At 40.2% G+C, this 847,984-nt stretch overlaps 1 protein-coding gene, 1 long non-coding RNA gene and 1 pseudogene across 28 annotated transcripts; 2 read left to right on the top strand and 1 right to left on the bottom strand.

Annotated features, from left to right (window-relative positions):
• The first annotated feature begins 291,337 nt into the window (after positions 1-291,337).
• EYA1 (EYA transcriptional coactivator and phosphatase 1) lies at positions 291,338-664,017 on the top strand. Of its 25 annotated transcripts, none has more exons than XM_017341392.3 (19): positions 291,338-291,758; positions 306,308-306,412; positions 504,102-504,151; positions 505,710-505,828; positions 527,753-527,830; positions 540,279-540,348; positions 540,667-540,812; positions 544,449-544,586; positions 560,940-561,022; positions 561,448-561,634; positions 588,864-589,003; positions 590,685-590,768; positions 614,641-614,730; positions 644,402-644,460; positions 644,576-644,736; positions 645,720-645,834; positions 645,948-646,069; positions 650,651-650,751; positions 662,003-664,017. In XM_017341392.3, the coding sequence occupies exons 2-19, from the start codon at positions 306,380-306,382 to the stop codon at positions 662,081-662,083; spliced, it is 1,857 nt and encodes a 618-aa protein (XP_017196881.1). In that variant the 5' UTR covers positions 291,338-291,758; positions 306,308-306,379; the 3' UTR covers positions 662,084-664,017. The 25 variants fall into 25 exon arrangements, with proteins under 25 accessions (XP_017196881.1, XP_008253871.1, XP_008253870.1 ...); XM_008255649.4 differs by lacking the exon at positions 291,338-291,758 and adding an exon at positions 291,960-292,091 and having other exon boundaries at positions 540,670-540,812; positions 544,464-544,586; XM_008255648.4 differs by lacking the exon at positions 291,338-291,758 and adding an exon at positions 291,960-292,091 and having other exon boundaries at positions 540,670-540,812.
• Positions 646,646-758,861, bottom strand: LOC138849921 (uncharacterized). Of its 3 annotated transcripts, none has more exons than XR_011389132.1 (5): positions 758,445-758,861; positions 758,185-758,309; positions 681,633-681,796; positions 660,442-660,517; positions 646,646-656,183 (listed from the first exon to the last, which is right to left on the bottom strand). It is a non-coding gene; the product is annotated as an uncharacterized lncRNA (long non-coding RNA). The 3 variants fall into 3 exon arrangements; XR_011389133.1 differs by having other exon boundaries at positions 681,633-681,737; XR_011389131.1 differs by lacking the exon at positions 681,633-681,796 and having other exon boundaries at positions 655,255-656,183.
• A 16,076-nt stretch (positions 758,862-774,937) lies between these two features.
• On the top strand, positions 774,938-801,841 carry LOC138850094 (tigger transposable element-derived protein 1-like; annotated as a pseudogene).
• Positions 801,842-847,984: the final 46,143 nt, after the last annotated feature.

Here is an 847,984-nt window from a genome sequence, read left to right as displayed (position 1 = left end):
ACTGTTCACTCTGTTTAAAAAAAAAAAAAAAGAAAGAAAGAAAGAAAAGAAAAAAAAAAAGAACCACTGTCCTAGATAATTCCTAAGACTGTTCATTGATTGGAGTTCTTTTTTTTTTTTTTCTTGACTATGTGGCAATCTCAGTAGGGCAAGAGCATGTAGATGTCTTGGTTGAATGCAACAGCAGGCATTTGATCAGAAAGGTTCACGAAAGGGGTTAGGAAAATGATGAGAAAGGCTTGTTCCATGGGCCATCTGTTGTCAGGCCATTCTAATCAGCAGGGCCAGTGCTTCCCACAGTGTCCACAGTCAGAAGTGTGTTTGTATCACACCCTGCTCTTTCTGCCCTGATCCCATCTCCCCCATCTCCTTTTTAGGCCCTTGAATTTTACCTGATGTTAGCCTCAGGACTGGATCTTTCAGGTAGGGAAAGTAGTACCCAAACTCGGGCTGTAAAATCCCTTTTCTTTTGCCATATATTAATATTCTCCAAGACCTATGTCAGAGTCATAGCATTCTATTGTCCTAATAAATCAATTTATTTAAGAAAATGTAGAAATCACCTCCACTCATCCTCAGTAGAGAGGTTTATATCAAATTTTTGCAAGTGGATGATGAACTTATTTACTCATGATGAGTAATTTACTTACAGTGGGATTTTTATGAAGATTAAATGCAATAGTGAATGTGAAATGCTTAACATGGTGCCAGGCACAGAGTAGGTGCTCAGGAAATGTTGTTCTATTGACATCACCACCATCACATGGGGATGACCTGCATGTCCTCTTGGCATGAGCAAAAGCTTATCATGTCTCCACCCATTCTGCCCTTCTATTTTCCTTAAATCTGCAAAACCTAAACCTTTAAACTGGGGTTCTATTTCAGCTCTCTTCTGAAGAGGTTGTTGTTTTTCAGAATTCTCAAAAATCTCAAGATACTGATTTGCATAACAAGCAGCGCATCTCCCTGGTGCTGGGGTTATAACAACAAATAAAATATGTGTTCACAGAAGAGTTGAATGGGAAAAAATGTGTGCATATAAATTATATGGGCACCAGAACATACCAGGGTTCAAAAAACCACCTATAATAGGCACCAAATCCGGTGCACCTGCATGATGCTCTGCTGCTTTCCAGCTTCCCTGGGCTGTGCCCTGGAACATCTGTCTGCTTGTCACTTGGGGCAATTATCCTTTGGTGGTTAGACTAAGAGCCTGTGACAAAGGGAGGGAAATTTAAGACCCTACAACCAGAACTGTTTACTAGTGGGTCAGGATTAGAATTCACAGACTCTGAGTTTCCCCTTGGCATTTAGCCCACCCAATCTGAAGGACACCAGCAGATAAGAATTTGGCACCTCCACAGCCTTTTTCTGCAGCTGTTTTCCATGTGCACAAGCCAAGCACCCCAAGCATGCCTGGGGTGGTGAGTGGAGCCTTCTGAGAAACCTGACTTGTTGGGTGGCCTTATTTTCTCACCTAAAACCAAGGGTCTCTGTGAGATGAAGCCTTAACCCTTTTCATTTCAAAAATGAATGCTCTGTTTCTTGTAGGTCTTCTTGCAGTTTTTCTGGATATTACACTATAAGAGGACTGAAAGCTTTGAGAAACATGACTGTTCCATTATATCTGAGACTGAGGAGTTTACGAAGAACAGAGATTTGTTTCTTACAGTGCCAGAGGTCAGTGGCCTGCGTGTAATGAAGACTTTCTTGATGTGTCACCCTATGGTGAAAGGCATCTTGTGTTGAGAGTACGCATGAGAGACTACTGCACCTTCAGCCTCAGACTATTTTATAATTGGGATTAATCTATTCAAGACAGTAGAGACCTCATGACATAAACAAACACCTCCCATTGGACCGCACTTCCCAACAGTGTGGCATTGTGGATTAAGGCTCCAACACTTTTCTTTGGGTGGACACATGCAAACCAAAACCAAAATCAACCTACACGTTCATGTTTAGGTGGGACTCTAACCTTTCAGCTGTCCTCTGACTTGTTTTGTGAAAGATGTGATAGTTCTATGTGATTTTTATTGCTCGTTATATAGTTTGCCCCAGACTGTTCTAAGTATGAAATATATGAGTTAAAAGCAAAAGCTCCTTCAGTATAACACAGGAATTAAATAAGCACAGCAATTATGGTATTCAAAGTTATTTCATTCTAAAGATTCTACACAGTATTTTCATCAGTATTAAAATACATTATACAAGAATTATTTTTCAGACTTGAACAAGATTCTATCATTGTGTCTGATTTACTCCAGGGTAAGATTATTGTGGGAAAACCCCAGATACAAATGAAAGAAACCCCTGGAAAAAATATGATGTATAAACAACTACTGATTTTCTTCAAACTTGTGGAACCCTGCGAAATGCGATGTCATCTATTGATTCAAAAATCTAGTGAGTTTTCCCCCTTGAGGTAGGACATTTGCAATGCCTTCCTGTGGTACTTTGCACCCTTTCTCCATGATTTCTCAAAATGTATTGGCGATGCTTCTAGAATCACCCCTGTAGATGTTTTCCCTGCAGATGTAATTCAGATGTAATTCACTTGAACGTGAACTCCAAATCTCACCTTGGCTTGCAATGTGCAGAACAGACTGAAGAGGGCATTAACCAGACAGACCAGACAAGCGAGGGAACATGGCAATGGGATTACAACAGAAGCAAGCAAGAAGCAGTGAACTGCTACAGACAAAAGGACCAAGCTGTAGACTGGTTGTGGGTGATGAAAGACAGGAATGAAGCAGTGATGACTACAATGTTTCTAATTTGGGCCAAAGAGCAGAGAAGTCATCATGAATCATCATTTATCATTGAAGTTTAAAAGGTTAAGTTTGAAGCAGTACAGGATTTAGAAACTATATCATTCATTTGGGAACTCTACTGTCCACTGACCTAAAAAGGTTCTTATCCAATTTGGTCTTGTTCTGTGGGTTTAGTTCATTTGAAGAGGGATATACTAACAACTAAACACTTGAAGAGACAGATAGGGCCACTGAACTCAGTGATACAAAGGCTGGACACAAAGTCCTGCCCCAACTGTACATCAACATGAAAGTGTAACCATCTTCATAGCAGGGATCATAGTTTTTCATTTTGTAGCTTCTGAAATTACAACCTCCGTCTGTCTGATAGAAAGCAAATGATCAATGTGTATTTGAAAATTACTCTTTATAGACAAGAATCATTCTATTATTTGGTTTAAGTTCTTTCTCTCTTGTAAAATTATGGTGATTTAATTTGGGAAAATCCATACCCCAGAGCCACTTGTGATGCATGGTCATCACAGACCCCCCCAGGAAAGTGTGTTTAGCCAGTCATCACTGCTTGACACTAGCATTCATCCTGCACCTGGGCACATCAGCTCTGCCCATCACCTCAAGAGTCTAGGGATCCTTCAGGACAAAAGAAAGCTCACTGACTAAGTTAAAAAGAGGACAGAAGCTTTTAACATAGGAAGAAGGTAAATGAAGACTGAAAATGTGCTGAACCTAACACAATCAACACACTTTACAGATAGCCCTTTTAAACCTCTCATTGGCCCCTTAGTAGGTCTAGGATTATCTTAATTTATTACAGATAGAAAAACCAGGGCTCCCAATGCTTCAATAACTTGCCAAAGGCCACTCGGGGTAACTGAGAAAGTTAGAGTTGAAACTTGATTCCTTCTGATTCAGAATCAGACTCCCGAACCCCCACCCAGCTCCTCCCTATTGCTCTTCCCCAAGAGATGTGTGCCAGGAGTGAAAGGCACTACTGAGAAAACAGTGCTCACCACCACGGAGACCAACTTAGTCTTAGGCATTGACTTGGAACAATGGGTGAGGCTGAGAGGTAGACAGGCTCTGAGATCATAGAGTACAATGGAGGTGAAAAAAGGAGCCTGGATATCTTGGCTTAGTCAGTGATGCCAGACAAAGCCAGCCAGGGAAAAGTGCTTGTCTACATACACATCCTTTTGTTTCTAGTTTCCTCTCTCCCTCCTCATGAGGATCATTTGTAAAACACATTGTAAAACACATTTGTAAAACACATTGTAAAACACCCAACTTATATGTGCTGAGATAAGTGGAAAACTGACCTACCCTTATTCAATGAGGACTTTTGGGCCTCAGAATTACATGCTCCTGGGCAACCTGGGAGAGGAAGCAGGAAATAGTCAGTCTGAAGATCAGAGAAGAACTGCTGGAAGGGAAACTGAGATAGAAGGAGCCAGGAAAAGTCATGACTGCGTTCATGACTAAGTGCCCACCTTGTCTCATCTCTCCACTGTGTCTAGGACAGCTGCCATTTCAATATGTTCTTTTTAAAAAAAAAATAGATTTATTTATTTATTTGAAAGTCAGAGTTCAGAGAAGCAGAGGGAGAGAGAGAGAGAAACAGAGAGAGAGACAGAGAGAGACAGAGAGAGAGTCAGAGACAGAGAGAGAGTCGGAGTCTTTCAACCACTGGTTCACTCCAGTGGCCGCAGCTGTGTAGATCCGAAGCCAGGAGCCAGGAGCTTCTTCCAGGTCTCCCACATGGTTGCGGGGGTCCAAGCACTTGGGCCATCTTCTACTGCTTTCCCAGGCCATATAAGAGAGCTGGATTGGAAATGGAGCAGCCAAGACTCAAACCAGTGCCCATATAAGATTCTGGCACTGCAGGTGGCAACTTTACCCACTACACCACAGTGCTGGCCCCTCAATATGTTCTTAGACATTTATCTACATGAGTTGCAGGAATAGATGATCTTTCCTAGCTACAGATTATCAACATTTCACCATCTTTGCTAAAGACAGGAAAATAAAAAATATCTCAACTGAAACATGTAAGAATTACCAGAATCTTACTGAATTTGCATGAGAGAGAGCTTTTCTAATCAGTAGGGACTGGAATTTGGCATTTGTAGAATTATGGAGAAGCCTGTGGAATGGATTTCACAGAATCATAAAGCCATAAAACGTTAGAGCTAAACTCCATGTTTATCATGGCATGTTATCAAAAAACAATGAAAACTTAAGTCTAGGTGGTAGCTGCAATTACCTAACCATAGCTATTACGCAACCATTGACAACTATGACCCTCCAACCCCATGACTATGTAACTATTTCAGAAAGTTTGGTGATAGGAACAGGATAAGATGCTAATCAAAACCAGAATAATCTAATAATTTTAGAGATAAAGAAAGTGAATCAGGATATTTGGAAATCAGATATGACATGTCATCCATCTTGGATTGGAGCAAGATCCTAATTGAAAGTTTGTGTTTATCACTTTGTCATTCAAGGTCATTTCTTTTCTCTTACTGGCTGGCTACTCTTCCTTCCCTTCACCTCTCCCAACTCCGTTTTCTCCAAACTGCACAATTAATACTACCTCCTCTACATTCCTGAAACAGTTACTATACGTCTTCATTTTAAAAAGGTTTTTAAAAAGTAATACATGCAGGAACACAAGCATAGTTTTGGCATAAGAAAATCAACATAATACACAATATTGTAAAATGAAGACCCCACATAATCATCTCAAATGACAGAAAAAGCACTTGACAAAATCCATTACCCTTTCATGAAAAAAAAAATGAGAAAACTGGGAGAAGAAATGAGTATTCTCAATACCATGCAGGGAGTTTCTGAAGAATTCGCAGTTAACATTGAACTTCTGAAATCTTTCTCCATGAGATCAGGAACCAGAGGATAAAAACGGGTGAGGTATTGATACATGCTACACCATGGGTGAACTTTGAAAATACAAGGTTAAGTGCTAAAAACCAGACACAAAACTCGCCTAGTTTGTGATGCCATTCAAACGAAAAGCCAGAATAGACAAACCAATCCATATTTTGTCCCAGTGGAGGGGGTAGAGGGGGGACAACCCGTAATGGGTAAGGGGCTTCAGAGTGGAAAGTTGAAAACGGTTCGCAAATAGATAGAGCCAAGGGTTTCAAAGCATTGTGAATGGGCCAGACACCACTAAATTGTCCACTTTAAATTGGTTAACTTTATGTTATGTAAATTTCACCTCAGCAGTATATATTACCAAGTTCAAGAAAGTGCTGCCCAACGTGAAGGGCATCAGTGCAGGGCCTCGCGAAGTACCCATCAGTGGAGACTGCCACACTGTGTGGACTGCTTCCCTGCCCAGTGTTTCTGCTCTTTGGGAACTCCGCCCACCTCCAGCACTCACTCAGGCTTGACAAGCTTGCGGCTGGCTGCCCGCAGCCTGCTCGGTCAGTACAGGACGTCACTAGCGCGCCATCTAGTGGTCAGTGTATTCACTGCACTAAACCTTCCCGCCACGCTGCAGAAGCACAGGCTACTTTCCAGCCTTTTCTTCAAATTCAAGCGGTTTTAGGTCGCTGGTCATAAGCACAAGGCTCGGTTTGCACACCTTCTGGAAGAGCTCGACTTCTTCATTGTTTACTAAGCAAACACTCCCTTTTCTCCTGGATGTGCTAAGAATCGGAGCCTGATGCCAAGGCGTGTGTGTATCGCTTGCCTGGGAACGGCCGCCCTGCAGGCCAGGGAATGGGAAAGCGGAGCGCGGCCGCAGGGAGGCAGCGCTTACGCCAGGGGGCGCCAGCGGGCCTCAGCCGCCATCAGCCAAGCCGGCTCTCCGCAGTCGCCGCCATCTACCCGCCCGCGCGGTGGGCGGCGGGCGGGCTCCTGCGGGGTACCAGGGCCTCTCTGACCAGCTCGGCCTCCTGTCCCCCGCTGGGCGGCCTCTTGGGCAGTCGCCTCCTGGGCTGGAGGAAGGAGTCTTCCGGGCGCACGGACGCTGCAAGGAGGCGCTCTCTCGGGACTTCTCGGGTCCTCGAGGGGCTCTGTAGCACCTGTCGCCCTCCCGGGCGCTTGGAGAGACGTGCTCACGGAAATCCACTACAAGGACTGTAGATCTCACGGAGACCCCATTGGGGCCAGCCCATTGGTCGCTGGGCAAGGGAGGGGTGCATGAGTTCCAGGAAGGGTCAGAGATGATTGTCACAAGAGAGTGACAGGCAGACATCTCCCATGTGCTGATTCACTCCCCACATGGCCTCAGGGGTCGGGCCAGGCTGAAGCCTGGAGTCCAGAACTCAGTCCAGGTCTCCCACGTGAGTGACAGGAGCCCCATCACAGGAGCCATCTCCTGCTCCCTCCCGGGGTGTGCATTGGTGGGAAAGTGGAGTGAGGAGCAGGGGCATGGAACAGAACCCAGGCGCTCGGATATGGGATATGGGAGTCTTAACTCCAGCCTAACACTGTCCCACAAATAGAGATAAATGGAGATGATGATAATTATCTCTGTTTTACACAAACGTTAAACCCACACCTTGTTTTTGTGTCAGAGTGAATATAGACAGATCTGTTCACTTGCTGATGGATCATCCCTTTAAAAAAAGATTTATTTATTTGTTTGAAATGTAGAGAGACAGAGAGAAAGTTCTATCTGCTGGTTCGGTCCCCAGATAGCTACAATGGTAGGATCTGGGCCAATCGGAACCCAGGAGCCAGGAGCTTCTTCCAGATCTCCCATGTTCTTGCAGGGGCCCAAGCACTTGATCCATCCTCCACTGCTGTTCTAGGCACATTAGCAAGGAGCTGGATCAGAAGTGGAGCAGCCAGGACTCAAACCAGTGCCCGTAGGGAATGCCAGCTATGCCACAGCACCAGCCCCACCGATGGATCATTGTAGTCCTTGAGATGGAAAGCTTGGATTTCACAGGTGTAATTACTCCATCTGCATTTTAAAATGGGAACACACACACACCAACCCCAGGTCTCTTCATCTTTTCGTCTCTGATGAAGTCATGTGTTATGAGGAAGACAGAAGCATGGGCAGTATTGCCAACATGCATTCTTGCATTCTGAACAAATAGCAGCCAAGACTGCTCTGCTTTACCTACCAGAGCTAACAGGTTGTGGCAGTTACAATCAGCACGCTTTAACAATCTGAATGTATACTGCTCTCTTGTGGTCAACTGTGTCATTACCAGAATGCTGGTGTGTCAGAAATACAGGCAGTTTGGTGGGAAACTGCTTGTGCTATGGTTTTTATTGCTGTGGGACAGAATTTCATTCTTTCATTGTCTGACCATCAACTACACGTGCACATATATAGGTGTACACTCAAAAAATTCTTATCCTATGTGAACAAAAATGCACACATGAATTTTAAAAAGTTTCCAAACTGCAAGTACTATCTAAACAGATCAGACATTATCTTTCTTCCTTACTAATTTCTTAAGAAAAGAGCTCTTTAATACTAATTTTGAGATTACTGTCTTTGAATAAAAAGTTTCATTTTTTCTCCTATACATGGGAGCCATGCTTTCCAGATTTTTGGAAAAAAAAATACTGGCAAAAATACAAATGGGATTGTCAATTATCTTTGCCTTGTCAAATCACATACTAAAAAAATTAGTTTCCAACTGCTATCATAATTTCAAAGAGCATTTTAACTATCAAGAAAATATATAAGAAAGATGTTATTTTCAAAATGAAAGACACTCCCCATAGGCAAAACATTTACTATCATTGTTTTTCTCTCTCTCTCTCTAACCCCACCTTTCAAATAAATGAATACATCTTTGAAGGAAAAAAAAAGCAACTGAGTGAAGGCAGAAGCCAGGTGAATACGGTTATTTTCCAGATTAGCCAATACGAAGGTTCTGGGCACACATGATAGACACAAATGTAAGGATGGGTGAATCCAATGATTACTCCTTTGATAGAAATTCCCTATCTCTCCCTCCTTGTGTCTCAGTTTGCACTGCAATGGTGACTGCCAGGTCACATGGTATTATGGGTCTTTCTATGCTGCTACCACCAGGCTGGCAACTACCCCCTGGCTCTCAGGACAACACACTCCTGCTGTTTCTCTTCCCTCCCTGACCACTGCTCGTTCATCTCTTCTGCAGGATCCCCACTCCCTGTTCCATCCCACTGGTCCCCAAAGACAGCGTCATCCATGTCACAGTCCTCTAGGGCATAGAAACATCACCACATTCGGTCTGAAGATTTTGCCCAAGCTGAGGAACACTCAGGCTTTCCATTTCCTCTTCATTTGAGGTTATAGCCTGGGGTCCTGGATATCTTCTCTGGCATGGATTCAGGTTCCCAGAGGCCCATGGCCAGAGGTGCCAGGAACACATCAGGGAGGGTAGCCCCCACCCATAACCTCCTTTGCTGTGTTCATGATATTTTTAATAATTCAGCCCAGGATTGTGTGAGTTGACAATCACATCACTTTCAGTTCTCACTGATTTAACTTCAATGCTCTTTTCACAATCCTCCACTAATACATGTAATGTCTACTTGTATAGTTGTTTCTTCTGATGTCAAATTCACAACTTTGCATATGTGTCCATTTAACATTAAATTAGAAGCAGTAAAATTAGCCTGTAACTTTTTTTTGTTATGGTCTCAATTAAGTTAATGTTGGAAGGTCAAGCCATTGACTGTGAAGTTTTATTATGGCTCAACTTTGTTTCCCTGTTTAGGAGACTGAAAGAAAATGTGCCCCTTAGAAGACTCAGATGGTTCAGCAGATTGGGAAGTTGGCAGAGAGTAGAGATAGTGAACTCTTTTTTTTAAAGCATTTATTTATTTTATTTTAAAGGTAGAGTTATAGGGAGAGAGAGACAGAGAGAGAGAGAGAGAGAGACAGAGAGAGATCTTCCATGCACTGGCTCATTGAAATTGTGGGAAGAGCTATTAATATATATATATATATATATAATTTATCAATAAAACATTTTTGTTTTTTGATAAGATTTATTTTATTTATTTGGAAGGCAGAGTTAAAGAGAGAGGGGAGAGAGAGAGAGAGAGAGAGAGAGAGAGAGAGAGAGGTCTCCCAAATAGCTGCAATAGTCAGGGCTGGGCTAGGCCAAAGCCAGGAGCCAGGAGCTTCACCCAGGTCTCCCATGTGGGTGCAGGGGCCCTAAGCACTTGGGCCATCTTCCACTGCTTTCCCAAGCACATCAGCAGGAAACTGGATCAGAAGTGGAGCAGCCAGGACACAAACTGGTGCTGTTATGGGATGCTGGTGTTGCAGGTGGCGGCTTAACCCACTGCACCACAAGGCTGACCCCATCAACTTTCTTTCAGCACTGGAAATGGTGTAATCAAAAGAAATCCTTGACCATGAGACCAGAGTTGGCTTTTTTTTTTTTCAGAATATAGTTGTTATTAGTTTCATAGGAGCCTTACAAATCATCACAAACTTGATGGTTTAATGAAACAGAGATTTGTTGATCTCTCATGGTTCCAGAGGCAATAATCTGAAACCCAAGTAGCAGGGGCATGCTTCCTACCAGGGCTCTAGGAGAGAACACTTCTGGGTCTACTCCAGCTTCTTATACCTTCAGATTCCCTCCCCTCCCCTCCCCTCCCCTCCCCTCCCCTCTCCTCTCTTCCCTTCCCTCCCCTTCCCTTCCCTTCCCTCCCTTCCCTTCCCTTCCCCTCCCCTCCCCTCCCCTCTCCTCTCTTCCCTTCCCTCCCCTTCCCTTCCCTCCCTTCCCTTCCCTTCCCTTCCCTTCCCCTCCCCTCCCCTCCCCTCCCCTCCCCTCTCCTCTCTTCCCTTCCCTCCCCTTCCCTTCCCTCCCTTTCCTTCCCTCCCCTCCCCTCCCCTCCCCTCCCTTCCCTTCCCTCCCCTCCCCTTCCCTTCCCTTCCCTTCCCTCCCCTCCCCTCCCCTCCCCTTCCCTCCCTTCCCTTCCCTCCCCTCCCCTCCCCTCCCTTCCCTTCCCTCCTGTCCCCTCCCCTCCCATCCCCTCCCTTCCCTTCCTTCCCTTCCCCTCCCCTCCCCTCCCTTCCCTTCCCTTCCCTTTTCTCCCCTCCCCTCCCCTCCCCTCCCTTCCCTTCCTTTCCGTTCCCTTCCCTTCCTTTCCCCTCCCCTACCCTCCCTTCCCCTCCCCTCCCCTCCCCTCCCCTCCCCCTTCCATACCTTCTCCTCCCCTCCCTTTCCCTCCCCCCTCCCTCCACCTCCCCTCCCCTCCCCTTCCATCCCCTCCCCTTTGCCTCCCCTCCCCTTCCCTTTGCATCCTCTGCTTTCCTGTTTTTAAGATTTCTTTCATTCTTTGAAAAGGACAGTGACAAAGAAAGAGGGAGAGAGAGTGGGAGAAACATAGACACACTGACACACACACACATATACACACGCTGGGGGGTAGGAAAGAGAGAGAGAAGGAGAGGGAGAGGGAGAGGGAGAGGGAGAGGGAGAGGGAGAAGAAGAGGGAGAGGGAGAGAAAGAGAATCTTCCTCTTCCATATACTGCGTCATTCACTAAATGGCTCCTACAGCCAGGGCTAAAGCCGGGCACCATAAACTCTATCCCAGTGTCATACTTGGGTGGCAGGAGCCCAGATACTTAGGCCATCATGTGCTGTCTTACAAGGAACATTAGCAGAGATCTGGATTGGAAGTGGAACAGCCAGGAGTTGAACCTCCACCATGGTTGTGCCACAATGCTAGCTCCCCTTGTTCATTTCTGTATCTTCTCTTCTGTTTATGGGAAGACACTTGTCATTGAATTTAGGATCCACTTGCATAATCTTTGATGATCTTAAGATACTTAGTTAGATCTGCAAAGGCATTTTTTCAAAATTAGGCCACATTCACAGGTAACAGGAGGTAGGTTGTAGACATATCTTTTATTGGACTGCCTTCAGCCTTTCACAGTAGGCCACCCCATGTCCTGGGGTCATAGGATCGATAAGGGCTCTGGCTGACCCTTCCATTGGCTACTTAGCTTTGCTTTCTAAGTCTGTCAGTCACCTCAAATTATTCATCCTGTTCCAGCTTTTTGTTCCTTTTCTTTTTTGTGTGTGTCATGTAGCTTATTGAATCTAGCTGGAAGCTGATGAAATTGGATTTCTTGGTATAGACAATACATTCTCTGGGCTAGCATATTATCCAAACTCAGTCTTTTTTCAACTTTTATTTAATAAATATAAATTTCCAAAGTACAGCTTTTGAATTATAGCTGCTTTTCCCCCATAACCTCCCTCCCACCCACAACCATCTCATCTCCCACTCCTGCTCCCATCCCATTCTTCATCACGATTCATTTTCAATTATCTTTATATACAGAAGATCAACTTAGTATATGTAAGTAAAGATTTTAACAGACTGCACCCACACAGACACACCAAGTATAGAGTACTGTTTGGGTAGTAGTTTTAATATTAATTCGCATAGTACATCACGTTAAGGACAGAGGTCCTACATAGGAAGCAGGTGCACAGCGACTCCCGTTGTTGATTTAACAATTGACACTCTTATTTATGACGTCAGTAATCACTCAAGGCTCTTGTCTTGAGCTGCCAAGGCTATGGAAGCCTCTTGAGTTCACCAACTCTGATCTTATTTAGAAAAGGCCACAGTCAAAGTGGAGATTCTCTCCTCCCTTCAGAGAAAGGTGGGCCTTGATGGGATCTCACTCACAGAGATCTTTCATTTAGGTCAATTTTTTTTTTTTTTACCACAGTGTCTTGGCTTTCCATGCCTGTGAAGCTCTCATTGGCTTTTTAGCCAGATCTGAATGCCTTAAGGACTGATTCTGAGGCCAGAGTGCTGTTTAGGGCATTTGCCATTCTATGAGTCTGCTGTATATCCTGCTTGCCATTCTCTCCTTTCTAATTCTATCAATTATTATTTGCAGACACTGGTCTTATTTATGTAATCCTTTTGACACTTAATCATATCTTTTTTTTATCAATTATGAACTGAAACTGATCACTTTAACAAGTGAGATGGCATTGGTACATGCCACCTTGATGGAATTGAATTGTAATCCCCTGGCACGGTAAGTCCAAGTGAGAATGTGCCGAACTGTACATCTCCTCCCTCTCTTATTTCCACTCTTATATTTAACAGAGATCATTTTTCAGTTAAATTTAAACTACTAAGAATAATTGTGTGTTAATTAGAGAGTTCAACCAATGGTATTAAGTAGAACAAAAAATAGTAAAAGGAATAAAATAGTAAGTTGTTCCTCGACAGTGAGGTCAAGGGCTGATCAAGACATTGTTTTTCATAGTGTCCATTTCACTTCAATAGGTTTCCTTTTAGGTGCTCAGTTAGTTGTCACCGATCAGGGAGAACATATGGTATTTGTTCCTTTGGAACTGGCTTATTTCACTCAGCATGAGGTTTTCCAGATTCCTCCATTTTGTTGCAAATGACCGGATTTCATTTTTTTTAACTGCTGTATAGTGTTCTATAGAGTACATACCCCATAATTTCTTTATCCAGTCTTCTGTTGATGGGTGTTTAGGTTGATTCCATGTCTTAGCTATTGTGAATCAAGCTGCAATAAACATTGAGGTGCAGACATCTCTTTTATTTGCCAATTTAATTTCCTTTTGGGTATATTCCAAGGAGTGGGATGGCTGGGTTGTATGGTAGGGGTATATTCAGGTTTCCAAACTCAGTCTTAATTTCTTATTCTCCCCCAGCACTCAGCAGCTAGGATAAAAAAAATAATAGTAAAGGTGTTGGAAGGTACAGAGCTAACAACATGATCTTTATGAATATTTTGCACACACCTGAAAAGTGAATGCATTAGATTCAAATTCCAACCTGGTATAAATTGTGAATTTCATTTCTGAATGATGAGCCTCTATTAGTTGTGAGTTTTACTACTACAATATTCTCCCATCTGGTGTTTGATCAGTTCCCCCCTTCTACTTCCTCCCTTCTGAGTGGTATCTTTTGATGAATAGAAGTTTTTAATTTTAATGTGGGTAAATTTTTATTTTTATTGATATGATTCAGAGAATAAGCTGCAGAAGTATACAGGATGATACTGCTATAGAATTTAAAGACAAGACAAAGGAATGCTATGTCACATTGAGATACATATGTAGTAAAAGTACTAAAAATGCATAGGAATAATAAGCACCAAAATCAGGTCGGTGGTTATATCTTGGGATGAAGAAGTAGAAGAGACTTACAGGAAAAATACAAAGGGCTACTTTATCAGGGATATTTTTCTTAGTTTTTAGACAGCTTTATGGTGCAGTGGGTTGAACCATTATCTGCAATGCTAGCATCCTATAGGGTCACTGGTTTGGGCTGCTCCCCTTCTAATCTAGCTCTCTATTATGGCCTGAGAGAGCAGTAGAAGATGGCCCAAGTGCCTGGACCCCTGCACCTATGTGGGAGACCCTGATGTAGCTCCTGGTTCCTGGGTTCTACCTGGCCCAGCTCTGGCTATTGTGGCCATTTGGGGAGTGAACTAGCACATGGAAGATCTCTCTCTCTCTCTCTCTCTCTCTCTCTCTCTCCCTCTTCCTCTCCCTCTCCCTCTCCCTCTCATGCTCTGTAACTCTGCCTTTCAAATAAATAAAATGACTCTAAAGAGCCCCAAGTTGTTAAAAAGAAAGTCTGGATCTCCTCCTTCTGCTGGACATTTTCTACTTGGGCAGAATGACTGTGCTACAGATTATTAATCTACTTTCAGGCTTAACTTCAATTTTACCATAAATATTTACCATCTATAAATTCTGACTGTGCGTAAGAACTGCACTAACTCCATCATAGTTTGCCTCCTCCATGTTACTAGAGGAAATGCTGAGGCATATAGGAAAATGAAGTAAACATCAATTTATTGGTATACAATGTGCAGGAATTTTACATTTACAGAAATCCTGTACTGTACTTCTACAACACAAGTTAAAGTGTTTAGTTGCTAATAAATTTTATGGAAATCTGCCAGTAATTTATCTTTCCTTCCCTTGTTTTCATTCATTCCTAGTAAACACTGTTTATGGTGGAAATATGCTTCCTGGGCTGGTTCTTATGTTATAGAATGCTTACTTATCTTTTTCCTGAATTTAGTGAGGGGAATCAGAGCTTGACAACTCTGCAGACTGAGAAGGAACAGGCACCTCTGTGCTCTTTCAGAATTGTATTTTGGTGTCATAGTAAATTCAACTCAAGAATTATATAGAAATTTAGTGAGTGCATGGAGTGTTTAGTTCAAGGACCTGCTGGCTGTCCTTCAAAGCATTCACTCTGGTTGGGGAAAGGTGAGGAGAGAAGGGCAATATTGCTATAAACTAGATGTTTTCATTCTCCACCACCAGTCTATCTGTTGAAACACTCACTAATTCCCAACGTGTTGATATTTGGAGATGGCAGTTTTGGGAGCTAATTTGGACATGAAGGTAGAGCCCTCATAATGAAATTTGAGCCCTTATAGAAAAGATGTGAGGGAGCAGCATCATGGCATAGCAGGATAAGCTGCCACCTGTGACACTGGTATCCCACATGGGTGGTGATTTGAGTCCTGGCTGCTCCACTTCCAATCTAGCTGTCTGCTAATGGCCTGAGAAAGCAGCAGCAGATGGTCCAAGTGCATGGGTCCCTGTCACTGACGTAGGAGACCCAGATGAAGCTCCCGGTTCCTAGCTTCAGCCTGGCTCAACCCTGGCTATTGAAGCCATCTGAGGAGTGAACCAGTGGATGGAAGATCTATCTCTTTCCCCCTCCCATAACTCTACCTTTCAAATAAATAAATAAATAAATATTTATCAATGTCTAAATCTAAATCTGAATCAATATCACCAATCTCTTTCTATCTCTCTCTCTGTCCCTCCCCTCCCTCATGCAGAAATCAAGAAGGCCCACACCAGAATACAACCACGCTGACCTTAATTCCCATACTCAAAAATTGTGAGAAATAAATGTCTGTTGTTTAAACCACTCAGTCTCTGGTAGTTTTTTGTAGCTGCCTGAAACATGACAAATATATGGACCAATTCCTACAAAGCAGATGCACTAAACTCATGCTTACTGAATTTTATTCTTATTTTTTCAGGGCCTTTCCTCTTTACCTAAGATTATTACTCAGAAGCCAATTCAGCTCTTCTAGTCAGCAAGGACTGTTGGAAAAGAAGAATTAATACTAGGCACCAGTGTTATGGCATAGTAGGTTAAGCTGCTTCTTGGAATGCTCAGCATCCCATACTTGAGTGCCAGTTTGAGTTCCAGTTGCTCCACTCCCAATCCACCTCTCTGCTAATGTGCCTGGGAAAGCAGTAGAAGATGGCTCAAGTACTTGGGTCCCTTACTCCCAGATAGGAGACCTGGATGGAGTTCCAGGCTCCTGGCTTCTGACTGGTCCAGCCCCAGCTATTGTGGCCATTTGGGGAGTGAATCAGTGAATGGAAGATTCTCTCTCTCTCTCTCTCTCTAAAATGAATTTAAAAAGTAAGTTAAAAAAGAAGAATTAACACAAGTAAAGCCATTATCTCCATGATTATCTGTCCCATCATCACTGGCTCGCTGGAGCCTCCACTTCTCTCCCTATGCTCCTTTGCTCCCTCTTTGGACTTCTGAAGACATCACCACGAGTGTTCTGTGAGATTCAATATATATTATGTGCCTCTGCCTCACCATTGATAATTTCCATGAACATTAATCAACAGAGGGCTGACCTGCTTCAGTTCAAAGACTACAGCCCAGATGCTTACCAGCCACTTCAAGGGAACAGGACATGGCTGGGTTTTCCTAAACAGTTGACCTTGAATTTCCTTGCCAAGAATCTCATGGTTGTGACCGTTACCTGTTTTAACAGATGGAGGGCTACAGCTTTTCTTCCTGATCCCAAATTTCAATGTACTTTCAAAGAAACACTCACGGTGGTGTCATCCTTGGTTTACTCTTTGTCTGATTAGCTTTGCTATGTCGAAGGACAGGGCAGAGGTGAATGCAGGAATATAAGTGGGAAGTGAGGATGTGGGTCCAAACCTAGAACACGTGATTCCTCACGAAGATCTCTTGTCTTAGTCTCTCAAAGTGAGGACCTTACCATGTGACACTTGCTTCAGAAAGATTTCACAATGGTCCCTAAATGTAACTTATTCATTCAGCATGTGTCTTGACACTGCAAGCAGATATGAAGTACTACGCTTCTAGTGAGGAATACCAACAGGGATCCAATGCATGTTTGACATAAAGCAGCTCATGTTCCAGAGAGGATGGTGCATGGAGTGATAAGGTGAAGAGGAGATGCACAGCACAGCTTATTGACTGAAAGCTCCTGGGCCTCCATCCACACTCCACACACAGGCTCTGTAATCATAAGGAAACCACTTAGCGCCCTTAATCCCAGGCTTCCCAATCTATGGAATTCCATGTTTATTGAGAAATGTAGAAATAATGCTCTTAAAATATGCCAGAATTCCTACCATGTTACATGAACTTAATACATGCCAGCGATTGTGATTATTCTGTAAAGAAAGCATTGTCTTTCATGATAAGAAATGCTATTATAGAAGTATATTTTATAAAAATGAATTTTGTGGTGATCAGGAAGATGTTCCAAAGTTTCAAAATATTTTATCTGAAATGTAAATGAACAAGTTTGACAAGCCTAGAACCCACAGGGCTCAAAGCTATGAGATGAAATCACTACAGAATTTAAAAGTGAAAGTTCAGTTTGTCAAAAGTCTATGAGAATTGAGTTTTTTTTTTTTTTTACAGTTTTGACTTACATTAGGGGTTATCCAATACCATGGATTAAAAAAAATTATACTTTTTTGGTTAAAGTATAATTTGCTTTATCCCTCACTGAAAATCTTTCTGAAAAGGCCAGCCTTATGAGTCCTATGCCAGAGACACTAGTGAATTACACCCTGCATAAGGTGTATGTATCTTATTCCACCTAAATTCTCATTTTCCTCAGCCGCAGACCTACATGGTGAAAGCACAGGCAGCCCGGCTATCTGTGCATTGCAGGATGTGCTCAGAAGATGTTTTCATCATTCTCCTGTCGTCATGATCACCATGAAGATGAGAACTCTGTTTGCTGTGTAACTTCTATGTCCTGGCTTCGCGCATGGCGGCTTTAACATACCGTTTAATCCAGAACCCAGTCCTGTGATGGGAACTTGTCTCCAGTTGACTCTGTTTTGAGAAGGGAGTACAACAAGGGCTCTGGCTAGAGGCTCTAACCTCTCACTAAGTGAGATTTGGTTAATCAAGGAGTCATTACGAAGTAAAAAGTGTTATTTATATTATAAGACACACCTGAAAATCATCTCGTTACTTTAACTCATCAGTATCACTCTCCAGTTTCTGCCTTGGATCCAAGGCAATAATATTAGCACCTAATTAGCAAACGTTGCACTTATTACCTTACAATCTTATTTTATGTTATACACCTGAAACAAAGGTCCCTGAAGACAAAAGGCTGTAAACGCCTATTTTGAACAGCAGGGGGCAGCCTGAGCCTGTGAAAGGAGTAAGATTGCCATGCATTTCCCTCCACCCCCACTCCCAGCGCGCTCAGGAAAAAGCTGATCTCAGGCCCCTTCTTTCTGATGCATCGTCCAGAAAACTGATTACCTAAATTCAGACTTGTGTTGTTAGACAAATCAGCAGAAAATCATCTTGCAAAAGATTGTTTTTGAATAAAATAAAGCCTGCCTAGGAGTTTTCGACACTGTCTTTCCCCCTGTAGAATGATTCTAAAGTGTTGGAGGACGATAAATCCAATATTATTTTATTTTTTGTCATAGACACTTTTTTTTTTTTTTTTTTGACAGGCAGAGTGGACAGTGAGAGAGAGAGACAGAGAGAAAGGTCTTCCTTTGCCGTTGGTTCACCCTCCAATGGCCGCCGCGGCTGGCGCGCTGCGGCCGGCGCACCGCGCTGATCCGATGGCAGGAGCCAGGAGCCAGGTGCTTTTCCTGTTCTCCCATGGGGTGCAGGGCCCAAGCACCTGGGCCATCCTCCACTGCACTCCCTGGCCACAGCAGAGGGCTGGCCTGGAAGAGGGGCAACCGGGACAGAATCCGGCGCCCCGACCGGGACTAGAACCCGGTGTGCCGGCGCCGCTAGGCGGAGGATTAGCCTAGTGAGCCGCGGCGCCGGCCTGTCATAGACACTTTTAAGTAACAGAAAACTTCAAACATGAAAGAGCAGACGACATTAGAACAGATAAAGAAGAGTATTCACCACTCAGAGAGGTGAAAGCAAATTGTATCGATTTTATGTTGCATTTTCTAAGCCCTGGGAAAGTGGTCCCAGCAGAATCTGACTACAAGTGATGAAAGGAGACTGGAGCAGATGTCAGGGGGTTGGAGTTGTTGTCTAGTACTTACTCCCAACTCAGTGAGAGATCCTGGAAATATTGTTTTGACCACATACTAAACAACGCTGCTGGGTCCTATAATATCAGCTTCCAACCTTGATTCTGCCTGCCTCTTGCTTTATGTATCTTGGACAAGTCGTTCAAATTTTCCAAGCCTCATATTTCTCTCCTAAGAAATGTAGATTAATAGCGGTGTCTGCTTCCTAGGGAGATAAGGATTCAAGGTGAATCTCATTTAAAACACTTAGCACAGCAACTGGCACGTGACAAACGTGTAAGGACATCACTAACTACCCTGGGCTTTGTTCAGCTTGTGTTTGAAATGAAGGCCTTGGATGAGGTCTCTGAGTTCACTGTCAATTGCAAACTCTGTGTGTGTGTATGTGTGTGTGTGTGTGTGTGTGTGCCAAGTCCCAGATTGGGCTGGGGTTCCTGGGTTTCCTCAGAGAATCCTCTGCTCTCCATGTCTGACATGGGAATAAAGACCAACGACAGCTGGTAGAAACCTTCATTTCAGGCTTGTAGTAAAATATCTCTAGGCCCATAAACGGACAGCTCTCCTGGTATCACATTTTTTTATGTATTTTTCTTTTCTTTAATTCCTCTGTGAGTCAGGACTATATTGTGATTCTGTCTTCAGCTCCATTCAATTAGAATCATTTAATTGGTGCCTAAAATATATAAGGTCCTTGCTAGCCGCTGAGGGGAAGCTTGGATGGGACCTTAATTGCCCTGTGTGAGACTATCACCTAGTAAAGGAAGACATTAAAGGGCTTCAACATATTTGTGGGAAAATGGATTTAAATGTAAGTTTATTTTAGTGCAAAAGATTTTTTAAAAAGATTTATTTATTTATTTCAAAGGAAGAGTTACAGAGACAGAGTGAGGTCAGTCTTCCATCTGCTGGTTCCCTCCCCAAATGGCCACAAAGGCCAGAACTGAGCCTATCCAAAGCCAGGAGCCAGGAGCCACCTCTGGGTCTCCCACATGGGTACAGGGGCCCAAGCACTTGGGCCATCTTCCACTGCTTTCCCAGGCCATAAGCAGGGAACTGGATCGGAAGAGGAATAGTTGGGACATGAATTGACATAATATGGGATGCTGGCTCCACAGGCAGAGGCTTAACCTACTATGCCACAGCTACAGCCCCTAGTGCAAAAATGTTTAAATCTGTTCATATAAGGGGTTTTCAAAAAGTTCTTGGGAGTGGGCATTTACCATAGCACTTAAGATACTCATGTCCTACATTGGAGTACTTGGGTTCCATTCCCTTATTTGGCTCCTGATTCCAGCTTCCTGATAAGGAAGACCCTGGGAAGCAGTACAGATGGTTCAGTTAGTTGAGTTCCTGTCACTCATGTGGGGGCCAGGATAGTGTTCCTTGCTTCTGGCTTTAGCCCCGGCCAAGCTCCAGCTGCTGTGGGCATATGGGGAGTGACTGTGTGTGTTTGTGTGTGTGTGTGTCAGTGTCTCACTGCCTCTCAAATAAATAAATCAAAAACTGTTTTTAACTCATGGAACATACATATTTTGGGAAAACTACGCCTGGTCTTCAAAACCGTTTACAACAAAGCAAGCTTATTTTTCAATGCCATTTTTCCATGAACTTTTTAACGTTTCCTCATAAGATGTGGTAGAAAATAGAAATATGTGACAATGAGTGGTGGAAGTATAATTTACCTTGAGAGGACAGAAGAGAATACTCATTAAGATTCTGTACAAGGAGTTTTCTTTTTCTTTTCTTTTTCTTCTTTCTTTCTTTCTTTCTTTCTTTCTTTCTTTCTTTCTTTCTTTCTTTCTTTCTTTCTTTCTTTCTTTTGGACAGGCAGAGTGGACAGTGAGAGAGGGAGACAGGGAGAAAGGTCTTCCTTTCGCCATTGGTTCACCCTCCAATGGCCACCGCAGCCGGCGCGCTGCAGCCGGCGCACCGCGCCTATCCGAAGGCAGGAGCCAGGTGCTTCTCCTGGTCTCCCATGCGGGTGCAGGGCCCAAGCACTTGGGCCATCCTCCACTGCACTCCCTGGCCACAGCAGAGAGCTGGCCTGGAAGAGGGGCAACTGGGACAGAATCCGGTGCCCCGACCGGGACTAGAACCCGGTGTGCTGGTGCCGCAAGGCAGAGGATTAGCCTATTGAGCCGCGGTGCCAGCCACAAGGAGTTTTCTAAGGTGGGTGCAATTTGGACAGGCCGAGATGGAGTGAGCATGGGGGTGTGGGTGAAGCGTTCTGGACAGAGAAGGGTTCAGAAGCCAGCAAGGCCATGTTCATGCCTGGACTAATTATGCAGGGGGTGTAGAGTGGAATGCAGCAGGAGGCAGGACTGAAGAGGGCTGAGTCATGGAGGGATTGACTGTCAAGTTGAGGGCTTTGAGCTTCAGGAGGAGTGAAGAGATGAGGGCAGTGCTTTAGAGGACAGTGTGGGGCACAGCCTGGAGTGGGAGACCCTGTCAGCAATGTAACACTTGGCTGTGACAGACCTGAGTCACTGTGGGGGTAGAAGGAGGATGTGGATATGTGAGAAGTTAGATGATGAGTCCCTCACTCATTCCATGTTTATTTGACACTTCCTTTGACTCGGCGTCAGCCTCAAAAGGACAATTCAGAGAAATCAGTGGATCCCTGCTCACAGTGGAGTGGGGTGGTAACTTAGTCCCTACATAGATTTTGGAGGATGTATACTGCGGTGGGGCGGGGGGAACCAGTGACCAGTGAGGCAAAAGCAGAGCTGGAAAAGCAGAGGACAATAATGCACTTCACAGAGACTGCCAACGTTGGAAAAGAAGGCAAGGGAAGGGAAGATGAGGTCGCTTAGGAATGGAATTCTGCACTTAAACCTCTGTTGCAGGTCAATGAATAAGAGAACCACTAAGGCATGAATGAATGGAAGGAAGGAGAGGAATTCTGCCAGTGTCCATGAATTGGGCATCTAAATTGTCTGTCATCAATCTTACCTTGTAATTAAATCTCTCTGAGCACATCAATCTCTCAACATTGTAAAACATTTCTATAATGAAGAGCAAAGAAATGCATGCATATGTCTTAGTTTTTAATTCTATTGACCTGTATGACAAAGTTCATATCAATAGGATTGGCAGCCAAAATATAAAAATTTGTGAACAGAAGACTTCATTTTGTTTTTATAACATCTTATAATAGTCTATTATTTCAACTTTCTTCTTTAAGATGTATTTTATTCATTTGAAAGGCAGAGTTACAGAATGAGAGGTAGAGAGAGAGAAGCAGAGATCTTCCATCTCCTAGTTCACTCTGCAAATGGCCACAATGGACAGGTCTGGGTCAAGCCAAAGCCAGGAGCCAGGAATTCAGTCTAGGTTTCCCACATGAGTGCAGGGCTCCAAGCACACAATCCGTCTTCTGCTGCCTTCCCAGGCACATTAGCAGGGAGCTAGATGGAAAGTGGAGCAGCCGGGGCTTTAACCGGTGCTCAAATGAGATACCAGTGTCATAGGTTGTGCTCCAATCTGCTACACGACAATGCCAGCTCCTAGAATTTCAACTTTCAAATTAAAATTCAGTCACTCTGGATGAACTTGTTCTATTTTCAGTGTTTTGCTTGTTTTTTCTTCTGATGTTATGCCAGTTTTTTGAACATTGTGTGTGTGTGTGTGTGTGTGTGTGTGTCAGAGAGAGAGAGAGAGAGAGAGAGAGAGAGCATTCAGATTAGGCTATTTAACTTACATTCTTTAACATAGTATTTATTTATTTGAAAGTCAGAGTTACACAGAGAGAGAAGGAGAGGAAGAGAGAGAGAGGTCTTCCATCCGCTGGTTCACTCTATAGTTGGCCGCAACGGCTGGAGTTGTACCCATCTGAAGGCAGGAGCTGGGAGCTTCTTGTGGATCTCCCACATAAGTGCAGGGGCCCAAGGACTCAGGCCATCTTATACTGCTTTCTCAGGCCATAGCAGAGAGCTGGATTGGAAGTGGAGCAACTGGGACTTGAACCAGTGCCTATATGGGATGTCGGCACTGCAGGCGGTGGCTTTACCTGCTATGCCACAGCATGGGCTCCAAGGAGAGAGAGAGATTTTACACTTACCAGTTTACTCCTCAAATGGCCACAATGGCCTGGGCTGGACCAGGAACTCCCTCCAGTTCTCCCACATGGGTGGTAGAAACACACGTACTTGGGCCATCTTCTGTGGCTTTCCCGGGCACATTAGTGGCAAGCTGGATTAGAAGCAGAGTAGCTGGGACTCGAACCTGTGCTCCCTTAGGAGATGCCTTTGTTACAGGCATCAACACAGGCTCAACCTACTGTGTCACAACAACCGGCCCTCATGTGATTTCTTGCTTTGCTATTAGAGAAAGCCTCTCTCTGCAAACTACTTTTAAGATAACATTTGGCCGGTGCCGCAGCTCAATAGGCTAATCCTCCTCCTGCGGCACCGGCACCCCGGGTTCTAGTCCTGTTTGGGGCGCCAGATTCTGTCCCGGTAGCCCCTCTTCCAGGCCAGCTCTCTGCTGTGGCCAGGGAGTGCAGTGGAGGATGGCACCCACATGGGAGACCAGGAGAAGACTGCATGGGAGACCACGGCAGCCATTGGAGGGTGAACCAACGGCAAAGGAAGACCTTTCTCTCTGTCTCTCTCGCTCTCTCTCTCACTGTCCACTCTGCCTATCAAAAAAAAAATCTCATTTGTTTTATTATGCCACTTGCTAAGTTTTATACTCGTCAATGTGAAGTTTTCCTCAAGAGAGGCCTGAAGATGGACAGTGAAACTTCCAATCACGCCTCAGCTGAGTAAGTCCTTGGAGGTTAAGAGCACTGGGGCTGCATGGTGATCATAGGCACAGGATATTGTTCACTTGCAGGAATTCAATGTCAAAGGACCCCCACAGACTGCCCACTATCCCTCAGAAGGCCTCCCAGCCAAAGAGCAAGACTCACGCTTCCACCATGGGTCTTTGAGCAACACCATGGATCTCGAGGTCATTTCCCTTGGAGTCTTTCAAGCTGTGATGTCTCCATGGGGATTTGGTGGAGCTCAAGTCAATGTACTGAGCAGCCTGGAGGGAAGCCACTCCTGCTCGGGAAATGTCAGAAAGTGGCAAAATATTTTGGATCATCTAAATCATGTCCTGATATGGTATTTCTCACCATAATCTTGTTTAAAACAGAAAACATGTAGAATTGCCTCATACAAACATTTAACCCAGAAGCTGAAGATGAGGTTGCTGTACCAGATGATGGCAGAATCTAAGGAGTGATTCTGTCAAGACGTGTTCCACTGCTAACAGAAGTCTCTGGTCACCTTCCCAGTAGCAGTGTTTGTGCCAGGAGAAAAGGACATGGGCAAAAGTTCTCAATGGGCCTGCTGTGGTTTGTCCCCCAAATATCCATGCTTGGTCACTAAAGTTCTTACCTTAATGACACTAAGAGCATGGGAGCTTAATCAAATTATGGTGTTTGGAGATGCATTTGGAAGCGATTAAATGAGTTTAGGTTGTTAGGGAGTAGAGTCCAGTGATTTAATTATGGCGGCTTTTTAATAGAGACATAGGCAGACATGTATGCACTCCTCTTGCCATGCAATACTCCATGCCTCCTCATGACTCTGTCAACCAGATCACAGCTACTATTGCTGAAACAATGGAGTCTGCCCCATCTTAGATGGCACATTTCCAAAACAGTGAGCCAAAATAAACCTGTATCCTTCATCAGTAGACTGTATCAGGTATTTCCTTATAGTGACAAAACACTGACTGACACATGCTTTCATGGTCATGCAGCTAGAGACTTACTACTCTGCTCTTACCTGCTTCTTGAGTGGATCTGTGAGGCAGAGTCCAGGATTTGGGGCTGGGTCCTCTGTTTATGTAGCACTGACTGTGCTGAATTGAAACTGGGGGATCTCTGGAGTTGCATTACCAATCAAGGCCCTGTGAATCACAGTCACAAGATTTCTGTGTATTTTGCTGGGCACAGATTTCTGACCTGTCATTAAACATACAAGTGCATTAGCAGAGAGCTGGAGGGATGCATAACAGCTGGGATATGAACCAGCACTGCAGTGTAGGACACTGGCATCCCAAGTGGCTGCTTAACATGCTGTCTCACAACATCTAAACTTATCTTTTAACTGCATTTTCTATGAACTTTGGAAAATACCATGCAGAGAATAGATTTGACATGAGGCAAAAACAAGAAAATTATCTTAGACAGTCTTTGCTTCTCATTCCCCATGGAGCTCCCCCTCCATAGTGATTCCTGGCTTTCTTTTCCATCCACCTCACATACTTGCCCACCTCCTAACATCATACTCCCTGTCTAAGGCTCAGACTCTTGGAATCAATTCTCCTTTCCTCCCCTCACCAGACCTAATCAACCCTGGCTGTGATTACTTCTTCACAATCTCTATATCTGCCAAATAGGGTCAACTTGTTGAAAGAGTTTTGGAAACCACAAAATGCTGTATAGATAGGAGAGGTTCATCTGGTAAACACTCATGCCAAGATGCAGGGGAAAGGGGCCTCCTAAAGCTAAACTCTTAACTGTTCTCATTAAAATGACAGTTTTCAAGAGACAATGGCTAGTCCAGGAAAAATATTCCTCTGGAGAACATTCCAGATCCAGCTGGAGAGAGGGGCACTTGGAAGACTTGACTTGAGGTTTTTGGAATTTTATCATAGATTGATGTTCCTATATAAGGTCAGTTCTTTTTACAGAAATATGCTCTGTCTATGTGGTTTCCATAGAGAGGAGAGTCTGGTTAAATAGCCCAAGCCTTGCATAGAAACTCAAAATACCTACAGGCTAATCCAAATTTTGAACAACTTTTCTTGAACATCTTGGCTTTTGAGGCTTATGAAAATGCTGGAATTTCCAGCATTGCAACTACAACTATATTCCCACTGTGTAATTCTTACCTGCTGTCCAAGCATTTTCAGTCTTTCAGACTGCAAGAATAGTGTACCAGGGGCTATTCCTTTTCTCTCATGAAAATGAGGGGCTTGATTAATTGCAACAGTGAGATGTTCACTCTGGAATTATCTCCCTAGACTCTGTTGCCTGTAGCATTCTGTATAACCCAAGGGGTTTAAGAGAACTCAAAAGATCCTGGTGAGTATCCTGGTTATAGGTTCTTTAAGCTTATATTCTTTTTACAAGAGGTGAAAACAGGAAGATATGGTTTTCTTAGATAAAGCATGGGTCATGCCTGTTTGGTGAGTGGTGTGGGTAATGTTGAGAAGAACTGAATCTACCCTTTTGGGAAAAGTGGAACAACAATGGTTCATATGGTGTATGAGTGACACACACAAGAGCAGGTGATATCAGGACTGAGGAAATGCCTCTACTAGTTTCACCCAGCAAATATTCCATCAATGACAACAATAACTGCAACATTAAGAATACTTATGAGCAATAACTAACAACGATCGAGTATACTGTGAAACAGGACCTGAACAAACTTTTTATGTGTATATCTTCATCTAACTTCATTTAAACTGGATACTTACTATGTACAGTTTTACAAGGGGAAAAAGCTAAAATTTGGAGATTTTAACATCTCCAATCTAAATCTAAATCTAAAATCACCCAGGAATTTATTAGGTGGTAGAGGCAGAACTCAAAACTTGCGTCTGCTCTCTTCCAATAGTAGAAAGCACAGTTAAAGGACACATGAAACACTCTCGCAAATCCCAGCACTCAGAAATAAGTACTTTGAACATTGCTGCTATATAGATTTCCAGGTTTTCCCCTATGAATTTTAAATAATACATTTATTTTTTATACAGATAAATTTATATCCATCTTTTGTAGCCTGCTTTATTTTTTCATTTAGCAAGACAGCCTAGAAATATTTCTATGAAAGCAGAGTTTTCAGGAGAGGCAATGTAATAATCTGGTCACTCTGAGTCCACCCAAGTTTTGGCAGCAGCAAAATATTTATCCCTCATGACAGCCACACAACAAGCAGGGGGATGGTTTTATAAGACAAAGCTGGGCACCCAAGTAGATATCAAGACCACGGAGTCTGCTGGCTTTGAAATTTACTCCAGCACATTCTCACATTCCTGTATTTTACAGACAAGGGTAATGAGCCCAAGAATTACCGCCCTGCATCTTCAGGGGAGTGAAAAATGAAGGTCGTTTTCTAAGTAATGCGACGCCAGACAGCTGGCTCAACAGTCAGCAGTGCCAGCCAGTGTGGCCCCACCTCCTTCTGGCCACTGAATGTCACGGTGTGCCCCAAGCCAGGGAACGCTGTTCTTCGATAGGCTGTATAACTGCAAGAGGAAAGGAGGTTTTACGGGCTTGTGGTTTCCGCGGCTCTCAGAATGCAGCCTGTGCGTTGGCAGCTGAAGAAACCGCGGAGGTTGGAATTGATTAGTTCCTGTTGGTCCCCCTCTTCCGCCAATGTCAGTACCTGTCTCCTGATAAATATACGCATGAGCACACTCCAAACACGATGTCCTCAACAGCAAGCAATAAAAATTTGCCTTGACCCCCTGAAATAAATTGCACCGAATGGAGTTATTGTTTCCATTTATTATTTATTAGTCATGTCCCATGGAGTGGTTAGTGGAATAAATATGTTTTTCCAGTGGAAAATGAATGTCTGACCTGTGAAGAGTAACTCCACAATCTGATGTAATAACAACCACAGAAAAACTGTTCTCCCCAGCTTGGGCCAAATTTAATTCTCCCCACCCTGAGCAAAATTCCCTTTCTAGATTAACATATCTCCTTTGCTGTTTGATCTTTTCTCAGTTCATACCTCAAGTTGTTTCTCCTATCCCTTCCCTTCATGGCTGCCTCAAGGTTTTCCAATGGTCCCTGCCAGATGCCACAGTTAAAGAACCTAGTAAGGCCAGATAGGTTTTAAAGATGCTGAGTGGTCCAGGGATTGTGTGTTTTGAAAAGATTTTTAAAAGAATGCTCAGTTCAGTATTTTATGTGAATTGGAGAAAATGTGTGACTTAGTGGCCACGGCATTTTATTCAGAATCACTGTCACATTTGGATGTCTGAAAAATGAGTTGAGAATTTGAGTAGCTTGTCTCACCTTTAAAAGTGATCTGAAAGAAGATAGAATCATTTATATTTATTAATCACCTGGTGTATGATAGATAATTTAGTAGATACGAATAGTGCTGCAAAGAGAAATCAAGTGTCCCCAACTTTATAAGATTAATATTGTAGACATAGAAGGTAGTACATTGGAGGTGCACCCATTAGTTTTCCAAAACGTTTTGCCTCTTAAACTATTGGCAATGCTATTAGCATAGCCCTATTTTATTTTATCATGCTAAGAATCAGGAGAACCTGCAAATGTAGGTATTCAGTAAGCGGTGACCTCCCCTCAGTCCCAGTAGAACACCATGTTGCTTGCTCATGTCCACAGATTTTCCATCAACCTCAAACCCAAAAACTGTGTCACCAGAGTAAAATTTCCAGTCCCCGGCTTAAATGCGTCAATGTCTGGCTATGAAGATGGACAAACTTAAGAGCATGGTTGAAAGACTCCATCTCAATCCAGCCCCAAGTCATCTCGCCCGCTTCCCCCTTTCATTCTCTACCCTCCAACCATTCCATGAACTGCCTCACATTCACACTCCCTTATTGCTATGTTTGCAATCACTCCTGAGCCTGAGGATGTGGTGGCCCTTCCACCTTGACCGCACATTTTCAAAGCCATGCCCCCAGCCTCCCTATTCTCAGCTCTTCACTAAAAAATCACCTCTCAGCCATGGCCTTTCCCCATGGCTATAGGGTACACCCACATTATACTTCCCACCTTGACACTGCCAGTTGTAATTGTTGTAGTAGGTGTAGAGGCCACCTCCTCTCTTCCTCTGGTCTCCTCCCTCTACAGCTCTGACATGGGACCCTCTGTCCCACTCTGAGCACCACTGCTGGTCATCTCTGGCCAGTTTGAGTACTCTTCCTACCACAGAATGCCATTCCTTTGTACAGTCACTGGGGAGGTGGGACTATAGGGCACCCATTAAGCTACCATATAAAGCTAGAAGAAGGCCTCTGAATCCAATGAGGGCCTGGAGAAGAGTTAGTTAAAAATTACATCTCAGCGACCTGTAGAAGCAAGAAGTAAAATATTTATAGACTAAAAGCCTTTTGTTATCTCTTTCCCATCAATGGGAAAGTCTCAGTTTCCTCTATAATTTCAGCCTCCTTCTACAGGGCCTGCCTGCTATCTCCCTTTCTACACTCTCCTCATTGTCCTTCTTTCCCCTTTTAAAAGCACAATTTGCTCCTTTCTTTTATTTTAAAAGGACAACTAGCTGGTTCACTCCCCAGGTAGCCACAACGGTCTGAGCGGAGCCGATCTGGAGCCAGGAGCCAGGAGTCAGGAGCTTCTTCCAGGTCTCCCATGCGGGTGCAGGGGCCCAAGGACTTGGGCCATCTTCTACTGCTTTCCCAGGCCATAGTAGAGAGCTGGATTGGAAGTGTAGCCAGGACTTGAACTGGTGCCCATATGGGATGTCAGCACCGCAGGTGGTGGCCTTACCTGCTATACCACAGAGCTAGCCCCCCAACAATTGACAACTGGATGGTATCTTATTAAAATACAGAGGATTTTAACTCGTCTACAGGGCAAAAGAAATCATTCACATTTTAAAACTAAGGAAGCTGTAGTTCAGTGCATAGCAATAACAACTTCAAGATAATGCAGTAGGGAGTAACCTTGAAATTTTCATTATCAAAATCCCATTTTCCCCACTATCTTGCATGTGCTTGGATCCATGATGTTTTCAGGGTTGTAACCTATTTGCTGTTATATTTCACTGATTCCAGGAGTAGGGAAATTTATTAGATTCAACATCAGAAACTTTTGGCAGAAGTAACAGACAAATCATGTAACCATGGGTCTGTGGGCAAGTGTGCATGAAGCAGTTGCTGCTTAGGGTGATGTAAGTTATTTTAGAGCATCTACCTTGCATTGGGCCAGTGTGATCCCATTTAATAACTTTTGCCTTTTGGTCAGTCAACAACAATTCTTCCTCAAAATTTAAAATGGGAGAGATGTACATCAGTAGGCATTTTAACATTAGCAAAAAAGTAGCTGGCTTATTCATTTTTTGAGGGGATTTGGTGTCATATTTGTGACTTTTCCAACTTTTAAACAATATTGTCTAATACTGCAAATACCTCTTTCTGTAAATGTATCTATTTTATTTAGCATTCTTTTTTTAAAAGATTTAATTATTTTGAAAATAGAGGCACAGAAAGAATGAGCGAGGGAGCAAGGGAGAGAGAGGGTGGGAGAGGGAAGGATAGGGAGATGAGGGATAGAGAGAGAGAGAGAGAGAGAGAGATACAGAGAGAGAGAGAGATGTTTCCTCTTTCAGCTCACTCTCTAGATGGCTGCAACAGTTAGCACTGGGACTGGCCGAAGCCAGGAGCTTCATCCTGGTCTCCCAAGTAGATGGCAGGGCCCCAGACGCTTGGGCCATCTTCTGCTGCTTTTCTCAGTCCATTAGCAGGGAGTTGGATTGGAAGTGGAGCAGCTGGGACATGAACTGGTACCCACATGAGATTCCAGCATCACAGGTGGGAACTTCACCTGCTATGCCAAAACGACAGCCCCCTTAGCATTCTTTTTCTTTCTATTTTTCTTCAAATATGTATTAAAGGAAATTGCATTCAGATTTTCTTATTTACTTACACTGTGCGGATCAACATGTTACTTTTTCCTGATGCTTTGGCATCCAAATGCTTGTCTGAGACTCTCTACCAAGCCAATGGCAGTGTCAGGTTCCAGAACATAAACCCTTGAACATTTGACCATGGGTCCTTAAAGAACAACCCCTCAGAATGTCAGCTTTAATGGGCTTCTTGGCTTCTGCTTGGTGACTTCCTCTGCTCTGCCCAGTATTGCCAAAATATGTGTTTTGTTTCCCCAGCTTTAAGTAGGAATCAAAGCAGTAATTCATTTCTATAACAGCAGGGGTCTAAGACACAGATTTAATTATAGAATTGACAATTGTGGGTACTGCTAATTTTAGTGTTTCTTTGCCATGCCACTCTCATTTCAACATAGGGCAATTTCTAAGGACAGATAAAACACCCGACCCATTGTGGGGAACTATACAATTGCAGTTAGCACTGAGGTGTTGGATCTCCAAAGCATACTTAGGTATGTGAAATATTATGATAGTAGGATTTTATTGGCCATTAAACATTTCCTATGTTCCTTACTTTGTATCATTCATGAAAAATGATAGAATATTCCTCCTCTATTGCTGGGAGTGCTTTTAAAATATTGGCATACTTTCTTCTGTATAAGTGCACAGATACACCACAAACCAATGTCTCTGTGTAAGGGAGCTATGAAAGGGAATAAGATATCTCAATTGCAATGGAGATAGTAAGAAATGATTCTAGAACAAGTTCAAGGAAGCAGAAGAGGCAGAATCCAACAGGAGAAGAAAGGAATGTGCTGATATGCTGTCAGTCAAGTGCATGGGTTGATGAAATGTCTTCTAAGATGAGACCAACAAATCATTTGGCTTCAAATAAGGCCACCTCCATCCTGAATTTCTTTGATCATGTCATTTATTTTGTCTTCCACAAATTACTATAGATTCACACATTATAAAACTATAATGAGTCTATTATGTAGACATTGTTTTAGCTATTTTATTTACGCTTTAATAACTTTTGATATATCTTAATCAAAATAAATTCTTGTAGATATATGAATACTTATAGGCTCATTTTTGTTGAAAAAAAGAGTTTGAAGATAACAGGTTCAATAGCTTAACAGTGCTTGGATATTCTTTCCACATGTTAATTATACCCCACACTAAATATACATTGGAAGATAGCTTTCGGGATAATATACAGATGCATGAAGTGTCTCATGGGGCCAAGAATAATTATTCTTCTGAAGATTCCTGGGCTGCATTTTATTTCTTGTGATAGATCTATAAATCTGACAGCAATTGCACTACCTCCAGTGTATGAAGCGGTTAAATCAATATGAGGAAAAGATAGGCTACTTAAACTGTCATGTCAAAGTAAATAACTGGGTGCTTCACAGCAAAGGCAACTTTACATCAGCCCAGATGCCAACACATGGAAGCAATTAATAGAAATATTTTCAGCGAGAAATAGAAGCATATCTCTGGCCATTGCTGCAATGAATTCACCAAGATGAACTTTTCGGAGAAAGAGAAAAAATAATATTTGCTAAAAAAATAAAGGCTTTTGGCTATTGTACAACTGTGTTTCAGAGGTTCCAGTCTTTCAATCCTCTTTATACATGAGTACACTGGAAACAGTGGATTCCTATTTAAAGCACCTTTTAATTCAAGGACTACATTAATGTTTATTGGCTTCCTTGAAGGATTTTCCTAGAATGATTGCGCTGTCTGGAACTTTATTTACTTGTTTTCAAAATGAAGAAAAAGAATTCATAGTTGGATATGGATCACACAATGTATATGCCTTTGTAAGATATTGCTTGCTGAAAAATTATTCACATTCCCCAAACAAGCAAATTGCTCCCCCTCCCCATTTCTTTTATTCCTTAAGCCCCAAATGACCTAAGCTTAAAGATACTTGAAATATAAAAGTCTCCAGAGGATAGTCAACGTGTGGAATGAGCTAACAGGAACCACAATGGTACTGAAGTTAATAATTATATGGTAAAAGAATGAGAAGCTGGCATGCTTCTGAAGTTAACATAACAAATAGTGAACATGTAAGGAACGCACTGTGCCAGAATTTGGATGAGCTCAAAAGCAGAAACTTTGAATTAGAATTGTACCTATTTTATATGTTAGCTCATTTCAGGTTGATTTTATGTCTTTAAGGTGGGAAGGTATAGATATACATATATATATATATATATACATACATATATATATATATAGCAACAAAAAAGCTGTTGGACATTAAATGGCCCTTAGAAAAGAATAAATTTATGATTCAAATGTAAATGAGTCAGAAACATATGGATTAGATTTCCCTTAAATATGTTCAAATATTATGTGGGAGGAAGGCACTTGGCAAATATGTTGGATGTTTTTCAAAACTACGGTGTCTAAGTGTAGACTTCAAAACTGCTAGGATGCCTGATTCTCCTAAATACTAAAGGAACATACAACTCAGTGATTGGCTTAAGCTGGTAGATCCTAGTCATGAAAGATTTATTTGAATCATTTCTTTGACAACAGAATCTTATGCCTTTACATAGGAGTCATTGACTAACACTTATGTGGAAGCTTTAGAGATTTGTCTGTAAAGGAAAAATTAAAACTTATGTAAATGAACCAAAAAAGGGCAAATGTAAATATTAAATCCTGAATTTCTGGTTATGCATTGACCTTTTAAAAATATAACCTATGTTAGGACTTTTGATTCGTATGTTAGTTTATCAGATGGCTTCGTACTATGCAATCCCTTAGGATAAGACTAAAAGAACTTAATAACCTGTAATACACAGACATTGTATTCAGAAGAAATGTAGACATCTCTGGGCACACCTGCTGAGTGTCAGCCCTAACAAAGAGCCATCTTTCCAGAAAGTCTAGAAATAAAGTTGTGTGGAAGCTGTCAGTTTCCCTTGGTCATTCTTTTTGTTACAGATACGTATCAGTATGGCAGGGATGCAATTTGGATCAGCAAAGAAGTCAAGCCCTGGATTCATGTTCTGTATTCATTCAAGCCCCATCCATTGTCCATAAATTCCTGACCTTCATCTCCAAGTGGTCCAAGCAAGATCACGAGAAGGCTCAGTGCACATTTGTCCCTGTGGCCAGAAAAATGAGTCAATCTTCATGGATCACAACCACAGATATGAAGGGCAGATCATTATTTATGTAGTAAGTTTGTGATTATCTACTTTGGCCCTCATTTCAGCAGAAGATATTTTAACCTATTGCTTGATGATGCTGCTGTTTTTAGGAATTCTTTTGCAATCAGCTCACTTCTATTTTATCTCACTGGCAACAATAAGGTTTATGAGAATTTTCACAATATCATGGATCTATATGCATTCATTTTTGTCCTTATTACTGCAGAAACTGTCAGCATTGAGGCTCTCATCCAACCTTTGAGAACATATGTTTGCAGGCATATTAAATATGAAGATCCCGATATTTTCTTTTAAAGCAGTCATAGATGTTTGGATTGCTCAGATTTAATTGTAAGCTTTTCTTTTCACAAGAAATTCTCATTAAAGAAATTTTGTTCTATACTTTCCCCATGACAGAGGAGAAAACAAATCATTATAAACCCAGGATGAAATGCCCTCCCAAAAACATAGAAAAAAAGTACAAAAATCCTGGAAATAAGACAATTTTTAGGGTAGTATAAAAACAACTTTTTTTAAAGATTTTATTTATTTATTTGAGAGGTAGAGTTACAGACAGTGAGAGGGAGAGACAGAGAGAGAGGTCTTCCGTCCATTGGTTCACTCCCCAAACGGCTGCAACGGCTGGAGCTGTGCTCATCTGAAGCCAGAAGCCAGGCATTTCTTCCCGGTCTCCCATGTGGGTGTAGGGGCCCAAGGACTTGGGCCATCCTCTACTGCTTTCCCAGGCCACAGCAGAGAGCTGGATTGGAAGAGGAGCTGCTGGGACTAGAACTGGTGCCCATATGGGATGCCGGCGCAGCAGGCAGAGGATTAACCTACTGCGCTATGGTACCAGCCCCAAAAACAACTTTTTAAAAATGAAACTGCCCCAGGGCTGGTTTTGTGGTACAGTAGGTTAAACTGTTCCTTGTGATGCTGACCTCCCATATCAGAACACTGGTTCAAGAGCTGATCTTCCAATCACGCTCCATACTAGTGCACCTGGGAAGGCAGAAGTTAATGGCCTTGGGCCCTGCCACCCATATGGGAGATCCAGTTGGAGTTCTAGGTTCCTGGCTTCATTGCAGCCATTAGGGGAGTGAACCAGCAGATGGAAGATCCACCTCTCTCTCTCTCTCTCTCTCTCTCCCTCTCTGTGTTTCTTCCTGTCTCTGTTACTCTGTCTCTTAAATAAATAAATCTTTTTTAAAAATAAAATTGTTCCTTGACAATTATGGTAACTCTAGCTAAAGGAAAAATTAGCATACAAAATTTTTCTTTTGAGGACCTATTTATTGTCTTGTATGGTTGGAAAGATAAATTTTAGAGACCTACAACATTTGAGTTTGAAATAAGAAAAATCCATCTTAAAGTAAGAAGTTTAAATGCTATCATTATACAAAATATCGAATCCTACTGTAGATAGTATTTATTGTTAATATATATCAGACACCGTAGTAGCTGCTTAATTCACAGGTCAATCCTTTGTGATACTTGGGCAACTTAATTAAACTATCTCACTAAAGTGCCCTAAATTTTAATCAGACAATAGTATTGCATTCCTCACAAAGTAGGACTAAATCAGATAATGAACGACAATCACCAGACATTGTGCCCATCACTGTAATGTTCCTCCTAAAGGAAGTCAAGAAAACGTTGGAGATGTTCAAGTCTCAAACCTGTTAAAGTGGCGGCTCACACAGATTAGGATCTGCCTGACTCTGGAGTAAGTGCTTGCTATATTGAACACGATTTGTCTCCAACAAATTCACATTAGGGCTCAGGACCCAATATAACAGTGTTGAGGTTTAGGGCCTTTAGAGGGATAACATTTTCCTCTCTGGAGTGAGTGCTGATTCTCCAGGGACTGGGCTAGTGAGAATAGGGTGTTACAAAGCTACTCCAGCGTCTCCTCTGAACCCCTCTTTCACATATGCAGCTTGCTACCCTATGGCTCCTCCATCAGAACATTGTCCACCATGGTAGGATGCAGCATGAGGTCCATTCCAGACAGGACTTTTCATTCCAATCTCCAAAACTGTGAGCCAGCTACACCTTTTCTTTATATATTACCTACTCAATAATTTTATTACAGCAACACCAAATGGACTACAACAGTGCACTGAATCTCTAAGCTGTACTATCTCCTATTGTGCATATATCAGTTCAGAAACTTCCCTTTTTATATTTTAGTGTGTTGTTATTGTCTCCCACTTCTTACATAGAATTAAGAAAATAATTTTGATTGTATTCCTAAGGACAAGTGTTTCTTCTGTCTCCTTGCTCAAAATGTAAATATTCTAAAACTAGTGGCTCCATTTAATGACTTTACCCAAGTATGATTCTATGTAAGTTAAACATATTTCCAGGTAAATTTTCTGCTTAACATTTTAAGTTTGTCCCATGGAGATCATGTTTTGCACGAGTGCAGATTTCAATGAAATGGACCATGCAATTTATAATCACGCGTATATCTGATCTACCTGAAACCTCATTTAGTCTCCATGGAAGCAGCAGCTAACATCTGGATTTACTTTGAAAGTCCACAAAAGGGTCTTGTATGGAAGTCCACCATATAACCTCCCCCTAGCCATAACTGCATACAAGAGGAAACTCAAGAGAGTCTTTTCATGCAATGTTTGAGCAGTTCTAATATTCACTTTGTGAAGATGCCTTCAGAGAAGTAGGGACCATTCTTTCAATTTGGAAAAGGAATGTCAACTTCAGAAAGGCACAGCAGTTTTGAATATACCCTTGACTCACTCTAGTGACCATAGTTCTCCACTGGGTTTGAGAGCAGGCTTGGTATTTTATTGTTTGCTTCCATGTGGTTCTGGCTGCCATGGGAACCACCACTTTGGTATTCTAATGGTCAGCACATCTGACTCACTTTGGGAAAAGGTACAGTAACACTATGGCACGCATTCAGGAAAAAGCATGGAAAGCTAAACAGAATCTTTGACCCCCTTAAAATAAAAGGAGACTGTCTGACATCCACATGAGGACCTGGCTTGGCAGCGTGTGAAAGGAGCTCAAAGATGGTGTGTCTGGGCATTAGTGTTCTCTTGTGATTGGTAGTTTCTCTGTTCACACCACTAGCCTCTTAACTATATATTCAAACACATAATGACACAGGACATGATCCTAGACTGGAGTTCTCAATCAACAACACTTCACTAATGTCATCTAGCACTGCATCTTGAAAAGAGCTGAGAAGAATTTGGATTATTTTGTAATTGAGTGAACTAAATTCCTTCCAAGGAGCTCAGCAGCAAATGTTGTGTCTGGGTATCCCAGCCCAGGTTTGTCTTCATTCTCGGTTCTTGCGTTAGCTCAAACTGGTATTTCTCTGGGAACAGCACACAAGCCATTCCACTCATTTTTCTAGAAGACCTATGAGCAGATTTGTCTGATTTCAGTCCCCTTGGAAACGCAGTTTTTAAATATACATGATCCTTTTTTTCAGATGATAGGGGAAAGAAGTGACACCTGAAATTGCTGGTCTCATTTGTAATGTTATTTGGAATTGTAAAGGCAAGATTTTCAAAGACTTTATTATTGAGGTGTAAAATAGAAACATACACAGCTTGGAATATATCAGTACAATCAAACTTGATCTGTTAAGGAATGAAAAAAGGAAATGACTCAAATACGTTGGTCATGACATCGAACTCTTGAGTTTCAACCTAGCCTGGGATCATAAATTAACACCTGAGAGTATCAACTAAGGTATCTTTAGCCACCAGAAACTGGAAGGTAGCAAGCCAAGCCTTTTTGGAAGCTATCAACCATCACCTAAACATCTAACACCCTGATTCCTTGAGACTCAAGAACGTGATTGAAGAGAAGTTTTCTCCATGATAAATGAGCAGAGATAGAGAAGTCATTTTGACTTGAAGTCAGAGAGGCTGAAAACTTTCTTAAATCCATGTTTACTATGAAACTCCAGCTTATTTGAGCACTCAAAGAATTAGAGAATATTTATGCCAACAGCCATCTGCAAAGTAAACAGATGCTTGAAAGACTAAAGGTTGGAGACAACATAAGCTTCTCACAGACACGGTGGAGTGCATATCTTTATTTGTTAGTTTTGGGGAACTCAGAAACCTCTTTGAAACACTGAAGAAAAACAAATGTGGCATTAAAATTTAAACAATGGTTTGGATGACTTTTCAAAATATCAAAATCTCATACGTCTATGTATCCATGTAGGAATTCAGAAATATCTATTGGGTTTTTGAGTAGAAGAGCTTTCTGGCTTTGGATGAAAAAAAAATTGAAAAGTAAAACTGATAGAAGCCACCTCTGTCTTATGTAGGATTCCAAGGGACTCCTTACTGCCTCTCAATAGTACTTGAGCTGCCTGTTCCACTGGCTACATTTTCTGTCTCCCTTCCAGGCTTCTTTCCAGAGCCTTCCCTTCTCCCCCCTTTGATGATGATGTCTGTGCTATTCCTCAACAATTTGCTCTGCCTGGAGTTCTGTTCCCCTGAAGCCCACTCGGCAAGAATCACCCCATTTGCTGAGACTCAGGGAACCAGTGCCTGGACGAGTGAAGGAGCAGAGCAGGAAGATGGGTACAGGTGACTTAGGAGACGTCCTCAGAACACAAAGATTTCAGGGACTTCAATGGCCTCAGGAGTTTTGTGCTTTTGATTTACAAGTCTCCCTGTTGCTTATACAAGTTAGAAAGAAGAGGGAGGCTTTCCATCCTTAGATCCGGGGCTTCCAAGACCATGTTGTGGTAACTTTTCATTGATTTTAGCAGTTTCCAAATGTGGCAGTTTTACTCTTGTGTGGTGACAGACTTGGAGTTTGGGTTGGTTTACAAAACAGACTACACAAACTCCCATATTCTCAGTGCCCCAGAAAGGTTTTCCAAATGGAACAGATGACTGCTGCTGCTTCTATATCACTCTGAAAAGATTCAAGAAGATAGGTCACTTGAAGATTTATCTAGAGTAGCCCTTTTGCTTCAGTCTCATTTAAAAAAAAACATATTGGAAGAGATGGATGACACCCACATAAGTAAATGAGCATATGATGTGGAAAACAGTTTAGTGGCCTCTCAGAAAGTTAAACATAGAATTACCATATGACTAACACTTTCACTCTTAGAAATACAGGAATGTAAGTTTCAATTTGGACATGTATGATCTCCAGATAGTTACACACAAGAGTTCACAGATGTACTGTTCACCATAGCTCGACAACCCATATGTACAACAGTGGATGAATAGGTCAGCAAAATGTGGAATATCCATGCCATAGAACATTACTCTGTGGGGAGCAACCCGGACTAGACTAAGTTACTGGAATTAAGACTTATTCTATGCATCTGCTCTCCCACAATATGGCGCTGAGAAGGGAGAAACAGCTTCTACACAGCTGCCTCCAGTTCAACCAATAAACTGTAGGACCTGCTCCTGATTGGAGGAGAGCAGCGTACTCGGCGTGTGGGTAGCAGAGTTGGGATTGGTGGAAGAGGACTATAAAGGAGGAGAGAGACAACATGAACCAGGAACATCTAAAGGGAACATCTATCTGAAGGAACACCTGTGCAGCCCCCGAGAGAGACGGCCGGCGGTGTGCCGCTCCCCCGCGGAAGTGGGGAAAGTGGCCAGGGGGAACCGCCTTTCCACGGAGGTGGAAGGGACGGTAGCCAACCCGGGAAGAACCAGCAGCAAACCCGGGGAGGGCCGAGCAGACGAAAGAACAGCGCAGGGTCCTGTGTCGTTCCTCCACGAAGAGGGGGAGCGACATTACTCAGCCTTCAAAATGTAGTAACGTACTGATATATCCTTTAGCAGTAGATGGGCTTTGACAGTGTTATGCTAGGTAAAAGAAACACACACAAGTTAGCATGTTGCATGATACCATATGAAATATCCACAATAGGCAAATCTATAGAGACAAAAAGCAGAAAAGTTGTTGCTCAGGAATAGCAAAAGTGGATAATGAGAAATGATGGTTACTGGCCATGGGTTTAATTTGGAGCTGATGTTGCTTCAGAACTAAATAAAGGTTCTGATTTTACACATTGTGAATATATTTTTAAAAATTCTGAGTTGTTTGCTTTAAAATGGTTAGTTGCATGTTATGTAAATTTCATCTTGACTGAAACACACACACACACACACACACCCCTAAATAACTAATGGCCACAGAGGCCCTAAAACATAGAGGACAAGCACATATTCGTGGTGCTACAGAAATTCCCACAGGCAATGTTCTGTTTCAATTCAATAGTAAGATACAGAATTGTAAAAGCCAACTACAAATTCATCTCCCAGAAACTCAGTTCTTGAATGATATCTTTGATTGGTCTCTGGGTTTTTTCTTTTGTTGCTGAGAAGGAAAATGTCTAGGCGGTCTATATAACAACTTTTTTCAATACTCTGGACAATTTCTCACACAGCCAAAGTGAGAAAGAGGATTTTTAAAATGGAAAACAAGGTAAGGAAAAGTACTCTCTAGCAGAGCTCCAACAACCTTATTTAAATCGAAGTTGGTTCTCATTGCATTTGGATTGTTTCTCTCATCCCAATTTTCATTACAGGAAACTATTTGAGGCCAATCCTCAAATCCAGTCTTTGGCTCTGGTTCTCTTGGTTTAGTTAACAAAACAGAACAGAACAGTTTAACCTCTATTTTTTCTTTTAACAATTTTTCAGTCATTACATAGAGACACATATATTCATCTCTACTGATAAGTTTTACATGGTTTTTCTAATTGAGTTTTAAATTGACTTGCATGCTGCGTAATTCCATCAACATATCATGCACAAATTAGTCTGCAAATAAATTTAGAGTGATTTAGCCCATTGAGGAAGCTTGCATGAATCCATAGTTCTTTGTCAGTTTCTCTGGGTAAACAATAAAAATTAATCTGTAGTTGGTAAGTAGGAAGGGCTGATCAGTCCCTCAAGGTCACTGTGAAGAACTTTGGAGGCCTTCAGTTTCAAAAAATTAAAAAGGCTTCCTTCCTGACGAGACTGGGTGGGGTGCGGTGCAGGTGTCATTCAGAAGTATGTTGCAGGTACCTGCCTGGAGGTGAAATAGTCATTTGGAGCACAGTGTCTTTTGTGTGTGAGCTGATGTTTGGGGAAGGTCAGGTTAAGGGCAACAGAATGACATGCTAACTTCCAGCCCACAGGGCTTCCTCTCATGCCATTTGAAATCCAACAACTTGTAAACTTGCAAGTACTGAGTTTCTTTGCTGTCCAGTTTCTCATCATGTTAGCTTTTCTGTCCTATCAGACTGATGTAACTGTCACACACAGATAAAAACAAGGGCTTTTCATTGTACCCAAACACACCGACATGACAGTGATTAAGCCTTTGCTCTTGACAGAACTATGGTCTGTGAAAGAAAAAAAAAATCAAACCAGTTAGGCTCAAAAGTCACTTTAAGAAGTCAAATTTCAGTGCAGTACAAGCCAAACACCAATGTATTACCACTCTGATTTAGTGTGTAAAGAGGTTTAGTAGCATTTAAGAAGAAGCATTAGTTCAATTATATAGCGAGTCATCTGTATAATTTCTAACACTAAATACACAATCACTTTGTGTATTATGTGTGCTGAAGTTTCCATAATGCCCAGTTCTCCATTGAAGCTGGCTGGACTTCCAGAATGCGACACTGTTTATCATGCAGAAAACCACAGCAAAGTGTTTCCTTCTAGAACAACCATCCTGATGGTGCAGTAGCTGGAAAGCTGTGAAAGTAAGCATTTCTCATTGTGATGAAATGCAGGACTTCACACACAACTTCAAGCCTGGGGCCACCATAAATTCAGCGATTGTAACATGTTTTCTCTACCCGCATTAAAATATGTTATGGAGGCAAATTTGCCTTGTCAATTTAATTTTAATGTTAAGACATGCCAAATATAACATCCACTAGGGAAGACAAAGTCTTTGAGTGGCTTGACAAGAAAAAATCACATGTATTTCATATTTTGTGAGATGTTGTCATTTATCTCACCTGGGCTCCTACGACAGCCCTGTAGGGTGGGTCTGACATGTGTTTCTTGTCCCTATCTCATGGGAAAAGAACTAAAAATGCAATGAGGGACCTCCCAGAAAGCACAGCACACCAAGGCCAGCATCCTTTTCCCTTCACCATAGCAGATCTAAACTGAAAGTCAGCTCCTGAAAAGGGTGATGAATATGGACCAGGGTACAATAGGAGGAAACTGCTTCCCAATATGGCCTGTTGAGAATCTTTTCAAACAGATGTCTTTTTCCCCAGAAAGAAAAGGGTGTTTTACTCCCTTACCTTTTCACAGTAAGTGTTTTGCCTTTTGCTCCTATGTTGATAAATGATACCTGGAAATGTTTTGAAGTTCTTTGACAATGTAGTTACCCTTTGCAAAAGGTTATTTCAGTCAAAGATGGACTGCATACACTACATTGGTCCCCTAAGATTCTATTGCTTAGTGATGTTGCAACTTTCTTACTTTGTGGCAGCACAGTGATGAAATAACCTACTGAGGCATTTCTCAGCAGACTGCTGTTGTTCAGTGATGCACGATGGTAATGGGCATGTTTTCAAAATGATCAGTGTGGTTTCCACTACAGTAATGAGAATACGTATCCCTGGGAGTCTTCTCAGTTTGCTTTGCTTGTTAATTTCAAAGAGAAAAAAATAAAGACTAGTGGACTGCCCTAGCTAGAGGCAGGAGGTCAAGCACCTGTCCCAGAACTAAGGCTACCCAGATGTTCTGGAGCAACTGAGCCAGGAAGGTGAAGTATTTCAGATCATTAAGTTCCAGACCTGTCAACTCCAAGGTGATGGTGTGACCACAGCAGCTGGCTGAGTGAGGAAGTAGAAATAAGAAGACTCCAAAAAACGAGAATTGAGACAGAAAAGACACTAGACTGGGAATTGGCTATACCTGCAGAGCTACTGGCTATTCATTGCCTGATGATGCAATTCAAGTCTATCCTTTCCCAAGCCCTAGGTGTCCCAGTTTTAATACAAAAACGTTTGTGAAAACATCAGATTTCCTCAACTTCAGTCATTCACAAATCATATTTGTAATTTTCTACTTTGAGATAGCACCTGCAAAATTATTTATTTAATATTAATATTTTTCTTTTCATCTACTTACCTTGTTGATTTTGAAATGGAATTGCCATATAACATCTATAGAAAGGTGTACAAATCATGACTACATGTGAGATAAACCTTTATGAACTTAATACCTCTATGCCACCAAATCAAGACACAGAGCCTTATCAGCACCCCAGAAAATTCCTCTGCCCCTTGCAGTCGTTATTACAGAAGGGTAACTACTGGCCTGACTTCTAACAGAATACACTGATTTTTGCCTGTTTTTGACCTTAATATGCATGGAATCACACAGTACATGCTTTTTCTGATCTTGTTTCTTTTACTCAATATGTTTTTTGTGAGAATTACACTGTTGCAGTCTTCACTTATTCTTTTGTTGTATAAATTCCACTGTGAGATTATACATAGTGTAGTCATTAATGGATATTTGAATAATACCCAACTTGAGACTATTACATGTGTCTTTTGCTGATTGTAATTACATTTTCCCATTCAGTAAATACCTAGCAGTGGATTTGAGGAGTCATAGGTAAATATTTTCCAATGTGATTGCCAAATACATTAATTTTAAAACACACCTTTCTATCAATAGGGCAAATAGAGAACTAGTACTCTTTATCATAAAAACAAAACAATGTTGTTCAGTAATAGCAGGATAATGTTAGTTACTGAAGGCTCTTCTCCTGAGGCTTCACTTCTTTGGGTCTCTATCATACGTCACTATCAGAAGGTGTCAAAGATGCTCTAGGTACCAAATGGAGATTCTCCTTGATTGAAGAGAAAACCTAAAAATCCATTGAGGAGATAATTAGGTTTTAGTATATAATTCAATACATCATCTAATGCTGCCTTCTATCTAAAGTCCTCAAGTATACCATGAGTGGTCAACAAGCTACAATTTAGAATAAACATGATATAAATGGCTTCTTCTAATGTCAACATTTATGGCTCTGTAGACTAGTGGTTCTTTTGCCTTTCAAGGAATAGTTGGCCATATGTGGAGACACTTCTTGTTGTCACCACTGTATATAGGAAATGCTGCTGGTATCTAATGTGTAGAGGCCAAGGTTTCTATTAAACATCCTGCAATGTACAGGACACTCTCCTACCCCCAAACAAGGAAATATCCAGCCTCCAATGTTCTGAATGCTGAGGTTGAGAAGCCCTTCTGTAGACTGAGATGTCACCATTGTGAAGATTCTTCCGTGGGAGCATAATAGGACTGTGCAGTGATCAAAGGAATTCAGCACTGAAAACCATTGATGAGTACTTTCCCAGAGCTGGCTGGTGTAACAGAGCAGTGTGAGTATTCAGACCTAGACCTGCTCCCTGCTGCTCTCACCTACCTTTGAAACCAATACCAGAATGAAGTCAATTTCACAGCTCGAAGAAGAACAGGTTCCACTTCCCAGGCTTTCCATAGGTCTCCCAGACTCCCTTCAAAAGAAATTAGAATAATTACAACTTCCTACAAGTAAAAAAAGGCATACCCCTAACCACCTTGTTTCTAAAGCTATGGGCTTGATTGGCATTTGGGGAGAGAATTGCTTTCCAGATCTTCCGTCCTCATTCAAGTGGAATGCATTTGGAAAAGTATTTATCTCCGCGTAGTCCTTTAGATTACTATGCCAAAAGAAACATTACTCAGTAATCTTTACAACATCTCCATGAAATATTATAACAATATACATTGTCTCGATTATGAAACTCTAAGGCTTGATAATGAAGGGGAGATGGTGCCAGAGTTTGAATTCAGATTTTCCTGTGGTTAGTTCACTAGGTCCAATTACATCTTCTTTCATCATGAATTCAAGGCCCCTTGTCACTCAGTCCAACAAGGAGGAAACAGATGAGGTAATGGGGAGGAATAAAAAGAAATACTTTTAAAACTCAGGAGAAGAGGGCTACATATTGGGAATCCAATTAAACGGGGAGTCTGAGAGTTAAAAAAAAAGTAAAAAAAAAAAAAGCATTTTTTAGCACCACCAAAGTGCTTGGAAGCAATTAATTAGCTGATCTAGCATTTAATGCTATGGACTTTGTATAGATTAAATAAACATGATAATCCTACTTTACCATGTAATGCTTTAGTAAACAAAATATTAATTGATAACATTTTGAGTTATAGTATTTTAAATTAAGTATACAAATTTCCCTTCAAAATTGAAAACTGACCTTTAATTTTAGCACCTCATTCAGAAGTAATCAGGCAAAGACATACAGTTTCAAAAAAGAAAAAAAAAAAACACAACGGATGGAATTAGGAATGTCTCCCTCATTTTGAAAGCAGCAATTTTTTGCGCACTACTAGAAAACTTTGTGTTGATCAATTTTTCTTTCTGATATTTTTTTTTAAACTTTTATTTAATGAATATAAATTTCCAAAGTACAGCTTATGGATTACAGTGGCTCCCCCCCTATAACTTCCCTCCCACCCACAACCCTCCCCTCTCCCACTCCCTCTCCCCTTCCATTCACATCAAGATTCATTTTCAATTCTCTTTATATACTGCAGATCAGTTTAGTATATATTAAGTAAATGTTTCAACAGTTTGCACCCACATAGAAACACAAAGTGAACAATACTGTTTGAGTACTAGTTATAGCATTAAATCACAATGTACAGCACATTAAGGACAGAGATCCTACATGAGAAGTAAGTGCACAGTGACTCCTGTTGTTGACTTAACAAATTGACACTCTTGTTGATGGCATCAGTAATCTCCCGAGGCTCTTGTCATGAGCTGCCAAGGCTATGGAAGCCCCCTGAGTTCACTGACTCTGATCATATTTAGACAAGGTCATAGTCAAAGTGGAAGTTCTCTCCTCCCTTCAGAGAAAGGTACCTCCTTCTTTGATGACTTGTTCTTTCCACTGGGATCTCACTCGTGGAGATCTTTCATTTAGGTGTTGTTGTTGTTGTTGTTGTTGTTGTTGTTTTTGCCAGAGTGTCTTGGCTTTCCATGCCTGAAATACTCTCATGGGCTTTTCAGCCAGATCGGAATGCCTTTAGGGCTGATTCTGAGGCCAGAGTGCTGTTTAGGACATCCACCATTCTATGAGTCTGCTGTGTATCCCGCTTCCCATGTTGGATTGTTCTCTGCCCTTTTTATTCTATCGGTTAGTATTTTCAGAAACTGGTCTTGTTTATGTGATCCCTTTGACTCTTATTCCTATCATTATGATCAATTGTGAACTGAAATTGATCACTTGGACTAGTGAGATGGCATTGGTACATGCCACCTTGATGGATTGATATCTTAAAATCGACTTTGATGGGATTGATATCTTAAAATGATATCTGAGGAATGAATCTTTGGCTCAAGTCTCAGGGTCTGACTTGAAATCAATTATGAGAAACTTAGGGAAACCCAGGGAAAGACAAACTTAGGTAGAGCTTGACATTAGGATATTGTTAAAGTATATTCCCATCAACTGGGTTTTCAACAAAGTGTAGACTCTAGGCACTCTAGTTCCAAAGGCCAGAAGAGAGAGATCAATGGAACATCATCTATAATCTACATAGACACCAATTCTTTTCTCTGTCTGAATATCAGGAGGTTACAAGAAGCCTTCCTGGGACTGCCTATGTATAAACCAATAGTATAATTGCTTTGTAATGGAAGGACTGATAAAGGATCACAAATTTTTATCTTGTCAAGTTCTTTGTTATAAAGAATTTTAAGTATTTGAATGTCTAATATTTACTATCATCATTTTTTTTAAATGCACATTGTACATTTAACTACAGTACCAGTAGTTAGAAACCACTGAGGCAGAGGCAATCTAGACCAGTAGTTCTCAATCTGTTTGATATCAGGATCTGCTTTCCTATTGAGAACCCCATTATATTTTACATAAACTATATCTATTAATATTAATAGTACTAGATGTTAAAACTAAGCATACACTCAAAGTCACGGAATCAACAGAAGTCAAGCAGACTCTCAAAAACTTCACTGTACATAGGTAGAGACATGAGAGTGAAAAGCTTAAGTGGTACAGTGCATTTAGCACCATCATAAAAAGAATTCTGACCTCACAGATCATGTGAGAGTGCTTTCAAACCCTGGATGTTCTCATACTGTTCTTTGAGAGCCACTGATCTGGTCCAGGGCCTTCATGTTATTGCTGAGAAGAATGGGATCTCAAAAGGCAAGGGGCTTTTTCCAAGGTAGCTTGTAGAAAAATGTGAGAACACACCAGCATACATACATGTACATGTATAAATATTTAGTCCCATGGAGCCTGGGAGAATGTGCCCTGGAACTTACTGCCAAAGGCAGCACACCTAGTTCCACTGTACCATCCAGAGTCTTTCTATGGTAGTGACAGAGTGGATAGTGAAATGGACAACATGACACATGTACTACAGATGACCCTGGGTAACTGTGGGTTTCACAGCTATGGCTACAACCAACTGAAAATTCAAAATACTTAGAAAAATAAAATTGTGTCTGTTCTGAACATGTGTGCACATTTCTTTTTCTTTTCTAAACCATATGGTGTAAGGACTGCTTACATAGCATTTACGCTGTTTTAGGTATTACAAGCAATCTAGAGGAGATTTACAGTATGCAAGAGGGTCTGCATAGGTCATATGCAAATACTATGTCATTTGATAGGGACTAGAGACTTGAGCATCCTTGGATGTTTGTATCTCCGGGGGATCATGGGTACCCCCATGGAGACAGAAGGATAACCTCGCTTTCATGACCTCACTGCGAAAAAGATATTTCGTGGTAGTGGGTTATAATGAAAAAGTTGTGAGGAGTGCAATTGCAAACATCTAGCAAACTTCAGGAGAATTTTCCCATATTAAAGGATACTACTGCTTTCGTCTGGAATTACCGAGTGTCTGAGTTGGAGAGCTAGCCCTAGCACTGCAGAAGGTTGAACTTAAACCTAGGCTTTCCATTTATCAGCTATGAGAGTTTATCAAGTAACCAGTCATAATTTCCCCACATACAGAATGAGAACACTGTTTCCTGCCTCACAAAGTTCTGATACTAAGGGGTGCAGCCTACGGCTTATGAGCCCCAGCAGCATCTAGAATGATCTGTGTCTTTGTGCTGGCTCTTCTATTATAGCGACTTGGGGACAAATATCCACTTATCACTCTGGACTGACAAAATGCTCATTAATGAAATGGTCATAGAGTTGTCGAACATAAAAGGGAAACACTTGGTAAAGTTTTAGCTCCTGACACAATAGCTCAGCAAGTATTAGTTGTTCTTAGGTTTGTTTTAAAATAATATTATTTCCAGTACAGAACAATTCACTGAGGCAGTCTGAAATCGATATTCAACCAAATCAACACTACTTATGCAGTAGAAATTTCTTAACTCCATTGAAGTCCAGCAATTAGGAAAAGACTTGGCTCTGTTCTGTTAGGTTCAATCTTCAAGTCTTTCTTTCTACTATACTAATTAAGAAATCATTTATATGACACATATTTGTGCAATTGGAAAACAACACTTTGAGAGGTTCTGCCTTCTGAAAGATATACCAGCTGAAAGCTAAGGAACTAAGAATGGTACCAGGTGACAATCTCAATTCGATTGCCACTTTGGCATTGATTAGGTCACAAGACAGTATTGAGCTGTCATGTCTGATCACTGAAACACATCTACATTATTTTCAAGTATTTCAATATGCAATAGTAAAAATGGATGGTAACATAAAAACTTATTTCTGAGCAATTGCACTGTTTGGATACTTTCAGTGTTTAGGCTCCTAGATCAAATATGTATTTTATGAATAATTATAGTTCATGTAGGTAAGAATATGTATCCTAGTCTAGTATGATAGACACAAAGATACTCAAAATATGTTTACTGAATAAGGAGGAAAATTCCCTTCCACGTGCCTTTATTTTCATATGATTATAAGGATACTACACAAACTTTTACAGGATAAATAGTAAGTTGGGAAACAGATGAGTACAACTGCATTCTGTTTGCCACATTACAGATTTATAGAATCACAAAAACAGAAGCAGTGGCTAAATTTGAAAACAAAACAAAAACATGATCTCCCCTCCTCCATCTCTTTGCTGATATTTCAGTATAATTATACAACTTCCCCAGGAAGACCCTGAAGACAAAATTGAAGCTCAACTAAGATTGGGATTTTATGCTTCATGAGCCCAATATGTTTTCTTTATTATTTACATCTGTCTGAGTTTTTCTATTGCTTGAAACAGAGGCATTTGAAATGACAGAAGGACACATGTTCTACATGTTTACTCTTCCATGTTTACTGTTGAGTGGATTCTGGCATTTCCCCTTGATATATAAATTATTCTGTCTTCTGTCCTTGAGAAAAGATGAAAAGGTCTTGTTCAGGTGTCCAGCTCTTCTCCAAACAGCTATGTGCCTCAAAGGAAACTGATCATACTGTTAGCTCCAGGAATGGGTTCTTCCATAGCTATAATCTTGGCTTTGTATCGTCAATTAGTCCTTTTCCATCTAGGTCTCCCATATGGGTGACAGGAGCCCAATTATTTGAGCCACTAGTACTGACTCCTAGGGTCTCAATTGGTGGGAAGCCAGAATTGGGAACCAGAGCCAGGAATCAAACCCAGGCATTCATATATGGGACCTAGGCATCTTAACTTGTACCTTAGCTGTCAAACCAAATGTCCACCCCTCTGAGAACTTTTTAGAACTCTCATTATTTCTATATTGCATGTGAGAAAAACTTGAGGCTCAGAAAGAGCTTAGTTAACTCACTAATTTGGAGTTCAAATTAATGTTTACTTGACTCCAAAGCTCCCATGCCTTTCTTTCTAGAGTGGGTTAGTGTGAACAGACATAATCCTGTCTTTACCCATCTTCAGACTCCTTTTCCTTTACTCTATAAATTGCCTTCACCTTTAAGTATGTCTCTTAAATATGGCTCCAGAACTCAAGAGGGAAATCTGGAGGATGGAGAAAATAAGACAAGATTCAAGACCAGCTAGGTAGAATGCCCTGGCTACTTTAATTTTCCTTGAAGATTACTTACCCAACTAGATACACACATGCTGAACCAAGAACTCCCTGTTGGACATTTCAAAATTCCGACACTTCGGCATACATTTTGTGCCATCAGATTAAAACATTCCAAAATACTCTGTGCCTTCTTTGAAAATTTTATAGCAATGTTCATTGTCCCAGTAAGTGGTTCATTTTGGAAGGTCTCATGAACTGAACCAAATCCATCATGCTGCAGAGTGAAGCTTCTGAAACATTCTCAAGTACATGTAAAACAGCAGCTAATCATCCCAAACACAGACTCCTTACTCAAGTCCCCAGACAGGATTCCCTTCTGTTCATTCAACACATACAGTTCATTTTTCTTTTCCTCTCTAGATCAGATTCCCAAACCCATAATCACACCATTAAAAACAAGAACACTGGTTTTGAGTACTTTCCAAGTTTGTCCACCATCACACATTGAAATTGCAGTCAGGACTCCAATGACCTGCATGTGTGTCCCCAACACCTGTGTCCAGCTCCTTCCTCACATGCCCACTGAGCTCCATCTCTTACAAGTGCTGACAGGCGGGAGGCCACAGGAACGAGGTGTGGGTTGTTGGACATATTGTTGGAGTGCAGATATGGTTAAGCAGGCTTTGGCAAGTAGCAGAGGAATTGTTTCAGCGGCAGATGTGGCCATTAATTTCAGGTGTTGTTAGCAAAGCAACTGGACCGGAGAGTTAGTTCCCAGATGGTTAAGGGCTGCTTTCTCCTTGTGGAGCAGCTCCTTCTCACTGTGTTTTTACTCTCACATAATTCTGAGGTTGGGTGTTAGGAGACAATTCTCAATTCCAGTGGCCACCATTGCCTGAGGGAAGCAGGAATTACAGGAAAAATCTATCTGTGAAAAGATGACTTCACCCCAGAAGTTTTCAGTAGCCTAAAGTGGTGGGCCTGAGTGGCAAAGGTAATTTTTAATGGCTGATTGACTTCAGTTTTAGAAAGTATGAAGGTTTTTTTCCCTTAATTTTATTTAAGGTAAACAAATTTCATGTATTTCATATATACAGATTTGGGAACATAGTGATACTTCCCATCCTGTTCTCCCTCCTACCCATAATCCTACCCTTCCTCCTCCTTCTTCTCTTATTCCCTCTCTTAATTTTTACAATGATCTACTTTCAACTTACTTAATACTTATAAGATTAACCCTACACTAAATAAAGAGTTCAACAAATAGTAAGAAGAAAAGATAGTTTAACAAACCAAGAAAACAACTCACACAGACAGGCACCCATATTCCTATTCCTTTGTTAATGCTAACAATCCTTTTTGCAAAAGTGTAGGACTCCACACGAAACACTGTTAAGCATTCATATACATCAGCTATTTTTAAAATAATATTGAATAGCATTCATTTTGCAGATCAATGTGACCCTCACATCACTTTTTACCCAGTTTGCACTGAAAGAACACTTTCCTATCACCTCTCCAACCCCTCTTTCATTACTCTCTATTGTTTCAATTTTTGACAAACTGTGCTTTAACTTTTTTTCTTTCTTTCAGGTAATATAATGAAGTTTTATTCTTATTTTTACATTTATTTTTAACTGACAAGCAAATATTGAATGTGTTTATCAGTTACATGTTGTTTTGAAATGCATGAACATTATAGAACGACCAATATGACTTAACTGTCAATCCTGTCCACTCCATTTTGTTCACATATGCCCTCATTTCCTATTTGACAATTTAACAAGGTTGCTTTTCTATTTTTAATCTGGCTTTCTCTAGCACCATGGGACCTAATTTGGGTCAAATATGTATCTAATGACAATATTTTCTATTCGATTTTATGAGTTGTTGATTAAGAAGTTAAATCGTCCCAAGCCCAAGTAGGATTCCCATAGAGTTCTCATGCATGCATTTCCTCTGCCTGACTAATAATTATAATAGAGAAATATTAGGTGGCAGGTTGTATGTAAAGTACCCAGGGCACATTTATATCTCAGGTTGATTTCCGTATACCATATTAAGCCCTGGGGTCAATTTTTGTGCCCTCAATGGGAATATTCACAAATGACAAAGCTATCCTAATGCTAACCTGACCAGAACAGGAATGTCAATATGATATAAAAAAATGTATTACATTGCATTCTGTAAATACACCTGGATCCTGATCTCTATATCAATCTAAAGTTCATCAACTTTCCTAAATAATTGGTAAGACATTGTCATGTGTTATATTACACATTTATGTTCCTATTTTCAAAAACACAGAGAAAAGATGACAATCTGAGAAACAAATTTGTTGGTGGTTTCTAATATTGTGTGATGCATCCTGCTTTGCAAATTGCAACTTAATAAATGCTTTTCCATCAAGCAAAGGAGACTCGTGGGTGCTATGGATGATCATTAAGAAGGACAATTTTAGCAGGGCATTTGCTCTATTACTTGTGATTTGGCCAATCTACCTACTGACTCCATTAACTCTGTCTCCAAAGCATTGTTCTAATATAGTCCCTTTCTAGATTACTTGCTTCTGTACCTTTCAGCCTCACCCATCACCACTGAGCCACCTATTTCTTGTGATTCTTCATACAATTTTGCTTCTTGTTCTTCTTTTCTTGTGTTTCTTCTGTCTCATTCATTAGCTATAAGTTTTCCTTGGAGCATCTATAGCATTGCAAGCAGTGGTCTAGCATTGCGACTTCAACAAGACCAACACAAAACACCAGCTCTTATAGAGTTAACTTGTAGGGGTGGGTGGGGAGGACAGACACTAGATGTGTGATATGTCAGAAGTGATCAGAGGGCCGGCGCCATAGCCCACTAGGCTAATCATCCGCCTGTGGCACCGGCACCCCTGGTTCTAGTCCCAGTTGGGGTGCCGGATTCTGTCCTGGTTGCTCCTCTTCCAGTCCAGCTCTCTGCTGTGGCCCGGGAGTGCAGTGGAGGATGGCCCAAGTGCTTGGGCCCTGCACCCATATGGGAGACCAGGAGAAGCACCTGGCTCCTGGCTTCTGATCAGTGCAGCGCGCCGGCCATAGTGGCCATTTGGGGGGTGAACCAACAGAAGGAAGACCTTTCTCTCTGTCTCTCTCTCTCTCACTAACTCTGCCTGTCAAAAAAAAAAAAGTGATCAGTGAATAATGGTCTATATGTAAGGGTGTGGTGCTATTTGTCATCAACACCTACCAGTGATCTAGCCTTGACCTTCTGTTAGTTCTCCCTGCTCCAAAACTAAGGAAATTCATTTGTTTACATGGTTCCTCCCAAAGGACATTTTCTAAGTTTAAGTCTATACCTATTCCTTGGTATTTCCAATTTTACTACTGCTCTCAGGGATAACTTCATCTGTCCAGTTGCTTTATCTGAAATGAGACTTATTATATAGTTTTCCCATAGGGTTTTCCAATGGATTCAAATAATAATATTACAAGGAAATTATTGTGTCAATAATCTTGTGTAATTTATATGTTTGGATAGGCCAAATATCTAGGGTAATTTATTGCATTTTGCAGTTTCCATTGAAGTGTTTGCCATTGTAGACTCAGGGAAGTCACCAAGTAACATGCAACCAACAACTCTGTTACTTTAATTCTTCATCAAAATTCAAATAGCCAGGTAAGGAATGCCCATCACACTACCTCTCAATAGATTTATTAATCCCAAACCAGATGAATTCAATATAAATGCTGTGATAGCTTTGAAACTGTTGTAAATTTCAGTGTGTGGGTTATCAGCCTTTATAGTCAACTTGAGTATAGACATTTAGGCACATGCTGCTGCTCACTTTTGCTGTGTTGAATCATTTCCAGATCTGGAAGTGCTCAGCTGCTGGGAACGACTCTGATGGAATGGACAAAATCACTTGTGTCAAAGGTGAAGCCCTTTTGTTCCCATGTAAGGATGGAAACCATAAAGTAATTTATTTCCTTATTTACTGCCCATGAGTGTGGAAGTTTACACTTTTCTTTGCCATAGCATTTTCCCACTCACAGGATGACTTAGAAGGAAAAGCTACATTTACTTGATGATATTTTGCCATATGTTCCAAAGGAGCGTGGAGAAAGGGCTTACCTTGGCCTCAGAATGTAGTCTTACACATCAAGGCTAGAACATTGAAATGAACTGAACCCTAAAACATTTTTCTTCCTATGTGATAATTTTAAAATATCAATCGAGGAAAAACAAATGTCAGCTGTGAAATGAATACCCAATCTGGAGGCCAGGGATTTTGCTGTTTGATTCCAATTAGTGGTAATGGGAATCAGGAGGATTCTTGCTTGAGTTCTCCTTGGGGCAGGTGTTATTTTTGCAATTAAAGCACTATGTGTGTCTCTGTAGGGTTTTGATTTAATTGGCAAACATTGTGTGACATATGTCAAATTTCATCAATTTTTAGGCCTTTTCATGAAGAATTGCCTTGAATTTGCTGATGTTTAACATCCACATCTCATGCCTCCTAGTCCAAACACCATTGCAAATTGTTTTCTATGGCTTTACTGTCAGTGGTCAATAGCCTTACAAATGGGTTTATGAATGACACTCATTAAGTAACAGCTTGGAATAGTCGGGATAATCTCGGAACATTTTTCCTTTCCTTTTCCCCCCTTCAACGCCAAAAGTTATATATGCAAAGTCTTCTCTGAATGAAAACTACAAATGTACTTGAACACATCTGGAAGTAAAATTCTCTCAAATATTATTTTTATTCATTATTAACATTTCTGCTTTCACATTATCCATGAATATTTATTCAAGGTGACATTTGACTAAACCTTGGTTACCTTGGGGAGAAGTGAAGTTCAGCAGATACGAAACAATCTCGACTGGTTGCTGGAGAGCATCCTGTCTTTACCAAACTTACAAAGCCCCACTCTTCCCTGATTCCACAAGGGGGCGCTAGTTCAACACCTTCTTGGATACACCCCAGCCTCAAGGCAAGATTGTATAGCAGAGTTCTCCCACCAGCCATTTTGAAATTACCACAGAAAGGAAGGTATATGAAAATCTTTACAACATGGAAATATGTATCACCACCAAAGAGAAGAAGGAATAGATTTTACAGGCTATATTGGGGTAATCGCAGCCTTTTTCAGTCCTTTGTCCCTCACTATTTCTGGGTCATTCTCTTATCATTACCATTTCTTCCAACTCAAGGAAAAGAGACATTTCCTTTTATTTAAAGGTTTCTCTCTCCATTGTCAAAGGGTCCATGTTCTCAGTGCCATCTCTTCCTCTTTAAGCATCTTCAATTTCTTTTTCTCTATTAATCTCTTGTTCCTAATATTCTGACATCTGTCCCCATCTGGAAAAAGTCATGTAACTGACCATAGTCTTGTCTTATTATCAGATTTCTTAAAGAGTGGTTAGTTACCTTTCAAGTTAATGAATTGTTTATGTAAAAAAAAGTAAAGTAGTGTTAATATAGATAAACTGTTTTATTCAAAAAGCTCTTGCAAAAGTCAATAGTAACTTTCTTTGACAGGCAGATGTGTTTGTAATCATCTAGTTCTTGGAAGTCTTTCCCTATCATTCCATGACTTCATGTACTTTTGGTTTTCTTTCTACATCTCTGAGATCTTCCATAGTTTTTTTTGTTTTTTTTTTTGTCTTTTGGCCACACACATTAAAAAATTCTTCATTCTGTTTTTACTGTTTTATTCTACTCACTTTTAAAAAATGTACATGCAGGAGTTTAATTCTTTTTGGCACAAAGTTTAGACATACAATTTGCCATACAGCTGTGTCAACCACCAAAATCAAGATACAGAAATGTATTATAATCTCACCAAATTTCCACATTGCTGCTTTTTGTAATTAACTCCTTCTCCCACCACAATCCACTAATCAATTTACTCTTCCTATATTTTTCCTTCTGCAGTATTTCATATAGAGTTGTATACTGTTTGCCTTGGCTTTGATTTATTTCACTTTGCATACTATGTTCATGTCATCCACTTTGATTCATTTATCAATTTTTTTTTTTTGCTGTATAGCATTCCACAGTATGGATGTTCTACAGTTTATTCACCAGTTGAAGGTCCTTTGGTGTCTTTCAATTTTCTGTGATTATGAAGACATTGTAAGTATTCAAATGTAATTTTTTGTATAAAACTAAGTTCTTATTTCTCTTGTGTATGGAATTGGATGATGTGGTAAGTATTTGGTTACCTTTATATGAAACTACAAACTATTTTCCAAAATGGCTGTGCAGCTTTTCACTCACACAATAGTATGAGAGTTCCAGTTGTTCCACATCTTCTTCAGCACTAGGTTTTGCCAATAGTTTTAATTTTAGTCATTCTAATAAGTTCATAATGATATTCCATGGAGGTTTAAATCTGCATTTCTCTAACTATATTGACAACTTTTCACGTGTGTACAAGACAACTTTTTATCTTTTGTGAAATGTTAGTTCAAATCTTTAGCTCATTAAAAAAATCTATTTGTTTTCTTATTGTTGAGTTTTCAGAGTTCTTTATAAGTATTATGTAAAATCCTTTTTTGTATATATGATTCGTAAATATTTTCCCCAACTCTACAACTTTTTAAAAATGCTATTAAAGGTATCATTTCCTGAAGCTTTAAATTTTGATGAAGTCTTTGACTATTTTTTAAAATATTTATTTATTGTTGTTTATTTGAGAGACACAGCTACAGAGAGAGAGAGAGAGAGATCTTCCATCTGCTCGTTTGCTCCCCAAATGCCCACAACAACCAGCATTAAGCCAGGCTGAAGCTAGAAGCCTGGAACTCCATTTGGATCTCCCATATGAGTGGTACAGGTCCAAGTACTTGAATCATCTGCTGCCTCCCAGTATGCATTGTGAGAAAGCAAGATCAGAAGCACAGCAACTGAGACTTGAACTTGCACTCCAATTTGAGATGTGGGCCTCCCAAGCTGTGCCTTTACCATCTGTGCCACAACACCAGTTCCTGTTTTATCATTTTTTCCCCTTGGATGAATTATGTTTTGGGTGTGATTTGTAAGAAATATTTGCCTAACCAAGGTCACATTTTCTCTTATGTTTTATCTAAAAGTTTTGAGGTTTAGGACTTTTTTTTTTTGACAGGCAGAGTGGACAGTGAGAAAGGTCTTCCCTTGCCGTTGGTTCACCCTCCAATGGCCGGCGCGGCCAGCGCACTGCGGCCGGCGCACCACGCTGGTCCAATGGCAGGAGCCAGGTACTTATCCTGGTCTCTCATGGGGTGCAGGGCCCAAGCACTTGGGCCATCCTCCACTGCATCCTCCACTGCACTCCCTGGCCACAGCAGAGAGCTGGCCTGGAAGAGGGGCAACCGGGACAGAATCCGGCGCCCCGACCGGGACTAGAACCTGGTGTGCCAGCGCCGCAAAAGGAGGATTAGCCTAGTGAGCTGTGGTGCCGGCCGAGGTTTAGGACTTCATAATTTAGTCTTTCATCTATTTGAATTAAGTTTTCTGTATGTACAAGGTATGGGTTGAGGCTAATGTTTTTTACCTATGAAGATCCAGTTGTCCTGGTACCATTTGTGGAAAACACTATTTCTCTCCATCTCCCCCCCACACCCAATTAAATTGCCTTTCTACTTTTGGGAAAAACCTTTTGACAAAGTGACTGTCCTATGGCATTGATCTGTGTGTTTATCCTATCTTGATTACAGCAGTTTTATGCATAGTTCTTGGAAATCAGGTCGTCCTCTCACTTTCTCTTTGTCAAGTTTGTTCTAGTTTTTGTTTGAGATTTGTTCCTTTCCAGAAGAGGCTTTTGAAAAGCTTTGCTGATACTTGAAAACAAACAAACAAACAAACAAACAAAAACTCTGGCTGGGATATTGGCTGGGAAATCTATAGATCAATTTAGTGGTTATAGATATCTTTTTTTTTTTTTTTTTTTTTTTTTTTACAGGCAGTGTTAGACAGTGAGAGAGAGAGACAGAGAGAAAGGTCTTCCTTCTGTTGGTTTACCCCCCAAATGGCTGCCACGGCTGGCGTGCTGCGCTGATCCGAAGCCAGGAGCCAGGTGCTTCCTCCTGGTCTCCCATGTGGGTGCAGGGCCCAAGCACTTGGGCCATACTCCACTGCCTTCCTGGGTCACAGCAGGGAGCTGGAATGGAAGAGGTGCAACCGGAACAGAATCTGGCACCCCAACCGGGACTAGAACCCCGGGTGCCGGCACCACAGGCAGACGATTAGTCAAGTGAGCCACAATGCTAGCTGGTATAGATATCTTAATACTGAACCTTCCAATACATGAACATAATATATCTCTCAGTTCAATTTATTTTTGTTTGATTTGTGTACTCAGTATTTTGAAGTTTTCAATATTCAGATCCTGTACATATTTTGCTAGACTTTTTCACCCTTAAGTATCTCCTGGTTTGTGGTGGTGTTGTAAATGGTACAATTTTCTGGGTCCATTTTTATTAAGCCATACTCATATATCCAGTTTCACCACACTTTCCCTTCAGTTAACACCTGGATTATTTTAAGAGCCGCTGTCATTGGCTTCTGTGTCTCCAGTCAATGTATTTAGCATGTTATGCTCAGGTAACATTGCCAACTAGACCTCTTATCCTATTACTCAGATTAAAAATCTTTGTATATAACCTCTGCATTCTAGTACTCAAGGCAGCCTTTGCAAATATTTTATCCTATTCCCTGACAGGAAATTCTGATTGACCTGGATTCAGCTATTCATTAACTATTTTTCTTAAGTTCCAGAAGTTAGGGACATAATGGGAGGAATCAACTGAGTAATAGTCACCTAATAGTTAGAGAGTAAGATTAGATCATGGCCTTGAAAAACACTACATGAGAGTACTTCAACAAGTTTGTGGGGAAGTAGAATTAAGAAATATGTTAATTTTGGTATAACATGTTTTTGAAATCCATGCATAATTTTTTCAGTTATTTCCATGAACGTTTTAAAGTCCCCTCCTTCACATGCTTTGCCAAGTAACCGTGTGGAAGACTTGAGCAAACATTTCCAGATAAAACTAGAAGCTATGAGATACTGAACACTGTTTCTTTATCCAGCTGTGTGCATAGCACTTTACATGCATCATCTCATTTGTCTCCACAATAGCCTCTGAGAATGTGGTCGCTGTATTGTTAGCCACATTTAACTCATGAGGAAATGGAAATATAGAAAATTTAAGTAACTAGTGAGTAAACGTGAACTAGAACTACAATCATGACCTAACTTGAGAGTTTGTGTTTAACTCTGCCACAGAGCTATCCAACAACCATCAGAAGGCAAGCGTTCACCAATGAGTGATAAGGCAGAGGATCAGCAAATCCAGTCATCATAAAGGGGAGAGTCTTCAGCTCTTCTGGAAAATTCTCAGTACTAATGATTCATATTCAGAGAATTCTTTGTACTCTACTTTTTAATTTCATCATACATTTGAGCTTATCAAAAGGTTGGAAGGTTATGGTAGGTAAAGGATAGGTAACAGCAGCATTTTTTCCCAAGCTTTCCTTGCTAATGGGAACCTGTTTCATACCCTAGAAAGTTGGAATTCCTGCACAGTAGGAAATAGTAGTTTTCTGGAACCTATGACCATTGAAAAGTATCAGATCATCACATGGGGAGACATGGCCATCATATTTGTAAACTGAGAAAGACGTTGCAACCCAGGGAGTTCCATTCATGACACTTGCTCCAGTGTGTGAAACACAGGTTCTTAGATACTTTTGTATTCAGTTGAGTTGATGGGAACATTAACAGAAGGAAGATTACAGATATACATGTAAATGGTGATAAAGCCTTTCCTTGGAATACAGTATAGCCATAGATTACTCCTAGGTTGAACAGGACAGGTTGGATACACAAAACAAAGCAACTATTTGTTCTGCTTACCTGAAGACAGAACCCAACTAAGAATTCAGTAAGTGCCACTGCATTCACGTTTGGTAAATAGAAGCCTAACAGCCATTTTCAGAGAAAAGATAACATTTAATGCCCTGAAAATTTAATTTTATTCGGATTGAAGAACATTAATTCTTCCCTAAAATGGAAATTATTTTCTCCATTGTATTCACACATCTGAAGAAAAAAAATACTTAAATGTTTTTTTTTTACATTATACATCACTTGAGATGGCCTCTTAATCAAAACGTTAAACAATTTACCACTTACCAAAAAGCCAGGAGGGATTATCTGCCTATAGAATACTAAAGCAATTTTCTTCCTTTTATTTTTAGTAAAGGATCTTTTGTTTGGGAGAAATTTATCTGCTGTCAAAATAAAATATATTAACATTTTTATAGGAAGGAAGAGCACTGAAAATCAGTTTGTAATGCACATTTCTCTCCACTTTAGAGTTCCATTAAAGTCTATGAATTTGCTCAGCAAACTGTATCGAGTTTTCCCTACATGATAGACAATCAGTCTACCTGAGAGATGGCCTTGTCTGTGGGGCCATTCCGTCTGACCGGATATCAAATGACTTGTTGATTATTCAGACTTCAAAGGCTACTGAGACCTTCGAGGTGGTCTGTAATGCCCTGAGTGTTGAGGCCACCTGTCAATGTTACTTCCAAATTAAAGAGAATCTGCTGGGAAATGAGGGGTAAACTTCCTCTCCTTCAGATTAGGCTGATTAACCTTGAGCAATTTTACTTTTTCAATGCCAGTTCGTATGGGAAAAATACCATCAAAAAAATTCCACTTCCTTTTATTGTTGGGATAGATGCACTTGCTTGTCAAAGAAATGTCAAAATTGTAGCCATTTGCAAGCTTGCAGGATTTTAGGAAACTATAGAGTAAAGCACTATGATCTTGTCTTTTAACTAGGTTCTGGAAATATTTTGGTACTATATTTACACTAATGGAAAGCAATTGTTTGAATACCAGAGATTTATTTTGGAGAGAATAAAAGGCAAATACTTGTCAGCCACAGCCACACTCTTTTTTTTTAAATTTTTACTCATATTTCTCAGCTAATACTGCTTTCCTAATATAAAATGTGGGTCTCTGTGTCAATTGGGTATTGTTTATAAGACTTGTAGCCTAGGATAATTTAGGTTATAAAGTATTAAACTTAGGTAAATAATTAGATTGCACGTTTAAACATTTTAATAAAATAAACAACCTAAATATAACTATTTATTTGCATGTTTCATCAAACTTTCATATGCATTCATGTGTGGAAACTATTTTATTAAGTATATGTGGCTACCTGGTAACACCAGTGAGGAACTTCACTAAGGTTTGTGCATTTTATTTTCAAGCATTTGAAGAAAACAAGCCTATTTATTGGGCTCTCTGATACTAATGAGTCACAATAGGAGAATTTCTCTGAAACAGAGATAAACACAAGGATGATAAAGCAATTCTTCACTACTCATTTTTATTTACAGCCTCAGTGGTACAGAATTAATTTAGTATTTTTTAAAGTTGTAGCATCAACCTGCTTCTGAAAGGAAATGTGCCTTTCTGAAGGTCTGATGCTGATTTTCATCACTAATTTGCTGTTTCAATCCTTACATCCCTCTTCTCTTTTAATCTGCTTCAGAATAAATAATTATGAAATAGTCCCTGAATCTTTTAACATTTTAGGAGACTGAAACAGCAATGGCTGTTGTGTTTTAACTATATGTTTGCCATGAGATTTTCAAAAACTTTTTATTTAAAATAATTTTAGACAAAGTTGCATAACTAACACCTTGTATAACCATGGAACAGCATCAGAAGGAAGGAAATACTTTGATAATAGAACTATTAACTACTCTTCAGACTTTATTTCACAAGTTTTTACAATAATGTGTTTTTTTCTCTTCCAAAGACCAGTTGAAAATCCTACATTGCATTTAGTTATGAAGCTTTTGTAGTTTCTTTTAGACAACTTTGAAAATAAAACCTGAAATACTTTTCCACAGTGAAGTTCTTTTCTCTCATTTTTGTGTTTGACTTTTTTTCTTTAACATAATCATCACTTAGAGGATTTTTCTCAAAACATCTGAAATGATTTTCTTTGTATTGTATCCACAATGGTCATCGTTATTTTGAAGAAAGTAAAGAGCCCAAAGATTTGCAGCCATATAAATTAATACATATGTTTTGGTGCTACTATAACCAAACACCAAAGAATTGGTAAATCATAAATAAAGGAAATTTATTTTTTATAGCTCTGGAGGCTAGAAATCCAAGCAAGGTGCCAGCAGTTTCTGTGTCTAATGAGAGCCTGGCCTTTTGCTTCCAAGATGGCATTTCATTGCTGTGTCTTCATACGGCAGAAGGCAGAAGGTGAAAGACAAGAGGCCCTAAGCTAATTGAATCCTTTTAAAAGGCAGTAACACATTCAAAGGAACTTAATCCTTTCCCATTGGGCAATACATCTGAGTACCAACACGACAGGGATTGTGCTTCAACATGAATTTTGGAAGAGACACATCAAGCCATAGCAATGTAACTGAGTATTACCTGGTTCTCATGAAGATAGTCCTGGGTCCAGTGCTGTGGCGTAGAGGGTAAGGCCACCTCTTGCCACACGGCGCCAGTTCATGTCCTGGCTGCTCCACTTCTGATCCAGCTCCCTCTTAATGGCCTGGGAAAGGTGTCAGAAGATAGCCCAAGTGCTTAGGTCACTGCACCCATATTGGAGACCCAGATGAAGGTCCTGGCTCCTGCCTTTAGCCTGACCCAGAGCTGGCCGTTGTGTCCATCTGGGGAGTGAACCAGTGGATGGAACATATGCCCCTCTATCTCTCCCTCTTCTCTCTGGAACTATAACTTTCAAATGAATAAACCTTTAAGAAAGATAGTCCTTGTACCTGCGCTAGGGCAGTGCCACAGAGAATATGCAGCTGATCTCTGGAGACTGAAGTTTCTAGTCAAGAAATAAAGTTAAGACACATCCAGAAGCAACTTTTTGTAGAGAACTGAATCAGAAGCAAAGACAGGGCTCAAAGCATCTCAACTCCAGTTCAGCACAAAACATAAAAGGAGCTCATTTTTTAAAAAAATATTTTTTAAGGATTTCTTTTTTTTTAAACTTTTATTTAATGAATATAAATTTCCAAAGTACAGCTTATGGATTACAATGACTTCCCCCCCATAATGTCCCTCCCACCCGCAACCCTCCCCTTTCCCACTCCCTCTCCCCTTCCATTCACATCAAGATTCATTTTCGATTCTCTTTATATACAGAAGATCAGTTTAGCATACATTAAGTAAAGATTTCAACAGTTTGCTCCCACACAGAAACATAAAGTGAAAAATACTGTTTGAGTACTAGTGATAGCATTAAATCTCAATGTACAGCACACTAAGGACAGAGATCCTACATGAGGAGTAAGGATTTCAAAGGGACATTGTAAGTATATTTCATTGTTTAAGACATTGCAATTATAAATTCATTGATACTTGTACTATCTTTATAGTTGTTAAATTCTACTACTATAATGTCAATTTTGTTAATCAAAATATTTTATTTTGAATAAAAATAAGAAGAAATTATTATCCTTCAAATGTTATTAAACATTACTGCTTCATTTATAAGGTCATAATTTAGGTAAAACTAAGATGTTTAGTAAGATGTGGTTCATTACATATATTGTGATACACACTTATAAATATACACTAATGACATTGGAGAAGGATGTCTAATGACTTGAGAGAGATTAATTGTGCACTGTCAGGAGAAAATAGTTCCCCACACGATGTGGGTAATTTGATTCTGGATTTTTGAGAAAAACTTGTGAAACATGTGTGTGAAAAAATTGAAGAAAATACATCCAGCAAAATGTTCAGCTCTGGAAGGAGATATGTGCTAGTGCTTGTTTTCCTTTTTTGGGTTTGCCATATTAAAACTGTTGCAGTAATCATCTTATATTTCTTTTAGTTTGAGAAAATGTAACCTAAAAATATAAACTAAGAATATTTGTTTCTCTCAGTATGTTTGCCTCTAACATGACTTTATAAAAAAAGGCAACCCCCTCCCCAATTTTTTTTGGCTGCATGAATTTAATGGAATGATAGATACTACCTTTAGGGATTTTTTTTTTTAAGATTTATTTTATTTATTTGAAAGGCAGAGTTACAGAAAGAGAGGAAGGAGAGAGAGAGAGAGAGAGAGAGAGAGAGTGAGTGAATCTTTCATCTGCTAGTTAACTCTCCAAATGACCACAACAGCCAGGACTGGGTCAGGCTGAGGGCAAGAGCCAGAAGCTTCATCCGGGTCTCCCACATGGATGCAGGGGCCCAGGCACTTGAGCCATCCTCTGCTGCTTTCCCAGGCATACTATCAGGGAGCTGGATCAAAAGTGGAGCAGCTGGGACTAAAACTGGAACCCAAATGAGATGTTGGTGTTGCAGGCAGCAGCTCATTCTGAAACACCACAATGCCAGCTGCCTTTAGGTTTTGAAATATTGAATTAATGTATATTAAAAGGAAGAGGTGGAGCTAGTGTTGTGGCATAGCTTGTTAAGCCACCACATCCTAAATGGGCTTATATCCATTTGGGGAGTGAACCAGCTGATGGGAGTTCTGTCTCTCCTTTTCTCTGTAACTCTATCTTTCAAATAAATAAATAAAAATTTTTTAAAGGGAAGAGGCAATAACATTTTAATGTGCAATTTTTTGTCTGTGACATCAATTAAAATATTTCTAATTATTTTTTCTAGCTTTTTTCTTTCTTTTAAATGTAAACTCTAGGAAAATCTGTTATTCAATGTGGAATCAGTATTGTTAGAAAGCCAGGGCTGTGTAAATACACCATGAGCAGCCATTATCAACAGGATAGTTATGGTACCCTTGTTGGTTCCCACTGCGTGCGAAATACTACATGCAGAATCCCAGTTCGTATTCCCGCATCCCCTTATTTGTTTTTTTAATTTTGATTTTAAAATATTCCAGATGATACAGAAAAGTAAAAATAAGAGGTCAATAAGCACACATAGATTTAACAAATTTTAACATTTTGCTACATTATATTATATACTATGTGCCATATTATATACACACATACATACTGTTTATTAATATCACATAACATGAAGTTTATGTCAAGGATCATAAATTAAGAAAAAAGGATATATTATTAGGTAAGGGGTATCATTCAGTGATGATAATATTTATAAGTATTTACATACCAAATAATATGGCATACACACACATATTTCCAAGTAGGAGAGAAAATGTGGAATTTGTCTTTTTGTGTATGCCTCATTTCACTTAGCATAATGATTTCCAGTTCCATCTATGATGTTGAGAATATCAGGATTTCATTCTTTTTTATGGTTGAGTAGTATTCCACCACATATATACCACACCTTGTTTATCCTGTCATCAGTTGATGGACATACAGGTTTATTCCTGTCTTTTCTATTGTGAATTGTGCTGCAGTAAGACTGGGAGTGCAGGTAGCTCTTCCATGTGTTGACTTCATTTCCTTTATATATATTTGCATCTCTAGCATTTATTATTTTTTGACTTTTTGATAATAGCCATTTTAATTGGAGTAAGATGATACCTTATAGTGGTTTTTATTTGCATTTCCCTGATGATTAATGATACATTTGTATTTCTTCTTTTGAAAAATATCTATTCAGATTATTTGCCATTTCTTAACTGGGATGTTTGTTTTGTTGTTGAATTTGTGGAATGTCTTGCATATTCCAGATATTAATTCTTCATCAGATGCATAGTTTGCAAATATTTCCTCTTATTTTATTGGTTGTCTTTCACTCTGTTAATCATTGTACAGAAGCTTCTTAGTTTTATATAATCTTATTTGTCCATTTTTCTTTTATTCTCTGTCCTTTCTGGGTGTTATCCAAAAAAATCCTTGCCTATGCCAATGTCTTAGAGTGTTTCCCTTATGTTTTCCTTCAGGTTTTAAATTTAGATCCTTGATCTATTTTCAGTTGATTTTTGTATAGGATATAAGTTAGAGGCCTTGTTTCAAACTTCTGCATGTGGAAATCCAATTATCCCAACACTGTTTATTTAAGAGACTTTCCTTTTTCCAGGAAATATTTTTAGCACATTTGTCCATGATAAGTTGGTTTTAGACACATAGATTTATTTCTGGGGTTTCTATTCTGTTCCATTGGTCTAAAGCTCTCATATTTCCTTCATCACCACTCTCTCCTTCTCCATTGGATAATATCCTTCAATAAACAACAGTTCTCCAGTATCTCCTAACTTAAAAACCACAAACACAATACTTTTAATTTTCAGTCCTTTTTCAGCAATTATCCGATTACTCTGCTCCTCCCCAAAGCTAGCCATATTTTGAGGGGTCTTTCACATGCTGTGTGCACTTCCTCATCTTCTACTCATTCTTCAACTCCTGTCAGTTAGCTTCCACCCTATCAGCTGGTTGAAAGTGCTCTATTAATGCCACGAGAGACCTTCGTTTGCCAAATCCAACAGACACATCTTTGTTCTCAATTTTCTCAGCGTGTCTAAAGTTGTCTTTGAACCTTCCTGAAATATGCTCTGCTCTGGGCCGCTGAGATCCATAACCATGGTTTTCTGCCTAAATAACTGGGCTTTTCTCAGTGTCCTTTGCCATCTCCTTCTCATGTGCCTGACCCTTATTTATTGCTAGTTTTCAGGTCTGAATCCCAATTACTTTCTATTATTTCTATATACATTTTCCACAAGCAATCTCACTACACTAGAGCTTCAATTTTTATCTAGCTGGTCACTCCCAAATATATGTCCTCTTCCCATACAATTTCCCTGGATTCAATTTTTTCCATTCCAATATTTGCTTATCAATGCCATTTTGGCATCTCACAGTATTTTAAATTTCACATTTCTCAGGTAGACTTCTGATTCCTCAACTTGCTTTGCTATGGTCTCCTCCCCCACTATGATTCCTATTTTGTTTGCTCACATTCCCTCAATTCTCCATCCCATTTCCACAAAGTCTATAGATTCTACTTCCAAACATAGCTTAAACCCATCAATGCCCACCCAATCTAATTTTTTTTGTTCTTTCATGCAACTAAGTTCAGATTTGTGGGATGGCAATGTGCTCAGCTGAAAAGGTACATTTTATTTTACCTTGGATTAGGATAATAGAGTTCTGGAAAATAGAACACATGCAGAAGATCTGCATAGGGCCTCCAGTAAATGAGTAAGATCTCCAGGAAGAAATCTTTGGAAAAGGAGTAGACTCTGGGAAACTCTTTTACTCTGCCTCCTCCCTGCCTGCAGTGAAAGCACACTGACCATATGGCAATCTCTAGGGAAAGGAGAGGTGCCAGCAGAATGAGCTGTAAGTTCCAGTGCTGAACTGCTCACTATATAAGAGACAATTAAATCATTGTCTTAAGTAGCTATTCTTTGGGTTCTGAATATGCAATTACTAACCAGGAGGAGGCATCCTTCTACTTCTCCACCATACCACAATCATCAAAGCCTATCTTATCCCCACCTGATCTTTTCCAGACCCAAATGGAGGCATCTCACATATCTGCTTAGAAATTTTGGATAGTGTCTCATTAAGCATAAACAGAAACGTAAGTTCTTTCACATGAGCTATAAAATTTTGCAAGATGGGGTACTTGATTCTTTTAGATCATCTCATATTATTTGTCTATCTTTACTCCTCAGATATGTCTAGCCTTATCTTACCCCCAGAGTCTATGTGTGTGCTATGTGAATTACTTGGAAATAGCTACTTCCCATTCTACTTCCTCCTCACTTCTTTACCCCCATTCATCTTCTTTTAATTTCCAATTTAAATGTCCCCTCTCCAACCATTCTAAGTTTGTTTGTCACCTCCCACTCCACCATTATTTCCAATTAGTGCCAGCTTTTGGTTTTCATCACCGCACTTAATCATAATTTGGGTGTAGCCGTAACCTGTTCTTTTTCTTATTAAATGTTAAGTTTTGTGAGCACAGAGATTATGTGAGATTTGTTGAACACTATCTTCAAGTACCTGAAGAGAGTGCCTGGTACTATCCAGTGGTTCCCAGCCTCGGATGAACATTAAAACTAACTGAAGAGATTTTAAATACTGATGCCCAGGTCCTGCCCCAGTAGAATCAGATTTAAGTGGTCTATATTGGGACCCAAATAAGTGAGGTGTTAAAGGTCTCCAGGTGATTCTAAGTTCTAGCCAGGTTTAAGTTCTCTACTAAGACAAAGCTATGCACTGAGATCACCTGGGAGTTCTTAAAACAATATCCTGTGTAAAGTGTATATTCCCTGCCACCTAGATTCTTGTTTGTTTGGTCTGGAGAAGGGTCTGAATTTAAAACCTTCCCTAGTGGTTATAACGTTAAACAGTGGGGAAAGCTGTTTGTATTAGTGCCCAATAAATGTATATTCTGTGAATGAACATGGTTCACTATTCAATGGCAACTATATATGACAAAGTGTGATACAATGTTTGTATATTGATTCCTACTCATTCTCAACAGAAATTGGTTGACTCTGTTTGCTAGAAATTGTGACTTTTGTAGTTGGTACCATAGTTTTATAAATCCTTCCCACCTCATCCCTTTGTTCTCCTCTTTTTATGTTACTCTCTGTACTTGATCACTGCAGGACACATTGGGATTATTGCTTCCTTATATGAGAGATTTTGATTGTTGCACATTGATTCTCAATTTTGTCTCTGCTACTAACCCAAGTTCACACATTTTTAATGTTTTTAAAAATTTAATTATCATTTTATTTGAAAGGCAAGACACAGAGACAGATGGAGGGAGATCATCTGTCTCCAAGACCTCTCCTGAAATGCCCACAACAGCTGTGATTGGGCCAGCTGCAAACCAAGGGCCTAGAATTCAACCCAGGACTCCCACATGGGTAGCAGAGATCCAAGTACCTGAGCCATCATCTGCCGCCTCTCAGGGCAGCATTAACACTGGAATGGAGTGGGATGGGATGTGAACCATGCATTCTGATATGGGCTGAAAATGTCCCATGCAGTGCCCTAACTGCGGAGCTAGATGACCACCCCTGAAGTTCACACTTTGAATTCAAAGGTTACTAAACTCCACAGATGTTCAAGTCCCCTTTTTTAAATTTTTTTTTAATTAAAAAAAATTTTTTTTGACAGGCAGAGTGGACAGTGAGAGAGAGAGACAGAGAGAAAGGTCTTCCTTTGCCGCTGGTTCACCCCACAATGGCCGCCACGGCCAGCGTGTTGCGGCCGGTGCACCGCGCTGATCCGATGGCAGGAGCCAGGTACTTATCCTGGTTTCCCATGGGGTGCAGGGCCCAAGTACTTGTACCATCCTCCACTGCACTCCCGGGTCACAGCAGAGAGCTGGCCTGGAAGAGGGGTAACTGGGACAGAATCCGGCGCCCTGACCAGGACTAGAACCCGGTGTGCCAGCGCCGCAAGGCGGAGGATTAGCCTAGTGAGCCGCGGCGCCGGCCTCAAGTCCCTTTTATGAAATGGTGTAGTATTATGGAATCTGAGCATCCTCTTATATACTTAAAATCATTTCTTAACTATAATTCCTTGAGTATCTATAATATGTAATACAATAGAATGTAAATAGTTACACTCCCTTGTTAAGGGAATAGCAGCAAGAAAAAATGCATATCTCAGTATAGACATCATTTTTGAAAAATAAATATTTATTTATTAGTAAGTCTGAGAAAGAGAAAGAGTCCTCCTGTCCACTGGTTCACTCTTCAAATGTCTGCAATAGCTGTGCCTATATCAGGTCAAAGCTAGGGGTTGGGAACTCAATTTTGGTCTCCCAGTGGGTGGTAGGGACTCAACCACTCGAGCCATCCCAGGGTGTGTATTAGTAGGAATCTGGAGCTGAGACTCAAACCTAGACACTGTAATATGGGATACAGATATCCCAAGTGGCATCTTTGTCTCTATGCCAAAACCCCACTCCATTTTTTTTTATATTTTCCATTCATGTTTGGTTGCAGAAACCAAGGATACTGAACTGACAGAGGCAGACTGTAATTCATTTCCTGTGTGTCGAAAGGATTGCTATATCCCATGCTCCTCAAAATGCTGTGTGGTGCTGGTGCTCTCTTTACTTCGTGGGGCCAATAACATTGTCTTTGTGGAAGCCTCCATTCTGAACCATGGAGTCTGATTTGGGGGGAGGAGCTGCAATGAGCTCAACTTTCCTGTTGAAAGAAGACTGAACAGCCAGCTCACCATGCAGATGTCATGGAGACCACAAATGCTCCATACACAGGGGCTTAAGACTCCCTCTCCACTTGCCCAGCTGGAAAATTTCCGAGTTGACATTGCTGCTCTGATGTTTACATTGTAATGTTTTATTCTAGCCATAGTTTTATTATAGGAAATGCCTTCTTAAAAGATTTTTTTAAGGAACCACATTATCTGTAGTGCTATGGAAGGCTAGCCCCAGCAGTGCCAGTGCCTCCTACTTGGAGGAGGGGCAGGAAACAAAATCAAATGACAAGACCAGAGTGCTTTATAATTTGTGAAGGATGGCACAAATGAGAATTCATTTCATAATTCATACTATTACCAAAAAGAAGACTCAAAAGCATTACAATTATCCTTGTCACCTTTTCATGTAACACACAAAATACTGATGAAGCCAGGTAACACTGATATCAGCTCCAGGAGGGTGAGGGCTTTGTCTGCTTCCGGCTGCATCCCCAGTACCAACAAAGACAGGTGCTCAGTAAATAGAGGCTAAATAATGAACGAATAGACTGAAGTTTACACACAAGGGAGAAAAAACAAACAAGTGCAGACTTTTGGAGTAAATGACAATGTCATACACACTGAAGTAAGACTATTGTCAGGTGAGGGGTTATGAGAAGTAGGTGTCTAGACAGGAGAAGTGAAAAAGGATCCCACCCCCTTTCCCAGTCTTCTTATGTGTGTGCCATTGTTCCAGAGACAGAGCTCCTAAATAGAACAGGGACATAATTTATCCCCCTGCAAACGGGACCAGGATGTAATACGACCTGGGCACATTATTAATTGCTTTGTTTGTGGGCTCCTAACCATGTAATTGTGTTAACCACTAGCAGGTGGGTAAGAGTCCCAGGTTTGCAGGACCTCAAACTCTTACAAGTTGGGGTATTAGTGAGTGGGAGAATCAGGACAAGGTTCTGGGTATGACCACAAGACAGTCACTTTGAAAACAAATGAGAAAGATGGCTCACTGGTATGTGAAAAGTGAGGGAAGGCTGCATTGAGTTTAATTCCAGCAAGTCCAAAGGGAGAATTTTTTACTAGTGAAGCTTGTTTTGTGTTCCAAGGTCAGTGAGGGCTGAAGCTATCACAGGTGTTTGGGATCTAATTCCTTTTGCAACTGTGTTTGGGATCTAATTCCTTTTGCAACTGTGGAAAGCACACCTGAAAAACAGAACCCAGCTGGGACAACCAAGACTTGGAAAGAACACACACCCTGCTTTCCTGATTCTGATGAATAATGAAGTTCTTTTTCTAATGTATATGTCTCCACTACAGCTTCCCTTTCCCTCTAGATCTAGGAGCACCTGAGGCTGATTTTGGAATAGCCCACTCCTCTAAGGTGTCAACAAGTGAGTCATGGGAGTCACTCCTCTCAGGGTTAAAGGTTAACCTTCTAAAGTATATGCTCACAAATCTTTCCATTGAGCATTGATTCTGTGGGGGTGAATGTATAAAGACTTTACAGTGCTAACAAATGGTATCCTTCATTTCCCATGTTGGCATTGAAGCATTCACACATCTGCTCTCTTTATTTTAACTTTCAGTTATAAGTCTTCCTTCAATATCCTTCCAAATTTCACACCTTCATGGAACTATCCAATAACAATAGACGTTGACTTCCAGTGAGCTGTTGTTTTTTTTTTAAGAAACAGCTTTATTGAGATATAATCCATAAATTGTACAACTTAGCCATTTGAAGTATATGCTCCAATCATTTTTGCTATGTTCAGAGTTTAGTTGTAGAGTTTTACAACCATCACTACAATTGATTTTAGAATATTTTCATCACCAAAGAAAAGAAATTCCATAACCATTAGCAGTCATTCCCAACTTCAATGCCTGTTTCTTGAACATCTGTAATCTTGCTGCACATCTAGGCAGAGAGAATTCACTGAAGTCTTTTCTACTCATCAATTAGGCTATTTTTTGGGTAGAGATGTTTTACTTGGGACACTGTATTCTCAGCAGAGAAAGAAAAGGGGACCCTGGTTTGGTACAAGGAGATGTACTTCTCTTAAAACCCAACAATGAGTTGGAGACCTCTTCAAAATTCTGAATCTCTTCTTGTTAATCAGGTTTATGATAGATTCTCATAACCATGAGAGAAAGCTTTGAGGAATGTCCTAGGCAGTGTCTCCATGAGTGGGGAACGTCTGGCCCATGGGCTGTTTAAGGCCTGTGGAATCATTTGTTCTGGCCCTGCTGAGGCAACTGTAGGTGGAACTCAAAATTGAGTAGATGTATAGCATGCTTTTAATTTGTTAATTTTTATGGCCATGAATAAGGATATAAATATCCAAATGGCCCTTGGCAGAAGCAAGGTTCCCCACCCCTAATAGGCACTGAGATGTAGCTACTTGAAGAACCCAGCTTGTCCCTCTTCTTAAGAAAGTGAACATGCACTGAGCATTGACGACATATCAAGCAGTGCTGTAAGTGCTGCACACACGTGAACTCACTTTATCTTCATGCCAATAATCACTATGAATCAGCTGGGAAAATGCAGGTTAATTAAATTGCTCAAAATCCTACACTAAGTGACATAGTTTTTGGACCAAAGCTGCCTGGCTTTAAAGTCTAGGCTCTAAGTCTCCCTTTCCCTGTCTTTCTTTTTTGTTGACAGAACATGGAGCATCACTTTGTCCTCAGAAGTCTTCCTATATCCTGGTCAACACCCCTCAGGCAGATCTGTGCCCTCCTCCTGTGTACGTAAAACTTCGCTCAGGGCGCCTGTTGACTTCCATGGCTTTGTATTGGTTTTTCATAGATGAGCAGTACAATTTGCAGAGATGTTGTTTCCGTGTTCTCTCTCTCTCTCTCTTTTTTTTTTTTTTTTTTTTTTTGACAGGCAGAGCGGATAGTGAGAGAGAGAGACAGAGAGAAAGGTCTTCCTTTTGCCATTGGTTCACCTTCCAATGGCTGCCGCGGCCAGAGCGCTGCAGCCGGCACATGGCGCCGATCCAAAGCCAGGAGCCAGGTGCTTCTCCTGGTCTCCCATGTGGGTGCAGGGCCTAGGTACTTGGGCCATCCTCCACTGCACTCCCGGGCCACAGCAGAGAGCTGGCCAGGAAGAGGGGCAACCGGGACAGAATCCGGCGCCCCGACCGGGACTAGAACTCGGTGTGCCAGCGCCGCAAGGCAGAGGATTAGCCTAGTGAGCCACAGCGCCAGCTTCTGTGTTCTCTTTTTTTCTAAGTCCCTGTAAGGTAAGGTCACCAGTTTATAGTGCTCAATAATCTAGCCCTCCTCATAATTTTTGAGGTCCCTAAATCTTGGCTGCTGTCTCTGTGTGTGCCAGCCTGCATTCAACAGTGCTATCTACTGGAGTGACACCAGAATCATTCTCCAAGTTGCTCCACTTTTATGCACAGATACACAAATGTGCATGTGTGAGTATACATCAAAATGTTCATGTAAAAAAAAAATGGGGCAGGTGTTGTGGTGCAGTGGGCTAAGCAGCTGCTTGGCATGCCTGTATCCCATTTCAGAGTGTGGGTTACAGTCCTGGCTACTCCAATTCCAATCCAGCTTCCTAGTAAGATGTCCTTGGAGACAGAAAATGATGGCTTAAATGCTTGAGTCTCTGCTAACCAAGTGAGAAACCAGGATGGAATTCCAGCCTCCTGGCGTAGGCCTGGGCCAGCCTTGCTTATTAAGGAATCAACCAGAATGTAGAAGATCTCTCTCTTTCCTTCTCTTTCTCTCTCTCTCTCTCTCTCTTCATTGTTCTGCCCTTCAAGTTCATGAAAATAAATTAACATATTTCCAAAGTTCATGGAAAATAGAATTAAAATATGTTAATATTTGTACAAAATTTTGAAATCCATGCAGTTTTCTTTCATATATATTTCCATGAACTTTTGAAGAATATTTTGCATGGATTGAAAAATATTTTACACTAAAATAAACCTATCTTTTAATCTCATTTTCCATGAACTTTTTGAAGTACCCTCAAATATACAGTCACATTGCATGATGATATGGTTACATTCAGAGCAGTGCATTGTTAGACGACCTGGCAACTATGTGAACATCAGAGATGTCTAGCACCTCACCAGATATGTAATCTTACGGGGCTAGTGTCATATATCTGGTCTGTCATTGACTGATACATCATTCCACAGCATGAGACTGTATATGGAGATATGTGTAGATACAGATATGTGAGATATAGATGTTGGACTATAGATATATGAACACAGACATATGGGCATAAGGAAACACTAGACTAGAGATTTCTCACTGAATCCTCATGACAGACCTATGAGACAGGTACTCTCTATATAACCACATTTGTAGAGAAACTTCTATCCAGGGTTCTGTATCCTGCCGATAGCCTGTGACTAAGATCAGTGTTGGGATTCCACATCTCTCTGACTCCAAGACCCTTGGTGAGACTGCCGTCTTTATTAGCAGGGACAGCAGAGTTATCAAGACACAAGCATCCTATTATTGAGCTGAAGTGTCCAGCTTTGCCCTATTAAGAGCATAGTGCAGTATTTTCAATTCTTCTAGTTAAAAACTCATCCATTGTCGCCAATCTCACTGGGAGACTCATCAATTCATAGGAACCAATCCAGGTTTATATTTGTGTGTGTGTGTGTGTGTGTGTGTAGCTCACTTATCAACTGCTCCTCATTTTGTCTTTAAAGATTTATTTATTTATTTGGAAGGCAGAGTTACAGAGAGGCAGAGGCAGAGGCAAAGGCAGAGAGAGAGAGGTCTTCCATCCTCTGGTTCACTTCCCAAATGGCTGCAACTGCAGGAGCTGGGCTGATCCAAAGCCAGGAGCTATGAGCTTCCTCTGGGTCTCCCAAGTGGGTATATGGTCCTAAGGATTTGGGCCATCTTCCGCTGCTTTCCCAGGCAGGTTATCAGGGAGCTGCATTGGAAAAGGAGCAGCCGGGACTTGAACCTGTGCCCATATGGGATGCCGGCACTGCAGGAGGCAGCTTTACCCTCTACACCACAGAACTGGTCCCTGCGTTTCATTTTTATTTACTGCTTTCACAGGCCACAACAGAGTGCTGGATGGGAAGAGAAGCATCCAGGACTAGAACTGCTGCCCATATGGGATGCCGGCGCCGCAGGAGGAGAGCTAACCTACTGCGCCATGGTGTCAGCCCCCTGCTTTTCATTTTTTAAAAGAAAATGTGCCTTGCAGACTTATTGAAGGAAGGAATGAAGTAAACACAGACTAAGCACCTTCACCAGTGCCTGGTATCTGGATCACCCTCAAAAAGGGTGAACATTTCACATTATTATACAGCAAGGCACAATATTGTAAAATGATCATTAAAGACTTTGCAAAATAACTCACTATCTCTTATATGAAAATCCGTACTACTGAAATTTGCATCACCCTTTAGATTATAATTTTGTTAATTCACAAAAGAGAAAAATACTATATTTTCTCTAAATTCCACTTGAATTTGGGATCAGCTTGCTCCATCATCTGCCTCCTCTCCCCTTGTGTGCATAAATAGAACATTCCATCAAAAAGTCACGTGAATTTCAGAAAGCCATCTACATGCACAGGTTAAAGCATCCCACTCACCACAGCTGCCCACAAATCGGGCCTTCTGACTTATATGTAACTTCAGGGAGGGATAGTGAACTAAGACTCTGAAAGCCACCTTTTAGAAAGACAAAAGAGCACATGACAAGTCGCACAGCGGATCCCTCCGTGCCAATTTGTCTGAAGGCTGCAAAACAAACAAATGGTCGGGAAGAGGCCAGGGCAATGGTGAGGAATGGAGATTAGATGTGACCCAAAGAGAATAAAATCCAGCCTGAAATAGGCCAAACACATAAATTGCTATTAAATCATGGCTTTTATTTTTCCTGCCTTTACCCTTCTAACGTTTGGTTTCTCAGCAAATGAAAGGAATCATTTGAAGTAAGGGCCTGGAGAAGGCAGGCCTCTGACCTCTGGCTCGACCACAGAGATCAAAGGCAGGCCCCATATGTGTGAGATATTATCTTTTCCAGGCAAGTGGGCATGGTGTTTTGTGATGCAGTAGGGTGGAAACAGACAAATAGCCAGGTTAGTGACCGCTGAGAGGGGAATGATTGACGTGGGGGCTGAGCCCCAGGAGCAGGGAGAGGCAGCAGGCCCATGGCTCACCCTTCTGATGCGCTTTTGAGTCTCTTTTCATTCTCCAAGTCCTTTAGTGGTGTTTCCTCAGCGTGACTTTAGTCTAAACCACTTTCATGTTTGCGATGAACATAGCTCCCTACAAACATGTTCCTTTTGAATTCTTTTAACCTATCGTATATGTTTGGCTTATGCTTTATTTTACTTTTTAATAATTTTTGATTTGAAAAATTTTAGCAGACATAAAAATTGTACATATTTATGAGGTGCTATGTGATATTTCAGTGCATATATACATTGTGTGATGTCTAATAAGGAAAAATATATTTATCTTTTCAAACATTTATCATTTTTCTTTAGTGGAAACTTCTAAAATCATGTCTTATAAGTTCTTTTATAAAGAAATGTGTAGTACATAAACATTATCCATAGTCATCATACTTTGTAATAGAACACCAACTATTTAAATGTGATTAATAGTTTATTTCGTATTGCAAGCAGAGACTTTTAAAAATAGACTTTTTGTGTAAATCAATTACATAGCTAAAATCTTTACTGATATAATTACATCAAAATTCCCTTGGTTAAATCTCAGTATGAAAACAGCTAAGGACAATTCTACTTCTCTTTTTCTCTGTTGCTCCCACCCCCAAACAGAATTCATCCTGAGGTCAGCCATCCTGGTTCTTCCTGGGACCACTATAGCAATGACAGAAGGGCCCCGTCAACTCACAGGGGTCACTCACAGCTCAGAAGCTTTCAGGGGTCTTGGTCTACACATAGTCCGTCATCATGCTGATCATTAACGTTTCTCCACAAGGGAGTCAAGCAAAACCCAAGGAGATGGATTTCAGCCCGTGTGGTTGAACTTGACCTTTACATCATTTTTCTTCATGCACTCGAAGGTTATAGTTTCTGCGAGGAAGTCAAGACACCCATTGGCCCAGGTGATGTTCCCTTTTCATCCTCCTCTGGTTCCTTTCTTTGTTTCTCTTCCTTCCTATTTAGGTCTCTGTCTCTCTCTCTCTCTCTCTCTCTCTCATCACTATGGCTCCTATTCTTTCTCAACTTTTGTTTTCTCCCCAACTTCCTCTCTGTTCTGGTGCTTTATTGAATAGGACCAGTCAACATCTTCACAGGAGAAAAAACAAAGAAAACAGCCTTGGTTTGTTAATATGCTCCTGGATGTCCTGTCTCCTATTGTCAGTTTATCCTTGGCCTTGTTTTTGCACCACACCTACGCACCAACACATACCCTAATACACATACATGCCAAGACACACTGATGTTCATAAAGACACCAACAGACACACTAAAACTTACACCAACACATCCACCACGACACAGACACACAGAAAACAATCGCGGAGCTCTGGGACATGATTCTTGATTATCCAGCTGAGAACCCTGAAGGGTAGATTCAGATTGCCAGAAAGTTTAAGAAATCAGCTATCACAAGACTATCCACTGATAACTAGGCCTGGCAGAATTCTTGTTACTCTCTTTCTAAAACTACTTTTTAATTTTTGCCTGTTTCACATTTCTGCCAGAAGTGTGAGGACAGAGAGTATGTTTCAGGTAAAATCCAGGAATACAATAATGAGGATTCCTGCTTTGAAGTAAGCCTCCAGTAGCAAAAGTGTTCTCTGTACATTTAAGGGTATTTTTGTTTGTTTTTTTCAAAGGACAGATTTAAACAGCAAGGTATTTATCAGGAGATGAGTAGGACCCTAATTCTGATAATAAAATATTCATATTGTTCAAGCATCACTGGATAATGGACTTAGTTGTGCTACAGATTTACATTGGCAATTTTTTTAACTCTTTAGTAACAATTTGTATAAAGTAAATTAATACAGCCTCAATTATCTCTCTCTCTCTCTCTCTCTCTCTCTCACACACACACACACACACACACACAATCTGGAATTCTCCCTGCCTCTGTTATCTGTCTAGACAATTTTAGACGAAAGAAACTCATTTGCTCTGTGGTGTTGAATGAAAAGTCACTTGGGGTTGGCTGAAAGGCGGGAATGGAAGTCAGAGAACTTGAAGTAGAGATTTGTGCTTCCAGGAAGTAAAAATGAGAGGGGATGGGCTGCATATGGAAACCACCTTGGGGTTAATTAGGAGGTGGATCAAGAGCTAAAATCAAAGGAAGAATTTTTCTCCCAAGTTTTTCTTATCATCTGTTCCTTCAGTAACGTGTAAATTAAGCCTTATTATTTTAATACATTTATATTTGTGAAAACAGAAATTATGCAAATATACTTGCCACTTGAATAAAATATGATTTTTCTAAAGATTTATTTTTATTTATTTGAAAGACAGAGTTACAGAGAGAGGTTGAGCCAGAGAGAGAAAGAGGTCTTCCGTCTACTGGTTCACTCCCCAATTGAATACAACGGCAGGAGCTGTGCTGATCCGAAGCCAAGAGCCAGGAGCTTCTTTCAGGTCACCCACATGGTGCAGGGGCCCAAGGACTTGGGCCATCTTCTACTGCTTTCCCAGGCCATAGCAGAGAGCTGGATTGGAAGTGGAGCAGCTGGGACTTGAAACGGTGCCCACATGGGATGCCAGCGCTTTAGGCCAGGGTTTTAACCCGCTTTGCCACAGTGCCAGTCCCAAAATAAGATTTTTTTAAATGACTAGTACAGGATCTTACTTCAACAATGTCCTTGGGAACCATGATATGAGCTCTAGGGTGGATGTTTCTAAGACCTGTTATAATAAAGGTTATTTTTCTACTGCCAAAAAAATCCCCGTTATCTCTGTGATTGACCTGCTCTATACAAAGCACTGGCAAAAAAAAAAAAAAAAATCAGCTGTGTGTGTTTCTAAGACAATCTTTTAATGGTTAGGGCACAGATACTCTGTAAATTAAAAAAATTAATCATGTCAAAGGGCAATTTGAGAAGACATTACTAGTGAATAAAATAAATAGATGGGTATTTTACTTGCTAAGCACTAGTGAATAAATGCACAAATCCCATTTTAATGACTCACAGCGAGGCCAAGGCACTGCTGTTTATAAAGTTTTGCTGGAATCCCTTCTTCATGGCTAATTATTGGCACAGCCTCCTTTCATGGGAGCTGTGATGTCTTATTTATTCAGTGGCCATTTTTACCAATAAACAGTGAGTTCCTGAGGAATCTGGACAGTTGATCTTTACATCCCAGCACCTAAGTATAGTGTCTCAAGCACTGTAGAGTCTCAAAAATACTTGCACAACTACATTTCATTTTATTTTAGTGCAGATAGAGGCGAGATTAATTGATCGGATTCACAGTAATCCACTTGTCTGAGCCACTGTGCACAGACTAATATAGAAATTATAGAGGCTGGCGCCGCAGCTCAATAGGCTCCTCCACCTGTGATGCTGGCACCCGGGTTCTAGTCCCGGTCGGGGCACCGGATTCTATCCCGGGTTGCTCCTCTTCCAGGCCAGCTCTCTGCTGTGGCCAGGGAGTGCAGTGGAGGATGGCCCAAGTGCTTGGGCCCTGCACCCACATGGGAGACCAGGAGAGGTGCCTGGCTCCTGGCTTCGGATCAGCATGGTGTGCCAGCTGCAGCGGCCATTGGAGGGTGAACTAACGGTAAAGGAAGACCTTTCTCTCTGTCTCTCTCTCTCACTGTCCACTCTGCCTGTCAAAAAAATAAAAATTAAAAAAAAAGAAAAAGAAATTATAGAAATGTTACACAATGATTTGTGTCAACTTGAGATATTAATGTAATATATGATTCACCAATTGCCTCTTGGGCTTAAAATAATTCTGTGATACTCTAAATTGGAAAAGGGTTCCTCAAGTGGGGCTATGCAAAAGGCATAGCCCCAGATGGTATGCTAACTTTGATCCATTGAGGGGGTGTGTTTGTGTGGAGGAGGGAGCATGCCTATTATATTTTTATCATTCTTTTAACATCCTTTTTATATTTTGTGCTTTGAATATGTTAATATAATTATGTATACATAGTTATATACACACATACATAAACATGTTTGTGTTGTAATGGAGTTGTATGATCAAAAATTATGGTTATACTGATTTAAAGAATTGAACTAGAGGACACAATTTTTGATATTGTTGTTTAAGGTGAATGAAATAACATGAACATTCACTCACTTATTTAACAAACATTTGTGAGAACCTTCTATATTATGAACACTGTTCTAACTACTTGGCATAAGCATGTGAAGATAACCAAGACATATTTGCCTCTCCAAAAGAGCTTACAGCCTAACAGCACAAATGAGTTTTTAAGTTGCACAAAAAAAGTCACTTCCTGCATGCTGTAGTTTAAATGCTGTGTCCTCCCCCACCCCAAATTCACATATTGAAACTTAATCCCCAATATGACATTAGTAAGAGGTGCGGCCCCTGGAGGGTGAACAAGGAATGGGGCCTGGGCCATTGCAAAAGAAGCTTTGGAGAGCCGCCTCGCTTTCTCTCCTTCTCATTCTCTCTTGCCTTCCACCATGTGAAGACGAAGTTGAAGGCACCATCAGTGAGGAAAAGTGTCTCACCAGACACCGATCCTGCTGATATGTTAATCTTGGACTTCATTCCCCAGAACACTAAGCAGATAAATTTCTATCGTTTACAAATTGTCCAGTCTCCAGAATTCTGTTATAGCAGCACAAATAGATTAGAATACCCCTTGAAGGCTTTGTTGGTTATTCCTTTCTCTCCTTGGGTCACTCTAGTGCTTAACATCTCTTAGAGTAATTTAATACTCTGTCAGTTAGGAATGCATTTGGTTGCATTTAACAATGTTAGTGCAAGATGGCTGCTGCATCTGCAGGCATCATTTTTCACCAAAGACGGGAAGGTAAGAGATGCACAATGGAAGGTTATGCTTTGTGTCTATCTGGAAAGCAAAAGCTTTTACAGAATCTCCCTTATCAAACTTGGCTTGCACCTTACTGAAGAAGCTTATGGTCACCCATAACTACAAAGGAGGCTGCGTTTTCCTTTCTATTTTGTAAGACAGTTTAGGGAAACAAAGGAGAAGTGGGTTGGGGATGGGCATTGAAAAAGCTGATCTGTAGTACTTATCTGCTTCAGGCCTTGAAAATAGTTTGCTCAATATTTTAGATACTGGTGTGCATGATATTCTTTCTTACTAAACCAAAAGCTTTTTGAGATAAGAGACTGCATCACATTATCTGTTACCTATTTGTTGATTGAATGATTCAGTTAGTGAGTGACTTTAATTATATTAAGGGTAGAATAAATGTATATATTTTCTAGTGTGCTCTATCTAGTTTCTGAGAATCCACAAGGGAAAGTTTCCTGTTTGAATCTTTTTATGTTGCATAAAACCTAGCACATTGCACACACGATGATAGGTGCTTATTAAATGTTCAATTAACGTTGAAAAATTACTGACAATGTGAACAAGTTCATCATGCAGCAACTCTACCTTCCATCATTGATGAGGTCACTGATGGATAGCTTAAAAAATTCAGAACAAAAACCTGTAGCTTCTCCAATACTAATGCTTGATCCTATGTGGATTCCATCAATGAATACTGAACTTTTAAAATTTTCCTTTTCATAATCTTGGTACTAATTTGTTTGCTTCTGGCTCAACAGAATAAAATTTCTTCCAAACCTTCAATTTGTAATCCCCCATCTCAAGTTTTTTTTTTAAATCCCTTGGATGCTACATGAATAATCTTATATTATCACTCCTATCCTTGATAAATATGTTATGATTTCTCCTTTAGTGGTAAACTTCTGAAGCCATCTAACATAGGCAAGTCATGTGGGTGAGAACAGAGCAAATTTACAATGAAGGAAGAGAATATTTCCATTGAAAATTCTTTTATGACCTAACTCTCTCTTATTATGCAGTGAAGAGGCTGGGGCACAGGGGAGATAATGAAGACCTTATCCTGCCGTCATGACTTCCCATAAATGGTTTCATCCAAGTGAGAACAGATCCGCCCTTATGAGCTTTTCAGAAGGACACACACTAAGTTATCCTTAATAACTTAGTCCAAGTTTGGAAAGCTCAAACTCAAATGATTATCCTGACTCCTAACAGAAGTCCCACTTGCTGCCTTTTGTTCATGTTTTTGTTGCTTTGGAAAAAGGGAAGTTGGCAAGTAAGTCTCCCAAGTATCAGTGTGATGGATGCTGCTCCTGTTCTTCAAGTTCAATTTTATCAATCTATTTAATATTTTTAAGACTTAATTTTCAAGTCCTCGCTTATTGTTCTAATTGATAATCCCTCAAATTTGCATTAAGTTTTTTTTTTTTAACTATTTGCAGTTGCATAGCCAGATTTCTTCTCTCTGAGTGGCCATTTGACGCAGTGCTTGGGTTACTCTGCCAACAAAATTTTGGGACTCTCAGTATTGGGCTCTAAACTGTTATCAATTTTCTCAGCACTTTGACGTAACTTTGATCCAGTAAAATTGTATCTAAAATATGTTGTTTTCCTCACTGCATTGTGCATTTTATATTGGAACATTGTAACATCATTATAAACTTTGTTACTCTGTGCTTATTTTAAAAGTCACTTAAGATTTTTATTCTCAGAGCCAGCTTTGGGGAGTAGCAGGTAAAACATCTACCTGCAATGCTGGCATCCAGCATAGGTGCCAGTTTGTGTCCTGGCTACTCCACTTTTAATCCAGCTCCCTGCTAATTCACCTGGGAAGGCAGCAGAAGACTGCCCAAGCTTAGGCCTGGTTCATCCCTGTCCATTACAGACACTTGAGGAGTGAACCAATGGATGGAAGACCTCTCTCTTGCTCTCACTCTCACTCTCTTTCTGTAACTCTTTCAAATAAATAAATGAAATTTTTTTAAAAAAATAACTTTTCATAGATCAATGTCTCTCAAACTTTAAAAAATCTTTTTATTCTCCTTAACTATATGTATATAGGCTTTCACCAGAATCAGATATGTTTACTAGCAAATTTCATAAATATATTTCATGTACATTTATTCATAGATTCATTCACTTGCTTCCTCAGTCAACTATTTGACTGAATTATATGCTGATTTATTACATTAGTGAATGGCCAATTATATGCTAATCACACTGCCAGGCAATAGAAATAAAGTCTATTAGGCTACTGGGGGAAGAGACATTAATTAAATAATTTCATAAACAAATGTAAAACCGCATCTTTGATAAGAGCAGTGAAAGAGCACAAAGCTAAGGTGACATTGACAGGTGTTAATTGTCTGATGGAGCAAGAAGGGCTTCTTGGAGAAAGCCACTGGTAGATAAAGATCTCAGAAAAGAAGTGGTTCACTAAGTGAAGGGTGAGATTATGAATATCCATCCAGTTCTCAAAGCATTCATTCACTGAAGAGACACTTGGAATCTATTATATACCAAAGACTGTGTTTGATACTGGAAATACAGCAAAAAGCCAGAGGGAACCCTGCTTTCCCCAAGCTTTCAGTTTGGTGGGAACGTGTATGTTAAACTCAGCATCAACACATTTGACAGTGACTTGGAGTCGAGCCAAGATAAGGGCTATGAAGGGCCACGGTGAGATCAAGGAGACCAATAGCGTCCCTGGAATGGCAGTATGCAAGGTCCTTTGCAAATGGTATGAATGTGGCAGGATCAGTCTTCACCTGCTTACTCTTTCTGATGTTTCTGAGGTGAAGGCTGATTTGCTACCATCCATTTTCCCAGAAAGAAGTGCTTTACAGGTATGAGCGTACTTGAGTTAATTGGTCTCGGGTACTTTTCTGAGCTGACTAATGAACATGCTGAATAAAATGGCTGTGGAATCCTTCTTTTAACTCGGGGCTGGCTTTTATTTTTGCCGTAGAAAGATATTTACACAGCCTGACAATTAGCTCTCGGTTATTGCAGAGCCTTAATGTCGGTGAGTACAAACGGATTTTATTTTGATTCTCTTTCCTACTTAACTAGAAATGAGAGCTAAAGGTTTTTATTTTTCATCTAAACTATGCACAATGCTGGTTCTTGTTTTTAAACCATGGCCAATTATCTCTAACCTAGATCCTATCAAATGATTTCCTATGCAAACGGGTTTCCTTTTTTTTTTTTTTTTTTTTTTTTTTTTGACAGACAGAGTGGACAGTGAGAGAGAGACAGAGAGAAAGGTCTTCCTTTGCCATTGGTTCACCCTCCAATGGCTGCTGCGGCAGGCGCACCGCGCTGATCCGAAGCCAGGAGCCAGGTGCTTCTCCTGGTTTCCCATGGGGTGCAGGGCCCAAGCACTTGGGCCATCCTCCACTGCACTCCTGGGCCATATCAGAGAGCTGCCCTGGATGAGGGGCAACTGGGACAGAATCCGGTGCCCCGACCGGGACTAGAACCCCGTGTGCCAGTGCCGCAGGCAGAGGATTAGCCTAGTGAGCCGTGGCGCCGGCACTGGTTTCCTATTTTGAAAACTGTTGTCTGCTTTCAGTTCATATTTTTGAGGTAAATGTTTTAAGGTAATTATTTTATTTAAAAATTTCCCCCTTATTTGTATAAATAAGTAGAAATACTAGGGTTTTTTTTTCATATATTTGTCCCTCCATAAACATGGTTTTCCATCCCCCTTATCTTGGTTCTTATACATCTTAGCTCTCTTTAAAATTACTTAATTGGGGCCAGCATTGTGGCGTAATGGTTAAGCTGCTGCCTGCAATGCTAACATTCCATATGGGGGCCACCTTGGTTTCCAGCTCCTCCACTTCTGATCCAGCTCCCTGCTAATGCACCTTGGAAAGCAGAAGATGATCCAAGTGCTTAGACTCCTGCCACCATCATGGGGGATCCAGGTGAGGCTCCTAGATCCTGGTTTCAGTCTGGCCCAGCTCTCGCCATTGCAACCACTTGGAGAGTGAATCAGTGGATGGAAGATCTCTCTCTCTCTCTCTTTCTCTCTCTCTTTTTCTCTTGCCTTTCAAATAAATAAATTGAGTCTTCCTAAAGAATTCATTAGTTAATTTGAAAGGCAGAATGGTAGAGAGAGAGAAAGAGATCTCTTCCATGTGCTGGTTCACTCCCCAGCTGGCTGCAACAGCCAGGGCTGGTCCAGGCTGAAGCCAGGAGCCAGGAACTATATCTAGATCTCTCATATGGGTGACATTGATCCAAGTATCTGTGCCATATCTGATGCTTTTCTCAGATACATTAGCAGGGTGCTGGATCAGAAGTGTGAATTAACTAAGACTGGACCTCAGGTATGGGTACTGGTGTTGCAAGCACCAGCTTAACCCACTGTGCCGCCATACCAGCCCCTTAGCTATCCCTTTCGTTCCATCCTTGAGGAATCAGTGCCATTTTCTGCCTTTTTTGGCATACATATTTGCCTTTCAGTTTCTTAAATTATTTGCTTTTTCTGTTGTGGAAATAATGTTTTTAAATTTTTAATGTTTTTAGTATGTCCAAAGTGTGTGATTACTGCTCTTTTTAATTTTTGCTGCTAAAAAAAAAAGTCTTTGTAATATTTTTGCCAAAGATTGTTAAACTTGAAAACCAGTAAGATTAAAATGGATTGTCTGCTGGTTCGAGTCCTAGCTGCTCCACTTATGATTCATCTCCCTGTTAATGTGCTTGGGAAATCAGTGGAAGATGGCCCAAGTACTTGGGCCCCTGTACTCACATGGGAGACCTGGATGAAGCTCTTGGGTCTTGGCTTTGGATCAGCCCAGCTCTAGCCATTGCAGATATTTGGGAAATGAGCCAGGGAATGGAAGATCTCTCAATCTCTCCCTTTCTTTTTCTCTGTAACTCCTCCTTTCAAATAAATAACCTTTTAAAAATGGATTTTCGGCTGGCGCCGTGGCTCACTTGGCTAATCCTCCGTGTGCGGCACTGGCACCCCGGGTTCTAGTCCTGGTTGGGGTGCTGGATTCTGTCTCAGTTGCTTCTCTTCTAGTCCAGCTCTCTGCTGCCCAGGAAGGCAGTGGAGGATGGCCCAAGTGCTTGGGCCCTGCACTCGTATGAGAGACCAGGAGGAAGCACCTGGCTCCTGGCTTCGGATCTGCAGAGCGTGCCAGCGGTAATGGCCATTTGGGGGGGTGAACCAATGGAAGGAAGACCTTTCTCTCTGTCTCTCTCCTTCTCTCTCTCTCTCACTGTCTAACTTTGCCTGTCAAAATAAATAAATAAATAAATAAATAAATAAGGATTTTTGGGGCCGGAGCTTTGACATAGTGGGTAAAAGCTGCCACCTGTAGAGCTGGCATCCCATATGAGCGCCAGTTTGAGTCCCAGCAGCTCCACTTCCAATCCAGCTCTTTGTTATGGCCTGGGAATGCAGTAGAAGATGGCCCAAGTCTTTGGGTCCCTGCACTCATGCGGGAGACCCAGAAGAAGCTCCTGGCTCCTGGCTTCGGATTGGTGCAGCTCCGGCTGTTGTGGCCATCTGGGGAGTGAACCAGTGGATGGAAGATCTTTCTCTCTCTGCCTCTCCTTCTCTCTATGTATAGCTCTGACTTTCAAGTAAATAAATAAATCTTTTAAAACATGGATTTTCCTTATTCATTAAAATTTCTCTTTGTCCTTAGAAATTCCAGTTCTAGTATTGGTGTATGCTTTAAAGGTTAATTTTAAATTTCTATCTTTACATACTTACATCATTTGAAAAAATCAGAATAAGACATGTTTTCATTTATTTGCTTATGACCTATTTTTAAATAGTCCCCAGGAAGGAAACAAGGCTAAATATCTTTGTGCACTGACTCTCTCCTGGACTAACCCCCTCTGCCATACCAGCATATACACAAGCATTCCTTTTGAACACTAAGAAAAATGTTATGCCTAAACCATGAACTCCCAACCAGGTTGGTGAATAGGGATACTGCAGGGAGAAGGGAGGCAAGAATAAACATTTTCTTCAGACAAACTAATTTCAGTGCTTGAGACTTATGCCACTAACTAGGTGGCAACCTTAAAGGCAAAGCAGCCGAAGATATCTTGCTTGGAGAATTCCAGCAAGTTTCATATACAAAATGACTTTTCCTATTTGCTTTTTTTTTTTTTTTTTTTTTTTTTTGCTAAAAATTTTGCCCCACTTTGTAATGGCTAAAGTAAACAAGTGTCCAAAGAGGGCAAGAGAGCAAGAAACATATCTTTGGACTCTGGTGGAGATAATCTATTGAAATTTCCTGTTTCCCTTCATAGTATAGAGTTGCAGGAAGTGCTGTCCAAACAGGGATCACATTTCCCAGCATTCTTTGCATGTATATTGAGTTTTGACCAATGGCATATGGGTGAATGGGATGTGTCCAAAACCCCTTCCTTCCCTTCCTCCTCCTCCTTCTTCTTCTTCTTCTTCTTCTTCTTAAGATTTTATTTATTCCATAGGTAAAATTACATACAGAGAGAAAGAGAGAGACAGAGAAAGGTCTTCCATCCACTGGTTCACTCCCCAGGTGGCAGCAATGGATGGAACTGAGCTGATCCGAAGCCAGGAGCCAGGAGATTCTTCTGGATAGCCCACGTGGGTGCAGGCTCCCAAGCACTTGGCCTACCTTCTACTACTTTCTCAGGCCATCAGCAGAGAACCAGATCAGAAGTGGAGCAGCCGGAATGCAAACCAGCATTCACAGGGGATTCCAGCACCGTAGGCAGACACTCAGCCTACTACGCCCATCTTCCCTTTCTTCTTTAATGAATATCACCCTTAGGCTTATTTGGGGAGCCAAATGTAAATGGTGGAACCATGGGACTTACGAAGGCTAAGTCTCTGAATCATCAGTTGGGGTAGAACTGCCTGACCCAGAACACACACACCATGCTGTGGTATGAGAAAAAGCAAACTTCCATTTCAGTCATTGCAATATTAGGGTATATCCATTCAACAGTTAGTGTTACAAATACATGGCCATGATCACACAGTAGATAATGAAGCAACAAGAAGATGTATCATTTGACACCAGGGTGGACATGAACCATGTTAGCATTCTTGTAATGAATATATGAAATTTATAATCTTACCCTGGTGCCCTTAATTATTTGCATTGTGGGATAACATTCTTCCACATTTATACAGTTTAAAATTTTGTACGAAGTGTTAGTATAATATCATCTCCAATTTGAAGAGAGATTAAGCTTTTTGAAGTTCTGCAGTAGAAATTACGGCTCCATGGGATTTTTCTAGTATGTTAAGAATGCCTAGGTGTTCCTATGGGCAAAATGTCTAAACCTGTCTCTCTGATTAAAATTAGCAATAGCGGTCAGTGCTGTGGCATAGCAGGTAAATCCACCACCTGCTGTGCCAGCACTCCATATGGATGCCGGTTCGAGTCCTGGCTGCTTCTCTTCCAATCCAGCTCTCTGCTATAGCCTGTGAAAGCAGTAGAAGATGGCCCAAGTCGTTGGGTCCCTGCACCCACATGGGAGACCTGGAAGAAGATCCTGGCCCCTGGCTTCGGATTGGCAAAGCTCTGGCCATTGCAGTCACCTGGAGAGTGAACCAGCGGATGGAAGATCTCTCTCTCTGCCTCGGCCTCTGCATCTCTGTAACTCTGCCTTTCAGATAAATAAATAAATCTTTAAAATTAGCAATAAAGAGCTTTAAAGTAAAGCCACTTATCTTAGAATTTTTAAAGTGATAGATAGGGTTGCTTTACATAAATTTTTACATAAAATTTCTTTTCTGACTGGTGGGTGGATCTTTTTTTTTTTTTTTTTTGACCTGATATCAATCCATCTGCTTTACAATCACAAACTTCACACAGCATATTTTTATGGTACATTTCTCCCCAAATTTTATACGCTAGCAAAGAGGAACAATGTTTCCAGCGGCATCATAACTGGAACAAATACGGAAGGCCATTCTCCACCACCCACTCTGTGTATGGCTGGAAAAGTCATAAACAGTCCTTGGACACTGCAATGTGATCTTTCACTCTGCCATAGCTGACGACAATTTTCTGCCTGACTGGGAGCATAATGTCTTAAAGGAAATATCAGAGGCAGCCTTGGACAAACTCTGCTGATGGTGACATCTGCCTTATTACCAATAAAAGTGATGTATTGTGTAACAGTGGATTACTCAGCAAACAATTCCCTGAGATCACCTTTGCTACAGGGTGTGAAACAGAACTACTCCCTTTCCTGGATGTCAGGAGTTTTACAGAGGAGAACCGACCTACCAACAGTTACTCAATGAGAAATGTCCCTCTTCAAATAGATATATGATGTTTAACTTTACACACTTAGTGCCTGTGGCAAAAATAAAAGAAAGCCAACAGATCAGTTCTTGCAGAGCTTAGATGAATATATCTATATCAAGATAAAGATTTATACTCAGTGCAGAACATATTTTGGAGAAAATGTCACATGCAATGAGCTAGGACTGCTTCAAAAGAATGCTAATTCAGCAATTATGAGCATCAGAAAAACATTATGACTGCAAACAGGTTTGCAATATCCTAATGAAGATAAATTTAAGGTGAAGAAATCTCTATATTAACTGGGGTATTCCATTGTCCAAACACCTGTCAGAATAAAAACCAAGCAGGTATTTTTCAAAGTTTTTAAATCTCTGGTTTGTACTGAAACATCACGAAATAACTTAAACCTGGGAAATTTTATGGAGTGTAATTATGCCCACACTGAAGCAATTACAAGTCGCCAATTCAAGCCCCTGAAATGAAAGAATGCCACTAATCTCAGTTCCATCACTAAATATGAGTTTGAATGCCCTCTGTCTTTGAACACTCTTGTTTTAGATATATTTGTATGAACATATCTTTCTCTGGGTGCTTCAAAAAATTTATGAAGAAATGAAATTGGAGGTGGACATTTGATGCAGTGGTTAAGTTGTTGCTTGGGATGCCCACATCCCATTTCAGAGTCCCCAGGTTTTAGTCCTGGCTTTGTTTCTGAATTTTGCTTCTTGCTAATGTGCATCTTGAGAGGTAGCAGGTGATAGAGCAAATACTTGGACCCCTGTCACTCACAAAGGGGACCTGGATTGAGTTCCAGACTCATGGCTTCAGACTGGCCCAGCCCCTGGCTGTTGTAGTCAAATAGGGAGTACATTGGGGGAGTAAAAGAGCTCTCTGGCCTGTTTCTGTCTGCATTTCAAACTAATGAAAATAAATAAAACTTTTACAAATGAAATAAATTGATAATTTTGCTTTTGTGCAAGAAAATTTTGAAATCCATGCTTTTTTATATGATATGTTTTCAATGAAGTTTTAAAGACTCCTCTTATAGATGGATTTCCAAGTTATTTGTACCAAATCAAACATCTTTTTAAATTCAATTTTCCATAAACTTTTGAAGTACCCTCATGTTTTTCAGTCTCCCAGCTGAAGAAAATCTTTATATAACCTAAAAGGACACTGGCCCTTTAACTTTTAACACACTTCCCCAATTAAGCGTTTTAGGCTCCAGACTTTAACAGCTGTCTGCAGCTGTTGAAAAGTGATTTATCATTGTCAGAGTTCGTGACCAAAACATTAAAAGAATTTTTTCTTTATGTTGGGCAGGCAAACTTTCATCTATAGTTATTCATCTTCATTTTAATGCCTTTTTATTCATAGTAAAAATGAAAAATGAAAGAAAAATATTTTACTGAATAATTTTGACTTTTATTTTCCACACACAAAATGCTCTAATGATTTGTAAAAATAGTTTTGTTGAAGAGAATATTACTCTGGAAAATATTTGTTTTGTTTTATGGAGAAAAGTGTAGAGTTTAGCTCAAAAGCCTTTTGATGAAAATCTGATTTTATTCATGCTTGGGAATTCTTTTAAACTCCAAAATGCTCAAGGAAACCTAAAACCATTTCCCTGTTTTGAAAATAATGAAAGATTTTTTTTTTTTATTTTTTACTGATGTTAAAAAGGCTTCTACATCAAACAGGTAGTGTTTTCACAGTGTTATACTTTGTTTTTAAAGGAAGCTTTTCCGCCCAAAAATGTTTAAGTGGCAGGAACTTGGGAGGGTCTGTGACCTCAGGTTCATCTTCTACTTTGGATCCTTTGTGCACTCATCATGGAGAAATGCAGTTGAAAGGGTGGCTTTTTTCACTTCTTTCCTAATTCTCTTTCCTATAATCATTTGCCTAGACACATTTGGGGCCCAGTAGTTACTTAGTTTCCTATTCAACTATTTACTCAGAAAGCATTGCTTGAATGCCCACTAGTGTCATGTCTTATGGTGGCCCCAAAGCAAAAAATATAACTCAAGACCTGTTCTTGCCCTCTGAGAACTCACACCCCACAGAGCAGTCGTTACACAGGTCTTCTATACCCTAAGCAGACCACATAGCACACGTGCCTCCCATATCAGAAGGACATTTGTTATGAAGTCATTCTACTGTTGACTTTCTCAAGCCTCTGTGAAATAAAAGGCTTCAATTTTGCCCTAGAAACGATCCGCACACTCAGTCTGAAATCCATTTGCATCCTTCCCATTTTTAGTGCAGAGCCTTCTAACATTTCCTTCAATGCATCTCCTGCTACACCCTATTTCTGTCATGGGCTGCAGGAAATAAGAGTCAGGGACATTTAGCATCAAAGCTGTCCAAGGGTGGCAGAGGGCTTGGCTACATTTAATCAAATTGTTTTACCTCCTCACCTGGGCTCTCTGGAGGCTTTGCCCACACCCCCTAGGCTCAGGAGCCAGCTGCATGGGCACACATGGGTCGGAGCTCTCTGTGACCAATGAAGCATAAAAGGAGTACCAACTGAATGAAAAGCTTTGGTGAAGCTGGCCACTGAACCATGCGGTAACTGGGCATGTAAAAGGGAAACAGTGTGTTTGAAACAATTGCTTCCCTAGAAGAATATGAGCTAACTCAGTCGACTAGGTTAACTGTTTAATGACTTGCTTTAAGTGACTTGTTTTTAGTTCAGTCAGTAGCTTTTCTGAGGAGTAAGTGAGGTACAAACAGCAGCCTTGCAGGCTGAGTTCCTCTGCCCTTGACATGTGCCTCTGTCGGCTTGCCTTCCTGAATAATGGGCCGTTGGCCTTTGCAATGTGTTGGCCGTAGATCTGTCCTCCCAAAGATAATAATTTGCTTGAGCAACTTCCTGTGTTAAAGACACTCCCTGAGGCTTGAGTCCTCCTGAATTATTGAAGAGACAGAGTGCCCTCAGGATATTAAAGCTGCAGACCCTGTATTAACCAGGATCTCAAATCTCAGCAGCTAACAGAAGGCATACTAAAATAATCTGAAAGAAACTAATTTTAATTGCTATTTTTCCTTTTCCTATTTTCCAATTCAGAGTCTGTATCACAAGCATTGACTTTATGGCCATTGAGGACGGGAAGCCAAAGATCTGGGAGAAAAAAATAAAAAAATAAAGCAGCCAGAATGAGGACGCAAGATTAATAACAGCGTCACAATATATCCAATGACTTTATAGGCTACTGTGAAATTGCCTGGTCATTTCCTTTTCCTCATAGAGATCGGGATACCTAGGAGACCCCTTCCACTGTTTATGGCCATTGTCTTACGCACCAACGATGAACTATGAATTGATGTTGAGGATCAATGGCTTAGGCTGGGAGGAAAAGGAACCTTATCATAAATTTGTCTGGTGAGGTCTCATTATTTAAAAAAAAATCAGGAAGACTTAATTGAAGGGAAGACTCATCATGGTCAAAAGGTTTACAAGCTCGGCCTGAACACCTGGAGGAATGATGTCCAGCAGGAAAGACATTGGTATAGGAAACTTTACAAAGGTAAAAGAGATTTTTTTAAAGACATTTATAAAAGTAAGACAGGAAGTGTAGTAAATTTCATGTGTAGCTTTCTCTAAGGACCAACTGAAATGGGTCAAACTATTTCCCCTTTAAAAAAAAAAAAGGAAGGACTAGAACACTGAAATCCTGCACAAGAATACTTCTTAAGAAAATAGCATCTTAAAAGTGACGTATGTCTCTGAAATCATGAATAAATTGCTAGCAAATGGGCACGTGAACTTTGGCTAGTGTAACTTCAGTTGTTGAATATCATCTTAGAGGAAGAAAATGGTTTTAGTTCAATTCCTAAATCAGGGGTTTGTTTTACACATTTACTTTTCTAAAAGACTTACTTCCTTTGACCAAGTCTCTAAAGCCAAAATTACTGATGTAATTGAAGTAAAATATGTGAGGAAAAAAGAAAGATTGTGTGAGTAGGAAGATATTTTTAAGAGAAGGTGACTACAGCCCTTTGTAAGATAATGACTGAAGTCCAAGAAAAGACTCAGAAAACTCCAAATCTAAGATCTCTTTATTACATCACCAAAGATTGCATTTGATCAGAAAGAAGTGTGCACATCTACATGAGAATATTTTGTACATCATAAAACTTTCTGTCAATATGAGGCATTGCCAGTGCTATGGGTCCTGAGGCAGCAGCAGGTTCTAGGTGAGGATCCAAGCTCCCATCAGAGTCTGGTGGTCAAGTATAGACAGAGAGCAGGATGTGGTAAGCAAAGCACAAACTGCCGGCATACAGCTAGACAGGGGAACAGAAACACAGTCAAAGTGAAGTTGTGACACCTCATTACTGAGAAAATTCAAACAAAACTTCTAATGAATGACCATGCTGATGTTACTGTATATAGGAAAAACAAAAACAAACAATGAACAGTGGCTTTGCCACACATTTTCCATCGTAAATGGGAAGAGAGCTGTTAAACCTACAAACACTTAATTCACAGTAACTGTAGGGGCCAGCATTGTGGCACAGTGGGTTAAGTTGTCACTTGCGGTGCTGGCATTTCCCATCCAGCTTCCTGCTAATACACCTGGGAAAGCAACAGAAGATGGCCCATGTACTTGAGTACCTTTCCCATATGTGGAGATGCAGATGGCTCCTGGCTTCTGCTTGGTCTAGCACTGGCTGCTGTGGCCGTTTGCAGAGCGAACCAGCAGATGGAAGATCAGTCTCTCGATCTCTCTCTCATTCTCTCTCTCCCTGAAATAAATAAATAAATCTTTTAAAAAAGTAACCCACAGACCACAGATAAAATAAGGGGGTTTAATTTGAACACCAACTCTAACAGACGGATATGATTGCTAGAGCACTGGGTTCAGAAAGATCCTGAGGCTGCTTCTTGGCTTATCAGGAAGGAGAGTCAAGATCAATTAGTGATGCCTGCCTTGGGCAAAGAACGGGAAAATGGCACAGGTAGGGGTTCAGATTCAAATAAGCACAAATGTAACAAGAGTAAAATGAGAGCAAGACTGAGCCCAGTAAACCTCCTCTTCCTTCAGGATTTCACGGGACAGCAAAAGACATTTTCCAGGTGTTTCATTCTGCCTATTGGCTTCCACCTCTTATAAATATGGGTATGTCAAAAACTTGTGGAAAATGGAATGTAAAGTTAAGTCAATTTTGGTGCAAAATAATTTTGAAATCCATGCTTACTCATAGTTCCTTTATTGAAGTTTCCTTTTAAAAAGTCAATCTGGACCTAGCTAGCAATTAATAGAGCCTGGTGGAGGTGAACTAAAGACTGAAAGAGGTTGAATAACAGGTAGCAAAGCACGGTCAGTTAGAAGTACTAGGTTCTAGTGTTCCACAGCAAAGTGGAGGCGACTGTGTTTTATATCACTACCATGTTTGATATTTTGTATGTAGAACTGGAAGAGAGGAGCTGCTAGGCTCCAATCAACAAAGAAGCAGTCCAAAAATGGAAAGGCTAATTGCTGATTTGATCAGTTTACATTGTATAATAAGCTGAAATATTACATTGTGCCCCACAAATATACAAGTATCAGAGTTAACAAATTTTTATATTAAAATCATCTCTTTAATTATACTTGGAATATGACATCTTTTCCTTCCTGGGACTGAAACAGGGGCCCAGAGATACTTTTCACCCTTTGCCTAGGGCAACAGTAGCAACAAGAGCATTAGGGAGTCTTATGATCCATCCTCCGCCCCCATAACTTCCACATGGCCTCCCCTTCTTTGAAAGTTAATTTTAAGCAAGTTTAAAGAATTCAATAGGTGAAATTTCAATATCCTTGCCTTTTCAGCCACCTCCCTACCTTACTCGCCATATAAAGATCAACTCATATAACAATCTATATCTATATCTAGACTTTACAGGGTTAATATCTGCACACAGACAATTTTACCTGCTTTCCTTACCAATGTTAGTATACAGTAAAATCAGGTTAAAAGTTTCATGAAAAGCAATCTATTTTGCAAACCTTATGCATCCTTTTTTATTATTTTTAATTTTTTTTAATTTTTAGCTCCTACATATGGGAAAATATGTGGTATTTGTCTTTGTGTGTGTGACTTATTTCACTCAACATGATGACCTCCTGTTGCATCAATTTTGATGCAAATGGAAGAATTTCATTCTTTTTTAGAGCTAATAATATTCCATTTCACGTGTACATACCTATATGTGTATATCAATATCTATCTATCTATCTATCTATCTATCTATCTATCTATATGACATTTTCTTTATTCATTCAACTGATGGTGGACACCTTGACTGATTCCATATTTTGGCTATTGTGAACAGTGCTGTTATAAACATGGTGGTGCAAGTATCCCTCTCAGCGTATAAAAAAATCAACTCAAGATGTATCAAAGACCTAAATTTAAGACCTGAGACTATGAAGGTGCTGGAAGAAAATGTAATGGAAATACTCCAAGACATTGGTGTATCTATTGACTTCTTGAATAAGACCCCAATGCACAGAAAGCAAAAATAAACTAAAGGAAGATATCAAACTCAGAGGCTTCTGCACAGCAAAGGAAATGCCCAATAGCAGGAAAAGACATTCAATAGAATGGAGAAAAACACTTGTGAGCTACCTATCCAGAAAAAAAAAGTATTAATATCTAGACTATATCAGAATTCAAAAAAATCAACAACAAAAAGCAACCAATCCAATTAAAAAATGGGCAAAGGGCCTCATAATTTTCAAAAGAAGAACTATAAGTGGCCAACAAATATCTAAAAAAATGCTCAACATCAAAGGCAATCTTATTATTTACAGCTTAAAATAACTTAATAACACACCAATATATTGAGTAAAATGTTCCCAGTTGGCCCGTAATTGGCACCTAGGATTCAAATCTGAGACAAAAGAGGTGCCAAAGTACCCAGGTTGTATATGGAGACACAAGCAATGGCAACCCGAGACCCTTGCCAGGTGCACTGCATAGCAATCTTCTCATAACCACAGGCCCTGGAAATCTCAATCTGTCGAAGCAGGAGCCTACAAATTGATGAATGAGAAAGAAAAAATGAGAAAAACATTTATTTGAAAGGGGAATTCTGGCATATTCTCACCCATTCTGCAATAAAACAAGGAGTAGAGGAGGAGAAAGAAATTAAAGGTGACTTTAAGAGAAGATCATTATCACATTTACCAGTTTACATCACAATTCAAGGTTATTTTGATCAAGAAACTAGCTGATCTTCCCAGTTCAAAAGAGGAAAAGGGAAAACCAGAAAGTTAAAGGAAGTGTGGGATGAGTGGCATGAGTCATAGCCCCAGTGGAACTGTCTTACTGGAACTCCACCTTAAAAATATCAGCTACTTGAGACTAGCTCCAAAACCAAGGGACTGTGGGGCATGTCACTGGGGTCAAGAGCCAGAAGGGAGTTGACAAATAATATCAGACCTCCTAGATGGGCAACTGTAGTGAGAAACATCCACCCCCATCCCCAGTACCCAGAAGAGCTCATCTCTACATACAGTAGAGTCTACAGGTTAATGCCAGTCTCAGAGATGGATCAAGTTGTTATTAATATTATGCCAAGATTCAGCAACAATCAGCAAACAGAATATTCCCTTTATGGCCAGATAAGAATTAGAGATCAACACCCTGTCTTTATCCTCTACCTTATGGCCACAACAGCACCAGAAGAGGAAAGAAACAATGGCATAAAAAGGACAACACCACTGAACTTTGCACTGCTGGCCCTCTAGCCAGAGTAAGGAAGAAGGAAAAGAGACAAACATCAAGTAGGATCAGAGTTTGAAGTGTGAAATTGGAATGACCTGTACTTCACCAGACTTGAGGGTGACCACAGAGTGAGGAAATGCACCCAGGATGTCATGAGTGGACAAAGAAGAAAGATTTTACAGAGCATGCTTGAGGATGGTGGTTCAGGAAAAACAGAACTGAGTGGAGGCTAATCAAGTTTGTGAGCTCCTTGTGATAAGCAGAGGCTTCAGAGGTGTTCACAGAAAAGTCACATTATCTGTTTTTAAAGCATTTTATTTATTTTATTTGAGAGGTAGAGTTACAAGACACAGAGGGAGAGACAGTAAGAAAGGTCTTCCATCTGCTGGTTCACTCTTCAAATGGTTTCAAAGGGCAGGGCTGGGCCAGGGTAATGCCAGGAGCCAGGAACTTCCTCCAGGTCTCCCACTTGTGTGCAGGGGCCCAGGTACCTGAGCCATCTTCCATTGCTTTCCTAGGCACCTTAGCAAGGAGCTGGATCAGAAGTGGAGCAGCTGGGACAGGAACCGGCAGCCACATGGAATGCTGACGCTGCAGGCAAAGGCTTAAGCTTCTATATCACAGTGCCAGCCCTGCACTGTTAAATGTTGATGATTGCATCTTACAGTGCCATTTAATAAGTTCCTCTGTCCCCTGTCTAAAGGGAGTTAGACTTAAAGTTTGATAAATTGCATTGGGGGTGTGGATGGACAAGAATATTAGAAGTGATGTGGTGCACTCCAATCAGTAGGGACATAATTTTGAGTTGCCTTTTATTTTGTGATATTGAAGCCATTGTTGTTCAGTGCTAGATCCATTCATTAACAAGCATTTCAATAAGTGACAATATTCTATCATTCAATTTTCACTTATTCAGTGAAAAAATTCTATAAAAAGAAATACAGTAGTGTATAAAGTATAATTCATACAATAGCACATTAAATGTCTGTCTTTTTCTTTTATTTGTTAGCTTACAGAATAATAAGTTTGTTTCCTAGCATCCTGCAAAGATAACTAATGAAAATTTCCTCCTTTGGTATCATTGTGAACTTAGAGATATGGATATGTTTCCATCTGTTGAAGTTGTTATTATTAATATTCAAATTATCTCATTTTGGCCAGTAGCACCTTCTTCAAATCATCTTCTAAATCCTTTTGATATCAATGCAATCATCTCCATTATTTCTTTACTTTCTGGTTAAAAAAAATGGGCTGGGTGGGGGCTTGCAGGTTGACCTTACCATGCCACACCCCAGGTATTTTCTCTGTACATTTATTTGACCCTGGGTTCTTTTTGAGGTAGCATTTGAGAAACATTTATTGAAGACCTACGCATCTGGAAAAATACAACAGACACCAGGCCAGTTCCCTGCCACCAGGTAGCTTACCCTCAGACAAGACCCACTTCCACTTACAGAAAGAAAAAAGCAGGGCTCAGGGGCTGGCAGAGCGGGGATGCCTGCATCCCACAGCAAAGTTCTGGCTCTCAATTCGTTTCCTGCTAATGCAGACCCTGGGAGACAGCAGCGGTGGTTTAAGTGGTTGGGCCCCTGACACCTACATGGGAGACTCAATATTAAGTTCGATGCTCCTGGCTTGGGCCTGGGCCAGTCCTGGCTGTTGCAGGCAGGTAAGGAGTGAACCAGCAAGTGGGAGATTTCATTCTCTCTCTTTCTCTCTGTTTCTCTGCCTTTCAAATAAATAATTAAAAAAAAAAAAAGATCAAAAAAGGGGATGGAAATGAAGTGGTCGAACAGTATGAATGGGTCAATGGCAAATTCTCAGCAGTGTTTCATGTGTAGAAGGAGACGTTAGGATATGAGACAGGCAAGAGAGATTTATGAACACGTCTTTTTTCAAAGCTAATATTAGGTAAATATAACCTTTAATAAGGTATCAATATTATGCATTTTAAATATTTTATCTCCCCCTCTTTCATGAACAAAACGTGGATTATTCGTCTCCTCATCACCCTATGGCTTAAGCAAACATGAGTATGAAAACCCCAGTATAATAGGAAGCACCATTTAGTAACATACTCCTTTAGCATAATAACTCTTTTCCTCTGGGAACTGGTTTTGAAACTTACCCAAACTTACTCGGAGGAAACTCGTTTTGACTGTAATGGCTATATGTGTAATGAGATTAGGCTGACAGAACCACTCTTTTTTTTTTTTTTTTAACAGTCTGAAATATATCAGATTCAAATGTCTTTTCTTCAATCAGAGAGTAAAATAGGAATAACTTGTGAGCCAGTGGTGGTTTGCAAGTGTACTAAGTGTACTTGCAGTTTTATTTTCTCCATACAAAGACTGCTTTTATTATAAATAGTATGCTCTAACTTGGGAGTATCAATTCTAATATCTAGGTCTCCAGGTAGAGGCATTTCCTTGCCCAAGAGTCTAATAAACATGCCAGGAAACCACACAGAGCAGAATGCTATTGTGCCTCATGCTGACTGGGGCCCATCATCTTGTTAATTTCCTGGTGCTCATGTGTGTTTTGTTAACTCATCAATTCAGTGGTTTCTGTAGAGTGTAGGCTTTACCATGTATGCCTACATGGGTAGGCAGGAGGGGAGAGACTTGTCACAAACAAGTCCCTGGGTTTCTGAAAATGGGACCTAAAAGAATTCATCTTAAATAACAAACTCTGGTGGTACTCTATCATTCTGGTCTGAAATGTGGAAGTTTCTGCTTTGTTAAATTCCTACATCTTCCTGTTTCATGTGTGTTTAATACACGGGCACACACGTACACACACACATGCACACACACAGAGGTTTTTGAGCATATGGTTCTCCAAACTTCTAGGGAATGCATAGTCTACATAATTCATTTTCACCTGAGCCATATACTTTTTTGCATTGTTACTTAACAATTTAAAGTCTGTAAATTTTATCTATTGACCTGGATTAGAATACCTAGATCATGAAGGACTAAGATTAGGTCTTAAATATTGTTTGTTAATCACTGCCCTCTCTCCCCTCACTCCAGCTTCCAATGGATTCCTCTGCATATAACCATTGCTAAATAAATACAAGCATTGTCATTTGCAGCAGCATCATTATTGCCAATAATGGCAAATTATTAGATCTTGTGCTGAACTGTAGTATCCATTCATTATCTCTGTATATTTTTACAAACCTTGTGTGTATTTTACCTGCATATCAAATTTATAATGAAACACTTAGAACAGGAAATAAAATCCCAAGTGCCCACAGTCATCAATACAGCTGAAACTCCATCAAGCTTCCACATTTAATAAGGAGCCGTTTCCAAGAGAGGTCTGTGAGACTCCAGAATCAAACAGGGATTATATAGAAATGACCAAGTTTTACCATGTAAATCGTGGTATTGTGGTTCCTGAAAGGGTTAAAACGGTTTCTGAAATTGTCTGACCAGTGCCCAGAAAGTTTCTTTTGAGTTGTGAAAATCTGGCGCAAGGTTTAGAAGAACTTATTCCAAATCACCCCAGAGGGCCTCACTGATCACCCACTCCTTCCTCTTCCTTCTTATCTCACGGTTTGGTGATTTTTATAGCATGTTTTTCTTATTTTCCATGAAACATTTATGAGTTCCTGCCACTTTAAAATGTTGCCCTAATTCCAGAAGGCAAATGTAGGCTTGCTAGAAGTGAAATGCTAGTTTTATTTTACCAATACTTCAGATACATAAATGTCAAAAGAGTTGGAGTTCTTGCTTGGAAAAATGTTGGACGTTTGGGGAAAATTATCTGAAGAATTGCAATATCTCCAGGCTATAAAATTCAATTGGAAATCCTATGAAAAGGGTCTTTTTTGTAAGTGTTTTCAGAGCCTTGACTATGACTGGAAATACCACAGAATAATTAGAGTGAAAACCATTTCAATATTTGTGGACTTCACTGGAAAGCATGGTGCAAGAAAATTCATTCCTAAAAGTCAGGACCTCCTAAGCATTTTAGATAATCCTGAGGGAAATGTGTCTTTTATGAAAAAAAAAAAACTTTGCATTTTATGCTTTTAAAGCTGGGTCATTATTACTAAACACACAAGGCCAAGATACTAATTGCTATTGTTACAAACCTGTCTTTCTAAATCCACACCCAGACACTACTAATATTTTAATTAAGTAAAATTTTTCTTCATAATAGATTGTCAGTGTTCATAATAGACTCTGTTCTGTACTTAGCATATTCTGGATTTCTTTTTAACATATTCTTCAAGCATTCATTCATTATATTAATGTCTTTTTGAACTCATACTATGTGTTATGAACTGTACCAGAACTTAGTGGAACACAGAGAAGAATGAGTCTTGGTCCCCAAATTAAGAAAATTACTATAGGAGCCAACACTGTGGCGCAGTAGGTTAACCCTCCGCCTCTGGTGCTGGCATCCCACATGGGCGTCAGTTCTAGTCCCTGCTGCTTCTCTTCCAGTCCAGCTCTCTGCTGCGGCCTGGGAAAGCAATGGAAGATGGCCCAAGTGCTTGGGCCCCTGAACTGGCATGGGAGACCAGGAAGAAGTTCCTGGCTCCTGGCTTCAGATCAGCTTAGCTCCAGCTGTTGTGGCCATTTCAGGAGTGAACCAGTGGATGGAAGGCCTTTCTCTCTGTCTCACCCTCTCTCTGTCTGCAACTCTACCTCTCAAATAAATAAATCAAATCTTTTTTTGTTTTTTAAAAAAGAAGCTTACTATGGAAGGTCAAGCATGTTCCTTTATGCAATAACACAAGAAATAAAGAGTTAAATGCTACAGAAAAGATACAGATAATCTTTTTTACGAAGTAAAAAAGAGAAAGATAAATTTCACCTAAAAGAATATCACCACCACCACCACCCCCCAAAAAAAAACTTTTTGGAAAAGGTAAAACTTAAAATAGCCCTTGAGATATTGATAATATTTGGGTTTGCAGGACTAAAACGGCACTTCAGTCAAAAGGAAGGACATATGGATCATGTACCATGACTCAAGGTGGAAAACATCAGGGCTGGTGGTAGGGCATTGGATGAGGAAGACGGGTGCTGCCGATTCTAGCAAGCCTAGACAGTGACCAGAGCCTGTTTATAAACTTTGAGAAGTCCACACATTACTCCTTTATTCACGGTGCTGAAGATTTGTTTCAAAGATTGGCTGAGGGATGTGTGAAGAATAGAGCAAGACTACAGACAGGGAGGTCAGTTAGGAGGCATTTTCCACTTTTCAGATAAATGGTAATAAACACTAGCCCTGGAACAGTGTCTGGGGAAGTAGAATGGGATGTGGAGAAGCCAGAAATATTACATGAGAAGACTACATAATACTCTGAAAAATTATGATTGTTAGAGGGAATTAATTAGAAAAAATTGATTAAGCACTTAACATGTCTTGGGTTTTATAAAATACTGTGGCAAGAAGGATTATAGTGTCAGCCATAGATATATAAAATTCTGGGGGAAAAACAAAATTTAGAAGGAAATATGATGAGGATTATTGCAAACTCTGTTAATTTTAACAGTTGGCACGATGTCTGGCCCTGCAAGTGGTGACTGAACTGTAGCTGCTATCCAGAGTATGTTCTCTCCCTCTCGCACAGCGCTAGAAAGCGACAGGCCATTCGGCAAAAGATTCCACGCCTCAGCCTGCCTTACGAGTTAGGTGTGGCAGCATGATAACGCAGGGTGACCGCATGTGAGCTGGAGTGATGTAGACCACGTGGGGGTTTGGTCTTAAAGCCTTGAACAGGCACCTTTCCATTTCCTCTCTCCCTTTTTTTCACAAGCTGACAGGAAAATGCTTCAGCTCCGGCCATACAGTGTAAATACACTTTGAGTGGTCAGAGCCACAGTCAGAAGGACGCCTAGAATCTGAATGATTTTGTAGAGAATAGGCATTTGCCATCTTGTTAATTAAGGGAAAACAAACTTCTGGAATGGTTGTATGGTGCAGCAGTGAAGATGTACCTTGGGATATCCACTACCCATTTCGAAGTGCCTGCCTCACTTCTAAATTCTGCTTCTTGCTAATGTACACCCTAAGAGACAGCAGATGATAGGTCACGTACTTGGGTCTCTGCCACCACCCAGATGGAAGACACAGATTGCATTCCAAGCTCCTGACCCATATTGGGCTTTTGTGAGCATTTGGGTAGTGACCAGTGGATGTAAGAGCCCTCTCTTTGTCTCTCAAATAAAATGAAAATAAATCAATAAAAATTTAAAAAGTAACTTCTACTCTATTAAAGCAATTGCATTTGGATTATTAATAGAAACAACTTTCAACTTAGCTATCACAGAAGACATTTAATAACATATTTTGAATGAATGGCTGAATAAATAAATCAATAACTTGACACCAAGTTAGAAAATTAAAGATATCTAGGAACAGACAGAAATATATGTTCAGATCTAGAAAACATTTGAAGCTTAAGGAAAAGGTCAGATATATATGTGGGTGGATTAATAGTTCATACTAGAGAGATTACCAGAATGAGGAAGAGGAGAAAGAAAAGAAACGACCCCCAAGATTGAAGTGGAGAGGCTTGTGTGGATCACAGCAAGTGGAAGAGACAGGGAAGGCATAGTCACAGAACTAGGAGAGACAAATGAGAGCCAGGCAGCCAATGTGAATTTTGGAGAGAGAAGTTCCAGGAAATTGTGAGGCTCAATCCGTGGCCTGAGTGGGAGCTCAGCCACTGCGGTCAGTGAACATGGGCAATCATCTTTCCAGAAGTTTGGCAATGGCCTGAAGGAGAAACATTGGAAACACGGGGATGGCAGGATCAAGAGATGAAGGATGAGAAAACAATAGTATGTTGGCAGGCTGAATGGAAGGGACTTATGAAGAGAGGGAGATTAGCAAATGTTAGTGGCAGTGGGGTGGAAGCCAGTTAATTGATTCCACAGTAGTCCAGGATGGGAACAAAGGCTTAAGCAGAAGGATCAGAATGGACAAGCAGGAAAAAGTGGAAGTGGGGGAGAAGTTGGATGGAGATGCAGGGAAATTCTGAGTACAGGAAAGACAGGAAGTAAGGCGGGAAGCTCTGGGAGTCTGGTTGGTCTCTTATGCTTCTTTTTTCATCCACCCACAAGAACAAGGCTTGTGACAGGATTCCCTCCAGTGCTCTGTAGCCCTCTTGGCCAACTGATGTTAAATGTATGTCTACCAGCCTAAAGCACTTTGGTTATTGTTTCAAGGCAACAGAATAATTATGCTGATTTGTATGTGCTATACTGTATCAAAACAAAAATAAAATGAGTTTACCAAACCTGTGTCTTTTACCTTATTAGAACACCAAGTAAAGTGTTTACTTTTATATTTTTTTGTTGACTGTGTTTTCTCAGGATTAAGTAGCAATGAGAGGTAGGCCATTTTGGATTTATTTTGCTTCTATAATATGACTTAGTTTGTGATCCACTGCAGTTTTCATTTTAACTTGACAAGTTCCCAGACATTTATCTTTGCATCACCATCATCTTGTTCTTCAGACTAATTTTAGATTTCTAAGTGGCATTGCTGGTAGAGAGTATTAACCACCCTGAGAAAGATGTTTACAAATATTTTCACCTAAGAGACTGAATAATGTTAAATAAGAGAGCAATGCCAAACAGGTGCTACACTAAAAACTGAAAATGAAAGCATGCTTTTGTGTACCATATTTTTAAATTTGGAACAGCATGTAATCAAGACATGATGTTTATAGGAGTGTATGTTTAACATTTTATGAAAAATGGTTAGTTTATTTGAGTACAAAAACATTTTGAAATACTTGCATATTTTTTCATAACATGCATTTTCCAGGAACTTTTTGAAAACTCTTCATACATTGTAGAAGCCAGTTAGGGAGGTGTTCATTTAGCTGTTAACCATTTTACAATTAGAATGATAAAATAAACATATAAGATTGCTTTCAATGTATTTAGTACTAAAAGTGCAGAATGTGTCTTCTGTGCCCATGAACTCTTACTATGTTCACATCACACAAACTTACCTATTGGGTCAATGGCTTTTGGAACCATAATATTGACTACAGCAGAATGTTTCAGAACATTGACGTTACAAAGAGAGAGCATATGTGATATCCTTGTATGTAACAGAAATTGAAGTCAGAATATGGCTCATGTGTGTGACTTCTGCCCAGTTATTTGCTTTCTCTGTGCTTTATTTTTCTCATCTGTTTAAAGGGGACTTACTTTTTTGTGTTTTGAAATAAGCTATAACTTCTTTAGCTGCAGTTTCCTTAAATTATAGAAATTCCATTTACAGCTTCATTCCACAAATATTTTTTAAGAACTACAAAAGGCCAGGTCCTGGGCTGCACTCTGGGGTTCTACAGGTTGACTAGAGGAAGATGTGAAGAGCCTCATCCAGCAGACAGTGTGGAATAGGGGAGGTTTGCCGTTGAGGAGGGAGTTCTGGAATGAAGACAATGGCAGTCAGCAGGCCTCCTTCTCTTCCTTATGATAGCATCTGCTCATTGCAGGAAATTTAGAAAACACAGATTACAAAATTTTTCTTTTAAATATTTTTCATTTATTTTAAAGGCAGAGTTACAGAGGGGGAGAGAGAGAGAGAGAGAGAGAGAGAGAGATTTTCCATCTGCTGGTTCACTCCCCAAATGACTGGAACTGGGCCAGGCGGAAGCCAGGAGCCCAGAACTTCTTCTAGGTCTCCCATATGGGTAGAGGGACCCAAGTACTTGGGCCGTCTCTGTTGCTCTCCCAGACACATTAGCAGTGAACTGGATTCAAAGTGGAGCAGCCAGGTCTTGCACCAGTGCGCATATAGGATGCTGGTGTCACAGGTGGAGGCTTATCCTACTATACCACAATGCTGGCCCAGATTACAAAATTTAAGTATTCTGAAACATACCCTGGGACACTCGTGTTTCCTGGGTTTTCTGCTGTAGACCAGATTTCAAATACCTTTTCCTGTTCATCCTCAAAGTACACTTGTAACTGTCAGAATTGTCCATCTGCACCAATTGAACTAAAATCCTCAGCGATGAAGTGAGACCTTGGGCCAGCGCTGTGGCTCACTTGGTTAATCCTCTGCCTGCAGCACTGGCAACTCATATGGGCGCCGGGTTCTAGTCCCAGTTGCTCCTCTTCCAGTCCAGCTCTCTGCTGTGGCCCAGAAAGGCAGTGGAGGATGGCCCAAGTGCTTGGGCCCTGCACCCGCATGGGAGACCAGGAGAAGTACCTGGCTCCTGGCTTTGGGTCAGTGCAGCGCCGGCCATAGCAGCCATTTGGGGGGTGAACCAACGGAAGGAAGACCTTTCTCTCTGTCTCTCTCTCACTGTCCAACTCTACCTGTCAAATAAAAAAAAAAAAAAAGTGAGACCTTGTCTTTATTCAATCATTCATTCATTCATTTGAAAAGTAGAGATACAGAGGCACAAATAGACAGATAGCAAGCCTGTATCCACTGGTTCACTGCCCATATACTTGCCACAGCTGATATGGGAGCAGGCTGAAACCAAAAGCCAGAAACTGAATCCAGGTTTCCCGCATAGGTAGCAGGGACTCAATATCAGTAATCATTATCACTGCCTTTCAACATGTGCATCAGTAGAAAGCTGGAGCCAGGAACAAGTCGGCCATGGAACCCAGAGGCTCCAATACATATGGGACACAGGTGTCTTAACTGGAGACTTAACCACTGGGCCAAACACATGCTCCCAGTATTTGTCATCTTTAATTCTCTTGAAGGGAGGAGCCATGTCTTATTTCAAAAGGAAAATAAATAATTTTTATAAGCAAAACAATCATGAGGAGCAACACATTTAGTTGATTGGTTGTAAGACAGAGGGCAAAAGGAGGAGCTGGTAAGGTCATGTAACAGAGGAATTTGTATGCAGAATACTAATGATTTTAAGCTGTAAAGTTGAATAGCACTGTTTGGCATGATCAGTGGTAAGATGAAAGTAGTATGTCAACAGTAACAATGTAAATGACTTCCAACTTATATAAATTAATACAGATCCCAAATCAGGAACATGTTGAGAAGAGATACACAAAAATGTCAGACTTTATTTGAAATTTCATATTTTATCTTCAAAACAAATTTAAATTTGGGGTCCTCGTCTGTAATAATTTTTAAATATAAAACAACATTTCTCTGAAAACTAATGTACAGATTTCATATGTAAAACCTATAGCTAATTGTAGGTTCATTTTAGCATTACCAAGTAAAGGTAAGGGACCCAAGCACTAGTGGACTGAAGGTATGTTTTGCTACACAATGCTAGAAAAACGTATACTGCTGCATATTACTTATTATTCAAGAAAAATATTAGAGTAGAATCTCGGACCCAAACACAAGTGGATAAAATAATCTTTCTCACAATCAGAAACTTCTATGATTACTTCCAAAGACTGTTTTAGAATTCACACTGATCCAAAATTGCATTTAGACTATTTCAAACTTTATGCCATGGTTTTGACTAAGAACACAACTGCACAACCTAACCTAACTAACTATACAACTGAATCAATATGCCACTCAATATGCAAGACCACATTGTGCCATTATCATTGGGCATTTTAATATTAAAATAAACTATAGATGAAATACAAATATTCCACACGCACATGAAAAAATGCTTGGGGTCACTAGTCATCATGTAAATGTAAGCAAAAGCCATGGTGAGGTTTCACTGCACCCGGGTTAGAACGGCTCTTGTCAAAAAAATAAAAAATAACAAATGCTGGAAGTGGAGAGAAAGGTATCCTAGTACACTGTTAGTGGGAATGTAAACTAGTAGAACCATTAAGGAAGACAGTCTGAAAATGCCTCAGAAATCTAAAAATAGATCTACCATATGACCCAGCCATTCCACTCCTGGGAATTTACCCAAAGGAGATAAAATATGAAAGAATTTCCTCTACGCTCATCTCAAGTAATCTCAGAGCAATTCATAATAACTAAGATATGAAACCAATCAAGATGTTCATCAACTGATTATTGGATAAAGAAAATGTGATGTGTGTGTGTGTGTGTGTGTGTGTGTACACAATGGAATACTACTCAGCCATAAAAAAAGAATGAATCCTGTGTTTTTCAACAAAATGGATGCAACTGGAGACCATTATACATAATGAAATAATCCAGACCCAAAAAGACAAATATCAAATTTTTCTCTGATTTGTGGTAGCCAATATACTGAGTACTAAAATATTTTTTATATATGAGTAAAATTGACATCTCAGGACTTGATTATTATTTTTTCCTTTTTTTTTTTTTTTTTTTTTTTTTGACAGGCAGAGTGGACAGTGAGAGAGAGAGACAGAGAGAAAGGTCTTCCTTTGCCGTTGGTTCACCCTCCAATGGCCACCGGCCAGCGCGCTGCGGCCGGCTCACCACGCTGATTCGATGGCAGGAGCCAGGTGCTTCTCCTGGTCTCCCCTGGGGTGCAGGGCCCAAGCACTTGGGCCATCCTCCGCTGCACTCCCGGGCCACAGCAGAGAGCTGGCCTGGAAGAGGGGCAACCGGGACAGAATCCGGCACCCTGACCGGGACTAGAACCCAGTGTGCCGGCGCCGCAGGCAGAGGATTAGCCTAGTGAGCCGTGGCGCTGGCCAGGACTTAATTATTATTTATAACCCTTGCCTATATTCAAGGGCCTTTATTTTTTTATTTGTTGAATTCTTTATTTAGTAGTAGGGCTGTGATTATAAAGTACACAAAAATGTTATTGCACAAATTTAAAGAGAGGGGTCAGAACATGGAGGGGAAGGGGAGAAAGATCAAGGAAGCCTTCCGACATGATACTATCTGAGCAGGTGTGAGGAAGCTAAATATTTTCCCTCAAGATGCAAGTGGATGACCTTGGGCATAAAGTTGTAAGCTTTGGGGTTAGTAGTTGTTCATTCCGTTTATATTTTCTAGACATCACTGACTGCCTTGAAACCATCCATTTGGGTGCTTGAATCCAAAAGGATTCAATTCTTGGTCAGTGTTGAACCTCTTTTGAGAGTACAGATGAGCATGAAGGCACCACTCTTCTGGTGGATGCATTCAGTGGAGCTGTGGAATTTAGCGTCAACCCGGTACGTGTCATTTTCAGATGAGTTCCCACTGTGAGGCAACACAGAGAATTAGAACAGCAGCAGCAGTGTTTTGCCACAGTAGATTTTTATTTAAATGGTATCAAATAAACCTTTCTCTAGACTCTCCTTTGGAAGTTTATACAACAATCTCTCTCAACATTTTAGATGGACAGAAATCATACATTCATCTTGTTACAAGCAGGAAAATAACTCATCCCTAATACAATGATAATCAAATCTTCTGTCTCATTCCAGGAGATCCACCAGCAAATGGATATTTATATCAACTACTTTTAGGGACAATTAATAAAATAATTATGCTCTAATCAAACTGACTTTTGACCCCCAATAAGAAAATATAAAACGACTTCATTCAATATGTTATTTGTTATTTGAGGATGGATGAGGGGACCAGCAACTTTTACTGGATGTATCAAGATGAAGTTTGTATAAATAAAATGTTCACTGGATATCTCTTGGGAAAAGCAGAGATGTTTAATTCTTAGGCTACAAGTCTCTCTCTCTATGGTTGTTTCTTTCATACTTTAAAATGCAGAAAACTCAGGCTACAGGAAGTACTCACTTGAGCAGTGCATGAATCCAAAGCTTCTTTAAGGAAGGCTTTACTGCCAGCAGTTATGAGGTAAAAAGAATTAACTTTAAAGAATACTTAAATAAACAAACAGGGCTGGAGTGGAACTTAGAAATTACAGATTTAAAATATCAGATTTTGTGGTAAGTAGAACTTTTGGTAGATTTTCGCAGTACTTATAAAGAGTTAATACCCAATTTACAGGCTGGTTGTGTTTCTAAGTTGTGTTTGTAAGTTGATACAAAGTCAGAATGAATTTCTCAAATCAACAGTATCAAAAAGAATGGAAATTAGCTTGTTTTAATACTTAACTCATACTGAGACTAGGTTAGCTTGTTTAATCCATTCGAAAATGAAATCCTTTCTCTTTGAAAGTTTTTGAATGTTTGTAATATATGCTTTTTTGGATATTTTATCCAATGATGATGAGCTACTTAGAAGTTCTTGGGTCAAATTACCTGAGAATGAATCTGAGTTGCTAGTTACCACCAATATGGCCTTGGGCAATTCTTTATCTTCTTATGCCTCAGTTTATATAGTTTCAAAAAAGGAAGATAGGAATAATATATATTTAGAAATTATAAGTTTAAACGACAGAGGGCCAGTGCCTGGTATGTGTACATACAACTAATGACTAAAATTAACCAAAGCATTTACTTTTTCTCCTATTGGGACATCACTATGGGAAATCAGGATTGGGGGATCTTAGTAGTTCATTTGTGCACCAGGTTAATTAACAGCCTAAGCATCTCTTGGTTTGTTTGGGTCTGGCAAGACAGCCTCTTGTGAGAAAGGCACATGGAACTGAAAGGTTATGGGAACCTGATTCCCTTCTCTACCTACTGTCCCCCTGAAGATGCCATGAACTCCCCCTCACCCCAGAAAGACAGATGGGGCTTGGCAGTGGTGCAAAGAATAAACCAGCCCCTTTAAATTCCATTGGATTGAACAACAAACCACTCCAGGTCCCATAGGCTACACCTAAAGATTTATTCTGAAACAAGTTTCTTTGTGCCTGTCCCCAGTCCACCTAGTGCCTGAGGCTCACAGGTACCTTGGTGGTTCCTAGTTCCTGTGGGTAAGCTTGCTGTCACCACCTGCTTCAGGTCAACATCAAGAGTCAGTGTTAGCAGCCAGCACCCCTCACCAGAGCACCACCAATGGATTTGCTTTACTTAGCTGAGTTGTGTACACAGGGTAGACGACAGGACAAAGGAGTTAAGGGAGTAAGAGAGGGGCTCAAGAGGGAACGCTGATCAAGGTAGGTGATGGCACAGTTGTACACCTACCTGAGTGACTCATGCAGATATCTGTTTCTATTCCAAACTCTGCTTCCCCATCCTTCCCACCATCCATTCATAACCAAATTCTTAGAGCGAGTCATTCTTTTCTCCTTCCCAAACATCTGTCTTCTAGCCCTTCTTTCTTCAGACAACACTATCATAACTGCAGAGCAGGTTGAGAACACCATGGCTTGGGGATCCACCTCTCCATTCATATTTTTGTATAAGATTCATCCATGCCCCAAGTATGGCCTTAGCAGATCTCTGAAAAGTTAGCACATATTGCTTGGGATTCTTGTTTCCAATATCAGAGCGCCTGGTTCACCATTCTGGTTCTGCTTCTTACTCCAGCTTCCTTCCAGCTAATGCAAAACCTGGGAGACAACGTGTAATGTTTCAATTACCCACTTGAGGGACCTGGATTGAGCTGTTACCAACATTGGGAGAGTGAAACAGCAAATGAAAGATTTCTCTCTTTCTCCATCTCTCTTTCAAGTAAATAAAAAAAGTAAATAAATAAAACATTTGAGAAATAAGTTAGTGCAAAGGAGACCAGATAAATGATAACATAAGTAGATGCTGTTCATATTTTACATTCAGCCTTTCCTCTCTGTGAGTTCTGCATGCTCAGATTCAACCAACCAGATGGAGAATAACTAGAGAAAAATGCATCTTTACTGAACGTATACAGACTTTTCCTTGTCATTATTGCCTACATGATATGGTATAACAACTATTTCCACAGCACTTATTTTGCACTGGGTTGTATAAGTCATCTAGAGATAATTTAAAGTGTTTGGGAGGATATGTGTTGGTTACATGCAAATACTACATTTTATATAAGAATGAGCATCTTGGATTTTGGTATTCTGGGGGTTCTGGGAGTAATCCTTCCCAAACCCCAAATGCAAGGATGATTGTATATTCATTGTTTACAAACGTATTTTTCCAGAAGAAATAGAAAGTCAATGGAGTTTAGTATTTATTGTTGCACCTTTCTAAACTGGCACAAATCATTTTTTTTTTACTTAAAGCAGAGTGACAGAGAGAGAAAGAGATCTTCCACCTACTGATTCATTCCTCAAATGGCTGCAACTGTCAGGGCTGGATCAGGATGAAGCCAGGAACCTAGAGCCCTATCTGGGTCTCCCACCTGGGTGCAGAGGCCCAAGTACTTAAGCCATCATCTGCTGCCTTCCCAGGCACATTAGCAGCGAGATGGATCAGAGGCAGAGCAGCCAGGATTTGAAAGGGATGCTCTTATAGGGAATGCCAGTGTCACAAGCGACAGTTTAACTTACTTCCTGACACAAATCCTTGACAAAATGTTATCCATAGTGAGGGAGAAAGAGAGAACCTGGCTAATTAAAAAGCAACCAACAGTTGATGGCAGTTGATTTCTGTGGACTGAGAGACCAAGGGGTGTGTTCTCATACATACTCAGTGAAACACAGTTTCAAAACCAGTCTAGTAAGTTTGGCGGATGAAAATAGAAACCTATTTGAATCAGTCTCCTGCCTTTTAGGTAGTGAAGCAGTTTTTCAAGCTTTTGTCTTGGGTTTGGGGAAAGGGCCTGGACAGCATGGAACAGGAGCAGAGACGTGGGTTGGGAACTGGGCAGAGTGGGGTGGGAATGCTGAGCTGTTTGGGGACAGTCACCGTGTGGCTGTGTGTTAAAGGTCTGATTTTTCTAATCACAGCCAGGATCATCTGCAGTGCCTGGAAGCTTGCAAGGGTCACGTCGTCAATGGCCGGGGAAGTCTGGATGGGACAAGAGTCTCTAAGCAGAGATTTAAAAAATAAATTATTCTTAAATTTAGGACTGCAGCCTCTCACTACTCCTAATCCCCTTGTTGCCCCTCGCCTGTGACCAGTGGCTGGCTGCATTCCACAGAGCGCTCTGTGAACCTGTTGCTAAGCTAATCACTGGGTGGCACCCAAGAGCCAGAGAAAAGATGGATTGAACTGCAGACACTCTCTAATACACATATTTTAACAATTTCCTCCGTCCTCAGTGAAATTATGCTAATATTTTAGTTGAGTTTCCTCAAGTCTGGAACTCAAATTAAGTCTGTCTGTTTCATTTTTATGATAGTGCTTGAAATCACTTGCAGACAAGGGGTTGTTGGGCCACGAGATTTATAGTGGCAATGCCACAAAGGTCAAACACATCCTGAGGAAGAGGAAAGCAATCTGTAGAACCAGTGTTTTCACTGCAATAAAGTTTATAGCAGCATTAAGGGAGTAGTTACAAATCAGTCGGATGGTGTTGATTTCATTGAGAATAAGTATATTTACACTTGTAAGCTTTCTCTTAATAATATTCTGAATGTTTTACACAATGGGGTTAGTGAAGGTTGGATCTGGGCATATTTCATGAGTGACAAAATTTGTTTTTCTTTTTTCCACCCATCCTTCTACTTGTTACTTTCCCAAAATGGATTTATAATGGCTCTGTAGGGGCTGAGTAAAGGTTCAACAATTTTCTGACATTTCCAACAAGGTCAAAGATGCTGCAGAAACTAAAAGTAAAACGATTGTGTGTGTGTACATGTGTGATTAAAGATGAGGAAAATCTAAAGAAACAAAATGTCCCTAGTACTAAGAAGTAATACCCACTAACTAATTAGTGAGGAATTTCTTACTGCAGGTAACTTTGTATTACTAGAGTTCCTGACTAAATGTCTAATTTCCCATTTAAAGGGCAAAACACAGCAACCCAAACTATCATAAAACCAATCAATGAATGATGGTTATGCTTGACTCAATCCTTTTCATAGCACTAAACAGTTAATTTTGGAACTAATTATAAAATAATTCTATGATGATGCTATTTTTATGTTAATTGAGTATTATTTTACCTTATTTACTTTTTTATTTATTGTCTATTTCATTCACTGAATTGTAAGTCTTATAAGGGTAGAAACCTTCTCTTATTTCCCATCATATTCCCAGAAAACACAACTATGTCTGATACTCAATCCTCAAAAATATTTTATTGAATAAATTAATATTTTTAACATTCTCAGGATTCTTCAGTGAAAACACTTTCTCATTCTGTGTCAGGTCTACATAAAATATATGTTTTCTGACTCTATTTGTTTCTAGAACCTTCCATTTCTCTCATGTTTTCATTCTCTCATAACAGGCATGGCTTGAACAAATATGGAAGAAAAGGAAGAGGCAGATCTCATCCATGTCCTGTAAACGAGAAAACTGAGACTTTGTCCTATAAACCTGGTAAGTATAATGTGTTGGCAAGAAATCATAAAGCATGCCCTGAAACAATTCTCTTTGAACCAGAGCACTGTTGCCTTTGTGAAAACCCTGAAAATCTGTGGGGCTTTGTGGTGGATACATTTTCTTTTCCCAGGCTTGCCTCATGGATGTGTGTTCATGTTTAAATATCCTTCAATCTCTATCTCAATAGAATTTAACTCAACCATTTTAAGGTCATATAAAGTTTTGCCACTTTCAAAAACAAGTAGACCATAGAATAATATGCTAAACAGTTCATTTCATTTGGCCATTAAGAAGTTAGACTGACCATCTGTATATTTTTATTTTCTTTGAAAAACAAATTTTCCTCTTTTTTCTAATTGTGAAAGCAAGCCATTCTGATCTGTTGAAAAATGTAGAAAAACATAGAAGAGAAAACTAAAAGTGTCTAAATTTGTGCTAACTAATGTTAAGCACTCATAAAAACTTGGTGTGTTTCTGTCCTTTTTTCCATCAGGTATCTTACTTGAAGGAGACTATGCTATTTTCGCATGTATGTTAATGAGGAGATTACACCAATTCTTAATCAATAGTAACCAGTAACAGTGATGACTTGAGTCCTATGGGGATGAACTGTACCAAATCATTACAGAAAAGATAAGTGATCACACTAATCAAATTTTTTCTTTAAAAAGTAATGAGGATTTAACATTCTCATATATGGTTTTTGTTTAAGGGGGAAAGTCTAAATGTTTTGTTACATTTATTACATAATATTACAAATCTAATTAGTGAAGCATTTGAAGTTTTTGAAATCAAAAAGGAAACGTGCTTTAGATTATAACAGTACAATACTTTGATTGCTAGTAAATATTAATTATGTCATTTCATCAATGTAAATAAAAACAAACAACAATCAGTGAGAGACTCTGAGGAATAATACCATGTATTTCGAGTACTGCAACATTGCAATGGAAATAGGCAAGGTCTTAGTAAACTTTGGGTATATTCAAGGAAATTGACACAAGGGGAAGATTTTAAAGCAAAAATGATAAAGATTATGTCAGACATTTTGAAGCTATAAGCTTCTGTCAGAATTCCATTAATCTGAGATTGAACTGTTGCTGGGCATACATCCTTTTATAAGTACTTTTATAAGGTTGCAGTGACCTCTGTTTAATGCTGAGGTTCCAGCAGTCTTCTGTGATGGTTACTATCAGGCAGTCATATGTAGTTGTTCCTTGTAATTTTTGTTAGGGTTAACATGGGTGATCATGGGCTTTTCAGCCGGAGGTGATCCCCTTTTTACTCTACTTATTTTCACCTTCATTTTACAATTTTTTTAGATGATGACTTCGTAGAAATTTATAACAGCAACTTATTTTAGAAAGAGATACTTGCGACTGATCTCCTTAGAAGGATTATCCCATACAGCTTAAACTGGGTAGCTTCTAGAACACAGATGTCCACAGAGTCATATGAAAAAAAAAATTGTGGTAATGCAGACTTCAATTGTGAACTGATTAAATAGATTTTTTTCCCTAAAAACAAAGTATTTTAAGGAAGTTCCATGACATAAAAGAAGATAAAGTCATGTTCCATTGCCATGAGCTCTGTAAACCAGCCTCATGGAATGAATCCCATCAGATGTGGCTTGGAAGGAGTAGAATAGTTTTTCACGCACATGTGTATATGTGTGTGTGTGTGTGCATGCCTAAGGTTACAAAGATAAATAAAACATATCTTCTCACTCAGCAACCTAAATTTCTCATTACCCACTACATACATTAATATGACATGCAGTGAAACTGATGGGTAGATGGGAAGTGGACGAATTTTAGAATGGCCTTTTCATGTGCTATTGGTTGACTTATTATTACCCTGCCACCAAATTCATTTGTTGTAGTACTAACTCCCCTGGGCAGGCATTTGATTGAGTCACCACTTGGATTCCCATATCCCATTTCAGAGTGGCTGGGTTGGAATCCTGTCCCTGCTCTCCATTTTAGCTTTTTTGTTTGTTTGTTTCTATTTTTTTTTAACTTTTATTTAATGAATATAAATTTCGAAAGTATAGCTTATGGATTACAATGGCTTCCCCCCCATAACTTCCCTCCCACCCGCAACCCTGCCCTTTCCCACTCCCTCTCCCCTTCCATTCACATCAAGATTCATTTTCAATTCTCTTTATATACTGAGGATCAGTTTAGCATATATTAAGTAAAGATTTCAACAGTTTGCACCCCCATAGAAATACAAAGTGAAAAATAATGTTTGAGTACTAGTTATAGCATTAAATCACAATGTACAGCACATTAAGGACAGAGATCCTACATGAGGAGTAAGTGCACAGTGACTCCTGTTGTTGACTTTACAAATTGACACTCTTGTTTATGGCATCAGTAATCACCCTAGGCTCTTGTCATGAGTTGCCAAGGCTATGGAAGCCTTTTGAGTTCACCAACTCTGATCATATTTAGACAAGGTCATAGTCAAACTGGAAGTTCTCTCCTCCCTTCAGAGAAAGGTACCTCCTTCTTTGATGACCTGTTCTTTCCACTGGAATCTCACTCACGGAGATCTCTTATTTAGGTGTGTTTTTTTTTTTGTTTTTTTTTTTTTTTTTTTTTTTCCAGAGTGTCTTGGCTTTCCATGCCTGAAATACTCTCATGGACTTTTCAGCTGGATCCACGTGCCTTAAGGTCTGATTCTGAGGCCAGAGTGCTGTTTAGGACATCTGCCATTCTGTGGGTCTGCTGTGTATCTCGCTTCCCATGTTGGATGGTTCTCTCCCTTTTTTATTCTATCAGCTAGTATTTTCAGACACTAGTCTTGTTTATGTGTTCCATTTTAGCTTTTTAACATGTACCCAGGGATGCAGCAGGTGATAGCTCAAGTACTTGGGTTCTTTCAACCATGTGGGAGACCCAGATTGAGTTCTGGGCTCCTGTCTTCAGCCTGGCCCAGTCCTGGCTATTGCAGGCATTTGAGGGGTCAACCAACAGATGGACAGTATTTCTCTGTCTCTGCCTTGCAAATAAATAAATATTATTTTAGAAATAATATAGAAAGGACTATTTTTAGTAAAAGAAAGTAGCTGTGCAGGCACTAAATTGAAATAAAATGCTCTGGCCTAGCCCTGGAACATAAAACCCCAAGAGTAGACACACCTATGCACGCATGCTGCAGGGACTGCAGCAAACAGCTACTCTAGTTCTAAAGTATGATCTGAATATGCAAAATCCTGAAATCTGGACTTTTAGTTCTATAGCATCATGGACATTTTTTGGCTTTCTTACTGTGGTGTGGCTAGGAAATGATTACTGATATAGATGCAGGTAGGACAATTTTTGAGAACCCTATTCTGTTTCAGCAAGCACTGGCCATTCCTGATGCTGTTCACCACGTGAAGCACTGAGGATACACATAACAATGTGGCTTTCATACTAGAGGTGAGGCGGATGCGCCTCTTGCACCGTATGAGAAATGTTAAGTGAAGCACAAGAAAAGGAGATTTCTGCTGAGCTCCCGGATATTAGGTAGCCAAAGAGGCTGGGGAAGATCTGCTCATGATTGTCTATAAATCAGTGTTTGAGAATGGACAGGTTGGGTTTTGTCAAGTGGGTGGGTGGATAGGGCATTCAGTCAGAGAGAACAACTTGGGATGACAATGGGAGGTGTGACAAATGGCACTACAAGTGGTCAGGGTTGGAATTGCGGATTTGGAGAGCTCCTCCCTACCAGTCAATGAATGGGAAATGACTCATCAACACCACCTGCAGAGTGAATTAGAAAGCAGGACATTTAGAAATTAAATACCCACCTTTTTGTCTTTTCTTGAAGAAAATCTGTCAAGGGAGTCTGGCAAGACCAGACTCTCCCTCTGCAGGGCAACAACAAGTGGAGCTGAGCGGCAGCCGCCTCTCAGATCCATGTCCCTTCCCAGGCTTTTCTCAGCCATCACTGGAACAACGCTCATTTCCCAGGACCACCTTACCCACGTGTTACCTAACAAGCCCCCTAGTCTGTGCACTTGTTACTTACAGTGAGGGTAGACAGAGGAAAATGGGGCAGAAAATAATTTGGAAAGGAAAGTGAGAGCCAGATTTGAACTTTTTCCTGTAATCTGTTGTGGTCCCATCCAAACTCTCCAAGCATGAGAGTGACCTGAAAAAAAAAATCATTCCCCATAACTGAAAGGCAACCTCCTTTGATTAATTGGCCAAATGGATGTTTACTTCTTTAAGACTAAAGAAACACTTGTAGGACATACAGTATGTGTCAACAATATATTGGATGACACGTGTGCTTGTGGGTGGTGTTTGGAGTGTTTGTAGGAGTCACAGGCAGGAAGGTACTGCAAATGGGCAAAAATACTATCATTTTTTCAAGTCAGCCAATTCTTCCTATAACTGAAGTATTGTAACAAAAGTTTTATCCTGAAAAATACCTTTAAGGAAAACACATTCAATGTTTTCAAAAAATAAAATAAAACTTAAAATAATTAATGGAATGAATTTGAAATTTAATAGTGTGCCAATATTACTTTTTAAACTATGAAGAACAGAATAATTTATTTTGTCCTCAGAACATTACAGTTATTTTCTCAACTTACAGATCAACTTTTTTTTTTTTTTCCAGATTTGACCTCAAATACTCATGGGTCACCATGGTGATGTGCAGGGAAAAGCAAGGATAAAGACCACAAATAGAAAACGCACAAAAATCAGAATAGGAATCAAGAGGCCCGGCCAGCTTCATTGTTGCTAAATTCAGTACTTGTACAAGCAGTCTTCAAAAAGTTAATGAGAAGAATCTATGCATCAATTTAAAAAAATATGTATGCCAAAATAAAAAAAATATTTCAAATAGTTTGTGGAAAACTAAATTTAAAAGATAAGTTGATTTTGATCCAAAAATTATAACCCAGGAATTTTTTTTCATGAATTCATTTTTCATGAACATTTTGAACACTCCTTATATGAATGGATTTCAATTTTTTGGGACCAAAATTCAAAGTTACGTATCTTTTTAAAAAATATTTATTTATTTGAGAAGTAGGGTTAGAGAAAAGGAGAGATGGAGAGAAAGGTCTTTCAACTGCTGGTTTACTCCCTAATCCGAAGCCAGGAGCCAGGAGCTTCTTTCAGGTCCCCTACAGGAGTGCAAGGGCCCAAGCACTTAGGCCATCTTCTACCGCTCTCCCAGCCCTTAGCAGGGAGCTGGATCAGAAGAGGAGCAGCCAGCACTAAAACCAGTACCCATATGGGATATCTGTGTTGCAGGGGCTAGCTTTACCCGCTACACCATAGCACTGGCCCCCCAAATTAACTTATCTTTTAATTAAACTTTTCCATGAAATTTTTGGGTCCCTTCATATTTATAAATAATTTCTGAAGTCTTCCCATCTTTAGGAAATTCTCCTAGTATTGGCTTCTTCACCTTCAAAATAAAGAAATTTATTTTTTAAAAATCCCCAGCAGGGGAGGGGAGCACTTAGCCTAGGCATTAAGACAGTGGTAAAGACATCCATTCCACTTCCAATTCAGAGTACCTGGTTTCAGTTCTCAGTTCTGGTTCCTGATCCCAGTTTTCCATCAGTGCAGATCCTGGGAGATAGCAGTGATGGCTTCAGTAATTGGTTTCTCTCACTCAATGTGGGAGCAGTGGATTGAGTTCCTGACTTCCAGATTTGGCCTTCGCTCAATGTTGGTCCTTGTAGGCATTTGGGGAGTGGGCCAGTGAATGGGACCATACTCTCTTGTAGGCTCTGTCTGCCTCTCAAATAAGGTTAAAAAATAAAAATACAACTTGCAAATCTCTGCCTCAAGTTAAAGTTCTGACCTGGAACTCTCAGGACTGTTGAGTTGAAAGAACTCATAGGTATGTGGGTTTCAAAGAAGGGAAGAAAGGAAAACATAAGAAGATAAAACATATTAGGCCTGAACCAATACTGAGAGAAATGATTAGTTTTTCCCGGGGAACTTGTTTGACAGGAGAAAAATATAGGAAGGTTAATAGAAAAAAAAAAAAAAAGAAAATCAAAGAAATGGTGGGAAAACTGAAAACCAGAGCACGTGACTGTGCCATGGTCATTTGGCTAATGAAGATTTCCCCATTTGCACAGCGAACCTGTGTGCATGAGTCAGGTGTAACCATCAAGTACCCCTCCTCCTCCACACCACACAGGCGCAGGAAGTTTGAAAAGTAAGGCATTTAAGCAACTGTAGAATGTTATTTCCAAGCACATACCCTGTAAAGTAACTTCTTAGAGTTATTAAATGGCTAGACATCCCAATTAGAGATCCTAGTTCTCAAATACCTGAGTTTTTAAAAGTTGATGGAATTGGATAACACCAAGCAATTTTCAGAGAAGTCTCTGCTGCCTCTTATATGTTGACTTCTTAAAAAAAAGTGTAAGAAATATGGCTTCAGTTTTGTCCAAGAATGAAATACAGTGTGTTGAAAATTGCTTCAGCCAATTTCAAGAACTCCCATAAATTCTTCCATTGTGTCTTTCTTATTGGACTGTCAACAGTAATAACACTTCATTTTCAAGATATATTCCCCTCTTGTAGAATTTATCAATTTAGTTGTTTCCCTTTTCCAATTATAGATGAAGTGTGAATGAAATAAGGAAGGCAGTTTTCAGGAAAATCAATAAGAAAGACATATTCATTATTTTAGTAATGCTGCTTTGTGAATAGTAATGTGATTTTAAATCTATAAAAGAAAGCAAGAAGACACAGGCAACTTATATTTTGTAGGCAATATTTTCCTATCGCATAAGAGAGAAAGAAAGAAATTTTATCAGCAATGTCAAAACTTTTGCTAGAAACACAAATTATTTTTCAGATATAGGTATTTATTTAGGCTTATATTACCCAAATAAAAGCATTGATAGGCCAAAGACTATTCATCTCTTCATCATGCTGTTTTTCATGTACTTTATACTGATAGCTTTAGATAAATAGAAAAATTCCAAATGTAGGTCATTTTAACAATGGTTTTGTTGATTTTTCTAATAGAAATCATACCTTTGTATTTTGTTTTTATTTTAAAGTGTTAAAACAACATTGAAGCTTTTTTTTTCCTGGTTAGTCTCAATGAACTGTGCTTATACTCAAGACAACTGGAAAAAATATGCTTTATTGATCTAAGGTATAAAATACAAAGCCTTATGATCTGTGACTAGGGTATTAATTTCCTGGATGTCTAAGAGTGTCTTAAGAACTGAGTATTTTTTCTTTCAATTTGATCTCTCTCAAAATTCTATTCTTATCTTCGTCTCAAACAGTCTTAAAAATGAAATCAGCATATGCACCTCCATGTTTATTGCCCCTCAATTCACAATAGCTAAAATATGGAATCAACCCAGATACTCATACCCATTGACTGATGACTGGATAAAGAAAATTTAGTAAATATATGCTGTGAAATACTACTCAGCAGTAAAAAGGAATTGTATGCTGTCTTTTGCAACACAATGGATGCAACTGGAAACCATTTTGCTTTGTGAAACAAGCCAGTCTCAAAAAGACAAATATCATATGTTTTCCCTGATTAGTGGTCCTTACATAGAGTTCAAAAAACATCATATATATGAGTGATATTGACATTTTGAGATTTGATTATTGTTTACAGCCCTTGTCTATACTCTTGAGGAACAATGGTTTTTATACTTACTAACTTGCTGAATTTTTTATTTGGTGGAGGATTAAGATTGTGGTAATAAAATACACTGAAAGTATGTAATTGTAAAAATTAAAAGAAAAAATAAAAAAGGAAGCCTTGAGGAGGAAGGGTGGGAGTATGGGAAGTATCATTATTCACTTAAAACTGTATATGAAATACATGAAGTTTGTTCACTTTATGTAAATAAAAAATTTAAAATGAAACAAGACTCTTGATTTCTCATTGTACTTTCTGTGTATTTTGTTACTACAATTAACAATTCTTCCACTTGCATTTGCCCATTCTCTGCTTTTGTTACTATCACTGGGTCCCCCATCCCAGCACTAACAGCTGTCTCTTGCCAACATGGACGTGCTCTGTACAGAATGTTCTGTTCACCACAATGTCTTACTGTTGGGACTCCATTGTTGTTTCTACTATCGCTCATTTTGAGTTCATTCCAGCCCATTATTGTTTCTTTGGGCTTTGATTTTCCCCATAACCACTTCTTTATGGAGCCATCTGAAATGCCAAATCACTCATGTATCATTTCTTCAGTACATTTTTAAAATGTCAGCTATGTGAGTACTGCTATCTTGACAAATATTTCCAAAACTGAACTCAACATGATGTCATTTATTTTTCAGTTATTTATTTATACCTTATTCCTCCTAATCCCAAAAGATTTTAAGGTAATAGATATAAAAATGAGATACGAACAAAATATAAACAAGAAAATGGAGTTTATCCAGAAAATATATGTTGTAAGTCTCTACACATTTGGGAAGATTAGAGCACAGGCTGGATTCCAAGATTTTCCATATCTAAATAGAAAGGAAAAAAGAAAGATAAAGTTATTTACAGGATTTATAATATGTTTAAGATTAAACATGAACAATAACCAAAATCTGCTGCTCAGCAGAAGTACAATTATTCCCAGAGTGAGATCAGACTGGAATTCCTTCTGTAGGTCTTTATCAATAGAATACCTGCAGTGTAGTAAACAATGCCTCAACACATCCTTACAAAAATGGAACAATTGCTTTTACTGAGCTGTTTCCAGGAAAGTACTCCAGTGTTTGAGAATTACATAATACCAAATGGAGATTCAATAAAAGCACTTTTGAGAACACTGTTAATCATAGAAGTTTTCCAAACTTCTTTCATGTCCAGCTTAACAGGAACACCAATAGCAATCTCATTACAGCTGTTGGAGCATTTATTATGTACCAGGTGCAATGTGCATCACCTCTCGTATATTCAGTCTTTACAATGACCTCTTGAGATACACATAATCCCATTCTGCAAGTGAATTTTAAACTGTTGCAGCTCACCATCCATGAACACTTAGTAAGTATTGGCCAAGAAATCAAACCCTCTACCACTTTAGAACCCCCTTGTGCCTGATCAATCAGTCCTCTCTCCCTCAAAGTAACCACTTGCCTGACTTCTAGCATGATGGATTGCCTTGTCTATTTTAAATGCAATGTAAATGAAATCATAGGGAATGTATTATTTGATATCTAGTGTCTTTCACTCAATATTGTTTGTGAAGGTCCTTCACGTTGTGTATAGCTGTGATCTGTTCATATTCCAGGTTGTGTAGTTTTCCATTATTATCAAGATACTGCACTTATTTAACCACTTTATGATCCATATATATATATATATATATGCACATACATATTTGTTGCTTCTGGCTTTTAAAAATTATTTTGTGCATTGCTGCTATCAGTTGTCTCAGACCTCATTCTTACTTCATACATGTCCACTAATTGTGCGATATGTTCATATATACTGCTTCAGAGTAGAACTGCTGGATCATAGTAAAAGATTTCTTCAGATTTAATAGGTAAAGCTTTAATTTCTGTATGTGATTGTCTTCTGTTTCTAGGCAACATTTCATATTTCAGGGGCCAGCATTGTGGCACAGCAGTTAAATTGCTATTTGTGACAACAGCATCATATAACAGAGCAACCTCCAACCCAGCTCCCTGCTAATGTACCTAGGAAAGCAGTGGAAGATGGTCCAAGTAGTTGGGCCTCTGCACCCATGTGGGAGATCTGAATTGAGCTCCTGGTACCTGTCTTGGGTCATGCCCAGATCAGGCTGTTGTGGTCATTTAGGGAGTGAAATGGAGGATGGAAGCTCTCTCTCTCTCTCTCTCTCTCTCTCTCTCCCCTTCTACTTTCAAATAAGTAAATCTTTAAAAAATTCATATTTCATCTACATCAGAAAAATAATTCAAATCAAAGTCATTCCTAATGGAAAGTTCACAAAATAAATCTCACAAAAGTTCTTTATGTTTTAATAAATCTGCAGCAAATAATGACGACATTTTCTTTGAAAAATTTAGTACCAGAAGAATTATGAGTGAAGTTTTATTCTATTTTAATTATAGGATATGGTGAATGAGCTACTGCATGCCTGTTGCTGTAGGCAGGAAGCCCTTTCAAGGGCTCTCTGACACCACCCATCAGACCAAAGCACTAAAATGTCTTTGAACTTGAATTTTAAGTGCCTTGAAATACTGTAATCTTAATTACCTATGACACGTAAATTACTTCATTTTATACCCACAGCCATTAGCATTCAGAATGCCAAGTCAAAGTTTCTGAATTCTCAGATTAATGTGTGTGCCTTGAAGAGTCATTATTGCCCTGGGAAGGAAATATCTTTTGCCTTCAGGAAAAAAGTGTTGATTTCCACCTGGTAGACCTCATGGAATTTATCAGGAAAATTGCTTAACTTTTCTTCCACTCTAGCACTTGAAGAAATAACTCCAATTTTAACAAAGAAATATTAATTGAAAATTCCTCAACTGAAGTCCATGTAGCTCATTTGTAAGTTTTCCATGAAAATATTTTAATTCCGTGTTTTCATTTATTTATGTGATTATTCAAAAAATTAATGAAGCCCTCTCTGGCTTAAAGGAACACCTCATACTGAGCATTTATCAGCATTTGTACTACCCAGGTCCTGTTCTGGTGTTTGCCTTCGCTTGAACAAGAGCATGGGCACCTTTTGTATTAAAACTAAACTTCAGGCTAATGAGGAAAGAGGGAAACTTCCTATGTTAATGAGGAGATCAGACATGTGGTTTTAAGCTAATTCAATGGATATTAAATAATGAAAGTATTGAATTATCGCATAGCACACAGTAATTCAGGCATGCTGACTCAAAAGAAAGAGTTTGTGTTGCAGTACCAGTTCTATTTCCAACAAAACAACATTAAATTATCCATTTTAATTTTTATTGGTTTGGGGATTTGCATTTAATTTATGAGCACATTTGTGTTTTTACATGTGCAATAGCTATAGAAACACAGATTCTATCTACTTTTACTTCCTTTTTTTAAAAAAAAGATTTTTAATTTATTTTTATTTGAGAGGTAGAGTTACAGACAGTGAGAGGGAGAGACGGAGAAAAAGGTCTTCTGCCTGTTGGTTCACTCCCCAATGGCCGCAACGGCCGGAGCTGTGGCAATCCGAAAGCAGGACCCAGGAGCCTCCTCCAGGTCTTCCCATGCAGGTGCAGGGGCCTAAGGACTTGGCCCATCTTCTACTGCTTTCCTAGGCCACAGCAGAGAGCTAAATTGGAAAAGGAGCAGCTGGAACTAGAACTGGTGCCCATATGGGATGCCAGCACCGCAGGTGGAAGATTAACCTACTATACTGCGGTGCCGGCCCCTTACTTCCATTTTTTTTTTTTTTTAAGATTTATTTACTTGAAAGGTAGAATTACAGATAGAGAGAGAGAGAGAGAGAGAGAGAGAGATGGAGAGAAACATCTTTCATCCACTGGTTCACTCCCCAAATGGCCACAATTGCTGGGAATGGGCCAGGCTGAAGCCAGGAGCCAGGAGCTTCATCCTGGGTGGGTGCAGAGGCCATAGCACTTGGGCCATGCTCCGCTGCATTTGCAGGCACAATAGCAGGAAACTGGATTGGAGGTACAGCAGCCAAGTCTCAAACCAGCACCCATATGGGATGCTGGTGCTGCAGGCCGGGGCTTTAACCTGATGCGCCACACGGCAGCCCCTACTTTTACTTTTTAGAAACATAAAAACAATTTGAATTACAACTTGCAGTCTATTAGAATCGTCATTTAAGGTGTATCTTTATATAATTTTAAGTCTAAAAACACTGCCCTAACATGAGAGAAATGAGAATAGTTAATAGTCATTGAGAGTTCTACATGCTTCGCCTTGTGTGATCTTTACCAGCACCCTATGTAGTAAGTGCTGTCTCTGGCCCACCGTGCTGCTAGGGAACTGCATGTAGGCAGGTCAGACCACACTCAGAAGTGGCTGAGCTGAGCTTCACATTGTTAATTATCACATGGTGAGGAATAAGGCATTAGAATGCACCACACTGAAAAGCAAGTTTTTCTCAAAGTGTAGACAAAGGTATCTTTTGAGACTCTTTCAAAGTATTCATTGCCCTGACAGTGACATGAATCTCCCAAAGTCTCATATGATTTGAAGGGTAAGATTACAATGTTTGCAAGTCATTAGACTTGGCCTCATTCATTGGTATAATTTTAGTTTCCATTTTTGTAACCCACCATCTCCTGCTACCCTCCGTCCTCCCATATTAGAGAATTGTTCATTTCACTATCAAAATAAACTGCATTATGAACTACTTTTGATGAGTGGTATCATTGGTTCTTCACACACAAGGTCACTTAGTGACCGTAGGAGGTCAAACTGAGTTATGCCATCATGCTTCCCTGGAAATCCCAAACTACAGCAAGGATCTGGAATTGTGCTTGTCTTGGGGGAGTGTGACACCAAGGCAGGCACCAAATGGAGTGTAAAAAATAGACAAAACTGAAACAAGTTAAGGTGAGCATGAGGCATAGCTGCTAATACAATGCTTGACACACTGACCTCCCACACATGAATCCTAGCTCTGCTCCTGATTTCAGGTTCCTGATAATTCATATCCTGGGAGGTTGACAGCTGATGGCTCAAGAAGTCGGGTCCTGGACGCCCACGTGGGAGACAGATTGTGTTTCAGGCTCCTGGTTTCAGCCTGGCCCAGTTTCTTTCTTTCAGTCTCTGTCTCTCTCTCTCTCTCTCTCTCTCCCTCTCTCCCTCTCTCCCTCTCTCCCTCTCTCCCTCCCTCCCTTGTTCTCTCTGTCTCTCTGCCCTTCAAATAGAATAAAAATTAAAAAGTTTAAAACATCATTGAAAAACTACAGGCTGAAACATGCATACTGTCATACAGAAAACTGAAAAAATCTAAAAATCAGTCTATATTAAAGAAAATTTTCAAAATAAAAAATAGGATAAAAATGAAAGAAAGTAGAAACAAATCAAAATGTATTAGTAATCACAAGATAGTTCTTGAGATCTATACACATGTATAAAACCATGAAGAAAAGAAAAATAAAATTCCACAATAATGCTTCCTTAGGAATGCTGAGTTTTCTAAAACTGGCTGGTGGATATACATATATGAAGAGAGAGAGAGAGAGAGAGAGAGAGAGAGAGAGAGACCTGTCAGTCTGTCTCTTTCATTATTTACAAATACACATTGGATATATTTTCTTGTATTTTAAAATATTTCATAATAAACTTTACATGAGAAAAATAACCCTACAAATTGGATAAGACTCAGAGAACGATAATCAGGGGAGAATTATTAGAGCATGAAAATCTCATTTTATGAGTGTAGCATTCTGAATTGCAGTTTAAAAATGCCAGACCATTTTTAGCCCTAAATGAAGAATTATTAAACTTGACAAGTTCTATTTAGGGGGTTGCTGTTTTTAATCTATCTTAGCTTGCATTCCAGTGTTTATTTGGAGCTATTTTTGAGAACTTACTCTATAAGTCCAATTGGATCATCACCTTAAGCACCTCCTAACCTTTTATTCTTGGTAAGAAAACTGATTTAAATGTTATTCATTATGCTTTCAAATTAATTTAGTGGCATTTCTTCTGCTCACTGAGCTAGCACTCTCCTGGCCTCTGTTGCCTACTGAGGCTGCAGCCAGGTGGAATTGCGACCTCCCTGCACCACAGAACTCTTGCTTCTCTTTAAATGATGCCTCGTCCATGGAAAGCCAAGACACTCTGGCAAAAAAAAAAAAAAAAAAAAAAAAAAAAAAAAAAACTGAAATGAAAGATCCCTGCGAGTGAGATCCCAGTAGAAAGATAGAACGGGCCATCAAAGAAGGAGGTACCTTTCTCTGAAGGGAGGAGAGAACTTCCACTTTGACTATGACCTTGTCGAAATAAGATTGAAGTCAGCAAACTCAAAAGGCTTCCATAGCCTTGGCAACTCATGACTAGAGCCTAGGGAGATTATTGACACCATAAACAAGAGTGTCAAATTGTTAATTCAACAATAGGAGTCACTGTGTACTTACTTCTCATGTAGGATCTCTGTCCTTAATGTGTTGTTCAATGTGAATTAATGCTATAATTAGTACTGAAACAGTATTTTACACTTTACATTCTGTGTGGGTGCAAACTGTTGAAATCTTTACTTACTATATACTAAATCGATCTTCTGTATATAAACAGAATTGAAAATGAATCTTGATGTGAATGGAAGGGGGGAGGGAGAGGGAAATGGGAGGGGTGCGGGTGGGAGGGAAGTTATGGAAGGGAAAAGCCATTGTAATCCATAAACTGTACTTTGGAAATTTATATTTATTAAATAAAAGTTAAAAAAATAAATGATGCCTCTTCCTTTGAAGAGAGGCAGGAATGTTCACTGAAGTATAAGTTGTTCTGTGTTCGATTTGTCCTTATTTGACTTGAAAGGGAGAGAGAGAGACCAAAGACAGGAGCCCAGAAATGAATCTAAATACCCCACATGAGTCACAGTGTCCCAAGTACTTGAATCATCACTGCTTCCTCACAGGGTATGCATTGGCAGGAAGTTAAGTAGGAAGAGGAAGAGATGAGACTTGAACCATGCCCTCTGATATGGGATGTGTGCATCCCAAGTGGTGTCCTAACCAATGAATCAAACAACCATCCGATCCATGAAAATTTTCCTTTTTGGTGCTTGGTTAGTTGTCACTGATCAGGGAGAACATATGGTATTTGTCCCTTTGGAACTGGCTTAATTCACTCAGCATAATGTTTTCCAGATTTCTCCATTTTGTTGCAAATGACCGGATTTCATTGTTTTTGACTGCTGTATAGTATTCTATAGAGTACATGTCCCATAATTTCTTAATCCAGTCTACTGTTGATGGGAATTTGGGTTGGTTCCAGGTCTTAGCTATTGTGAATTGAGCTGCAATAAACAATAAGGTGCAGACAGCTTTTTGTTTGCCAATTTAATTTCCTTTGGGTAAATTCCAAGGAGTGGGATGGCTGGGTTGTATGGTAGAGTTATATTCAGGTTTCTGAGGAATCTCCAGACTGACTTCCACAGTGGCCTTACCAGTTTGCATTCCCACCAACAGTGGATTAGGGTCCCTTTTTCCCCACATCCTCGCCAGCATCTGATATTGGTAGACTTTTGTATGTGAGCCATTCTAACCCGGGTGAGGTGAAACCTCATTGTGGTTTTGATTTGCATTTCCCTGATGGCTAGTGATCCCGAACATTTTTTTGTGTGTCTGTTGGCCATTTGGATTTCCTCTTTTGAAAAATGTTTATTGAGGTCCTTGGCCCATCTCTTAAGTGGATTATTTGTTTTGTTGTGGTGGAGTTTCTTCATCTCTTTGTAGATTCTGGTTATTAACCCTTTATCTGTTGCATAGTTTGCAAATATTTTTTTCCCATTCTGTTGGTTGCCTCCTCACTTTCCTGACAGTTTCTTTTGCAGTACACAAACTTCTGAGTTTGATGCAATCCCAAATGTTAATTTTGGCTTTGACTGCCTGTGCTTCCGGGGTCTTTTCCAAGAAGTCTGCCGGTACCTATATCTTGCAGGGTTTTTCCAATGCTCTCTAATAATTTGATGGTGTTGGGCTGTAGATTTAAGTCTTTAATCCATGTTGAGTGCATTTTTGTGTAAGGTGAAAGGTAGGGGTCTTGCTTCATGATTCTGCATGTGGAAATCCAATTTTCCCAGCACCATTTATTGAATAGACTGTCCTTACTCCAGGGATTGGTTTTGGATCCTTGATCAAATATGAGTTGGCTGTAGTTGTTTGGATTGATTTCTGGTGTTTCAATTCTGTTCCATTGGTCTATCCGTCTGTTTCTGTACCAGTACCATGCTGTTTTGATAACAACTGCCCTGTAGTATATCCTGAAATCCGGTATTGTGATGCCTCCGGCTTTGCTTTTGTTGTACAAAATTGCTTTAGCTATTCGAGGTCTCCTGTGTCTCCATATGAATTTCAGCATGATTTTTTCCAGATCTGAGAAGAATGTCAGTCCACTTAATACATGCATAGTATATCAAGAAAAAAACACCACAGCAAGGAAAGAAGAATCCAAAGAATATCTCTACAATGCTAAGCAACAAACGCAGAAACTGAGGAAACAAGAACAAGGAAGACATTATGACACCCCGAAATGAACAAGACACCCCAAGCCAAGATTATGAAGTTGATGAGGTGGAAGAAATGCAAGATACAGATTTTTATGATAAGAACATTTTGAAGTTTTCAAAAAAAAGTGCTTGTGCTACGGAACTCCTTACTGGACAGGATAGAAAATCTCTCTCATGAAAATGAAATCTTAAGGAGGAATCAATGAAACACAGAAACTAGTAGAACAGGAAAGTGTGATAGTGAAGAGAAATCAAAATGAAATGAAGAACTCAGTAGATCAAATGACAAACACATTAAGAGAGCCTTACAAACAGAATGGGTGAAGCAGAAGAGAGAATATCGTACTTAGAAGACAGAGAAGAGGAAAGTATACAGTAAAACCAAAGAAAAGAAGAGGAAATTAGAAATCTAAAAAATATTGTTGGGAATCTACAGGATACTATTAAAAAACCCAACATTCGGGTTCTAGGAGTTCCTGAAGGCATGAAGAGAGAGAAAGGATTAGAAGGCCTATTTACTGAGATACTAGCAGAGAACTTCTCAGGTTTGGAGAAGGACGGAGACATCCTAGTACAGGAAGCTCATAGAACCCCCAATAAACATGACCAAAAGAGATCCTCACCACGACACGTTGTAATTAAACTTACCACAGTGAAACATAAAGAAAAGATCCTAAAATGTGCAAGAGAGAAACGTCAGATTACTCTCAGAGGATCTCCAATTAGACTCACAGCAGACTTCTCATCAGAAACCCTACAGGCTAGAAGGGAATGGCAAGACATAGCCTAGGTACTAAGAGAAAAAAACTGCCAGCCCAGAATATTATATCCTGCAAAGCTCTCATTTGTGAATTAAGGTGAAATAAAGACCTTTCAGGCCAGTGCCACGGCTCAACAGGCTAATCTTCCATCTAGTGGGGCCGGCACACTGGGTTCTAGTCCCGGTCGGGGCACTGGATTCTGTTCCGGTTGTTCCTCTTCCAGGCCAGCTCTCTGCTATGGCCTGGGAGTGCAGTGGAGGATGGCCCAAGTGCTTGGGTCCTGTACCCCATGGGAGACCAGGAGAAGCAGCTGGCTCTTGACTTCGAATCAGCGCAGTGTGCCAGCTACAGCCCGGCCTTTCATAGCAAACAGAACTTGAATTTGTTGCCACTTGTCCAGCCCTGCAAAAGATGCTTAAAGATGTGTTACACACAGAAACACAGTCATCAATATGAAAGAAGGTAAAGGAAGGAAACCTCACTGTAAAAGATTACAGGAAGTTCAAAGCATATATTAGAAAATATCTTTGGGAAAATGGCAGGGCAAAGTTACTACTTATCAATAGTCACATTGAACGTTAATGGCCTCAACTGTCCAGTTAAAAGACACAGATTGGCTGATTGACTTGAGGAACAAAACCCATCTATTTGTTGCTTACAAGAAACACATCTTTCCAACAAAGATGCATACAGATTGAAAGTGAAAGGCTGGAAAAAGATATACCATGTCAACAGAAATGAAAAAAGAGCAGGCGTGGCCACCTTAATATCAAACAAAATAAACGTTAACACAAAAACTGTTAAGAGAGACAAAGAGGGGCATTATATAATGATTAAGGGATCAATTCAACAGGAAGACATAATGATTATCAATGTATATGCACCTAATTACAGGGCACTAGTTTATTTAAAAGATTTGTTAAGGGATTTAAAGGGAGACTTAGACTCCAATACAATAGTACTGGGGGACTTCAATACTCCACTCTCAGAAATAGACAGATCAACAGGACAGAAGACCAACAAGGAGACAGTAGATTTAAATGACACTATAGCCCAAATGGATCTAACAGATATCTACAGAACTTTTCATCCTACACAGAAAGCATTTACATTCTTCTCAGCAGTACATGGAACCTTCTCTAGGATTGATCACATACTAGGCCATAAAGCAAGTCTCAGCAAATTCAAAAGAATTAGAATCATACCATGCAGATTCTCAGACCATAGGGGAATGAAGTTGGAAATTAGCAACTCAGGAATCCCTAGAGCATACGCAAACACATGGAGATTGAACAACATGCTCCTGAATGAAAAATGGGTCATAGAAGAAATTAAAAGAGAAATCAAAAACTTTCTGGAAGTAAATGAGGATAACAGCACAACATACCAAAACTTATGGGATGCAGCAAAAGCAGTGTTAAGAGGAAAGTTTATATCAATAGGTGCCTACATCAAGAAATTGGAAAGGCACCAAATAGATGAGCTTTCAATACACCTCAAGGATCTAGAAAACCTACAGTGAACCAGACCCAAATCTAGCAGGAGAAGAGAAATAATTAAAATCAGAGAAGAAATCAACAGGATTGAATCAAAAAAAATTACAAAAAATCAGCCAAACGAGGAGCTGGTTTTTTGAAAAAATAAACAAAATTGACACCCCATTGGCCCAACTAAGTAAAAAAAGAAAAGACCCAAATCAATAAAATCAGAGATGAAAAAGGAAACCTAACAACAGACACCACAGAAATAAAAAGAATCATCAGAAATTACTACAAGGACTTGTATGCCAGCAAACAGGGAAACCTATCAGAAATGGATAGATTCCTGGACACATACAATCTACCTAAATTGAACCAGGAAGACATAGAAAACCTAAACAGACCCATAACTGAGACAGAAATTGAAACAGTAATAAAGGCCTTCCCAACAAAGAAAAGCCCAGGACCAGATGGATTCACTGCTGAATTCTACCAGACATTTAAAGAACAACTAACTCCAATTCTTCTCAAACTATTCAGAACAATCGAAGAAGAGGGAATCCTCCCAAATTCTTTCTATGAAGCCAGCACTACCTTAATTCCTAAGCAGGAAAAAGATGCAGCATTGAAAGAAAATTACAGACCAATATCCTTGATGAACATAGATGCAAAAATCCTCAATAAAATTCTGGCGGCTGGTGCCATGGCTCAATAGGCTAATCTTCCACCTGCGTTGCGGGAAAACCGGGTTCTAGTTCCAGTCGGGGCACCGGATTCTGTTCCGGTTGCCCCTCTTCCAGGCCAGCTCTCTGCTGTGGCCAGGGAGTGCAGTGGAGGATGGCCCAAGTGCTTGGGCCCTGCACCCCAAGGGAGACCAGGAGAAGCACCTGGCTCCTCCCTTTGGATTGGCACGGTGCACGGCCACAGCACTCTGGCCGCGGCGGCCATTGGAGGATGAATCAATAACAAAGGAAGACCTTTCTCTCTGTCTCTCTCTCTCTCTCACTGTCCACTCTGCCTGTTAAAAAAAAAAATTCTGGCCAATAGAATGCAACAGCACATCAGAAAGATTATCCACCTAGACCAAGTGGGATTTATCCCTGGTATGCAGGGATGGTTCATTGTTCGCAAAACAATCAATGTGATACACCACATTAACAGACTGCAGAAGAACAACCATATGATTATATCTCAATAGATGCAGAGAAAGCATTTGATAAAATACAACACCCTTTCATGATGAAAACTCTAAGGAAACTGGGTATGGAAGGAACATTCCTCAATGCAATCAAAGCAATTTATGACAATTTTTTAAATTGTAACATGGATACTTAGTGAAGTATGAAACTAATTGAAACTTTTACCTTCCTATCAAATAATATAAGGATTTCAGCATGGACTAACTGACCACTCACATATAGCATACATGTTATTGTGTAAGTCTTTTGGTAGATGCTCATATTTTTTTTTTTTTTTTGACACGCAGAGTGGACAATGAGTGAGAGAGACAGAGAGAAAGGTCTTCCTTTGCCATTGGTTCACCCTCCAATGGCTGCTGCCACCAGCATGCTGCAGCCTGCGCACTGCGCTGATCCGAAGCCGGGAGCCAGGTGCTTATCCTGGTCTCCAATGTGGGTGCAGGGCCCAAGGACTTGGGCCATCCTCCACAGCACTCCTGGGCTACATCAGAGAGCTGGACTGGAAAAAGAGCAACTGGGACAGAATCCAGTGTCCCCACCGGGACTAGAACCCAGGGTGCCAGTGCCGCAGTCCGAGGATTAGCCTATTGAGCCGCGGCGCTGGCCTAGATGCTCATATTTTAACCCACATATTAAACAGTGTTCTTATTGTGTTATGTTATCAATGTTTGTTTAGATTTGCATAGTTTTGCCATTTTATTTGCCAAAGAAGAAAGTATTTGAAAAAGTTTCATGTAGCATCCTTTTTAAAAAATAATTGTTTATAAAAGGGAACTAAATACAGTATCCTTCCTTATGTCATTTTACAATTTTTGATTTGATGTGTGCATTATCTGATATCAGGGTAGTTATGCCTACTTGCTTTTGGTTTCCATTTACATTGTATATCTTTTTCCAATCCTTCACTTTCAGTTTGTGTGTGTCCTTTGTGAAATGAGTTTCTTGTAGGCAGCATATAGTGGGGCTGTGGATTTACATCCATTCAGTCAACCTAAGTCTTTTAGTTTGTGAATTTAATACATTTACTTTCTTTTTTTTATCTTTTATTTAATGAATATAAATTTCCAAAGTACGACTTATGGATTACAATGGCTTCCCCCCCATACTGTCCCTCCCACCCACAACCCTCCCCTTTCGCACTCCCTCTCCCCTTCCATTCACATCAAGATTCATTTTCGATTATCTTAATACACAGAAGATCAGCTTAGTATACATTAAGTAAGGATTTCAAAAGTTTGCTCCCACACAGAAACATAAACTGAAAAATAATAGATGATTTTTTTTAAATGATGATGAAATCAGATCAGACCTATTGTCATGTTTAATCCCAGTGAGAGTCAAGTTGGGAATTGATAATTTCTTTTTTTTTTTTTTTTTTACGGAAGATCAGTTTAGTATACATTAAGTAAAGATTTCAACCGTTTGCACCCCCATAGAAACACAAAGTGAAATATACTGTTTGAGTACTCATTATAGCATTAAGCCTCAATGCACAGCACATTAAGGACAGAGATCCTACATGAGGAGTAAGTGCACCGTGACTCCTGTTGTTGACTTTACAAATTGACACTCCTGTTTATGGCATCAGTAATCTCCCTATGCTCCAGTCATGAGTTTCCAAGGCTATGGAAGCCCCTTGAGTTCTCCGACTCTTATCTTGTTTAGACAAGGTCATAGTCAAAGTGGAGGTTCTCTCCTCCCTTCAGAGAAAGGTACCTCCTTCTTTGAAGACCTGTTCTTTCCACTGGGATCTCACTCACAGAGATCTTTTTGCCAGAGTGTCTTGGCTTTCCATGCCTGAAATACTCTCATGGGCTTTTCAGCCAGATCCGAGTGCCTTTAGGGCTGATTCTGAGGCCAGAGTGCTATTTAGGACATCCGCCATTCTGAGTCTGCTGAGTATCTCACTTCCCATGTTGGATCACTCTCCCCTTTATTTATTCTATTGGTTAGTGTTAGCAGGTACTAGACTTGTTTATGTGCTCCCTTTGACTCTTAGTCCTTTCATTATGATCAATTGTGAACTGAAATTGATCACTTGGAATAGTGAGATGGCATTGGTACATGCCAATACATTTACTTTCAAGGTTAGTATTGATAAGTAAGAACTAAGGTCCGTAATTTTGTTGATTGGACACTGAGTCTACCTGCTCTGCTAGTGAATTTGGTAGTGAAATATGATTTCATGTTTACTTCTTTTTTTAAGATTTATTTATTTATTTGAAAGGCAAAGTTACACGGAGAGAGAAGGGGAGGCAGAGAGAGAGAGAGAAGTCTTCCTTCCACTGGCTCACTCACCAATTGGCTGCAAAGGCTGGAGCTGCACCGATCCAAAGCCAGGAGCCAGGAGCCTCCTCCAGGTTTTCAAACATGGGTGCAGGGGCCCAAGGACTTGGGCCATCCTCTATTGTTTTCCCAGGCCATAGCAGAGAGCTGGATCAGAAGTAGAGCAGCAGGGACTCGAACCAGCACCCATATGGGATGCCAGTACTGTAGGCAGTTACCTGCTATGCCACAAAGCGGGCCCCTCATGTTTACTTCTAATGCAGGATGCCCTTCATAATTTCTTGTAAGGCTGGTCTGGTGGTGGTAAATTCTCTTAATTTTTGCTTATCTGGAAAATATATTTCCTTCACTGTTTAAATTTTTTAATGTGAACAAATTTCATGTATTTTATATATACAGATTTAGAAGCATAATAACTTTCCATCCTACCCTCTGTCCTGCCTATGCTCCCGCACTCCTTCCTCCTTCCTCTCCCATTCCTTCTTTTATTTTTTATAATGATTTACTCTTAGTCTGTTTATACTCATAAGATTAACCATACAGGAATTCAACAGATAGTAAGGAGAGAAAAACACTGTTCCTCAACAGTAGAAACAGGGCTGTAAACAATCATTGAATCTCAGAATGTCAATTTCACTCATACATAATTTTTTGATACTCTATTAGTTACTACAAGATGAGAAAAAATATATATTTGTCTTTTGGGGGCTGCCTTATTTCACTAAATATAATGGTTTCTATTTGCATATATTTTGTGCCAAAGATAGGATTTCCTAATTTTTTTAACTGCTGAGTAGTATTCCATGGTGTATATATACCATAATTTCTTTATCCAGTCATCAGTTGATGTGCATCCTAGTTGATTTCAAATCTTAGCTATTGTGAATTGAGCTGCAATAAGCATGGGGATACAGATCACTCTTTTATGTGCTAATTTCATTTTGCTTGGGTAAATTCCCAGAAGTGGGATTTCTGCGTCATATTATAGATCTATTTTCATATTCCTGAGGTATTTCCTTACTGTCTTCCACAGTGGCTGTAGTAGTTTATGTTCCCATCAATGGTGTATTATTGTTTTTTTTTTTTCATATTTCTGTGTTGTTATTTTAACTGGGGTGAGGTGAAGCCTCACGGTGGTTTTTATTTGCATTTCCCTGATGGCTAGTGATCCTGAGTGTTTTTTTCAATGTGTCTGCTAGCCATTTCAATTTCATCTTTTGAAAAATGCCTGCCTGGGGCCAGCACGTGGCATAGTAGGCTAAGCCTCTGCCTGAAGCACCAGCATCCCATATGGGCACCGTCTTTAATCTTGTCCACCCCTCTTTTGATCTAGCACTCTGCTATGTCCTGGGAAAGCAGTAGAAGATGGTCCAAGTGCTTGGCCCCTGAGCCCATGTAGGAGACCTGGAAGAAGCTCCTGCCTCCTGGCTTCAGATCTGCCCAGCTCTGGCTGTTGGTGCCATTTGGGGAATGAACCAGAGGATGAAAGACCTTTCTCTCTGTCTTCACTTCTCTCTGTCTGGAACTCCAATTTTCAAGTAAATGAAATAAGATATTTTAAAAAGAAAAATGCCTATTCAAGTTCTTTGCACATTTCTTAACTGGATTGTTTGTTTTGATGTTGTTGAGTTTCTTGAGCTCTTTATAGATTTCAGATATTAATCTTTTATCAGTTGCACAGTTTGCAAATATCTTCTCCCATTCTGCCAGTTGGCTCTTCACTGAGTGTTTCCTTTATAGTTCAGAAGCTTCTTAGTTTGATGTAATCCAATTAGTCTATTTTTGCTTTGATTGCCTGTGCACCTGGTGTTTTCCAAGAAGTATTTACCTATGTCAATGTCTTGCAGAATTTCCCCAATGTTCTCCTTTAGTATTTTTATTGAATCAGGTTATAGATTTAGATCCCTGATCCATTTTGAGTTGATTTTTTATAAGGTGTAAGGTAGGGGTCTTGTTTCATACTTTTTGCACATGAAGATCCTATTTTCCCAGAACCATTTGTTGAAGATATTGTCATTTCCCCAGGGATTTATTTTACCTCCTTTGGCAAAGATTAGTTATTTGCAGATCCGTAAGTTGATTTCTGAGGTTTCTATACTATTTTGTTGGTCTACTGTCTGTTTTTATGCCAGTACCAGGCTGTTTTGATTATAATTGCCTCATAGTATATCTTGAACTCTGGTATTGTGATGCCTCTGGCTTTGTTTTTGTTGTATAAGATTGCTTTAACTATTCAGGGCCTCTTCTGTTTCCATATGAATTTTATCATAGTTTTTTCTGGATCTGAGAGGAATGTCATTGGTATTTTGATTGGCATCGCATTGAATCTGTAAATTACTTTTGATAGTATGGACATTTTTATGATATTAATTCTTCCAATCCATGAACTTTTTTGTGTGTCTTCTTCTATTTCTTTCTTTAGTGTTTTATGATTATTTCACAGGGTAGCTGGCTGTGATTCATAAAGCTTAGATGGTTTGCATGAATCTAGTTAATAAAAGATGGAAAGAATAGAACAGCAATGGAACAGCTTTTTCCTGAGACCAGGGTTTTGCTGAAAAAGAAGCAAAGAAAGGCTCTGAAATTACTGTTCACTGGACTTTGGAATTTTGTTTGATTTTGGCCATGGAAAGAACCTCGTCTCTGAGTTCCTTGTCCCTTGTACACTCCTGATAATGTGCACACACTCCTTTGCTCATGGTTGCTCATTTTTGCAAACTTACTGGGCAAATTCAAATTCCAAGACAGATTAGAGCTAGCAAACCCAGAAGATGTTCACTTACATTGCAACTTTCCACAGAACAATGCCAAACCATTCCATTCTGAACAATACAACCTGGAGGAACTCACTACATTCATTGTTCAAAGCAATTGATTCACCCTTGAGAAAGCAGGCCTGCAGCCAAAGTTTATTTACACACAGTGACCCAGTCTTGGCATGGAATTAAATTACAGGTCTTTATTATCTTTACTTTTTTTTCTAAGAAAAAATTTGGTGATGTTCTAGCAGTAAAATGATTGCAGCATTTAAAGATCTGTGTAAAAATTTCAGATATTGTTACTCAGTACTTTTAAAGGGCCACCAAATGACTTGGTTCTCGTTCACTCCTTCATCACTAAAAGAAAAACCAGGCAGTTTTTATGACTTAAACCTACTATGTGGGTATTTCTCTGAGTGGTGTGAATGTGCATGTAAGTATGTGGTTCTATTAGTAAACATAAATGACAATAGACTTTTCAGAAGAATGTTATTCTGTTAGCCACATCTCTTTCAAATATTAACAAATGTTTATTCTACAATTTGAGGCTTTAGTTGAAATTGGGGTAGTAGAAGAGGCTAAAAAGTCTTTAAACAAAGAGATATTAACATATATAGACCATAGAATACTACTCAGCAGTAAAAAATACAAAGAAATCTGTCTTTTGCAAGAAAATGGATGCAACTGGAAGCCATTATACTTAGTGAAATATGACAGTCCCAAAAAGACAGGTACCATATGCTTTCCCTGATCTGTGGTAACTAATAGAGCAGCTAAAATGTAATGTATTGGAGTGAAATGGACATTTTGAGAGTAGATGATCATTTACAGCCCTGTCTCTATTGTTGAGGAGCAGTGTTTTTTTTTTTCTTCATTCTATTTGTTGAACTCTTTACTTAGTGTAGAATTATTCTTATGATTATAAAGTAAACTGAAAATAGATATTTGTAAAAATTAAGAGTGAGAATAAGATACAGAGGAAGAAGAAGGGTGGAAGTGTGGGTGGCAGGGAGGGTAGGATAGGAAGTATCACTATGTTCCTTAATCTGTATTTATGAAATACATAAAACTTTTGTACCTTAAATAAAATTTTAAAAAATCTACATCAAGAAAAGAAAATCTTTTACAATTAAAACTTATTTTTGTCCTAGGGATAAAATCACAATCAAAACACAAAATATCAAATTCTTAGGAATAAGTTTAACCAATGAAGTGAAATATTTCTACAATGAAAATTAGCAAACATTGATGAAAGAAATCAGCAAAGGCACAAAAAAATGAAAAGCTATTCCTTGCTCATGGATTGGAAGAATTAACATGATTAAAATGCTTCTTCCTACCTAAAACAATCTACAGATTCAATGCAATCCTTATCAAAATACCAATGGCATTCTTTATAGAAATAGAAAAAAATCCTAAAATTCATATGAAATTATAAAAGATCCTGAGTAACCAAAGTGATCAGGAACAAGAAAAACCAAGCTGGAGGCATTATAAAACCTGACTTCAAGGGCTGGCACTGTGGCTTAGCAAGTAAAGCCACCATCTGCAGCCCTGGCATCCCATATGGGCTCTGGTTCGAGTCCTGACTTCTCTACTTCTGATCCATGGCCTGGGAAAGCAGTGGAAGATGGCCATAGTTCTTGTGCCCCTACAACCTCATGGGATAACTGGAAGAAGCTTCTGGCTCCTGGCATAAGATTGGTGCAGCTTGGCCATTGTGGCCATCTGGGGGAGTGAAACAGCGGATGGAAGATCTCTCTCTCTCTCTCTCTCTCTCTCTCTGACTCTTCTTCTCTCTGTGTGTAACTCTTTCAAATGAATAAATAAATCTGTTAAAAAAAAAAAAACTGACTTCAAAGCACACTATGAAGCTATAATGATTAATACACCATGGTACCGGCATAAAAACCAATACATAAGTCAATGGAATAGAGTAAAGAGCCGAGAGATTAATCCATATACGTACAGCCAACTGATTTTTATAAAAATGCATAGACCATATAGTGTAGTAAGGAAAATCTTGTAAATAAATGGTGCTGGCATAACTGGAGATATAAAAATGTAGAAGAATGTAATTAGATCTACACCTCTCACCATATACAAAAGTCAACCCAAGATGGCTCAGAGACCTAAATTTACCACCAGAGACTATGAAGCTGTTGGAAGAAAACATAAGGGAAACACTCTAAGACATTGGCATAAGAGTGACTTCTTGGACAAGACCTCAAAGTACAGGCAATAAAAAAAAAAAAAAAACTAAACAATTGGAACTATATCAAACTCAAAAGCTTTTGCACAGCCAAGGAAATGATAAACAGAGTGAAGAGACACCCAACAGAATGGGAAAAAAATATATGCAAGCTGTGTATCCAACAAAGGATTAATGCCCTGAATATATTAGCAACTTAAAAAAAATCAACAGAAAAAAAAAACAAATCCAGTTAAGAAATGGGCAAAGAACCACAACAGTTTTTTTTTTTCAAGATTTATTTATTTATTTGAAAATCAGAGTTACAGAGAGGCAGAGAGAGAGAGAGAGAGAGAGAGAGAGAGAGAGAGGTCTTCTAATCACTGGTTCACTCCCCACATGGCTGCAATGGCCAGAGCTGAGCCAATCTGAAGCCAGTAGCCAGGACCTTCTTCCGGGTCTCCCATGCAGGTGCAGCGGCCCAAGGACTTGGGTCATCTTCTGCTTTCCCAGGCCATAGCAGGGAGCTGGATCGGAAGAAGAGCAGTCTGGACTCGAACAAGTCTTCATATGGGATGCCGGCACTGCAGTCAGCAGCTTTACCTGCTACACCACAGTGCCAGACATGACAGTTTTCAAAAGAAGAAATACAAATGACCAACAGATGTATTTTAAAAATGCTCTATATCATTAGCCATCAGGAAAATTCAAGTCAAAACCCCAACGAGATATCACCTCAACCTGTCAGAATGGCTTAAATCAAAAACAAGAGAGTATCAAATGCTGAGAAGATGTGGACCAAAGGGAACATTTAAACACTGTTGGTTGGAGTGTAAATTAGTGCAGCCACCATGGAAAATGCTGTGGAGATTTCTGACAAATCTAGAAACAGATTTGCCATCCCATCCAGTAATCTCTCTACTGGGTATACACCTGAAAGACATGAACACAATGCTTCAGAGATACCTGCACCACCAGTTCATAGCAGCACTGTCCACAGTAGCCAAAATTTGGAATCAACCTAGGTATCCATCATCAGATGGATGGAGAAAATGTAATAGATATACAGAATGCAGTACTATTCAGCTATTAAAAAAAAGAATGAAATTCTACCATTTGCAACAAAATGGACACAACTAGAGGACATTATTTGACTGAAATAAGCCAGGCACAGAAAGACAAATACAGCATATTCTCCTTATAGGTGGGAGATAATTTTTTTTTAAAAAATGAATGAATGAAAGGAAGAAAGAATGAAAGAAAGAAGGAAGAAAGAAATGCCCAGGTGTATCAGTATGGCCGCAGATATTGTTTTGTGAAACTGTTTTATACCTTGTTAAACCAATGATTAATGTTATACCACTATTGTTTTAATGAAATGTGATTACTTTAAAATTTACTGTATATGGGTGAAATGGTCATTTTTCCATTCAATTGTTGATTATAGCAGTTGTCTATATTTCCCACTATACTATTTTTGCTTTTTATTTGTTAAACTTATTTGGTGAAATGTTAAGACATTTTACTGGGGCTGGTGCTGTGCCATAGCAGCTAACGCCACTGCCTGTAGTGCCAGCATCTCATATGGGTACCAGTTTGAGTGCCAATTGCTCCACTTCCAATCCAGCTCTCTGCTATGGCCTGGAAAAGCAGTAGAAGATGGTCCAAGTCTTTGGGCCCCTGCACCCAAGTGGGAGACTGGAAGACGCTCTTGGGTACAGGCTTCAGATAGGTGCAGCTCTGGCCATTGTGGCCAATTGGGGAGTGAGCCAGTGGATGGAAGACTTCTCTCTCTCTCTCTCTGTCTCTCCTCTCTCTGTGTAATTCTGACTTTCAAATAAATAAATAAAGCCTTTTTTAAAAAAATAAATAATTAATTATTAATTATTAATTAAAGCCAAGACACTCTGGGGGGAAAAAAAAACCTAAATGAAAGATCTCTGCGAGTGAGATCCCAGTGGAAAGAATGGGTCATCAAAGAAGGAGGTACCTTTCTCTGAAGGGAGGAGAGAACTTCCAGTTTGACCATGGCCTTGTCTAAATATGATCAGAGTCAGTGAACTCAGGGGGCTTCCATAGCCTTGGCAGCTCATGACAAGAGCCTAGGGTGATTACTGAGGCCATAAACAAGAGTGTCAATTTGTTAAGTCAACAACAGGAGTCACTGTGCACTTACTCCTCATGTAGGATCTTTGTCCTTAGTGTGCTGTACATTGAGATTTAATGCTATAACTAGTACTCAAACAGTATTTTTCACTTTATGTTTCTGTGTGGGAGCAAACTGTTGAAATCTTTACTTAATGTATGCTAAACTGATCTTCTCTATATAAAGAGAATAGAAAATGAATCTTGATGTGAACGGAAGGGGAGAGGGAGTGGGAAAGGGGAGGGTTGCGGGTGGGAGGGACGTTATGAGGGGGAAGCCATTGTAATCCATAAGCTGTACTTTGGAATTTTATATTCATTAAATAAAAGTTTGAAAGCAAAAATATATATATATATATATATATAAATTTCAATGGCAAAATATACTGTAAGAAAAGTAAAAAGATAATATCAATAGTTGTAATTCATAACATAGAACAAGGGACATGCTATAAAATGCTTCCGAGAAGAAGAAAAAGAGAATGAATTATCTTACAGGAAAATAAGTTGAAAACACAACAGAACACACAGAAAATGAAATTCAAGTCTACCTCAGCCATATGGAAATAGGCACAACACACTTGAAAGATAAATGTAAATTAAAAGTACCTTGAGCCGGCGCCACGGCTCACTAGGCTAATCCTCCGCCTTGCGGTGCCAGCACACCGGGTTCTAGTCCCAGTCGGGGTGCCGGATTCTGTCCCGGTTGCCCCTCTTCCAGGCCAGCTCTCTGCTGTGGCCAGGGAGTGCAGTGGAGGATGGCCCAAATACTTGGGCCCTGCACCCCATGGGAGACCAGGAGAAGTACCTAGCTCCTGGCTTCAGATCAGCGTGGTGCGCCGGCCACGGCGGCCATTGGAGGGTGAACCAACGGCAAAGGAAGACCTTACTCTCTGTCTCTCTCTCTCACTGTCCACTCTGCCTGTTAAAAAAAAAAAAAAAAGTACCTTGAGATTGGCAAAAATTCAAAAGTTTCTCAATATCCCCCAGAGAACTCTCACAAATTCATGGTACGAATACAAAATGATAGTCGTTTAGAGGGAAAATTGTATGCTCAAGAAAAAGTACAGACTTATTTTACTTTTTGATACAGCAAACCAAGTTTTGTGGATCTACTCACAGACAATATTGGGAAAACACAAACAGAAAAATGCATATGGCTACTTAGTAGAGGATATGTGTAACAGTAATCAGTAGAAACAAACCCCAAGGTCCAATAATGAGGGCTGGTTGGATCCATGAAGATAGATCCTCACAGAATGCTACTACTGAGAAGTAAAGAGTGGAAAGTACAAAGAGCAAGGTGGAGAAAATATGTGTGTTATGTGCCAGTGGTGGCAGGCCAAATAGTGGTCCCCCCAGCTATGTCCTGATCTTAATCCCTGGAATCTGAATTACTTCACCTTCTGTGTAAAAGTGTCTTTCCATGGGTGATTAAATTAAGGACGCTGATTTGGGGGGAGAGGGCGGGGGCTGTCTTGGGATCCCGAGGGCCAACAGAAAGGCAGGAGAGGGGCAGTAGGAGAGGCATCTGCAGAAGTGGGGGGTCAGAGAAGAGGCAGAAGGGAGTCACTAGCCAACGAACGTGGGTGGCCCCTGAAAGCTACAGAAAGGCAATGGATTCCCCCGGAACTGGCACGTAGGCCCACAGCCCTGCCAGTGTCTTCATTTTAGTCCAGGGAGAGTTATGTCAGACTCCTAACCTACAGAACTGCAGGTATTAAATTTGTGCATTTTAAAGCTACTAAGGTTTTGGTACTTTTTTATGGCAGAAATAGGAAACCAATACAGGAAAGAAAACAAAATGGAAAGAGTGATTGTATATGGAGAAGGGAACAAACAGGGTAGGTGAGTCAGGAAGAGAAACTAGGTTTGTTGTGAAGATTTTACATGAACCATGAAGATATTTTATACAATCACAAAAAAATAGAATAAAATTAATCCCTAAAATATACAATGAAATTTAGCAAATGAGTTAGTAGTATAGTCACAGAGGCTCAAAGTGACTTCAACAAAAGCAATTTGGCTAAAATCTCTAACACAATATAGCCTAAGAATAAGAAACCATCTGTAAAAATAAAACCTTATGCTATTTTTGCTAATCATACAGTAGATGATAAATTTTTTATTATTTTTCTGAGAATATTTTAAGGATATTGTGAGATAAAGGTCATGAGAAATATTTGATTTCAACTTCAAGAACAAAGAAAAATGCTGTCATCTTCAACTTGAATAGGAAGTATCAATCTAAATTTCTGATGAATTCTGCAAAAAAGATTTTTTCCAGCTTTGTTTCCTGAAAAACATGTAGAAATAATGACCAGCCCCAGTAGCAGTGAGTAATCTAAGTGTCCACATTAAAACTTCCAGAAAAAAGAAAAAAACAGGAGGTCAGAAATGAAGTAGGTTTAGAGAGCCCTAAGAATGAAGCAGGTGCCGATTTTCACAGGAGAATGTCATATTTCATGGATGAATTTTCAGCAATGAAGTTTGCAGTGAATGGCCATGTATTTTATTTTTATTTATTTATTTATTTATTTTTTGACAGGCAGAGTGGACAGTGAGAGAGAGAGACAGAGAGAAAGGTCTTCCTTTGCCGTTGGTTCACCCTCCAATGGCCGCCGCGGCTGGCACGCTGCGGCCGGCGCACCGCGCTGATCCAATTATTTTTATTTTTAAATATTTATTTATTTGAAAGTCAAGAGTTACACAGAGAGAGGGAAATTCAGACAGAGAGACCTTCCGTCTGTTGGTTCACACCACAGATGGCTGCAATGGCCAGGGCTGGTCCAGGCAGAAGCCAAGAGCCAGAAGCTCTTTCTGGATCTCCCACATGGGTGGCAGGGGCCTGAACAATTGGGTCATCCCCCGCTGCTTTTCCCAGACCATTAGCAAGGAGCTGGATTGGAAGTGAAGCAGTCGGGACATGAACTGATGTCCAAATGGGATGCTGGCATCTCAGGTGACGACTTCACGCACTAAGCCACAATGCCAGCCTGGAACATATATCTTTTAAAGACTTATTTATTATTTACTTGAAACTCAGAGTTACACACAGACAGAAGGAGATAGAGAGATAGAGAGAGAGAGAGAGAGAGAGAGAGAGAGAGGTCTTCCATCCACTGGTTCACTTACTGCAACAGTTGGAGCTGCACCAATCTGAAGCCAGGAGCCAAGAGCTTCTTCCAGGTCTCCCACACGGTGCAAGGACCCAAGGACTTGGGCCATCTTCTACTGCTTTTCCATACCACAACAGAAAGCTGGATTGGAAGTGGAGTAGCTGGATTTCAAACCAGCGTCCTTATGGGATGCCGGCCCTGCAGGCGGCAGCTTTACCTGCTTTGCCACAGTGCCGGCCCCTCATGTATCTTTTAAAAGCAGCCTTATAGCAGTAATTGCATCCCTGCCCTCTGGGAGACCTGGATTGAGTTCCTGGCTCCTGGCTTCAGGCTCAAGGCTCAAGCCAGTCCCAGTCATTGCATATACTTGGAGAGTGAACCAGTGGATGGGAGTTTTGTTTATCTGTCTGTCTGTATGTATGTCTTTTTGCCTCTCAAATAAATAAATTGTCATACACAGGAGTAGAAACACCTTCAGTGGAGGCCAGCACTGTGGCATAGTGGGTAACGCTGCTGTCTGCAGAGCTGGCATCCCAGTGGGCATCAGTTCAAGTCCCTGATGCTCCACTTCCTATCCAGCTCCCTACTGATGTGTCTAGGAAAGCAATGGATGATGGCTCAAGTGTTTGGGCTCCTGGACCCATGTGGGAGATCCAGTTGAAGCTCCTGGCTCTTGGCCTCAGTCTGCCCCAGATCCCAGGTCATTTGGGGAGTGAACCAGTGGATGGTAGACTTCTCTCTCTTTCTCTGCCTCTTCCTCTCTGTATCTCTGTCTTTCAAATAAACAAACAATTAAAAAAAAACATCAGTGGCAATATGCTTGATGATGAACAAATACATTGTTCTTTGTTTATTGCAAATGAGAGGGGTGAGGGAGAGATTCATCATCACCGCTAAAGACTTTTCAGTGGGTTCAGACAGATTCAATCCAGTGACGGAGAGAAGGAAACCCAGCCACAGGAAGAACTGTCAGAAGTCTTTCTTCACTGATGACTCCAATATTAAAAGATTCTGCGCTCCACAGGAATATTTATCTGAGAGAAAAACAAAATTAACATTTTATGTTTCATCTGTTTTGACAAATACATAATTGCCCTTAGCCTGGCAAAGATTTTCTCTGTTGTCCCAAATGAAAACTGACTAAATGTGACATGAGTTTAGAATTAATCCCTACTGTAGCTGGGATTTGCTACAAAGCAGCTGTTTCTTATTCCTGTTTCTGGAGGATCATGTACTGATTATGACAGACTTATTAAATGTCTTCAGAAGGCTATCTGTGAAGCTGGTTTTGGCTGTTTGTGAATAGTTCCTGAGTTTATCGCAAAATTTCTGTTCGATTCTCTTGATCTCATGGTGGTTTGTATTAAATAACTGAGAGATAATAATCAGAAAGAATCGGCAAGCCTCAAAATCTGAAACAGGACAATTTTAATCGTCAGTGTATATCAATTTAAATTACTTTTAGCTTATTTCTCAAAGAGAGATTCCAGATTTCAAGCATTTGTAATTCTTTCCATTAAAAATATTACTTTGGAGTTTGCACAAAACAGACAGTGACTCCATCCACATGACACAGTCACAGGTTAGAAAAGAGGCCCTTCAGTCAAAGTGACTGTCTGCCATTGTCCGCAGCAGCTCCAAGCCTATGGCAGCTGTGTCCTCATTCACAGCTCACCTGCAGGGAGGCATTTTCAAATGCTCCTCCCCCGTGAGTATTTTCAAATACTCCTCCCCAATTTCCTCCTCTGAGAGCCAAACCTCTTATCTCCATTTTTTTTTCCAACTCCCTATTGCTATTCTCTCACTTTAAATTCTTTTGTGTTCGCTCCCCTCTACTGAGAACTTAATTCAGAAAGTCTATACTTTGTTCAGGATATGGACTTTAAGATTCCCTAAATTTCACCGATGTTTGTTTCTACGTTCCTCCCACTGTCGTCTGATAGCATTGCCTCTGAAAAGGGTGATGGAATCGGCTTGATTCCCGAAGACCACTACAGCATTCACGTAGCTTCATTTGGCTTAACACAACCCACTATGGCATATAGTTGAGACCTTCATCCCCAATACCATGCTTTGCACTAGGACACCTGCTTTTTCTGTTAGGGTGGTCCCAACAGAGGTCAAGTAGCCCAGTGGAAAGTGGGAATTATTTTCTATGAATAGTAGCGTATAGGTTTACCATAATTCAGAGGTAATAAAGCTCAACCAATGCAGTCTATTGAATGGCAATAAACCTAGAAAGTCAGCTGATCACAGGCAGGTTGTGGTTCTCTCTTATATCTTTGCAAATTATATTTTTAATTTTAATGAGGAATAGTGTGTATATAATAACACAGATCTTATATTTATATTCTTCTGGCTGTTGATAAATTATACATCCATGTAACCATCATTCAAATTAAGATAGAGAGCATTCCTATCACTCTATAGAGTTTTCTTGTGCCATTTTCCATCAATACATCTTGAGACAATCAATATGCCCATTTATATGTAAATGGAGTCACAAAGAAGGCATTATTTGTGGTTCTTTTCCTCAACATCATTTTTTTAAAAAACATTTATTTATTTATTTAAGAGGCAGAGTTATAGACAGAAAGAGGGAGAGAGAGACAGAGAAATCTTCCAATCACTGATTCACTCCCCAGATAGCTGCAATGGCCGGAGTTGGATTGATCTGAAGCCAAGAACTAGGAACTTCTTCCAGGTCTCCCACATGGGTGCAGGGGCCCAAGGACTTGGGCCATCTTCTACTGCTTTTGCAGGCCATGGCAGAGAGCCAGATTGGAAGTGGAGCAGCCAGGACTTGAACTGGTCCCCATATGGGATGCTGGTGCCACAAGTGAGCCTTAATCTATTACACCACAGCACCAGCCCCTCAACATTATGTTCCTGAGACTCATTCATATTTGTGGGTATTAATGATTTGTTCTTTTTAAAATTGCTGGTCCAAATTTCATTGTGTGAATGTGCCATGATTTGTTGATCCACCCCTGGGCTGTTTCCAACATTTTACTATTAAAATGAAGTTGCTGTGGATACTCACATATAAGCCTTTCTCTGGACATCCATTTTCATCTCTTTGGGTAAATGTCTATGAGCAGAATTGTTGAGTCATATAAAATATGTTATCTTTAGGGGCCGGTGCCATGGCTCACTTGGTTAATCCTCTGCCTGTGGTGCCAGCATCCCATATGGGCGCCGGGTTCTAGTCCTGGTTGCTCCTCTTCCAGTCCAGCTCTCTGCTGTGGCCCGGGAGTACAGTGGAGGATGGCCCAAGTACTTAGGCCCCTGCAACCGCATGGGAGACAGGAAGAAGCACCTGACTCCTGGCTTCGGATCAGCACAGCACCAGCCGAAGTGGCCATTTGGGGGGTGAACCAACGGAAGGAAGACCTTTCTCTCTCTCTCTCTCTCTCTCACTGTCTAACTCTATCTGTCAAATAAATAAAATAAATAAATTAAAATAAAATAAAATGGCTATATCATTAGCAGTTTCACCAACAGTTGCTACACACACACACACACACACACACACACAAAGTTATCTTTATTAAAAACTTCCAGCCTGATTTCTAAAGTTGTGTCATTATCTTACTGACACCAGCAAGGTTTGAGAGTTCTGATTGTTTCCTTGTTTTGCCAATGTGTGATACTGTCAGTCTTCTCAAAATTCCAGCCACTCTAAATGGACATTTCTTGTTGATTTTAGCTGAATAGTGATGCTGAACCTTGCTCATGTACCCATTGGCATCCATACCCTTATTTTGTGAAGTATCTGTTTAGGCCATTATTTTTAAAGTTCTTCAAGTTTGTCAACTCATATTACCAAACTGAAAGATAAACATTGCTTCCCAGAAGCCAGAAAACTTGAAGACAACATAGACTGCACTGAGATATCCTTTGTCTGAATACTACTCACTGAGGTACTTCTTTAAAGGCAACATTCCAAAATTTTTCAGTCTGAGGCATTTGCAGAATCTGTGCTATCAGATGAGATCGGGTGCATTCAGGGTAGTATGGCTGTAGGTAAAAGCTACATTATTGTGGTTATTTGTTCACTGAGTCCTTCAGTCCACTGTAGTCATGATTGTAAGCCTTGTTCTCAGGAGTAGGTAAGCATTGCCTTTGCCTCCCCGAACCCTACAGTCTAATAGAAAATCAGAAATTGAACAAATGATTACAAAAATAATAAGTGTCTCAGGGTCACCAGAGCAGAGAATACCAGAAGCCCACGCAGCAAGAGAGGCTCACATTCTGGGTTGGCATCGGGCAGGGAAGAAGGGCCTCAAGACTAGGTCTTTGAGAAGGTACATTTCAAATGGATCTGAAAGCATGGGTGGGACTCATCTCAAGAGATAGGGAAAGAACACGTGTTCACTCACATGGCTGAAAGGGTTGCTGGTGTACATTCCAGGTGAGATTAGCTGTGTCCACAATTTGTACTAGACAGTGGGAACACCTGAGCTTGCTGCTGTGGTCCATTTGAGAAACAGAGCTGGGGCTTCAGGGACCTATAGTGGTCCTGTACCCTGTACTGAGTCCCTGCACTTACAACCTATCTAGTAATATGATCATTGACATTCATTGAGTACTTAGCATTGAGTATCTTATCCAAGATACAGAATTCTCAATAGAAATCCTTTCAATTCTACATTCATCTATATAGCACCATCATCCACAGAATGTCAGACAGCATAGCAGGCTCTTCAATTACATTTACATTGCTAAACAATCTCCCAATAGCCAAGTAGTTCTAATGATAGACTTTTGGCATACTGACATGTTTCTTCCCCTCTCATGGAACACTATGCCATTGCCATCATTGTTTCCATTCCCACTACTTACTTGAGTCCTTTTGTAACACTGAAATTCTGGATACAAATCAGTCCAAGAAGAAGATAAAACTACAATCGGATTTCAGGAACATTGTCCAGGTATCAGAGACCAGAACAATGAGTAACTTGTAATGGAGGACAAATACTTGAATGTGAGATGCTGCAGGGCTCTTTTCATGGGACATATGACACAGTATCTGCTGGTACTAGAAGCTGAATGAGAAAACAGAGACTTTTCAGTGGAGAGAGGCAATCAAGTCGACAACGCCTCATCTATTTACTTTCTGTTCTTTTGCACCTGCTCTATTTGACTTGGAAACATGGAAACATTGCCTGCCTTTCTTACTAGACTACCTATTTCCTGCCTAGGGAATCCATCACTCAGAGCAGGAGTACACTGTATAGAAGATATTAGAGTCTTATCTCTAATCCATAGCAAAAGCCACTGCTCAAGGAGAAGTAATGGGAAAATGTGTCTCGTGTGAAACACTCATGAATAGATTAAAACTTTCTACCAGGAAAACGCAAGAAAGATCTCATGGAGACTTTAATTCCCTATCTTCTTGACAGCACTTGAGGACCAACTTCATCAGGTCCCCTGACCATCCAGATTCCCAGTCCAAACCTGTGTCAGTTGGCTCGACAAGGTTGGAGAGAAAATGTGTGAAGAGCCATGCAGAGATTAGATAAAACTAGACAATGTTGATATATAACAAGATAAATGGCTAAGAATTTTTCAGAATTTAAGGCATGCAGAAGCCTTTAGATTGAAAGAATACGATGATTGTAAAATAGAGTAAGAGTTGGGCCAGCGCTGTGGCTCCCTTGTTAATCCTCCGCCTGTGGTGCCGGCATCCGATATGGGCACTGGGTTCTAGTCCCGGTTGCTCCTCTTTCAGTCCAGCTCTCTACTGTGGCCCGGGAGGGCAGTGGAGGATGCCCCAAGTCCTTGAGCCCCTGCACCTGCATTGGAGACCAGGAGGAAGCACCTGGCTCCTGGCTTCGGATCGGCATATCACCAGCCATAGTGGCCATTTGGGGAGTAAACCAACAGAAGGAAGACCTTTCTTTCTGTCTCTCTCTCTCTCTCACTGTCTATAACTCCACCTGTCAAATAAAAAAAAGTAGAGTAAGAGTTGAAATTCACAAGTAGACACATTGTATTATTGAAAATGCAGAGTACTAGGGATAAGGAGAGAATCTTGAAGGCTGCTGGAGCAGAAAAGCAAGCAGAGGGCAAACACATAACACAGTCCACCTTCATGTCTGCCAGGCTCCACGCTACATAATAATGAAAAGCCTTGCCTCCAAATTCATAAAGCAGAACAAATGTTTCCTATGAAAAGTTGCCAAAGCACATTATAAAAAACAGCTCACCACGGAGGAAAACAGAAAGCCTACAAATACACAAAGATACTTAAAAAAAAACTTGTGGAAAAATGGAATTGAAAGTGTGAGTTTATTTTTATGCAAGAAAACATTGCACCATGTATTTTCCACACATTATGTCAGAAAAATTATACCAAAAATTTTGCAACAAATTCATACTTCTAATTCTATTTTTATACATCTTTCTGAAGTACCCTTGTTGTATTTGTATACACTCATGTTTGTTTTAATTTGTATTTTCTGATTACCAATGAAATTGAACAGTCATATATTGGGGCCACCGCTGTGGCACAATGGGTAAAGCCCCAGCCTGCAGTACCAGCATCCCATATGGGCGCTGGGTCGAGTCCCAGCTGCTCCTTTTCTGATCCAGCTCCCTGCTATGGCCTGGGAAAGCAGTAGAAGATGGCCCAACTCCTTGGGCTTCTGCACCCATGGGGGAGACCTGGAAGAAGCTCCTGGCTCCTGGCTTTGGATCAGCTCAGCTCTTGCTATTGCAGTCATTTGGGGAGTGAACCAGCAGAAAAGAAGACCTTTCTCTTTCTCTCTGGCTCTACCTCTCTCTGTCACTCTGCCTTTCAAGTAAATAAATCTTTTTTTAAAAAAAAAGTCATATATCATTGGTAACCAGGAAAATATAATTTAAAACAAAAAGAAATAAACTCATATAAAATTTTAGGTAGATAGTAGTACGTTTCATTAAGTGTAGTGTGAAATGCACTCTTTTGCATTGTTGGTCAGAATACAATAAAGCTAAGAATATAATAAAGCTGAGAATGTGCACATCCAGAGATGCATCTGGGGACAGAACCAGTGGATGGAAGACCTCTCTCTCACCTCTGCCTCTCTGTAACTCTGCTTTTCAAATAAATAAATGAATAACTTTTATTTAAAAAAAAAAGAGAGAAAGAAGATCTTGTCAACACCTAAGACAGGAACTACTATTTTATTCCATCGTGTCTAGTTCCTGGATAACCCTGCAATACTCAGACTACAAAGATGCCAGTGTTTGGGTGGAAAGGAAGGCTAATAGCATTTCCTCTCCAGTTTCCTTGCATCTCTCTACTTGCCTCATCTGTCTGGCAGACATAAATTCAAAGTAGGTACACTTGGTGCCCAGGAGCACACAGTGACAAATCCTAGACTTGCAGGTAAATGGAGCCAGTAAGGACACAGAAAGTCCACAAACACCCTTTCTCTGGAGGCAGTGGAGCACATGACTTTCAACACAACAGGGACTTCTGGGATGGCAGTTTTCTGCAGAGTCCTGAACAGGACAAATCAGCATGACACTGTCTTCTGTGCTAAGCAATGCAGGGCAGCAATGAATTGAATATTTGAAAATGTTTACTCTGAAGGAATGTGTCTGATCTTCCTGAGTTCCTCAGCTCAGGCCTCATGGTGCTCCTCTATCTAGAGATGAACCTCCAGCTTGCCAATCAAGCGTCTGCCTTCTTAATCTAAGTGCTTTTTAGGTCAAGAAGGTCAATTGCAGTACATGGGTAGAGAATGAATTCAACAAGAATCTACTGAGCATTTGTGTGCCTGACAGTCAATGAAATCCGGATACATGGTTTTACTCTTCCTATCCCCAATGAATCAGTTAAGAGGTTTAACTCCTTTTTCAATTTTTATTTAATTATTTATTTTGGAGGCAGAGAGACACAAACAGGGAGAAAGCTCCAGTCTGCTGGTTCACTTCCCAAATGCTGATGATAATGGCTCTATCCACCAGAGAAAGATGCAGCACTGAAAGAAAATTACAGACCAATATCCCTGATGAACATAGACGCAAAAATCCTCAATAAAATTCTGGCCAATAGAATACAACAACACATCAGGAAAATCATCCACCCAGACCAAGTGGGATTCATCCCTGGTATGCAGGGATGGTTCAACATTCGCAAATCAATCAATGTGATCCACCACATTAACAGACTGCAGAAGAAAAACCATATGATTATCTCAATTGATGCAGAGAAAGCATTTGATAAAATTCAACACCCTTTCATGATGAAAACTCTAAGCAAATTGGGTATAGAAGGAACATTCCTCAATATAATCAAAGCAATTTATAAAAAACCCACAGCCAGCATCCTATTGAATGGGGAAAAGTTGGAAGCATTTCCACTGAAATCTGGCACCAGGCAGGGATGCCCACTCTCACCACTGCTATTTAACATAGTTCTGGAAGTTTTAGCCAGAGCCATCAGACAAGAAAAAGAAATCAAAGGAATACAAATCAAGAAGGAAGAAGTCAAACTATCCCTCTTTGCAGATGATATGATTCTGTACTTAGAGGATCCAAAGAACTCTACTAAGAGACTATTGGAACTCATAGAGGAGTTTGGCAAAGTGGCAGGATATAAAATCAATGCACAAAAATCAACAGCCTTTGTATACACAAGCAATGCCATGACTGAGAAAGAGCTGCTAAGGTCAATCCCATTCACAATAGCTACAAAAACAATCAAATACCTTGGAATAAACTTAACCAAGGACGTTAAAGATCTCTACGATGAAAATTACAAAACCTTAAAGAAAGAAATAGAAGAGGATACCAAAAAATGGAAAAATCTTCCATGCTCATGGATTGGAAGAATCAACATCATCAAAATGTCCATTCTCCCAAAAGCAATTTATAGATTCAATGCAATCCCAATCAAGATACCAAAGACATTCTTCGCAGATCTAGAAAAAATGATGCTGAAATTCATATGGAGGCACAAGAGACCTCGAATAGCTAAAGCAATCTTGTACAACAAAAACAAAGCCGGAGGCATCACAATACCAGACTTCAGGACATACTACAGGGCAGTTGTAATCAAAACAGCATGGTACTGGTACAGAAACAGATGGATAGACCAATGGAACAGAATTGAAACACCAGAAATCAACCCAAACATCTACAGCCAACTTATATTTGATCAAGGATCTAAAACTAATTCCTGGAGCAAGGACAGTCTATTCAATAAATGGTGCTGGGAAAACTGGATTTCCACGTGCAGAATCATGAAGCAAGACCCCTACCTTACACCTTACACAAAAATCCACTCAACGTGGATTAAAGACCTAAATCTTCGTCCTGACACCATTAAGTTATTAGAGAACATTGGAGAAACCCTTCAAGATATTGGCACAGGCAAAGAATTTCTGGAAAAGACCCGGGAGGCACAGACAGTCAAAGCCAAAATCAACTATTGGGATTGCATCAAATTGAGAAGTTTCTGTACTGCAAAAGAAACAGTCAGGAGAGTGAAGAGACAACCGACAGAATGGGAAAAAATATTTGCAAACTATGCAACAGATAAAGGGTTAATAACCAGAATCTACAAAGAGATCAAGAAACTCCACAAAAACAAAACCAACAACCCACTTAAGAGATGGGCCAAGGACTTCAATAGACATTTTTCAAAAGAGGAAATCCAAATGGCCAACAGGCACATGAAAAAATGTTCAAGGTCACTAGCAATCAGGGAAATGCAAATCAAAACCACAATGAGGTTTCACCTCACCCCGGTTAGAATGGCTCACATACAGAAATCTACCAACAACAGATGCTGGCGAGGATGTGGGGAAAAAGGGACACTAACCCACTGTTGGTGGGAATGCAAACTGGTCAAGCCACTATGGAAATCAGTCTGGGGATTCCTCAGAAACCTGAATATAACCCTACCATTCGACCCAGCCATCCCACTCCTTGGAATTTACCCAAAGGAGTTTAAATTGATAAACAAAAAAGCGGTCTGCACCCTAATGTTTATTGCAGCACAATTCACAATAGCCAAGACCTGGAACCAACCTAAATGCCCATCAACGGTAGACTGGATAAAGAAATTATGGGATATGTATTCTTTAGAGTACTATACCGCAGTAAGAAACAACGAAATCCAGTCATTTGCAACAAAATGGAGGAATCTGGAACACATCATGCTGAGTGAAGTAAGCCAGTCCCAAAGGGACAAATACCATATGTTCTCCCTGATCGGTGACAACTGACTCAACACCAAAAAAGAAACCTCCTGAAGTGAAATGGACACTATGAGAAATGGTGACTTGATCAGCATAGCTCTGACTGCTAATGGACAACTTAATACATTATCCCTCATAGTATTTTTTTTTGTCTGTTCTACTTAATATGACTGGTTTAATTCTGTAATTATCACACAGTTATTCTTAAGTGTTGAAAATTAACCGAAATGTGATCCCTGTTAAACATAAGAGTGGGAATAAGAGAGGGAAGAGATGTATAATTTGGGACATGCTCGGGCTGACTTGCCCCAATTGGTAGAGTTGGAAACATACCAGGGGATTCCAATTCAATCCCATCAAGGTGGCATGTGCCAATGCCATCTCACTACTCCAAGTGATCAATTTCAGTTCACAATTGATCATAATGAAAGGACTAAGAGTCAAAGGGAGCACATAAACAAGTCTAGTATCTGCTAACACCAACCGATAGAATAAATAAAGGGGAGAGTGATCCAACATGGGAAGTGAGATACTCAGCAGACTCATAGAATGGCGGATGTCCTAAATAGCACTCTGGCCTCAGAATCAGCCCTAAAGGCACTCGGATCTGGCTGAAAAGCCCATGAGAGTATTTCAGGCATGGAAAGCCAAGACACTCTGGCAAAAAGATCTCTGTGAGTGAGATCCCAGTGGAAAGAACAGGTCTTCAAAGAGGGAGGTGCCTTTCTCTGAAGGGAGGAGAGAACCTCCACTTTGACTATGACCGTGTCTAAACAAGATAAGAGTCGGAGAACTCAAGGGGCTTCCATAGCCTTGGAAACTCATAACTAGTGCATAGGGAGATTACTGATGCCATAAACAGGAGTGTCAATTGGTAAAGTCAACAACAGGAGTCACTGTGCACTTACTCCTCATGTAGGATCTCAGTCCTTAACGTGCTGTACACTGAGGCTTAATGCTATAACGAGTACTCAAACAGTATATTTCACTTTGTGTTTCTATGGGGGTGCAAACGACTGAAATCTTTACTTAATGTACACTAAACTGATCTTCTGTAAAAAAAAAAAAAAAAAAAAAAAAAAAAAAAAAAAAAAGAAAGAAATTTTCAATTCCCAACTTGACTCTCACTGGGATTAAACATGACAATAGGTCTGATCTGATTTCATCATCATTTTAAAAAAATCATCTATTATTTTTCACTTTATGTTTCTGTGTGGGAGCAAACTGTTGAAATACTTACTTAAGGTATACTAAGCTGATCTTCTGTATATTAAGATAATCGAAAATGAATCTTGATGTGAATGGAAGGGGAGAGGGAGTGGGAAAGGGGAGGGTTGTTGGTGGGAGGGACGGTATGGGGGGGGAAGCCATTGTAACCCATGAGTCGTACTTTGGAAATTTATATTCATTAAATAAAAGATAAAAAAAAAAAAAAAAAAAAAAAAAAAAAAAAAAAAAGATAATGGCTCTATCCAGGCAGAAGTTGTCACCAGGAGCCAGGACTCAATCTAGCACTCCAGTGTGTGCTGCAATTCCCAAAATACTTGGGCCATCAACCCTGCCTCCCAGTGTCTGCATACACAGGAAGCTGGAGGCAACAGCCAGAGACAGATATTGAACCCAAGCAATCTAATACAGGATATGAATGTGTCTACCTGGTGTCTTCATCGCTAGGACAAACACCTGGCCCTGAGAATTTCAACTCTACACTTTAACAAAATGCTCTGATGTGCATATGTGTAGACAACTCTTCATGGTCATATGTTCTTATGTGTCAGAGGAGCACAGGCTTCCGGGGTCCAGCAGACTGACATCCCCCACCTATGCTAACACGTATCTGATTGACCTTGCAGTACTCACAAGTAGTTGCGCTGATCACAAGGGTAATGGATAGCCCTAGATGAGCACTCACAGTGCTCAACACATAGTAAATATACAATAGAGGGTAGTCTTTTTATTATTAAATGACAAACTACTTTTGATTATTTTTTCCAGAAATCTTTTATTTAAGGTATGCAAATTTCATGCATTTCATAAATATAACTTTAGGAACATAGTGATTCTTCCCACCACACCCACCCACACTTCCACCATTCTTCCTCCTCCCTCTCCTATTCCCATTCTCATTTTTCACTAAGACATATTTTCAATATACACATAAGATTAACTCTATACTAAGTAAAGAGTTCAAGAAATAGTATAAAAAAAAAAAACTGTTCCTCAACAGTTAGACAAGGGCAGTTCAAAGTCATCACATCTCCAAGTGTCAATTACACTTCTATAGATTACCTTTTAGGTGTTCTATTTGGTACCACAGATCAGGGAGAATATATGGTATTTGTCTTTTGGGGATTGGTTTATTTCACTAAGTTTCAAACCCTCCCCTCTAATAAAAAAAAAAAAGAGGTTTCCCATGCCCAAATTGGGTGTCACCTTGGACACTCCCTTCACACTGGAGCACTGAACAGAGCTCCCAGGCCACTCCTAGCACACACCTCTGGAAACTTTTGATTATTTTAATATGATAAAATTAACTAGTCACTGACTAAACAATCACTCCATTATGTTAAAAAGCAAAACAACAGAAGGGGCAGGCATTTATTCTAGCAGTTAAGATGTTCAAGTCCAGGGCCTGCATTGTGGTGCAGCAGGTTAGGCCACTGCCTGTGATGCCAGCATCCCACATGGGCACCAGTTCGAGTTCTGGCTACTCTGCTTCTGATCTAGCTCTCGGTTGAGCTCCCTGATGGTGTGCCTAGAAAAGCAGAGGTAATTGGTCCCTGGACCCACATAGGAGACGTGGATAAAGCTGCTATCTCCATAAATCTTTATAAACAAAACACACCTCATGTTCCATCCTGAAGTACCTGGGTTTGGTACCTGCCTCTGGCTCCTGACTCCAACTTCCTACTAATGTGGACCCTGAGATGCAGAGCAAAACCTCAGTGACTGGATTCCTGCCAGCCACTAGGGAGACCTGGCTTGAGTTCACAACTCGTGGCCAGCCCAGCCTTTCCTGTTGCAGTGGGCATTTGGGGAGTGAATCAACAGGTGAAAGTTTCTCTCCTTCCCTGTCAAATAAATATTTTAAAAATTAAACAACTGAGGCAGGCACCATGGTGTAACAGGTAAAGCTGCCACCTACAGCACCGGCATCCCATATGGATGCCGGTGCGAATCCATGCTGCTCCTCCTCCAATCCTACTCCCTGCCAATTGCCTGGAAAAAGATATGGAAGATGACCTAAATTCTTGGGCCCCTCAACCCATATGGGAGACTTGGAAGAAGCTCTTGGCTCCTGGCTTCAGAGGGGCCCAGCTCTGGCTGTTGCAGCCATTTGAGGAGTAAACCAGCAGATGAAAGATCTCTGTCTCTCCCTCTCTCTCTGTCACTCTGCCTTTCAATTAAAATGAATAAATCTTTTTAAAAAACAACTAAGTTGTCCAACCCATAAAATAATGATCCCAATAGTATAGACACCCCTTAATACGCTATCCCATCATAAGTCATCCACTAAGCAGAGTCACAGTACTGCTAGGCAGATATTCAGTATAATTAAAGTGGTTTTGCATTTATTTTCATACTTGAAAGCATAAATTACATCACTCATTCAATTTCTTCAAGTAGGCTATAAAGGTGGCTTGCCTTCTTCAGTATTAAATATGTTCTTCTTGATCCAGAAAACTAGATTTTATTTAGATCTTTATCAGTGACACTTCCGAAATTAATTTCTTCAGTTTTCCCGATGCCAGAGCAATGCAGAGGGATTAAGGCAGTATGTCATTATTTTGAATACACAATGAGAAAATTCTTTCATTACTTTATTATTGTTATTTAAATAAATATTTAAATATTTACTATGATTTACTATTTATTATACTTAACTGAATTTTTGGTTAAAGTTCTTATTAGTGAACTCATTAGTTATATAAATTTATTTAGTTAATTTAAATGAGTTCAGGTATTTAACTGAGTTTTGTTCAAGAATTTCATTTAGAAGAATTTTGGTATTTTCTTAGTGTAGAATCAAAGCACCTGGTTTTTTTTTTTAAAGATTTATTTTTATTTATTTGAAAGACAGTGTTACAGAGAGAGGTAGAGACAGAGAGGTCTTCACTCCCCAGATGGCTGCAACATCTGGAGCTGTGCTCATCCAAAGTCAGGAGCTTCTTCCAGGTCTCCCATGTGAGTGTAGGAGCCCAAGGACTAGGGCCATCTTCTACTGCTTTCCCAGGCTATTAGCAGAGAGGTGGATCAGAGGAGGAGCAGCAGGGACTAGAACCGGCTCCCATAAGGGATGCCAGCACTTCAGGCCAGGGCTTTAACAGCGTTGGCCCCAAAGTATCTGCTTTTTAAGACATTTTTAAATCTATCTGGTTGTAATCACTGATTAGCTTCCCCTCTCTTAGAGAAACTGGCAGAGGATAAGAATACATCATTATCATTTACTTTTTCTTTACAATTTCGTATGAAAGATTATGTCTGAGCATATTTATAGGCACAGGAAGCCAGAGGGAGGGGCAGAGTAAAAAATAAACAAAAATATCCAATAGTAGTTCTCAACAAAACCTTTAATTTTTTTAAAAAGATCTATTTATTTATTTGAAAGTCAGAGTTGCACAGAGAGAGGAGAAAGGTCTTCCATCGATGGCTCACTCCCCAGGTAGCCACAATGGCAAGAGCTGCACCAATTCGAAGCCAGGAGCCAGGAGCTTCTTCTGGGTCTCCCACCTGGGTGCAGGGGCCCAAGTACTTGGGCCATCTTCTACTGCTTTCCCAGGCCACAACAGAGAGCTGGATCAGAAGTGGAGCAGCCGGGACTAGAACTGGTGTCCATAGGGGATGCCGGTGCTTCAGGCCAGGGCGTTAACCCACTCCGCCACAGTGCTGGCCCCAAAACCTTTAATTTTTCAAAGGTTTATCTATTTATTTTAAAGGTAGCATTACAGAGAGAGAGGGAGAAAGAAAAAAAGAGAGAAAGATATCTTTCACCTGCTGATTCACTTCTCAATTGCCTGCAATGTCCAGGGCTTGGCCAGGCTGAAGCCAGGAACCCAGAACTTCATCTGGGTCTCCCACGTGGGTGGCAGGAACTCAAGCAATTGGGCCATTTTCCACTGCTTTCCCAGGCGCGTTGGCAGGGGGCTGGATCTAGAGTAGAGAAGCCAGGACTCCAACTGGGGTTCATATAGGATGCGGGCATCAGGAACATTGGCGTTGCAGGGACCCCTCACCAAGCTGACACTGGAAGCCAGAAACAGTCGGTAGAAAGTGGAGCTCTGGTTTTCAGTGGGGCATAAGGACACGTGGGACAGTAGCTTCATTCCTTTTTCTTTAAAACACAGTGCAGTTTTGTATTTATTTGAGACTCAGAGAAAGAGAAAGCTCCTGGGTACTGGGCCAGTCCCCAAAGGCCACAAGGGTTTGGCCCCAGCCAAAGCCAGGTGCTGGGCATTCAATCCACTCAACATGGGTGGGGAGGCTCAATTACTTGAGCCATCATTGCTGCCTCCCAGGGTCTGCATTAGTAGGAAATTAGAGTCAGAAGTAGAGACCATTGTCAAACCCAGATGTCTTTTTATTTATTTATGACAGGTGAGAGAGAGAGAGAGACAGAGAGAAAGGTCTTCCTTTTCCATTGGTTCACCCTCCAAAGGCCGCAGCTGCAGCCGGTGCATCGTGCTGATTCGAAGCCAGGAGCCAGGTGCTTCTCCTGGTCTCCCATGCGGGTGCAGGGCCCAGGGACCTGGGCCATCCTCCATTGCACTCCCAGGCCATAGCAGAGAGCTGGCCTGGAAGAGGAACAACCGGGACAGAATCCGGTGCCCCGACCGGGACTAGAACCTAGTGTGCCGGCGCTGCAGGCTGAGGATTAGCCTAGTGAGCTGCTGCGCCGGCTGGGACCCAGATGTCTTAACCAGAGTTTTAGCAGTTCAGCTAAACGTGTGCTCTGGGCCAATTTCTTTATTGCCCTAGTAAGAAAGAATATGGTAGAGCTGGAGGCAGTGACACCTGTGCCCATGGCACAGAGGAACAGTATGCAGTGTCATTGCAGTAAAGTCTTCAGAGAATCAAGGCTATAAAGTCCTAAAGCCCGAACTCAGCATGTGGCCTTTTGTGAAAATCAGGTCACTGCAGATACACTTAGTTAACTGGAGTGGGGTGGGCCCCTGAGCCTCTATGACTAATATCCTTATATAAAAAAAGGAGCTTTGGACAGATAGGTATGTGGGGAAAACAGCTGGTGAACCTGAGGGCAGATCGGGGAGGGGCTGTGCTTTTCTACAAGACAAGTGCCACCAAAGCAAACCACTGGAAACCAGGAGAGAGACCTGGAGCATTTGCCCTCACTGTCTCGGTAGGAGCCAGCCTTACAAACCCCTTGGTCTTGGACTTCTGCCCCCAGTCGAATCCACCCATGTGGTGGTGCTTTGTTAAGCGAGCGTGATGACCACTACCCCGCAGGAACTGGCCGAGGTACTTTGTAACTGCAGCTCTGGCATAGGGGTTTGTACGTTTCTGAGTCCTTGTCGCAGCAGGGCAGGGAGACCTCAGCCGTAGTGCCACAACATCAAACAGCCCTGCCCAAAGAACAGAGTAGAAGATTTATTCTAAGCTTGTTGCTACTAACACGGCAGTGCGTGATTTCAGGCGTAACTTCTCCCATGTGGCTCGCTGCTTTAATTGGCTGCTCTGTGTTGATACCTCCCCTCCAGCTCAGCGAGGATCTCCCCAGGATGGCTCCTCAGGCTGTTCCCCATGGAGGCAGGTGGGCCAGTCCTCACCTGCTGACACAGCCAGTCTCTGGCTGTGAACCACCAACTGGAAAAGTACACACCCTAGGTAGGCCAGTTCCCTGTGGTCAAGGCCAGTGCCTGGTGAGGGGCGCAGCTTGGGGGGCATCAGCAGCAAATATTCACAGCAGCTGGGATGGCGTGTTGGCCCTGAAAAGGGGTGTTTGCGGAGTGTCAGAGTTAAGAGCAAGGGACTGCCTCTAACACCGCTCGGATCTACTTTCTCCTTGCAGGAAGCGTATTCCACCTGTGCATGGTGTCGCCAGAATTACGGCTGGTCTTATTTCCGAAGAAACTGCCCTCCAAGGCTGAACTCCAGCCCTCTCCGAAACCGCTCATCCGAGCTGGAGCCGGTGCTCACTCACGGCTTCTCGCCCAGCGGCTGCTGTGGTGATCCCAACTCCCACTCCTGAGCAGTCTGATCCCTTGGCCCTCAAACACGTAATGGACCGCGGCCGCTGTGCTTTCCATCTGACAGTAAAATTAGGGACAAGGGTGCCAAGAGACACTCACGTTTTGCTGAGTGCTGAGCATCTCCTCTACTCCGCGTGTCTGAGGACAATTCTCGGTAAATAAGAGCCTGCAGGGAATCTTAAAATCACCAAATCTAAATTTTAAAGATGAGAACTATAATAGATGAGATGACAAATACGTTGATTGGGATTAAGGGAAGAGTGGTTTTTGCAGAAGAAAAATCAGCGAACTTAAATACATAGAGTAAAAACCATCCAGAATGAAATACAAAGAGGAGAAATGCATTTTTCACGTAAACAACGCACACTGAGCCAGGGGCAGCTTCGAGGAGCCATCGCTTCCGGATTCTCACCTGTGAAAAGTGGCCGGAAGCAGGATTGAGCAGAGGGAGGAGCCTAACAGCGGTGCAGACCTGACAAAGCCCCGCTAGCCTGGCAGGAACTGCTGTGCTCAATGGGACAGCGACCCTGATGTGGGTCAGGCTGTTGTGGCATTGGAATCTTGCACTGCTCAGTCATCAGATCCAGACTTCCTCAGAAAAGGCAGGACCCTGGCTCAGGGATCTCTCCTCAGCTGAGGGAGCTAGAGGGCCCCTCTCCTCATGCTCGCTCCAGCGACTCAGCATGACGTTCCTTGGAGAGTGATCTGGAGACCCATCTCCGTTTCTACCATAAGGAGCCTGAACTTCAGAGCCAGACTGCTTATGTTGAAGTCCTGACTGCCACTGTCATTAACTTTTCTGTGTTGTGGTTTCCCCAAATGTATGATTGTGTTGGTGACAATAGCACCTAACTCATGAGGCTATGTGAAAGTTAAGTGAGTTGATATACTCATGTAAAAATGCTTAAACATGGCTAGGCCCCGATAAGTGTTCTGCATATGTTTGCTTTTACTCTACTCATTTCATCTGATGTCCCCACTGACTCTACAATGTAGGTATTCTTGTCTCTGTTTTGCAAGAAATCTTAAACTTTCAAAGGTCAAACAATTTGCCTAAAATTATACCAACATAGGATGTAGCAGAATTGGAAAACCTGCGTTAATTTGTACCCATGTGAATGATTGAATGATTCAATAATTTTGTTGCCATTGTTATTGTTGCCCCATTAATTATCTATATAGTCTCTAAGTCCATTGACTTCTCTTTACCCCAAGACCCACTACAACTTCCAGCACAGGAGAGTAGATAAATGTTGACTGCAAGCATGAAGAGCTGTTTGGAGGGTAGAGAGCTGGTCAAATGCTCTGTTGCCTAATTGTTCTGTTCTCCATGTTTTCTTGTTTTTTCTTTGGTCCTAAATGGTTAGGAACTGAAATTTTACACTGATATCTTATTCCACCTGCTTCCACCGATAAAACTATCAATTCAAGTTAGATGAGACATAAGCATTTGTAGAACTTTCTCATCTCTGAAGAATTTTAAGCGCCTATAAGTAGTATAACTAAAATTATCTTTTTGTCATAAATCTGTCTCTATTTTTTTTATTTTAATTCAACAAATGACATTGGAAGGAGGCTTATTTATGAGTGAGGAATCAAATGAGTTCTGTCAGCTAGTTATTAATTCCTCATTGTAATCCCCAAACCACCATGGCTAGAAAGACTAGACAAAGGGGCGGAGCCAAGATGGTGGAATAGTGAGGGTGCGCAACGATAGTCCGGGAAAATTTAGTTTAATAAAAGCGGAGTTACGGTAGCCTCAGAAAAAGGATCAGGAAAAAATTGCAGAGGAAACTCTTCCGGAGCTATTCGCTGTGACTCAGAGGACCTACTGGGAGAGCAGGGTCGCCCACCGCGCGGAAGCCGAACCGCGGTAGCTACAGAGTCTGAGCGCCAGTGCGGGAAGGGGAGTCGATGTGACACAGACACCAGCGGGGAGAGGAGGGACGCCCAGGGCTCCGAGTCCACACATCGGCGCTGGAAGCGGAGGTGAGCTCAGTAACCGGAGACATTGGCGGGGAAACGGCGGACAGAATTTTAGAGGGAAGCGGGCTTTGAAGCAGGAAAGTTCAACAGACTGACTACAGGAGAGAAGGAAAAATAAATAAATAAATAAATAAAAAGGTGGGGGCGTACTGGTACAGACAAGTTCCACTCTCCACCTACCTTGCAAAGGCGAACAAGAGACAAAGAGCTGGGATATACATAATAAAAGGGGAGAGTTAAGGCTACAATTCAGTAGCCTAGGCAACCCAGTGGAGAAACCGAGCCTGCACAGACTCTTTGGGTAGAAGCCAGAGATCGGAAGCTAAATACCATCCATTCTGCTCAGCCTTGCAGTATTACTTACCTCCTGAATAAAAAATAAAATACAATAAAATAAATAAATGAATAAATAAATAAATAAAGAGAGATTTACCACGCATAACCTGAGGGTGTCACCTTTGCACACCTGTAACCCTGAAGAACCAAGCAGAGCTCTCAGGCCACACCCATCTCAAGCCTCCAAGGCTCCTCCAACAGCAGGCAGTCCACTTAACAAGGACATAGAAAAAAAAAAACTCACAGTGAGGGAAACAAAATTAACCATGCGAAGCAATAAACACAGAAATCGAGGGAACAAGATCAACGATGTCACTATGACACCTCCAAATAAACAAAACACCCCAAGCCAAGATTATGAAGATGATGAGATAGAAGAAATGCAAGATATGGATTTCAAAAAATTTATGATAAGAACATTTAGAAGTTTTCAAAAGCAAATCCTTGAACTACAGAAATCCTTATTGGACAGGATTGAAAATCTGTCTCGTGAAAATGAAATTTTAAGGAAGAATCAAAATGAAACACAGAAACTAGTAGAACAGGAAAGTGTGATAGTGAAGAGAAATCAAAATGAAATGAAGAGCTCAATAGATCAAATGACAAACACATTAGAGAGCCTTAAAAACAGAATGGGTGAAGCAGAAGAGAGAATATCGGACTTAGAAGACAGAGAACAGGAAAGGATACAGTCAAACCAAAGAAAAGAAGAGGAAATTAGAAATCTAAAAAATATTGTTGGGAATCTACAGGATACTATTAAAAAAAAACAACATTCGGGTTCTAGGAGTTCCTGAAGGCATGGAGAGAGAGAAAGGATTAGAAGGCCTTTTTAGTGAGATACTAGCAGAGAACTTTCCGGGTTTGGAGAAGGGCAGAGACATCCTAGTACAGGAAGCTCATAGAACCCCCAGTAAACATGACCAAAAGAGATCCTCACCACGACATGTGGTAATTAAACTTACCACAGTGAAACATAAAGAAAAGATCCTAAAATGTGCAAGAGAGAAACGTCAGATTACTCTCAAAGGATCTCCAATCAGACTCACAGCAGACTTCTCATCAGAAACACTACAGGCTAGGAGGGAATGGCGAGACATAGCACAGGTGCTAAGAGAGAAAAATTGCCAGCCCAGAATATTATATCCTGCTAAGCTCTCATTTGTGAATGAAGGTGAAATAAAGACTTTTCATAGCAAACAGAAATTGAAAGACTTTGTGGCCACTCGTCCGGCCCTGCAAAAGATACTTAAAGATGTGCTACACTCAGAAACACAGAAACACGGCCATCAATATGAAAGAAGGGAAAGGAAGAACACCTACCAGTAAAAGAGCATGGGAAGCTCAAAGCATATACTAGAAAATATCTCCGGCAAAATGGCAGGGCAAAGTCACTATGTATCAATAGTCACATTAAACGTTAGTGGCCTGAACTGTCCAGTTAAAAGACACAGACTGGCTGACTGGCTTAAGGAACAACCCCCAACTATTTGTTGCCTACAAGAAACACATCTCTCTAACAAAGAGGCATGCAGACTGAAAGTGAAAGGTTGGAAAAAGATATTCCATGCCAACAAAAACCAAAAAAAAGCAGGTGTAGCCATATTGATATCAGACAAAATAAACTTTAATACAAAAACTGTTAAGAGAGACAAAGAGGGACACTATATAATGATTAAGGGTTCAATTCAACAGGAAGATGTAACTATTATAAATGTATATGCACCTAATTACAGGGCACCGGTCTATTTAAAAGATATGTTAAGGGACTTAAAGGGAGATTTAGATTCCAATACAATAGTACTGGGGGACTTCAATACTCCACTCTCAGAAATAGATAGATCATCCAGACAGAAGATCAACAAGGAAACAGCAGATTTAATTGACACTATTGCCCAAATGGATCTAACAGATATCTACAGAACTTTCAATCCTACATCTAAAGACTTTACATTCTTCTCAGCAGTGCATGGAACCTTCTCTAGGATTGATCACATACTAGGTCATAAAGCAAGTCTCAGCAAATTTAAAAGAATTAGAATCATACCATGCAGCTTCTCAGACCACAGTGGAATGAAGCTGGAAATTAGCAACTCAGGAAACCCCAGAAAGTATGCAAACACATGGAGACTGAACAACATGCTCCTGAATGAATGCTGGGTCATTCAAGAAATCAAAAGAGAAATCAGAAACTTTCTGGAAGTAAATGAGGATAACAACACAACATATCAAAACTTATGGGATACGGCAATAGCAGTATTGAGAGGCAAGTTTATGGCAATAGGGGCCTATATCAAGAAATTGGAAAGGTACCAAATAAATGAGCTTTCAGCGCACCTCAAGGACCTAGAAAATTTGCAGCAAACCAGACCCAAATCTAGTAGGAGAAGAGAAATAATTAAAATCAGAGAAGAAATTAACAGGATTCAATCCAAAAAAACATTGCAAAAAATCAGCCAAGCGAAGAGCTGGTTTTTTGAAAAAATAAACAAAATTGACACCCCATTGGCCCAACTAACTAAAAAAAGAAGGGAAAACACCCAAATCAATAAAATCAGAGATGAAAAAGGAAACATAACAACAGACACCACAGAAATAAAAAGAATCATCAGAAATTACTACAAGGACTTGTATGCCAGCAAACAAGAAAATCTATCAGAAATGGATAGATTCCTGGACACATGCAATCTACCTAAATTGAACCATGAAGACATAGAACACCTAAATAGACCCATAACTGAAACAGAAATTGAAACAGTAATAAAGGCCCTCCCAACAAAGAAAAGCCCAGGACCAGATGGATTCACTGCTGAATTCTACCAGACATTTAAAGAAGAACTGATTCCATTTCTTCTCAAACTATTCAGAACAATAGAAAAAGAGGGAATCCTCCCAAATTCTTTCTATGAAGCCAGCATCACCTTAATCCCTAAGCCAGAGAAAGATGCAGCACTGAAAGAAAATTATAGACCAATATCCCTGATGTCCCCAAAGGGACAAATACCATATGTTCTCCCTGATTGGTGACAACTGACTGAACATCAAAAAGGAAACCTGTTGAAGTGAAATGAACACTATGAGAAACGGTGACTTGATCAGCATAGCCCTGACTGTTAATGAACAACTTAATACATTATCCCTCTTAGTAGTTTTTTCTGTCTGCTCTACTTAATATGACTGGTTTAATTCTGTAATTAATACACAGTTATTCTTAAGTGTTGAAATTTAACTGAAATGTGATCCCTGTTAAACATAAGATTGGGAATAAGAGAGGGAAGAGATGTATAATTTGGGACATGCTTAAGCTGACTTGCCCCAAATGGTAGAGTTAGAAACATACCAGGGGACTCCAATTCAATCCCATCAAGGTGGCATGTACCAATGCCATCTCACTAGTCCCAGTGATCAATTTCAGTTCACAATTGATCATAATGAAAGGACTAAGAGTCAAAGGGAGCACATAAACAAGTCTAGTACCTGCTAATACTAACCGATAGAATAAATAAAGGGGAGAGTGATCCAACATGGGAAGCGAGATACTCAGCAGACTCATAGAATGGTGGATGTCCTAAACAGCACTCTGGCCTCAGAATCAGCCCTTAAGGCATTCGGATCTGGCTATAAAGCCCATGAGAGTATTTCAGGCATGGAAAGCCAAGACACTCTGGCAAAAAGATCTCTGTGAGTGAGATCCCAGTGGAAAGAACAGGTCTTCAAAGAAGGAGGTACCTTTCTCTGAAGGGAGGAGAGAACCTCCACTTTGACTATGACCTTGTCTAAATATGATCAGAGTCAGTGAACTCAAAAGACTTCCATAACCTTGGAAACTCATGACTGGAGCATGGGGAGATTACTGAGGCCATAAATAAGAATGTCAATTTGTTAAGTCAACAACAGGAGTCACTGTGTACTTACTCCTCATGTAGGATCTCTGTCCTTAATGTGCTGTACATTGAGACTTACTGCTATAACGAGTACTCAAACAATATATTTCACTTTGTGTTTCTATGGGGGTGCAAACTGTTGAAAGCTTTACTTACTGTATACTAAACTGATCTTCTGTAAAAAAAAAAAGGAAGAAATTATCAATTCCCAACTTGACTCTCACTGGGGTTAAACATGACAATAGGTCTGATCTGATTTCATCATCATTGAAAAAATCATCTATTATTTTTCACTTTATGTTTCTGTGTGGGAGCAAACTGTTGAAATCTTTACTTAATGTATGCTAAACTGATCTTCTGTATATAAAGAGAATCGAAAATGAATCTTGATGTGAATAGAAGGGGAGAGGGAGTCGGAGAGGGGAGGGTTGTGGGTGGGAGGGACGTTATGGGGGGGAAAGCCATAGTAATCCATAAGCCATACTTTGGAAATTTATATTCATTAAATAAAAGTTAAAAAAAAAGAAAGACTAGACAAAAATGTTGGATGTTCTATATGTAACCTTGAAAGTCTATGAGCTATACATGAAATATGAAATATTTTAGCAAGGTTGTAGAATAACGTGCAGTGTTTGAATGAGGTAATATATTGGCACAAAAATTACAATAGAAAGCAAAATTTGGTCTACATCACTCATTAACATTACTGTATGCCTTCATTAATATATTTATCAGGGGTTCATGGGCATCTCATGTGAATAACAAAGACCAGGATTTCCTTTCCTAGCTGGTTCATTTGATCAATATTAACCTTTTTTTTTTTTTTTTTGGACAGGCAGAGTGGACAGTGAGAGAGAGAGAGAGACAGAGAGAAAGGTCTTCCTTTTGCCGTTGGTTCACCCTCTAATGGCCGCTGAGTCCGGCGCGCTGCGGCCGGCGCACAGTGCTGATCTGAAGCCAGGAGCCAGGTACTTATCCTGGTCTCCCATGGGGTGCAGGGCCCAAGCACTTGGGCCATCCTCCACTGCACTCCCTGGCCACAGCAGAGAGCTGGCCTGGAAGAGGGGCAACCGGGACAGAATCTGGCGCCCTGACCAGGACTAGAACTCTGTGTGCCGGCGCCGCAAGGCGGAGGATTAGCCTAGTGAGCCGCGGCGCCAGCTATATTAACCTTTAAGTTGCGGTTCAATTTCCTGCAAAAACAAGGTCAGAAAAATAAATTAGTCTGGTTGAGTGAAATATTGTAGTTGGTTTCTGTGATCTTTGTCTCCTTTTGGTAAAAGGTTAATTATTTACTCTTGAAAATACTCATCCCATTCTTGGTTTATGTGGTTCGCATGGAGCTGGGCCTGTGGGTGAGGATGTGACTTAAACAAGGTTCAGATAAAGCATAGTATATCTCTGGGTCCAGGAAGTGGTTTGGGGGTATACAGATGGACAAGTTGGAACCAAATGAACTCAGTGGGGCTTTGGTTGCTCCATTTAAAAATGAAGGATTCCCAGGCCAGCATCATGGCACAGCAGGTTAAGCTGCCTCCTATGATGCTGGCATCCCATGTTGGAGTACCAATTCAAGTCCTGGCTGTTCCACTTCTGATCCTGCTCATATGCCTGGGAAAGCAGTAGAAGTCCTTAGACCACTGCATCCATGTGGAAGACCCTAATGGAGTCCTGGGCTCCTGGTTTTCCCTTGGCCCAGCCCCTGCTAGTTGTGGACATTTTGGAAGTGAACCAGTAGATGTCTCTCCCTCTCTCTATCTGCCTTTCAAATAATCAAAAGTACTAGTTATAGCATTAAGTCTCAATGTACAGCACATTAAGGACAAAGATCCTACATGAGGAGTAAGTGCACAGTGACTCCTGTTGTTGACTTAACAAATTGACACTCTTGTTTATGGTGTCAGTAATCACCCTAGAATTGCCAAGGCTATGGAAGCCTTTTGAGTTTGCCGACTCTGATCATATTTAGACAAGGTCATAGTCAAAGTGGAAGTTCTCTCCTCCCTTCAGAGAAAGGTACCTCCTTCTTTGATGACCTGTTCTTTCCACTGGGATCTCACTCAAAGAGATCTTTCATTTAGGTGTTTTGTTTGTTTGTTTGTTTGTTTGTTTTTCGTTTTTTGTTTTTTGTTTTGCCAGAGTGTCTTGCCTTTCCATGCCTGAAATACTCTCATGGGCTTTTCAATCAGATCCGAATGCCTTAAGAGCTGGTTCTGAGGCCAGAGTGCTGTTAAGGACATCCACCATTCTATGAATCTGCTGTGTATCCGCTTCCCATGTTGGATCGTTCTCTCCCTTTTTTTTATTCTATCGGTGATTTAATGCTATAACTAGTACTCAAACAGTATTTTTCACTTTGTGTTTCTGTGTTGGTGCAAACTGTTGAAATCTTTACTTAATATATACTAAATCAATCTTCTGTATATAAAGAGAATTGAAAATGAATCTTGATGTGAATGGAAGGGGAGAGGGAGTGGGAGAGGAGAGGGTTGTGGGTGGGAGAGAAGTTATGGGTGGGGGGAAAGCCATTGTAATCCATAAGCTGTACTTTGGAAATTTATATTCATTAAATAAAAGTAAAAAAAAATCAAAAGTAAATCTTTGTGTTTTTTTTTTTAAGGATTCCCCTTATGCTGTGTTGATTGACTACTAGGTAACAGTTGCTGGCAGCCATCCAGTGTCATCAAAACATCAAAAAGGAGCTATCGCCAGAGAACTAGAGTCAGCATGTGAAAGAAATACGAAGAGTGACAAAGAGAAACCTGATGATATTGTTTAAACCTGAGATCCAGCTGTTCTTAAGTGCAGTGTAGTGTTCTTCAATGACGTGAGGCACTATATTTTCTTTTTACCATAAGCCAATTTGATTTGAAATTTCCATCACACACAATTGAAAGAGGTCTAATATAGTAGCTATCACTTTATACAAGCATCATTTTTCAATACATTCTTAAGCATTTGAGTCTTACATTTTCCCAGTACCAAAGTTCATTGTCTACCCAACTCCCCCAAAAATTTAAAAATATATTCAATTGTATACTAGGTTGATTTATATTTTAATGTCATTAACAAAATATTTAGTGTTTGGGTGTCACAGTCACAATTTATACTCATTTAATTGTTTTTGTTTAAGATACATCCAATTAGACAGATGAGAAATGCAATCATTAAATAAAATTGCATTAAATAATAGTCAACTCAAAATTTAGAAAATAGGAAATCATATGGAGAAGAGAAATCCATGTTTAGGAGATGGAGATAATGAGATTAGGGTGCAATCATTAAACAGTGAGTCTTTTGTATAAACTTTCTAGCAATCAAGATCCAAAAATTAGGAGGAATTTTACAATTTCTATTTTATGATGAAAGGAAGCTCATCTTTATTCAAAAGAGACAAGCTTCTTCTCAAATCTTTTCATTTTTTTAAGTTTCTTCAGAACTAAGCATCATGAGTTTCTGAATTTATTTAGGAATGGAGGCTTTTGTTAGAATAGTCTCAATTTGTTTGCTTTGTCTCCACTTTTTTCCATTCATCATGCAACATGGTAGCAACTTTAATAAAATGCTATGATAACATTCTCATGGCTTGCCTAATGATTAGAGAAGAGATAGAAACCAGCTGGTTTAACCTTTAGCCAAGCCAACACTGCAGCAATATCTTATCAGACAATTGAAAGCACTGATTCAGCTCTGACCTCTGCTTGCAAGGTCAAGGAGGTAATGTGCAAACTCGGGATGCTTCTGAGGGTCTTTAACAGTACTTCTGGGTGGTAACAGCTTGGCTGGAATGACTTCTTCATGTCCCCTGGAAACGCAAGCCCAATGTTGTTGTACAGAGTCTGGGCAAAAGTGGTTGACTTTGACCTTATTACTTCAAAGTTTCTATTGCACTCTTAAAGATAAAGGAAAACATCACTGCCTTGAATCAAATGGACTGCTGGCTCCAAGCAATCATTTGAGGGTACTTAAACAGTCAGAAGCCATTAATGTTATCGCAAAGTTGGATCCCTCTTCTTGGGAATCTTGGAGCTGCAATTCAGTTTCCTTTGTTAGCATCTACGCTTGTCTCCATTTCCTTTCCTTTCTTCAGTCACAAGTCTTCTTGTCTTTAAATTAAGTGCTTCATCAAATAGTTTATAGGACTCAATTAGTCCCTTTCTCATTCTTCTAGAAATCTGTATCCTCTGTGAAATCCCAACATAATCAGTTTTCCCATAAGCTTTTTAAGGCCTTGCCTATTTAATCCCTCATTGATAATTTATACATTTATATACTCTCAAGGCCAGAATCATTTGGGCTATTTATTAATTATTTTATCAAAAAAATCTCTTGGGATTAAGCATTTCCCTTTTGGTGTAGTCTTCCAAAGCAGTAATGCAAGAAGCAAAGGCAATGTAAAATAATTTCAGTGACACGCAATCAGATTTTCTCAAAGCAAATCTAAGAATTTGCTCAGAAATACTAGTTTTTTATGTTACTCTCCACAGTGTTCAACTCTAGCAGCAAATCTCAAACAAAGTATAATATTGCAATGGAAGCATCATCCTCCAAACCACATCATTTCAGTCATAAAATGGGTTTTATCACAGTGGCATCATATACTTTACTGTTTTTTAAAGATTTAATTTATTTATTTGAGAGGTAGAGTAATAGCCAGTGAGAGGGAGAGACAGAGAGAGAGGTCTTCCATCCTCTGGTTCACTCCCCAAATGGCCACAACGGCCAGAGCTGCACCAATCCAAAGCCAAGAGCCAGGAGTTTCTTCCAGGTCTCCCATGTGGGTGCAGGGGCCCAAGGACTTGGGCCATCCTCTACTGCTTTCACAGGCCATAGCAGAGAGCTGGAATTGAAGAGGAGCAGCCTGGACTCGTATCAGCGCCCATATGGGATGCTGGCACCATAGGTGGAGGATTGACCTACTGCGCCATAGTGCCAGCCCCTACTTTACTGTTTATAAATGATTTCTAGAAATAAAAATGGGAGAGTAATGAGATAAACTTCTTTAGGCAGCGAAAAGAGTCCCAAAGGAGTGTGAGTAATAGAAATTCTCTTTGTCTTGCTTTTTACTCTTAGATACATATTTGTTTATGAATAATTTGTTTTCTCTGTTGATAAATACTTGCCCTAAATTTTAGTATTTTACAGTACTGATAATTTTCTGTGCTTTTAAAGTTAATTGATATGCATCAATTATTATACATATTTTATATGCATTATAAGTAAAATTCTGATAACTTCATTACGTTAAATAGATTTGGTAAGTAGACTTTGTGAGAGACACAAGTTAACTAAGTGGAAGACACTTCAACATTTCTCTATATAATCAGTTTAGCAGCCAAAATTTTGGGTTGCAAAGGATGACTAAATAAATTGTCTAGGTAGTACATAGATTTTGCCTAAATTACATGTTTATTTGGTGTAGATGAAAATGAAAATGTGGTATAGATTAGAAATAGGATGGATGAAGCCCTCTGTTCCTGCCAAGCAATTCCTTGGTTTTGTGTCTGACTTAGGTGTAGATATAAGTATGCAAAAGGGACAAGCTCAGAAATATATACAGGAATAAATCTCACAATCACAGAGCTTTTAATTTTTGACTTTTTTCATGACAGCCCAAAATGCCATCTGAGTATGAGGAGAGAGAATTTTCCTCCCACTTGATGGAGCACACTTTGTCATTTCTTCCAGCTCTCAGAATAAGTTACATTCATGATAGAATTGAACAGTCATCATACGATGTCCCCAAAGCTCAACCCTTATTTATAAAGGAAGGTTCCATGCATCAGTGATGGCCCACAAGCGTGTTCATCATTTGTGTGCCATGAGAGTCTTCGTCAATTAAAGGAGAGGAACAAAAAAGCCACACAAGGCATTTTTTAAAATGCATAGTTGCATAGATGGTGTTTTTAACCCATGCTGCAGGAACAGGGCAACAAACTGAGTTATTTGGGTCCCCAAACTTTGATAGCCATGAACTAAAGCTGACACCTATCTTGGTTGAGTTACCACACACCTAACTACATTGCAAAGCAGCCATGGCCCATGGGCATCTATAGACCATTGGATTAATGAAGAGCCTCAGAGAGGATATTTGGCTGTAGGTACTCTTTGGACTTGAATATGCTTTCCATTGCTTCTATTCTTGTTTTTCAGTAAAATAGATCTTTTAATTTGGCATTGTTATCAATTTCATTTATAGGATAGTTATAGCATCAATACAGGGATAAATTGGCAGTACCTGAATAAAAGTGAGTGCTTTCAAACCTAGATGCTAGATACACAGAGAGGACTATGATAATTTAGGAGCTCACATCAGATTGGGGAGAAAACAAATAAGGAAATAATTACCACCAATAGAAATGTTCCCCAGCATTATGTAAAAGGTACAGTATACACCAAGAAGAGAGCACAGAGACATGTTCTATTTTCCCTACTAAATCTGGAAGCCTGTAACTATGTGTGACTTTTGTATTTTTTCTGAATATTAGTGGGAACTCCATAAACATTTGTTTAATAACAATTTCCTGCCCATCTTTTTACTAACACTAAATCTAGAGAGTATCTAGGGTGCTCTATTTTGACTATCACAAACCAGTTATACTTCTGGAATTTTAAAGATTCATAGAATTTGGAATGCGTTGATTTTTTTTCCTAGATAAAATCTCTTCAAAACATTCATGAAAATGTGTATTATAGAAAAACCATGCATTAACTTTTATAATTTTGGCACCAAAATAAATTTATCTTTTACTTTCATTTTTCCACAAATGTTTTGAAGTAGCCTTGTAGCTCTCTCTATGACAGCTGCGCAGCTGTCTTGCCTCTCAGACATCCTTCAAAGTCATTCAGTTTGAGACCTGAGTCTGTTCACACAGGACCTGCTGGCTTGGCTCGGAGCAGAGGGATGGCCACACTCTGCCATCTTCCTAGTCACATTCTCCTGCCCAGAGAATGTTACCAGCCCACATCAGGCTGCTACCTGTTCTTCTCTGTGGAAATCATCTAGTTGAAACATCCCAAACCCTAAAAAAAGATCAAGGTTAGCAAACTTGTGGTACAAGTGACACAAGCATAGTTCTAGAAATACTACATTGGATCTTTAATTATTTGATGGTAATTAAATAAGCATTTACATTCAGTATCTTTTGTTATCTAAAAATATCCCCAAGGGAAATAGATAGCACCATTCTAAAGTCTGCAGCTTATCCACACAACATTCATTGCCCAGTCATTCCTTCTTTTTTTTTAAAAAAATTAATATTTATTTATTTTATTTGAAAGACAGAGTTACAGAGAGGCAGAGGCAGAGACAGAGAGAGTTCTTCCATCAACTGGTTCATTCTGCAAATGGCCACAATGGCTGGAGCTGAGCCAGGAGCCAGGAGCTTCTTCCGGGTGCAGAGGCCCAAGGATTTGGGCCATCTTCCACTGCTTTCCTGGGCCATAGCAGAAAGCTGGATTGGAAATGGAGCAACTGAGACTTGAACCTATGGTCATATGGGATGCTGGCACTGCAGGTAGAGGCTTTACCCACTACGCCACAACGTCAGCCCCTGTCGTCCTTCTCAAAAGCTGGCTTTGGTTTGGGGGCCTTCTCCTTTCCCAGGCGGAACTGTTCCTCTTATGTGGCCTGGTGAGGCCAGGGGCGATTACATCCCCTGTGGCATGTGACATGTATATAAAGTCCTGTTGTGGTACGGTTTCTAGAGTTTCTACACTCAGAAGGCCACCAGCAGGGATGTTACCTTTTGGTGAATGTGACCCCTTAGATGCGACAGCAGCTCCTCTTCAGGCTGAGAAAAGCAGAACCTTGAGGGAGAGGGACATGTCCTTGTGACTGAGGCCTTCAGATCATTGAGCTTGGGATCCATTGTGGGACATAATTGTTTCCTTTGAGTTGAACTTCCAGGCTTTCTGTGCTGGAGTTTCTGCAACCTGCCACTGAAAGCATCTTTACAGAGCCCCTGAGTTTAAGCAGAACCTTCAGTCCCTGTTCTCAGGTTGTTTTAGCTCCCTGGTCCTAGATGTTAGGTTCATTCTTATTTCCTGGGTCCTTTTCAGAATTGTCCCTTCCTCATGCCATAGACTTTCATGCAGCACCTGCTGGGCGTTAAGTGCTATTGTGGGCAACGTGAGTGCCTAGAGGATTGTGACTGCTTGTGTGGGGGGCATAGGCCTGCCTGTCACCATTGTGAATGGCTCACATTGCATGCATTTGTGGTTCTGCAGTGCACATCCATTGCTGCTATTGTCAGGACTTTGCTCTTCTATTTTCTACTGCTCTGCTTTGCTCTCCCGTTCTGTTGCTGATGCTCCCCTCCGCCCATTCTTGGGCTCTCTTGTGTGTTACCTCGTCTCTGTCTTTTGCGCTAGCATTTGTGTTCTATTTTCTTGTGGCTGCCTCCTCTGAGCAGACTGGGAGTTATTTAATTATCTCCTCAGGCCACTATGCTTTTTGGGAGAAAAAAGATCGAAGACAAGACAATCCCTGAAATACCAGATGCACAGTTTATCAAGAAACCCACAGTGGGTCTGCATGGTGCTGCAATAGAGCCTTTGGAGAAAATGTGATGAGAAAATGGGGTGGGCATTTGGCCTAGGGGGTTAAGACACCTCTGCTCCTGACTGGCTTCCTGCTAATGCACATCCTGGGGAGCACCAGTGATGGCTCAAATCATCTGGTCCCTGCCACCCACATGGGAGACCTGGATTGTGTTCCTGGCTCCCAGCTTCACTTCAGGCACTGGGGAGTTGGATGAATGGACAAAGTTCTTTTCCCTTGGTTTCTTTCTCTCTCTCTGCCTCTCAAGTAATTAAATAATTTTTTACAAATGTCATGAGAGTACCTATGGGGATGAAGCACACAGACTCTGGATCCTGAAATGTTAGAATCAAATCCTTGCTCCACCCCTTACTACTATGTGATCTTGACCTTAACCACTTAGTGCCTCAGTTTTCCATAAACTGCAAATGACAATAATTAGTGCTACTCACAGGGAATTGGTGCAGGATGGTATGTTAACCTATAATAAATGCTTAGAACAGACCCTGGCCCATGTTAAGTGTTAATGCTTACAAGTCCCTTAACAAATCTTTTAAATAAACTGGTGCCCTGTAATTAGGTACATATACATTGATAATTGTTATATCTTCCTGTTGAATTGATCCCTTAATCATTATATAGTGCCCCTCTTTGTCTCTCTTAACAGTTTTTGTGTTGAAGTTTATGTTGTCCGATATTAAGATGGCTACGCCTGCTCTTTTTTCATTCCTGTTAGCATGGTATATTATATAGTTTGAGATCTGGGTAAAAGGGAGACTTCTCACTATCAGTCTCAATTAGTTCAAAGTAGGATTGGCTGCCTTTAGAAAAAAAAAAAAAAACAGAGGGAGGGAGGGAAAACATATACCATTGGTGTAGATCTTGTGATCTAGAAACCTGGGGAATCATGTTTGATTCCTCCCCTTTGCACCTTCCCACTATGCTCAACTAGAAGTAGGTTCTACCTGTTCTTCCAAAATGTACCCTTTTTAAAAAAATTAATTTTATTTACTTGAAAGGCAAAGTTACAGAGAGAGAGCAAGAAAGCTTCCATCCCCTGGTTCACCCTCCAGATGGCTGCAATGGCCAGGGCTGGGCCAGACAGAAACCTAGAGTCAGGAGCCTCTTGAAGGTATCCTATGCAGGTGCAGGGGTACAAGCACTTGGTCCATCTGCCACTGCTTTCCAAGGCACATTAGCAAAGAGCTTGATCAGAAGTAGAGTAGCCGGGGCTTGAGCAGGTGCTCATATGGAATGCCAACATCACAGGCAGCGGCTTTACCTGCTATACCACAATGCTAGCTCCCCAAAATGTATCTTAAATGAATACATGCCTCAAGCATCACTCACCAGACAACCTCAGCAGCCTCCAATGGCTAACTGCAGCTGGTGTGCCCCCTAAGCCCATCTTAGTGTAGCAGCCAGAGTATCACAAGGATCATGTTATTCTCTCCCAACAGATTCCTATTGAATGGAAGATAAAATGCATGATCTACAAGTGCCCAGCCTCTGGTCATTTCTAACTCATCTCAGCAGATTTTCCCCTTAATGAGCAAGTTCTAGTCCACCCTGTCCAGGACCACAGCATCCCCTCTTTCTCTTCTTTATAGGATTGGACACTTGAGCAAGCAGCTTCAATGTCACTTCCCCATGGAGGTCTTCTTGGACAACTTCTCATAACTTCCTCCAGTGGGTGACTCCCTTTGACTGTTATCCACAAACCCTGTTAATTTTCTTCCTAGTGTTATTAACAATCTACTATCATTATCTTATTGTCTGGGTCCAAAGCAAAGCAAATTTTTTTTCACCACATAGTATTTTTCCTGGCACACAGCAGAAGTCTGATAAACATTTGTCATTTGAGTAGCTAGCCACATGAGTCAGGCTGATGTTAATCTATCTTTGCAGTGGAGCATTGCGAGGTACTTGGTTGGAAAACATCCCCTTGGCAGCGTGGCTCAAACCTTTTATTTACCACTGAAGCATTTCACAAAACAGGGATGGCCCAAGGAAAACAGTAGCACAAGCCAGAATGCATGAAAGTCAGTGACAAGAATATAACCATCTCATGGAGAAATATTTTTACAACGAACTGGTCAGATACCTTTTGTCGTGATTATATAGTAAGGACCATCACATCACCAAGATGCTGCCAGGCTAGCCCCTGCCTTGGCCATGGCAGTTCTCCACTCTACCTGTAGTGCTCATCTTCCTGACACCCTGTCACCTCTTCCTTCTCCCTCTGAAAAGGCCCATGTGCTGCTATTTCAGTGAGGCCCACTCTGACCATCCCACTTAAATTGCAGCCCCTTGGCACCTACACAGTCCTGAGCATGCAGACCCACACAGGCACACAGACATTCTCCCCAGCCCTCTTCTGCACCTAATTTTTCCATGGCGCTTGTTACAACCTTTTTTTAAAAGAAAGATTTATTTTATTCACTTGAAAGAATTATGAGAGAGAGGGAGAGGTAAGAGCTTCCATTCGCTGGTTCACTCTGCAAATGGCCCCAATGGCCATAACTGGATCAGACCAAACCAAAAGCTAGAAGCTTCTTCTTGGTCTCCCATGTAGGTGCAGAGCCCCATCTGTTAAAATCTTATGTGCTGTAGTTTTTAAAAATATATTTGCTCATTCTCCATCATATCTCAGGAATTTTCGTTTTGTTTTCTATTGTATCCCAGCTCCTAAAATAATGGCTTGCAACCTTTAGGTATTCAATAAACATAGATAAATGAAGAGCAGCATATTGCAAGAATGAGGAATTTGTTCGTTTTCCTAAATGGTCCAGTTCTTCATATGTTTGTATGGTCTACTAGGTGTCTATGTAAAAAACATTGTATGCAGCCAAAGCTGTTTAAGTTATGATATCTCATATAAGGTTCTTCTGGTTGTGTACTGCTCAACCCCAGTGGATCACCTTCACTGATACTCACTTCCTGGGGCTGGGCAGTTGTACAACTTGCACAGCCACTAGCAGATGCCCTGGGTAGAGTGAGTTCGCATGGTTGATTGAGGGGAGGAAATTGAGAAAGACAAAAAGGGAAAAGGAATAAGGAAATGAATGGTAGAAGGAGAAACTGAAGAGGAGTGGAAAAAACAGGATGAATAGTTGGAGGAAGAAGAAAGGGAAAAGAGAGGTAGAAAGGCCATTGGAGGGGTGAGCATTTGGCCCAAGGGCCTCATCCCGCATTGCAGTGTCTGGGTTCGATTCCTAGCTCTGCCTCCCACCTCTAGCTTCCTGCTAGTGCAGACTCTGAAAGACAACAGGAAGGCTCAATTAGCTGAGTCCTGCCATCCATATGGGATGTCTGAACTGGCTTCTTGGCTCTAAGCTTTGGACCAGCTTGAGGTCATTGTTGACATTTGGGAAGTGAACCAGCAGAGGGGGAGTGCTTCTCTCTCTCTCCCTCTTTCTCTCTCTCACTGCCTCTCAAGCAGATTAAATTTTTCTTCAAAAAAGAGAAAGACATGGAGAGAGCAAACCTTTGCCCCACCTCCATTCCTCACCTGCTTTCCCTGCTTGTGTATCCATCCAAGACCTTTCTACCACTCTCCAGGGATTCTCCCACTGAGGTCTATGAAACTTAAACATTAGCCATGGCTTAACACACTCACAGTTCCAGGTATTTAATGTATAAATTTTATACCAGGTATAAATAATTTTATACTGGTTATAAATGATTTTATACTTGGTAAAAATAATAAATTTGGGTATTTAATATATTCGCATATACATAAACAGTACACTTCCCTCCCATAGCTGAATAATATTTGTGGGATGCCTACTTTTGATGTTTTAGGGTGACAAGGCCATAGCTATATGAACAATAAGTTGAGACAGAGAGAGAGAAAGTGCAAGTAAGCAGAAGCAAGGGTACTTGCTCAAAGATGGTTGGGGATGGGGGCAGTGATGCAGTGAGTGATTAAAGCCAGGGCTCTAATAACAGCCATGAAAATGGACATGAAATACAAAGCCAATAGATAAAAGTGAATAATGAATTGGTTAATTCTTGAATGTAGCAAAGAAAGGATAAACTAGAATCCCAAGTTTAGTGACCTAACAATGCTGACTCTATTGTTAGATAACGTACAATTGAGTAGGAGATTCTGTTTGGAAGAAATTGGGAAGAAGACGGAAAGTTATTTTTTAAATTTGCTTAGAGAATATTAATCCTTTGGTATTGGAAGCAAATCCTATTGAATTGAAAACTGTATTAATAAATAACATAAAGCCATCTGCACAATAAATTTATTTTCATTTTTATCCTTAATTATGTGACAATAACTCAACTATGTGACAAAAACTTTGATTTAGACTGTCAATTATTGATTCCCCTTTCCTAATGGGTTGTATAAGCAAAATACAAACATTTTAACATAGTTAGGAAAATTTTAAACTAAACATTAGTTTCCAGAGATATTTAAAGAAGGGATGAGAAGAAGTTTCACATATTTCTTTTGGCTCACAGCCCAGATAATTACACTTCAAGCTTCATATGAAATCAAAGTGGAAAAAAAGCTGGCAAACACAAAAATAAGACAGATACTGGGAAAATTTCAATAGAGATTTAGCTTGATTAGAAATAAAGAGCTAAGGGGAAAATAGCATTTTATAAAATCTGTAGTAGCAATGAAAATATTAACCTCATTTATATGAAACTGATGAAGAAATTTAAATATCTGCCCTTATCACTTTTGACTAATACATTTTAAACTAGCTTCTCCACTGGGCAGCTACCATTTTCAGTGTCATTTTGTCTGCTGCACGATGTCCTCACAAACACCAGTTCCATTCCCGATCCTACAATCCGGTTGCACAACAAGGGAATTACAGCCCCCAAGGCCAAGCCTTATATATAATCTCATATATAGTTGTACAGGTTGGATAGTCCATGACCCAAAAGGCAACATAAACATTGTTGACATCATAGTTATATATATTCATTACAGTTTTTTTTTTAGCAGATGACAGTGAAGTGTGTTTTTCTAACAAAATGTGTGCACCAATGCAATTTTCTGACAGTGGAGGTAGTGTCTTGAGGAAGAAGTGCTCCTTCTTCAGTTTTTTAAGAAGTTATATGCACTAATGATGGCCTTTGTTGAAGTCAGCAGTGCTCAGAGTTGCAGGCAGGCTTCCAGCTGCCTCCAAAATGCTCCATAGCTCTAATCCCTGTTTACCCACCCCATTAAGACTGCATGCACTAGTTCCCCCTCCAAACGGCAGACTAACCTAGTCCTTTAAAGGCAGTCTCTATTTCTTTCCATCCCTTTCTTTTTTTTTTTTTTTTTTTTTTTTTTTTGACAGGCAGAGTGGACAGTGAGAGAGAGACAGAGAGAAAGGTCTTCCTTTGCCGTTGGTTCACCCTCCAATGGCCGCCGCGGCCGGCGCGCTGCGGCCGGCGCACCGCGCTGATCCGATGGCAGGAGCCAGGAGCCAGGTGCTTTTCCTGGTCTCCCATGGGGTGCAGGGCCCAAGCACCTGGGCCATCCTCCACTGCACTCCCTGGCCACAGCAGAGGGCTGGCCTGGAAGAGGGGCAACCGGGACAGAATCCGGCGCCCCGACCGGGACTAGAACCCGGTGTGCCGGCGCCGCTAGGCGGAGGATTAGCCTAGTGAGCCGCGGCGCCGGCCTCTTTCCATCCCTTTCAAAAGACAATCTGGAAAGAGAAGAAGAGTAGGAGGAACTGGTGAAAGGAATGCAAAGAATAAGAAAAAAATTAAAGGACCCCAGGCCACCTCCCCTCTCCCGGGGAATTCTGTTAATGTTTCTGGCTTTCTTTTTCATGGTCTCTGAAAGAGAATGGGTCCCAAGTTTTCTTTTAATTGACTGCCAGGTGCAGTAGAGGTAGATGCAAACAAGGTAGATCACTGGTCAGTTCTCAAGATTTCAAATGCTAACAAGGGGAAAATATCTGGGAAGGATAATGAGGTTGTAGAACAAGGATAGAGTAGAGAGAGATTTGCATCATGAGGCGTAGAAATTTTGGAAAAGGAGAAATTGAAAATTGGATTTTTAGAAAGTTTTACTGAATGTGTTCTCCAACTCTCTTCTAAACTTCCTTAAAAGAGCTTCAGAAAAGACATACATTACTTTGAAAGGAGTTGAAGGGTCATAATTTTTTAAGATTATTTTTTAAAGATGTATTTATTTATTTGAAAGTCAGAGTTACACAGAAAGACAAGAGGCAGAGAGAGAGAGAGGGGTCTTCCATCCACTGTTTCACTCCCCAGTTGGCCGCCAGGGCCAGAGCTGTGCTGATCTGAAGCCAGGAGCCGGGAGCTTCTTCTGGGTCTCCCATGTGGGTGCAGGGGCCCAAGTACTTGGGCCATCATCTACAGTTTTCCCAGGCCACTGTAGAAAGCTGGATCAGAAGTAGAGCAGCCAGGTCTCGAACTGGTGCCCATATGGGATGCCGGCACTGCAGTCGGCAGCTTTACCCACTATGCCACAGTGCCCATCCCAAGATTACAACATTTTTCATCCATTTTCATTTTATTTGGAAGTACAGAGAGACAGAGACAGGTCTTCCATCTGCTGGTCCATTCCCCAATTGCCTGCAACACAGGGTTTGGACAGGCCAAAGCCTGGAGCCAATCTAATTCTTCCATAAAGGCATGACAAGAATGCAAATATTTAACCCATTGCCTGCTGCCTCCCTAGCTGTACATGAACAGGAAGTTAGAAGCAGGATTTGAATCAGGCACTTCAGGGATGTGGGTGTCCCAAGTTGCCAAATGACTGCCCCATGAATATGATGTTGTTAAATACTGTCACCCTGCAGTACAATAGGACACTGGAGCTTATTCCTCCCATAACATTGTGCCTCTGGACCAACCTCTTTGTATCCCTCCTCATTAAAATGGAAAAAAAGTAACATTGCTGAGACCTGCCTTAAGGGAGGAAAAAGAGCAAGACCCAGAAATATTTGTGCTATGTTAGTTTTGGGTGTTACATTAGTCTTTCCTGTATCTTTGTTGTTTAATCTTTCCTACGTGTTGTTACTTAAGACCCTGTATTTAGAGGCATTAATAGCTGACCGCAAAGAAAAGTCATGGTTAAACAAGGATAGGAAATCTTGCACTACAGCCTTGTTTTACAGACTCCTGTCCCTCTTAGTATATGAGAGGTGTTCAGGTGTTCTAGACAAAATTTTACAAAGTTTGTCACTGCTCTGCAGTGCTCCATGGGCTCCCAATTTGGGAAATATCATCGGTAATAGTAATGGAAATTAAAAATGACTACATCAGGAACTGCTATCCTGGAAGACACAATGTTTTAAAATCAAGGGTTAATGCACTTTTACAATTGCACGGCACAAGGACTGTTAACTCAAATTAAATGTGTCACAGCAAACCAAGCAAAAATTAGTTTGAGTAATTTTATATCTACTCTGTTGAAGGGTATTTTTGTAAATTAAGGCAAATTTGGTTTCAACTGAAATAAATTTATATTAAAGCATCTGTGATTCTCTTCAAGTAATCCTACATGCAATAATCAGGCTTATTTCAATTCATTTAGTAACAGTGCTTTCATAATGATGTTTTTAATGCTGTAACTAATACTAAAACAGTATTTTTCACTTTATGTTTCTCTGTGGGAGCAAACTGTTGAAATCTTTACTTAATGTATGCTAAACTGATCTTCTGTATATAAAGAGCATTGAAAATGAATCTTGATGTGAATCGAAGGGGAGAGGGAGTGGGAAAGGGGAGGGTTGCAGGTGGGAGGGACGTTATGGGAGGAAGCCATTGTAATCCATAAGCTGTACTTTGGAAATTTATATTCATTAAATAAAAGTTAAAAAAAATTAGTACTGATGCAAAGCAGATCCATGGATTAGCACTCCATCAAAGGTGGCAAATTTCAACATGTGTTGCTTATTGATATCATGTAATGAGATGTTACGATTGGCATTATTAATTTTGAATTTTGAGTGATTAGCAAGATCTATTGAATTTCTGAGGCATCACCCCCAATTCATCTTTAAGTCCAAATGTTTATATGTAACCTAAATGTGTATTCACTAAAGATAAAGGAAGGGGGAAAGGAAGGATAATGACCTTAGGGTTACAGACAACATTTAAGTTCATTTAAATCAATGGCTCCTGTTTATTTTCCTTTGGGACTGTGGGCTCTATCAGATCTCATCACCTCCACACCTGCATCTGCTCAGTTTGTTGACTTTCCACCCCATGACTGCATTCAATAAACAGTTCTCAAAGTGAATAACAACAGAGATGGTGTGGTGGAGAAAACCGGTAATAGGAAATCTAAACTTGATTCTTCAAAGTTAATTTGAGTAAATATAAAATGTCAGATCTTAAGGTGGGGTAGTTAGTTGAAACTTCATATAACTTTACAGTGGAAAATAAATGTATCAGAGAGGATGCTTCTGGAATTTTCTATTTTTTGCTTGTGATCAGTGTTGGATTAATTTTTAAAAAGAAGGCACCACCATGCTTTATTCCTCTCACCAGGAAGCTGAAATCTGTCACCAGGTCATTTCTCATCAATTTTTTTAAGATACCTTTTCATTTCTTCCTTGAGGTTTAGTTATTTTTTTAGGATGACTTTGCATAATTGTTTAGATTAATATAACAACTCTTCACTTCCATGTGTTCAGGCAGTTGGAAAGGGTTTTATACTGTTAAGTCTTTATTGTTTGAGAAACTTTCTTGAGAAGAAATGCATGCTGAGCCAGTGAGAAATTACTTGGTGATGTCGATCAGCACAAGCAGAATGTCTGAGCCTCTCAGTGTATAAATGGGGCATTTTGAAATTGTTGATTTCTGTTTTCTGTGGATAACTTAAAGCCATATTGAGAACAGCTCCCCATTAACCAGTTATGGGCTCCTAAAGACCGAGAGCAAAAGAGATTGAATGAAGACATAGCTCAGCACCTAGCACAGTGGATATTTGGTGAATTACATTGAATTGAAACTCAATGATATAAAATCATCATATACAAGAGAGGATAGCAACAGAAAAATCTTAGAATTGGAAAAGCAATAGTAATCAGCTTAATCAGCTTCATTTTATCAGTGGGATACTAAGACAGTGAGCAAGATCAAAGCTAAGTCAGCATTCAGAAGCCTTCAAATGCAAACAATCATGTTATTATGTTTATGGAACCCTGGGGTCTGAGTGGATGTCCTTAATAGGTACTTTTTATATATTTTTAATTTTATTTAAGGTATACAAGTTTCATGAATTTCTTATGTACAGACTTAGGAACATAGTGATACTTCCTACCCTACCCTCCCTCCTACCTATGCTCCAACCCTTCTTATTCTTCTTTCTCTTATTTCCACTCTTGATTTTTTAAAAGATCTATTTTCAGTTAATTTATAAAGTTAACCCTATGCTAAGTAAAGAGTTCAACAAATAGTATTTAAAAAAAAAACACTGTTCCTCAATACTCAAGAAAAGGGCTATAAGCAATCAACAAATCTCAAAATATGAACCTCACTCCAATGCATTACATTTAGGTACTCTATTCATTACCTCAGATCAAGGAAAACATATTATATCTGTCTTTTTGGGGCTGGCTTATTTCATTAAGTATAATGGTTTCCGATTATATCTATTTTGTTGCAAAAGACAGGATTTCATTTTTTTCAGCTGTATAGTACTCCGTAGGGTATATAGACCATAATTTCTTTATCCTTTCCCATTCTTATTTGTTACAGAAATCAATTTCTAGTTACTCATAAGATTAAGATAAGAGTTCACTGATTAGCATGAAGAAAAAAAGAAGTAAAGGACAAAAACGAACAAGAAGATCATTGTTCCCCAACAGTCAGAGCAAGGGCTGTTCAAAACCATCACCTCTCAAAGTGTCAGTTTTTCTCCTATAGATCACATTTGAAATACTCTTTTAGTTACCACAGATCAGAGATAGTATATGGTATTTCTCCTTTTTTGACTGGCTTATTTCACTAAGTATAATAGTTTCCACTTGCATCCATTTTGTTGCAAATGATAGGATTCCATTTTTTTTACTGCTGTGTAGTATTCCAGAGTGTGTATATAGCATAATTTCTTTATCCAGTCTTCAGTTGATGGACATTTGGGTTGATTCTTAGCTATTATAAATTGAGCTGAAATGAACATGGGCATACAGATAACTGTTTCATATGCTGGTTTCATTTCCTTTGGATAAACTCCCAGGAGTGGGATGGCTGGGTCACATAATAAGTCTATATTCTTCAGCTTTCTGAGATATCTTCATATTGTCGTTCACAGTGGCTGTACCAGATTACATTCCCTCCAACAGTGAATTAAAGTTCCCTTTTCCCCACATCCTCCCCAGCATTTGTTGTTTATTGATTTCTGTATGAGAGAAATTCTTACCAGGTTAAGGTGAAACCTCATTGTGGTTTTAATTTGCATTTCCCTCATGGCTCGTGATCCTGAGCATTTTTCATGTGTCTATTGGCCATTTGAATTTCCTCTATTGAAAAATGTCACCAGTGCTGCAGCTCACTAGGCTAATCCTCCGCCTTGCGGCGCCGGCACACTGGGTTCTAGTCCCGGTCGGGGCGCCGGATTCTGTCCCGGTTGCCCCTCTTCCAGGCCAGCTCTCTGCTGTGGCCAGGGAGTGCAGTGGAGGATGGCCCAAGTACTTGTGCCCTGCACCCCATGGGAGACCAGGATAAGTACCTGGCTCCTGCCATCGGATCAGCGCTGTGCGCCGGCCACAGCACGCCAGCCACGGTGGCCATTGGAGGGTGAACCAACGGCAAAGGAAGACCTTTCTCTCTGTCTCTCTCTCTCACTGTCCACTCTGCCTGTCAAAAAAAAAAAAAAAAAAAAAAAAAAAAAAAAAAAAAAAAAACAGAAGAAGAAGAAGAAAAGAAAAGAAAAATGTCTTTTCAGGTCCTTTGTCCATTTATAGTTGGATTGTTTGTTTTGTTGTTGTTGAATTTCTTGAGCTCTTCGTAGATTCTGGAAGTTAATTGTTTGTCAGTTGCATTGTTTAGAAATATTTTCTCCCATTTTGTCAGTTGCCTCTTCATTTTGCTGAGTGTTTCTTTTGCAATGCAAAAGCTTTTCAATTCAATTTGTCAGTTATGGCTTTGATTGCCTGTGCTTCTGGGGTCTTTTCCAAAAAGTCTTTCCCTGTGTCAATGTCCTGTAGGGTACCCTCAATGTTCTCTAGTAATTTGATGGTATCAGGTCATAGATTTAGGTCTATGATCCATTTTGAGTGGATTTTTGTGGAAGGTGTGAAGTAGGGGTCTTATTTCATATTTCTGCATGTGGAGATCCAGTTTTCCCATTTTTTTATAATTTATTTTATTTACTTGAGAGACAGTGTTACAGAGAGAGGTAGAGACAGAAAGAAAGGTCTTCCTTCTGCTGGTTCACTCCCCAGATGGCCAGCTGGAGCTGCGCTGATCCAAAACCAGGAGCCAAGAGCTTCTTCCAGGTCTCCCATGTGGGTGCAGGGGCCCAAGGACTTGGGCCATCTTTTACTGCTATCCCAGGCCATAGCAGAGAGCTGGATCAGAAGAGGAGCAGCCAGGACTAGAACCGGCGCCCATATGGGATGCCAGCACTTCAGGCCAGGGCATTAACCTGCTGTGCCCCAGCGCTGGCCGCATCCAGCACCATTTATTAAAGAGACTCTCTTGGTTCCAGCTGTTGATTTTTGTTCCTTTGTCAACGTTGGTTGTAGGTGTTTGTATGTATTTATGGAGTTTCTTTTCTACTCCATTGATCTATGCATCTGTTTTTTTTTTTTTTTTTTTTGCCATTACCAGGCTGTTTTGATTATAACTGTCCTGTAGTATATCTTGAGGTCTGGTATTGTGATACCTATAGCTTTGTTTTTGTTGTTTTAGATTGCTTTAGCTATTTGGGGGTTCTTGTTATTCCATATGAATTTTAGCATCACTTTTACTAGATGTAAAAAGAATGTTTTGGGTATTGTGATTGACATCACATTGAATCTATAAATAGCTTTTGGTAATATGGACAATTGAAGATGCTGATTCTTCCAATCCATGAAGATGTAAGACTTTCCCACTTTTTTATGTCTTCTTCTATTTCTTTCGTTAATGTTTTGTAATTTTCATTGTAGAGATCTTTGATGTCCTTGGTTAAATTTATTCCAAGTTATTTAAACTTTTATAGCTATTTTGATTGATTGACTTTAGAAGTCTTTATCAGCTATGGCATTGTCTGTGTATACAAAGACTATTGATTTTGGTGTGTGGATTTTATATCCTGCTACTTTACCAAACTCTTCGGAGTTCTAATAGTGTCTTTGTGGATCCTTTTGCATTCCATATATATAGAATCATGTCATCAGTAAATAGGGATACTTTGACTTCTTCCTTCCCTATTTTTATTCCTTTGACTTCTTTTTCTTGCCTGATGGCTCTGGCTAAATTTTCCAGGACTATATTGTATATTAATGCTGAGAGTGGGCATCCTTGTCTGGTTCAGATCGCAATGGGAATGCCTTTAATTTTTCCTCACTAGGTAGGATGCTGGCTGTGGGTTTAGTATAAATTGCTTTGATTATGTCAAGGCATGTTCCTTCTACACTCAATTTGCTTAAGGTTTTCATCATAAAAGGGTGTTGAATTTTGTCAAATGCTTTCTCTGCATCTATTGAGATAATTGCATGGTTTTTGGTCCTCAGCTTGGTAATGTGGTTAATCATGTTTATTTGTTTTCAGATGTTGAACCATCTCTGAATACCAGGAATAAATCTCACTTGGTCTGAGTGGACAATCTTTCTGATGTGTTGTTGGATTCTTTCAGCTAGTATTTTTATGAGGATTTTTGGGTCTATGTTCAACAGGGATAGTGGTGTATAGTTCTCTTTCTCTGTTGTATCTTTTTCTGACTTAGGAATTAAGGTGATACAAGCTTCATAGAGGGAGATCAGGAAAATTCCCTGCTTTTAAATTGTTTTGAATAGCTTGAGAAAAATTGGAATTAGTTCTTCTTTGAATATCTGGTAGAATATAGCAGTGAAGCTCTAGGGACCTGTGCTTTTCTTTGTTGGAAGGGTCTTTATTACTGATTCAATCTCCATCTTGGTTATTGGTCTGTTTAGGTTTTCTTTTCTTTTTTCTTTTTTTAATTATTTGACTTACTTATTTCAGAGGTAAGGTTACAGACAGTGAAAGGGAGAGACAGAGAAAAAGGTCTTCCTTCCACTGGTTCAGTCCCAAGATGACCACTATGGCCAGAGCTGCGCCAATCTGAAGTCAGGAGCCAGGAGCTTCTTCCAGGTCTCCCACATGGGTACACGGGCCTAAGCATTTGGGCCATCTTCTACTGCTTCCCCAGGCCATAGCATAGGGCTGGATTGGAAACAGAGCAGCCAGGACTAGAACTGGCGCCCATATGGGATGCCAGCACCACAGGCAGAGGATTAACCTACTGTGCCACAGAGCCAGCCCCTGTTTAGGTTTTCTATGGCTTCATGACTCAATTTAGGTAGATTATATGTTACCAGCAATTTATCCACTTCTACTAGGTTTCCCAATTTGTTGGCATACAGCTCTTTGTAGTAATTCCTGATAATCCTTTTTATGTCTCTGGTATCTGTTGTTGCATTTCCTTTTTCATCTCTGAATTTGACTTGGTTCTTCTCCCTCTTTTTTTGGTTACTTGAGCCAATGGTGTGTCAGTTTTGTTTATTTTTTTGAAAAACCAACTCTTCATTTAATCTTTTGTATTGCCTTTTAGTTTCAACTTTATTTCTTCCTTAATTTTAATTATTTCTTTCCTCCTACTAATTTGGGGTTTGTTTTGTTATTTTTTTTCTAGATCATTGAGATGCATTGACAGATCATTCATTTGGTTATTTTTTCAGTTTCTTGATGCAGGCATTGATTGCTATAAACTTCCCTCTTTACACTGCTTTTGCTGTACCCCATAAGTTTGGATATGAGGTATTGTCATCTTCATTCATTTCCAGAAATTTTTTAATTTCTTTTTTTTAACTTTTATTTAATGAATATAAATTTCCAAAGTACGACTTATGGATTACAATGGCTTCCCCCACATACCGTCCCTCCCACCCACAACCCTCCCCTTGCCCACTCCCTCTCCCCTTCCATTCACTTCAAGATTCATTTTCGATTATCTTAATATACAGAAGATCAGCTTAGTATACATTAAGTAAGGATTTCAACAGTTTGCTCCCACACAGAAACATAAAGTGAAAAATAATAGATGATTTTTTTAACGATGATGAAATCAGATCAGACCTATTGTCATGTTTAATCCCAGTGAGAGTCAAGTTGGGAATTGATAATTTCCTTTTTTTTTTTTACAGAAGATCAGTTTAGTATGCATTAAGTAAAGATTTCAACAGTTTGCACCCCCATAGAAACACAAAGTGAAATATATTGTTTGAGTACTCGTTATAGCATTAAATCTCAATGCACAGCACATTAAGGACAGAGATCCTACATGAGGAGTAAGTGCACAGTGACTCCTGTTGTTGACTTTACCAATTGACACTCCTGTCTATGGCATCAGTAATCTCCCTATGCTCCAGTCATGAGTTTCCAAGGCTATGGAAGCCCTCTGAGTTCTCCGACTCTTATCTTGTTTAGACAAGGTCATAGTCAAAGTGGAGGTTCTCTCCTCCCTTCAGAGAAAGGTACCTCCTTCTTTGAAGACCTGTTCTTTCCACTGGGATCTCACTCACAGAGATCTTTTGCCAGAGTGTCTTGGCTTTCCATGCCTGAAATACTCTCATGGGCTTTTCAGCCAGATCGGAATGCCTTAAGGGCTGATTCTGAGGCCAGAGTGCTATTTAGGACATCTGCCATTCTATGAGTCTGCTGAGTATCTCACTTCCCATGTTGGATCACTCTCCCCTTTATTTATTCTATCGGTTAGTGTTAGCAGGTACTAGACTTGTTTATGTGCTCCCTTTGACTCTTAGTCCTTTCATTATGATCAATTGTGAACTGAAATTGATCACTTGGACTAGTGAGATGGCATTGGTACATGCCACCTTGATGGGATTGAATTGGAATCCCCTGGTATGTTTCTAACTCTACCATTTGGGGCAAGTCAGCTTTTTGATTTATTTTATGACCCACTATTCATTTAAGAGCATGTTGTTTAGTCTCCATGTATTTGCATATGTTCTTAAATTTTTGAATTGTTGGTTTTCAGCTTCAATACATTGTGATCAGAACAGGTGCATGGTATGATTTACATTCTTTTGAATTTGCTGAGACTTGTTTTATGGCCTACTATATGGTCTATCATGGAGAAAGTTCTATGAACTGCTGAGAAGAATTTGTTTTCTGCTACTGTGGGGTGAAAAGTTCTGTGGCTATCAGTTAGGTCCATTTGGTCCATAGTGTCGAATAGCTCTGTTTCTTTGATTTTCTGTTTGGTTTATCTGTTCACTGATGTAAGTGGGGTGTTGAAGTCCCCTATTACTTTTGTATTGGAATCTATGTCTCCTGTCAGGTCCATTAACCTTTCTTTTAAACAGCCCAGTTGCCCTGTATTTGTCTACATATACATTTATTATAGTCACATCTTCCTGTTGAATTGATCCCTTCAACTTTACATAGTGCTTTTCTTTGTCTCTTTCAACAGTTTTTGTGTTACAGTCTATTTTGTCTGATATTAGGATGGCTACACCTGCCCTTTTTACTTTTAGTTAGCATGGAATATCTTTTTCCATCCTTTCACTTTCAAACTATGCATATCTTTGTTGGTGAGATGTGTTTCTTGTAGGCAGCAAATAGATGGGTCTTGTTTTTTTAATCCATTCAACCAGCCTGTCTCTTTTAACTGGATAGTTGAGGTCATTTACATTCAAAGTAATTATTGATAAATAACTACTTCGCCCTTCCTACCATTTACTTTGGATTTCTTTTGTACTTTTGCTGGGGAGTTTTCTGTCTTAAGATTCTTTCACCATGATGGTTTTCTTTCTGTGTTTTTGTGTGTGACATCCTTTAGCATCTTTTGTAAAGCTGGATGCCTGGTAACAAATTCTTTCAATTTCTGTTCATTATGGAAGGTCTTTATTTCATATTCCTTCATAAATGAGAGCTTTGCAGAGTACAGTATTCTGGGTTGACAATTTTTCTTTTAAGATTTGGACTATATCTTGCCATTGTCTTCCAGCCTGTAGAGTTTCTGATGAGAAGTCAGCTATGAATCTAATTGGACATCTTCTGAAGGTAATCTGGCATTTCTCTCATGCACATTTTAGAATCTTTTCTTTTTGCCTTACTGTGGAAAGTTTGACTACAATGTGTTGTGGTGAAGATCCTTTCTGTTCATCTCTGTTAGTTGTTTTATGTACTTCCTGTACTTGGACCTCCTTTTCTTTCTCCAAGTTAGGGATTTTTTCTGTAATTATTTCAGTAAGTAGACTTTCTATTCCCTTCTCTTTTTCCACTCATTCAGGCACTCCAAAGACCTGTATGTTTGTTCATTTGATAATATTCTATATATCTCCAACACTGTTTTGAAGTTTTCTAATTTCTTCTGGTCTGACTATAACATTTCCAGAGATTTGTCCTCTAGCTTGGATATTCTTTCTTCTGCCTACCAACTCTGTTGTTAAGGCTTTCCACTTTTCCACTGGTATTTCATTTTGACTTCCCTTTAAAATCTCAATTTCATGGGAAATTTTTTTTAGTCAGATCATATATGGTTTTATGTAGCTCACGGATTGCTTGTGATTACTTTTGAGAAATCCTATGATTAATTTCTAAAATTCCATTTCCAGCATTTCCTCAATCTCTTAATCTTCATATTGTAATATTGAAATATTGTTGTACTCCTTCCTGGTGGTCATAGTGTCTTCCTTATTCTTGTTTCTTAAATTTTTGCATTTATTTTTTGACATTTATAAAATTATTTTTCCTATAATGGCTTCTTATCTTTGAGCTATTCCTCTGTGGCTTAGTGGAAAGTCCACACTTTCAGTGAATACCAAGAGGTATGTGGAGGGTATGGCAAGGGAGTTCTATCAGTGCTCCAGAATGGTGCAAGTATCCAGGGTGACACCCAAGTTGGGCATGGTAGCTTTCCTCTGGTTAACTGAATGAAGCGGAATGGTCACCTTTGTTGGTACAATAACTCCTTCTCCTCCAAGCTGATTGCCAAGGTATTAGCCCCCAGTGTGTTCAACACTCATCCACACTGGTGTATGAACCACTAGTGTGATCTACACAGCCCATCCTGCAAGTACCGTTCCCTTTGCTATGAGCTGCTCTAGGTAATCAAGGATCTCTGAGACGGCTCCACAGCACTCTGTGATTACTCAGAACCCAGCTACACCCTGCGTCCTCTCACGCAATCACAGTGTTTTTCAGTCTCAGACCCAGGGATCTCAGGATCAAGAACTACATGTGGAACCACTCTGCCCTGCTAGCCTGTCCTGACCTCAGGGGGGCTGAGGCACTTCTAGGGTTACTGTGTGTGTTCCAGCCTAATGGATTAAGCCCAGTTCTTCCAACCAGATTCAATGTCAGTGGGGTATAGGGGGTTTTCTCTCTGGGAAGATTTCTGGATCACAGGTGTGCACAATATCCACCAGCCATAGCCCTACTCACTTCACTATTGTGCTGGGAGCATAGGAGTGTCCCATAGGCTGCACTTCTCTTCCATAGCGATGGCTCCCCTACCTCCCCTGACCCTGCCATTGCCACATTGCAAGTAGGTGCAGCTGGCACGGTAGAGACCATCCCCATCAGTTGCTCTTGTACTGCTGTGGGTGCCCCTGGCTGGGTAGAGGGCAACCCCAACAATTGCTAGGTGTGCAAACACAAGCTGGGGCAGCCACTGCATGCCAGCATCCAGAAATGGTGCCAGCCCTCCCACTGCTGGCTGCAGGTAACTGTAGTAGGATGGAGGAGGGGAGAGAGAGAGATGTATTGCTTTTTTTTTTCACCCCCTCCAGGTGAATAGTCATCCTGCCATCCTGAGGGCTCTTGGCCAGACTCAAAAAGGTGCAGTTCACTAAGCTGTCCCTCCTGCTGTAACAGTGACATGGGACATGGAGTCCGATCTCACCTGGTTTGCTAGGGTGGGCACCTTCTTTCCCAGATCCAAGCTGCTGGGTCTTCTGATGTCTTACTGTACCTTGCTGCATGTCTGCACCTTCCACACAGGTCCAAGCTGTTTCTATTGCTTCCGCAGGATTTCCTACTGCAGTTTCCCCTGTAGCTTTACCCTGAGAGTATACTTTCTACATTTCTTTAATATTAATTTCACCCTGCATAAATCAGACTGCCCTGTGGCTATTCTGCCATCTTGGAACCCCTCCTGATTCTCTTGAACATGTAGAACTGAAGACTGTTTCACCTCTGAGGCAGCCTATGTGATTTTGGAGTGGCTAAATATCTTCCTTATATTGAGTTAATTTGCCTTCCAACGTCTTCAACCTGTGGGCTCTGTACTGCTCTCTGATGTGAAACACAGAAGCAAAACCTCTCTTATATGTTAGTCTTTCAAGTAAATGAAAACCTTTGCTATTTCAGTTCAATGAAACAAGCACTAATGGCGTTCCTAATGTGGACTGGGCACTGGTAGGTGCTGCAATCTTACAAACAGAAGGCTAGGCATCCACAGTGTCTTCCAACATTCCTTCAAAAAGCCCTCATGAAAACCAGTCATGTCTGTTTTAAATGTCCACCACACTGCAGTAAAACCAACACTGATATTGAGGCCACCAAACAGGATTGTGTTTTGTGCTGTGTGCTCAGGTTGTTCACTATCAAACTCAACCAACCTTTGCTGCACAGAATTGATTCTCCCCAGAATGGAAATTAGGAAAATTTATTCATGAGACTTCATCCAACTCGCCTCCATCTGTCAAAATTCTCAAAGAGAGGACAGACATCATTTTGGGTAAAAAGTGTCTATGTCAATTACAGAAAATAATTCAAGCAATATAATTAAGACATCCAGAATTACATGGTCAGGGCTGCTGTTGAACCTAGTGATGAAGATGCTGGCTGAAAAAAGTGGACTCCTCATTGGAGTTGGGTCCCTGCCACACATGTGAAATGTGGATTTCATTCCTGGCTTAGGCAATTGGGGAATGTACAAGTGGATGGAAGCTTCTATCTCCCTCTCTATTCCTCTGTCTTCCTCCCTCTTTCCCTTCCTCTCTCCCTCCCTCCCTTTCTCAATATGCATCTAAAATGAATACTTTTTTAAAAATGACATGATCATAAATAACCATCTTTAATGTCAAGTTAGGAGAATTACAGATTTAGATTGTGAATGGGAATGAATTGATAAAAATAATCACATTAAATGAGATTATGCTTTATACAAGATTTTAGCAAGTTTTTATTTAGCAGAGGAAATAGAAATGAAATAAGCTTGAAAAATGTACTGATCTTAAACTGAATGTTCATTTACCACAAGACAGTCATAACATTCCTACAAAGGTTAAGAAGAAATATGGTAATACCCAAAGAAATTAGTTATGTGTATATTTTGATATAGATAGATAGATTATACTGACTGATTGCCTATAAAGCATGATACGACAAATTTTTATTTCTAACAGATTATCGTGCCCTTTTTCTTGTATTTCCCATTTTTGTTTGTGGTGATTTTTTCAAGCTAAAAAACTCAGATTCTGCAAAGAATAGTGATATTTGGGAATGACATTGCAGTGGGATTAAGTGTTCCATAGTAAATTATGTGTGTATTTAAAGAGGTTGAGGTAAGGGAAAGTTTTTAAAGAAAAAAAAATGAGGATTTCATAAGGTATTTCGAAACAATAATCCTTGGCCACAGTGATTAATAGCCAGGGTAAAGTCAGTCCAAGATTGAACAGACAGTTGCTGGGCAGATGTCCTTGTAGAAGTGCTTCTGTCTAACACTGTGGTGCTTTTGCATTATGTGGTTCTGGCAGTCTTTTATGATCATTACTATCAAATCTTCATATGTAAGAACCATCACTTCATAATCCCCCCAGTTTTATTTTTTATAAGGGTTGACACTAGCAACTCTATTTTAACTCTGAGTAAGATATATATTTATATTACATATAAATATATATTATATATTAAATATTATATATTTTATTCTGTAAGATATATAACATTTTCATTGTTTTATAAACATAATCCCAACTGTTACATTTCTTAATTTAAATGGATTCATTAATATCATAATAGCTGGCATAAATTAATGTCACCATGAGTAATTTATACCAGTTTCTCCATTCATGTGCTTGTTATTTTAATTTGCTTATTGATCTTTGATTAGTTGTACTTTACAGTCAAGTAGGTTTTCCAAGATTAGCACCTAGATGTCATGTTGTTGTTGTTGTTGTTGTTGTTTGCCAGGCAGAGTTAGACAGTGAGAGAGACAGAGAGAAAGGTCTTCCTTCCATTGGTTCACTCCCCTAATGCCCACTATGGCCGGGGGGCTGTGCCAATCCGAAGCCAGGAGCCAGGTGCTTCCTCCTGGTCTCCCATGCGGGTGCAGGGACCCAAGCACTTGGGCCATCCTCCACTGCCTTCCCGGGCCACAGTAGAGAGCTGGACTGGAAGAGGAGCAACCAGGACTAGTACCCGGTGCTCCAACCGGGACTAGAACCGGGGGTGCCAGCACCGCAGGCGGAGGATTAGCCTAGTGAGCCACAGCGCTGGCCAGATGTCATATTCTTAAAGTTCTTGCATACTTGAAAATGTCTTTTGTCTATTTGGATGACAACTTGCCTGAGGACAGATTCTGGAGGACACTAAAGACCTTGCAGGCCACTTCCCCTGGCATTTAAATACTGAGCATGATCCTTTGTCCTGACTTCTTGGTTCTTTACTGTGGTTGCTTTTGAAAATGATTTCCAAAGTTTCCTTATTTACCATTTAAACATATCAAGAATGTGCTGATAACATTTTGCATGTGAGAGATCTGTACTAGGTGGAAAGAAAAGAGGACAAGTTGAGCCTTTAGGCCTAAAACATTGTGGGAATAAGTAGGGAGACAGAGATCAAAGGAGTCCAGGGACCTCCAGTCTCTCTTTCACCACACTCCTTCTTTCATCAGACTTAAGGCAGGGGTCATAGTTTGGCCTTTAACAACATCTAGGTGAATATCTGGCCACCTGAGAAGATTAAGCCAGGTGACTTGTTTTTCTGAACATAACAAGAGTGGTTTCAGGTCCCTAGAGGATGTTCCATATAACCACTTCCAACTTGGCACTGGAGCCAAGGTGAGGAAGTATCAGAAGGCTGACAGGTAAAAAATAGGTGAACTTGAAGCATATTCATGCTCTAGAAAGGGTACAAGAGAGATATAGGATGAAGTAGGCAGGGTCTTTGACATCAGTGGGAAATGACTGGAATCCGAGATTCTAGGAGGTGAATGCAACATTGCCTACAATGGAAGCAATAGGAAACAGGTGCTCCTTCAAAGGACACTATCAGCCTATCTGTGGCCACCCCTAGGACCCAGGAGGGAAGGTGAGGACCCACCTACACCAATACACACCTCTCTCCAATCAGACTATCTTGTAAATCTGATCAAAGGAGATAGAAATGAAAAAAAAAATCCAAGATGCTGGGAATTTATGTAAAAAGGATGAGGCATTTCTCGGGCCAGCCAAGATGAATAAAATCACCACAGCATGTCTCTCATGTTGAGTTCAGCTAATAACTGCACAGAATATAAAGAAGCCATGTGTGACAGATAGGGAATAGAAACTAAAACTTGAAGAATGACCAGTGTGACAGTGGTTTTACTACACCTTTCTCCCCTCCATTGTCTTTTGACATTGACCTGGGGGAGCTGATGTCCTGGAACTGAGTGGCAGGTGTGGATGGATAACCTTCAAGAGAGAGTACCCCTACTCTTGAAAATTTCTCTTCCAATTTTCCTCAGACTGCTTGTTCGTGTTGGCTGCAACACAATATACACTTTTCTTCCACATCCTGAAAATTGTATGAAAAATAGCAGATGAATGGTAACAATAAAATTAGGAGTAGATTACTCAAATCCTATGACTTTCTTAAAAGTTTTTTTTTTATTTATTTGAAAAGGGGAGAGTAAAACAAAATAACAGTTTAGTTAAAATACTAGCACAGCTTAAAAGATATGTTGAATATATTTAGAATGGTGACTGTAACCTGATGAAAAGAGAGGTTGAGGTTATTGGATTATGGAATCTAGGACAAAATACCAATTTATAGAAAGGACATCACCACAAGTGCTTCTAAGACCAAGCATGTAGCCGAAACTGAGCTAACAGGATGGCTGTGGTGTTCGGGGGTACCCATGTGGTACTGAATTCCTCTGCTGCATTCAGCTGTGCTCATGTAGTTTATCTTTAGCTGCTGTTACTTGATGGTAAAACATTAGCCTGGTGGGAAATTTTTAAAATAAAAATTTCACATGAAAGTTCTCAGTGTCTCTCCATTATTTCCCCTATTTAGCAGTCGTATGAGTGAGCTTGAATTACTAAAAGATATATAACAGCAAAACAGACTGTATCAATACATGAATGATAATCCTAAGAGAATTATTTTGACAAAAATCTCTATCTGCTAACACAAAATGGCGGTATATGTCACATATTTTTTAATTATCAACTCGACATTTAAAAATACTAACATAATTAAGAACAGTTAAGAACAGAAAAAAGATGGAATATAGTAGTGAGGTATGCTTACATTATCATTAAATGTGCGATGATTAAAAATAATCTCTACATGCAATAGGAAATAATTTGATGAACTATAGTACAACAATTCATTGGAATATAACAGTCATTAATAAAGATTTAGAATTACATGTAGTATCATGAAAAGATGTTTAATATTATGTTAAACATAATATATATAACTGTATATACACCAAAATATAAGCTATAGTTATTTCATTGTGGTAGGATTCCAGTTAATTTCATTGTATTTTTCTGTATTTTCTTTTTTCCCCCTATAACGAGCTTCCATTACTATTCCTTTTTTTAAACTTTTATTTAGTAAATATAATTTCAAAAGTACAGTTTATGGATTACAATGGCTTTTCCTCCCCCATAACTTCCCTCCCACCTGCACCCCTCCCATCTCCCACTCCCTCTCCCATTCCATTCACATAGATTCATTTTCAATTCTCTTTATATACAGAAGATCGATTTAGTTTATATTAAGTAGGGATTTCATCAGTTTGCACCCACACAGAACATAAAGTGTAAAATACTGTTTCAGTACTAGTTATAGCATTAATTCACATTGGACAACACATTAAGGACAGAGATCCCACATGAGGAGTAAGTACACAATGACTCCTGTTGTTGACTTAACAATTTGACACTCTTGTTTATGGCATCAATAATCTCCCTAGGCTCTAGTCATGAGTTTCCAAGGCTGTGGAAGCCTCTTGAGTTCGCTGACTTCGATCTTATTTAGACAAGGTCATAGTATTATTCCAATAAGCTGAGGAGAAGTTAGTATGAGAATCACATCTAAAAATGTTTTAGTTTTCATAGTATTTTATAGCAGGGACCAGCAAGACCATATTTCAAGACCACAAGGAGCAAGTTTTAGGGTTTCTTCCTCTTTGACCTACTAGGCTGGTGGAGCTTGTGATGCGTGGATTTGACAAACATACTGGGGTCTGCAGAGGTTATACCAATACTCAAGGATCTGTTAGGCTTCATCTGTTATAGCATCCTGTGCTGATCCGCAAAGTGCATTTTCAGAGACCATCTATCTGTATGGGAACGTTATTTCCTTGGAGCCACATGTAGATGCACCACAATCTACAGCCTTTATTGGGGGAATGAAAAGGAGACACCAGCAACAGGAAAGCAGGTTAATACTACACCATGAATCAAGTGCTTTCTTGCCCTTGCCAATAGGGATACATTGTAGTACGGGCCATCAAGGGACAGGGAAAACTGTTGGTTCTCCCTTATTCCTAAGACCCATTATACAGGGTTGAATCTCACTGGCTATGACATAGTCATGGTTCTTTGCATCAGTAATGGTTATCTGTGTATCCATGAGCCAGTGTCTCACCTCACCTGGACCTCAGATATTCTAGTTGCAAAATGTTTGTGATGACCTCCAAGACTCCCTTCTGGCTCTGAAATCTCATGAGATTACAATTTAAGGGAACTCAACTAATGTTAATTGAACACCTGTGTGTAAGATATTATAGTAGGTGCTTCAGAAGGCACAAAGTTGAGTAATATGTAATCTCTTCTCACAAAACTTAAGTCTGATAGGAGATACAGATAATACATAGATAATTAGGGTAAACCGAAGGTGCCACTAGAGTGGAATATATCCACCCAAGAAATAGTGAGCATGGACCCCAGTATTCTCAAATGCTCTCAAACAATTTCAAATGTCTTCAAACAATTTCCCTTGTTTGGCCATCAAGATCTTTGAAATATGAATAGATCTCTTTCAAAAACCCCAAACCAATATGGAATCAAGCCAATGAAAACGTGGATCTGTGTTGCTTTGAATCATAACAGAAACTATTCCAGTAAAATATAATAAAGCTTTAACAATTCAGACTAAGGAAGTGAAGGATTCAGAATTAATGCAAAGTCATTTATAAGATATTGACATTATGTAATTTTAGTGAACTCTAGTTTTACTTTCAAGTGTTTATAGCATTGCCTAGAAATTGTTATAAAATATCTTTTATATAATATAAAATTTGAAGGACCTATATGTGTATATACACACACAAATACATATACATATACATATACATATACATATACATATACATATGTATGTATATAATCTGACCTTAGTATATAGATTGGAAAACTCATATGAACTCATTGTTTGAAGTCCCCAAAAGAGGAATCATTTTAAATCATACAGCAAATGTTTGCAAATGGGTTTTGATAACCTTGAAATTTATTCAGTGCCTTGTTCTCCAATTTTCTATTTCTTACAATTTTATCCTATTAATTTGAACTTCATGTGTATGAGAGAGGTTTGATTGCTAAAGTGAATGTGCTTTTGTGCATGGCTCATCTTGAATTCAACCAGCTGAATTCTATCCTGTTTTATTAATATGAAATGCATGTAAAAATAAGAAAATAAACTGATATTAATCATGCAGTATGTTTCCAGGACAGGGACCTGACCTTTGGCATTAGCAAATTATATAACTGTATGTCAGTTATTATTTGAAAAGCACTGCCAAGGCATCTTAATGCCCAAATTATCTCCCTGCTGAACTGCTAAGGGTAAATTACATTGTTATAAATTTATTCTTCTGGGGTGTAATTTTGTGTCACCAGATGTCATATGTTAGAGGCAATTCATTAAAACTATCTACTAAGTTAAGCCATGTGAAATTGCTGCTTTTGTTGCCACCAAAAACCTTGCAATTTCATGTGGTAGAACCTATGCTTGCCAGTTACTGGATATTAATCGTCATCTTAAAGAGAAAATTGGACTCTAAAGAAAAGGGACATAAATGTTACAGATTGACGTAGAAAGGAGTTAGAAATGAAGAACAACAGATTTTTTAGCAATGCAGATGTGGGTGCAACGTCAGCAAAGGAAAGGGGGTAAAGTGGTAGACAGTCTACTTTGCGATTTCCTCAATGCCAGAATTGTTCAGAGGTAAAAAAAGAAGAGGAATGATTCTTATACTTGAGTTAGCAATAAAAGGGCATACAAAACAGTCAGTAAGCCATTTCAGCCTATATAAAATCAACAGCTGGGTTTATTATAATTATAAAAAAGACCATTGTGGATGGTCAGGCAACAGTCTGGATATATGGTGTCTTCAACTGAGAGCTGAAATATTAAAATAAGGAGGAAGACGTGTATTTTTCTCAGGACAGATTTTACCCAAAAAGAAATTTAGAAGTTTCTAATATGTACACTAAAAGGAGCCCCAATCCTCAAATTAACTCTACACTCTTTGTCCCCCTTGCTTTATTTGGTGGACCCTAATATTTTACTACATGTGATAAAATGCTATGTGAATTCAGTGATGAAGTCTTTCCCATTAGAGCAGGGATACCAATCTCAAGGAGGGCTGGACAAAGAGAGGAAAACCTCTCCACAAAGTAATACTGTCCATGCCTCAAGCTCCTTATCATTGAGCAAGAAATCTATTGGGAACAAGAAGGTGACAGAAAGTCCCACCAGTTAGATTGTGAATTCAATTTCAGTTTGAACTGATTCTTAGAAAATAAATAGAATGTACGTGGCATTATGTCTTCAGAATATTGATTATAAATATACAGATGTTTCTAAGCATAAGCAGAAAGCACAAATAGCTCATTGAGGGAAGGAAATAAAGAGCAATGATTCATGATGCATTTGGCTTTGGTACATACTGTGTGATGATAGGGTATCCCAGGAAAAGGTGGAAATGTTCTGAGCACAGCTCACAGTTGCTTTCAGATAAAGACAACTCTACCAATATTCTGCCAATATATTAAATAACTGATTTAGATCAAGTATTTTTAAAGCTAATAGTCCTAGTTTGGAGCAGTTGAAATCTTTAGACTTGTTTGTTTTTTGTTTTGTTTTGTTGTTTAATTTATTGTATCTCATAAATACAGCATTAGGAACATAGTAATTCTTCCCACTACACCCATTCTCTCACTCACTCCTTCCCCACTTCCTCCTCCCTCTCCTGTTTGGTCCAAGAAAGAAAAAGAAACAGAAAGAAAGATAAAACAGAAAGTAATTAAAAAAAAACTAAGAGAACTGTTCCATAACAGTCTAAACAGGGGCTGTTCTTTGTTACTGCTTCTCAAAGGTGATTTCACTTTTTTTCTTCCCTTCTTTTCAATTCCTTCCTCCCCCTTCTTTACTTTTTAAACTTAATTATCTTTAAAGAAGAACCCAAGAATGATCCATCTTTTGTGAACTCTAAAACATAACTATAATTTATAATATATCATAGTATTCTCCATTTAATACACTAAAAGGAAGCGATTCTTGAAAACAAGTTTTACTATTAAGTTTCATGATGCAATTCTTTGTGGACAGAGGTCCTGCATGAGAAGTTAACGCACAGTGACTCTTGTTGTTTATTTAACAAATAACACTCTTACGTATGACATAAGTGATCACCCAAGGCTCTTGACATGAGCTGCCTAGGCTATAGAAATCTTTTGGATCTACTAGCATAAGCAAAGTGGAAGCTCTCTCCTCCCTTCAGAGAAAAGTATATCCTTCTTTGGTGGCCACTTCTTTCCACTGGGGTCTCACCCACAGGAGTCCTTTATTTAGGACATTTTTTTCCAGAGTGTCTTGGCTTTTCAAGACTGAAATGCTTCCCTTGGGCTATCCAGCCAGATTGGAATGCCTTAAGGGCTGATTCTGAGGTCAGAGTGCTACTTAAAGCAATTGTCATGCTATGAGTCTGCTGTATGGACTGCTTCCCATGTTGCGGCCTTCACTCCTTTTTAATTCTATTATTGTTTCCAAACATTTAGTCCTATTTGTATGATCACTTTAACTCTTATTATATCTATATGGTCACTTTACCCCTTATTCCTATCCATTTGATCTTTATAACACTTAAGCTCCTATCTTTATCAGCCAGCTTGAGGGATTTGGGGCTAGTTGTGAAGTTGTATTCTTAGAAATAATTAGTGCTGGGTAAATTCACCGTTTACAGTGCCAGCATCCCATGTGGGTGTTGGTTGGAGACCCAGATGCTCCACTTCTGATCCAGCTATATGCTATGTGCTGGGAAAGCAGAACATGGCCCAAGTCCTTGAGCCCCTACACCTGCGTGGGAGACCTAGAGGAGACCTGTGTGGGAGACCTGGCTCCTGGATGCATTGTAGCCATCTGGGGGAGTGAATCAGTGATGGCAGGCTTATATATCTCTCTTTCACTAGCTCTCTGCCTCTCTGTAACTGCACATCAAATAAGCAAATAAATCTTTAGAAAAGTAAGTCTGTGTGAATGTATGTAGGACAATACTGCTTTGTAGTTGTGAACTTCATATATTTCACAATTACAAATTTATGATCTTGGTGATCCTTCCCACTGTGCCCATCCTCCCATCCTCCCACCCCCACTCCCATTCCCCTTTCTCTTCCCTTTCTTATTCTCACTCTTATTCTTTAATAAGATCTATTTTCTTATTCGTATATACTTAACTCTGTTAAGTATAGTGTTCAGAGAGTGTATGAAAGAGAAAAAAGATTAAGAAAATATTATAAAGGAAAAGATAAAAATATAGAATAAGAAGCTGTTGCTCAACAATCAAGGGCTGTTCATAATCATTGCTTCTCAAAGTGTCAATTTCATGTGTACATGTTGTCTTGTAGGTGCTCTATTAGTTATCAGATGCCAGAGAGAACATACAGAATTTGTCTTTTGGGGACTGGCTTATTTCACTAAGTATGATGTTTTCCAGCTTCATCCGTTTTGTTGCAAATGACCAGACATTTTTTTTCCTGTGGTGTAGTAGTCCATGGTATACATATACCATAATTTCTTTATCCAGTCTTCAGTTGATAGATATTTGGGTTGATTCCATGTTTTTGCTGTTGGAATTGAGCTGAAATTAACATGGAGGAACAGATAGTTCTTTCATATGCTGACTTCATTTCCCTTGAGTAAATTCCCAGGAGTGGGATGGCAGGAGTCTATGTTAGGTCTATATTCAGGTTCCTGAGGTATCTCCATACTGTATTCTGCAGTGGCTTTATCAGTGTACATTCCCACCAAGAGTGGGTAAGGGTACCTTTTTCCCCACATCCTCTCCAGCATTTGTTGTTTGTTGATTTCTGTATGAAAGCCATTCTAATGGTGGTGAGGTAAAAGCTCATTTTTTTTTGATATGTATTTCTCTGACAACTAGTGATCCTGAGCATTTTTTCAAGTGTCTGTTGACCATTTGGATTTGCTCTCTGAAAATGTCTGCTTAAGTCCTTTGCCCATTTCTTAACTGCATTGTTTGTTTTGTTATTGTTGAATTTCTTGATCTCTTTATATATTCTGGTTATTAAACCTTTATCAGTTGTACAGTTTGCAAATATTTTCTCCCAGCCATGTTGGCTGTCTCTTCACTTTGCTGATTGTTCCTTTGCAGTGCACAAGCTTTTCAGTTAGATGTAATCCAATTTGTTGATTTTGGCCTGGATTGCCTGTTCCTTTGACATCCTTGGTTAAATTCATTCTAAGGCATTTGATTTTTTTTTGGTAGCTATTATGAATGGAATTGATCTTAGAAGCTCTTTCTAAGCTGTGGCATTGTCCGAATATACAAAAGCTGTTGATTTTATATCCTGCTACATTTTGAAACTCATCTATGGGTTCCAATAGTCTCTTAATGGAGTCTTTTGGATCACCTATCTATAGTCTGCAAATAAATATAGTTTGACTGCCTCCTTCACAATTTGTATCCATTTCATTTCTTTTTCTTGTTTAATGGCTCTGGTTAAACTTCCAGGACTATATTGAAAAGCAGTGGTAACAGTGGGCATCCTTGTCTGGTTCTGGATCTCAGTGGGATTTCTTCCAACTTTTCCCTGTTCAATAGGACACTGGTGGTGGGTTTATCAAAAATTGCCTTGATTGTGTTGAGAAATGTTCCTTCTATTCCCAATTTGCTTAAAGTTTTCATCATGAAAGAGTGTTGTGTTTTGTTAAATGCTTTCTCTGCATCTATTGAGATGATCATATGGTTTTTGCTCTTCGATTTGTTCATGTGATGTATCTCAATTTTGGTAGGTTGTATATGTCCAACCAAAACAAAGTATCATAGATGACATAGCTCAAACAACAGGGATTTATTTTCTCATAGTTCTGGAAGCTGGAAAGTTCAAGAGCAAAGTCAACAAGGGCTTGGCTTAAGGGAAGGGTTCTCTTCCTGGCTTGCAGAAAGCTTGGTTTCTATTGTGTTCTCACAAGGCAGAGTGAATGAGTGAGTTCTCTGGTGTGTCTTCTTATAAGGACACTAATCCCATCAAACAAGGCACCACTTTCAGGACCTCTTCTATTCCTGATCACCTCATAGCCCCTACCTCCAAATATCAACAAACTAGGGTTAAGGCTTCAACATATGAATGGGGGAGTGTTCACAAGCAGGTCATGAGAGGGAATAATTAAGTCTAGTATCTTTTTTTTCCTAGAATTTTCCACCAGTGTTTAGTATGTTTATCTTATCCACAATCAAATCGTTTTAAAATTTGGTTTCTACTTTGCAGGACAACTTTGCATATCCCACTCCATTTGCCTCTTGTCTAACTTTGAGAGTTTCCTCTTTAACACCACAGAGCCAGAATAACTTTATAAGTCTCCTGACAACTGTCAGTGTCACTGTGAATATGTAAAAATATAGGAGGCAGAGAAACTGAGGATCCACCAGAAGGGAGTTCCATCCACCTGGCTCTGGGTCGAGAGGGGAACAGGGCTTTCTAAGGACTGCTGTTATTTGTACCTTCTCCCTCCTGGTCCTAGGACTCTCATGCTGTCCTTCAGCTTTTGAAAACTTAGTATTACCAGCACAGCACTGACAGCTCCTGCCTTTGTGAGGGTGGGGATTCCCAATACAGAGTTCTTTGTCCATGCAGTATCACAAAGCTAAAAGCAAAACAGAAGCTGAGCATCAACAGCAAAAATTTATTCAGTAGTCAAATCTGCTTCTCAAACTTTTGAAATCTGAGGAGTCAGATTATTACCAAAAAAAATGAGGTGAGAGAGTATTCATGGATTTTCCTGCAATCAATACAGATTTATCAGAACTTTGGTGACACCACTTTTTGCTTCTTTTCTGGTCTGATATTTAGACCATAAATAGTTTCATGGTGGCTGGTAGGTGTGTGTCTTTTAGTTTGGAAATTAAGTTATAATGAAGTTGGAAGTCTTCTGGAAGTATCACTCAAGCAACCATATGGGGTCTAGCTGGTTTTGGTCAGTTAGCCTTGGGAGAAACTTCTGACCCAAATGCATCGCATCCTCAAAGAGATATAATCTTATTGTGAGACTAGAAAGTTAACTAGGTCAAGCCAGCATGACTCCAGCAACCTTAACACAACAAACAACAAATCACTCCATTTTTGCAACCATCTTTTTTTTTAAGATTTATTTATTTGAAATGGAGAGTTACAGAGAGGCAGAGGCAGAGAGACAGAGATCTTTCATCCACTGGTTCACACCCCAAATGGCCATAACAGCTAGAGCTGAGTAGATCCGAACTCAGGAGCCAGGAGCTTCTTCCGGGTCTGCCACGTGAATACAGGGGCCCAAGGGCCATCTTTTACTGCTTTCTCAGGCTATAGCTGAGAGCTGAATTAGAAGTGGAGTAGCCAGGTCTCAAACTGGAACCCATATGGGATGCTGGCATCACAGACAGCGATTTTACCTTCTATGCCACAGTTCAGGCCCTGCGACAGTCTTTTGATGTGCCAACTTGGTGAGGCTATAGTCCCCAGTAATTCAATCAAATACTAATCTAGGTATTGCTATGAAGGTATTTTGTGGATGTGAGTAGAGCCCTTATCCATTGGATCTAATTATCTAGGACATTCTCCTAGATATCGTAGGTGGATTTGATTTCCACAGCTGAAAGTTTTGAAGAGCAGAGTGAAAGAAATGGAAATTCCACTGTGAGTGACAGCATCAGCCTGGGAGAGTTCAGCCAGTCCTTGCTCTGTCTATCCTATTGATTTAGACTTACTGAGCCAGCTTCCACAGACACACCTCCTAAGGCAATTCCTTATGATCAATCTTCTAAAAATAATCTCTGACTGATTCTACTTCCCAAGTTTTTAAGGTCTATTCTCCTGTTTAATTATTTATTATTTTATTAATTATTGTATTCTTAAACAATGACTGAAAAAATGTTCCCAATTTCCCCCTAATTGTACTTACTCCTGGAGCAGTGGTAGATGGGACTTGTGGGTAAAAGTTACAGGGCAGGATCAGAATAAAGAAACAGAATGGCAATCTGCGAGGGAGCTTGTAGCAGAAAGTTCTCCTTCTCTAGGTAAGTGATCTTATAATGCTCTGATAGAGTCCTGAGGATTTATAGTGGAATTTTGGGATTGGTGATATACATTTTACTACCAACTACATAAGAAAAAGCAGAGGCAGAGGAGGGAAGACTGTCCACTCAAAGACCATGAGCTATAGAGAAGCATTTTTTCTGGCAGGGACAGCTGGAAGGGAGAGAAAATATAGGTCCCTTGAGCTATGCCCAGCCTGAAATCCCTTCTGCTAATGAAAACAGAATCAGAAGACCTCAATTCCCCTAGGAGCCCTTTCATATTAATTAGAATATCTGCTAATGCAGGCCATGTACACTGGAATCTCAAGGAATTCTGGGAACCCCTATATTTCCAAATATAACCCCAGAATTTAAGAATTTAAGAGATAAAGTAGAATTAGGGAGGGGAGAATAGGAAAGCAGTGTTAACTGGTTGGGATTAACGCTTGCCTGTGACAAATATTTTCAAGTCCATGAAGTAAAACATATTAAGCACAGACTTTGGAGCTACCAAGATCAGGAGTTTTAGCAACCTTTCTTTCTTTTTATTTTATTTATTTGCATGTGTCGCTCCCCGTTTTCGTGGAGGAGCGACACTGAACCCTGCCTAGGCTTCATATCTGAGTCACGGCACCATTATGTCGCTCCCCGTTTTCGTGGAGGAGCGACACTGAACCCTGCCTAGGCTTCATATCCGAGTCACGGCACCATTATGTCGCTCCCCGTCTTCGTGGAGGAACGACACAGGACCCTGCGCTGTTCTTTCATCTGCTCGGCCCTCCCCGGGTTTGCTGCTGGTTCTTCCCGGGTTGGCTACCGACCCTTCCACCTCCATGGAAGGGCGGTTCCCCCTGCCACATTCCCCACTTCCACGGGGGAGCGGCACACCGCCGGCCGGCTCTCTCGGGGGCTGCACAGGTGTTCCTTCAGATAGATGTTCCCCTTAGATGTTCCTGGTGCATGCCGTCTCTCTCCTCCTTTATAGTCCTCCTCTGCCAATCCCAACTCGGCTGCCCACATGCCGAGTACACTGCTCTCCTCCAATCAGGAGCAAGTCCTACAGTTTATTGGCTGAACTGGATGCAGCTGTGTAGAAGCTGTTTTCTTCTCTCCCAGCGCCATATTGTGGGAGAGCAGATGCATAGAATAAGTCTTAATTCCAGTAACTTAGTCTAGTCCGAGTTTCTCCCAGTTGCTCCCCACAGATCCCCCTTTCTTTTTATTTTTTGGCATTGATACGTGCCTGTCTTCGGTGTCCCGCAGCACACACTCTGCTCTGCTTGCTGGAGTTGCCCGCAGGTTCTTACAAGTCCTATCAATCAGGCAAACCGAATCCGGGTCCTCTCTTCGCCATGTTGTGAGGAGGTTTTTAGGCGCTGATGCGTGCCTGTGTTCGGTGCCCTGCAGCGCATGCTCTGCTCTGCCTGCAGGTGCTTACAAAACCTAGCAATCAGGCAAACCGAATCCAAGCCTTCTCAGCGCCATATTGTGGGGAGGCTTATTGGTGTTGATTCGTGCCTATCTTCGGTGACCTGCAGCTCATACTCTGGTCGAGCCGCCTGTTGGTGCTTACCGCCCTAATCAGGCAGACCGAATCCAAGCTCTCTCATTGCCATGTTGTGGGGTGACTTATTGGTGTTGACAACGTGCCTGTCTTCGGTGACCTGCGGCGCATAAGCTGCTAGTCGCCCGCAGGTGCTCATCGCCTCACTAATCAGGCAGACCGAATCCAAGCCTTCTCATTGCAGTATTGTGGGGAGGCCTTTCTATTTCTCTATTTCTCTATCTCCGGGCATTCCTATTTCTCCCATTTTACTTCTGTCTGCCAACATTCCTATTTCTCTCATTTTACTTCTAAATTTCTGTTTCTCTTATCCCCGCAGCTTCCCGGCACCCGCCCCGAGGCTACTTCTCGGCGGCTTCCCGGCTGAACCGCTTCAGCCCGCTTCTCTTATCTGCGCGGCTTCGCGGCTTCCCGGCTTCGCGCGCGCGCTCCGCGGTCTCCGCGCTAGCCCAGCGTTCCCTATCTACTTGTGCCCCGCACGCTCTCTCTGCGCGCGGCAGCCTCCGCGAGTCACACAGCATAGCTTACGTCTCCGCCACTAGCATTCAATCCAAGTTTCCCGGGCTAACCTGGCGAATTCAACCTAGCTCACGCGTCTGCGCCTTTCGGTCTGGCTTCCCATCCTTTGCTCCTCAGGCTAATCTGACGGATTCCAACCTAGCTCATATGTCTCCGCCTCTAGTTTTAGATTTTCGCCTTTTGCTCCCCGGGCTGACTTGACGAATCCCAAGCTGGCTTGCGTTTCCGCCTCGGCCTGCCACCGCGGCTACATCCTCCCTAACATATTTTTCTCTACCCGGTATGTTTCCCTAAGTTTTCTTCCAACAATATTCCTCCCTCATTTCTCCTGGCCTCTCCCCACAGTCCGTATCCGAGTCTGTTTGTTCTAGCTTTCACTTTCGCTTTCGACCTTAGAGATTTCTCCCAGCTTCCCCCCATAGTCCGTATCCGAGTCTATGCCTAGGCTTTCAATAGCTTCTTCCGGCACCTTTTTCGTCCGGCTTTTCCCTAGGCTGTTTGCTAGTCTCTCTCTCCGATATTTTCCCACTTCTTCCTGTTTCTTCCCTCCTAAGTTTCCTATCCGAGTCACGGCACCATTATTTCGCTCCCCGTCTTCGTGGGGGAACAACACTAAACCCTGCCTAGGCTTCATATCCGAGTCACGGCACCATTATGTCGCTCCCCGTCTTCATGGGGGAACAACACTAAACCCTGCCTAGGCTTCATATCCGAGTCACGGCACCATTATGTCGCTCCCCCTCTTCGTGGAGGAACGACACAGGACCCTGCGCTGTTCTTTCGTCTGCTCGGCCCTTCCCGGGTTTGCTGCTGGTTCTTCCCGGGTTGGCTGCTGTCCCTTCCACCTCCGTGGAAGGGCGGTTCCCCCTGCCACATTCCCCACTTCCGCGGGGGAGCGGCACACCGCCGGCCGGCTCTCTCAGGGGCTGCACAGGTGTTCCCCTTAGATGTTCCTCTTAGATGTTCCTGGTGCATGCCGTCTCTCTCCTCCTTTATAGTCCTCTTCCACCAATCCCAACTCTGCTACCCACATGCCGAGTACGCTGCTCTCCTCCAATCAGGAGCAAGTCCTACAGTTTATTGGCTGAACTGGAGGCAGCTGTGTAGAAGCTGTTTTCTTCTCTCCCAGCGCCATATTGTGGGAGAGCAGATGCATAGAATAAGTCTTAATTCCAGTAACTTAGTCTAGTCCGGGTTGCTCCCCACAGCATGCATTTCAAAAATACAACTTTAGGAACATAGTAATTCTTCCCACCGTACCAACCTTTCCACACACACACTCCTACCCCTCTGCCTCTTCCCTCTCCTGTTCCCAGTCTTGTTTTTTACTAACAGCTATTTTCATTTAACTTTATAAACAGAAGATTGGCTCTATTCTAGGTAAAGAGTTCAACACATTGTATGAGAAAGGAAAAAGAAAAAACTAAACTAAACTAAAAACAAAAAAAAATAAAAAAAAACAACAAAAACTGTTCTTCAACACTCCAAAGGCTGTTTAAAGTCTTATGCATTTAGAAGGTAATTTCACTTTTTTTTGAGAAACTTAATCATCTTTAAAGAAAAACCCAAGAATGTTCCATTTTTCATGGGCACTTGGACATAACTATAAGACATAAGAATAACTTTCACTCAATACACTAAGATGAAGTAATTCTTTGAGAACAAGTTTTACTATTAAGTCTCATGATACAACTCTTTGAGGACAGAGGTCCCATGTAGGAAGTTAGCGCACAGTGACTCCTGTTGTTTATTTAACAATTAACACTCTTATGTATGACATCATTGATCACCAGATGATCTTGACAAGAGCAGCCTAGGCTATGGAAGCCTTTCAGATCCACAAACTCCTTCCATATTTAGACAGTTCCATAGCAAAGTGGAAACTCTCTCCTCCATTCAGAGGAAAGTACATCCTACTTTGGTGGTCGCTTCTTTCCACTGGGGTCTCACCCACAGAGGTCCTTCATGTAGAACATTTTTTTGCCACAATGTCTTGGCTTTCCATGCCTGAAATGCTCTATTCAGCCAAACCAGAATGCCTTAAGGGTTGTTTGTAAGGCCAGAGTGCTACTTAAAGCAACTGTCATTTTATGAGTCTGCTGTATGGGCTGCTTCCCATGCTTCACTCCTTTTTAATTTTATCTATTATTATTACTAAACACTTAGTTCTATTTATATGATCACTTAAACATTTGATCCTATCTATATGATCACTTTAACACTTAATCCGATCCATAGGATCTCTATAATACTTAGAATGCTATTTTTACCACCTACCATGCATCCCATGGCAAGTTTTTAAGCTGTACTCTTAGAAATAATTCCATAGGAATGTATGTGGAACTATACTACTTTACAGTTAAAACTTCATACATTTCACAATTATGACTTTAGGGTCATGGTGATTCTTCTCTCTGTGCCTGCCCTCCCACCCACACTCCTGCCCTCCTTCCTTTTCCCTCACTTATTCTCACTCTTATTTTTAGCTAAGATCTCTTTTCAATTAACTTTATACACATATAGTTAACTCTGTGTTAAGTAAAGAGATCAATGATTAGTATGAAAGAAAAAAGATAAGTAAAATAAGATAAAAGAAAGGAAAAAATAAAAATAAAAATAAAAACACATCCTCAACTGTCAAGGCATGGGCTGTTCAATGTCATCGCTTCTCAAAGTGTCAATTTCAACTTTACAGGTTGCCTTTTAGGTGCTCTATTAGTTTTTACAGATCAGGGAGAACATATAGTATTTGTCCCTTTGGGACTGGCTTATTTCACTAAGTATGATATTTTCCAGCTTCTTCTTTATCCAGTCTTCAGTTGACAGGCATTTGTGTTGATTCCATGTCTCTGCTATTGTGAATTAAGCTGTGATAAACATGGATGTACAGATAGCTCTTTCATATGCTGATTTCATTTCCCTTGGGTAAATTCTGAGAAGTGAGATGGCTGGGTCATATGGAATGACTATACTCAGATTTCTGAGGTATTTCCATACTGTCTTCCACAGTGGTTGCACCAGTTTACATTCCCACTGAGAGTGGGTAAGAGTACCTTTTTCAACACATCCTCACCAACATTTATTGCTTGTTGATTTCTGTATGAAAGCCATTCTAATGGGGGGGGGGGATGATGTGCACGTCATTGTGGTTTTGATTTGCATTTCTCTGATGGCTAACAATCCCAAGCATTTTTTATATGTCTATTGGCTATTTGGATTTCCTCTTTTGAAAATATGTGTGTTTAAGTCTTTTGCTAATTTCTTAACTGGGTTGTTTGTTTTGTTGTTGAGTTTCTTGACATCTTTATATATTCTGGTTATTAATCATTTATCAGCTGTATAGTTTGCAAATACTTTCTCCCATTCTCTCAGTCTCCATTTCACTTTGCTAATTGTTTCTTTTTCAGTGCAGAAGCTTATCAGTTTGATGTAATCCCATTTGTCAATTTTGGCTTTGATTGCCTGTTCCTCTGATGTCTTTTCCAAGAACGCTTTGCCTGTGTCAATGTTTTGTGGGGTTTCCCCAATGTTCTCTAATAATTTGATGGTGTCAGGTCATATTTTTAGATCTGTAGCCCATTTTGAGTGAATTTTTGTGAAAGGTGTCAGGTAAAGGTCTTGCTTCATGCTTCTGCATGTGTTGATCCAGTTTTCGCAGCACCATTTGTTGAAGAGATGGCCGTGGCTCCAGGAGTTGACTTTTGCTCCTTTGTCAAAGATAATTTGGCTGTAGTTGTTTGGATTGATTTCTGGTGTTTCTATTCTCTTCCATTGGTCTATCCATCTGTTTTTTGTACCAGTATCAAGCTGTTTTGATTATAACTGCCCTATAGTATGTCTTGAAATCTGGTATTGTGATGCCTCTAGCTTTGTTTTTGTTACATATGATTGCTTTAGGTATTCAAGGTTTACTGTGTTTCCATATGAATTTAGCATCATTTTTTCTAGATCTGAGAAGAATGATGTAGCATTTTGATTGACATAGCATCTGCAAATTGCTTTAAGTAGTATGGATATGTTGATTATATCAACTCTTCCAATCTTGAACATAGAAGATTTTTCCATTTTATTGTATCTTCTATTTCTTTCTTTAATGTTTTGCAATTCACATTGTAGAGATCTTTGACATCCTTGGTTAAATTTATTCCAAGGCATTTGATTTTTTTGGTAGTTATTGTGAATGGAATTGATCTGAGAAACTCTTCCTTAGCCACAGTATTGTCTGTATATACAAAGGCTATTGATTTTTGAGTATTGGCTTCATACCCTGCTACTTTTTTTTTTGAGAGTATGGAGGTAATTCTTTTTATTTTTTTTAACTTTTATTTAATGAATATAGATTTCCAAAGTACAGCTTATGGACTACAATGGCTTCCCCCCAGCCATGACTTCCCTCCCACCCGCAACCCTCCCCTCTCCCAATCCCTCTCCCCTTCCATTCATATCAAGATTCATTTTCAATTTTCTATAAATACAGAAGATCAGTTTAGTATACATTAAGTAAAGATTTCAACAGTTTGCACCCACATAGAAACACAAAGTGAAAAATACTGTTTGAGTACTAGTTATAGCATTAAATCTCAATGTACAGCACATTAAGGACAGAGATCCTACATGAGGAGTAAGTGCACAGTGACTCCTGTTGTTGACTTTACAAATTGACACTCCTGTTTATGGCATCAGTAATCTCCCTATGCTCCAGTCATGAGTTTCCAAGGCTATGGAAGCCTTTTGAGTTCTCAGACTCTTATCTTATTTAGACAAGGTCATAGTGAAAGTGGAAGTTCTCTCCTCCCTTCAGAGAAAGGTACCTCCTTCTTTGAAGACCTGTTCTTTCCACTGGGATCTCACTCACAGAGATCTTTCATTTAGGTTTTTGTTTGTGTGTGTGTGTGTGTGTGTGTGTGTGTGTGTGTGTTTTGCCAGAGTGTCTTGGCTTTCCATGCCTGAAATACTCTCATGGGCTCTTCATCTGGATCCACATGCGTTAAGGGCTGATTCTGAGGCCAGAGTTCTGTTTAGGACATCTGCCATTCTATGAGTCTGCTGTGTATCTCGCTTTCCATGTTGGATCACTCTCCCCTTTATTTATTCTATCGGTTAGTATTAGCAAGCACTAGACTTGTTTATGTGATCCCTTTGACTCTTAGTCCTTTCATTATGATCAATTGTGAACTGAAATTGATCACTTGGAGTAGTGAGATGGCATTGGTACATGCCACCTTGATGGGATTGAATTGGAATCCCCTGGTATGTTTCTAACTCTACCATTTGGGGCAAGTCAGCTTGAGCATGTCCCAAATTGTACATCTCTTCCCTCTCTTATTCCCACTCTTATGTTTAACAGGGATCACATTTCAGTTAAATTTCAACACTTAAGAATAACTGTGTATTAATTACAGAATTAAACCAGTAGTATTAAGTAGAACAGACAAAAAAACTACTAAGAGGGATAATGTATTAAGTTGTTCATTAACAGTCAGGGCTATTCTGATCAAGTCACTGTTTCTCATGGTGTCCATTTCACTTCAACAGGTTTCCTTTTTGCATACCCTGCTACTTTAACAAACACTTCTATGAGTTCCAATAGTCTCTTAGTGGAGTCTTTTGGATCCTTTATATATAGTATCATGTAATATGCAAATAAGTATAGTTTGACTTCCTCCTTCCCAATTTGTATCCATTTCATTTCTTTTTCTTGCCTGATGGCTCTGAATCAACTTCCAGGACTATATTGAATAGCAATGATGAGAGTGGGCATCCTTGACTGGTCCCGGATCTCAGTGGGAATGTTTCCAAATTTTCCCCATTCAATAGGATGCTGGCCTTGGATTTGTCATAAATTGCCTTGATTGTGTTGAGAAATGTTCCTTCTATTCCCAATTTCCTTAGAGTTTTCATCATGGAAGGGTATTGTATTTTGTCAAATGACTTATTTGCATCTATTGAAATAATCATATGGTTTTTGTTCTTTAATTTGTTAAAGATGTATCACATTGATTGATTTGTGAATGTTGAACCATCTTTGCATACCAGGGATAAATCCCACTTCATCTAGGTGAATGATCTTTCTGTTTTATTGTTGGATTCAATTACCTATTATTTCATTGATTTTTTGTATTGCTTTATTGGTTTTGACTTTATTTCTTCTCTAATTTTAATTATTTCTTTTCTCCTATGAGTTTTGAGTTTGGTTTGCTGTTGTTTTTCTAGATCCTTGACATGCATTGATAGCTCATTCGGAGTTTTTCCAATCTCTTGGTATAAGCACTAATAGTCATAAACTTTCCTCTTGCAATGTTTTTGCTGTATCCCATAAATTTTGATATGTTGTATTGTCATCTAAATTTGTTTCCAGAAACTTTTTGCGTTCTCTTTTGATTTCTTCAATGACCCACTGTTTGTTCAGGAGCATGTTGTTCAGTCTGAATGTGTTTACATATGTTTTTAATTACCAACTTCATTCCATTGTGGTCTGAGATGATGCATGGTATGATTTTGATTTTTTTGAATTTCTGAGACTTGCTTTATGGCCTAGCATGTGAACAATCCTAAAGAAAGTTCCATGCACTGGTAAGAAGAATTTGTATTCTGCATCTGTAGGATGGAAAGCTCTATAGGTTTCTGTTAAATCCATTTGGTCTATATTGTCAATTAACTCTGTTGCTTCCTTCCTGATTTTCTGTCTGGTTGATTTGTCCATTGCTGAAAGTGGGGTATTGAAATCCCCCATTACTTTTGTATTTATGTCTATGTCTTCCTTTAGATCCATTAAACCATTAACATTTCTTTTAAATAGCCAGGTGTCCTATAATCAGGTGCATATATTTTTATAATAGTCACTTCCTCCTGTTGAATTGATGCATTGATAATTAGAGAGTACCATTATTTGTCTCTTTTAACAGTTTGTCTGATATTAGGATGGCTATACCAACTCTTTTTTTGGTTTCATTCTGCAGGTATCTTCTTAGTGAGATGTGTTTTGTGTAGGTAACAAACAGATAGATTTTATTTTTTAATTCATTCAGCCAGTTAGTGTCTTTCAAGTAGAACATTGAGGCCATTTACATTCAAGGTAGTCCCCTTGATAAGTAATGACTTTGCCCTACCATTTTTCCTTTAATATTCCTATTTTTGACTTTGGATTTCTTTTCACTTTTTTTTTTAACTGAGTGATTTTCTGTCTTCACCATCTTTCATAGTGATGACACTGTTTTTGTGTTTTGTGTGCAGTACATCCTTAAGTATCTTTGTAAGGCTGGGTTAGTGGTGACAAATTCTTTTAATTTCTCTTTCTTATGGAAGGGCATTATTTCACCTTCACTTATAAATGAGAGCTTTGCACGGTATAGTATTCTGGGTTGACATTTTTTTTTCTCTTAGTACTTGGAATATATTTGGCCATTCTCTTACTTTAGGGTTTCTAATGAGAAGTCCACTGTGAGTCTAATTGGAGTTCCTCTGAAAGCAATTTGGTATTTCTCTCATGCACATTTCAGAATCTTTTCTTTATGTTTTACTGTGGAAAGTTTTACTACAATGTGTCATGGTGAATATCTTTTCTGGTCATGTCTATTAGAAGTTTTATATGCTTCCTGTACTTGGATATACCTTTCTTTCTCCAAATTAGGGATGTTTTCTGTTATGATTTCACTAAAAAGGCCTTCTAATCTTTTCTCTCTTTCCATGCCTTCAGTGACTCCTAAGTACCTTATGTTGGGTTGCTCGATGGTATCTCGTAGATATCCAACAGTGTGTTTTAGTTTTCTAATTTCTTCTTCTTCTTTTTTTTTTCCAGAAATTTGATTTCTAGCTTGGATATTCTCTCTTCTGCCTTGCCAATTCTGTTATTAAGACCTTTCCACTGAATTTTTTTTTGATCTATTGAATTCTTCATTTCTAGTATTTCATTTTGTTTTCTCTTCAAGGTCTCAATTTCATGGGAAAAATTTTCAGTGATGTCACATATAGTTTTCTTTATTTTGTGAATTTGCTTCTGAGTAATCCAATAATTAGTTTTTTAAATTCCATTTCTGGTATTTCCTCAATCTCTTATCTTCATCTTCTAATATTGAAATGTTGTAGTCTCCCTTTGTGGGGGTATTCATAGTGACTTCTTTATTCTTATTTATTGAATATTTTTCTGTATTTTTTTGGCATTTTTAGATTTTTTTTTGTATGGTGGTTTTTGTCTTTTTTATTTTTTTTTGTAGGTGGCTTTATCCCAATGGCTTAGTAGAATGTCTACACTTTTAGTGAACACCAAGAAGTGTTTGCTATTTGTGGCCAGGGTGCTCTGTTCAGTATTCCAGGGTGGGGCAAGTACCCAGGGTATGACCCTATTGGGCATGGTAGCTCTCTTCTGAGCTGATGGATGCCCTGGTGTTAGTCCCCAGTGTGCTCAACACTCATCCACACTACTTAATGAACTGCACATTTGATCTGTGGAGTTTCCTATGAGCACGATTCCCTCTGTTATGAGCTGTTACAGTAACCGAAGAGCTCAGAGAGTGTGGAGAGACGCTCTGTGTTTGCCCAGGATCTAATCATACTCTGCCTCATCTTACGCAGTCACTGTCTTCTCAGATTCAACTCCCAGGACTCTCTGGGTCATGGATTGTGAGAGGGGCCATTCGGCCCACTAACCAGTCCTGTCTATAAGGAAACTCGGGTTTTCCTAGAGCTGCTGTCTGTGTGTGGTTCTCTCAACCAGCTTCAGTATCAGTGGGATGCAGGGGTTTCCTCCGGTTAGGTTAGTGGTTCACAGGAGTGTAAATTACCCACCCACTGGAGCCCTACTCACTTCTCAATGGTGCTGTGTGAGCAGGACAGTCCCTCAAGCCATGCTTCCCCTCTGTAGGGGTGGCTCCTCCCACCTCCCATTACCAGGCAATTGGTGCAGTGCAACTGGCACAGAGGGGGAAGGAATTCTGAATTTTTGTGGCCCTCATTGATTGGGTGGGGTGCAGCCCTGTCATTTATTGTTAAACACAGGCGCATTAGGTGGGGGCAGCTATCTACCTAGTTTGACAGGATAGGCATCTTCCTCCCCAGATCCAAGCTTCCATTGTTTTCTGTCATTTATTTGCTCCTTTGGCACAGGTATGGACCATTTCTATTGTTCGCACTGAGTCTCCTGTCGGGGTTCCCCCAGAGCTCTATTCTGCGAGAGTACCTCCCCTTCTTAATCATTAATTTTGCCCTGCGTAAGTCCAACCATTTTGTCACTATTCTGCCATCTTGGAACCCCCGCCCTCCAACGAGCTTTCTAAACTTTGCCATGATCAGCTTGTCCATTTGCAAGAAAGAGATACTTCTTACCTTAGGCTTTAAAGCAAACAGAGTTTGTTGTGTTAGTGGCACACAGAAATGGGGTTCCAAAAATTCACAGGGAAAACAAAACCCTTGTGAACGCCCTGACACAAATATTTCCAATATCATTCTCTACTTTTTTCACTCCTTTAAGTGTCTTTGCTGATATTTTTCTTGACCATTTGAATCCATATGATATTCTTGCCTTTTATTTGCAGATGAAAATCATTTTACTTTCTACTCTGGTAAAAGTTTCTGTATTCTGGATGCTCAGCAAGAATCATTTATATCAAATTAATGATGATTGCCTTGATGGTGCAATAAATTTTGGAAAAGCAGAAACACAGGACTCTCCCAATATCCTGAGTCAATGACAGAGTCAGAAATAGATTACAAAATTGCTGATCCATTGTCCTATGGTCTGCTAGCTCAAGGGATCTTTCTTTTAGTACATCCACATGTAATTAAGTGTTCAGTTCTTCAATCATGTATTTTCCCCCTGCTTTCAACTTTTTTTTTGCTGATGGCCAAGGGCATTAGTTTCTTCCTCTGTTAGCCAGTGGAGCCTTGGGAAAAAACTCAAGCAGAAGAAATTCTATAACCCTGAGAATATACCACAAAAATGCATCATAGGAGCCTTTTATTGGCTAATGATAGAAAGAGTTACCCAGCAGGTCTGAAACTGAAGATGAACCTCTAATCTCAGTGATACATCGAACACAAAAGTTATATTTCCAAATTCCTGGAAATATCACATTTCCTCCTGATCGTCTTCTATTTTCTTTTCTCTGGAGATTGTTTTTATCCATACCTTAAAATGAGTTTTCCTTTTTTCTGAGAACCTTCATCACATTATAATACTGTTTCACAATTGTAAAAACTTTCTCAGGACAGAGGGTGAGAAAAGCAGTCATCACATTCCTACTCGAGTCACATGGAATCCTAAGTGTGTGATACAAACTTCAAGAGATCCATGGATACAATAGATTCTTATTTTCTATACTCTCCTCCAGTGGAAAATGCCTTAATCTCTAACTCAAAGCACTTTCAAAAGTGCTTTTACCAGAGAGAAGCCTGCAAATACAGCTAAAGTGAGTTAATCCCCTGTTGACAGGTAGCTGAACCAGAGCATGAGTCAGCAAATGGACAGTTTGAGAAATTACATTGATTCTAGTGGTCTCAATGTTGGCTATTTTGTCTAACATGAAGAGAAAAATCCATGCAAAGAGGATTGCTTTAGGATCCTTTATTGTTGTTTCTGGCATTATAAATCCTTGCCTGTCTGTCAAGTATGTGACTTGTTGGAACTAGGAGCAGCACAAACCCCTCTTTCCACAGTGAAACAAAAATACTGGCATCAAAAAGATGTGGTCCAAGATGCCAAGACTTCCACTGACCAGCAAGGTAAGACTTACTCCTTGTAGGACCTCACAAACTTACTTTCCTTCTCTCTATTCTCTACCTAATCTACCTTCCTTGGAAAGAGGATCAGTGATTAAATCTTTTCAATTACCTGCTGCCACCCCAGCGCACACTGACCACATGAACAGAACAGATGGCACCAAACTGACTAAATTAGATTTCCTTCTTTCTGTTCTCTCCCTCTTGCTTTTGCCTGGAACTTTGAAAGAAGTAGCAGCTTAGAAATACAGTCATTTAACAAGACATCTGGACAGTATTGGTTAACTTAGCAAAGCCAACAGCACCAAATCATCTGCTCTTGGGCAGGAAAGGTAGGGCAAGTAAGTACGTAGTTAAATGCAATCCCAAAGACTCTCCCAGACCTGGCTGAACGTGAATGCCCTCATAGTTTCCCCCACTACCCAGGGTTTCCTATGAATGGGCTTCTTCCTGTGGATATGCAAACACTGTGTCTATAAATCCTTGTTAAATACTTTAGAATGTATACATACAATTGATAATTTGGGTTTTCATCATTGAGCCTTTCTGCATTGAAAGTATTTTCTATACTGCGTATTCCATTATAATCAGTGAAGAGAGATCCACAGTAAGTGCTGTTTTCATTTATTATTACAAAGTGCATTTGTACCTTAGCTTTAGCACTCAGGAACATACCTCATTCATTTGCTTATTGACTGCCTATTGTGTACTCCCTGCTACCCCATGTCACCCTAGAGGGTTGGCTGGCTTTGTTGATTTGGTTTGCTTTAAGAGATCAAGGCTTTAAATAAAAGAGACAATGTTTAAAAACATGTTAATCTTGAGAAGATAAACAAAAATATATCCAGAAATATCTTTAATGCCCTTAGGTTAAAAAATGTCCACAACTCACACCAATTTTCATTAACAGTCATGACTTTTACCTGGGGACTAAGAAAAGGGAAGTCCGCTTTCACTGAGATCTAAGAACTTTACTTCCTCCCTACATAAAATCTGAAGTTCTTGTGGCTGAAGAAGGATTGTAAGGTGGGCAAGGACCAATATCTGCTACAATACATTCTCTCGTTAGACTGAAAAGAGGGGACTAGTATGCAGCTAATACCTCTAAAGTCATTTAATCCAGATACCTAAGATCAAGAAGTACACTGGCCTTACTGCTTTTTAAAAAGAGCTTCTGAAACAAATTTAAATGTTTCTTTGAAGAATGCCCTACTGAGACTAGCTGATTTTATTTCTTGGGATAGTCATTTATTATCCCTTTGAATTTTCCAAAATTAATGAAAATAATGAAGTAATATGTGTGGTTGGGTTTGTATAACAAAGTTGAAAACTTTTTGAAACATTTAATTGTGATTTTTTGTAAGAAAAGGGGACCTATTTAAAACCTAGGCATGGAAAGCCAAGACACTGTGGGGAAAAAAAAAAAAAAACCTAAATGAAAGATCTCTGTGAGCGAGATCCCAGTGGAAAGAACGGGTCATCAAAGAAGGCGGTACCTTTCTCTGAAGGGAGGAGAGAACTTCCACTTTGACCATGGCCTTGTCTAAATATGATCAGAGTCAGTGAACTCAGGGGGCTTCCATAGCCTTGGCAACTCATGACAAGAGCCTAGGGTGATTACTGATGCCATAAACGAGAGTGTCAATTTGTTAAGTCAACAACAGGAGTCACTGTGCACTTACTCTTCATGTAGGATCTTTGTCCTTAGTGTGCTGTACATTGAGATTTAATGCTATAACTAGTATTCAAACAGTATTTTTCACTTTATGTTTCTGTGTGGGTGCAAACTATTGAAATCTTTACTTAATGTATGCTAAACTGATCTTCTGTATATAAAGAGAATAGAAAATGAATCTTGATATGAATGGAAGGGGAGAGGGAGTGGGAAAGGGGAGGGTTGCGGGTAGGAGGGACGTTATGGGGGGGAAGCCATTGTAATCCATAAGTTGTACTTTAGAAATTTATATTCATTAAATACAAGTTAAAAAAAAGAAAAAAAAGCTTTAAAAAACCTATTTAAAATAAATAAGACGTTTTTTGCACTGGAATGCAGGAACACCATAGTTGATACGTTGATGTTTTTCTTCAAGGAGTCTTTGCTCTGTGTCTGGAGATAGGTGTTGTTTTCATTTATTAGGAATCATCACACAAAACTAAAATTGAGATGGTACTTCTAATAAAACTCTCTTCAGAAACCCTTTTAAGTGACCCTAATAATTCTTACTCTTTTTAATGTCTCTCTTCTCCATATAAACTGTTTAGCTATGTGACACAGAGTTGGATATATTCTCCCTAGCTATGACTCATAATTTTTTCCATAAAGCATAGTATAAAAATATACTTTGAAAAATTGTCCTAGTAAATGTTCAGAAATGCCTAAGAACTGTTTTTTTTTTTTTTAAATCATTTAGCTTGTATAGAGGGGGGCTATTTATAAAATTACACATATGGCAATGAGTTCAACAGCCTTTTGCTTTAAAATCACAATGCAAAGGAAGTAAATTCTCTCTCAACAAAGGAACAAAACCAGGGTTGGCATTCATAGTAAAGAAAAAATTATGGGATAATTCTGGAATTTTTATTTTTAGAATACTTGTCTGTGGACTCTTAAAATCTTTGTTCATTTTTTTTTTTTTATGTTTTGATCATCAAGCAGTACAGAATTTAAGAGCTTGGATCTGCAGCCAAAACTGTAAGTTCAAACTTTGCTTATACCCATTTTTATGTTTCTAAACTTAGGATATTTGATAGATTTCTTTTTAACTTAATCTCCTCTTTATTTATATGGAGACAAAATTGTTAAAGAATGATTATTTTGAAAGGTAAAATCATGATTCTCACACAAATATAAAATGAATGCATGTTACTTAACTTGTTAATGAGGAAAACAGCTGTTATAGCTGCCAAAGGAAAACTGAAAACCACACACATATACAGTCATCTCTTCTGTCTGTGGGCTCTACATTCATAGATTCAGGCAACTATAGATATATATAAATATATATATTTATATATATATTTAAATATTGCTATATTTAAATATATAGCACATCTCTATTGAACATATGAAAACATTGTTTTCTTATTCCTATAGTATAACAACTATTTACGTACCATTCAGATTGTATTTGGCATATAAGTAGATGTTTATGCAGGAGGATGTGGACAGGTTATCTGTAAATATTGCATCATTTTAACTAAAGGACTTTGGTATCTAGAGTTTGGTATCCATGGGGGATCTTGGAACCAGTTCTCTGTGGATACTGAGGATGACTGTGTGAACCATTACAAATATTGATATGAATGTGCTAATGAACACACAACTGGTCAGTTAGCCATCCAACCAGAAAAAATTTATTTGCATTTTTATTCACAAGGTCCATTTACATTGCATAAGTTTTCTTTGCTTACAGAGTTGTAAAATAATTCAAACACTGAGAGACACAGATAACCCAGACAGTGTGCTGGACAGGATGTGACAAATTTTGCATGGCTCAATCTGTGGCATCCTAGCTTCAAAAAAGAAAAGATACAGTAAAAAATATAATGGTACATCAAGAAGTCTGTGGAAATAGAATTTGCAGGTTAGTTCACCTTGGAAATTTTTAAAATACACGTATAATTTTTTCATAATGTGCATTTTCCATGAACTTTTTGAAGATCTCTCTTATGAAGGCGATTGTAGAGAATAACCAAGCCTTTCATTCCAATGGCTTGGCTCTTGAAAGATTTTCCCTTGTATATCAAAAAACAGGAGTTAGTGTTGTGGTTCAGAGAGTTTAGCAGCCACCTGCAATGCTGGCATGCAATTTGAGCACCCGTTCACATCCCAGCTGCTCTACTTCTGACCCAGCTCCTTGCTAACGTGCAGGGAAAGCAGAAGTCGGCCCAAGTATCTGGGCCCTTACCAGACACTTCATCTGGAGGCAAGATGAAGCTCCTGGCTTTGACCTGGCCCAGTTTGGTCCAGTTGTGATCTTTTGGGAAGTGAACCAGTGGAAGGGAGACTTTCCCTCCCTCTCTCTCTCTCTCTCTCTCTCTCTCTGTGTAACTCTGCCTTTCAAATAAAATAAAATAAAATAAAATAAAATAAAATAAATAAATAAAATCTTTTTAATTAATTAATATCAAGAGTCTTTAGGGCCAGCACTGTGGCTTAGTAGGCTAAGCTTCCGTCTGTGGCACTGGCATCCCATATTGGTGCCAATTTCTGCACTGTCTGCTCCACTTCCAATCCAAATCCCTGCTATTGCCTGGGATAGCAGTAGAAGATGGCCCAAGTGCTTGGGCTTCTACACCCATGTGGGAGACCCTGAAGAAGCTCCTGGCTCCTAGCTTCAGGTTGGCTCAGCTCCAGCTGTTGAGGCCATTTGGGGAGTGAACCAGCAAATGGAAGACTTTTCTCTCTTTCTCTCCCTCTCTTTGTCTGTAGCTCTACCTCTCAAATAAATAAATTATAAAAAGAGTCTTTAAACCAAATGCAAAAGAAGAACACAGCTTTCTCATTCCTTCCATGTGTTACAAGAGGAAGCTGAACGGAAAGAGAAAGTAAGCCCAGATTGGGGCAGAGGGTGCTCCCTGGTGCTCACCTCCTGGTTTTTTACCTTAGGGAGGGTGAATGATGGCCCAAGATGATTTCCAGATCAAGACCACAAGAAGCAACAAAACTTGGGCCCTATTTCCCCTCTGGCATTCTGGGAAGGGGCAGCTTTACAGTGTTTCCTACTCCTGCATGGGGTGGTTATAATAAAGAAAATATGGTGGCATTGGATATGTAGGGTATGCTAAAGCCCAATATAACAGTTTCCATCTGCTAGCTCCAAGCATGGCCTGAAGAGATTCCATATATGTCCTCACACACAGTTGTCTGGTGCAGCCACACAAGGTGGGTGCAAGGTGCTTACACAGTGGATGTCTGCAGCAGGAGACACTGGCACTGCCCAGGAGCACACGAGGCCAAGGAAAGCAGCTGCAGATGCCACAGGACAGAGGCCAGCATGAAACAAGACAGCTCCACAGAGAGGGAGAGAGGTGGCACAGAAACTCCAGATATCCTGCCCTACACACAAGCGAGGAGCAAATCCATGAGAGAAGAGAAAGTTCAGTGTAAAACTTTACTTTTCCAACAACTGTATCTGAAATCTGAATCAGTATTTACCCTAAAGCATCTGTACTCCAGACCACCATGACAGAGTTGCTCTGAACAGGACAGCTTTAGCTGTTTTGACTGCAACTTTTGCATGAGACGCAACAGAGGTACATGTTTGTTGATGTTTTCCAAAAATACTCAGAATAATACTCAGAATAAACCCATCCCAACAACTCCTTGCTAGCTTCTTATAAGGGCCTGTACTTGAGAACGCACTCTTGCCTTCTTTCATGTAATGTAATTAGTTGTTTATTTAAGTATTTCTCCCTTACTAGTTTCTGGTGTAGCTCACAAGGACAAGACCTCCCTTTTATACATCTCTTTGTAGCACTTGCCCTTGTACTTGGTAGGTGTTCAAGGAATGCTTTTTGAAGTGTGTTGTTTCTTAAATTTATGGTATTTCTTTTTATTTTTAAATTTATATAAAGAGAACAAACTTCATGTATTTTTACATACAGTTTTAAGAGCATAATGATACTTCCCACCCTTACTCCCACCTCCCCTCCTCCTTCCTTTCTTATTTTTCTTTTAATTTTTACAATGATATACTTTGAGTTTGCTTTATAACCACAAGCTTAACCCTCCACTAAATAAAGAGTTCAACAAATAGGAAGCAGAAAAAACACTTTTCATTCCTTACCCTGTAACATTTCAAAACTAAAAGGGATTTCTAGATCTTTTATTTTCTTTCAATCATGCTTTCTCTTTTTAAAGTATTTATTTTATTTATTTGAGCAATAGTGAGCAGTAGAGATTGTGAGAGAATATTATGTCCCACCTGGTAGTCCACTCTCCAAATGTCTGCAACATCAAAGGCAGAGCCAGGCCAAAGCCAGGAGCCAGGAACTCACATAGGTCTCCTACAAAGTGGCAGGGCCCAAGTGCTTGAGCCATCACCTGCTGTCTCCCAAGGTATGCATCAGTAGGAAGCTGGAATCAGGAGCTGAGCTGAGACTCAAACCCAAGCACACTGATACAGGGTGTAGACATTCCATCCATCATCTTAATCATATCTCTGCCCAAAATTGTACTTTCTAATGAAAAAATCATTAGAGTTAAAATGTATTTATGGAAACATTCACCTATCTACTCTTTGGAATCACAATACGTCCTTGTAGACCTGGTTTGCCTTCACCCTATTTATATACTGTAGGCTATTTGGGCAGTCATGACCTATTGTTGGGGCATCAATAACCCTCCTGAAGTACACACATGCCTGAACCTCTTTCCATGCAGCTGACCATGTTAAGTTTGCTGCCAGCCATCACGTGCTAACCATCCATTGAGCTGTCAAAATGGTTTAATCATGCATAGCTAAATCGTTTTTTTCCCTGACATGTTAAAATTGACCCAGAACCCATCACTGCAGAAAGTCGCTGAATTGTTCTTTCTGATGGACATTGCCTTTTACTTAACAGTCTCATTTTTACCTGCCTGAAAGTTGCAGTGTCTGGCATATAGAGGTGCAAGCTGAATGATTTCAGGACTACGAGAGTGCACAAATCTCAGCATTGCCAAGTGGTAGCTTAGTCCATACTCCCCCTCACCCAAAGGATGAGCCTGTAAGTGCCTCCTAAGAAGAGGCCGTGTTAGCGGAACCCACTGAGGGGTTCGGGCTGGGGGTGGCACCTTGTTTCTGTGAGATGGTGGGGAGCGCGCAGAGTGCGCACTGCCCTCTTCCCTCTTATGTCTTCCCGCTCTTTGCGCCTTTTGCCTCACTCCTGCTTCTGCTCGCTGATTCAGCGCCCTTGGCTCCCTTTGCTGACACTGGTCATTCCTCTTTTAAACTCTTCTCCATGATCCTTGACTGCATCCCGAGAAACCTCATCCTGATCCCAGTGACGGCGGTCTCAGGCTGCAGAGGTAAGTACCTTCTGCCTTTCTCCCACTCCCTTCCTGGATATAAGGGAGAGTATAAGAAGGGCTAACTCTGTCATCTTAGCTTGCTGTTAATCCTCTTTAAACCACAAGCCAAGAGAAGATCTCATGAACCATAGTGTCAGCTTCTGCCATGTGATGCTATTCTAATACCGCCTTTAACCATGCTTTCAACAATGTGCCTCACCCTATAGCCTGCGATTGGCTGAGTTTTGGTGGACTGTTCTCCACACCTGTTCATGGTTTTATTGTAAACACTGGGTGGCTAAAGTAGGAAGTTTTTTGAGTACTGAGAAATTTTGAGACTGTGAGATCCAAAATTTTGAGTCTTCAGAAAAATCTTGACATTTAAACTGAATAACTTCAGGTTAAAATACACAATAAAGATAACATTTAAACATCACTGAAACCCCAGATAGAAAAGTTTTGGGTCACATTATACAACTCTGCACAGCATATTCTTATTTCATATTCTATTACAAAAGATGGCTACCATACACAGGGCACTCGGCTGGCCCCTTGGCTCACAGAATTTAAGTCCAGGCCAGCAGTGAGAAGAAAATTCACTGCTTACCACTAGGAAGATGCAGATGGTTTATATCATACCTATAATCTAAATTATTAAAGTTAAAATCCCTAAACCAGCACATGGACTTTATAAAGGCCCTGTGCTAGAGATGGATTCCAAATTGTTTAGCAATACAATCATAATGGCTTATGTCATTTTCTAAAAATTTTTCTTTTGAAATTAAATTACTGTTTGATGCTTCCCAAAGTTGATTTGTGGGTATGGGTCTAGTCTGAGAGAAATCTGCTTTTATTTTTGAATGATAGCAACTTGAAAGAAACATATTTTTACTTGTTTTGCCTTTTTTTCTTTCAAATTGCTCAAATACATCTAAACCTTAGAACGTCAGACAGTCCTTTAGGTAGAGCTCAATGAGAAAAGCAAATTGGAAAAATTTACCCTAAATTTAATGAAGTGGTTTGAAAATGCCAGACTACTTATATGAAATAGAAGATTGTACTGGCTAAAACAATAAAGATTCTTGGCCCAGATCATTACAGCAAATCAAAAAGTTTGCCAACGGTTACTCTCAAGATACAAATGCAAAAATAATCAGTCAATTCAGATAACTGATTAATTTAGACTTTGAAAAAATTAAATGGAACAGTTGATTGAAATCATTGTTAGACAGATTCTTTTCTATGTCTATGTCTATTTGGCTTTGTCTGTGTCCAATAGGGCAGGGATCTTGCATAGAGAAAAACTACAGGACAAGCAAGAACTTATCTGTGTAACAGGTGTTGTGCTGAACTCTAATTCTTTAGTTTGGTGAGAAAGCACTCAATAGAGATTCAGACTAAGAGAATGCAGAGAAATGTGCCATGAGTTAGTTATTTACTTTTTGCATAGGATATTCCTATTGTCAAATTCCTATAAAATAGACTCTCACATCAATAAAATGATAGGAAATAGGCTGGCCAATTACTTTCAAAGTTATTTTTGTTTGTTTCTACCATTACTTATTACAATAAAGTACAGTCTTCATTTTCTGTTTAGGATCATTCAAGTCTCATGGTCATAATTCTAAGCTTGAGCTCTCATTCAAAACATCATATTTTATGTTTTAAATGTAATTAACTGAGCTGAACTTGGACTATCCCTAAGTAGAAGGTGGGAGATCTTTTGGTTTGACTTTGTTTTTGCATATTTGATGTTCTAATATTGTTTTCTTTTTGTTGAAAGTGAATTATAATGATCAAGCAATTATAGCAGCTTTTTATAAAAAGGTGCCGTAATATCCTGGGCATCTCTTTCACATCGATATATAGTAGGTAATATAATCCATTTTACAGATGTTTTGTTTAACTTAACAAATCAGATTCAACCTCCTGAAATAGGCAATCAAGACTCGAAGGTACACAAAATCCAGGAAATATCTAAATTAGAATTTCTTTTACTAATGTCTGCAAGCTGAAGTAGGGACATGTAATGTGTTCTCATCACACAAAAAAATTTATTTCTTCCTAAAATATTGATTCTAAGAGTTCAGATCAAAGTGAGTAGCATGCTAATGATTAAGAATCTTCTGACTAGAGATTAAACTATAACTCCATTGTAAAACTACCCATAGGACAGAAGACAAGCAGCCTCTCAAATTAGCAGAAGGTGGCATACCTGAAGTTGGAATTTTCCTTTGTTCTTGGGCTCCTTTCAACAACATTCATTGTATGAACATTAACTGATAGTTTGCTGAATGCCAGACTGATGTTGGGTGCTAAGAATACAAGATTAAGAAGGATATCATCCTACTTCCAGACTGACTGCTCTGTAGGCAGGAAGGGCAAATAAGTGCAATTAAATGAGGAAATCACTACTGAGTATGACAATGTAGAGTTAGGGACATAGGTCTTGGTGAGCAATTCATATCATTGCCAATTTGTATCATTACACAACATGTGGTCTTTGGCAGCTGGTTTCTTTCACTGAGCATGATGTTTCTGTGTTGTAGCACATTTTCAGTTCTTCATTTATTTGTGTTATAGAATAGCATTCTGTCATTCAGATTTACCATATTTTGCTAATCTATTCATTGATGGATGTATATTTGCATTGTTTCAATTTCAGAAGTATTATAAGTAATACCACTATGAACATTCATATACAAGTCTTTATAGGCAGATAAATTTTTACTCCTCCTGGATCAATGCTTTCAAACAGAATTGCTGCATCCTATGATAAATTTATGTTTAACTTTTTCTGAAAAAGTTTTTCAGAGTAGCTTCACATTTTTTTACCCCCATCAGCAATGTGTAAATTCTAATTTGTCAATTTTTGTTATTGTCTACCTATTATAGCCATTCTAGTGGATATGAAGGGATATTTCACCATGATTTTCATTTGCATTTCTCTAATAATTAATGATATTTAACAATGTTCTATATGTTTATTGGACATTTGTATATTGGGGGGAAGTCTATACAAATATTGTGCCAAGTTTTAATTGGGTTATTTGTCTTTATTACTGATTTACAAGAGTTCTTTATGTATTCTAGCTACAAATAACTTGGAGGACATAAAAGTTTTCACTGTATCATTCTGATTACAAACTATAGGCTTACTCCCTAGACAGAAACAAGAATACTTGTGTTATTCTTGATTCATTGCTAATTCAGTATTCAATTCAGTCAGTGATACAGTTGATTTACAAATGGAAAACCCAGGTACATTTTAACATGGGAATAAGTTTCCTTCAGCCATCTAGTGAATACCAAGATAGTTGATATCTAAGAAGAACAGAACTCTGCACAAACTAAATTAATCTTCCAAAGGAAACTGACAAGTGGAAATCTGTAGAATAACTTTGGATAACACATATTCCCGTGCTCCATTTTTGTGATCTTGTTTTTAAAAAAGAAGAGAACCATTGTGCAGTTTATAGATGCTATAAGCAAAAATTGTGTCTACAAGATTTTTAACTCTTCTAGTTTATACTCTGGAAAAAGCCTTTATGCTTAGTTTCTTAAGTTGTATCTTTGGGGTTCATGCAATGATTCACATAAGTCTTGTTTTTATTGGCATTTTAAGGTGTTTCATATAAAACAAACTCACACACTGATAAGTTAGAAGCCTGGCAAAATTTTAAAACCACATGTTTATGATGAAACCAGGAGATCTTTGAAATTCCCAAATCCAAGCTCAGCTTAGGACAAAGCCAGAAATGTTGCAGAAACATCTCCATGGTCAACAGTGTGAGGCCATGTGCTTTTGTTTGCCTTCTTTCACTTACCTGATGAAAATCCCAAAAGTGACAAAATGGGATCACGTGGAGAAATGCATGCCTCCTGAAAGTCAAGATTCCCATCTAGCAGCCTTCTCACTTCTGTTATTTTCCTGTGGCCTTTCTTATTCCATTCTCTATGAAGATATGTCTTTCCCTAAAAATTAAAACCAAACCTACTCATCCTGAAATGCCACAGTTCATTTGGATGATGTGGAAAGGAGACTCTTTAATAATATCAATGTAGCAGACATTGCTTCTGTGCTTTCTCCCAATTTGTATTGATCTTGAATTTATTTGTTCCTGTTTTGTTGAAGATACATATTCCTGCAGATTTGTACAGGTTTGCATTTAAAAAAAAAATAGTGCTCTCCAGACACTTTTCCAGGCCTGATAGTTGATAAATTAAAGGCTAGCATTTTTTAGCCTTAATGTATAATAAAAAATAAGTCTATGTTGCTATCTTGGTTATGATTTAAAGTTAGTGTCTTTTATTTTTAACATTGTCGCAAAGTTATTCTCTTAATTTGCTGTCATTCCAGTTGATTTCATTTGCATGAAACTTCAAGGCAAGACATGCATTTTCCATTCTGGCCACTTGAGGGAATCAGACTTAAGAAATGGGAGATCATTCAGGTCTTGATTTCAAAAGACAGGAGAATAAATATTTATTTGTTGCCAAATGTTTCTCACTACACCTAGACATCCAGAAGATCACAGAGCCCAAGTTCTGAGATAAATTACTCTTTATATACTTTATATCCAGGTGGAAAAGAGGAATTGCTGATGAATGGGAGTCCTGGGAGGTACTAAGTGAGGTCCCCACATACAATTTATGATCGGCACTCTTGGACTTCAGAATGATTAATACCGTCAATTCTCGCTGGAATAAGAGCTGTTTTAGCCCAGGAGAGGACTGTATATTACTGTTTATAGAAGCAGATAACATCAAAGTAACCCACTGCTTGTGTTAAGCAAATACAAAATTCTGGGTCAGCGCAAATTAATCCTAAAGGAGTAACGGAACGTTCTAATGACTGTGAGATCTATACATTATCACTTTCATTCAAGTGGTGGAAAATGGTAGAACTATTAATGAGATTTGCAAATGGTCACCTTTACTGCATCGTTCTAACAGCTGCATAATAGCATATTCTCCAAAAAAGAGCCTTATTATCTATACATCTGTAGTTTGTTAATGAAGTGTAGAAGTCTATGGAATTTTAAAAATTACATTCGTGAGCATTTGAACCATTTTAATATTGAGTTTCACAACAAAAATGCAGCAAATCACATTAGACTTTATATATTCTTACACTTTAAGTGGCTGTGTGGATGGATGAATTAAAGACTGTTCTCTTATCTACATTATACAAAACAGATGTTATTTCAAGGGCATATCATCAAGAGATTTTTTTTCCCCTAAAAGATGTTTCTCAGTGAAAAATTATGTGTCCCTTTGTGTTTAAGAATATGGGAAATTTGTAAGCAATAGGAAAATAAATGCATTTATTTTATTTCAATATTTTATGTAAACATTAAAAAATCTTGTGAATTTTTTAGTACACTTGGGGAAAACTAATGATAAGTAAAGTTCCTCAACAAACCTGTTTATGTTTCTCTTTCTATTCAGTTTGTTTTTGCTTTTACACACTTTTACCCTAAATATTTATTATTTTATTGTCCATTTGGGTAATGTCATGTATCCCTTTTAATAGTTATTTCTAAAGCAGTTATGGAACACCAACTTTCTTCATACAAGAACCATAGTGAATTTAAATACGTTAAGAACATCACCACATTCTCTATTTGACATAAAATATGTAAAGAATCTTTTTTCCTATGATTTTAAATCTTTTGCCAACCTCAGAAGTGTATAAATCTAATTAATCTGAATATTCCATCCTTTTCCTTCTTGTACTGATTTTGCTAAGTGTTGACTTAGACAAGTGAAAACCTGAAGAACACCAATTGCTTAATCCAATCTCTAATAAATTAAGTTGATTTTCTTTTGGAAAGCACTCATAGGAAGAATAAATTACTCAATGAAATTACTCTGGAGAAAAAATGTTTAAAGATTATTTCATTTAGTTCAGTGGCTTGAACTCAGACTCCTATGATTAGTATTTGACCATAGGTTTTATTATACAATTTAGGGGAAAAAGATTCTCTTACTCTAAATGATACCAAAAGAAATTATATTATCCTGATGAAAGCTCCACATGACATTTTTATTATTCAATGTTTACTGATTTGTGTTTATTTCCGACAAGTCATGTAAAATTAGGACTCACTTTGTTCTGCCTACTCATGAAATAGTCCAGATTTAACCACCCCTAGTAGTCTCTAAACCATTGGCTGCTCACCCTTAGCACGGCTGTGTGCCTTTACAGAATCGTGAGTAGATGGCCTTTCCTATGTGACTCTCAGAGAAACTTGTTGTAATATGAACGATTTTATTTTGTTAAGTTGTTTTGCTTCCCTTCTCTTACACACCATCACTATCCACATTCTTGTAGATGTTGTTGCTGATTAGCAGACAACTAGTCAACCTAGTCCATCCAATAACCTCTTTTTCATAAAGTGTTACTGTTACATTAATATGTTTTTATGCTATTTTATATTTTTCAAAGCTATTTCTCATTTTGGAGGGATTCCCAAAATGGCATGAGCCAACTGGGGAAAAGTAGAACTTGATTTAAAAAAATGACAGAGTTGAGTCTTGGAGATTCAAAGACAAGCCTGAGTCCAGGGCCAATCATAGAGTTAGTGAGATTCAGGAATTATATGCAGGAATTATGAAACAAGGTCCAGAAATTTTTTATAAGCCAGTGCACCAAATCAATTGCACAGTTTTAGTGATACTCTTTTCAGAAGCTCCATTTGAGTAATGGATTATCTCAACATTTGTATCTATTAACATCATTCATGTTAGGTAAGTCACTCAACCACTGTGATTCTGATATATCTATGACCTGTGTCAATGAAACTCTTGGTGAAGATGCTGCCTCAGATTAGGAATTTTGTACTGAACCTCAACAATGATTTGTTCTGTTTTACTACTCCTTAATGTGCAGTGAAGAAAATAGGAAGTTCCTCTAATATCTATTTTTTTAAAAAGTACAATTTTATAAACACTCTATTTACATAGAGAGAGTTCTCCAAAAACATTTGTGAAAAACTAAAATTAAAAGTTAAATTTATTTTGATGCAAAAAAATTGAAATTCATGCATGTCTTTTTTTCAATACACATTTTACATGAACTTTTTGAAGTCCCCTCTAAGGTATGGATTCCTATTTTTTTTATTTAAATCACCTGATTTAATTCTGTTCTCCAGATAAATACTTTGGTATATATTTGCCCATTGTATGCATTTTTAAATCAGTATTTTTAAATAAGAACACTTTTACTTCCTATGGAGACATAGAAGACAATTATTTTAACTTTTCTCAAAAAATCCTTCCATTTTTCCCCCATGGAAAATGAATACCTTATATTTTTCTATCATTCATAAGGAGCAATAAAAATATTATTCCTAAAAAGAAAATAGTGTAGGATATCAGGATGCTGTTTATTCAAATACTGTTTATTCTGTCCCTGGTTAAAATGTGCAACTATCACTTTTCTTGGGTTCATACCAGTCATTTTAATATGTACTAGCCACTTGGGCTACCCTAACAGTTGTGAGTTTATAGCGACTGTAAATCTATTAAGCCACAATTTGCACATAATAAAATGAAACAGCAAGTAGTTAAATGAAAGGCTCAATTCTGGGCTGCCCAACATTTTCCAGGAATAGTCATTGCAACTGCTTCTGCTGCCTGCCTTTGAGAAATTCAATCACGCTGATTGAGGAAACCTGGAGAGAGTTGGCTGTTCCTTCCTCCAGTTCATAATTGCCCTGTACCCCATTTAATCATCTGTAGATGAAACAAAGCTGGTGCTGTAGAGGGCCGGAAGCAAAGGCATGCACTTATCAATTGCTTCCTACCCACCCTGCAGACCCAGCACCCATCCCTGAGCCATTAGGCAGCAAAGCTGCAGGCAGACTGGATCTTCCGGTTGTCAGTATGGTGGCCTTCCTGAATGCCTTTATTTTATTACAGTAAAGCACATACCAGCCAAGTTTTTAAGGGCTAAGTTAAGGGTAGAGAATGAAGTCTTTCTACTCACTGGAGAATGCAGATGAGCATAGATAAAGGCAAGTCAAGAGCTTACCAGGTACCAATTTGACAAGAAGAAATTAAAGAAATCTTGGCAAGGACTAAGGCCAGACAAAATGATTGTCTTCCTCTCAATGACTGCAAATAAATTTCAGTATGAGCATGACATGTGTCTAGTATCATCTGGAAAATGCACCAACATCCAGCTGTTTAAATGTGCATATTTTTGCACACTGCTGTTAAAGCTGAGATTTTTGTTACCATTTTCTGCTTCATGTTGGTAGATGACCCTGGCCTAGCACACAAAGAGCTGGTCAGAAACCCACATGGGCAGTTTTATTAAGTAGAAAAGAGAAAACAGCCTGGCAAATGGAGACACTGAGAACCAGAAAACCTGATACGTTGTGCTAATTGACTTGGAATATTAGCTCCTTGTAGAACCAAGAAATGCATTTCCTCCTAAAGGCAGACAATGTGCCCAAAGCTTAAGCTCTGTAGGTAACTGATTTGGTGAAGCTATCAGCCATGATACCTACCCAATTTTAAGAATGAACCTGAGTGACTATTAGGTTTACAAAGGAATTCTGTAAAGAATAGTTTGTTTAAAGCTATCCATCTGAAGATTATACAACCATCTTCTGTATTTTCCTTTTTAAAGTTTTTCTCATCAGTGGGGAATTTTTAAGGAATTTTAATTTGAAAAAAAAAAAAAAAAAACCACTCACTTCTAGCTAATGTGTGCCAATTAAGTTCTATTCATTGAATCAACAGTTTTCTGTTACCTGTTCCTTCAGGTAGAACAGAGTCTGATAGCCCTGCCCTTTCCCAGGCTTCTGTGCAGGGACCTTTGCTGCCTACAAACAGTAGGGACACCTGTTTTCTGAGCAGGGAAAGCCAGCATCTGAAATCTTAGGAATGGGGCTGCTATTGAAATAGGGGTGCTCGATAAGGCAGCCACTGTGATAGGCAGCGGAAATTTGATAATGAAAGGAGATGCCTAATAGATTAATCTGGTGCGATTTGCCAAAACACAGGGTTTTCTGGAAGATTATCCACACTCGCAATAGGAAGCTCTTTGTTTCTGTCAAAGTCCCCACTTATCATTGTATTCTTTATCTCAATAGGAAACATAATGGTTTACTTGTTTACATGCATGGTGGATATATTCAGAGCCCGGCTGTGGGGCTGTGAACTCCCTTTCACTTGAAATGTTTCCAGCATGCAGGTTATTAGCTAAGGGGGAACAAGCAGTTGGACACGTATAAAATTTAAATCTGCCTTGCTTAGATTGGCAGAAAGGACTGTTATTTCATCCACTGGGAAAAGGTTTTATTTCCTGCTTGAATACTTTAGGAGAAAAGTCGCAAGCTCATTTGTAGCCATCATAATGTATGTGTATATATATTTAGGGCTCAGTGGAATGTCTACAGGAATAGACTTGTTGCTTTCCACTGGTTCTTTTCCTCTGATTTAAATTATTTTATTTGCTTGTCATGCTCCTTCTATTTTGTGCAAGTTACCATCAAGTGGGACTTATGCCTTTACATGATTTACATTGACCATGCGTCTCCACTCTAGACCTCAATGCATCCTGAACAGAACTGCTTTGATTTCTGGAATCGATTTTTAAATAATTCACACATCCGGCAGGACAGAACTTTCACAGCACAGTCCTCCTAGTCTGAAAATAAACAAAAAACATCCCCGTGGTTGAACATGACTTGATTAAAGTGCTCGCTACTCTTTTTTTCCCCAAGTGATCCTCTCTATGGACAGAAATCTTTTTTGTTCTCATACAAATAATGGCTGTCAGATGAAATAAATAACTGTACAATGTAGTTATGGATGCAGAATTCTGTATGCCATGTTCCCAGCATCTCCCTGCTGAGGTTCAAATGATTGTGTCTTTGACCTTTCAGAAGAATAACATTTTAGATGGATTATAATGTGCTAAGCATTGTGTAGAGAACTTTGTAGGCCTTTTATTTGTATAATCCCCACAGCAATCCTATAACCTTACAACAATCCTCCTTACAGGTTGAGAAAATGAATATGAGATTTAGTAATTGTGCAAGGTTGCATGCCTGACAGTGACAAAATGAAGGCTCAGACTCAGCAGCCTGGACCTTCAAGGTGTGTCCCTCACTGGTCACTTTCACTGCTTCTTAGGTGACCTATGTTTCCTTGGTTTTCAGTATTTAGAGAAACAGAATGGGTTAGGAGTAGCTATTTTAATGGAACTAGTGAGGAAAGAATTATTTCCAACGGGAAATTTGGGGATGTGTGCAGAATACTCTGCTCTTCTCTTCTGTAGTTTTTGCTGCTGTTGAAGGCTTTGAGGCCACTGAATTACCTTTGCCAATGAGTGTCATTACATCACATGTGCAAATAGGAGCGATAGGAAGGCATAGAAAACTATACAGGAGGGGCTGGGGCTGTGGTGCAGCGGGTTAATGCCCTGGCCTGAAGTGCCGGCATTCCATATGGGCGCCAGTTCTCGTCCTGGCTCCTCCTCTTCTGATCCAGTTCTCTGCCATGGCCTGGGAAAGCAATAGAAGATGGCCCAAGTCCTTGGACCCCTGCACCCACGTGGGAGACCCAGAAGAAGCTCCTGGCTCCTGGCTTCAGATTGGCGCAGCTCCAGCTATTGTGGCTTTCTGGGGAGTGAACCAGCAGATGGAAGACCTCTCTCTCTCTCTCTCTCTCTCTCAGTCTCTACCTTTCTCTGTAACTCTGTCTTTCAAATAAATAAAAATAAATCTTTTTAATAAAAAAGAAAATTATACAGGAAAAAAAATGGTGTGGCAATTTTATAAATCTGTCAAAAGAGAATGGATCTCTAAGCAATTACCTGTCTAGACCCAGTGAGGGCTACGAACAAAATTTACTGATTTATAGAGCCAAAAATGGATACAGAACTGGGGAAAATACTTCAAGGTAAAGCATGGCACCATATGAAAATGGTATTGTGCCATCTTCAAACAGGTTTTAGAAGTTGAAAGCCCTGGAAATCTATTCTTTACATTTATAGTTTTTGTTTCATATTTTACAGTTGGTTGAGACACATATGGCTTTTCTTTCTTTTCCAGTCCTCTCTAGTTAATCCAAGTTGTGGCTTGTTTTTAGAAATAAAAGTAACTTTTCAATAGGGGGATGAATCTGTATTGCATAATTTGAAGTTACAATTAAGATGTCTAACTTGAGTTTGTAATTTCACATTTTAGACATGTTTTGTAAGATGTTTCTTGATTACAATATTTGTTTCAAGGTAATGTCATTAAATATTCTAACTTGTTCAGTATTTGTTTTCCATACACACACACACACACACACTCACTCACATACTTCAAAAAATTCATGGAAAAATAGCTAAAAGATAAATTTATTTTGGTACACATACAGAGAGAGAAAGAGAGAACAGAGAGAGAGAGAGAGAGAGAGAGACCTAATTTGAGTCATTTTGATCCATTTAGAAAACAGTAAGTGTCAGTCTTCCTGGTATCTCATCTACAGCAGCACATATTTTCAATCAGTTTGTTTATTTATTTAAGAAATACCCCTCCTCCAAGTTATGTTTCTCAATGGAAATGTATGGCTGCATGACCAGACCTAAAAACCATGGTATTTCCTTTTCTTGGATGTTAAAACACCATGAATAAGCAGGATTCCTCACCATCAAGCACCTTCATGGTTAATTAAATTTCTGCCCAGAGACACATAGAAGACCTTGTGTCTCTGTGGTACAGTAACGGAGTCCCAGGGATAAACACAGGAATAAAATTGCTTGTTGGGCTTGGAATGTTTTCACTAGAAACTGACTATTCCAAATAACTCAGTTTTCCTTGACTACAATTATTCACTTTGACTAGAATTATTTTATTTGGGGGCGTATAAATTCTGGGTCATTTACCCTCCAAAATATCTTAACAATGAGGAATCCCATATTGAAAAAATTAGCATGAACAGTCATATTAAATCTCTGCTACAGATTTATTGAAAGCTTTGAATCACATTAAAGTCTCTGGCATATAAACCTTTTCTTGCCCGTTTTAGTATTAAGCACAAGTCACACGAGTTAGGGCTGTTTTTGTACCTTGAAAGTTCAGATAATTTTGTATGTTGCAAGGCATATGAACACTAGAATAATTTTCCTTTGCTGGATTTTTTGCATGACTATATGCTTTTTCCCCCTTATTATTAGTATACTTTCAGATCCCTGACTCAAGGACCAGAAGATGATCCCACCACTCAGAAGTTCTGTACAGCTTGCCTAAGATGACGTTTATCTATGTACTAAATATTTCTTCAATCCATGCCCTTGCTTTTATCTCTTCTTCTATCATACTATACAACCCACCATCATTTTATACCAGAACCACCATGGAGCCCTACCTAATCTACTTAATCTGGCCTCCCCACTCCATTTTCCACCTGGCTGCAAGAAGAAGTAGTCTATGAATATGAATCTGACCATGTCATTTTACTTAAACTCTTGAAGGCTTACCATTGCTCTCAGTATCGGTTCAAACCCAGTCACATGGTAGGATCCCCTACTGGTCCTGTTCTGCTCCTTCTATGCACTCCAGGTACACCAGCCTTCAGTCAGCCTCTTGAGCACACCATGTGATGTGCTGCTTCACAGAAGTTGTGCAAGCTGTGCTATCGTTCTGGAATACTCTTGTCCCCTTCTTTCCACCTTCCTTGGAAAAGCTTCCTTTCACTTTCTGATGTGCTCAAATCTTCTTATGAGCTCTCATAATCCTCGCAATCTCTCTTCCTAGTACCTATGATAGCAACTTCCTATTAACTCAAATGCCTCCCTACCCTACTGAAGGTAGACTCTAAGAGACTGTAACAGGGACATTTCAGTTTTTGCTCCATGCTGTGTTTATTTACTGAGGACTCAATAAATATTTTTTAGTTAATGAATGAATTAAAAAGGAGGTGCATGATGTTGTTAATTTACCTGAAATAAATCCCAAGTGCACTAAGCAACCTAAACTGACAACTCTTTTAAGTACTAAGAGTAACAGATCAGGTCTCTTCTTGCAGCTAGTCCTTCTCACAAGAGGCATAGCCAGCAGATGGTGAGGCAAAATAAAGTAGAAACTCCCTCTTGATTGCTAGCCTAGAGTGTAGGATCCCCACAAGCACTCCTTGAGTCAGGCAATTCTCTCACCCCCGATCAAGATTGCATCACACCACCCTCCACTAGGTTATACACTATACTTTCCAGCTATGTGATTGAACATTTACTTGCATTGTATTCACAGGTGAGTGCATGTAGGATATTCTTGATGAAATCATGCTCTCCTATGTTCTGTTAATTCAACAAATAAGTTCTGTGCATATTGCATACCTTGAGATGAAAATGATGCCCAGAGTTTAGGAGCTTTTTCCTCCAAAAATATAATGGATCAATAGTTTCATTAACGGCTGAGGAATAATCCCTTGCTCCTGCAAATTCATCCAAGCTGTACTTGGATCCACTGGGAATGCTGTCAGCTGAGATAAGACCAGGATACCATCAGGCACTGTGAGCTTCTTCTAATACCACCAAGAGACATGATAAAGCAAAGTTCAGTTGGAAAATTTTTTTCTCTGTCATCCCAATGACCTGCTATTGTGACAATTTGTCAAGACTCAGAGCAGATTCTCAACAAAACCATGGGGTCTCAGGCCCTGCATTTGGGAGCCTTGAGAATTACCAAAAGGAATAAGGCTGTGGTTCCTGCCCTCCAGGTCCTTTCTATGGAGCACACAGAGATGAAAGGCATATATTGTACCAAAGCCTGGGAAACTGAAGAAATTCTTTGAGAAGAAATTATACCTGCGCCAAACCTGGAAGAAAATGCAGAGTTTGCCAATTTAAGGCAGGAATAAACAATCTCTTAGGCAGAGGAAAGAGCTTGACCCAGAGTATAAAAGTGTAAGGCTGCAAGGCAAATCCAGGGAGCTGCTCCCTGCACATTGACTTATTTTTTTTTCAATATACAACGTGGTCACCAATGGTTTCCCAGAATTGTGCCTTCCACACAGACTAGGGACCTTTCTGCATCTCTATCTCATGTTGAGTCAATCATCCTGGTGAACAGACTTGGATCTGGTGTCTTTTCTGTGGTCAATCAGTTGTGGCTAACAGGTAGGCTATCTCTTTGTGCCCTGTGTCTACCATCTCTGACCAGTAGTGTGGGGTCATATAAGGACATAGCATATCTTGTTGTGACCATATAAACCAAGGGGATGGGGAATGTGGGGTCATCAAGCACTCATTTTGAAGGGATGATGCTTAAAGGAAACTTATTTGAAGTTTTTCTCAAGTCTAAGCAGTTAATATCAGGTTCTTCTGCATTTCCAGTTTCTTCAAGGTTACTTTAGTGCAAGCTATTAGCAACTTGGATAGGGCATAATGACCCTAATAGGCACAATTCAGTGGAACAAAACTGAAAAAAATAATGGCTTCCTCGAGAACACAGAACAACCTCCTTAATGGTGGCCTTGCTAAGTAAAGCTTATAGATATAACTGATAGGACCCAGTCCAGAAGTTGAAAGTAGTATCTGTAGCAGGTCCAGGTATCAGAGCCTCCCAGTGTTTTGGACAGCTCCATTGTTTGTAGCTCTTTTGCTTATTCTGGGGGTTGGTGCACTGTTGACGCCAGAATCTGTCTACCAGGCTCCCAAAGGACTTGCTGGATTTCTGGATTCAGTACAAGTTCCCTGTGTGTTAGTGCACTTGAGAAACTTCTCCATGATTTTTTTGTAAGCCCTGTTATACAATGGCTAGATTGCTGGTGGAGAGAGGCAGAGGGGGCTGCTGGCCAAACAGAACTCTAGTTTTCCATGGAAAATAACAAATCATCCTGGTAAACCTACAAGCTGATTCACATCTTCTTGACCTAACAAAGATAACCAGAGGCAAGAATTTTATTTTGATCACTTCTGAGCCATGATCCTGAAAATTCATCAACTTGAAGAAAGGAAACAAAACAAACGAAAAAACGCTATTCCGCCCATTCTTACTGCATGGATGTCAGTCAACAAGAATGGTTAGAACACTTCTAAACTACGAAGCAGCAATTACTAAATATTTTTTCTTCCAGAACTACTGAGCTTGATGAGGATTCCAGCCTAAACCAGAACTAAAAGAAATTAAGCAAATCTAGGCCAAAACACAGAGCCCAAAGGAGAAAGCTATGTTGTTCTTCCCTGTCTACTTCTGGACAGACCCTCTCCCTGGTGATAAATGGTATGTAGATAACGGAAACATTCCATTTTTTTTCACCTCGGCTCTCTAGTCCACTTTTATTTTCCTGCAAAATATATCTAAGAGAAACTAAAGTTAAAGATACACATCTAATCTGCTAGCCTAATTTTTATAGACTTAGACTTATTTGTCTAAACAGTGCTTTCAACATTTTTTTCCATCAGCCCCACAGGTTACCTCACTTGGAAGCCCAAAATGTAAAATGAAAAATTATGGAGTTTCTCTGACTGAAATGGAGGCAAGAGGCCCAGAGTTCCCTGGACTTGGCTTCCCTCTGCCTCAGGATTCACAGAAAACCTTTTATAAACCACTGACCTAAATCACCCTTAACTTGAATATGTGGACAAAAGCCATACTACAGTCATGCCTGGACACTCGAAAGAAAGATCTGGGCACATTCACCATATAGTGTTGTAGGTCAAGGCTGCCCTGGTATCTTGGGTATCTGAATAGTCGTGGCACACTCGGGAAGATGGAACTCAAAGCTGAAGGCCACAAATGGGAAACTTGAAAACAAAATTGCACCACCTGCAAATGTAGGCTACCCAATTTCCCAAGTCATGAAATTAGGCAAAATTTGCAGGGCACTAATTGGCTGCCCATCCCATGTCCCTGCTCACCAGCCATTGAACACTCCCTGGGGAAATACATCCTTGTCCCAAAGAAAGAAAAGTAGAAGAACTGGGTGCCCCATTGTCATGGTGGCCTAGGCAGCTGAGTCCCAGATTACTCAGCTTTCAGGCTAGGCCTTCCCCTAGGTCCCAGTTGTCAATAGCAATAAAGTTAGACAGAGAGGGTAGGCCACACCAAATGGGATTTGTAGGATTTGTGGATCTGTCAGTTATCTGATGGCTTGTTACAAATAACCTTTAAGAACTTAAATCTGATCAATTAAAAAAGTCTTATGATTTCCTGCTTCTTCCAGAGTACAGCAATTCCACTAGGTAAAAAAAAAAAAAAAAAAAAGTACAAAATTTAAATCCCAGTCCAATTGCATTTTAAATTTAAATTAAACCCAAATCAGTATGTAAGTTAAAAACTACTTCCATTTCCCCTACAACATCTGTGAGAGTTAGACAGATGATAGCCGCTATGTCTTTGCTTAGGTATACAGTTAACATGACTAAGGTAAAATTGTTTGTTCTTCCACACAAATGCTTCTGCTCCCTTTCTCATCCTGTATACCCCCTTATGTAACTTATGCTGAATTTCGTGGTTCATTCTCAATTCGTCTTTTCTTTGTAGCCAATCAGAGGATGAGCAAATATTTCCAACACTACCTCCAAAATATATTCTTACTCTGACCATTTCTTGGCACCTCAAAACGTCTGAGCCATCATCATCTGTCACATCCTTCTATGGGGTTACTTGCTGCCTACTCTCCATTTTCCAAGTAGCAAATAGAATGATCTTCTTGAAGTCTAAATCGTATATCATTTCCCAGCATGTAACCCTAAAACAACCCATTATACTCTGAAAAACATTCCAAACTATTTGCAATTCCCTAAAGTTTCTAATCAGTTATCACTACAACTTTTTCATCCTCTACTCTTAAAGCCCACGTAACTCTAGCCAGACTCATCTCCTTTGAGTTCCTCACACCTACACTCATTCCAATTCCAGGACTTGGCAGTGCTATATCCTTTTCCTGAAAAATCCTTCCCTTGGCCTTGGGTCTTTGCATAGCTCTATCCCTCTCATCATTTACATCTCAGGTCAAATGTCATCTTGTCTGGTCCATTCTCAACAACATGGGCTCTATGTGCTTCCCACAACTCAGACATGCTCTGTATCACTGATCTATTTCAATTCCTTTATGATGATAATAACTACCTACAATTATGCTTATATTTTAACTATATACTTATGAAGCTTTTTCCCACACTAAAATGTAGAACTTTATGAAGGCTGCTGAGTTGAGGTTTTTTTTTTTTTTTAATGTGTGTGCGTCCTATTTCTTTACTTCCAGTACCTAGAACTGTTTCTACAACATAGTAGATGCTAAGTATTCTTCAAATGACCTAATGTGCTCCCTAATTGTGCTCCAGGTCCTGCAATCCCATTGCATAGATGATCGTAACACTGGTCAATAAGGGAGGCAGTATGGCCGGCGCCATGGCTCACTTGGCTAATCCTCCGCCTGTGGCACCAGCACCCTGGGTTCTAGTCCCGGTTGGGGCACCAGGTACTAGTCCTGGTTGATCCTCTTCCAGTCCAGCTCTCTTCTGTGGCCCAGGAGGGAGACCAGGAGGAAGCACCTGGCTCCTGGCTTTGGATCGGCACAGCACTGGCCATAGCGGCCATTTGGGGAGTGAACCAACGGAAGGAAGACCTTTCTCTCTGTCTCTCTCTCACTGTCTATAACTCTCTCTCTCTCTATCTCTCTCTCTCTCATTGTCTAACTCTGCCTGGCAAAAAAATTAAAAAATAAAAATAAAAAATAAGGGAAGGAGTAGATCATAGTAATTTAGGAAACAGGCTCTAGCATTAGACTTCTGGGGTCAAACTTCAACTTAGCCCTTTTTGGCTTCTACACTTGGAAAATTGGACCTCAATATCCTTTTCTGAAAAAGATAAAAATTATATCTATTATAGATAAATACAATGTATTAGATCAGTATCCAGTCCTTAATAAGCATGCAATCAAAACTATTATTATCATATTATCTCATTTTACCCTCACAGCAGACAGTAAATGTCTAAATATTATAATTGAGGAAAAACCCTATGTCAGGTAAAATAATTTCACCAAATCCACAGAGCCAGTAAGAGATACAACTGAAAATGAAATCTCTGGCAAGACCACACTTTGAATTCTCTGCCAGGCTGCTTCACACGGGAGGCTATTTCCAGGATTCTCAAGATTTCCAGGTCATCAGGCTTCTACTTTCAGTTCTCATCTTCTGTGACTTTTGATGGGTTTATACTCTTCTGTGGTAGACCACCCTTTCTGGCTGGAATATTCCCCTGTCTTCATGGTCTCAGCTACGGCAGACGTTTTGTGAAAGCTGACTTGACCCCCTTGACATAGTCAGTTGGTCCACAAATGGTCACGTGGTCTACTCTAGACCAATGTCTCTGTGTCTTTTAGGACTTCTAGACTTGTGCCTACTCAAAGTACCCAGTCGATTTCTATCCAATGGTTGAAGACATAAAATGAAAAAATGGGGAATGTTTGTAGTTATATTTCCCAGGATTTACAAAACCAAAGAAAAAGAAAACCAAAAAAATCATCTGAAAAGACAATGTGGCACAAAAATGCCAGACAAAAAGTTCTGAGGGCTTTCCAGTGTTGAATTCCTGTAGTTTCTGAAACCTAGGTCCTTTCCTATCCTTCATAGAGCTTCAATATTTAACTCTTCCTTAGATGCCATGAACCACTATCAAGTTCAAGATGTTCTTTTTGGCACTCGGATCTGGCTGAAAAGCCCATGAGAGTATTTCAGGCATGGAAAGCCAAGACACTCTGGCAAAAAGATCTCTGTGAGTGAGATCCCAGTGGAAAGAACAGGTCTTCAAAGAGGGAGGTGCCTTTCTCTGAAGGGAGGAGAGAACCTCCACTTTGACTATGACCTTGTCTAAACAAGATAAGAGTCGGAGAACTCAAGGGGCTTCCATAGCCTTGGAAACTCATGACTGGTGCATAGGGAGATTACTGATGCCATAAACAGGAGTGTCAATTTGTAAAGTCAACAACAGGAGTCACTGTGCACTTACTCCTCATGTAGGATCTCTGTCCTTAATGTGCTGTACACTGAGGCTTAATGCTATAACGAGTACTCAAACAGTATATTTCACTTTGTGTTTCTATGGGGGTGCAAACTGTTGAAATCTTTACTTAATGTACACTAAACTGATCTTCTGTTAAAAAAAAAAAAAAAAAAAAAAGAAAAGAAACTATCAATTCCCAACTTGACTCTCACTGGGATTAAACATGACAATAGGTCTGATCTGATTTCATCATCATTTAAAAAAAAATCATCTATTATTTTTCACTTTATGTTTCTGTGTGGGAACAAACTGTTGAAATCCTTACTTAAGGTATACTAAGCTGATCTTCTGTATACTAAGATAATCGAAAATGAATCTTGATGCGAATGGAAGGGGAGAGGGAGTGGGAAAGGGGAGGGTGGTGGGTGGGAGGGACGGTATCGGGGGGGAAAGCCATTGTAACCCATGAGACGTACTTTGGAAATTTATATTCATTAAATAAAAGATAAAAAAAAAAAAAAAAAAAAAAAGATGTTCTTTTTTAAAAAATTATTTATCTGAAATGCAGATTACAGAGAGAGAAGGAATGAGAGAGAGATCTACTTGCCAACTCACTCCTCAAATAACTGCAACAGCTGGAGCTGGGCCAGACCAAAGCCAGGAGTCAGGAGCTTCTTCGAATGAGTGAAGGGACCTAAGGACTTAGGCCATCTTCCGCTGCTTTCCCAGGTGCATTAGCAGAGAGCTGGATGAGAAGTGGAGCAGCCAGGACCCGAATCGGTGCCCAGATGGGATGCTAGCACTGCAGCTGAAGGCTTAGCCATCTATGCCACTGCTGGCCCCCAGGAGAAATTTCTGTAATTTATATCCCAAATAGTCTCACAAAAGAGCAGGGGATCATCATGTATATATGTGTATTGATCTGTATGCCCAACATTTTGAATGCTTACAATACATTCAGTTTGGGGCATAATGGTGATAAAGGCACAGTCCAAGTTGAGTAGTAGACTCCAGTCTGATGGTGACAGGCTCAAAAGATATATCAATAATGTTATAAGAAAGTTGTACTTATGATGTTACAGGAGCTCGAAGAGAAGCATGTGAAAGTTAAATGCCCTGCAGGTTTTCCTGCAGGGGAATGCATGATAATATTTATTGTATTTCTCAAACCATTCTTATTCTCCATGGTGAGCCTCATTTCCTTCTCTGTTCTACTAATAATATTCCTTCAAGTTCTACCATCCCTGTATTTCACATTCTACTCTCACCTTCAGTGACTACCTATATGAGGGAAATTTCTAGCTTTTTATCAACAAGAGATGCCTGCATAGCTCTCAATGATTATTTTTGTCTTAGTCTGTTACTACTGCTAAAACAAAATACCTTAGATTTGATAATTTGTAATTAATATAAGGTTGTTTCTCACAGTTTTGAAAGCAGAGAAGCCCAAGATAAAGACATCAGCAAATTTGATATCTGGTAAGGCAGCCCTTGCTTCCAAGATCTCCTACTTGCTGCATCTTCAAACAGCAGAACAGCAAAAAGGATTTGCTAGTTCCATTGAACACGTTCATAAAGGCATGGATTCTACTCATGGATTAAGTTTCAATATGAATTTTCGAATGGCACAAACATTCAAACCATGAGAAAATCACGCACAGCACTTCAATTTCTCTCCAGCCCCTCAAACTGAATACATTTGATGCTCCCTGTCTGTGTGTTGTGCATCCATGAATTCAACCAACAATAAATCAAAAATAATTGGAAATAACAGTTGTGTCTGTACTGAACTTGTACAAACTTTGCTTTCTTACCCATATTCTCTAAACAATACACAATAATACCAATTTACACAGTACTTACATTGTATTAGGCATCAGAAGGAGTCAAGAGATGATTTAAAGTATAATGAAGAATGTGTTTGGGTTATAGAAAAACACTGTACCATTTTATATAAGGGACATGAATATCCACAGGTTTTGGAATCTGTGGGGGCTCCTAGAACTAGTTTCCTGTGGATACCAAGGAATGACTCTGTACCCAAAACTAAGCTCATCATCTTCCCCCAGAACCTTTTCCTTCTAAGGCTCTCTTGCCCAGGTAGAAGCATGATCATCCACTCAGTCACTGAGGCCAGAAAGCTGAGACGTCTGTAAGTATACCAACTCCCTCAATTTGGTTGATATCTACTAGCACTGCCTAAGGCAAGCTTTTATCATCATTCTTGGGACTACTGTGAAGTCTCACTAACCATTTTCCACACTGTTCCTCAATGGAAATTCATTCCTGTCATGTTTCTTCAATCTTTCCATAGTTTTCCATTGTCCAAAACTTTAAATGCCGTGGCCGGCACACTGCGCTGATCTGAAGGCAGGAGCCAGGTGCTTCTCCTGGTCTCCCATGGGGTGCAGGGCCCAAGCACCTAGGCCATCCTCCACTGCACTCCCTGGCCACAGCAGAGGGCTGGCCTGGAAGAGGGGCAACCGGGACAGAATCCGGTGCCCCAACCGGGACTAGAACCCGGTGTGCCGGCGCCGCTAGGCAGAGGATTAGCCTAGTGAGCCGCGGCGCCAGCCACTCATTTGTTTTTAATCTTACTGATTATTTAGTTATATGACCTCTTCTTTCAGATATGTTTCAACACAATTTCAGAAACTTACTTATCAAAAGAGAAATGTGTTTATTTTGGTATAATAGGAAATCAACAGCATTTTTGAGCTTTCTTGCCAATTGTATGAGATGACCCAATGCTGAACATATGGTATAAGTTTATGGCCATTTATTTTATATTTTTAATTTATTTGTTATTTAAGGTATACAAATTTCTTGTATTTTCTATATACATATTCAGGAACATAGGGATACTTTCCACCCTACCCTCCCTCCCACCAACACTCCCACCCCTCTTCCTCCTCCCTCTCCTATTCCAGTTCTTATGTTTTACAAAGATCTATTTTCAGTTAACTTTATACTCATAAGGTTAACCTTACAGTAAATAAAGAGTTCAACAAATAGTATGAAGAAAAGTACACTGTTCCTCACCAGTTTATCCAAAGGCTGATAAAAATCACCAAATTTCAAACTGTCAATTTCATTCCTATAGATTACCTTTTAGGTACTTTATTAGTTACCACAGATCATAGAAAACATGTGGTATTTGTCTTTTTGGGACTGGCTTATTGCACTATGTATAATGGTTTCCAGTTTCATCCATTTTGTTGCAAACAACATGATTTCATTTTTTAACCTCTGTATAGTATTCCATGGTGTATATATACCATAATTTCTTTATCTAGTCATCAGTTGATGGACATCTGGATTAAGTCTACATCTTAGCTATTGTGCATTGAGCTGTGATAAACAAGGGAGTACAGATCTTTCATATGCTTATTTCTTTGCATTTGGGTAAATTCCCAGGAGTGAGATGGCTAGGTCATATGGTAAGTCTATATTGAGATTTCTGAGGTATCTCTCTACTGTATATCACAGTGGCTGCACCAGTTTACATTCCCACCACCAGTGCATTAGGGTACCTTTTTCCCTGCATCCTCCACAGCATTTGTTGTTTTTGGTTTTCTGTAGAGGAGATATTTCTAACTGGGGTGAGGTAAAACTTCAATGTGGTTTTGATTTGCATTTCCCTGATGCCTAGTGATCCTGAGCATTGTTTCAATTATCTGCTGGGCATTTGAATTTCTTCCCTTGAAAAAAGTCCTTGGCCCATTTCTTAACTGGATTATTTGGTTGGTTGTTGTTGAGTTTCTTGAGATCTTTATAGATTCTGGATATTAATCCTTTATCAGTTGGATAGTTTGCAATTATTTTCTCCCATTCTGTTGGTTGCCTCTTCACTTTGCTGAGTGTTTCTTTTGCAGTGAAGAAGCTTCTCAACTTGATGTAATAATTTTTGGCTTTGATTACCTGTGTTTCTGGGGTTTTCCCAAGAAGTCTTTGCCTATGCCAGTGTCTTGCAGTGTTTCTCCAATGTTCTCTAACAATTTGATGGTAATGGGTCATAGATTTAGGTCTTTGATCCATATTCAGTGGATTTTTGTATAGGGTGTAAGGTAGGGGTCTTTCTTCATACTTCTACACACAATCCTTTCAATCCTTTCAGACAATCAAGCTATTATTATTTGTGAGTATCAATGAGACTTAAATAGTAATAAATAGCTGAGTACAAAACTTCCTTGGACAAAAATCTCAGGATGATTTAAATATCTAGATGTATATATATATATATCTTCCCTTTGGTGGATTCTCTGGAGTTGGATTTTCTGAGAATCAAGTTATGGTTCTAGCATATCTTAATACAAGGCTTTGAATGAAGCCTTAATTTCTTTTTGGCTTGGTTTCTTCATGGACAAAATGGGGACAGTAAGAGAACTGTTAAATAAAGAAGATAATAATGCACTTAAGAGATTGGAGTAGTGTCTCAAGTATGTGCATTCTCTATGAACACATTGATATGATTTTCTTGGGCTAGAAGTTGAAGGAGTATTGACTTCTTCATCAAAAAGCACCTGGTATTTTGAAATGTACCAACCACAGCTCATAGATTGGCAACCACACATAGATACCACAGTAAGAGAAATAAGGCAGTGTTTTGAGCCTCATATGCTTCTTTTACAGACCTCAAGAGATTAGTTAACCTTTTTTCTCTAAAACCAGCAACTAGCATGTTAGGAGTATCTGAAATATGCCTTCACATCTGGAAGATGGCCTAATGTTGTAGAGTTGAATTTATCCAAACCATATTAATTAAAAATAATTTAGGATGGCCCAGAATATACAGTATAGAAATATTACTCAAACCTAGAAAGTAAGTTATGTGCTGAGTGAGAAAGAACTCAAGAGTCCAGATTTTTGAAATTACAAAGAGCTATTATCGGCTATTTGAGTAAAAGTAAGTAATGTAGACTGTAGTTAATCTGTTCTTAGAATAAGCAGGAAAATATAGTAGGTAAGATATGTTGTGGTAGCAATAAAGCAAAGAAAAGAAAGCATAAACATTAAAACGTAAGTAAAGAAAAGAAAATGTATTAGCACTTTTATGCTTTCCCACTTGCCACATACACATCTTGAGGTTTACATTTGCATTTCTAGTAAGAAGAAGACCTCATTGGTTTTCTAAACATGAAGATGCCATAGCCCAGGATGATGGCTGTTGAAGAAAGTAAAAGAGGCATTCTGTGTCCTCACTACCCTGTGGTTAGCATGTCCTATGGAGTAATTTCAGGCCAGGAGTCTGGTCTTTAGTTCACAGTTCGAGAGACATGGGGTATGCAACTCAGAGCTAATCTTCACAAAAGGTAAGTCAGAGAAGGAGCCATTTTATTTTTATTTGAATACATACTTTTCTATTTTAACAGATCTTAGTAGCGCAAGTAACATAAGAAGAAACTGGAAAGAAATGGTTAAAAATAGCACAGGGAAGGGAGAAAAAAAAGCAATCTTAGAAACAACAACAAAAGCCTCTTTTCTTTGGGCATTGTTACCTCAGATCCCCATTTCTGTGTATCTTAACGTTTCTTCTGTTTATCAGTTTCTATCTAAAAAATCATGTCTGAGCCAAATTTTCATCCTATGTAACTCTATGAGGATTCTCTTTGCTTTCTTGGAGTCTAACTCTCCCATGGTGTTTCATGAGATGTAAATCTGACCCCTCAGGGAATATTATTTCAGTGAGAGGAGAAACTGCCTTTTATGGTAGCATGGGGTCATTTAAGTGGTTTTTAAAAATGTAACCTTTAAGGGAGATATAAAATTTATAAGTGGTAATGATATCATTTTAATCATTTGAAGATATAGGCCAATACAAAATAAGGGTGTTTTCTCCTTAAGTGGACTTAATCAAATCAGAGTTTGAGAGTCTCCATTTAGAAACACTTTTTCAAATAAGCAGTTTTCCTGCTGAGTCACTGTGGTTTACATGGAATTGGTTTCTGAAGCTTGGAATCTACATGGTTTAGCATTTTTTTTTTTTCTGTTAGAAGGCACTATTCAACCTCTACTCTAACCAAAGTCCCCTGATTCACTTACTGTCATGAGTCACAGGCCTGAGGGTGCCCCCATACCAACAATCTGCAGGATTACCTGGTTCTATCTCTTCCTTGTTGGCTTTATAGAACTCTTCCAGAAGATAGCCATGAGCTACAAGGCAGTTCAGTCTACAGAGACACAAATCCTTTCTTAATCACCAAGCTACCCATCTCACTACTCAGGGCCATGATTTTCTATTAATGGTTTTTTTTTTTTTTTCCTTTACAGCACTATAAAGAGCAAGCATTAATCAGTTCTGGTACCCTCATACCTGTAGGCACTTTCGGTGGCCTGCCAACTAGTAAAGTTTTGATCTGCTCATTTTTTTTTAAGATTTATTTATTATTGTGAAGGCTAAGTTAGAGAAAGTAGAGAATATAGAGGTCTTCCATCTGCTGGTTTACTCCCTAAATGGCTGCATCAACCAGGGCAGGGCCAGGCAAAAGCCAGGAACTCCATCCCAGTCTCACATGTGGGTGGAAGGGGCCCATTTGCTTGGACCATCTTCTGCTTTCCCAGGTATTTTAGTAGGGAGCTACATGGGAAGTAGAACAGCCAGGATTTGAACCAGTTTCCATATGGAACGCTGGCATTGTAGGCAATTGCTTAACCCACTGTGCCACAACCCCAGGCCCTGTTCTTTTAGAGATGATCAATTTTTGCTTGCTTGCTTCTTGCTTGCAAGGCTTGATCTCAGAAATACACTATTTCTTCAAAACAAAAACAAAAAGGAGAGAATGACCTCTCATTATATATTGATTTTCTGGATAAATAAAACTTGTGACAGAAAATGGAAAAGAAAAGAAAGACTTACTGTGCATGCTATTAACCCTTATGATTTAGGCTATTTTCCCTTTAATATGCACATCCCTTTTGTATCTCATATTCCCAGTGGTGTCCAATATATCTTTCTGCAGTGATGACATGTTTTATGTCTGTATTATCCAATACATTAGCTGCTGGCCATATTTACCTATTGAGCACTGGAAATATGGCTAATGCAATTGAGGTCATGAGTTTTAGTGCTATGTGATGAATTTGAATTTAACGAGTTATACCTGCCTAGTGGCTACTCTATGGTATAGTACAGTTTTAGAGTCTTGAGTTTTATCATTTTGGGTCTATTTTTATTATATTAGAGTGATTAGATTCTTACATTTCCTTGTGTCATTTTCAAATTTTACTGCAAGAGCAAAAATAAATCTGAATTGTCTGCTTTTTACTTATCCCAGGAGAAATGGTCTTTACTGTCCACTCTAAAAACTTATCCTCTTGCTGAAAGCCATTCACTTTTTCTTTATTTGAGGAAACAAAATCTGTTAAATGAAGATAGGTAAAAGCCTAGCTTGATCTCTGCTCTAGAAAACCCATGGTTTTGATTTCCTTCACATAAAAGTACTACAAGGTCCACTTTGATTGGCATGGGCCTTCCAACCATTTCTTGATTTTTCATTATTCTTTTTTGCTCTCATTGTAGCCTCAGATGCATGCTGTAGGAACATTTCAGAAAAGATTCCTCGCAGCATTTTTAGTAACTAGCCTCTTAGGAAAGAATTCAAAACAAAAATCAATGTTATACCAAATTCTACACAATGTTGAGTTCCAAAAATAAATAAATAAACATGAATTTTGTCAGTTTTTTACATGCTTTCTGATTCATTGTATAGTCCAACTTTATTTAGTAAAATTAGTTACAGCTATAATAACCTAACTTGTGAATTTCTTAAAAAGATAAATTTGGAGATAATTAGGAATGTATATCACTAAAATGACTACTTTTAGTCATTCAAATATTTGTATTTGTGAGAACTTTGTAGTTACTGATAGAGCAAAAATTTACAATATGAGAATCTAAGGGTTAATGTTTTCCATGAATATCATTCAACAGGTTACTATATATGTGGCTTAAAATTCTGTGCAGCATATTAACAATTACATTAACCATTTAATAGCACATTTTCACATAATTAGCCTAAGTTTTTAAGTAAAATTAAAAATAGAAATGATTTCTTAAGTTCATATACATAATTATAATACTGGAATTTCTGGGTAGGTAAAAACAAAGAGTGATCTAAAAATAAATAATTCTCAATTGTACTGAAAGTCATATCAGTATTAACAATACAGAATTTATTCTAGCTCCATTAATTTGTCTGGTATAGTAATAAACACTATAGTGAATTAAATATTAATGAATTAATAGGCCCTATTTGCTTAAATAAAATTGTTCAAAAGAGGGAAAACAAAGATTTTCTTTAGTTTCATTATGCTATACTTGAAACAGGGAAATACAGATAATGTTAAACATGGCAATCTGAACAAGTCACAAATCATAAAAGATAGAGAAAATGATGGCCAATTGTATGAATGTGTTTGACACAGTACTAAGATTCAGGTGTAAGGATGTTAGCTTTGACATTAACCGCTGTTTCAATGATTAGTCGTTTCTGAAACAACAAAACATGAGGCCAGGGGTAGTGTTCAAACACTGGATACAGAGCCCCAGAGGTCTTGCAACTAGAGCTGCTGTTTGCAGAGTTTGATTTTGTGACTCTCTCTCACTAGTAAACAAAGCCTTTACTTGAAAAGAACCACTGAGGACATGGGGGAAAAAGATAGAGGAAGTCACAAATTCTCCATCAAGATGTTAGAACCACAGATATTTTTATGAAACTGCTCCATAAACCAATTTAATAGCAGTATGAAGTATTCATATACCCACAAACACCTTAGATTGGGATACAATTTTAAAAGACTACAGCTTAAATAAGAGAGAGTAAATATGTAGACAAGTAAGTTAGAAGTGTACGTCAACAAAGCAACAGTTCTCGAGAAATTTCGCTGGGAAATTTTATTGAAATGCTACATTTTCACTGTTATTTAATTTAAACTCTGTAAAATTGGGGGACTATGAAAGGCAGATTGGAAGTAAAACCAGTCTCAAGAGAAGAAACATGATATGTAAACTGAGAATAATGGATGAGAGGAGTTCAAGAAGTCATGAGCAAATTCGGGGATGTTGAGAAACCAGTTCAACTTCCTTGAGCTGTTCATTCAGTAAGTACCCTGGCTCCAGAAGTAGAAACTAAGTGATGGGCTTTTGAAGTTCCACATGCAGCATTATGGTGACGGACTTAGAGTCTTACTGAAATGACTTTAGGGTTTATTGATGACAAGATAAGCACAACACCCCTCTGGGTACTATGTTTTATCAATGACTTCTAACATTTAGAAGGGAGGCACATAGGCAATTAATGCTTAAAACTATTCTGTTAAGGCCATTACATTTGCTGCCACAAACATCAAGGTGTAAACTTACAATGGTTCTTTGTAAAAATCATTAACATTCTGATTTATGGTTATTGAATTATAGAATCTTAAGGTTGGAAGTCTTCTTAGCTGTTGCTAATTTACCCCAATCCTTTCTACCATATCCCTATTGAAGGCGTGGGCAGCTTTTTAATAAATAACTGTACCAGAGAACTTAGAAAGCAGATGGTTTTCATTGCCAGAGAGCTTTAATTGTTGAAAAGTTCTTCCTCGTGGACTTTTGCCTACCTAGTACTAGTTCTAGTTATACTTTCCCTAGACACTCAAACCAAATGTAGACCTTCCTTCCTAGGGAACATTGCCTACTTGTTAAGTCTTCTCTTCTCAGTTGTTTCATCTTTGCTTACTTATTTTGATTTGTGGTCTTGACCACCTTTTTTGGGTCTGTTCTGTTTGTTAATGTCCCTGTTAGAAGAGCCCCCCTCCCCCAAAAGAGCACACTATTCCAAATCAGTCCCAAGCTAAGCAGAGAAGAATAGCATTTTTCTTCTTTGAGCAGAGTCTTGTGCTTCCTTCTAAGTTTGGATCAAGTTCTTTGGCAACTACATCATACCACTAACTCATATTGATCATGTGATCCACAGTATGAAGTTAGCTGCCTGTGTTTTCTACATAAAGTGATTCACTTCTATTCCCAAATTACTAAAAACGTTTATTGTAATTTATGTGGATTTTATTAAATGCATTTTCTGCGTATACTGAAATAGTAATATAATTTTCCTTTATTCTATTATGGAGACAATGATACATTTTACAAATGTTAAACTAACATTAATTCCTGGAATTGATCCAATTGACTCATAATATATTGTCTAATTTATGTATTGCTGGATTCTTCTTGCACATAGTTTGTTTAGAAATTTTGTATCTACCCTCATGGGTAATATCAGCTTAAATGATTCCTTTCTTTAACATTTTTGCCAGCTTTAACATATTGTGTTTATACCAACCTCAGAAAAATGGCTTAGGAAGTATTCTTTCTTCTTCAGTTCTCTAGAACAAGGTGGCATATTAATTCTTCCTTATATGTTTATTGAAGTTTGCCAATAATCCATCTTGCCTCAGAGGGTTCTAGCAGAATTATTTTCAGCTATTCTTGAAGTTTCAAGATTACAGAATTAACTTTTTCAATAGCTTTGGGTCTTTGGTGATTTTTTTCATTATGACTGTTCCAGTAATGTCTGCTCTTCATTATTTCCTTCTGTTGGATTGAGATAGAGTTCATTTTCTACCTATCTAAAATAGTTTATTCATTTGTTTTCTTTTTCTTTTTCTTTTTTTTTTTTTTTTTTGACAGGCAGAGTTAGACAGTGAGAGAGAGAGAGACAGAAAGGTCTTCCTTCTGTTGGTTCACTCCCCAAATGGCTGCTACGGCACACTGCGCCGATCCAAAGCCAGGAACCAGGTGCTTCCTCCTGGTCTCCCATGTGGGTGCAGGGGCCCAAGCATTTGGGCCATCCTCCACTGCCTTCCTGGGCCACAGCAGAGAGCTGGACTGGAAGAGGAGCAACCTGGACAGAATCCAGCACCCCAACCGGGACTAGAACCCAGGGTGCCAGCACCGCAGGCAGAAGATTAGACAGGTGAGCCGAGGCGCTGGCCACTCATTTGTTTTCAATCTTTGTTCTTATATAAGTTTGTAAGACTATATATTTTCCCACCACAATGAATATTTTTTATATTTTTACTACCTCTATTCAAAATATTTTGTCATTGTCTGTGGTTTCTTTTTACACATAATTTTTTTAGTGATCTGCCTATTTTCAAGCATATGAAAATTTTCTACTAGCAATTATTTTATTGATAGTTTTTATTTTCATTAAATTGTGATCCTGGGATTATATATTTTCTATGAGCCAGTTGCTTCTTGGTTTAATCAATATTTGTAAGTATTTTGTATGTGCATGAAAGTAAAGTAGTTGTATACTAAGTGTGTCCATCAGATCATACCTATTGTTTTGTTCAGGTCTTACCTATCCTTATGGACTAAATATATGCTTTTTCCACTAACTACTGAGACAGATGTGTTCAAATACCCCATTCTAATTTGTTTACTTCTCCTTAGAGATGTTTCCATTTTTGCTGTGTTATTTGAAACAACTTTATAATACATGTATAAATTTAGTTGCTAGAGTCTGTACAGCAAGATAGTAGAAAGGAGAGAGCTACATGGAAGGAGGCTCTCTAGAGACCTGCAAAAGGTTTGCTTCAAGTATTTGGTCAAGGACAAACACATGCAAATGAAGAAACTATGGTAGGCCAGGGAAACAATCACCCAAATATTAGAAGGAAAGTGTCCCCAAATCACCAGTGACAAGAATAGTGCCTGCTGCCAATACCTGAAATGAAAGACCTAACAATTCATAAATTATTGATTAGACTAGTGAAAAGGAGTCCTATATTGGTAGACAGAAATATTGATTACAGGCTATATGCTGCTTTTGTCCCACGTTATAAAGGATAACAGAAGACATAAAATGATATGGCTGGTACCAAATAGTCTCTCTTTACCTAAGAGTAAAGGTCAAGAAAATATATAGGAATTCAATATTTCTAGTACCCAAAAAAGTAAAATGCTCAGTGATTGACATCTAGTAAGAAGTTGTCAGGCATGAAAAGACACAGGAAAATGCAATGCATAATGAGGGTAAAAGTCAACCTATTGAACCCAACTCTGATGTGACACAGATGTTCTAATTAATAGAGATGTATTTTGATGAAAGTATTGCATTAGGGGAAAGATTAGACTTGTTAAGACCAATCTACAACTGAGACAAATCAAATTCTAAAAATGAAAACCACAATGATTGAGATGAACAATACATTAGATCAGATTAATGGCAGAGTAGATATTACAGAAGAAAACATGAATAAACTTGAAGACACAGAAACTGTACCAACAGGCTGGCATTGCAGAGAGCAGGTAAAGCTGCCCCTGAGTTCAGAAGCCCGTATGGGTGCTGGTCCATGTTGTCGCTGCTCCACTACCAATCCAGCTCCCTGCTAATGGCCTGGGAAAAGCAGTGGATAATGGCCCAGGTGCTTGGGCCCCTGCCCCCCACATGGAAGACCCAGATGAAGTTCCTGGCACCTGGTTTCACCTTGGCCCAGTGCTGGCCCTTGTGGCCATCTGGGGAGTGAACCAGTGGATGGATGACCTCTCTCTCTCTCTCTCTCTCTATCTCTTTCAAACAGATAAATTAAAAAAAAAAAAAAAAACTGTTGCAAATGAGAAGTCTGTAGTCAGATCTGTATTCACCTGAAGAATGCAATCATAAAAAACCCTGCACTTGGAAGTGTCCTTTGTTTGGTAATGTTCTGCTGTTGGTAAAATTAGTAATTTATTAACAAGGCCCTTATATCTTCAAATTGCACTGGTCCCTAAAATTTATATAGTTAATTCTGAATAGTACAAACAGAAAACAAGTAACAAAATAGTAGAGTTAAACCAAACCAAATCAATAATCATATTTAAGGTAAGTTTAAATCAAATACTCCAATTAGGAGGGGCAGATTGTCAAATTGCATTAAAAAGCAAGACCTAACTATATACTTCCTAATATATACAAACTCTATTTGTAAAGACATACTTGGGTTACAACTAAAAGAATGTTAAAAGATAATCAAGTAATATGAATGAAAAGAATTCCAGATTGTTTATACTATTATCTGACAAACTAGATTTCAGAGAAAAATTTTTAACAGGATAAAAAAAATTATCTCATTATGATAAAGGGATCAACTTATCAAGGAGTATGACAAACCTAAATATTTATGTACCTAATAAGAGATCATAACAATACATGATTGAAAAACTGAAAGAAAAATATGAAATCATAGTTTTAGTCAGCAATTTCAGTCACAGATAATAGACAGAAATAGAATTATACAGAAAATCAGTTAGGAAATAGATGTCTTAAACAACACTATAAACCAACTTATCCTAATTTTCATTTATAGAACACTCTAACGTCAGGAAACATTCTTTTCAAGTACACACGGAACATTTTCTATGAGAAGGCAACTTCTAGGTTCTAAACAGTTCTCATTGAATTCTAGAATGTTTTCAGTTATATAATGTATATTATTTGACCATAGTGAAATTAAGTTCAAAAGAAATAACAAAAGATCTTCAAGGTTCTAACTATTTAGAACATAGCACATTTATAAATAACCTATAAAGAATAAATCAAAAGAAAAATTAGAAAGCTTTTAACAAAATAAAAATGAAAACACAGCATATCAAATGTGGGCGATAGTTAAAGCAGTATTTACAGGATGATTTAAAAAAGACCTAACGTCTTTTGAAATATCAAACCAATGATGATGTAAGAAACTAGAAAAAGAAAAATTAATTGTATAAAAAGTAAGAATAGAAGAAATAGTAAAGATAAGAGTGGAGTTCAGTTAAAGAAAACATAAAGCTGACAGAGAAAGTCATTGAAACCAAAAGTTAAGTCTTCAAAAAGACCAATAAAATTGATAAGCCTATTGGGCATACTGCTAAGGAATTAAAATATAGAGATATTAATGACTAATATTATGCATGAGAACAATGATATCACCACAGACTCTAAAAACGCTGAGAGGATAATAAGCTAATATTATGAATAATTTTATGCCAATATACTCAACAGCTTTGCTGAAGCAGACAAATTCCCTAGGAGACATAAACTTCCAAAGCTCACACAAGAAGAAATAACCTGAATAAACCTATATCCACTGAAGGAATCAACTTTAAAACCCTTTCAACAAAGAAAACTGCAGGCTCAGATGATTTCACTGGTGAATTCTGCCAAACACTGAAAAGAAGAAATAATACCAAGGCTACACATGTTCTAACTACAAAATTGAAGAAAAGAATTACTATTACACTGAAATCAAGCAAAGATATTACACACACACACACACAAAATAAAAAAAAAGAAAAAGAGGAAGGGCGGAAGGAGGAGGGGGAGGGGACCAGAGTTTTGAGGGACTTAGGACTGATCAAGGAAAAAAGATACGGAGGTGGGCATTTAGTGCACACTTAAGATGCCACTTGAGATGCCCACATGCCATATCAGAGTACCTGACTGGAGTCCTGATGCCATTTCCAATCCAGATTCCTCCCTGGGGAGGCAGCAGATGACATCTCAAGTACTTGGACTCTTGTTACCCACATTGGACATGGAGACTGAATTCTTGGCTCCTGCCTTTAGCCTGGCCCTGCTCCCTGACTCTTTCAGGCATTTGGGGAGTGAACCAATGGATAGAAAATCTCTCTCTCTCTCACCCCGGGTTCTAGTCCTGGTTGGGGTGCAGGTTCTGTTCTGGCTGCTCCTCTTCCAGTCCAGCTTTCTGCTGTGGCCCGGGAAGGCATGGAGGATGGCCCAAGTGCTTGGGCCTTGTACCTGCATGGGAGACCAGGGGGAGGCACCTGGCTCCTGGCTTTGGATCGGCGCAGTGCAACGGCAGTAGCCGCCATTTGGGGGGTGAACCAATGGAAGGAAGACCTTTCTCTCTGTCTCTCTCTCTCTCACTGTCTAACTCTGCCTGTCAATAAATAAATATCAGCCAATGTAATTAATTGATGATAATAATGGACTACAAAAGAGAAACCATATGATTATCTCAATAGACTCAGAAGAAAAATTAGATAAGCCCAATATCTATTTCTAAGAAATATTCTCAGAAAAACAGGAATAGAAGGGAACTTCTCCAACCTGATGAAGGGTTTTGCAAAGTCTCCAACTAAGTCATATTTAAAAGTGAAAGACTCATTTCCCTCTAAGGTCAAGAACAGAGCAAGAAAGTCCTCCATTACCAACAGTATTTGGCATTGTATGGGAGACATAGCCCGTGCAAAAACAAAAGGAAAAAAAAAATCCATACTGGAAAAAATTTTATTTACAACATGATCATAAGAATTATATAATAAAATCTATGAAAAAGCTAGTAAAACTAATACAAAGTTATTAGTTATATTGTAGGGTGCATGAAATAAATGAAAATCAACTATTCCTATTATAAAATGAATACAAAGAAATTAAGATGTAAAATATTTATGAAAGCATTAAAATATATAAAATCATGAGAGATAAATCTGACAAAAGATGTATAAAACCAATTCATGAAAAATTTGAGATTGCTGAGAGAAACTGAAGAAAACAAAAATAGGTATATTGAGTTCATAGATAAGAAAGCTGAATTTTTTTTGTTTGTTTGTTTGTTTGTTTGTTTGTTTTTGGCAGGCAGAGTGGACAGTGAGAGAGACAGAGAGAAAGGTCTTCCTTTTGCCATTGGTTCACCCTCCAATGGCCGCCGCGGCTGGCGCGCCACGTTGATCCGAAGCCTGGAGCCAGGTGCTTCTCCTGGTCTCCCATGCAGGTGCAGGGCCCAAGGACTTGGGCCATCCTCCACTGCCTTCCCGGGCCACAGCAGAGAGCTGGCCTGGAAGAGGGGCAATCGGGACAGAATCTGGCACCCCGACCGGGACTAGAACCCGGTGTGCTGGTGCCGCAAGGCGGAGGATTAGCCTAGTGAGCCGCGGCGCCGGCCTGAATTTTGTTAAGATGTCACTTCTGTCCTACATTGATCTATAGATTTGAGGGAATTGCAACCAAATTCTCAGAAGATTTTTTCCTAAGCTGACCCTAAAATCCATATGGAAATACAAGGGACCTTTGCCAAATGAACTTTGAAAAAGAACAGTTAAAATGCTTGTTTTATCCAACATGAATACTTAACATATTAACACAAAAACTAAGGCAGTGTGACAGTGGTGTAATGACAGAAAAACAGGATGAAAAGTTTAAAATTGAACTATCCTGCTATGGGTTGAACATAGTTTGGCTCCCTATCTCATGCTGGACTTTAAACACTAAGTTGTAAATTAATGATACTAAAAGGATGGAATCTCAATCCAATTATGGCATTCAGAAGGCGAGCCTAATGGGAGACACAGAGATCATTGGAGTGCACTCTCAGAAGATGGTTCTAACAAGAATTGGTCATAAAATCTGAGGTGGGTCCAGCCACTCTCTCTGCTTCCTGACTCATGTTGTGATCCTGCCTCTGTCCACACTCTACCATTTCCATCCACTGCTCTTGACAGTGAACACACCAACAGGGCCACCCAATCGTGTGTTTGAACCTCCAAAACTGTAAGCTAAATAAACCTCTTCACTTTATTTTCCTTGGATATTTTTGTTACAATAACAAAAAGCTGACTAATATACACATATATGGATTTTCAGCAACTATGAAAGGCAATTGTTGGAAGAAAACAATTAGCTTATTGATATGTTAAAAAATTATCTTTAATCTGTACCTCATACCATATACAAAAATTAACTCAAAATGGATCATAAATTTAAATGTAAAACATAAAGCCATAATACTATCTTAACAAAAGCATACAAATCTTCATGACCTTGGATTAGGCAAAGGTTTCTGATATATAATACCAAAAAGTATAAAAGAGCATATTGATATAAGCAGGCTTTGTAGTAAAATAGGTTAAGCCACCACTTGTGATGCACACATCCCATATAGGGGTGCCTGTTCAAGTCCCACTGCTCTGCTTCTGGTCCAGCCCCCAAGCCTGCCCTGCTGATGAGACTGGGAAGCAGCAGATGATGGCTCAAGTGCATGAGTTCCTGCCACACTTGAGAGATCTGGGCCCCTGCACATATGTGGGAGACCCGGAAGAAGCTCCTGACTCCTGGCTTTAGACTGAGTCAGCTCAGCCATTGGGGCCATCTGGGGAGTGAACCAGGGGATGGAAGCATACACTCTCTCTCTTTCAAATAAATAAATAAATCCTTAAAAAGAGAACATAGATTAGACTTCATCAAAATAAAAAGCTATGTTCTTTGAAAGACACTGTTGAGATATTGAGAAACCACAGAGTGGAAAAATTTACAAATCTTATTTTTGATGAAGACTTGTTTCTAGAAAATATAAGGAACTCTCAAAAATCTCAATAATAAGAAAATAAAGAAATTTTTATATGGACAAAAGAATGAACAAACATTTCACCAAAGAAAACATTTAGGTAAAAAACATAATAAAATATAGTCAACATACTTAGACATTAGGGAAATGTAAATCAAAAATCATAAGCTCTCACTACACCCCTATTAGAATGTCTAAAATTAAAGGCTGACCTTATCACATATCACTGAGTATGTAGAGCAACTGGAACTCTAAATTTACTGGTAGGAATAAAAAATGGTGGTTAGAAATTAGCTTGCCAGGCCAGCGCTGTGGCGCAGTGGGTTAAAGCCCTGGCCTCAAGCGCCAGCATCCCATATGGACTCCGGTTCTAGTCCCAGCTGTTCCTCTTCCAATTCAGCTCTCTGCTATGGCCTGAGAAAGCAATGGAGGATGGCCCAAGTCCTTGGACCCCTGCACCCACATAGGAGACGTGGAAGAAGCTCCTGGTTCCTGGCTTCTGATCTTCACAGCTCCAGCCGTTGGCCATCTGGGGAGTGAACCAGCAGATGGAAGACCTCTCTCTCTCTGTCTCTACCTCTCTCTGTAACTCTGTCTTTCAAATAAATAAAATAAATCTTAAAAAAAAAAGGAAATTAGCTTGGCAATTTTTTTTCATATGCAAAACATGCACCAACCATATGACCAACCACTCTACTCCTAGGTATTTACACAGGAGAAATGAAAGCATATTTCAATACTCATACTAGTACACAATCTACACAATAGCCCAAAACTAGATATCTGCCATATATCATCAACATATGAATGGATAAACAAATTTTAGTGTATCTGCAGTGGAATATGACTTATTAGTAAAAGGAACGAATTACTAATACATACAACAACACAGATGAATCTCAAAATAATAATGAATATGCGGTATTTGGTTTCACTTATATAAATGCCTAGAAAATGCAAACCAATCTGTAGTGAGAGAAAGCACATGAGTGGCTGCGTGGCTTATCAACAAGAGCAATTCATTACTCACAGTTATAGGAATTGAGGTCTGAGATCAGGATGTCAGCACCCTCAGGCTCTGGTGAGGACTGTCTTCTGTGATGCAGGTGGCTGACTTCTTGTCTTTGCAAATGGTAGAAAGGAGAGGGAGAGACAGTGTGAGAGAGAGAGAGCATGAAACCTCTCTGGTGTGTTTAGTGTCATTAATCCATTCATGAGGGTAGAGCCCTCATAACCTAATCACCTCCCAAAAGATATATCTCCTATTACCACCATCTAGGTTGTCAAGATTTCAGCATATGAACTGGGGGGTTGGGGCACAAACATTCAATCCATAGCACCTAGAAATGGTGGGAAGAAAACATTATTTGGAATATGGGATGATAAAACTTTTTCTCTGGAGACAACTTTTATCAATATTTTACTTCTAAAATGTTCTAAAGTACTGGAAATTTTAAATATTTGCAGTGAGGACATAGACTCTACCTTAATATTTTACTTTACTTTTAAACATCATATCTATTACCTATCTACCTGAGTTTTACTTTTTTGCTTATTTGTTCTTTGCTTCTACCAAACATACCAGGACAATAACAAATTATCAGAGTAATTTGAATCTAATTTCAGACTTCAAGGCATTTTGATTTATAAAGGTTGCAATCAGTGCAAAAACTACTTTCCTTCTGTTTCCTCTTCCCTTTTTAGTGTGCACAGCATCAGGACACTAACCTAAGGCACATGCTAGTCCACCAAGACTTACCCTTGGCAGACCCTGGACTCCATTCGCTGAGACACCTAACAGCACTGCTGATTTTGCTGGCCACACTTTCATGTCAACAAACACTCTCTGGGCAACAGCAGCCCCAGATTGCAGATTCCCTCTTCTGGATTTATGCCTTCTCCTGCATTGCACTCCTATAATTGCTCAATATTGTGCTACATTTTTATTGCTTTTATAAGTCTTTAAAAATATTTAATCCATATTTTTAAGCTGTCTAGGTAAAAATCCAAATGATCTATACTACCATTATGAGAGGCATAAATCTCCCCATTCTCATATAAAACCATTCAAATAACAATTTCATCCCTATCACTCCACTAACACAGCTCTCCTCAAGGTCACCAGCTCTCTCACATTGGCAATTCCAATGGCCAGTTTTCAGTTCTCATCCTGACCTTTCAGCAACATCTGGCATTAGTGGTTAAACCTTCCTTTATTCACTAGGTTCCTGAGACATGTTATTTTCTTGAATTTCCCTCCATCTCCACCAGTCTAACCTTCCCAAGCTTCTGCACTAGAATCCCTTCCTTGAACCAGGCCCTAAGTATTGGCATATCCAAGGCTAAATATTTGCAAAATTTCCTTTCTCTATGCCTACTTCCTATGTGATTTCATACAGATTTAAGTAACATATACACCAATCCTGACTGTCATATATTATGAATCAAATCTTAAATCTAAATATCCTAGAGACATTTACCTTTTCTTTAGTTCTCTAGCATTATATTTTGGTTGGTTTAATTTCAAATAGTATTATGTACACATTGAAAGTAACATTATGTACTCAAATGATCTTGTAGTTTAATGAGGCTTTTACTCCTAATAGAAAATGAGAAGTCATTCTTAGACAAGGTGATGGGCAGTATTTTTATCTACTATCCTGAATCAGCCTGATCTAGTCAGTAAAATTGAGATACAAAGTCATGAGTTCTACAATCTTGACCCATCTATTGTATGAAAATATGAATGCAACATTTTCCCTGAAGTATTTAATAGGCTTCTTGAAATTAACGGGTCCAACACTGAATTCTTGGTTCCTCCAATTCCATGCCTACCAGAGCCTATTCTCCTCAGTTTTACCTGTCTAACCAGTGATGTTATTATTCATCCAAATTTTTTTTGACAGGCAGAGTTAGAGAGAGAGAGGGACAGAGAGAGAGAGAGAGAGAGAGAGAGAGAGAGAGAGAAGGTCTTCCTTCCTGTTGGTTCACCCCTCAAATGGCCGCTACGCTGATCCGAAGCCAGGAGCCAGGTTCTTCTCCTGGTCTCCCATGTGGGTGCAGGGCCCAAGGACTTGGGCCATCCTCCACTGCACTCCCTGGTCACAGCAGAGAGCTGACCTGGAAGAGGGGCAACCGGGACAGAATCTGGCACCCCGACCGGGACTAGAACCCAGGGTGCTGGTGCCGTAGGCGGAGGATTAGCCTATTGAGCCATGGCGCCAGCTCCAAATAAATAAGTCTTAACAACAATACAAAGAACAACAGCAAGGGCAAGCATTGTGGTGCAACAAGTTAAACTTCCACTTGGGACTCCTGCATCCCATATCAGAATGCTTGGGTTCAAGTTCCAGCTGCTCTGCTTCCTATCTAGATTCCTGCTAATGGCTGGCGCCGCGGCTCACTAGGCTAATCCTCTGCCTTGCGGCGCCGGCACACCGGGTTCTAGTCCCGGTCGGGGCGCCGGATTCTGTCCCGGTTGCCCCTCTTCCAAGCCAGCCCTCTGCTGTGGCCAGGGAGTGCAGTGGAGGATGGCCCAAGTCCTTGGGCCCTGCACCCCATGGGAGACCAGGATAAGTACCTGGCTCCTGCCATCGGATCAGCGCAGTGCACTGGCCGCGGCGGCCATTGGAGGGTGAACCAACAGTGAAGGCAGACCTTTCTCTCTGTCTCTCTCTCTCACTGTCCACTCTGACTGTCAAAAAATAAATAAATAAATAAATAAATAAATAAATTCCTGCTAATGCATCTTGGGAGGCAGTAGAAGATGGCTCAACTGCTTGAGCCCCTGCCACAAATATGGCAAACCTGGTTAAAGTTCCAGGCTCCTGGCTTTGGCCTGGTTCAGCAATGACTGTTGTAGGCATTGGGGAGTGAACCAGAGGCTAGAAGGTCAATCTCTCTCTCTCTCTCTCTCTCTCTGTAACTCTACCTTTCAAATAAATAATTGAATCTTTTTAATAAAAAAAAAGACAAGCAGTGGAGGGATTTTAGGTTATTGGAAAGATTGTTAATGATCCCAAATCTCTAATTTGGATAGCAGTGAAATAAAGTAAAGGCGATGCATTTGTATAAACTGCAGTAGTCGGTTGTCTAGAGGCCAAGGTGAGGTGCAAGTGGATGTCTAACGGGGGGGCAGTTGAACAGACAAGCTGAAAACGTGAGGGCTGTGGTCAGAGGTGGGTTCAAAGATGAATGGTATTGGAGGTGAAGAAACTGCAGATGGTGACCATGTCTCAGGTGGCCATGGGGATGGCCTGCATGACTGAAATAGAGTTGAAAGTCAAGGGGAGGGAGGGGATGAGAGACCTTGTTGGTAGCAGGTGAACTTGGAACACTGAACTATGATGCTGGGGCTTGAGGTGAAGAAAAGGTTCATAAGCCAAAAGCCAGTGTCTTTCCCTGTGGGGGAGGTTAGAAGAATGGTCTGGCTGAACAGCATGGGCCTCACCCAGGAGATGACTAATAATCTTATAACACTAACAGGGAGAAAACCACTCCTAAGTGCAAAGCAATGTAGTATGTTAGGAGATACACAAGTACTACGTGCCAGGGCTTCATGAAAGTAGCTTCTTAGGTCAAATCTCAGCTGGGTCAAAGACAAGCAAATATGGCCAGCTCGGGAGGAACAGTGCTGTGTAAGTTGATGATGTGTTTGTGACATGTAACATTCAAAGTTCTGTCTGATCTTGAGACCCTAAGATGACAAGGACATCATGATGTTTTGTATTGCCTGGACTCGCTCATTCTTAAATAAGATACATTAGAATTTCTTATTTATTTCCTGGGTGATGAACCTGGTTTGTGGTATTAAATAATATCTTAAAAAGCTAGGCCGGCGCCACGGCTCACTAGGCTAATCCTCCGCCTAGCGGCGCCGGCACACCGGGTTCTAGTCCCGGTCGGGGCGCCGGATTCTGTCCCAGTTGCCCCTCTTCCAGGCCAGCTCTCTGCTGTGGCCCGGGAGTGCAGTGGAGGATGGCCCAAGTGCTTGGGCCCTGCACCCCATGGGAGACCAGGATAAGTACCTGGCTCCTGCCATCTGATCAGTGCGGTGCGCGGGCTGCAGCGTGCCGGCCTCGGCGGCCATTGGAGGGTGAACCAACGGCAAAGGAAGACCTTTCTCTCTGTCTCTCTCTCTCACTGTCCACTCTGCCTGTCAAAAAAAAAAAAAAAAAAAAAAAGCTACTGCCACATGACTACCTCCTTGAGCATTATTAGGTTATTTCCTATTTCTCAAGAATTTGAAGGTACATGAGGAACATGCTAGTCATAAAAATGGTTCTTTTAATTACAGTAGCCAAGCTGCCCATTTGGTTAAAAGAGATGGCATTTCTGTACCTTTGATGATGAATTCTATGATTTCTTGCAGTGATGTGTCAATAATGGCTTGCTTTTTAGTAAGTGATGCGGTGATACACATACACATATACACCCCTTCCAAAAATAGGTAGAATGTGGTCTTTTTTTTTACATAGAAATTTTGATTAAGGAAATAGCTTCACATACTGATGAGGTCTGAATTATCTAAAGAAGTCCAAATTAACCCGGAAATATCTTGGTTAACTTTTTTATATGAACAAAACGAAACAAGTATTTAATTCTTATGAAGCGCAACATAATGTTTTAAAGGCTAGAGAATAATAACGACACAATAATAATTGGAGTTTTCCATAGTGAGTTCTTTTTGACTGTGTGGGCCTACTGTTAAATCTAAGACCATTTAATAAAAAAAAAACAGAAATGATATGTAAACTGATGTGAAAAATAACAAATAGTCCAGAATAATATGCATTTCTGAAAACTCACTAGATAATTGGAAAATTTTTTAGGTTTAAAGTACTTTGCTTATTTGTTTCAAGTATGCTTGGGAATTAATACTAATATCAATTGATAAAATTGTGGATTTTTTTTCATAAGATCACCAAATTACTCTATAATATATAGACTTAAACCCTTAAGTTGAAATAGGAGTACTTTCCTTCCATCTCTTCCTAGGACAATCTCTATTGTTTTGGGCAACACTTTCAAAAGTATCTAGATTTGGAAAATAAAATATGTGGTCAAGTTATTTATAGATAAATGAGCTACAGAACAGAACACAGTGCTATATTTCAAAAGAAAATATGTAGAAGCCAAATATGAATTCAAAAAATGGCTTTATAATATGCAAGTCAAATTTTTCTACCCATAATTAACTGTGAACTCTCTGTAAGTTCTTCTTTTACCATTTTTAAAATTAATTATTTGAAAACAAAGACAGCATTGATTAATGGGAACTTGGGTTTTAGAACAGTTTTTTAATGGGTAGTGACATATGATATTTATCTGCAGAATCAGTAAAAGCTATTAGCTTTTGGTTCCACCACAGAAAGACAGCAGCACGTTATGCATGATATCCAGAAAAAACACTAAAATAGTTTAACGAGCAAATTTCATTGTACCCTCAGGGGTGATTTTTAGTGAAGATCACTCCAAGTCTGCTATAACAAAGGTCAGGATATAAAGAACACAGAGGGACTATCCAAAGTGCTTCAGTCTTTTCTTGGTGACTCACAGTATAACTGTCACCCATGACTTTCTCAGTTGACAGTCTTGGCTTTAAGTCTACAAATATTATTTTATATTTTCTGTCACTTGTTTTTCCCACTGGCATTTGTAATCTGTTCTATAATATATATATATATATATATATATATATATATATGCACAATTGGTTTTAAAAGAAAGACTTGACCTAAGATTACTTTTATAATTAAATCTATTTGAATAGATTATCATCCTATTCCAACCAATAAAGGAAAACTAGACCCTGAGTTTCTGGGGTCAAGAATTTGGCTTTACAAAATGATAGCTCATGAATCATTAACTGTCAGTTCATTAATAATTTTTATGTGCCATATCAGGGAGATGCTATTTTGAGAAATTTAATTCCATGTGAAGATGTCCTTATATCTTAAAAATTAACCAGTACAGAGTTAAGAGCAGAAATACATCCATTTTATAGATAAAGAAATTGAGACTCAAACATAAAATCACAAAATGGAAAACAAAGAGCCAAGGCTTCTGCTATCTGGAAAATAGAAATTTATTAATTAGCTCTTTTTAAGGGATTATAAAGAGTACAGGGTTCAAATCCTACTAACCTTGTTTTATTCTTGCTCAAATGTCTACATTTATATTAGTATTTATTCAGCACTTACTCTGCCAAGAATTCTATTAGGTGCTTAATCTACATTATCTAGGTTAATTCTCTTAATTCTCACAACAATGCCATAAAATAGCTTGCTTCACAACCACTCACAGGTGATGAAATGTAGGTTGATAGCTTTATTCTTTCTATGCCTCCAAGGAAGGAAGGAAGGAAGGAAGGAAGGAAGGAAGGAAGGAAGGGAGGGAGGGAGGGAGGAAGGAAGGAAGGGAGGGAGGGAGGAAGAAAGAAAACTAATGACATTTTACAGATGGGAAATGTGGGCTCTAGCCCTGTGCAAAATTATAGCTTTGTTTAATTTTCTATTTCAAAGTAAATCTCCCTCCTGTACCATACTGCTACCTTAATCCCATCCCCATTTAAAATTATTTTACTTTTGAAAAGCATAAATAATCAGTTTTCTTCAATTTTCCCATTGTATAGTCTAGTATTTTTTTCTCTGTTGAAGAAAAGTTTTTCATGCAGTTAAAAACAAAAATAATTTCAAGGTGCTTGTGCCCATACAGTTATAAATTAGCCTACTTTCCCCTGTCTCAATGAGATCATTTTATGGTTGCCAACTGGCACAACGTTTGTATGTGTATACCCATGATGTGTATTTACAAAAGACAATGTAATTGTAAGGTGAAATGGCACTTTTTTTTTTTTTCAACAGGCAGAGTGGATAGTGAGAGAGAGAGACAGAGAGAAAGGTCTCCCTTTTGCCGTTGGTTCACCCTCCAATGGCCGCCGTGGCCAGCGCGCTGCGGCCGGCACACTGCGCTGATCCGATGGCAGGAGCCAGGTACTTCTGGTCTCCCATGGGGTGCAGGGCCCAAGCACTTGGGCCAAGCTCCACTGCCTTCCCGGGCCACAGCAGAGAGCTGGCCTGGAAGAGGAGCAACCGGGAAAGATTCAGGCGCCCCGACCGGGACTAGAACCCGGTGTGTCGGCGCTACTAGGTGGAGGATTAGCCTATTGAGCCGCGGCGCTGGCCGTGACACTTTCTTAAACTGGTATATACATATATATCTGTTATATATATAAGGCTGCCACAAAACACACCAAACAGCGGAGTAAGGGAAAGAGTTTTTTCGGGGAAACCCGACAGACTGGAGGGAAGGGGTAAAGAAGGAAAAGAGGGAGAAGGAGAGCATGAGAGAAAGAGAGAGAGAGACAGACATGTCAGGAGACAGAGAAGAAGAGAGAGTGAGCCACATGTTCAGGAAAAGGTCCTTTTAAAATTCCTGGGGAGGGGGGTGGGCAGGGAAGTAGGAGCAGCAAATCCCGTTAGGATGGGTGTGGGGCTGACACTGGTGGTTGGGCCATGTGGCCACCTGGCTTCCAGAAATGGCGGTGGGGACTAGAGCCTAGGATGGTGTCAGGGTGTAGATTGCACCATAGATAAGACTGTGCCATTTTACTAACAATATATAACCCACACACACACACACATATATATACTTATAAATCCATAGCAACTAATTTTGATCTTTATTTACCCATTTCCCACTAGATATTTTCATACAATTTTTTTGGTTTACAAAAATTTTTTTGTTTACAAAGCTGAGAAACAAAAAATGAGGGTGAGGATTTTTACACATTTAAATCACCTTAATAGATCTTTTTTACTATATTCTATGCACTTTTTATATTAATATAGCAGCCCAATGGTCACAATGTTTTATCATTTACCAATAAAATACTTACACTATAATTTCTGTCTGTGTGATTCCAGATAAGTTACTTCTCTGTGATTCAATTTTCTTATAAAGGCACCTACTGCAGAGGGCCATTGTGAGGGTTAAATGAGCTAATTCATATGAAAATCTTAGCTCTCTAATTCATACGGAACAATCGGATAACAATTTTCATGATGCTAGGATTATGAAGATATTTAAGTATACACTACACGCATATAAAAATCAGAGCCTTCCAAAGATTTGTTGCCCATCCAGCATTCGCCTTTGGCAATATCTTCATGATAAATCTAAGTTTCATGAGCGCAAATTACATATCCTCTCTAGTTGCAATCATTTTGTTTTTGAAATTGGAGAAATGCTGAACTACACTAGAAGTGACCCCTGACAAAGAAGACATTTTGAAACTAACAAAGTAACAAAAGTTACTACTAATAAATGGCAGTAAACATTAGACTGAAAAATTTGGTGAGGATAATCCTATCCATATTTATCATCAATTATCTTCTAATATAGATTGTGGCTATGGTTACTGTCACTATTTGTAGGAAAAAAAATCTTAAGTCAAATGACAACAAAATATAATGCCTTCCAAAAATGTTAGGTAAATGGAATATAGCATGTTCCTCATAATAGTGGGAAATCATTTTTAGAAAAGCAAACCAAATACAGATTTTCGACCCGAGAATATTAGCAACAAGTTACCCTTATCTATAAAACAAATGTGATTGGCAACCATAACATTGAGATGGTTGTCAGAGCTAAGCCCATAGGACTCCAATGTCAGTCCTCAAAGTAATAATACATTGGCCTGTAGCAAGAACAAAGGGGGGCTGAGCTTCCAGTAGAGGCCACATTCAGGTAATTTTTATAGACATCCATAATGAAAATACTGAACTATACTCTTTCCCAAAGAATTTGTTGGCAAAGTTAGATTTGTATGTATGCATGAATACTTAGACTGTATGTGTTTTCATATAATACCATGAAAAAGTTCCTTGTAAGTTCCATTATTTCAAACTATGTTTTCTTTTCTCTAAACCTTGCTGTTATGGCAAGTACCATGAACTTTGTTGATTATCATTTTAAATTGGCAATGCTTAGATTTTCTCTGCCTATGAGGTGGTGCCAGATCATACTCAGTGAAATTTGCCCATTCTGGAAAGATTGTAGATTAAAAACAAACATAGAAAGTGAAGGAAGACAAACGTGCTCCTGAATGACAATTAAGACAGTACTTCAATAAATAAAGTACACAAAGCTTGCATGTCCACATGTGTATGATGCCTATATCTGTAGTCCTGAGTCAACAATGTGACTGTTATCTTTTTCAATGTACATTGCATGTTCTGATTTAAAATTTCAAAATGCTTTCCCATGTCAATGACAATCTTAATAGAGTCCAATTAGTTCCACAAGGCGCTTTCTGATGCACAAGCCTCTGGCTTGATTGCGGTGAATGGTGGGTATTTCCTGTGTTTAAGCCCACATATGGATTGAGTAAGGCAGTGGCAGAGGGACTACTGTTTTCCTTCACTACATCTTCATTTCTTTTTTCACAGGCTAAGCCTTTTTTGTTTTTCCTGGCTCTGTTGTCAAAATACTGACCAAAGTTTTGGCTCATGGCTTGGAACCCCAAGCCAAAACAATCCTCTGGAAACTAGTGTGGCAAAATGTATTTTAATCTATACATTCACCATTCAACCATGTGCATAACCACACCCATTGACCCACTCTGTGGTTTAAAAACAACATGAGTTTGCCCCCAGAACGGTTTGATTTATTTGACAAGTTTTTTCAAGCCTGCTCTATCAACATTAAAGAAATTTTCTGAGCTTCAGTTTCATCACATCTTTTATGGAAAAAAAAAAGTACTAACTACAGGAGGATTGTTTTTGTTTCTGTTAAAAAAAAAAAAAAAAAAAAAAAAAAAAAAAAAAAACAAGGAAAATTCCTCATCCAGAATCATCTGCAGAATCTCTTTAAAAATACATTCTAATAAAATGAGAAAGGAATTGATGTGATTATTATTTCTTAGCGAGTTACAAATTAAAAAATATATAGAACTTCCTTGGAGAAGTCATCATATCATCCTTTTATGCTAATTCAAAGTGATTAATTGCTTTTGGTGTCAGGATACACCTTTTTTTTTAAGAAAAACATCTTCAGAATTGCTGGATTAATTCTTCATTAACTACATTTTGCAATATAGTTGGTCTCTCAGCCAACTGTAAATATTAAATTTGAGAGAGAAGATTATCTGAAAGGTATCCTGAAGAAATTCACTACGTGTGAGTTCTGCTCTTCATTGTTCTCCATTTTATTTCTCCTCTGCATAGCCACTGAATCCAGTTGTTAAAGTTCTGAACTAATGAAGATTTGAATAAATGCCAGTAGCCTTTTATGTCAACAAAAACAGATTTCGATTTGCATCTAAAAGTACCTGTTCCAGTCAAGATGTTTGCCTTCAACAAGGCTATGCTGGAAAATTTTGCTGAATTACATTAAATTCGCCTCCTGGATTTTCTCCTAGATGAACAGCAAGAACTGAAATAGTCAAGAAAATGTCCTTTCACTTTAAAAATTAAAACTTTCAACAAAGCAAAACCTACAGCATGTGTTGCAGAGATTTTCAGGGGACCCCCTCTCCCTCCTCCTACTTAAAAATAAAGAAAGAGGAGGGACAAACTCCTTTCAAATATAAGCAATTCTCTCTCTCTCTCTCTCTCTCTCTCTCTCCCGCTCCTTCTCCCCCTCCCTCTCTCTTTCTCTCCCTCTCCCCCTCCTGCCAACCCTTTCTCCCTCCCCCCTCCCTCTCCCCCTCCCCCCAGTTCTTGCTGTCTAACTTTTGCTCTCTCTCTCCCTCTTCTTTCCTCCTCTGACTGACAGCTCCAAAAGGTCTGAAAGGACAAAGTTTTGAAAGTCCAGAATCTAGATCCTTCTTCTTGAAAGTTTAAAGGACAATGTTGATCCGGAAACACGGCAATAGCAACAGAAGAGGTGAGAAAATAATGGAGATGAAGGCATGACTAGGATTGCTGGTGACATACTTTGGGCTATCTGATCAGATAAAATAATAAAACGCTCACTTTAGATAGTTGATCTTCAGATTTACCTGTTCTGTATCCTATCCTCAACACAATTACTGTGTACCAAACTGTGAATCTCCCTAATTCAGAGACTTTGAGTTCGAAATATGTTGGTGCTTTTAGATTCCGGGACTACTGATATCAGCTAAAGGCTTCCACATGTGTTTAAGACAAGAGTATAAGATCTTGGATCAGGAACAGCTTTGAGCGTAGTCCCTGCCAGTGCCTGCATCCATTAATTTCACTGTACCGAGATCTCTGTGCACCTAAGCACCCCTGACTACAAGTTGTCTTCACCCAGGATCTGTACAGCCTGCACAACCCACAGTAAAAATGCCAGTGTGATCCTCCACCCAAACGCTTACCTAGGTGGAGCAGGGATGGTGAGGACAACACTTCCTCTCATCCCTCATTCTGAATTTAGAAAGAAGCAGAAGTGTATATTCAGACGTCAATGCCCATTCAGCCATCAGGAAAATTCAACAAACACCGTTAGAAGGCCAACAGTGTACCTAGGATTGCTTACATCTAAAGGAGCTATTTTCATAAGCTAATTTGGATCTTATAGTGCCCCTTAAAGACTTAAAACTGCTTAGCTATCTCGCAGGAAACAAAAGAGAAAAGCTGAAGAGACCTCCAGCAACCACTACTGTTATATGTGAACAAAGGGGCTCTGGTTTGAGATCTGTTATCTGTTTAAATATGGGTCCTAGACATATTGGATACTGAATTACCAAGAATTCTTATTAACAGTAAGCATCATAGAATAATCTTTGAATAGTTGAAAATTGAAAAATTATATTGCACTATTTTGCACTATTTTTATTAGAATTGCAGTTTATTGCCTATTAATACATCCCTACTCTATTATGCAATAGGAATACATCTGTTTTTGATATTTGCTGTATAGTTTCATTAGCTTACCAGTCTTTCTAATCTGTTTCTGCAGTGGCAGAATAAATATCATAATTAATGCTATTTTTATGTCTATACATGCCCCTTTTGTGCAAGATCAGAGATGTTATGATGATGCTAATGTGACCTTGTTTTTCTACTCAGGTGATTAGGGTGGGGAATTAAGTGTGTTCACTTATTATCCATTGGAAATTTCAAAGATACAGCAGACAATCAAAATCATAATTCCAAATGAAAAGAAAACCTGATTCTTTAAATGTGTATAGAGGGGTGCACAGCAGGGCATATTTTCTTTCTTACTGGCAAGAGTTTGTAACTGGATACGTTAACATTACTGAGAACATGAAAACATGAAACAAAAGTATTGATTCAAGACTTCACTGAAGAACAGAACCCAAGTACACACTGGCTGGTTTTAGATTAGTCTTTCAAAGGACGAGTTTCATTGGTTGCTTATGGTAGGCAGGTACAACTTAACCAGTCCTTCTCTTCATGCATTTAGCAAGAGATGGGAAAGAAAGTGTTATTTGTATTGTTAAATTTACATTATCTCCTTTTTAATCGCATCAGCTGCTAACTATATCTAGAAATAATGACATTTGAAGGGAAAGTGGCAACCATCTCCAGAAGACAGCACTATAATGGAAGAGCCTAATTAATTTAACCTCACAATCCTCCATAAAGGCTAAACTTTGTCATTCCGCAGATGGAGCTCAGAGAATTAACAGCGCTGTGCAGCTCCCACAGAATCCACAGATTGGCTGGCCACAGGGAGATTTTTCTTTATATTACTCTGATGCCTATATTGGTAATGTATGCTTGAAGTATACTACAAACAGAATGTGTGGCTTTAAAAGGTGCAAATGAAAACAAACAACAAGCAAAAACCCATGATTGTGAAGTCCTTTGGTTTTATATGATTGAGGCCAGGCAACAACCCTTTGTTGAGAGATGTAAGACCATGATTTCAATATCACCTATAAATATTATTTTAAGATGCAACAGCCAAGGAAAGCAAGGCTGACCCTCAGGAAAAGGAGAGATTTGCAAGTGTCTACATCTGTTCTTTGAAAATGCCCTTGTTCGTTTTCTTTCTTTTCTTCCCTGAATGATTTGTCATATTTCACAGAACCTTTGCTAATAAGATGATAAATGGTAGGTTTTCCATATCGGCACACAGGTACAACAATCGAATAGGAAATATTTGAAAAAGATTGTTCCAACACCAAAGTAATTTTGCTACTACGATGTATCTGCCACAGTGACTGTCCCCCTAGAAACTAGGTGCTGCCCAAATTCAGGATCAGTGAAAAAAATCTGGGGCATCTCTCCCATTTTTCTTCCCAAAACACCAATTTCTTCGCATTATTTTAAAAGCTGTATTTATGTTACTTTACCTTCCTTACTGGTGAATGTGAACACAAGTTCGTGTTTCTCTGATCATGAGGAAGAGTCCTAATTCTTAGACCCTTCTTGTTGCTAAGCTGTATTAGGTAAGAAAAGCTGTTTCTTCCACATGTATCCAGCTGACAGTCATGAAATCGAATTGATTTACTTGCATCACATGGCGATTATAGAAATAGGGACGATGGTAGCTGCTGAGAGAAAAAACTGGAACGGAACTGTCAAAATGGTGGCACATTCGTTCAGTGATCATTGCACTCCTGGATGCCACGATCTTGTAAAAAGGCGAGCATTGCCGAGTCGAGTTTTATAAATGTTCTCTGTCGAGAGTGCTGTTTAAGCTGCTGATCTAAATCTCCAAGATGCCCCTCCCCCCAAATCTCTCTCCCTCCACCTTCCGAAAAATGCCTACATCTGTCCTCCGCGGGAGGGTCTTCAGGTGGCACGTGGCTGATGATTCTTAAGTTCCCTAAACGCCTTAGCAAAGGGGTCTGCCCAGCCAACCGCAACAGGGCGTCGCTGGACTGCGTCCTGTTCAGTGGCCTCACTGCTTTGCGGAATGAACCCGAGACCTCCCGGCCCCGGGTGACCACTCAGAGGCAGTCCGCACCTCCCTGCGCCTGGCCTCCTTCCGTCTCTTCTCGGGACTGTGTAGCAAACGGCTTCCCCAGAGCAGTGGCGGCTCCAGAAATTCTAGGAAGCCTCGGCGAAGGGCAACTGTTGGCTTGGCGTCTGACTGGGGGCGGGAGGGGGGCCCTGGTCTAACAGCTGGGATGCGCCGCGCGCGCGCGTTTTCCCCACTTAGACTGGGGTTCACGGAGGCCGGCTGGAGAGGGACACTAAGCCTCTCCGAGCGAGCCTGAAAGGGCTCTACCCCGCCCTGAAACGGGCGGTTTGCGCTTGGCCGGGGTTAACGCAGCTTCCCCTCACACCCTGCAAAAGTCCGGGTGTCCATGAAAGGGGAGCGCGCAGCCCAGGTTTCACTCCCCGAAACGTGCTGCCCACCGCCGAGTTAGAGTGAGAATAGGGAAACGACGCTGCCCCCAAGACAGTTTCCAGAACTGCGGCGGCAAAACCGAGGTGGGGTGGGAGCTGGAGACTTCGGATTCTTAGCAATCAGAAAGGAGGGGGGAAGGGATCAAGGTTTGGTTTGCAGGCACTGGTGGGCTACGGGGCACCGGGTTCACGAGTGCTGCGCTGCGGCTAGAGAAGCGCCCCAGCCAGTGTTTGCGCTTGGGATTGTGTAAACCGGGGCGCGCCAGGACTCAGACCCGGGTTCCGATCCTGGGACACCGCCACCCGGCTGTGTGGTCACTCATGGGACGCCTATTTGCGGGTGGCTCGGCCGGAGCCCGGCATTCTTCTAAAGCTGGGCATGCACCGTTGTCCTCTTGGACAGGTCACTGGACGCTAGGAACGTCAGCGTCCTCACCCGCAGGACAACCACAGGGATGCTCTGTGGCCGGATAGCTGTCGAATAGGACTCAGGCGGTAATGGGTGTGCCCTCGGCTGGCGGAGGAGCCCCCTACTCTCGGCTGTGGGCGGGGAGAAAGACCCGATAGGCCATTGTGCTTGGGTCACTTCTGGGCCGGCACGATGCTACTGCTCCCTGAGCTAAGCCGACAGAACAAATCTGTATGAGATCCCGGGAATCCAACCCATCCGGGCCAGGAGGTGCTCAGTTGATGCTTCCAAAGCACGGCCGCAGACCAGGTGAAACGTCCCTCTGCAATTGTGGCCTGACCATCTGACCCTTCCTAGTGTCCCAGCAGGCCTCCCTGGCTAGCGGGCCGGCCATAGGCCATTTAAAGCGTAGCACCAGGGGCCCGTTCATCCTCAGCAGGCGATTCTCTCCCAGGCCCGGGGTCTCCATCTCGCGCGCTGGAAGCAAGGCCACCTTGGTAGCCTGGCGCCCAGCCTGCACCACCCAGCGCTCCAGAGTCCACTTCCCTGTCCCAGTTTGTATCGAAACTTTTGGGAGCTCCTGCTGTGACTCCCCTGGCACTTGCCTCTAGCAGAAGACTCAGATATGTCCCAGAGAGTAACCGTGCGCCCTCCCCCAGCGCCGCCGAGGGAAAAGAATTTCCCGAGCTCCCGGCGCCCTGCACTTTCTCCGTGGGTCCCGTCTCCCCGACGCCACAGGTGGCAGGCAGCGCGCTGGGGAACGCGGGGACGCCCCTCTCGCGCCGAGGCCTCGGGTGCTCCTTCTGGGCGCGCCCAGTTCCGTGTACAGGCAGCTAGCCCAGCCCGGAGCTCTTCCCGCCTGCGGCCTTCTAATCCCACCGCCCCTAAACCCTCCTCTACCCCCTCTTCAGTGGGTTTAAAGCCTCTGGATCCTTCAGGTTTATTTCTCCTGCTCCCTGCCCCTAACGCCCCCCATCCAGGCGGCTAAGGACCTGGGCCAGTGACTGCGCGACTGGAGCTGGCGGGGAGAGGCGGGGAAGGAAGGGAGGGGCGAGGAGCCCGAACCCTAGGAGAGGCCGTGGGCTGGGGCAAACCGCTCTCGCAGGGCTAAGCAGAAGCAGCTGCTGGTAATAGGCGCCCTTGGGAGGGAGCGGGTCTCCCAGCGCGGTAGTCGTGCGGCTGCTGTGGGCGCGCGGGTGGCAGCCCTGCCAGAGCCGCCACCCGCAAGAGCGACCCGCGGCGGAGGCGTCTGCCCGCCCGCGCTCCTCCAAGGCGGACCGGCCTGGGTCTTGCGTGAGACCCTACAGTCCCTACAGCGTGGCCTCTCCATTCCCTCCTCGCACCCAACAAAAGGTGCCAAGCGCGCGTTATTCGAAGCTTCTTAGGGCCGGGGGACGCTGGATGTCCTCTGAAGCCCGCTCAGTTCTCTCTTCGTCCCGCGTCCTCGCCCTCGTAGAGGTGCCCAAACGGGTCCCATTGTTCCCCGAGGCCGAGCAGAGGGGACGCGCTTCCCTTAGAAGGATCCCTGGTTATCTTTACCCACGGACTTCTGAGCAGCGAAGTTAAGAAGCGCCTGCTGACGATTCGGAGGCGCAAAGTTTAGACAAGGTTTGTAAACGAAAAATTTGGAGAGAGGAAAAACTTGTGCCGTAGGTAGAAAGCCACGACAGACACTAACAACTGGTTATGATATCGTTTTCTATCTCCTCGTCATCTTCCTAAATATAAAAGCCCCGTGATTTCGTGGAGTTCACATAAACCGCAGGCATTTGGCATTTGCTTTTGTGTTTTTTCCTCCCCATACATTCATGAATTGGCAATTGCCCTTCAAAACCTACTAAATAACACTTGCATCCCTGAAAAATAAACCTCGGCTTAACTTATTATATTTACATTTATGCAGTATTTTTTTTTTTATTGGGGGAGAGTTCTCTAAGGTTCTCCGTTGCCTCCCTCCTCCCCTGCCCCCAGTCCTACTGCTTCCTGGCCTCTGGTTCCCCTACCTCTGTGATATCTAGTCATAAAATCTTTGCGGCCCCAGAATATAATCAATCTAGGATTTCTTTCTTTGGATGTTTACATCATGCAGAGTTTTCGTTACAGTCTTGTTAACATGTTGTGTTTAATTCAAGACATGTTGGAAAAGAAAAATGAAACTCGAGGTACTTATGGGGAAATGATTTTTCTTAAATCTTGCCTTGATTGAGCTCTCGGCAGTAGCACTTTGATTTATCGTCTCCTTTCCAGTGAAATCTGTGTTCACTTTTACTTATCAAATAACGCATCTGTAACGACAGCGGTTTTTTGTCGTTTTAGGCACAATAGCATCTTCTTTGAGCAGAAAGAAGGAATATTCCGAAGCAAAACAGTTTCCAGAAGTGAGTCATTCTCCTTTAGCTATCTGCCTACCTGTTTAGCTAGCCAAAAGGTATCATAAAGGGACGGCTTTTCGTCTTCTCTAATTCTTGTGGGCTTGGGTCTCCTTTAAACGAATGAAATTCGAAGGTCGTGTTTGAGGGAGTTCACGCATTTCTGTATCTTGGGTCTGGACAAAGGCACTGTTCATCATCTTTGGGAAAATAATCTGCTACTACTAAGAAACACCCTCGGGAGCAGCATCTCTCTTTGAGATGTCGGTGCAAAAATCCCCACCGCGGAGCTCCTTGTAACTTAACGTCCGTAGACGTGCCTGTTGAGATCGGCGTCTGTCTGCCCCTTTTATTGGGTCCGTGCAGCTGTGCAGTACCAAAAACAAAAACAATATATAGGGAAAGAATAAGATTCTTGAATTCTCAAGCTGTGCCGTAATTTCTAGTTTCACTTCTCTCTTCCCCGCCTCCTTCACCCTCCTATCCAATTTGCAGGACCACGTGTGCGTTCTGCGTCCCACAGTCTCTTCTCGAGTTTCTTATACAGCACCCCCCCCACACACACACACACCCTCAAGTAGTCAGAAAAATAACGCGAGGTGGGGCGGCGGGGGGAGGGGGGCCTGAAATTGAATTGCAGAACCAGGAGGCAGAGCGACTGGACTCTCTGCACGTTGTACCGTCTCCTCTGAATCTCCTGGGACCCCGCACAAACTGCTTCAGAATGAACCAGTGTCCCAGGCTCCAGGAAAGAGCCTTGAGTAAGAAGCTAGATTTCCGTAGAGAAGGGGAAATCAACAGAAGAAAGCCCTCCTACCTGAGGTGAATTTTGCTTAGCTATCTGAACCGGGCTCAAGTCCTTTCCTGGTTTTTGACATAGGATTTCCCCTCTGACGCTACAGACTAGCTCCATACCCAGTCTCTCTCTCTCTCTCTCTCTCTCTCTCTCTCTCTCTCTCTCTCTCTCTCTCTCTCCAATCCAGTGAGTCACCCACTTTTGATCCTTGCAACCAAATTTGCAGTATTTCTTGAAGAATAAAGCACCTCTTTGTCATGACAAACATTTGTTTAGCATTTCTAGCTCACAAATGATTTTCAGCATTCATCCATATCCCCCTGTGCCTGTCTACACTGGAGATCCACTTCCACTAGCACAGGGTACAAGTTAGCACACAAGCATTGCCTTTTGCTTCCCTCAGTGCCCTCAATGTCATCGTGTCTGATTTCACTAAGAAATTCCCCGTTGCTGGAAAGCAACCCAGACCTATTCAATTAGTGACTTGAGATTGCAAAGAAATTATACATAACTTCAAAATTTAGAATTGCTATAAGCAATCACACTGCAGTGACCACAGAGATCATATGTTTCCTTGTGTGTACAAATCATTCATTTTTTACTCCAACAAACACTTTTCCTCGGCAGATCACCAATAGTTTCCCTAGCTGATTGTGAAACTATGTGTTTTCTATTTGCATAAATCAGTTTGATAATTCGAAGGCAAATATCTATGCCATGTTAGATGTAGGTAAATCATCGGATTAACCATATACTTCAGGATCTTCAGCACGTTAAAAAGTGAAATCCTGGGACAGATTTTCAGAATAAAATGCCCCTCAGTTGTCATCCCACTGTGCATTCTGGAAAATGAATAACAAAACACATCCATCCCTTGTGTTGACCTTCCTTTCAAACTCACCATACATATATAGACTCAGGTTATGATTCAGTTAACATATAGATTTAATATCATAAAACACTAGTTTAAGAGATGCTATAAAGCAATTTCCTGTTTCATTCATTAAAGGATGGTTTAAGAATAATACATTTCTGTGACACAGTAGAGTACCCTAGCAAAACAATACAAACAAAATATCTAGTGTAGGGAAAGAAACCACATGGAGGCAAAGTACAAAACAAAACAGAAAACAAATAAGTAAAAAAGGAGACAGACAACAAAAGACGTCAACCCTAATGAGCAAGTCAGCCTTCTGAGTATCTGACTAATACCCAAGGACTCAGTGGGTTTCCATTACCAAAAATAGCTCTTCAGTGTCTCTGTTACATGCTAAGAAATAAAGACAACTACAATACTGGAAACATCATTTTCCTCGCTCTGGATATTTTATGCTTATCAAACAAACAATGGATTGTTGGCTTTTTCTTTCCCACTACTCCTTTGGCACTAATTTTGGCAGTTTTGTGGTGCTTGGTTTGGCATACAAGGCAAGGAAGTTTGAAAATTATCTTTACTGCTACCTCTAGTACTATTCTTTAGGCTTATTGTTGGCCAGCAGAGAGCTACATGCTTTCTCCAAATGGGCCTCAGTCCACAATCTATGTTTTATAGAATAAACCCTTTATGCTACATCTTTTTAAAGAATCTAAACTTCCAGATCTCAATCTTTCTGACATAAAGGTATATCTGTTTAGTTTTATTTTTGCATGATGATGGGATTCAAAAAATTGGATCGATTTTTTTTTTTTAGGAAAGTTTAATAGCAATTTACAATTGTAAACTAAAGTCAACAACAGTACAATCAGCCATGCCAAAAGCAGAGTCAGGAAATCACAAATGAGATTTAACCTAGATAAGTGCAAGTAGTACGTCTGGGGAAATAAAATCTAAAAGTAATAAACTTGAGTTCCAACTCCAAACTACACAGAAATTCAACTTCTAAGTCTTTCTGTCCTGCTGGCCGTTTGTGTTTTCTTAGGGAGTGTACAGTTCTGTTCTAAAGCAAACTTGAAAAGCAAAATATTGTACAGTTTAAAAAATTTACCTGCAATTTTATTCTTGAAGGAAAAGTTACTATTTTTTGAATCTGCTGGTTGTGAGAAAGAATAGTGAACCTGGTGCTTGTTTGTCACGTGATGGAAAGCTAAAGGCACACTCAAATCATTGCCTTTGCCTTTTGAGGGGAAGAAGGACAATGTGTGACATCGCATTAAAGACTCCTATTTTCCCAAAGCACATATAGCTAGTTCACAAATGGATATATTAATAAGTAGAATGACCTAGATTGGAAGCTCAGGAAAGCTCCACCTATAACAGTAGTTGACAATGAAAAATAATATATACAAAGTTGTGTTTTATATATATATGTACACACGTATATATGGCAAGAGATAAAAATGATAAAAATAGGTAGTGCTTAATATGCAGAAGCATTGTATCTCAAAAGCTTTGGAAGATTTACCTAAAAGGGAAAGTACAATAGAACAGATTTTTTAAAAAATCAACCATACAATAAAGTTTACCATAGTAATTATTTATGATATACAAGCTATGGGTAAAGCCTCACTTAAAAATTAACCTTAAATCTTCCTTTTAGTAGTAATTTGGCCAAAAATCCTAGTATTGTGTCCCTTACTGGGTCTCCTAAGCTATAAAGATAAAAGTAAAATTCTCTTATCACCCAAACTTTTCATTGCATACCTCCAAAATCTCAAGTATTTTTAAGGAATATGATGATGATCTTATGTCTTGAAAGGAGAAATGTAATTCCTAACATAAATCAACAATAGCTAGTTTAGAAAACCACTCCTATTGGAATAATAAATTGAATATAAAAGTCAAAATGTATGGCTCCTGCAAGATGGTGACCAGTAAGTAAATTTCTTGGTTTATTTCATAGATTGCTTAGGGGATCAACAGGCACAGGAGTTAATTTTCAGATTACAGGATATTTCAGTAGATTAAGAGTACACTGACATATTTACAAAAGTCCTAGAGCTTAAAGATTGTCTTTAGTCTTGCACGTAATTTTTATTGATATTATTATTCCTGCATCTTCAACTAAGGCTCTGTACTGAAACACTCAAAGATTTAACTTGGTTCCTAACCTTATTCATTCCTTTAGTGAAAGGAAAGAGGAAATCCAAGTATGGGGGGGTGGCATGGTTGGTCCATTAAACTTTCACTACATTGTGCCTGTAAATAAGAGCATCCTGAACTTACACCTGTAGGGTGGACTTCACTGTTCCTATATGGTCCAGCTTCTGACTGACACTCAGGAGTAAATCCAGATCTACAGTAAGTGGGCTGGGCTTTCACCCTCTTTCTTAAGGAAAACTCCTCTTAGGTGTATTTGGCAAGTTTTGCTGCATGAAGTTACATTGTAACACTAAATAACAAAGGAATTTTAAATGTGTGTGTGTGTGTGTGTGTGTGTGTGTGTGAGAGAGAGAGAGAGAGAGAGAGAGAGAGAGGGAGAGAAGTTTCTTTTAAATTAGTATTGTTCACAGCATATGTAATTTGTCAATGTAAAATAAAAATGCTCAAAGAACTGCAAAACTCTTGTTGGTTTTTGCTCTTTGCCTTCTGTGGATCTGTATTTGAGAACTTGAATAGGACATGAGTTTAAACTCACATTTCCATCACATGTTCTGTGTTTATTCCACAAGCCAGAGTACAACTGTACACCTCAGCAATTTTTTTCGCCTTGTTGTGTGAAAAACTTAGTCATTACTTTATTGTATATACTGTAGGTTAGGATAGCAGTTGAGATTAGCATTTTAGGACATGTAAACAGCTGAATGTCCTAAATCCATCATAAACTAACAGATATATCATTGAGTCTTTATGGTATTTGCTAGTTACTCACGTGGAAATTCTACAGAGAAATTTAAGTGTATTTCAAAAAGTTTGTAAAAACATGGAATTAAGAAATAAGTTTATTTGGCTGCAAAAAAATTAGAAATTTATGCCTTTGAGAGTCTTCAAAAAATTCAAAAAATTCATGGAAAATATATATTATGAAAAAACTGTGCATGAATTTCAAAATATTTTTTGCACTCAAGTGAACTGAAATGGATTTCCCCACAAACTTTTTGAGATACACTTGCATGTCCGTATACACATCAATATGGTAATACATTCTCAAATGGATAATTGTGAAAATATATTCCATGGTGTTTTGTTCTATGTTTCAAAGATCATCTACAATTTTATTGAAATTTTTATTCATACTTACATTCATGTTAAACGAAAAAAAGTATTTTTATGTCAAAAATCAGCTTGTCTTGGGTGATATAACATATTTGCAGATTGCGACTTTATACTCATGCAGTGCTATAAAGCCATAGTGTGTGTCTGTGACTGATTTGGGATTTGGATTTCTGATTTGGCTGAGAGATGTGTAAAAACCTCAAGTAGTCAACAGCTCCCTATTGGCTGTGCATCTGAGGGGCTTGCAAGCATTGTTTATTCCAGCAAGTGTCTGGAATACATTATACTCGATAAATTGGCTCCTGCTACTCCTGTTTTGGAGAATATGAAGAATTTATAGACTGTGCTAAAATAAAGGTACCTTGCCCAAATAACTTTCATTAAGAGAAAATTCTGGATATGACTATCTTCAGTATTTTAAACACATGGCATTTCTGAAACAGCAATGATGAACTAATTCGCTACACCTTTAAATTCAGACCCGAGTTCAAAATTTAGGTCTATTTGTATCCAAAGGTCCTATGAAACTAGGTTTCTAGAATTAAAAATATAAAATGTAAGATATTTGGGTTGAGAGTTGTTTTCTTTATATACTTAGGAAGAACCAGGATCAAGGATCAAAAGAATTTTTGTATTAATACACAAAAAAGTTAGATTATATTACTTCTGTATTATAAAGACTGATTTTAAAGACATGATTGTCAAATACCATGCCAACAGTCTTTGAAAAGAGACAGTCTCGTTGCCTTCGATGAGTTCTTCACAGACACTTGTATTTGATATTTTTTGAGCTATCCCTGCATCCTCTTTAAATAAAACTTTTTATTCCCTGATCTTTAAGAGGCTCTCGATTTCCTTCTTTATCTTATGGAAACTCTTTCTGCTTATGAATGCGTAGAAAGGGTAAGCAGTGGGTCCCAGAAGGCAAAGCATTCTCATTCACCAACTAACTTGATTAATTACCTGTTGGGCGAGATATCAGGGTCTCATTGTGTTAACCGTCAGTGCACTGACTTCTATAAGTCATTTCCCAATAAACATGGTCTATTTTGGAAAGTCTCTGGGTCTGCATACATATAAACATCCAACAGTTTAGGATCAAAAATCAGCTTTTGTGTGGGTTCCTAATGATTTCCTGTGTGCTTGTCTTATCTCAGAATCTATAATCTTGGGTCTTTGAAAGTGAAGGATTAGGTCTCATTGTTCTAACTTCATGGTATCCAGCACAAGTCAACAGATACTCTGACTGATAAAAACAACAGTAATGCATGTGAATTCAGATTTTGAAAGAGTGTGTACAAGAATACCTGCATTCACGCCAAGCTTCACGCTTTCCAAGGCTCCTTTGCTTACATTATTTCATGTGACGTGAATAACCGAGAGGGGGTGGGGAAGGGATTTTATTGGAGGAAGAGAAGAGCCAATCTTTTGATGCACACTGAGAAAGAGTCCTTGTAAGAGCAAATCATCCCAGCATTTGCTTATTTTTCATGCCTGTGATTGGATTCCTTAATCAAGTAGGAGGCAGTTTCTGCAGACAACTGGGCCTGGCCTGAAGAAAGCTGATGCACTTTACAAACTCAATCAAGACTCTCTCATCCCCATTAAGTACAGATGCAGAGGACCTGTGTGGTTACAGAGACCCCAGGGGTCCCTGAAGCCAAGAGAGGCAAAAAGGTTAGCAGAAAAGATAAGGAGCTTGGAGTGCGAATTAAGTACAGGCATGACTTTGTGGTTCCACGTGCCATTTTTGCCTCAGTTTCCCTATTTGTAAGCAGCAGCTAAGGGCATGTGCCTTTAAGACTATTTCTAAAATTATTTAATAAATTTCAGGCCGACTGCAGAGCCTACTTCCTCCACCAAATCCCCATGTCATTCCCCCCCACCCTTTTCTTCTGGACCACCCCTTGAACACCTAGCACCCCCTAGGGAACAAAGAACCCCTCCCCGCCCCTCCCCCCCAATCCCCTCCTGGCTCTGAGGCCTCTCATTTAGAAAACGCTGCGGGGTTCTAGGCGTCCGAGACACCCTCACGGCGCGGGCAACAGGCCTGGGCTGGGGCCCCAGGCGCTTAAGGGAGTCGGGGCCCACAGTAGGGGCTGTGGTGGGGGCGGGTGCTGGGAAGATCGAGGGGTGCTGGGAAGAAAGCTCCCCGCGCCAGTGCCGGCCCTGGTGTAGCTGCGCACTCAGAGCCGCGGGAAGGGCGCTTATAGACCAGGAGGGAGGCACAGGCGCGATTCAAAAGGAAAGAAAGAAAAAAGCCACCAGTGGCTCGAATTTCTGGAAGCTGGAGCGGGGTTTTTGCCCTATCCACCGAGCCAGAGCCCCTCTTAGCGCTGCCCTGGCCTCTCCGTTACCATTTTCGGTTTGCTTTTGGAAGAACCGGTTCCTCAGCCCCGTGTCGCCGAAGTTGTGCCACGAGTAAGTCCAGCCGCCGGACCCCAGTCGCCGGCCACCCTCCCCTCGCGCCCTCTCTCCACCGTCGCACCGCGGCGGCCGCGCTCGCTCCCCTGCCCCGCCGCTCTGCGCGCTCGGCCTGCAGTTGGGTCACGGTGACCGGCAGATGTTGTGAAACACAATCGGACCCCGGGGCTCCGAGGCGGCGCCTGCCGCCCCACCCGGGGCGAGGAGCGTGGCGATCCGCGCCCGGGGAGCCGCAGACTGGGGCGCAGTCGCCGCGAGGCCGGACCCCAGAGCTAGAGCCGCCTGCGCCGCCTCGACGGGCGGCCTTGCCGGCCGACGCACCGCTGCCAGGTACGCGGAGACACCTGGAAGGGCGCGGTGGCGGCGCTGGGGGACGCACCTCGGGCCAGCGGTGGCCCCTTGCCTGGCCGTGCTAGGGCGCTGCAAAAGGAGCTACGTGTCTGGGCCGGTTTGTTTTCCTTCGGGGAGGTGGTGACTGATCGGGACGTCGGGGGACTGAGGGGAGGGGGTGTCGTCCTTGTTTGATGAGATTGCTATCTTGGACATGTGCTTGCTCTCGAAGCTCCAGTGATGACAAACAGTTGGGGGACAGTGGGGGCAAGCAGACTTTTATTTTTAGCGCTTTCTGGCCTTGAGTAGTAGTTCCTTGCTTTTGCCAAAAAGTGGGTTGATTGGTCCAAATCAAAGAGGCCGGTTAAATGAAGTGGCAGATACATCGGAAGGGGCAAATGGGGAGGAATGATTATTGCCATGAATAATTAGGAAGGCAAGGAAAATAAACAGGATTCTCTGCAATACGTTTCATGAGGTTTGGAGGTGAGTGAGAGGAAATAATAATTAATTAGCCATACGTTAATTAGGGCCCATCCCACATTTTTTGTTCTAGGAGCCAAACTGAATGATGCTGGCTAGGTAAATTGTCTCAAGGGAAATAATGCAGGAGGGAGAAGGACTTAAATCATCACCCGTCGTGGTGACACGTCCACGTCCGGAGGAATAAGCAGAAAGTGTCTGCTCAGCGCAGCAGATCCCAGCTGGGGTGATGGAGGAGCAGGATGTCCCTGTAGGCTGATGAAAGCGTTCTTTCATCCTGTTCCGACACCCAGGACTTGGTGTGTCCTGTGGCCCTGACTCTGGCTCACTCATTCAGGCTGTGGAGAATGTGCAGTGGACCAGGCTTCTTGTTACATGAAGCAGTCTAACAGACAACTGGGACCTGGTGTGAAAACCAGGCGTGCAAGGCTTCCTGGGGCAGAACCCTGGATGAATTTGGGAGGCTCTGTGGGAGTCTGAGTGGAAGAAGTAGCCACCAAGCAGAGAGCTGTTGTCACCAGGGGCATCTGGAATGTAGCTGCAGGGGGGCAGGAGAGGCAGAATACAGACTGATGTGCTGGGGTGGAAGCAAGCGCCAGATGAAAGGACTAGGAGGGTGCAGGTGCTTGGCCTGGTGGTTAAGACGCCGGTTGGGACACCTGGGTACAAGATCAGAGTGCCTGTGTTGGATTCCCATCTGCAGGTTCTGATTCCAGCTTCTCTATAATGTGGACCCTGGGAAGCCAGCAGTGATGGCTCAAGTAATTGGGTCCCTGCCAACCACATGGGAGACTTGAGTTCATGGCTCTTGGCTTGGGTCTGGCTGTTTCATGCATTTGAGGAGTGAACTGGTAGATGGATAGGATCTCTCTCTCTCTCTCCCTCTCCTCTCCCTCCCCCTCCCTCCCAAATAAGTAAGTAAATAAATAAAATCTTAAAAATGAAGACTTGGAGTTCAGACCAAATCAGACCATAATAGGCCCATTCTGTGCTTAGGAGAGAGCAGTCTGATCTGGTTCACCATTGGAACAGGCGAAGGCCCTGGAAAGTTCTATCTAGGTAGGTTACAAAAAAAAAAAAAAAAAAACCAACTATGAAACAAATCTAAAATAGTCAAGATGTTTACAAAAGGTAATTAAAGAGAGGAAGTGTTAACAATAACAATATTGCTTCACTAATTATTATCTTAGTAACCTGAGATGCAGATTCTAATAGTGCCTAATTGCCCATAAGTGATTGACTTACCTGATCTAGCTAATAATTGTTGTATGTGAAAATTAGAGACAATTCACTATGTTGCATGATAAGTTTAAGACTTTCCACCCTCAGTAATGTTTATCATCCATTGGCACACATTTTTGAGCAGGTACTACATGTAGAACACATTGCACATGTTCTGCATCCTATTAGATAGTGTTAATGCCATTGTACTGATGAAGAAAACAGGTGCGAGATGATAAATTTGTTCAAGATTGAGTTGCCAAATGCCAGAGTTACAGACTCAAATCCCTATCCTCTTAACTCAAACCCTCAGTAGTCTTTTTCTCTACCATTGGACTGACTCATCAGGACTGGCTCTGTTTTCAGCTCCTTCTCCTTCAAGATAATGTTAGTGACTTGAAAGAAGAAAGTTAAAGTAATGGTTTTTGGGCTGGCATATTATATAAAACAAATGGCTATTTCAGTCATTGCAGAATCATGACGAACTTGATAGGCAAGAAAAAAAAAAAACAAGGTGAGAATTTCAAAGGGTTGAATCAGTTCCTCAAACATACAAAAGAGAAATGATGACTTGAAAACAGGTCACTTACAAAAGAATTTAAGCATTTCCAAACTCAGTAAGCAAGAGTGATATTCAGAACCAGAGGCCCTTGACCACCAGCTATGTTCACTGTTGGATGATAAGAAAGTTAAGGGGGCAGACTTTCGGTCTAGCAATTAAGATACTCACATCCCATATTGTAGTGCCTGGGTTCAGCTCCAGTGGTTTCTGGTTCCAGCTTCCTACTAATACAGTCCCTGGGAGGCGGCAGTTAACTTAAGTGATTGGGTCCTTTCAATGCACATTGGAGACCTGGACAAAATTGTGTACTCTTCCTGCTTGGGCCCCAGGTAGAGCTGTTATGAGCATTTGAGGAGTGAGCCAGTGGATGGAAGTCTGTTTCTTTCCCTCTGCCTCTCAAATATATATATATATATATATTTTTTTTTTTTAAATGAAGTTAAGAAACTCACTGGAAAAAGATGTGAAATCAAGTGTGGCTTCTAGAGAGGAGAACCTTCAGGGGATAGCATTGTAATCTTCATATATTTCAAGAGCTATTTAGTATAAGATGATGTTGAAATGAGTTTCTGTTGATGCAGAAGAAAGATGGACACTGGAGAAGAGAGCTGGATGAGTCCACTTCAGTGCCGTATGAGCAAAAACATCCTAAAGAGTAAGCCTTCCATCTCTGACTCAGATAGGCTGACAAGCTGGTGAATTTCTGTCCCTAGAAGTGCTCACACAGAAGCAGCTTGGCTATTTGCCAAGGATGTTGCAGCGGCTCCCTGGCCTAGATGGAACCCTGGGTTCTGTGACTTGTGTTCTTGTGGCATCCCCACAGCATGGATATTTCCATCATGTTCCTTCTGCCTCCCACTGACTATTTTCTCATGGAATTGAGGGCAGACAGGTTTCTTAAGCCTTTCTAACTTTGCTCTGATGTAAGTTGTTCTTTGGTTTTAAGGAAAGAGTGAAATTCAAAGAAACCCTGAGTCAGTGCCTCTTTTCTGACAGCTTAATGCTTTCTCCATTAGTGTCTTTTTTATTTTTGGGTTTTTGGCCTCGGAGCCTGCAGTCCTGCAGTCTTATTCCATCAGGGAATCCTGACTCTGGTCAAAAAGCTACTAAAACTAAGAGTCAGCATCCAGGAAATGAGGAAATCGCCTTGCTAAACTTAAGTTGTGATTGTCAGTGGTATGGGGTGCGGTGTTGGAGCAGAACAGGGAGGCATTTATTCTCTTGTCCCTCCTGCACTGATACATGTAATGTACATTAATTTTAAGGTCTGATGCTGAACTTGTGTTCCCTGAACTCAATGCATTACCTAATGAGCCAGACATTGAAAGCTATGCCTGTATCCGTGGTTGGAATTGCTTTGAATTTTAGCAGTAAATGGTAAAGAAATGTTGTAAGAATCTGAGCAACAAATATGCTTTCATCTTATTTTTATTAATAAAACTGCATTTTGATTCTTGCCAGCTGAACTTACTGTGGGCCAAGCACAGACCAGGTGCTTTATGAATTCAACCCAGCATATTACTGAAAGCCAAAACACCATTCTGGTTTAAGTCATTTAAAAAAAAAAAAAAAGAAAGAAAGAAACCCATAAGATTGTGTCAATTATTGATACATCAGTTGAAATTTACTATTAAAAATATTTTTTTTCTTATCCTTACCTCTTTTATTTTATTTATTTATTTAATTTTTGACAGGCAGAGTGGACAGTGAGAGAGAGGGACAGAGAGAAAGGTCTTCCTTTGCTGTTGGTTCACCCTCCAATGGCCGCCGCGGCCGGCACACCGCGCTGATCCGATGGCAGGAGCCAGGTACTTATCCTGGTCTCCCATGGGGTGCAGGGCCCAAGTACTTGGGCCATCCTCCACTGCACTCCCTGGCCACAGCAGAGAGCTGGCCTGGAAGAGGGGCAACCGGGACAGAATCCGGTGCCCTGACGAGGACTAGAACCCAGTGTGCCGGCACTGCAAAGCAGAGGATGAGCGTAGTGAGCCACGGCGCCAGCTATCCTTACCTCTTAAATCAAGGGTATGATTTCCAGCCCCTTCTTCACTTCTACACCTAAACAAACATGGAAGTGGTTAAATCCATGTCATTTATGCATGCAGGGATAAATGCATTAGAGAGGGAGGAGTGCTGGTGAATGAAGATCTAAGCAAAGATTATCACTGAGGTCAAGATGGTTTGGCAGGGCCAGGATTAGTTTCTGTGCCCAATGAAGAAGGCAGTCATCACTAATACACTTTGTTATTTCCTCAACAGCAGTGGAAAAAAGGTCGAAGGTTGCTAATTTACAGGAAATGTAACTTGTGGCATATTCAGGTCTTTTTTAATTATTAATTTATTTATTTGAGAGAAAGGAAGGAAGAAAGAGAGAGAGAGAGAGAGAGAGAGATCTGCCACCTGCTGGTTCATGCTCACAGATGGTTGCAATAGGCAGGGCTCAGCCAGGCTGATGCAAGGATCCAAGAACTCCATCTATATCTCAAAGGTGGGTGGCAGATATTCAAGTACTCGAGCCATCATCTGCTGCTTCCCAGGCATATTAGCAGTAAAGTGAGCTGGATTGGAAGTGGAGCAATCAGAACTCCAACCAGCATTCCAATATGAGATGTGAGCATCCCAAGTGGCAGTTTGACCTGCTGTATCACAGTACCTTTCCCCAGCATATGTATTTTTATAGATCAGCTTTATTAACTATATAGCTCAATGACCTTTGACAATCATGAACACTGTGCAACCGCCACTCTTGAGGCATGGAACACTTTCCATATCCCCAGAACTTTCCTCGTGCCTCTCTGCAGTCAGTCCATCAACACCTTTCCCCAGCTCCAGGTGACACTGTTCTGCTTTGCATCATGGACGAGTTCTGCGGTATTCTCTCTCTCTCTCTCTCTCTCTCTCTCTTTCTCTCTCTCTCTCTCTGCTTTCTCACCTCACTCTCCCTTCCTCCCTTCCTTCCTGGCAGAAGGAAAGAGATAGAGAGGGCTCTCATCCACTGATTCTCTCCCTAAACGCTCAAGATAGCTGGGATTGGGCCCAGGGCTAAAGCTGGAAGCCAGTAACTCAATCCAGGTGATTGGCAGGAACCCAGTCATTTGAGCCATCTTTGCTGCCTCCCAGGGTCTGCGTTAACAAAAAGCTGGAGTCAGGAGTCAGACCAATGTATCAAACAGGAACTCCCATATGGGTCATGAATATTGTGTCCATTGGGCTAAATGGCCACCCCTGTAGTGTGGTGTACTTCTAATATCTTAAGGATTTTGTGATATATTTTTTATATTTTGAAGTGCTTTTGTTTGGTGATAGTTCTTTCTATACAAAAGAATAGATATTTCATGTTTTGTCATTTCCTTTTGATTAAATTAAGGCAATTCCTCATTTAGGTGCTGTTACTTGATTTGGGCAACAATGATGATAACCACTGAGTAGAGCCAGTTTTGTTTGCCACCTGTTGTTTTGGAGCATATTTTAAAACTAAAACTATAGTCTTCTTGGGTGATGAAAATATTTCTATGATATGTTGGATATAAACATCTTTGACGAGGACTAGCAATGCTGTAATTTCAGTAGGTGCTGCAGAGTGAGTATCCCAACCTAGTGGAACTTTGGAGGTTGATCATGTGTGATTTAGCTTTCTCATCACATAAACGATTTACAAGTCCCTCCTGCGTGTGCCGTCAATCACAGTCAGTCAGCATTTCAGAGTTTTCTTAATATCATTAAGAAATAAGTGCCTATTTAAGATAATTTCTAGGTCTAATGTTCTTTCTTGAACATGTAGTTTGAACTCAACTTTAGTTACCAAATAAACACAGCATCCTTTTCCTTGTGAATGTCAGCTCCTCTGAGTGTCTAGTTGCTTTCTGTTCTTCATTTCAAGTTAGAGGCAAGATGAAGATGGTGGAAGTAAAAATCTGGTCATATTTATTTAAAAGTTCCATAAAGAATAGTCAGACTTCACCCTAAGACCTTTAAACCAGTAGTTCCAGTAAATGAGTAGGAAATCTATGAAAAGAAAATTAGTGTAGACATTGATTTCCATAGAAACCACATCTACAGATGTAGAAGACTTTCACCAATGTAGAAATCAAGTTGGTTTTCATGAGAGGTTTCAGTGGTGAGGATGTGCTCCTCCCTGTGTGAGAGACCAGTGAGTGGTTTGTACGTCTGCCTCACTTGAGCACACTGAATCTCTGTTTCCCTTGATATGACCAGATTTCTTAGGAAGGAGAGGAAGGCAAAGATGAAGTGCCAGACACGGCACCTTGTGGCATCTGGAGCCACAGAATGGTGAGTTGAGTAGGCCTCTGGAGGTCTTTTATCCAGTGGTTCATTGCACAGCAGGCTTCTGTTGGTAAATTTTCTTAGAGGCCCCCTTGATTTGATACGTTTATTCAATCTTGGCTTATAGTCTTCTGGGGACCTATTTTAGAATAGCCCTTTTCTTCTCTATAAAGCCAGGTTCAATCTTTAGTTTCCTTCTGTTTCTGAGGAATGTTAGAAAATTCAACACTTGGGGAGAAGGAAAAGAGTAAAGAGATGGTGTGTTGTAATGAAAATATGCTTGCAGGCATCCAAGGAACCTCAAGTTGTGATCAGTGCCTGATGGGTATCTGGTTCATTAAAGATGATGAATGTGTCATCTAAAACATAACCTGCTTTTCAAAATCAGCGGGAAAAATAAAATACATATGATGTGTAAAATAAAACAAAATATTTTCTTCCCAATCATGTTACTGCTCTCCACCCTCCTACCCCACACACCCAGCTCCACCTATTTTTCCTCAATCTAGAAAGTCTGGCCCAGTGGCTTGGCTGATGATCCTTTCATGATCTGTTTCATGCCTTTGCAGTCTGCAGCCTCATTCCAACTTCTCAAATCTTTTGTTCTGAAGATAGCCAGGATATTTGTGATGTGCTGGAGCTGAAACAAAACAAAAATGATGTTTGCATGTAAGATCAGGTTGTGGTGTTTATTTTAGCAACTGCCTGGCTTTAGGTGGTGGTAGCAAAGGAATATTAAGTGAATGGTGGATATAAGTTTTACTGAAATTGGTAAAGTTTAAGTTCAACTCTTTTTTTTTTTTTTTTTTTGACAGGCAGAGTTAGAGAGAGAGAGAAAGGTCTTCTTTTTCCATTGGTTCACTCCCCAAATGGCCGCTGTGGCCGGCGTGCTGTGCTGACTGGAAGCCAGGTCTCCCATACGGGTGCAAGGCCTAAGCACTTGGGCTATCCTCCACTGCCTTCCCAGGCCACAGCAGAGAGCTGGAATGGAAGAGGGACAACAGGGACAGAATCTGGCACCCCAACCAGGACTAGAATCCGGGGTGCTGGCGCCGCAGGCGGAGAATTAGCCAAGTGAGCCACGGCGCTGGCAAGTTCAACTCTTAATATTAAGTAACAAAGACTGGAGAATTTGAGAGAAAGATTGGCAGCTCAGGAAGAGTTTAAATTATAGTGGGAACACACAGAATACATGTTTTGTCTCACATTCTTTAAAGTTTTGGTATTTAAAGCCATTCTGTATTGTGAAAATTAATGGGTGTATTGGTTGCAATGGAGCATAAACTTTCACTTCCAAGTATGCATCACTGAGCTCTCTCAGTATAATTATAATGTCATTACCAGGGGCCCAATTTCATAATGCCGCTGGGCCTTGGTGGGGGTGGTTTGCATGCTTACAAATTTTTGTCAGATTGTGGTCTCAGTTTGATATTTTTGGTGGACTCTGTTGTACTAGCACCTAAACCCAGCATTTATTTGCCAGTGTGTATTTGCCAGGTGTGTATCCTAATTTCTTTTTTTTTTTTTTTTAAACTTTTATTTAATGCATATAATTTTCCAAAGTACGACTTATGGATTACAATGGCTTCCCCCCCATACCGTCCCTCCCACCCACAACCCTCCCCTTTCCCACTCCCTCTCCCCTTCCATTCACATCAAGATTCATTTTCGATTATCTTAATATACAGAAGATCAGCTTAGTATACATTAAGTATGGATTTCAACAGTTTGCTCCCACACAGAAACATAAAGTGAAAAATAATAGATGATTTTTTTTAAATGATGATGAAATCAGAGCAGACCTATTGTCATGTTTAATCCCAGTGAGAGTCAAGTTGGGAATTGAAAATTTCTTTCTTTCTTTTTTTTTTTTTTTACAGAGGATCAGTTTAGTATGCATTAAGTAAGGATTTCAACAGTTTGCACCCCCATAGAAACACAAAGTGAAATATATTGTTTGAGTACTCGTTATAGCATTAAATCTCAATGTACAGCACATTAAGGATAGAGATCCTACATGAGGAGTAAGTGCACAGTGACTCCTGTTGTTGACTTTACCAATTGACACTCCTGTCTATGGCATCAGTAATCTCCCTATGCTCCAGTCATGAGTTTCCAAGGCTATGGAAGCCCTCTGAGTTCTCCGACTCTTATCTTGTTTAGACAAGGTCATAGTCAAAGTGGAGGTTCTCTCCTCCCTTCAGAGAAAGGTACCTCCTTCTTTGATGACCTGTTCTTTCCACTGGGATCTCACTCGCAGAGATCTTTTGCCAGAGTATCTTGGCTTTCCATGCCTGAAATACTCTCATGAGCTTTTCAGCCAGCTCCGAATGCTTTTAGGGCTGATTCTGAGGCCAGAGTGCTATTTAGGACATCTGCCATTCTATGAGTCTGCTGAGTATCTCACTTCCCATGTTGGATCACTCTCCCCTTTATTTACTCCATCAGTTAGCGTTAGCAGGTACTAGACTTGTCTATGTGCTCCCTTTGACTCCCAGTCCCTTCACCATGACCAACTGTGAACTGAAACTGATCACCTTGAACAGTGAGATGGCATTGGTACATGCCACCTCGATGGGATTGAATTGGAATCCCCTGGTATGCTTCCAACTCCACCACTTGGGGCAAGTCAGCCTGAGCATGTCCCAAATTATACATCTCTTCCCTCTCCCATTCCCACCACCATGTTCAACAGGGATCACATTTCAGTTAATTTTCAACACTTAAGAATAACTGTGCATCAATTACAGATCTAAACCAGTCATATTAAGTAGAACAGATAAAAAAACTACTAAGAGGGATAATGTATTAAGTTGTTCATTAACAGTCAGGGCTATGCTGATCAAGCCACCATTTCCCATAGTGTCCACCTCACTCCAACAGGTTTCCCTCTTGGTGTTCAGTCAGTCGTCACCGATCAGGGAGAACATATGGTATTTGTCCCTTTGGGACTGGCTTATTTCACTCAGCATGATGTGTTCCAGATTCCTCCATTTTGTTGCAAATGACTGGATTTCGTTGTTTCTTACTGCGGTATAGTATTCTAAAGAGTACATATCCCATAATTTCTTTATCCAGTCTATCGTTGATGGGCATTTAGGTTGGTTCCAGGTCTTAGCTATTGTGAATTGAGCTGCAATAAACATTAGGGTGCAGACCTCTTTTTTATTTGCCAATTTAAATTCCTTTGGGTAAATTCCAAGGAGTGGGATGGCTGGGTCGAATGGTAGGGTTATCTTCAGGTTTCTGAGGAATCTCCAGACTGACTTCCATAGTGGCTTGACCAGCTTGCATTCCCACCAACAGTGGGTTAGTGTCCCTTTTTCCCCACATCCTCGCCAGCATCTGTTGTTGGTAGATTTCTGCATGTGAGCCATTCTAACCGGGGTGAGGTGAAACCTCATTGTGGTTTTGATTTGCATTTCCCTGATTGCTAATGACCTTGAACATTTTTTCATGTGCCTGTTGGCCATTTGGATTTCCTCTTTTGAAAAATGTCTATTGAGGTCCTAATTTCTATTGAGTATCCTAATTTCAACTCCTTCCCACCCTACCCCCGACAAGTGGCAAATGTAAGAAAGGTCCTAAAGCTTCCATGCATCCTGTGTGAGGTTTTGCCCACCTAACAAAGTTTACTTCTCATCGACAGTACAGAACCTTGCTTCCTAAAGCACCTCCTTGGCCAGCAAAGACCATGAGTGAGGTCTCCTCTCCTATTTCCCTAGGTAGGTGACTTTAAGGATAAGGATTTAAGAAGGCATATTACCCCCAGGTTTGACAATATCATTTCAAAGGGTTCCCTTGCTCCTTACTTATTGCTTGTCTGGGAAGCCCCCTGATGTTCCTTTTGCCACTTGCCTGGTCCTGCGCAGCAGCAGGTGTGCAGGGTGGCAAATGACCTGGGACTATGGATGCAAATAAGGGGCTCCACCAACTGCCACTGGGGAGACCCTGTGTCTTGTGGGCTGTAGTGCCCTTGAAAGGGACTGCTTGCCACTGTCTGCTCTTGGGGGTATACTCTCAGGTGGCTGCAGGCATCTAAAAATTATGGAGTCTGGTTATATTTCAGCACAGTCTGCTGCTGTGTAGCTATTTCTTCACGTTTGTTCAGCTGCGGAGGTGATAAATACATTTGAGGAAAAGCTTCCAGACTTTTCCTCTATGCTCAGAGTAGCTAACTGACCCGCCATCTTGGATTTCACAGGCAGAACCTCAGTCCCTTGTCTCTTTCTAAAAGGACCTTCAGTGACCAGGAGAAGGGTGGGCTTCCATTGTGTACAACTCCAGGGGGCACCTTCTTCTTCCAGGTGCTGTCATTGTTGACTCGGGAGTGGGTAAAGGATTTTGCCATTTTAGATTAATGCACACATGGGTAATTATCTCAGTTCCTGCACTGGCAGAGTGCTTATTGGAGATGGCCTGGGAATGGGTAGCAGCCACTGGACATACAGCACTTCGATCTGTGGGGGCACCTGTGTCATCAGGTCTCTGCCTCTGGTACTCCAAAATAAACCTTATCCCATTGATCTTTCCAGTAGTGAGTACTGAGCCCTCCCCTGTTACCCTACCCATACCTCAAGTAGCCTCCTTGGACATTTTTCTATTCCTTTTCTAGAAACTGTCCCTGTGCTTAAACAATTATCTTAGCACTTTACCTCTAGCTATACTTCTAAACATGCTTGTATGTAGGCCTGTACAGTTTTATGAAGAGCTGTCCTCTATATATGTCAGCAGAGGTGGATAGATAGACAACAATCAAGTAACCTATTTTTACTTGAGCCTATTTCTTAGGTTACATGAAACTCACATCCAGGACCAGAAATCTGAAAAATGCTTTTGAATATCAGCAAGTTAAAGCCATGTGGGCACAGGTTCAAGTCCCGGCTGCTCCACTTCCAATCCAGCTTTATTGGAAAAGCAGCAGAGGATCGTCCAAGTGCTTGGACCCCTATAGCCATGCAGGAGACCCAGAAGAAGCTCTTGGCTTGTGGTTCAGTCCTGGCCCAGCCTTGGTTGGTGCAGCCATTTGGGGCATGAACCAGCAGATGGAAGATTGATCACTCCCTTTCTCTTCTTCTCTCTAACTCTGCCTTTCAAATAAATTAATAAATCTTAAAATTTTTTAATCTATTAACAATACCCATCCATTTGTTAATTCAATTATTTATTTAAAATATTTAATGAGGGCCATATGTGAGCAGACCAAAACAGCACTCATGAAGCTACAGAGTGGGTGAGAGAGGTAGAGAAGTAATTGCAGTCCCACTAGATAAGTGCTATAATGGAGGCAGGCTTATTTATAAACTATGAAAGATCAAGTCCTGCAAGGGAATTAAGGGTTTACCGGGGCCAGGCTTCTAAGTATCAGTAGACCCAGTCATGTCATATATTTCATGGTTTGGATTGACATGTAGAAATCTGGAAACAACTATGCTGATTTAGCAAGCAGTAGAGGATTTGTAAATAAAGTCCATGACTCTCTGTGAATTTTAGATTTTTGAGTGGTAGTCTTTTTTTACTGGAAATATCTACCTGAAGTAGATGAATACTGACTGCTTTGACTTCTCTATAATCTCAGTCCTTTCTTTCTCAGTCCAGGAAACAATAACAAACATGATATTTAGTGCAGAATGGTTTCATCTTCAGCAGAAATAAAATTACAAATGAAATACCTTTCATGCTCATGTAACTTGACCATTCTTAATACCTTAAACTGTTCAGTAAGTTCAGTATGGAAATATGGAAAAGAAACACATGGGAAATAATCCTGGAAGATCAAATATACAGATTTTGATTGAAACGTGTTCTCAGGACAGGTATGGAGAGGATGGGAGGTTATGAGAAGTCAGAGGGGGCTTTGTCTTAGGCCTGCTCCCCTCTGTGAGGTATGAGAGTGGACTTTGTCTTACCGTATACATGTGCACTGTGGGCAACTTCTGTCAACGCGTTTGGTAAACTGTGATGACTTTTACCAATGTAAGGCAGGATTATTACCATCATTTTAAAATCCCACGGAGTTCCTGGAGAAGTTAATGTTCCTCCTGAGATGAACTAAAGCAACAGAAAAAATGTATTTTATTCTATAATAGCTCTTCCCTAATTGTGCACGGAATCTTCTAAAAGCAATACTGGTGAATTTTAATATTCAGTTCTAAAATTTTGTACAATTCAGAATAGAACGCTATCATGTGTTTTCTTGGTTTAACAGACTGTAAATATACCCATACAATGCTTATTTATTCATAACTTGAAATTATGTAATTGCTTCTTCTTAACATTACAAAATGATATTTTAATAAAGATTCTCCAGATTTTAAGAATATTGTTACTTATGAGTCTTATATTGTCCAAGAAGCATCACATCTGTTTTGACAGTGGGTAAGGCCTATTTTCTGCAGCATTGATCATTGTGAGCAAAACAGAATTTTTTCCATATTTCAAAATTAGTTCTCAAAGGGACTATACTCAGACTATTTTATCTGAAAGTTATGTATATAAATGCATATGCACATTAAATTACATAATAAAAATATCTGTATAAAATAAAATGCAGTAAGATAGCACATAGCTGAAATATCCCATTTCACAGATGAAAAACCTGAGGTGCACAGTCTCCATTATTTTCCTGATATGATTCAGCTGTGTGGCAGCATTAGAACCTGAATTCAGGTCTCTTGATTTCTGCTACACTGGTTTTCCTATCATGTTGGCATGCAAACATTGAAGTACCTTAAAAAATGACTCTGAGGTTAAACTACTCAAGTTATCTGTTGCTTAATATTAGTAAAACTAAGCTCATGACTTTTTTTCTCTTTTTTTGTGTGTGTACATGAAACCTCTGCATTTGGGCTTATATAAGACATGTATGTAAAGTAATTTCTCAGTTGTGAAGCCCAAGTAGTGCCTTTGGCTTCTTCATTTGAGCATGAGTGTTAAAATTAATTCTGGAAGTTAGAAAATTCAGAAGGGCAGCTGGATGGCTATATTTTTTTTGAAGATGGTTACATGTAGAATACGTTTCAAGATATCATACTTATTTTTTATGTTTTGAAACATCCACCAAACCCCTTCTTCCTGAAGGTGTTGAGTCTGAAGATGCAGAATTGATCAACCGTGAAACTGTGACCTAATGCAGTCTTGCTAAGAAATAGTATAATAATATCCGTGCCCTGGGGGTGAAACACTCAACCTTAGCTTTTTCTCTTTCATCCTTGCCCAGACTACAATCATATTTCTTTGTTCGTGTTTCCTCTTTGCATTGTGGTACAATTGACATTGATAGATAGCATGGAAAACTAAATTCAAAAAGAAAAAGAAGAGTTATTTGGGGGGAAAAAGAGTTCGTGTACTGTTGGCTCAAAAGCAATGTGTGTAGAAAGGTCTTTAGAACCCCCCTCCCCGCCCCAATCCTTCTTCTTCGCCCCCCACCTTGGGCTGCAGCTGCTGACAGCAGGCACAACTGAGCTATAATTTGGCCACATTTGGCTCATGTAAATTGTGATAAACAGTGAGCCCATAATATTTATTTTAAAGATTCATTCACTGAAGGTAAGTGTTCTTGACTTGTGTATACATGCTAGTCAATGGCAAGCTGCAGATGTCAAGATCAGCTCCTAATTTCATGCTACGCAATTAATACGGCTGCTTGATGCGCTGTTCCTCACAGGTGCAGGGGTGTTGGGAGCCTTTGAAGAAGTGTGTAGCTAATAGCCCATCTATAATTCAGAAGAAGTCTTCAATGGAAGACCCCCGGGGGATAAATGGACAGTCTGTAAGTAAACAGAATGTCAGTCCTAAGGAAAGAGTTATTACTTTTAAAATTGTAATGACTATTTGTGTTGTAACCTGAGTGTCTGGAAATTTCTCAAAAGCTCTATACCGATTTTTAATGATTTTGAAAGTTATGAATTAAGTAGTTCACTATTTCATCAGCCTAACCTAATTTATATCTTTTTCTTAGAGGTATCAGTTATCAAGAGTAGAGTCAGACAGGAAAAAGCCAGCCTTTGGTATTAGGTAATTACACCAATATGCATAACATAATTTTAAGGCTTACATTTTACTTTGCCTCAGGGAAAACATATATTTGTCTCAAAAAGTTTGAAATTAATGTCTACACTTTGGATTGTTTTATGTGTGTTGGTTTTACAAAAATATATTTGTAGGTGCATGTGAATCTTGAAAATGTATGTTTGGTGTAGATGTTTCACAGCTTGATGAGCTCATGACTCCACTTTAAATCAAGAGAGCCTTTGGTTATATTTCAGTTATCTTGTGAGCAGAGAGAAAGGGTTCAGACATCTTCTTCAGGTTCATATTTGGAGGAAAGCAAACTTTGGCTCATACATGAATATTCTCAATTAGAGGTAATCTTACAAATAAACTTTGAGTCATTTAGAACTTGAATAATTCAATGAATTTTAATTTTCAGGACGCACATTAAGAAGCTAAAGTCATCTCCTGGGAAAACATCCGTAGCAATATTTGGGGAGGCATGTTGAGTTTGCCTTTTAAGTTCTCTGGTCAGACATGATGGTTCTAGAAGTGTGGTTTCAAAGCTCAACTCTGTTCACAATGGAATTATTGCAAACTTGAAGTGTGATCTTTAGTAATGCTGTTGTGGTCTCTGTGAGTGTGTTTTACAAGATCTGTTGGTGTTATGCAATAAGCAGCAACTGCTAATGGACGAGGATTTTAATAACAGATGGTCAAGTGCAATCAAGGTAGTTTTGCAGTCATCCTATATGGAATTACAGTGTATATTTGATGGATCTTCAAAGTCATCTTGCTAGGTAATTCACACAAAGCGTTTGTGTGGTGTAGCTTTTACCCTAAATAGGAAAATAGGAAATGCCTCCTTAACCCATTGAGTTTGTTAGTTTGTTTAAACTCCAGTTTTGAGTCTGTGGTATTTGATATTATCATGTTAAAATACATTTGTAGTGCATATAAAATCAATGAAAAATAAACACGAATAACTCACTACTTACAACCACCTTTTATATCACTTTGCTCCTTAGATGGAAGCAAGTTGACATGTTGGAGAGTCATCAATGAATTTAACAGTTTTCTGCAAAGAAGTGCTGCTGATACTATTTTGTTTGCTATTTCATGGTTTATGAATTCTAATTTGAAAGCAACTTTAAAAAATACATGAAAAACATACAGAGAGTAAGAGAATTTGAGCTATCCTGACAAAAAGATGTGTTCAGAGGGCAGTCTACTGTGTATTTTGTTGTTGTTCTTTTCTTTCGTGAGAATGAAGCAGTTTTGTTCTTAAAAGGTATTTGGCTATCTCAGATGGACAGACCAGGGAGGGATATTTCTCAAGGGCAAACTGCTGTGTGACACTGATTGGGGAAGCCGTTTCCTGGCAATTTGGCTCCTGCCTGCTCAACCACGAATGACAGGCGGGCTCTTAGAGGCCCAGTGTGGAGAGAGGCCTTGGGTGGGCTCCTGGGGCTGGCTTCCTGGGGCTCTCAAGTTTCCCCTTACTCTTGGAAAGATGGGAGGAGAGGCTCACGATAGGAAGAGGACCTGATTGAAAATGGGAAGCTTACTGAGGAAAAGAAAGGATTGAAAAAGGAAGTCCTGGACCAGTAGCTCCAGACATCCGTCTTTCAAAAGTGTCTCTTACTAAAGGTCTCGGATGTGTTCAGAGGAAACCTCAGAGTTATTGTACCCCCTGCACCCTTGTTTCTGCCTCACCACACTGTAAGATTGATTTTTGTTTTCAGTTTTTTGAGATAAAAGTTACTTGCATTGATATGCACAAATCTTACCAGTCCCGTTTTGGCAAATGAGTTAACCTGTGTAACCTATACCCTATCCCATGGAGGGATGGGAACCTTTCCATCTCCCCGCATAGTGTTCTTCTGTTCCTCCCTACTCACTGGCTCACAATGCCTTCCTCAGCCCTGTCGAAGGCCGCCGTTCCAGTTGCTTCTGCCTTTGATCACTTTGTTCCCAAAGATGATGTCCGTCGAATCCTCACACATTATGTTCTCTGTTGTGTCTGGCTTCTTTCATTTACATTATGTCTGGGAGGTTCATCAGAGCTTTTGTGTCTCTCTGTAGATTGCTCTTTTTAAATTGGGCAATAGTATGCACTGTATACATGTTTTAAAAAACATTAAATATATTATAATCACTTCTCCAGGAACCTGGATTTTTGCATTTGTAAAATCTGTATAACCTAATTAATGTCTTTTCCAGCATAATTTCCCATATTCTCATTTCCTCCCACCATTTAGCACTTTGCTCACGGTGTTACACCTACTATTGAGCATTCTAGATTGTGCCTCCTCTGGGAAGACTTTAATATTTTATTCCATAGCCATATTCCTGATAAGAATGGAACTTTTGGTTTTCTCATCAGAATGACTATCTATCTATATCTCTGTATCTCTATCTATCTATCTATCTATCTATAGCTATATATATCCATATTATATATGTGTATATATATGTATATATCTTTTTTTAAAGCTTTCTTAGAAGGTTTGGTGTATAGCACCAGGTTACAAAATACATTTGTAATGCTTGTGCAACTGTCACTACAATATTAGGACTGTCCTTTGCCTTCATAAACAATGCCCCTATCCCAAGTCTTGATAGTTCTGTCTCCATTCTGTACATAGAGATTAAAGAGAGCTGGGCAGGAGGCTAACAGGAGTGCTGCCAGGGGTCACTTCACCTCCTGACAGCTGGGGATTCCTGGGCGCTCTATCAGTGGGAGCAGCCAACAGCAGCTTCCCTGTCCTAGTGGACATGAGGATGGCAGTGTGGGGGTCCTTAGACAAGGGCTCATTCACGCTTGCTTTTGGTGCTCCTCTTGTACATTGAGAGACCTGGAGCTAACATTTTAGAATGGTTCCTAACAATTGAGGGAGGGGAAATGGCTAATGATGTTCACCTTAAAAAGTGTGGTATCCCTGTAAGATGGCTGAGTGTGTCTGCATGTGATGAGGGACCATGAGTTAGGTAAAGGATTTTCTTATTTTGTTTCTCTGTAGATGCAGCACTGAGTAAAAATGTTACATCGGAAAGTTTATGTCTCTTGTTCTACAGTGTTCAGCTATGTGACTCTTGCATCTAGAGAAAGGAAGTAACTCATGTGATTTTGTCTCTTCTATATACTTCTCTGTTTGCCTCTTGAAAATGTGATGGAGAGGAAGACGGCTGGGGACTCCGCATAATTTCTGTCCTAATTCTGGCCACTACTCTGCCCTCAAGGATTTCTGGTTCAAATGAGCACAGCCCCATCCTCTCTCAACAGCACCATAGAATCAGAACACAGGCACCGTGGGTGCTGTCCCCATCATGGGTAAATTCTTCTGAAACAGGAACATCAAAGAACTGAGTTCTGACTGCATCCTTGAGGATTTCTAGAGAGAAATTATGGAAATTATGGCAAAATAAAAAAAGCACCTACCAGCTCTTTGGAAAAACAAACAAATTAAAATAATAAATTATTACATCTTCCTGATGAAGCTGGGAGGCTTGCAGTTAAAAACCCACCATGCAGTAACCCAACCTCATGTCTGAATTAGGTAAGCAGCTTTGTATCTTAAAAACTACAGCATAGATTCGAAGTCTGAAGACCTGGTTTTACCCAGTACTGGCTGTTTGGCCTGAGGAGGATTTTTAAGCATCAGTCTCAGTCTATAAGATAGAGATGATAATGCTCGCTTTCTCTTGTTTGGAATCACAATTTTGTAGGTCAACTGGGATCATGTCATTAAAAGTTCTTCAAAATTGAAAAGTCCAATATAACTCTAATGTACTTTTTAAAACATTTGTATTTATTTAGTCTCATTTTACTTGACAGGCGGGGGGGGGGGGGAGGGAGAGAAAGAGAGGAAGGCAGGCAGGCAGGCAGGAAGGAAGATCTATCCACTGGTTTACTCCCCAGATGCTTGAAGAACCAGGAGTCGGCCAGGCCAAAGCCAGGATCCCCCGATCTCAGTCCAGGTCTCCTCTGTGGGTGGCAGGGACCCAAGTACTTGAGCCATGATCTGCTGCCCCCTCAGGGGACACATTAGCAGAAGCTGGAATCAGAAGTGGAACCAGAACTCAAACTCAGACACTCCATGCAGTGTCTCAACTCCTGTGCCAAACAGCTGTCCCCTGGTGCACTTTTTCTTGGAAACCTCTCTAGAAAAATGTGAGCATGGATAAAAACATTAACTGAGCACCTGCAAGTCTATAATAAAAATTTAAAAATGGAATCATCACACATGTGCCAGGTATTCTAGACAACAGCAATACACATGCTTAGTCATGATGTTGGCAGTCGCAGGGAGAGAGGACAGGAATTAGGCCTCACGGACTCTGACAGGCAACTTACTTAGATTTCAATTATTTCTGATAAGGGTATACTATGTCTTTTTAGAATAATTATACTGTAAGGCTCCATGTGTTCTCATAACTCTCCTTCTTGGATCTCTTTTAAATTATGGTAAATTGGAAATGCTAACAGCAGCTTTTGCTGAGATGTTGCATTTTGCAAGAAAACTCTTAAAATGTGTATGTGCTTTATGCCTATACTTGAAAATTCTGGAAATAAAGGTGCCTTTAATCCAAAATGGAAAAAATTAAATATCTATCTTGTTAGTAGGAGCACAGAAAATTAATAAAAGTAGTTACGCAAGTCCTAGGCACATGTGTTTCGGACTGAGGAATTATAAATTAAATCAGTTTTATGTATTCAACTTCCCCATGAATGAGATATTTTATATGTGAGATTTTTTGACAATTTATCTATCTAACTTTATTTGAAAGGAAGAAAGAGGGAGAGGGAGACAGAAAAAGAGAAGGGTCTTCATCCATTTCATCCATTTTTTAAGTCCCCAAGTTTCCAGGGATGGCAGGCTGAAGCCAGGAGTTGGGAACTCAGTCTGGGTCTCCCATATGGTCCAACTATTTGAGCCATCTCCTGCTGCCTCTCAGGTCTGCATTGGCAGTCAGGAGCAGGAGCCAGGAGTCAAACCCAGGTATTATGATCAGGGAAGTGGGATCTTAACCACTATGTTAAAAGCCTGTGCTGATGAATGAACCAGCAGATAGAAGAGCTCTTTCTCCCTCTGTTTCTCCCTCTCATTCTGCCGCTTTGCCTCTCAAGTAAATAAAATAAATCTTAACACACACATGCACACACACACACACACACACAAATGTATTCTTGTGGTTCTGGAAGCTGGTTAGTCCAAGACTGAGGTGTCAGTCCGGCCGTGCTGCCTCTGAATCTGGGAGTTGATCCTTCTGTGTCTCTTCCTATCTCTGGTGGATGCTGGCAACGCATGACTTTGCTTAGACTGAAGCTGCAGCACTTCCGTCTCGGCCTACATTGTCCCATGACACCCTGTATCCCCCTCTTAAGTCTGTGTCTCTCCTCTCTTCTTATAAGGACACTAGTCATGTTGGAGTAGGACCCATCCCAATGACCCCTTCTTAGTGGAAGATCTCTCTCTGCTTCTCTCTCTGTCTCTCTACCTTTCAAACAAAGAAAATGACACTTTGTAAGTTGCAAAGCAATATATACAGCCACCTGTACCAAGCCCTGGGGTTCATCTTTTTGGAAAGGGTGGAAGATTTTTTTTTTTTGACAGGCAGATTGGACAGTGAGAGAGAGAGAGAGAAAGAGAGAGAGAAAGGTCTTCCTTTGCCATTGGTTCACCCTCCAATGGCCGCCGCGGCTGGTGCGCTGCGGCTGGCACACCGCGCTGATCCGATGGCAGAAGCCAGGTGCTTATCCTGGTCTCCCATGGCGTGCAGAGCCCAAGGTCTTGGGCCATCCTCCACTGCACTCCCTGGCCACAGCAGAGAGCTGGCCTGGAAGATGGGCAACTGGGACAGAATCCGGCGCCCCGACCGGGACTAGAACCCGGTGTGCCGGCGCCACAACGCGGAGGATTAGCCTAGTGAGCCGCAGCGCCGGCCAGGGCAGAAGATTTTGAGTCAGACAGAGTTCAGTCTTTGCTCGATGCTCAGGGCAAACCTCTCTAAGTGTCAGCTCTTCCTCATTTATGAAGTAGGGACATTAGTACAATCCTTGCACAGTTGTGCTATTAGAAGCACCATGTGAAAGATACATAGTGAGTAAGAGCACACATTCTGGAGCCCAGTTCCTTGAGTTCCAATCTGCACTGCGATGTTCACTTGCTGTACCACACAGGGGAAATATGGGTGCCTGCCCTGGGCCATTTTCTTTGTAAACTGGGGATAATGATAACTTAATTCATGGGGTTGTTGTGAAGTCTGAAAGGGTTGTACATGTGAGAGTGCTTAGAATGTTGTCTGGCATACAGTGTGCTATTCCAGGCAAGCACATAGTCACTGCTTCACAATCACCAGCTACTGCTTAATTAAAACATACTTGCTTAGGTGCATGAGGTCCTAGCTCCCATTTAGATGGTAATGGACATCCCTTCAGAGGGTTAAGTTAAGGTTGTGGCTTTGGATGTTAGACCATGATGGAAGGAATTAGGCAAAATTTCTCATGTGAGCAGGCCAAGCTGTTAAAGAGCCCGGGGTTGGTAGGTGGACTGAGAGTTTGGAAGAGATGGATGGTCAAACATCAAACGGGACACCAGGTGGTATTAACCGTTGGGTATTTTTAGGTAAAAAATTAAACCTGGACAGGAAAATTACTCCAGAGCCAGGACAGTGACATGCTTGTATTTCTAGGGCCAAACACAATGTTAGGCCCTCTCCACGCATTCGGTAAGTGCTTGTTTATCTGAGCAGGCCAGCATCTTGTGTTGTGGTGTAGCTCACTGCGTCCATGTGCACAGCACAAATGGAGTGTGACAAAGATGAAAATCGCTTGAGACTGATGCTGGAAAGACAGGAAAGAGGGCTCTGACCATTCACTCATGGCCTGTTGCCTGTTTCTGATCTGGGACTCTTCGTGTGCAGGGTCTGAGAGCTCAGATAACTGTGAACCTGTGTAAATGAGTGGTTAGCACTGATCACCCATGGGTCTTTCTTTCTCAATAAAAGCTCACACTGGTTTGATTTTCAGCGGGCAGTGTAGTCGGGGGAGGAGGGCATTTAAATACCTGTGAGAGATGATGGTAATTATCACAAATGTATATATAATCAGAAAGCCACTGTTGGTGGGGGCCTGTTTGGCACAGCAGTTAAGGGTCCTCTTGGGGTACCTGTATTCCATATCAGAGTGCCTGCTTTGAGTTCAGGCCCTTTGTCTTCCAAGTCCATCTTCCTGCTAACATGCACCTTGGCAGGCAGCAGATGATGGCTCAAGAACCTGGGTCTCTGCCAAACATTTGGGAGAGCCAGATTAAGTTCCCAGCGGCTGGCTCTGACCTGGCCCAGCTCTGGCTGTTGTGGACATTCAAGGAATAAACCAGCAGATGGATGATCTCTGCTGCCTCAATGTAAAATATTAAAAAGACAAAAGAAGCCATTCTGAGGTAGCGGTAATACAATAAACCTTTTCCGTAGAGAAATAGATAGGAGCTGTGATAGACTTTGCAAGCCAGGAGGTTGCTATCACAGAGATGCAACTGTGCAGTTGTGGTGTGAAGGTTGCCATGGATACATAGAATAGAGTCCCAGGACATTGCTAATGCGAGCAGATAAAATGAGGATCCATGCCTTGTCTTGTTAGCTTGTGCAGGTAACGTGACCTACAATTGCGCTCTCCACCTGCCTTTGGGATTTTTAATTTTGTCCACATCAGGCCAGTCTTTTTATCTTGGATTTGACTTGTTTCCTTTCTCTGGCCCTCATTTTCTTCATTTATAAAATGTAGAATTTGGGAAAAGATATCTCCCGATTTTTTTTTCTTTTTTAAAGATTCCATTTATTTATTTGAGAGGTAGAGCTACAAACAGAGAAAAAGGTCTTCTGTCTGCTGGTTCACTCTCCAAATGGCCGCAATGGCCAGAGCTGGGCAAATCTGCAGCGAGGAGCCAGGAGCTTCTGCTGGGTCTCCAACGATGGTGGCAGGGGCCTAAGCATTTAGGCCATCTTCTACTGCTTTCCCAGGCCACTGGCAGAGATCTGGGTCAGAACAGGAGCAGCCGGGACACAAACTGGCACCCATATGTGATGCCAGCACTACAGACAGAGACCCAGCCTACTGTATCACCACACTAGTCCCAAACTCTTCCAAGTCTAACTCAGCCTGATTTTACTGATACTCATATTGAGTGAGTAATTGAAGTTAATAAAGTCTTTTTATGACAAAATGAATATGTGGTGACCACCAAGGGACAGGAAGGAGGACCAGCATCAGTATGAGTTCTAGCACTTGCTTTGATGATCCAATTTCACAGTTACAGGATGACATTTGGACCCCGTGTGATACAGGTCTACATTACTAAATCCTACTTGTCTTTTTTCTTGGAACTTTCTTCATCCTTAAGCCAATGAATATTATTTGTAGAGCTCATGGTCTATCTTTTAAAAATATTTATTTATTTTATTTGAAAGACAGAGAGACGTATATACAAAAAGCTAGGGCTGCCAAAGGACCAAATACAAGGGCCAGAAACAAAATACACATCTCCCATGTTGGTAACAGGGATCCAGTTACTTGAGCCATCACCTGCTGCCTCTAAGGTCTGTATTAGCAGGAAGCTGGAATTAGAATCTGAAGGCAAGAATCAAACCCAGGCCCTCAGATGTGGGATGCTGATGTGTTAACCACTGTGCTAAATGTCTGGTGTCATAGTATGTCTTTGCACTGGCATTAATGTAAGAAAGTCTTTGATGTCCACATTTCTATACCTCTAAAATTTTATTTATAAGTAATATAATGTACAATGTTCCTATGATTAACTTGAAAAGATGCCCAGAATATCAATAAGGAAGTATTTCCTCAGGTTGTACCCCACTTCCAGAATGTGTTTCTGAAAATGTGAAATATACATATTCACTGGTTCTTTGATGGCCCTCCCTTCAGGGACAGCCTCTGGTTGGAACCCCTAGAGATTACCCCTCCTCTTGAATGTGGTCTGGACTTCGTGACTCACTTCTGGCCTGCAGAAGTCCTGGCAGCAGCGACAGCGTGCTACTGTGGATATTAGGTCCTAGGAGCCACAGTAGCTTCCTCCTGACTGGCTGTTGGATCACTCACTGTGGGGGACGCCAGCTGCCTTGTTGTGGGGACAGTCAGGCAGCACTGTGGTGAGGCCCATGTGGCCAGGAACTGAAACCTTCTGCGACAACCACGTGAGTGAGCCATCCAGCCCCAGTCAAACTTTAAACAAACCAAAACCAAAACATGCATGGGAAATGCATGTTATGAAAGAACTATTGGATGTGTGTCAAGTTTTATTTGCACCAAAATAAATTTATCTTTTTAATTCTATCTTGCACAGATTTTTAGAAGTATGCTTGTATATGTTATATATAATATCATTAATTTATATACATATATGTGCTTATATAAGTATAATTAATAATATAATCAATAAAACTTTCTCCTATTATGGTTCATACAGAATCAGTAACCTTTTTTTTTAAATATTTATTTTATTTATTTGAAAAGCACAGTTACAAAGAGAGAAGGAGAGACAGAGAGCAAGAACAAGAGAGAGAGAGAGAAAAGAGAGAAGTCTTATATCCACTGGTTCACTCCCCAAATGGCTGCAACAGCTAGGGCTTGGCCAGGCTGAAGCCAGGAGCTTCTTCCGGGACTCCCAAGTGGATACAGGAGCCTAAGGACTTGGCCCTTCTACTGCTTCTTTCCAGGATGCATTAGCAAGGAACTGGTTTGGAAGTGCAACAGCCAGGACTTGAACCGGTGCCCATATGTGATGCCAGTGTTGTAGGCAGAGGCTTTACCCACTGTGCCTCAGTGTCAGCCCCAGAATCAGTAATCTTTTGGTAATCTGGTACAATCAGATCTTAATTTCTTTATCCTGCATGCCCCTCCCAAACAGGACCTTTTTTCACACATGACTGCTTTGAGTTGCTAATGAGCATATGATTTATTCCATCGTGTCTTGTCCACCCTGATTTAAAAGTCTGTTTCTTTTCTAGACTGTGCGTGGTTTGAAGGCAGAGAGCATGAGAGAGGAACATCTACCCTCCTTATGTCACTTAGGCCTCTCTATTTTGCACATTGTAGATGTGCAAAATGTTTTGGTTGAGTGAATGAGTAAGTACAATTGCCTGGAGTGCAGGTTTTGTAAACAGAGAGAAATCGTCACAAGTGCTCTTTGGCAGCTTTAGCCTCACATAGCTCCGGGGAACCAAGCAGCTTTGGAAACAGACCAGAATCAGGCTCAGAGCTTTTCTTGCTCTGTCAGGTTTTGCAAGGATAGAGCATGCTGAAGACACGGAACACGCCAATGAATTCTCAATTACTAGAACTCCATTCATTGAAAATTTCTGAGAATTTGAGCAGAGGATGAGGTTCACTTTGCATATTCTTTCATGGGAAAAAGGATTTTAAAAGAAATGAATAATATAGGTTAATTTAGCCCATGCACATGAGTTCATGAAAGTAGAGGGCAAAATATGTTAACAATCCCATAGCAAAAATTTCATGTGCTTTTTGCAAATAAATCATAGTCATTGAAGACATTTTCCCAAGGTGCTCTACTTGGCTAAACTAGATCAATGAATGTGTCTAGTTCAAAGGAATTCTTGAAATTTCTTTTAGAAGTCACCCACATTCAAATTTAACATAAATCACACTGACATTCTCTTATTTTTTAAAAAAATTGTTCATTCATACAGCTGGGAATGGGTCCTTCCAAATCATATTGGTGAAGCAATAACTAAGCTTTTGTTCTCATCAGTGTAAGTCAGTGGGTCCCAGTGACGGTAGATGTGGCAATGTAGGCCTAGCAGGCCACTGAGGGTTGGCATTGTTGTCTGACTCAGCAGCTGCCCTACTGTGTGCTAGTGTCTGCACCTCTAAGTCGGGGTAATATTCCAGTCCTGTGTGCCTCAGCATTTTTGTAAGAATCAAAAGGAAATCACGAGTGCCTTTGTTAAGCAATACACATCAGACTGCCCCGTATTTACCAAAAGCTTAACTTAAAAAATAACAAATGTATGTGTCTTTTTCCAGGTGATATTAAAAAAATCCAAACCAATATACTTCCGAGACCTCTTTAACATGTTTCCCTTCTTTGTGTAAGGGAAAAGAGAAAAGGAAAGTTTTTAAATTATTAGTTTTTTTTTTTTTTCATTTTGAAACATTGTGGTTGTGGTTGTAAGCGATGCCAAGAGTCAATTGCATTGGGCAATGCAGATATTGAAATGGATGAATGTTCGTTCACTTGTTCTTGTTACTTCTTAAATCAGGTATACTACCAGAATTTATGATGATTTATTTTGATATTCAGAAATTCTAAAATATTTACTGTATCAAAAATCACTTGAGAAGATAAATGGTGTGTGCTGGTTTCTTTCTTTAATGAGGCTGTTGTATTTCTTTCAGGGTTTAACCATTGCTGGGATGTTTTGCAAGAAAAAACTGTTTGCTTTGAGTATCCATATAGTGACCTTAACAGTCATATTTTATAAGGACTTTTTCAAAAGGCTGGTTCATGATCAGTTATTAAAAACAGCATTTCTAATTTCTGTTTATAAAAAGAAATAGATTTTCCTGGCAGAATGAAAATGACCAAATATACATTTTACTTTCTTCACTTTCAGGGCTCACATTAGTGATTTTGCGTGAACTGGCCATCTAAGTTTCTATGAAACATTTTAAAGACATATTTACCTCTCCTCCTCTGGTGAGTTGCAAAGGTTAACTGTGAAAATAGGCTCAAACATATTTAGGGTGCAAGTGTGTGAAACATGTTTGTAGTTGGATAGGTGAGGCTGCATTTAACCACTTGCATTTTCAAAATAGGAAACTTGATGGTGAGATGGAACTGGGACAGTTTACAAATAATTTCATCCATGAAGTTGACTTTTGTTAAAGCTCATTTGTCAAAGCATTCACAGGAGAGAGGCGGATGTTTGAGTGTCTGAGTCGGAGTCTGGGCTTTGCTCCTGATTCCGGCTTTCTGTTAATGCATGCCCTGAGAGACAGTTCAAGTACTTGAATCTCTGCCACCCATGTGGGTGACCTGAATTGAGTTCCAAGCTCCTGGCTTCTGCCTGCCTCAGCCCTGACTTTTGCAGGCATTTAAAGAATGAACAAGCAGATAGAATATATCTCCTTCTCTCTCTCTCTCTCACTACTTTCAGATAAGTAAAAACAAATACAATTTTTTTGAAAATGATAAACAATAGTAAACATTAAAGGCATTTGTGAAAGTAAAAAAAGTTTGTAATCCTAAATTTAATGAAAAATTTTAAAATGATAAATGCACTTTGCTAAATCATTGAACCATGTGTGTGTATATATATCTATATCATATTCTATTAGTTGTTTTCCATTACTGTAGCAAAACACCTGAGGCTGGGTAATTTAATAAAGAAAAGAGGTCTGCTTAGCTCATACTTCTGGAGGTCCAAGGACATGCCTCTGGCATCACCATGTCTCTGGTGAAGGTCTTATGACAGATAGAACCACAGTGACAGGAGGATATGTGGGAGCAAGAGAGCACATTGCCCAACTGATGCCAGACAGCAACTCAGAGGCCAGGCTTGCTCTTAGAATTTATAACTCGCTCTTGGGAAAACTAAGCAAGGGCCCTGTGATTGCTCCTAAATTCCCCCAGTCATCTAAGGATCTCCTTCTAGACTCTAGCTCTTAAAGGTGTCACCACCTCTCACCTTGGCACGCTGAGGACTGAGCTTGCAATACCTGAACTCACAAAGGACAAACCACATCCAAACTGTAGCACATCTTAACTGGATCGGGACGTTGTTCCTAGAGTCCTTTGAACTTGTCCAAAAACACAAAACTGTACCCGTAGCTAAATTCTTTATATACCATATGTGCGTGTGTGTGCGTGTGTGTGTGTGTTTATTTAAATTGTTAAACCTGCAACAGTCATTAAGTAATACAAGTTGAAGGGAAAAATGAAATGAGCTGATTTTCTTGGGAGGTGTTAAGTTTTATGTCCTTGGAGTTGTTCCATGCCCATTATAACAAAGAATAAACAACACGTATTGGGCTGTGTAGCAGAGGCTGATCTAAGCTCTTTATGTAGACAGCCTTAGCTCATTACTACTTGGTGATAATCCGTTGGTGACTCTAACCTGGAGAATAAGGTGGAACTGGATTTCCTCTAAAATCCCTTCCACTGCTAGGGTTTGGGAAAGCATGAGTTATGACCTAGTGCTTAATGAAAGAGAGGAAATAGAACCATGAGAATCAATTTTTTTTTTCATAGTTGAGGCAAAATGTATAGGGCTCTCTGCTGTTCCTTAGGGGTTAGCATATAATTTTAAAGAAAACTTGATATATTTTCCAGAAAAGTTCACATAAAACACATGCAGATATAACTGCTTCTGATATTTCTTGCTTTCAAGTCTATCAGGAACCCCCTAACATAGTCCTTTAAAATTTTCAATATCTAGAAAAATATTTATTGACCATGATTAAGCAATATAAACTTTATCTGATTGTTCACTCAGGATAAGAATTCAATTCCTTTTATCTACCGTTTCAACAGAAGTGCAAATGAATAGTTTTTTGGAGAAGTTGAGAGACAGAAAAAGAGACAGGGAGAGAAAGAACTCCCATCCACTGCCCTGTTGCCTACAACTGCTGGGCCAATGCTACAACTGAGAGCTGAGAACACAGTCCAGGTCTCCTACATGGGTGGCAGGAGCCCAGTTACTTGAGTCATCACCACTGCCTTGCAGGATCTGTATTGTTAGGAAGCTGGAGTCACCAGCCAACGGTGGGAATCAAAACCAGATACTCTGATATGGGACACAGGCATCCTAACTGCTGGGCTGAATGCCTGCTTTCACAAATCTGTTTTTGTTTTTATTTTTATTTTTGACAGGCAGAGTGGACAGTGAGAGAGAGGGACAGAGAGAAAGGTCTTCCTTTGCCGTTGGTTCACCCTCCAATGGCCGCCACGGCCTGCGCGCTGCAGCCAGCACAGCGCGCTGATCCAAAGGCAGGAGCCAGGAGCCAGGTACTTATCCTGGTCTCCCATGGGGTGCAGGGCCCATGCACTTGGGCCATCCTCCACTGCACTCCCTGGCCACAGCAGAGAGCTGGCCTGAAAGAGGGGCAACCGGGACAGAATCCGGTGCCCCGACTGGGACTAGAACCCGGTGTGCTGGTGCCGCAAGGCGGAGGATTAGCCTATTGAGCCGCGGCGCCGGCCAACAAATCTGTTTTTAAAATATGAAATATAAATCATTACGTGGTAGATAATATATTTTATTATTATATTTATTTATTATATTATTTATTATTATATTATTTATTATATTATTTATTTATTATTTTAATAAATAAATATTATTTATATTTAAATATAAATATATATTTAAATATATATTTATATTTAATAAATAAATATTATTTATTATATTATTTATTTATTATATTATTTATTATATTATTTATTATATTTATTATATAATAAATTTTTTTCCAAGTATGTGCAGTCTTGAGGGAGGAGTCTAACAGGGTCTTACCTATGAAAGGTTTGGGAACCACTGACCTATTGTTTATGTGGCAATTCACCTAACTATTTTGCATTCAAAGGGATAAAATATGCTTAAATTTTGATGGTTTTTAAAAATATGTACCGTCCATGTTTCCTCATTTAAACTTTTACAGGGGTAAGGGAATTCCACAATGATTTCTCCAGTTACCAGATGCCTGCTTTTCCATCTTAAGTGTTGAAATTTCTGTAGGGAATCTACAGATGAGTCTTCATTTTGCTTTGAGCAGTATTTAGTTTCTTTTATTTATTTACATAGGCATGAATCAATTCTCACATACAGTTTTAAATTTTCTTTAAAACAGTCTGGGCATTTTCAGTGAAATTAGAATAAAACAGTTGTGATAATCTTATTTGCTTTGATTCCTTGTCACTGAAATGCGATTGATACTGAGGACAAATTTGACTGAAAGCATTATATTTAGCCATTTTATAGTTTTTCTCATTTTTGGGCATTATTAAATGAACTATAAATGAGGACACTTAAAAAACTCACAGAAAATGGAATTAAAAGTTTATTTGGGTGCTAAAACTTTTTAAATCCATGCTTTGTTTTACCACAGTATGCGTTTTCCATGAGCATTTTGAAGACCCATTTCATGTTAGCTTTTATTATTCATTTCCATTATGGTAAATATGTTCTGTTTGATTCATCTATAAATAATGCGGGCTTTTTGAGTTAGATTTTTTTTTTTAAAGAAGGTATCCAAGTGTAGGATTAGAGGAATAGTTAAGCCACTATTCTGGTGTTGACTAAATTTTTAAAAACCTTTTCAGCTATAATTACAAATTGAGATTCATGGAAATTTGGGAACCAGAATATATTTGTAGCCACCCACAAAGATACTGTGATTGCAATTCCTTGTACAAGTTTTAGAATGACATGCGTAAGAAATTTTTTTTTTAAAATCTTGATCATATTCTTTTTTAGGCTGATTTCTTTTGCACGTGTATATTATGGAATCCAACCAAATACTCACAGCTTCAGTCTTTATTTCTGATCTTTACGGCCTCCCTTTGAGAGAATTAGCACAGGTTTACAAGGAGCTGGCTTCTGCACTGGGAGGCTGAACTCTGGCCTGGGGCCTTGGAGGTGGGGAGAGGAAGTGCTCTTCAACTCCTTTTTAGAGGTGTGGGTCTGTTTACTTTGGAAAGAAAAGATACAAATATCTCCTAAAGTGGATTAGACATGGCTAGACCAGATGATCCATTTGCACTCTAAACTCTCAAGCAGCTGTGAGAATGCAGGACGTGTGAAATTTCTTACCTTCTTAAAAATCTTGATAGAGTTGTAGCTAAGCTCTTAACAGTCGAAAACAAACTGCCAATGAAGTTTATTTTCTTTTTTGCTGAGTTTTCTGGACCATTGTTCCGCTTGAGGGGCCCTGTTTGTTAGTTTTGGCTGCAGGCTCCTCTTCCTTAAGGATCCGCACTCCTAAGGCACTTGTACAAGGCAGCTCTCGGGACTGCCTCACAGTTTATTCACAGCCCTGGCTAAAGCATCATTCAACTGCGTGACTTCCTGCCTCAGAGGAGGGGGCGGCCAATGAGGGGCTTTGTATCTGTAATGTAAATACATAGTTGATTTTGTGGAAAACTGGGACATTGTTGTTTGTTCTCATAGAAGGTTCCTGCTGGAGGTTTTATTTTGAAGTTGGCTTTTAGCCTTTTTTGCTGTGACTTGGACACTGATCTGATTTTCTGCTTTCATGCCCCCACCCCCTTTTAAAGTTAAAATATTTAATTCAACATTAGCTGTGCTTACAAGCTACACAGCAGAATAAAATCACATTACCAACATTGTAGTATTCGATTTTATCACCATTTATTTCTTCTAGCCTGCCCAGGGATTTCTTCATGTTCAGTAGAACTAATTTGCAGTCAGACACTGAGGGCTTCTAGAAGGCCAGCAGGCTCCAGAAATTAATTTATCCAAATAACCGATCCCTCCTAGGCCAACCATAGAGGGACACCAAAATGGCCTAAGAAGGCAGAGCCTCCTTTTGAAGTCTGGAATGTTTTGACTGACTTGAAACAGGCGGCTGGAATGAAAGGATAATTTTCAGTGACCCAAGGGATTTTTTTTTTTTTTGCCATTTTCAAATATTAGGTAAAACAAAGAGAAATTGCTTGCTCTAATTTAGAAAGACTTAGTAATCAGGAAGGCAACCAGACTGAGAATAAAGTTCTAAGGAATATACCAGAAGTTGATTTTCAACCTGAGTTGCTGGCAAAGTAAAAATTATTGCACCCTTAAAAAAAATCTCAGAGGGTATATGTTTTAGTCAACATATCTGCATTTTCATCACCTACACCTGAATTTATTTTCTTAGAATTTTAAAAAAAGTGAATGCTCCTTGTTTTGATTTACTGCCATCTAGAAACATTGCTGTATTTTAATCTGAATTCTATTAAATAGGTTATAATTTATAAAGCTTACTTTATTGAATTAGCTTACTGGAAATAGATATTCCAAAGTTTTCTAATTCAAATAAAATGAATAGATTTTAAGGCATTAAAACTTTAAAGCAAACTGTCATGTGAGCTGAAGCATAGGACTATCCAGGTGTGACAAATGTTTTTAGACAATTAACTCCGGAGAAGACATCAAAGTCATTTTGAAGATATTTCTTCCATATACCTTATATAAATATTCACTGTCAGAAGAAAAGGACACCCTTCCTGTTTAGCAAAGAAAATAAATTGAAAATAAGACTTGGTAACCAAACAACTATACAATAAGATTGAAATGGGGTATGCTTCTTTTTACACGGTACATGGCATGTCACCCATGATGTAAATATGCACTTGTAATTACGTGTAAAAAAAGATTAAATAATATTCGTAATTTAGGAATGCTGTGTATCAGTATATGGCAGCTGATTTTATGAACTTAGGCTTCCTGGTTTTTTTTCTTTTTCTTTTACAATTTTAGAAAATTATAAAGTAATTGACATACTCGTAAGGTCACATTGATTCTAATCTTGATGGTGCCAGTTATTTATTCATTTAAAATGGTGAAGTATGGACTGAATTAATTTGAATGAAAAGAAATTGTAATTTTCTTTATTTGGACTTCTTTTGAAATTTATTAGCTTTTGAACTGGACCCATTGGGCCCCTACATTCTCAGAACTAATGTCATCAAACCTTATTTCTCTCTTTCATGTTTCATTCTTAGGCCAGTTTTCCATTTGATTAGCTGCCCTTAACAAACCAAACTACTGAGTAGGCATAAGAAATGCCACTCAATATATAGAGTATTCTCGTGGGAGGTGACAAAAATGTTATTCCTGGGTATTACAGAGAGGAAGTAGCATTGTCTTGTCACTTTTACACACTCTAAGTTTTTCTTATAACTACTGCAATTCTGAGTAAAAAAGGTTAACTTTCAATAAGTTGTGACAAATAGTCTTTAGAAAAAAAGGACAGTGAGAGATTTAAGTAATTGTTGATTGAGATTGGCAATGTTGATAAATGTAGGAAGGAAAGGAATTTAAACTATCTTTGTGATGAGAGCTAAAACTAGCTAGGGACAGTCCCTTAGTCCCCATGGAGATTAATTCCAGGACCCCTCATGAATACCAAAACTCCATGGATACTCTAGTACCTTATACAAAATGGGATGGATTTGCACATAACTTGCACAGATCTTCTGTGTACTTTAAATCACCTCTAGATAATTTCCACTGCAATGCAATGCTGTGCAAATCATTGTTATACTCTATCACTGAGGGAATAATCACAAGACAAAAAGTCTGTGCATGTTCAGTGCACATGCATTCTTTATCTTCTGAATGTTCTCAGTTGGGGATAGGTTGAATCAAGTGAACATGGAACCCACGGTTGCAGAGGGCTGAACACATAGTAGAGATCTGAGAAATGTGTCCAGCTGAAAATACAGGAGGGCCAGTGGGAGACAGTGGTTTTGTAGCTGTGGGCTACAAAAAGAAAGTCATCCAGGATCTTACCATCCATTAAGCCTTTGGAAAAAATAGAATTTCTAATTTTTAATCTCATTCTTTTGTGTAGATTCTACATGACATGTACTATTTTAATAAAGAAAAACTGATATGTAATGTATCTAATACAATGTGCTCTCATTTTTTTTACTGATAAGGAATTTATGATTTAAAAAACTTGGCAAGTTTTTTCAAAGATTCATTTTATTTGTTTGAAAAGTAGGGTGATACAGAGAAGGAGAGACACAGGGGGATTTTCCATCTGCTGGTTTACTCCCCCAAATGGCCACAATGGCCAGGGCCTGGTCCAGGCTGATGCCAGGTGCCTGGACTTCTCTCCAGGCCTCCCACAATGAGTTACAGGGGCCCAAGTACTTGAGCCACCTTCAGCTGGTTTCCCAAGCACATTAGCAGGGAGCTGGATTATAAATAGAGCACGCTGGCTCACAAATCTATGGGATGCTGGCATCTTGCCAACCCCTGGAAATTAATGGTTTTGACAATAGCGGGGCCGGCGCCATGGCATACTAGGTTAATCCTCCACCTGTGGTGCTGGCATCCCATATGGGCGCTGGTTCTAGTCCCGGTTGCTCCTCTTCCAGTCCAGATCTCTGCTGTGGCCTGGGAAAGCAGTAGAAGATGGCCTGAGTGCTTGGGCCCCTGCACCCACGTGGGAGACCCGGAAAAAGCTCCTGGCTCCTGGCTTCAGATCAACAGAACTCTGGCCATTGCGACCATTTGAGAGTGAACCAACAGAAGAAAGACCTTTATCTCTGTCTCTCTCTCTCACTGTCTGTATCTCTACCTGTCAAATAAAAAAAATCTTAAATAGTTTTGACAATAGCTAACATTATATACTCATTCCTGCATAGTTTTATAACAGTTAGCATTATATGGTTTATTGTACATGTTTTCCATTAAGTTTCAACGACTGAATTTTAATCAGGAATCTGAGTAATTGAATTTTGAAATTCTAGACTCACAATTAACAAAGTCATATAGATATTTTTATTTTGGAAATACATATCTTGTACTTTTCTCTGTGTTCTGAATAACTGTCTTAATGAGACTTAACCATCCTTTTACCTTTAAAAAGTAATATTAATTCTTTTCTTAAAATCATTTTTATTTGAATCTGTGTCATTATGTAAATGTTCTCTTATGTTTACGTGTGATCATGAGGAACTCTGGGTAAAAGGCAGCTGAAATTTTGTTAATGAACTTTATGATAACAATTCTTTTTCTCAGTACTCTAGGGTTCATAATTTTTTAGAATTTGAAATTCCTGTAAATTTGACATCTGGATAAATCCACATACAGTTACTTGGTAATAGAAAGTTTAATGAGGACAGAAAGCTTTTTGCCAGGTAGTTAAAGATTTTTCATGTAGAGAAATTTGTCATAATGAAATTGGCTAGCCTTTTTAATGCTTTTTAATATTACTATTTTGAGAGTTTTTGCTGTTTATTCAGATAAGAATTCTGAATATCAGCTCAAATAAACCAGACAACACGGTAAGGTTTTAGCATTTATTCAGTGAAAGAAATACACAGGAGAGTGAGGACTTTATTTAAGGGAGAAAGAAGTCTGGACGCATAATCTGAGTCCATACCAGGCAGAGAGCAGACTGGGAGCCACATGGAGCAAAGCCTTAGGTAGTATAGGGATGGCAGGAATGCAGAGGCAAAGGCATGGGACAAGGAGAGGGGCCCACCATGCTCTAGGCCTTTAATTCATTTCCAAAGGGGAGTAGTTACGTAGTCTGATTGGCAGGTGGGCGTACACATGAGGTCAAGTAGGGGCATGAGATCACACAGGGAGCAGGGTGAAGGCCTGGTCGCCAGCTCACAAATCTAATCAATTTAATCCTCTCTGCCTACCTATATCATTAATATGGTTAACTGCAAAAGATCAGGAGTTCAGTTTTGGGCATTTTGGGTATGTTTTGAGGCTATCCAGGAGATTTCTGCAGACAGTTGAAAATTTGGATATCTGCTTCTTTCTAAAGTAGCCTGGCTTAAAAGTGTAGATTGGGGGGTAAGCAGCAAATGGACCATACTGAAACCAACAACTGAGGTGACTTGGAAAAGCATGTTGAGGGAGAAGAGGACAAAACCAAAGAAGCTGTAGGGAAGGTGATGAGGGGCTGACTAATAGGACTGAGGAGCAGTTGCAGAGGTGGATGAAGGAGTGATTATGAGACAGCTCCAGGAGGAAGAGTAAGTGTTGAGTTCCCTCAATGAGTCAAGTAGGATTCCTGATGAAATAATGCAGTTCTCTCCTGGGGTCAGGGGGGCATAGGTTCCAGGATGCCAAATCCATGGATGCTCAAGTCCCCTCTATAAAATGGCTTAGTCTTAGCATATAACTGTGTTAAATCATCTCTAGATTACTTAAACAATACCTAATACAATGCAAATGTTATTTAAATAGTTGTTACACTGTATTGTTTAGGGAATAATGATAAAAAAAAAAAAAGTCTGTTTGTTTCATGTCCAGAAACTCCATTTGGTGGCATTTGGAGTATTTCAGTGAACCATGGACCACGTTGCCTTGGAATCCCACACAAAACAGGCTTGGTCTGACCTGAGTCTCAGTACATACTTTATACACAGGGAGGAATGAGAGGGGAGTTCCCTAAAAGATGACATGGCGACTTATGAGGAAAAGAGCAAAGGCTAACGTGACAGAATCTGTCCGTGTCGTCTTCACACTTCCTGCCTCTTCTTTGGACCAAATCTTACCCACTTCAATTGTTTTCCTACGAATTGTAGTCATTTATAATAATTTCTCTACCCATTTGTTAAAAAAAAAAAAAACTGAGGTGACTTGGAAAAGCATGTTGAGGGAGAAGAGGTTTAGTATGGATACAATTTTACTTTTTAAATCTATTTGATATCTAGTGGCTGGTTGAATCCATAGATGGGGAACCTATGGATATGGAGGACTGACCCCTGTACAGTTGATGGAAGACCAGTGGTCCTGGCCACTTGAGTGGGATAAGGAAAGGGGAGATTCAGATTATTTGTGTTGACGAATAAATGGAAACTAAAGTATTAGAGACACAGGTGATATTTAACTCACCTTTCTTCCTTTTCTTTTCTTTTTCTTATTCTTTTTTTTTTTTTACTTTTACATAGCTTTATTTGTAATAGCCCCAAACTGGAAATAAGCCAAATGTTATCTTTTTTTTCCTTTCTTTAATTTATTTATTTGAAAGTCAGAGTTACAAAGAGGGGCAAGGTGGGGTGGGGGAGAGAGAAAGATATCTTTTTTCTCCCAAAGAAACCTTTTATTTAAGGAATACAAACTGCATGCATTGCAAAAATACAATTTTATGTATATAGTGATTCTTCTCACTATACCTGCCCTCCCACCCACACTATCATCCCTCTTCCTCCTCTCTCTCCTATTCAAATTCTTACTTTTTACTAAGATCTATTTCCAGTTAACTTTATACACATACAATTACCTCTATACTAATTAAAGAGTTAAATTGTATGAAAACTGTCTACAACAGTCAAGACAAGGGCTGTTCAAAATCAATGAATCTTGAAGTGTTAGTTTCACTTCTATATATTACATTTGAGGTGCTGTATTAGTTATCACAGATAAGGGAGAATGTACTGTATTTGTCCTTTTGGGATGGGCTTATTTCACTAAGTATGATGTTTTGCAGTTTCATTCGTTTCATTTTTTGCAAACGACAGGATTTCATTTTTTTCTTAGTAACGTATAGTATTCCAGGGTATACCTACCCCATAATTTCTTTTTCCAGTCTTCAGTTGATGAGCATTTGGGATGATTCCCTATCTTCATTATTTGAATTGAGCTGCAGTAAGCATGGCGGTACAGATAACACTTTCATATGCTGATTTCATTTCCCTTAGTTATACAGGAGTGGGATGGCTGGGTCATATGATATGTCTAAATTCAGATTTCTGTGGTATAACCGTACTGCTTTCCACAATGGCTGCACCAGTTTACATTCCCAGCAACAGTGGATAGGGTACCTTTTTCCCCACATCCTCACCAGCATTTGTTGTTTATTGATTTTTATAAGAAATGCATTCTGACTGGGGTAATGTGAAACCTCATTGTGGTTTTGATTTGTATTTCCCTGATGGCTAATGATCCTGAGTATTTTTTCAAGTGTTTGTTGGCCATTTGAATTTCCTCTTTTGCAAAATGCCTAAGTTATTTGCCCGTTTCTTAACTGGGTTGTTTACTCTGTTGTTGAGTTTCTTGATATCTTTGTATATTTATTAATCCTTTATCAGTTGCATCATTTGCAAATAATTTCTCTCTTTCTGTTGGTTGACTCTTTACTTTGCTGAGTGTTTCATTCGCAGTACAGAAGCTTTTCAATTTGATATAATCCCATTTGTCAATTTTGGCTTTGATTACCTGAGCCTCTGGGGTCTTTTCCAAGAACTCTTTGCCTATTTCCAATGTCTTGCATGGATTCCCCAGTGTTCTCTCACAATTTGATGGCAGTGGGTCATAGATTTAGGTCTTTAATCTATGTTGAGTGGATTTTAGTGTAAGGTGTGAAGTAGGGGTCTTGATACACACTTTTGCATGTTGAGATTCATTTTCCCAGCACCATTTGTTGAAGAGACTGTCCTTGCTCCAGGGATTGATTTTAGCTCCTTTGTCAAAGATAAGTTGTTTGTATATGCATAGGTTGACTTCTGGTGATTATAATCTGTTCTATTGGTTAATCCATTTTTTTTTTGTACCAGTACCAGCCTGTTTTTATTATAACTGCCTTGTAGTATGTTTTGAAATCTGGTATTGTGATGCCTCTAGCTTTATTTTTGTTATGTAAGATTGCTTTAGCTATTTGAGGTCTCCCGTGTTTCCTTATGAATTTCAGCATCATTTTTTCCCTATATTTGAGAAGAATGTCCTTGGTATTTTGATTGGTATCACATTGAATCTGTAATTGCTTTCAGTATTATGGACATGTTGATGATGTTGAGTTTTCTAATCCACTAACATGGAAGATTTCTCCACTTTTTGTGTCTTCTATTTCTTTCTTTAATGTTTTGTAGTTCTCATCATAGAAGCCTTTTACATGCTTGGTTAAATTTACTCCAAGGTATTGAATTTTTTTATAGTTATTATCAATGGGGTTGATCTTAGAAGTTCTTTCTCAGCTGTGGCATTATCTGAGTATACAAAGGCTATGTCGCTCCCCTCTTCGCGGAAGAACGACACAGGACCCTGCGCTGTTCTTTTGTCTGCTCGGCCCTTCCCGGGTTTGCTGCTGGTCCTTCCTGGGTTGGCTGCCGATCCTTCCACCTCCATGGAAGGGCGGCTCCCCCTGCCACTTTCCCCACTTCCACGGGGGAGCGGCACACCGCCGGCCAGCTCTCTCGGGGGCTGCTCAGGTGTTATCCGGATGTTCCTGTTGCATGTTGTCTCTCTCCTCCTTTATAGTCCTCTTCCACCAATCCCAACTCTGCTACCCACACGCCGAGTATGCTGCTCTCCTTCAATCAGGAGCAGGATCAGCTCCTGCAGGTTATTGGTCGAACTGGAGGCAGCTGTGTAGAAGTTGTTTACTCCTCTCCCAGCGCCATATTGTGGGAGAGCAGATGCATAGAATAAGTCTTAATTCGAGTAACTTAGTCTAGTCCGAGTTGCTCCCCACAGGCTTTTGATTTTTGTGTGTTGATTTTATATCCTGCCACTATCCCAAACTCTTCTGTGAGTTCCAATAGTCTCTTAGTGGAGTCTTTTGAATTCCCTATATATAGAATCTTAACATCTGCAAATAGGGATAGTTTGACTTCCTCCTTCCCAATTTGTACCACTTTTATTTCTTTTTCTTGCATAATGGCTTCCAGGACTATACTGAATAGCAGTGATGAGAGTGGACATTCAGATCTCAATGGGAATGCTTCCAACTTTTCCCCATTCAACAGGATGCTAGACATGCGTTTGTCGTAAATTGCCTCTATCATGTTGAGGAATGTTCCTTCTACACCCAATTTGCTTTAAGTTTTCATCATGAAAGAGTGTTGTATTTTATCAAATACTTTCTCTGCGTCTATTGAAATAATCATATGGTTTTTGTTCTTCAATTTGTTATTGTGATATATCATTGCAAATGTTGAACCATCCCTGCATACCAGAAATAAATCTCACTTGGACTGGGTTAATGATCTTTCTGATGTATTGTTGGATTTGATTGACTAGTATTTTGTTGAGGATTTTTACATCTATGTTCATAAAAAAAAAATTGGTTTGTAGTTCTCTTTCTCTTTTGTATCTTTTTCAAGTTTGGGAAATAAGGTGATTCTGGCTTCTTAAAAGGAGTTTGGGATGATTACCTCCCTTTCAATTGTTTTGAATAGATTGAGAAGAATTGAAGTTTGTTATTCTTTAAAGGTGTGGTAGAAATCAGCTGTGAAGCCATCTGGTCCAGGGTTTTTCTTTCCTGAGAGGTTCATCATTACTGCTTAAATTTTTGTCTTGGTTATTGGTCTGTTTAGGATTTTTGTGTTTTCATGGCTCAATTTAGGTAGGTTGTATGTGTCCAGAAATCCATCCATTCCTTCTGGGTTACCCGATTTGTTGGCATCCAGTTCTTTGTAATAATTTCTGATGATTCTTTGTATTTCTGTGGTTTCTGTTATTGCATTTCCTTTTGCATCTCTTATTTATTGATTTGGGTCTTCTCCCACTTCTTATTGGTTCACTGGGCCAATGGTCAGTCAATGTTGTTTATTTTTTCAAAAAAGCCAGCTTTTCATTTTGCTGATCTTTTGTATGTTTTTGTTTTTGTTTTTGGTTTTGGTTTCAGTTTTGTTTATTTCTTCTCTAATTTTAATTATTTCTTTACTCCTACTGGTTTTAGGTTTGGTTTGCTGTTGTTTTTCTGGGTCCTTGAGATGTATTGATAACTCATTTTTTGGTGCCTACCGATTTCTTGATGTAGGGGCCAATTGCTATAAACTTCCCTCTTAACTCTGCTTTTGTTGTATCCTGTGAATTTTGATATGTTATATTGTCTTCATTCATTTTCAGAAATTTTTTAAATTCTCTTTTGATATCTTCTATGACCCACTGTTCATTCAGGAGCATGTTGTTCAGTCTCCATGTGTTTCCATAAGTTTTAGAGATTCTTGAATTGTTGATTTCCAGCTTCATTCCATTGTGGTCTGAGAAGATGTATGGTATGATTTTGTTTTTTTTTGAGTTTGCTGAGACTTTCTTTATGGCCTAGCATGTGGTTAATCCTAGAGGAAGTTCCATGCACTGTTGACAAGAATATGTATTGTGCATCTTCATGTATAGGATGAAAAGTTCTGTAGATATCCGTTAGGTTCATTTGGTCTATAGTGTTGATTCATTCTGTTGTGTCCTTGCTGATTTTCTGTCTGGTTGATCTGTCCATTGCTGAAAGCAGAGTATTGAAGTCCCCCATAACTATTGTATTGAAGTCTATGTCTCCTTTAGATTAATCAACATTTCTTTTAAATAGCCAGGTGCCCTGTAATTAGATGTTTTTATATTACATTTTTTATTATTATTATATTTTTATATGTTTATAATATTATTATAATAGTATTATATGTTTATAATAGTCACATCTTCCTGTTGAATTGATCCCTTAATCATTACATTTTTTTTTTTTTTTGACAGGCAGAGTTAGACAGTGAGAGAGAGAGACAGAGAGAAAGGTCTTCCTTCCGTTGGTTCACCCCCCAAATGGCCACTATGGCCAGCGTGCTGAGCCGATCTGAAGCCAGGAACCAGGTGCTTCCTCTTGGTCTCCCATGTGGGTGCAGGGCCCCAGCACTTGGGCCATCCTCCACTGCCTTTCTGGGCCACAGCAGAGAGCGGGACTGGAAGAGGAGCAACCAAGACAGAATCCAGAACCCCAACTGGGACTAGAACCTGGGGTGCTGGCGCTGCAGGCGGAGGATTAGCCTAGTGAGCCTCGGTGCTGGCCCCCTTTTGCTTCTTGAATTGCTACATTTGTTATTAGGTATTTGTGGTGATACTTGTTATTCTCCCCACCCCCCACCCCATGGTGTCTTTTATTTTTGAAATATGCCTCTGTGGCTTAGCAGAGTGTCTGCTCTTTCAGTGAATACACAGAGACATATGCTGGGTGTGGTCAGGGAGCTCTGTTAAGTGCTCCAGGGCAAAGGCAGTGTCCAAGGTGACACCCTAGTTGAATTTGGTAAATCTCTCTCTCTCTTAATCAGAGTAGAGGTTTGTTCTCTGTGGGTGTGTTCTCATGCTTACCCTCTTTCCTCAAAGGAGACCAATGCCTGGACGCTAGCCCCAGTGGGTACAATTTTCATCCACACTGCCACAAGAACCATACAAAGGATCTGTGCGGTTCTTGTTGTGAGCATGGATCCTGCATCAATGACCCTCACCAGGAAACCTGGAAGCCCTGAGCATGCGGAGCTGCTCACAGTGACTGCCCAAAGACCCAGCCACACCCTTGCCCTCCCATGCAGCCAGTTTTTTCACAGTCCCAGCACACAAGACTCCCACTGTCACGAGCTCCCAGTACCCTGTCAATTCTCCCATCCAGACTCAAGCATTTCCTCTGGGCTGGTTTCTGGGCATGTAAACATGAGCTGACACAGCTGTTATGTATGCTCAGAATGGTGCCTGCCCTCTCTCAGCTAGTTCTCTCACTAGAATGCTAGTGCCAGGTGGTCAGGGAAAGAGAAACATGCCCCCGTTTTTTTCGCTCTAGGCTGGCAGGTACACTGTCCCCCACAGGGTTCCAAGGCAGACTCAAGCTGTGCTCTTCCCGTGGCTTTATTGCCAGTGGTTTGGGCTGCTGCAGTCTAGTCTCACCTAACTCTAAAGCTGGTGCTGAGGTTTTCAGCTCCTGGGGTTCTGAGCTATGCACGTCCACACCCTCCATGTAGGCCTACAGTGTCCCCCTAATTTTCATGGAGTTTCCTCTGCCATTTCCTCCCTAACTCTTCCCTAAGATGGCACTCTCCACTTTTTTTTAACTATCTCCCCTAGACAAGAGCAGTAAGCTCCATGCCTATTCTGTCATCTTCCCAAATGTTATTAACAGATGACTAGATGATACTAAACAAATATATCCATATAGTGGAATACTACTCAGCAATAAAGAGGAGTAATGCACTATATATGGGTTTCAAAATATTTATGCTGAAAGAAGCTAAAGAAAACACATTGTGATTCAATATTTATAAAATAGTAGAAGATGCAAGTCAATCTATAGTGACAGAAACCAATCTAAAGTGAAAATGGCTATAGAGAAAGTGGAATACTGAAAGACACAAGAAAGTTTTGGGAGAGGATAGACAAGCTCCATGTGCATGACCTTACTGGAGGCAGCCTGAGGTATGGTCCGAAGGACAGGGCCATCAACTCTGCCTAGGTTTGTCCAGGCTCATGCCTGCCATGACTGTGTCCTCATGTATGCAGCTGCAGAGTGGAACAGATTGGGCCACTTCGGAACCCTCTCCAAATCTCTTCAACTCCAAGGAGAGGTGGGATCTGAGAGGAGTGCCAGGTCTGAGCTGTTTCCTGGACCCATCAAGTCCAGGCCCACCTCTGCCCTCTGTCCAGGATCTTCTGCGTATTGGCTTTTGACAACCATTAGTTCTTTCTTTCCTAACAGGGTTGGTTGATTGAGAAGGGAAGGACTCGTGTGGCAGGGGGTTTAAGTACAGTGCCAGGAAGGAAATGCCAGCAGAAACCATTGCACAGCTCACAGCTCACAGCCCAGCCCTGTAACCTTAACAAATGCATTTTCCCTTCTCACATTTTGATTAACAAAAGCTAACTACTAGTCTTCTGAGTTAAGAATTTCAAGCCCTCAACTCTACTTTCTCCTTTACAAGCTGTACTGCTTTCCTGCAAATGGGGGAAGGGTATAACTGGGATGATGGAGTTCGCCTTCCTCCTGGTGGCTGTTCCACTAAACATCGCGTCTCCTCATCCCAGGCCTGATTTTCACACTCAGTGGCATCCTCACCCTCCTCTGTGAAGATAAAGAGGGAAAGGCAGGCCCTGGAATCACCCTAGAAGCTTCACCAGTTGTAGGTGACAATGTGGCAAACTTTGAGGGGCTCCAGGTGTGAATCAAGGTCATAGCTGGCAGGTCCTAGGCCATCAGTCCCTGCGGTCAGTACTGCAGCAACCCACAGAACCCAGTCAGCTACCCTTTCTCGAAGTTTTGGCTAAGTAGGAAGAGTCAGGGCCAGAGCTACAGGGAGATGAAGGACCGTTAGATGGTGTACGTGGAGAAGGAGTCCTTGGAAAGCACATCCTTCATCCTGATTCTAAACTCCCTCTGATGTTACTGTCTCTCATATATGCCCTCCTCCTCAAAGAACACAATGTTGTAGGTAATGGGAGAAGCACTAATAAGACTATATTTTTGGACTTTCTATGCATATTTGTATTTTCAAAGTAGCAAATAATCACTTTTGTGTTCTCGGCTGAAGATCAACTTGTGCTGCCATTTTGTATTTCCTCTGAAAGTCACACTTTCTTCTTTGGCTTCGGATACACTGTGGCCATTTCTCAACCTGGCAGGAATCTTTCCTCCCCCTCTTCTTTCTCCCACTCCTCCCATTTTGAATGCAAAGGCCAACACTATGTGACTTCAGCTGCCTCTCTTTCATCTGCTATCCTTTAAGAGTTCTACAGGAGTCCTTGAGTCAGTTGATTTAGGACTAGCTGTTCACACATCCCTTGTCTGGAAAACTATGAATCATAAGAGGAGACCCTGCTTTTTCTCTTATTACTAGCATATCACATTACCTGGTACTCAGTTGCTACTCAATATTGTTTGAATGAATTGATGAATGGATGAATGAATGAAGTACTTGGAAAAAGGCATTTGGTTAAGTATTGGGTACAGCACCAACATATCTATGACTACAGTTTATCCATACTCCTTACTGATCTATGTCCAAAGGCCAACTTGATCTATAAAGAGGGAAGTTAAAATTTAATTGATATTATTTTTATACATCTATTGAACCCTGTTTATTCAAAGTAGGGATGCATTTAGTTTATTATTTTCATCATTACTTTTTAAGTAAGAGAAAATACCTTAGAATTTCAACAGAAAGTTTGAAATGCAAATTGTCTCCTGGGGAGCATTCAGAGTATACAATCATAGTTCTAATAAAGGTTGTAATGTTCAGTGGACTACTGTTGAAAAGTTTTGTTTGTTTTTAATTCTTGTTTTCTTTACAATAGTTGCTCCCATTGCATAAAAATCTTCAAAGTAAATGGAATGCAAATTAGTATAAAAAACTTGCATTAAGAAATGTTTTACATAGTTTTCTATGTTTCCCATCATTTATTTCAATAATATGAAACTTCTCTCTTTTGTGTCATGGCAATGCCCTGATATGAACTGTGTCCAGAGTACACATGTGCTACTGCATAATTAATTAGCTTTTTCTTTTGATGTTGTTCAGATTCAACTTGATTTTGAGCTTGTGGTTAACTGCATACTTCTACACAGCAGCATTGGAGCACTGCTTATTATGAAAGGAAAAATGAGACTAATTTAGAATTGGTATAGAGAAATTGGGGGGCAGAGGATTGAAGAGGCCAATGCATGGCTTTGAGATCCCATGATCTGAATTCTCTCTTAGGTATCCCCACCAACCAGCTATCACCTACTTACCATGTTACTTATATGGCCTTCCTCATCTGAAAAATTAACTGATATCATGGAGTTGTAAGAATTACCTGCTTTGGTATTGACATATGGTAGCTACTCAACCAATACGGGCCTCTTTTTTTCCTAAGCTGATTCTATTTTATTTTCTTTTACTGTACATTAAAAAAGAAGATATGTAACTCACCGTCCCATCTTACTTACCTTGTCACCAGGAAGAAAGATCAGACACAAGTGTAATGCTAATTATTAGGAGTTGTCTCATTGCTGATCTTGGTATTGTCCTCTCTCAACTTCTTGTCTTCTTTGCTACTTTTTATGCCTTTTAAGTTTTCTTAAAATGTTATTGTGAAAATTAAAAGAAAATATAAAAAGAAGGAGGAAGGGTAGAAGAGAGGAGGGAGGGATGGTAGGGTGGAAGCATCATTAATGTTTAAAAAATTATATATATATATATTATACATGAAATCTGTTCCCTTTAATAAATGAAAAAGGTAATAAAAAGAAATCTTAAAAACAGCCTATAAAAACAGATTGTACATTTCTATAAAAATAGTACATTACTTCAACATATACAAATCAATAAATGTGACACATCAAATTAACAAAATGAAGAAGGAAAACCATATGATATGGAGCTGGCACTGTGGCAAAGCAGATAAAGCTACCACCTGCAGTACCAGCATCTCATATAGGGGCAGGTTTGAGTCCCAGCTGCTCCACTTCGGATCCAAGTCTCTGCTATGGCCTGGGGAAGCTGTATAAGATGGCCTAGCTCTTTGGGTCCCTGTCCCTGAGTGGGAGACCTGGAGGAAGCTCCTGGCTCCTGGCTTCGGATCAGCACAGCTCCAGCCTTTGCAGCCAATTGGGGAGTGAACCAGCAGATGGAAGTCCTATCTCTCTCTCCCTCTCTCTTCCTCTCCCTCTCTCTCTCCCTCTCCCTCTCCATCTCTCTCTGCCTTTCCTTCTCTCTCTATGTAACTCTGACTTTCAATTAAATAAATAAATCTTTAAAAAACCATATGATTACTTCAATAGATGCAGAGAGAGTACTTGATAAGATACAACATACTTTCAGGATAAAAACCTTAAGCAAATTGGGTATAGAAGAAACATTCATCAACAAAATCAGGGCTATATATGACAGATTCACAGCCAGCATCATACTGAATGAGGAAATGTTGGAAGCGTTTCAGCTAAGTTCTGGAACCAGACAAGGATGCCCATTTTTAGCCAGATCCATTAGGCAAGAAAAATAAATCAAAGGGATATAAGTTGGAAAGGAAGAAGTCGTATTATCCCTGTTTTCAGATGACATGGTTCTATATGTAGGGGAAACAAAACATTCCGCTAAGAGACAGTTAGAACTCCTAAAAGAGTTTGGTAAAGTTGCATGATATTAAATCAACACCAAAAAATCAATAGTCTTTGCATACACAATGCTATGGCAGAGAAAAAAAATTGTAAGATCAACCCCATTCACAATAGCTACAAAAAATAAATGCATTGGAATACATTTAACTAAGGAGATGAAAGATCTTTACAGTGAAATTGACAAGAGATTAAAGAAAAAATACAAGAAGGCACACAAAGAAATGGAAAAATATTCCATGTTTGTGGGTTGAAAGATTAATATCATCAAAATGTTCATACTACCTAAAGCAATTTACAGATTCAGTGCAATTCCAATGAAAATACCAAGAACAGTCTTCTCAGATCTAGAAAAAAATGATGGTATAATTCATGTGGACACATAAGAGACCTGAATAGCTAAAGAAATATAGAACAGAAACAAAGCCAGAGGCTTCACAATACCAGATTTCAATACGTACTACAGGGAAGTTGTAATCAAACAACCTGGTATTGGTAAAAAACAGACATGTGGACCAATGGAACAGGATGGAAATCCCAGAAATCAAGCCACACATCTACAACCAACTTACCCTTGACAAAGAAGCTAAAATCAATACCTGGAGAAAGGACAGTCTCTTCAACAAATGGTTTTTGGAAAATTGAATCTATGCATGGAGAAATATGAAACACGTTCACTACCTTACATTTTATACAAAAATAAACTCACAGTGGGCCAAGAGTCTAAATCTATGACCTGATATCATCACATTGCTAGAAGAGAACCTTGGCGAAACTCTGCAAGACATTGGCATAGGGAAAGACTTCTTGGAAAAGAGCCCAGAAGCACAGGAAATAAAAGCAAAAATAGACAAATGGGATTACATCAACCTAAGAATCATTTGCACTGCAAAGGAAAACACTCAAGAAAGTGAAGAGGCAACCAACAGAATGGGAGAAAATATTTGCAAGCTATGCAACTGATAAAGGATTACTATCCAAGATCTATAAAGAGCTCCAGAAACTCAACAACAAAACAAATGATCCAGTTAAGAAATGCACAGATAAAATTTAAACACCTAAGAATAATTGTGTGTTAATTACAGAGTTCAACCAATAGTACTAGAACAAAAGTGATCCCTGTTAAATATAAGAGTGGGAATAAGAGAGGGAGGAGATGTACAATTTGGAACATGCTCAATCAGACTTGCCCCAGATGGGGAGTTAGAAACGTGCCAGGGTATTCCAATACAATCCCATCAAGGTGGCATGTACCAATGCCATCTCACTAGTCCAAGTGATCAATTTCAGTTCACAATTGATCACTGATAGGTCTAAGAGTCAAAGGGATCACACAAACAAGACTAGTGTCTGCTAATACTAACTGATAGAATCAAAAAGGGAGAGAACGATCCAACATGGGAAGCGGGATACACAGCAGACTCATAGAATGTCAGATGTCCTAAACAGCACTCTGGCCTCAGAATCAGCCCTTAAGGCATTTGGATCTGACTGAAGAGCCCATAAGAGTATTTTAGGCATGGAAAGCCAAGAAAGTCTGGGAAGAAAAAAAAAAAAAAGAAGACCTAAATTAAAGATCTCTGCGAGTGAGATCCCAGTGGAAAGAATGGGGCCATCAAAGAAGGAGGTACCTTTCTCTGAAGGGAGGAGGGAACTTCCACTTTGATTAAGACCCTGTCTGAATAAGATCGAAGTCAGCGAACTCAAAAGGCTTCCATAGGCTTGACAACTCATGACTAGAGCCTAGGGAGATTATTGAAGCCATAAACAAGAGTGTCAAATTGTTAAGTCAACAACAGGAGTCACTGTGTACTTACTTCTCATGTGGGATCTGTCCTTAATGTGTTGTCCAATGTGAAGTAATGCTATAACTAGTACTGAAACAGTATTTTACACTTTGTGTTTCTGTGTGGGTGCAAACTGATGAAATCTTTATGTAATATATACTAAATCGATCTTCTGTATATAAAGATAATTGAAAATGAATCTTGATGTGAATGGAATGGGAGAGGGAGTGGGAGATGGGAGGGGTGCGAGTGGGAGGGAAGTTATGGGGGGGAAGCCATTGTAATCCATAAACTGTACTTTGGAAATTTATATTTACTAAATAAAAGTTTAAAAAAAGAAATGCACAGAAGGCTTACACAAGCATTTTTCATGAGAGAAAATTCAGATGGACAACAGACACATGAAAAAATACTTAAGATCACTAGACATTAGGGACGTACAAATCAAACCACAGTGAGATTTCACTTCAACCTGATTAGAATAATTGTCACAGAAATCAAAAAGCATCAATTGCTGATGAGGATGTAGGGGAAAAAGGTATCCTAATACACTTTTGGTGGGAATTTAAACTACAGCCATTGTGGAAGACAGTATGGAGATTGCTCAGAAATCTGAAAATAGACCTACCATATGACCCAGCAATCCCACTCCTGGTAATTTTTATCAAAGGAAATGAAATCAGCATATGAAAGAGTTATCTGTACCACCATGTTTATTGTAGCTCAATTCATAACAGCTAAAATAAGGAATCAACCCAGATGTTCATCAACTGATGACTGGGTAAAGAAAATATTATATATATATATATATGTGTGTGTGTGTGTGTGTGTGTGTGTGTGTTATGGAATACTATTCAGTCATAAAAAAGAAGGAAATCCTGTATTTTGCAACAAAATGGATGCAAATGGAAAGCATTATGCTTAGTGAAATATCAGTCCCAAAAAGGCAAATATCATGTTTTCCCCAATCTGTGGAATCTAATAAAGTGCAAAAAGATGATGTGGATATGAATAAAATTGACAATTGACATTGAGATTTGATTATTGTTAATAGCCTTTGTCTTTAGTGTTGAACAGTTTTTTTTTTCTCTTCTATTTGTTGAATTCTTTACTTAGTGAAGAGTTGAGCTTATGATTGTAAAATAAGCTGAAAGTATGCCATTGTAAAAATTAAAAGAAGGAATAAGAAAGGAATGAGGAGGGAAGGTTGGAGCATGGACAGGAAGGAGGGTAGAGTGGGAAGTATCACTAAGCTCCCAAATCTGTATATATAAAATAATTGTAATTTGTTCACCTTATATAAATAAAATATTTTTAAAAACCTCTCAGCTAGTCTTCCTCTGACTCCTAGATGATTTTGTGAAATAATATTCATTGATTTATAAAAGATAGTACATTAAAAATAGAACTTTCAGTGACATTAAAAAATAGACTGTCACCTCAACTCCTACTATCTGGAAATAACCATTGACAGTATTAGAGATATATAATTCCATATGTTTAATGATGAGTATGTATAGGTGAAGAATAATTTTATAAAAGTTGAATCATATCACAAATATTTTAATAAAAAGATTTTCCATTTGATTTTTAAAGAAAAAATCCAAAGTTACTAAAAGAATCGAACTTAAAAAGGACGTTATTTTTGTAAGTAATATCAATTTATAAAAGGCAATCTAAAGTTAAGTAGAGGGCCAGTGCTGTGGCATAGCTGGTAAAGCCGTCTCCCGTGGTGCCAGCATCCTATATGGGCGTCAGTTCTAGTCCCGGCTTCTCCACTTCCAGTGCAGCTCTATGCTATGGCCTGGGAAAGTAGTAAAAGATGGCCCAAATTCATGGGCACCTGCACCTGCTTGGGAGACCAAGAAGAAGCTCCTGGGTCCTGGCTTCAGATTGGTCCAGCTCCAGCCACTGCAGCCATTTAGAGAGTGAACCAGTGTATGGAAGACCTCTCTCTCTCTCTCTCTCTCTCTCTCTCTCTCTCTCTCTCTCTCTCCCTCTGCCTCTCTAACTCTGCCTTGCAAATAAATAAATAAATCTTAAAAAAAATAAAGTTAAGAAGAGGGGTGGGCATTTTGGCATAGTGTTTAAGAGATCTGCATTCCTAGGGCCGGCGCTGTGGCGCAGTAGGTTAATCCTCTGCCTGTGGCGCCGGTTCTAGTCCCGGCTGCTCCTTTCCCAATCCAGCTCTCTGCTGTGGCCTGGGAAAGCAGTAGAAGATGGTCCAAGTGCTTGGGTCCCTGCACCCACATGGGAGACCAGGAAGAAGCACCTGGCTTCTGGCTTCGGATCGGTGCAGCTCCAGCCATTGCGGCCATTTGGGTAGTGAACCAATGGAAACAAGACCTCTCTCTGTCTCTCCTCACTGTCTGAAACTCTACGTCTCAAATAAATAAATAAAATCTGAAAAAAAAAAAAAAGAGATATCTGCATTCCTATATCCCATAGAGGAGTTCCTGGGTTCAAGTCCCAATTCTAATTCCTATTCTACCTTTCTGATAATGTACACCCTGGGAGATAACAGGTGATGGCCTGGGTATTTGGCTCCCCGACATTCATGTGGGAGACCTAGATGGAGTTCTTGGGTCTTGGCTGTGGCCTAGCCTGGCCCAGCCCCAGCTATTGTGGGTATTTGAGGAGTGAACCAGTGGATAGAAGATTTTTTCTTTCTTTCTTTCTGTGTCTCAGCCTTTTAAATAAAGAAAATAAATAAAAGTTTGAAGCAGGGGAAAAGATTAATATGAAACTACCAGCAAAGAGTTTCTGTAGCAATATGCATCAATTAGACAGCTAATTGGCTTTGTAGTGTAAAGGCTGTGGCAAATAGGGGCCCCGGAGTTGTGCAGCAGGAAGAGCAACTTCCTACAACACTAGCATCCCTCATGGACTGTGGTTCTTGTCCTGGCTGCCCCACTTCTGATCCAGCTCCCTGCTAATGGCCTGGAAAAGCAGCAGAAGATGAACCAAGTGTTTGGGCTCCTGCCACTCATTTGGGAGACCCAGATGAAGTTCCTGGCTCCTGGTTAAAGGCTGGCCTGGCCCTGGCTGTTTCAGCCATCTGGAGAGTGAACAAGCAGGTGGAAAATCCATTCCCTTCCCCTCCTCTTCCTCCCCTCCCCTCCCCTCCCCTTCTCTTTCTCCCCTCCCCTTCATTCCCCTCCCCTCCCCTCCCCTTCCTTCCCCTCCCCTCCCTTCCCCTCTCTTCCCCTCCCCCTTCCCTCCCTCTCCTTCCCTTCTCTCCCCTCCCCTCCCCTTCTCTTCCTCCCCTCCCCTCCCCTTCCCTCCTCTCCCTCCCCCACCCCTCTCCTCTTCTCCTCTCCCTTCCCTTCCCCTTCTTTCTCTCCCCTCCCTTCTACTCTCCTTCCCCCTTCTCTTCCCTTCCCTTTCCTGGCTCCCCCTCTCCCTCTCCCTTCCTTTTTCCTTGTCTCTCTTTTTAAATCCTCTGAATTTCAAATAAATAGAAATCTTTTTTTTAAAAGTTGATGGAATTAGGCTACTTCTCATTGCCTTTTCCCCATATTACTGTTTGTTCATTCTGATCTTTTGACATTGTTAGCATTTATAAAATTCTGTTATGAAGATTCTAATAGTTGTTGGATCAAGTACTAAATAGACTACATTTTCAGGAATCCAGTGTCACCATTTTTGTTTATTTTGAAAATTTTAGTGGAGTAGTGTTTTCAGAAGGACAGTGTCTTCGGCTTTATGCAAATTGGAAAGTGTCTGGTTATTACCTTCATTTGAAAGGCAGCTTAGAAGCATGCAGGATCAGTGGTCTCACTCTTTTACCTCTTGCCTTTTTAGACCTCTCATGTTGTCTTCCGTTACTAAATGCCACTGTGGAGAATGATGATCTCCTCTTGATCTTTCTAGCTTATATGTGATTCGATTTTTTTCTCCTTGAATATTCCTATGAAATTTCTTTGTTCTTGAGGTTGAATAGCAACATAGGCTTCATTAGTCTGTATCACAACCTGTATTTTTAGTAGAACATGCTGTGTCTTTTAACAACATTTATTTACTAGAAAAGCTATATTAAAATTATATGAGGTGTGTGTGCCCTTTTGATTGAAAAGTTTAAGTATAAATGTCAAAAGAGCATTTGTTACATTGTGGTCTTGAATTTTGGCCTGTTTCACTTACTCAATTAAACCTTGAGGATATTCATGCATATATTAAATATTTTTATCTGTCCATATAGCTTTTATAAAATCAGTTTTTAATTTTTTCATTTTGTTTTGAATTATTTTCTTTAGCTTGTGTTTGTTTCCTTAACTGTTTAATTCATATTTATTCATTTGTTCACTCTTCTATTATAGCTTTTATTTTGTAACATTTCTAGTTTTCTGTTACTTTCTGGACCTTTGCCTACTTCTTTTTTGGTCACTCTTTGTTGCTGTATGTTGTCTTGTTAGAGCTTTATTTTTTTCTTCAAAAGATCTAGGGGTCTGTAATTTATTTAAAACTTCTTTTCATAAAATGAATCTTGATGTGAATGGAATGGGAGAGGGAGCGGGAGATGGGAGGGGTGTGAGTGGGAGGGAAATTATGGGGGGGAGCCATTGTAATCCATTAACTGTACTTTGGAAATTTTATATTTACTAAATAAAAAAATAAAAAAAAACTTCTTTTCATAAATTTTTCCCCATTTCCCTTGTGTAATGTTTCTTGTGACTTAGGCAATTAGGCTGAAATCCCACTTTGAACTACATAGAGCTTAGAAGATATTCATTTATGAAGCCACTCTAAAAGAGTAATAGGGAAACTAGTGATTTATTCTGATAAATTGGGACTGGCATTGTACAAAATGTGTAGTCTCTTACATTTAGTAGTAATGCATAGACTTTATGTGGCACTTTCTAAATCGGGAATTGTTTTCCTACATATAATTTGCTCATGATAGAAAAATGTCAATACCCAGGAAATATGATCTACTTTGTACTATTGAGAGGACTGGGTTTCAGAGAGAGAAAGAGAGAGTTGGGTTCATGATCCTCAGGCTAGTGAACCAGGTGTGGGGAAAGTAGAACCAGTATAGACATTCACTGCTTGTTTCTATTTAGCAGGTGATTTTCTTCTTTTGCTTTGTGTGGGGAGCAATCCGGACTAGACTAAGTTACTCGAATTAGGACTTATTCTATGCATCTGCTCTCCCACAATATGGCGCTGGGAGAGAAGTAAACAGCTTCCGCACAGCTGCCTCCAGTTCAACCAATTAACTGTAGGACTTGCTCCTGATTGGAGAGCAGCGTACTCAGCCGAGTTGGGATTGGCGGAGGAGGACTATAAAGGAGGAGAGAGACGGCATGCACCGGGAACATCTATGGGGAACATCTAAGGGAACCCGTGCAGCCCCCGAGAAGAGCCGGCCGGCGGTGTGCCGCTCCCCTGCGGAAGTGGGGAATGCGGCCAGGGGGAACTGCCCTTCCACGGAGGTGGAAGGGATAGTAGCCAACCCGGGAAGAACCAGCAGCAAACCCGGGGAGGGCCGAGCAGACGAAAGAACAGCGCAGGGTCCTGTGTTGCTCCTCCACGAAGACGGGGAGTGACACTTTGCTTCTTGTATTGGTGTGATGATCATACTCTAATATTATTATATTAAATGTACAGAGTCTCCCAACATTTTCTTCAATCTTGAGGTTTGATTTATTCAGTGGCAACAAAAACAGTGGTGACAGCATGTTCTAAGTGAAAGCGTAGGGTGCGGAGCTTACAGGTAATCTAATGGCTTCATGAAGATGCTACCCCTTCTTCTCCAGATGCAGCTTTGATTTCAGCCATGCACCTCTGTGCTAAGCCACCATCATTGTATTCACCTATGCTGTTTGCTTGGGCTAGAATGCCACACTAGTCCTACCAAACCCTTGTAGATAGTTTTCTGGCAGTTAATCTCTACTCATAAATGAAACAAAGCAGACATCTCAACTTGGGCATCATCATCTCTTTGGGGATGGTGTTTCATCCCATTCCCACAGCCTGCTGTCTCTCTGCACATTTGTGTTGTGGTCTTGTTTCATTTCCATGTCAACAGTTGTTTTAACTGTCAGCTCTTCTGTGAACTTTTTGGTTTCTCTGGATGAGGGATCATATCTGCCTTGGCTTTTCATTGTTTATATCTGGTAATAGTGCTGGAATGTAATAGATATTCAGAAGATATTTGCAGAAATGAAGGAATGGCTCCTCTATTTAGTCGGTTTGGTCTGAGGGTGTGTATTGAAGGTTTCTCAATGTGACTTTACATTATTAGTTTCTTTAGCACTGTTAATTTGACTTTCAGATATTGGGCAATTTAAAGTGATTAGGTGAGGAAGACTTCTTTGAAGACTCTTATGGTAGTGGATGCTATATAGAGAAAATTTGACTGAGGTCCAAGTAGTTAGAATAGAGAGAAAAGAATAGACACAGAAAATATTACACAGAAAAACTGACAGATCTCAGTGAGCTTCCCTCAGCTTGGGAAGCCCTTATTCTCCTTTTGACCTAGTTAAATTTTATCCATCCTTTATGTCCAACTTAAAACACCATCTTCAGTCAACTTTTGCCACAGCAATGCTGCAGAGCAAGTAAACTTAAAATCCCAGTGGCTTATAACAACATTTCCTGCTCAGGTGTCTATGAGCTGACTGGTTCAGCTGCCCAAGGCTGGGCTCAGCAGGGTTGCCCTGTGGTTAGCTTGGCTTGGAGCACAGTTTGTTGTCTTTCATGTTCTTTTCATCAGCCTGAGTTCAATGACTACCTGATAATGACACAAGTGTAAAAATGAGAAATGGTAAAGCTTCTGCTGATAACACTCCATTGGTCAAACGAAGTCATATGATCAAGCACAACCTCAATAAAATACCATATTTTATTATTAAGATAATTAATAATTCATGTGATGAGGGTATCAGTGTATTTTGACAGAACAATAAGTTAAAATATCATACCATCTTATCTATGATTCCCTTGGCTAGAAGCATTAACTTATGCCTTTAATTCCAATTACACTCATTTGCACATAGCATTTTCTACTGTGTGATATTTAAAGTTTGGCTCTTTTGGGCAGAGAATGATTCACTAGTTTTAAGAGGCAAGACAATATGTTCCCCAGTGAAGCAGATTTAAGTATAGTAAAAAATGCCATTCTTGAAACCTTCTCTAAGTGTATCCTTGAAATAAAAATCTTATTCTATGTACTTGCATACAGCTCTAATAAATTTGTTGACACATCCTTATTGAATCGGGTAAAGTTTTTTTTAATATTTTGTTGACCTACACTGGGTAAGAAATGGCTTTCAGTTTACATTTAAGGTATTGACAGTCAAAATGCACTGAAACTTGCTCAGAAAGAAGCAAATATAAGCTGGTGCCAAGAATAAAATTTCATTGTTTAGGAAATTCCAAAATTCCCTTCTAGACAGGTAATTAAGGTATTTTAGGGATCGTTTGCTTCCTACTTGAAGCATGTTTTCTGAAGTAGATTTATTAAGGAGCCAACTGTCTACTTATTTTTGTATGCAGCTAGTTTCTCAAATAAATAATTTGTTGCATGAATTATAAAGAGCTGACTTTATAGGAAAGAGTAATGGCATTGAAAAAGGTTTATTTTTTAAAAGAAAATACTTGTAAACTTGTGTAACTTAGGGTAATTCTAGAAAGATTATATATTTGTTTGCTTTTAAAGAAGTAGAACCAAATAAAGTTATGAAAAATATGGTATAGTAAGATATTTTGGCCATGTTGTTTAGCACAGTAGAATAAGGATAGCAAATCTATTTTTTCTGATGATCTTTATCTTGGAGAACTTGACCTGCTATAACAAAACACCAAAAATTGGGTGGATTATAACAATAGAAATTTACTTTTCATTGTTCTAGAAACTGGGAGGTTGAAGGTTAAGGTGCTGAAGAAGGCCTGCTTTCTGGTTCATAGATAGTAACTCTGAACTGTGTCATCTTTCCATGGTAGAACAGATGAATGAGCTCCCTTGGATCTGCTCTTTAATGGAACCAATTCCTCTCATGAGGGCTCTGCCCTTATGACCTAATCACCTTCCCATAGGCCCCTCTCCTAATATCAGCATATTGGTATGATTAGGTTTAAACATGAATTTTGGGGATACATAAAGATTTACACCATAGAAACCCTAAACAGTACCCTTTAAAAATCTATTCTGTTGGATTCTGGATTATTTAGGATATCATTGAAGAGCATAGACAGGAAGTATCTCTGAATAATGGAGAGAAACATGAATCCTAAGAAGAGAGATAGTGAAGAAGCAAAAGTACACAGTAGGTGGCAAGTAGGAAAACAGGTCCCCCAACTTACTGGGAAGTATAGAGTGTCCCATAAGCACAATGCACATTTCCTGGAGTATCACCTTGAAATCCCAGTAAGCCATCTTCAGATAAACTGAAAAGTTGGCTAAAGTGGAGACTAATAAGAAGATAATAATTAATTTGTATTTTATCATTTTGTTTTAACTTTAAAGGCATAGAGCACACTTATCAATGGTTTAATGTTAGGTCAAAGTCTTTCCTTTGAGGATGGAACTGGGTTTGGAATTAAAGAAAACGTGGTATGTATACATTATGGAATACTGTTCAGCCACAAAAAGATTGAAATCCTGTCTTTTGCAACAAAATGGATGTAACTAGAAACCATTATGCTTGGTAAAATAAGCCAGTCCCAAAAAGACAAATACCATATGTTTTCTCTGATACATAGTGGTTAATATAAAAGACAAAAAATGTATGGGGACGAAAGTGACATCTTGTGATTAGATTGTTGTTTTTTGCACTTGTTTATACTCCCATTGAACTGTGGTTTTGATACTTTTTACTTGTAAAATATTGTAGCTAGTGGTATATTAAGCCTGTGATTATACAGTAGACTGAAATTATGTTTTTGCAAAAATTAAAGAAGAGAAAGAAAGGAAGGAAGGAGGAAGATTGAGGGAGGGATGTTGGGAAGGAAGGCAGTATTTTTATCTTCTTAGAACGGTACCTATGAAATACCTGAAATCTGTTCTCTTTGTATTAATATAAAGAAAAGAAAACAGAATCCTCTTTTCTTATTCTTTGGACCATATGATGAATACATGTTCTTGTTCCTGTTCCCTATACAAAAGACAGCCCACTGTGCATTCTGGTATGCACTTTACCCTTTTCATTTGCCGTATCGTGGAGCTCATGGCTTGCTAGTAGCTAGAGGGCTGCTTTGTTCTTCGGTAGTTTTCTTCTATTCCATGGAAAGGCTGTGGCATCATGATGAGCATGTGGAGGTTTTCCAATCTTTTGCTATTACAAACAGTGCTGTGGAAACAATCACTTCAGAAACCTGTAATTTTGCATGTGGACAATTATATGTGTGGCATAAATTCCCAGGAGAAGGTGGCTGGATGGCTCCCAATAGATGTTGTAACTGTTTACATTGTACCAACAATGTCTCAGAGTGCTAGTGTGATCCAGTGCTTAGCAGAGAGTGCATTAGCAAATTTAACAATCCTTGTCAGTTTGAGAAATGAAATATATTTCAATGTGGTTTTCCCATTAGGAAGGGAACTATGCATACTGGCCAAGAACACAGAGTCTGGAACCCATAACTTGGGGTTAAGTTCAGGCTCCACCATTTATCAGTTCTGTGACCTTGGGCAAATTTCTACATTTTTGTGCTCTATTTCCTCAAAAATATATGGCAGTGAAAAATAACCACCACCTCACAGTTACTTTAAGAGTTGGATGTGTTGTATGCATTTTAAGAACTGGGCTGGTGCCTAACACATAGTACATTTAAGCTATTATTTGTGGAGTTATTATGGAGTTCATTTGTTAAAACCAGCTATCATTCCTGTGCCGTGAATTTCTCTTCCATTCCCATCCCTTTTCTTTTTGTTGGTTTTCTCTTGTATATTTTTATGGAGTTTTAATATGTTTAGGTTTGCATTCTGTATATAATGTGCTAATATTTCTGCACAGTTTATTGCTTGTCTTGTGTTTTTCCTACAGTGTTTCATGGTATGCTTGTTTTGACAATTTATGCAGTTGAATTTATTCATCTTATATAGTTTTGGGATTTTGATTCATAGAGAAGCACTTGAAAGTTATAAAAAATTATCCATAATATTTTTCTCTTGTACTTTCACAATTTTTTTTTACATTTGTATTCTTGATCAAGTTGGGATTTATGTTGGCATCTGGTCACAGAGACATTTTTCATTTGATTTTTTTTCAAAGAATTGATTTTCTGTTGGAAAATAACAATAATAACAACAATTTTTCATGCACTGACTGCCTCTTATTTAATATAAATAAGTTGCATAATCACAATAGCAAGAGTAATTGATGCCTTGCAGTTTGAGACTATCAATCCTATTGAAGTAATTATTAAGAATACCCATTGTATCTCACAGTGAGGAAAATACTTTATACTCTGAGATAAGTGGACAAAGGTTCACCTGTCTAGCTCAGTTCACAAATTAAACAGAGCTTTGAGCTGGTCCTTCTAAAGGCTGGCTTTCTTTGCAAATCTTTGCAAGTCAGCTTCTTTAATTTTCTGAATACTTTGGTCCTTTGGTCTCCCTTTGACAAGCCTAGTCATGACAGCAGCATGGTTTTTTCAATCTGCATGGAAGTCAGTGGAGGTTCTTCTACTTCATTTTCTAGATTTTGGTGCAAAATAATAGAAATGGGAGTGAGGAAGGAGTGTTAAAGCTGGCTGTGCACATGAATTCTGCTTTTCTGGTTTCTAAAGCATTTTTTTGGACAGGCAGAGCCAGACAGTGAGAGAGAGAGAGACAGAGAGAAAGGTCTTCCTTCCATTGGTTCACCCCTCAAATGGGTGCTACGGCCAGCGCGCTGTGCCAATCTGAAGCCAGGGGCCAGGTGTTTCCTCCTGGTCTGTCATGCGGGTGCAGGAGTCCAAACACTTGGGCCATCCTCCACTGCCCTCCCGGGCCACAGCAGAGAGCTGGACTGGAAGAGGAGCAATCAGGACAGAATCCAGCACCCTGACTGGGACTAGAACCCAGGGTGACGGCGCTGCAGGCGGAAGATTAGCCTAGTGAGCCACGGTGGCGGCCATCTAAAGCATTTTAAGGACTGGTATGTCAGGACAAGGCTGGATTCTAGAACACCTGTAAATAGCTGCTAGATCAAAACAGGAGAGAATGCAGAGAGTGGCAAACTCTGCAGCTGTAACAGCATTCCTCAATTTCAAACTTTTTGGATATTAGGAGGAGAGCATGGCTTCTCCTATGTGGGTGGTCACCCCAAGTCACCCCTTGCTGTCACAGATTGCTAAGAAGTGAAAGATGAAGAGACTTCATGAAAGTATTTTTGTTGATGTTGCTGCTTCTATATACAGGGTTTGCTTATTAATAACCATTCTACAAGCCATGTAGGAAATGTGTCACAGTATTCTCCAGTTGCTCTTCATATGAGAAAAATTCATGTAAAGTGCAGCTAAAATTGTTTATTGTGGTGCCAAAAATTATGCATACATGGGGGTGTTCAAAAAGTTCATGCAAAATGTGTATTATGAAATAACTCTGCTGAATTTCAAAGTTGGTTTGCAACAAAATCAGTTTATCTATTAATTCTGTTTTTCACAGACATTTTGAATTCATAGTTCTTGAGCTTGTGGTTCTCAAGCTTGACCATCAACCAGAACCACCTGGGGATGTTGGCCTAGCTCCAGACCTGGTGATTATGATGTGCTGCTGAGGCTGGGAACCACCACATTCATCTTCATTTTATTTTATTTTGTGGGAAATGCCCTGGGGAAGGACAGAAATCAGAGTTTCTTGAAATCTTTGGTTCATTTCGGACAGGATTACCTCTCCTGTGAAAATGGAGGCTCCAGGACCCTCCACAGATTTGTCAAAACAGAATTGCTGCAGATGCTATGTTAATCAGCATCCTGGGTGACTAGGGTACACTAGAGATTGAGAACTGATGTGAAAGTAGGTCCTAGAATAAGTAACAAAATGCAAGGAGTTGTGTCATATTTTGTAGCTCTTTTTCTAAGTTTATTTTTTAAATCTACTTTATTGAATATTTAAGATATATCTGAACTTGTGATTTTCCATAGTAAAAATATATGCTAATGAGAAAATAATAGATGACTGGTGGATTATAAAGAAATTTATAAATGAGACTTAAAAAATCTAAATGGTATATCTATATTATACAAATTTTAAAATTCACTTTATTACAAATTTAATTTGTTCTTAATGATTGAGTAAAACATATTTACATTTAAATGCAAGCATGAGACATGAAGAATCTTCCTTCAGTCAATAATTCAGTTAATAATTTTATTTCTATAGTCTTACGTTTTGAAGTTCTTTCTTTTTAATTAATACAAAGAGACTGAATTTCATGTATTTCATAGGTACAATTGTAAAAAGATAACCATAATGTCCTCCCTCCCTCTCTCCTTTCCTCAATCCTCCTCCTTCTTTCCTTTAATTTTGCAAATATGTAATTTCAGTCCACTGTGTAATCACAGGCTTAATGTACCACTAACCATAATATTCAACAAGTAAAAAGTATAAAGACCACAGTACCACAAGAGTATAAACAAGTAAAACAATAATCAAATCACAAGATGTCTGATTCATTCCTATACATTTTCTCTTCTATATTAACTATTACATACCAGAGAAAAATATATTTGTCTTTTTGGAACTGGTTTATTTTACTAAATGTAATGGCTTCCAGTTGTATCCATTTTGTTGTAAAAGAAAGGATTTCATTCTTTTTTATGGCTGAGTAGTATCCCATAGTGTATATATACCACATTTTCTTTATCCAGCCATCAGTTGATGGACATCTGGGTTGAGTCCATATCCTATCTATTGTGAATTGAGCTGCAATAAACATGAGAGAATAAATAACTCTTTCACATGCTGATTTCATTTCATTTTGGTAAATTTCCAGGATCTATTTAGATCTATTTTCAGATTTCTGAGGAGTCTCCATACTATCTTCCATAATGGGTATCCCAGTTTACATTCTCACCAACAGTGTATTAGTGTAACTTTCCCCCCACGTCCTCACCAGCATTTATTCTTTTTTGATTTTTATAAGATTTTATTTATTTATTTATTTGAGAGGTAGAGTTACAGACAGAGAAAGAGAGAGGCAGAGAGAGTTTTCCTTCCTCGGGTTCACTCCCCAAATGGCCACAATGACTGGAGCTAAGCTGATCTGAAGCCAGGAGCCAGGACTTTCGCCCACGTTGGTGCAGGGGCCCAAGGACTTCTGCTCTCCTAGGCCATAGAAGAGAGCTGGATTGGAAGAGGAGCAGCTGGGACTAGAATAGATGTCAGTGCTGCAGGTGGAGGCTTAACCTACTATGCCACAGTGCCAGCCCTATTTTTTGGTTTCTGACCACGGTGAAGCAAAACCTCATTGTGGTTTTCATTTTCATTCACCTGATGGCTAGCGATCCTGAGCATTTTCATGTGTCTGTTGGCTATTTGAATTTCATTCTTTGAAAAATGCCTGTTCATGTCCTTTACCCATTTCTTAACTGGATTGCTTGTTTTGTTGTTGGTGAGTTTCTTGAGCTCTTTATAGATCTTGGGTAGTAATCCTTTATCACTTGCACAGTTTGCAGATATTTTCTCCTGTTCTGTCAATTGCCTCTTCACTTTGTTGAGTGTTTCCTTTGCACTGCAGAATATTTTTAGCTTGATCTAATCCCATTTGTCTACTTCTGCTTTTGTTTCCTATGCTTCTGAAGTCTTTTCCAAGAAGTCTTTGCCTATGTTGATGTCTTGCAGAGTTCCTCTAATGTTTTCCTCTAGCAATGTGATAGTATCTGGTCATAGATTTAGACTTTAGATCCATTGTGAGTTGATTTTTGTATAAAATATAAGGTAGAGAACTTGTTTCCTACTTCAGAACACACAGATCCAATTTTCCAAACACCATTTGTTGAAGAAACTATCCTTTCTCCAGGGATTGGTTTTAGCTCGTTTGTCAAAGATTAATTGGTTTTAGCTCTGAGATTTCTGTTATGTTCCATTGTTCCACATGTCTGTTTTTGTGCCAGTACCAGGTTGTTTTGGTTATAACTTCCCTGTAGTATGTCTTTAAATCTGGTACTGCGAAGCTTCCAGCTTTGTTTTTGTTGTTGAAGATTGCTTTAGCTATTCAGGGTTGCTTGTGTTTCCATATGAACTTTAGTATTGTTTCCTCTAAATAGAAGAATGTCCTTGGTATTTTGTTTGGGATTGCACTGAATCTGTAATTTGCTTTCAGCAGTATGGACATTTCAATTCATGAACATGGAAGATTCTTAGTAGTTATAGTGAATGAAATCATTTGTGCCATTGTCTCTCAAACAGAAGGAGGTGAAGGAAGAATCAATGATATAAACACATTTATCACCTAAAAGATAATTTCACAGAAAAGTAACATCAATTTAAAATTTTATTTAAGCCAAGAAGTGTTCATGTTGCCTATGGAAATGACTGATATAATTTATGAGCCTCTCTATGTGGTAACTGATACTGGAACACTGATAAGGGTAGACACCACTGAGATGTGAAAGCTCCACTGTAATCTCCTTGCAGTAGTATTTAAGCACATGGGTTTATGATTGGAGATACCAGGGTTCAAGTTTAAGTTTTACCATAGTTTATAGGGATGCTGAGTTCATCAATCAAGTTGGTAAGCCACTGTTACCCCTTTATAAAGTTAGAATGTACAGTATAAGTTGATTATCATTTATACACCTGCTTAGAACCAGAATGTTTCTGATTTTGGAATATTTTCATATACAGAATATCTTGGGGATGGGACCCAAATCTGAATACTGAATTCATTTATGTTTCAAATATACCATATATACATACCAAAACGCAATTTGTATAATTTATAAAATCTTTTAATAATTTTTTTGCATGGAACAGTTTTCTGGTGTTGAATTTTCCACTGGTGGTCCCTTATTGGCACTTAAAATGTTGCAAATTTTGGAGCTGTGTTAGTCACCTTTTTCTCATTGCAATGGACTAGCAGGGGCAACTAACTTTATAAACAGAAAAGGTTTATTTTGTTCATAGTTTTGGAGATACAAGTTCAAGATCAGGCAGCCTCATTTGTTGGCATTTGGTGAGGGTGGCAGTTGGCAATGTTGGAGCCAACTGTGGAGGAAGGATTGCATGGCAAACCAGGAAGCACAGAGGAATGTTGGGCCTGATTAGGGCTTTCGGAACTGCCCTCTTCTGAGAACTATTTCCTAGGGGAATGCCAGCACTGACCTAAGGACCTCCCATCTCCTAAAGTTTCCATCATCATACAATAGAGCCGCCCTGGAAAACACACCTTTAACTCAGGGGCCTTTGGGAGACATTCAGATATCCAAATTAATATCCATACCATAGCAGGAACATTTGGCATTTTGGACTTTTGGATTAGGATTGCTCAACCTGTAATACCTCTGGTAATTAAATCAGATAATGAAGTGGTTATTCCTAGCATCAGATAAGAACCAAAGCAGATGTGTATGAATATTTTTAATTTTATAATAACATCAAGGATTATCATGTGTAACAGGATGATTTTATATTCCAAGTATATACATCTAAATAATGGATCTTTGCTTTGGACTTCCTGTCTTTATATTGGAAATATGGAAAACTGTCTCTCCTATTTTGAATTGTTTATGAGTCAAGATCACATACTAGTCACAGAATATAGAGATAAATATAATTCTGGACTTTCAGGAATGTATATTTGTATTTGAAACAAGTATATGTATAGAAGCAATTATAATTTAATATAAATTCTACTGGAAGGTAATATTTAACCGATTTCCAAATTTTTTGGTTTTTTTTTAAAGGCCTTCATATAATTAGATGTGTATGTTTATGGAGCAGAGGCAGAACTCACCATTCAGTTATAATGAAAATGTTCTGTACTTGTGGGAATTAGTAATGAGATATATCCTGTGAAACTAAGGCAAGTGGATATTTTGTACCATAAATGAAGCATACTGGTCTAGGAATTAAGAAAGTTGTATTGAGTCTGAAGATTTAGGGTATTAAAAGAGACAAGATGTTCTCTGTCTCTCTGCCTTTCAAAAAATGAAAATAAATAAAGATAAAATTAAATTAATAGGGTCAGGCATTTGACACAGCACTGAAGTCACTGCCTGGGATGCCCCATCCTGGATAGGAGTGCCTGGTTCAAACCTAGTTCTTCCACTTCTGATTCTAGCTTCCTACTAATGTGAATCCTGGAGGCACCAGATGATAGTTCAAGTACTTGGGTCCTTGCCACCCACGTGGGAGATCCTGATTGGATTCCAGGCTCCTGATTTCAGTGTGACCCAACCCTGGCTGTGGGCATTTGGAAAATGAAACTGAATGGATTATCTCTCTTTCTCTGCTTTTCAAATCAAATGAAAATAAATTTTAAAAATAAAAGAGACAAGATGCAGCAATTTCTTTGTGGTAGTTGCCTAAAATAAATCCACAGTTCACCATAATTTGAGCCTAAGAATTATGCAAACTGTTTCCTAGTGAAAATAGTTAAGTGTACCATATCTACCATTACCAGAAAACCTGACATCCAGCCTGGACTGTTAAAACCATGTGGAGCCCTGCAGTGCTCCGTCAGTCCGGTGTTAACCTTGCTTTCGTGACTGTAGCCAAGGCAGGATGGCTACTGGATTCCAGCGTCCATTTTCCCTGTGGAGCTGTTCTTTTCCACTACACCGTGCCAATGTTGTTTTAGCATCCAGCATGTGCGAACTAGGAGTTTTCTTGCTTTTCTTCTCAGAAGATGTAGTATAAAATATGGCCTGGTTTATGCTTTCAATCATCTAAATTTGCCCAGGCATGATAGAGGATGCCATACAATTTTCTTTTGGTAGTTAGAGCTTTACAGACATAATTGCAGCCCAATCACATTTCTAAGATAACTAGTACAATATGGACACATATAATTCAAAGTTTCCTGCAGGATTTCAGGCAAATAATGACCATGCTTTAAATCATCTCAAAAACAGAGACTCAGAAGTGAAAGCACTGTTTCATCATCTGAGCGAGGTTGCTCTAGGCAAATTTGTTTATTCCTTCTCTTGACATCCTCCCCCAACCCCGAGGGACCCCTGCTTCCCTTTTATCCCCGACCTTCCCTCAAATTCTGGATTTTTCTCTTCCTTCTATGCCACCAGCCAAGTTTCATATATCATACCGTTGTCTTAAATACATCTAAAGTGAGCTATAGGTTGACATGATAAATTTATCCTAGTATACTAATAAAATTTCATGATAAAATGAGTTATTTATCCAGATGATAAATTTACCTTTTAAGGGTGACCTATGGCTTGATAGCTTGAGACCAAGGTGGGGATGTCAGCGCAAGTTGGAAAGGGTAGAGTTGAGGAGGGTTTTTTCTTTCTTTTTTCCTCCGGACAGGATCCCTCAACTCTCACCAAATCACACCCTAAACATCTAGATATCTGACTTAAAAAGTACAGATTATAAAGGTTCAGCAGAGATGAGCAACCTATAATGTTTTTGATCTTTGTCTTTTTTAGTAGCGGAAATAAATTCTTGATGAAGCTGCCCACATGTATGTTATGTGAATAGAAATGCATATACTAAACGGAAGTGGTAACAAAATGCAGAATGCAGATCATTCCCTCTATCTGGATCACTGGCTTAATAGAAACTAACATAGAGAAATATCAAGATTGAAGATTGCTTCTCAGTCTTTTGGCTGAGATCACGTGAAGATTGAAGAGAATGAAAATACTCAGTGTGGGAGTAGTCACTTGACAGCTTATCCAAAGCACACACTGGTTCCTGGCAAGTGGCTTCCTGTTCTTTTTACTGTAGGTGTTCACCTGCCTCCTAGAGAATAGAGAATTCCAAAGAGAAATGCTGAAACACACCTGGAAAACTGGGAGTAGGAGAACAGATGTGTGCTTGAAGCTGAGTACAAAAGAGGAGAGCGCTTTGAAGGGACGATGAGAAGTCAAGAAGAATCGTTCTAGAAATTCCACAGGAAGTCATTTCCTAACTATTAGGAGTGGTAGCTTCTGATAACAGTAGAAGTTCTAAGACAAGTCTGGTTTCTATTTTCCTCATATTTGGAGGTCAGAGTTCCAAACTGGGTTTCCTTTTATTCCCCATAATTTGTTCCCTAAGAACATATCTGCTTTTTTTTTTTTAAAGACCATTACTATGGATTAGAACAAATTTATTCACCTCCTAAAATTCACAACACATTTATCTTCAATTCAGATCTCTCCCCTGAATGTCATTCCCATACATTCAGATGCTTTCTGGGTAACACTTGTCAAAGGACCAGAGGGCTCAATTTAGTGAGTCATTTCTTGTTGTCAACTTTGACCAGTCTTTGTCTTTAAATATAATCAATTAGATCAAGCTAAATTTAACTTTCAAAATCATTCTCAATGCTTGCTTTCGAATCCATCCTAATTTGTTCCTTAAAATTCCTTGACTGTGTTGTTTCAGTAGTTTAGACCATTATTTCAATTCTTGTCACTTTGAACTCTTGCTGGTGCATGCCGCTGAAATGATCTATCTCAAAGATAACTCTCCTAAAGCTACAGTATACACCCCAAGGCCCTTGACCTAGGGAGCTCTCCATGGCTTAGCCATCTCAACCTCTCCAGCAATCCTCAGGCCATTTGTTTCCCACACTTTATATTCCAGATTGAGTTAGATGTTCCCTTCATAAATTTGTTAATGTCACATCACACTCTGTTTAAATAATTAGTTGACCTTTTATTAGCCTTCCACTGACCCCCATTTCTGCAAACAAGCAGACAAATCAGTAAGCAGAGAAGTCTCTGGTCTTTTAATGAGCAGGTTCAAGAGCTTGCTCACTTTTATTTTCTCAGTATAACATAACACACTGAAGGCTCTGAGTAGCCCCTGGAGCCAGACTGCACTCAGTACTAGCTCTATCATTTGGGAAGGGAGCTTTCTCTAGGAAATCACTTATCATCTCTGTGTCTCAGTTTTTGTAGTTGTAAAATAGATATCATTAAAAAATGAAATAGAGAAAATAGTACCTACTTCACGGGCATAAGTGTCAGATGCTTAGGACAGTTGCTGGTATAGATTAAGCACCCTGCTGTTATATATTATTGCAGTGAATGTGCGCTTTATATTGCATAACTGAAGGTGCATAAAGAGAAACCATCACAGTGAAAGGAGCAGCTGGATTTGGGAGAGTCTGACTCTAGTGGTGAGAACTGACGTGAGTCCACTTTCATCTGAAAGCTGAGTTTGACCATATGTGCCTCCCTGTAGGTGTTATTTAGGGTGTGAGAGCATTCCCTAAGTAAAGGGTCCCCAGCCACACAGCCCACAACCACACCCTGTTGATTTAATGCCCCAGTGTCTTTGAGAGACGGCCCATGTTTGCTCCTCCTGCCAGGGTTGGCAGAGGATGTCTTGTCTTTGTCTAATTTAAACAGGCTGAGAAACCACCTGGTTCTTGTTTGGGAGGAGAATGGATGCTTTCATCAGGAGGGTGTTTATAGCTCAGTGCACAGGAGTGGCATGATGATGATGGACACTTGGAGTCCAATGAATGGTCCTTCTTTTTGACTCATTCTTCCAGTTCTCATAACCACAGTGTAGTCTTTGATAACCCACTCAGATAAACATCAGAGTGCTGGCACTACATTTTTACCATAAACAGATTCCCCAGACTTTAAAAGACTCAGAAATTAATTGCCCTACGGCAGAAGATGTCCTGCAGGTACTCCCTGGTTTCACCTACGGTCATGGGAGAAATCTTGAGATCATGAAGAGAGATCTTGAAAGCGCACTTGGATTGTGCCTGTCCAGCCATGTGGTAGGGTAGACAGAATATGACTGAGTAAGCAACACTCACGAACATTATGTCTACTGAATGATGTTCTTAGGATGGATGTAGTGGTGCTCTCTTCTTCCTCTTTACCTACCACTTCTCAGTTTATGTGAGGATATTAGCATTCAGAGAGTTTCTGAGATCAGGTAAATCAATGGGAAAAGAAAAAATCAGGAACTATTCTACTGTAAATGTAAGGATATTTTTATGCAAATATGCCGTGACTCTTTTGTGGCCAAGTGACTGTAATGTGATTAGATTTTGAAAATATTTGTTTAAATTGAAAGATAAAATTATTTGTATTTACCATATATAATGTTGTTTTATGGTACATATGCATTATGAAATGATTAACTCAACTCATGTGTTATGTCACATAGGTATCATTTTTATGGTGAGAACACTTTACATTCACTCTTAGCATTTTTCAAGCATGTAGCCTATTTTAACCATAGTCATCATGATCTAAAATAATAGATCCATTGAACTTACTCCTTTTATCTATTTGCAATTTTGTGCTATTTGACTGACATTTCCTCAGTCCCTACCCTTACCTCCAACCATCCCAGCTCCTGGTAATCTCCATTCTTCCATGAGATCAACTTTTTAGAGTCTAAATACGAGTGAGATAATGCACTGTTTCTCTTTCCATGGGTGGCTGATTGTACATAAATCTTCCAGGCTAATCATGTTGTTTAAAATGACAGGATTTCCTTTTTTTTTTTTTTGACTGAATAATATTCTATTATCTCCAACATATTTTCTTTATCCACTCACCCAGCTGTGGATGCTTAGGTGGATTCCATATCTTGGCTATCATGAATACTGCTGTGGTAACCATAGAGCTCCATATCTCTGACTTTCTGACTTCATTTATTTTTGGCATATGCCTAGTATTGGGAATGCTGGGTAATATGGTAGTTCTAATTTGTAATTTTTTGAAGAAAATCCGTATTGTTTTCCAGAACAGCTGTACTAAATTATACCTCCACCAACAGTATGCAAGTGTTTCCCTTTCTCCACATCCTCATCAACACTTGTTATCTTTTGTCTTTTTGGTAATAGCCATTATAGCATCTGTGAGATAATAGCTTATTATGATTTTAAGTTTTATTTTCCAAGGGTGAGCATTGTAGTGCAGTGAGTTAAGCTGCTCCTTGTAATGCCAACATCCCATATCAGAGCTTTGGTTCGAGGCAGGCTGCTCCGCTTCCAAACCAGCTCCTTGCTAATGTACTTGAAAAGCAACAGATGATGGATCAAATACTCACATCATCCCTTCTACCCAAGTGGGAGACCTGGGTGGAGTTTCTGACTCCTGGCTTCAGCCTAGTCCCATCTCAGCTGTAACAGTCATCTGGGGAAGGAGCCAGTGAATGAAAGATTCTCTCTGTCTCTCTCCTCCCTTTAATTTTTTTTTCATTTGTTTTGAAGGAAAAGTGATGTTGAGTATTTTTCACATGCCTATTGGTCATTTGTATGTCTTCTTTTGATGAATATCTATTTGGGACCTTTTTCCATTTTAAATTTGAATTTTTGGTTTCTGGCCATTTGAGTTCAGTTCCTTATATATTTTAGATTTTCACCATTTGTCAAATGCATAGTTTGCAAATAGTTTCTTCCATCCTGCAGGCTGTCTCTTCACTGTGTGGATTGTTTCCTTGGCTGTAAAGATTTTTTAATTCGATGTAATACCATTGATCTGCTTTCGCTTTTGTTGCTTGTGCTTTTGGGGTCATGTGCTTTCAGGTTAATTGGTGACTTTATTACATTTTGTATTTTTTCTTTCTTAGACAATTTACCAATTTGAAAAAGTGAGAAAGGTAGAAAACGTGGGATAGATACAGATTTTTTTTCTGGCTCCTGAGAGTTTAATCAACCAATAATAATTGGTGGTAATTGACTGATAAAATTGTTTTCCTTGTGGTTCCCTGAAAAGAGTATGTGGTAAAAAATTTAAAGACACAGGATAAAATTTGGACCATTTTGGAGTTGCTGCAACTCTTTTAGGCCACCAAGGTATCATTTAGGAAATTAGCATTTTGTTGATGAATTTTGTTTCCAGAAGTTAGCTCACTGAATAAGAGAAATTGGCTTAAATCATTAAAAACATGCTGATATATTCTCTCTGTGGGTAACTATAACTTGTAAATTGCAACAAGCTTAAGTATATTAAATTAGAAACAGAATAATCTGTTTTCTTATGAATATTTAACACAGAGCTATAATATTTCAGTTGGATATAAATAGAAATTACAGCTCATAGTTAATTAAACAATTCAGAGATCACTTTCCTGGTTTACAATCTGTTTTCAGTATCAGGGCATAATCTGAGTGAATTAAGTGCAAAGACCCATAATACAATGATTTGCATAAGGCTGCCAACAAAAATAAACGTGGCTGTGATTAAGGCTAGGACAATGGTGTTAGCTTAGCTAGAGAGGCTCATGGAAGCATGAGAAACAAGAGCAATTAGATTCACAAACTGATTTATTATGTTGGCTGCAGGTGTTGAGTTTAATAGGATCTGGGGATTATCAGGCTTGCTTCTACATATTTCAATTCAGTTATAAGGCCTCTTCTTAAAAATCATTCATTGTAACATTTTCAGAAAATTAGACATGGTGTTTTATTTAATGAGTGTCTCTTTTTTAAAGCTAATTTGACTTTAAAATGTAAAAATCTTGGTTTGAGGTCTAGCAGTGCAGAATATAGTCAGTGTTTAGAACTAATGGCTCACCTCCCACCTATTACAAAACTTTATTTTAGAATCTGCAGCCAAGTGAATGAAACGTCTGCACAGCTCACGAGGCCGTTGCTGGGAAGAACCTCCCTGAAAAGCATTCCCAGTCAGAGGGAAGATGTTGGGAAATGAAAGGCAGTTTCTCTTCACCTGGGGAGTCACATCCACCAGCTGTCCAGTCATGCACCTCTGTCTTATTCATCATGTACAGTTGTGTCCTATATAATGACGTCTCAATCAGCCACAGACCACATATATGGTCCCATAAGGTTATATGGTGGCCTGCTGAGTTCAAAACTGTCCTAGCTTGTGTGAGTACATGCTGATGTTCACATAATGTCAAGATGGCTTGGCAACTTCTATCTCAGACAGGATCCCTGATGATAGCGTTGCCTTCCTGTATATGGAGGTGGGGGTGGGGGTGAGAGGGAGTTTGTTCAAAAAGTTTGTGGTAAATGGAATTTAAAAGTATCATTTTATTTTGGTGCAAAAAATTTTTGAAAGCCAAACACTTTTTGAATAATGTGTATTTTTCATATATGCAGAAAAGTTTTGTGCACCAGAAAACTTTTTGCACTAAAATAAACTCATGCTTTTAATTCCATGTTTTGTGAACGTTTTGAAGTACTCTCATACATATACGACTTTATGCGTATTTATAGAGAAGGAGAGTGGGGAGGCAGACATATCGGACTTGTTAAGAGTTAATTATGTTGGTCAGGGAAAAAAACATAACCACCCTAAAATGTTGACTTAAAATTGAATATAATATGCTAGTCATTCCAATAGTTTCTAGAATTAAATTTTATTGAACTACTCTTAAAATAAATTTCACATCAAATCAGAGCTATTGCCACAGTTCATTTGCTGTTGTTGTGGCTTTCTTCTTTTACTGTGAAAAAAAATTGTCCCAGCCAAATTATGGGAGTAATTTTGAAGATTTCAAGCATTTTATTACAAGAAAGAATGATCTTTAACAGCAGCAAATTCTAAAGAACCACTAATGTTTACTTCTTTAATGTGTGGATTCTGCTTTTCACAATTTCCTTTTTGAAAAAAGCATAAATTTGCAAGGTCATTAGCCTCAAGTTGGTGGTTTGCCCAAGTATGTTCTGTATTGTGGTATCTTCTGGAGGTACAGAAAATATTCATAGACTCCCAAGAATCTGCTGTTGCTATGTTTGTAAATACATAAGGCTTCAGCTTTAAGAGATGGCGTGAACCTTATGTGTTTCCAAACTTAAGTTTCAATTTTTGTCTGTTAACTTGCTTAATGAATATTTTATTGAATTTGGCTTAAAAATACTCACATATGTGTTTCACATGCTTAATTCTGTTATTTACAGAGTGTTTTCCTTCTACATATTTTAGATTATAAATGCTTGACTTAAAGCAGCTGCGTTTTCACTTCTTTTCTAACCCTTGGCATGTAAGCCTTGCTCTAGGCCTTGTCTTCATTTACCTTTCACCAGATTTCAAACGTGCAGCATTTTTCTTGCACTTTTGAAATGAAGCAAATTATTCACAAATGTTATATGGTGACTACAACTATTGGTCTACTTTCCTAAAAATTCTTGTGCCCCTGTCTTTTACTTGAAAAGCACTGATTTTGGTTAGAGGATATATTGTGAAGGCCATAAGAGTAATTTGGATGCATAAGTAAAAAGAATTTATATTCACAGTCTTCAATAGATTATGTCAATATAAGCAATATAGCATTATTACTGCATTGTTGAATGCATTTGAATTGTTTGATAGTATGTTAAATGGAGAAAAAGTTGCCAAATCTAAAACAACAACTCTTGAGTAAACATTACATTGTAAAGTGTTTCTATTTCCAAGGAACAAACAGCTTTTATATCTAATTTTTCTCTTGAAATTTTGTTGCTTCTAGGATTTGTTTAGAATCTAGGAAACGAAGCACTGTCTATTTGCAGATCTACAAAACCAGATGGAATAATGTATAAAGCTATTGTGCTTCAATGTAGTGATTATAATTTATAATAAAGCTTAATCACTTAAAAACTGAATTTTATTTTGAAATTTTCTATAATTGATCTAATGCAATGCTTTGTAGAAAAAAAGTGCCTTTTGAAGTGATTCTGTGTTTCACTACACAAAATTTAACTTGGAAAAATATTTATATATAATATATAATGAAATTCACTATATTTAGATACTGTTTTGCCTGTGATGGAAATAAAATGATTTTTACAGGTAGTATTGGATATAAGAGCATTTCAGAAAGCTTACATGACAGTTTGCTATTGCTGAGTAGTTTGCCAGGGTCTTTTTACACAGTAAGGAAGGTGCTTCTTTAAGTCCTAGTTCCTTAAGGATAGTTTTACTGTTTGAAAACCAGTGTCTGTTATCCTACTATTTATAGATAAACCACACTGGCACAGGTCCAGGCACTGTAACTGTTAGGAGCAGCTGTGGAGGGAGGGTAATGAGGCTGGTGAGTGAAAGAAAGGACCAGGCAGGTTCTAGGGGCAGAGGTTCTTATTCCGAAAGGATGTGGGAGGATGAACTGGTTTATTGCTAAAACTATCATTCTGGGGATGGAAGGTGCCATCTGCCAATGACAGACAATTCTGTTTCCTCCTGCTGCTGTCTCCTGTACTTATCTTATTCCATTGAAAATATATGTTCACTGTTAGTATATAAGACACTTTTCAAAAGTGACATAAAAAAATGACCTTCATGTTTACTTTGGTGTTTATGTGTATTTAGCAAATTTGCATTTAGATGGTTTATTTCTTGAGGCAACTATACTACCATTACTCCTGTTCCTGGGGCAGACATCATGACCCAGTTTTATTGGACCAAGACTCCATGTTGGACTTTGGACTTAGGTTTTTATTATTATTTTTTTAGATTTTATTTATTTATTTGAGAGGTAGAGTTACAGACAATGAGAGAGAGGGAAAGACAGAGAAGTGTCTTCCGTCTGCTGGTTCACTCCCCAAATGGCCACAACGGCCAGAGCTGAGCAGATCCGAAGGCAGGAGCCAGGAACTTCTTCCGGGTCTCCCACGTGGGTGCAGCAGGGGCCCAAGGACTTGGGCCATCTTGTACTGCTTTCCCAGGCCATTGCAGAGACCTGGATTGAAGAGGAGCAGCCAGGACTTGAACTGCCGCCCATATAGGATGCCAGCACCACAGGTGGAGGAATAACCTACTGTGCCACAGTGCCGGCCTCTGGACTTAGTTTTGAACATGACATTCATTCAGCCACTTCCAGTGGACTGGAATTGGCACCTGAAACCCACTTTCCATCCAGCCTCAGGAATCCTAGTGCAGGGTGAGATTTGCCGTCCAGCTATTTAGGCCTAGTGGTTCCTCAGCCAAAGGATGTTGTTTCGTATTAACGAGTCACTGGGAACATTACGTCATCGTCACTTGTTCACAAAGCAAATATTAATTAAAATAACTCTAGGTTAGCTGACTGCATTCAAAAGCTAAGCACGGTTACAGTAAACAGCGCGTGTTTCACCATGCCTTCTTTCATCCTTAGTAACTGGCACATACCGAGTGGGGCAGTTCGGGTTTCGTTGTGATTCCCAAGAGCAGAAGATCTGATGTCAATGAAGCTCTTTGCTAAGGCTGCCTTAACAAAGTAGCACAGAGTGGGTGCCTTACACAGCACAAAGCTGTTTCTCCATACTCTGGGAGACGGCACCCTCCTGGTGTCTTACTTGCTCTTCCCCCGTTGCTGTCTGTGTACCAGTTTCCTCTTTTAATGCAATGGTATGGGACAAGGGCCCACCCATAGGTCCTCATTTAAGCTTAATTCCATCCATCTTTTTTTCCATCTTCAAGTACATCACATTCTGAGGTACTGGGGGCTAGATCTTCAACTTGTGAGTGGGGAGCAGACATAGTGCAGCCCCTAACAACCTGCGTTAGTCTCTGCTGAAAGACTCTTCTCTGTGAGCCTTATCCCCATGAGAAATTACTGTGTTCCTTTGATCTTGCAGACAACTGTGGAGGTCATTCCCCTTAAACAATGCTTCCTTTTTTTTAAAAAAAAAAAAAAACCTAGTGTTTTGTTTTAAAGAAGAAAACAGGGGTGGGGACAGGTGGGCATTTTGGCCCAATGGATTAAGCCACCACTTGTGATGCCAGCATCCAATATTGGAGTTCCAGCTCCTCCACTACTGATTCAGCTCCTTGCTAATGTGCCTGGGTAGCAATGGACAATGGCCCAAGTTCCTGGGTCCTTGCCACCCATGTGGGAGACGGGATGGAGTTTCTGGATCTTGAATTTGGCCCGGCCCAGCCCTGGCTGTCTTGGGCATTTGGGGAGTGGACCAGCAGATGGAAGATCTCAGTCCCCAGTAAGCAAATCTTAAGAGAGCCGAAATATTAAAAAAAAAAAAAAAAAAAAAAAAAAGTGAACAGCAGGAAGAAAGCAGTGAGTCAGGAAGCAGAAGTTCTAGCATCACCACAGCCATTAAGGGGCTGCCAATGCCAGTGACCACGTGTGTATTGCATTCCCTATAAAGCTAAAATTTCGAGAAACCACCTTTTGCTTTTTCATTTAATTGATAATCTGCTCATTCACCAATTATTTGAGCATCAGTTGTGTGGCTCAATTTGTATGACCTTCCTCCCAGGAGGAGACAGAGTTATCCACTTATTGTAGCCTGAGCTCCCTGCAGCTTTTAATCCATGCTGGCCACTGCTGCTTTTCAGCATTTGATTCACTTTCTCAGAAAAAAGAAAATGCTTTAAGGTGTTTTTGTTGTTGTTGTTGTTTGTTTGTTTGTTTTTGACAGGCAGAGTTAGACAGTGAGAGAGAGAGAGAGACAGAGAGAAAGGTCTTCCTTCTGTTGGTTTACCCCCGAAATGGCCGCCACGGCCGGCGTGCTGTGCCGATCCGAAGCCAGGAGGCAGGTGCTTCCTCCTGGTCTCCCATGCAGGTGCAGGGCCCAAGCACTTGGGCCATCCTCCACTGCCTTCCCGGGCCACAGCAGAGAGCTGGACTGGAAAAGGAGCAGCTGCAGGCAGAGGATTAGCCTAGTGAGCCGCAGCGCCGGCCATGCTTTAAGTTTTGACACATTCAAACCTCTTCTACGCATCAGATTTTCAAGTTGTAGGTTGTTTTCCACTTAGTGTTTGTTTTCAGAAACAACTCCCTAGGATGTTAAAGCTTTTCATTGAGACCTTTAAAGAAAGTTTTAAAAAATATGATTGCACAATTGTTTCTCAAAGTAAATCTATCTTATAAACTCTCTAGTCATTTTCTTTATATACACAGACACACACACACACACACACACATATATATATATACAGCTCCTCACATTTTTAAAAAAGATTGTATTTTATTTATTTGAAATGCAGAGTTGAAGACAAAAGAGAGACAGAGATAGAGAGAGAAAGCTCTTCCACCTGCTGGTTCACTCCCTGGCCGAAACTAGGAACCTGATCTCCCCTGGGGGTGGCAGGAGCTCAGCTTAGGCCATCTTCTGCTACCTTCCCAGGAGCCTTAGCAGAGAACTGGATCAGAAGTGGAGCAGCCATGATTTGAACTGGCACTTGTATGAGAAGCCAGCATCACCAGCTGTATAATGCCAATCCCTATCTTCAAAGCAGAAGTACTTCTGTCTTTTCTGTAGAAGCATCGGTATTGGTGTGTTCAATATTCCCAACATTTACAATGTGTTTTCAAAGTATTAGTTTAAAAAACAATAACCAATTTTCTCATTGTTTCATTCGCAGCATAACTTATAAAAGCCCTGTATTTCTGTTTACTGTGGAGAAAAACATTAACACAAAGAACCGGTAAGGTTTAATTCTGAAATAACTATTGCAGCATCAGCTACCCCATGGTTACTTCATTAAGCAAATCAAGGAATCTTGTCAGTCAGTTTTAATGGTGGAGGATCCTCTCCCTTCAGGAAGTCTTGTGGTCAGTGGGCAAAAATGGCAACCAGCTTCTCAAAGGTTGAAGGCATTATTATGTACTAAAGGTCACCCACAACTTTTATAATGGAGGACCAGCTGTGTAAACTGTAAGATGTTGTCAAAAGGAAGTGCCAAGCAAAACTTTGGTGCTGTTTGCTGACTATGCTGAAGGGCAGAGAAGTGAAATTCTTGCCAATCGTTTAGAAAATTGTAAGGAACAGCATAGCCTTTGGGAGGTGCCTTCTCCTGGGGCCTGGGAGCCAGTCCTAGAGATCACACTTGGCCCAGGACCTTGGTTTTCAAAATCTACCTAATGACAAGGCCCAGATCCTGTAGGGTTGGGCTCTGGCGGCAGCTGGGCAGGCTGCACTTCTAACCGGCTTCGCTAAGCTGCAAGTTCTTAAAAGCTGGAAGTAATTCTTGAGCTGGTTTGGAATCGGCATCAACTATGATGTGGTTGCAGCATTGTCAACTGAAGTTGATTAAAATACATGTTGTTCTCTGTGACATTATAATTAAAATAACCCAATTTCCAAATGGGGCACAAGTTTTTGCAGGCCTAGAGAAAGAGTTCTTTCATGATTTAAAAATGTGTTCATGTTTTGTGCTACAAGTTCTGAAACTATTGACATTAGCTTTAATTGGACAGAAGCAGTCAAATGGTGCTTGTTATAGCCCTGCCATCTACCTGAGACTATTCAGACTCACACATGGGCCAGGCCCAAGAAGCTTAGGGACTATTTAAACAATTGAAACAGGCTTAGGATTCAAGGTTAGTGAGCAGGAAAAGCTAATTGACCGTAATTGCCTCCTTTGTCTTTGTATGCAATGTGTGCATCTCTGTTTTTGTTTTGTTTGTTTTAAAATATTTGTAGTGGTTGTTCCATGGTGTAATAATAAGTGATACATTAATAAATAGCACAATGGGATGAAAGTAGTAAAAAATATAGAGAAAAGGATATAGAAGTAAAGCAAAGTTAGTGATAAAAGTAGTTAACAAAGGTGAATGAATGTTCTAAAAGATAGTGGCTTAAAGGGTAGGTGGGAAGTCACAAAAGAGTGAAAAGCCAATTAATGTGCGTTTTCTCTGTTTGCTCCCATCACCAGACAATTCAGTTACAGGAGAATGCATATCCATCAGAAATAAGCTAGCAGTTGCTCAAGAAAGACACCTTTCCTGAAATGAAAGGATTAATGAAAGAATTTTCCTCAGTGCGTCTCCATCAAGGGGATGGAGAAATGCTGTCTTCAAACAATATCCTTAGCAAATGTAGCATCAGATTTCATCCTGTTTCTTAGAAAGCCCTCGCCCTCAGATAGGAGATAGCTGTGGCCTAAAGCGTAGTTTGGGAAGTTTCTAAGTCGAGGCTGAAGGTGTGCAGTGTGATAGGGGAGTGTGCAGCTCTAGTTTTCACCCAAGAGTAAAATTTAGACTGATCTACAATATGGCTGAGTTGGATATTCATTAATTAATTTTCATGAATGTTGTTTTTTGAACTTGGATTTTTTTTATTATGTTGTTGTTTTCTAACTCAGGTATAATACACAGTGTACGGTTTGATGATTGCTAAGATCTACATGCCTTTGTTTAAAGCTCTCACTCAGCAACTCTCAGAAGTATCTAGCAGCCCAGAAGGTTCTCCATCCTCCTTTCCAGTCAGTACTTGTCACTGCTCTGACTTTGATCAATATTGATAGTTGTGCTTCTCAGTGAGCTTCAAATAAATCACTTTAATTTCACTGTCGTGTCTCTGAAATTCTTCCTAGGTCTGAATTTAGATGGTGTTTGTTCTGTTTCACTGCTAAGCAGTGCTCTATTGTAGGAATACAAGGTAGCATTTATCCTTCGTATCACGGATGTACATTTGAGTTGTCTTTCCTTTTTTGGCGATTATAAATGAAATTGTTATGAGAATTCTTGTGTGTGCCTTTTGCTGGACATATGCACACATTTCCAGGATTGGAATTAATAGTAATAGGGTGGATTCATGTTTACTGGTAGATTTAGATGATTCTTAACTGTACCCCAAAGTCAATAGACATTTCTACTTGCAATGTCTGAGCTCTCCAGTTGGTCCTCATCTTCACTTGTTCTTCATATTGTTCATCTTTTACACCTTTGGGCATTCTGGTGGTAATATAGTGCTATCTCATTGTGACTTTGTATTTCCTTGATGAGTTGAATACCTTTTCTTATTCCCACTGGTCATTTGATTAGCTTCTTTTGGAAGTACCTGTTTACCTCTTTTGCCCATTAAAAATTTTATTCTTTGTATTTTGTTTCTGTTGGTAGAAATCCTCCATAGGTTCTGAGTATGCATTGTATTACATACAAGTCTGTGGCTTGACTCTTGCTTAAGGATGTTTTCAGATGAACAAAGAGTTTTTGGTAAAAGTTAGGCAGCCAAAAGAATTGAAGATGATATTCTTTGGCAAGAACTTACATTACAACATCATATTATGGCAAAATGCTTAAATTATAGGTGCAGGTGGAAAATATGATGGTGGAAAATAGTCATTGTATGGTAGACAGTACAGGAAAAGTTTTAGATTTTGTGTAGAGTGGTTTGGGCTCAGATACGTAGCAAATCGTCAGGCTGGATGGCTTTTGGAGATCATCTGCTTCAAACCCACATTTTAGGAAAGAAAATGAAGCCTAAGCATGTTAAGTAACTCGCAGTGGTGTAATTAAACTTGTAGAAAGTGGGATTAGAGCGGCTTCTTAAATAATATGTGAACACAACTGGAATGACTTTCTGGCTTAGTTTCACTTCAAACAATTTGTCTCATTGTCCAAAAAACACACTTGAATTTCTAAGAATGTTTCCCGGTGTTCTATTTTTGAGGAGCAGGGAGGGAACTGGGAAGACTTGCTTGCCAGTGACAGCAACCTGCTGGTGAGGGGTGTGATCTCAACTAAGTCACCTAGGCTGATGAGACTGGAAGTCCAAGGGAGCGTAATGAGCGGCACTCCTTCCCTACTTGTGAATTTGGAACCAACTGGGCATTCTCATAGGTGTCACACATGAAGAGCTCAGAACAGCACCTTGCTCCAGATAAGGCTGAATTAGTGTAAAGCAGCCTGCCACAGCGGGGTTCATCTACTTTTTCCCTTCCTCCCACTGTGATCTCAGGACAACTCCCTAGAAGGGGAGTTTGGGGCTGCAGGGCTGACGTATTTTCTAGGAAACAAACCCTTGCATTCTTTGGAGACAGAAAGAGAAAGTGATTGGGTCTCCTTGTGGGCCTCTTAGAGTCTAGCCCAGGCCCCAGGTTCTGGGTCCTGCCCTGTTCCTTACATTGAAGAGGAGGACCTAGCAGGGCTCCTTTTGTCTGCATCCGGAAGATGCTGAGGGAGAAACCCCTTATGGTGGTACCACTGAGCAGCAGAGAAAGGCCCCAAGTGCTTTTTTGAAATGCTCCTCTTGGAGAGGGGCACAGAGGCTTCCCAAACTAAAGACTGCTGCTGTGGCAACATGAGAAAGAGAGAATGCTTCTTCCTAATGCTTCAGTTTCTTCCCTTTGTTTTTTTCTTTTTTCTCAACTTAATATTTTATTTATTATTATTTTTAGATAACTTATTTTTAATGGATGTTATAGTTGAAGGCTTAATGCTCCAGTAAACAAAGAGCTCAACAAATGGAAAGTAAAAAGACCACTGTTCAGCAGGAAAATAGGCAGGGGCTGTGAACAGTAATCACTGCAGGTTTGGTTTCTTCTCTTTCCAATGGAATTGATGATACTTTTTTTGAGTACCTTCCAGGATCCATGAGGTGATCCAGGAACCAGCCCAAGGGAAAACGCCTTGTAGTTAGGAAGTACTGCATGCCAAGGAGGAAAATGGCACGGTTTGCATAGAGCATCCCCCCTTTAGAATTCTGATGTTTGCCTCCACTCCTCTGATGGGAATTTCTCCCAGGGAGGCACCATGCTGCAGCACCAGGCTGGGAAGTGCTATGCCTGGTGCCAAGTCTACCACAGCAGGTGTTCAGTATTGGCTGTGATGCCCCTGTTCCACTCCTCCAACCATGCAACCTGACACTCACCACCAGCATTCCCCCAAAACTCTTTGAGCTAATTAAACTCCACATCTGAAATCCTAGTCTTTGAGGGAGGGCAGGGACTTCACAAGTCTCTAAATTGGGCAAAATGAAAAAGGCACACCAAAGAAAGAGTTTTCTGTATTGTTTCAGGAAGCTCATAAAAGCCTGAACCCTATCCACAGAACCTTTAGAATGATTTAGGCTTTAGTGAATGGATGCAAAATCTTTTGGAAACCTTTTGATACTAATCTTCTTTTTAATTCTGCAGTTAGTCATTTAAATTAGATTATGAGAATAACTGCAGGTTTTCATTTTAAGCCCAACGCATTTTAAAATACAAGATAAACAAAAACCTAATCCATGAATAAGAACTTTAGATAGCAGCTTCTGAAATGAGGTAAATTGTTTGATTTTTAATTGCCTTACTCTTCTGTTCACTTGTACTTTTATTCTTGTAAAATTGACTTTCTTTTTCACCAAAATGTTTTTCTTGTGTGATTTAGAGGAATGAGAAAACAGCAGTTATGAAATTAGAAATTCTTAATTTATGATTTTGTCCACTGAGAAGCTTTTTGTCAGCTTTATGTCACCTGTAAGTTTTAGAAGGAACACATTGCTGGGATTTATATAGGTTTGTTTTGCTAATCTGTAGGCAAAATATTTCAAACTATGAAAATAAAGTTTATTTTTAGTTGCATATATGAAGGGACTTCAAAAAGTTAATGGAAAATGAGTATTATAAAAAACTACATATGAATTTCAAACATATTTTGTACCAAAATAACCCTCTTTTTATTATATTTACATGAACTCTTTGAAGTTACTCATATATGAAAAACATCACAAGTGTTCTTCAATATGAAATATTTGATCATTTACAAAACTGTATGCGTCTTTGGTTAACATTTTATATAATATTTCTTAGTCTGAAGAGTGTTTTTCTAGTCTTATTTGCAATACTAATCATAAAATTTACTACCAGAAAGTAGTTTGAAATTCCAATGTATATCAGTCAGATCCTCTCAAAGTTTTCATCCTTGGGTTCCAGTCCCACTTGCAAATGGCCAAGAGGCAGTTTAGAGGAGTTGGCAAATATGATTGAAAACTGCTGGAAGGGGTACACAGCTTTTCATGTGGCTCACGTATGGCCTCTGAAAAATTCCACAGACATGGCTCTAACCTAGCAACTATTTCTGCTCCTCCAGCTCCCCTGGGCCAAACCTGTGCTGTCAGTTGCTGGGTGTAAGAAAGTGCTGGAAAGATGGTGTGGTTCTAGGTGGCAGGAGAGGAGCTGTGACAGAGCCTTAGATCTTTCCCAGGAGTCTGGGATAAAGTAGCAATAGAGATTTAGGATTTACTACTGGGCATCAAAGCATGTGGCTCTTGTATGGGTCTCTCTTATAGATGGGAAAACTAGATTGTTATGTAGTTATCTAGGAGATCTTGGGAGCATCTGAAGAGAAGTGCTTTGTCTCTGCCTGGCCTGGTAGCATTGCTTTTTTTGTTTTGTTTTGTTTTTTTAACTTTTATTTAATAAATATAAATTTCCAAAGTAGCTTTTAGATTACAGTGGCTTTCCACCCCCTCATAACTTCCCTCCCACCCGCAACCCTCCCATCTCCCGCTCCCTTTCCCATTCCATTAACATCAAGATTCATTTTCAATTATCTTTACATACAGAAGATCAATTTAGTATATATTAAGTAAAGATTTCTGTGGGGAGCAACTCGGACTAGACTGTTACTGGAATTAAGACTTATTCTATGCATCTGCTCTCCCACAATATGGTGCTGAGAAGGGAGTAGCAACTTCTACGCAGCTGCCTCTCGCCAGCTTGAGTGATGACCTGCAGGAGCTGATCCTGCTCCTGATTGGAGGAGAGCAGCATACTCGGCGTGTGGGTAGCAGAGTTGGGATTGGTGGAAGAGGACTATAAAGGAGGAGAGAGACAACATGCACCAGGAACATCTGAGGAACATCTGAGCAGCCCCCGAGAGAGCCAGCCGGCGGTGTGCCGCTCCCCCGCGGAAGTGGGGAAAGTGGCAGGGGGAACCGCCCTTCCACGGAGGTGGAAGGGTCGGTAGCCAACCCGAGAAAAACCAGCAGCAAACCCGGGGAGGGCTGAGCAGATAAAAGAACAACGCAGGGTCCTGTGTTGTTCCTCCACGAAGACGGGGAGCGACATAATGGTGCCGTGACTCGGATATGAAGCCTAGGCAGGGTTTAGTGTCGTTCCTCCACGAAGAGGGGGAGCGACAATTTCAACAGTTTGCACCCACACAAAATTAAGAGTCAAAGGGTGCACTGCTTTCTGAATGGTATAGAATAACTGTATCCTGCAGGTGGCATGGCCTTGTGCCCGAATCCTAGAGATCCGTACTGCGATTTTCCTGCAGGAACTGGCCATATGCTCTACATAGCATCTTATCCCACCACACATAACCACCAGCACCATACACCTGCCAGGTCATACAGACCAGTTGGCAGGGCTGTGTGCGTCATGCTGTATTTATATAATACCCTGTTAGAGTTCCATGTCACCCAAGAAATCAATGAAAGGAGAAAATATTCGTGTAGACTATTTTACCTTTAGCTTTATGGTCATTGTCATGAATCCCACATTATGTGATATTAATATCCTGTTTTGAAGAAAAATAGTATATAAGTGTACATAGGAAGTGAATGTGGCAAAATGTTAAAAACTGTTAAATAATTTTTTTTTGACAGGCAGAGTGGACAGTGAGAGAGAGAGACAGAAAGAAAGGTCTTCCTTTTTGCCGTTGGTTCACCCTCCAATGGCCGCCGCAGTTGGTGCGCTGCGGCCGGCGCACCACGCTGATCCAATGGCAGGAGCCAGGTGCTTCTCCTGGTCTCCCATGGGGTGCAGGGCCCAAGCACTTGGGCCATCCTCCACTGCACTCCCTGGCCACAGCAGAGAGCTGGCCTGGAAGAGGGGCAACCGGGACAGAATCCGGCGCCCCGACCGGGACTAGAACCTGGTGTGCTGGTGCCGCAAGGCGGAGGATTAGCCTAGTGAGCCACGGCGCCGGCCAAAATTTTAAAAATGCTTCTAGGAGCACACACACACACACACACACAACCCCATGAATTCTATCAAGTGCTGTGTTTCCTTCTTTGTCATAGGAAGTGCAAGGCACAATCATTAATTCTTTCTTTTGGAAAAGATTTCCCAGCATGCCCATTATAAAGGGCCAGCTGCATACTTTGCAAGAGTCAATGCCAAATGAAAGAGTGGGACCTTGGCCAGGGGTAGGGAAGTCAGTGTAGCCTTGCCATGTGACACCACTCCAACCTGTAGCACATATGTGGATGGCCCTTAAGGGATTTCAATCTCCATGCCCAGACTGGGGAGTTGTGATGCACCTTTTGTTCTCCACACTGATCTAGTATCTCACCTTTGCTTAGCCAAACTCATTTCCTTAACCTGTTGTATTTGGGGGTCAGTGTAAGGAAGAAAGTAGGGAAAGCCCTTCTTAATTTTCCAGTTCGATCTATTTCTACACATTGCATCATTGCTTTCAATTCTTGCCTTCTATCCTGTGTATTTGCATGCCCAGGAACAAAAATACACACTATTGACACTATTGGGGGATTTCATCATATTCTTCCCACATACTACTGGTTTTCCCAGCTTCTCCAGAGGTCACATAAAAAGTCATTTTGTATATTGTAAACATTGGCTTAAGACTAACGGGGTTTGGTTGAATACTGTAATCAATACACAATTCTTCTTAAGTGCTGAAACTTAACTGAAAAGTGATCGCTGTTAAATATAAGAGGGGGAATAAGAGAGGGAAGAGATGTGCAATTCGGACATATTCAAGCTGACTTACCTCAAACGGTAGAGTTAGAAACATACCAGGGGATTCCAATTCAATCCCATCAAGGTGGCATGTACCAATGCCATCTCACTAGTCCCAGTGATCAATTTCTGTTCACAATTGATCATAATTATAGGAATAAGAGTCAAAGGGATCACATAAACAAGACAAGTGTCTGCAAATACTAGCTGATAGAATAAAAAAGGGAGAGAATGATCCAACATGGGAAGTGAGATACACAGCAGACCCATAGAATGGCAGATGTCCTAAACAGCACTCTGGCCTCAGAATCAGCCCGTAAGGCATGTCGATCCGGCTAAAAAGCCCATGAGAGTATTTCAGGCATGGAAAGCCAAGACACTCTGGGGAAAAAAAAAAAAAACTAAATGAAAGATCTCCGCGAGTGAGATCCCAGTGGAAAGAACGGGTCATCAAAGAAGGAGGTACCTTTCTCTGAAGGGAGTAGAGAACTTCCACTTTGACCATGGCCTTGTCTAAATATGATCAGAGTTGGTGAACTCAGGGGGCTTCCATAGCCTTGGCAGCTCATGACAAGATCCTAGGGTGATTACTGATGCCATAAACAAGAGTGTCAATTTGTTAAGTCAACAACAGGAATCACTGTGCACTTACTCCTCATGTAGGATCTTTGTCCTTAGTGTGCTGTACATTAAGATTTAATGCTATAACTAGTACTCAAACAGTATTTTTCACTTTATGTTTCTGTGTGGGAGCAAACTGTTGAAATCTTTACTTAATGTATGCTAAACTGATCTTCTGTATATAAAAAGAATCGAAAATGAATCTTGATGTGAATGGAAGGGGAGAGGGAGTGGGAAAGGGGAGGGTTGCAGATGGGAGGGACATTATGGGGGGGAAGCCATTGTAATCTATAAGCTGTACTTTGGAAATTTATATTCATTAAATAAAAGTTTAAAAAAAGGGAAAAAAAGACTAACAGGGAAGAATATGAATGAATTTCAGATATTAAAAAAATTCTAATGAGTATTTTTTGTTTCTTGATAATTTACAGAAGCTCAATTTTCTCTTTAATTTAATTTCTTCAGTGTGGTCAATGTGATTGCAATTAGTTCTCATTATGTACCCACCCACACACATAAACACACACACACACTACACACCTACGTGATCGCTTTGCAGTTTTAAACAGAATTAAGATCATGGTAGAGCTTGAATGAGAAGATGACATTCCCATCAAGTGTTATCAATGCCTTCTCCTAGTCTGTATCTTTGCTTTTCACTTTCTTCTTGTTTTTTTCAAACAGATATTCCAAATTTTAATAAAGACTAATTTATTTTATTTTATTATATTTTATTGATAACGCCCCTGTGCTCTGATAAAAAAAAATTATGGTCTTCTTTCTTCCTAAGCAGAAAAGTTTTAGAAATGAGAGCAACTTTGATTGTGTCAGCTTTAATATAGGCATCAGACTAAAGTGCTCACTAAAATACTTTTTCCCTCTTCTTATCCTTTTTGGTTTTTTCTCTTCTTGATCTACTTTTCTTTTTCTTTTTCTTGTTCATCAGAAGATATATTCCTACTGTGGTTGCTTTGGCTTGGTGTCCCAGGTATTGACTGTTGATTTGCAGGCCTATACAGCTGAACTGCAGGTAAAATGGGGCACAGATATAACAGAGAACTCCTATTGATCAATTTGCTTTATAGTAGTGTATTAAACTCAACTTATAAAGGAAATTGGCCCAGTTAAGTGTCGACATAAAAAAGCAGACTTTATCATTTTTATTCTATACCCATATCCAGCATCTTGCACAGTCCTGGAATATAGTGAGTAACCTGAAAATTTTTTAAAAGGATTAGGTAGATAGATTTTGAGAAAAAAATCAAGAAATATAAACTTACAGTCAATGTAACAGGTTAGAAGTTATCATTATTCCTGGTTCAATGTATGTGTTGGTCAAATTTTATCACCATAACTAACATACCTGAGAGGAGCTACTTAAGAAGGAAGGTTTAGGGGTTAGTACTGTGGTACAGGGGGTTAAATCTACTATCTGCAGTGCCGGCATCCCATGCAGGTGCCAGTTCAAGTCCCAGCTGCTCCACTTCTGATCCAGCTCTCTGCTAATGTGCCTGGGAAAGCAGTGGAGGAGGGCTCAAGTGCTTGGACCCCTACAGCCAGTTGGACTTGGATGAAATGTCTGGCTCTTGGCTTGGGCCTGGCCCAGCCCTGGTTGTTGCAGTTCTTTGGGAAATGAACCAGCAGATGGAAGACCTACCCCACTCTGTTTCCTCCCTCTGAAATTCTGACTTTCAAATAAATAAATAATAAATCTTTAAATTTTTTTTTAAAAGGAAGCTTGTTTCAGTATATGGTTTGGAAGGTTCACAGTGCAAGATTCAAGTGCAGTCTGATGAGGGCCATGGATTATGGAATGTGTTGAGTGAAGGTCATGTGCTAGGCAGCAGAGAAAGAGGGTACACTCAGCCTATGACTGTGGTCTGTCTTACAATGCCACTGTAACTCAATCACAGACTCTCCGCCCTAACAACCCAATCAATCTAATCTCTTTCTAAGGCTCCACCTTCAGACATCGTAATTGAATTAATTTCCATTCTTAATCCATTAATATAGGATTCTAGGTATCAAACTTCCAGCATGTGAGCCTTTAAGGGATAGCAAAGGCACAACAATGCAGGAAATAATGTAATACATTTTTTTACTGATAATTCAGTGACTTTCATGTTAAAGTTGATGACAGCCATTAGCAAACGCATACTTCCTGCTTTTAAAATAAAAGATGCTACTCATGCATATAGAATGAGCATTTTTGTTATAGATGCCACCTCATTTTCTTATATAGTTTTCAGTGTAAAAGCTTATAGTGTTTAACTTTATTTTCATTATATTGTTTATTTTTTTATTGCACTAAGTTACACTGTTTTTGGTTTTCTAAAGTAGTGATGTAAAATCCATGTGATAGTCTTTATTTGAATGTGCATAATTTCTTCTTAAAGTACTTTCAGCTAAAATACATGCTTGATAACCTGAAGAATTCTAATAGGTATACAACTTACTACCTCAAATGTATTTTGAATTAGTTTAAATAATAGAATTAGAACTTCTGAAATTCTCCTGAAACAAGTTTTGATATTTGATTTGAAAATTCATTCAACAGGAAAAAAATTCTAACAGTCTTGATCATTGAGAAAAGCCATTTTACCTCAAGAAATTTTATCAGAACTTTTAAGGTTAATGCACAATATACGTATTAGAAAAATCTTATACTTTCTAATGGGAAGATTTATTTTATTGTTTAAATTCACATTTTTGATGAATATTTTGATTAATATGTGATACTTGTACATTTTTATGGGGTACAATACATTAACAGGTAGATTTAAAGAACTGATGCTTTTTTTTAAATATTATAAATGAGTTTATATTTTCCTTAAATTTCTATTTAAAATTAAATCTCATTTGTCCATTCTACTCATTTTATGTGTGGACCAGTTATACTGTTTCAATGCCTTGGTGCGAAAACCATTCACATGAACTCCAGAGAACTTTGAAATTTTTGTTTTTGTTCTAGACTCCACAGTGCTGAGAAATTCAGGTTTGTAAACAAGAAAGGCATTCATGGGATTTCTACTGTTTTGCTGTTTTTTTTTTTTTTTTTCACTTTAGATGGTAAAGAAATTGTTCAGAGGCTAATCTTAATCTCTCAATTTTACAGACAAATCCATGGAATTTAGTTGAAATGGTTCAAGACAATGTGTGTGTACAAGTGACTTAACTGGTGACAAGAATGCAAAATAGCATCTGCCTTCAGCCAAGTTGCTGCTTTTGTGTTGCTGTACAAAGGCACACAAAGGTGCTTTGCTCAGCCTCATTTGTATCCTGATAATCTCATGTCATCTACAGATGATCCTCATTTACAATTTTTACACATTACTAAGTGAACATTTTAATCATAAAGTCTTTTCTGTTGATTAGAACTGTCATGATGAAATGGCCTTGAGTTTTCTTAGCCTGTGAATGTACATGATTAGGCAGGAATTACAAACAGAGATCAAGGAACCTTTAACAATACATTATGGATAAACTTTACTTAAGAGGAAAGCACCGGGGGTATTTTTTTCTTTTTCTCCTTTATTTTTCTTTGGCGGGTGGGGAGTGAAAGAAATTAGAACAAGATGAGGAAATGAAATATTTAAGTAAGTGCCTGTATCATTGGAAATACTGGGGATTATGAAGATCAGAGGAGACTTTAGAAATTAGAGTAAATCCGTTTCCCAGCTCATTGTTTCCGATCTCTTTCAGACATTTTGTGGAGAACGCAGACCATTGCATAATAAACATTCCACACAGAAGTAATTTTTGTCTACCCACATAGTGCTCTGACAGGTACTAACGGGAAGAGCAGAAGTGGGGAGCACAGTTGAGTGATATTCAGGTATGCTAAGAAATACTATTTGCTGTTGAGTGATCGGGTGTCCTGAGATTCACACCTTCACATCTCAGAGGCACAGTGTGGCTGCTAGTGCTATGGGCTTATAGCTGAGATTTCAGATTCTCTAAAATAATGTCCCCAGAGACCCAGTACAAAAGGATTTTCCTATAGAGAAAATGTTCTAAGGGTATCGGTATTATTTGTGTTCACTCAACATAAATTCATGGAGCATGTAGAGGCTAGAGAGACAGCAATGAACAGTGTAGACAAAATGGAAGGAACTCCATGGGTCTTAGAGACTGGGGACGGGCCAACGAGAAGTGTAATAAGTAATGAAATTCCATAGCATGTCAAAATGTAAAGAAAAAGAGAAGTACAGCAGGGTATGAGGAATAAGAAATGTTGGAAGCAAGTGGGTTGTGGTTTTAAATAAGATGGTTAGCAAGGGTCTCATCAAAAGAGTGTAATATTTTTTAGAATTATTTATTTATTTATCTATTTATTTAAAAGACAGAACATCAGAGAGAGAGAAATTCATCTGTTGGCTTACTCCCAAAATGCCTACAACAGCAGGTCAGGCCTGGGCCAGACTGAAGCCAGAAGCCCGAAACCCCAACCGGTCTCTCACAAGGGTGGCAGGGGTCCAGCACTTGGGCCATCTTGCTTTACCTTACCAGGCACATTAGCAGGAAGCTGGATTTGAAGTGGAGCAGCTGGGGACTTGTTCCCAATACGGGATGCCTGCGTCATAAGTGATGGCTTAACCCGCTGCACCTTAGCACCAGTCCTGAGAAAGTATAACTTGTGAAAAAAGTCTTGAGGGAAGCAGGGCAGATGAGTCATAGGAAAATTTTCAAGCTACATGAGCAACTGGTGCAAAGGTTGGAATGAGGAGCATGCTTGGTGCATTGGAGGAAGAGAAAAGGCCGTGAGTGCAGCAGACGGAGCAAGGATTAGAAAAGTTGAAGGTGATGTCACAGAGGCAAAAGGGTGTGACATAGGGTTGCAGATCCATATCACGTAGCACCTACGGACTTTGGTTTTGTTCTCAGGAAAACAGAATTGTAAGTTGAGGATCCTGTCTTTTTTGCATTCTTGCTCTTGTATTCCCACAGTACCGGGTAAATATTTATTGAATGGATGAGTGACAATTGTGACGTGCCATGTATGGGTTTTTGATTCATCTGATGATAAAGTGCCCTACTGTGGGACTGTCGTGCTTGTGTGTCCTCTGGGTAGGGCTGTGTGACTAGTGAAGTGGCAGGCTTTCTGTGGAGAGCCATGCACGTCTTCTGTTGCAGCATATTGAGAATACTGAACACTTGGCTGTTTCCTCCCTGTCCAGCTTGAGAACAATCTGTATATGCCTGATAGCCACAGCGTGCAGTCAGTGTATCTCTCGCTAGCACCATTTCTGGTTGAGTGGCTCTTCACAGGTAGAAGTCTCAGAAGAAGAAAAGCTTTCATCCTGCTGAAGCCCTTTGCATTTACTCCCTCGGTGATTTTCAGGGTAGCCATGGGGTCTCTAAGGAGAGCATTTCTCAAATAAGTATGCTGACCTTTATTTTCCTCGTGGTAGGTTTATTGATCTATAATTTACATGGAGTGAAATGCACAAATCTTTTTTTCAGTATTTAAACTTATGGCTTTTAGTATCCTCATAAAATGTTCAGCCATTACCGCTACCTAATATTAGAATATTACCATCATCCAAAGAATAAATTCTATTCCCATTAGTGGGAATGTTCAATTCTTTACTCCTTCTAGCTCCTGGCAACCATTAATCTACTTGTTGGGTCTTTGGCATTTCTGTCTAACCTATTTCATTTAGCATAACGTCTTCAAGGTTCATCTATGCCGAAACAACATATATAAGTACTACATATATAAGTGCCATGATCCCTTTTATAATTGAATAATATTCCACTGTATGGATGTACCATATTTTACCTATCAGCTCATTGACATTGGGTTGCTAATTTTGAGTATTATAATAATGCTGTGGTGAACATCCTTTTTCCAATTTTAAAAATAATTATATATTTTAATTTCACTTGGGTTTATACTGAGGAGTAGAAATACTGGGTCCTGGAGTACTTTATGTTTAACTTTTCAAGGATGACCAAAAGATTTACCACAGTGTTTGCAGAATTAATACATTCCCATCAGCAGTATATGAGAGTTTGTTTTTCCACATCTTTACCAATTCTTGTTCTTTTCCTTTCATTTAAAAAAAATTTAGCCATCCTCTACATGTGCAGTGGCATCTCATTATGGCTTTGATTTCAATTTCCCTAATGACTAATACTGTTGGGCTTCTTTTGATATGCTTATTGACCATTTGTATACTTTTTTTTTTTTTTTTTGGCAGGCAGAGTGGATAGTGAGAGAGAGAGAGAGAGAGAGAGAGACAGAGAGAAAGGTCTTCCTTTGCCATTGGTTCACCCTCCAATGGCCACCGCGGCCAGCGCGCTGCGGCTGGTGCACTGCGCTGATCCGATGGCAGGAGCCAGGTACTTCTCCTGGTCTCCCATGGGGTGCAGGGCCCAAGCACTTGGGCCATCCTCCACTGCACTCCCTGGCCACAGCAGAGAGCTGGCCTGGAAGAGGGGCAACCGGGACAGAATTCGGCGCCCAGACCGGGACTAGAACCCGGTGTGCCGGCGCCGCAAGGCGGAGGATTAGCCTAGTGAGCCACGGCGCCGGCCTGTATACTTTCTTAGAAGAAATGCAAACTTAAATCCTTTTTCCATGTTTAAACTGAATTATTTATCTTTTTATTTTTGAATTCTGAGAGTTTTTTTATATAGTCTATCTATAAATACTTACAAGAGAAATGACTGCAAAATTTTTCATCCATTCTGTGGTTAACTTTTGATTTTCACAATGGTATACTTAAGAATACAAATGTTGTTGATCTTGATGAGATCCATTTTTTCTTCCGTTATTTATTATACTTGTGGCTTTGTATCTAAGAAATTATTGGCAAACCTGAGGTCCTAAAAACATAATCATAGGTTGCTTTAAGGAATATTACCCAGTGAATACTAAACATGGTCAAGAATTTAAATTATTAACTTGGAATTTGTTTTAATTGTATCAACAACAAATGGATACTAATTTTTTAAGGATTTTTAAAATTTTTATTTGAAAGGCAGAGTTACAGAAAGGCAGAGAGAGAGAAAGAGAGAGAGAGAGAGAGAGAGGTCTTCCATTCACTTACTAAATGGTTGAAATGGCCAGAGCTGGGCCGATCTGAAGCTAGGAACCTGGAGCTTCTTCCAGGTCTCCCACGTGGGTGCAGGGACCCAAGGACCTGGACCATCTTCTACTGCTTTCCCAGGCCATAGCAAAGTGCTGGATTGGAAGTGGAGCAGCTAGAACTCAAACTGGCACCCATTTGGGATGCTAGCGCTGCAGGTAGTGGCTTTACCTTCTACACCGTAGTGCCAGTCCCAAATGGATAATAATTTGAGGTTCAATTTCAGGCTATACTGAGTGATAAAATAAACAACTAAGCATTATAGCCAGCAAGAATTTTTGTTTATAAAAATTTCCACCTCTAACCATTTGCCCAGTTGTACAAGCTGGTGAGGAAGAGTTTAAGGACCATGGGAAGAACTTGGAGAGAGAACCAAAGCATTTGTCTTTGCCTTTCATGTGTTCCAGTGATATGGTTGTGCCTATTCTGAGTCTTTAGAGATAGACTTTGGTATAGATGAACAGGAAATAATAATGTATAAAGGAATAATCATTGTCACTCCCTAAGTTATTTTTTTTAATTATTTATTTGAGGGGTAGAGTTACAGACAGAAAGAGGGAGAAACAGAGAGAAAGATCTTCCTTCCACTGGTTCACTCCCCAAATGGCCACAACAACCAGAGCTGGGCTGATCCAAAGCCAGGAGCCAGGAGCTTTTTACAGGTCTCCCACATGGTGGTACAGGGGCCCAAGTACTTGAGCCATCTTCCACTGCTTTCTCAGGCCATAGCAGAGAGCTGGGTCAGGAGAGGAGCCTCCGGGACATGAACTGGCACACATATGGGATGCCAATGCCACAAGTGGAGTCTTAGCTTACTATGCCAGAGCACCAGCCTCCTTATTTTTTTTAATCTCATTTTTTTAACCTCTCTATTTTCAGCAAATAGTTAAAAGCTAAAGCCCAGCATAGCTTGCCATTATTATGAAAAATCATGTGCATCTGGTTTTGAAGTACTCCAGGGGCAGGTGTTGTGGCACCCACGTCCTGTACCCAGAGTACCCGAGATTGAGTCCCACTTGGCTTCCTATCCAGATTTCTGCCAATGCATACCCTGGAGGCAGCAGGTGATGGCTCAAGTACTTGGGTTCCTGCCACCCATGGGGGAGACCTGGAGGCAATTCTGGGTTTCTGGCTGTGGGCTGGCTCAGTTCTGCTTGTTGAAGTCATTTGGGAAGTGAACAGGCATTTTTATATGGGATATAGTTGATGTCTTAACTGATAGACCAAACCCCTTCCCTGGAGCTGTGACCTTGATAGTATAGTTCTCTAGCTAGAAGCTTATTTTGTTGTATTACAGAATAGCGTGGTGTTGTGGAATAGCCATATGTCTATGTTACAGCTATTAAAACGTAGTTCTCTGCTGTTTCTCTTGGTTGTAGTTTCTATTCAACCCCTACCCTTAGAGTCCTTCAGGGAGGTGCAGTCATCTGGAAAGTGGTACCTTCTGCAGTGTACAGTATGTCACTAGGGAAGGTCTGTTGGAGTCGGAGCTCTTCTACTATCTTTTCCTTCCCCTCACTGAATGCATAGACCATAGGACCTTTTGTTCAGAACTGAATGTGATTATCTTGAGTATATTGTTCAAAAGGCCTAGTACAGAGCAAAGGAATTACAGAATAGGTTGTCAGCATGCTTCCAGATGGCACGTGCTCTCATGAGAAAGCACTGGCCCACTCCTATGGAAGGATTCCATTCTGTCAATGACCACACCTGTACCTCCATCCATAAAAAATAGATCTGTATCTATATCATTTCTATGTCTATCTTTACATCTCTTCATCTATCTAAGAGGCGGAGAGACAGAGTTCGCATCTGCTGTCTCACTCCCCAGTGGCAGGGCCTGGGCTGAGTCTCAAGCTGGGGTGGGGGTCGGGGCAGGGCACTTTATCCAGATCTCCCGTGTGGGTGGCAGGAGCTCAATAACTTGGGCCATCACTGCTGCCTTCCAGAGTGCACACTAGCAGGAATCTGCAGCCAGGAGCCAGGGCCAGGAATCACATCCAGGCACTTTGAAATGGGGCACAGGTATCCTAACTTCTAGACTAAATGCCCGCCCGGTGCTCCATTTCTGGCTCCTTAACTTTTCTCCTCCTCTCTGTCTGTCTAATGGATAACTTTCCTTTTAAAGTGGATGGGGTCCCATTGTCTCCATGATAATGCTCTCTCTTTCTGAGAGCCTTCATGCACTCTCTTGCTCTGAATTCTGGTGGATTCATTGTATCCACTAACAGTTCCCAACATGCATGTTGTGATAGGATCAGTTATAAGAGGTGCATGTGATCAGTTACCATTTCCTGTGACTCTCACTGATCTTTCCATGGATTAGAACTCCTGTCTGTCTCTCGCCTTATCTCATAATTCACTCTCCTCTACTCCAGCCCCTGTGTCCCACATAAGCTAAACCCCTTCCCAAGCACTTCTTTCCCTCTCATTCAGTTGGTGCCTTCCTACCACAGGGCCTTTGTATAGATTGTCCTCTCCGTCTGGACTCTTCTGTCTCCGTTTTTTCCTCCTCATCTTTCAGATCTGTACTCAAGTCCCTTCTTCAAGGGAAACTTTATTGACATCTTTGATAAATGTCCCTACTGTATGTACTCACTGGGACTCCTTTATAGAGCTGGCTTTGTCTGAAGCTTTATCTATGTATAGGTGAGATTATTTAATTAATGTCTGTCTCTTTGACTAGACTGGACACTCTTCAAAGTAAATCTCTGATTTACTTTTTCCTTTACTATTATTTCTCTTGGTTAGTAAATATTTGTTTGACAAATAAATGAGTGAATCAATCTACATTATCTTGTCAACATTTTGTACTTGCCATCTTTTCTGTTTTCCCAAGGGAAAATAAAGGACTAGATTTTAAAACATCGTATGCTGGAACATTACACTATTTGCATTCATTTTTATCTAAGAAATAGTGTGTCACTTGAGAGTTATATTTGGCACATCTGTCTTCCTGGAAAAATACTTGAAAACAACTACTTTTTACTATTAATTTGGTAATTATTTAGCTCTACTATTATACAGTGTTCTATCTTTCTGTCTAGATGATAATCTAACAGTATAAATACATATAAATATAAGAATATATATGCTTGTATACATGGATACACACACACATATATATGTATATATATATGCACATATCTATGTGTGTGATACTCGGGACATATTTGTGTTGTGTGCTGGTTAAGTATATGGCCTAGTAAGAGAACCTGAATTGTCTTTGACAATGATGCTGTTCAATGACTGGCACTGACCTTATGTAAGAATAAGAATTATATCTATGAAATACATGAAATCTGATCTGTTTATATTAATAAACAGTCTTTTAAAAATTTTAAAAAATACATAGTCTCTTAGATCTCCAATTTCCTCACTGTAAAGTAAAGATAATGGGATTACCACAAATGGATTATCATGAGGTTTAAATGAAAGTATACATTGTAAAGCACTCTGCCTGGCATGATAATAATGATATTTTCATATATTTAGTAACTCTTATTTGTGATAATAAATAAGTAATCACACCTTAGTTATTTTTTAACTCAAAATTATATATGGAGTGGTATCAGCAACCAAAATTATAGTTAATAAATCAGAAATTCTTGGGGGATCATTCAAGTAAATAATTTCCGGTGATTATATGAGCTATCACCATCATCTCAACAGAATTTCTCAGTGAGCTGATTTAAGTGAGCTTTTCAGTTTCTTTTTAAATGTGTTAGAAACATCGCATTTAGCCTGTGCTTTTCCTTTAACAAAAATGTTGCCAGAAAAGGACAATTGGCTAGAAGTAGACAGAGTTTAAAGCTGGCTGAATTTCTGTTTTAAAATGAAGACAGAAACTAAACTGTAAACACAGAGCTAGCACAGGCAGACAGACTGATTTCACAAAAGAGAGAAACACAGTAGCTAAGTAGAGTAAACGTTTTTATGTTGACTATAGAACGTATAGGAAGTTCCAGATGATCTTCTCTTCTGTTTGTTCTCCTGATTCTAGGGGATTCTTGGTTCCCAGGGAGTGGTGGTGGCTCCTTTATGCACAAGGGATGTGTATTTGAAGGAGACTTACAGGGCTTATAATAAGCACACAAAGAGTGATTTTGCATTTGCCAGTTTAAATGACTAGTTTACAATGGAGAAAGAGACAGGCCATAAAAAGGGGTTTGCATGATTTGAAATCAAAAGTCAAGTTTGGACATTTGATATCCACAAGTATGCCACAACTCTAGAAAGTTCATTTCCATGATATGGTAACATCCTTTTTCTCCATTCTACTCCAACATCCAACCAACCACTACATGGCAAAAAAAAAAAAAAAATAATAAAACAAAATAAAAAAAGGAAATCACTATTATACTTTGGGAAGCAAGAGGGCTCATGCTGTGGAGAATGTGTCCATAATAAAATAACTTGAATAATTTCAGAATGTATTAATATTTTACTTTGGAGAAGGAATATAGGTAGGAGAATCTGCACATGCATGTGTATACATGAACATAAGTGTTATACCTTAGATCTTTATTATACACATATACAATCCATATGTTAAAGTATCAGCCAGATTTTTATGTTGCAGTTTATAGAACTTAACGACAACACTCCATACTGTAATAAGGATCACATGCATCTGTCATTCCTGAAATTAATTTAAAAGTCCAATTGTGTAACAATTGTTTTCTATTTGTGTTCACATGATCTAAATGATCTGAAGTTTGACCCTTTCCCCAGAGTAAGAGGCAATTCAGATTCTCTGCTAATTGAGTCCTGTGAGTCTTATGAAATATCAGTTTATTATGGGGAATGCTGTTCTCTGGGGCTTGAACCAGGACCACCAAATATAAAATTTTGAACCACACATTGTTTGAGAACTACTAATATCCCACGATGAGTTAAGTAAGAGTAATAAACTTTTAAAAGATGTGGGAAAATAAACATCATGTCTGAACGGGGAAGGTTTTTCTCCCCTTTTCCCTCCTTTTTTTAAAAGCCCATTGGCACTGATATTTTCTATGTTACGACATTTGGAGCCACTGCCTTGACAGCTTCAGCCAGAAATTAAAGGTAAATCAAATATTTTTTCATCATACAGTATTAAGCAGATATGATGTTATTTGTTTAAGTGCTATATGTTTCATCCACGCAATATTAAGTCTGTATCATTGCAGAGGTATTTTTCCTCCTCAAATTTTGAATATTTAGGATATTTTGAAAAACAGAAAGTCTTTGTATTTTCTACATGATTCCTTTTTGAGATCATGTTAATACTTGTTTTCCCCACCTTCTGCTCAGTGTGACAGATTTAGTTAACATGTTAGTCACCGAAGGCCCTTTGGAGACTAGATGCTCTGTGTACCTCCTTTTCCAGAAACCCCACGTTCTTTAAGTCAGCTCAGAGCTGTTTTCTTTTTGCTTATTGAATTCATCCTGGGTTATGAGTTACCTTAGAGGGACATTGTTATTTCTATTGACCAACGGAGAAATGAAAGGACTCAACTGGCAAATACTGATTTAACCTAAGTCTCAAAGGTTAAAGTAAAAACCAGGGTAGAAAGAAAATTATCTGAAAGCAAATGCACAATTTTCCCTTCTCTCTTTAAACTGTTGTTGGAGTGTGATGGCAGAGATGCACAGACTAGGCCACCTTCAGGGAGATTTCTCCTAGGTTTCAGTGGAAAGAGAAACCATCTTAGCAGGTTTGCTAGAGAGCACCAGCAAAGGCAGAACACTTTCCCACAGAGAGTGAGGTTTTTCTCTGCTGCGAGTGAGTTCCTGACTGTGATTTATTGAAAGGATGCTGCACTAGCTCACAGAATCAAAGGGCTCCCTGAGTGACAGCCTCCAGAAGATTAGCAGCTGGGGCAATTCCAAGACCCTCATTCTCTCATTCTAGAATGTTGCCTTTAGGGAATCTCAAGTCCAGTGAGATTCATTTCTTTGTCTTCATTTTGGTTATTTAGTAATCAAGGAAAGGATCTGACCTAGCCTAGATCATGCATTGACCCTAACAGGCAGTCAGCTATGGCCAAGAGAAAGGTTAAAGGCACTGATATGATAGACACACGGGCCTATATGTGCATATCAGGTTATTTCCAGAGGAGGGGGAACCCTTGTGCATTGAGGATACAGCCAACTAGCATCTACCTAAGTCCAGATACATTAATAGATAACAAAAACAAAAGATTGGGTGATACATGCACATACACTCCTAATTCCAGATCTCAGAAGACAAAGTGTCATTGGAGTACAGTGTCATACTCTAAGGCAACAAAGCAGCTAATATTTATTGTGTATTTGCAATGTGCTAAGCAGAGTGCCACGCACAACACATGCATCATATCATTTGATCCTCATAATGGCAGTGATCTATAGGTACTATTTTTCATGCTTATTTTATAGAGAAGGAAGCTGAAGAGTTAGAAAGACTGTGTATCTCAAAAGGAGTGTTTATACATAGCTTTAACTCTGGAAACAGTTTTTCAAAAGTCGTTGACATTTCTTCAGCTGAACAAGGAAAGCATATCCACATTGAAATATATTTACAGATTTTCTCCCTCCTAAGATTTGGGCAACTTGAGGACTATTTATCATACTTATATCTATATTTAATTCCCACTAGGGTACCTGATGCATCCCAGGTGTTGTAATTAGTTTGAATTAATAAGAGATAAAGGAACGAACATTTGACCCAGTTAAGTCCAAGTTCCTAGCTGATAGTTCTCACAGTAGAATTAGCTAAACTTACTGCTAGATGACATGTCAACTTCAAGAAATATTTGTCTAGCTCTTGCTAACATTTGAACAGACAGTTTGACAGATAGTGTATGGATAGTCAAACCAACACTGTGTAAGACATATTGCCTCCTCTTACAAGGCTTGTAATTTATTCACAGTCCTAAAGATCATAAAACTAAATGTAAATATTCGATAAATATTGAATCTGGCTACTATTAAATGGAATAAATGTTGTAGGAGATTAAAGGATTATGTTGTCCCAAAGGCTGGGGAAGTGTCATGGTGGATGTAGAATTACTCAGCCATCACACATGTCGGACTTCAACAATTGGACGGATGACTGTAAGCAGGGAAAATAGCACTAACAACACATTGTTTAAAAAAATGTTTTATAGCACTAACATTTTTTAAAAGATTTCTTTATTTTACTTGAAAGCCAGAGTTATGCAGAGAGAGAGAAGGAGAGGCAGAGAGAGAGAGAGAGAGAGAGAGAGAGAGAGAGAGGTCATCCATCTGCTGGTTCACTCCTCAATTGGCTGCAGCGGCCAGAGCTGCGCCAATCTGAAGCCACGAGCCAGGAGCATCCTCTGCATCTCCCACGTGGGTGCAGGGGTCTAAGGACTCGGGTCATCTTCCACTGCTTTCCCAGAACCACTGCAGAGAGCTGGATAAGAGGCGGAGCAGCCGGGACTCAAACCGGTGCCCAAATGGATAACGGCATTGGAGGCGGCAGCTTTACCCGCTATGCCACAGTGCTGGCCCCTATAGTACTAACATTTTTAAAAGATTTATTTATTTGTTTGTTTATTTGAAAGACAAAGTCACTGAGAGAAAGGGAGAGACAGAGAAAGGGACCTTCATCAGCTGTTTCACGTCTCAGATGGCCACAGCAGGAGCAACAAGCCAGGAGCAGGAATTCCATATGGGTGGCAGGCACCCAAGTACTTGGGCCATCATCTGTTACTTTCCCAGGTTCATTATCAGGCAGCTCCATCAGAAGTAGAGCAACCAGGACTAGAACCAAACCAGTGCCCTTATAAGACGTGTGCTGACATGGTCAATGGCAATTTAACCTGCTGATCCAAAATGACAGCCCTTCATTTTTTTTTTATTGTGGCAAAATATACGTAATATTTCGCTTTTTTTTTTACAAAAAATAATTAACTTGAGAAGAGAGACAGAGACAGAGAACAAGTGCTCTCATACGCTGTTTCACTCCCCCAAAGCCCAAAATGGTCAAGCCTTTGCAGGGATTGAATCCAGGAACCAGGAACTCAATTAGGACTCATGAGAGTGGAAGAGAACCAAATATTGAGACGTCACCTCTGCCTCACAGTATCTTCATCAGCAGGAAACTGGAGTCAGAAGCCAGAGCCAGCTGTTGCATCCAGGTTACTCCAATGTGGAATGTAGGTATCTTATTCAACCTCGTGATCACTAGGCTAAACACTCTTTTATTTAAAAGTATACAGCTTGGTAGTACTATGTACATTCATGAGGCATGTATCTGACACTTTAGGAAAGCAGTGTCTAGACAGACAAGTTCTAACTAGTTAGCTGCTGGAAATTCTCTTTAGAATCATGTGTATTTTGGTAATGTTCCACCATTTTTTCCTGGACCCCCCACCCTCAGCTTATTTATGAAAAATTGCAACATGATCTCTACAGACATAAAATTGCAATACTACTGTGCCTAGAAACATCAGGTAGAAAAATACATGCTAAGCCATCCTAGTTGAGAGACAATAGTAGAAATCCTACTGAATGAGAAGACCACAGGACAGAGTTTTAACAAGTGCTCTGCTACTAATGGGTATATTCCATTCCCCACTGGGATGGACTTGAGCAAGTTGTATATATCTCTAAGCTCCCTTACCAATAGCAAATCTCATGAATCCAAATGTATTAAAATAGCTTTTGAGAGAATACCCTTTATTTCTCTGAAAATGAGATAGAACTTGGTCTTAACATTCGATGTGGAAATCCAAATGGTAGTCTAGGTCAGCCATGCACTGCCCTTGGATCAGTCATGTCACCCAGGCTTTGCCTTTCAACAGCTGGAACTTTGTTCCATTCAGAGCTGGAGACACCTTTCCTAATAATGTTCAGTTCAATATGGTGTCAGCCCAAAGTCAACGAATCACCTAACCAATGAAACAGAAGCTGGGTGTCATTTATTAATTGTGACAAATATACTAATCTGAAATGTTAATGGGGGAATGGGGTGAGAGGTATTTGGGAACTTATTGTAGTACTATCTCATAATTTTTATTTTGTAAATTTGAAATTAATAATAATTAAAAAAGAAAAATTCAGGTTGTTTAAGAGTTAACTGAATACAATAAGCCACCACAAAAATTTAAAGAAATTCATCCTATAGGTATTCTATTCTGTAAAAACCAATTCCTTTTATTAGACTATTATTATATCAGATAATTGTGCATGTATACTTAAGCATAAGATGTATCATTTCTGCCATATGCATACTAGTATCCATACTAACAAATGACCACTTTAGATGTGATATATATATATAAATTTATATATATATATATTTATAATGTTGGACTATGAAAAGCACATGTATTTAAGATTTATTTATTTATTTGAAAGGCAGAGTTACAGAGAGGCAGAGAGAGAGAGAGAGAGAAAGAGAGAGAGAGAGAGAGAGAGAGAGAGAGGTGTTTTCTATTTGCTGGTTCACTCCCCAAATGGTCACAATGGCTAGAGCTGAGCCAATCCAAAGCTAAGAGCCGGGAGCTTCTTCCTCCTCTCCCATGCAAGTACAGGGACCCAAGCACTTGGGCCATCTTCTGCTGCTTTCCCAGGCCATAGCAGAGAGCTGGATTGGAAGTGGAGCAGCTGAGACTTGAACCAGCACCTATATGGGATGCCGACGCTTCAGGAGGCAGCTTTATTTGCTATGCCACAGCGCTGGCCCCTGGGTGTGATTGTATTTTGATATGCTTTTATCTCTCATCAGTGACTCTAAGAGAAGAGGCCCTTAGGCACTTGACTCATTAAGAAACTCTCAAAATTAATTACAAAATTGTGAGTTTTAAATGGCACCCTAGAGAAATGAAAAAGCAGTTGTGATTCTAAAGGTGCCAAACTTGAAAGCAGAAAATAGCTTGTAACTTATCAAACATGTTAAACAAAATATACCATCACCACCACCACCAACAAAAATATATTCAATTCCCTTTTTCCTAGGTAATAGTAATTTTTGTTCCTTCTATAAAGAAATATGCCAAAACAGGATATTAGCTTGTAAGACATTCAATACACTGTAATAATACCCTGATTGACAGTTAAAAAGATTCTAATGCCTGATCCATTAGATTGTCTTACACACAGGGATATTTTATAATGTTGGACTATGGGATGCACATTAATTCTTCATATTCTGATGAATACATGCATACTTTACATTTATTTTTAGATCATATATATTTATTTAAATGCAGGTATTATTCTGCCTTCCACATTTAGCTATTACTTTTGAGAGAAGATTTTGGACCAAATATACAAGAATGAAATAAGTTTATGACTTCATTTTATGAACTTAAAAGGCCTAAAATGGCTTAGAATGTGGCTATGTTCCTATGTATTTCCAGATGGTATTTCATCTGTTATTGCAAATAGATATTGTTTTATATATATATACATATATATGTGTGTGTGTGTGTGTGTGTATATATATATATATATATATATGAATCCCTTTGCTAGTAAACGTTAAAGTTTAAACAAAAAGTCAGCTTTAAATCTGTGCTTCCGGATGGCTCTTACCCAAGCCCTAGTGGTAAAAGGAGTAGACTGAGGACTTCTGAGGACAAGCAGTGGGAGACTGCTTCCTTTGTCTGAACTTCCAAGAGTTCTCTTTTCCTCCTGAGACTCTACCTGTAAAGAAACATAAATAGCTTCTCCTTGCTCTATTCCTTTTATTCCCCTTTAAAGGGCAAGCAATAACATGTTTAATTCAGGAATCCACTTTTAAGGTGCTCCACTGGGAAACATTGTTGTCAAGAAATATAAATCTGTGTTCATAAATGTAGAGTGTGTGCGGCCATCCTGAATATTAAGGATGAGAGCTCTGCATCTGTTCACAAAAAAAACTGAGAGCATCCTGTTTCTGCTTTGTAGTCACTGCATGTTATTTCAGTATCATTCTCATTTTGAAGGCTATCGATTCAGATGTCATTGAGGCAAATCATACTATACATATGCACCATAGTGAATGTTCCGTCATTCTTGCAAAGTGTGAATTTTATGAAGTACTGTTCTCTTCTCCTAATGCCAATATTTTAACAGAATTCTACAAATCACGGCTTGTTGTATGTCTTGTGTTTGCTTGTGTATGCAAAAAATGTGATTCTTCCATGTGTACTCTGACATAATATGCATATGCTTCAAAAAAGTTAATGGAAACATGGACTTGAAAGATAGTTTATTTTGGTGTAGAACATTTTTGAGATCCATGCATAGTTTTTTCATAATGCATATTTCCATGAACTTTTTGAAGACCCATGTTGTTAGGAAATTGTTGCTTGAACATTTCTGTGGTTCTCGAAGCCATCAAAGCTGCTGTGAATGTTTTCATTATTTTAGAAATATTGCTAACTCTATTTTAAAATCTTAGCATTAGTTTTAAAATAAAGTAACATCTTCCACCCACTGGCTCACTCCCTAAATGCCTTCAACAAATGGGGCTGGGTCAGGCCAAAGCCAGGAGCCTGAAGCTCATTCCAGGCAGGGACCCAAGTCCTTGAGCCATTCCCTGCTACGTTCCAGGGTGTACGGTCAGAAGTGGTGTCAGGTCTGGAACCCAGGGATTCTGACATAGGATGTGGGCATCCCACAGAGCATCTTAACCACTGTGTCAAATGCCCATCCCATTTCCATAAAGATTTAGCAAGGTCGTTCCCCTATATTTTAAGAATCATTTCAGGGAAACTACATAAAAGACATAATAATCCATCAAGGTATTCTGAACAGAGCATAAAAGGTAGAAAGACTAATGAAAAGAGTAAAAATCAATTAAAATAGAAGCTGTCATAACTGACTTCCATTTATGTGACTCTCTAAACAAGCAAATGTGTTTTGCGCTTTCTGGGAAGCGAGCTGACATCTCCCTCTGTAGGATGTTCACGTGACACCTTTGCTTCTACTGATTGATGTCTTTGCTCACCAAGAGTCATTGCTCCCAAGTCTGTTGGCTGGAGTTACATTTGTCATTGTAGTTTAAATATTGTGCAAACCAATGCATCTATACAAAATAAATGAATTGCTTCTTGAATCAGGGTGAAATTCTTTAGAAAGATTAGCTGAAATCTTACTCTCTATTTAGGTATGGTCATAGCCACTGCAAATAAAAGGAAAACAAAATTATGAAATCTAGAAGGATACTGCATTAGATTGCTTCAATGCCACTGTAAGATGTCCAAGTCAGAATTCATAGATTATACATGGGATTTATATAAAAAGGAATTTTTTACATTAAAAAGGAACATCATTTTCATAGTCCATTTGTGCTGCTATAATAAAGTATCATGGGCTGGGTAATTTATATTCATATATCCAATGTAAACTTATTTCTTAAATATCTGGACACTGAAAGTCTAGGATCAAGGTCTGCCAAGGGTTTGTCCCATCAATTGTAGCTTCTCAAGGAGAGGGCATCACATGGCATTTGTGGTTGACAACATTAGACTATCACATACTATAGAATACAACTGACATATTCTAAATACCATTATATAGAGGGGACACAGAGTTTTAGTGGTAACATAATTTAACATTTGTCTTCAATCCTTTCTGAGCAAAGTGGACAGTAATAATCATTTAGCACAAAAATGACAACTTTAGGAGTGGATGTTTGGCCTACTGGTTAAGCTACCCCATAATGTAACACCACAGTTCAGTACCCAGCTCTGGCTCTTGATTCCAGTTTCCTTCAAATGCGGACCTGGGAGGCTGCAATGATGGCTCAAGAAACCATGGTTAAATTCCAGCTCCTGACTTCAACGCAGCCCCTGCTTCCAGGGCTGTTGCTGACATTTGGGGAGTGACCCAGTAGATGAGAGTACTTTTTCTTTCTTTCTGAAAATAGAAATGGTATTGTTCTACTTTATCATTCCAGGTTTCTTTAAAGCTACACATAGATCCTCTATATAAGCTATGCAAATAGAAATCTTAGAAAGTATTTTTAGGAACTAAGTAAGAAAGTATCCTTTGTTGAAGTAAGTTGCCATCTTGCTTTTGAAAATGGACAATGGAGTTCAGAGCGTGATAGGCAATGTCCTTCAAGATCACCAACAAGAAGCAAGTCTGAAAATAAATTGAATATAAGACTTGTAATTTAAGATAAACAGTACAAATCAAAATGCGTATGATATTGTTATTTAAAAGAATAATGGCTAAAAGTTATATTTATGTTGTCTTTTTACAAGAACTGAGTCAGCTGAGGGTTAGAAATTTCATAAGTTACTTTGCAACTAACCCTAGACAATTAAAGAATTGTTCATGTAATTATACCTACTGCCCAGGTACCATGATTATGTCACCATTGCAATCATATTTTAAATATTTCCTAACAATATTGGGGTGGGTCGCCTTGGTGCATTGCACTGTCTGTTGGGTTTGGCTTTGGAGTTCCATTGCCTGTGTAAGAAGCACAGACTGGGAAAAAGAGAAGCATTACTGATTCTCATGAAGAAGGCTTGCATAGCCTGTTGCAGCTCAGAAAGGTACTTCATGGCAGGGGTCCTATAAGAGGTGAAGCAGCTGTGAACTTTGGCATTTATGGCAAAGAAGAAACCAACATGGAAGAAAACACCAGAAATGGGCAGAAGTGGGTAAAAAGCCTGTTAAGTTTTTTGACATAGAAATGTTGGTATCAAATTTCCAACTATAGGAAAATGGCCATAGGAAAAGGGTCCACTTGAGAAGGAGAGAGAATAGAAAATGTGGGAAAACAGTATTGAGAGAGAGCAGTGCTTGGATGTAATGGAGGATCACCTAGAGAAAGATTTCTAGTTGTGGTAGATAAATAGTTACACATGAGTAAGTACCTAAATGGAATCTCTATGGTGGGTTATTTTCTTGTAATGTGAAGGAGGTGGCTTAAAACACATGTTTTAAAAAATTTATTTACTTATTTGAAAGTCAGAGTTATGCACAGAGAGAAGGAGAGGCAGAGAGAGAGAGAGAGAGAGAGAGAGAGAGAGGTCTTCCATCAGCTGGTTCACTCCAAATTTTCTGCGATGGCCGGAGCTGTGCTGATCTAAAGCCAGGAGCCAGGAGCTTCCTCCGAGTCTCCCAGATGGGTGCAGGAGCCCAAGGTCTTGGGCCGTCTTCTACTGCTTTCCCAGGCCATAGCAGAGAGCTGGATCGTTAGTGGAGCATCCAGGACTCAAATTGGTGCCCATATGGAATGCCGGCCCAGCAGTTGGTGGCTTTATCCGCTACGCCACAGTTCTGGCCCCTCGAAACACATTTTTGTGGGTACTCCATGTTAGTTTTAAATCTACAGAGAAATATTCTTTACAGTAGAGAAGATACAGAGGTAAGAAGGGAAATATATAGGCGTGATGACAACAAGTCAGAATTAAAGACTGTGTGTTCTTTGAGAATTTACCAATGTTCCGTAGCAATGTCAGACTCTGTTCTGATAGCTGTGCCAGACCAGTGAGAATGGGAGACCAGAGACTGTATTGTGGTTAGGTAAATGTCATTCATTCATATATATCTGTGAGTATATAAATATATGTGTGCTTATGACCTGCAGGTGTATGTAAGGGGAGGGGCAAGAGAGCACATATATGTATCAAGAATTAACTTACGCATATTTTGTACCAAAAATAGCATTCCAAATGTCAATATCAGGTACAGATCTGGTAATTAACCTTGGAGACCTTTTTTTTTAAACTTCTTGTATCATGATACATGAACTCTCTGTCAACACTTCACTGAGGGGGTTGTCTAGCCACTGTTTAAAGTTGTCTGGTGCGGGAGCCATGGATCAATAGGCTAATCTTCTGCCTGTGGCACTGGCACACCAGGTTCTAGTCCCAGTTGGGGTGCCAGATTCTGTCCCGGTTGCCCCTCTTCCAGGCCAGCTCTCTGCTGTGGCCTGGGAGTGCAGTGGAGGATGGCCCAAGTGCTTGGGCCCTGCACCCACATGGGAGACCAGGAGAAGCACCTGGCTCCTGCCTTCAGATCAGCGCGGTGCGCCGGCTGCAGCGCACTGGCCGCGGCGGCTATTGGAGGGTGAACCAATGGCAAAGGAAGACCTTTCTCTCTGTCTCTCTCTCTCACTGTCCACTCTGCCTGTCAAAAATAAAATAAAATAAAATAAAATAAAATAAAATAAAGTTGTCTGGTGAACATGACCTCTTTGGGTTTCCTCTTTGGGTTGTCTGTTGACAAGTGGTGATTCTGGAGGAAAGCCTACTTCTCTATCCTTGAGCGATACACCACCATGGCTCATCATTTTGGACTGCAATGCATTGTTCAGAAAACCATATGGCTTTTGTCTAGATCTATGCTACACAGGAGCTACTAGCAAGTGACATGTGGCTAACAAGGATTTGACATTTTGTAAGGCCCAAATTGAAATAGGGTATGCACACCGAATTTTGTGCAAACAAAAGAATGTAAAATATTGTTATTAATGTTGATATTGATTATATGTTTAAATGATAGTCTGTGAGGCTCCATAAAACATATTCCTAAGATTAACTTGATATGGATTTTACTGGTTAAATATACTTATTTATTTATTTAAAAGACAAAGAGACAGAGAGCTCTGATCTATTGATTCACTCCCCAAATGCCTTTAATGGCTTCTGCTGGATTAGGACCAGAGATGGGAGCCAGGGACTTAATCCTAGTCCCCCATATAGATGACAGGAACCTAACTACTTGAACCATCATGTACTGCCACCTGGAGTCTGCATTAGCAGGAAGCTGGAATCAGGAGCTGGGCTTTAAACACCGGCACTGTGATGTTGGATGTTGACATCCTAGCCAGCATGGCTTAACTACTAGGCCAAACGTTCACCTCCTTTTGAACTTTTTAAAATGTGGCTGGTAGAGAAATTTCAACTTATATGAAAACTCAAAATCACATGGTCACATTGCATTTCTGTTGGACCGTGCTGATGGAGATCATACTTTCAGCCAGGTCCTTCATTTGAAAGTCGTTTTTTCTTCCTGAGCTCCAGCTTTCATCAGAAGATGGGATTAACATAAAATCTAAATTCTCAAGTTCTTTAACTTCTAGCCAAAGCCTGGAATGGCTACTTTGCCATTCCCTAGAGACTCTATATTTAAGTTAGTGTTTCCCAAACTTGCAGAATTCCAGACCCGCCTGGGTGCTTGCTAGCGTCCTGCTCTAGCCTCCCCCAGGCCTCCTGCAACCACTTCTCCTGGGGCTGTCCTAAGGCAGGCTTTTTTGGGAAACCCTTCATTAGGGAAGAAGATTCCACAATGGTTTTGCATTTCTGGAGGACAAAATGTGAACTCTGTGAAACCCTTCACGTCTTGGTTAAGTCCTATCTTTGCTTTGTGGCCTCCTCCCTTCCACCTCGTTCCTACCATTTTCTAGTCATGCCAACCACTTGCTGGTTCTTTCTTGCCTTGGGTTTGACTTTGTTCTTCCACCTGCATAAAATCCATCCTCCCCAACCTTCCTTTGCCTTACGTTCTCTACTCTTCATTACTGGTCCCTCTATGAAGCTTCACTTCCTGTTTTCCCCAAGCCTGGCAAGGATAACTACTGTCTATTCTGTTTTTCTACTACAAGGGCGTGCAACTCTGGGTACACACTCAAATAACTTGGAAATTTTTGAAAACTACTGATGCTCAGGTCAAATACCTGAACTTTTGGCTTACTGGGTCTGTGATGAGCCAGGGAAAGTGATTTTTCTTTTAAAGGGTTTTTAAGGTTATTGGTATTGCTAATCATATGTGGTGGTTGGAGCACATTCTCAATATTGTAATTTTTTTTTTTATAGGCAGAGTGGATAGTGAGAGAGAGAGACAGAGAAAGGTCTTCCTTTTGCCGTTGGTTCACCCTCCAATGGCCGCCACGGCTGGCGCACTGCGGCCAGCGCACCGTGCTGATCCGAAGGCAGGAGCCAGGTGCTTCTCCTGGTCTCCCATGTGAGTGCAGGGCCCAAGCATTTGGGCCATCCTCCACTGCACTCCCTGGCCACAGCAGAGAGCTGGCCTGGAAGAGGGGCAACAGGGACAGAACCCGGCGCCCTGACCGGGACTAGAACCTGGTGTGCCGGCACTGCTAGGTGGAGGATTAGCCTAGTGAGCCGCGGCACCGGCCAGTTATTTGTTTACAATTGGCTCCTCAACCTACACTTTACACCTCGACAATATGAGATGCTGGCACTGGAGGTAGCAGCTTTACTTACTACACCACAGCACTTGCCCCCAAGTAGTTTTTTTAGTGGCATATTCAACAGTTATTGGTGGTTTATGGAATGTGGTTGATAACCATGAAAGCATATTCTAGTTATGGTAACTCATGGGCTCTAAGAAGTCCTTAGAACTACAGAAGTAAAAAGCTGAAAATTTAGTGAATTGTTATCCAAATAATAATTCATTAGAGTTTCTTAACACTGATATTCTAAACACTTGAAAGGAAAAATTCCAAAATCTATGGCTTACTTCAGACCAAATAAGTGAAAATGTTAGGGATTTGACCAGAAGATCATGGCTTCTTTAAAGTTTCCAAGTGATTTAAATTTGCAGCCATTGCTGTACATTAGTGATAAATAGTTTTATGGCTTTTAAATTTCTATTTTCTATGTTTAAAAGATCTTTTGTTTTCATTCTTCAGTCTTTCCTTTATTTGTTAAACTAAAATACCAATATATTCAACAGAAACAAGGCATTCACTCTGTCCTATGAAAATTACAACGTGTGCACATTTAGAGGTTCACATAAGGTTTAAAGGTTCCAAATAGGATGGAATTTAACAGAATAACAACCTGTAATTAAGAGTCAATGAGTCCATGACTTAGCTTGACAGACACTTGGTGCATACGTTAATGCTTGATGAAATGATTTCTAGAAAGTGTCAACTGGTTGATTGATTTGAAAGGCACAGTGACACTCAGGGTAGGGAGGGGATGAAAGAGAAAGATCTTCCATCTGCTGGTTCACTCCCCAGTTGGCTGGAACAGCCAGAACTGGGCGAGCAGAAGCCAGGAACCATCTTCCACTGCTTCCCAGGAGCATTAGCAGGAAGCTGGATCAGAAGCATCGTAGCCAGAACCGAAACCAGCACTCTGATATAGGCTGCCAGTATTGCAAACAGTGGCTTAACCTGTTATAATCTCTCTTTCTCTTTCTTTTTAAACATTTATTTATTTGAAAGTCAGCTTTACACAGAGAGAGAGATCTTCCCTTTGCTGGTTCACTCCCCAGTTGGCTGCAGTGGCCAGAGCTGTGCCAATCTGAAGCCAGGAGCCAGGAGCTTTTTCCAGGTCTCCCACGTGGGTGCAGGGGCTCAAGGACTTGGGCCATCTTCTACTGCTTTTCCAGGCCATAGCAGAGAGCTGGATCAGAAGAGGAGCAGCTGGGACTAGAACTGGCACCCATATGGGATGCTGGCACGGCAGGTGGCAGCTTTACCTGCTATGCCACAGTACCGGCCGCATGTTATAATCTCTTATAACTTGATAGTGATTGTCAAATTGGAAGACTAAAAACTTCATAAGTTAGAAAAGGTGATCAATAAAATTGGGTCACTCCAGTAAGTTGTAGTTTTCCAAATGAGGAGCCATGCGATTCCTATCTTCTCTGAGAAAAGGCACAAAGATATGTAAAAACAGTTTTAAAGAAGAACTCTGATGGAATAAGATGGAAATTTGGAGAAACAAAGAAAAAGTTTTCCTCATAAACTCATAACTAGGTTGATAATTCAAATATTTCTTTTGGCAAGTATATGTGTATGCATTTATAATGTATATATTTGTGTCATTGTGTATAGTTTTATATCTACTCTGATTCTTTTTTCAAGATTTATTTATTTGAAAGTCAGAGTTACAGAGAAGGAGAAAGAGAGTGAGTGAGAGAGAGAGAGAGAGAGAGAGAGAATCTTCCATCTGCTGGTTCACCCTTCAAATGGCTGCAATGACCAGGGCTAGACCAGACTGAAGCCAGGAGCTAGAAGTTCCATCCAGGTCTCCCACATGAGTGCAGGTGCCCAAGGACTGGGACCATTTTCCACTGTTTTCCCAGGCACATTAGCAGGGAGCTGGACTGGAGGTGGAGCAGCTGGGACTTGAACTGGCACTCATGTGGTGGGGGCTTTACCCACTACACTGCAGTGCTGGCCCCTATCTGCTCTGATTCTTGATATAACTGCATATTCCCCCATAATTACATGCTCTCAAAGATATAATTTTAAATGACAGTATAATATTTCATCCGTTCATAACCAACATTTCTCAGAATATTCTCCCATTTTTTGAATATTTTGGCTGTTTCATATTTGTGCTACTATAATTACTGCTATGATGGACATATGTACATTAGGAATGATTCCAGAAATGTAATTACTAAGTCCAAAACCATGCGCTTTTTGAAAGCCATTAATACATATTGCTGTTCCAGAACAATTTACCAATTTATATTCCCATCTGCTGCACAAAAATATCTATAATTTCACTGTACCCTGATTAACATTAGAAATATACTCTCTAATGTAATGGGTGATAATAGTATTAGAATGTGCATTTATCTTGTAATTAATGCAAATGGGCATTTTTCCTGTTTATTGGCTGTTTACATTCTTCTTCTGTGTATTTTTATTAGCTCATAATCTTTGCTTCCTTATGAAATCATTTAAAAAGTTAAAAGAATTATAGAAATGTAATTCCATTTTAATACATACATTTACTGCTATAATTTTAGAGTGAATCTAGGAGCCACATGTTGTAGTCTCAATTCCGATGAGGTTTGTATGGATATGGACCTCCTTCTAGTTCCTTTGCAGATATTGGCATTCCAAAGCAGTAATTTAGCATAAGTTCATAAGTTCACAATTAGAACTTTTCCTATAAATGTGAACTGCACAAAACAGATCAATCTGAAAATTCTAAAAATGCAGACACTTGGGATTATTGGGAGCAGATGCTATTCTGTTCTGAGATAATGTTGTTCATGAAGTAGATCTAGTGAAAGGAGTCTACACGGACAGGGCCTTGGAAGAAGTAATCCTGGCTGCAAACTTTGCAGTTGCCTATATTTCAGACTTTTAAAAAATATGACTTGGGGGAGGGGAGCTGGTGGCGCATTACCATAGGTTAAGCCTCCATTTGTGATGCTGGCATCCCCTGTTGATGCACCTGTTAGGGTCCCAGCTGCTCTACTTCTGATCCAGCTTCCCACTAAGTGGCTGGGAAGTCAGCAAAAGACACCCCAAATGCTATAGCCTCTGCCACCCATGTGGGAGACCCGGATAGAGTTCCTGGTTCCTGGCTTCAGCCTGGCCCAGTTCTGGTTGTTGCAGGTGTTTGGGGTAGCGTATCAGCAAATGGAAGATCTCTCTCTCTCCATCTCTATATCTCTCTTTTTCTCTTTCTCTGATGCTCTGCCTTTAAAATAACTAAATAAATCTTTTTTTAACTTTTATTTAATGAATATAAATTTCCAAAGTACAGCTTATGGATTACAATGGCTTCCCCCCCCATAACTTCCCTCCCACCTGCAACCCTCCCCTTTCCCACTCCCTCTCCCCTTCCATTCACATCAAGATTCATTTTCAATTCTCTTTATATACAGAAGATTGGTTTAGTATATATTAAATAAAGATTTCAACAGTTTGCACCCACATAGAAACACAAAGTGAAATATATTGTTTGAGTACTAGTTATAGCATTAAATCACAACGTACAGCACATTAAGGACAGAGATCCTACATGAGGAGTAAGTGCACAGTGACTCCTGTTGTTGACTTAACAAATTGACACTCTTGTTTATGGCATCAGTAATCACCCTAGGCTCTTGTCATGAGTTGCCAAGACTATGGAAGCCTTTTGAGTTCACCAACTCCGATCATATTTAGACAAGGTCATAGTCAAAGTGGAAGTTCTCTTCTCCCTTCAGAGAAAGGTACCTCCTTCTTTGATGACCTGTTCTTTCCACTGGGATCTCACTTGCGGAGATCTTTCATTTAGGTTTTGGTTTTGTTTTGTTTTGTTTTGTTTTGTTTTGGCAGAGTGTCTTGGCTTTCCATGCCTGAAATACTCTCATGGGCTTTTCAGCCAGATCCGAATGCCTTACGGGCTGATTCTGAGGCCAGAGTGCTATTTAGGACATCTGCCATTCTATGGGTCTGCTGTGTATCCCACTTCCCCTGTTGGATCGTTCTCTCCGTTTTTGATTCTATCGGTTAGTATTAGCAGACAGTAGTCTTGTTTATGTGATCCCTTTGACTCTTAGTCCTATCATTATGATCAATTGTGAACAGAAATTGATCACTGGGACTAGTGAGATGGCATTGGTACATGCCACCTTGATGGGATTGAATTGGAATCCCCTGGTATGTTTCTAACTCTACCGTTTGGGGCAAGTCAGCTTGAACATGTCCCAAATTGTACATCTCTTCCCTCTCTTATTCCCATTCTTATATTTAACAGGGATCATTTTTTCAGTTAAGTATCAACACTTAAGAATAACTGTGTATTAATTACAGAATTCAACCAATAGTATTAAGTAGAACAAACAAAAAGAATACTAGGAGGGATAAAGTCACCATTTCTCATAGTGCCCATTTCATTTCAGCAGGCAAACAAAAAAGCAGTCTGCACCTTAATGTTTATTGCAGCTCAATTCACAATAGCTAAGACCTGGAATCAACCTAAATGCCCATCAACAGAACACTAGATAAAGAAATTATGGGATATGTACTCTACAGAATACTATACAGCAGTAAAAAAAAAAAAAAAAAAAAAAACCACAATGAAATAGGTCATTTGCAACAAAATGGAGGAATCTGGTAAACATCATGCTGAGTGAAATAAGCCAGTCCCAAAGGGACAAATATCATATGTTCTCCCTGATTGGTGACAACTAAATAAATCTTTTAAAAAATTAACTGGGGGGGAGGGGGAGCGGAGCCAAGATGGCGGAATAGTGAGGGCGCACACCGATAGTCTGGGAAAATTTAGTTTAATAAAAGGGGAGTTACGGTAGCCGCAGAAAAAAGAACTAGGAAAATATTGCAGGGGAAACCCTTCTGGATGGAGTGGCCGTGAATCTGAAGACCTACTGGGAGAACAAGGTCACCCACCACGTGGAAGCCAAGTCATGGGACCGAGCCGCGGAAGCCCCAGGGTCTGCGTGCCAGTGCTCGAAGGGGAGTGCATGCCACACAGAAAACAGCGGGGAGACTTGGGACACTCAGGGCTCCGAGTCCACACATCGGCGCTGGAAGGGGAGGTGAGCTCAATAACCCGAGACATTGGTGGGGAAACGGGGGTCAGAATCTAGAGGGGGGCCGGAAAGTGCAGCAAACTCACTACCGGAAAGAAGGAAAAAAAAAAGCTTCGGGGTTTCTCTTCCCCCTAACCTTGCAAAGGTTACAAGGCTGCAAGGCTTGAAGAATTCCCAAGAGACAAAGAGCAGGCCTCCTCTCTGGATTTACCTATCAATGGGGGAGAGTTAAGGAACTGAGTCACTACAATTCAGTAGCCTAGGCAACCCAGTGGGAGTCCAGAGGAGCCAAAGACTGGAAGCAAAATACCATCAATTCTGCACAGCAGTGCCATGCGGTGTTACTTACCCCCTGAATAAATAAAATACATAAATAAATAAAAAGAGAGAGATTTACCACGCATAACCTGAGGGTGTCACCTTTGCACACCCTTAACCAGGAAGAACCAGGCAGAGCTCTCAGGCCACACCCATCTCAAGCCTCCAAGGCTCCTCCAACAGCAGGCAGTCCACTTAACACGGACACAGTATAAAAAAAAGAAAAAAAAAAACGCACAGTGACGCAAGAAGAATTAACTATGCTGAGTAACAAACACAAAAATAGAGGGAGCAAGATCAACGTTGACACTATCATGCCTCCAAATAAGCAAAACACCCCAAGCCAAGAATATGAAGATGATGAGATAGAAGAAATGCAAGATACGGATTTCAAAAAATTTATGATAAGAACATTTAGAAGTTTTCAAAAGCAAATCCTTGAACTACAGAAATCCTTAATGGACAAGATTGAAAATCTCTCTCGTGAAAATGAAATTTTAAGGAAGAGTCAAAATGAAACTCAGAAACTAGTAGAACAGGAAAGTATTATAGTGAAGAGAAATCAAAATGAAATGAAGAGCTCAATAGATCAAATGACAAACACATTAGAAAGCCTTAAAAACAGAATGGGTGAAGCAGAAGAGAGAATATCGGACTTAGAAGATAGAGCACAGGAAAACATACAGTCAAACCAAAGAAAAGAAGAGGAAATTAGAAATCTAAAAAATATTGTTGGGAATCTACAGGATACTATTAAAAAAACCAACATTCGAGTTCTAGGAGTTCCTGAAGGCATGGAGAGAGAGAAAGGATTGGAAGGCCTTTTTAGTGAGATACTAGCAGAGAACTTTCCAGGTTTGGAGAAGGACAGAGATATCCTAGTACAGGAAGCTCATAGAACCCCCAATAAACATGACCAAAAGAGATCCTCACCACGACACGTGGTAATTAAACTTACCACAGTGAAACATAAAGAAAAGATCCTAAAATGTGCAAGAGAGAAACGTCAGATTACTCTCAAAGGATCTCCAATCAGACTCACAGCAAACTTCTCATCAGAAACACTACAGGCTAGGAGGGAATGGCGAGACATAGCACAGGTGCTAAGAGAGAAAAATTGCCAGCCCAGAATATTATATCCTGCCAAGCTCTCATTTGTGAATGAAGGTGAAATAAAGACCTTTCATAGCAAACAGAAATTGAAAGACTTTGTGGCCACTCGTCCGGCCCTGCAAAAGATACTTAAAGATGTGCTACACTCAGAAACACAGAAACACGGCCATCAATATGAAAGAAGGGAAAGGAAGAACACCTACCAGTAAAAGAGCATGGGAAGCTCAAAGCATATACTAGAAAATATTTCCGGGAAAATGGCAGGGCAAAGTCACTACGTATCAATAGTCACATTGAACATTAATGGTCTGAATTCTTCAGTTAAAAGACACCGTTTGGCTGACTGGCTCACAGAACACAACCCAACTATTTGTTGCCTACAAGAAACACATCTCTCTAACAAAGAGGCATGCAGACTGAAAGTGAAAGGTTGGAAAAAGATATTCCATGCCAACAGAAACCAAAAAAAAGCAGGTGTAGCCATATTAATATCAGACAAAATAAACTTTAATACAAAAACTGTTAAGAGAGACAAAGAGGGACACTATATAATGATTAAGGGTTCAATTCAACAGGAAGATGTAACTATTATAAATGTATATGCACCTAATTACAGGGCACCGGTCTATTTAAAAGATATGTTAAGGGACTTAAAGGGAGATTTAGATTCCAATACAATAGTACTGGGGGACTTCAATACTCCACTCTCAGAAATAGACAGATCATCCGGACAGAAGATCAACAAGGAAACAGCAGATTTAATTGACACTATTGCCCAAATGGATCTAACAGATATCTACAGAACTTTCAACCCTACATCTACAGACTTCACATTCTTCTCAGAAGTACATGGAACCTTCTCTAGGATTGATCACATACTAGGCCATAAAGCAAGTCTCAGCAAATTTAAAAGAATTAGAATCATACCATGCAGCTTCTCAGACCACAGCGGAATGAAGCTGGAAATTAGCAACTCAGGAAACCCCAGAAAGTATGCAAACACATGGAGACTGAACAACATGCTCCTGAATGAACACTGGGTCATTCAAGAAATCAAAAGAGAAATCAAAAACTTTCTGGAAGTAAATGAAGACAACAACACAACATATCAAAACTTATGGGATACAGCAAAAGCAGTATTGAGAGGCAAATTTATAGCAATAGGTGCCTATATCAAGAAATTGGAAAGGTACCAAATAAATGAGCTTTCAGCGCACCTCAAGGACCTAGAAAAACTGCAGCAAACCAAACCCAAATCTAGTAGGAGAAGAGAAATAATTAAAACCAGAGAAGAAATTAACAGGATTGAATCCAAAAAAACATTACAAAAAATCAGCCAAGCGAGAAGCTGGTTTTTTGAAAAAATAAACAAAATTGACACCCCATTGGCCCAACTAACTAAAAAAAGAAGAGAAAAGACCCAAATCAATAAAATCAGAGATGAAAAAGGAAACGTAACAACAGACACCACAGAAATAAAAAGAATCATCAGAAATTACTACAAGGACCTGTATGCCAGCAAACAGGAAAACCTATCAGAAATGGATAGATTCCTGGACACATGCAATCTACCAAAATTGAACCATGAAGACATAGAAAACCTAAATAGACCCATAACTGAAACAGAAATTGAAACAGTAATAAAGGCCCTCCCAACAAAGAAAAGCCCAGGACCAGATGGATTCACTGCTGAATTCTACCAGACATTTAAAGAAGAACTAATCCCATTTCTTCTCAAACTATTCAGAACAATCGAAAAAGAGGGAATCCTCCCAAATTCTTTCTATGAAGCCAGCATCACCTTAATCCCTAAGCCAGAGAAAGATGCAGCACTGAAAGAAAATTACAGAACAATATCCCTGATGAACATAGACGCAAAAATCCTCAATAAAATTCTGGCCAATAGAATACAACAACACATCAGGAAAATCATCCACCCAGACCAAGTGGGATTCATCCCTGGTATGCAGGGATGGTTCAACATTCACAAATCAATCAATGTGATTCACCACATTAACAGACTGCAAAAGAAAAACCATATGATTATCTCAATTGATGCAGAGAAAGCATTTGATAAAATTCAACACCCTTTCATGATGAAAACTCTAAGCAAATTGGGTATAGAAGGAACATTCCTCAATATAATCAAAGCAATTTATAAAAAACCCACAGCCAGCATCCTATTTAATGGGGAAAAGTTGGAAGCATTTCCACTGAGATCTGGCACCAGACAGGGATGCCCACTCTCACCACTGCTATTTAACATAGTTCTGGAAGTTTTAGCCAGAGCCATCAGACAAGAAAAAGAAATCAAAGGAATACAAATCAAGAAGGAAGAAGTCAAACTATCCCTCTTTGCAGACGATATGATTCTGTACTTAGAGGATCCAAAGAACTCTACTAAGAGACTATTGGAACTCATAGAGGAGTTTGGCAAAGTGGCAGGATATAAAATCAATGCACAAAAATCAACAGCCTTTGTATACACAAGCAATGCCATGAGTGAGAAAGAACTGCTAAGATCAATCCCATTCACAATAGCTACAAAAACAATCAAATACCTTGGAATAAACTTAACCAAGGACGTTAAAGATCTCTACGATGAGAATTACAAAACCTTAAAGAAAGAAATAGAAGAGGATACCAAAAAATGGAAAAATCTTCCATGCTCATGGATTGGAAGAATCAACATCATCAGAATGTCCATTCTCCCAAAAGCAATTTATAGATTCAATGCAATACCAATCAAGATACCAAAGACATTCTTCGCAGATATTAGAAAAAATGATGCTGAAATTCATATGGAGGCACAAAAGACCTCTAATAGCTAAAGCAATCTTGTACAACAAAAATAAAGCCGGAGGCATCACAATACCAGATTTCAGGACATACTACAGGGCAGTTGTAATCAAAACAGCATGGTACTGGTACAGAAACAGATGGATAGATCAATGGAACAGAATTGAAACACCAGAAATCAATCCAAACATCTACAGCCAACTTATATTTGATCAAGAATCTAAAACTAATTCCTGGAGCAAGGACAGTCTATTCAATAAATGGTGCTGGGAAAACTGGATTTCCACGTGCAGAGGCATGAAGCAAGACCCCTACCTTACACCTTACACAAAAATCCACTCAACGTGGATTAAAGACCTAAATCTACGTCCTGACACCATTAAGTTATTAGAGAACATTGGAGAAACCCTTCAAGATATTGGCACAGGCAAAGAATTTCTGGAAAAGACCCGGGAGGCACAGGCAGTCAAAGCCAAAATCAACTATTGGGATTGCATCAAATTGAGAAGTTTCTGTACTGCAAAAGAAACAGTCAGGAGAGTGAAGAGACAACCGACAGAATGGGAAAAAATATTTGCAAACTATGCAACAGATAAAGGGTTAATAACCAGAATCTACAAAGAGATCAAGAAACTCCACAAAAACAAAACCAACAACCCACTTAAGAGATGGGCCAAGGACTTCAATAGACAGTTTTCAAAAGAGGAAATCCAAATGGCCAACAGGCACATGAAAAAATGTTCAAGGTCACTAGCAATCAGGGAAATGCAAATCAAAAGCACAATGAGGTTTCACCTCACCCCGGTTAGAATGGCTCACATACAGAAATCTACAAACAACAGATGCTGGCGAGGATGTGGGGAAAAAGGGACACTAACCCACTGTTGGTGGGAATGCAAGCTGGTCAAGCCACTATGGAAATCAGTCTGGAGATTCCTCAGAAACCTGAAGATAACCCTACCGTTCGACCCAGCCATCCCACTCCTTGGAATTTACCCAAAGGAGTTTAAATTGACAAACAAAAAAGCGGTCTGCACCCTAATGTTTATTGTAGCACAATTCACAATAGCCAAGACCTGGAACCAACCTAAATGCCCATCAACGGTAGACTGGATAAAGAAATTATGGGATATGTATTCTTTAGAATACTATACCGCAGTAAGAAACAATGAAATGCAGTCATTTGCAACAAAATGGAGGAATCTGGAACACATCATGCTGAGTGAAGTAAGCCAGTCCCAAAGGGACAAATACCATATGTTCTCCCTGATCGGTGACAACTGACTGAACACCAAAAAGGAAACCTCCTGAAGTGAAATGGACACTATGAGAAATGGTGACTTGATCAGCATAGCCCTGACTGTTAATGGACAACTTAATACATTATCCCTCTTAGTATTTTTTTTGTCTATTCTACTTAATATGACTGGTTTAATTCTGTAATTAATACACAGTTATTCTTAAGTGTTGAAAATTAACTGAAATGTGATCCCTGTTAAACATAAGAGTGGGAATAAGAGAGGGAAGAGATGTATAATTTGGGGCATGCTCGGGCTGACTTGCCCCAATTGGTAGAGTTGGAAACATACCAGGGGATTCCAGTTCAATCCCATCAAGGTGGCATGTGCCAATGCCATCTCACTATTCCAAGTGATCAATTTCAGTTCACAATTGATCATAATGAAAGGACTAAGTGTCGCTCCCCCTCTTCGTGGAGGAACGACACTAAACCCTGCCTAGGCTTCATATCTGAGTCACAGCACCATCATGTTGCTCCCCGTCTTCGTGGAGGAACGACACAGGACCCTGCGCTGTTCTTTCATCTGCTCGGCCCTTCCCGGGTTTGCAGCTGGTTCTTCCCGGGTTGGCTACTGTCCCTTCCACCTCCGTGGAAGGGCGGTTCCCCCTGGCCACTTTCCCCACTTCCGCAGGGGAGCAGCACACCGACGGCCGGCTCTCTCGGGGGCTGCACAGGTGTTCCTTCAGATGTTCCCCTTAGATGTTCCTCTTAGATGTTTCTGGTGCATGCCGTCTCTCTCCTCCTTTATAGTCCTCCTCTGCCAATCCTAACTCGGCTGCCCACACGCCGAGTACGCTGCTCTCCTCCAATCAGGAGCAGGTCCTACAGTTTATTGGTTGAACTGGAGGCAGCTGTGTAGAAGCTGTTTCCCTTCTCAGCGCCATATTGTGGGAGAGCAGATGCATAGAATAAGTCTTAATTCCAGTAACTTAGTCTAGTCCGAGTTGCTCCCAGTTGCTCCCCACGACTAAGAGTCAAAGGGAGCACATAAACAAGTCTAGTACCTGCTAACACTAACCGATAGAATAAATAAAGGGGAGAGTGATCCAACATGGGAAGTGAGATACTCAGCAGACTCATAGAATGGCGGATGTCCTAAATAGCACTCTGGCCTCAGAATCAGCCCTAAAGGCACTCGGATCTGGCTGAAAAGCCCATGAGAGTATTTCAGGCATGGAAAGCCAAGACACTCTGGCAAAAAGATCTCTGTGAGTGAGATCCCAGTGGAAAGAACAGGTCTTCAAAGAGGGAGGTGCCTTTCTCTGAAGGGAGGAGAGAACCTCCACTTTGACTATGACCTTGTCTAAACAAGATAAGAGTCGGAGAACTCAAGGGGCTTCCATAGCCTTGGAAACTCATGACTGGTGCATAGGGAGATTACTGATGCCATAAACAGGAGTGTCAATTGGTAAAGTCAACAACAGGAGTCACTGTGCACTTACTCCTCATGTAGGATCTCTGTCCTTAATGTGCTGTACATTGAGGCTTAATGCTATAACGAGTACTCAAACAGTATATTTCACTTTGTGTTTCTATGGGGGTGCAAACGATTGAAATCTTTACTTAATGTACACTAAACTGATCTTCTGTAAAAAAAAAAAAAGAAGAAATTATCAATTCCCAACTTGACTCTCACTGGGATTAAACATGACAATAGGTCTGATCTGATTTCATCATCATTTAAAAAAATCATCTATTATTTTTCACTTTATGTTTCTGTGTGGGAGCAAACTGTTGAGATCCTTACTTAAGGTATACTAAGCTGATCTTCTGTATATTAAGATAATCGAAAATGAATCTTGATGTGAATGGAAGGGGAGAGGGAGTGGGAAAGGGGAGGGTTGCAGGTGGGAGGGACGGTATGGGGGGGGGAGCCATTGTAACCCATGAGTCGTACTTTGGAAATTTATATTCATTAAATAAAAGATAAAAAAAAAAAGCTGATCTGAAGTAAAAAAAAAAAACTGGGGACAAAAACAGGCAATTAGTAATAGTGTAAGGGAAGAGAGCTTTTGTGATGAAGGAAGCACAAAATTCAGGTCCAACACTGAGGCTACTTTGCGTTGTATTCATAAAAAGACAGAATTATTATTAATGAGGTTTCATAGTGTGACAATTATAACAACTTCTGAGCAAGGTAGGAGCCACTTGGCATCCTTTGCTGGATAAATGAGGGCACTTCAAAATGTTTATGAAATATGAAATTAAAAGATATGTGTAGAGACGAGCATTTAGCTAAAGACTTGGATGCTGGTATCCTATATCAGAGTGCCTGAGCCTTGGCTCAGCCTTGGCCCAGCCTTGGCTCCTGACTCTAGGTTCCTCCTAATGCAGGTCCTGGGACATAATGGGCTCCTACAACCCATATGGAAGGCTGGATTGAATTCTTTGGTTGCTGGTATCATTTTCCACCCTCTAGTTGCTTCAGAAAGTTGAGGAATGAACCAGTAGAAGGAGCTCTGTTTCTCTCTCTCTTTCTCTTTGTTTCCAAAATAAATAATTTCTTTTTAAAAAGAAGATACACTTATTTTGGGGCAAAAATTTTTTGAAATCCATGTATATGAGAGCTATTCATGAAGTTCATAGAAAATGCATATTATGAAAAGCTATGCATAGATTTTTAAAAATTTGCACCAAAATAAACTTATATTTTAATTCCACTTTCCATGAGCTTTTTGAAGTACTCTAGTATAGTGAATGCTCAGTCAGGGCCTGCTAACTGAGAAGAGATTTCAGGAAAACTCAGCTGCTACCTTAACATAAGCCACAAGCAGTGTGCACTGGAACATTCTGTGCAGACCCCATGAAGTATAATGTGAAATATTTCAGTGTTGCATTCTACTTCTGGAAGTCTGAAGCAAATAGACATTCATAGCAAGATCAGTTAGAACTGCCAGTGTTCACTCTGAACACAGCATCAGACAGATCGAAGGTGCAGACATGCAGTCAGAAATAACCACCAGCCCTGAGAAGAGCAGCCATCGGCATAACTCAAAAGATGGATTTGAACATTTATGCTGAGTATGAAGAATTGATGGCCACCTGTCTTATTGACATTTTCTTTCTTTCTTTTTTATAGTACACATATATTTATTTTAATTTTGCTTCTTTGTGGTAACAGATACATTTCAGGGTAAAAGGGAAAAAGCATTAAAGGAAAAGTTTGCCATTGATTTTCTTAATAAGATTGTTTGCCTTGGGAGAGAGAAATGTCACTTGATCCTTTCCTAATTATTCATGTAAATTAAATTCCACAGGTGAAGAAAAATTCATAAAAATCATACTTACTCATCTGAGAGGGAGATACAGCATATGAATGGGGTCCATAACCTCAGAAGGGGAAATGTGGAAAATATCACAAGCAACTCCCACATGAAGTTAAGTGAACCAAAAAAGAGATTCCTGGTGTGAAGGAGACTTCAAGGACACTCTCCCTAATCACCTCTTAATAGCTTTAGATCTTACAGGAAGCAAATCAGGAATTTGAAGAACATGGAAGTATTAATCACTTATATTTGATACCAAATGTAAGCACTACTAGACACATTTTAAAATTTAAAAACCTTTTGCATATTATGTTCAAAAAGGCAGCAGGGCATGCAATCTAATTTTTAAGACATTGGTATGTTGCACATCTTAGAAAAAGACAACTGCACATTCTTTTGTATTTTCTGAAATCCACAATCAGGAGTATGTCCTAGTCTATTTCCCCTCAGGATGGAGTTAAAAACTGTGAAGGAAGAATATGCCAGAATTGGTGACTAGTTGAATGTCACCAGGATGAGATGAAAAAAAAAGATGATAAACCAAAACAAAGCAAGGGTAAAAACATACAGTGACAGGAATTGGAAAACAATGGTGAGATCAGGACAGCATTTTAAGCACCATGCATGTTGAGGTTGAAGCACAACCACATATCCAAAGACAGCTGTATTAGATTAGCTGGGGGTATCTGACCAGAACTTGAGAACTAGATGAGTTTATTTTGGTGCAAAATTAAAAAATTTTCCCCAGAAACCTTTCATTTAAGGTATACAAACTTCATGTGTTTCATAAATACAACTTTAGGAACATGTTGATAGTGATTCTTCCCACTGTGCCCACCCTCCCACTCTAACTCCTAGCCTTCTTCCTTTTCCCTCTCCTATTCTCATTCTTATTTTTTACTAAGACCTATTTTCAGTTAACGTTATATACAGAAGATTAACTCTATACTAAGTAGAGTTCAACAAATAGTATTTAAAAAACGTGTTCCTCATCCGTGTTTTTATTTCTCTTTTGATTTCTTCTTTGACCCATTGTTCATTTAGGAATGTGTTGTTCAGCCGCCATTTGTTTACATGAGATTCTTGAGTTGTTGATTTCCAGCTTCATTCCATTGTGGTCAGAGATGATGCATGGTATGATTTCAATTTTTTTGAATTTGCTGAGACTTGTTTTATGGCCTGGCCTGTGGTCTATCCTAGAGGAAGTTCCTTCCATGTACTGTAGGATGAAAAGTTCTGTAGATATCCGTTAGGTCCATTAGGTCTATAGTGTTGATTAACTCTTGTTTTTTTGCTGATTTTCTGTCTGGTTGATCTGTTTATTGCTGAAAGTGGGGTACTGAAGGCCCCCAGTACTGTTGTACTGGAGTCTATGTCCATTAACATTTCATTTAAATAGTCAGGCACCCTGTAGTTGGGTGCATATACATTTATAGTTACATCTTCCTGTTGAATTGATCTCTTAATCATTACAAGTGACCTTCTTCATCTCTTTTAACAGTTTTTATGTTTAAGTCTATTTTTTCTGATATTAGGATGGCAACCCCAGCTCTTTTTTGGTTTCTGCTAGCATGGAGTATCTTTTTCCATCCTTTCACTTTCAATCTGCATGTTGGTGAGATGTGTTTCTTGTAGGCAGCAAATAGATAGGTCTTTTTAAAAATCCATTTAGCCAGTCTGCATCTTTTAACTGGCGAGTTGAGGCCATTTGCATTCAAGGTGATTATTGATAAGTAACACCTTGGCCTTGCCATTTTTCCATAAATCTTCCTATTGTTTACTTTGGATTTCTTTTGTACTTCTGCTAGGGGATTTTCTGGCTTCTCATTTTTTCATAGTAATGGCTATTTTTCTGTATTTCTTTGTGTAGCATATCCTTAAGCATCTTTTGTAAGGCTAGATGAATGACAATAAATTCTTTCAATTTCTGTTTAAGGAAGATCTTTATTTCACCTTCATTCATAAATGAGAGCTTTGCAGGGTACAGTATTCTGGGTTGACAGTTTTGTTCTCTTAAGAATTAGAATTGTTCTTGCCATTCTCTCCTAGCCTGTAGCATTTCTTATGAGAAATCATCTGTGAGTCTCATCAGAGATCCTCTGAAAGTAGTCTGGTGTTTCTCTCATGCACCTTTTAGAATCTTTTCTTTATGTTTTACTGAGGAGAGTTTGACTACAATGTATCGTGGTGCAGATCTTTTCTGCTCATGTGTATTAGGAGTTCTATGTGCTTCCTATACAGGACATCACTTTCTCTCACAACATTAGGGAAGTTTTCAGTAATTATTTCACTAAAAAAACCTTCTAATACTTTTTCTCTTTCCACATCTTCAGGAGCTCCAAGACCCATATGTTGAGTCGCTTGATAGCATCACATAGATCTCCAACAGCGTTTTTTTACTTTTCTAATTTCTTCTCCTTCTTCATCTCCTCCTACTCCTCTTCCTCCTCCTTCTCTTACTCCTTTTCCTCCTCCTTCTCCTCCTCCTCCTCCTTCCTCTTCTTCTTCTTTTTTTTTTTTTTTTTTTTGGTCTGACTGTAAAATTTCCATCCATTTGTCTTCTAACTCAGATATCCTGTCTACCGCCTCACCAATTCTGTTGTTAAGGCTTTCCAAAGCATTTTATTCATTTTATTGAATTCTTAATTTCCAATATTTCATTCTGATTTCTCTTTAAAATCTCAATTTCATGAGAAAAATTTTCTTTCATGTCATGTATAGATTTCTTCAGTTCATGGATTTACTTCTGATTACCTCTAAGTAATAGCATAATGAATTTTTTGAATTCCATTTCTTTGTTTTCATATTCTAGTATTGAAGTGTTGTTGTGTTCCTTTGGGGGCATCTTGTTGTCTTTCTTTTTCTTGTTTCTTGAATTGCTGCATTTGTTTTTAGGGATTAGTGGAGGTACTTGTTGGTTTATTTTTTTTCCCCTGTGATGTCTTATCTTTGGACTCTGCTTCTGTGGATTAGTAGAGTGACCACTCTTTCAGTGAATACCCTGAAGCATGTGCTGGGTGTGCCAGGGAGCAGTGCTCCAGGGTGAGGGGAGTATCCAAGGTGACACCCAGGTTAGGTGTGGTAAACCTCCTTTTTTTAAAAAAAACGAGGGTAGGTTTATTTCTGCTCTGTTGGTATGTTCTCATGTTCACCTCCTCTCCTCAAAGGAGACCAATGCCGGATGCTAGCCCCCTTTTCTCCTCTATGTTGGCAGGTATAGGGCTCCAAGCTGGACACATGCCAGGCTTTTCCCATAGCTCTATTACCAGCAGCTTAGGCTGCTGTGGTCTGGTCTCACCTCACTCCAAAGCTAGTGCTGACGCTCTTGGCTGTTGGGGTCCTGAATTGTGCATGTCCACACTCTCCATTTAGGTCCACAGTGACCCTCTAATTTGCATAGCATTTCCTCTGCCATTTTCTCCCTAACTCATCCCTGAGATTGCACCCTCTCCACATTTTTTAAAACTATCTTCCCCTAGACTACAGCAGTAATCTCCCTCCCTATTCCTCCATGTTGGTGCCTCTCTGACATTTTCAATGTAATAGGAAAGACAGAGCAAGGTTTTATTATACATCTAAAAAGAGGATTTCTTGCGGCTGGCACTGTGGCGCAGCGGGTTAAAGCCCTGGCCTGAAGCGCCGGCCTCCCATATGGGTGCTGGTTCTAGTCCTGGCTACTCCTCTTCTAATCCAACTCTCTGCTATGGCCTGGGAAAGCAGTAGAAGATGGCCCAAGTCCTTGGGTTCCTGCGCCCACGTGGGAGACCCGGAGGAATCTCCTGGCTCCTGGCTTCGGATAGGCGCAGCTCCAGCCATTGCAGCCAATTGGGGAGTGAACCAGTGGATGGAAGACCTCTCTCTCTGTCTGTACTTCTCTCGATAACTCCATCTTTCAAATAAATTAAATAAATCTTTTAAAAAAAGGATTTCTTAAGATAGTAGACATTATGAAGTTTTAAACATTATATGAAGTAAAGGGCATGTGGATGTTTTAAAATGGTATTGCAAAATATTGATTCAAAGGTTTTAGACTTTTCCCTCTGTCTCTCTCTCTCACTGTCCACTCTGCCTGTCAAAAAAAAATAATCAAAGGTTTTATGTAATTCTGAAGGATTTCTGAAAATAAAGCCAAATGCCTAATGTGTGAAATGCGTGTAGTGCAGGCTTACCTGCTTCAGTCAGCTGCGTTCTCCTGCTCTCTGGTCCCAGCTAAGAAATAAGAGCAGAAGGAAAGTCACGATGCAAGATGAAAGCCTAAAACACTCAAACATTTGTTAACTTATCAAATATTTAGGAAGAGTTGTGAAGACATCAAAAGTTTTACTGGGAAATATAAAAAACTTACCTTAATATTAATGTCATTGCTTAAAAATCAGGTCACAATGTTTACATTCTTATGGTCATTAGGTGTTAAGGCAGACAAAATTATCAATTTGTTTGCAGCCTACACAAAGGGTAAGTCTAACTTTGCATTTAGTTTTTATTCAAAATAGTTTTGCTGGATGCTCAGTGTATCTGTTAACACAAATTCTACATTTCAGCTACCAATTTCAACTTGTATTACAACACCAGTGAAAGCAAAATCCAACCTCTTTGTGCAGCACAAATCATTCAGTGCAGTGATAGAAGTAAAAGATGTGATAAGGAATGGAAGTTTGAAACAGAGTAAGGAATCATGACGAAGGTAGATTTTCAGCTGTAAAACTTAACCAGACTCCAGAAGCAGATTCAGAATCCCTGAACTCACACATGTGCATGCATGCACACAGAGAAAAATAAAAATAAATCAAACAAGATAAAACAAAACAAGAGGTACTCTTCTGGTTTACAGTGTTAAAATATTGGGTTAATTACCTTGTGAAAACTCAGAGATTTTTTGATAGAGTCTGATTTGAGTTCTATTTCTCTCCAGTTTCACATATGGTTTGTATTATCGTCTCTAGCTCCTTGGGAAAAAATATTACATTTTAAAGTTGCACTTAGAACTACGTATTTTCCACAAGTAGGCTGGTAATGGCCATCTTGAGAAATATTGTTCTAAAGATAGTTTTAATATTGGTACCTCCCACAAAGTAAAATCTGGCTGATGGTGTAGACAGTTCAAATCTATGCAGTGCTTAAGGGTATAGTCCCTTTGTAAGGTTATAAATGTAATATAAAATACAATTCTGGCTTCTACATTTTCACCTCTCCATGTATGCTTAGTGCTGTGCTAGATACCGACTATAAGCAAGAAGTATATGAACATGTTCATTTGCTCAGTGCCAGGTTAGCTCTCCTCCTGCCATGGTACCAACTGGTTCCCATCTAATATTAGATGGCAGCAACTGCTTTTCTTACATCCTAATCTGAGTTACTTGAGTAAATCCTCAATAGTTCATGATATACAATTAGTACTAAAATCTATTCACATAAAACCTTTCTCGGTCATGCTCTCCTTTTTGATCTGTGGTTTTGTGTTCTGTTCTTGGTAAATGGCACTTAATTTCTATGGAGTTTCCTGTAAGCGCTTATTGTTGCTCTGTTTTCTGGGTCTGTCCTCACACATCTTTCCTTAGGGCACTGGACCACACTCAGGTTTAGATCCAAGCCTGACAATCTACCTTGATTCCTATTCTGACTTATCCATTCAAGAACCACTTTGACTTTGTTGGAAGAGAGTATTGAGCCTTGACTCAGATTTTGAAAAGAATTCATCTTGTGCCAGAATTGCATTTTATATCTAAACTTAAAACCGTATAAAGTATATAAGGTACCGTAGATTAATCTGATACAGGTCAACTGAGCATTCAGTAAGCAGATTAAACACCACTATTCTACACTCCTTGGAAACAAGTACATGCAGCAAACCAGGTGTCCATTCTGTCAGTAGTAACTTATGGATCACATAGTTCTGTCACGTGTGAGTCTGTTATAGAGACTTTTGGACTCAGATTATTGCATATCCCATATTCCAAAGTTATACAAATAAAGTTCATTAGTATTTTTGCTCTCTAAAACTTTAACTTTCCTAACATCTTCAAGTATCCTACTTTATATAGGGGAAAACTTAAATTACATGTGAAGATGTCTTTTACCGAAGGGTTCTCCCAGGACTTGGAGGGTTTGAGCATGTTAAACTAATATCATTCAGTGCATGAAAGGGCAAACCCTGAACATGTATAGCCAGTTTAGTTTGGAGGGTGAGCATGGGAGAAAAGTGTTCTTGGAAGTCAGAGTTGAATCATTGAATCAGTCCTGGTTAAGGTTGCAGATATTCATTATAGCACAGTACCCATGCAAATTACACATTAAACATAATAATTCTTTGATTTACTTCCAATTCCTGAGATCCTGATTGTCTCTGGCCATATATTTTTCCAGTGTGGAACTCATATTTTTAAGCATTTTAAATTTATTTGTATTTGTTTGAAAGGCAGAGAGCCAAAAACAGAGGAACAGAGAAATAGGCAGAGAAATCCCCCAATTGTTTGTACAGTCCCCAAATGGCCACAACCATCAGGGCTGATCCATTCTGAAGCCAGGAGCCTGAAACTCAGTCCAGGTCTCCCATGTTTACTGTATGGGTGGCAGTGACCCAATTACTTGAGCCATTTCCTGCTGCCTCCCAGGGTAGCATTAATAGGAAGCTGGAATCAGAAGAGTAGCCAGAACTTGAACCCAGGAGGCATTCTGAGAGGGGACACATGTGTCCCAAGCAGTGCCTTAACTGCTTTGACAAATGCCCCCCCCCCAACTTGTATTTTAACACCTAGAGTGATATTCTCTCTTCAGTTTATTTCTGGCTTATCTTAATTCAATTAGCCCATCTAGAATAGTCTTATGATAGCTTCTTGGTTGATAGTATTTGTTCTGTGTTATATTAATTCTCATTAGTTGAGACTATATAATGGAATACCTTATATTGTCTCTCATTTGGTTGTGAGTGGAAATTATGGAATGATAAACAGTATCACTATACTCCTAAATTTGTATATATGAAATACATGAAATTTGTTCACCTTATATAAATGATAAAAAAATTACTAAAATAAAAAACTAAAGCGATACAATAAAAAATAAACTGCAAATTGTAATTCACATAAATAAAAGTGTTATGACATCACCGTTGATAAAGTATTGGCCAGGACATGACTGATGGAGTATACCTGTCCCCAGTCTATGTATTGGTCCTATGATGTTTGTCAAGGATCTCAGTTTGCTTATTTGTAAAATCATGATAGTGTACCATCAACCACATAATGGTAATGTGAGATAAACAGTTAATACATATGAAAGCCGTCAGTTAACATATGATAAAGCACAAGTTGAAAATCTGCCAATTTAGAAGTTTTGATGAATGCCAGAAAAGGTTTGACTTTCATAATCAATACAACTGTCTGTAAAATAGCTCACATTGTTTTATAGTCATCCTGATGTCAAGAAACAGAAACAGAATTACCTTCAGTTTATAGATCTCTACAATTCAGGCTGAAATATAATAACATCTAGCTAAACTTGAGAGAAGGTCTCATGCCTATATGTTATGATAGCATATACCAACAGGAACGTAAGGTCCTATTATCTAGAAATCTTATTTTCTAGAAAGCAGTTCAGCTTCCCTGGGATTCAGATGTCTTTGAAAGAAAAGATCCATTTCCCGTGAGATCCACTGATTAACATAGGTCAGTCTATCCCCCCAGAGAGCTGCTGGAAGAATTAAAAGAAATATTATGTGTGAAGAATTTAGAACAATACATTACTTATTCTAAGAGCTAAGTAACTTAACTATTATAATTTATCTATGTTTATCCTCATTCACAACTTGTGAGTGGGCTAATAGCATGGTCTTCCAGGGCTGCTGTAACGAAATACCTTAGACTGAGTGACTTCAACAACAGAAATTGATTTCTCATGGTTCTGAAAGCTAGGAAGTCCAAGATCAAGGAGTGGGCATGTTTGATGAAGGTCCACTTCCTGTCTGGTAGATCTTTTCACTGTGTGCTCACACAGCGTTTCCTCCCTCTTTTTTGCGGCAGTCCTATCATGAAGACCCCACCTTCATGACCTGTGCTAGCCCTGACTTCCTCCCAAAGGCCCTGCCTTCAAATAACGTCACTGAGAATAAAGGTTTCAACATCTGACCTGGGGGGCAGGGAGAGAACATATCAACATTCAATTGATAGCAGCAATGTGCATATTATTGTAGTTATTTAAATACTAGAAAACTGAGACATGGGCAAAGTTATTAACCTGTACGTGGTCCCATAGTTAGCAACCTAGAAAAGTCAAATATATAAGCCAGTATTGTTTCTTATTTTATGAACATATACCATATGGTGTTGGTTGAAAGAATGCTGGAGTGCAGGTGATCCAATCACTAGATTACTCCCATTAGTGTCTCAGTGGTGCTGGGGAGGGGTTCAGATAGAAGTTAGCCTTCCAGTATGATTTGGGTGAGTTTAGAAATCTCTGTGTGAGTGACTCAAAACAGGTTATGTGCGCCTCCATCTTCATTGTTCCCTCCGTACACTTACAATATTCATTTCTTATCATACTTCTTGCTTGTGACTGCCATGTTACAGTTCCTCAAGTCATTCAGACCTGCATCTTGGAACATCTTTGTTTCCTTCCTCTACTTTGTGCATATATATTTGATCTGCTTTTGAACTTATCAGTGGTTTTGATTGATGTCACCTTGTATTTCAAATAAATGAATACATCTTTTTAAAAGCATCCACATGATTTTTCTATTATCACCATCAGAATGATGTTTCTGAAGTACTAAGTTGATCATGCCATACCCCATCACAGAATCTTCTGATGGCTTTCCATAGCTTCCATAGCTTTTGATATAAAACTCACACCTGCTAGCTTACCATACAGGGCCTTTTATGATTTGACAATCTTCTGATTCCATCCAGAAAGGATAGCCCTCATTGTGTTGCCTGACAGCTCCATCATTTTCACAGGATATTTTCATCTACCTGTAATGCCCTCATGTAGTTCTTCTTGGTAGAAAGTGCTTATTAGCACTTCAAAGCCCTACACAGTATCCCTGCCTCTAGAAGAGATCTTTGACATGGCTGACTCTAAAGTAGTGATCATAATAGCATGTTTAGTGGAGACTTACCTGTGGATCCTGTTCTAGGTGTTTTATGGCTATGAACACATTTATTGTCCATAAATGTGTATACATATACGGATGTATATATTCACAATTGGAGCTAAGTCACATATCCTATTTAGTAAAGGAGCTGGAAGTCTTCCTGTAAAGTACAAAACTACTTGGGGTGATTTCTTTAGTACCTGTTGGTACTTATTGAGTATTTATAGAATGAAAGAATGAATGAATATTCTTGCAACTGGCTTCACATCAATAAGGGAAATGTTGAGACAGCCCAGTAAGCTTTACAGTCTACTCCCGTGACACTCACAGAAGATTGAATGATAAGGAATTCCATGAATGATGGAAATTATGTAGAAGTCCAATATATGTTTACTGAATTAATGAATTGGAAAGGAGGAGTCGCTTGAAGTTCTGGTCCTATAATCCTGAGCAAATGGAAGGACATTCAGCAGCACTCACTCAAAGTGCTTCCTGGGACACTGAGTGACTGACCAGTCTGTGAAACCTTGGCTTACAGTGGTCTCTCCCATGATTCTTACATATGTGAACCTCCAATTTATAGTGACTGGGATAACTACCTTGTCACAATCCTTCCCATTCACTGGAAACCCAACAAGCTCAAGAAATCAAGCAGTGGTTAGCAGTAGAGCTGAGCATAGACAGGTGGTGTTGCATTAAAGCTATAAATAGGCAGTCAATCATTCTGGGCTCTAGTTCCGGCTTTGATGCTACCCCCTATTGTGAGCAAGGGAAAGATGTTAACCTTTCTGAGGCTGAGCTTACCAGAACCATGTAGGCCTCTCACTAAACTAAATGGTTCAGTGACTGAATTCGGTTCCTCTGTGTGTGTGTGTGTGTGTGTGTGTGTTTGTCTATAAACCTCTGGCTTCATCTTTGGGTCAGAAGATGACTCAAAAGGGTCTTGACCCAAAATAGGTCAAGAGAAGTCTGACTTGCTTCTTGAAACCTAACAGTAGCCTCACTATTCAAGTACCAGTGTTACCTGGCTGTTTGAATTTGACTCATTGCTTGCTCTGGCCAACCTCTTGCTCACAAGATTCCTTCTGGATACCAAGTCTATTTAACTGCTTCGATATGTCAGATCCATAAAGTTGTCCTTCAAACTCAACACGCAGATTTGATGCTTCTTAGTAAGTTTTACCATGTTGCTATACGGGCTGCTGCCAGAGATCTATCTCCTGATACTCTGTCTGCTGAGAGCCCACACTACAGCTGAGCCAATTTCACCCACACCCCTGCATTCATAGTGCTTTGTCCAGTTTCTCGTAAACCCTCCATTTGGATACCCACTTCTTTCTCCCTGCCTATGCGTACTCTCCACATTCTAGACATCAGTGTAAACCTCACATCCTTCATGAAATCATCAGCCATCATTCGCTCTGCATTTGTTAACCCTGACAGCATTTCCTGCCTATACCACTCATGTTAATCTTATTAAATATTTCAAGTGTCTGTAATACTTCCATGAGATCTGATGATCCTTAGGGACAAGAATTGTGACTGACATCACTGGTATTCTCCAGTGTATAGCACAATGCCTGATAAATGTAAGACAGTACATGTTTGAATTTACTTACCTTATTATTTATTTGGATTATTTATTATATTGAAATACATCATATCATTCATTAATTTAATTCCTTGAAGACTACTTGCTAGTGATCACTTTAGTTGGTTATGATTCTATGCTGCAGTATTTGTTTTATTTTCCCCTAAAGACTGCTCTTTAGCACACAAGAATAATTGCAAAATACCCTTGTTATTCTTGGGAAAGAAAATATAAATTGAAGACAATTTTGCTTCATTTTTGTTTGTTGTTCTTTGGTGAGAATTAACAACACAATAAGGAATTTGTCTAGGACTCCCAAGTCCATGGGAATTTGGAAGATTGCTTCTTGATTCTCTTGCAGTATCAGAAGCAAGTATCCAGAACTCTTCATAAATGACCCACTGCAACAGATTTCTGGTCAGATCCCTGATTTAAATATTTTATGAATTTTAAATATTCCAAATTAGTTATTCTTTAATATCTTGCTTCTTAAACTATTATACCCTTCTTACTTTTGTGATTATACAATGCTTGTCCCTTTCAGAATTGGTATGAAACACCTATGAATGCCATTTTCCTCACAATATATACCCTCTTCAGATCATCTAGTACTGTTAGTGAACAGTTATTTAATTTCACCTTCCTAACCCTCACTGCGAAGATACATATGTACCTTTCTATGTGGCAGTATATAATCTTACCTCAGTTTCCTCTAAATTATGCAAATAAAATTTCTGTATTTGGTAAAGTGGAATTGTTTAATTTACTTAAATCTTGTACATATATCCAGTATCTCCATTTTAAAGCATGACTTGTCTTAACATTAAATTTCTTTTGTATATATTTGAAAGACAAGAGACAGAGAGAAACAGATGGAAGTCTCCCATCCTCTGCTTCAGTTGGAGAAACTGAAATTTTGAGGATAATCCTCAGGTTCCAAATTTTAATACTGTTTCTTTATAAACTTGTTTCTGGTTTGAAAGCTGGCACCAGCTGGAATTTGAACTCTGCTCTTTCTAACCCCATACGTTGGAATTTTAGTAGAGGGGATAAATTACAGAATAATTTACTTGAACCACTGGCACTGAAATTTTTTAAAAAATTGTGCCAAGAATGAAACTATCTAAGAAATTCTGACTGAAGGAACAGTTTTGCCTCCAACTAGTGAATGGGGAAAAAACATGGAAAAGTTTGGTAGCTGAAAATATACACAAAGGATTCTCAAAAAGTTCATGGAAAAACTTTTTTTAAAAAATTTATTTGACAGGTAGAGTTATAGACAGTGAGAGAGAGAGAGACAGAGAAAGGTCCTCCTTTTTCTGTTGCTTCACCCCCCAAATGGCCGCCATGGCCAGCGTGCGGCATCAATCCCAAGCCAGGAGCCAGGTGCTTCCTCCCGGTCTCCCATGCAGGTGCAGGGCCCAAGCACTTGGGCCATCCTTCACTGCCTTCCCGGGCCACAGCAGAGAGCTGGACTGGAAGAGGAGCAACAGTGACTAGAACCTGGAGCCCATATGGGATGCCAGCACCGCAGGTGGAAGATTAACCAAGTGAGCCATAGTGCTGGCCCCTGGAAAAACTTTTATGTACCAAGATAAACTTATCTTTTAATTTTATTTTCCCATAAACTTTTTGAATTACTTATGTGATAGCTATATCCATAGTTATGTGGATGTGATTATATACATGTACTATATATAAAGAGTATACACACAAAATTAATACATACGTATGCAGACAGCTAGCACCAAGAATAATATAAATGTATACTCATCATAATTATAACTATAATACTATACTACCCAGGAACATGCAAAAGATAGAATATAAATGTCTCTACCATCATCATACCATTTATTGCAATAGTTTGCAGAGAGGAAACAGCGTGATTCATTTTAAAGTATCCCTAATGAGAGGTACTATATTTGAGGAAAGATGACCTTACTTGATTAGTGAGAATTTACCTTCCAGGCAAACATTTTTCAATCAACACTAATTTGCATATAATTTATCAAGAGAGAAGAAGCGCAAAATAATTTTGTTCAAAGATTTCCCTTTGTCTTAAGTGTCATTAGCAGTTCTGACTAATCCGATTTTTACAATCTCATCAGGCGCTTTTAGAAAATCTCCCTGAACTCATCTGGAGGCTGCATTTATTCCTAAGTGTCCTATATTGCATTACAGCACAGCGGAGAGGCACAGTCTGCTGCAGATGTTTATGTGAAATGCAGTTAACACTCTGCCAATTTAGTTTTTATAGGGACACAATCAATTTTTATTCATTTAAAAACCAGAATGCTTTCTTTTATTGTGTGCAGCCTCTCCTGATTAGATCGCTAAACAAATTATTTCTCTGTTTGTACTAAATGGTACTATTGGGGAAGGGCAAGGGCATGGGGTATGTGTGCCATATATACACCAGGCAAATAAAGAATGGCTCTCTGTTAGGGTACGTTCCTGGGAATGGGCTGTTTAAAATATTGTTTTTAAAGTTTTACTTACTGTAAATACACATAAATGAAATGTAAATCTTGCATTGGGTAGTCTGTGGGCTGTGTCATCTGATCTTGCATTTTAATAGTGTTTTAGTTTATAGGTTGCTTTCATGTACGTATGTCACATCATTTAAGATGCCTGGGTTCTGTTTGGAAGACTTTGGAATATTCAGGTGTTCCCACCGTTTTCCCAAAAGATTCCTGGAGCTCTACAGGTTTTTTTTTTTTTTTTTCCAATATGATTTTTAGAAAAATGTCCTTGGGTATCGATATTTTTGACAATATGTAGCAAAAGTTTTAAAGAACTGAAACGAAAATGAGCCTGATTATACTGGAGGAATACATTCGTGTATTTAGAGATTTAAAATCTATCATGTCTTAGTTGGGTAGAAATTCATAATAACAAAGTGGAGACACATTACACAAGCAGGCATCATAGCCCATTGTTTAATCAGCCTTTTGGGATACGTGAATATATGTATTTTTTTTTTTGACAGGCAGAGCCAGACAGTGAGAGAGAGAGAGAGAAAGGTCTTCCAATTTCCGTTGGTTCACCCCCCAAATGGTCGCTATGGCCAGCGCGCTGCACCGATCCAAAGCCAGGAGCCAGGTGCTTTTCCTGGTCTCCCATGCGGGTGCAGGGCCCAAGCACTTGGGCCATCCTCCACTGCCCTCCCGGGCCACAGCAGAGAGCTGGACTGGAAGAGGAGCAACTGGGACAGAAACCAGTGCCCCGACCGGGACTAGAACCCGGGGTGCCAGCACCGCAGGCGGAGGATTAGCCTAGTGAGCCGCGGTGTTGGCCCGAATATATGCAATTTTTTAAAAGATTTATTTTATGTATATGAAAAGCAGAGTTACAGAGATAAAGGGAGAGATAGAGACAGAGATCGAGAGACCAAGAGAGAGAGATATCTCCCTTCCGCTGAGTCACTCCCCAAATAGCCATAATGGCCAGGCCTATACCGGACTGAAGCAAGAGGCCTGGTCCTTCATCTGGGTTTCCCACTTGGATATAGGGGACCAAGTGCTTGGGCCATCTTCTGCTGCTTTCCCAGGAACACTAGCAGGGAACTGGATTGGAAGTAGAGCAGCTGGGACTTGAACTGGCGCCCATATGGGATGCTGGTGCTGTGGGCAATGTTTTAATCCATTGTACCTCAAGGCCAGCCTATAATCTGTACAACATTAAAGTGGTTTGCATATTTCTGAGAGAAGGCCCTGGATCAGGAGGTTTTCTTAGGAGTTGTTAGTAAAAGTAGTTACCAAGAGGTCCGCACTGTGGTGCAGTAGCTTAATCCTCCCCCTGCAGCATTGGCATCCCACATGGCCACTAGTTCTATTCCTGGCTGCTTCTCTTTTGATTCAGCTCTCTGCTACGGCCTGGGAAAGCAGTAGAAGGTGGTCCAGGTCCTCGCCATCCCTGTTCCTCTGTGGGAGACCAGGAAGAAGCTCCAGGATCCTGGCTTTGGATCAGCCCAGCTCCCTTGCTCGCTCAATCGCTCTCTGTCCCTTCCTCCCTCCCTCTCACTGTCTGTAACTCTACCTCTTAAATAAGCAACTAAAATAAAAAAGAGTAGCTACCAGAGAGTTTCTTCATAGAACGGTGTAGATTCTCTTTACAGGGTAACATTAAATTATTTTAAATTATGATTATGTAAAGTGATGTATGCTTGAAATTTAGCAGGGTGGGAAACACCATAAAGGAAGTTAAGACAAAGTAAAAAGAAGCATGTAAATAGTCTTGTGCTTTTCTTGCTAGCTTTCTCCCTACCCCCTCCTTTATTATTCTTAATTCAGTGGTTCGAGGTGTGGGCATGTGGTACAGTGATGCTTGGGATGCCTGCATTCCATATTAGAGTGCCTGTGTTCGAGCTCTGGCTCCACTCCTGATGCCAGCTTCACGTTAATGTACACATTGGAAAGCAGCAGTGGTGGCTCAAATATTTGGGTCCCTGCCATGTACTTAGGGAGACCTGGATTGAGTTCCCGGCTGCTGGCTTTGGCTCAGGCTTTTGCAGGCACTGGGGGAGTAAACCTGCATATAGGAGATCTCTATATATTGGTTTCTCTCTCTTTCTTTCTGCTTCTCCCTTTAAGATATATATATATATATATATATATATATAGAGAGAGAGAGAGAGAGAGAGAGAGAGAGAATGCACCAATGATTGGATCATTGCCATCTGCTATTTTAGCTCCAAACAAGCCTTTATTTTAGGGCTCGCTTTTGTTTAGTTTGTGTGTCAGTAGATAATTTTAATAGTCCAAAGGAAGAAAATGAATACATTTTACCAATCACAGGCGAATCTATTTTTATATGTAATAAACATCATGTTGTCCCTGTAGAACTACGTTTTTAGTTACTAAGGAAAAGGCCACAGGTACTTTGCCCTCAGGAAGCTCGCAATGCATTTTGGTAAAACAGGTTAAACACTAAAATGACAAGCATGGAAGGCAGAGAATGGCAACATAAAAATTTCCCAGGAGCAGTTATAATTATGGGTCATGCAAGTAGAATTTGTAGTAAATGGAGTTGGTTCAGAGAAGAGCCAGTGTGAGTCAGAGAAAACTAAGACAGTTTCCCCGAGTCTTGAATGATGGCAGGAATTGGGTGGCTACAAACCATAAATCTGGAAAACTTGACTTTGCTCACTTGAAGTATGAGTTTTCCACATTTTCAGGACTGTGAATTTTTTCACGAGTCTATAAATGGATCCTGCATGGCCATATGTAATATGAGGGTACCTCAAAAAGTTCTTGGAATAATGGAATTAAGAAAAGTGTGGTGCAGGTATTTGGCCTAGCTGTACAGCTGCAGCTTGGGCCATCCATATCCTGTATGAGTGCCTGTGTTCCAGTTCTGGCTCTGCTCCCAGTTCCAGCCTCCTGTTAAATGCACACCCTGGGAGGCAGCAGATGACTGTTCAACTCGCTGGGTTCTTGCCAACCACATGGGAGACCTGGATTGAATTCCCAGCTCCTGGCTTCAACTTACCAACCCCACTCCCCACCCCACCCCAACCCCCGCCCAGCAACATAGAACTTGCAGTTGTGGGCATCTGGAGAGTGAATTGGTGGATAGGAACATCTCTCTCTCTCTCTCTCTCTCTCTCTCCCTCCCCCTCTCTCTCTTCTCTCTGTTCTTTGATTCTAAAATAAATAAAAATAAATTTTAAAAATTAAAATTCATGGTTATTTTTGTGAAAAAAATCCATGTATAGTTTTTTCATATTTTCCATAATTTTTTGCAGTACATTGTATACATATGTGTATATGGACAATTTTTTATGTAAATCGCCTTGATTTTGTAAAATTACTTTAAGAAAACTTTGTATCCATAAGTATACTTAGGCCTTCAACTGCACATAGACTTTTTGTAATAATTACACACTTCCATATTTTCCAATTCAGATTTCGTATTAAACTTTTGAATACCCAGTTTTTCCCTCTGTCCTATAGTCATCAGTTAGTTTAGCCCTGAGCATTGTTAATATCACTTCACATCTACCTGCTAGAAGCTGAACAACTTTGTAGTTAAACCATGTAGCATTCATGGTATTTCAGCCATACTTTTGAAGGATCTTGTTTCCTGGGGATTGTTCTTATGCCTTCTATATAACTCCTAATTCTTCATTTTATAAGGAGACTGTTATTATTCCATTTGTCTTTCACCAAGAGAACCAATAGGAATAGCTTTTCTGAGTTGAATTAATATTTTATCTAATTGTAGAATGCTTTTTTTGTGTGTGTAGCAGTTTCTCTTATCATGGAGGCAACATGCAAAAATGTCCTTTGAGAGACAGGTTAACAGAAAACTGAGATACTTTATTCCATTGCTTATGCACAATTTGATTGTACTTATGAAGGAAATGGTGGAGTACCTGTATGTGTGAAACTGTGTGCTAGATGTTGAAGCACATCATTTTTCAAAGCTTCAATTTGTAGCTGAAATAATGTCTAAAAAGACAGTCTGATTGAAGGATGCCAACAATTGAGCCTGTAGCAATTTAATACACTAGTAACAAGTCCTTCCTTCAGATAGTTAGGCCAAAAAAAAAAAAAAAAGATGGTATTATGTTTTGATTCTGCTTTTCCTTTCACACTCAATATTCAATGCATTAGCAAAATCAGTTGGATCTACCTACAAACTATGTCAAGAATCGACCACTTCCTCAACTACCCCATTACTTCCACTCCTGTGCAAGCTACCATTCCCCCATTGGGTTATTGAGACAGCCTCTTGACTCCCTGCTTCATCTGCTTCAGTCTGTTTTCCAAAGCCTGAAGTGTCCCCACTCAAATGCAAGTCAAATCCTATCATTCCTCTATCCAGACCCTCCACGGCTTCTCACCTGGCTCAGGGTCACAGCCAGAGGCCTCTACTGCATGACGTGGTCTGGTCTCAGTGGCCTCCCCAAGCTCACTTTTTGCTCTTCTCTCATCACTTTGGCTTCAGAGGTTTAGACTCTCTTGTTCCTTATAACATCTATTACGCAACCTATTTGCTCTTCCTGTTGTTCTAGAATGTTCTATCTCCCAACATCCCCAGGGCATGTTCCTTGTCAGTTTCTGGCCTTTGCTAACCTCATACTTTCTTGGTGAGAATTTGTTTGCTTGCATCCCCATTGAAACTGCAGTTCTCTGAGCTCTTGTAGGAAATATTAGAGAATTATTAATTTTTTGACTGATTGCCAGTATGAATGTGCTAGATATTTCCGTTTCTTTTGTGCCTTTTTCCCTATTTGGATTTAAGAATGTTTTATCTGAAGTCATTCATGTGACTTTGGGAGAATATTCCCTTACTTTCTTAATTCCTAATATTGAAATATTCTAACAAATCTTAAGAGAAACTAAGAAGTCCTGAAATTTTCACATTCTTTCTCCCCTGTTCAAATCTTTCTTTCAATGTGTTCATGTGTCCAGCAGACTGATTTTCCAGATACCAACAATCTATGAAAATATTAAATTCCAAGGAAAATTTGCCAATTATGTATCTGTCATACTTCAAGAAGTGATAGTATGTGGAACTAAAGGAGAATTTCCTCTGCGTAGGGTTCCAGAGTGTAGGGTTGTTTCATGTGGGACCACGTGGTTAATGGGTCCTAGGTGTAGTAGCATGTATCTCTGTGAACTCTTGTCTCATGGGTTCTCTGAAATAGAAAAGGTAGTCAACTTTATTTTCAAAAAGCTGTATGACCATGTATCAGGAATTATTCTGGAGTAAAGAATAATGAAAAACTAAAACCATTAAAAGTAACTTATTTTTTTCTATAACTAACAATTTATTAGGAGCAAATAAAAACTCTTAAAATTACAATTTTCCAGGTGAATGGTATAGAAATACTAAGGAGTAGTAAATGTATTATGTTCTGTTGATTCCTTTGACACTCTTGCTATTTTTAAAAAAGTTTAATATAAACAAACTTCATAATACAGGTTCAGAAGCAGTGGTATGTCCCACTGTACCCTCCCTCCCACCCACAATCCCACCCTTTCTCCTCCTTCCTCTCTTATTCCCTCTCTTAATTTTTATAATGATCTACTTTCAGTTGACTTTATACTCATAAGAGTGAACCTATACTAAATAAAGAGTTCAACAAATAGTAAGAAGAAACAACCACTATTCCTCACCAGTAGAGGCAAGGACTGTAAACAATTATCAAATCTCAAACTGTCAGTTTCACTCCTATACATTACAATTTTGGTACTCTATTAGTTACCACAGATCAGGGAAAACATGGTATTTGTCTTTTTGGGATTGGCTTATTTTGCTAAGTTTAATGGTTTCCAATTATATCCATTTTGTGGCAAAAGACAGGGATTCATTCTTTTTTTATGGCTTAGTAATATTACGCACTATATACATATATATGTGTGTGTGTGTGTATATATATATATATATATATATATATATACCACAACTTATTTATCCAGTCATTGGTTGATGGACATCTGGGTTGATTCCATATCTTACAAAGCAAATTACAAATGAAAACTTGAAATAATACCATTGTAATTCTCACAATGTCTTGTTGTTTTATTTTAGTTTTTGTTCCATCTGTCTGTCTGGTTCATTCTATTCATTTGAATCAATTACTAAAAAACATCTCTTATAGGTTGAATTATGTCAGCCCAAAATACAAGAGTACTTCAAAAGTTAATGGAAAATGAAATTTAAAGATGTTTATTTTGGTGCAACAACTATTGATATACAAGTGTAGTTTTTTCTAATGTGCATTTTCTATGGACTTTTGAAGATCCTTTGCATGTTGAACATATGTTGATATCCTAACCCTCGGTACCTCAGTATGTGACTATATTTGAAGCTTAGCCCTAGAGAGAAACAATTAAGATTAAATGAGGTTGTATGAGTGGGCCCTGTCCAGTACAAATGGTGTCCTTACGGGAGGAGGAGGAAGAGATTAAGACACAAACATGCACAGGAAGAAGGAAGCCATCTGCAAGCCAAGGAAAGAGGCCTTGGAAACAACTGAAGATGCCTTGTTCTCGGACTGCTGCCTCAGGACTGGGAGAAAATGTACTTTGATTGCTTAAGCCGCCCAATCTCTAGAATTTTTTGCAGCAGCAGCTCTGGCAAACTGATACAGCCTTCCATTGGTAAAAGCCTCATGGGGATGTGTGGAAGCCACAAATCCTTTCCTTCTGCAAGGAGCCATTCTGAATCGCACCACATCCAGCCTCCTCATTAGGCAGTTGTCAGCAAATAAAGCTTCACTAGATACTAAATGTAACTGTTACTTTTATTATGTTCATTATCTTGTCCTTTTCTACTTCTCTATTTGTACAGAATTGTCCTAGGTCTTAGGAAAATTAAAAACAAAAGAAAACAAAAGCATGGCTGTTAATACGAGAGGGTTTTTATGTATACTGGAGAGTGAAATATGCATTGTCTGTAAAAATAAGTTTGGTAAAAGTTCAGAGAAGGGAGTATTTAAGAGGAATTCCAGTGATTCTTATGCAAAATCTTGAAAATTTTGTCAGCCTAAGTCTAGTGGAGTATTCAAAATTATATTCCTAAAAAATATGAACAGCAAATATGTGGAGACTGGAATAATGTGTGAGTAGATCAGACTAACTGAATAGAGAATTATATATTGACAAGTTGCCAAATCTGGACTTTATAAGTAGTTACAGGGGAGCCTTTGAAAGTTGTGATTAGGCGGATGATACATGAAAAATAATACTTTCAGGAAAACATTGTGGTAGAAATGTATGGAATGATTTGAGGTGGCAGAGAATTTATGGAGGGTACCTTTTAGAGTCTAATTCAGTTATGTAGACTAATACTTCCCAAAGTGGCATCCTCAATTTTCTGGAAAGACTTCCCTCAAGAAAAGAGACTCATGATTAAGTAAGATTGAAAATACCGATATGTAGTGTCTTTTAAAAATAATTTTAAAGATTTATTTTTATTATTTGAAAGGCAGAGTTACAGAGAGGACGAGGCAGACAGAGATCTTCCATCCTCTGGTTCACTCCCCAAATGTCTGCAACAGACAGAGCTGACCCAATCCGAAGTCAGGAGCCGGGAACTTCTTCCAGGTCTCCCACACAGGTGCAGGGGCTCAAGCACTCGGACCATCTTCTACTGCTTACCCAGGCCACAGCAGAGAGCTGGATCAGAAGCAGAGCAGCTGGTACTCAAACAGGCACCCATATGGGATGCCACTGTGCCACAGTGATGGCCCCTGTAATGTCTTTTGAGGGCAGCCCAAAGAAAATTAGCTTGTTTTAAAGACTACACAGTTCTTCATTAAAGACACTGATTTAATTATGTTTAACTCTGTCTTTCCTACACTTGTCTAAACCCCAAACCTTTTCTTTTTCTTTCGTATTTGGGTAGGCAGTTTAATGCCTCTACGCATCTCACAGAGTTAGTCATCCTCCGAACAGTGACATTAGGGATTGCTGGTATAGGCTTGTGTGCTCAGACCGGAGTGGAGGCAAAAGAAAGTATTGGATTCAAGACACATCCCAAAGGCAAGGTGAATTTACGTGATACATGCATGGGTTACGTGAGAGATGCTCACTGAATATAAATTTGGGGGTAGGGAGATGACAGATCATGTCCCATCCCACCCCCACTACTCCTGCTAACCTGAGTGCAAGCCTGGGAAATGAAGACTGTATCTTATTTCCTTTCTCTTTCTCGTTGCACTTAACAGAGGACTGAGAACATGATCTGTATCCAACAAATAGGTATTAATAGATTTCTTGTCTGGAATCTGAATTAATACTAGGGAAAGGACTATTTGAGGAAGTACATTGTAGGCTATCCATAACCATCAATGCTGGGTTAAGGATTTCCCTGATTTCCTGAAGGGTTTTTGGTAGTACCTTGATTCTACAAAGTTTTATCTCCATTTCTGGCCTTGTCAAGAACCTTTACAGCTCTGGTTCTGGCTGGCTCAAGCATAACAACCCCTTGGCCAGCATCCCACATTGGGCTGGCTCCAGTCTCCTGCATGGGAATCAATTCTTCTCCATGGGTTATTTCTAGATGTGACTCAATTGGATGCTTTTAGTCCAAATCAGGGCTGATGATGCAGTGCACTCTTCCAAAAAATATCGATTCGTAACTTCCATCTTATTCTTAGCTCTCCTCTTTTACAAGATTTTAATATTTATTTACCTAATTTACTGCACCATCCTACTGGACTCTTAGGATTATCTTTGTATTGGAATATGAATTAAGAGGCGGCAAATTCAGATTTCTAGCCCTGCCACTGTTTGACTTATGTGTGATTCTGGACAACATAATTAATCTCTCCAAGTATCTGTGTTTTGGTGCTGTAATAAACACTGGAACGAAAGTGAATAACTCTTTTGAATGGTATGAGAAAAGATCAAATGAGATAACACATGTAAAGTACTGAGCAAAAATGCTAGAGTGTAAGTCCTGAGTATCAGAGAAGATGAAAACTGTGACTTAAAGATTTTACTGTAGGACAAATAAATTTTAATTAAAAGTACTTTTTTCTTTCAAATGCATGCAGTGGCTTAGGCCATACCAACAAAGCATTACTTCATGAATAGTTGTGAATTATTTTTACTAGTATTAATTAGCTTGTGTTTTAAACGTGTGTGTGTATTACATTTATAGATGTGTATTTGCCTTTACAATAAATAGTGTATATGAGGATACTTCCAAATATGCAGGGATGCTATTTGGTATAATGCTTAAGATGCTGCTTGGAATGCCCACATTCCAAACTGGAGTGCCTGGGATCCAGTCCCAGCTCTGCTCCTGATGCCAGTTCCTGCTAATGTGCACTTTGGGTGGCAGCAGTGATGGCTCAAGCTATTGGGTCCCTGCCACCCATATGAGAGACCTAAATTGAGTTGTGGGCTCCTGGTTTCAACCTGTCACAGCCCTGGCTGTCATGGGCATTTGGAGAGTGAACCAGCAGGTGGTTTCTGATGCTCTGTCTTTCCCTCTGTCTCCCTTTTGTAAAATAAACAAATAAAAGTTTTTAAAAAGCAAAAACTTTAGAGTTTTTTAAAGAAATGGCATTTAAATATAAATTTATTTTGGTGCAAAAACTTTTTATTAAGGTTTATTTATTTGAAAGTCAGAGATACAGAGAGAGAGGGGGAGAGAGAGAGAGATCTTCCATCCACTGGTTCAGTCCTAAATGGCCTCAACAGCTGCAGCTAGGCCAATCTGAAGCCAGGAGCAAGGCGCTGCTTCTGGGCCTCTTACATGGCTGCAGGAGCCCAAGCACTTGGGCCATACTCCTCTGCTTTCCCAGGTGCATTAGCAGAGAGCAGGATCAGAAATGGAGCAGCCAGGACTTGAAGTGGTGCCCACATGCAATGCCGGCCCTACAGGTGGAGGCCTAGATGTCTACACCTCGTCACTGGCCCCTTTGTGCAAAACTTTTGAAATCTGGAGGGTCTCTGACAAGTTCATGGAAAATGTTTATTATGAAAAATGCTATGCATGGATTTCAAAATTTTGGGCAACAAAGTAAACTTATCTTTCAATTCTTTTTTTTTTTATAGATTTTTTGAAAGGTGTGTGCGTGTGACTTCTAAGGTCCACTTTCATACCTAATTTTCATAGAGCACTTATTTGTTTCAAGAATGCCAAAATTAAAAATCATGTGGCTTTTGCCCAAATGACCAAAAACCCCTTAATCTGGCAAATCTTTACAATTTTTGGAGTTAGAGTTCACCTTCTTATCAGCAGGAATAATGTTGCTGTAGGAACCCACAAATGAGAACCATCCTCTCTATGCAGAGTATCCCAGGAGGATAAACTGTGCAGGAAATCAGAAATGCTAATCACGCACAAAATGCTAATATGCGAATATGCGAGTCCCTTATTCATGAAATGGAATGATAGGTTCCTCCACCTCTCTACTCAATAAACATATCCTCATATGTGTTAACAGCCTGCTATGCATCAGGCTTTGTTTTTCATCTACAGCATTTGGAACATCTAATTCATCACATTAGATCAGTAATCTTTGACAAAGATTTATTTCGTACTGGGAGTGATGGCTTCTCTACTGGTTTTCCAGCCACAGACAGTTCTGCATTTCTCTTAACAGAAATGTGCCAATGTATTCTATTATTGTAAATTACCTAAAATACAAATTCTTTTTATTTTAGAGATGTATTTAGCAGCATTCTTTTAAAATACACTTTTTTCCCAAATCAATGTAACTGTATTCTTAAGAGATTAGACATTTTTAATTGTTTATTAAAATGAAAATATTCTTGATTCTATTTAGATGCAATTTATTGGTTAAAATCTGATAGATCTGCCCTGGAAGTCTATAAAATATTTTCTGTATCTTTAAGTAAGTAAGTATCCAAGTTCATTTGTTAGTTTTAATGAACTAATGCTTTCAAGCCAACAAAGGCAATGTTTGAAAAATGGTGACTTTGACGTTCAGCATAAATTATATGGATTAATGGATATGGCAAAATGAAGCAATCTAAGGCCTTGCATTTAAACTATGTTGAACTGATTTCTCCTCCCATAAAAGGTGACCAAATACTTCCATCAATGGGGTTAATACCAATAACTCATTTTCAAGCTCTGCCTTCCTGGGCCTCCCTGTAGACAGGAATGAAGGCCCCTGGGGTACTCAGGTTCAGTGAAGCCTAGTTGAATAATTGTAGAAAATAAACACCCCTAGGAAGTATGGAAAAGGTGAATGGTAATAAAATGTTATTAAACTTAGAGACTTCAGCTTTCCCCCTTGTTTCTCCTGGCCTTGTTCAAAGGAAATGCCACAATGGCTCTGAGGTTTCTTAAGTCACGTGCTGAACTTGCAACAGTATTAGAAGGAGAGCCATTGTGAAACAGAGAAAGAAAAGAGCAGTTAGGACACGTTAATGAACACTCAAATGTGCCTTAAATGAAAAACAGATGTTCTTTGTTAAGTTTAACAGCGTTTCTTATTCAGATTGAGGTAACTAGAAGAGCTAGCCTGGTAGAATTGGCTACAGCAGGATCTTATTCTAGGAAAGTGTGTGCATTTCATGTTCTGTACTTGGTATTTTCCCCAGTTTTTTTCTGCATTTAGATAAAAGGGAGACATTTAGAAGTTTATGCCTTGAAGAGCGATCCTACTCATGCATTTCCCATGATGAATTATTTGTATGCAATGGAAGTTGTGTACATCTCAAATTCATGAGATTGTTTTAGTTTTGCAACAGTTGCACAAATCTTTTCTGGCATTTCATTAGGTTTTTTAAAAAGGCATCATTGAGACATAGCAACATAGGTTAGGATTAATATTTTTAAAGTAGGAACTGATATTATGTTAAATCCATTTTGTTAATGCTCTCCTTCCTTGAAAAAAATGTTTTTCTGTGCTTTTTCCATGCCTTCTCCCCAAACTATAATAACAAGACTAAACAAGCCTCTTTCTGGGCAATCTGCTGCTGTCTGTCCATCAGGAGTGCTTTTTTTTTCTTCTGTGCACCAGCAATTGGCTTTCCATCTCAACGGATTCATTCATATGGTCACAGGCCAATGCAGACTCACTTCATGGGACTCTTTCCTGAAAGCACAAATTGTATGACTGCACTAGATCTAACAAGTCTGAGACACACTGACTTTCCCCATTTTGGCGGTTTGCAGCATATTTGTTGAATTGTGCTGGCATTCTGTGTATTAACATATTATTAGTTTTTAAACTAGTGTTGACACAAGGCATCCTGGGAGGTATTAAAGCAGACAGAATTTTAGTTCGTGATGAGATGAAAGAAATAAGTGGTTTATCAGCAGCTTTCAATGAGGCAATGATAGAAATACAGATAATCCAGACTATAATCAGTTGCTCGGGATGGATTTACCTTCTCAAGGAATCCATATCTCTTTATTTCTGTGTATATTTTGGTTTCATGCCAGGGAAATTTATTCTCTCTTGTTTTTCATCTTTTTTTTTTTAAGCATAAAACCAAACTACAACTAGATCATCAGGCAGCAGTGAATTTGATGTAAACTAATCAAAGTAGAGAGAAAGGGAAGGGCCCACAAGCTTTTGCACTGAAGCAGGGTTTGCCTCCTGTAAACTCCCATTGGAAGCAACATCAAGGCCAACTTCAATATCCAAAAAGAGATGGGGAAAAAAATTGCAATGTTTCAAGAGAACAAAAATCATAGCTCCAAAACCACTTCTAAGTTTAGATCAGTCACATTGAAGAAGGGAAAAGCCAGATAGCGCTTCAAAGCAGAACTGTATTCAAATCACCTGTGGTCATAGCTCTTAGTATAATCGTGATTTACATTGATGTACACTCCATCCCATGCAAATATGAGATTGGAACTTCAGATTTCTCATTATGAGTTGTCTTCTTTTATTCTTTTCCTCTTCAGAAAACTTCAAGGTTAACGCATAAATTCTGTGTTTTAAATAATACAAAATTATAAGTCATACATAAAAAACCATTTCCATAAAGCAACTATTTAAAAAGTAATAATTAAGAGTTCAACCACTGCAACATTAAAAGGGTTTGGATTTGGGAATTGATGTTTCTAGTTTGTAAGGCAAAATTGTACGTTACTGGTTTTTGGCATTGTAAAAGCTTTTGTTTGTTTTCGAGTAAAATGGATCTCTATGGTGTAAACCTGATGACTTAAGTATTAGGGAGCAGAGTCAAAAACAGACAAAGAGCCTAATCAAGACATCAGCTGCAAGCTCTCCAAGATCAAGGCAAAGGGCTAGTAGTCACCCAAGGAGAGTGATTGTCCTAGGCCTGTGATCAGCAAGGGGGCACACATGGCCACTCAGGGCCATGTGTGGCTGATGCCTGCACAATTCATCCTCCTTGGACCTCCCTGCCCCAAGTCTTCCTCTTTTCTAAACTCCAGTGATACTTCCTTGGCAATATTTCTTAGGCAAGTGTTAGGTCTTATACATCTAATATCCTGCCACCCAACCTAGTTACCTTCCTTTGTTTAGCTCTTTGAATTCAAAGATACTTCACGTATAAATAATACCTCCACTTTGCTTGGTAATGTCTCAAACTGAAAATGAACCCAGACTGCAATTAAAAGTTATCTGGGAAGTCATAAAAATGTGTGATTCAGAATCAGGTTTTGTATCCAACGGTTACATAAGGAAATTACCCACAATAATCACATCTGGATACTAAAGTATTTGGTTAACTTATAAATACATATCTTAGTATTCAACAGAACAAAATATCAGCCAGAATGGATGATACCATGTTGCTTCCTGGGTGTCAATCCCCTAACCCAAACATCCTAGCCAACTAAATGTGAAGTGTTGTAGGATATTCAGCCTTGCAAGGTCTGTATGGTTTTCATCCAGAGCTCTTCACCCTTTGTGCACTTCCAGACCTCTGATACCCAACCTGGGGCTGAGTTTGTCTCAGAATTTCCCTTTTGTATCCTTTCCCCATCATTGGCAGCACCCCCTCTCAGTGCTGGCCTGCCTGCCACCAGATTCCCAGGAATATTTTTGCCCATTTTCAAACTGTTCTAGTAAGTCTGCCTGGTTAGAGTTAGGATACCAAGAGATAAGTCCAGTGATAGCAGTGATACCAAAGCAAATAATTACATTCATCTGCACACATGTGTGAAGATAACACACACACACACATACACTGAAGATTTAATGGATTTGAGATTATCTAAATACGGAAAGGGGCAGGTGCTTATTGATAACTCCTCAGATGAGGGGAGTTTATCACTGGTTGACTAGGCACAGAAGATACTTCTACTATCAGGTAGGTGCGGTGGCTGGAGACGGGGCTGCTTATCACGTTTCAGAATGTGTAATGGTGAAAACGGATGTGAGAATTGTCTAGGCTTTCTACAAATGAATAGAACATTTTTTTTATATTTGTAAAAATAATTAGCCTAATATATCCCACAGGTTGTATTTTACTGTTTCAGGTTTCTTGTTTGATTTCTCAACCTCTCCCTCTTTAAGGAAATAATTCATTTTGTAAAAACTTACTCCAGGAGCAAGGATATAGAGACAAGTGGATGAGAGGTGCCTAGGGGGAGAGGGAGATTCCCATTCTCTTGTTTACTCGCCAGATGCCTGCAACAGCCTGGGCTTGGGAGACTAACGCTGGGAGCTGGGAACTCAGCCTGGGTCTTCCTTGTGGGCGGCAAGGGCTTGCGCCGTCACTTGCTGCCTCCCAGAGTCTGCATTGGCAGGAAGCTGTCACTGGAAGTGGAGCTGGGCATGGAACCCAGGAACTCTGATACATGAGGCAGGCATCCTAACTGGCACCTTAACTGTTAGGTCAAATGCCTGCCCCACCGGTTTTAAATGTGCGCATTTTCCCAGAACTGCGTAGAATATAGGAAGCTTTGTCTTCATTTCTGGAATTTCACCAGATTTTTTTGTTAAGATTTTGGTGGCTGTTCCTGCTGGAAGCCCAGTGTCACTGCTCCCAGTTGGCAGAGTAGGAAGGCACATGTGACCTGGCCAGCCTTGAGAAGCCATCCATCAGGCTAGGCTGAGGACAGACACCTGGAATGTGACGAAAGACTTCTCACCTTATCCAAATTAAAATGAAAAACCTTAACAGACAGGCATTTCAAGAGGAACTAGCATTGATTCGGCAGAGCAGAGAAAAGCTAGTGCACAGCCTTCGACCGTACTTCCCAACTGGTCAGCAAAGATGGCATTTCCCAATTCTGCTCTCTTACTGGAGCTAGCATTCCCCAGCAGCATGGTCTGTCTCCAATACGTTTTTATTTGAACAGGCTTCACATTTTATTAAGGTGAGTATTGTATTTGTGGGAACTTACATCTTTATAGGAATACACCATATCCAATGCAGAAGGGTAATTCAAAAAGTTTGGGAAAATGGAATTAAAAGATAAGTTTGTTTTAGTGCAAAATCTTTTTAAATCCATGTATAGATTTTTTTTTCATATTACACATTTTTCATGAAGTGGTGAAGGTCCTTTATGTGTTCTTGGCTGTAAAAATCCAGGATTCTTTTTAAGTAAATCATTTTAGGACATTTCAAGTTCAATGTTAGAATCTTAACTTTAGAACCAAAAGTCATGCCTGTTTTCTTATATATTTTATGAATCATTGAATTTGACTCATGAGGTCTTACATAGGTTGTAGGAGTGAATATATTAACTCGAGATGTGGATATGACTATCATGGTTTTAGCAAATCGGATGTCTCTACAAATGTATTTCCTTGACAACATTTCTATTCCTGAAAAATTCCTGAGTGTAGAAGAGGTGGTGTTATAGCTTAGGAAGCACCTGTAATAAATGATTGATGTCTTTCAGATTTGTTCATCAAGCTATGTGTTTTATATCTGAAAATAGCAGGAAGCTTGAGACTTCTATAAGAAGATTTTGCTGACATTTTTTTTTCTAGATAGTGAATTTATTGCTTAATAGGAACCTAAGGTTACAGAAGTAGAAGCATTAGCTAAAGAGAGGAAAGTAAAGTTAAAAGGATTCAGCTAACTAGAAAGTGATCCTAGCCTACTACCCAAGGCCATAAATACCCAGTTGTTTTCAGATCTTGCTTACACATTGTCTCGGAACACTTGCACACTATGGAGGTATTTGACAATGTATGGCTTCTGAAGCAAAAGTTTTCCGTAGTTTACTGTTAACTATTTGCTTTAGAAGCAATATGAGTACACAGGGAAAAGACTGTAATGATTTCATATGACACTCTCAAATAGTGGCATTGTATATTTGAAGCACATTCAATAAGATCACCAAAGAAACATTTGTTCCTCTCCTTATCCTTGTTTGTCATGGATCACTAATCTTGTGTACAAAGAAACAATCACAATGTGAAAGAAGTTGGGGGAGAAGGTGTCTCCAAATGAAAAGACAGTGAAATATTACACACTTAGTGAAAATTTTTACTATTATTTGGCTAACCTGAAGAAATAGAATCATTTAAACTATGGGTTTATCTTGCAAATTTGAAGAACAAAAGCAAATAATACTCCATTAGAATATGATGGGTCAGAAAATATAATTATGAAAGCTACAATGAAACAAGGGACATTAACATGAATATCAATTTATTTGCACTGTTGTTTGAGAGAAAAGTATTTCACTTGTTTTAAAGAGTTTTCTATTGTTATTTAAATTTAATCTTTTAGAATATTTTGTCAATCTAGTTGTGGTCTGTAAGAGATCTTCTCAAATTTCAGAACGATGGCAAAGACCTCCTCTACACCCAACTGCAACTGTATGAAGACATAATGCATTTCCAAATGTTAATACGTCAGAGCATCTTTTTTAAACTTTTATTTAATAAATATAAATTTCCAAAGTACAGCTTTTGGATTATAGCAGCTTTTTCCCCCCATAACCTCTCTCCCACCTGCAACCATCCCATCTCCCACTCCCTCTCCCATCCCATTCACATCAAGATTCATTTTCAATTATCTTTATATACAGAAGATCAATTTAGTATATACTAATAAAGATTTCAACAGTTTGCACCCATACAGAAACAGAAAGTATAGAGTAATGTTTGAGTACTAGTTATACTGTTAATTCACATTGTACAACACATTAAGGACAGAGATCCTGCATGGGGAGTAAGTGCACAATGACTCCTGTTGTTGATTTAACAATTAACACTCTTGTTTATGGTGTCAGTAATCACCCGAGGATCTTGTCATGAGCTGCCAAGGCTATGGAAGCCTCTTGAGTTTGCCAACTCTGATGTTATTTCGACAAGGTTATAGTCAAAGTGGAAGTCCTCCCTTCAGAGAAAGGTACCTCCTTCTTTGATGGCCTGTTCTTTCCGCTGGGATCTCACTCACAGAGATCTTTCATTTAGGTCATTTTTTTTTGCCCCAGTGTCTTGGCTTTCCATGCCTGAAATATTCTCATGGGCTTTTTAGCCAGATCCAAAAGCCTTAACGGCTGATACTGAGGCCAAAGTGCTGTTTAGGACATCTGCCATTCTCATAGCATCTTATACTAAAGAGAAAAAGCATATACTCTTTCAAAAAACAGACTTTGGATTCTAATTTTGAAAACTGACTAATTAATTTTAACATGTTGCCATATTCATTTCATGTGTAAATATTATATACATACATACATACACACATGTTCTTTTACTTGAAAACAAGGGTATTAATATCACATAATGTGGGATTCATGGCAATGATCCTTAAAGTGAGGAAATGGGGTATATTTTTATGTAAGGGGAATGACTCAGTAAAAATATATTTATAAATATATTATGATATCAACATATGTTAATACTATATTTATATGTATATATAAGTTTCTCACATATGAGATAAACCATGTAGAATTTGTCTTTCTCTGGCTTATTTCATTTAGCATAATGATCAGTTCTATCTATTTTGCTGCAAAAGTCATGATTTCATTCTTTTTTATAGCTGAGTAATATTTCACACCACATTTTCTTTATTAAGTTGTCAGTTGGTGGCTACATAGGTTGATTCCATGTCTTTGCTATTGTGAATAGTGCTACAATAACCATGAGTGTGCAGGTAGTTCTTTAATGTGCTGATTTAATTTCCTTTTGGATATTTTCCCAGATATGGGATAGCTGGGTCATAGGGTAAAATAATTTTTTGAGGAATCTCCATACTGTTTTCTATAATGGCTGTACTAATTTGCATTCCTATCAACAGTGTATGTGGTTCCCTTATTTCTACTTCATTTCTAGAATTTGCTATTTTTTGACTTCTGAATAGTAACCATTCCAACTGGAGTGAGATGATACCTCATTTTAGTTTGTATTTGCATTTCCCTCATGGTTAGTGATCCTGAGCATTTTTTCATGCATTTGTTGACCATTTATAGTTCTTTTGAAAAATGTCTTCAGATCTATTGCCCATTTCTTAACTGGGTTGTTTTATTGTTGAATTTCTTGAGTGCTTTATATATTCTGTATATTAATCCTTCATCAGATGCACAGTTTGCAAATATCTTCTCCCATTCTGTCGGTTGTCTATTCACTCTGCTCTTCCTTTTGCTATGCAGAAGTTTCTTATGTGTACAAAGAAACAATCACAACGTGAAAGAAGTTGGGGGAGAAGGTGTCTCCAGATGATATATAATTCAAATGATAATATAATTCCATTTGTTCATATTTACTTTTACTGACTGTGCTATTTTGTCTGCCTTGTATTTATTTATTTAATTGCCTATGTCAATATCTTGGAGTGTTTCTCCTATATTTTCCTCTGGTAGATTCATAGTTTCAAGTCTTACATTTAAATCCTCTGTCCACTTTCAGTTGATTTTTCTGTAGTGTATAAGGTAATGGTCTTGTTTCAAATTTCTGCATGTGGAGATCCAGTTTTTCCCAACACCATTTATTGAAGAAACTCATTTCACAGGGAGAATTTTTAGCATGGTAGACAAAGATAAATTGGTGCTAGATGTATGGATTTATTTTGGCAGTTCCTTTTTTGTTTTATTGGACTATGCGTGTCCTTTTATGCCAGAATAATACTGTTTTGGTTAGCCCTATAATATGTCTTGAAATATGGTATTGGGCTGCTTTCAGCTTTTATTGTTTAAGATTGCTTTGGCTATTTGGGATTTTTTTGTGTTTCCTTAATAATTTTAAGATAATGTTTTTGTAAGTTTATGAAGACTGTCACTGGTATTTTGATGGAGATTATATTGAATCTATAAATTGTTTGGGTAGTTGGGACATTTTAATACTAATTCTTTTAGTTCATGAATACCAGAGGATTCTTCCAGTGTGTGTTTGTGTGTGTGTGTGTGTTCTATTTCTTTCATTGGTGTTTTGTCATTTTGATTGTAGAGGTCTTTCACATCCTTAGAAAAGTTTATCCAAGGTATTCAATTTTTTGTAGCTGTTGTGAATGGGATTATCCTTTTAAGGTTTTTTTTTTTTTTCAATCAGACCATTGTTGGTCTAGAAGTGCTACTGATTTTTGTGTGTTGATTTTGCATCCTGCAGCTTCACTGAATTCTCTTATCAGTTCTGATAGTCCCTTGGGGGAGTCTTTCCTTTCCCCTATATGTAGAATCATGTCTTCTGCAAATAGGTATAGGTTTTATTTAATTCTTTCTTTCTTTTACCTAATGGCTCTGGCTAAAACTTCCAGAAATATATTGAATAAGAATGAAAAGAGTGGGCAAATTTGTCTGGTTTAAGACCCTCTTGGAAATGCTTTCAGCTTTTCCCCATAAGTTTCTGTAAGTGTAAAATTCTTCATGTGTAAAATGAGACTAATCATACTTGCCTGGTAGATTCTAATAAAGGTAGGTATCTGCTGATAAGTTTCTATCCCTAAAAATGCATAAGTAACCACAAAGACAGCACCCTAATGGTGAGACAGGTTATGAATGCATCTGCCCAAGGCGTTGCACTTTCTGTACCTGAGAAATGACCAAATAAACATTCTGTTACCTACATCCTTCCACTTCCATTCCCAGAGATAAGTAACTCAGATAATAATTCTTGGAGAGACAGCAGCCATAGAGAATAAAACCTTTATAGTGTCTCCAGAGGGAGAATAGATTAGAAAAGATTGTCCTACATATCATCCGCTTTTCTTCAGGAAAGCTTACCAGATTATTACTGAACTCTCTGTATGGCAGAAAAAGGCAAAACAAATCTGGAGGCTTCTCCTTCAAAGCGAAGTGTCCATTTTTTAGAGAAATCAGAGGAAAGCATGTTTATTGTATAAGAAATTTTCAGATAGATTTTTATGTTTACATTACATGAAACCAAACATTAAGATAAAAAGTAATTGAAAGGAAATGTTAGATGACTACAGAAAAATGCATCTTTCTAAATAATTAATATTTTAGGTAATAATTTGTCTGAATACCATACCCAACATACCTTGAATATTGATGTTGGCAGTTTTCAAATCTTGGGATTCCTTTTGCCCCGTGTCAGCCTGCCGCCCCTCCTTTGCACACATGTATACACATAGACAACACAACCCATTGTTCATCTCACAGGTGCAGTGGCAGCAGCTGTCGAGAGCACATTAGTGCAGTCTCGGGTACCTTTTTGACATCCCATATGTCTTAATTGAAGGGTAGAAAGAAGGGAGGAAGTTTAGAGGGGGCCAAGTGAAGAGCTGGACAAAGCCAGTTCACTATATTTGTGTAACCTGTGGTTGACCGCTGCCACCATCAAACAACTCTTCCAAGAGCTACATCATTTATTTCCACAACCTTCAGGACCCGCCTAGTCACAGATTGTCCCTCCCCCACACTTCCGCTGCACACAAGTTTATAGCATTAGTTATGAATTTTGAGATACACTGACTATGACATCAATATCCTTTGAAAATTCATTTTAACACCTTGGCATAGAAAGAAAAAACACCAGCCTGGGACTTAGAAACCCTGGTTTTCAGTTTGGTTCTGTCATTAAACCGGTGGATGGTCTTGAGTAAGTCACCTTTCTTGGCCTTTGGCTTCTTCACTGTAAAAGGAAGCAGTGGGACCAAGAGATGTGGAATGTTTCTGTATCTCTGCAGTTCAATATTCTGTGATAAATTCCTATCCAGGAGAAACAGTCATCAGAGTTTTCATGGGTTTCCTTGCAACAACACCAACGTGAAAGGGATTGATTGATCACTTCTGGGATTGAAGTCGTGCTGCACTGCTCATCCATCTCCTTATCCCTGGGGAAAACACGGAGTTTCTCTGTAAAAAAAGTGCCTCTTTTCCAAAGTTCAGGGAGCCCCATGACTCAGGTTTTGGGGGATGGACAATTTGCCCCAAATATAGACCTGGTACTTTGAGGCCAATGTGCGTATTCCATGCTGTTTTAAATGTGAGTTTGGATATGGTTACTGTATAAAAAGATATGTTTAACTTTGTTTTAAAAAATCCAGAATATTCTCGTCTTTACATTAGTATTTGCTATGTTATTGGTGTGTGTGTTGGGGGGAGGAAGGAGCTGTATGGACCACCTGGCTTGAATTTTGTGATGTTTGCACCTTTGCCTCTGACAAAATGATGCTTTTAAAAGTAACATCTGATGGGAAAATGATGCCTGTCACCATTCATATTAATTCATAACTGATCACCTGTAACTGAGATAACTACTTAGACTACAATTTGACTATTCTAGTCAGGCTAAGTGCTTCTGGAGACTTGAGGCACAAAACTCTGCTCACTCAAAAAGCTTGTTAATGGGTCCCTCATGACTCAGCTATCAATTTTTTAGTATCGGATATACATGCTGTATCCATTATTACTTTCACTTAGAGCCAGAGCTGACCTGACTCTGCAGTAGCTGAGCAGATTTTGCGAGTTTTATTTTAGTAGTAGATAAAAAGTAGAAATAGTGGTGCATAAAAAATGTGTAATTTCAATAAAAATTTCCATTGTAATAATATGGGAATAGCTCCTTTGTATTTTAAAAGAATTGTTATGAATTTTTGCCTGTTTTCTCCCTTTAACATATCCTCGGTTGGTTAAATGTGCTTTGTAAGCAATGATAAAATGACAAGTTATCATTGATCTGTCCTTTCTTCCATCTCAGAGGGTTTCATTAAATAATGCATGCACCCATGTGAATTCTTTTCTTCGCTATAGTATCCCCAGACCATTAGCCAAATATAGCAACATTAGCATCTTTCAACCCTTAGAAACCCTTTTGGCTTTCATTTAATTAAATTATCCCATTATGAAAACTCTTATAATGAGATTAAATTTAATTATTTATTAGACACTTATTTGCACCAGGGAACCTATCAATTATGCATGGTGGAGCTAAACATTTTTCAGCCCGTCACCTTTTCTATTCAAGGAAGGTGCAATTTATTAAGCACATTTGGGATACTAAATCATACAGGCCTCAATGGCAAGAAGTATTTAGTCCGTTTAAAAACTGCTATAGTAAGGATTACTACTATGTCTGAAAAAATAGACATAAGAATTGCTGTATGATATTCTGGTGCTCTAGAATTCTAATTTTTAAAACTATTCCTATTGTGGCTTGTAGTTGATCTTAGAGGATTTTGCTGCCATCATTCACTTATCACACATATATCTGATATACCTTAGATTTTAAACAGAACAATGATGGAACTAGCAAAATATGTATTTAAAATAATCCCATATTTAAATATTGATCTTAGTAATATTTTCAATTCTGGGGAGGAAAGAGTAAAAAAAAAAAACTAACTAAAACAAAGTTTTTAAACCTTTTATTTGAGAGGCAAAGAGTGGGTGGAGTGACAGACGAATACAGAAAGAGTCCTCATCCACTGGTTCATTCCCCAAATGCCCACAGCAGTCAGAGTTTTGGGCCAGGCCAAAGCTGGGAGCTCTTGGAACTGAATCCAGATATCGCACATGAGTGGCAGGACTCCAGCAACTTGCCCATCACTGCTGACTCCCAGGCTGCACGTTAGCAGGAAGCTGGAATCAGGAGCCAGAGCTGGGCATTGATCCCAGGCAATCCGATATGGGATACAGATATCTTCACTTGCATGTTAACTGCTAGGCCAAATGCCTTCTCCCTAAAAATTTTTTTGAAAAATTTCAAATAGGCAAAAAGATAAAGAACAGTATGATAAAAATCCTAAGAAACCATCTTCCAATTTCAACAGTTTTCAAATTGTAGCCAATCTGGTTTCAATTGTCACCTTCTATTATCCCTTCCCAAGTGAAACAAATCTGAGACATGATACCATTTTTATGATGTTTATCTGTTTTCATGCACCTCAAAGGCAGAATGATGGGGAAGAGAGGAGAGAGAGAGAGAGAGAAAATAACAGAGAGAAATCTTTTATCCTCTGGCCCACTACCCAAATGCCCATAATAGCCAAGGGTGGGCCAAAATCAGCCACCTGGGACTCTATTTAGGTCTCCCACTGGCCACAGGGACCCAAGCACTTGAACCATGATCTGCTGTCTCCAGGATGCATTAGCAGCAGGAAGCTGAACTGGAAGCAGAGCAGCTGGGACTTGAACTGGCACTATGACCTGGGATGCGGGCAGCCCAAGTAAAAGCTTAGCCTACTGCATCACAGAACCCACTTCATGCTATCATGTTTACAGTCATTATGAAAAGAAAACTGAGAATCTCACAGATAATTTTTTTACAGGGAAGTGAGTTTCAGTGAAGGCTTGATAATGTCAATTCATGCACAGACTGTCTTATCAAGTCTTATCAGTATATAATTATTTATGCTTATACTGTGATTTTTGCTTTTGCTAAGTCAAGATGGTCAGAAGCATATGGTTTGATAATTATTTTATACCTCTGCTATCACACTATCATGTAATAGTATGAGGACGTTGTAACCCCTAACAACTCTCATACTTCCTCTCTCTTTCGACTCTGAAGTTTGTCAACCACTATGACCTTTTTAAATGGAGTCAGCATGTCATGCCTCTGCTGAAACCATCTAATTTATTTTTGATTGACACATAACAATGTACATATTTATGAGGTACAATGTGATATTTTGATTCCTGTATTCATGTTTTTTATAGTGAGTACATTCAATATCTCTTCTAACCACTGTGAGGCATAGAGAAGGGTACTTCAAAAAATTCATGGAAACTGGAATTAGAACATAAGTTTATTTTGGCACACAAGCAGCTGAAATCCATGCACTCATATAGGGCGTTCTTGGTAACCACATTCATCCTGCTCGGTGGCAGAACACCACAACCTGTTCTTCTTACCCAAAGCTAACCTTGTACCTGGCAATGGGCCCCTCCCCTTCCCTTCTCCCTCAACTCTGGTAACCACTATTCTGCTCTCAGGTGTTGTGAGATCCACTTTTGTAGATTCGACCCCTGCGTGAGATCATGCAGTGTCTGTCTCTTTGTGCCTGACTTATTTCACTTGATATGATGTCCTCCAGGCCCATCCATGTTGTCACAGACACCTGCACTCTCGTGTTTAATGCAGCACGATTCACAGCAGTCAACTGCAGTGCCCATCAGGGGATGAATGGAAAAAGGAAATGTGCTGGACACAATGGGATACTGTCTAGCCACACACAAGTGTGAAAATCTCCAATAGTTCTTCCCATCACTTTGTGTAGTCTCCATCATGTCCTACCAGACCGTGCATAATCCAGTTCCCTAACCGATTCTTAGGCTTCCTTTGCGTCTTGCTGTTCTTTGCTTACTTTCCTCCAGCAACAGTCATCTCTTTGCAGGGTCCAGACACCCTGAGCGTCTTCTGACCTCACACCCTTTGCGGTAGGTGTCCTCATAGCCTGCTTTCTCACTTGGGATGGGTCTCTGGCTAAATGTCATCTTATCAGAGAAGCCACGCTCTGGAACACAGCAACTCCTGCGTTACCACCATGGCTCTTCATCGTTAGCCTTGCTTCATCCTTCATAGCACTCAGCCGCATCCAGCATAGACATTTGCTTATGACCATCCCTCCTACCAGAAGATGAACTGCATGAGAGGAGACACTTGGTCTTTACTGCTTTTCTTCCATAGTCTCTCTGCTACATGACCAATTTAATTGGAACTGGAATTTATTAACTGGACCGATTTTATGCCACAATGTCTGGCACATAGAAGAATGAATTGAAGCAATTGATTGTTCTGAGAAGTATATTTTTTGGATGATTATTGTGTGGGGAGGAGAGTGAAGAGGAAAAGTAAATGAAGACCAGTTTGTATCGTAAGCATTTTAAGTCAAATGTAAGGCTTTGAGGTGCTATTCTGTAAGGCAACAGTTCAGATCAGGAAGTGGGTATTTTGTCATGGTGATCAGACTGAAGAGCTCATGGTGCATCATCAGGGAGCAGAAGTGCTCATGTGTGCTCGAAGCCTACCATCTTCTGGTTTTTTTCAATTTGGAAAACTGGAACTTAATCATATCCGGAGGATGCCATGTTGCAACTTCTGTACCAGGTCTTGGGGGACCAGAATATGGTTTTAGGTGGAACGCGAGGGTATCACATTTTCCCTTGGGAAGATGACTCAAGGATCAGCAGAAGCAGTAAGCTTCCCCTGTGAGAACCAGGCAACAGATCATCTGCTGAGGGGCCACAGCAGTAGAGGAGGTGAGGATAAGGGGGTGAGGGGTCACTGCTGTCACCTGCTAGGAACCCGTGGTATTTCCCCAGTTCCCTTCAGGTCACCACGACTGAAGCAGAGGACAGTGCCAGAGCTCACGTGCCTCTAGAGTGCTCCTGTTATGTGCATCTTTGATGCCATCAAGGAATTCTGTGTTAGAAGTTTCTGATCATAGAAAGATATTAGTCTTCTACAAATAGAGGATCTGCAATGCTCTAGAACATGCCAGATTTTGTCATTTGGTGACGATCTCTCCAAGGAACCATCTTGATTCAAAGGTCTTGAACTCAGAGCCACAGGTTTCCATTTCCCTTTCTGGAGATTCAGTCTATAAGTGGAAAAATAATATAAGGATTTTTCTCTACGTCAGAGAGAAGTTCCCAGGTTTTCTAGAGATGGACGCTTTGAAGCACATAAATATCAAGTGGACATTTCACGTTTTCCAACTGCAAAGGAAAGCCACTCTCAGATAGAATTCCAATCCAACTTGGCTTACTCTGTGGAAAATTTGAAATTTATGTTTGAGGTAAATATTTTTACTCTCTTTGAAATTCTTTCAAAGCAGGCTGAAGTAACTCTCTTGGCACAGCCGCCTCTCCAGGAGGGGTTGCAGGTTGGTCCTAGGGTGAAGTTTTTGGTGTTGGGAAAATGTGTCTGTAGGCTGGAGACAAGAGTGATAAAGCTCTGTATTCAAAATTAGGAAGACAGAAGACTCTGCTGAAGACAACTATAACCTTGGGTCCATGCTAAACGATAAGAATTCAATTCAGAGAGTGTTAGAGAATTCTGGTATTTTTGGGTGGAAGCCTTCTGTGGTAGATACTGTTGTGTGTTACCCAGTTCTGCCACCAGCAATGAAGACCTCACTTCCCCAGCTCACTGGGGAGCTGCTGTGCGGGCGTCTGGAAGAGGCTCCAGTACTCAGCTCCCTTCAGCAGTTGCCTTGCCTGAAAAGCACAGCCTCACTCGGGGGCATACGCTGCCTGGGGAGCCTGCATCCAGTGCGTGATGGACATGGGAGCATGCTAGCCTGGCCTCTAGTCCCAACTCAGGAGAACCTGGAACTCCGAAGCGCCTTCCCTCTGGGGCAGCTGAAGCCTTCCTGGAAACTGCTTTGAGGTTAACCTCTTTCCCTGCTCACCTCACTTCTTCCCTGCCCACGCACACTGCGGAGTCCAGCAGCACATCCTAATAAACTTCCTGTGTACTCTGCATCTTAGATCCTTCTTTCTAGGAAAGCCTGCTGTATCCTTTTATCCTCATCTCACAGAAGGAACAAAGTAAAATAATGTATTTGTTGCATATTTTCAGTAGTCAGACTTTTAGCTCTAATTTTTTATTTTTGTTACCAGAAATGAAATTTCTTTTAAAATTTTTATTATTTTTTTAAAGGCAGAGAGAGAGGGACAAATAGACATGTAGAGCTCCCATAAGCTGGTGTACTCCCCAAATATGCACAACAGCTGGGACTGGGCCAGGTCAAAGCCAGGAGCCTAAAACTCAATCCACATCTCCCATATGGGTGACAGAGACTCAACTACCTCAGCCATCACCTGCTGTCTCCCAGGGTGTGCGTTAACAGGAAATTAGACTTGAGAGCAGAGCTAGGATTAGAACCCAGGCACTCTGAAATGGGATGTGGGCATTCCACATTCCAAACACTTTTTTTTTTTAATTTTTTGAAAGATTCTTTTTTTTTAAAGATTTATTTATTTATTTGAAAGGCAGAGTTACAGAGAGACATAGGGAGAGAGCGAGAGAGAGAAAAAAACGATCTTCCATCCACTGGTTCACTCCCCAATTGGCTGCAACAGCCAGAGCTGGGTCAATCCAAAACCAGGAGCCAGGAGCTTCTTCCAGGTCTCCAAACACGGGTGCAGGGGCCCAATCACTTGGGCCATCTTCCACTGCTTTCCCAGGCCATAGCAGAGATCTGGTTTGGAAGTGGAGCAGACGGGACTTGAACCTGTGCCCATATGGGATGCCGGCACTGCAGGCGGTGGCTTCACCCTCTATGCCACAGTTTTGGCCCCTAGGTTATTTATTTTATATATGCAACTTGCATTTTTCCTTTTTTTATAATCAAAAACTAACTACTTTTAATATGTGTCATGGAGAAGATGGCTTTAGAGTCTTTATATTTGAAATAAGTTCCTGATGCAATAAAATAAATGACATGACACATTCTGTGTGTAAGTTTTTATGGGTATTTTATCCTGGGGAAATGGTCCGTGCCTTTCATTGAATTCCCAGAAGGGTTTGTGACTCAAAAGAGGTTAAGAACAATTGCTATAAAGTAAAATGAGACGCAGAACTAGGATAATATACTGAGCATTTGGAAGGCACTCAAATACTCCCTGAATATCGAGGAATGACAGTAGCTGCTAATTCAGGACTGAACGTTCCTGTCTGGGAGGAACCTGGGGCCGTCATCACCACCACCATTCCAGCGTGGAGACACCTGAGATTGGATCTCGAGAATACATGTTTGGGAAATATTTGAAAGATGATCTCCTTGCTGTTTTGCTCATCTTTGAATCTATTCCACATCTGAATGTTCAGATTACTGCTTTTGCAGTGACATCTTTTCATCTTGGTCTTTTTTTTCCTCCTCCTGCAGAGTTAATCTGTGGTTCTTTCCCTATATCATTAAGTTTGGGACATGATTCTATTTTCTTAGCCTGATTCTGTTGCTTCTCACAAGTCCCTTTCACCCTCCTCTAATTTAATCTTAGACTGCTTTCTCCTAGCCCTGCTCGCCAATAGATATTCCCACCAGAGTTAGCGACTCTCGGAGGAGAGGGTTGGACTGACTGCAATGTCAAGATCCTAAATGGGTGCTAGTTCAAGTCTCAGCTGCTGAACTTCTGATCCAGATCCGTGCTAATGCATCTGGTAAAGCAGTGGAAGATGACTCAGGTGGCCCATGTGGGGGATCCAAATGAAGCTCCTGATTCCTGTCTTCAGCCTAGCCCAGCCCTGAGTGTTACAGCCATTTGGAGAGTGAACCAGTGGCTGGAAGATATATATATTTAAAATCTCCCCTGTCTTTGTAACTCTGCCTTTTAAATAATAAATAAACAAATCTTTTAGAAAAATAAAGAAGAGAGAGTACCTTGAACTAAAACATGACATTGTTGAGGCTGGCATTATGTCACAGCAGGCTAAGCCACCTGTTTGAGTCCCAACTAGTCTGCTCCCTGTGGAGCTCCCTACAAATGTGTCTGGGAGGTAGCAGATGATGGTGCAAGTACTTGGGTTCCTGCCACCCACTTGGTGAACCTGGATGGAGTTCTTCATTACTGGCCTTGGCTTGGCGCATTCCCAGTTTTTGTGGGCATTTGGGGAGTGAAGCAGTGAATGGACACTTCTCTCTCTCTCTCCTTCCCTCCCCTCCCGCTTTGCCTATCAAATAAATAAACAAATAACTTTAGAGAAATAACATAAAACTGTCAAGACCGGGGCTGGCGCTGTGGCTCACTCACTTGGGTAATCCTCCGCCTGCGGCGCTGGCATCCCATATGGGTGCCAGGATCTAGTCCCATTTGCTCCTCTTCCAGTCTAGTTCTTTGCTGTGGCCCTGGAGGGCAGTGGAGGATGGCCCGAATGGGAGATCAGGAAGAAGCACCTGGCTCCTGGTTTCGGATTGGCATAGCTCCAGCCATTTGGGGGTGAACCAACGGAAGGAAGACCTTTCTCTCTGTCTCTCTCTCTCACTGTCTAACTCCTCTATCTGTCAAATTTAAAAAATGATTTATTTAAAAAAAAAACTATTAAGACCTAAGAAACAGGTGGCAAGGATCATGATAATGAGATGAATAAATTTTCCCAGAGCAGTTTAGGTAGGAAGTTGGTGGTGGACTATCCTTTATAACATTTTGTCACAGAATATTTCAAATATGCTAAATATGCATGTGCCCATTACATGGATTTCACAATGTTCTTAATTCATAATCTTGTTTCATCTTTCTCCTCTGTTATCATCTGCCCTATATTTTTTAGATCAAATGTTAGATGTACTACTTCATCAGTAACTGTTTCATTATGTATCACTAAAAGATAAGGTCACTTTAACTACATATATATACATATATATATATATATATGAAATATTGCACCAAAGATGAAGGAAAAATTTCATCATCAAATATCCAATTGATACTAATTTCTGTAATAGACATTTTATACCATTTTGCATAAATATCATAAATTACTTTTTAAAAGTTTGAATAAAGAAGGCGATACATTGAGATCATTATCTTTTAACTCTATGGTTGTCTCCATCTTTCTCTTTGTAAATGTATTGCTACGTGGTTTTACAGCTTTATTGAAGTGTAATCAATATACAAAATCAACATGTATATAATGTTTACAATTTGAAGAGTTTACACATGTGCATTTGTTAGTTTTTTAAAAAGGTTGGATCGCTTGTTCAGTGAGGTATGTGTGTATTTTGTTGATGGTACCCTTATGCTGTATATTTCTCTGTCATCTATATTACCTGTAGATTGTACGAATCTGAAGGTTTGATGAAGGGAAGATGGATTTTAAGAGCTTAGGGATGAATGCAAGTTGAGAAAAAGCAGATAGCAAACCCTGACTCGTTTTCCAGAAAGTTTGGCAGGGATAAGAAGGAAGCAAATAGTTTAAAATTTTGAGTAAAGTTTTATTCCTTGTTTTCTTTTTGTAAAGGGTACGCAGAAAGTTTGTATATGTTTATCAGCTAATAAAGAGAACGATCCAGATGATAGACACTTAGATACCAGGAAGATGGACATTTATGAAGCAGAGTTTTTTTTTTTTTTCATTTATTCATCTGTTCCAATTATTTGCCTTCTATGTTGCACCAGACATCATGTTAGGTGCTGGGGGAATAAAGATAAATGAAAGCATCAACAAAAACATTTTTCCTACATTTGAGGGCTTTAAGTGCTAAAAGAAAGACAAGCATAGGAATCAGTAAGTGAATGAAATGCTAATAGTTTCACAGACCTGATAGAAACAGGTTCCTGTTGTAGTCATATTGTCTACCAGTCAGTCCTGGGCTGGCATTATAGTGTAGCAGGTTAAGCCACTGCCTGTGGCACTGGCATCCTGTATGGGCATCTGTTCGAGAACTGGTTGCTTCGCTTCTGACCCAGCTCCCTACTAATGGGCCTGGGAAAGCAGTGGAAAACGGCCCAAGTACTTGATCCCTTTTCATCCCTGTAGGAGCCTCAGATGAATCTCCTGGCTCCTGACTTTGTCCCAGCCCAGTCCTGGCTGTTGCAGCCATCTAGGGAGTGAACCAGAGGATAGAATATCTCTCTGTCTCTGTCTGTCTGTCTCTCTCTCCCTGTAATCTGCCTTTAAATGAATAAATCTTTTTAATAGAAGTTTCAGTTCCTCACTTTTAATTTCTTTAATGTTTTACAAAGTCCCACAGAACAAATATACACTTTAGCAAGCAACCCAATCTATAAAATGTGTAAAGAAAGAGTGAGTGACCTTCTCTTAACCTCTGTCTTCGCCCTCCTAGTGCAGTAACAAGTACCAACAGTCTGGGTGGATACTCTCATAGCTTTATTCACACTTTTCCAAACTTATTAATAATATTTTGTTTTTTTTTTTTTTAACAAGGAACTTGGTTTCTAGGCACAGACTATAGATGCAAACGCTAAAGTTTGTTTCAATAAATACTTTCAGTTTGCATTTCCAGCATGTTGTGTCATTTCTCACTCCCTCCAGCATCATATATGAATTTATAGTTCTTTTTTTTTTCTTTTAAAGATGTATTTATTTATTTGAAAGGCAGAGTTACAGAGAGGCAGAGGCAAAGAGAGAGAGAGAGAGAGAGAGAGAGAGAGAGAGAATGGTCTTCTATTGGTGGTTCACTCCCCAGATAGCCACATCGGCCGGAGCTGCACCAATCTGAAGCCAGGAGCCAGGAGCTTCTTCCAGGTCTCCCACACAGGTGCAGGGGCCCAAGGACTTGGGCCATCTTCTGCTGCTTTCCCAGGCCATAGCAGAGAGCTGGATCAGAGTGGGGAAGCCAGACTTGGACCATATGCCGGCACTGCAGGCAGCAGCTTTACCCACTACGCCAGAGCACTGGCCCACTATATTTCTTTTTTTTTTTTCTAAAGATTTATTTTATTTATTTTAAAGAATTACAGAGAAAGAGAGAAATCTTCCACCCACTGGTTCACTCCCCAAATGGCCGCCATGGCTGGAGCTGACCCAATTCGAAGCCAGGAGCCAGGAGTTTCTTCTGATTCTCCCATGTGGGTGCAGGGGCCCAAGAATTAGGCTTATGCTTCTCTGCTTCCTCAGGTGCATTAGCAGGGAGTTGGATTGGAAATGGAACAGTCTGGATTTGAACTAGTGCCCATATGGGATGCCTGGGCTGCATGCCTTGACTTTAACCCTCTACGCCACAGCACCAGCCCTGTGAGTTTCTGTTCTTCACAGTACTACCAGCGCTGCCTGCCTGTTACCACTAGAATATGTTTTTATCACCTTCATTGGTTTGCCAGAAATTATACATTTCTCTTCATGTGTGTGTTGACCATTGGGATTCCTTCTGTTGCCAATGGCCTGACTGAACAAGTTGACCAACTCCCTACAGCAGTGCTTGTCTTTTTCTAATCAGTGCATGGAGTTCTGCTTGTTTATGATTATTAACACAATGTCTGTCAAATATATTCCCAGTCCGTCACATTTGAGTTCAGTTCAGTTACACTGTCCTTTGTGAAACAACAGTACAAAACCCTTTATGTAGTAGATTATGTTTTCCTTGGTAGCTTTTGGGATTCTTAGTCTGCCTGGGAAAATCTCACTCATTCAAAGTTTGTACAAATGGTATCCTAGTTTTTTTTTCAATGCTTTTATCATTTATGCTTGAATTAGTAATCCATCTGGAATTAGTTTTTGTATAGAATGTGCAAACAAAATTTAACTTTATCTCTAGGCGATTACACTTACACTATTTATTAAATAAACTCCACTTTTCCAATGAGTTGAAATACCACTTTTGTCATAAATTAATATCCTTATACATTTGGATTTATTTTTAATCTTACTTTTTATATTTCACTAGGTTTTTTTTATTTCACTAGTTTATACATATATTCCTATGCCAAAAGCATACTGTTTTAATTAGAGTAATGTAACTTTTATTATCTGGAAAGTCATGTTGCTTTACTCTTCAGTTCAAAATTTGGGGAGATATTCTTAAACACATCTGATGTCACATTCAGATATGGCTTTCCCTAGCTTTCTCATCACTCTCCATTCAAGATACTTGGCTTTGAATTACATCATTGTATATGTTAAACTTTAATTTTAAGAATAACTTTAGAATTCTAAGCCCTCCTATCTTTGAATATTTTGTTCGTGTGTTTGGGACTATAATATGTAATAATAATTTATTGTTTTCTTTCTTAAGCCCCCTATATCTCCTGTTAGGTTTGCTCTGAGGAATCTTGTTGTTGTGTTGCCATTATGAATTAACTTGTCATTTTACCCAAGATTATTCTTATCCCCTATTTTCAACTTGTTGCTAGTAAGCCCTAGACTTCTTGATTTTGAGAGAAGGGTGAACACCAGTGGCAGAAGAAATTTTGCATGTGAGGTCTAGGGAAGTAGAACATGAATTTCTGATTTCTTGAGGAAACCAAATGGTGGAAACCTGCCCACTTCCCATGTTCTTCTCAGGTGACTCAGTCTTTCCAAGTCTGCAGACTTGGCTAGGACCTAAGCTGGGGGACAGAATAGCCGACAGTTCCAGAAGGTGGGAAAGTTCTTTACTTCTGTCAGGCAAACAGGGAGCACAGACTGTCTTCCAGTGCTTCCCGGGCAGTGACAGAACCATCTTCACAAACGGAAACAGCATTACCCCCCATCGACCACTCATTTGACTCCACCTGAGAGACCTTAACAGTCTAGCCTGCACAGATAATGAAGTAAAATAAGCGTTATAATGAGATAAAGAAAACCAGTATTCATCTTTTAAAAATATTTATTTATTTGAAAGGGGGAGAGAGAGAGTGTGTCCATACATTGGTTCACTCACCAAATGAGCGCAATGGCTGGGGCTGATCCAGGTCAAAGCCAAGAGCCCAAAGCTTCACCTGGATCTCCCATCTGGGTAGAAGGGGCCCAAGTATTTGTGTCAGCATCCCCTGCCTTCACAGGCACATTAGTGGGAGCTGGATCAGAAGCAGAGCAGTTGGGACTAGAACTAGTTATTGGATATGATACGCTTATTATGCCACACTAGCCTCCAAATCATAATTTATACAAATGAGGCTCAGTAAAAATCATGCAGAAAGTGCTAACAGTAGTTGTTATAATGATAAATATTCATTGAATGCTTGCTCAATGCTCAGCATGGCTTCTAATTCCTGTTATGAGATACTTAAAAATGAATCTTAATGAAGAATGGGATGGAAGAGGGAGGAGGAAGTGGGACAGTTTAGGAGTGGAAGGGCAGGTATGGGGGGGAAAGAAGTGCTATATTCCAAAAGCTGTACCTGTGAAATTTATATTTATTAAATAAAAGTTTTCTTAAAAATAATTCCTTTTATGTAGAGGATCAACTTTTAGAACAGTCTTAGGATGTACTATTATTATTCCCATTTGACAGATGAAGAAACTGAGGCATGGGAAGGTAAAGTAACCTGTCCAAAAGACTTCAAGAGAAGCCTTCAAGAGTTGTAATTCAAAGAATCTGTAGTCTTAACCATGCTGGAAGAACACTTTATAGCAATACCTGTGAAATACACTAGTATGTATGCACTAATATGTTTCAGAGGAAAATTTGTAGTATCTGAAAAGAGTGTGAAAATAAATTACTTAGTTATAGTTATGAGAAGCCAACAAAGAAAACAAGAGTTTGGGGTCATAGAAATTAATAAAGACTGAAGTTAAAAATGAAAGAATACAGGCTGGCGCCACAGCTCAATAAGCTAATCCTCCGCCTGCGGCGCCGGCACACCGGGTTCTAGTCCCGGTCGGGGCGCCAGATTCTGTCCCGGTTGCCCCTCTTCCAGGCCAGCTCTCTGCTGTGGCCCGGGAGTGCAGTGGAGGATGGCCCAAGTGCTTGGGCCCTGCACCCCATGGGAGACCAGGAGAAGCACCTGGCTCCTGGCTTTGGATCAGCACGGTGTGCTGGCCGCAGCAGCCATTGCGGGGTAAACCAACGGAAAAGGAAGACCCTTCTTTCTGTCTCTCTCTCACTGTCCACTCTGCCTGTAAAAAAAAAAAAGAATACAATTGAAATCTGTTTGAAAATGCTAATAAAATAGATAAATCTTTGCTCTCCTTGAAATTTCTGAAAAAGGATTGAACACAGATATGCTATATCAAAGATAATTGAAAATGATTCTTGAAGAATGGGATGGGAGAGGGAGTAAGAGATGGGATGGTTGCGGTGGGAGGGAGATTATTGGGGGGAAAGCCTCTATAATACAAAAGTTGTACTTTGGAAATTTATATTTATTAAATAAAAGTTTTTAAAATGATATAACCATATATATGAATAGATAGGTTTGAGAAAAATTCGTTTTGATAAATCTTTGGCAATACATTGGAAATTTAAACCGAGATAAATCATTTTCTAGTACATATGAACTAAAAAGACGGACTCAGGAAGAAACTAAAACCCTAAAACATGAATAACCACCCAGCAGGTATGAAAGGTCAATAAAGATTTATATATATATATATATTTTTTTTTTTTTTCTGAGAGAGAAAGAGAGAGCAAGCTCCCATTTACTGGTTCACTCCCCAAATTCTGGCAACAGCTGGAGCTGGACCAGAGGCAAAGTTAGGAGCCAATAACTCAATTCAAATCTTCATGCCAGTGGCAGCAACCCAACCCTGTTAGCCTTTCCTGCTGCCTCCCAAGATGTGCACTAACAAGAAGCTGGAGTCAGGAGCTGGAGCTGAGCATGGGACCGGCACTGTGATACAGGAAGCCAGTGTTGCTAAGATGCATCAAAGGTCTGTATTTCTCTGAAGGCAATGGAGAGGCACGATGGGTTAAGCCTCTGCTTGCAGTGCCCATATTTTGGAGTCCCAGTGGTTCCTCTGTTTCAGATCCAGCTCCCTGCTGATGTGCCTAGGAAGGCAAAAGAGGGTGGCTTGAATGCTGGGGCCCCCGGCACATAGGAGACTTTCATGCAGTTCCAGGTTCCTGGCTTCCGTCTGGACCAATTCCAGCCATGGAAGCCATCTGGGCAGTGAGCCAGAGGATGGAAGGTGTGTGTGTGTGTGTGTGTGTGTGTGTGTGTGTGTCTTTACCTTTCTCTCTGTCACCCAAATGACTTCCAAATGAGTAAATAAATCTTTAAGAAAATGGCTTTAGAACTTTAATAATGATGACCAAGATAGAGTAAGCCCCCTATTATCTGTCTCTCCCACTGATTATAACCAGAATCATTGGGCAGAATACAAAAAGCAGCCATTTAGAACTGTGAAAAATAAATAGAAAAAGAAAGATTAGTAAGCAAGCTCAAAAGACGAAGCGTAAGGGTTAGTCTCATTTTCGCCCTCTTTCCTCTCATGGCTCTCACTTGAAGATGGTTGGTTTCTAGCCAGGGTGCTGTAACTGCACAGGCCCAGGAGACAAGAATGGAGAAAGCCCTCATCTTTCTGAACATAAGACCATTAAAAGGGATTGATGTAAGCCAAAGAGTATGGAGACATTTTTGCTGTAAAGCAGGATTTAGCAATACCGGTTGAGTATCGCTTATCTGATATTCTTGGGACCAGAAGTGTTTTGGATGTCAGATATTTTCTGACTTTGGATTATTTCCATGTATACAATGGGAAATCCTTGGGATAGAACATGAAAAAAATATGTTTCATATACACCTTCCACATATAACCTGAAGGTAATTTTAAATTGTTTTAAAAACATTTTTTGCATGAAACAAAATTTCATGGTGTAGAATTTTCTCCACTGTAGCATCACATCAGTACTCAAAAAGTTTTGGATTTTGAAGAATTTGGATTTCAGATTTTTGGATTATGGAGTCCAACCTGTCAAATTAAATATCATATGCTGTATTTTAGATAGATAGATAGATAGATAGATAGATAGATAGATAGACAGATATCCAAATACTAGAGAAAGGGGGAGGGGAGAGGAAGGCAGGAAGACAGGAAGGAAAGAAGGGAGGGAGGCAGAAAGGGAGGGGAAAGAAGGAAGTAGAAACAAGTAAACATTAAATCTTTTTGGACTAAAAAAAAAAAAAGAACATGAGCTTTTCCTGCTAAAAATGTTTTTCCCATGATAAATTGTAAGGGAGCTGTTGAGGGAGATAGTCTCTCTCTCTCCCCCTCTCTCTCTCCCTCTCTCTCCCCCTCTCTCTCCCCCTCTCTCTCCCTCTCTCATTGTTGCTGATGATGAATTGTCTTGAGATGAAGCAGACTGGCAGGCATCCTGGCACGAAGGGGTAAGATGCCCAGAGGAAGAATGTTCTGGGTCTTTTAGCCTACAGAGGGGATTCTGTGTTGCATCTGGCAGGCTTCCCAAATCTCCTGAAACTATCTGGATGCTGTGAAGTTGCCAGCGTGCTATTTGATAACCAGGACCAGCCTGCATGGGACTTGGTTTATAATAATACAGTTCATTTCCAGCCTAACATTATCATGCTTATTAAAATATGCTTCCTTGATTGAGGCTGCTGGGCCAAGAAAGAGCTGTTCACTTCCTCTTGTGTCGCTCCCCCTCTTCACGGAGAAACGACACAGGACCCTGCACTGTTCTTTTGTCTGCTCGGCCCTCCCCGGGTTTGCTGCTGGTTCTTCCCGGGTTGGCTGCCATCCCTCCACCTCCGTGGAAGGGTGGTTCCCCCTGCCACTTTCCCCACTTCCGCGGGGGAACGGCACACCGCCGGCCGGCTCTCTCGGGGGCTGCTCAGATGTTATTCGGATGTTCCCCTTAGATGTTCCTTGTGCATGTTGTCTCTCTCCTCCCTTATAGTCCTCTTCCACCAATCCCAACTCTGCTACCCACACGCCGAGTACGCTGCTCTCCTCCAATCAGGAGCAGGATCAGCTCCTGCAGGTTACTGGTCGAACTGGAGGCAGCTGTGTAAAAGTTGTTTACTCCTCTCCTAGCGCCATATTGTGGGAGAGCAGATGCATAGAATAAGTCTTAATTCCAGTAACTTAGTCTAGTCCAAGTTGCTCCCCACACTCTTGTCTACCAGACTCTTGAGATAGAGCTTTGGTATCATGGTCTCGTAGACTTCCAAGTTTTTGTCCATTTAATGTGGCATTAATTAGAAGATAGCATAGTACTATCCCTTTTTAGTTTCTATTCCTCAATAGCTGAACTCAAAGCTCCCTGGAGATGAATAAAGTTCTGGATCTAGAAAGATTTTTAGACCATCTTTCTGTGTGTTCAACTATCCATTAGCCATCATAAGTGAGTGAGCACCTTGTAAAGTTTTTAACAGACAGTTGAATAATGGTACTCACACTCTCAGGATACCCTCTCAGGGGTGGGGAAACTTTGTTCTGCCAAGGGCCTTTTGGATAATTGTAACATCATCAATGGCCATACAAAATTATCACCTTAAAAGTTATTGATTCCCTGATGCCCCACTTCTGATCCAGCTCCCTGAAAATGTGCTTGGGAAGGCAGCAGAAGATGGCCCAAGGGCTTTGGCCCCTGGTACCCACATGGGAGACCCAGAAGAAGCTCCTGGCTCCTGGCTTCAGCCAGGCACACCCTGGCCATTGCTGCTATCTGGAGAGTGAACCAGTGGATGGAAGATCTCCCTCTCTCTGTCTCTGTCTCTCTCTGTGTCTCCCGCTGTCTCTGTAACCCTGACTTTCAAAACATAAAAGTTTAGAAAAATTAGTGTGCTATGGATTCATTGAATTTTGAGCTCTACCTGCAGTTACCTTGTAGAGCCAGACCAGATGATTCTGTGGGCTTGTGTGGCCTGCAGACCTGGGGGAAATTCCCCACTCCTGGAACCCACGGCCCCCTCAACTTTCATTTTTGCATTGTCACAGCCAAGCTTCTCTACAAAAACCGTGCACATTTGCTAAATCCATCCCCTGACTTGCAAGGCATTCCAGATTAATGTCGGGGTGATTACCCATGGCCTTCTTGTTGCAAGTCCCATGCACACGTTTTGATCATTAACTTGACTACTTTGCCAAATGACCTTGGGGATCACTAGCATCAGGATGGAGTGGAAATTGTTTAATATTGAAATGTGGCCGGACACTGGTTTGAATCCTAGGTGTCTTAATTCCTGAGTGGCTCTGAGCAAGGTAATTCCATCACTTGAAGTAGCTCAGATTTCTTGGCTGGAAGATAGGTACAACACTGTAATCACTAACTTCGGGGATTACAGACTGAGCATGCAAATTTAGCCCTGCTCCTGGCATGGGCTACCTTCTTCTCTTCTTGGAGCCTCATCACATACTCTATTCATTCTAACATTTTTCTGATGATTCTTAGTCTGGATTAAATTGCAGTGTTGCCCTGGGCTTCTGTGTTCAGTCCTGTGCTTCTCATTACACACTCAGCCTAAATGTTCTGTGTGCTTTACCCACCACCTGGTGTCTAAAACACCTCCACTCACATCTCATTCTCAGGAATCAGATAACTGAAAATCACCTAAATATCCCATGGGCACCTCAAACTTAGAGCATCTAAGAATCTATCATAAATTAATCTTATTTTTTATTCTTGGTCTCTTTGGACTCTGCCACAGTGTGCCCCAAACTTAGAAACTGGTAACTTTTTGGCATTGTTCTCCTTCAGTTCCCCATTATGTAAATCACTCCATTCCAACAACTGACTTGCCAAATATTTTGGGAGTTGTTGTTCAGATATCTCTTTTTCTCTCAATGGTTCCTTTGTCTTTTCTCTGGTCCAGGTCCTTATCTCTCACCTGGACCACTGCTTTAGTCTCTGATGTTTCTGTCTGTTCTTTGTCTCTCTTAAATCTGTGCTTTATACAGAGTGCTGGGATGCGCTGTCTAAACTAGAGGACAATGCCGTATGTGTGTCTGGATATGTGTGAAGATGGCAACATTGCTCCTTTTCTAAATGTTGTCAGTGACTCTCTGCTTATAATTGGTAAAGACCCCATGTTGTTTTCATCTTCTATCCTTTGCAAATGCTGTAGTATTTGTCCTTCCCAGTTTACCTGCATGATTTTCATTCATTCTTTAATATTCAGTTGCATCATTCCCCACATTAAGCTATCAATGATCATCACAACCTCCCTCCTCTATGGGTCCCAGATGTTTTCCTCCACTTCCTCTTAAAGAATGCTTGTTTTATTTATTTATTTAATTGCTTGGGAAGGAGAGTGTTTCCCCCATCCACTCATTCACTCTCCAAATACCCAGAACAGCAGGGGCAAGGCTGAAGCTGAAGCCAGGAGTCAGGAACACAACCCAGTCGCCTACTTGGGTGGCAGGCATCTAATTACTTGAGCCATCACCATAGCCCCCCAGGGGGTATATTGGCAGGAAGCTGGAGTCTAAAGTCAGAGCCAGGAATCAAACCTTGGCACTCCAATGTGGGACTGGGCATCTTAATCTCCAGGCTAAATAGTTGCTCTGGGGGCTGGCGCTGTGGTGCAGTGGGTTAACTCCCTGGCCTAAAGCGCCGGCATCCCATATGGGCACCAGTTCGAGACCTGGCTGCTCCACTTCTGATCCAGCTCTCTGCTATGGCCTGGGAAGGCAGTAGAGGATGTCCCAAGTCCTTGGAACCCTGCACCCATATGGGAAACCCAGAAGACGCTCCTGGCTCCTGGCTTCGGATCAGCGCAGCTCTGGCCATTGCGGCCATCTGGGGAGTGAACCATCCGATAGAAGATCTCTCTCTCTCTCTCTCTCTCTCTCTCTACCTGTCCTCTCTCTGTGTAACTCTGACTTTCAAATAAATAATTATTTTTAAAAAAAGATGCTCTGATTTTCCTCTACTTCTTTAGCAGCCTCAAAATAAGTCTATCACATCATATCTATCACTTCCTGTTAGGTCATAAGCTCTATGAGGATAGGGGAAATGTCTCATTGACCTATATTCTCAACAGGTGGCACAACTGAACCACATGAGGAACTAGAAATGTGTATTGATGTGAATTGAACTAATCCCGCATATCTACTCAATACATTTCACGTTAATGTTGGTAGGCATTTCATAAAACTATTAGTAAGATGATACTAAGTAGTTTCATTCAGAATGAAAATTTTGTTTCCAGTTATTGTTTGTACCCTTGTATGTAACTGTCATGAAATAGAAGAAAGTAACCTCTTTTTAAAATCCTTAACTTTGACTTCTCATCAGCAGCCACATAGGCTGGCATGAGCAAGCAGTTTCTTCCTCTGTATTCATTCTATAGTTCTCTACCATTCTAGTCATATTCTGTCATCTTGTTTTTCCCTAAATGTGTCCACAAATTGGACTGTAACCATTGAAGGAATACCAGTCCATGAAGTAATCTGAATTAATGATATGAAACTCACAACTTGGCATCAACAGTTCTATTACAGTAGGGAACTGGATCAGAGACTGTAAATGGCCCTCAGTTGCTATTTGTTTTATGATGTGTTGGTTCATTCCATGTTTTTTTGTTTGTTTGTTTGTTTTGTTTTTGACAGCCAGAGTGGACAGTGAGAGAGAGACAGAGAAAAAGGTCTTCCTTTGCCATTGGTTCACCCTCCAATGGCCGCCGCGGCTGGTGCACTGCGGCCGGCGCACCACGCTGATCTGATGGCAGGAGCCAAGTACTTATCCTGGTCTCCCATGGGGTGCAGGGCCCAAGCACTTGGGCCATCCTCCACTGCACTCCCTGGCCACAGCAGAGAGCTGGCCTGGAAGAGGGGCAACTGGGACAGAATCTGGCACCACGACAGGGACTAGAACCCGGTGTGCCGGCGCCGCAAGGCGGAGGATTAGCCTAGTGAGCCGCGGCTCTGGCCTGGTTCATTTTGTGTTTAAGAAATGATTTGTAATTCTGACATTTAAAGATTAAAACTTTCTTATAATAAATGTGGATCTCTGGCTTCTTTTGAAATCCCAGTAGACCTAGGGTGGGAAATATCACAATGTTCCTAAATCTGTATATATGAAATATGTGAAACTTGTATAACTTAAATAAACATTTTTTAAAAACTTAAATAAAATTTAAAATATTCTTTAAATTTTTTTAAAAATCCCAATAGACGAGGCAGCAGTGAATCCACAGCCCTGCATGACAACAACCAACTGGTTTTGAGCAGCATGTGACCCGCATATGAGTAGGAAAACTTGAGTGATCCACTCGTGAGTGCCTTGTGCTGCCTACCACTTGCACACCCAATCTTTCCCTCATATCCTGGCTCCTGAAGACTTAGCAATTTGCAACTGCATTGTAACTGTTGACCTTGTTCTTGGAGACAGTGCTGGTCTGAGATGCATGGAACCTGCTAGCAAGGATGGAAAACTTTTCTGCCAAGGGCCATTTAGATATTTGTAATGCCATTCACCGGCCGTATGAAATTATCAACTTAGCAATTAGCCTCTGTACATGTATCGAATTTTGAGTCCCACCTGCATTTGCCTTGGCGGGGCCAGACCAAATGATTTCAAGGGCCCATGGGCCAGACATTTTGATATTCAGAGATTCAGAGAGGACAAAATTAAAGGAATAAGAGAAGTATGACTGCATAATTTAACCTAATTGTGAGAACTGTTATTACTAAAAAAAAAAAACATTTTTTTACTACAAAATCAAAACAAACAGGAGTATACTTTACAGCTACTCAAATGATGCACAGTCAGGGATAGATTTCCAATGTATTAGATGGGAATTTGTCTGCCAGATCTCTATTAGTGTTAATAAGAATCACACTGCTCAGTGTTTTGAACATTCTTCCTAGGTGTTTCCCTATAAATATTTATGCAATCAGAAGTAAAATGTACAGCTGAGTATTAACCACTAGATATTGTTCAATTATAGCAGAGTTTCAAAATGTTCTAAATCCCAGTGCAGCTAGGTTGACTTGAAAACATTTTTTAAAGTGGTGAAAAATTAACCGAGTGCCAAATTCTGGAAAGAGGTTGAAATAAATGTTAAAAAGTTAAAAAGATACCGTATTTCTTTCCCTTAGTCTTTCTGAGCCCCAGTTTCTTCATCTGCAGAATGGGTATATTATCTACTCTCCCTAATTTTAGGGTCATTGCGAGCCTTCAATGAGATTACATGTGGGAAAGTGCTTTATAAATAAAACATTATATAGGTTCCAGGGTTGTTATTTAATACATAGAGGTAAAATGCACTAGGTCTTTTTCTACTTATTTTTTAACTCTTTTCTTTATTTGTCCCTATACTTCTCCTGATTCGTGTTTTCCATAATGACTATGCCAAGACTTATTTTCTTTCAGGGTCAGAGGGTACCCCGTCCTGCTGAGACCTGGGCTCATCCACTTCATCACTTACCCTCTGGCTGGCTGCTCCTGTATATTTTTCTAGTCACTCATTTTTTTTTTTTTTTTTGACAGGCAGAGTGGACAGTGAGAGAGAGAGACAGAAAGAAAGGTCTTCCTTTTGCCGTTGGTTCACCCTCCAATGGCCGCCGCGGCCAGCGTGCTGCGGCCAGCGCACCGCGCTGATCCGATGGCAGGAGCCAGGAGCCAGGTGCTTCTCCTGGTCTCCCATGGGGTGCAGGGCCCAAGCACTTGGGCCATCCTCCACTGCACTTCCCTGGCCACAGCAGAGAGCTGGCCTGGAAGAGGGGCAACCAGGACAGAATCCGGTGCCCTGACCAAGACTAGAACCCGTTGTGCCGGCGCCGCAAGGTGGAGGATTAGCCTAGTGAGCCGCGGCGCTGGCCTAGTCACTCATCTTATTTAATAGTTCATTTCCTTTCATTTTTTAGAAAGTAAGTGCCAGCATTATATTTAGAAATCCACTAACTTGAGTAACTTATAAAACTCTTTGGGAATATATTTTAATATCCGAGGGTCTACTTGTCATATTTGATATAATAGTATGCAGCACCTGTTTAAAAATTACTGCCTCCATGACCACCTCATTTCGATAACTATTAAGTGTCAGACACAGCACTGCCTTCTATAGCCTTTAATGCTCAGAACTTGGATTCAAGAGTAAATGTCGGCCGGCGCCGCGGCTCACTAGGCTAATCCTCCGCCTTGCGGCGCCGGCACACCGGGTTCTAGTCCCGGTCGGGGCGCCGGATTCTGTCCTGGTTGCCCCTCTTCCAGGCCAGCTCTCTGCTGTGGCCAGGGAGTGCAGTGGAGGATGGCCCAAGTGCTTGGGCCCTGCACCCCATGGGAGACCAGGAGAAGTACCTGGCTCCTGCCATCGGATTAACGCCGTGCACCGGCCGCAGCGCGCCAGCCGCGGCGGCCATTGGAGGGTGAACCAATGGCAAAGGAAGACCTTTCTCTCTGTCTCTCTCTCTCTCACTGTCCACTCTGCCTGTCAAAAATTTAAAAAAAAAAAAAAAAAGAGAGAGTAAATGTATTTCTCCCTCCTGGGAGCATGGGCATTTTCCTAAGCAAAAGACTTCTTGCTGACTTTCCCTTTCACCTTTCTGAATATTGTCTAAAGAGTAACATTAGTGAGAAAAGATTCGTGCTGGTGTTCTAAGGCTTCATTCATTTATTCATTGGATAAATAACTTATCAAGCAAATATTTCTGTTCTGACACCCTGAGAAGGTGAAGGCAGAACATAGTTGCTGCTTTCAGAAAGCTCATGGTGTAGCGGAGGAAATGGAAAATCCTCCAGAATAGCTCAGGCCACTGTGACAACAGAACCTGGGCCAGGCCCTCAGCCTGGTTGTGGTTGGTTAGAGAAAGCAACTGAAGGCAAGGATCCCCTGGGGTGGGATTTGCAGAATGAGAAGCCGCAGATGAGTGAACAGTGGAAACTGAGGAAAATCACTGTGGAGCTTGGAAAGCCTAGGAAAGAAGACACACACGAGGGGAGACCTGGCTGTTTAAGCCTTCCTAACAATGTTCCCATGGCAAACAGACTCCCCAGCTTAAAGTATACGAAGGCCTGATCATGGAAGCCACGTGAGAGCGAGCCATTCTCTTAGCAGATTTTATCATCAGAGGCCTAAACTTGTCTCTTAGTGAGGTTAGGAAATTGAATGCACCCTGAAAGCTCTAGAGATTATGAATATGGAAATTCACTTAAAATTGTAGCTGCTCTCTCTGATGTGTTGACTTTGTAAAAAGTAATATAATGATATTAATAAATGTTCCAGTAATACTTATTAGTGAGTCAGCTTATTCTTTAAAATTTGAAATAGTTTATGCAGCTAGAAAATTAGAAATAATAATTTAGTTAATGCTGTGTGCACCCACCTTGATTGTTGGCTGTGAAATGCAGCATTTTTTAAAAAGATTTATTTATTTATTTGAAAGTCAGAGATAGAGAGAGGAGGAGAGGCAGAGAGAGAGAGAGGTCTTCCATCCGCTGGTTCGCTCCTCAATTGGTCACAATGGCTGGAACTGTGCCAATTCAAAGCCAAGAGCCAGGAGCTTCCTCTGGGTCTCCCACATGGGTGCAGGGGCCCAAGGACTTGGGCCATCCTCCACTGCTTTCCCAGGCCATAGCAGAGTTGGACCAGAAGTAGAGCAGCTGGGACTCGAACTGGCACCTATATGGGATTCTGGCACTGCAGGTGGCGGCTTTACCTGCTACACCACATTACCTACCCCAAATGCAGAATTTTTGTATTGTTTTTTTTTTCCATTTTCCCTTCTGTTTGAAGAAATAAGACTGTACAGGAGCAATTGAACCCCATTGCTCCTCCTTTCCACCGCAGAGCTGACTGCCGGTGTGTATTTGGTATTCATCATTACTATTGATGTCTTTTTGCTTTCACTTCCAATGTGTCTCTTTAAGCAATGCATATCATTGGGTGTTTTAAAACTTAAGGAAAAGTGTCCTATTATTTGTGTCATCTTTGAACTTGCTTGCTTCCTTCCACTATCTATAGATATTCCTTCTATGATAAGGGGGTTACATTTCAGTAAACCCATCAGAAGTTGAAAGTCTCCTAAGCAGAAAATGCACTGAATACAGCTAACCTACTGAACAACAGAGCTTAGCAGCACATTACTGTTGAGGACTGGTGGTGTCCCGTCACGATCGTGGGGCTCCTTGGGAGCTGGACTCATTGCACTACCCAGCATCTGGAGAGAGGATTGAACACAGAGTGCGAGCCCAGGAAAAGGCCAACACTCAGAATTCAAAGTACAGTTTCTTTCATACCATCATCTAGCTGAAAAATCATTAAGTCAAACCATCCTGTCTGGGACTGTCTGTTTACATTTAGATCTACTCATGTATGTAATTGCCGTTCATTCGTTTTGCAGCCAAATGGCACATGCAACACAATTTTAAAATTGAATCTCCTGTAATGGAAATTTAAGTTGTCTCCTCTTTAAAAAAAAAAACTCTTCTAGGGACAAGTAAATGGTCCAGCAGTTCAGTCACCCCTTGGGATGCCAGCACCCCATTTAGAGTGCCTGCGTTGGAGTCCTGACTACTCCAATTCTGATCCAGCTTGCTGCGAGTGAGTACGCTGGGAACCAGCAGATGATGACTCAAGTACTTGGTTCCCTGCCACCTATGTGCAATACTCAGTTTGAGTTCTAGGCTTCTGACTTCAGCCTGGCCCAGCTATGGCTGCTCTGGGCATTTGAGGAGAGAACCAGCAGATGGAAAATCTCTCTCCACCTCTTTTTCTCTCCTCCCTCTGCTTTGCCTTTCAAATAAAATTTTAAAAAAATCAGTCCTTTTTAAAAAGATCTTTCATCTGCTTGTTCATTACCCAAATGGCTGCAACAAGCCAAGGTTGGACCAGGCTGAAGCAAGGAGTTTGGGACTCCATCCTGAGGTCCCCTGTGGGTGGCTGTGACCTCTTGGGCCATCACTGGCTGCTTTCCCAGGTTCATTAGCAGGGAGCTGGGTCTCCAACTGACATTCCAGGCATTGCAAGTGGCAATTTAAACCACTGTGGCTGGGCTGCATTGCGGCATAACAGGTTAAGCCGCTGCCTATGATGCCAGATCCAGCTCCCTGCTAATGTGCCTGGAAAAGCAGTGGATGATGGCCCAAGTGCACCCATATGGGAGACCTGGAAGAAACTCCTGGCTTTGTCCTAGTCCTGCCCCAGTGGTTGTAGCCATTTGGGGAGTAAACCAACAAATGGAAGATATCTCTCATCTTTGCCCCCCCACCCCCGCCTCTCTGTGGGGAGCAACTGGGAGCAACTCGGACTAGACTAAGTTACTGGAATTAAGACTTATTCTATGCATCTGCTCTCCCACAATATGGCGCTGAGAAGGGAGAAACAGCTTCTGCACAGCTGCCTCCAGTTCCACCAATAAACTGTAGGACCTGCTCCTGATTGGAGGAGAGCAGCGTACTTGGCGTGTGGGTAGCAGAGTTGGGATTGGCGGAAGAGGACTATAAAGGAGGAGAGAGACAACATGCACCAGGAACATCTAAGGGGAACATCTGAAGGAACACCTGTGCAGCCCCCGAGAGAGCCGGCCGGCGGTGTGCCGCTCTCCCGCGGAAGTGGGGAAAGTGGCCAGGGGGAACCGCCCTTCCACGGAGGTGGAAGGGACGGTAGCCAACCCGGGAAGAACCAGCAGCAAACCCGGGGAGGGCCGAGCAGACGAAAGAACAGCGCAGGGTCCTGTGTCGTTCCTCCACGAAGAGGGGGAGCGACACTCTCTCTCTCTCTCTCTCTAACTCTGCATTTCAAATAAACAAATCCTAAAAAAAATACACTGTGCCACAATGCCAGCCCCAATTTAAATTTTTTAAAACATGCTTTCCTGTTCATGTCTGTCTGACATGCACATCATTTAGTTATCTCATTCTTCCAAAATATGGACCAATGCCAATTTTGTATTATAATATTAAGAATCATAATCAGTCCTCTATTCATATTATAGAATCATCTTGAGCCCAAGATTGGCATGACTATGAGCTGTCCGTGTACTCTGTGCTATGGCTTCAACATGGAGACTGAAGCAGGGTTGGTTGGATTTAGAGAATGTCAACTGCCCACTCACAGACCCCTGCCACTGAGGTTACTCTAGAGATGCAATATCTGACTCTGCTGTATTTTGTGCAGTAATTTAAGGAATAAACGTATACATCTTTTACTGGTCAATGAGAAAATATTGTGCCCTTTAAAATGTAGCATCAGTTAACTGCTTCCTATTAATGCCACTGTATAAGGAGATAAATTGAGGCTTTAAGGAATTAAGAAGAAATCCTTATAGTATAAAAGGAATTCTGTGCTAAAATATACTGAAAGTGATTAGAAATGAATTTCAGTGTACTTACCATGTGGGTACTTTACCTCTGGCATATCTTTAGCTGGTAGAACAAAAATTGGCTTACCTGTGAAGGTAAGCGACCTTGACCTACAGTTTTTGAATTTTTATTTGTTTATTTCACACACACACACACACACAGAGAGAGAGACAGAGAGAGAGACAGAGAGACAGAGAGAGAGACAGAGAGAGAGAGAGGTCCCTCCATTGGTTTTACTTTTCAAATGCCCTCAATGGCTGGCCCTGACCTGGAGCTGAAGCCAGAACCAGGAACTCGTGTAGGTTTTCATATGGATGATAGAAATCCACTTACTTGAGCCATCACTGCTGCATCCCAGGATCTGCATTAGTAGGAAGCTGGAGGCAGTATCTGGAGCTGCGTATTGAATACAGGATGGCAGTATTTTAACCAGTACCTTAACTGCTAGGCCAAATGCCCACCCCATTGAGACATTTTTTATGTCACAAGCTGGTGAATATTTTAGCAACTTGTAATGGAAAATAATCCAATATTCTACATAATAATTTGTTATCACTCGATAATTACTACTAGAGTATAAAATAATTTTAATTATGAAAATGAAGCTTTTATCTACTTCCATCTGGTTTTGATTTCTTCATTTTTTATTATAAGATCCTCTTATGAATATTATGTAATTCATCTACTGTTCTACTAAAATGTCTAGTTTTACTCTAACAAATGGAAAATCAAATGGTAGCCTTAACATACGCATTCTGTTTCTTCTCATCTTGTATGTCATTAGTGAAAATAAGGATGGTTGTGATGTATAATGAAAATGCAGATTCATAATATGATTAGCTTGATGTAAAACAAATTTTAAAGTGCCCCAGGCTTCCAGAGGCACTCCCCTGGATCCTTGCCCATGTTGTGTATACAAAGTACTTTTTTGTATTTATAAGAGCCTAGAATCAACCTGTTAACTAAAATAGCAATAAATCCCCAAATGACACAGTGAAGGAGATAATTATAAATGGTCTCTGCACAGCAGAGCCTGTGTGATGGGGAACAGAGCATGTGTGTTTGAGTGGGGGCAGGGGAGAGCATTGTGAAAATTTTACATTCTTCTAAGAAAACTGGAAAGGGAAATTTTCAAAGCCACTTTAGACACGTGGCTTTTATATTTTTGTTCTTTTATTTGAGAGATGGAGAAATGGAGAGACAAGAGAGAGAGGATACTCCCATCTGCTGGTTTACTCCACAGATGTCAACAATGGCCTCTGCTGGGCCTGGCTGAAGCTGGGAGCTGGGAACTTAATCCAGGTCTCCTACATGGGTGACAGGAACCCGACTACCTTTTGCCTTTCAGAGTGTGCATTAGCAGGAAGCAGGGAGCAGGAACCAGAGACGAAAATCAAGCCTGGAAACTCCAGTCTGAATTGCTGGTGTCTTAACCACCATGCCCAGTGCCTACCTTAGACAGTTTTAGACACACTTCTATGTGTCTGTGTCAGTGGTACTCACAGGTGTAAAGCCTGCCTGTAGAGATAATTCTGTAAGGATAATTGATAAAAGACTTTTCCCTAGATCTGGTAAAAAATTAAATCTCATTTTGCTGTTTAAAAAAAATAATAAAACCCAAACCTTGCTGATCCAGTTGCTTGATTGTTTGTCTGTGCCTGTCCTGGGCCTCAACCTGGTTTTATTCTCTTCCTTCCTTTTTCTGCCACAGTTTCCCAATGTTCTCACATATCTTAATTTTAGACTCATGTAAAATAGCAAAAGTAATTGTGGAAAGTTTCTTCTTATATTGGTACAGTGAAGACCCGGAGGAGGGGAGGTTAATGCAAAGGCAGAGGAGGTCTCTTTTTTCTATTTGTTCTATTCAATGCATACCATGGCCCTAAATTGCTTTCTTTAGGTGGGTATCAAGTTGAAGGTTTCAAGGAAGTTTCAAGTGTCAGGAACAGCACCAAGTTGTCTTGAAAAGTCTTTGCAGCCATGTGAGCTCTAGGCTATGTAGGGTCACCACAAGCAGGTGACCCTGAGTGGAGACTGACAAGGTGGACAGGATCTAGTCTGTGGAGAACCTGGCAAGCTGTTTTATGCTTTCATATTTTAATCTTTGACGTTGAGGTGTTGTTGACTATAAAGGGATTTCAAGCCATGCAGTCAAATGATCAGACACAGTGTATGAAGTCTAAGCTGGCTGCAGCATGTGTGGACAATGCAAGAGGCAGTGCAGTCAGCTGGTAGGCACGTGAGATGGCAGTGAACTATGGCAAGACATGCAGAGACTGAGCACAGGAGAAATAGGGCTGGTAACAGCTGCACTTGACTTTGGATTTGAATGTGGAGAAGGAAGAGGCAAGGCAACCCAGCTCTGGTTACTTGTTATACCTCCAAGTGAAATAGAGAAATAAAGAAGCAGATTTAAGGCCAAGTGAGTTTACTTTGATAGAGATTACATGTGAAGGGTCTGAGACAGCTGGGTGATGGCACCTAGGAGGGCAAGAGAAGGAGATGACTAGAGCTATGCTGAGCTGAATGCTGAAAGACCATGGGTCCTGGATACTTCTGGGCACAGGGAAGGCACAAAGTCATAAGCTGTGGAACCACTAGCCCTACAGAAAGGTTGAGCATGGATATGCCCCAGGGGTGGTAATACGGGCTGGTGAGGGTGGTTCCTGCTGGATCAGCCAGGTCTACTCCACCAAAATGCAGCAAAGATCTTAAAGGGAAAGCCAAGATGAGATTGACATTTTATAAAGCAAGTCTGGCAGTGTAAGTACAGGGCTGTGGGTAGATTGGTTTGGGGGCTCAGAAGAAGCTGTGTCTCAAAGCATTGCCCTCACAGTTCATCTGCAACTCAGATATGAAATCAAAGCTCATTTTGTCATCCATAACCCTCCTGCTTCCAAGCATGCAACAGCAAAACAGAAACTAACAGCCACAGAAACCCTTTTAGCTGCCTGTTTTAAGGGACCCTAATCTCTTTGGGGACGTGGGTAATCCTTTCAGGACTTCAGTCTTCACTGTTCTGGACTCTGCAGCCCATCTTTGCTCATCCTTCTCCCTGGGCTGATCCACATCTTCAGAGGCTCATTCATGCAGTATTCGGGTTGTGGAGGAGGCACAGCTGTTGGGTCTCCAAGACCTGTGCAGTGCTGGTGTCCTGTTTGGCCCACATGAAGATACTCTCATTCTAGTTGAACACTGTGAATCCGGTAAGGGAGCAGGCACAAGTATGGCTGCTTCTCTGTTGTTCAGTCCAGCATCATGCTTGTCCCAACCTTTCAAGTCTTTGGTCCCTACTGTAGCCTCCAGGATCAAGTGATCCATTTATGTCCCCCTCATTCTCTTAGGAGACCTCCACTTACCTCATCAGGTTTTCCAGCACCTTCCTCTCCCACTGGGAACCCAGAAATTCTTGGCTGTGTTCTCTCTAGCATATGGGAATGAGTTCTTCATGCCTGTGGAAGATTTTTATGTATAGAAGGAAATTCCTGAATTCATTGGATTTTGATAGATAGTTGTTAATCCCAAAGCTTAAAAGTCAGTTACAGTACTTTTTTATGTATAATTGTTTACTTATTTAAGTAGTATAATTAACCCATAAATTTAACCAATCGAATGCTCTTTAAATGTTAATTCCACTTAAATGACCAAATTTACTTAGCTAGTTCAAATTATGATTATAAGGTTTCTCATTTCAGGATGCAATATGAAATATAATCCATATGTACTTCTTCATTTTTAAAAACTTATTTTTGCATAGTCTGCATCATCTTACTAGATCCCAAGAGAATACTACTTCATACTAGGCAAATTGTTGGTACTTGGTTACTTACTATTTGATTTTGGTTGGCACATGGGACCTGATTCCACTTTCTAAAAAGATTCAAACTTGAGCTCATGACTTAGGCATGAGCTCCCATCATATGGTCACCTCTTTGTAAGCCTGCCCAGTCTTAAGCATTTGTACAGATTTCAGTTTCCAGCAATTAGTGCCCAGAACAAGAGGGCTGTTCTCCTTTCCTTCTAGTCTTAAGTTGTTTCCCTTATATCATGCCTTTTGTCTTCTCTACCCTAGCCTCAAAACCTAATCTTAAGGGTATAACAGCTGTAATGGGAGGCTGGGAAGCCCATAGTTGCTGAGAAAGGAGAATACATCAGGGAGTATTTACAAATTAAAACAAAATTAGAAATTTATTTGAAAAGCAGCGAGACACAGAGACAAAGATAGACAGACAGAGATCTCCTGCCTGTCTCTTCAGGCCCCAGACACCTCTAGCAGCAAGGGCTGGGCCAGACTGAAGCTGAGAACCAGGAACTCAATTCAGGTCTCCCATGTGGGTGGCAGGGACCAGGCTACTTGAACTACTTCCCAGGGTCTGCATTAGCAGGAAGCTAGATTTGGAAGAGGAGCCAGGACTTGAACCCAGTCTCTCTGATATGGAATGTGGTCACCCCCCAGCAGCATCTTAGCTACTTTGCCAAATATCTGGCTCTAAATTTTTTTAAAAAATTAGCTCTGTTATGTTAGAGATGGTGCTTTGGTAATCAATTGTATATGTGAAGTTATTGAGGCTTATGTGCAAATGAAGCCACATTGGAGAAAATGCCTGTGAGAAGGTGTTATTTAAGTGGAAGTAGAGTCCCTAAAAAAAGGCTGAGATAGAAGAATCAGAAAAATGGGGCAAGAAGTACCTAAGGGAGATTTGTAATAAGGCCTCATGGGATAACATTTCTCGGAAAGAATGTACATAATTTCTGATGCTATAATTATGACACTAAAAGACAAATATTGTGATTCCACTTGTATGAGGTCTCTAAAAGAATCAAATTCACAGTGACAGTAGAATGGTGGTTGCCAGAGGTTAGGGGTAAGGGTGGAGGGTGGGGAAAAATGGGAAATTAGTGTTTGATGAATTCAGAGTTTCAGTTTGAGAAATGAAAAAGTTGTGGACGTGGATGGTAGTGATGGCTGCACAATATGAATGTACTTAATGCTATTGAATTGTAGACTTCACAATGGTTAATATAAAGTTTTATATTATATATATGTATATATATATATTTTTTTTTACCAGGGTCAGAAAATGCTACAAGTAAGACAGTTAAGATAAAGACTGAAAAATACCCATAGGTTTTGATCGTCGGCATGCAGTTGGTAACATTTGCAAGAGCGGCTTCCACGTAGAGTCCATACATATTTTCATTGTTTGCTGCTGAATTACAGACCACCTCACTGTTTTGTTTGCTCATCACTCTGTGGCTTGGCAGAGCTCAGATGAGTAGCCCTTCCACTAGTGCCACTTGGGGTCTCTCTTAATTTCTGGCCAATGGTGGCTGGGGCCGGAATGTCCAGACTTCATCCTCATGCTGGGGACCCTTGTGGGATGGCTGTTAGGCTGGGGCGTCTCTTCCAACACACAGCTTCAACTTCTTTCACAGTGGCTGGATCTGGAGGCAGCATTCACAGAGGATTAGCCCCAGTGTGCAACACTCAAGTCTCCTTGCATCATCCTTGTTAATATCTCACTTGCCAGGCTCAGAATTTGGGGTGGCATGGTTTTTTGGAGGCCACCAAAGTCACGGTCTGCCTTAATCAGACAGAGACCAGTGGTGGGTAAGATGCTGATTGAGTAGAATAGAGAGGAAAAGATATTTCTGTCAAGTTGGTAAGCATGGGGGAACATAAACAAACACATAGCAATAGGTGTGAGTGTGTGACAAGGAGGCTGGTGAGGACGCAGTGTGGTTGGTGGAGGGCTGAGTTGGATCTTCTGTGAAGAGAGTCAGAAAAGATTTTCAGTTCGCTTTCAATTATTGAGATGCTGATGGTTTGGGCTCTTTGTGTGTATGTCATGTTATTGTATGAGCAAGAAAGCAAAAAGAAGAAACGAGTGGAGATGCAAGTCAAATTAGTGGTGTTTATTGTTGATGTGAGAGGACTCGCAATGTCCTTAATTTCTGTGCTTCAAACCCACATCCAATCCAAATCTCCTGTTGGCCTTAATTCCATTCTGTAAGTCAACTCTGAACACATATAGCCAGTCCCTCAGATACACAAGTGGTCTAAGTCATTGCCACTTCTCACCTAGGCTATGCAGCCTGCTCCTGCTGGTCTTCCTGCCTCAAATCTTGCTCACACTGAGTCTGCTCTCCACACAGCAGCCACAGCGGCCTTTGTTACACATAAATCAGGGCATTTAAAATTTATTTACTTATTTATTTGAGAGGCAGAAACACACAGAAAGAGTGAGGAAGAGAATAAAAAGGATGGAGAGGGGGAGAGAGAAAGAGAGAGAGAGAGGGAGAGAGAGAGAGATCCCTTCCTCAAATGCTGGCAATGATCAGGGCTAGGCCAAGCCAAAGCCAGAAGCAATAAACTCAATCCGAGTCTTCCATGTGGGTGGCAGGAACTCAGTCACATGGACCATCACCTGCTGGCTCCCAGGGTGTGCATTAAAGGAAGCTAGAGAGTAGAGTATGTGGAGCTGGCCTATAACCCAGGCACTCTGGTACAGGATACTGCCATCTTCACTGCTAGGCCAAATGGTTTTGTCACTTTTCTTCTCAAAAGCAAAAGAAAAGCTAGCAAACAAGACTACCTCTAATAACATCCCATTCCTCCTAAAATAAAATCCCAGTCCTTTATGTGGTAATACAGTGCCCCACACACTACACCTAACTACGGCCCTGTTCTTTTCTGCTTAGTCACTGTCATCTGCATTGCTTGCTTTCTTCTCTCTGACTTGGCAAACTTGTTCCCTTTAAACTTGCTGTTCCTTTGTATAGGTCATCCCATCCCCCTTCCACCCCGACTTTTGAAATATATCAGCTTGTCATCATTTAGATCTCAACCCAAATGAAAACTCTTCAAAGAGGCCTTTCTTGACTGACTAAAATAGCTCCCACTACTTCCTCCATGCCACTGTCCAAATTTTTTTTCTAATTATTTGTCAGTAACCAATACATACACACATACACACACAGGAGCAGAAAAAAATATGTATTTTTCTAGTTTCATTTTAATCAAAATTGTATATATGTAAGTTAAAAGTCAAATAATCCTGTAGAATCGTCATGGGGAGGGGAGGCTGCTGTCTCTCATTCGTTTTCCTTTCCCTTGCCTAGAGAAAACCTTTTTTAATTTTTCAGTTCCTGGTGTTAATGCCTTGACTTGGCACTATGAAAGATGAAGGTGTGGCTGCCCTCATCTCCCCCCCACCTCAACTCAACATACACAAACATGGCCCTCCCTGCCTGCCTTCCCTTACAGATAACTTCTGGTTAGTTCAAGTTTTGACATTTGAATTACTCCATCTATATGTAAGCTCTTATTGCAGCATGCACTGTTCTGATTCTTAAAGATATACAACGTATTGGCTTGATATCTATCTATCTGTTCATCCATCCATCGGTCCATCCATCTGTCCACAATGAAATGATTACCATAGTGAAGCAAATTAACCTATCCATCACTCTTTTTTTTAATATTTACCCTTTTTTGTTTGTTTGTTTGTTTTTTATTGTAAGAGCAACTAAAATCTACTCCACTTGCAGATTTTCAGTGTAAAGTGCAATTTTATTAACTGTAATCCTTATGCTAAACATTAGATTTCTAGACACGTTCATCCTACACAATTGCAAGTCTGTACCCTTTGACCTACTTCTTTCTAATTCTTTCCTTTCTTCAACCCTGGTAACTACCCTTCAATGCTCTGTTTTCTATTTAGTCAACTCTTTTTTGTTTTATACTTCATGTATCAGTAAGAATAGGCATTCTTTTTCTGTGTTTATCTTATTTCACTTAGCCTAATTTTCTCTGGTTCATCCATGTTGTTGCAGAGGCAACATTTCTATACTATATGTAGATATGTCTATCAATTTCTATATACATTCATTGGTCAGTGGACACTTACATTGCTCACCTATCTTGGCTATGTGAATAATACTGTATGAACATTGGCATGCAGACATCTCAATATACCTAGTAGAAAAATTGCTGGGTCAAGTGGTAGTTTTTTTTTTAAGAACTTCCATACTGGGGCTGGCACTGTGGCATAACAGGTAAAGCTGCCTCCTGCAATGGTGATTCAAGTCCTGGCTGCTCCACTTCCGATCTAGCTCTCTGCTTATGGTCTGGGAAAGCAGTGGAAGATAGCCTAAGTGTTTGGGCCACTGAACCCGCATGAGAGACCCTGAAGGAGCTCCCAGCTCCTAGCTCCCAGCTTCAGATCAGCCCAGCTCCAGCTGTTGCAGCCATCCGGGGAGTGAACCAGCAGATGGAATCTCTCTCTCTCTCTCTCTCTCTCTCTCTCTCTCTGCCTCTGCCTCTCTGTAACTCTGCCTTTCAAATAATAAATCAATCAATCTTTAAAAAAAAAAGAACTTCCATACTATTTTTCATAATAACTGTTCCAACTTAACATTCTCACCAACAGTACACAAGGAAGAATTCCTTTTTTTCTCCTTTCACTCACCAACACATGTTATCTTTTGGCTTTTTAATAATATCTGCACCGAAGGGCATGAGGTGATATCTCATTGTGGCTTTGAAATCTGATGATTGGTAATGCTGAGCACCTCTTAATATACATGTTGCCCATTTTTATGTTTTATCCTTTGCCCATTTTAAAAATTGCATTATTTTATATTTTGCTATTGAGTAGTGAGTTCCTTATAAATTTTGAGTGTTAACCTTTTGTCATCTATATGATATGTGAACATTTTCCCCTAATCCATAGTCTGTCTTTTCACTTTGCTGATTGCTTCCTTTGCTATGCAGTGATTTTTACTTTAATAGTCACACTTCATTTTTGCTTTTGTTCTCTATGCACTTAGTATCCTATCCAAAAATTCATTGCTACAACCAATGTCAAGAGCTGTCTCCTATTTTTTTTTTTTTTGCTTGCAGTTTTTTGGTGTGAGGTTTTAGAATAAGGTCTTTAATCCATTTTCAGGTGATTCTTGTGTACGTTGTAAGATAAGGGTTCAGCTTCATTCTTTTGTATGTGGATATCAAGTTTTCTAAATAGCATTTATTGAAGAAACCATCCTTTCTCCAGTATAGCTTCTAGGTGGCCTTGTTGAGAATTAGCTAACCATATATGCTTGGATTTATGTCAGGACTCTCTATTCTAGTCCATTGGTCTGTGTGTCTACTTTAATGCTAGGCCATGCTGTTTCAACTATTTTTGCTTGTAATACAATTTGAAATCAGAAAGTATGATTTTTGTAATATAATTTGAAATCAGGAAGTGTGATTATTTTGTAATATAATTTGAAATCAGGAAGTCTGATTATTTTTCTTTCTTCCAATCATTTGGGCCATTCAGGTTCTTTTATGGTTCCATAAAAATTTTACAATTCATTTTTTTCTTTTTTTTAACTTTTATTTAGTAAATATAAATTTCCAAAGTACAGTTTATGGATTACAACGCCCCCCCCCATAACTTCCCTCCCACTTGTACACCTCCCATCTCCCACTCCCTCTCCCATTCCATTCACATCAATATTCATTTTCAATTCTCTTTATATATAGAAGATCGATTTAGTATATATTAAATAAAGATTTCAACAGTTTGCACCCACACAGAAACACAAAGTGTAAAATACTGTTTCAGTACTAGTTATAGCATTACTTCACATTGGACAGCACATTAAGGACAGAGATCCTACATGAGGAGTAAGTACACAGTGACTCCTGTTGTTGACTTAACAAGTTGACACTCTTGTTGATGGCGTCAGTAATCTCCCTAGGCTCTAGTCATGAGTTGCCAAGGCTATGGAAGCCTTTTGAGTTCACCGACTTTGATCTTATTCAGACAGGGTCATAGCCAAAGTGGAAGTTCTCTCCTCCCTTCAAAGAAAGGTACCTCCTTCTTTGATGGCCCCGTTCTTTCCACTGGGATCTCACTCGCAGAGATCTTTCATTTAAGTCTTCTCTTGTTTTTCCCCACAGTGTCTTGGCTTTCCATGCCTAAAATACTCTGATGGGCTCTTCAGCCGGATCCAAATGACTTAAGGGCTGATTCTGAGGCCAGAGTGCTGTTTAGGACATCTGACATTCTATGAGTCTGCTGTGTATCCTGCTTCCCATGTTGGATCATTCTCTCCCTTTTTGATTCTATCAGCTAGTATTTGCAGACACTTGTCTTGTTTATGTGATCCCTTTGACTCTTAGACCTATCAGTGATCAATTGTGAACTGAAATTGATCACTGGGACTAATGAGATGCCATTGGTACATGCCACCTTAATGGGATTGTATCGGAATCCCCTGGCACATTTCTAGCTCCACCATTTGGGGCAAGTCTGATTGAGCATGTCCCAAATTGTACATCTCCTCCCTCTCTTATTCCCACTCTTATATTTAACAGGGATCACTTGATCAACCCTTGTCCTGACTGTTGATGTACAATTTAATACTTTATCACTTTTAGTATTTTTTTTGTTCTAGTACTATTGGTGGAACTCTGTAATTAACACACAATTATTCTTAGGTGTTTAAATTTAACTGAAAAGAATGCACTTTTTCTGTGGAAAATGCCACTGAAATTTTGATAGGGGTCATATTGATTCTATAGATCATTTTGGGTAACAAGGACATTTTAATAATGCTGATTCTCCCAATCCATGAACATAGAATATCTTTCCATTTATTTGTGTCATTTTAAATTCCTTTCATCAGTGTTTTATAGTTTTCAGTGTACTGTTTTTTTCTTCCTTAGTTAATTTTTTTTCTAAGTGATTCATTCTTTTTGATATTATAAATGGGATTGTTTTCTGGATTTCTTTTTCAGGTAGATTATTGTAGATCTAAAGAAATCCAGCTAGGCCAGCGCCGCGGCTCACTAGGCTAATCCTCTGCCTTGCAGCACCAGCACACCAGGTTCTAGTCCCGGTCGGGGCGCCGGATTCTGTCCCAGTTGCCCCTCTTCCAGGCCAGCTCTCTGCTGTGGCCAGGGAGTGCAGTGGAGGATGGCCCAAGTGCTTGGGCCCTGCACCCCATGGGAAACCAGGAGAAGCACCTGGCTCCTGCCATCGGATCAGTGTGGTGCGCTGGTGCCGCGGCGGCCATTGGAGGGTGAACCAACGGCAAAGGAAGACCTTTCTCTCTGTCTCTCTCTCACTGTCCACTCTGCCTGTCAAAAAATCAAAAATAAAAAAAAGAAATCCAGCTAATTTTTGTATGTTGCTTTTTATATCTTGCTACTTTGTTGGATTTATTAATTAGTTCTAAAAGTTTTTGTGTGTGTGAGTCTTTAGGATTTCCTATAGGTAGGATCATTTCATTTGCTAGTAGGCATCCTTTTACCTCTTTCTTTCCAATTTAGATGCCTTTCATTCCTTTTTCTTGCCTGATTGCTCCTGCTAGTGCTAGGACCATGTTGAATAGAAGAGACAACCGTGGGCATCTGACAGTCTGCTAGCTCTTGGAGGAAAAACTTTCAGTTTCTCCCCGCTGAATCTGTTGTTAGCTGTGGTCTCCCATAAACGGACTTTTTGTTGAGAAAATATTCTTCTACACCTATTTTATTAAGAGTTCCCATCTTGAAAGAATGTTGAACTTTGTCAAATGCTCTTCCTGCATCTATTGAAATGATCATGTGGTTTTTATCTTTCATGCAGTAAATATGGCGAATCACATTGATTGACTTGGAATGTTAAACCAACCTTATATCCTAGCAATAAATTCCACTTGGTCATGGTATATAATATTTTTGGTGTGTTGTTGACTTTGGTTCCTGATTCCTTTTAATAATTCAATTTCATGCTCTCCCATATTTAGTGCTACTTTCCATATGTTAGATATATCAGTTATTCTGTTAATTCCTTCATCTTTGTGAAAATTTTCTAGGGTCTTTCTGACCTTTTCCAGTCTTAACTGTTATGCCTGGTGCGTAGCTGTCATCCTAGGATGCATTTCCCCTTGCCAGGGATTATAGTTATCTCTCTGCTATTTGAATTTTTTATTTCATAAAAGTTTTCACATGTTTTCCATTCACTTCCTGGAGAAGAATACTTAGGATATGAATTTTTTGATTGGAAAATGTCCTTAATTTAATTAGAACGTTTGATTTTTCCTGTGTATTATGAAGTTTGGTAAATGATAAAATTCTGGAATTATTTGTCCTTCGGAAGTTTGAGGCCATTGCTGTCTTACCTTCTAGACAAACGTGTTCCGGTTAAGAAGTCGGTCATGGCCAGCACCGCGGCTCACTAGGCTAATCCTCTGCCTTGCAGCACCAGCACACCAGGTTCTAGTCCCGGTCGGGGCGCCGGATTCTGTCCCAGTTGCCCCTCTTCCAGGCCAGCTCTCTGCTGTGGCCAGGGAAGTGCAGTGGAGGATGGCCCAAGTGCTTGGGCCCTGCACCCCATGGGAGACCAGGAGAAGCACCTGGCTCCTGCCATCCGATCAGCGCGGTGTGCCAGCCGCGGCGGTCATTGGAGGGTGAACCAATGGCAAAAGGAAGACCTTTCTCTCTGTCTCTCTCTCACTGTCCACTCTGCCTGTAAAAAAAAAAAAAAAAAAAAAAAAAAAAAAAAAAAATGTCAGTCACAAGCATGCTTTGTGAGTCATCTACTTTTCCTTGTTAAATACTTGCAGAAGCCACCCTTTTCCCCAGTGTTGTGAAATTTCTCAGCAATATTCATTAGTGTGGATCTGTTTTAGCTGTTTCGTTGGGCACTCACTGAGTTTTTTCCATCTGAAAACTCATGTCCTAGGAAATATTTTTGGTTTTTTTGTATTGTCCTTCTCTTTCTGAAGCTCCAGTTATTTGGATGTTGGTCCACCAGGACTACGGTTTCTCATTTTCTTACTTTTTCTGTATTTCCCTCCTAAATTCCATCTCTTCTTCCTCTCTTCTCAGGAAGACTTCCTCTACTTTATTTCCAAGTATTATTTAATTTCACAATTCTGTTATCTCATTTTTTATTCCAAGGGCTCTTTTTGGTTATTGGCTTTTTAAACATCATAACTCTTATTTCCCCACTTTGCTTTGTGGCTGTAGTATCTTCTCTTATTTCTTTAGGAATATTTCGGGAATTTAGTTTTTCTTGACATTTTCTTTTGCCTGAGCTCTGTTTCCTGACACTTTTAAAAAAAAGATTTATTTATTTATTTGAAAGAGTTACACAGAGAGAGAAGGAGAGATGGAGGGAGAGAGAGAGGTCTCCATCTACTGGTTCACTCCCCAACTGGCCCCAATGGCTGGAGCTGTGCAGATCCAAAGCCAGGAGCCAGAAGCTTCTTCCAGGTCTCCCACGTGGGTGCAGGGGCCCAAGGACTTGGGCTATCTTCCATTGCTTTCCCAGGCCATAGCAGAGAGCTGGATCAGAAGAGGAGCAGCCGGGACTCGAACCACTGCCCATATGGGATGCCCATGCCAAAGGTGGAGGACTAACCCACTTTGCCATAGCTGACACTTGTTTGTTATTTTCATTTGATTGCTATATTTCTTGGAACAGAGTCCCTTCAGACTCATAATAATCCTTACTTAAGAGTGAGATACTTTTTAATTGGTTGATGTATAAGGACCTGTAGACCAAAAATTTTACTTTGGGTTGATTAGGTTGAGTCCTTTTCTTGGGAGACTCTTAGGACTCTTAGGCATAAATATATTAGTTTTTTTTTTTTTTCTTGTAGACAGGTTGGAATTCTTAGTGAAGCAATTTTAGGTTCCTGCCTGGAAGATCCAGATCTTCTAGAAACATTGATGGGAGAAAGGTTATGGTGGAAGGGAGTAGGGTGGCTATCCTAGCATTGAGTGTGTGAATGTTTTTTTAATCTTCCTCTTTTCAGTATGGTGCCCCCTTCCTCGGGGCCTTCCAGAATTTCTCCTTCAGTTCCTGGTCTACTTGTTCTGTTGGCTATGTGGAGTGGGAAATGGTTCTAAAACTTCTCACACTGATGTACTCAGTCCTCCTTTCTTGAGACTTACCTTTACTTCCACTTCCAGAGTCGAATTGCTTTTGAGCTTTCCTTAAACTGTGAACTTGAGACTCCACTTTCTTAGATCTGCTCTGTCAGTTACTAATGGTCTACCTAGTTTTTCTGTTTTCACTCTTAAAATTTCTTAGAGTTCTCGTTGTCCTTGGAAATGTATGCTTAAAAACAATCCCTTTACCAGTGCTCTGGTGGGTTTTCTAGAGGAAGCAAAAAATAAATATACAAGTTCAAATGGCCATATTGTAATTTATTTACACTCTTCTATGCACATATGATAATATAACTTCCTTAATTGCAGAAATTCTGCCTGCCTTGTTTACTGCTTCATCCAGTGTCCACAGTACCTGGCACATACTAGATACATGGCAAATATTTACTGAGTGGCTGATTACTGACTGACAGACCAACTTGGTCAGATTTCTGCAAACTTTCAAAATGACAACATTGTGGACACATCTACAATGAAGTATTTTTGAAGGGAAGACGTTAGATTTCCTTAATGAAAATTTCATTCTATTGTGTATCTTTTTCAAATTTCAAATTATTCTTTCTGGATTTTTTGATTAGGAATCAAAAAGGGAAATATGAGATGGTGCTGAGATAACAATACTTAGGTAAGAATACCATGAATCTAGCTAAAATACAGTGTACAATGACTTTTTCTAATTGAACCTTAACTTTTTTTTCTGGTTTCCTATAACATTCAAATACATATATAATATGAATATGATGATTTCATGTCTGGTCTAGTTTTTAAAATTTTCTTGGAGCTTGGTTATTCCATTTTGGGGATGACAAATTCCTAGCAGCATTTCAGTAATTTGGTTTTGTTCCACAAATTATTTGAAGTGTGTTTTTGATGAGAATGAAATAAACTCTTCTATGTGATAATGCCACTGCCAGTCCACATTTAGCATTGCCAGTGAGTGAAAATAGAACCATGTATAAGAAAAATCAAGGTCTCTCTGTCTCCTCTCTCTCTCACTGTCCACTCTGCCTGTCAAAAATAAATACAAAAAATGTAAAAAAAAAAAAAAAAAAAAAAGAAAAGAAAAGAAAAAGAAAAATCAAGGAGGAAATAGAAGCAAAGGAAATTAAACTAAATCATTTTTCTGTCACAAACCAGGGCCTATCCCATCAATTAGCCCAGTGTACATATATTAATTAATTTAAATAACATTTATTAAGCACCTCCTATGTGTATCAAGATGTGCTAAACCCTGAGAACTCACCATGCCCACTCTGGGCACTCATTCTATTTATACTCATGCGATTAATTTGACTGGAAATTCCTTTTTCTGTTGTTATATTACTGTCCACCTGAACTTCCCCAGAGCAATGAACATCTTCATTCCCGTGCCATTTTGGTATGTATAACCTTGCATTCATTTTGTAATTAGCCAGTTTAAAGATCCTAAATTAGGAGAATTTCATGAGATAGCAAAGAACACAAAGAAAGCTCTTGCTAAAGTCAGAATACAACTCACCTGAATCTCTGATCTGTTTGTATTTGTCTCTTAAGTAGTACCCTTGGCTGTGGAAGCATTAAGAATGTTAAGAATTCTCCATTTAAGAAAAATAATAATATTTGAACCTAGAACAACGCCAGGCTTCAGTTCCAAGAATATAGAAATGTGAGGTAGAGATCAGAATTGTCATGTTATCCCAGAGAGATAGCAATGTGAAATATGCCATTTTGTTTTCCATTTTCAAGCAGAAGTCATTCAAAGGTTGGTAATAGGCATGATTTTGGGAAATTCTAATTAGAGAGCTTATAGATATGGTTCCTCCTCTTTAATGAATCATGTATGAATTTATTTGTGATGAGTTACCTCATCCATTTTGTTTTTACTTTTGCACACTAGAAACAGTATTGTAAATTTGAAATGTATAAGATATACATATCTAAAAACATCATTTTCCTTTTAGATTTCTAAATCAGAGGTACTCATTATTTTGGGGAAAAAATTTTAAAAGGCCCAGGGTCACTGAGGGGCTTCCTGATTCGTGTCTTCACCAGTTTCTTTCTTTTGCTACTTACTCTGTGTCCTGTGCCTCATGCTTCTCCTCCTCAGCCCTCTCTGGCTGGTGGAGAGGAAGAAATGTCCTCCCAGGCCAAGACAGGAAGGAAAGTGAACGGTGGTCCCAGGGGGCCAAAGCTAATGGGGGCGTGCGGGTCTTTCAGCAGGGGCTGTCAATGAGAATGGTGCAGTGGAGGGCTCCTCTCCTGGCACTCTGACCTCTCGGTAAACTATTTGTTTTTCCTTGTATTGATTCAGAAAAGAAGCCAACCTGTCAACCAGGGCATGTGTTTAAGAATCTCGCACATTTAAAGTATACGCAGTCAGAAAACTCCAGATCCTTAATTTCATTTTACTCTGCAATTCAGGTAAACCAGATCACTGATGAGGGTAAAAGCAGAATACCTGAAAGAAGCAGCAGTTTTCTTCCAGACTTAGAGTTTTTGAAAGATCATGAACCACCAGTTTAAAAAATTGGTATATCTCAAATATGAAACCATCCAAAACACACATTCTTCTTGATTTTGTATATCTAAAGACTAAAAAATGGCTTGATTTTATTTGCATGCTGGCCACGGAAAAGGCTCTCACTTTAAGTATTTGAACAAAGTGAAAATGTAGAGTCCATTTTTTTCCTCTTATGCCCCAGCATTCCAAAGTAAAACTCAAGGACCCCAGGCAACTTGATCGCCTCAAGTATGAATCTAGATAAACAGTAGACAGCAGAGAGAAACCTCCAGGTTGTATACCTATTGACATTGCTTAATAAAAACATCTAGAATAATGGAGCTTCTGGTTGTGTTTCCAATAGCAATGTGATTGCAGTGCACTGTGGATTAAGTTACGGAGCCTTTGAATTCTGACCTTCTGTCTAAAACAGCTTTAGAGGTTACTCTTTTTTTTTTTTCTTTTTTTTTTTTTTTTTCTGATTTGGGCGACTGGAGAGGGAAAATGTTAATGCTGCTTGAAGGAAGAAAAAATTCTATAGGTTATTGGGTTTGGATTTTCTCCCATTCCTGGCAATTCCTTCGTAACAATAATAAAGTTTCTTGATTCTGAATAGTTAAACAATCCTTCCAGATGCATCAGGAAACCTGGAGTGCATTTGGAATATAATTATTTCCTCAGTGAACAAATCAAGTATTTATGCTGTAATAGCAATTAAGATCAAAGTGTATCACACTGGATAACTGAAATTAAGAAAGGCAAAATGGAAGAAACTGATATAACTGCAAGTCAAGTTGTCCTTATAATTGCTTGCCATCAACTTAGACCTTACTTCTCTTCTTTAAGATGGAAGAAGGTGGTGAATTTTTATAACCTCTATTTTAGGATGATAATTCATTTTTTCTGATTAACAATTTAAAAAATTCTTATCTTCTGATTTGATGCTTTCTAGTTTAAGGATTCTTCCACATTTCCCCCCCTATTTACCACTTACGGTACTTTTATTTGAACTTGCAAAGTAACTTGTAACATAGATAATTCTAGTATGAATAATCAGATATTCTATAGTTATTATGTCTATTCCCTATTCAATATGTAATCTCAATACATATCACACAGTTTTCTAAATGTATTAATTTATTGGACATCATCTTGCTCCAAAATGATGATACAAGTAGGGACCGTTAATGTCCCAGTGCTCCATCTACCGTTTAAAGGTGAAGTTGGTGGTGCAAGAAAAATGAGGTGGATTCTGGAACAAATAGTTGGGGGGGGGGAGCCAGGATTTATACAAAACTACAGTGCCTAGCCCAGTGCCTGGTGCGCAGTGAGCACTTCCTAAGCACCAGTTCTCTTCCTTTCTCCCAGAGCTATTCATTGTTTCTGAAGAATTTCAAAACTGTGAGCTCAGCTGTCATGAAACCTGGAAAACACAAAGCAAATTTCCAGATCCTCTTACATGTTATGGGAGGTGCTGACAAGGTTGGTTTTACCCATGACTTAAAGGAAAAAAAAAAAAAAAAGAAAGAAAGAAAAGAAAAAGGTTCAAGAAGAACAACCTGGGTTTTCTAGGTTGCTTCATGTCAACAGAAATCCATTTTATATGTGAGAGGGCAAAATAGCTCAGTGCTGAGATTAAACATATGCTTCCAAGACCAATTATTTACACAATTTTAACAGAAGAAAGAAAAACTCACTCTGTTTGCCATTTTGGAAAACCAGTTGATTTTAATATAAAAAGCCTGTTGTGTCACATTTCTCTAAGGTATAATACCTGTGTCATCTCATTCCCTCTTCTTAAAAATCCACCTCTGACCTTGCTACATCATGAGTTTCTGTAGGTGTGCTCCAAGTTTCCATTAATAATAATAATTTTTTTTAAAAATTTCCTAAAGGCAGTCATTACTACATAGGATAACAAGTATTCACTCTACATAAATAAATGATTATGAATCATATGTAATAACCAATGTGCTTATTAGGAGGTCAGGAAATAGGTCATATTTTCATATTGTGTTGGTATAAAGACTGAAATATTTATTAAAATAATTTTCCATGGTGCAGTTAGTAGTAATTGCCTCCTTAAATGTACGGTTAAAAGCTATTCATGTTGGAGTTTGAATGGAAAACATTTAGCAGAATTCTGGTAGACATTCAATTTGCAAATTGAATATCATTCTTAAAATAAATAGAGGATGTTTTACTTGGTCGAGCTGCAGCAGGGGGCTCCTGGGAGCAGGACCCTCATGCAGTGCTTGTGCCAATGGGGACTAGCAGCTCGAGGGAGTGGCCACTCCCAGTGTCAGCCAGGATCTTACTGTCACTCATCCAGAGACACCATTCCCAAACATTCCATAAAGAAACCAGAACAGTAGTGCCATGGCATGGACCACAAGGGAAAGAAACGGGTCTGGGAGCAGGACTGAAAGTACAGTACTCTGGAATACTCTGCCTTTCTACTTCGAACAGTTTGATTGGCGAAGTATCGGATATTTCCAGATATTATTGATTTTAATAATGTAGAAAAAATGATGACTAGGATTTTGCTTTTGAAGAAAAAGCATTAGCGTTTACACGCTAAATGTGTTTTGCAACCTGCTATAACTTCATCCTTGAGAAACAATCATCTCCTAAGAATTGTAGACCCAGAGAGATGAGGAAAGCTCTGGACCAGGTACTGGCTAATGCATCCTTAATTCTAAAATGGTTCCAAGGTTCAACACAAATAGAAGACAGATACGTCTTTTACTGATACTTTCACAACTATGCCAAAAGTTCAATGTTTTTATTAGAACGCTAAGGGAAAGGGACACTTAGTGTGTTTTACCCTTTGTTTTCTCAATATTTGCTAGGTTTAATTTGACGAGTCCACTGTTCATTCTCACAGTTTTAGAAAACTGTTAAGTTACCTTTCACCTTATTCTTCTGCGTTCCCATACCTGCCCTTGTCTTTTTTAAAAAGTAAGGACACTTGTTTATGTTAGCGATCATGCTCTTATTTAAACATTGAATTGAAAAGCCCTGAGCATTTCCATCAGCTCGCAGACTTCTGTATGATCAGGCCTATCTCCAAGCAGCAGTGGCTGTGGCAGATGAAACCTGCTTGGAAATACATGGAAGACACTGTCTCTTTGTGGGTACTCAGACAGTTCATTACAGTGGAACATTTCAAGTGTCTTTCTTTTCCACATAAAAGTAGATGTATATTTTTGTTTTATCCGGGAAAACATATGTGGCAAAATTTTAAATTTTAATGTGTTGAGATTTCTGCTGCAGATATCAAGCAGGAATGCTGTCTACTTTTACCCGTCTCTGCTGTTAACAAATTTTCCTAAATCCTGCTGTAATGGACGCGACTGTGTTTAGGGAGCGCTTGGGTCCTTAGGAGTTTATGGTTAAATTATGTAATTACAGTTGGTGAAAATGTAAAACGGGAAGTCAATAGTACACTTGCTACAAACTGTATCTTGTAAGTCATATCTTTACATCTTAGTTATTTATAATAGGAAAACTTATTTTGGTTTAGGTTTTATGTGAGAGTAATTATTGCATATTTGATTTTCACAAGTAGTAACCAGACAACATTTTTGGGTAAACATATGATTTAAAAACAATCTGTCTTATTTCATTTTAAGAAAATGAAACTTATCTAAGGGTGGTACAAATGCCCACAGGTTTTACTCTGAGCAAGTGACTAAACTTTTCCTTGCATAAATATGAAGCATGAGCTATATCATATCAGTTAGCGGCCACACTACCTTCATCATGCTTTTCAGTTTTCACCATGCATCATTTATTTAATGATTTTTTGATTATATAAATAAAAATAATTGACTCAGTATAAAAACATACACTGTGATAAACCTGACGATAAGGTAGGCAGGTAATTTGTATAGAAAAGTGCCACACCGGGCCAGCGCCGCGGCTCACTAGGCTAATCCTCCGCCTTGCGGCACCAGCACACCGGGTTCTAGTCCCGGTCGGGGCGCCGGATTTCGTCCCGGTTGCCCCTCTTCCAGGCCAGCTCTCTGCTGTGGCCAGGGAGTGCAGTGGAGGATGGCCCAAGTGCTTGGGCCCTGCACCCCATGGGAGACCAGGAGAAGTACCTGGCTCCTGCCATCGGATCAGCGCAGTGCACTGGCCGCGGCGGCCATTGGAGGGTGAACCAATGGCAAAAGGAAAACCTTTCTCTCTGTCTCTCTCTCTCACTGTCCACTCTGCCTGTCAAATAATAATAATAATAAAAAAGTGCCATACCTTACGCGATATTCCTGCGATTTTGGCTTGGCTTTCATGTGGTTTGTGGTATTCAGGATTTGCCAAAATAATCTTTTACGAAACAGAAAAAATGTATTTTGCCCTTTTGCTTATAAAATAATTTTTAAGCTGCAGGGAGCATGTGTACAATGTGAATTTCAAGCAGGTTTTAATTCTGCAACCAACACCTCAGATTTTCTGTTTCATGGAACTTCAGAATAAATAGCACTGCAAAAGCAGTAACTGTCAGTGTTTGATAACAGAGTTTGAATAGATGTAACCTTACAGTTTACCTGACAACACGAACAGCTTCCACTAGAGATTTATTTTATTTTCTGCATTTATACTTTAGTATATTGCATAACTGATACTTCTGGTCTGAGAAAGTGCTGTAGATGGTACTGTAATTCTATTTCTGCTGCATATATGAGCCGATCCAATAGCAATCAACTGTTTATTGACCTGGCTTCCCAAATATGGTAGATGATAGCCCATAATTCCTTGCCTGTGCTATACAGGATGAAATCCTAGGTGAGTTTGCAGTTTGAGCTGTCTCTTAGGTCTATTCATTTCTGAGGAATTTAGATTGGCATCCTCGGGGGGAGGGTCTGTGTTGCACTTTGTTAAGAAGCATTTTGTCGTGTTTGCATCGGAAGGGTGCTGTCATTTATCAATTAGCAAAGTAAAGGTAAGACTGTGTGTATCTGTTTCATTAGTTGATGATCTAGAAATGTATTATAAAATCATTGAAGAACTTACCAAGGCAAGAGCCTCTAAGGGGGGGGGCACTTTGATTTTTAATAAAAAGACCAAATGGGTAGAATAGTATTATCCATAATGACCTGTTTTCAGGAAAATCCATAAAGATCTTATTTTAGAGTACAAGATTGGTGTGATGAGTGACTAGTATCAAAATAAACAATCGTATTTGAGCTATATTGTAGGGCTGGTAAATTAAATTATTAGTCACATAAACGATGCTTTCTTTAAAAATTTGAAATAAACATAATGGGGAGGTCATTGATCTTTGAAGTCACTGATCTGCATCCAGCATGACAACTGAAGCTTCGCTCTCCAGGGCAGTGTTACTGAATGATCATGGGTAGCGTCTGAGCTTAGAATCTTCTTAAAGAATAGGCTGTAGTGATCTAGATAAAATCAATCTTTTCTGGAAAAAAATCAATTTAAAATTCTTAACAATGAAACATTCTCTGGATCACATCCAGAGAATGGTTCATTGAAGACTAAAAATCATTGCAGTCACCATTCAAGCGTCCATTGTTAAACTGCTAATAGCCTACACGTTTGCTTGCTGTCTCTCTACTTCATGGGAATGGCTATTTCTGTTTCATTTTTTCCCCTAGACCTGTTAGTAGGTAGGTCCAGTAGAAAAAGAATGCTGAAAAGTATCGATTCCCTAAGTTTCAGCGCCTGAAAAAAGTTTCTGGAAAAGTGTAAAAGATAACGTGTAGCTAACTCCCCGAAGATCTTAATTGGTAGCTAGGGTAGAGAGAGGATGTGTGTGTCTGACAGTGTCTCAGAGAAGTTATTCGCACACAGCTGTTTATTCAGATAGCATGGGGCGTGTTCATTTACATAATAAATTTTTTTTTCAAAGCAGCTAGGTTGAGTCAGACCGAGCAGTGCTCCTTTCAATTGTTGCATTTAAACCAATAAGGTTAGGACAAGAGAATAGCTGTGGTTTGCGTTGCAAAAACAACCAAAAAAAAAAAAAAAAAAAAGCCCCGAGGCTCCATGGGCAGACCTACAAGGCTGCGCAAACAAACCGAGGGATGAGACTCTGCTGTTTCTTTGTCTAGGGCTCTCAGATGCTATCTGCGGCTGCCGTTCGGTGGGGAGAGAGCGCAGGGCGCAAAGCGGTTACAGCGCGGAGCGGTGGGAGCTGATGGCTCCGAGTTTGGGGCGAGGTAGAAACTCTCCAGTGCCACTTCCGACTCGCAGCCTTCCTGCGGCCGTCCGCCGTGGCGGTTTGCTTCCCGGGGAAAGCGTTCGCGCTCAGTCGCTGCGCAGCCCGCGCCGGCAGCAGCGCCCCGGCGCCTTCCCCGCGAGCCGGGCTCGCCCTGCACGCCCCGCACCGGCGCTCCGCTCCCCGCGGCGCAGCGGCTCCGCAGAGAGTGCCTAAGAGCCCGCCCGCGCGCGTCCCTGTCCAGGAGCAGACTATGTCAGGAATGGAGGTTTGCTAAACCAGAACATTCGAAGGAGCACATTAAACTGGTGGATGCAGCAGATGTAAGCCCTGTAAGTACAAGCTGACTGTTTGAAAAATTGTAGGGACTGACAACAGCTGTCGTGTGGCCAAAGCCCGAGATAACAGGGGCGCTTTTAGGATTGTTTGGATTTGTTTGCAAAGAAAAACAGGATGGCATGGGGGAAATTATGACACTTTGCACCGAGGACTTTATTAGCCACAGGACTGCATCATTAAAGTATGATTCTTAACCCCCAAATTATCCGAGTGATTAGCATCGTCAGGAGATAATTACAAATTAATTGTTAACAAGTACTTTTGTTAGGATCTGTATAAATAACTAATGCAGGGTCATATTCTTCTAGGGAGATTACTTCATGTCTCTTTTTTGGAATTGCAGAAATTCAAATATTTTATGATAGTGAATAAAGCAGTACGTTTATCTGCATCGATAACTTTTCCTGCACACTTTAGGTTGATATAAAAAAATGAGGAGGGGCTTAGTGTTTGAAAGGACGACAGATAGCAACAAGAAATTGATACTACTTTTTAAGGAAGGAAATCCTTTCACTTTAATAAACAAATCCCCCTCCCCAACGTTGTATTAAACAGGCTTATCTTTAAAGGGTGATATAATAAACATTTGCCCAATTAATACATTTTTTTTCACTTATTGGCATTTCCAATGGCTTGAATGGACCTAGAAAGTAAAAGCAAAATTCTTAAACCTTAGAATTATTCTTTAAAATACCTGCCATTCAAAAGCAGTATATGAATGGCTAATAATAATTCCTGGGCTTGTATTTCTTGCCAGGAGTTTTTGAACACATTGAAGCCTAGCATTTGCAAGATTTCAATAAATTTAGAGCTGTCATTGAATTTAGGCAAGTGTTTTTTTATGTTTCATTTCTTGAAACGGCCAGGGGTACAAAGAGGCAGTAGTTAAGCCCGGAGCACAGTTTTATAGGATTGGAATTGTTTTTGTAATGTGTCTTTAAGAGTAGGTTTTTATTTTATGCTTGCGGGAGTCTTACCCTGCACTGTTTGGGGTTTGTGGATACGCACCCATGAGCAGTTATGCTTTTACTTGATCAAATATTTGATATTTGACTTTCCTGATGCTTGAATTCTCCCAAGGCCCAGGGTGTTTGGTAAGAGAGCCATGGATTTGCAGTCTTTGAGAATTCTCTCCTCATTGAGCCACTGTCCAGTGCTAGAGAGCCACATGAAAGTCAACTGCTGCTGTGTGTACTTCACAGATGTGAGAAATGATTTTCTGCACAGCAGATTTCCAGCTGATTACAAGCATTTATTTTATAAGAATTTATTGGAAAGAAGAAGAACATCTGTAGCAAGAATAAAGTCAGACATTCTTTGGTATCATCAGATTAAAGAAGTATTTTATACAATATTTTAAATAGATGCTAATTTTGAAAACAATCCTTTGAAACTATAGGTAGAAGCAATGAGGTTTAAATATTTGTTTTTATTTTGCTGAGGACTCCATTTTTGTCATTTTCCTTAAACAAGAGGCACACAAGGTGGTGCATTGCGTTAGAATAATCAGCAGTAGTATTTAAGCTTTCATTTTATGGCATCTTTGCTAAAGAAGGAAATAGACAGTTACCATTTCTAACAGCATCTGCCACTCCCTAGAAATTCATTTCAACTTTAGGTTCAGGTTTTTATCTTAGACGTGTAAGCTATTTTTTGTTTTTGTTTCGTTTGTTTTTTACAACACTGACACCATGGTTGAAAATATTGATTGAGGAGAAATTTTAGCAAGAATGTATTCTGCTTAAAAAGCAGATTTATGGCCAAGGCACCTTGTTTTCTATAAAATGCATTCTGATTAGAAAATTGCCGTTGTCTTTGGAATTGGGGAGTGCTCAGGTTGATCTGTGGTTGGACAAAACCAGCTTGCCTGCCAGCTCTATTTATTTAGATAAGTTCAGTACTTTCACTTTGAAATTTCTTTTCAGTTTGAAAAGAAAAAAAAAGTTTTAAATTATAGTCATTTTATAAAAATTGCTTCTAGCAAGCAAAAAAAAGCCTATGGAAAACCCATAATTTAGACAAGTGCCTACATTTTATTTGCTCTGTGCTGCTGGGGCTTAGAATCCCTTTCCATTTACAGTTTACTTTTCACAGAACATTATTAACTTTTTGGCTTCATACATGATCTTCTGTCAGATGCTTTTGATTTGTAATTTAGCAAAGTATAATAAACAGTGCAAAAGTCATGAATTTTGCTCTGCATCCTGAGCTCTGTGGTAGGGAAAATGTGATAAAATGTGTACCTTAAGTCTTGTTTGATGATCTCTCAAAGCAAGTTTGCCTTCTGGAAATAATTTCTGGGGTTGAAGAGCATGGTATTAACAGATTTAATGTGGCTATTCAATGGATTGGCGAAGTACTATGTGAGGTTTAACAAAATGAGAGAGACAAATTGAACATCAGCAAAAGTTACATCTGTGAAGAATTAGAAATTTAATTAGAAAAAAGGCAAACTTGAAAGACCTCATTAACTAATCAGAAGGCAAAGTTACTTGTTGAGGATTCTTGAATTTAAATTCTAAGAAGTTCTGTTATCTGTTTTCTTTTTGTATTTGCAACTTTGGGTGTTCTATACGGAGTACTAAAAAGCATTAAAGTGAAATGACTTCATTGTAATATAAGAGGACTATTTATAGCATTATGGGAAATATTTTTGCACTCACAGAAGTATTTGAATTCAAACTACCAGGTTAGGAGAAGACAAGAAACATAGTGAGTTAATCAGAAAATATGCGTCTACCGAATATCTTACAGCACTTTTTCGGAAATCATGATATACTTGTTCCCTTTTTTTGAATGAGAATATCCCTGATTAATTATTTTTCAAGCACTTCTTGGTTTTAGTCTTTTAAAACACAGAAACTTCTAGAGATATTGTCAAATATGAGAGCAAATGAACACCAGGCAGAAGTAGGTGTTCTTTTTAGATAAGGGTTTGTGAGTGTGTTTCCTTACTGCACTGTAACCTTGTACTACACATAAAAAACTAAAAGCATGTGAAGTGTAGCATTTTGTAAACTGTAACTAATTTTGCCCACATCTGTGTCTAATTGTTGTCTGCATTCGCATTCTTGAGAGTAGATTTATTTTTCCTGGACCACGATGTGGATTCAGCTGACCAGCCTAAGTGAGGATTAGTTGTTTTAAAGTTATTTTGATTAAAGAGTCATTTTTAAATACAGTAACACACAACACATGGTTTAAATAATCCTTGAGACACAAAAGAATATATCTGAAGTATACTTAATGAAATGAAGATCATGGGTACGGACTTCCAAAAACTGTAGCGGATGAAAGTACAGTAGAGACCGCGTTAAGCCAGCATAAAAGAAATATGGTGTTGTGGGAATATGTATTTTAATGATAAAAAGTGTTAGAAAAATTAACAACAGTTTGACATTTAAATTTAAATACGATAGAGTTAAGCCTCAAATATGAAGATAACCAAACCTTCAAAGTATACAGTGAAACTAAAATTCCATTTCCAAGATTTTGCTTTCTAGCTAAGGTTAAAATGGAAATATATTTTACCATATCACAGAAAGTATGCTGTAAGTATTCTTTCACATAATTAAGCCAAGAAGTTCTTAAAACTAAGCTAGTTCTCACCTATAATTTATTCCAGGTGTATAAGGGGGGGGAGGAAAAATGAGAATTTATCCTTAAGGTATAGTGCTGAAGTTTTTAAAAGGAAACCAGTTAATGTTATGTGAGAACATTAATTTTACCAAAAACTGCAGAAACCTGTTCTCACAAAATGATATATCTGCATATATTAGCATGAATTTTCATTTAATACTCAGACACCTTTTAAAAAATCTTCGTCTTGCACGTACTATAGAAACGGATACTAGAAATTTCACATGACACTAGACTGACACAGTGAGACTTTGGTGACGCTTTCTTAATTTCAGAAATCATAATTAAAAAATAACAGGACTCAACAGAAAATGTTGGGTTGGATAACTTTAATGCTATTTGGGACGCTTCAATGCTCATCTTTGTTCTGCAGTCTTAATCGATGTCAGTTCAGGGTGGATGAAAATGCACATCAAACATTTGGATTTCTGGGCCATTTCGAACATCATGCAGAACACTCTTGCCTGCCTGCAAGGCGTTAGCCTGGGCTTGCAAGCCAGCCACTTAGCTCACCTGAGCCGATCACCTGCTGGCTCCTAGGTAGGCTGCCTCTGGAAGAAGGGCAGTGACTTAGCGAAGCCTGCAGGTTAGTTAGTGAAGTGGCTCAGTGGAGTCTCCAAATGCAGCCCCATTGAGAAAGGAGACTAAACTGCTGGCTAACCGGGACGTTGTACTGGTGATTCACTGATCCATTCTCTTTCCTCCTTTAAAACAATGAAAAATCTACAAACAAGCTAGCTCCGTTTCCTGTTCTACCGGGTAGAGCTCAATCAGCACTCGCGTTGGGTGAACGCGCACCTTGCCCAGTTGTGTGACTTTGGGTCTGAACACTTGGCGTTGCCGCGTGGCTTTCGTCTTGCTCTGCCTGAAAGTTGCCCAGAAGCTGTGTGAGTGAATGTTCAATGGCAAAGAGTAAATGTAGGAGAAAATCATCCCGATAAGGAGAAGAAACTGTCAGGAGTCAAAGGGGTGGGCGGGAACTAGGTTTCAGCTGGTGATAGCAGAGGATGAAAGATCTTCCCGAGGATGCTGGCGGATTATTGCTGGAAGCACCGCCGTTAAACACACTCATTTTGTTAATAGCTATTTTTTTTTTCCCAAGCACCTTTTCCAAGCTGCCCGGCAAGGCTGCTTTGCATGTTGGTTGGGGGAGGGGTAATCCCGTTTGCAGCTGTCATAGGCCAGTGATGAATCACTATCCCGTCATTTGGCTGCCTTCCCCCCCTCCCCAACAAGGGGAGGAGGAGGATAGACCTGCAGGAGGAAACAACAGTTGAGACCTCAACTTAAAGACAATATGCCTTTCACTGCTGCACTATCCTCCTTTTTCTCTTTTGGTTGAAAGAGAGCATTGTGGATCTCAGCCATGTGCTCTGTGTAATTAAGAGCTAACCCTGAAGCAGAGTTAACAACAGCTTCTAATTTTTTACCCCTGACCACAGGTGCAAACATCTCAAACCAGTTCCGATGTTGCTGTTTCCTCAAGTTGCAGGTAAGGATATTGTTGATATTTGACATTTTTGGAGATTACCTTTCTGTGACCCGGGTCTATTTTTGTCTAGTATTTCTTAATTATTTCTATTAATAGCAACAGCCTCCGTTGGAAATTACTTAACCATTTTTGTGTGTGTGCTTGTTAAAAAATGTTAAGTATGTAGGGAGTAGGAGCCTTGTTTGGAAATGGTTAAGGGTAGTAGTTTCTGATGTTGGGCAAACTGTGTGTAATGAGCATTAAGAGAGAAAAAGTGGATTTTAAACCATTTCTGGTTTGAATTTCTGATTTGTCTTGGGGAAGCAAAAAGTAACTTTAGAAATAAAGTGGCTCATGTTAACCTGTTTTAAAACTGATATCCAGTCCACTTAAGAGCAACCTCTACATTAAAATTACCATAGCTTTAAAATGACTATAGCTGTTATTGGTCAGGTTGAGGTGAGGAATAAATAGTATTAGCTTCATATATGTAACATTAACCCTCCCCTCCGCCACTTTTTTCTTCTTTTTCTTTTTCACCCTCCTTTTTTTTTTTTTTAAGAAAAACACATCAACTTGGCTGTCAGAACAGTATCTAGGTGTGTTTTCAATGACTTTAAATAAATCCTCTCCTCTCTTCATTAATAGCCTTAGATATAATATGAATAGTTCTGAAATTGTGAATGAGTCGTGGCTTTTGTGTTTTTTCCACAGAATAAGTAACTGATCAGTCCAAGACCTTTCAGGGGGAACTCCACTTTTGTTGTTTTGTTTTAATGTGGTAAAAATGTAGAATTGCAGCCTTGGAGCAGACTTGTTCTAGCTTCCCTAAGTGACAGCTGAGGTATTCCAACTGCTAATGGCCCTGGGACTCACTGTATGTCGGCCTTATCCCTTTTCAATTGGGCACGCTGTATGTAATCCACAAAGCAAACAAGTGAGCCGACATCATAATGTTTTAATGCTGCATTTGTTTCAAGGGGAACAGAGGAACAATTAAGTAGTTTGCCAGAGTAAACACATGCATCAGGACTGTCTCATTCCCTGTCACTAGACTGTAGGTTTCAAGTGCTTTATTTGGTTTGGAGACCCATTAAATTACAATTGGGTGGTAAATTATAAGGGAGTACCTAGTGCTAATTTATTAGATGAAACAGATTCTATAGACAAGTGATTTATTTCTATTATACCGATTTACATATTTTCTTTTAAAAAATAATGTCTTTGGGTTTTTTAATATTAAAAGAAAACCATAACTGCATTTCTTCCCTAAAAATTAAAATAAATGCCATCATCTCACATTAGACCTATGACTTGTAAGACAGCAAAAAGAGATTTTAAGAATTCCCTGTGAATGTTTGGCTGCATAGGTAGGGCAAGTGCCATCTTTTAATAGACCACATGTCATAAAGGAGGACTGCAGTCACAATGCAGGATGAGCTATTTTGAGTCTAAGAAAATAGATACAATGGGACTTTTGGGCGAATGTGTTTGGAAGAAGGTGTCAAGTCGTTAGCACATTAAATAGTGGTGTTATGAATTTGGTACATCTGTCAAACGGAAGGCTTCTTGTCTTTAGGTCTATGGAAATGCAGGATCTAACCAGCCCGCATAGCCGTCTGAGTGGTAGTAGTGAATCCCCCAAACTCGATAACTCTCATATAAATAGTAATTCCATGACTCCCAATGGCACCGAAGGTGAGTGTCTGCCTTCTCACTGTCTGCTGTGCACCTGTTTCTTCTTCATTATGTGCTTTGTTATTAGGTGGTTATGATTTCTCTTGTTACAGCCATTGAACTACTGTTCTTTTTCCCCTTTAGAAATTTTGACTGATGAATGAGTATTCGTTATTGGTTAGGAGCTACACGTCCCTAGGCTTTTGTAATATTGTGCAGACAGGTTTTATTTTACATATATATGTATGTGTATGTATATACATATGAATTACATTTTTAAACATTGGATGTATTTTATCTTTTTGTTGATCATATCTAAGGCACAATATCAATTTGCATGGTTTCACTGTATGAGCAATGAACACTCAGTCCATTTCCTTTATTTTACTTTCCTTTTTATTACTAAATATAATCAAATTTGTTTAAATTTAAACATTGGATTGGACTTTTTTATGTTAATAAAATAATTGGTGTGCCTAGTGTCTTGTTGCCTTGGGCATTAAAATATAAATAAGTAAAAAAATTGTACGAAATATGCAGCCTTATTTAGAGGACATACATGAAATTTATTTACTTTTTAAAAGATCAAATAGTGTGCTTTAAACAATACTGTCAGTTATTCTTTATAATTAATACATATGAATGCTTATGTAGATGTTACATAAATAAAAATGCCTACTTTAAAAATCCATGTATACCCAAGTCTAAAATACGAGATTATATGTATGTATTGCTACCTGTTATACATACTTAGATATTATGCATATTTGAAAAACTTGACTATAAGAGAGGTATTCTGCGTATTGCATAATGTTTATTTCTACTTTAGCCTATTGCAAATTTACTTTTTCACAGATGACATTTTTGCTTGTTTTTGCCTTACTAAGCCTCAGGCTGTTGAACTCTGAGCATAAGTCTCACTAGAAGTTCAATGAATTATCCATGTTAGAATTCCATCTGCAAACAAATGCTTGACCATCATTTCCCGCCCCACTCCCAGTAATCTTTTGTTACACAGATTTTAAAATAAAAGTAAATACTATAAAATTACTTTTTTCGGTGCAGTGTTCCAATATATATCAGGAAGACTTTTGAATCTTCTAATATTTTGAAATTTATTATAATAGGTAAAACATTAAATCATTTTTGATATGAGACATCTTAACTTTTATACCAACAATGATTGTTTTTACATGTACTTACTGTATATTTTTCTTTTAGAGTCAATACATTTCTGATGTTTATGGAAAATGGTCACTGTCAATAGTAGAGACTCTGCTTACCTAGCAAAAAAATCACTGAATAGGTGTCTGTTCATCTGAAACTTCTCCCCTTTTCAATAGGTACTCAAAGGCAAATATGAATTACTTATAGAAAGCCAATGCTAATATGTACGTAGATTTTATGGAGCAAAGAAAGTAAAAGCAAGCAGGCTCCTTTCTTTGCCTTTTGGTATCTGTCTTCAGGTGAAAGTGTGCCTGCTGCAGAGTGTAGTCGGGGTGCGGATAGTCACTCAGGCTCCTGCCAGCCCCTGCCCGTGGGCCCCATGGAAGTGCCAGCCTGCAGGGCAGCCACGCAGGGGCCATAGTTGCTCGCCATTAACAGTCATTTCCATCACTGTAAAGTCCAGATGAGACAACCATGGAAAACAAACATAGGAAGACTAAGTACCTGACATGGTTTTGCTTAATAGAATATACCAAGACATATTAAGAAAGTAGTTATGAACTACTGATAATTGTCTTTTAAAATAAGAAGTAACTGAATAGGGGTAAGAAGATTTTAACTTCTCAACATATCATTGTTAAGTTGTCTCCTATAAAACAAGAACGAGAGTTAAATCAGCATGTGTGTTTGGGGCCTGCTCCCTTGGATGGCCTTGTCTGAGCGATGTCTGACTTGTTTTATAAGTGTATGTGGAATGATAATATATTTCAGTGTATTTATATTTCATAGTTTGATAAGACACTTGTATTCAGAAATACTGCATTTTGTAAGATTTTTGCATAACTAAAATAGTTTGAAATAATAAAACCTAGATAATTGTGTATTCCTCTGAGCCATTCAGTATGGGAAAAAGCTAGACAATAGTCCTTTCCTAAGAAAACTTAATTCATGTCTTGGAAATACATTTCGGTCTGATTTCAGACAGGTCTGACCAGGTGACTTACTCATCTCTCTTCTCAGGCGTTTTTCTTGATGTACTTGGAGAGGGTGGCAGTAGTGAGTGAAGTCAGAAGCTAGCAGTATAAATGATCTGAAGAATAAAAGAAATTTTTGTCACTGTACTGGGTTATTCAATTTTATTTTGGTATACAGTTTGAAAATATGAACTCAAAACTTTCTTCATGATTCATATTACATGCCTACTTAGATCCAAACAATATCAGAATTCTAAGTTGTTATTAAGTTTGTGAATCAATTTATCATGCTCCTTACATACTCTATAGCCTACTTGTTTCATTCCTCTCGGTCCCCACTATAGGAGTTAAAGTTAATGAATTCATTTAATGTCCTGCAAACTTCCTTGGGATAGTATCATTATAGATTTGCCTATTTCTTCTTTGAAATCTTGTTTAGTTTGAAAACCAGTAGTGTTTAAAGGAATGAAAGACAAGAAAATTCATTGCATCCCAAGTCTTTAGAATGTCAATCACTTCCCCTAACACTACAACACATATTTCCAGCCATATAGGCTATGATTTGTCTAAGTTTATTTAAGTGGCTTTTCTGCTGCCCTATTGAAACTAGCTCCAGCCCAACTGAAATTAATTAAAAGTTTCCATTTAGTGCAGTCAGTTGTTGGCTTTGCCTGCATTTGTAGAGGTGCCTTCTCACTCAGAGCCATGTTTATTTCCTGCCACCACTTGTCCCTATAATGAAGCTATGAAAACAAGAAAATCTCCAGCATCAAAAGCTATAACTTCATCTGAAGAACAAACAAGAAGGGAATGGAATGGAGAGGCAGAGAATATTAAGTTTCTTCTTAACTCTGCTGCCAAATTATCATAAGACCCAGTGTTCGTAGACTGTATTCTCAGACTAGTGCCTGTTTTCATGGTTCATCTAAGGGATAAAGCCAGAAAGACACTGAGCTTCAGCTTCCAATACTGTACTTTTTATTTCCTACATAAAATGTCCTTCAGTTGTAATTGTTGCTTGAAAGTTTCATATTTCAAAATTTTCAACTGTTCGTATTTTTATAATCTATTCTAGCTGGTCTGTGCATCGTTATTGTTGTAGTTATTGGTGTAATTCAGTTTATGTCTTTGAAATATGAATGGACAAAAGCATAAAATGGCAGCATAAATGAATGTTTGACTTACGTGGAGAGACGCATTGTTAGAAGTGATAGATTTGAAAATGAATTAAGGAATACTTTAGTTACTATGGAACAATTAAAGCTTGAGCCAGAGAAGACTAATAGCTGGTTATGAAAACGACAATTGGGGTCTTTCTTTTAACTGCTTTCTCCAGTGATTTTTGACAATTAGTCTTCCAGGACAGGATGGAATAGAAATTTCTTTTCAGATATTTCTTAGATAACTTCTGTAACCCTTGAAGCATGATTCTTAGGAAATATTCTTTTCAGTAGCAATGCTTCTATTAAATGAATATTAAGGCATCAAACCAAGTGGGTTTCTCATGAAGGGCACATGTTCAGGCCTCTGTTATGCAAGCATTGTGTAGATGGTTGTGTTCAGTGTGAAAAGTCCTTAGGAAATGTTCTTTGGAAGGAGCCAGGGCTGTAGCAGTAAAAGGATTTTTATTTACATACCTAATTAAGGCCTTGTTTGCAAAGCAGGGATTCGTTCCATCTTTGTTTTCTCTGGTTGTCTTAAGTCCTTGGGAACCTAAGATTGGTCAGTTCATATATTGCTTGTTAGAATGTTTATTTTTGGTTGTCTCAGGGTAAAGAATGGGGAAGGGCAAAAAGAGAGGTGTGCATAAGCAAAACGGAGAGCTCTAGGTTTTCTTTATCGTAACTTTAGATTCAAATTCAAGAGTAAGTTTCACCTTGTCTTAAAACAGATAAATTTGCCTTTAAGTGGCATCAAATCAGATGCAGTTGGAATCTTCACTTCAAGTAAGGTTTCAGTAATTCTGATGGCAATTCAAATACTAATTTTGAATTGGCATATCGGATTTCCAAGAAGAAAACAGATAGGATCTTGAATTAGGTGGCTAAATTTTCTGCAGTTAAAATTTATTTAATTTTGTGTTGCATATTTTCAGATGATAGGTTAATTTAATTGTTCAAATTTATGTTATCAGAATGTATTTAAGCTGTCCTGTCATTTCTACAAAACTTAGAACACTAGCAAATTATCTGAATTTGTTTTTTCTCACTGTAATTTTAATTTAGTAAAATCGAGTTCTATCCAACTAGAGAATCTTTAAGAAATCTTATTTACAGAAAATATATAAACTGAAGTAAATGTATCTAAAATTATGGTTTGAGGCTGCATTTTACAGGCTATATTTATATATTTGTGGTCATGGTAATCTAATTTTATTATTGTTTACATTCTGCACATGATTTTGTTTCTGAAACGTTAAGGGACATTGTGAATAAAGAAGTTTCTAAATGCCAGTTTTAGAGTTTGTCCATAGCCACAGAATAGGCTTCTTATAAATTGTTCTCAAATAGAAGCCAGGAAAGAAAGGAACAAGATAATTTGTCAGGATTTAATATTTGTATATGTTGCGTGTTTGGGGATAATTTTCACATGCTGCTGCTGATAATAATAACAACAATGGCTGGTGTTTGTAAATAACTTATTGTTGGTCATCTTGCTCAACATTCTGTTTCCTTAATCTTCAGAAAATTCCTTGAGATGGCCAACATAATGACTAAGAAACTGGGTTTGAACCCCAGCTCCACTCTTCTTTAACTGTGAGCTCTGACAAGCGAGTTGCTGTGTGGTTCGATTTCCTCAGCTGTGAAATGGTGGTGATAGCAGGACTTAGAGCAGGCTTGCTGTGACAGTGTAAAGAAAAATCATTGCCTTCTGGGAACTGACAGAGTACTTGGTTGACCTCTATTCTCTTATGTCAATAATAGTCACTTCTCTCATTGAATTCATACTTTATGCACAACTCCTACCCCCAGGCCTTAGAAAGTTAAATGCCAAATTTAAAAGCACGTGGCTTGTGATTGGTACCACCGGTATCTGACCTGGTATTTGAGTAAAGCTAAATGCAAGTCTAGAGCTGGTATTTTTAAATCACTGTATTCTATGGAGAGAATATGGGATTATCACCAACTGCAAATGCTTTTTTGAATATCTTCACTTTAAACATTGGTACCTGCTCTGCCATATCGGTGCCTAGATAACTGGAGAATGCCATTCCTTAGCAAAGGGTGGATCTGTGCAAGAGCCAGTGGCAGAGGCTCTGAGGACAACTCCCTGCGGTAGTTCTCTGGTCGTCAAGTTCTTGTGAGAGTGTGTGAGATTTCTTCCTGTGCTATGCAGGCACAGCAGATTGCATCAAGAGGTTAACTTTAGGAGATTGCCTCTAACTAGTGTTCAACAATTTAGGCTTAATTATAATTCCATCAGCCGACTGCTTGTGTTAAGCCTCTGTGAGATCAAATGGAGATGGAAGTCATCTCTGCTTTTCATTATAATGGGCATTATTTTGTGCACATTTGGATTGGAGAAGTATTACTGTGAAATTCAAAAAGTAGTTACAATTTTGCTATTGCTCAGAGAGAATATTTTAAAGTAGCTGATAAGTCTGGTGGCATTTCTCTTGACTTTGAGAACTACATCCTATCAAGCAAGCAACACTGCTTTTGTTAACTGCTCAGTAGGAGCAGTAATTACCAAAGCCAAGAGTTGAGAACATACCTTGCATGTCCTAGAAACAGCAAGGAGCTCAGTTTGGCAGGAGAAGAGAAAGTGGCAGAGTATAAGGAAGTAGAATCGGGAATAAAAAGGTGGTGTGTGGAACCCTCGTGCAGCAGCAGATGCGCTCTGGCTTGTCATCTGTGGCTAACTGGATCTTTCTTAGAGAGAATAGGATTCCCAGTTCTCATTGCCTGCAGGAGGTTCAGGGTTTCTACAGAGGTGGGTTTCTGGATAAACTAGTAACTGCATGTAGACATCTTTCATCTACTTCCAGCTGCTGGCAGTTTAGGGAGTCACAGCTCCATGACATTTCTCCCCCAGCTGGGGCAAAACATTGGTATGAGCAGAAATGCATCTCTCCAGAATTTCCTGTCTTCTGGGAGAACCTTGTGTTCCCTCCAGGGAGACATGTGGACCTTTTGTGAGTGCTAGTACTTACGCTAATTCATATTGCCTTGGTTGTAGATTTCCTGCTATAATGAATTCCTGATTTCTTATGATGCTCATGGATGTCTTGGGGTGAGCAGTTGATAAAGTGAGGTGTGTGTGTGTGTGTGTGTGTGTGTGTGTTCTTTGCCTACTAGGAGTAAGGGCCAAAAGGAATTCAATGTCTTCTCTTTGGCTCCTAGCATATAACATAATGGAAAAATATGTATTCATATTAAAATGTTTTCCATTTTTACTTTGAATAAAGGAAGAAGTTATCTACCACATATCTGTGTTCTTTACTAAGAAAGTGAATACGTTTTGAAAAGCTTATCAGGATTTATGTTAAGTTTTAGGACCCAAAATTGTTTATAAGTGAAGACTTATTATAATTATATTCATAGAAATTTACTGGTTTTGCAAATTTTTCAGTTTACTTCATGCCTCTAGTATCTTATTTCATGAAAAAAAGGTAGATGAATGTGACCAAATACATTCCAAAGAGGTTTGTTTATGCACTCCTCATAATCCCAGTTGAAAACATTTTTTATTCTGTAAAATGAATCGAAATCTAAAATGACTAGTCTTTTTTTCATTACATCTATTACTAATAAGGGGAATTTGAGTAGAAGGAATATGTTTTAGCAAATAAAGACTATGAACTAAATTGACTATGTTCTTTCTATTTATTTAGCACATCAAGATGCCCTTGCAAACTTTGTTTTACCCTCAAAAGAATCTTTATGCTAACTTTTGTGCATCTTAGTTTAAAGAATTTGAGTGATGAGTTCATGCTTATGCAACATAGTAGCTGGGTTGCAGAAGAGTTTCAGAGGCATATCAGTCCAATTTCAAAGCTCACATTTTTTTAAGTTCCAAAACATGACTTCCCAGGTGGTAGTGCTGAAATTACTAGCCAAAAATCTTGGTTCCTGTGCTGAAATATTTTACCATCCTTAAGAATTTTATGGGATCTTTTCTAAGGTATGACCTTAATAAAAGCTACTCAATACTGTTTATACTCAAAGTGCCTTTAAGGTAGGACACACTTGATGACTATTACATCTTCAATGTCTAGCAGAAGGTTTGACGATAAAGTCATTAAGTATTCATTGAGTAGATGCCCTATATTAATTAGAAAATAAGAAAGTGAGTGATTATGAGCAAAAAATCCATTGATTTTATCTGTAATGCATTAGCAGATTAAATATTTAAAGCTCATTTTTCAGATTTTTGAAATTGATCTTTTCATAAATTTATTCATTTTGTAGCTATAGGCCATGTCTCTGGAGAACATCCAGTCAACATCTTTGTTGTATTTCAGTTTGTAACTGACTTGCATTCGACTGATATTACTTAACTGTTTCCTAAGTGGAATCAGTTACCTGTTGGATTTAGTATTTTAGCAGTGATGAAGCAATTTGCATATAGTCTAGGAAAGAACCAAATGATATAAAAAAAAGGCTGTAAGTATACTTAAGTTTACTATCTTGGCATGATGTTAAAGGACTGATAATTGGAAGTAATCATTTTATTTATTTATTTTTAAAGATTTATTTTTATTTGTTTGCAAGACAGAGTTACAGAGAGAGTAGAGACAGGGAGAAAGGTCTTCCATTCGCTGGTTCACTCCCCAGATGGCCGCAACAGCTGGAGCTGAGCCAATCTGAAGCCAGGAGCCAGAAGCTTCTTCCAGATCTCCCATGTGGGTGCAGCGGTCCAAAGACTTGGGCCATCTTCTATTGCTTTCCCAGGCCATAGCAGAGAGCTGGATTGGAAGTGGAGCAGCCGGAACTAGAATCGGCGCCCATATGGAATGCTGGCGCTTCAGGCCAGGGCTTTAACCTGCTGTGCCACAGCGCCGGCCCCGGAAGTAAACATTTTAAAGATGGATAAAAATTGAAGGAAGAAGAATACATATATAATTATAAAAAGAACATTTTAATAATTGTGTATCTATACTATATATCCACCATTATATTATTATTGCATTCATGGGATACTTAGTGTGTCTGGAAATTTATCAAGAAGCCAAAAAGTTCACAGTCTGTGATTTGCTGCCTCAGCATCAGGTGGCCACCATACTATATGATAAAGGCTACATTCTGCAGAGGATGAGGGACCCCTAAGCACAATCCAGGTGACTGGGCATGGTTAAATGAGTTTTGAAGGAAAGCTAGGAAAATACTAGGTGGTAGAGCCTGGCTTTTCCTTTTGTGGCAAAGACATTCCTAATCACAGGAATATGTCTGTGTACACATGCACACTCGTGTGTGTGTGTGTGTGTCTGTATGTAAGGTGAGGAGCCAGTACATTCAGGGAAAGCACATGATGAAGAGCCCTAGGTTTGGGATTTTGGAGTCACTTATGAGCAGCTGAGGGACCTGCAGGCATATAAACAGTGGAGTGATCCAGTGAGGTTTGTCTTTTAAGATACATAATCAAGCAGTATTTTGAAGTCATGTTCTAGGGGTTGTGGGCAACGAGGAAGGACTTCAAGTGAGAAATAGTGAGGATATGTACTTAATTTAAATGGTATTATTTATATCTTCAGCATAAATCAGATACTTGCCTTAAGGAGGGTTAAGTAGAAAATGAACACTGTTAAATAGATAGGAAAGCAGCATGGCATGATGATGAAGGCATGAATTTTGTAGTCAGGCTAACCTGGATAAAAACTCTCAAGCCATTTCTTTGCTCACCGTGTGACTAATGTGGGTTCTGAGAGGCTGTAGAACAGCGAGGGCTTGGGAAGGGCCCTGAAACTGGGCTGCCCCATTTGCAGGTTGGGTTTTGCCACTTACTGGTTATGAGGCTGAGTAATTATTTACCTGTTCTCTGCCTTTCTTCCTGGTCTGTAACCTGAGTAATGGTTCCTGCCTATACTGTTGCTAGGGCAGTTAAATATATTGATAAGGCACTTAACATAGCTTGACTCCCAGGAAGCCCTTAATATCCATTGATTGTTGCTATCTATTACTTTTGAGCCTTTGTATCCTTCATTGTGAAATGGGATTGGCCCTTTGTTAATGGTGTTATGACAATTAGTCTACCGAAAATACTAAGATAGTAACTGACTTATACTGCATGCTCAAAAAATAGTTACTATTTTTAAGTAATAATAAATGTTGTACTTTTAAGATAAAATCTATCCTTTGGAACCAGCTACTGCAGTGTTCCATGTGAGGAAAGGACATTTTCTCCGCCCTTGATATCCTTGGCATCAACAAACAGTCTTGCCAGGTACTCAGAGTGCTTGAGGTACTAAGTACTTGCTCAGTGAAGACTCTGTGAGTAGAGTTTATGTTGGAGTGCTCCTGTGAGTTGGTGAAGGGTGGGAAAATGGTACCCATCATTGGCTAGATAGATTACATTTTAGGCACTGAAACCTTTTTTCCGTATTGATATGATTGAGGGTCTGAGTCTAGGCCAGCTCATCTGCTTCCAATCTTCATATGCTAGCTTATTTTACCATCTGCTAATTTGCAACATACACTGATACACGTTTATTCAGTGCCTGGCATTCTCAGACTTTCCTATTGCTGTGCTGTTCACTGATTGTCCAGATCTGTATCAGAGGAATGATTAAGGATGATAGCCCTTATCAGAAAATGTTTGATATTTTTTAGCATCTTTATGAAAGATAGGGGAATTAAGGAAATTTGAACCTGGCTGAGTGACCATGGGCTGGTTCCTTAACATTTTCATGCTATAGTTTTCTCACCTTTGAAATGACACAATTATAATAAATATCATAAATTTGCCCTGAGGAGTAAATGAGTCATTGCTTTTGAGGGGCTTTGTGTCTGGCCTATAGTAAGTGCTCAGTAAGTATGAATTAATTTTCAAATTATTTTTGTCCATTCTAAGGGTATACTTAAATATTACTATGTCATAAATTACCTGAATTCTTAAAATCAGGGCAATATTTTCATACTTTTGTGCCATGCTTCTATATTTATAGTAAGCTAAAAATATTTTTCTTCTGCTTTGGTTTCTAAATGTATGTATGTTAAAAGCCATTGAAGGGCACACTTAAGATTCATTATGTATAAATTTTACTTAAGTAGAGCCAGAAACAAATACAGGTTGTATTTGTTTGTATTTGTCCAAATGCTCCAAACATAATGCCTTTTTTTTTTTTTATAATTTGGAGCATGTCATATTTTGAACATTCTGATTAGGGATGTTCAGCCAGTAAAGTTTGTATGTAAGATATACCAAAACTCAAAAACCCCCACAATTTTAAATACTTCTGTCTCTAAGTATTTCAGATAAGGTATAGTTAACCTGCATGAAATCTAGTTAATGAAATGAATGCTAATGTGTTTAGGGGCAATTATTATGTCTATAACTTATTTTGAAACACATGAAATTAAGATTTTTGTTGAGGGGTAAGTAGAAAAATGTCAATACACAAAATATTTATGGTAGAATTAAGTGGTAGGTTTATGTGTATTCCTTGTAGAATTCTTCTAACATTTGTGTATGAATGATAGTTGTATAATATAATTTTGCGGGGGAAGAGAAGGAAACAGACATTGTAGATTGTCCTGTGTACTAAGAGCTCTTCAGATCCTTGAAGAAATGTAAATAAGTGTGAAACACTATCCCTGCTTTCAGAAACTCATCATCTTTTTTTGAACATTTGGCAATGTAACTAAATGGTAATAACATGCCAAATAAATTATAAAGGATGGGATTTTCAGTGTGTGGCTTGAAGTTCTCCAGGACTTGGAGAGTGAGGACCAGAGATCAGCAGATTCTTTTGTGCAAAACAGCCACGTTTATAGCTAACTCCTTTTCATACATAGGCATTCTGATGCGTTTAGTCAAATACAGATTTTTTTTTTTTAATCTATATCTTCACAGTAGGTGTTTCGTGATGCACTTTTTCAATCAGATTAAAAATAGGCTATCTTTTGGGTTCCTACATACTTTGGTGTTAGAAAGAGGGCTTCATTCTCAAGAAGGTTGGAACTGACTGGTCCAAACAGAAGTGCTCTCAGAGTTCAGAAGAAAGAGCTCTTCAGCTTACTGAGGTCTGGCCAGGCTTCAAGGTGGAGGTGGAATCTGAGCTGTGTGTTGGGAAATGGGTAGAATTTGAATAGGGTGAGAAGAGATGGAATGCATTCTAAATGAGGGAAGGATATGAACAAAGGGAGAATAGTTTGGGAAACTCTGAAGAGACCAGTTTTGTCAAAGAAGGAATTGATAGTAGATAAAGTTGGAAGTATCAGCTGGAGCAAAAGGTAGAGGAGCTTGAATGCCAGGCTGCGGAATTTGGGCTCCATCCTGGAGCCTGTAGAGAGCCAGCAAATATTTTGAGCAAGGCACTGATAAGGTGAAAGGTATTAATCTGTCAGCGATTTCAAGGATGGATTGGATTGGAAGAGACATGAGCAACAGTATGGAAGCTCCTGTGATTTGCCCCACTAAGGAACCTGAGCTCCTAGGACAAGAACAAGAAGAAAAGGAAAATGGAGTTGCAAAAGGCATTTCAAAGGAGCAGTCACCATTTATCCTCTATTATTTCTATTAAAAAGTCTACTAGTCTCACCTCTGTGAGTCAAGGCACAGTGCTACTCTAATATGCTGGACTTCTGTGAATAACAGGCTTTGAAATTGACTACCATAGCTTATTGGTCATGTAAACCCTGAAATTCAAGTTTAGTCTATAGTGTTAATTTGGTTCTCATAATGTTGTACAAGGTGTGCTATTTTGAAGAGCTGATATTCTTTCTACTCCCTTGTAATATAAAGAAGATGAGTTTAATCTTTGGAAAGATAGTCCAATGGCAGAGCCAATATAAACAGAAAGGAACGCCTCATTTTCTAAGTGAGAATTAGCTAAAGAAAAAAATATGTAGTTCATAGATATACACTTTCAGGTGAAGAAGTGGTTAAATGGATGTTTAAAATAATGGATTCAGTCATATGTTTTTAAAGTATGATGCCATATAAAACATACATTGAGAAATACCGCTATTCTCAGGGCCAGTGCTGTTGCTTAGTAAGCTAAGCCTCCACTTACAGCACCGGCATCCCATTTGGTTGCTGGTTCATGTTCCAGCTCTTCTAATCCAGTTTTCTGTCCTTTGGGAAAGCAGTAGAAGATGGCCAAAGTACTTGGCCCCTGCACCTGTGTGGGAGATGCAGAGGAAGCTTCTGGCTCCTGGCTTCAGATCAGCTCAGATCCGGCCATTGCAGCCATTTGGGGAGTGAACTAGTGGATGGAAGACCTCTCTCTCTGTCTCTCAATCTCTCTCTCTCCCTCTCTCTGTAACTCAGCCTCTCAAATAAATAAATGTAATCTTAAAGAAAAAGAAATATCACTATTTTCTGCTTTTTACATGTTACATAATAATTTTATTCATTTTCTCCATATATGCCTCTGGTGTCCCTTGATACCACTTTTGGAATCATTTGACACAGTTTTTAAAAACATTTATTTCCACTTTGTGCTTTATGGTTCCAGAAAAAGACTTGGTAAATCTGTGAATGATGTTGTCATTGTATCAAAACCATACTGTAGCATTAAGTGGATTTTCTTTTGTGATCTCTACAGCATAATTATGTGAGGTGTTGCTTTACAAAGGGCTCTTTAAAGTTTATTTGTAGCAGTGTCCAGTATTTGCCTTTTAATGGTCATACCTGATGAATTGTTACTAAATCTATAGAATTTATAAGCTTTCTTTTACTTAGTAAGGTAGGGTTCTCTCTACACATACAAAAATTATAGTGATTCAAATTGTGTTCTGCTAATAATGAACCATCTCCAAATGGTACTTTGTTCAAAACAACATCATTGGCATGTATCCTAAAAGAGACACCTTGCAATAACTTACACACTAGTTGACTGAGTAGCAGTTTGAGAGTATTACAGCATCATATGTTTTTAATTGCATTGTGCAGTGTGGCATGAAGTCATTTTAGCTTTATCTGTTCCCTTAATAAGTACTGAGTTCCAAGTACAGGTCAAATATTGTACCAAGTTCTGTGGGAATATCATAATGTAAAAAGCATAGGTCCTACCAAGAAAATGAAATGTAAAAGGAGGTAGATTAGGATATATATTTTAAGGGAGACACAAATGCAGACTTAGAATTTGGGGGGGGGGGTAGTGGAAGGAATCACCCTTAGTTTGTATATTAGGGAAGACTTAGTGGAACAGTGGAGTTTTGCTTGAAAGTTGAAGGAAACATTGGATTTAGTTGTAATGGAGAATTTATAGAGTACTTAATGTTAGATGGAAAGGGACTAGCAAAACTAGATGTGAGGAAGCATTAAACATATTAGTAGACCTTTTTGGCTTAAATATTGTTTATTACTAGGATATGTGGTGTTTTGTAAAATGAGGATTATAGTATCACAAAGGGAAGATAGAAAAAATTAGAAGCAATAGTACATTTGGTAATATTCTTATAAATTATCAGTTTTATGAAAATATAAAATATGTATTGAAAACATGGGAAGTAAAGAAAAATATAAGTTTTATGTTTGGGGCCAACATTGTGGCATAGTGGGTTAAGCTGCCACCTCCAATGCCAGCATCCCATGTGGGAACAGGTTTGAGTTCTGATGGCTCTCCTTCCAATCCAGCTCCCTGCTAATGTGCCTGGGAAAGCTGTGGAAAATGGCCCAAGTGCTTGGATCTCCCACCCATGTAGGAGACTCTGATGAATCTCTTGGCTCCTGGCTTTCATGTGGCACAGCCTTGGCTCTTACAGCCATTTGAGGGAGTGAACCAGCAGATGCAATATCTCTCTGTCTGTATCTCCATTTGTCTCTCTCTAACTCTGCATTTCAGATAAAATAAATCTGAAAAATGAAGCCTTGTGTTAAGAGTGTAGAGGGCCTTCAGTACATGGTTAGAAATGGGAACTTAATTTAGGAGGTAATGGAGGACCTTCTGAAGACCTCAGTCAGGCAAGATTGGTGGAAACCTACGCTTTGAAAAGAAATATCTGCCTGCAGCAGGGAGAATGCAGACTGAAATGTTAACTTGCCAGCTTTCACAAGAGAAGAAGTGGAAGGTCATTAAGATAGTAGGCAGGCAATTAATAGGAAGGTGGTGAAAGAGTGGTGGAAGTTGCAGACTTGGCAGTACAGTGTCAGGAAGGAGGGGCTGGGAGAAATCAGGGAAAAGGAGACTCAGCATATGTGACTGATAGTGTTCATCAAAAGAGAGTGGTCCACTGTAAAGATGTTTCTATTTGTGCAGGTTGAGTTTGACCCATAACCAGGCAAGGCTGCACAATTGGTGTGTAAAGAATAGCCCCCATGACAAAGTTGTACATATGGATAGAGGTTTGGGAGTCATACATGGAGGAAATTTTTTTTATAATTGTGAGAGCATATCCAGACAGAAACAGGAAGGTAGAATTATAGACGCATAGAGTAGACAAAGGCCCATTCCACAGAAGAATGACAAATTGAGATTGAGAAAAGCTTGAACTGGGCAATTATAAAGATCCTTTTAGTAAAATAGTAGATGCAAAGGATTTGATGCAAAGGATTACAGACAATAGGGCAACATCCAAGGATCGTGGAAAATGCATATTATAAGAAAACTTTGCATAGTTGTAAATTTTTTTTTACACCAAAGTATTTGCAAACTTTTAATTCAATTTTGCATGAACATTTGGAAGAACTTTCTGTGGTTACATTACTTTGAAGGTGAAAGTTCAGGAAACTTGGTCATGAAAAAAAGGAGAGGGACAGCATCATTATGGAGAAAAGACCTCAAACAATTAGAGAACTGCTTGTTTCTGTGGGTAGAAGGAAAGGAGCTTCTTGAGATACAGTGTTTGAAGATGTTGAGAAACTAATAACCAAATAATGGATTTTTGTTGTGAAGGAGATGTGGAGCTGGCTCCCAGAAGAGTAGTGTAGCTTTGACCCTGCTAAAGGAAAGGGCATTTCCATTGAAATCAGTCAGTGGAAAACTGGGAAATATTGGAGTAGGATAAAAGATTATTGTGACTTCAACATTCTTTATAAAATATTTGATAAGCATATGAGAGAGAGAGAGGGAGGATGAGGAGTAGGATATGCTTCAGGGGTTTGAGAGAAATGGGGAAAAGTCGATGAAACGTGTTTCAGACAGGTAAGAGGTGGAAACAAGGGATTGTCAAATAACAGGATGACTCAGAAGAATAAGGAAAGAATAAATTTAAGTGGACTCAACATGCTAAATGTGACCTCTCTGTCGTGCTGTGTAGCGGCCGAAGGGTGAATAACAATGATCATCCATCCTGGGACTGGAGTTTGACAAAATAGATGTTTGGGCAAATGAGATGTCACCACATGGCACAGAGACAGCCAGACATGAGAGGTCTTGGGTTCTGGACTGGGCAAAGCAGGCTAGTGAAACTAGACCAGGAAGCATAGGTAGGGGTTTGGAAAGATGGGATGTCCTGATGAACACTAAGCCAGTCCAACAGAAGTAAGTGAATGTAGGAGGAGGGTGGTGCTATTTCTTGAGGTCATACAGTTTTAAGCCATGATGTAACTGAACCAGTGAATTACCAAGATTGAATGAAGGTGAGTCTCAGTGAGGCAGAAGAAGTGAAGGCCTCATGATGAGTAGCAGGGAGATGATGAACTGAGTTGCTGAAATTACAATAGGAAACAGAATTGAAACACTGAGCTGGTGCCAAGCACAGCCAAACTCTGCTGATTTTTAGAGTTTGATGAAAGTTCTGAGATGAATTTAAATACTGATGGGGGGTGGGGGTGAGGGAAGCGCTGCTCACTCAGGCCAATGCCTTCCCTGTACTTCCTGAGCAAATTCTTTATAACATAGAAGCTGGCTGCCATCCAGTAGGAAGCACTGTTCTTTGGGAGTGAACTTGCTTTAGCTGTCCTCTTAATGTGCACTGAGATTTATAACTAACCAAACGGGCTGAATGTTTGTCTTGTCTGATTGGCCTGTTGTCTTATTGAGATTTATTCCTATGACCTCAATATTCAACATGCATGGAATCATGGTATGATAAGGTTGATTGGAAGACCTTGATAGCTAATGTCACTGTATTAGTCTGGCCTTTGTTGCTTTAACTAAAACATACCCCAGGAGCTTCCTGGAGGGGGTGTGTGTGGAGGGAAAGGTTTATTTCAGCTTACCATTTGGAGGGTTTAGTTCGGGATTGGGAGACCCTATGGTTCAGTGTCTGATAGAGGCTGGTCATGGTTGCTGTGGAGGAATGATCACATGGTGAGTCAGGACACAGAGCCAGGCAGAGCGTGAACTCAGTCAACCCTCTTGCAAGAACCACCCTTTGAGGTCATACCCCAGTGAGGTGATGATCTCCCGCCAGACCCATCTCTCAGATGCTATAATTAGATCAAGTCTCTACCTTAAACCAATCCGCCTTTCACACTGAGAAATTGAAGTTTAAATGTCTACATGAGTTTGGGGGCAACTGATCCTACCCAGCCCATAACAATCACTAGCTCTAGTGATCTGATGGATGAGTCACTGCTTACATTTATGGTACAAGAAGTGGGGTTTCTTGTATTCATGAGCCAGCTTCCCCAAAAGGGTGCTAAGGAGAGATGGTCACAGTTTCTTCCAGAATTCTTGATTATAATTGCTGTGTATTGCCATTCTCCTGCCAGTCTTTTTTCAGAAAGAGCATACACTGATTGAAAATTCTGAGGTAGAAGTTTTCTTAACATAGTCGCTGCTTAGTTCCAGGTTAACTTGATTTTATTTTTGATATTCTGAGGCATGACCTCCTGGTTGGTCTTATGCAAGTCATTTCACTTTAGATTCTTTGAATTTTCTTACCAATGGGTAAGCTGAACTTCAATGTGAAGTTTAGAATAGATTTTGACTCAGTTATCTGTATCTTCGGAATGCTTTGAGGGGCCAGCGTTGTGGTATAGGGGGTTGAGCCACTGCTCCACTTCCGATCCAGCTCCCTGATAATGTGCCTGGGAAAGCAGTGGAGGATGGCCCAAGTCTGTCTGTCTCTCTCTCTCTTTTTCATTCTGACTGTCAAATAAATAAAAACAAATCTTATAAAGAATGCTTTCTCATCGTTGAAAACACACCATAAAGGTAGTTTATAACAAAAACACTGTAATAAAAGCATGAGCTCTGGACCCAGCACAATGCTAAGTGATTTATAACAATTTAGGTTTTTTGAGTGTTTACATGTAATCCCCACTACCAGTGAGGAAGCAAAGGCACACAAAGTAGAGTAACTTATTCTAGGTACACACTGTTAGTAGGAAAGCTAGATTGAAGTTGTTATCTTCAAGCTTGTACTTTTGCCTTTTTATCCAGTGTTGCTCCCTGATATTACTTCCCAAGAGAAAGGCATTTAGCCCAACCAAAAGAGAATATTGTTATAGCTACTATTAATAATGGTGATGAATATACTTTCAGTTCCCACTTTATACCATACGCTTTATATACATTATTGTGAATCAGTTGCATTTTGGTAATGTAAATATAATTTTTTAAAATTTTACATAGATAAGATAATTAAGGTCAGAGGTCAAATAAGACTTAGAAAGTATTATTGAAGGTAGTTAGACTCTCTAACTCCAAAATGAAAATTGGTCAAAAGCATCAAGGGATGAAAATTTGTGGCAAAACAGAAGAAAACAAGTTTCCCAGCATGGTTTGGACCTATAATGTGTGACCAAGTAAAGGGGTTACAGGGACCAATGAGAATAAAGGGACTGTGGGAGAATTTCTGAGGGTATTTTAGAGGATAAATGAGTCCCTGAGGATCAGGTGGAATTTTGAAGACTTGTGGTGGTAGGAAAAGAGATGTGCTTGAGTATGGGAAAAAACAAACAAAAATTGCTATTTTCTAATAGACTGAAGTCATGTAACAAAAGAGTATGATGGAGATGAAATAATCTTACAGTTCTTTAGAAGGGATCATTTATAATTTTTCTTTTTAGATAGGTGGCTTGGGTGAGAAAGCTGCTCTCACATGTGACAGTACCCTTTAAAACTTGAAACATTGGAGAGTGCTGTGTTGTATCATCTACAGCCTATCGTGGTAGTGAGGAGGGGTTGGCTAAAACTTTGATGGCAGAGATTCTTCTTGTCTTTTTAACTCTCTGGCGAGGGTATTCTTGGCAACAAAGCCAGAGTCTATGTTCATTTGACTTTCCTTCAGAAACTATTTTACATCACAATAAATCACCAGTCTTTTTATTATCAAGTTCTTGGTGATCTTAGTATTCGATTACATTACCTGATACAATCGTGAATATCCTGGTGGTAGTTTTATGTACATCTTCTTGTCCTCAACAAGGAGCTTTTCAAAAAAGTAGATTAACTGGGAAAAGTGAATCTTTAGCCCTTAGTGTATATAGATGGATATATTTGAACAATGACAAAAAGCAGTGCACTTGGGCATAAAAGAAAAGGTATCTTCTTCCTTTCCTTTCTATTCTTTTTGCCTCGTTTTAATGGATTCCAAGTATAATTGAATGGGCCTCCTGAGAGTGAAAGCTATAGTCAATTAAACTAATCATATGGGAAATAGCTGATGTACACTTTAGGAATAGTAGTGGTTTTGGTGATTATATAGTCCAGTTTACAGAATTTTAGACCTTAAAGTTGGCAGACTTAAAATTCATCTGGACTAAAATCCTAAGCAGTGGAAGGATTTCTTCTTTGCTGTCTTTTCCTGACTATGGGGCATGATGCTTCTACTTGAGTTCTTACAGCAAGTTCACTAGACTGAAGCTCTCAGACTCTAGGAGACCAAAAACTGTAGGAGCTTTGCTTTCCACCCTATCTATGTTGTGTGGCACTGTGCCCCAGCTGTCCTGCTATGTTGTAGTTTCTCTCTTTTTAAAGATGTATTTATTTATTTGAAAGATAGAGTGACAAAGAAGGTGAAGAAAGAGAGAGATCTTCCATCCACTGGTTCATTCCCCAAATGCACACAGTAGCTGGGACTGGACCAGGCTGTAGCCAGGAACTTCATCTTGGTTCTCCCATATGGGTGGCAGAGACCCAAGTACTTGGACCATCATCTGCTGCCTTCCAGACACATTAGCAGGAAGCTGGGTTGCTGAGCCAGGATTCAATCCCAGGCACTCCAATACGGCATCTCAAGCATGGCTTAAGCCACTGTACCACAAAATCTACACACTCTTTTTTACCATTTCTTCAAGCTTTTGTTAGGGGCATTAGAGCCAAAGACATTCAAAATGAAAGCCCATTTCTGCCACACCTCTGATTTCAGTTATTTGGATGTAAAACAAGAGGCCACAGTACTTGACTAGGGAGTTTATAAGTGCATTCTGAAACCTCCTTAGAGTTTAGAAAGATGAATTGCAATGACTATAGAGAATGTGACGTATGGTGGGCACATTACGCGACCTGTTTCCCTTGCACCTAACTCTAATCTTTGCTCAGCATGGAATTGATTCTGAGTTCAGAATCCCAGTGGTGATCTCTCCAGCAAAGAATGAAATGAAACTATTGCTTTGTATGTACAGGGTTTTATGTAAATTCTTTTTTTTTTTTTTTTTAACAGACAGAGTTAGACAGTGAGAGAGAGAGAGAGACAGAGAAAGGTCTTCCTTTTCTGTTGGTTCACTCCCCAAATGTTCTCTATGGCCGATGCGCTGCACCAATCCGAAGCCAGGAGCCAGGTGCTTCTTCCTGGTCTCCCAAGTGGGTGCAGGGCCCAAGTACTTGGGCCACCCTCCACTGCCTTCCTGGGCCACAGCAGAGAGCTGGACTGGAAAAGGAGCAACCAGGACAGAACCGGTGCCCCAACCGGGACTAGAACCCAGAGTGCTGGCGCCGCAGGCGGAGGATTAGCCTAGTGAGCCACGGCGCCGGCCTGTAAATTCTTTTTAAGGGACATATAAGGTATGATGTATACGGATGAGTAGGAAATTCAGAAACTCTGCACTAGCATAGAGTACTTGCCTTCCTAAAGCGATGCTGGTATAGTGTTATGAAGAGCAAGATTGTTATGTTGCCTGGCGGTGTGGGCAGAAAAGGGAAATACAGGCTTATGTCAGAATTTATTAGCATCAACTAAGACTTCTAACGCAAAACAACTGGCAGAAAAGTGAAAACTTCAGTTACAACCTCAGTTATACTGTTGTGTGGTCTGCATTAAAATCACCAGGCAGAGTGATTCACATTAGTCTCGCTGTTTCTGTTTTTCTCCCTACATACAGCCTTGTTTAAGAAACCATCTAAATAATTAGTGTTTTTGAAAGTGACTATCTGATACATCTATTTATAATGCTCATTCTAAAACTGCTCATTATGCACTGGTAAAATATTTGGAAGTCCAGTAGTTGTGCAAATTCGTCCTTTGCCTACTTTTTCTTAGAGACTGGCAACATTGAGAGGAGGAAGGAGCTGCATCTTCTCCATCGTCTTTTCCCACTGAGTTTACTTTGTGAGCAGAGCTTCCCTAAATAATTATCCTCATGTTGTGCCTTCATATTGAAAGCCATGTTACTGATTGGGGGTGGGGGTGAGCACCTTTAAATTTATTATTGCACTCTTTCAGAAAAGCTGTTAGTAGGGAGTGAGTAACTTTTACAAAGTAGGCCAGGCAGATTCTAATGATGGCATTCACCAGTACTTTCTAGGGAAAATATAATGCTATATCTTCATTTTAAGAATAAAATCTAAAGCTAGAGAGGGAATGGATTTCTGAGGTGGTCTGACTTGCCTGTTAGGGGTATTGTAATTCTGCCACTTTATCAGAGGAATGTTTTACTTTGGAAAATCTGTAACTTAAATCTAAGTTATTTCACAACCCAAAGAGACTTTACAAAGTCATATACATATTGAACAAACTTATCCTGTCTGTATATTTTGAAAGGGAAAACTTCATTTCTGCTACATTTAGACTGAATGTATTTTGGGTACAGAGTGTACATACAATGTTGATGAATTGTCTGTCCTCTATGGTTGGGTGGTAATAGCAATCCAGTAGATTGAGCATTCTGTTTTTGAGGCGTGCTGGGTAAGTGAGAAAGAATGTGTGTGTGTGTGTGTGTGTGTGTGGTGAGTGTGTGTGAGTGTATACGTGCGCCCCTGTTGGTGCACATGCCTGCGCGTGCCTGTCCTTGAACATCGTGACAACCTGCAGTGTTACACTTAGCCTCTGCTCACTTTTTCAGATTCTTTTCTTCTATCCTTTTGATCCTGTTTGACCAAGTCATGGAGATTTTTCTACTAATTCCAGGAAACAACTTCATATTGCATTATGTATATTTTGAGGATACATTATTTATGCATAAGCAATTTAGCTAATATGTGATGCCAGTGAATTTAATTAGTTTAGAGTACTTTTCAAGGATTTAAAAACTTGCACAGTAGATTGTTTCCTTTGGAAGAAAAAAATCAACCTATAAATGCTTTTTTTTAAATTTTTGATTGCTATATTACTACTTGTACATTTTTATGGGATACAGTGCAATATTTCAACATATGGACAGCATGAAACTGATCAGGAAATTAGTATATCCTTACCTATTTTCTTTATATAACTTTTTAAAGATTTATTTTAGGAATATTAATCTAATTCATGTTCAAATAGAAAAGATTTTTTAAAAAATTATCTGTCATATTTTGCATGTTATTTCCTCTCAGACTTTTACAAACTCCTATTAATTGGGTATCTGATCTGTGTTGTTTATTTTGTAGTTAAAACAGAGCCCATGAGCAGCAGTGAAATAGCTTCTACCGCAGCAGACGGGGCTTTAGACAGTTTCTCAGGGTCAGGTAAGGCATAAATGTTAGATTTTCACATTACTACTATGCATTATATTTCCAAGTTTATTTATATGTATGTGGAGATAAGTATGTGTGTGTTTATAGGTGTATGTGTCTGGGTGCATATATATATATATATATACCTATTGATGCATTCAAGGGGTCTTCAAAAAGTTCTGGAGACTATGTTGGGGAAAACTAGGCATCAAAATTAGCCTATCTTCAATTTCATTTTTCCATGAACTTTTTGGAGTACCCTTATCCATGTGTTCAGGCTTTTTATGCCTTTTTATACAAAGTACACCTTTTCTTAGAGTTACATGTTTGCAATTCTGGTGTTTTCATTCAGTGTAAAGAAGTATTTGCTAAAAATATTGGTATCTAATAAAGTAGATAAAGGGATTTTGTTTTATTCCCTTTGTTCTACTAAATTATTATGCTAATGATTCCTTCCCCTTTCTCTTTCATTTGCTCATTTTTCCAGTTCCTTCAGGCACAATTTGAATGCTTATACCCATTAAGGAAACTTAGCAAGCTATTCTCCTAGAGACAACCTTGTCAACCCTATATCTAAATTAAATACACTCTGTAAAGAAGCGCTAAATTCCTTAGTTATTAATTTCTTTCACATCAGTAAAATCTGCTTCTAATAAACAAAACATCCAAGCTTTGCATCTATCATGGTGAAATTACTGATAAGAAAGTTGCTGTGATAATAAAAGTAACAGTGAGAATCTCATTATAGAATTGCCAAGCTACCCAGACAGGAGTATTTCATGTAAAAACTATTTATACCAGAGGTAATTCCTGAAATTATTCATCCTTTTTAATATTAATTGTTATAGTTGTCAAACATTTTAATCAGACATGCACTACTTTCATAAATTTGTATTGGTTTAGTCTACTCACGGAATGATTTATTTAATACCACCACAACAAAAAGTAATTATATGTGAAGCAGATTTAAAATTAAATGCAAATATACAGCTTTGATACTAATGATACCAGATGGAAGTTCTGAGGGAATAACAAAAGGTATAATAGCCGCTTGTTCTTTCATAAGCCATTTACTAGTATTTGACTTTGGCCAGGCAGTGTGCTTGGGGCAATTATGAATTCATAGATGTGTGAAGTGGCCCTAGTGAGTAAATGACTAGACCATCACACTATCATGTGCTAATAGCCAAGGGGATTCCAGGGAGCCCCCAAGAACACCCAGGCAGGCACCAACAGACTGGGGTGGAGTGGGGCGGGCAGGAAGGTGCTTCCTCCTGGTCTCTCATGCGGGTGCAGGGCCCAAGCACTTGGGCCATCCTCCACTGCACTCCTGGGCCACAGCAGAGAGCTGGACTGGAAGAGGAGCAACCAGGACAGAATCCGGTGCCCCAACCGGGACTAGAACCTGGGGTGCCGGCACCGCAAGTGGAGGATTAGCCTAGTGAGCCACAGCACTGGCCTGTACTGGCTCTTAAAAGATGAATTGTAAAACCACACATGTAGGACTGGCGAGGGGGATTCTGGGCCAGATGGAGTGCTCTGGGGGTGGAGACTGTGGCACAGAGGGTGTGGAACTCTGAGCTTCTGTGAATAGGTCAGCATCCTGGTGTGTGCAGTGCTAGCCTCCAGTGCAGGCTGCAGGGGGAGACGGACCAGAGTCTGAACAAGTTTGAGTTACCTGCACAGAGTTTGCTTCACTCTAAGTGCAGTGGGAGTCATCGAAGTTTGCGTGGTCATATTCGTAGCACAGAATCATGACTGTAGGGGCAGGGTGGATGGAGTCAGATGAACTGAAGTAGAGAAACCAGTTAGAGATTTTTTTGGGGGGTGGTGGCTATGAATTTGAGTGAGAAACACTGAAGGCCTGAGATAATGCACTGACATTGTTTGTAGAAAAGCGGGTGTTAGATGTATTATGAAGTAGAACTTATAGTCATCAGTGACCTATGGCATGAGGGGTAAGTGAGACAGAGAAAGAAATTGAGCAGTAGGCAGTGTACAGGAGCATGACTGAGGCCATTGCTTGGTGCACTGGTTATGACACTGCTCTGAACACTTGCACCCCATTGGAGTGCCTGTGTTCGAGTCCCCAGCTCTGATTCCAAGACCCAGATTCCGTCCCCAGATCCTGGCTTTGGCCTGGCTCAGGGAACAAACCAGCAGGATGGAAGCTCTCTGTCTCTCTCGAATAAACTCTCTCTCTCTCTCTCCTCTCTCTTCTTTCTCTCTCTCCTCTTCAAATAAAATTAAAATAAAATCCATATTTGAAAAAAAAAGAGCATGTGGCCGACATCATGGCCTAGTGGGTAAAAGCTACCGCCTGCCATACCAGCATCCCCCTTGGGTGTCAGATTGAGTCCCAGCTGCTCCACTTTCAATCCAGGTCCCTGCTAATGGCCTGGGAAAAGCAGTGGAAGATGGAATTGCTTGGAAGTGGAAGTGGAGGTACTTGGGCACCTGCCACCAGTATGGGAGACCCAAATGCAGCACTTGGCTCCTGCCTTTGGCCTGCCTCAGCCCTAGTCATTGCAGCCACGTGGGGAGTGAACCAGCAGATGGAAGATCTGTGTCTGTCTTTGTTTCTTCCTCTCTATCTAACACTGACTTTCAGATAAATAATCTTTAAAAAATACAGCATATTTGACAAAGAATGATGGTGACCTCACTCTAGGTATTATTGAATGTGAGGTCACATCTACCTGAAGAGGGTCAAGCAGGGTTTGGAGTTCTGTAAAGATTTTCAATTGAGATTTTGAAAGTGTAGAGGAGGTTCAAGCTAGTGGGCTGCAACAGGGTTAAAGACAGAACTCAGGAAAATCCAGCACGTGTAAGGGATCCCAGAAGATGGGATGAAAGCAGGGATTATAAAGAGGGAAGAACGTTGGACTAGAAGTGAAGGCAGGAAAGAATTTCTACCAGTCCCAGATTCGTACACCAGACGTTAAACATTAAGAGAACCTTACTGACATGACAAAATGTCAGCTATCTTTTTTTAATTTAAGGTAAACAAATTTCAAGTAATCCATATATACAGATTTAGGAACCTAGTGATATTTCCCCTCTTACCCTCCCTCCTGCCCACACTCCCACATTTCCTCCTCATTCCTCTCTTATTCCATGTCTTAATTTTTAACAATGATCTACTTTCAGTTTACTTTATACTCATAAAATTAACCCTACATTAAATAAAGAGTCCAAAAATTGTACTCTCAGTCCCTTCCCATATGCCTGCTGGATGCCCTCACCACCTTCAAGTTTGTGCATGAATTGTGTTTTCTCTCTGTGGACTCCCCCGACCACCCTACTCAGTGTTGCACAACTTTCCTTACTGCTTCCAGTCTTTCTAATAGTCTGAATCTCCCTACCCTCACCCCATAACACTCAGAATCTTTTGCAAAGTCTATAATTTTCATCAGCAGTATGTTTATTGTTGGACTCTTCACCCCTATCAAAACACGTGAAGGCATGACTTTACCTTCTTTTGTTCGCCTCCGTATCTCTGACGTCAGAATAGTGCCTCGTTCATATTAGACACTCAGACATTGGCTGATGAATTAACAGATACAGGAGTGGATGAATCAGGGATGGCTTCTGTGTTCTCTTCTGAAGTGGTTCAAAAAGACAGTAGCAATAGGTCTGTGTGGTTGAAAAGTTGGAGGGTAATTGGAAATAGGTGCTCTGGTTGGTAGGGAAGCATGAGGCTGCTTAAAACCGCAGGACAGGGTTGACAGTAGAGCTGGGGGATCCCAGCAAGACTGGAGCTGATACATGTGGAGCCTTCATGCTGGAGCAGTTTTCCCCTACAAAGGCTTAGCAGCCCAGGGGAAAAACATACTTGGTTTGATCCAGGATTGGAGATTTTCCAAGTAGAAATATGAAGAGAGAGAAGTAAGAGAATCAGTAAAAGAACTGTGTGAAATAATTTTCCATGTATCCAGGATAGATAAAAAGAGAAAGTGGGGGCTAATAAATGGAGAGAAGATAAGGATGTCAGGGGTCTTGTATCTCTTAATGTCTTGATGAGGTTTTAGAACAGGTGGAAGGAGAATAAAGATATGAAAATTTTGGAAAAAGATAATGTACATTACTTAATCCCAAAACTCAACAAGGCTCCCACCATATGCTTCTACACTCGGTTCTCTGTATCCCTTCTTTGGGTTTTATCACTACTTTAAAAACTATTGTTCAGTGTCTATCTTTTTGGCAAATTATAGCCGTATAAGAACAGAACTTTTGTTCTTCTTGTCCATGCTCACAGTCCCAGTGGCTACCATGGTGTAGAGCACATGAGAGACGCCTAGCGAATCTTTGAGTAAATGAGTGAATTGGTCGCTGTGGCTGGGGCTGGAGACCATGGTATGAGGAACAAAGTTAGGTTGTGATGCTGAATTGGTGATCAAAGGTGGAAGCTAGAGTTGGGGACGAAGCAGATTGAGAAAAGTGTTGATGTGAACATTGACGCTTGTTGGGAGGTGTACAGCATGCTCAAGTTTTTAATGAATGCAAGGCCATGTCCAGGATATGGGTCATTCATGGAAGTGTTAAAGAGCTGTGATAGATCTCAGAGAAGCAAAGGTTTTATGGGAGAGCAGAAATCTGATAATTGGGAAGAAGCAACAATGAGATAATATATTCAGGTCTTTTTGGTGTCGGAAATCTGAGAGAATGAGCAGCCTGCACTTGGGAAAAGTATGCAGGAGAAGCAAGGGCCTTGGAGAGGAGCTTAGCTGAAGGCAGAGGGGTAATTAGGTGAAGAACTTGAAGCAATAAAGGGTCTTTGTTTTGATATATTGATTCTTTCTTTTGGATATAGAGGAAAGAATTGAGTGAAGTGAGAAGAGTAGAAGTACAGAGCACCATTGATGTGGGTTTTTTTTTTTTTTTAAAGAATGTATTTATTTATTTGAAAGGCAGAGTTACAGAGAGATCTTCCTCTCCTCAAGTGGCCACAATGGCCAGGACTGGACCAGGCCAAAACCAGGAGCCAGAAGCTTCATCCAGGTCTCCCAGGTGCCCAAGCACTTGGGTCATCTTCCGCTGCTTTCCCCGGGCCATCAAGAGGGAGCTGGATTAGAGGTAGAGCAGCTGGGACAGGAACTGACACCCATACAGAACCCCTGCATTGCCTGTGGTGGCTTTACTTGTTCCACCGCAACTCTGGTCTCTGGATATTCTTTTATTGTCTTATATTTTCTTCTCCTTTCCCTTTTCTCTCCCTCTCTTTTTCTTTGTTTTCTCTCCCCCTCCCCAACTCTTCCTCTTCTCCCTTCCCCCATCACTTTTTTTTTCTTTTTCTTTGAGTAAAGAATGAAACTTGTGGCATATTGAAATGGCTCTGAGCAGAACTTAGGATTTATAGGAGAAAGAAGTCTCCAAGCCTTTATCTCCAAACTGGAGTTGAACTGTGAGGTCACTGCTCCTACTGCATTCCCCATGACAGCTTAAAAATCCACATCTACTTAAAAAAATCTGTGTTGACTATTCTTGGTGTCTTTATAAAATTGGAAGGATAAAAAGGAAAAGGAGCCACTCTGCTATTGGTGACAGTTATCTCCCACTGTGTCTTTATTTTTCTTTTTTTTAAATTTATTTGCATACATTTCATAAATGTGATTCTTCCCACCCTACATGTCCTCCCACACACACTCCTACACCACTTCCTCTTCCCTCTCCTGTTCCCACTCTTGTTTTTTACTAAGATCTATTTTCATTTAAATTTATACAGAGAAGATCAACTCTATTCTAGGCAAAGAGTTCAACACTTTGTATGAGGGAGAAAAAGAGAGAGAAAGAAAAAAAAAACAGAATGAAAAAAAAAACATAAAAAAAAGAACAAAAGCTGTTCCTCAACAATCCAGACAAGCACAAGATGTCATTGCATCTTGATGGTAATTTCACTCTTTTTTTTTTTTTTTGAAATTTAATTATCTTTAAAGAAGAACCCAAGAATGATACATCTTTTGGGAACACTTAGACATAACTATAATTTCTGTTACATAGGAATATCCTCCACTTAATACACTAAAATGAAGTAATTCTTTGAGTACAAGTGTTACTATTAAGTATCATACAACTCTTTGAGGACAGAGGTCCTGCATGGGAAGTTAGTGCACAGTGACTCCTGTTGTTAATTTAACAATTAACACTCTTAGGTATGATGTCAATGACCGCCTGAAGCTCTTGACGTGAGCTGCCCTGGCTATGGAAGCCTTTTGAATCCACAAACTCCTTCAGTATTTAGATAAGGCTATAAGCAAAGTAGAAGTTCTCTCCTCACTTCAGAGGAAAGTACATCCTTCTTTGATGGCCACTTCTTTCCACCTGGATTTCACGCACAGAGGTCCTTCATGTAGAACATTTTTTTTTTTACCGTAGTGTCTAGGCTTTTCATGCCTGAAATGCTCCCCCTGGCTTTTCAGCCAAACCAGAATGCCTTAAGGATTGGTTGTTAGGTCAGAGTGCTACTTGAGGTGATTGTCATTCTAAGAGTCTGCTGTATGGACTGCTTCCCATGTTGGAGCACTCACTTTTTAATGCTATCTATTGTTATTACCAAGCACTTAATCCTATTTGTATGATCACTTTAACACTTGATCCTATCCATATGACCTCTGTAACTTGAAATACTATTTTTACCACCCAGCTTCAGGAGATTTGGGGTCCTATGGCAAGTTTTTAAGCTGTACCCTTAGAAGTAAATCCATAGAATGTATGCAGTACTATGTTGCTTTACAGTTTCAAGCTTTGTACACAATTCCAGCTGTGTCTTTTAAGGACCCCTTGCATCTGAAAGCATGATTGGGTAGTGAGGCTCACTCTACCCCAGGAATCACTCGGGTGTCCTGGTGTGGGGAGACTGCAGGAGGTGGGTTGGTTTTCCAAGGCACATGGCTGAATTGAAAATTGCCAAACTGTTTATCATATTTTTAAAATATGATGCTTTGCTCATTTACTCTTTATCAAAGGAAAGCAACATGTTAATAATTAAAATTTTAAGAACCATAGGGATTGAAAATTATATCTTTTCAATATCTTTGCTGCTCCTGCCATTTCCACAAAGCCTGATTCTTAAGTTATTAACGAAAATGTCAGTTGATGATGTTGACCATACAAAATTGATATCTGGTGGAATCAAAAATTTAAAATAGAAACAGGACTACTTCCAGAGGAATAAAAAATATTATGAATGACAAAAATGAGGGTTTTTTTTTTTTAATTGGCCCTAAAAAGACATAGCTTAGAAAGTTTCATTCACTCAGTGATACATACCTACCATACCATACCATACCATACCATACCTTACCTTACCTTACCTTACCCTACCCTAAGCCATGTTTAGGTAGGGGAATATAGCAGTGTAAACTTGGACAAGGTGCCTGCTCTTATGCAGTTCTCAGTCATCTGAGAGACACAGATATTTACTTGGATAAGTGTTAAGGGTTTGTGTCTGACAATAGGCAGAGAAAAGGAACATGATCCAGGAATACAGTGGAAGAGTGGCTGGGGTCTCTTCTAGAAAGGAAGCCTCTTAGGAGAGGCTGTCTGAGCAGGGATCTTGGCGATGTGATGGGAGTAAGTTTGGCTTAAACCAAATGTGACTGCAGGATAACCAAGGGCTTAGAGGTGAGGGCTAGGGGGCTGTGGCATGGTCTAATTTATCTTTTCATGAGATCCCTGTTGGTTGCATGGAAGATGCTATGTGGGAGGGAGAAGTGGAAAGGGGCTGTGGAGGAAGGAAGACCAGCATTTCCCTGGCTTAGAGGAAAGATGACTGTGTTAGCTGATATCTTCCTAGAAGAGCCACCAAGGCAGGATTAGGCCCGCCAGGATTTTGTTGGAGGAGGAAGGGAGGGAGGGAGAGAGGTTAAGTTAGGGAAAGTGTCCAAAGCTGCTTTGCAGTCAGAGGACATTTCAGCAAGGGCATCGTAGAGTCCCAGGTGTCGCGGGAAGAGGCCTGTCCTTGGCTGGGAGAAGTCCTTGAAACGCGGCCTCCCTGTATTTGCAGGGATGGATTTCAGAGCTCAGCAGTGGGGCCCTTGTTCTGCCACATCCCCTGCAGTGGGAAAGCTAACAGGTGCTTTTTCTGGTTCCCTAATGTCGGGAATTGGAACAGAGCACTAGAGGAGAGGAAGTGAGAAGCTGTCAGAGTTTGGATCTATTTTGAAGGGAGATCCAATGAGACTATGATGAAAATGTGTGTCCAAGTGAAGGAGAAGTGTCAAAAATGACTTCTGGCTTTTGACCTGATTGTCTGGATGGTGTTGACATTAATGATGTAGGAGCCCCAGAGGAGACTGAACTGAGCACATGCTAATGTTGAGATTTCTGTTCATCATCGCGAAGGATTCTCTAACTTGTGATTAATGCTCACTTTGGGTTTCCTTTCCCTTCCTACAACAAGACTTAGGGAACTTCTTTAAATTATGTCAGAAGCAGGGAAAGAAAAGAGTAATCAGCAACAAATATATTAAAACATATCAAGAGGATGCGGTTGTCTATATGTTCCAGTGCTCAGTGGCATGTGGAATTCAGTGTTTACCAATAGCAGGGGGACCAGTTTATTTACCTTGATTGATGATCTGGGTGGTATGCCCTTTGCTCTAAGTTTTTCCAATCCTATGAACTTAAAATTAATCCCAGTTCTTGAATTACTGTTTAAAGCTTTATGATGGTTTGGGGAAATGTAGAGGGAAAAGATGGTGCAGTTTGACTGTAGGCTGTGCAGGGATTATAAGGGTCTGGATTTAAGGAAAGCCCAGAAGGTTTGCTTACTATACAGTGGTCGAACTACGCAATGATTTTAGGTTCCTGTATTAGAGAATTACCAGCAGGACAACATCATGACTTCTTCACATTTACTTCACCTGGAATAATATTTATTTTATATTTCCAAGGAACTTGGGTTAATTATTTTTTTTTTAAATAATCGAGCCATTCTTCAAGTGATTGCGTTTTAAACACCAACTTGGCTTGTGAATTGAATCTCACATGCTTAACCCAACAAATATTGTTTATTGATTGCTTCCCACCTGCCAAGTCCCTTCAGGTGCTCAGGAAACTAGGGAGAGTGAGTCCCTGGCCCCAGAGGTTCACAGTTAGAGGAAAGTATCATTGACTCTGTTAAATACTCCAACCCCAATACAGTGTGGTGAAGGCTCTGGTGCCAGTGTTTGCAGGGTTCCAAGAAAATACAGAGGCAGAAGACATTATTCTGAAAGAAATAGGTGTTTGAGTCTGCACGGAGTTGGTGTTTGTGAGGCAGAGGAAATCGGAGCAGGGCAGAAGCATCTAGAATGAAAACCAGTCCAGGCAGATGGACAGACGCAGGGCATGTACAGGCAGCCCTGCTGTCCTGATGATTGGAGAGCACTCAGCCCAGGAGGGAGGTGAAGTTGGAATCATGTTGTATACTTTGTCAAGGAATTTGGGGTTTGTCCTGGGGATAATGGGAGCAGGTGAAAGATTGCAAGCTGAAAAAAGGCCATGAAAAGTTTCTGTTTCAGAAAGATCGCCATGGTAGCGATAGTGAGGATTGGGAGATAAGGGGTAGCCTGAGTGTAGAACACAGAGCCAGGATCATGACTGTTGGGATCACCCAGGTGACGTGCAAGAGCTGAGCCAGGACTGGAACCCTGAGAGCAGGGGTGAAGTCTGCAGGCACAGGATGGGTCAACAGGCAATTCCTGGAGTTGGGATTGGTGAATGAGTTCTGAGTCATACAACAGGGGACGAATAATGAGATAATTTTGAGGTTTCTAGTTTCCACTTAGGGGGACAGGCCCAAGTTCCTCCTATATAACAAGGAGACAAAGAGGCCTACCTTACACATTTTGCTGAACAGATGGTGATGCTGTTTAATAGAATTAAAACCATAGGAGAGGGCAGATGTTTGGCCTAGCAGTTAAGATGCCTGCATCCCATATCAGAGTGCCTGGTTTTGATTCCTGGCTCTGGCTCCCAATTCCGGCTCACCACCATTGCAGACTCCAGGAGGTGGTAGGTGATGGCCCAGATAGTTGGGTCACTGCCACCTGTGTGGCACCCATGTGGGAGACTTGGATCAAGTTTCCATGTCCTGGTTGTAACCCCAACCAGTCTGGTCCTGGCCATTGTGGGCATCAGGGGGAGTGAACCAGAGGATGGTGGCTCTGTTTCTGTTTCTCTGTCTCCTTGCCTCTCAAGTCAATAAATTAAAAATATTTTTAAAATACAGAATGGAAGGCAAGTTTGGGATCATAGACAGTGAGTCTCTGAGAAAGTAACATTTATTACACAAACATTGTGTGTTTTGCAGTGTATGCCAGTTTGTGTCCTTTAGAGTTTGCAACAGTCCTGTGAGGGAAAGCAGAACATACCAAGACTGAGAGGGGAAGCACTTGGCTAAGAGCACATAAAGGAGTTGGGATTTGAACCTGAGCTGAAGTGAAATTCTGATTCCAGACCCTGGGCCCAGTCAGCTGCTCAGCAGCCTCCCAGATCTCTCTCTCTGTTTATATACCCATGTGCTAGCATGCACTGAAAACCAAAGCTTCACAAAATGTGCTTTATGCTGTGTGATAACTCTGATTGCTCCTATTCTGTTTGTTGAAAAAAAGTTACTGAGTACAGCCTATTAAGCTGAGTATGTGAACGTCTCCTGGGTCATGACCCATGATTTGAGAAACATAGGCATAGAACTAGAACAATAGGAAAATAATTTCTGCAGCTTCCATCATTGGTGGCTCTGCATGGCTTTGCTGATGATTTCCAAAGGATTATTTTTAACTATGATTGTCCAGGAAAGATCCTGCCCCTCCAGCTCCTCTGCGGGTTAAAGCCACTTGACCCTTGGCCTCTTTTCAGGCTGAGGAAAGGGGAATGGAAGAGGTGGTTGTCACAGATGACCTGGGCAAGTGGTGTCCTTGCTAGTCCAAGTTCTTTCACTAATCCCCCCTTCTATAAATTGCAGTATGTAGCTAATCCTCCCATGGCTGTTTGTGGGTCAGCCTTCCCACATGGCCCGGACAGAACTTGTCTTTGCAAGTTTGCACCTGTAGCATCTAGCACAGCACCTGGAACCCAGTGGGGACTCAGTGTGTGCCGGGGGTAGCAGGAGTCACCCACTGGGTTGGCCTGCCATCTCTTCAGTGCGTCCTGTGTCTCTCCAAGCTGACAGCCAGATGGTCAGCATCTGGCAGCTTGCAAGGACAGGACTAACCGAGATCTGTTCTGTTGTTACTGGGCCTGTAGGTTTTACACGGAAAGGATTGTTCACAGAATTTGAGACTGCAGTCTAACTGTCCTGCTGTTCTAACTACAGGCTGGGACATTGAATATGAGAAATGTGCTGAAGGGACAACATGGAAACTATGTAAAATTTGAGGTGCATGGGACCTTGTGAAAGGGTTTCAATGTAGAATATGGTTAATAAATCCTAGTGCCTCTGAAGTTATTACTAGCAGAAGGAAAAAATATAGACTTTTAATACCTTATAATAATTGCTCCCAAAGTATATATCTCTTAGCCAGGAAAAGATTAAGGATTTGGGCAGAAAATACACACACACACATACACATACAGCGCACACATAAACATAAGTATGTATACCACATAGATGTAGATGTATTATCCTCACAAAGAAAAAAGCTGAGAACTATCATTTGTAAGACCTTTTGTTAATTAAAGTATTTTTTTTTTAAGTTCAGAATGAGGGTGAAAAAAATGTTTCATGGAGAAGTTGGGTGCATTTCTGAAACACAATGACTCAAGTAAATGTGATTAAAAGAATTTAAGTTCTGCTTCAATACTTGCATACTTCTCTTTTATTTAAAAGAAAAAAAAGTATTCTTACCTGAAGTTTGAAGGTAAGCACATATAACACCCAATGCAGCACAAGAAAAAACAAGTTTAGCTTGCAACTTGAGAAATTTAAGATAGTTATAGGAATGCATTTTTTGCTAAAACACATTGCAAAATCAACACAGGCAAATGAGAATCTTATTTCTATTCAGCTGAGAGAAGATTAGAACAGGTTCCTTGCTAATAGGGGCTGGGGGTTGTGGGTTCCTGCTGGGCACAGACAATAGGCCAGGTGACCTATCAGGCCCCTGCCCAACCCTAAAATCAGCTTCATACCTCCCCTTTCCCACAAGTCTTCCCAAATAGTAGCGGGGATTCCTGGGACAAGAAAGTTTCGCCACTGTAAGAACCATCAGCATGCTGACAGGTACTTAAGATGACTGCAACTGTGTTTTGTAAGAGTTCGTTTCAAGTGAGAGCCACTTCGTCAGTTCCCATTGGTTCCTTTTCATGGTTTCACTTTCTGTAAGGTGGACTCACACAAAATGACCATTTATGGGGTCACAAAGGTCAATTATCTGAAATTTCATATAAATGAACTGATAGATCAAAATATAACATAACTTCTTATGTGTTTTGCATTTTGCTTGGATTATTGTGTGTGTGTGTGTTTTTTTTCCAGCCATTGGGAGCAGCAGCTTCAGCCCAAGACCAACTCCCCAGTTCTCTCCACCACAGATCTATCCGTCCAAGTAAGATACGTTTTCTCTCGGTAAATAGCTTTCCTCAGTAGACTCACACCTTATATCAGGTCATGTCTGTGCCCACTTGCAACATCTTGATTTAAATGAAAGTGCATTGCATAGATTCGCATAGATTTACACAAATGTATTCTGAGCATCATCAAGTAGAAACCTTGAAGTAGTCCAGCGTTTTGTCTATTGTGTTTGGAAGTTTTACTTTAAGATACGATCTTTAACTGGAATTTGTGATGTGGTTGTTAATTGGTGACCTTGCATGTTTCCATCTAATGCATGGGCTTTCTATTTTCTGTCATTTCTGACAAATAGCAGACCATACCCACATATTCTCCCTACCCCTTCCTCACAAACTATGGCTGCATATGGGCAAACACAGTTTACCACAGGAATGCAACAAGCTACAGCCTACGCCACATACCCACAGCCAGGACAGCCGTACGGAATTTCCTCATATGGTGAGTCATCCCGTGTTGGAAGAGCGCTGTTATCTAGTGCGCATGCGTGTTTTTGAGTGGCGCTTGAAGACTGTCAACCTCGATGGGCCAGAGAAAGTGTCGTCACCTGTTGTGTCTGCTTCTAATGAGCATTGTGAGAATGGCGGCTCCTTGTGTTGGGGTGAGAGCCGTGTGAGCAGGTTGCGTGGTTTATGTGCCCTCTTGCTCTCAGTTTTCTCCATCCATATCTCAACTCTGAATTTGCCATTTGAGTGGTTGGCTCTGGAATTCAAAGCATTTCTGTGCTTATTTGTGATAAAACTTCTGCCATTGAAGTCTTTGGGGGTACAGATCCATTTCCTATTTATCAGATGCCCAGCTATGATTGGGGAAGTACAAGTGGAATTCAACAAACTTTTGCTCTAAACTTGAGGGTGGTAGTGTTATCGAATTTCACCATTATCAGCCATTAGGAAAAGTGATCTACATACCAGCGCCTGGCCTGGCTGCTCTGAAAAGGCCCAATCAGGAAACATTTAAGGCTCCTTTCACCATTTGTTTCTTCCCACCTGGAGATTATCTTTATCTTGGTGTCATTTAACTCACTCCTTTACAGGGTCAATACCTGTAAATTAAACAGAAAGCCAGCAAAATCCCCACGTTTAATCACAGAGGCCTTAGAATTTCCTAAGTTTTCATCAGTTGAATGGCAATTGCAGTTTTAAACAGATTGAACTAAAAGAAACACATGAATTATTGGCATTTATAAAGAACAAAATAAAACAAATGATCAGTAAACATTATGTGGACCTTTAGAAGGAAGGGACTGGTTGAGTGTGTAATTCTGTGTCTGTTGTACAGGATTAACTGTAATGAGTATTCTATTTCTGTTGGTATTGTTTTATACTACCCTTTCCTACCATAATAAATTCTGCAGAAAAAAATTAAGACCCATTAAGCATTTTGTTAACAATTAGAAGGCAAGTAATTTTATTCTTTTTAATTCTCTTTGACCCCCAAATAAAACTGATTATGTATAGACTTCTTATAAAATCAATAGAAATAAAAATCTAAATTATGTATAACTTCAGGTTTTCTGGTTTTATTCCAAAATTATCAGAACTGAAGATTACTTAGTTAGGTGTTCTCAAAGTAGACTTCAGAAACAGCCTCAAGATGGACTTCCTAAAATTACCTCTCATTTCTATCACTTTCATTCATAGTATCTATAATAGTATTATTTGCAAGTCACATTTATCTGTCATTTGCTTTTAAGCTATTCTTGGGATAAAAGAGGGAAAAGAATCTGTGATTGAATTGCACAACTTCCATCCTGTCAAGACAGTCCCCAGTTTACATTCTGAGTGTGTCTGTAAGGTGATTATTTGAAGTGTACAAGTCTTTCCCAGTACACACGGTCCCTAAGTACTGTCAGCCTATGGAAGCTGGCACGGGAGGGGCCACCCCTGTCAGTGCCTTGGCTGCCAGCCACACACCTCCTGTCTTCTGCTTGTTTTCGCTCCCCCTTTCAGCTGTGGTGGGGCCTGGGTTCCCTCCTTTGCCAATTTCTGAGCTGTGAAGTAGAGACTTCCTGATCCAAGCATTCATGAATGTTCTTGTTGTCTGAAATAGCTGTTCCAGGAGGATGGGATGAGTGGAGGGTCTGAGAATAGAATCAGACCTAACAGAGAGAGGATGGGGATTTTAATACGAGAGGTTGGGATTGGGAAGGTGGTGATGGTGAGGTCAGGGTAAGGGTGTGGGCTCCAGAGCTTTCCGTGCTAGTTAGTCTCCTGGGAATAACTCTCAGTCCTTAGCACTTTCCTGATGATTCGCTTTCTTCTTTTTCTGGGCTCTGAGTATAAGAGCCACACTCAGTGCTGTGGCTCACAAGCTTCATTTTTCTGGGGTCAGTGTATTGAACATGTGGCAGCCTTCTCTTCCTTTGCTTATTCATGAAGGGAGAGCAAGTAGTTTAACATGTTCACTCACTGCTGATAGTCCAGGCCCAGATTATTTTAGCAGATTTCCCCCAAGGAATTGTGCCCCAGACATTTTCCTTGGGCCCTGTAAAAAAAGGTAGGCATATCTTTTTATAGAGAAAATGACAAATCAGTCAGGAAGAACATTCATTCTATTCCTTGCTGGGTCTGCTTGGAGTCCATTCAGTGAAATGAGTTTGTCACCTGTGGGTAGAAGCCGTAGACACCAGTGTGGCTACGGGGGTTTTCTATCTCTTCCTACTTGGCTTTATGTGTTCTTATCACAAAGGTTCACTTTCTGAACCTCCAGGGTAAAAACAGATGGTACAGGGGAAAGCTGGGAGCAGATCAGTATAGCCTCAAGTGGAAAGAGAAGGGGGAAAATCCCCTGGGTGACAGCATGGAAAGAAAGGGAGTTTCTGGAGCCATCAAACCAGCTGTCTTGGGTAGATGTGTTCCTGGGGACAGTTTGTATGCATGGGTAACTCACTGGTTTGCAATTGCCTGTATAAGGAAAACCATATTTTTTTTTAAAAAAAAGGTTGTATTCAGACTTGAGTGTTAAGGTCATCATGAACTTGCTTAGAGATTCCCTAGCACTTAGAGTAGACTCTCTTAGCCAAGAGTCAGATTCTTCCTAACTTCATGCTAGTGATGAAGTTCCCCTAAAATGGAAATACAGAGTGAGCCTACTGTGTATTCAAGATCCTAACGATATCATTTATCTCAAGTGCAAAGCAAAATTATTAAAGTCTGACTTCCCTTGGCAGAAGTTTGCTCTCGGTCCTCTGTGGGAATTCAGGAGAGTTGTAAACTTTCATGACTGTCTTCAATTATGATCCAGAGTTGAGCCCTGGGCCCGGGTGCTGACAAATGCATGTCCTGAGCTCAGGAGGTCAGCCTGGTGCTTGGGGAGGCATTTGGGGGCCACAGGTCATTTTTTCTGTTACCATATGATAAGAACAAAGTGTGTGCTCTAGAGGACATTCTGAACAATTGCATGTGAGTATTTAAACTAAAAGGGATAAGAAGACCATTTACTTGTTTACAAGTCACTATGCTGGTTTACAGGATTCAGTTCTTCAGTTTCTGCTTACTTTCTGGTAGGATCTAGATATTCAGGAGGTTTCCTCGTTAGTTGCTTAGTTCCGGGCCCAGTATTGTTTACTCCGACTTCAAAATGCATTGTGTGTGCAAACCAGCTTTGTGGGAGAAAGAATAAGGGAGAAAGAGAAAGAATGCTATAAGCCTACAGGCTCTAATCAGTCTTTGGAAAAATATGATTTTGATTTTGACACTAGTCAGCACAGCAGCTTTGGAAGAGTTTAGCTAACATTTAATTATGGCCATGTCTTGGCTTCGAAGATCTTCAACTCTTGCAACAGAACAAAAGGAAATATAGAAATGCTGTATGCCAGTGGAGTTCTATTTTATAGAAAGTTAGATGCAGAAAATCAAGAGAAAAATGTGAACAGGCATTCAAATCTGTAATGATCTGGGTAGTTTTAAAAATTGAACTTGTACTTTATAATATTTCATTAAGCATATTAACCCGTTATTAGTGAGATGAGATTGGGAAGCATTTGTGATGAAACAGTTGTGAGAGCACATGTTTTTGTCTATTTACCAGCTTCTGGAAATGAACAGATAGATAAGCTGTCACTAACTGATTTAGGTGCATTGTGGGCAGGCATCAAGACTGAAGGTGGATTGTCCCAGTCTCAGTCGCCCGGACAGACGGGATTTCTCAGCTATGGCACGAGCTTCGGTACCCCTCAACCTGGACAGGCACCATACAGCTACCAGATGCAAGGTGTGTATACCTCCTGACATTGCTAGTTTCCTGCAGTCTATAGGCTGACAGTTAATTTTTAAAGTACATTCTGCTGTTCTGTGAGCTAGCGGATGATGAAGACTACTGATCTGGGCTTAGAGGCACCTGCCCCCTTCTCATTTGCTTTTCTCGTACCTACTCTGTGGCCTAAATGTTCATATTTATGGCATTAAAAGCTTAGACTTAAATGTCTGTGAGGTTGTTTTCAAAAAGGTCTACATTTTTTTTTTTGTGAAACTGAAGTTTTGTGTTTTTCATTAATAAAAAATGAAAAAGGCAACCCCAGAAAAGGTTCTGATGTGGCTGAACACTGAACACTGCTGCACGTGGCATTAACAAGCAATCTTCTAACAGGACTATAGTTTCTTCCTTTTTATTATGGGGTAGAGGTTGGAGCAGGGCAATCTAGAAATAGAGCATGTGATGCGTGTTGACTTCCTGCTCTACCAAATACTAGTAGATCAAATTCACAGCCACCCAGTGATCCTCAAGAAAATGCCTCCCAGATCCATTCCATTGTTTTTGAAGTTACAGACAAAACAGTATTAAGTGGAAGTCGAATGGAATGACAACTGAAAATTCACACTGTCAAAACTGTTTTCAAGAATACAGAGACATTACTTGTAATTAGCACGTTGTTGCCACGTGAATGTGTGTGTGGAGTGCTTGAGAATCATTCTCACATAATTTAAACACTCCTAATATCTTTTTTTTTAAACTACAAATCAGTGTAATGATTCTATTCAGCTTTTTAATAAAGTTATGTCATAATTTCATTAGAGCCCTGATTACCACTTTTTGATTAAAGGGGTTCCTTTTCTGTTTTTTATCTTCTCATTTCTTTCATCTTGTTTGTCATTTAATTAATACTGTATTCATTGCAGGTAAATTGGAGAATGTAGAGAAGTAAAACTAATTATGATCATATATCCTATACAAGTATTATCATCATTTTGACATATCATCTAGATGTACAGTTTGGGTTTGTACCATATGATATAGCAGTACCTGCAACTTTCAGTAACAAATATATTTGTAAACATCTTTTCACATCTTTATTTTTATAGCATCTTTTAATGGCTGCATGGTATATCTTATTTAAATAATTCCATATTACTGATATCTAGAGCAATGGTATGCATATCTTATCCACATCTTTGTTTTCTTTGGATGAGTTCAAGTGTGGAATTTCTAGGTAAACTATCTTTCATTAATTCAGAATTTCTCATATATCTACAGAAACAAAAGCTATATATTAGAGTATACACATTGGATAATATCTTAGTTGGAAAAAGTTGTCATTTGGGTACATTCAAGATTTTATTGTTGTTTTTATACACCTTTTTAAAACTAAGATGTTAAAGCATTTTCCTTTCATTTCTGTCATATTATTTCTTAAGCTTTAATACTATTTTACAAATATATTTCCAGTTTATCATTTTAAGGTTTTTTTTCTATACAACATACTAGAGATTCATAGTGAAAGGTCCATTAATATTTTCTTTTGTAAGAAAAACTATTCATTTTGTTTTTGTTTGAAAAGCAGACATGCACACACACACACACACACACACAGGGGAAGAGAAACAGATAGGCAGAGGCAGATCTCCCATCCACTGGCTTATTCCCCAAGTGCCAGGACTGGGCCAGGCCGAAGCCACAAACCTGGAACTCAGTCCATATTTCTGATGTATGTGGCAGGGACCCAACCACTTGAACTCTGCCTGCTGCCTTCCAGGATGCACATTGGCAAGAGTGTGTAATTGGGAGCAGAGCCAGGAACTTGAACCCAGGCTCTCTGACGTGGAATGCAGGGGTCCGAAGCGGTGTCTTAACTGTTAGGTCAAACATCCTCCCTTCCATTAATCTTTCCACATTTGGTTTTGCCTGGGGTATAAAAAGGCCTATGTAATAAAGTTTTTATATATTTGGTAGCTACAAAATAAAAACCATCTCCTAGCAGACAGCATTTCTTGTTAGAAGGATGTTGCTTATGTGCCGAATTCCAAAAACTTTTAAGCTGTCTTGGAAAAGAACTGTGTTTCTACACATGTTGAATATCAATTGAGTAAAGGGGTGAAAAGAGCAAGAAGTGAAGGAGAGACTACATTAATGAATTAAACAGTCCTTGGTTCTGGTAATGAAACGGGACATAAGGCAGACGAGGTCTGCTTGCTCATGGAATTTTCGTTCTTGTCGAGAGATAGAGAGTAAATTAGCGCACTTGCCGATTCCTTCAGGAGCTGAGGGAAATAGACAGAGTGCCACAGTGGGCTCTCTTGTCCCCTGGGCATCAGGTACCTTTGGAGAGAAGCAGGTGCTGAATGTGAGAAGGGGGCAGATGCAGGGCGCTAACGCGTGGTTGCCAGGCCTGCGTCCTGTTACAGTCTCTATGCACCAGTGCACCAGGAGCTAAGTACAGAAGTGGAGACTGAACATTTAGAAACTTTCAGTAGTAAATTTCATGTTTGTTAAATCAAGTGGTGCATTTTAAAAATGAGAGATCTGGGCTGGCACCATGGCTCATTAGGCTAATCCTCTACCTGCAGCACCGGTACCCCGGGTTCTAGTCCCGGTTGGGGCACTGGATTCTGTCCTGGTTGCCCCTCTTCCAGTCCAGCTCTCTGTTGTGGCCCTGGAGTGCAGTGGAGGATGGCCCAAGTGCTTGGGCCCTGCACCCGCATGGGAGACCAGGAGGAAGCGCCATTTTGAGGGTGAACCAATGGAAGGAAGATCTTTCTGTCTGTCTCTCTCACTAGCTCTGCCTGTCCAAAAAAAAAAAAAAAAGATCTATTCTCTACCTCTTGTCTTTTTCATTGTTTTGGTAATGGGGTGTTACTGTATTACTGTATATTGTTCAGTTGTCAGTCTGTGTCAGACTAGGGGTGGGCAGGTTGGTCCTGGACCTGATAGTTTGAGAAATGCTGCACATGAGAGTTAACTTTTTCTTTGGTCTTCTCCCTGATCTAAAGTGTATGCAGTAGTAGAAACAGTCTCTAAGAGTACTAACCAGCTAACTGAATGTGATACTGTCATAGCTTAGGGCAGAGCAGTAATGAAGGAAGACAAAAGGAAGTTAATTTGGAGGAGAATGGGTCTTTATTTTTGATAAGAAATAAGGACATGTGTAGCACCAGTTAAGGAGTCAGTTTTCTACCCCTATGTTTTATTGTGTCTGGCCTTACCAGGTTTGCACTGTACATGCTCGAATATGATGTAGAATTTATATGGCCACATTTGGGTATATACTTACATTTTGATTAATATGTATTTTTTAAAGATTAAATGCCATGTGAAAGGTTTTTTTTTTTTTTACCATTATTTAGTGGTTTTGTGTACTTAGCTGTGGAAGTTTGTTGATCTTTGAATGTATTTTTAATAGATGACCTTCTAATATTTCTAAAATATCAAATTATTTTTAAAATTAAAATTATAGTAATCCTCAGTGAATAACCATGATTTGTGCCTACATCCGTTTCATCCTGTAGCAACTGAAACTCTTTAGAATCCCGAATGAGGGTATAGGATAGTTACCTGAGGATATCTTCGCCCAACTTTTTCTCTAGGAAGATATTTTCAACCTTTAAAATATAAGGTGTGATGATTAGTTATTCACAGATGTAGCTGCTGCAATTTAATAATTTTAGGCTTTCATAGTGACAAAAGAAACAGTCTCATAGTCCAGCTGACTCAAAGAAATTTGAGTGAAATGTGTGTGCTTCCATTCAGTGTTAATCCATTTCGTTTAAAGGGAGTTTGTGGTGATCAGCCCTTTGGTTTGCTCAGACCCTGGGTCTGGACTAAAGGTGCTGTGAGATCTTAGAGTACGCACAAGAGTGCAGGGGCTATGAGCCGGCGCCGTGGCTCAATAGGCTAATCCTCCACCTTGCGGCGCCGGCACACCGGGTTCTAGTCCCGGTTGGGGCGCCGGATTCTGTCCCGGTTCCCCCTCTTCCAGGCCAGCTCTCTGCTATGGCCAGGGAGTGCAGTGGAGGATGGCCCAGGTGCTTGGGCCCTGCACCCCATGGGAGACCAGGAAAAGCACCTGGCTCCTGGCTCCTGCCAGGATCAGCGCGGTGCGCCGGCTGCAGCGGCGGCCATTGGAGGGTGAACCAACGGCAAAGGAAGACCTTTCTCTCTGTCTCTCTCTCTCACTGTCTACTCTGCCTGTCAAAAAAAAAAAAAAAAAAAAAAAAAAAGAGTGCAGGGGCTGGAATCAGACTCCTGTGCACGGTTCTGCCACTGATGTCTGTGGGCCTTCGGCAAGGGAGATGGTTTCCTCACCCCTCTTTCCCCTTCTCTTGAGTGTCTTGAGTGTGTGAGATATAGTGGAGAGTGTCTGTGTAAATCACTCTTAGCAACACATGGTACATCCTAAAAAGCACTCGATGGTTGTGTTCATTGTTGTTGTCCTCACTGTGGTGGTAATGTGGCTATTACTGTTTTAGTTATTATTATAATCCAGCTTTCTGGAGTAGCTCCAGATTAGGAAGTGTGACCTAAATGCTCCGTCCCTCCTATTTCCCCAGGAGCAGGGGTTCTTTATGTGTATGTGTGTATGCATATGTATATATGAAACAATTTAATAATTAAATGTGTATGACTAAATATATACATATATAGAAAAATTCTAACACATGTGAAATATTCTAAGAACGCAGTAATGAAATAATGAAATAAAAATAGCAAAAAAAAAAAATAGAGCCAGATCTAACTTAAGTGCTGGCATGGAAGGAAAATTACCATCAACAAAGCACAAGCTTTTTGTACACAACAAAGGAAAAGTACAAGTGATAAATGGAAGCAGGCAGGAGCTTGAAGAAAATATGAGGAGAGGGAAAGCCGTTGCTGGTGACAGAGGTGGCAGATAGTGGGAGTGGCAGCAAGCGCAGAAGAGATTCTAAGTAGGAAAAGCACTCGGCTCTCTGGGGAAGAATGAGGGGTCACCCACGTCCTCCTGCCTTGGTAACACCTGCAGTCACATCCCTACTTCAAGTGCAAGGAGTGGGTGGGAGGAGAGGAGATGACAGCCATTTGCATGCCGGATTCTTCAGCTCAGAGGGTTGGGTTGTGAGTATCCCTAGCGCCCATCCACCAAAGCAGAGTCACTGCAGACGCTCACTGGGTGTTTTTGGTGTGCCATGGGCTATTCTAATTGTGTCACATGTCATCTCATTCAGTCTTTTACAATCCAGGATGACCAAAGGATGAAAACCTGAAAGTCCTGAAGAAGTCATAAAATTGCCAATTTATTTAGTTTGTAGAATGTCAAGGATGACTCAAGGATGGCTGCTCAGAATTAAAGTGGAGAAAGTTGTGTGGCATTACACCCTAAGTCACAGCTCATGCAGGGGAACCTCCTGGAGAAAACTGCAGAAAATATATGTAGATGTATGCGTGCTTTTATTTCTCTGGAGTACGGGCTTATCTTTAAAACCAAGGCGAGCTATACGACTGTAACTAGTTAACAATATGACTAGTTAGCTATCTAACTAGTGTAACTAGTTAATACCAGCTTACGAAAGTCAAGACAAAAATTTTAGAGAACTTATCTCTGAGCCCTGTCTGTTTTCACACTCTTAAATAACAGATTTATTTGGCATTTCGTGGCCATTTTGCCACAGCCAAGCTTCATAAAGAGAGCCAGTTTTGTGCCCTAATCTGATTCAGGTAGTCTTTCTGACCCTTGTGGCCCCAGCATTCAATGCTCCTGTCACCACAGGTGAGTTTCTGAATCCAGCACGTGCATTTTAAGCCAAACAGGGATGAAGTTTTCATTTGCCCATGAATGAAATAAATCTAATTGCTTTCATCTTTGCTGAAGGATCCTTGGAAAATTCTCTTGGTGCACTAATTATTTGTTCATCTAGTGAAAGATTAGAAACTTATGTTCCACTGAGAAAGACAGAATGTTCTTGTTCGTAGACTACAGTAGAATTCGTTCACTCTGAGGCAGTGGAATCCTTGCCTGTTAGTTTTTGACGTCTTCCTATTCCCCCGGTGTTAGCCTCTGTGTTTCCGGAAGAAGGTTGGGGCTGGTCTGAGATTTTTCTTCACATAGCATTGACAGCCTGATGCAGAAGAGTTAGCTGAGTGGGTGGGTGTGGATGGACAGAGGATCCATGGGGACATGGAGTGTTTCCAGTGCTGCACGAAGCCAAAGGGCTCTAGCAGGTAGAGGGAAGCAGGCTGCTGTGTGTGAGTTTATGTGCACACATGTAAATAGGCACAAGTGTATGGAGGGTAAAAAAAAATGCTTAGGAAGGTTAAAAAAAAAAATAGTATCTGATATACTAACCAACTTCATAGATTACCTGCCTATTTGCCCATAAACAATTTTATTCCCTATTTTGTAAAATAAGCAATTAAATTGAAATTATTTATTTATTTATGTATTCATTTATTTTAAATTGGAGGTCTGGAGCTATTGCCTTCATCGCCATTCCTTTAATCTTTGAATACAGTGTAGACTGATAGTCCCATCTAACACAGAAAGCAATACGTTCTTTTCATTATGGAGCTGCCAGGTCATATGAAGATAAAGGAATTTTGTTTAGTGATCTGTTTGACATAAGGAAGTGTTTAGTTCACTTGCAACAGATTTTCAGACACGTACACAAACACAATAAATAATTAAAATTGCATTGTGTCACTTAGCCCAGGAAGTCTTGATTTTGAGCAGAACTCAGCTTTCTGAATATCTTCATTTTACTGATTCGAGACTGTTGAAGGTATTGGCCATCTTTATTCCTGGACAGTCTCTGGTGTCTAGAATTATCTAAAATACAGTGTTAGATGTGAAGCAGTCTATGCCATGATGAAAGGTAGAAATTAAGACTCATAAAGACTACTTTTCTTCATTTGGGGAAATGAATTTGCAATTTAGCAGTTAATTAAACTTTCAGTTAATAAATTATTATACTGTGCTTAAAGCATTCTTCTGCTTGTGTTCGTTTGGGTAGATGGAGCTGGTAGGAGGCATTGTGGAACCATCACCCATCAGGATGTTGGTTCAGAATGGTTTCTGAGTGCTTTATTGTCCCAGAATAGCGGTGATGGTAGGGGACATTCCAGTCATTCTACACCAGGGAAGGTGTCAGGGAGGGGCTTCACAGATGCGCATGTCCTAACCCTACAAGTTCCTGGAAACTACACTTTGTTTATTTTCCTTTAGGCTTTATTGCTCTCTGTTGGAGAAGAAAACAACACAAATTCTAACTCTCTCATTGTGGATCTTGTTGTTTTTCTGCTAAAGAGATTGGGCCTCAATCTAGTGAGGAGAGACAATAAATCAGGGCAGAGGTTTTATAAAGGATCCTTGGAAGGGTGCACAACCCCGTGTTGTCTGTGCCTCACAGATCCATGGCTCCTTATGAAGTTGGAATGGCCTGAGAACGCCACCTTTGTTCCCTTTGATCTGCCTGTCTGTAGCTTTTCTAAGCTATAGCTGAACAGATTCGGTTGACTGGTCATTTAGAACCTCAGCACTGCTCAACAATATGCACTGTTAGACTTTTAAAGTTTTTCATTATCTATGGAACTGGTATGTTTCTTAAAGGAATGACTCCAAAAGATCTGGCTTTAAGAAAAATGTAAAGCTTTTCTTATAATATGCTGTGATGATGCTAATAGAGTAAGAATTGGAGAATAGCTATTACAGCTTGAACTGGTGTTCACAATTTCCCCTTAATTGTTTTGCCAGTCTGCTCACACTTTTATTTTAGTTCTTGCCTTTTTTACATTCTAGAACTTTCTTTTGGCCTAGGTTTTTTTTTTTTTAAGTAAGATTCCATTTCAATTTTTTTAGCATCTTATATTATTTCAAGAGTTGAAAATGGTATGGCAATCTCTTGAAATCCAGGTATTGAATAGCAATAATTAGTGACCAATATTAATTGTATTGTCTGCATGAGTTGTTTTTAGTAAAAATATATAGAAATAGATCAAAATTTTCAGCCTTTGTTACCTACGTTAAGAATTCTTTTTGAAAATACAAACTATTGCTTGCATAATAAGGAAATCTTGGTTATTTAAAATCCATGTTTTACTCACGGGGAGAGAGTTCCTGGTTTTCAATAGTCCATCTGGCCCTCAGAGGCCTGTCCCCTGGGAACAGAGCTGACTTCTGCCACATAGATCGCACCGATGATGGACATAGCCCATGGCAAAGAGGCCAGGGAAGGAAAGCAAATGGACTTCTGTGAAAATACACGGGGGACAAACAGCATCCTGCCTGCCCAGTAAGTGCGAGAAAATGCTCCAATGCATGGGAAGTACAGACAGGCCCCAGCAGGTTCCAGCATTCTTATGTTGGCTGGGATTCTGGTTTTTAATGTGAGTCCTTGTTCTCTGTGAAGTAGACCTTTGACCTACATGTTACTCCTTTTTCTTGTTTCTTTTTTTTTAAGTTTTTTGAAGTTTAATCTGGGCAGTGTTCTCCAGGTTCTATCACACACAAAACTTTGGTTAATATTTTAATCCATGTTATAAATCTGCATAGGCTGCGTTCTTAACTATGAAAAAGGAATGGCTATGTATTAGTCAAAATTTTTTTTTCCTTGGGGGTGAGGATTTGTTTTTAAACTACAATTGCTTGGCACCTATGGAATGAGTGGCCCAAGATCTTTTACAAAGACTGTTTCTTGTTTGTTATGGTTGACAAGACTGCCACCCTGTCTCTGTAGGAACCCCAGACATTGACAAAGGAAAGCAGAATCATTGTGACAGACAATCAGTGGGTGACTGTATACAATGGTACTTCAAAAAGTATGTGGAAAATGGAATTTAGAAACAAATTTATTTTGGTGCAGAAAATTTTGAAATCGATGTATGGGTTTTTTTTCATAATATGCATTATCCATTAATGTTTTAAAGACTCCTCTCATAACTTACTTTAAAAACTTACGGACCTGGCCGGCGCCGCGGCTCACTAGGCTAATCCTCCGCCTAGCGGCGCTGGCACACCGGGTTCTAGTCCCGGTCGGGGCACCGGATTCTGTCCCAGTTGCCCCTGTTCCAGGCCAGCCCTCTGCTGTGGCCAGGGAGTGCAGTGGAGGATGGCCCAGGTGCTTGGGCCCTGCACCCCATGGGAGACCAGGAAAAGCACCTGGCTCCTGGCTCCTGCCATCGGATCAGCACGGTGCGCTGGCCGCAGCGCGCCGGCCGTGGCGGCCATTGGAGGGTGAACCAACGGCAAAGGAAGACCTTTCTCTCTCTCTCTCTCACTGTCTACTCTGCCTGTCAAAAAAAAAAAAAAAAAAAAAAAAAAAAAAAAAAACTTACGGACCTAAAAAAGAGCATTACAATGTAGTCTTTTAGAAATGAGATAGTTTGACTCCAGATTTGTTTAGTGAATTTCTTAAGTGTCATTACCTCTATGATTAATATGTCTATGATTTTTGTGCAACCAAAAGTTCACTGCTTGTGTAACCACTTCTTGTAGTATGTAATTTCAACTCAACATTACTGATTCAGAAGACCTAAAGGTAAATTTGGCATAGTAGATTAGTAAAAAGTTTCCTGGAAGTTGAGAAAATATTCACCCTCTAACAAGAATCCATATTCAAGGAAATCTTCATTCTCTGTGTTTCTTGGATGAAGATAAGGGTCCAGCTTCAGCTGCCTTACAGTGGTGATGTTGGCTCCAACCTTAGACAACACGTGTGGAACGAGCAAAAGGTGAACGTACTCTTAAAAGCAGAGGATACGAGCCAGTTTATTCTGAGCAAAAAGAGCAAAGCTGAGGGTGTCACACTACCTGACTTCAAAATATACTACTACAAACTTCTAGTAACTTTGCTATAACTTTTTTGGTATAAAAATGGATTCGTAGACCAATGGAACAGAATATAGAGCCCAGAAATAAATTCACACATCTTCAGCCAGATTATTGGTTTTTTAAAAGATTTGTTTGTTTGTTTATTGAAAGGCAGAGTTACAGAGAGACAGAGGCAGAAAGGGAGAGAAGGAGGTCTTCCATCCACTGGTTCACTCCCCAAATGGCTACAACAGCTGGAGCTGCACCTATCCAAAGCCAGGAGCCAAGAGCTTCTTCTGGGTTTCCCACAGGGGTGCAGGGGCCCAAGGACTTGGGCCATCCTCCACTGCTTACCCAGGCCACAGCAGAGAGCTGGATAGGAAGTGGAGCAGCCAGGACTTGAATCAGTGCCCATATGAGATGCTGGCACTGCAGGCAGTGGCTTCACCCACTATGTCACAGCCCCAGACCCCAGCCAAATTATTTTTAATAAAGGTGCCAAGAATGTACACTGGAGGATGAGACTAATATAAATAAATGGTGCTGCAAAAATTGGATATCCACACACACAGAAGAGTGAAACTAGACCACAGTCTCTCACAAAAATCTATTCAAAATGGATTAATATGTAGACAGCTGTTCCATTTTGAATTTGAAGTTCTACATGTATAAGCCGGACTGTTATTTTCATTAATAGGCCTGTGATACTCTACCAACATCTGAGCTAAGAGAATGAATAGGCTCTTGGGTGGCCTATATCTGTATCAGAGGTCAGTGTTCTGTTAGGATGCCCGCATGGCATGTGAACATGAAGTCCTTATACCATCTCTGAGATCCAGTGGTACTCAGAGCTAAACTCAGTGAGATTTTCCAAGATAGTCAAAATTTGTGACACTTAACCTTTTATTTGATTACTTAAAATGAACTTAGTTTTTTTCATTGAAAACTCTGCCAGACCCCCCTCCCCCTTTTTTTTTAAAATGGAGATTCAGAAGTGTTTCAACTCCTTCCAGAATGTTCTTATAGGTTTCTGAATTTGATTTCACCCATGTAATTTGAATCTAAAATTATGATTGCAAGCTGATTTGTAAGGTAACCCTTTGTATACCATCCAGTTTCAGTGTGAAAATTCAGAGATTTTTCTATTCTGAAGTCTTTGGTAGGACTTAAGTGATTCTTCAAATTACCCTTCAGCACCACTAATCCAAAAAGCAAACAACCTATGGAAAGGTCTCTTCCTGTTCCTTTATGATTCTTTATGACAGTCCTATCCTCACCGAACCCTCCGTCACTTACCTCACTGGACTCAAGTTCCTGAGTCATGGTTCTGTCTCCCACTTGAACCTACAGGGAGCCCTTCAAAAGTGTGAGTCATACACGGTTTTCCAAATCTGTGTGACACAGACAGGATAAATATGACCCATCCAACTTAAGGACCTTATGGTCGGGATTAAACCAAGACCAAGGCACATGTGTTTAGGACTGGTCTAAGGAAGAGGTAGACTGCATGGTATCGATGCCTAGTGAGCTGGACTTTCCAGAAGACAAAATCAATAAAAACAAGAACAATCAAGGGAGGTTTTTTGGAAAGAGAGGACTTGAATTAGAACTTGAAAATAGGAATACAAGGACTGATGGAAGGGAGCATTGGGTGAGAGGAGCAAGCTGGAGCTAGATGACTGTCCAGGACAACAGTTAAGACATCTCGAATCAACATAGTGGGCTATGCAAGGGAAGCCAGAGAAAAGAGCCTAATTAGCATATTCCCCTCCCCAGCCTCCCCATCCCTAGCTGTCGACTCCAAACTCCATCTCTCATTTCCAAGCTCAGATAAGTACAAGTCCTTGCACTTGTAATAGCTCCCTACTATCTCCCTCTCTCCTCCTACCCCTCATCCTTAGAAGGAGATTCACAATCAAGACTTTCCTGCGTCCCAGGAAAACCATTATTACTATGTGGAACATTTGGATTATGGGAGTATTTAGGTAATGTCTTTTCTTAAATGATCAAGAAACTTCCATTAGGACCCCACCACCACTCCCCCACTCTCTGATCTCCTTCAGATAGTTTATGCTTACCCCACGCAAGGAAGATGCTTCTCACCCTTTTCTACTGTTGCCGGCATTTGGAAAGGGAACCAATGGATGGAAGATCTCTGTCTTTCCACCTTTTTAAATATTTTTTTAAATTTATTTGACAGTTATAGGCAGAGAGAGAGACAGAGAGAAAGGTCTTCCTTCTGTTGGTTCACTCCCCAAATGCCCACTACAGCTGACACTGCGCCGATCCAAAGCCAGGGGCCAGTTGCTTCCTCCTGGTCTCCCATGCGGGTGCAGGGGCCCAAGGACTTGGGCCATCCTCCACTGCCTTCCTGGGCCACAGCAGAGAGCTGAACTGGAAGAGGGGCAACCGGGACTAGAACCTGGCGCCCATTGTCTTTCTACCTTTAAAATAAGTAATGTTGTGAAAGGAAAAATTATGTTGTCTGTTGGAGGTGTTCTGAAAGGAAAGGTTTTTCCTTTGTGTTCTATTCTGAAAATCAGTATCTCCCCTATCTAAGCATATATATAAGAATATTTCTAAAGTTCATGGAAATGGAATTATAAGGTTTGTTTCGATAAAAAAATTTTTAAATGCATGGATATGCAGGGTCTTTAAAAAGTTCATGGAAAATGTGTATTGTGACAAACTGTGCATAGATTTCAAATTTTATACCAAATAAGTATATTTTAATTCTGTTTTTCATGAATTTTTTGAATTTCCTTTTCTGAAAACCATGGGAATATTAACACTCCCTACAGCATTGAGTTGTGACAGAGGATAGATAGGGCACGTGGAAGATGAGCACTGTGCCTGAAACAGAATACTGAGAAATGGTTGCCACCTATTTGTGTTTTTACTATATTTTATACTCTGGTGATATTTGCATGAGTTGGCTGCAAAAAAAATCCAATTATTTTTATGAACATCAAATTTTTTCTTTGATATTCTGTTTTATAGGGGAAGGCTAATTTGTTTAAGTATAATTAGTACTGACTCGTCAACTAGTAGCAATTAGTTTAAAGTACTGATTAGTAAGTCATGAATGTGTATGTGTACGCATAGATATACACACACATACATCACACAAACAGATACATATGTATATGAGAAAGAGAGAGTGAGAGAGACACACCAGCACACCTATACTAGGCATAGGGGGAAAGGAGAGGGGATTTGAGGAAGCTTCTCTGAAGAAGGGAGTTTACAGTCCACGCTGAACCAGGAGGTGATAGGAGTGGCAGAAGTGCGTGTTGGTTTGCTAGTGTTAGACCTGAATATGTGCCTGGAGGGGCAGGGCTGGGGGCTGCAGGGAAATGACCAGACCCATCCTAAAGATAAACCTGGGGTAAACCAGGTAAGGCCTAGTGAAGAAGCTCTGGTTAGGAGTTTGGCTTTTATTCTGAGGGCCACAGGGACCCACGAAAGGTAACTTTTGAGGTAGGGGAATGACAAATTCAGTCATGCACATTAGAGAAAATTTCTTATACCTTTGCAGAGAATCAACTGGAGAGGCTGTAGGGTAGGTAGGAAATCAGGAGGCTGATCCAGAAATTCAGTGCTGGTGGCCTGGACTGAATTAGCAGCTCTGTTTGCCTAAGTCTCACATGAAGGCAGGTGGAGCAATCCAACAAACTTGATTCTGGTGGTGAAAAATTAATATTGCCTGAGCCTGATTCTCTAGTATGCACACCTCTCCCTGAAGCAAGTGAGATCTTTTTGGAAGTTGCATTAAGTCTCCAAGGCCACAAGGGTGCCGTTAAACTTCTGCTTCGGCATACTAAATGGAATGGAATCTCAGCCTGCAGTCAGCCAGTAAATGAGTATAACTTATGTTGAATTCCAGCTAATGTACAGACTTAGAAGTAGCATTAAGTCTGGAAAGTCACTTGGGTACCATTTGGAGTACTGAACTGTGATTTACTTGGTCATACCCTGGTGGCCTCTCTGTGCCAATATAGCTTCCATAGTCTTTTCTACTTTGTTCCAGGGAATAACTTATGGAAAGAAAACATCCATTTTAAAAATATATTTTCTATATCTTATTCATTTTCCTGGTGGACAGGGATTATTGAGGTCAGTATTTATTGCTCAAAAATGTGTCATTTAAGTGAAAGTAGCAACTCATTACCTAAAAGTGTATAGTTGAAATGAAAATAGCTGGTTGTAGCCCAAAGCAATTTTTCCTATCAAGTACAAATAGTAGCTAAAGTTTGAAAAGCATGGCTGTGTCCAGAAGGAATTTGAATTTTATTTTACAAGGAATTTTAAATACTCATAAGGGTGCTAGATATATAATGTCAAGATCAAAATTGTGCTCTGATCTGCAAATACATAATGGGTCATGTGCCCATAAGGTCCAGTGTTGAAAAAAAAAGAAAAACCACAAAATTGATATCAACCTGATAAGCCCCTTGAGGTCTGAGACTATGTCTTCATCAGTCTTTTATTCTCATGTAATTATCACCAGGGGCCTGGGCATTTAATTAACATGCAGCTGCCATATGCAAATGAGCATTAAAATGAGAAGTCTGTCTAGTGAGGGCTTGCTGTTCATCATGGTAGAGTGTGGGTAGCATGAGAGCACTTTGCTTCTCTAGGATGGGTGCTCTGGGAATTTTGCTCAGTTGATTTTTTTAAAAATGTGTACATGAGGAAGCTTCAAATATGAGTCTGTGTGATAGCTAAATTCGGAACTGTCTTAGGAAATATTTTCCCTTCTAATAAAAACCATCCTTGGATTGGGCTTTTAATGTTGATAGATGCTTGACAAGTAAATAGGAAATGAATTTTAGGCATGTGAAGCGATTAAGTCATTTTTATCTAATTTGGGGAAATAAAAAGAGGGGAAAGAGACATTCACACTGTGGCGTTCAGCAATGTTTCCTGGTGTAAACAACTCCTGGTGGATACAGCTGTGATGCTGTATCTCTGATGCTTTCCAAAGCATCTCCCCCATCTATCTATAGGATTTTGCAAACTAAGAAATTACACCCAAGAATGATTAGGTAAGTTGTTCAAAGTCCAAGCCATGTAAAGTAACGAGCCAAAAACTCTAGTCTATGTTGTCTTTTAAGTCAGTACTGAAATGTTCAGTAGCAAGTAAATAGGAGAGTACTTCAAAATGTTAATGGAACATGGAATTAAAAGAAAACTTTATTTGGGTTTAAAATTTTGAAATCCATGCTTAGTTTTCCATAATACCCATTTTTATGAACCTTTTAAAGACCCTTTGTATGCTTCTACCTATTCATTTGCTGTACAGTTTTAATTTTTAAAAAGCACCTTTTGTTTCTAATTACAAAGCAACACAACTCCTGAGTAGAAAATTTAAAAGTGTCCACTGGCTTAATGACTATTATGTGACCATATCTCAAATCCTTCAGAGATAACATTTGTGAGATTTTTGTGCTTTTTGCTTTAAAAATGTTTTTAAACAAGATCGTCTAAAGTATTCTCGGTTATTCGTAGCTTTTACTTCCATAAAATAATATGAAAATTTCCCATGTTTATAAACAATCTCAAAATGCCATTTTAACAGGTTCGCAGTATGCCATTTTCTGAGTAACACCTATTCGGGATTCAGGCTCATTTTTGTTTTGTGGTTAGAACCAATACTAAAAAACATCTTTGCTAATTATTTCTTTGTATAAATCCACAATTTTTTTTCTTAGAATAAATTCATGGCAGTAAAATTGTTAAACTAAAGGGTATACAAAATTTCCCAGGTACCTCCCAAATAACCCAATGGAAATGTTGTACCTATTAAAACCCCATTTTACAATGTTTAATAAGCATAGTTTTATATATTTTCATCAAAATTAGTGTATTTTTGTTTTTGTAGAGATTAATAATAAGGAGTAAATTTGAAGGAGGGGACTAAAATGTTCTTCTATTGTGTCCTGCTGTTTATAGTATGTGCCTCCTGTTGATTGTTCAACAGTGTGGACGTTCAGCAAATAGAATGTTACCTTGACAGCACATGTACTAAATAAAACACTGATCATGTTCCTCTTGATCTTCATGGTATCAAATTCTTCCAGTGATTCCATTCACTTTTCTGAGAAATGAAATCAGACAGTAGCTTTTCAATGGGCCACTGTTATGACCATATAAATAATGACCATCTGAAAGCATTTAGGGTTCTTGGAAGAAGCGTTGTAATTTGTGGAGCTGGCAGGAACTGTACAGACTACCTAATATAATCCTACTTTTTCGTACTATGCAGATTTTGTGTAAAGATATGAAAAATCTTGGTATGCTTTACAAATTGAAATAGAAAATTTAGTGTCTAATTCTGTCTGTAGTTTATGTGAGTTGCTTTTGTCCTCAGAAGTGTAACCTCTTTACTTTGTAATTCTTTGTAAAAATGAAAATAAAATCAACTATTTTAGGAAATTGAAATGTTATCCTTAATGATGAATTCTATAATTAAAGATAAACCAAACTCAAGTGTATCTTATGGAAATGAAATTTCTACTGTCATGTCATTATATATGGCTTAGTAAACTCTGTGTCTTTTCACTTTGTTTTAGGTAGTAGTTTTACAACATCATCAGGATTATATACAGGAAATAATTCGCTCACAAATTCCTCTGGATTTAACAGTTCACAGCAGGTAATTTGAAAAGCCCATTTAACCTCTGACATATTTCAAAATACGTGATTTTCTTATATAAAGAAAGATCGGTTTATATTACACTCTAAGTAAGTAAGACCTTTCCTCTGCCTTTTAATAGTTTTTTTTTTTCTTTTAAAGATTTTTTTTAGCACTCTTTTATAGTGAGTTTGCTTTTCAGATTGGTTTAATTTTGCCTACTTCTGCACCATAACATAGAAATATATGTGAAGGCTAAAGACTCTATCATCAAACCTAGAGTTTGTTGGCAAGTCTGAGCTCTTCAGTTAATGTGATTTGTAGGATGTCCTATGAGAATTCAGAAGAGACACAAAAACACAGACATATTTACAATTATACTTTGAAACATAAGGACTAAGCAGCAGTTTATTGACAGACTTTTCGCATGTGATTTGATTTGGTAGGACTATCCATCTTATCCCAGTTTTGGCCAGGGTCAGTACGCACAGTACTACAACAGCTCACCATACCCAGCACACTATATGACAAGCAGCAACACCAGCCCAACGACGCCGTCCACCAACGCCACGTACCAGCTTCAAGAACCACCATCTGGCATCACCAGCCAGGCAGTGACAGATCCCACGGCAGGTAATTATGTGAATTTTATTGGTCCTGCAGGCTGTATTTCTGGTGGCTTAAATGTGATATTCATGCAGTGGTTGCAGTTTTGGCAAGGGCTAAGCATAAGTATCATGATTAAGGCATTAATTTATTTTATATTTGAAAATGTTAGTATCAAGTATTTAAATTCAAAGGCACACGGAGATTTTTTTAATTTGTGAATATACTCTCAATTTTCAAGCTCTGTGTACTTTTTAGATATATAATAATAAATATTTAGCTAAAATTATTAACTGTAACAATATGACAGATCTTTTAAAAGTTCATGGAAATGGGCATTATGTGTGGGTGCAGTCTGTTGAAATCTTTACTTAGTGTATACCAAGTTGATCTTCTGTATATAAAGATAATTGAAAATCTTGATGAAGAATGGGATGGGAGAGGGAGTGGGAGATGGGATGGTTGCAGGTGGGAGGGAGGTTATGGGGGGAAAAGCCAGTATAATCCAAAAGTTGTACTTTTGAAATTTATATTTATTAAATAAAAGTTTAAAAAAAAGAGAAGTTGTACATGGATTTCAAATTGTTTTGCACCAAAACAAACTTAACTTTTAATTCCTTGTTTTCCATGAACTTTTCAAAGTTCCCCATATATAACTGTAAATGATTTGTTGATCCCACACATTGTCGATGAAAGTAAATTCAGATTGTCTGGAATTTAATGTTCATCATCATTACGTAGTTAGTGGGTTCCATCACAGTAATACACTGAGAGTTAGAACAATCAAGTAGCATCAAAGGGCTGATCATGCGAACATGGGTCGCTTGTTTGTCCTTTTCCCACTCATCCTTCCTGTGAATTCATTGCCATGTGTAGGAATGTGAGCAATTGAATCCTTCTGCACAACCCTTGGTGCACCTTTTGCAGGACAGCCCCTCTGTCTCTGGAAGTTTTCTGGCCTTCTATCTTTTATATTTCACCACTGTTGGGCCTTTCTTTCTGGAACTCTTGGTATTGTATGTATAATTTCCTACCTTGGTTTTTATCCACATTTCCTGTATTTTCTCTCATGCTTTTCACATTTTTGTTTTATCTTTGTAAAAGGGTACTTGCTCCTTTCATGGATTATGAGATGATCTAATATCCTCAAAGTCAGAATGTTCTTCCTCTTGCCTTTTTCCAGAGTTAAAGCCTACACTATTGCTACAAGTCATGTTAAAACAATCTATTAAAAGAGTTTCCTTTGTAATATTGTAATCATAGAATGTTAATTCTAGGGGTTACCCTAAACCACAAAAAAGTTTTATTATAACAGATGCTAATTTCAACATTTTTATCTTTGATCATTGTATTCCATTTATTTTTATTTACAAAAACTAATTTGATACTCTATTTTTCACCCAATTCTCATGGAATTGGGTGTATGTATCTCTTTTCTGTCTTTTAATTAGATTTCACATCTAGATAATCATACTGAAAGTAAAATTTAATATAGACTACATTGAACTTATTGTAGAGGTTTTTGTAAGATATTCCTCTTTACTTTCATAAACTTTACAAAAATAACATGAGGCAGGATTAGGAGGATCTTGTGTTTTCATGGGGGCCATTAAGTTACACAATTTCTTGGAACTAAATGGAATTTTTAATGAGGTCAGCTATGTGAGAAGTAGAAAACTTTTTTTGTCATCTATGGAATAACAGAGTGAAAATGGAATAGTTGAATTTAATTCTGTATATTTTGGTTATATACAGTATAAAGAAACTGATGAAGATTTTGTGATGCTTCTTAAATGAGGAAGATTAGAATTTGGCTGTTGGATCATATCATGAGAGTGTCTCTGAAAGATGACATTGTTCAAAGTAAATTTTGTCTATAAAAGAGCTGCCATGTGAAAGAGTCAGGATAAGTGGGCACAAATCCATGCCACTTGAGAAACCATATAAAATCAAAATTTTCAAAATGTTTATATGATTTTACTTTAAAAATGAGTGGTATATTTTAGCTTTTATTTGAAAAAGTGCTTTAGCATTTTAGGTGTTTAATTTCATTATTGCATGGTTACACAATACTTGTAGGAATGAATTGAACTGTAAAGAAAATATTTTTCAGACTTGTTATATTCACTGCTTCCCACTAAAATTAATGTGTCACATGGCTAGAAGTGAGTTCACTTGAGTTGAATGAGCTCCCACGTCGATAAGGAAATTAGTTACTTGAAAAATTTAAGGAAGATTTTCTTTTTTTCAACTTCTTAAAAAATGTATATAAAGGGAACAGATTTTATGTATTTAACATATACAGGTTTAAGAGAATAATGATGCTTCCCACCATTCCCTCCTCCTCCTTCTTTCCCTATTTTTCTTTTAATTTTTACAATGATATAATTTAGATTTTCTTTTTAATCACAAGTTTAACCCTCCTCTAAATAGAGAATTCAACAAATGGTAGGTAGAAAAACTACAATTCCTCAAGAGTATAGACAAGATCTATAAATAATAATAATCAAATCTGAAAATGTCAATTTTGGTCATATATATTACATTTTTTGTACTCTGTATGTTAGTTACCAAAAATCAGGGAAAGTATATGATATTTGTCTTTTGGAATGTGGCTAATTTCATTAGGCATAATGGTCTTCAATTGTATCCATTTTGTTGCAAAAGACAGGATTTCATTCTTTTTTATGCCAAAGTATTATTCCATTACATATGTATATTTACCACAGTTTTTATAGTAGTGATAATACTATTGATTCAGCTTCAATTTCTGGTATTCACTTGCCTTTCTTACTAGTCATAAGTATGCACTTGTTCTTTTTAAACAAAAAGTTTTGATGATAACGTACATATATTCATTAGCAAAAGAATTAAGTGAGATATATAAAAGATAAACAGTCTCTGTTGTGATAGAAATAAAAAAAGTTAAATATCTGTTGTTGAAATAATTTCAGATATTTTTTCTTTTAATTTTACTAGCCTATTGAGTATTATATCAATACTTTATAATAGTGGCAATTCAGACTTAGTCATTATCTGGTCCTATGTATAACCAGGCTACTGCCTTTCAATTTCATGACATCACATAGTACAGACACATCTGCAGACATATTGGTCCTCCACTCATCCTTTATGATATCTATTCTTGCAGTGTTCACAGAATTAACATAAAACATCACTGTAAGGTTTTTTGAGGGAAAACGTGTAAGGATCTACTTTTGTATTGTTCATTTTTAAAGTTATTTGAAGAACAGCTGTCGTTTAGGTTTATGACAGTCTGTAGTATTAACTTGAACACCTGTACTTTCCCATGAATCTTCAGTTGAAAAATTAATCTGTTTATAATTAAACATAGAAAGCAATATTCTCCTTGAATAAATGTTTTAGTACATTAAAAATTATATAACCTGATCATGAGTGTAAGCCCATATCTCTAGTTTGTTTCAAAAACTAAAAACAGTGCCTTTGCTTTCAGTTTTAAAAATGAGTTTGTTAGCTCATGCATGGATGATCATAATTGAACAAAATTCACAATGTCTGGGGATATGCTGAAACCTATCTGCCTTGAGAAACATAGAAACAAACTATCTGATCACCCAGCAGGATTTTGATTTATACATTGGATTCAAAAGATTCATCCCTACTGTTCAACTGTCAGTGTCAGTCTCCTTTCTCCTTTCATAAATTGAAGGACCTCTTGTTTGCTTCTGAGTTTTGGTGTATGGATAAAGTCGCTATAAACACTTGTGTGTAGACTTTTTGGCTGATGAGATTATTGGTTTGTATGCTCAGACTGTATTTAACTTTAGAAAAAACTGTGGAACTCGCTTTCAAAGTGACTATGCCATTTTGCATTCTCACCAGCAATAAATAGTGTTCTTGTTGCTCAACATCCTTTCCAGCATTTGATGTTGTCCATATTTTGGATTTTTGACATGCTAATGCATGTATGATGGTATCTTGATGTTTTAAATTACAGTTTCCTAGTGAAATATGGTGTGGGATACCTTTCATAGGCTAATTTGCCATCTACGTAACTTGTTGGTGAATTGGCTGATCAGATTTTTGCCTGCTTGTTATTTATTTATTTATTTATGTATTTTACCTAGAAACCATTTATTTAAGGTGTACAAACTTCATGCCTTTCATATATACAAATTTAGGAACATAATGGCTCTTCCGACCCTGCCCTCCTTCCTGCCTGTACTCCCACCCATCCTTCTCTTCCCTCTGCTAGCCCCATTCTTAATTTTTTACAAAGTTCTATTTTCAATCAACTTTGTACACATAAGATTAACCTTACACTAGGAAAAGAGTTCAACAAATAGTATGAGGAAAAAAAAAACACAAAAAATACAAAACTCTTCTTTAACAGTCAAGTCAAGGGCTGTTAAAAGTCATCACATCTCAAAGTGTCAATTTCACTCCTATAGATTACATTTTAGGTGCTCTGTTATTTACCACAGACCAGGGGAAAATATGGTATTTGTCTTTTGGGGACTTCAGTTGATGGACATCTGGGTTGATTCCATGTCTTAGCTATTGTGAATTGAGCTGCAATGAATAGGTTGGTTGTTTTCATATTTTTGGTTTTAGAATTCCTGATATATTTTGTATAGATGTCTTATATTAGATATGTGTTTTGCAGATACTTTCTCCCAGGCTGTAGCTTGTCTTTCTGTCTCTTAAAACTGATATTTTTTTGCATAGAAGTTTGAAATTCTAGTAAAGTCCAGATTATCAGTTTTCTTTCATGAGTCTGCCTTTGGTGTTGCATCTTAAAAAGCTGATTGCCAAACCCAAGGTCATCTAGATTTTCTCCCGTGTTATTGTCTAGAAGTTTCATAGTTTTGCATTTCCGTTTCGGTCTATGGTCTAAACTGAATGACAATTTTGTAAGTTGGAATGTCAAGGCCTTTATATATATGTTTGCATTTGGATGTCCAGATGTTCCAGTATCATTTGTAGAAAAACATATCTTTTCTTCATTATATTGCCTTTGTTTCTTGTCAAAAGTCAGTTGACTATTTTCATGTGGTTCTATTTCCAGGCTCTCTGTTCTCTTTCATTACTCTGTCTACTCGTTTGCCAATGCAACATTGTCTTGATTACTGTACCTTTATTGTAATTCTTAAAGTCAAATAATCTTCCAACATTGTTATTCTTCGCTATTGAATTGGCTCTTCTGGGTTTTTTGCCTCTCCACATGGACTTTAGAATGTGTTTATCCATATCCACAAGATAAATTTCTGAGATTTTTGACTTGAATTAAACTGAATTTACAAATTGAGTTGGAATGAATACACATCCTGGCAATGCTGAATTATCCTACCCTGAAGCTGGATTTTCTCTCCATTTATTTAGAGCTTCTTGATATCTTTCATCAGAGTGTTGCAGTTTTCCTCCTAGAGATATTGTACATTTTAGATTTACACCTAAGTGTTCTTTTCTCTCTTTCTGAGTGAAAATGCTAATGTAAATGGAGGTGTGCATATTTTTAATTTCCGATTCCCATTGCACATTGCTGGGATATAAGAAAGCAATTGAATTGTGTCTATTGTTTGGATCCTCAAAACTCAGTACAGTCACTTAAGAGTTTCAGAATTTTTACCAATTATTTGATTTTTTTTTACATAAAGAATCATGTTATCTCTGAACAAAAAGTTTAATTTCTTCTTTTCTAATATTTATACCTTTTATGTCCTTTTCTTGTCTTATTGCATTAACTAGGATTTCTATTGCAAGACTGAAGAGGAGTGGTAAAGGGGATATCCTTACTTTATTCCTTAGGGAATTTCTTAGGGAGAAAGCATCTAATTTTTCATTAGTTAGTAATATGTTAACTAATTTTTTTTTACAAATTCTTTATCAATTTGAGGAAATGCCCCCTCTATTCCTGGTTTGCTGAATTTTTGTGAATGGATGTTGAATTTTTTCAAATGCTTTGTATCTGTTGATATAATCATATGTTCTTTCTTCTGGAACTTTTTATGAAGTATTACACTAATTTTTTAATGTTGAATCAGCCTTACATACTTGGAATAAATCCTGGTTGGTCATGATATATAATTCTTTCATACATTGTTAGAATCAGTTTTCTAATATTTTGTTGAGGATCATTGCCATGATGTTCGTGAGGAATACTAATGTGTAGTTTTCATATCTTGTAATGTTTTTGTCTGCTTTTGGTATTAGAATAATGCTGACTTCACTGATTGAGATGAGAAACATTCTCTCTGTTTCCATTTTCTGTAACAGATTGCAGAGAATTGGAACCATTTATTATTTAAATGTTTGAAATACACAGAATTTACCAGTGAATTCTCCTGGGTCTAGTGCTTTCTACTTTGGAAGGATATTAATTATTAAGTTTCTCTGATAGATAATAGCCCTATTCAGATTATATCATATTTCTCCTTGTTTTGGTAATTGTGTCATTCAAGGAGTTGATCCATTTCATGTAGTATATCTAATTTGTGGGCTTAGAGTTATTTATAATATTCTTTTATTATCCTTTTAGTATCCATGAGATCACTAGTGATAACCCTCTTTCACTTATGATACCCATTGTTTATGTATCCTCTCTTGGTTAGGCGGGCTAGAGGTTTATGAGCTGCACTGAACTTTTCAAAAAGCCAGTTTCACTGATTTTTCTCTATTTTTCTATTTTTAATTGCCATTGACTTCTCTGATTCTCATTATTTCTTTTCTTTTGCTTACTTTTGATTTAATTCACTTTTATTTTCCTTGTTTGCTAAAACTGAAGATTAGGTTATTGATTTTTTTTTTATCTTTTTCTTCTTTACCACTATGTGCATTCAATGCTATAAATTTTCCTCTGAGTACTCTTTTTGTTGCATCCTACAAAATGTAATTTCATTTTCATTGATTTGAAAATATTTTTATTTCATTATCATTGGAAAATTTTCCTATATAAGTTGCATATTTATAAATATCTTGGAGGAAAAAAACTTACAAGTGTGATGGTGTGTAGTGCATATTGTTAGTTACAGTCAGCTAGTTATTCACCTTACTAATTATAAAGATTTTTCTGTTAACTGGAGAATGTGTTTAGTTTCTGAAAAAAGGGTATCCAATGGTAAAATCAAATTTCACTCTCTATTAAGAAAATCTTTGTCAGAGTCTACTCTTTGTCCTTATATTTTAATTGATGGATTTCACTATTTTAAAATTTATTTTTTTAAATATTTATTTGTTTGAAAGAGTTACAGAGAGAGAGAGACTGAGAGAGAGAGAGAAATATTCCATCTGGTGGTTCACTCCCCAAATAGCCACAATGGCTGGAGCTAGGCTGATCTGAAGCCTGGAGCCAGGAGCTTCTTCCAGGTGTCCACGTGGGTGCAGGGGCCCAAATCCTTGGGCCCTCTTCCACTGCTTTCCCCAGACCATCAGCAGCAACATGGATCAGAAGCGGAGCAGCCGGGACGCAAAAGAAACCCCTATGGAATGCCAGTGTCTCAGACAGCTGCCTTACCCTCTGGGTCACAACACCCAGCCCCTAAAATTTATTTTTAAAAGCAATTCTTTAGAAAGTAAATTATTTTGTTCTATGTTTAAAATATAGAGAAGTGAGGAAGAGATAAATTGTGGGGTGTTTGTCTTTTATACTAGTAACTTCTGTGCTAATGACTAAAGTCAGCCACTGAAGTGTGAGTGTGTTCTCTTGTACGGAATCCTTAAAGCTTAAGACATAGAACTGCCAACCAAACAGAATACATGTTTCCAAAAAAGTAATAAAAATTATTTCACCACTTGACTGTGTTTTCCTGGAGAAATTTTTTAATCGACTTTTTTCAAAATAGCACTTACTTCATTCTTTCAAAGACAATTTTTGTCATGACTCATATATGTATAATCAGAATATGAATGGTCATTTGTAATCTTACTGTGCCATATTTAAATAATTTGACTTGAAAACACTTTTTGTGTGCCTAAAACAGCCTAGAGTATCACATAATAATTGCAACACAGCTATCATAATAGCAGTACCTAGTAAAGATTAGGGCTTAGAGCTTTTCATTGATTGTTACCTACAGTCTCACAGCATACTCATGAGTTGGGTAATATTACAGATGAGCAAAATAAAGCACATAAGCTCTTTAATGCTGGTAACATTAGGTATTATTAAATTAATCAGGAGTTTTGATGTTTAATTCTTATTGGAGAACTATTCACCTATACCCTATTTTTGAAATAATACAAAGCAGTTAGAGGGGGAAGAACAGAGTGAATGAATGGTGGTTAAAAACATTTTAGGTTAAGGTGAAATAAAAGCAAATTGTTAGAAATTAATTTTAGAGTGCTCTTGGTCTCCAGATGGTACAAGTGTCATAGAAAAGTCAATTTTCTGAGAATTTGTTCTGTTGAATTTCTTACCAAAACTTAATGTTGAAATCTACCTTCACATGCCCTGAGTGCACCCAGACAATTTACTGGTTAAGGTGATGTACAGGAATCTTGCCAATATTGAATTTCAAGTGACAGAGGAAAAATCAGTATAAGAGGGAATTCAATATGCATGGGAAACCATTTGTTCGCTCTGCTTCTTTGATCCCTGCCAAGGCGCAAGAAAGCAAAGCAAAGCTCCTGAAAAGCAAGGGAATGTTCTTATACACAGTTGCAGAATGCTGAGGTCTCACAGGGGCTCAGAGTGAGGCTATGAAAAGCTAAATGGTGGGCCATCTTCCTGGAAAATGCAGGAAATTTGGGTCCCCTTATATGCTGTGTGACTCTGAGGTTTGCCTTAGCTTACATGTTGGTGCCTGCATTTTTGCTGAGTGAACAATTTGCAAAATCTGTAGGCCATACTTGCTCATTTTCACAGATGCATTGTGGACTCTGGAGAAATTTGCAATTTGTTCAGCTCAAAAATAAACTATTTCAGTGAAACAATTTTAACCAACTTTTTTGGAAACATTTGTCAGCAAAACAAATATTTGTATCTAAAATAGCCAGGCTATTAAGATGTGAGAAAACAAAACAGATGTTTGTTTTGGGTTGTTGGGTTTGTTTGTCTGTGTGGCATTTGTTTTCTTTTTCCCTTTTTCCACAGAGGATGTATAGTGTTAACCTTACAAAATTCCTGGAAATAAAATCCACTCTGTTTTATCTTGTAAGGAATGTAACAAAAGCGAGTTTCTTTACCTGTGAATTTTAGACTGTTTTTAACAATGAAAAATCAATCTTTCAGCATTTATCCATCGTTAATTTGCCTCAATTTTTGATTAGTTGGCCAGAACATTGGATTCTAATACAATCCTTTCTTACACATAACATATGGCATGACATATGATTTCTCTACAAATAATAAAAATAAGAAATCACATGTTATTGAACTACCTTATTTAGTTTACTAATCATCCAAATAATTATTTTGTCTTCTTTTGTAACAGTTCTTATTTGAAATGTTTTTTTAAATGTGTATTGATTTATATTTATTTGGAAGATACAGAGACAGAGAAACAGAAACTGCAAAGTGTTAAACATCCTATGAGACCAACAAAAATCAATGTGATAAATTCCCTGGTGAAGTTGGAAGGCACTGGCATTCATGGGTCCAACTGTTTTAATTAGGGATGGTTGGGAAGAGGGCATTTAAATTAATCTGTGTTTGCCATCTCTCCAGTTCATTGAATTGAGATTGCATGGATTAGTAAATGCGTTTTGGATTAGGTGTTATATAAAGGAAAGATGGATGAATAAATTGCTACAATTTTATTCCTAGCTTGATATAAAACATTTTTTAAATGTAATGAATGTTTTATAACTCACTGAGTGGTAATAATACATGAGCATAAGGCGAAATAAAAAGGCACAGAATAATCTAGAGAAAAGAGTAAAGCTCCCTTTGTGTGAAAGTTTCTTGGTTTCTTGGAGCAATTCCTGGATATCCTTCCAAGGATATACTTTGTTTATGTAAACATACTCAGAGCACCTAACTTGCCCCTGGCCACATTTTTTCTTTCTTTTCAGTTCAAATATGTGGACCTTCCTTTCTTTTCAGAAAACAGATACAATGCATGCTATTCTGCATCCTTTTTTTTTTTTTTTCACTGAAAAACATACAGAGAAAAAATGTCAGAGTATTTTTGTTATGGGTTAGATATGCGCATGTAATAGCAGCTCCTGTATTTTGAGCACTTGGTAGAACCAGGCATTGTTCTAAGCAATGTTCATGCACTTAACTTAGTTCCTTCCTTCCCTGAACCCTGAGATACACAGTGTTGTCATTATTCCCATTTTTGCGAACAGAAAAGCTAAGGAGAAGTCAGTGACAATATTTGGATTTAACTTCTGGAAGCTTGGCTTCAAACTTGAGTGCGGCATGCCACTTCCCCCAGTCTCTGTGTCTGAGGTTTCCCAGGAGCAGAAAAATGACAATGTGTGAGAAGAATCCCGAATGGTAGTAGCAATGTGGCGTTCGTTTTCTTTAGTCACTCGCAGCGCTCAGCGAAGGCGTGTGTGTGTAGTACGAGGTGTTCCCTTGGGTGAGTGTTATGGGTTTGCAGGAGCTCTATTTCCTGATGAAACAATGTGGGCCTGAAATTCTAGGGAAGAGGTACCTAGTTTATTTTAGGTTACCTGTAGTGTAAATGTTCCCTGGATGATAACATCATTCTGTAGAGAGCTGGGCTAATTCAATACCGATTGCACACTTTCTTCTACTTTCCTGAATCTCTTCTAGCCCTTTTCTTCATTCATCCTATTTAATAATCACCTCTCATGGGCCTGCCTGTGTCATTTCCCTCCCCACCCTGGTCCTCAGTCTCCATTGCTCTCCTTCCTTTTCCTTCTTCTGCAGTGTGATGCATGGTAGATGAGCCCTAAGTGTGGGGATAATGGTGTCCTTCCCTCCAGGAAAAGGGAAGCCATGTGCTTTTCAGTACAAGTGGGCACCTTAACCCAGTACAGTCAGTCACCCCATGCTTTTGGAAATATTTATTCATTTAATGTGCATTTAACTATTTAATATTTACTAATGTTCCTCTTCATAAAATTAAATTGCACTTCCTTTAGTACCATTACTTAAGATAAATTTTGCTGGTTTTCACTCTTGGGCCACTGCTGATATTTAAGAATATGATCTCCTACTATTTTACATGTCTGTGTGATGTTGTCTGTGTTACTGGGGAACTTGGTGATCATGGATTGATTTGGAAGTCAGGTTTGCCATTATTTCTGTGAGAAAAGAGCATCTAAGATTCAAACAATGGACTTAGAAATATTGAGAACATAGGCTGTTTTATAAATTGTAATTTTACCTTTACCGTGAACAACTCCCTTGCATCTATAAATCCACTTCAGTAGCTTCACCACGAAGCAGTTGGGTCATAGGAAAGCTATGTGACCTTGTAGTGACCTTGTAGTAACCTTGTAGTAGTGACCGTGTAGATTCTTTCCCCAAAGACCATCACTTTACTGAATATGACTAAAGAATCCTGAAAGATAAAATTTCCCAGAACAGTACAGCCCATCATTGTTGGCATCTCTTGATTGCACACTGCAGTGGCAGCCTTGGGAGACAGACACATGTGCTGGGACCTTGTCCACCCTTCCTTGGCAACACAACAGTCTCCGGAAGATGGAGAGACATTTTTGTCCCTTAATGTGTTCCACAGTAGACTCAGAACACAAGTTAGCATTGTTAAGTTATCAGAGTTTCTTCTCCTCATCTGAAATGTTAGGGACCAGAAATTCAGAGATATTTTTGGATTTTGGAGTATTGGCGTATATGTAATGAGATACCTTGGAACACCAGTACCTGTAGCCTGAGGCTAATTTTGTATATTTTTAGTGCATCTCTGTCTTGCCTTTGACCCATCAGGTGAGGTCAGGTGCAGAGTTTCACACATGTGGCTTCCTGCTTGCTCTCAGAAAGTTTTGGATTATGGAGCATTTTGGACTTCTGGATTAGAGATGCTCAACCTGTACTGTTCTGATATTTGGGATGACTGTGGCGATGAGATGATGTGAGTGGCCAGCAAAGTGACTGACATACAACAGGCCCTCAAATGTCCATTTCTGCCATTCAGGCATTCAGTAGATGTTTGTAAACGCTTGCTGCCTCCTAGGCACTGTGATCAGTGACAAGTCACCGCCCCTTGCCTCAGAGAGCTGATGAGTTCCTCCCTCTTGAAGTTCATGGCTGTTGTGCTACAGCGTGGCTCACTAGTTTCCTTCCCTAGGAGGACTTTGGAGGCTTTAACCAGGAGGGATGATAGAAATTTCTGTGAGGTTATCCACAGAGCACAGGCAAGCGGACAATGGCCGTTCTGCAGGGATGATGAAGTTCCCTTAATTTAGTTCCTAGAGCTTGGCTGAGGACTTAATTTACCCAGGGGACTTCAGTTAGTGATGGTGTGAAGGAGGTAAAGTGGTTTTAGAATCCAGATAAAGCCTTTTTCTAAATTAATTCTGTTAATGTTAATTGGTCTCAGACTGCTGGTTAACCCTATAAAGCTAGTTCACAAGTTCACCTTGCCTTTTTTTTTTTTTTTTTTTTTTTTGACAGGCAGAGTTAATGAGAGAGAGAGACAGAGAGAAAGGTCTTCCTTTTCCATTGGTTCACCCCCCAGATGGCCACTACGGCTGGCGTGCTGAGCCCATCCAAAGCCAGGAGCCAGGTGCTTCCTCCTGGTCTCCCATGCGGGTGCAGGGCCCAAGCACTTGGGCCATCCTCCACCGCCTTCCTGGGCCACAGCAGAGAGCTGGACTGGAAGAGGAGCAATTGGGACAGAACCGATGCCCCAACTGGGACTAGAACCCAGAGGGCCAGTGCTGTAGGCAGAGGATTAGCCTAGTGAGTCACGGCGCCGGCCAGCCTTTAGTTTTTGTTTGAAGGTCCTATGGCTGATAAGTTCAAGTTTTCGGGGTCCAACATCAGGAAGGTGTGGAAAAGTGGAACTAAAAGATATGTTTATTTTGGAGGAAAAAGAATCTAAAACATGCATTAAAAGGATCCTCAAAAAGTTCATGGAAAATGCATATTATGAAGTTACATGGGTTTTCAAATGTTTTACACCAAAATAAACATCTTTTAATTCCATTTTTGCATTAAATCTCATATCCACTGGGGTCTAAAATAATATAATGTGTATGTACAATATAGCATAATTCAAGGCCTTGCTGAAGTACTTTGTTTTGCCAGTATCTGATAAAATGGCTTTCCCACCATGAAAATATCACAGTTACACTGTCACGTGTGAATTTGAAGGTTTGATGGCCCATTACATGGTCGGTCTATGTGGACAACCATATGTGCAGCCAAACCTAATAATAATGAGATTGTTGAAATCCTGTGCTAAAAGGGGAAACACGGTGCCTGGGAACAGAGATTTATTATGCAAAATGTTTGGAGAAAAAAATAATGAAGGAGGTGATATTTACTTTCCCATTGAAAATATGAATGAGTAAGAGATAGAGAATGAGGAGAAGACATTAATTCAAGGTTGGAGAAATGGACCATTTTAAATGGGATCAGTGACAGGGTTCCAATTTCCTCAGGACACACTTAAATTATATTTAATTTGCATTAAAGGATAAAGGTACTTTTGAATTGGTAGGTCACTTTACAAATTAGTAGGTCATCTTTACAAATAATGTAGGTGACCCCAGAGAGGTGACTTTAAAAAATACACTTAACATGATAACACAAGCATGTTTGCACACCATGTTTTAAGATGCCTTATTTGATGTACTCCTCGCAATGGTGATGCCCCCATTTTACTGTTGAGGACACAGAGGACCAGATAATTGTGTAAGTTAGAAATTATCTAAGCCTGTTCTGGAATGTATGCAGACTCTGATGCCTTTGGTTTGTAGGTTATGCTGTCTACTAAGGTGAATTTTGAACTATTTTCTGTGTTTGTCCTGTGCATATTAGTGAGTATGTTCAGATGGACCAAAATTTGTAAGACCCACCCCTTCTGCTGGGGGATTGTTTCTCAAGCCATGAAAGGAAGGGAGCTCATGTTTGTAGAGGCAGAAAGTTCCCAATCCAAGCAACCCAGTGTTGGGCCTGGGCAGCCACTCTCCTTCTGCCCCAAATCTCCAGGAGAAGGTAGCAGTCGTTTGTCCCTGGGCACAGTACCCATCAGAGGCTGCACAACCCACCTCTGTCCTCATCATCCCCAAGCGAAGCTTCTGACTCAGAGAAGCAGTGCTGTCTCTGGAGCAAATCAAGTGTGGATGGTGAGTGAGACAGGTGGAAGCAGGCCTGGTTCAAGTCCTGGTTGTGGGCTGTGCATGCTTGCTGGGAGTCCTTAGTTTTATTGACTTCAGTCCTCCGTCTGTTAAAACTTGAACAGGAATACATCTCTGAACGGATCCAGGTTAAGGATGAACTCCAAGCCTAGAGTAATCCTTCATCTCTGTCTCTCAGCATTTCTCAGTGTGGGCGTACGTCTCACTTTTCTGTGAGTGTGAATGGGTAAGGTCTCTTTGTAGCTCTACACTGGCTGAATCAATTGAATCCAGAGGATGAAATACAAGCCAAGTGTGTCTGAATGTACTGTGATAAGTATTTCCATGCGATACACTGCTCAGAGTAGTTAGGTGGACCTCCCCATGGGGCATTAGTGATGGGCAGGTGCATTCTGCTATGTGAGCCAAGGGTGTTTCTCAAGCCAGGGTGTACAAATAACACATGTGTATTGAGTTTCTGATGTGTTCCAGGCATTTTCTGGGACAGGAAGGATTTGGCAGTGAACAAAATAAAATCTCTGCCCTCAAGGAACTTCCCTTCTACTGGAGGGCACAGGTGACAAGCAAATAGAAAGTTCCTACATGCACCTGATGTCGAAAGTGCCTGGGATCATTAAAATCCAGGTGAGGAGAGGAGAGTTTAGGTTGGTGACAGCTATTCCTGGGGAGCTATGTGGCAGGTGACACTTCAGCACACACTTGAAGTTGGAGAGGAGAGAGCCACCTTGTTATCTGGGAAAGAGCATCCTGGGCAAAGCAAAGAGTGATTCCCAGGGCCTGCCTGTGGCACTGTGTTGAGTGGATTCAGCAGGTGCCTAGAAAGCCAGTGTGTGGTTGGAACCAGTTGGGAGAGGAGAGCAGTAGGGGTGAGCTTAGGGATGCTTAGAGGCCTGGTTAATTTTAAAAGGGATTTGGATTCCATTTTGAGTGAGATGAGAAGTATTAAGCAGAAGAGTGGCATGGCTTCATTACACTTGCAAATAATCCCTCTGGTTGTAGCAGTTACTAGGAATAAGGCAAATAAGGGGAATAAGGAAGTCAGCTAAGAGATGACCCCAGTGCCCATGTGACAGATATGGTGACCTGGCATAGGTGGTGGAGGTGGAGGCAGTGGACGTTGTCTGATTTTGGAGTTATCAGGAAGGAGAACACCAGGGTTTGTCAACAGATTGAATGTGAGGGCAACGAGAGGAATCCCAGATGCCCCCAAGGTTTTTTGGCCAAACGCCTGGAAAAATGCATTTTCCATTTATTGAGTTTGGAGATACTGCAAGATTCGAAGGGATGAGGACACTTCTGTTTAACATATGTAAATTTTGAGATGCCTATTAGAAATGTAAGAGAACATAGAAAGTTGTTGGACAAGCCTGTTTTTAAGATAGTTCTGTGCCTAACTTTGTCAGTCATCAGCATCCAGATACCGTTTAAGGTCATGTGTATGGATGAGTTGACCAGGGGCATAGGTGTACATACAGAAGGGGAGATTAACAAGTGCTGAGCCCATGAAGGAGACCTGGTAGGTGGGATCAGTGGGTAGGAGGAGAACTTTGAATGGGCCTCAAAGAGGCCCTCAAAGAGGCTAAGGAGAGTGAGCACTGTCACTGTGTTCAAGTGACAGGAGGTATGTGGTACAGGCAGAAGGTTGAGGAAGATGGTGATTCAGACTTGGCTTTTGCAGGCAGCACCAATGGTCGTTTTGACAAAAGGGAGTTGGAGAAAATATATGGTATGTTCAAGAAAGAATTAGAGAAGAAATATAGATCACATGTAGGCACAATTCTTTCAATTAAAAAAATTAAATGTTTATTGATTTTCACCTGCCTGTAAGCAAAATGACAGAGAGATAGAGAGATGGAGATGGAGCTGGAGATAGATAGAGATCTTCCTTCCACTGGTTTGCTGCCCAAATGGCCACCAACAGCCGGGTCTGGGCCATGCCAAAACCAGGAGCCAGGAACTGCATCTAGGTCTTCCATATTAGCGGCAGGGTCTCAAGCCATTGGGCCATCATCTGCTGCTTCCTAAACACATTAGCAGGGAGCTAGATCAGAAGTAGAGCAGCTGGGATTCGAACCAGTACTCCAGTATGTGAAGCAGGCATCTTAAGAGGAGGCGTGACTCCTGCACCACAATGCCCTCTCTTCTTTCAGTGACTTTTGCTGCATATATAACAAAATAGTAGAGAAATGGAGAAGAACCCAGAGGAAGATGCAGGGGATATTTTTTAGGGAAGGAATGCTGACTGGAGTAGGTGAGAGGGAGCTGGGATCCCATGCCCAGAGGAAGGCCTTCAGAGCATAAAGCTTTCATCCATCCCAACAAGAGGGAAGGCTGACTGCATGTGAAAAGTACTGGTAGGTGGTTAATTCCATTTGCTTGGAGATTAAAAAGAAGCCAAGTTTCTTGTTTGTGGCTGTGAAGTATATTTGGCTACGAGAGAGTGACATACTGACTCGTGCTATTGTTTGTGAGATCCTGGTGTGTGATAAATGCTGGCAGCACTGAGATTCTATGAATGCAGGAGCTGTCATCTTGCTCAGGCAGATCCCCAGTGCTAAGTAAGTTGTCTGGCACACAGTGGGTGTTCTCTGTGTCCAAAGAAGCCAAGCTTAGTGCTTGCTTCCCTGGCTCAGGAATTTGATTGTGGGAACCACAGCCAGGACTGTCTACATAATTGGTGGGCTTCTTGTTCAAATATAAAGAGTTCCAAGACAACACAACACAGTAGTAAACTCAGTGCAGGTCCCCTCTGAACCCAGGGCCTTGTCCATCTGCATAGGCTGCACATCCATGAAGCTGGCCCTGGCTGCAGTTTCTGCTTAAATCTGATCAAACAAGTGGAGGCAAAGTCACAGTCAAATAGTCAGCATGCCAGGGGCAGTGGCCAGACATACAGCTCCCAGAGAAAGAAGCATTACATATTGACCTCTCTTTTAAGACATTTAAGAAAGATCGAGTCCAAACAGAAGTTGCCGTTTCCACAGATTAGTAGACACAGGCATAAGAATATTCTAAGAAAACAAGCAGGAAAATAGATCTGAGATGTGTAGAAATCTTTAAGACCAACAGGCCAACTAGTAGTGTCCCTTGAGTCAGAATGCCACAAATTCCAACTGCAGGAAGGGAAGGGTGGCCGACCGATGGACAGAAAGAACCTCGGTAGTGTCTATGATGGATGGAGTCCATGGCCTGTGAAGAGGTGGCACGGAGGACCATTAAAGAAAACAAAGACCTCTCCATTCCTTTCCCCAAACTGGAGTAGTGAAATCTAGATCGAGTGCAAAAAAAGAATGACCTATTTGTAGCTGCTTTAAATCGATTTGTTTTGAAGACTGTGTCAGCAAAATAATATTACATAAAGAGCTATTCAAGAAGCTTTCTCCCACTGGTCCCCCTTTATTGGGGAAAACAAAAGCAAGTTTGTTGACTTAACGTGTGCCTGTGCATGCCTTCTCTGTTGTGAGCATTCGGTTGCTATGCTCTTGTATTCTGTCACATGAGAAGTCAAGTGTGGAGTTTAGACCAGCACTGGAGTTTCAGTAGAATTTGGAGGATGATCGAAATTTCAGTTTTTGACCTGAGGAACTCTGACAATAGAGGTTGAATCAGACGCCCTCCCATCCCATCTGCTTAGCAACCATGAAGAATGGGCCTTACAAAATGTTGTCTAGAACACTAGAGGTGGACCTGGGTAGAAACACATGTCAGAATCACCTGCTTGGGGTCATTTTAAGTCAGGGAAAAATTGAAGTCTGAAAACCTACCTGCCCCTTTTGCATTTGACTTTCCACCTGCGTTTCCTGTGGAGGGAACAGCATGGTTTGACAGTGGCAGGGCCTTGGAATTTGTCTTTATTGAGAAACAGAGCCTCACTCAGCATCTGGTGTCCCTGCTGTGCTTGGCTGCTCATGTCATTTGTGCTTGTGTCCTCCAGACTCACTAAGCTAAAAAGTCTGGAAAACAAGTGTCCCAGAGGCTCCGGACCTGGGACAGTGCCCATGTTACATCAGTTGCGTTAGACTCGGTGCCGGCATCTGGCCGTTCTGTTAGAAATGAGAGCATCAACCCACACATCTTGTGTATGTCTGGTGCCTTCCCAAAGCCAAGTGGAATCTGTAATCCATCTTGTGTTTCTAGCTGCTGCTGAGACACCAGGACGGAGTAGCTGCATCAGAGAGCATGTGGCTCAGGAAGTCTGTGATATTGGATATCTGACTTTTTATAGGAAAAATTGGCTAACTTCTGCTTTTAGTTACATAGAAACCAAAACAATAAGAACAACAACAATGATAATGAGAGAATTTAAATTAAGTAATATGGACAACTTGGCTTCCATGTCCCACCTGTGGCCCAATACCCTGCCGGCCACCGGTTAGCTTCTCTGTCTTTGCCTGGCAGTGTGGCTGATTGAGACAAGTCCTAAGGAATTTTGTTGGTGTGTGATTACCACCTTGCCCATCCCTGAAGTAAGACACAGTCACAATTACTTATCTGAAAGTCATCAAGCTCAGCTTCGCAAAACATTTTTCCCTTATATGAAAACTAATTTTAAAAATTATAAAATGGGGCTAGTGTTTAGAATAGAGGCTAAGAGGCTCCTAGGACACCTAAATCCCATATTGGAGAGCCTGAGTTGGTGTCACAGCTGTGCTGCCAATGTCTAACTTCCATGTAATGTGCTCCGTAGGAGGCAGCAGGTGATAGCTCAAGTGGTTGAGTCCCTGCCAGTCATGTGGGAGTCCTGGATTGAGTTTCTGGCTTCCAGCTTTAGCCTGGTCTAGCACTGACCATTCAAGCATTTGGTGAGTGAATTGACTAGCAGATGGGAGATAAATCTCTCTTTCTGTCTTTTTCAAACAAATAAAATAAAAAAAATTTTAAGTATGAACAGAAATGTACTCATTGGACTCAGTCATTTTTATTCTTTTGCCCAGTAGCATCAAGCTTGATGCTTCTGCCTCTTTATGGGGAATATCCAGGGGGTTATGCTTTTCTTGTTGGATTAGGGAGCCCAACCTGACTGCCTTCTTTCTTTCAATCTCCCTGATTTTGGCATTGCATACCATCTGTGATGATGACTTTTTGCACATGTTTATGCTGGTTGTGAAAGTCTCAAAGTTCAGGAGTACCTCACTGTCAGTTGCCGTCTGGCATCTATTTCATGCTCATTTGTATAATTATCCTTTATGCTTTAATTCTTGAGTCTTGAACATGACCATGTCTGCACTTAGAGAAGTGATATATGCTCTGTGATTTTTATCTATGTTCCCTAGAGCCACTCATAGAATATAATTATTGATCACCAGTTTTATGTCACTACATTCAAGTGTTTTTCCTAAGGATTTTTTTTTAAAAAGAAACCTCTGCATATCATTTTGGAAGCAGTATTGTCTTAGCAGACAGACTCAAGGGCTAGCCAGAGACTGTGGCTCCTCTGGCTTCTATCCAATGTCACAGTACATGCGGTGAGAGCTTCCTCTCAGCCAGAGGATCAGTTACTTCATCCCATTTGGGGGGAGTAGTCTTTCACCTCTTGTAGACTTTGAAATGAGTAAGGAGAGTCTTCATCCTCCCAAACTACAGAGAAGGGAGCTGGCAGGAACCCTGTATTCTACTTCCTTTACAACTGCCACTGGCCTGTATAGTCCCAGGGGTGTAAATTTAGATCAGAAATCCCCTGCTACCCTGGGAGTAAATGTGAATGCTTATCCCTAAATCTTCAAGCAGTCAACTAGGCCTTCATGCCGTGCAGCAAGACTCCATAAAGATAAAAAGCTTCTTTGAAGGAAAGCATAATTTAAGGAAATATCAGGCTGGGAAATGTATCTGCAAATATGAAAACTAGGTTAAAATCATTTGTTATAAATCAAGAAAGGATTATAAAAAACTGGCCAAAGAGTTGGATAGTTCACAGAAGGAAATGTAATTTTGAAGCAAATGTATACAAACATCTCCAGTATATGCAAATGAAAATCATGTGTCCCTGTTCTCCATCTGAAAAATGGCAATGGCGTCTTTAAAATGACAACTAGTATACATAAGGTTATGGTAAAAGTGGCACAATTGAAATGAGTGTCATCTTTTCAAAGCTGTTTGGTGCTATGTATAGAAAACAGAGATGTGAGGGAGGCATGAAAAGTAAAACTGGGTATGGAGTTTAGATGTTGTAGGCAGTTAATTTGGATGGTTTGAGAACTGGAGTTGCCTTAGGGGTACTAAATGGATTAGTTCTGAAGGTGACTGATCTACTGAAGGGAGAAATCAAAAACTCTTAGGAAGATATGCTAAGTGTTGTACATCCAAGATGACAGAATAATAAAGCTGAATAATCCAGGCCGTGTCCTTCACTTGCTGAACAAGGAGACTGAGAAGTGAAAAGCTGGAAGCAGTTTCTGCCAGGCTCACTTAGGAGTTACTAGTTCAGAGGAACTAGAGGAACGAACAGGAAGTAGAGGGACTCTTTTGAGTATATTTCTTTATTTTTCTTTTTAATATTGAAGAATTTGTAGACATCTGAAGTATTTACAAATGTGGAGTATTAATGATCTTATTTGGTTTTAATATTGTAGGATTAAATGTGGAAATATTACTTTTATTTGAGCTTTTAAGATAATTACAGTTATTTCCCATTTGTAATATTTTAACTACCTAGTAGAAATAACTTAATAACCTTCACAAATTTAGTAATGTAAGAGTGGACTTGAGGAACTGTCATTCTTTCCATCACTGAGTTTTTCACGTCCACTTCGCCTACTTTACACTTAAGTGCTCTAGAAATAAGAAAATGAACACCATGAAATTCTGCTCCCCTAAACCAGGTTCACAGATCTTTGCTCCAAATAATTCTGCCAAATTGTTTGTTGTCCACAGCCAACATAAATATGACAAACATTGTATAACCACATAATAGAGATAAGAGTAATTACAAAGGCAGGGCCAAGATTTAGAGGGAGAATTAACAAAGAATATACTTGGTCTTGATCTTCAGAGGTTAATAGGAATTTCACAAACAGATTAGAGTAGAGGATAAGAGTTAAGAAAAGCATTGTAAGAAAAAGAAAGACCTTGTATAAAGTCGAAAAACAGCATGATGTTTTCAGAGAAGGGAGATAATTAACTTTGTCTATCTGAAGTCAGCTGTGAAGGGAGAGAGTAGTTAGTGATTAGGTCATTGAAGAGTGACTTTTTTTTTGTAAGAAAACTAACAACTTAGAGTGTATACATGCATAGGTTCATTGTCTCCCACTTATTCATGTTTTGCAGATGATGAAACTGATTCATGCAAGAATAAATAGCTAACAAGGTCATACTACTATGAAGTCAAGATTCAAAATGTGGCAGTTGAATCCATAGCTTAGTGTCCCCATGACTCGACCATTCTTCTTATTTTGTACTGAGCTGGGAGTATTAAGGGTAATAGTCATCATAAAATAGTTGAAAGGCTGAGAATGGCAATCCTGGAAATAGCCTATTGAAAGACCTAAGGCAAGAGGTGGTGACAGCCTGACCTTAAACCAAAAATATTTAGGTGTAAAAACTGCAGAACTTAGTCTTGATTTGATGGAGGCACTAAGAAGTTTCTGGATTGGAAAACTGGATAGAAAGTGGCCAAACTGCTAACAGAGAGGGAGGATTCATTTTGGGGCAAGCTTAATTGCATTAACAGGTAGTGAGGTCCATCCAACAGTGAGATACTCAGGTCAAGAGATGAACAGGTAAAGCTTTGGAATTGTGAGCATGCACATTACCATGAAAGCCCTCTTAGAAATACAAACAACTACTGAGACCCTTCAGTAATGCAAGATGACCATGGAGGAACCTCTACTGTACTGAACTCAAAATACGATCCACCAACTGGCTGCATGCCCACCAGTTATTAATTACCAGTGCAGAACAACAGAAGGGATTTGCTTCAGAGTAATCAACTATGTCACCAACTGCATTGTTTAATTTGGCTTTTTTCAATCTTAGAGGACTTTGATGAAGGAAGAATGGCTCTGATACAAGCTCCTTATCTTATGCTAGGTTAGTGTATTCTGAGTATCACAGATGTAGAAGACACTAACATTGAAGTTTTAGCTTTAATGACTGAGAAGGATTAGTAGGAAATGGAAGAAAGGGAAATCAAGATTTTCTGATGTGTTTAAAGGAGGAAATGTGGTCAGAATAGCCACAGAGAAGTCAAATGAGTTTGAGTACTAAAAGTAAGTACTGAAATTGGCTGTGATAGCGCCATCCGTAACATTTTTGGACTTTTATCCCTTCTTACTCTTCTCTCTTCTCAAATCTATGTTGTTGCTCTTCATATCAGGTATCTCTGTGATTTTAATTCTAGAATGCTCTTGGGTTCAGTCTTCATTTTAGTTCTGGCTTAGCTGGTCTGAAGTTAGTCATCACTCTCTCCTTCCTGACATACTCTTTCCTCTGCAATACACTGACTTTGGTTTTCCACCACACACCCCACCCATCTTTCACTGCCTGTCACTTCTATACACACTGCAATTTTTAACTACACTCATTTCTTTGCTTACATATGGGCATCCCTTTCCAATCCAGCCCATATTTCTTCTGTGAACTTCAGGGCAGTCTAGCAGTCTACTGTGCATCCTTACATGAATACCCACGAACTCTTCAAATTTAGTATGTCCAGAGCTGAACCTGAATTCTCACTTACGTTCTTTCCCATAATTCTTTCCTCTTCCTGAGTCCCATACCTACTATTATAATCCATGTCATTGCCAAACAACTGACGTGGGTGCCATCCTTGACTTCTTTCTTGCTTACCCAATTAGTTGTGATTTTATGACCCATGCTCGGGCCACCACCTGCATTCCTCACTGCATTTCCAGATTCCCCTCCTTGCTCATCACTTTTTTCTCCATTTTGATTTGTCTGCAGCCGACTGCCAGCCTGGAGCTAGTCATTACTCCCTGGTGGAATTTTTTCCCCCTCTGGCCTCATCTTGTATGTTCTTTTCTGTAGATTCAGGTCACATTGGATTTTTTTTTCTTTTTTTAAAGAGTGATTTTTAAAAAAGATTTATTTATTTACTTGAGAGGAATAGTTAAAGAGAGATGGAGAGACATAGAGAAAGGTCTTCCATCCGCTGGTTCACTCCTCAGCGGCCACAACGGCTGGAGCTGAGCCAATCCAAAGCCGGGATCCATGAGCTTCTTCTGAGTGTCCCACGTCGGTGCAGGGGCCTAAGCACATGGGCCATCTTCTGCTTTCCCAGGCCATCAGCAGGGGGCTGGATCAGAAGTGGAGCAACCGGGCACCTCTATGGAGTGCCAGCACTGCAGGTGCATACTTAACCTACTATGCCACAGCACCAGCCCCTATTTTTTTCTTAAACATGACATGTCTTTCTCTCTGTATACCTTCATACCTGCTTATGCCCCTGCCTGGAGCATTTCCATTTCCTCCTTAATATGAACTGGTCCTCCATCTTCAGAAATGAATCTGTTATGAGGACTTCCTCTGTGGCCTCCTAGCATTCTGCCTTTGCCATGTCATCACCATTTCCATATCATTTGATAATTTCTCATTTTTGCCCATTAGTCAGTGCCTCCCTCTGAATATTAAGCCCCAATAAGGCAGGAACTATGTATATTTCACACATTGTTATATTTTAAGCTTCTAGTACAGTGCTTAGAACAGTGTGAGGGTAATATCCAACCAGTGTCTGTTAAATGAACTGAATACTTTTTAAAGTATTTTCACATCCATTATCTCAGTGGGGGTAAGGTTGAACAATTTGGAGAGGGTTTTAGTGAAACATGAGCTATGGATGGATTAGAAGATTAATTTATCTGGGTTGTTTTGCACTGGTAAAAGGAAGGAGAAGTTAGAGTAAGGAAAGCTGGTTAGGAGAGTGAAAGCATTGAATTCCACCTCGTAGAACAAAAAGGAAGAGATTTTTTCAAACTAGCTTGCATTGTTTTTCATTTCATCTTCTTTCTAACAAGTGGAGGTCTGTAAGGTGTGATGTGGTTTTATTTCAGTATTTAAAGGTGTCAGATTATCCATCTTTTATGGTTTTTTCCCTCCACCTGGAAAAACTTTAGATATGATGATTTTAATATTTTTCTGTATATTTTGCTCAATGAATGTGTTTTCTTTTGGGAGACTCTTCCAGAAGTAAGTGATTCATTTAATTATAGCTTGTCTATTTCCAGAAAAAAAAATGAGATGGAATACATTTTAAAAGATTTAATTGGGTTTTTAAAGTGGGGACAAAAAAAAAAAAAAGAATAATCACTAGGAGGAAATTTAGGCTAAGAAACCTTATGTAAGATAAATTGCTTTAAAACCCTATGTAAGTCAAATTGCAGTAAGGAAAAATAATTGAACTGTCTGAATGCCAAAGCAAAAGGTACTATGTAGTAAGACATGTTACTTGATGTCTTTTAGCTTCTTCTCAAATATGAACTTCCAAAAGCTGAAGGCTCATAATTCAAGATAGATTTTGTACAAAATATTTGAAGTCTAGTTTTATTTAGAGGCCAGTTCTGCCATTTGCAAAATAAATGGTTTGCTTGACACTGTTAAACAGGCTGGCATGTTTTGTTTCAGATGGTAGCTGTCCAGGTTCTGCAGAGAAGTGTATAGTGAAGAAGATTTAAAAAACAAATAAAATACATTGCATTTATCTTTTTTATTTGAAAAGCAGAGGGAGACAGCATCTTCCATCTGCTGGTTCACTCCCCGTATTTTTGGCCCACAACAGCCAGAGATGGGTTAGGCCAATGACAGGAGCCTGGTACTCAATCTAGAGCTCCCTTGCAGGTACCCAAGTACTTGCGCTATTGTCTGTTGCCTCTCAGGGAATGCATTAGCAGGAAGCTGGACTAGGAAATGTAATAAGGACTCAAGCCCAGAAACTCCAATACAGGTTGTGAGTGTTCCAAGAGGTTATTTTAACTGCTGTGCTGAATACCCATACCTGCCCAAGTTTTTAAAATGGAAGAACAAGAAATAAAAAACAAACAAACAAAAAAACCAGGGGCCGGCGCTGTGACGTGTTGAGTAAAGCCGCCTCCTGCAGTGCCAGCATCCCACATGGGCGCTGATTTGAGTCCCAGCTGTTCCACTTCCGATCCAGCTCTCTGTTATGGCCTGGGAGAGCAGTAGAAGATGGCCCAAGTTCTTGGGCCCCTGCACCCATATGGGAGACCCAGAAGAAGCTCCTGGCTCCTGGCTTCGGATCAGCACAGCTCTGGCCATTGAGGCCAACTGGGGAGTGAACCAGCGGATGGAAGGCCTCTCCCTCTCTCTCTCTCTCTTTCTCTCTCTCTCTCTCTCTCTCTCTCTGCCTTTCCTTCTCTCTCTCTGTAACTCTGTCTTTCAAATAAGTAAATAAATCTTTAAACAAAAAACAGCTATGAATCCACTTAACCACTTAAAAATATATTCCTTTGGAGCTCCTAAGTCTCCATAAAGTATGGAAGAGAGATGCTTGGTTTGGAACATCTTAAGGAGAGATGGCTTAGTCATCTGCCACTGCAATAAAAGAATATTAGTTTAGATTTAGAGAATGATTAACTCTGACCAGCCAGCGTTATGTTCTCACAGCTTTGTGAAATGAGTTAGCTCAAAAGTGCATCTGCAGTAACTAAATAAGCTAACTCATTGAGTGAAGTTGTTTTGGATTTTCTGAGTGTGATTGATTAATAGAGATCATCATGGTCGTTTTTGGTTATGAGAATCACATGACCAGTTTACATGAAGAACTTTGACATCTCACTTGTTATGGAAGGAGGCACTCAAACGTGTGGTCTGCAGGTGATGGGATTCTATTCAGGCTTAAAACGGGAGATACAGGCTGTTTCTTTTGGTTTAGAATCAAAGTCTATTACAAAAATGTTTGCCTATCTATTCTGGCTCAAAAGGCTTTGGGAGATGCACATAAGCATGATGACAGTACCAAGGGCACATGGCTTAACACATGGATGGCTTTGCGGGTGGGGTTGAGGTTGAAAGAGCATTCGTAGAACTTGAGTTTTCCATAGTTTTCTGGTTGGTAATGTCAACAGCATCACAATTAAAATAATCATTCTTCATACACGGATTAGATTGAGAGATTCCAATCCATATCTAGTAGAGGACTGGCAAAGAGCTTGCTTTGTGGGGACAGCCAGCATACTTAACATCTGGAATTTGGGGAAGGTTGAGATTATCTGGTTTATGTACTAGAAAGACAGTGAAAACAGTACCTAAGACGTGAGAGTGTTTTTATGTTCATTCTGAACACAGGATAAAAATCTCCTAACCCCACAACCACTGCCCAGCTTTTACTTTGAGTCCTTTGGAACTAGTTCTTTATTTTGTGGTTTCAATGTAATTATTTCAGTGGTTTCTCTGAGTTACCCAGATGAGTAATTTTAATGTGCTGCCTTGTTTTGGAAGTTTGGTTCGAAGAGACTGATACACAGAAAGAGCCTTTGAGCGATATTGTGTGAAATGTGGGAATTGTCCATGTAAGTGTTCTCCCTAGCTGTTCTTAGGCAAAATGAGGGATAAAATAGGAATTAAGAATTTTTCAAAGAAAAGTCTTCCCTACAACTCAGTTTTACACCCACACTGGAGCTGGTTTTTTTTTTTCTCATCTCTTTGCATGAGTCAGAATCCTTGTCATAGGTAGCTGGAAGGGCTGCAATGGAAGCAAATGGGCAAACCCCTTATCATGGCCAGGTGCTATTTGTGGAGTATGAGAGAAGCTGTTGTGGCTATGGGGACAGAGAGCATTGCTAATGATCAAGAATGCCAAGCAAAATCTAGACAACTTACTACAACCTGTTGTCTTTCACCTCCGATTCCACTTTAATTGTTTCTGATCATCTTTTCTTTCAAATCACATCTTGGAATCAGAGCCCTCCTCAATGATTTCCCAATGCAGATATCAGATAGTGTAGGATTTAAACAGAATGAACTGTGCTTTACCCTTCTGACATCCCTCTGAGTTAAAACAAGACTAATCTTGGCACCATGGTGTTGGAACTAAAAGGTAAAATTCCTTCCTGTCTTCCTGCAGAGTACAGTACAATTCACAGCCCATCAACGCCCATTAAAGATTCAGATTCTGATCGATTGCGTCGAGGTTCAGATGGGAAATCACGTGGGCGGGGCCGAAGAAACAATAATCCTTCACCTCCACCGGATTCTGATCTAGAGGTAATGTCATTGCCCACACCCAAGTGAATAACAAGGTGCTGTAGTCACCAGCTGGTGACTCTGTAGACCTGCTATGGAAGGAGCAGTGAGCAGGGTATCCAAGTGCTTCTGTCAGTCCTTTCTTGTACGACAAGAAAAGCAATTTCTCTCTTCCATGTTGACTATATGTTAAGTGATTATTATTTTTGTCCTGTATTAACCATATGACAAAGCATATGTTTTACTCTAAAGAAACAGTAAATTATATAGTTCTGCTTGAACAAAATTCTGTTGTACTGCTCTGTGTCATTGCCATTTCAATTAAATAAACGCCATACTAAAAATGCTTAATGAAATCCACTTTGAAATTAAAGACACTCTTGTGTATATTGAGAAAAGGAAGCCTGGAATGTTCTAAATTGAAATGGTAATCACCTTATGAGACATGTTTTGGTGGAGTTCAAAAGCAGAAAGGATTAAGTAAGAACTCAAAGGGTGGTAGGTTTCATAGCCTTGAATCCACTGTAATTAAGTTTCTGCTTTTTGCCAAAGTGAAATCTGATGGTGGAAAACATGATTATTTTGGCTGAAAAGATGAAATTTTTCCAGCAGAATCTGGTCTGAATATTGACTGGTGTGAGTGGGATTGGAAAGGGGAAAGCTTGGGAGGCTTTCTGTGGTGTCTTGAAGACCTTTTCTGAAATGAATTCCTTTAACTCCAATCCTGACTATCCCAAGAGTGTGTCTAAGAACAAGAATTATGTGTCTGCTTAAGTCATTAAAAATCTATAACCTGAAGACTTAAAAAACCTAGCAGGAACAATGTACAGTCTTCCCTCAGTATCCATGGAAGACAGGTTTCTGGATTCCTCAACCCCAGCCGGGGCACCCACGTCCACAGATACTCAAGTCCCTTACAAACAATGTTGTAGGATTTACATATAATCTATGAACATCTTCTTCTACACTTTAAATCAGCTCTAGATTGCTTAAATACAATGTGGATGCTATATAAATAGTTGTGACAATGCATTGACTAGCAAATAATGACAAGAAAAAAGTCTAATCATGTTCAGTACAGATCTAACTTTTTTCAAATATTTTTGATCTATGATTGGTTGGATCCACAGATGTAAAACTCCTGGATACCGAGGGTCTACTAAATATCCCATTCCTTTGATAACTGCTTAATAGGTAGCATAAGGTAAATAGATTATGTAAAACTTTAGTTTTTGAGTATAATTTTTAGTAGTTGGCTTGATGAGGATCAAACACAATATTAGTTATTTTTTAACACTTCTTAATAAACAGATAACAGAAATCAAAATCCAAAGATGAATGATTTTTTTAATATGAATGATTTTTAATAATTGCCTTTCTGTACCTCAAAAGTTATAACTCATTTTTTATTTCTTCAAAACCAAGATTAAAATTCTACAGAATTAACGACGACACATATTATTAGCTCTTTTCTATATTTATATTGACATTGATGATAGAATTATCTTATTGTACCTCAGCTGGGGTAATATCTAGAAAAAAGCTGAGCAATGCTTTTTGGAGCGGTTGTGTTTTAAAATGTTGCACATTCAGATTTAGCATCGACTTCACATTTCAAGACTACTTTTTCATGGTGAAGTTAACTGAATAACAGTTTTCTCAGCCAAGGCAAAGACACATTGATTTGGTTCTTCCTTTATAGAGAGTGTTCATCTGGGACTTGGACGAGACAATCATTGTTTTCCATTCCTTGCTCACTGGGTCCTACGCCAACAGATACGGGAGGGTGAGTACCAAGAAGCATCAGTTTTTCACTTCTTTGGAGTAAATATACCTAAAATTTAGTTCTTGTCAAAAGAAATGGAATTTAATTTTAAGTACTAAACCTAAAATATATAAAGGAAAATGACTTTGTTGATACAGTCAAATACATATGTTAGGCAAAACTCATCAATGAATAGAAAAATGATTATTTTCAGGACTTCAAAACTAAGGGACTTTATGCAGTTAAATTCAAGCTTACTTTAGACCATAATAAATAAAAGTGATTGGACCCTATCCTATGAAATATTAAAATATATAGGTGATATAGAATGGTCTTTTATGTTGAATTTATTTTATTTTTAGAATTTTTAATTTTTAATTAGTTTTTAACAGATTCAATATAGTTTCTTCATAGATACAGTTCTAAGAATATAATGATATTCCCTTCCTCTCTCCTTCCATCTTTCTCTCTCCCTCTTTTCCTCCTTCCTTCCTTTTATGTTTTCTTGAATTTTTTATTTGACCTAACCTTTTACACCCAAAACCTTGTCTTCAGTGATGAGCAGTGTTTGGCATTTTATTTCCAAAGCACCTGCTATAAATGTCTTTATGTGTCCCTTTGTTATTGAGGCTGAATCTCTTTGAATGGTACTTAATATTGAACTCTTAATGGCAACAGGGCCATCATGTCCATGTTAGAGTTGTATTTATCTTGGTGTTACAGGTAAAGACTATTACAGGCCAGCTTCCATGAGTAGAACTTCAGTTTCAATGTTCTACATTTGAGTTTCTCAAAATGTTGGCAATTGTTTTTGATATACTCCTTGGTGGTTTCATAAGTCTTCCTGCATCAAAAAATCATGGTATTTCAAATGGTGATAAGTTATTTCTGAAACTGTCCTGTGAATATGATATTTCTCATTATTTTAGTCTTTAAAGAAATGTTAGTACAAATCTCAGATCCTTGAAACTATTGGTTTGAAGCCTTTTTTAAGTCTTGGTGATACAGAGATTTATGGCAATTAAATATGAAAATTTATGGTTATAAAATGTGCATGATTTCAGTAAAAATTTGATCAGATATATTCGTTCTTTCAATAAATGTTTATTTCAATATATACGCATTATGTGCCTACTATGCACATGTTGTCTAGAGGTAAAATGGAGGGAATTGCCGCTTTGGCTTCATAGACTGGCTTTCCTTCTCATGATCCTAAAGGTACACCAAAAAAAAAAAAAAGGAAAAAGTAGAAGAAGAAAAAGAAAAAGAAAAACAAGCAAAAGCTATAGGAAAAGAAACCACACATATATGAGAACAAGACCACCATTAGAATTTCTATTCAGAGTTATGATATCTATAAAATACAATGTATCCCATATTATTGTTAGACAAATTCTCTATAAGAAAGAGACAGTTGAACACAAAGGTTATTTTTTTACAAAGGGAGAGACCATTGAATCAATGAAATGAAGTTCCTACTGTGTGGCTAGCACTTAGTAAGGATTCAATAAAGTGTTGCTATTTCTTTGATATTATTTCTTCTATCTATCCTATTACTATGCCAATACTACCTTAAAATGAATTGATCTCTCAAATATCAATGTAATGAGTGGGCAGAACCATGAAGATCTTTTGAACTGAACCATTAGGATATCCCTGCAACTAACTACTAAGGAAGAAAGCTGATGCTGGAACCTCCACAAAAGTACAGAAGTACTTTTAAAACTAGCACTTTAAAAACTAGCATTTGAAAATCATCCAGAAAGTCTCAAGCCTCTAAAAGCTCTCACTAAAGGCCAGATTGATGTGAAGAGAGCTGTTGGGATCAAAGATGCTTTGTTAGCCATTGAAAAGGGCCAGTGCTGGGATAAAGAATAATATTGAGGACTTCTGTGAGTAAGGTGGGGAACATTTCATGACCACATTTCAATCTTTGGCTATAAATTGTTGCTTTACATATAGAACTCATATTTAACCTGTAAAGCCCTGGTTTCTTACAACTTTTCATAAAAATTCTTGATAATCTCTTTCCTACAAATACTGTGAGTTTTATTTTTCACAGTTTCAAACATTAGTATTTTGAGCCTTCATCACACAATATTTTATTTGTTTGCTCCCCCCACCCAGGTCATGTGTTAAAAGCTTAATCTCATCTGATTTTTCCTAAAATCAAACTTTTATATTCTTTGAAGTATGGATTATTCAAACCCTTTAAGTATAAGCTTGCCCTTCATAAGTTGATGGAGCTGAAGGAGAACTTCAGAAAGCCTGTTGTTTGAGGAACATCATCCTGAGCATGATGTTGGGCCTGAAGTCTGGATGATGGGAAGTGATAGTGTGATGATCAGGAGAGTGTTCTAAGCAGAGGAAACAGCAAGCTCAGGTGCCAGAAGGGGTTTGGTGTTTGAGGGGTGACGGAGCCCAGTGATGGAGATGGAGTGTCAGCAGAGGTTGATCAGGGATGAGGGCAGAAGACCTCTGAGCCATAGTCATGAAGATTAATGTTGCATGTGCCAGAGGAAGTCATTAGAGGGATTCAGGGAGGAAGTGGGAGGGTCTGCTTGACATCTTTAGATTACCTTAGCTGTGTGTGAAGAGTTGGTGGTAAGGAGGGACGGCGCTGTGATGTGGAAATTTAAGGCCCTGCCTGCGGTGCCAGCATCCCATATGGGCACCGGTTCAAATCCCGGCTATTCCACTTCTGATCCAGCTCCCTGCTAATGCAACTGGAAGAGTAGCTAGGGCCCCTGCACCTACATGGGAGACCCAGAAGAAGCTCTTGTCTCCTGGCTTTGGCCTGGCCCAATGACCATTTGGGGAATGAACCAGTGATGGAAGATAGATCTCTGTCACTCTCTTTATCTCTGTAATTCTGACTTTCAAATAAATTAATTAATTAAAAAAAGAATTAATGGTAAGGGAGGAGAACTGGGGTCCAGATAGAAGATATTAGCAGTGATCTGGTACATTGGAAGTAGAGATGGTGAGAACTTATTGGATTCTGGATTGTATTTGAAGTATAGGATAGGATTTAGATATGACTTGGATCAGGGTGGTAGGCAGTAGTAGGTAATAGGAAAGAAAGATGATTAGGTTTTTGTCCTGAGCACTGAGAGAAGAGACATGTATTTGTTGAGATGGGAAAGAACTAATTTGGAGAGAAAATGGAAAGTTTGGTGTTGGAGAAGTTTGAGATATCTATTAGACATCCACCTTGACCAGGCAAGCAGGTGGTTGGGAGGTGAGCCCAGTGCTCTTGGAGAACTGGGTAGGGCTGGTGTCAGATTGAGAGTTAGCAGTGCACAGTTTAGGGTCAGAAGCTCCTCAGATACCCTTAGGTTGATTTCTTCCCATTTATTAAGCTTCTTCCTTGTGCCAGATGCTGTGGTCAGCCTGTTACCTCATTGCCAGAAGGCATCCCTTCCTGGCAGGGTAACTTTTGAAGGTGCTTGGCTGAGGACATTGAGTCATCCAAATGTAAGAAAGCTTACTTAATGTTCTCGTCATTGGAGAACTTTAGAGATGAACGGAAGTGGCTCTCACATCTTGTCAGTCAGTGGCAAGTCTTCCTCTCTACAGCAGATTCTGTTGTGCTCCTGAGCCTTGTCAGGGGAGCATGTGGCTGGCCCTTACTCTGCATGCATATAAAGGAATGAATGCCTGACAATGTGATAGCTGTTCTGTCTCTATGGGAACCAGACACTTGAGAAGTAGCTTAGTCACAGTAGCTTAGGCAACTCAATGAGTAGGCTATTCAGTAAGGGGATACAGGATCTGGTTGATATAATGCAAAATTAGGGCATGTTACAGCAATAAGTACCCAAAAAAGTTTGAGAATATCCCACCTCTCATGTAATTCTAGCTGTGGGAAGAAGGCACGTTGGGTGTTATAAGGAAGTGTTGTTTTATAACAAAGGTATGAGAACAAAAAAAGAGTGCTGGTACAGTTCAGTCTTTGCTAGGAAACGGAAAAGAAACAGCACATTAGCAAGAAAATTAAGTCCATGGGTGTTACTGTAAATTAGGATGTTGTTAATAATATCTGGCCTGGGTGCTTTTGTTTAATGCTTTTTTTAAAAAAAATTCTTTCATCTCTTGTTAATATCAAAGTACCAAGACTTGTATTTCATCAAATAAATGTTGTGCTGATGACCAAACATGATTCCATTCTTGTGGGAGAACTCCTCAAGATAATCACACCCAATGGCTTGATTTTTCCCAACACTTTCCTTTTATTAACACCTGGCTTTCATAGGGGTTTGGGCAAGAATGGATCTTAAGAGTATTGGACCTCACTCTTCATTTTACATAAAAAAAAAGCATAAACACAAAAGATAAAGCATGTTTAATTGTAGACTCTATTAAGAATTTCCTACATACATAGCACTCAATTCAACATTAATGTTCTAAAAATGCCATTGCCAAGCGCATTTACACATGAGAAAATTGAAACTTTGGAGAGGTCAGAGACCAAATGTGGAAAATACTTATAATTATCCTGTTTGATATAAAATAGATATTCCATGAATACTGGTTATATTTTAATGTAATGTAGGTGAGAATTGACTATCCAAATAATACCTGAATCCTGCCATGGTGGTTAGTGAGTAATATGGTGGCAGTGTCTCCAGACTTATGAATTGTCAGTATGTGATACAGCTTGTGGTATGATAGAAAGAGCAGTAGATTTGAATTAAAGTAGATCTGGAGTCAAATCCAAACACAATGTTTTGGTCTTTGACCTTAGGCCAATTATTTCTTTTAACTGGACTTCAATTTTCACATCCATAAAACCAACTACTTGACTTGCAGAGTTGTTTTAAGAATTAAAATAGATCATGAATTTTAAAAGCCCTGGCTAGTATCTTATTAATGGCAACAATCAATAGTAAGAAAAAGCATGTCACCTGTTGAACTTGTAATGGTCTTTGGGCATTTGTTTTATATCAGGATTCTAAGAGTGTCAGTTGTCATAGTGAGTTTTGATTAATTTTTGTGTGGTGTGCTACTGGGATCATTCAGTACATTGAGGACAGAAAAGTGTGAAAGCAATTTATCTAGCATATTTCATCAGAACACTCCAGTTAGCCAGTAAACACAGGAAACACAGTGTTCCTACTGTGTGTTGGGGGATAATACTAAACTCAAGGACTTTTGAGGGATAACACTCTTCTATGGTGTTGGTGAAGGTTCTGAGATCTTAGTGTGGCACAGAGCAACAGGACACCCAGTGTTCTCATTGGATAATGGAGGAATGTTGATTTAAACCATATGATCTCTCTTTTGGCACCCAGTATCAGTGGTTGGAAGATTTTCTCTGTAAAAGGTCAGATATATAGTAAATATTTTAGGCATTGTGGACCATTTGCCGATCCTAACTACTCAGCTCCACCCTAATGGTGCTGAAGCAGCCATCGGCAGTACCTAAATGAATGAATGTGGCTGTGTTCCAATAATACTTGATATATAGTTCCCAAATTTGAATTGTGTATAATTTTCACGTCTTATGAAATATTATTATAGCCCAGAGATTGACAGACCATACCCTTTAGGCTAAATCTGGCTCATGGTCTGTTTTTGTAGGGCCTTTAAACTAAGAATACTGTTTAAAATTTTAAAAGGTTATTTAAAAAAAACACACACACACACACACAAAGAAGAATGTGTGTTGGAGACCATATGTGGCCTGCAAAACTTAAGTTATGTTTTATCTGTCCCTTTAGAGGGAAAGGTTGTCCCCTTCCCCCTATTCTGCATCCTGTCCTCAGTACCAGGACAATGAAATGACTGCAACACTGTAGCCACTATAGACTGTGAACTCAATAGGGCCTCCCATGTTTGCATCTGTGGCCCCAAGGAAGTGCAGGCCAGCTCATGAATTCATTCCCGTAAGAAAAATTTGTAACAAATAGACCCAAAATGCAATGGGGCAAACACAGTAAGAATAGATTATTATTTCTTATTTAATAGTCTAGAGTAGACATCTCAGGTTGCTTAGTTTGTGCAAAATTTGGCAATGCAGATAATGATTGTGCCATCTTTACCTTGTAGCTTTGGAAGCCTCTGAGCCATTGACATAAGCATTCTGGCTCCCAGGGAGAAAAAAACAGGGACAGCTTGAATGGGAAGTTTTGTGGACCAGGCTGAGAAGGGGCACACACTCCCACCCCAGGGCCATTGGCCTCACCCATGCAGCCCAGGGCCAAGGATACTGTGAAATGTGGTCCCACTGTGTGTACCCAGGAAGAAACAGAAAATGGATTTTAGTAAACAAGGAGTGGTTGCAGCCAATATCAACTGTTTGACCAATGAGTGAACCCCACAGCACACTTTCAAGCCCCCCTGGTAGCTCTGGCCATTCCAGCAGAGCAGTGTCCAAGGCCCATGGCTGGGGGCTACAGAGTGATGAGTGCCACTGTGACCCCAAGGGGTGGTGCCATGATTGCATTTTCTGCTTTGTGTATGAGTGGCAAATCAGATCGAAATGATGAAGTGGGATCTGCCTCCATATATTATCTCCTGGATACTGTGCAATGACATAGAATCTAAATTCTGAAAATCACATTTTTTTTTTTTTAACTCCAGAGAAATTTCCGGATGAACAAGACTTCTTCCATGTAGTTTTGCCCTTATCCTGATGGTGGTTCTTTTTCCCTTTTCCTGTCAGCCCCTTCCTTCCAACTGCTGGAAAAATGGAACTGAAATGTATGTTCTTGCTACTTTAATGAAGAAAGCCTATTTTTGTTACTCATGGATGTGAAGCGGGATGCAGTATGTGAACAGTAATCATCACTGCACTTGCCTGCTCTGGCTGGCTTCTGATCTCCCTTGCTCTGTGGCCTTTGTATTTCTGAGTCTCCCTTCTCCCATTTTTAACCTTTCCATGAATAATATGGAAGCAATCATAGGGCTTTTAGGAGAACAGTATTAAGCACATGGGAAGATCTCCATAAATAAAAGCTGTTATCGCTTACCTTGACGAGTTAGAGGAAGGAGTCAGCAACCATGCATATTTTGTTCCAGAGAGGAGAGAAGGAGATGGATAGAAAGCATTATAAGTGGCTGAAATGCTATACAGAGGGGGTAGATATCTATAAAGTACATTTAAGGGATCAGAATTGGAGATAATGAGTAGCAAAAAATGTGTTGATGCAGATAAAAGCATTGCATCTGTATTCACCTTTTATGCTTTATGCAACTATCTCATGTTTATTATCCAATTAGTTACTTCTTTTTGTTGAGGAGGAAACTAGGGTAGAAAAATCCAGTTGTTCACCCAAGGGAGCACATATATTAACTGGCAATACCTGGAAAATGATCTTGTCTTTGAATTGGCCAAGGAGGGTTGTAGAGAAGATTGAGGGCCAGGATTTTGTGTTGTGGGCATGGGGATGCGGTGAACAACATTAAAACAGTGTAATGACATGGTGGACGTGCACAGTGAGATTAATGTGATAGCAAAGAAAATTATTGTGCAGTTCTCCTGGTAGGGAATAATAAAGGCCCAAGAGTGGCTGTAACACTAGAAAGGAGAGAGAGATAGGAGAGTGGTTACAAATGAAATTTGGATAAGGCTTTTGATTGGATTCAGCTTTGAGTCTTTCACTTGGCACTGTAGGGGCCCTAGGTGTGGAGGCCAATTTGGCCAGGTCTACTCTGGCTTTATTCTTCTTTCTCTCTTTGTTCTATTACTTGGCAGTTGTCCCATGTTTTGGATTCATTGGGTTTCTCCACAATCAAAATTAATCTTTGCATTGGTGAACTTCTTTCTTTTATTCTCTACTTGGGTATTATTTTCATGATGTTGAAAGGGAGTCTCAAGTAAGTAGAAAATTAACGCATTCTAGTGTCAGATATCTAATCAGTTAAATGACCTGATTAACCTCACCACAGATTTGGATTTGTTTTTTGTTTTTTAAATCAAGCAGTAGTTCAACCATGATTTGTTTTTCATGTGCATATAATATCTCATGGTAACCCTGATTATTTCTTAATTGGCTTCAGAATTACACCCAACTCACAAAACTTGACATTTCACAACAGCTGTTAAGATATAGTTCTTAAAAACATGAAAAGGTTAATATTTCCATTGATACCAAGAGGAAAGAACAGTGGAGTCCTTGGGTCCCATAGGTAGTGTATATAGTTTAGTTAACATATTTAGTAATATTTTTAAGAGAAATAACATTTCAACACACACACACACACACACACACACACACATATATTTCTTCTTTCAGATAAGAGAGTTAATTTGAAAGCTTATCCTTAATCCTTCTTCCCCAGTGAACAGCCAGTATGGGGCCTTAAAAATAAACTGCTTCTGTATTCCAAGTGCCTGTTCCTGTTTTTCAGCTTCTTTTTCCCCAAAACAAAAGGTCCTGAATGGAGAGAATTTTTGAGTGACATCCAGGATCTGTCTGGGCCTGTCATATTAGCATTCTAAATAAGAAATTAAGAAGCCCCACAAAGCAGATAATTTTTTTCACTCATTTGATGGATACTGCATAAAGATTTGTGCTTCATTTGAGCAGACCCAGCAAGAGTCTTACATTGAGCAACAAGTCCTCATATTCCCGCATCACACCTCGCTGGCCAGTTAGGCTAAGCTGCCCAGGTAGGATGAGTACAAATAGAATTTAAGAACCTTATCTTTTATTCCACAGATTCAACATGTACATGCCATATCCTAAGAAGCTTACAATACTTTCTGAAATAGTTGAACTACCTTCTAGTAGCTCTTTCTAGCCTACAATTGATTATTTAAATAGAAATAATTTTTTTAAATGATGCATAAGGTTACTTTAAAAAGTTCGTAAAAGTGAAGTTTTATTTTGGTGCAGAAATTTTTAAAATCCATGCATGGAGGGGCTGGCTCTGTGGCGTAGTGGGCTAAGCCTCCTCCTGCAGGGCTGGCATCCCAGGGGGCGCCTGTTCACATTCCAGTTGCTCCATTTCTGACCCAGCTCTCTGCTATGGCCTGGAAAAAGCAGCAGACAGCCCAAGTGCTTAGACCCTTGCACTCACATGGGAGACCTGGAAGAACTTTGCAGCTTCTGACTTCAGATAGAACCAGTTCCAGCCATTTCAACCATTTGGGGAATGAGTGAACCAGTGGGTAGAAGATCTCTGTTTCTCTCTCTCTCTCTCTCCCTCCCTCCCTCCCTCCCTCCCTCCCTCCCTTTTTAACTCTGCCTTTCAAGTAAATAAATAAATCTTTTAAAAAAATCCATGCAAACATGGGTTTTTCAAAAAGTATATGAAAAACGTGTTTTTTAAAAAATATTTATTGATTTATTTGAAAGTCAGAAGTACAGAAAGAAGAGAAAGAGATCTTATTATCCATTGATTCACCCCTGAAATGGCCACAACAACCAGGGCTGCGCCAGGTCAGAGCCAGGAGCCTCATCCAGGTCTCCCCTGTGGAAGCAGGAGCCAAAGCACTTGGCCATCTTCTGCTGCTTTCCTGGGCACATCAGCAGGGATCTGGATTGGAAGTGGAGCAACCAGAACTTGAACCAATGTTCATATGGGATACCAGTGCTGCAGGTGGCAGCTTAACCTGTGTTGAGGTGGATTCGTTCTGAGAGGAGGAGCGTGGTGGGGGCAAGAAGCACAGAGTCACCACACAGACCCTGGGAGTCAGGTGAAAGCAGGCCAGAGGGAAGCAGCCCGCAGACTAATTTATTTTAGTTGGTACAGCAGCTTAAATAGCCAAGGCAGCCAATCTGGTCAAGGGGTAGTCTGTGCCCTAACCAATCACAGCCTGTTGCCAGGCAGTTTTTGTTGCCAGTGGCCATCTTGGCATGGCCTTCTCATTCTACCACAAACCTGTGCAACAGTGCCGGCCCCAAAATATGTGTTTTATTAAAAAAACTTATGCATGGATTTCAAAACTTTGATGCACAAAGATAAACTCATCCTTTAATTCCATTTTCCTCAAACTTTTTAAAGTTGCCCTTGTATTATTTCTTGAAATCCCAGATAGAAGAACACTTCCTAGGAGTTTGTGCAGATTTTGAGCTCGCAGATGTAAGGCGATACAGATACAAAAGACATTACATATCTCAAATATACTTATAGATTGAAAATATGAATAGGACAACAATTAAAAGGCAAAAATATATTTTTTCTGGATTTGTAATAACACCCTACATATTTTGTAGAGTCCAATTTCTAATTTAGAATGCTGTGATTTTGTAAAATTAGAACACAGACATAGGTTTCAAAGCAGTTCCTAAATGTCTGAATGTAAAGAATTTAGTCAGTGTATGTTGCCTTATGTGTTTGCCTGATTGTTAATTTTTTGATTATTAATTTAGAAAGATAAGTTGGGAGAAGAAAAGGAATAGCAGGGCAAAATTTGCAAAAGTGTGTTAATCAGAGCTCCAATAAAAATAGGAACACTTTGCTGTAGTGCTTCACTGGTCTATGTAAGCAATAAAGAGAAACTGCTTCCTCATTAATGTTTTATTTTTAGTCCTCATAAAACTGAAATGACTTAGTCTTTTTGGACTACACAAGATTAGTGCAATATTTGACACTGTAACACACTGTTAAATCAACACGAAAAAAATCTTGAAATACATCTTTTAAAACAATTATTAAAAAGGTGGGGATATTTTCATGGGTAGATAAATGGTTAGCTTTAAGGTTTCCAGAGAACAGAGAAAAGAAACCTCAGAAAAACATTATGGATCTCTTTCTAAACCCCTCCAAAAAGATAACCATGTTTTCCTTTAATTTTTCACCCGCCTTTGGAATCCCCAAGATCTTTGTGGATGCACTGAGTCAAAGGCAGAATTTTTGAAAAAGTCAATAAAAATCGGCAAAACAAATTATATCTGAGGCAGTTTCTGTTCTGTGGAGGGTTTGTGTTTGGCCCTAAAAATTTAGTAAGTAAGAAGTGTTAGGGGTTTTTCTCATGTCTTTGTGATTGTTTTGTTCAATGTACGACTCTGTCCCCAGCAGGCTGAACTGTGGGGACTTTAATGAGACTTGTGTGGTTGCTTTGGGCATTTTGCTGGAAGACTGTGTTCAATGATTCAGGGCAGATAAGGAGCGCCAGCAGTGGGAACTTGCAGAATGGACAAACGACAAGCTGGGAAAATGTGTCTGCAAGGGTCCGTCGCTGATACGTAGCACCTGTGTCATATGGCAATGCGAACTGTGGCGGGTCTGTGATAAGGCTCTGGCTCATTTGGCTGTAGGCAGAGCTCAGGGTCAAAAAAAGTGTTTTGTTGTCATGGGGGCAAAACTGCTGAATTTATAGGAAAAAATTTCATATGCTTATGCAACATGATCAGTAAAATAGTGTCTGGCTGTTTTATGTTTTCTTTAAAGAAGCTTTGAAAATTCTACATTCCAGTCCATTTTCCAAACTTTGCTCTGAGAAGATTCGTTAAGCAACTTTGTGACATGGTTTGCTTTGGCTGTCCACTCGGTGAAGTTAGATTCTACCTCTTCTCTCTCTTCCTGGTGGTGGACATGGCTACAATATAGAAATATACAGCTTCCTGATGAGGTCGAGAAAATTGGTGATGAGTACATACCTCCCTCAAAACCGTTTTCACAGTGCTTATTGATGAGATAAAGACCACAGTGTCATGTACAAGTACTAGCATTATTAACACAGATGTAATGGTCAAAGCTCTGAACTGAATGAGCAACAAAATAATCTCAGTAGTGTGAAATTCAATCTTGTCACTGAAATAAAGCAAATGACACATAAGAATGGACCCCTACTCGCTTCCCTGAGGACCCCAAAGTATTCACAGTGGTTTCCCTATTGCATATAGGTCCCCATGCTAATGCCATGTGGTCTTCATATTAGAACGACTCAAAATGTAAGACCGCATCACAAAATTTGTCAGAACAGAAGCAGTAGGCACTATTTAGTACCTTAATCTTCTAGCATAGAGCAGTGTAGTTGTGGGCAGTGATCTTGAAAAACATCCATGAAGTAATTCAGAAAATTGTGCCCCTTCTCTAGTTACTCACTAGGTACATGGGTCCTGGCACCCAGAGCACATGCACCTGACCACACCCTTCCCTCCTGCCTGAGTCACCATGTCCTTCGTGGCCTGATAATACAAGTTATTCATAAAGTCAATCTTGCATCATTTATAGAATGTACACACAGCACTGTGGGTGGTGTCTAAGCATAATGCTTGCCTTTAGGGAGCTTATAAAGGTGTAAAGCAGGCTGTCACTGGCAAATGACTGAATATTCAGCAATCTGTCATTGGAGTAATACTGCTCTAATGCCACCTAAGTCCACTAAAAGTTAACATACAAGAGTCTCACCATGTTAAAGAAACAACTCTTCCTGTACTTGGTATTCATGGCAGACATACCCTAGTGGCTACCGTCACTTACCTAGTAAGAAATAGCCTGTAATAGATGTCAAGTAAGAACATGTGCATGATGGATCAGGAAAGAGAAAATCAGAATCCATGGGAAGTGTACATCTAAAAAAAAAATGTCAGAAACCCTGAGTTAGTTGCTTTGAGGGCTTCTGCTGTTCTTAAATTACACTAGAATTTCTTTGTTCTAGCTGGTCGGTGTTGCAGAGTGACACAGCTGCTCAGAAATTGATGAGATGAAGATCCTATGGCTTCAGTTATCAGTGGTGGAGTTCCTCTGGGTTCCTAGAAGAGAGTATCCCCTATGATATAAAAAGAGTGGAGTTGTTGCAGGCAAAGCAGTCGTGTATATTCTGAGTCTCACTTAAGTCTAAGTATAGGTTACCCAACCAAGTCCTGGTACCTGCTCTCAATAAAAGAGTTTAAGCCAAGGCCAGCATTGTGACATAGCAAGTTAAGCCTCTGCCTGAGATGCCATCATCTCCCATGGGTGCCGGTTTGAGAAACGGCTGTTCCATTTCTGATCCAGCTCCCTGCTAAAGCAATGGAAGATGGCCCAAGTCCTTGGGCTCCTCTACCGATGTGGGAGACTGGAAAGAAGCTCCTGGCTCCTGGCTTCAGCCTGGCCCAGCCCTCACTATTGCAGCTGTTTGGAGAATAAGCCAGTGGACGGAAGATATTACCTCTCTCTCTCTCTCACTCCCCCCCCCCCCTGTTATTCTCTGTCTCTTTGTCTCTCTGTAACTCTTGCCTTTCAAATAAATGAAAAATAAATCTTTTTTAAAATTTCAAACATAAAAGGGATAGGCTGAGGAACTGCAAAGCTCTTGCAATTTTGCCTTTTAAATGTCTTGGGTGTTTTAAAAGTATTGTTTGGATGTACTTTTTTTTTAAAAATATTTATTTTATTTATTTGAAAGAGTTACAGAGCGAGGTAGAGTCAGAGAGAGAGAGAGAGGTCTTCCATTCACTGGTTCACTCCCCAGATGGCCGCAATGACTGGAGCTGTGCCAATCCGAAGCCATGAGCCAGGAGCTTCTTCTGGGTCTCCCACGCAGGTGCAGGGGCCCAAGGACTTCGGCCATCTTCCACTGCTTTCCCAGGCCACAGCAGAGAGCTGGATCGGAAGTTGAACAGCCGGACTCAAAGCGGCATCCATATGGGATGCTGGCCCAGTAGGCTGTGACTTTAATCCGCTGCACCACAGCGCCAGCCCCTGGATGTGCTTTCATTTTCAGAATAAATATTTTTAGTCTATAGTTTCATTACCAAGAGAAAGCTAATCTTGTCTTAGTGAATATATATATATATATATATATATATATACTTTTTTTACTTTTATTATGGAAACTTCCAGTCATATAAAAAGGCAGATGGAATAGTATAATAAAACCAATATAACCTCTCCAACTTTAATAAAAATGAAGTCCTAGTTAATTTTGTTTATGTGTATCCTCTCTACATCCCTGTGTTGTCCTTTCTGTCCAAGGGTGATTTTTCAAAGTAAATCCCAGCTACTATATATATGCTTTACATTTTTTTTTTTTTTTGGACAGGCAAAGTTAGAGAGAGAGAGAGAGACAGAGAGAAAGGTCTTCCTTCCACTGGTTCACCCCCCGAAATGGCCACTACGGCCAGTGCGCTGCGCTGATCCGAAGCCAGGAGCCAGGTGCTTCCTCCTGGTCTCCCATGCAGGTGCAGGGCCCAAGCACTTGGGCCATCCTCCACTGCCTTCCTGGGCCACTATGCTTTACATTTTAAGATCAGTATGCATTTAAGACTCCATTAGGGGGAGGGCACTTGGACAACCATTAAGATGCTGTTTGGGGTGCCCACACCCCATAACAGAGGGCCTAGGTTAGAGTTCCTGCTCCACTTCCAATTCCAGCTTCCTTACAGTGTGCACCCTACAAGGCTGCAGGTGATGGCACAAGTAGTTGGATCCCTTCCACCTACACAGGAGACCCAGACTGAGTTCCAGGCTATGGCTTCAGAATAGCCCAGCCCTGTCTATTGCAGACATTAAAGGAATTAACCAGAGGATGGAAGTTAGCTCGCTCTCTCTCTCTCTCTCTCTCTCTCCTTCCGTCTCTCTCTATTCTCTCTCCCTCTCTCCCTTTCAAGTAAATAAAAGCAAAATAAAATTTTTAAAAAAATTTAAAAGATTCCATTAAAGGAGTTTTTAGACTAGAAATAATAGATAGTACTCAGTACCTTAGCCATCTACCAAAATTAATAATTTTTAATATCATTAAATGTCTAATCAATAGTTATACTCTCCATTTTTAAATGTTCCTTTTTAGTTGTAAAATACACAAGCCATAAATGCTGTCTTCCTGACCATTTTTCAGTGCACTGTTCAGTCATGTTATGTAAATCCACAGTGCTGTGCAACCAACCCATCTTTAAAGCTGTTTTCAATTGAGACTGAACGTCTGTACCCACTCAAGAACTCCCCAGTCCTCCCTGCCTCTAGAGCCTAGCAACCTCAATTCTACCTGTGTCTCCATGAATTTCAGGTGCTTTTTATCAGTGAATTTATACAGTATTTATCTCCTGACTGGCTTAGTGTCACTTAGCACAATATACTCAGGGGACATCCATGTAGTAAAATGTGTCAGAATTTCCTTCCTTTTTAAGGTTAAATCATGTTCCACTGCATGTACATACTGCATTTTGTTTATCCATTCATCCATCAGTGGAACACTTGGGTTGCTCCTGCCTTTTGGTTTATTGCCTTTTGATTTATTGATTGCTATTTACTATTATTTGATTCATTCCTACATTCTGACAGATGTAGCAATTCTTTATGCCAGATATTAATCCTTAACCAAAGGAATGATTTGCAAACATTTGTTCCCATTCTGTAGGTTGCCTTTCCTTTCTGTTCACTGTACCCTTTGATGCACAGACATCTTAAATTTTGGTGTACTCAACTTTATCTTTTCTTTTGTTGCCTGTGCTTCTGGTGTCATATCTGAGAAGTCATTGCCGTATCCAGTGTTAGGAAGTTTTCCCCTAAGACTTTTATAATTTACTCTTATATTTAACTATTAGCTGTGTTCTGAATTAGTTTTTGTGTAAGGCATGAGGTGAGGATACAATTTATTTTTTGCATGTGGATATACAATTTATTCAGCATCATTTGTTGAAATTACTATCATTTCCCCCCTTGAATGGTCTTAGCACCCTTGTTGAAAATCATTCGACATGTATGCAGAGTTTACTTCTGGTCTTTCTGTTCATTTCCATCATCCCATATATCTGTATTTATTCCACAACCACATTGTTTTTATTACTGTAGCTTTGAAAGAAGTTTTGAAATTGAGAAGTGTGAGAACTCCAACTTTGTTCTATTTCAGTATTGTTTTGAACATTCAAGGTCCCTTGAAATTACATACAAGTTCTAAGAGGGATTTTTCTCTCAGCAAGAAAAATTCCCATTGGAGATTTGATCAGGATTGTATTAAATCTGTAAATTCCTTTGGATAGTAGATTTCTTAATCATAAATTTTATATCTATGAGCATGTGATGTCATCCATTTACTGTGTCTCTATCAATTTCTTTCAGCAATGCTTTGTAGTTTTCAGTGTTAAAGTCTTTTACCTCCTTGGTTAAGTTTATTACTAAATAACTGATTCTTTTTATTGCTGCTGTTATAAATGGAATTATATTAATTACCTTCCCAAATTAGTCATTGTTAGTGTCTAGAAACACAACTGATTTTTGTGTATTGATTTTGTATCCTGTACCTGTACTGAATCGTTCTAAGAGAAATTGTTTTGTTTGTGGAACCTAATTTAGGATACAGTTATGTCATTGCAAACAGATCATTTGACTTCTTCCTTTACAGTTCTGATGCCTCTTACTTGTTATGCTTGCTCAACTGCTCTGGCTATGACTCCTCCTACTCCGTTAAGTAGAAAGAGCAAAAGGGGGTCACTTTTTCTTGTTCCTTATATGAGAAGAAAAAAGCTGTCAGACATTCAACAATGAGTATATTAGCTGTGTAGGCTTTTCGTATATTACGTTATTATTTTGAGTTGGCTTCTTTCTATACCTAGTTGAGTATTTCCTCCCAGTGGTCTTATTTATTTATTTATTTACATTTTTATAGTTTTCTTATCTCTTAAGTGTTTTTTAATCTGCAGCTTCTTGCTCACTTTTTGCTTTCTTTAACTCCAGTGTTTTGAAGTAACCAGGTCATCTGTCCTGTAGAGTTCCAGAGAGTCTGAGTTTCCTTGACTGTGTCCCTCCTGTATAATTTTTTTTTTTTTTTGACAGGCAGAGTTAGATAGTGAGAGAGAGAGACAGAGAGAAAGGTCTTCCTTCTGTTGGTTCACCCCCCAAATGGCTGCTACGGCTGGCGCGCTGCGCTGATCCAAAGCCAGGAGCCAGGTGCTTCTTCCTGGTCTCCCATGTGGTGCAGGGCCCAAGGACTTGGGCCATCCTCTACTGCCTTCCCGGGCCAAAGCAGAGAGCTGGATTGGAAGAGGAGCAACCTGGACAGAATCTGCCACCCCAACCGGGACTAGAACCCGGGGTGCCGGCACCACAGGCGGAGGATTAGCCTAGTGAGCTGCGGCACCGGCCCCTCCTGTATAATTTGGCATGTTCCTTCATCTCCTCAGTATTTCCTACAAACCAGGAGCTAGATCCAGAAGCTTAATTAGATTTAGCTTTCTCTCTGTTCCTCTTTTTTTTTTTTTTGTTAAGATTTCATGGATGAGTTTTACTTTTCCAGTAAGAAATGTATGTTTGACTTCTGTTGTTGTTAAAGCTTCAACATTCTGTTAGTGTCCTTCAGCAAGCCATTGTAGGATGTCTTACGTTCTTTTTGGATCAAAGATAATTGATTAAGAAGGAAAAAATTCCATAAAGTCCTTAATTTAGCTGACTAAAGTAAATAGAGATGTACCAGCAGAAATAAAAGGACAAGTAGTTCTTTTGCAGTTAACTAGCCCAGTGTTAGTTTTGGAAAGGTAAAGTGTTGCTATGAGATTAAACTACTTTCTGAATTTTGATTATTTCTCAAATATCTCCTTTCTTTACATGGCTCTTATCTTTAACAGCCTGGCTTCACATGCGATTTCAATGCAAAATGTTGATGCATCTTTTGGTGGCCATGAAAATAGAGTCCCATGTCTAGATTGTGCTACAGCTCTTATTGTAACAGTAATGGATTAAAAAAAAAAAAAAAGCAGAAGTAGTAGCAGTAGCAGCTTACTGTTAGCCAGGTACTAGGTCCAGAAATTCAGATATAGTACCAAGCTTAATCTTGCAAAGAAACCTGTTTTATTCCCATGTTACTGATGAAGGTCCTGGGGACAAAGGTTAAAACATTTTCTTTTTTTTTAATAAGGAACTTATGAATACTTTAGATTCTCAGGATTACAGGAAATATACGATAATTACTACAATACTTACTAATTCTCATGTTAAACATTTCTATCAAATGAAGATTTTTTTTTAAGATTTATTTATTTATTTGAAACTCAGAGTTACATAGAAAAGAGGGAAAGACAGAAAGAGGTATCTTCTATTTGCTGGTTCACTCCCCAGTTGACTGCAATAGCCAGGGTTAGGCCAAGCCAAATCCAGGAGCTTCTTCCAGGTATCTCATGTGTGTGCAGGGGCCCAAGCTCATGGACCATTTTCTGCTGTTTTCCCAGGCTATTAGCAGGGAGCTGGATCAGAAGTGGAGCAGCCAGGACATGAACCGGTACATGTGGGGTGCCAGCTTCGCAGGCCACAGCTTTACCTACTATGCCACAACGCTGGCCCCCACACAAAGATCTTGTTCAGTAGCAGTAATCGGCTGAAAAAACAAAAACAAAAAAAACAGGAAACAGTTAAAAGAATATGATGGCCCCAGGGAATAATGCTGGTGATCTGGGATGACAGCAATTTTAGTCTCTTGTGTTCTAGAAACATGAGAAAAAGATCTTGAGGCAATGGGGCAGTTAAAGATTACCTGACAGAAGACAAGACAAAACACCTGTTTTAGGCCTGGGTCTACAGACATTCAGTAGAGTTCATCATTATTTAATTTTTTTTTACATATGTGACTTTCTGTTAAGTAGTCATAGTTTATCTTTGGTGTACTGAAAACAGTTGTGGGTAGCCTAGAAATATAACAAGTCCTTCACTTTCAATTAAGGATCAGATCCACATAATCTACAAGCAGGGTTCGATTTCATTTGTGCAAGGGGGTGTGGCTTAGATGCTATATATTATCTTGTCTTTCAGTAAAGAGCAGCTTCAGAAAGGGTCTCCACTAGAATTTCCTGGGCACAAGAGTGGTACTATGTTTAGTTTCCTCATACAACAAGAAAAAGGATAAAGCATTTTATTGAAGTTGCTCTGTGTGAGCTGCTTCGCTCTGTTTTTCCATTATTGCTAGGGAACTAGATTTCAGAGTGCGCCTTTTGTAAAATTATTGTGTGCCATTCCCGATGAGGAGCTTCAATATTTCCTGTAAAGGTCCCTTTACAAGATTACTTTTGAAAAAGGAATATGTTAAGACTCTGCTTTGTCATCTTTTAAAGAAAAGGTATCATAATTAAAAAAATAGTTTGCGGGCGCGTGTTTAGCCTAGCTGGAAGACACCTGTGACCCCCATTGGAGTACCTAGGTTCCATGCCTGGCTGCAGCTCCTGACTCCACCTGCTAGACCCTTCCTGTCCCGACCCTCAGCGGCCACAGGTGATAGCTGCTCAAGTAGCTGGGTTCCTGCAGCTCGTGTGGGAGACCTGGATTGAGTTCCCAGCTCCCAGGTGTGGCCTGGCCCGGCTCCAGATGTTGTGGGCATTTGGAAAGTGAACCAGCTGATGGGACTGTTCATGTGCTCTCACTCTCTCTCTATAATAAAAGACAAAGGAAATATGTGAACAGTTCATATGCTAGGGAGGTAAACAACAGTTACGAACAACATTCACAGGCCTCTCATACTGATTGGAGTATTTGGATGTTTCCTGAAAGAGAGGGAAAAATGGAACGGGAATAGGGAGAAGGGGATGCTTAGAGAAGGACTCATGGCCGGGGGGGAAGCAAAGAAACAAAGACCAGTAGTGAAGATGAAGATGTGAATTTCTGGTGCCAGTAGCAGGATGACAGGGTTGATACGATGTAAAACTGAGAGCAAGGAGAGGGTTTAGGAGAATACCAAGGTTTGGGGTTGGTAGGTTGTCATTCATCTAAAGAAGGAATACAGTTGACTTCCAGAGGGAAATAGGGTAAGTGCAACTTACCACACAATGTGTCAGGTGCTTGATGCTTGATGGACATGCAAGGAGAAATGACCAACAAGTCATTGATATATATGCCTATGGAGGCCTCAGATCTGATGGAGGGAGTGAGGTGGTGTGGTTTAAGTATTAAGTAATGGATAACCAGATTCTTGGAGGATACCCAGAAAAGATCGACAGCATTGTAGACAGCAGAAGAGGAGCAAGGTTAACAAGAGAGTAGACAGCATTGTTGAATGCCACAGAGCAGTCAAAGCCAGACAAGAATGGTGACGTTTGGCGATGAGATTTCTTTAAAATGAGATGTTGCTTTGAGATGGAGGCAAAGCTTTAACTAATTTTTCAAAAGTGATATAACAAAAAATGATATTTTGAAAGAAACCATTTTGTAACTGCTGCCCTGGAATTTGTTAGTTCAAGAAAATTACTTATTAGAGAAAAGTAATATTAAACCAAAGACATGGTGATTTTCATTTCTCAGTTTTGGTCTAAGAATGTGTTTTTCCCTCCTTCTAAATATGCCAAAATAAGCCATCATGGTACGACAAATTTATTAGCTATGCAGTATTAGCTTTTGTTGTATTTAACTTGTATCAGGCAAGTTTGAAAATTTTGAAGCTATTAAAATATTTTCTATTATAACAGGAAAATAAAATCAAACATGTTAGAAGTATTCCAGTTACTAGAATTGTGTAAGCAAATCTGTAAACACAGTTATCTGCCCTTCTGCTTGTCCCTGCATAAGTAAAACAGGGTGAAATGGTTTTGCACCCTGCCAACTCAGTTATCAAGCACAAATCACAGTACTGCTGGATCGCAGTGTTCATGTCTCAAATCAGAGTCCATGCCCTCTGGAGCTCTGTTTTCCAAACTGCAGATGGTGGCAGGGCTATGAAGTGCAAACACTCAGAGTACATGCAACACACTGATTGAAGTCTTATTTTGTGAAACTTATACTTCAACTGCGTGTACCTGCATGTTTACTCTGTGTGTGTGTGTGTGTGTGTGTGTGTGTGTTGTGAAAGACAGAGAGAGAGAGAGAGAATGAGAAATTACAAGATTGTGGTATAAAACTTAATTTCTTATGGTGGATTGTAGTAAAAAGATGTTTGAGAAACACTACTTTCAACTAGAGCCTATTCCTATTCTAAAATTATCTCCTTCCAGTTAACTGCCAAACCATTCTTTTGGTGTCATAAATGTTTCGTAACAATATCATAGAGTGGCAGGATAAAAACTGCTAAGGGATGACTGCTAATAACAAAAGCAAATAGCATTAGGAGGTAAATAAGTCCAACATCTGTGTTATATTTTACCACAGGATGGAACAAGCCTTTAAAATTTATTAGTATTCCAACTAGCAAGTCATTACTGTAATTTATGAAGAAAAGTTAAAGCGTGCTATATATTAACAAACAATAGAGTAATTCTTTTGATGGTCATATAAATAAGCAGCCATATTAAGGAGAAATAATACTTTTTCAAAAGCAACAATACTATGGCACATAAATTCCAGAATTGGCAATTAAATCAAGGTGGTGAGTCTCCACCCTTGCCACATAAAAAGATTCATTGACATGGTTATGAGACAAGTCATGTATTTTTATTGGCCTGAACTAGAGGGAGTAAACACCTTAGTCAGGTGTTCTGTTTCAGAAACAGCTGTTTGGACTTCCCCTATTGGTTAATTCTGTTCTGGGGACTACTTGAATATTTGACTTTAAAAAAATTTTTTCACCGCTCTCGCTGTTATTTATTATCCTTGGGAGTGAACAATTTCCTATGAAACCTAGAGTAGATGAGTTAGTTTTTCTTCACTTATTTGTAAACCGTGTTTATGCTTCTACAACGTACGACATTTCATAGATTGCAGGTAGTATTCAAAGGGAGCGTTTATGAATGTTAAGGGGTGTGAATCGTCCAACGGGAAATTTGAGGGAATTGTTTGCATTTGTGCCTCCCGGGCCAGCTTTTGGACACTGTTAGCCTCTGCGTCTGTATTTCCTCCCAGCCCTCTCGTAAACCATGGAGTGTTTGCTTTGTCCCTTGGCCAATCTACCCCTGACTTCTGGCAATCCCACGTCCTCCACCTCCTTCCATTGCCAGTCGGCTAGCAGAGGAGGGGCAGGCATCACAGACCTCTGCCCCTTCCCCTTCTAGCACTCCTGGAAGGTAGGAGGGTGCTTCTGTGGGTTGGGTGGCCTTAGAGAGGGGTATGGCAGTGCTAGAAGGCTGTGGGAGGTGCTGGTTCTGCCTCCCTGGCTAAACCTGATTGGCCCATACCAGGTGCCAAGCATGTCCACCCCATCACTCCATTCCAGGTCCCTGCACACTCCTAAGTATATAAACGTGTAATTGTGTCATATTGAGAAACACCTATTCTTTTCTTGTTTTATGTGAGGACACTGTGTTTGCCATCTAGCCTTCTATCACATCCACAAACGAGGCTCACTGCATACACAGAGCCTCAGAATGGGCAAGCAAACATAGGTCCTGGCTCCCCAGGCTAGGACTCTCCTATTGCAGGAGGAGGTGGGGCTCTTGGAAGTTACTCAAGGGGAGGGTAGATTTCAGTTACATGGAGAGCAGGGAGGAAGACACAGGCAAGTCCTGAGATTGAAAGTGTATCCAGAAGACAATGCAGAGATCGTGTGTAAGGTTTATGTGGGTCAGTATTGGGTAGTGAGAATCTTACTTTCTTTGAGTTTTATCTTCTTGACGCTTACATAACACTTGAAGACTGTGGTGATAGAGTACCCAGGCCAGATGGGCAGCCTTACCTGAAGGCATAATTCCTCTAATTAACACTTTCCCAGGGCAAGTAATTATACAGGTAGATTCTGTACTTATTCCCAAGGGTTGCTGTGACAATAAAATAGTATATCAGAAATTGTTGGCCAGTGTCGCGGCTCAATAGGCTGATCCTCCACCTGCAGCGCTGGCACACCGGGTTCTAGTCCCGGTCGGGGCTCCGGATTGTGTCCCGGTTGCTCCTCTTCCAGTCCAGCTCTCTGCTGTGGCCTGGGAAGGCAGTGGAGGATGGCCCAAGTGCTTGGGCCCTGCACCCCATGGGAGACCAGGAGAAGCACCTGGCTCCTGGCTTCAGATCAGCGCAATGCACCGGCCGCAGCGGCCATTTGGAGGGTGAACCAACGGCAAAAGGAAGACCTTTCTCTCTGTCTTTCTCTCTCACACTGTCCACTCTGCCTGTCAAAAAATTTTAAAAATAAATAAATAAATAAATAAGAAATTGTTGTTCTTTGGAAAAATCTTAAATACCATACATATAAAAGTAACTGTTATTAGTAGAATGCCAATAAAACCTTCAAAAACATATCCTTTATTAAGTTATAGAATCCTTTTATCTTTCCAGAAATTTTTCCTTCTTCACTAATTATGCTGGCTCTTCAGTCATGAACCATATTTCTTCCTGGATTTTATATATTACAAATAGGCAACACCATGAAGATTGTACCTATCTGCATATCAGCCAAGGGCATTTCAATGCCAGTAAATGACATCAGGATATAAGTTGCATAGACTTGACTACTCAACAGTATGGCCCAAAGCTAGGCTTCAGGGTGCTAGAACTCCTCTGTGTATATAATGCTGGCTATTTGATGCCCAGATAGTGTCATGTGAGTGTCCAGGTCAGCTCCCTGAGCTAAACATGGTCCTGGGTGATCAAAGTGACCATCAATTCCAACTTTGAATATACTTAAAATTGGCAAGCAGTCTGAATAAATACTCGTGGAGAGCTGTCATCTAGGGTAAAATTCTACTTAGCATCCTTCTGAAATTAATCTACAGTGTATTTATTTTCTGATATTTGTGGCAGGACATCTGGAACTCAAAGTGGATCATGGTATAATATAGATATGGCTTTTTTTTATTTATTTGACTGGTAGAGTTATAGACAGTGAGAGGATAATGGCATATTGATTGACTGACTGACTGCTGCTCCTGAAACAGACATATTGAGCTGAATGTCTCCCCTGTTTTATGTCTCAGTAACTGTAGATTTTATATTCTTATAATATTTAAGTGGCATATGATTTCTTCATCATGCAAAGTACCAACACCACGTAGGATAGTGTCAGTAAATAAAGCACTGAAGCCTCAACACAATAAGTTGTGCACACGAAAGGCAACCGGAGTCTCCGTTTCCCTGGGTGTCTCTTGCTTCTTGCCTTTGCTGGTGCTGGCTCCCACCTAATGTGACACTGTATTTATGTGACATCAAGCATACATGATGTTGACCTATGAAATTCTTCTTTTAGGATCCACCCACTTCAGTTTCCCTTGGACTGCGAATGGAAGAAATGATTTTCAACTTGGCAGATACACATCTATTTTTTAACGACTTAGAAGTAAGTCCTAATGGTTTTATACGTCATGTTGCATGTCTGAAAAGTGGAGACTGGTCTTAAATAGCAATGGGATATTATTTTTAAACATATAATTGGAACAATGAGATAAAGTAATTGATCGTCTGGCAGTATTCCACCTTCATGGTAGTTCTGCTTTGCCTTTCTTTGGCTGTTGTGTTTCCAACTTAGATCCCACGTCACTGTTGGTAGGGATTTGGATTTGGTAATGTGAATCTTAAGTGTTGAAGTCTGTGGATTAGCCGAAGCCGCCTGTTTCTCACATGATGCATAATCTCTGTGGAGATTTACCTTTACCTTTACAATGCAACAGAAGTAGTAATACTTACAAATGCTGTCTATGTCATACTCGTCCTGTGTTAGTGTGGACGCTTTTCTTTCTGGATGGTCCAATCGCTTGGAGGTCATTGTTGGAGGATATTGTAGTTGGGACTTGGTTGCTAGGGTTTCTTATGTCAAACTGCTGATGATTTTATTGGTCCATTGTGATTGGTTGGAAATTTTTGTGTGATGGCTAGCTAAATGTGTTAGCAGCATTGACAACATGATGAGCTTGGTTAGCAGCATTCTTAATAACGAATATTGTTTTTCAATCTCCATAATGAGAAAACATGATCATAGCTACCTGTCACCCATTTCTTAACAGAGACAGTTGTTTATTTAAATTCCACTGTTAAGAAAGCTGTGGTAGGGTTGCCAACAGGCATTAATCATCAAGTTGTTGTTTCATTCGATTTTATAAACGTATGTTATTTCAGACAGGAGGGGAATCTGAAAGATTCAAATAGAACTTTTACTGATCAAAGTTAATTGGCAGCAATTGGCCTTTAAATATTTCCTGATGTTTCCCTTTTCAAAGTCAAGCAAAATGCACCTTATTTAATAGATGAGCCAAAATCATTTGAAAAATGCCACGGTGTGACAGAACTTAAATGTGGTTTGTTCAACATCTGTCCTGTATTTTGATTTCTTTTCATCTGCAATGGAACTACTCACAGTCAAATTGGCAACTTCCAATGCAATAAAATTATTTAAATGTTCTTTTCCCCCCATTCCTTAGTGAAATATTTATTTTTATACTTAGGGGTAAAATACAAAATTCTTTTGCATTTTCAAGTGTTTGCTGTCCTTAAGGAAATTACATGTAAGTCATTACTGTTTTTTAAGATAGAAATATTGCAAGTGAGTGACAAGTTCAGAATTGCCTTTAGGAAAGCTTAGTAATCATACTTGCTTTCAAAAGCTGTTCCTGATTTATGGCTGTATTTCACTTCATGAGCAGCACGAAAAAATTCCATTTTTTACTAGTCTGTTAAAATTCCTATCCTGTTTCTTTTTGTTTCTGAAGATAGATACTAAGTTGATGTTTTGTCGTGGGTACAACCTGAGGTTAATAAGTGTTAATAGCACCCATCAAGAAGAAAATTAGCAGCAATTTGCTATTGTTTTTAAACTTTCTATTCTTTAAGATGTCAGAGATTGTCTATACAGTGCCAAAACTGTGTGGTGAAAAAGTGAGAAGTTAGGCAAAAAATAATTTGATATAATATAGACAAAAATACATTCAAACTTAGTTGTGATCTAATACAAACAGATGTTTTATTTGTTTACTGGACATAATTCACAACTGAAGGGTATATAGAGACTGAATTGGCGCTCAAACAAATAAATAAAATGTGTATATTAAATGATCTACTTTAAGAATATAGAAGATGTAGTTTTTCTGTAAATTCAGATTTCAAAAGAACGATGTCTGGTATAGTTGTTGAAATATCACACTAGTCTTGGTGTAAGGGCTATTTCTTATCAGAGGTAAAGTAGGAAAGAGAAGGAAGGTACAATTCAACCAAATATGTCAACAATAAAAATTTTAAGCTTGTAACGTTATAAAAGTTGATTATAAGTTATTTCACTTGAGGAGAATAAAGAGATAACAGAAGTATCAATAAAATATTTGTTTAGCCCCTGTCTTTGGAAATGGTTGAAGTGTATTAGATATGCTCAATACTTATAAAACAGATTGACTCTTATACTTATTTCAAGCTTTCATTTTATATTTTGCAATTTGACAAACCTGGGACTGGTGATTGCAGATATAAATTTCCTTCAGAATAAAAAGTAAACATTTCCTGGTGAAAATAAGAGTATTGGCAGAATGCTTTGAAGAAAACCAAAATTATCTCACCAGGCAGAAATGATGTGGTAATGCCTGATTTCACCCTCCAATTAGCAATGTGTGGTGGTCGGGGATGTGAATAGGGTAATATATTTAAATTACATGTTTTAGCTGTTTAAAGTCTAAGGTACAAGTAATTTCAAGAAGTTTAACCATCTCTGGGGTAGTTTCAAGTGTGGTTTCTGAATTCTGTTGTTTACTTTTGGCCTTATTTTCTTCTAAATCTTAACTTTTTCCCAGCCACCCTCTGTATACTTTGGTTAGTTCACTGTTTGGCTCAGTAAGACCTTCTGAATCTGTGAGGGGCTCTCAGTAACATTTGATATATTATCAAAGTATGTGCTTAAAGCAGTAATTAGAACATGACTTAGGAAATTTAGGGTGTAATTCTTAAAGTGAGTTAAGAATGTCTTACTTGAACTTTAAGGAATAAAAAAGTAAGTCTTTTTTTGGTTTTTAAAAATATTATTTGTCATGTGACTTAGAAAAATCACAATTGACAGGAACTTTGTTGCTATTCTAAGAAAAGAATAAACCAGAAATTTTGATTTTCTGTACCATTAAAAATCTTTGATACCTTAAGGAACATGAGTGACAGGAGACATCGGTATCACAGGATATAACATTTTCCTCCATCACAGAAGGCTTTTGACTTTAGTGCCATCATGCACTTCTGGGTTGCCTATTTCTAAGTCTGACAAATGTCCTGGGTATCATTTTATAAGAAAGGTGCAGCATGATGATGCCTATATGGAATTCATTTTTTTATGAGCAACGGTATGGAATTGGAGTTTATTTCTGCATCTTTAGTATAGTGTGGCTCTTTCTGACTGAGTGGAGAAAGAGTTCTTTCTGTTGGACTTTCACGGAAAGGCAGTCGGCAAACAGTGAGGACAGGCTGTTGGCACTGATCATGTTGCAGTTGAACCTGCTGCTGATTAGTTGGTACTCCTGCTGGGCTTTTCCACAGATAAAAGAAAGTGCTGTATAAAGATGGATGTAAGTCTAAATAAAAATCAGGCAGTACACTTCGGTTGAATTTTCTCTTTTGTCTCGTGGAAAGTAATATGATTTCACCTGTATTATGGTTGCCATCCTATCTGGTGGTGTAGATATGGTGGCCCTCAAGAGTGACAAGAGGCAGGTGTCTGGTCCCGTGTCACTTCTGCTGGGAATCAGGGTAGGGAAGTTGTGGAAAATGGTGAGACACAGGCACGTGAAGCTCTCACACACAGCTGACTCCCCCAGGTAAGAGTGTGGCTGCTTTGGATCTCCCCTCTTCCCTGTCCTAATTGCAACAAACCAAAGGATTCTTTGGTGTCAGGATTTACGGCGTCAATGGTTCCATACTTTCTGGGCCTTCCGTAATGCAGACTCCCATCTCAAGTCCAATTTTTAAGTTTTTTTTGTTTGTTTCTTAATTAGAGAGAGATGCAGACAGAACAATGGGCAAAGAGAGGGCCCATCAGTTGGGTCATTCCTCAAATGCCTACAACAGCCAGCAGTGGGCCTGGCTGAAGCCAGGAGCCAGGAACTCAGTTGAGGTCTCCTATGTGGGTGCTGAAACCCAATTACTCAGCCCTTACCACTGTCTCCCAGGTACGCAGTAGGAGGAAGCTGGAGCCCGCACCTTGAGGTGGGCATCCAACCCACCTGGCATGGGACATGGGCCTCTTCACTGCTGGGCTGAATGCCCACCCACCCCTCCAAATCTGATGTTTATATACCTGGGGCTATAGTCCCTTATTCTCACCTTTTCTATTAAAAAAATTGTGCTGGGACAAAAGCTTCTGCTCTCACTAGAGCATGGGTTTGATGAGTCAAGAGCCAAGGAAAGTAACTGGTGGACAGGCTCTTCAGTACAACACCGTAATATAAAGGGAGTAATCTACAGTGATTTTTTTCTTATAAATCAAATAAATTGGCTTGTTCTATGGTTTAATTGATTTCCTAAATTTGCAATAATATTTTATTACACTAAACCTTAGGTCATGATTAATTATTTTAATATTTGTTAGTAATACATTTATTTTTAGCTCGGAAAAAATGTCTGTCATCAACACACCAGGTATGCCAATGTTAAGCAACTTAGTTTCAAGTGAAGTGCTCTATGCTGACCTACACTTTGTGCTTTCAAGAGAATAAAATATTTTAAACTAATTCAGAATTAGTTGATTTTGCAAGTTGGAGAAATACCTGTCACCCAGAAAGTACTTGGTTTTCTATAAAAGAGGAAGGAACTATGATACCCGGCAGCCAGCGTTTGTCTGGATGCTGGAAGCCCTGGTTCTCTGCTGCAAGGGCAGGGCCTGGTGAGTGTTTGCAAGGAAGACACTGTGGGAGAAATCCAGGGTGATCTCTGCGTTAGTGCTCTTGGAGTAGCTCCTTGAAAGTGTGTGGGTATAGCAATGACGATATTCCACACTTGAATGTCCCTAGGTACATATACACATTCATCTGCATAAAGCTCACAGAAAAATATGCATTCTGAAAGTACTATCCATGGAATTCAGGGTCAAAGTACTATCCATGGAATTTCAGCAAAAACACAAATTTGTCTTTCAACTCCATTTTTCTTTTAGTTTTGTAGTTTACTTTTTGTATTTTACAAAGTATTTTCCTGTTTACCACTTGTTATTTTCAGTTCTATACTTAGGCTTGGCATACGTGTTTATTTTTCTCCTGATAGTCACAAAATAGAAATAAAACATTTTTTTACATCCTGGTAGCACCTTCACAACTCCATGATCATTGCCTTCTGTATGCTGACCTTTGAAATGACTACTTGTTGGATTGAATTTTTATGTACTTTCTTTTTTTCTTAAAAAAATCATTTATTTGAAAGGAAGAGTTACAGACAGAGGAAGGGACATTCCCCATATAGCCCCAATGGCCAGACCTGGGCTGATCTGAAGCCAGGAGCCAGGAGCTTTTTCTGAGTCTCCCATGTTGTGCCAGGGCCCAAGCACTTGGACCATCATCCACTGCTTTCCTAGGCACATTAGCAGAGAGCTCAATGGGAAGAGGAATAGCTGGGACACAAACCAGCACCCATATGTCATGTGGCACCGCAGGCAGAGGCTTAACATAATATGCCACAATGCTGGCCCTTCTTATGTATTTGCTTAGAAGACTAATTTCTGTTTCCTTCCTCATAGAAGACAGAATTGACTTTGCCTCCCTATGTTTTCATGTAGATTGCTAGACCTAGCCCATTTACTTAGTTAATAAGAGTAGCAGCAAAACCCTCCGGTAAGGCCGCATTGTGGCACAGCGGGTGAAGCCACTCTCTGCGAAGCTGACATCCCATATGAGCACCGGTTTGAGTGTTGGCTGCTCCACTTCCGATTCAGCTCCCTGCTAATGTACCTGGGAAAGTAGTGGAAGTTGGCCCAAGTGCTTGGGCCCCTGCACCCACGTGAGAGACCCCGAAGAAGCTCCTGGCTCTTGGCTTCGACCTGACCCAGCCCTGGCTGTTGAGGCCATTTGGGGGAGTGAACCAGCAGATGGAAAAACTTCTCTCTCTCTTTGTGTGTGTGTCTGTCTAACTCTGCTTTTCAAATAAATAAAATGAATCTTTTAAAAAAATTTAAAAACATAACCTTCCTATACCCGTACAAAATTTATATTATAATTTTAAACAGCAGCAATAACTACAACACAAAAACAAAAACTCAGAAAAGGAAAGATAAGGAATAATCTGTATAAGTATTTGTGACAAATATATGAATAAAACTATAGCATATTGCTGAGAGATTTGAAGGAATATTTAAAGAAATGGAATTTCTTTTCTTTTTTATAATATGACAATTGTTCTATTTTAAAGCGTAAATAGGATCAACTACTTAGCTATTTATTTTTGACTGAAATGTAGAGTTCTGGCTCAATGAAAAACTAGGGTGTTATAAATTTCTACAATACAAAATGCAGATTTGTGCTGGACTGACTGATATTGGACCAACTTTGGGGAGAAAAAAACAGAAACTCAGCTTTTAGAAAAATTTTCTATGTGTTAAAATAAAACTGAACAAATTCATAGAGAAGGAATGGATTTTTCCACTTACATGCTACAATAGGTAATTTTAAAAGGTAGATTAAGATACGAAGGTCTGAGCCTTAAGGAGAAAATGTAGATAAATCCAAAGTCATAAAGAAATTCTGTCTCTCTGTCTCTCTCTGTCTGTAACTCTTTCAAAATAGATAAATCTTTAAAAAAAAAAAAAACAAGCAGGAGGAGGGGGCAGCACTGTGGTATAGCGAGCAGTGCCACCACCTATGATGTCATCATTCCATATGGATACTGGCATACTGGTTTGTGTCCCAGCTGCCCCACTTCCAGTCCAGCTCCTTGCTAATGCACCTGGGAAAGCCTGGCAGATGACCCAAGTGCTTGTGCCCCTACATACACCTGGGAGTACCCGGATGAAGCTCCTGGCTCCTGGCTCTTGGCTCCTGGCTCCTGGCTCCTGGCTCCTGGCTCCTGGCTAGCCATTTTAGTCATCTGGAATGTGAACCAGTGTATGGACAATCTATCTCTGCCTCTCCCTCTCTGCAACTCTTTAAAAATAAACAAATCTTAAAAAAAATTGTGAATGACCATTTGTCAAGAAGCATTAAGAGGAGACTAAAAGTGGTTGATACCATTGGTACTAACAGTCCAGCTAGGAATTTTTAATAATGAGGCAAGCATTTTTAATTAGAAACATTTCTAAGGGTGAGCATTGTGGTATAGCAAGTTAAATGGTTGCTTGAGACCCCTGCATCCCATGTTAGAGTGCCTGAGTTCAAGTCCTACCTTCAAGTCCCACCTCCACTTTCTTTTTTAATTTTGATTAATATAGAGAGAACAAATTTCATGTAATTCATAGGTACAATTCTAAGGAGATAACTACACTTCCCTCCCTGCCTCTTTCCCTGCCTCAATCCTTCCTCTTTCCTTTCTTTATTTTTTCTTTAATTTTTACAAAAAAGGTAATTTCAGTATCCTCCGTAATTACCCACCTCCACTTTCAATCCAGCTTCCTGCTAATGTGCACCTTGGGAGGCAGCAGGTGGGAGACCCAGATGGAGTTCCTGACTTCAGCCTACCCCAGCCCTGACTGTAGAGCATTCGGAGGGAGTGAACCAGCAGATGGAAAATCTCAATCTCTCTCTCTCTTCCCCCCTCCCTCCTTTCTCAATCAGTTTGCCTTTTAAATAAATGAATTTTAAAGCATAGTTTTTTTAAAAAAGATTTTATTTATCTATTTGACAGGTAGAATTACAGACAATGACAGAGAGAAAGGTCTTCCTTCTGCTGGTTCACTCCCCAAATGGCCACCATGGCCAGCGCTGCACTGATCCAAAGCCAGGAGCCAGGAGCCTCCTCCTGATCTCCCATGCGAGTACAGGGGCCCAAGCACTTGGGTCATCCTCCACTGCTTTCCCAGGCCATAGCAGAGAGCTGGACTGGAAGAGAAGCAACCAGGACTAGAACTGTTGACCATATGGGATGCCAGTGGAGGATTAACCTAGTGCACCACTGCACCAGCCCCTAAAGCATAGTTTTTTAAAAGGAACGTTTCTAAATTGTGGAATTCTGATCATGTTTTATTTCTTGACCTGGGTGTTGATTGCACCAGTGTGTTCAATTTGAAAAATTCACAGAGCTATAATTTTTTCAATAAAAAGTTAATGTAAAAAGTATATTTTTAGGAATGCATACACACATATTGTTTATTCTCAGCTTTTTAAACTTCTATGTCCTATGTGCAATATATTCATTACTATTTCTCTAGCACAGGGCCTCACCTATAGAAAGCACCCAGTAAATGCATGTTCAATATCTATACATGATGACAACTATAACAACTATATGTAAAGATAAACTCTAGAACTTTAACATTGACTATGACAGAGATTTGGGGGGTTATTATTTTCTTATTCGTATTTTTCTGTTTATTCCATGTTCTCTATAACATATACTTATTTCCTCTGTAATCCAAAAACAAATACTCTTTTCAAAACTTTATTTATTTGAGTAGCAGAGAGTTGAGAGAGAGACAGAAAGAGAGAGAAAGAGCTTCCATCTGCTGGTTCACTTCCCAGAGGCCCACACCAGCCGGGGCCAGGCGAAAGTCAGGAGCCAGGAACCCAATTCAGTTTTCTCACAAGGGTGGCAGGAACCCAAATACTTGACCTATCACTGCTGCCTCACAGGGTTTACACTAGCAGGAAGCTGGAGTCAGGAGCTGGAGCCAGGATAGAACCAGGTATTCCGATGGAGCATGTGAGGATCTTGCCCACTTGGCTGAAGGCCTGCCCATCAGCAAATACTATTGTTAATGGCCACAGATCATATTATTGAAAGATAAAACTGAGCAAAATGTTTGTGACCAATGTAACAAAGAGCCAACAGCGTAACAATTCAAAGAAATGTAAAGATGTAAGTTGATAGAAGCTAGTAAGCAAAGTGTCTGAATAGACAGTTTACAAAAGAAAAGCATTTAAACTGTCATCATACTTAAGGATAGGAAGGATGTTGGATTTCACTTCTAGTGAATAGAAATGCCATCAAAGAGTTCAGCTACTTGCCATGAAACTGGTAAAGATTGCAAATAAATCTTATGGTCTGCAATGCAGTAAGATGAGTGCATGTCTGCCTTGCTCTTAAGACTCTAAATTGAAATGAGTTCTCAGAAAAGCAGTTTGGAGGCCGGCGCCGCGGCTCACTAGGCTAATCCTCTGCCTAGCGGCGCCGGCACCCCGGGTTCTAGTCCCGGTCGGGGTGCCGGATTCTGTCCCGGTTGCCCCTCTTCCAGGCCAGCCCTCTGCTGTGGCCAGGGAGTGCAGTGGAGGATGGCCCAGGTGCTTGGGCCCTGCACCCCATGGGAGACCAGGAAAAGCACCTGGCTCCTGGCTCCTGCCATCAGATCAGCGCGGTGCGCCGGCCGCAGCGCGCCGGCCGTGGCGGCCATTGGAGGGTGAACCAACGGCAAAAGGAAGACCTTTCTCTCTGTCTCTCTCTCTCACTGTCCACTCTGCCTGTCAAAAAAAAAAAAAAAAAAAAAAAAGAAAAGAAAAACAGTTTGGTAATGTTCTCACCCTGTAATCAGGAATTCCACTTTCAGCATTTATTCTAACAAAAAAAATAGTTACAGACTGATAAGTAAGATAGGCATTCATTGAGATAATTCATTTTCATAACAGTAATAAACATTCAGTGAACACTTCTATTTTACATACATTATTCCATTTAATATCCTGTGATCTCTATAATAATAGTATTATTATTGTCTTCACTTGAGAAGACAAGGGAAGCTTATGATGGTTAAGATAAAATTCATCTCAGGTTACACCACTACTGAACGGCAGGTTCCAGCTCAGGTCTAGCACTTCCCAGAAGTTCCCGCAACTCCACAGTCTGCTCCCTTACAGAAGATCAGGAAGAGACAAACCTGAGGAGGTGACACTTGCGAAGAAACTCGGAAGTGGGGAGGGAGGAAGTTGCAGTGATGTGGTAGGAAACCATTCTGGGAGAGGAATTGCAGATGCAAAGGTCCTGAGATAGGAAATATTTTTTCTCTAGAAACAAAGAAGATGACGAGTGTGACTGTCACAGAGTGTGAGGGGTAAGAGTGACAGGGTTCAGATCATGCAGGGCCATGTGGGCCAGGGTAAGCAATTTTTTTTTTTTCTCATTGCAGTGGAAAGCAACTGCAGACTAGCAGGCATGGGCATGCCAGAATACTATTTACACCTGGAAAAGGTCAGGCTGGTTATCAAGCGAGGACTGAAGTCAAGAGTGAAACGACTGTGACCAACTGGAGATTGTCACAGCCAGCAAAGGAGGACATTTGCTGGGAACTGAGGCTGGAGCTATTCCAGACAGTAAAAAGCTGCAGGGTTTATGGTGGATTCTGGTGGAGGCACTGGCAGGCTGCACTAATGGATCAGAAGTTGGAGGAAGGGAAAGCAGAATCAAAGAAGGCTGCTATGTCTTTACCTGAGCAACCGGACGGGTGGACATTTTTTGACTTGCAGATGCCTGGGTTTGGAGTTTGACAGGGAAGTTGGATTCAAGTATCCCTCACTGAGCATTTAAATTTGAAATATCTACTCACCATCCAGATCAAGAGCTGCCATAAAAGCGGGTAGACATACAGGTTTATATGTCTGGGGAGAGAGGCTGTTCTGAAAGTATAGTTTGGAGAGGGTAAAGCCATGAGAATAGATTGCACCAACCACATAGCGGAAAAGGGTGAACTAAGAATATGACCTAAGGCTGGACATTAGGCTCTCTAGGAATGATAAATAGGATCAAGAAAGAAGAGCATTCAGAAGAGACTTGTAAGAAACAGCCAGCGAGGTAGGAGGAAAAGTATGTGTTATCCCAGAAGCTTAGAGAGTGGTGTTTCAAGTCTGAGAGTGGCAGGCTACTGCCACAAATGTGGCCACAGTTGAGTAAGATGAGGACTAAATAGAAGTGGCTGTTGGATTTGGTGATGGTGTTGCTTGCTAATGACTCTGATACATGTTGTTTCAATGAAACAAGAAAACGTCAGCCACGTTGGAATGGGTCGAGGGGATGAGGGTTAACAAAGGGAAGACAAGGAGGATTGAGAGTTTCTACAGAGAAAGAAGGCACACAGAGATTGTAGTACATGGAACAGAGCAGGGCTTGTGTGTTTCAAATTCAAGAGACCTCGCAGTTTTGCATGTTGGCTGGAAAGGCTCAGTAGAAAGGAGAAGATACGTAATGTGACAAAGAGAGGGGCAACTCTAGGAGGCAGGAGTTGAGCGGCAAGAGAGGATGGGATCCAGAACACAGATGACAGAGCTGTGTTAGATGAGAAGGGATGTGAATCCAAGGGAACAGGTGCCAGCAGGTAGGTGAGAGCCAGCAGAGGTAAGAAGGGGGAGTCATGCTTTAAAAAACACTCAGTGTGCTATATTCTCCTCTTCTGTCTACCTCCGCCTCTCTCTGACCACCAATAGGAAATCTCTAGAGGTCAGGGACCACGACTGGTCCACCTGAATCCTCTGCTCCTAATGCAGGATTCGATACACAGAAATCTCTCATGTGTAACTTATTTTTCCCCAGCTTTTCTAATCTACACTGAGCACTGCTGTTTTTATAATTTGCAAAAGTTTATTTTTAGAAGTAAATGAAGAATCATCATGCTCTTAAAAAAAACCTGAAATTGTCCAACGTGTTAAATTTTGAGGTTATCATTTTTTGAAAGTCATATCTTCAAAACCCTTAGTGTAAAAACACAATTTATGTAGAAAAGGTGTCTGTCTGCCTCTCTTTCTGTCTCCCTCTGCCTTTTGATTAATTGTAATTGTTTAAAAATGCATAATTTCTACTATAAAAATCAATGTATCTCTTGATGGATAAGAGGTTGTTTTCTCTATATTTTTACTTTATATAGTTACGTTTGTTATGATTAGGCAAAGATTAGATGTAAGCATGAATGTACTATTGTAACTTGCCTCAAAGCCCTGTATGTATGTGGTTCTAGAGGAACCAGAGTTTAAACTCAGGAATTCATTCCTAAGGGCCCCCTCTGTACCTCAGTTTCCTGTCAGTACCATTGGATGATAATGTGCTTCATAGACAGGGGAGTCTAAGCCGCCATTATTGTTTGTTGAGTGTCGTCTTCATGAAGGACTCTGGGCCAGACAAGTGAGGGAGTGACCTAAGGAGGGGCTAGGAAACCAAGAATGTGAGACTGTAAGTGGTTTGCTGTCACAATGCCCAGATAGACTTCCAGCAGAAATCACACCAAAAACAATTGCTGGTGGTTGGTTTGAAAATATCACTGACTCTGGGCACGTCCTAGGGTACTTCTCTGGCTCTTGCCTCACTCACATCATGACTGGAGGTCTATTGCTGGTAACTGGATGGTGGCTGCTCCTGGCTTGCATCACCCTGAGCTGTCCTGTGTAGAACATGTGGGAGCAGGGTTCATGACAAAAAGACTTGCTTCTTTGGTTACGCTGCTAAGATTTGCTTTCCTTGCCATCCCATGCATTGAAGGGGCTGGTGGAACTTTCTAGTGGTGTGGAGCATGGAGCAGAGGCCTGGGTGTGTGCAGTCACTTCCTGGAGCAGAGGATCCCTGCCTCGGGTGCAGGCCTTAGGAAAGCTCTTCTCACATCCCTGTAAAGCTTTGACTTTAATCCTCCATCCATCAACACTGTGAATTCAGTCTTCTCTTTATCTCTGGCTTACACTTGTGAGAAATGGAAATGAAGTGGTTTTTGCTCAGAGGCATTGGTTAGGTAACGGTAGAGCTGAGGTTGCAACCAGGGGTTTCCTTTTGCAGATGTCATTGCGCGAAACCTTCCTAGCTGTGTCACAGAACTTGGCTACAAAGGAAGTGACTAGCACCTTGCTGCTATGACACGATGATGCAGTATCCCAGAAACCAGTTACCGGAAGGGGCCTTGTCTACTGAGTTCTTTGAGAGCTTTGTCTCTCACTACAGCTCAAAAACCTACATTGTGTAGTGGCTGAGGCAACCTAAAATATGTTTTGGAAAGATAAATAAATAGATAGATAAATAAATAGATAGATAAATAAATAGATAGATAAAACAGTAGGCCAGGCAGAAACCTGTGCTTGTGGATTCCTGTTGCAGAATAGGCAGAAACATCTAAGCAGCCCCTGCACTTCAGATAAAGTGAGCTACGTTACTATAAATGTATTGATGCTTGCTGCGTTCTGGACACCAGCTAAGCATTGAGGAGAAAGGGATAAATTCTGTGCCCTCAAGGAACACGGAGTGTAAGTGGAGACAGAAAAGTAAAGGAACAATGATATCACAGTGTCATGTCCACGGTGGTGGTGATACATCAGGAAATCAGTGCAGTCCAATGAAGACGTGGCTGATCCAGACTGAGACAGAGGAGGTGTGGCTGAGAGCCCTGGAAACGTGACTCACCTGAGGATAACACAGATCATAGAGAGCTGGGTGTCGGGAAAAGAGTTTGAGAAGGTACAAAGTTCAGAGCACACCTGGAACGTGTGTGAGGTAGCAGGATAGAACGGGAGACAGGAGTCAGGTCATGAAAGGTTTTATACTGTCCGCTGTGGAGGTTGGAGCTTGTGTTGAATGCCAGGATTTAGTCATGAGAGAATGCCTAGCATTGCTATGGATACAGATCGTATTGTAAAGTCAGGGGTGGCAGTGATGTAGCTGAGAAACCACCAGGGTTTTGTATAGACTGGAAGCTGTTGATAAAGGGCTGTGTTTGGCATAAGGAATCCTGGTTTCTGCCTTGAGCCATTGCAAAACCAGGAGACCGAATTGGCTTTGGAAGGAAGATCCTGAACTGAGCTTTGAGATGGTGAATTTGAAGTGCGTGTTAAGCACCCACAGGTGGAACTCAGCAAGCAGTTCCTGGCACAAGTCTTAGGCTCAGAGGAGAGAACAGAGCTAGAAGCCAGCACCCATGGAATCAGTGAAGATTTCCCCAGGGAGAAATGAATAAGAAAAGGCATCTGGGAGCAGGGCTTGTTTTCTGAAATCTTAAGATTGCAAACACAGAATCTAAATGCATCTACAAGAAATTTGATTCAGAACATCAGTGACATAAGGAAAAGAACAGTCATTGTTAGAAGCAATTATTTTACCAGACCATTGGGTGGCCTGTCTAAGACACTGTTCCTCATTTTGCTGTGGTCTCTATTCTGTTGGGAGAAGCAACTCAGAGGCTGTGTGGGCTGAAGGAAGAGTGAGTGATTTAGAGACAGAGACCAGGGGACTGCGGTTTGGTCTTTGCTTCCTTTGCACTGTCCCCCCAATAAGCCTCAGAGAGGGTGACAGGGATGTTATAAAGTTTGGAGACAACAGAATCTGGAGCCCCCGGCCCCAGTGCTTGCCATGAATGTGGCAGGACCTCAGGAAGTGGCGTGCCGTTTCCTGTGGAGTGGAACTGCCACTTCAGCTTCGACGCAGTGGGCTGCGCCGCTGTCAGTTTATTTTAAAATCCTGAGAAATTGACTGTCTGTGTCACCTGTCACAGCTTTGAGTTCGGACGTTTCATTTTGACAGGTGCTCCCTAATCTCGTCTGGGAGAGCCCTACTTTGGAAAGGCAGATCTGTCTCAGTCATTCTCTTAGGAAGTTTGCTCAGTAGGGAAAGGAATTCAAGGTGCCCTTCTTTTTCTTTCTTTCTTTCTTTCTTTTTTTTTTTTTTTTTTTTTTTTTTTTTTTTTTTTTCCTTTTAAGACTGAATAGTGCAAAGGAAGGCCTGAAACTGCAACTTCCCCCAAACGTGTTTAAGTTGCAGTCCCTGGAGGCCTCTCCCGTTTCAGTGCAGTTACAATGAGAGCCTGTCTGCAGACTCCGTTCAGTATTCTGACAGCATTTCTAAGGAAAGGCTTTCCAAACCCTGAATCCTTCTTGCTGCTAATTGTGTGCTACTCCTTTATAAGGCAGGTGGAGGCTTGGGGCGCAGGGGAGGATGTTGCTTTTGGTCAGTGTTATTTTGTGCAGGCATTTGCTTCGTCAGAAATAATTTACTGATTAACTTCTGGTATTGGCATTCTGTAGATTACAGAACTCTTCTAAGATATCATCCTTTGCAATTTGTGGGAATTGTTTGCTTTAAGTACACATTAATGCAACCCTTTGGACGTGGAGATAAGCTGTTTCTATCAAGCAAAAAATTATGTAACTTTTGGGGCCAGCATTGTAACGCAGCAGGTTAAACCACAGCCTGCTATGCCAGCATGCCATTTTGGAGCACCAGTTTGTGTCCCAGCTGCTCCACTCCTAATCCAGCTCCCTGCTAATGTGCCTAGGAAAGTAGCAGAAGATGACCCAAGGACTTGAGACCTGCCACCCACATCGGAGACCTGGATGCAGTTCCAGGCTCCTGGCTTTGGCCAGACCCAGTCCCAGTCATTGTGGCTGTTTGCTAAGTGATCTAGCAAATGGAAGCTATCTCTCTCTCTCTCTCTCTCTCTCTCTCTCTGTGTGTGTGTGTGTGTGTATGTATGTGTGTGTGTGTGATTCTGCCTTATAAATAAGTAAATTTTTAAAAATTTTTTTTGAAAAGTCACTTGTAAAATTAACAGTTGAAAAGCAAACTGTTTAGCATGAAGGTAATGAGAATGTGTTGAGGTTTGAAATATTTTCCTTTTTGATGTGATAACTAAAACATTTACTTCAAAATATAAGGAAAACAATTCAAATTTTAAATGGCAAAAAAAGGATGATGTATACTTATAATCCCAGACCTACTCAGATGGTCTTAAGCAGAAGTCAGCCTTATAGTTGGCCAGGACCCTATGTTTCCAGAAGGCTTTTCCATACTCCAGGGGAAAGTTTAAAATTTTATTCAAGTTGGGGTAAGAAACAAATGAATTCTGCAAAACTGTTTTTGGAGATAATAGTTAACAAGATAAAGAGATTCTTGTTCTCCAGGAACTTGCAATCTGGTGAGGCTGGGGATGGGGGGATGCAGATAAGTCAAGCAAAGTAAGTTCCAAAGGCTTTTTGGGAGCACCAAGAAAGTAAGAGTGACAATGAAATTGCCACCAAAGAACTCAGTAACTGCTGTACAGGGCAGATTTTTGAGATTTCAAAGTCAAAGGTATATAATGAAGAAGGCTGAGAGACCAAGTGATTGTACATATCAGTTAAGGAAAATACATGAAGCATAGCCTAAGGAGGTAAATGAATATTATCCATCTGTCCAAGAATACTGCTTACAATGATCATTCATTTAATAAGCATTTATAGAGCAACATCAAATACCAAACATTATTTTTGATGCTTAAAATAGAACTGTAAGAATTGACACTATTGCTTCCGTGCTAAAGTTAACAGTTCAGGGAAATATGGGAAACTATCCATTGGCTGGTGCTGGAATGAAAGAAGTATGAAATATGCACAAAATAGAAAACCGCATGGCAATTGTATGACACCCATTAATGCAGGTGATTAATTGCTACAAAGACGTCTTCATTCCATGCTGTTGAGTAGAAGGGAAAATAGCTCAAGACTCGGATCTGGTTCTATCTGCTTTTCTACCTGTGTCTCCTGGTAGAATGTGAGCACTATGAAGAACATGAAGAACTGGAATAACTGAGCAGGTGAGCAGGACTCCGGGAAGGACCCGAAAATGTTCCTAGTGGTTGCTTCTGAGGCATGGACTTGGAGCTGATTTCCTTCATGTTTTCCTATAGTGTGTGAATATTCTACATAGCATGTGTCATTTTATAATCAGAGAAAACAATAAATTTACCTCGATGAAACTACCAACTTTTTAACACTTCAATGACAAAATGCAGTAACATCAAGTAACTGCTGATGGGGACATCGGTTATTTTGTAACTGAATTCTGAAAATGAGAGAGCCCAGAAAGTTACGTGTGGCAACATCTGTGTGCTTAGTCTCTTGTTAGGAAATGGGGCAAGTGTTTGGCAGCCTCGCAGTTAAGAGTTTGATGGGGACACCTGCACTCCATTTTGAAGGGTCCACATTCCAGGCTCAGCTCTGCTTCCAGTTCCAGCTTCCTGCTGATATGCACCCTGGGAGGCACCAGAGGATAACTCAAGAACTTGAATCTCTGCCAACCCACAAGGGAGACTCAGATTGAGTTTGCAACTCCTGGCTTTTGCCTAGCCCAACCCTGGCTGTTGAAAGCAACTGGGGAACAGACCAGCAGATCCTCTCTCTCTCTCTGTCTGCTCGCTTTTTCTCTCTCTCTCTCTCTCTGTGTGTGTGTATGTGTGTTTCTGCCTTTCAAGTACAATAAAAAGTTTACAAATCAATGTTAGGACATAAGAGGGAGATAAAGATACCTAAAAAATAGTTTTTTTATTACCTGGTAGCATACCAAGAAGTTGTGTGTTTTACTGTACATGTGCTTAGCCAGCCAGTGTAGACTTTTACAGAGGCCTGGAGAGAACAAGTGCTGCTTGTGACAGTGATTGACACAGATAGCTTCTCAGTGATGGTCACTACTGTAACTCAGGCAGTGCTTGAGAGAGAGGGTACAGGCAGGGACGGAGAAAGGAGAGAAACCTGGACAGGCTTAGCTGAGGAGCTTTGCCTGAAAGGGAGAGGAAGAGAAAGAAAGGCATTCCTGCAAGCAGTAGACAAGGCTGCTGTCTGGAGAAGGGAGGAAGCAGAGGCCAGGCCGGGTGAGCAGAGCCTGGCAGGAGCAGAGGGTTCCTGGTGGGATGTGAGGAATGGCAGGCCTTGGAAAGATCTGGACTCGTAGACGTCCTGGCATGCTCAGTTGCAAAGAAATAAATTGTTTCCAACTTAATTTTTGTAATGCAGCTACCTAGAGAAATGGAAATGGAAGGGAAAGCTATTCCCTGCCCCTTCTCCCAGGATGCCTATGCTGCATATTGGAGGTTGCAGGGGGGCAAAGGGTAAGGAGGGCAGGGAGAGCAGTCATGGAATAATTCATGGAAAATGCCAATTATGAGCAAAAAAACCTGCATGGACTACTAGAATTTTTTGCACGAACACAAACTTATCTTTTACTTCCCTTTTCCTATGGACATTCTGAAGTGCTCTCATATTCCTGGGTAGAGCAGAGCTACTTTCAGAAAATCATTTTCAAAATGTGCTGCACAGGAAGGGTTGAAGGGAGAAGAGCTTCGCAAGAATTCTCAGATTTTCCCTGAGAGGCAAAGGTAGTAACGGACACCATGCCCTGTCTCTGCAGCCTCTCCCCAGGTTTGCAAAGCCTTCAAGGCACCTTGGGCTTCTCACTTATTTTTTGCATGCTCCGTGTTGGTATACAAATCAGTGTTCAGTTAGGTGCATGACAGATGAATGAATGGATACAGAACACATATCCTGTATATTTGCTAGTGATGTTACCAGTTGATACATAATGTAGATAATATCCATGCCATATGAGTCATATATAGTATATAGTCTCTTCCTGAGTAAGATGTAAATAACTAAGGCATAAATAACCTGAGCATGATTATTTGCGGCTCCAAATGTTTCATTCTTGAGAAGAGGAGTGGTGTTGTAGGCCCTGAGAACATTAGCATTTTTTTTTCCAATTTTGCTTTCAGCCAGCAGACCCTATGTGCCCCCATTAACACTCAATGATTTGCGGCACACCAGGGCTCCCCAGGCTGGGAGACCTTTATCTGACGGGACGGGTTTATTCCAAGCTAATGGAGCTTCAAGATTTTACCCTGGTCTGCAGTCTTTGTGTTATAAAAGGGATTCAGGAGAGATGGTGTTGGGTGGTAGAATTTCAGACTCACTGATCCTTGGAAGCCGAGAGAGAACTTTCTGAGTGAGGAAGTGCCCTTCAGAAGTCTCCTCCCTCCCTCTGAGGGGCTGACAGTGAGAGGAGGTGATGATAGAACCCTTCCTGCAGCTCACAGGGAACCTTTTTTTCTTTTTTTAAGTGCCTACGTCCGGTTCTGCATATTTTTCTTTCTTGAATCAGTAATGATCCCATGGCACAGAACATTGGCTCGGAACATTTTTACTAACTCACTGAGGACATTGTAAAGCCAAATTTATTCTCAGCTGCTCATGTTTTGGTACAAAATTGGGGATTGCTTCCAATTATAATATTATCTGGTTGTATCAGTTAGCTGAAGTTAAAATATTGGCCTCTTTTAAATTTTCAAACTTTCAACCTCACTCCCCCTGGTGGGGGGGCACTTATAAAGATCAAATACTTCTTTAAATATTGTATGGACATACAGTTTGCAGTTAAGATGAATCTACATTCATCAAATGATAAACTAGCACTTAGATTTTTTGCAAATGATTTGAAAAATTTCTCAAAAAGATCAGTTTAATATTGCATCTTATAGTTCATTTTTCTGTGTATGAGCAAAACAAGTATTTCTATGTGAAGTAAAGCTTGTCATCAAATGCTTTGTGTATGCCTTGGTATGTGGTTCATTTTCTTTAAGTGGCAATGAGGGTTAAAAGTGAGGGGTTACAGACAAGGATGAAAGGTCTCCTGCTCTGGATATTTTTCCACGCATCCGGCAGCAAGTTTGCAATAAAAAGAATGATTTTTATGAGAATGTGATTATTCACAGCAAGCCTAGAGTTGGTGTCACTATGAAAAATTCTTCTTTGGTCGATACTCTCAGCAGGACTAATAGATCTAAAAGAAAGGAAACAGGAGTTACAAAGAACACTGACTGTTGCCAGTGACAAATTGTGTTTGCAAAAATGATGAGCAAGCCCACTGAAAATTGAGAAATCAGTGCAGCAGTAAATCAAAGCCTTTTCTTACAAGTAGTTCTGAGTCCACATTCAAAAAAATGATCTTTATATAAGATGCAGGCCGAGTTTTCTTTTTCTTAAGGCTGTGAATATTAATTATGTTGCATATTAATTTGGTCATTTTCAAATGTTGTTACATTTTAAAATATGTAGTCTTTTAATGATACAACTATATACTGTTTGAGATATTATCAAACACCAATGCATTGCTATAAGTTGTAGATGAAGGTTTGCAGTAGTGTCACTGTCCTTACACAAAATTTGTAAAATGCCACATGCTACTTCCTCTTGCTTTAACTGAATCATAAATGAAGCTATCCATGGGTTGCAGCATATGCTTTGTGGACAGTATCAGTGATAGATGCATAGGATGCACTGAAATACCTTGTGCTTATCCAATAAAAGACAAATCTTATAGTCTATAATATTAAGTATTCATTGTATACTTACCCTTTTAAAAAGTAAATAAAGTGGCAAATATTGATATCATTAGGTCAAACACAGTAAGTGCCATAATTGCAATTAAATTCATCCATTCCCTTTAGAAGCAGTGTGAAACAATTTTAAATAAGCCCACTTTATTGTGAAGTGTTTACTTGCAGTTCTTTCTGGCTTTCATTAAGTGAGACTTTCCTCACCCTGAAGTTGAGAGTGTGAATAAAGACAAATATATTTAATATAACCATGTGGTAAAGAAAGTATTCATGGTAAGAAAGAAGGAACTCCAAGCAGAATGCAACTGGCACATAATATTTATTAACACTGTACTACCTAAGAAGGGACAATCCTCATGTGATTCCCTGGGGATTCACATGTCGGTGTAGGATTATAATGACATCGTATTTTTAATTAGCATATTTTAAAGGGTTAATAAACAAAATATTAAAATTTTGAAAGACATGTTTTCATCCTTTCTCTAGTTGTTGATAATTGATAATAAACACTTTCGTTCAATGATCTGAAATATGTACCATAATCTTATACATATACCAGCATATAACTTAAGAACCTCAGTTTGTCCTTTGCCTGCCATACTATCTGCAGGTACTTTTAGTAGACTTTCTTCTCTAGACACTTTGTGAATATTAGAATAAATAGCTAGTATCTTACCTTTGTTAAAACTGCTGTAATGCACGTCTTGGGTTTATAACAGAAGCACTTAGGTATCCTTGCTAATTCAAGCATAATTCCAGTAAAATGGCTCTGTTACTTAGGTAATCCCTAAAAGATATTGTAATATTAAACATATTAAAGTACTGCTTTTGTAAGCAAGAAGCAAGCATTAAAAGCAGTGTGTGTCACTATGGTTTGTGGTTGCATCTTACTATAGCTCGCAAAAATAGGTGTTGAAATGTCCCTTTTAAGTTTCTGAGATTGGTCATTCTGTATTCCCATTGCCTTGTACAGTGTGTCCTCCACTTTTCTATCAAAACAGACATAGGTATTTATATATGGACTTGAACTCTGTGTGGGTTCCAATGCTGTGCTGAGCAGTAGTATAGAGTGAACTTTTACGGATTGTGTTTGTCCAGGTATGTTTTTATTCCTTAATTGGCACTTCCCAAACAGTCAAAGAAAATGAGGAAAACTTCAAAGCTGCTTCTGTTCTTTACCTATGCCTTAGCCATGGGGAATTTGCACACTTTTTGCCAGAAGACATGGTAGAAAAGCAAGAGAGAGTGGGGCCGGCACCGCGGCTCACTAGGCTAATCCTCCGCCTGTGGCACCAGCACCCCGGGTTCTAGTCTGGGTTGGGGCACTGGTTCTGTCCCGATTGCTCCTCTTCCAGTCCAGCTCTCTGCTGTGGCCCGGGAAGGCAGTGGAGGATGGCCCAAGTGCTTGGGCCCTGCACCCGCATGGGAGACCAGGAGGAAGCACCTGGCTCCTGGCTTCGGATCAGTGCAGGGCGCCGGCCATAGTGGCCATTTTGGGGGTGAACCAACGGAAGGAAGACCTTTCTCTCTGTCTCTCTCTCTCTCACTGTCTAACTCTGCCCATCAACTGGCATATGCCCTGCCCACCTTCTCTCCTCAGAACCTCTGAGTCATGGAGAAGCCCGTGGCATGCCCTACTTTTCCTTGGTGTCCCAAAGAACTTATCAAAATATCTAGGGAGTCAAGAGTTATTTCCACTACGGAAGCTACTCCCTTAAAACTTCTGTCACTCAAACATTGCTCACCCCGAAAGACCACCTGCATGACTGTGGACTTCTATGAGGGAGAGGACCTCATGGAAAAGTCCACAAGGAAATGTGCTGCTCACTTGTAAATAAAGCCACAGTACAATTTGAGTGTGTGTCTCTGTAGTAGAGAAGCAGCCCTGCACTATGGATTAACATCTTCAAGTTTAGAAATGAGAATCATCCTTCTTTTGAGCAACTTGTAAATGTCAAAGTTTCCCAGCAAGTGTCTGTGTTGTTCAACAGGGAGGTCAAGGCCAGGGATATGATGATGACATGGGAGGGGGCAGAGAAACCAAATATCCTTTCCTGTGCCTTGGTCACGTCCAACTGGTCTCAGTAGGCACTCTGATATAAAGACATAGTGAACATAGCCAGTTCTCTAGTGACTTTCCCTTTCCACTCTTACTTTGTAAAGCAAGGTATTGAGACAATTAGTTGGCAGGGTGGTGTTGGTTTTCTCACGGTGAATTTGGAACATTCAACAGATACAGCCTCTGTCAGCGGAATTTGCAGTCTGTAACTGCCCTTCTCCAAAGACACATTTATAACTCTTTCATATTGTTTCCTCTCGTAACATGCAAGCGGCCTCAAAGTCGTCCTGGGGTCTCTGTTTATACAGAGGCTTTGGACTGACTCTGAGTTTGTGATTCTAGTTCAGGTTCATAGGTGGAGAGCATCATGTGCTGGCTGTGTCGTCATTCTACTTGGCTCAAAGAATAAGACCCGTTTGTGACTGTTATAATTCTTTTTATTAATTTTCCCCAACTAGCTTGAACTGTACGGTGTATTTTTACATAATTATGGTACAAGTGAAAGGCTTGGGGGAAAGTACAACCACTACAGTATCAAAGCAGAATAAATATTTGCAAGAAAATTCTGCCATCACTTAATATTTTGCATATGAGCCCCTGTACAAAATCTGAGTTATTCCTGGGGCTTGATCCAAAAGAACATGTCTGTGGCCCAGCCCTAGAAGGCCAGAGATGATGACTGATCAGAAGAAGGTCAGCTTGAGTTGTTGTGCCAAGAATAATGACAGAAGGGACCCAGAAAGGCAGCATAACAGAGTTCTAAAGCAAATGTGCCTTTGCCGCATATGCTGGCTGAGTGTACCCCATGTGGCTCTCCGCCCTGCCCCCTACCCCAGGATGAAGATTCAGCTGCTGCACGTGTTGGCAGGTTTCCCCGCCCCTCCATGCAAGCATTTTCAATGCCAGCCCCTGAGTGCTTCGATGTCTGTGAGCTGAGACTGCTAGTCACTGAAGCTTGCTCGTTTTCTTTCTTTCTCTGTGAAGTAGAGGCCCTGTCACCCAGAGGGAAACCAGGCAACTTGATTTGTGGTATTTATTTGAAAGATGGTTGCAGGAGCCTGGCATGCTAGGCCTGAGGTTTGCAGGCTGGTACCTGTAGGCTCAACACTGCAGATGGTTGCCATCTGCCCTCATTCGGCTCCTCCTGCTGTGATGGTGGCCTGGTCCATGTTCCTGGGCCTCAGTCTTTTTACTTAGGACTCGCTGTGTCAGTGTGACATGCTGAAGCCTAGGCTCTCGCAACCTAATATTGCACTAGGTATACACTCTGTACTTCTGGCAAAGATGCCATTACCACGATGGCTCTCTCTCTGGGATGATTTCCCTCTGAAGCGCCAATCATTTAAAGGCCTGATGATGGCAGGAAGGGTTGGGGCTTGCATTGAAGGATAGAGGACACACATTGAAGTGACAGGCTGGAAGAGGGGGGCCAGGGCTACTAACATTAGGCCAGGTATGAGGGACACAAAGGGGAGGATAGAGTTTGCATCCCCTGAGCTCAAAACAGCTCATAAGCAATGGAGGACCTGGGTCATGACCAGCATACAGAGTGGGCAGTTGGCTGAATTGTGTGATTTTGAAGGAGTTTGGGAAGAAAACGAGAGTTACTGGTTAAAAACAGTGTGTCTCAGCACTTAGATTTTCTTCCTTTTTCATATCTGTGAAGTGGATTATAAAATTAACTACAGCTTCTCATGCAAAACTCTGAGCATCAACATGAAACTCAAAAAGTTTCAGATTCCAGAGCAATTCTCATTTTCAGATTAAGGCTACTCAGCCGGTAAAGTCTATGCAAACATTCCAAAATCCGAAACACTCCCAACATGCAAAACCCTTCTGATCCCAAGCATTTTAGAAAAGGGATACTCAAATTGTCCTTACATTTTCAGCACAGACTCAGTAAGATACGGAAGTCTGGAGTCTGTGTGTGAATGAGCAAGAGAAACCTCGGGCGTGCTGTGCGGGAGCTCTAGAAGTACAGAGAATGTCTCTTCCTGCATCCCGTTGTTATTGCGTTCCAAGAAGGAAAGAGGTATATCCCCCCCCCCCCCCCGGGGCCCGCGCCCACCAGGAATTCAGTTGTGTCACTATTGGATGCTTTGGTAATCAGGTATAAGGACCCTGCATCCCTGGTGTCTTACCACTTGTGAAAAGGAAGAGCCTAACCTCAAGATGGGAATAGTGGGTCAGTGCTTCAGTAATACCTAAGTATGGAAGTTAACTGTAAACTTTCCCTAGTGAAGCATTATCACAGTTTTGCTTTGCACTTTTCTAGAATGTATCTGTGCTATGTAGATGGAGAGGCAAGAAATGAATAAATAAACATGCTAATTATGATGGTACATTCCTCTACTTTTGAATTGTTACTGAATTCTTATGCAAACGTGTTGCTGATTTTTATGCAAAAATGTTTTGATTGTGGTCCCTTAGGAAAGCCATTAACACAAAAATAGCTGTTGTGGCAAGCATTAGCCAGGTTAGGATGCTGGTTGAGACACCCGTGCCCCATGTTAGAGTACCTGGGCTCAGCACCTATCTTGGGCTCCCACCTCCAGCTTCCTACTGGTGCAGACCCTGGGAGGCAGCAGTGAGGGTCCATGTGGCTACATTCCTGCCACCCTTGTGGGAAAGCCTGGCCCCAGACCCAACGATGCAGGCATTTGGAGAGTGAACCAGCTGATGGGAGCTCTTTTCTCTCTTTCTGCCCCTCAAATAAATAAGCGATTTGTAGAAATAATTATTTTTCCCATGTCTAGATCCCCCTTCCTGCTCCCAAACTAATTCTCACGTCTGTGATTTGGGGATAAGAGACATGGCTGTCTTCAGGAGCCTCCCTAAGTGCACAAAGCCCCACTGCATCTGTAAACTGGGCTAGTTCCCAGAGACAATGAGAGCTTCCCCTATAAGTGTCTCTCTTCACTTACCCCCGCTTCCCTCCACAGCCACTTGAAGGTAGAGACATGGCGTGGACAAATCTGATTCCAGAAAACTGCTGCAAACCCTCCCGGGCAGACCTCTGCTCAGTTGTTCCTGCACCTGCTTCAAACAGGAAGGCACCCTGCTGCCTCGCCCCCTTATCTGTCAAAATACAATTTCAGTTCAGAACTCTGCAGCCTTCTTGGACTGAAGAGTTCAGCCATTCAGCAGCAGGTGCTCATCCCAGGGAGGGTTCCCGGAAGGTTCTGTAGCATTGACCATAATTATAATTAATCTGCTCCACGTGTAGTCAGTTAATTAACATCTCTCTTTTCTGCTAACCTGTAAGGACCTGAGGGCAGGAAAACTTGTCCACTGCTTCCCTGGCAAAGGCGCTGCTTGCTGCAACCTACAAGCCACTCTCCTCCTCGCTCATCCTTTATTTCACACCAGAGATATCCTGCCTCGGGGCCTTTGAAAATTCTCTTTCTCGTTCCTTCCCCAAGCACCAATTGGTATTGCATGGCCACCTCGCCTGCTGTGTTTTTTCCTCCTTACCACTTACCATGGTCGAACATACTGTACATTTTGTATTGTTAAACCTCCTGAGACCAAAGGATGTCCGAAATAAAAGGGTTCATGGAGCTGTTAGACATGGCAGTCAGAATAAAGACCAGGTCCTAGGCCAAGTTTCCAAAAACTACCAGGAGCAAGGTTGGATAGCAGTTGGGAAAATGTCCACCAGATATAGAGCTAAGAGGCTTTTATAAACCTTGGGGAAGAATGGCGTGGGTTGTTTGCAGTGACCCTACATTAGCTATAGCGGAGAGGAGGTAACTGGGGAAAGCTTTGGGATAGGAGATCCATTCATAAGGAGGCATGCTTGTTGCTTCTGGATTGTTGGGGCTAACAGGTCTGGAAGGTTTATGTATAAACAGGGTGTGTTGGCCCTAGGAGTTGGCTGTGATGGGATTTAAGGCAGGGTTTCAACAGTCTAATGTTGCTTTTGCCCTACAGCTGTTAACTGATTATCTTCCCTTTTCCTACCCATCCCCACCACTATCCTGTGAGCTTTGTCCTTAATCTTCCAGGCAATCAGCATGATTTCTTATTGGTGGCTCCCCCATTAGAATGTTAGTTCCCAGGTGGCAGTGATTTTTTTTATCGGTTTTGGTAAATACTATGTCTTTATCATCTAGCACAATACCTTAGTATTCTCTTAATAAGTATATCTTAGTAGTCTCTTAATAAGTAACCCCATGTATGAGTGAATGACCACCTTCCTAAGCTAAGGTACCCATTAGCCAGCACAGATGGGTGCAAGTGCAGAATCTGTCAGGAGTCCTTAGAATCATTACTTCTGCCCCCAGTGAGCCCAGGACAGACACCCAGACACAGTAGGGGTCCCTCAGGCAGCTCAAGCCCCACTAAGGATCAGTGGGCAAAACATGCTGAGCTAGTGGTGGTTCCCAAAACGGGAATGCTTTGCGTGGCTGCGATTCAGTCATGATTTCACCTCCTTAAAGCCCTATGGTGTGCTTTTTGAAAGTTTATTTCAAAAGAACATTTCCAACAAGTTCTGTATGTTTTTGAAATTAAGAAAAAAAAAAACTTCCTTTGCCATGGAATTGTCTATGTCCTGCCTTCTGTAGAATTTGACCCATATTATCATCTTTAGGAATATCCGAAACTACTTCAAAAAGTTCATGCAATGATGGAATGAAAAGCAAGTTTATTTTGGTGTGAAAAAATTGACAGCCTAATAGCATTTTCTGTGGATTTTTTTTTGAAGCCGCCTCATGTTTTGACCCTTGGAAATACATCACGCTCCTGTTGTTGTCTTCTGTGTCTATAGAATCTTCCAGCGGGGCTTTCAGCTTCTCACTGCTGCCATGGCAAGAGCCACCTCTGCTTAAAGCCCTGAGTTTTTAAGTCACACCTTGCTCCTCTGATTTTCTGAATTTAAAACAAATTTGGAAAGTAAAAATGAACCAAGTCGAGAAGACAAAACCAAAAGCTCCATGGCTTCTAAAAGGTGGAAGAAGGAAAGTTTGCGCCCCACCCCCAATCCCACCCAGACCCCCAACACACACACACACACACACACACACACCCTAAGGAGACTGGGTTTCAGGCCCTGTGGGTGGAGAAGGAAACCACTGTGTGTCATCAGAGCGCGAACCCACTTTGAGCAAATTAACTAGTTACACAGCTCTCCTGTAAAATGCTGCAGAATCGCAAGAGTCTCGTCTAGGAGTTAAAGTCGTACAGTAGATCAGCATCAAGAGTTCTCCTGAACATTTTTGAAAATTTTTTTTGAAAACAGCATACTTCCCAAGGCATTTGTAAGCTCACACAAACACCTGAAAGGGATCATCACTGTGTTATGTATCGGACGTTTGTGCAGTGTAGTACGTTTCTATTGTGCACTGTGTGACATGAGCATCAGTTCCACAGAACACATTTGACAGACATTTCAATGATTTTTTTTTCATTCCCCAAGGTGCTAATTAGGTCCTTTAAAACCACTTTTGATTTTTGAGCCTCTTTTCATTAAAGTCATTCCACAGAAATTCTCCTGATAAAGAATGAAGATTTTCTTGTTGCCATCACAGCAAAGTTTGCTTTCATCAAGTCACTGTGGAGTGAGTTTGCTATCTGCAGGTAAAAGCTTAGAGCTGTTGACCCTTAATTAGAGCTAACCCCCATATTGACCAGTACTTCAAATGAGGGCCTGGCCTGGGAACAAAAGAGTTTCCCTAGAGCTAGCAGGAGAAAACAAATACAGGATGTGGAAGAACAGCAACAATGGAGTCATTAACAGTCCTTAGAAGATAACTGACCGCTCTGTGAGCAATGGAGATTAGCACCTAAATTAGGGGAAGCATCTTAACACCCTGCTTTCCCAAAGAATTCTTCCCACCCTTAAAATTAACCACTCAATTCTAGGTCAGCTTTGATTCCTTGAATTAAATGCCTTTTAGCATCTTTTCTTCTCTGGTTTCGCAACTTCCTCCTTTTTGTTCCTTCTCCCAAGAGAGAAAATGTCTCCATCATGGTCTGATGACCTTTTTTAGTCCTAAGAAAGGAGTTGACCAAGAGTGTGAGCCTTGCGTTTGTGGCTAAGTATCAGAAGTTTCAGCTCCTGCTGCAGTGACTCCTTAAACCTAGAATAAGTAAGTTGTTGAAAACACAAAACAACTATCATTCGTCTTCTAAAATAGGATTAACTTAATCACTCTGAGAGTTCCCCACCCTGTTTTCTAAGAATGACCTGTTTTTACAATGTTAAATTCACAGTCAGCATGTGAGGGCTCCTAGACTTGCATTTCCTTTTTTCTTATCAGAGGTTATAGACCTCAGGAGAGCAGGGGAGGGTTACAAGGTCAAAGTCTTTTCCTCCTTGGAACTTACTGCTTGCTGGGAGAGAGCTGCCTGGAAAATAGATGCTTTAAAGAAGAGGTTGGGGGGTCATGATTTTAATTCTGTTAAGGAACAGCTGGTTTGAGTTTCTTTCCATTTCTATCTCCTGCTCCCTTCCTCACAAATCCGTGGAGAGAGAGAGAAGAATTTGTTCAGAAGGAACTGGCAACATAAAAATATACCTTTTCAGTCATGGTAGTGTTTTACCAATGTCATCTGTGTTACACAATCGAATGTTAAGTGCTACAGAGGAAGGTGAGATTTTATAAAATTAATGATATCTGAAACATGACTGGAGCTGGAGTCAGAAGCACCTTTTTCAACTACAGGATATGCCTGGAAATTGCTCCTACTATTTTTTAATGAAGACTTTAATGGAAATAAGTACACAAAAGGCCTGTGGGGTACCTGGACCCTGACTGCAAGGAGGAGAATATATCTGAAATCCGAGAGCAAGCCAGGACGGTGTGTCGCTTGCTGCTAGGCTGGCGGCCTTGTCTGTCTGAGTATGCCTTCATTCCACAAATGTTTGTTGAGTGCCCACTCTTCCCACAAGTATGCTAGGGCCTGGGGATGCCGTGGTAGGATAAATATGTCTGCTTCTGAGCCAACAGGTGCACACACGTGCACTCAGTCCAGCAGAACTTGAGTCTACAGTTAGGCCTTCTATTCTACACCATTTACACACTGGTTGAGATTAAAAAGTCAAGTCCGTTCAAAATAACATTGTGCTATAATACACTCATAAATCCAATATTTAAATGCATGTGTATAAAATAGTAAAATACAATGGTTAAAATATACCACATGCTTTGATTGTTTTTATTTAGATTTTGAAGTCTCCTATGCTTTATTTTTAATCCTGCACACACAGACACACATACACAAAGAATCAAACTCACATCTCTCACATAAATGGCAAACCAGGAACAGATTTTTTGTCTAGGCTCCTCCGCACACTGGCCTCGGGCTGTGTTGGTGTGTGGCTCAACAGCAATCAGAGGTCATAATTTCATTGGCAGTTAGCATCAGGTTTAATTTTTCTAGCATGTTACATTTACCAAGATGTCTGGTTTCAGTTATGCATAGGCACTGCCTGAATCAGCTCGGAACAGCATGATTCTTAAGGTACCTAAGGTTTTTGGAACACACATGCTAATTGTTTGCAATCACTTTCCTTTCTAAACATAAAAGTGTGTTTTCTGAAGCAGGATAACAGTAGTCCTTAATGACATTGCTTGTTTCTTAGTCTGGCAAACATGTCAACTTAGCAAGACTGCCACCTACTGATTGACATAGTTGAAAGACACTCCAATTAAGTTTTTTTTTTTTTTTTTAAACAGCTGTGTGATTTTCTGTTCAAGAAAACAGAAATGTAGCTGCTTTTCAAAAATTGACCTGTATCTTTTCATTGCATTTCAGGAATGTGACCAAGTTCATATAGACGATGTTTCTTCAGATGACAATGGCCAGGACCTCAGGTGAGCAGTCTGAAATGTGAAGTTATTGCCTCCCCCTTTTGTGGTTGTAATTGCTCAGCTAATAAAGATGGACTTGCTGTTCGGTTAACTTTGGGCTTTTCTTGCATCTAAATAGCACATATAACTTTGGAACAGATGGTTTTCCTGCTGCAGCCACCAGTGCTAATTTATGCCTGGCAACTGGTGTCCGGGGCGGCGTGGACTGGATGAGAAAGTTGGCCTTCCGCTACAGACGAGTGAAAGAGATCTACAACACCTACAAAAACAACGTGGGAGGCAAGTGACTCACCCTGGTGTCTCCATGGGTTAAGACAGTCTAGATACAATTCTGAAAGTACCCACACTTTTGAAAGTACAATTCTGAAAGTATCCCACACTGCTTGGGATATACTCTCTGTTTGGGGGCAGTTCCATCGCACAGGCCATTGTTCTGCTCTGATGTAGTGACAGACGGTAGGCTGGAACCATCTGCCCTGGCCACATTACCCAGTGGGTGACCTGTGGCGAGGTTCCTGACCCCTCTGACCTTCTGTTGAATTGGGATGAGCAACCCCTGTCCACCATGAGATGGGTTGTTAAATGGTTTCTACTGTGTAGATGCTTATTGTGGTTTGGATTGTTTGCTTGTGGTTCAAAATTGTCCAGATGACTTTCGAATAAAAGGGACTGTATTGACTTAATTATGAAAAATATAGGGGTGATGTTGGTTTCCAGCATGGTTATATCCTGATATTCAAATTATGCCATCAGGGAAACTTATCCTAGCCTTTGGATCGAGGGCATTCTAGGTTAGTAATGACCATCAGTAGATCCAGGATTCTATTCTGCTGGGTTAGTGCGTACTTGGGGAATGAAAGAAATATCTTTCTCCACAGATAGGGTAAAAACTCTAAGGCTGACTTTCACTGGCCATACCAAGGTCATACACCCACCCTTGAAGCTAGAAAGTGGGGTCTGCTCAGCCCCAACACAGAGAAACAGGAGTGGGGGACAGTAGGCTCCCCCAAAAGAGGTAACTCTCATAACCAGAAGGGACGCTCAGAATGCAAAATCAGTTCTCCCCTATGATAGCACTAAATATTTCTCAACTGAATGATCATATATGAAATATTATTTATCATTATGTATTGACAATATAGTACTTTATGTACTAGACAGCTTGAGGCAGGTGTTAGTAGTACTTTTAAATACTCATTATTTATGAAACAGAAAAGACATGTGGGTAAGGAGGTAGTTCATCATTGCTTTTATATCCTCAGGTCTGCTTGGTCCAGCCAAGAGAGAAGCTTGGTTGCAGTTGCGGGCTGAGATTGAAGCCCTGACAGACTCCTGGTTGACATTGGCCCTTAAAGCTCTCTCACTCATTCACTCCCGGTGAGGCACTCCGTGGGGACTTTGCTGGGAAATGGGTCCAGCGCGTGTTTGTTCTTTTGAAGATTTTTTTTTTTAGCAGTCTTTTAAATTTTTTTTCACTTTTGTTCTTGTAGGACAAACTGCGTGAATATTTTAGTAACAACTACTCAGCTCATCCCAGCATTGGCTAAAGTCCTACTGTATGGATTAGGAATTGTATTTCCAATAGAAAATATTTACAGTGCAACTAAAATAGGTGAGTTGTTCCCATCTACTCCCTAATCAACACTTTTATTTCAGACTAATTTGACAGACAATAAATGAGACTTTTTTTTTCAGAATGCTAGAGAGGTCAGAAAACTAGAAGAATATTTTTATTCAAATTGGCTTTAGACACCAAGAGAATTGTAAAGCATATTTTGTGTAGCTGAAGTCTTACATTTTTACTTCATTGGTTAACATTAGATGTAATAACCTAGCATTAATTCTGGGTTATTATCTTACTTTTATTCTTTTAGGCAATATCAACCAAAATATAAGCTAAAACAAACATTAATATGGTACTTCACACAGTAGAAATGAAACAACTCTAACAGCTTTGTTAGTATTGAAAAGAGGGTTTTCGTTTTGTTTTTAATTTAGTGCATATAAATAATGGAGTTTCCTTTTTTTTTTTTTTTTTTTTTTGTGAGGGTACCAGAATGAAAACAGCTAAGTTCCTTGCAAGAAGGAAACATAATTGGAAGAAAAAGAATATAAACCAAGACAGAATAAAAGAAGGGATTAAAAAGGGACATGTGATTCTTGTTCCCATGGGAAACAGACTTTGTAAGATGTATTTATTTATTTTAAAGTGAGTGAGTGAGAGAGAGAGAGAGAGAGATATCTCCCATCCATTGGCTCACTCCCCAGATGGCCATAAGAGACAGGGCTGGGCAAGGCCAAAGCTGGGAGTAAGGACTTTCTTCCAGGTCTCCCAGGGGCTCAAGCACTCTGGCCACCCTTCATTGCTTTTCCCAAACCATTAGCCGAGAGCTGGATTGGAAGTGCAGCAACTAAGAACATTAACCGGCACCTATGGGATGCTGGCATTGCAAGTGGCTGCTTTACCCTCTTCACCACAATGCCAGTCTAGAATCAGACATCTACATAACTGCAATCCAGTATGACAAAGAGATATTTGTATCTGTCAGATATCTGCTACATGCCCAGACCTGTACTCAGTATTTTACTTATTGAAGTGAATTTTTACAATGTTGCTGCTTTACAAATGAGGAAACTAAAGACCAGACACTTAAGTAATTGTTCAGATCAATAGCTGGCAAGGTTAAAGGTTCAAGTCACAAGTTTTTCTTTCTCTTTTCTTAAGATTTACTTCTTTATTTGAAAGACATACTTACAGAGAAAGGGAGAGACAGAAAGTGAGTGAGATCTTTCATCCCCTGGTTCACTACCCAAGTAGCAGCAATGGCCATCCTCCACTGCCCTCCTGGGCCACAGCAGAGAGCTGGACTGGAAGAGGAGCAACTGGGACTAGACCCCGGCACCCATATGGGATGCTGGCGCTGCAAGGCAGAAGATTAACCAAGTGAGCCATGGCGCCGGCCCCCAGAATCCATACTCTTTCCCACTTCCTAAGGGGTCTCCTGCTAAATGGGGGCATGGCTGAGGAAGCATTCATTTTCACCCAACAGGAGGCAGTGGACAAGTGCCAATGAAAGCTATGGGAAGACTTGACATTTGAGCTGGGTATAGAAGGACTAAGTTGAGATCAAGGAACATGGAAGCTGAAAGGTGTTCCTGGCTTGTAAGGAGTCCAGAGTGGTTGATGAGCAGTGTTCATAGGAAGCTAGAACTGAAAAGGTAGACTCGGGTCTGGTCATAAATGGCCCTGTATGTACCCCAAGGGGATACATGTTATTTTAATAAGCCCAGGAGAAGGGGGGATGAGCAACCTAGTAGGTGGGAAGAAGGCTGTTTAGAGCTTCATAGCTCCCTCTAGGGGAGAAAAGGGCAAATGTAGAATCCCTACAGATCTAACTTCTGATCACCTGAGGTTTTATACTTGCTGTTCCTCTCCTTCAAAACATTTACTAAAGGATTGCTAAAGTATTATATGCATGTTATTTGTTGGTCATTAAGACTTCCCCCACTATGCTATGATATTCTTGAGGACTTTCTTTCTCATCATAGTGGCTACAATTCTCAGCACACAGTAGGTACTCAATAAATGCTTGTTGAATGACATAGATTAATAAATGGCTAATGATTTTGAATAAGGCTGACATAGAGGCTTCTTTTAGGTACCTGCATCTATAGTGGCATGATTAACTCATGGGAAAACAAGGTTTTATTTTATCATTGTGGAGTTTGAAGAGCCTAGGAGGTACTCACATAGGCTTCTCAAGTTGGAAATACAGTACTTTTCAGGAGTTTGAGAATGATGCTTTCCAAAGAGGGCCAATAACACAGCATTGGAAAAATACTTGACAATTTACCAAGCAGAATAGAATTCTTAATAGTCCTGGATATCCAGAAATGTTACATGCTCTTATGTTCCATAAAAATAGCATTTTATATTAATGATATATTTGATAAAGAGGGATTGCACTGTGCTGTATGCACAAGGATTGTGGTAATGTTTTCTCAGCACATGGAATGACAAATTCCTAGTGTGCAGTGCAGAGCCGAAGGGATAGTGCTTAGCCTTCCAGAAGTAAAGCACAAGCAGTGTATTATATGTCATGTGGGTTGAAGTTTAATCCCAAGTAATTGGAAAATGGTAATGAAATAGGAAAAATATAATAATACTCTAGTAATCATTAAGCATTTTAATGTGCATTGTTCATAATATCAGTTTTAAATTTTGTACTGAAAAAAATTAGAATTACAAATGCATGGTGGTAGAAGTTATCTCAAAACCAGTGGTATCCTCTTTTCTGTGATACTTTCAACAGGAAAAGCAGGGGTTCAAACATCTATAGTTGTTGCTCATTTTGCTATCAAATGAGAGAGATGTGAGGAACAGTGCAGAAAACCCAGCTCCCACATAGGCAAAATGCAGGTCATGGGAGTCGATGAAGACGGCTCATTGAGTAATGCTCAGACAACCTGGACTCTTCAGAACAAATACTTCACATGAAACCTCTAAGTTTAAAAAGGCCAGCTTCATTTTCTTCATTTGTATTATGAAGAGTTTCTACATGACCCCAAAGATACAATGAAACCTATGAGAGATAGTATTAAGGCAAAGAATTTTTGTCTACCATGTCCTCTTTAAACATTGATTTTTATCTTCTTTCACAGGGAGGAAACTTTGCAAAAACATGTGAGCATTTCCATGCTATAAGAAAGGAACCATGTTTTATGATAGGAATAAATTTTGGTTGTATATTTTTGCAGTGAAAAATGTACTTTGATTTAATATTTCACAGTTTAGTAGGCGACTAAAGCAGCATTGAAATTGCATCCTTTGAATAAGGCAAGCTCCATTTCATTGTCAGATGCAAACTAGAGATTTTAGTGCAAAATACAAATATAAAGCAGACATTTGTTTAAGCAAACAAGCAATTTGTTCATGAGTATATCCGATCCTTATTTGAAAGAGGTGTAGGCTCTGCTCAGCCATTCACATTTGAGGACTATAAACTGTCCCATTGTCCATTAAAATGACCCTATTGGCAGACCAAGACCTGGAACACCAGTTTCTTCTGTGAGACGAAACAATGCCTGCTATTAACTGCAGGGATGTGCTGACAGTGTAGCCGCCACGGGAGCCCAAAGTGAGTCATGACATGGGAAAGATAATAGACTGATAAAGGTATTCTATTACCTTTATCCCAGTTTTCCTCTAGGGAAGTACCTTATTGAACATTAGATGTCTGGGTAAGGTTGGCATGGTCTTGCTGTAGTGCCCCAAATTTGCGGACATTTATTTCAGAAAGAATTTTATGAGAATATGTCAGATAGACACAACAGGTTTGGTTGAGTCTTTAACTCAACCTGAAAATAAAGGGCTAGACTAATTCCAGGGTTTGTGTTTTTCTTGCTATAACAAACCAAGTCCAGTCTTTAAAAATCATTCTCAGTAGTCTTTGGATCAGATACTGTTTTCTGAGTTTGATACATTATGAAACTTTTTAAAAAGACCAAGTTAAGATATGCTGCCAGAACTGCATGCCTTTATTTAGTCTTGGCTTATAGAGGGGGAAAAGTAAACAATACTTTTTTCCCAATTGCTCTATTGTGAAGGACTAGATTCTCCTTTTTAATAATTAGTCCTTGGGAAAGAGTTCTTTTTTAAGTTATTTGAGAAATTCAGAGACTTGACAGAGATAGAGAGTGTTCCCTGCGACTGCTTCCCTCTCCACAATGCCCTCAATGGCTGGGACTTGGCCAAAACTGAGACCAGGAGCTGGGAACTCAATCTAGGTCTCCCACATGTGTGGCAGGAGCTCAAAGGCTTGAGCAATCAGTACTGCCTCCCCGGGTCTGCCTTAGCAGGAAGCTGAAGTCAGGAGCCAGAGCTGGGTGTCAAAAGCAGCTACTCTGATAAGGGGATGCAGATGTCTTAACACTAGGCAAAAAACCCACCCCAGAAAACAGTGTTTAAACTATCATTTTCTATGAGAAAGGACACCACCATGCTAATTCATGATTTTTTAATGTACTGTGCTGGTCTACATACTACCCATTGGGATAAAAGCACTTCTCTGTTGCACAAGTGGGATAATGTTGACTTGGAAGCATGAAGAAAGCATTTTATATAGGAAGTTCAAGTGCTAAAATGCTGGTTACCCACATTTTACGTACTCTGTGACTTCCTTTTGTTCATTAGGAAAGGAAAGCTGTTTTGAGAGGATAATTCAAAGGTTCGGAAGAAAAGTGGTATATGTTGTCATAGGAGATGGCGTGGAAGAAGAACAAGGAGCAAAAAAGGTGAGTGTTCCCAGAGAGTGCATCTCATGCTGTTTTATTTTTATTGGTTCTCAAAATTCTGATTCTTCTACCATTTTAACAAGTTCCATTTCTTGGAAACAGATTATGAACATGTACAGAGATGTAAGCACTGAAACCAGGGCAGAGCAGAAATCAGTAAATCTGAAGTGATTTTTTTGGCATGGGGGTGTGCACAAGTTCAAGGCCCATGGTGTTCGGTCTTCACAGAACGTAGACTTAGTGAGCAGAAACGTAGGTTTAGTGGTGCAGCCATCATCCATAGCAGGCATCGCCAGGTGGTCCAAACCTTGTTGCCTAAGCTTGGATGCAGCCTATGAAACTTTCAGTCATCAGCTCGGAAAGCCTCTATCAGTCGGTCAGAGCTGGTTTGCAAGGTGGAAAGTCTTTGCTGCCATAGAGGGCTTGATGCCTTATTTTCATCACCACTTCAGTGCCTGCCCCTCCCAGGGCACTGGGGAGGGCAGAGGGGAGTAGCCCCGACTATCCTGCTCCTGACTCCCAGCAGATGTAATTCACTTTGAGCAGCAGCTTTGTCAGTCGGCACCTCGTTGTGTATTTTCTTTAAAGAGGGAGACGCCTGTTCCTCAGCCTGGTACCTAAAGTCTTTCTCCTCCCCACAACCCACACTGAAGACATGCCCATATGCCGCCCTTCCTTTGCTCAGCACTTTATTTCTGCTGTTGCTTCTTGCAATGATTCTTTTCCCCAGTCACTTTTTCTCACTGTCTTACTGTTCAAGACACAGTTTATGCACCTTTTCTATTTCCTCTATTTTTAAGAACTCGATGATAGTGGTACTCAGTTATGATTTAACTGGAGAAGTTGTAATGGGAAATAGTTTGAATTCTTGAGCCACAGAGCCCAGGGTTTGAATTATGGTTCTGCCACTTACCCATTCTGTGACTTTCAACAAGTTATTTAACCCTTCTCTCTCCCTTTCCTTGTCTATAAAAACAGGGATAGTTATAGTGCCTTGCTCATTAGGCTATTTTGAGGATTAGCTTTAGTTGACCTAAGTAAGTCCCTTAAAACAGAGCCTGTTATGCATAAAGTATGCAACAAATGGTAGCCCTTGTTACTAATTTTGCGTGTATGTGCCTGCTTCTACCATAAAATATGAGCTTGAGAGGGTTCAGAATCTTATTTTCTTGCTTTGTTGTTTGAAATTCTGACTTCAAGTTCTAACTCCCTAAATCTTGGCACAGTTGTACTCTATACAAGTTTCTTGGGTTGAAAAGCATGAAATATTTCATGAGATAATTAGTAACATAATTTTTGCCTCCCTCCCTCAACACCCTCATAAAAATCCTCGTTTGTTTCCATAAAGGATACAATAAAGGCACCAGGTTATAGATGGCAGTATAGAACGTTCAGTATAATACGTGGCCAGCCTTCCTGAAGATAGCTCAGTTCACCTTCAGTGTCTATGAATTTCAGTAAAGACACAGGCACAGACCCTCATTCTGTAAATAATAGATGGTGTCACGGATACACTTGGATGCAGAATGTGCTCAGTTTCACACGCTGCATGAGCATGGCTGGTGCTGGTGCTCACACATACACTTCCAGTCCACCAGCGCTTGATGCCACGTAGCTCTGGCCATCGAAGCACCGCTTGTAACCTTCCCGCTTCAACAGTTGTCAGCCACGGTTGTCATTTGGTACCTCTGTTTGTCCTTTGGGTTGTTTTCATAAAATGAAAACATTTCCAGACTAAATTAAAATCTCCTAAAACTCAGTCCTGGAGAGTTAAAGAGAATATTTGTGGGAATGTTTGTCTCCTTCCTAGAGAAGCTTCTGGAACTCCAAGGCTATTCCTAACCACAAGTGGGCAGGTTGCATAGAACAGATCTGCAACACTAAGCAGTGAGGAATTGAAAGACAGCCTATCAAGCCAATGGGGCCCTGAGCCAAGGTGTGGCTCTGCCCTCCAGGTGGGCCTCTCTCCCTTGGCTGTTCACCAAAAGTTTAATTTTAGGAGAAAGTTGCCAAAATGTGGCTTCCTAGCTTGTGGTGAGGCAGAGGGCTGCATAAGAAAGCAATCAATGGAAATGCACAGGAGACAAGTCAAAGCCTTTGGGCCCTCTCAAAGTTCCTGTGGGTGGGTGGGTCCCGTCCTAAACCTGTCTGAGAAGTGTGCTTCTTTGAAGTTTGAGTTTGGTGACCACAACATGGAAAAACTAAAGGAATTCTGGGTTTGATGTTAGAACTTAAAGTAGTAATAGGACAAGAGTATTTGCTGACTCTGAAGAACAGTTCAAATTGTTTCCACTGTTGGTCTTTAGACATGCTGTTCTTTTTACACACAGCACACCAAAGAGAAATTAGACAGCCACCTGCAAATAGTGTTCTTGAATTTTGTGACTGTGCATGGGCCTTCGTGATTTCAGCCTTGGTTCATGGATGATTATAGATGCTTAGCATATAAAATATCTTTGCGTCTTGAGAGCTGCTCTGTTGTATGTGTCTGTAAGATGTACAGATTTTTCAGAATGTGCAGATTCATAATAATCTCACAAAAGATTCAGATATTCTATCACTCAGAGTGACAGGTTGAATATTCCTTTTCTAATTTTATTGAAGGAGAGCTTTTGTTGAGCATTTTTAGGTTAACTGTCATTTAAACAGCAGTCCTTTGTGTATGAATTAGAAGGCAAGGGTCAAATAATTCACAATAGATGAGGATGTTTAAATACAGTTTTCTAGTCTCTACTTTTTTAAAGAAATAAATTGGGGCCGGCACTGTGGCGCAGTGGGTTAAAGCCCTGGCTTGAAGCATCCCCTATGGGCGCCGGTTCTAGTCCCGGCTGCTCCTCTTCCAATTCAGCTCTCTGCTATGGCCTGGGAAAGCAGTGGAGGATGGCTTGAGTCCTTGGGCCCCTGCACCCAAGTGGGAGACCCAGAGGAAGCTCCTGGCTTCGGACTGGCGCAGCTCCAGCCATTGCAGCCATCTAGGGAATGAACCAGCGGATGGAAGACTTCTCTCTCTGTCTTTACCTCTCTGTAACTCTGTCTTTCAAACAAATAAAATAAATCAAGAGATGGCTATGCATGCTGAAAAAGATTAATGATGGGTAACAAGAACTGCTAGTAATTTTTATAAATCCTCAAAGCTATAACAAAGGAATCCCTCAACCTATTTCACAGTTGAGAAAACTGAAGCACACCAAATTGCACAGTTGGAAAGTAAACAAACTAGAATTTGAATCCAGTATTTCCTTTGACCACAAGATTTAGCTCAAAGTTTCTTCAGATTATAAACTGCATTTATATTAAGCAGGAGTTGATTTACAAAAGAAAATTACATGCTTTTTTTAAAAACAAAGTATGAAAATTTTATTTCTTCCCTTTTGGGTGGCAGATATAATTATGAATCTTCTTCAATTATGCATTTATGATTAAAATTTTAAAAATAATATCAATTCTAATATATACCATATTTATTGAGAAATTTAAATTATTAAGTAAAATTAATAGTAAACCATTGAAGTTCTGCGCCTTTGAATGCTAAAATGTTTTTCAAAATTGAAACCAATCCACATTGCATCTCCAAGTCTCGTGGGCCCTTTTAAAATAGAACACAGCATTCTTTTCCCGTTAGATATGCCTTTTTATCTCATAAAGCTAGAAACAGGTTTTTGAGCCCAGAAATGCTAATCAATAATTTTGCCAGTTATTTGTTTCGTTAATGGTCAATTCAAGTCTGTTCTGTCATCCTTAAGTCTCTTTGCCAGGACACTTCTAGAGCTTTCATTGGTAATTTAATCTAAATCTATAATGATAAGATTTCTCAAAACCTTCAAAGAGAAAACATCAGAAATACCCGTTTTCATAAAGGAACAACTCCACTCTCAAGGTATCTCTTTCAAGAGTTTCCATGAGTGTGTTTTTGTTCCTAGAAAGCCTGCCTATAAAGAATAAGGGATGCTGTATACCTATGCAAGTCATTCTTTGACTCACAGCCTATTTGTCCCCAAATGCCTGCAACAGGAGCGTCTGGGCCAGGCCAAGTCGGGAACCAAGAAGTCAATTCAGGTCCCCCACGTGGGTGTCAGGAACTCAGCCACTTGACTCATCACCTGCTCCCCAGAGTGTGCATTAGCAGGAAACTGTAATTGGAAACAGAGCTAGAAATTAAACCTAGACACTCCAGTATGGGATGTGGGCATTGCAAGCAGCATTCTTTGTTTGTTTTTTAAGATTTATTTTATTTGAGAGGCAGAGTTAGAGAAAGAAGGAAACACACACAGATCTTTAGATCCATTGGTTCACTCCCCAAATGGCTGCAACAGGTAGGAGCTTCATCTAGGTCTCCCAAGTGGGTGCAGGGACCCAAGCACTTGGGTCGTCCTCTTCTGCTTTCCCAGGTGCATTAGCAGGGAGATTGATCAGAAGTGGATCAGCTGGGACTCACTCAAACCAGTGCCTATATGGGATGGCCGAGTCACAGGCAGAGGCTTTACCTGCTATGCAAGCAGCATCTTTTTTTTTTTTTTTTTAGATATTTATTTGTTTGTTTTGACAGGTAGAAAAACAGACAGTGAGAGAGAAAGGTCTTCCTTCCATTCCCCAAATGGCTGCAACAGATGGAGCTGTGCCGATCCAAAGCCAGGATCCAGGTGTTTCTTCCTGGTCTCCCATGTGGGTGCAGGGGCCCAAGCACTTGGGCCATCCTCCACTGCCTTCCCAGACCATAGCAGAGAGCTGGACTGGAAGAGGAGCAGCTGGGACTAGAACTGGCGCCCATAGGGGATGCGGGCACTGCAGGCGGAGGAAAACCTAGTGCGCCATGGCGCCAGCCCAGCAAGCAGCATCTTAACTAACTGCTGTGCAAAAATGCCTGCCCCAACTTATGTCTTTTGTTGTCAGAATATACCAGGACTCCTAATGCTCTACTATAATACGTCTTGAGGAAAAATAATTGGACATATACATAATTTAAAAAGTCAAGACTAGTCTCCTGTCCACTGATGTCTATTTTTCATTTCTAGAGTAAAACTGGCCTTGCTAAATTAACTGTACTTTTCAACTAACTATTTGAAATAAATCTCTTGTAACACAGGAGAAAAAATGGCAAGCATATACTTTTCTGCATAATGACAAAGGTTTCATCAAAAAAAAATTTAACCATGCAGAGCCAAAGCTGCTGAAGCCTAAGATGAAGCAGGGAACCTGACTACGAATGCTTGATTCTAAACTGTTTCATTAGAACAGTACAAGCAGCTTTTGTGGGGAAAAAATCTAACATTTGTAACATGGGTTTTTTAGTTGTAGTTTTATTTCCGCAGACATTACAATCATAAAACTCATTGTTACTTGATGTTGGTCAGGTCATTCATTAGTACATAATGATCACTTGCTGTATGCCATATTTGAATGGGATTTCATCTTCATCCTTAAACCGCTCGTTTCTGTGTGGAGAAGAAGCAGAGACACAAATAGGAGAGCAATGCTGCAAGACGTGTTTCTTAATGAGTCTATACAGTTATCTCGCTCCTGAATCTTTCTTTTACAATTTGAGAAGTATTTGCAAGCTTTTCTAGAAATAATATGAAAACACAGATTGTTTTTAACACAAATGGTAACTCTACATTTTTTAGTACCTGCTTTCTTCACTTAGCAATCTATCCTGGCCTGTATTCCCTCCTGGGGCTGGTCAGGAGGTTCCTAGTATTTACTGTTAACAGACAGTTGTGCGGTGATCAGCCTTTATGAGGCTCATGCACATGCAAGGGAGGCTGTGGGATGAATCCCTAGAAGTGCCATACTTGAGCCAGAAGGTGTGTGCTTTAGTAATTCAGCAAAATTCTATTTACATGTGCGTGTTCATGGACCTAGCTTTTTATGTGATTGATGTTATATATAACCATAAGGGATGGATGCAAAATAATCTTAGTAGGACAGATAAGGTGTTTTGGAGAGTCACACCTATAGATAAGAGAGAAAAGAAAGATGTGTCCCCATTTTCCCATTAGGGAATACTGACTTACGTGTGTTCATCTAGGCCTGGGTTTCTCTCATTATATGCCTAGTCTTGGTTCATGAATCATATACACATCATGGTTGCAGTCATTGTTTTTGTTAAGATTTGTGGGCCACTCTATTTTCAGTCCCAGGGTTCTAGGATCTCCATTTGGGTATCCCATGTCATATCCATCTGAATACAAGCAAATGAATTCAGGTGTCCCAAACCTGTTTGTCCACTCAACCAACTCATCACCGAGTTGCTTGGATTCTGTCTTCACAATTGTGTCTGTCTCCCATCTGTTGCTCCCAGCTTTCTGTTCTCACTCTGTGTGGTTTCTCTGCTCCTAGCCTGATACACCCTCAGTCCATATCTCCCTGACTTCTGCCCTAAATTATTTAAAATACTTTCTGCCAGGTGTCTTCCAGCATTGAGGAAATGTTAATCTCACTTCCCGTCCATTTAGAAGGTTAAAAATCCAAACCCCAAAATATTTCTACCTTAGAAAGTCTTCTTCTTTATAAGTCTCTATACTGAACACACCATTCCAGCCCCATTCTTCCCAAACTAACTACAGAAAATGTCTTGTGCATCGCACCTGTCAGCCTTGTCATACACATGCATTGCCTTGTAAGTGGGAGTCCCATCCTCATTCCCATATACCTCTCCAGTGTGGCTCATTCTTCAAATTCAACACAAGCCCAGCTACCTTACACTTGACCTCTTCTCTCTGAGTTTGTCCTTATGATCCATAATCCCACACTGCCTTACATTGTCATGAAATTGTTAACAATAGGTACATCTTGCCTGCCTGGCGATTCTGGGCAGTAGGGGCATGTGTCCTATCTTGTATTGTACAATGCGTATCTAAAATAACAACTTCATCTGTGATCCAGATAATAGTAATAGCAAAGTTGTAAAATTTCCACTGAACTCTCATTTTACTGATAAAGAAACTGGGGCTCTAAGTGCATGTAGTTAATGTTGGAGTTGAGAGTATAACTCAGGTCTCCTAATTCTAGCATGCACTTTGCTTTTCCTCTCTTGCCAGCATTTCTCTCTGATATCATATAAGAAATATTTGGTCCAATGACCAACCACTGATGCAAGAAACAGCACTGTTTACTTTGTACCCACTAGTCCTGGGAAGCTCTTGCTAATGCATAAAATCTTTGCATCAATACAAGGGTACTTCAAAGAATTCATGGAAAATACAATTAAAATTTGAGTTTATTTTGGTACAAAGGAAAGTCCATAGTTTTTTTCATGATACCTATTTTTCACGTATTATGCAAAAAATTACACCAAAATACCTCATACCTTGGATTCCATTTTCCCATGATCCCTTTGAAGTAGCCTCCTATATGCTTAGTTAGAAAAATATCACTGCAGTATTAGCTGTAGTTACTTGCTCACATGAGTTTGAGTCACCTGGCCTCTCCTCTAGACTTGGTCTTAGGATGTACAGTTCTTAGAGAAGTCCACTGTTTCTGTGAGCATGAAAATGCTGACTTAGGCAGACCTCATGACCCTTCATGTAAAGATGGGTAATGTTGAAGGAGGGGCTGGAGGTGCTGCCCTCAGGTGGGAGAGTTTCCCAGCGTCTGCCATCTCTAACTGTAGAACCTATGGCACTGCTAAAAGGCATAGCCCCAGCACCGTTGCATGGCGATGCCTTGTATTTCATATATTCTACAGGCAGAGTGCATCAGTTGAACTAGTTTTTGACCATGTGGTTCTTATTACTATTCTGTTCAGGAAGACTGAAGTCATTAGTACCAGGATACTTGAAAAAGCCCATGAAAAATGGAATTAAGAGTTTATGTTGGTGCAAAAAAGTCAGATCCATGCATATGAGTGGTCTTTAAAATGTTCAAAGTAAACACACATGAAAAACCTATGCATGGATCTCAAAAAATTTTGCAACAAAATAAATATCTTTTAGATCCAGTTTTAAATGAACTATTTGAAGTTCCATAATATTTTGGTGCAAGTAAACCAAATCAGGGCTCTTTGTGGATAAGGTCACCTTTTCAAAGAGGGCTGATTTTAAACTAAAAGTTTAAATTTGGGGCTGGCATTATAGCATAGTGGGTTAAGTCACCACCTGTAACACTAGCATCCCACATGGCACTAGTTTAGTTTGAGATCTGGCTGCTCGACTTAAATCCATGCATAGTATCCATGAGCTTTCTGAAACCCCTATGTATCTGTAGGGAGCTTGTCTGTGAGAAGCAGGTCTAGATTCAGATAATCTGCATGGAAAAGAATTTGACCTTGTTCTCAAAAAAAAAAAAAAAATTCCACCTCTTTGAAGCATGAGAGTTGTTCTGAAATTTTCTGGATGGTTGTCTACAGAAACATCATCATCCTTTGTCACATCCTGAAATAAGTGATGTTAGGTAAGATGTATGGAAGGGCAGTGAGTAGCTGGCACATCTAAGAAAGAAAATCCCGTGGCTGGCATTGTGGCACAGTGGGTTAACACACTGCCTAGGATGTCCACATCCCCTGTCAGGGTACCTGTTGGAGTCTATGTGCTTTGCTTCTGATCCAGCTCCATACTAATATGCCTGGGAAGGCAGCAATGATGGCCCTCACTACCCCAGCATTTGCAGCCATTTGGGGAGTAAACCAGTGGACACATTTCTCACTCTGTCTCTCCCCTACCCCTGTTGCTATGCCTTTAAAATAAATAAATAAATAAATGTTTTAAAAGAAGATAATAAAAAGGTTATAAAAATAAAATATCTAGTAGATAGTTAAATGTAAAATAATATTATATACAGTTGAATACTTGAAAACAGTAATAAATTCTTTCTTTAGACCTGAAGCATTTAAAGTGGATTTGAGATTAAGCCATAAAATGAGCAGGATGCTGAATGGCATATACTGTATGTATATATAATTTCAAATATGTTTGAGTGTATGTGTGTGTGTGTATACATATATATACACATATATATATGAAAATAAAGTGTTTATGGTGGGTATCTTTGGGTACAAGTGATTTAAATTTCTTTATATCTTATGATATTATCTTATATCTTATGAGTATGTTACAGTATGCATGAATCTCTCTATTTAAAAAATACGGAAAGATTTCTATACTATAAGTGATCAAACATTTTTCCAACCCAAATCTATAAATTACAGAATCATAGTTACTCAGATTTTCCACTGTCTCTTTCCCATCACAGAGACTTATGCTACGATCCTGGAGAACAGTTAGGAGGCATTATGGGATATGGGCGTTTGATTCAGCCCAGACCTGATATAAATCTTGGCTTCATTCCTTACCAGTTATTATTTAAACCTGTCTTCTTCTCTAAGCCCCATTTTTTTCATCAATAAAATCCAACAGTAGTATCTGTCCTCGACATACATAGCATTGCACCTGGCACAATGTCCAATAAGTCATACCTGTCATACTGTTACTGAAAACCCTGTATCTCCTGACTCTTGCAGTCATAGTACCAGCCATGCCCCCCTCTATGCTAAAAATGAGTTGTTCCTTTTTCTTCTGTCTCATGAGCCACACCAGAGTGCTCATCTGAATGTCCATCCTTTCATACCTAGTTCAACTACCACCTCTTTTCTGGCATTTCCCTAGTTAGGAATTATTATTCTTAATTCCCCCCTTCCTACTCCTCTTATAACATATAGATAAATTCTTCGGATTGTTGTACATTTCTGCTACTCACCCATGGATTGTGAAAGGGGGGGCCAGGACCATATGCATCTAGGACTCTTTTACACTTAGAACACTATGCCTGCAAACTACAAAAAAAAAAAATCCACCAATGAACACAATGCTCATCTTGCAATCTAAAGTTGTCATATGGTGCATCTTACTAAAAATCTACAAATAGATCTTTAGAATTCATTTCTATATTATTCTGTTTTTGAAAGATAAAATATATACATATCCCATAATTGTATTGACTCGAAAAAGCCTGCATTAGACATTAAAATATCATATATGACTTCAGCAGCTAATTGGAGGCAAACACATTGTTGTTTGTTTTGTTTCTTGACAGGCAGAGTGAGACAGTGAGAGAAAGGTCTTCCTTTTTCCGTTGGTTCACCCCCCAAATGGCCACCACGTCCGGTGCGCTATGCCGATCTGAAGCCAGGAGCCAGGTGCTTCCTCCTGGTCTCCCATGAGGGTGCAGGGCCCAAGTACTTGGGCCATCTTCCACTGCCTTCCCAGGCCACAGCAGAGAGCTGGACTGGAAGAGGAGCAACTGGGACAGAACCGGCGCCCCAACCGGGACTAGAACCCGGGGTACCGGCACTGCAGATGGAGGATTAGCCAAATGAGCCGCAGCACCGGCCGGCAAACACATTGTTAATAAATAAGTTTGCATCCTAGTAGCAGTTAAGTGATCTACATTGAAATAGTATTTTCCATTGCCACCTAAAGATAAAAGGCAAAAGCAACAGAAAACCACTCTCATATCTGTTTGCTTCTATGCCAGATTTTCTTAGTCTGAAATTCTCCAAAATGATTCAGAACTATAATTAAAAATTATACTCTAGCCTCCACATTATTCTGTGTAACAAAAGATTATCACATGGGCCAAACAGAATTGTGTCCTGTGAAAGATGATTATTTTAAAATAATGTTGATGCAGAAATACTTGTTTATTCTTCAAGGATCTCACAAACACCTCCATCATTTAGATTTTTAGATTATCCTCTAAATAACAAGTACAAAAAAAAAAGAACAAGCCACCTAAGAAGTCGATTTAGAGATTTTCACATATGATAAAGCCATTTAAAGGTCAATATGAAGACTGTCAGGAATAATTGAACAAAATTGCTTCATATAGGAGTCAGATAAAGTTCAGAAAAATGTAAATACTCCCAACTAAGAAAAACTGCTTAGACTCATAAAACACAGGTTTTTAAAATCTTTAAGCATTAAAAAATCCACTGAATACATCTTCTGAAAAGCAACTGTTTTGAGCAAAGTTTCATTCACTGTTTTTAAAGTTTGGAACTGACATTCAAGTACAGTGTAGATCTACATTAAAAATAGCTATCAGCTTCTAAAACCAGTCAGACTCAAAATTCCATTTTAAAACTGCAGTGTTCTTTGGGGAGGATTTAGTTTGAGCATTGTTTTAAGCAGATGTCATGTTAGGTGGCAGTTTGCATGTTATTGCAGCACTGGGCTGAGCAGTGTACTGGATTGCAAAGTGGGGTTGGACTGGGTGTACTGTCTTTCCTCACCATGTGTCCCTCCTCGTCCACCTGCAGCACGCCATGCCCTTCTGGAGAATCTCTAGTCATTCAGACCTCATGGCTCTACATCATGCCTTGGAACTGGAGTACCTGTAACATCCACGTGGCCTTGGAAACCACACAACAGCCCTGAGATCAGGGACAAATCCAACCGGCATGAGTCTTGTATCAACGCTGGACTCCAGGACTTAGCAATTTCAACATACTGATATGCAGCTGCTGTCGGTCTCAACCCCTGCCCTTCTGGTCCCTGGAAGACCACACCTGTTTGTTCAGAACAGCTGTTGACTCTAGTACTGTGAATCCAACAAAAATAAGCCATGAGAATGTTCTAGCACAGTGTGATGTGTCTCCGCCACATTCACTACACGGTTCAAACCTGTGAAGAAAGGACCTGCAGACATTTCAGTTTTTCGCATTTTCAATGTGACATAAACAGCTTCTCAGATACAGCAAACTTGATGCACAACAAAAACTGAACTGTGTTTCCTGAATACCAGTGGAGGAATTTCTTGTAAAGAAGGTTTACTTTTGGTGTCTCATACCCAGGGTAATCTGTACATCTCTACTTATTTATGAACAGACTTTTTTTAAAAAAACAAAAACAAAAACAAACCACAGCTTTATGGAGGTATAACTCACATACCATTCATTTCACCTAGACAATTTGACATCAAATAATTGAAGAGACAATAGTATAAGAAATAAGTGATTAACACGACGTGGCAAGTACTCTGAATTTTAGCACATCGCAAAGTAGTTTAAAGTATGTCTAATTTAAACATATAATATGTACATCACTGAGACAATCATGTACAGAAAGAATTTTTGGTGTAAATTTGTAATAATGGATGATTCTTTTACATATTGTTAAGGGAAATGCTATTGAAAGGTAGCAATGCCTTGATGGTGAAGCATGAGGCAACACGTGTACAAAGTCACGTGCAGTGCCTTATCAAAGTATTGGGTATAAATATGTAGATAAAGGAAGTTCTTTTTTTTTTTTTTTTTTTTTTAGATAATGTTGTCAAGACCAAAAGCATGGCTGTCAAGTGTCAATGAGGATTTTGTTTTCCAATTTTTTCCCCTATCAATTCTTCTAAGATTTTTCCAATGCTGTTTGGAGGGCCTTGATGGAATAACACAGCGATTTCTTAATTTTTAAAAATAAAAGTCCTCTTCTAACCTCACTTTTTCATTTCAACACTATTGTATTATATGTAACTACTTGGAAAAAATGATTATGCAAATGTTTCTTCCCACAGAAAGATTACAGAAGATAGATATATTTTATTAATAAAATGGCTCATGAATTGGAATCTAGCAAGGTTTTCATGTGCTCAGAATTGTTACTGTGTCTGCATTTTGTTGGATAGATAAAGGAGGACATTACCACATAGCTGACAATCAGCAGAACTTTGTATTACTCCCTGCACTCGCATTCTGTCTTCCTCTCAGAGCAAAGTTCATTGTGAGCAGTGGACATAGCCTGATCATTATCACCAAGGAATCATGGTACTCTCTACCTACGTTATGTCTTATGTGGCCAGCCTGCATCTGGAGAATTAAAAAATGTCACCTTTGTCATAACAAAGTTTATTCAGAAGTCATCAGTTTGGGTGCTACTTGCTCTCACCCAAAGCTTTTCATTGTCATGAAATTGCTCCAGGTGAATTTTCTTTCATGTTGTATTGGAAGAAAAAACAAAACCACCAGCTATGACCTGGAGTAGCTAAAGAACTACTCCACCCTTTACTGACGTTTCATGTTGCTGCTAGAATTCATCATTTGTGAATTCTCCAAATTGTTTAAATTAACAGTTAGATTCATTTTTTTTCCTTTTTGTGTGAAGCAAACAGAAGCTGACAATTTTTTAGCCTTTTCATTGTATGTTTTTGTACTCTGCAGACTGAAAATGCAAAGTTTATCTGGGCCTTACTGTATAAAGGTGTGTTGTGTCCACAGTTGTGTACAGAATTCTTGTTAATTTCGTGTTTAAGTTAATAAAATTGATTTGTGAAGTACTGTAAGCTCCTTGATGGCAGCACCATAATTTTCTCATGCTTATAGGAAATAAGGATCTTAGCTGCATTAGAGTGCTCAAAGTCCAAGAAAAGGAAGCTGTACGAAGCAGTTGCTGTGATGGCTTTATCAGCCCTTTATGGGACTAAACTGGAAGGGTAACAGCTGTTTCCTGGATCACTGTTAAGAACTGATGAATGGAAAATCTCTTTACTTCCCCCAGAATAATACAAACCGGGCCCTACTATAGAACAGAACTCAGCACACACTAGCCTAAGTCTCACTCATTACCACAGGACAGTAATATGAAGCAGTTTCATCAACAAAGAACACCCACAACGTGTACTTCTATGATTCAGCCAGATTAATCACTGACAGCTATAAAACAACACTACTTGCTGCCTCCTGAGAACTTACTTTTAGAAACACAACACTCAGCTGGTGCTCACTAGGCTAATCCTCCGCCTTGCGGCGCCGGCACACCAGGTTCTAGTCCCAGTCGGAGCGCCGGATTCTGTCCCGGTTGCCCCTCTTCCAGGCCAGCTCTCTGCTGTGGCCCGGGAGTGCAGTGGAGGATGGCCCAAGTGCTTGGGCCCTGCACCCCATAGGAGACCAGGAGAAGTACCTGGCTCCTGCCATCGGATCAGCGTGGTGCGCTGGCCGCAGCGGCCATTGAAGGGTGAACCAACAGCAAAAGGAAGACCTTTCTCTCTGTCTCTCTCTCTCTCACTGTCCACTCTGCCTGTCAAAAAAAAAAAAAAAAAAGAAACACAACATTGAAACACATGGAGATCAAACATGCAGTTGTCTAACCCATATATCAGGCCCATGGTATGCAGTTTTCACATGCATACACTGGGCCAAGCAGCCTGAATAATGAGGTAGTTGAGCATGCTCAGGCACCCCAAGTACACAAAGAATTTGGAGAAAAATCTTTAAAGAATTGTGGGGGTGGGATGTGGAGAGTAAAGGGACTTTTAGGTCTCAGGTGAAGAAAGTATGAAAAATAGGCCAAAAGGAGAGCACAAAGCTAGAGGATGTATTTGCTGAGGCATCATTGCTAACATGCCACCCCTGGTCATGGGGTTTAAAGGGTTCCTTTTTGTCCATGGATTAGAGCTCAGATTTCTCCCCCTTGGTATTATAGAGGCTCCACCTTCTTGCCAGGATCATCTCCTCATTATCATAATGCAAAACCTTCAATACTCTAGGCTACTTTGACTAGGCTCTGTAGTAGACCAACCAACCCTGAAGCATCTCTACCTCACCTTTGCTCAGAGCATTCCCATCGCTTGCCATGGCCTCCTCTACCTCAGTCCACCTCAGTCACATACTTCCCAGTCTCTCCTCCTCTGCTGAACCTCTCTTCTCATCAGAGAACTCAGTGTTACTGCTTTTTCTTGAATGTCACCCAGCCCTGTCTATGCCTTCATTCAGTAGATTCTCTGGTCGCCACCTTTTGGCACTGTCCTAGGTGCTGAGAGCAGGATGTCCTTGCACCCAGGACTGAGTTCACACTGGAGTTGGTGGAAACAGACAATAAATGAAAATGGGTAAGATACATTCGGGTGGGAAAGCTTCTCTATGGAAACAGAGAACATTAGCGAGTGGCAGGCCTATGCTTCCTTAGGACGGACAGGGCTGAGCTGTATCAGCTGGGACCTGATAGCATGGGAAGATCGGAGTCAAGCATGCAAAGACCCCCCAGAGGAGAACACTTCTATGCTTTGTGCTCTTATAATAAAAACCACACCTATGGGTCCAAGAGGAAAGAGGAGGAGACGGCTTTGTAAAGCAAGGGTTACCAGGAAGACTTTGGTAAGACTGTGGCAAAGGCGGTGGCTGCTCTTCCAAGTGAAATGGGAGGCAACTGAGGGTTTTACACAGGAACATGACCTGGTCTAATTTACTCTTACATGTACCCTCCCCAGCTGCTGTGTGGAGGACGTCTACCAGAACAAGAGAAGTGGGGATGCCAGTTAGTTATTAGGTCTTCAGGGGCAGTCTAGGTGTACAAAGGCCAGATTTGAACTAGAATGGTGGAAATGGAAACCTGGGTATGGTTTTAATAAAAGTAATGCCAGGATTGACTAATAGATTGGATAGAGGGGATGATGATAAACAAGAGTCATTACATGTCCAAATCTTATAAGGGGTCTGAAAACCATTGCAAGATAGTACAGCCCAGTGGTTAGGAGCCTGGACTCTGCATTCAGATCACTTGGAATCCTACATTCCTTGTCACAGCGGAGCAAGTTATTAATGTCTCTGTGTCTTACTTTTTCCACCTAAAAGGTAATGATGATAATATCTACTTCAGGGGATTATTATGAGAACAAAATAATATATGGGAAGTCTTCAAAAAGTGCATGGAAAATTCAGATTGTGAAAATGGTATGCATGGATTTTGAGATATTTTTTAGACCAAATTAGTTTAACTTTTTTTTTTTTTGACAGACAGAGTGGACAGTGAGAGAGAGAGACAGAGAGAAAGGTCTTCCTTTTGCCGTTGGTTCACCCTTCAGTGGCCGCCGCGGCCAGAGCGCTGCAGCCAGCGCACCACGCTGATCCGATGGCAGGAGCCAGGTACTTATCCTGGTCTCCCATGGGATGCAGGGCCCAAGGACTTGGGCCATCTTCCATTGCACTCCCTGGCCACAGAAGAGAGCTGGCCTGGAAGAGGGGCAACCAGGAAAGAATCCGGCGCCCTGAGCGGGACTAGAACCCGGTGTGCCGGCGCCGCAAGGCAGAGGATTAGCCTAGTGAGCCGCGGCACCGGCCAAGTTTAACTTTTAATTTCATTTTTTCCTACAACTTTTTGAAGTACCCTCCTAGGCAAAGTGCTCGCAACACTGCCTGGCAGAATCACGCTGCCTGAGTTTTCATATACCTTGCTTCCCCCAACTAAAGAACCAGCCCTTTGAATGCACAGACCCTAAAGAAGTACCCTGCACTGTTCTGGCTGGGTCTAGGAAACTGCCAGAGATGGCTTGCTCCCTGACCTCAAGCACTGGGACAGTGACCACCCAAGAATGCATTACATTTCTAAAAAGAGTTCCATGAACAGTACTGAGGGTGGAGCCGATTTGGGCAGCCTGGGCAGACAGAACTTGATTCCTGAACTGATGTCTCTGCAGAAACCTGAAGGCTGGGGAGGAGGTGACCTGAGCAGAGTAGGAGAAGGGGAGAGCCTGAGAGCGGCCTGGCTGGGAAGGTGTGCAGCAGGCTGGACAAGGAGGAAGGGTGGGAGGAGCAGCCGGAGACTGGAACTGCAGGGATGGAGTGGCCAAGTGAGGGAGGGAGCAAGGGCCCTCTCCTCCATCTCAGAGTAAAATAGCAGGTTTAGTGCTGTCACATGGGACATGGTGGCTCCCCTTCACAGGAGAATGAAAAGAAATTGCACTCAGCCTTTATAATGGGTGACACTTCTACATGAAAACAGGCTTAAAGTGTGAAATGCCAGTACTGTCTAGTTGAGCCCCTTTTATTTTACAGATCATAAAACTTGGGTTAAATGCTTCACCCAAAGTATCACAGGCAAATAGGCAAAGGCAGGATCCAGCTACTCTCCTGGATGCAAAACAGAATCATGAGAAGTTTGGAGCTGTCAGGCCAGTAAAGGTAGCTCTGCCTTCCTGAACACCAAATACCAGGTGAGCTCAGGTGTCCCCTTTGGGTTTGCTGGGCATGTTTAGCATCCTGTCCACAGTGAGTACAATTTTCCAGTGATGTCTGAATGCCTTTTTTAAAAAAAATTTTTTTGAGCCTCATTGCCTCCATCCTATGCTATCCTCTCAGCATTAGGCAACTTTGTCTTCCAGTGAGCATCTACAAACCTCAGAGAAAACTCATATGTATTTCATAACTTTTAAAATTTGCTTTTAGGGGCTGGCACTGTGGCATATGGGTTAAGCTACCACCTGCAGTGCCAACATCCTACATGGGCACCGGTTTGAGTCCTGGATGCTCCACTTCTGATCCAGCTCCCTGCTAATACACCTGGAAAAGCAGTGGAAAATGGCACAAGTGCTTGGCATCCACTTGGGATACATGGAAGGTGCTCTCAGATTCTGGTTTTCAATCGGCCCAGTTCTCGCATTTGTGGCCATTTGGGGAATGAACCAGCGGATGGAAAGCCTCTCCCTCTGTTATTCTACCTTTCAAATAAATCAATCTTTTTAAAAAATGCTTCTAAAAACACGTGCCTATGTCATGCATTTTTCCAAGTTCAAATACAAAGGAGGCCATTTGCTTAACAGAATGTGGGAATGAGGGACACTGTGTGTTCACTTAATACATGAAAGAAATTTTCTCTCAGACGCAAGAAATTCACCCACACTAGAGCAGCTACGCACACTTCAACCCAAGTAGTCCCATCCATCCCATTCAGGACAGCTTTTTGACAATGCAAAAGGATCAAGTTAGCAAGAGCATGACTTTCTTTCAATGTCTCTCTGAACGTTTCCATTCCTCTCCATTCTGTGCGATTATACAAACTGACAGGATGACTTGTGGCAGAAGAAATGAAAGGGTTTGTAATTTAGGAAACCTCTGGCCCCGCTGACTGAAAGCAGGTTGTTTGTCAAAAGGAAATCCTGACCTCAGCTAACTGGCAAACTCTGTCAGAAGCAATAGAAGGCAGTCGGGGAGAAAGAACAGTGCAGGGGAGCTTTATTGGCAACAGAAGAGAAACGGATGCTGTGCCCAAGGAAAGTCCTTAGCCGATATCTTGCCAGTAGGGGACCAAGACGTGCCCCAAGGCCCCGAGGGTGTGACTGCATGATCTAATGGTGGTTCTTTCCTAGTTTTGTGGGCTGATTGGACAGGGACACTTTGCTGCTGGGGACTATAGCTAGACTGACAACCATGAAAATGGATTCCCTTCAGTTAGCTGGAGTTGGGAGTCCCCTCTGATGCAGGCGCCTCACAGCCTGCCACGTCATCTATCCATCATCTACACATCTGGCTTGATATAAAGCTCTGAGGCTCACAGATGATAGGGGGTGTACAACTGTGAAAGACATGTGTGCGCCCTACCATTTCCCCGGTGGATACCATCTACCCACTCATTCTTGCTCCCGCCCTCCCTCTGCGTGCTGTCTATTGGGCAGGGCATGACCATGACCTCTGGACAACTTAATAGAGGAAAGACAGTTCTAGGAGTTCTCAGCTCCCTATGCCAGTGGTTCTCTATGGACTACATTCTGAAATCAGCCCGGATGCTTTGAAAAATTAGTTCCCTGCTAATGTGCCTGGGAAAGCAGCAGGTTATGTCCCAGGTACCTGGGCCTCTGCTACCTACACTTAAGTGCCACCCCACAGATTCTAATCTGATTTGTCTGGGGAGGGGCTTGAGCAGCAGCTATTGCTTTGTGCCAACCAGGAATGAGAGAAAAACCTTTGTCATCTGTCATGCTCCAGCAGAGTTAGCCAATCATGACATGAGCTTTCCAGCTTTTGGTCTTTCCTTTCTAATCCATTCCAGTTCCTGGTTGGCCATGCCCATGACCTTGAAATTTTTATGGATCAAACTCAGCTCCATTCAACAAACATCTAGAGGAATTCCTACCAGGAGTAAGGAATCCTGCTTGGTGTTAGAGGTATCCTCAAGAAACTTGTCATTTAGTGAGGAAGCAGATATGTGATAAAAGATTGCCTGTGATGAAAGCTACCCTGGATTCCAAGGATACCCACCATCTTGGAGCAAAGATTGCAAAAAAAATTAACTTGTGATTAGAAGCCCAGAAGTATAGTGATGGATATTGCCTAGAGAAAAGGAGAGGGGCAGTACTGTGGCATAGCAGGTAAAGCCAACACCTGTAATGCTGGCATCCCATATGGCGCCAGATCAAGTCCCAGCTGTTCCATTTCTGATCCAGCTCTCTGCTAAGGCCTGGGAAAGCAGTGGAAGATGGCCCAAGTCCCTGGGCCTCTGCACCCATGTGGGAGACCCAGAAAAAGCTCCTGACTCCTGGTTTCAGATCAGCACAGCTCTGGCTGTTGCAGCCAACTGGGGAGTGAACCAGTGGATGGAAGACCTCTCTCTCTCTGTCTCTCTCTCTCTCTTCCTCACCTCTTCTCTCTGTGTAACTCTGACTCTCACGTAAATAAATAAATCTTAAAAGAGAGAGAGAGAGAAGGAAAAATCTAATTGAGGAGGTGACATATTCATTGGCCTAAATGAAAAGAAAAGAATAAATGCAGGTAGATTCCTACACTTAGGCCTCCCCCAAATGCTTTCAGTAAAGATCCCACTTGCTCAGGCCACAGCTCCAGGACTCACAGGCATTCTTAATTCCTGTCTTTCCCTCTTTCTCTCTCTACCTCCCCCTATTAAGCCTCACTTTCAGTTATTGCTAAGACTTGCCAATTTCCCACACAATGTAATCTCTATTTCACCCACTGCTCGCTGTTCACACCCTCAGTATTTTTAATGGAGCTCCTGTAAAAGCTTCCAGCTGATTTCCCAGCCTTCACTCTCCCTACTCTGATCCATCACGCCACAATCTGAGGTATCTTTTTAAAACATAAATCCTATGGCCAGTGTCGTACCATAGCATATCAAGCCCACATCCCACATCAGAGTGCCCCGACTGCTCCACTTCCCATCCAGCTCCCTGCTAATGAGCCTGGGAAAGCAGCAGGTGATGGCCCAGGTACTTGGGCCTCTGCTACCTACATGAGAGACCTAAATAGGGTTCTAGGCTCCTGGCTTTGGCCTGGCCTAACTTTGGCTATTGCAGGCATTTGGGAAGGGAGCCAGTGGCTAGAAGATATCGCTCTCTTCCTACCCTCTTTCTCTCTCCTTCTTTCTTTCTCTTTCTCTCTCTCTCTGCCTTCCAAATAAATAAATCTTTAAAAAAAATAAAATGTGAATCCTATTCTAGCACTGCCTATGACTACTTTCAGAATAAAACTCCAGCTCCTTGAGTGTGCTCCAAGAGGGGACCACAGCCCCTTCTCTCCCCTGCAGTCAGCTCCACTACTCCCAGCTCTTTAAACCTCCGCTTCACAGGCCTGCTTGCAGGTTCTCCAAAGTCCCAGGTTCCCCTCAATTTCAAGGTCAGCCCAGGTTCTGCCTAGAGGACTCTTCCCATTGTTGGTTTCCCTCACCTTTCTCATAAAACACCACACCCTCCCCGAGTCTTTCTGACCAGTCCTACAGAAAGAGATAGCCCATCCCCCAACAAACCCAGCTGTCTTCTTCACTCACAGAGCCCCATTTGATTCTTTCATAATATTTCCCACAACGGATCAGGTCTTATCTGTTGAGCTGGTTCTTTTGTTGTCTGCCTCTTGAAACTTGAAACTCCAGGGAGATGAGGGATGTCACTACTGCTACATTTCCAGGAATAAGGCCAATGGTTGACATGGTAGTCATTTTTATGTTGATAATCAAAACTTTATTGACTAGATGGATAAATAAACAATGAATAGATGAGGAAAGGCACTAGGGATTAAGAGTGTTAAAAATACTGGATAAATTTCAAGAGTTCAGTGAAAGTTGTTAGGTGGATAGAAGTGGGAGAGTGGGAAAGAAAAAAAAAAGACCCGAGGGCTCCAGTTGACCAAGGATTCAGACTTTGAACCTCAGGGTTTTGCACTTCATCTGTTTTGATGATGAAGTCATAAGAGAATTTTAACGTGGGATTGCTGTGTGATAGAAACAGCCGCATACTCATCTTACAAATGAGGGAGAAATATACAAAGAAAAATGGGAGACTGGGAGACCTGTGGGAGGTGTTTGCTGTAATCCAAGACAGTATCAGTATGATCTGTCCAGCAGCATCCCTGGGGCTAGAAACATAGACCTGACCTAGCAGATGTCCCAGAGACAGATCTGGTCATGAGTGAGCAGAGTGGGCTCCCAAGGTCCTCCTGCTACCCTCCACTTTCCTATCCAACACTGCAAAGTTGGATCTAATCATGTAGAAAGTTATGCATATTTAAGTCCAAGAGTTACAGCTGAAGACGACATTGGTTCATTCTATATCTCTTCACTCTTCCAGAGCTAGAAGGCTTTGCTGTCTGGAAGTAATTTTACATATCATGGAATGTGTGTGTGTCACACTGAACTGTTTTAAGGGGCAAGAATAGCTCCCGAGAATATATTAGCCAGGCTGAATGCATTTACACGTTGTTGAGAAACTGTCACTTTTCCGTTTCAAATAGAGAAGAGGGAGCAAGTTGAAGTGGTTTTAAAGACACCAAACCCTATCTAGGAAGGCTCTTATTATCCACCCTTAAGTCACTACTGAAACCTTAGCCTGGAGGTGGTCTCAGGCTGGAGCCTAACCTTAGCCATCTCCAGGCAGGGGTCAGACACAGGCACACAAAAACGCCCACGCATTGTACCTCTCCATAACAGGGTGCCACAGCTTTCAAGACAAGACAAACATCCACAGGCTGCTAGAAGGAACTTACTCTAAGACCCCTTTGATTCTGTCCTATAGCATTTCCTTGTTGATAAGCATAGAGCCCTCTGTGGACAAATAGCAACATACTTAAAACAAGGAAAAGGGAAGGAAGCACAAGAAAACCCAAGGCAAACAGTATGGTGAAGGAAACAAGGAATATTTGCTGGTGTACTTGGACGTTCAAAAGATCTAAACTGAAGAGAACCCTCCCACACTTGCTTTAGCCATGATGTGTGGTGAGGCTTGGACAAATGCCCACCCCATCAGTGGCAGCGATCCAAGTGCCTGTGAGCTCAATTCCAGACAGCTTGAGGGGAGCAGAGGAAGGCAGAGGGGGTTGGTCTGAGTGAGAGGATGCCCACCACCCCCACTGGCCATTCAGAAAGGGCTTCTTTCACTGCCTTGCCTCTGCAGGTCCCTGTCTGTAGGAACCTCTCGCTGAGAAGTCACACCAAGCCCCATCACCTTGCCTCCTGAGTGGTTCAAAAATACCAAAGGCTTTCCAGAACTCCCATTCTTCCTAAGGTAGTTAAAATGCAAGAGGGTGGGGGCATGAGTTGATGGAGGAAGCACACACCCTTATTGGAACATTCTTGTTTTGAAAAACTTCTGCCCTCTGGGGTTGAAAGCATTTCTTGGCCCAGTGGAATCAAGAGGTGCCACGAAAGCTCCAAAAATGTTTCCAGCCCCTGACCTTGATATTTATTTGCAAAGCCTGACAGGAAATCAGTGCTTCATGTTCCATGAAAAACAAAGGAAAATGCAGGAATCAGAAAAAACAACAGACTGCCCTAAACAGCCTTACTTACATCAACAGACTTTTAAAAAATATAAATGCTAGAAAAATAGTTCCCTTTGACTGTAATAATTGAATGTGTTCTGAAGACCCACTATGCGCCAGCCCTGCTGACATGATCTACACCCTGAGAAGCTCCTCTTTCCAGGGGTGGGAGTGGGGTGCTGCTGAGATAAATATTTTAGTCAGCTTTTCATTACTACAATCAAAATCCTGGGAAGAGCTAACTTACAAAATAAAAAAAATGGTTAATTTTTGCTCACAGTTTTGGAGATTCACAGCCCAAGACTGTGTGGCCCCACTGGGCTAGCATCTAATGAATGTGGTGCACGGTGGAAGGTATGCAGAGGGAGGAACACATGGTGAACCATGAAGCTGAGAGAGAGCAATTAGGCACAACTCAGCTTCCATAGCCAACTGTCTCTATATATCTACTTTCCCCTTGCCTCAGTGACTAAGGACTTCTGTTGGGCCCAACCCCTAGACACCATAACAAAATCAACTTCTCCACCCTTAATTCACTGAACATTAGCATTAGCATTCAACACTGGGGACAAAACCCCCGATATGGGCCTTTGGGAAACACCCAATCTATGATCCAAACCATAACAGGTGGTGAGCCAGTTGGACTTCACCAGTAAGAAGCAGTGTGAGCCAACAGCTCCAGGCACAGAAGGGTGGGAAAGATTATTTGGGCAGTCTCCTAGGACAGCACACTGCTCAATCGATTGTGAAGAGCGAATGAAATCTGTTCCATCTGTGAAAGCTGTGGGAATTCTACAGATGTAAAAGGGGAAGGAGAGCCTAGCTGGGGGAAAGAATGGGTCATGTGTAAAACAGTTTCAGCATGAAATTAATGACACTTAATGACCCGGTAGTCATTTATAACCAGCTATATAGTGCTTTATACTTTTCTTGTGAGAAAATCATAACTTAGTAAGGTGTATATACACGCATCCACTCCACGTATACAACTGTGGTTCCATGAGATTACACAGTATAGTCATGTCTCAGTCATCTAAGTTCATGTAAGTACCCTCTAGGATGTTCACACAACAATGCCCAATGACACATTTCTCAGAAGTATCCCCATTGGCAAGTGATGGATGATGAGTGACAGTGAGCCCATTAGGGAGATTCCAGAGCTCTCTCATTTTTGAAAAGTATTCCCTCTTTTGATAAGGACATAAGTTCTGAAAATAATTCTACCCTGTTAGAAAGATGTAAGAATAAGCCAGCGCCGCAGCTCACTAGGCTAATCCTCCACCTGCGGCGCCGGCACACCGGGTTCTAGTCCCGGTCGGGGCTCCGGATTCTGTCCCGGCTGCCCCTCTTCCAGGCCAGGTCTCTGCTATGGCCCGGGAGTGAAGTGGAGGATGGCCCAAGTGCTTGGGCCCTGCACCCCAGGGGAGACCAGGAGAAGCACCTGGCTCCTGGCTTTGTATCAGCATGATGCAACAGCCGCAGTGCGCCAGCCACGGTGGCCATTGGAGAGTGAACCAACGGCAAAAGGAAGACCTTTCTCTCTGTCTCTCTCTCTCTCACTGTCCACTCTGCCTGTCAAAAAATAATAATAATAAAAAAAAGAATAAGGACAAGTACTCAGGACCAGGCACCTAGTTCTGCCAATGGAAAATATATGGAACTAGGAAGACAACAAAGAGCAGTGGGTCCACCAGTTCCTTCCCAGGCAACTATTCCCACTAGAACCACCCTGAATTCCGTATGGTTCTACTGTCACTTACCAATTGCACTGTAGGTCATTTATAGACTTTGGGATACAGGAGAGGTAACAGGAACTTCAGATTGCCCAGAGACTACAGCCTTGTTACCGTCCATTTGATGTGTGCTTTGCGTGTTGTTTTAACCATATTGCCTTATATGAAACTGAATTGCCTGCTTCTTGATGTTTTTCAGCTTTGATTACCTGCATACCTTCTACTTTAGCACTTAGAGATTAGTTCTTCACTTTTTATTTTTATTACTTGACAGATAGAGTTAGACAGTGAGAGAGAGAGAAAGATCTTTCTGTTGGTTCACCCCCCAAATGGCTGCTACAGCCAGAACTATGCCCATCCAAAGCCAGGAGCCTCCTCCTGGTCTCCCATGCAGGTGCAGGGTCCAAGCACTTGGGCCATCCTCCACTGCCTTCCCTGGTCACAGCAGAGAGCTGGGCTGGAAGAGGAGCAGCCGGGACTAGAACCCAGCGTTCATATAGGATGCTGGCACTGCAGGCAGAGGATTAACCAAGTGAGCCACAGCACCAGCCCCTAGTTCTTCACTTTCAATAGCTACCTGGTATTATAGTATATTTACTATATTATTTATATTATACTATATTTAAGTAGCATAACTTATTCCATATATTTTCCATTGGCAGAAAGTGAGGTAGTTTGCCATATTTTCCTTTCATCAGCTATGCTATAGAAAACATGCTTTTAAATACATATTTATAAAAATCCACAAATGATTCATGTAAGTTAACTTCCTAGAACTATGACTAATTAAATGCCAACAAAATTGATAAAAATGTTCTGCAAAATGATTACACTAATTTTCAATTCCACAAAAGTGCTATAGAATATGGAAGGCTTTTTAGACCCCCAGAACCCTACTTCTAGAGATTCTGATGTAGAAGATCCTAGGTAGGGCTTGGAGACCAAAAGTATTTAGAGTCTGCAGATAGTTTCAATATTTGCCAGTTTTGCACCCATTTATCCAAGAACAAGGTCAACATTAAATTGTATATTATATAATTGCAACTAAAATATGAAAATGAGAGAACATTACTGACAGAAATCAAAGAAGTCTTAAATAAATGAAGGGATATATATTACATTCATGGATTAGAAGACTTCATATTGCATGGACGTCTATGGATTATAATGAGAGTGTTTGTAAAATGAGCCCTTAAATAAAACTAGTTACAGAGCTACAGTAAGAAAGACAGTATTGGCACTAGTGATCTTGGCACAAGAGAGACAAAAACAAACAAACAACCACCACAACAGAATAGAAACTACACATCCTGTTCTGATTGATGACTAGGATGACAGTATGGCAGAAAAAGGGTGGCCTTTTCAATAAGTGATGCTGGCTCAACTGGATTTTCATGTGGAGGAAAAAGAATCACAACTCCTACTGCTGCTCACTATACACCAAAAGAAAATCCTGACAGAATGTGGGTCCAAATGTAGAATAGTAGAAATATTAAAAAAATATGAAACTATCTTTATGAACTTCAGACAGGCAGGGATCCCTTAAGAGGACACACAAAGCATTAGCCATTTTAAAAGTAAAGTAAATTGGACTATATCAAAATTAAGCTGCTCTGCTCATCAAAACACACCATTAACAGACTGAAAGGCCAAAGTGAAGAAAGCTATCTGTGACACATGTATCTAACAGACTACTCATGAACACAATATATTAAGAACTCCTACACAACAATATGAGAAATAAGAAACCCCAAGATTAAAAGGAGTCAGAGTAAAAGATGTAGATGAATACCTACCAACAGAGTAACAGTGATCATCTCAAAGTGGTGAAATTTGGAAGCATTTTAGTCTCTTGATTATGTATTATTTTCTATAGTTTCTAATGCATAAATGATATATTTAAAATAATTTGAAGGTTATCAAATTCGTAAGTAAAGTTTTCCCTATTTCCTAATCACTACCTTTGGCAACCTTCCATTCAAACACTACATAGTCTTCAAAGAGGTAATTTCTTCCCTGCAGCTGTGTGTTTTCAGGACCTAGCCCAGCCCAAGAGCTGGAGTTCTCTGACTTTCCATGACCTCTAATTTTCTCCTGTATCAGCCTTGGTGTGAACCTCTATCCTCACCTTCAACACCACTGACCCTTCTACACACACTTACATCCTGGAAATCTATCTAAGGCCCTGAGATTGACAGAATGAAAACATGGGGAATTGCCTGGCAAAGAATCTATGGCTCAAAGAGAACCCAGCCCTGTTCTCCAGGAGACAAGAACATGCGTGAATAGTGAAGATCAGGATTATTTACCTCTGCCTCCTCAAGGCCATGTCCTCAAACTGTCCAGCTTCTCCTAGTAGACACTATGCCAGTGACAGTAGCCTGTATTGGCTCTGTCTCTCTTTCTAGCTTATTTAACTACATTTTAATATTTTCTGGTAGCAAAAATACATGCTCATGGTAGAGAAATTGAAAAGTACAAGAATATACCCATGTACAACTTTCCCACTTCAAGCTTGGCCATTGTTATTAATATTTTAACACCCTCTTTCCGAATTTTCTTAATAGAAACTTAAGTAAATTTAATAAAAAGTTAATAAAACCTTTGCTTAACTGCATGTTCAACTTTCTATCTTGTCTTTCAGTTTATGACCTATATTTGCCCACATCATATCTGGATGTCATTGTTTAGGGCAGCATGATTGTCCACTAGATGAGCACCTACTATGTGCTATATGCTGTGTTGAGCACTGCAGCAGCCATAAGAACTAACACTGGAGAGTGCTATCCATTTTTCTAAGATATGGGTAAAAGAAGTATTTAATTCCTACTAGCTTATGGAATGAATACTATTATTAATTCTATTATTCAGAATAATAAAAGTCCCCAGTTACAGAACTGTAAAACAGTTGCCCGAAGTCACAGAGGTGATCAAGGGTAGAACTAGAATAAGAACCTAGAAAATATGACCAAAATTCCACCTACTTAACACCTAGTGAATGGATAGTAGTGACTGATAACTGATAAGAACAAGCCATATGCCACGTACAGAGCTAAGTCCTTTACACTCATTTATCTAATTTCTTTTATGCGCTCTCACCATCATGCTGTTCCTGTCACTTTTTGCAGATGAGAAAGCTGAGTCCTGGAGAGGATAGAAAATGTTTAACTAAGATCAGACATGGAGGAAGTGGTGGTCTCAAATCTAAACCAGAGGCCAGTGCTGTGGTGTAGCGGGTAAAGCCCCAGCCTGCAGTACTGGCATTCCATATGGGCACTGGTTCATGTCTTGGCTGCTCCACCTCCATTCCAGCTCTCTGCTATGGCCTGGGAAAGCAGTTGAAGATGTCCCAAGCCCTTGGGCCCCTGTAACCACGTGGGAGACCAGGAAGATGCTCCTGGCTCCTGGCTTTGGATCAGCGCAACTCTGGCCATTGCAGTCATCTGGGAAGTGAACCAGTGGATGGAAGACCTCTTTCTCTCCCCTCCCCCCCCGCCTCTCTTTGTCTCTCTGAAACTCTGATTTTCAAATAAATACATAAATCTTTTTAAAAAATCTGAATCCAAGTCTGTGGCTCTTGCTCTCAGCTCAATTGTTCTCCACAGAAACATAAACCAGTCTCATTACCAAGGTCAACTCATGAAACTTTCCCCATGTTTTCTTCCAAGAGACTTAATAGTTTGATTCATTTTTAGCCCATTTTTGTATACGGTTCACAGTAAGGGTTCAGGTTCATTACTTTTCATGTGTACATCAGTTTCCTAGGACAACTTGCTGTATAGACCATCCTTTCCCCCTGAATGATCTTGGCACCCTTGCTGAAAGTCACGTGGTCACAGCTATGACTTGGCTGATTTGGGAGATGGGGAAGGAGAACTGAAAGAAAAGGAACTAAGTAGATAAGTACCTGCCTCGCACCTGTCTAAGGCATCTTGCTAGCTTATTTCATTTGCTTATCTTGTTGACTAGACATCTCTTACCTGAGCTCTTCCTCTGTAAGTAATAAAAATGGATGTAGATATACTTGTCTAAAAAAAGGCCAACTCCTTTGAAGAGCCTGGATGCCATGTGTTCCTTTAAAAATCTCTTCAGTCAACACAAACAGAACCAAATGTTCCACAGGGACCTTAATATGTGTCAACGATTTGCCCTACCTAGAAAGGTGTTTCCTGGACCCTGGAAGAAGACCACTGGGAAGGTGGTATAAGCAGATTCTGAAGAGCAGGGCTGAGCCTCAGACGCACCCCAGCTTCCCATTTTTACTGTTCCATTCCGCTCTTTCGTAGGTGAACTTGAATGTGCAAGGCTAAGTGAGTGTCTCTTTCATGGGGAAGACTAAATCAAGAATTATTTCTCTTGAACAGTTCAGAAATTCTACATCACTGCTTCATATCAGAAGTCCAGGTGGTCTCCTATAGCTTGGTTTGCCCAAGTTCAGAGGGTCAAGAAATCCATTGCCAACTCACCAGCCCATTCTTAGGGAGCTGACTCTCAAGGGGTCTAGGCATTACTGAGCTCTGTTTGAAAGTGGCTACCCAGAGGTAGCTGAGCTGTGAGGGTAAAGGTACAGTCCTCCAAGCTGCCAAGTCAGCCCAAGACTTCTGACACCAATTGCAAGGAATTAGAACCTAATAGCAAAGTTGGAAGGCACAGCCTCAAGACTGCCCTCTGCAGCCAACTAAAAATTAACGGGCATTACCCAAATTACTTGCAGGTTTGATAACTCACTAGAATTCGGGGAACTCAAATTCAGCTTTTATGTTCAAAGTTACATCTTACTACAGGGAAAGGAAGCATATCAAAATTAGCCAAAGGAAGAGACTCGTAGGGGCAGAGTTTGGGAAGAGTGGAAGTTGAAGACTTCTACTGTCTTCAGAGACATACTTTTCTACTGGTATTGCCATCTAACAAGTTCACCTGAGCTTTGGTGTCCAAAGTTTTAACTGTAGCAACATTACATAGATATCATTAGTTGATGGATGGCATACATGGTTGATCTCAGCCTCCAGGTCAACTGAAGCACATATTGTTATTATTTTATATTTTTAAGAAGATATATTTATTTGTTTGAAAGTCGGTTACAGAGAGATAGGGAATGGCAGATGAGAGAGAGATCTTCTATCTGCTGGGTCACTCCGCAGATGGCCAAAGCTGTGCCAGGCCACAGCCAGAGCCAGGAGCTTCTTCAAGGTCTCCCACATGGACAGCAGGAACTCAGTACTTGAGCCAACTTTTGCTATGTTCCCAGGCCACTAGCAGGGAATTGAATTGGAAATGGGGTAGTTGGGACACTTTTATTTTTAATAAAATATTTGTTTTAGATTGAGAGAGAGAGAGAGACACTAAGATACATATATACACAGAGAGAGATAGAGGCAGAGAGAGATCTCATGTGCTGGTTCACTCCCCAAATGCCTGCTATGGATGGATAGGACTGGGAAGAGCCAAATCTGAGAACTGGAAACTCAATTCAGGTCTCCCACAAGGGCGGCAGGGTCCCAATTACTTGAGCCATCGCCTGCTGTTTCATAGGACTTTCATCAGCAGGAAACTGGGATTGGGAGCCAGAGACAGGTATTGAAGGCAGGTATTCTGGTGTAGGATGTGGAAGTATTAATCACTAGGCCAAATGCCTATTTGATCTTTCTGTGGTGGACAGCTCCTACCCTAAGATCAAGTGTGGCCAGCTCCCTCCCAAAACAAAGATGCTTCTTATTAGGTATGACATAGGTTACCTCCTAAATGCTGAGGGCAAAGGTCAAACCTCTCTTGAGGCCAAATTCTTAGCTGCTTAGTAACTCTAGTCATTGTCCTTAGGACTTACAGCTCTGGGGCCCTTCTCCTGGCAAATCCATTCAAATAAACCAGCAAACCTGTGATACATCAATACCTTCCTTTGACCCTTGGATGAAATACCATCACTTACCAGATTTTTTTTATACACAAAGTTATCACACTGTGGACCAGAGGTTCTTATTTGTGAACCTCCTGAAACTGCACGTAACATTTTACAAGTAGGTTTGCATTTGGTTGTAGCTGGGGGAAATATAGGAAGTTCATACATTTCATCAGATTTGAAAGTGGTCTGTTTCCCATAAAAGGTTAAATGTTCGTGGCCTGCAGAAAAGTGAACTCTCTCTTCCATCACACCCCGACTGCCGGACTACTCCTTGGAGTGCTCTAGGAGTCTTGTTTGCGGTGGAGACAGTGCCCGGGCTGGCAGGGTACGAGCAGCTTTGCTATCTTGGTTTACAAGGCCTCTTGGGTTAATTCTAGAAGCATCAAAGCAAGCTTTTCTCCTGTCTTTCCTGTGCTCTGCAGGCCAACAGTTCCTTGTGCTAAAATAAACAACTGGCAGTTTCATTAGCCTCCACAGAAGGAAGGAAGAGGTTTATGTTTCATACCTTTTGGATTATATAAGAACGTTAGAATGTGAACTTCTTCAATCTGTTTAGTTTATTTAAACTTAAAAAATCGTATTAATGTATAAATAGAATAAGGTATGTCTAACTCTGAGCATTTATAATAAGCATCAGCTGGTGAAATAGCTTCTGAAATAGAAAAAAAAACCACTTATCTCTGATGGACTTTGTATTTATCACCCTTAGAACTGATTAAGCTATGGGTGCCTGGGAGGGGTGAGGAGAAGGGGAAAGAGGGTCCTCTTGTTTGCAACAGAAGAAAAAACTTACATTTTATTTTGCATCCATTGTAGCTCTTATATAATCATGGAAATTATGACGTGTTTGTGCCAGGCAGGATTCAGCTTTGTTTTACTTTACTGAGAAATCTGAAATCTGTTCATAAAAATTTGTATTTTCAGTTCATTTCGCTCATCTCTTCAAACATCTTGGTTCTAATCAGACAAGGAAATAAGTACTTGAGGCTCAGTAATCCTGATTCATTCAAAGGCATTAGTTGAGTATTACCCAGTATACTACTCAGTGCTAGATCCTGTGGGGGATACAGATATGAAATGGTTACCCTTGAAATGATTACAGTTTAGTGAGAAAAGTTGACCGATTCCTAATGCTCAAAACATATTAATACAATTGTTGGTTTTCATTATGGACTCTTTCAAAATCTCACTTTTTTTTTTTTGCCTTGCAATAGAAAATTCTATCCTAAAATTCACATGGAATCACAAGGGATCTGAAATAATGAAAACGATCTTGAAAAAGGTTAGCAAAGTTAGAGTCCTTAGAGTTTTCAATTTCAAAACTTACCAGAAAGCTATAGGTGATTAAAACAGTGTGACACTGGCACGTACACTTTTGGAATGGAATGGAGAGCTCAGAAATCAACTCTCACAGCTATTAAATATGGAGATTCAGTGGAAATTTGCATTACTCTGCTTCTAAGGCACTCTTCAAGATGCATTCCCTCAATGTGTACTGAGTACCTTGTATGCTTGAAATTCTATGAGATGGGGAAAGGGGAAGCTTTGCTTCAAGAATATAAGATAAAATCCTGTTCTGAATGACTTGCAGCCTGATAAGAGAAACAGGATAGATATACCTGCAAATATAAGAAGAGAAGGGTACAGGAGGGACCTACAAACTGTACCAAAGATGCATGTATAACAAATTAGGGAAACCAAAAGAGGGAGAGCTCACTCCCTCTGGGATGAACAGAGGAAGTGCCATGTTTTAAATGGAGGGACTGGTGTTTTAGTTTACCTAAATAACAAAGTCACAATCTCTACAATGAAATAACATTAAGTAGATGAGAACAGAGTTGCAATTTGTGGACTAGGGAGAAATTAAAAAGAATGAAAGTAGTATTACTTATACTACAGTTGTCCTAAGACAGTTGAAACTAAAAATCAGAAAGGGCTAGATCCTTTCACAGTCAGAGGGCAGGTACAGAGGATCACCAGGGGAGGGAATAAGTGACTGGTGACTCCAATGCAGGTCTGTTTAATGTAACGACAGACAACAGAGCCCAAGTGCAGAGTCATAGGCCTGGAACCATGTCAAGCATGGCATAGTATTCAAGAGGGGCAAAGAGTCAGGTCGGAAAGGAAAACATCAATAAAGACTCAGAGACTGCAGCAAACTCTCAAATTAGGTGAGGTGGAAATGCCATTGTGGTTTCAAACAAATGCCAGTTCCTGACAGGATGCAGAGGGGATGGCAGAAGGTAGGGCTAGGGGCTGCAACCGAGCTCTAAGAGCAGACACAGACACAGCCTAGAGACCAAGGCCATGAGCTCGAGTGACCAGGAAGGCAACAGAGCCAGCGAAGCAGCAGTTTTATCCCCTGACCACTGTGGATATAGACATGAATGAGAAAGACATTGGCCTAAGAGGGATGATCTTTTATCAAGCTCTTAAAATCCAGGGGAGCTAAAGCTTCATCCTCCCCATGAGTGGATCTAGATCTGGGGGAGCCAAGTATGGCAAAGAAGAAGGAAACAGCACTGACGCATCAAGAGGGCTCCACAGGACCGGCGCTGTGGTATGGCGGGTGAAGCGCAGCCTGCAGCGCTAGCAACTCACATGGGTGCTGGTTCAGGACCTGGCTGTTCCACTTCCGATCCAGCTCTCTGCAATGGCCTGGGAAAGCAGAAGTTGGTCCAAGTCCTTGGACCCCTGCACCTACGTGGGAGACCCAGAAGAAGCTCCTGGCTCCTGGCTTTGGATTGGTACAGCTCCAGCCATCGTGGTCATCTAGTGGGTGAACCAGTAGATGGAAGATTTCTCTCTCTCTCTCTCTCTCTCTCTGCCTCTGCCTCTGCCTCTCTGTAACTCTGTCTTTCAAATAAATAAATATAAATCTTTAAAAATAAAAAAGCAGACTCCATTTAAATATTGGGGAGTTGTTCTAGACCATGCTACCTACTGACGTTTTGGGACATGAAAGCAATGCTCAGCGTGGTAGCCTGGAGCGTTGTGTGGCTGTGGAGCAGTTGGGATGTTACTAATGGCTGCCTCACTGAACTGTGCCTTTCTGCAACAAGGAACCCATTAAAGAGTATGCATAAATAGAGCATTCAGAGAGCTGGGTTCACTGTAAGTAAGAGTGACCCCAAATCGGTTTGGATAAAATAGCTGATAAATCCTTGAACGAACATTAAGGGAAGTGTGTCGTGGGCTGGCCAAGGCCTCAGCTCCGAGTTGTGTGTTTAGGAGCACTGCCACATCTTTCTGGAGTGTGGGTCTCTGCGTCTGGGAGAGATGGAATGCTGGGCCAGATGGACAGAGGTAAATCAGAGGAGTTTATGGGCGTATGAAATGTTTCCTGTGTTTTCCTTTGATCCCACCATCCCCAGCAAGGCAAGGGGACCAGCAGGGATTCGTCTGTACTCTCGCTGCTACCTGAAAGGAAGTTATATTTTCTGAACTGGAACTAGTGAAAACAAAATTTTAATTTTAAAAACTCCGTACTGATATGTAGCAAGACTAGTTACTAGGCTTAAACTCTTCAGTCACAAAACAGATAAAATCTTGCCATTTGCAGTAACACAAGTGGAACTGGAGATCTTTCTGTGAAGCGAAACAAGCCAGGCACAGAAAGACAAGTACTGCATGATCTGACTCATATGTGGAATCCAAATAAGTTGGTCTCATGAAGTTGGATGTAGAACAGTGGTTACCAGAGGCTAGGGAGAGTGGGGGGAAGGGAAGTTGATTAAGCAGTTCTGAGTTAGGGTTAAGAACATGCAATTCAAAACCCTGGGAGGAAGCAGTGATAGCTCAAGTAATTGGGTTCCTGCCACCCATTGTGGGAGGCCTTAGCTGAGTCCTCCACTCCCAGGTTTGGCCTGGCCCAGCCCCAGCCATCGTGGGAACTTGGGAGCTTACTTTCTCTGCCTTTTTCTCTCTACCTCTCAAATTTAAAAAGCCAGAAGATAAGATTTTGAATGTTTTTCCCATAAAGACATGCTAAATGTTTAAGATAGAGATGTTAACGCTGATTTGTAGATCACACAATATAAACCTGTATCAAAATATCACATGGTATCCCCATACACATGCACACTTCTTATGGTGGTTAGAAGTTTTCAAAAATAGAGTAATAAATGCATCCTCTTGGGCTAGCATCATGGCACACCCTTCTCCCACAAAGAGCAAAGGAACTGACTAGAGTGTTGAGAATTCTGTAAACTACCAAAGAAAACAGTGGGACCCTACCCCTCCAGGCACTAGTACTCCCAACACAATGCCTTTGATTCTTCCATTCTTTCCTCTGAAATATTTCAAGAAAGCTACAAACATATGGGACATGAACTCAATGCCAGTTGAACTCCGATCATCATTAAGAGACAATTAGAACGAAAAAGTCAGAAGGAAAGTGAAGATACCCAGAGACACGAATCCAGCCTCAACAAACAATGGGCTCGCTAAGAAAAGCAGCAAAACTGAAAAATGTTTGAGGGACCAGCATTGTGGCTTAGATTGAACCACTGCCTGCCACACCAGCATCCCAAATGGGTACTAGTTCAAGTCCTGGCTGCTCCATGTGCGATCCAGCTCCCTGCTAATGTGCCTGGGAAGATAGCAGAAGATGGCTCAAGTGTTTGGGCCTCTACTACCCGTGTGAGAGACCTACATTGAGTTCTAGGCTCCTGGCTTCAGCCTGGCCCAGTCCTGGCCACCACAGCCATTTGGGGATGAAAGATATCTCTCTTTTAACTCTGCCTTTCAAATAAATAATAAATCAATTCTTAAGAAAGAAAGAAAGAAAGACACATGGACTCTGAGAGACCAGTTTCCTCTAACTGTGGATCCTCTTAGGCCTCAGTTTTCTTGCCTGTAAAATGGAGAGTATTTGGCCCAGCAGTGAAGACTCGGGTTAACATGCCCTTTGTCTCATATTGGAGTCCCCGGGTTTGACACTCGGCTCAAGCTCCCAATTCTGGCTTCTGGGAGGCAGTGATGATAGCTCAAGAGCTTGGGTTTCTGCTGCTCACCTACAAGACAGGATTCACAGCTTTGGCCTGGCTCAGCCTCAGTTGTGAGCATTTTCTGCCTCTCAGAAAAGAGAGAGAGAAAAATGGGAGGGGGGGGTGGAGGGGAAGGAGGGAAGAAAGAAAGAAAGAAAGAAAGGAAGGAAGGAAGGAAGGAAGGAAGGAAGGAAGGAAGGAAGGAAGGAAGGAAGGAAGGAAGGAAGGAAGGAAGGAAAGAATAGAGGGAGGGAGAGAGGGAGGAAAAAGTACTCACCCCAGGAGAGACTTTTGGACCAAGAGATTTAACAACCAAATGTAATGGGTACACTTTTTGGTACTGATATGAAAAAGCCAATTAAGAGATTCTTCCGAGATAGTAAAAAAAAAAAAATTGAGGACAGAGGGTATTAGAGGATACCACAGAATTATTATGCTTATTTTTTGAAGAAAATGTCTAAATTTATAACTATGCTATGATTGATATACAGAAATATAATATAAATTCTAGAATGTAATATACTTGCCAACAATGGCTAGAGTGAGGAACAGAAGGGGAGGGGAAGGATAGAGGAGAGAGAGGAGGGAAAGGCACACACAGGAAAAATTTTGAAATCCTGCTTTTCAGTTTGCCTCAGCCGTAAACAGCTAATTTATCCAAACCTCCCCCTCCTCGAGAACACTGAAAACCCCAGTCTTCCTGAAAAATTCTCATATTTGAACCACACAAGATGCTGGCTCCTAGTGGGGGCTACCAATCGGCATTACATATTCTCAAATCAATCACTTGACATTTTTATGGCATCACAAAATCTACACCTTTGCTCCTGCCTAAATCAACAACAAAACCATCAGCCAAGACTGCATATATTACAGAATACTTGTAAATCAGCAGTTGCCTTTAGGCTCCAGGGGCCTCCAAATCGGAGCAGCTGTTCAAAACAGTAAAATCTCATTAGTTCAATGTATGACCACTCACCAGTCAGGCTTACTTCAAAGTCACGAACACTCCAAAACCAATGAGGGAACAGCCTGGAAACTTCTGTATGTTTAAGACAATTAACAAGCTGAGAACTTGATTTCTTGTCAATAGAAAAAGGGGGTAGCATGCCATGAAAGTATCTTTTTCCTTTGATTACTCACCCACTTCCCTTTTATAAAGAAGCACCTTTTTCCTGGCAGAAAAGAATTGGTAGGATTCTACTTCCTTATGAACAACAAGGGAAATCAGATGCTAAGAACCATTCATATGAGGACACTCCAAAAAGTTCTCAGAAAAATGAAATTAAAAGAAAAAAAAATTTTTTTTTTGACAGGCAGAGTGGACAGTGAGAGAGAGAGACAGAGAGAAAGGTCTTCCTTTGCCGTTGGTTCACCCTCCAATGGCCGCTGCGGCTGGCGCGCTGCGGCCGGCGCACCGCGCTGATCCGATGGCAGGAGCCAGGAGCCAGGTGCTTTTCCTGGTCTCCCATGGGGTGCAGGGCCCAAGCACCTGGGCCATCCTCCACTGCACTCCCTGGCCACAGCAGAGAGCTGGCCTGGAAGAGGGGCAACCGGGACAGAATCTGGCACCCTAACCCGGACTAGAACCTGGTGTGCCGGCGCCGCTAGGCGGAGGATTAGCCTAGGGAGCCGCGGCGCCGGCCCAGAAGAAAAAAAATTTAACTTCATGTCAAGAAGTTGAAATCCACGCATAATTTTTCTGTAACATGCATTTCCATGAACTTTCTGAAGACCCCTATCCAGGGGTGGACTGTGTTTGATCTGCTAAAATGCCAATTAATGATCATGGAGACTTAGGCACCATGCTGGAAGAAGATGGCATTCACTGGCATTGCTGCTGAATCATCTTGGGAAGGAGGGGTGCTAATCAGCAGTTATCAGATCTCTTCCAGAGCAACAATCCTTCGTAAATACATGTCAGAGAACTGGAATAGTTGTTGGGCAGGCACCCCCATAGGGCACCGAATCAGTCCCAACATCTATCCGATGGTGACAAGAGAACGAGGGCAAGATTCGGTGGGCATGGGTCTGTTTACTGTTTTGTATTTTACTTGCATATGGAAGAGGGATGGGAATGAAGGTGGCTATTTACTCAACCCTGTTAACTCTGATCCTTGGCTAGGTTAGGCCAAAAGTGCTGTTCATGTTATCAGTGAGCACCTGTTGCTTTTATCACAGTGTTCATAATATGCATATACCCAATAAGTCGGATACATGCACAGGTTTGTATTTGATTCCTAGAGGGCTCATGAAGGACATGGTCAATGACACTGAGAGAGCAGGAGGTGGAAGGCAGTGAGCCTGAGTGCGTACCACCCACTGCTGACCAGTGATAAGCCTTTTTTAAGGAATATGTCTGTATCAGTTAGCGATATCTTCTGGTTGGAAACAAATTCCTGGGGCCAACATTTGGCATGAGGACTCCAGCTGCATATCACACAACGAGGACCCACACCTGGACAGACCAATAAATCCTTGCCCCAACGTGTGCTTGCTGCCATGTAAGCACATGAACAACCTGTTGCTAAATCTTACCTCTTTATCACTTCCTTTGTGTCATCATAACGCATTCTCCCTCTTCCACAAGCTATTGTAATCTCAGCTTTTTAAGTGAAGACAATAAAAGGGATACCAGTAACTTTGTCATTGTCACAGTTTTCTTAAGAGAACCATACCACTTTAAGATTATTTTCATGATGGCTTTAGAAAAGGAAGAGTAGTATGAGTAACATGTTTCCATTCAAACTGAACATGAATTTACTGTTATATGATTTCAATAGACAAATTGTATGAAAATAGTAGTTTATTTCATTAGCTTGGAAATCTTTAGTGTAAGAATAGTGCAGCCCCAGGGCCAGCATTGAGGCAGAGTGGGTTAAGCGGCCACCTGCAACGCTGGCATCCCACATGGGCAGCAGTTTGTGTCCCAGCTGCTCCACTTCCAATTCTGATCCAGCTCCCTGCCAATGTGCTTGGGAAAAGCAGCAAAAGATGGCCCAAATGGTTGGGCCCTTGCACCCACATGGGAGACCTGGATGAAGCTCCTAGCTCCTGGCTTTGGCCTGGTCTGACACCTGCCATTGCAGCCCTTTGGGGAGTGAACCAGGGGATGGAAGATCTCCGTCTCTCTGTCTCTTCTTCCCTTCCTCTTTGTAACTCTCCCTTTCAAAGAAATTAACAAATCCTTTAAAAAACAGTGCTGTCACACAATGGGTGCTCGAAAGATATGAGGGTATTTCAATAAGGTCATGGAAAAATGGAATTAAAATATAAGTTTATTTTGGTGCAAGGAAATTTTGAAATCCATGAGTCATTTTTCATAACATGCATTTCCATTAATTTTGTGAAGACCCCTCATATGCATGAATTTCAAAATTTTCTGGACCAAAGTAAACTTATCTTTTAATCTCATTTCCATGAACTTTTGGAAGTACTCTCCTATTTGTTGGAGGAACGAATCAATGAAATCTGTCTATTTTACCTATTGTTGGTGACAAAGGAAAAGCAATTTCCTATGAGAGTCTCAAGGTCATGTCTGAGAATACATTTCTAAGACTTTTCTGCATTCTTTGTCATATTTCTCTCACATGATAAAGATTTGTATCTTATAAAGATATTACTGATTTGTTTTATCACAGAGATGCCAAACACATTTATTTGCCAAAGAAAGGAGTAAGTAGGAGTCCTCTACTGCATATTTTGTATTCTTTTAAAAATAGCACTAAGCCAACAGCAGAAAGCCACTGTCTAAGAATTTAACTGATGATGCCTGTAGAGTAATTGGTGCTCACTGGCAAGTCTTCCAAATTACCAGATGGTTTTAGAAACCAGACCAGAGACAACATTAACGTACGGGACTCTGCCAGATTCTCACACAAGTTTTTAACATCACCTTCCATATTTGTACAGATGAAAGGCTAACTGGAGGCCTGTGGAAAATATGAGCAGTAGGGTCACAGATTTTTCTTTGCTTTTCACATATCCCTGCGCATTCTAGAAGGGAAGGAAATGGCTTAGGTAATGTTATGCTGGTGTTAAGTAACTATTGTCTCCCAGTCAGTGCAAAGCAGGTCAGGGTGTGGCCTCGGCTGGCCAGCCTTGGGAACCATGGGGTCATGTGTGCCTGATGGTCCTCTCCTCCTCCAGGAGCCAACGTGAGTTGTGCAGCAGCACAAACACAAACACTTCCCCAAGCCCCAGGCTCTTCTCTTCCAACCCAGTGACATGCTTAACAGATAGAAGGAAAAGAAGTTAAATGAGAACAGGTTTCCAAAGGCATTATAGTCACTGGCCAAATCAAAGTCCAAACAAATGTTAACAGCACACGATTATATCCCTGGTCAGGGATGATCCAAAACACAATCTATCAGGAAAAGGACAGTTTAGTCCAAGTTATTCCTTGAAAGGGAATCCCAGTAGTATACAAAGAAGCTCCAGCCTTCCTCACAGCAGGAAAAAGCAGCTCCTCTCTCAATCTGGTGCACGAGTCTCCGCCAAAAACTTAGTACAAAGCTGACTGACTCCCCAGCTTAGAAAGATGAGAAGGGCCTTGCAGAGTGGGAGGCATGCAGCTCTGTGCCCCAAATGTGTCCTGTATCCATCTAAGGAAATTTAACATTGGGTTCCTAAGCTTTATGTGAGCATATTTCCAGACGGTGAGGAACTCCGAAATGAATTTTTTTTTTTTTCTAGCAGGTTTATTCTATCGTGGCTAATCTGATGTCATCACCCATACCCTTAGGCTCCTTATTTGTTCCCTTAGAGCCTGCCAGTTATCTCCAAGCAATTAGTATCTTCCTTTGCTGCTGCTTATTTCCCTAGGTAAGTATTAGCGTTTCTGCCAAACACATAAGTCTGTCATCTCTATTGCGTCTCGTATCTTTTCCTGTGTTCTTTACCAATTTTCTTCCAAGTTTTTATAAATCTGGACGATTAACTCATGCAACACCAAATATTTACCATTAGAATGTTCAAGTGGTTTCAGTCCACTCACCAGATACTAATTTGAAACAATGAAGGGGAGAGAGAATTAAATATTATGTTGATCACATTGAACAAAGAGCAAGACACGTCACGTGCATCATATAGGTTTGTGTCTGAGCTTTGAATGACTTAGGGATCCTACCGTTTGTTGTACCGAAATGAACTGTAACAACAAAAATCCATAGTAATCAGTAATCTTGTCTTAAACTTCTCACTGATAGAGTTGGGAAATTCATTTAGATGCTCAGATCTTACATATTTAGAGTTCCTTCAAACTCTTGACAAGTTAGCTTTAAGATGTTTTATTTATTTTCACTTAATTAATTGAATGAGAGAGAGAGAGAGAGAGAGAGAGAGGCTCTGTTCATTGCTTCATTCCCTAAATGCAGCAGCCCAATGTTGGGAGCCAAAGCTAGGAGCCAGGAACCCAGAAACCCAATCCAGGTCTTCCACGTAGGTAGTGGGAACCCAATCAACCATGGTCTCAGGGTCTGCATTAGCTAGAAGCTGGAGTCAGAAGATGGAACTGGGAACTGAACACAGAACTTCAGTATGTGAGGCAAGCACCTTAAATGCTAGACTGAATGCCTGCCTCATGATACTTTAAAAAAAAAAATAAAGATTTATTTATTTATTTGAAAGTCAGAGTTACACAGAGAGAGGCAAGGCAGAGAGAGAGAGAGAGAGAGAGAGAGAGAGGTCTTCCATCCAATGGTTCACTTCCCAATTGGCCACAACGGCCGGAGCTACACCAATCCAAAGCCGGGAGCCAGGAGCCTCCTCTGGGTCTCCCACACAGGTGCAGGAGCCCAAGGACTTGGGCCATCTTCCATTGCTTTCCCAGGCCATAGCAGAGAGCTGGTTCGGAAGTGGAGCAGCCGGGACTTGAACTGGTGCTCATATGGGATGCCGGCACTTCAGGCCAGGGCGTTAACCCACTGCACCACAGCGCCGGCCCCATGATACTTTATTGAACAGTGATTTATAGGTGCTCTGTTTTAAAGCCTACCATCTTTTACATTGTTGTCCAAGTCTGAATTACCCCTTTGTTTTTTCATTCAACTCACTCTTACTAAAGTTTATTGTGTACATGTTAATGTGTAAGGTGCTCAGAATGTAAACAGAAATCAGAAATTTTACACCCAAGAAAATTAGAGATCATTAAGGAAAATACTGAATACACACATGTAACCATAATGCAAGGCAAGAAGAGAAAAATATCACAAAGGAAATACAGATACAATTTAAGGGAAGTTAAGAGAAACATGTTTAGCATCTCATTCAATGTTTTAGCTTAATTGCAAACTTTAGCCTGTGGTGGGAGGCAGGGAGGGGAGAGGGATAATCCTGATGTGTGATGATATAAAAAATATAACCATCAAAATCTATGGCACATTTGTGTTTAACTCTCCTATACTTATAGCTATTTCACAAGGATCATGAAAAAAGGAGTAAAAAGGTGTTTATTTTGTTGCAAAAAATTTTGAAATCCATGCCTGGTTTTCTTTTTGAAAACTTATGTGCATGGATTTTCAATTTTTTGGTACAAGAGTAACCTTATTTTTAGACTTCTTGAACAAAGTCATTTTTAAGACTCGAGAATGAACTCACAAAACAATTTGATGTACAGGCATATTTCAGGGGAAATGGGATTAATACCTATTTATTTTTGGGCCAGTGTTGTGGCACAGTGGGTAAAGCCACCCTCTGTGACTCTGGCATCACATATGGGCAACCAGTTCGAGTACTGGCTGCTCCACTTCTGATCCAGCTTCCTGCTAATGTCCTGGAAAAGCAGTAGCAGATTGCCCAAGTACTGGGGCCCCTGTGTGGGGAGCAATCCGGACTAGACTAAGTTGCTCGAATTAGGACTTATTCTATGCATCTGCTCTCCCACAATATGGCGCTGGGAGAGAAGTAAACAGCTTCCGCACAGCTGCCTCCAGTTCAACCAATTAACTGTAGGACTTGCTCCTGATTGGAGAGCAGCGTACTCAGCCGAGTTGGGATTGGCGGAGGAGGACTATAAAGGAGGAGAGAGACGGCATGCACCAGGAACATCTATGGGGAACATCTAAGGGAACCCGTGCAGCCCCCAGAAAGAGCCGGCCGGCGGTGTGCCGCTCCCCTGCGGAAGTGGGGAATGCGGCCAGGGGGAACTGCCCTTCCACGGAGGTGGAAGGGATAGTAGCCAACCCGGGAAGAACCAGCAGCAAACCCGGGGAGGGCCGAGCAGACAGAAAGAACAGCGCAGGGTCCTGTGTTGCTCCTCCACGAAGAGGGGGAGCGACATAATGGTGCCGTGACTCGGATAGGAAACCTGACTCGGATAGGAAACCTAGGACGGATAGCAAACTTAGGAGGGAAGAAACGGGAAGAACTGGGAAAATATCGAAGAGAGAGACTAGCAAACAGCCTAGGGAAAAGCCGGCCGAAAAAGGTGCCGGAAGAAGCTATTGAAAGCCTAGGCATAGACTCAGATACGGACTACGGACTACGGGGGGAAGCTGGGAGAAATCTCTAAGGTCGAAAGCGAAAGTGAAAGCTAGAACAAACAGACTCGGACGCGGACTGTGGGGAGAGGCCAGGAGAAATGAGGGAGGAGTATTGTTGGAGGAAAGCTTGGGAAACATACCGGGTAGAGAAAAATGTTAGGGAAATTGAAGCCGCGGGGGGCAGGCCGAGGCGGAAACGAAAGCCACTTTGGGGTTCTCAAGTTAGCCCGGGAATAGGGGGCGAAAAGTTGAAACCAGAAGCTGAGACGCAAGCCAGATTGGGATCCGTCTGATTAGCCCGGGGAGCAAAGGACGGGAAGCCAAATCGTGGGGCGGAGACGTACGCTGGGTTGAATTCGCCAGGCTAGCCCGGGGAACTTAGATTGAATCCTAGTGGCGGAGACGCAAGCTACGCTGTGTTACTCGCGGAAGCCGCCGCGTGCAGAGAGAGCACGGGGCGTGAATAGATAGGGAACGCTGGCGTAGGCCGTGGTTCAGACGCGAAGGGCGTGGAGACCGCGGAGCGCGAAGCCAAGCCGCGCAAAGCCGGGAAGCCGCGCAGATGAGGCGCGGGCTGAAGCGGCTCAGAGCCGGCGAGGCGCGGAGAAGCAGCCTCGGGGCGGAGCCCGCTGGCGGGGCGAGGCGCCGGGAAGCTGCGCGGAGCCGTGAAGCTGCCGGCAGGGCGAGGCGCCGGGAAGCCGCGGGGATAAGAGAAAACAGAAGTTTAGAAATGGAATGAGAGCGGGAAGCTGCGGGGATAAGAGAAACAGAAGTTTGGAAGTGAAGTAAAAGAGAAATAGGAATGTTGGCAGACAGAAGTAAAATGGGAGAAATAGAAATGCCCGGAGATAGAGAAATAGAGAAAAATAAGGCCTCCCCTCAACATGCCAATTAGGAGGCTTGGATTCGGTCTGCCTGATTTAAGGCGGTAAGCGCCAGCAAAGCTCGACCAGAGTATGAGCTGCAGGTCACCGAAGATAGGCACAAACCAACACTAATAAGTCTCCCCCACAATACGGCAATGAGAAGGCTTGGATTCGGTTTGCCTGATAGGTTTTGTAAACACCTGCAGGCAGTTCTAGCAGAGCAGAGCATGCGCTGCAGGGCAGCGAACACAGGCACGCATCAGCGCCTAAAAACCTCCTCACAATGGCGAAGAGAGGACCCGGATTCGGTTTTCCTGATTGATAGGACTTGTAAGAGCCTGTGGCAACTCTAGCAAGTACAGCAGAGTGTGTGCCGCGGGACACCGAAGACAGGCGCGTATCAACGCTAAAAAATAAAAAGAAAGGGGGATCTGTGGGGAGCAATCCGGACTAGACTAAGTTGCTCGAATTAGGACTTATTCTATGCATCTGCTCTCCCACAATATGGCGCTGGGAGAGAAGTAAACAGCTTCCGCACAGCTGCCTCCAGTTCAACCAATTAACTGTAGGACTTGCTCCTGATTGGAGAGCAGCGTACTCAGCCGAGTTGGGATTGGCGGAGGAGGACTATAAAGGAGGAGAGAGACGGCATGCACCAGGAACATCTATGGGGAACATCTAAGGGAACCCGTGCAGCCCCCAGAAAGAGCCGGCCGGCGGTGTGCCGCTCCCCTGCGGAAGTGGGGAATGCGGCCAGGGGGAACTGCCCTTCCACGGAGGTGGAAGGGATAGTAGCCAACCCGGGAAGAACCAGCAGCAAACCCGGGGAGGGCCGAGCAGACAGAAAGAACAGCGCAGGGTCCTGTGTCGTTCCTCCACGAAGAGGGGGAGCGACACCCCTGCCACACACATGGCAGACAACAAATAAAGCTCCTGGACCCTGGCTCCTGCCTGGCTCAGCCCAGTCTGTTGTGGCTACCTGGGGAGTGAAGCAGCAGATGGAAAACCTTTCCCTCTCTGTGACACTGACTTTCAAATAAATAAATGTATCTTTAAAATATATATTTTGGTGCAAAAATTCTAGTCTGCTTTCACCTGATATGCATAATATCCATAATATGCATTTCCATGAACTTTCTGAAGACAACTTATATGTGTATGTGTGTGTGCCACCACATGGTATACTAAAAATTAGTCTTTTTTGGTCTCCATACCTCAAGGTCCTTGAGGGCCAAAGCACACTGCTTTGTCCACATTGCTTTTTGTTGTTGTTGTTCTCTAAAACTTGGGACAGTACCTGGAATGTGCTCAATAAATGTTTACTGAATGGATTACATTATTAATAATTAATTTGGTCATGGGGAGAATTCCAGGCTGAGGCCATAGACAAACAGTTGATTACAGACAGATTCCTTTGATTCCATTGTTTGGCTAATACAGAATCTTTCAGTTATGAAAAATAAAGCAATATGTTTCTTGTTCCATTTTTAAGTTTATTTTTATTTGAAACAAACGTCCTCATCTTCTCCCCATGTCCTGCCCCGTGACCTTGCTGGGTGTGCCTGTGTGTGCTGAGAGATAACAGGGGAGAAATGCCCTTTTCTCACCCAGGCTCCTTAGCAGCTCCTTGGCTGCGTGGGGGTTTCATTCAACGGCGCTCCAAAATGTGGGAATGTTTCACCATAGCTACACTGAGGATTAACCAAACTTGGGCAAGTGTTTGGAGAGATTTAGATGAAGGTCCCCATGGACCCACAAGGTATTAATGCGATGGAATGTTTAGAAAATCATGCAGCTTGGCTCAACTCCTTAAACTCGTGAGGCTCCGTTTTTGGAGTTATTGCTGTGTCGCCATTTCCAACAGATCTTAGTCCATTACCACTCACAGCATGGGAAAGGCTTAGGGAGGGAGAGAGGGAAAACAAAGCCTAGAGTCCACAGCACTTCAGTATCTGTGTGTAGGAGCGGGGGAGGGGACTGGGGAAATTACAGTAAATCACTGGGTGAAAGGTGAGATCCAAAGACTTCAGGACAGATAAAAGGGGAACCCGTCCCTCTTTTTATAGACTACTTAGGACCGAATCTTCCTTGTTCCCTCCACTTTCAGAATTGTTTATATAAGTTAAATGATAGAGCAGGTTCTTTTATTTGAAAAAGGGTCTTAATAGTAGATTCATTTGATTTTGTTTGAGATGTGATTAAAGTTGGGCCAAACCTTGTGATCCCTGGCATTCTAATTAAATATCTCCACTGTTGCTCAGAATAACAATGGAGTGCCTGGGAAAAGGGTTTTCTTTACAACTCTTACAAAGACTTAGGATGTATTCAATGACATTTGCAGATTAACAAATGTGTTCATATGTATAAACCATTGCATCTTTTCTACCACCCCGGGAGGGTCATAAACTCGATGTTTTAATTTTCCTTTCACAATGAAAGGAAGCAGATGCAAGTTACATACATTGATTTCCATAGAACCACTAATTAGTTCTAAGTCACTTCGTGTTATTCCATTGAATCCTTACCCTGGCTCTACAGAGGAAATGCTATCATCCATACGGATGAGTTACTGGAATCAGAGAAACTAGGTATCTTCCAAAACATCACAGAAGTTGTAAAATGATAACTCTGTTTAGTTAAAATGGCCTCAACACCAGTCTTAAATTGCACTCATTTATTCATTCAACAAAATTTATACTGAGCACTTACTACATGCCAAGCACTATTCTAAGTACTTAGAACTATTAAACATCTTGTGTTTACATGTTCAAAATGTAGATAAGTTAATGATGCACTATCCTGTGTGTGTTTACACACCTACCAAGGCTCCATGGGATGCGTTTGAAGTGAATCTACTAGGAGCTAATTTCACAAGTGGAAACAGCTTATATGTTTTGAGTAGATCAAGTACTGTTCAAGTGGCTGCCATAGCCACTGCCAATTCTCTCCTGCATTGTTTAGTTAGATCCCAAGGACTACATCTGACCCCCTGGGCCTTATTGGCTAAATGTAATTTTTTAAGCCAAAATCTTGGTCTTATACCCCGCTGTTAGAAAGAGGATAAATCAGTGGTAAAGCTAAGGTCATTCATATTAAATTATGTCTATTTGTGTTTTGTCGTGGCCCAAAGAGTAAGATGACCCTGAGGTAAACTTGAAAATATAGTATTTGTACTAGTATTTCTATTTTTGTGCTGAAGAGAAAGTTGTGTTATATAGAAATGATTAGTTACAACATTTTGTGCCATTCAGCCATCAACTCTCTCTTAGGGAATTTTGAGAGTGCTACGCTACCATTCAAATATTTTCTTTCTTTCGCTCTGCCCCCACTGTTTTAATGTTAATTGATTTGCTCCATGAAATGCCCTGTAAAGTAGCCAGATGTTGTAAGAGAATCTTGACAGTAAGGGAATTCAGACTCCAGCGGCATAAAATGATCCTCAAGTTTCCCCAGCTCTCAATTTAGCAAAAACAAAGGCTCTCACTTTAAGTAGGATTATGAAGAATCTCTGAGATTTCACTGGTAATGTCTAAAGCAAAGAAACATTGCCAGCACTAAACACACAAAACAGGATTTTGTAACCACAGAAGAAATTATCCCAGACCAGTAGCAAGGGGGCCTAGGCTAATCCTCAACTCTGCTATTGTCTAGCTGTGTGACCTTGGACAAATCATAAGCTCTCTGAATCTCAGGGTCTCATTTATTGAAATTGAAATGGGTGCTGAACGTGGTTAGCCTGCTTCTGTTGGGTATGGACTAGGGGATCTGGGAATTTAGGGGAGCAAGGAACTCTCCAAAGGGAAATCAGTGAAAATTTCAGAGAGGTGAGGTTTGGTCTCATCTTTAAAGGATAAGCAGAGTTTTGCCCACTGAAAAAGAGAGGGACAGGAATGAAGAGATAGAATAAGATGGGGCGATTGGATAGTCACAATAGTCATTGTTGTCACCATTGAGCCCCATTTGCACAGCCAGGCACAAAAGGCATGTGTGAAGGTCCATGTGAATTACTGCTCAAAGAATGCATAGAAGGGCCTGCAAAATGAGATCTGCTCAGATGACACTGGGCTGTAAGTGGCTCACTTTATTTAGAAGGTACCAAGGAACCAGGAGGAGTGTTTGTGTATTCTTGTCTTGCAATATAAGATTTTTAACAAAGGATGAATTGGATGGGAAAGTAAAGGAAGACTTGAAGACCTGTTAGGAAGCTGGTGCTATGGATCAGGCAAGACTTAAGGGTCTGAATTTAAAGCTTGCAAGATTGTGATGACATTTCTCAGAGACTTAACAATACTTTGTACAACCAGGAGGCAACTGCAAATACACATCCATAAATTTTAGAGAGAAACTGTGCCTGTTCATATGGATTGTGATGCATAGGCTAAAGAAGAATTGCAAAGAAGGCAGATAACATCATTTGAGCTAACATTTTTTTCAGATCCTTAAAAAAGTCCAGCAGAAGTAGGTATAAGAAATTCCACTGAGTTTATGAATTGTATAGGTAAGTGCCAATGGAGGGTTGAAATTGAAATCCATATTTAAAATCTTTCACAGCTTAAGCCCTAAGTATCAACCACAAAGCTGAAAACCATGTGTTCCTATAGGTATAGACACAAACATTGAAGGAACATCCGAGTAGAAGACTGAAGGGAGAATTTCCGCATTTGGAGGAAAGTTGGACAAGATGATCCTTTGGTTCCCTTCCAACTCTAATATGTATTATGATTCTATGACTTAAGTGAGGAGTAAAGGAGCAGTGGTAGATTCTTGTAAAATCAAAATAAGAGATGTAATAGTTGAATGGGGCAGTAGAGTCAACCAAAATTTATTTCTCAATAGGAAGGACAAGCATAATAAAAATGTAAGGAAGAGCTAAGATACTATAAGGAAAATAAATGTAAATTAGGACACAGGTCAAGTATAGGCCATGACCCTACCCCAACACATGGGAAGGAGTGGATGGACCTTGTCAGCTCTTAGCCAAGACTATGTCACACGCAACATAAAAATCTAGACCCTAGGCAGCCACCTTTCCATCCTCTCTTCTTCATTAATCAGAAGTTAATAGATCCTTGGGAGAAAACAAAGCTCTTGTTCATCAGAGTATCATAGAATATCTTTGTAGTGCAAGGTTCCAATTCTGTCATCAGAAGCACCATTCAAAGACATATATTCTAACCTGCCATTTGCAGCTCACAGTGGACTATTTTTAGAAAGAAAGGGTAGAAAGTCAGGCAGCATTTGCTGAGAACTTTTTATCAGTAAAGGAAATCTGTGGCCCAATAGTGCTAGAACATGGCATTCTCAAGTTAGAATATGCTTTTACCTCTGCTACTGGTTTAGAAATGCTTTGGAAATACACAAAGGATTTTTTAAAAAATAGGAGTGCAGTGCCTCGGGGAGTACCGCTAGTTTAAATAACACATGAAAAGTATTTATGAGCCCTTTTTTATGAGGTGGTCAAAGAAAAGACCATCCAGCATGTAACATAAGACTGGCTGAAGAAGAAAGCATTTCCAAACCACATTGGAGAGTTAAGCATGAATGGAATTTTATTTCAGTCTCTATTGCTTATTTAAATTAATGGTGTTTTCAGATGGGGTCTAAATGATAATACAGATCAAGGTGAGGCTTGCCAGGGAGAAAATATACTAGTCTATTATTCAAAGAATGTTACTAGGTAATACTGAAATAATCTGAAGTATATGGGTTTAGCAAAAAGGGGGTTCCTGAAAGGGGTATGTGGTTGTAATATGCCCAAGTCCACTTTGAATTCTGTCAGTTGAACATTTCTCTAGATTCAGGGCTTTGGAACTACTCCATGTTCAGCAAATGTGGCTAAATTGCCCATAGCCAATGGGGCCAGAGTGTGGAACCACACTACCTTCTTATCGAATCGGATCCAGCCTATTACAAAGTGTGTTCTTCACTTAATTGCTCCAGCTGACCCATATGAGGAGCACATGCCTTCAACTTCATTTCTCCTGAGTGGTAATGGGTCTGAGCTAATCTCACCATCTCCTTTCTGGGCTTCTTTGTGACAAAGAGCACGTCCTGGTGCATGACAGCTGGCAAAGGTTATGGGTTGTGGATGCAGCCATAGAACAGAACAAAGATAACTGGTCCCTAGAGGCATTAAACTGAGATCCTTGGCCTCATTAATTCCCTGTCATATAATGAGCATCTGCCCGTGAGTTGTATCGGTAACAAATTGTAATTGTAAAGTGTTCCCTCAGGCCACCAGTTGACTGAGTTCCATAACTGTGTCAACAGTATTGATGTGTCCAGCCCTTAAACGAATGCTAAATGCTTCTAGCCAGTCACTTGTTTATTCCACAAACATTGAACAACAACTAAGTCCTAAGCACCACACGAGGTAAAAGACAAATTTATATGATTTTCCCTCAACGTTGTTTTAAACACCACAAACCTAACACAGTGTAGTGAACTTGAAGTTAGCATTTTGGGATCAGAAATGCTTTTTTGTCTAATAACTTTAAATAGAATCCATAAGATCACATAATAGAGCATTCCTATCCCCAAAGCCCAAGTTTCCAGTTCAGAAGGAGCAAGCCCAGCTACCCATTCTACAAATCTCACATTTCATACAGGTATCACTGAATTAAACTTAGAAGAAAAAGTGGGCCATTTTTGCAGCGACACAATAGCTTCAAGATAGTATAAAGGTGAGGGAAAAAAGGAAATTTGTTGGTAGGAATTCAGCTTTCAGTAAAGTCAATAAAACCATTAAATCATTTTTCATTACCTTTTATAGAACCAAACCAAATTTATTAGAGATTTCCCTTTAAACCTTCACTTTCCTTTTGCCTTGGTCATCAATCTCCCTTAGCCCCAACTTTGGGTTTGTGGTGGATTGTGTAGTAATGGAAATGATCGACCAACACACACCAGGGATCCTGACTTCTGCCCATTTAAAAGAAACAATAGCCAGTGCACAGTGCAACTTGGCACACACATAACCCCCACCTTCTCAATGCCTATCCTTTGCTTTCCCTATCTTCCTCTCCAGCCTCCCTGCCAGATGGAATAGCAGTTAACCAGCAGGAGGGAACACCATCCTGTGAATGCCTCTGTGCGAGATGCCTGGATTTAGAAAAAGTGTCTAAAGCAGTTGTCAAGCCCAACCCAAGTTGTTCATCTTGCTGGGGTGGAGGGAGGGAATGCCTGGAGAGACTCTCCAGGAGGTAGAGGGGAAAGTTTAATTGGCTTTTATTAAGAGTTAATCTGCAATTCTTTACTTCTCACAAAATAGCAAAGTGATTTTCAAAATTGATCCTGCCTATCAAATACACAGCAAATAAAACAGTGGCTTTATTCCGCCACTGTAGCTGGTGGAAGCAGAAGTTTGTCTTCCGTGCAGCACCTACATGTTTACCAGTACAATGCCATGTGGTAGAAAGAAATTTTGATCTAATAATGTGGACCTCCAGTCAGTTTGGAAAGGCAAGAACTTATGGTTCTCCTTTTCAATTAATCTATCTTAGAGTTCAACAGAGAACAATTTCTGCAATCTCTTATTTGCTTGATTTTTCCTCTAGGTAAATAGTAGAGTATCTCAAGCCTGCCTGGTTAATTGGAGGTCACTCTCTTGGGCTTCATGCTAAAATTCCTCCTTTTTCTTCCCCAGAGGCAGTCTTAAGATAAAAAGATATAACGACTGAATCCAGATGCAGACCCAATTTCTCCAAGAATATTTTGGATTATTTCTTAGTAACTTTCTTTATTTAGACTGTTCCAGCAGCTTAAAAGTCATGAACATTAAATCCCACCAATACTCTCCCAAGAAGCCAATTCACAGATCGTCATAAGGAGGTGATGGAGCATTATTCATGAGGCAAAGCTCCCAGGAATATCAAATAGTGATCATTGCATCCATGAAGAACACATACTATTGATCTGCCCCCCTTGACAACCAGGTCTGAAATATTTTTTCTGTTCTTGGATATCCTACAACCAAAAAGAATCCCAATTTGTATTCTTAACATTGATATGCCATAGTTCAGATATTGCACTGTAGAATGCCTTTTCTCTGTTAAAACAACGTTAGTTGCTGGACTATTTGGATTTCTCAGATGGTATGGTTACTGCAATAGCCAGGAACCTTTAAAAATATGACAACCCCTGATTATTACCAAGAAGGGATTAATCAAGATTTTTCTCTGCCTTGGGCATCATGCCTGGCACTTATCTGAAATATTGCACTAGTCTGTGGACCTTTCTGTAATAAATATTAAAGAAGAGCCATTGAGTTCTTGGATTCATTCATTCATTCACAATGTTTATTGAGTATCAAAGCTTTGGGCCAGGTACTATTCTGGGCCCTGGGTTCATTCCTCTTATAAAATCTGTATTCTACATCTTTAAATTCATATGCAATTTATCAATATCATTTTCCACAAATGAACAGAGATGGCATATTTGAAAAGACCAGGGGTTGTGTGGAAGGAGCCAGCAACTGCTATTCTGCACTGAGGATATTAGTGTTATCTGTTGGCATATATGGTACAGGGAGAAAACGTGTAGGAAGTTATTCCCTGCTCTCTGAGATATGTGGATATACAGTTTCATTGACTAGGGTTTGGCTGTAGGCCACTGGAAATAATCAGATCTGATGACCAAGTCCAGGCATGCAGAGCGACTGGACAGCTTTATCATGGACAAGGGAGTCCCTCCACCTGGCCTCTAAGTACTTCCAGCTACCCATGCCCCGAAACACAAGATGTGTCCGCCCTAGAACTGAGGTATAGGGTAGGGAGCTGTGACAAAGGCAACGGACTGTTTATTGTGCTGATCACATTTGCAAACTTGCCTGAAAAAATACAGAGCTGGTGGGCAAGGATTTTAATTAAATTTCAATTATTATCATCCTGGGGAAAATGAAGAATCACGTGAGAAATGCTGATTTAAAAAGAGGCAGAACAGTCTCGTTGGCCTACGTTCCAATTCTAACTACACTCGATGTACAAATTTTGCCGTTGATCAAAGTCTCAATTCTCCCCTGGGTGCACCTAGGCCCTCGTGTGTTCTGAGCACTAAGGAAGGCAGGACAGATAAAGTCCCTGCCTTGGCATTAATACAGAACATTAAATATCTGCCCCTTTCTCACTCAACATGGCAAAACGTTGTGCCTTTGTGTATGACTAGGAAGTAACAAGCATCTCCAGATGCAAGTTCCACACTTTACAGTAACTTAAAGGCACTGCAAAAACTTCAAGGAAAATGGACTGGAATTAAAAGATAAGTTTATTGGGGTGGGCATATGGCATCGCGATTAAGATACCAACGGGATGGCTGCAACCCACATTGTGAGTGTCTGGGATTAGTCATTGACCCTGCTGATTCCAGTTTCCTGCTAATGCACACCTTGGGAGTGAGCAGCTGATGATTCAAGTACTGGGGTCCCTGCCACCCGCATGGGAGACCTAGATTAAGTTCCTGGAACCTGGCTTTAACTTGGCCCATCCCTGGCTATTGCACGTATTTGGGGAGTGACCCAGTGAGTGGGAGATCTCTTTTTCTCCCTCATTTTGTAATATTAATAACTCTGTTTTCAGGGGAAAAATAGTATATGAGTACATGTACACAACACTTACAGTTTCAGAGAATGTGACAAAATATTAAAAATTGTTAAATCTTAAAACTAAAAATATAAGCTTATGATAAAACATTATTTTGGTGCAAAAACTTGAAATCCATGCAGTTTTTCTCATAATGTGCATCTTACATAAACTTTTTGGAAATCTTTCCTATCAAAGTCTCCATAACCATTCAATCTCTTCATTTATCCTATTGGCCACAATTCACGTGATAACGGACATCAAGTTCTTTATCATCCCATAGCCTATTAATCCTAGATCCATATGGCTTTTAGATGAAGCTCTGAGTCAATTTCTTACCATGAATATTTAAAGAAAAAAGATTTTTTTTTGCATTTCCTATGTATGTCCAATTTGCTTCTAAAAGGCAGGATTCCAATCTCACAGCCAGAAAATGTGGTGTTGAGGGTGGTAATAATAATGCTGTGACTATATTCCTCAAACCATAAATTGACATGCGGTCTGACAAGCATAAAGTGTACTTCTGGAGACAGTGGGATAGAATATTTGAAATCAGAACTGGAAAATTTGGGACATATGAAGTCTATAAATAGTGGGCAGAGACTGGACTGGTTCCAGCAGAGACTCAATTCCTACTAAGAACCACATAATTAGCCAGCCCCCATTTGTCATATGTATAAATAATGGTACATATGAGAGGCAATTTGAACCAGCATGGTAAACAAGCCTGGCCTGTGCCAGGGAGCTGCCTGGCACACATACTCCTTATTCCAGGGCTGCATACAGGATAAGGCTGCTCTTGTAGAATGGGCACTGCAGTTGGGAAATAAACACTCTGACCTCAAAGACTGAACACACCCAGATAGCACAGAGCCTTCACTGACAGGAAGTGCTCCATCCTTAAAGGTGTTCCCTCCTCCAGGAAGAAGGTAAGAGGAATTTACACAGGAAGTTGTGAGATGTCTGCGTTTCTTTCCAGAGGGAGAATCCTTTCTGCTTAGATACATTAGTAAGTTATTCCTCCCACCTAGGCTGACAAAGCAATCCTGGAATCAGAGTCAAAGAGTTGGAGCAGGGAGAGCAGACATAGCAGGGGGTTTTGCCCTTTTTAAAATTTTTAATTTGTTGAAAAACAGAAGTAGGGGGAGAAAACTGAGACTTTTTTTAAAAAAAGATTTATTTATTTGAAAGAGTTAGAAGGCACCTGTGAAAGACAGAAGGGGGGAGAGGGAGAGGAGGAGAGAAGGAAGGGGAGGGGAAATGGGAGGGGGAGGAGGAGGGAGAGGGGAAGGGGAGGGAGGGACCTCTGATTTGTGTTTTCACAAGGACTTCATCTGTCCTGCCTTCCCTAGTGCTCAGAACACACGAGGGTATAGGTGCACCCAGGGGAGAATTGAGACTTTGATCAACGGCGAAATTTGTACGTTGAGTGTAGTTAGAATTGGAACATAAGCCAACGAGACTCTTCTGCCTCTTTTTAAATCAGCATTTCTCATGTGATTCTTCATTTTCCCCAGGATGATAATAGTTGAAATTAAAATCCTTGCCCACCAGCTCTGTATTTTTTCAGGCAAGTTTGCAAATGTGATCAGCACAATAAACAGTCCTTTGCCTTTGTCATAGAGAGACAGAGAGAGAGACAGAGACAGACAGACACACACACACACACACACACACACAGAGAGAGAGAGAGAATCTTCCATCCACTGGCTCACTCCCCAAATGACTGCTATGACCAGGGCTGGACCATGCCAGGAGCTTCTGCTGGTTCTTCCTTGCGAGAACAGGGACCCAAAGACTTGGCCCTTCCTCTGCTGCTTTCCCAGGTGCATTATCAAGGAGCTGGATCAGAAGTGGGGTAGCTGGGACTCAAACTGATACCCATGTGGGATGCCATCACTGCAGGCTATGGCTTAACCTGCTGTACCACAGAACCAGCCTCCTGACCAAGAAATTCCATCTACTAATTCACTCCCCAAATGTCAAAAGAGCTGAAGCCAGGAGCCAGGAACTCCTTCTGGGTCTTCAAAATGAGTTGGAGGGGCCCAAGTATTTGAGCCATGACTTGCTGCCTCCCCAGGTACACATTAGCAGGAAATTAAGATGGAAATGGAGCTGCACTCAAGCCCAGGCTCTCTGATATGGAATGCGGGTGTCCCAGGCGGAGTCCTTAGTGCTGTGCCAAATGGTTGTCCCAATTGTGCTTCTTGATTGTTCTTAATACTAATGTAATGTGACAATCAAGTGTAACATCTCTTAGAAAAATGTGTTAAGATCCCTGACATCAGATTTTGACTGTTTCTATTCCAAATGTCACCGAGCAGGAAGTATGTGGGACATAAATTGATCAGAGAAATGACGAAGCAAGCCATTCGGTGTGCCCTATTCAGAGCTGGCGTCAAGAACCTTGACTATATCCTCTCTGTGTCTCAGCAGTCCTTTTTGTCACCTCCCCTTTTAGAGGTAAGGGCACTGTGGCTGAGAGACACTAAGAGAGAGTTGCCTAAGTTTATTGCCCACATAACATCTAGTGGTGGAGTCCCAAACTGAGTTCAAAGCTTTGAACATCATGACTAGAAGCTTAAAACCCACAGCAGGAGGAAACACTTGAAGGCGGCCCAGAGTGGAGAATGCTGTCCGAGCCCTATGGTTCCCCACAGCATAAGCAACAAAGTCACTAAGGGACATTCTGGAAATACAAACACTTGGGCCCCATCCTGGAATTTATGATTCAGGGATCTGATTCTTTGCTTTTTTTTTTTTTTAAAGATTTTATTTATTTGACAGGTAGAGATACAGTGAGAGACAGAGAGAAAGGTCTTCCTTCCGTTGGTTCACTCCCCAAATGGCCGCTACAGCCGGCGCTGCGCCGATCTAAAGTCAGGAGCCAGGTGCTTCCTCCTGGTCTCCCATGTGGGTACAGGGGCCCAAGCACTTGGGCCATCCTCCACTGCCCTCTTGGGCCACAGCAGAGAGCTGGACTGGAAGAGGGGCAACTGGGACGAGAACCAGTGCCCAGATGGGATGCCGGTGCTGCAGGCGGAAGATTAACCTAGTGTGCCATGGTGCTGGCCCTTGATTCTCTGCATTTTGAAAAATCTCTCCAACCTGCACTGGTGATTCTCATCCATACTCCCTATAAGAACTTTTTCACAAATCCAGCTCTATCTGGCTGAATTTCCACTTGTTTCCTTGTGAGAAGGGATTAGAAGTCAACATTTAATGTAATTGTTCAGCATTTGTGTGTGTGTGTGTGTGTGTGCAGCAAAGTAATCCACCTCTGATCAATACACACTAATGGCCACACAGCCCTAGTTCCTTGGTGGTGGTACAGGCATTCTTTTAAAAATGTTGAGATTTCTGGCCGGCGCTGCGGCTCACTAGGCTAATCCTCCATCTAGCGGCGCCGGCACACCGGGTTCTAGTCCCGGTCGGAGCGCCGGATTCTGTCCAGGTTGCCCCTCTTCCAGGCCAGCTCTCTGCTGTGGCCAGGGAGTGCAGTGGAGGATGGCCCAAGTGCTTGGGCCCTGCACCCCATGGGAGACCAGGATAAGTACCTGGCTCCTGCCATCGGATCAGCGCGGTGCGCCGGCCGCAGCACGCCAGCCATGGCGGCCATTGGAGGGTGAACCAACGGCAAAAAGGAAGACCTTTCTCTCTGTCTCTCTCACTGTCCACTCTGCCTGTCAAAAAAAAAAAAAAAAAAGTTGAGATTTCTATAGAATTCCAAATTGATTGCCTAGAGGCTTTATAGTAGGGGGATGTCTACTCTGACTGACAGATTCCTGACTATGGTAATAAGACAAAGTTAGATTAGCCCAAACCAAGCTCAAGAGCACTCCTCAAAAGATGCTCTCAGGATGGCCAAATCACAGAAAACTAGGAGAGGCAGCAGCAAGTGGTATAGGTATAGCTATGTAAATACCATGCAAACACAACTCAGGTGGCTTTTGGAAACAGAATTTGTCCATTTAAACACATAGCAGAGATCTGTGGGTTAGGGGCAGGAATTCCAAAGAAACTAATCTCTACAAATTGCTCACAATAGAAAAGAAGAAAGGATAAATGAAATGGGCGAGTTCCTTTCCAAAATATTCAAATTTTTTTTAGTACAGAGATGTGTATAAAAAAGAAATAAGACAAAATATCCAAGTCCATTTTTCTGTGTCACCCAAGACTCAGAGACTACTCATAGTTTTCTTGTCATAACCATAGAAGAGAAGAATGGAATGGGACACGTGACCTGGTCTCTGAACCTGATGCAGGACAAGAACATGAGGACAACTGACATTCCTGGCCTGTATCTGCCACCCAGTGACTCAGATAAAAGGTTCGACTTCAATACCCCGATTTCTCAATCTGAGAATGTAGACAGAGAGGAAGAAGGAGGGCTTTGGTAGATGAGAGACACCACATTGGGACTATACTTATGCTCTAATTGCAAACGACCCACAGTTATGTACATTCTGTTTTAGGCACTTTATAAGAGTCAGATGTGGAACTCCCTATGGTAGTGGTTGCCTTAACTCTCTAGAAACTTGAAGGCAAGTTAGAACTAAAAAGAAACTAAAGCTATAGACCTGAGAATTAGATGTTTTGCATATTTCCCTAATTTGTTTTATAGAGAAATGGGATACCGACTATCATCAATGGAGTGCTTTCAAGTGAATCATAATCACACACATGTGCAAAACCATCAGTGAAGTCTAGATGTGCAATTAAATGCCTAATTATGCTTAAGAAGCCCCAGCATTCTTTAGTCTCTGACTACACCCTCAGGAAAACACACAGTAACCTTCTGTCTTGAGTACTGGTTCTTTAAAGTGTTTAAATGCCATGAAAGTGCAACTGTGTGCCCAATTAGGGGTGCAATTGCCAGGTCAAAGCATGAAATCAGCCTTATCCCCTGCCATGCTGGCTAACTCTCCAGATCCTACTTCCCAACCCAAAGGGGCACATTAATCTGCTTCCTCTGTCATCCTGGGGCTCTGTAAGAAGTGTTGCGTGCTTGATCCCCTGCCAGCCTTAGAGATGGTAGCAGGCATACAAAGTCAAGCCAATGGTTTTTGCACTGCTTCTTTGAAGGGCTTTTATTAATCCCTCAACTAAGTGATTAAAAACTATCTTCAGATAGTACCCTGCTACTATTGAGATAGGTAGGGTGAGAAATGAGGAAAGGAATACAGTCTCCCTTTGATTCTCTCTTTCTCAACACAAATTCTAGTCCAGCACTTTTTCAACCTATTGAAGAGACACTGAGGATCACCAAGATGGACCCACTACTTGAAACCTTTCTGAAAAGGTGATGCAGTGGGCTGGCATTGTGACGAAGCTAGTTAAGTTGCTGCCTGTAGTGCTGGCATCCCTTGTGGGTGACAGTTCCAGTCCCAGCTGTTCCACAGCTGATCCAGCTCTCTACTAATGCACCTGGGAAAACAGTGGAAGATGGCCAAGTGCTTGGGTCCCTGTACCACGTGGGAGACCTGGAAGAAGCTCCAGGCTCCTGGCTTTGGCCTGGCATAGCCCTGGCTATGGATCGAAGATCTCTCCCTCTGTCTTTCTCTTTGTAATTCTTCCTTTCAAGTAAGTAAATAAATCTCTTAAAAAATGGTCAGGAAGTAAGCATTCAGAAAATTTTCTCTATATAAGTCACAGATAAATCTCAAAGGAATTATATTGCTTGCCCAACTCCTTAAGTAACTGCCAACTCAGGTCATGGGCAGTAGGGAGATGGGCTGGATGAGAAAGGCCAATGCTAGAATTAAACAGTCCTACTCCACAGGGCAGCCAAGGAGAGCAGGTACAACAGGGGGTCAAAGGAAGTCCAGACATGGCAGGTGGATGTGTACCCAAAGTCATGGGGAGCGGGTAGGGACAGTCAAGGGAGGAAGTAGAAAACTGTCTGGAGCAACATACATCAGCCAAGGCAGTGGTACCTCAGAGGCAGAAATTCAAGCTCTAGGGACATCACTGGAAAATGGTTGGAATCCAAGAGAAAGAGGTGAACACAAGGAATCAATAGTTTTTGTTCAATGCAGCACAAAGTAAAGATGCAGGGAACTCAATGCTGGATCAAAGTATGAGGACAGGATTTTGTCACGAGAAATAAGAGCCTAGGTATAGAGACCTTTCACCTCAATTTTACTCTCCATCTGCTATGGATCAGGTGTTGCTTATAGTTGTTAGTATTGACAATACAACAGTAACCACCTGATGAAATTAATGGTCAGGAGGTGACATGATGAGGGACTTGGGTAGCTGAACACACCCTTATAGACTCAGGGCATCTTTTAACTCCCCTTGCAGATTTCAACATCTGGGATGACATGTAAGGGGTTTCAGCTGGAGGAACCCAAGAGCTGTTAGAACAGGGCTGCAGCACAGAAGTCAGGACTCTGACTTACTGGTAGTTTATTTCTCTCCTCTTGTTTGTCCATGCAGCTGCAGCTCTGCATTCCCAGGCTTATTTAAAAACAATACGAAACTTTAACATGTTTTGCTCCTTCCTAGTTGACTTAGGAGCAAAAGTTCCAGCTGTTGATATCTCAGCCTCCTTCTAGCAAGGTTGTCCCCTAAAGTCAGGAGGGCACACAGTTCTTTGGAGCTTGTGCCACCAACTCCAATCCCATTTCTGCCAGAAGAGCTCTGGGTGACTTTGTCATGACTGAATCATGAGCACAACAATTGAAGTTGTGATATGCCTCTCCAACTCTCAAAGAGACAGGCAGGGCTTCTGCCCCAAAAATAAAGGTATATTTTATGAAATAAACCATGTGATTATTTGGAATATAAATTTTTAACTTTTATTTAGTAAATATAAATTTCCCAAGTACAGTTTATGGATTACAATGGCTTCCCCCCCCCATAACTTCCCTCCCACTCGCACCCCTCCCATCTCCCGCTCCCTCTCCCATTCCATTCACATCAAGATTCATTTTCAATTATCTTTATATACAGAAGATCAATTTAGTATATACTAAGTAAAGATTTCATCAGTTTGCACCCACACAGAAACACAAAGTGTAAAATACTGTTTCAGTACTAGTTATAGCATTAATTCACAGTGGACAACACATTAAGGACAGATCCCACATGAGGAGTAAGTACACAGCGACTCCTGTTGTTGACTTAACAATTTGACACTCTTGTTCATGGCGTCAGTAATATCCCTAGGCTCTCATCATGAATTGCCAAGGCTATGGAAGCCTTTTGAGTTCACCAACTTTGATCTTATTCAGACAGGGTCATAGCCAAAGTGGAAGTTCTCTCCTCCCTTCAGAGAAAGGTACCTCCTTCTTTGATGGCCCCATTCTTTCCACTGGGATCTCACTCGCAGAGATCTTTCATTTAGGTCTTCTTTTTTTTTTTTGCCACAGTGTCTTGGCTTTCCATGCCTAAAATACTCTCATGGGCTCTTCAACCAGATCCAAATGCCTTAAGGGCTGATTCTGAGGCCAGAGTGCTGTTTAGGACATCTGCCATTCTATGAGTCTGCTGTATATCCTGCTTCCCATGTTGGATCGTTCTCTCACTTTTTGATTCTATCAGTTAGTATTTGCAGCCACTAGTCTTGTTTGTGTGATCCCTTTGACTCTTAGACCTATCAGTGTGATCAATTGTGAACTGAAATTGATCACTTGGACTAGTGAGATGGCATTGGTACATGCCACCTTGATGGGATTGTATTGGAATCCCCTGGCACATTTCTAACTCCACCATTTGGGGCAAGTCTGATTGAGCATGTCCCAAATTGTACATCTCCTCCCTCTCTTATTCCCACTCTTATATTTAACAGGGATCCCTTTTCAGTTAAATTTAAACACCTAAGAATAATTGTGTGTTAATTACAGAGTTCAACCAATAGTACCAGAACAAAAGAAATACTAAAAGGGATAAAGTATTACATTGTACATCAACAGTCAGGACAAGGGCTGATCAAGTCACTGTTTCTCATAGTGTCCATTTCACTTCAACAGTTTTCCCATTTGGTGCTCAGTTAGTTGTCGCCGATCAGGGAGAACATATGATATTTGTCCCTTTGGGACTGGCTTAATTCACTCAGCATGATGTTTTCCAGATTCCTCCATTTTATTGCAAATGACTGGATTTCATTGTTTTTGACTGCTGTATAGTATTCTATAGAGTACATGTTCCATAATTTCTTTATCCAGTCTACTGTTGATGGGCCTTTTGGTTGGTCCCAGGTCTTAGCTATTGTGAATTGAGCTGCAATAAACATTAATGTGCAGACCGCTTTTTGTTTGCCAATTTGATTTCCTTTGGGTAAATTCCAAGGAGTAGGATGGCTGGGTTGTATGGTAGGGTTATATTCAGGTTTCTGAGGAATCTCCAGACTGACTTCCATAGTGGCTTAACCAGTTTGCATTCCAACCAACAGTGGGTTAGTGTCCCTTTTTCCCCACATCCTCTCCAGCATCTATTGTTGGTAGATTTCTGAATGTGAGCCATTCTTACCGGGGTGAAGTGATACCTCACTGTAGTTTTGATTTGCATTTCCCTGATTGCTAGTGATCTTGAACATCTTTTCATGTGTCTGTTGGCCATTTGGATTTCCTCTTTAGAAAAATGTCTATTGAGGTCCTTGTCCCATCTCTTAAGTGGGTTGTTTGTTTTGATGTTGTGGAGTTTCTTGATTTCTTTGTAGATTCTGGTTATCAGCCCTTTATCTGTTGCATAGTTTGCAAATATTTTCTCCCATTCTGTCGGTTGCCTCTTCACTTTCCTGACTGTTTCTTTTGAAGTACAGAAACTTCTCAATTTGATGCAATCCCAAATGTTAATTTTGGCTTTGACTGCCTGTGCTTCTGGGGTCTTTTCCAAGAAGTTTTTGCCAGTACCTATATCTTGCAGGGTTTCTCCAATGTTCTCTAATAATTTGATGGTGTCGGGTCATAGATTTAAGTCTTTAATCCATGTTGAGTGGATTTTTGTATAAGGTGATGGGTAGGAGTCTTGCTTCATGCTTCTGCAACACATCAGAAAGATCATCCACCCAGACCAAGTGGGATTTATCCCTGGTATGCAGAGATGGTTCAATATTCGCAAAACAATCAATGTGATACACCACATTAACAGACTGCAGAAGAAAAACCATATGATTATCTCAATAGATGCAGAGAAAGCATTTGATAAAATACAACACCCTTTCATGATGAAAACTCTAAGCAAACTCCATATGAAAGGAACATTCCTCAATACAATCAAAGCAATTTATGAAAAACCCACGGCCAGCATCCTATTGAGTGGGGAAAAGTTGGAAGCATTTCCACTGAGATCTGGTACCAGACAGGGATGCCCACTCTCACCACTGCTATTCAATATAGTTCTGGAAGTTTTAGCCAGAGCTACTAGGCAAGACAAAGAAATTAAAGGGATAAAAATTGGGAAGGAGAACTCAAACTATCCCTCTTTGCAGATGATATAATTCTTTATTTAGGGGAACCAAAGAACTCTACTAAGAGACTATTGGAACTCATAGAAGAGTTTGGCAAAGTAGCAGGATATAAAATCCATGCACAAAAATCAACAGTCTTTGTATACACAGGCAATGCCATGGCTGAGGAAGAACTTCTAAGATCAATCCCATTCACAATAGCTACAAAAACAATGAAATACCTTGGAATAAACTTAACCAAGGACATTAAAGAGCTCTATGATGAAAATTACAAAACCTTAAAGAAATAGAAGAGGATACCAAAAAATGGAAAAATCTTCCATGCTCATGGATTGGAAGAATCAATATCATCAAAATGTCCATTCTCCCAAAAGTGATACCAATCAAAATACCAAAGACATTCTTCTCAGATCTGGAAAAAATGATACTCAAATTCATATGGAGACACAGGAGACCTCAAATAGCTAAAGCAATCTTGTACAACAAAAACAAAGCTTGAGGCATCACAATACCAAATTTCAGGACATAATACAGGGCAGTTGTTATCAAAACAGCATGGTACTGGTACAGAAATAGATGGATAGACCAATGGAACAGAATAGAAACACCAGAAATCAATCCAAACATCTACAGCCAACTTACATTTGATCAAGGATCCAAAACCAATCCCTGGAGTAAGGACAGTCTATTCAATAAATGGTGCTGGGAAAATTAGATTTCCACGTGCAGAAGCATGGAATATACTCTTTTCATAAAAAATATGCAACCTTGAAATGTTGTACAGGTTGAGTAGCCCTTATTGAAATGCTTAGACCAGAACTGTTTCAGATTATGGGGCATTGCATAGATTTTTTACCAGTTGAACATCCCTAATCTAAAAGCTCAGAATCCTAAAGGTTCTAATATTTGAAATGGAATGTCATGTCAGTGTTCAAAATATTTTGTATTTTAAAGCATTTCAGATTTCAGATTTTTGGATTAGGAAAGTTGTCATTGATAATTCACTCACTAGTCTATCTAGTTTGAAATTTAGGGATCTCCAATCTCCCAGACTGCTCCATTGGAAAAAAAAAAAAAACAGTATTAAGTCCTGCTCTGACATTCAAGGCCTTTCAGAATTTGGATTCAGTGGATGCCTCCAGTTAGATCTCTCTGCTCCATATCCTTTGTTTTGGTGAAAACAGTTACATGAAGTTTCTAGAAATATCTAGCCTCATCCTCTGTCTGGGCCTTTTATCATGGTCTTACCTCCCCAAATGCTTCTTCCAACTGAAATTCCACCCACCATTCCAAGGTATGAAATGCTAAAACAATACCTATGCCACCAAACCTTCCTCAAAAGCACACTTGCTCTACCAACACACTGACTATAAGCGACTTCTCCCTCCTCTAACCTGCTAAGGAGCCTGGGGGCACTTATGGCGTGTGTCACAGAATGGGCAGGGCCAGGCTTGGAAGTCAGATGGAAGTCAGAGTTCAATTCTGCACTTTTTCAGTTCGTCCTTAAACTCTAGGACCACTGTCTCCCTGCATCCTAGTATTGTCAAGAATTCAATCATGTTACAAACTAAAGAGTGTGTGTCACAGCTGCCAAGGAGCAAATTTCCAAATAACTTTTCTTGTTATTCTTAACATGATTTGTGTCCATGCACCATTGCTTCTTCTGATCACAAGTTCCTTGAAAAGAGGAGCTGCTTTACTCAGTCTTATCTGTGCTGTGCTTAATGCTGCAAGTGCTGCCGGGTGAATGGATAATGAATATGATGGAACCTCCAATGTGATTTCAAAAGCCATTAGGCTACAACTGATACCAAAGCTCCATGTAATGCAACAGTAGAATTGCAATAACAGTTTAATGAGACAGATACATGTGCTCCTAGGTTGTTGTTTTATCTATTTAGCTCAGATGAGCAGTTTCCAGGGTCCATAAAACTAAAGCCACAGTTATAGCAGAGAAAAATGCTAACAATATACCTCCCATTCCCTGCTATCAGAGATAGTTCCCAGAACTTAAGAACAGCCTAGCAGAAGAGGTATTGTGTTGTAGGAATAGCCACCAATATAGACTCCATGTTTACATAGACACCAGACAATAATTTAACTACTTTACATATGTTAGCCACTGAATCATCACAGTAGTCATGTGAAGTAACTACTAGTCTCTTACCATTTTCCCATTAGGAAATTGAGGCAGTGAAAGTTAGGTAAATTCTAAGCTCTCAGAGGAAGTGGTAGAACAGAGATTTGGGCCCGAATCCATGTGCTCAGCAGCTAGACTCCGTATCCCATGGTCAGAAGGGACGGTCTGGACACTGCACTGTTCCCTTCACTGTAAAGGCAGCAGTTTGGCCAGATCTCAGCAGAGCACGCTGTACTTATCACTGCTCCATATGCAACCTGGGCTCTTCCTGCAGCACACTCACATGCCTGTAGAACCTGTGTTTTTAACCACTGTGAATGGAGTGGAATGGAGGATGTTAGCATTATAGAACGGCATCTGTTAGGAAAAGTTTACGCTTATGTGTCTGCAAAGGCCATTTCAAGCACTCTGAGGTGTCTATGGACAAAGCAACCCGTGATAGAGCTGAAGAGCACAAGTAATGATCCAGTGCAGGGAGCTCTGGTGGTGGTGGGTGGGGAAATAGGGATAAGCTGAGGCAAGAGAAAAAATGAGAAGCAGCCCTGCTCCTGGACTAATTCCTTCAGGAAATGAAATACAGACAATATGATGAAAAAAATTTTTTATTTGACAGGTAGAGTTATAGACAGTAAACAGTGAGAGAGAGAGAGAGAGAGAGAGAGAGAGAAAGGTCTTCCTTCCGTTGGTTCTCCCCCAAAATGGCCACAATGGCCGGAGCTGCGCCGATCCGAAGCCAGGAGCCAGGTACTTCCTCCTGGTCTCCCATGCAGGTGCAGGGGCCCAAGCACTAGTGCCATTCTCCACTGCCGTCCCGGGCCACAGCAGAGAGCTGGACTGGAAGAGGAGCAGCCGGGACTAGAACCCAGCGGAAAGTGTTTTTAAAATTTACCATTTCTTTGAGTGCCAGTTATCCAGAGCTTGGGAAAAGAGACAATTTTGAAATTAAAATTGCTCACTGAACAAGTTAAGCATTTTAAGAGCTCCTCTGAGCAAACTGAGGGAAAGCAATAGGCCCATGTACATTGAACCCAGAATGACTGAAATCACCTGTTAGTACTGATCTTACATAAACTGCCCAATTCTTGAAGGGCCAGAGGCTACCACATTCTGAAGCACGTGGATAATTAATCATAGAAGGAGGAATTGTGCAAATCTTTCTTGAGTTCACAGCATCCTGGACCATGGCAAATCCCTGCTGTTCACTTTATAAAGGTAGGCTTACTACCTACAAAATGATCTATTGTGGGGAGCAACCCGGACTAGACTAAGTTACTGGAATTAAGACTTATTCTATGCATCTGCTCTCCCACAATATGGCGCTGGGAGAGGAGGAAACAGCTTCTACGCAGCTGCCTCTTGCCAACTTGAGTGATGACCTCCAGAAGCTGATCCTGCTCCTGATTGAAGGAGAGCAGCGTACTCGGCGTGTGGGCAGCCGAGTTGGGATTGGCGGAAGAGGACTATAAAGGAGGAGAGAGACAACATGCACCAGGAACATCTAAGGGGAACATCTATCTGAAGGAACACCTGTGCAGCCCCCGAGAGAGCCGGCCGGCGGTGTGCTGCTCCCCTGCGGAAGTGGGGAAAGTGGCCAGGGGGAACCGCCCTTCCACGGAGGTGGAAGGGACAGTAGCCAACCCGGGAAGAACCAGCAGCAAACCTGGGAAGGGCTGAGCAGACGAAAGAACAACGCAGGGTCCTGTGTCGTTCCTCCACGAAGACGGGGAGCGACAATCTATGTGTCAGTGTAGGCTCATGGTGTGAACACTTGGCTGGCATCTCAAGCATGCAGAAAAAGGCAGTAGACGATTTCACTCACTATTTTAGGTCAACTCTATTTTATCCCATCTAATTGACCCTAGGATATGCATTCCCAACAAGGGCAAGTCAGGGGACAAAAATTAATTCTAGGGGGCTAACACTGTGGCATAGTAGGCTAAACCTCTGCCTGCTGTGCCAGCATCCCAAATGGGCGCTGGTTCTAGTCCATGCTGCTCCTCTTATGATCCAGCTCTCCACTATGGTCTGGGAAGGCAGTAGAAGATGGCCCAAATGGTTGGGCCCCTGCATCTGTGTGGGGGCCACAGAAGAAGCTCCTGGCTTCAGATGGGTTCAGTTATAGCCGCTGCAGCCACTTTGGGAGTGAACCAGCAGATGGAAGACCCTTCTCTGTCTCATTCTCTCTGTATAATGACTCTACCTCTCAAATATATAAATACAATCTTTAAAAAAAAAAACCTGGCCGGCGCCGTGGCTCACTAGGCTAATCCTCCGCCTTGCAGCGCCGGCACCCCAGGTTCTAATCCCGGTCGGGGTGCCGGATTCTGTCCTGGTTGCCCCTCTTCCAGGCCAGCTCTCTGCTGTGGCCCAGGAGTGCAGTGGAGGATGGCCCAAGTGCTTGGGCCCTGCACCTGCATGGGAGACCAGGAGAAGCACCTGGCTCCTGGCTTCGGATCAGCGCGGTGCGCCAGCCGTGGTGGCCATTGGAGGGTGAACCAACGGCAAAAGGAAAACCTTTCTCTCTGTCTCTCTATCACTGCCCACTCTGCCTGTCAAAAACAAAAACAAAAACAAAAAACCCTAACCCTAGGGCAGCAAGACAATCAGTGGATAAAGCACAGATATACACAGTACGTAAGCAGGTGTATCATCTACCTACAATAGTAAAATTCTACAGTGGAGGAAGCCACCAGGGGAAAAAATACCTAAAAACATTTTTTGTGGGAGCAAAAATGAAAATAGAAATTGAAACTTGTTGAAATGAAATGGACACTATGAGAAACAGTGACTTGATCAGCTCTTGTCCTGACGGTTGATGTACAATGTAATACTTTATCCATTTTAGTATTTTTTTTGTTCTAGTACCATTGGTTGAACTCCGTAATTAACACACAATTATTCTTAGGTGTTTAAATTTTAACTGAAAAGTGATCCCTGTTAGGAATTTGGAAAACATTATGTTGAGTGAAATAAGTCAATCCCAAAGGGACAAATACCACTTGTTCTCCTTGATAGGTGACAACTAACTGAGCACCAAAAAGGAAACTTGTTAAAGTGAAATGAACACTAGGAGAAATGGTGACTTGATCAGCCCTCACCCTGACTGTTGATGAGCAACTTGATAGGTTATCCCTCTTAGTATTTTTTTTTGTTTGTTCTACTTAATACTTTTGGTTGAATACTGTAATCAATACACAATTCTTAAGTGCTGAAACTTAACTGAAAAGTGATCGCTGTTAAATGTAAGAGTGGGAATAAGAGAGGGAAGAGATGTGCAATTCGGGACATGCTCAAGCTGACTTACCTCAAACGGTAGAGTTAGAAACATACCAGGGGATTCCAATTCAATCCCATCAAGGTGGCATGTACCAATGCCATCTCACTAGTCCCAGTGATCAATTTCTGTTCACAATTGATCATAATGATAGGACTAAGAACCAAAGGGATCACAGAAACAAGAATAGTGTCTGCAAATACTAGCTGATAGAATAAAAAAGGGAGAGAATGATCCAACATGGGAAGTGAGATACACAGCAGACCCATAGAATGGCAGATGTCCTAAACAGCACTCTGGCCTCAGAATCAGCCCTTAAGGCATGCGGATCTGGCTGAAAAGCCCATGAGAGTATTTCAGGCATGGAAAGCCAAGACACTCTGGGGAAAAAAAAAACCTAAATGAAAGATCTCTGTGAGTGAGATCCCAGTGGAAAGAATGGGTCATCAAAGAAGGAGGTACCTTTCTCTGAAGGGAGGAGAGAACTTCCACTTTGACCATGGCCTTGTCTAAATATGATCAGAGTCAGTGAACTCAGGGGGCTTCCATAGCCTTGGCAGCTCATGACAAGAGCCTAGGGTGATTACTGAGGCCATAAACAAGAGTGTCAATTTGTTAAGTCAACAACAGGAGTCACTGTGCACTCACTCCTCATGTAGGATCTTTGTCCTTAGTGTGCTGTACATTGAGATTTAATGCTATAACTAGTACTCAAACAGTATTTTTCACTTTATGTTTCTGTGTGGGAGCAAACTGTTGAAATCTTTACTTAATGTATGCTAAACTGATCTTCTGTATATAAAGAGAAACGAAAATGAATCTTGATGTGAATGGAAGGGGAGAGGGAGTGGGAAAGGGGAGGGTTGCGGGTGGGAGGGACGTTATGGGGGGGAAGCCATTGTAATCCATAAGCTGTACTTTGGAAATTTATATTCATTAAATAAAAGTTTGAAAGCAAAAAAAAAAAAAAAAAAAAAAAAGAAAGAAATTGAGAGGTCCTGCAAAAGAACCTGTGAAACCAAGGACTGTCATTCTCAGCAGCAGGAATTCTTGGGAAAGAAGAAACATTTAGTAGTCCTTGAAGACAGAATCATAAAGGAGGACATTTTTCTCGGTTGTTTATCATTCGTAGTGAGCATGGAAATTCAAGTGGTCTCCTGGCTGTGTCCACCAGGGTTCTCCAATGAAACAGCAGATTCTTCTTACATGTCCATCGCTCACATCTGTGGAGAACTGGTTCCAAGGTTTCCCTCCAACCCCTTGCCACATGCACAACAAAACCCAATAATGCTCAAGTCCCTTGTGTAAAATGGACTATAGCTGATGCATAGCCTTCTGTAGTCTTTAATCTTTCAATTATTTATAATACAATATAATACTGTGTAAATTGTTGTTATACTGTATTGTTTAGGTCGGTGCTGAAGTTCACTAGGCTAATCCTCTACCTACGGTGCTGGCACCCCAGGTTCTAGTCCAAGTCGGGGCGCCAGATTCTGTCCCGGTTGCTCCTCTTCCAGTCCAGCTCTCCTCTGTGGCCCGGGAAGGCAGTGGAGGATGGCCCAAGTGCTTGGGCCTTGCACCTGCATGGGCAACCAGGAAGAAGCACCTGGCTCCTGGCTTTGGATTGGCGCAGCGCACCCATCACAGTGTGCTGGCCATAGCAACCATTTTGGGGGGTGAACCAACGAAAAGGAAGGCCTTTCTCTCTAACTCTGTCAAAAAATAAATAAATAAATAAAATATACTTTATTGTTTAGAGAATAAGAAAATCTATACATACTCAGAACTGGTAAAATTTTAATATTTTTGATCCACAGTTGGTTGAATCTATGAATGTGGAACCTAGAGATATTGGAATTATTTATGTGCATTTGTGTATAATTGCATCACATTGTTGGCGTGGGGGACTGGCAAGTCCAAAATTTGTAGGGTAGGCCAGCAAACCACAAGCACGGGCAAGAATTCCATGTAAGACCACAAGACATTGCAGACTTGAATCCACAATCTATAGGGTGGGCTGGAAAATAGGCAGGATTTCTATGTGACAGTCTTGAGACAGAATTCCTCCTTCTCTAGAAAATTAGTTTTTGCTTTTAAGGCCTTGAACTGATTGGATGCAGCCCACGTTTACTTATAGCAACTGATTGTAAATGTTAGTCACATTTAAAAACTCTCTTCACAGCAACGTGTAGACTAGTGCTCAATGAAATAACAGGTACCATAGTCTAGGTAAGTTGACTATAAAGTTTAACCATCGCCATGGGCATCTCAGGAACGTCTCAGGCCTCTCTGTCCATCAGCTTTGTCTTTACTGTGACCAGGGATGTGTTTCAGGATAGGACCACTAGCCTTGTGGACATGCATACCTGGGCAATTACTTTTATTTATCTGCTCTGTTTCTTGCCTTTTAACTTCTTTGACTTCTTGGGCCAGGACTGCTAATGGCCCAGCTGGCACTTTGTGCTGCTCATACTTCTGTAATGTATAATGCTGATTCTACCCTCAGTGGTCTAGGAGCCTGGCTCTGGTTTCTCTTCAGTGATCACCAGCTCAGGTTCTTCAGGTACTTCAAGCTTAAGCAAGTGGTACCTGCTAAGGTAGAGACTGGGGGGTCATTGTGGACTCCTTCCTAGCTTTGGACCTGGCCCTTGGGGTTGTGTTTTATTTCCAGTTCTGGGAAACCATCTAGTCGAAGGAGAGAAGGGCCACACAATGCCTTTTGTGCCTGCTGCCTCCCTGCCTTTGGGGTGGCCTACACTGTGTTTTCCAGGTGACTTCTGCTTGCACTGTCTTTCTGGAGGCTGACAGCAAGAAGGGAAGAGAGGGGCCAAGTTCAGAGTCAAAGGCAGGGACTGCAGGCTGGCTCCCAGTCTCTGTGGCTGCCCTGAGCCCATCCACTTGGTTCTGGTTGTCTTCTGAGTGAAGGACAACCCAAGCATTAGCTATGGCCACAGATTAGGCAAAGTAGATGAGGCGGAGGCTAGGGAAAAGCTAAACTCACATTGACAGGGATCTCAACAACACTGGTGAGAGGTGCTGCCCACATAAGCTGCCTCACCAGTCTCTCTAACCACTTGATCTTGAACTTCCAACCCCCAGAACTGTAAGCAAATAAATTTCTATTGTTTATCTCATTGACTCTGTGGTATTTTGTTCCAGCAGCCTCAGCAAATGAATACAGCTGCTATGGCGTAACTGATATAGATGATATGTGTAACTTTATTAGTAGTATTCATTCTTACCCGATTTACTTCTCCTGGGCACAGAACCACAACTCCTTCAAAACTAACCAAGCAATTTAAACAGAAGTAATGCACTTCATTTTGGGGCCAAAGCATGAAATCACTCCCTAAAGATACTCTCTCTTTCCAAGTGTGGGTGATCAAAGAACACACTGAGGTGGACGGAGGTGCTGGAAGATGCCCAAAGACAGAAGCAGCTCAGAATTCTAAATCATCAGTGCCCTGGAGAACTCGTCTGGATCAGCAGGGGACCCTGTTGGAAAGAGAAATAAGCTCTCACTCTGCTAAGCCCGAAGATGTATAAATGTTCTTGGTGACACAGCACGACTTAGACTATGCTTACTAAGCACACACCCTACCCATGTTTGGGAGAAAGCCTCCTCATCAAATTGGTTGCTTCCCTGATGCCCATCAGTGAAAGGAGAATTCTTCATGGAAAACTGGAAGAGTTTGATGGTGGCATGGAAAGTTCCAGCAAAGAGGCTCATCCACATGGAGTCTGAACAACCCAGAGAGGAAAAGTTAAGAGGTCACTGATGTTTCTCTACCCTCCTTCAATGAGGCTGTCAAGTGGATCCTGTGGGCAAGAGAAGTTAGGGACAAAAAGTACATCCTCTTGGCACCAGGCAGTGTTGGAAAGTTTGTGGAAAGATGGGATTAAAAGACAAGCTTAGTTTGGCGCATTTTTGAAATCCATGAATAGTTTTTTCACAATACAGATTTTTCATGAACTTCCTGCAGACCCCTCATGGGCTCTTTCACAGCCTTAAAGGAAATGTCCTTCAAGACCTTCTCTGGTTTCATTCTCACTGGGAGGCATATTTCTTAGTCAACAAGGGTATCTGTTGCCACAAAAATACCTAGAACACTAGTAAATAGATTTGCCTGTATGTGTCAATTACATGTGTATTTATCTAGAAGAATTCTGACAAGGACTCCAAGATTTCATCACCCCTAAATGCCGACGAACCATAAGGAAAAGTTCCGGGATAAACCACCAATAGTATCCACGTTTACCACACAAAGTGTAAGGGAGGAAAGTCCCTAAACTCTTGGGTAGATTTGACCAAGTATGCCCTCTTTTTGCCTAGACTTTATTAACTTATTCACTTCTTAGTCCCTTCCCCACACGTACGTTACCTTATCCAGATAATGATCGATTTTCCATGAACACTGTACAGCTGTCTATGCCATCCTGAACCATTCTCCTCTCCCATCTGACTGGAATTTCTTTTTTGCTCTTAGCACTGATTTCTGTCTCAGGTGGAAATCCAGCAAAGGTGTATACAAGTGGTGTCCAGCAAAGAGGCACTTGAACCACCAGGATGGAAGAGGAGGCTGAAATTCAGCCATTGCCCCATTTCTTGAGTCATGTGCCCAGCCTTGTGCTCTGTCTACTACCAGTTGGGCTCCTTTTTCCAACAAGTCTGCCCAGAGCAGGCTCCTTTCTCTAGTGTACACAATGGTTTTTGTGAGCTGGCGGTGCTGTGTCCTACATCCATATCCCTTTCCTGAAGCCTTGAGCAGGTTTCCTTTCCCTTGGGGCTACCTGCACAGGGCAGATGGGGCAGACCTGTTTCAGCGACCATCTCCACTGACTGAGCCATCATTTCCGTGGGTGGGTGTTCCCTGGAGTCTAATGGACAGACACCATGCCCACACCATTACTTAATTCTGTGGTTCTAAACAATGCCACCCAAAGGGGTAATTTGGAAATTTGTGGTGGTAGCTTTTGGGTTCTCACAATAATTAGGGGCACCGCTGGCTGTAGTCAGCAAGAGTAACAGATACTCATCATCCCGTGCTGTCTCGTACAGTCTTGCACGTGGAAAATCGTCCCTCACCCCTCACGCTGCACAAGTCTCAAACGTCCTGCCCAATTTCATGGAGAGGAAAGAATTATACACATTTATACAAATACCTCCTCGTCCCACGTGCTAAACACTTTCAGGCACCCACAGGGTGAGCAACGTTGTCTGCTCTCTAGGGTCTACAGAAGTACAACTTTCTGAGCCTGGACCTAATTCAATGTCACAAACGAACAGGAAGTTTTTTGCTCTATCTCAATATACATGTTTTCCTGAAATGTGACCACCTTGCAAATCAAGGGAAAATCGTAGTTTTTGTTCCAATGTCCACCAAGAACTGTTTCATTTATCAGCAAACCATTCATTGCATTATGTCTTATGGCAGCCACATGGACAGCATGACATGTCAATCCCACCCACATGTGTACCTGTGCATAAAGCACGTAACATTTGGCTCCTTCATGAAGCTTTTTTTCTGTAGCAAGGTTCAAATATTCAAACTCAGAAATTGCTACTATTAGGAGATCCCTAAAATTTCCCCTTTAAAAAAACTGTCTCCATAAATCTAATGAATTTGAAGAATACTCTCAAAGAATCATATCCAAGAAGAGTCTCACCACAAGGAGAAGAAAATAACTGGGGCTAGTTAGAATGAAATGAATGAAAGTAAATTACATTTCATGCACTCTAGTGACTTCCATTTCAAGCTAAGTACACATTCTGAAAACCTCCTTTCCCTGCTTTGATGCGAAAAATCTATCAATGAATCAATGAATCAATGACTAGTTGAAGTCAGGAGCAGAAGCTAAATCCAAAGCTGTTTAACGAAAACACAATAAATAATAAACCGCTCCTATATGTGATGGCTCAAAGAGTCACTGTTAAGGAGGGAACAGGATGCAGGACAGCTGGGTACGGAGAACACTGCTGTCTTCCCACTCAGGAAAGGGAGAGGCCCACCTCTGCCGTTTGTGGGCTGCCTGGCTTGGATGCTTCTCCCCTATGTCAGTGAGGGTTCAACCAAAGAAACGAAACACTGGGAGAGATGCATTAAGAGCCTCATTGCAAGGAGTTGGCTTACATGTTTATGAGACTGGTTTGGCAAGTCTAACATGCATAGGGTAGGCCTTCAGGTAGGGCAGCCTAGAAACCATGAATAGGCTAAAGCTGCTGTCCACAGGCTGAATACCTGACTAACACTCAGTTCTTCAACTCACCAAATCAGGCCCACTCCAACTACCCAGGTTACTCTCCCTTCTTCAAGACACCTGAGTGCAGACTTCACTCACATCTACAAGACACTCTCACAGCAACGCTGAATTGTTGTTTGATTGAATAACCTGGAATTTAAATCACCATCTCAGGGGACCAGCACTTGAACCTAGCAGTTAAGATACTGTTTAGGTCACCTGCAGGCCTCATTAGAGTGCTAGGGTTCAATAGCCACCTCTGGCTCCTGACTCCAGCTTCCAACAAATGCAGACCCTGGAATGTAGTGGTGATAGCTCAAATAGTTGGGTTCCTGCTGCCCGCATGAGAGACCTAGATTGAGTTTCCAGATCCTGGCTTCAGCCTTAAATCACTCCCTGCCACTGTGGGCATTTGGGGAATGAACCAGAGGATGGGGGGATTTCTCGTATTTTTCTCCCTCTCTCTCTTTCTGTCATAGAAATTACAATAACAACAACAAAAAACAAAATCCACCCCTTGTCAACTTAGTACCCACTCATATCTCCTTAAGTAAAATGTAGCTCCAAGTACAAAGAATAATCAAGTCATACTTCTGCCTACCATGATATATACGATTGAAAATCCATTCAGCCCTTCCCTAGAAAGGAAAGCAAAGTTCCTGAGTGACAGTCATGCTTCTTCTTTGGTATCCTGTTATTTAAAAACTGTGACATAAAACTTATCATTATTAATACATTTTATATTAAGTGATTGGGGAACAAGTGAAAGGGGAAAACAAAAATATTTTAAAAACACACAAACATACTGACAACAAAAGGAGGAAGAAATACTTATAGTTGTAGTCAGCAACAGTGTTCTCAATTCTGAAAATAGGGTCATCTTAGAAGGCTGTTAAAGGAATTAAGTGATATGATAGCTACATGTACTATATTTTAACTATCTTCATTACTATTAGTTTCATTACCAGGTAGGAACTTATAGTAATATCAAATTGAGGGTTATTCGTTGGACACCAACAGTAAGTCTGTGACATAGAAGTGACAAGGGAATAAGAAATGATTCTCAATAAATAAATAAAGAAAGCAAGCCAGGGTGAAACACACCAGGTTCTTAGACACAAATACTAAATATTGGAAGATTCAAATTATTTCCTTGGTGCGTGCCATAGAAAGAATTCCCCTAAGGAAACAAAACTATCAGCACAACATCGAAACAGCAGCATTAATTGTGAGGAAAGACAGGGAATAGTTGTTTTCTTCTGTTCAATTTGTTTCATCTTGCCACCCATCTCCCAGAGCCCATGCAGAGAACTCTGGATTAAAAGTAAGTGGACAGAGATGTCGATGACTTTTCAGCAAGAAGACTTCACCGAGATTTTAAAGGACTGGAAACAATGGGAGCCACACAGAGAGACAAGCAGAGAGACAGCCAGAGAAACAGAGCACGTGGGGTGGAGGAGACTGAGAGACCAGGAGAGACAAAGGGTCCCAAATCACACCAAGCTGTGTGCAGTAAGTCAGGCAAGGAGTTGGCCCTGGATACACGAGGAGCTAAGGGGGCTTTTTCTGTATTTGGCAAAACTCAAAGTAGTCCCTGAAAATGATTCATTTTACTATACAAAAGTTCTAATTCAATACAAAAGTTCTAATTCAATAAAGTTGATTTTTAAAAATATGTATATATAAATATTATGACCTTAAATTTTATAAAACGTACAAGATGCTTAGAACAATCAGAAGGAAGTGTCCGGAGAATAGCAATGGTTATTTCTCAGTAGTCGGATTGTGAATGATGTTTACTTTAAACAGTCTTGTATTTCCAGCTCCTATGATAAGTACGCTGTTTTTTTTTGTTTCCTTTTTTGTTTTTTTCTTTTTTTCTCACAGTTGGAAAAAGTAAAACCTTCCTGAAAGAGAGCCATTTTCCACCACGCTCATGCTCAGGTCAGAACAGTGCTGACTCCTTCAAACTTCAGGACTTCAAATTCATAGCCATTCATGTAGAACTATCCATCCGTTGTTTTGATTGTTAGACAAACTCCAGTTTGCTTCAGAGCCTTTGTCTGTCTTTGAATTTAAATACAAATACACGGAGTGAATGTCTCCACAGCAATAATAGAATGTGCTGGTCTTGAAGCAGCAAAGGCAACAAATGGAAAGACTTGAGACTCGGGTTTCCGAAAGGTTCTGCGAAAGAATTCACTGTGTGGCCTTGGGTGAGACATTTCCCCTCCAGGCTGCAGCTTCTTCAGCTATAAAATGAGGGCTGTGAACCAGATCATCTCCAAGGGCCCATTGAGAGCGGACATCCCACTATTTTATGTGCCCCTTTAGAGAGGAAGAGCAAGCAAAGCCAGCTCATCATGGCCCCGTGATAGAAGTCACACCTCAGACAACCACCTTCCCTCTATTTCTCTATTTCATCTCACCCTCTTAGCCTCCTTTCTCTTGACAATCCCTTGGCAGTAAAACTTCTTTTTCACTCCCAACAGTTCAGCTATTCTGGCTGTTACTCAGATAGTTCAATCCTTATTGGTATCCGATTTTGCACTGGCACTCAGTGGGGATCTAAATATTTCTTCCTCTCCACTCCAACTTGTTCCAGCAAATCTTCACACCTTCTCTTTTGTTGAAAGCTCAGCCAAGTCCACGCCATGGTCCTCCCAACTATTAATAAATGCATTTGGAGCAGCATCCATACTGATCCTACTTTTGCCCTAACAAATCTTCATGCCCTGAAATTTTAATGTAATCATACTCATTTTTAAAAACTACAGTCATTTGTCCTTGGCTTGATTTTCCCAGAAATGACTGGCACAGGAAGCTTTTTCATAAGGGCAGTTGGCTCAAGGCTCACTTGGCGGGTCTTGGGGAATCATTTCAGTTACAGTTTTGTCTGCCAAGTCTGTATTCCCTGCTGACCCAGTTTGGATTTTAAGTTTCCATCAAGACCACCTGCCTGGTGTTAATTAGTTATGGTTTCTTGTTTTATATGCAAACTTGTTTTAACATCCATGAACTGGCACAGCCATCTTGGGCTTCTCCCCTGGTTCTACTGTGCAAGCAGCATTCTTAGCTGACCCAGCCATTTGTGCTCGAATAACATGCTATGGCCAGGATGGCAAAAACTTCAGCAATAGTCTGAGAATGAGGATTGCAAAATCCAAGTAAATCTCAACTTGTATTTCCATTCTGTGTTTTGAAAATCTTGAATTTACAATTTTAGGCAATCTTTTCTAATCTCATACTCTCTCTCTCTCTCTCTCTCTATATATATATATATATATATATATAGTATATTCTCTAGTAATATACGTAGCCAGAGAACATTATAGAGCACCACGAACCTATTACTTTTAAGGCTACTTTAAATACCTCTGTGGTTTTCACTCATTTGTAATGTATTTACCAATCGCCAATTATTAAATCAAGTCAACCAGCTTTCCTCTTTGCCAGGAATTGGAAAAGGAAGTGAGCGTTTCAGACTTACTAGCTTTCCTTTCCCTTGGGAAAAAAAAAAAAAAAGGCCATGAGGTCCTTTCCTCCACTGATGTGAGCAGGCCTTTAGGAGATGCATTTGGATGAAATAGCTTCAAAATTGTATAATTTTTTTTAACCATAGTACAACAGTGAAATACACACATTAGAATGGTGGACTTCAAGTAGAGACATTTGACACTGACACAGAAATGAAGTCAACTAAGAACTTTGGAAAGGATAAGCATTCCTTTTCCTGCAGAGGTCAAAATGAGAACTGAATCTGGGGAGAGACAAGAGACACCGGCTCTCCAAGAAGAGCTTGTGTCTGTAGGCATGCTAGAGTCTAAATATTTGTCTCCCATGCCCAATGTAGGTGTTGCAACCTAATCCTCAGCCTGATAGTACTAGGAGGCAGGGCATTTGGGAGTTGATTAAATCATGAGGGAGAACCTTTGTGAATGGCATTGGTGCTATTATAAAAGACCCTCTAGAGAGCCCTCTCCCCTTCCAGCCACCATGTGAGGTGACAGCAAGGAGTCAGCCATGGAGGAACCAGGGAGTGGTTCCGACAATGCTCACCAGACACCAAAGCTGCCTGAAACTCCATCTTTGACTTTTAGCCTTCAGAAATATGAAAAGTCAGTTTGCTGGGTTAGAAGAAACTCAATTTATAGGGGTCTTTTCCTCCCTTTTGCTCATAACAGGCTAAACATTCTAAGACATCTTTATTTAAATCCATTCATTTTCACAGCATTTTGGACCAATATAAAATGGAGACAGAATAAACTTATACTATGGTTCTCATTTTTGAGTTGCCTGTCACAGAATCCTCCTCATTTTAGAGATGTCCATTTGGAGAAGTGACGAGCAGTGTCATCGTCATAGAGGCTGCCATTTTGTCTTGTGGCTTACACTATGACTTTATGTTCTACAGTGCCAATGACAAAATCCAGGGCTAAAGTGGCTGGGAAAAAAGGCTATGGAATTACTTTTCTGTCATAATCTAATGGACGATTTTCTGGGTGCCAAGTATTAAATGGCTTCAGGAAATGAGAAATATCACCAGCCCCAGGAATTGGAAAGAGTCAATTATTCCAATTGTTCTCTTTTAGATTCACAAATCACGGGGGATTAGCTGGCCACAGGAAAACCCATCTCAGCTTCCCCACTGTGCTCCTCCCTCAGACACACCACAGGACATCTCTGGATGAGAGCAGGCAAGTTTTGACATGGAGGTAAGATCACTCTGCTAGAGTCAAGTCAAGTTGGAAAAAAGATAGCTTAGTGCTGGATGACAAACACAAACAGGCATCATCTAAACAAACATTCCTTTGTCTTGAATGTAAATGAATTACTGATATATAGTTTCTAAGAAACATTTTAGAAGGTATATGCCATAAATAATACAGTCCAGAGATGTTTTCACATATTATGCTCATTAAATTATATTTATGTAATTGACATATATCAGTGATACACAACTGCATATCATTAAATATTTTTGCAAATTATTACACTACTGCATTCTTGATGAGGCAACAATAGATTTTATTAAATGATTGTGTACATTGTGTTATAGCCACTGATACTGGTTAGATGGAGTTGTAATAATTCCCAGCACAATAGCAGTTTTCAACTATTTGAATCTGTATTTATCCCTCTGGTGAGAGTTTTGTGAAAGAAAAAAAAAAAAACGGGTGCAGCACAGCAGGTTAAGCCACTACTAGCGATGACGGCATGCCTTATTGGAGTGCTGGTTTCAGTCTCAGCTGCTTCATTTCAGATCCAGTTTCCTGGATCTGCTTATGATGGCAGTGGAAGACAGTCCAAATACATAGGTCCCTGCCATTCATGTGGCACACCCAGATGAAGTTCCTGGCTCCTGCTTTCTGCATGGCCCAGCCCTGGCTGTTGTGATAATTTGGGGAGTGAACCAGTGGATGAAAGATCTCTCCCTCTGCCTCCTTTGTTTCTCTCTCTCTGAGGTTCTGCCTTTCAAATAAATAAATAAATCTGTAGAAAGAGAGACAGACAGACAGACATGCAGGTATGATTGGAGAGGAAAGAAGCTATTATTAAACTCAAGTGATTGTACTAAATATTGTCATTGAATTGATATTCTCTTCAAGAATGGATATATTTGTTTGCTTTCATGGCAAGTAACTAAATATTATTCTGTTGCCATATGCCAGGGACAACTGACAACTGTCTGACACAACATTTTTTTTTTTTATTTTGCTGCTCCTGCTGCTCCGGATTAAATTTTTACCTTCTGAGAATTGACCGAATTTTCCTTTCATAGATATTGCTAGCTTTTGCCACGATCACCACTTTACTGATAATTTCCCCGCTAAATCCCTTTGCTCTCTATCAATTTCAAACCCTTTTTAAAAATTCATAGCTACTACTTCTTTCAAATCAAGGCCAACTTTGCCTCTGTCACCTATATAATTTTGTGCAACAAAAGTGCTATATTTATGTTTGGATTTTCTTATGGAGTCAGAAGTGTCAGATTTTTTACTACTGATGAAAATCAGGGGCCTCCTGAAGGAGTTGTCAGTTAGGATGTGTACATTCCACCTAAGAGCAGGAAGTTTCAACTCCCAACTCCAGCTCCTGACTCTGGTTTCCTGCTAATGCAGACCTTTGGAGGCAGTGCTGGTTCAAGTAGCTGGGTTCTTGTGGAGCACGTGGGAGAATTGGGATGAGTTCTCAGCTACTGGCTTCAGCTCCCTGGCTGCCAGCATTTCAGTGAACAAGCACATGGGAGTTCTGTCTCTGTGTCTCAAATAAATAAATTTTAAAATTTTTGTAAGGAAGTTACTTTCAAGTTTTTGAGTCATTCAGTATGTTGTTTCATACTTTGCTTGGAAGTATAAAACAAATTGTTATTTTTATAATGTTACTATTTATCTAAGTCCTATTCATGTTATAAAACTTTCAGATTAAATTAAAAATATTATTTATTATTCAGATTAAAAATATCATATTCCCTTAGTATATACGTGTATGGATTTCAATCCCATACCCAAGGTATTTCATATGAATATGCCATTACTCCAAAATCCAAAAATATCTACAACCTAAAACACTTCTGGTATCAAACATTTCAGACAAGAGATATTCAACCTTTAGCAACAAATAGCTAAAACATCTAGAATGATATAAAAGGTATACACAGCCTATTTATTTACCTGTAATTCAGGGAAAACAAAACCCCATGTAATCTCAAGCACTTCTTAAAGAATATTTATCCAAATTAATTGTGTCATATTGACTACATCAAAACATGTAACTAGCTTAAGATTCCGCTCATTGATTGTCATCATATCACTTAGACTCAGTCTAAGAAACAAACTTCAACAACTGGATTAAACTTTGGATGTTCTTTAAGAAAAACACATTCATGGGGCTGACACTGTAGCACAACAGGTTATGTCATGGCTTATGATGCCAGCATCCCATATTGGAGTGGGGTGAGTCCTGGCTGCTTTGCTTCTGATCAAATTCCCTGCTAGTGTGCCTGGGAAAGCATTGGAAGATGGTCCAAGTGCTTGTGCCCTTGACACCTATGTACGTGGGATACCCAGTTGGAATTCCAGGCTCCTGACCTTGGCTGCTGCAGTCACTGGGGAGTGAACCAGTGTATGGAAAATCTCGGTCTCTGCCTCTCCCTCTTTCTGTCACTCTGCCTTTCAAATAAATAGTTTTTTAAAGAAAAACATTCATCCACTTACAAATAAAGACAACTCAAGAACATACAGGATTTTTTTACTCTCTTAAAAAATGTATTTTTAAAGAGAAAGCCTCATGTCTCCAGATTATTAAGCCTTTAAAAAACCTATTTTCCAATTTTTTAAATTAAAAATAAAGCTTTACTCTCAGGCAGATTTAATAGTAATCAAATAATTTTCCAGGAACCTGACCAAATTCTGTACCTAATATAAACACAAATAATATCTATACACATCTAGGTAATCTGTTTTATGAATAACAGACTGATATGTTTTCTTTTAAACTTAAAGCAGTTTCATAAAAATCATTGTTGTTGGGATTTGGGGTAGTTTTAGGCATTTCCTCCATTCATCCTCCACTGAGTAGAATTTATCTTTTTATGTGAAATACATGAAAAAATATTTGACTGGTTATCAATTCATTATGAAGGTAATTACATGGTTTTTCCAATGAGGTTGGAGCAAAATGATTCTGGAATTTCCAGAATTTTCAGAAATGGACAGAAGCCTGACCAAATTTGAATTTGCTCAAAGAATATAAAATGGATTTCTGCCATCTTGAAATGTGTGCGCTCATGTTTGCCAAGATCTGTTCTGCTCGCCAGCTGCAAAGTCTCTCGAAATGTCATCCAAACTTGATTAAAGACAGGTTACTCTCAACTCACTTTTTCAAATCTCTGTAATAAAAAGTAGTAAATTCTTCAATACTGTTGACTTCAAAGTGAAATAAGCTAAACAAGATGAAAGGTTGGAACTCATTTCTCACTTTAGGGAAGTAGTAGGCTTTCTACCTGTCATTTTTACAGGGTACATAGTAGGTAAAAAAAGCAACATTTTTTTTTTTTTTTAGTTCTTAACCACTTCATTAAATCAACAATTTGTTCCATAATCTAGTACTCCTCTAATGTCAGATTGAATCCTAGAAATATAAGGGGCAACACCACGGTTGTCACAGGTCATTTGAGAAGAAACGAAGTCACTCTAGTAATAGTATAATGTACACTTTAAGGGGATTGCAAGTGACACCAAGCACCACTGGGTGCCCAACCTAGTGCTGGAAGTGGGGGCTCACACAATGTCAGAGGTGGGCACAGTGCCTTCCAATGCTACCAATGGATGGCAAGGAAGACCAGTAAAGAACAATTGTCATGTGAGAACCTCTGAAATAGAGGAACATACAAGACTTCTTAGGAAACTAAAGCAGGAAAAGTTATCACAGAGGCAGCAGTTGGTGGCAGATAAGGAAGCTGAGGTTTGAGGGATAAGTAGAATGCTTTAGCTGGATAGGAGACCAAAGGATGCTGTAGCCAAGAGTCAGAACAAGAGCAAGGCAGAGGGAGTAAAATAATTTCTTCATAGAAGAGTGAGACTTGCCTTGGTTTAGACCATCTTCTCAAGGACGTCTGTAGAGCATAAGCCTTGAAACCCAGCCTCCATTCAGAGTAAATTGCATATTTCTTTGTCCAGTATAAAGTTTTCTCCCTCCAGAGAAAAGGTTGGGTAAATTTGTTTGCAGATTATAAAAGATGGGGGATCTCTAAGCTCCCATGCCCTTCCATGGCAATGCAACTCCAGTGAATGCACAAGGCCCACCTAAACCAGTCCATGTTGTGTCTGTGGGACTTGGAGGAGGGAGCACAGAAAGGAAACAAATGCAGCCAGGAAGCTCATGATGCTTGCTGTGCCATAAGTAAGAAGGCTTGTTGTCTCTGACCCAGGAGACTTGTGTAAGTATCCACGAAACTGTGGCAGGTAAATTTGTTAGCTGACAATTAGAATAAGATTCCAGATTGTTCACAATTCCTGAGTAGTGGTACCATTAAGCAACACAAGAAGAAAAGGAGAATGAAAGGGAATTTTAGAGGAAAAGATGATGAGTTTGGGGCTTATTATTGTTGAATTTGAAGTAGTTATAGAGACATGGAGTTGTCTATACGGATCTAAATCTTGGGAGAAAGTTCTGAAACAGATACACACAATTAAACCCTATTAAAATACATATGAGAGTTAAGGCCTTTAGGGTGAACATGAGAATTCTGGAGAACACCAAGATTTAAATGGTAGGTATGGGGGTAGGGAAGAAGAGAAGTCTTAAGAAGACAGAAAGAGTCAATACAGTGAAATGAGAACTGTCTCCATCACAAGCCAAGAAAGAGATTTCCAAAGAGTAGTAATCAACAGTGTAGTCCAGAGAGATCCAGTAATAGAAAAACGACAATCCTGCTGGACTGGGCACTGAAAAGCCACTGTTGCCAGTGTTGTTCCTGCTTTTGTTAGCCCTCAGATTCATTCCTACCCTTCCCTTCATTCTGTATGTGAGATAATTCACCAAAATGGACTAGATGGCAGGTGGAAGAACTGAGAAATCGATGAGCTCCACAGAATACACCTCCCAGGTGCTGATATCAAGGGTTTCCATCTGGGTGAGCTCAGCCAATGGGAGGAATGAGTCAAGGAAACAGAGGATAGACACCCTGCTCTTTTCTGTCTTAGATGGCGTATCAACAGTCCCTAGGCTGAATCCCTTCTGCACTTTCAGCTCCATTGGACAGGCCAACCAATCCAAGGCTCTAAACTCTGTGGGTGATGCTTGGCAAAAAGTCCAATGCCCTTCTCCTCTTTGGACCTTTATCCTAGGTGTGGTAGTGGTTTCCGGCTATCACTACCTCTGGGATCGCTTGCCAATCTCTGGGCTTTTCCTTCCTTCCACCTCTCATCGGATCAATGTCTCTGCATTATATATATATATTTTTTTGACAGGCAGAGTGGACAGTGAGAGAGAGAGAGAGAGAGAAAGGTCTTCCTTCGCCGTTGGTTCACCCTCCAATGGCCGCCGCGGCCGGCGCGCTGCGGCCGGCGCACCGCGCTGATCCGATGGCAGGAGCCAGGAGCCAGGTGCTTTTCCTGGTCTCCCATGGGGTGCAGGGCCCAAGCACCTGGGCCATCCTCCACTGCACTCCCGGGCCACAGCAGAGAGCTGGCCTGGAAGAGGGGCAACCGGGACAGAATCTGGCGCCCCAACCGTGGCTAGAACCCGGTGTGCCGGCACCGCAAGGCGGAGGATTAGCCTAGTGAGCCGCGGCGCTGGCCTCTGCATTATATTTTCTTTGCAACTAAAGTAGTTTCTTTGGGGTTGAATTCCAGTTAGTGCACATAGTACAAACTTGAGAAAAAGTACAGATCTTGGTGACAAGCAGTATAGACCATTCTTCATAGTTCAAGGGAAAAGAGAAGACAGAATGGACAGTAAGTAGAGGAGCCTTAGGTCTTTTTACTTGTTCTAAGGTTTAGATTGGGTAAGATACAAACTTGTTTTTAAAGAGGAAGATGTCTAAACAGAGGGAAAGAATGAAAGTAGGGCAGTTGAGAAAGTCTGATGAAGAGACAAGGTCCTAGAACAGGAGGTGGAAGGGTATGTATCAAAGGATCCAGGAAACAGGTTTGACCTTGAAAAGGAGGACTTAGGGTTTATACACTGAAACTGTCATGAAGGTAGAGATTTATTGACTATAAATCACTTTATAAGTAAGGATGATTAAATTATCTGATAGGCCCCATTTCTCCAAGAAGTCTGAAGTTCTGCTGAGACCAGAGGCAGAGAGGAGGCTAGGAAGAGGTGGTGATGGTTGGAAACCATTCTGTGCAGGAAGGAAAAGGGAGCTGGCCACAGATTTCTAAAAGGACTGATGGGTGACGGAAGAAGCCACTGAGGGAGAGGACAAGGGATTCTAGTGAAGTTCATCTATAGTGTTGTTCAGATTTCAGTTGTCTCCAGTTGGGAGTAGAAAGGCAACTTGAGGGCTGTATCTTGCAGATGATTACTATGGGAGGACAGGACTGCAGGTATCAAAGGAGGTATGAACAGTGTAACCACCAGAAAAATGCTTGCTCCTATCCCAGCTCTGGGACCTTGGACAAGTGACTTAAACTTTATAAGCCTGGGTTTTCTCAATCAAAAAATAAAATTAATGCTATCTCAAGAAGTTATGAGATTGAATGAGAAAATGCATATGGGGTAGCTATTAAATTTCTGACACTCACAGAGAACTCACTGAGGAGTTGTAGCGTCCAAGATCTCCACTATTTGTTCCTTGTTCAGTTTCAAATTCTGTATCTCTCTTTAAAGGTGAATCTCCAGCAAACAATAATTTTAACACTTCCCTAAAATATCCATATACAATGTGGATTTCCAAAACAAGCCATGTCAGGCCTCTTTCTGGCTCCAAGCCACACAGGAAGATTCTAGTGGGGCCCTGGTCTCCATTCTCTTCTCCACAGAACTGAATGGTTTCAGAGCTGCACTCAGAGTAGACTCTGCAGGAATACAAGCCTCTGGGGACCCATACACCAGGCAATTCAGCCAGAGCACAAGAGTGAACTCCATATGGGAGGGACAAATAGCTCAGATGAAGAAGATTCTGGGGGGTAGGGGTGAGCATGTTGTCCAACAGTGCATCTCTCAGCCTAACAGCACCAGAGCTCCCATGCATCTCCCACCATGCACCATGTAAGTAGTCACAGAACAACCAGTTGGTCTGTTGGTTGTCCCAGCTCCCAGTTCTTTGCTTCCTGCTCTCCTAATGACTCCATTTTTCCCCTCATTATTCTTCTTTTTTAAGTTTATTTGACAGAGTTAGACAGTGAGAGAAAGAGAGAGAGAGACAAAGGTCTTCCTTCCGTTGGTTCACCCCCCAAATGGCCGCTATGGCCAGAGCTACGCTGATCCAAAGCCAGGAGCCAGGTGCTTTACTGGTCTCCCGTGCAGGTGCAGGGCCCAAGCACTTGGGCCATCCTCCACTGCCCTCCCAGGCCACAGCAGAGAGCTGGACTGGAAGAGGATTAACCAAGTGAGCCACAGCGCCAGTGCTGGTCCCTCCCTCGTTATTCTAACAGGTTAAAAAGATTCCTCATTAAGTCATCATTCTCTGATGGATCAGGAGATAGTAAACCCATATCAGTCAGGTTTATTGCCTCTAACCAGTTGTTAAAGGATTGCCTGAATTCAACTTTTCAGGAGATAGTCTTGTGATCTTGTTTCACTTATAAGTAAGTATCTTTGTTCTTATTTCTATAGACAAGCAGGATTTAAATGAGCCAACAATATGATAAATTTATCTGTTTCCCCTTGCTTTCAGTTAAAAGGAAATAATAGTACCCTCACATAATTGAAACCTGACAGAGAAAAGAATTGCTAATTGTTGTACCCATATGCCTTTAAGGAAGTTCAATGATATAAAAATGACACATGTCATCACTAATTCCTAAGAATCAGAGAGAAAATATACAAAAAGCTTAACAAGCAGATGAAGAAAGAAAGCTGTAACTGACATTTCTGACCAGGGACTATGACAGGCAACAGAAGGGCTACCCGCCAAATCTCCTCACAGAAGAAAAACGCTAAAAGCTTCATCCAGAGTCAACAAACGCCATGTTCGGAGGAGCAGCGTCTTAGGGGACAGATCTGTTACCCATCAATGGGCATGTTTCATCTTACCGCTCCTTTTGGGCAACTTAAAGGAGGCTTTGTGTACCTGCCTTCCAACAGGAGCTGGGCGTCTGAGGTGCAGGAAGGCTCCATCCTGCCCCGGGGCCCCGAGACAGATAACATACACACAGACAGTGAGTGCATAAAGACACACACACTCCTGCAGGCCATCTCCCTGTGCTTGAACTCGCTGGAGAGAGGCTGAGTCAACTACAGGTCAGGAAGCTATGACAGGGCAACTTTTCTGTCTTCTTCTTTCCAGTTTTGTATTTAACAGACTTTCCTGTTTAGCATAGTCAGAATGGCTTGACATCCTTTCCAAACACCCTTGGTCTTCCTCAAAAGAGAACAGTGTACAGAAAGGTCATTTAGAAATTAGTGTGACAGCTAAGTCCCTTCATGGCGTGTGCCATTTAAATAAGGCACTTTAGTGTCATCCAAAAAACTGGAGCATCTGTTCAATGCTCTGATTCCTGAATGCCATAAAACGCCACTGGGTCTCTCTGGGAGTATTGATGAGGACAGGACAGTGGGAGCTGCCCTGAATTCCTGGCGGCACCACTGAGCTCACTCCTGGGTGAAGAGGCATAGTTCTACCCATCACACTGCAGGAAAAGGCTACAAAATTGAAAAGTACAGTAGAGGGCAGACAGAATGGCTCAGGGTTTCCAGAAGGCACAGCCCATGTCTTGCCTCTCTCCCATTGCAAATCAAGAGGAGAAAAGATCCCAACCTTTGCTTATAAATCTCAGCTTGGGGTATATATGGTCCTTCCTGAGTTCCTGGATCTTTAAGTAAAAATTTTTTTAATACCTGGACCTAAAATACATTCAAACTACCCCATGTGCCAGTCAAAAGCCAGTAACTGTGCAGCAGCAAAACAGCTTTTCTTGTCCCTGCATTCTTACTCTTTTCACCAGATTGCAAAACATGACAAAGCCCAACAAGGACCCCAAAACCAAGAGGGCAGCAGAATAACGGGGCAAGCCCCTCGGTTGCATTTTAACCTGCTATGTAGTTTCCTGACAGTGCACTTCAAGGAGATTTTTTTCCTTCTCATTTCCAAATTCATCTGGGGGTTGGGGAGAGGAGAGGCACACACAAGGAAAAAAAGTTTAAGTGACACATACCATGAAGTCAACTTGAATGAATTTAATTTGCTGTGGTGCCCAGACAATACTGAAAGGGTGTACTCAATCAAGGTCCTTTTTGATTGTTTCTGACTCAGTAATTTGAGTAGAGTTTCTGCATAATGGTGCCTTTTTCACACAGCAGGCACTTTTGAATCCCACCTGTAAATCAAGGAAATCTATAGGGATTTGTTTGTCTTTCCCTCCCCATCTCTTTTATCTCTACCTCTTTTCCAATTATTGCGAAAATAAAATAGTCCCCCTAATACTTTTATGTGAAAGAAGATTGAGTTGTTAGGCCTGAAAATGGCACATTAATTTCGATCAACAATTTGCTCACTGAAATTCAATCTCTAAAGAACTTACTCCACATTCTCTTTTAAAAGAAAAATCTCCATCTGAATACTTGGCCTGAAGATGCAAAACTGGTTATGTTTTAAATTAAAGGCTAGCATTTAGTTCACATAGATGGATGCCTGCTTTTGACAAAAATGAATTAGGCTTTATGCATTGTTTAATTTTCTTAAGATTACCTCCCCAACTAGACATAAAAATCAAGTATTTTTTGAGTGAACTCTTTAGCTGTTAATGCAAATATATATTGTAAATTTAGCCAACTCTATCAATGTGCATTGGAACTAATTCCATATCACAGAATGAAGTTATTTAAAAGTTTAAAAATATGTGTATAACCTGTTTACCATGGTACTTCAAAAACCTCAAGGAAAATAAAATTAAAGGTTTATTTTTATGCAAAAAATTACAATCCATGCAGTTTTTTCACAGTATGCATTGTTCATGAACTTTTTGAAGACTCCTTATACATACCATAATTTAATAATGCTTATAATGCAGACAAATTAAATGTTGGATTGGTTAATAAACTATGAGATCTACACAACCAGCCACTAAAAGATACAATATAGAATGAAGGTTAATTACATGGAAAGATAATAACAAAAACGAAGAACACCAAAAGTTCCAAAAGAATGTAGGCAATAGCATACACACACACACACCCCCACACACACCCCTTCTTTATGAGTATGGAGAGAACAGATTTCATGTTTTCACAGATATAATTCTAAGAACATAATGATACTTCCTTCCCTCTTCCTTTAATTTTTGCAGTAATATTTTTTAATTTACTTTATAGTCAAAAGCTTACACTCCACCAAATAAAGAGCTCAACAAGTGAAAAATAGACCACTGTCCTTGTCTATAATCAATGGCTAAAAACAATAATCAAATCCCAAGATGTCAATTTCACTCAACTCATATACATTAAATTTTTTGTAGTCTACATATTAGCAACCACAGATCAGAGAAAATATCAGACACTTGTGTTTTGGGGTCTGGCTTATTTCACTATTCATGATAATTTCCAGTACACTTGCATAGGGTAAAAACGATTGAAAGAACTTACTACACCAAGCATTCCAACTTCTCAGTCATCAGATTATGAGGGATATTTGTTTATTCTCTGCTTATTGGTATCTATCCCCAAAATCTTATAAATGCACTGAATTTTTTTTAAATGTTATTTTTCAATTATAGTTCCTTTTTAAACTAGGTCAGGAGAATCCTCAAACACTAGCCATGTGCCCATCCAGATGGGAATTTGCCTGAGATAGCCAAACCAACTGAATTTAACAGAAACTTCTGAGCTTAGCAATGGGTTGAAATGGAGGACAAGCTGACATATGGTAAGATGCTGTGTTGGGCTGAAGGAAAATCAGTTGTATTCCTGATGGGACAATTTGATTATATTGTACCCTACTGCTTGTGTCTCTCTTCCCTTCCTTGGATGTTCCCAAGGCATCCCTTGAACAGCTTTCTGGGACTAGGGTTTGAAAACACAAAGTGAAGAGTTCCAGGAATGTGCCGTGCTCCTAACCTTCTAGAAATGCTGTTTGTCTTATATGTGGTGACCCTTCTGGTAAAGTTTTACATTTTCAAGGTATGTTATAAATTTCTTTGTAAAAAAGCTATGGTTGTATATTCATTGGGAGGAGTCCAAGATGGTGGAATAGGGAAAGAGCTTACTGCTATAGTCTAGAGGAAGATACCTTAAAGTAGTAGACAGAGTGCAATCTCAGAGAAGAATTAGGGAGAAAACTGCAGAGATAACTCTATATGAATTAGAGGGACATTGTGAATCTATGTGTAGGGTGTGGATGTGCACAACTCAGGGCCCCAGCAGCCAAGAGCTTCAGCACTAGATTTGGAGACTGAGATGAGACCAGAGTGTAGCAGCCCAAGCCACTGGCGATGAAGCTGCAGCAAGAACCTGTCTTAGAGCCCTGTGGGGAACAGTGTGCCTGCCAACCTAGAGGGAAAAAAGGGGGGGCATGTTTCTCTCTCCAGAACCAGCTGGCACCAGCATCCTGTAACTAGCCCAGAGAAGGTGGGTGCCATTTTGGACTTATGTAACAGCTGCAACAACTTGTGTCTCAGGCCAGCAACCAGCTGAGAGGAGATGCTTGAGTCTGGTTAGAGAATTGACAGGAAGCTGGGTGCTCATGACTGTGGGAGCCTTGTGTGCTGGGACTGTGAAAACACTGTGGCTATGTGGGAGGGTGCAGGGTAATGGCTGGGTCTTTGGGCAGTCACTGTGGTCAACTCCACATGCTCAGGGCTACCTGACTGCCTGGTAAGGGTCATTTCTGCAGGATCTGTGCTCACACTAAGGACTGCACGGATACTTTGTGTGGTTCTGGTGGCAGTGTGGATGAATACTGTACCCACCAGGTCTAGCACCCAGGCATTAGTCCCTTTGGAGAAGAGGTGAGAATGAGATTACCCCCAACAGAGCTGATCAAACTCTCCCCTCTGATAAACCCCTCCCCCAAAAAGGAGGATATTTACCATACCCAATTTGGGTGTCACCTTGGACACTCCCCTTATTCTGGAAGACTAAACAGAGCTCCCTGACCATAGCCAGCGCATGCCTTTGGCTATTCAATGAAAAAGCAGACACTCCACTAATCCACAGAGACATAGTCCAAAGATAAAAACCATCACAGAAAAAAAATATCTCCACAAATGCTTAATAATAAATGCAGCAAATCAAGAAACAAAAATAAGGAAGATAAAACAACGCACCCAAAAGAACACAACACTTCAATATTAGAATGTGAAGATGAAGAGATTGAAGAAATGCCAGAAATGGAATTCAAAAAATTAATTGTAGGATTACTTAGAAGTAATTATAAGCAAATCCATGAACTAAAGAAATCCATACATGACATGAATGAACACTTTTCCTATGAAATTGAGATTTTAAGGAGAAATCAAAATGAAATATTAGAAATGAAGAATTCAATAGAACAAATACAAATGCAGTAGAAAGCCTTAACAACAAACTCAGTGAGGAAGAAGAAAAGATCTCTGAGTTAGAGACAAATCTCTGGAAATTCTGCAGTCAGACAAAAAACAAGAATAAATTAGAAAATCTCCAACAGTGTTGTAGATTTATAGGATACTATCAAAGCACCCAACATATGGGTCTTAGGAGTTCTTGAAGGCATGGAAAGACAGAATGGATTAGAAGGCCTTTTCAGTGAAATAATTACAGAAAACTTCCCTAATTTGGAGAAAGAAAGGGACATTTAAGTACAGGAAGCACAAGAACTCCTAATAGATATGACCTGAAAAAATCTTCACCACACACATTGTAGTCAAACTCAACAGTAAAACATAAAGAAAAGATTCTAAAACGTGCATGAGACAAATGTCAGATTATGTTCAAAGATCTCCAATTAGACTCACAGTTCATTTCTCATCAGAAACCACACAGGCTATGAGAGAATGGTGAGATATATTCCAAGCGTTACAAGAAAAAAACTGTCAACCAAGAATACTGTACCCTGCAAATCTCTCATTTTTGAATGAAGGTGAAATAAAGACCTTCTATAACAAACAGAATTTGAAAGAATTTGTTACCACTCATCCAGCCTTACAAAAGATGTTTAAGGATGTGCTACACACACAAACACAGAAACATAGTCATCACTATGAAAGAAGCTGAAGGCAGAAAATCTCCCAGTAAATACAAATGAAATCCAAAGTAAATAATATAATATTTATGGAAAAAATGGCAGGGTTAAGTTGTTGCTTATCAATAGTTACCTTGAATGTAAATAGCCTAAACTCTCCAGGTAAAAGATGCAGACTGGTTTAACAGACTAAAAAACAAAACCCATCTGTTTGCTGCCTACAAGAAACATCTCACTGACAAAGACACACACAGACTGAAATTAAAAGGATGGAAAAAGATATTACATGCTAAGAGAAACCAAAAAAGAGCTAGCATAGCCATCCTAATATCAGACAAAATAGGCTTCAACACAAAAACTGTTAAAAGAGACAAAGAAGGGCACTAAGCAATGATAAAGGGGTCAATTCAACAGGATGATGGCACCTGGCTATTTAAAAGAAATATTAATGGATATAAAAGGAGATATAAACTCCAATACAGTAGTAATGAGGGACTTCAATTCCCCACTTTCAGCAATAGACCAATCGACCAGACAGAAATTCAGCAAGGAAACAAGAGTTAATCTACACTATAGCCCAAATGGACCCAACAGATATCTACAGAACTTTTCATTTTATAGTTATAGAATACACATTCTTCTCACCAGTGCATGGAACTTTCTCTACGATAGAACACATGCTAGGCCATAAGGCAAGTCTCAGCAAATTCAAAAAAATCAAAATTATACCATGCATCTTCTCTGACCACAATGGAATGAAGCTGAGAAGTCAACAACCCAAGAATCTCTGGAACATATGTAAACACATGGAGACCGAAAAACCTGCCCCTGAATGAACAGTGGGTCATTGAAGAAATTAATAGAGAAATAAAAAAATTTCTGGAAACAAATAAAGATGACAATATGACATATCAAAACTTATGGGATAAAACAAAAGCTGTGTTAAGAGGGAAGTTTATAGTAATTGTTGCCTACATTAGGAAATTAAAAAGGCACCAAATAAATGAGCTATCAATGCATCTCAAGGACCTAGGAAAACAGCAAACCAACAACAAAACTAAGAGGAGAAAAAATAAAACTAGAGGAAAAACAAAATTGAAACCAAAAAAAACACATAAAAGATTAACAAAATTACAAGGTATTTTTTGAAAAAATTGACAGACCATTGGCCCAATTAACAAAAAATAAATAAATAAATAAATAAATGGAGGGAGAAGACCGAAATCAATAAAATTAAGGATGAAAAAGGAAATACAACAAAAATTATGACAGAAATAAAAAGAATTATCAGAAATTATTACAAGGAACTGTATGCCAACAAATTGGGAAATCTAGAAGAAATAACAGATTTCTGGACATACACTATCTAAGTTGAGCCATGAAGATACAGAAAACCTAAATAGACCAATAACCTAGATGGAAATTGAATCAGTAATAAAGACATCTCTAACAAACAAAAGCCCAGAACCAGATTGCTTCACTGCTGAATTCTACCAGACATTTAAAGAACAACTAACTCCAATTCTTCTCAAGCTATTCAAAATATTTGAAAGGGAAAGAATCGTCCCAAATGCCTTCTATGAAGCCAGCATCACTTTAATTCCCAAACCTGAAAAAGATAGAACAGAGAATGAGAACTACAGACCAATCTCCATGATGAACACATACATAAAGATACTCAACAAAATACTAGCCAATGGAATCCAACAACACATCAGAAAGATCATTCACCCGGACCAAGTGGGATTTATCCCTGGTATGCAGGGATGGTTCAACATTCACAAAATCAATGATACATCACATTAACAAATTGAAGAATAAAAACCATATGGTTATCTCTATATAAATGAGGAAAAGTTGGAGAAATCCTGCAAGACTTTGACATAGGCTAAGAGTTCTTGGAAAAGACCCTAGAGGTACAATCAAAGCTAAAATTGACAAATGGGATTACATCAAATTGAGAAGCTTCTGCACTGCAAAAGAAACAGAGCAAAGTAAAGAGGCAACCAACAGAATGGGAGAAATTATTTGCGAACTGTGCAACTGATAAAGGATTAATATCCAGAATATATAAAGAGCTCAAGAAATTCAACATCAACAAAACAAACAACCCAGGTGAGAAATGGGCAAAGGTCTTAAACAGCAATTTTTTTTTAAAAGAGGAAATCCAAATTGCCAACAGACACATGAAAAAAATGCTTAGGATCACTAGCCATCAGGGAAATGCAAATCAAAACCACAATGAGGTTTGACCTCACTTGTATTAGAAAGGCTTTCATACATAAATCAACAAACAACAAATGCTGGCAAGGATGTGGGGGAAATGGTACCCTAATCCACTGTTGGTAGGAATGTAAACTGGTACAGCCACTGTGGAAGACAGTATGGAGATACCTTAGAAATCTGAATATAGACCTACTATATACCCCAGCCATCCCACTGCTGGGAATTTACCCAAGGGAAATGAATTCAGCATATGAAAGAGTTACCTGTGCCCCCATGTTTATTGCAGCTCAACTCATAGTAGCTAAGTTATGGAACCAATCCAAATGTCCATCAACTAAAGACTGGATAAAGAAATTATGACATTATGTACACCATGGAATACTACACAGTGGCAAAAAAAAAAGTGAAATACTGTAATTTGCAATAACATGGATACAGCTGGAAATAAGCCAGTCCCAAAAGAACAAATACCATACATTCTCCCTGATCTGTAACTAATAGAATATCTAAAAGGTAATCTAGTGAAGTGAAGTTGACACTTTGAGATGTGATGACTTTGAACTGCCCGTGTCTCAACTGTTGAGGAACAGATTTTTTTTTAAATACTTTTTGTTGAACTATGGTTGTCATAAAATAAGCATTCAAATACTTATCAAAGAAATACATTATTTCTCAAAATGTTCATTCTTAGAGAAAAAATTCCATTATTTACAAAATACTTTGGGGAAGGAAAATAAAAGAGAAAGTGGGTAGGGGAAGGAAGGAAGGAGGTGAAAACAAAACCTTAAAAAATATAAAATTTTTAAAAACAATGTAACCAAGGGCAGGATCCGGACAACATTACACCCTGTGTTCTTGTTTACATTGAGTCACAGATGTATATTTTAGCTTTTCAGTAGCCAGTGCTATGATTAAAACACAACCAATTTTGTAATTCATAATATTTCTTTAAGAAAACCAAAGGATGGCATAAACAGAAGTCAGAGGACAATGTCTCCCCTGAACTCTTAAGAATGATTGTGTAGGAAAAAAAAATAACTTAAACAATTTCTCCTTGCAATACAAGCGTGTTTCTTATAAAGGTCCACAATGTACCCTAACAATAATATTCCATTCATGGTTTTCACCACCAATTTGTTTGGGAGATGGAAATGTGAACACAACGGTCAGGGTTTGCAGCTGTTATTGGGCTTAATCTTGGGATCTATTTTTTTTTTCATGTACAGATGGTCCCTGACTTATGATGGTTCCATTTACTATTTTTCAATTTTATGATACATTCATGTGATAGTACAAAAGCCATATACATTCAGTAGAAATGTACTTCAAATCTTGAATTTAATCTTTTCCCAGGCTATCTGTATGTGGTAGGATACTCGCTCATGATACTGAGCAGTAACCAGAAGCACAGCTCTCAATCAGGCCTGATGTGACACACGGCAACCATCAACTGAACAGAGGACTGTGTTGCTAAGTGAGGATGTGTGGTAGGATAGGGGATTGAAGGCACTTTCAACTTAACAAGACTTTCCACTAAAAATGGGTTATCAGCACATAGTCCTATCATAAGTCAAGGGCCATCTAGGCAGAAATGTGTCAATTATGTACCTCTTTAAATGTTCCATTACTACTTCTGAAAGGCAAACTTTGGGAGTATAGAAGTACTGTAAACTCGATCTAATATGCCCTAATACAAAGCGGAGGCTGCTATTATATATATATATATATATATATATATATATATACACACACACACACACACACACACACACACACATACACTTACAGTAAAAGGAGCCTGGTATAGTAATATACTCAATTAAAGGTTTAGACCCTATCCATTCATTCACTTATTCAAATTATGAAAAGCAATTCAGCAACCACTTAATGGATACTTTTTATTTCCCAGAAGCTTGTTTACACGCAGAAAATCGGAGATGACCCAGGTAGCCTTGCCACTGTGGCATGCCCATGTGACTTACAACTGCCTGCAGGGTGTCTCAGCAGGGGCACTATGGCATTCGGAGCTGGGTAATTCTTTTCGAGGGGCAGGGGGCTTGTCCTGGGCATTGTAGGATGTTTAGCAGCCTCTCTGACCTTTAGCTACTGTGTGCCATAGCAACCTGACCATTTGTGACAAGCAAAACTGTCTCCAGATGTTGCCAAATACCGCCTAAAGAAACACTGACCTAGAGAGAATTTAACAGAAATGGTATGGGTCAGTTGTGAGAGGAACCATGGAATGCTCAGGGGATGGAGAAAAGAGGGGTTATCCCAATCCAGTTGCCCAGGAAGGCCTTCTCAAGGAAGTGAAGTTTGAAAGCAAGAAAAGACAGATGTCTAAAAAAGGCAACTACACAGTGAAGTGAAGGGGTGTGTGTGTGTGTGTGTGTACAGATTGTAGCAAGCTCTCCCTCAAAATACCATCTGAATCTACCCTAATCAGAGCCCATCAAGGGCCCTGAGGATTATGTACAAGGCACTGTAAAGGTCATTATAAAACATCAGCCAAGCACTCCCTGAGGTATACCTTTGAGAGCAACAGGACTTCCTGTTGTCCTTCCTAATATAAAATGCTCACAAAATGCAACCCAATAGTATTAGCTATTAAGAAGTTAAGTGTTGGAGCTAGTGTGATAATATGTAGATCATATTGGGATTAAACATTCATTAACAAAATGTACTTATCTAGAAAAGTACAATTTGATAAATATTCTTCACTTGACCAAACTTTTTTCAGACTCCTGAAACTTCTAGAGCTCTCTGTGTGCTTCACTGTAAAATCAAGTGTTAGCCAAGAAACCCCCACACTTGATATCTTGTCACCCTGGATATTCTGTTGGCTTCCTTAACCTACACTATACCAGCCAAACTGCCCGCTGATGTCTGATCACTATGTTCTGTCTTTAGCCAGAATTCCTACCATCCCTGATGTTTCTTCTTACTTTCAACACACTAATGCCCATGCTGTCCTTGGTTATGAATTCCCCTTTTCCAATGCTGTATTTGGAATTGAGGCCAATCTCTCCCCCACTGCAAGGACCTGTTGCTGTGGTCCCTACATCTACAGCAATGGTCCTCAATAGTTTTCCTTATTGTGCATTAAGAAGTGTCACTAAATTTAACACATTGAATAACTCTTTGCAAAACAATTATATGAATTAAAAGGACATCCATCAACTATCTTGATGTCATTAAGAAAGTCACTTAATTGTTGTTTCTCTATAAATGCTATAAATATGCTGTAAATCAGGAATTAAGAATTTAGACTTTTGAGTTCCTAAAGATGCTGGCAAATTTTAAACTTTTGTGTATTATCAAACTTCATTTTTGATTATAGATTACACATCTCATTTCTAAAAATTGATTGTCAGAGTAAAACAGATAATGACATAAAATTTACTAAAGGATTTTAGTATTTACGATTTAGATAAACAAACTATAAATTCTAACACTTTTCTTCCTTTCCTGTGCTCTGTGGTTCGGACATGGTTTGAGTGTGTTCCCTAAGGGTTCATGTACGAGAAGCTTGGTTCTCAGCAGTAAGAGGCAGTAGAGACTTTAAGAGGTGGAATCTAATGCAAGGTAACTAGGTCAGAGAGGCATCATCCTTAGAAGGGACTAAACCCTGGTGAGTTCCTTCAAAAGTGGGTTGTCATAAAAAGAGCAATCCTGGGGCTGGTGCTGTTCTGTAGCAAGTAAAGCCACCACCTGCAGTGCTGGCATCCCATATGAGCACCAGTTCGAGTCCCGGCTGCTCCACTTCCATTCCAGCTCTCTGCTATGGCCTGGGAAAGCAGTGGAAGATGGCCCAAGTCCTTGGGCCCCTGCACCCACATGAGAGACCCAGAAGAAGCTCCTGGATCTGGTCAGCACAGCTCTCTCCCCTCTCTGCCTTTCTGTAACTCTGCCATTAAAGTTAACAAATCTTTAAAAAAAAAAAAAAAAGAGCAATCCTTGACCTAGTCTCTGGCTTCTTATCTCACCTTGTGGTTTATTCTGTAGGAGTTCCTACCAGTTTGATTCTATCTGCCATGAGACCCTCACCAGAGGCTGAACAGATGGGGACACCCAAGACTGGACCCTTAGTTTCTAATGCTATGTGCTGAATAAGCTTTTCTTTATAAAATGCCCAGCTGTGGGTATTCCGTTACAGTAATAGAAAATAGACTAATAGGTAGAGGGAGATTGATAGCCAGAGGGAGATTCTAATTTTGCTTACTTATCCAACTGATATCCCAACCAAAGCAGGGGCAAATATGACTAAACTCTTAGGTTTGAGTATAATAAAATGTATTATCTCTATCAATATACTCTTTTACAAATGATAAAATTGACTTTAAAAATATTAATTTTTCCAAGGTCACAGACAATAATTAGCCAACCCAAAAGTCAAAGCCGTATCTTCTGACTTCAAACTGAAAAGTTGATAGAGGTGAGACAACGACAATTCTAGAACATGTGCTTTCAGAAAAGGAAGGTTTGGGTGGAACGTGCTGAAAAACTGAGACACAATTTTGGGTATGGATCCCACAAGGAAGGGGAAACTATACAGCCCTCTGCCTTAGCCCTATACTTGCAGCCCTGTCAGACATTACCAACCTAGTCAAGAAGCAAAATACTGATAGAGGCTTCACTGAGTACCTATCAAATGCTAGACACTGGTATTTAGTATCTCTCGACCTCGGAACCACCCCTTCAAGCAGCTCTTCCCAAACAGTACCTTCCATCAAGTCACCTGGAGATCTCGCTAGGGGGATCCTTATTTAGTAGGACGAGGATGGCGACTGTGGATTGACACTTCAAGCTCCTAGGTGCTACTGTAGCTGCTGCACCTGAGCCACACCTGGAGTAGAAACACTATGAAGTACTCTACTTGGGGAACGTAAGAATCACTTAAGATGCCACTCTGCATTCCACGTGAAAGTGCCTGGGTTTAAGTCTCTGTTCCGTCCCTGGTGCCAGCTCCCTGCTAACGCGTACTCCGAGAAGCAGCTCAAGGAGACAGAGGAGAGCTCAAGCACTTGGGTCCCTGCCATCCACATGGGAGACCTTTTTTTTTTTTTTTTTTTTTTTGTTTGTTTGTTTTTTTGACAGGCAGAGTGGACAGTGAGAGAGAGAGACAGAGAGAAAGGTCTTCCTTTGCCGTTGGTTCACCCTCCAATGGCTGCCGCGGCCGGCGCGCTGCCGGCGCACCGCGCTGATCCGATGGCAGGAGCCAGGAGCCAGGTGCTTTTCCTGGTCTCCCATGGGGTGCAGGGCCCAAGCACCTGGGCCATCCTCCACTGCACTCCCTGGCCACAGCAGAGGGCTGGCCTGGAAGAGGGGCAACCGGGACAGAATCCGGTGCCCCGACCGGGACTAGAACCCGGTGTGCCGGCACCGCTAGGCGGAGGATTAGCCTAGTGAGCCGCGGCGCCGGCCCCACATGGGAGACCTTGTTTGGGTTCCATCTCCTGGCTTCAGCCTGATTGTTGTGGGCATTTGAGGAAGTAAAAATGAATAATCTTTCTCTTTCTCTCTGCCTTTCAAATAAAAATAAAGTTGACAATTCAATAAAAGATGTTTTAATAAAAATATTTAAAAATTATAATAAAAATAGCTCTTCGGATTACACTGGTGAATAAACAAGATTATCCATGGAAAGAGACAGGTCTTCAAGAAGTGGTAGTTATCGTAATGATATTGATGTGATTGTGAGGGTGAGGCTCATTTAGATGAGAAGCTCAGGCACAGAGCTGTTATAATGCACTTATCCAAGTCCCCTTACTAATCAAGATGAGACCAAACTCCAAAGCCACGCCCCTTTTACTGTACTAGATTACATGTTATAGACTCTTCGACTGTTTGTGGGAATTTCCCGAAGCACTCCTCCCTCTGCAGCTATCCTGCTGCTCTGCCATCTGCTCCCTGCTGTGGCGTCAGCGGCTTCTCCTGCACCCTCTCCCCCAGGGCTTTAGACTTCATTTTCAGACACTGCCCTTCAGGACCCTCTAGGGACCTCCAGTCCTGCTCATGGTCACCTTGGGCAAGTTCTCCAGTGAATTTTCTCTAAAAGGCATACAGAAACATAGAGAAAGAAGGGACATGCAGACACAAAATTAAGAGCTGGCTCTGTTACGCAGCGGGTAAAAGCCCTGGCCTGAAGCGTCTGCATCCCATATGGGTGCTGGTTCGAGTCCCAGCTGCTCTTAGTCCAATCCAGCTCTCTGCAAATGCACCTGGGAAAGCAGCAGCAGATGGTCCAAGCCCTTGGGCCCCTGCACGTACATGAGAGGCCTGAAAGAAGCTGCTGGCTCCTGTTTTTGGATCAGCTCAGCTCCAGCTGTTGCAACCAACTGGGGAATGAACCAGCAGATAGAAGACCCACCACCCTCTCTACCTCTCTGTAACAGTCTTTCAAATAAATAAATCTTTAAAAACAATTTCTATCTAGTTTTGAAAATATATAAAAGTATTTTCTGGATCTTCGTATAATATACAGGCCATGCTTTTTACTATTCTTAGATCCTACCAAGAAATTCTAAAGCACAACTCTTGAGAGAATGTCAATCATAGCTATAAAATACTTGGGAGAGAAGAGTCAAAAATGGAAATATTTACCCATTGTACTCTAATACAAGTGGAAGGAATACAAATATATTATGGAGGTAACACAATCCAATAAAATACATGACAAGAAAAGCCACAGACTAATATTACTACTGCTCTGGCTGAAAAGCTATTTCTTGAGGGACTGAGACACTTTAAAATGTTGGAAAAACTCAAGATCCTAAATAAGCAAATTGTTTTAGCATTTCTGTTCCAAGCAATAACATTCAATGACTGCATGGAGATTATTTTCAATGGAGATTTTTATGGGAAAACTATAACTGGAAATAAAAGGAATCTTCTAGCCATAAACATGACGTATCTCTTGTTGCACATGTTGGTGATGACATTTAAGGAGAACTCCAAGCAAAATAAGAGTTATGATGTGTGGTGTCAGCATAATAAAATAAGACTTTTCCCTCTTAAAGGTCAATGTTGAGCTTCATAAAGATGTACAGAATTTCATAGCCTGAAAACTATGTTAAGGGGACAGTGAGAACCAGATGGCAAAAGAGCTTTTTTTTTGAAAAGGAAAATAGAGCCTTGTGCCCCTGCCTTAATTCACTGCAGCACAAATCAGTGTTTTAAACTACCTAGTCCAGAGGTCTTTTAAAAAATATTCATAGACCTGAGTTCTCTTGAAGAATGTGTCCATACAGGAAAAACACATGGGGAGCCGAGCTGTGATCTGAAATAGCCAGCACCGGTCATTATTCCTTCTTCAGTAGGTACAGATTTATAAGGTTATTCACATTATTTATACAGCATTTATTCTCCATTTCTTTTTCTAAACTGATACAAAAATATGATAAAGGATATAGAAAAATTAGGTAGGGGTTAGATGAACTAAAATAGAATGTCAGCTAGGAGATGTCTATGATTCCACTTGGGCTTTATAGGCACACTGCCTGATTTGAATCTGGAATCTATCATAAGCTATGTGACCCGGGACACATTACTAAACCCCTGTTAGTCTTAGTTTTCTCATCTGTAAAGTAGTGGTAGATAATAATAATCTCCTCTAACATGATTGCTGTAATCATGAAGCTGTATAATGAATGTGAAAGACTCAGCAGGTAAAGAGCTTGTACTTTTTTCCTTACATATTACACACACACACACACACACACACACACACACACACACCATTATATAAACATATACCCAGGTAACTCATGTTCCATACAAATCACCCCTTTAAAGTGTATTGTTCTAATTTTACTCTATTGACCTACTCAGTTGTGGAACCCATACCGCAATCAATTTTAGAACACATGCATCCATTATCAATCACTATCCATTTCTTTAAAATGCTTCTCCTCTCCAAATTTGGCACCTAGTCTATACTGCAGCTCCAGGCAACCACAAATCTACTTGTTTATATATATGTCTATTCTGGCCTTTCACATAAATGGGATTATATATTATATAGTCTTTGCAATTGGCTTCTTGCACTATGAATAATGTTTTCCAAGTTTATCCAATGTGTAGTATGTAACGGCATTTTGTTTTATATTGAGGAATTATATTCCATTATGCAAATGGAATATCCACTCACCTGCCAAATATTTGGGTGGTCTCTATTTTTTGACTGTTATGAATAATAACACTATGACTATTCACCATATTGTCACCAATAGTTTTCGATCCCAACCATCCTAGTATGTTTGAAGTACCATCTTCTGGTTTTGATTTGTATTTCTCTGATGGGTAATGATGGTGAACATCTTTGTATGGTCTTTTTATCCATTGTGTATTTTCTTTGGAGCACTGTCTATTTGGATCCTTTCTCCATTTTTATGGTGTTGTCTGTTATTACTGAGTTGTAAGAGATTTTTATGTATCTAGGTATCAAAGACATCATCTCTTATGAATAGGGATGCCAAAACCCTTAACAAAATGTCCATAATCAAATACAGAAGTGAAACAGTACATCATGACCAAGTTGGATAATACATTATCAAGAAAGTGAAGAAAAAAATTCACATGATCACAAGAAAAATCACTTGACAAAAATTGAACATCCCCTCATGATTAAAACACAAACTAAAGATGAAACAAAGCTTCCTAATCTGATAGAGACCATCAACAAAAACTCCACAGTCAATCTAACACTTAATGATGAAGGACTGAATGCATTATCCCTAAGATTAGGAACAAGAAAAGGATGTCCATTTTGCCACCCCTATTCAACATTTTATAGGAAGTTCTAACCAGGAAAATCATATGAAAAAATGAATAAATGTGTTTATATTTGAAATAGAAGTATAACTTTCTCTGTAGATGATAATCTTGTATATAGAAACATCCTAAGGAATACATTAAAAACCTATTTAAAAATAGAGTTCAGCAAGATTATAGGGTACAAGAATAAAATACAAAACTCAATTGTACTTTCATACATCAGCGATGAACAAACTAAAAAAATTTTCATTTTAAAAATTTAATTAAAAAATAATTCTATTTGTAATACCATAAATAAAGAAGAGAGTCATGGAAATACATTTAACAAGTGAAGTATGTGATAGCTAACTTTGTCAACTTGACTGCACCGAGGGATGCTGAAATGCTTGGCAAAAAAAATTCTGGATGAGTCTGTGAGGTTGTTTAGAAAAGAGCTCAGAATCTGAATTGATAGACTGAGTAAGAAGATCATCCTCACCAATGTGGTTGGTCATCATCCAACCCACTGAGGGCTTGAATAGAACAAAAAGGCAGAGGAAAGACAAGTTTGCTTCTGTTTGAGCTGGTACATCCATCTTTTCATACCCTGGAATATTGGCACTCCCAATTCTCATACCTTGGGATTTGGGCCAGTAGTTACAACATCACCCTTCTATGAGAATGCAGGGTTCCCAGGTCTTTGGACTCTGAGATGAACACCAGCATTACTGAGATCTTCAGACACAGACTGGATTATACCACCAGCATTCTTGGCTATCCAGCTTGCAGATAGCAGGTTATGGGACCTCAGAGCTTCCATAGTTATTTAATCCATTTCCTATTTTATCCATATCCATGTATTTCCCTCTTGGTTCTATCTGTCTGGAGAACCCTGACTTATGTAAAGTACAAAACTTATATTCTGAAAGCTAAATAAAATTTTTGAAAAGAAGCTTAAAAGTCCTAAATAAATCAAAACCACTACATATTCACAGATTGAAGACCTAATGTTGTTAAAATAGCAATACTTACCAAATTGATCTAGATAGTCAACATAATCCCAACTAACATTTTGCAGAAATTGACAAATTAATCCTTGAATACATATGGAAATACAAAGAATACAGAACAATAAAGCAATCTTGAAAAAGTTTCCTGATTTTAAAAACTTGCTATAAGGCTATATAGTCTTTAAGATAATATAGTACTAGTTTATGATAGACACAAAGCTCGATGGAACAGAAGTGGGAGTTCAGAAATTTACTTTTTAAAAGAATTATTTTGAAAATCAGAGTTTCAGAAATAGAAGGAGAAAGAGAAAGAGATCTTCCATCTGCTGGTTAACTCCCCAGATGGCCAGAGTGGTCAGCACTAGGCCAGGACAAAGCTAGGAGCCTCACTGAGGTCTCCTACATGGGTAGCAAGGGTCCAAATGCTAGGGCTGTGTTCCACTGCTTTTCCCAGGCTACCAGAAGGGAGCTGATTTGGAAAGGGAGCAGCCAGGACTCAAACCGGTGCTCATATGGGATTCCAGTGTTGCAGGCAATGGCTTTACTCGCTATGTCACAATGCTGACCCCAGACAATTTTTTTTTTTAATTATTACCAAGACAAATTTTGCTGGGATAACTGGATATCCACATCTTAAAGAATTTAGACCTTACTCTCAAAACCCACAGTTAACACAAATTGGATCATAGACACCTAAATGGGAGAGTTTTAACTATACAACTCATTAAAAAGGAGTAAATCTTCATGACTTTGTGTTAGGTATTGATTTCTTAGATGCATCAGAAACATAATAGAAAAAATGGGTTTAATAAAAATGTAAAATTTTTGTGCTTTAAAAAATACCATTATGAAAGTTATGGAACTAGTCACAGAATGGGAGAAAATGTTTGCAAACTATATTTTTAAAATGGACTTGTATCTAAATTGGATGAAGAACTTTATTTGAAGGCAAAGTTAGAGAGAAGGGGGCAGAGAGAGAGAGAGAGATCTTCCATCCACTGACGCACTGCGCCAAATGGCCACAAAAGCAAGAGCTGGGCCAATCCGAAGTTAGAAGCCAGGAGCTTCTTCCAGGTCTCTCACATGGGTGCAGGGCCAAAAGACTTGGGCCATCTTCCACTGCTTTCCCATGCACATTAGCAGGGAGCTGGATCGGAAGTAGAACAGCTGGGATTCAAACCTGTGTCCACATGGGATGCCAGTGCTGCAGGCAGCAGCTTAACCTGCTATGCCACAGCACCGGCTCCTCAAAGAATTTTTATAATTCATAGTAAGAGACAACCCAAGTGAAAATGAAGGATCCACATAGAGATTTAAGATATATAAATGTGCAATAAGAACATCAACAGAGGCTCACCATCATTAGCCATAAAGGAAATGCAAACCAATATCACTGTGAAATAGCTCTTAATACCCACTATGGTGGCTAGAATCATGAAGTGTTGGTGAATCAATTAACTGGATAAAATAGACATCTGTAGATTATTGCTTCAAAAAAGCAGAATACACATTTTCCTCAAGCTCACATGAGACAACATTTAACAGAAAACATTCTGGGCCTTAATCATACCTTAACAATAAAAAGTACAGAGCAACTGCTTTCAGACCACAGTGGAATTAAACTAGGTCAATAACCAGAAGAAAATCTCCAGATTCTTGGAAAATAAACACCCTTCTAAATAACACATGGGTCAAAGAAGAAACCTAAAAATTTTTAAATATTTTCATCTAAAGGAAAATGAAAATACAACTATCAAAAGCTGTGGGATGCAAAGAAGCACTTAAGAGGGAAATTTATAATATTTAATACATACTTTCAAAAAGGAGATATATCTAAAATCACTTATCTAAGCTTCCATCTTAAGGAACAAGTAAAAAAAGAGCAAATTAAAACCAAAGTAGACAGAAGAAATTTAAAAAATCAGAGCAGAAAGCAATACAATAAAAAACAAGAACACAATAGAAAAAAAAAGAGATCAAAAGCAATTCTTTGAAAATGTCAATATAATTAATAAACCTCTACCCAGGCAAAATGAGGAAATAAAGGAGAGGACCCAAAGAACTTGTATCACATAAAGGACATCTCTGTGGATCCTATGGACTTTAAAAGGATAATAAAGGAATGCCATGAAGAACTCCATGCTCCAGAATTTTATAATTGAGATGAACTGGCTCAATTTCTAATCTGCCAGAACTCATACAGGAAGAAAGTAGGCCTATATCTATAATAACCTCTCAAAACAGAACACAGCAGGCCCAGGTGGGTTCACTCGTGAATCCTAACAAACACTCAAAGTATACCAATTCTCTACAACCTCTCAGAAAGCAGAAACAGAGAACCTTACCAATCTCTCATGAGCATAGATGCAGAAAATCCTCCACCAGAGTTTATCAGTAAACCAAAACTAACATTGTCTAAAAACAATTACACACCTTGATTAAGAGATTGATACAAGACATGCAAGGCTGGTTCAACAGTCATCACTGTAGGTAACTTCTCTATAAATAAAGAAGAGAATTTACATGACACACAATTCATCCAGATAGAAAAGGCATTTTGTAAAAGACAACAGCCATTTATGATAAAAACTCTCAATAAACTAGAAATAGAGGGAGACTTCCTCAACCTGAAAAGACTATATACAAAAAACCCCAGCTATTGTTATACTTCAGTGAAAAACTAGATGTTTTCCCACTAAAATCAAAGAAATCTGTCATTTGCTGAAGGTGCCCAGACCTACACCAGAGAACCCTCACCGAGATCACTTGTTCACAATCACCCTCCACGTTTTTCCACTGTGGCCTTTCACAGCTCTCTCTAGCACTCAGCTGGCCAAGAACCTGCACCTGGTTCTCAGTAGATAACTTTCCCAACGACGTGTGAGCAGAGGAGCTCTGTCAGTTGGTTCCACCTTTGGGTGCTTTGCCCTTATCACTTGGTTTGCTCATCACCTTGCGTGTGTGTCTGAGTCTATGTGCCGTAAGTTCAGGGACTGCAATGTTCTTCATCTTGACTCCATCACCTAGCCCACTTAGCTGGCAATCAATTCTGTCCTGCAGAAATGAATGAATATTTAGCAGTGGAAACAAGTTCTTCACCATCCCGGATCCTATATGAACCATAAGGGTCACTGAACAGAGTTGAAAGGTGGGCCCAATTCATGTCATGCCACATTCTTCTACCCCACTGTACAGTCTCAGCCCAAAGAGAGAACAGGGGTTAGACTTCCAGTGATGTCATTTCAGATAATCTTACGTGAGACATGACACAACTTCAAGTTGGTTGTGAAACAGTTCTTTGTGGCTATTCACAGAAGGTATATCGCTGACCTTAAAGTCCATTTCAGTTACTTTCCTTAACATTTGTCAAGATCCAGAGAACAGTCATGGTCTTGCGTGAGGACACATTGAGTAGCTAACAAAGTGGACCTGGTTTTCTTTTGACAATGAGCATCTACTCTCAATCTCCCTTGCCTCCCCACCTTAACATCCACATAAGATATTTTAGTCATGTTATTTTCTGGATTAATCCCCTATTTGGGAACTTACAAAATCAGCTTCAGGCCATGCCCTTGGGTTTTCTATCTCTGATGCTGTATGCTCTTGAGATCCCAAGGTACCGCCAAACCCACTCAAGCTCTTGAAAGGATGCTGCAGGTTGAGGCCCATTTCACCTGCGGGAAATCACGCTACAAGTGAGAACAGTATTTGCTTTTCGGCGTATTTCAGTTCTTACTCAAGCGTATGAGTGGAGTCACTAGGTCATTAAGCCTCCCTGGCTTACACCTCTGAAGACTTAAAGTACTCACCTGAGAGAGCAGCCCAAGAGGCCATGCACTGCATCCATCCCTGGTGGTGGAGACAAGGCCAAGATTTACTGCACCTGGCACGGCAGTGTAGTCACCAGGCAGCCCCCCAGCCTGGCCGGCTGCCCTCAGGCTGTTCCTCTGACAGTTTATACTTTGGCACATTTGCTTGTTGTTGGCACTAGTGCAGAGGGCACAGTGGTCTTCAAAAGCCACCTCTGCTGTTGCAGGGAAAGCCAATCTCTCCTATGGTTGTAGTGCTTCCCCACTCCGGGTATTTGCAGGGCTCATTTTATTTTTATCCAGGAACTCATCCTACCACAACTGTTGGACAACATAAATCCTCTTCCCTTTACAGCGAAATGATTCAGCTCAAGGAAAACCCTGAGAAGTACCCGTTCTTAAGTATGGCTGTGTCTGAGATCGCCAGCTGGTTTGTGGGAATGGAGGGCGGGGCTCATTAATGACATCACAGATAAAGCCACTTGCCTTGCAAGGCGTGTTTTATGCTTGCTGATTGAGCAATCCCACCTGAAGCAGCCACGGGAGCATGGGAAAGTAGGGGCATCCATTCAAGTGTGAATGTGTAAAGATATTCCTGGACTACTAATTATTAATCTCATGCCATGATCAAGTCCCTTGCTGGACTGTGACTCCCTAGCAGTCAGGATCTGTTGTACTCGTTTCTGTGAACACAGTGCCTCTCTGGGTGCCTGGCACATGACGAGGCACTCAATTTGTTGACACTAAGGCAATGACATGAATAAGTAAGCTTGTAAAAATTTATTTGGAATTTAACAAAAAAAGCCTTTAAAAATGTTGGTGATCAGCCACCTCTAATTCGCAAGGGTAACTCCTAAGATAACTACAAATGAGTCACTGTACCTTGCTACAGGGCTGATTTGCCTGCTAGCTTTTGTGTATATTTTATTATTTTTTTTTATTTTTGACAGAGTGGACAGTGAGAGAGAGAGCAACAGAGAGAAAGGTCTTCCTTTTGCCGTTGGTTCACCCTCCAATGGCTGCCGTGGCCGGCGCACCGCGCTGATCCGAAAGCAGGAGCCATGTGCTTATCCTGGTCTCCCATGGGGTGCAGGGCCCAAGCACTTGGCCATCCTCCACTGCACTCCCTGGCCACAGCAGAGAGCTGGCCTGGAAGAGGGGCAACCGGGACTAGAACCCGTTGTGCCGGCGCCGCAAGGCGGAGGATTAGCCTGTTGAGCCACGGCGCCGGCCCGCTTTTGTGTATATTTTAAAGATGTGTATTTTATCAGGCATAAATGCTACTCAAGAAAGTGCTAAAGAAATACACAGAATAAGTGCTACGTAACTTTGATATCAGAAAAACTTTCTATGACTTAAAATACAAAGAATTGGTAATTATGAGCTCATGAAAAGAAAACAAAAGTGAAGCAAACTGGATAATCCTGAACAAAATTAAAAAGAACTAGAGAAAAATATTTACAATTACTAGTAGCCAATACCTTTCTGTCTAGTGTTTATCTGTTTATGTGTAGAAACAGATGTCTTAAGTGTTAACCAAAAAGATGGGCAACTTCATTTTTATAAACTATGCAATATGCAACTTACTTTCTAAAGGGCCCAGTGGATTGTAATTTTATTTTAGGAAATGCATCAGCTGAATGGAAGAGAAGCTAACAACATTCACTGTTCAGGCATAATTCTAAAATAGCAGAATAGCATCTTTAACTAAGCTCACCTGCATTCCTCAGTCTTCACTGAGCTGTTTGATACAGTGATAGGGAAGCTGAGCTTGGAGGCTGCCTGGTCCCGAGCCAAGAAGAAAAGAGCCAGAAGCCTCACTGCCCCAGCTGCTAGAAATCCTTTCTTCACAGTTAGATTACTTTCTTTGTAAGTTTGTGTTTGCTGCACCACGAAAAGTAGACAGAATCGGAACCAGGTGCAATAAACTATCGCCGTGAATGACACGTGTTAAAATGCAACTGTTTCTCATGTTCATTGTCACCAGCTTAAACCTATATTGCCACGGAGTCATTGATTGAAAATAAGCCAGCTGACAGCTCTAAGGCTGTGTTTGCAAGAGTTTTAATGATTTACTTGCAACACATGCTGGATACACACCCCCTCCCCCACCTCCTCCTCCCATTTCCTGGATTTTAATGCAGGAGAAAGGAACTCTATTAAAATGAAAAATCAATCATTCCAGGGGCAAAAAGAAACTTTCTTTGAGAGCATAAATAAGGGCTGCTCAGCACTCAGATGTGATGAAAAATCATTGTTGGGAATCAATGGTCATCTTTGTGGAGAGTTATGGACGCTTTATAACTTGTTAATAGGCCTGAAAGTTTACAGAAGCTTAAACTCTCCCTCATCGCCATTTCCATAAACCTGTGGCAATGACCAGCCTGAGCTGACTTCTCTAAGGCTTCCCTGCACCTCCCTGGGACCACCCAGTCAGGTCTGTTTCAGGTTGTCCAGGCCTGACATGGGTCCCTCACTGTCAGTGCTGGAGAGTTTATATGGAAAAGTACAAACACAAACCAATTACTGTCCTGGCCCTCGTGGGTTACCCTCCGCTCATTTTAGCAACGAAATGAGAATCTGTGTGTGTTGATCTTACTACCTTCCCGGTGCTGGGTTTTGATGCTATTTTCTCAAGAACCTAACTTCAATTTCCCTTCCTTTAGCTGCTGCTTTAACCTCTTGTTCTTAACCAGTCTTTCCTTTCCGGCATGCTCAAATCTGTCCCGAGAAAATACAAAAACACGCTCTTCTCTCTCTGCCGACTAGGACTGACTGCGATTGCAGCAGGAGCCACCATTGCTCTGCTTCCCCTCCCCCACCCCTTTGCTCCTTCTGGCCCACTCCCTACCTATGCTCAGGTGTGTTTACTTTCTCACCTTTTAAATAAACTCAATCACTTTGTGCACTGTAAAAACAATACAAAAACACAAAAATGTTTCATTCCACTCAGTTTCCTATTTGCTTTACCCACCTCTTAGTTTCTCAAATCTGCTTTAAAAAAAAATGAAAAACTCCCTGCCACATGTTTTCATGTATCTGCTCCTACTCTTCTTATCCTGCTTAACGCTGTGGCCCGAGTCCCTGCCTCCATCACCAAATGCTGTATAGCTTTAAAAATGTACGCAACACATGTTAAGGCCTCTCCTCTGGAGATGCTGGGTAGGACTCAGAAATTCTGTGTTTTTACATCTGCACAAAGCAATGTGAGGCCTTGGACCTTTGCAATACGACCCCTGCCCCCAGCTCTATTTTATGTCTTGGTCATCACATCCACCTGCCTTTTCTCAGAGCCCATCCCCCAGCTCTGGCTCTAGTTCCTTGGTTGCCCTTCCTTTACCTCCTTTCCTCCTGAAATGTTTGCCTGCAAGATCAACCACTGAAGCCAGTGCTTCGTCCTGGGCTTTCCTTTGCTGGTGGCACCATCAGCAGAAGCATCCTCAGCACCTCTGTATACCTCAACTTCTAACTTCCTAAGCCAGTTTTTCTCCTGTGATAAGCAGAGCACAGACAAGAGTGTCCTGTCCCCAAGGCCACTACAAGGGAAGACCTTCAAACTCCAGGTTCCCAACTCTTCTGGAACGTCAGAAATACTTACAGAGTGTGCTGGAAACACATGTTTGTAGCACTGGCAGAAATGGATTCTGTAGGTCTGGTGTTTTGAGACCCTGTCTAGTGTGTGTGTGTGTGTGTTTGAGAGACAAAGAGAGAGTGACAAAGAACTCCCATCCACTGGTTTACTCCCCAAATGCCCACAATATCCACAGCAGCACCAGGCAGATTCTAGGACCCTGGAACTCAATCCACATGAGTGGCAAGGACACATGTGCCATCACCCACTGCCTCCCAGGGTGCACATTAGCAGGGAGCTTGAGTTGGAAGCAAAGCCAGGCCTGGAACCCAAACCCTTGAAAATGGGATGCAGGTATTCCAAGCAGTGCCTTAACCCCTGCTCCAAATGCCTGTGCTATAATCTGTGTATTTTTTAAGGTTACGTAGAAAATGGTGATGTGCATAAAAGGGTGAGCACCCTGCTAAACATTGTGATTGTCTAGTTCAGCAGTATTAACCCTGAAGGATTCCAATATTAAAAAAAAATCAAGTGCCATTTCTTGAATTATTCTTGGCAACTCTGATTTATCATGTGTGGGCAGAGTCAGGAAATGAATATTAGCTAACCTAGATGACACTAAGGTAAAGACTTCCTGAACACAATCAAACTTTCTCTCCCTGGAAGGCCAATCCTAGCACATTGCTCCTTCAAACAAATCCAACTGCAAGGCCTCAGAGATCAATAGAGCTCCTGTGTTGTTTTACTGAGGATAGCAGGTCACATCTCATGTTAAAATTCCACTCAAAGGGCCAGCATTGTGGTGCAGCAGGTTAAGCCACCATCTGCAACACCGGCATCCCACAGGAGCACTGGTTTGAGTCCTGGCTGCTCTACTTCCAGTCCAATTCCCTGCTAATGCACCTGGGAGAGCAGCGGAAGATGGCGCAAGTACTTGGGTCACTGTCACCCATGTAAGAGACCTCTATGGAATTCTAGGCTCCTGGCTTTGGCCTAGCCCAGCCCCAGCTGTTATGGCCTATAAATAAATCTTTTTTTTAAGTCTACTCTGAAACAATTGCCAGAATAATCTCCATATCTCCCTCACTTTTGAGAGTTTTTGCTGAGATTAATTTACTAATCTTTTTAAAAAGATTTGTATATTTATTAATTTGAAAGAGAGACAGAGATACACACACATTCGTTCTTCCATCTGCTTGGCTGCCATAACCAAGTCTGAGTCAGGCCAGAGCCAGGAGCCAGGAATCCCACATGGGTGGCAGGGGCCCTAGTACTTGAAGCATCTTCCACTACCTTCCCAGGCACATTAGCAAGAAGCTGGATCAGAAACAGAGCAGTCAGGACTCAAACCAGTGCTCTGAGATGCCAGCATTGCAAGCAGTGGTTTAACCCATTGTGCCACAATGCCAGCCCCTTAACCTTTTAAAACCATGATTTCTGAATGTTTCCTTGCTTTGGGAAGCATCAGCCCTGTGATGACAATTGCAGCAACTGCACTCAGCATCCTGACGTGACTCAGGCCCCTTTTGACACTCTGTGCAATTTATGTGGTGCACCTTCCATGACCGCACAGGCCTGCCCACCGGAAGCAGGACTTAGTAGGAAGGAGGTAATCATTACAAATTGGGCAGCCTTGAGGTCCAGAAGAGAACTGAGAAACATCAAAGAGAATATCTAGGGTGAGAGTCACCTCTCTGGAAGTGTGTCCAGAGAAATTCTAAAAGAAGTGATGAAACTAGTGAAGAAATGCAAGATATCAACAACAACAAAATTAGTGCTGTGGGAAGAGAAAACTAACATGAATGGGGTTGAGGGGAGAATGAAACCTGTCTACCTTGCAGTTCTGACTGGGTGCTTGTCAGCTGGGACAGCAGAGACACCAGGACTAAGTTTCATTTCTCTTTCCGTAGAATCAGATACAGATGTTGGTGGGTAAGGCACAAACAAAGGAATGAATTACTAAGAGATGACCTGGGCTGTTATACAGTTTTCATTTTGTTTTTAGTACACTGACTTCTTGCTTCTTGATAAAACTTTATTGAGTCATTTTCTGGGACGTGGTATCACTCAGAATAATTTTACCATCTTGCTTGCTCCCTTGTCAGCCTTTCTTCTTATGTTTGAGATGCCCAGGACAATTGTGCATGCATGCATGTGTGTGTATGTGTGAGTGTGTATGTGTGAGTGTGTATGTGTATTTTATGGGTTAGCTATAATAGTCTCCAAAAAAAACACATCCATGTTCAGTCACACAACCTCAGACTTCTTCAGTATTTATGAAGGTTGCACAAAGCTTAGGAAAATAAGACATTAGCAATAACATAAATAAAATACTGGCTATTTAAATATAGTCAAATTCACATCATTTTCACAAATAGATTCAAATTGCTAACACATGTTTGCATGTGGTCTTTCAGGTACATAATAAAATGTTAGTGTAAATACCAAGGTAATTTTAATAAATATTATTTGTTTAGACTCTGGATTATGTTATAAAATCAATAAGAATTTTTTGAGCTAATTACAATTACAAAACAGAGAAGCATGTACTAAAATGGCCAAGAACAAGTTATAAAGCTATGTCTGCTTTCAACAGCAATTCTTTTCTTTTTCTGAAGCTATAGCATCTAATATAGTTTGAGTACAGATTCAGTGCTTTGCACAACAGATTGGTTGGCTATTCTATTCCACGTACCAAGGATATGCTACGATCTTATTGTTAGGCTCTCCTATGTAGAAAATTTGGGTTATCTTCAACTTAATGTGATGAAATGTCTACCCGTTAGCTTTCAGGTCCATGATTCCATACTAACCTAAAATCATAACAGGCTCATCCCATTTGGAGGTGGCTACGGCATGCACTCTTAGCCTGATGCTACTAATATTCAGAATATAACATTTTCCTTATCCTGATAATTTGCTTATCTAATCTGGGATCCTTGAGCACCTGTCTCCATGCTAACAAACTGTTAGCTACAGTAACGCAGATCAGTAGGACTGCAATGGCACTGCAGTCCCACTGACATATATTTTAGTCTGTCAGTTATAGTTCTAATTGTCCATTAGTAAATTGGCATTCTGGTTTTTCAAAAATAAATGACTTTCTTGTTCATCTTTGTTCACCCTGCTGTGGAACCACCTGGAGTGAGGATCAGCTTGCAGCATCATGATGCTGGCATTGTTCCTCCTGGGCTCACACATATGGTGCCAGTGGCAGGAGCAATTAAGGACATGGATAAAAATTAGGTGGCTGGGGAAAGCAAAATGGGAGCAATTAAGTTGTTGGAATACACTCCCTTCAGGAAGCAGTGAAAAAGAGCGTGGTGCCCCTTTAATTTCCTTACCACTATGAGGATCCCAGGAGATTGGAATCCAAATCTAATTCCAACATCAGGTATTCTTAAAGAAAAGAGGATTCTCCAAGACTTTCTCCAAGACACTTCTCCACGCTCATTTCCTTGCTTTGGTTTAACTATAGCAAATCTTGCTTTCAAGTTTACTGCATTAAGTCCCCCTTGCAATGCTGAAATCCCCTACTGGAGTGCCAATTCCAAGTCCCAGCTGCTCAGCTTCTGATCCATTTCCCCACTAATGTGCCTGAGAAGGCAGCAGAAAACCGTGCAACTGCTTGGGCCCCTGCAACCCACCTAGGAGAACAAAATGTAGTTCCTGGCTTCTGGCTTTGGTGTGGCCCAGAGATGGCTGTTGTGGCCATTTGGGGAGTGAACCAGCAGATGAAAGATCTCTTGCTCAAACAACTCTCATTCTCTCTCTCTCTCTCACTCTCATACTGCATTTTACATAAATCAGTGTTTCTTTAAAAAAAATGTTAGCTACAATGAATATGTCAATATAGACTGGTTGACCCCACTTCCTTCTAAACATAATCACCACCTTTACACAGAGTCTAACAACAGGCCGTTACATCAAATTACTTCCCAGCAGAGAGTAATGGAAATTGGCCAGTTATTCTATTATCAAAGTCAGTTCTTAATCATTTAAAATGAGTCCCTAATACACTAAACATTTTCCCACTCAATATAAATATGATATCAAAACAACCACCTAGGCCCAAAACAATCCAAATTGTCAACTGTGCTTGCTTCTAGTTTTCTTTATTAACAAAACAAACGTCTAATAGTCCCACTCTTCTAGACAGGTCATTAGATCCAGGTACAACCAAGCCATGGAAAGTCTGAAACAGCAGCTATGGTCATAATAATAAGTGCCTAGTGGAGGTTAACACTAAACTAACAACCTAATGTTAATAGTTTTTGTACCACTTTTCAAGATGAGCTTTCTGAATATTTTCTCCATCATACAAAAGAAGACATGGAAAAAGAAAGATTTTGACTTACTCAGGGTCACTGCAAGTTCAGGTGAAGGAAGGATGGAGGTGTATTTGAACTTAAGCTGTTTGAGTTTATGCTCTGAACCATGGAGCTGTGTGTATAACACTAAAAATGTGTGGGAGGGCAAGGATGAGAAGGCAGAACTGCTAATCTTCCTTTTTCTACTAACAAATACTTCATTTCTCTAAGTTCTTGCTCTTCAAAGTCTGGTTCTTTCACTTGTACATCACCTGGGAGCTTGTTAGAAATGCAGGATTATAATCTGCAGGTTAACAACATTGCCAGTGATTTTTATGCACATAAAATGTTGAGAACCACAGCTCCAGGCCTTATCAGTATAATTTGAAAACCAGTCAGAATAATATCAGTGGTGTATGCCTGCAAGTCACTCCAAATGTTTGAGTAAAAGGGTTGGAAAATGTTTGTCCATGCTCTGAAGCAAATGCTGCATATTATCCAGAACTGGTAAAAATAATTTGTAAATTAATCATAGTTTCTTGGTACATAGTTTGTCAAAGCTGTATGATATGTTCTGTGTTAACTGAGGTTACAAATATGAAAACAACTGAAAAGATATTTGAATTCTGATCTCTGAATTTCATCTGATATTTCAAATATGAACTGTACTTTATTCATAAGTTGAACTTGAGCTAAGATATAGAATCACCCCAGATGCCCATCAACAGAAAAATCTTGATTCATTTCTGGCTTGTTTTTCCCTATGAAGACACTAATTTTTATTCCCATCTTTTAAGAACATGTACAGTCGATGTACATTTTCTCTTTCTTCAATCTATTAATCATGTGTTTTTACATTTTGTAGTAATAACAACTTCTGGAAGTCATTGAATTTTACAAATGAGCATGAAGAAATAAACAAGTAGGCTATAACATCACTGTCTATTCTGATATTTCAATAAGTAGATGCATTTTAATTATTTATGATACTTTCTGATATGCCAGTAAATGCTTTCTAATGCTTATTGTAAAGGCAAAGAAGTCTTGATAATTCTATATCTGATTATCATTTCTTGTTATTAAATTGTTCAATGGAAATGTAAAGTAATACCAATAATGTGATTATGAGAATTAGATTTTTAAACCAGCAAAGTTAGAGCCCTTGCATGACTACAATTTGTGTAATTAATTAGAAAGAACTTTATTTTGCTATATGCTGATGTCATTGCTTTTATGTTGCTACTTGGAATGAACCCCCTTTGCAAACATATTTATCATAAGTAAAAATCAAATGCGTAGTCTATGGTTTGTCCTAAAGACAGCTTAATATGGGCAAAATGCTAATTTCTTCCTGCCAGTATTCACGTGAGTGACTTTGGACAAATAATTTCAATTTTCTAGGCTCTTGCTATTCAAAGTATAGCTCAGTTCTAGGTTCTTGCTGGCATCTGTTAATGGGTCCCCAAATCAGTGAAGGCCACACCTGAGAACTGATGGCTCACGCTTCCCAATGACCCATGAAAATGCCCTGTGGTGGGGGATAACTCGGTGGTCCTCCCTGATGTTCCTGACTTGAATTACCAGGTTCATTACTGGATTTTGATGTTCACCTGCTCCTTTGGATGAATGAGTTTGCATAGTCTGCTCAACCTTAGGTTCATTTCCTTCCCTGGACATGACCTCCTTAACCAACCTCCTCAGCTTTATACTCTCCCTTAGGCTCTATGTGTGTGTGTGTGTGTGTGTGCACGCATTCATATGCATGCATGAATACACATGTGTATATGTGGTGGTGGTGGAGGGTTAGGATCAGATGGAAAAAGTTCTCTGGGTTCTATTTCACTTATTCAGTTTTAAGACTTTTAGTATGCTATGTTAATAAGTAAAACTGAGATTCAAAAGGAGACAAATGAACATTTTGTTGGAAAACTAGTGTGTCAAACTAAAATTCAGTTTCTCAGTTTTATAGCAAGATTTCAAGAGCTTAATAAACACAGGTAACTGGTGTCTGACATACTGGATGATTCAAGTAGAACATTTACACCATGCAGTAAAATTCTACAGTGGTACTCCCAACAGTAGACATTGACTTTGTAATTTATTCCTCATGACAACCTGTAAAGGTGGGTCAATATCCCAATATTTGCACAGAGGGACTCAAGAAACTCAGAGATTCAGGAGTTGCCCTTCCTATTAGGTGAAAGAACTGTAGATTAGAATTACAATTGAGTCATTCATATTTAAGACTGGGATTATTGATCTGGTGGACTCCAACTTTCCTTTTTTTCTAGTTTCTTCTTTCCTATCTGATAACAATATGAAAAAAAAATGTGTCTTAGAGTACAGTTGTATAGCTCGTCATTTGTTCCAGTGCCCTGGTTTTATATATAAATACAGAAAAGAAAATTGTTTCAAGGCCCACATACTAGAAGATGGGAAAGTGTTTCATCTCACCACATTGTTTGCCATAATTGCTATTATCTTGTTTTCCTTTGGCCTCGTTTGATGATAAAGTGGTGGGGAAAATAAGAGAAAAGAAATAATATTCATTAAATCTTGACTTTTTATGGAACATTTCATTGGTTTGTAAGCAAGAATGCTCCGAAGAAGTATTAGCCTCATTTTGCAAACAGCAAATGAGCATGGAGATGATGGAATGGACTGACCCCTGGAGCCTTTTCCATACTTTGAGCAGTGACTTATCCTATCATAATCAATTGTTTTTGATATGTTTCACTTCCTTTGTCATTTTTTCCCCCACATGTATTTGTAGAGTCCCTTATAAGCTGCCTTGATGTCTTCTATAATGTGGCAATGGGCTAATCACTATGATGCCCATGGTCTTGTCATGTATGCTGTCTTCCAAAAGAAGGCTTCTTAGAAAAATGGTGTTGACCATATGACTTAGCTACTGTAATAATGCCTGGTGCTAATAGGGCGCTATTTTGAGGGATGCAACATACACTCTGCACCTGCAGCTTAAACATATCGCCATTTCTTTAAAAGAATACAAGGGCTCTGTGAAGCCATCTGGTAGGTGGACATGGTGCTTCTCATAAGTGTACCTAATGATTCATTTGCAAAGTCATTGCTTCCTGACCACAATTGTAATGTCGTTGATTTAAGGTTTTAGGGCCAAGAGAGAAATGCTCAAAGTCAATTTAGAATTTTAGGAGGCACCCAAATTCTCTTTGTCTTTGGACAACTACATTTGGCTTGGCCTCAATATTTCAGAGGGAAATTAAAATAAATCAGTTCAATTCTAACAAAATATCATCCACATATATCAGAAAGTAAGGAAAGGTAGGAGTAGAATATAGTAAATATTTCACAGTTTAGCTCACAAAAGTTATTCACTACTTCTCTAAGAATGAACCACATTATACATATGGAGTGGCTCCCCAGTAGCTATGTTTACAGTACATATGCATACCTCCTGGCCAAAGTGGATTGATCTATATCTGATCCACATGAGTTCCCTGGATCCACTCCCATGGAAACTTAAACTTAGAACACAGAGAATGGAAAGAGCCCCAGTAATATAGCCTCTCAAAGAAAATATTCATGTCTGTACCATACTCAAGATTTAGTAATACCTTCAATTCTGTGAGAGATGGAAAGAGAGAGAGACTACAATAGATTTTATCTAAAATTACCCAGAATCACTTTATTTTTCTTACAGTCAAATAAATGAGTACTATTTAAAATTTTTTTTAAAAGTCAACATACTAAATCTTAATATTTCCCAGGGAAGCAAGGAAACATTCCCATTGCATAAACGAAGAAACAAATACATTTTCTACTTTTATACAGTTGGTGAATCAGTGGCCAATCAGATTTTGCCTCAGATCTTGGGGACTTCAAAGTTGATGATTTGTTCTTACCTTACTTCTGAAGGTATATAAATGAAGTAGAGCTAAGTCCATAAATGCCATCTAATGCTAAGACACTTGACTGGCAGGTGAAGCCAACATATGCACAGTCAGAAAAATGCAACAGATTCCAAAAAGCTTTAGGATGCAAAGCCTTTCTTTGGCAATCAAAACATGGTGTTGAAATGACTATCAGAAAACCTTAACACCAAAATGGCAAAATGATCTCACATTTTATTTTATAAGAAGTCCATGAATTTGTACAATATCTAAATTATAAACTTTACAATGAAATGTGGAGGTATTTTGAGTACACAGAATTCTAATGAGGCCAAAAAGCTATTTCTAAAAAAGGTCATCATCTACCAATGAGTGGAGGAGTTTATAATTACTAAATGAGAAAGAATTCAAAGGCAGGTCTCTGATTGCATGCAATTACAGAGCTAAAAGTACAGTAGATAATTCTAGAACTGCTGCTAAAAAAGTTTGTTCTCATACATAATTAGGAATTTAATCTTGTGACTTTATTAGCAGCATTAAGCTTTCTGAAGTCTTTTCAAATACTCAACATACTAGTGGTAACGTGTCCCCAGACTTTGACCAAATTAGCACAAATTTTGAATTAATCTGACTTAAGGAAATTTTATTGTAAGTTCACTTTTCATTAGCTCTTCACAGACATCTATGAACATAAACAATTGGAGTTCTTGAAATTTATTGATTAGGCTACATATCTCCTGATCCTTAAGCAAACTAATCCTGTAATGAAGTTAACACAGAGTAATTTACAAATCAGAATCATCGTGAAAATGTGGAAGAAACTGTTCAAGAACACAGAGAGGTTCTCTAAGTGCCTCACAAGAGCCATGCATTGCTGATAATTGAGGAAATGAGCAAATAAAGCTTGGAACTACCACATCAGAACAAACAAAACATGATTGCCACTGTTTGGTTAAAAATGGGCCAGATGATTAAAATATTTCCCACTTCTAATTACAATTCATTTGAATTTAATTTTGAAGTCTTGTGCTGTTCTCTAATGTTTCTTCTATTTTAGTTTTTCAATAGATTAGAATCTCCTTAAGAAACAGTATTTTATACTCCTGTTTCCCTACATTGCCTAGCTTACTGGGTAAACAATAGATTAGGAATGACAAAAAGGTCTTCTGTCCCATCTTCTCATTAGCAGTAATGTCTACCTGGGGAAGTACATTGATAAACATAGTCAACAAGTGACGAGATTGCCAGTAATGAATTAGTGATGTCTGCCATGTCCCCAACAGCAAGACATGACAGCATAAAATGCCACCTTTTTTTCCACCTCATTAGAAGACATTCATTCTATATTGTTTGAATAAAACATGCAAATGAAGAGAAAAGGATGCTTTCAGTTCAATTTTACCATTGAGTTTCATTTTCATCCACATTCAATAAAAGTGTATTGTATTCATTCATTATTAAGCATGGAATCACTAAGAAGTTTAAGGAAAAAAATGACAGTCTGACAAAATTATCAGAGACATTTTGTGTTCCTATCAGATCTATTCCGTCATACTGTTGATGCAAAACTAACTTGCTTGAAATCATCACACCTGTATCTGTGGTACCAAGGATTGTCAGCAGTCAGTATGTGTGCACAGAAATGTGCACAATGCAGCTGGCAAAACACTTGTGCAAAAGGGACATCATGGCATCACCACAGTTAGAGAGAGAATCCCGGTGGTGCTGCTTTGAAAGTGAAGAACTTCTGATGAAGCTAATGTCTACTACCCCAATAGCCTTCAGAACGCTTCTTGCTTAGAAACTGCTATTTCTAGTAAGGAAGAGAACATTACATCCACCCCTGTACCCAATACACATCTGTGTTAACTTGCACACCTCTAAAGTTCTGAATGTATGGCTATCTCTATGAGTTGTAGATGCTTCAAGAAAAGCTGTTTCCCATTATAAGTATCTCTCTGAAATTCCTATTTAATGATGAGAAAAAGACAGCGTTAGGTTTTGTCATTGTTTGCATTTTGTATTATGCAGGAATGGCAGGAAGAACTTGATATACAAGGTGATTTTTCACTAAAAATAGGTTGGAAAAATAAACATTTATTCATTAGTAGCATCATTAGGCCAAAGGAAACTTTAATTATTCTTTTTTTTAAAAAAATATTTTTGAAAGTAACAGAGAGAGGGAGACACAGAGACACAGAGAGATCTTCCATCTGCTACTTTACTCCCCAAATCATCGCAACAGCCAGAGCTAGGCAGATCTGAAGTCAGGAGCCTGGAGCTTCCTCCAGGTCCCCTATGTGGGAGCAGCGGCTCAAGAACTTCAGCCCTCTTCTACTGCTTTCCCAGGCACATCTGCAGAGGGCTGGACCAGAAGAGGAGCAGCTGGGACTTGAACCAGTGCCCATATGGGATGCCAGCACTGTAGGTGGCGGCTTTACCCGCTATGCCATAGAGCCAGCCCCAAACCAAAGGCAACTTTAGAAAAAGTATCGTAATTTACATTTTAGTCTACTTCAGGATCTCACAAAGCCCTAAAGCTTACCCAACTGTTCTGTCAAAGGATACTGTCCTGTGAAGTGCATCTAAATTCAAATAGTTGTTGAAGCAATTGGCAGTTCATTATTCTAGGCATGGTTGAGTGAAACTCTAATAGTCTTTGGACTAAGAAACATTGCAAGTTAAAAAAATAAACAAAAACATGGGTGTTTCTTACAGCAAATGATTAAAAACCATGAGTTTGATGCTGGTTATGCATCCATAGCACCTGCTCCTGACACTATGATAAAGTCTACACTATGCAAGGTGGGTGGCCAAAGAATCTGCAAGGCCACTGGGTTTGACCCCAATTATCTTCTGTTGTAAATAGGCCATATGTCAAATTCCAAGATAAATTGGAAACATTTGATCTATCTCCTGTTCCTAAATTAATTTTAAGGGTTCATTTTCAATTCTTTCAGATCCTTTATTTGGGCTTCTTTGCTCTCGTATTTTAAGGAAAAGACATTTTATAATTTTTAGATGAGAAGATTCTATCAGTATGAACAAACACTTTTGGAAGAAAAGAATTTAACCATCAGCACATATTTTGGGGGAAAATGGCAAGGAAATGACCATATTCAAAATTTAAGTTAATAACCAAAAGGATTCTATATTCATGAAGAAGAAAAAGACAACTAAGAAAACATCCATTGCCATGTTCACTAGAGATGGGTGCTTTAACAAATCCCTTCATTTCCCCATGCAAATTACAGCTATATCTATGCAAACCAACAGAAATAAATATCTCACACATGAAAAATAATATTCCCATGAGCTTTTGAACTCTATCTGGAACAATGCCTCCTTAAGACACACTGTGGAGCCATGAAAAGGTTGTGATTTATTCAAACATTAAAATTGTATTAATGTAAACCAACATAACCTACAATCAAATAGATACTGCATGCATGACTCAGGACAATGTGATTTTCATAAACAATTTGGCATTAAAACTAAACAGCATAGCATACTAAAATACACACTTCAACTTCTCATGGTCCTGAACGTTCAGCATGTACTTCTGAATGTTGCACACAAAAAATGTGTTAGAAAACGGGAATCTGCAAAAATAGTACTTTTTCCTGAAATTCTTTATAATGGAGTGAGTTTTTTTTTAATTTAAGTCTAATTTTGAAGGGTGTTGTTTACTTAGCACAACATCCCTAGAGTTAGATCATTTATTGGTACAAAATGTGTTGTTTTCCTTTCTTTCTTTTCCTTTTTTGCAAGACTTTTTCATGGCATTTGCTTGCCATTGAAACTCCAGATAGAACCACTTTTGTGCTCATTCATATATGACCAGGGCTCTCGTTCTTAAAGCAGAGTTATTGTTTCCACTCCACAGATAACACAAACAGTAGCTTCCAGCAATGGAAAGATGAAACAGAGCTGCAAAGGCAGAAGGCAGGAAAAGCAATAAAAGAAGTGAACAAAAAGAAAAAAAGCTACTGTCACAGAAAGAGAACAGCATCCTGCTCTGTTCCTCTCTGACCTTTGTTGCTACTTAATTTTGAATTTTGTATAGTGATACTGAAGAAGTGATGAGAGGTAAGTGGCAAGGTAAGGACCTCAAATACCCCTCAGGTCATCCTCAGGCTGCTCCTACACCTACCCGCTGACCTCGTGTCCTCACAGTCCCATGCCCCGTTCCCTCACATGCCCCCGAATCTGCTTTTTTCCAGTGTGGTTTCCTCCTCCAGTGCCATCCTTTTTCTGCCTAAATATATAAAAGGGCATCATTACATGTTGAGAAGACAGCTAACGAAGAAAATGTAGGGACGTCTAGCTTAGTGATAAAATATATACATGTCTGTATACATATGCATAGCCTAATGAACTTTCTACCTTTCCACAATAAAGCATTAATAGGACTGAAGCAAGATCCTCACAGTATCAATGATCATTAATGATGTATCCATTACCAATAAGTGTGAGTGTCCCATGGATGATGTCTCTCTATATACACCTAATTACAATATTAAATAGCCAGCATGCATGATTAATTTATTTTCCTAAGCAAGCATATATTTTTATTAAGGACTTGTTTATAAAGAGTCTCTTGTTACACTGAAACACACACACACACACACACACACACACACACACATATAGCCTTTTGTCATATGAGAAGTTCATCATTCTCCTTAGACTGATTCTTAAAAAAGAGAAAAATCTAAAAGCTCACTGTTAATTAGGTCCATGAGAAAAACCGACCACTCTCGGGAGATTGAAAACAGTAAAGGGTCTCCAGGCTCCTATGTGTTTACTCCAGGTTTTAGCTCTCATCTGAAATATATCATGTGTAAGAGGTGATTCTCTGAAGTTTCAGGGACAGAGAGCACAAGTTCTGGGGGCAACCATTCCTGTCTTGGTCTCTGTCACCCACCATCCCATTGACCCAGAGAAGAAATTAAAAAGGTGGGCATTCATGGTGATCTAAACTAGGCAGCCTTACTATGCATATCATGGTCTTGACTAGGTTTCTCCCCATATTCCTGACCCCAAACCAGTTCCAAACCAGAGAAATGTCACATCAGTGGCAACCCAACTCTAAGTTAGAAATGCTGCTCTCCCAAGTATCTGTCCATGATGCTCCAGCAATGCCAATAGATAGCTATGGAATACTGGACAAATCCCATGATCTTCTGGGCCATTTTTTATGCAGCCATGAAATGAAGATCCCCGGATTCTAAGCAAACATGGCTCAGTGGAAATTAGAAAAATGAACAAAAACAGTTTTAACTTGATGTAAGTATTTATACTAAATTCAATCAGTATCTGAAATTCCAATGTTCAGAATATTCATGGCCTTTGTTTTTGTCACTGTTTCTAGTTTTCTTTTTCTAGGTGTATATTTACATGACATGAGGGAAAAAGACATACATGAAACATACTCCTCCATGATTTTAATAGGGCTCCTAATGTTTAGCATGGGAGGAAAGTTGAAGTTAAATGACTTAAAATCAACATTAGGGAAGGTGTATTTCATTTATCCCTTGCATATCTGAGGAAATCTTCAAGTTTAATTGTAAAAGTGTACATTTCTGATGTGTTCGAAACAGATTGGCCTAATCATTTTTAACTTTCTATCAAAAGAAGAGGGATAGATTCCTGTATATTAAAAAAAAGCAAAGGAGATAATAGAGAGGGAGAGGAAGGAGGGAAAGAGGAAGGGTGGGAGGGAAAATGGAGGGAAAAGTAGGAGAGGGTGAGGGAGAAAAGGAGAAAGGAAAGAAGCTCAAGGGGTTGTGAAAAAAGTCTCAGACAATGAATTCCAGAGAAAATATACTCCTTCAGCTGCCCACGTTTCCCTCAAAAAAATAAAAACTTTCCAAATTTATAAAGCTATTCATAAGCAAAGAACACAACCAGAAGTTCTGGTTTATTTTAACCTAATTATTCAGGTAACCTCTTTCCTTCACCTGATGAGAGGTACATACCTCAATAGAATGTTTCCAAGCATATTTTTAAATCTTAATGAATCTGTACAAAGTACATTTAAGCATTATACCTTTTTCATTGCTGTTTGGCTACATCTCCTAAAAACACTGAGGTTATCCACCCACCATGACACAGCAGTCTTTACCTCTTCAAAGTATGCCTGCACTTACTGAGTGCCTGCTGTGCTCTGAGCAGCATTCCAGGCACTGCCTAGGTTGCAGAGGTGAACAGGGTTCCTTATTAACAATTTAGTAGGGGAGCAAAACAGCAAGGCATTTATTTTATTTTGAATGGAGCACTGAGTGCAGGAAATATCATGGGGGAAGAAGGTGGAGGTGGGGGAAGCAGGCTGGAGTCAAAGCATGAAAGAACATATATGTGTATTCTGTGAAAATAAATGGAAAATCTTATTCGGCAAAGGGAAACTATCAAAGTGATATGGGGGTAGGGGTGGAGTGGTAGGTGGCTTGCTTGTTCTTTTGGTTTTGCTGTTTTCTTAGAAAAAATAAGGTTATATCTGTGCTTTGGGAGAAAGGGTTGGGTACCCATGTGTAGGATGAAATGAAAGTAAGAGAGACTGGTAGGAGGCACAGACTAAGTAATTACAGCAGAAATGGGAGAAGGGAACCAAAGTGAAACAAGTCATAGAAATAAAATCTTCTGAATTTGGCAGTGGTTTAGATGTGGGGCTAACAGAAGAGACCCAGAAAATAATGCCCTGACTTGAGCCCTGGGGACTAGGTAAAGGGAGCTACCTTACTTGAGGGGACCTGGACCTGAGGAGCTTCAGTTAAATATATTGGTTGCGTGGTCTCCCGGGGCACTCTGGCATAGCAGTACATCAGGAATCTGAAAACACACCTAAGGCTCAAGACTGGGGTTAAAACTAAAACTGTCAGTCTGGGAGCCATTCACAGCTGATGTCCTTAAATTGAATGTAATAAATTAGTGGGAGATACTGAAGAGAGAAATATAAGGAGAGACAGGATCCCTTGGCATTCCTGGGTTTCCAAGGCTTCCAGGTCCTTCTCCTTGGAAATCTCTCCCACGTCAAATTATTTTCATTTAATTTTTCTCACATGCTTTTTACCAACTCAGTCCCTGAGTCTGGGTGCTTATGAGGTCTGACATGAACTTCTGAGACCTATTCCTAATTGAGCTCTCAGACTCCAGTCCCTCCCTGCTCTTCTACATTCTGCCATTCTCAGAAGAATCCAAGAGATGGAATTAGTCACATTCTCATCCTATTTTACAACTTCTGATGGCCAGCATTGTCCAGAATGACGTCAGTATCTGGCCATTGTCCACCCATAGAAATGCTGATGGTCAAACACTATATCTTCTGAGAAGCCCTCCTGATTCTATCCCTGCCTTAGCATTGTCTGCAGAGCTCTAGCCCTGAGATCAACACTTTCTGTGTTGTGTCCTATATCCACAGAAGCTGTGAATTAGTAGTGAGCCAGCCTCAAGAATCATAAAGTCAGCGCTTGAGACAAGTCTTCAAAGGGGATATTGGGGTCTGCTATGGTTTCAGTGTGTCTCCCAAATTTCACATTTGTGATTAACAGGACACCCAGGTTATCTAATCCCATCCCCACCTCAATACTGATGGTATTTGGAAGTGGAGCCTTTGGGAGCTGATTAGAATTAGATGAGGTCATCAGGGTGGGGCCCCCATGATGGGACCCCCATGATGGGACTGGTTGTTCTATAGGAACAGGAAGAGACCCAGGCTAGCACATGCACAGTTGCTGTCACATTGCCATGCCATGAGGTAGCAAGGTCCCCACTGGAAGCTGAGCAGGAGCCAGCATCATGGCTTGGACTTCTCAGTTTCCAAAACTCTACGAACTTAACTTAACTTAATTGGGGTCCTTGGAACAGTGGGTAAAGCCACCACCTGCAATGCCAGCATCCTTATATGGGCCAAGTTCAAGTTCAGGCTGTTCTAGTCGTCATCCAGCTTGCTGCTAATGCACCTGGGAAATCAGCTGAAGATGGCCCAAGTCCTTGGGCACCTGCGCCTATGTGGGAGAACCAGAAGAAGCTCCTAGCTCCTGGCTTTGGCCCGGCACAGTCCCAGCCATTGCAGCCATTTGGGTAGTCAACCAATGGATGGAAGATATTTCTCTCTTTCTGCTTCTGCTTCTTCTCTGTAAATATGACTTTCAAATAAATAAATAATTCTTCAAAAAGTTAAATTAATTTTCTTAATAAATTACCCAGTCTGTGCTATGCAGTCACAGCAACAGAAAGTAGACTAAGACGGCGTACTGAAAAAGCCTGGTAAGAGATTAAAACAAACAAACAAAAATCTGGAGAACAAGGATGTGATATAATAAAGACCAAACTCCCTAACGTGGCTCTACAGGCCTGGACAAGCCAACCCCTACCCATCTTTCCAGACTCTCCTCAAACTACTCCTTTCTGCCTTTAAGTCTCACTGGCCTTTTTGCACTACCGTAAAGTTCTCTCTTTTTTTTTTTTTCCTCATGCTGTTTCCCCTGGGTGAGTCACTCTTGGCTCTAACCTGTTTACCTGTGTCCATAATGGACACATATGTCCATTATCTCCATAATGTCCACAATGGACATTAGTCCATTGCAATCTCACTGTCACAAGAATCAGAGCCTGAACTCCCAGACTAGGCCAGGCATCTTACACACAGTCTTCTCGAGTACAGAAACTCTCCTGCCCAGCTCTCAGTGTCTGCAGGTAAGGCAGTTATCAAAAGCTTCCAGCAACATGCACACACACCATTCTGGAGATCTTACTAGTTCATAAAATATGAACATATCCACTTTATTTAGATGTTTTTGAAAGCGTGGTTAATAATCTCATTTTGAGATATAGTCCTTAAAAATGCCAAACATTGACAAGAGCAACTTAGTATCTATGACCAAATACAGCTTTCAGAGGGTAAAAGCAAATTCTCAAATAAATGCCCCTGTTAGAGGATCAAAGCTCCATATAACTCACAGTCAAGACCTGTTGCTATCAACATTTACAGATTAAGTATGGTTTTTATGATCATGAAACACTTGCATGTACATAGTCTGGGATGATTAGGTAAAAATCTCACCCAGCTGAATCCACGAGGGGTAATCTCAACTGCCAAGTCCAACATAAGTAGAGCAGGGAGAATAATCACCATGTCCTATCTGGCCCTATCATTGTAGACCTGCATTGATATTACACAGTAAGCAAATGAATGAATGAAAGTGCTGAAGTCCTTGAAAAATGAGCACTTTGGTAGATGATAATGATGGATAAAAGGGTAGATAATTGCATAGTGAGGACTTTCCAGGATGGTGATGAGTGACTGTGGTAGAACAATCGTCTGGAAACAGGAGCAGGGAGACAGAGGGTTTCAATAGTTACAGGGCAGCAATGTTAAACCAGTGAAGAACAAGAAATGAAAAGTTGCAATTGTGCCTAAGTGGGAAACTGGGTTGAAGTTGAAGCATGGGGTTACCATTCTTTTTTTTTTTAACCCAGGTGTAGACAGAGGCTTCGGGTTTTCCAGTCGTGAAATGAGTCTGCTGTGCACATGGACCTAACACTGGGTGATGTTATGCAACTGTGAAGATACAGCATAAGCAGATCTTGGCTCTTCCCCCAACAAGAGACTAGCTAATGAAAAGAGGGACTGCTGAAATTACTTGGCAGACTTATCACCACCAAAATCTTCCTTCACATTCAGATGGTTGAGCATGGCTTGTTTGCTAAAAAGTGCCATTGAGTTGGTGTCTAGTGGTAACTTAACATCTACTAGGTCTTAGGAGATGCCTGAGTGAAAGGTACTATATACTAAAATTATTGAATTTCTCCCTATGCTCCCAGTTGCTCACAGAAGTGAGAAACAGCTGGTCCATCTTTGGAAGGCAAAACCTCAAGTCCCTTAAGCCAACAACTTTCAGGAATTCTATTGGTTACTTGTAGAATTTATTTCTAACTTTTGTTCATAATATCCATCTGTTCTATTTATTTAATTGCATATACTTATTTTCTTTTCTATTTTCAACTAAAATCTTATAGGAGAAAATTCTTTAAAAACCATGTCCTTGTCGCATAAGGGAGTCATATACATAGAAGTTGATGCCATCCTAATTTATCAATATCTACAATTATTATGAAGAAGCTGTTTGAAAGGACCGGAATAGAACCAAAGTTTCATTCATTCACAAAATGATTGATTGCATATACTCTGAAGAAACAGATTCATATTTCTGAATACATGTTACTTTATATCCCTCAAAGAGAAAAATACATTTGCACTCAATATGCATTTACAGGATAATATGACACAGGTGTGGTGATGTTAGAAAAGACAGCGCCAGCTATAAAGAAGAAAAATAAAAGCTTTCCTAGGGAAGAAACTCGGATTTCAGAATGGAGATTTGGAAACAGGAAAATGGCCAAACGTGAAAGATGTTTTTCATATTACAAAGACACTCACTCAACCAAAAATCACACAAGCAAAGGTCCTGGGAGGGCACGGTAAAAGACAAAACCAAGTTTATGACAACTGAGATGTTGATTTAAGCAACTGAGCCTTTAAGACAGGTTGAACAGGAGGCTGCTACCCAGCATGAAGGGAACATGAAAAAGACATGTGGAGGAGGCAACATAAGGTATTCTGACGCTCACCCCCTGCAGAGTTTCGTGTTGCTGCTGGATTACATGACATGCTTTTGTTGTTGAAGAAGCAATCAGCATTGATATAAAATTTTAAATGTCAATCTTTATAGTGAGCATAAGTCTTTTATATGCCATCATATTTATACACATTCTTATTACCAACATTATTGCACATTAATTTTTAAAACTGAATTCATACATGCTTAAGATCTATTCATTTCTAATGTATTTAAGGAATCTGCATGATGGAAAAATAAATCATGCTAGCTGTTATATAAAAAAAACTACCAGAATGACTTTTTGCTGACATGGCTTAGAAACTATACATATCAAAGTACCTGTTACTGCAAAACATCATGGTTGGAAATGCCAGACAGAATTTTTTTCAATAAGAAATAAATGCATACTTTTAAGTAGACCTTATGGATACTTAAAATGCAAGACAATTTGGAATCTACTTATTTTAAATACACCTTGGCAGCCAAGTGAAAAAGTCAAATAATGATGATGATGATAAGAATAATAATTCATCTGCTAACATTTATGGAACAACTAAGTGCCAAGCATTGTGACTTTAAATAACTCATCAATTTAAAGAGATGATGTCACACATATGGATTATTGTTTAATCATCCTAACAAACCCACCAGGTAGATGCTTTAGGATATCTGGTCTGTTAGAGTTTAGCTCAGTGAATGAGTAGTTAAGAGCATGAATACTGAGTCAGATTATGCTGATATTGGTTACACCCCTAACTAACTGCAAGACTTTTGGCAAGTTACTTCACTTCTCTGTGTTTTTATGTTACTTGTGAAGAAAATCAGAAGGGGAATGAGAATTCATTACTATTTTATATGTAAAATATTGAAAAGAATGATGGTACATGTTAAGTGCTCAAAAATGATAACTGTTATAATTATTCCCATTTTGGAGATGTAAAAACAGAGAACTTCAGAAACTTGGCAAAGGCCACACAGTTAACAAATGGCAGTTCTAGGATCTGAATTCCAACAGCTGGACTCCAGAATCCCAGCTTTTAGCTAAATGCTATAATGAACATAAAATCTTCAGTAGTCTTTATAAGGAAAGAATTGGCCATTTAAAATGTTGAATTTTCTCTATGGTATATGTGTCTCAATTATTAAATTTATATCTGTATTTGTACATAGATACATAAACATTGTTCCTTTTGAAGACAGAGTCATTGATTTGATTCCATGACTTAACTTAATTGGGGGGCCGGCATTATGATGTAGCAGGTAAAGCCACTATGTACAATGTGAGCATCCCATATGGGTGCTGGTTTGAGTTCTGGCTGCCTCACTTGTGATCCAGCCCCCTGCTAATGCAGCTGGGAAAGCAGTGGAAGATGGCCCAAAAACTCGAGTACCTGCACCCATGTGGGAGACACACAAAAAGCTCCTGGATTCTGGCTTCGGCCTGGCCCAGCACTGACCATTGTGGCCATTTGAGATGTGAACCAGCAAATGGAAGACCACCTTCTCTCTCTCTCTTCTCTCTCTATTTCTGGCTTTTCAACAAATAAGTAAATAAATAAATATCTTTTCATACTACTACCTCCAGCTCCAAATTTTAATTATTTTAGCTTAAAAAATGGGGACTGGCATTGTTGTTCAGCTTTCTGCTAATGTGGCTGGGAAAGCAGTGGAAGATGGCCCAAGTGCTTGGGCCTCTGCCACCCATGTAGGAGGAATGGCCTAATCCAACCTATTGTAGCCATTTTGGGAGTGAACCAGAGGATGGAAGATTCTCTCTCTCTCTTTTTCTGTGTATGTCTCTCTCTTTAACTCTGTTTTTCAAATAAGTTAGTCTTTTAAAAACTAAAAATAAATTAAAAAGTCTTTGCTTTTACTAAAACAAAATACAGCCAAGGAGACCTTTAATGGTGGGGAAAAGTGAGCCAGGGGGCTATAGAAGCTATGGGAGTGAGACAATTAGACACTACCAAGGACACGTCGAATATTATTCTAAAGGACAGAGGGAGTCACCAAAGGAGTATAAGTAGCAGAGACACAGTCAGATTTGTGTTTTAGAAAGATCAGCATACTGCTGAGAAATGGGAACAAACTGGTGGCCTGAAGACCTTCTTTAATGGATCAAAGGGTATTTCTGAGAATTGTCATGAGCACAAAACATAATCCTAGAAAGGGAAAGAGGAATGAGCCTTTCTGGGACTGTTTGAGAAGACTTCTTGTGAGGATGCTACAGAATCACTGTCTCCCCTGTACCTGCTGACATAAATCCAAGCCCTTGTCCCAGGGCACCTCTGCTCATCACTGTGCCCACAATCTCTGATACAATCGGAAACACCTTTCTCTCCTCTCACGCTCCTCTAGGGGAACAGCACCCCCCACCCCAACCCCCTTGGAATGCATTATGAAGAAGGATTCTGGGAGCTTGCAGGTGTAACTGGTGAGACAAGGCACAGGGCTCCAGAACAGAAAGGACTGAAAGCCAGAGCTCATATGGCAAGGGAGGGATGGAGAATAAGGAATTATAGTGAGACAATGTCACCTTCGGCATGTACTGCCAGGCTAGTGCTGGGGTCTAGGGTGCTTAGGGATAGGGTATTCCCTCTCCGAGTCTCTGGGATCAGCTCACCCATTTAATAGTCTACCCTGTCACCTACTGCAAAGCTTATAATGTAGAGGCACAGGGGACACACCGATGCTTCATGGTGAAGCAGAGATGGCTTTGGCACTGATCCTCTGGGGAGATTTCTGCTATTCAGTGTTCCCAGTGGATGGTGAATGATTTGGACAACATGGGAAGTCATTGTATGGAGTTCTCAAAATCACTTCTTATCTAGATCCATCCCAGTGGATCCAGAACAAGAGCCGCTGAGATTTCTGCCTGGGCTAAGGCTCCTGAGTGAAACAGGAACTGCACATCTGCTTTGCCTCCCCTCAAACTCAGTATGATTTAAAATGAAAAGCTTATCCAGTGTTTACTTGAAGGGCCAAAATCAGATGGAAAAATTTTCAATTATAAAATTCCAAGCAAGCCAGAAAATCTCAAAGCCCTGGGGAGAATCGTAAAGGCTAGTATCAGACCACAATAAAACTTGGATAAAATGGCGATGTGGTTCCTAGTTTAATTGTATGTCTGCCCATGTTTCTGTACCAAATAGTTTGAAAAAGTAGGTCTTTCCTTTAAATAAAAATGAGAAGAATTTAAAAAGAAAACCCGGTGCAGACCATATCTGTATGCCATAAAGTCATGTATGCTGTATTTTGGCAGTGGAGGGACAATAAGCTAATTGCAGAGTGGTGAGTTTATGGATGTGTTGACTCCAGTAACATCTAAGACTGCCTTTCCTTCTAAGGACATGCATTGGCCTTCCGAATGATGCACATTCAGGTGTGTTTAAATGTATGTATTTAGGGTTCCATGAATGAGCTGTGACTTATTTTGCATTACAAATCCCATTTGCCTCCTGGAACTAATCCCTTGTTCAGTCCCATTTTCATTCTTCTATGCTAAAGTGATTTAGGGGCCAGCTAGTTCAAGGTTGTTGTTGCAGTATCACAGTGTGGTTTTATTTAAGACCCGCTTTGCCTCTTACCTGTTTTATGGCTTCCCAACACATTATCTTCTAACCACAAGGAAAGCGTAGTCCTCTATGAAACTTTTCCAACTCCCCATCCCTGGATTTAACATCACCTTCCCTGGAATCTCCATGGTACTTGGCTCTTACATCTCTTAAGACATTTCTAATTCAATATTTCATATATATATATGTATATATATTATTTGTGTACTTGTTATTACCTCCTCGGTGTCCACCCAACAGGAGATGACTATAGAGATGGGGAGCCCTTAGTCATTCTTTTTAGCCCAAGAAGCAAGTACCTCTTTGTCATCAATCAATATTGATGTAAGGAAATGAAGAGAGAAACCAAGTAATAGCAGACAATGTAAGTTCACTATCAAGTATGGTTTGCAGGCTGCTGGTTGTACCCTTTCCATCATACATATGAAATGACATCTCAGAGTATACAAGTGGTGTGCCAATGTGTAGTTGCTGTGAATCATATCCCCAAGAACTTTCCTACAGGCAGGCCAGAACCAAGATACAATGCCCTGAAAAAAAGTCTTCAGTGCAATCTGGATAACCCGAACATGTATGGTAATGAGATCACCAAAAAAACCTGCTTCATCTGGTCCCAAAACATCTGATAGCTCACACTACTATTAAAAATCATTGCCCACTATCTCTAAATTCCACAAGTAAAACTGCAGCCTGGGGAGGGAATTCACTCTTGTTAAGACAACCAATCACAGCCTGGCTTGGGGGATTCTAAGATGGCATAGGAGGTTGTCCTGTGTTGAGTTTGTGAGAAACCAAATTGGGCATTAACAATAGTTTATTTTTAAAGGGCATATATGAGAAAAATGAAAAAGTTGCTTCCAATATGTTCTGCCCATGCCTTAAGCAGAGCTGGCTCACCCAGAGGGTCATGGGAATAAAGGAAAGGTGTTCTCTGCCACATCTGTAACTTGGTTTGGACAGCTGAGCCCCAACCATGACTACAGAGGATTACACCAAAGCCCTGCTGGCAGATTCAAGGAAATGAGTAATAATATAATAACTTATCCAGCGCTTGCTCTTGGCCAGACACCGTTCTGGACGCCTTATGTACATTACTGCTAAATCCTCGCTATATCCCGACAAGGTGAGCGTTTTCATCTCAACCACACAGAGAAGGAACAAAGGCGCAGAGAGGTTAAGTAACTTGTCCCCAAGTCACACCACTAGCAAATGTCCTAGCTGGGCTCGTACCTCTTATAGTGCATCAAATTCCTTTTATGAAATGCAGATTCTAAGTCTTGAGAAAACACGGTGTAAACTTTCATTAAAACAAAGCCCAGATAATGTAAGACTTCCTATCACTTAACATTGGGTAAGCATAGTTATTTATATAGCAGAAAAGCCCAGGAACACTCTCAGGTATAATATAGTACTTAGGAACGTGCATTCGGTGTCAGGCTGTGCAGAAATCATAGCACCATGGTTTATTAGCTGTGTAATAGAAGAAAATCATGGCACTTCTCCATGCCTCAAACTGCAGCATTAGTTGTCATTCTAAGTACTCAATGACACAATCTTTATAAAGCAGCAGCTTGCTTTTTGGTGCAAAGTATCTCATTATTTTGCTATTATTCCTCCATGCACCCACCCAAATTCACACCTCACCATTTCCCCTGGAACTCAGGCTACCTGATATGGTGAACAAGTTCCTCCAGGATGCACTCCCCACTTCAGCAGCCATGCTCATTATTCTGCAACTGCACTTAAAACCGCCAGAACAACTTCCCATCTTTCCTCACACTGTACCAGCCCAATACCAGCAAATTCCTCATGAGAAGGAACCTAAATAGCATGTCCTTTCTGAGGTGGCTCTGCTGTCCACCTCTGCGCTCCCACTTGCCTCTGAACCTGCAGCCCTGCTGTGTATCACAACCCCCAACACATTTCATTGAGAACAGGGACCAGTTCTTCATCTGTGTTTATCCAGCACTGAGCCTAGAAATGAGTCCTTCCAAGCTTAAAATCAGTGCTTGATGATTGTAGGAGGGTGAATCCCATAGAACAGACATTAGCAACTTGTGGTTTCACACCTTGAATCTTCACTACATCCAAGAATGCAGGAAACATCACACTGGTGACATTTAATAGTTCATTCCTCCTCATCAACATATGATGGTCCTTTAGTACATGCAGGGTTGCCACGGACAAGCCATTGTGGTTTGGTTTGTCAAGGGCTACTCTTACTCAAATGATTATTTGGACCATTGATGAGTGCTTGTTCAGGTTGCTCCATCTCATTCCCAACAAGAAGCTGGCTACAGTAATTCTAAATGTTTATTTTGCCATGAGGCTTCTGAGTAGGTCATATTGTGTTCTCTGCCTGAAGTGGTGAGACTAATACCAGGACATCCTATTTAAGATTTTGAATACTACAACCTACCTTTCCCATTTCTGCTTTTAAGTCAATCAGCACAATAGCAAACTGGATCCAAATGGCCATCAGGAGTACTGGGGAGTACAGGGAGTTTGGGGAGAGGATGCTACCCTTATTTTAAATAGTGAAAAGTTCTGATTCTCAGAAGGCAGAGATCTATATTTTCAGTCTTCTCAGATTTGGCAAAATAGACATTACAGATAAGAGAGACATGGAGCATAAAGGCCAGAAGTTAGGCAAGGTGGCCACATGAGGGAGACAATAATTACTCTGAATGTTAAAGAAAAAATGTTGAATCAATAACGTAATTTGCAGAGAGACCTCCTTGAACTCTAGGTTACTTTGTTGTATATTAAACTTTTAAGATAGCTATAAAATGAGGCAGGCTCTTTGATCACCACATCAAGGCTGTTGTCATTGCACGCTCTTGAATGAACAACACACACCCCATGGTGTCCTCTGTGAAAAGCAATGCTATAGCAAACTACCTTGACATTGGTCAATCTGTACTATCGTTTTAATCCCACAGATTTCCTAGGTTGGTGAGACACTGAGGATGGAGAGTTTACTTTATTGGTTCTTCTATCACCTCTCAGTATCCAGCAGTGTCCCAGGAAGGGACCAGCTGTTTAATACATATGTGGAGAGTTGACTTCCAGGTGACGGACAACCAGAGATCAGTCTCCAAAACACCACACAGGTATCAGCCCATTCTTACAAGCAGAAGCCCTTGCTTCCTGACATTTCAACTTCTGATGACTGAAGGCATTGATTCCTTACAGATACTCTCATTGCTATGCATACTCAAATTTAACTATCACTCATCTCTACTAATACTCTATGGCATTAGTCCCAAGAAGTTTCACTTAGTAACTCCACACTTTTGGAGCCATGTCCTTAACATGTACTAATTATAAGCCTATCGTAAGCCTTTTCCATGAAGATATAACAGCATTCTTCATTATGTCACTGTGTCAGCAACACTGCCACACTTGGGTATATATAAGTAACAATACATTTGCACATAAGCAAAGAAAGAGTACCTAGGTTAAATAGGCAGGCTGATCAAGTAACAAATTAATTTACTTCACAGGCTCAACACCACCAGATGTCCCTAAATATGGTGATGAAGAGATATCCACAACTAAAGCAAACATACAGGATGTTCAAGCTGTTCACAAACCATCCATTCATGGGAATCATCTGTCCACAAGGCGTGCTGTTCAGAGGAATCAGATCATCCTTCTGGACAGCAGTCATCATGCTGTCTAGGCTGTACATCTAGTGGGTGGTCACATGAAGACTTTGGCTGGAAGCCGTGTCTGGATGTAAAATTAGCTGATATTGGAAGAATCACAGGGTGTTTAGAATATGCCTGGATATTACGTAAAAGGCAAAAGCACCTACTTCTCTTTCAGACTAAAACAAGGAATGGGACTCTGTTTAAGAAGCCCTATTTTTTTTTTTTTTGCTTAAGTTCTTATGATTTTTTTAAAGTTTGTTTTTATTCATTTAAAAGGCAGAGCAATAGTGTGCTGGTTGACTCCCCAAAGGCCCATCAATAGCCAGGGCTGGGTCATGCCAAAGCCAGGAGCCAAAAAATCCTTCTAGGTCTACCGCATGGGTGGCAGGGATCCAAGTACTTGAGGCATTACCTGCCACCTCCCAGTGTGTGCATCAGCAGGATACAGGACTGAAAACAGAGGCAGGGGCCAGCTCTGTGCCATAGCTGGTTAAACCATCCACAGTACCAGTATCCCATATGGGTGCTATTTTGTGTCCTAGCTGCTCTACTTCCAACCCAGCTCCCCACTAATGGTCTGGGAAAGCAGCAGAAGATGGGCTGAGTGTTTGGGCCCCTGAACCTATGTGGGAGGCCCAGAAGCAGTTCCTGGTTCCTGGCTTTGGATTGATCTAGCTCAGGTTATTGCAGCCATTTGGGGAGTGAACCAGAGGATGGAAGCTCTCCCTCTGTCTCTCCCGCTCTCTCTCTCTGTAACTCTGCCTTTCAAATAAATAAATAAATAAATAAATAAATATTTTTAAAATTTTAAAAAAGGAAAAAGAAAACAGAGGCAGGACTCTTTGCTAGGCACTCCAACATGTGACATCCCAAGCTGTGGCTTAACCATTTGCACCACACGCCTGCCCTAAAAAGCCCTGTATGTTACATAGGACCCTAAACTGTAGAGACCATCTTGTTAATTCTGAGACATTTCTTCAAAATGGCTTAGAGGATCCTAAAAAATATTATCGTATCACTCGAAGATTTATCACTTTGTTTTTTGTTGGCGATGCCTTGAAGGAACACTAGGTCTAATTTCCAAATCCAATTTCTCATTCCTTCTAAATCTCAAAAATCCTTTGTAGAACTTCACAAATCAGTTTGCAGTGGATTTTGAGAACTAAAATATAAACCCCAGAATGGCAAGAACTATCATATCTGAAAGGCTCACATCTTCCCAGTGTCTTTCAGTAAAGATGCTGAAAGACATTAGATAAATGCTTCCTGACTACTTGGCATGCACGGGGAACCCTGTTGGGTACAGGTTAGGCAAGTAGAAAGAACTGGAAATTGGCAGAGCCAGACTTGTTGAGTCAGTTAATAGTAACATAGACATTGCTCAAAGAGCTGAAAAATAAGACCAAGAAGATCTAATTCTTGATGCCCCTCCTCCATCTTCCCTCTACCAGCCACAATTACAATTTTGCCCCCAACAGAGTTGTGCCAATTCAGTGGCAGTCACAGGAATGGCAGAGTAGTTGGCAAGGCATGTGATGTCACATGCCAATGAACTTCAGTGACATTGCTCCTAGTTTCCTGAATGAGTACTTGGCCAACAAAACAATTTCTTCACTGAGATACTGGCTTTTTAGGTGTACCTCTCAAAGACTCATCACAGCTCAAAAGCAACTTGGGAAGTTCAATCGCCTATGTGGGGCCTACTTGTCACTCTTAAGTATAAAAGACATCTTCACAGAGGCTGAACTTGGTTGGGTAAAATCTGGCTAAAAGTAAAGGAGGAAAGCTCTGCTTGTCCAGGCTATGGTACAATACTCTCAGTGATCTTTCATCTTCTGACTCCTATGCAAGTGTGGTTTGGGGGCTATCTGCAGTGGTGTTTGTTAAAAAAAAAAATTCAGGTCCCATTCCAGATCTACAGAATGAGACTCTCTTTGGAAGAACCCAGAAATCTATTTTCCATAATGCTCTGATTTTTACAAACACTTAAGCTTGAGTATCAGTGGTCTCTGCTGATTTCATATGAGATTAGCTCAGAGAAGTCTCTCTAGCAATAAGGGACTATGTTATAGCCACAGATGGAGGTCTGTTCATCCTTGTTTGTGTGACTTTGGGCTAAGAAACTTGATTCCTTGCAAAAGCCTAGAAGGAGGTAGGAAGCCGGAGGTATTTCAGGAAAGGGAGGAGACAAAGATTTTACCTAGCAATTAAACACTGAAAAGAAGCATGAGCCAGTATAAGAAAAAAAGTTAGTTCATATTATTACATTATATAGAGAGATGGATGATAGATGGATAGAGTCAATATACATATATGTATATATATATGATATATACATATGTGTGTATAGATATATAGTCAATAATTGCCAAGTAAAATGTACTTTCCATTTAAATCAGTAATATATTTACTAGGAATTAAACCTAAAGATATACTCCTGCCAATGCATGCCAGTATTTTGTGTATTGCTAAAATAAGAGGCTCCACAAAGACACTCTTAGTTGTATTTCTTTGACTTAATTGCTCTCAATTTTTTAATAAACATAGAATTCTCATATAAATAATGTAGTATCACTAGTGAGGGCTCATGGATAAGGGAATTGATATTTATTGAGTTCCAAGTACATACTGTGAGCCAGGTATTGAGCTAAGGGCTACTCAGCAACCCTACAAACTGGATATGACTGTTCCCATTTTTTCAGACAAAAAAACTGAGGCTTAAAGTAGATATATCTGGTCCAAGATCATGGCTGAGAAAGGCATGAAACTGAGAAACTCCAAGGACTCTTCGTTAATTCCAGTTTTCTCTTTGACCATGCCAGCAAGAGAAGGAACATCTGCAAATATTCATGCTATCTAGGAACATCAGGTTGGCAGTTTTTGAACCAACCTACCTAGCTTTAATATGATATTTTTAAAATCAAGAAACAAGAAGAACCATTATATTGACAAGTTATGGTGGGAGGAGTCAGTTGCATGAGAAATCAGTTTCACTATGTTAAGCCAATTTTAATGATCTAAAAGTGTGGAAAAACATTCTTGATAATTTTCTAGCCCTTTTAGCTGCTTTCCTCTTGGCATATGAAACTTCCATCACCCCTGTCTTGCAGTAGTGGAAGAATTATTTTCATAAAGATTTCTTCCTAACAGCTCTGTTCAGTTCTTGAGTAAATAGGAATAATTCCACTACTGCTTTAAGAGTTAGCCCATGTATGTATAATAAGGGGTGCGGGGGAGGGAGTGTAGAAATGTGGGGCTGAGCTCAACTTCACAGCCTGAGGTTACAAGGCTCCCCGCCAAGTTCTTCCCTCTATCAAATCATTCAGCAGGCTTAACCACTCTGCCTCTACCCCAAGGAAAATGCTAACATGATTTAAGTGCAGTTAAGGATTCCAGTAGGCACTTACTAAATGTGGCATAATGCTTTCCATGCATAGGGAATAGGAAATCATTTTGCTAATTTATGCCTCACTCCTAACAGTTGCATTTCAGAGCTCAATCAATTCCTCATCAAAGCTGGAGCAACTTAATGAACTTTAAATTTATTTGATATAAAAGATGTAATTATGGGAAATACAAAAACTCATAGATACAGGAGCCTTAAAAAAGTTTACAAGGGCAAAGTATGTAAAAAACAGTATATGATTTCCTTTTTAAAATCATTTTAACATTTGACTCAGAACCTCTCTTTGACTTCATTACTTAAAAATACTTTTCAGTGGTATGAGATGAAGATGGGTGGTTAAGCTGATAACTTCAAGATATGGGAGAAATATACTATGCAAAAGACTGGAAAGAAAGACTCCTAGGGAAGGGAACCATGTGAAAGAGCATAGGACCAGCAACAGAAAGTGTTTCTGGCCAGACCTGTGGCAATGCCAGCAGTGTGATTACAACCCTGTTTGTAGTTTATTTGTGATCTCTTGCCAAGTCAGATAATTGAGCAGCAATAAAAATAAAGGAGTGACTTGCCTTGCAGTTGATGTGGCAGGAAAATTACATTACAGAACTTTTTGCAGGCAATGGGATAGTAAAGACAAGAGTCCAAGCTTTACCATAAAAAGGTAATGCCATTTGTAATGACAAACTAGCCAAGAGAACTAAGAAGCTAGGAACACAGACTTGAAATGAAGACACCTAGGACTAAAGAGCCAAGTGAGAGTTAAAATGCATTAATGTAGAAATCCATAGGCAAATCTTTCCATTCCAAAGAGAAACGTAGGAGTAGCTGAGGATGGCTTAGCAACTTCTGACTACAAGTTGGTCTTGTAGCCGATGAAAGGCTGGTGATGTGTGTTTCCACATGGGGATATAGGTGGGGCTGGGGGACAGGGAGCTGTGAGCCGTTTGACTGCCTCTTTGGGAGGATGGTATAAACCATCCCATAAGCTAAAGAGTAAACCATATGCGTTGTTTTAAGTAGGTGTTTACTGCTTCAGGTTGTTAGATGGGGCATTTTACCAGTACACATGGGTTTAGATGTAAATGGCCCTAGTGATAGAAAATGTTTCAAAGATAGCTATGACAGACAACACTGAGGAGTATACTGTTAGACTGCCCAATCCCATAGGATCATCTTCTGCAGTGGGATGGAAACAAGAAAGGACAAAGACACAAGGTCTTGTGGGGGATTTATGGAGTTTATTCTATCCTATAAAGTGTTTCTCTAAATGAGAGTAATAAACTCTGTATGATTCATAAGGAGAGTGCAGAGCTACCAATACCTCTCCAACAGTCCATCCATTGTCTCCTTCTTGCAGTGTACTCAGTTTCCAAATATACATGAACAACAACAAAAAAACCACTGCATTTTCCAGCCTTCTTTACACTCATGGGTGGTTATAAGCAATATTTCAGGCAACAACATAAGAGAGTACTTCAAAAAGCTAGTGGAAAAATGAAATTGCAAGTTAAGCTTATTTCCATGCAAAAACATAAAATCCATGCATAATTTTAAAATAATATGTATTTTCATGGACTTCTATATATATGGATTTTGATTTTTGATCACCAAAATAAACTTAATGTTTTCATTCCACTTTCCATTAACTTTTTGATGTACCCTTGTATGAGCTGAAAGGACTTGTCGGAGTTTCAAGAACTCTTTAAAGAACATTGTTGCAACCAGGGCATGTTCTTTTTGACCTTTTTCTTGTGTCCCTTTCCCTCTGGTTTTGTCATAGGCTGACTTGGGCTTCAGATGCTGTGTTGGAAGTATGAGGCCAGGAGATGCATCCTAAGGATTGGCAGAAGCTCAAGCCCTCCATTCCTCAAGAAGCTGCCATCCCAGTCTTGGAGTACTTATTTTCATTCTGTATTTGCAGGAGATAAAAATGACCCTGATTGATTTAAGTAGTAGGGCTTTTTGGTGGTGGAAAAGGTGGGGTACAAGGCCTCTGTTACTCACAGCAATGTAATTCCTCCCTTGGACAGAATGAAAGGTGCATATTTGACATTTCCTGTACTACTCTACTGCTAGAGAATCATTCCTTTGGCTTAACAAAGCTCAAATGTTCAAAATGTAAAATTTCCTGGCAGGATCACATTTAAGTATCCAGAAGTAAGTATTACCTGATCCTTTTTCTCCCAAAGCTAACCATTTATCCAAGAAAGGAATGAGAATGTTAATTTAAAGGGAACTCTGTAAGTTCATTGCCTGGTGAAACCTGGAAGAGCTGAGATACAATGCTCAGGGAAGGCACGCGGTTTACCACCACTCGGAAATGTCTTCTAATCCTTATGATTACTGCTCAAAAATAAAAATGCACCAAATGTTTCAGGAAAATTAACTCTTTAAGAATTTAGGGCTGGTGTTGTGGCACAGCAGGTTAAGCTGCCACTTGGGACCCCCTCAACCCATATTGGAATACCAGTTTGCATCTTGCCTACTCCACTTCTGATCCAGCTTCCTGCTGAAGCACCTGGTATTCAGCAAATGATGGATCAACTTGGGCTCATGTGGGACTATGGTTATCCACGTGGGTTCTTGATATCCTTGTGGAGCTCATTGATATCCATGTGGAACCATGCTATCTGTGTGAGACCCAGTTGGAGTTTCTGGCTCCTGACTTCAGCTCGGCCCAGTCCGGGCAGATGCAGGCATTTGGGGCATATATCAGCAAATTGAATATCCTCCTGCCATCAGTCTGCCTTTCCAATAAATAAGTAATTCTTTAAAAATATTTTAAAAGAACACTAATTAAATGCTGTATACTGTGGACAGAGGAAAAGACCAATGGACAAAATTATTGTTGAGACTTGAGGAATATTTTAAAGCTTTAAGAATTTCCATTAAGAGGTTATATAAAACAATAGGAGATAACAAAAAGGAAAATAAAAATGACTTTAAAGTGATTAAATGGCTTCTTTTTTATTCTCCCATTTTGAAAACCATATATTTTGGAAATAAGAAAGGAAGATGGAGGCAGCCCAAAACCACCTTCTAAGGTATCTTATAGAATCTCTAGGTTCAAAACACAAATAAAATTACTCTCTCCTGATTGAATCTGCTCTATCAGAGTTACTAGAAGCACTAACAGATGGACTTATGAAGACCTTCCAGTGTAAGAAAAACTAAGACGAGAGAAAAATCATTGGTACAAGAGAAATGCACCCTTACTGCCTCACTTCTCCTATTCTCCTGTTCTCACCTCAGCTGCTTTTAAAAGCATGTTATTGCTATGGACAACAAAAAGCTAATTCAACTCTTTAATGGCAATGGTGGCAAGGTATGGCATTTCTTTTGTCAGGAATGGTTTATGCTTGAACATCAGCATGATGGCAAAGTAGAAAGTCCTAGATCCTCTCTTCCTCCACAAACATTCATTCAGCAAAAATTCACAAATTCCCTTTGTAAGAAATACAGAAACTAATTGAAGGCTCCTGAACCCTAAGCAAATGTGAAAGCAGATTCATCATAACTGGTAGGAAGATTCAGGAGACCATCTCACCAGAATTCCTACCCTTGTCATAGCGTCATACTATCAGAAGAAGACCCCTAGCCCTCAGATTCTCCCAGTGAAGGAAAGAAACTAGTTCATAAATCTACTGCACCAACTTTTCCAAGGTGGCTTCCCAGAGGACTGACAACTGTCTAGCCTATTGGAGCTAATGAGCTCCAATACAATCACCTCGGGGAGAAGAAGAAAAAGTGTTGATCCATTCATCCAGCACCCAAACTTCCCTAGGATGGCCTAAAGAACCAGATTGAATCTTACCAATCTTGGAATTATGACGCATCTGGCATAATTTAACTGCCTGTAGGTTCTAGGGATCCACCACCTACTGCTCAACACATAGCAAGCAAGTGAAAAAAACCCAGCTTTTTGGTTGTCTTCTGGAGAGGGAATATGTCCAATGCTCCAACAGCTCCAGGACTTCCCAAAGATTGTCATCTGACTATCTCATCCTGGAGCTTTGACAGGTATGGAAGAGTATAACAGCATGGGGGAGAATGGAGACACTGCTTTGGACAGCAGGACACCATTAACTCCATCCCCACCCCCAACTCAGCAGAGTGAATGGACTTCAGCTGTCTGCTTCTCCCTATACAAAGAAAGCTTTGGTAAATGTCCCCAAAATGCTGAGTCACACTGATTGGTAATGGTCTTTTCCTGCACAAGATCAGTTCATGAAGGCTGGGAGAGGTGCTTACTTCATCTACTGCATAGATAACAATATAAAGTGTCCAGGAAAATGAAGAACCAGATAAAGATATTCCAAACAAACAAATCTCCAGAAATTGACTCTAATGAAATTGTTACAGGATTTATCTGGCAGAAAATTCAAAATAACCCTTATAAAGATAAAGAGAACAATGTATGAGCAAAGTGAGCATATCAACAAGGATACAGAAAACATTAATAAAAGCACCAAACTGAAATTATGAAAGTAAAGAACATAGTGATTGAACTGAAAAATTCTCTAGAAGTATTCAACAAGACCAAATCAAGCAGAAGAAAGCATCTTTGCACTTAAAAACAGGTCACTGGAAATAATTTAGAGCAGAAAAAATAAAAATGAATGAAAAAGAGTGAAGAAATCTTATAGGACATCAAGAGAGAACAAAGATATGCATTGAAGGAGAGTCAGAGGAGACAGGGAAAATGTTATGGCTTAAAATTTGGTTACCCAAACTCATGCAGACCATTAAAAGTACCAAGTCCTATGTTAGTGGTTAATTGACTAATATTAATGGATGGGTTAAAGGAGGAGACTTGTTTTAATTTTGGAATCTGGGAGGTAGGCATTGTGGAGTGGCTAAGCTATCAAGATACACCTTTGGAAGGTAGTTCTCACAAGGGGATTGGTTGTTTAAGCCAAGTTCTGCATAATCTCTCTCTGCGTTTCCTGCTCTTCCATGTGATAATCTTTCTGCCATCTTCAGTCCTCAGTATATGCCTGAACAAATGAGGCTGCCTAATCTCAGATTCTGAAACTCCAAAAATTATAAACCAATATAAACCTTCTTCGTTCCTAAGAAGATTCCCTCAGACATTTTAGTTAAAGAAAAGCTGACTAGTACAAAGAAGGATCAGAAAGTTTATTCAAAGAAGTGATGAATGAGAACTCCCCAAATCTGAGTATAGAAATGAATAACTAGATCCAAGAAGCCCAAAGGAGACCAAATAGATGAATCAAAGAAATGGAAATGACACATAACAATAAAATTGTCAAAAGGCAAAGAATTTTGAAATCAACAAGAGAAAGCAGCTCATCCCATAAAAAGAATTCTAAAAATATTATCAGTGTTTTCCAGAAGAAACCTTATAGACCAGACAGGAGTAGAACGATATATTCAAAGTGCTGAAAGAAAAACAATATCAATTAAGAATACTATACCCAACAAAGCTGTCATTCAAAAATGAAGCATAGGCGTGGTGCCATGGCATAGCAAATTAGGCTGCCTCCTGGGACGCTGGTATCCCGTATGGGTGCCAGCTCCTGTCCCAACTGATCCACTTCCAATGCAGCTCTTTGTTAATGGCCTAGGAAAAGCATTGGAAGATGGCTCAAGCGTTTGGGCCCCTGTACCCACATGGGAGACGCAGATGGAGTTTCTGTCTCCTGGCTTCAGGAGTCAGCCCTGGCTGTTGTGGCCATCTGGGGAGTGAACCCACAGATGGAAGATCAAGATCACAATCTCTCTCTTACTCATTAGTAAAACACCCCCTCTCCCAGGATGCATCTGCTTTATCTGGGACCTAAGCAAGGATGCCATGAAAATAAGGATGTGGAGCTTATAGAAGTGCCATGTAATTCCTAGGTGGCTTCGTGCATGGGAGGCACCATCCCTACTTCATAAAAGAGACCAACAACTGGAAGGGGTTCTCTTCTCCTCCACCCCTCCAAACCTGGCTGCAGATCACAGCTGGAGGGACTACAGCACAGCCAGATGCTCTCTCTGTCTCCCATTCTCCTTTTGGGCAAATCTTCAGTCCTATAGCCCACTCATTATAGGTATTTTTCTGTATGGGGCTGCCTACACCCATGCATGTATGTATGTTCACTTTCTTTCCTTTTAAATACATTTTATCACTCTGTTCATGTTATACCTATCAGCACTTAGCATGTTTGTCTTCGTGCACAACAAAATCCTGGAGTAAAAATTTAATAGCCTCTCATCCATGTCACCAAATTTTGCAGGCTTCTGCAAAGTGAATCAGAAAATGAAAGATCTCTCCCTGCCTCCATCACTCTCTCAAATAAATAAAGGCATATTTATTTATTTTCAAAAAGTTAAAAAAACAAAAATATTAAAAATAGCTATAACAAAATATGCTAAATGATAAAAATGTGAATAGATGTAAATTATGACAAGAATGACAAGTGTGGGGAAGTTAGAGTTATTACATGGAATTGAACTTTAAATTGTTATCAGCTTAAAATAGACCATTCTAACTACCAGATATCTTATGTAAGCCCCAAGGTAACTACACATACAAAAAGTACCTAAAGAAACTACAGAGGGGGCTGGCACTGTGGTGCAGCGGGTTAACGCCCTGGCCTGCAGTGCCGGCCATCCCACATGGGCTCCAGTTCGAGTCCCGGCTGCTCCACTTCCAATCCAGCTCTCTGCTATGGCCTGGAAAAGTAGTACAAGATGCCCTGAGTCCTTGGGCCCCTGCATCCACGCGTGGAAGACCCGGAAGAAGCTCCTGGCTCCTGGCTCCTGGCTTCGGATCGGCGCAGCTCCGGCTGTTGTGGCCAATTGGGGAGTGAATCATCGGATGAAAGGCCTCTCTCTCTCTCTCTCTCTCTCTCTGCCTCTCCCTTCTCTGTGTAACTCTGACTTTCAAATAAATAAATAAATCTTAGGAAAAAAAATGGGGCTGGTGCTGTGGCACAGTAGGTTAATCCTCCGCCTGCGGCGCCAGCATCCCATATGGGCGCCGGTTCTAGTCCCAGCTGCTCCTCTTCCAATCCAGCTCTCTGCTATGGTCTGGGAAAGCAGTAGAAGATGGACCAAGTCCTTGGGCCCCTGCAGCCACATGAGAGACCTGGAAGAAGCTCCTGGCTTCTGGCTCCGGATCAATGCAGCTCCAGCTGTTGCAGCCATTTGGGGAGTAAACCAACGGAAGGAAGCTTTCTCTCTGTTTCTTACTCTCACTGTAACTCTACCTCTCAAATAAATAAAATCTTTAAAAAAAAAAAAGAAAAAGAAACTGCAAAGAAGAAAAGATAAAGGAACCAAAATGCAACACATTCTCTAAAGACAAAGCAAGAAGAAAACAGTAGAGGAAAATAACAAAAGATACAAGACAGAGAACACAATGAACAAGATGGAAAGAGTAAATCCTTCCTTATCAATAATTACATATAAATTTGAACTCCCCACCAAAAGACATAAATGATTGAATGGATGAAAAATAAAAAATAACAACCTGCTCTTTACAAGAAATTCACTTTAGATTTAAGGATGCACATAGGCTTAAAATAAATGGATGGGAAAGATTTCCATGCAAATGCCATCCAAAGGAGAGGAGATGCAGTGAAACTGACAGCAGTCAAAATAATTATTTTAAGATTTATTTATTTGAAAGGCAGAGTTACAGAGAGATAGAGGGAGAGACACAAGAGATATCCTCTATCCACTGGTTGACACTCCAAATGGCTGCTACAGCCATGGCTGAAGCCAGGAGCCAGGAGCCAGGAGCCTCCTCTGGGTCTCCCACATGGGTGAAGAGGCCCAAGTATTTAGGCTATCTTCTGCTGCCTTCCCAGGTGCATTAGCAGAGAGCTGGATTGGAAGTGGCACAGCTGGGACTCATATAGGATGCTGGCATCACAGGCAGCAGCTTAACCCTCTAAACCACAACACCAGCCCCAAAATAAATTTTAGGTTGACAGCTGTCACAAAAGATAAGGACATTATAATGGTAAAAGGACCAATCCACCAAGAAGCTATAACCATTATAAGATACTTCTATCAACAATGCACCTTAATCTATAAAACAAACATTGATAGAACTGAAGGAAGAAATAACAATACAATAGTAGGAGAGCTCAATACTCTACTTTAAATAACATAGAATATCCAGGCAGAAGATCAGTAAGAACACAAACAACATAAATAACACCAAATGCCAGATGGATCTGAAAGGCATACGGATACACATTGCATTCACACTCACACGGAACTCCCTTCAGGACAGATGACATGTGCAGTCACTAGGCAAGTATCAGCAAGTTGAAGCCAATTGAAATCACACCAATTATCTTTTCAGACCTCAATGGAATAAACCTAGAAATGAATAGAAGGAAAACCAGAAACTTCACAAATTAAAAATACACTTGTTAACAACCATTTGGTTGAAGAAGAAATAAAACAGGAAATTAGAAAATACCTTGAGGCAAATGAAGTAAAAAGCACAACATATTAAAACTTACGGGCTGTAGTAAAACCAGTGCTACGGGGAAGTGTACAGTGATAAACACCTGTACTGAAAAGGAAGAAGGATCTCAAATAACCTAACTTTGTACCATAAGTAGAAAGAGAAAAAGAAACTAAGCCCAAAGGTAGCAGATGAAAACAAATAACAAATACTAACGCAGAAATAAATGGAGTAGAAAACAGAAAAACAGAAAAAGAGCAATGTAATCAAGTTGGTTTTTTGAAATGAAAAACAATATTGACAAATCATTAGCTAGACCAAGAAAAAAAGATTCAAGTAGAACAAAATCAGAAATGAAATAGTAAACATTACAAATGAGTCCAAAGAAATATAAAGCATAAGAGACTACTGTGGACAATTATACACCAACAAATTGTATGATCTAGAAGAAAGGGATATATTTCTAGAAACTTACAACCTACCAAGATTAAACCATGAATAAGCAGAAAATCTTAACAGACCCATAACTAATACAGAGATTAAATCACTAATCAAAACCCTCCCAATAAAGAAAACCCAGAACCAGATGGCTTTGTTGGTGAAGTCTACCAAACATTTAAAGAAAAATCAATACCAGCCGTGCTCAAACAGTTCAAATAAATTGAAGAGGAGGGCAACTTCCAAACAAGTTTTGAGAGGCCAGCTTTACCCTGATACCAAAGCCAAATAAAGATATCACAAGCAAAGAGAACTGCAGGGCAATATTTCTGATGAATATAATGCAAAAATCCTTAAACGGCACCAGAAAACCAGATTCAGCTTTACATTTAAATAATCATATACCATGACTAAGTGGGATTTATCCCTAGGATGTAATTAGGAATAAAAGGAAAACACTTCAACACAATAAAGGCCAACTATTGTAATTGTTTCAGGCACCACAAACCACACTCACATGAAATGGCAAACTTAACAAATGTTGTGGGTCTTATGCTCCACCAATTCTCTCCCTCTCATTTTGCTTCCCTAGTGCATGAAACACAATATTGAAATTAGGCCAATCATTAACCTGAAAAAAGTCCTCTAAATGATCTCCTGAAAGGAACAGTCACATTTTAAGGAAAAGCCAGATAGGGCCAAAATCTAGTCCTCTTACACCACACTGTCAGTCAAGTTGCAAATGTGAAGGAAAGTTCTTGAAGAAAACTAAAAGCCTACCCTAGTGAACACACAAACAATAAGAAAGCAAAACAGCCTATTGCTGATATGGAGAAAGTTCCAGTGGTCTGGATGGAAGATCAAACCAGCCACAATATTCCCTTATGCCAAAGCCTAATCCAAAGCAAGGCCATAACTCCCTTCAATTCTATGATGGCTTAGAGAGGCAAGGAAGCTGTGAAAAATTTAAAGCCAGGATGCCTTAGTTCAGGGGGTTTGACGAAAGGAGTCATCGCCATAACACAAAAGCAGAAAGTGAAGCAGCAAGTGCTAATATGGAAGCTCACAGCAAGAAGCTCGAAGATCTTGTTAAGATCATCAATGAGGTGTCTACAGTAAACCATAGATTTTATATAGAAAGAAGGTGCCCTCTCGCACATTCATAGCTAGAGAGAAGTCAGTGCCTCGTCAAAGCTTTTTGGAAGCTTTTTGGCCAGGTTGATTCTCTTGTGAGGAGCTAATGGTTCTTTTAGGTTGAAGTCAATGCTAATTAACCATTCCAAAGACCCTTAAGAATTATCTTAAATCCATTCTGTCTGTGCCCCATAAATGCAACAAAACTGGGATGACAGCACATCTGTTTACAACATGGTTTACTGAATATTTTAAGCCCATTGTTGAGAACTACTACTCGGGAAAGAAGATTCCTTTTAGAATATCAGTGCTTATGGACAGTGTGCCTGGTCACCCCAGAGCTCTGAAGGAGATGCACCATGAGATTAAAGCTGGTTATCATTGACATCATAAATAAGAGTGTCAATTGTTAAATCAACAACAGCAGTCACTGTGCACTTACTCCCCATGTAGGACCTCTGTCCTTAATGTGTTGTACTATGTGAATTAATGGCAAAACTAGTCTTCAAACAGTACTTTATACTTTGTATGTCTGTGTGGGTGCAAACTGTTGAAATATTTACTTAGTAGAGAGTTGATCTTCTGTATATAAAGATAATTAAAAATGAATTTTAATGAAGAATGGGATGGGAGAGGGAGTAGGGGGTGGGATAGTTTGGGGATGGAAGGGTAGGTATGAGGGGAAGAACCACTATAATCCAAAAGTTGTACTTATGAAATTTATATTTATTAAATAAAAGCTTTCTATAAAAAATAAAATAGTTTAAAAAAGAAAAGAATTGGAGCCTGAATATGGGACTGAATTACTGCGTCCTCATGATAAAACTTTTCTTTGCTTCTTAGGGCCAGCAAAGAAAACAGCTTCTTGAGATGAACTCTGCTCCTGGTGAAGATGCTGGAAACATTGTTGAAATGATAGCAAAGAATTTAGAGCACTGTATACACTTAGCAGATAAAGCAGCTGTAGCTTTGGAGAAGACTGATTCCAACTGCGAAAGAACTTCCATTGTGGGTAAAATACTTTAAATAGCATCAGGTACTACAGAGAAATCTTTTATGAAAGGAAGAATTGATCAATGTGGCAAACTCCATTATTGTCTTGTTTTAAGAAATTGCCGTGGTCACCACAACCTTTGACAACCAGCTCCCTGAGCAGTCAGCAGCCACCAACATCGAGGCCAGACCCTCCACCAACAAACACAATAAAAGCTCAGATAATCACTACTGATGTTAGTAAAAGTATTTTTAATTAATATATGTACACTGGTTTTCTTTGAGATATGATGTTATTGAACACTCGGCAGACTACCGCATTATATAAACATAAGTTTTATATGCACTGGGAAATCAAAGACCCTGTGTGCTTTGCTTTATTGCAATAGTTGCTTTATTGCAGTGATTTGGAACGAAACCTGCAATATTTCCGAGGTATGCTTGTAGTCAAATTCATAGAATCTGAGTAGGTGGTGGTTTCCAGGGTCTTAGGGGAAAGGGGAAGTGGGAGTTACTAGCCAACAAGCATAAAGCTTTGGTTAAGGGTCACAAATAAGCTCTAGAGATCTTCTATTGCACATGCAATATGTGCAATAGAATAATGTGTTGACCCATACTCACAATCATTAGTATTGTACTCTTAAACTTCTGTTAGGAGGGCAGGCCTCAGGTTAAGTGTTTTTACCACAGTAATATAAAACCTTCTAAAAATTTTGGAAACCATCTTCATGGTCATCAGTGGCAAAAAAAATATATTGGGATAAACATTATGGCCACTGAATTGTACAGTTCTAAAAGGTGAAACATGGTAAAATGTATGTTACAAGTTTCACTGCAATAAAAGTCACATGGAAAAGAAAGGATTGTGAGTAAATGATTTGAGTCCCCACAGCACTGATAAGGTGAATCCTACACTCCTCCACTAGCGAGTAAGTCACCTGCTCAGGTTCTGGTAGAAGGCTGAGATTTGAAAACCAGGAAGTGGTCCCCAGAACCCTGGGTCTGTATTACTTCACCTACAGCTTTGTGTTTATGGTGTTTTTTTTTTTTTTTGAGATTTTATTTATTTATTTGAGAGGTAGAATTACAGATAGAGAGGGAGAAACAAAGAGAAAGGTCTTCCACCCACTGGGTCACTCCCCAGATGGCGGCAACAGTCAGAGCTGACCTGATCCAAAGCCAGGAGCCAGGAGCTTCCCCCAGGTCTCCCATGTGGGTGCAGGGGCCCAAGCACTTGCACCATCTTCCACTGCTTTTTCCAGGCAATCAACAGGGAGCTAGATAGGAAGAGGAGCAGCCAGGACACAAACTGGTGTCCATATGGGATGCTAGCGGAGGCTTAGCCTACTACGCCACAACACCAACCCCCACCTACAGCTTCTTAAACACCCTTAGCAGATTTTGAAATTATCTATCAACAACAGGAGTCACTGTGTACTTACTCCTCATGTGGGATCTCTGTCCTTAATGTGTTGTCCAATGTGAGTTAATGCTATAACTAGTACTGAAACAGTATTTTACACTTTATGTTCTGTGTGGATGCTAACTGATGAAATCTTTACTTAATATACACTAAATCAATCTTCTGTATATAAAGATACTTGAAAATGAATTTTGATGTGAATAGAATGGGAAAGGGAGAGGGAGATGGGAGGGGTGCAAATGGAAGGGAAGTTATGGGGGGAAGCCATTGTAATCCATAAACTGTACTTTGGAAATTTATATTTACAAAATAAAAGTTAAAAAAATGGGAAAAAAGAAATTATCTATCATCTATCTATCTACATTTTATTTAAAAGGACAGGGGAAGAGAGAGGGACAGAAAGAAATATTTCCATCCACTTGTTCACTCCCCAAATTCCCGATACAGCCAAGACTGGGCCAAGCTGAAGCCAGGAGCCTGGAACTCAATCCGGAACTCCTACATGGGTGGCAGAGAACTAAGTACTTGCAACATCACCTGGTGCCTCCTAGAGTGAGCAGTAGCAGGAAGCTGAAACAGAAGAAGAATAGCCAGGATTCAGACTCAGGCACTCCAATACGTGATGCAGGTGTCCCAAGTGGCAAATTACTCATAATTCCAACACATAGTCTCTCTTAGGAATGAGATTTATACTTCAAAGTGTGGAAGCAAAAAATAGAAAAGGAGGACAAGCACTGTGGAAAACAGCTAGACGTGACTGTGGAAAGGGGAAACAGTGACGTGTGGGTTAGGAAGAGGGTGATCTTGCAAGCAAGTCTAGCACAGACCCTGGGCGGCCAGCCCTGAGTTTCACTGCCAGACCTACAGTGAGCTATGAGAGAAGGGTTCAGGGGCACTCTGTCCACCCACCCAGCTCCCAGGAACTCAGTCACAAGTGTCCTGAGAAAGTGCCTCCCAAGAAGTTGAGAAAGCAAACAGCACCAGGCTCCAGAATCTGGAGAGAAGGCTCCTTGGGGAATTGAAGCATCTGGTGTTTTTATTCTAAATCTAAGCTTTTGCTACAGACTTTGTGAGTTTGATGGAAAAAAAAAAAAAACTAAGACTTTGTAAGATTAAGAAACAGGGGCTGGCATTGTGGTGCAGTGAGTTAAGCTGCTGCTAGCTACTCAGGCATCCCACATTGGAGTACCAGTCAGAGGCCTGACTGCCCTGTTTCCTATCCAGCCCCTTGCTAAGGAACCTGGGAAGGCAGTGGAAGATGGCCCAATCATGTAGACCCCTGCCACCCATATGGAAGACCCAGACGGAGTTCCAGGCTCCCAATTTCAGCTTGACCCAACCTCAGCTGTTGTAGCCATTTGGGGAGCGAACCAGCAAATGAAAGACCTCTTTTTCTCTCTCTCTCTCTCTCTTTCTCTCTCTTTGCCTTTCAAATAAATTGCATATATTTTTAAAAGATTGAGAAACAAAAAGTTTCTGTGTTAAAAATTTATTCATTCACTCACTCATTCATTCACTTACTGCTATTGTGTACCTTGGAGTTGGGGCCGGAGGACTGAGAGGGTCCTAACTGTGCTTCCATGGGGAAAGAGTAAGGTTATCCTGCTTCAGAAGACTTAGAAACTTTTATCACTTGGACCCTGCCCCAAGCCCAGAAAAATTAGCCTCTGGAGCTGAGGCAAGGCAAGAGTCACGGAAATGAGATGAGGAGCCTCAGACTAGCCAGGTCCCACCTCGGGAGAGCATCCCAGGTGAGCAAGGAGGACAGGACGCTCCCTCTGGGCCCTGGCAAGGGTGGGACAGGATTGAGAGGTCAGCCACTCTGCTGTGGGGATTCAGAATGGAAGGTGGGGACAGTGACAGTGACAGTGGTGGCCATCACCTGCAGGCAGCAGGGAAAGTTAGGAAAGAGAGTGGTTACAAAATATATGTACTTTTTTTTTCAATTATTTGCTGATTTCTGCACCAGAGGGTTTTTCTTTTCACACGACTTTTCTGTATTTATGGTCAAATTTTCCATCAGGTTCCATGCTAGTAACCACAAATGAGAGTTACATTTTGGGTTTGGAGTTGCTCATGTGGGCAAAACCCAGCACTTGTCCAAGCAACAGTGGTGGGTAGTAAGTGTTCCTCCCACGTAACTATGGAAAAACCCAGCTCATGAGATCAGCATCCACACAGGGGTGGTCAGGCTGGCGCTGGATGGACTGCACCATGTTGCCTCAGGCAGGCAGCCAAGAGCAGGTGCCTTTCCTTCAAGAGCTTGCTGGCGTGTTCTGTAGCCAGAACCAGGCCTCTGACAAATTATTTCAGGCACCACAGTTATTTGTCAAAGTATCCATATGTGGGATATGGTTCCAAATCGGGCTAAAGGCAGATGCAGATGCCCGCCTCAGACTTGGGGATTGCCCTCCTCCCAGCCCCCACTGCCTCCCCTCACCTAACCCCTCAAAGCACTGCTCATTACTGCTGGGACCTGTATACTCAGCAAGGGTATCCATGGCCCTGCTCAGTCTTCCCACAATGCTCAGAGCTGCCTGCCCACTAGGGGTGATTATTTCAATAGGCTCTGAACGTGCAATAGGGAATGCGCCCACATTCTGGGTGGGTGAACATGCTTGGGACAGTGTGTTCACTCTGGACAGAGAACACAACTGCTTCCCAACACCAGCACAGGGAATGGTCTGCAGACTGAGCTCTGCATCACTTGGCTCCAGCCCCTTCCACTAACAGAAGCAGGAGTTCCTTTGCACTGCCCATCTGGACACTTGCCCCTCTTTCACACAGCTACCTGGGCTTTCTGGGCCCCACACAGCAGGCTTCCCCAGGGCTGTGGCCTGTGCTTTCCATACCATGCCCAGTCCAGCACACCCCTTGCTGCCAGGAACTCTGGGCTGGGATTTCTGTGCCATCACTAGTATAGCACACTACTTGTTCATGTAGGACTCTGGCCCAGGCTTTCTGTGCTCCACCCAGCTCAGCACACTCCCTCTGGGTTCTGACCTTGGGTTCTTGCACTCCATCCAGCTCAGCAAGTGTCCTAGAGAGTGCAGCCTAGGAGTGCTCGCTCTGCTGTCCCAGAGCCAAAGTAACTCAGAGATCCAGCCACTTGCTCAGACAGCATGCGGAGGATCCACCTCCCAACCCAGCGTTGGTGCTACTCTTGGGGCTCTGGTGTGAGGTATGGCTGGGAGTCCATGAGCCTAGTCTGTTCTTAAAGCCAGTACTGATTTCACAACTCCTGGTCTTGATTTGGGTAGCAGCCAGGAGTCTGTGTGCTGGGCTCACTTGTAGCACAATCATGGCCTGATCCCAACACTGAGAAACTCCTGACTGCAGTCCATCCCTCAGGGGACAGCTGTGTACCTGCATGACAGGGATCCCAGCAACCACACTGAGACACAGGAGAACCCTGGATTCCTGCTACTGGTACCATCAACTATAAACCTAACAATGTATATGGAGACTATACAATTGGAGCGAAAGCCAAAGTAGTCTACTAAACCAACAGCCAAAGGCACATCTTCAGGAAAATGCCTTCACCCAAAAAAAACCATCCCGTAAAACTGATAGAGTGGCCAGTATTGTGGCACAGAAAATTTATCTGCCACTTGCAACACTGGCATTCCATTGGAGTGCTGGTTTGAGACCCAGCTGCACTGCTTCCAATCTAGCTTCCTGTTGATGCATCCTGAATAGCAACAAATGATGACCCAAGTACTTGGATCCTGCAACCCGTGTGGGAGAAATGGATGGAGTTCCCATTCCTGGCTGTGACTTGGCCCATTCCCGACTGTTGTGGGCATTTGGGCATGAATCAGAGCATGGAAGACCAACTTCTCCACCTCTTCCCATCACTCTGCCTTTAGAATAAGAAAATAAATTATTCAAAAGGAAAATAAAAGGGATAGAAACAATTGATATACCAAACGCACAAAAGTTAACGTAGGAGCATAAGAAACCAAACGCACAAAAGTTAATGTAGGAGCATAAGAAACATGAATTAACAAGGCAATATGATGCTCCAAAGGAACACAATAATGCAGTAGTATCAGACCTTGAAGAAAGGGGAATTGATGAAATGTCCGAGAAAGAATTTGAAATAATGGTTGTAAAGACATGCAACAAAATACAAGAAAACACAGAAAAAATGTTAAAAATTAGGAAATCAGTGTATAAGATAAATGAGAAAATCAGCAAAGAGATAGAGGTACTGAAAATAAATGAAGATGAAATAAAGATTTCCCAAGTCAAATAAAAACTGAAGGAATTCATCACTACCACCTAACTAGCTTTACAAAGATACTTAAGGGTGTACTACACTCAGAAACAAAGAAAGGTAACTTTAATATAGTTCTGGAAGTATTAGCCAGGGTCACAAGAGAAAGAAAAAGTAAGTATACACATTTGAAAGGAGGAAGTCAAAGTATAGCTGTTTGCCCAAGACAAGATTCCATACACAGAGGAACAAAAATCTCCATCAAGAGACTATTATCCCAAAAGCAATTTATAGATTCAATGCAATCCCAATCAAGATACCAAAGACATTCTTCGCAGATCTAGAAAAAATGATGCTGAAATTCATATGGAGGCACAAGAGACCTCGAATAGCTAAAGCAATCTTGTACAACAAAAACAAAGCCAGAGGCATCACAATACCAGACTTCAGGACATACTACAGGGCAGTTGTAATCAAAACAGCATGGTACTGGTACAGAAACAGATGGATAGACCAATGGAACAGAATTGAAACACCAGAAATCAATCCAAACATCTACAGCCAACTTATATTTGATCAAGGATCTAAAACTAATTCCTGGAGCAAGGACAGTCTATTCAATAAATGGTGCTGGGAAAACTGGATTTCCACATGCAGAAGCATGAAGCAAGACCCCTACCTTACATCTTACACAAAAATCCACTCAATGTGGATTAAAGACCTAAATCTACGTCCTGACACCATTAAGTTATTAGAGAACATTGGAGAAACCCTTCAAGATATTGGCACAGGCAAAGAATTTCTGGAAAAGACCTGGGAGGCACAGACAGTCAAAGCCAAAATCAACTATTGGGATTGCATCAAATTGAGAAGTTTCTGTACTGCAAAAGAAACAGTCAGGAGAGTGAAGAGACAACCGACAGAATGGGAAAAAATATTTGCAAACTATGCAACAGATAAAGGGTTAATAACCAGAATCTACAAAGAGATCAAGAAACTCCACAAAAACAAAACCAACAACCCACTTAAGAGATGGGTCAAGGACTTCAATAGACATTTTTCAAAAGAGGACATCCAAATGGCCAACAGGCACATGAAAAAATGTTCAAGGTCACTAGCAATCAGGGAAATGCAAATCAAAAGCACAATGAGGTTTCACCTCACCCCAGTTAGAATGGCTCACATACAGAAATCTACCAACAATAGATGCTGGCGAGGATGTGGGGAAAAAGGGACACTAACCCACTGTTGGTGGGAATGCAAACTGGTCAAGCCACTATGGAAATCAGTCTGGAGATTCCTCAGAAACCTGAATATAACCCTACCGTTCAACCCAGCCATCCCACTCCTTGGAATTTACCCAAAGGAGTTTAAATTGATAAACAAAAAAGCGGTCTGCACCCTAATGTTTATCGCAGCACAATTCACAATAGCCAAGACCTGGAACCAACCTAAATGCCCATCAACGGTAGACTGGATAAAGAAATTATGGGATATGTATTCTTTAGAATACTATACCGCAGTAAGAAACAATGAAATCCAGTCATATGCAACAAAATGGAGGAATCTGGAACACATCATGCTGAGTGAAATAAGCCAGTCCCAAAGGGACAAATACCATATGTTCTCCCTGATCGGTGACAACTGACTGAACACCAAAAGGAAACCTCCTGAAGTGAAATGGACACTATGAGAAATGGTGACTTGATCAGCATAGCCCTGACTGCTAATGGACAACTTAATACATTATCCCTCTTAGTAGTTTTTTTGTCTGTTCTACTTAATATGACTGGTTTAATTCTGTAATTATCACACAGTTATTCTTAAGTGTTGAAAATTAACTGAAATGTGATCCCTGTTAAACATAAGAGTAGGAATAAGAGAGGGAAGAGATGTATAATTTGGGGCATGCTCGGGCTGACTTGCCCCAAATGGTAGAGTTGGAAACATACCAGGGGATTCCAATTCAATCCCATCAAGGTGGCATGTGCCAATGCCATCTCACTAGTCCAAGTGATCAATTTCAGTTCACAATTGATCATAATGAAAGGACTATGAGTCAAAGGGAGCACATAAACAAGTCTAGTATCTGCTAACACTAACCGATAGAATAAATAAAGGGGAGAGTGATCCAACATGGGAAGTGAGATACTCAGCAGACTCATAGAATGGCGGATGTCCTAAATAGCACTCTGGCCTCAGAATCAGCCCTAAAGGCACTCGGATCTGGCTGAAAAGCCCATGAGAGTATTTCAGGCATGGAAAGCCAAGACACTCTGGCAAAAGATCTCTGTGAGTGAGATCCCAGTGGAAAGAACAGGTCTTCAAAGAGGGAGGTGCCTTTCTCTGAAGGGAGGAGAGAACCTCCACTTTGACTATGACCGTGTCTAAACAAGATAAGAGTCGGAGAACTCAAGAGGCTTCTATAGCCTTGGAAACTCATGACTGGTGCATAGGGAGATTACTGATGCCATAAACAGGAGTGTCAATTTGTAAAGTCAACAACAGGAGTCACTGTGCACTTACTCCTCATGTAGGATCTCTGTCCTTAACGTGCTGTACACTGAGGCTTAATGCTATAACGAGTACTCAAACAGTATATTTCACTTTGTGTTTCTATGGGGGTGCAAACGATTGAAATCTTTACTTAATGTATACTAAACTGATCTTCTGTAAAAAAAAAAAAAAAGAAAAAAGAAATTATCAATTCCCAACTTGACTCTCACTGGGATTAAACATGACAATAGGTCTGATCTGATTTCATCATCATTTAAAAAAATCATCTATTATTTTTCACTTTATGTTTCTGTGTGGGAGCAAACTGTTGAAATCCTTACTTAAGGTATACTAAGCTGATCTTCTGTATATTAAGATAATCGAAAATGAATCTTGATGTGAATGGAAGGGGAGAGTGAGTGGGAAAGGGGAGGGTTGTGGGTGGGAGGGACGGTATGGGGGGGGGAGCCATTGTAACCCATGAGTCGTACTTTGGAAATTTATATTCATTAAATAAAAGATAAAAAAAAAAAAGAGACTATTACATGGCCGGCGCTGCAGCTCACTAGGCTAATCCTCCGCCTTGCGGCGCTGGCACACCGGGTTCTAGTCCCGGTCGGGGTGCCAGATTCTGTCCCGGTTGCCCCTCTTCCAGGCCAGCTCTCTGCTATGGCCCGGGAGTGCCGTGGAGGATGGCCCAAGTGCTTGGGCCCTGCACCCCATGGGAGACCAGGATAAGTACCTGGCTCCTGCCATCGGATCAGCGCGGTGCGCCGGCCGCAGCGCACCAGCCGCAGCGTGCTGGCTGCGACGGCCATTGGAGGGTGAACCAACGGCAAAAGGAAGACCTTTCTCTCTGTCTCTCTCTCTCACTGTCCACTCTGCCTGTCAAAAAAATAAAATAAAATAAAATAAAATAAAATAAAGAGACTATTACAACTGATAAACAAAAGTTTAAAAGTTGCAAGATACAGAATTAACAAGTAATATACTACATTGGTAGAATTTTAAATACCAATAATGATCTTGTTGAGAAAACTTATGAGAACAATCCTTTTCACCAAAAAAAAATTAAATATCTTGAGATAAATTTAATCAAGCATACGAAAGACTTCTAAAATGAAAATTATACAACACTAATAAATTCAGAAACACACACACCAAAAATGAGAAGGCCTCCTTTGTCCATAGATTGGAAGAAATAATATTAGCAAAATGCCCATATTACTCAAAGCAATTTGCAGCTTTAATGAAATCTTCATTGACAATCTTCACAGATTTAGAACAAAAATCCTAAGAGTCAATGGAAACATAAATATCGTAAACAGCCAAAGCAATCTGGAACAATAAAAACCGAGTGAGAGGTATCACAGTACCATATTCCAAGACATACTACAGGGTTATTTAAACATAACAACATGGACACTGCCATAAATATAGACTGATAGACCAATAGAACAGAAGAGAAAACCCCAAAATAAATCCAGACATTTACAACCAACTTATCTTTGACTGATATGCTAAAAACACTCTCTGGATAAAGAACAGTCTCTTCTATAAATGGTGTTAGAAAAATTGGTTTTTCACATGCCGCAGTTTGAAACAAGACCCCTACCTTACACCCAATACAAAAATCAAATCAAACAGATCAAGGATCTAAATGAAAGAGATGAAACTACCAGAGGAAAATGTAGAGGAAATGCTCCAAGACATAGGCAAGGATTTTTTTTTATAAGACTCCCACAGCACAGGCAATAAAAGCACAAATAGACAAACAGGATTTTATCAAACTAAGAAGTTTCTGTACAGCAAAGGAAAAAATCAAGAGAGTAAAGTAATAGACAAGCAACAGAATGGAAGAAAACATTTGAAAATGTCTATTGACAAAGAATTAATATCCAGAATATATAAGGTGCTCCAGAAAGCAACAAGGACAAAACAAATAATCCAGTTAAGAAACAGGCAGGGGCCCTTGCTGTGACATAGTGGGTAAAGCCGCCGCCTGCAGCATTGGCATGCCATATGAGCGCTGGTTCAAGACCCAGCTGCTCCACTTCCGATCCAGCTCTCTGCTATGCCTGGGAAAGCAGTTAAAGATGACCCAAGTGCTTGGGCCCCTGCACCTGCATGGAAGACCCAGAGGAAGCTCCTGGCTCCTGGCTTTGGATCAGTGCAGCTCTGGCCATTGCAGCCATCTGGGGAGTGAACATTGGATGGAAGACCTCATTCTCTCTCTCTCTCTCTCTCTCTCTCTCTCTCTCTCTCTCTTTCTCTCCCTCTGCCCCTCCCTCTGCCTCTCTGTAACCCTGTCTTTCAAATAAATATATAAACCTTTAAAAAAAAGGGGGGCAGGTTAAAAAATATGAATAGACTTTTTTCAAAAGAAGAAATACAAAGTGCTGATAAACACATGAAAAATGCCCCAAGTCACTGTCCATTAGGGAAATGCAAATAAACACTACAGTGAGAATCAATAACAAATGCTGGAGAGGATGTGGCCAAAAGGAAACCCTAACATGCTGTGGGTAGGAATGCAAATTAGCACAGCTATTATGGAAAAAAAGTGTGAAGTTTCCTCACAAACCTAAAAATAGTTCTAACCTATGACCTAGCTTTCCCACATCCAGAACTATATCCAAAGGAAATACAATCAACACATGAAAGAGATACTTGCACTCCCATGTTTATTGCAGCACTATTCACAGTAGCAAAAATATTAAACCAACTAGATGTCCATCCATGGATGTGTGGATAAGGAAAATGTGGTATATACACAATAGAATATTACTTAGCTACAAAAAAGGAATGAAATTCTGATATTTTCAATGAAAAGGATAGAACTGGAGATTATTTTGTAAAATGTAAAAATAAGCCAGATGCAGAAAGGTAAAGACCGTATGTTTTCTCTCATCTATGAAGGTGAACATGTAGATAGCATAACAAAAGTGTGGCTGCCATATCATTTGCTATATAGATATTTATAAATATTTGTCTTCACCCAATCATACTGCTTACATAAAGATAGAAGCTTCTTTCCTCATTTTATGATCTTGATCATGGATCTCACATTATGTGATATTAATATAGCCACCCCAGTTTTCAAGAAAAATACTATGTATTTGTACATAGATAATATTCACATATGAAGCAAATATGGAAAAATGTTAAAAACTGTTAAAGCTATATGCTCACTGACCTCTTCTTTGTGCTTTTCTGTATTTTTGAAATGTTTTAAAATTAAAAATTCAAAGGGCAAATAAATGAAAAAAAAATATTTTTCTCTTAAATGAGAAATAAACCCGTGTAAAAAAAAATCTTTCAGCTCTCTGTGGCCCAATGTCATCTTTTCACATCCTTGTGCTCATTTACCTTTTTGTCAATTAAAACCCAAAGAGTACTTTTCACGTCTGTCAACAACCTTTGCAACACTGTCCTCTGTGAACTTTAATTTCAGAAATCAGCGTCAGGAGAAGACATTGTGATGGAGCAGCTTAAGCCGCTGCTTGGGACACCTGAATCCCACGTCAGAGGGCCTGGTTCAAGTCCCAGAGACCCCACACTGCCAACTCAGCTTCCTGCTAATACACCTGAAAGGCAAGGGGTAACGGGCCAAGTACTTGGGCTCTTGCCACACGCGTGGGAGACCCAGATGTGGATTCTGGCTCCTGGCCTTGGCCTGGCCCTTCCCTGGTGGTTGTGGCCATTTGGGAAGTGAGTCAACAGATAAAATCAATCTTTCTCTCTCTCTCTCTCTCCCTTCCTCCCTCCCCTCCTCCCTCCCTCCCTTCTCCCTCTCCCTCTCCCCCTTTCTCCCTCTTCCTCTCCCTCTCTCTCTCCCTCTTCCTCTCCCTCTTTCACCCCACCACCTCTCACCTCTCCAGCCCCCTGTCACTCTACCTTTCAAATAATCAATCTTCTTAAAAAATCAATTTCAAAAAGTGTCCTTCCTTAGGTTCTGTTGCTCCACGGAACCACAGGAGTTTTTCCACAAAAATCCTTGACTTGCGTCCAGCACTTATCTCATTCCTCTACACTCAGAGCAGCGAGCGGTGTCCTTCTGTGGTGAGCTCAGCCAGCCCAGTCAAATTCCTAAGCCAGGAACCGCCCTTAGCAGCTCTCAATCTGTCTGCCTCCTTTCCAATGTATGTTTTAAAGGTAAAGGCAAATGATGATTTCTCTAGTGAAGGAAGCGTTTAAATATCCTCCAAGGAAACTTTTTCCTACATGTGAACATTTTTCTAGAAGTAGCAGATCCCAAGCTTACCACAAGTGTATCTTTAGCAAGATAGATTCACTGTAATTATCCATGACTTACAGAGCACATTAGGCAACAGTGTGCGTAAGTAAACAGAGGGCTTCTCTGCCATGTGACTCACAAGCCCACTGGGAAGGATCGCAAAGTACCCAATAGGTAATAAGCACTCTGTAGAGAACAAACCAAAGAACAGAGTCCTGCTTTCGTATTAGCCGGCTGAATCTTGGGTTTGCAAGAGAAAGAAGGGCTGTTTGAGGAAAAATAGCAACAGTATTGTTCTAGCTGGTTCCCTCCGTGTGCCACTGTGGCTTGTGGCCCTTTCTGAAAGCGAAGCTTTCTCCCAAAGGGTTTTAATCTGCTCCATCATCATTAGAAATTATTTATGATGCACTGAAACATCAGAATTCTAAAGCAAGGCAATGAAGTACATTAAACCATTGCAGTCCTCTTTATCAATAAGAAGTTAACCATATGCATGCACACATGCATATATATATGTGCACACATGTCCTCACATATATACATTTGCATATATTAGCCGTATGTGTGCATGTATGCATGCATTTGTGTGTACTTGTAGGTACAATCACATAAGATGGGTCTTCAAAGAGTCCATGAAAATGAGTATTATTCTTTTTTTTTTTTTTTTTTTTTTACAGGCAGAGTGGACAGTGAGAGAGAGAGAGACAGAGAGAAAGGTCTTCCTTTTGCCATTGGTTCACCCTCCAATGGCCGCCGCTGCCGGCGCATCGCGCTGATCCGAAGCCAGGAGCCAGGTGCTTCTCCTGGTTTCCCATGGGGTGCAGGACCCAAGCACTTGGGCCATCCTCCACTGCACTCCCTGGCCACAGCAGAGAGCTGGCCTGGAAGAGGGGCAACTGGGACAGAATCCAGCGCCCCGACTGGGACTAGAATCCAGTGTGCTGGCACCGCAGGCGGAGGATTAGCCTATTAAGCCGCGGCACCGACCCGAAAATGAGTATTATGAAAGATCTATGCATACGTGGATTCCAAAATTTTTACAACAAAAGAAACAGATGCACTTGTGTAGACAATCTGTCTTCTGCCATAGATGCTCTCCTTTGACATTAGAATTCTCAGTGCAACCATGAATATGATAGACCCTTTCTCATGCAGAGCCACTCTTGCCTAAGGTTACAGCAGAATCATCCATTATAGTCAGGAAAACGGTTCTCCTTAGAAAATCAGTTGCTTTGGATGGAGTGAATATTTTTCATAGGCACTTGTGTCATCCTGTCACACAGCCTCTACTTTTTGCCATGTTTTAAAACAGTGGTTCTTCATTGGGGTGATTTTGTTCTTGGAGGGGGCATTAGGCAATGCCAGGAGACATTTCTAGTTATCACAGCTGGATGTGTTTGGGGGCAGTCCCACTGGCTCCTAGTGACTGGAGGACAGGAAAGTTTCTAAACACTGCAATACATAGAGCAGTCCCTCCATAATAAAGAATTATTCCACCCAAAATGCTTCTCAACTGATGTTGGAACACCCTTCTTACACTAAAAGCTCTCTGTCACTCAACGTTACTGACGTCTTCCCACTTGCAAAACTGAGCTAATCCTGTTTGCCTAGGAGACTGCTCACAACAACCTACTAAAAGCACAGTGGTGTGCTGAGAACTGTGCACCTTCAGTCCAGAAGTAGCCCCAGCTTGTGCATCTCATGATACAACTAGGCCTCCCTTTCGTAAGAGACAAAGTCATTCCAAGCTAGTTAATATCTGGTGAGAAACAGTAGATAGTGACAGTACACAGGGAACAGCACATACGTATGATTTTGCTAGAGCTGCCACAATCTGAGTGACTTCACCCAACAAATCCATTCCCTCTCTGCTCCATGGGCCAGGAACACAAAAGCCAGGTGTCAGTGGGACCGTGCTCCCTCCGGACACGAGAGAAGGGTCCTGCCTTGCCTCCTCCAGCTTTTGGTGCCTACGCTGTTCTTTGGCTTGTGGCTACGTCACTCCGATCTCAGCCTTCCTTTCCACATCTTCTGTCCTGTGGTTTAGGGTGAGCTGGACAAGCCAGGATGCTCTCATTGCAGATCCTTAATTAATTATATCTGGAAAGACCATTTCCCCAGGTGGTACACAAATTCTAGGTAGATATATCCTGCAAGGAGCACCACTCAACTCAGGACAGTGTGTGTGTGTGTGTGTGAGTGAGAGAGAGAGAGAGAGAGAGAGAGAGAGAGATTATGACAAAGACAGCCTCAAAACAAGCAAAATACTTTCTAAAATTGCACAGCAAGATTTAGCATACTTTTACTTGGATTAATAATATCACTGTAACTTCTATCTGTTGCATTCAAAAATATATCATTCTTGCTCTTTAAACTGTTTTAAAAAAAAATAGGTCTCAGAAGATCTGGTATCCTAAAGAAATTCTAGATAGAGGACTTAGAGGCCTACATCCCAGGTAAATCACATTATTGCAGACGGATGAAGTTCAACATCATTTAAAAGGTACACACCTCCGCAATCCTAGACAGCTCTCAACTGTTTCATTTTCCACTGTATCATCAGGGAGACTAAAGAGATCATGGAGCTCAAACGAACCACAGAGGTTTTCTTCTGTGATGACTTTCCCAAGATCACACCATCAGATTCTGAAGTAGGATTAGTGGTTCAATAGACGGTGCACTTGCCCTATGTGCTACGTTCTATTCAACCTCTTCTCTTCCTGCTACAAAGAAAACCCATTCTTCTGATCTTCTAGTGGAAATAGAAAGGAGGCCAGCTCCACAGGATGTTTTCTTCCCTTATACACTTGTAGTAGCCAGCTCAAGCTGTCATTAAAAAAATGCCACAGATGGTAGGAAGGGGTGGTGTAAAAAAAAAAAAACAAAAAATTAAAAACAACAAGAACCACCAGAATTTATTTTCCCACAGTTCTAGAGAGCCTAAAAGTGTAAGATGAGGGTTCCAGCATGGTCAGGTAATAATAGTGAGGGCTCTGTTCCTGGCTTGCAGATGGCCACCATCTTACTATGTCCCCATATGGGCCTTCATGTATGTATGTATGTACGTATGTGTGCTTATGTGTGTATGTGGAGAGAGGAGACAGGTGCAGGGAGAGTGAGAGCCTTTCTTCCTTTTAAGGCCGCCAGTCCTATCAGATTAGCACTCTACTCTTAAGAACTAACACACCCTTCATTGCTCCCTAAAGACCTGTCTCCAAACACAGTCACATTGGAGATAAGGGTTGCAATAAGATTTGGGCAGGAACAGTTCATATGGCCACACCCAATCACCTGATCTCTACAAAGAGTATTATACTTTACAAAATGTTTTCTGCATCTAATTTAATCCCCATAACTCTGTAATTGGCTCTGAGAAATCCATTGGGAGGCCCAAGGTCATACAACTAAGACGAGGAAAGCTGGAACTCAGCACATGCCTTTTATTCATGTTCTAGAGCACTTTGTCAGTGCCTAAGATGACAATTCATGTTGTTCACCTTGTAAGAGCTGTCCTACAGTTACTGTGGAAACACGTGGCTTCTAAGAGGTCCTTGGAATAAACTAGGAAAGTCTTGGGTTGTAATTCTTATACTTGACCATCTAATGATTAGTCAGTTGAAACCCATAGAATGGAAACAGCTTAGTATGTCATCTGTTCTCATGTGTACCAGGACTATGGCTTGGGAGGAGATTCAGCTGTTCTCACAATTAACCATCAAGTTTAAAAAAAATCACAAAGGAATAAAGGATTATGCACGGTGCCTACAGTGCATGTGGGAGAAAAAAATGGATGCAGAGTCATTCCATGGACTTTCATTGAAACCTGTGAAGACAAAGACAAGAAATGTCTCATTGTGTACATGTTATTAAAGTTGTACCAAATACAAGGTGACAGTGACACACATTTCTAGATGCATCTCATTGTACACTTAAAAACCTAACTTGTAAAATGCTTTCATTATTACATAAAATTCCAAAATATTTCATTCTTTATTTTTACTGGTAAAGACTAGGAATTTTCATAAGTATAATAACACTAGTGTTATTATAGAAGAATTATCATAGAAATGCTCACAAAAAAAATACAGTCATGAAACCTTGTGAGTCTGTGATTAACTTTCAAGTACTTTGGAAATAAAGCAAATATGTATTAAATCTCAGTGATGGGTATACAGTGGTCCATTACACTACTCATGTTCTCTATTCTTTTATCTGTAAAAATTTTATGCCAAAAGCTTCATAAGAAAAATAGATTATAAAGCTCCCCAAATCTTAGGAACAAACTATTATTAGTGCATTATTTAAAAGAGTATGACTATTCAGTAGTATAGCAATGACACACATGAAAAGACACAAAGGAAAAGATGCACACATATGGACTTCAAGAAATACTCCCATTCTTTCTATGTCTGCTGCTCTGTGCCTATACATTGATCAGTCAATATGAAACAATTTTACTCCATTTTTAGAATTGAAACAAATGCCATTTGGTGAAGATGGGTCAACTTGATTTTTTTTGATGTTTCTTTTTTTTTAACTTTTATTTAATGAATATAAATTTCCAAAGTACAGCTTGTGGATTACAATGGCTTCCCCCCCATAACTTCCCTCCCACCTGCAACCCTCCCCTTTCCCGCTCCCTCTCCCCTTCCATTCACATCAAGATTCATTTTCATTTCTCTTTATATACAGAAGATCAGTTTAGCATATATTAAGTAAAGATTTCAACAGTTTACACACCCACACAGAAACACAAAGTGAAAAATACTGTTTGAGTACTAGTTATAGCATTAAATCACAATGTACAGCACATTAAGGACAGAGATCCTACATGAGGAGTAAGTGCACAGTGACTCCTGTTGTTGACTTAACAAATTGACACTCTTGTTTATGGCACCAGTAATCACCCTAGGCTCTTGTCATGAGCTGCCAAGACTATGGAAGCCTTTTGAGTTCACCGACTCTGATCATATTTAGACAAGGTCGTAGTCAAAGTGGAAGTTCTCTCCTCCCTTCAGAGAAAAGTACCTCCTTCTTTGATGACCTGTTCTTTCCACTGGGATCTCACTCGCAGAGATCTTTCATTTAGGTTTGTTGTTGGTTTTTTTTTTTTTTCTTTGCCAGAGTGTCTTGGCTTTCCATGCCTGAAATACTCTCATGGGCTTTTCAGCTGTATCCGAATGCCTTAAGGGCTGATTCTGAGGCCAGAGTGCTATTTAGGACATCTGCCATTCTATGGGTCTGCTGTGTATCTCACTTCCCATGTTGGATCATTCTCTCCCTTTTTGATTCTATCAGTTAGTATTTTCAGACACTAGTCTTGTTTATGTGATCCCTTTGACTCTTAGTCCTATAATTATGATCAATTGTGAACAGAAATTGATTACTTGGACTAGTGAGATGGCATTGGTACATGCCACCTTGATGGGATTGAATTTCTAACTCTACCGTTTGGGGCAAGTCAGCTTGGGCATGTCCCAAATTGCACATCTCTTCCCTCTCTTATTCCCACTTTTATATTTAACAGTGGTCACTTTTCAGTTAAGGGTCAACTTGATTTTATGGACACATTATTCCTCTTGCGATCTGTGGTAGACGCCAAGATGTGCCATCAGGAGAAGTCAGTCCACATGCAACTAACATTTTAAGCAGAACTTTCCTTGTGGAAAGCACAGGAAAGCATGCACACCATTCTCTGTAGGCTTCCATTTGAAAGAGTTTTCAAAAGGTTAGAAACCTTCCCCACCTCCCCTTCAGCCCCTGAGGGTATTCAAAAAGCCAGAAGAAGGGCTTCTTTTTTTTATTATTATTTTTTTTGTCACTTGCTTTGAATTGCTTTTCCCGAGATGAAGTACAGGAAGCTAATTCAGAGTAGCTAGTAAATTCAGGCATTCGGAGGGCCTCATGTTTCCTCCTGGTCTGCCTTCCTGTAGGGGTCTTGCTCCTACCCAGAAGTATGGCAGACAGATAGCAGACAAATATGTCCTGGAGTTTAAGTGGGGGATCCAGCTTACTTACCTGAGGGGCTTTTACTCAAAGAAAGCTTCCCATTTTAGCTCTCACATTAACGGTGTGCGTGTGCACAAGTAAGGAAGCAGGCACACCAAGAAACAAGACTGCTGGTGCACTTGGACTCTCCTTGCCCCAGACTCTTTGGGGAACTCCATCTTGCCTCTGGAAACTATTAGCCATCATCATCTCCCAGTTTGCAGTTATCACAATAAATTTATTATTTTATTTGACAAATAACTCAGCAATTGACCTCTCAAGATTAGAGACTTTAGAAACATGTCGGGTTAAAAAAAAAAAAAAAGATGCTAAACCTAGTGACAGGAAAGAAGACTGAACCTTACCTTCTAGGAAGAAGACGAATGAGGTGTGTGTAAAGGAGAAAGCACATCTGTGAGCTCTCTGGCGAATTAGCCCCGGGAATTTCGATGGGAAAATGCAGGGCTTGTAACAAAGAGGCAGTGTGATCAGTGGCCTGCTTCACAATTTTAGGAAATGTTGAAATTGAACATATAGCATTTTCCTATTAACAAAGAAATAAGTGTTTCTTTAAAAAGGTATTAGAAAAAAAATCACCCTTAATTCTGCCTCTGGGAAACAGTGCATTGCTAGAACCTGGCTCCATAACCTGCCAGATACTCAGACAGATTTTTTTCCATCAAAGCTAACTTTTAAAATGACCCAGTCTGTCATTTGCAACCCTGCTGTGGAAATTTTGGGTGGCAAAATTCAGAACCCCACCAGACTGGCTTAAAAAGGAGGGAATTTTAATCTGGAGATTCAAATAATGTGTCCCTGGGTGCCGTGGTCTGAATGTCTGGGTCCTCCCAAACGCCTAAGGTGAAATCTCAACTCCAATATGATGGTGGTAGGAGAGGGGGTTTGGGGGAGATTGGTAGGTCACGAGACAAGTGCCATTATAAAGGAGACCGCAGTGAGGTCTCTTGCCCCTTCTACCTCGTCAGCTCACAGCAAAGAGACAGCTACCTAGGAAGCAGGTCCTCATCAGACACCTAATCTGCCTTGGCCTTGATCTTGGATTTCCCGGCCTCCAGAATTGTGAGAAATAAATTTCTGTCATGTACAAACCACCCAGACTACAGTGTTTTTTATAGCAGCTCAAAAAGAATAAGACATTCTGCCTCCTAGAATCACCAGTTTTCATGATGGCTTCATTTTGCAGGCTGCCTGTAATCGTGAGACAGAGAGCAAACCTGAGAGGAAAAGCCTGAATCAATTCAGATTTAAATCCCATGGGAAATAAGCTCCCCTTCCTACTTGTTGCTGCCCCAAGGACTTGGTCTAGTTGGGTTGCAGGTCATCCTGAACCAACTGGTGTGGTCCAGGGAGCACAATGAACTCAGGAATGCTAAATGCCTAGGAAATGGAGACTCCTTCTTTCATCTTTGAGAGTAATCAGGCAGTGTTTGTCATGCTGTAGCATCATGGAGCCATGAGTGAGAAGTCCTTTACATTTTCATGCATGGCCCCTAAATAGTAAACCAGAACAAACTCAGAATTGTTACCACTTCTTTCCAACCCATGGCCAAGCTTTATGCTCAGTCCTTTGGGATAAAGCCACCTGGATCTACATCTCAGCAGAGCTGCAGGCTAAAATCTCCCATCTGCCATGCTTCTCTCGCTTTGTAGACTTGTCCACTGGTGTCAGCGCAGAGGCCTTGTGAGAGACAGCATTTGATAAACTTTCAGGTCACTGTTTTGCATATGAAGCAGGAGAAAAGAAACTAAAGAGAAATACGTTGGGTTGCACCAGGAGCATAGGAATTACGTAAGAATTAGTACACAGAGATGATGGGCCAGGATTTATGGGTAAGGTTGCAATTACTATTCTGTCATCTTGCTATCTTTTGTCACCAGTGGTGACTTCTTGCCAACTCTGTCACCAGGGGGTTCAAGAGTTCTGGGGTAAGTTATAAGTGGACCAATTTCTAAAGCACTGTCTGAAGGCTGCATGTGATAGTAGCCACTGTGGTAGCAGGCCACCTCCATCTCTATGGAGGTAAAGATAGATGGAGACTTCAAGGCAGGCAGGCAGGCAGGGAAGAGCAGAGACTCCAGGGTCAGTCTCCTTGGGTTGGAATCCACAGCTCTGCAGTCTACTAGTATGAAACCTTGACTATAACTTGAGTGAATGTAACCCGGAATAAATGTAACCTTGGTCTCTTTGTGCTTCGTTTTCTTGTATATAGAAAGGGACTACACTACCCTGTCTCAAAGGATGATTCTGGGGATTAAGCAAGATAACGCACATGAAAAGGCTATCTCAAACACTTTAGTAACTATTTTCTGGTTTGATTAACATCACTACCATGACTAGTATTAAACCACATGGAGATTTGGCAACATAGGTTGAATTCAGATGTCTTAAACACAAACACAATTCCAACCCTAACTGACATGTTAGGTCTTGAACTCCCCAAGACTTAGTTTGTTTCTCCATAAAATAGGAACCACAGTAGTATCTGCCGAACAAGTCAATGAGATAACTAAATTCAAAAAATGGATACTTGACTTGGTTCTCAGTTAACTATTATATCATTTATATGGTATGCTATTGAAAAAGTTCTGATAGGCACCCCCTCCTCAGTATCTCCACAAAAACCTCCAAAATGTTCTATGGCCATTACTATGGAACAGTGGGTTAAGTCGCTGATTGCAATGTTAACTTAACCCCTGCGGCCCATATTAGAGCACCAGTTTGGGTCTCAGCTGCTTCACTTCCCATTCAGCTCCCTGCTAATATGCCTGGGAAGGCAGTGGAAGATAACTCAAGTGTGTGAGTCCTTACCACCCATGTGGGAGACCTGGATGGAGCTCCTGGCTTCTGGCTTCAGCCTGACCCAGTCTGGGTCATTGCAACCGTTTGGGAAGTGAAGCAGCAGATGGAATATTTTCTCTTTCCTTCTATCATTCTTTCAAATAAAAATAAAGTTGTAAAAAAATGGCTTAAAAAATGCTCCCCAGTTACCATTTCTGTCCCAAACATCTAGAAATCAAAAGAAGGAAAAGTAAGCCTTCTGTGGAAAGGCAGTGTTCACTGTTATACGTAAAAGCCCCGAGGTGCCAAGAGGAGTAGCAGCCAACAGCTGAGCAGTTTTGTTGGTTCAGCAAATAACTCCCACGGTATCATTTTTAGTGCTGAATGAGAGAAGGCAAGGGCTGTAGACGGCAGAGCCCTGGAGAGTTGTCACTGACACCAGCGCTCAGGGAAGCCTGAGGGCAGAGTGGCCCTGGCCCTGGACGTGGACATGGACATAGGTGCCCCCTGAAAGTGTCATTGGCTTTCTCAACTTGATCGAGGACTCCTGTCAGACCATCCCATTAGGTTCGGAGGTCAGCACAGAATACAAGGCCCAGAGAACTGTCTCAGACTGGGCACAGCCCTTTCACAACAGAGCAGGCCAGCTTCAACATCCACCAATGCCTGTGTTAGTTTTTGGAAAAACTAGGGTTTCCTGAAGAAACGTTGAGGCTACATGTAACTAGTCACACAGCAGACAGTTTAAACTCTCTCTCTGGCCCAGCTCTCCCGTCTTCTCCAAACAGTATTTTAATGATGAGACAATTCCCTTCTTCAGATGTGGAGAAACTGGAGAACTGAATAATTTCCTACGACCACAAAGCACAGAGGAGGCAAGGACTGTCTCAGAATAATGGGATGAACCTAACCAAAAGAATCCTCAACTTATTAGCAGAACCAATTTCCCAAGTTTGCGTCTTCTGGGAGAATTCCCAGAGGAAATTCGGGACTCTCTCTTCCTGAAGCATGAATTAAGATTCAACCAGACTAAACAAGGGAGACCACGGAAACAACTCTCCCCTTGCCAGGTAAAAGGGTAGGACTGGTCTTTTCCAGCTCTAATTTCCATGATAAGTGATCCCAGCTACCTAGGTTACTGGGCCAGGGGTGGAAGGAGAGAGAGAGAGAGAGTCACTCACAAGGGTTTTCAATGTTAATAGGAGCAAATTTAATCAGCTCCTCCTCTGCACAGCCCTCCTTTCAAGTCTCTGGAAACATCTCAAGGGAGAGAATAACACTAAGGAACACAGAAATCTTTTCTCTTCTCTGCAGGCGATTGTCACAGCGCCAGTTCCTAAGTGCACAAACTTTTGGCAGGCCCTATCACTTTGATATACTTTTCCCAGGGTTCAAAAGGAAAAGATAAACAAAGAGCTGGTGACTTCAGGGCGAGCAAAGGTAGCCAGGAGGTTATGAGGTAGCTCATCCTCCACATCTCTGGCTAGGGGGAAGGGCATGCCACCGAAATCGCCCAGTTAGCAGATCCTGGGCCCGCAAGTTTGATGCCTAAGGGCATTTCCCCAGGGCTCCCTTCTTTCCACAGGTAAAACAGGGGGCAGCGGCTGCCAGTGAAGGTTGATGCTCCAGGGTTCTGTTTGGATTGGCTTTTTTTTTTCTTTTTCCTTTTGAGGCAAGGAAAAGAATTACTCCTGTAAAACTGGTTCTCAGGAGGTATTTGGGGTTTCTTGTTCATATTTCTCAATGAATTAAGTCAGAGAGGAAAGTTAAAAAATAGTTGATATTTTCTTTAGGTTTTATAGGAACAAACAGGATATGCCTAATTAAAACTTTTTGTTATCTGAGACCTCACAACTTTGGCAATTGGTTTATTCCTTCCAGCACAAGAGGCTTTGGTAACCACAGCAAAATTTTAATGCTAAATAACAACGGGGGCCAGAGTTTAGTGAAGCACTTAAAGTTCCCCTGGGGATAGCCCAGAATGCCTGGGTGGGAGTTACAGCTCCACTTCTGACTTCAGAACACAAGGCCCAGAGTACGGTCTCAGGTAGTTGGATTCCCACATGGGAGATCAGATTGAGTTCCAGGCTCCAGGCTTCAGCCTGGGCCAACTCTAGCCATTGTCGGCTGTAGGGAGTGAACCAGCAAATGCAATATCTCTGTCTCTTTCTGTTTTTGTTTCTCAGGCTTTCAAATAAATTGAAACAATCAATGGCATGAAAATGAGGGTGAGTGTAAAACATTAGCCATATATTTGTCATACACTTTCACTTTTCTGTAGCTGTAAAAGACCTTTCTTTACCTGTTAGTCTTGTTTCCCTCTGTTGAATAAGACAGGCTTGAAACAGAGTGAGTACTTTTGGATGGTGTGTTTCTCTGGATATTTGCCAAAAATTTGAGATTTGAGAAAAAAAAAACCCATCTTTGGTTTTTAATGGAATTGGATGGAGGCCATGAAAATATAGTCCAAGTCAAGTGCTTTCAGTGATGTTGCGGCAATGACGTCATAATTGGAGCCAAGTTAGGAAAACTCACAGGATCTCAGTTGTTATACTCACTAATTCCTCAGTCAATCTAATTGCTTTCTTCCCACTCCCTGCCAATTTACAAAGAATCAGAACATCGCCTAGCCCAGTGGGAGTGTGAGAGTATCTGTCTGTGTGATGGAGGGGGGAAGAAAGAGAGACTTAATGGCCCAGAGGGTCCTTGTTGCAGGTGAACAAGGTCAAGCAGAGACACTCAGTGGCCCAGGCTAACTGCTCGGCTGCACCCTGAAAGGGTCCATGGTAACCCATGCTAGGTCCAGCTCTACAAGTTCAAATCTCTATTATTGTTTAACTGATCCAGAGTGATCATTCCTAGACACTAGTAGCCAAATACTCAAGAGGCTGATTTGAAACATCAATTTATTAATTAATTCACAGTGATAAATAGAACTCCCTAAGGCTCAGCGTGGCTTTTGAGTGAACAGATCATTCTTTGTTCTTTAGGAAAGGTTACATGGCAATCTAAATGACATTGAAAGGGCAGCTCAGCCAGTACAGCACGGTGGGATGCTAATAGGAGGTACCACCAAGGTACCTGTACCACAGGTACAACCTGTGCTACCCAGCTCCATTTCCAGAAACCATTCTCAAGGAGAAGAGGAGACATAACCATTTGCTCCATGCTGACATCCTAATAAAACAGCTTCCTGGTCTTTTCCTAGAATTCAGATAAATGACCCCCATCCCTTCCTTACAAGGCAATGATCCCTTTAAATATGTAAGCTACATGTATTGAATGGATTACAGCATTCTTTTCCTGGAAAAAAAAAAAAAAAAAAAAAAACACCCTGATGACTTTGGCAGGCCCTTTTGAATCTGGGAGATGTCTTGTACCTCCTGTTTGGCAACTGAGAAACACAACAGCCTTGTGTACAACCCAGAAAGCAGCTTCTACCCAGAAGGCTTGGTTCTGCTGACGAGCAGATGACAAGTGGAAACAAAAGGTATGGTATAAAAGGACTTGAAACTACCTCCCAACATAATAAGGATAAGAAGTAAGATTTTTGTTTAAGGAATAATTCACTAAGGTCTAAGCATGAAAATTCTTTCAATTTCCCCATCTACTTTTTCAGTATCTAAAAGATACTAAAGAATACTGCCAAAAAAATCGACTCTCTCTCTCTCTCTGAGTGAATACAGTTATTCATGGGATTTTTTCCTATTTAATGGTAAGGATAGCAACAATTTTTATTTATCAAGGGTGTAGTGTTTCACCTAACATACTGCACCAAGAATTAGAAGAAATCCTCACAACTATCTCCTAAGTATTATGATTAACTCTCGGAGGTATTAGGGTGAGAAAATTGGGCAAGTTGCTTAACTTCTGTATGCCTCAAGTTCACATAGTTTGTAAATGGCAGAGCTATTGCTTAAGCCCAGGGAAATCAGACCCTAGAGCCTGTCTCCTCAGAATTTCAACATATAAATATGTATGCAGTTTGGTCTAATCCATTATATCCATTAATTTTACCTCTATAAACTTGATTACTATGCTGAAGTCTCTTATTCCTTCTTCTTTCATTAAAAAGAAGTCAAATGTAAAATTAGAACAACCTCCTGTTCTGTTTCTCACTGAATGACTTTATTATCATCTCAGCCAATATTGAAATCCCCATTTCAAAAAAAAAAAACTCCACCACCCACATTACCTTCATTGTTAATATTTATAACATGTGGTGAAAGGGTTTAGAACTCAACTTCATTGTTCCAACAAAAATTCAAAAGCTTCCAAATTGGCGAAGGGGCCCTAGTTCTATGAGATCTACTCCTCATATGTAGGCCTCTTTCCAAGGGGTCTGAAAAAGAGTGAGTCTCAAAATTGGAAAATTCTCAGAGCATCTTTTGGCAGGTTTCAGATAGTTCCAAGTATCAATGCACTCCTAGAACTCTGTCTCCTCAAATGTAATTCCTTCACATTTGTATCTAAGAATTTAAGCAGATGTTCATTATGAGGACAAACAGCCGTGTTAACTAAGCAAAGACCTATTCGAACCCCATACCCTGTTGTGACCATTATCAAGTTTAACATAATTTTGAGGAACTCAAGCAATTTATTTTTAGAAATATTTAGCATTCTTCAATATTAGTATTAAATTTGTGAAGATGAATCCTCCAAATTTATTTTTCTATTAAAGCTCTAAGAAAAAAAGTACTTTTTAGATTTTTTCAACTTTCAATTTTTCTAAGATGTTTCAGGGAGTGAAAATTCATCAATGTCAGAGGGGATTAATCACCGATCAATCATTGTATTACTTTAGAAAGCAGTAAAATCAGCTAGCAGAATCTTTCTCTGCTCTTCTCTTAGTATCATAAAGGACAACATCAAAGAGGGTTCTGTTTCAGGCATAAAGTTCCCTTCATTTTCTCATTAATCTCCTGATGCCTTGGTGTCCAGAAAAACAGATACTCTCCTTCTCCTCAATCTTCCAAAACCACACACAAGAGAATCAAGCTGTTCTGCAATCTAACCTCAGAAGACAATTCCATCTTGATATTCTCTTGCTCAATGTTTATTTATTCTCTCTTGTTCTCTCATCTTCCCATCTCATGAAACTTGTATGTACCCTCATATTTTCAACCAATGATCCAATGTTAAAATACCTTCCATCTGTTTCAACTGTAATCCTGGAGGGAGACACAGTCCCTTTCGAACTGACAAAAAGGAAATGGTACATGCAATTCTTTCCCAGAAATAATCCCATGATACTGGTATATGTATATCACATAATAAATGTGATACCAAACACCTACCAAATTAGTGCATTAGAGATTAAAGTCTGTTCCCCTCTGAATTTCCAAACTTTTAAGAAAAGTTTCCGGCCGGCGCCGTGGCTCAATAGGCTAATCCTCCGCCTAGAGGCAACGGCACACCAGGTTCTAGTCCCGGTCAGGGCGCTGGATTCTTTCCCTGTTGCCCCTCTTCCAGGCCAGCTCTCTGCTGTGGCCCGAGAAGGCAGTTGAGGATGGCCCAAGTGCTTGGGCCCTGCACCCCATGGGAGACCAGGAGAAGTACCTGGCTCCTGCCTTCGGATCAGTGCGGTGCGCCGGCCACAGCGCACCAGCCATGGCGGCCATTGGAGGGTGAACCAACAGCAAAGGAAGACCTTTCTCTCTCTCTCTCTCTCTCACTGTCCACTCTGCGTGTCAAAAGAAAAAAAAAAAAAAGAAAAGTTTCCTATTTGTTAGATTAGGTCTTCATTAAGGTTATCACTAAAGAGAGAATCTTTTTATCTTCTACTTGTATTTTTTAAGGAATATAAAGCAGGTCAAATATATTAGCCCACCCAAATATAGCATAAACAGTAAGGAAATTTTCCTGCTGAGGAAAAACAGATATAGAAACATCCCCAAATGGGTCCTACCATTCAACAATTTGTTCAGTCTCTAGGTGGGGCTAAATGTTTCAACTTTAGCAACACCTACACAGAGTCCTTAATTCTGATCATCTGAATCCTCACCCCCCAAAAAAAGTAGTAATAAATTCTTTCTCTCTGTCTAACTCTGCCTGTCAAAAAAAAATACAAAAAATAGTAATAAATCATCCAAACAGTATGACTTAACGCTTCAGTTCAATTGAACAAGCATTTATTAAGTATATGAGCACTTCCATCACTAATTACAATAATGGATTTGTTCTTCAAACCCCCATGGGACCTTGCAAACAAGCATCAGTTGTGATGAGACAGGAAGCCTCATCAGCATCAGAATTAGGCACCTTGATGCAGGTTCAGCACAATGATCCTGGCCAACAACAACAGATACCAGACACCAGGACCAAGCTGCTACTCTATGTCAGCAGATAAAAAAGACACCACCTCAGACCAGAGATGTCATCAGAGAAAGAATCAGAAAGTAGCCAGTGCCACATGGGGGCCGAAAAAACTGGTTCCTGGGTCATCCATTCGAGACACCCCTTAGAGAAACAATGTGGGAGGAGTATGAGGGCCCTGGAGTTCCCATAAAATAAGAGAAGATACAGCCAAAAATACTATTTTGCAATTGTAGTTGTGATCCAACGTTTTAACCTTCAAAGTGGTGCCGACTGGGAAATACACTGACACTTTCTAGTAGTTATTTATTGCTGCCTAGCAAGCCTCTGCCATGTTTCGTGGTTTAAACATCATCCTGCTAATTTTTGTGATTCTTTGGTTCGATTGGGCTCAGCTGGGTGGTCCTTGTGCTCCCCTTGATGCTGATGGGGGCTGCAGCTATCTGGGGTTCAGTGGGGCAGGAAGGCCCAGCACAGTTCACTCTCATGGCTGACAGTTGACACTGGCTTTTGGCCAGGAACTCAGCTGAGGCTGTTGAACAAAATGCCTGAACACAGCCTCTCCCTGCATTTGGGACTGCTGCTTAGGATGGTGGTTGGGTTTCAAGAGGGAACCACCCCAGAATTAATATTCTAAGAGCAGATGCATAAACAGCCGATCCTGTCAGAAGCTGAGGCCAAGAACTAACACAACACGGCTTTCCCGTTTCTGTTAATGAAAGCTGTCACAGCCAGGCTCAGCCCAAGTTCAAGGAGGTGGAGAAATAGACTCCACTTGTGAATGTGAGGCCATCTTTCATCTGCACAGCATCTGTTTTTGACTGGTTTCAAGAAGGGAGAGAACAGATTATAACCACAAACAACTGGAACGGGACCAGGATGGGGACAGGGGGGTCAGTCAGGAACATCCTGGCTGTGGCTGCTCCCCAGGTGTCCCTCACCTGAATGCCAGTTTTCCGCTTCAGTCTGAACTGCTGCATTTATATCTTCTCCTTTTCTTTACACTGTTGAATGTGAAACACCTCTGTCTGCTCAGGAAACCACAACTCTTTTTTATCTGTTCCCCTTTGCACTTGATGTTTCACACTCCTGAGCAGCAGGGAGAGAGGAACTGGAGCGTGTGCAGCTCTGGGAAGAATCATTGACTTCACATCACGGTCACCTGGGGAAGGGGATTAAAAATTGCTGCTTCCCGCCTGCGCTGCGCTCCCCGTCTCTGCGCACGGGAAAACCCGCCGGAGGATTCAGATGTCCACCATTTTGGTTGTTGTTTGAAAGTGAATTTCCTGTTTTTAAAATTCTTCGGGGCACGCGGTCATGTGGAAAACTAATATATACTCTCGTGAAGAGCAATTTTCCTCCTAACAGATCGATTCACGCAATTTCCTTGGTTCTGCCCATGGCATTGTGATTAAAATTAAATATAACCCATTCCAAATGCTTTATCTTTGCCATAATCTCCTTTAAGCACCACTAGACTAATTGTGACGGAAAACCAAGGGCCAACGCCAGCCGCGTGCAGCCGAGACAAGGCCATTGAGCCCCCGTGTGGCAGACAGGGGTCTCTCCAGGCTGTGGGAGCAGTAACATAGGAAATAATCGCCCTGCTGTGGGGGGGTGTGTGCAAGCGCGAATGCTGGGCTAACAGCCCTGGTGTGCGATCTGTGCCATCCCCGCAAGCTCGGCTGCTGAACCCAGGCGCGGCGCATGGGAGCAGCAGCGCAGGCAGGGCACGGGCACCGGGCCAGTGCACAGCGTGCCAGCGGAAAGGAGGCAAAGAAAATCTCAGCGGACAAGGCAAGCCCTCTCTCCCGTTAGAAAGTCTGCGCGCTGGGATGACCCCTGATCGCCTGGAGCAAGGAACGCTACATCGCTGGCCCAATCATGCTTCCTACGGGCAGATGTGACTGTAATCGCTCCGAGCCTCAGTTTCCCCTGGAGCAAACATAATGTGAGTCCTACATTCCTCCTCGGAATGCTATGAAATGAGATAAAGCCTTCCATTAATCTGTCTATGCAGCAGGTCAACTGGAGTTTCCAAGCCTCTGCCTAAGTTATGTGAAGCCTCAGTACACCAGAGAGAGCCTCCTTGACCATATCGCCCCAAGTCAAAACACCAGACTCCCTCAAGATTCGCACACATTAAAAAACAAAGCAACACCACCACAAACCGTGATTTCAGGCCATCGGACGCTGCACTTAACAGGGCAATCTCTGTTTTCTTTGACTGAAAGGCAGTAGCCAGCAACGTTTCTTCCCCGGGCTGACAGCTGTTTCTATAAAGCCATGTGTTTTTTTCAGAGCCAGCCTATGGTGACATAGCAACCCAGACATATGGTGTCATTATTCAGCCGACACAAATTTGACACTTAAGTGAATTTATTATATTTTGCTTTGCTCCTGGTGCCTGAAAGGCTTTGCCACTGTCTCTTCATAGAGCTTGTCACAGATGTTGATGTATTTTCCTCCTCCACGGCCAGGTTTTACTGTGGAAACTGATACAACTTCACGATAGAATTTCTAGATGAATTATTCACGCATTGCATGCTTTCTGCGCACAGGGGCTTGGAAGAAATCCATACTATTCAATAAATGGTCTTTCTAATCCTCTTCAACAGAGCATTCTCTCCTGGTTTAAACTATTTCTATTATCGCCTTTGTAATCATAATGTTTTGGATAAAGTATTTCATCGTTGATAGCTTGCTTAAAACATTCACAATATTTCACATTAATGTGCAACAAAATTGCCCAGGCACTGGGATGAAACTGATCCATTTTAGCAACAATGAACCATATGGACCAAATTCTCATCAGCTCAACTTTTGCTCACTTTGAAAAAAAAAGTACGGAAACCTTAAAGTCCATTCTCCTTCCAGTGATTTATAGGACAATTCCTGAAATATCTCAATATTTGTTGTTTTAGACAGAACAGGCCTCTGCTAATGCTAATACCATCTGTAGAGATGAGTTTTTAATTGAAAAGAATTTTCAACTTGATGGAAAAGAGTCAGATGAACTCATCACTGGTCTCCAAGAAAAGATTAATGGAACAAAAACATATCAAGCTTCTTTAATACCTGGAGAAGCCATAAGAGTCCTCGCGTGACATTATGGGCCATGGTATATGGGAGTGAACAAGCTGAACATGACACAGTAAGCCCATTGAAGAATTAAGAACTATAATTACAGTTTTTAAAGCACACTGACCTGCTGACCTTTAAGATTTAAGACTTGGCCTCGGGGTCATTTCTTGACCTAGTTTATGTTGTTTTCTTATTTTTTTCCCCCAACTGAAATAATTTTTCGACATTATTCAACTAAATCCCAAATGAATGCAGAGTAAAATCTCCTATGTCTTTGTCTTATTCTTCATTTAATTAGATGCTTCAGAAGTATGTATTTTAACTAAGAAATCTGTTCCTTTAGCATTTTCTTGCCATTCAAACAGCAATGACATCCTGAATTGTTCCTTGAACAGATGGCAAAAGAATTGCACAAAAGCACAAAGGAAGATGAAATTCTAGCTAATTATTATTATTTGAGCAAATTCAAGCTAAGAGCAGTTGATTTCATTGACTAAGCTTTGAGGTCCACCCATGCATAACTTACCCCATTTGTCGTCTATGGCACCACTCTTTTCCAAGCCTCTCTCAACTCCAGCCTTAGCTACTGCTCACATCCCCCTGTCCTCTCCCCAAGTGCTAGCAGATCTTTATTTCTTTGAAAATTATCTTCTATTCAAATCGCTTTGGATTTCACCACCATGCTCCAAACTTCCACTGTCTTTAGCCAGCTCTCTAAGGAATCTGCACATCCTATCTTCCAGCTTGGGAAACACCCCTCATTTGAGCCTGTCTTGTATATTATTATAGGATAATCACTGTCACACAGAGTACTTCAAAAAGTTTGTGGAGAGACTGGCACTGTTGCATGGTGGGTAAAGTCACTCCCTGGGCACCGGTTCAAGTCCTGGCTGCTCCACTTCCAATCTAGCTCTCTGCTATGGCCTGGGAAAGCAGTAGAAGATGGTCCAACTCCTAGGGCCTCTGCACCCACATGGGAGACCAGGAGGAAGCTCCTGGCTCCGGGCTTCTTGGATTAGCACAGCTCCGGCTGTTGTGGCCAACTGGGGAGTGGACCAGTGGATGGAAGACCTCTCTCCCTCTCTGTAACTTTGACTTGCAAATAAATAAATAAATCTTAAAAAAAAAAAAAAGTTTGTGGAAAGTGGGATTACTTGATGAATTTATCTTGGTGCACAGTGATAGAAATACTTAGTGAATATCCTTCTATTTGTTGCTGTGCCAGACTTGATCTAAGCCCTTACAAATATCAACCTATCTAATCTGCATAACAACCCACTGAAGCAGAAACTGTCACTTCCCCCTTTCTATAGAGGAGGCCACGGAAGCACAGAGAGGTTCAGTGATCTGCCCTGGGCCACACGGCCAGAAGGATGGAGCCATGATTAGAATGCAGGCTGTGCTTTTAGCCAGTATATTATGGTACCTTACCCTACAATAACCAGTACCTACTTGGTTTCTTTGTATTTTTTAGGACAAAGTTTTCCATCAGATGCTATTTATCCCTAAACTAACCTCACTTGATCTCTTTTTTAGTAAAAGGATGCCCATTTAAGTGGACTACTCTCCCCATGTGTGTCTCTTTCCACCTCTTGCACCATGCCCTGTGATGTTTTTCTTGCCTGGGCTGCCTTCTCATTTCTCTCCCTTTGACATGCATGTATCAAAGACTAGAAACAATGAATATTTCAGAGAATAGTATCTGAACTTCTCGCACGATGGAACTCACATCCCCTGAGGAGCTTCTGTGACCTCACATGCATCTCCTCCCTCCTCAGCCCTGTCTCTGTGTGTGGACACACAACCCAACTTGCCAACACTTTCTTTCCAGAGACTCTGCATGCTCCCATTCTTCTCCAAAGCTTCCCGCACTTCCCAAGCAGGACTGGCAGCTATGTCAACAATGCTGTCATGACACCTCAGAGAGTTGGTTCACCCTTTGCATTTTACTACATCCCACTGGGTGGGGGGGTCTCCTCTCCCATCTGCCCACACCACCAGATCCTGAACTCCCCTTAGGCTGGGGCTGCAAAACCTCTGCCTGGATCACAGCAGACAAGTACTTTTAACAATACATTCAACATACAGCTCCATTTTTCTTTCTCTCCACTGCCTGAGGGTATGTATTATTATGCAAGAGTGCTACAAAAAAGTCTGTGGAAAATGAAATTAAAATATGAGTTTAGGGAGGATGTTTGGCATAGCAATTAAGATGCTGCTTGGGATGCCCGCATGCCACATTGGAATGCCTGGGTTCAAGTCCAGGCTCTGCTCCTCATCTCAACTTCTTCCTTACACGCACCCTGGGAGACAGCAACTGATGGCTCAGGTACTTGGGTCTTTGCCACCCACATAGGAGACTCACCTTGGGTTCCAGCCTCCCAGCTTTGGCCTGGTCCAGCTCAGCTGTTACAATCATTTCAGGAGTGAACCAACAGATGGGAGGTTTCTTTTTTTCTCTCTCTCCCTCTCTCTCTCACAAATAAATAACTGTCTCAATTAAAACATTTTAAAAGAAAAAAGTTTATTTTGGTGGAGAATACTTTGAAATTCATGCATACAAGAGCTCTTCAACAAGTTCATGGAAAATGTGTACTATTTTTAAGACATGTATGAATTTCAAAGTTTTTGGCACCACAATAAACTTTTCATTCCATTTTCCACAAACTTTTTAAAGTACCAAATTGATACACACAAACACGTGTGTATCAGTTTTATTTTCTAACAGTATTGTAAAATTCACTGAAGAGAGCTCTTGCTTCTACTTTCCTTGCATTTCTCATCAGGTCAAGTACAACACTGTACCATCAATCCTCACTGAATGCTTGCTGTATGAATGGGTGAGTCACTAAAATTACCCCAGGAAATGAAGATCTTTGGCTTGAATTGCCAAGTGTTAAAAATGGCACCACTCAAAAATATATAGTCAACCACACATTAAAAAGTACTAAGAATAACTCAATATTTCTTGTATGGAACCATTGCATTTTCTTCTGAGAATCCATATGTTAAAGTCTCTCTCTGTATTTCCCACATGAGCACTTAAACCCAGAACTCACAGTGTACCTGGCTTCAAACCAAGTACATTAGTTATTTTGGAATTGCAGAATTAATAGTCATTCTCCCACTTGCAGATCTACCTCAAATAAAATTGTATTTCATTTGGATTAAGACTTATAACTCATAAATTCAGCTGCATAAAGCTGCACCAACACAACTCAGCAGCACTTATCCCATTGCTGGACTTCAGAAAAACACCAGCAATTATGATGATTAGCTTGTTGTAAATAAAGAAAAATCCCTTCTCTCAATGCATAGAATGTAGACAGAGAAATATGCATTTAAATTATACCAAGGACCAAAATTGTAAAGTGATACTGTGATTTATAGGCCAAAGGTCAGAATCATATACAAATTCAGAAAAGCATTTTGGCAATTTAAAGGAATAGGGCCCTAATGTAAAGTTATCAAATGCCTCTTAACTGTTGAAAACAAAAATCACACAATGGATCCACCAAAAGCCAGTTTTATAAATAAGCTTTATAGGAGACATTATCTATCTTAATATTCCCATTAAGAAATATACCTATTATTAATATATACATTAGTATATATGTATATAAGAGTATATAAGAGAAAAAGTAGTGAGTTAACAATTCAAGTGTGTCTGAGCCCTGAGCTATGTGCTATAAGAATGAATCAGAAAACCACAGAGCAGCCTGCTGGACAAGAGGGAGAAAGAGAAGAAATACATTTTCAAGTAGTTTTATTACTTAAGTTAGGAATAAAAAAGAGTCAAACAGCAACTTTGCTTTGACATGACAACTCCAGATGAGAATCACGTAAATCCTGTCACATCATTTTCATACATCCTGGAACCCTCGACTTATCATTTTGCTCTGTCACTCCTCCACACACAGAAATATGGACATCTCCCAATTGTTTCTAGAATGGAAAGAGCCAGTAGAGATGTGACTATGCAATATCCCAGTAACACCATCAGACTGAAAGCTTGGATTTAATTTCTATGGCTCCCACTTTAGGCGTTGTCAAAGATTTTAGTTAAATCAAAGCTAATGACTCTTAGTGACATCAAAGTAGTGCAGAACTGCTTTGGCCATTTAAAAATAAGTGCTTCCACATGCAAATGGGGATATGTCTATGTAGGAATGATTGTCATTTTGAAAAAATCATGAAGACTAGTAATTCACACACTCACACATTTATTGAGCACCTATTAGACAGTCATTTGGACCTGGACACAATGCTTTGAGTGGAAAGAAAAATATGACACCTTTTCTCCAGGATTTTGTAGGTCCATGGGGAAAACAGACAAATCAAATCAATTTTAAGATGAGAAATAAGTGCCTTCAATTCAGGATGTACAGAACACAGAGTGAATGCTTTTAATCCAAAGTGATGAGCTTAGAAAAGCTTCCTAGAACTGCTGGCATTTGATCTGAGTTGTAAAGAATAAAACAAAAAGTTCATTTACTAGACATGGTCACTTTGGAGGCCAAATAAAATAACATAGATGTAGAGGTGGTTTTAGATATATGTCTTAGCAGGAATTCAGATCTGGGTTAGCTATAAGCACGAATAAAGATGCAAAAAAATTGTTTTAATGAACCAACTAAATTGTCTTGCAGTTCACTAAGACATGACAGGGAGTACAAATGAACAATAAGCGATGGCCTTTGCCTCCAAGTGTACAATTTAATTAGACAACAAAAATTACACACACAGCAGCCAATAGCAAAGACAGGGCAATGTTTTGTTACATGTTAGGATCTTCAGGTTTTCCAAAGTTGAGTTTGAATCACTTTCTATTATTATTACACAGTCTTCCTTCCCACAACTTTTCCTGATAATGATGTGTTTACACAAGAGACAATTCCCATGTATAACTCTTATAAATGTCTCCAATGGCTTGTATATAAACATAGCAACATGGAAAAAAAACACAATTATCCTAACTGATGGACGGGACAACAGACTTAGCTTCACATCTTTCCATATTTGTAAACCTCATTAAGTATTGCTTAATAGGCCCCCACCGCGGCTCACTTGGCTAATCCTCCCCCTGCAGCACTGGCACTCCGGGTTCTAGTCCCGGTTGGGGTGCCAGTTCTGTCACGGTTGCTCCTCTTCCAGTCCAGCTCTCTGCTGTGGCCCGGGAAGGCAGTGGAGGATGGCCCAAGTGCTTGGGCCCTGAACCCGCATGGGAGACCAGGAGGAAGCACCTGGCTCCTGGCTTCGGATTGGCGCAGCACTGGCTGTAGTGGCCATTTGGGGGGGGGGGGGGTTGAACTAACGGAAGAAAGACTTTTCTCTCTATCTCTCTCTCTCACTGTCTAACTCTGCCTGTCAAAAAAAAAAAAAAAAAAAGTATTGCTTCATAACATAACAGACTTCATGTGGGAGACCTGGAGGAAGATCTTAGCTCCTGGCTTCATACTGGTGCAGCTCTGGCTGTTGTGACTGGTTGGGGAGTGAACCAGGGGATTAAAGATCTCTCTCTCTACCTCTACCTCTACCTCTACCTCTACCTCTCCTTCTTTCTCTAACTCTGACTTTCAAATAAATAAATAAATAAATAAATCTTTTTTTTAAAAAAAAAAGTTAACATCTAGAATCTATAAAGAGCTCAAGAAATTCCACAACAACAAACAATCCAGTTAAGAAATGGGCAAAAGACTTAACAGGCATTTTTCAAGATAAGAAATTCAAATGGCCAACAGAAACTTGAAAAAATGTTCAGCATCACTAGCCATCAAGGAAATGTAAATCAAAATCACAATGAGTTTTCACCCCCGTTAGAATGGCTTTCATACAGAAATCAACAAACAACAAATGCTGGTGAGGATGTCTAGAAAAGGTACCCTGGTCCACTCTTGGTGGGAATGTAAATTGGTACAGCCACTGTGGAAGACAGTGTGGAGATACCTCAGAAATCTGAATACAGACCTACCATATGACCCAGCCATCACAGTCCTGGGAATTTACTGAAACGAAAAGAAATAAGCATATGAAAGAGTGATCTATCCTAATCTGATTTTCAGTCCACTAGTCTGGGAGTTGTGACTGGATATCTGCAGTGGCTTCACAGCCCACCTCCTCTTGCTCTGGTAGGCATCCATCCTTTTTTCTTCTCCTACTGGGATGAGTGACACTCTCAATCCTGATCAAGGCTAGGAGCTCTTCAAAGCCACTCCAACTTCTTAATCCATCCACAGCCCAGTCATGCCCTACACCCAAGCCCTGTCCTGCCAACCCTGTAGCAGTCTCATTCATTCATGAGGTCACCCCTCCCCCAGAGGTCTCTTGTACTGCAGTGGAATGATGACCTCTTCTGAAGGTGGGAGACTGCGATTCCAGAAGTGACCATGTGACCGCAGCCCCCTCTCACTGCACATGGCACTCCACCTGCTTGCTCAACACCAGAGGCCCTGTTTCTTCTTACTCTCTACTCCCCAGGCAACAAAAGTACCACCACGTATTCCCCTGGTATCTTAGACATTCTAGTAACAATGTGGAAACAGTCTCCTATTTGCTTCATCTTGAGTTGATCTGGCACAATCACCAAGAAAAATAGGAGTTAATAGAAAACAAACACCAGCAACACACACGTGAAACTGCCTCTCTTCTTTCATTGAGACCTTGGTTTCTCAGCCTCTTCTTTGCTTTAGGATGACTCTAACTGAGGGTGACTCACTTCTCCCCAGGAGGCTGCTTGGACGTCTTTCAAACAGCCCCCAGACAAACACGTGCCAAACCTTTCAGATATGTTGGAATCTCAGAGACTATAAATCTTGAGTTCAAGCTGAGGCCCTTGCTGCAGTCATAAGCTCAAGATTTATAACCTAAAGTTTCTTGATAAATGACTTTAATATGAAACACAGTGTTTGGAAATGGAAGAGTACTTTATGTTTCTAAAACTCTATTTACTCCTTCTCCCTACACCTAGAAAGTATATGCAAACCACCTTACACCATGGTTTATCAAAAAGTTCATAGAAAGACATATGTGTTGATTGCTAAATAGACTTATCTTTTAATTCCTTTTCTCCATATACCTTATTTATTTATGTATTCTATTTGAGAGGTAGTGAGACATACATACACAGAGAGAGAGAGAGAGAGAGACAGAGACAGAGACAGAGAAAGAGCGAGAGAGAGATTTCCCATCCACTGGTCACTCCTCAAATGCCCATAACAGCTGGGGCAAAGAAATCAGGAACTCATTTGGAGTCTCCCACATACATGGTAGGAACACAGCCACCTGAGCCATTAACTGCTGCTTCCCAGGATATGCACTGGCAGGAAGCTGAAATTGTCAGCAGAAATAGGACTTGAACCCAAGCACTCTCGTGTGGGATGGAGGCATCCCAAGTGGAACTTCCCCTGATAAGCCAAACACCTGTCCTCTTGTGGACTTGTTAAAGCACCCTTATAACCTAAATTCAGCCATCCTCTATTCTCTTCATCCTCACCAAAATTAAAATGTATGATACTGACCTAAGACCTTTGTTTCAGAAATTCCATCATTTGCTAAAGTACCCAAGTTCTACATTTCCAAGCTCAATGATTTTTGCTTAGTCTCATGAACAGAGCTCTTTGTTGAATGGTTGATAAATCATGCTGGCTGGATGGATTTGGGAGAATAATCCATGGAAAAAGTGGTCGAAATACATGCCACTTTAATTATTAACTTCAAGGATAATTTGTGACAAAGGATTACATTTTTCTTTATATCACCCTGAAATTTTCATACTTTGGAAAGCTATTGGCAGGACATAGGGAATGCAGCTAGCATCTTGGCCTCATTCAATGAGAGTATATTCCAATGCTTTATTTGTCTAATAAAAATGTGTTTCTAAATGAGTAAAGCATAAGCAATGTTGTATTTCATTGTACTTACAAACCAATAGAGAACTCCTAAAAGTACTTAAAAACACTTTTTAATAATCTTAGTTGGTTTCTAGGAATGACTTCATTAATCATTACTTTACTCAGGTAATTTGTTTATCCAGCGGCTCTGGTGAATTCTCCAGTCGTCTTTAATCTTTCCAAGAATCTTCCACAATTACTTAAACCAGTGCTTATCTCTGGGGTTGCTCTGCACCTCCCCAATCAGTCACAGAGCAGCACAGCAATTGAGTGATCCCAACAGCTAAGAACTACAGGGCCAGAGCACGTGTGAGGCCAAAGTAGACAGCACACGCTAGAACAATGGAGAAATTCTCTTCTGAGGAGATTTATCTGCTTTCCATAAGCCTCAGCACACTTGGAACAGATGAACATCTATGAGCATGGCGTGTGTGTTGGAGAATGATTTCAAATAAACGACCTCAAGAGGCATATGTACACATTTCACTAGACTTTTAACCATATTTTCCAATTTGACTCAATACTGATGAGTTTTGCCATGAATTCAAATGAATCCTTTCAACTTCTATTTTGCAGTTTTTCTTTTCACACATAACTAAAAGCCCTGGAATCAGATAATTAAAATCTTTTTAACTTTGAGTCATGTTTGAAGTAATTATATCTTTCAGGTCTTCTAGAGTCTATTTCGCTCTCAAAAGATATAATTTTGACAGAAAATTTCAAAACCAAAGTCGTTCATAAATCTTACGTTTTTATAATCCAGTGTATATTGGAAGAAAACAAGAAGTCAAAGTGCTTTTGGCATCACATGGTTAGATGCTAGATTGTGAGACACCAATAGTGAGAAGGAAGGAAAAATGATATCCAAGAGGGGCTGAGAGCTGTGACAGCTCACATAATAGATTTCATTGTCAAGAGAAGCAAAGGGTCTGAAGGTTAGACATATACAAGTGACCTAAATCAATAATAATTCTTTCTTGAAATTCTAGGTGTTTGCATTTCACCTGGAACACTGAAAATGCTCCCCAGTTTCTTTCATCCCTGTTCCAGCACCATCCACCCTAATGCATGAGGATTTTATAAGACTGGAGGTCTTCTCACCAATGCTGCTTTACATTGTGGATAGTTATGCATGTTTTACAGTGCTCTTTCACTTGTCTAATCACAAGGAAGGCCTCCCATTATCTCCTACTTCCGACTCACAATTGGACATTTTCCAACATCGGTATTCCAGATTGCCTTCCGAAGTGTGGGGTGGCTGGGACTGACAAACCTTGGATTCTTCAATTCTTCCAACCAGAGCAGAAACCAAAGAAATGCATTGGCTTGTTGTGCACTATTTCCTGTGACTAGTATCTAATTTTCCATTCAAGTACCCAGCTCAGGGCATTGGAAGAACCATGGCAACTCCATGAAAGATCCCAACTGGCTTTGCTCCCTACCCCCACGCTCCATGCTCCATGGGGCTTAGCTGTCCAGGTCTCAGGACAGCAAAATCATTGAGCCTCAACAGGGTATCTTTGGCTCCAACTGGCTGCTCTGGAAAAAAGAACTGAAAAGGTCTGGATAATAGACACAGCTTAAGAAACCTGCTCCTCTGTCCAGCAAATGGTCCCATGGAGTGGAGTCCTACCAGTGTCTATTGCTTAGAAAAAAAAGAAGCACGCCTACTTAATCAGGGTAGTGATGAAGAGGAGGGAGAAAGTGATATAACCAGCAGGGCCTTACCTGGGGTGCATGCATGTCACAGCTCATGCCACAGAGAACCTTCCAGTTAGGCTTTGGATTAGACTCCTAAATGGGGTCCTCCACAGAGTCACTTCATTGTGTGTGTTAAAGGCGATTTTGTTAAATGCACACACTTAAACATGCTGAGGATTAGCTGTAATTAGGTTTGGATGTCTGTTTTGATATACTAGGAAGAAAAACAAACAGCACTTACTACCTGCCAGACATCACTGTGAACACTTAATGTATACTCAGTAAGTTACTCTTTACAGCCATACTGAGGCAGCGCCCATTATTATCCTCATCTTATAGATGAGTAATCTAAAGCTCAGAGAGGTTAAGTAATTCACCTGAGGTCACACAACTAATAAGGGGAGGTAGGGGCATCCAGTTTCTAACCAACCTCCAGAGTCCACTTTCCTGAATGCTATACTCAACTGACTCCAGCAGAAGCATCTTAGTGAGGCCCTGACAATGCTCCTCCTCATATGCTTTGTCATGGTCCCAAGTAGTTGTTCCCCCAGGCTCTAGGTACTTGCCGTGGTCACATGACTGTACTTGTTCCATGGTTTGATTATTGGTAGGCCCCATTTCTGGCTTGTAAGGGAAGCTGGTCTCAAAGGATCACCAGGACAAGCAAGACGACTGACACATTGGCCGGCGCTGCGGCTCAATAGACTAATCCTCTGCCTGCAGCGCCAGCACCCTGGGTTCTAGTCCCGGTTGGGGCGCCAGATTCTGTCCCGGTTGCTCCTCTTCCAGGCCAGCTCTCTGCTGTGGCCAGGGAAGGCAGTGGAGGATGGCCCAAGTGCTTGGGCCCTGCACCCACATGGGAGACCAGGAGAAGCACCTGGCTCCTGGCTTCAGATTAACACGGTGCACCGGCCGCAGCGCACCAGCCGCAGCGGCCACTGTGGGGGTGAACCAACGGCAAAGGAAGACCTTTCTCTCTCTCTCTCTCTCTCACTGTCCACTTGCCTGTCAAAAAAAAAAAAAAAAAGATGACCGACACACAAGGCAGTCCCACCTGGTTCTGTGTGCTGTGGTCCCTTTCTGTCTCTCTCAGCTCCCTAGTCCCCCCCCACCACCACCACCACCGAGCTAAACATCAGATGTAGGCACTCAATCCTCTTTGGCTTAACCTCGAGAAGTTACAGTCTAAGAAATATTAGTTCAAATGTTCTATTTTATTTAGGGAGACAGATTAGAGTGAATAGACCGGGATTTTTAAACATGCTCATGATAGCTGTTACTGACCAATATTAAATTTTCTCTCATTTACCATTTATTTTTAATCAGAATATATCATCGAACCCTAAACACATTCTGCCTTTCATTTTTGCTTTTCCAAGATGCAAAAATTGTAACTCATTCCTTAGAAAATTCCCCAAACATAGATGGATGTTCAGTCTCCTTTTTTCTCATATCCTCACAGCAAAATAATTACAAACAGAACTTCAAGAAATCTTGTACACATCAGCAACTTGGTCTCTTTTTCTGGTATCAACTTGATCAGAGGCATTCCCTTTGAGGAAAACTAGTGGTTCCCTTGATAGCAGCAACTTCAAACCTTTTTCTTTATATGGATTGCAGCATTGTCATTGACTATGGCTATGTGGACCACCATGTAAGAAGTCATTTTATGTAGTTTTTAGACATTTCCTGTGACTGATGAGGAGTCAAACTTTATATATCAAGAAGTATTAAAAATATGGCTATTTTCCAGTTGACATGTATCAAGAGATTGTTCTATGTTCATGCCCTTTGACCAGGTAATTCCACTTTGGGGACCCTGTCCTAGGGAAATAACCTGAAATAACAGAGACGGCTTTATGCATAAAGACAGTAACCCAACCACCCAATCGTCCCCAAATACAGAAATAGCTAATAAAGTATCCACTTAAAGGAGTATTTTATAGCCCTTGAAATATAGTTATGAAAATTTTATAACATGGAATATTTTTTCATGTTAAACGAAAAGTTAAGACAAACATTGTATGTAAACGTTAATCACCCTCATGTAAAAATCAAGCACTCTGCAGAGTTTAAAATAATAATAATAATAATGGAACAAAACACACTAGCTGCAAGAGAAAGTAATTTCAAGACTCGTCTTAAAAACTCATAGGACTCAACCAAAAGGAAAGAAATAAGAACAGTCTAGTCCCAGGCCATGGGGGTTTAGAAGAGTCTTTGGTCTTTCACACTCTTGTATAAGGTGGTACTCAATAAATGCTCATTAAATTAATGACTGTTGAGAGCACAGGTGTTCACCATTACCTAACATGTTACAGATTATGAAATTGCTGATACTTAACCATTTTGACCAATAAAAACAGCAATTTCATATGGCTCCATTGAATAGAGTCAATAAGATCTTACCACCACATGTTCAACAAAATCAAGGTGACATAATCTGTACCTCCAACAGTCACTCCTTTCCTTTTCCCCATTCTGGCCAAATAATCAATCTGAAGAAAATTCAACTGGATATTTGACACTGTACTGCTAGAAAAGAGTAAAACCTGCCCCCTGACTTTTTCCCAAGTTGCTGTCATCATGTGGACATACTTTAGGGCTTAAGCAAGATAAATGCATGATTCTTAAGCTTTCTTTGTCTATTGTTACATGACATCTTGGAATAAGATGCACTGATAAGTCTAGATTCCTGCACCTGGCCACTTGAAGAGAAAATCACCAGATGATTTAAAGGTTATAGGGATTTTTCTATTAAAAATAACCAGTGATTCCTTTTCATTTTCCTGAGAGGACTTCTGTGGGTTTCCAATTTACTTCCTTTCACATATGTAGAATGGAAATATCAAATGGAAGCACCCCAGTTTGCAAAAAGAGCACTTTTCTATTCCCTTCTCTGATCACAATCTTCTTCCTCACCCCTCCCCCCCCAGGCAACTACCAATCAAGCCAAGATCATAGGTGCTCTTGGAAGAGCATCAAGGGCAGCAGTCGGCCAAGATTCAGAACAGTGGAGCCCTATTTCCAATATTACAGGTAGTTGTTTTTTTTTTTTTTTAATTTTTTGACAGGCAGAGTGGACAGTGAGAGAGAGAGACAGAGAGAAAGGTCTTCCTTTTGCCATTGGTTTACCCTCCAATGGCCGGCGCAGCCGGCGTGCTGCGGCCAGCGCACTGCGCTGATCCGATGGCAGGAGCCAGGTGCTTCTCCTGGTCTCCCATGGGGTGCAGGGCCGAAGGACTTGGGCCATCCTCCACTGCACTCCCTGGCCACAGCAGAGGGCTCGCTTGGAAGAGGGGCAACTGGGACAGAATCCGGCGCACCGACCGGGACTAGAACCCGGTGTGCCGGCGCAGCAAGGCGGAGGATTAGCCTAGTGAGCCGTGGCGCCGGCCACAGGTAGTTTTTTGGCAGTGTTCTGCTGACAAATATTCTTTGGAAAATAATCTATCTTTTTTTTTTTTAGTATCTCTACTACAAAGAATAAATTTCTAACTGTATTATTATCTTTCTAGAATTATAAAGGTAATTTAATACTTATAAATATTATCTTTTAAGTTATCTTTGTAAGTATGTAAAAAATAAACATGCAACTCTGTCTAGTCATCTGTATAGACTGCCTCCGCCCTTTCAGTTTCAGAGCCCTTTCATTCTTAGGCCAGTTGTTAAAAAAAAAAAAAAAAAATTGGAGGCCTGCACAGTGGCTCACTTGGTTAATCCTCTGCCTGTGGCGCTGGCATCCCATGTGGGCGCCGGGTTCTCGTCCCGGTTGCTCCTCTTCCAGTCCAGCTCTCTGCTGTGGCCCAGGAGGGCAGTGGAGGATGGCCCAAGTCTTTGGGCCCCTGCACCCGCATGAGAGACCAAGAGGAGGCACCTGGCTTCTGGCTTCAGATCGGCATGGTGCGCTGGCCGGGGGTGAACCAGTGGAGGGAAGACCTTTCTCTCTGTCTCTCTCACTGTCTAACTCTGTCAAATAAAAAAATTTGCAAAAAAAAAAGGGGGGATGTTTACCTCATTTGCTTTTTTAAAATTGAGGAAGCCAGCTAGGACAATTATTCACAAGCAGTGCTAGATAAAATAATGTAAATTTCCTTTACTTTCTTGATAAGGTTCTACAACCAAAAGAAGAATACCAAATATATTAGATGACTAAAAAAAAAAAAAAAAACAGTAAATTTTTAGCCCAGAGTAAGGTTTCAGCAGTAAGTTTATAGTGCATTCTGTCCTGCTGGCTACTAACTTGACAAAGATTGATTTGCTTTTCTGATCCGATAGAATTTTGTTAGGAGAAATAAAAAACTTTAAAAAAAGTATTCACTTCCAAAAAAGGGGAGAAAGGTACACACTCTGCACTAAATCCATACCTGCTTTCAGTAAGTATGCAGGCAGGACAGTATCAAATTTTTTGTGTCTGTGAAAATGAACAAATCTAACTTTTGTCAGTACATTTTTATGTTCTGATTGTTTAAAAGCAAATGTGAACTTCATTACAGTTTATCCAAATAAGGAGACAAACTGAGCTTCAAATCTATCCAGGAACTTACTTCATTCTTTTGTTATTCCCAAGGCTTGGTTTGGATTAAGATCAAGGCAAAATGCAAAGTATTGCAGTACATTAAAATCATTACACTCACCTCCAGAATTGCCACTGTATCAGCTCATGTACTAACTCAAAATGCCTTAACTTTATAATTCATTTTATAGCAAATGAACTCTCTAGAGTTTGCCCAGTGTTTTCATAAGGACCTTGTTCAGACCTAATGTTGGGGCCAGTGTCGTGGTACAGTGAGTCAAGCTACCACCTGTGATGCCAGCATTCCATACAGTGTCAGATCGAGTTCTGGCTGCTCCACTTCCAATTCAGCTCCCTGTTAATGCACCTTGGAAAGAAGTGGATGATTGACCAAATGCTTTGGGCCTTGCCACCCACGTAGTTTCAGCCTGGCCCAACCCAGTCACAGAAGCCATTTAGAGGAATGAATCAGCAAAGGCAGGTCTCTCTCTCTCTCTCTCTCTCTCTCTCTCTAACACTGCCTTTAAAATAAATAATACTTTAAAAAAAAAAAAACCCTGATGTGAGTAATTTTCTGAAATATCCATTAAGTATTGAATTTTCTACAATGAATTTGGTAGTCTCATATTTATGATTTATAAAATCTGAGAGAAGTTGTAAGTAGAGAAGACTATATTAGGAAATATGATTCCCAAAAGCTGGTCTCTGTGTTTTAGCACAATGAGTCTCTGAGCCTCGAATTTTACAAGGGGTCTTCAAAAGTTCTTGGGAAAATGTATATTATGGGTGAATGATGCCATGGCTCAGCGGGTTAGGCTGCTACTTGTAGCCCCAGCCTCTCCTATGGGTGCCAGTTCGAGTCCTGGC

This window comes from Oryctolagus cuniculus, chromosome 6 (genome assembly GCF_964237555.1).
Source record: "Oryctolagus cuniculus chromosome 6, mOryCun1.1, whole genome shotgun sequence".
NCBI classification, from domain to species: domain Eukaryota; kingdom Metazoa; phylum Chordata; class Mammalia; order Lagomorpha; family Leporidae; genus Oryctolagus; species Oryctolagus cuniculus.
The sequence above is the reverse complement of the archived record's forward strand: the minus strand, read 5'-3'. Positions and strand labels throughout refer to the sequence as shown.

Coding starts and splice junctions, on each gene's coding strand:
- EYA1 (XM_017341392.3), top strand. CDS start 306,380: ATGGAAGACCCCCGGGGGATAAATGGACAGTCT. Junction 527,831..540,278: donor AGACAGTTTCTCAGGGTCAG/GTAAGGCATAAA, acceptor TTTTTTTTCCAG/CCATTGGGAGCAGCAGCTTC. Junction 650,752..662,002: donor AAGAACAAGGAGCAAAAAAG/GTGAGTGTTCCC, acceptor GTCCACCTGCAG/CACGCCATGCCCTTCTGGAG.